Source organism: Hermetia illucens, chromosome 4 (genome assembly GCF_905115235.1).
Source record: "Hermetia illucens chromosome 4, iHerIll2.2.curated.20191125, whole genome shotgun sequence".
Classification (NCBI taxonomy): domain Eukaryota; kingdom Metazoa; phylum Arthropoda; class Insecta; order Diptera; family Stratiomyidae; genus Hermetia; species Hermetia illucens.
The window spans coordinates 35081576-36042279 of record NC_051852.1 but is presented as its reverse complement, the minus strand read 5'-3'; the positions used below and the strand labels follow the sequence as shown (position 1 = coordinate 36042279).

General features: G+C 42.9%; 29 protein-coding genes across 39 annotated transcripts; 20 read left to right on the top strand and 9 right to left on the bottom strand.

Moving 5' to 3' along the window:
• Positions 1-404: 404 nt before the first annotated feature.
• Positions 405-8280, top strand: LOC119655225 (polyubiquitin-C-like). Its single transcript, XM_038061005.1, has 2 exons — positions 405-611; positions 5464-8280. The coding sequence occupies exon 2, from the start codon at positions 5479-5481 to the stop codon at positions 8218-8220; it is 2742 nt and encodes a 913-aa protein (XP_037916933.1). The 5' UTR covers positions 405-611; positions 5464-5478; the 3' UTR covers positions 8221-8280.
• A 6480-nt stretch (positions 8281-14760) lies between these two features.
• On the bottom strand, positions 14761-43878 carry LOC119653421 (gamma-tubulin complex component 6). The gene is made up of 9 exons (XM_038057998.1): positions 43104-43878; positions 26134-26502; positions 25623-26075; positions 25410-25563; positions 25213-25348; positions 24937-25153; positions 17693-17915; positions 15397-17617; positions 14761-15336 (listed from the first exon to the last, which is right to left on the bottom strand). The coding sequence occupies exons 1-9, from the start codon at positions 43497-43499 to the stop codon at positions 15120-15122; spliced, it is 4386 nt and encodes a 1461-aa protein (XP_037913926.1). The 5' UTR covers positions 43500-43878; the 3' UTR covers positions 14761-15119.
• On the top strand, positions 36104-37742 carry LOC119653422 (ketohexokinase-like). Its single transcript, XM_038057999.1, has 4 exons — positions 36104-36477; positions 36547-36868; positions 36923-37155; positions 37419-37742. The coding sequence occupies exons 1-4, from the start codon at positions 36374-36376 to the stop codon at positions 37675-37677; spliced, it is 918 nt and encodes a 305-aa protein (XP_037913927.1). The 5' UTR covers positions 36104-36373; the 3' UTR covers positions 37678-37742.
• A 75-nt stretch (positions 43879-43953) lies between the features above and the next one.
• On the top strand, positions 43954-71029 carry LOC119653423 (ras-related protein Rab-18-B). 2 transcript variants are annotated; one of them, XM_038058000.1, is made up of 3 exons: positions 43954-44312; positions 56617-57052; positions 70519-71029. In XM_038058000.1, the coding sequence occupies exons 1-3, from the start codon at positions 44245-44247 to the stop codon at positions 70609-70611; spliced, it is 597 nt and encodes a 198-aa protein (XP_037913928.1). In that variant the 5' UTR covers positions 43954-44244; the 3' UTR covers positions 70612-71029. The 2 variants fall into 2 exon arrangements, with proteins under 2 accessions (XP_037913928.1, XP_037913930.1); XM_038058002.1 differs by lacking the exon at positions 43954-44312 and adding an exon at positions 44587-44833.
• Positions 71030-81852: 10823 nt separating this feature from the next.
• On the top strand, positions 81853-381738 carry LOC119656235. 2 transcript variants are annotated; one of them, XM_038062651.1, is made up of 9 exons: positions 81853-82250; positions 206460-206502; positions 298636-298685; positions 353189-353964; positions 367213-367361; positions 367518-367756; positions 368078-368290; positions 368359-368944; positions 380501-381738. In XM_038062651.1, the coding sequence occupies exons 4-9, from the start codon at positions 353441-353443 to the stop codon at positions 380677-380679; spliced, it is 1890 nt and encodes a 629-aa protein (XP_037918579.1). In that variant the 5' UTR covers positions 81853-82250; positions 206460-206502; positions 298636-298685; positions 353189-353440; the 3' UTR covers positions 380680-381738. The 2 variants fall into 2 exon arrangements, with proteins under 2 accessions (XP_037918579.1, XP_037918580.1); XM_038062652.1 differs by lacking the exon at positions 81853-82250 and adding an exon at positions 106351-106394.
• Positions 381739-393459: 11721 nt separating this feature from the next.
• LOC119653732 lies at positions 393460-449433 on the top strand. Of its 3 annotated transcripts, none has more exons than XM_038058653.1 (4): positions 393460-394820; positions 410397-413532; positions 436950-444129; positions 444493-449433. In XM_038058653.1, the coding sequence occupies exons 2-4, from the start codon at positions 410403-410405 to the stop codon at positions 446954-446956; spliced, it is 12774 nt and encodes a 4257-aa protein (XP_037914581.1). In that variant the 5' UTR covers positions 393460-394820; positions 410397-410402; the 3' UTR covers positions 446957-449433. The 3 variants fall into 3 exon arrangements, with proteins under 3 accessions (XP_037914581.1, XP_037914580.1, XP_037914582.1); XM_038058652.1 differs by lacking the exon at positions 393460-394820 and adding an exon at positions 409958-410085; XM_038058654.1 differs by lacking the exon at positions 393460-394820 and adding an exon at positions 410154-410303.
• Positions 449434-458183: 8750 nt separating this feature from the next.
• On the bottom strand, positions 458184-470307 carry LOC119653733 (actin-related protein 8). Its single transcript, XM_038058655.1, has 9 exons — positions 470262-470307; positions 470030-470197; positions 469757-469963; positions 464127-464290; positions 463946-464066; positions 463379-463879; positions 463121-463322; positions 462930-463058; positions 458184-458413 (listed from the first exon to the last, which is right to left on the bottom strand). The coding sequence occupies exons 1-9, from the start codon at positions 470286-470288 to the stop codon at positions 458241-458243; spliced, it is 1692 nt and encodes a 563-aa protein (XP_037914583.1). The 5' UTR covers positions 470289-470307; the 3' UTR covers positions 458184-458240.
• A 1094-nt stretch (positions 470308-471401) lies between these two features.
• LOC119653735 (sperm-associated antigen 7 homolog) lies at positions 471402-477601 on the bottom strand. Its single transcript, XM_038058657.1, has 5 exons — positions 477397-477601; positions 477172-477325; positions 471908-472079; positions 471685-471853; positions 471402-471627 (listed from the first exon to the last, which is right to left on the bottom strand). The coding sequence occupies exons 1-5, from the start codon at positions 477473-477475 to the stop codon at positions 471533-471535; spliced, it is 669 nt and encodes a 222-aa protein (XP_037914585.1). The 5' UTR covers positions 477476-477601; the 3' UTR covers positions 471402-471532.
• LOC119653736 lies at positions 472093-473582 on the bottom strand. Its single transcript, XM_038058658.1, has 2 exons — positions 472651-473582; positions 472093-472541 (listed from the first exon to the last, which is right to left on the bottom strand). Exons 1-2 carry the CDS (start codon positions 472939-472941, stop codon positions 472509-472511), a joined length of 324 nt encoding a protein of 107 aa, XP_037914586.1. The 5' UTR covers positions 472942-473582; the 3' UTR covers positions 472093-472508.
• Positions 477602-477683: 82 nt separating the features above from the next.
• Positions 477684-481228, top strand: LOC119653734 (zinc finger protein 267-like). Its single transcript, XM_038058656.1, has 4 exons — positions 477684-477942; positions 478648-479415; positions 480435-480563; positions 480675-481228. Exons 1-4 carry the CDS (start codon positions 477802-477804, stop codon positions 480993-480995), a joined length of 1359 nt encoding a protein of 452 aa, XP_037914584.1. The 5' UTR covers positions 477684-477801; the 3' UTR covers positions 480996-481228.
• A 5241-nt stretch (positions 481229-486469) lies between these two features.
• Positions 486470-497403, top strand: LOC119655523 (RNA polymerase II subunit A C-terminal domain phosphatase SSU72). Its single transcript, XM_038061433.1, has 5 exons — positions 486470-486663; positions 486752-486979; positions 495958-496087; positions 496170-496298; positions 497188-497403. Exons 2-5 carry the CDS (start codon positions 486753-486755, stop codon positions 497287-497289), a joined length of 588 nt encoding a protein of 195 aa, XP_037917361.1. The 5' UTR covers positions 486470-486663; position 486752; the 3' UTR covers positions 497290-497403.
• Positions 497404-526361: 28958 nt separating this feature from the next.
• Positions 526362-526979, top strand: LOC119653468 (transcriptional regulatory protein AlgP-like). Its single transcript, XM_038058085.1, has one exon. The coding sequence runs from the start codon at positions 526362-526364 to the stop codon at positions 526977-526979; it is 618 nt and encodes a 205-aa protein (XP_037914013.1).
• Positions 526980-532476: 5497 nt separating this feature from the next.
• Positions 532477-533376, top strand: LOC119653467 (max-binding protein MNT-like). Its single transcript, XM_038058084.1, has one exon. It carries the CDS (start codon positions 532477-532479, stop codon positions 533374-533376), a length of 900 nt encoding a protein of 299 aa, XP_037914012.1.
• Positions 533377-562290: 28914 nt separating this feature from the next.
• LOC119655996 lies at positions 562291-566081 on the top strand. The gene is made up of 6 exons (XM_038062235.1): positions 562291-562457; positions 564459-564549; positions 564605-564661; positions 564720-564901; positions 564960-565113; positions 565174-566081. Exons 2-6 carry the CDS (start codon positions 564462-564464, stop codon positions 565302-565304), a joined length of 612 nt encoding a protein of 203 aa, XP_037918163.1. The 5' UTR covers positions 562291-562457; positions 564459-564461; the 3' UTR covers positions 565305-566081.
• Positions 566082-599368: 33287 nt separating this feature from the next.
• On the top strand, positions 599369-637064 carry LOC119655073 (ataxin-8-like). 2 transcript variants are annotated; one of them, XM_038060770.1, is made up of 2 exons: positions 599369-600022; positions 635808-637064. In XM_038060770.1, the coding sequence occupies exon 1, from the start codon at positions 599596-599598 to the stop codon at positions 600013-600015; it is 420 nt and encodes a 139-aa protein (XP_037916698.1). In that variant the 5' UTR covers positions 599369-599595; the 3' UTR covers positions 600016-600022; positions 635808-637064. The 2 variants fall into 2 exon arrangements, with proteins under 2 accessions (XP_037916698.1, XP_037916697.1); XM_038060769.1 differs by lacking the exon at positions 635808-637064 and adding an exon at positions 635523-635636.
• LOC119653450 (piggyBac transposable element-derived protein 4-like) lies at positions 623608-625266 on the top strand. The gene has a single exon (XM_038058057.1). It carries the CDS (start codon positions 623608-623610, stop codon positions 625264-625266), a length of 1659 nt encoding a protein of 552 aa, XP_037913985.1.
• Positions 637065-662105: 25041 nt separating the features above from the next.
• Positions 662106-663745, top strand: LOC119656175 (putative nuclease HARBI1). The gene is made up of 4 exons (XM_038062521.1): positions 662106-662763; positions 662820-662986; positions 663047-663317; positions 663374-663745. The coding sequence occupies exons 1-4, from the start codon at positions 662608-662610 to the stop codon at positions 663725-663727; spliced, it is 948 nt and encodes a 315-aa protein (XP_037918449.1). The 5' UTR covers positions 662106-662607; the 3' UTR covers positions 663728-663745.
• A 5883-nt stretch (positions 663746-669628) lies between these two features.
• On the bottom strand, positions 669629-679627 carry LOC119653624 (large subunit GTPase 1 homolog). The gene is made up of 5 exons (XM_038058397.1): positions 679450-679627; positions 678296-679384; positions 678079-678232; positions 677814-678019; positions 669629-671163 (listed from the first exon to the last, which is right to left on the bottom strand). Exons 1-5 carry the CDS (start codon positions 679543-679545, stop codon positions 670921-670923), a joined length of 1788 nt encoding a protein of 595 aa, XP_037914325.1. The 5' UTR covers positions 679546-679627; the 3' UTR covers positions 669629-670920.
• Positions 679628-687053: 7426 nt separating this feature from the next.
• On the bottom strand, positions 687054-694278 carry LOC119653625. Its single transcript, XM_038058398.1, has 2 exons — positions 693735-694278; positions 687054-688472 (listed from the first exon to the last, which is right to left on the bottom strand). The coding sequence occupies exons 1-2, from the start codon at positions 694134-694136 to the stop codon at positions 687219-687221; spliced, it is 1656 nt and encodes a 551-aa protein (XP_037914326.1). The 5' UTR covers positions 694137-694278; the 3' UTR covers positions 687054-687218.
• LOC119653631 (protein KTI12 homolog) lies at positions 694279-703159 on the top strand. The gene is made up of 5 exons (XM_038058407.1): positions 694279-694293; positions 694351-694410; positions 694464-694778; positions 701581-701921; positions 702828-703159. Exons 3-5 carry the CDS (start codon positions 694514-694516, stop codon positions 703104-703106), a joined length of 885 nt encoding a protein of 294 aa, XP_037914335.1. The 5' UTR covers positions 694279-694293; positions 694351-694410; positions 694464-694513; the 3' UTR covers positions 703107-703159.
• LOC119653628 (carnosine N-methyltransferase) lies at positions 703013-726006 on the bottom strand. Of its 2 annotated transcripts, none has more exons than XM_038058401.1 (7): positions 725679-726006; positions 714220-714475; positions 713945-714090; positions 713743-713883; positions 713458-713620; positions 713283-713377; positions 703013-703504 (listed from the first exon to the last, which is right to left on the bottom strand). In XM_038058401.1, exons 1-7 carry the CDS (start codon positions 725753-725755, stop codon positions 703228-703230), a joined length of 1155 nt encoding a protein of 384 aa, XP_037914329.1. In that variant the 5' UTR covers positions 725756-726006; the 3' UTR covers positions 703013-703227. The 2 variants fall into 2 exon arrangements, with proteins under 2 accessions (XP_037914329.1, XP_037914330.1); XM_038058402.1 differs by having other exon boundaries at positions 713945-714063; positions 725679-726001.
• A 93-nt stretch (positions 726007-726099) lies between these two features.
• Positions 726100-733889, top strand: LOC119653627 (protein SMG9). 2 transcript variants are annotated; one of them, XM_038058400.1, is made up of 4 exons: positions 726100-726320; positions 732394-732655; positions 732718-733461; positions 733548-733889. In XM_038058400.1, exons 1-4 carry the CDS (start codon positions 726279-726281, stop codon positions 733808-733810), a joined length of 1311 nt encoding a protein of 436 aa, XP_037914328.1. In that variant the 5' UTR covers positions 726100-726278; the 3' UTR covers positions 733811-733889. The 2 variants fall into 2 exon arrangements, with proteins under 2 accessions (XP_037914328.1, XP_037914327.1); XM_038058399.1 differs by having other exon boundaries at positions 732376-732655.
• LOC119653446 lies at positions 733872-762740 on the bottom strand. Its single transcript, XM_038058041.1, has 6 exons — positions 762523-762740; positions 742787-742923; positions 742614-742725; positions 742492-742554; positions 742205-742422; positions 733872-735396 (listed from the first exon to the last, which is right to left on the bottom strand). Exons 1-6 carry the CDS (start codon positions 762547-762549, stop codon positions 733887-733889), a joined length of 2067 nt encoding a protein of 688 aa, XP_037913969.1. The 5' UTR covers positions 762550-762740; the 3' UTR covers positions 733872-733886.
• Positions 762741-770443: 7703 nt separating this feature from the next.
• Positions 770444-776869, top strand: LOC119653630 (helix-loop-helix protein 1). The gene is made up of 2 exons (XM_038058406.1): positions 770444-770581; positions 776324-776869. Exon 2 carries the CDS (start codon positions 776337-776339, stop codon positions 776724-776726), a length of 390 nt encoding a protein of 129 aa, XP_037914334.1. The 5' UTR covers positions 770444-770581; positions 776324-776336; the 3' UTR covers positions 776727-776869.
• An 8324-nt stretch (positions 776870-785193) lies between these two features.
• Positions 785194-816242, top strand: LOC119653629 (ubiquitin-conjugating enzyme E2 Q2). 2 transcript variants are annotated; one of them, XM_038058405.1, is made up of 8 exons: positions 785194-786400; positions 807861-807977; positions 808043-808291; positions 808358-808432; positions 808506-808797; positions 808888-809036; positions 809184-809250; positions 814930-816242. In XM_038058405.1, the coding sequence occupies exons 1-8, from the start codon at positions 786239-786241 to the stop codon at positions 814959-814961; spliced, it is 1143 nt and encodes a 380-aa protein (XP_037914333.1). In that variant the 5' UTR covers positions 785194-786238; the 3' UTR covers positions 814962-816242. The 2 variants fall into 2 exon arrangements, with proteins under 2 accessions (XP_037914333.1, XP_037914332.1); XM_038058404.1 differs by having other exon boundaries at positions 808888-809042.
• Positions 816243-820590: 4348 nt separating this feature from the next.
• LOC119654639 lies at positions 820591-827500 on the top strand. The gene is made up of 4 exons (XM_038060114.1): positions 820591-820945; positions 825671-825749; positions 825816-825972; positions 826073-827500. The coding sequence occupies exons 1-4, from the start codon at positions 820799-820801 to the stop codon at positions 826425-826427; spliced, it is 738 nt and encodes a 245-aa protein (XP_037916042.1). The 5' UTR covers positions 820591-820798; the 3' UTR covers positions 826428-827500.
• Positions 827501-833480: 5980 nt separating this feature from the next.
• LOC119655403 lies at positions 833481-843659 on the bottom strand. 2 transcript variants are annotated; one of them, XM_038061285.1, is made up of 4 exons: positions 843378-843659; positions 834875-834964; positions 834412-834781; positions 833481-834343 (listed from the first exon to the last, which is right to left on the bottom strand). In XM_038061285.1, exons 2-4 carry the CDS (start codon positions 834895-834897, stop codon positions 833939-833941), a joined length of 798 nt encoding a protein of 265 aa, XP_037917213.1. In that variant the 5' UTR covers positions 834898-834964; positions 843378-843659; the 3' UTR covers positions 833481-833938. The 2 variants fall into 2 exon arrangements, with proteins under 2 accessions (XP_037917213.1, XP_037917214.1); XM_038061286.1 differs by lacking the exon at positions 843378-843659 and adding an exon at positions 842949-843093.
• A 132-nt stretch (positions 843660-843791) lies between these two features.
• Positions 843792-852339, top strand: LOC119655404 (60S ribosomal protein L17). The gene is made up of 3 exons (XM_038061287.1): positions 843792-843928; positions 844142-844232; positions 851782-852339. The coding sequence occupies exons 2-3, from the start codon at positions 844152-844154 to the stop codon at positions 852262-852264; spliced, it is 564 nt and encodes a 187-aa protein (XP_037917215.1). The 5' UTR covers positions 843792-843928; positions 844142-844151; the 3' UTR covers positions 852265-852339.
• A 36111-nt stretch (positions 852340-888450) lies between these two features.
• On the top strand, positions 888451-949418 carry LOC119655401 (synaptic vesicle glycoprotein 2B). 2 transcript variants are annotated; one of them, XM_038061283.1, is made up of 5 exons: positions 888451-888595; positions 941960-942122; positions 946944-947448; positions 947964-948929; positions 948989-949418. In XM_038061283.1, exons 2-5 carry the CDS (start codon positions 942086-942088, stop codon positions 949170-949172), a joined length of 1692 nt encoding a protein of 563 aa, XP_037917211.1. In that variant the 5' UTR covers positions 888451-888595; positions 941960-942085; the 3' UTR covers positions 949173-949418. The 2 variants fall into 2 exon arrangements, with proteins under 2 accessions (XP_037917211.1, XP_037917212.1); XM_038061284.1 differs by lacking the exon at positions 888451-888595 and adding an exon at positions 929309-930139.
• The last annotated feature ends 11286 nt before the right edge of the window (positions 949419-960704 follow it).

Sequence of the window (960704 nt, the reverse complement as noted above, 5' to 3'; positions counted from 1 at the left end):
TTCCTTCTGACGAAAACAGAATATATTCTTTGTAATCATTATTAATAGCTTTCTCGGTAGTCTGGGAGGACGGCTTTCTACCGGACGCAAAGCAAATCAATAGAACTCCAACAAAATATTATTCGCATTTGCATAAATCCGCAAATGTTTGAGAAAATAAAAACAAAAACAAGCTGTTTGTAACCAGTTTTTCCGCCATTAAATTTTCAGTTATCTCTCAATTTTTCTCTCTTCTATTACGTTTTCGAATCTCCTCCATTTGTAATAATACAGCTGTCTCGTAATTCAGCAACGGCTGAATTGCAATTCAGCAATCTAAACACTGTAGGAGTGAAAAAGATGGCTATGTGTCATTATTTTTTCCTAATTCTCTAGCATTTGACTATAAATACCCGTGAACAGTAGGCGAGAGCCACAAGCAAAGGAAACTTCTGATGAATAGTTTCGTTGCGAGAGCAAACGATTTCTAGTGCGAATATTTCTTTTCGAGTCCAAGAGTATTTTAAAAGTGATAGAACAAAGGAGGACATTTATACAAAAAAAAGTGAAATTTAGTTCAGTGAAAAGGAAGCGTTGAGAAAAATCTGAATTTATTTTGGAAAATTTTGCAGGTAAGCTGGGGAACCGTGTGGAAGTGAAAATATTTAATAGAGCGTGTGAAAAGTAGCGGAAATTGTGAAATAGCAGTTCAGTTTGGGGAGTTTTTCATGAGTCAGCCATGTTTCATGAGTCGCATTATTTTCTGTAATATTGTGAAACTCTGGTTATTAACTTAAACGATTTAATTGTGAGAAACCCTAAAATATTCCAAAGGGCAGCTATAAAGCCTAACAGTCATAAGTTGGCTAAAGTTTTTCATGAAGGGTTTTCGAGAATTTTCCATAGCTTAGAAAATGGCGTCTCTTATGTGGTAAACGAAGCCATTGCAAAGAAATGGCTTCATAATACTTTCCGGGGAGTTTCTCATTTTAATTGAAGTTTATATTTCAACATGATTAATTTATTTTTGTGAAGAATCCTCACTTATATTGGTGCATGCCCGTCTGGTGAATTCGATTTAAATCTCCCATATTCAGTGGTAGTTGGTACATTTCGCAATTATAAGTTTGGAAAGTGGGACACGATCAATAATTCAATTCATAGTTTTCCATATGTAATTATATAACGCTGGCAGCTGTTCTAGAAAATTACTTATTTAAGCGGTTGATATTTGAACATTATTGTTAATAGGCAGTGGAGAGAGTCACCTGCTTTTATCATGAAAAATATTTCCTTTAATTAGTTCCAAATTCCACGCTTTGTGCTTATCTCAGTTTCCCTTGTTTGGAAGTCTTCAGGCTTCTACAGAATTATCGCCATTGATATGGTGCGCAGTTGATTGCTGTGTGAAATATATATTTTTACTAAGAATAGGGTTTTGTAGGGGTTTAAGACTGGAATGTAGGCAACAACATTGTCGACAGCTTGGATGAAATGCCCATTCCTAGCGAAATCATTAAAGTGTGAGATTCCATGCGTCATGGTTATTTCAAAATCGAAGGGACCAAAGAAAACCTTCGAATTATTCAAAGTACGGACGCTGGGAGCAATGAGTAATTCAAGGGACCAAGGAAAAAGTTCTCAACGATTTCGTGGTACCCGAGTTCGAAGTATCCAGGTTCCACTGTATTTGCATGACTCAAATAATATATGTTGAATGCCTGAAGTTAGTTAGCCATAAAATTTCTTTATATCCTACTTCTTGCTAGCATCCTGAATCAAAAATTGCAAAATTTTTCATATCTGAAGCGCCTAATTTGTAGTTTGAACTAGTTTTAATTCTCATTAATTTTGGTACCATCGCCGAATGGGTGATTTCTCAGCTGAGGGGAGAGTGTTGAATTTATCTCTAATGTCGTTATCTGAAATCAAGGACAGCTTTCCTCTCTTAGAGATGTAAAACTCTTCCATATGTTAGGGGTCGGAATTGAGTTTTGCCCCAAACGCAACTCGCTGAGTTTAATTCCAGCAAGGTTCACCTTGCGGCATGTTGCTTCTCGGTAAATGGTCGCCTGTTCGGATAATTGTTGGTTGAATCAACTGTAACTTAACCTAACCTCCTAAGTTGGCGACACAAGCCAACTTAATGTTTGAGAAATTTGATTCATCGTCTAGCTTGATTCGCGAAATTATACATTGATCGCTTGAGGAGTCCGTTTGAATTAAGTCGGATTCAAATGACATTGCCCTCGGTGCAAATTATGTACTATAATGGGTTTGGGTGATGTAGTTCCAGCTCTGTGCTCGTCAAAACTTCATAAAATCTATGTTAAGTCTATTGTGCTGTCAGGATCGGTTCAGGGAAAATACCACTTCAGGGGTGTGGATCGTTTCATTATGGTTTTCTGGGAAAAGCTGCATTTAAGGAGTATGACCTGTTTTCAAACTTCACTTCAATCGTTTTTTTCCAACATCTATTTTTTGCCTCTATTAGCGTTTCAGTAGGACATTGTAGAAAAGTTTGCAAGTATTGTGATTCTACTGTTCTATAGATTTTCTGGCCTGTAATTTAGTAAGAAAAGAAAACAGAAGTCTAAATCTTTCTTAAAATGTCGAATATGAGTTTCTGTTCCCCATATATCGATATTTCGAGGGCAGGGCCAGTTGTCCTCTTCCTTGATCGAGCGCATTCTGCTTGTGGACGGGACAAAGGCTAGAGAAAAGATAGAACTTATCCTCTTCCTCAATGAATTTTGGTCACCGTGACAACAGTTAATATGACGTGGCATCACTTAGAGCGTCCATGAGCTGCAAAGTTTTGCATTCATGTCGCAAAACGACATACGTAACGTTAGTGATTGTGACCTACAATGAGTGGAAACTACCAATTAATGACTCCTTGAGGGATTCATGTAATTCAAAACAAGTCTAGAAACCAGGAACTGGTCGCTAGCCGAATTTTGATTGAATTTTCACGGCTTCTTCAATGAATTAGAAAAACTACTGAATGAATCGCAATTATCCTAGTTTGCGGCCCGTAGAAATATGTTCTAAATAAGTCTTGAAAATTTCAAAGAATTTGGTTGGATAGATTTTGGGACTATGGTGGCAGCCGGTTTTCAACATGCAGTTTCGAGAAGAACGAGAAATTTAGTAGTTTATCCCAGAGTTAGTATAAAATATGAAGCATATTATCCCCAAGTTTGATCAAAATCATACTACAAAGTTACAGTAGCTCAAAGTTGAATTTGCCGTGTAAATTTGCTGCAACCTATTTTTTTTTATCACACTAAAGTGAGTAGTCAGACACGCTAAATGCGCTATACCAAATGGGCTACGTACAAATGGGATAGTTCTGTACTCATATATATTCATAGAAGAAGCAAACAAAACCTTTCATACCTGAAGCGCTGAGCTTCCGGTTTCTCGACTTGTCTAAAGCTTCTAGGGGATATTGTTGCATTTTTTAAGCTTTGAGTGAAACAAAACTTTATTAAAATGGATGCAATGTCTGTCTGTCTATCACATTCGATTTATTCGGAAATGGCTGAACCAATTGTCACCAAATTTGGTAAGGTGTGGTCTGTGAACCCTTTCACATATGGCAAGTGGCGCCATTTTGTATTGAGGTTGAAGGGGTGGCTCCCCATATATGCACTAAATATGATCATGTGGGATATCAAATGATATTGGGTGAGATATATGGGGGAAGTGAAGGCTCAAAAAGTGAAACCGGTCTCGTTCTCAAAAATTCAAAAAATCGCCATGGTTCATGTATACGAAGTCTAGGTCTCAAAATATATCATTTCGTTTTGTTAAACACAAAACCTTACAAACAATCGGGAATCTCGTACATTTTTTCATACACTGGTGATGGAACTGCGCACCAAGTTTCGCTCTTAACTGTTTGCAGACGATTTCAGTTCCTGCTTTACTGCGTCTCAACTCTCCGTATTTGGAGGCCTAGGTACCACGTGCATGGCCCGCCATAATTTTTTTTTTTTGTAAGTTGGGTAGTTTTTCAGTAGTAGTATTTACTTCGTAAAGTACTGATCGAGGCCTTCCATTTGAATACTCCACAACCATGACCATTTCCGTGGGAAAAGGCATTATTTCTTTTATGTTGTGGGGACCTAGTTGCTTTAAAACTTAGCCAATATTGACAAATTTGGTCGTTCGTAATCTATTTCTTGACTTAAAAAAGTGAAGCCTTCAACTGAGAGTTGGAATTGGCATGGGTGAGTTACGCCCCTTTCTCGGTCCATCTAGACCTCCGATCGATTTTATTGGTTGAATGTGCCAACTACACTTTATAGGCAAAGTTCCATCGCTTAACTGTTAGCATAAGTCAAAGTTCTTATTTTGCAGTTCTCCAGACCGGAGTCCACCCTGCACCGTATTTTGTTACTTAGGGACTCCATTCGTAAATGGGTAGTAGTTTCTTCTCTTGTGATCTGACTTCTATAAGACCGTTCTGGAGTGCGTTAATTACGATCGTGTAAAGCTAAGTTTCAGGGTCAGATGCAGTGGGAAGAAACTGTCAGTCATCCAACATGCCTTAAGTGGCCCCAAAAAAAACAACACAATTGAATTTGGGTTCTCTCACATTCTTCCATTTTTGAAAGTGTCGAAAATACGCGTGAGTGATGAACTGTAGTCTCGGACAGTTCCTCTTTAAGGTTTTGTTTACAAAATCGTGTGTCTGTCAAATACTTTTCTCAGAAACGGCTATACCGATTGACACGAAATTTGGCGATGAAGTGGGAACTGTGCTCATAAATGCCGTGAGTAGCGTCTTCTACGTTGAGATTCAGGGAAGAGGAGGGTCCGCATACATGCAAAAGTGTTGATGGGGAGAGGCTTCATTTGACGATTGACAAAACCTATATAGAACACTCGAGATGAAGGGGTGATAATTAAAGTTAACAATTCAAATCGTTCCCCTTTTCGGGAATGATTTCATATACCACAGTACTAGGATGCGAATGAAAGGTCAGAGATAGTCCTATATTTGTTTTTCATCTGTCGATCCGGGTGGATAGTTATATCCCCATCTGGCCGATGGGTTTTCTCGGGTACGTTTCGTGTTCGGTTTGAATAATCAGGAATATCCGTCACCTTAGCCATTATTGAAGAGTGGATCTTCCTGGATTTCCATGTCCTTTAAGTACCTGATCTGATCTTACCTTAGATTTTGAAGTCTGAAGTTTCCGAGCCGTTTCCCACTTCCATTCTTGTTTGTATGATTTATACTTCGTTACAATGGGCTCAGGAAATTTTGTATATTACAGCTTTGGCTATTTGGTCGCCGCAGTCCGAATGGGTTTAGAATTACATCCAGTCGAGCAAATTTTCCTCGTTTCTCAAAAGTCTGGAAAGAATTTGGCAGCTAGTTGGTTGATCGATATTGCCATTATTCAACGCTGATAATCTTTTAATAATTTTTGAGCACATTACTAATATAAATTCTCTTTTTCTTTACAGTAAATTCCATACAACATGCAAATTTTCGTGAAAACCCTAACCGGTAAGACCATTACCTTGGAGGTTGAGCCATCTGACACCATTGAAAATGTTAAGGCCAAGATTCAGGATAAGGAAGGAATTCCTCCAGATCAGCAACGACTTATCTTTGCCGGCAAGCAGCTAGAAGATGGTCGTACCTTGTCTGACTACAACATCCAAAAAGAATCTACTCTCCACTTGGTACTTCGTCTACGTGGTGGCATGCAAATCTTCGTTAAGACTTTAACCGGAAAAACCATTACTTTGGAAGTCGAACCTTCCGATACTATCGAAAACGTTAAGGCTAAAATTCAAGACAAGGAAGGAATTCCCCCAGATCAACAACGTCTCATTTTCGCTGGCAAACAATTGGAAGATGGACGTACACTTTCCGATTATAATATCCAGAAGGAATCAACTCTTCATCTTGTACTACGTCTACGTGGTGGTATGCAGATCTTCGTTAAAACTTTGACTGGCAAAACCATTACATTGGAAGTTGAACCCTCTGACACCATCGAGAATGTTAAGGCCAAAATTCAAGATAAGGAAGGAATTCCCCCAGATCAGCAGCGGTTGATTTTCGCCGGAAAGCAGTTGGAAGATGGACGCACTTTGTCCGACTACAACATCCAAAAAGAGTCTACTCTCCACTTGGTGTTGCGTCTCCGTGGTGGTATGCAGATCTTCGTTAAGACCTTGACAGGAAAAACCATCACCTTGGAGGTTGAGCCGTCTGATACCATTGAGAATGTTAAGGCCAAGATCCAGGACAAAGAGGGAATTCCTCCAGATCAGCAACGTCTTATCTTTGCCGGCAAGCAGCTAGAAGATGGTCGCACGTTGTCCGATTACAACATTCAGAAGGAATCTACTCTCCACTTGGTCCTACGTCTCCGTGGTGGTATGCAGATCTTCGTTAAGACCTTGACAGGAAAAACCATCACCTTGGAGGTTGAACCTTCTGATACTATCGAGAATGTCAAAGCTAAAATCCAGGATAAGGAAGGTATCCCACCAGACCAGCAACGTCTTATTTTCGCTGGCAAGCAATTGGAAGATGGACGCACTCTTTCCGATTATAACATTCAAAAGGAATCGACCCTTCATCTCGTTCTTCGTCTCCGTGGAGGTATGCAGATTTTCGTTAAAACTTTGACCGGTAAAACCATTACATTGGAGGTTGAACCCTCTGACACCATTGAAAACGTCAAGGCTAAAATTCAAGATAAGGAAGGAATTCCTCCAGATCAGCAACGATTGATCTTCGCCGGCAAGCAGCTGGAAGATGGTCGTACCTTGTCTGACTACAACATCCAAAAGGAATCAACTCTTCACTTGGTCCTACGTCTACGAGGTGGTATGCAAATTTTCGTTAAGACTCTGACCGGAAAGACCATTACATTGGAAGTGGAGCCCTCCGATACTATTGAAAACGTCAAGGCTAAAATCCAAGACAAGGAAGGAATCCCCCCAGATCAGCAACGTCTCATTTTCGCCGGAAAACAGTTGGAAGATGGTCGTACCTTATCCGATTACAACATTCAGAAAGAATCAACTTTGCATTTGGTGCTCCGTCTCCGTGGTGGAATGCAGATTTTCGTCAAAACTTTAACCGGAAAGACTATCACTTTGGAAGTCGAGCCATCCGATACTATCGAAAATGTTAAAGCTAAAATTCAGGACAAGGAAGGCATCCCACCAGATCAGCAACGTCTTATTTTCGCCGGTAAGCAATTGGAAGATGGGCGCACTTTGTCCGACTACAACATTCAGAAGGAGTCTACTCTACATTTGGTGTTGCGTCTCCGTGGTGGCATGCAGATCTTCGTTAAGACCTTAACTGGAAAAACTATTACATTGGAAGTCGAGCCATCCGATACTATCGAGAATGTTAAAGCTAAGATTCAAGACAAGGAGGGAATTCCTCCAGATCAGCAACGTCTCATTTTCGCTGGCAAACAATTGGAAGATGGACGCACTCTTTCCGATTATAACATCCAAAAGGAATCAACCCTTCACTTGGTACTTCGCCTCCGTGGTGGTATGCAAATCTTCGTGAAAACTCTTACAGGAAAGACAATTACTTTGGAAGTCGAGCCATCTGATACTATTGAGAACGTCAAGGCTAAAATCCAAGACAAGGAAGGAATTCCCCCAGATCAGCAGCGTCTCATTTTTGCCGGAAAACAACTAGAAGATGGGCGCACTTTGTCCGACTACAACATTCAGAAGGAGTCTACTCTACATTTGGTGTTGCGTCTCCGTGGAGGAATGCAAATCTTCGTTAAGACTTTGACTGGAAAGACCATCACCTTGGAGGTTGAGCCATCCGACACCATTGAAAATGTCAAGGCTAAAATTCAAGACAAGGAGGGAATCCCTCCAGATCAGCAACGTCTCATTTTCGCTGGTAAACAGTTGGAAGATGGTCGCACCTTGTCCGACTACAACATTCAAAAGGAATCTACTCTGCACTTGGTGCTACGGCTCCGTGGTGGTATGCAGATTTTCGTCAAGACATTGACTGGAAAGACTATTACGTTGGAAGTAGAACCTTCCGATACCATTGAAAATGTTAAGGCTAAGATCCAAGATAAGGAAGGCATCCCACCAGATCAGCAACGTTTGATTTTCGCCGGGAAACAATTGGAAGATGGTCGCACCTTGTCCGATTATAATATTCAGAAGGAGTCTACATTGCATTTAGTATTACGTTTACGAGGAGGAAATTAAGATTTTGAAAATGTGATTTGTTCCAATTTCGAATAATTAATACATTTTGAGAGCTAGAAATCAAATTGTTTTCATTTGTCGAATTTTTATCTAATTTCTGTTGTTTTGTGCTTGGGTTTGTATAGGTGCCTTTTATGGCGTTGAAATTTCCGCCAAGGGATCCAGGAATCCATCGGGGAAAGTAGATTACATTTGGTGAGGTCTAACTAGCAGTTGTCCATAAAACTCCTGCTGGATTGCGGCTATAGTAGGAGTATTTGCTACTTGTACTCCTTGATGATGCTTAGATGTTCCTCATTTTTGACTACGGTTTTCGCATTAAATTGGAAACTGAGTAATCTCATTGCGGGAGTTATTCTCGAACACAGCATCTACTTAGGAAGGTTTAGTAGTACCTTTCAAGGCTGTATCCTTCACTACGTATATTCAAAGTCAATTACATATGGATCTATTTCAATGTTACTGGCTATCAAACGCTTCAACTGTTTTATCAGATTTGCCGAAGAACTCTGGTTGAAGTGAAGATGTTTTCTTGCCACTGGGAACAACCAGGAATTCACTATTATGCGGTGTACAAGCCAGAGCGATGTCCATTATATGGGCGGTTGAATAGAATTAAGGAGGAATGGGAGTGGTTCGTGGGTTTCTTGTCGAGAGCCTGGGATTTGAAGAGGAACCTGATGCGGGGGTTCAGGAGGAATCTGTCGATGTGGATGGTGTTGACATTATAATGGAAGAATTGGAATAAACATAAGGAACAGGCGTAGTTAGACGGAAGAACTTTCTTTCGCGTGTACGTCTTCGCAGCACTGGTAAGGAGGACGTATACGATCAGCAGAAGTCTTATTAGTTTGTAACAAAAGAGCTTTACCTCCGAGCGATTAGAGGAATCTTTCTTAAGGATGAGCCATAGTGTGAATAACCCGGAAAAGGTATTGGAGACGATGCGGTTGACGTGGGGAATTGGTGATAGGTGGGAATTTAGGTGTACCCGAAGGTATTTGATGGAGTGGACAGAGGGGAGAGTAGCTGTCCCGACTTTGATTTGTAGGTTACTCGAGTCTACTAGCATCTTGCGGGTAAAGTTGACTCTACATCGAAAAATGATAGCTTCGCACTTACTTGGGGTTCAAGGAGTGAAGGAATTTGTTGATTGATTGGAAAGTTAGATTAAGTCGTATTGGATCAGTTAGTACACGTTTCGGGATGCGCTATAAGGCATCAGCTTGTCAACGTACTGAATTGTTTTATCGGCGTAATGGGGGTTGGTATGATATTTGAAGCGGTATGCCTGCAGTATAAAGAGAAAAGAGAGTGCCTGATAAGATATCCTTGTGGGATACTGGGAAAATAGGGGTCGGACAGTGAGTCGGAATTGCATATGTGGGATAGACATTTGGAAATGTAGCTTGGACTTAATCTACACAGTTGGGACTGGAATTTAAAGGAATTTGAAGATTTAAAGTTTAAGCCTTCGTGCCACACAGAGTTGAAGGCCTTCTATACATCGGGGAGGCAATCAGTGGTAGTGATGTTCAAGTTGGCGCATATGTTGGTTTTAAAGATGAGAGCTTCATTTAGTACCACGAGCTGTGTTTAGCATTTAGGTTGCCTCCTAGCGTAAGGGAAGGACATTTGTTTCGGACCATTGGCAGGGCTCCAAAGAAGTGGGCTAGGTTTATGATATCGGCAGGGACTAGGGATTGATACGGACAGTAGAAGGAAGCTATAGAGAAATATGACGGAGGATTGGTTTGAGATGGAGGCGACTGTACGGTCTAGAGATGCGGAAATTATGGCGCGAATGAAATTTCGCGTCAGGGGGAGTTGCTACAAAGATGCAAGTTTTTCTGCTTTCGCCCGCTATTCCTTCGGAATGGAATATGGTGTAGAGATGTAGAATTTATGTCTCCGGCTCAGTATTGTTTCGATAAGGAGGAGTTGGGTTTCTGGGTGGAGAAGAGGTTGCGATATCTGCCGAGTTAACAGTAACATCTTAGCAAACATTGTTGAGGGAAACCGGAAGGACCGTAAGGCTAAACGGTTCTCCATTGGAGAAGATGGGGGGTTGTATGTAGGGAGGAAGGAACCGAATTGGACGACTAGTTGCGAGGTGAACGTGCTTAAGATCTGAAATTCATTGTTTAAATCGACGGCGGCCTGGGGATGAGTAGCATTTCTCGCGATGGATGCGTAGTATAGAGGGTAGGATAGGTGGTTGAGAGTAAAAGGGATTTGAGTGAGTTTGGGTTGTAGGGTCGGTTTGATGTGTAGACAGTGTTTTAGTTTAGTAGGAAGAACGGGTTGGGTTTGGCGGGCACGGGCGCGGGCACAGGTAGCTCACCAGATATGTATTCGATTCGCAGTGATTATTCTCTTCAGGTGATTATTCGCCTGCTTCTGGGGTTAGTGGCGCGGGGGTGTGGGGGTTGCATTTAATTGGGTAAATTGCAGTTGGATCCAACATCACCTATGCGTTCGTAGTTGCGGTAATGACTTATTTCATGGAATTGAACTGTCTCGAATTTCACCGTACAGTGAAACATCGCCATGTCCTTGAAAAATGCGGAATGTTCAAATTTAGGGTTGAACAAACAGAAAATAGATTGGGCGGGTTTATTGATGCTACGAGATGTAAACGATTCGTATGGATGGACATTAAGGCATCGTTCGAATGGACTTCAAGGCGGTCTTCTAACGTCAAGTGTAGATTTTAGGCCCGTCTTTGTGAATTAATTGCAAAACAACCACCGAAAATAGTCCAATGATTTCCTTTTTTATTTAATTTGTACATGTTTTGACTTCTCAGAAATATTTTTAAAAAACTCATCGTTTTTCTTATGTTCTTGGAACGCCAAAATGTCATGGGCGACTTTGTGGCACCTGAACAGTCATTTTACCTACCGATTTGATTTGATTTCTGATTTGACCTAATACTAGCACTTACTTGAAAGCTAAAGAGGCGCTGGTGGTAGTGTTCGGCGGTAGGTCAATGGGAGAATCCGTCGAGTACTCCCCGCAACATCGAGCACGTACGCAGAATGGTGTACTTCTGCATGGTTTGAACCAGACTGTGCGAAAGTCCCAGGACATCAAGGGAAGCCGTGAGGGATTTAGGTACAATACCTGAAGCTGACAATATTATGGGAACTACGACCACCCGCTTGAGATGCCAGTTCTTTGATTTCCCGAGCCAGTGGCTCATAGTTCATCTTCTTCTCCACGTTTTTCCGATCGATGTTGCTATTATGGGGGACAGCAACATCAATTATATACGCGGAGCGACCCGTCTTATTATTATTATTTTGGAATTTGGCAAAAATATGCATAATTTTATAAACAAAATTGTACTTCTTCACATTTTCTCATAATATTGAACTCCTACTGTGAAGTGTAGATTTCTAAACTGTACACAAAGAACGATCATGCACTCATCATTCCTTAAGACCTCAAGACCTTTTACACCTGAAACATTTAGCTTCCGGTTTCCCGCCTGGTCATATAAATAATAAAATGGTTGAGGAATGACACACATAATTGCGACAGCAATTTTATATTTTCCTGCAAGTAAACCATTGCATTTAGAGACATGTACAAAAGTTTCTATATGACGTGGCCGAAAATTTAATTTATAAAAAAAACCATTGACGTTTTCCCGTTGTTATGTTTATTTCGAACCATATCACCATTACGGCTGGTCCGGAACGAAGAAACAGTGGTTGAGGGCGAGGGTCCCCCGAGCTGCACAGTTCAGGCTAAGCTGTTTTTGCGCCAGGCTTTGGCGACTTAAGAGTCGGGAGTACTATCTGGAAATTCGAAGAACACAGAAGGGAATACTTTAGTTTATTTTCATCAGCTACGGAACGCAATTGAGAGAAGACCTTCATAAGTAGCAGAGAATCACGCTCAACGATACAGGGGTGAGTCTTGATTCTATGGATAAGACGGTCTTTGGCTATAAAAAGGTAATAGTAAAGGCCGGATTGGGTGAATTTCATTTCCTCCTTTTAAACAAATGTAAATTGATCTTCGGCTATCGGTATCAAGATACTATCGTTTGCGCTGCCATCGGTAACCCGTAACTGGAGCATGACCTCACGTGATGAGGGTTGGTTGACCGCTTTACGGATGCTCATAATACTCATTGGTTCCTTATTTCTTCGAAGATAAGACTGTTTTTGGTGTCAGTCTTAGTTTCCTCTCTAATGCTACGTGGTGATCGCTGGGAGTTTTTTCTTCATGAAAAACTACAGCTGGAGAAGGATGAACGCGAGTCTCCCGCGCCTAAAAACAGGACAAAATGCACCATCTGGTCTTCCAGGTCGGGGGTTGGGTAGGGCTATCAACCCTACACGGAAAACCGACATTACGAAGCCACGAAAGGAGCTTCGGACAGGATGGATTTTACAATGACGAACCTGGCAACGACAACGGATTAACGATTTGCGCATTTTCTCATAGTGCGCTCTCTGTACAGACCGAATGCTACTGAGCAGCTAGCCGATGCCCTGTCCCAATATAAGGCTGATGTAAGAGCGTTGCAAGAGATGCAATGGCCAGGGACCGGATACCTGGAAAAGAGCCGCTACACCATATATTATAGCGGCCGTCCAGTAAGTCATGTGCTCGGAGTAGGTTTCTTAGTCAGCCAAAAAATGAAACCTGCGTTTGTGAGGCAAGTTTAGAAATAAAAGCCTCATAAACGTTCATGCCCCTACAGATGAGACTACAGAGTCGGAGAAGGATACCTTCTACGAGGCAGTTGAGTGGACCCTCGAAGCCTGTCCCAAGTATGATATCAAAATCATACTTGTCGATGTCAACAGTCAAGTAGAAACGGAGCCCGTATTCAGGCAGTACGTTGGCTCCGATAGCTTACATACGGATACCAATGATAACGGACTGCGGATGATTCAGTTAGCAGTATCGCACGAAATAGTTTTTGGAAGTACCTGGGTTGCGCGGAAAGCGGTCCACAAACATACGTGGGCCTCTCCAGATGGGATCACTTTCAACCAAATTGACCCGTCGCCACCTCTAAGCCTTGATGAATGTCAGAACATATAGGGGGGGCCAATATGGACCACTATCTCGTTGGCATAGTGCTCCAAGCTCGAATTACGACCTATTCTACAATCCCCTCTGACAATCAGGTGAGAGTGAATACCGAAGCCATTCACAACACAGCCTTCCGCAACACCTATAAGGGCGAAATGGATGCCGCAATAACCGCAGTCAACAAAGATCCTGGAGATGAAGCATCAACAAATGATTTTCACAACCACCTGGAGAACATTATCATAAATACGGCTACAAATATACTTGGCCCCAGTCGCAAGAAAAGTTTGGTTTGACGATGAATGTAAGCTAGCAATGGAACGAAAGAATGCTGCATACCGAGTAATGTTAGATTCTCTAAGAACGCGGGCACGCGCAGAGACTTATCATGAACTCCGTCGAGCGGTGAAGCGACTTCACAGACGGAAAAAAGGAGCCTCGGAGAATCAACAGATCTGTGAACTCGAAAAGTACAGGGAGCAATCGCACCAGGCGCGGAAGTTTCACCAACAAGTCAGCAGGATGAAGCCTTAAACACTTCGATGTTCATCCTGCTAAGACAAAGAGGGAAATCTGATTTCCGACAGAATGGGCATATTAGAGCGATGGGTTGAGTACTTTGATGAACTACTGAACAACCAGAACATGGGCGAGTTGGAGGTCCCGCCAACTGAAGACGACGGACAAATGCTGCCACCACTAAGTATAAAAGAAACAGTCCGCGCAATTCATCGGCATAAAAATCATAAGTCATACAAACTGCCTTCATCCAGATCGAGCAGGCGGCGCGAGATATTGGGCTGCACATATGGTGGCAACGTCAGCACCGAAAACTAACCGACCAACAACATCAAACCGCACTGGTCAAACGGGAAGAATAAAGATAGGAGAATACAACTCTGAGACCGTTGATAATTTCTCCTATCTAGGTTTGAAAATCACAACCGATAACAGCTACGATGATGTAATCCGCGCACGGTTGTTGTCAGCCAACAGAACCTATTTCAATTTACAAAAACTGTTCCACTCGAAACGTCTGACCATAGAGTCAAAGCTCTTACTGTACAAGACAATGATCTTGCCAGACCTCATGTATCCCTCGGAGACTTGGCCGCGTTCGAGAGAAGAATCCTCCGAAGAATTTTTGACCCCCTACATGAGGATGGACGATTCCGTAACGACGAAATCTATCAGCGATACAGCATGATGCAGCCCGGAAAGTCTATAAGGGCAATATCTATGGTAGAAAAAGAAGACGAGGCATACCCTGTGTGAGGGAGCGATGGCGTAGGCCAGGACGTTAGACAGCTTTTAGGGATATCGAATTGGTGGACCACGGGGCGAAAGCGGGATGTCTGGAGTTCCTTATTGAGGCGGGCCTAGACCGGATACCCGTTGTTGAGCCGTTGATGATGATGGTGAATCTAGACAGATTGGGTTTATTTCCCCCATTCTAGTATCTAAATCTGTATTTAAATGCGGTTTTAATTGCCATTCAATAATATCTTTTCTCTGTATATTTTCAGAACAATGCATATACTACACAGATTTCAATTAGGATATTAGCTATATACATTCGGTGATAACACAGCGTAATTTTTGTGCTAACTAATATAGTTAAACAGGTACTTAAGAAAATGATTCGTATTAAGCCTTCTGCAAAATATCATAACTTCGATATAAATCTCTCTTACTTTTTCTAGATGGCTTCCCTCTCCTTCGCCTACGACCCCCGTAACAAAACTTCTGAATTTCAGGAGTCATAACGCGCAGCCCATCGACTTTTACATTAGTTCCAAAACACGAAGAACAATTTCCTCCTAACTATCACGGCGTTATGTTCACATATCGACGAGATAGTATTGATTAAAATTAATAAGATTGATGAATTCGCCTATTTCTTCCTGATATCCGTGACGGACGATTTTATTGCCTAAATATATTGTGTATTTGATCAACTTCTCGAATTCTGTTTCATCGGTGAGAAGTCGCTCGTACCGCGAATGTGTGTAAAATTCGTCACCAGCCCGACGCTTCCATTCACGCGACTTCAGATTCCTTTTATGAAAAGAAGGGTTATCAGTGCTCAAATACAGACAATAGTAGCAAAGACCTTACCTGCTAAATCTCAGCGTGACTTTGAAAATATTTTCGATGGCATTGTAAAATTCCACACTTTTCTTGTTCAGCATGCAGAGAAAGAGGATCCGTTTTACGTACGTTGTATGTTTGCGATAAATATCTTCAATTGATTTAGCTGACACTAAGTCATCTTTGAAGGTCTTCCACGATGCTTGCAACGCATTCGATGTGATATGATTATTCAACGCGTGGATGAATTGGAAGAATTTATGACGGATCTGCTGAACGCTTCGATATTGTGGTGACAGGAGCATTTCTTTTCCATTTTTCTTCACAATCTCCTTGAGCTTTTGATATGACTCCTCCAGCACCCAACTTATCCTCCGCACTTTTATCAGATACTTAAATATATTTGAGTATTTATCCAAAGTCTCTGGATTGAGAATTAAATTCACTGGCCAGGAAACCCGATAGCTCAGACTGAGACTCGATAGAACATCAGATGAAGACAAATCGAACTTTTCAGGCAATTCGTGGACTTCAAAAGACAAATTGTCAGCATTTTTATCATTTCCGCTATTACTCGAACTCAGGGCATTATCGAGAATTGTGTGAAGCATTCGATAGCTGAGCAATTCATTTGGTTGTGCCCCACTTTCGAGCTTACTTATGAGCCCGTCACAAACTATACTACCGAATTCCCCGTCCATGAGAAAGAAGTAGTTCCGCAGGCTCTTGAAGTGGCCCAAAATATCAAGCTCCTTCAAATAGAGTCTCATTATTTCGCAATTCATGACTTCCAGATGAGCTGAAAGTGGAATAACGATCGATTTCTGCAGGAATTCAGTAAGCGTAATAACATTCAAATCGTTCACTTTCTTTCCTTTTAAATAGTTTATGTTTTCCGATTTTTTCGTCCTTTCCAGCGACAATATATCCGAAACAAGCTTCCACTTGAATGCAGGCATGAAGTGCTCAGTATTTTGAGATTCTATTGCTTTCAAATTGTCACTGGAATGAACTGATGAAAGCTCCTTGGATTCGAGATCAATAACAACAGGGACCTTCCCACCTTCTTGGCCCACTTTATGAAAGTTGAACCCCTTCTTAGTCATAACGCCAGCCGTGTTTAACCCACATTCCGGTGTTTCTTCAATGGTGGTAGCAGTCGGCATATCCATATCTGGCGTTTTAACGCTGCTCCATTTATCTATCGGATGCGGTGGAACTATGAGTTTCAAAACGTTTGCATTTTTCACATCCTCTTCGTGGTCATCCACCATTGGCGAGTCAGATGTTGTTGACATCGGAGTGGAATCCGAGTTAGTTGACAAACCAGTAATGATGTTGTATTCACTTTCTAGAACGCGTCGTCTGTTGCGGGAGAGATCAGAATCGAGATCTAATTGCAGTTTCCGACGTTCAGGCTCCTCGTTCAGTTTGGCGAAAGGATCGTTTTGCATCATTTTTCGACGATTTCTTTCCACATCGGAAATTGTTGTTGATGTTGTAGTTCTGGCTGTGGTTTTTGTGTCACTTTCCGTTTCATTGCGATTGACATCGATTCCGAATTCAGATGAAAGGACCTTCATCTTGATTTTTTGTGCCTCGGTGAGAGGCGTAACAGTTGTTGTCGTTTTTGGGAGGTCACGACCGCCAAGGAAATCTGACATCGTGGAACCAAGTATTTTTGCTTTATTAGCTTGATAATCTGAGGTTGGTACTTCGTTAGAGTTAAGGACATCTGATACACTTCTCTTTATTTCTCTATTCTCGTTTATCTGATCACCAGTGTCAGCGAGATATTCGTTCAATTTCCTTTCAGTCTCAAGAAATTGTTCTAAAAAGTCACCAGACATAGATGCATCCTCGTATAAGGACTTGATATCCTCGTCTAGCGGTTCTTCGTCACCTAGACATGACTCGAAATCAGTGGTGGTGCTAACTGGAGTTGGTGGATCAGTTTCGATGCGAACATTTGACGACGATACGGCAACTTCGGCACGATGTTTTCGTTCTTCGATGATCGCATTCAATTGTTGATAGTATTCAATCCTCTTCTGAATTTCAACATTTTCCTCGGCCATTCGCTTGTCTTCAATATCTTGTGCTTCTTTTTGAACTTTTAAATCTAACGCGAGTTCATTTTTCTTTTCTGCTAATTTTCGCTCGCGAACAGCTTTCAAGTGAGCTTGAAGGTCTTCAAGACGTTTTCGCTTGCGTGCGGTTTCTTCGGCGGCGATGCTTTCACAGTCGGCTGCAATTGGATTGAATTGAATATTTAGAAATTGATTTGGTCCCACGCCATTGATGTACATCTACAGATACTCACCTGTCCATTTTTCGAAGTTAATACGACTCTTCTCCAATACCATTTCCTGGAATTTCTTTCGCGCTTCTTTGCGTTCTTTAAAGATATCTCCAGCAGAAATTGGTTTGCCGCAAAGAGTACGCACCTTCTTCAAATATTCTTGACAATTTTCTTCCATAGCTTGAATTTCCTCGAATGAAAGGCAAACAGATATGTGTGGATACTCCAGAGAGAAGATGGGATGCTGAAAGATGTCAATAGATCATTGGGAATCCTTTTTTAATCAGAATACGTGATGAATGTCTTTTTATAATAATTTTCGATAGTTTAGAGACGTGAGCCGATCCTTTGCTTTGGAGCGCCAATTTGAATTGATTACGTATGCGCTTTAATTGTTTTTCACCCATCATGACAGGGTTTCTAAATTTTATAAACCAAGAATTGATTAAGTGCCTACTGCATTAAGGGCGTATCTAAATTACATGGAAGATGTTCGATCCCCATTTATATTTTATAAGATTCTTATTTGGAATATGTTTACTGAGTGAGTTGTGTCATAGGCTTCGCTTCTTATAATTGAGGCGAGAACTTACAGGAAAGAAAATGATCCTTCAATTTATTTTTTTGAAGGATTGAGGGGTCCTAAATCCGCATCCGTCCGAATCAAATGGAAAGCAACTTACAATCTTTTTTTTGGTCCACCGTCCATGCGGACTTAGACCCCTCAATCCTTAAAAATAATATGTACAGCTCTGGCCAAGCTTTACCCATTCATTCGTAGTCATGTTGTGTTCTGTGAATTATATAAAGGAGCATTTAACATCTACGAGCCGCTTCGGTCACGCTGCTCCCAGGGAAGAGGTGAGGTAGCGCCTGACGATTTTCCTCTGCTCTGGTAGGAAACCGTAAAGCCGTCTTCCCCTAATATTTTTGAACCCTCAGTTGTTAATGTGTTCCTTCTAAATTATGGCAGCCTCGGGGTCACAGTATAGTAGGTTACCAACCTAGCTATGAAGTTCAATAGCGGCCTTCATTTCTGGATGAGTTTTGATTCACATAATTGTTTGCTTGGCTATCACAGCGGTTGGGTATCTATGTCTCTCTCATTATCTTACCAACTACCCGAGCTTTTCTTTTCAGAATAGCAACCATTTCAGTCTATGATATTTGGAAAATGAAAAACTCAAATTTCAATTTGGCATAGGAATATCAATTGTATTCGAATATATTCATCTGACTTTCCCCAATTTTATCTTTTTGGAAAAGTTACATGCCATACCTACGTCGTAAAGAGAAAATCCAGCCCCGGGATGAAAATTATGCGGAAAAACTAGGTTTGGTGAAAATTGTACGGACTTCCCTATTTTCCTTTTTCCACTGAAAATTTCATTTCTGATTGTGCCACGTTGATTGATCATCAAGAACATTTCAAGAGATACTAAAATTTCCGTCATAGTTCTATGTGAAGCCCAGGGGAAGCTTCGATAAATATGATATTGTGATTTTGATCGGCTATCTAAATATCAAAGAGGGCTCTGACCATACATTACTCGCGAATGTGATAGGGGATATGATCGTAACAGAAAAACCACTTCTGTGATTTCATCATCATCACTTTCATTAATGACATATTGTTGAAACACCAATCTTGCAATTCGGTTAACTTCCAACGAACACCTAACCAGATCGACCACATTTCTTGCCACATTCCCACAAATTGCTGTGCAATGCCACATTGCCACAATCACGTGGCCGCAGATCAATGCACTGCATCATATGTACAGCACTAACACCAAACTTTATACGCGCAATTATCGTCGATGGTCGAAGATACGCAATGATTTTTCTCCACCATAAAATTTGGAACAATGCACTAGGAGTTGAATCTTCTGCATTCAGTCTTCTTGCAATGCATCGTCTTAGAACTACGTAGCACAGAATTGTGCAGGAATGAACGTTTTAAGGGGAGTTAAGAACCGGTTAATTGTTATGTCCCATGTAGGGATGTATTTTAATTACATCATTTTTCTATTATCTCTCGGTAAGCGATACTCCGTCGGGAAAAGTGCTGCTTTATCTAGAACTTACTGAGTATCAGCAAAAGCCAGCATACAATTTGCACAATAGGGTCAGCCGCAGTTTCACATGTCTATTTGGGTTCGTTTACTATCTTTTGCTTTTGTTTCGCTTAGTTTTCACCAGTCTATTGCTTTAACTTTCCCGCAGTTTGATTACAATTTAGGGATTTACCTTCATTACCAACCGGTATCCGGCGTAGTCTTGCCTTAATAAGAAACTCAGATATCCCGATTTTACGCCGAGGTCTACCAATTTGGTAATCCTAAAAGCTGTCTGACGTCCTGGTCTACCCCATCGTTATATCTGAGGTAGGGTCTGCCCTGTTCTCTTTTTTTATTATAGATATTGCCCTTATAGACTTTCCAGACTGGATTATCATCATCTCTCATATGGATTGAGTGACCCGCTTGCGGCAACCTATCGAGGTGGATTTTATCCACCATCTTTCATAAGATTCTTCGTTATATAGTCTACTGAATCGACCACAAGAAGGGGGGAAGAATTCTTCGAAGGATTCTTCTTCCGAACACGGCTAAGAGTTCGCAATTTTTCTTGCTCTGTGTCTCCGAAGAATACATGAGGACTGCCAAGACGATTGTTTTGTAAGTAAGAGCTTTCACCCTATGGTGAGACGTTTCGGAGCAATGTTTAAAAGTTGAAATAGTCCCTTTTGGCTGCCAACATTCGCGGATTTCATCGTCGCAGCTGTTATCGGTTGTGATTCGACATCAGATAGAGAAATTATCAACGAGCTCGAAATTGTCCCAGTTCCCAATGATGGCCATATTCCGAAAGTGTTCCCCATCACTTGCCGCACAGAGAATATCTGACCTGTTGCTGATTTGCATGGAATGAAGCCTCTTCGGTATGGGCCGATGAGTTTCTGGGCGTATGGGGCTCTTGGGAGATCTTGGGCTGCACATCAATGAAGACAAGACAAAATATATGGTGGCAACGTCAGCACCGAAGACGAATCAACCAACAACATCAAACCGCACTGGTCAAACACAAACACGAACAAGAATAAGGATAGGAGAATACAACTTTGAGACCGTTGACAATTTTTCCTATCTAGGGTCGAAAATCACAACCGATAACAACTACGATGATGAAATCCGCGCACGGTTGTTGTCAGCCAACAGAGCCTATTTCAGCTTACAAAGACTGTTCCGCTCGAAACGTCTCACCATAGGGTCAAAGCTCTTACTGTACAAGACTATGATCTTGCCAGTCCTCATGTATTCCTCGGAAACTTGGGTTCATAGCAAGAAAAATTGCGAACTCTTGGCCGCGTTCGAGAGAAGAATCCTCCGAAGAATTTTTGGCCCACTACATGAGGATGGACGATTCCGTAGCCTACACAATGACGAAATCTATGAGCGATACCATGACCGTCCGGTTGTGGATAAAATCCGGCTCAATAGGTTACGGTGAGCGGGTCACTTAATCCGTATGGATGAAGATGATCCCACCCGGAGAGTCTATAAGCGCAATATCTATGGTAGGAAAAGAAGACGAGGCAGACCCTGCCTAAGATGGAGCGATGGCGTGGGCCAGGACGCCAGACAGCTTTTAGGGATATCGAATTGGTGGACCTCGGCGCAAAACCGGGATGTCTGGAGTTCCTTATTAAGGCAGGCCTAGACCGGATACCGGTTGTTGCGCCGTTGATGATGATGGGGCTATCCGGCCTAGCAACATAGCTGAGAATACACACAGATTTCCTTCTTTGTCTCGACAGGATGAGCATCGAGGTGTATATGGCTTCACCCTGTTAACTTGGTAAGACTTCCTTGCCTGGGGCAATTGCTTCCTGTACTTTTCGAGTTCACAGACCTGCTGGTTCTTCCAGACTTCCTTTTTCTGTCTGTGAAGTTGTTTCTCCACTCGACGGAGCTTGTGATAGGCCACTTCACGTGCGCACGTGCTTTGAGGCATCATCATTGCCTGGAATGTAGCATCGCGTATTATGTCGAGCCGTAAACTTCGTAGCGATTTCAAGAGCACAGTAGAGTCCAAAAAGGTTAATTTCATTGCATCGCCCTAGAACTAGTGACACAGAACAGTGGAGAATTGTAAGTTTCTCAGTAAATGTTGGGGAGAGTTGACGTATATTATTAATAACAGTGCCTGGGGATGATTGATATAAAAGCCCTGTTACCTCTGGGTAACTTTGCCCACCCCCTTTCGTGCTGAGCTCATTGAAGTCTCCTCTTCAACTTGGGATATCAACTACAATCAGCCCAAAACCGATGCAAAGGAATCAACCGCCAATAACGGAACCGGAAAGTAATTTTCGATAAATCTACTTTTATAGGGCAACTCGGATTCCTGAGCTAGTTTTTTTTTAATGTGCTTCCAACGCAGTAAGGTAGTTAGTACTAGATTTTCTCTTGTCGCTTTCTACAGAAAAGAAAGGAGATCAGCATCTTTCATCTAATTGTCCCGCTGCTCTTGTTAAAATAAAGCTTCGAATTCATGTGTGTTTATATTCATTTTAATTTTATGAGCCCTTTCAATCTTCTACCATAACAATTTGGTAGTAGGTAACGTGGGAGCTGTTGGATAATTCAACATGTGCTTAGTGCATAACTCTGACAGATAAAAGTTGAACAAGATCAATGATAACACTTCTTCTGAGGGATAATATGTTTGAATATATAAAATTTATGCTGAATGCATCTAAACTGTGTCAAGGACTGTCGGCCAGATAATTAGCGATCCATTTATTTGGTCTGGGAGCAATCTAAGAATGATGCCCTTATATTGTATATGATTGACCTTTTTGAACGTAATTCTTAGATCAAGGTCCACCAGGGGTGGAATAGGTTAAGACCATTATGGATGTGAATCACCCGGAAACCATGTTGATCGTTGATTGGTTGAACCCAAGTCGTTAATATCAGATGGAGTAATGCTTCACTTGGCGTTGGCTAGAGCTGAAATATTTTGTTTGAGAATTGAGGGATCCTAAGTCCGCATCCACTTGATGTCGGACCGGATCAAATGGAGAGCAGCTGACTTCCTCTTTTTTGTTCCACCGACTCCTGCTGCTCCCTGGGCAGAGGTGAGGCAGCGTGTGACGAGTTGCCTCTGCCCTGGTACAAAACCGTGAAGCTTGTGTGGGCCATTTTATCAAAGGCCTGAAGGCCTTACCACAACATCCAGATCAGGCCTTTTCTAAAATAAAATGGCGCAATAGATCACTACGAGCCGACCCCGTTGGTGAATGGGACAAAGGCTAAACAAAAAGAAAGAAGCTTGGATGTTAAACCCAAATGAGGAGTCCGTAGACCAAAAAAAAATGCTTACCATTTGGTCCGCTCCGACATCAAGTGGAGTCGGGCTTAGGATCCTTCAATCCTCAAAAAGATAGAAAGATTACTAGTCGTCGTACCGCACGAAAAGACTTGTCGAAGAGGGTCTCTAAAGTTCCAGACCTCGAAAGAACCCACAGGTTCTCTAACAGAACAGAAAAGAATCGTCTGGATTGGACTCGATGACATCACTCTGGCACAAAGCAAAATTTGATGAACGTGAATCAAACTTTCAAGTAAGTTTGTACACGAGCATTTACATAATATTAGGGTTCTCTCTTAATTGTTTTAGTTAGGAAACAACAGGTGTGACCTTTATGAGACGCCATGTCGACGAAGAATATCATCCGAGTTTTGTGGTGCTTGCTTTCAAGCAAGGAGGAAGTGGTATTATGCACGCTAGTGGCGTCCGTGAAATGGTCGGCGGTGAAAAAATACACAAGTGTTTTGGAAATTGCCTTGATGCCTTCATTAGCGTGGATTTTTCGATGATAACGTGAATGGAATTGAATTCTAACAAGACAACGCCCACCACCCCAAACCAATGACCGCAATGTGTTTGTTTAGAGACAATTGTATTGTCTTGCTAAACTGGTCTGCTCAGCCCTCAGATCTGCAGCTCAACGAATACTTTTGAAGAATTGTGGGACCCCAAGTTGGGGTTTAAGAATACACTCAAAGTCTTCCAGATTGCGCACTTCGCAATCAGCAGTATACTTAGGAGTTGCTCATCGATGTGCGTAACAAAAGAGGCGCTGACACGGCCTTGAAAGGGATGGTCGCTTGCGTGTTACATCCGGCACTCCTCGCAGGGCCGGAGAGCTGTGAGTCTTCAAGTTCAACATAGACCGCTTATATGACAGTGGAAGAGCTACCTTGCTGATCGGACGCAGATATTCTGAGTAATCCGCCAGAGAATATTGATGAGCGTTGGGCTGCCATAAAAAAGGCTCTTTTCTCGGGTGCTACCCAGGTCATCGGCCGCGACGAGGCCTCATAAGATCTGACTGACTGTGGAATCATGGAAGCAGATTGATGAACGGAAGGCTCTATTGACCACTGCGAGTGGTGGGAGGCGTCATGCGTTCGAACTCCGATAAAGTGTGAAATCCCGAAAAATTCAACGTAGTGCGCATCGTAACATGAGGGAATTTGTTATTGCGCTGGTCAGGGAAGCAGAAGATGCCACAGAACACAATGATTTCAGAAGTGTATACCGCATTACGAAAAGACTTGCATGTGGTCGTAAATCTTTCAATGATCCTGTAAAGGATGTTAACGGTTGACTTCTCATTCATATTGATGAGCAAAACCATGCTGCCTTGGTGTAACAAAAGGTCGGTCTCATATCTCTGTAGTTATCTACGTAAATAATTCTACTCCTTTTAGACAAACAAACATTGATGATCGTGGACTAAATTTGAACCGTGTACGGAGGTGAGGTTGCGAAGCTAATGTTCCAGCCACTTTCTCAGTTCTTGCACAGTCACACCAAAAAGTTACAAGCTGAGTAAATAGCTTCGGTTGTTGAATTAGCCGTCAATCCAGGATGAATATTTTTATCATACGAAATCAATCTACATCTTAGATTTCACATGGAAAACGGAGCTAGTTAAATCTTGTAAGGCAAAATTCGAGAAGTTTATACAGAATTCCCCAGACTCCTTGCTCATATTCGCATTAGCCGGGTACCAGCATGTAGATTTTCGTTTTAAAATGGACAGAGATTTGGCGGCGTCTGTTAGATGGAACCTTCTTCCTTGAGAAAGAAGCATTGTAGTCTCAGTATTCACCATTTGTTCGCACTCATAAGCAAATTTATGTGTACTACTTATAAAACTAACTAAATCATAACTTTCCGTAACTTACCGATGGATTATATGCCCTCAGCAACATCGTATACTTTCCACATTGTAAAATTTGGTCCTCTAGTCCTTGTAGAAACCCAGGTACAGATTCTTTTCGAACATAGTAGGCCTTGTCGAAAAAGTACTTTGTGTTGGCTCGATAATGATCCACAAAGCAAATGAATAGCTCGTTTCGGGGATCGTCCAGCATTCCATGGAAAATCCACTTTTGTAGATATCTGAGGAAATTTTAAATTTAGTTTAAAACGAAGAGTGGACACATCACCACAAATATTACTTGAAATATGCGTAACAACATTGCTTGAGAATATACACCAAAAGCATAATGATGTCTTTTTGCGTTGTGTTTGTAATTTCTTTGTAGAGATATCCAAGGAACTGTGAGCCTACCGGAGGTCGTACATCTACCTCAACTGGAAAAGAATATTTTTTGTGATTTATTCCAAGACCTTATTCACCTTCAAACTCAATTACCGTCCGGATGAATAGCAAAAATATGAGCAAAATATGTTATTTGTTTCATCATTTTCTTCATTCTTCTGTGGAAGTCCAGAAGAGTACGATCCTCGAAGAGAACTACAAATTGCCGAAATTTGATGAGGTACTCCTCGATAGCATTGCAAGTTGCCTAGAAATATACAACAATTGATGAGCATCTTCTGTGCAGAAAAATATAAAAACACTTACTTTGAAAATAAATCCATCAAATAGGAATGGCAGATTTTTCTTCGCCGTCATCAACTGCAATCTTTTGTAGCATGATCCGCATTCGAGGAATGGCAAGACGAATTTCTGCATGACTAGTGGTGAGACATCTGCTATTGTTATGTTCGCTTCCATATGGAATATCATAACTTCATCGCATTTAAACGAATCCGATTGGATACCAATGGTGACATTTTTGAGATCCGCAAGAAATCGATCAAAACGCACAATCTTCGCTTCAAAATTCTGCCCCATTTTGTTCGATCTGGCACCATGCAAGTGGAGAATTGCTTCCACTTCTGAAACAAAGCTTGAGGATAAAGATGCCACGTCCCCTAGAGATTCCCAACTCCAGTTCAATGTTTGTATACTGGCTTTTTGTATTGGCAAGAGGTTGGAAGAAGACGCGACGCTTTTGCAAGTTGTGGATTGGATCTGGGAAATGCAAGATGAATTTCTCTATTTCTACATCTAGCTTCTTGGTAAAATTTACCTTCTTCGTAACATCAGTCCTTACACTTGGTGGCGATGGTGATGTTAGGTTGAAAAATCGATATGATGATGGGTTTATATTTAAGCCACACTTCCATGTTTCTTGGCAATTACTCAACGATATTGCTGACGGTCGCTTTTGTGCGCTAGTCAAAAAACTAAATGTTGAATCAGTTCTTGAAATGGATCTTAATTCATCCGGAAATCTGAACTGAGGTTCATACAAGATGTTCTGATAGTTCTTTAGTAATTGAAAACTTTTGAAAGTTGTAGCCAGAGATGTAGTATTGCTGGGCACCGGAGGATAATGTGAGATCTCGCTGAAGTTTGCATGCAAGGTAAATGGGCCAGGGATGAGCAGATGCATATCCTGAAAAACAAATAATAGATACATCATTAGATACGACTTTAATTCGGCTTAGTTAATGAAAGGTTATGAAAGTGGAGACATGATTTTGAGAATATAACTGTAGGAGCCAACTTATTTTATTGAATTACGAATGATTCTGGAATCTGGAATCATACGAATAATAGGGTAGATTTCATGAAAATAGGGGTAGCATCGACTTCATAGTTACAGGACTTACGGGACTTTGAACGTGGAACTTTGAACATCTGGTAGCAAGATCGGTTATTATACCCTGATATTACCAGTTAAGTGAATCTAGGTTTTACTTGTTTTCCTATATGGACTTTGTTGTTCAGTACATTTCCGCACAAAAATAGCTTGGGATTAGCTCAAAGTATGTATGGAAGAATTGACAATCTGGAAAATTGATGTGGCTTCGTACTTGGAATATGTCATAATAAAAAATCTGAATAACACGTGAATAGTATTGTTTAAGACCATCCCCAAAAAAAACGAGCACAAAAAAAATCACAACAGTTTGGACTGATAAGCGAAAGAATTGTTGCGTAGCCTAGCCACGACCACTACTTACTTACTAGTACAACCAAAAGCTACCGGGAGTCGATTACAAAGTACGACTCGTTGAGGACAAACATTGACGAACACTGGGAGCCATATGTGCAGGAGTGTTTGTTGCTATTCCAGGATAACTTTGATAAGTGTTTGATTAACTTTTTGTAAATTATTTACATTATTACAGTTACGTTCTTCCCAAATAAAAAATGCCTCAGAATCACTGGTGTCGCTGGTCGACGGGTGGCGAGTTCTGGAAGACTTTTCGGAAAGCGACCATAAATACATCGCCCTCGAAATGACTCGACACAAGCTCTCGGCGTGCGCCACCTCAGTGCTCTTCCTGTGCGTCGAACGTCGCGAAACTGAACACAGGGAGATTAGTCAAAACTCTTGGAGCACTGGAGGGCACTCCTGTGGGTGGTGGCGCTGCCGCCGACACCTTCGTAAATTCAGTTATGAATCTGATAACGATAGCCTGCGGAGCTTTAATGCTCAGGAGGCCATCGCGACGTGGTGAGCCTTCTACATACCAGTGGACGGCGGAAATTGCAGAGCTCCGCTTGACACAACGTTTAAACGTTCGGGTGGAGGCATGTACCACAATGACAGAGTACAGATCTGCCATAACGAGACACCGCAGCGCAATAAGCAGGAGTAAAGCTTGCTGTTCGCAGGACCTCGAAATTCTGTAGAAATTCTGTTAAGGCCGAGCAGATGAACCGCTTTGTACGGGCACTATTCCCTGAGCATCCGGTTCGGGCTGATGACAGCGTCGTGAAGGGCGCCAAGGACTGTCCAATTTTCCCTATAAAAGAATTGGAAGGCTCCAGGATCCAGTGGTATCCCGGCAGAGATATACACACTGGTGCGCTAACATCAGCCAGACTTACGCTTGCTTAAATTGGGCATTTTCCCTTCTCGATGGAAGGTCACTTGCGATGGTCAGCAAAGTGAAAGGTGACCCTGAGCTGCCTTTTTCATGTCGACCACTTTGTATGCTTGACCCTGGCGGGAAAGTGTTCGAAGAGCACATTAAAAATAGACTCGCTGAAGCCATACGTGCTGCCGGGGGTTTATCCTATGGCTTTCCGGCTTTCGATTAGGGAGATCACACTCGAGTTATGCAAGCCATGGATGCCGTCCATCGAACGGAGGCACACAGCGGCTGAGCTCTACAGGTGATGCTTCTCATGACGCTTAACGTAAAAAATGAATTTGATTCTGTAAAATAGAAAGACATTCTAGGCACACTATTCAATACTTTCCGCGTGCCGTCCCACCTTTTACGGATATTGAGACTTTATCTGAGGAACTGCTCTTTACTTTATGGGACGCTAGGGAGTCAGGGGGTGATGGAGGTTACGTCGGGGGTAGCACATGGATCCATCCTAGGGCCGGACCTCTAGAAAGTTTCCTATGATACTCTGCTTAGACTCGGCATGCCAGAAAAGTTGCATCTGATCGGTTATGCAAATGATGTTGCGGCACTTGTTGCGAGACATACTGTCGAACAGGCATAAAGCAGACGGCATAATGATGCGATGGATAAGCGGATGGATGCTTGCTCATGGTTTCCTCTTGTACTGGAAAAAAAACCGAAGTAGTCATCCTGACTAAAAAGAGAATCCCGACCCTGCATTCCATGTCGATTGGCGGGTCTATAATCGAGTTAAAATGAATAGTTAGGTACCTTGGACTGATGTTCAACTCAGTCTAGCTGCAACTGTAGTTTCGGCCTTAAGTTGACTAATGGCAAACATTGGGAGTCCTACGTCCAGCAGGTGACGTCTCCAGTTGAGTTCAACGCAGTCTGATTGGCTCTAAGGCGCAGAGTTATGGGCTGATGTTCTTGGCAAGGAAGTATATTGTAAGTGCTCTGCGCAAGTACAGAAACGGAGAGCTTTGCGGGTAGCGTCTATGTACCGCACTGTCTCTAAATCGGCGGTGATGATGATCGCGGGAGTGATTCCCGTTGCCCTTTTTCTAAGAAACGTAAAGCATATACAAACGCAAGGAAGAAGAGCCGTGAAGAATGGCAACGTACACTAAATGAGTTTCAAGTCTCTTGGCAAAATGAGACAAGAGGCAGATTGATTGCGCGGCTCATTGATAACTTAGGTATTGACTGACTACTTCCTTACCCAGCTCATAAGTAGGCGTGAAGATTTTCAGTCTTATCTGTACAAGATTGGCATTTTGCGTGTTTTGCAATGGCGTTGTGGTAGACGCCCATCACACCTTTTTTCTTGTGAAAGGTGGGATGGGAGTCGTCAACAACTTTATTCAAACACAACAAACAGACAACAAAGTAAAACTTCGACTTCAAGAATTCGATCCATGTCTAATTGAAACATGACTCTTCGGTGTCATTGTGATCACGATGATGATCATTGATTTTTCCTGAAATGAATGACGTCAATTTTGTCTGCAGGTAGAGAGAAATGCTTATTTGTAAACCTGTATTTTTTCTTGGAGATGCATACTATTCTTGGTTGAGATGGATATGTACCCTTCTACCATAACTTTCATAGGTTGATAATAACTATGTACTACGTAGATGTTGACTTTCATAGTTGATGCAGTTATTTTACTCCTGCGATCTTCAGGATTGGCGCTTCTAGGTGTGTGAACGCGTGACTCTCGAGAGATTTGACTGCTTTGATTGCGTTTAATGTAGTTGGTTCGATTTTTGACAGATTAAAGTGGTTCACAGACATCTGTTTGTTTCTGCAATGACCATACGATGAAGATAGAATACGTTGTGAGGCGTTTTTCGACAAAAGTTCTCATTTCAGTGAGTGGATTTAAAGAACGGACCGAGCATGGTTTGCCATCAGACTATCGACTTAACACCTTCCCGTCATCAAAGAATTAGTCCGGAAACCTTTGACACATTCACTTCAGGCTAGCTCTTTCATTGTATCGTCTTAGGAAGCATTCAATTCAGGATGGAAGAGTGAGAAAGGAGAAAGGGAAATTATTCCTTCAAAGAACCCTTTGCCATTGTCTTCGAAATCTACCTGGATTTACGGCCATTTTTTAACTTTTCCTCGGGTCTGTTGGACTGCTCTGCTTTTAACGTCTTCTGCCGTCCTGCGCCTTATAATGCACCTAACGCAGACATTTTCAACGTGCCCTTCACGGAGCTCGGACTCTCTTCTAGATTTTATGGTAGTTATAACACAAAACTTCTCTTCTTTCGGTAGTTTTAAGCCTAGGTTAAGGTTATTGCTTTCTCCACCTCGTGATAAGTATAAGTAACTGGAATTTACTCTGTTTATTGTATGTAATAAATAAATAAATAAATAGTTAACCGTTGGCTTTGATTCTATAATCCTGTCGTCGATTGCTATTGGAAGCAACGTCGGGATTTCCACTCTAAGTAAGATGACTATTTTGGTTTTTTTCCCCAGCGAAGGGCTAAAACTATGAGCAGTCATCCATGCGATTACCTAACGCGTCGATATGCCAAGTCTTTGGTTTTTGCAGCAACATATGCCGTAACATCATTTGCATTAACAATCAGGTGCGACTCTTCAGGCATATCACATCTTTACAGAGTACCGTATGAAGTGGTCCCCAGGTCCGGCTTTAAGGTGGATCTGTGTGCTACCCTCGACATGATCTCCATCCTCCTATCGCCCTTCAACATCAAGAAAAGCATTTTACGCTCGACATATAAGAACGTTATGAAAATTAAAGATGTAAATGCATCAGATTTAAAACAGGACGATCTACAATAGAGAAAATATTCTAAGTTAAACAGGTGCCAGAGAACTGGAAACTAAAATTCGATGAACACAAAGTCTTTCTAGATTTTCAACAAGCTAAATGCCTGAATTTGGAATGTCGTCAAACTAATCCGACTTATGAAAATAGCCATGACTGACATCGAATATCTAATCAGAATCCAAAACAACTGACTCAGGCCAAAAACAGAGAAATTATCTCTCTCTCTGTACTAGGACCTCGAATCAGCAGCAAAAAAGTCGATCTGAAGGTCAATGAAGTCAAAATGAAATATGTTGCCCAAACAAGAATGAGGGACAGATAAAATATGACAATGGGGGTTGATTCTTTCGATTACCTTGTTGTGCGATACAATAAAAGTGGAAATGATAAAGAGAAAGGCATGTTCGAGCTCACTTCAAAAGGGTAAATGTTCAGCAAAAACTTGACAGTTAAGCAAGAAGACTAAATACAGGAGGAGCAAATCAAGTGTCTAGAGAGCACGGAATGTCATTACGTATTCGTGTGGTAGCAGCAAGGTAGCTAACTGGCTCGTGGCCCTTGTGGTTCATATATTGGCTCGTCGGTGTGTCCATGGCGTTTAGATGGTTTTCCTGTGTGTGTTTCCCCATTCCATGTGACAAGCCATAAGCAACTGTGTAATGCCACATGTTTGCAGCCAAGTTTTCACATTTCTATGATCTACATCCGCACGTTTGCTTTGAATCAGCAACATGTGTGGTACCGGTCAACGCTCATTGATGTCGCCAAATAGATTTCATTTACATACATTGCATCACATACACGATACTATTACCAGACTTAATATGCGGAATTTTTCTCGCGCATTTACCGTAGAAGTTTGAACATGCGCAATGATTTTTTCCCACCATACAATTTTGAACAATGCACTGGGAGATGAATCTCCTGTGTTTAGTCTTCTTGCAGTGAAGCCTTGTAAGCGGTAGAGAACTAGATCGACGCAGACAACAAATCACTGTTGAGACTTTTTAACTGAAAGATAAGGGTCGATTTGTGTTGTCCCGTCGTTGATGATGACAACACGATTTCCACTTTTGATTCAACACATAGTTTCTTTTGCAGTTTATTACATACTGTCGATGGTCTGTTAGGAAGAAAATCTCTCTTTTGTAAAATTCAGACGATTTGGATGAGAAGAAATCTGTAAATTTGTTTTTTAGAGCGTAAAAAGCGTGTAAAAAAATCCTTTCAATTAATTGTCGAAAATGCAGAACAAGTAAAAATCTAAATGGGTCAGAGGAGTGCAGGGGTTGGACCAATTTCTGCCAACCAAATTCCCCAATTTTTGGGTGAGTGTAACAGAGTGAGACCTATCGCTATCATGTTGAAATATGACGTTATCTCTGTTTTTTATAGATGGAGATTTTTTCTTCAATGCTTCATTAACGCGTTAGTGAATAATCCCTTCAATATCTAACCAAACACTTGCTTTTGACGTTAATGTTTCGTTCTCTAGGGAAGCGGTTCTGCAGTGTTTTTAGGTGATCTTCTTTGTTCATGTGGGAAAGATCGTGGCAAAACCACGAATCAAATATTACACCATAGCCCAGGAACCGGATTCGTCTTTCTATGTTAGTACTATTCACGGTGAACCGCTCTGATAGTTTAGCAATAGATAATTAACTTTGCTTCTCCAATGCCACTAACAATTCGTCCCTTTCAAGCTTCTTTGGCAAAAAAACTTTACAATCTATAAAGGATAAGTGTTGTGGGCATTAATCCATTGATACGGAGTTCAAAATGTTTTTGTTCTATGGCAAAAATGTAAGCCAAGAACAATCCTGAGAAGCATTTAATTCTCAGGATTGTTCTTGGTGATGCAGTTCAGAATACCATGGTGTGCCCTTCTCAATTCCTAGCTCGTCTATTCTCTTGGTTTGTCTTTAACATGCTGAACCAACATTTGAAAGTTAATCGACATTATGACAAGTTCTATTTCTTGACAGTATGTCGAGCATTAGGTGTGGACACGTTCGCCTTTCTTGTAATAGCCCCCTGAAACTGGCACTTTTGAGCAATATATGATTACCATTCACCCTTAAATGGGACATAGCTCGTCGGTTATACCTATGCGCCACTGTTACTGGTTCGCCAAAATGTCTTTCAGTCCTCTTTAAAAGTTCTTGAAAAGTATGCACAGCTCCTCTACTGTTCTGCGTCATGCAGGGCAGCAAACTCGTCGGCCATTCAGGGATAGCGGATTCCACTGGATGACGGGTATCTGACTCGTACGGTAACATGGTTCTCCGATTGTGTTGGATCATAAGGTCCGCCATGCTATTTACATAGTATACTGGCCCATGTAAAAGAGGAGGGTTTGAGGCAACGTACTCTGCAGAATCCTCAGTAAAACAAAAATAAAATGCTGAGATCAGGGAAAAAGATCAATAGAGTATAGTCGGAGTTATTCCACTATGCTAAATTCTACCTGATCTCTTTGGTGACAGGTCCCGCGACAGGCCGACCAAGAAAATGCATACAATGTCGTTACAAACACGCTGATCGGATTGAGTCACAAGACTCGGAGAAATGCTAGGGCGTCCACCTCAGTCGACGCAGCAGGACGGGCCCCGTCCTGTCGAGAAATGGGTAAGGGTTCCTGACGCATGGACGGTGTCAGGACGTAAGCAACTTAGTCTGAACAAAACAAACAAAACAAATACGTGTCTGCACGCTAAATGTTGGTACCCTGACTGGAAAGATCGAGGAACTCGCAAGAGCCCTTCGGAAAAGCGCATTGATATTTGCGCTCTGCAAGAAACCCGATGGTTTGGTGCCAAAAGCTGCGACATTGAACGCGAAGGCGGTAAAAATGACTATAAACTGCTCTATTTTGGTAGCCCACACACTCAACATGGTGTTGGCATTGTCATGTCAGAGGGTTTCCGTGATGACATTAAAGGCTGATGAAGCTCACCATTATATTAGCTGATCGCACTATTCACTTCTGCACCGCGCGCAATGAGGGTGGTGAGCGTATAATCGATTTTGCGGACACCCATGATCTTGTACTTATGAATACATGGTTCATCAAAGGAGTGTCCCATCTCCCTACATTTTATAGTGGGAACAGTAAAACGCAAATCGACTATATTCTCATAAGACGCCGACATTTTACCACTGTCACTGATTGCAAAGCCGTTCCCTATGAGACCATCGCACCTCAACATCGGCCGTTGATTGCCGTCCTCCGAATTAAGCTACCGATAAAACAATGTGAGGAACGCACTGGCCCGCGGCGCATTGAATGGTGGCGATTTCGTGAGAAGAAATGATTTCACTCACACGATTACCGACTATTACGCAAGTGGAAGAATCGTGGAACCAAATGAAAGACACGATTCACAAACGGCCTCTGCAATCTTCGGGGTCACCAAGCCGGGTAAGCGGTACATCAACCGAGATACTTGGCTTTGGAATGATGATGTTGAAATGAAGGTCCATAAAAAGAAATGCCTCTACCACAAATTTCTCAACTATAAAACACCAGCCAATTGGTAAATTTATAAGAATGCCAACCGCGAAGCAAAGAAAGCGGACCATTACAAAAATCTTTACGATAAACTGGACACTCGGGGTAGTGAAAGAGATCTGTATCGACTTGCTAAAAGCCATAACGAACGTACACCAACCGTCGAGCTGCAACGGATAGATGGCAAAAATACTTCGAGCAGATTTCAACTGAAGAATTTGTTCATCCTACACTTCCACAATCATTGCCGACATTTGGACCCGTTCCACCTGTCAGCGCAACTGGTGCTCAGAGGTGGCGGTGAGGAAGATGGGGCGGTAACCCTGTCGGCCAAACCAAAACCAAGTGCCCGAGGAGACCCTCCATAGTGGTGGTACCGGGAGACGCTGTACTCACTTTGTCTTGACGGCTGAGATGCAGTAGGCGAATGCTCCAAAGGCCTAATCAGGGCGATCAGACCCGAGTCTGCACGGGTACTCATCTGAAGTCGCAAATTGGTCACGAAACCTTACCACGGGTACACTGGTACCATGAGAACCGGGATAGCTCCTGGACTCTCATACTTCGGGTCCTAAGAAGACCGTGGGATTAAGTCTTCCAGACAGGTGCTCACGTAAAACTCTCAAGGACTTAACTGTGTGCGCAATTGAAGTCGAGGAGGCAATAAAGCGAATGAAATCGGGGCAAGCCACAGGACCTGACGACATCGCATGTGAGCTCTGGAAAGCGAAGAGCTGTGACCCAACACTGTGACTCAGTTAATTTTTTAATCGGGTTATTCAAGAAGGAAGGACGACGAAAGAACCACTGTTCGAATATGGAAATAGAAAGATAGTCCAGCAGAATGTTAAAATTACCGTCCGATCCGGTTACTTTCCCATACCATGAAGACTTTTGAACGCATTCTTGACAGCCGTATTCGCGAAATCGTTGAAATAACCGTGAATCAAGCCGGATTTGTCAAAAACTGCGGAACTACTGACGCAATACACGCTGCGCGGTTACTCATGGAGAAACACTGTGAGAAACATCGCCCTCTCTACATTGCATTTCTGGATCTAGATAAGACGTTTGACCGTGCGCCACACGAACTCATCTGGTGTGTCATCTTGTGCTCTTTGTGACCGACGTATCAACAAACGTCTCAAATCTAAAATTTACCGCAATGTCGTCCGTCCTGTTGCTCTCTATGGTTCTGAGTGTTGGCCGATTATAAAAGACAATGAACGGCGTCTTGCGGTAATGGAGATGAAGATGTTGCGTTGGACTAGTGGCGTGATACGTTCTGATCACATCCGAAATGAGACATCGCGTTCTGTAAAGTAAAATGGTGTTAAATATCAATCATTATCCTAAACCGGAAAGCAACAAATAGAGCGAAAACTCTGGATATTTATAACTCTGGATATTTATAACTCTGTTCGTTTTCTATGTGCTTTAGAAACAGGAAATTTCTCAGTGAATAATTTATCGCAGGTGTAGTCTCATAACTATTGAAGGTAACATTATTCAATAAGTTTCAATCTGTCTGTTCTCTTGTCAGAGCTAGTCAAAGGTAGTCAGTCTCAATGCTTCTGATTAGCAATTGAATTAACTCTATAAATAAACTGATAACATAACAGGCGTCCATAATCATACTATTGTCAAGCATTTAGAATAGCTTGCATCCATAGTGGCAATAGTTTTCTTTAGTTTGATTCATCCCATACATAAATACAAAAGCTATCAACGTACAAACTCGTTTTGTTCTGGATTGACTTACAACTGACTGACTATTTCGAATGCGATAGACGAATAATGTGTCCGTCTTATCAATTTACTTTATTGATAGGAGTAAGGCTGGATACGAGAAAGTCAATTTATAGCGACCGATTCATCTACATGTACAATATAAGATGAATAACACAACCCATCTATGTGCCTCCATTGCGACCGTTTCTCAATGGAATTTTATTGATATTAGCCTTTGTCACGCATTTCATTTTGCATTTGGTCGCCCATTTCAGTGTGAAAGTCATCATATTTGAAAGTAAGTGTGGTGTTGATCTAGTGTTGCTTCTTTGTATTAGCAAAATGAGTGAGAGTGAAGATGATAAATTGATACTTTGTGTTGGGATGTGTGTTCTAGACATAATTCATGTTTGCGAGCAATATCCTCAAGAAGATACGGATAAAAGGTTATATAATACATTGGAATCATAACAAACTAGGGCACAAGTGTAGACAAGCATTCCGCCTTTTGACAGATGTTTGAGGGGTCACTGGCAACGTGGAGGGAATGCATCTAACAATTGCACTGTCTTACGACAACTCGGAAGCAACTGTGAATTTCTTGGAGTAATTAGTGCCGCCAAGTCATTCCAATATATAAATGATGATTGTCGCGAGAGGGGCATATCAAATGCCAATTGTCCCCAAGTTGAAAAGAATCCACCATTCTCGTCGGTTATCTTGAACTTGGAGACACATTCGCGTACAATCATACATTGCAACGATAACTTTCCTATATTGCGATATGATGACTTTAAAAGGGTCAACCTGGATAAGTACAAATGGATTCATTTCGAGGTAAATTGTTCCAGTTGCAGGAATGGCTATGAAATCAATGGAATGTATTTTTAGGGAAGGAATCCAGACGAAACCACTCGGATGATTGAACGGATCATAGATTATAATAGAGAGACTAAAAGCTCGATCAAAATTTCAATGGAGCTTGAAAAAATGAAGGAAGAGTTACTGGTTCTTGCCAATGCCGTTGATTATGTATTCCTTGGAAAGGATATCTCAATGCATTTGGGCTGGAAAAAGGCTAAAGAGGCTGTGCATCAATTAAGGAATCGTATAGATAATAAAAGGTACTAATATTCCAGCTCATACGAATCTTTGCAAATATTTATATTTTAACCAAGCATATAAAAACTAAGCATATTGGTTCTGAGCTAGTATTCGGAATATACAAAAGTGTAGATAGCCTTAATGGAAAATTTTGCTGATTAGATTATACTTCCACGACGCTGACAAAATTTGCCTCTTCTGATAGAGAGATAGAAAAAAAAATTGCGGATATTTTTTGATTCAATAATCACCAGATTTAAGATGAATATTTCGCTCATTTCAGATGCATAATAATTTGCACTTGGGGTGCCGAGGGCTGCACAATTCTAGATGAAAAAGACCATTTCGAGCACGTTCCAGCATATCCACCGGAGAAAATTGTCGATACATTGGGCGCTGGAGACACATTTTGTGCAGCAGTTATCCACTTTCTAAGTAAAGGAAGGACGGTCAGGGATTCCGTGGAATTAGGCAACAAAGTTGCTGGATTCAAATTGAGTGCATTCGGTTATGATCACATTGGAAAGTTTGTAGAGAAATGATTGTAGAATGAACTGAGTAGTGACTGTAGAGAATATAATTTAATAAAAACAGACATTCCACGGGATTTATTTTTTAAAATTATGTTGAAAAAATCAAAGTCAGCTTGTTTTACGTATAAATGCGATATGCTAGACAAGATCGTAATATGCGACGGCGTCGTTACTGTTCAGATTAAAAGCCTTTGACAGTGGTTGCCCTTTAAAAATTCAACCTTTTGTTTTGCAATTGTCCAATGAATTTGTTCCCTCCCCTTAGACACGGAATGTTTTTCCACCTTCCTATGCTCCTACGTTCATTGTTTGAGATGGTCAGAAAAAGAATAGTAAAATGGGATTACCAAACCCATGAACACGGATTTTTATAGTCACAACCATAGTAATGCCTTTCTTAAGACTTAGTCCAATATATGGTAAATTTGCCAATGGTATTTATATAAATTCTGATCTCAAGTCCACATAGGGAGTCGCAGCACCAAGTCCTCGGACCTTTGCTAGGCCCATTGTATTGAGAATCTGAGGATATTCTCCAGTGTCAGCGAATGTGTAGACTCTTCTTTGAAGGAAACCTTAGCAAGGTGTCTTCGTCTGAGGTCTTCTCGCATTGGCTGCATATGACTGAGACCACCGTTCCGATTTTTTCCATGTAGTAGTTTAAGGGGCAGTATACCGTTAAAAGTCCTATTAGGGTTTTCATGTCCAACTTCTTAAGGGACAACAAAAATAACACGACTCCAAGTTCCTTCATAAAGATTTTCGCCTGCCGGCAGAATTTCAAATCACTCCATTCGGCTGCGTGAATCCTTGCCACTCTTGCTGGATCCCAAAAGCTGGTTCTAGCCCCACCATTGTGGATTCAGAACCTTGACGGGCCAGTCTGTCAGCTTCACATTACCAACGATGTTTGAGTACCCGGCACTCACATCAGGAATGTTTCGTTCAGTCGGCCAAGTTGGCCACCAGACGATGCTCGCATACATCAAAATGGGTTTTATTATGGATGTATACATTCAATGAATCCGTTTTGGTGAAAATCCCCACTTCTTACCTACCGCAGTCCTACACCACCAGAGTAATCTGCAGAATTTTTGGTATTGTTCCTGGATATGGTGCTTGCATGTTAACTTGCAGTTGGGATGTGTTCCTAAATATGTGACTGTTTGTACCAGCTAGACTCCCGCCCCTGCTATAGTGGGTAGCGTGTAGCTACTTCCTAGTGAATATAACTAGTCCAGTCTTACTAGCGTTCACCGTAAGTCCACTATGGAGGTACCAACTGTGGATTACATGCAATGTTGTATTCTGGCGGGCACATACTGTGTCCACAAATTTGCCGATAATTATTACGGTTAGATCGTCCGCAAATGCTCGAAGATCTTTGTGCCCTCCATTGTGTCTATTACCAGGAGTGATTAACAGTGGATCGATTCCACGCTATCTTGTCGTGTTACAAGTCGGAACGAATGAAGCATGATTGAAGCCATTTTCGATGTCCATATATGCGCCTAGGACGTATTCTTTATCGGAAATTACCTTCTCAATTTTCGCCGTAAGTTGATCGAGTGCTGTCTCCGTGGATTTGGCTTTCTTGTAGGCATGTTGCCTACAGTGAAGTGTTCACTTAGGGATATATGTATCCGTTATGATCCGATCGACTACTGTGAGACTTGTCTGATTATTACTGTAACGTCAATCTTTACGTATCTTATCATCAAGCGACCGTTGGTAAGTGAGTCGGCAAAACTGAATTACTTGCTGACGGAGCTCACTTTAGGCGATCGCTCCCCGAGCCAACTGCTACGTGAAATGAAGCAGTTGGGTGGGAATAAGGTTGGTGGTGTGCTTTTGAAGTCGTTGTGGTTGCAACGACTTCCGGAAAGCACTTAGACCATCGGCTAGTGCGGAATACGGATCGTCGGAGGCGCTGACAAAATCCACGAGGTGCACGCATGTAAAAATATATATCAGCCCTGCTCGTTCACGACTTCAAAAGACTAAACTCGTTGGGAGCTCCTGCCGCTTAACAATTTTCGATCCTTTGAGTAAGCGCTATTACCTGATCGACACAAGCGCAGACGTCTCAGTTCTCCCGGTATCGCGGAATCACAAACTGATTCCTCATCAACTCAAACTAGCGGCGGCAAATTCTTCAACCATATATACTTACGGCTACAGGCAAGTTGATGTAAGTCTGGGATTTCGACGAACGTTCTCATGGCATTTCGTAGTAGGGGACATCAGTAGTCCCATATTAGGCGCAGACTTTCTAAGCCACTATGACTTACTAGTGGATCTGTCAAATAGGGGTCTTATAGATCCTGCAAGTTACAGGTTCGCTCAGGTCTTCAGGAAAACTTGCCAACTGCTCTACTATCAGTCTTTCGATCATTTTTGAAGAGGTAGCCGACCCTCGCATTCGTGCGCTTCTTCAAAAATACAGCAACATAACTACCGAAAGTAGTCCGTCACAACTAGCTGAGCATGATGTACAGCACCACATTCGCACTACTGGCTCTTATATTTTCTCGAAGGTGCTTCCATTGCCACCCTAGAAACTCGCTGTTGCTAAGAAAGAATTTGACACACACAAGGTATTTGCAGACCATCATATAGCTACTGGTTTTCTCCACTACATATGGTTTCAAAGTCCAAAGGCGAATGGAGACCATGTGGCGAATACAGACGTCTGAATGCTCAGACCGTTCGAGACTGCTATCCTATACCACTCATCCACGACTTCGCGCATAACCTCGCTAATTGCCGTGTTTTCACGACCTTGAACTTAGCCAAGGCGTACCATCAAATCCCTGTAGCCCCAGTAGATATTCCGGAAACGGCAATATGCACCCCCTTCGGACTTTTCGAGTTCATACGGATGCCTTTTTTCTGTGCAATGTGGCGCAAACTTTTCAGAGGTTCAACCACTCTGTCCTGAGAAACCTTAATATTTGTTTCGTGTACTTGGATGATATTTTCATCGCCTCTTCTTCTGAGTCTGAGCATTCGGAAAATCTCGAATGCATTTTTCAACGTCTCCTAGAGTAGATAGAGATAGTCTTGTACTTAACGTTGGAAAGTGCAAATTCGTTCAACACATGATCACATGATTTCCCTTGAGGGAATCCAACCGGATCCAGACAAGGTTCAGGCCATCATAGACTTTTCACAATCTAAGACGGTTAAGGATCTGCGACGATTTTGGGCATGCTAAACTTCTATCGTCGTCTTTTGCTCAAAGCCGCCCAACATCAAGTGTTGCAATACTTGTCTGGACCCAAGAGTAACGACTCACGCATGACTACGTGATCTACAGAGGCCGCCCAGGCTTTTGAGCTAGCCAAACGACAACTGCCTGACGCTACGCTCCTATCATTTCCTCAAACAGATGCACCCCTAGCTGTATTCGTCGATGCCTCAGACTTCGCGGTAGGTGCTGCCCTTCACCAAAACGTGAACCAAATCTGGCAGCTATTGAGCTTCTTTTTTTCTAGCTCCACAGAACTATAGCACCTATGATTGTGAGCTATTAGCCGCGTACATGGCAATAAAGTACTTCCGATACTCCCAAGAAGGCAGACCGTTCAGTGCTCACGGACCATAAGCTTCTTACCTTCGCGTTTAAGCAGAAGCCCGACAGCCCTTACCAACTTCGGCACCTGAGTTTCATAAGCCAGTTTACTTCGGACATCCAACATGTGTCCGGCAAGGATAATGTAGTTGCAGATGCTTTGTCACGCGTTTTAGAGGTTAAAATCCCTATCACGGTCGATTTTTCGGCAATCGCCGAGGCACAGAAAGATGACGCAGTGTTTTCGAGTCTCAGGGACAACTCCAAATACAAATTTCGAGAGTTTCCCCTTTTCGACTCAACCTGCGAAATAGTCTGCGAGACCTCTGAAAAGGGACCTAGGCCATATATTTCGACCGCTTTTCGCAAGGATGTCCTCCATGCAATACACAATCTTTTGCATCCAGGCATTCGGACAACGAATCGGCTTGTCACTAGTAGATATTTTTGGCCATCAATGAATAAGGATGTTAAATCCTGGGCCAGACAGTGCACCGCGTGCCAGAAGCGTAAAGCCACCAAGCACATACAGAAAGAGGTAGGCTAATCGTTTTCACACGATCCACATCGACATTATCGGCCCTTCGTGCATGGGTTTAAGTATTGCCTTACAATCATCGATAGGTTCACGCGGTGGCCTAACACAATACCTCTACCGCCGATATTTCCGCACAATCGTGCGCAGAGGCCCTTTGTCGTGAATGGATCCCACGATTTGGAGTTCCGGCCGAAGTCATTACTGAGCAGGGAATGTAGTTCGTGTCTACCCTGTTCTCGAAATTGGGCAAACTCCTGGGTTTCAAACGCCACCGAACGACTGCGTACCACCCGCAAGAACGTCTCTGTGTCCAGGTTTCAGGGAGGAGTGCACGGCGCGTGAGATTTGATCTGCGCCTCTAAAGTTGGCGGACCAGGAGTCGGGTTTGCCATTTAAGCACGGTGTCAGTTAGGGGTGGGGTAGTGTGGAGGCACAGGCTAATTAACACGAATTCGTCCGGGCTTTAATTTCCGCAACAATTTCTCTGACACGATGTTGACTTGTGACCCGGAATCTAAGATCAGTCGACAGTTGACCATCCGATCTCTTTACGATAACTAACGCTGTTGCTGCTAACCGCCGGTAATGTGAAGACGTTTGCCGCCTTTGAAAGGTTTTTGACTTGAGACAAGATCCCGCGTTTGGTCGTTATATAATGTTTCTTCCCGGGGCTTAAAATGGACTAGTGTGTTGTGTTTCCTAGAGCACTCCGTGCATCCCTTCGAAGATCATGATGATGTAAAATGACCACTTTTCAAACACTTGATGTTGAGCTTGTGTTTGCGAAGATGCTGGAAACGACGGTTGCTGACGGTAGTAACTGACATCGTTTTCTTGGCAGCTTCTTCTTTCTGTCCTGTGCTTTGGTATTCCTGACACCCAGCGCTTCCAGCGTCTGAAAACAAGTTCTAAAAATTGCAGAAACTGAATGATGAATGAACCGGTAAAGTTGTGAAAAGATAGACTAAGTGATCGGTTCTAGATTTTCGTTTCTCATAAGGAACCAGCCTCACGAAGTACATCTAGAGTTCATCAAGCCTGCCCCAGTTAATAGAAATTCATTTCATATTTTATGTCGTAGGTTATGAAACCACTCTAAAGAGAGTCCTGGCTTGCTTAGATATTTTGGGATGCTAGAGGCGGAATCCTGGGTGGCGTAGATATTTGTTGTACAAAGGGTTGAACTAAGTGAACTTATACCCGATTATTGTGGAGTTTCTTGCACTGGTTGAGCCGTTCTTGTGAACATTCCTTCATAGTATCAACAACGTCCTAATTCTTGAAAAATGCACAATTGAAAAGTTAGATTAAAATTACACTCACCGCCTCACCATCGTCGTCCGCCGGCCGATTTGCATCGCCCACTGCATTCAAAAACGTTAAAATCGCCTTGGCGGTCTCCGTCCTGAAGTACGGTTCCTCTTGGATAAAATTCAGGCAATTGCCAAACTCCACGCATGCCGCCTGCCGTTCCGCATTGAACCTGGATCCGATTTGCAATTCAAACTTCTTCACGTCCAGCTCCCGAAGTGGGTCTACGTCATCCTCATTGACCTCCACCCGTTTTTGGGATTTCTTCAACAGGATCTCATAGGCCTTCGCCTTCAGCCGCCGTGCAGATGTTTCGGTCCTCGCCTCATTCGGGGTACATTCACGGATCAACGACTCGCATAGTGTGCCGACCAGCGCGTAAACACTTGCTGCATTGTCGTCGGGCATTATTTCACGGACTTGGTTGCACTGGGCTTCGATAAATGCTTAAGAAAATAATAAAACAACATTTTACAAAGGTGTTTGACACCAATCAAAAGCTGCGCATTCGTTTTATTCGGAGTATTTTTGAGTCATGGATGTAATTCGGAATTTCGGAGTTGGGCTGGCAGCTGACAGCTGAGATGTCATCGTAAGCGAGATTTTCTCGGGAGAAAATTTAGTGTTTGTTTGGTAAATATATCGTGTTTCGGGAACTCTTCTTGATCTTCTGCTTGCTAGAGGGTTAATTTGTCAATTCGGTGCAATCTTCACTATTTTGAACCCGTACTTTTGAGATAATCGGTAATTTTAAAGAACATAAACAAAACCAGCTGTTCGAAAAATTGCAAAGTTTGTACTAGAGTACGCGGATTCAAGTCCAATTCAGCTGACTCTGATAAGTAAATTCTTGGAGCGAACGAGAGAAGAGCAAAACATTTGTCAAAGTTGTCAAATGAACAGAAGTTGACGGTGCGGAGTTTCTGCAATATTAGAACATTTTTAGCCACCGCAGGGGAGCAATTGCAACATTTTCCAGTGGATACCGATTCCCACCAATGATAGGCATCGCGCGAATACGACAATAGCGACCAGTGTCGAGCATTCGAGCCAAGTTTCGTGCATGTAGCCAAAGTTCTCGTTCGGGTTGTGTAGTCAATTGTGTAGTATTTCCTCGTGTAAGTGCTAAGCAATTGCGTCGTAAATATCGAAAATGGGTGATAATTACATTACAACGCTTAAGATTTTGATCATCGGCGAGAGTGGCGTCGGGAAATCAAGGTAAGATCGTGGGAAAATGCTTCCAGAGGACATTGTCCATCTTTTCGCCTATTGGACTTCGCCATCGATGACGGCATCCAGAAAGGGTTTGTTGCAAGGTTTTCTGATCTCAGTGGAGACTCGAACCAATTTGGAGCGAGGACACGGCTTTGTTTGGAAAACTGGTCAATTCTGCAAGGACGTGCACAAAATTATTAACGAAGATTTTAGATTTTGTGAAAATATTGCATCATTGACTGAGTCATTGTTGGAATTTGTAAACCAGAAGATGGTTTGTCATAGTCTTTGCTGTATTAGACAATTTTAGCTCATTTATTTCTATAAACAATGTTTGTTTGGTAGTTGCGCGGGAGACTTGTTGAATGGCGCCAACCTGTCTGGCTTCTCCGACAGCGCTTATCCTTCCTAAACGAATTGTGGTGATTTTGTTGTGCGAGTAATTATTGTTCACTGAAATTAGGAATAGTGATATTACCAATTGTAATTTATGAATTCAGGTCAGGAAGGACTCACTGAAAAGGGTAATTTATTCCATTCGAGGAGTGATCCAAAAATGATGATAATAAATGATAAGTAAAGAACGTAGATCAGAAATGTGTTACAGACGTGTACGGTTTCGTTAAGGACAGAGGCAACTCATCAGAAGCTGCCTCTGAACTGGAAGGAGCGTGGTCGAAGTGATCATGGGTGCGCCTAGTAATTCTAAACAAAAATTATTTCAGCTCCGGTCGACTTTTGGCCACAAATATTAGACGGTTCTTCCCCTGAATATAATTCGCATCCATGACGTGTTTGCGCTAATCATTTCGGCGACGTTGCTCCCAGGGCAGAGGCAGAAAAAGCGTTTGATGAGTCGCATCTGCCTTAGTAGTTATCAGGGTCCGGTCCGTCATCAAGTGGATGGCGGATTCAGGGCTTCCTCAATTCGACCTACTTTGCAGAAGTGCCGGACACTGTCCCAGGACGTGTATAGAGGTCTCATCATCCTCCTCACAAAACTTGCAGGCATTGTCCGTGGATATCCCTAGCTTCCCTAGGTGATAGTTCAGCCGACAATGACCAGTGAGAATTCCCAATATGATTCGGAGGTTCTTTTTGGTGAGGTTTAAGTAATCCTTTGTGCGTATGGGTTCATATCCCCTAATCCATCCCTGGTAGGCCGGCCCAGTATAGTTCCCTCAACCGTTTCTCTTCATTTCTTAGATTCATAGCCATGAAACCGTTTCCGAAGGGTTCTGGCCCGTGTAAAGGCGTCCCTGCTCCCTTCTTGGCTAGTTCGTCCGCTGCCACGTTGCCTTCCAACCCCAGCATCGCCTGCAACCCAAAGTGTCCAGACCTTGTTGGACGAGCCGAGTGTAGTCCGTCTCTCAAGGCACTCCCATACCAGTTTAGAGTTCACTTGGTTGGACCTAAGTGCCTTCATCGCTGCTTGGCTATCGGTGAGAATAGCTATGTTCTGCCCCCTATAGTTCCTTTGCCGATTAAAGGAGGCACATTTGTCTATGGCGTATATTTCCGCCTGGAATATGCTAGTGTACCTGCCCATTGGCTCAAAGTACATTTTCCTTGGACCAATGACACCGGCACCCGCTCCCTCTGCTGTGAGGGTTCCGTCTGTGTATCAAGTAATCAGTTGCTGGTGTGTTTCAAACTTCTTATCGAAGTGAAACCTCGTTGTCATGTTATCCCTTGGTATCAGTAATTCGGGATACCGCCTAGAAAGAATATCAATTTTTCTTCGATTTAGGCAGCTCCCCGCATTACTAATACTACCAGCCATCCTGAATATTGCCCTCCTTGTCTGCATCCGTATGTGCAGATGGAGAGGGGTTAATCCCAGAAGGACCTCCAGAGATGCCTTTGGGCATGTCCTCAATGTCCCACTGATACACACGCAAGCCAATCTTTGGAGCTTGTGTACTTCCCTGGCTTGTGTGCCGAGTTCGGTTCTTTCTGCCCAGATTACCGCTCCATAGATAATCATCGCAGTATATATCTAAAGTAGTATCTTCGGGCTGCAACCCCATTTTTTTCCTGCTATGGATCTGCAAGTCATAAGAGCCCTCGTGGCTTTCCGCCAAGTGTTTCCGACATGTGTCTTCCAGAGTATTTATTTTGGTCTAGCGTAATTCCCAAATATTTGTCCTCTGCTTCTCGTTTCACCTCCATTTCATGTAGTGTTATGGCTCTCAGGTGATCAAGTTTACGTCTGCTAGTGAATGGCATTATGGTGGTTTTGGCTGGATTGACTCCCTTAGTCCAGTTTGGATTCTATCACATAGGATATCCTCATATTTGCCCGTACAGATTAAAACAATGTCGTCCGCCTTACCCTGGACTTGTATTCCAGTATTTTTTAACACGTCCAGGAGTATATCCACTACCATACTCCACATCAGCGGCCTCCACCCTGTGGACAGCCTTGAGTGGTGTTCATGATAATAGAATTTGTACCTGTTTGTACCTCTATTTGTCTGCTTTCTAGCATTTTGACCATCCAGAATGCCAAGGTGTTTCCCACTCCTTTGCGGCTCAGGGCATCTTGTATCTCTGTGTGCGATGTGTTGTCGAATGCTCCTTCGATATCTTAGCCTAGCTTCTGAGCAGGCCACTTTCGCTAGTTTCTAGCTCTCCTCCCTTCCCCTTTTATTCGTTGTTGGGGTGTCAGGCAGAATGAACCATGGGGAAGAACCCCGGGAAATGAGTTCTGAGAAGCAGGTGTACCCTGTCCTTCTCATTCTCGGTAAATGTTTCATCTTCCTTTTTCAAGCACACAGAAGATATTCCCCCGTCTTTGGCTACAGCCTTGTACAACCTGGTTGCTTTTGTGATCTGTTCGGACCCTTCACAGAATTCCCTAAAGCTGTTCCGTTTCGCTTCCCAGTTGAAGAGTTTTCGTGCCTCTGTTCTCATTCTGGCCAGGTTCTTGTTCCACCATGATACATCCCTTGATGACTTGACTGTTTTAGCCGGAAAGCTGGTCTCATATGCGTCAATGACAATTGTGTTGAGGTTTTCCACCACCGTTTCTAATTCCAGTTCGCTCCTGATGTCAGCGTCTCCTTGAAGTTGGGCAATGTTGTTGCTCAAGTGCGTTGCGTAGGATTCCCAATCCGTTCACTTGGGATTCCTTATTATTTTTCTATTTCGGAGTTATCCTCAATGTCGAATGTATATTTCTAACTTATTGGTGTCGGTGCTTCTCCAGACTTCGTGGCGGGCGTTGGTTTCGCAGCCGAGAAGAAGTAATAACGCCCTCTTTTCGCAATACTTCGTCAGTTTTGCGACTTGTTCCGGTGGACCCCGGATTTCGTCTCCTGGGAAGTATCCCAATGCCACAAATATCTCTCGAGTGCTCCTCCCGGCTTCCAATGAGACTTGGATAGCCACACGGTTCCCGGTTAAGAACTCTGAAAGACGTATGTATTTTAAATTACGTCTAAGAATTATGCAAGCTCTTGATTTTTCACAAGAGGAGTCTCAAATTACCTGCATGCTTCCTCCTTGCAGACCGCATCTGCCACCGGTACACCCAGGGCTCCTGAGCCAGCACTATTCCAATGTTCAGCTGCAGATGCAGCTCTCGCATGGTGGAGGTTTATCTGGGCTATTTTAGTGCTGGCCATTGACTCCGTTATTGTTTGGAGCTCTTCTCCACTGTCGGAGTGTTGCTCTCCTCTTCCAATGTGGCGCTTTCCTGCGCATCGCTGTCCACCCTGAGCCCTGGGAGTTCTAGGTCTAGGTTGTTCAGCTTCTGCTTCTGACTGGACAACAGGTCTACTTCCCTGGTTTATCCAGTCCTTTCCGCCTATATGGCTTTCGGGATTTCTTCACGGACCTCGGTATGTTTTTCACTTGGTGTCTCCTCCGAGGTATCTTTCCTCGGCTTTTCCCTGTGCACATGCACAGGTATGTTGCCAAATCGGTAGTTGATCGTGAGGAGTTTACCCTTGCGCTCCACCTTGCTTCTGAAGACTCTCCATAGTCGGGTGTGGAGATCTTCATTCTGAGCGTTTAGGAGGCTCATAAGGCCTTCCGTTTCTATTGCCGCGGCTTTTGGCAGAAAAACTGTCACCATGTGGACTCCTGATATATCATCCCCGGCACATGTTGGCAGTTCCACCCCTTCCCAGCCTGGCAATCTAGGAACTATGGTTCTAACCCATTCTGCGGTATCTTCCGTCGCACAGTCCACCAGTGTAAGACCTGGTCGAAAGCGAATCCCGGTGAACACCAGTTTCGAAGTCCAACCCTTGATCATCTGCCTGACGACAAGGTCCTCAATGATTTCCTGCTCCTCACGAGCGAGTATTTGCTCGGGAAACATTGTAGGCAGTATGGCCAGTCGAATGCCCTTGACCGCACTAGCATAGCTAATGACGGGCTTCCTGGGTCCTGCCTTCGCTCCTGACCTGCCCGGGATTTCTCCCCCCTTGGATTCAGGTTTGGATTTTTTTGGGAGCATTCGCTTCATGCGGGCTGATCTCTGCTGCTGCTCGCTTTCTCGGCTCCGGTAGAGATGGCTTAGGCGTGTCCTGAGGCTTCTTAAGGGCCTCTTCTGGTTTCAGGCCTTCTTTCAGATAGCGCAGGTACTATTTAACACCGGCGCCACTGAGACCTGTTTCCTTCCTGACGTCTGTTATATTTATCTCAGACGCGCTTTTGCTGGTCCCTGCTCTTTGAGCAGTGGTGTTCGTCGGCTGTTGTCCATGCAGTATACCAATGTTAACCTTGGATCCACTGCTTGACGTCCCAACTTCTCCCTTCTTGGGTGTAATCACCTGACTCTCAGTAACTCGGAGATGTGCCTACGCCTGATTAACCAGTTTTTGTGCGGTACGGGGCCCCGCTTGTTTGGTTTTCGTTTTCTTTCCTTTTTTGTACTCATTTGATTCACACGAGTATGAGGGTAAAGAGGTCCGCCGTGCCACAGCCTCCCGTAGCACGGTAAGGTCTAACTTACTCACTTAGGCGACTAGGTATCAGTGAGGCTCCGTTCGAATACAGTCAGTTACCCCCGAGTGCAAACTATCCATGGGCACGGTTCGCATAACACCCTGGATTAGGGGAGGTGTTTTTCGACTCCCCAGTCTAGATCCGTAACGTTTTGTTAATAGTAGTGTCACCTGGTACAGGGTGTGGCTATCACCACTCACTAACGGTCTTGGTAGACGAGAGGCTTGGTCCCTGAGAAGCCACGCACCGTCCCAGAGGAGAGACAGCTCATCCTTAGAGAGAGATAGGTTGGCCTCAGGGAGCTATGTTCCGCGTCAGTCTATCCTGCACTGCTTGACCCCTCTAGTCCCCTAACAAGTCAATACATTTACTCCTTCTTTTTCTAAACCCAGGATTCGTCTGGAAAAAATCTTTATTTTGACCATCTAAAAATGTCTTTCCTATTATGTTCAAATTTCGTGCTTCGGAGGTGTTTCTTGTTTAGTTAAGTTAGTTTAAGATCGACCGCTTGCATCATTCAGCCACCTTGCTGGGCTGCAGATGCACTGAGTAATCCGTCTGAGAATATAGATGAGGATTGGGCCGCCATCAAAACTGCTCTCTTCCCGGTCACGCTTCGAATCGTGGAAGCGGGTTAATAGATGGAAGGAATTGAAAGTCCTATTGATCACTTCGAGTGATTGTGGCCGAGACGCTCTCGAATTCCGAAAGTGCAACGTATTGACAAAAGGGAATTTGCTATTGCGCTGGTCAGGTAATTTTCGCTGGCAAGAATTGTTTTTTTGATGGCATGGCCACCACGATTCACACTTGCGTGCATCCGACACACAAGTTGCTCGTTTTGTCGCAACACTCCACCTTCAGGGAGGTTTTAGCGAGGAACCAGATGTACGGCTCCCTGAACCCGGCTGCCCCAAATCAAAACAGACGAGTCGCGGGGCTCTCGCTCTGGCCGCGTTTTCTTTCTGGATGAAGGGCTTTAGTCGAGCGAAGAGCCGTTTGACCGTGCCACCGATGTTGAGGCTATAATAATGTCGGTCTCGCTGGAGCACTTTGAAGGGGTCCTCATAAAGTGGCCGCAGCGGTTTCTGAGGAGTGTCCGTCCTAATTAGGACGTACAGAATTGAAGATCCCTGGGCACGTCAGCTACGGTTTTCGCGTGGTTGGCATGTAGTGCCGGCTTTAGCTTTGGCATTGCGTCCTTGAGCAGACGCGACAGACTGGTAGCGTTGCGTCTCGACCTTATTTCGAGAATAGGGTCGCTGGGGAGTCTCAGGTTCACCCTGAATACCAGCTCCCCGGGGCTTGCAGCAAATTCTTTGCAATTGGCTGTTCAGAGGCCCCGAAGAAAGAGTGGCTGGACCTGCGACCAAAAAGGGTTGTCTTGGGCCACCATATCGGCCTTCAGTATCCTGTGCTACCTTTTCCAATTCTGAGAAAAGGGAGGACTCGAACTGCATTCCCTGGTCGGTGATTATAATTGCCGGCACACCAAAGCGTGGAATCCATTCTCGACAGAGGGGCTCTGCAGATTGTGTAGTAATGTCTTTCAGAGGTACCGCCTCAGGCCACCATGTGAACTTATCGATGATTGTGAGGGAATACCTGAAACGGTGTGAGTCTCGCAAAGAGCCAATGATGTCGAGATGGATTGTGTGGAAACGCTTGGTAGATCGAGGGAACACTTCTACTTCTTTTCTCACATCCTTTGTAGTACTTTGTGGTGACTAACCGATTCGTTGTCCGAACGCCTGGGTACGCCAGATTGTGAACGGTGTGAAAAAGTTCCTTTCGGAAATCGGCCGGAATATATGGCCTTGGTCCCTTGTCTGAGATCTCGTAGTATATACTGGGTGTTGAGCCGGGGGGGATCTTGACTTTTGCAAGACGTGACAAAGCGTCAGCAACCACGTTATCTTTTCCAGACACGTGTTGAATGTCGGAAATGAACTGGATGATAAAGCTCAAGTGCCGAAGTTGACGAGGGGATGCTTTGTTTTAAAGCAAAACTGAGTGATTTGGGTCCATGAATAATGTGAAAGGCCTGCCTTTAAGGGAATACCGGAAATATTTAGATTGGATTCACTTTTTGGTGAAGAGCAGCACCTATGGCAGTGTCTGAGGCATCGACGAATATGACTAGCATTTTGCTGAGGGAATCCCAGAAGTGTAGCATTCACCAGCTGTTGTTTGGTGACCGGCCTCAAGGAGACATTGAAAGATGCATTAGAATTGTTCTAAATGGTCGGATTCAGAGGAAGGTGCGACCAGAATATCATAAAAAGATGCGAAACAGAAGTTTAGATTTCGCAGCACAGAGTAAATCTTTGAAAGGTTTTCGCTGCGTTGTATAGTCCAAAAGTCATCCTAGTGAACTCGGACGGCATATTGCCGTTTTCTGAATGTCTTCGGGAGCTAGAGGGATCTGATGGTATCCCTTGACCCCCTTGAGTCCAAGGTCAAATGGTGGATGGGATATCGGTCTGGAATCGTCTGAGCATTTAGATGTCTGTACTCGCCACAAATAAAAAAATACCCTGCTTAAGACGTTTTTCGAACTTTTTCCGGGTAACTGCGAGCTACTGCGGTGGTGATGGATTCACCTTAGACAAAAATGGGCAGTAGTGTTGATGTGGCGCTGAATATCATGCTTAACGGGCTCAGAGAGACTACGCTCTCTAGTGATATTGCATTATTTTTTAAGCAGTGCACGAATAACGTCTTAAAAATCGTGAGCAGGATGAGCTAAGGAAAGTTGTGGGACTCCTGACTGAGGGATCCATTATATCGACTAGCAAACTATAGCGGCACAGGAAATCCACTCCTAAGATGGGAATGCTGATGTCCGCAATTATGAAGCGCCCACTCAAAAGAGTTGCAATAATTGCGGTATTAAATTGTTATGCCGGGATACGGGAAGAACGGAACAGCGCCTGTATCGACCAGGTAGTTGCGCCGGCCGAAGGGGTTGTAGATTGTGAGGCGACGTGGTGGTGCATTTCGGGTAGCAGTTGCCAGAACTCCAGGGCAAGTGTGACTTGTTTGGTAAGAAATTGCAGGGGCTGGTAAATTTTTTAGTCTTTTCAGCGCATCTTCGCTGGTACCAGCAAGCGCTGGTACTTGCCGAAGGTCCCGACGACCTACTAATTGACCGCCCTTTTCGGGAGGCGGATCTAGACCTACAGTCCGAACGCAAACCACCGACGGCCTCTGCCAACTCAGAGATGGTAGCTGTTAATGCTGTCAGCATCTGCTGCAGCTGAGCCATCTGGCTTGACTTGTCGCGAAACTCCTCACCAACCACGGGTCACACTTGGACCTGGATAACGTATCCAGAGACCCCGAATCCGGACATGTCAGGATGGTCTGTGTGCTCTCCGGGAGCCTCCGCAGCCATAAAGACTGTAGTAGTTCGATGCCGACTTTGTCACCACCCAATTGCTTCATCTTACGCAGCAGTTGGCTTGGTACACGGTCATCTAGCATTGGCTCTGTCAGTCAGTGCTTAAATTTAGCGTTTTACGAGCTGCTCTTTTAATTGCCTTCAAGAGCCGTCCTCGAGTACGTCGGAGACAATTTCAACTGCCTCCTCGTCCAGCCCGACCAACGCGTAATTGAAACGAACGGCATCTGTTGTGACGCTTTGGTTTCAGCTTTACGTGCCAGCCATTCGTTGAATTTTCCTTCAACCACTCGCTTGCGTTCTTCTTTAGCTTTCTCTTCTTCATGTAGCTTTGCGGAGGTGAAACAAGACAAAGTTGGATTGGAAGCTGAAATTGGTTGGAGATTTTGTAGAAGTACGATTGTGGAACACTTGCTTATTCTCAACTTCTTTGTATTCCTCGGACAAGTTTGGAGGCTGCCGAAGAGAAACCATTTGCCAACGTCGTCGACGGTGGCCCTACTAAATTTCTTATCCACACCAGTGATTGCTGCGGATGAGATGAGGGCCGAAAAACAATTTTCGTTGTTAAAAATTGTTTTTCAATTTCAAAAAAGGGTCCCCGTTTTGAGTGTGCCGATTGGTGCTGCGTGCTCCCTGCCATTGCAAAGATAATAGCTAAAATAATCCTGGAACGCATCAAAAAACATTCCAAAAGCTTGATCGACAGAGACAGAGGTTTCTGCTCCGGATAATCCTGCGTTGACCACATCAACACCTTGCGGATCATTTTGGGAGAATGCGCGGAGTTTAGAATTTTGCTTCACCTGCTCTTCATTGATTTCGAGAAAACTTTCAATAGTGTGAACAGGGAGTGTATCTGGCTTGCTCTACGCAGAAGGGCCATTCTGGAGAAATTAATAGCTATCATCATAGCGACCTATGGTTTTGCAAATTGTCACGTGTTGTACGGAGATAAAATCTCACAGAATTTTGGTGCATGATATCATCGATATTATTTCTTCTTGGTATTGGTGATGTTCTTCACGCTGCTTTGTCCGGAGGACGTGGACGATGACATTTTCCCTCAAACACCACGGCAATCAAACTGTTAGATGCGCAACTAAATTCTCGCTGTTTTTTTTTTTAAAAAAATGCAACTTGAAAGTATTGCCCATGGCTAGCTTCAACTTTTCATCTCTCTGGCAGAGCTTGAATATCGTTACAAATGTTCTTTTCTTAAAGCTATCCACATTTTTGGATGTCTTCATATGATCGGAACTGGTGGTCAGCCAGAGCATGCGCCATCAAACGGAACAAGTAATAATCGGACGCCACAATATCTGGGGAATATAGCGAGTGGGGTAAGACTTCCCAATTGACCGCCTGTATGTATGTTTTAATGGGTTTGGCAACATTAGGTCGAGCGTTGTCATGCAGTAGAATCACTTTTTCGTGCTTCTGCTCGTATTGTGGCAGCTCTTTGCGCGGGGCTCGACTCAGTCGCATCAATTGAGATCGGTACCATTCCCCAGGGGTGACATGGTCCCACCAAATACACAGCATAACCTTCGCAGCGTGTATATTCTGCCCAGCCCATGACGTAGAAGCAAGATCCGATAGTTCCGATGGCTTTCTTTTCTGTGGATTGCTGTAATGAATCCATTTTTCATTAACCGTCACGATGCGATGAAGAAGCCCTTTCCTTTTTTGACGGTGGAGCTCTTGATCACAGGTGAAAAAAAAAAAAAAACGAAACTCAACGTTCCTTGAGCTCTTTGTCTTTTAATCATTCCCAACGTTTGCAATCACTTGGAAATGGCTTAGCGGGTAACTTCTAATACCGAAGCAACCTGTTCCTGGGTTTGGCACGGATCCTTATCGAGCAATTCCTAAAATTTCTACTCGGTTTGAGAGGTTAGTCGTCAAAATGGAAACGACCGTCTTCAAAGCGACAGAACCAATAAGGGCACATTGTTCACTTAGAGCAGCATTTCCATAAACTCTCGATGCGCTTCAGCCGCCGTTTTCTTTGAATGAAGTAAGAAAAGTAACATTTCTCGCAAATGGAGATTGTTTGGCACAAAATCAGACATTTTCACACCACTAAAAGTATATGACGCCAGTGTCAACGCAGTTTGTCTTAGCTTGGTTCGTGACGTTTTAGGTAATGTCAAAATCGACCATTACTTACCACTGAAGCCTGAAACCATCTATTGAGGGTTGGTTTCCAACACTTTTGCTCAGTGGATTCTTTAATTGTGTTATTGAGGGGATAAAACACCATTTGATTGGCAAGGAAGCAATCCAATATGGAGAGTGCGGCGGAATGTTCAAATTACCGTCCGATTCTGTTGCTATTCCATACCATGCAGAGAAAGTGTTTGATTGTGTGTCATACAAGCCCAGGTATGCATTGTGACAAAATCTACTGCCAGAGTAATTTGTGGGCGCTAAATTGTTCTACCACGACCCGAAGGGTAAAGTTTCAGCAAATATCCGTGTGATTGTCGCTGTTGATCAAGGAAGCGCTTTGTTGCCACTCCTCTTTTCTTGTCATGGGCACTATCACACGGGATATTCAACATGCAGCGTACTAAACACGGCTTTATGCATGATATTTTCTCAGCATTTCAAAACAAAGCTGTTCGCCCAAAAGTGGAGTGATCGTCTCATGCATCTGAATAAATCATGACAATGAAACTGGCAGTGATCTGCCCAGAAATGAGTGAGTTAAGTATCTTGTTTCGGTGCTCTTTACCAAAGGTGAAGTGTGCCATGAAATCGCTTTACGCATCAGTGCAACCTGGATAAAGTTACGCTCCAAAACACAGTCTCGTTCAACCTGTCGTTTTCTAAGATTTTGAGTGTTGGCCGGCTACTAAAGGCAATGAGCCCCGTCTTGCGGTGATGGAGACGAAGATATGTTGCGTCAGTGGAATAACATGCTATGATCCCATCCGAAGAGAAGACATCCACGTTCGATATGGGGTTGCACCCATCGTGAAAAAACGCAAGAGATGTGTCTTCGAGGGCACGGTCATCTAAACTGCACTGACGAGTTCCAAGTTGATGGGAAACAACCCAACCCTGATGGAACCAGAGATAGGTTGGTACGGTAGATGGTGATTTAGATCTAGACGAGATGATGCCGCTACTGAACGGCATAGTTTCATTACAATCCGGAGAATAGATCATTTGGCCAAATTTTATAGGCGGTTCGGAATCTGCAATGATTTATGATCTTGCTTTCCATGCAAAACAAAAATTAATGAGTTTGCGGCGCTGTGATTGTCAATTTATTTTTGATGCAAAAATACGAATACTCTCACTGACTCTGGAAATTACCCTAGACTACAAAAATAGACAGCTTAAAGGCTATTTCGAGGAAAATTCGGAACCTGTTCAGCTCTCGTTGCAAGGACTACGATGCCCGCAACAACTTTTGAATTATTTTCAAATGCGTAACGTTTGCAATTGCCTCAGATATGGCTACTACTGGTATATCAAATCTGCTTTCTGTAATGAAAAATCGGATGAGTTGTTTAATGAGAGTAGGTGGTTAGGTGATGGGTGGAGATGATGACCCACAGTTGTAATGTACACTGCAACTGGACTGCTTTAATTAACTTAGATACAATATTTGTTTGGGACCATCTAAAAAACTTGATATTTTCTGGGATGACGTTTTTCAAAGCAGTGAAATGAGAATTGAAGTGCTTTAATTACATCCCCCGCATTGTAAGAGAGGGAGGGAGAGTAAGCTGGCAGAGATATTTGAAAATATTCATGTACAGCCTGTAAGAGTGTATAAGACTTTTTAAATTTGTAAATTTGTTCAGACTCTTAAAATAAATTAAGCTTTCCAGATATTTCTCTTCTACTTTCATTTCTAATTAAATTAATTTTTAATAGAAATTGCTGCAGTAACTTTATTAAAGCAAACACAACTTCTTCTCATTTCAGTCTCATGCTTCGATTCACAAATGACGAATTCGACTCGGAGCAGGCTCTAACAATCGGGGTAGATTTCAAATCGAAAATTATCGAGATTGACAACAATTGTGCAAAGTTAGCAATTTGGGACACTGCCGGCCAGGAGCGTTTTCGCACTTTAACACCCAGTTATTATCGCGACGCACAGGGCGCAATACTTGTTTATGATGTAAATAAGCGAAGTACATTTCAAAAGTTGGACTCATGGCTACACGAGCTGGAAATCTACGGCACTCGACCCAATATGGTTAAAATGGTTGTAGGCAATAAGATCGATGTACAAAGTCGCGAAGTAAGTCGAGAGGAAGGTTTTAAATTTGCAAAACGACATAGGACGCTGTTTTTGGAAACGTCGGCGAAGACGAGTGAAGGCGTTAAGGAAGCATTCGAGGAAGTAGTTAGAAAGGTAAGTGGTATTATATGAAAAATTTAAGGAGTAACTGTTAAGTAACCAAACTATGTCTTATTTTTCCCGTTCCCAAAGCAATATGAGTTCTTCCTGATATCGGGCGTACTCGTTAGGAAACAGGAGAGGGTACCTTGCTAGGCTACTTTTCAGTAACCTTTAATTAAATCTGAATATATAAACCCACGTCGATTACGACCTTCGAGGCAATATTTAAAATTCATGATGTTTTCCAATATTATTTTATTCCATTACTAAAATTGGCTTATGAGTTTATGGTGCACGTGTTTGACTTCTGTTCACTTTTATGTGATGAATAGAATGTTTCTACAGTCCAGCACTCATGATCTCAACTAGGACTCGCAAGCGGTCGTACAATTATGCCTGCCAGCATGACTGTCACGAATTCTTGTAAAGTGTTTGCTGTCGTTCGGTTCTCATCAATTTTAAAAGCAACAACCCATTGTTAGCCGATTGAATATATAAATGGAAACACCTTTCTTATTTCAAAGAATAGAAAGAATGAAATACGGATCCATTAAATGCATAAAGCTCTGTTCGTAAATATTACGGTGTAACTTCTTGGCCGAAATGGGATAGAGTTAGCCTTTCTGTATCGAATTGATTGCTTTTTTTCAACTCGAGTGTTTTCAGTAATTTGTATGCAAGAACCGATTTTCATTGAAATTTAAAGGACAACATAGTGGATGAGGAGCGGGGTGGATTAGAGAAAAGTTTGACTTTGTAGCAGGCTCGTATATAATTTGCACATTTCAAATTTCATTTCGTTCGGAAGTATTATCAAGAAGACACGCATGCTGGTGTGATTGATATTGATGTTTATTGATTGTGCATTCCATTATTTGTTTGAAAAATGTATATCTATAAATAAAATGCAAAAACACGGACATTGTTCGAAGTGACCGAATGACCAGCAAAGATTAAAATTGTCTGAGCGGCGGATATCGAGTGTTTTATGATTTGCGTTGCGCGAATTGTGATTTCTAAGAGATTAGATATTGCCTGCTATTCGTAGTTTAGTCTAAAATTGGTAGACAAGTAGCTTCCTCCAAACTACAATTTCTATTTTTCAATGTAGATATAGCTACATATATAGCTACTTAGTAGCTTTGTGCTGATGAAAGGGGTAAGTTGCTCGCGAAATATATATCTACATTCAAAAATAAAAATTGTAGTTTGGCGGAAGCTACTGGTCTATCAATTTTGTGATTGCTACTTGGAGATAAGTGATGAAAAACCAATCCATGTTATGTTATTACGGCATGATCCTTACCAGAACTACCCTCGTGTGAGCTGCTTTCAGTAATTGTGCATACCAGTCCTTTAAGACCATCTGCAAAAGTTACAATAATAATTTTTTAATAAGAAGCTGTGATTCTTGTACTAGGAGCATTTCAAATTTCATTTCGATTCAAAGTCCCAGGGACGCCCCCCTGTGGTATATGACGACGCAAATCACGAGTAGAATGTGTGTGTGTGTCAATAACCCGACTGCTTTCTACATAATCTGCATCTGCATCCAAGATTTTCATTTATTTCGATGTAGATGGGTGGAGGGATTCGTCAGAGCCCTGATCATTACTGCTGAAATGATAGATTTTGCAAAGGTTGTACATGGTTCGAACAATTGAAGGAGGCCTTATAAGGGGCTTATTTTTTACGACCATTTCCTCCTTTTGGAACGGATGAAAGCACTTCCACATTTGGGTTTTACTAAGAGATTGTTTTTTGCTAGTTGTTTTTATCAATTAACAGTTTCCACCACGTACAAGACAAAACTTCAAAGTCGAATTTTCATCATGATCAACGGTGCAACGGCCGGTATCCCCTCTTTTTATCCAGTGTCAAAACTAAAGAGCCTTTTAAAGTCCTAATCGAGAGCTTTCGTTTGATACCCTATGCTCTAACCATTTTATCAAATTTCATCACAATAGGTGCAGTCGTTTCTGAGAAAAGTGCGGTGACAGACAGACAGGGAGTCGAGTTTAATAAGGTTTTGTATTGAACAAACGCACGGTAGGGCATCTTCTTATTTTAGACCATTTTCGATGGTGAAAGGTCTTGAGAGTGATCCTGCTGCTTTGTCTAGCCTCGCACACTGGCCAGGGTCAGCCTAGTCAGTCTTATGAATTTGGTCGGTATACCGAATTCTTTCATGACCATGTACAGTTTTACCTTTGCTATGCTATGATAGGCGCCCTTGAACTCGATGAAGAGATGGTGGGATTGATGGACATCTGAAATCATAAAAAACTTGTTGTTTCTTTTTTTTTTCGTTGGTGTGGATATTTATTCTTGCAAATACCGATATTTCGGGAACCACTTGTTCCCTTCATCAGTTGAGAGCTTGTTAGAACTGATGAAGGGAACAAGTGGTTCCCGAAATATCGGTATTTGCAAGAATAAATATCCACACCAACGAAAAAGAAACAACAAGTTTTTTTATTATTTCAGATAATTACTCGTTGGAAACACCGCATAATTTCACTCAGATTGATGGCCATATTTCAACAGTTTTTCCATCGTTTGCTGCAGAGAGAAAATCTGATCTGTTGCTGATTTGCGTGGAGTGAAGCCTCTTTAATATAGGCCGATGATTTGGGGGGCACATCCAGCCTAGTGTGATAATGGAGAATATCCTATAGATATGGTACTCAGCTACGTGATTACTCTATAATTTTCGCACTGCGTGATATCCCCCTTCTTATGTATCGAACATATAAAATCTCGTCGTCAGTCATCAGACATTGATACACTGTTCCAAATCTTGAGAAGAAGTGGATGAACCGCTTGTTGTAGTTGGTCGTCTTCATATTTAACCAAGTCCGCTGTAATTCTATCGACTCCCGGTGACTTATGATTCTTAAACCAATGAATTGTCGTCTTCGGTTGGCGAGACTTCGAACTGGCCGATATTCTGCTTGTTGAGCAATTTATGAAAATATTCAATCCATTGCTCCTATATGCCACAGCCATACTGCCATCATCAAAACAAATTTCCCTCTTTGTTCCAACAGGCTGAGCATCGAGGTGTATGTGGTTTCATCCCGTTCACTTGCACCTCTGGCGATGTTGCTCCCTGTACTTCGCGAGTTCATAGACCAGTTGACTTTTCTAGGTTTCCTTTTCCTGTCTGTGAAGTCGCTTCTCCGCTTGACGGAGCTAGTAATATTTCTCTGCGCCTGCCTGCGTTCTTCGAAATTGCTGAATTGCTAGGTCTGTAGCATTCTGTGTTAATTTGTGCAAAGAAGGCTCAACAATGTGATTTTTTTTGACGACATAGTTAACATCATATTTATTAAAATCTATAGTACATTAAGTTGTGGCATTCGAAGAATATTGTGTAAAGTTTTCATGGAGAAATATTAAAAAATAAGGCAACGGCAGCAATTATTCCTAAGCGTCTCGTGAGAAAGTAGAATTGCGGTGCCCTTCACAACTCGGTGTTGGATCATTAATCAAAAAATCAATGTTCTTTCATTAGATAATCGCTTTCCCAGGTAACGCTAGGAGGGTTTTTTGAAATTTTAATTTTTCATTTTTTGGGAAAACTTTGAAGTGAAAAATGCGATTTTTTCGAAAGAAAATTGGCTAATTTGTTATTGCAAAACTTTCAAAAGGATCGATGCAGTAACTTTCGAGGGGCACCGACATTGGTAACATGAGTTGTGAGAAAAACGCTTTGGAGTTTTGAACACTAACAAAATTGGAATAAAATGTTCATAAGTGAGTTTTATCGGCTTACCTCACACTAAATCATCGATATCAGTTCCATAAAGGATGTTGCTAACATCTACAATGTCTAAAGCACCTTTTTGCTGTTGTCAGCGACGAATCCTGCCTTCTTTAGTTTGTTTTTCAGCTTCCGTCTCCGCTCGGCTTATCGCGCCCATAGGCGCTTGGTCCACTACTGATTCTCATGCCTTGTATAACGATTAGTAAAGGAAAGAACTTTCATTGAAGACCCAAAACTGCCACATATGCTGCAATCTCATTTTTTTTTTTCTTCAGCCTTTGTCCCGTTCACAAGCGGGGTCGGCTCGTCGTGATCGGCTCTATCGAATGCCTGATCTGGGCGCAATCTCGAGGCTTTCAAATGCCCATCCAGCGTATCAAGCCACCGTTGCTTAGGTCTGTCTTTTGGTCGTTTACAATCCACTTCGATGTTCAGACCAATCTTGGCAAGTGAATTCTCGTTTGCACGAATTGCGTGACCATACCATCGAAGACGCCTCTCTCGCAACTTTTCCACGATCGGTGCAACCCCATAACGATCGCGGATATCCTCATTTCGGATGTGATCTAAACGTGTGACGCCACTAGTCCAACGTAGCATCTTCGTCTCCATTACCGCAAGACGCCGTTCATTGTCTTTTATGGTCGGTCAACACTCAGAACCATAGAGAGCGACTGGACGAACGACATTGCGGTAAATTTTAGATTTGAGACGTTCGTTGATACGTCGATCACAAAGGACACAGACAGACAGATGCTAGGAAAACATCATCTGCATAAAGCAGTGTGTAGGGCGCTGGACGTTGGATACCCCGTGTGACGGTGTCCATAACAAGGACAAAGAGGAGTGGTGAGAGGGCACTTCCTTGATGAACACCAACAGAGACACGAAGCGGTTTTGATACACCCGCCATACTTTGAATTTTACTTTTCGGATCGTGGTAGAGCAATTGAACCCAGCGCACGAGTTCTTCTGGCACGAAGTGTTGTCGTAAAGCATACCAGATGAGTTCGTGTGGTATACGGTCAAACGCTTTCTCTAGATCCAGAAAGGCAATGTAAAGAGGGCGATGCTTCTCACGGTGTTTCTCCATGAGTAATCGCGCAGCGTGTATTGCGTCAGTAGTTCCACAGTTCTTGACAAATTCGGCTTGATTCACGGTTATTTCAACGATTTCGCGAATACGGTTGTCAAGAATGCGTTCAAAAATCTCATGACATGGCAGAAGTTCCACTCAAGTACTGTGGTGAGATTTTCCTGATAAGTTGATTCGAACTCTCATTGTTCTCATTGCTCACATCGCTTCAGGTGAGCATCGGCTTGATGGCATCGAAAATGTTCTTGGGAAGAACACTATACGTGTGTTTCAACGAATCAGCTTTTTGCCATTTGCACCACCATTCTGCGCTGAGTCATGTAGATGGTTGTGGACCACACATTAAATAGTTAGCTGGTAATATCTATTGTCGCTATGGATCACCTAAGATCACCAACAAAATCAAGGTTCTCATTCTGACGGGCCATCGTCCTCTCCCTATCTGCATTAATGAGCAGAGCATGTTGCTATATGGGATTGTATATTGAAAATGATCCACACTGTCGTTTGGAAACTCCAAGCCTTTGCCTGCACACGTCTGCATCGTGCCATAGGAGTACTGGCCTGATACTATTGCAAATGAAGAACTTGGTCGGCACAGAGGCCTGTTATTTGTGGCCGATATGATCGGAAGGCGGAAGTGGCAGTGGATAGGTCACATATTAAGGAGGAGCAACAGTTGCATTGTTGATTACTCCATGTATTTTAATCTACATTCGCAAAATGGCTGACGATTGGGTTGCCCAAGGGCGCTTGTCGCAGAATATTACAGGAGAAGTGCCAGCCCCGCGGGAGTCCTGGGGGATCTGAAGTGCGTTTTAGGTAACCGCGAGCGATGGCGCGTATATCTCCCGATTGGCAAATGGCAATAATATATACATATATATAGCAGCTGCCATGTAATATTTGTTGATACTGCCTTTTGGGTGGGTTGCTTTTTTTTGTCAAGCTATTTTACTATATCCTACATAGGATGTAGGACATTTCAAATCCTCTTCATTATTTTCTTTTCATTGCTAATATTGTTGTATCATATCCGTATAAGAATGAGTTGTTAGGGTTTAACCCAAACACAATGTTGTCCGCTTTGATACAAATATAGTTGCCCCGCAAACATAAAAGGGCTCTCTGATATCTCATGAGGATTCATTGGTTTTTTTTTGAGTTCAAAAACTCATCGCTATGACCCACCGATTGAAGCACAGTACGAATAATATGAAGTTTCCATTGCAATTTATACGTCCCAATATTTAACATATTAATCATGGCCTCCGACAATATTTTGATTTATGTTACTTGCTCACCTTTTGTCTATTATTATTAAACGTCTTATCAAGAAGGCACCCTTGAAAGTTGTGGTGCTTTACAGATACTCTCGATTGGAACGTTTGCATTCAATTAAAGGGATCGAGTAATAACCAGAAGGAGCTGTTTTCGTTTGATTGTTGATTCTTTAGGTTGTTGGTCTTTCTGAAGACCGAAAAGATGAAACATATTCCTACATGACTTGTTACATTTTTCGAGAATCGCTCCTATTTCTTGTTCTTTGGCGATTCATCACCATCATCAGCGGCGCAACAACCGGTATCCGGTCTAGGCCTGCCTTAATAAGGAACTCCAGACATCCCGGTTTTGCGCCGAGGTCCACCAATTCGATATCCCTAAAAGCTGTCTGGCGTCCTGGCCTACGCCATCGTTCCATCTTAGGCAGGGTCTGCCTCGTCTTCTTTTTCTACCATAGATATTGCCCTTATAGACTTTCCGGGTGGGATCATCTTCATCCATACGGATTAAGTGACCCGCCCACCGTAACCTATTGAGCCGGATTTTATCCACAACCGGACGGTCATTGTATCTCTCATAGATTTCGTCATTGTGTAGGCTACGGAATCGTCCATCCTCATGTAGGGGGCCAAAAATTCTTCGGAGGATTCTTCTCTCGAACGCGGCCAAGAGTTCGCAATTTTTCTTGCTAAGAACCCAAGTTTCCGAGGAATACATGAGGACTGGCAAGATCATAGTCTTGTACAGTAAGAGCTTTGACCCTAAGGTGAGACGTTTCGAGCGGAACAGTCTTTGTAAGCTGAAATAGGCTCTGTTGGCTGACAACAAGCGTGCGTGGATTTCATCATCGTAGTTGTTATCGGTTGTGATTTTCGACCCTAGATAGGAGAAATTGTCAACGGTCTCAAAGTTGTATTCTCCTATCCTTATTCTTCTTTGTGTTTGACCATTGCGGTTTGATGTTGTTGGTTGATTCGTCTTCGGTGCTGACGTTGCCACCATATATTTTGTCTTGCCTTCATTGATGTGCAGCCCAAGATCTCGCGCCGCCTGCTCGATCTGGATGAAGGCAGCTTGTACGTCTCGGGTGGTTCTTCCCATGATGTCGATATCGGGTGGACTTGGATCGTACCTCTTGCATTAACCTCAGCATCACGGATCACTTTCTCGAGGGCCAGGTTAAAGAGGACGCATGATAGCGCATCCCCTTGTCGTAGACCATTGTTGATGTCGAATGGTCTTGAGAGTGATCCTGCTGCTTTTATCTGGCCTCGCACATTGGTCAGGGTCAGCCTAGTCAGTCTTATTAATTTCGTCGGGATACCGAATTCTCTCATGGCCGTGTAAAGTTTTACCCTGGCTATACTATCATAGGCGGCTTTAAAGTCGATGAACCGATGGTGCAACTGTTGTCCATATTCCAACAGTTTTTCCATCGCCTGCCGCAGAGAGAAAATCTGATCTGTTGCTGATTTGCCTGGAGTGAAGCCTCTTTGGTATGGGCCAATGATGTTCTGGGCGTATGGGGCTATCCGGCCTAACAAGATAGTGGAGAATATCTTATAGATGGTACTCAGCAACATGATACCTCTATAATTGCTACACTGTGTGATATCTCCCTTTTTATGTATGACACAGATTATGCCTCGTTGCCAATCGTCAGACATTGATTCGCTGTCCCATACCTTGAGGACAAGTTGATGAATCACTTGGTGTAACTGGTCGCCTCCATATTTAACCAATTCGGCTGTAGTTCCATCGGCTCCTGGCGACTTATGATTTTTTAGCCGATGAATTGCACGGACTGTTTCTACTAAACTTGGTGGTGGCAGTATTTGTCCGTCGTCTTCAGTTGGCGGGACCTCCAACTCGCCGATGTTCTGGTTGTTCAGTAGCTCATCAAAGTACCCAACCCATCGCTCCAATATGCCCATTCTGTCGGAAATCAGATTTCCCTCTTTGTCTCGGCAGGATGAGCATCGAGGTGTATAAGGCTTCATCCTGCTGACTTGTTGGTAAAACTTCCGCGCCTGGTGCGGTTGCTCCCTGTACTTTTCTAGTTCACAGACTTGTTGGTTCTCCCAGGCTTCCTTTTTCCGTCTGTGAAGTCGCTTCTCCGCTCGACGGAGTTCGTGATAAGTCTCTGCGCGTGCCCGCGTTCTTTGAGAATTCAACATTATTCGGTATGCAGCATTCTTCCGTTCCGTTGCTAGCTTACATTCATCGTCAAATCAGCCGTTCCGATTCCTTTTGCGGCTGGGGCCAAGTATATTTGTGGCCGTATCCATGATAACGTTCTTCAGGTGGTTGTGAAGATCATTTGTTGATGCTTCATCTCCAGGTCCTCTGTTGACTGCGGATGTTTGTGGACCGCTTTCCGCGCAAACCAGGTACTTCCAACAACCATTTCGTGTGACCCTGCAGTCCGTTATCATTTGTTTTTTCGTGTAAGCTATGGGAGCCAACGTATCGCCTGAATACGGGCTCCTTCCCTACTTGGCTGTTAAAATCCCCAAGTATGATTTTGATATCATATCTGGGACAGGCTTCGAGGGTTCGTTCTAATGCCTCGTAGAAGGTATCCTTTTCCGACTCTGCAGTCTCCTCTGTAGGGGCGTGAACGTTTATGAGGCTTATATTTCTAAACTTGCCTCGCAAGCGCAGAGTGCATAGCCGTTCGCTTATGTTTTCAAAGTCGATAACAGCAGGTTTCATTTTTTGGCTGACTAAGAAACCTACTCCGAGCACATGGTTTACTGGATGACCGCTATAATATATGGTGGAGTGGCTCTTCTCCAGGAAACCGGTCCCTGTCCATCCATCTCTTGCAACGCTGTCATATCAGCCCTATATTGGGACAGGGTATCGGCTAGCTGCTTATCAGCTTCATCTCTGTACAGGGAGCGCACGTTCCATGAGAAAATGCGCAAATCGTTGTTCCTTTGTCGTTGCCGGGTCCGTCGTTTTAAAATCCGTCCTATCCGAGGCTCCTGTTGTGGCTTCGTAACGAGTTGTCTTCCGTGTAGGGTTGTCAGCCCTACCCAACCCCCAACCTGGAGGACCAGTTGGTACAATTTGTCCCGTTTTTAGGCGCGGGAGACTCGCCTTTATCCTTCTCCGTCTGCAGCTTTTCGTCAAGAAAGAGCTCCCAGCGGTCACCACGTGGAGGTGGAGATAGGGTTTGGTAGTAGAGCTGTTGGTGTTGGTTCAGCAGGCATTTCCCAGGTTTTATGCTCCATCGTGGGTACCAATCCACGTTTCGCCCCGGGATCTATACTACCCTTTGGCGATTGCCAGTATATATGTTAGGCCACATATTTGATCCAGAATCTCGAGTGTGTGCCATCTCTGCGAGTATAATCTTCAGGTTTTCTTTCACATTTCACATAAAAACGGCGTTGCCCATCGCTGCCCCGAAACTTCCTGGAATATGAAATAGGACTCGCTCCTTCCATCTCCTTATTTTTCCATTCAGCTGAGCCTTATACTTATTCAAGGAGTGGGCTAAGACCCATGAAAACTTAGTTCAGTTTTACCATTTATCTATTCGCATATAGTCGACCTGGTGGTGATATCGGTATAGGATCTTGACTACTTTGTCGAAGTTGTCGATAAAGAGCTAAATTTGAATACTCCTTCACTAAAGAGATCCTGAACGTGTAGTAGATGCATGGAAAAAGTGTCAAGTAAATTTGCAATTGGCGATGTGAATAACGTGCAGGTGATGATAGGCCACAAGCCAGAGTATAGTCTGAATTGGAAAATCATGCTCCATGCCTTGCTGCGGATTAGGACTGATTGCAATGGAATCGCGAGGTGATGTTTTAAGGTTTGGAAGGGTACAGGAGGTTTTGTATCCTTGCAGCTGGGATATGCTTCGTTCGAACGGAGCAACGTAATAAATTTGCGTTTTTTTTAAAAAAGGTTCCCTGCTGTCGATGAATTTCAAAGGATGAAGGGGTGATTTTTACTTTCATGAATCATTTATTTGTATCGCTTCTTCTGTTCAAATATGTGAATTCTTAGCAATGCTTTATCTTTTTTAGGTTTAAGGGCGTCTTAAGTCTGGAATTCACTTGATGGCGTATCGGCTTAATTGGAAAGAAACTCTCCGCTATTTATTTTGGTTCACGAACCAAACTAGGGCGGAGTCAACTCATCAGATCTGTCTCAGAAGAAGTTTCTCTCCAATTGCTCCAATCTACCATTAAGGATTCCCTTTATTCTAAAAACGAACTCTAGTAACCACTTTGGTCATTCTGTTCCCAGGTCTGGGTTCAGGCAGGCTCCGGTCCGTTGATAGATTTCCAAAGTTGTTGTTGATTTTACAATTTCACCAGCAATAAATTTAATAATGATGTTTTTTATAATGGAGTGATAAACTGGAGCAACACGTTGTGGACTGTACGTTACTGATAAATTGTAATATTGTTGCAATCAGTAGTATTTCTTTAACCAAAATTTTCTGCTTTTGAATAGTGCGATGATTGAGGAGTAGAGTGTCAGCCTCTCAATCTCGTTCTCTGGGTTCGAATCGCAGGCGTCATGGATGTTTGCGTTCGTTTTGTGTTTGTTTCGATGTTATGAACTTATCACTTGTACAGCATTAAGTGTGATGATAATGGAACTGAAGCACAGTCTCATTGAAAAATTGAGGAAAACAAACAACAACAACAAATATACTGATCAACTTATGATTTGTTGTTATTCTTTGCTAGTGATCAGTGAATGCGATACATTTGCTTTGTTACTTTAGTTATTAAGGAAAGATGGGTTCTCCATTGAATATCTTCATGAGCTCTAGTCAAGGTAAAATGGAGTTTCGCCTAAACTAATAACTGAGTCTGATAAGGCCGCATTCTGGCCGAAAGAGGGCGTTCAATGGATCATGGTATTTTTCTCCTATCATCAATTTAACATATAAAGAATAAAAGCACTTTAGTTGCTTTTTCTTACGAAGCGATACAATTTAATTAATTTGAAATGCGTATTTCTTCCACCAGTTCTGGCCTTCTACAGTACACTGGAGTTGTATTCCGTCGCAGAAAAAAGTATTAGGTTATTGCACATTGCCGATTTGGTACTAAAATTTGAAACCACTGTAAAGCTTACACAAATTTATTTAATTAATCAAAATAGGTGCCAGTCGATTTAAAACACTTCTCCCAGTGATATACAAGAGCATTTATGCCAGTTTCGTAGAAGTCCAATTTTCAGGTGTTGATAAACTCGTCGAAAGCAATTTTGATGGCCTCTTCATTCCTAAATCGTTTTTCCGCCAAAAAATGATCCAAATGCTTAAAAAGTAGTGGTCGGTTTCGGCATATGCTTTGGTGGCTCATCAGCATCTAGCCATTGTGCTGATCGGTGACGATTGTCGTATAATATCCATTTTTCATCACATGTCACTATTCTAGTAAAGAACTGCAAATTTCCATTCGAAGAGCTGTTTTGCTCCGTAATTGTCGAGCTTTTTCACCTTTCCAAGTTGTTGTCGCGAAACTGTCCAGTTTCTCTGCAATGTATCTCACAGACTGACGTGTGTCGGATTCGACTAGCAAACGCAACTCGTCATTGTCAATCGATGGTCCTGGATGTCCACGTGGCACACTTTGAAGGTTTACGTCGCCTGACCGGAATTTTGCGAAGCACCGCCGTGTGGTTCGTTGGCTTACCGCATCAGCTCCAAATGCGCTGTTAATGTTCCTGGTCGCCTCCGCTGCTTTATGACCGAGTTTGAACTCATATAGAAAAAGTATACGTTCTTGGCTCTTTTCCATCCTTTTTTCCTTTTTATTCACTGTTATCACAACGATGGTCAGAACTGAAACGACTCCTTGATTAAATGTAGGAGTATTTATACTTCATTATCCGACACCAACAGCGCCAACTGGTGGTAGTTTGATACAGCAAAATCGCGACTAACTTCACTTGATTGCCAAATCGGCCATTTCATGTGCAACAACCTAATAACTAAAGTCTTTTTATTGTTTCTGTCAGCGATAACATCGAACTTGATAATTCTGAACGCATTAGCAGCCATAACTAAACCTTCGCTGTTTTGCCCCGACCCTGGGAATGTAATTACGTTGACACCAATATGAAGCTGAGGCTGCTCTACATAATGCTTTCCCTGTGTTGTTATACGGGAGAAGCACATGAAAAATGATCACCACGGTCGCTCAAATGCTCCAGTTTTCTTTCTTGTGTCTCTGTGCTATCATCGGGCTACTCTGGTCATACATTTAACTAAAAGAAGAATTATATCGCTGTACGGAGCAGATGCCCATAGACTTGTTAGTTAGAAGCTGGAAGTGGTAGTGGATAGTTCACACATTATGGAAGTTCGATAGCTGTCGCTTGATTGCTGGTTATCCCAGAATGACCAAGAATGGGCCACCCTTGAAGCTAATGGCGGACAACTGTAAGAGAGAAGTGTAGGCTAAATCCTGGAGGAACCTTGACATATTTCTAAAAATCGCCCACGATGGTGCGCAATTTATTTATTGTATAAAAGTTTTGTATGCGTGACTGAATCCTTTGCTTTCCTGAAGAAGAAAGAAGACTATGATTTTTGCTGTGCCAAGTTAAACAGTGTGGAGTTGATCCTCCACACTCGTTCACACTTTCAAATAGTTCAGGCTCCTCTGAGGTAATTCTTTTCGTCATGAAGAACACATTTAGAAGTTTTGTATTTAATTTGTGTTCACGCGTGTGTATATACGACCGATAAGCGGAAGTTGGCTATATTGGACAGTCTTCAAATGAATCTGAATAAAACTGAGTTTCTGATACCCGATTTCAATAAAACAAGCACTACCACTGTCAGCTGCAACGATCTGCTGAAAACTGAGAGATTTAAGTATCTCGGATAGTGTGTGATCATATCCAACTTGAGGACATCCGCGATCGATATTGGGTTGCACTGATCGTGGAAGGATCTTCGATGGTATGGTCATGTAATTCATGCTGAGGAGAACTCACTAGCTAACATTGGTCTAAACTTTGAAGTCGATGGTAAACAATGATGGCTTGTTACGCTGGAAGGTTATGTATGAGCCTCTCCCTTCCAGCAGACCCCGCTACTGAATCGGACTAAGGCTAAAGAAGAAGAAGATTGCTATATTGCTTTGATGGATTTATCAGCTCTCTTACTCATTCGTTGTTTGAATAATTTCGAGAACCAGACAAAAGGAATAATAAAATGGAGACACTTGATCGTTATTTAGGAATGCCTCGATCCAATCATGGTTTTGTATTAAGTATTTCTTTTCAGAATTATTATTGATACGAATTGAATGATGTTCATCATAACTTTATAATTTACAGATTCTCGAAACCGATTCATTATGGGAGCCACGGTATCCTGAAGGCGTCGACCTCCAATCAACCGGTTCAAATGCATCAACATGCAATTGTTAGGGGCATTCCCAGCATTTTCTATAAACAAAATTTTCACATAGGATCGATGATATTATACAAAACTAGGGATGAAAACAAAACAAAAAAAAACTTTTTAACAACAAAGGGAAAACCACAAAAAACACGTTCACTATTTTCTAAACTCTAATAATTTATATTTGCTATTAGTAAGTAAATGGAAGAATCTTTTGTTTCCCACGATTATCATTCTACGTGTTCTATGTAATTGTTTTGATTGTTATGTATAGGCGAATTATGTGACATGCATATATCTATAGTTAACGGAGAATGATGGAATACTTAATAGTGAAAATATACGTGCGCGTATGAGAAAAGAAAAACAACAAAACAACTATGTATGGTAAAGTACTGTGTAACCAAAAATAAATGTAATTATACTTTTCTTATATAAACAAAACTTGTACTTTTACTAGTGGTTGGTTGTTTGTTTCCAGTTGTTAACAAGGAGGAATGCAAGTTGGCATGCCACAAACTAGAAAGAAGACATCAATCAGACAGAATGTGACATTAAACGACTCCAATTTGGAACAATGACAGCAATTACAAAGGACAACATTGAAATCAAAAGACAGATTATCCTTGCAAACAAATCCTACTTCGAATGTGGTGGTTAAAAATAGAAAAATATAAACTGGATGAGGAAGTGAACAATATGCAAAATTTTGATTCGACCGATTCTGTTTAAGGCAGAGAGGACATGGATACGAACCAGGCTGGAGAGGAAATGTTAACCGACTATAAAAGGGAGACGAAGATGCTTCGTTGGACTAGTGGCGTGTCACCGCTTGATCGCATCCGAAATGAGGATATTCGCGATTCGATATGGGGTTGCACCGATCGTGGAAAAATTGGAAGAGAAGCATCTTTGATGGTGTATCCATAAATCCTTTGTGTGTATGTATATTAGTGGTAGGGCAAAAGCCTAGCTTCTGAGCACTAAGACGGTGATGGCCCATTGCATTCGATTCCCTGTTATTTGTCGCAAAATTTCCGTTAGGGGTGTGATGCTATGCACCTAGCGCACATCACAGCCAAAGATCTGATATCTGAAGCGTTCATAGGCGGGACGTTCACATAGAAAATGCTTCGTGCGTTCCGCTTCTTCATTGCAGAAGGGACACGTATCATCTTCTACAGTTCCTATTCTGAACATATGTCCACCTAGTGAATTGTGGCCACTCGGAATCCCCACAATAATTCCGCAAGTCTTTCTGCTTTGCGACAGGATAAACTTTGTAGTATGCATGATAGGTTCTGACAGGAAAAGTTTGGTGTCTCTAGCAATATTTAAATTCTACCACCTGCCATTATGGGAAGCTGCGTGTTGAACCTAGAAATGGAGTTCAAACGGGTTCTACATTTATGAACGATTTTCGAAGTGATCAAAGGATTATTCAACGCCGTCAGGGCAGCCTGGCTATCGCTGCAGATTGCGATGCACTTGCCCTTCTGCCGCTCGTCGATCACTTAGGTTGCCGCCCTTAGGGTCACGTATACTTTAGTTTGAAAGACCACTTCATATTGTCCCGAAGGATAAGACCACTTCTCCCTTTTATTAAGGTTTAGTTTGCAAAACAACTTTATTAAAATCGGTTCAATGTCTGTCTGTCTGTATGTCTGTTTTTTTTTTGTGGAGGTGGAAATCTTCAAAAGACACTGGTCTGGACACACCAGCGTGTGGGATTTTTACCCACTAAAACATTAAAACCACCCCCCGACTCCCTCCCTGCCCCGCGGAACCACCATAAGGTATTACATCACGGGGCGGAGTCAGTTCACTGTAGCTTAGTCACCTTTCTTCTATACGCGGCGCACGTGACCGCGTTTTTCTCCTCTCCTCTGCTTTTCGTAGTTTATTTTGGATAGATGCGATCATGGAGTTCACCGCATCCTAATTCTCTTGATGTGCTAGTATTTTCGGTACCAGGTTTTCTGGTACCAGCACCTCTCCTCTAAATTCCTCCTTTCTTCCACAAATCTCGGACAGTGGAAGAATACATGCTCTGGGTCCTCTGGGACTCCATCGCAATTTGGACAATCGGGTGAGGTCTCCAATTTAAACCTGTGAAGGTATTGGAGATATCCTCCATGCTCCGTGAGAAACTGGGTGAGATTATAATTAATCTTACTGTGTCGTCTCTCCAACCACTCCCTGATGGCAGGAATGAGCCTGTGAGTCCACCGACCCTTTCCCGAGCGTTTCCACTGCTCTTGCTATCTATTTATGGATCTCTCCCTCTCAGCGTTCTTCGTCGGCCATGAGGGAGAGATCGGCTTTGCATTGTATATATTCCCCATCCTATTTGCCAAGATGTCAATCGGCATCATTCCAGAGATAACGATTGCTGTATCATCTGAGACAGTCCTGAAGGCAGAGCGCCCCTGAATCGTCTTTGCCCTGGATACATGTCTCAAAGTAGATTACCTGGTGATCGCTGTGGGTGTAGCGTTCGCTGACATACAGGACATACCACGCGCCAGCGCAAGGCTGACAAAGGTCAGGTCTACAACTGAACCTGATCCCCTTTTCTGAAAGGTGTTCACAGCTTTTTCGTTAGCCAAAATTATGTCCATCTGCGCAAAAGCTTCTAATAAACTGCTTTGATTCTCTGCTACCCCACCCAAGAGCTGAAGCGTTGAAATTAACAGCAATCACCTTTGGACTTCGTCCCCTTGCATCGAGAACAAAATTATCAAGCATTTCCTGCAATGATTCAGGTTTATTTGAATAAACCTCATTTTCTCATTGCAGTGAGCGCCTTCCTAAATTCCGGATATTTATTACTTTCGGCAATATGTCGGTTCTCCTGTCCCTCTTTTACCTTGCACAATAGGTATTTGGGGTCCCTATTGCACTCTCTGGCAACACACTTTTGCATCGATCGGATCGATCAATGCTGCTGGTGCATACCTTCGCAAAGTGCCCAAATATCCCTATCCTTATCCAATCCGAACTTTTCTGGCAGCCAACAACTTCCGCGCTGCCTCCGCTGGTACTCGTATTGTGGCCGTTTGAGTACCGCCATAGGATTTTCGTAAACTCACAACAGACTCCTCGGCTAGTTCTTCCAACTTGAATTGCTCCTTCAGAGCAGTACAAATTTCTGCTTTCGATGTCACTTCATCGAGATCCTTACATTGTATGTTTTTGGGCACACACTGCAGCATTCTCCCCAAGTGAGTTTTTCACCTGAGTGCGAAAGTCATCAGTTTTGCCCACGCTGGATCTTTTCAGCTCGAACATAAGATCTCCTTTCTGGGTTCTTCGGATTCTGTTCACATTTCCGCTCAGATCTTTTAGGTCGGGATCTGCTTTGACCTTTTTGAGTATCTCCGCGCAGGACAGATTGCCCTTACTGGAGATAACAATCTGAACGTGTTCGCACTTTTGTTTTTCCTTTCGTTTTTTTTTTGCTTGTAACCTTAGTCCATCCATCGTTTCCGTTCGTCTTGGGTTTTGCAACGCTGGTCGATTTTAATACATTCACGGCACGCTTTCCTCCTTCAGAGCTATTAATGCTGGTTTTCAGAGTTTCCTGTCCGCCTTTTTTTCTCTTTGGTGCCTGCTGAGTATTCAAAGGATCCCCCTGTTATTCATGTACTCGCTTATTTGACCGTGATTCGATAGTAGTACAGTTAGGTGTCACTTGGGTCGCTTGTGACACTGTTGGTGCATTGGGGTTTGGCGTATCCTTAGTATTATTTTCTTTTATCTGCGATCTATTATAGAGGACTCTAATAGCCCTCACTATATTTTTTATGGCTTGGTGCACGTTGTGCTTATCCTTGATGAACTCGGACAGATCAACTATTTTTGCCCCAAGCTGGATAAAGGGTAATTCCTCTGGATCGAGACTCTGCTCCCTATAAGCCCCGACAGCGTTACTCCTTTTATACGCTGCTTCACTTTTGGCGTTTATTGATCTTGCCTGTACTTTATCCTTCACCATCTTTAGCATTGGTGGAGATCTCAAAGTTGATGAGTTTCTTTTGAATGGATCCCTTTCTTGATCTTGAACATATGTGGTGGGTATTATCACGGTTTTTGTCGTCCAACGATCTGCCTTCAGTTCAGCTTTGTTTGGTCTTGCTACTGGTGTTCTCGGTAAGGTCGTACTTCGCTTGAACACCTCCTTCTCCAGATCCAAATCAGTTGTAACATTATATGCTAAGGTGGCCAAGTTGTCTACCACCGAGGCACTGCGGTCGAGGGATATCGACGACCGGGAGCCCGCTTGCTCACTCTAAAAAGCCGCCGGTACTGGGGTTCCGAGCCCCTGCACCGTAAGTTTCTCGCGTCTTCCATGGTGATTTTATGTTCTGGGTATTCTTCCCATAGCCATTTTGGTCCACGCACCAGAGATGAGCAAACACTAGCTCATGCACAGTCATTAAAGAAAAGTGCATGAACACATATTTAAACAAACCTGCTGGGATGGCGCCTGATGGGAGATCTGGCCACCCCTCCGTCTGTTTGTCGGTCTGTCACTCGGAAACGGCTAAACCGATTATTACAAAATTTGGTGAGAATATGTGGTCTGTGTGCCCTTTTACATACAGTGGGTGGCGCCATTTTGTGTTAAGTTTGAGGGGGGGCTCTCCATACATGCGAAAGATGGGTGTAAATTTTTGTTCACAGAATATGGTCATGTGGGGTATCAAATAAAAGGGTTCGAATAGTACTTTCCGAAACTGGGCTTGTTGCTGATATTAGGTAAAACATACAGGAGATAGGGCTCAAAATTTGTCCCAAAAAGTGAAACACGTCTCGTTCTCAGAACCTATCCAACCGAAAAATCTGAAAAAAGAAATCCCATTGATGCATCGATATGAAATCTAGACTTCAAAATACATCCCGTTCCGATGTCTGCACAAATCAAATTAATAATAGTATATTAACATGTTTTATTAATTTACCTGAAAACCCCCCTTAAGTTCATCCCAAGTAGCCATAGGCGATAATATTGGACATTATTCTGAATAGTTTAAAGGCAATTATTATTAACAAAGTTATAGAAGGTTAAAGTTTCGCATTTCATTCATGTATGGGCATATCGTGCTTCTTTGCGCAATATTTTTTAGCCGACGGCTGAAATATAATTTTCAACCTCATCCCCGAAGGTGGTGAAAAGTTTATGGAGGAGGAAAGGGAACTCGATACGCCCATCGCCCTTACAATGTTATGGCCATTCAAAGTGGGGTTCCTTTTACATCAGCATGACCAAGTTGCATTTTTAAGGTAATCCCGCGACCCCGGACAATAAGAGTGTAAAGAGGATATATAGAAGGAAAAAAATATCCCTCCTTTCCACTTCTCTTAAAGTTACGGTACCTCGAAAAAGGGGGGCCCCAGAGGGGTGTAATGTACTTATTTGGGTAGAATGATTCGAGCGATCATCTTAAGTGGCCGACAATGACCTAGAGGGCAGAGCTATCCCAGAAACTTAAAAAAATTGGCGAAGTTGACTGTGAAGGTCCGCCCGCAAAGATTGAAGCTCCATCAAAGTGCTCGGTCGACACGTTCTTGCACGCCTCTGTGCTAGCCAGGTTCGGGAATGTGGGGCGGTCCTTTGAACGCTTTGATCCCTCACGCTTCATTACTACAAAATGGACGTGTCTATTCCGATGCGTGGGTCCGCACCGGATTCCAAAATAGACAATACAAGGGAATTCGCGACGGCCTAACAAATAACGACCAGAACACGAGCTAAAATTGAAAAAATAAAAAAAAAACGGCTCGCCCGCGCGCTTGGAGCCGTAAGTCTCCGGACCCGAGTGCCGCGATCAAGGAGGGGAAGATCCACGACGGATCACAGTCCCGATTATTGCCTCTTCCGCCTCAGATCTTGAATGAGGCGCGGCCCCTAAGGCTCCCACCCTTCCTTGACATCCTCAGGCCAGTTTGTCTTTTTGAGGATGTCCCTGAACAGGTTCTGCGGGAACAAGGAGGAAGAGAGAGGGAGGAAATCCTCAAATCAATCAAGACTTAATCAGAATTCATAATGTAATTATTCAAAAAATTCAAATATATAGAAAAAATAACCAAAAAAAAAAAAATGAAACAAAATTAAATTAAATTAAAAACCAACAAAAAAAAAAGAAATTTGAAAAAAACTTTAGACTTTCATTTGCTATTAAACACTCCGAGCTCGGCGTGGTAGCTGCTTCTGTGGTGGGAAGAAATTAAGAATATTAGGAATTCCTAAACAAAATTTACAATTGTTTATATTTTTCTTTTTTTTATAATAAAAAAGAAAACTTCTTTGGGTTCGGTGACTTCAAATGCTGTGCGTGAGGATTTTTCCGATCGGGCTGCGAAAACAACACTACCGAATCCGGCTAGATGAATGTGTTGTTGCGGGCAAGCCTCCCCGAAAATTTTACATCAATTGCAGCCTCCTCTTCGCCTTTCTTGCTCTGTTTTTTGTTGTAACAATTTATTTCCACAATTTCCTACCGTCAATATTAATTTAAACCACAACACGGCTAGTTTTCGAGGTAGTGGGTTCGTGCTGTTCACGTCCTTTCACAATCTCCTTTTAATTTTTTCACTAAATTACTTCCTCTTCGCGAATTCGATTCTTTTTTCAATAATTATTTAATTGATATCTAGAAATATAATCTATTTTGGGGAAAAGTAAATCACTAAAACCGTTCAATTCACTGTTCTCACTCTCCAGGGCTCTGACCTCTCCTCCACCCATCATCGCTTCGCCTCCCGGTACATTGCCTTGAACTCTGTCAGTTCATGTTGCGGCAACATGCGCATGCGCCGGCGGATGCGGCAAATCATTCGCCTCTGTCAAGATTAATTCGCCCGAATGCATTCAATAATGTGCAATCTGCGGCGTACATTAGGGTAATTGCACATTATGAAATGTATTATTTAAGCAAATTAATTAAGAAAGAGCCGAATGAGATTCCGCTCTCGTCGCGAAGCCGCGGTCACTACAAGGAGTCACCAATTTACCCTCCTACCCCTCCCGATAACAATACAGATAGATGCAATACCATTTTAATGGCATGTTACTCATACCGTTTCCAACTTGTAACTAATGTTTGAACAAAATTTCACTAAGTAATGGGAAACGTTGCACATTGTCCCGTTGCGCAATTTGTTTGACAGTGTATGGGCCCTATTACCTGAAGCACCGAGCTTCCGGTATTCCGACTTGTTTTTGCTTTGAAGTCTATTCGGGTAAACTTGGCATATCTGCGGCATTTTTCGTTCTTCATCGGCTTGTACAGAGTTCAAGCTAGTTTGTTTTGGAGCGCGGTTAATATTAGTAGGATTTCCATCAAACTTCTCAATATTGTTCTCTATGTTATTTTCTATATCACCATATTTTTATGATCTTAAAGTGAAACCAAGATGGTTCTAGTAAATCTGCGAAATATAGTAGTGTACTATTATTGATTTTGTTTTGATAGACATCAAGAAGGGGATATTTTGAGGTGTAGACATCATATAAGGACATCATCATCATTTTTCTCAATTTGTTTCGCATGAGAAGTTTCTTAGTATAAATGATGTTGATTCAAGCGTGCAATGCAAAAGATCTTAGAAATAATTCAACTAAAAAGCCATGATTTGCTTGGTTCAATTGAAGCTGTCCGATAACAGCGAATCTTAGATTTAAGAATCAACTTCATAGTTCAAATTATTTTGAACTAATCTCAAAAGTTATAGATTCATTTTTAAGGTTTTGTTTGCAAAACAAAACCTTATTAAAATCGGTTTAATGTCTGTCTGTCTGTCTTTTTTTTGTGGAGGTGGAAATCTTCAAAGATACTGGTCTGGACACACCAGCGTGTGGGATTTTTACCCACTAAAATCACCCCCGACTCCCTCCCTGCCCCGGGGAACCACCATAAGGTATTACATCGCGGAGCGGAGTCAGCTCACTCTAGCTTAATCCTATTTCTTCTATACGCGGCGCACGTGACCACGTTTTTCTCCTTTCCTCCTCCTTTCGCAATTTATTTTGGATAGATGCGATCTTGGAGTTGACCGCATCCCAATTCTCTTGATGTGCTAGCATTTTCGACATCAGATTTTCTGGTACCAGCACCTCTCCTAGAGTCTCCTCTAGATTCCTCCTTTCTTCCACAAATCTCGGACAGTGGAAGAATACATGCTCTGGGTCCTCTGGGACTCGATCACAATTTGGACAGTCGGGTGAGGTCTCCAATTTAAACCTGTGAAGGTATTGGAGATATCCTCCATGTCCCGTGACAAACTGGGTGAGATTATAATTAATCTCACCGTGTCGTCTCTCCAACCACTCGGTGACATAAGCCTGTGAGTCCACTGACCCTCTCCCGAGCGATCCCACCGCTCTTGCCATCTATTTATGGATCTCTCCCTCTGAGCGTTCTTCGTCTGCAATAAGGGAGAGATTGGCTTCGCATGGTATATATTCGCCATCTCATCTGCCAAGATGTCAACCGTCATCATTCCAGAGATGACGAATGCTGCATCATCTGAGACAGTCCTGAAGGCAGAGCATACCCTCAGAGCTGTTCTCCTGTAGACTGCATTCAGTTTGCTAGTGTTAACTGACATCCGCAACGCGTCCCTCCTAACTGGGGTCGCATAAAGCATGATTGAGGTCACCACCCTGGCTATAAGCAACCTAGAGGTATGCCGTGGCCCTCCCACGTTCGGCATCATCCTCGCCAGGGCCATACTCGCAGTGGATGATTTATCACAAACATACTGTACGTGTTGGTTATAGCTGAGCTTCCTGTCTATCACCACCCCCAAGTACTTGATGGTCGGCTTGGAAGTGATGATATGATTCCCGATTCTAACACAGGCGTAATTTCTCTTCTGGCGCTTAGTGGTGAGGACCGCTTTTGTTTTTTCCTTCGCAAGCGTCAGACCAGAGCTCTTTAGCCAACTTTCAATAGCACTGATTGCCTCGCTTGAGCATAACTTAGCATCTTCGAGATGCTTTGCGACAACAACCAGTGCTATGTCGTCAGCGTAACCCACCATTGTGGCTTCCTCCGGAAGGGGAAGATTAAGTACATCGTTGTACATGATGTTCCAAAGTAGTGGGCCCAATACGGAGCCCTGTGGGACACCCGCGGAAACAACGTACTCTTGGGGCCGTCATCGGTGTAATACCAGAGCCTCCTTTCAATTAAATAACTATCGACGATAGCAGCGAGATAGGCGGGAATACCAACCTTCGCTAAAGATTTCCGTATTAGATTCCAATTGACCGAATTCGATGCATTTTTCACGTCAGGCAATATTTGCTGGTACCACCCTTTCCGTGGATGGCATCTTCGGCCAAGCCAGTAACCAATTTGATGGCATCAATGGTTGATCTGGCTTTTCGGAACCCATATTGCCGATCTGAAAGGCTCTCAACAACCGGGAGTAATCTGTTATAGATTACCCGCTCTAACATTTTCCCCACCGTGTCCAAAAGACATATGGGTCGGTATGAGGATGGTTCACCTGGAGGTTTACCAGGCTTAGGCAGAAGTACCAACTTCTCTCGCTTCCATGCCGCTGGAAATTTTCCCTCGGACATGCACGCTTCTGTCTGTCTGTCTTTTTTTGAGGAGGTGGAAATCTTCGGTGTGTCCACCGACCTTTTTCCGAGCGTTCCCAATGCTCTTGCCATCTATTTAGAGATCTCTTGTTTTCGGCGTTCTTCCTCTGCGATAAAGGAGAGATAGACTTCGCACTATATATATTCGTCATCTCATCTGCCAGGATGTCAATGGGCACCATTCCAGAGACGACGAATGCTGCATCATCTGAGACAGTCCTGAATGCCGAGCACACCCTCAGGGCTGTTCTTCTGTAGACTGGACTCAGTTTGTTAGCGTTAGATGTAACCTGCAATTCCTTTCCCCAAACTGGAGCGGCATAGAGCAGAATCGAACTCACTACCCTACCTATAAGCAACCTGTCTGTCTGTCTGTCTGTCACAAGCAGTTTTCTCAGAAACGGCTATACCGATTGACACGAAATTTGGTGAAAAGGTGGGAACTGCGGACACCCAGACATACAGTGAGTGATATCCTTCTAGGATGAATTTAGGGGGGAATCCCTATACGTGTAAAACGGGGGTGTAAAATTTTTTTTCACCGAATGTAGTTATGTGGGGTATCAAATGAAAGGTCTCGATTAGTACTTTTCGAAGCCGGTCTTAGTTTTGAGATGTGTTAAAAAGGCGGGGAGTAGGAGGGGTGGAAAGTGATGATTTCTTTAGCGGAGCCATTTTCAGAAACTACCCAACCAAAAAATCTAAAAAGAAAATCATGAAGCTGCTGCTATATGGTGCCTAGACTTCAAAATACTCTCCACATCGATATCTATTCAAATTAAGTTAATAATAGTATATTACCATATTTTTGGGAAAATTGATTAAAACCCCCCTTAAGTTTATCCCAGAGTTATAAAAGTTGGTAGTAGTATAAAATATAATATGAAGCATATTATCCTCAAGTTTGATCAAAATCATACTATCATATTACTAACAAAGTTACAGTAGCTCAAAGTTGACTCTCCCCTCTAAATTTACTGCAACTAAATATCAATATCACATTGAAGTGGGTAGTCAGACATGCTAAATGCATAGACATAACGAGCTACGTACAAATGGGATAGTTCTACCCTCAAATATACTCACAGAAGAAGCAAACAAAACCTTTCATACCTGAAGCGCCCAGCTTCCGGTTTTCCGACTTGTTATCTGAAAAGTGTAATCTGTTCGTAAAATAGGAATATTCATTCTTGATTTCTAGTCAAATATATTTTCCATCCCACTGTACGCAGCCATACCTACGACCGTCTTCATCCCTGTCACAGCATCAAACTTTCACGGTATCCGAGAAAGCTTTTGCATCCCCCACATCTACGAGCATCCTATTACCCCACAAGCATCTAAAAGCCAGGCGCCAGGACCGTCAGGCTGCACTGTGTTTTTAAAAATATCCATTAGCGTGAAAGGGATGCGTTCCCGCTGGAGGACTATCCTCTTCTTCGGCTCGGTTTCTGTAGCAACACTATCCGCACACAGGCGCAGCCCAACAACAACAAACGGCCTGCTTTCTGCCTGTCAAGTGTTTATATCCACATCCTTTCACCGTGAGGTTTAGAGGGTTAGGGAAAGCTTCCATCCGCGCGTTGAAAGATTAGAAGAGCCTCCATTCAGTTTGCGAGTAGTCTGTACTAGTTCAGCCGTTGTCCTGGACATCTCCTGAAATCTTCAGCTCGTTAGCCATCGTACGTGTCTGTAGGGCATAAGCGTGGTCCTGGTGTGTCCTGGAACGTGGTCAAACAGGAGAATTGTTTGAACGTGCAATGGAGGAAAGTGACAATAAATATGGTCCAGATGCAGTCGATTTGAAAGATATATAGTGAGGACGCGAGTTTTTTTGACAGTGGAAAAACAATAATTGCAAGGATTGGACGAGATAGAGACGCGTCCCCGGAGCAGTGAAACTGTTGTTTAGATTGTTTGACGTAAAGTTTCCGAGTGATTTGTCCTGAGAATATCGTGCTGGGCACTGTGTGTTGTGTAAGTTGAAGTATCCACTTGAAAAGTCGGTGTGCGGCGCAAGGGACGATTGTTTGCATTGGATCCTATCAGGTCAGTTGCATTGTGGCGGTACTTTGAGTTGTAACATTAATTAAAATTGACTTGCAGCCAGGATTAGTGTACATAGTGAAGTTCCGGTGGAACTGCTCTTGTACGACAATTTTCAGTGTTGTTAGTTATGTAGATTATGTTTCCAATTTGCCTGTTGATGAAGGTATCACGATGATCGAGATTGTAAGGAGCATCGTTTGTCATGCATCCTGAGCTATCTATTTCATAATTAATTTTGGGGAAAATGAAACCTTAGCAACGATAAAATGTAAGAGGACTGGGGGAAGAAGGACGCTTTTATAGCGCCAAAAAGGTGCCGTAATTGTGGTTTTATGAATTTCTCTCACCTTCGTCCCGGTAATCCTTCTAATATGAAGTAATGCATTATAGGTATCCGTGACGCTCTTCATCAGCAGTTTATTCACAAAGAAACTAGGGGGTTGGTGAGTTTCAAACAGAAGGCGCCAGACTCTGCTTTAATTGAAGCCATTTGCGTTGGGTCTGCATGCACCACTGGTCATAAACTCGGAATTGGATTACCTACTTTAAAGAGTCACCGCCGTCAACTTCACAAGGTGCCGGTTCCACACAGCTCTCGTCCTGGATTTCATCCTCGTATATTCATACTTGCATATGTTTTTATAAAATGATAAAAAAAACTATAAACACGACAGAGAAGATGTGGTGATTGGAGCTCACCTCGTTGGCTTTTTGGGTTATACGGAGCCACCGGCCACAGCAACAACACGGAGATGAAGCACCCGCTTGACTGTTTGTCCTGCAAACATAGGAATGGAATTGTGACTATGGATGTAGGATGGGCGAAATATAGAGCTCCACTGATAAATGTTTAATAAAACATTCATTTCCCTGATGGTTTTATCCGGGACAGCATTATTGTATTGAAGAAGTTTATAATATGCAAATGAATTGGCTGAGTGAGAATAGGGGCTGAATGTGTGTTTAGGGTTTTATCCATACAAATTCTAGTTCTAGGAATTTGTTTTCCATTTTGAACTTGTCTGTTGTGGGAGCCAATAAGCAAGATTAACTAGCGGAAAGGTTCCCATGATTTGGTCTTATGTATTTTATTAAGATGTGGTCCATATGGTGCAGTATATACTTCTGTAGTCCTGTATTTGCTTATTCCCTACACTATCACAGCTTTTCCGACAGGATTTTCTTGTGCCTCCTTCATATTATAAATAGGATTTTCTAGTCCCAAGCGTAACATTACCTACGTCTTTTTTTTTCTTTTGAATTTCAATCCCATTCCGCAGTAGACAGGCTGGAAGGGGCAATGCTAAAAATAACATTTATCTGCCGCAAATCCTTACGATTCAACACATGAATCGTGGTTGAAGTCTACCTTCTGCTTGAAGTGTGCTGTCTGCCCGAAATAATCCTTTAGAATCAAGTCGGGGTGCTACCCTCGATAATCTACTTTTCGGGTCTATGTCTCTATTTCAATGTATTTTCTCGTCTCGGAAGAATTCATCTAATCGTTTTTTCGATTCTTAGAATTCCTCCTCCACCACGATAAACTGGTTATCAATCTTAATTTTTAAATAGAAAATTTCCTATTTGTGGAAATATTTTCAGAGGACAAACACCAGGAAATTTGAATTTTTCAATGGAAAAACCATAGTCAATTGAATTGGACTGATTTTTGCCTAAAATGTTAAGAGCATACTAATGACATTTATTGGATGATGTTTTCTTCATGGAGAGGACGATTATTTCAATTGAGATTCAAACATCGTAAGGACATATACGTGCACTTGAATCCTGCATATGATTTGCTGAATTTTTTGGTAAATAACAATCTGGTTTATTTATTGAAGTAGAAGATTGTCCTCTGAAAATATTAATCGATGTTGCTTGCCATCTTTGCCAGTCCGTTTTACTGGTTATCTACCAAAAAAATCCCCGCATTTCTTGGCCAGATCTACGAAAGGCATGGCGGTCTGAGGTTCCCCTAGTGTATAGGATTCCCACTAACTAAAATCACTACCGTTCTCATCCTGCTTCAATTCCCGTGGGACTATCTCCATTTGAAGCTCATTATTCAGTTTGGTTTTGCGTCGAGGTCAACCAATTCGATATCCCTAAAAGCTGTCTGGGGTCCTGACCTACGCAATCGCTCCATCTTAGGCAGGGTCTGTCTCGTCTTCTTTTTCTACCATAGATGTTGCCCTTATAGACTTTTCGGGCTGGATCATCCTCATCCATACGGATTAAGTGACCTGCCCACCGTAACCTATTGAGCCGGATTTTATCCACAACCTGACGGTCATGGTATCACTCATAGATTTCAGATTCCGTCGTTATGTAGGCTACGGAATCGTCCATCCTCATGTAGGGGGCCAAACATTTTTCGGAGGATTCTTCTCTCGAACGCGGCCAAGAGTTCGCAATTCTTCTTGCTAAGAACCCCAGTCTCCGAGGAATACATGAGGACTGGCAAGATCATTGTCTTCTACAGTAAGAGCTTTAATCCTATGGTGAGACGTTTCGAGCGAAACAGTTTTTGTAAGCTGAAATAAGCTCTGTTGGCTGACAAACACCGTGTGCGGATTTCATCATCGTAGTTGTTATCGGTTGTGATTTTCGGCCCTAGATAGGAGAAATAGTCAACGGTCTCAAAGTTGTATTCTCCTATCCTTATTCTTCCTGTTTGATCAGTGCGGTTTGATGTTGTTGGTTGGTTCGTCTTCGGTGCTGACGTTGCCACCATATACTTTGTCTTGCCTTCATTTATGTGCAGCCCAAGATCTCGCCTCAATCGCCGCCTGCTCGACCTGGATGAAGGCAGTTTGTACGTCTCGGGTAGTTCTTTCCATGATGTCGATATCGTCAGAATAAGCTAGTAGTTGAATGGAATTAAAGAGGATCATACCTCTTGCATTTACCTCAGCATCATGGATCACTTTCTCGAGGGCCAGGTTATAGAGGACGCATGATAGGGTATCCCCTTGTCGTAGACCGTTGTTGATTTTGAATGGTCTTGAGAGTGATTCTGCTGCCTTTATCTGGCCTCGCACATTCAGGATCAGCCTAGTCAGTCTTATCAACTTCGTCGGGATATCGAATTCTCTCATGGCCGTGTACAATTTTACCCTGACTATGCTATCATAGGCGGCTTTAAAGTCGATGAATAGATGGTGCAAATGGTGTCCATATTCCAACAGTTTTTCCATCGCTTGCCGCAGAGAGAAAATCTGATCTGTTTCTGATTTGCCTGGAGTGAAGCCTCTTTGGTAGGGGACAATGATGTTCTTGGCGAATGGGGTTATCCGGCCTAGCAAGATGGCTGAGAATGTCTTATAGATGGTACTCAGCAGTCCGAGGATCCGGGTCTATATTGGCCCCCCTATATGCTCTGACATTCATAAAGGCTGAGAGGTGATGGCGTTCAATCAACACGTGGTCAACTTGGTTGAAAATGGTCTCATCTGGAGAGGTCCATGTATGTTTGTGGACCGCTTTCCGCGCAAACCAGGCATTTCCTACAACCATTTCGTGTAAGCTATGGGAGCCAGCGTATCGCTGGCTCCTTCCCTACTTGGCTATTAAAATCCCTAAGTATGATTTTGATATTATATCTGGGATAGGCTTCGAGGGTTCGTTCTACTGCCTCGTGGAAGGTGTCCTTCTGCGACTCTGCAGTCTCCTCTGTGGGGGCGTGAACGTTAATGAGGCTTATATTTCTAAAGTTGCCTCGCAAGCATAGAGTGCATAGCCGTTCGCTTATGTTTTCAAAGCCGATAACAGCAGGTTTAATTTTTTGGCTGACTAAGAAACCGCTTCAGCTTCATCTTTGTACAGGGAGCGCACGTTCCGTGAGAAATTGCGCAAATTGTTATTCCTTTGTCGTTGCCGGGTTCGTCGTTGTATAATCTGTCCAGTCCGAGGCTCCTGTTGTGGTTTCATAACAAGTTGTTTTCCGTGTAGGGTTGTGAGCCCTATCCAACCCCCAACCTGGAGGACCAGTTGGTACAATGTGCCCCGTTTTTAGAGGCGGGAGACTCGCCTTCATCCTTCTCCGTCTGGAGGTGGAGATAACGTTTGGTAGTAGAGCTGTTGGTGTTGGTTCAACAGGCATTTCCCAGGTTTTATGCTCCATCGTGGGTACCAATCCCCGTTTCGCCCTGGGACCTATACTACCTTTTGAGTACCATTTATCCTGCACTCGTGTTTCTCTCTCGTCCATCTTTCTGGCAGAATTCTTCTTGCGTAAGCTCCTTATGGGTGGCCGCCATCACCATTTCGACTTTGGTCCATATTCCCTTTGATTTCAACATATGTTCCATTATATTTTTGGGTGTAAAGTGCTCCCCGGTTGTAGCTGCCAATATAGCCATCTTGGTTGCGAATCTCTGGCAATGAAATAAAAATGATACCCAAATCGATGCAGATATGGTCGATAACCTGCGTGTCCGCTCAAGAATTGAGTTAGGTAGAAACCTATCTCGCTGTGGAGTCGCTCGATCCATTTCCATATATCCCATATGATTCTGTGCGTCCAGTAGCCCTTTTCTGACTCGGTCCATTTCTTCTGCCATTCCGCGATAGTTTCACTTCGTGCGAGCTGCCGCCGCCTTCTATCGCCAGAATCTCAATGGGGATCATCCCTGCTATCACGCAGGCTGCTTGATCGGATATTGTTCTGTAACCACAATACCTAGCTTCAATCCTTTTCTTATTTGTTGTATTTTTTAGTGCATCTCCCTACACTGGGGCTTCATCGAAACAAGTAGTCGACGTCAGCCTTGGGCCACCTATATTTGGAAGCATTCTCGCAATCAGTGCTTCAATGTTATATGCCTTTGTTATGTGGTCCCTCATTACGCCTAAGTACTTGAGCGTAGGCTGGAATGAATGGTTTTTGTTCTAACTTTAATCTTCATGGACGTGCACTTTCTCTGCTTGGTAATAAGTGATACTTCCGTCTTGTGTTCTGTGAGAAGTACACCAGCATTCTCTAACCAGGACTTAATGTTATAGACTGCTTCGTTAGCATAAAGCTCGCCTTCTTCGTGGAGGCGTGCAACAACCGTCACACCAATGTCTTTCAGAAAATCAATGTAGGCCACACCAGTAGGGAGGTCTCCATTATATATAATAATCCACAAGAGTGAGCCTAGGACGGACCCTTGTGGAACTCCACATGTCGTTTGATATAATTTCATTCCTTCACAGAAGCCTATCGATTAGGAAGTCGGCAACGATATACATCAGGTACTTCAGCCCATTTAAGTTGATTCCCTAGTATTTTGCTCCATCTCGCGGAATTGAAGGCGTTCTTCTCATCGAGTGTGATCACTGCACAGCTTTTGGACTCGTCAAGTGTGGCCTTAGCTGTCTTAGCCACCAGGCTAACTGCATCTGTCGAAAATCTCCCATTTCGAAAACCGAACTGATTTTCGGAAAGCCCGCTTTCCTTTTCGACAATTGGAAGTAATTTGTTTCAGATTATTTGTTCAAATAATTTGCCAGTATTATTTAGAAGGCACATTGGTCTGTATGATGCAGATGCATCCAGCGGTTTGTCGGGCTTGGGTGTAAGAATTAGCCTCTGTTTTTTAAAATCTGTGGGAAATGCACCTTTCTTAAGACATGCGGTGAATACCTCGGTAAACATATTTGATGCTGTATTCATTGCTTCCTTAAGGGCTTTGCTGGGGATACTTTGAAAGGCAGGAACCCTATTTTCAGCTATTTTTTGTAGCTTCCAGCACCTTTTCTTAATAGGAAGGCTAGCGGTATTCCCATTTTGTGGGAAAAGGTTCGTTACTATCTCGTCTAGCATGTTAGGGCAAGTAATCGATGGGGAGCGTTTGCCTTTGATTTTGAACATCACTGTTTTGTAGGTGCCGCCCCAGCGATCCGAATCAGCGGCCTTACACAACCGTTTGAAGTGTTCGCTTTTGCTTCTTACTATAGCCACATGCAATTTTTTCCGCGCCTTTTCGTATTGTTCATGTAGGTGCTCGTATTCAGATCGGTTTCTGTTTCGTTGACGGCACCTTCTGGCCTTAAGGCAGGTCTTACGGCCTTGAGGCAGGTCTTACGGCACTCTTCAATTTCAGGGTTCCACCAGAAGTTTAGTGCCTCTTTCTGGGAAGCAGTACACCTTGGCATGGCCGCGTCGCATGGTCGCGTAACTTTTTGCCAGTCTGGGAAGTCTTATCATTGGCGTTTCCTTCTAGCGTTGTGTTTTGCAGCAGGACATTTTTGAAAGTTTCCCCGTCAAACCTGTTGATTCCCCATTTTACAGCTGCCTTCCGGAGTCAATTAATTTTTGTAAGTTACTGGATTTCGAAAATTATGGCCTGATGGTCGAGTGTGTAACTTTCATTAAGACGCCACTGGAGATCCTTCGCTAAAGTGTCACTAACAAATGTGAAATCCGACCCCCCAAGTGTTGACGAATCCAGTGTTTGCTAGAACAAAATTCAGACCAGAAAGATCTTCAAGTAATACACGCTTTCTTACCTTCATTTCCCGACTGTCCCATTTTTCAGCCCGTGCGTTACGATTTTAGGGTTATGGTCTCATTGATTAGAATTTTTTCCTTGTAACACTTGGCGCCGCATAGCAGACAACAATCTTATTTGTACATAGTGTTGATAGCTTTTTAAAACGCCTTAATGACACTGTCTGACGGTCTGTTTGTCTGTTTGGCTGTCTGTCACACGCATTTTTCTCGGAGACGGTTATAGCGGTTGACACCAAATTTGTTGGAAAAGTGGGAACTGTGAACGCTCACGCATACACGAAATATAGTCATGTGGGGTATTAAATGAAAGGTCTCGGTTAATATTTTTCGAGGCCTTACTTAGTTTTGACATTTGTTGAAAAAGTGGGGAGTGCATGAACGTAAAGCACTCGTAGTGGCACATGATAATTTCTATCAAAACAGAACTGAGTGCCCGAGTTACGATCCCTGGGAGATGCATCAAATAAATTGCTGAAATCGATACAAAGAGGCTCAACCAACTCTTAAGAAGAGCATAAGGTCGACTAAACGATCAACATGGAGACCCTTTTGCGAAAAGATCAACTCTCTTGAGGCAACCGCAAAGTTGATGCGGATCCTTGTCAAAGAGCGTAGTAAACAGCGGGGTTATCTATGTTTACAGAGCAGGAGATACACAGAAAGCGATGAAGAAACAATAAACCATTTGTTTGAAGTGCACTTCCCAGCAACATCCAAAATCTCATTTTGGGGTTGCTTGAAAGCAACTCTGCATGTAGTCTGCAGTTGGTGTCTCCATAATGGATTCACGGTGAACGCTAGGAAGACTGCACCAGTGATGTTCACTAGAAACGTCAGGTGGGGTAGCTACACGCTGCAAGGAACGAAAATCCAGCTGGTGTAACCAGGAATAATGCCAGAAATGCTGCAGATTGCTCTGGTGCTGCAGGACGCGCATTCTCTGTCTCTGAAGAATGTTCTCCAATGCGCCAAAGCATGTGAATTCCGTAGGTGAGAGGCCGTTGTATGGGCCATTTCCCGGGGTAGTACAATGGGGCTAACAATTTCAAGCGTGCCGCTCCCCTACTAAACTAAACTTTCAGCGTAGACTGACACCAAATCGAACCTTATAGATGTTGCATATATCCAGAAAAACGTCAGCTTCAGCTCTCCTTTTCAGCTAAAAGTCGTTTTACAGGTATAGTACGCTAGCCGAGCTTTCTTGATCCGCAGTTCTGTTCTGTTTGTTTGTTTGTCTTCTTTTTGCATCCGACACCACACCAATATATTTCACATCAATGTTTAGCATCAATCTCTGGTGGTTCATTTGGGGTAGTAGGGTATTTTAGTCTTGTGGTGAGTAATATCATGCCCCTTTTACTTGGATTAAAATAGAGGCTACAGGTTGCACCCGACGAATACATCTAATTCCAGCTATCTTTCTTTACTTCACTGATAACGAGGAGAACAGTTTTAAAGTTAATTCCACCGCGTCTTCCCACCACGTAAGCTATTACTCTAAGCTGGACTTTATCTGGTTTCTTCTTTCTCATAGATTATATGTTTCATTCGCTAGAAGGTTTCTAGAGATCATTTCCAATGCAATGACACACATTCTCTAAATCATTGTTTTCTAAGTTCTTTGGAAACCCTCAGCGCTATTAGGCGGTCTATTAAGTGCTCTATGTTTAAACAATATTAGGCAAAGATGGCTTTATGGTTTCTTACCAGGACATAGGCAAATCGTCAGACGCTGCCTCACCTCTGCCCTGCGAGCAGCGTGACGGAAGCAGAACACGACATGACTGCGAATTATATTGAGCATAAATCAGCCCATTCTTTGGGTGAAAGCTACATTAGAGCTGAAAATATTTTGTGTAAGGATTGAGGGGTGTTAAGCCTGCATCCACTTAATGTCGGACCAGACCAAATGGGAAGCAACCTCTCCTCGCACTTTTGTCTCCCGGATGGTGTACCTCAAAGAGAGTCTGTACTGATATAACTCTCGAGTTCGCCAAAGTCAATCCAGTTTTTTAATAGGGTCCAACTTGGCCAACTCTTTTCTTTTAAAAACCAGTCTGTTCGCCTGCAATTGTCAGACTAAATTGTAAGTATTAGTGGTCTGGAGTGAGACTTCGTCTAGCATCCGCTAGTCTTTAATCATCTCTAACATCTTTGAAGTTTAGATTTTTAAGTCAATTACTTTACTTCTACTTAGACCCACAAATGTAAGGACGTCAGTTCAGGTGTTGAAATCAAATAGCTTCTCTCGTCTGTGGTTGCATTTGCCACTCCCTCAACAGCGTGCGTTGAGCTTTAGCATCTGAACCTACTAAGACTTCAAGACCACTTGATTCTGCATACGTTACCAGATCCCTTAGTTCCCGCGTCGGTGGAGGACACAGAGAATGATAGGGTATGTACACAGGAAACTATCACGTTTCCTCTCTTATCGTTAACCTGGGATTGTAAGATTACCGTAATGAGGTCCTGGGAATAGAACCCTCTCATCATGGTTGCTTCTAACAATTTGGATATCAGAACATATGTCTTCCACCCTATAGACCTCTAATAGAAGCGTATACAGTGTGCAAACAGGTTTTCCATAAACTCTGTTGTCAATGACATGGTTCCTTTTCGATCGATTTCTCCAAAAATTGTCGCATTGCTCATATCATATTCACAAAGGATTTCATCCTTTCACGCACAGAATTTTTCTGCTTTCTATTTAGCGCTCTCCCTCACGCGGTGTTCGGTTGGCGCAGATTTGATTCAATGAACTTCCATCGTGCTAGTTCCGTTCATGTCATTAGTTTCACTTTCTTCCACTTGTTCTTGCGGTGAAGGTACTCACAAGTAGCCTCTGCCTTGTCCCTCCCTTCGCTAGCGCGAGCCTATTTATGCTTTATCCTCTGCTCTCAGCGTTGTTGCAATTTAGTCTGCTTTGTATTAGTTGAATCCTTGTTCTTCACTATCCAAACAAAAATAATGCTCCACAGCTTCTTGATATGAATAAATTTCAATCTTTCAAAAGTGGAGAATCATATTGTGACTGCTCCTGAGTAGCTCCAGACCCTTTTGGTCTAGTTCGAACCCCAAGCTGAAACCCGAGATTACGAGAGTACGGATTCTGTTCACCAAGCATCCAATTATGTGCCATGCCTTCCTTTGAGATCCAGGTATTCAACATCCGATATGCTCTGTCCTGCTCAGCTCGGTGTTCATGATATTGCCCTTGGGGGACCGCCAGAATTAATACCTGGGAATATCTGATGGAGTCACTTTAAGGAAGCCTCATCGTAAAAACTTGGTTCTGGTTTCAGTTCAGGCCCCAATTTTTTTTCTTAGATATTCCGTTAATTAGGTAAATTATCTTTCTGACATTTTGTCATTCTTAGAAGGAATTCTCACAGCTGTGGTCAGAAACGAGGTGGTTGTTTGCACATATGCTTCTTGTTTTCTGATTAATTTTATTAGTATTCCTATGGAATGGACCAGTTTCATTGAAATCTCTGTCCATGATTTGATCGTCTTTCGACATATCGATCCGATAATCCGATAATCGTGGAAGCAGTATAACGCGGTCCGTAGTTGGATTTCCAGTTTTTCTTATCAATGCCTTATTCTCCTTTCTGGTTGACTGTTCTGTAGGCACTAAGTGCAGGCTTTCTATTGAAGTGGAGAGCATGCCTTCTACAGATTCCTTGGTGCACGAACGTTAATTTGCGGAGGTCCTCCGAAATCGGTCACCGCCGCGACTTGACTGCTCACAGTCGCGAAGTTTTTAACTCCTTATTACTTGTGTCCGGATAGCTGAGTGGTTAGAGCACAAGGCTGTCGTACGGAAGGTCGCGGTTCAAATCTCGCTGGTGGCAGAGGGGTTTGTATCGTGATTTGACTTCGGATACCAGTCGACTCAGCTGTGAATGAGTACCTGAGTCAAATCAGGGTAATAATCTCAGGCGAGCGCAATGCTGACCACATTGTCTCCTACAGTCTACTGTAGTGTACCGTTACGGTCTTGAATGAAGTGCTCTAACACACTTCAAGGCCCTGATACAATATGGGTTGTTGTGCCAACGATTATTATTATTACTTGGAAAGTTAATATCGTTAGAGTTTTTCTTCTTCACTTTTGTGGGAAGTAATAAACGCGGATAATACATATATCAGTGATTGCCTTCCAGAAGTTTCTGTAAATATAAATGTCTCAGGCTATTACGTGAGCCTTCTGAAGGCTCCTTTCTTTCTTTACTGAGTGGTACCTTTCTATGATTGTACGTTGCCTATCAACCGGATAAAACTGTTCACATAATCTATCTTGCAAAATAGTTGGTAACTTTTGTGCAAACATGAATACATTTTGTTCACTGGGGAAGCCTTGGAACACCATTAGCCACTAGAGTAGTCCGAGTGGAGGGAAGACACGGTTGAGAAACATTTTAAACGCTTATATCTCGGTTAATATTGAGAATTTCGCAAATGGCAACGAATCTCCAAATGATCAGTTCCGTCACTGGTTTTCCAAAGCAGTTTTTTGCGGGTATATTTATAAACATGTTCAGGTGAACCAAGCCATAGAAGCATACAGAATATGGAAGTTTAACCTAAAGATCTGCCAAAAGAATCCAAGTTTGTGGAAACCGTTTTCTTGTAATTAGAGGAAGGATGAATTTCTATCTACCTAGGCAGGCAGGGAAGGTAAAAAAGGTTGATTATTACAATTATTAACAGGTTGTACATTTGTGGTCATTAGTAAACGGCGCCCAACGTGGGGTTGAATAGGACAGAACAGTTGTGGGCTCCCCGATAGCAATGTATCTTCCAGAAGTAGCTCCTTGAACATTTCTGGGTCAAATTTCTTGGTAACCCAGCGACTTGCATTAAAGGATAGTTTCTCCAGCAATGACGTGAATTCCTCTAATGAGAGGCTCGGTGAATGTTTTTCGCATCTTCTATAGCTGGACTTCCGCAGCTCCATATCGCTTTGCTGTTTTTGTCTGTTATCCATACTCCGCTACGTAGATTCTCCTATTGTTCGGATACAATGGTAACGTCGATGTTGTTTTCGATTACGCTTAGGTTTATGCACCTAACTTCATTTGCCCTTTTTTATGAACGGCTTTCTGGGCACTGGGTATTTACTGCTTCCTACATTGTGTGTGCTGTCGCTATTTTTGGCTTCCACGCAGAATACGAACTTGGGCATTCCGTTGCAGTCATTTGCAAAATGGCCTTGTTGTCCACATTTGTCCATTGTCCGAGCAGAAGGTCGCCTTTCTGTGTTCGTCTTATCTGCGTGACATTTGACTCAGATCATTCAAGGAGACATCTGCTTTAACCTTGCGTAAATTTCCCGCGTATGTCAACTCGCTGGTTTTTGTTACTATCAGCGCGTCCGGCCTGGTTCTTTTTTGCAGCTTTTTCTTAGGTCCTACCTTCGTCCAAGTGTCTTCGGTGCTGTTAGTGGCCTTTTCTGCATGAATTTCCGAGATATCCTTTTCACTTGGAAGAGTTCGTTGCCTAAGAGCTTTTTGGGAAGAGATGTCTTCTGCGTGGTTTCGGTTGTTAAGGCAACCATCGCTTTCCACTGGCTTATCGGCACTATTTCTTCTGCCCATCCTTTCACATCCTTTTAGGCATTGAAGTATGTTACCCTTATAGAACGCACCTGATCTTTAATCGCGCAGTGTACGTTATTTCGTTGGTTAACGTACTCCATTAGATTATTGATTATCGATCCCAGCCTCGTGAATGCGTCACCCTCGGCTTCAGCAGTAACTGCACTGCTGTTACTTTTTTGGCTCAACATTCGTTTTTCCGTCGAATTCGCTGGCGGTGATCGCACTAATTTAGCGTCTGTCACACCTGATTTATTCGGAAACGACTGGACTCATTATCTCGGTCCTCTTTAAGTCCACCCAACTACTGGCCTATGCGGACGATATCAACATCATGGGAAGAACTACCCGAGACGTACAAACTGCCTTCATCCAGATCGAGCAGGCGGCGCGAGATCTTTGGCTGCACATCAATGAAGGCATGACAAAATATATGGTGGCAACGTCAGCACCAAAAACCAACCAATCAACAACATCGAACCGCACTGGTCAAACAGAAACAATAAGGATGGGAGAATACAACTTTGAGACCGTTGACAATTTCTCCTATCTAGGGTCGAAAATCACAACCGATAACAGCTACGATGATGAAATGCGTGCACGGTTGTTGTCCGCCAACAGAGCCTATTTCAGCTTACAAAAACTGCTCCGTTCGAAACGTCTCACCACAGGCGAGTCTTACTGTACAAGACTATGATCTTGCCAGTCCTCATGTATTCCTCGGAGACTTGGGTTCTTAGCAAGAAAAATTGCGAACTCTTGGCCGCGTTCGAGAGAAGAATCCTCCGAAGAATTTTTGACCCCCTACATGAGGATGGACGATTCCGTAGCCTACATAACGACGAAATCTATGAGCGATACCATGACCGTCCGGTTGTGGATAAAATGCGGCTCAAAGGGTTACGGTGGGCGGGTCACTTAATCCGTATGGATGAGGATGATCCCACCCGGAAAGTCTATAAGGGCAATATCTATTGTAGAAAAAGAAGACGAGGGAGAGCCTGCCTAAGATGGAGCGATGGCGTAGGTCAGGGCGCCAGACAGCTTTTAGGGATATCGAATTGGTGGACCTCCGCGCAAAACCGGGATGTCTGGGGTTTCTTATTAAGGCAGGCCTAGACCGGATACCGGTTGTTGCGCCGTTGATGATGATTATTATTTCGGTGACATTGACAACCACATTGACAACCAAGGTTTGTCTAACCATTGGCAACTGCTTGCGTAGATATTAATCTTTCGTTTCAAACTTCTTGTTCTATATTTCCTCCTCTATTTGAAAAGTCCTGACTGATTGTGACCGTTTCCTGTATTGTAAAATTTTTCGTATCGGCAACTTAAAGTCTCATAGCGTTTTCAACATCTGTATTTGTTTGTAGCTGAATACACGTCTGTTAATTGTTTGAAATATGGATACGTTAGATACGATATTCTAAAGTTCCAAGCAATTTCAAACCTTTAGATACTACTATTGTGTTATAGCTGCTACATGCGACTCGTTGAGACTGCTTGATATCTCTACCTGCACCCATCCAACTCATGCTTTGGCTCCTTTCCCTTCCAAACATCTCATCCTGAAAAAACTTCCTCCATGAATAAACAATCGGCGACAATTCAATAAAGATACTTTCCTCGGAATTAATTTCTGCTAAACTTTTAGATACTTGCAATTACTTAATAGATACAATCGATCCACTTCATCACACATGTTCTTGTCCAGTTCAGATATGCCCACTCACATGTGTACGCCCGAAACAGAGTTTCTTCGTGTTAATTAAAGACCCTAAGGATGCAGATTACGTACCCGTTCCATCGAGCAGGATCCAATAGGTACTCGTACATGTTCTCATTTCAATTGCAATCTGCTAGCCAAATACGTAATCACATGTGTGGTTAATTTCATCAATGGACCCGGAACAACTTCAGCATTTCCAACGAGTTTCTATCTGGCACGAACGTCAATGGAACGAATAGCAGTTTATTGGTCACGTCAGCACTGTAACATGGCCAGCTACAAGCCTCATATATTACACAGAAAGCTGGAGGAGAAAAGTTTAAACCCTAAACATCCTTTGATGCTGTTTATGCGTGTGTGCATATCTATCTACGAAATCTAACGATACAATTCATACACCAGCCATAAATAGGATAGACTTAAGTCAGATAAGTTTTTTATTTAGTCAGGAAGGATTCTTGGCTTTCTATGTATTTCCCTTTATCCGACTTTTGCCGTATATCCTTCCGACCATTCACTCTGGACTGTGTATATAATATGTGTGTGTGTAGTGCACGATAGTATGTACATAAAAGATTTCATTTGCTGATTAAAAATAACTTCCTCTACAAAGTTTCAAACCCTAAGCCGTTTTGAATGTTTTGTTTATCTTCTGGCAGACAAGCCAACCAACAGCATTTATCTGAAGGTTTGCCCTGAATTATCTGCTTATGTTTCTCTATGGGATTTTTTAAAATAGTACGAGTCTTGCACAATCTTCTAATCTGAAACAGAGCTTATGCCTTACATGTGTGCAGATATACGGCGTTTTCGAAGTAGCTGTAGTCAGATATCTAGATAACTCGGTATCTATGGTTGCGCTGAAAGGCGAAGGAGGTACGAGTGCATATTCGCAATATACACTTGCTCCAGATATTATTGGGAAAATATGCAAGAATGTCTACTTGCAATGTGCTCGGAAAGTTACTTTCCAGTTCAGCTAAGTTTGGTATTATCATTTTACATGCTCAAGAACTTTTCCTGGTTTCCTGGATGTGCTATTGAGATGTAAGTGGATTATCCTTATTATGGAAAAGCGGATAAACGTGTGGAATTCCGGAGCAATGGAAAAGAGTTTGAGCTTCATTTAAAATGTGCATTTCGTTGTTATTTCAATGCGGTATTATGCATTTAGAAGCTTTCGAATGCTTCAGCTGGGTCCATTAGGATGCTGTATTGTTTCCCAAGAGAACTAGTTTTCATTTAAATTTGAAAATAAATTTCAAATCTGCGAAAATACTACTCAAAGTTGGTTCTCCTAAGTATGATTAACAGTTGGTAAATCGTGCATTATGATGAACTTCGCAAGAGTAAGCGTAGCAGCGTACAAGGATACAGTGTCTTGAAAAGATAATGTCGTGGACCATTTTCTGCTAAAGGGCTAATCTTCAGTTTTTGCTTAAAGTTCCCATTTTACACATTTCACTTTTATTTAGAAAGAGGGTCTCAGTCCTGTTGGGGCTAATGACGGGACATTTTCATAGTTGAAAGGCAGTATTTGCCATGACGTCTTAGACAATACGAGATCTGATCAGAAAGTTCCAGGACGTTCTAAATAACTCTTTTGTTATAAATATTTACAATTGTTCTAATTTATCCCCTTCAAAATACTCCCTTTGGGAGCGAATACACTTCTTTCGACGGTGGTTCCGTTGTTCCATGCATCTGGAAAACTCTGCTTCATGGATGCTGTTCAGTTGTTCTTTTCCTTGATTTCCTCTATCATCTGAAATCGTTGTCCTTTCATTGAGTTTTGGGAACAGCGGAGCCAGGTCCGGAGAATAGGGGGAATGGGAAAGGGCTGTCATTGAGTTTTTGGCAAAAAACTCGTGGTTGAGTAGCGCGGTATGACAAGGTGCGTTGTCCTGATGGAAAAACCACTCGCCTGTTGCCCACAATTCCAGCCTCTTTCGACGAGGTTTTTGGCGTAAACTTCTCAGGATTTGGAGGTGTCGATAACAATTGATTGTCTCACCTTCTGGGAGGAATTCATGATGGATGACAACCTTCGAATCGAAGAAAACTGTGAGCATCACTTTAGTGGGTGATCCCACCTCGCAAACTGTTTTTGGTCTTGGTGAATGTTTTGACTTCCACTGGGATGATTGTACCTTGATTTCCATGTCGTAGCCATAAACCCAAGACTGGTCACATATAATGATGGCTTTGAAGAATTTTTCATTAGCATTGGATATTTCCAAGAGCTCTTGATAAACCTCCAGCCGATGCGCTTTTTGATCCTCTGTCATCAGTCGTGGAATGAACTTGGCTGTAATCCTTCTCACCTCCGATTTCTGGGTCAAAATCTTCCGACATAACCCAAATGAGATGTCGCTTTCCTCAGCCATCTCTTGAATCATCAAGCGACGATTGGAACGTACAACGGCATTCACTTTGACCACATGAAAGTTGTCAATTGAGGTTGAAGGCCTTCCTGAACGAGAGTTGATGTTGATGTTTTGCCTTCCTTGAACCGTTTAAACCATTTGTGAACGACTCACCACTTCATCACCAAAGGCTTGCTGCAGCATTTGAAAAGTTTTCGTGAACGATTTGCCCAATTTAATGCAAAATTTCACACAAACACGTTGCTCCTCCTTCATGTCCATGACAAAAAAACGCATAACGCGAGAAACAGACATCACTAAAACAGCGTAACAATCGGTTTGGAGAAGGTTAGATCAACAAAACGAAATGAAGATTACTCAGGAAGGTTCTCGCCAAAAAATGATGGTCGAACCAGTTGTCAACGTTAATGTGAAGGCGGGCAATTTGAAAGGTCCTGCAACTTTTTGATCAGACCTAGTACATGTCACGCCATACTGATCAAAGTTTCACAATATATAGCAGTTTTCTTTAGGCAATGATTCCGCAGGGACTCCAAAAATTTCATGTTCCTTAAAAGTGTTTGAGTCTGAAAACAAGAAATGTGCACTTTTGTCAACTAGGGCTTCAAAATGCGCTTTGGGTGGCTGGGCTGAGGTGAAAACGAGGCTCTCAAAACTTGTTTCCAGACTAGAGTCCACGTGTATGTGATTATCCTCAGAGCCATAGATGTGGGCCTCCCATCTTAGGGATTTATAGAATAAGTGCTGCTTGTTCGCTTTTTCATTCATTTGTAGTTTTCAACCTGAACAGAGTAGTCTGGTCGAAAACTACAAATGGGTTGCCATTTTTGGTGTTCATCGCAAGGCTTGACATGTCATTAGAGAACCCAAAAATATTTGGCAATGCCGGCTTTTGAGGCTATACACTGAAAGGATTTTCTAGTTCAAGGTTCCTAAATGTGTTTTGATTTATCTTTTCATCTTTTGAATTTTAGAGTATTTTTTCTTTTGATCATGACACAGAACAGTGCAGGAGGAGTTTAGGCTTCTTGGGAAGACCTGAAGGGAGCTAAAGCACATTTCGGCGAACCGGCAACAATGACATTTAAGCGTAATGAACACGCTTTGCCCTATTTGGAGAATTTTCCTGATCTTAGGAAAGTGTAAAGAATATTATCGAAAATATGAAGGCAATTGTGTAATGCATCTCACCCCAATTAAACAAATCTTTTGGTTAATAATGCCTATTTTCTTTGCCAATTTTGAGCGTTTACTTTCGCAACAAAATGAAGTAAATTAATAACCAAAGTACTGGCCATGGTTGATCATCAATAAAGATGCGACAGTCGGTGTCTGGTGCGAGTTAACACCACAAATAAAACCTCGGTAAGGTCATCTCTGGATCGAACCCATCTTCTTCTTTTCTGGTTCCCCTTATGATCGTGCAAGTCCTCCTGCTTTTCGACAGGTTCTACCAGGAAAAGTTTGGAATGATCAAAGGACTACTCAACGCCCTCAATGCAGGTTGGCTATCACTGCAGATTGCGATGCGCCTGTCCTTTAATCACCCAGTTTGCCGCACTTAGGAACGCAGGGCTTCAAAAACCATTGCATATTGCCCCAAAGGAAATGCCCACTTCTCGTTTTTATTCGAGAAGTAGGCCCGGCTCCAGAACCCTGTTCTGTTTTTGAGTCCTCGGTGTAGAAGACTTCCGTATATCCCACCATGCATTCCTTCCCCGTATATCCCGTCATGTATTCCTTCCCAATTCTCTCTACGCTTCAGGGTAACTTCATATCTTCTATCAAACAGATGTATGGAGGCACGAGATTTGGAAGGCATTGTAAGAACTGGATTCAGTACTCTCAATAACTCTTCCAAAGCTCTGTGCCCCCCCCCCCCCCCCCACATCTGTTGTTTCCCCGTAGATCCAATCGAATTAGTTTGTGAGCCCCTTAAATATCCCCCATTGCGTACTCACCATTCAGAGTTACATCCTCAATCTTTGTAACCAAAGAATGCAAAGCAGACTCACAGGACTTTCCACGCTGGTAATCATGTTGATTTTCATTAAGTGGGTGCGACCCTCCTTTAGCATTGCTGAATAGATGCCATCCATGCCAGGTACTTTGAGATGTTCGAAGGATAGTATAGTAGTTCTCACCTTTTCATAGGTAACAACCGCTTTCGCAGTGTTCCAGTTTCCCTTGCAGCACTTGCGTGTTGAATGGGTTGCAAGAACCGTCAGCCGCATCGCAACCTATTAAGAGTTCGAGACCACTTGATGTTGCATACGCTACCATATCCCTAAGCTCTTGCGTTGGTGGAGGATACAAAGAATCATAAGGTAAATAAGTGGAGGCAACTATGATTTATCTGATATTGTACGATGACTGTAACTAAGTCCTGGAAACAGAACTACCTCAGCATGGTTGCCGATAACCGTCTTGACATCAGGACACAAGCGCTCGGTCTTATAGATCTTTCATTGTACAAGATCCTAGCCCCCTTACTGATCCAATGCCACAGATTCTATTAAATCGAATCCACGGCTCTTGCACCAGAAAAATGTAGGGCAAGTCCTGCAGCTTTGTCAGTCTCGCTGTCAATAGATAGGAGGAGGGTTTGATATGCTGCAGGTTGATTTGACCAATCTTTACGTTTTTCGACGTAAACTCAGTCTAATGTGTTATGGAAAACAATTAGAAGCGTATGCCGCGGTCCGCGTGTGACAGGGTTTTCTCTACACCGTACCGCCAGAGATTCGATCCTCTCGTGTTTGATTTCTCTGAGAAAAGCCGCACTTGGAGGTACCGCAGTTCCCATGTCCTCATCTATGAAAAATCTGTTTTCCTTCTGCTTTCTGTTTTCCACCTTGACTGGTTTGCGGTGTCCAGTTTGTATAGATTCGATCACTCGAACTTGTAGCAAGTCAGTTCCGTTCACGTCTCTGGCTTCCCTTTCTTCCGCCTGTTCTTTGCAAGGGGTAGGAGAAGTTACTAGCAGGTAGGATTCACTCTGTAGTCCCTTCACCAGTACGAACCCCGGTACGGGGATTCAGACACTGTATGCAGTATCCTCCGCGCGCAGCTCCATTGTTGGAGAGCGCACCAAAGATACTGCAATTTGCTCTATATTGTATGAGTCGAAGAGAGATGACGCTCTACAGTTTCCTAATATGACTGAACTTCAGGAAAAAAGCCTAGGAAAAAGTGAAGCACCATATGGTGACTTGCCCTGAGAACATGCAAACTCTTTTGGTCCAGTTCGAATACCAAGGTGAAACCCTCCACGTTTGTAGATTTATCCTTCCTGGCATTCATGAACTTTACCCTTCAGTGTCCAAATTCCATGCCCGGGTTCTGTTCACCCAGCATGCGGATGATCTCCTCTGCCTTCCTTCGAGGACCTGGTAAAAAACATCCAACATGCTCTGTTCTGCGTAGCTCAGTGTTCACAATAGTGAACTAGGGCCGACCGCCAGAACTGAAAGCCGGGATTGCCGCTAACAGAAGAGTCTGGTGCATCCTGTGTGGATCTCACCGGGGTTATCAGTTTATCCCCACCTTCCACCGGAGATTCCGCTTCTTTGTGAACTATTTCTGTGGACGCTTTCGCACCTAGTGATACAGTCACGTTCATGTCCTCATTCCCAAGGTGATTCATCTTTCTTCGCAGTGTCCTCCTCTGTCACCGGCTTGGGGCGTTTCCAGATTCACGGTGCCCGGGCCTTTTCGATCCATTTCCACATACTAGTGTTAAACCAGTAGCGTCCACGTCACCAGCTTCCTGTTCTTCCGTTCTTCCCGGTAAGGGTGAAGGAGAAGGTTCTGACAGGCAGGATTCAGCCTGTAGTTCCCCTTCCTTAGTGGCTGAAGTTTCCTTCCGCCGAGCCTTCCTTTTCCGTTTGCGGATAGATTTGGACTGTGGTGCCACGGACCCGCCGGCCTTAGTCGGATTTCCAGTTTACCCCAAGTTGAGAGTTATCGTACTTTCCTTTCTGGCTTGCTTCGCTGTAGGTACTAAATGCAAGCTTTCCACTGAGCCGGAAAGCATGTCTTCTACAGATTTATCTTTAGGGAGGTATGAATGTGGTGAGGCCTCCAAAATCCGCGCCCCGGCCGCGACATAATTGCTCATCGGCGCGGGTGGATTCGAAGTCTGTGACTTCTTACCAGTTGGAGAGTTTAAATCCTTCGTTTCCATATTCATCTTTTGGACACCCTTAGTGTAGTAATAGAGTACTACAGGCTTCCCCACCACGGCAAGGTGGTGTCCGAGGGGGAGAAAGGGTTGTAGAGGGAATGCAACCTTGAGGCTTTCCAGTTGGGTTAGTATATCTTGAAATCTTGAAATTAATCCGGAGCAAGACAGAGGTTTTCCAGTTCCACCGAGTGACCTGCTTGGTTGGTGTACTGGAAGTTGTGAATAGGGTTGTTCCTATCATAGTACTCATTTATAGTGAATTAATGAAGCCGAGAGGATGGAGGTAGAAAAGTAGTTACCCGAGAAAAGAGTATTAATTAACGCATTGAACTCAGTTTTAAATTTATGATCAGTTTCTGAAGAGTGTGGTTCTGGGGGGTTGGAAAGTGTTAGCAGGAGGAAGAGTTGTGTGCGAAGGATTTTTTTGAAAATTAGAATTGCGGTGCTTTCGGCAATGTATGAGGACTTTCCATTAGGACGAGGTTTATCTTTGAGGAAAAAGTTGAAGTTTGGAAAATTGGGTTTGCATTGGTCGAAAGATTTATGTAATTCAAACTCATGCGTAGGGACCCAACTGACTATAGAGTCGTTACTTAACCCAATAAGCTTAATATCTATAGGTGGACGGTCGGAGACTGATCACCTATCAAGATCGTGAACTGATCCGAAAATCCAACAAGGCTGCTAGGGAATGCATGTCGTGCCGGTAACCTACATTGCCGCTGCCTAGTGCGGCATTACCTAGTGAAAGAAAGCAATGAAATCATGGAAGTTCTAATTGATAGAATCAGTATGAGCCGGGGTGGAGAGGGCTGTTTTGGGCGTAGCTTGTCACCGTAACTTCAAGTGTTGAAGAAATCCATGATCCAAGCAACTGTAATCTTTCTAATATTTAGATTTTTGAAAGTAATTAGTATTTCTCATTCTTAAGTTGCTCTTTTGACCAAATAGATGAAAGGTTTCCTTTTGAATGCCAAGAGGGGAAGTGGGTTTTTTTCGAAAGTCAGTTTCTGACTGGGTTACTGCATGTACTATTTGTATTCTGCTTGTGGTCGATTCACCTTATCTTAAGTAGAATTTACGAAAAGTTCGGCATGCAATTGCGTCTTTTTCTAAGCTAAGGTATCCAAAGATAATAGAAGTACCAGATAAGCCTTAGCCCAACTAAGAAGAGACATCTAGAGTGTAACTTGCTCCGATGCATCTGAAGTCTGGAAAACTCATTCCAATGCTTTTGAAGTTTGCTTTCTTGTCTACACGCCTCTAGCATGCTGGTTATACTTTGATTGTACTTTAGATCCCAATTTTCAGGAGGAATCACAATCTCTACGCTTTTAAAGATGTTCTGAAGTTAGCTTGTGATAATTGACCCCAAAATATTTCAGAATATAATAACTGTCCTCCTCCTCTTTACCGTCTTCCGATTCAAAAATTTAAACCCACTAATGCAATGAATAATGGAAAATTTCGGCACCTTATGATCTAGATTGACATGAATCGATGTGACACTTCAGTTTGTTTAATATTCCCCTTTCTCCTTCAGCCTTCAAACTGTCAGCATTGATGTATCTGCTTTTGGCTAAGTGCGGTATACCTACGCGCTCTACTTCCGAAGAAAAGGGGACGGGTTCATCTTTCCTATTTAGAAACGCTCTGTTGCCTTTCTTGTTTGTCAGTCCGGAGAATCGAATGTCTTTTCTTTTCGACCAACGATCCGCGTTCCATTTTCTGTTCCTAAAGCTTTGCTTCTAAAGAAGGATTCCTTTTCTTTTGTCTTCAATGTATCATTGTAAGAAGGTCTGCAGCTATGTATAATTCGATTTAATTGAACTTCCGCCTTGTCTTCATGTCTCTGAGTTGACAAAATTGGGAGATATTTATAGAAAACTGTTGACAATTAAAAGTGTCTCATTTGCCTGCTTCGCCAGGCCGGCCTAATTACTTAGGATTGTGGAAAGTTACTGCGAATAAAACGTCTGGCTTTTGGTCGATGATAATTTCCTTCGTGCTGTTATGATTCTCGTTTGTTTTTCTAATTAGTTCCACGAAATAGTCTGGTTAAATTTTCATTTGAAAGATGACTCAGGTTAATCAGCAGCCGTTCCAGCGTTCATAAGTGCTTTTTGAGGAGAATCTAAAATATTGTGATACTTCCTTGCGAGCAAACCTATAATATCCTTCCAATGTAATTTAAGCGGACAACTGTGTACCTACATCAATCATTCATTCCCTTCTTTTGAGTTCTTAATTTGAAATCCTGTCAGAAAGGATCTGTGTACTTTTAGCTCCTTACAACCTAAACATTGACAACTACCATGCTGAATTCTAAACAAAAGGGAAACCACGGGAGGGAGGCATGACTTTTGTATATTTAAAACAATTTGCCTGAAGTTGTTGATACTTTTTGCCCTTAAAATACTGACAGATAACAAAGGACACGAGTTGAAATGCAGAAGAGAAAATAGGATTACTTCCAAAGTGCACTACATGCCCCCTTGTCGTACACTGAAACTATATGAGAACGCTGGAAAAGGACTTCCTTGCTATTTGCTCATTGCACAACTACATCTGAACTTTTTATTGTTCAATTCAATTAGCAAAACTTACGATTCTCACTAAAACTAATTACCTCCAAGTAGCTTCCGAAGTCATTCTTTCGTCGTCGAATTCACAGAAATTATACTTTCACACTAGCAGTAACTACCTCGTTCATTCCGTGCTACTTTTCCATTCCCATTAGCCTTTCTCCACTTTAATGACTCCAAGTTCTCAATCGGTAAACGTTGTTTAATTGTCTAAGCGACCACCCTTCTTGCCGCCATCGGGATCCTTCGTCACTGACCTGGAATATAACTTCCTCAGCCTGCACAAGTGTCCCTAATGCTCTTTTCTCTATGTTATTTTTTCTTGTACTTTCTTTCTGAAGGCCACGAGGACAGTCGTGATTCCATGTGAAGACGTAGTTTGTGTTATGCTGGTTTCCGGGACATTCTGAAGGAAGCGGTGAAAGGAAAGGAATCAGGAGCAGAAACTAGAAAATGTAGTGAGGAAAGAAGAAAATTTGTCCTGATTTTATGGTTGCATTGTAACTATTAGATTGAAATGGGATGATTTTGGGTGATGCATGGGTTTGAGTTGGATGGCCTGGAATACGTGGTTCGTTGATGATAAAAGTCGTGAGCACATGTTGGGGAGAGCGGTCCAACTATGTACATATAAAGATAGGGACACACATTTGTGGACAATTAGCTTTTCTGGATGAATTTGCACCTGGACTTCTTAGAACGTCAGAGTGGCTTTGTGGAAGAAATTGATGGTAAGTCCGCACCAGACTGTTATCTAGAATGAAGTGTGGGGTTTTGGTTAAAGCTAGTCAAGATATTTTCATCAACTTATAAAAAAAAGTACAGCTTGAATGCACCGAAGCGAATGTCGGGTAGTGAATAATAACATATTGCGGGTCTTTAGGAGTAGTTGGAGGGTTCTCCCTGAAACGCTTCCTTCATTTCCCTCGGTGTTGCCCGAGTTGGACTGCCCAATTTAACTGCGATTATTTTGTAAGTTCTTCTGGTATATTGAATGGAGGGGGTGCTTTGTATAGATTTGAGTTGTTTTGCTCGCATTGCAGTCTGTTGGCTGTTCATTTACGTAGAAAACCTCTTTGGAGATAGTTCACTAGGTAGAGGACAGTGATCGGTTCTTAGATCTACCGGTGTTCTCCTTGTCACTTTCCAATGGTAAGTTAACTTAGTGCTTTGGTTTGCCCTGGTGTTAACTCTGGAATCGAAACAGGATTTGAGTTACGTCAAGTTGTTTGGCCATCTCTTGTGCTAGGGATGTGATTTCGGTGATGATTTTGCTATATTCGTATGACACGTGGCATACATGCCATTTAACCGAAGCGATGTTCAAGTGTAGGAATTACAGCAATGGCTCCAAAAGAAGGTCACGGTAGGCTCGGAAACGTGAATCGTAACACTGGTGCAGTGCAATGTCACAATCTACTAAGTCGTCGATATCTACGTGTTCCTGGCCGGTTAGGAGTTCGTTCGACGAGACTTTGGTTTCTGAAAATGCGCTTCTTACTGTATCTAACAGTACAGCCTCAAAATCTTCTCAGGAGTTTGTGCAACAGGCCTCTCAATCTGAGTTGATTTCATCTGTAATGCCTTCCTGGGGTTGCTTCAACTGGCCCTCTATCCCAGATTCAGCAGCTTCTATGCGACGAGTTACGGTCCACCTTCAACGGGACATTATCCGCAGCCTCCTCAGCAGATCACGAATCGGAATACAGCCGCTCCACTTGTTAACAGCGTTCCCGTCGTCAACGAAGCTCCACTTGCCGCCGCTGCTCTATAGCCTGGCACTCCATGCACCCATGCCAGTGACCTCGGGTTAAAGACGTCCCACCTAAACAGCCATTTATCTCCAGGCCAGAGTTCGCAATTTCTTCGGACGATATACTGGAGTACATAAAGAGGAAAGATGGTTCACCTTCTCCTCTGTTCTGTATCGAACTGGCAAAAGACAACACCACCGACCGAGTGATTGTGTCTTTCAAGGTCACTTATCCTCACGAATCTGATGTCGTCGGCAACCGTTCTTTCAGGCCTGAAGGTGCATTCATCAAGCAATATAAGCGCACCAATTTGCGAGTAAATTTCAGGGCAACCCGCCTGCCTTGCCGAGCACTGTAACTGGATCCGTGTTTATTGTCCGTCTGTTCTATCAGAATGTTAGAGGTTTAAGATCTTCAATTTATCTGCGCCGGGTCAGCAACACCATGCCGTCTCTGAAAGCTGGCTTCACGATGACATATTAAACTCCGGGCTTCCCGAAGGGTACTGCACTTTCCGAACGGAGTTTAATCCCGAAAGTCCACCAGCGGTGGGGTCCCAATTGCAATAAGAGATACACTCCGCGTCGTATTTGTCTTTTCTTCCTCTGGTTTTCCTTTTGACTGTGTTGCTCTTCGTGCCTCCCCGCCCAACTCACTCCTGTTGATTGCATCTTGTATATACGTCCCCTATGTTTGCCCTTCTCACCTGTACGAACTGTTTGACACTTTGTTTGAACTCCTTACTGTCAGATTTCCTTCTCTCCCTTTCCTCATTTCCGGAGATTTTAATCTCCCGACGCTCCACTGGCCTAATCAACCTTTCCCATTCTTCCCTTCTACTTTCTTCCTTTATGAACACTTGCTCAGCCCTGAATTTCAATACCAATAAAAAATTCCTTGGGCCGCACTCTCGATCTTTTCCCTTCCAACCTCACCGAGCGCCACGTTTCTTTTTTTCCCTGCACATTCCCGTATGTCAAAACTGACGCTCACTATTTCCATTTGAATTTGAAGCGGAACTCCCCCGTTCAAACTTCGAAACTGTGCATAAGTCTACTAAGTTCAACTCCCACAAAGCCAACTTTGACGTCTCAAGTCAGCTTTAGTGTCTATCAACTGGGTTTAAATATTAAGCAACTCAGCGTGTGATCAAACTCTTAGCACCTTTTACAATATCCTGCCCGATCTCCTCTGCTATTGTATCCCTTCTTCCCCTGCTTGCTTGCTTTCGTACCCAACTTGGTTCACAACGGAGATCCTGAATAACATTCGCTTGAAATATGCACTGTGAAAGAAGTTTCGGGCTTCTAAGAATGACGCCGGTCTTGCTAGTGCCTTTAGTGGACAACCCCTTCCACTACTAACCTTCTTCTAAGGCCTGGGTGTAATATTCGATGACAAACTTCATTGACATCATTAATAAAGCTTCCAAAATGTCTAGTTTTATCTTAAGTTCCTCCTCCGGATTTACCTCAATTCAGCCCTCCTTAAGAATCTTCAACTTCCTTGTCAGAAGCATACTTGAAAATTGCTGTGTAGTCCGGATCTGTGACTGTCCCGCTCTTGAAGTTGCACAACGTAAATTCACTCGGACTCTCTTTTACAAAAAGAGTCTTCCACGGGTTGGTTATCCGTCATGATTCCGCACTCTCAACTGCCCTTCCCTTCCCAGGAAGATGCATCGTTATTTTCCTCGATACGTGTACCCTTTTCAAACTCTCTAATTGCCTTATGGACTGCTCTGTCAGCTCTGATATTATTTTCCGCATTGTCTCTCATAATAATACCTAGTGCGGACATTTTTGAAGTACCCTTCGCGGAGCTCGACATCTACGTTCAATCCGTCATCCCGAGGCTACACCGGTCTTACAACGCCCTACAGCTTAGGTCCTTTGACTATGTCTCTCTCTTTGGCTTTAAGCGTAAGGTAAGCCATTTTCTTGCTTCTCCCTCTGAAGACAATATGTATCAAGGAATTTGTTTCCTGTATATTGTCTCTTTGACTGGGTTCGGCTAGATGTCTTCAGGGGTTGTTAGGTGGCTGAGAAATCTCATCTGCGGTTGCAAGAATTTGCATTTCCCTTTTTGCTTCAAAGAGACGTTGAAAAATGCACTCGAGGATAAACTTAATATTTTTGCTTGGTTCTGACAGCAAAAGTTTGAGGTGTTTTGCAGTACTAAGGCTCTGCCACCTGCTGGGAAGCTTGTTTACAGTTTTTGATAGTAGCACTAGTCAATGCCACTAACACTTTAATCGTTAGCTCTGGTCCGGCCAGGGGGGAAATTGAACCTTCTTGCTAAAGCGTCCGAGATTTCATTTCCCTCTACACCACAAAATTCGGGCACCCAGAATAATTCCACCGTATTGAATCTAGAAGCAGACATTTATGGTTTCTACATTCCTAAAAGATTTTTGAAGTGATGAAAGGGCTGCTCAATGGCTTCAATGCAGCTTGATTATCGCTGCAGATTGCGATGCGATCCTTCTGGTTCATCATAGTTTTCTCTCCTATGAGGATAACTTCCTATCTTCTACTAAACAGATGTATGGGGACCTGAGAATCAGAAAGCATTGGAAGAACTAGATTCTTTCAATCCTCTGTGCCCCCGCTTCCGTTATTTCCCCATAGATCTAATTAAATTAGTCTACGACCTGCTCTTATTGCAGCGCTTTGAATAAATATATCCAGAGGCTGTGAATTGAGTAATGCATTTAGAGCTGCGCAGGATATCGTGCTCATGGCATTAGTAATACCCAGACACACAATTCATTGCAGTGCGGTTAGTTTACAGTGGAAGCTTTTCTGCCTAGCCTTAACTCACCCTACGTATACTCACATTATCGCACTACCATGTCGAGGTAAAAGTCCGTCAGCACAGGCCACTGTGAGACCTCGTTTCAACTTTATATCTATGTGTTTTTTCGAAAGAAGCTGTTTATCTGGAGTAACTCTCAGATGTTTCACTTCTTCGGAAGGTTGAAGGGTTGCATCCCTTATCTCTGTCCAGTCCAGCCCACCCATCTTCCTCCTTTCTGTTTTGGACTTTAGCACTTTTCCACGAATGTGACGTTCAACCAGTCTCTCCAGACATTTCAGCGGAAGTGATGTTAAGGTGATTTGGCTGAAGTTCCATGAATTTGAATAGTCTATTAGGGCTGTTTGCCCCTTGAATTGCCACTGAATTTACCACTATTCCAACAAATATGCTGAGCGTTCGAATCACAACCTATTAAGAGTCCAAGGCCACATGGCTCTGCTTACGCTGCCAGATTCCTTACTACCTGCGTCGGCGGATAACAGAAAGAATCATAGAATAAGTAAGCAGATGCAATTATGACGTTTCTGCTCTTGCTATTAGTCTGGTATTGTAAGTTGACTGACACAAGGTTCTGGGAATAGAATTGTCTCATCATAGTTGCCTCTAACAATTATGACATCTGGACGCAGGTGGTTTCGAAGATCTTAGTCCCCTTTACTGATCCAACACCTTAGATTTTATTAAAATGAAGGCATGGCTCTTGTGCCAGAAATATATGAAGACAGTTTTGCGACTTTGCCAGCCTTGCTGCCAGTAGAAATGATGAGATTAAGTCACGCGTCCGCCGGGCTTTCCGCGCTCGATTCGGTTCCTACAACCTTTCGTGTATCGCAGTTATTGTTGCAATTACCGCGCTTTAATTTGTTTCCGACCTCAGCGTTTCTTCTTCGAGATTATGGCGTCCGATCATCGTTTAACCTCCCGCTTCCAATTGCGAATTTTGGATAATGGAATATAACATGTTCCGGGTTCTTGGGTATAGCGGCGCATTTGGGATAGTCAGGAGACTTGTCCCATCCGAAGCGATGTAAGTGCTTCCTGTATCCATTGTGTCTCGTAAGGATTTGTATTAGGTGACAAGTCCATTCTCATCGTTATCGCTTGATTCATCACGCCAGTGGCCGATACCTCCTGAACCAGATTCACGACCATTGCTACCCAATCGACCATAAAACGGGGTCTCCGAAATCCACGCTGTCGTTCCGATAGACCACTTGCTAGCTCGACGAATAGAGGCAGCTTTTTCTATATCACCCTTTCCAACATCTTCCCCATAGTGTCTAAAAGATAAATAGGGCGACATGAAGAGGGTGTGCCGCGTGGTTTTTGGCGTTTCGGTAGCAGAACCAACCTTTGCCTCTTTCACTGGGCGGGAAACACTTCTTCCACCATGTACGATTCAAATGTGCTTATGAACCAGGTGGTACAATAAGGACCAGTTAGCTTTAGGGGTTTTTGGGGAATCCCATCCAATCCCGGAGTCTTATTATCCACAATTCGTCCGCAGATCTCTTGTATTTCCTCCTCGTTTAGCCCGGGGATTAAGAACGTCCCGTTAGACCGTAGGTTGAGGTCCACTTTCTTTTCGTTGTTGGAAAGTAGTTGCGATTATTTTGAACAAGAGTCGCGGGCACGTTACTTGGGGTGGTTTTTGGGAACAAATCTTCTTTATTACAACTTCATAAGTAGGGCCCTACGGGTTCACATTTGCTTCAAGGCAGAGATACCCGTAACAATTCCGCTTACTTTCCCGTATAGCCTTCTTAAGGGGATTTCGAAGACCGCGGTATTCTTTCTTTATCTGGCGGTCTCTTAGTTTTCCTCTTGTCCTTTGGCAAAGTCTCCTCGCTCGCAGACACGATGATCTCCACAGCAAGATTTTCTGGTTCCACCAATAGTTTGGTTTCGTACTATGGAGGAAACGCCATCGCGACATTGTAGAGTCACACTCCTTGGTTACTCGTTGACACAGCTGTGTCCCACTCCAAGCTATCTAGCATCTTCTGATGTTGCGGGAATGTTGCACTAGGAGGAGTGTTACAGCAGTAGATATGGATACCGTTGAGTTTTGTAGTTATAAAGGCGGTTCCCGGGAATGCCATTGTTTCTTGTTTGGTTTGCTTTCCGCATGCCCATATCGCCGCGTTTCCATTGCTGTAATTTCCGTAAGGATCACAGATTACCATCACGTCCGCCATGTGACTTGTGTGAACCTCATTTAGACCTACCATTCAGGTTCCTCTCTCATGCCCGGCGATTACCATCACTTTTAACGTGCCGGTCACCTAGTCCTGTTGTATAACATGCGTCGTGGATCTCCAGTGCAATCTTGGATAAGATGCATCTTTTCAACTTATCGTGCTCACTAGTATATGCTGCTGCAAAGTGACTGAAGTCGGAACATCTCAAGGATTTCCAGAGAGATATTTGCTCCCCAGGTTGGCATACAACTCAGCCTATTCTTAACTTGCCTGCGGTAATCAGTTTAACCCCATATTCCAACGGCAAGCTAATAACAGCGGTCTGTGTAGCTCCATACGTCTTCTTCATCCTCTTTATCGCAGTCTCTTCTATTCCAGATATTAAAGTTGAGGCCGTAATCGAAGAACTGTACGGAATTTTCGTCGGGTCTGCTTTGTTCGCAGGAGAGGCTTTTTTTCTTCTCGGCTGCTTACTGGGTACCAATTGGTTCACTTATCCCGTCACTACTTCGTTTGCTGGCGTTTTCGTCTACTTTATGTTGAGAAGGAGCCAGTTTCTCGCGGGATCTTGCCTCATGACATTTGGGGGTTTTCTCCTCCACCGCCCTAATATAGCACAACTCAATGCCTCGTATCAGAGCCCTGATATTTTGGTGGATATTCCTTCTCTCCTTGATGAACTGACAGAGTTCATGTATGCATTCTTCCAGTGAAAGATACACTGTTGCAGTTTGCTGCCTTCTACGCTCACCTTTTACAGTTGCAGCGTTCATGTCGATCTAGGACTATCCGAATTCCATTCCGAGTCCCGCGAAGAATCTGGACTGCCGGGGGGGTAACCTTATCTTCGGTGGTAAGTTTCGAGTTCTTACAAAACGGGTCCGGTGTGGATCCCATCGCCACCATTATCTCCCTACTAAAAAGCATGAGAGGCGGAACTGTGGTCCCCCTTTTCAATTTAAAACGCATTGAAGAATTCTCCATGGAGTTTGCCTACGTATCTAAATTTAACTTTCAATTCTAGATAAACTACTTACAAAAAAGAACGAAATGAACAAAACCAGTGGTAGCAAAGAAAAAGTGAAATATCTAGAATGATTTTCCAAATTAACCCTCGCTAAATTTGGTGGAAAATACGTCCCCACTCTCGTTCCGTTTGAGTTGTGAAGCATTCATGTGGCAGAGACTACGAAAAACTAGGGTCGTAGAATGCCTTTCTGGTCAGTCTTTTGATCATCCTCCACAAACCTAATAAAACTTTCATTTGGATAATTAAACTTACAAAATTCTATAAGAACCCATTATCAACCTACCCAAGCAGCCGCAATTGTACGTTGAACTTCTGAGAAGGGTTTCATGATTAAGCAATTTCTCATTATGTCAAATAAAACCGAATTTTCCGGATAATGGAAATATAAATAATTTTCTTTGCTGGCAATAATTACTTGCAATATCCAATTCCTTCTGGAAACTTTCTCAAGTCAGTTGAACGCATATTGGGGATGGATTATCGCACATGATGATGATGCCTGTTGGCTGGGAAGGAATATGATATCAATTAGGATAATTGAGCAAGTTCCTATGAAAATTCTGTGAATTTTCAAATATCTACCCAAATCGGAAGTTGGATTACATGCACATGTATATCGGTCGATACTGTATCTGCTTCATGGAGAGGTTGTTCTTCGTCATGCGATTGTAATACCATAAAATATAGTGTGGTGAGTTCTCATACAAAATCAAATGAAATGAAATGTGTTGGAGTTTCTGGTGAAAGGATTTACTAATTTGAAAGGAATTTATCGGATGGAAACTGTTTCAGTATCCATGAGTTTTCAATTTTGCATTCTATGTACATCAGTGGGTGAGGAAGCAGATTAAGTTTCTGGAATTGTTGTGGTTTCGACTGGACGTTCCTTGTGTCCTTTTGCAAACCTTGTAACTATTTGAACAATATCTGCGTCGTTTCGTTATTAGACTATCTGCTTTTCGGCCTACGCTTGATACACAGGCGAGTTCTATTGCAGAAAATGAGAAGCATTCAAAGCGTTTTCCTAATATAGATACTATTTTTTTTGCTTTGCGCTCTACATCATCCTTTCTTAGTAGCCAACCTACACACTTCCCTTACCACGTATGCATATATTTATATAAAGCAAAACCTTTTTCAAATTGGTTTACTGTCTGTCTGTTTGCCTTTTTTATGCCTGAAGACGGAAATATTATAAAGACATAAAGGTTGCAAGTTTTAGCAGTGTATGGGATTCAATTTCACTTAAGCTACCTCCACTGTCTCCTTCGTCCTTTTCCGCTCCTTCGTATGGAAGGCTTTATTTTAAGTGACCATCTTTCCCGCTCCTCGAGCTTTCCTTTTGCATTCTGTCCTTTCAAGTCCCACCTGAATATTTTACTACAGAGTTCATTGTACGCTAATTTTCCTTTCCAGGAAAAGTCGCGAACTGTGGCACACTGGCCAGTAATAATCATATGCCGTTAGAAGCCGTGGTGGTGGCAGTTCATTTCGGCGTGTGATCGCTTGTTCCGCTTTTATATTCCCTACTTCTAAGTATTTCCACTTGGCATTTAGTATTAAGTAAGTCGACCTCCTTGCACAAGTGCTGGACACTGTTCCCGAACGTGGAGGCTTCTACACAGAGAGTGTCCACAGTTATCTCTAGTTTTCCCAGGTGATATTCGGCAGGGATAACTATGATTTGAAGGTTCTCCTTGGTGAGATTAAGATAGTCCTTTGTGCGTCCCTGTTCCCTTGTTGGTTAGTTCGTCCGCTGGTTCATTGCCTCCTAACCCATCCTGGCCTGGAATCTAGAGTATCCAGGCCTTATTGTGCGAGCTTAGTCTATTTATAGTCTGTTTGGATCTAAGTGTTCGCCGCTGCCGCCGGCTGTCGGCCAGAATAGTGTATTCAGTCTCTCAAATAATTCCGAAACCAGGTTAGAGTTCACCTCATTATCATCATCATCAATGGCGCAATAACCGGTATTCGGTAACCGGCCTGCCTTAATAAGGAACTCAAGACATCCCAGTTTCGCGTCGAGGTCCACCAATTCGATATCCCTGAAAACTGTTTGGCGTCCTGACCTACGCCATCGCTTCATCTCAGGCAGGGTCTGCCTCGTTTTCTTTCTCTACCATAGATATTGTCCTTATAGACTTTCCGGGCTCGATCATCCTCATCCATACGGATTAAGTGACCCGTCCAAAGTAACCTATTGAGCAGGATCTTATCCACATTGACGGTTATGGTATCGCTCATAGATTTCGTCGTTATGCCATAGCCCACATAACGACGGTCATGGTATCCTGATACATTTCGTCGTTATGTAGGCTACGGAATCGTCCATTCTCATGTAGGGGGCCAAACATTTTTCGGAGGATTCTTCTCTCGAACGCGGACAAGAGTTCGCAATTTTTCTGGCCAAGAACCCAAGTCTCCGAGGAATACATGAGGACTGGCAAGATCATTGTCTTGTACAGTAAGAGCTTTGACCCTGTGGTGAGACGTTTCGAGCAAAACAGTTTTTGTAAGCTGAAATCCCTGCTCTGTTTGTGTTTTCGGTTGTGATTTTCGACCCTAGATAGGAGAAATTATCAACGGTCTCCAAGGTGTAGTCTCCTATCTTTATTCTTCCCGTTTGACCAGTGTGGTTTGATGTTGTTGGTTGGTTGGTTTTTGGTGCTGACGTTGCCACCATATACTTTGTCTTGCCTTCATTGATGTGCAGCCCTGCTCGATCTGGATGAAGGCAGTTTGTACATCTCGGGTCCTTCTTCTCAATTTCCTAAAGTTGACACTGTGATCGTCGCGACCTGAATAGCAAGGTAGGGTCTGACAACACCTTGCTCGGGCATGTGGCGAGTAAACATGGTCTTTGCGACCGTAACAGTAATTGTGGGAGGTTCGTGGATTTCTGCAGATTCCACCGCCTTATCATTGATGGCACATTGTTAGAACACAGGGCCATAAGGTCAGATGTGTTTCAACTGACCACGCTATACGAGCAATCAGATCGGCCACTTTTGGATGTGCGTAACAAGAGAAGGGCTGACATCGACCTTAAAAGAGATCGTCATCTGATGGTCGCTTACGTTCGCTTCCGTGTTGCGCTCACCATTTCTCGCAGGGTTGGGAAGCTGCGACCTCCTAAGTCCAACATCCACCGCTTGTACGGCCCAGCTGTCTCTCGACAGTGGGAGAGCTATCTTGCTGATCGAGTGACAGATCTACTGATTAACGCGCCTGAAAATATCGATGAGCATTGGGCATCGTCGGGCACGTCCCGAAGGGTCTTTCTACAATCTGGTTGACTGTGGAGTCGTGGAAGCCGTTCGATGAACGGCTGGTTGAAGGCTCTACTGACCGCTGCGAGTAATGGCGGATGTGATGTGCTCGACCTCTATAATGAGCGTAATCCCGAGAAGTTCGCCGTGTACGCCATGACAGGAGAGAACTTGCTACTGCGCTGGTCAGGGAAGCGAAAGATGTCGCAGATCGCAATGATTTCAGGAATGTATACCGAATCACGAAAGAGCTTTCAACCGTCGGCTTCTCATCTACGATGATGAACAACTGAAGAGGTGGAAACAACACTTCACCATGGTTCTTAACCGTATTACATCCAGTGAGGTTCCTCCTCTTGTGGATGAAATGGCTAGTAACTGTAAAATAGCTAAAATAATCCTGAAATGCATGAAAGAACATCTCGAAAGCTTGTTCGACAGAGAGCTGGCTGGTTTCCGGATCCTCCTGCATTGACTGCATCAACACCCTACGGATCATTTTGAAACAGTGCGTGGAATTTAGGCCTTTCATCGATTTCGAGAAAGCTTTCGATAGCATGAACAGGGAGTGTATCTGGATTACTCTGCGCAAGACGGGTATTCCGGAGAAAGTAATAGCTATTATCAGAGCGACATACGATGGCGCACGTGCTGCAACGAGGTAAAATCTGGGAGGATTTTGAGGTCCAAAGCGGAGTTCAGCAGGGTTGCATTCTATCACTTATATTATTTCTTCTTGTTATCGGTAACGTTCTTCATGCCGCATTGTCTGGAGGATGTGGAGGAATTCAATGGACGATAACATCTTTCTTCAAACACTTCGATTACGCTGATGAAATCTGTTTGCTCTTTCTCCGGATCATGGACCTTGGCCAAATGGCTTTGCATTTGGAAAGAGAGACGCATAGATTTGGACTGAAGATAAACACCAACAAAATCAAGGTTCATAGTCTGACGGGTCATCGCACTCTCCCTATCTACATTCATGGTCAGAGCATCAATTTATATATCTAGGGAGCGTGGTTTCTGCCGACGGTGGCGCAGAATTAGATGTTACTCGAGGCATTAATGGCGTTAGACCCGCTTTCGCTGTCCTGCCTAAAGTCTGGAAATGCAGCATCTCAACACTAGAGAAGGCGTTTGATCGTGTGCCACACAAAATCGTCTGCTATGTATTGCGACAAAACTTTCACCGAAAGGAACTCGTACGCTGGCTTAATTTGTTCTATCGTGATCACAACAATGAAGTTCGAAGTTTGGCAGGTATATCCAAACCGCTAAGCGTGTCTGTCATTATTCATCAAGCGTCTTCTCGCCATTTCTCTTTGTTCTTGTTATGGACTCTGATCTAAGCAGCTTGTCATACAGGACGGTCTGAGATTGAATCTGAAATTAAAGCCGAATTTTTGACGAGTGAGGACTGTCCTCTCAATGGCAGAGATCTGCCGATAACTAGGTGATTTAAATATCTGGGATCAATACTATAAGCTAATATTGAACTTCGTTATGAAAGTTCTTCAGGCATTAGCATAAAAGTAGAGTTTCACAACGGGCAGTCCTTATGATAGGCGCATCAACGAACATTTCAAATCCAAAATTCAGACTAGTTGCCGACTGAAAAAGTCAATGAATGGCACCTCGCGGTAATGGAGACAAAACGTTGCGTTGGACCAGTGGTGTGACACGTCATAATCACATTCAAAATGGTGCCATTCGAGAGTGGCGGCTTCGATGGTATGGACTTGGAATTTGCGCTGGCGAAAACTCACTTGTCAAAATTGGTCAATTGGAAAGAACCAGAAGCCCGGCCGAAAAAAATTTGGCTTGGTGGAGTAGATGGTGGCTTTTCGGCTGCATCCAGTATTACGAACGAGGAATGTGGTGCAATCGATCAAATTGAACCGACCCCGCTTCTGAACGGGACAAAGGCTGAAGAAGAAGACTGTTGCCGTGATGCCAAATCGACAACCAAAGGAGGCGACATATACTTATGTCGATCCTCGAGAATATATTCTTGAAGAATTTTTTAATATTAGCAATGGCACCGTGATTTTCTGGGGCTCGGCTGACGTAGAGATTGTGGAGGCAGGAGAGTGGAAGGAAGACGATGGAGAGGATAGTTTGGGAGCTGAAGAATACGCACCCAGTTGCAAGCGTTGTATATTTTTAATAACCCAAGAACTCGCTTTTTATGTAAGATATGATGTAATACTATGTGTAGCGCTGCTGAACAACATTCTCTTTCCGGAAGAGGTATTTGTATATTATCTGTAGTAGACAGTCTACTATCAATGATAAACCGCTCACAGATGCAACCCTTTATTGTAGATAAAAAGTTTGGTCCCTTGAGTACCTACTACAACCGATTTTCTCTTTTCTTCTATCTTAAACATGTTCTTGGAGGAAACTTTTTCTACAACGGAAAGTACCATCTAGAATTATCAATAGATTCAGTCTAACCACGTTCATCCTTTCGACGTTGTTGGGATTCCTTAAGCAGCTTCTTGTAAATATTCTCGACATTTGCGAGGTTTTCATTCCGCCGTTGTTTATTCGCTTGTTTGTTTTATTGCTTTTTATCACACTGGGTTCCGTCAATGTGCTCTATATCTATAGCTGCGTACCTTCGGTGGCCGTACTCTCGGTTATCACACGTGTATGCACATTTACAACTTAGGGTATTCCTACCAAACATGCATTAAGGATTCTTCCGTTCAATCGAAAATTCCGAATTCCTGGACCGCAACTCTCTTCCTCTTCCATGCATCGAATTCCTCCTGCTCCAAGACAAAGTTCACACGTTAACCGGATGAGTAAAGATTTCAACTGAATGCAGCAAACATTTCTTTGGAATGAAACTGTAAGAAAGTATCCATGTATGCCTGAAAAACTTTCAATTTATCCCTATCTCAGCCAAGTTCCTCCTGCCTTCGATTTTGCCCAATTTCATTTATGTAATGCAGCCAAACATAAGAAAAGAAGAAAGCGGAGTTCCGTCGCCTGTAGACTCTGGTATAATTTCCGAATTCTTCATCAATTAAGGAGCTGCTGTAGGACGGAGTTACAGGAAGTCCCTTGTAGATGGTGGATACAACGAAGAAACACTATACAACCCTTCCCATTCTCCTGTTGTAGGAAAGTTGCTCCATTGCGGAAAACATTTTGGCAAGAGTATCCTGGCAAAATCACAAAGGTAGATTGTAGCACGCAAGCAGTGGCGAGACGAAGGATTTATATGCAAGGAGAGCTTAGGGTGGTAGAAATCGCAACATATTTAATTAAAGGCTTAGGCCAAATGACTCGATGATAATACGTCCCATAATGTTGAGCCGAGATAAAAGCATCTCGGATGTGATTAATATCGCTCGATGATAAATCCTGGTAAATACGGATGAGAATGGAGGCGTAGAGGGAGAAATGTGGGAGTTCGTATTCGCATTTGAATCGCGGGGAAATTTTATAGTTTTTTTTCGGAAAATTCCAATTAAAAGTTTAGTTTTTGCTCCTCATTTCAGGATAAATAAGTTAGTTCTGCCTGATGAAGTGCAGCATCCCAACGCATTTGCAAAGTCAAATTGCAGAAGGAATACGGATTGAAACTTCACTACTTGAGAAATTTACAGTCATCGGTGGTATTGATTTACTGAGTAGTTTGTTCTGAATTAATAATTAATTTAATCGTTAATCCTTTGATTCATAGCGCTTGGAAACATAGATCCTATTAAGGAAAGCCATTAGGTGGTAACGGAAATTGATGGATATTAACGTAGGATTAAGAGAAAACATGGGAGGTATTATATTTTTTGGAAAGGGGGGGGGGGACTGCTGGTGACTGATCCCACTTCCTTTTAATGCTGTTGGTTTCTTAGTACTGGTTTAGTTTGTGGCGTTTGATATGAAAATCTGGTAGCTGTGGTGGATCTGCTGCCTCCATTGTTTGCTATCTGACATTGACATTTCTCTGTGACGAGACAGTGGTTACAGTTTGCTCTTCCATATGAAGACAAGCCGTTTGCTTTTCGACGAGAACATAATCTGTTTAGCTGAATGTTTTCATGTGTGGTGAGACATATGTTCGGTTGTAGATACCTCGGTGAAAGGAACTTGTCGGTAATCAGGTTTCGGCTACATAAGAATTTTCCAAGTCAGTTGCTGTCATGGTTTGTTATATTTTGCAGCCTACGGTCCTCAGTAGTTCCACGGTAGATCTGCTCTTTTCCGAGTGCAATCTTTTCATCATCCATTGATTAATAGATGTTCTCTCTATGGGGGGTGGTAACGTTGCATCTGACACTGTTGTAAACTCACTGATGAACCTGGTAACGACTGTGTGGCTTTCATGCCCCGGAGGAGTCCCAGCCATGGCAAGCCTTCTACGTACTGGTGGACGGTAGAAATTACCAACCTACGGAGAGAGTGTCATAAGCTCCGCCGTTTGACATAACACTTACACATCAGCGAGGAGGCATACGCCATAAAGGCAGAGTATAGGTCAGCAAAAGGAGACTCCGCAGCGCGATAAATAAAAGCAAAGCAAAGCAGCTGGCAGAACCTACTCAAGGATTTAAATGTGGACCCGTGGATACTTCGCTACAAGCTTGATACTCGGAAAATACTAAGTACCGACCAGATGGACCGCATTTTATGGGCATTATTCCCCAGACATCCTGTACGGGTTGATGTCGAAGCGCGGAAAGCGTTGAGGGTTGCCCCCTTTTTAGAATGAGGGAGCTCGAAGAAGAGGTTCTCATCATGAAAAACAAGAAGACGCTAGGTCCTGATGGTATCCCGGTGGGAGTTTACAAACTGGTGTTCTGCCAACGGCCAGACTCACTGCTCGGGGTATTCAATGCTCTCTCGAAGGAGGGCATTTTTTCTTGTCGCTGGTAGGTTGCGAGACTCGCATCGATCAGCAAGGGAAAAGGAGACCCCGAGATCGCGTCTGTATACCGACCGCATGTATATGCTTGACATGGCCGGCAAAGTACTCGAAAAGCTCATCAGGAGGAGACTCGCTGAATCATTCCGCGCTGCCGGGAACTTATCCCCAAAGCAGTTCGGGTTCAGAACAGGGAGATCCACGGTGGATGCTGTATAGGAGCTCGTGGATGCGGTTCATCGAGCCGAGGCACACATCCGCCGATCTCGATGGATAGTGCTGAGACTCGACATGCCCGAAGAGTCACGCGTGGTCGGTAATACGGCACTTGTTGCTGGACACACTGCTGAGCAGGCGCAAAACATACCTGGCATATTGATGCAACGAATAAGCGGACTGCTCATGGTTTCAACCTTGTGCTGGAAAAACCGAAGTAGTCATCTTGACCAGAAAGAGAATCCCAACCCTGCGTCTCATATCGATCAGCCAGTTGATTAGAGAGTCAAAACCAGCGGTTAATCCTCGACTCGAAGATGAGCTTCTACGAGCAAATCAAAGCAGCTGCGGACAGAGCTGCAGCTGGATTCTTGGCTTTGAGTTAGCTAATGGCCAATGTTGGGAGCCTTATATCTACTAGGAGACGGCTTCTTATGGGAGCAATACAGTCAGTTCTGCTGTATGGCGTGGAGGTATGAGTTGATGCATTTGGCAAGAAGGTGCATCGTAACCACTTTGCTCAAGTGCAGAGACGGGGAGCTTTGCGAGTGGCGCCTGTTTATCGCACTGTCTCAGAAGCGGTCGTGATCCACGTTGCCCTCCTTGCCAAGGAGCGTAAATCTATCTACCGCCGCAAGGGCGAAAGCTGAAGAGAGGTGGTTACCCGTGCAGAACGTCAACGCACCCTTACCGAGTGGCAACTCTCTTGGCAAAATGAGCCGAGAGGCAAATGGATTGCGCGGCTTATCGACAGTTTAGATTCGTGGCTAAACCGAATGGACGGTGAGTTTGATTACTTCCTTACCCAACTTCTAAGTGGGCATTGAGGTTTTCAGTCTTACTTGCGTAAGATTGGGAAGGCGCAATCTCCTGATTGTGTGTTTTTTCAAGGGAGTGGCGGATGACGCTGAACAAATTTTTTTCTCTTGTGAAAGGTGGGTCAGAGTTGTCATCAGAGTTGTCATCAGAGAGTCAGAGAGATACTGAGGAGCGCTGGCAGCTAGAGTCGTGTTGGCCATTATGTTTGGGCTCTACTTATTGCAAAGAAGATTGAATTCGACCGGCAGAAGGACTCGATGGCAAGGGGTTCTCTGAACTAACAACTGCCTTCCACGCCTTCCCTCCTGTTGGAATGAAACTGTATAAAAGTATCCATGTATGCCTGAAAAACTTTCAATTTATCCCTATCTCAGCCAAGTTCCTCCTGCCTTCGAAAGGAATTCCTTGACTTAAACGCTCCCAAAGGCGGGAGAGCTAGTCCGAAGTAATGTGCCAAATGGTTTCTGGCTAGTTCTCTGATGACAGAGGGATGTTAGGTTGGTAGGTTGAACGCGTACTGTTGTGGAAGTCCACCATTCTGTACGTAAACGCATTCACCAACCCTACTCTCCGATTAAATTATTTGAAATAATTAGACAGGTACTACAAATTAATTACGTTTGTCTGTCAGTTTGCCCTTTTTTGCGTTGGAAGGTGGAAAGGTTCAAAACCTACCGCTGGATTCTGCCATACGGTTATGTGAGATTTTTACTCACTAAAACCAACTTCTTCTCCTTCCTCTACTCCGCGAGACTGCCATTTCGGTATTACATCACAAAGCAGGATCAGTTACAAACTGCGGCTCTTGTTGTTGTTTACTGCTTTCCTCCGAAGCTCGTTCTTCTTCAGCAGATTCTGAATCGCCTTCATTAATTTTTTCACTGCTTCATTTCGTGCTTATTGCCAATGATAGGTACAGGACTCAACCCTCGTTCGCCAAGATGTTATGGGGCCCACGCGTGCTTTCACACATGCTGTTTCGTCTGATATTGTACTACAATGCGCTCCATCGATATGGGGCTGCGATTTTTCTTCTATTTGCTTCTAGCTTTAATGTTGATACCCACATTGGAGCTGCATAGAGCATGATGCAGCTGAAAACTTTCGAGATAAGGAGCGAATGGCTTTGCCTATGGTCACCTAAATTCTTACCAACAATATAGCTACTCCGGAAGCCTTTGTTGCTAAATTCTCAAAATTGGGCTTGAATTTTAGTCCTTGGTCAATCATGACTCCTAGGTATTTTAGTGTTGGTTGTGAATGTATGATGATCTTTATCGGCGTTTACTTCCTTCGCTTTGTGATCAAAACTAGATCGTAAATATTCTGCTCCATTTTGCAGTTTGAAGCCATTCTTCATGTCGAGCGTAACTATTGCGCAAGATTGATCAGTCTCTTTTGCTTCCCCAGCAATTTTCGTTACCGTACTGCTCGCATTGACAGACAAGATCTACTGCCTTTCGGAATCCGAACTACCTATTTGAGAGGCCACCAATTCAGTGATCGGCATAAGCCTATCGTAGATAACCCGTTCGAAAAGTGTGTCAACGGCGTTTTATAGGCATATAGACCTATAACACGAAGGATCACCCAAAGGTTTATTTCGTCTCGGGATTAGGACAAGCGTCTGTTTTATACACTTTTCCTGGAAAATCCCTTCTTTGAGGCACGTCGTAAACATTTGAGCGAATCACCTTGGAACTGTTTCAATGGCCACTACTTGAGCTTTATTCGGAATGCCATCTAAGCCTGGATCTTTATGTTCGATAATTTTCTTCGCGGCTTCCAGGATTTCCTCAGTGGTTACCTCAGGAGTTTCATTGGAATCTATCTGGACAATGGACAGGTTTGATTCATTTGAAACTTGTGGAAAGAGGGTACTAATGATATCCCGCAGCAAATCAGGATTGATGATCGGTGACGAGCGTTTACCGTTGATTGATTCCATAACGGTCTTGTATGCATCTCCTCATGTGTTGGAATCCGCTTCCTTGCATAACCTTTTGAAGTGGTCAGTTTTGCTTTTAGAGATGGCTGCTTGCAGTTTTTTCTTTCTTTATCGGTTGTGCAACTCTTTAGGTTCAGGTCGGGTTCTGCTACGTTGTCTGTTTCTCCTGGCTTTGGGGCAAATTTTGCAAGTTCATCAATTTCGGCATTACACTAGAAGCTGGCTATTCGTTTCTTAAGTACAGTGTGAGGTGTTATCGAAGCGTCACTTGCTTTTTGTATTCTTTCATTAACCTGCGTCACCTTTTCTTCTGCGTTTCCCATCGACATTACTTCCTGCAGAATTATTTTCTCGAACATTTGATTGTCAAGTTTCTTGGATGTCCAATGTCGCTGTTGCAATTTTCTTGATACGTTTTGCTCCTGTCCTATGCTCCATCTATCATTGGAGATCCTTAGATAAGACGTGACGTGAAAATACTTCGAGTAATATGCGGCCTCTTGCATTTGTTTTGCGTCTACCCCAATCTCCGGCCCAAGCCCAAACGCCGGCTATTATTATTGTGTTGAGATAACTACATTTCTAGATTTTAGACAAGACAGCGAAAGCGGATTTAGCGGTATTACAGCTACAGGCGAGATGCAGTTCAGTGCCATTGCTGTCAGAAACCATGCTTCCTAGATATACAAATTTATCGATGTTCTGACCATTAATGCAGACAAGGAGAGTGCGCTCAACGTTCACCGAAATTTTCAGGCGGGCTTCTCATTGTATGCGGTGTTCGATCAGCAAGGCAGCTTTTTTGCTGCCGTGCAACGGCTGGATCAGACGAGCGTTCGATATTAAACTTGGGGGGTGGCAGTTCTCTAGCCTGCGCAAAGTGGCGGGCGCAAAACCCCATCTAACCATTAGATGATGATCCTTTTCGAGGCAAATGTTACCGTCTGTTGTTACGCATATCCAGGAGACAACTTTTAAATCTACTACTGACTGCTGGTCGATTTGATTGCTTGTACGGTGTCGGTCAGTTGAAACCCAACTGACCTTATGACAGGTTTTGTGTTCAAACAATGTGCGACCAATGACGAGGTGGTGGAAGTTGAGGAAATCCTCAAACCTCCCACCATTATCGTCACTGTGACCAAGCACGTGCTTCCCCGTCACGTGTCCCAGCAAAGTTCTTTCAGAGCCCACCTTGACGTTCAGATCACCCATTACGATCACAATGTCACCTTAAGAAAACCTGTCCTGACCTGTGTATAATTGCTCATACAAAGCATCCTTCTCTACTATATCGGAAATTTCCTTTGGTGCATAGCATTGTACAATTGTAATGCTCCTTAACCTGGACCAGAGTGTTTTGGCCAGAATGCTGTTATAAATCGGCTCCCATGCAAGAGGGCGCTGCCTTGTGGTAGTCGTTAGTAACAATCCGACACCAGATTCCTGTTTGCTACCACCTGCCTTTTCAGAGAACAAAAGGACATTGCCGCAAGAGGGAGAGAAGTACTCTCCAGAGTCACTTTGCTCAGGTCAAGAATGCCCAGATTATATCATTAGAATTCTCGCTTTAGTTGGAGAAAGCGGCTTTTTGAGGACCCTCGCTACCGGTGTCGACCAGCATGCGCACCTTTCAGAAACCAATAATAAATCTTCTGATGAGGATGCAGCGAGTCCTGAGTCTGCATCTACTTGAATGATGGACCGGACCATTTGGGAAGCAACTTACTTCCTCTCCTGTGGTCCACGGACTCCTCTTTTTGAGTTAAATAGTTTTTTTTAGAAAAGGTTGAAGTTGAAGGTTCAAGTGGATGCGGGCTCAGGACACCCTGCATCCTCAACGAAATTCACTCCGGCCTAATTTAGGTCTGAAGATACGACTTCTATATAATTCGTACTCGTGTCGTGTTTGCGATTATATATAAATGGAGTCATTACCACCTCTCGATACTTTCGGTCACGCTGCTCCCAGGGGAAAGGTGATGCAGCGTCTGATAGACGAAACCGTCAGTCCACCTTTTTTTCAATGTTAAAGCGTTTTTGAAAACCGAAGGTAGTATTCGTGAAGTCGGTCTCTATTCGAGGCGTAGATGCACTCCTGGGGTAGCGTAGTATCCCTGTTAATTTTACTTTTCTGGGAAGCGAAACAGCAACGCAGCATAGAAGGTCAAGTATAATGTTAATTTGTTTATAATTTTCACGGGATTAGTTAAATTAAATCAGTTCATAATTTGTAGATGCTTCCGGCGCCATTGATGTGGACGCTGGATTGAATTATGAATTGAATTTAGGTGAAATTCTCTTGTTAAAGCCAAAGTTGTAACTTTTGACTGGCGCACCAAATCTTATCTAGAATAGCCATGTCTTTGAGGTAGTGATATTTTCCATAGCCCTGATTTTCTTTTCTTTCATACTTGGGTATGAACTGGATTAGTCTGTTAACTGTTAGAGAGCCGACTATTTCTTGGGAGATCTGGTCTGGATCTGCTGAAGTTGCTCCTATATGCTTGCTGTCCTGAGCGCTGGATTTAAGGCCCGGTTGGTTTTCGTGCTGCTGGACCATCAAATATCATTGCTTGACGGTATCACTTGTGAAAAGCAAAGGCGTTCGTTCGTAGATCCCATACAAATTGTGACTGAGCGAGATTATTAGGTGGAATGTTCGAACATTTAGAACATTAAGAAAATCAGGGAATTATGTTGATATATTTCTATGATGTATATAGAACCTATTCCACAAATTTATTTTTCTAATATAAAATTACTTAATTAGTACTTTCCTCTAATTGCAGGTATGTACTAAACAACGTATACATGTGTATATAATCCTGGGAGACATAAGCAATACTGGTGTGATAAACATTTTTTTAAGTAAATCATCATGAATTTTATTGAGCAAGGAACGCTGTAGAAAATGTAAGTACGATTGCCTCATGTTAGCCATGCATATAAGATAGAAGAACGCACTAAGCCAGAGGGTTGGGTCCCAACGCTTCTCCTTCTAGAGATGAGCTTCAGTGTCGTCAGGCACATCTGTTTTCCCCGATTTGATTCGGCTGATTCCCTTTACAACTTCGGTGGGCTGTCAGGAGGAATTTCTCCAAATGTCGGCAATGCTTCCAGAGGTAGTGGGTGAGCATATTTTTCGTTGAAATCTGTTCGTCGATAAACAGCGTGCTGGTCTGATAACTAACACAACACTTCTGTTCTGTATGTCCCCAGAACTGTAGGTATCTTATGCGCGTTGGTGTCGGTTTTTGACAAGTCGATATGCTTTCTTTGCTTGCTGGTTCACTTTATCGACGAGAAACTTATGATAGATAAACGAAGTTTCTTTCATACATCATCGCTTAAAAGTCATCATGACCCCTTGCTCCTTTATCTGGGTTTGAATCAGCATACTTGCAATGACTTATATAGATTGTGGCTGGTCAAACCATCATCTTGAATGGCCGGAGCCGACCAAAAGGGGAGAGCTATTCCACAAACCAAAAGAAGATGGCGAAATTGGCCGTGAAGCTTCGCCCGCAAAATTTGACGACACTGGGAAACGTTCGCGCGGAGAATGCTTGCATTTTTTCATGTGTCTGAATACGTGAAGAAATCAGGTACAGCAAGACCCTGGGCGGAGAAAAATGCATCTATCAATTCGCGGCCGCTGCAGTAACAACACAGAAGAAAGTTTCAGAGCAAAACGTCAAATTGAAATAATCTGTTAAAATTTTGATTATTGGCAATTCCTTCCATTTATTCGTGTGCACTTTAGCTTCTCACCCGTTCGAAATTCCCACGCTGACTAATTTCCCACAAATTTGGCTTTCCTCGTAAGAAAGGTGTGTGTCTATTTTTATTCTTTTAATTATACACTGATACTTCCCTTCAGTTAAGCCAACGTATAAAAAATTGTAATTGCCTTTTTCAAATTTAACTCCATAAATTGTTATCTTACTGGAACAGGTGGACGGTATATTATCCACTTTTGCTAGTCTTCCCTCAGCAATTTAGAAGACTTCCACTGAATTCTGAGATGGCCCTGCCCCCATTTGGGCCAAAGTGCCAGTCGCTGTTAAATATAAGACATAGGAGGATTTATGTGAAACTGTTACCTCACCAACTGTACGAAATTTAGTCAACTGTATGCACCAGTACGCCGACTTCCTTTCTATTTACATCCTTTTTATTTTACGACAGGATTCTAAGAAACAAAGCACAAACAGAACTCCTTAGACCACTTCACTGTAGTTCTACCACAACTCTGTGGCACTATACAACCTCAACTTTCCGGCTCAGCTGTTCTGCTGTTAATCGATTAGCCGGTCCCGGTCTCACTAATTTTCGTGCCCGGTTCACGGCCTTCAATTTAAAAGTCCATGCCGGCTCAGTCTCAACAGGAACGTGCACTGTTGTGTTGAAGTGCGCAGCAGGTCATTCCCCTCAATTACGATCAATCGCCTGCCTGCATCCAATAATGTGTTGGTGAGGGTCGACGAATGGTTGGCCCACCCAGTTCTGGCTTAATCTAATTGAAAATAGACTACGAAATTTAAGGGGAAGTGGCCAGTTGGATTGTTAAAAAAAAAAAAATAAGAAAAATTAATTAGTTGAAATATTAGGTATTGTATTTAAATGAAGGGCGGGATGGGAATTGTGAAATAGAGAGGGATAATTGGGAAAACTTAAGGGATGGAAACAATGTGAGGATAAAGGGATTATAATCCATTATTGAATGCATTATTTGGTCAAGTTGACATCGGAAAAGGCGAATGAAGCAGCGCTCCTGTCGCAAAGTCGCGGACACTACATGCTATATAAATAATATGTATGTATGTGTATTTTAATTTGGATTTGAGGAGTATTTGATTTTTCGGGAAAGAAATCCTGGTTTCTCCTTCTGGACGTGCACCACGATATAACCGAATTTGTAATTGATACGGCACTTGTTGCTTTTAATTATTTTCAAAAATTTGTTGGCCACTCTTACCGTGAGGAATTTGCATTATCCTTGGTTTTGCTTCTGAATCCTCTCCATACCCGTGTGCAGAATCTCTAATTTTGGACAATTAAGAGGTTTGGAAGCTTCTCCGTGGGCATCGATGCCACATTGGAAAGATACACTGCCAGACTGTGTGACCCTGGTACATTATTCCCAGCACATGTTTATAGTCCTGCTGCCTCCATTCGGCTGTGTCTGCTGTCATGTAATCTACCAGTATTGAGTCTGCTTAAAGCGTATGCCACTGACCACAAGTTTGGTACTTCATCCCTTGCATATCTGCTTGAAGATAAGGTTTTCATCAATGAGCAGTGGATATGATCCGAATAGAATAGCTAACATAGCTAACACCAGGCTATCTAGCCTCTACCTTCGCCTTTGAGCTACTCGAGGTTTTCTCCTTCTTAGGTTCGGGTGTGGGTTTTTTTGGAAGCATTCCCCTCCTCTGGTGGTCAAAGGGTAGTATAGGTCCCAGGGCGAAACGTGGATTGGTAGCCACGATGGAGCATAAAACCTGGGAAATGCCTGCTGAACCAACACCAACAGCTCTACTACCAAACCCTATCTCCACCTGCACGTCGTGACCGCTGGGAGCTCTTTCTTAACGAAAAGCTGCAGACGGAGAAGGATGAATGCGAGCCTCCCGCGCCTAAAAATGGGATAAATTGTACCAACTGGTCCACCAGGTTGGGGGTTAGGTAGGGCTGACAACCCTACATGGAAAACTGATGTTACGGAGCCACGAAAGGAGCCTCGGACAACGGACTTTAAAACGACGGACCCGACAACGACAACGGATCAACGATTTGCGCATTTTCTCATGGAACATGCGCTCCCCGTACAGAGATGAAGCTGATGAGCAGCTAGCCGATACCCTGTCCCAATATAGGGCTGATATAACAGCGTTACAAGAGATGCGATGGACAGGGACCGGTTTCCTGGAGAAGAGCCACTACACCATATATTATAGCGGTCATCCAGTAAACCATGTGCTCGGAGTAGGTTTCTTAGTCAGCCAAAAAATGAAACCTGCTATTATCGGCTTTGAAAACATAAGCGAACGGCTATGCACTCTGCGCTTGCGAGGCAAGTTTAGAAATATAAGCCTCATCAACGTTCACACCCCTACAGAAGAGACTTGAGAGTCGGAGAAGGATACCTTCTACGAGGCAGTAGAACGAACCCTCGAAGCCTGTCCCAAGCATGATATCAAAATCATACTTGGGGATTTTAACAGCCAAGTAGGGAAGGAGCTCGTATTCAGGCGATACATTGGCTCCCATAGCTTACACCAAAATGCAAATGATAACGGACTGCGGATTACTCAATTAGCAGAGTCACACGAAATGGTTGTTGGAAGTACCTGGTTTACGCGGAAAGCGGTCCACAAACACACAGAGGGCCTTTTCAGACAGGACCACTTTCAACCAAATTGACCACGTGTTGATCGAACGCCGCCACTTCTCAGCCTTGATGAATGTCAGAACATGTAGGGGGGCCAATATAGACTCGGGTCACTATCTCGTTGGCATGGTGCTCCGAGCTCGAATAACAATACCACCTAGAATCCCCTCTGACAATCAGGTGAGAGTGAACACTGAAGCCATTCACAACACAACCCTTCGCGACACCTATAAGAGGGAAATGGATGCCACAATAACCGCAGTCAACAGAGGACCTGGAGATGAAGCATCAACAAATGATCTTCACAATCACCTGAAGAACGTTAGCATGGATACGGCCACAAGCATACTTGGCCCCAGCCGCAAAAGGAGTCGGAACGGCTGGTTTGACGATGAATGTAAGCAAGCAACGGAACGGAAGAATGTCGCATACCGAGTAATGTTGCATTTTCAAAGACGGAAAAAGGAAGCCTGAGAGAACCAACAAGTCTGTGAACTAGAAAAGTACAGGGAGCAACCGCACCAGGCGCGGAAGTTTTACCAACAAGTCAGCAGGATGAAGCCTTATACACCTCGATGCTCATCCTGCCGAGACAAAGAGGGAAATCTGATTTCCGACAGAATGGGCATATTAGAGCGATGAGTTGAGTACTTTGATGAGCTACTGAACAACCAGAACGTCGGCGAGTTGGAGGTCCCGCGAACTGAAGACGACGGACAAATACTGCCACCACCAAGTTTAGGAGAAACAGTCCGTGCAATTCATCGACTAAAAAATCATAAGTCGCCAGGAGCCGATGGAATTACAGCCGAATTGGTTAAATATGGAGGCGACCAGTTACACCAAGTGGTTCATCAACTTGTGCCCAAGGTATGGGACAGCGAATCAATGCCTGACGATTGGCAACGAGGCATTATCTGTCTCATACATAAAAAGAGAGATATCACACAGTGCAGCAAATATAGAGGTATCACGTTGCTGAATACCATCTATAAGATATTCTCCACTATCTTTCTAGGTCGGATAGCCCCATACGCCCAAAACATCATTGGCCCATACGAAAGAGGCTTCACTCCAGGCAAATCAACAACAGATCAGATTTTCTCTCTGCGGCAAGCGATGGAAAAACTGTTGGAATATGGAGAACAGTTGCATCATCTCTTCATCGACTTTAAAGCCGCATAGCCAGGGTAAAACTGTACACGGCCATGAAAGAATTCGGTATTCTGACGAAATTAATAAGACTGACTAGGCTGACCCTGACCAATGTGCAAGGCCAGATAAAAGCAGTAGGATCACTCTCAAGACCATTCGACATCAACAACGGTCTACGACAAGGGGATGCCCTATCATGCGTCCTCTTTAACCTGGCCCTCGGGAAAGTGATCCGTGATGCTGAGGTAAATGCATGAGGTACGATCCTCTTCAAGTCCACCCAACTACTGGCCTATGCCGACGATATCGACATCATTGGAAGAACCACCCGAGACGTACAAACTGCCTTCATCCAGATCGATCAGGCGGCGATTGAGGCGAGATCTTGGGCTACACATCAATGAAGGCAAGACAAAATATATGGTGGCAAGGTCAGCACCGAAGACGAACCAACCAACAACTCTTGGCCGCGTTCGAGAGAAGAATCCTCCGAAGAATTTTTGGCCCCCTACATGAAGATGGACGATTCCGTAGCCTACACAATGACGAAATCTATGAGCGATACCATGACCGTCAGGTTGTGGATAAAATCCGGCTCAATAGGTTACAGTGGGCGGGTCTCTTAATGCGTATGGATGAGGATGATCCCACCCGGAAAGTCTATAAGGGCAATATCTATGGTAAAAAAAGAAGACGAGGCAGACCCTGCCTAAGATGGAGCGATGGCGTAGGTCAGGACGCCAGACAGCTCCTCCTCTATGCTCACTTCTGCCGCTCTCCGATCTTTCTGCTCTGCTGCTTTGTGAGCCTTCTTGAGAGTCTCTTCCTGTGTCAGACTTTCCTTGACATAGCCCAGATACTATTTAGCACCTGGACCACTGAAGCCTGTAATATACCAACCTTAAACTTACCATTACTAGTCCCGGCCAATGGTGAGCTTGATTCCACTCTCTGACTTGCCAACTTCTCCCTTCTTGAGTGTGATCGTCTGGTTATCAGTATTGCGGAGAGGTGCTTCGCAGTACAATAATACAGCAGGTAATAGACACACCTTGGAGTAGAAATCGGTAACTTTAATTTGAGGGCACCAAAATCCTTTACTCAATATGACTATTTACTTAACGCATATACTGTATACGCCATGTATTTTTCCCCTTGTAAAACCAGCACAGAAAACTGATATAAATAGACAAATACATGTAATTGATTCCAGGCGGTTGTATGATGATCAAGGTTCTGCATATTAACATAACTCTACAATATTTCCAGTATCTTAAATTAAACTCCGACTCCGTACTATGTGGTTTAATAGTTTCAAAAGGGTCGAATAATGAAACAAAATTCTGTTGAACATCAACAATTCCAGATCTCCATTTGTCAAATTTCAAACCCATTTTATCGTCTGTAAAGCAACCAACTGTAAATTTGTACTCCACATTTATCCTAGAAATCTCATATGACCCACATAAAAACCAACCCATTGAAAAATGTGTTCCATTCTACGACCACCCATTTGTTTCTAATTGAATTGGTTAGGCCATTAACACACACTTGCGTGTTCTCTGCGTCCGCAACGGCCTATATCCTTCTTCCACATGACTCCCGAAGTCAGAGCCACCCCCGCCGTTTCAGAAAATATTCATAAAAAAGGATTTAGTGCACGCATTAGATGCTGTACGCATTTCTCTGGCGCCAAGGTCCTTCGCCAATTTCCAGAAGCGATTGTTATTGGACGGGAGCAGGTCAGGAAATGTAATGTAATCATTTGGAGCTTATTCCAAGGAGCAGACCGTGTATATCCGATATTATATTGAGAATATTTTCGACTGCTTGCAGGGACTCTTGGGCGGGACGTCGTTTGCCTGATCCCTACTTCATTAGCTCCCAAGTTATTGGAGTACACGGCAATCAGCTTGTTCTTATTATTTTTCTCGCCTTTTTTCAGGGATTCGGATATTTGTTGCTGTGATTTGTGATTGCCATGGAAGAAGGTCAACAATTTCAAAGGGATGAGAAGCTGGAATTATTGTGACTCTTGCTAATCATCTTATTATGAAGTGACCAGCGGGGTTCCAAGATTTACTTTGCGTTGGTGTTGATTTTAATCAGAGCAGGTTTTATGTTAGCACTCCTGGAAAGTAAATCTTATCTTAGGTTACTTAGTTGCTACAGATACGTTATATTTAGCGTAGGTGCAGAATTCTGATTATTCTGGGATTACTTTCTGGAATCAATTCCAAAGTTCGTATTGCAACGGAGGCGTTCAAATTAAGTTTATTTCACAGCTAGAGTGATTCGTAACATTTGTTTGATATTTTGACGATGATTGTGGGCGATCTTCCTGAAACTTTGTTGTTTGCTATTTCTTTGTTTGTGCGGATTAATCGAATACAACAATGATTGTGGTTTTTGGTTTAGAGACTATCAGGCCGCATGTCCTAATAATAAGTCTTGAATTCTGCACTTCACGTTTTTAGGTGTTTCAAAATACGGGAAGCTAAGGTGCAGGTCACATTTTTGTATCGTTGTTTTGACGTGTATGCACTGCTATCCTTAACTCTTCCCACGGGACTGTCTGCATTGTTTCAAAAGTTGCCTTAACGTTAAACTGCATGTTTTACAATATTGATATTTGGTAAGACGAAAGTGGACGCTCTATGACATTTCGGGTAGCTACGGTCTTTCTTGCAAGCTTGTGTATGTCTTTACTCAATCGCTGTAACCCTAGTCATTTACCCTGAATTTGACTCCTGTATACATCCCAATTATAATCCATCATACCTCTTTCGGTGTTTTCACATGATTTACAGCCTCAGCTATGCCTGTGCAGATCTGTCAATCTGATGACTCTAAGTTCCATCTTAGGGCGGCTAAAGTGGTTGAGCGCCAGTTTCTTGATCTTGTTATCTCGAATTTGAATTCCAGTTGCGTCATTGATGTTTGTGTTTATCTTTGTGCTTGTCCTGTTGAATGATGATAATCAAGTTTAGCAGTGAGGTTGATTGGGAACAAACTGGGAAATATATAATAGTAACAGAGAAGGAAACGGTTGCATGATCCATACTCCAGAAAGGAATAAACAGGAGATTTATGTCCATTGAGCAGGGGGTTTAAGAACATACTCTCAGTATTCCCTGCTGGCCGTAAAAGGTGACTAAAGGGATGTGTGTGTGTGCATGTGTTTGAGATGCGGGAGAGGCAAAGCCTCTGAGCACTCAGACCTTAGTGGTCCATTGTACTCGATTCCCCCGTCTAACGAAATATACCGGATTCGTTTATGTATCACAAGATTTTTGTTGGCGGATGTGTTATTCGCTGCAGTTGGATCATATCAACACCAAAAATCTTATGTCTAATGGGTCCGTAAGCGGGGCACTCACATAGAAAATGTTCCGTGGATTCCGCTTCCTCATTACAGGATGGACAAGTATCATCTTGGATAATTCCTATTCTGAACATATGCCTAGCTAGTAAATTATGGCCAGTCAGAATGCCCACAATACTTCTGCAAGTCTTCCTGCTTTTCGGCAGGATAAACTTTGCAGTATGTTAGTTTGGCTCTGGCAGGAAGAGTTTGGTCTGTCTAGCAGCATTAAGGCTTTGCTTTTTTTATAGCAGCATCAGCCAATGCTACCGACACTCCAATTGGTGGTTCCGGTCCGGGCATGGGAAAAGTTGAAGCCTCTTTTGCTAAGGCATCCGAGATTTCATTTCCCTCTACACCACAATGATCAGGTACCCAGACTAAATCCACCGTAGAATCTAGAAACAGAAGTCAATCGATTTCCACATTCCTGAACGATTTTTGAAGTGATCAAAGTACTACTCAACGCTTTCAATGCAGCTTGACTATCACTAAAGATTGCGATGCGCCTGCCCTTCAACCGCTCGTCAATCATCCAGGTTGCCGCCCTTAGGATCGCATACACTTCAGCCTGAAAGACCGTTGTGTATTCTTCCAAAGGAAAAGCCCACTTCTCGTTTTTATTCGAGAGGTAAACTCCTGCTCCAGAACCATTTTCTGTCTTTGAGCCATCGGTGCAGAAGACGTCAGTATATCCTGACACGGTTTCTTCTGGTTCCTCCCAATTTTCTCTCCGTTTCAAGATAACATCATATCTTCTACCAAACAGATGTATGGAGATCTGAGAATCGGAAGGCATTGTAAGAACTGGATTGGACTGCGACATGCGGCTTAAACCAGCAACTGATTACTTGGTACACTGACGGATCCTCCACAGCAGAGGGAGCGGGTGCCGGTGTCATTGGTCCAAGGAAAATGTACTTTGAGTCAATGGGCAGGTACACTAGCATATTCCATGCGGAAATTTACGCCATAGACAAATGTGCCTCCTTTAATCTGCAAAGGAACTACAGGGGGCAGAACATAGCTATTCTCACCGATAGCCAAGCAGCGATCAAGGCACTTAGGTCCAACCAGGTGAACTCTAAACTGGTATGGGAATGCCTTGAGAGACTGAATACACTCGGCTCGTTCAACAAGGTCGGGATACTTTGGGTTCCAGGCCATGCTGGGTTGGAAGGCAATAAGGCAGCGGATGAACTAGCCAAAAAGGGAGCAGGGATGCCTTTACACGGGCCAGAACCCTTCTATGGAATCGGAAACGGTTTCATGGCTATGAATCTAAGAAACGAAGAGAAACGGTTGAGGGAACTATATTGGGCGGGCCTACCAGGGATGGAGCAGTCCAGGGTGTTTATTGGGGGATACGAGCTCATGCGTACAAAGGATTGCTTAAACCTCACCAAAAAGAACCTCTGAATCATAGTGGGAATTCTCACTGGTCATTGTCGGCTGAACTATCACCTAGGGAAGCTAGGGATATCTACGGACACTGCCCGCAGGTTCTGTGAGGAGGAGGACGAAACCTCTATGCACGTCCTGGGACAGTGTCCGGCACTTGTGCAAAGTAGGTCGATACATCTGGGAGAACACTTAATACCAGATGCAAAGCTGAAACTTCTGGAAGTGGGGAACATACTAAAGTTCCTAACGGTTACAGGCCTACTTGAGATACTATGATCAACAGGTGCACTATAACCAGTAAAAGGGGCACAATAGTTCTTCAAGGACGCGGTGCGACTTTCCCTTAACAGAATAATAATAAGAACTGGATTCAGCTCTCCTAATGACTCTTCTAATGCTTTGTGCCTCCCACGTCCATTGTTTTCCCATAGATCTAATCGCATTAGTCTACGACCTGCTATCATTGCAGCGCTCTGAATAAACAAATCCCAGGGCTGCAAATTGAGTAATGCATTCAGAGCTGCGTCGGATGTCGTGCTCATGGCATGGTGATATCCAGACACACAGTTGTTTGTAGTGTAGCGAGCTTCACCTTAACCCACCACATTACGGATGTATAAGCGAACATCAGACTACTGATTGCAACATATATCCACATTACTACCCGAGGCCTAAGTCTCTATGTCGAGGCAAAGGTCCACCTACACAGCCCATAAGCTGTGAGAGTTCGTTTCATCTTTTGTCTAGAATAACTCCTCTAGATATTTCACTTCTTCGGAGAGTTGAAGGATTGTACCTCTTATCTGTGGAAGGCAAAGACCATTCAGTTTCCTCCTTTTTGTAAATAATACCATTGTGGTTTTATTTGGATTTACTGAAAGTCCATGCCTGAGACACCAATTGTCAATCAAAGCAACGGCGCGTTGTGTGTTTCTACACACCATTCCGAGATCTCGACCAACATCTAGCACAGCCATGTTATCCGCATAAGCTTGAACGTGTATTGCCAGATTTTGCAGATCGCATAGTAGTGAGTTGATCAGCATACTCCACAGAAGTGGCGGTAGCACACCTCCTTGAGGGCACCCTTTTGTCGCTTTGGTTGTTAAGTAGTGGTCAACACTTACTTCAGCACACAACAATCTCTGAGTTAGCATAGCGTATATCCACTTTATTAGAGTTTCGTCAACACCATACACTCTGGCGGCACCACAAAGTTTCTGAAAAGGGGCACAGTCAAAAGCCCCTTCAATGTCCACGAACATCCCTCCGCGTACTCACCCCTCAGAGTTGCATCCTCTATCTTTGAAACCAAAGAATGAAGAGCAGACTCACAGGACTTTCCACGTTGGTAAGCATGTTGGTTTTTATTTAGAGGGCGCTACCTTCTCGCGAATGTGACGCTCAACCAGTCTCTCCAGACATTTCAGCGAAAATGATGTTAGGCTGATTTGTCTGAAGTTCTTTGGATTAGACTAGTCATCTTTTCCAGGCTTTGGTATGAAGACTACCTTCACCTTCTGCCAAGAGGAAGGCACGTGGCCCAGGGCAAGACAGTCTCGAATAATATTTCTTTGAAGTTTTCTAAGAGAGTTCAAATTGGCCGGCTCATCCTGGAAGTCTCCGTTTCTCCTTCCAGTTCGTCACAGTATGCTCTAAAAGAGTCTCGTTTCGGACGTTTTATGAGCCTTTTATATTCACGCTGTGAGTTCCTGAAGTTTACCTAGTCTTCATCTTTATTGCTTTTGCAAGCACGGTTTAGAAGTCGTCAGGTTGATTTCCTGAGTCTCTGCAGTTCTCGGTTCCACCGTGGAACCGTTTTACCACGTTGGCCTCGGGAAATAGGGCAAGCCTCTTCAAAGCACTCTAAGTCGCCTAGGGAGCTCAACTTTGTCGCCAAGAAGATCATCGAACTTCGCCCAATTCATTTTCCTTGAATTCCGTCTTTGAATTACAGACTGTGCGACTGTAATAGTTAAGTAACGGTAACTGAGAGTGAGACTTCATCTAGTATTCGCCAGTTTCTAATCAACTCTAACAACTTAGAAGTGCAGATTGTTAGGTCAATTACTTCACTTCTTCTTGGCCTCACGAAGTAGGGGCGCACTCTACTTTCGGAGTCATTAGACCAGCTGAATTGATAAAATCAAACAGCTTCTCTCCTCTAGGATTGCATTTGTTACTGCCCCAACAAATATGCGGAGCGTTCGCATTGCAACCTATTAAAAGTTCAAGGCCACTTGATTCTGCATACACTACCAGATCCCTTAGTTATTGCGTCGGCGGAGGGCATAAAGAATCATAGGGTAGGTGGGCAGAGGCAACTATAACGTGTCTCCTCTTACCATTAACCTGGTATTGTAAGTTGATCGCAACTAGCTCCTGGGAACAAAATTGTCTCAGCATGGTCGTCTCTAACAATTTTGGCATCAGAACGCAGGCCCGGTCTCGAGGATCTTTCATCGAAGAAGATCCTAGTCCTCTTGACTGATCCAATACCACAGATTCTGTTAAAACGAGCCCATGGCTCTTGAAACAGAAATATATAAGGACAGTTCTGCAACTTTGCCAGCTTTGTCACCAGTAGATAGAAAGAAGCTTTGGGATACTGCAGGTTGATTCGGTTAACTCTTATGCTTATAGCCATAAGTGCAGTCTAATATGAAAACCGCCGCTGTGTTGATCTTACCGGGGTTACCAGCTTGTCCTCATCTTCCACCGAAAGTTCCCTTTTCTTGCGTCCGAGTTCTCTGGATATCACCACGGTTGGTGGTGTAGCAACGTCCATGTCCCCATTCCCAAGAAACTTCACCTTCTTTCGCAGTGCCTTCCGTTGTCGCCGGTTAGAAGCCCTCCCAGGTTCACGGTATCCGGGCTGTATGGATCTATTTTTAAGTACCGGCGTTAGGCCAGTTACATCCACATTACCAGCTTCCCTTTCTTTCGTTTTTCCGGATACAGGTGGAGGAGAAGGTTCTGACAAGCAAGTCCCTTTTCTTTTGCGACTGAAGTTTCCTTCTGCCGAGCCTTCCTCCCCCGTATTTTAGAAAAGTTAGGTAACAGTGTCACCGACCGGCCGGCCGTAGTCAGATTTCCAGTTCCTCTCATTAAGGGAGTTGCTGAACTATCCTTTTTGGCTGGTCGCGCCGTAGACACCGGGTGTAAGTTTTTCACTGATGTGGAGAGCTTGTCTTCCACAGATTTCTCCGTGCTGGAACATGAATTAGGTGAGCCCTCCAAAATCCGTGCCTCCGCCACGACCTGATTTCTCGGAGTCGCGGGTGGATTCGAAGGCTGTGACTTCTTACCACTTGGAGAGTTACAATCCTTGGTTCCATCTTCATTGGACATTCTTAGTGTAGTAGTAATCTACAAGCTCCCCCACTACGGCAAGGTGGTGTCCGAGGGGGAGGACTAAAGGGATAGAAATTTGTAGATTAGCAAGTTTGCGAAGTATTCACAGTACAATAGGAACTGACTTTTAGTTATGAAAAACGGTTTATGATTGATTTCTGCAAAGTGCGTACGTTCTTCAACAACAACGTCGAGGGCCTCCACAGTGGTCGTTTTCAATAATTCGACATTTTGGGCCTCAGCGGAGTAAGATGTTAGGACTCTGGACAGTATCCCCTTTCGCTTGCGATACTGTGCCTTTGCTTTCTAGAAACCAAGTAAACGTGAGTATGGTGTGGGATTGCTGCTGACAATCCGTTCTCTCCGTATGAAAGCCGGTTTCTGACAATATCTTCACTTAGAGACTCTGCATTAGGTTAGGGAGCGTCACAATTGCACAGCGGAATGGAAATTTGCATTGTAGTGTAAGATCCTGGGGGTTTACCGCGAGTACTTGCGGTGTGGGCATTATCCCACTCCACTTCGGACGCGGATTGATTTGCTGACCACAATCAGGCGCCTTGGCTGATAGAGCGGTACTAGTTTATACTGCAATATTGGTTTATATTGAGGAGGGGCCGAGGGCAGATCCTTCAAGAACTCTCTTGGAACGTATGCTCTCAGGGAGTCATTCTGGTTCCCATGGTACCAGATAAGCTTCGGTGAACTTTCGTGGCATGGGGCACTTCTGATTCTGGTCTGATTGCCCTCATCGTGGGGATAGCACTTCCCAACGGTGTGATTGGAATTAAATTAGTGCGGAGAATCGCAAAATATCAACACAAAATAACACTAACACAAAACATACAGAACTGGTGGCTATCCACCACCACTATTATTGCCATTCGCCCATCATACTGGAGTTGAAGCAGCGTCGAGAAACTCCCTCCGTCGCAGCAAGACAGCACGCGCCAATATATCAGCGTATTGGAGCCTATTACTGCTAGCACGGAGGACATGGAACCAGTCCTTTCAAGTTGCCTCACGCAGAATACAAGCCTGATTGGAGTCAATGTTCCATGCTTGTCAGGAGGAAGCTTACCTCCATGCCCGAAGTTCACGATAGGACTTCCCTGACAGACACATTTCACGTAGTCATATGTGACCTAAACTTTCCTGTATGCCTTCCATCTTACCTGCTAGTGACAGAACCAGAAGCAACGATTTCAGAACCGTATATCGTATGACTAAAGACCTTGAGGGTGGTCATTAACCTGTCAATGGTGCTTCGTTGAAGGATAGCTGAAGGGTTGGAAAGAGGATTTTGCCACGATTCGGAGTTGTATGAAGTTTCAACTTCTGTGAATGATATAGAAACCCAACCTAACCGCTGCCCTTGAAGAGTTTTCATGCGCTATGTTTGGATGAGACCTCTGCAGCCTCTGTAGGGTTACCACGTACATTAATGCTGAATCTGAGATATTTTGCTTTTGAGTCGAGGTAGAGACTGTTCGCTAAAATTCAATAGAAGGGCATCCATTTTAAGTGTGACAAAGCTCTTACTGTACGAGACAATGATACGGTGGGCGGGTCACTTAACCCGTATAGATGTGGATGATCTAGGCGGGAAAGTCTATAAGGGCAATATCTATAGTAGGAAAAGAAGATGAGGCAGGTCCTGCCTGAGATCGAGCGATGGCGTAGGTCACGACGCCAGACAGCTTTTAGGGATATCGAATTGGTGAACCTCGGCGCAAAACCGGGATGTCTGGAGTTCCTTATTAAGGCAGGCCTAGACCGGATACTGGTTGTTGCGCCGTTGATGATGATGTATGTTGGCGTCTGAGAAGCCGTGCGGTGGTCGATGCAGTTCAGCGTAAGGTCGTAAGGTCGTGATATCTTGAAGGGATGTATCCAACTCAAAGTTAGTTGCCTAAAAAGACTGGATGAAGATATTGCTGCGGATTATCACGTGCTCACCGTTTGGTAGGAGGCGAAACTGAGGGTGGTAGCCGGATCCCATCGTACCTGAAACATCGATATTGCCGATTGGTCGACCTTGTCTAGAGTGCACTGCTGAAATTTGTTTGTTTGTGATAAAGAATGGAATCCAGTTAGAAACACTGTTAAGATGCGCTGGAAATGGTGATGCCTAGGTACTGTATAAATTTGCCAAAACGTTTTCTCAGCGTTTGCAGACAACGTCACAACGAATTGCCTAAAACGGGAACAACGTACAGCATAGGAAACTGGGCCGTGTGACTGCTTCACTGTAGGTTATTTGGTGAACCATTGAAAGCAACTCGGAAATTTTATGGGACAGCGTGGTATGAAATGTAGTGTGCAAAATCTGCACCAGAAAAGGATCATGCATTCTAGGCGTCGTATTTTCGCATAAGTTTCACGTGTTTTCAATAAGGATCGGATCTTGAAGCTAAACATGACTTGTGGATGTGCAATTGCAGCAAAATAGTTTATCAGAAATCACTGAAATGGGATGCGATTATCCTGAGTGCGGAAATACATGTGGGCAAAGAATCGAGCGCAATGATGCTGCCAATTTTGAGAGTGTTTTTCCTATAGCTGGAGGTATTGAGTAAGACTTCCACATGGAGTTTCTCTTCGCTAGAGGGGATAGGAACTGATTATAAAAGAGATGGTGCTGAGGCAGCTTGGCTAAAGATTCGCGTTGCCTAAAGAGAATTTGCCAAGTTGCGCGCTGATAATCCCGGATCTGCGATGTATTTGCGCCGATGATGATGTCGTAGTCGAAAGTTGGATCCGGCAATTGAATAGATGGTAAATGAAGCTAGAGAGACTTATTGACTTGCACTCTGGTATTGTTTTTTTTTGTTGGTAAAGAACTGAGGGGTTCTAAGTCCGTATCCACTTGATGTCGGGTTGCACTAAGTAGAGACCAACTTGCTTCCATTTTTTTTGGTCCACAGATACCACATTTTGAGCTTAGAATGCAAATTGTCAAAAATCAGAGCCTACGCTTTTGCCAGCTTTTGTGCATAGACAACCCATCAAATGCTGCCTCACTTCTGCTCTGGGAGCATTGAAGCGATTTGTAGATGTTAACCCTCTTTTTGTGTACATTCGTAAGACATAACTAGACTGCGAATTATAACCATTGTAAATCCGCCATAGTACAATCAAAGTTTGGCCGGCTCCGGCGTTAACATCTGCAAACCACAGGCTGCTTCCGCGGCGGCGTCTGATGAGTTTTCTGTGTTTTGGGTGAAACGTTCCTGATTTATTGAAATGATAGTTGAAACAAGCATCACAATCTACTTGAGGGCGAAAATACTGTATAGAGAGAGCAAGAACAAATGCGTTATGGCAAATAAGAGAACAGTTGTCTTGGCGCCAATGCATTGATCATCTCGGTTACCCTTCGTCGTAGCTAGCGTTGTTGAGCCAACGCAATGATCGCAAATCGTAAAAAAATTCAGCCAAATTTCTTTGGTGGGCTGTCAAGAGAGTTCACTTATGCCGCCCTTAAAAGACTGGATAACAATGTCAGGTGCAAACTCATAAATACTAATCATTTTGGAGCTGTTTTTGATGGAGGCGTGCTCGATTAACTATTGCTGATGGACAATGCGAAGCTGCTGACCCGGAACTTGCTGTTGTGCCTTAGATAGGCGCGGAAAACATCGTGTGATATGCGATCCCCCATTTCTTTAAACGATATCTTGGCCGCCGGTAGTCACAACCGAGGTTGATTCTTTGCGCATGGCCAATTTAGGACACGCAGTATTTCATGCCAACTTTTGACAACGGCTATGGCGATAGGGACTCTGAAAGAAGACACATAAAGAAAAATTCGGTGTGGTGAAATTAGAGAGCACTTTGGGATTAAATGTTGGAGGGGGTAGAGAATGTAGTGGTCGACGCTTTGGCATCCTATTGCTGACGGCGTTGATTTGTCAGCTCGAGAGATCCTGGCCATATCGTATACCAGGCTCGGTGCACTTCTTTCCAGTAATTTCAAAAACTGCGGGATCTTGGGGTACTTTGAAGGGGTAAAAGCTATCCCTTAAGCGCGGTGATTTGAGAATAGTGTGACGAGAATCTCGGAGAGTCAACGCAATGTTGAAAAATTATAAGCAGGATAACAGCCACTACAGTCTTCTTCGATTAATTTCGCTTCCTCACAATTAATAAAATGCTGATGTCAGTTTACAACCTTCATAATTTAAAGTGCATGCATTGCAGTTTTGAAGAAGTCATCCCTACGCTACAAAAAACAAAAGCTCGTCCACTCTACCTCAATTTTAATTGCTATTCCTCCATTGTACAGTGCTTCAGGTTAAAATCTAAGTGCCAACTTCAGTTTAATACTATCCAATTAAATCCTCCGCTAAGGGGCCGACCACAAACAAGCATATGCCATTTCAACTTTATTTGCATGAGAATCAGAGCCTTTCGGAAACGCTAATTAATTGCTAATTAACTCCTACTTGCAGTGAGTTACAACTTTAGAGAAGTGTATCTTGAAAGTAAGATGTTTATAGATGAGCATCATAAGGTACCGCATCTATCACCACCCCGACCACCACCAGCACGTAGTTGCTCCCTGATGATCTCTTTGCAGTTTCCGAGAGTTCCGGGAGCCCTCCGTTAAGGAATCCATCCGTGCACTTCAGGACTCGACTCCTTCACGGAGCGGAAGTAACACTTTTCGCCGCTAATGGCACTTTTCGGGTAATTGGCTGGTACAAGCCACAACGTCGTCAAAAGGTTACATTTTATCTTGTGTCATGTGTTCATGTTGATATTTTCGCGTCATCCCCAACAATAACAATGAATGGATAGCTTTATGCTTATTGTCTGCTCTTTATTCGGAACAAAGTACGTGAATGGTATGAAAAGCCATGTTGCGGGATTTGAGGGAATGTCTTGTATCTTTACTTCAATTTAACTGATGATGTGACATTTTCTTGTTTCAGTTGATGTTCATGGCGGGTTGTCAGTTGGGGAATGTTTGGTTCGTCGGAAGAATAAATCCTTGTGCCATAAAAGGTTGATGGATTCAGGTTTTAGTAAATTATTCACTGTTGAAGGCGTCCAATGTGGGTTCTCTATTATATCCTTACACTTTACAATGGAAGAGTTGCAAAGGTGTCTTTTGCAATTTTGATGCTTTTGAAGACTTGTAATTTTCAATTCAATTTTCTCTAGAAAAACATTGTTTTAAATTTTCATACCTGCTGCCATCGGAGGAAATTGTTTTGATAACCTCTAATCGAATTGAAGTTAAATTAATTATCCACCACCGTTCAGGTAGTAGCTTGCATGAATGAAAAAATTCTCTCTATGCCTTATTTTTAGCAAAAACAGCAGGGGGGGGGGGGGGGCTGGTGTTCTAGATTGCGGCGTTGCATGGACTGTCACCCACCTTCTGTCATAGTTCCACGGGCTCCTTTTGAAGCTAGTATGCCTATGTTAGTGGTCTACCTCGTTTTTGAAGCGCGATCTGTTTTTTGATGTCTCTTGTGTGCCGTCACTATTGTGTCGCTTACTAGAGTTCAGTTTGCCTCTAGTTTCACTATGATCATCACCGTCATCATCAACGGTATCCGGTCTAGGCCTGCCTTAGTAAGGAGCCCCCGACATCCCAGTTTTGCGCTGAAGTCCACCAATTCGGTATCTCTAAAAGTTGTCTGGGGTCCTGACCTACACCATCGCTCCATCTCAGGCAGGGTCTGCCTCGTCTTCTTTTTCTACCATAGATATTGACTCTATCAGTATCACCCCGCTGAAATATCCATCGTCACTGACGATCTTGTTGACCCACCTCTTTGGATGCATCGTTACTTCATATTGATTTTGAGACAACCTGGTAGTCATCAACACGGATTTTGACAACATTGAGATGGGTGGTAAGGTCAAATTCCGTCCTTCCAGTAGTTCAATGTAGCCGTCTGTCTGGGGAGTTGGTCACTTTTCAACATTGGCGAAACTAAAAACGGTGATTTCGCTTGAAGCTTTTAATTGTCAACGGGCTGTCATTTCATAGCCCACGCATTGAAAATGCCAGCGATTACTTTAAGATTTTGATCTCTGTCATTCCTCTAAGATGAACATTTTTGCGCCTAAAAAATTAGTTCCCAGAAATGGAATGCTTTCTTCTTCATATTTGCTTTTGATGCTAGTGCTGAGATATATGTAGTCTCAACACTAGTCAATATTCCGCTGACGAAGTACGAAGACTGAGGTATCGCTGCCATAATTCCGGTACCGTTTGCAAATGACACCAAGGTGAACATTTAGCTAACGAGTTGAGGCCCTGAGCTGTATCGCAATGGTTAAGGTTAATTTGTATTATCTTATATATGCTTCAGCGCTAATATATATATTAGAAAGAACGCAAGGTTGATGGGCTGTAACCTATTCACATGAAGGAAGTTGTGGTTTTCAAATTTGGAAATAAATATCATAACCTGGAGCATCCTCCCAATTATATCTTTTGGGCTTACCTTCGTCCTCATACAATATTTTTGCCCATGACATTCGACACAATTTCCGTAAGTGCCACAATGTTTTTTGCAACTAGTGGGTCACTTTTTTTCTACGGATCGTTATCAAGATCATGTCCCTTCTTTCACCTGCTAGGGTCAGATCGGCATAATGTATATCTATAGATCCTCTGGATACCTTTCTGTAACAACCATGATAAAATCCTTTCCAAAAACAGGAGTCCTCTTCCGGGAAGATAGATTCCACAGTTTAATATTGAGCTTAGGGCTACTCCCGCTGTCATTATGCATTCACCCTGGAATTCGAATAGGTAATTCCAAGCACATCTTTTTCAAACCATGCACCTTTAATTCGTTTTTAGTTACGGTTTGACATCTGATAACAACACGGTATAGCACTTGTCAGAAGTCAGTACAGTGCTAACCTGGTTCACTACCATTAAGCGCTCAGTGAATTTAGCACGCCTAAATTCACACTGGCCTCTGACAGGCATTGCCATCTTCGGTGGCAGTCTATTGTAGATTGTTCACCATTTTTTGGTGAAACCCTGGAGTTGCTAGTTTAGACGCACTTCTCCGTTAATGAGTCAAAACTTTGCTTGGAGGGTATGCAGCCCAGGTCGTGTGAGATTGTCAAATCGGTAATTGTCGAGGATAAATACGGCTGGGCTATAAATAGTTTCTCCGCATTTAAATCTGCGGGCAGAGATGGCATAATGCCAGTCTACAGAAGCAGCAAGAAAGGGTTTAGTCGTGGTTTGTCGAAATTTACCGGAGATGCATCTCTTTGGAATACGTACCATACTCTTGAAGACACTTGTGCGTTGTTTTTAATGCAAAGCGGACAGGCGCGTCCATGAGTCCACGAAGGACTTTCGAAAAATCGGTCTTACCTCTTTCATGTTGAAGACGCTATATTACGTACTGGGCATCCATTTAAGGGCGATCATGGAGAGAGCGCCCTTTTACAAGTCTTAGCATGCCTACTTCAAAGGCAAATCTACTGAAATCGTTCTCTACGAAGTAACTAGCACAGTTGAGCGGTAGCTATAGTGCAAGCGAAGTGCTCTAGCTGCCTTGCTGGATATAGAAGGAGCATTCAACAAAGTTAGTACCAAAGCTATCAAAGAAGCTCTAACTAGACTACGATTGGAAAGTATCCGTACTGAGATTAGATAGTATCCAGTTTGATCTGGGAGGTAGTTACTTGACCAGAACTATGAGCAGAGGTATACCCCAAGATGGCGTCATCTCTCCGGTGCTTTGATTGGTAGTGATGAACGAAATTTCATGCATATTGGACAAGAGCGAGGTGAAGGTCGTGGCGTATTTCGGCCACATAGTGATATTGGTGTTAGGAATGTTTCCCCCATTATGAGAGAAATCATGGAGGGAGCGCTAGGAAAAGTGTGGCTGTGGGTTGCAAAATGAGGACTCAGAATAAATCAAATCAAAACGAAGATGATGCTATTCACCATCAGTACAAGGGTACCTGAATTCCACCTCTCGAGTTAATCTAAAGCATCTGTGCGTGATTCTAGATTCTAAGTAAAATTGGAGGTTGAATAAAGAACAGAGGATTAAGAGGGGGTCTAGCCTTCTGCGGCTACAAAAGGACCTTTGTAAGGAAATGGGATCTTCAGCCGAGGATGGTTCTCTGGACGTACAGAGCCGTGTAACTTACAGTTCTATTGCGGGGTGGCGTTGAGCAAGAGAACGAAGCTTAATAGGATTCAAACGAACGCTTATGCTGGTGGTTCTGGGGCTCCATACTCGTGCCCGGGAGATACTTTTAATGTATTTCTTCACCTCGTCCTCTTGGACCTTCACATTAAATACGCTGTAGCGTGCAATGCTATCAGGCTATATGAGTGTGGATGTTGGACAGTAAAGCCCTGTGGCTATAGTTACATCCTAGACGAAGTACCCCAGGAATTCTGAGCTTCGCAACGGACGCACGCAAGCTGAGTTCAAGAGGAAATTTTCTGTGGTCTTTCCAAGGCAGAGTGATAGACAGCCGATGGTTGCAAGGTTATGACACAGTATCCTTTACTGGCGAATTAAAGATGGTTTGCTGAGTCGGGAATACATGCAGAGGAGGCGAGTCATGTGTTCTCCCATGATTCATCAGTGTATTTCAAATTAAAGTACTGGCGATACTGTAAGTCTGTCGATGACCGGAGCATGGTTAATCCTCAAGCGTAACATAGTCATTCTGAAGGACAGCCACGCAAAGCTTTACATTCAGCGACGATATCCTCCAGGCTGACGGAGCTTTGCAGGGACGCGCTGAACAGTCTGAGCGGCACGTTTAATGTCACCCTCCTTCAGATTCTCGGTCGTGGAAACATTGAGAGGAATGAGTAGGCGGACGGGTTAGTCAGTCGGAGCTTTGCATTTGGTAGTTCTGCGGTGGGCATAATCTAGGTCCGCTGGCGAGTGTGAGGAGCGGAGTCACTCTACTTAGCAGCAGCTGACTTCAGATGGCGAAGGCAAGTCATAGAGAATTTGACTCATCTGTGACAAGAACCGATCGCAATAGCTCTTATGCCAGACTTGTGCAAATACATACAAGATTAAGGCGGTCTGCATGGCTTATAGGGGACCATGTCATGATACTTGACATACTCTACTATTCGCATTGCCAAAGCTGCGAAGAGGAGAGATAAACCCTTCGGAAGTTCAATTGCGATTGCCCAGATTAGCTGGAGCCCGGGTACGTACACTAGGTAAACCATTTTCTGACGACTTGAGGGGAATGCTTAGTTGCGGCGTGGGAGAGCTGCTATTTTTCGTGAATGCTTTGAGCTGGTTTGGCCCTGTTTCCCTTCTTCTTCTCATAGCGGTCATGATCTTAGGACTTTGGCGCATCAGAACGGCCCATTACATCGCTAATTGGGCTCTTCGGACCGGCCACTGATACCTACCATCTTCACCATTGTATCTAACAATGGGTTTATTGAGGTTGAAAAACATCATTAACTCTTGCTTTTTGTCTAGGTTTTACTGGAAACTCTGAAGCAGGGAATGTCATCCAAACCTGGGGCGTAATTGTTACTAATCCTCCCTTATTATTTGCCGCAATTTCTTTTCGTTGTGCCCTCTTTAAATAGACCCATCGTTTGCTTGGCGGTGAGGAAATAGAGTAGCAACAATTATCTGAGATGACCACCTGCAGTGATCTTTGTTTTTAGCCATTCCCGCATAAGTAGCACCCTAAAAGCTGATGCACATCCTTGCATAGTTGTTGGAGCAGTTTCTTTTCCTCCTTGGGATAACTTCCCTCAGTTGACTCGTAATTGCCTTTATGCTTCCTCACCATCATCGCTATCGAATTTCTGCCTGAGTCTCTTTGTTCAAAAACTTACAGTTCGCAACGTTTGGATTTCAATGTTCCATAAATAGTTGGTGTTCAACTGAGGAACAGTCGTTTTGTCAACATGATAGCATCGTACGCGTCCGTAATTCATTGGGCATTCTGGGTGATCTTTATGGTCGTAATACTTAGTAACGTATTGATCTCGAGCATCGCGGAAAGTGAGTCATCTTCGGAAACCTTTGCCGCCGATCGGCGCAACCCACCCGGCATTCTGCGAGGGCTCTTTTTGGGGATTGATGCACCGCTGATCCACATGTATTTAGTCTGGTGGTCACTGTGAGCTGACTATGCTACTTACATGGCAAGTTACACTTCTTGTTAACGTCGTGCTTAAGTATGTCAATTGTACTATGGATCTCTGTCTTTTTCTCTGAAGGTCCGAAAAGAGTCCACGCACCGCGACTGCTCCCAACCTCCGCTTTCATTTACAGGGCACCGTCTCTTGTGTCCAGGGTATTCAGCAATTGTTGATATTCACCAAGTGTATCGTTTTCCGATTCCTTTCACCTCCGTCCTCATGATTATTTCCTGAAAGACATGACCTTCGCAACCTAATATCGCTGCTTGACTTGTTTAATCCCTGGCCGGAATGTCTCCACTATAATTCCGATATCGTTCGCTAAATATGGCTATATCGTTGTCTTTTCCGTGTGTGTTCAACAAGAGTAGGTTCTGCACCGATTTGTAGTGACTGGTTTGATCTGTATCAAGCTCATCTGCGATTTTCATTGAGGGTTCTTCTGTACTCGGGGTAGCTTTTAATATCTAGAATGTGTTAATACTTTGTATTTTCAATTGGGCCAGCCCCGGAATCCCTGCTGTTACGGCTCTACATTATGTACCATATTTGCTGGATTAGACCGACATGTAAGTTAGCCTATTCTCAGCTCTCCTGCTCTCAACGGTTTGAATGCTACCTTTACTGGCAGACCCTCAGTAGGCTTTTATTCGGAGCGACCAAGCTTTTAAAGAGGACGAAAGGCTGAAGAAGAAGGAGATTTGAGAGATGTTGGGAGATACTTCTTTAGCTTCCTTAAGATCCAGCATAAGATCTCCTTTCTGGGATTGTCTAATGTTGTTGTTGAATTTTGGGTCTACTTTGTTGGGTGATATGTACATGTGATCCTTCTCCCCGTTTGCAGATGACGGTCGTTTTCTGTCACATTTTCCTTCTATTTCTGTTCGCTAGGCTTCCTATTGGGGTTTTGGGTGTTTTGTGAGTTTGCTGTTCCATGCATACAGCTGCCTGATCTTATTGCCCAGTACGATGGCTGCAGCTTCCAATTGGTCGCTACATTTTATATTACTTGGGTGATTGGGCACCAGAATCTCCTCCTTTCAGTTTTCTTCGGTTAGACTTCCCAAACGGAGGGAACCATATTCGACCATGGAAATGCTGCTCTATGGGGGAATCTACGAAGAAAACTTCTTCTGCCCAGGTCTATTGATGGACCCAGTTTTACTGCTTAGCTGACAGTGTTATAGAACCACAAACACCGTCTTGAGATGTCGAATTTCTTTGATTTCCAGGGCTAGTTGCACAGATTACCTTCTTTTCCAAGTATCTTCGGTCAATCTTGGTATTATGACGGATAGCAATATCAATAATTTAGGTGTCGCAACCCGTTTTGTCAACTAATAGAACATCTGCCTTGCTGCTTCCAATATATGCCGTGAGCTGGACTGTCCGGTACTGCCTGCCGTTCATATTGATAAATTGGGCATGCTACTGTGACATATTTGTATGCAAGGTTTCGATAAATCGCCTCACATTCAACATTATTTCTTTCTGGGTATGCAGTAGTGCCATCACAGCAAAGAGATCCCAAGTACACTGCCATCTGTTTGACAAATGCAGATCGACGAAAAATCGCTAGAGACAATTTACGTGTTTACCGTGCATTACCTTTTACTTTCACGCGTCGACGATGGCGAATACATTCCATTGAATGTCGTGGTTCTTCCTTGAGATATGCGATTTCAGCACCAGCGTCGTATGTCCGAATGTAAGTATTCTTGAAACCACCAATTAGAGCATGGGTGATTTAGTTACTTATAGAAATGTACTTCAGTTGGAGCTTGGATATGGAGGTCACAAATGCCAGGTCCTTGGGTTTGTGGGGCACGTAGCACCTAGGCGATATCTAATGGTGAAGCCACGCCACTCTCCCTGGCATTATTCAGTAGGCAGATGCATAAGTCCTGGGAATTATATAGGTGCTGTTTGGAATTTGTCCTGAATTTTATCGAAACTTCAGTTTGATGGTGAAGAATATGGCTTCTGCTATAATCCCTGAGCACCAGATCCCTCGACGAGCTCAAGTTTCACGTGCTTCCTGGTGACATATGTAACCCTCTGCATAGTGGCATGGGTGTATTGTAGGAAACAAGGGGTGGAATGATGTACCAGCCCCCGCCTTTGCGAATTACTTGTAGCAGTGGATGGTAAATGGATTCATTTCCTCGTTTATCACTACCAAACGAAGAATGGCCTAGATGCACAGGCTAGATACCCATAGATATGCTGGTTAGAAAGTAGAAGGATAACGGACGAGTTGGTGTTCTAAAGTAGTAGGAAGAAGATGGGAAACTCCAGCTGGGGGTGAAACACATTGACAGAAACTGTCAGCGATAGTGCGTAAGTGTGGTCAGATTATGTCTCAAATAGGAAGGGAGCAGAGCCATATTTCAACACCGCTTTTAGTTAACCTCTAGCATTTTTCTCAAAAGTGAAGCAGAAGAATAATCCTATGTACGGCGGAAACTATTAGCCATTTATTTTGGCTTATGTTGCTGTCAGCCGCTAATAAAAGGCAAGCAATTTTCAATACAAATTCATCACAAAATACTAGTTTTTGATCCTGTTTCGAAAAACGCCTACCTGTCAGTTAGGGTTATCAGGCAACTAAACTACATCAGTCAATTCACAATCAACATCATCATCATCATCAATGTGTTTGCGTCAGGGTCCACCAATTCGATATCCCTAAAAGTTTTCTGGAGTCTTACGTCATCGCTCCATCTCAGGCAGAGTCTGCCTTGTTTCCTTCCTCTACCATAGATATTGCCCTTATACACTTTCGGGCCTGGATCATCCTGACCCAAACGGATTAGGCGACCCGCCCACCGCAACCAGACGGTCGTGGTATCGCTCATAGATTTTATAGTTAGTAAGGCAGTGAAATCGTCCATCCTGATGTAGGAGGCCAAAAATTCTCTGAAGGATTTTTCTCTTGAACGCGGCTAAGAGGATTCAATTTTTCTTGCTAAAGACCCAGGTCTCCGAGGAATACACAAGGACTGACAAGACAATGAGTCTTGTACAGTAAGAGCTTTGACTCTATGGTGAAATGTTTCGCACGAAAGAGTTTTTGTAATCTGAAATAGGCTCTGTTGGCAGCCAACAACCATGGGCGGATTTCATCGTCATGGCTGTTATCGGTTGTGATTTTCGATTCATTTTTTACAGGGCCATATTCAAGAGGACGTATGATAGGGCATCTCCTTGTCTTAGCCCGTTGTTCATGTTGAATGGTCTCGAGAGTGATCCTGCTGCTTTTATCTAGCCTCGCACATTGGTCAGGGTTAGCCTAGTCAGTCTTATCAATTTCGTCGGGATACCAAATTCTCTCATGGCCGTGTACTGCTTTCGCTGGCTACGCTATCACAGGCGGCTTTAAAGTCGATGAAAAGAAGGTGCAATTGATGGCCATATTCCCACAATTTTTTTGATCGCTTCCCACACATAGAAAATCTGATGTGTTGTGCGGCCAAAGATGTTTTGGGGTATGGAGTTATCCGGTCTGGCAAGATAGCTGAGGCTATCTTATAGATGGTACTCAGCATCGTGATACCTCTTTTTTTTTTTTTTCGTGCGTACACGGAGGTGGAAAATCTTAGAAAGACACGTCCGCCGCAGCTCCGCCGCCCGAACGGCGGAACAACAGCGGGCGCGTGTGGGATTCACACCCACTAAAAACCACCCCCGGTCTCTCCAGCCCCAGCCCCGCGGGACCACCATTGAGGTATTACTTCGCGGGGTAGGTTTGCTCTTAGGCACTCATCCTTCTCCTATTTGCAGCTTTTCTACTTCTTTGTTCTTTCAGCAACTCCTCCTGCATTTGGATGATTGCGGAGCTAACCGCAAGCCACTTCTCCTCGGACTCCAGCATCTCAGTAACTAAGCTCTCCGGGGTCCCACTCCTGCCCAGCACCTGGTTTAAGCTCCTTCTCTCCATCGCAAATCGTGGGCAGTGAAACATCACATGCTCTGGATCCTCCGGTATGCCATCGCATCTGGGACAGTTCGGAGAATCATCCAACCCAAAGCGGTGCAGATACTGCCTGTAGCAACCACCGTGTCCCGTGAGGAACTGTGTAATGTGGTAGTTGGTATCCCCATGTTTTCGCTCAAGCCACACCCTAATGTTGGGAATGAGCCAGTGCGTCCACCGACCTTTCGCAGACTTGTCCCATCTGCGTTGCCAGAGATCAAGCGACTCTGACCTTGCCGCATTTCTACGCTGTGCATGCCCCTCCATATGTCTTGCATTGTACAGGACACTCATTTCTTTGGCCAGAATGTCAACCGGGATCATGCCTGCCACCACCAATACTGCCTCATCTGATGTGGTTCTAAAAGCACTGCAAACCCTCAAAGCCATCCGTCGGTAAACCGAGTTCACCTGCTTCCGCCTCTGAGAGTTTGCAAGCGCCTCCGCCCACACAGGCGACGAGTAGAGCAGGATGGAGCGCACCACTCCGGCTAGCACCAACCTCCGGCAATGTTTCGGCCCACCAATATTTGGCAACATTTTTGCAAGTGCCGTGGTGGCACTGGCTGCCTTTTGGCATGCATACTCTAGGTGCTCCCTAAAACTCAATTTGGTGTCAATTATTACCCCCAGGTATTTGATAGCCGGCTTTGATACGACCGTATGTCCACCGACCTCCACTTTTACAGTATTATTTTTCCTGCGTTTCGTTATCAAGACTGCTTCCGTTTTCGCGTCCGCCAAGGTCAGCCCGGCCTTTTCTAGCCAGGACTTTACCGTTCTCACTGTTTCCGTTGCGTAAACCTCCACATCTTCTGGGTGTTTTGCTGCAACAACCACAGCTAGGTCATCAGCAAAGCCGACAATCGTAGTCCCCTCTGGGACGGGAAGAGCAAGCACCCCATTATACATGATATTCCACAACAGGGGACCAAGTACCGATCCCTGTGGTACCCCGGCTGTGACAATGTACTCTTTGGGTCCCTCATCCGTCCCGTACCAGAGAGTCCTCTCTGAGAGGTAGTTTTCCACCAAATTCGCTAAGTATCCGGGGACACCTATGTCAGCCAACGCCCCTTTAATTCTATTCCAGTTGGCCGAGTTGAATGCGTTTTTGACATCCAACGCCACCACGGCACAGCAGCCGCCAGAAATCAGTGCACCTTTTGCCAGGTTTACCACCATGCCAATTGCGTCCACCGTAGAGTGGGCGCGTTGGAAACCAAACTGGCGTTCCGACAAACCATTGTTGGCTTCGACGATGGGCAGGAGTCTGTTGTAGATGACTCTCTCCATCATCTTCCCCATTGTATCCAACAGGCCGATAGGACGATAAGAGGCTGGGTTTCCAGGTGGCTTGCCAGGCTTCGGAAGCAACACCAACTTTTGCTTTTTCCACTGGGCAGGGAATATTCCTTCTTTTAGGCACGCCTCGAAGGTGTTGGCGAAAAGGTCGGGCCTAGTCTTCACTGCCAGTTTCAAAGCTCGGTTGGGGATGCCATCCAAACCTGGGGCCTTGTTGTCACCGAACCTACCACATATTTCCCGCAGCTCCTCCACAGTTACAGGCGGTATTATGCCGTCATTTGGCTGGACAAAAACTTGCCTTCCCCTATTTTCGTGGTGAGGGAACAGAGTGGTAACAATCTGTTTCAGGAGGCGCGGACAGGTCACCTGGGGTGATTTCCGCAGCCTTTTCATCACCACTCTGTAAGCCTCGCCTCAAGGGTTTATGTCGGCATGGTCGCACAGCTGTTTGAAGCAGTTCTTTTTGCTCCTCCAAATGGCTTCCTTTAGGCGGCCACGCAATTGCTTGTGTGCCTCCTCTCGACCGTCGCCACAGGTTTTCCCCTGAGCCTCTGGCACCTCTATAATTGCTGCACTGCGTGATGTCCCCCTTTTTATGTATGAGACAGCTAATGCCTCGTTGCCAATTGTCAGGCATTGATTCGCTGTCCACGGCTTTAGAGCCAGTTGATGAACCGCTTGGTTTAGGTAGTCGCTATGTTTAACCAATTCGGTTGTAATTCAATCAGCTCCTGGCGACTTATGGTTTTTAAGTGGATGAATTGCACGGAACTGCTTCTACCATGCTTGGCGGTAGCAGCATTTGTTCGAAGGTATAGGTTTTACGGAGGTTTTGATGTGGATGTCTCCAGGTTTCGCTCTCACCTGATTCTCAGAGGAGATTGTAGGCGGTGTTGTAATTCGGGCTCAAAGCACGGTGCCAACTAGATAGTAAAGTAGTATGATTTTGATATCATACTTGGGATAGGCTTCGAGGGTCCGGTCAACTGATATAGCAATACCTTAGGTGACATTCCTTCAAGATGCGAAGAAATCATATTTCTTAGAGATATGTCCGTCTTGGCTGTTTGACGAAGGGATCACTCAAATATCTAACGGATGCAGTCAACCTGTAGCTGTACTCGCGTAGATGAAGATTTCTGTATGGACGATTGCTTGGTCTGCGAGACTTCTACAGTAAAGCGTCATCCAAGAGTTGTATGAGTTCACCCATTTCGGTGTCAAAGCTCGAGAGAGTCTGGCAGGGCAGAAATAGTTTTGGGCCTAGCATGAACCATGACACCGCAGATTCTTACCTTGCGAGGCTTATAAGGAATCAATGATTTGTAAACATTCTTTCACAGTAATACAAGTGTTTCCTCTAGCAGGAGATTTCGATCATAACCAGTACCTATTTTCCGGGTTTATTGCTGTGAACATCCATAAAAACTCCAACACAGGAAAACATTCAATTCATATCGGCGTTCACCTTGTTTACAATTTCAAAAGCCCAATTTTCCAACCCGTGTATACATCATCGCTGTCGAATAAACAGATTAGATTACACAAAGAAACGCTTCTAGAAGGATCATATCTCAAATTTTCTTCAAAGTGTATTAACATCACCTTCCTCAGGGCCACGTTATTCCCAATCCTACTGTTACCTTTCTAAATATCCCTGAAGGTTGACTCAAGGCTTCGCCGACAACTTCTATCTTATTCATTTATCATATCATAACTGCACGAGACCAACCATTCCATACAGCGAGAATGCTTGACGGCAGACATAATGCCCATCTTTTCCAATTATGCCGGAGACGGCACACAAAATTGTCACCTTTCCTTCAACTACGTGACAAGCCCAGCTGCCAATTAGTTTAGACACATGTATTAACATTATTACCGGAATTTTCTCTCAATTTCAAACTGACTTGCTTGTCAGCGACTCATGGACTCACTCCATCAACTTTTTACCGGCAACGAACAAATTCTGAAGGATACCTTGACGGTTTTTTTCTTGAATAGGACGAAATGAAGGAAGGACTTTTGGAGACCTTTTTGTGCTTGCTGCGAATATGCCGACTTTTAGAGCGTAAGGATGGAAAAAAAGAACGTTGGCTGGGTTTATTTTATGGCTGGAATATTGTTTTTAAAATGCGGCTCAACTTTATGCAGGCTTCAAAGCCAGGAGATGATTTAAGCCATTGAAACTAATAAAGCTTATTCCTTTCCGTGGACCATGAGGATGTGAGGCAGGATGCAATGAAATGAGGTAAACTGTTTTAGGATGCTTGGCTCCTGTTTCTAAGAAAAGAAAGCAATTTGGGTTAGTCCTCTTGTGATTTAAGTAATCTTCGAGTTTTGAATATTAGCTTGAAAGTTTGTCCTTACGGCGAGGAATCCGCTTAAAGGAACAAAAGACGTCTTTCTTATTAAAAGCTCCAAAAGAGGCTGATTTCAAGTCGAATCTTATTAATTTCAATTCCTGATCTCTTCCTGATTTCAATCCTGTTTACCTTGTTGGTCAATCATCTTTTCCTTGCTAATTAGAACTGACAGTTCTGCTTTCATCCTGCCCACGTTGCAGGATTACGTCAATGAGAAACTACCTTTGAAACCAAAATCAAAGAAAGTTTTCGGATTAAAACTTGAATTCGTTCTTTGTGATGTAATTTTATCTCAAGGATTTAGCTTTTCAATTGAAGGATGTTCAATGAAAAGACGTTCAGTTGTGATATGTTTGCTCCAGAATAGCTTGCTTAAGTATTTTATGGAATCCTCCTTGTGCGCACTCATCAATCAAAACAAACTGCTTTGATTCGTCTTTGAGAGGATTATCCCATTTGAAGTAAACATACGCTATGTTGAAAATCGTGTGCCGGCAAGTAAAAGGATCAGTTCAACACCAACATACCGATAGCCATAAAAAAGAAAAATAAATGACCAAGAAAAGGAACCGACAGGAACCCAAATAGCCCCAGGAATGTGTCTGTTTCAGGACGGGAAAGTCATCTCCATTTATGAATACTTCAACTGGATACCGTTTCCTGTTAAGGTAACTAACTGTCACAAGCAGACAAAGGCGAGAAATAACCCTCATCTTGAGGAGATTAGAGTGTCTTCTCCAGGGTGCAGAAATGGATTAGCTTGTCGGTTCTTTTATCCACAAATCGGTCCTCATTCCAAGTGAAATCTTACCCTTACCAAATTTCTTCCCATTTCTCCTAGGACATCTACTGACACTCCCATTCTTCCGCAACGCATCCAATTTTTGTGGAGCGGTATTGACTCATACTGAAGCCCTATGCTATCGTCAAATCCTGATAATTTCATTAGAACTGTTCTTGTCTATTTTGTCCTTAAGAACATTGAATGGAAGCGATGTTTTTACTGCCAAGTCCTGGAGGTTCCTTATTGGAAATCTGTGAGAGTGTCCTTCGTTAGTGGTTGTGTTTTTCGGATGATGTCATTTGCAATTTGAAATTAAAACATCAAAGGGAACTAGGAGCAGGGGCGATTACAGCTGCGCCTCTATTCAATTATCCTTGCGATAATTGAGATTGAGGATATTGAATTATATTTCGTTCGGCAGCTGGAAGTGCATGGAGTGGCGTGCAGATTTCTTTCGCCAGACTCGTGGTCCTGTAGATTTCAAGGCCAAAGTTTCGAGAGAATTTTCATTCCGAATGTCGTCTCAGTCTCCAGTCGTCTAAGGATAAAGTGAAAAGGTATTCTGAATTCCCGTCATATCCAATGCATGAATGGGAATAGTTTTAATTTATTCAGAGTTCACTTTCCATTTGGGAAATTCCGTGCACTGCTTACAGGCAGAGTAATTACTTTTCCTTCTTGCCGCCAAAATAACGTTTTTCATCCCCAGTGTCTTCATACCCTACTTTATAATTCTTGACTTCAATCCAATGTGAATAAATGTAGATTCTTGGTGGAAGTTTAGAGAGTTTCAAGGTCTGACAGTGGCGTTAGAAGTTTTGTGGCCGAAAGGAGACTTTTCACTTTTTCAAAAGCCGTTTTAAAGTAAGCGAAAAAAAGCTTTGTTAAATAGAATATTATGAGCCCGGGAAGACTTTTTGGGATTGACTTTGAAATGCTTTTAGTTTGTAATGAAGGACGAGGTGGGGGGAGAGGTCAACCCTTTTAAAATCGCTGTTGACAAGAAGTTGTATAGTATACTGCGTAAAATGCCTTTTCAATGTAGTGTTGTCATAACTTTTACTCGGGGTGTTTGTAAATTGCAAGCTTCGCACGAGTGATTTAAGGATTCCACTTACAGAACTTTTGTTCGTGGTCGGAGAAGGTGTTTTGCTTTTACTTAAATGCTAACTTGAAGCAGGATATGATACTACGCCATTGTATTGTTTGCTTTCCGCGTATGGTTTTGTTCATTATAACCAGTGATTTTGACTTACAAATTTTCAGGAGTGGTTTCCAAGATGTCTGGGGGTTACTTACTTGCACAAGGAATTTACCCCGTTTGAAGGTCCCTCTTTTGGGATTTTTAGTGAGGAACTGAAAAAGCTCTAATGACTCCTTGAAGCATTGGTTGTCAAATTGACCCTTCAGGTTAATCAAAGTCAACAAGGGGGGTCATAGTTATACTAAAATTTAAAGAGAATTGGCGAAGTTCAACGTGCATGTTAGCCAACATTTCAGTCTCGTCGACAAAGACTTGTACGCCTCTGTCTGAGTCAGGTTCGGGAGTGTTGGGATGGGGTAGGAATATTCTTTTGGATACTTCAGTTTCCCATATGTCATTTACACAATTTCACGTATCACATAGAAGCGCATCAGAACCTAGAATATCAAACGGGGGATACCTCAAGAAACTCTAATAGCACGCGAGGGCGAGAGAATGTGAAGAATATCTGGAAGAAAGAGATCGCGTTTGAAACCCCGCCTTAAAAAGTCATGGGTCCTCAAAGTGGAGCTATTTTCATGTTATAAAAGTAGGGTTTAATATTGAACCCTATCCTCACAAGGACAAACGATAGACCGTCTCTCTCAAACCACGTTAGAAAATTGCGGTTGCCCCCCGCCCCCCTTAAAAAGTTAGGCTGCTGCAAAAGGGGAATATTTTGATACCATCATGGTTAGGTTGGATTTGCCAACTCCGCCTCCGGAAGAGTAGAGAGTATTATTATTATTATTCTGTCAAGGGAAAGCCGCACCGCGTCCTTGGAGAACTATTGGGCCCCTTTTACTGGTTATAGTGTACCTATTGATCATAGTATCTCAAGCAGGCCTATAACCATTAGGAATTTTAGTATGTTCCCTGCTTCCAAATCTTTCAGCTTTGCATCTGGTATTAAGTGTAGTAGTAGAGGGTAAAGAGAGCATGAAAGAATAAAAAAAAAGCTTCTGCCTTCCAAAACCCTGCCAAAAACTCATAACGGTCACCACTCCTTACGGTTCACCCAAAAGGGGTTATTTTCCTAACATTAATATGCTTATGGTAGGGCAACCACTATCACGATGTGTAAGATATCGCCCTTATGATTCTCGTCCTTTTTCCGCATTCGTGCGTTTGCGCCTCTCCTCTCCTGGGTAGGGCTGGAGAATCAAACTTTGGTATAATATATCTAGCGCCTCTCATTTGCACCGTCATAGCTTTTTAAGCGGGGATGCCCTTGACGAGTTCTCCTCGGGGTTGCTCCTTATCCCTTCCGGTTATAGGGTTAACAATCCAATTTTTACAAAAAATCAATTGTAATTAATGATATTCTGCGTATCCGCATATCTTCTCTGCACCCTCCCCGCGGAACCAGCATTCTGGTATTGCTTTGTGGAGCTCTTCAGCTCTCAATTGTTCACCCTAGATGAATTAGCTGCTACTACTTTGTGCAGCACTAATTACAGTAGCTTTTCTTCTATTCCTTTGTTCACCTTCTGCTTGTTTCAACTGTTGGCGACTCAGTTTGACCGCTGCAACTACCGTGTTCCATGCTGTATCCGATTGCACCATTAAATGAGATCCTGGCTCACCCTTGAGCTTTCAAATCTTGAGTATCTTTGTTAGCTTAGGCTCACTTCTTACTTCTCATACAAGCAGATTGTCTCATGGGCTAGATTATCTACTGGGATCATTCCCGAAATTACCCATGCTGCGTCATAAAATGTTCGGCATGTTCGAAAAGCGCTTAGCCGATATAACTTAAAGCTGCCTGCGATTATCTACGATGTTTATCGTTGATCCTCACACTGGTGCCGCGTATAAAAAATTGAGCTGAAAACTCACGATAAGAGTAATCGTCGGCCCTTTTTCGGGTCGCCTATATTTGGAAGTATCCTTGCTAATGTCGAACTGATGGCCGCTGCTTTTTGCCGAGTAAGCTCTAAATGGGGTTTAAAGTTCAGCTTTAAGTTGAAACTTACTCTTAGGCATTTCAGTGATGACTGAGCGAACAATATGGACACGATACAAATCTGAACATTTTTCTGTTTGCGTCTCTTTGTAAAAAATACCCACTCGGCGTTGTGTTCGTCAAGATTCAGGCTGAACTCGTCAAGTTAAGACTTGATCATCCAGATAGTCTAGCAGGCATAGATTTACATTTCTTCTTGGTGGTGGGATCTTATGACCACTATCTATGACATACCGCGTCATAGAGCAGGAGTCTCCTAGTAGATATAGGGCCCCCAACATACGCCATTAGTCGACTCAAGGCCGGGACTCCAGCTGCAGTCCTGTCCGCAGCTGCTTTGATTTGCTCGAAGAAGCTGATTTTCGAGTCGAACATTAAACCAAGGTCTTTAACCGCTGGTTTTGACTCAATAGTCAACTCGCCGATCGATATGGGACGTAGGGTCGGGTCTGGTCAAGATGACCATCCGCTTACCCGTCGGATCAATATACCAAGTATGTTCTGCGCCTATTCAATCGTGCGTTCGGCAACAAGTGCCGCAACGTCGTCTGCATAACCGACCAAGCGCGAATCTTCGGGCATATCGAGTCTAAGCAGATTATCATAGGATGGATCCCTGTACTACTCCCGACGTGATTTCCATCCTCCTTTGGCCCTCTAACATGTCATAGAGCAGGGAACGGTCTTTCAGATAATCCCTCAATATCCGTAAGAGATAGCTTGACACGTGAAATGAGTTTTCTAATGTGCCTAGCACATCTGTCCACCTTATGGGATTGAAGGCATTTCTGACATCAAGCGTTATGAAGAGCACTATCCGTCGAGATTGGCTGCTGTGTGCTACGGATCGATGAACCGCATCTACGACCTCCATAATAGCATCCACTGTGAACTTCTTGTTCTGAACCCGAACTGCCCTGGGGATAAGTCCCTGGCAGAGCAGATCACTTCAGCGAGTCTACTACTGATGAGCTTCTCGAGCACGTTCCCGGCCATGTCATGCATACACAACGGTCGGTATGCAGACGGGAGCTCCGGTGCTCCTATACGCTTGCTGATCCGTCCGGGTCTGGCCACTTCCAGCGACAGTTAATTCCTTAGGGTTTTACGTGAACACCTGTCTGGAAGACTTAATCCCACGGTCGTCTTGGGACACGGATTGATATTGTGACCACAATCAGAGCCCCGCTGTGACAAGCAACAACGGTACCAGTCTATACCAAGTGCATGGCTTAGCATTCATACTGGTGGATGCAAAACCTACCTAAATCTCCACCGAACTAAGGAGTACGGCACCCGTGTTCAAACGCAACACCACGCTGAGGAACGAAGGTCTCTTCTCGCTTGAATATCACCACAACCCCCACGAAGCTCCCACTTGGGGGCGAACCGCAAACAACCGAGCTGTACTCACATACAACGGGAGTTCATCGGAAGTATGAGTCCCCGTGCAGACTCAGGTCTGATCGCCCTGATTAGGCCTTTGGAGCAGTCGCCTACTGTATCACGGCCGGCAAGCCAAAGTGATACAGCATCTCCCGGTGCTACCACTATGGAGGTTCTCCTCGGCCACTGGGTTTTGGTTCAGCCGGAATGCTATCAGGACTTTACGCCTTCTTGTTTTTCATACTGAGAACCGCTTCTTCGAGCTCTCTCATTGTGAAAAGAGGGACAATCCTCAATGCAGTCCATTTGGTCGGAACTTAGTATGTAGTGCCTCGATTTTCCGGACGACAAGCTTATAGCCAAGTTCCAACGGGTCCTCATTTACCTCGTTGACAAGGTTCTGCCAGACATGAGCTTTGCTTCTATTTATAGCGATGCGAAGTGTCCTTTTTGCTGATCTAAACTGTGCCTTTATGGCGCATGCTTCTCGTTGGCGTGTAAAGGTTACGCCACACGGCGGAGTTTATGACACTCCCTCCGTAGGTCGGCCATTTCTGCTGTCCACCAGTACGTAGAAGGCTTGTCGCGACTGGGGCCCCTCCGGGGCATGGAAGCCTCACACGCCGTCATTATTGGGTTCATCACTGAATTTACGACGATGTCAGCTATGGCAATACCACCGCTCGGAACGCGGCTCTACCTGCTCCAAGAGCTTCGACGAACTTCCCGATGTTCACTCTCGCGACATTCCACAGGCGGGGGGACCGTCGCGTTGGTGTTCGTCGGCAAGTAGCATCAACCACCTCGAATGTGATGTACTGGTGATCACTTGCCGAGAAGTCTTCTAGGATTCGCCACCCGTCCACCGATGATGCAGAGATTCCGGTTTCGCCATTTTATTTTATCAAATGCCTGATCTAATCACGAGGTTTTTAAAACCCCATCAAGCGTATCGAGCCACCGTTGTTTCGGCTGGCCGTTTGGTCGGTTACTATTGACTTCGATGTTCACACCAAGATTGGCAAATGAATTCTCGTTAGTGCGACGAAGACGCCTCACTCGCAGTTTTTCCACGATCGGCGCAACCTCATATCGATCGCGGATATCCTCATTTCGGATATGATCAAAACGTGTCACGTTACTAGTCCAACCCAACATCTTCGTCTGCATTACCGCAAGGCGCCGTTCATTGTCTTTTATAGTCTCCCACTACTCAGAACTATAGATAGCGACAGGACGAACGACATTGCGGTAAATTTTAGATTTGAGACGTTTGCTGATACATCATCATCATCACCATCATCAACGGCGCAACAACCGGTATCCGGTCTAGGCCTGCCTTAATAAGGAACTCCAGACATCCCGGTTTTGCGCCGAGGTCCACCAATTCGATATCCCTAAAAGCTGTCTGGCGTCCTGACCCACGCCATCGCTCCATCTCAGGCAGGGTCTGTCTCGTCTTCTTTTTCTACCATAGATATTGCCCTTATAGACTTTCCGGGCTGGATCATCCTCATCCATACGGATTAAGTGACCCGCCCACCGTAACCTATTGAGCCGGATTTTATCCACAACCGAGCGGTCATGGTATCGCTCATAGATTTCGTCATTGTGTAGGCTACGGATTTTATCCACATTGACGGTTATGGTATCGCTCATAGATTTCGTCGTTATGCCGTAGCCGACATAACGACGGTCATGGTATCCTGATACATTTCGTCGTTATTTAGGCTACGGAATCGTCCATCCTCATGTAGAGGGCCAAAAATTCTTCGGAGGATTCTTCTCTCGAACGCGGCCAAGAGTTCGCAATTTTTCTTGCTAAGAACCCAAGTTTCCGAGGAATACATGAGGACTGGTAAGATCATAGTCTTGTTCAATAAGAGCTTTGACCCTATGGTGAGACGTTTCGAGCGGAACAGTCTTTGTAAGCTGAAATAGGCTCTGTTGGCTGACAACAACCGTGCGCGGATTTCATCATCGTAGTTGTTATCGGTTGTGATTTTCGACCCTAGATAGGAGAAATTGTCAACGGTCCCAAAGTTGTATTCTCCTATCCTTATTCTTCTTCGTGTTTGTGTTTGACCAGTGCGGTTTGATGTTGTTGGTTGATTCGTCTTCGGTGCTGACGTTGCCACCATATATTTTGTCTTCCCTTCATTGATGTGCAGCCCAAGATCTCGCGCCGCCTGCTCGATCTGGATGAAGGCAGTTTGTACATCTCGGGTCGTTCTTCCCATGATGTCGATATCGTCAGCATAGGCCAGTAGTTGGGTGGACTTGAAGAGGATCGTACCTCTTGCATTTACCTCGGCATCACGGATCACTTTCTCGAGGGCCAGGTTAAAGAGGACGCATGATAGCGCATCCCTTTGTCGTAGAACGTTGTTGATGTCGAATGATCTTGAGAGTGATCCTGCTGCTATTATCTGGCCTCGCACATTGATGAGGGTCAGCCTAGTCAGTCTTATTAATTTCGTCGGGATACCGAATTCTCTCATGGCCGTGTACAGTTTTACCCTGGCTATGCTATCATAGGCGGCTTTAAAGTCGATGAACAGATGCTGCAACTGGTGTCCATATTCAAACAGTTTTTCCATCGCTTGCCGCAGAGAGAAAATCTGATCTGTTGCTGATTTGCCTGGAGTGAAGCCTCTTTGGTATGGGCCAATGATGTTCTGGGCGTATGGGGCTATCCGGCCTAGTAAGATAGCGGAGAATATCTTGTAGATGGTACTCAGCAACGTGATACCTCTATAATTGCTGCACTGTGTGATATCTCCCTTTTTATGTATGAGACAGATAGTGCCTCGTTGCCAATCGTCAGGCATTGATTCGCTGTTCCATACCTTGAGCACAAGTTGATGAACCACCTGGTGTAACTGGTCGCCTCCATATTTAACCAATTCGGCTGTAATTCCATCGGCTCCTGGCGACTTATGATTTTTTAGCCGATGAATTGCACGGACTGTTTCTCCTAAACTTGGTGGTGGCAGTATTTGTCCGTCGTCTTCAGTTGGCGGGACCTCCAACTCGCCGATGTTCTGGTTGTTCAGTTGCTCATCAAAGTACTCAACCCATCGCTCTAATATGGCGATTCTGTCGGAAATCAGATTTCCCTCTTTGTCTCGGCAGGATGAGCATCGAGGTGTATAAGGCTTCACCCTGCTGACTTGTTGGTAAAACTTCCGCGCCTGGTGCGGTTGCTCCCTGTACTTTTCTAGTTCATAGACTTGTTGGTTCTCCCAGGCTTCCTTTTTCCGTCTGTGAAATCGCTTCTCCACTCGTCGGAGTTCGTGGTAAGTCTCTGCGCGTGCCCGCGTTCTTTGAGAATGCAACATTACTCGGTATGCGGCATTCTTCCGTTCCGTTGCTAGCTTACATTCATCGTCAAACCAGCCGTTCCGACTCATTTTGCGGCTGGGGCCAAGTATGTTTGTGGCCGTATCCATGATAACGTTCTTCAGGTGATTGTGAAGATCATTAGTTGATGCTTCATCTCCAGGTCCTCTGTTGACTGCGGTTATTACGGCATCCATTTCCCTCTTATAGATGTCGCGGAGGGTTGTGTTGTGGATGGCTTCAGTGTTCACTCTCACCTGATTGTCAGAGGGGATTCTAGGTGGTATTGTTATTCGAGCTCGGAGCACGATGCCAACGAGATAGTGATCCGAGTCTATATTGGCCCCGCTATATGTTCTTACATTCATCAAGGCTGAGAGGTGGCGGCGCTCGATCAACACGCGGTCAATTTGGTTGAAAGTGGTCCCGTCTGGAGAGGCCCACGTATGTTTGTGGACCGCTTTCCGCGCAAACCAGGTACTTCCAACAACCATTTCGTGTGACCCTGCTAATTGAATAGTCCTCAGTCCGTTATCATTTGTTTTTTCGTGTAAGCTATGGGAGCCAACGTATCGCCTGAATACGGGCTCTTTCCCTACTTGGCTGTTAAAATCCCCAAGTACGATTTTGATATCATATCTGGGACAGGCTTCGAGGGTTCGTTCTACTGCCTCGTAGAAGGTATCCTTCTCCGACTCTGCAGTCTCCTCTGTAGGAGCGTGAACGTTTATGAGGCTTATATTTCTAAACTTGCCTCGCAAGCGCAGAGTGCATAGCCGTTCGCTTATGTTTTCAAAGCCGATAACAGCAGGTTTCATTTTTTGGCTGACTAAGAAACCGACTCCGAGCACATGGTTTACTGGATGACCGCTATAATATATGGTGTAGTGGCTCTTCTCCAGGAAACCGGTCCCTGTCCATTGCATCTCTTGCAACGCTGTTATATCAGCCCTATATTGGGGCAGGGTATCGGCTAGTTGCTGGTCAGCTTCATCTCTGTACAGGGAGCGCACGTTCCATGAGAAAATTCGCAAATCTTTATTCCGTGTTCGTTGCCGGGTCCGTCGTTTTAAAATCCGTCCTGCCCGAGGCTCCTGTTGTGGCTTCGTAATGAGTTGTTTTCCGTGTAGGGTTGTCAGCCCTACCCAATCCCCAACCTGGAGGACCAGTTGGTACAATTTGTCCCGTTTTTAGGCGCGGGAGACTCGCCTTCATCCTTCTCCGTCTGCAGCTTTTCGTTAAGAAAGAGCTCCCAGCAGTCACCACGTGGAGGTGGAGATAGGGTTTGGTAGTAGAGCTGTTGGTGTTGGTTCAGCAGGCATTTCCCAGGTTTTATGCTCCATCGTGGGTACCAATCCACGTTTCGCCCTGGGACCTATACTACCCTTTTCTGATACGTCGATCGAAAAGAACACCAGTTGTGGAATGCCTCTTCATTCAGGTTGCGTTAATGCGTGAGCCAATGTCATTACGTAGTTCTCCATTGGCTGAGAGCATTGAGCCGAGATATTTAATTCGCTCAGTTATGGGCAGGTTACTGAAGCTGACAGCACTGAGGGATTTAACTATCTCAAGTCAATGCTGTCAGCGTTATGCTCCTCACATAGGGAAATACAAAACCTTGTTTGGATTTGGGTTTGATGTTGTATAATTTAAACCCACTGTTTCTCTGTTGGAGGAGACTCTCGCTTCTTCCTATAGTGATGTTATATTTCAGGAACCAAGAGTGAAACTCCTAACTTGGAGCAATAGTTTGATTATTGCGAAGAAGGATGCATTGCAAGGGTTTCTTACCTTCAACTTATGAGAGCGTTTAGCAGACGGAAATTGAAGATATAATTTGGTAGCAAAGCCACTGCCACGTTTTACCCAAAATAAAGGAGAGCAATGATCTTGTACCCTGAAGACTAATAATAAACCATCATTGCTGATTATATAGCACCTAACTATTGATATGGACTATCTAGAACTTATGAAAAAAAATCCAGCTTATTACGTTAAGCTTTAACACCCAGTTTGTTTTCCGATTATCCTAAATCCAGTTAGTTCCCTGCCCATGGCGTTGGGTTTTCAGAATATTGTTTTTGTATCCTGATTTATATTAGATTTTTTTATATAAAAGTAAGGGATGGTGTCTGCTTCAGCAAGCCCAGCATCTCCTCTTTTACTGTGAGGGTTTACAATACTTAACAAGAACGTATAGTCTACTTGGCTCCTTTTTGAAAAGCCGCCCAACATCCTAGACATTAATTCAATTCTTTCTTCGAAAAAGGAGAGATATTACCCTTTAAGAAACTTATTCTATTCCAGGAAGCTCCCTAACATGAATATTCATCCGTCCTTAAAGATATTCCAACGGTTCAATGTCAACATCTCCATCAAAGTCAGATACAACACGACGAAATTCTGGTTGTTTTCCAAAATTTAATTACTCATGAAATATACGCTGAGCTGCCGCAATCTTCTATGCAGAATCTCCGAGGCACCCTTTGAACTGAAATCATTTCATTTGGGGGATTAAGGACAGAATATTTCATGTAAATCCCGGGCGTTATGAAAAACGGAGACGAAAAAACTGTATCCGTGCCAGTGTTATTTACGTCGCTTTTTTCGCTGTTCACACTTGAGGAAGCACAATGTCCCTGTAATGATACAAATGATAATGAGCATTCCTACACTTTTAATCCGCTTCGGGAAAGAAACCTCATGCAGGCACAATGAGTAATGGGAACGGAGACTATCAAGAATGATTGATTTCATCGACCCGCGCTCATACCTCCACTACTCAAAGTGGAATCGCTGAGATCCTGCCCGGCTTCATTCATAGCAAATAACCCATCCAATTTATCCTGGAGGGAGACTTTACGCATCGTTACCACTGCCTGAAATTCACAAATTTATTTGGGATCTCGGTCGAATCGGAAGCAGAAGCGGCTTGGCATCCTGTCAGCCTCCAACCTTCACCACATCGGAACCCTGATTGTGATCCCGATCCTGGAAGCGATGAGCCGTTTTTTTCCCCGCTGCCGGTCCAATATCACCTTAAGAGTGTGCTTCAGATATTAAATTCTGGCATTCATCTTAATCAGGCAAGACAGTAATCCGCAAGGAAAACGTTCTGGAAATTCAACAATAAAATATTGGGTACAATGGGGATACGATAATACACAATGCGAGCACACTAGTGACAATAGAAAATAATCATTTATTTATGGTTTTTGTAGGATGCCAAAAATGTGTTTTTACGTATGTCGGTTGGTTGTATGTGACTGGATTCAAGGATTCGCTGCGAATGTCGCTGTGAGCTTCAGGACTTGCTATGTTACATGTGATGAATGGAGGACGTGAACGCTCCATGAGTTGCTTTGTTGAACGCTTGACAATTTAAACTTTACTGTAACGTTGAGAGAGCGTATAGCTCAAATTAAGGATCGGGCAATGGCGTGTGGGATTTGTGCCTTCTCTGGAAGACTTATCATTTCCGTTGGAGTTGCTTTCCTCGGGAAATCGTTCAATGTTGGTGGAGAAGTGGGGGCGTAACACAGTTAGAAAGTCGTTTTCGGCAGTCTATGCTTCTAAGTTGGCGTTCAAAGGCATCAGGGCACGTTGAGTGTATGCTTTTAGTTTGCTATTAATTGGTTTTGCGTGACTATATGAAGATTATGGTTGGTAGATAGATGCCTAAGTACATATATTGCCGTTGTCTAGAACACATTTGATATGCGACGTCTAGGCGGAATGAATGTCGTTCTGGCATCATTTTTTATTCATCCAGGCCTCAACGAAAAAGGGGGTCGATTTCTTCTTGATTAGGTGTTTTTTTCCCTATTTAATATATACCGTATTTCCGGAACTATCTGTTCCCTCAACCAGATAAATATATATCTGAGACTAAAAATTTAAAGCGCCTCCTTCTCCATTCACCCTTCATCCGCCCTTCTTACCTTTCTTCCTTCTAAACTTCTCCTGCCGTAGTATTCTGTGGATATTCTTCATTGGTTCTTTTGCCCGCTCGAACTTAACGTATTCTTCAAGATGCTTTTCGCTGATAAGTGGATGCTACCGCTTCCATTTCCATTCTGCATGATATGAACCTTGGACATTAAAAGAGTCCCTGCTCTGCATCCTCCATTATGCACTCGCATCTTGGGCAGTTCGGTGAATCATCATGACCATGACTTTATGACGTGGAGGTATCCTCGATAGCCAGGTTGCCATGCCTTCTTTTAATCTACTTTTTGAAATTCGGCATAACCCTATATGTATGTATTACCTAGGGAAGGGGATATTTACGGACACTGCCTGCAGGTTTTGTGAGGAGGAGGACGAAACCTCTATACACGTGCTGGGATAGTATCCGGCACTTGTGCAAAGTAGGTCGAGGCATCTGGGACACTTAATACCAGATGCAAAGCTGAAAGATCTGGAAGTAGGGAACATACTAAAGTTCCTCACGGTTATAGGCTTGCTTGAGATACTATGATCAATAGGTACACTATAACCAGTAAAAGGGGCACAATAGTTCTTCAAGGACGCGGTGCGACTTTCCCTTAACAGAATAATAATAATAATGTATCAAGCGACTTTTCTTGCTCTTGTCCCATTGTTTCTGCCAATCCGCAAGTGGTAAATTCTTTGCTGAATACTGTGGAACGGAGGTAGGCTCATTAGTTTCATAACTATTATACTAAGTCGACATGCCGCTGTTATTTTGCTTCTATTGTTGACTTTACCCAGTACGGTTGGTCACACAGGCGCTGCAGATAATAACACCGAAGTAGCCACTCTTGAAATGAGTTGTCGACGACTTTGTCTTGGGCCCCTGTATTCAGTAGCATTCTAGCAATCAATGAGTTAATGTTACACGCCTTTGTAGCTGTATATCGCAGATGTTGCTTAAAGTTCAACTCCTCATCGGAAATTATCATCATCACCGGCGCAGCAACCGGCATCCGGTCTAGGCCTGCTTTATTAAGATACTCTAGACATCCCCGTTTTGCTCTGAGGTTCACCAATTCGATATCTCTAGAAGTCTGACGTCTTGGTCTACGTCATCCCTATCGTTGTAACGCCTGCTGCCGTACCACGCTATCGGATGCAATTCAGCTGCTGCATCAACACACGGCGACTTTGGCGTCGATTCAACTTGCAGTTTCAAAATCGCCGACAATTCTGCCCCCGCAAGCTGCTGCTTTATCGAGCACTAGCGTAGTCTCAGCTCCTGAGATGCCGCTGACTGGCTCTGCTTATACCTCGCCGGCGACTGCAGCCAACAAAACTGGCGCCATACCTAAGTCGCCCCGGTCGACTAATTCTAATTCTCTGCCTCTATTTGCCACGGACTATTCCACTGTGTCCATAAAAGATGGTATCAATCCGATGACGTCCGCTAGCCTACTGAAAAATCCTCCATCCGAGGGACAAGTTCCCTACGCAACATCGGATGCGCTACGAAGGTCTGGCGTTTATCCTACAGTCGCTGCATTAGCACCACCGCACGCTTCCTCCTGTGTATCATCGACACTCGCCACCGCTGAACCGCAGGCCTTTCCGACCTCATGTCGTCCGAGCGGCCCCCAATTGAAAATAGCCCCATCAAAATAGCTGTTCGTGTCAAGGTTAGCGTACCCCACTACGCCCGACGAAATTCTGGCCTATATCAGAAGCAAAACCAACTCAACTTTGTCACCTCTTTCCTGTGTGAAGCTGACGAATGATGGCTCTCCTGACCGAGTGATAGCTTCTTTCAAAGTGACATATCTCCATAACTTCGATGCTATCGTCCAATCTTCCTTTTGGCCACAGGGGGTCTTCGTTAAGCCTTATCAGAGGTCTAAGCTTCATGAAAATTTCCGGCCCGGCCGCCTGCCTCGCCGAACTTGAATGATTCCAGTAACTATACGCTATTTTATCAAAATGTAAGGGGTCTAAGGACCAAGCTGTCGGATTTCAAACTGTCTGCTTTAGCTTTCCAGCATCATGTCATCTGCATTCCTGAAACCTGGCTGGATGACAGGATTTTAGATTTTGAGCTCCTCGAAGGTTACTATGTCTTTTGTTGTGATAGAGACTGCGTTGCGCTTGGCAAGACAACTTCAACCTTCCTCTATCCACTTTCATGTACAGCTGTGGCGCCCTCCAATTTAACCTTTCTAGAAACCACTTAGATCGTACTCTTAACCTTGTCCTCTGTAACCTTCCTGTATGTTATCTTTCCCAATCCCTTCATGCTCCGTCTTACGTAGCCCCTGACGCCCATTATCCTGCTCTCGAGTTCGATGTTCAGATATCCCGACTCCACTCTCCTGTCGCTCGCAAGCCTACCAAGTTCAACTTTCGTGAGGCGAACTTCGTAGGTATGAACACAGCCCTAGCGTCAATGAACTGGGTCCCACTGTTTTCTCCATTTACGTGTGAGTAAGCACTCAACACTTTCTATACCATTTTATCTGATCTTCTTCCTTGTTACGTTCCCTCCTGTCCTAAGTGCTTAAGCTCTTACCCTGTCTGGTTCACCACTGAAATTCACAAAAAAATACATCAAAAACAGACTGCGAGAATGAAGTTCCTGTCTTCCAAAAGCGTTGCTGACTTAGTTTTTTTCAAATCCTTTCGTTCCTCGGTCAAATCCTTAATACGTAAGTCCAGAAACGAATATTTGTCCAGAGTGGAAGACTCACTAAAGCGCGGAAATCTGAAACCTTTCTGGTCCCACATTCGCAACTCCCGCTGCCCTGCCCAGTTATCCCCTCCGTCCATTAAATTCTCTGGCTTCTCAGCTAACTCCCCCCAACTATCTTGTGATTTACTCTGCCGCTACTTTTCGTCAGTCTATGTTCCTCCCCCTTCCTCCGAATCCCTCCCGATAGTAGATATAGCCTGCCCCGCGTCGCCTACCATTCCCCTTCTTACCTCTATTCTTGTCGAATACCTCATTGGCAAACTTGATGCCAATGTCGGACCTGGCTACGATGGTCTTTCAAACCTCTTTTTGCTCAAAACTGGTAAGTCCATATCCCTTCCAATATCTCTTATTTTCAACAAAAGCCTTGAAGAGAATCATTTTCCCAGCTTGTGGAAAGAGGCTCTCATTATCCCCATTCACAAAAGTGGCGATCGTTCGTTTGCCGAGAATTACCGTCCCATTTCCTTCCTCTCCTCCTGTTCCAAAATCCTGGAAAGATATATCAGCGACTGGTTGTCCGCCCACTTTCTTCAACCCACAGTGAAAGAGCAACACGGCTTCGTTAAACGTAGGTCCACTGCCTCCACCCTGCTTGACTTTATCAACTTTGTCGCGAAATGTCTAAATTCACGGCAAGAAGTGCATACCATTTACACTGACTTCGCGAAAGCCTTCGACACTGTAAATCACAAGATACTTCTATCCAAACTCTCGTCCCTAAACGTTCCCATACCACTTGTTTTATGGCTTGCATCTTACCTTTCCAACCGATCCTGTCGCGTCTCTTTTGACGGCTGTACTTCCTGCTCCTTCTCCCCCTCTTCTGGTGTCCCACAGGGGTCTATTCTGGGTCCTTTGCTATTTTTTTTATTAACGAATTTCCTCCCCCCCTTACTTGTCCCTGTTTGCTTTATGCAGACGACCTTAAGCTATTCCTAAGCTAAGATATTCCGCTATATCGTCGCCTATGGACTGTGTTTCCCTTCAATATAACCTGGACATTCTGGTTCGTTGGTGCTCGACTAATGGTTTAGCGCTAAACGTCAGAAAGTGTCACTCTATGTGCTACTCCCTAAAGTCCTCACCCACTTCTTTCTCCTACTCGCTTAACGGACATTCCTTATCCTGCTTAAATTCCACTCAAGACCTCGGAGTCACTTTCAACAATAAGCTCCGCTTTTACACCCATTGTCTCGATGTCATCAATCGAGCAGCGAAATCGTCAGGCTTTATTCTTCGCTCCTCCTCTGATTTTGACTCCATCCAACCCTCCTTAGCTCTCTTCAATTCCCTCGAGTAATGCTCCGTGATCTGGTCACCCTCCCGTAACTGTGATTGTCTTGCCCTTGAAAATGTACAACGTAAATTCACCCGTTCCTTCTTCTTTAAGAAAAGCTTCCCTCGTGTGGATTATCCCTCCCGCCTCCGCTTTCTGAACCTTCCCTTCCTACAACAGCGTAGATCTTTTCTGGATCGATGCATCTGGATCTATCACCTATGCAAAAGTAGGATAAGTTTTTTGCTTTCTCCTCCTCCTGAGGACAATAATTAATTGGAATTTTCTCTGTTTGTTGCCCGTTAATTAAATAAATAAATAAATAAAATAAATAAATCCCTCCATCTCACGCAGGGCCTGCCACATCTTTCTCGAACATAGATATGCCCTTATTGACTTTCCGGAATCATCCTTATCTCTAGGTGCGATTTATCCACAACTGAAAATCACCCCGAGGTATTTGAGAGCCAGCTAGGAATGCATAATTTGGTCTCCAACTTTAATTTTCATAGACGTATTCTTAGTGATCAGCACTAATTCTGTTTTGCGCATTTTCCAACCGCAACTTTAACTGCCGAATTGCTCTGTTGACTGACGAATATTTCTACGGCGCTAACGTGGCTTGCTACGACTGCAATTTCAATGTCATCTGCGAATCCAATGGAAGTAACCCCACCAGAGAGGCATAATGTTAGCACTCCGCTATATATTATGTTCCGCAACAAAGGACCGATGATTGATCCTCGTTCGATATGCTTTAGTGCCCTCGTCTGAGTCGCAATAAACCCGCCTTTCTATCAAAAACTCGAGAACAATACATATAAGCTACTTTGCAATACACAGTCTGGCGAGCGCCTCAATAATTTCTTTCTACCTCACCGAGGTAAAGGCATTTTTTAAGTCGAAGGTTACCATCGGGCAACATTTGTTACCTTCAATTGCCGATTTGGCCAGATTTCTCACCGAATTGACCGCATCGATTGTTGATTTCGTTTTCCGGAATCCAAACTGTCTCCTTAATAGACCGCTTTGTTTTTCCGGGTTTGGGAGTAATCTATTGTAGATTACTCGTTCGAAAAGTTTGCCGTTGGTATTCAAGAGGCATATTGACCTCTGCGACGAAGGTTCACCTTGTGGCTTGTTCGCTTCGAGATTATAATTTTTTTCTTTTTCTACAGTGGAGGGAAGCATGTAGTAAATATTTGTGTGAAAGTTTTCGGTCCTATCTCTACTGTCAATTTGACAGCTATATTTGGTACACCATCTAAACTGGGGTCCTTGTCCGCTTCCAATACCTCTTCTTCGTTTACCCCTGGAATTTCATCAGGATTGATTTATCTGGTTCAAAGACTTGGGACAGGTAATCGATGGGGAACGCTTTCCCTTGGTCGATACTTGCTACATGCCATTAGCGAAGGTACCACTGACGAAACTCACCATTTATCTTCTTCGGAATGTGTTTGATCTTCGCGGTTTGCCAAAACGATCTTCAGGCGCCGGAAATCTTAAGTAGTATGCCCCCTTTTGCTTTGTTTTCCGGCGGTCGCATTCTTCAGCCATTGAAATCGCCCACTATAATTTTCAGATTATACATCTGCATCATTTCCGCATTGTATATAGTACCTTCTTAAAAACCGGGCACTTGACACTCCCAGTGACATGAGCAGAGACATTACTGTTCGAGATTCTACAGAGAAGATAGATGGGGTTCTGTTTGCCATCTTTGGCAAAATGTCCTACCCCTGCACACTTTCGGCATACGTCAGATCTGTCGTATAGGGTGGTGGATGTTGTTAACCCAGTTGCAATTGTAGAGCTTTGTACTACTTACCCTTGGTAGCGATCCCGTCCAGATCTTTACACTTGGCTGTAACAAAGTTTCTACTTACTTTTACTTCTGCCTTTTTGCCCAGCGTTGTCTCGATTATGTTGTCATCATTCGGGGCGGTGCCAGTAATGGCATAAGCTAACACTTCTAAGCCGTAAAGAAGATCGGACTGAACTGCGCTCATGAACAAACGATGCCTAACGAACATGATGCTACAGGCCACAAACATTCCGGATGCAATTGCATTCCGGAAGAAACTCATCTTCGAGCTTAGTAGCACACGAGAAGTAAAATACCCGCTGCCAAACATGCGTTATACAATCCGTCTTGTGCCTAAATGTAAGTTTCAGCTCTCTGCTGGATACCAGCTAGTCCGGAGTTCTTTCTTTTGTATTCTGTAGGTTAATAGTTGCTTCGTCTTGGTCTTTCTTACATTGTGGAATCTGTCGAAGTTTGAATCATTTTTTCAGGCGAATTTCTGTGATGGAGTTTCCATTTGGGCGTTGAGACATAGCAAGCTGATGTCGTTGGGTTCATAGTTGTGTCAACTAGTAATTTAACGACGGCTCTTTTATTCGTCTTTAAGTGTTGCGTCTCCTTCCGAGATAGCTTCGGAAAATTTACCTACTGGGCACGTTGAGAAAAGCCGTTCATCACTTCAAAGAAAATACGTTGGCAATGACTCTCTACTCTCTACTCTTCACCTTTGCGCTACTGATACTGGCAACTCAATAGTAAACGTCTCGTTGAGGATGATGCGCTCACAACCAGTGGCTCGAACTGTTTCCGATATTCAAGGCAAGGAGTCCGACCAACGCCGATGACAGTGAACTGATAAAGTTATTACGTTTCTCGTCTTACTTACGCTGTTGATACTGTATTTTAATCTTTTTTGGACCCTGCTTGGTCCGTTTTGTTACTACATTTAGGAATTCATCTTGGGACATTATGAACCCCAGATCCTTGTTCTTTTCTCTTCGTTGCAAATCTGGGTTTATTGTCCTCTATACTTTCTGGTGATTGTGGCAATAGCTGTTGTACCCAGAGCTATTTGTAAGCAATTGGTGTCTAAGACCCAACTTAAGTTTTCCACAGGTTTGCTTATTGGAGTTTTTCTTTTTGCCTAGTAGTTGGGTCTTCAGCTAACGAATATACATCCGTTTGGCTCTCCCTACAGAGGTGCGTCCCTAGTAGGATTGCCAGATTGATTTCTGCGCTGCTTCCACTGGTAGTCATATAGTGGCTATTTGTAGTACCACTATAGGCTTTTCGTCAAGTTTCTTCAATTCAAATTGTTTCCTCAAGCAGGTTACTCCACTGGACAGATTGCACTGCATTTTCTTGGGCACACATGGCAGAATTTTCAACAAGTAAGTTTTTAACTTAGTTACATGTGGTGTTTTTACCCACTGAGACTTAGCTCCTGTTCTAATCTCCACAGAATCACCAGGAACGTCGCGAAGAGGACATGGGTCTAGCCTTCCCCTTCACCCATAGATTGCACACGTAACCTTGCCGTTCTCGCTTCCTTTCCTTTGAAAATCTAGGACAATAGAAGTAGACACGCCCCGCGTCCTCCGGAGTAACGTTGCAGTTGGAGTAGTTAAGTGAGCTGTTTAGTTTAAACTCTGTGAGATCACAATTCATCTCACCATGGCTGATGCTGAATCAGTCCCCATTGTTGTTGGCGCCTCTTGGCGCCTTTCACGCGTTGGACCCATCATAGATGTGCTCTCATTGGCAAAAATGTCGGCATCATCTTACCAGCACAGAATCCTGTGAAATACCCACGGAGACAATGTGATTCCTGGCTCCATTGGCTGTGTCGTACTAGAGTCTCTGGCTGTTAGATAGCTGTGGACAGGTGCAACTGATTAACTGGGCACAACAATCTCCAGTACTTCCTTCGTCGTCACTGCGGGTATTACAACGCCATTTAAAGATTTCTATATTCTAATTCCGCGCATGCCTTTATTAAGAAAGAAACCCTGAACAATTTGTAATAGGAGATCGGAGATGTTATTTACGGAGTTGCCTGACCTTTGAGTTTCCCCATTATAACCTAGTAGGCGCTTCCCCGTGGGTCTATATCTATCACTGCACAGAATTTTTTGAAGCAATCCCTCTTACTCCGCTGTATAGGTAGCTTGAGGTTTCTTCGAGTGAGGGTGCACCTGGTATAGTGTTCTGGTCCAACCACATATCTACAAATGTCCGGTCAATTGTTTTAGGTTGACAACCGACTGACTTGTTTCTCACGTCAGAGATGATTGCCCGATGATCACTGTGGGTGTAGTGTTCACTGACGCTCTAGGACATATTACGGGCTATTGAAGGACTGTCGTATTAATAGACTGTTCAGCATGTTCCCGAATTCCGCCAACACTGGGCTTGTTGGAACATAGCAACTATAGAGGTCATTAATAATAATATAATAATAATAATCGTTGGCACAACAATCCATATTGGATCAGGGCCTTGAAGTGTGTTAGAGCACTTCATTCAAGACCGTAACGGTACACCACAGTAGACTGTAGGAGGCAATGTGGTCAGCATTGCGCTCGCCCGAGATTATTACCCTGATTTGACTCAGGTACTCATTCACAGCTGAGTCGACTGGTATCCGACGTCAAATCACGATACAAATCCCACTGCCGCCAGCGAGATTTGAACCGCGACCTTCCGTACGACAGCCTTGTGCTCTAACCACTCAGCTATCCGGACACAGAGGTCATTGCATGCCCATAAAGCCGCTGCAGGTCGGCTATGCATAGATTATTGGTAGAGTATTACATTATTCATTGGTCAGACCGATCAACCGCACATGTGCATGCCCTCGCCAGATATCCATACAAGAGACACTTGGAGCGCCTTTTCCATGAGATCTCGTCTCTAAGACAACAGGTTACCCATATAACGTGCGTATTCCGACGTCTAGTAGTTTGCGCGCCAACTGTGAACTGCTTTGCTAAGGCAGCGAAGGTTTCTGCCTTACAAGTGATCTAGTCTAAGTTCTTGCTTTGTATAGCCAGGATTTTGTAGATTTTTGACTTAGCTGCTGAAGACTTCGATTTTTCTTTTGTCAGACCTTTCGAGCTTCAGCATGAGATCCCTGTTTTAGTTCCTCCGGATCCTGCAAAATTTGTCTTCGACATTAGAGTCAGCTTTCATCTGTCTTAGTAGGACGTACCATTGGTGCTAGAAATGATTATCTCTACGAGGTGGCTCCTCATTTTATTATTCTTTTGAGCCTTTTTCGGCTCACTGGTAGCAGTGGGATTTGTATCGGGATTTGACGTCGAATACCAGTCGACTCAGCTGTGAATGAGTACCTGCGTCAAATCAGGGTAATAATCTCGGGCAAGCGCAATGCTAACCACAGTATCTCCTACAGTGTACTCTAGTATACCGTTGCGGTCTTCAATGAAGTGCTCTGCCACACTTCAATGCCCTGATCAAACTGGATTGTCGCGTCAACGATTATCATTAACAAGAACTTGCCTAACGGCATCTCTAGAGGTTCTTTTGAGATTGACTTCTCTCCATCTGCACATACAGATGCAGCCAAGGAGAGTTGCTTAAATCGAAGGAAAATTGATATTCTTCCTAGGCATCCCGAATTATTGATACCACAGGATAACATGACAATAAGGTTTCCCTTCGATAAGAACACGTTGGAGCAACATGACAACTGGAATAACATGATGTTGATATACAGCTTAAACCAACAACTGATTACCTGGTACACTGACGGATCCCTTAAGGCCGAGGGAAGCGCCGGAGTCATTTGTCCAAGGAACGGACTTTGAACCAATGGGTAAGCATATTTCAGGCGGAAATACACGCCATAGACAGCAGAAAATTGCTATCCTAAACTGGTTTCGGAATGCCTTCATATACCCAACACGCTAGGCTCAGTCAATTCAATTCAATGGATACTCTGCGTTCCAAGCCACATTGGGTTGGAAGACAATGAAGTTGCCTAGGAAATCAGCAGCAATTTCGCTATTCTGTGAAGTCGGAAATAGGTTTATAGCAAAGATTAAAAAATGAAGAGGAACGGCTGAGCGAACTTCACTGGGCAAGCTAACCAAAAGTGGAACAGTGCTCATGGGGGAATACAAACCCAAGCGGTCAAATTATTTTTTACACACCAAACAGAGTCTGTGGATCATAATGGGAATATTCATTGATCAATGCAAGCTAAACTATCACCTGGGGAAGCTGGGGGTATCTACGGACACTGCGTGTAGGTCCTGTGAGGAAAGTAATAAAACCACCACACATGTGAGACAGACATCTATCAGATCTTCCATCAGGAGCGTCCGTAAGTGCGGAGAAAGGAATACTTGATGAATGCGCGGGTCAGATAAGTGGAAGGAAAACTCCCACCCGTGGACAAAAGGGCGGGGGAAGCTCAACGATTATAAGATCTCCTCCAATATCCAAGGCGTTAAGAGACCTGGGCGAAAGGAACTACCTAAACATTCAGTAATGTGCAGAAACAAGAGTGGAAACTACTCTGAAGAAAAAGGCTTTTGGGCTGATGTCTTACCTAAAAGAAGCCATCCTTCATTTTGCTTTAAGCCAAAATTGTTGAGCTGCCAGAATTTATTAGAAACAAGCATGAAAGAATCGAAAGAAAGCCCTAAAATTACTCCTTCGACAGTAACGTAATCAACGCAAGTGAGCCCTAACCGTATACTCACAGATGGCGCTTCGAGGAAGGCAAACCTCGGCAGATGGAAACTAGTGTCCAAAACGTTAGCGTCGACACTGCTACCAGTGAGATTTGAATCGCGACCTTCTGTATGACAGCCTAGTTCTCTAACCACTGAGCTATCCGGACATCTTTTCATTGCCCCCTTGATACGTACACGCCAGTCAGTCTTTGAAGTTTGTGCAACTATCTGGCCGTTGTGGTGACTTCAGTTCTGTCTGAACTTATTACCACCCAATAGGCAATCATTGGCCTTACTATTGCAGGGTGTATCCAATGCAGCATTTTCAGATTGCATCTCGAATCTCTATGTGCGATATGTTATCAAACGCTCCTTCCATGTCCAAAAAGACATACAGTGCTATTTCCTTTGTTTCCATGGAATCCCGTACTACATCCATCAGCTGATACAAAGCAGTTTCAGTTGACCGTCCTGCCCGGTAAGCATGTTGAGATGGATGTAAGGGACTGCGCATTAGAACGCTAATTCTAATATAGTTGTCATTGATCTTCTCCACCGTTTTAACTACGAACGATGTCAGGCAGATTGGTCTGAAAAATTTCGGAATAAAGAGCACTCTTGCCCGTCTCCATGCCCTTGGTATATATCCAGAGACTGTGCTGCCCCTTACCATTCTTAGTACAGATTTTAGGATGTTTTTTAGGCTTCCCTGGAGTAGTGCTAGGAAAATGCATCTACTCTGGGTGATTTCAGTGGTTTCCAATCCAGCTTTTTCCATTTTTGCCCGTTTTCGGTGTGTCAGGTAGAATGTTATTGCCTTCCGCCGTGGGGGAGATGTACCCTGTCCTCCACATTCTCGGTAAATGTACCATATTCCTTCTTCAGACAGAAAGAAGATATTGCCTTGTCTTTATATAGTGTGGATGCTTTGTTTTATCCCTTCACAGAATTTCTTGTAGCTATTTCGTTATACTTCCCTGATGACGTTGCTATACGTTGTCAGTGCTCTTTTGCACCTCTGCCATCCAGTTTTCGCACCTCCTTTCTCATTCTAGCTAAGTTCCTGTTCCATCCGGGTATGTCTCTTGGTGACTTAACCGTCTTAACTGGACAGCGCGCCTCATATGCGTCAATGACAACTCTGTTGTCGCCTTCCACATTGGTTCCAGCTCTGCTTCGTTAATGTCACCGCTCACCTATAGATGAGGCATGTCGTCACTCAGGTGTCTTATGTAGGAGTCCCAGTTTGTTCTCCTGGGATTCATTATTTTTCTGTCAATGTCGAATCTGATTATTCTGTGATCCGAGATAGAAGGCTCATTCGACATTCTCCAATTCTTGACTAAGCCGCTCATGAGAGTGTTCCTCAGAGTTATGTCTACTACATTTTACTTGATGCTGGTCACGAAAATTGGCGTGTTCTCTACATTATGTATTTCTGACTTATTACTGCGGATCATCCGCGTCACCTGATTCCAGAAGGTACTAACCTCTTCGATTGATGTCCTTGCTTTCCCAAATCGCATGGTGGATGCTAGCATCGCAGCTGAGATAAAATGGTAGCGCTTTCCTCTCGTAGAAGTTCGCCAGTGTAATGACTAATTTCAGTGGGATACGGGTGTCGAAACCTGAATGTATCCTGATCCCACGACTGCTTCTCGAGTTCTTTCTCCCGCCTCCAGTGAGACTTGGAGTTAGAAACTCTGAAAAACATATGTATCTTAAGTTTCCTTTGAGAATTATATAAGTTCTTCGTTTTTCACAAGAGGTATCCCAAATCATCTGCATGCTACCTCCTTGCGGACCGCCATCTACCCCCGGTACACCCAGGGTCCTTGAGCCAGCACTATTCTAATGCTGCCTTTTGATATTGTCCTTGCAATAACAGCAGATGCAGCTCTTGCATGGTCGAGGGTTACCTGAACTATCTTATTGCTGGCCATTGGTTCTATTAGTGTTTGGAGCTCTTCTCAACTGTCTAAGTGTCATCCTCTCCTCTGATATGGCCCTTTTTTGCTTATCTTCTACTGTTAACCCTAGAAGGTCCTGGTCTAAGTCGTCTAGCTCCTTATCCTCACTGGGCATGTCCTCTATGATTCCTTCGGGGACCTGAGTAGGATTTCCATTGGACGTCTTCTCCGAAGTATCTTTTTTTTCATACACAGGTGTGTTGCCGGTTTCTCCTTGTGCATATGTGCAGCCATGTTGCCAAATATATGGTTGATTAGGGAGTTTTATCGTTTCACTGCCTCGAAGGATCGGTCATCTACCCCGATTGTGAGGAGCCTGCCCTTGCTTCTGAAGGCTCTACATAATCTCTCATTTTAAGGAATTAGGTGGCCCATAAGGTTTCACGTCTCTAGCGCTGCGGTTTTAGGAACATATACTGTAACCACGTGTGGCCTTGGCATATCATCCCCAGTACATCTCGAATATTCTTCTCCTTTCCAGACTCCTTCGTCGCACAGTCCACCATATATGACCTGGTCAAAAGCGTTTGCCTGTTACCATGTACTTCGTACTCCATCCCTCCAACTTTTACCCGATGACAAGGTTTTCGATAGTTTCCTGCTCCTCACGAGTGGGTATTTGCTCCGGAAATGTTTTCGGCAGTATGGCCAGTCGAACACCCTCGACCGTACTAGCATAACTGATGGTGGGCCTCCTGATTTCACACCTGGCCTACCTAGGAATTCCTCCTCCCCTTTCGGTTCGTGTTTGGGTTTTTGGGATCATTCCCCGTTTGTGGATTAATCTCCGCTGCTCCCCGCTTTTTGGCTCCGATATTGACGGCTTAGGCCTGTCCCGAGCATTCTTAAGGTGCCCTTCTTTACTTCAGGATTTTCTTCAAATAGCAAAGATATCATTTAGTACCTGCGCTGATTAGGTCTCTCTCCTGCCTGATGTTTGATATACTGATCTCGGAGGTACTTTTGGTTGTCCCTACTTTTTGAGCAGTTGTGGTCTTCGCAGTAGACCTTGGCTCCATCATCATGCCATCATCATTGGCAAGTAAACTGTGAGGGGCTGAAGGAAGGTCATATTTGGCATTTTTTTCCCTAACATCCACACTTTTTTTTCTGTCATCCAATCCTTGTCGGCTTTTTCAACTCTCCATGCATTTGGTATATTTTGTACAACTGTTGTCCAATTACGCTCGTATTTGCCATAAACCTTTAGAGTTGTCCGTGTCTTACTAGAAATCATTATGAAATACGAAACAGCCAAAAATGGGTTAATGACCAGATCTGGAGCATTTGTCCTATTTAATTTGTATCTAAAAATTAGCTCTCCGTTCATTTTCTGGATTACTGAGGCAACCCAGCCACCAGTGCACGACTATCGTGCACGTTGCTTCATTAAAGAAAAAACCAATAAAATGACAAAATAAGTAAATCAATGAATAAATAAAGCAAGACGCAGTACCTCCCCTCCTTTCAGCCATTTTATCGCACACGTCCTGCAGAACTGAGTACAAATGAGTGCTTTTATGTCGTCGTTACGCTGTCTTTATTGTCGGTATTTATCTTGTCACTGAGCAGTCCTGAAAGCAATGAATTTTTATGCAGCGCGGGTAATGTTTTAAACATATTTGCATGGTGCTTCCCTCCAAGGGGGTGTGACTCCATCGCCTATTTCCACAGGCGACAATAATGACTTTGTTCCTGCGTGTTCATCGGATACAATTCCAACAAAATCAGCAAATTCTCCCGGTGCTGATATCTCAGCCTCATAAAACCATCATAAAAATTAGGATCGAAGTATGCTATCATATTCTACCCCCGGACGTTATCCCTTTCGGCTAAATGCTATTTTTACATTACCAACTGTTCATGTTTTCCGCAAATGAATATCGACATTTAGTCTCATCTCCGCAAAGAAATCAATTTCGTCTCACCACCAATCACCATCGCCATCGCCACCATTGAATTCCACATTTGGTCCAGGAAGGAGAGGGAGCCAGGGTGATAGCGTATGAGGATGTTGCGGATACTGTTTTTACAGTATCCAATTTTTCCGTTATATACGAGATTTTCCTGAGGCGCACATCCATGTAGGCGCCCCAACGTCTGAAGAATTTTTATATTGCGTCTCCACCTCCTCCTGAGATTCCTTCGGGGGTTTAGTGGATTGTGAGCTATTGCGTTGGCCTGTTCTGTGTTGCGGTGAATGTTATTGCTACGAGTCCTGATCCTGAGACGAAGCGAAAAAGCATGTCCAAGTGCTTATGGTCCCTACGTTGCGTAGCCGGCGTCGATGTCGTCGCCTTGGTCATACCCACCGTCTTCGGATAGTGCGGTGGCTGGTTGTAGATTTTAAGCAAACGAAAGAATGACAGCCCATTGAATTTACGACATTTCACGCTATGCTGATACTGTAATTCATAAGGGAAAATGGAACATTCTTGTGATCTTATCCCATTCACGGGACAGCACATCCGCTGGCTATACGAGTCTAAGTTTGCCAGGCTTTGTCTAGCTTCTGGCTCCGGTTGGATCCTCCTCTAACTCGGTTCTATACTTCCCCGTTCCTTTTCGTCCCCGTAATATGACACAGTGTACTTATTGACCTACTTTAATGTGAACGAACAGCGATAGATAGTTTTAGTTTTTCATGTTTCCTTTTTTCAGTTTTTCCGATGGAAAGATTTCCTTTTTTCGGAGCCATTCAAATGCAATTACGTAGAAAATGGTGTTTATTTAGCATTTTTTTAAAGTTATCGGCTTACAGAGCTTTCAGGGAGTTGAACACACATTGGAGTTGGGTTAGAGCCGATTATGTCATCCTTTGTAAAGAATTGTCCTGTATAATTTCAGTGAAAGGACAAGAATTAAGCTCCTGAGCCAGGGAGTTTTCTACGCTTGAGAAATATAAATGTCGAGATGATTCCTTGCAATCAGATGCTATGGCTTGTAAACAATTGAGTCTGAAGGTATAATAATGTCTGACTGCAGTTTTTTTGCGAAGATTTGGATTCTCTGCGGGAATTTCAGATTAAATCAGGACTTTTAATGAAATGCAAATTGGAACTGACTGGGCAGCGTTGAACTGAATAAATCCTTGTAAGCCGTGAATGCGGATAATGCAGCTGGAAAAAAAAGAACCAGACAGAATGGTATAAAGGAATATTAGCGGTTGACAATATTGGGACTAAATTTTCAAGTAATGCAGATGAATCTCGGGGATTTGCCATCCGTCGTTTGGTGGGAGGACCTTAATGGAAGCTGTTCGTTTGGAAATCGACGTTTGGCGATTAGTCGCAGCTGTTTGCTTTACATTTCGCAAAATAGGCGGACTGTAGGATGTTGTTCTTGTCGATATATATAAAATTCCTAGCCCCAATGGCACAGATTGAAATTCCACTCCACTCTCATCAATTCAAAAGGTGTGATTTGGATAGAAAGTGATGTGGCTACACATATACTCCCTAAATGAAAATTTCCTGCCTGAGTATATTGTATAAACTTCTTTGTAATATTTTTTTTTCACAAATTGATTGATTTAGGTGGCTGTTTAGCAGTTGTCCTTTTGGAACACCATAGACATATTTGACCTCTGTGTATCATTTATCTTGATGTTAGGCACGTTCCTCAGGCTGTCCAAGAATAGCCATTTGAAAATGAAATGTACAACGTCCTCTCTTTCTTCCTTACTACTTCGTAAGTGCCTGTTATGTACATAGAAGCCGTTGTCTCCTAAATAGGCGTAGGGGGTCCATCATATCTAAACGCCATCGCTACTAGTTTCCGGAGATATGCTTCAGCTACCATTTCCTAAGAAGCTTCCATTTCTTCTTCACTGTTTTGAGCCACGTGTTTTAGGGCGACACATTCAAAGGTTATCCTGGGATAGTGGATTCCATTGCATGACCTAGCCAGCCTTGCCTGATATGTGACCTATCCACTGCAACTTGCGCCTTGTAATCAACACGTCCATGATATTTGGTGCGAAGCTCAACGTAATTGTTCAAGTATCTGCATTTTCAGATTTTGGTCAAAACAGCGAAGGTGGATCCAGCATTGTTAATGCGTGATATGGAGTTATGTCCCGTCAGTAGAAACAACGATACCAAAATAGACAAATTGATCAACGTTTCCAATGCTTCCTCTGCTCTGCCCCTAATGAAGATAGGAAGAGCCTGATGACCTGTTGAACTATGAGCCTTGGTTTTGTTAATGTTTATCTTAAGCGTTTGCCTCCTTTTCAAAATCTGTAACCATTTGGCAAAGATTTATGATCCGGTGAAACAGCAAGCCGATGTCATCAGTGTAGTCGAGGTGTTTGAGGCAAGATGTTATGGTTCGTTTAAGTCTTGCACACCCTCTGGGAAAGAGGCCATGAAGGGTATCACTGCTGACGAGAAGGAGTAATATCGGCGAGAGAATACAACCCTATCAACCTCTACTTTGGACCTCAGACGTCACAGAAATTTAACCTCGATGCAATATGTGACATTCTGGGCTATCACATGTTGTTGTGATAATAGCTATTATCACATATGGGAATATCCAGAGCGTAAACCAATTTGCTTTCGGTCAAGCTTTTCTAGGTGTTGCGATGACTAGCCATTTTATTCGCCTTTCGTGGTTAAACTTTCCCGGATGTTATACAGTTGAGAATGGTAGTGAAGTGTTTCTTCCACCTTTTCGTCGATCATTGACGTGTCTGACCGGACCATAGAAAAATTTGCGACCACCTGCAATTTCTTCCGTGATGCAGTATACCCTACTTTTTCGCCATGCAACCCGTTGCGATGGACTTCCCAAGATTACATATTCATCACGATCGTCCCCATACGTAGCGGCAATAAGATCCTTCGGTTAATTGTTTGCGCCGGAGGAAATAGGACTATTAATGGGGGCTCAATGTTTATTAATATTCTCTCACGAGTTGTTTAAGATGTTTGATGTTCGATCAGATAGCTGCATCACATAAGTGAACCGTGTTGAGCTTAGGGATAGAGCCTCCACTCTTGCGATTAGATGCGAATACAAAAACAAGTGAAGGCAGGCAAACATCAAGTGATGATTTCGCTCGAAGAACCATGTTGGCGCCTCTCTTGTTATGCAAATTAAGAAGACAATTCCTGAATCCAAGGAAGCCTTCCCTGGACTGCATTCAGCTGCTAATTTAAACCCTCCTTCTCCTTTATATCCGAAGTCTTAGTACTGTGCTATTATGATGTTCCTTATTCTAGCTTTGAATCTCGGACTTAATATCTTGTCTGATATCGGTTCCGAGAGGCTGAGGGTACCTAGGTATTAAGTCCGAGATTCAAAGCTAGAATAAGGAACATCATAATAGCACAGTAGACATTATTTCAACATCGGATTCACGCTTACCTCCGGCAGGCTTATCAGAGTAGCACGCTGCCGCAAGAGAGATAAGGGTGCCCCTCCAATCCCGAAAGTAATATCACAACATCGATTAGTCCTGTTTTTATCAGGGTTCTTCAAAGTAGCTAACCACCGTTTTATTTCATATTATTCTGTTTTTTGACTTACATATTTATTAGAACTTTTCAGAACGTTGTCAAAAGCTCTTTCAAGCAAGTGCCAGCTGTGTAGTGCTTGTAGTGGATTGACATTATAACCTGCTTTGGAATGGAATGAAAATGATTTGCACTCGTCTTCAGAATTGTGGCACATAATTGAGTTGAACCCAACTTACATAAATTTCTTTTAGCCAGGAAATATTTGTTCACATATGCCTCTGCAATATGGTTGACGTCTCCCCTCACCAAGCACGACCGTTTAATACCATCTCAGCGGATCCTGGGATTCGGGTTTCGATGGAACACTGACCTCTTTGCCAATCAACTAGTTTCTTACCCCCGTGTGGAAGTACCCAACAGGCGGATTTCGGGCTGCTGTTTACGTATCCTTCTCAGAGATAAAGCAGCAGGTTGTTACTTGAATATCGCCACTCTGTCGGACGAATCGAATGGATTTCCTTTCGTAAGGCGTTTCGCCAGCAGTTTTAAGATCTATTTGTAGACTGGGATATCCTTGAACTGATTTAAAGCCACACTCAATTGCCATGCGCGGACGACAGCCATTGTCAAGCTAATGCGTTTGCTAGCTGATAAGCTAGAAAATTCCTTAAGAAAGATAAACTGGTAGAGTTCGTTCGTCGTGGGCTGAGACCCGACCAACAGAGACACTGCCAAAGTTAGTGAAGCAGAGCGAAGGTTTAGAGAAACGTCTCTCAAGCTGCTGATGAATCTGGAGAAGAGATCGACATGCAGTGGATCTCAGGAAATCTTTAGTTTGAAGATTTTGATTATATTTTCTTTTGCTGGAATTGCTGGCAGATTGGATATATGCACGAAGGCTGTTTGGAGGATCCCAAAGCCTTTTTGTTACGGTTGCGGGCTTCCAGATAGCGAGTGCCAGAACCCAGTCCAATCATTAGGCGTTCCTGCGTCGAATGCACTTAATTGCGAGTGCATTGCGACGACGTCTTCCAAGGTAACACCGAAAAATATCGGGTCGAAGCGATCAAACCCTTCAGCGATGACAAAGGATAATACTGCGTCTAAGGATAATACTGCCTTCACACTGATGGGCAAAATCATCCTTGCTGATTCACTTCGATCAGCACTTGCTGCTCTTAAAAGTATGAGACGTGCTGGTTTGAAATTGAAGAGTAAATTTTTTATAAAGAGGATTCGATACTTGGGCTACATTATCGGTGATGTGGCAATTTGTACCGATTCTGATAAGTTACATGTAGGTCCTGGATGTTTAACGTAAGTACCTTTGTCTATAATCCCATAATCATTTTCGGAGTTATGTAGCGCAATTCCACGTTTGAACTCACAAGGAATTCAGCCCGCTGAATGGACACAATCAATATGAATCTGCCACGAGGGGGTTAGTTGCAAAGACCGGGGCGAGGGGAATTCTATGGGATTATATGCTTTGAGAGGGCTATCTTGATTGCCATGGTAATAAATAATCTCCAATGAACCTACGTGTAAAAAGCTATTTTAAATGGGGTCTAATCGTCCTCTTTGAGTACCTTGGGACGGTACTCCACAACAGCTTGACCACGTCACGATTTTCCACCTCCGAAATCACACGTAAGTCAATACAGTACTGCACAAACAGAGTTTCTATATTGTACATGACGAGGAAACTTACGCAGGCTCAGCGAAACTACACTGTCACTGAACAAGGATGTTTGATGACAGTAGAGACAGTGGGCGAATTTCGAGCAAACGTAGAAGCCAAAATTTTCGATGTGGTCATGTTTCGTTCAAATGGGTGACAAATTCATGTTCCTCATTACATCCCGAAAGAAGCTCATAATACGTTGCGTCAAATTCTCTATCTCGCTTGTATTCGCTAGCAGAAATCAACGCTCACGAGAAACCGGTCACATTTTCGGTCTGCGGACAGTTTGCAACTGATCAAGCGTATTAAGGAGAAGGTGAAAAAGACCTCCCTGATGTACAGGTATACCGTGGGTTGGTATACAAACGAACCAATCATTCTTCAGAAAATTAATTGCAAGAGCAATAGGCTCCAAAGCTTTGGATTCAGGAGGAGTTGACGACGCAGATGATTGTCCGTTGTCTCCGATTGTACACGATTGTAGTTTTATTGGTCTGACATGATTTTTCAGCGTAAGGATTACATCCGTAGTTGTGAAACATTTAACGTTAAAAGCTCCCCGACCAAACGCTCCTCCAATGGGAGAAACGTTCATCTCCAATAGAGTATTTCGATGTTGTATATCGGCCTGATCAGCCCATATCTCAGATCTCGCTGGAGAATATTGGCTCAGGCTGACCTGAGAATTGATAATGTCTTATAATGGGGCATAGTTTAGGTTTGAGGCTATCAAATATCTTATGAACCAGCATGACATCCCACATATTTACACCTCTTTGTACTCCCTGCAGGGAATTGCCTCGGAGAGAGTGAATTGCTCACTGTTGACTACTATATGCGCCTATATCGGTCCTGATCAAGGAGATTGGGATAACAAGTTACCGACTATCAATTTTACTCATCGTACAGCAAAGCGCATTTCGCTATGAGAGTACCTGCCCTCTTTTACGACGACTAAAAGGCTTGCATGATGCGAGCCTGGAAGTCTGCCCTCAAAATAAACTTGCTTTTCTCAGGCAGAAGTCCGAGGGGCATCCTTCATGCTAGGACGGTACAGGGGAAGGATTACAACTTGGGATCATGAGCTAGTAAGTTTCAGGTTGGAGATATCGTGCAAACGTGACTCCTCAACCTAATCAATGTGACAAAGCGGTAGAATACGAAACTGGATCAAAAGGTCGTGAAAGTAAAAGTTAGCGGTCAGAACAGGGAGGACAAGGACGGTCGTAATCTGCTCGTCGCTCACGCGAACGACCTGAAGGACTACACTATAATGATTTTGATCGGGTCTGGGGAACCCAACTGCCCTGTAGTTTCTACGGCGTCGCGGCATGTGCAACAATACAGTTAGGCATCACAAAAGTCTTCTGGTTCTGATATAGAGCGACTTAGTTTTCTGGTTTCACTAATAATTCAATTCCGTTCTAAGAAGAAAACACTACCTTCTCATCTCTCCTAAAGCCACCAGAAACGTAGTAGTAAAGGACTGTCTTAGAATCCGGGTCCGGAATGTTCCGCGGAAAAAGGTCCTGATCTGCCTCATAAGGGTTGAAGTTGATTCATTACAAACTCATTTGCTTGTGCGATGCAACCCCTTCCTGTATTTTGGGCATTTAGCGATAACTGCGACATACTGGCTGTTCTTCGAAATCTATGAGCGATACCATGACTGTCCGGTTGTGGATAAAATCCGGTTAGGTTACGGCGGCTGGATCATCCTAATCCGTATGGATGAGGATGATTCAGCCCGGAAAGTCTATAAGGGAAATATCTATGGTAGAAAAAGAAGACGAGGCAGACCCTGCCTAAAATGGAGCGATGGCGTAGGTCAGGACGCCAGACAGCTTTTAGGGATATCGAATTGGTGGACCTCGGCGCAAAACCGGGATGTCTGGAGTTCTTTATTAAGGCAGGCCTAGACCGGATACCGTTGTCGTTGCCGGGTTCGTCGTTGTGTGATCCGTCCAGTCCGAGGCTAATTCTGTGGCTTCATAGCTTGGGTTTTCCATGTAGGGCTGTCAGTTTTCTACGTTTATGGTACATGTGCCCGTGGAGTAGTGCTGGCTGAATTCCCGATATAGCTCCCAAATGGTCTGCAGTAGTATAACCTGAGCCGCTTTACCGCGACGCTGTGTAGTGCAAAAACTGTTTATTGTCCTTTTTCATCCTCTATGCTTTCATCTTTTTACATTCACAGATCGTTTGCACCCTAAATACTCATTTGCTTCGTTCTCCCCGTGTGATTTTCCTATACTACATCCTTACCCTATCTTTACTCTTATTCTGCATCAACCAAACAAGTTCCAAAGAAAGACAATAATAATAGAAACCTACGTGGCAAGTGGTTCTTATATAACAGGAAGCAATTAATTTCTTCATCATCAACTTTAGCAGCAACTGCAAAGCGTTGGCCATCTATCAAAGAGAACAAAATTCCTCCCAAACTAGGATTTGCTCTAAAAAAAATTATATTTCTGCATGTCTAGTTTTTGGATGTATGCACATCAAGATTTTGACAAGATTAAGGAGGAAATCATACAGGTCGCATGAATTCGTTCTAGGAAACCAGCATGACGCAGTGCAACAAGCAAATTTTGAGCAATCCTCTCTCCCACTTGGCACGTTTTAAAAAGTGCAAGTTTTTAATTAAAATTGTTGAATGACTATTTAAGATATTTAATTTCAGAAACAGTTGCACTGGCATGCATGCCAGATAAGTGGGGACGCCCGCTTGGGGCTACTACACTTGTAGTTTCAACGAGGCTGTTGAAGTCTTTCCCTCTTTATAAAGAATCCTTTTCTTATGAATCTTATCCGATATGATGAATTCTCTTTTTCAGAATGAGGCCTGGCGATAGGAAGGGATGAGTTTGTAGACTTTCATCTTGAAAATTCGTTTTAGATATAATATCCTCTAGTATCTCAGATAAGGACTGAAACACGTTTTTGTGAAAGGACCTCCATTCCACCCACAATGTAATTACCCCCGAATGAACATAAAATTAATTCTAAGAACTCATTTATCAAATTGACATTCCATTTTAGGCAATTTATTGTTCCAAACAACATAAATACCATAAACATCCAGTTTGCAAGAAAATCAGGTCCTTTATCTAAAGTTATTTAGGCCATGCTGGCTACCTTTTCATTTTTCTCCGCTTTTCCCGGGAAATTTTTAGCATCTCCGCATTTTCACACGCACAATGTTAATTATCATACCGTTTATCACGTTAGAGAGTACAGGAAGCAAGCATGTCTCCCCCATGTTCACGTCGATACTGTCGTCAACGTCCGCGTCCTTTTGAATATCCTTGGAACTGCTTTTTGCCGACGAAAGGAAGTGATGCATGAAATTGCTCTTATCTCGGTTTGTCGCCTACATGTCATCACAAACGTATGGATGTACGCAGTCAGCTGGCTAGAAAGTCTAGTATGAGTGGCTTAGTCATGGAGTCCTGGAAGAAAGGACGTCGCCTGAGTGCTGAGCACTTTAATCTACATTCAGATTTTTTTCAAGTGTTTTTAGTGTAGCGTTACATGCTGGCAGTGGTTCCGGAAATATTGTTAACATGCAGAAGTGCAGTATGAGTCGGTTGTTTGCATGATCATTAATTTGTTGGGAGGTCCTTGAGGGAGTCCACTGGGGCTGGGATCCATGCGAATATGTTTTGCACGATGTACTGACGTAGACGAGATAATGTAATATTTGAGAGTTTGCTTCTGTTTTAATTAAACTTGAGGTGATATTGGTTTCGAGTATTCATTCAGAGAAGGGTCTCAACGTCATATTGGGAGTTTCAACCTGTTGTTATGCTGATTAGATGCTATGCAAACACATGAAATCATCAGCTGTAAGGACAATTGAGCATTGTTCAGGCTTTGCATGGATTTCGGTGTATTGAAAATGACTTTCATAAGGACATGTGCTAGTCTATGACTTGCAGGTCTACCATCGCATGGCGTTATTTCCGGCAAGTCACTTTGTTTCCTGCAGCAATACATGTATTCAAAATGGATGCATGTCACCTTCAAAATGCAGTATGAACACATTGATTGAATCGATTTTGGTAATAAATTACTTGTTTTGGCCTCTGGTCTGTCCAATTTATTTGGTACTTCTTCATCTTTTTGGGCTGATTACCCTAGAATAGAATAGTATTTCCGCAGCGGGAAATAAGGAAGACGTGGTTGGAAGAACCACAGCATTAGTCAATGCTGCAAATAATGTTTCCCCTATGTCAGAGCAATATTTCTGTTCTTCTTAAAGGTCGGCTGTAATGACGATTTAGATGTAAAAGATATACACAATTTGAAATTGTTGATATTAGAACAAGAATTACCGAAACGTCATGTAGTGAACATTGGACATCTATATGGACCTGGTGAGAATCGGTGAAGCAAATCGTTCCTCGGTAGCCGTATTGTGGTTCAAAGAGCCCAACCGGACCAAGGGGCGACCAACCTAAGGATGGGCTGAAGGCAACATCCAAAGGCCCGCTTCACAGCGATACTGCGTTTCAACGCAAAGTGTGAGCGACCATGCGAAAATGCGGACAGGACTCTTCGGACTATATCACAAGTTGCAAGGATAACCGATTTTGGCATCTCCATGTTTAGTCCAGCCCTAAGATCGAGCATTTTCAGCGCTTTATGTAAATTTTCCGGGACTAATCCTGTCGCTGAAATTACCACTGGGACTACTTCGATCTTTTGTAGTCTCCAAGTCTGCTTCATGTCGTCCTCCAAAGGGCCATAGTTCTGGATTTTTTCTTGCTGGTTTTTCAACATTGTCCCGGTCCAACGGTACGGCTGCATTAATTATGAAACACGCTCGTTCTTCCTTGAGAAGCAGAACCATTGATTGAGGACTCATGAAGGGTGTACCGTTTGTAATTTTTTGTTGGGAGCGAAGCATCCTCAATTAAAGCTGGGAATGCTTCGGTCTCATAGAAAAGTACACCATTAGTCAACCATTTATTGGAGGCTTTTATGTCAATGCCTGGCAACAATAAATTTTTTAGATGACGTCCGTGAATGGGTTTCTCTTTCCATATGTCAACCTTCTGTTGGACTGAAGTAACATCCGACATGGAATCCCATTCTATACTTCTCAAGTTCAAAGGAGATAATTTATTATCTGCTATGACCGTAGCCTGATGTATTTGGCTAGAGGATTTTTTCTCGAAGAAAAACTCACGAAGAGAATGCACTTGATTGTAGTGCAATATTTTCAAATCAAGTGCCCCCTTCCTTCCTGATGACTTGGGATGGTGATCCTCTATTTTTCGGCAGCTTATTGTGCATGTTTTTGTTTGCAAGAACTACCCTTACCCGTCTTTTGACAGATTCTAAATCCGTATTACTCGACTGTATCACACCGAAGGTTTTATACAGGAATGGGGAAGGTGTTGATCGCTATGACTTTATTTTTCACGAAAAGCTCAGGACAAGCTTCAGATGTCGTCCAAATTTCCCCAGCAACTTGGATTTGGAGCAGATGTTGTTGCTTGCAATAAGCCAAGGTTATAGTAGACGTCGTCCAAATCCATACCCTCAATTTGGTTGTTATTTTAGCTGTATCCTTCGTTATTGGTGTGTTTCCATCGAACAATTGTTTTTATGCGACATTTCTTCAATCCCAACTGCATATCCCTGCTGAACTGGATGGTGATATCCAGCAAGGAACGAAGTTGGTTCTCGTCTTTGGCATACAATTTGATGTCGTCAATAAACAATAAATGACTTAATGTACATTTCCACAAAATGTCATGATACGCTGTATTCTGCGGCGGCCACGGCGAGAAGAACGAGCCGTATTCCGCCGGCTTCCAGATGTGTCGGCGGCAGTTCAGTGCATCGGCGGAGGCGTTCACACTATGGTTCCGGTTCCGCTGTGCCGCTACACCTGCGAGCATAACTCGAGGTCCCTGAGGGTGTCGAAGTCCGGCGTCATATGTCGGGAAGGTAGAGTCGGCCGCAGTTTCGAAACCGCGTCCTTAAGTAGACGCAGCATGCCGGAGTGGCTTAATCCTGCTTTGATATCCAGCATAAGATCGGCGAGGAGCCGGAAGTCTCCCCATACATAATCTCCGTGGGGGTGGCCGTGAATTCCTTCCGAAGGACTGTACGAATGTCGAGGAGGACGAAAGGTACGGATTGTGACCACGACGGATCGTCGCGAACCATTAAGGCGGCGTTTCCCGTTCAGTGCCAACGTTCTAGCATCCTATTGGACTGCGGGCGGCATGCCGTGGTCCTGTTGCGTTTGAAACTCAGGAGCTTACCTAACTCCGAGAAAAGAGTAGACTCAAATTGCATTCCCTGGTCTGTAATAATTACGCTGGTACAATAAAGCGCGGGATCCATTCTCGGCAGAGACCTCCGCACATGGTTGTGCCATAATATCAGTCAGAGGGATTGCTTCAGGCCACGATGATTGTGAGGCAATCCTTATAACCGTGCGAGTCTCGCAAAGGGCCACTGATGCTTTTTGATCTTACACTTCTGGCACGCGATGCATTGTCTGGCCCAAAAGTTTACTTCAGGTCAACTGACTGGCCGCAGGAGTCGAAATTAACAGGCCAGCCGGACTTCACACAGGTTCCGACGACCGATGGCCTGTAGTCTGTTCAGAGGTAGCTTAACGAAGCTTTGAAGTTGACAGCGAAAATTCGACCTAACTTGTTTGCTATCGACATCCTTTGCACAGCAGAAAAGCTAGAGATTGATACAGATAACTAAACCCAGTAAATAATAAGGAAACACATCTTGATCTATCTAATTATTGTGTACGCTGACGAAGGCGATGAAAAATATAATCTATGCACAATAAATTTCCACTTATTGTTGAAAACAACAACGGTCATTCGCAGACCTAACGAGAGGAGGGTGGAATGGTGGGATTCCTTCTGAGCCCGGATTGCCTGCATAATTTTCTCCCTAGACCCGTATATTTTGTATATTTTTCACCGTCAGTCTGGTTTTCCTCACAATTTTCACCCCGGGCCCGGATTTTCTTCCTACGGCCCTGGTCATTTGGAATGAAGGTGTATATTTCTTTTATTGCTAATTGCATACTTTTCCCATCTTTCAGGCTATTTGGGGATATCACCCCAGTAAGAATCCTTCCCCTTGGCTCGAGCTACGTTTTTTTTCATTGATGGACCAAAGCGCTGCTCAGCGAGTGCGTGACTCATCGTTTCAAACAAGTGTTAATCGAAAAGAGCCAAGTCAGGTCATGATTCCAACGGGTCACAAACTAGTTTCGCCGTATGTGTTGGAGCATTGTCATGAAGGAAAATGACCCTGTATTGCCCTTTTTGGTATTCTGGTCGTATTTTCGGAGGATTCTAAAAAGGAATTCACTTTCTATGGCCAGTAATGATCCGTCGCAAAAATGACTTTGTTTTGCTTCGTACGTTAATCATCATGGTTAGAACGTACCGTGTCACGTCTGCCAGTGACAGGGGTCTGACTGTATCCAAATGCACATGCCTGAACTTTCCTGTTGGATTTGGGAATTGTACTACGCCCACTCTGACGTGTCCACTAATCTTGGTGCTTTGACAGGTGATACATATTCTACTCCATTTCAAGATGTATCGCTTTATATTAGGCCATACAAACCGCATTCGTATCTGTTCGCTAGTGGTTTTTCCGCTGAGGTGCGCGAACCCGTGGATCAAATCGAAAATTTTTAGACGTAGGGCTCTTCGGATATACGGCCTAGGAATTCCAATCACAATAAGTCGTCCACGGTGATTTGTCTGTTCTTAAATTGTGTAATTCTAATACTATATCTGATTTCAATAGTTCTTCCAACTCGCTGTCTGTCGAATGCGCCTAGCATAGTTCCTTTGTACTGAGGGACGTTGGTAACTCAATTGGCACGATTTGTGACAAGGCATTTGCTACACAATCTTCTTCTCCTGCAATATATCGAATGTCGGTGCTAAATTGTCTGATCTAGTCCAGCTGCCTACACAGTGTTCGACACGCCTTACCAGAGGTCGAAAACCAACATTTTGTGGTCTGTGTATACCATGAAACTGCGATCCTCCAACATCCTCCGTTCATCTCGTGGGACGTTTATCGTTCTCTTCCCCGTCGCTCAACATAACATTTAACGGCCCTTTAATAATTGCGGCCTTTCGAATGAACTGCCTATAAAAATTTACCATCCCAAGAGATCTCCGTAGATCATTGAGATTTTCCGGTCGTTTCATCCTCCGTATTATCACTACCTTCTCTGCTAGCGGTTAACTCCTAATACCGAGACTTGATATCCTAGATAAACTAATTACTCCTGGCCAAATTGGCATTTTGCCACGTTTACCGTCAGCCCGTAATTTTTTAGCCTGCAGAGCACTGCTCTCAGATGCTCCTTGTGCTCGTTTTCGTTCTTTGAAAATTTGATAACATCGTCGATATAACGTCGAGCAAAACTGAGTCCTCGTAACACCTCGCTCATGAAAGGTTGAAAGGTTTGGGTTGCATTCCTAGCCCAAACGTTATTCTCGTGAATTCGAATAGACCTAATGGAGTTATTACTGGGGTTTTCTTCACGTCCCTTTCTGCCACCAGAAGCTGCTGGTATGTCCGTACCAAGTCTAGTGCTGAAAAAATCACTCCTTCTTCAATGCTCATGATGTCGTGAATAGGTGGATGTCGTGGATTGCCTTCCAAACTCCTATTCGAAGGTTTACAAATGCCTTGCTAGCATTAGATTAAGTTATTGCTGGGGGCCCTGCGTTTCAATGTGGTGTTTCACGTTATGCTTCACCCTTCCGAAGTGCGTGTGTCCACTAATATCTCGTGGTGCACCTCTCCTCGTCCCACGGTAGATATTCTTATCTTCTTAGGTAATGCCAATCCACTGTTGGCCCTATCGAAAGTTTTTTCTTTAGATCCACTGAGATTCCAAAATACCATGCTCCGATAATCGGCTGCTGCACCTCCGCAACACAAAAATTCCACGTATAATTTCGCCCCAGGTCTAACCTGATCGGCTGCAATTCGTACGTTGGGATCGATGTCGCATTTGCTTCATATAAGACGTGCTGCGATTTAGGCCGCCTTTGGGACCTGCACTCTTTTAGCTTGCCCTTGGAAAGCTTCCATCGCCGTCTATTTGTGCTCTACATTCCCGTCTTTTACTTCCTCGATCACTTGCTCACTTGTCAGTGCTCCCTGCTGGCTACCTGCACTTCGCTCAACTTTATCGGAAAGTGCCGTAGGGATAACATTTTCAGCACGAGTTCCATCATTGCCTGCGCAATGTCGTAACCTCTTGTCGATCAGTGAAGGTTTAGTTTCTGACACCTCCCTACGAGTAACTTATTTAATTCCGCTTCCTGGCTCTCCCCAAACAGACGTAACTTACGCTCCTTGAATTGCGAATACGAGTTTGGCGTGGGAGGATTTTGCACATAACCCATTAGGCACACTAGCGCCTGGACATCTAACTTTTCCACCACTAACTAAAATTTTGTCGTTTTCGATGAAATTTTCGCCAGTGCGAAGGTCGCTTCGATCTGCATGAACTATAATGCCACTCCATGTAGCGATAAAGGCAGTAATTTCAACTGGTTCACCGTCTGCACATATATTGATGGTTCCGCTTTTGCGTTGTGGAACTCTTCAACTACAACTCAAACTCTCCTCATGGGATTTGAGAAGGCTGAGCCTGAATTACCCTTTTGGATAAAATTTTCTAATATGCAACGGACAATGGGCTCCAAGAATATATCGCTACAAAGTGGGCAGGGTAGTGCTACAAGGCTTCTGAGATCTAATCTATGATGGGGTTCTCGAACCCTTCCGTCTGCTCTAAGGCGCAGGCCACGATCAATTTCTTTGCGAAACCACATGACTGTTGGCTTCATGGATGACACTGCTAGACATACGGCGGATGCAGGGGTCTACACAACGGCTAAGATCTATCAATCGGATATCTCTAAAACTCTTTAAGGCAGTTCGAGAACTGTAAACCTTTAAGAATGGGAGAAAACGTGCTCGGGATCCTTTCAGGCTTGTCACATCCATTGGTGTTGATAGATCTGGAAGTGAGATGATGAGTTAGTTTGCCAGGACAACATATTAACCAGACCTCAAAGGGGTTTTGGCGGCCGATTTCCTTTCAAGTTCCTTTATAGAGTTTGATAGGATGTGTTCAGGTTAGTAGGATATCAAATGGCGTCGTAATAGCCACCGTGTTTTCGAACTTCGGTCGTTCCTTAAACGCTTGATTTACTTGCGCATCGGTTTCAGATTTTTTCCTAACCAGCCAGGGGCTGCATAAACAACTTTTGAAAAACTCGACTCGTTTGGATTGATATGTTGTCAGAAATATGGTGCCAAATAATTTATTATGGCTTTAGTCTTTTCTTTGCTCTATTTTAGGAATAAAGGGTAATTTCCTTAATCTAACAACATTTTCGGGACGAGATGTTCCCCTATTCAATACTTTAAGGATGTGCCCCTCGAAGGAGTTTTTATTGTTTTCCGTTTTGGTGATCATCACAAGTTTAATTTCTGTAATGCCATCTCAAATTCCAATACCAAACTGTTGTATGACATTTCAATTAAGTTCCAACGATTTATGTTCGCCATGTTCAACGCCAATAATCAAATAACATCTTAAGAAATCACCACTCCGAACCTCTTTTCCAATTGCCATAAGTTGTTTAATTGCTTCGTAATTAATTTCTGCTATCAATACTTTCGTTTCCGGTAAACTTTATCGCCTCTGGGAGTTGAGTTGACGTAATAAGTTATTATGAGTTTTAATTGTAAAGTCCTTAAAGCAATCAACGTGAAACAAGTTTATCCTCGAACGGGTAATACCAGGAATCTGAGGAAGGTATTATACTTCAGGCCAGGTAATTGTATTCAGGAGTGTAAAAATTCGTTATTAATAACATTTGTTCAGGCCGGGGCTGATATTGAGCATGTTTTGCATGGGAATTAGATAGTTGGATATGTCGATATTGGATGCAACTGACATTACAAACTGTGAGATGAATGTGTCGATTTAAAACACTTCTCCCAGTGATATACAAGAGCATGTATGCCAGTTTCGTAGAAGTCCAATTTTCAGGTGTTGATAAACTCCTCCTGGCAATTTTGATGGCCTCTTCATTCCTAAATTGTTTTTCCACCTAAAAATGATCCAAATGCTTAAAAAAGTGGTAGTCGGTTGACGAAAGGTCCGGTGAATATGGTGAATGAGGCAGAGTCTTATATTTCTTTCAACTTTTGAACCGTTGTTCTGGATACATGAGGTCGTGCATTGTCGTGAAGGAGTATCACACCATCTCTGTTGACTAATCTCGGCCGTTGCGTACTCAATTTTTGGTGCATTTCCTCGAGTTGGGCACAATATTTCTGTGCATTTATCGTTTCTCCAGGTGCCAAAAAGGAATAGTGGATAGTTCCAGGTGTAGACCACCAAACAGTCACCATTACCTTCTTCGGATGGAGACTGGGTTTCGGCATATGCTTCGGTGGCTCATTAGCATCTAGCCATTGTGATGATCGGCGACGATTGTCGTATAATATCTACTCTTCATCACATGTCACTATTCTGTCCAAAAAGGGGTTGCTTCTGTTGCGGGAGAGTAAAGAGCTGCAAATTTCCATTCGAAGCGTCATGTTTTGCTCCGTAAGGGCTTGTGGTACCCATTTGTCGAGATTTTCATCTTTCCAAGTTGTTGCCAGTGCCGGGAAACTGTCGAATAGTGTACGCCTAGTTTCTCTGCAATGTCTCTCACAGACTGACGTGTGTCGAATTCGCCTAGCACACGCAGCTCGTCGTTATCAATCGATGGTCCTGAATGTTCACGTGGCTCACTTTGATGGTTTACGTCGCCTGACGGGAATTTTTTGAGCAACTGCCGTGTGGTTTGTTCACTTACGGTATCAGATCCAAATGCGCTGTTAATGTTCCGGTTCGCCTCCCCTGCTTTATGACAGAGTTTGAACTCATACAGAAAAAGTCTACGTTTTTGGCTCTTTTCTATCCTTTTTTCCTTTTCATTCACTGTTATCACAAAGATAGTCAAAACTGAAATGACTTCTTGACTAAATGTAGGAGTATTTATACTTCATTATCTGACACCAACAATGGCAACTGTTGGTGGTTTGATACAGCAAAATCGCAACTAACTTTACTTGATTGCCAAATCGGCCATTTCATATGCAACGACCTAATAGAGTATTGACTGGTACTAGGGCTTCTATTTTAACCAAGCTATTCTAAGAAGCTTGGATACCTAGGATATACCTGTGTATTATCTAATTTTCACCAAAGACTTTGCTTTTGCCAATTATATACATACATACATATCTAGTAAGAATAGATCATCATCATCAACGGCGCAACAACCGGTATCTGGTCTAGGCCTGCCTTAATAAGGAACTCCAGACATCCCGGTTTTGCGCCGAGGTCCACCAATTCGATATCCCTAAAAGCTGTCTGGCGTCCTGACCCACGCCATCGCTCCATCTTAGGCAGGGTCTGCCTCGTCTTCTTTTTCTAGTAAGAATAGATACAAGAAGTAATTCCCCTTTTGGACGTTAATGTTTCTTCAAAGGAGCGACGATTTTTTTAGCTCTGGGCCAGTACAGAATGTTATAATCTACATCGCAAAATATTTACAGTAAATAATCATCTTTCAAAATTAGCTTTCGCATAAAAACTCTAGAACCGTTTTCTATTATTTTGTTTTGGTTTTTTTGGTAGAACGAGATGCTTCTTTGCTGGTATAATTGATGACTATCCTGGAAAGAGCTGGTCTTACTACTGCCAACGTAGAAGGTACCTCTAAGTTCGTCGTGCCAAAGAGAAGCGAAGTCAGACTACCGTGACTTAAAATTTAGTTTGGACTTTTACCCGTAAAAGATGCAAGATAAACGTTTTAGGTGAAATTCAAGGACTTCTTCGCAGCAAAATACTGCTCCCTAGGCGATTGAGGCTTATTTGATGAGCATATTTCCGTAAGGTCCGCCTTCTTCACCGATCAATATGTACGAATCGTTCATTAGTTTTAAACTCTTCTATGAAAATGCAAGAGGTCTAAAAACTGACCTTTCATCTTTCTGCTTTGGCCTACTAGGATCACTTCACCTGCATTTCTGAAACCTGACTGGATAATAAGATCCTAAGTTCTTTGGAGAGGCGCATTTCTCTGTTCAACTCAAGTATATTTCCCTTATCTTAAGCACCTGTCATTTATGCGAGGAATTCGTCGATCGATTATCGGATGTGCTAACTGTAATTCCCTCTTCTCTTCCCTTCATTATTTGTGGTAACTTTTATCACCATATGGCAACTTGACCTAACGTTTCAGAACCCACTTCTTCGCAATAATTTCTTCTATTCTTTTCTTTTATGCACCTTTATGAACGCCTGCACCCCGCGTCAATTTGACACCATCAGAAATTACTTAAACTTTACTCGTAATCTTGTTCTTCTTACGTCACGAGATTCCTGCGCCTCCTTAGTAATGAGTCTCGTCCTGACAGCCTCCTAACCCCTTTTTGCTAAAAACCAAACAATTTACTTCCATCCCTCTCTATATAATTTTTAATTAATTTAAAGTCCCGGAGGTTATTATTTTACTGGCGTATGGAAAGACACTATCATTATCTACACAGAAGTGGTGATCATTCACTCGTCGATAATTACCGTCCTATTTTACTTCCTTTCTTCTTACTTCAAAATCAAGAGATATGTCAACGACTACGCTTTGCTCCACTGCTAGTAACCTACTAGGCTTCACGAGCTTCGTCGCCAAACATCTGAATTTCACCAGTTTTTCTAAAGCATTTGACTCTGGTAATCACACGGCATTTTCGCTCAAACTCACCTCTCTTAACATTCCCCTGTCACTAATTACATTGCCTGACTCTTACATATCTAATCATTTCACGAGGTTTCTTTTAATGATTGCATATTCCATTCCTTTGCGCCCTTCCCTGGTATACCACAAGGTTTGATTCTGAGGCCTCCTTGTCGGAGCGGGCAACTTATGTGTCGTACGTACGCAAGTGCGAATCGCGGTGACCATGACACCACTACTATCGCTATTCTTTATCAACGATCTTCCCTCTCTCCTCACGGTTCCTTGTTTTTTATACTGATGACCACAGGCTTTCTTCTACCGCAGCTTCAGTGTAACTTAGCTACCTTGGCTCCATGGTACTCTATAAATAAGTTGAGTTTAAGGTTACCAAATACGATTCTCTCAAATCCTCCTCCACTTTCCCTACTCTCTTGGCAGCTACCCTTTTCTCTTCGACAGATACTGCCTGGATGTCAGAAACCGTGCTTTCAGAATGTCTTGTTTCATATTACGCCTGATTTTGACTGTAAATTTTTAAAGTCTCTCGTTCGAAGCATTTTTGAGTATTGCTTCATGATCTGATCCCCTTTCCGCAACTGTAACTGTCTTGCCCTAGAAAAAGTCAACGCAATTAAGGTTAGGATAACCTTCTTGTTTAAAGAGAGCTTCCGTTTGGTTCACTAGGCTTTTGCTCACAGGCGCAGGCTAAACTTTTTCTTTTACCTTCTCTTTCTAGGGATAATACCTAACTAGATTATACCCGTTTATTGTCACTAATAAAAAAAGAAATAAATGTCACACATTAAACTGGAAATTTTCACTGCGCATCTATAAAGTGCTTCAAAAGAACTTGGTTGGCTTGGACGAGGTAAGTGCAGTAAAATGGTTCCCCGGTGTCATTTTTGGGACTATCGAAAATTGGTGAAACTTCAGGAATTTCCAGTGTGAATGTAAGGAGACTCACAAAAAGTTCAAAGTGGAACCCATTTAGAACATACTGTACATTGGAAGTCGAAAAAAAGATTTCTTGACTGAGGAGAGTCGTTAACCAGAATAAGGCGGACAAGTTGAGCTCATTTGTCAGCTTATTACATTCCCTTAGGTTTACAAAGTTAAAAGAAACACTTTTCCGGGCGTCCAATGGTGCATTGAGGGTTAAAGATCTAATGTCAGAATGGGGGTGAGAGTTGGGAGTACAACGAATAAGGTGATCAGATGCAAAGAAATGAGACAAGAGGGGTGAGTTTTCTTGGTCGAGCGGAGGTTATGATATTCTGGATCGTCCCCAGAGTGATGTTCGATGGCAAAAGCAATGAAAGTGAAATTTTTTGATCGTTCATTGCTTTTATATTTCTTAAATTAAATTGGCAGTTGAACTGGCAGTCTAGTGAGGCGAGATAGACTGAAGTTAGGGAATTCCTCGAAAAGTAGCCGGGCCCTTCATCTCTACGAATGGAGTTGATAATAAAGTTGCTGATTATATTTGACCCACACTCGTATGTGGATTGAAAATATGGCGTCATTTTATCTACTGTTCTTCGTCACGTAATTTTAAGGTAACGGACTCGTCAGCCATCTTGGGGTAGTAGATCTCATTACATGGCATAAGCTGCAATGGAATTACGGCCATTTGCCTGCAAATGAGCTATCCACTGCAACTTCCGCCTTCTGATCAACACGTCCATAGGTATCTAGCTGCACGTCTGAAAAATCCTTCGTTTGTTAATATTTTAGGCCAGCGTACGCCGATGGCATGCCAAAGTTGACGGAGGTTTGGAGCTTTTGAATATCAGTGATTATTTTCCATGTACTACTCTTATATAGCAGGACAGAGAGAACATCGGTTCGGAACAGCCTTAACTGGTTGTTGGTATTGAGATAGTTGCATTTTTAGATTTTACACAAACTAGTAAAGGCGGATTTAGCATTGTTAGGTTTGGTACTGCCGTTGGTGGGAACAACATTTCCTAACTATACAATTTGTTTGACGCCCTCGATATTTTGCCCTTTAATAGAAATAGAAAGACGATCAGTCAGATTGCGAGCTTTGGGTTGTTAATGTCAGTGAGTCCGACTCTGCTTGCATCTTTCTCTAAATCTAGAGGCATTTAACGAAGGTCCACGATGGTGGAAGAACAAGCAGATGTCATCAGCGTATTCAAGATGTTTCAGCAAGGATCCCATTGTCTGTAGAACCTCTCCATGTCTGCCAGCTATGGCAGCATGAAGGACGTAATCGATAAACGGAAGAAAAGGTGTCGGTGACAAAATCCACCTTGGCGGGCTCCGCTTTGGATTTCAAACCCGTCTGAGACGTTAACTCGATACATGGTTTCTGAAATTCATTTCACGAAATTTCTGAAATCGGACAGAGTTTTGAGCTCTGTATATTTTTGTTTGGGATACCTACCTTTGGCCTAGCTTAAGCTCAAACTATTACACCTGGATATCATTCGCACCTTTGTCATGTTTGTTTACGATTATATAAAGAAACATTTTCCACCTGTTGCCATTTCCGGTCACGTTGCTCCCATGGCAGAGGTGAGACAGCGCCTGATGAGTTGCCTCTGCCCTGGACGAAACCGTTAGTCATCTTTTATGTATTGTACAAGCTGCACCTTGCCAGGCTTTTAATTGATACTTTATATTTTATTTCAGACAATTTTACTGCTGACCGAAAACAAAAGAGAAATAATTCCAGGTAAATATTTGAATATTTTTTATTTAAAGGATATTTTATAGAATATACTTTGATAAGTTTAGTAGTATTTAGTGATTATTCTAAAATTAAATGAAAATCAGTATTTTCAATTTTATTCTCATGCAAACGTATGGTTTTTCGTTTTATTCTTCGCTCCCTTACTGTGTATCTTTCGAGCTTAATCACTGGAGCTGGAAAGTTGGAAAATTATGTTAATTATGGGTGAGATTGTACTAAATACATTATAGCAGTAATAATTATTTTAAAGGATTGGGGGATTCCACATCATGGTAACAAACTGCACCGATGGGTGCTTAGGAAGGAAGTTCTGGTCAGCTTGCTCTGGCCAGAATCAAGCTATCCTACAAACGGAAAGTGGTGAATTTTTACTGTTCACCCGCACCTATGTGCATATAACTCAACTCCTACGAGTTGTTCTGACTCTGTGGTTTTCAGTTTCTGAAGATGGCTCGTGTCCTTTTATAACTGCAGCTTCCAACACATCATGTATAGAAATTTACACGTTTTAAATAGGATGCATTTGGAATTTGGACCAGAATCGATCTGTCCACACAATTCAAGGAAACCGATGGATTTTGAGTTGAAAAGTAGAAAAAATAAATGGCATGGAGCCGAAAACTTCAATAAACAAGCTGCCACAAACCAGGGTTCTTCAGTTCTAGCGTTATAGGATTAGTTCTTTCAGCTCTTCTCCTCCTTACCTCCTTCAGCAGTGCCTTTAATGTTGCCTGCAAACCCGAGCATCTCCCTAACCATGCTCCTTGGATTCACGTTCGCATTCAGCGCTTGGTTCATCCAGGGATGTTGGCAATAAAACACTAAACGCTCTGGGTCTTCTGGTATTCTACTTCAAGGGCAAGGGAGATCATCTAATTCACCTTCTTCTTCTTTTTCTTTTTTTCTTTAGCCTTTATCCCCGGAGCGGAGACGGCTCGCCGTGAACAGTTGCGCCATTTTGTTCTATCAAACCCCTAATCTGGATGCGGTCACAAGGCTTTCAAATCCCTATCAAGCCGTTGCTTCAGCCGGCCTGGATCATCTAATCCAACGCCATGCAAGTACTGCCTGTAGCAACCCCAGTGTCCTATAAGAAACTGGTTGGTCTCCTTATCCCTCCCCTAGAATCATTCCGTAATGTTGGGATTACGCTTTTGCGCCCATGACTTGTTCTATCTCCGTTATCAATGGTCATCCGACTCTAATCTTGTCGCATTTCTATGTTTTTCACACTCACACATACGTCTTATCTGATACAGCAAACGCAATTCTTGCGCGAGAATATCGACCGGAATCATATCTGTCACCACCAGCACTGTCCTGCCTGATATGATTTTAAAAGTACTAGAAACCCGCGGAGCCATGGAGACGTTAACCAAACTCATTTGCTTTCGTCTCTGCAATTTTACCGATACCTTTGTTCACACAGGCGATCTAACAGAATAATGGATCGCACTATTCCAGCTAAAAGCTATCGCTAATCGTGTTTCCGTCTGTCATTGCATTGCCGACTCCGTTTTTGGCAAGTCTACTCAAGGCATACTTCAGGATTTATTTTTTGGTCAAACATCACTTCCAGCTATTTTATAACCGGCTATAGTAGCGTGTCTGGATGGCTCAAGTGGTTAGAGGGCTGCACTGTCGTAATGGAAGGTCGTAGTTCAAATCTCTCTGGGGGCAGAAGGATTTGTTATCACATCTGGACGTCAGATACCAGCCGACTCAGCTGTGAATGAGTACCTGAGTCAAATCAGGGTAATAATCTCGGGCGAGCTCAATGCTAACCACATTGCCTCCTACAGTGTACTGTAGTGCACCTTCACGGCCTTGAATGAAATGCTCTAACACACTTTAAGGCCTTGATCCAATATGGGTTGTTGAACCAATGATTATTATTATTATTATACCGAATTTCGCTGGTGTTCAAAATAGTTTCCGTTTTATCATTATTTAAGATTAGTTCCGCTTTCTCCAACCAGGATTTCGCAGCCCGCACTGTCTCCATGACATAGATTTTTACATCTCTGGAGTGGTTTGCAGTGCAGTCGCGGCCAAGTCATCCGGATAGCTGACAATCGTGGTTCCTTCTAGTAAGGGGAGCTCCACCATTTCGTTATATATCATATTGAACAGGAAGTTGCACCGATCTTTTGGGACCCAGATCAGCCTTGCATGGAAGATTCCTCTCCGAGAGGTAATTCTCAATCAAATTCGCCAAGTAGCTAGGAGCAACTATCTTTTACAATGCGTTTTTAACTCAGCTTGAGTTGTTGGAACTGGCAGAACACCTGTCAAAATCACCGTGAAACTGGTGCTTCAATAGGCCATTGCCATTGTCGACGATTGGCAGCATTCTGTTTTAGATGACTCTCTCCATCATACCTTCCATGATTCTATGATTTTCGGTCCACCCATTCTCTTTTCGAACATTGGAGCACTGAATACTTACAAATATCTGGCAGGTGCAGCGCAAGGACCCTGTCGAACACCGCTACCAAATGCTTCATTGCTTCCTGGGAGGTTCAGTTTTAGCAAATGCGCTGTGCTGTATCATTGTAACGACCTCCGCAATCCTTACAGATACAGCTTTCAACTCTGCATTTTTGTATTATCCCTGAATCGACACATAATTCAGCTTATCTTTGCTTTTCGGGGTACCAACAGTTTGAGTACTGTCTCCACCATAGGCTTTTCGTAGCAGTCCAAAAAGTTGAAATCCTTTCGCAAGGCCTCGTGGACTTATTGTGTGGTGGTCTCTCCTATCTGTTTGTACACTATGACGTCCTAACTATTAGTCCTTATGTATGCCTCCTCCCCTAGGGACTTTTCAATTTGATTCAAAAATTTATCTGCGGTTACATCCCTAGATTTCCGTATCTATAACGCAAAGTATTCTCTCTGCGATTGCCCTATGCGACTACCATCTTCAACCAAATTAGCAACAGCCTTGGAGTCCCACAGGTTAGCACTTATGACAAATTGAATTGAATGTCAATCCAGACTGATTAGGATCAATCACGAGGGCTTAACTACCCAAAGTTCTGCTCCACTTGAATACAGCTCTACTCCTTTCAACAAAACCGGGCGGGTAGAGCCGAAAAATTTGTAACCCGAGTTCCACGATCAAGAGGAAAGATCCGCGATGAATCGTAGTCACAATCAACATTTTTGCTGCATCACATCTTAAGGAGATGCGGCCCTTGGGGTGCCTATCTTACCTTGACATCCTCTCATCATAATAACCGTGGGGAGTTAAAAATAAGTGGAAAAAGCGACCCTCAAATTAAAGAATTAGTTGAGCGGCTTTATATCAAAGTAGATAAGGCTTATAATTTAATAGAAATGGATCAATAAATATAACAAAAAAGTTAGAAAGAATGAAAAACACCCAGCTCAAGGGAGGCTTCTTGAAAACACCTTGCTCGGATATGGGAATGGGAAATACCGCCTTGGCGACCGTAACGATAATGGTGGAAGGTTTGTGGATTTCTGCAGCTTCCACCGCTTTGTCATTGGTGGCACACTGTTCGAGCACAGAGCCTGCTATAATGTCAGCCGGCCTTTAACATACCTACCTCCTACGAGCAATCAGATTGATCACTTCGCGATCAGTAATAGAGTTAGGAGTTGTTCCATAGACGTGAATAACAAGAGAGATGCTTACATCGGCCTTGAAAGGGACCACCATCTGATGTCACGTACATTTGCTTGCGTGTTGGGTCCGCCACTTCCGCCGGGTTGGGGAGCTGCGGCCCCTTAAATTCAACATCGACCGCTTGTGTGATCCAACTGTGAAATCACTTTGGGAGAGCTATCTTGCTGATCGGACTGCAAATATACTGGGTAACCCGCCTAAGAATATCGATGAGCATTGAGCCGCCATCAAAAATATTCTTTTATCTGGTGCCACAAAGGTCGGCGGCCGCGTCCAGAAGGGACTGGGAGGAGATCTGTTTGACTACGAAGTCGTGGAAGCGGATCAATGAAGTGGTTGAAGGCACTATTGACCACTGCGAGTGATGGTGGGTGTAATGCACTCGAACTTCGATATCGAGCGAAATCCCGAAAAGTTAAGCTTGTCAAGAGGGAATTTGCTGGAAGATGTCGCAGAACGCAAAGATTTCAGAACTATATACCGCATCAGGGAAGAGTTTGCATCTTTCGATGGTCCTGTGACACAGTCGACTTCTCATCCATGATGATAAATAACTGAAGAAGTGGAAAGAACACTTCACCATGGTTCTTAACCATAGTACATCCTATGATGTTCCTCCTCCTGTGGATCAAATGACTAGTCATCGTAACACGCGGATGCAGACTGTTCCGCCAAACAGAAGAGAAATCATTTCGGCTATCAATTCACTCAAGCGAAGTAAAGCCACTGCGATTGATGGTCTCCCCGCGGAGTTATTTGTCGCTACACTTGCAGCTACTGTTGATCTACTGTTTCCATTCATATCGAAATCTTGGAAATACGAGGGTGGTCCGGAGGTCGTGGAGGAATTCAATGGACGATGATATCTTTCCTCAAACACATCAACTACGCTGATAACATCTATTTGCTCTCTCACTGAGTCATGGACCTTGCCCAAATGGTTCTGGATTTGGAAAGCGAGGAAAGTAGAGTTTGACTAAAGGTAAACACCAACAAAACCAAGGTTCTCAGTCTGATGGACAGGAGATCCAAAGCGTCAATCAAATTGTATATCTAGGAAGCATGGTTTCTGGTGATGGTGGCATTGAACTAGATGTTGGCCGACGCATTAACAGCGCTGGATCCGCTTTCTATACCTAAAATCTGGAAATGAAGTTATCCGAATACTAAGATCAAATTGGGGCTGTTCTGTGCTAGTGTTTCTTCTGTGTTTCTATATGGGAGTAGCACATTGAAAGTGAACTCCACTGTTACTCAAGAACTCCAACCCTTCGTCAATAGCTGTCTGTGTTGCATCGTCGCAATACGCTGGCCTCAAACGAAGAGCTCGTTTGGCGCACAAGCGTGGCACTCATGCGCACTGTGTTCGGAAGACGGAAGTGACAGTGGATAGGTCAGACATTAAAGGGGCGACAATTGCATTGCTAGCACACTACGTAGTGGAACCTCTTCTCCCGAGATGGCCGACAATTGTGCCGCCTCAAGGGCACTTGGCGCAGAACAGCAGAGGAGGAGTGCGAACGTCTCGGGAAATCATGTGTGGAGAGGAAGAGCATTTCAAGTAATCGTGAATAATGGCACGTAGGTGTGGTAACGCATTGTACTGCACCCAAGGGCTGAATGCCAACCATATGTATCTCCACTCTCCTTATTAATGACACCGTTTCCGTCTTTCGTTCGAAGCCCCTATCCTTATTGTAAGAAGTTCGCAATTGTTTAGCGGTCAATTCCTTTCCGGCTCTTCATTATCCCCTCCAAATGGGAGCGGATTTGGTGGTACCGTCCGCACGACGGAATAGCTTCGTAAAACCAAGGGCAGAAACAACTCTGCTTCATGTAGCCAGTAATGTGGCATGACCATGAGTTATCATCCCCATTCTGGCATCACTTAGGCCTAAATATGCATGAGATGACCAAATAAAAAGTTTTCCTGGGAGAGGCAGGCAGAGGTTTGAACAGATTGTGTTAAGGGCGGTCTGAGACTCCGTAATTTGTTGCAGCTAGGACCCTTGATATAAAAAGTAATGATTCTGCCCTTTGTGATGGATCATTTTCACAGGGATGTATATGTGTAAATCGCTCTTAAGCATGCTGGAGCCACTGCAAGATATAGCTGCCAAGTTATCTTCTTCTTCTTTTTTTCTTAAGCCCTTTTGCGTTCAGTAGTAGAGTCTGTTCGTGACCTTGGATATTGAGGTCAATTGTTCATAACGAGTAACTCGTTGTGATAACATGATTCAACCACTGGGGCATTTCCTCGTACTTAAAACGTGCAAACACTTTCGATAGCAATCCATAGCACACGTAGACATGCCAAAATTTATAGATCATTTTATTCTTTCATACCTGATATCTAGAAAAAAGTCTGATAGGGGATTTCGCCACCCGCACATGTTCCTTTATCTGTCTGCCTTTTTGCCTGTCTTTCATTCCAATTCGTGCGATTTTTGTCAGGAAAACACCCATAAACATCGTTATACCTACGTGCTAATAGCAAAGCTCCACTAGAATTGCTCTTTTCCATATTCGGCACCTTCCACTTCGCTTGAATACTGAAAGGATTGCGGAAAAATATAAAATTTCGAAAAAGTGGAGCATAAGCCACACAAGGATCTCTTTCGCAAACATCTGGTGGCTAAATCGACATCAAAGTCGTGTTGCACAGCTCACTTGCAATGGACTGAAAACTGCAATCCATTTGATCCTTTGCCTATTCAAAAGTCGAAAGTGTAAGTGCTTGTTATCCAGAAGAGTGCACTTCACAATTTTCACTCCCAGCTTGAATTCATGCAGATTCTTGGGAATCCAGCTTGCGTTGAAAACAGTGTGCGAATATTCAAAACGTAAACTTTAAAATCAGCTCGAATCTAGCCTGAGCCTCCTCCTATCCTCTGTGGATGCACGTCCTTCGCCTTTGCCATTGTATGTATTCACCGGAGCGCACATCCTCTTCCAGTCACTCCCAACATATCCGCTCTCTGAATTCTCGCGGAAATAGAAAATTATGCAAGCACGAATGAGTTTTGCTAAACTTTATGATTTTATCTAATAGCATTCGGTGTAATCTATTCAACACTCATTTCTGCGCCATCCTGTCTGCCAGTGGAAGGCATCGAGATCTTCCAGCTGAAGGAAACCATGATTCCATTATACCCAGTCCCTGATGGGGACCATAAGAGTTAAATAACGTTTTCTGTAATATCCTCAATGCCTTCATCCTTTCGTCACTTGGCTTGGAAAATCTCATCCTCGATATCCTTTCAATCATCTCGACATGGGTAAAAACATAAAAAAATGCGGGACCAAAACACTATATTTTGCGCTGTTAAATTGAAAAGCAGCAAAAAGACTGTAGAAAACGGCGAGGCTTGGCTGCAGTGTGCTCAGCGAGCCATCAGGACCAGTCGAGCCTGGGAGGAGAGTTCTTCGTCTGCCCTCCTGCCTCCCTGGCTAACATGAATAACCCGCCGCATTGCTGTTCGATAGACTCCTCTTGAACAGGACGATGACGACGACGTGTGAAGAATGAAGTAAATCAAAGCATTAGAAGAGTTGAATTGACGAGGCATTTGGGAGAAAGGATTCAGCAGGCACTTCACCATAAGGATATTAGTGCTGAGATAAATTATAAGACGTACGTACTTGTGTACACAAAAAATGTGTGGGTGCAAAAGGGGTAGTCGTCAAGCATGTAACGTATTAGCTGGTTTTCAAACGGAATGTTTATATTGATGATAATCTGCGTCAGGTGGTACTTTATAGTCTCCATGATGAATCGTGGGAGTGCGTTAGGGCCGCGAACATATGGCCATAATAATGTGGAGATTAATGAAGCTTAAAACGGTTTGTTTATGTTTTCCGAGGTAAGACAGGATAAGAAGCCTGCCCTTTGCAGCAATAATAAAAACAGGAAGGTAATTTCATGGAATAGGCAAATATTTTTGGAGATCAGCTGGGGGGAGTAAATATCCTTGGATGCTATTTTACAAGATAATCCTCTTGAGGGTGTTTGGAAGTACACATTATTTTGAAACATGGATTTAAAAGCTTTTTTTATAGCTTCAAAAACATATCTTCAGATAAGCTACTATCGAAAAAATGTATTTAGTCCTGTTTGCAAAGGATATAGGCTCATAACGAAAACAAGGCGGAAAATTCACGAATGAGAAAGGTAGTTAGGTAGAAAAGTCGAGGCTACAATGGCCAAGAGGAGTGAGTATCAGTTTCTTGATCTTGTGCTTCGATTGGGCATACTGGTTGCATTTTGGATCTTTATGTTTGGCTTTACGATTGCCAGGATTGGGATTGTATACTTAGAGCAGTTGTCCTTATCCTTGTTTTTTTCTTACAACGTAGGACTTCTCCAGTTTTTTTGTTCCAACTAGTATCAATGAATAGAAAAAATTTTGTTTTTAACATTTACCGCGCAAGCTTTTGTTATTATGCTCTTGCTTTCATTGTTAGCAACTAGATGGACAGCTCCAGTATTGTGTTATTGGCAGGACTAGTTTTCGATAAAATTACAAATAGAATATCTTTCAAGATCAATCTTCTTGGATGGCCTGCAAATAAAGGGTGGGGAATAGTCTGGACAGGTTATGTGCCTGTGCTTTAGTTGTGTTACTCAACTAGTAAAACCTGTAGGTTGATTCTGATATTGAAAGTGGAGATCATTTTCTAAGCGTTTGTGGAAAACAGGACCTTATTAAAGTCGGTTTATTGTCTGCCCGTCTTGTTTTGCCTGTGGAAAATTCATCATGGATACGCATCTGGAATCTAGGACACGCATGCCGGACTCTTGTGAAATAAGGCCTTTGAGCACTCAGGCTGTGGTAGCTCATTGTACTCGACTCCCCATCTAACCAAATATCCAAAATTCGTTAACGTATCGCAGGATTTCCTTTACTGGATGTGATGTTATCCGTTGCAACTGGAGAACATCGGCACCGAAGAAGGGACACGTATCACCTTGAATTATTCCTATTCTGGACATATCCTACCATGCATTCCTCTGAGACTTCCCAGTTCTCTCTTCCTCTCAGGGTAACTTCATATCTTCTACCAAACAGATGTATAGGGACCCGAGAATCAGAAGGCATTGTAAGAACTGGATTCAGTACTCCCAATAACTCTTGCAATGCTCTGTGCCCCTCACGTCTATTGTTTCTTCATAGATCTAATCGAGTTAGTCTATGAGCTGCTCTCATTACAGTGGTTTGAATAAATATATTCAGGGGCTGCAAATTGAGTAATGCATTTAGAGCTGCGCTGGATGCCGTGCTCATGGCATCGGTAATACCCAGACACACAATTATTTGCAGTGCTGCTAGTTTACTTTGAAAAGCTGGTTGTCTCATCTTAGCTCACCCCACCCCCATACTATAGATGCATGAACGAACATCGGCCTAATGATTACAACATATATCCACATTATCACATAAGGCTTGAGTCCCCATGTCGAGGCAAAGGTCCGTCTGCCGAGCCTATAGGCTGTGAGAGCTCGTTTCAACATTACCTTTACATATTTGTTCCGAAGAAGTTTCTTGTCTGGAATAACTCCCAGATATTTCACTTCTTCGGAGAGTGGAAGGGTTGCATCCTTAATCTCTGGCAGGCAAAGTCTATCCAGTATTCTCCTTTTTGTAAATAATACCATTGTGGTTTTATTTGGATTAACAGAAACTCCATGTCTGAGGCACCAACTGTTATCAAATCAACTGCGCGTTGTATATTTCTACACTCTGTTCCAAAATCCCGATCAACAACAAGCACAGCCACGTGATCAGCATAAGCTGGAGCGTGTATTGGCAAATTTGGCAATACGAATAGTAGAGACTCGACCAAAATATTGCACAGAAGTGGCGATCGCACACTTCCTTAGCGGCAGCCTTTCGTTGCTTCTGCTGTTAGGTAGCGGTCGGCACCGACTTTAGCACATAGCGATCTCTGCGTTAACATAGCATAGATCCACTCAATTGAACTATCATTAACGCCATGCGCTCTTGCGGCATCGTGAAGGCGCACAGTCAAACGCCCTTTCAATTTCCGCAAACACCCCCATCGCGTACTCGCGTACTCAACCTTCAGTGTTGCATCCTCTGTCTTTGAAACCAAAGACAGAAGATCAGACTTACAGGACTTTCCACGCTGGTAAGCATGTTGGCTTTCATTAAGGGGTGCGGCCTAACCACCTTCCCAAGAACGCGGCGCTTAACCAGTCTCCCCAAACTTTTCAGCAAGATTGAAATCAAGCTGATCTGAAGCTCTTTGGGTTAGTATAGTTTTAGAAGTTAAGAACAACGATGTTCACTGTTACAACGCTTCATTTTATTTCATTAAAAACAACTTTTTATAGAATTCTTTCACTATTTCCAACGACACAACTGGTGCTCTTTATTTTTATTAATCTAATGGCATCTTGTCCCTTTGGGTATTCACTTTTTTCTCTATCAAAAAATGTAACATTTTCCGTCACCTACTCCGCTCTTCACTCCTGTAGCGAGGTCTGAACTGAGTGGAAAGCGCCGGTGACGTCATCTGTCCGCTGATATTCGCAACATTCGAAATACATTTCGAATGCCGCGATTCCTGCCGCGTCCATAGTCACCTTCATCTCGTGAAAGCATCGGGTTTTCTGAGAGAGTCCAACTTGGCCGACTCATCCTTTGTAAGGGTTCTGCACAGCCTTCAAGTCTCCCTTTCGCCTTCCACTTCTTCGCTCTAAAGGAGTCTCGTTTGGAACACTCAACGAACCTCTTTTATTCACCCTGTGAATTCCGGAAGATGAACCATTCTTCGTTCTTATTGCTTTTACAGGATCGCCTGGTTGATTTCCTGCGTTTTTGCGGTTCGCACCAACCATTTTACCGCTTTGGCATCGGGAAATAGAACAAACTAATTCTGGGTTTCCAATTCATTTCCAAGCGCCAAAGGAGCCCTTAGTCGCCTAGGGGCAACACTTTATTGCCAAGAATTTCATTGAACTTCGTCGAATCCGTTTTTCTAGGGTTCCGTTTTTACATTACAGACTGTTCGCCCGCAATAGTCAGATTGAATTCTAGGTATCGGTAATCTGACAGTGAGACTTCATCCAGTCTGCAATCAACTCGCCATTAATTTGGTATTGTACAATGATCGTAACTAGGCGCTTGGATGGCTCAATATGGTTGCTTCTAACCGTCTTGACATCAGGACACAAGCTCTCGGTTTTATGGAGCTTTCATCGTAGAAAATCCTAGCATCATTTACTGATCCAACACCGCAGATTCTATTAAATCGAACCCATGGCTCTTGCACAAGAAAAATGTGGGGGCAGCCCTGCAGCTTTGTCAGCCTTGCTGCCAGCGGATAGGAGGAGGCTTTTGGCGGACTTTTACCGACTAAAACAGCCCATATTCTGCACATCCTCCCCGCGAATCCACCGTTCTGATATTGCGGTGACTGGCGGTAAACTCCTCAAGTAACTAATATGGTTTGCGGTCGTAAAAGTAGCTTGTCTCATCGACTAAAATATCCACTGACATCATCTCCACAATTCCGTAAAGCGCCATCATACATTATCTTCCAGCGCCAGGAAAAGACCCCTGTGGAACTCCTGCGATTATATCGTACATCTTCGGTCCTTCGTCCGAATCGTAGAGTAGCTTCCGCTGCTGGAAGTAGTCGAAGATTATACGTAATATACAGTTTAGAGTTTGTGCCGCGATGAGCTCTTCAATGATACGGTTCCATCTTTCAGAGTTCAATGCGCTCTTAATGTCGAGAGTCACCAGCGCGCAGTATTTCCTTCCGCAAAGATCTTCCTGGCTAGCTCGAAAGGACTTTCGTAGTACCATCAGAAATACGAGGGTGGCTCAATAAGTAAATAAGTACCCGTGCTAGAAATAAAGACACCATTTAAAAAAAAAATTTTATTTTTCAACATAGTCCCCTTTTAGAAAAATACACTCCTCAACGTTCCTACCATTTTTTTAACTCCTCCAAAAAATAGTATTTATCGAACTCTTCAAAATAATGTGCAACCTGTTGAGTCGGACTTTATCCCCAACCAGATGACCATGGTATCGCTCATAGATTTCATCGTTATGTAGGCTACGGGGTCGTCCATCCTCATGTAGGGGCCAAAAATTCTTCGGAGGACTCTTCTCTCGAACGCGGCCAAGAGTTTCAAATTTTTCCTGCTAAGAACCCAAATCACCATGGAGCACATGAGGACTGGCAATATCATTGTTTTTTACAGTAAGAACATTGACTCTATGGTGAGACGTTTCGAGCGGAACAGTTTTTGCAAGCTGAAATAAGTTCTGTTGGCACTCAACAACCGTGCGCGAATTTCATCATCATAGCTGTTATCGGTTGTGATTTTCGACCCTAGATAGGAGGAATTTTCAACGATCTCAAAGTTTTTATTGTTGTCGTTTGACCAGCGCGATTCGATGTTGTTCGTTCTTTAGTTTTTGGCGCTGCCGTTGACACCTGCATTTCGTCTTGCTTTCATTGATGTGCAGTCCAAGAACTCGCGCCGCCTGTTCGATCGGGATGAAGGCAGTTTGTACGTCTCGGGTCGTTCTTTCCATAATGTCGATATCGTCACTATAGGCCAGTAGTTGGGTGAACTTAAATAATGATGAGGTAAATGCAAAAGGTACCATCGGCATTTACCTCAGCATTACGGATCATTTTTTCCAGGGCCAGGATAAAGGGGACGCATGATAGGGCATCCCCTTGTCTTAGACCGTTGTTGATATCGAATGGTCTCGAGAGTGATCCTGCTGCTTTTATCTGGCCTCGCACATTGGTCAGGGTCAGCCTAGCCAGTCTTATCAATTTTATCGGGATACCAAATTTTCTCTTGGCCGTGTAGAGTTTTACCCTGTCATAGGGGTTTTTTAGGTCGATGAAAAGATGGTGCAACTGATGTCGATATTCCAACAATCTTTCCATCGCTTGCCGCAGAGAGAAAATCTGATTTGTTGCTGATTTGCCTGGAGTGAAGCCTCTTTGGTATGGGCCAATGATGCTCTGGGCGTATGGACCTATCCGACCTAGCAAGATAACTGACGATGCATGCATACATCAAAATGGGTTTTATTATAGATGTATACATCCAGTATATCCGTTTGGGTGAAAGTCCCCAGGTTTTACCTATCGGATTCCTTCAGCTACCAAGCAATCTGCAGGATTTCTGATATTGTTCCTGGATATGGTGCTTCCACGTAAACTTGGATTCGAAATGTACTCCTAAATACTTGACTGTTTGTGCCAGCTGGATTTCCGCCTCTGCTAAGGTGGGTAGCGTATAGCTGCCCCTCCTGACGTTCCTAGTGAACATAATTAGTCCGGTCTTCCTAGCATTCACTGTGAGTCCACTGCCGAGGCACCAACTGCGGATTTCATGCAGAGTTGCATTCAAGCGGTCACATACTGTGTCCGCAAACTTGTTGGTAATTATTATGGCTAGGTCTTCCGTAAATGTGTGCGCGAAGACTTTTTTGTCCTGCAGGAGCCACAGCAGGGTACCCATTATAGTGGAGAGAGAACCCCTCTCTGGGGGCAGTCCTTAAGACATCCTGTTTCAATAGACTTCTGGCCGACCCATATGTGGATTTTTTTCCACTCGAGCATGTGAAGGATCCAACTGATTGGCAGTCGATTCCATACTGTCTTTGCGCATCACAAATTGTCGCGAGTGAGGCATAATTGAAGGCACCTTCGATGTCCATGAATACGCCTAAGGCGTATTTTTCAAAGATCGCCTTTTCAATTTTTGCCGTAAGTTCATGGGGTGCTGTCTCCATGGATTTGCCTTTCTGGTAGGCGTGTTGCCTATGCTTCACCATAGGCCACTTAGGAATGCGTGTATCCCTTATGAGCTGATCTACTAGTCTTTCTAGTCCTTTTAGCAGAAAGGACGTTGGAATGATCGGTCGGAAGCTTTTTGCGTCTGTGTAGGTGGGTTTCCCTGGTTTGGGAATGAACTACACCTTCACATCACGCCATTTAATTGGAATATAAGCGTGTGCATGCACGATATATATTCCGAATATGTAGACTCAGGGCATCCATTCTCTCTATTACTAGCGCAGAACTGATGCGATCAGGATCTGCAGACTTGTATCTACAGAACGAGTTAAATGCCCATTTTACTCGCTCCAGTGATACTACTTTGAATGCCAGATTCCAGTCTCTTGGTTGAGGGCTGTAGATTTCGGAGGCTGCCTCGGAAGTGCACTTCAAGCAAATGGTTTGCCGTTTCTTCATCGCTTTCTGCGTACCTCCCGTTCTGTAAACGTAAATAACCCAGTTTCTGACTACGTTCTTTAACCAGAATCCGCTTCAGCTTTGTGGTTGCCTCAAGAGAGTTAGTATATTTGCAAAAACCTCTCCATGATGATTGTTTAGCGGATTTCATGCTCTCCTTAAGAGCCTTCTGTGCCTCTTTATAGCGATTCCAGCTAGTGCCTGAATCGCACTTCAGAGCACGATTGAGGAGCATCCTTGTCGTTCTCCTATCTTTTGCCAAATCCGAGCTCCACCATGGTGTTTTACCCTTCTTTGGCATCTTAAGTGGACAGCTTTCTCTGAAAGCTGCTCTCATGCTAGTTGTGATCATCTGGGTTGTCTTCTTAATTCCAGCAATAGATTGGATCCGCTTCCCAGGGATCGTGACTCGGGTGCTCAATTTTATTTTAAACATCACCCAATCTGTCTTCTGCGGATTCCGAAATGGAGTGGGTGGAGGTGGATCCATGCCCATTACGAAATCAATGCGTCTGTGATCCAAGAGTGTGATATCGTTTGATACTCTCCACTCTCCAATGAGAGCTGGGATGTCAGGAGATACCACAGTGATGTCGATGACCTCTCGCCTGACCACATTGAAGAAACTGGTTTCATTACCCAAATTCAGGAGCCGCAAATCGGTTCCTACTAGATACTCTAGTAATCTCGATCCTCTTGCATTGATGTTCGGACTTCCCCAGCATATGTGGGAAATCTGCAAATTGCTCTTAGGCATGCACCACCTTTTACCCTATTAAAATGTTTCTGCTGAACTCAAAATCATTCCAGGACATTCAGACGGGCATGAACTCCATTCTGAACATGAAGGATGTTTTTGTTAGCCTCAGTGAATTCATCAGAAGTTGAAATGATTGAATTAATAATTTCTAAACCGTTTGAGATAATTCGGCGGACAGGTGATAGACAGGGTCAGACAACTTTGAAATTCTACACATATGTGAGGCTTTGGCTGAAGGTGATTTTAATATTTATAATGAAAAACAATTTTGTTTAACGTGTTGCCACCTAACCGTTCCCTTCTTCATGAATTTCTTTGGAACTTAGTACTGAATCCTAGAATATTCTATATCCGTTGCTCTTGACTAATTCAATAAAGTTTCACCGCAATATCTCGAGAGCAAGTGTTCATCACATTTGGAGAATTATTCGGAAAGTTGCCAGCTTCTTGGGGGAGGAATGAAATACATATATCGAATATTATCTCTTCGCAAGAGTCCTGATCAATCATTATTATTTGTTTTCATGGTGAGAGAAATCCAACAGAACAGAAACTTTGAAGGTGAATTTTCTGAGTTCCTTACGCTCATATATCTTTCAGATGATGTTTTGGTAGGGAAACAAATTAAGTTGATGGGCTATATTGAAGCATTAAGTCCCTTTTAGCAACGCATCTTATTGCTGAGAGACGGGGTTGGAAATAAATTCATCTTCCCAAAATTTCACTGAATCAATGCGATTCAATAATAACTTCCTTGACACACATCCATTCAAATTTCAGCCCAGAGAGAAGAAAAAACGGGTTCTTCAACCTAACCTGTCCCAGGTTGGTGGAGATTGAAGAATAACTGCTATCTATATCTTTACTCAAACAAGCAGTTCATCATCCCAAAAATCGTACCGGAAAGCAAACACATCCTGGCGGCGGAGCTGCTTTAACCTAATATACATGCACTAGGTCCTTCCACCATAAAATCTGACCTACTCATGAAAAGATTTTTATTTGCTTAGAGTCTACAGGGTACTCTGCTGTTGGCTCATCATGTCCTTCCACATAGAAGATGGTGACATTTTTCTCTTTACCCACAGGTCGATGTTTCATATCATGTGTTGTGTGTCTCAGCAGAATGAAGTACTAGCAGTTTTTGATCCTTCTTCGAAAAACTCATTCTATGTAACCGAATTGTTACCTAAACAACCATCTCAATCGATGCAGGATTCCCTCCATGAATCGGATCACATTTATCCTCGCCGGAGTAGGTTTGAACTCGACGCCGAAAAAACTGGGTTAAATTCCCTTTCAGTTTGATGCGGTAGTGCGCCATGGTCTCCAGAGAGTTTATCCCGGCATTGATTAGTGTAACTACTCGCAAAGTTTAATGGAAAGCCCACAAGGAGCTAATTGAAGTTTGATTCGTTGCAAATAAGTGAAACTGTGTCTGAAGCTGTTAAAATAATTACAGATGAGCCTGGCTGAACATTGAAAGTTGGGCAGAAGTTTGGTGAATGTTGGGGCAGAGTTAATGAGGGATGACTATATTAGTTATGGGTTTGTAGTAAGAGGTTTTCGCCTTATGCTTTAAAGTGCTTCTCCTGATTTAGGGGTTGTGAAAGATAGTGATCATTGCGCACTAGGGGGTTTAGTGCGCTTTCATTCAATTATTCCTATATATCATTCATTGAGATAAAATTAAACCCCATCTTAACATCCATGAGTCCTGTCGTAATATACTGGCGGCTAATTTCCCAAGCCTTCCGGTTGTGGGTGGTGTGAGGAGTATAGGTGAGTTCCTTTGACCACCTTCGGGATGTTTTTTAGGATTTTGCAAGGCAGAAGCTCACCAAGATGTTACAGGGACATTTCGGAATTGACTGTTGTGACCCGTAAGAAAAATCTACTAACCTAAACTCAGCAAACAGATTTTGGGATATGAAAAAGTTGGGTCTCTAAAAATGTAAACTTAACTTTTATGGAAAATGGAAGCCAACGGAAAATTGAACTCTCGTTTGAATCTCTATCGACCTTGGATATAACGGGGCACGGTCTCAGGATGCTTTTCCATTCTGGCATATCTCAGCTTCGATTACATTAGGCTATGAAAGTGGGAAAGGGGGAGTGTCTATATCGAAGGTGCTAAACTTTTCATTTTTGCATGTAAGATCGATAGAAATCACGATACTTAACTTCGCGATAAATCTAGAAGGGTTGTGTGACTTTACGGAAAATAGGTACACTCTAGGCTTTTGTGCTCAAATTAAGCTGATGGTTTCCAAAAACAATATTTTTCCAAAAACAGCATTTTTTATTAATCCTATAAGACTACATAGCTAAATTAACCTAACTTATGCACTACCTTAACAGCTTAGCTTAATCTAAGGTAAAAACTGTGGCCTAAATTAACTTATCACTAAAGTAGAAATTAACGCGGCGGGGGAAGGAGCTACGATGTTGTAGAAGATTACTCTACCGTCAGGGTTGAAAAAGGAGGTTTCGGGACTGGAGAGATAGGAGGATTTGAGGGAACAGATGAGTTCGTAGAAGATTCTCTTCGACGATCTCGATCTGCATGGCTTGGGAGATAAGTGGATTTGGATGGGATAGGCATTTCTCGAGGAATTTGAGGGTGTGACGGGCTAGGACGGCGTCGATGCGGAGCGTTTGACAGGAGTCGTAGAGGATCTGGCTAGAGATGTATTTGGAGCGGTCTTCGTTTTTGTAGATGTTGGAGCAGTGGCGTAGGATTCTGCACTCTTTCAGACGGAGTCGTTCGATTTGGTAGGGGGAAGTGTCCAACCAGAAGATGAAGCCGAAAATGAGGAGGAGACGGATAAGCTATGTGTAGCAAAACAGCTTGACTTTCTGAGGTGTTGGGCTACTGTATTTTACGATTGGGTAAAGGGATTTGAAGGCACCAGTTGCACGGCTTAGTGCCTTCGTGATATGTGGGAAGTGGGATAGACGGGAATTCATTGTCACCCCAAGGTAAAGGAAGTCAACTTTACGATTGGGATGGTGTCATTGTGGATCTTCAGGGATAGGGTTGATATGTCGTTCCTCATTTTCGGTGTCATTTTAGCGTTACCGCAAAAGACGATGGTTTCACACTTTTGTGGGTTTAGGGATAGTTTCCAGCGGGTGAAAAACCGGTAGAGCTCGTCCAAATAGGAATTCAGGCGAGCTTCACCGGCTGGGATATTTCTGGTGGAGGTGTAGAGGATGAGGTCATCCGCGTATTGGAGGATTCGGATTGGATTTGGGTGTGGAGTTTGTTTGGGCAGGTCTGCGGTGAACAGGGAGAAGAGGGTAGCGGAGAGGACTAATTCTTGAAGGATGCCAGCCGGACTGGAATATCGAGAAGAGAGCTGTTCACGGAGTTGGACTTGGGATTTCCGCCCATCAAGAAAGCTAAGAATTAACTTCCTGAGGTGCGGATGGAACTGGAGGACTTCGGAAAGCTTGTATGCGAGTCCGTATTGCCATTCAGAGTCGAAAGCCTTCCTTATGTCAAGGAGGCAGACTATGGTCGGTGCGTTCCGGTTGAGGCCGATGAGGACGTCCAATTTGAGCACGAGGAGTGCATGCTCAACCGAGTGTTTGGGTCGGTTGGCGAATTGGAATTGTGGGAGTGAATGGTTGGAGTCGCAGTGCTCGTCGATGATGACTTTAATGATCCGCTTGAATATCTTGGCGGAGGATAAGAGGATGAAGATACCCCTGTAGCTATCGGGATTAAGAGGATTTTGATTCTTTTTGGGATAGGAACAATTCGAGCACTCTTCCAATCTGTTGGGAAGTGGGCGTTGATAAGGCAGTCGTTGATGATGGAGGACATGCTTGGGGCGCATTTCTTGAGGATGATGGAGGGGATTTTTTCAAGTCCAACTAACTTTTTGTTTTTGGAGTCACAATGGCCGCCCTGATGGAGTCTGGAGTCACAAAGTGAATGGGGAGGATATTTTCTCGCTGACTTGGGTCGGCGAGGGCATGGGTGAAGAGATTTTGTGCGGGTTGGGGAATGAGATAGGAAGGGTGGGCTAGGAGTTGGGAGATCTTTCCGCTTACCTCGTTGTCGAAACTTGGTTTACGGAAGTGGAGGGTGCAGTGGTGGGCTTAGAGGAAATGGTGAACGAGGATGTTCACTTTTTCTGTGGGCGGGATGTTTTGGGGTAGGATCGCGTTTTGTTGGACTGATTTGCTTAAACGCGGGCAGGTTTGCTGAGTTCCCCGTATGTACCAAGGTTTAGTTCGGTGTTGGAGAGGCGGTTGTGGAGATATTGGGTGTATAGGGTGAGGATTCTTTCGCGGATGGATCTGTCCAGTTTGCGGATTTCGCCGAGGAGGTGAGAGGATTACGGAGAGTATCTATTCCTAAATAATCTCCGACTGAGGATCTTTTTCTATTGGATATCGGTTAGGATGTCGTCGGGTAGGGTGATTAGCTTGCGGTAGTTCAAGGGATGGGATGGGATCAGTTCGTCGCATACTTGTCGAATTGCTTCGGTGTATTGACGAACTGTTAGGTCAATGGAGTCGTTGGGAACTGTACAGTTGGATGGGAGCAGGCGAGGTTGAAGTTTGATTTTGAGGGCCAGGTTGATGTGTTTCCAGTTAGCGCGCTCGAAGTCGGGAATTGAAGATGGGGTGGACTGAAAGACTCTGTCTGGGAGTTTGATACGAAGGATTATGGCATTATGATCGTTGACGCCGGCGACTGTTTCGAGGAATAGGAAGGTGTTTTGGTTGGGAATAACAGTCAGGTTACTGTTAATCAGGAAGTGGTCTAGGTAGGAATTGTAGTGTGGTCTCTTCTAGGCTGGCAGGGCTTTGCTGAAATGGGCTAGGTTGATGGTGGGATTTGAGGTATTGAGGTATTAAAGGATTTCAGGAAAAGGTGGAGCTGGTCCCCGTTCTGGTTCGACCGTGCATCGACCCAGGACGGGTGTCTGGCATTGAGATCTCCACCGATAATCAGGGACCATTTTTTACAGGGAGAGCGGTGTTGAGACGCGCAGAGGGACTTGGTACGGAGAAAGTCCAGAGTGTCGGGGGATTGGTTGGGACAGTAAACAGAGGCGACGAAGAGCGAGGTTGATTGGAATTCGAAGGAGATTAGGGTGGTTTCGGTGGATTTGAAGGTGTTGGGAGGTGGGTGGATTTGTGTAACTTGGAATTTGTCGGAGATGAGGACGGCCGTTCCGCCACATGTGCTGCGGCCTTGAGGATTGGTCTGAGGTCGGTCACTCATGAAGAGGTTGAAGTTGGGAGAGAAAGGATTGTATTTATAGTTCAACCTAGTTTCACATAGGAGAACTATATCGGGTTTGTGCTCGCCAAGGAAAAGTTCGAACTCATGTCTGCGGGCTCGGCCGATGATTGAGTTAATGTTCAACTCGATTATCTTAACGTCCATTAATGGATGCCAAGATACCGATCATTGAGTTGAACATTTGCAGGAATTTTTGCGATTTTCTGGCAAACTCAAGGCAGTCTGGATTGGAGATGGTGGTGGGTTGGTTCATGCGGTTGGGTGCATGGGAAGAGGTTCCGCTTCGTGCGGGGACGGCGAAGGACACAGACGGACGGGTGAAGGTTGGGTTTGTGATTGGACGACCAGCGGGCGGGAGGTAGTTGTGGGGAGACGGTGGGTGGGAGGCGTACGTTTGTGTGCGTTTCTCCTTGCCACCACCTGGACAAACCGTGGGCACTTTCTGTAGTTGGCGGGGTGGTCGTTGCCCCAACAGTTAACACATTTCGGTGCTTGTTTGACTCTTTTGGTGTATTCGCTAGGGCCGTGTAGCTGGTCGCTCTTAACGCACCTGTAAGCAAGGTGGCAGTTGGTTGGCGCGTGTCCGATGCGCTGGCAATTTTTGCACTGTAGCACTTGTTTGTTTTTGATTTGTTCAAAGCGAACAATCATGTACTGGGTGGCTTTCATCTCGCGCAGCTGTTCCTCGCTAAAGGTCGCACCAAAAATGACCAACAACAAGTCGAGGTTGATGTTGTTTGTTTTAGCCTAGGTCGTGGCAAAGGGTTTTGCGCTCAGGGAGCTTGAGACTCCCTGAGCCTTCAATTCTTCGATGATCTCCTCAGGGGAGAACGTCGGACTATACGTGAAGAACCTATTATTGTTTTCCATCAAGATTTTTTTGGCGGTCGAGTAATCTTCTGGCGTTTTGGTAATAATTTGGTGTGATCAACCTGATTGGTCTGGTTGCGGCGTCCTCATTTCTTTTTTTTTTTCACTTACTATTATTGCTTTTTTTTCACTATTGTCTGTATCACTATACTTTTTCACAACTGTCTTTATCACTTTACTTCGGACAGAATGTCCGCACGCACTCGGCACAGAAGTTTGAGAAAGCACTCAGCTCCGACTGTCTCAGCCGAGAGCTGTAAGCAAACTGAAATATGAAATGATTAAGCTGATGGCTTGGCGATAACACTCTTTAAATACTACCCCTAGATTTTTCGGATCCAACATTAGGATTCTGCGGTTCACGCGAGGCACTGCTTCCTCCAGAACAGTTCGAGCCCTCTTCCCACTTTTCGCAACACCTTGTACTAGTACGACCTGGCGCAATTTAGCGTCAGAAGGAGGAAAGCAGTCTTGAAATCGGAATGCGTGATCTGGAAGGAGTTAAGAGGCTTTCAAATCACCATCTAGCGCAGCAAGCCAATGTTACTTCTTTTGACCTTTTGATCATTAGACGAATCTTAGCAAGTGAGTTTTCACCAGCGCGAAATGCATGTCGATACCATCGAAGAAGTCTCTTTCGTAATTTTTCCATTATCGTGACATTGCCATATCGACCGTTCGTGTTACGCTACTGGTCCAACGCAACATTTTTGTCTCCAATGCCGGGAGGCGCCGTTCATTGTTTTTCTTAGTTGACCAGCATCCAGAGCCATAGAGGGCGACAGGACGGACGTTCGTTGATGCGTCTATCGCAAGGAATGCCAGTTGCGCACCGTCACTTCATTGTTGCCTTGATGCGAGAAGCAATTACAGGGTTTACCAAAGGGACGCCCCTTTTTTGAAAAGTCATTATAAACAAACCCGTGAAGTTATCCTCAAGTGTCAAAGCGCGTTTTGATAGGCAAGGTCTGCCGTTTAACCATGTCGCAGTGCACGCCAAAAGAAGGTCACCAAATTATCAAAATTTATTATAAAAATAACGAGTCGGCCACGACCTGTTTACGTGATTTGCGCGGTCACCATAATCGTCCAGATAAGACGGCCACTGTTCTTATGGTGAAAAAGTTTGAGTCTAAATTTACTCTTTTAGATGTGAAGCCACCAAATAGAATGCGAAAGAAGCGATCCAAAGAAAATATCGCGGCTGTTTCAGTCAGTGTTACCGAGGAAGAGAGTAAGTCCATTCCACGTCGATCTCAAGAGTTGGAGCTCTTACAAAAAATATTGTGGCCTACATTCCTTTAAGATCCTCTTGACTCAGGAATTGTTGCCGTCTCAATCAAGAAAATGTTAGGAGTTCGCAAATTGGGTACTGAAGAAGCTAGCAGCGGATGTAGAATTTCACACGCAATTGCTGTCGGTTCCCGGCAACGCGGTTCAGTACTCTCAATGATTTTCCGAGAATCTGTTTTACGTCACTTAATTCTAGGGCGGCTCACTCGTCGGCAATCCTAGGGTACTAGGTTCCAATGCATGGTATAACCCGCGATGGAGCTGCCATCCTTCCGACCTCATCCGTGGCTGCTGGAAATTCGATCGAGCCAACACCCTAACGGGGACTGTAACATAAAAAGCAGGTCAAACTACCTGATGACGCCGTTGGTAGTTGATCGTTGGAAGGAGCGAGAATGGCTTGTTGGTCCCAAGCTGACAAAGCTTGAGCTCACTGAAGAGTTTGTGCAGCTATTGGTCTGTGGAATCGTTTAAGTGCTTTAAGATTTCTGCCTTGTGACAGTTGCACTTATCTGCCTCTGGTGGATTCAGTTGTATATCGATAATCTCTCAAAATGCAGCATGGTGATTATATATGAGTGTATTTTGTGATTGTTGAAGGTGGCTCACCTGTATAATAGATATCTGCGGATTGACCTTACAATTTACCGGAGAGATAACAATGAACTGCATCGGAGGAGTTTCTTTTGCTTGGTGTTTATCAGTGAGCGAGAGCTTCTCCGGGAACTTGTTCGACGCATCGTCGTAGTTGTCATCAGTAAGGTAATCCTTGCAGTTCATTGTCGCTGCATTCTTGCTGTTCATTCATTCTTTTACCTTCGTAACGGAGATGCAAATACAAAACACACTAGCATCGGAGTGCATTAGGACTGGGTTCGAACACTGAGTCGTGGTTCTTTCTTCTTGCGTGACACGTGACGATAGGTAAAAGCAGTCGGCTCAACGTTTTTACGTTCATTAGGGTCCCAATTTTCAGTGTCTTCAGTAAGCTCTTCCAAGCTTGTGGGTAACATGATGCAAATATAAGCATCAACCAAAAGTGCTTGCATAGTTTAATAAAGAGAAGATTGAGGTATGTAGGTAGGTAACAGTGGCCGCTCTGAAGAAGCCAATTAGCGTTGTGTTCCACAAACTTCTAAGACCAGGAGTGTTGTGGCCAGAGCAAGGAGAGCAGAATTCAGTCGGCTCAGATCTACAGAGCCTGTCCATAACGAAGGATAACAACTCTCCCATCATGCAACTGGCGATCGCCTTGAGGTCCTTAAAGAATGAATTACCTGGTGTCTCTAGCCTGACTCTAGCTAGAGCTGGGCAATCATGAAGGAAATGTTTGAGGGCAGCTCTCTCCTCTCCGCAGCTTTGGCAATGTGAATTGTGGGGTATGCCGAGTCCGGTACCATGGTGCCCTATAGGTAGACAGCCACAATTTTGTAAGCATTTGCAGACGCCTGCTTACAGTCACCAGCAGACCGTAGACTGTACCAATCGAGGGATTGCTAAAAGCAGAGCCCCGCTTGGGCAGTCCATCAGCTTCCTCATTCCCCTCTATGTTCCTATAACCGGGAACCCAGAAGGTGGTGGTAACTTTGAGCCAGCTGGCTAGACTAATTAGTGCATCCCTGTACTGCCCCCCCAGTCTGGAAAATATCGCCACTGAGTACAAAATCTTAATTGTCGCTTGGCTGTCGGACAGAATGACTTTGTTACGCTTTCAGCTCGTATCATCGACGGTCTTCCAGTTTCACCAATACTTTCGCTTGGTAAACACTGGTGCATCATGAAGATCGCACGGCTCGTCGACGCTGTGCGTATTCGAGAAAATTTCCGTACCAACTGCACAGCCCATCTTCGATTCATCGGTGAAGAATACCGTATCATAGCCGTGTAACCCGTTGTCGGTCCTCCAATCTGCGGTGGTTAGAAAGTTCACGGTAAAGTTCTTCGTGTAGCTTGGTTTGCGTGTGGTATAGTCCGTTAGGAATGCCCAGAGGTCTCGAAGTAGTTTGTCTAGTATGTTGCTATGATGGTAGTTCTTCACTGTTTAACATCCGAACTCCCGGTGGTCCAGGGGGAGAAGGTGAAGGAGTATATTGAGGACATCTTCCGGATTGCCGAGCTCTGGTGACACCTTCCCACGCGCTTCTTTGAATCCTACTAAGTATCATTCTATTGTACTTCTTGCTCAGTGCTTGCCACCATAAGTGGAACCCTACATCCGATGGGATAAAATACGGCTATGTATATCCAAGGGACCATCCTTGTGCAAAGACCGCAGTTCCTTATAAACAATGTCCTGCAGGCGTAGAAGGCTATTCAGAAAAACTCGGCTTTATTAAGTTACCACATTACAACCAGTGCATGCTTTTGAGAAATCGAATGTGGCTGTGCTTGGGTCTTGCCCGGTAGCGCGAGTGAGTTCGATTCCCCCCTAAGGAGTTGATTGCTTGCATCAAGAGGGTACATATTAATCAAATTTTCTTATTGTCTCTAATAGATTTATGTACAATTTTCTCATTCTTTAGCCGGTGCGCTATTTGGGTACGAGGTCCCATCTGGATGGGGTTCGCCAATTTCCTGAGTCCTAGCCTTGGTCCTGATTGTCCGAGAGGTAATCAAATTACCTTCTAACGCATTAAACGATTAAGCTTTGGTTAGCCTTTGGGTTATACACCGTTGACTTGGATGCTCAGGTCGACCTCACATCAACACAGGTGATATGACCGTAACACCGATGGCGATCACAACTTCTCCACGATGAGTATAATACTTTATCCTTCGCGGAAGTTCTCATTTCGAAAGTGATCAATGCTTTGCTAGGTTCCTAATCCAGCGGAACATCTTCATTTCCTTAACTGTGAGGCGGGGCTCATTGCTCTTAATGATCGGCAGCACTCGTAACCATAGAGAGCGTTTCTGCCAATTTTGGATTTAAAGCGATTATTGACGCGTCAATTGCAAAAAAAACGGTAATTTTGGAGCCTTACTTTATCCAGGTTGCGCGTTGTCAACACAAAAGCGAGAATGTGTGGCTGGAAATCGCTTCCTTAACGAACATCGGCAGGGACACAGAGCGGTTTCGACTTACCTACCACAATTCGATCGCAGTAGAGTAATTTGACCTAGCGCACAAGTTCTACTACTAGACGATCTTATGATTTGGTAAAAAAATTTTCTCTAGAGCAGAAGAGGAAGTTTTTTTGCTTATGATGCCTGCTCCTTGAACAATTGAGTCGTGGGGGGTCGACAGTAATTTTCGATTCCGCCAATGTGTTTGCCAAAGATGTTCATGCCATGGAATATTAACCAATTCAGATGAGAATTCCAAAGGACTATGTTTGCATATTTGAACGGTCTCCGGTCTAACCAATCAGACCACGATTCAAGAACTCACTAAGCCAGAGTGCTGAATTTCAACTCATCACTCTCTCTGTACGAAAAGCAGTTGACGTTTACTCAGAAAACAGCATGAACTTTTCCCCGACCCTGAACAAGGATAGATGGGATTAAACGAAAGCAGTGTACACTGCTAACATTACACCCTCCCTCGCTACGAAAATAAAATAAATAAGGCAACAATAACCCACATATGAAAAGAAGCTGCTGCTTCCTATATGATTCCCGAAAAGAAAAATCTGCTCCACGCTCTTCCATCATCTGAGGCATCATCATCATCTCATTTTGTTGAGATGAGATTCAATTCGCCCCCAGGAAGGCATCTGTTATTTCTCCATTATTTGCATACTCGACGCTCGGCAGTTCCCAAATGATTGTGAAACTATACATGTGTATTACACCTTAAGTATATATTAATTGCATCTAAGCTCCTATCGTTCCTGTCGAAGGAAGGAAGTCCTAAATTTTGCGCCGTGAACATTTGAAGTGTATGAATTGCTTCCTTTTCACACATGTTGTTTCGCTGCCGGATACATTTCTGAGATAAATGAGGGCATTGAACACAAACCAGATACCCCACGTCAGTGCGTACCCGATTCATCCTTGTGCGGGGGATTGTTTAATTTTGTCATCTAGAAAATGATATCAGGACATCTGCAGGAAAGCACTTGCCTTGTTGGTAGCTGTGCCGAAAATCTTGTATAGAAATTGTGTTTCGGAAAGTCTCATTGGGAGGAATGGTCTCATTAAGCAAGTTACCTTAATTAAGAAAAGTGTCCATGCTCCTTCCTTCCTTTGAAGAGACTTTATTGATGAATATCGCAATTAAAATGTAGGACTGAGATCTGTCTTCAGAACGTTCTGATTTATTAGAGTTCAAGGATATTTTCTATGGAGGAAGGGAGCCGAACTTCTATTCAATTTATTCAATCAAAACTAAATTCATAGCTTTAGATTGAATGTCGCCCAACCTAAACCGCTGAGAATTGAAAAGAAATTAATTCAAAAGCCTGGCTCCAGTCCAGCTAGTTCTCGGTGATAAATCTTCACTCCAGCTACATGTGTATCCACAGATACGTGAATACTTTATATGTTACACAGAACACGTGCGGAAGTGATTTATTGTAGGTTTGCCAGGTTCGTTCGAACGTAAGAACGTTGGCGTGGAATCAAGATCCTATTCGGAATGACCAGGATGTGTTTGCCTGGCCTAGTCAAGGTGGTTACACCCTGGCAAAGGCAGTATCACATAAGCTGAATTGAATTCACTGTGGCTTTTCCATTCATTTACTTTCAATTGTGGTTGCGTTTGAAAGTGTGAGAGGCGGCAAGGAACCACTTCGTTCCTTTTTGTCGGCGGATATTCAAATGGTAACAAATATTTTACTTTTAAATAAAACATGAGGTCATGAATAGAATGTAGGTCAGGATAGATTTACTGGTTGAATTGTACAAACTAGGAGAGAAAGTGGCAGTTGGTCCGAAAATGGATGTGCTTCTATTGAATGAAAAGGGGGCTTGGATTTTTTGTGCTACGTGTGGAAATTTGAATGAAAGAACCTGTAGACAGGTTTGTCCTAGAAGGTAAAATTAATTCCGTATTCATGGAAGCTAATTAAATCGTCTGAGAAAGTCTGTGAGGGATTCACTTCTTTTCGGAGAGCAAGGTATTCATGGTTCAATCGAAATCGGGGCTCCGAAACTCGAATATCACCCACACTGGAATTAGGGAAAGCAAAGTTCATTTGAAGCAAATAAGTGGGTTCAGGATTAATGACGTCTAGGTCCTTGGAAGTATTCAATTTTACAAATAGCCTCTTTCATGAATTCCGTAGGCAGCAGCATGATATTTGATGATATTAAAACTGTGATTTTACGAAACGAGAAACCTCACATTGGCCGCGATTCTTATGAAGCAAGTCAACTTGTGGCCTTGTTGCAGGATTACCCATGCGAAAAGCAAATTATTTGATTGTGAGTCGCAATGGCTCTTGCTTTTCTCCATAAATTCATTCAAAAAACTCATTGGCCATACCATACATCCATGTCCTCTTTTACAGAGCGCCAAACATGCTAACATCGCCATTATTCAGGGTTTCTAATAATATACTTCAACTTTATTCGAGATCTCCTAAGACGTATTCACTCCTTCTTAACTGTTCTAGGCTTAGTAGCTTTGAAGTATCCATTGGTCTTCCTATAAATCGATTCTGCTTGGTTAGGTGGTCGCTTTGCGAAAAAGAGGACAATAAGCTTTATATAAAATGGGAGATCCCACTATAAGCCACTTTGCAAGAAACGCAAAGTTGAGAAAAGTAGTGACACCGTAGAGGTTCAGAGTCCTGGCGTTTAAAAAACATCTTCATAGATGTCAAAGATGGCATAATGGAGATGGAAGAACTGATGGACCTTATCGCACACCAATGAAATGGAAGAACTGCTAGACATTATTACACACCAGTGAAACTCTTGGAAGACAGCCGAAGCATAGCTGAAGAAAAAGCGCATCGCTAGGGCAGACCCCTGTTGCACAAAACACAGTGCTCTCAGCCGACAAAAGAAGGCGGGGGAAAAACAGCATGGATCTGTCGACGAGGACGCAGCAAGAAGCATTCCGCAAGATGGAAACCAAATAGGCCAAGCAGCGTCAAAAAAAAGCAGAAAACTCATCAACAACAACCTAAGTTGAATAGCGACGGCATTGGCTCCATTGTAGTCGACTATAGCGGCAACATCAGCGCTAAATAAAATGAGAAGGGGCAAATCACGTTCAGCGGCCATTCTCATCAAGCCAAAAGAAGGGAGATCTTCCGCGGAAGTTCTCCGAGAAGTCCACGCGAAATCAGAAGACGCTGGGGTAGATTTTAAATCTATCCGGCGGATTCAAACCGAGCATGAGTCGAAGAAGAGTATTCCAGCCTAGAACCTATGTGCACCCTTGAAATAAGGGATCTGGATTATCTCATTAACATGGAAGAGGTAGCAGAAGCGATTAAAAGCGATTATCCAGATGTGAACAATCTTAAAGTGAAGTTACGTCTGTCAACTCCAGAGCACAAAAATGGTCATTGTCAGTCTCCTTGAGAAGACAGTGAGGCGAACATATAGCAGGGGCTTGCAGGGGCAGGACAGAAGCACTTTGTGTTACAAATGTGGCGAAACCAGGCAAAAGCAAACACTTGTGAGTCGGTAAAGTACTGTGTTCTTTGCAAAGACCGCGGTCTGCAGAAAGAAGATGTGACTTCTGTGATCGGTTCTGCGGCGTTGCCAGGTTTTCAAAGAAGAGTTACGGAAAGCGAAAAGTCAACCCCCATGATCCACATCCTGCAAGCAAACATTCATGCAACAGATCATGATCTGATGGGGTAGATGGTGGAAGAAAGAACAGCCGATTTGTAGCTTTTCCGCGAACAGTATCAAAATAGGAGCGGAATGCCTATATATCTGGCACTGCTGGCATCAGGATGAGAGATACGATTAGCTTGCCCATGGACCAGGAGGTGGTTTCGTTTGGATTCGTTGTGTGGAAGTGACGTTTTTCAGCGTTTACCTCAGACCGAATGAATCTATGCAAGTTTTTCGCCACAGGCTTGGCGAGATTAGAAAAACTGAAAGGAGAATTTTAGTCGGAGCAGACTTTAACGTCCGGAATGCGGTGTGCTTCAACCAGATTTTAGAGACAGTCGCCAGGACAAGATTTATTGTCTTAAATACCGGTAGTACTCCGACATTCCGACACCCTGACAATGAGGACACTATCGCGGAGGTAGCTTCGGAGCGGAGTCTTTAGTATCAGCGATGTAACGATGGAAAGTACTGGAAGATTTCAAGGCCATCAGCACATTTTCTTCGAAATAATAAACGGCTCCAATGCTCTCCATGCTTCCAATGTTCTCCCATTCGGCAAAGACTTATCGCATGGAACATCAAGAAAATCGACTTTGCAAAATTTGTCGAAGCTCTCTCTCAGCAGGGTTAAATCGGCGACGAAACCCAGTCGCTACCAGAAAAACTGCATCAGAATGGCTAGTTCATTCAACAATGAGCTTTATCACTGTAGCTTGTAATGCATCGAATCCCAAAAGGAAACTGTTTCTCAGAAAATTACCTACAGTGGACGGTTGAAATTGCAAACCTACGAAGGAACTGCCTCAGACTTCGGCGGATTCCTCAGCGTGCAAGAGTCTAAGTCGAGGTGACGCTTACATCCGCAGAAGGCACGCTGGTGGCAGGAGCTAATCAACGGCGTAAACAGAGAACCACGAACCCTCGGGTATAAGCTGGTTACCAAAAAAAATCGGTGCCCATCGGTGAAGTACAGACCCAATGGTATTTTTAGAGAAGTGTAGTGTAGTGAAGGCGCATTCAACGCGTCCTTCCCGATTGCGAGACTTGCGCTGATAAACGGGCGCAAAGGCGGCTCCGAGGCGGTATCAGCGCATCGTCCGCTCAGTCTGTTGGACAGAGCGGGGAAGCTGCTTAAGACGCTCATCAAGCCACGACTGACTTACGCAATTCGTGCTGTCGGAGTATACTCACTAACAAAATACGGCTCCAGAGCGGGACGATCCACAATTAATGCCATTGAGAAGGTGATCGAAGAGGAAAAACTGCCTGAGGCACACAGTCACTACTGTCAGCGGGTGGTGCTCCCTGTGACCCTAAACAAAAAAATATCTTTAATTCCTTGTGATGGTACCACATGCTTGAGGCACTGGAAATTCGTTTCTATATTCCAGGCTACCTATTGCGGATGTCAGGGAGCAGCTTAGGAGTCTATTCTTGGCCCAGATCCTTGGAATGCCATATTCGACATTATTCTACGACTCTAGATGGCTGATGAATCGCATCTGGTTGGATACGCGGATGAAGTTGTGGCACTGATTATCGCACTCACGGTTGAGCAACCTCAGCGTAGACTGGGAATGATGATACGGCGAATAAGCAGATAGATGGCTGAACCTCGATTCTCCTTAGTTTTGGAGAAAACCGAAGTTGTTCGCTAGTCAGGTTGATGAAACCATTTTCTTGTCGAAGCTAGCGGTGAAATACCTCTACATCATGATTGGCACAAATATGCGTTTCTTCGAGCAGATTCGCGACGGCGCAGACAAGGATACGGTCAGAAGTTTGCGATTTGTCGGCTGATGTCCAATATCGGAAGCACCTTATCCAGCAAACGCCGCTTACTAATGTGCGCGGTTCAGTCCATCAACCTTTACAGTCCCGAAGTATTGGCTGACTGCCTCAGTAAGGAAATATACCGCAAGCACCTAGCGCAAGAACAAAGACGAGGAACTCTGCGGGTTGGTCCACCTATCATACCGTCTCGAAGTCAACAGTAATGGTGTTAGCGGGAGTTATTCCGATTGCTCTCCATACTGCTGAGTAAAGGCTTCCATACCTCAGAAAAGGCGATGGGAATAAGGAAATGCTGCCTGATCTCTCTGTACATGGCAGCAATGCTGGGAAGGAGAATCGAGAGGGATATGGACCCCGCATCTCTTAAAGTACGCGCGGCCGTGGTTCAATCGAAAGCACAGTGAGGTTGACTATTACCCAACCCAACTCAGCAGACAGGGTTTTTTCAATTTTGTGTGCATCGTGAAATCACGGTCGCCCGACTGCATTTATTGCAAGGATGCGATGAATGATGCCCGCAACACCCTTTTCTTCTGCAGAAGATGGGAGCGCCATCGCCATCACCATTCGGTGGCAAGGTGTCTTGGAGTCCCGGACACCATAAGTGAGGTCATTTTGCTCATATAAATTATAAAGATGACGCTGAGTATTTAGCGTTAGCAACAAGTGCGTGAACCTTTTTTTCCTCCGAACAACCTGGGTTTGAGGTCATTCCACCTTCCTTGCCAATATGTCCTTCATCACCACATCGGAAGTCTTCTCTAGGTAGTGATACATAAGCAGGACTGGAAAGAGAAAATCTTGGCCTACGCTGACTCTGAGGATCCCTCTATGTTACTTACTTAATTTTATTGAAATGAGCTCCCAGAATAATCAGCACCGTGGCAGCTGCGAGATTTCTTTTCCGATTTTTTGGTTAAGTGGTTTCTGATAATGGCTCCGTTAAAGAAATTCTTTTGCATCAAATGTAAAAAATGGGGCCAGCTTTGGAAAGTACTAATCGAGACCTTTCATTTGATACAAATGACTATTTTCTTTTTCTTTCTTTTGTCCCATACAAAAGGGGGGTTGGCTTGTCGTGATCGGTTGTGCCATTTTATTATCTGAATATAGTTGCCAGGCCTTCAAATCACTATGCAGCGTATCAAGCCACCGTGGTTTCAGGCGGGCTATTGGTCGTCCTGGCCAGTGAATTCTCGTAAGTGTCTTGTAAGTCTCGAAGACGCCTCTCTTGCAATTTTTGCACAATCGGCACAACCCCATATCGATCGTGGATATCCTCATTTCGGATTTGATTAAGGCGTGTTACGGCATTGGTCCAACTTATCATCTTCTTTGCCATTACCGCGACACAATATTCATCTTTTATAGACAGGCTCAAGCGGTAAATTTTGGATTTGAGATGTTGTTTGAAGTGTCTATCATAAAGAATGCCAGTTGTAGAAAGCCACTTCATCCAACTTAACTGATGGTGAAACAATTTCATAATGCAATTCTCCATTGGCTGAGAGCATTGACCCGAGATATTCAAATCGCTCAGTTCTGAGCAGGTCACTGCAATTGACAGTGATAGTGCCTGTTTCATAGAGATCGTTCGCCAAAAATTCAATTTTATTCCGATTCAATCTGAGACCAGTCGATTATTTCATTTTGGGACAAGTTGCTCGAGATAATTTTTGCTATGGGACGCCGGGAAAACATCATCTGCATAAAGCAGTGTATAGGGCGTTGAACGTTGGATATCCTGTGTAACAGTGTCCATAACAAGAACAAATTACACTTCCCTTTGCATATATTGGGATCCCTTCCATAAAATCAACGTAGAACCATGTTACTGCATGGGAGGGGATTAATAAATACCACCAAATTTGGCGTCAATCGGCGCAACCGTTTTGAGAAAATAGCTCCGACAGACAACCAGACAAACAGACGGATAGAGGCGAACCTCAGTTATAAGCAACACGTGCAGTATTTTTTTCTTTAGCCTGAGTCTCGTTTAGAAGCAGTATAATTATGGTAAAAAGCATCCACTGCAGATATGGTCCTAGCAAAGATGATACCGGTCGTGGAAGGGCCACCGCCTACTTGGTTGCTTGTAGTTAGGTGGGTGAGTTCGATCTTGCTCTATGCAGCCCCGGTTTGGGAAAGACATTGCAAATCTTATTTAATTTTGATAAAGTGTAGTTTATATAGGGACAGCCTTGAGAGTATGCTCTCCTTTCAGGACTGTATCAGGTGATTCTACGTTCGTCATCTCGGGAATGATACCGATTGACATCCTGGCAGAGATAACGAAAGTATACAACACGGAATCAATCTCTTCTTTATAGCAGGCGAAGAACGCCGAAGGGGAGAGGTCTGTAAAGAGATGGCGAGAGCGTTGAAAACGCTCGGAGAACGTCGGTGGATACACAGGCTCATCCGTGCTATCAAGGACTGGTTGGGGAGACGACACGGTGAGGTTAATTATGATCTTACCTAGTTTCTCGCGAGGCATGGAGAATATCGCCGGTACATGTACATGTTTAAACTGGACATCTCACCCGATTGTCCAAACTGCGATGGACTTCTAGAAGACCCAAAGTACGTAGGAAGGTAGATAGGTATCAGTGGCCGCTCCGAGGAGCCCAATTAGCGCTTTGGTGCGCCGTTTTGATGTAACAAACTCCTAAGACCGTGACTGTTGTTACGGGAGCAGGGAGGCAGAATCCAGCCGGCTCGGATCTTCAGAACCAGCCCATAGCATTCACGAAAGAAAGCAGCTCTCCCACACTGCAGCTAGAAATCTCTCTGAGGTCCCCAAAGAATGATTTACCTAGTGTCCGCAGCCTGACTCTAGCCAGAGCTGGGCAATGGCAGAGAAAGTGCATAAGGGTTTCCCTTCCTTCTCCGCAGCTTCAGCAATGCGAATTGTAGGGTATGGCAAGCCTATTGGCATGATCCCCTATGGGCCAGTGCCCCGTGCAGACCACCGTAATCTTGAATGCATTTGCACGCGTCTGGCACAGGAGCTCTCGCGACCGGGCTATGTTATAAGCGGGCCAAATCCTCTTTGACTTGGCACAGATCGTAAGCCTTCGCCATTTGAGGCCCGCGGCTGCTAGGTAGTGCGAGTAGACTCGGCCCCCGACAGCCGCCAGCGGAACACTGACTGTATTCGCCGAAGGACTGCCAAGAGCAGAGCCTCGTCTGGCCAATCTGTCAGCCCACTCATTCCCCTCTATGTTCCTATGCCCGGGAACCCAGAGGAGAGTGACCTTGAGCGTGCCGCCCAGACGGTTCAGCGCGTCTCTGCACTGCCCCATCAGCCTGGAAGATGTCGTCGCTGAGTACAAGGCCTTGATGGCCGCTTGGCTGTCGGTCAGCTCGAATCTCGCTCCAGTCATCGACAGACTTCCGATATCTCCAGTACTTCCGTCTGAAATACACTGGCGAAACCTGGGAGATCATGCGACTTGGATACAGCGTGTGTATTCGAGAAAACCCCGCCCTCACTCCACAGGCCATCTTTGATCCGACCGTAAATAATACTGTTTTTGCATTCCTGACTCCGAACCACACTTTATAGTCGGCCTTTTGCAGTGCCTCTAGGCACTCCTCGTTTATATGGAGTAGTAAAGGTTGGCTGTTTGTCTGAGGTTCCTCTTCCTTGAAAACAACCCATGGGAATCCCGGGGTTGTGAAGGCGCAGGAATTGGATGAGTTTGTCCTTAGATGCGAGCAACCGACCTCCTGGGAATCTCGACGTAAGGAATGACCTTGAGTTTTACGCTCTCCCAAACGTCGCTGATGTTTGCGACACACGAACCGAGAACGTCCTTAGAGAACTGGTCCATGCAAGCTATTACGTGAAATCCACGGACCACCTGAGAGGAATCAAAGTAAGGGATGAGTCTCGCGTGTTTGGCTTCGATGTCCAGGAGATGCTCATAGACCATGCCCGACAGTGCGGCCTCAATACTGGTCCACACCTCCGGCGTTAGTTTGCCGCTAGCAGAATTACCATCCGCCAGCGCCACACGTAAGTGGATCTTGGCCACGTCGCTGAAGGGCTTCGCAATTCGTGGCCCGTTGGCTGACAGTTGATGACAGTTGCTGCGCAAATTTCTTCGGATGTTGCTTAGCGTCTGCGCTCTTGCCCACTTTGCCCCACTTCTTATTTTGCTCGACCTCGTCTTGAGATGGATTGCGTTTCAGTGCGATGGGCTTCCGCCTTCTGCTCGTCAGCCAGGCATTATATTTGTCAACAATCGCCTGGTATTGAAGGAGGTCTTTTTCATCCCGCTCGTCGACAGTACCGGCCTTAGCAATCTTGCTGAGAATATGCATGGACTTCTGGTACTGGTTCTTGAGCAGGGCACCAGTGGACCTTCGCTTCTTAGCCAGTTGCGGCGACCGACGTTGTTGTCGGTTTTCACTTTCGAGGGATCCCCGCCGCTGAAGGTTTCGGGTTAGGAGTACTATGTCTGGTACTCGCTACACCCAGCTTGACGGCAATGGATTCCAGGCTAGAAGCCACTAGTCCGTCTGTCGCCTCGCTCCGGGAGGTCCCTGTGGTTGGTTTCAGCACAGCGGTGCTACGGCTGGCACCGAGTGTACTGCTCGCGACGGCTACTGTCTCCTGACTGGAGGCCAGCAGGTCGTCCTCCGATGACGCGCCTGGCATCACCCCCTCTTTTTCTATCGTCATTTTTTGCTTTTGTTTTTTGAGAATTGAGTCCATGCCTTGATCCCACAAGTGGTTCGGGAAGAATGTCCACCCTGGCTGGCCCGGTTACCAAGCCTCGGCGTATGCTCTTCCACCTTGGCTTGGTCTCCTATTAGCACCTTCTCTGGTGCAGGGAGGACGACCCCGGGCTGCGGCTTCGGTCCATCTCCCTACCAGATCTACTTGCCCCTAACACATGGCCAGCAGACAAGCAGATCCTCATCAGTTGGATGAGCCTACTCCCAGTCCGGCCCTACACACTCTTGGCCCGCCTGAAGACGATTTCTAGCGGCCACCACGACGAGGTCGTGTGAGGACTTGCCGAATTATGCAACTTTAACCTGAAGCATAATCAGACCAGGCCGCCTGGTACGTACTCTTCTACTTTTCGCGATTCGTGGGAGAAAGGGGGAAACTGGGAGAAACTCTAGGAGAGGTGCTATCGCCAGAAAACGAGGTGCAAGGAATGCTCACACGTCAGGAGGAATGCAATCAATTACATAATCGCATTTATCCAGAGCAAATTGTAAAAGTCAGAGGAGGCCAGGAAAGCGCGGTTACAGACGCCGCGTATAGGAGTAAGGAGAGCAAGTTAGAGTGAGCTATCTCTGCCCGGTGATGCAATACCTTATTGTGGTTTCACTGAGCAGGCGAAGTTGGGGGTAAGTACAAAATCCCCCAGACTGACATGTCCAGGCCAATGCCTTTTGAAGATTTTCATCACTTCAAAAAAGATAAGACGGACATATGTTAGCTTTGGAATTGACTGTAAAGTTTAGGAAGAGATGAGAGGGCTTAGAATGACAGATTTAAATATAGGACTCATTCTCGTAAGCTACCCAACTGGAAAATCTGAAATAAATGATATGATACCCTCATGTGAACCTGCTCTAAAAAATTACCATTATGTTAGCCTTCGGAATACAAAGAAAGTAATGGAAAGTGAAAACCATACCATTATTAATAAAGTTATGATAGATGAAAGTTGTCTATTATAGGATACTCAAAGCCCACCCATAACAAAGGCATACACTATCTGAAAAGTAAAGCTTTCAATTTTCGACTTTTTAATTCAATGGAGATCAGGGAGATATTAAAGAGATACGGCTTTGTCGAATTGCAACCTTGTGCGGAGTTCATGTATACAAAAGTCACCTATTTTCACGGAGCCACCGTGAACTATTGTTTCGGCGATTGGGCTCTGGTTGAAACAAAGTTCGTCCGTATTAATCGTCTGTTTAGGTTTCTGCCGGAGGCGGATCTTAAAAATTGCTTCTGACCTCTCGTATTACGTATAAAGAAATCCATTTATCTCTAGAGAATATTTCTAGTCCTTCTTTTATTATTGATTAAATCCTGAACTGCTGGCTGTTGGATCATCTGAATGTTTCATCCCGTTAAATGCAACCCTTACAAATACATCAAAAGTTCATCATGACCAGAGCAAGTTTTTAAGACAATTTTTGTGCTTTCCCTAGGTTTCTAGGTGTTTTCAACGTTACTAAATGAATCCTCATTAACACCGCCCCAGGGTAATGTTTACACTAAAAACATAGATAATTCGCTCCTTTATGGAAAATACCGCTGATTCCAGTCTTTTCAAGAAAATATGGTTCCAAAGAATCCTTAATAGCTGCAAATTTCCCAAAGCATTTACATAACAAAACAACTGGCTCGCCTCCAAAGAAATGGCAGAAATGACAGAATCATCCTCTCCCTTTGAATTATATTTCAAATAATAATACAATTCAAAAAAGCAGACAATACAGCAAATTGTTATGCTATTTCCATTGGGAAATTTACATTTATTTCGCATATTAACCCCGCCATAAATAATTTATAAATTGGTGCCGTACATCATTCAAATGGGCTCATTTAGCTGGCAAACACTCGCATAAAGTACATCCGAAATGCGGGAGCGTCTAGACTACTGACAGCTACTTTCTCATGTCTATTAATCTGTTTTCCTTGTAACTTAATTATTCATTTAATTTGCACATTAAGCATATTAAACAGGACAATTCCGACAGCTATCGCCTTATTTAATATTCCCACCAAGCAAACAACATCCAACTTGTTGTCCTCGGCCATGTCCTAGTCATCACCGCCATATTACGCTATCGGCCACTTCGAGTCTGCATTAATCAAAGATCCCAAATAAAAACATTCTAATTTCTGCTGTGACTCGACCCCACCCGACCCGACCAATGGAAACCAAATTTCGCCTACCGAAGAAAATATCTTGACAGGAAAATAGCTTTTGGTATTTATCATATGTACACAATGTCCTTGTCGAATTAATTCACTACGGCTGTTTTGTTTACCCGGGAAAGTTACTTCATTTTCGCTTTCACTTTTACTTTCACTTTTGCCCTTAGACCGACGCTTGGCGGGCGGCATCGTCGTCACAATGATGGAAAGTTGCGTAGCTAAGGAATCGGGGGTGACATGGAAGATAGGATGTGCGGTGAAGGATATGTATCCCAAAAATCTGAAATAACACTCATTTACATTATTTGGTTATGGGAGAAAGTTGGTCGTGTCAACCGTCTTTCAATAGATTTGACTTCTCAAAGGATGAGGAAGAGAAGGAATAAAAGAAAAACCCGCGGAGGTGGAGAATTGCCAAAGAAAAAGTGGAAAAGTGATTTTATTTCTAGTTGGGGGAATGGAAATGCCGGAATAGTCAAGTCGGCGCCATGTGGTGATGGAACAGGAAGTGTTGCCACTTTTGGAATATGTATACGAACTGTTTGGTGGATTATGGAGCATTTTCGTTGCCTCTTCATCAGTTCGCCCAACGGCACAAAACGCGAATCACAAATAGTGAAGGCTTTACTGGAAATTCAAATCAGAGCTCATTCAAGTAGCAGAGAGATCAGCAGCCTCTCAACGAGCAGGACTACATCAAATTTACTTCGGGGTTTTCAACGCATACACAGCAGGAAGTTGTAAGGCTGCTTTCAAGACAGGTGCTGGATATATATCCAGGAGTGTGAAAATGCGAATATCCTATGTTAAATGCGGGCAGTGCGCTGCTCCTTCTCAAAGAACTTGTATGCGTCGAAACTCCTGGGTAAAGAAAAAGCTAAATCCCTTTTATTAACGCAAATGTTCCCTTTCGTTAGTAAACCTAATACCCTTGCTCCTCAGGTGAACTATTGTTCTTTCTAACTTTGGATCAGTTGAATTTCAGTTACCCTTAACATGGGTGGTCAGCCAAAGTAGTGCGAAAAAGCCAATAAGGACAAATTAAACAGTTTTCATAAGAACAACAATTTATTGAGAAATTAATAACGGCGCAAAAAAGTATCTCCGAAACGTGTGAGGTCCCGATAAAGGCTGAAGCCGAAGAGAGCGACGTTGATGCCAATCTGTGCCAAGTTGGTTCCGTTTCACGATTGACAGCAACGGAAATAGCGAACATTTTTTCTTGGAGTAGGTTTGGTAAATGCGTTTACGCACAGTGTGTTGAACTCCCGTAACTATACGCTACTACTACCAACTAAACACCTTCCTTTCAACATAGAACTAGCTCTGAACCGTTAGCACATTACTTTGGGCTGGCCTTCCTGCTCTCCCGACCTTGGGAGCCTTCAAGTCTGGGAATTGTTTTCACCAACGGGAGGGGAACGGAGGAAGCGAGTTGTTAGTTCAGGGAACCTCTTGGCATCCGGTCCCTCAGCCAGTCGAGCTCAATATTCTTCATAACAAGAAGAGCCCGAACATAATGCACAACACGATTTCATCTACTAGCGCTGCTCAACATCTCTCTGACAATGTTGTCTGTAAAGAGCTCCCATGTGTCTGCATAAAGCTAGTGACGAAAGCCGCCCCACCTTTCACAAGAGGAAAAGGTATGTTCGGCGTCGTCCACCACTTTATTGGAGAACACAGAATCAGAATCGTGCCTTCTCAATCTTGTGTAGGTAAGATTGAAAACCTCCATGTCCACTTAGAAGTTGGGTAAGGAAGAAATCAATCTCACCATGCGTTTGGTTCAGCCACGGATCTAGATTGTCGATGAGCCGCACAGTCCAGAGGTGCCACTCGATAATTGTGCGTTGACGTTCATCACCACCACGGTTGTAGATAGCCTTGCATCCATTAACAAGGAGGACAACAGGGATGACTCCCGCGATCACCATCACGGCTGGTTCTGAGACAGTGCGATAAGCCGACGCCACTCGCAAAGCTCTCCGTCTCTACACTTGGCCAAGACGCTAACGATTCTCCTCCTTGTCAAAAACAGCATTCAGCCCATACCTTCGCGCCATAGAGCAGAACGGACTGCGTTACTCCCATAAGAAAACGTCTCCTAGTAGTTATAGGGCCCTGAACATTCGCCATAATCCGACTGAAGGCCGAGACTCCAGCTGCAGCCCTGTCCGCTGCTGCTTTGATTTGTTCGAAGGAGCTCATTTTCGAATCGAGCATTAAACCAAGATATTTAACCGCTTGTGTTGACTCTATAGTCAACTCGCTGATCCATATGGAACGCAGGGTCGAGATTCTCTTTCGGGTCAAAATGACTACTTGATTTTTCTAGCGCAGGGCTAAAACCATTAGCATCCATCCATCCACTTACTTGTTGCATCAATATACCAATTCCGCTTTGCGCCTGTTCAACAGTGCGTCCGGCAGCAAGTGCCACAACATCGTCTGCATAACTCACCAGGCGCAACTCTTCTCGCATGTCGAGTCTTACTAGACTATCGTAGGAGCGTTCTAGAGGTCCGGCCCTAGGATAGATCCTTGTGCTACTCTTGACGTGGTCTCTCTAGCATCTCTAGAGTGGAGAGTGGTCTTTCAGATAATCTTTTAAAAGCCGCAAAACATAGGTCAGCATGTGGAATGCGTTTTTTAATGTGCCTACCGGATCTGTCAATCTTACGGAATTGAAGGCATTTCTGACATTACGTGTTATGAGGAGCAATATCCGTCGAGATCGGTGACTGTGTGCTTCGACCAGGTGAACCGCATCCACGAACTCCAAAGCAGCATCCACCGTGGATCTCCCTTCTCTGAACCCAAACTGCTTTGGGGATAAGTTAACTGCATCGCGGATCGCACCAGCGAGTCTACTCTTAATGAGCTGTTCGAGCATTTTCCCGGCCGTGTCAAGCATACGGAGTGGTCGGTATGCAGACTCCAGCTCAGGGTCTCTACTTCTTTTGCTGATTAGCGCGAGGCTCGCCACCTACCAGCGACAAGGAAAATGCTCTGCTTCAGGCAAGCGTTGAACGCCCCATGCAGCAAGTCTGGCCGTTGGCGGAAAGCCAGTTTGTAAACTTCCGCAAGGAAAGTTTCAGTACCTGATGGCCTCTTGTTTTCCATCGTGACAATTGCTTTTTCGAGCTCTTTTATTGGGAAAAGAGGCAGCCCTGGACGCTTTCCGTGCTATTGACGTCAACCCGTACGGTATGTCTGGAGAATAATTGCCGTACAATGTGGTCCATCTGGTCGGTGCTTAGTATGCCGGACAAGTTTATAGCCAAATCCCCACGGGTCCTCATTTATCCCTTTGACTAGATTCTGCTTTTCTGACTCTGATTCAGCCGCGAGCTTGGCTGTAATTTATCACAATAATGAGTTTCCTTTTTGTTGACCTATACTCTGCCTTCATGGCGCCTCTTGTGGGTGTGAAAAAGTTGTGCCAAACGGAGGTTATGACACTCTCTCCACAGGTCGGCAATTTCTGGCGTCCACCAGTACATAGAAGGCTTGTCACGGCTGGGGCTCCTCGGAGCATGGAACAACTATCGTTGTCAGGTTCAACACTGAAGTTATAACAGCGCCAGCTGCAACGCTACTACCCCCGAAGCGCTCTGCAGTGCGATTTAACGTGTTATAAGAGCTTTGGTCAATTTCCGGATTTGGATTTTATAGTTGATGCCGACTCTGTTCATTTGAAGAGCGCTCCACTGTGAATTCTTTGAATTATAAAGCACATGAGAGATACTTATTGAGCGTCGAGGCCGCTCTTGCTCGCGGTGATTTGAATTCGCTTTGGTCCGACAGTCGCTACCCCCCTCTCCTCTTACCCTTTCATTCTTCATTATTAATCTTGACACTAACGTTGTATCTGGTCCAGACGGGCTTCCTAATAATAATAATCTTTAGCGCAACAATCCCATTGGTTCAGGGCCTTAAAGTGTGTTAGAGCACTTCATTCAAGACCGTGACGGTACACTAGAGTACATTGTAGGAGCCAATGTAGTCAGCATTGCGCTCGCCCGAGATTATTACCCTGATTTGACTCAGGTACTCATTCACAGCTGAGTCGACTGGTATCTGTCAAATCACGATAGAAATTCCATCGTACCGTGACCTTTCGTATGATAGCCTTATGCTCTAACCACTCAGTTATCCGAACAACATGGGCTTCCTAATCTCCCCCTTGTTAACTGTAAACAATATATTGTCCTCTATCTAAGCATAATTTTCAACAAAAGTCTTGAAGAATGCTACTTTCCTTATCTTTGGAAAGAGGCCCCTATTATCCCTAAATTTCAAAAGCGGGGATTCCGAGGTTTCCGTTTTCACTCGGTTTGGAGGTTTCTTGCCAACTTCGGTTGTTCTGTAAGGGAAGGGGTCGCCTAGCCGATAGAATACGTTCCCCTTCGGCTTTCGTTTGCTCACATTCTTTTTTTGCCTCTGAGCTCCCGATAGTTTCTTCGTCTGTATTGTTAGTTACCCTATTCAAGACTTGGTTGCATCCAAGGATTTGTCTGCAGTGGGTCGTTTACTTGCTATCGTCAGCTGGTGGAGGCCGGTACTTTGTTTCGCCCTAAGCTGCGCATGGGTTTGCTGTGGTGCTCGGAGATGCCATAATTCAGTCTTTCTTCTCTGGAATCCGACAAGAGATGAAGATTCACCATTGTTTTCATCAATTATTTTCAGCAAATAGCTGCAAGCCTTTATAATCCAACGAAAGGTTACTTTTTTCTACAAAAGAAGAGAAGAGTACAAAATCAGGGCGAAATCGCAAAAAAAATTCCTTGTTTGAAACCGGACTTGGGAACCGCTTTGTGAAAGACTTCTGATTGCAAAACTCGGGTCCAGGTTAAGGAGCATCACAATTGTATTATACTATGGACTAATGAAGACTTTCGATATAGTGCACGAAGTGCAGGGGAGGTTTCCTAAAGGTGACATTGTGATCGTAATGGAAGATCTGAATGGTAAGGTGAGCTCTGACAATGCCTTGCCCGGACATGTGATGAGGAAACATGGTCTTGACGACTGTACACATAATTCGAGCACCGAGCCTGTCATGCGATCAGTTGGGTTTCAAGTTACCCACACACAGCTAAAATTATCCTGCTTTGGCCTTTGTTCATTTTTTAAAATGCGGGAAGAAGCCTTTGTTTTGTGCACGGACACTGTGTTGCGCGTTGAAAACGAACGGATCGAGGATTCCACGGAATTCCCAGTTGAACTTTTCATCGGTTTTTGCACAACTTAACAACGTTTCCTTTCTTTAACTTTCGGCCGTTCGCCGGCGGTCTGGTCCAGAAGGAGGAACGTTTGTGCGCCGCCCATGGCGGCGGTAGTACAGTGCGTCGGTGGAGGCGAATTCATCACTGCAATGCGGTCGTGCTTCATGCCTCCGATGTGTCGCGACACTGGAACGCATCGAAGAACATCTTGAAAATTTGATCGACAGAGAGTAGGCTGGTTTCCGTTCCGGATCACATCAACACTCTAAGGTTCATTTATCATGAACAGAGTGTATATCTGGAGTGCTCTACGCAGGAGGAGCATTCCATAAAAGCGCATAGCTATTATCAGAGCGAAGTATAATGACGCAAAATGTCACGTGCTACACCGAGGTAAAATCTCAGAGGAATTTGAGGTCCCTGACCTGCATCTGTCAGGGTTGCATCCTGTCTTCGATATTATTTCTATTTGCTATAGGTGACGTTCTTCATGCTGCCTTGTCCGGAGGACGTGCAGAAGTTCAGTAGACGATGACATCCTTCCTCAAACCACGACTACGCTGATAACGTGTGTTTGCTTTCCCACCGAGCCATGGACTTTAGTGAAATGGCTCTGGAATGGGAGGCAAGTAGACTTTTATTGAAGATACCAATAAAACCAACGTTCTCAGTCTGACGGGTCATCTCACTCTCCCTATGGGCATTAATGGGCACAGCATCGAAGACGTCGATAAATATGTATATAAAGGAAGCGTGGTATCTGCCGAACTACATCTTCCCCGACGCATAAACAGCGCTAGATTCATATTCACTGCATTATCTAAAATCTGGAAATGTAGTTACCTCAACACCAAGATCAAATTGAGGCTGTTACTCAAAAGTTGCAAGCTTTCGTTGATATCTACCTACGTCGTATTATCGGAGCAGCCTGGCCTGATACGCTGGATGGGGATTTAAAAGTTTCGCGATTGCATCCAGATCGGGCATTTCTTAGAGCCAAATGGTGAAACCGATCAAGACGACCCAACCTCGCTTGTGAACGGGACAAAGGCTGAAGAAAAAGAAGGAGAGGCTGGAACCCCTGGAACCCACACGTTGTGAGCGGAACGCAGAAGTGGCAATAGGCGATAGGCGATAGGTCTACAATTGCATTGCTGGCTATGCTATGGGTCACTCCGAAGGCACGTGGCGCAGAACAGTAGAGAAGGAGTGCCGGCATCTCGGGAAGTCATCAGTGGAGGTGAAGCGCATTCCAGATAACCGGTAAATGGCAACCAGATAAAAGTTAACATAAAAGGATACGTATTCGCATAAATACAAGGAAGATACTTCCCAGGAGCTCTGCCAGCAGAAATTTATAACGTCCACCTCTTCAGATTTATGGGAGTGTTTCCTTCTGGGACATAAAGCATGAAGGAAGATAAGAACAGACAGGAAAAAAAAGCGGAAGAGGAAAACAGTCTTCAGATTGTTGTTTAGGATCTGCGGGATCCTAAGTCCCCATCCACATGATGGTGGACCGGACTAGATGAGGAGCAACTTACTCCCTCGTTTTTTAGTCCATGGATCCCTAGTATTGGAGCGTAGCACCCCAAGCATTAAGAATTGAAAAAAATCAAAAATTTGACTGACGGTTTCGTCCAGGGCAGAGGCAACTCATCAGACGCTGCCTCACCTCTGCCCTGGGAGCAGCGTGACCGAAAGTGCCAACAGGTGGAAAGACGCTCCCTTTTATCATCGCAAAAACACGACAAGGTTGCGAATTATATTGGACTTAACCCGCAGATCCTAAACAACAACCTAGCTTTAGTCTAGCTTAGACTAGAACGACTGGTGTGTTAAGTCCAATATAATTCGCAACCTTGTCGTGTTTTTGCGATGATAAAAGGGAGCGTCTTTCCACCTGTTGGCACTTTCGGTCACGCTGCTCCCAGGGCAGAGGTGAGGCAGCGTCTGATGAGTTGCCTCTGCCCTGGACGAAACCGTCAGTCAAATTTTTGATTTTTTTCAATTCTTAATGCTTGGGGTGCTACGCTCCAATACTAGGGATCCATGGACTAAAAAACGAGGGAGTAAGTTGCTCCTCATCTAGTCCGGTCCACCATCATGTGGATGGGGACTTAGGATCCCGCAGATCCTAAACAACAACCTAGCTTTAGTCTAGCTTAGACTAGAACGACTGGTGTGTTAAGTCCAATATAATTCGCAACCTTGTCGTGTTTTTGCGATGATAAAAGGGAGCGTCTTTCCACCTGTTGGCACTTTCGGTCACGCTGCTCCCAGGGCAGAGGTGAGGCAGCGTCTGATGAGTTGCCTCTGCCCTGGACGAAACCGTCAGTCAAATTTTTGATTTTTTTCAATTCTTAATGCTTGGGGTGCTACGCTCCAATACTAGGGATCCATGGACTAAAAAACGAGGGAGTAAGTTGCTCCTCATCTAGTCCGGTCCACCATCATGTGGATGGGGACTTAGGATCCCGCAGATCCTAAACAACAACCTAGCTTTAGTCTAGCTTAGACTAGAACGACTGGTGTGTTAAGTCCAATATAATTCGCAACCTTGTCGTGTTTTTGCGATGATAAAAGGGAGCGTCTTTCCACCTGTTGGCACTTTCGGTCACGCTGCTCCCAGGGCAGAGGTGAGGCAGCGTCTGATGAGTTGCCTCTGCCCTGGACGAAACCGTCAGTCAAATTTTTGATTTTTTTCAAGTCTTCAGATTATGAAGGGGAAAACCATTTCGGCCCGCGAAAAGACTGCCCTTATGAAGTGTAGAATTTCAACCAAAAAACGTGTAATCAATCTTTTTGTCGTATATTACGAAGGAAGGAACAAGGAGCTTTACTCTAACAGGTGGGATTCGAGGTCGAGTTCTATCTTCTTAGCAACGAGAAGAGCCCGAACGTAATGGAGAACACGTCTCCACCTGTCACCACTCCTCAGCATCTCTTCGACAATGTTGTCTGGAGAGAAATCCCCTATGTTTAAATAGAGCTACTGACGAACCCCTTCCCACCTTCCACAAGAAAAAAAAGTGTGGTGGGCGTCGTCCACAACTCCATTGCAAAACACACAATCCGAAGATCGCGCCTTTCCAATCTTGTGCAGGGAAGACTGAAAACTTCCATGCCCACTTAAAAATTGGGTAAGTAAATAGTCAGTCGCACCATGCTTCCGATTCAGCCACGCACCTAAGTTGCCGATGAGCCCTGCAGTCCATCTGCCTCTAGTTTTATTTTGCCACTAGAGCTGCCACTCGTCTAGAGTGCGTTGCCGTTCTTCACGAGCAACCACCTCCCTTGGCTCATCTCCCTTGCGCTTGTATATGGTTTGACGCTCCTTAGCAAGAAGGGCAACGGGATCACTCCCACGATCACAATCACGGCCGGTTCAGAAACAGTGCGGTACGCAGACGCCATCCGCAAAGCTCCCCGCCTCTGTACTTACGCGAGGCGTTTACGATATACCTCCTTGTTAAGAGCGTCAGCCCATACCCCTGCGCCGTAGAGCAGGACAAACTGCGTTGAATTCATCAGGAGACGTCGCCTGCTAGATGTAGGATCCCCAATGTTTGCCATTAGCCTACTTAACGCCGAAACTCCAGCTGCAGCCTTGCTTGCAACTGCTTTGATTTGCTCCAAAAAGCACATCTTTGAGTCAAGAGTCAACCCAAGGTACTTTACCGCTGATTTTGATTCGATTATGGGCTCGCCGAACGATATGGGACACAGGGTCGGAATTCTCCTTTTAGTCAGGATGACTACTTCGGTTTTTTCCAATGCATGGTTGAAACCATGAGTAGTCATCCATCCGCTTACCCGTCGCATCAATATGCTGAGTCTGCTTTGCGCCTATTCCGCAGTGCGTCCAGCAACAAATGCTGCGACATCATCTGCACAGCCGACCAGACGCGACTCTTCTGGCATGTCGAGTTTAAGTAGACTGTTATAGGTGGCGATCCCTGTGCTATCCCCGATGCGGCCTGCATCCTCCTTTGACCCTCTAGTGTTTCATAGAGCAGGGAGTGCTTCCTCAGCTGTTCCTCAATATCCGTAAGAAATAGTTCGGCATATTGAAAGCATTGTCTAGTGTGGCTAGAATGTCTTTCCATCTTACGGAATTAAAGGCGTTTCTGACGTCAAGTGTTACGAGGAGCACCACCCGTCGAGTTCGGCGGCTATGTGCCTCTGCTCGTCGAACGGCGTCCATGACTTGAATGACAGCATCAATTGTGGATCTCACTGCTCTAAAACCAAACTGCCGGGGAGATAAATCTCCAGCAGTGCGTATCGCTTCAGCGAGTCTACTTCTGATGAGCTTTTCGAGCACTTTCCCAGCAGTGTCAAGCATGTATAGTGGGCGGAATGAAAACGGCAATTCGGGGTCGCCTCCCCCTTTATGGATCAGCGCAAGCCTCGCCACCTTCCAACGAGTAGGGAAAATTCCTCTCTTTTGTAGAGAAAAGTGGACAGTCCTCTGCGCTCTCCGCGCCGACGTCATCACAACCTATGGGGTGCGCAGGGAATACTGCCCTTACAATGCGGCCCATCTGCTGGGCCTTAAGTGAACAGAGTTTCCGCAGAGCCTCGATTTTTCGGGTCACCAGTTTGTAACCGAGTCCCTACGGATCCCCATTCACCTCGTCGACCAGGTCTTGCCAGCAACGAGCTTTGCTCTTGTTTATTGCGCCGCGGGGTCTCCTTTTGGCTGATTTGTACTCCGTCATTATGGTACATGCCTCCTCCCGGTCGCCTAGACGTTGTGTTAAGCGGCGGAGCCTGTGACACTCCTTTCGGAGCTCTGCGATTTCCACTGTCCACCAATACATGGAAGGGTTTGCCGCGCCTCGATGCCTTCCTGGGCATGGAGGCTACACAGACCGTCGTTATCTGGTGGGATAAGAATAAGGTAAAGTAACACTGGTTTCACGAGGAATTGGACGCGAATCCAATATAGTTAGAAGTAGAAGCTGAGAAACATTTAATGTGAATATCCAAGTTGGCGCTTATCTATTTCGAGGACAAAACTTCCCCACCCAGGGTAATTATACATCGTCAATATGTTGCTTACTCCTCTGCAGATCCTTTATCAGTTTCCATTAGTCACGAGGCGGAAATTCCAATTTTTGTGATGCTTTTATGGTGGAAAATATGGCTTCCATTAAAACGAAAAATAGAGACCCTCCGTCACTCTTAATAATAACTGCCGTGCTTTCAGTAAGTCATATTTTTGAATATTGTCTTATATTTTTAAGCAGACCGGAGTGTACGAGTATCCTCCGCATCCGGTCGATTTTCACTAGCCATTTACGCGCTATTTCTTCATTATTTTCCCGGGAAAATAACGAAACATTAATGTTATTGGCAACCCAAAAAATGCCGCATTTAAAATTCCTAACACCCGATCCGAGGCAATAGTATCATAACAGTGAGAAACCCCGAAAGAGTGCCGATATTTATTCCATTTGGAATGGGAGGCGAAAATCAAATATCCTTCTGCCATCAAACACTTTGCTCCTTCCGTTTGCTTTCGTTGTTTCGTTGTTTTATATTTAAGTAGGCAACCAATATGCCCAATACGCGGATCGAACGGCGAATTGATTTCCACCCGAAAGGCGTATCAGGACTAGGTGGTACACAGACAGGCAGGCATCCTTGCTGGCAGCCAGGCATCCCGGTGGATTGACATTAAACAACGAAAAGTTCGGAGGAAATGTAATGTGACTTGTGGAGGGTGAGATTTGCTCTCGAAATTTTTGGGGGCGCGAATCGTTGGCAGTCATAGCGAATGTTACGCAGCGAAAAGTTATGGATATCCACGGTACAAGTTTCCCGACACATCGACTTGATTGGAGCTATAGATTACATTTATTGCCGATTGTAGAGGCTGAAAGTGAAATAAAGTAGATTCCACTGACCTTGGAGTGGGAGTAAACGATATATAACGGATCATCGGATAATCCTCATTGGGCTCTATCCTGCCTCTTAGTATCGTTTCACTTTCTCAATTTTTCATGGTAAGATTGGGCTTTCAGTACGCCGGGAAATCCAATATTCGAATGTAGTCATGTAGGCCTGAAACCGGGCCAAGTAATTGGCTTCGTTTAACCTTCAGAAATTTTATGATATTTAATCCTGTGCTCATGGAAGCATTACAAATAGTCCCAGTGCTGCGCTTATCCCAGCAATATGGTGGAAGTCATGCTGCACATCGACGGCGCGAGGGCCTTTCCTTTGTTCATGTTCGTGTAATCCTGGGTTCATGTGTTTTTGGGTGGAAATGATGAAATTCAGGAGCGGTTGGGGTGAAATGAGTCTGGAAAGACAAAAGATGAACTGGATCGAAAGAGGCTGAACAGCTGCAGCTATGAGGAGTAATCGAGCGGAGAGGGTTCATGATATTTTCAAGTAGGCTAACAGGACGGCATTATTAACTTCTCAATGTGTGCACTTCAGGGTTATAACATGTTTTAAACGCATATGACTCCGTTATGGATCGCAATTGGCCTATGATAGAAAGTGGAATTTTATTACACTGTTATCGATTTACTAGGGGAGAATCTGCGTCGGTATTTGAATATTAAAATAAAGCTTGAAAGTTATGGTTATGGGGTCGGTAAAGTTCGGATGATTCTCATTTTTTTCAAATAATCATTGTGTCGGAAAAAAGGAAGGTCTCAACCAGGCTCCAGACAGACAGGGGACTTTTATCTGCCTAACTGCAACCACCTCCATGAAAAAAAACAAAAGTGGTACTCACATATAAATGGTACAGGCCACAGCTGCCTGGGACGATCCTTGTGCTTCTGGAGGAATTTATCCAGCAGCTCCTTTGTAAGGCATCTATGCTACTGCATCGACTGACCAGCATACATGATGTAGTCCTTCTATTATCGGCTGCAGTTCTGTGGTTGCTGCATTTATTTGTACGACAATGAATAAGTCTGGCGGGTCAACAATCACCTGAAGAAAACAGAAGCGGTCTCTCTAACCGCCAAAACACTCCTGAACGAGAAGTGTCAAAAAATACTCTCGGTAAACTCTGCACTGATCACCCAAATTTGAATGTTGTACCTTTGGCATAAGGTACATATGTATGTGGACCCCTTAAAGATTCAGGGAAGGAATGATGTTTTCTTTTTGGGCACGCTTACGATAAGGGAAACTGTAGAAGCACTGATATAAAAATCCAGAAAATAAAACCAACATGGACGAATTGAGAAAGAGTAAAGTTACGGTGCAGGGGCTCGGAACCCCAGTATCGGTGGCTTTTGGGAGTGAGCAAGTGTGCTCTCGACCGTCGATATCACTCGATCGCACTGTCTCGGTGGTGAACAACTTGGCCACCATGGCATCTAATGCTACAAGTGTTTTAGATTTGGAGAAGGAGGTGTTCAAACAAAGCACAACTCTTCCAAGAACACCAATTGCAAGGGCAAAGAATGATGGGCTAAAAGTAGATAGCTGGCCAAAAAAGGCGATTTCGGCACCCATCGGATCTGATTAAAAGGTACTCCATCAGCAGCAATTTTACGATCTCCTTCAATATCAAAAGCGGCAAAAGAGAAAGCTCATGGGGGCTCAGCAATTGATTAAGGTGAAGCAGTCGGTAAAAGGAGTAATCTGGCCAAGACTCACCGAGACCAGAGCCCTGTCCCAGAAGAACTACCTTTTATGCAGCTTGGGACTAAAATAGTTGAGCTGTCCGAATTCATCAAGGACAAGCACAACGTGCACCAAGCCATTAAGAACATGATGGGAGCCATCAGGGTGTTTTACAATAGGTCGCAGGAAGAAGAAAGAAAGCCTAAGGAAAAGCCGGACATCCTAGCCCCAACACTGTCACAGATGACCCAAGTGACACCAAAGGCAAGGTCATTGATCTTCGATCAAGTAAAAGGGTGCGAGACAAAGAAGGGGAAGCTTTGGGGAATCAACAAGTACCAAAAAAGGAAAAAAAGGTCTTGACCAGTCCAACAAACGGAACTAAAAGTTCAGAAGCGCCCAAAGTGCCCAAAGTAGGAATGCCGACTAGCGAAGCTGAAGGAAAATAGGACCGGCGGTTAGACTAAGATCGTGGAAAAAAGGAACAAGAAACCAAAGGTGCGAATTCGCCCGGAGGTAATTGTAATCTCCAGCAGAGGACATCTAACGTATGCGGGGATACTGAAGAAGATGAAATCTGACCCTGACCTAAAAGACCTAGGCGGAAATGTCAGCAAAATCCGGAGGACCCAGAAAGGGGATCTCATGTTTGAGCTGAGAAAATCCAGTGTGGGGAAAACTGCCGGCTTTCGTAACCAAGTTATAAACTCACTTGGGAGGAATGTCGCAGTTCGTTCCGAAAAACATGAGATCTAGATACAGTGCAAGGATCTTGATGAGGTAACATCCAGAGAAGAGATCTGCACTGCCTTGAAGCAAGAATTCAAGTTGGGGGGAATTCAGCGAAGAATCTATCGTGAACCTAAAAAAAGCTTATGGTGGTACTCAAACGGCCACAATGCGACTGCGACTGGAATCAGCGCAGAAGTTGTTGGCCGTGGGCAAGGTTTGGATTGGATGGGTTGCTTGCCGACTAAGGGAACAGCTCTCTTTAAAGAGGTGCTTCAATTGCTTAATGTTTGGACACTTCGCGAAGGTATACACTAACGGAATCGATCGGTCTGATCGATGTCGAAGGTATATGGAGAAAGGACATATTGCCAAGGAGTGTAATAGAGATCTCAAATACATTGTGTGCGAAGGCAAGAAGAGACGGGATAACCGGCATGTTGGTGGAAGTCGTAAATACCCGGAATTTAGAAAGACGTTCAAAATGAGGTTAACACAAATAAACCTCAATCATTGCAGGGTCGCACAAGATTTGCTTGCGCAGACCACTTACGAATCCGCGATGGAGATTACTATCATAAGTGAACCGTACACAAATCTTTACGGTGGTGTATGGGTCACAGATTCGACTGGTGGAGCGGCGATATGGGCATTTGGTCGTCACGCCATACAATATAGCATGGGTCAGGCGGCTAGTGGCTTTGTGTGGGCAAAAATAAGCGGTATATTCGTATACAGCTGCTACGCCCCACCGAGCCTCACACTGTCAGAGTTTGAAGACCTGTTAGACGATCTTGTTCGCGACGCAAGGGGATCAGGTCCAAAGGTGATAGTCGGTGACTCTTATGCGTGGGTTGTCGAGTGGGGTCGCAAAGAAACTTACGCAAGGGGGCGGTCCTTATTAGAAGCATTCGCCCAGTTGGATGTAGTTCTGACCAACGAAGGTGATATAAAGACTTATCGGAAAGGGGATTTCGTTCAATTGTAGATCTGACTTTTGTCAGCTCAGCGCTAGCATGTCCTGGAAGGTAAGCGAGGACTTCACGTACAGCGACCACCAGGCAATCACCTTTGAACTAAGGACGGAACCACAAGGCAGGAGACCCGCACCCCGGAAGCCGAAATCCAAAAGAACACCAGTATGATCTGCAAAAGCGATGGATGGGCAAACATTCATGGAGGTGTGGCTATACCTGCCTAGCAAAGCTCCACAAGGATAGGGCTCTCCGTGTTACACAAAGCATCTCTAAAGCATATGACGCGTCGATGCCTAGGAGATGCTCATTCTCCATTAGAAAATCCAATTATTGGTGGAATAGTGAACTTGCAAGCTTTCGATCGATTTGCCACAGCGCCAGACGAACGGCTGAGAGGGCAATAGGTGAGATCGGTCAAGGGCAAAAGGAGCATGCCTATAGGGAAGCCCGTAAGAGCCTCAAGCTCGCTACCCAGCGGAGTAAGAGGGAATGTTTTAAGGAGCTCTAATTGGAAGCGGACATAAATCCGTGAGGTAGCGCTTATAAAATCGTGACAGGACGATTCAGAGGCTCCGCAGATCACGTGCTCTATGCTCTTATTGAAAATAATCCAGGGGTTATTTCCGCAGCAAGAGGGGGGTACTGACACCTTCCAGCGCCCCCTGAAAGTGACGCCGATTCCACCAGTCACCAGAGACGGGCTGGCTGTTGGAAATCTGCAGTCAGATAGCCGGCAGCAACGGTTCTTGACGGTACACCGAATAAGGCCCTCAAACTTGCCGTCAAATGTAGATCGGATATGTTCGCGGAGCTGTTCGAAACATGCATGTCCGAGGTTATCTTTTCTGCACTATGGAAACGGCAGAAGCTGGTGCTGCTGCCTAAGACTGGCAAACCTGGGGAACCCTCCTCCTATAGACCCATATTTATTCACACCATCGTGAAAATGTTGAAACGGGTTACTTTTAATAGATTACTCCCAGTCGTCGAGAGCCAAGGCGGCCTTTCAGATAGGCAGTATGGATTCCATAAAGCCAGATCAACCATTCATGCCATCAAAATGGTAACCGGCTTGGCCAAAAATGCAATTCACGGAAGGGGTTGTACCAACAAATAGTATGTGGTGGTGATTCTGGATCTGAGGAATCCATTCAACTCAGCCAATTGAAACCTTATGCGAAAGCGTCTAGCGAGGATTGGTGTTCCCACCTACCTCGCCGCTATTATCGATAGCTACTTGCAAGAGCGGACACTCTGGTATAATACCGATGATGGACCCAAGAAGTACATTGTCACTGCGTGTGTCTCACAAGGCTCTGTACTGGGCCCGCTACTGTGGAATATCATGTATAATGATGTACTTAACCTTCCGGTTCCGGAGGCAGCCACGTTGGTGGGTTACGCCGACGATATAGCACTGATTGTGGTCGCAGAGCATCTCGAGAACGCTGAGTTGTACTCAAGCGAAGCAATCAGTGTTGTTAAGGTTTGCTTAGAGAGTGCTGGACTGGCACTTGCGGAGGAAAAGACGGAAGCGGTCCTCATCACTAAGCGCCGCAAGAGAAATTACGCCTGTATTAGAATCGGAAATCGTATCATCACTTCCACCACGAGTATGGCTCTGGCAAGGATGATGCCAAATGTAGAACGACCGCGGCATATTTGCAGGCTGCTCGTAGTCTGGGTGGTGATTTCTGTCATGCTGCATGCAGTCCGAGTTTGGGGAAAAGCGCTACATATTTTGGGTAATGCACATAAACTGAACACGGTTTACCGAAGAGCAGCCGTAAGGGTATGTTCTCCTTTCAGGACCGTCTCAGATGATGCAGCGTCCGTCGGCTCAGGAATGATGCCGATTGATATTCTGACAACCGAAATGATGAACATTTATAACACGAGGTCCCTCTCTCCCTTGTCGCAGGTGATAACATTGACATTTGGGTTCAAAGGGGAGAGGGCGGGGCTGCAAACTGGTTATTTCTGCCACGGCCCATTCTCTCACCTACCCAACCGAAACATCTGAAACAAACCAGGAAGCTGTCACTTTATGGTACCTTGGCTTCGAAATATCCTCCACACCGATATTTGCTCAAATAAAATTAATAATAGTACATTACTATACACGGTTATCGAGAGCCTCCTCATCAATAGTAGTAGCCAAGTAGTAGTCAATTCTTTATTCTAAGGATTTCTTTCTCTATCCTAAGAAAGAACACAGTTATTTTTCTAGCCTTTCTCCAGGATAGTTCCAGCGTAAAATCTGCTTTCTGAGATCTCTTAGGTGCGGGGGGGGGGGGGGGTAGGGGTGTCACTGCCTCCCAGGTGAACAATTTTGGGGCCTGCCTTTATATTTTGGAGAATGTCGGCATATAATCATTTGCCTTGGTTGGAGATAATGGTTTTCTCTATATTTCTTCTGCCTTTCTCCTTTTGAGATCCGCTCCTGCGATGGAGCTAAGATCAAGCTGTTGACTCCGCGATTCATTGATTCCCTTTCCATAAATTCCTTCTTTGAATTTCCAGCTCCGATTGAGTACTTTAGTCAGCTATGACAACAAGCTGAACTTCCCGTTCAGCGCTTCCCTCCAGGCACCTTGAGCGTTCCTTTTTGATAAATCTGACCTTTCATCATGGTCCTAAGTTCAATAAGGAAGTTCTGGGAAATATTTTTCCCCCCGTGATGAATTAACTGAATCCCACTTTTTATCAACAATGAGAGGAAAGCTACTCTCGCTTGCTCATTACAACCTAGGCGGTCCGAGTATGAAAAGTTAGACTTTCGAATGATGTCCTTCTTCGGCCTTTATCCACCCTCTTTTTTTTGGGATTTATTTCGAATAAAGGCGTGACGGTGGTTGGATGTCTATGGAGAATTGAACTCTTTCTGAATGAGCCCCCGCTGAATTTAACTATACTCTTTTCGCTTGTAGTTCAGAAAGCATAGACGCCAAGTTTTCAAATACAGAGACACTACCATCGTTGGATACAAGCAACCGGGAGTCCGGTTGTTCATTCCCTAGAATCTCTGGTACTGCCCTCCTGAATCAATATGCTGTATCTTCCTCTCCTCTTTCGTGATGGGTTTACTTTCTGGGAATTCTTTCCATAGCCAATCCTACCCACGAATAGAAAGGCCAGTTGATTCCCATGTGTCTTCCAAATTCTTAGATGTGCATATTGATACATACCCTTATATCCTGATGAAGGGATGCTCCTTATAGGAAATCTACAAGCTTCTCGCAGATTGCAGGAGGTCTATAGAAGAAGAAGCACAATAGTTTCTTGCAGACATACGAAGGGACTAATAGTAATACCAAGCAATCGCATCTTACCTTGCGGAAATGCATTCTGAGGAAATGTGAAATGGCGTTAATACCCTTCACATTTTCTAGGTATGATATCCTTTTTCCTGTGACTATTGTAGTTGCCTACTGACCAACAGGTTACTGATCGTTGGCATCCGCAAATTGATTATAAACTCTGACTCTACATGAATACAAATGGGAATCTTGGGAAATCCATTAATCATCTCCACAGTAAACATCGGGTATCCTGTGTTGAACCCCTACAAGTTCCTCCATTTCAATGCATGTAGTGAAATCACACAATTTCATTGAAAGTTTTCAGGTTGGAAGCAGTCACTGTCGACACGACCACTTTCATTTCATTTTGTTGAAAAGGACGAAAATGGTCGTGTTTTGTATTTCGAAATGACTCCTACCTGCCACAGGAACAACGTATAGGACAACCGCATATTTTGTGCAGGATAATGTCAGTAGCACGTGAGAATGTAAAAACGAAATGTTTCACATTCGTTTCGTTTAACGAACGCGCGAACAACAACAGTAAAAACAACAATAACAATGGCAACATCCAGTGCAAGTCAGGACTAGGGGGAGGAGGGGGAGAAGGGAGGGGGGAAAGCGAACAATAAATGAACATCATTGGACATGACTTTATATTCAGACTAAGACACTGGCAACGGGGGGAAATTGGAAGGACCGTTCAGAGGGATTTCTCAGTGGAACAATAAAGTATACCAGGGACTCCCCCGACTGCGTGGGAGGGTGTAAATATGTATGGGCAAGGGATATTTTCGTCCGAATGCTCGTAGTATGTTAAGTTGCTCGTTATTTGCCTGAAGTCATAACAATAGTTTATTTCAAAGGACCGGATGGTGACCCAGAGCTGGTGTGATAATTTTCTGACATTATTCGACCCTCTTGGTATATCCTTTGTTTGGACTGGAACAGATTGTGCTGACAATTAGGTTTCATTATGCAACCTTGGGTTTGCGGAGAACACAGTAATTTCAGGAAAGTGCAGCGGTGAATGTCCAACTATGCAACTAATTGTAATGGAGCTGCTGGCAATTTTCGGGCAGGCCGAACAACTATAAAAGGATTGGTGTTCGCAAAAACTGTGTTTGTGAATAGACAAACCGGTTCGCCTCGTGCCATGAGAAAGGTACAAGGACCTTTAATTTCTTAAATAATATGTACTTGATGCCAACGTCTTCAGGTGTTCCTTAGAAACGCTCCTCCCGTTCAAGGTAATTTTCCATTGTGCTTCATACCATCCTTAACTTCCCTTCCCTGCCCTTATTTTCTCGGAATTTCAGGTACACGTATTCAGATATGTACGCTAAATGAATGTATCCAGAAATAAACAAATAAATGCGTTACTGTTCGTTACATGATCCGAAAAGAAATGTATTTTGCTACTAAACATCATGTTTCCAAGCAATCCAAGAAAGAACAACCAAAACGGAAGGACGATGTCTGTCAATGAAAATTTCGTTGAAAAATATGTTCCAGCTAAAGGAATTCTTTCTCCAGGGGAGGAATTCACAATATACGAGATGCTTTCCGTCCTTTTGTGGCCGGTTCAGGGTGCGCTTTTTTGGTTTGGAAACCTTTAATGACATTTGTGACGGAATTTAATATTATCTAAATGAAGGAGTTCGTTATGGCGCCTTGAATGTGTGGAGATAAGCTCATTTGTGGTGACTCCATGGAGATATACATTCATACAAAATATGCAAATTAAGGGGTACGGCTTGTCGGCTTGAAAAGGTAGGCGACATGCAAACAAAAGTGTTGGTTTATATAGGTTTCCAATTTGGAGAATTATCTCTTTAGGGAAAGTGTTAACCACCAAACGAGGGAGTCGTTGATTGCCTTAGAGATAATACGAATTACACTTCGGATTTATTTATATCGTTCACGCATATCAAAGACCGCCACTGCATTCTTAGTGTTGGTAGATATGTTGGGAAGAAAGTGAAAAGGGATTTCGTGACATCTAAACCTGCTTTGATAAAGGAGTCAGTTCACTGATAATGAACGAAACAATAATTCTTCATCTAGGCGTCGATTGTTGAATTGTAGAGCCACCTGATAAGATTCCTCATCCCAAACTCAAAGAGACTATGCTTGCGACCTCTTAAAGCTGAAGTATACACTTTAACCCGATGGTAGTTTCTACCTTTGACAATGCCTTGCACAACCAACTGGCGTTCAAGGACATGTTCACTAATCACTGTCAATGATCGGGATTATCCAGGGGTATACATGGTTGCACACTTATGCGCTATCGTTCGCGGTTGCCTGAAATTCCGGGCCAAATGCTCTTGGGCGACCCACTTGTCGACCATCTTAGGAGAGTGGATTCCACTGCATGGCATAGTCAGCAATGTAATTGTTGCCCTTCCTTAAAGTGTGACCTATTCATTATCACTTCCATCTACCGATCGCAGTGCATACGAGCCGTAGGCATGTGCGCCGAAACAATTTTTCGTTTGAGATAGAGTCAGGCCAGCGTGCGCCGATACTACGATGCAGGCAAGTATTAACGAAAGCTTGGAGCTTTTGGGTTACAGTGGAGTTCACTTTCCATACGCTACTCCCATATAACAACACAGAAAAAAAATAGCACAGAACAGTCTCAACTTGCCCGTGGTGTTGAGATAACCGCATTTCCAGATTTCAGACAGAACATTCATTGGGCACTATTCAGTTCGGTGCCACCGTCCGCGGAAACCCCGCTTCCTAGATATACAAATTGATGTTAGTGTTTATCTTCAGTCCAAATCTACTTGACTCTCTTTCCAAATTCAGAACCATTTGGTCAAGGTTCATGGCCCGGTGAGAGAGCAAACAGATGTCATCAGCGTAGTCAAGATGTTTGAGGAAAGATGTGATTGTCCATTGAAGTCCCCACGTCTTCCAGACACGGCAGCATGAAGTCATCGATAACAAGAAGAAATAATATCGGTGACAGAACCCTGGCAGATTCCACTTTGTACCTCAAAATCCTCCGATATTTTACCACGGTGCAGCACATGACATTTCGGAATGTCCCTCCTGCGTTCACGCCATCGAAAGGTATCTCGAAATCGACAAAGAGCAGGTACAAGAAAGATCTAAATTTCCCAATTTGTTCCAAAATCATTTGTAGAGTGTTGATGTGGTCAATGCAGAAGGATCCGGAGCGGAAACTAGCCTGTTCTCTGTCTATCAAGCTTTCGAGATCTTCTTTGATGCGTTCCAGAACTGAAACCAGTTTTGCAAACTATTAATCGAAGCCTTTCATTGGATACCCCGCATGACTATATTTAATGAGAAAAAAAATTTGACAGCTCTACGTCGGCCAAATACTCTCCTCATTATTAGTATCATGGAGCGAAAAATCTTAACCCTTATATAGGATATTCCGGAGCCAGGGAAGTTCACGATTCATTACTGGAAATACTCAACTTTTGCCGACGTTGCATTCTACTGATATATTGAAGTTGAGCAGGAACAATTTTCTCAAAGCTTTGTCTGCCAAGAACAAGAAGGTTCGTCCAGCATATGTATAGAAACTGCATTCTGAAAGAGAAACCAGTACCTGCCAACACTATTCTATTTTCGTTTTTGAAGACGAACTCACGGTAGCATTCATCTCCCTTGCCCGAAAATTCCAAGCTTACGCTTCATCGAATCAATTTTGACGACTTCTCTAACTTAAGCGATGCCACCACAGGAAAAGTCGAGCTGGCATACCAGAAAGATTACACAAGATAGCCTTTGATGCAGTCCATGAAAGCAACCTTCGTTTTAACCTTGATTATGTCGACATCCTCAGTCAAGCTTCGAGAATGCATGGGTTCGTCCTACTTTCTTCTGTTTAGTTCGTTTATATCTACTCCCCAGTCGTCCTTTTTAATTCTTTTTCCGAAATATTCCCGAGTATAATTCCGTGATATGGTCCCCTTCCGCAACTGCGACTGACATACAATAGAAGCAATTCAAAGAAAGTTCACTCCTTCTCTCTTCTTCAAAAAGATCCCTCCCTAGTCATTTTATCCTGATAGCTTAGTCTTCCTTAATATGGCAACTCTTCAAAACTGAAGAACTTTAAAAGATGCTTCTATCCTGTCTAAGCTTTGCAATGGCCTGATGAATTGTGTGGTAGACGCTGAGATACTTGGCCGTGAATCGTGTTCTAACGTTCGCCGTCGAAGTGCCTTATGCAGCGCTCTTGTGTTACTTTTATTTTCCTGTGTCTAGAATGCTTCGCGAATAAATTCGCTTTCAATTTACACCCCCCCATTTGCATGTATGGAGACCCCCCCCTTAAATTCTTCGTAAAAGGATGTAACTCACTATATGCGTGAGCGTTCACAGTTCCCACCTTTCTACCAAATTTGGTGTCAATCGCTATAACCGTCTCCGAGAAAAATACGTGTGACGGACAGACAGACAGACAGTAAACCGATTTTATAAGGTTTTGTGTTTACACAAAAAATCAATGCTTCGCGCCGAAAGTAGCCCCCTCTCTTTACCGCAAGCAGAGTGCTTTGCAATTTTCAAAAAAAAAGCAAAAGGGCGTCGCGTCCAGCTATGAAACTGCATATTAGACAACCTCGTTTCGTCTATAAACTAAAAACACAACGCTTTGAACCTCACCCTGATCTCTTAGTTTTTAAACCTTGGAGGCCACCCTTCCGATACGAAGCATAGCACGTCAACCACATTTACCCGCCATTGTTGCCAGTTTTTCCAAAATGTGGACTTCTCCTCCACTATTCTGCGCCACGTGTTCCTAAGGCTATGAGTGGAGGATTTCATTGCATTGCAAAGACATTGAGGCAGCAAATCTACTGCTGACCAATGTGGTCGATCTGAATAGATGTTCGTTGCCGATCAGTCGAAACCTAGCTGACAGTATGCCTCCAATGACGAAATGATGAAAATTGCAGAAATCTACAAAACCCTTAATCGTTACTGCTCATAAAATGGAATCGTGGAACTGAGCATACTCTACTTGAGAGCATACGATGCGCAGTCCAACATTGGATTCGCGTCTAGTACCACTGCACACAGAATACAAAAGCACAATGCCACCACAGCTAGAAGCGCTCTCTTCAGAGTCCCATTACCATACTTAGATTAGGTCCATAATGTTCAGCAAATATCGGCAAAATTCTCGCTGACGCTGGAGAAACGAACATTTCAAGGCCTTTCATCACCAAAAGAAGCGTAGATAGATTCCACTAACCAAGCCCATGTTTGAAGGACGCAGAAATAAAGTCGAAAAATCTGCTTGTTCAAAGCTTTTTAGATGTTTTGAGAGGAAACTTCGTTCGGATTTTTTGGTTTCCAACCATTGCGAATTCTTTAACCTACGTTGTTCAACTCTTAAACCTTCATTTTCCAACTACCTGATAATTCCTCACCCAGTTGAAATCCAAGCTATTTCGAGGTTATTGCTTTCAGAAAACGAATCCCAAAGGCTCCTGGCAGATTGTGTGGTCCCCAGAGACTATCCAGGCTTGTGAGACTACGAAGGAGCAGCTCGTAGGAGCCGCACTTTTGACATTCCATCAGCAAAATGACTTTTAGGCATATTCACTGATGCCTCGGACATTTCCGTTGGCGCTGCTTTTCAAGAAAACGTAAACCAAATCTGGCAGCCGTTTTTCAAGCAGCTGAATCCCGCTCAACGAAACTGTAGCACCTACGATGGTGAGTTATTAGCGGCGTATCCTGCAGTAAAATACTTCCAGTATTCCCTTGAAGGCAGGCCGTTCACAATGTCCATGGATTATAAGCCACTCACCTTTGCTTTTAGACGGAAGCCCGACAATCCGCCAGGAGGATAAAGAAGTTGCTTACACATTGTCACATGTTGCAGAAATGAAGATCTTCGCCACTATTGATTTTCCGGAAATATATGAGGGGGGGGGGGGGGGGGAAGGAAGGACAACGTAGTAGCTCAGGACCAACTTCAAATACTCGCTTAGAGAGTTTCCTATCTCTTCAACGTCTAGTATACACTGAGAGACCTCAGACAAGACCATATATTCCGGTCAATTTTCGCCAAGAAATATTTCACAGCGCCCACGATCTAGCACAGCCAGACATTTACACAATAAACCCCTCTCCCCCTCCTCCATTAATCTTTACGCAAGAGAGTGCATGAGAAGAAGAAGTAGATGTGTTCCCTCGGTCTACCATACACTTTCACGCAATCGATCTCGCATGGTTCCATGTATTGCTTCGTAATCATTGACAGGTTCACGGGGTGGTCTGACAGACACTCCTGGCACGGACATTTTTGCGCAATCATGTGTCGGGGGCGAAGAGTGAATTTCAAATTTCGGTAACAATCACCCTTAGGCAAACTCCTCGCCCTCAAACGCCACCGTCAATTGCGAAGAATTTGCTGCAAACCCCTGATAGTTCTGAGCGACCCTGTAGTCAATATTCGATCGAGTCTTGACATCGTCGGGTTTTTGCGTCTGCTCAAGAATGTAGTACGTAAGCGGAAATCCTCATCACCCGCCAACTACGCGAAAAACGTGGCCGATGGATGCCTCCAGGAAGCCGCTGCAGCGACCTTACAAGGTCTTCGAACGGGGCCAATACCGTTTCAGTGTCAAAGTTGGAGATACGCCCTACCAAAGCCTTTCTTCCAGGAAGAAAATGTGGGCAGGAAAAAGAGAGCTCGTCACATCTATTTTGACTTGGATATGATCTATCGGTTTCGCAACCCTAGAGGTTCTAGGCTCCAAATCTGCGATCAAGTGGACTATTTGGTTTTGCACTTTTCATTTGTCCATATCGTATTGATTGCAAAGTAATGCTGGTGAATATTTGGGATTTGAGGTCTATCCCGTTGCAAGTTAAGATAGTCGGAATTTAACACACGTGAATTTCATTAAATGGCATCTAAGAAAGCAAAGTACCAGGGGTCCAACCCACCCTCTTTTGGCTAACAAAGCGCTGAACAAGCTTTATCACGATACCGATGGTAAGCACAGCATCAATCCTTATGTTCGTTAAAACGCACTGGTTTCGCCTCCAGCTACGTTCTTTCGAAGCGGGACAAACCATAAACAGCTGTGCAATGCCACATGCCCGCAACCGCGCGGGTGCATGCCAATGCACTGCACCCTGTACACGGCACTAACACAAGGTCTTATGAGCGGGATTTTTCTCCCACAATTACCGTCAACGGTGGAGGATGCGCAATGATTTTTCTCCACCATAAAAATTCGAAGAATGCGCTGGGAATTGAATCTCATGTATACAGTTTTCTTGATACAGCGTGCGAAATGGATTCTTTTTTCGTCCTTTTTAAAGTGGACATTGTTGATTGAATTTGATACTAATTTATTCTATTAAATCTCTTTTCTCATCCTAGTTTTTACTGTCCTGTAGCTATTTACCGTTTGTTTCCTTCGACCCCTTACTCAGTGGATCCTGACTTCCATTCTATGATAAATAACTAATTATTCATCCTTCCATTTCAGATTCCGCAGGTGGACCAAGTTTCTAATATTCTTATTGTCCATTTGCTTTTTTTGTACTGCATAATTTATGTCCGAACTCCATACCTTGCTCCTAGATTTTACTATTCAACTTACATCGTATACCATCGACTTTGTAATGGATTACTATCATTTCTCTCTTTAATATTCATTCGAATCAATATATCAAGTTTCTGTCCGATTGGAAGATTTCCCCATTTCTACTGTGTCCATGGACTGCGGAATTTACCCTCCATTCCATAGCAGGGCTTTAACAACCACAAAAACTCCCAGAAATCCAATATTTCACAGAAGCTCGGAATGATAGTATAAAAATAGTTTATTTCTGATATATTTCCACCAAAATCCTTGTACACAGATCTGATATGGTTTCTGCTACATCCACAAATATCTTCATATATTCCTCGCACTAAACAAGCGTTTGCAGCGGTTTTTACTGGTTTCGAATCCCAGGATCTAACCAAGCGATTAGGGGCGAGAGTATTAAACAATATTCGTCGTGTTCCTTTTTCCTTCCGCTGCTGCGAGTACAGTCATCAAGCCATGGCGTGAGAGAAAACAAATGGAAACACAACCGCTTTATACGAGGGTGTTACAAAGGATTTATTTCAACCGTAACATCGCTGAGCAATACCGCAAAAATGCCTGGGAATAGAGAAAATACCTACACCTTCGGGAAGCTTCCTAAGTCCTCCGGCCAATGTGATTAAATGCCAAGCTTAATTTAGTGTTTATAGATCTCGGCCAATGGTCCTGGGCTAATACGTGTCCTGACATTGTAGGACGGATTTACTTACAATTCCTTGTACGTAGTGAAACTAGCAAGACAATATTTATCTGATTGAGCCGTTGTGCACCTGATTCTGAACGACTAGGATTCCTTGGGCACATATTCCCGTAAAGAAGACAAATTGGCGAAGTCAACTCTACGACGAGAGCCAAGCAAACCAGCGTGTTTCAAAGCAACAAGCGATTTGCAGCTGGAGGAATTCACTTCAGTTATAGATGTCATCATAGGTAGAACTACATCTCTGCTACGAAATGCCATGAAATCCTTGCAATTTGTAATGTGGATTTGCTGCAAATATTGCCACTTGTTGGAGGAACTTCACTCAGAGCCCACATTCATCTCTGCATATTCAACAGGAAATTTGTATATTAATTTACTGCTTTGGGGCTAGAATTCCTAAATTGATGAAATCTATTTACCTGTATTGGCAAATTCAGATAACATTTCTTAATCCGTAATTTATTTATTAAAAGTTGAAGTGAGGGAAGGGCACAGAAGAGAGGAAGGAGGTGCTTTTAGTTTGAATTATTATTCCAATTCTGCAACTTGTTGCGAGAACTCCTTTGGCTACCTTCATTCCAGTGCTGAGAAAAATATCCCCATATTTGTTATGCCTGCGAAGCCCCCTCCCGGCCAGATTATCCCTTCCCTATATCATCATAAGCTAAGTTTAGGATATAATTTTAGTATTCATCATCATTGACACAGCAACAACCGGGGCCAGGTTTATGTCTGCCTTAGTAAGGAGTTCCAGAATTCACGGTTTTACGCCAAGGTCCTGGCTTCTTGGCCAGCGCCATAGCTCCATCTGAGGCAGAGTCTTCTCTTTCTACCATAGATATCACCCTTATAGACTTCCCGGATTACCCTCACCCATACGTATTAAGTAACCTACTCTTCACAACCTATTAGAACTTAATACAGATCAGATCATGATGTCGTTCGGGGGGATCGCCCATCCAAAAATTCTTCGAAGGATTCTCCTCTAGAACGCGCAGCTTTGACCCTATCTATCTACTACCACCATTCCGCCCTGTCTTCATTAATTTGCCTCACCTGCTTAATCTGGATGAAGGCCGTTTGTACACCCTGGGTTGTTCTTTCCATTATTTCAATACCGTCACCAGAGGCCAATAATGAGGTGTACTGGAAGTAGATAGCGCCGCATTTACATAAGCCGCACGGATTACTTCCCCCAAGGTCAGACTGAGAAGGATGCGTGATAGGGCATCTCCTTGTCTAAGACCTTGTTAATGATCAGAGAGAGAAGCTGGTCTGTTTCTGATTTACGTGAAGTGAAGCCTCTTTAGTATGGACCAATGGTGTTTTGGGCGTATGAAGCTAACCAGCCTAGTGACTTAGTGGAGAATACCTTAAAAATGGCACTTAGCAACGTCTATAATTGTTGCACTACGTATTATAACCCTTTTTATGTCGTCAGGCATTGACTCGCTGTTCTACAGTTTGAGCATCAGTCGATGAGCCGTTTGGTATAGCTCGTTGCCTCCATTTAATTAGATTGGATGTAATTTCATCGACCCCTGGCGGCTTATGATTTTTAAGCCGATGAATTGCACGAACTATTTTTTCATGCTTGGTGATGGCAGAATTTGTCCATCGTCTTCAGTTGGTCGAACCTCCAAATCGGCGAGATCTAAGTAGTTGAGTAGTTAATCAAAACACTCAACCTATCGCTCCAATATGCCCATACGGTCAGAAATGAGATTTCCCTCCTTATATCGATAGCGGTGCTCAGAGGTGGCGGTGAGGAAGACGGGACGGCAACCCTGTCGGCCAAACCAAAACCAAGTGGCCGAGGAGAACCTCCATAGTGGTAGGATTGGGAGACGCTGTACTCACTTTGGTTTGCCGGCCGTGATGCAGTAAGCGAATGCTCCAAAGGCCTAATTAGGGCGATCAGACTCGAGTCTGCACGGGGACTCATCTGAAGTGACAAACTGGTCACGAAACCTTACCAGGGGTATACTGGAACCATGGGAACCGGGATAGCCCCTGGACTCTCACACTTCGAGTGAACTCCCGTTGTATGTGAGGACAGCTTGGTTATTTGCGGTAGGCCCCCTAGTGGGAGTTTCATGGGGGTTGTGGTTATGCTCAAGCGAAAAGAGACCTTCGGGCCTCGGCGTGGTGGTGCGTTTCTACACGGGTGCCGTATTCCTTAGTTCGGTAGAGATTTAGGTAATTCTTGCATCGATCAGTATTAATGCTAAGCCATGCACTTGGTATAGACTAGTACCGTTGCTGCTTGTCTCAGCGGGGCTCTAATTGGGGTCACAAAATCAATCCGTGTCTGAAGAGGACCGTAGGATTAAGTCTCTACGACAGGTACCTACGTTAAACACCAAAGGACTTAACTTATCTCGATAGGATGAACGTCGAGGGTTATATGGCTTCATCCTTCCGAGCTGTTGGTAAAACTTCTGTGCCTGGTTTCGTTTGTTCCTGGTACTTTTCGAGTTAGCAGACCTGTTGGTTCTCCTAGGCTTCCTTTTCTGTCTGTGAAATCGCTTATCCATCCGACAGAGTTCATGATAGGTCTCTGCGTGTGCCAACGTCTGTGAGAGTGCATCATTAGCCTGCAGCTTTCTTCCCTTCGGTTGTTAGATTACATTTTTCATCTAGCCAATCACTCCGACGTTTGCTGTGACTGGGGCTGTTTGTGGCTGTACCAATGATAACGTTCCTTAGGTGATTATGAAGGTAATTTGTCGACGTTTCATCTCCAGGACATTTGGTAGCTTCAATTATTGTGACATTCACTTCCCCTATGAGTTCGAGCTTAAGAATTTACTCAAAGTCCTCCCTAACTTTCGTAAGAGGCAACTAAAAGATGTGAAAATTCGTGACACTTTATTGTTACCGAACCATCAACAACGTCTCGGATAGAAATGACCTCACAGCTACGACCTGCTGTCGTTGCTATCGAAAACGTTTCTGGAATGTGCACATGCTCTTCGATAACGGTGTCGACTGCCGCAAGACTGCCTGTTTTCTCCTACTCGAACGGAACGAATTCCAGCAGTATAAGCTGGCCATTTTGGGCCTAAGCGAAGTAAGCTCCTCCTTCCCCTCTTCCAGTAATATGTTTTGTGGCGGTGGTAACTGACGCGCATCCGGTATCGGATTGTTACCGACGGCTATCGCAAGGGGCTCTACCTTGATCTGGGAGCCGTTTTTGGCAGCAAGATTCCGATCCAAATTTAAAAGCATCACATTGTTCAGTGCTATGTCCCGTCGATGATTTTCAATATAGTGGATGCTTTCTATGAGCAATTAGCACGCAGTTCAAGACAGACTTCCTTAACGAAATTGAAAACCCTTCCACAAACAGATAACGGGGAAGCACAGTCTTTGCCACCGTAACAATAATGGTGGGACGTTTGTGGATTTCTGCAACTTCCCCCGCCTCGGGTTTGTGGCATTCTGTTTGAACACAAAGCCTGTCTTAAAGGTGGTTGGTTTTCACTAATCGACACCGTACAAGCAATCAAATTGATCGCTTTGCGAACAGCCGTAGATTTAGAAGTCTCCTGGATGTGGGTAGCAAGAGAGGCGTTGACATTGTCCTCGAAAGGTATCATTACCTAATGGTCGCTTACGCTCCATTGCGTGTTGCGTCTGCCACTTCCCGCAAGGTTGTTGACCTCCAAATCCTCAAGTTCAATATCGATCGCTTGAAGGAAAGCAGCTGTCGCCCCACGTGGGAGGACCATCTTGCTGATGGGACGGCAGATATCCTGAGTAACCCGCCTGAGAATATTGATGAGTGTTGGGCCACGCTCATAATGCTTTTTTCCCAAATGCTTCACAGGTCGTTGGCACGCAGTTCCAGTTGACTGTGTGTTGCAACTGATGACGAACGTGAAGCGCTTGAACTCCGCTTATAAAAATAATAATAGTCATTAGCGCGTCAATTCAATTGGATCTTGTTATTGCGCTGGTCAGCGAAAGCTGCCGCAGATCGCAATGATTTCAGAACTATCGTTTCGATGGACCTGCGAGCTATACGTTGAAGGTCGACTCCTCGTCAACGATGACCAGAAACTGAAGAGGTGAAAGGGACACTTCCCCACGGTTCTGGACAGTATCACATCCGGTGAAATTCCGCCTCTTGTGGATGAAATGGATACTGATTGCTTCTCCAAATAGAAGAGAAATCATATCAGCCATCTTGCACTTGAACGGAATAAAGCCACTAGGCATGACCGCTTTTCACAAAGCTATTCATAGCTGCCTCTGCAATTTCTGTCGATCCGCTATCCCACCCGTACCGAAATCCTGAAATTCTGGAAATCCAAGACCTTTTCCAGACACTAGAAGAAGATTCCAAATAAAGGCGCCGGTAGATCCACCTGACGCCAAATCTCTGAACTATGTTCATGACATCTGTTTGTTCTTTTAGCGAGTTATGGACCTTGACCAAATGGCTATGGATTTGGAAAGAGAGGGAAGTTGAGTTGGACTGAAGATAAACACCAACAAGGACAAGTTTCTCAGTCTGAGACATCATCGGACTCTCCCTATCTGCAGAGCATCCAAGGCATAGTTCCATATTTAAGGAGTGTGGTTTCTCCGGAGGACTGGATGTCGCTTGGCGCATTAACAGCGCTAAATCCTCTTTCAATGACTTATCTAAAATCTGAAAACGCAATTATCTGAACACCAACTTAAAATTGAGACTGTTCCGTGCTGATGATGATACTATTTCAAAGGGAGAACCTGGTCGGTACACAGGTCTGTTTTCCGTGGACGATGTAGTCAGTAGGCGGAAGTAGCAGTGGATGGGTCACACATTGGATCGCTGACTACACCATGTAGTGGAACTCACTTTCCCGAGATGATCAACGATTGGGTCGCCCAGGACTTTATACAAAGCAATCAGGGCAGAAGAAATTTTATTATTATCCTTGGGATATCATTGAAAACCTCCTCATCACTTTCAAGCCGACTGTTGAATATCCAAGGCCTAAATTGACTTCTAGCCAAGACACTCAATCGGCACTTTGCGGAAGGACACCTACAGATTACATGTATGTAATGCTCAAAAAATGTCCATGGTGTTGAGCAGGACTACATGAAGGATATACTATGCCATTAGAACCACTGCTGGTGAAGTATCATTCACACTTATGATGGGAAGTCAGTCCAGCTTATGCTGGAGAAATAACATGAATCTTCCACCTGTGATGATAACCAGCAGAATCAAAGGCATGCATTCTGTCGCATTGAGATATTTTGGAAACTGTCGCCCGATAGAAAAAAGGATAAATAAAATAAAAGATAAAACTGACCACCACGAATGAGTCAAAGATAGAGATGACCGACAAAAGGAAAATACGTGCCGAATTGACCACTATCTCCGAAGAAAAGTTGGCATGTCATGCACCGGAATTCTTTAGAAGGCCAATGGTGTAAACCGCCAAGTTAGGTAGGTGTGTTATTAGTGTAATGTTCCCGATGAGTCTCCAGGTAAGGGGGAATCGCTGACTATACTAAAAAAAGAGAAAGGAGTAAACCGAAAAAGTGAAAAGTCACTGAAAAAGTGACAACAACCATCAAACACTGACCGCCGCATTGGACGAGTGGGCTAACCGATAACACATTTGACACAATTCCCGACAGGACACTCTTCACTCTTAATGCAGTAATAGACAGGACAACACAGAGCATGTCATATTATACTGATCTCAAGACCCAGCAAGGAAAAGCTTAACAGATACAAAGAAGGAAGGTGAAGTGAAAGAAAGGTGAAAGCTTATCCCGATCTGAAAAGCCTGAGAAGAAATATCTGCAGGAACGAGAATATCTAAAGAGGAGATCTCATGTTCGAGATGAAGTATTCCGTTCAGATCAGGGCTGAATGCCGTAGTGCGCGTTCCGAAACATGAGATTCCCGTTCAGTGGAGGGGCCTAGATGAGATCACGTCTAAGGCAGAAATATATACTACTTTACTAGAATAGTTCGAACTGTAGGGTCGTCAATCTAAGAAAGGAATATGATGGCATACAGATGAGGACTATTTGACTACCAGTAGAAAACACTAAAGTGAGAGCTCCGTCTATCATATGCGGACTCTATTTTAATGAAAATGGTGCGTGATGGACGAGACGGCGCACGGATAACGCGAATGCAATCCCTGCCTCCAAATTTTAAGTACTGCTTTATTAGAAGTGAACCCAATTGACCGTAATCGAGGAAAGCAAAATGGAACAGATTAAGGGAATTCTATGTAGGGGTCGAACAAACCACAGACGCAAGCCGGCTATAGCCAAAGACTGTCTGAAGAAGGGAGATGGGACATTAGCCGCAAATAAGGAGGAGAACTTATTGCAATCCCTTATTGCAAGAAACGACGGTAGCAGTTTAATATGCCCGAGATCCTTCTCAGATTCTTAACAGTTTTGGGAAGTAGGAAGCTCGCAATTGCTCGCACATTGTCGGGGTCCGCTTGGATGCTGGGGAAATAAAATTGTGGCCGAGGAACCTCACTTGCAGTTGGAGGAATTTGCACTTTTCAACGTTTTAAACAAGACCGGCCTCAAGGAGACGTTGAGAAATGCTATATGCCCAGACTCTGAAGAAGAGGCGACCAGAACATCATTCATGTAAACGACACAAAAGTTCAGGTTTCGTAGAACAGAGTGGAAGAATCTCTGGAATGTTTGCGCCGAATTGCACAGTCCAAAAGTCGTCCTAGTAGATTTGAAGATTCCGAAAAGTGTACATATTGTCGTTTTCGGTATGTCTTCAGGAGCTACAAGGATTTGGTGGTAGGCTTTGGCTAGATCCAAAGTAGTAAAAATACGACTACCAGCGAGAAAATGTACAAAGTCATGGATGAGCGATATCGGATATCGGTCCGGAATAGTCGAAGCCTTTAGGCGCCTATAGTTGCCTCAAGGTCTCCATTCGCCATTTGGTTCAGGGACCATGTGGAGTGGCGAAGACCAACAACTGTCTGAGGGTCTGCATATACCCTCTCAAACTCTTCAAACTCTTTCCGCGCAACAGTGAGCTTCTATGGTGGTAATGGACGCACCTAAAGAAGATAGGAAAGCCGGTGGTGTTGATGTGGTGCTGAATTTCATGCTTTACTAGCTCGAAGAGGGTACACTCAGTAGCTAGGTTTCGGTGTTTTTGAAGAAGTGCACGAACGCGCGGATCGACGATGAATTTGCTGCCGCCAATACTAAACCCTGTGTCGTTAATCGACGGTACTTGGATACCAGGATAACCGAACCTCAGAGCCTGTATCAATCAAATAGTTGCGTCTGCTCAGGCGGTCGTAAACGGAAACGACGAGATATTATGCTTCGGGTAGCTGTCGCCAGCGCTACCGACAGGTTTAGTTTTTTGTTTCAACGGTGCAAGATCTGGTACATTTTGTGGCTTTTTCCGCGAACGTTCGTTCGTACCAGCATAGCCCGAAACCTGTCGAGAGTACTGACGACGAATTACTTGAGCGCCTATTTAGAGGAGCGGATCTCAACCGCCAGCATGTTCGGGGACCCAGAGTCCGCGCCCACTAAAATGACATGAAGGCCCTCTCTAAGCCGCTGCAACCACAAAGATTGCAGCAGACCCGTCCTTACCGAGTCTCCAGCCAGCTGCTTCATTTCCCTAAGCAGCTGACTGGGTGTCCGGTCGCCCAGCGTGAGCTCTTTGAGCAAGTCATTTAGCTTAGTTGTCTCACTTATTAGATGCTCCTTTAGTATGTCGTAGGCACCCTGCTTCAACACGTCGAAGAGCGCGAAGAGTGCAAATTGCGCCTCGAGCTTGCGGAACCACGCCTCGGGGCTCTTACGCTAAAAAGGAGGTACGTGCACGGCCAGAGCGGCCACGGATTGAGCAGGCCCTATTGCACCCTTTTGTTACTTGGACCGCTGGGGCAGAATGTAGTGGACACGCACTAAAACCAGCGCGGAATCATACCAAAACAAGCGAAAAGTGTGACAGCGGAACACACTACCAAAACTTCACGATGGGAGTGGGAAGTGTGCTCTTATTGTATTTTATTATATTATATTTATTACACGCACTTCACTTCAAATTAAGCAATTCGTGTAACGTTAATTACAATTTGAATATTTCATTTGTTATCCTTTCGTTGCGGTGACTATGAGCGGGTGCATCTCGAGACGAGGAAGGGTGGCTGGCTGCCGATGCCAAACCGTTTCCAAAAGTTCGCTATTGCCGCTCGGTCGCCAAGTTGCGGGCGATGCATGCTCCTGTTCTGTTTACTGTTGCGAGCACGCGATTTTATTGCTGTTCCGACCCCGGAGCCGTTGTCCTTACGTCGTTGTCTCGTCGTCTTTGGCTGTGTCCGCTGAGCTGCAGCGCCGTTCCCGATGTTTAAAGCCAAGCTCAAAACTTCCTGCTCCTTGTAGGCGGTGTGACGATCCAACGCTGGGATGTAGCCGTTCGAGATTTGACCCCTTGTCTGGAGTGTAGTAGTGGATAAACTCCTGAATGGGCTAGTAAATACTTGAATACAACTCCAGGGTTACGCTGACGACATTGTTTTAGTTTGGCAAAAATAATAATACCCTTTGTGATAGAATCCAAACTGGACTAACGGTTATTAGTGCTTCGTGCAGGGAGGCGGGGCTGCGTATCAGTCCACTCAAAATCACCATACAACCATTCACTAGGAAGTGTAGACTTGATCATCTGACAGGCATAAGATTACATGGCATGGAGGTGAAACGAGAAACAGAGGTTAAATACTTGGGAATTACAATAGATGAAGAATTAATTATATGTCGGAAAGCTACGAGGGCTCTGATGACTTGCAGAAATGTCAGTGTTTAAATTTCACTAAGAGGAACCTCGGGATTAAAGTGGGAATACTCATTGGTCACTGCCGCCTAAACTGTCACCTGAGGAAGCTAGGAACATCTACGGGCACTGCCAATAGGTACTGTGCGGAGTGTACCGACACGTTGGATAATATCCTGCAAAGTAGGTAGGTAGAGAATACTTAATACCACATGTCAAACTGAGATGGTTTGAAGTAGCAAATATATTAAAATTCCTGACAGTTACAGGTTTGCTTGATATACTGTATTAGTTAATAAGTAAGGAACACTATAATGAGTAAAAGGGGCACAGTAGCTCTTTAAGGACGCAATGCTACTTCCTTTAACAGAATAATAATCATCATCATCATCATCAACGGCGCAACAACCGGTTCCCGGTCTAGGCCTGCCTTAATAAGGAACTCCAGACATCCCGGTTTTGCGCCGAGGTCCACCAATTCGATATCCCTAAAAGCTGTCTGGCGTCCTGGCCCACGCCATCGCTCCATCTTAGGCAGGGTTTACCTCGTCTTCTTTTCCTACCATAGATATTGCCCTTATAGACTTTCCGGGTGGGATCATCTTCATCCATACGGATAAAGTGACCCGCCCACCGTAACCTATTGAGCGGGATTTTATCCACAACCGGACGGTCATGGTATCGCTCATAGATTTCGTCATTGTGTAGGCTACGGAATCGTCCATCCTCATGTAGGGGGCCAAAAATTCTTCGGAGGATTCTTCTCTCGAACGCGGCCAAGAGTTCGCAATTTTTCTTGCTAAGAACCTAAGTTTCCGAGGAATACATGAGGACTGGCAAGATCATAGTCTTATACAGTAAGAGCTTTGACCCTATGGTGAGACGTTTCGAGCGGAACAGTCTTTGTAAGCTGAAATAGGCTCTGTTGGCTGACAACAACCGTGCGCGGATTTCATCATCGTAGTTGTTATCGGTTGTGATTTTCGACCCTAGATAGGAGAAATTATCAACGGTCTCAAAGTTGTATTCCCCTATCCTTATTCTTGTTCGTGTTTGACCAGTGCGGTTTGATGTTGTTGGTTGATTCGTCTTCGGTGCTGACGTTGCCACCATATATTTTGTCTTGCCTTCATTGATGTGCAGCCCAAGATCTCGCGCCGCCTGCTCGATCTGGATGAAGGCAGTTTGTACGTCTCGGGTGGTTCTTCCCATGATGTCGATATCGTCAGCATAGGCCAGTAGTTGGGTGGACTTGAAGAGGATCGTACCTCTTGCATTCACCTCAGCATCACGGATCACTTTCTCGAGGGCCAGGTTAAAGAGGACGCATGATAGCGCATCCCCTTGTCGTAGACCGTTGTTGATGTCGAATGGTCTTGAGAGTGATCCTGCTGCTTTTATCTGGCCTCGCACATTGGTCAGGGTTAGCCTAGTCAGTCTTATTAATTTCGTCGGGATACCGAATTCTCTCATGGCCGTGTATAGTTTTACCCTGGCTATGCTATCATAGGCGGCTTTAAAGTCGATGAACAGATGGTGCAACTGTTGTCCATATTCCAACAGTTTTTCCATCGCCTGCCGCAGAGAGAAAATCTGATCTGTTGCTGATTTGCCTGGAGTGAAGCCTCTTTGGTATGGGCCAATGATGTTCTGGGCGTATGGGGCTATCCGGCCTAGCACGGTAGCGGAGAATATCTTATAGATGGTACTCAGCAACGTGATACCTCTATAATTGCTGCACTGTGTGATATCTCCCTTTTTATGTATGAGACAGATTATGCCTCGTCGCCAATCGTCAGGCATTGATTCGCTGTCCCATACCTTGAGCACAAGTTGATGAACCACTTGGTGTAACTGGTCGCCTCCATATTTAACCAATTCGGCTGTAATTCCATCGGCTCCTGGCGACTTATGATTTTTTAGCCGATGAATTGCACGGACTGTTTCTCCTAAACTTGGTGGTGGCAGTATTTGTCCGTCGTCTTCAGTTGGCGGGACCTCCAACTCGCCGATGTTCTGGTTGTTCAGTAGCTCATCAAAGTACTCAACCCATCGCTCTAATATGCCCATTCTGTCGGAAATCAGATTTCCCTCTTTGTCTCGGCAGGATGAGCATCGAGGTGTATAAGGCTTCATCCTGCTGACTTGTTGGTAAAACTTCCGCGCCTGGTGCGGTTGCTCCCTGTACTTTTCTAGTTCACAGACTTGTTGGTTCTCCCAGGCTTCCTTTTTCCGTCTGTGAAGTCGCTTCTCCGCTCGACGGAGTTCTTGATAAGTCTCTGCGCGTGCCCGCGTTCTTTGAGAATGCAACATTACTCGGTATGCGGCATTCTTCCGTTCCGTTGCTAGCTTACATTCATCGTCAAACCAGCCGTTCCGACTCCTTTTGCGACTGGGGCCAAGTATATTTGTGGCCGTATCCATGATAACGTTCTTCAGGTGGTTGTGAAGATCATTAGTTGATGCTTCATCTCCAGGTCCTCTATTGACTGCGGTTATTGCGGCATCCATTTCCCTCTTATAAGTGTTGCGGCGAGCTGTGCTGTGAATGGCTTCAGTGTTAACTCTCACCTGATTGTCAGAGGGGATTCTAGGTGGTATTGTTATTCGAGCTCGGAGCACCATGCCAACGAGATAGTGATCCGAGTCTATATTGGCCCCCCTATATGTTCTGACATTCATCAAGGCTGAGAGGTGGCGGCGTTCGATCAACACGTGGTCAATTTGGTTAAAAGTGGTCCAGTCTGGAGAGGCCCACGTATGTTTGTGGACCGCTTTCCGCGCAAACCAGGTACTTCCAACAACCATTTCGTGTGACCCTGCTAATTGAATAGTCCGCAGTCCGTTATCATTTGTTTTTTCGTGTAAGCTATGGGAGCCAACGTATCGCCTGAATACGGGCTCCTTCCCTACTTGGCTGTTAAAATCCCCAAGTATGATTTTGATATCATATCTGGGACAGGCTTCGAGGGTTCTTTCTACTGCCTCGTAGAAGGTATCCTTCTCCGACTCTGCAGTCTCCTCTGTAGGGGCGTGAACGTTTATGAGGCTTATATTTCTAAACTTGCCTCGCAAGCGCAGAGTGCATAGCCGTTCGCTTATACTTTCAAAGCCGATAACAGCCGGTTTCATTTTTTGGCTGACTAAGAAACCTACTCCGAGCACATGGTTTACTGGATGACCGCTATAATATATGGTGTAGTGGCTCTTCTCCAGGAAACCGGTCCCTGTCCATCGCATCTCTTGCAACGCTGTTACATCAGCCCTATATTGGGACAGGGTATCGGCTAGCTGCTTATCAGCTTCATCTCTGTACAGGGAGCGCACGTTCCATGAGAAAATGCGCAAATCGTTGTTCCTTTGTCGTTGCCGGGTCCGTCGTTTTAATATCCGTCCTATCCGAGGCTCCTGTTGTGGCTTCGTAACAGGTTGTTTTCCGTGTAGGCTTGTCAGCCCTACCCAACCCCCAACCTGGAGGACCAGTTGGTACAATTTGTCCCGTTTTTAGGCGCGGGAGACTCGCCTTCATCCTTCTCCGTCTGCAGCTTTTCGTCAAGAAAGAGCTCCCAGCGGTCACCACGTGGAGGTGGAGATAGGGTTTGGTAGTAGAGCTGTTGGTGTTGGTTCAGCAGGCATTTCCCAGGTTTGATGCTCCATCGTGGGTACCAATCCACGTTTCGCCCCGGGACCTATACTACCCTTTGACCACCTGACTTTTAATCTAAAGATGAAATTCCACATTGGGCGCAGTCCTACAGTAAGAAAGCTGCATCCTAGGTTCCTAAGCAAAGGCGTTCTCTGTGTTCCTCGCCCAACCCCTAACCTAGAGGGCGGGTCTTGGGAAGTCGGGGATTTGCCTTCACCCTCTTCCGTCTGCTGCTTCAACCGAAAAAATATCTAGTGGTCATCGTATGCAGGTAGAAATAGGATATGGTAACAGATCTGTCGAGCAATGAGCAGTTCACACAGTATACCAACACATGGCGTCCAGTGGTACTAACCTTTAATCACTTCTAGTGCTGGAACACTATTCCTTCAACAATATTATTCCAGGAAGTTCTTCGGCTTCTAGACAATCTGCAGTTTTGTTGTGATTCATATTTTGCCCTGTCATACCCTCTGGTATGACTGTAAGCAAAACTGTTCTTTGATATAGAATTTCTGGAAAATCAAGCAGGTTGTGGCACGGTAGAGAGAATAATTCACCCTTCAAAAGTTTCCTTCTATTCTCCGTGTCCAAAAGGATAATAGTTGCAACTTTCCTACGACGCGTATCATGGTGCAAGGAACGAGATCCACGCCAGTGGGCATACAATAGAGTGGTAACCTCCATTACTTTCATCTAATAGAGCGAAAGCTTACAAAGTTACGGGCAGACGTTGTGTACCAACAACACGTGGAACAATTTGCATATGCATATTCCTGTCGCAATTAACAGAAATTATTCCCCAAAGAGCCACCCACCACGATTGTATTAAATCTCCAAATCCCAAAACAGTTTTCTTGTAAATATGACTTCCAGCCATAAACGCTTAGTCAAAATCATCCGAAAACTCGTACAAATCTCTGTCCATTCTCGTGCATGAGGTCCTTAATGCTATTAAATTTCTCCCATAAAAAGAAAAAAGAAACTGGAGATGGCAGCCAGGCTACAAAGAACTGTGCAATGTTGTTAATAGTGCCATAAACTAACTTACACTAAGGTTCCGGCGAAAGTAATGATTTCTGACCTTTTTTATTGCAACCGTACAATCCGGGAAAGCCTTTGAAATTGTCTAAGCATGGTAAACACTCTAAGCTACTTTCACAAACCGGGATTACCATCAGATGGCCGTGACGGGAGCGAGCTCAAACGCCGTTGCCATCACACATATTCCTCGCAACGCTCGCAAGGATGACACGAACCATAGACGACAGCATAAAAGCAGAGGAAAGTAGGAAAATACAAAAATGCTTTTCTATTTCCGTTTCACAATTGGATTCAGCCAATTTAGTTCCTTTTCCAGAACTCTCAGTTTTAATGGCGCTGTCACTCCGGCACTGTGTCCCTATTTATAACATTTGTAATGCTCAAAGTTGATGCTTATTCCGAGGATGTTTTTTTGGAAAGTTCCTAAGGACACATGCTCCGGGTTGAGCACCTAAAGTATTTTTAAGAGCAAAGATTTGTTTTCGGGATAAGGAAATAAACTGCGGCATTTTGTGCACTTAGTTGAATTGATGGTGGCAGACAAAATGGAAATGTTTACTTTGATGATGATGAGAGGAATCAAATGTAGCCCGGAAAATTGCTACTGAAGATTCGTTCCTGATTATGTTATTTGTTATTCCTTCAGAATTGCCTTCACCCGCATTACTGGGTTGTGAAGGAAACATGTATGGGCCCGTCAACCAGATTACACTTAATCCACTATCACGATTATCCCACAATTAAGAGAATTTATCGTTCCTTCTCGACACCTACAGATCTCCCATCAGATTCGTTTGAATAGCAGCTAATTTGCATTTACTCATGAGGCATCCATCTTTAGTCTTATAATATTCACTCTCTGTCCAGTGCTGTGGGCGTCTCAAACTTTGCAAACATAAGTTATTCCTACAGTCCTTGAGGGTTTTACGTGAGCACCTGTCTGGACGACTTAATCCCACGGTCTTCTTAAGACACGGATTAATTTTGTGACCACAATCAGAGCCCCGTTGAGACAAGAAACAACGGTACCAGTCTATACCAAGTGCACGGCTTAGCATTCATATTGGTGTATGCAAGACCTACCTTAATCTCTACCGAACTAACGTGTTGAAACGCAACACCACGCCGAGGCCCGAAGGTTTCTTCTCGCTTGAGCATAACCACAACCCCCATGAAACTCCCACTAGGGGGCAACCGCAAATAACTGAGCTGTACTCACATACAACAGGAGTTCACCCGAAGTATGAGAGTCCAGGGGCTATCCCGGTTCCCATGGTACCAGTACACTCCTGGTGAGATTTCGTGACCAATTTGCCACTTCAGATGAGTCCCCGTGCAGACTTGGACCTGATTGCCCTGATTAGGCCTTTGGAGCATTCGCCTACTGCATCACGGCCGGTAAGCCAATGTCAGTACAGGGTCTCCCGGTGCCACCACGTTCTTTTCGGCCACTTGGTTTTGGTTTGAAATATAAGCATCAGATGGTAATGATACAACAGGAAGGAAGTTATACAAACTCCAAAGACTGGATTGCTTGCTTGTCCGTGGGACAATGCGGACATGCCCAACGATACCCCTGGAAGTCGTTCTGAGATTAACTCCTCTTCATATGCACATACAGATGGAGGCAAGGAGGGCGATCTTCAGGATGGCCGGGAGTATACCTAAATCGAACGAAGATTGATATTCTTTCTTAAAGTTTTATGTGAAACAAAACCTTATTAGAATCGAGTCGATGTCTGTCTGTCTGTCAGTCTTTTTTTTTTTGAGGAGGTGGAAATCTTCAAAAGACACTGGCCTACACACATCAGCGTGTGGGGTTTTTACTCCTTGCCTGCCCCGCGGAGCCACCATAAGGTATTACATTACAGGCGGAGTCAACTCACTCCAGCTTAGTCACCTTTCCTCTATTCGCGGCGCACGTGACCGCGTTTTTCTCCTCTCCTCTGCCTTTCCCAGTTTATTTTGGATAGATGCGATCATGAAGTTGACTGCATCCCAATTTTCTTGTTGTGCTAGCATTTTCGGCACCAGATTTTCTGGTACCAGCACCCCGTCTGAGATGAGAAAGAGATTGACTTGGCATTGTATATGTTCGCCATTTTATCTGCCAGGATGTCAATCGGCATCATTCCAGAGATGACGAATTCTGCATCATCTCAGACAGTCCTGAAGGCAGAACATACCCTCAAGACTGTCCTCCTGTAGACCGCACTTAGTTTGATAGTGTTAACTGACATCCGCAACGCCTCTCTCCAAGCTGGGGTCACATAGAGCATGATTGAGGTAACCACCGCGGTTACAAGCAACCTATAGGTATGCCGTGGCCCCTCCACATTCGGCATCATGCTTGTGGGTGATTTGTCGTAAATATAATCCACGTGTTGCTTATAGCTGAGCTTCCTGTCTATCACCACTTCCAAGTATTTGACGGTCGGCTTGTAAGTGATAATATGATTCCCGATTCTAATACAGGCGTATTTTCTCTTCCGGCGCTTAGTGATGAGGAACGCTTCCGTTTTTTCTCCTCTGCCAGACCAGAGCTCTCTAGCCAACTTTTAACAGCATTTTATTGAATCGCTTGAGTATAACTTAGCATCTTAGAGATGCTTTGCGAAAACAACCAGCGCTATGTCGTCGGCGTAACCCACCACTGTGTCTTTCCACCGAAGGGGAAGATTAAGTACATCGTTGTACATGATGTTCCACAGTAGTGGCCCCAATACGGAGCCCTGCGGGACACCCGCGGAAACACCGTACTCCTAGGGTCCGTCATCGGTGTCATACCAGAGCCTCCTTTCAGTTAAATAACTATCGACGATAGCAGCGAGATAGGCGGGAATACCAACCTTCGCTAGGGATTTGCGCATTAGATTCCAATTGGCCGAATTAAATGCATTTTTCACGTCTAGGGTACCTACCACTCAATATTTGCTGGTACCACCCTTTCCGTGGATTGCATCTTCGCTCAGGCCAGTCACCAATTTGATGGCATCAATGGTTGATCTGGCTTTTGCGGACCCCTTCCTGCTGATCTGAAAGGTCACCTTGGCTCTCAACAACCGGGAGTAATTTATTATAGATTACCCACAGTGCCCAAAAGACATATGAGTCTGCATGAGGATGGTTTATCTGGAGATTTACCAGACTTACGCAGAAGTACCAACTTCTGCCGCTTCCATGCCGCTGGAAATATCCCTTCAAAAATTCACCCTTCGAACAACTCAGCGAACATGCGGCGTGTCTTTCGCTCTAAGCCATCCCCGAAATGCTTGGAATTAACGTTCGACTCGAAGCTGACCTTTAAATCGCATTTATGATTTATTGGGCAACTATCAGCACGAGATGCTACCAAATATAACACAAACAAATCGAAATACAGTTGACAGCTACTTCTATCACGAACCGGCAGCTCAGTTTTTTCATATGCGGCAGCGAGATCATTCGCACACAGCATCGTAGGAAATTGGCAATAACGTCACGCTGCATATTGGCTTCGCGTACTCCCAACATGCTACGCCTATTGGACAATATTGTATGAGGCAACATAGGTAGTTGCAGAGATGCAGCATTCACTAAGGGAAGCAACTCTCCCGCTCTGCAGCTAGAAATCTCTCTGAGGTCCCGAAAGGACGCTTTACCTAGTGTCCATAGCTTGACTCTAGCTAGAGATCTTTGATCGGTCTGCCCTAGTTGGAAAATCCACAGCAAAGTTTCTCGTAAAGTTCAACTTGCACGTGGCATAGTCCGTGGGAATGCTAAGATTTCCCGAGGTACTTCGTCTATGGTGTCATTAGAGCCATAGAGTTTCGCTGTCCGGCATCCGGACTCACGTATTCTGACGGCATTGCACGCTACAAAGTATTTAATGTGCAGGTCTAGAGCAGGGGATGCAGGAGTACATTGAGAGCATCTGCCGGGCAGGACTTCAAAGCCCCATTGCATCTCCACACGCGGTTCTTAGAATCCTATTAAGCTTCGTAATATTGTCCTTTTTGCTCAAAATCTGCCACCATACAATAAAGATTCCAGAGAATCATCCTCGGCTGGAGACCCCATTTGTGAAGGCACTCTTGTAGGCATAGAAGACTATACAGGCCTTCTTAGCCCACAGTTCTATGTTCAATCTCCAATTTAGCTTTGGATCTAGGATTACACCCAGATACTTTAAATTGAAGGAAAGAACCAATCTTTGCTCATTCAGCTGCGGTAGGTGGAATTCAGGTACGCCTGTCCTGGTAGTGAATAGCATCAGTTCTTTCTTGGGGGTTTATGCCGAGTCTGGATCTTGCGGCCCACAAGCGCACCTTTCGCCAGGTTGCTTCCATGATGTCGCTCATAATTGGCGGAAACATCCCTGACACTAATATCACTTAGTTGTCGGCATACGCCACCACCTTCACCTCGCTACTGTCCAATATTCGCAGAACTTCGTCTATCACAAGTAACCATATCGCCGGAGAGATGGCACCATCCTGTGGCGTGCCTCTGTTCACAGCTCTGGTCAAGTGGTTGCTTGCCAGATTCGACTGCATTATTCTGTTTCTTAACATGGATATATCATACCACCGGAATTCAATACTGGCTAATGCTTCCTTGATGGCGTTGGTGCCAACGTTGTTGAATGCTCCCTCTATAACCAAGAAGGCAGCTAGGGTATACTGCTTGTACTGCAGTTACCGCTCAATCGCGCCAATTACCTCGTGGAGAGCAGTTTCTGTGGATTTGCTTTTGAGGACTTAGGACTTAGGGAATGGCGTTCTCTCCATAATCGCTCTTAAGTCGATGTCCAGGACGCGCTCTAAGATCTTCAACACGAAAGAGCTGAAAGCCACAGCAAAACCCTTTCTTGCTGCTTTTGAAGCATTACTGGCATTATGCCATCTGGACCCGGAGGTTTTTATACGGAGAAGCTGTTTATAGCCCTGCCGATCTTATTCTCGGTAATTACCGATTTGTAGTCTCGTACGGCTGGGTTGGCTGCAAACCATCCAAGCAAGGCTCTGACTCACAGTCCTCTTCGCTGGCGGGAAGTGTGTCTCAACCAGCAGCTCCAAGATTTCATCAGAATATTCCGCCCAGGAGCCCTCCGACTTTTTAAGAAAGGGTGGCTGCTACGTTCCTTGGACAGAATCTCACGGAGCCTTGCGGATTCGCTGGTGCTTTTGATGTTCTGACAATAGTTCAACCTTTGACTTTAGTTCGTCTGTCTTGCCAATCTTGCCAATTTCCGCACCGGAGGGTTTGTTCTTGATTACTTGACCAAACTTTTTCCAGTTGACCGTACTGGGGTCTCTGAAGGGTTTGGAGACCTTTGCGGCGAGATCTAGATTGAAAAGTATCCAACTATGATCTGAGAAGGATCTCTGGTCAGAGAGTTTGCCGCCCTAAGAATACCATTGTCGGTTAGTATTGTGATATCAAGGACCTCCTCCCAACCGTCACAGTTCTCCAAGCTGGAGAAATGAAAGGTTGGTGCGCTGCCCTTGTTACAAACTGATAGATTTTGTATTAATAATAAAACCAAAGAATCACTCACCTCTCTCGTTGATTTTCAAACTGGCCCAAAGCGTATGCCTTGCATTGGCGTCGCAGCCTATCAACAGGTTGGCCTTCTTTGTTACTATTATGTTCGTCAAATGTTGTAATTCTTCCGGCGGAGCTGATCGGTCGTGAGGCATGTAAGCCGAGGAAGTGTAAACGTTCTCTGCCCGCCGCCTGCTCCAGTTTGACCACGACAAGGTCGCTAGAACTCAGTTCTGGACACAGAAAAGCGTATAGACTCTTCCTCGCGACTCCTATGCTGTGGAATAAATTATAATATTTGCTTTGTAGCCCTTTGATGGTTTGCTCGCCTTCGACCCAAGGCTCCTTTATAAGTGCGATGTCGATGTTTTCTTCTAGGAGGAGCGATTATCAGATTAGCCGAGACGCACTTCCAGTGCTGTAAATTTATCTGCGTTGCATTCAGTATGATCTGCTTGTGCGGGACCAGCTCTTTAGCGGCATCAATTGGGTCCAGGTGGTCATCCGATTTTGCACAGCAGAACACTTTCACCTTTGGATTCCTGACTCCGAACCATACTTTACAGTCTACCATTTCCAGTGTCTCCAGTCAATCTCCGTTTATACGCACAAACTATAACGTGGAACCCACGGACTACCTGAGAGGAATCAAAGCAGGGGATGGACCCCGTGTGTTCGCCTTTGACGTCCAGGAAATGTTCAATGACTATCTCCGACAGCCTGACATCAACACTGGTTTACTCCTCCGGTGGGAATTGCCATCCGCCAGTATCACACGTAAGTGGCCCCGTCCGAGATCTTGCCCACTCAGCTCCGCTTGCGGTTTTGTTAGATCTCGTCTTGAGACCGATAGCATTTGAGAGTGTTGGGCTTTGCCTTCTGCTCCTCTGCCAGGCTTTTGTTATTATATTCCTCAACAATCGCCTGGTATTTAGTGAGGTACTTTTCATCCCGTTTACCGACAGTACCGGCTTCCTCATTCTTAGCAATGTTGCTGCGAATATACATGGGCTTCTGGTATTGACTCTTGAGCAGGACACTAATGAACCTTTGCTTCTTAGTCGGTTTCCGGTAAACGGTATTCTTGTCGATCTTTACTTTTGATGGATCCCCTGACCAGGGCTTCGGGTCGGGAGTACTATGTCTAGTACTCGCTACACCCAGCTCGAAACCACTAGTCCGTCTGCCGCCTCGTTCTGGGAGGTCCCTGCGGGTGGTTTCAGCAACGCGGTGCACCGATTATACTGCTCTCGACAGCTACTGTTTCCTGGTTGGATGCCAGCAGCTCGTCCTCCGATGATGCGGCTCGCATCACCACCTCTTCTTCTCTCGTCGGTTTATTTTTTTTTTTTTTGATAAATGTTTTGGTTTTGGTCCTTCGAGCAGTCTGGGAAGAATGTCCACCCTGGCAATCCCGGCCACCAGGGTAAGGGTCTAATTTGAAACTGAAGGTGCTCAAGTTATTCAGAGTTAGCATTCTAAAGACCAAGCTCCCATACGCAGCCCTCGGCTTACGCTGTTCCACCCTGGCTTGGGTCCTATTACCACCTTCTCAGCTTACCTTTACACATAACCAACAGTCAAGCAGGTCCTCTTCATTTGGATGAGCCTACTCCCAACCCGGCCCTCCACATTCTCGGCCCGTTCGACGACAGTTTCCAGTGACCACCGCGAGGAGGTCGTGTGAGGAACACTTATGAAACTTTAACCTGAAGCATAATCTGGCCATATATAGTATTTTAGTCGTTTAGTTCAGGTGTATAAGCTAGGACCCCGTTCAATGGTAAGGAATATACTACGCTATATGGTGGGATTAGATTCAGCGTGGTTCATCCAAAGTCGGGCTATTTGCGTGTCAAAATGGTGGCGTTTAACTCCGAGCCCCATCCTCGTTGAGGTATAGAAGGGTATGAAGGGAAAAGCGGCAGATCCTCTCTCAAACTCCATTGATAAATCACCCATCACCATCTCCCAAGTTATGGAGCTTCAAATGGGAAGTATTTTGATATCATCACGATCAACTCTGATTTGTGAGCCTCTACTCCGAAAATCCATAAGGGTTACTAGTTCTTACGGCGCTCCGAAAAGAGGCATCATAATCTTTCCACGAGGGATGGTCGCCACAATTCTTCAACGGTAGTAGAAAGGTAGGATTTTGTTCTTCCTTCTGCATGACCTCTTTATCCCCTCTCTCACTGAGGACGACGCTTTATCATGATGATATCAAAGCGCGACTGAAAAGATTTTCATTTCATTTCAAAGTGTAAATGGAAAGATTTCCATTCGAAATTTGGAATAGAATGTTCGTTCTTTGTCTCTACGACCACTTTCCCTTGGTTGAAAAACCAATATAGCCTCAACCCCTGCATGGGACATCGAATTAAATTGTTTACCTTTCTTCCCACATCCAGTAAATTCCCTAAGGATAATTCGTAAAACATCTCAAATTTCATCATCTGCATAAGCTGAAAACATAATATTCCAAATATTAAACTATCAATATCAATCAAAATGCCATGAAGCTCATATCGTTGCCATTTTCCGCCATCACGGGACGAATAAATTTCCATTAATTCTGAAAATGATTGTGTACGTATCAATCCATCTTGAAGTGTCAAATTATCGTGTAAACTTTTACTTCATCATCATGCTCGGCTTGACGGTCTCAGAGAAAGCAGCCACATTAACTTATTACGGGATTCCATTAAGGAATTGATTTTTTCATACAAACATATTTCATTTGCTCGCACTTCACGCTTTTCTCGCTTTCCGCGATGGAAGTGACACTCAATTACTAGCGATTACAGAGCCATTAGCGTTTTATGCAAAATTGATTACCGAGGATGGCGATCTCCATCGTTCCGCGGAGTTTATACGTAGTATGACGCCGAGAGTGCAAACAGTCGACGAGCACTGCCTGCAAAATTGATGGTCACGAATGGGGTAGTATCAACAGAGCTATTGCCTGTTATGACTCTATGCACGATATACGAACACTGTCAACATATTTTCAGCGGAAAATTCCTATCAAATCAAAGGGTCATCCTACTCGCGAAGAAACACCCCCGCAGAGCTACAAATTAGGGAGATACACCCCACGTAATCAAACGGTCCAACATCATTTTCGTCCTGGGCATCCGAGTTTAACGGTCAACATTTGTTGCCAATAATCAAGTGACCTCTCGTTTTGTCAGGGATGGGGTTATTCAAGTGAACTAAAATATTCCATTCGCCCCAAAACAAATCCCAACCAGAAATGTCGAGCTAATTATAATTCTCTCCACGGAAACTTCCTCTGCGAAATGATGTCTTGTTCGCTTCAACTTCGTCCTCTGCACCTCCTAATTTCCACAATTTTCCCCAAAAAGTAAATAAAATTTTGAATATCTCACAATCAAATGGTTTTTTTGGAAATATTCAGAGAACTCGCGTTAAATTCATTTAGCCAAGATTTATGAACAACCCTCCGATGGCGGAGCTCAGATTGAACAGGACCACGTACATGCATAATCTCAACTTTCGCCCGGCAATGCGAAAATCATGAAAAGTAATTTAAATAAAGTGAACGGGAAACTTTTTAACTTAAATTGAAAATAATTTGCCATCGATAATAACGCAGCGCGCTCGAAGCGTATAGATTTCCTATTAAGTAATGAAAACCCATTATTTAGGAAAAACGAATTCCGATGGCATCATCAGCGATTGGTTTCCATTTTTCCGAGGAGAAAAATTAATCAATTTCCATTTTTTCCCAAGTTTGTCCTGATAGATTGCGAAAATCTGGGGAAAATTTCTGAAAAGAAGGATTTTTGGAGTGCGCACTTTTGTTATTGATGGCTTAGAGGCTACTTAACTTTGGCGTTTCGACTTATCCGGAGCTCGTTGGTTTCAATGTACGTAAATGATGGAAAACGAAAAACTTTTCCGAATGGGAAAGGGACGAATGCACGGAATTGTTATTATAATACAATTAGAAGTTTTGTTCGAAATTTTAATGGATAATTGATTTCCATTGGTTTCATGATAATGGCCGAGCAGAAAAAGTCAGTTTAGGAGGCTCGTGTCCCATTCATTTTAAAAATGCCTTTACAAATTCGATTTGGGCACAAAATCAATATTTTCAAACTAATTAAAACTAAAGTGGGTGGCATAAATCGCTATAATGAACATGGTCAGTTGGGGTTGTTCAGAAGCCCACAACAGGGTTGACTTTTATCCAACCACGAAAAAAGAGCTACACCTCACCGTGGAAATTGGCGAATATTGACTATACAGGCGCGCCCGTTCCTACGTGAAGTTTTTGCGGAGATATCAATCGGTACGTGCTTATATGCCGCATGCCAGCTAGTTCTGGAAAATGGGCGTAGCTATTTGCATTTCTGCTCCTCTACGTTATTTTAACAAAAATTCGTTGCCTAATGCCCCTGAAATCGGCGACAGGATGGGTTTTGCAACTCTCAATTACTGGAAAAACGTGATAACGTCCTTTGCAGAAAAGCAAGAAAAATACAAAACAAATCGAACCACAATCCTTCAGAAATATAACCAACATTTTAAATTAGCCTGTACAGCTGAAGGACGCAAAAGCATCATTAAATAAACGCCAACAAGAGTATTCTACTGCGTTTGCTATAACCTCGGCCCATCTTTCTAACAGCATACCGATTCCGCTTCGGACTAACTCCTAATATTGGCTGGCAATCCAGAGAGGTACCTATTTTTCGACACTTGCTGCAGACTCGAAATGCTGGTTAGCTAATCCGTGGACCATCGTCTGGTGAATACAACGGGTGGAGTAGCACCTCGCAGTCAAGTATTCGCAGTGTTTCCTGGACCGCTTTTGAGACATGCGGCTTTGCATTGTCGTACAGGAAAATGACTTTGTCGTGCTTGCCCTTCCATTCTGGCCGTTTTTCCTGCTGCGCTTGGTTCAGACACAATAGTTGCTGCCGGCGAAGATCACCCACCAGATTTCAAGACCTCTTGGTGGATCACTCCTTCCTGGTCCCATCAGATGCACAGTAATGTCTTCTTACCGTGCATGTTCCTCTTTAACTGGGGTGTTGATGGCCTTGTGAAACCCATGATTTTTTGCGTTTCGGATTATCGTAGTAGATCCACTTTTCCTTACCCGTTAGAATCCGATGCAGGAATTGCTTTCTTTCATGTCTTTAAAGAAGCAATTAGCAGACTTACAGACGTCCGCCAATGGCTCGCTCAGGCAATTCATGTAGCACACACTTCCCTTCCTTTTGAATCTGTCCCATGGCCTTTAGGCGATATGCAATAGATGAATGATCAGCGTTTAATGCGTCAGTAAGCTGCTGTTGCGTTTGACAGCTGTCTGCATCCAATACTGCTTGCAATTTCGGATCTTCGAACTTCTTCTTCGATCGTCCATGGTTTTTGCCTTCTACAGTGAAGTCGCCATTTTTGAACCACCGAAACCACTTTTGACATATGCGAACTGTAGGAGCATGATCGCCGCACTGCTTTTACAAGCAGTCGATGCAATTCTGATGAACTTTTCTTCAGGAAAAAATAATGTAGCAACACTTCCCTCAAACGACGTTTTACAAACTCAGAACTTGACATTTTCAACACGGTATAAACACACTTGTTGACACGATAAAGAAATATAGTCAACTGCGTTAGATAACTTGCCAAATGGAAGGTTCAAACCGGTTACAAAGATGTTGCCATTTATCGGCAATGCGAACGGTCATTTTCAGACACCTAATACAAAGAACTTGAGAACACCGAAACAAACCAGCAGCAATACAGAGAATGGCACAAATAAAGCTGGGAGTATCCCCAACTTCTTCGTCTTCAGTGAAGGAAGAAAACTGTCAGACAAAGACATGAATGTGAATATGTTTTTGGGTAGGATAAGTGATTGTATTGACACACAAAGTGCTGGACTTCCGCAACGTTACGCCATCGGACTACCAACTAAACACCTTCCCGTCTTCAGAGAAGCAACGTGGAACCGTTTGTCACATTATTTCCGATTATCCCCCCTTAGGGAGCCTTCAAGCCAAGGAATTCCTTTTTTTCCTTCAAGTCAGATAATTCCTTTCGCCAACGGGAGGGGAGATGAAGAAGGAAACTATTAATTCAACGAGCCCTTTGCCATACGAACACTAGACTGGCCGAGATCTATCTATTTGCAACAGAGAAAAACTTGAATTTAATGCACAACACGGCTGCACTGGTCCGCCCTCCTCAGCATCTCTCTGACAATGTTGTCTAGAGAGTGCTCCCCTGTGTTTAAATAAAGTTGTTGACGAATCCCATCCATCAGGAGATCGTACCATAGCCAGTTGCAGGCAAGACTGACAACCTTCGTGTCCACTTAAGAACTGGGTAAAGAAAAAATCAATTTCACCATACTTTCGATTCAGTCACTTACCTAAGTTGCCATCTGCTTCTTTTCTCGTTTTACCAGGCGAGAAGGACATCGGAAGTCACTTCCGTGATCACCGTCACAGAGATAGTGCGATAAGCAGAGATCTCGACTATCGACTCGCCGATTGTTATGGGATTCAGGGTCGGGAGAAAGTCCAGAGGTCCGGCTCTAGGATAGATTCCTATACTACCCTTGACGTAATCTCTAATGGATCAGGAAGCGCTTCCTTCAGCCTTTCTCCAGTCATACGTATCGCTTCAAAGAGTCTACCGGTATGCAGATGACAACTATTCTTTGCTTCATTATCAAGTGTACACGGCGGCCTGAAGCAATACCCCTGATTAATATTACTGAGCATGTGCTGAGGGCCTCTGTCGAGAGGGGATCCCGTGCTTTGGCATGTCAGCCGTAATTATAACAGACCAAGGAATGCAGTTCGAGTTTGCTCTTTTTTCGGAGTTAGTCAAGCTCCTTGGTTTCAAATGCCATAAGAGAACCGTATACCACCCACAGTCCAATGGGGTGTTGGAACAATAGCATCGGACGCTAAAGGCCGTGGGATCGCGAGGATCTGTCTTGGTTGCGTTTCTCTAGCCTGTCTTGCTCTGGGTTATATGCCTATTTCTTAATTGAAGGTTTAGATAGTTTTCATGCCGAAACCCAAAGAACTTCAGATAAATCGACTTAACATTTGTAGTGTCCGCGTCCGCGCAGCAGCTGCAGTCTTTCCGTTGCCTTTTCCAGAGGCAATCAAAAAGGGATTGTATCTATTAATATGCAATATTCTACCCTTTTCATCCACTTTTAGCATCCTTTACCTTTCGAAATATACTTCTCTAAAATTTCTCTTCCCCTTCACCGTCATACTATTACATCAACCTTATAAAATTTAAAAAATCAATCATTCATTATTATTCACCTATTACCTCTCTCTAAAAATCCTAAAACTCATTTATATAGTTAGATACAAATTGTCAATTTTCCGGTCAAAAGGGTACATCGACTTTGCATTTAAACGTCACCGATTCTTATATTTCCGAATGCAGGCCTAACGGTTGGTCTGGTTGAGGCGAATAAGAATGGTACTTTTGCAAAGATTGGAGGAACTGGGGACCAGTTAATTAGAGGGACAGCTGATGAGCTGTACCAGGAGTCTTCAATTTGCAAGTGAGTCTCGGACAGTAAAGTTGTATCTTCAGAGCGAGTAAAGCCAATCGTAAGTCACAGAGTTGAGAGTTCGTGCTATAGAAATGAAAAATAATTCTCAGTTGTTGGGCTGCATTTTGGTTTCATTTTAATTGCGTGTAATTCGCGAACATCAGATCTGATCCTAGGGAGGCCCATTAAAGGTGCGGTTCAACTTGGTGCCTTGGACCATTAGGCCGATGTCCGCCTATGCATCTGTAATGTGGTAGGCCATTTGCAGTGAGAACAGCTCATAGACTAATTCGTTTAAGTCTAACAGGAAAACTGGAACAGATCAGAGGAATGTTTAATAGGGTATGTTACATGTTCTACACTGTTACACTGTTACAGATGTGCTATACTGATGGTTCAAAAGGAGAACAACTGTGTGTAACCTTAAGGACATTTAGCAATCCTTTGATCACCTCAAAAATCGTTCAGGATTATAGAAAATTCAATACGGTGGAACTTCGCTGGGTACTTGGTCACTTTTGAATAAAAGGAAAATGAAATCTCGGATGGCATAGCAAAAGAGGGTTCAATCTCTCCCGTGCCGGAATCAGACACAGTAATTGGAGCGTAGTTTGCGTTGGTAAGTCGTGCCTGACTGAGCCTAAATGCCGCTGGATACACTAAAGATTTCCTGTCAGGAACAGAGAATCATACTACATACTGGGTAGTCTTAACAAGCTCCACAAAAACATTCATTTCCCGATAAAGGTAGAAACAGACCACAGCTTTCCTCTTCTCCCCCCTGGACGTGAAAATAACTAATGAGGATCTGACATTTACAAAAACAGTACCAACACAGAGCCAAACGAATTCAGTGGCGGAATTGGAAATCAAAATCTTCGGAATTGGGTCTACTTTTCATTGAAATTTCAAAATAAAAATTAGAAAATATTAAACTACTGACGTGTAGAATAACGTGTAAAAATTTCAACCTAATCGGTTCTACATAATTTGGAGTGGTGCTTCTCACCAGTTGAAAATATGTTCTATTTGCTGTAATCGGGTAAATATTTAGAATTTTGGTCCAAAGTTTCTGCAGCATACTCCAAACATATTCCACTTTCAAAATATGTATTAAAGAAAACATCGATTTCTGATAATCGTCACATAAGTAAACCCCGTTTTGCGTCGTGGACCATGACGCATTTCGATAACCCTAATAATGGTTTGGCATCCTAGGCAATACCATCGCTCCATCGAGATATTGCCCCTATAAACTCAACGGCTTGGATCATCCTTACCCACGCCGATAGTTAGAAACCAAACAGATTTCATCAACGTAATCGAGGTATTTACGCGGTATAAAGAATCGTAATAAGGACCATAAACATTGGTGATAGAATGCCAATCTGGCAGACTCCATTTTTGCCTTTAAATTGCACCGTTATATATAACTCTGAGAATTGCTGTCAGTTTTCCCAGAACCCCTCTCCTGTCATGGGTACTGCAGATACACTCTCTAGTAACGCTGTCAGAGGCCTTCTCGAAATCGACGAAGAGCATATGAAGTGGAAATCTGAACTGTGCGTTCCAAAATGATCCGCAGGGTCTTAATGTGATCAATACAGGAGGATCCCAGAGCGGAAACTAGCCTGTTCTCTATCGATCAGACTTCGAGATTTTCCTTAATACGTACCAGGAAAACTTTATGAACTATCTTTGTAGAAGCATGCAAATCCCACTCCCATTGTAGCACAAAACCTTTTCAGAATTTTAACTATCAGAACCGTTCTATATAGACAAAAAGCTGATTGCCACTAATCCTATTATTATCATTTTTGTTATAGTGTGCAACTTACGGTGAAACTGGCTCCAATTACAAACACAATGATCTAAGGTAAGTAAAGTTTGTTTTTCTATATTATTCTATTGACATCCTGCAACATCTCCCGAAGAATTTCATTGACTACTACAGTCGTAGGCTCCTTCAAGTGGTCAAAGTTCTTGGATTTCCTCATTCTTTCTTTAAGGTATTCCCACAGAAGATTTCATCACATGGAAAAATCCGAAGGGTGGAATATTTTCGAGGGAGACGCTCAATGTCGCTATTCAAGTATAACAAGTCGCTCCGTCTTGTTGAAACCAAAGTATCTCATTGCAATCCCTTTACGTTTACGGTAAAGAAATTTTACTACTGGCGTCGTGTTTTCTTAATCTTCTTCTTCCCCAAGAGCATACGAAACTGTAACCCGAGGACTGTTATATTCTCTCTTGTGATTGGTTCTTAGATTCTCTGTCCTTGTGAATGATATCCCAGGGTTGTTTGCGATGAGCAGTTGCTCATTTGCTCGCTGGGAACTGAGTATCTGGGAACATGTCTTCGGAGTGGAATATTTTCCAAGGTATTCGAAAGGTAGTTCCATAAACCAGTTCATCGACCAACGTACTTAGGACTTCTTAGAGACAATGTGTAGACGAAACTGAAATATTGGAAGCACATGAACCTAGTTTGCTTTGCTCATGGACTAGCGCTGCTATCTAGGCAGCTGTAAATTATTACCTGGCTTTTTGAAGTGTCTAAGATGGTGTGACCGTTTCGAGGACCAGAATCTACAAATTCATACTAGACAAAAACGTCTGATACCGCATCGGCCGTCATGTTCTTAAGTGAGTTAGCCCCCATGTCAATGTCTCAATCGAGCATCGGGAACGTCAATGTGTTCCTGAGATAGTTTATTATGTCTACCAATCCTGTTCTACTAGCAAGGTATCAGCAGTCATTCCAACGGATAATGAATTTCTATTGGATATGCTTCAAATGTCGCTCTTGCTGCGATGTTACCGACCATGTGTCACATTAAATATAAGCCCCTTCGGTATAAAAAGCTAAATCTCATTCGGCGATGTAGATTATGATTACCTTATTCAGCAGAATTCGCTGAGGCAGAGAGCTGGATTTGAATTATCCAAAATCTGGGAATTGAAACTCCTAGTCCTGGGGGAGCTGAAGTTCACTGCCAGCACCCGACAGCGATGGTGCCATGGCGATAGTTGATGCGCTATATCACGTAAACTTTTATTACGATCATGCTAACTTTAAGTTTTCCTAGAATTCGTCTCGTTGGTTTGCAGTGATATCCTCAGTTGTAAACGAAATGCTAATATGATTATCGTTATGAAATGGCTCAAACATTGCCCAAATTCCTGTATTCGAAAAGTCCCTCTGAATCGCTAAAATAGTAGCTTCAGCAAGGAAGACAACCAGTGTCACATTAGCCAAGTGATTTTTGCGTTTCTGGAATACTCGCTGAAGTAAGCTGAAGTATCTAATTAATTAGCCTCTTCCCTTTCAAATTTGTCTAGGTAGTGGATCTTGGGTCTGTTTTTTCAAGTAATATCCATCGACGGTGACAGACCTTTTGAACTCCCACATTCATGTTCAGTGACTTGATATCCCAGATATTTAAAAGAATCTGAAGTTAAAACGCATTTCGTCAGGGAGTACTTTTGGAGCCTTTAAAAACAATTTTCAGGTGTTTTCCCCGCTCTTCTGGGAACTTTTTTATGAGTATAGGTAAAACAAAAGTTCAGATTGATTCGAAGGGCGGTATCTACGTAGTCTTAAAAGATTTCATTACTTTAAACTCGAAGAAGCCGAAAAGTGTAACGACATTTATTTTCGAGATATCGTTGCTTATTCGTCCTCTTTTTCGCCTTAAGAATGCCTTGAGTCTAACGTGCCACTCGGCTGGCAAATCGCAAATATTCCAGCCGCAGTTTTGTCTGCGGTGTTGCCAATATGCTCAAAAAAGCTCATCTTCGTGTCTATCATGAGGCCGATGTATTTCACCGCCGGTTTCGGCAAGACCATCGTTTCACCAACCTGAATAGGGAGATCTGTGGGAACCCTCCCACTGTGTCACCATTCCCAGTGTGCGCTGAGATTGCTCAACCATGCATGCGGTAACCGATGCCGCAGCATTATCCGCGTACCCGACAAGATACGATTCACCAGGCATCTCAAACCCTAGAAGACTATCCTATAAGGCGTTTCAAAGGTCCGGACTAAGAATACGTCCCTGAGCCGCCTGCAATGTGACCTTTAATTTGCGCTGTCCTTCCCGGGTCTCGTAGAGTATAATATATATCCTTTAAATATATATCCTTTAAATAGTCCCTCAACATCGGCAATAGTATGGAAACGATTTTCCAGTGCGTCAACCATGTGGCACGACCTCGCAGAATTAAAGATGTTTCTTACGTCTAGGGTCACAAGGAGCAGTGCCGACTGTGTGCCTCAGCCAATTTTACTGCTTGGGCCACCACTTCATTCACATCAGTTGTGGATCGCCCGGTTCTAAAACCATATAATGTTGGTAAGCAGTCTCCCGCAGCTGTATTACATGAGTCAGTCTTGGCTTGATAAGCTTCTCAAGCGGCTTCCCCGCTGTCAGTATGTTGACTGAACAATACGCTGACAGCGTCTTGGGGACGCCTTCGTCCTTGCCTATCAGCACAAGTCTCGCAACCTTCCAGCGAGGGGGAAAACCCCGTTGTCAAACTTGCGTTGATTGCATCGAGTAGCAAGTTCGGCTTCTATTTACATACGAGCTTCAACATTTCACTGGGAATACCATCCGGTGTTGGTGGTTTTTTGTCGTTCATGGACGAGACCCCCTCCTTAGATTCGTTTCCAAGGCAGAGTGCGTATTGCTCAGTACTTACTCCTTTGTCGACAGGATCAGTTCAGATGGAACGAAGAGGCTTTTGGGATGTATTACATGTTGCGGTGATAAGGCTCACTGTTGAATGAACGAGCAATTCAGGTGCAGTTCTTTTGTATGTGCCTGGGTCTTGTCGCTGATTTACTCGAACAATTTTTCAACGTCGCTTTTCCTTATGTTCCGCACGGTAGATTTTTGCCTGATAGTAGAACATCGGGGAAAGCCGTTTATCACTTAAAAGGAAATATACTATTGAAACTGGCCGTGAAATCTTCCAGTACCTTCCATCGTGAGACCGCTGATACTAAGAACTCCGTAGTAGAAGTTACGTCACGGAAAAAGCCCTCGCAACCAGGGCACCAAAATGTCGAAGTGTTACCGATATTAGGACAATAAGTCCTGTCCTGGCAGCCATCTCCAAAGTCTGTGTACTTCAAGAATTTGGTTGAGGCATACCCGGTTCGCCCCCACCCCATTCTGCGGTTGAAATTTCCTCCGATTGGAATTCTTTCTTCCGTGTTTCTAATCTCGTCCTCCGAGGCGACGAGCATATTCCGAAAAGCTTACATAGATTCGTCCGGTGTGAGCTAAGCGCTGAAAAACGTCAATTCCGCATAGCGAATCCAAATGAAGCCGTCTCCTCGATCATGGGCTCGTACTCGCAAGTTAATCGTGTCTCTCACCCAGATGTCAAATATATCGGCATACCACGATGGTGAGCTTCTGTCTCGGTACTGTTCGCAAAGCAACAAGTCAGCTCTTCTTTCATATATCATCCCCCCCCCCCCCTCCCCCAATGCTTTGGACTGTCTCCGAGAAAGCACTCTTCGTATCGGTTTACGACCCAAGCTCAACAAAGTATATCACCGGTTCGAATTCGCCATACAGATTTAACATTCACCCCCGCGTTTTCTGGTTCTCGAAGAACTTTCGCTAGAGATCTCCCTTCGTATGGCTAAATGAGAATGGCCTCTGACCGTGGTTTGCTCTTCTCTTTTTCTTTGGCGCTGATGTTGCCATTGGTATGCTACAATGGTGCCACTACTGTCACTATTCAACTTAGGTTCTTGATGCTAAGTTTTCTCCTTTTTTCGACCCTGGTTGGTTGGCTTGGTTACCACCTCTTGTTGCTGCGTCCTCGTCGGCAGATTCATGCTATTTTTCCCTCGCCTCCTTTTGTCGATTATTTGTTCCCCTTCTGGCGGGCTGAGGGCACTGCGTTTTGTGCAACTAAGGGCAAACTAGTGGTATACTTTTTCCACAGCCCTCTCCGGTTATCCTCCAGGAGTTTCGCTGGTGTACGATAAGGTCCAGCAATTTGATTAATTATAAAAGAACCGTATAATCGCAATTGTTTTTAGTAGCTTTGTACTGATGAAGGGGGTAAGTTGCTCCCAAAATATATATATATTCACATTGAAAAATAAAAATTGTAGTTTGGAGCAAACTACTGGTCTATCAATTTTAGGCTGGACTACAAATAGCGGACAATATCTAATCTCTTAGAAAGGTCTATGCCATTGTTGGCATCCATGGAGATGTTTCGCTGGACAATCGTAGCAGCCTTTATTTTCTGTAAGATCACCCCGCACTTCTTGAGTTGCCTCTCTTCCTCCACCCTAGGCTTTCAGATGAGATCTGTCTTCTCCAGTGGAATGACTTGCATTTCCGACTGATTGGGGAGTTCGTCACCCTTTTTTCCCGAGAAAAGGGTATCACGTACCTCGGAGTTTGCCATCTTTTCCCGTGCTACGTTTTCTGAACTGGAATTCGATTGTGTCTCTCGTTTCAGGCCTCCAGGACTCTTAGCCTCACTTCGCGCTTCTTACAAAGGGGTCTAAAGTAGAATGTCCCATTTTAGCTGCAAGAAGCAGTTCTAAGAATCTCAGGTTGCTGCTTCTTGCAGCTAAAATGGGACATCCTACTTTAGATCCCTTTGTAAGAAGCGTGAAGTGAGGCTAAGAGTCCTGGAGGCCTGAAACGAGAGATTGTTTCGTCATGTTTGTTGTTGTTGTTCCAGACGCTAGTGGCGGTCCAAGTCTTGCGATATTGAGCCCCTGGTGTTTTGCCGCTTGGAAATGTACCTCAGCTTTATCTCTTTAAAATTCCGGAACGCTGTTAGAATTAGGCTCTCGGCGATTTTGTACTTACCACTTCCTTTGTAACGAGGATCCACATTCTAGATAATACAGTTTAAGTTGGCCTGATCTAGGGTGATTCGTTACCTCCAGAATCCAAGCAACTGCAACCTCCGATTCCATTGGTCGTTGACGCGTTTCCTTTTGGGAGCTTGGAATCCAGCATAACTTAGTGCAAGCCTCAGAAGGGGCGTATTTTCCTTCAAAACCTTCAAATTAGTGCTGAAGCAATCGCAGCCAATCATGTCAGTCACCAAAACTAGCTCTCTGAGCACGGTATCTGTTGATTTTATTATCAGAATGCTTTGGATACAACGTCAACGACCCGCATGCCTAAACTTTCTAATTTTGTCTCTCTTATTCGCTTTCCTAATGAAGGGACAGGAGAAATCCGTTTATTTTTTGTGATGGAGCGACTGACATCTGTTCTCTACCTAGAATGGATGGATACCTAGCTTAACTAGTCCGAAGAGCTGATCCCTCAGATACACATGTTTGAGAAAATTAGTCACCGAAATGACTGTATGAGCTCCCAATCAGACCCTTGTCAGTTAAAGGAATGTGGAAGTAGATCCACGTGCGGTAGATCCTTCTTCTTTGATGTACAATTTTATCGTCGAATGCTATGTGTGGGTTTGTAGGCGGCACATATGTTCGAGTTCCAACAATTTTATTGACTCTCACATTCGCATATGCATTCCACTTGGCCATTGCTTGCCTAACATATTTTATTATAGAAAGCCAACTTCACACGCGCTTGTATAACACTTATCCAAACTCTATTAATCACACATCAGCCGAACTTTTTTCAAATTAGGCTCATGGGAAAGATGATTTATGGGAATGTCAGCTATGTATGATCCCATGTGGGTGCACCTAAAATACACCTTGACCGTTTGCCACCCTCTGGTACTTCCATTGATTTACAAAACAATTGGAACGAAGAGAAAATTTTTAAGGATTCGATGTTGCTATTAATTCCTTCGCAATTGGCCTTACCTACCATTTTCCTACCCGAATGTAAATTTATGCTGATCCAATTTCAAAAAGGTCTTCTTTCACTCCAAATTCCGCATTATTATTACAAAGGAGTCGGTCAGGTTGAAATTCTATCGGACTATTATTATGGCCATTTGCGAAAGGGTCCGCAAGATATATCCGGGGATGTTATATAATTTTTATGTGAGCGCTCGAATGTCATTATGTCGAACCGTCATCCAATTTCAACAAATTTCCGTGGACCTACGTAATTTTCGTTTGATCTTCCGACCTCTGAACTTCTTTATTGATCAACAAGTCCGGCTCGAATAAAACTTTACCTTCTCAAATAACATACACAAATTTTCAATTGGAAATTCCTAGCTCGTCCGTCCGTCTAGGTCCTTGCTGTGAATTTTCCATCTAAAAGTCGCAAAGTGGAATGGAAATAGTTTTTTCTTACTTTTCTTGTGGATTTTATGCTAACGCATTGGCAACGAATACCTTTACGGAGCCATCCGTCGAGCGGAAGGCTGACATCCTGGGCTTATATGGCTGATGGTTGCTTTTACGCACAAACAGTATTTTGCGACGAAAAAGACACAATTTTTATTATAGGTAACATTTCGATTTATATGTAAATGAAATATATTCGGTGGTTGTTTTGATATTTGTTGTTCGGAAATTTAACAGTTGGACTTGCCCTCGATTAGGCTTTCCCGTCATGTATGGTTATCCTGATGATGGCGGTGATGAATAGGAATGAGACGAACCGTTGAGAGTCATCGTTTTTGGCGTTGTCGCTGCCTTTTTGAGGCGGCGGTAGGGACACTAGGAAAATAGGAGGACAAAATGTGATTCGAAAGCATCGGAATGGAAATAGATTCGTGAGACAGCAGCTGGTGCGAGAGTGCGAATCGGCACATATGGGGATGGTTATTACCACGTTAAAATACATATTTTCCTGGAAATGGTGTTAATGTGATTCCGACTTTACTTCTATCGAAGTTCAGATGGAGTCAAACTATAGGCGAATAGGAATTACACCCACTATTTCTTCTCCTTCAATAACGCCCTAGTCCTTATCCAGGACATAACTCATTTACGGCATAAATCGAACGATTGAGTCCCACAGCTTAAGAGGATTAAAGACGATTTGATGTCACCCGTCCTTCTCCTTACTTTATCTCCTAGAGCGTATCTAAAACCTATTGGGGCATTCATGCTCTCCAAATGGTCAAACGAATTATGAATTTTGGATACAGATTTTCCAGTTCTCCCGTTCTGCCACCGTAGTCTATTCTTTTTAAGGTTTTCTGCGAAACAAAACCTTATTAGAACCGATTCGATGTTTTCCGTTTTTTTAATAGAGGCCGAAAGCATCGAAAGCCACAGTGTGGAACTTCAACCCACTAAAACCGCCTCTCCTCACCCACTATGCCCCACAAAACTATCTAGAGACACTACATCGTGGAGCGGGTTAAAGTCCTACCGGCTTACTCCTAAGGTGAGAATTGTTCCCTCCCTGTCGCTTTTTCGTAAGCGCTCTAACCGTCGAAGCTCCTTTTGAATACAGCCTATGGTGCCACTAACTGCATTCCACACTTCTTGGGATTCGAGCATTTGCGGAATGATCGTCTCTACTTGTAGAAGTTGAAAGCTGCTTCCTCTCATTTGCAAATCTCGGAAATACGAAGAGTATGTGCTCTGGGTCCTCGTATTCGTTTAGACACTCCATCTCCATGGCTGCGCATAATCCCAAGCTGGATATTCAGTCTGTGCGTCGACCTCCCCTTGTGAGAATTACCCCAACGTTCCTGCCACACCCTGATTGTGTGCACCCTCTCTCCTCTTCGTCAATCTTCGGCATTATGGTCACTTTGTGCTTTCCGGCTGTATAATCTTCGCATTTCCTCAGGCAAAATATCAATGGGCACCATTGCCGCGACTACAAAAGCTACTTCGAGAATTAGACCTTTGAAATGGTATACAGGTTGGGGGGTCTAGGTGGTTGGAAAATGGCATTATTTGGAATACGCTAGCGACTGTTAACGCACTCAGGCGATATAGTGAAGATAATTTTCTCCTAAACGCCTGAACATTCAGGACTTTTGTCCAAACTGGTGCTGCATACAGTAAAATGGATGAACACATTCTGGCTAGCAACATTAACATGGGCACCATGCCAGTTAACGCAGCTACAACTTTCGTCGCTTTCTCGCTCGTAGCTCAAGTGTTCGATGACTCAAGGTCAATCGATGACCCAGCATAATGCCGAGGCGTTTGATGAAAGGCTTGGACTCTACTTCATGAAACCATGTATGTGTGTGTTTGAGGCTGGGGGGAGGCAGAGCCTCCGAGCACTTAGACCTTGGTGGTCCATTGCACTCGATTCCTCCGTTTAACCGAATATCCCGGAATCGTGTATGTATCGCAGGATTTCCTGTAGTGGATGTGATGCTACCCGCTGGAGTTGGAGGACATCAGCACTAAAAATCTGATGTCAAATGCGTCCATAGGCGAGGCACATAGAAAATGTTCCGTAGATTCCAGCCAGCCAGAATGCCCACGATACTTCTGCAAATCTTCCTGCTTTTCGGCAGGATAAACTTTGCAGTATGTTTGTTTAGTTCTGATAGGAAAACTTTGGTGTGTCTAGCAACATTAAGGCCCAGCCAGCTGTCATTATGGGAAGCTTGTTCCCAGTTTTTGATAGCAGCATCAACCAATGCAACTGACACCCCAATTGCTGGTTCTGGTTCGAGCATGGGGAAATTGAACACTCTTTTGCTAAAGCATCCGAGATTTCATTTCCCTCTACACAACAATAACCGGGCACTCACAGTAGTTCCAGCGGATTGAATCTAGAAACAGAGTTCAATCGGTTTCTACATTCCTAAACGATTTTGAAGTGATCAAAGTACTTCTCAACGCCCTCAAAGCAGCTTGACTATCGCTACAGATTACGATGAGCCTGCTCTTCAACCGCTCGTCAATCATCCAGGTTGTCACCCTTGGGATTGCATATACTTCAGCCTGAAAAACCGTTGTATATTATCCCAAAGGAAAAGCCCAGTTCCCGTTTTTATTCGAGAGGTGGACTCCTGCTCCAGAACCCTACTCTGTTTTTGAGCCATCGGTGTGGAAGACGTCAGTATATCCTGACACGCATTCTTCTGGTTCGTCCCAGTTTTCTCTTCGTTTCAAGATAACATCATATCTTCTACCAAACAGATGGATGGGGATCCGAGAATCAAAAGGCATTGCGAAAACTGGATTCAGTTCTCCCAATGACTCTTCCAATGCTCCTTGCCCCGCTACTCCATTGTTTCCCCATAGATCTAATCGAATTAGTCTATGAGCTGCTCTTTTTGCAACGCTCTGAATAAGCAAGTCCAAGGGCTGCAAATTGGGTTGCGAGCTGCGCCGGACGTCGTGCTTACGGCATGGTGATAGCCAGGCACACAGTTCTTTGTAGTGTAGCGAGTTTCACCTTAATCCACCACATTACGGATGTATAAGCGAACATCAGCCTAATGATTGCAACATATATCCATTACTACCCGAGGCCTAAGTCTCCATGTCGAGGCAAAGGTCCATCTACACAGCCCATAAACTGTGAGAGCTCGTTTCATCTTTATTTCTACATGTTTGTTCCAAAGAAGCTTTTGCCTAGAATAACTCCCAGATATTTCACTTCTTCGGAGAGTTGAAGGATTGTACCCTTCATCTTTGGAAGGCAAGGACCATTCCTTTTGTAAAGAATACTATAGTGGTTTTATTTGGATTTACTGAAAGTCCATGCCTGATTCACCAACTGTCAATCAAATTAATAGCGCGTTGTGTATTTCTACACGCCATTCCGAGATCTCGACCAACGGCTAGCACAGTCATGTCTTCCGCATAAGCTTGAACGTGTATTGACAGGTTCTGCCGATCAGCAGAAGTTACGATAGCCCACCTCATTGAAGGCAGCCTTTCGTCGCTTCCAGTGTTAGGTAGTGATCAACACCCACTTTAGCACACAGCACTGCGCTAGCATAGTGTAGCTCCAGTTTATTAAAGTTTCGTCAACACCATGCTCTCTGGCGGCATCACAGAGCTTTTGGAAGGGCGTACAGTACAGCACACATCAAAAAACTCTTTAATATCCACGAACACCTCCATCGCGTAATCGCCTTTCAGAATTGCATCCTCTTTGAAACCAAAAAATGAAGAGCAAACTCAAAGGACTTTCCTCGTTGATAAGCATGTTAGTTTTCATTTAGTGGATGCGACCTTAGTGCCTTCTCACGAATGTAGCGCCCAAGCTGTCTCTCCAGACATTCCAGTGAAAATGATGTTAAGCTGATTTGCCTGAAGTTCTTTGGATTTGAATAGTTATCTTTCCCAGACTTTGGTATGAAAACTACCTTCACCTTCTGCCAAAAGGAAGGCACCTAGCTCAGACCAAGACATTTTCGAAAAATATGTCTTAGAAATTGCTCTAAGTGCTCTCTACCCTCTTTTAGCTGGGTAGATGCCATCCATGCCAGGTGGTTTGAAGTGTTCAAATGATAGTATAGCAGCTCTCACCTTTTCATTGGTAACAACCGCTCTCACGGTGGCCTAATTCCCCTTGCAACACTTTTGTGTTGAGGGGTTGCGGAAACCGCCAATTCCCTTCTTCCCACTTCTGACTCAACTCTGGAGTTCGTGAAAGTACCGTCCGGTTTTCTAAGAGAATCAAACCAGGCTGGCTCAGCATTATTAAGGACTCTGCACTGCCTGGAAGACCTTCCAGTTCCTCACAGTATACTCTAAAATAGTCTGGTTTCGAACGCTTTACGAGCCTCTTATATCCACGCTGTGGGTTTCAGAAGTTTAAATAGTTTTCATCTTTATTGCTTTTGCAAGCACGATTTGGAAGTTCTCTGGTTGATTTCTTGAGTCTTTGCAGTTCTTAGTTACACAATGGAACAGTTTTACGGCATTGGCTTCGGGAAATAGGACAAGCCTCTTCAAAGCACTCTAAAACTCCTTTCAGGCTGACCGCGTCGTAGGCACCGGGTTTTCCACTGAAATGGAGAGCCTGTCTTCAACAGATTTATGAATTTGGTGAGGCCTCCAAAATCCGTGCCTCTGCCACGATCTGATTTCTCAAAGTCTATGACTTCTTACCACTTGAAGAGTGACAATCCTTTGTCTCCATCTTCATTTGATTTTGGATACCCTTAGTGCAATAGTAAACTACCACAGGCTACCCCACCACGACAAGGTGGTGTCCGAGGGGGAAACACAAAACCGTAGAATTACTTTCAGTTTACGACTGCTGGTCAGTACAGCCTCAGTTTTGTGTTCCGCCAATTCTAATCCATATGATACCAACCAATCCTTGATCAGTCTAACCGATGTTTTACATGCCCAGATAATATGCTCCAGGTGTTTATCATGTCGTGTGCATAGCCGATAAAGCGGGAGTTTGATGATTGAGCATATGGTCATACATCATGTTCAAGAGCAGTGGGCCCAGCACTGATCCTTCAGGCATTCCACCAGTTATCATATATTCAACTCGGTTTACGTCGGTGTCATAGAGGAGCTTTCTATCCACGAAATAATTGCCGATCATTAGCTAGATATGCACGGGTACATTTATCTTATCATATGCGGTCATTGCGCTGAGTTGGAAGCATTACTGACGCAAGAATGATGATGGCACAATATTTTTTGGTATCGCCCTGCCACCTTATCCCTGCAATTTTCTCCTCTGCCAGATTGACTACGGCGTTTATAGCATCCAGCGTTGATTGGCCGGCGCGAAAACCGTATTATTGTATGGACATGCCTCTTGCTTCCTCTACATTTCTACATTTTCCATATTGTTCAGCAAATAAATGTGACTATGCGACGGTAGTTCTCCAGATGGTTTACCAGTTTTTGGTAGCAGCACCAGCATTTGCCTTTTCTACTGAGTGGGGAGGTAGGTATTAAAAGTGGAAATGAACCATTTCGGTCTTGCATTTATCGCCACCTTCGAAGCCACGTTCGGTATCCCGTCCAGCCCGGGTGATTTTTGGCAGGGGATGATAAGCTCATCCTCCGTTGTACTTAGGATATCCTCTGTGTGATGTTTTCTTTCGACCGCAATAGTGCATTTGCTTTGCTGTGTGAATAGAGTGGTCACTATTCCTTTGAATAAAACTGGGCACTTTATCTGCGAAACCCTGCTTTCTTTCAACTTAGCCATTACCGACTTTTCCCCTCCAGTTGATGTCGGCCTCTTCCCAGAGTCCTTTAATGGAATTTCGTTTACTTTCACGAATCACCTTCTGCAGCGGTCTTCGACTAGTTTTGCACCCTGCCTTTCTCTGTGCTATTTCCTGCTCATCATTTGCTCTTTGGTAATTTCTTCTCACTCCACCATGGTTTCGGTAATCTGTCAGCGTTATTTCTGCACCTTGGCATCACAGGCTGCGACCATGTGTCTGATAATTTGCTCAGATTTTTCTCTTGCTATACCTGTTGGCGTGGAACTATCCTTAAATATCTCAGCGAACATTTCCGCGTGAAACATCTATGAATTCGACTGCTCCGTCCGGCCTGACTTTATGTTGTTTTCCACTACACTACACAGTATAGCTTGATGGTCGCTATGCGGGTAGTGTTCACTAACGCGCCAGGGAATATCCCTCATCAACACATTGCTTACCAAGGCAATATTTACCACTGAATTTATCTTCCCCTACCCGGAAGGTATAGGTACTTAATACGATATTAGCAAAAACAATGTCCAGCGAGGAAAAAGCTTCCAGCAATATTAGCTCCCTGTTATTAGAAACCTTGGTTCCAAAATCGGTAGACCGTGCGTTGAAGTCTCCTGCGATGACAATTGAGGATCGTAAATTTGCGCCTGACGCCAGTTCATGTAACATTCACTCGTATTCCACGCTTTTTGCACTTGGTGGAGCGTAGCAACTATAGACATAAATATAATACCATTATCGGGCGGTGCTGCTATTTCTTCGAAAGGGGTATCGTCCTGCCGTCCAAATTGCGCCCTTTCCACTTTTGTTATTGGCCCATACCGTATTATCCTTTCTTCGGTATAATTCGCTAATAATCGCCACACCCACATCTAGCTCTTTGGCTGACTGGCTCAAAAGATCGTGCGCAATCTCACAATGGTTGAGATTTATCCGAATAAATGTTATTTACTCTTTCACAACGGGCATTTTTCGCTTCCTGCGGCAAACAATGTCCTTATGAACAAAACCTGAATCTTTACACAAAATTCATTCAGGGTCTTCCTCACAATTTCGTGCCAGGTGTGCTTTCTCGTCACACCGCGTACACCGATCAGACCTATCGTGCTTGCTTGTGCAAGATTTGGCTTTGTGACCGTACTCCAGACATTTAAAATACATGGCAGGAGATATTTTCTCCCGAATCCTACAGACAACTCATCTGATCTTGACTTTGCCAGCTTCCAGCAACTTGCTTGCCCAAACAGCTGGCAAGCTGATAATTGCCGTTTGCGTGCCATCGCAAGATTCCCCCAAGCTCTTTATTGCGTCGATCTGGATCATCATCATCAGCATCAACCGCGTAATACCCGGTATCTGGTCTAGGCCTCATAAGGAACTCCAGACACCCCGGTTTTGCGCCGAGGTCGAGCAATCCGATATCTCTAAACGCTATCTGGCACCCTGACCTACGCCATAGTTTCATCTCAGGCAGGGCCTGCCTCGTCTTCTTTTTTTACTTAGATATGGCCTTTATAGACTTTCCGGGCTGGATCACCCTCATCCAAACGGAGGAGGATTCTTCTCTCGAACGCGACCATGAGTTCGCAATTTTTCTTACTAAGAAACCAAGCCTTCAATGAATACATGAGGATTGGCAAGATACTCTTGTACAGTCTTATACAGTAAGAGATCTGACATCTACATCGCGAACCACTTTCTCTAGGGCCAGATTAAAGAGGACACATGATAGGGCATCCTCTTGTCTTAGACCATTGCTCATGCCGAAGGAAAGAGTGATCCTACTGTTTTTATCTGGCCTCATACATTGCCTACGGTCAGCCTATTCAGTTCTATTTCGCGATACCGAATTAAAAGATAAAGTTTTATCCTGGCCACGCTATCATAGGCGGCCTTAAAATCGATGAAAAAATTGTGTAACTGATGACCATATTCCAACATATTTTCCTTGTTTGCCGCATAGAGAAAATCTGACCTGTTACCGACTTGCCTGGAGTGAAGCCTCTTTGGTATGGGTAAATGATGAGCGTATGGGGCTATCCGCCCTAGCAAGATAGCGGAGAAAATCTAATTGATGGTACTCAGTAAGGTGACACCTCTATAATTGCTGCGTTGCGTGATATCCCCCTTTTTATGTATGGGACGTATGATGCCCCGTTGCCAGTCGTCAGGCATTGATTCGCTGTCCCACACCTTGAACATCAGTTGATGAGCCGCTTAGTGTAATTGGTCGCCTCCATATTAAACCAATTCGACTGTAATTCCATCAGCTCCAGGCGACTTATGGTTTTTAAATCGATGGATTGCACGGACTGTTTCTTCTATGCTTGGTGGTGGCAGCATTTTTCCGCCGTCTTCAGGTAATGGGACCTCCATCTCGTCGATATTATGGTTTTCGAGCAGTTCATCAGAATACTCAACCCATCGCGCTCCAATGTGCCCATTCTGTCGGAAATCAGATTTCCCTTTTTTGTCTCGACAGGATGAATATTGTGGTTTATAAGGCTTCATCCTGCTGGTGAAAATTCCACGCCTGGTGCAATTGCTCCCTGTACTTTTCTAGTTCACAGACCTCCTTTTTCCATCTGTGAAGTCGCTTCTCCGCTCCAGAGAGTTCGTGATACGTCTCTGAGTTCTTTGAGAATGCATCATTACTCGGTATGCAGCATTCTTCTGTTCCGTTGCTAGCTTAGACTCAGCGTCGAACCAGCCGTTCCGACTTTTGTTGCGGCTGGGGCCAAGTATGTTTGTGGCCATATCAATGATAACGTTTTTCAGGTTGTTGTGAAGATCATTTGTTGATGCTTCATCTCCAGTCTTCTGTTGACTGCGGTTATTGCGGCATCCATTTCCCTCTTATAGGTGTCGCGAAGGGCTGTGTTATGGATGGCTTCAGTGTTAACTCCCACCTGATTGTCAGAGGGGATTCTAGGTGTTGTTGTAATTTGAGCCCGGAGCACCATGCCAATGAGACAGTGATCCGGGTGTATATCGACCCCCCTATATATGCAGACATTCATCAAGGCTGAGAGATGGTGGCGTTCAGTCAACACGTGGTCAATTTGGTTGAAAGCGGTTTCGTCTGGAGAGGCCCAGGTATGTACTTCAACAACCATTTCATGCGATACTGCTAACTGAATAATCCGCAGTCGGTTATCATTGGTATCCTTACAAAAGCTATGGGAGCTGACTTATTGCCTGAATACGGGCTCCATCCCTACTTGACTGTTAAAATCTCCAAGTATGATTTTGATGTCGCACTTGGGACACACTTCGAGAGTATGCTCATAGAAGGTATACTTCTCCGACTATGCAATCTCCTCTGTAGGGGCGGGGACGTTAATGAGGCTTATATTTCTAAATTTGACACGCAAACGCAGCCTTTTGCTTAGGTTTTCGAACCCGATACCATCATTTTTAATTTTTTGGCTGACTGGGAAACCACTATAATAAATTGTGGTTTAGAATGGTGCCTAGCCAGTGCATCTCTTGCAGCGCTGGTCCACCAGCCTTTTATTGGGGCAGGGTATCCGCTGACTGCTGAACATCATTCGGTGAGTACAGGGAGCGCACGTTCCATGAGAAAATCCGCAAATCGTTATTCCGTTTTCGTTGCTGGATTCGTCGTTGTAAAATCCAGGTTTTGTGCCAACCTGAAGGACCAGTTGGTAAAATTTTTCCCATTATTAGGCGTGGGAGACTCACGTTCATCCTTCTCTGTCTGCAGTTTTTAATTAAGAAAGAAGTCCCAGCGATCACCATGTGGTAGTAGAGCTGTTCGTAATAGGTTAGTGTTGGTTCAGCAGACGTTTATGTTCCATCGTGGGTACCAATCCAAGTTTCGCCCTCGACCTATACTACCCTATCTTTCTCACGCAGTTTCCTACGAAACGTGGCGGTTACCCTAAATGCTCTATAGGTTTAAACTGGTCAACTCAGCCAACTCTCCCAGCCCTGGAGGACCCGGAGCATGTTTTCTTCAATCGTGATAGATTCGCTAAAGAAAGGAAGTCTGGAGGAGACATTGGAAGGAACCGTAGCACCGTAGCAAAGTCTAATTAGGAAAATGCTTGCGTACCAGGAGGACTGGAATGCAATTAACGAATGGTGGGGCGGACTCAATGCAGGTTGAGAGAGGCGGAGGAGGCAAGGAAGGCGCGGTTGCAAATGCATTCGATGGGCGAATGGGAAGACTTAAGCCACGCCTATCACGCGACGTTATACTTTGCGGTGGTTCCGTGGGGAAGAATCAGGAGTTAGGGGATAAAAGTCCTACACACTGCAACATATATACCAAGGAAAAAAAGACAGACGGACATCGGACATTTAATCGATTTTAATAAGGTTTTACAACCAAAAATGAAGATTTATATTTCGTGGATGTTTCGAACCTTATCCGTAGAGGTGTTCCACACAGGACAACCTGGCACAGAAAGAGAGCTTTTCGAAATTTAAGCAATCACTTCCTCCCTCCACTTGTCGTGGAAGGTGTCTGCCTTTAAGCTGAAATACAACCACAAAACCATTTAAATTAGGTCAAGAGAAGCTGCAAGAAACAATTCTGCAGCAATCATTTTAATGTATCCCTTTATCTTGGGGATAATTGCCGCTGCTCTAGATGAGCAAATAAGAAATCGTCTGAATGTATGCTCTACTCTTTATTCCAGGTTGAAGAGAGGGTCACTATGGTAAATAGTTGATCGATTTCCCATTCTTCCACACGGCAAGATATTTACGTAGCCCTTGACAGTTTACATTACCTTCACTCTTACCTTCTCCTTTTTCAAACAGGCTCGGGACTTCCAAGTATTTCATCTTTTATCATCCCAGTTCACCCTGCAAATATCCGGGGGCTATACTCTCAGACTACTCGTATACCACAAAGAGTGTACTGTAGACAAGGCAAGAAATTGGATATACCATAAACTTCGCTACCCAGAAGACCGTATAGTGAGTGTCCTTCCTTTACGATAATCATCCTGATATTGAATACATCTCCATTTCCCAACCCGAATTTCATTCAAATTCTCACACCCAATAGACACAATATTATCACAAATCCTTAGGCCTTCGGCAATAGGGTCACTTAGGGTCCAGTAACTCATGTGAAATGAAAACGAAAGAAATAAATCCTAAGAAACTACTTGAGCGGTCAGTGGCCTCTCATTCACTGCAAAGGAGGCATAAATCCACGAAGAAATCTCACACATTACTCTGTGTATGTGGCAGCCACTGTACGAAGCATAAATTGGAAAAGTTACGAGATTTCATCTGCTTTCATCTTATCAAAGCCAGAGCGTGTCCTTTTTTCCGTAGCGATTTGCATTTATTAAAGGACGTTGTGAATTGGAAGATGCTTCTACTTCGTTCGGATTCCATGGATTCAAGGGATCAGTGAATGTAAAAAGGTCAATATATCAATTTTGCCAATGATAAAGGAATCAGGACTTTTGTTGTGACACTAGGGAGGCAATTTCTCATGAAATAATCAGTCATGGTGAAGGAAATCGTTTTGAAGTTGATATAGATTCGAACGGAAAATTGGGAGTTATGAAAACCGATTGGTCTCAGATGGTTGCCGATCGGGGATGCTTTTCAAAGGAGCCTTGCAATTGGCTGGGAAGATAACTGACCTTCATGGATAAGTTGCCATCAAGAGTTACTCTTAGGACTCAAACCCAATATGTTTGTTAATATTGGAATCAATTGTGCGCCCATAAAAGCCTTGAGGAATCGTCTTGCCCAACACGGGTATAATCTGAAAATGTAATATTTTTGGAAGTCGGAGGATATTTTTCTATATCTATGAACTCCCACGCAAATAATTGAATCATCGCTATTCGGTTATCGGAAAGCCAATTGAATGATCTCTATCTTAGCTTAGAGAAACCGAAACAGTATCCTTGACATCCTAGGCCAATAAAGTGCACAGAAACGATATTTTCCCTGAACTATATTCATTTCATAGACCAATATAGGCGGTTTATTCAGCCGCTGGGCATACCTTTCTAATGTTCGCATGAAACCATTGTTCTCAAGGATAACATGCCTGAAATTCTTTGGCTTCGTACCGCCTCCAGCATCATTACCAGCGTCAAAAACATGTTTACCGTTTTGATATGGAATCGAAATAGCAGCAGAAGGAAATAGGACTTTTCATTCCATTTGCGCTTCCGATGAAGTCTGGATCCTTGAATGTGGAAACGTTCACGTGTAATAATTGACTCTGGCGGTGGGTGGGAAATCGAAACGAAATGAAATAGCAAATCAGCACATAAATGAATAGAAATGAGGTAAATTTCATATACACCGCGATTTAACGGTTTTCGGGCAAACGATTTCAGGCGATAAATTTATATTTGTGACTGGGTAACGATTTCGGGGAAAGTAGGGCCATAAACCACTTGTGCTCGATGGATTTGCGACCTTTCATTTCGAGCACTGGAATTGGAAGGATATTATTTCCGGCTGCTCCCATTTGAATTCGCGCATCAGATAATGAGCATTTTAATTACGACTTATCGTTAGCTCCTATCTCATTTATTTATAAAATTCCCATCTTTCCAATTGATATCTGCAGATATAAATTAGTTACAGAACTTAATCCTCAATTAGCCTATTTGGCAGAATGCCAGTTAATACGAGGACGCGGAATTTTTAATTAAAAATGGGCACATTTGCGATGCTTATTATCTAGTTAACAAAAGCCTTAATCCTACCTTCATTAATTGATGAATTGGGACGAGGATCTTGTGAATAGTCCATATGAGTACGCCATTGATCTAATGTAAATCGCTTGGGTGGATCAGGTAGTAATAGGTGAACAGATCAAGCCCGTCGGACAAAACTTGATATTATGTCCTGTTCATTGTTAGCTGCTCTCTTCTTGCGATGAGTATCCTTATTGAAGTTAAAAAAGGGTGGAAATTGGATGCTCAGCGCTACAGGTGTAGACCTCTTTTGTGTAAGAATATATTTAGGTGCATGAGGGGGGGGGGGATAGCTCTTCCTTCTAGGTTGTCTTTCGCCACTGAGGATAGTCGTTTGATCATCCTATTTCCCCCAGGTTCATTACAAGGGACAAAAGATTGCAGGCACTTAGGTCCAACCAGGGGAACTCTAAACTGATATAGGAATGGCTTGAGAGACTGAATTTGCTCGGCTCGCTCAATAAAGTCTGAATATTTGGTTTGCTTGTTGTGTCGAAACGCAATGAAGCAACAGACGAACTTTCCAAGAAGAAAAGAGGAACGCCTCTACAAGGGCGAGAACCCGACTATCGAATTGGAAACGAGTTCATAGATACAACATTAAACAAGTCGGGAAACCGGAAGCTTGACGCTTTAGGTATAAAAGATTTTGTGTTCCCCTATGTGAGGAGCATAACGCAGTTCTCCATTGACTGATAGCATTGACTCGAGATATTTTAATCGCTCAGTTCTGCCAATGGCAGTAACCTGCCCAGAACTGAGCAATTTAAATATCTCGGGTCAATGTTATCAGCCAATGGAGAACTGCGTAATGAAATTGCTTCATGCATTAACGCAACCTGGATGAAGTGGCGTTCCACAGCTGGTATTCTTTGTGATCGACGTACCATCGTCTCAAATCTAAAATTTACTGCAATGTCGTCCGTCTGCCACTTTCTTGACACGACTATATCCGGTGAAAAAAAAAAATTGAATTCCCCCTTCGCATGTATGGAAGCCCCACTTTAAACTCCACCTAAATTTATCCCACTCGCTGTATGCGTAAGATTTCATAGTTCCCATCTGTCCACCAAATTTCGTTCGGATTGGTTCAGTCGTCATTTGGAGAAAAGTGCGTGTGACAGACAGGCAGATATTGAATCGATTTTAATAAGGTTTTCTTTTACACAAAACCTTAAAAATGAAGAGGAACGTCTGAGGGAACTACACTGGGCGAGCCTACCAGGAATGGGACCGTACAGGGTGCTTATGGGAAGGATACAAACCCAAGCGGACAAATAATAATAATAATAATACCGCCGAAGCCGGTCCCAAGCCCGGTTGTGAAAGGAGGAGGGATGGATAGCTTCAGTCTGACTGGCTGTACGCAGTCTTGCAGATTATTCAGTGAGGAAGCTATCCCAACACCTGGCAGCTAAAATGCACCACCTAATATGATAAGAATAAGAAGAAATGTACGGATAGCCGGCGGGAGTCGTCTCGCTCTCGTAATGGACAGCACGGCGTCGAAACTGCTAGTCGTGGGGCGGCTCGACGTCTAGGCGCCACGATAACCAGGAGCATAGATCCGCCTGTTGCAGCTGTTTCGCCACAATCTGTGGCGACCACTTCAGCAGGTTCGCGTAAGCAACGGATGAAATGGACTGAAGAAATGAATCTCTTCATCATCTGCTCCTACTACGAAATAACGATGGATGCGGGTACAACATCTTACCGCCCCTTGTTGCACCAGAGGTTCGTCGAGCGTTTCCCGCAATTCGCGCACTTGACTGTGCAGCGAGTCGCAGACCAGTACCGAGGTCATTGGAAAAACTGGTTACCGAGAGTCGATGGAAGCAGAGGCGGCGGCATCAACAACACCACGCCGCACTGCAGGCAACAGTTTCAGTACTCGCCGAAGCACTCTTCTCCACCGTCCAGCTGAGGTTTCCGCTGGGGTCGGGACGAATTCCAAAAAGCGTGTATAGAATTCTCGGATATGGATCCTTTGCATAGACCAGGTATTCCCAGGTTCTATGCATCTCCAGCAACTCCGGGAATTCTATCTCAAATCAATGATGAGATTGCATCTCGACTGTGTGCTGATATGTCGCTGCTGCAACTACTGTCACTTGTGTATTGTGGTGCAGTGGCAGCTATCGTATTTCACGGTCCGAAGATTCGCTTTCGTGTTATTGGTTTCAGTGACCAAAGAGATCCACCATGGAAAATTCGTCTGAAAAGTCGGCGGGACTCACTAAGGCAGCACATTACTAGACTGATTCAGATCAGCTCTGGCAGTGCCAGCAGACGGGTGAAGAATAAAGTGCAGCGGGTTTACCGAAACTATGCCATCCCCAGTGAGACACCCGTAGCTGAAATTCTGGACACACTAAAACAGAAATGTTCTGTCATATGCAGTCGGTTACGACGGTATGGCGAAAACCATTCCAGACGTGTCCAGAATGCAACATACGCGAGAAACCAGCGGAGCTTTTTTAGATCTCTCAACGAATCCCAACAGAGCGTCCAGACAGTGCAGTTTTCGGTAACGGAAGCGAAAGAGTATTGGGGCGGACTCTGAGGGTTACCCGCCCAGCATGTTGAGTGGATCCGAAGGCACCCGCCAGGCCAATACACCTGGCATGAATTTTGCGAATATTACCGAAGAGGAAGTTCGACGAGCCATAAACAGCTCGAAGAACTGGAGGAGCCCAGGTCAGGATCGGGTGCAGAATTTCTGGTATAAGAAATTTACTAGCGAACACAGTCGGTTAGCACGCAGTATAAATGAGGTCATAAATCGGCTGGAGGAATTTCCATCCTTCCTCACTGCGAGGATTACCTACCTTATCCCTAAGAAGTACTCGGTGCAGGACCCCGCAGACACAAAACCAGCTGTATACGGAGGGGCATCTTCCAGGGGGATTCATTGAGTCCTCTTTGGTTTTGTATGGCACTGAACCCCCTTTCATGGCTACTGAATGATGCTAGAGGGCATGGTTTTGCAATAAAATATGGCCTACGTGCTAAGTGCGAACTGACACACTTGATGTACCTAGATGACATCAAGCTGTATGCTGGTACTGACAACCATCTTAGAAGTCTGTTGCGAATAATAGACATGTTCAGCCGTGATATTCGGATGGAGTTTGGATTAGACAAATGTCGAATCCAAGCCATCCGCAAAGGTCATCACGAGCCGCATGCCGGACATAGCATTGGTGACCTCCACATCGAAGCTATGACCGAGACAGACTTCTACAAGTACCTAGGACGGATGAACCTGCCTCGTGACTTCGGAGGTAGGGGCGTGGTTGACGTGGCGGCACAACATCATCGCCAAGTCGACTCGCTGCGCGCTTATTTTTACAGTAAAGAGCAGGCGAGCCCCTTGCATGCGGCTGTCTGTAAGGCAGACTGTGGACTGACTCCACTTAACTTGAAGGATCGATCTTTCAACCCACTGAGTGGGGTAAAGTCGGACCAGGAGTGGATCGAGGAATGGAAGTCGAAGGCAATACACGGTACACACGTGAATTGTCTTTGGCAGCCATTTGTCGATTTGCATCTGTCGAACAGATGGCTGTGTGCTGGGGAGCTCTTTGCTGAGACGGAGGGGTTCATGTGTGCCATTCAGGATGGCGTAGTCGCCACCCGAGCTTATAAAAAGCTCATCATGAAAGAACGGATGGAGAACGACCAGTGCAGAATGTGTGGTTCGGCGTTAGAGACGTTGGACCATCTCATTTCTGGCTGTACTGTTATGGCACCGGTGCAATACATCACCAGGCATAATGCTGTATGTAAAGTTATCCATCAAAACCTTGCATATAAGCATGGGCTGATCACGGGAACATGTCCGGTTTACCGATATGAGCCGCAAGCAGTACTTGATAGTTCTGCTTACAGCATGTATTGGGACCGGCAAGTTCTGACTGATCGCCATACCGCACACAACAAGCCTGACGTACTGCTAGTTGACAAGACGGGTCGCTCCGCGTATATTATTGATGTTGCTATCCCCCATAATAGCAACATTGAACGGAAATACGTGGAGAAGAAGGTGAACTATGAGCCATTGGCTCGTGAAATCAAAGAAATTTGGCGTCTCGAGCGGGTGGTTGTAGTTCCCATAATATTGTCAGCTACAGGTATTGTACCTAAATCCCTGACGGCTTCCCTTGATGTCCTGGGACTTTCGCACAGTCTGGTTCAAACCATGCAGAAGTACACCATTCTGCATACGTGCTCGATGTTGCGGGGGGTACTCGACGGATTCTCCCACTGACCTACCACCGGCCACCACCACCAGTGCCCCTTTAGTTTTTACGTAGGTAGGATCGTCCGAGCCTAAATGCTTGGCACTTAGTGCTAGTATTAGGTAAAATCCGGCATCTGCGGAGATTGTGATAACTCGGAAATAATAATAGCAAAATAGCAACGTAGCTTCTGCGGTACAGTTTTTAGATCATCGGCCACGAGCTGTTGGCGTTAATTAGGCAAAATATAATTTTATCCGAGAGAAAGCTGTCCAACATTTAAATTGAATTTGCCATGACAGTTTGCCAATGGCAGCCAACTCGTTTCTTTGTCCCAGCACTCATTAACGGTTGCCACGAGATGATAATGAACGACACTGCCTTTCCCTTCCCGATAAAACATAACCAAATCCTGCCACATACCCATTAGTCCATCCTTTCAAACCAAAATTCACATTATTTCTTCGAAAGGACGCTTAATTTTATAGGTCGAGGCTTACATTCGCAGTCAAATTAATATTTGGCAGAGCCTATAAAGTTCCAACTCGCTGTCGAAAATTTGATAGTGCACTAATAGGGATTTAGTTAATTGCAAAATAACATCCACGCTAGGATTTATACACATCCTCCGTCGTTCGCTTCTACTCTCGGTTCTATTAATAATTTCGGAATTGTAATTTCTGCTGTACCAGCGTGGCTCACTCTGATAAAATGGTTCGAAATCACATATGCGAATGCTGACAACGCCGAAATTTCATTCCTGCGCCATATTTAGAATATATCCTTTTCCAGAAAATATCATCTTCTAAATGCTCCACATGAAGCTCGTGTACTCACTTGAAACTAAAGTGAATGAAGTCAGCAAATGCTACTATAGTCATGGAGACATATTGAATTTTCCATGGTCGGGTCTCATGATGAGTTGGACATAATCCTATCTGGGAAAGGATTAACACGATACTGTTAAGGTAACGAAGATGCAATGCATTTCAATGAGGTTCACGATAAACATTGCGACAAAGGACTTGGGAAGGATGCTGTTGCCTCGAGTGGAGTTGTTTGAATAATTCAGTTTGGAAGGTTTCAAATAGTTTATGTCGCTCCCGAGCCACCCAGACAAAGCACCAACGCTCCCCCGAGGAAATATTTAAGTACCTCCTCGTACCCTAATTGTTTGAAATTCAAGTTAAACTTGAAGTTGATAAACGGTTCATTTAAGCTCAACATCTTGGGCGAGTGTCTTCGTCTAAATTTAGTTAGAGCGCCTAGAAACAGGTAGACGAGAGTGGGGCTTCATAAATATTCAATATTGTTTATCAAGCGCTGCTCTTCGTCCTGTCGACAGGCAGATATTCATGAACTCTCCAGGCCCGCCGACCTGAAATTCCAACGCAAAAATCAGATTCCATCCCCAAAATATAATATTTTGCCTTGAGACTCTATTCCCAATCCAATGAATCTATTTTCAGGGTTTATCCACCGAAAAAGATCGATCCGTATCTTGTCCCTAACGCAGATTAAAAATGAAATCTAAACTTTAATAAACTGCAAATTGTGAAACTTCTCCATGACCGTTATTTAATCGCTTCATTCACTCAAGGAAATTTCAAAGAATTTTCAAAGATTTCCATGGGAGCTCCAAGGAGACTTCAGGATAAAAAAGAACAAACAAATAACGAAAGACATTCTCTGGCCTTTGACTAACGAAGGAACTAGAAGAAAGGATAGAGTGACCGAATGAATACCAGTCGCCACTGGACGTGACGCGACAGAATGTCTTCAGAACAAAAAGGATAACTTTTCAAAATGCCAATGACTTTTATTAATTCTTTACTAAGTAGAAGAGAGACTCCAGCGAAAAAGATGGACGACCCAACCAGCTTGGAGGGTACTCGGCAACCGAGCGAGAGTGATGAATGCAGGGAAAAGCCAATTTAAAACTTGAGCCGTCATAGATTTGAAATATGTAGTATTTCAATGGAGTCTTAAAGTGGAAACGCTTCCTTCCTGTTCCCCTGACAACCACACCCTCCCCCAAGCGCTGGCAGTAAAATAGGAGAGTGACTTTCTCCTTGTCAGTGCTTCTTCTTTAGCTCGAGGTACCATGGAGAGGCGAATGAATGGTGACAGGCAGTGAACCCGCTTCCTTTTTATGTGCATATTTTAGAGTCCTGTGAGCGTGCAAATAGCACCACCGAAGAGGACAGAATCGTTTATTTAATTTGAAATATTAGGTGGATTTTTATTCAGCTGAAGAGGCGAATATTTGAATACGGGAGCATATTTATGTTGGCTTTTTCACAGGATTTTCCCCCGAATATGTCATAATTTTCCTTATTTAGACTCATATGAGTACGTGTTGATCCATAGAACAAGATGTAGGGAATATGAGGGATGTTAACATCGCCTATTAAAATGAAGCCTAGGGAAGCACATGGTGCAAATAAAACCGTCTAAGTGAATTTTCCTCTCTTTTATTTTTCAGCATGTATAAAAAGCAATTACACGTGGGTTGATGATATCCGCCTGAATTATACTTGTTTATTGCCAGAATAACAATTCAACTGTGAGGCAAATCTTCTATTTTGAGATATAATTTCCTAATCTTTCATAAACACCGGTCAATTTACGACCTCTTCCAGGATGCTTTCTGCTTCTCTGCCGACACATCACTCGCCCCAACCCGAGACATGATCCCGCTAATGGTGTTACCGGGCGAACCTGTCGCTTCGCGGACGCTTTTTTTGGAGCATCCCACGGTTCGGCAAAAACTTTCAAGTCTCAACAAGGAGATCCATTTGGGCCCGCCCTAGGAGTCGAGCTTGATGGACTGTACGGTCGCTCCAGGACTTTGAAGGGGCCCTCATATGGTGGGTGCAGTGGCCTCCGAGGAACATTCACCCTGATAAGAACCTGGTAGCAGGTAGGTCCCTAAAGGTATCGACCTCTGGCGTCGTGTGTCGGAAAGGTTCAGTCAGTCGCGAAACCGCATCCCTGAGTAGATGGAGCATGCCAGAGTCTAACCCTACTCTGATATTCAGAACAGGGTCGGGCGGAGGACCGAAGGACTGCGACCACGGCAGATTGTCGCGAACCACCTTGGACTGCGGATGGTATACAGTGGTACTGCGGCGTTTAAAACCCAGAACCTTACCTAACACCGAGAAAAGAGTCCGTGATTATTACGGCTGGCACACCAAATCGTGGGATCCATTCTCGAAAGAGGGCCTCAGCACATTATTGTGCCATAATATCAGTCAGAAGTATTGCTTAAGACCACCGCGTAAACCTGTCGATGATTGTGAAGCAAGACTTGTATGCGTGCGAGTGTCGCAAGAAGCCAATTATGTCGATGCGGATGATGTGGAAGCACTTGGTCGACCGAGGGAATACGCCAACTTCTTTTTTTACGTCCTTTTTAATCTTACACTTCTGGCATGTGATGCATGGTTCATGGACGCCCAGAAGTATTTCCTGATGACTAGCCGGTTCGTCGCCCTAATGCCTGGGTGCGCAAGATCATGTACAGACAGGGATGAGCCTGGGAGTCTTTCCCGATCATTCCCAACGCTCTAAACATCTATTTGTAGATAAAGGAGAGATGGATCTGATGCTGTCTATGTTTATCAACTCTACAAGATATCAATCAGCATTATTTCCGAAATGACGAATGCATCATCATCTGAACCAGTCCTGAAGGCAGTGAGCCCTTGAGGGTTAAACGTGAGCACCTGTCTGGACGACTTAATCCCACGGTCTTCTTAAGACACGGATTGATTTTGTGACCACAATCAGAGCCTCGCTGAGACAAGCATCAACTGTACCAGTCTATACCAAGTCCATGACTTAGCATTCATACTGGTGGATGCAAGAATTACCTAAATCTCTACCGAACTAAGGAGTACGGCACCCGTGTTGAAACGCAACACCACGCCGAGGCCCGAAGGTCTTTTCTCGTTTGAGCGTAACCAACAACCCCCATGAAGCTCCCACAAGGTGGCCAACTACAAACAATCGAGCTGTACTCATATACGATAGGAATTCTCCCGAAGTATATGAATCCAGGGGCTACCCCGGTTTCCATGGTACCAGTATACCCCTGGTAAGGTTTCGTGACCGAAGCCGCTTCAGATGAGTCCCCGTGCAGACTCGGGTCTGATCGCTCTAATTAGGCCTTAGAGCATTCGCCTACTGCATCACGGCCGGCAAGCCAATGCGATACAGCGTTTCCCGGTGCCACCACGTGGAGGTTCTCCTCGGCCACTTGGTTTTGGTTCAGCCGACAGCGTTCCTCCCCGCCACCTCAGAGCACCAGTCCTGAAGGCAGAGCAGGAACGAACTCGCCACTCTAGCTATAAGTAACCTAGAACTATACCGTGGCCTTTACACGTTCGGCATCATCCTTGCCAGAGCCATACTTGCATTACATGCTTTTTCGCCAGCATACTGCAGGTGTTGCTTATAACTGAATTTTGCGCCTATCATCAGTCCGAAGTATTTAATGGTAGGTTTGGAAGTGATGATATGATTCCCAATTTGAATGCGGGCAAAATTTAGCCTTGTGCACTAACCACTCAGCTATCCGGACACTTAGTAACTAATTTGGTGGCATCAATCGTTGATCTGGCAGACTGCCGATCTGAAAGGCCTTCTGGGCTCTCAACAACCGGGAGTAATCTACTATAAATTACCCGCTAACATTTTCCCCACAGTGCCCAGAAGATATATAGGTCTTTATGAGGATGGTTCAACTGGAGGTTTACCAGACTGAGGCAGCAGTACCAACTTTTGTCGCTTCCATATCGCTGGAAATGGTGGTGAACTTCTGGTGACTGCCGAAACCGGCGTCACATTCAGAGTTCACTGAAAGGTGTCAGTTTCCCCCTCTTGCTCTAGAAATAACCCCGGGATGATATTTAACAAGAGAGTAGGACACGCGATCTGCAGAGATGAATGGCCTCTGAATCGTCACGTCACGATTTGGTCTGTAGGCCTACTTCACGGGGTTATGTCCGCCTGCGAACAAAGCTTCTTAAAACATTCCCTCTTACTCCACTGGATAGGGCGCTTGAGTTTCTTGTGGGCTTCCTTTTGCTCTTTTTGCGTTTGATAGATCCTACCTATTGCCTCTGAACCGTTCGTCTGGCTCGGCAAGTCGATCAAAGGCTGGCCAGTTCACTATTCCACCAGTAATTAGGCCTTCTAGTGAGGAATCATCGTCGCCTCGCATCTTATGGCATGGCGAACTTACTAGACTGGTCTAATCACACTCCCAGAAAATTTCGCTCATCCACTACTTTTGCAGACCATCTTGGCGTACTTCTCGAGTTTAGCTTTCGGCGTACGAGTTTCGTACCACTGTATGTGAAGTCCTTTTAAACTTGCCAGGACATTTACAATTTAACCGAACCCCCTTCCGATAAGTGTTTACATCACCTTTGTCGCCCAAAAGTATATCTAACTGGGCAAATGCTTCTAATAAGCACCGCCCCGTTGCGTTAGTCTCTGCTTTCCCACTCGATGGCCTAAAAATTAAAGTCACCTACAAGCACCTCTCGACTTCGTCCTCTTGCATCAAGAACAAGATCGTCTAGTAGGTCTTGAAATTCAGACAATGTGGGGTTCAGTGCGCCGTAGCAGCTGTACACGAGTATACCGATTATTTTAGCCCACACAAAATCACTAGCCGCCTGACCCATGGTATATTGTATGACCTAACGGCCGCACATTCATATCCCTGCTTCACCTGTCAAATCTGTGACCCATACACCACCACCACCACCATACACCAGGGTTTGTGTACGTTATGATGACAATCTTCATGCGCAAGCAAATCCTGTGCGCCCCTTCAATGATTAAGAATTTTTTGTATTAACCTCATTTTTACATTGCAGTCAACGCCTTCCTAAATTCCGGGCAATTAGAACTTCCGGCGATAGGCCGGTCATCCCGTCCCCCTTTCCCTTCGTACAAAACGTATTTAAGGTCCTTGGCAATATGACCGGCGGGGAGGAAGCAACTTCGGCATCCCGCATGCCGCTAGTGCATGCGATCGCGAAGTGTCCAAACATCATGCATTTGAAACACCTCTCGCTTCCTCGCACCTCGCAAAAAAACCATCCAATTAAAAGTTTTCTACGGCCAACAATTTCTGCGTCCAATGGAAGTTGCATTGTGGCCGTTTGAGTGGCGCAATAAGCTTTCCTCACACTCACAATGCATTTTTCTTTGAATTCTTTTTTCAAGGTAGTGCAGATCTCTCCTCTGGATGTCACTTCATCTAGATGCTTGCACTGTGTATAGATCTCATGTTTTTGGGAACGTGCCGCAACATACTACACAGACGAGTTTATAGCTTGGTTACAAAAGCCGTCAGTTTTTCCCATACTGAATTTTTTCGGTTCAAACATGAGATCCCTTCCTGGGTCCCCTGGATTTTGCTGACATTTTCGCCTAGGTCGTTTAGATCGGGGTCAGCTTTGACCTTGTTAGAGTATCTCCGCATATTATAATTGCCTTTGGGCGAATTCGCACATTCGGTTTCTTGTTTTTCTTTTCCTGCGGCCTATTATAAAGCACCCTGCTGGTTTTCACCATGTTCTTAATGGCCGCGCTCGAGGGATATCGGCGGCCGAAAGCTCGTTTGCTCACTCTTAAAAGCCGCCGATACTAGGGTTCCGAGCCCCGGCAGGGTTCCTCCTCCAGATTTGATTTTCTGGGTATTCTTCCCATATACATTTTGGTCCACGCATCAAGGATGAGCAAATACTAACCCATGCACAGCCAGGAAAGAAAAGTACATGAACACATATTTACACATCAATAGGTATGCTCTTATCCGTCAACTGGGATCGCAACTGATGGGAGATCTGGCTACTCGTCACTGTCTGGGGAAATCTATCTTGGGTACGCAACTGGAATCTAGGACATACATACCGGACTCTCACCGACTAAAACCTCCCATATTGCCTCCACACTCTCCCCACGAGACCACCGTTCTGGTATTGCTTCACGGAGTTCAGTTCTTAACTGCTCAATCTAAATGAGCTGCTACCGCTCTACGTGGTGCCCGCTGCGCCTCTGGTTCTTTTAGGGACTGGAGTATTCGTTTCACCATTGCCACTACCGCGTCCCATGTTCTATTTGCACCATGTACTTTACAAGATTTTCCACCGTTAAACAGATATCTAGCTCTGTTTCAAGGTTTCTCCCTGAGCTTTTAAATCTTGGGCAGCTGAAGATAACATATTCTCCATCTTCGGCTGCACCTTCATACAAAGAACAATCGGACAATTCATCAAGACCTAACCTACAGATGTATTTTCTGTACCCACCGTGTCCGGTTAAGAACTGAATCAGATCGTAACTCGTCTCCCCGTGGTTTCGCATAGTCCACGTTTTTATTTTTAAAATAAGCCTGTGGCAGCCTATCTCCATCTGATCTCATGCTGTTTGTCACGCAGCCAATGACCTCATTCGCTCACTTTTCTTGTTAAGGCTCGCTTTCTGGTTCTCGTACAAGCGGCTTGCATCACCAGCTAGAATATCCACTGGGATTATCCCCGCAGTCATGCATGCTGCCTCATAAGATGTTGTCCGGTAGTTGAAGCTGTCTGCGATATTTTACGATTTTTATCGCCGACACCAACACTAGTACCGCAGAAAGAACTGGCGACTCGCCATAAAATTAATCGTCAGCTATGTTTCGGGCCGCCTTTAGAAGCATCCTTGAAAGTATTGAGCTGATCTTCACCGCTTTCTGTCCAGTAAGCTTTGAGTGGGCCGAACGTTACTCCCAGGTATTTCAGCAATGGCTGCGAGCTAACAACATGTGCTTCGATGCAAATTCAACAGTTTTTTGTTTCTACCGTTTTGTAAATATCACCAACTCGATCTGTGTTCGGTAAACTTCAGCCCGAAATTTTTAAGCCAAGACTTGATCGTCTGTACAGTCTCATTTCCGTAGATCTCTACTTCCTCGGGGTGATTTGATGTTATGACCACTCGAACTTCATCTGCGAATCCAACGAAACGGCTTGCTTAGCTACTGGGAGCTGTAAAACGCCATCATACACTAAGTTTCATAGCATAGGACCCAGAACAGACCCCTGCAGAACTACTGCCGTTATAGAATGCATCTGCGGCCCTTCGCCCGAATCGTAAAGTACCTTCCGCTGTCAGAAGTAGTCGAAGATTATATTTGGTATATATTTTGGCGTTTGTGCCGCGATGATGGATGATACGGTTCGTAGAGTTTTGTGGCTAGCTCAAAAGCCGACCGAACCTTCCGGAAGCCAAACAACCTATTTGATCAATTATTGAATATAACCGGTTATACTTTACCCACTCGAAGATCTTGTCTTTTGTATTGAGAAGACAGATAGTTCTATAGGATGTTGGTTCACCTATCGGCTTACCTAGCTTCAAGATCAATACAAGTTTTTGTATTTTCCACTCTGGAAGGCGAAGGACCTTTCTTTCAAGCAGTCTTGATGCAATTTTAATAGCCAGTTTCAGCGCCTTGTTGGGAATACGATCAAAACAGGGGGCTGCGAAATACCGGACCCTTTTTACTTCGTCCAGAACTTAGTCTGCGGTTACTGGAGGGATGATTTCGGCGCTGGTATCACTGGGAAGGTAGCTTCCAAATGTTGGGGAAACAATGTCGAAACTATTTACTACAATAATCTAAGCACATAGGAGGGGACCTTTGACCTTTTATTGCCGACTTAATCGACTTGTACGCGTCTCCCCATGGATCAGAGTCTGTCTGATCACTGAGTCGCTTTGAAGTAATAATTTTTATTTTTTGTGATGGCCCACTGCAAATTTTTGCGTGCCTGTTTATATTCAAGGTACCTTTGTCCACACTTTGACGTGCTTCCTCGGGATTCACTCCGCCTTCTGGCCTTCAAGCATTTCATACGAAACTTGGCTATTTCAGCATTCCACCAGTAATTAGGGGTGCGCTTCCGAGAGTGTGGACGTCTTAGCATGAAAGTGTCACATGCTATATGCTCGGTATATCTGTTGGGACAGATGCGATGCTTTTCCTATTGTCATTCCAGTAAACTCGGCGTTCCACTGCAATACCTCCAGAAATGAATCCTTATCAAGTGCTCTTAATGACCAACCTTCAGGTGAAGATTCGTTGTCCTGGATCCCTTATTAATAGTAATATATATTGCCTGGTCGCAGTGCGAATATTCTTCGCTTGACCAACGAATCGGTCATGAAACTCAAATCGACGACAGGGCCTAGTTCACTATGCCTACAAGTGTTTACGCTTCCGATATTGGCCAGGATGACGTTTAGGCAGGTAAGATTCTTCCCCTTCTATTTGTTTCCCGGCTTCCCCACTTCATTGCCTATTTGTCCGCTCGTTTGTCTATCTGTCACGCCTATTAGCTCAGAAACGGTTACTTCTATTGAGACGAAATTTGGTACAAAGGTGAAATCTCTGAAGGGAATTCCATTGCATGCAGTAAGTAACATGGTTCCACGTTGAGTTTAATGAGTGCAAAGGGTTTATGTAAAATCTTCCTGCGAGGTATCAGATGACGTTTTATACATGAAGCGTTTAGCTTCCGGTTTTCCGACTTGTTTTTTAACGAAATTTATACCTAACTGGCAGGTATGGTGATTACTTCCTCAGTGAGTAATCTGCAAGACAGGAAAATTCCCGAGTGGTGTCCTCAGACGCCTACAGCCATTTAGACTGAAGCCACCTATCCCTTATACTTTCACAACCGACCTTGATCTGAAATGTCAAGCGATGACGGCTTTACGGTTTCTTACCAGGGCAGAGGCAAATCGTCAGACACTGCCTCACCTCACGCCGCTCCCAGGGCAGGGCTCCCCATTTGGTCCGGTCCAGCATTAAGTTGATGCAGACTTAAGACCCCATCATTCTCAAAATATTTTCGACCTTGATCTGTTATTACTTTGTTACTGAAATCCCGTCCTTATCCAAAGTCTGGTCAACGCCTAGAGTGCTCCCAACTTCCAAAACAATTGTAATAAGGTTAATATATCGTCGAATATCTCAGCACTCTGCGTCACTTATTTAATGACCCTTCCTTTTCTGTTTTGATTGCCGTTTGAATTATCTATGTTGAACTTGAAGGAACGTTGATTTGTCGATAAGTAAGTTTAACTTATCACAGAATAATATTCCTATCAGTCAATTGCATAACTTTTTTTCATCGTGTAAAGGATCTTTGTCCCCGAGGTTAATGCTACCGTTCAGCATCAAATTTTTCACCTCAAGCTATAGTTCAACATCAGAGATTAAGCACAAAATTGCTTGGGAGATACAACTTTTCGCTCCTTGCCTCCAATTTCACGGAGGAGTCATTGTTCGCAAACAAAGCAGTGTCGCTCTCCTGAATAGTCCCCAATTCTACTGGAAAAATACATTTTTATCTGAGCCACAATCTATATCTTCAACGACTATCACATATATTAGCAGTTCGCAGTTTCATTTCTATCTCCTCCCGTATTTTATGTCTTTTATCTGTTGTCTTTTATACAACTTTAACAACATTAGCTCACTCATGTGAGCAATCCAATTCGACGTAAGATTTCTCTTCCCTTGGCTCGATTGTCGCATCCTTGTCTCTTGACTTTAAGTTTCACCATAGTTTATCTAATAGCTTTCGTGCCAGTGAACGGCTACGAGTTCAAATCGGTGAAATCCTGCGATGCAGAAACAAGGAATAGGGAGCATTACAGATTGCCCCACGACACATTTCATTTGTTTCTTGATTTCTCATTCCAGTCGTGTTCTCGTCCTGTTTGCCTGAGACATATCCTGTCGCCAGATTTGCTGAGTCTTGGAGTTTTATTAAAAAATTGTGATGGTTAGAGTTCCCTGGTATTGTTGGAAACAACAAAACAAAGATCTGACGATTTTAGAAAGGACGAATTGAAATTTATTATGATGCGCCTTAAATTGGGGAGTACCTGGGGAGCAGGAATCAAGGTGAAAGACAGAAGTGAAGCGGATTTTTTTCTCTACGCTGGTTACCTTCAAGCATGAAATTGTTGATGTGAGATCATATATAATGGTTAGAAGATGACATCATGATTCAAGCACTTTTTCAGCAACGGTAGGCACGATGTTTCCAGGAAGACTGTTTGTCCTGTTACCAACCAGAGGCACATATTATAAGTAGTACCTGAATTCAGTCCTGTAAATCTCCAGCGAAAGTAAAAGTATAGGAAAAAAATATTAACATTTATCATCTGCCTTGACGAGAATTTATTACGAAGCCAAGTAATCTCCTGATTCTCGTCCTTGAAACAGCCGCACCTGGACAGAAGAAACTTATAATCACTGCTGACATTTGAAATGTTCAAAATATCTTTTAGACCGACATCCACCTCAACAGGGTCATTAATTGAACCAGCAAACCTTTTGCCTCCAGAGAATGTCATTACCGAACAATAAATTTAAATCTTTACAAGAATGCAAATTCTCGGTAAAAAATGAAAAGCGGAAAATTTCGAATCAAAAACTGTGTCCCTATTTCCTGCGAAATCCTCCTCACTTAAATTAATGGTCACGTAACAAGATTTCCTCAAATTCCATTTCTTTCAGATAAATTCTGGACTGGTGTCCTGAAAGTGTAAATATCCTCCATAGATATAAGCTACAAATCTTGTTCAAGTCAAGAGTAAAGATAGAACAGTAGCGAGATACGTGGCCCTTATTTATACACCCTCATCCATACACACAGAATCTCTGCGTACTTGGTCAGATTCGGTCAAGTGGAGTCCTTGATTTAATATTAACATTTCATTGAATTCTTATTTTTATAGACCATAGTGACCTTTATGGTAAAGAGGATCACATATCATAACGCTGAAATCTTTCCTAAGAGTTTAGGTTTCTAGGCTTAGTCGTGATTCGTGCAGAGATACATATGTAGCTGGAAACGAGAAAGATTTTCTTGCTGAGGAAATAATGCGGTTAATGAAAATGAGGTAATAAGTGCGGAAAATTCGGGGAAAGCTGCAAGAGATGGATTGGTTTGCATGCACGGAATATATGAGCCGGAGCCCAGAGAAGGGGGCGCACTTCAGGGTTTTATTCTCGAGGAAAGTAAACGGCACACGTGCTCCTTCTCGGTAATGAAATACGTTTAATATTTTTCCATTTTCCAAGAAGAATTTGTGTTTTGGCTACATGGTATTCAGATGAGTTTTGGAAGGAGTTTCCCGTGCTGCTAGCAGTAACAGAGTGTAGGCAAAGGAATCTATTAGCATGTTATTTCATTACCAAAATTTGATATCCAACATATGGGCCTATTAATAATGTATAGTATCTTGATAAAGTCAAGAATTCTGCGATCTGTTTACAAATTCAAATCAAGTACATAATGTATAGATACACTCAGCCGCGCCCTTGGAAAATTTTCATTTTGGGTATGAGGTTTTTTATCATTGTATTTTCAAGGAATATTGAGAAGCAGTCGTTGTTGCTAAAGCAATACAGCCCTTTTCTGACCTTGGCTTTTTGGAAAGAATGCCTCCAATTTTTTTTTACGAGTAAAGGTGGGCAGATGATGTTTGTAATATCATGCAAGGGATATCACCTTAAAGTGTAACATCACATTACTGCTACCGAGACCGGTCCAAACAACACTAAACATCACAACACCACTTGACATCTCAAGATCACTTATCATCATCGCATCGCTGCTCAGAAGGGAACTGATAATTCTATTACTCTTATGGTTGTTAAGTTATGTTTTGTAACCTCTGCGCCGATGTGATATCACATGTAAATACCATTAAATATCACGGAGAAAACTATAACGTTTCATTCGATACATCACACCTTTCTTTACCGAATATCCTTTGCAAATCAGTAATGGTCTCGTGATTGTCTTTCTCCTGGAAAAATGGTTTCGGCTGTCAAGTATAATACGTGATGTTCGTAATACAAAATAACATCATATGTACGGTTAGCGGAACCAAAGATAATATTTGTGACATTACTTCGTAGTATGTTATATACATATGTATATTACTTTGTAATATCACTTTTCTCAAAAAATGATAACACCTGAATTGTAAAGAGAACTGGGAATTCCCAAGAGAAATCCGTGGCGGAATATATGGAAGTCTTCTACACCGATAGCTCAAAGACAGATGAGGGCTCTGGAGCCGGAGCCTACTTCTCGAAAAAAAACGAGAAGTGGACGTTTCCTTTGAGAAAATATGCAATGGTTTTTCAAGGCGAAGTAACTGCTATCCTAAGAGCGGCAAACTGGGTGATTGACAAGCGGTTGAAGGGCAGGCGCATCGCAATTTGCAGTGATAGCCAGGCTGCATTGAGGGCATTGAGTAGTCCTTTTATCACCTTGAAAATCGTTCAGGAATGTAAAAACCGTTTAAACTCTGTGTCTAGATTCAATACGATGGAACTACTCAAGGTACCTGATCACTGTAGTGTAGAAGGAAATGGATCCCTCATGCCAGGACCGAAACCGCTAATTGTATCAGTAACAATGACTAAGGCAGTCTTCATAAACTGCGTAAATGTCGCTAAATACATCAAACTGTTCTTGTCAGAACCAAACAAACATACGGCAGAGTTTATCCTATCGAAAAGCAGGGGAACTTACAGGAGTATTGTAGGCATTCTGACAGGTCATAATTCTCCTGTAATGAGGGAGCCATATATTTTGTCTTGACAAAAGAGGAAATCCGCGCACGGTTGTTGTCAACCAATAGAGCCTGTTTCAGCTTACAAAAACTGTTCCGCTCGAAACGTCTCACCATAGGGTCAAAACTCTTACTGTACAAGACAATGATCTTGCTAGTCCTCATGTATTCCTCGGAAACTTGGGTTCTTAGCAAGAAAAATTGCGAACTCTTGGCCGCGTTCGGGAGAAGAATCCTCCTAAGAATTTTTGGCCCCCTACATGAGGATGGACGATTCGGTAGCCTATACAATGATGAAATCTATGAGCGATACCATGACCGTTCGGTTATGGATAAAATCCGGCTCAATAGGTTATGGTGGGCAGGTCACTTAATCCGTATGGATGAGGACGATCCTACCCGGAAAGTCTATAAGGGCAATATCTATGGTAGAAAAAGAAGACGAGGCAGACCCTGCCTAAGATGGAGCGATGGCATAGGCCAGGACGCCACACAGCTTTTAGGGATATCGAATTGGTGAACCTCGGCGCAAAACCGGGATGTCTGGAGTTCCTTATTGAGGCAGGCCTAGACCGGATACCGGTTATTGCGCCGTTGATGATGATGAATGAGGGATCGGAATCCACGGAGCATTTTCTATGTGAATGCCCCGTCTATGGACGCGTCAAATATCACATCTTTCTTGCTGATGTTCGTCAGTTGCAACCGGTAGCATATCACATTCACAGGAAATCCTGCGATACATTGACGAATCCGGGATATTCTGTTAGAGGGGGGGGAGTCGTTTATAATGGGCTACCACGGTCTAAGTTCTCAGAAGCTATAACTTCTTCCCCACTACAAACGCACACAACACGCACGGTAATGTTTCGTGCATTCTCAATCATTTCGGTCCACGCGCCGCGTTCTCCAGTTCGAACTCCAGGCTACAATGTACGATTTTCATAGCTCTTTCGGAGTTCTGTCACATTCTTTTGTGTACCAAAACCTTATTAAAATTGGTTTACTGTCTATCTTTTTTTAGATTTTTTTCGCATCCGAAGGTGAAAAGGTTGAAAATCTATCGCTCGCTCCGGCCATACGCTTACGTGAAACTTTTACTCACTAAAACCACCTCCTTCTCTTTCGTTTACTTCGCGGGACTGCCATTTCGGTATTACGTCGCGGTGCAGGATCAGTTACCAACTGCGGCTCGTGTCGTTATTTGCTGCTTTCCTCCGAAGCTTCTCCCTCCTCAACAGATCGTGGACTGTCTTCATTAACTTTTCCAAAGCCCTCCAAGTTTTTTCATAGTCTAACATGTAAACCACGATATTCTCAAGTGACAACCCCGACACTCTGACACTCCGACACCCCGACGTCAATTTCCACCTCGGCTCTGTGTGCGGCGAATCTCAGGAAGTTAAAAACAACATGCTTCGCATTCTCCGCATGACGGGGAATATGAGAAGTCGTCACCCCCGAAACGATAGAGGTATGCACGGTACCCTCTGTGTCCACTTAGAAATTGAGTTGGGTCGTAGCTAACTTCACCGTGCCTTCGTTTGATCCATTTTGAAACATCTTGAATAATCTAATGAGTCCAGCATCCTTAAGTTAAATCATCCTATTTTTTGACACTTCAACGATAGGCACAGGACTCGCCGATTGCATAAGTCATAGCGGCGTTGACCATCGTTCGCCAAGACGTCGGTGGGGACTGGAGCTACATAAAGCAAGATCTCGGGATAAGGAGCCGACGGCTTTGACTAGGGCTACCTACATTCGGTAACATTCTTGCAAATAATGTATCAACCCAGAAGCCTTTATTGCTAATTTCTCAATATGGGGTTTGAATTTCAATCTTTGATGAACCATGTGTTGGTTGCGAATGTATGATGTGTTCGCCAAATCTGATCTTTATCGACGTATGCTTAATTCGCTTGCTGATCAATACTACCTCCTTTTTACCTTCTGCGAGCATTAGACCAGCGCCCTTTAGCCAAGATCTTATTTCAAAAATTGCCTCGTTTGTGAGCACCTCGATCTCCTCAGTATCTTGTGCCACGGTAGTCATTCCGATGTCGTCTGCGAAATCAATGATTTTCACTGCTTTGAGCAGTTGCCACTTTAAAATCCCGTCCCGAATTATTATCCACAGGAGACGGACAAGGACAGACCCTTATGAAATCCCGCAAGTTGTTCTACGCGTCTTAGGCCTATCATCCGAATCCTAACACAATAGCTTCTCCCGGAGGAATTCTATAACTATGCGCATTAAGTATTTGGGAGCGGCCAATTTGACTAAGCCCGCAATTATTTCCCCCATTTTGCAGTATTAAAGGCATTTTTCACATCGAGAGTAACTATCGTGCAAGATTTATTCACTTGCTCAGCAATTTTCATCGCATTGACAATAAATCTTCCGAAAATCGAACTGCCTATCTAAGAAGGCACCCTCAATTTCTGTGATCGATACACTATTGTAGAAGACCTGTTCCAAAAGTTTGCCGACGCAACACTTTTCCGGGAAAATCTCTACTTTGACAGCCACTACCAGAACCTTATTAGGAATGCCATGTAAGCCTGGGAATTTATTTTCGACAATCTTCTTTGCGACTTCCAGCGAGGAGTGTGCGCACATTCCAAAAACTAGTCATAGTCCGTTTTCGATAGCCAAAGGACGTAGCCATGAGGGCAGCCCCTTTCCGAATTTTGAAATTTGCAGGTTGCTAGCCTACAAATTTCTATCCGTTTTAGTCACCTTTTATGACGAGCAATCTAGTCTTTCCAGTTCTTTTGGTAGAAAGGAAATTAGCCTGATAGATGGGAATCGTTGGTTTGCGAATAAATATCAGCTTCACATCCCGTCAACAATTTGGAATATAAACAAGTCCTAGACATGCATGGTATATATTCCGAATATGGAAACCCAGGGCATTCATAGTCTCTATCACTGGGACAAGAATAATGCCATCCGGGGGGGGGGGGGGGGGGCTCTGATACGGGGCATTAAGTTGTCCTATATTAAGGCGGTGGAGGAGAAAAGCGCAAAAGAGTCATGTGGCAAAGTCATGCGGGAGACACGGGTGTCACCTTCTTAACATAAGGTAGGTTAGAATGCGGGCAAACGGAGTAGGGACGGAATAAGGTAATCCCTTGGTGCCCAAAGGAACAAAAAGAAAAAAGCCTCTTCGCCGAAGAAAGCTGAGCCGGCGAAAGTCCCGGGTAGATCTTCGACTACGGCCCCAACTTTGACAAGAAGGGAAAGAGCCTACCGCTCGTAAGCCCAAACAATGGACAAAGGTGGGTAGCAAAAAGGAACAGAAGGAGAAAAAGGAGGTTCGTGCGGTAATAATCGTTATTTAGAAGAACCGAAGTATGTCCAACGCGGGTATCCCTCGGAAAGTTAAAGCCGATCCGGGATTTACAAACCTGCGCAGGAGGTTGAGTCGCATCAAAGATACGCAGTAGCAGGATCTGATGCTGGAGCTAAACAAATCCAGCTAGAAGAGAGCGGAGATTTTTCTCGGTCAAGTGGAAAAGGTGAGCAAGCAGAAATGAAATCTCAAAAGCAACAAATGATAATCAAGTGTAAAGACCTAGACAAGGTCACATCACAAGAAGATATCTGTACTGCGCTAAGGGAACCATTCCACCTTAGCAGAATAGAAGAAAACGCAATCAAAAAGATGAAGAACGGGTAGGAGGTACACAAACCACTATTATTAGCTTGCCGGTGGAATCAGGAACTAAACTGATTACCGGGGGCAATGTAAAAATAGGTTGGATCGTATGCCGGCTTAGGGAGCAAAATCTTTCAAGAGATGTATCAAATGCCTCGATTTCGGTCACTTTGCAGCAGCATATACCAGTGAGCATGATAGGGTGAGAAGGTACACGGTGGAGAATAGGGCCACCTTATCAAAGGTGCAGGTGATGGCAGATGTCCCATATATAGGGGGGAGCTGAATCGTAAGGCTAAATTAAATTGATACAAAATCAACCTCAACCATTGCGAGGCAGATCAAAACTTGCATTCGCAAATCATTCGAAAGTCGAATGTGGACGAGGCGGTAGTCTGTGGACCTTTCCGAAATTATGGTAGTGCTACTTGGGTGAAGGACTCATCTGGATACGCAGCGATATGGGCATGTGGAAGGCAAGCCATTCAAGAAATAATGCCGTTCCCGGGAGCCCGCTTTATAAGGACAAAAGTCCACGGTGTCCATATCTACAGCTGCTACGCTCCTCCTAGTGCAAGTGAGGAGGCTTGATGTTGGATGCTAGAGACCGCAGTCCCAAAGTCATTCCCGGCGATTTCAACGTGTGCGTCTTAAACTGGGGACGTCGAGGAACGAACACCAGGGGCCAAATCCTGCTTGAAACCTTCGCGTAGCTGGACATCGTACTAGCCAACGTTGGATGCGTGCCCATTTTCTGAGGCGGAGAGCTAGGCTCAATCGTCTTTCTAACTTACCTCAGTACCTCATTAGCGAGAGGGATGGTCTGGCGGTTGGGTGAACACTACATCCGCAGTGACCACGAGGCCATCTTTCTCGACATCAGAAACAAAGGAGGCGACAGTCGAGTGAGCAACAGGAGTGGGAAAACCGGAATAGCTGGGTGGTCCACTGGAACTTTCGAGGACGAGACATTCCTGGCGGCTCTAGAAGGAGGTCACGACCCGAAGGAATTAGCGCAGCAAAAAAGAACCAATTATGTCAACGGCTAACTGAAGCATACGACTCTATAATGCCACGGCGGAAGTTCCAACACAATAGGGAACCAAATTATTGGTGGATCAAAAAAATCTCGCTGTTGAGAGCATCGTGTCTGCGAGTTAGGAGGCTTTGCCAAGGGACAGGAGTGATCTTCCAAGTAGCCTTAAGAAAGCCATACGAAAAAGTAAGCAAAATTGCTGCAAGCAGTTGTACCTTGAGGCAAATACGAACCTATGGGACGCTGCTTACAAGATTGTAATGAACAAGATTCGTGAACAAAAATCACCCCAAGTACCGCACCCGCGGCTCTTGTTCAAAATAACCCCAATCCTCTTCCCACAACAGAAAGAAAATCGACCTCAGTCAACGGTTCAACAGGACGTCTTCTCAATCCACGGGGTTACCAAGGGGGAACTGGGAATAATAAGGCTTCGGGATTTTGCGGGATACATGGTCAAAGTATTTCCCGCCCAGTGGAAAAGGTAGAGGATGGTTCTGCTACCGAAGCCGCAAAAACCACCTGATGCACCCTCTTCATATCACCCTATCTGTCTTTTGGACACTATGGGAAAGATGTTCGAGAGGGAGGATACATAACAGGCTGCTTGAGCTTCAAGGAGCACCTGGACTATACGCGCAAAAAGGCAACAAACGGTAGCTCATCTCTAGCCAAGGTGATGCCTAATATTGGAGGGCCAAAATCTAGTCTAGTTTAGTCTGAACGATACGGTTAACGAAATGAGGGTGAGTTCGGCATACCGGCCAATCGCGCTGAAGGTGTGCAGTGTATATAAGACAGTACCCAATGAGGCAATGTATGTCATCGAAGGAATGATACCCGTAAAACTTTCAGCGAATTAGGCACAATGTCTCTACCGGAGAAGGAAGACGATTCCGACGGAAGTGACTGCGGGCTTTTGAAAAGCCACTAGGAAGGAGCTGTACAGGAGATGGCAGCAACGGTGGGATAATTCCGAAAAAGGCCGCTGGACCCATACACTGATCCCGTGTATTGAGAGAGGGGTCGAGCGAAAACACAGAGAATTGAATTACCATCTAAAACAGATCCTCACAGGACACGGCGGATACAGGAAGTGCTTGCATCACTTCGGATTGGATGAGTCCCAAGCTTATGCTGAATGCGCGCTACACCCAAGAGCTCGGGGCATGTTATGTTCCATTGTTCGAGATTCGCGATTGAAAGATGGAGGTTAAACAACCCCCTCAACGCAATTATGGAACCCACAATTTCGTGGATGAGATGCTGAAGTCGGAAACGATAAACGCAACAGTATTTGCGATAAAGGAAAAGTTGCAAGAACTGGATCGAGGCTGAAAATCACGACCGATGTGTAACTTAGTTGTGCTGGTGTAGATTAGAGGACTCCTCGCCAAGTAATGCTTCACGACGGTCCTGCTGGGATATGGGCGGGGAAGTGGGGTTGGTTTTAGGGGATGAGAATTCTATACATTGCTGCAACCTGGCGCAACAACATCATTTTATCATTTCCACTTCCACTCATAAAAAACAACAACAAAGTAATTTATATAGTGGCCGCTTTACTATACCGCAAATTTATTTGCAAAATATGGCACGTCCCCTTCTCTGGCGTTAACAACCAATACTTCTAACCTCACGGTTCCGCGTCCGTAGTAGAACCGACAGACCATTTGTTCCCGAACCTTTTTAATCTCCGGTTCAGGAACGCCGATAGTAAGGAAAGTTCCTGGCCTATCGGCTTCCTCTCCTAGTTTGCAGCCTAGCAACATCCAGGTGAAGCTTTTGAGGTTATACTTAACACCAAATTGTTCGAGAAGCTGCATGATGTCAGCTCAGAAACCCTCTTCACAGTTATTCGCACACTGTTCCACACACCATTGGGGGAGAAGCAGCACTACTTAAGCCAATGTCGTCATGGAAGACCCATCCATCGACTTAAGACTCAGTCGTTGCCTTTGAACTGAGCAGTTGGGATCATAGGACTACCGCTACCTTTTCGGTTTGCCTTTAGCCGCAAATACCCCCCTTAAAATATGGCCCAACCGAAGGGTGGTGGTTTACGCAGAGGCAGTCGCTGCTTTGCATTGTCCAGCGGTTCCCATCGTCGAGGTGAGAATAGGATTTAATAGTAGGGCTTTAAAAGTTGTTAAATCAACATGGACTCCCCAGGATTTTGTAGAGGATTGCATGCCCAATTTGCATAATACCGTTTAATTTCCTTTTTATTGTGATTTTGAGACCCTCAAGAAAAAATTACCAACCTAAATAGGATTTCAATGCTTTATCGGCTTTTCCCCCACCCACTATCTCAGGTACTAAATTTGTTTCTTCCACTCAGACTTTCTCTTTGCTTTTCTTCGAGTAGACAGATAAAAATATGTAGATTCTGCTCTGAATTCGATTCTCACATTCCAAAACTTTATCTGCAAAAATATATTAAAATTCAAATTATTTTTCCATTTTTCAAACTCCTACATGCCATCATGATGACGACGGAATCATTCATGTATAACCCTCATTTTCGAAGGAAGCTGTTTCTAAGGAGGCGTACATCATCTCATATGTATCTCATGCTCATTTGTCGCAGTTTTGTATTTGTTATTACCCTCCAACTCCCTTTTTACATTCACTCCATATCCTGCACTTTTGACCTATGATCCAATTCTAGAGCAAAGTTGAAACCTCATTGACAAAATTATTTACCCTCGGCTGAGGACCCATATTGAATAGCTGCCGGGAACCAAACCTATTTCAGCCAGCAGTCGCCATTTCTCCGATGTTCCACATCTTCCATTCTATTTTTGCTTCCCCACCAGAATTAAAGGCAACTCCTCCCATCCCTCGCTTGCGTGTAATTAATCCTTTATAGCCGTAATCCCCTGGAATGTATCCTTTTCGCTTTCCAGAAACAGATACGAGCACTTTGTGCACTTTGTAGCTTTTTCGTCTTCTATCAAGCGAACATTCGCTTTGAGTTTGCTTCATTGCTGTCTACTTATGTACCTTTCACTCACCTATTTTACCGTTCGAGCAGCCATAAATTGTAATTTAACTGACAAAAGAAAGTAATTTCACATCTTAGTTAGCCATAAACCGAAAAATGTCAAGTCATTCATCACGGAGCCAACATAAAAGGATGCTTTCCTCTCCAAAAGATACTCCTCGTGGCAAACAGAGATGAAAACGAAGTTGGAGTATTGCGTGTTGGCAGACACCGTACAATGTGCACAACATACCCTGGCTACATAGTAAGGATCCACATTGACTAGTGTTCTGTGTTAGCTGCCACGACAATGATACTTGCATGATGTTATGAGCGTTAGCAGAATTAAACGACGACTATTAGGCAGATAAATTATTCACGTCCCGCTGAGTAACTCCGTGCAACCCTCTCGGCTGTGTACTCCACTTTCGCTAGGTGGATTGCCTGCTTTTGAGTCCTTTGAATGACTGGAGTTGCATTCGGTTTGCATTCACAGCACAAAGGCTAAAAGGAAAAAGTTGACTATGCCATGAAAATAGGCTCAGGTTTCTGGGCGCTGAAGTCCCATTCATAAGAAGGACTCGTGAACATAATCCAGAGAAAGATAGTGTGCGGATGGGTCGAAAAAGGTGAAGCGCTTAGTTGGCTCCTCAAGGGTCGATAGGTTGGAAGGCATGTTCGAAATGATTTCATTGTTTGTGGAGGTTGTTAATAGCTTACTCTCGGAGAATATACTGTTGAGTCTACAACAGTCAAGGGGTGTACTATGTGGGAGAAGCTTTCTGCTTGTGAACACCTTTCTTATGCCTAATTGCAGCTTAAGGTATTTGAACAACTACTTATAATATACTTTAAAAGGCTTAATGGCTCATTAAAAGACTGGCAACATCTTTGAATTATGCTCTCTGAATGGTCAACAAACAAGCATTCGTAGGCTCCTGAGGAGAACTATAAGGATTCGTTTCAACAGCTCCAAGAAGTCGACAAACAACACTGGACCTTTTAGGACCGACCTCGAGCTCCAGGCTTCTTGATGGGCTGCTAATTATTCACTACAAGAAGGCAACGACAGAGGATTGGGAATCTTTCTTACAACATTTCCAAACCCTCTTGAGATATCTCTTTCTGACTATTGATCTGATTGCCTCCAAGTAATTGGACGATAATGGAATCACATAGTAATTGAACGAATCGAGTTAGTGGATGAAGTTCTGTATTTTACCAAGTTGCTGGTCGACAGTGCCACACACAGCTCGTTATTGATAAAATACATGACGACGTCTTAAGAAAATGCTTAGTACTCTCCGATCGGTCGAGACAGCATCTAAGAGCCTTCTCTCCTTGAAGGGAACAATAGACGAGAAATTTACTGGACAATTCATTGTGTTCAAGCTATTGAATCCTGTGGGCTTAGGCCTAGCCTAAAATCTTATTAGGCATAATTACATCTTATCTTCTTTGAAAGCAATATGATACGGTAGAAGGTCCGATTCGAGTAGGGACGAAATTCAATGTAACTTTGAGATGATAACTTTTGATTATTACATGGATTATTGAAAAGCAAGATACGTATCTTTTGGGAGTATGTTGACATCAAGATATTATCTTTAATATCATCACTTGTCGGAACTGATCAGGGAACCCAAAAAGCTGTTTTGGATAAGTATCAGTCTCTTGGATTACTTGCCCTCACTCTGTACATTTTAGCATAAACTTGGAAGGATATGTACCCGATTAGATGCAGGATGAATTGAGGCAAGAACACTTGAATTAAGTGGTTATTTAGTAACGATAATGACTGGTTGGAATAGATTAATTTTATTACTATATTGAAGTTAGATGGCTGCGGTATTGTGAAAACGTTAAGGTTTTTAGATCATATAATGCTACATTATTTACTTCTACAAATTATTGAAGAATAGCTGCTAGACATATCCATTTCGAACCAGTTACCTTTTGAAAACTAACTAAACTAACCAGTTCTCGAAAAAAACGTAAACCCTCAAGAATCCTTCTCAAGAACTAGCACCAGCAAGTCACCCGTATTTTTTTTTTTTTTTTTAATTTTATTTATTAAATGAGGACAACACACAGAAAACAAATTCCTTATTACATATCGTCCTCAGAGGGAGGAGCAAGTGAATGGTTTATTTAGAGTCTTATTAGAGTCAAACAACCCAAGCTGTAGGGCGTTGTAGGACCGACATACCCCCGGGATCGGAGAGTGGGAGTATATCTCGACCTCCACGAAAGGTACATCAGAAATGTCCGCACTACGTGTGTTATGAGATGAGGCGAAAGTAATATCCGAATTGGCGGAGCAGTCCATCAGACAATTGCAGAGTTTGAAAAGAGTACACATATCAAGGTAGATACAGCGTTGCTGTAGAGAGGGGAGATTGAGGGTGCGGAGTCATGCCAGATAATTAACCCGTGGAAGGTTCTTTTCGTAAAAGAGGGTCCAGGTGAATTTACGTTGAACAACTTCAAAAGCGCGGCAGTCACGAATGCGGAAGGGGACCAGACTACACAGCAATAGTAGGTAGGTAGGTATCAGTGGCCGCTCCGAGGAGTCCAATTAACACTTTGGTGATCTGTTCTGATACCACAAACTCCTAAGACCGTGACTCTTGTTATGGAAACAGGGAGGCAGAGTCCAGTCGGCTCGGATCTCCAGAGCTAGCCCGTAGCATTCACGAAAGAAAGCAGCTCTTCCACCCTGCAGCTAGAAATCTCTTTGAGGTCCCCAAAGAATGGTTTACTCAGTGTCCGCAGCCTGACTCTAGCCAGAGCTGGGCAATCGCAGAGAAAGCACATGAGGATCTCCCTTCTTTCTCCGCAGCTTCGGCAATGCGAGGTAAGCCGAGCCTAGCGGCCAGTGCCCCGTGCAGACCGCGGTAATCTTGAACGCATTGCACGCGTCTGGCACAGGAGCTCTCGTGATCGGGCTATATTATAAGCGGGCCAAATTCTCCTTGACTTTGCACAGCTTGTAAGCCTTCGCCATCTCAGGCCCGCGGCTTCTAGGTATTGCGAGTAAACTCGGCCCCCGACAGCCGCCCGCGGAACACCGACTATATTCGCCGAAGGGCAGCCAAGAGCAGAGCCTTACCTGGCCAATCCGTCAGCCCGCTCATTCCCCTCTATGTTCCTATGCCCGGGAACCCAGGGAAGAGTGACTTTGAGCGTGCCGCCCAGACAGTTCAGCGCGCCTCTGCACTGCCCCACCAGCCTGGAAGATGTCGTCGCTAAGTACAAGGCCTTGATGGCCGCTTGGCTGCCGGTCAGAATGGCTATGTTACGCTTGGGGCTCGAATCACGCTCCAGCCTTCGACAGACTTCCAATATAGCTAGTAATTCCGCCTGGAATACACTGGCGAAACCTGGGAGACAATATATGTGTATTCGAGAAAACCCCCGCGCCGACTCCACAGGCCATCTTTGATCCGTCCGTAAAGAATACTGTATCATAGTCATAGTCTTGCAACACACCACAGGTCTTCCACTTTGCCCTGCTTGGAAGCTCCACAGCAAAGTTTTTCGTAAAGTTCAGCTTGCGTGTAGCATAGTCCGTGGGCGATGCCCAGATTTCCTGAGCTATTTCGTCTAGGATGTTGCTGCGGCCGTAGAACTTCACTGCCCAGCATCTGGACTCACCTAGTCTGACGGCACTGCACGCTGCAACATATTAATGTGGAGATCTAGGGGAAGCTGATGCAGGAGTTCATTGAGCATCTGCCGGACAGGACTGCAGAGCCCGAGTAACACCTGCACACGCAGTTCTTTGAATCCTATTAAGCTTCGTTCTATTGTATTTTTTTCTTCAAAGCGTGCCACCATACAATAGAGCTGTACGTTAGGATCAGACGCACTACCTACTTGCGGTGTACATCCAGAGAACCATCCTCGGCCGGAGACCCCATTTCATATGTCTTTTGGACACTGTGGGGAAAATGTTAGAGCAGGTAATCTATAATAGATTACTCCCCGTTGTTGAGAGTCAAGGCGGCCTTTCAGATCCGCAGTATGGGTGCCGTAAAGCCAGGTAAACCATTGATTCCATCAAATTGGTTACTGGCTTGGCAGAAGATGCAATCTACGGAAAGAATAGTACCAGCAAATATTGCGTGGTAGTAACCCTGGATATCAAAAATGCATTGAATTCGCCCAATTAGAATCTAATACGGAAATCCCTAGCGAAGGTTGGTATTCCCGCCTATCTCGCTGCTATCGTCGATAGTTATTTAACTGAAAGGAGAACACTTGCGGAGGAAAAAACGGAAGCGGTTCTCATCACTAAGCGCCGGAAGAGAAATTACGCCTGTATTAGAATCGGGAAACATATCGTCACTTCAAAGCCGACCATTAAATACTTTGGGGTGGTGATAGACAGGAAGCTCAGCTATAAGCAACAAGTACAGTATGTTTGTGATCAATCATCCACTGCTAGTATGGCCCTGGCAAGGATGATGCCGAACGTGGGAGGGCTACGGCATACCTCTAGGTTGCTTATAGCCTGGGTGGTGACCCCAATCATGCTCTATGCGACCCCAGTTTGGAGGGAGGCGTTGCAGATGTCAGTTAACACTAACAAACTGAGTTCAGCCTACAGGAAAACAGCCCTGAGGTATATCCTCTGCCTTCAGGACTGTCTCAGATGATGCAGCATTCGCAATCTCTGGAATGATGCCGATTGACATTTTGGCAGATGAGATAACAAATGTATACAATGCGAAGCCAGTCTCTCCCTTATCACAGACGAAGAACGCTGTGAGGGAGAGATCCATAAATAGATGGCCAGAAAGGTAGGAACGCTCGGGAAAGGGTTGGTGGACGCACAGGCTTATTCCTGCCATCAAGGAGTGGTTGGAGAGACGACACGGTGAGATTAATTATAATCTCACCCAGTTTCTCACGAGGCATGGAGGATATCGCCAATACCTGCACAGGTTTAAATTGGAGATCTCACCCGACTGTCCAAATTGCGATGGAGCCCCAGAGGACCCAGAGCATGTATTCTTCCACTGTCCGAGATTTGTGGAAGAAAGGAGGAGAGGTGCTGGTACCAGACAATCTGATGCCGAAAATGGTACCACATCAAGAATGCGGTCAACTCCATGATCACATCTATCCAAACCAAACTACGAAAGGCAGAGAGAGAAAAACGTGGTCACGTGATCCGCGTATAGAAGAGAGGTGACTAAGCTAGAATGAGCTGACTCCGCCCCGTGATGTAATACCTTATGGTGGTTCCGCGGGGCAGGAAGGGAGTCGAGGGTAGTTTTAGTGGGTAAAAATCCCACACGCTGGTGTGTCCAGACCAGTGTCTTTTGAAGATTTCCTCCTCCTGAAAAAAATACGACAGACGGACAGACAGACAGTAAACCGATTTTAATGAGGTTTTGTTTTACGCAAAACCGTAAGGAGATGAAGAAGAGAAAAATGTTGGTTCGGTTTAGAAAAGAGGCTTAACAGCGGCTAGGACGCCACTACACTGCACCACATTGAAAGATAAAGAGATCTTCAAGAAATTCAAAATTTCAAGCCATTAAATCCGTTAAAAAGCTCATTTTTGTAGGTCAGCCAAATAGGAGTGAATGATGAAGTAACTTCAAGACTGCTGGAGTAAGCAAGCGATGAGCCAGCATCATTTGGACGTTAATGAGATTTATTTATTTATTTTTTTAATGAGGACAATACACAGAAAGCAAATTTCTTATTACATATTGTCCTCAGAGGGAGGAGCAAGTAAATGGCATATTTTGCGCTTAAAGCTAGAGAGGGACATTGAGTCAAAGGAACCAAGCTGTAGGGCATTGTAGGACCGGCAAAACCTCGTGATCGGAGAGTGAAAGTAAATCTCGAGCTCGGCGAAGGGTACATCAAAAATGTCCACATTACGTGTGTTATGAGACGAGGCGATACGGAAAGTAATATCCGAGTTGGCGGGGCAGTCCATCAGACCATTGCAGAATTTGAAAAGAGTACCCATATCAAAGAAGATACGGCGTTGCTGTAGGGAGGGGAGATTGAGGGTGCGGAGTCGTGACGGATAATCAACCCGTGGAAAGTTCTTTTTATAAAAGAGAGTCCGAGTGAATTTGCATTGTACAGCTTCAAGAGCGCGGCCGTCACGGATACGGTAGGAGGACCAGACTGCACAACAATATTCAAGGATGTTTCTGACAAGGGAATTGAAGAGTGTTAAAGAGGGCTGGATTGAGGTAAAGTCGGACGAGGAACGTAGGATAAAACCAGACATTTTGGAAGCTCTATTGATGATGTCAACGAAGTGGGAATTGAAACGAAGTTTATCGTCGAATATTACACCCAGGTCTTCGAAGGAGGTCAGTAGTGAAAGAGGTTGACCACTGAGAGAATAGGAAAAGGATGATGGGGAGGGTTTAAGGGAATAGCGCATCCAGTGGCATTTGTTGACATTCAGTGTTAGCTTGTTGACCGAACGCCAACGGGCTAAGTTATCAAGGTTGGATTGTAAGAGAGCACAGAAATCACAGAAATCAGTATAGACAGCATGTACCTCCTGTCGTGAATTCAAGCGTTTAGCAACAAAGTTGGTAAAGACCAGAAGATTTGAAGCCGTTGATCTATGTTTCACGAAACCATGCTGCTCTTTGACAATGAAGTGACCGAAGTGCGCGGTCACCCAGTCGTTGACGTATCTTTCTAGGATTTTGGAGCAAGAGGAGAGAAGAGAAATGGGGCGGTAGTTCACAGCAAGGGAAGGGTCTCCGCTCTTGAGGATAGGAATGATAAGGGCCTCTTTCCAGAGGCGGGAAAAGCATTCATCTAGACTTTTGTTGTAGATTATACACAGGGAGAGGGAAATGTGTTTTCTACAGTTAAGGAGGAAGAGATTAGGAAGCCCATCGGGGCCAGGTCCGACATTGGGGCCAAGGTTACCAATGAGGAACTCAACCAAGGAAAGCGTAAGGAGAGGAATAGCTAGTGATTCGGAGGAGTCTGTGGTTATGAAAGGTATAGAGGGTGAAGGGAGGGGAGGGAGAAAACACTGAAGAGAAGTAGGTGCAGAGAAGGTCACAGGATTGTTGTGGGGAGTTGGCAGTGGAATCAACGAAGCTGATAGAAGAAGGGAGAGATTGAGTTGTATTACGAGAGTTGCGAGCGTGAGACCAAAAGGGTTTCAAATTACCGCGGGCAAGGGCGGCTTCGACGCTCAATAGGTACCTTTTACGCGCTTTTCTGACCATTGATTTCACAGTAGATCGTATAGCCTTAAAGGTCGGCGTCATTTTTAGAAGCCCGAAAATTCTTCCGCAGTGTATGTTTCAAGCGAATGTTAATATGAAGTTCCGTTGTGAACCAAGTTGGGTACGAACGTAGGCAGGGAGGGGAAGAAGGGACATAACAGGAGAGGAGATCAGAGAGGATATTGTAGGTGTTAAGAGCTTGATCACACGATGAATTGCTTAATATATGTACCCACTTGAAAGACGCTAAAGCTGAGTTCAGACCGTCAAAATTGGCTTTGCGGAAGTTGAACTAAGTGGGTTTACGTTTGGTTTTGGGTTTTGGACGAGGGAGCTCCGCTTCAAATTCAACCGCGGGATGGTGAGCGTCGGTTTTTACATACGGGGATGTGCCAGGAAATAAAGAGAGGTGGCGCTCGGGGAGGTTGGAAAGGAAGAGATCGAGAGTGCGACCCAAGGAGTTTTTGGTGGTATTGAAATTCAGGGCAGAGCAAGTATGCATAAAGGAAGAAAGTGGGAGGAAAGAAAAGAAGATTGGAAGGTTATTGGAAGGAATTGGAAGGCTAGGATGATTAGGCCAGTTGAGCATGGGGAGGTTGAAATTTCCATAAAGGAAGAAAGGGAGGGAAGGGAACCTGACGATAAGGAGTTCAGACAAACTGTCAAACAATTCTTCATACAGGTGAGAAGAGCTAGCACAGGGGACATATACACAAGAAACAATGAACGGGAGGAAGTTGGGCGGGGATACACGAAGAGCAACACAATCAAAAGGAACGCCAGAGGAGGAGAAGACGAGTTCGGCGGTGAGTGAATCTTTTATAGAATTAGAACCCCACCGCCGGTGGACTTACGAGAAGCATCCCGGTCCCTGCCACAGCGGAAAGTGGAGTACCCTTCGGGGAGCTCGGAGTATAATATGGCATCGTCTAGCCAGGTTTCGGAGATACAGATGGCATGGTGTTGCTGAGCCAGCGCGGATAAATTGAAGGTCCCCAGCTTGGTTCTTAAACCCCTGACGTTCTGATAGAACAGACGGACTGTGAACATGGATCCAGTTATATAGCTCGGCGAGGCAGACAGGTTGCCCTGAAATTTACCCGCGAATTGGGGCGCTTATATGGCTTGATGAATACACCTTCAGGCCAGAAAGAAGGGTTGCCGAGGACATCAACTTCGTGTGGATAAGTAACCTTGAAAGATGCAATCACCCGATCGGTGTTGTTGTCTTTTGTGAGTTTAATGCAGGACAGAGGAGAAAGTAAACCAACTTTGCTTCTTATAAACTCCAGAACATCGTCCGTAGAAGTTATGAACGCTAGCCTGGAGATGAAGAGCTGTTTAGGTGGGGACGCCACCTTTAGCTTGGGGCCACTGGTATGGATGGATGAAGTGCCAGGATATATGGCGGTAGCGGGAAGCGGAGCTAACACATTGAAGGTGGTTCTATATTAGCATCTGGTAATGGTCTTGCTTCTCTGATCAATTAGAGTAGGTGGGCGTAGCTTGAGTTGGAGACACCGCCAGATTGGCAGCAGTATCTGGACTCACACCAGAATAATGTAGATCAAGATAGGATGAAGAATTGGGTATCCGGAGCAACTTATTAGAAAGCCATTTTCACCGGGATGAAAATCTATTTTTATCCTAAACCCTTCTCCTAACAAACATAATAAGCTTTCTCAGCTTCAGCTTTCTCTTAAAAAGTTAAAGACTAGACGATTATTTATCGTTTATTCAGAAAACATCCTTAACTCGTTTATCCTACCAAACACATCTATTTGCCTGCATCTTTCTCGTAAAGCCCTTAATATTCTTTTCTCGTCAATTCACTTTGTTAAATTAATATCTGCTTTGAAAATGATGATTTAAGATTTTATAGAAGGTAGAATATCACCTGTGTACGTCCAGATCATCCATCCTCAATTACTGGAATCCATTCAATAGAAAATAACGACGCAAAATCCTATCTTGTTTTCCTAGCGTATTTCTTCATATCCTTAATACCTTATTGCGTACGAACCAATTTCTGTCTTCAGATCTCCTGTTTGTATTTCAAGATTCCAATCCAATTCTATGGAGAGCCAGAGTGAATTTAAAGTGACTGAGATCAGACCCTAATACCTGTTAGTGGAAATAAACTGTACTCGTAGGTGGAAAAGCTAAACAACATCAATAATGAACCAGGAATTTCAAATGAATATCCGCTCCGCATCTGGTAATGCTAATGCTCTCAGGAAAATTGTAAAGCAGTCACTGGAAACTCCTTCGTAGTAATCATATCAAAGAAAATGCGATGGATGTAAATAAAATCACAGAAATTCAATGTTCTCTGGGACTGCTCTGTGCAGAAATACCAGAGAATCCGTAATAAATTTATCTTATACTTTTCAAACCTCTCCACGGGACTCAAGGATTTTCTCAGCGTTGTTGTGTATTCTACCAGTTTAAACTGCTTAAGCTTCTTATGAATACAGGATTTTCTTCCATGGAAAACATCAGAAATCCGCCTCCTTCTAAAGAAGTATTAACTGCTCAATGAATTCATAGCGCAATTCCTAGAAGGACTGGGCGCTTGCCAACCACAAAGTATACCTTTTACTTTTCGGTTCATTAATAATTGTGGTCTGCGCTTGCCGTTTTGCCATTAACCACCCCCACAATGCCAATCATTAGCCCGAATTTATGCCTGCAGAAAATTAAAACAGAAAACTCGAATTTCAGCCAAATGTCTAAAATATCAACATTTCTGCTTCATGTTTTCATTACAGCTCCCGAAACTGCCCTGACAATAGCAAAAACATGTAATTACCAGGACACTTAAATAACCGACAACACGACGCGACATCATCATTCTGAACCGGGTCATTATTCGGATAATCCCACGACTCATCAACTCTCCGTGTAAGCACCCTCCTCAGCGTTATCGGGGAGAGGCAACTACAAGGAGGCGGACAAGACGCTGGTAACGTCCGTGCGACCATAACCATTCCAAAAAAAATTAGATTCGAAATAATGAAATAATGGGCAGCCACCATCGTGACGACGCGGCCATTAGCTCAGAGCAGGAGGATCTAGTGGGGAGCTCGTCCTCGGAGCTGGATGATGGCGGCGACGATGACGATGGCATTTCCGACACGGACGGGATGCAATTCAATTTATGCAAAACATCCAAGAATGGTACCTCATTGTCCTTGGCTGACACAGCCATTAACGACTGGACAAACATGACATCATCGACCCAGGACTACCAGAGTGCATATCAGCAGCAACAGCATCAATTGCAACACATTCGCAGATGCAAACGGACTCTGATGTGGCTTATCTTGCTCGGTTTCGGATTGTTGGTCACATCCTTCAGCCTCTTCATCGTGCTGCCGCTGTACCAGAAACAACTGGAAGTCGGACGCCGGGGAAACAATGCATACGGGTCGATACTATTCACCTTGCCTATTGTTACGCTTATCCTTGTCGTAGTTGCATCGCTTTTCGGATGGATTTTCAAGTGGAACGTACAAATTTATAATTTTCCTATGCCAGTGAAAAGGTGAGTGTATTTCCTTTGAAAATCGCTTTGGAATCTATTCCACAAAATTTATTTTGATACAAGATACCACATTTAACCGCAAACTTTGAACTTTCCAAAGGACGCCCGCCGTTTCGAAGGTGTAGTTTTGAAGAAGTTTCCGAAAATTCCTTTCAGCATAAATCAACACTTCGTCCTTTTGGGGGAGAAGTTTTCGGAACTCTAACAGAGCAACGTGTTCACTATGACTTGAATAAGTCAGCAGCATCTCTAGTTTGGAACAACCTCAACTTTCAACTAAGAAACCCATTGACTAAATCAATTTGGACCCCCACCCTCGCAGCTTCCACCCCATGCACTCAAGTTTGCATGCGTCCCTAACCCATTCATGGGAATTTCTTTTTGAATTCAAGATCACAAGTAAACAACTCTCAACTTTGTTGTCCTTGTGCAGCAAATTATTTTCTCTCGAGCCACACAGCCGACCCCCGGCCCGTCTGCACGTCGGGGAGCGTACAATGGGAAAGCTGTTTGCGTCCTTTCGGAATAACATGTCGCAAAACAGCGGCATTACCTCTGTCAAGCGCCCCTGCAGGCGAACGTTTATTAATTTCTCGATGTCAGACATGAGTCGCGCTACTATTTTTTGATACAATAACGTCTGCCACATTAATTTAAATTCCACACAGATTCGCTTGTATTGGAAGCATGCTTTCCACAGGACTCGCTCCGTCGTGCATGGGTTGCAAAACAGCCGAATGTGTTGGCAGCTCATACGAGCAGACATGCTTCGCAGGCTTAAATATTTTTTTTCTTCAATTGGATTCGCTGAATATAAATTGGCCTTTACGTGAAATTTACATTTGCTTTTGATCCTGAGATTTAGGTGGAGCTGGAAGGAAGCAGTCAACGTGAAAGCCTGAAGTACAATCCTTAGAGTCACGACGACAAGAAACGACTTTTGTAAATGTTGTTTGAGTGGTACTTGAATATAGTAAATATTGTTAACATGGAATCTCCTGGAGTAAGTGGCGAAAATTGATTTTTCTTGTAACACTAAGTGAGTCTTTGGAGACATTTCACTAAATCCAAAGACAAACAATATCGACTAACGCTGATACAAGTAAGGCTGCCTTAACTGTGGTAAAAACACAAACAATGCACCAGCGGCTCATTCTACGGTGGCGGAATTTGCGACTCTATCTTAATCTCCACAGCTCAACTTAAATCGTGGCTTTCTCGCTTTCCAGGTGTTTGCGTGCCTTGACTACATTCAGCACAGTATTCCAACTGACCTATCAAAAATTAAAAACTATTGATAGTCCTCTTTTTGGTAGGGAGGTGAATTGCATTTCAGCGGAAAGTGCTGGACTCCTGTCTGAGACAGACTACCGGCAAAAACACGTCCCTGCAGTGTCTAGGACTGTGACTCGGGATCGTTTGACATATTACCTCAGCCCAGGCGTATTCAGTATAGGAGCGAAACCCTGTGGTTTCCAGGACCCTCGGCTACCCTGGCATTTCTCCTATTCATCTCCCTCTTTTTCGCCTTAAGAATGTCTTGAGTGTAACGCGCCACTCGGCTCCACGTGTCCTCGCTCTGCAGCATGGCCTCAATAATACTGTCCGGAGAAACAAGACACCCTTCCATCCAAAGGCGATGGCGCTCCCACCTTCTGTAGAATAAAAAGGTGTGCCAGACATTATCCATCACATCCTTGTAATAAATGCAGTTGGGCGACCGTGGTTATCCGATTATGTGCAAGTAAGATTGAAAATATACATGGCCACTGAGCAGCTGGGTTAGGTAATAGTCTACCTCATCGTGCTTTCAATTGAACCACGGCCGCACGTCTTTTATGAGATCCGCAGTCCATCTACCTCTTGATTCTCTTTCCATTGGTTCCATGCGCAGAGAGTACGGGGTCTCTCTTCACAAGCGACAACTTCCTTATTTCCCTCCAGTTTTCTGAGGTATACAAACCTTCGCTAGGCAGCATGAAGAGCGATCGAAATAACTCCCGCTATCACCATTGTATGTGTGTGTGTGTGTTTGAGGCAAAGCCTCTGAGCACCCAGACCCTACTGGTCCATTGTACTCGATTCCCCCGTCTAACAGAATATCCTGGATTCGTTTATGTATCGCAGGATTTCCGCTATTGGATGTGATGCTACCCGCTGCAATTGTAGTACATCAGCACCAAAAATCTGATATCTGATGCGTCCATAGGCGGGGCACTCACATAGACAATTTTCCGTAGATTCCGCTTCCTCATTACAGGATGGACACCTGTCATCTTGAAGAATTCCTATTCTTAACATATGCCCAGCTAGTGAAATATGGCCTGTCAGAATGCCCACAATACTTCTGCAAGTCTTCCTACTTTTCGATAGGATAAACTTTGCAGTATGTTTGTTTGGTTCTAACAGAAAAAGTTTGGTGTGCTTAACAGCATTCGTTTTAGAAATGATGGGGTCCTAAGTCCGCATCAACTTAATGCAGGACCGGACCTGCTTAACAGCATTAAGGCTTTACCACCTGTCATTATAGGAAGCTTATTGCCAGTTTTTGATAGCAGCATTAGCTAATGCTACTGACACCCCAATTGCTGGCTCCGGTCCGGAAATGGGGAAACGTAACTCTCTTTGCTAAAGCTACATTTGAAGTGATCAAGGAGCTGCTCAACGCCTTCAATGCAGCTTGACTATCACTGCAGATTGCGATGAGCCTGCCCTTCAAGACTGTTGTATATTATCCCAAAGGAAAAGCCCACTTTTCGCTTTTATTCGAGAGGTAGACTCCTGCTCCAGAACCTTGTTCTGTTTTTGTTCCATCTTTGTAGAAGACGTTAGTATATCCTGACACGCATTCTTCTGATTCGTCCCAGCTTCCTCTCTGTTTCAAGATAACTTAATATCTTCTACCAAACAGATGTATGGGGATCCGAGAATCAGAAGGCTTGCGAAAACTGGATTCAGTTCTCCTAATAATCCATCCATTTTCCAATGCTCTGTGCCCTCATGTCCATTGTTTCCCCATATCTCAAATCGAATTAGTCTATGGGCTTCTCTCATTGCAGTGCTCTGAATAAACAAATCGAAGGACTGCAAATTGAGTAATGCATTCAGAACTGCGCCGGATGTCATGCTCATGTGATACCCAGACACAGTTCTTTGCAGTGTGACTACTTTACGGCGAAAACTCTTTTATTTCACCTTAACCTACCACACTACGGATTCATAAACGAATATCGGCCTAATGATAGCAACATATAGTATATCTACATTACTACCTGCGGCCTAAGTCCCCATGTCGAGGCAAAGGTCCTCCTACACAGCCCATAAGCTGTGAGAGCTTGTTTCATCTTTCGCTCTACATGTTTGTTCCAAAGAAGCTTCTTGTCTAGAATAACTCCCAGATATTTTACTTCTTCGGAGAGTTGAAGGGTTGTACCCTCTGGAAGGCAAAGACCATTCAGTTTCCTCCTCTTTGTAAATAATACCATTGTGGTTTTATTTACTGAATGTCCATGCCTGAGGTACGAACTGTCAATCAAATCAATGGCGCGTTGTGTATTTCTACACACCGTTCCGAGATCTCGACCAACAGCTAGCACAGCCATGTGATCCGCATAAGCTTGAACGTGTATTGGCAGATTTTGCAATTTGCATAGTAGTGAATCTATCAACATACTCCACAAATATGGCGACTGCACATCTCCTTGAGCGCAGCCTTCCGTCGCTTCCATTGTTAGATAGCGGTCAACACACAGCAATCTCTGCGCCAGCATAGCGTAGTTCAACTTAATTAAAGTTTCATCGACACCATGCTCTCGGGCGGTATTACAGAGCTTTTGGAAAGGCGCACAGTCAAACGCCTCTTTGCCCACAAATACTGTCATCGCGTACTCACCTTTCAGAATTGCGTCCTCTATCTTTGAAACCAAAGGGTCTGACAGGCAAGCCTATAGTACCTTCTCCTTTGCAACTGAAGTTTCCTTCTGCCGAGTCTTCCTCCCCTGTATCATCCCTTGGCCGGCCGTAGTCAGATTTTCAATTACTGTACTATCCTTTCAAGCTGACTGCGGCCTAGACACCGTAGGTGGAAACACTGAAGTGGAGAGCCTGTCTTCCACAAGTTTCTCCGTAGGGGAATATGAATTTGGTGAGGCCTCCAAGTAGTAAACTACCACAGGCTACCCCACCACGACAAGGTAGTGTCCGAGGGGAAGGTTATCACCATTACTGCTGGCTCCGAGACGGTAAGATAATCTTTGTACTTGCAGTAGACGCTTGCAGCACATTTCCTTACTGAGGAAGTCTAGCCCATACTTCGAAACCATAAAGAAAGACGAACTAAACCGCATTCATTAGCAAGCAATACCTGCTAGATAAGGGACGTCCGACATTGAACACAAGCCGGCAAATGGTAACCATTCTAGCCGCAGCCTTGTTCACGATATTGTGAATCTGCCTAAAAAAGCTTATCTTCGAACCTATCATGACTCAACTGCTTCGACAAGATCATGGCTTCACTAACCTGAATAGGGACTACTGTTGGAATCCTCTCCATGGTCAGCACAACGACCCCGGTTTTCTCTAGAGCTAGAGCGAGTCCTTGTTCATGCTCCGCGCATCCCCATTCCTAGTGTGCGCTGAGCGCGCTCAACCATGAGTGCAGTAACCACTGCCGCAATATCATCGGCATATCCGACCAGATGCGATTCATTAGTCATATCGAGTCGTAGAAAACTATCGTATAAGGCGTTCCAAAGATACGAACCAGGACCTCCTTCATTCTGCATCTTTCCTTTGTCGCGCAAAGTAGGGTACGAACTTTTAAATAGTCCCTCAAAATCCACAATAGCCAGCCTGGAGTATGGAAATGATTTTTCTATGCCCCAAACATATGGTACCACCACTCGCTGACAGTGGCAATTGTGTGCCTCAGCCAATTTTACCGCGAGCACGTATCGTAGCTTAATGAGCTTCTCAAGCAACTTCTTCGCTGTGTCCAACATACTGAGAGGACGATACGCTGACGGGGCCTCGGTGTCGCCTTTGCCCTTGCTTATCAACACAAGTCTCGCAACCTTCCAGGGGCGGATCTTATTATAAGCGGGGTAAATCCTCCTCAAATTGGTGCAGGTGAGGAAAGTGGCTTTGAGCGTGCCGCCCAGAGTGTGCGAAGTGCCCCTGCACTGCCTCACCGGACTGGAGACCCACCACTGAGTACAAAGCCTTAATGGTAACCTGAATGTCGGTCAGAATGATTATATTACGCTTGGTGTTCGGATCATCTCCCAGCCACCAACAGGGTCCCAATATGGCCGTTACCTCCGTCTAAAATACATTGGCAAATCTTGGAGAAACGTAGTGTTCGGCTACTCTGTGTATATCTGAGAAAACTCCAACACCGACTCCACAGCGAATTTTATCCTCGGTATTTACCGATTTGATAGTCTGACATGACTCCGGCTTCCTCAAAGTAAGGCTATGACTCGGAGTCCTGCTCGCTAGCGGGGAAGTATGTATTGACACGGCAGCTGCAGAGTCTGATCAGAAAATTTTATCCTTTTTAGGAAACGATGAACTCCTATGTTGTGGACTGCTAGGAAGCGGTCCTAGCTAAACTATTTTCACAAGATTGAAAACACCACTGAGTCTGCCCGACTCAGTAAGATTCTGGCCAAGGAGCATAGGAGTTCATTTTTTCTTAAACTCCTATGCAATCCTTGTTGGTTGCCAGTATTTGTGCCTGTATCAGATGTTTAAGACCTCCCTGGTCAGCTTTCTAAGGTTGAATAGATCTTCATTCCACCGTGATGGCAATGTATTTTTGCTGTAGTTTGCAGGGCACGAGACTTTAAAAGCGGTTTCGAAAGCCTTTTCCAGAGCCCCAACTTTGACTCGTTTTTGAAAACATTTCCGACTCCAGATTTCTTCAAAAATATCGCGACATCACTACCGAACGTAATCTCTCTGATGCCGTTAAGTAATGTTCCGCCCCACATCAACACTACTGACTCTCCGATCTTTTCTAAGATGCGTCCATTACCACCACATAAGCTCGCAGTTGCACGGAAAGAGTTGGAAAAACTTCTTAAGCAGGGTATTTGCACCATCAGACTGTTTTTGCGCACTCTATCGCAAACTGCCATATTTTCTCGACCTTATACTTAGTCAAGGCATACCATCAAATCCCTGTAGCTCCCGAAAACATTCCTTTCGAGCTCTTCGAGTTCATTAAGATAAGTTTTGGACTGTGCACCGTGGCGCAAACCTTTCTCAGATTCATCCACTCTGTGCTGCGAAACCTTCACTTCTGTTTCGTATATTGTTGATGTTCTGGTTGCGTCTTCCTCTTAGTCCGAGCATTTAGAGCAACTCGAGTGCATTTTCCAACCTCTTTTTGAGGCCTAGTACTTATATTCCTATAATCTCAGGTTTGATTCCTCGGTCACCTGGTTACATCTGAAGGCATTCAACCGAACCCAGTCAAAGTACCAGCGATTTCGAGCTTCCCGCTTCCGAAAACTATTGAGGATTTGAGAAAGTTAACCTTCTACCGTCGTTTCTTGTCCATGGTTGCTCCCGGTCAGTGAATCTTTAACGCCCACTTGTCTGGGCCGAAGACCAAAGACTACCGCCTGATTGTGAGGTCCCCAAAGGCTATCCAGGCGTTTAAGACCACCAACCAACAGCTGGCATTCCCTCAGCAGGACGCTCCCCTTGCCGTACTCGTCGATGCCTCATACATTGCCGTGGGTACTGCTCTACACCAAAAAGTGAACCAAAAACCGCTGAGCCTCTTTTCCAAAACGCTGATTCTCGCTCAAAGGAACTACTGATCATGAACTATTAGCCGCGTACCTCGCAATTAAATACTTCCGATATTCCCTTGACGGCAGGCAGTGTTCACGGACCATAAGCCACTCACTTTTGCTTTGAAACCCAACAATGTGTCCCCTTACGAACTTCGGCACTTAAGCTTTATCAGCCAGTTCACTTCCGACATTCAAAACTTGTCTGGAAAGATAACGTAGCTGCTGGCGCTTTGCCACGTGTTGCAGAAGTCAAGATCGCCGCCACATACACATTTAGCAAAACATCTAGTATGTACTGCGAGACCTCAAACTAGGGACCAAGACCATATATTCTGGATGATTTCCGAAAGAAATTATTTCACGCTGATCTAGCGCGCACGGGCATACAGACAGCGAATCGGTTAGCCATCGCAAAGTATTCCTGGCCGTCCATGAACAAGGACATTAATTCTTGGGCCAGACAATGCATCCCATGCCAGGAGTGCAAAACTACATGACATGTGAGGAAAGAGGTAGGCTCACCCCTCGGCCTACCAAGCGTTTCCACACAATCCATCTCGATTTAATTGGCCCTTTGCGAGACTCTTACGGTTTCAGGTGCTGCCTCACAATAATCATCGATAGGTTCACGCGGTAGCCTGAGGCAAATACCTCAGAAAGACATTATTGCACCATCTTGTCCTGAGGCTCTCTGTCGAGAATGGATTCCACGCTTTGGTGTGACGACAATTATAATACCGACCAGGGAATGCAGTTTGAGTCCTCCCTTTCTTCGGAGTTGGATAAACTCCTCTGCTTCAAACGCCACCGAAAACCCGCGTACTACCCGCAGTCTAATAGGATGCTTCAAAAGGGACACAGGACCCTAGAGGCCGCTAAATGGCCCAAGAGCACCCTTCTTGCTTGCAGGTCCTGCCTTCCGCTCTATTTGGCCTCCGGACAGTCAATCGCGAAGAATTTGCTGCAAGTCCCGCGGTGCTGGTATACGGAAAGAACCTGAGACTCCCCAGTTACCCTGTTCTTGACATTAGGAAGGGACTCAGCACTACCGGTTTGTTGCGGTTGCTCAGGAACGCAATGCTGAAGCCGTCGTCACCCACCAATCAGGCGAAAAGCGTGGTTCAAATCCTGCGTGCATATCCTTATTAGGACGGACACCTCTCTGAACCCGCTGCAGCCACCTTATAACGGCCCCTTCGAAGTCCTCGAGCTAAGCCCACATCATTATAGCTTCAATCCTTGGCTCGTATAGGAGAGACGCGACAAGTCCGTTTTGATTTCCGGCAGCTGAGTTGCGTCTGATTCCTCGCTGAAACTCCCTTTAGTTTCAGTAGAGGGTGGAGTGATGTCACAGAGCGAGCAACTTGCGTGTCGAATACACACAATTGCGAATTGCGTTGGCTATGACATCGAAAAACAAGTTTTGGCAGCGAAAGTTTTTTTCGAAAACAGTTTAGAAACAGAGTGGAGAAAAAGATTTAGAGGAGTAGGTATCCGCACTCCGCTTATTATTTAAACTTTAAAAAATTCAAAATAATTTAAGTGGTTTAAAAAACAGTGATTGTTGATTAAATATATAAAAATAAAACAGTAATATAAGTGTCAACAGGAAGGCGTGCAGGGTCTTTCAGGCGAGGATACATACTCTAGAACTGTCCCGGTTAGTGTCTCTAATGCTGTGGAATAAATTGTAATATGATATATACACTCTAGAGCTCTTTGATGGTTTAGCCTCCGCCAATTCAGGGTTCCTATATTAATGCGACGTCTTCCTCTTGAAGAAAACCAACAGGGTTGGCTTAGATGCTGCACATTTATCTGCACTAACGTCACCAACATCTGCTTACGGAAGGGAATCGGCAGTCCCTGTCAAACCGTTGATTTTCACGTCCTCGTCGGCAGCGTCGACTGTATTGAGATCGTTGCCCGTTTTTACAAAGCAGAACAATTTCATCTTTGCGCTCCTGACTCTGAACTGCAATTTATAATCCACCTTTTCCAGTGCCTTCGGGCACTCTCCATTTGTTCGTTGTACAAAAAGGTTGGCTGTTTAGCTGGTGTTCAAGCATCCATGTAAATCCTGGGGTTTTGAAGTTCTCCTTATCCATGCGAATCTTCAATAACTAAGTGTGAGCAACCGAGCTCTTGGGAGTATCTAACAACTTTGAACATTGATCGTAATTCTTCCGGGAGAACAGTTTCAGGCCTTTCCATCAATAGTTTATTCTCCTTCCGCGGTTTATTGCTAAAGGTCCTAATTGCCCTTATCATGTTAATGGAACTTGAACTCAATGAGCTTTCACCATAACACAATATAGAGGGTTCTCTTCCAAATCAGGACTCTTTCTTTAACCATTTTCTGCTGACCTACATCCCTCACCTTTTTTAACAACAATGGGGTCTCCGAATAAATTAGCACCTCCTGAATGAAGGGGTCAAAGGGTAGTATAGGTCCCAGGTCGAAACGTGGATTGGTACCCACGGTGGACCATAAAACCAGGAAAATTCCTGCTGAACCAACACCAACAGCTCTACTACCAAACCCTACCTTCACCGCTGAGAGCTCTTTCTTAACGAAAAGCTGCAGACAGAGAAGGATGAAGGCGAGTCTCCCGCGCCTAAAAACGGGACAAATTGCACCAACTGGTCCTCCAGGAAAATAATTTGTTACGAAGTCACAACAGGAGCCTCGGACTGGACGGATTACATAACGACCAACCCGGCAACAGCAAAGGAATAACGATTTACGCATTTTCTCATGGAACGTGCGCTCCCTGTACAGAGATGAAGCTGATGAGCAGCTAACCGATTCCCTGTCCCAATATAGGGCTAATGTAACAGCGTTACAGGAGATGCTTTGGACAGGGACCGGTTTCCTGCAGAAAACCCGCTACACCATATATTATAGTGGCCATCCAATAAACCATGTGCTCGAAGTAGGTTTCTTAGTCAGCCAAAAAATGAAACCTGCTGTTATCGGCTTTGAAAAGATAAGCGAACGGTTATGTACTCTGCGCTTGCGAGGCTACTTTAGAAATATAAGCCTCATTAACGTTCACGCCCCTACAGAGGAGACAGCAGAGTCGAAGAAGGATACCTTCTACGAAGCAGTAGAACGAACCCTGGAAGCCTGTCCCAGATATGATATCAAAATCATACTTGGGGATTTTAACAGCCAAGTAAGGAACGAGCCCGTATTCAGGCGATATGGTGGCTCCCATAGCTTATACCAAAATACAAATGATAACGGACTGCGGATTATTCAATTAGCAGTGTCACACGAAATGGTTGTTGGAAGTACCTGGTTTGCGCGAAAAGCGGTCCACAAATATACGTGTGCCTCTTCAGGCGGGACCACTTTCAACCAAATTGATCGTGTTGATCGAACGCCGCCACCTCTCAGCTTTGATGAATGTTAGAACATATAGGGGGGCCAATATAGACTCGGATCACTACCTCGTTGGTATGGTGCTCCGAGCTCGAATAACAACACCACCCAGAATCCCCTTCGACAATCAGGTGAGAGATAACACTGAAGCCATCCACAATCCAGCTCTCCGCGACACCTATAAGAGGGAAATGGATGCCGCAATAACCGCAGTCAACAGAGTGCCTGGAGATGAAGCATCAACAAATGATCTTTACAACCACCTGAAGAACGTCATCATTGATACGGCCACAAACATACTTGGCACCAGTCGCAAAAGGAGTCGGAACGGCTGGTTTGACGATGAATGTAAGCTAGCTACGGAACGGAAGAATGCCGCATACCGGATAATGTTGCATTCTCAAAGAACGCGGATACGCGCGGAGACTTATCACGAATTCCGGCGAGCGGAGAACCAACAAGTCTGTGAACTAGAAAAGTACAGGGAGCAATCGCACCAGGCGCGCAAGTTTTACCAACAAGTCAGCAGGATGAAGCCTTATACACCTCGATGCTCATCCTGCCGAGACAAAGAGGGAAATCTGATTTCCGACAGAATAGGCATATTGGAGCGATGGGTTGAGTACTTTGATGAGCTACTGAATAACCAGAGCATCGGAGCATTAGAGGTCCCGCCAAGTGAAAACGACGGACAAATATTGTCACCACCAAGTTTAGGAGAAACAGTCCGTGCAATTCGTCGGCTAAAAAATCATAAGTCGCCAGTAGCCGATGGAATTACAGCCGAATTGGTTAAATAAGGAGGCGACCAGTTACACCAAGTGGTTCATCAACTTGTGCTCAAGGTATGGGACAGCGAATCAATGCCTGACGATTGGCAACAAGCCATTATCTGCCTCATACAGAAAAACAGAGATATCACACAGTGCAGCAATTTAGAGTTATCACTTTGTTGAGTACCGTCTATAAGATATTCTCCGTTATATTGCTAGGCCAGATAACCCCATGCGCCCAGAACATCATTGGCCCATACCAAAGAGGCTTCACTCCAGGCAAATCAGCAACAGATCAGATTTTCTCTCTGCGGCAAGCGATGGAAAAACTGTTTGAATATGGACACCAGTTGCACCATCTATTCATCGACTTTGAAGCCGCCTATGATAGCATAACCAACGTAAAACTGTACACGGCCATGAGAGAATTCGGTATCCCGATGAAATTAATCAGACTGACTAGGCTGACCCTAACCAATACGCGAGGCCAGATAAAAGCAACAGGATCACTCTCAATTCGACATCAACAACAGTCTACGACAAGGGGATGCCCTATCACGCGTCCACTTTAACCTGGCCCTCGAGTAAGTTGCCCGTGATGCTGATGTAAATGCAAGAGTTACGATCCTCTTTAAGTCATGGGAAGAACGACCCGAGATGTACAAACTGCCTTCATCCAGATCGAGTAGGCGGCGATTGGCGCGAGATCTTGGGCTGCACATCAATGATGGCAAAACAAAATATAGGGTGGCGACGAAGGCACCGAAAACCAACCAACAAACAACATCAAACTGCACTGGTCAAACAGAAAGAATAAAGATAGGAGAATACAACTTTGAGACCGTTGATAATTTCTCTCATCTAGGGTCGAAAATCACAACGGATAACAGCTACGATGATGAAATCCGCGCACGGATATTGTCAGCCAACAAATCCTATTTCAACTGACAAAAACTGTTCCGCTCGAAACGTCTCACCATAGGGTCAAAGCTCTTACTGTACAAGACAATGATCTTGCCAGTCCTCATTCATTCCTCGGAGACTTGGGTTCTTAGCAAGAAGAGTTGCGAACTCTTGGCCGCGTTCGAGAGAAGAATCCTCCGAACAATTTTTGGCCCCCTACATGAGGATGCACGATTCCGTAACCTACACAATGACGAAATCTATGAGCGATACCATGACCGTCAGGTTGTTGATAAAATCCGACTGAATAGGTTACGGCGGGCGGGTCACTTAATCCGTATGGATGAGGATAATCTAGCCCGGAAAGTCTATAAGGGCAATATCTATGGTAGAAAAAGAGGACGAGGCAGACTCTGCCTAAGGTTGAGGCGTAGGTCAGGACGCCAGACTGTTTTTAAGGATATCGAATGGGTGGACTTCGGCTCAAAACCGGGATGTCTGGAGTCCCTTATCAAGGCAGGCCTAAACCGGATACCGGTTGTTGCGCCGTTGATGATGATAATAAATGAATCCAGTTCTCTTGTAGTACCTCTTTCGACCACCAACACTTTTCTTCCAGAACATAGGCAACTGGGTCCTTAATAAAGGGTTCCAATTAGAGTTTTCCATACAAACCTAAATTCCATGTTGAAAATGACTCCGAAAAGTACCAAACAATAAAAATAATTTGTTCTTGGAAGCTACTATCAACACATTTATTTGCTTGAATTTTCAGCATCCGAACATTATTTCATTTCTAACTAAGTGCTTATAAAAAATCTCTGCGTCCAAAGTTTTTCACATAAGAAAACCAGAAATCCTTTCACAATTAAAGAGCCCAGCTCCTGATTCGGAACGGATTTTAGCTCCTTCATAACGGTTGAGCTATTAAAGCCACCATATGTAAATTACTCCACAAGTTCTGCGTCAAATAACGTCTATGACGTATGGCCCAGAAACTCTTTTCTCTTCCTTCCTTCCATGCCTACATCCTGATTGCTCTTATCCAGGAAACAAACAAACCTTGAAACTTAAAAGGAATGAAAACAAAAAAGTGCTTGGGGTTAACTCTCGTTCAAATCAATTCGCCAAAAATTACGCAGCATATACAGGATTTTCTCTGAAATTTCCCTGAAGCCTAAATAATTCGATTAACCTCTCTGAAACGGGTCAGACTGAATATGATAATTCCTGATTTCGTAAAACAAAACACATCAACTGAGGCTCGGGTGGAATACAAAGTTCAAAGTTTGCCTGACTAATTATTTCCGTTAATTTAAATATTAAAAGATACAAACCAAAGTGCGGTCTAACGCTCCCTCTTTCTCCTCAATTCCAGGTTACTTACCATTTCTTCGTGTTGCGGGGTAGCTGGCGGGCTGTGTGTTGTAAGTTCATTTAAACGAGTTCCTTGCCACCTTCAGGATCCATTAAAAGGTGCAGCACTAGTCTATGCACTCATATTCTACTTCCTATTCTGCAAAAGAGGTATGTCAAGGATTCAAATCCAAACTTGCATAACATTCGAGTTCTCGGAACCCATTCAAAGTTTTCAGTATTTCCACGTAATTATTTCCTTCTTTTCCTGCTTCTGTCGCGTTTTGTATTTTCCTATCTGCACCGTTGCAATCGCTTCCGAAAAAGTAATGGGACTGCAGAAAATCTTCTCAGCGACTACAGCCATTGTAGGACTTTTTATATCGGTCGATTATGGATTGTGTGACGAGTTCCGATGCTATGGAAATGATATGTCGGATACCGTGGCCAAGTCACAAAACGTTGGATGGCAAGGAAACGCATTCTGGACGCTTGTCTATGTTACAGGGATTACTTTGTGGACGCTGCATTTGTCGTTGTTGGAAGGGAACTTGGTATTGTCGTCGGTAAGTATTGGAGAAGATATAAATATTGAACTTCTTTGACCTTCATCAAAGGAGACGAGCTTTTACTTTCCTTGAGTTTTGTTTCAAGTCATAATTTCTTATTACCAAAACTCCTTTAAAAATTAATTCTTAAAATAGCAACCAACCCCATACACTCGCTTAAGTAAATGAAATATGAACCCAGTGGAAATTCAAAAATTCCAGCTGAGATAATCTAATGAGCTCTCTCGTCGAAATTAGAACGATCCCAACGTCTCATTATATTCTCCATCTTATCAAACATACATACACATTGGCCATAATTTCCAAAAATCTTTGCAGACTACACCGGTTCAACCTCCGAACAATCTTCTCACAACGATATCTCGTCTCGTCTCGAACTCTGATCAACAAATGGAAGACCATCTCATCCCACGACCCCTCACCCCCAAACAGCGTCCAAAGCCATCACATCTTGCCGCCTGGCTCCACATGGTAGTGTTGCTTGTAATGTTCATTACAGGAAGCATAGACATGATTCCCAACACAGGACCGGTACGCACATTTTAAATAATTACATACATATTTATGGTGTTTATTCGGAACCCACTTCCGTCTCCTAGGTGAAGTCCTTCGCACAGCACTGGGTCGATACAGGGAGCACATTAATGTGCCATTTGGGAATAGAACCCATCGCGCCCGGATCTCTTGTTCACAAGCAACAGCACGACCAGCAGCAGAAGCACCAACAACCCCACGAAGTGCTAGAGTTCCTCTCGAACCTAACACCTGGCAGCCTAAAGTATAATGAAACCGTCCAAAATTTACATCGTTCGAAAAGGTGCCTGAACTGCGGTCACACGAAGAACTTCCACAGGCGCATCGGGCATCATGTCCTTCAGCAGACCATGTATCACCAAGGGCATTTCAATCGAACGGATTGGCATCATAACATGCCGAAACACAACTCCTCGTCGTCCGCAGCGTCCCATCCGGGGAGCGAGGCGTCACAGCAGTACTTCAATTGTCATGGGGTTAGCTCCTATGCTTGGCTCCTTATCTTCATCTACATTACCTTCGCTTTATGTGTCTTGCATTTTTTGGATGTGTCCGAATCAGCCGTTTTCACAGTAGCCATCGTTACAGCCTCGCTACCTCTGGTTGAATTGTTCTGGTCAACATTTCGATTGAGTGTTGAGAAAGGAACAGGTGAGTCCTTTTCAATTTTTTTGTATTGTTTTTGCAGATTTACAAACAAGAAACTTATATTGGGTTGGGGAAAAATAAATGTCGTATTTTGTCAATAGACGGCGACACTTAAACATATCTTGGGTTGCATCGGGTCATTCTATACGGCGATTTAAAGACGACAATCTGTGCTACAAGTGTCTTTTTGACAGCGTTCTGATCGTACGTTTCAGTCTCAAGTTGTAGTGCATCAAAGATGGAGGCCACTAAGCAAGAAATTCGTCATATTTTACGTTTTTACTACCTGAGACCTAAAAAAGCAACGAAGGCGGCCGAAAAAAAATGTGAAGTTTATGGGCCCGATACTGTAGCGATTCGCACAGCACAGCGTTGGTTCGATCGATTTGGTTCTGGTGTACTGGATGTCGAAGATACACCCCGTACTGGTAAGCCAATCGTCGTAGAAACCGATAAAATCGACGAAATCATCCAAGTAGACCGGCATGTGAGCATTCGCTCGATTGGCCAGGAACTAGGTATAGATCATAAAACCGTTTGGAACCATTTGGAGAAGATTGGATTCCTAAAAAAGCTGGATGTTTGGGTGTCACACGAGTTGACGCAAAAAAATCTCTTGGACCGAATCAACGCCTGCGATGCACTGCTGAAACGGAACGAATTCGACCCATTTTTGAAGCGGATGGTGACTGGTGAGAAAAGTGGATCACGTACTACAACCTCAAGCGAAAAATATCGTGGTCGAAGCGCGGCGAGCCGGCCCAAACCATCGCCAAACCCGAATTGACGGCTAGGAAGGTTTTGCTGTGTGTTTGGTGGGATTGGGAGGGAATCATCCATTACGAACTGCTCAACTATGGCCAGACCCTCAATTCGGTCCTCTACTGTGAGCAACTCGACCGTTTGAAGCAAGCGATTGACCAGAAGCGGCCAGAATTGGCCAATAGGAATGGTGTTGTATTCCACCAGGACAACGCTCGGACTCACACATCTTTGATGACCCGCCAAAAGCTACGGGAGCTCGGATGGGATGTCTTATCGCACCCACCGTATAGTGCGGGCCTGGCACCGAGTGATTACCATCTCTTCCGGTCAATGAAAAACGCTCTTGGTGCTACTAAGTTGGCCTCAAAAGAGGCTTGCAAAAACTGGCTGTCTGAGTTTCTTGGAAATAAGGAAAATGACAACAATTTTGCGAACAAAACGGCGTATATTTGACTTAAATCGGATAATTCTTTAGTATGTTAAATAAAGCGTCAAATTTCGATCACAAATACAACATTTCTTTTTCCCCAACCCAATATATAGGACAGGGTATGTATATTAAGCTTAAAACTGGGTTAATTTACTACACCACCGGATACACTTAAATGGTGATAATTTGTAATTACATAAATTATACCACCTGAAGGGGTTGAATCACCCAACCCTTCTAGAGCTAGCAATCTGTTTACATCTTTCCTTGCTTATCGTTAAGGACACGTCATATTTGGAAAGACTTTAGGGACTTGAATCCGCGTAAATATTAGCTCGCCAGCAGAAGGAAAGTTTCGAACGAGAATCACTTTACCGGTAGGTGAGGTATATACATATTTAGAGTGCATTTCCCCGGAGTTGAAAATGTTGGGGGGGAGGAGTATAACGTGAAAGGACCGAAAAGAGAAAGCTTTAAAGAAACATACATAATCATACATAAAATGCAGCGGTCAAGCGGAAGCTGGACTTCTCGCATTGGATGATGATAGTTTATCAAGGAATGCTGTCATCAGAATATAAGTGCCTTGATAAGAGCCATCAGGTTGACGTACGACAAGGCCCACAATCAAAGAGAAAAAAAACTTCATTCGAGCGGATCCAGAACCCACCAATTTGGGGGAAAATGTTAACTGCATTAGGCATCCCAGAAAGTAAACTTTATACTGTTCTTGAACCAAATAGAAAAGTATTTAGTGCAGGAACAGACATAAGGGCAAGCAACCCGGTGATCACTATAGTCTGTAGGAATATAGATGAGACCCTCATATAAAAGGAGGTTCACAATTGTCAAATCCGGCCCATGCCGCATAGAAATGTCGGTGAGTAAAACATGAAATCCATGGTTACCGGCGCCAGCTTACCCTGTTTTACGTTTTTTATTTAAAATTACCCACTCCGTCTTGACACGAATCCTTGAAAAAGAAGTGCGACGCTATCGGACTTGGGAAATCAGCAGTAAAAACGCTATTATCACTCTGCCAATGATGGCTACCTTCAATATGTTGTAGTAGAGGGAGTAAAAGTAAGATGACTTATGTATCCGCCAAAGGGTGCCCGAAATGCACAAGGGACTTCAATGTAAATCAGAGATAAGGTTGATACAAATCAACAACAGGACTTACTTTAGCAGACATTCCCGAGAAAGACATTAATTTGGCCATAATCAATGGAGCATGTCGAAATCACGGTGGTAGCATTTGAGCTAGAAGCCAAACAGTGCTAGAAGCTTGCGGAAAACGAGCCTTTCAGGAAGTAATGGATCACTTAGAAGAATGATCCATCGTAACGAAGATAAAAGGAATCTGCTTTTCTTCACCTAACGCTACACTTGCCGAATATCAACAGCTGCTGAATGCTCTATCTTTAAACGCAAGAAGTTTTGGGCAGAAAATCAAGGAGGGGATTTTAAAGCATGGGCTCTTTGATAACGCAACCGAACAACGAATCTTGGCAAATAAACTCTGCTGAAAGCAGCAGATGAAGCTCATCTGGTACTCGCGAATGTTAAGACCTCATACTCTTACAGAGGTAGAAGCCTGTGATCAATAGAGCCACACTCTTACCGGGGACTATATTCGCAATGGCTACCAGGCAATCTGTATGAAAATGAAAGTCAAATCAGACTCCAAAGGGAGCCGTCGCTGAGGACCGAGTGGGATGCTCGATCTGATAGCAAAGCCGTTTGAGACTCGGTAGTCACTCTGGGATAGTGGATTCATTGGTGTCGCTATTTCCTAAAGTGTGACCTATTCACTACCACTTCCACCTTCTGATCAACTCTTCCACTTGTCACTGCTCCGATGACACGTAACACCTAATGCTGACAAAGGTTTGGAGCTTTTGAGTAACAATGGTGGTTACTTTCCATGTGTTACACCCATATAGCAACACAGAAAGAACAGTCTCAGCTTGAGCTAGGTGTTAAAATAATTAGGTTTCCTGGTTTTAGGCAAGCGACGAAGGCAGTTCTTCCACCGTTGGCGGAAACGACGCTTCCTTTAGAAGCCTTCGATATATGTATATATGTGGTTCCCATTCACCCCTGGGCAGAGGGGGGGGGGGTATAGCGCGTCCACCCCACCTACGCGCCATCATTCGGGGTTACCTGAAATGCCCTTCAGCACCTTGACGACTTCAGGAGTCGCTCGCACTCCTCCTCTAAAGTCCTCCGCCAAGTGTTCTTAGGGCGACCCACTCGTCGGCCATCTTGGGAGAGTGAATTCCACTGCATGGCGTAGCTCGCAATGCAATTGTCGCCTCCCCTTAATGTGCTACCTAACCACTGCCACTTCTGTCTTCCGATCACAGCGCGTACGAGTGGCAGGCCTGTGCGCCCACTAAGTTCTTCGTTTAAGGAATTGTCAGTACTCCGATGATATGACGCAGACAGGTATTGACGAAAGCTTAAAGCTTTTGAATAACTTGACCTTGGTGCTGAGAGAAATGCATTTTCAGATTTTGCACTGGACAGCAAAAGCAAATCTAGCGCTGTTAATGCGTCGAGCAATAATCAATTCGATACCACCATTCACAGAAACCATGCTTCCTAGATGTACAAATTGATCGACGCTTTCGATATCCGTTAGACTGAGAACCTTGGTTTTATTGATGTTTATCTTCAGTCCAACTCTACTTGCCTCTCTTTCCAAATTCAGAACCATTTGGCTAAGTTCCATGACCCGGCAAGAAGGAAGCATTCCTGACATCACTTTTGCGTCGGAATCTCTGACATCATCGGTGGACGGGTGGCGAGTCCTAGAAGACTTCTCGGCATGTGGTCATCAGTACATCGCGTTCGAAGTGGTTGACGCTACTTGCCGGCGAGCACCAACGCGACGCTCCCCCTGCATGTGGAATGCCGCGAGGGTGAACATCGGAAAGTTAGGCGAAGCTCTTGGAGCAGGTAGGGGCGCGCTAGGGGGCACTCCGGGAGGTGGTAGAGTCGCAACTGATATCGTCGTAAATTCAGTGATGAACCTAATAACGACGGGGTGTGAGGCTTCCATGCCCCGGAGGGGCCCCAGGCGCGACAAACCTTCTATGTACTGGTGGACGGCAGAAATTGCCGACCTACGGAAGCAGTGTCATAAGCTCCGCCATTTAGCACAACGTTTGCACGCCAACGAGGAGGCATGTGCCATAAAGGGACAATATAGATCAGCAAAAAGGAGACTCCGCAGCGCTATAAATAAAAGCAAAGCTCGCGACTGTTAACGAGGTGAATGAGGATCCGTGGGGACTTCTGAGGAAGCCCTGCATACTGAGCACCGTCCAGATGGATCGCATTGTGCGGGCATTGTTCCCCAGACGCCCTATACGGGTTGATGTAAACAGCGCGGAAAGCGTCGAGTGTTGCCCCCTTTTCACAATGAGAGAGCTCGAAGAAGCGGTTCTCACTACGAAAAACAGGAAGGCGCCAGGCCCAGATGGCATCCCGGCGGAAGTTTACATGCTTTTCCGCCAACGGCCAGAATTGCTGCTTCAAGTGTTCAACGCGTGCTTGAGGTAGGGCATTTTCCTTGTAGCTGGAAAGTGGCCAGACTCGCGTTGATCAGTAAGGGTAAAGGAGACCCGAAGCTCCCGTTTGTGTACCGACTGCTGTGTATGCTTGACACGGCCGGAAAAGTGCTCCAGAAGCTCATCAAAGGTGAACTCGCTGAAGCGATCCGTGCTGCCGGGGACCTATCCGCAAGGCAGTTCGAGTTCAAAACAGTGGATGCTGTTATGGAGGTCGTAGATGCGGTTCGTCGAGCCGAGGAACACAGCCCCCGATCTCGACGGATAGTGCTCCTCATAACGCTTGATATCAGAAATGACTTCAATTCTGTAAGATGGACAGATATGCTATGCACATTAGAAAATTCATATCACATACCATGCTATCTCTTGCGGATATTGAGGGATGATCTGAAAAAGCGCTCCCTGCTCTATGATACGCTAGAGGGCTAAAGGAGAATAGAAATCACGTCGGGAGTAGCACAGGGATCCATCCTAGGGGCAGACCTCCTGGAATGCTTTTTATCATAGTCTGCTGAGACTCGATATGCCCGAAGAGTCGCGCCTAGTCGGTAATGCAAACGACGTTGCGACACTTGTTACCGGACGCACTGTTGAACAGGCGCAAAGCAGACTTGGCATATTGATGCAACGGGTAAGCGGGTGGATGAATGCTTAAGGTTTCAGCTTTGCGCTGGAAAAAAGCCGAAATAGTCATCTTGACTAGAAGGAGAATCCCGACCCTGCGTCCCATATCGTTCGGCGAGCCGTTAAATACCTTGGTTTAATGCTCGACTCGAAATGAGCTTCTTCGAGCAAATCAAAGCAGAAGTGGACAGGGGTGGAGTCGCGGCCTTGAGTCAGCTAATGGCGAATGCCCTTGACAAGGAGGTACATCGTAGGCGCCTTGCTCAAGTGCAGAGGCGGGGAGCTTTGCGAGTAGCGTCTGTAGGGGAAGAGAGGCACTGACTTATCGCTTTTATTAGCAATTAATTACCTACTACAATCGGGACCCTGACACAAGAAGAAGTAGGCGCAGTGGTTATTGATCCAAGATAAATGTAATTTGAGCCAATGAGTAAACATACTAACATATTTCAGCGCGAAATATTCGCCATAGATAGGTGTGTCTCCTTCAACCTCTAAGGGATCTACTATATACATAGGAGACACAACGTTGCTATTCTGCCTACTAGTCAGGCGGCTATCAAGGTACTTACATCCTATTAGCCCTATTAAATAGTCGGCGTGTTTTCTATCGTAGTTTGTGGGGGTTTACTTATCAACCTACAACAAACAAAATATCTGGTACAAAGGACAATATCGATTACTTCTCTAGATCGCCTAACGACAAAAGTGGCAAGTGCGGTTATTATGTATATTGTACCTGATAATAACTTTGTATGGGGATTCCCCACTCCTGTTGCTCTTAATGCTTCTCCACACACACACCGCATCTGCACCAACGATTATCTGCAAGTTTTAGCCTCACAGTAGATCGTCAGACTTTTCAAATACAGTGGGGGTGGTACAGCCTATGGATCAAACGGAAAGTGGCCACTAGATCCTTCCCACTCCCTTCTATCGCTCTTATCGCTAAAGTGTAGTCCCTAGACATGAAGTCGCGATACAGATCCCACTGCCACTGGTGAGATTTGAACCGTGACCTTCCGTACGACAGCCTAATGCTCTAGCCACTGAGCTATTCTGACAGATTATTCATTACATAATTTATTGTATTAATTTAATAATAATGTCTTATAACTCATCTTTATTTAAATAACAATTCACTTATTAATTACGTAAAAATTCATATATTAATTTATTAATTGGGTAATGAATATCCGAGGCAGTTAGTCCAGAATGATTTTTTATTTTCCTTCTGACATCGGAAAAGGGGGATTTCAGTGAGGGAACTAGGGGGGCTACTCGGCGGCGACCGACTGGCGGACATCAAAACGTACGCGGCGTTTACGCTTCCTATCAGTGCAGTCTGCCTCATGGAATAAAAGCCTGTCTGAAGAGACCGTCTTGAGCTTGCCACCGACGTCCAAACTGAACGCGTACTCCCCACGCTCGAAGACCTTATAGGGACCCTCGTATGGCGACTGTAGCGGCCGCCGAGTGGCATCAGTCGTCGCCAGAACATGGGTGAAAATTTCAAGCTTCATAGGGGTGTGGACTGCTAGCCGCGCGTAACCAGATAGCGGAGGCCGCTTCAATCTCAGAGCGGCCTCCCGTAGCAGGGGCAAAAATCCGGCCTCTCCAAGTCCGTCACACTTCTCGGGGACCAGGTCGCCGGGTAATCGTAGATTCTCTCCCTACAAATTGATCCCTTCGCGGATGGCTATACGGAGCCCAAACAAAACAAAAGGCAAATCCTGCGTCCAGGGCGGCTCGTCGCGCTCCATAATGGCTACCTTCAGGGTCCGATGCCAACGCTGTCGCATCCCATTGGGCTGCGGATAGTATCCGGTTGTCCGCTGGTGTTTGAATCTAAGCTTCTTAAGCTCTGAGAAAAGAGCCGAAAAATCACCTCCGACTGCGATGTTGATCTCAGGGATCCATCATCAACTAAATTGTCTTTACTGGACACATGTTGAATGTCCGATGTAAACTGGCGAAATAAGCGCGGACATGCTTTGCCGGGCTTCTGCCATAAGGCAAAAGTCGGTGAGCACGGTGAACACCCTGCCTTCAAAGGAGAAATGAAAGTACTTGATGCTTAGATACACGGAGTTACGTCACACGTGTTGGATATCCCCCGGAAAACCCTTTTACCTGAACCCGATACAAGATCACAATACGTTATTACGAAACACACCGCAATAAACAGTCACAAATATAATTAGGGTTTTACGCGAATTTGTCGGGAGAGTAAATCCCGTAATTAAAGGAATGTATCCTGGATTTTTTTAGCGATATATATAACTGGCTTTTTCAGGATAGTAACTAAGGACATTATGTAAATAGAAATAATAAAGAGAAAGGAATAGAAAATAAATGTATAAATACGCTGACTCACAGTCTGTTAAATCAGTCTGAGTTCGGGCTACGTATTGATCTAAGTGTAAAATCGAGTTTTTTCTTCGTTATTCGCTCAAGAGGATGGGAAACCGCAACCACGACACTCTCTACACGAACTACGGCTAGTAATTCACGATCTTAGGCGCTGCAATTCTACTAAGTGGGATACAACTGTTTTGAGAAGAAACCCAACGGTTGCCAGCTTTGGTTAACCAACTGTTGAAGCAGCACCCACTGCAGTGACTGAGGCATTGACGAACACGGCTAGATGTGTATATTTCTGAGGAAATGCGAAAAGTATAGCATCGACCAGCTGTTATTTGGTTGTTTGAAACGCTTGGACGGCTCTTGGAAACTACTCCCCCCAGGAAGGCATTAAGTAAAGCCTAGTGGTGAGTGGCTTTAGGCAGGAAATTTCCAAGAATCTTCTAAGGTCTTTGATCGTCTTTGAGAGCGGAAAGCTCGCGATCGCGTGCACCTTGCCTGGGTCATGTTGTACGCCTTCAGGGCTGATGGAATTGCCTCTAAATTTACCTACTGCTGGAAAAATCTGCACTTTTCAACGTTAAGAATTATAACCATTGTCAGGGGGACGTTGGAAAATTTACTCGAGATATGCCAAATGCTCGGACCCTGTGAAAGATGCGATCAGAATGTCGTCGAAGTAGACAAAACAAGTCCAAACTTCATAGTGCAGAATGAATGAATCTCTGGAACGTTTGTAGCGCATTGCAGAGACCAAAAGTGAGGTTGTGAGGTCTCTCAGAGAGCTATGCCACATATCCAGCAGCAGCCCATAGTGACACAGAAAGTTTGCGGGAGACTGTTGTCAGCCAAAATAAAGGGCCACAAAAAGTTCTCACGCAAGCCAAACCTTACGTCTACTTGCCTGTAGCCGTAAGTTGGAATGGGCGTGGAGTTTGTCGCCGCCAATTTCAGCTGCTGAGGGTTGCTTGTTGGGTCTGGGGACCGCGTCCATGTATATTAGATAACTACGCCTACGTCGGCGCATCCTCTAGAACTTAGTTTTTTAAACTCGCGAGAAAAGTACATGGGTTGATACATTTAGTCGCCTGCTCCACAAATCTACGATGGTACCAGCACACGCCTGAGTTCGATGCGGACCGCGCCGCGCAGGCTTCCCGAATGAACGAGCATTAGTTGAAGCAGATGAGAAACGTGTTCCCGGCCGCTCATTTCTGCTTCATTTCCCGGGCTGGGGTGCGGTCGTCAAGCGTCAAATCAGCAAGCAAATGATTCAGCTCAACTGTTTCACTTACTGACAGGCGTTTGATGAGCTGACCCTTCAGTCGAGCATAGGAGCACTCGCTCAGTACGTCGGCGACGAGCGCGGCTGACTCATCGTCCCGGCCGGTAAAGCATGGTCCAATTTAATGGCATTCGTCATGACGCCCGCTAAGGCGAACTGCGCTTCCAACTGGAGGAACTATGCCTCCAATAATAAGATTAAATCAATCGCAAGGAACAAACCATTTACAAAAACAAAATGAGGATTATATAAAACAGAACACCTCAACATCTGAACTAATAACTTAACAAAAACACTTAGAATAATACAACATCCTTCTTCTGTATTCATCATCATCAACGGCGCAACAACCGGTATCTGTCTAGGCCTGCCTTAATAAGAAACTGCAGACACCCCGGTTTTGCGCCGAGGTCCACCAATTTAATATCCTTAAAAGCTGTCTGGCGTCCTGACCTACGCCATCGCTCCATCTCAGGCAGGGTCTGCTTCGTTTTCTTTCTCTACCATAGATATTGCCATTATAGGCTTCCGGGTTGGATCATCCTAATCCATACGGATTAAGTGACCCGCCCACCGCAACCTGTTGAGCCGGATTTCATGCACAACCAGACGCTCGTGGTATCGCTCATAGAATTCGTCGTTATGTAGGCTACGGAATCGTCCAAAAATTCTTCGGAGGATTCTTCTCTCGAACGCGGCCAAGAGTACGTAGCTTTTTTTTTGTTAAGAACCCAAGTCTCCGATGTATACATAAGAACTAGCAAGATCATAGTTTTGTACAGTAAGAGCTTTGACCCTATGGTGAGACGTTTCGAGCGAAACAGTTTTATAAGCTAAAATAGTCTTTGTTGGCTGCCAACAACCGTGCGGGGATTTCATCGTCATAGCTGTTATCGGTTGTGATTTTCGACCCTAGATAGGAGAAATTCGCAACGGTCTCAAAGCTGTATTCTCCTATCCTTATTCTTCTTCGTGTTTGCCCAGTGCGATTCGATGTTGTTCGTTCTTTTAGTTTTAGCGTTGACGTTGCCACCATGTACTTCGTCTTGCCTTCATTAATATGGATGAAGGTAGACTGTACATCTCGGGTTAGTCTTCCCATGATGTCGATATCGTCAGCGTAGGCCAGTAGTTGGGTGGACTTGAAGAGGATGGTACCTCCCGCATTTACATCGGCTTCGCGAATCACTTTCTCCAGGGCCAGATAGGACGCATTATAGGACATCCCCTTGTCTTAGACAATTGTTGATATTGAATGATCTCGAGAGTGATCCTGCTGCTTTTATCTGGCCTCGCACATTGGTCAGGGTCAGCCTAGTCAGTCTTTTTAGTTTCGTCGGGATACTGAATTCTTTCATGGCCGTGTATAGTTTTACCCTGGCTATGCTATCATAGGCGGTTTTAAAGTCGATTAATAAATGGTGTAACTGTTGTCCATATTCCAACAGTTTTTCCATCACTTGCCGCAGAGTGAAAATCTGATCTGGAGTGAAGCCCCTTTGGTATGCGCCAATTATGTTCTGGGCATATGGGGCTATCCGACCTAGCAAGATAGAGGAGAATATCTTATAGATGGTACTCAGCAGCGTGATACCTCTATAATTGCTGTACTGCATGATATCTCCCGTTTTATGTATGAGACAGATAATGCCTCTTTGCCAGTCGTCAGGCATTGATTCGCTGTCCCATACTTTGAGCATCAGGTCATGTACCACTTGGTGTAATTAGTCGCCTCCATGTTTAACCAAGTCGACTATAATTCCATCGGCTCCTGGCGACTGTACTGACAACGCGTTTTTCCTTCTTGTCTTTTTGACTTGGATTTCCTTGAGACGATAAAACTCCTCACCCTCTAATTCGTCGAGTTCGGATACGATGGACTGGAGCGTCCAGTTAGCACTGTTGAAAGATATACCAGATTCGATGTTGGTTCCTGAGACCTAGGATCATCAAACACAGAATGTTTAGTCAAATATCCCCGAGATCTTTGCTCAAGTTGAATACAGGATTCTGGATATCGTTATCGAGGAGGCGATGCATAATTCACAAACCAATCTTCATCCTTATTCGGTATTAAAAGCGTTACCCGAAAAGACCTTACTTTTATAGGGCGTGGATATCGTTTCCTTAAGATAAATATTATTCGAAATTTCGAGATTTCTACCACATATATTTCTATCCCTTTTGATCCCATTTCTCACACGTCGGGAATATTTTAAATGAATACTTAATCCCCTACTAAAAGGGGAGTCACTATCTCAGTGGATATTTACGTCCCTGGACTAATCATGAATACATTCGAATGAAACTTACCCTACCTAATCCCTGATTTACCTAGATATTAGACAGTTAGACTATAGTCACGCTTATCTTCCCCTTTCCAAACACGTTTGAGACCATCTTTGACGAAGCCTATATAATATTTCTTGCTTATTTTTATAATACTATATAATATTAAATTCTTGAACTTGACATATTTACAAAATATTTTTTTTATCTCCCTTTTCCAGCATCCATTGTCTGGGCTCCTACTGTATCTGGTGAGCTAATCTGTTCATTACTCGGAACACCAATTGTATTTTTAGGCCTTCTACTACTCTACCGCGCACACTTTACCGAGCTTATTCGACCCACGAAAATTCATACAGTTCAGTCAACGAATCCTTATCGGAATCTCCAGGATGCATGAGATACAACCAAGATTTGAGAAAATTTCATCAATGACTTAGTCCTGAAGTAACCCCCTGGTATGAATATGTAAATTACGTGCCTATCAACCAAACTGAGCCGACAGTCATCAGTGATGTTTCAGCACTCAACTTCCAAACATCCTTCTTACATGTAAGGATATCTCCAGCTTCAGCATCAACGATGTAGGCATACCTGAGTATATTGGGAATACTGTCAAAGACATGAAATCGGACTGGTGGTCGGCTGGTTTGACTTATAGGCCTTCAAATTACAAATAGGACTTAGAGAAAGAGAAAGAAACCGTGGCAAGTCTTTCAAAATGAACAATAAAACGCAAACAGTAAACAAATAGTTAAAGAAAATAATTTAGCAACCGAAAGACTTTTAATGAATAACAGCAAATTTAGTTGGCGACTTTTATATATTGTACACATTCTAAAAATAGCGAAAATTCATAAATAAAACTAAAACTGTTTCCGAGCAGTTAAACTATAGACAGAATCAAAATGAACAAAGTAAATAATTTTATATGGAAACATTAGAGAGAAAAAAATAAAATATTATGTGTCTTATTATATAACATGGTAACAAGAAACAACAAACATGTATATTTTTAACTTTGCGTCCTTACCAGATAAATGTTACATGTAGCTCTTAGTTATATTCTCAATTATAGTAGTATGAACTTAAAATGTGAACAAGGACACAGTAAATCGTTAGTACTAGGTAATACCCTTGAAACTGAACGAACATTAATCCTATTACATCCACCAAACAATTCTTATAATCATTTAGTTTCTCTTTTTATGTGACGAGTGCATTGTACTACTATGATACTACTACTACTACAAGAGTATTCACGATGTTTGCTGGATCTCATCTGAAATCGACTAAAACCAACCCGACCATGTTATCCGATTCTCCTCCTCTTACTACGTATCTGGTCCTAGTATCATCTTTTCCTTTAGCCTTTGTCCTGTTGGCAGCGGGGTTAACTTCTTCTTTTTCTCCAGCCTTTGTCCCGTTCATAAGCGGGGTGGGCTCGTCGTGATCGGTTTCGCCATTTGACTCTATCGAATACCTAATCTGGGTGCAATCTCGAGGCTTTTAAATCCGCATCCAGCGTATCAAGCCACCGTTGTTTAGGCCTGCCTTTTGGTCGTTTACCATTGACTTCGATGTTCAGACCAATCTTGGTAAGTGATTTCCCGTTAGCGCGAATTGCATGACCATACCATCGAAGACGCCTCTCTCGCAACTTTTCCACGATTGGTGCAACCCGATAACGATCGCGGATATCCTCATTTCGGATGTGATCTAAACGTGTGACGCTACTACAACGTAATATCTTCGTCTCCATTACCGCAAGACGCTGTTCATTATCTTTTATAGTCGGCCAACACTCAGAACCATAGAGAGCGACAGGACGGACGACATTGCGGGAAATTTCAGATTTGAGATATTCATTGATATGTCGATCACAAAGAACACCAGTTGTTGAACGCCACTTCATCCAGATTGCGTTAATGCGTGAAGCAATTTCATAATGCAGTTCTCCATTAGCTGATAGCTCAGTACTGGGCAGATCACTGCCGCTGACAGTGATTGCGCCTGGTTCATGGGGATCGGTCATCAAAAATTCAGTTTTGTTTAGATTCAATCTGAGATCGTGTTGCATGAGGCTTTTGCTATCAGATGCTAGGAAAACATCATCTGCATAAAGCAGTGTGTGGGGCGCTAGACGTTGGATATCCCGTGTGACGGTGTCCATAACAAGAACAAAGAGGAGTGGTATGAAGGACGCTTCCTTAACAACAGAGACACGAAGCGATTTTGATACACCCGCCATGCTTGCCTCCGCCGAATTCCCCACTCCCCTGGATAGTAGCTTCGCCATCGTTGTTTTAGTGATCCTTTGACTCGTTTCCCACCAGCTTAAATGTTCAGTACATATATATTCTCTATCCATTGATCGCGCTCTTTAATTGCAGAGGTGCGGGCGCCTTTTACTGTCAGTACAAATTGAATCTTTACACGGTACATGAGGTCGTCCTTAACGTCAACTTTCTTGCGCACTTCCATGGAGTGCTTGTTTCAAAATGCTACTATTCAGCACTCGTTCAATTTACCAAGCCAATTTAAAAATTTAACACGTTTCTATGATTGTTATTTATCAAAAATTGATACCGCTCGTGGTTGTACCTAATTCAATACGTATCTCCTTCTATCACTGGCCCGAAAACCTTACAAAGCAAAGATTGATTGAATTATGCACTTTGTTTTCGGTACGATTTTTATGATTTTTTTTATTTTTTTTAGAGTATGTTAGGTGAATTCATTTACTTACAGTGTGTTGGACTCCCGCAACGACACGCATCGGACTACCAAGTAAACACCTCCTCATTGTCAGCGACATAACCTGGAACCGCTTAGCATATTATCTGCCTTGCGGGGCCTTCAAATCAGGGAATTCCTTTCACAAACGGGAGGGGAGAGGAGGAGGGAACTGCTAGTTCGAACTAGCTGCTTTGATTTGCTCGAAAAATATCATCTTTGAGGCAAAAGTCAGTCCAAGGTATTTAACCGCTGGTTTTGACAAGATTATCGACTCGCCAGTCGATATGGGACATACGGTCGGAATTCTCTTTTTAGTCAGGATGACTGCTTCGGTTTTTTCCAGTGGAAAGTTGAAACCATAAGCAGTAATCTATCCACTTACCCGTCCCATCAATATGCCAAGTCTGCTTTGAACCTGTTCGACAGTGAGTACAGCAACAAGCGCCGCAATATCATCTGGATAATCTACCTGACGCGACTCTTCTGGCATGTCGCAGCTAAGCAAACTATCATAGGAAGTGTTCCAGAGGTCCGGTCCTAGAATGGATTCCTGCGCTACCTTCAACGTGACCTCCATTCTCCTCTCACCCTCTAGCGTCTCATAAAACGAGTAGCGATTCCTCGGATAATCCTTCAATATCCGTAAAAGATAGCTCAGCACGTGGAAAGTATTGTCTAGTGTGCCTAGAATGTCTTCCAATCTTACGGAATTAAAGGCATTTCTGACGTCAAGCGTCGAACTGGCCGCTCAATGAACGGTATGCATAACAACATCAACTGTAGATCTTCCTGCTCGAAATGCATCTCCGACAGCACGTATTGTAGCAGTTAGTCTACTTCTGATGAGCTTTTCGAGCAATTTCCGGCAGTGTCAAGTGGTCAGTACGAAGACGACAACTCAAGGTCGGATTTCCCTTTGATTGTCAGCGCAAGGGAAGAAGGGAAAATGCTCACTTTCATGTAAGCTTTGCATGCGCCGAGTAGTAGGTCTGGCCGATGTGCACCATTTTGTATACCTCTGCTGGGATGCCATCCTGACGAGTTCTGACGCCTTCTTGTTTTTTATAGAGAGAACTGCTTCTTCCTACTCTTTTACAGAGAAAAGTGGACAATCCTCTGCGCGGTCCGCGCTATCGTCATCATCCCGTACGGGCTGCGCAAGGAATAGTGCCCGCACAATGCGGTTCATCTGCTTGGCCTAAAGTGCACAGGCTTTCCACAGAGCTCCGATTTTCCGGGTTACCAGTTTGTAACCGAGCCCCCAATGGTTCCCATTCGCCCCGTCGATCAGGTCCTTCCAGCAGCGAAATTAACTCCTGTTTATTCCACTGCGGCGTCTTCTTTTGGCTGATCTGTACTCTGTTATTAGGGTACATGTCTCCTCCCGGTCGTTTACGTTCTGTCAAGCGGCGGGATTTGTGGTGGTTCCACCCTAAGAGTGCCCTCCAGCGCAGCCCCACTTGCTGTAAAAGTTTAGAAAAATCTCCCTGTATTCACCTTCGCAACGTTCCACGCACAGAAAGAGCGGCGGGGTAGCGCAAACCAAGCATGTCAACCACTTCGAAGACCATGTATTGATGGTCGCTTATCGAGAAATCTTCGAAAACTAATCACGCGTCCGCCAGCTACACTAGAGATTCCGACGTGAAGGTTACGTCGAAAATGGCTTTCTCGCAACCTGGTCGCTGGAAAATTGGGTTGGAATCAGTGTTTAAAACTACAAGTCCTGTTCTCGCTAAAAACATTATCCCCAAACACTGAATTCGGACAAAACCGTCCCCTCGGCCTTAGGCAAGAACCCTAAAATAAGTGCCGTCCCAAACCCAGACGGCAGCGGTACCTGATATGTCGTTATTTCGATATTGTTCACTCATGAGCACTAGATTAGCTTTGGTCTCCGCACGAATAGCACTAGCAACTCGTGTACGGTCGCAGTCTGGTGTATATTTACCTGTAGGATGCGGATCATGTTTACCTGCGTCCTAGGTCTTTACAGCCCTACTCTGCAGACTAGACACCGCCAAAAGCCCACAGTGTGCGCGCCACGATCCCCATATAGAACGCAATTCCTTTTCATTGCATGTTTTCGCTTGATGGCCTGCCTGGCCGCTTGTTGCCCTTCTACCAGGGCCCTGGCAGGTTGCAGACGTGTGCCCATAATCTAAACATCTGTAACATTTAATTGCCGCGGCCCATCCAGCCAATTCTGATTTTCCCACTGTTAAGAAGCTTTCTCACGTATTGCTCGATAACCTCCACCGCAACGAGTTTTTTGCCTCGGGAGTTGGCAAAAATGATGCCAATCTGGACATTGGTTACCTCCGGATATTCGCGATTGATGGGCACTTCTACATCGTTCTTTTCTGTGAGACATTCAATGTCTCGGATTTCCAGAGAGCACATGGGTTCTAGGCTAGACCCCAAAGCTTTCTATCCCAGTAGCCCCTTGACTGCTTCACTGCACATACCTTTACCTGTTGTCCACGGGTCTAATTCGACTAGGATTCTATCACACTCTGCAATGTTTTTCTGCATTCGCTTTGCAACTGCCGCACATTTCTTGATAAACCTTTCTTCTTCGGCTTTCCCAAGAATAGTCGACTGGGCTCCACTCGGATTATATTTGAAACCATCTGATCAGTTTCACCAGTTTTCACTGTGCTTCTTTCCGAAACAACAGCACTGCTTGATACTGTCTCGGTTGCCGTCTCCATCCCAGGTGCCACCTTGTGAGCCTTTTTCTTTGTTTCCGCATATCGATATCTCGTCGAGTATTTCAGCCCTTGCTTCATCCCTCGCTAGACGCTGCAGCGAGCGAAACACTTTCGTGCTGTTTACAAATGCAGCCAACTCATTCTCCATTCCCACTCTCTCCTCATTTATGTTGTTTTTATTCTCTATTTGAGATTTTACTAGCGCGTCGTGAGGAGTGGACCGCAATAGCCTGGAATGAGTACTCTCTCGAGGGCAAAGCCCCTACCCCAGTACCCTGAGCCCTGACCTACACTTAGCTGATCCCGGAACTCACGAACTGATCATCGCTCGCTCGGGGCAACGTGGTCTACTAATACTGGTTCAATGCACACTACCCAACCAGAGTCCCCATGGGGCTGGCTTCTTATACACGCAACAACTATCGCCTTTGTAGAGCTAGGCTCACATCACCCCATCGACAAATCATTTTCGACGATTCCAGAGGCTCCCATTGTATTCGGGCGTGTATCACTCATTAGCAGTTCGTTCTTCACCGAGATACCTTCTCGAGGATACTACCTAGGACTCAAGTATTATACCAGCCAGGGGATCAGAACTTCTAGCTCGGCCACTTTGGGGACGCCACTCTCCGTATCGTATGCAACCCGTTAAGGATCGGTAACGACCCTTGAGTAAGTTGGGATTATGAATAACGCAAACTGTTGGTGTCTAACTCCAACCTGACCATTTAGGGGCTTTCAGCTAAGCCATCGTACAGTCTACATATACCGCAAAACACAAGCTTGGCATTTCATCCCTTGCGCATCTGCCAAGCAATAAGATTTGCAAATTTTTCCCGCTCATTATAAGTGAGTATTTGCTCCGCAAATAATCTTAGTAGTAACACTCTTACTAACATAGTTAACCTTCGCCCTTAACTTCCTGATTTTTCTCGCCTTCAGGTCCAGGCTTGGGTTTCTTGAAAACATTTACTTCTTGTGAGTTAATCTCCGCCGCTCCCTCTTTTTGATTCTGCTGTTTAAGACTTAGGTCTATCTCAAACCTTCTTGAGAGTCTTTTTCATTTCCAGGCCCTCTTTCAGTAACCCCCTGATCCCCTGTCCCGCCCTCTGATCACTGATCTATGCTGGTTGCGCTTTTCGCAGCTCACAGGATCATGGTCCCTAGGACGGTAAGGTCAAGCGTTCGTATAACACCCTGGAATGGGGTCGGTATTTCTCGAATTGCCAGTTTCGATACGAAGCGTTTTGATTAATATAGGGTATGACTATCGTCAGGCATTGACGGTCTTGTTAGACGATAGGCTTGACTGACAAGGACTGGCTCCCAGAGGGCTACTTGATCCGTAAGAGAATAACAGAATAACAGCTCTTTATATTTGGAACATTTTTCAAACTCACAACACTTAACAAGCTTACATCGTGAATTCCCAGGTGTGATACGATTGGATTGTTCTTAACGTTTATTAGAAATGGAGGCCGCTTTTAACCTCTAAAAATCTTTATTCCTAACAAAGCGAGTTACAACTAAGTTTCAATCGTCCTAATAGGAACACTAGTTTCCTTTTTCTGAAAAATGAATGCTAAGAAGCACAACAGCAAACTTTGGCCTACACACGAGCGAGCGTTTGTTTGATACACGAAAGAAAACTCACCACACATTTCCAAGTAAGAGACGGTTGTGAACTTAGAAAAAAGAATCTATAAATTAACAATAAAAATATTATAATAAAATTCATAGCAGTTCTGTTGGTAATGCATGACCAGTAGTGGAAACATTAAAAACAAAAAATTCTAACAGTGTTCTTGTTCGATGTCAATAAACTTAAACAGGAAATCTATTGAAGTTAAAACCCAAAATGTATTTATAATAAATCTTGAATATAATAAATGTAAGCCAAATAAAACATACTTAAAATCCAATGAAATCTAAATCCAGATTCCTTCTCCTTGGCCCTAAAAAAAATAGTTTTAATACAAATTTTATAACCAAAAATGCCAAAAAATGAAAAGTTCATGTTGTTCAAAGAAAAAAGTATAAAACATGTGCCAACACTTTATACAAAGCAACCGGAAAGGATAAATAACGAATGAGAACCCATTCGAACGGTAAATTTACATTAAAAAGGAAAATAATAATTTTGCTGTTTACTACAATTATATATATACATGTGTATATTATATAAGACAAATATATATTCAAACAATTTTAATATAATTTTAAAGCATTTGAAACCAATTATTATAGAATGAACTATATATTATTGCTATATTATGTGTGACGTTATAAAAATAACAATGGCTGCCAATGCCTCATAATTGTTGTTAAAATTATATAAAAATAAAAACTGGAAATAACGTATTTAAGAAAAGGATGTGCTTTCTTTTGATTGCATGAAAATGCAATTTATTGAAATTGTTGTTGCTGTTGTCTTAAATTACGCAGCTGATAACGATACAACTTTAGTTTACTGAGTGTCTCGGACCTAACGTAGATAGGCCCATAAGACATCCGAATGTCGTACTCAACAAAACCGAATCGTCCTTTAAGTTGGTTGTTTGTATTAAGGAGGGAAGCCCCTCCGAAAAAGTAGTGCTTTTTTTATCACCATCAACGGTGCAACAACCGGTATCCGGTCTAGGCAACCTTAATAAGAAACGATAGGCATCCCAGTTTTACGCAGAGGTCCTCCAATTCGATATCCTTAAAAGCTGTCTGGCGTCCTGGCCTACTGCATCCAGCTCAGACAGCGTCTGCCTCTTCTACTTTTTCTACTATAGATATTGCCCTTATAAACTATCCGGGCTAAATCTTCCTCATCCATACGGATTAGATGACCCGCCCACCGCAACCTGTTGAGCCGAATTTTATCCACAACCAAACAGTCATGGTATCGCTCAAAGATTTCGTTATTATGTAGGAGCCAAAAATTCTTCGAAGAATTGTGGCCAAGAGATCGTAATTTTTCTTGCAAAGAACCCAAGTCTCCGAGGAATACATAAGGACTGGCAAGATCATTGTCTTGTACAGTAACAGCTAGGGTCTATGGTGAGACGTTTTGAGTGGAATAGTTTTTGTAAGCTGAAATAAACTTTGTTGGCTGCCAACAACCCTGCACGGTTTGCATCATCGTAGCTGTTATCAGTTATCATTTGCAACCCTAGATAGTAGAAGTTTCCAACGGTCTTAAAGTTGTAGTCTCCTATCTTTATTCTTCTCTCTGCACAGTGCGATTTGATGTTATTGGCTGGTTAGTCTTTGATGCTGACGGTTTTTTTTTGTTTTTTCAGGGGGGGGGGGGGGGGGACGTAGGCGAATACATTCACGCACTCCCGGAGGTGCGTTGTCGGACTACCAACTAAACACCTCTCCATCGTCAGAGGGCTAGCCTTAACCGTTTGTCGTATTACTTCTGGCTAGTCCTCGAACTCTCCCGCCATGCAGAGTCTTCAAATCAGTGATTTCCTTTCACCAACAGGAGGGGAAAAGAGAAAGGGAATTGTCAGTTCAAGGAACCCCCTGCCATCCACCTCCTCAACCAGCGTCTCCTCGACAATGTTATCTGGAGAGAGATCCACTGTGTTTAAATAAAGCTGTTGACGAACCCCATCCCACCTTCCACAAGAAAAAAAAGTGTGGTGGGCGTCGTTCACAACTCCATTGTATAACACATACTCCGAAGATCGTGCCTTAAGAACTGAGTGAGGAAATATTCAGCTTCCGATTCACCTAAGTTGCCGATGAGCCGCGCAATCCAACTGCCTCTAGTTTGATTTTGGTAAGAAAGTTGCCACTCGTTTAGGATGCGTTGCCGTTCTTCACGAGCAACCACCTCAACCCCGTTGCGTTCTTATATGGCTTGACGCTTTTTAGCAAGAAGGACAACGGGGATCACCCCTGCGATCACCATCACGGCCGATTCAGAGACAGTGCGGTACGCGGACGCACCCGCAAAGCTCCCCGCCTCTGTACTTGCGCGAGACGCTTACAATATGCATCCTTGCCAAGAGCGTCAACCCATACCTCTGCGCCGTAGAGCAGGACAGACTGCATTGAACTCATCAGGAGACGTCGCCTCCTAGACGTAAGACGCCCAATATTTGCCATTAGCCTACTTAACACCTAAACTCCAGCTCCAACCTTATTCACTGCTGTTTTGATTTGTTCAAAAAAGCTCGCCACTGATTTTGACTCGAATATCGACTCGCCGAACGATATGGGACGCAGGGTTTGAATTCTCTTTTTAGTCAGGTTGAGTAGTTCGGTTTTTTCCACTACAAGGTTGGAACCCGTCGCATCAATATGCCGAGTCTGCTTTGCGCATGTTCGACAGTGCATCCAGTACCAAACGCCGCGCCATCATCTGCATAACCGACCAGGCGCGACTCTTCTGACATGTCGAGTTTAAGTAGGCTATCATAGGTAGCGTTCCAAAGGTCCACCCTAGGGGAGCGGTTTCTCAGATAGTCCCTCAATATCCGTAAGAGATGGTTCGGCACATGGAAAATATTGTCTAGTGTGCCTAGAATGTCTTTCCATCTTACGGAATTTATGACGCAAGTGTTACGAGGAGCACCACCCGTCGAATTCGGCGGCTATGTGCCTTCGCTCATTGAACGGCATCCATGACTTGCATGACAGCATCAACTGGGGACCTCGCTGCTCTAAAACCAACTGTCGGAGAGATAAATCTCCGCCAGCGGGTACCACTTCAGAGAGTCTATTTCTAATAAGCTTTTCGAGCACTTTTCCAGCAGTTTCAAGCACACAAAGTGGGCGGTATGAAGACGGCATCTCGGGGTCGCCTTTCCCTTTGTGAATCAGCGCAAGCCTCGCCGCCTTGCAACGAGCAGGGAAAGAGAGGGTAGCATTTTCAGGCAAGCGTTGAATGCGCGGAGCAATAGATCTGGTCGGTGTTGGAATACCAGTTTGTATACCTCTGGTGGAATACCATCGGGTCCTGCCGCCTTCTTGCTTTTCATAAAGAGGACTGCCTGTTCTAACTCTCTTATAAAGAAAAGTGGACGGCCCTCCGCGTTCTCCGTACCGACGTCATCATCCCATACGGGGTGCACAGGGAATACTGCCCTTACAATGTGGTCCATCTACTCGGCCTTAAGTGAACAGGGTTATCGCAGAGCTCCGATTTTTCAGGTTACCGGTTTGTAACCGAGTCCCCACGGATCCGCATTCACCTTGTCGACCAGATCCTGCCAGCAGCCAGCTTTCCTCCTGTTTATTGCGCTGCGGAGTCTCGTTTCGGCTGATTTGTACTCCGTCATTATGGAGCATGCCTCCTCCCGGTCGCTTAGACGTTGTGTTAAGCGGCGGAATCTGTGACACTCCATCCGGAGCTCTGTGATTTCCACTAACCACCAATACATGGAAGGTTTGCCACGTCTCGATGCCCTCCTGGACATGGAGGCTCCGCAGACTATCGTTATCAGGTTCATAACTGAATTTACGACTTTCTACAGCAGCCCCACCTCTTCCAAGAGTTTCGACAAACCTCGCGGTGGTCACTTTCGTGACGTTCCATGCGCAAAAAGAGCGCCGGGGTGGCATACACCGAGAGTTTGTGCCCACCACTTCGAAAGCAATGTGTTGATGGTCACTTGCCGAGAAGTCTTCCAGAAATCGCCACCCGTCCACCAACGACACCAGTGATTCTAACACAAAGGTTACGTCTGGAATGCTTCCCTTGCAGCCCGGGGCGTTGAAGTGGATCCCATGTTTAGAACTACCATTCCTGTTCTGGCCACCATTTCGAGAATTCGTTTCCCTCTGAAGTCTGTCTGAGGCATCCCTCATTGAAGTCACCCCTGACCAGGATCCGCCCATCTGTGCCTAAGATAGCGTCCTCAACAATATCAAGCCTGCGTCAAAAGTCCGGCATCGTCTCATTCGGCGTAAGATAGACACTGAACAACGTTATCCCTGAATACCGAATCCAGACAAAGTCGCCCCCTCCGCCTTGGGTAAGAACCCTAAGGCAGGGTGCCGTCCCGAACCCAGATAGCAGCGATACCTGATATGTTAGGGTGCCATGCAACTGGGTCCTTGTTTTGGTACTGCTCACTGGTCAGTACTAAATCAGCTTTGGTCGTTAGCAACTCGTGAGTGGTTGCACTTCGGTGCATATTGATTTGTAGGATGTGAATCTTGTTGACCGCGTCCTAGCCCTTTCTAATTCTGCTCTGAAGGCTGGAGACCGCCCCGAGCCAGCAGTGTGCGACAGAAGGTAACTTTACTCATTTTCTTCGGGCCTAGCTCAACTAGGATTCCACCACCCTTCTGCTCCGTTATCTTCGGGTTTGATCTTGTAACGGATTTCAGTGAGGACTGCCGTAAAAGTTTTGCCTTCCGTCGGCTTAATAAGCAGAACTGGCGGTCTAGCCCTCCTTCGCCTCCCCAACTTTTCTTTTGGTCCTCCGTCCTTCGTGTCCGCCTTAATTTTAGGCAGAGGTTTTCCTCATGTTGTCTCTTGTTCCTCTTCGCCTTCTTGTTTTGAGCCCTGGAGAGTACCTGAGTGAAGTCTCCTTCAGATGTCCCTTCCTCCTTTCGTTTTTTCGCCAGTTCGCTCTGCAATGGACTGTCTGCAATCCGTTTTAGTACTCGTAGTGTTCTCGTCGGGAGGCGTGGTTGTTTCTGCTTCCCGTGGATTTACTCTTACTCTCCATGTCCGCCTATAATATGGAATCCTATCCAGGAGCTCCTTCAGTTCCATTAGCCCGTTTTCCACCCCTTTGTTGACGTTTTTCTGGAAGAACGTCGCAGATCACATGCGCTTCACAACTGCCGCGCATTTCTTAATAAGCATTTCTTCAGCTTGCGCCAGAGTAGTCGACAACCCTCCCAACCGGCTTACATTCGAAACTATTTGGTTAGTTTCGGCAGTTTCTCTTTCCGCAATTATAGCACTGCGTGGTAAGGTCTGGGTTCCTGTCTCCGTTGCAGGTGCCGCGTCACTTTACGAGTCCTTCTCTCCGTCTGCGCGTCCCTATGTCTCGCCGGGTACTTCAGTCCTTATTGCGTCCTTCGCTTGGCGCTAGAGCGAGTGGCGAATTTTCGTGCTGCGTATAAACGCAGCCAGCTCACTTTCCATTTCCACTATCTCCTCGTTTGGTTTGTTTGGCCACTATAAATATGGTGTATTGGCTCTTCTTCAGGAAACCGGTCCCTGTCGAGCGCATCTCTTGGAACGCTATTACATCAGTGTAATATTGGAACAGGGTATCGGCTAGGTGTTTAGCAGCATTAGATCTGTACAGGGAACACACGTTCTATGAGAAAATGCACAAATCGTTATTCCGTTGTTGCTGCCGAGTTCGTCGTTTTAAATTCCATCTTGTGCGAAGCTCCTTCTGTGGCTTCGTAACATCGATTTTTCGTGTTCGCCCTACCCAGGCGAGTAGTCTGTCAATCTTGAAAGGAATCATCTTCATTTCATTTCTTCATTCGACTTCGAAATTCGGTTGCAACTTACAACCATTCAGTTTAAAGCTAATTTCTTCTCCGCATTTCCTACCTCTTCTTATGATCCTTATCGATTTTTTGTCCTTTGTTTTCTTTGACCTTGTAGCTCTTTTCGGGATCTTTCAAATGCGGACTTGATTTCAATTGTGTCTTTTTCACCATCAAATATCAAAAGAAACTCTTTCCATGTACGGTTGCGTTTTATTTGGATAACACTAGGAGATAAAATATCCAGTCTCTAAGGTGTTAATAGTCGGTTTGAAGATTAGATTAATGGTTTGTTTCTTCGAGAAGCGACCTTCAACTGTCAAACGGCCACTGGCATGTATTCTATGGGTAGATTTGCGTAAACCACTCCTACGAGGCAATTGGGAAAGTAGCATCGTGTGCCCTTCCATACGCATATTCTGTAGGGGCCGATTCCATTTACTAACTTCGTTCAAATTGGATTTAGAAGCAAAAACCCAACTGATGCACTTTTGTGCTGGGATTCTAGTGTATCAATTAACAATGCTACGCCAATACAAGGCAGTGTTTGTGGACGATGTGTGCGTGTTTTGCAACGAGTGGACCTCGTGAATCCTTGTCACGACTTGGACCTCCAAACCCCAAGCCAGCACGTTTTTAAGCTGAAATTCTAATTCGCAGCCGGGAACGTCCAGCCAACTTCTTACATTTGCAGACCATATTCCACCTGTCCAATTCACTTGTCAGGGCGTGCTGCTGCCATATCCCAATCGCACGTACACACTCGCCAAACCGCTTATTTTGGCCATCAAATCATCCAACACCACCACACACGGCCCTATCCGTACACGCCGTCACCGTACAATGCGTTCCATTTCAAACTGTCCGCTCGCACGCCCACAATCGCAACGTCAATCCAAAATGCCCGACACTTTTTGGGTGCATGGAAAAATATCATCGAGCCCGTGAAATTCTTCCGAAAATCCAGTGAAATTCCAATTTGACGCGTCCAAAACGATCGTGAGTGCTGGCAAAACATCTGCCGATTGTGTGCAAGTGACGTGAATGTGATTTGGCAGCGAATGCGTTAGAAATTTCAGTGAAAACCGTGAGCGGAACGCACGGCACGGAGACGACGAGCTCCACACAAAAAATGTGTGTATGAAAAACTGACAGAAATCGCCGCGGCCGCCGTTCAATCGCCTTTCGCGAGAAAAATGTCCGCTCGGTCGATGCATTTGTTTCGGATGCGTTGAATTTACATAGTGCCGGATTGTTTGTGCAATATTTCGAGCCGCGGGCGGGTGTTTTCGCAGCGTGAAAATCCCCAGAGTGGAAGTGGTCCGTGCGCGCCATTTAATTGCACGCTCGCCGTGGGAAGTCCAAACAAAGTCCTTTGGTGAAAATCAAGGATTTCCCGTGGCTTGGCTCGAGTCCGGCTTAATTTGCGGCGTTTTTCGAGTGTTTATGTTGTGCTGCAAGTTTCACGAGAGAAAATGTCCAATTAGTGAGTTGGGTTTTATGGAACGCACATTGTTGGACTCGGCGGAAAGGTTTTGCGGAGTTTGCCGTCGGGTCGAGTGATTTTCCGATTTGCAGAGCCAGTCCCGGAACAGGACGAGCGGATTAATGGTGTTTGCCATAGGTAGGTAAATTTCTCAGTGGAAATTGACGCCTCAGCCGCATGGGCCGCCAGCTACCGCGTATGGGGCAGCGCTGGGCAGTCGACCTCACGGCGGCGCCTCCCCCGCGTGGCCAAATTGCGATTTCTCCGCTAATCGCCTAGTTATCGTGCCGAATTGCAAATAATCTCTAAAATGAAGTCCGCTCTAAGCAGACTCCTTCAATCCTCAATCCAGATCGCGTTCTTCCTAACCCTGGCCGTGCAATCCACCTCCAATGGAGGGCTGGACGCCATTTTCCTGAAAAAACTCTTCCTTAAAGTTCTCTGTGGAGTTGTTGTTGGTCTGGTTGGTGGCCGTCGCTGCGATGTGTGCCTCGAAAACAAAAATAGTTACGAAGCGGTAGTGCTCCCCGCAAAATTTCTCAGAGTTCCACGGGAGATTCCTTCGATTTAAATGCAAATAAAGCAGTCGCAGATGGAGTAGGAACTCCAGGTATTATGCAAGATCCCGTGCCGTCCGTTGACTTGACGAAGGACGGGAAGGCGGCTCATATCAAATTTCAAAATATTTCAATGTCGTGACTTTTTTCCATTTACTGCGTTGGAAAGGGCGAAACTCGCGCTGGAACCCAAAAGAAGCTGAAGTGTTCCATGAAGGCCGTATGTTGTCCTTTCGGTTCTGGGAAAAATATCCCAAAATGAAATATTTTTGTTAAATTCAAAGCGAGTTCAAAGCCGACAAAAAAGTTTAGTGTATCAGGGAATGTATCAATGTGAAGTAAGGAAGGCAGAGGAAACCAGACCCGCGTACGCAATATGATTTCTCCGAAGCGACCACCCAATCCTATCTGATTTTGCCTCGGGAATGGGGATGGGGAGTCTATTAAAGTTCTATCAAATATGCTGAATGAATTTATGTTTTTTCAAAGCGGATTATGTGATTGGCACTTGGGACTAAAGATAAAATGAATGCTTGACGGGGTGTCTTGCTTTTGTGCCTCTTATCTCGTGAAGTTTTGGGAGTAATGAGAGACATTGATGTGTTGTTTGCTACCACGTAATGCGAATATTATTCAAAAAGGCATAGACGACCAGAAAAGCCTTCACCGGATCCAGGATCTGAAGAAGTGAACTAACTCCTGTGCGACTCATGCAACTTATATTTTATCTACAGTTAACTTTGAACTAGATCCCTTTTGAAGCCAGTGCTTCAACACGGGAACCTCCCTTAGAGCAGGTGAACCAGTTCAACATGAGCTTGGAAGTTTCCATTTTATAGTTCCTTTTCAGCCAAGAATCATCACTGACAAAGAAGGCTCGTGTCATACGTTCTGAATGTTGGACTTGCGGAAAAGCAAACCATCCGAACCCTCCTCGTCATCAGAGAATTAGCCCGGAATCATTTAACACAATACATTCTGCAGACTTTCCTTTCTTCCGCCTTAGGGAGCCTTCAAATTAAGGAATTCGGTTCGGCAAAAGGGGGGAAGAGAAGAAAAGCAATCGATCAAAGAAACGACTGCTGTCGGGTCCCTCTACCAGTCGAGCTCAATCTTCTTCGCGAGGATAAAAACCCAAGTGTAACACGCAACACGGCTCCACAGCGTCTCCTTCACGATGTTCGTATCAATTACTCAAGTTGTCGATGAACCACGCAATTCATCTGCTTCTTGACTCGCTTTCCCAAGAATCTCCCTTGAGTCGCCTTTCTTGCACTTGCACACCTTAGCAAAAGGGCAAAAGGGATTACTTCCACGATTACCATCACAGCCAGTTGTGAAACAACTCGCTACCACCCGTATATGGGGGCAAGACCGCAGCCCAATCCTCCGCACCATAGACCAGATCGTTGCATTCATGCTAGAAGTAAGATCCTTAACGTTTGCCATTTGTCAACTTAAGCCCGAACCTCTAGCTGCGGCCTTGTCCGCTGTTATTTTTATTTGTTCAATCATCGGGATGACCGCACGAGGACGGCCCAGGAATCTGACTGGTGGCAGTCTACAGCCAGCTGCCGATCGCACCGGCAAAATTTTAATGGAATTGGGTATGGGTAGGTAGGTATCAGTCGCCGCTCCGAGGAGCCCAATTAGCGCTTTGATGCGCCGTTTTGATGCCACAAACTCCTAAGACCATGACTGTTGTTATGGGAGCAGGGAAGCAGAGTCCAGCCGGCTCGGATCTTCAGAGCCAGCCCGTAGCATTCACGAAGGAAAGCAGCTCTCCCACCGTGCAGCTAGAAATCTCTCTGAGCTCCCCAAAGAATGGTTTACTTAGTGTCCGCAGCCTGACTCTAGCCAGAACTGGGCAATCGCAGAGAAAGTACATGAGGGCCTCCCTTCCTTCTCCGCAGCTTCGGCAATGCGAGTTGTAGGGTATGCCGAGCCTAACGGCATGGTACCCTATGGGCCAATGCCCCGTGCAGACCGCCGTAATCTTGAATGCATTTGCACGCGTCTGGCACAGGAGCTCTCGTGATCGGGCTATGTTATAAGCGGGCCAAATTCTCGTTGACTTGGCACAGCTTGTAAGCCTTCGCCATCTCAGGCCCGCGGCTGCTAGGTAGTGCGAGTAGATTCGGCCACCGACTGTAATCGTCGAGGGACTGCCAAGAGCAGAGCCTTCCCTGGCCAATCCGTCAGTGCGCTCATTCCCCTCTATGTTCCTACGCCCGGGAACCCAGAGGAGAGTGACCTTGAGCGTGCCGTCCAGATGGTTGAGCGCATCTCTGCACTGCCCCACCAGCCGGGAAGATGTCGTCGTTGAGTACAAGGCCTTGATGGCCGCTTGGCTCTTGGTCAGAATGGCTATGTTACGCTTGGGGTTCGAATCACGCTCCAGCCATCGACAGACTTCCAATATCATCAGTACTTGCGCCTGAAATACACTGGTGAAACCTGGGAAACCATACGACCTGGATACACCATGTGTATTCGAAAAAAGCCCCGCGCCGACTCCATAGGCCATCTTTGATCCGTCCATAAAGAATACCGTGTCATAGTCTTGCAACACGCCGCCGGTCTTCCACTTTGCCCTGGTTGGAAGGTCCACAGCAAAGTTTCTCGCGAAGTTCAGCTTGCGTGTCACATAGTCCGTGGGGGATGCCCAGATTTCTTGAGGTATTTCGTCTAGGATGTTGCTGTGGCCGTGGGACTTCGCTGTCCAGCATCCGGACTCACGTAGTCTGACGACACTGCACGCTGCAACATATTTGATGTGGAGATCTAGGGGGAGGAGATGCAAGAGTACATTGAGAGCATCTGCCGGGCAGGACTGCAGAGCCCCCGTAGCACCTGCACACGCGGTTCTTTGAATCTTATTAAGCTTCGTTCTATTGTATTTCTTCTTCAAAGCCTGCCACCATACAATAGAGCCGTACGTCAGGATCGGACGCACTACAGCGGTGTACATCCAGAGAACCATCCTCGGCCGGAGACCCCATTTCTTTGCAAAGGTTCTCTTATAGGCATAGAAGGCTATACAGACCTTCTTAACCCTCAGTTCTATGTTCAACCTCCAATTTCGCTTAGGGTCCAGGATTACACCCAGATACTTTACATTACAGGAAAGAACCAATCTTTGTTCATTCAGCCGTGGTAGATGGAATTCAGGTATCCTTGTCTTGGTGGTGAATAGCATCAGTTGCGTTGTGGTTGGGTTTATGCTGAGTCCGCATCTTGTGGCCCACAGGCACACCTTTCGCAACGCTCCTTCCATGATGTCGCCCATAATGGACAGAAACATCCCTGATACTAATATCATCAAGTCGTCGGCATACGCCACCACCTTCACCCCGCTGCTGTCCAATGTACGTAAAATTTTGTCCATTACTATTAACCAGAGCATCGATGAGATGGCGCCACCCTGGGGCGTGCCTCTGTTCACAGCTCTGATTAAGTGGTTGCCTCCCAGATCGGACTGGATTATCCTGGTACTCAGCATGGATATAATCCAATGCGTGAGATACCCGTCCAATCCAATACCGGTCAAGGCTTCCGTGATGGCGTTAGTACTAACGTTGTTGAAAGTTCCCTCTATATCCAAGAAGGCAGCAAGGGTATACTGCTTGTACTGCAACGACCGCTCAACCGTGCCAATAACCTCGTGGATGATTTTCCTTTGAGGTAGGCATGCTGGGACTTAGAGAAAGGCGTTCTCTCCATAATCGTCCTTAAGTGAATGTCCAGGACGCGTTCTAGGGTCTTCAGCACGAAAGAGGTCAGGTTGATTGGTCGAAAGTCCTTCGCGAACTCATGACCGCGCCTGCCCGCTTTCGGTATGAAAACATCTCGTGCGCGCCTCCAGGACTGCGGTACGTATCCTAAAGTGATGCACCTCCGGTAAATCTCAAGAAGCCACGGCACAACCCTTTCCTGCTGCTTCTGTAGCATGACTGGCATTATGCCATTTGGGCCTGGAGATTAGTATGCGGAGAAGCTGTTTATAGCCCAGCCAATCCTATCCTCGGTAATTACCGATTTGATAGTCTCGCACAGCTCCAAACCCTCCAAGCAAGGTTCTGACTCACAGTCCTCCTCGCTGGAGGGAAAGTGCGTTTGAACCAGCAGCTCCAAGGTTTCGCTAGAAGATTCCGTCCAGGAGCCTTCCGACTTTTTAAGGAAGGATGGGCTCTTATGTTCCTTGGACAGAATCTTACTGAGCCTCGCGGATTCACTAGTGCTTTCGATGTTCTGACAATAGTCTAGCCAAGACCGCCTCTTGGCGGTCCTGATGGCCGGCTTGTACTTCTTCAGGCAGTCCTTGTATGACTGCAAGTATTTTTGCCTGTAGCAGATGTTAAAGATTTCTCTAGTCAGCTTCCTGAGACTAGAGAGATCTTCATTCCACCACGGTGGCAGGGTCTTTTTGTTGTACTTAGCAGGGCACGAGACTTTAAAGGCGGTATCAAATGCCTTCTCCAGAGCCCCGACCTTTGACTCCAGTTCGTTTGTCGTGCCAATGCTACCAATTTGCGCACCGGAGAGTTTGTTCTTAATTACCTGACCAAACTTTCTCCAGTCGATCCTCCTGGGGTCTCTAAAGGGCTTTGAGACCTCTGCGGCGAATTCTAGACTGAAGAGTATCCAACTGTGGTCAGAGAAGGATCTCTGGTCAGACACTCTCCAGTCCTCCATCCTAAGAATCCCGTTGTCGGTTATTAGGGTGATATCAAGGACCTCCTCCCAACCTTCACAGTTCTCCGAGCAGAGGAAATGGAAGGTTGGTGTACTGCCCCTATTACACACCGATAGATTTGAAGTAATAATAAAATCAAAGAATGCCTCACCTTTTTCGTTGATTTCGGAGCTGCCCCAAAGCGTATGCCTTGCATTCGCGTCGCAGCCTATCAGCAGGTTGGCTTTCTTTGTTGTTATGGTGTTCGTCACATGTAGTTCTTCTGGCGGAGCTGATCGGTCATGAGCCATGTAAGCCGAGGAAATATACACGTTCTCTGTCCCCGCCTGCTCCAGCTTGACCACAACTAGGTCACTGGAACTCAGGTCCGGGCACAGGAAAGCGTGCAGACTCTTCCTCGCAAGAATACATGCTCTACGTCTTTCCTGATCAGCGTCTCCTGTGCTGTGGAATAAATTAAAATATTTGCTTTGGAGTCCTTTGATGGTTCGGTCGTTTCCGACCCAGGGCTCCTGTATTAATGCGATGTCTTCCTCTAAGAGGAAGACGAGCAGATTAGCCGAGGCGCACTTCGAGTGCTGCAGATTTATCTGCATTACCCTCAGCATGATCTGCTTGCGTGGAGGGTTTGCCAGCCCCCGTCGGACCGTCGATCGTCATCTCCTCCAACAGCTCGTTGGCGGCGTCGATTGGGTCTAGGTCGTCGTCCGGTTTGCAGAGCGGAACACTTTTACTTTAGCATTCCTGACTCCGAACCACACTTTATAATCGGCCTTTTTCAGTGCCTCCAGGCACTCCTCGTTTATGCGGAGTAGTACAGGCTGGGTGTTTATCTGAGGTTCCTCCTCCTTGATAACAACCCAGTCGTCCATGGGAATCTCGGGTTTGTGAAGGCGCAGGAAATGGACGAGCTTGTCCTTCTCCATGCGGATCTTCGGCAACCAGATGCGAGCGACCGGTCTCCTGGGAATCTCGTCGTAAGGGATAATCTTGGGTATAGTGCAGTTGTTTACATCTTACTGTCAAATTGGTTCTTTCTGTTTAATGCACAGTGCTCATTTGATCGTTGTAATTGTACTAAGAGTGCAAGTTCTCCGCCTTGGAAAGAAAGTCCGAAGTGAAAGAAACATTTTCAACTTTTCCCCCCTGTCACTGATACAGCAGTTGTTCAAACGTTGTGCGGAGCTTATGAGCCACCAATGTACAGGAGGCTTGCACGGTCGAGGCATGGAAGTCCCGCAGGCCGTTCTCACCAGGTTCATAACTAAATTTACGACATCACGCTTTGAGGTGTCCCACCGCGGCTCTACCTTAATTCGTACAAAAAAGGCACAAATTCGTTATTTTTTTGGCAACACAGTTAAAATCTATTTATTAAAACTAATGCTACATTAAGATATGGCATACGAAGAATTTTGTGTAAAATTTTCATGAAAATGTATTAAAAAATAAGGCAATGGATTTTTATTCGGAAGTATCTCGGAAAAAGTAGAATTGCGGTGCCCGTCGTAACTCGGCGCTGGATTATCTTTGATGGCAGAGGGACTCAGCTGCGAATGTGTACCTGAGTTAAATTAGGGTAATGTTCTTGGGCGAGCGGAATGCCTCCTATAGTTACTGTAGTCTACCTTTACGGTTTTGAATAAAGTGCTCTAATACTCTACATCCAGATTAGGCCTTTAATAAAATAAAATGGTCCATCCGATGACGACGAGCCGACCCCGCTTGTGTTTGTCCTGTTCACAAAGGCTAAAGAAAAAGAAGAAGTTGCAGTGCAACCTCATCAATAATTTAAGATAGAGTTCTCAAGGTTGCTGGAGATGCATGGACCCTGAGAAAACCTGGTCTATGTAAAGAATCTATTTCCGAGAATTCTACGCTTTTTCGAACTCATCACGAACCTCAGTGGAGGCTTCAGTTGGACGTTGACGGAGAATACTTCGGCGAGTATTGAAACTGTTGCCTGCAGGGCGGGGTGGTGTTCTTACTGCCGCCTTTACCGCAATTAATTTTTGGTCACCAGTTTGATGGCCAGCCAGGATTGTCGCTACGAGTAATAAAATGGTACTGGTCTGACACTCGCTGCACAGTCACGTGCGTGAATTGCGGGAAACGCTCGTCGAATCTCTTTTGCAACAATGATAAGATGTACATGCACCTGGCGTTAGTTTGTAATAGGAACGGATGATAAAGAGGTTCATTTCGCCAGTCCACTTTATCCGCTGCTTTCGCAAACCTGCTGAAGTGGTCGCCACAGATTGTGGCGAAACAGACGCAGCAGGCGGAGCAATGCTCCTGGCGCCTAGATGTCGAACCGGTCCACAATTAGTGGCTTCAACGCCAACGCTTTCCATTACGGGAGTCCTACCCAGTCACCAAGTCAGACGACTTCCGCCGGCTATCTGTACCTTACCTTAGCTTTCTCCTCCTCATTTAATGGGTTTGCATTTTATACCTTACTGCCAGGTGTGGTGATAGCTTCCTCAGTGAGTAATCTGCAAGACTCCAAAGTTCTTGTACTTTCCTCACATACCCTCTGAGATGTTGCGGTGTCGTACAGCCACAACCGGGCTTGGGACCAGTTACGGCGGTATTATTCTTTTATTATTATAAACTATTGGGTTGCTCAAAATCTTCGTTGTGCCTTTTTCAAAGAATTTTACAGCTGAAAATTACACGGGGCTCGGGGCGGATCATAGGGTGAGTGGGGTATAATTTTAATGCTGTGTCTATCCAAAAAATCGACTACAGTATGAACGACGTAGGATCTCTCGTTGCCATGATGCGGCCGCTTTTTCTTAAAATGCGCATCATGGTGACCAAAACCGATTTATAATAGTCTGCCTTATCTGTCTGACCCTGAGAGTATATATATTTATTTACCCCTTGGTGAGGTACAGTGTGTCGAGGGCACCTACACGCCATCGTTCGCGGTTACCTGAAATGTGCCTAAGCCGACAGTACCGCCTGTTGCCCAGACTGATGATTCGTCTGCGGACCAGCCTATAACAACACAGCCTGCTACGTAGCTCCCCATTCCTCCTCAAATCTACCTTAGTTGAATTCTCCATTGGTAATCTCGACACCACTGTCGAACCTGGTCCCGATGACTTCTTCTTTGTTAACTGTAAAAAAACACATTTCTATCCCTCTGTGTTTTATCTTCAACAGAAATTTAAAAGAGTGGAATCTTTGGAATGAGGCTCTTGTCATTTCTATCCTCAAGAGCGGAAATACTTCACTAGTTGTGGACTATCGCCCCATCACTCTTCTTTCGTCTTTGCTCCAAAATACAAGAGAGATACGTCAACAACGACGTGAAAGAGCAGCATGGTTTCGTGAAACACCGATCTACTGCTTTAAACCATTTGGTCTTTACCAATTTCGCTGCTAAATGCCTTAATTCACGACAGGTACACGCCATTTATGCCGATTTCGCCAAAGCCTTTGATATCGTTCTAATGTTCTCTTCTCCAAATTCTCTACTCAATTTCCCCTTCTCTCTTAACCTCCTCTTAGCTTTCCTTCTACCTCTCATTCCATTCCTACAGAGTTTCTTTTCATGGACACTCATCCCGTTCCTTCTCTCTCCCCGCTGGTTTTCCCCAAGGTTCCATACTTGGCCCCTTACTATTCCTGCTTTTTATCAATGACTTTCCCGCTATCCACACCTGTCGTGTTTTTGTTGTACGCTGTCGACCATAAATTATTTGCCTTTGTTTCGTCTCCGCTGGATTGTGCTCTCTTGCAGTCCAATCTTGATACTTTGGCCCCTTGCTGCTCGGTTAACAAGCTGACCGTGAATGAATAGCAAATGCCACTGGATGTTCTATTCATTTAAAGCCTTCCCAAAATCCTTTCGTTACTCTCTTGGCGGACAACTCCATTTTTGAAGTACCCTTCGCGGAGCTCGCGAACCCATTGCAATAGTTTCTAGCTAATTTTCCAATTGATGCTTTTAGATCCCAATCGCTGTCTTCCCTATGTTGAAGGCGCGGCACCAAAATCCGAATAAAATTCAGTTTCAAATTCCCGTCCTTCTATAATATTAGTAGACGTAGTAGACGTCACAATTCGCTTGACTTATATATTATATCATCTAAACTTTTGTCGAATAATCGAAGACTCGATATCTGGAAGCGTTCGCACTAGTCGCTCAGCGACAAAAAGTCCAACGAAAATTTTCACTACGCCGACGAGGACTACCGGCTCTATAGAGGGTCAGGATCCTAGCATAGTTTAATGGAATGTTGGTATAATGCCAAAAATTGAATTTTTAGTGCAGCAACCGTAGTTTCAGTACTCGAACCTTTAAAGGACCCATTGTACTATCCTTTTTAGACATCCAACATGTTATTATTATTATTCTGTTAATGGTAAGTCAACCGCGTCCTATTGTGCCCCATTTACTGGTTATAGTGTACCTATTGATCATGGTATCTCAAGCAAGTCGATAACCGTCAGGAACTTTAGTATGTTCCCTACTTCCAGATCTTTCAACTTTGCATCTGGTATTAAGTGTTCTCCCAGATGCCTCGACCTACTTTGCACAAGTGCCGGACACTGCCCCAGATCGTGTATAGAGGTTTCGTCACACTCCTCACAAAACCTGCAGGCAATGTCCGTAGATATCCCTAGGTGATAGTTCAGCCAACAGTGAAGAGTGAGAATTGCCACTATGATTCGGAGGTTCTTCTTGGTGAGGTTCCTTTGTGGTGTGATAATCATTGGCCTTACTGTTGCAGTATATATCCAAAGTAGTATCTTTGGGCTGGAATCCCATTTTTTTCTTGCTATGGACCTACAAGGTATCGTGGCTTTCCGGCATGTGTCTTCCAGAGTAATTTTTGGTCTAGCGTAATTCCCAAATATTTAACCTCTGTTTCACGTTTCACCTCCATATCAATCTTATGGCTCTTAGGTGATCAAGCTTGCGCCTCCTAGTGAATGGTACTATGGTGGTTTTGGCTGGATTGATCCGCAGTCCCACCTTCCTGCACCAGGCACTAGTAACCCTTCGTCCCGTTTGGTTTCTATCACATAGGGTGTCTTCATATTTGTCCCTACAGATTAAAACAATGTCGTCTGCGTAACCCTGGACTTGTATTCCAGTATTTGTTAGCACGTCCAGGAATTCGTCCAGTACCATATTCTACATCAGCGGATAACCTTGAGTAGTGTTCATGGCAATAGAATTTGTATCTGTCGGTACTTCTATTTGTCTGCTTTCTAGCATTTTGCCCATCCAAAACGCCAGGGAGTTTCCCACTCCCTTGCGGCTCAGGGTATCTGTGTGTGCGATTCTATGGCATTCCATAGTACAACTACAGAGCAGTTTCAGTTGACGGTCCTGCCCGGTAAGCGTGTTGACAGTAATGTAGGGGATTACGCTTTAGAACGTTAGTTCTAATATAGTTGTCTATGACCTTCTCCACCGTTTTGAATACGATCTTAGGCAAATTGGTCTGAAAGATTTAAGTTGAAAAGGTTCCTTTTTACCCGCTTTCGGGATAAAGACCACTTTTGCCCGTCTCCATGCTCTTGGTATGTATCCCAGTGCTATGCTCCCCTTACCACCCGCAGAAGGGACTAGGATAGTTCCTAGACCTAGGCTGGGAAAATACCATCTACTTCTGGAGATTTCAGTGGTTTAAAAGTTTCCACTGCCCACCTTAGTCTAGCTTCTGAGCATACCTAATTTGCTAATTTTCAGTTCTCCTTTCTTCTCCTTTTATTCGTTGTTGAAGTGTCAGGCAGAATGTTGTCGCCTGCCACCGTGGAGTAGGTCCCCGGGAAATGAGTTCTGAGAAGCAGGTGTATCCTATCCTCCTCATTCTCGGTAAATGTCCCATCTTCCTTCTTCAAACAGACAGAGGATATTCCCCCGTCTTTGGCTACAGCCTTGTAAAGCCTGGTTGTTTCTATGATCTATTCGATCCCTTCATATAATTCTTTGAGGCTGTTCCGTTTTGCTTCCCTGATCGCATTGCTATACGCAGTCAATGCACTTTTGTACCTCTGTTGTCATTCTGGTCAGGTTCCTGTTCCACCATGGTACATCCCTTGATGATTTAACTGTCTTAGCCGGACCGCTGGCCTCATATGCGTCAATTAAAACTGTGTTGAGATTTTCCATCACTGTTTCTAGTTCCAGTTCACTCCTGATATCACCGCCCCCTTGAAGGTTGCAATGTTGTTGCTCAAGTGCATTCCAATCCGTTCTCCTGGGATTCCTTATTATTCTTTTTATTTCGGAGTTAACTTCAATGTCAAATCTAATTATTCTGTGATCAGATATAGATGGTTCATCCGACCCCCTCCAATTCCTGTCCATTCCGTTCATTAGAGTAGTTTCTAGAGTTATCTCTAGTGCTGGTCACAAATGTTGAAGTGTTCCCGAAGTTATATATTTCTAACTTATTACTAAGAATAAATTCAAGAAGGTACTCACCTCTTCGATTGGTGTCGCTACTTCTCCAGACTTCGTGGTGAGCGTTGGCATCGCAGCCGAGGAGAAGTGGTAACGCCCTCTTCTCACAATACTTCACCAGTTTTGCGACTTATTCCGGCGGAGCCCGGATTTCGTCTTCTGGGAAGTATCCCGATGCCACGACTGCCCCTCGAGTGCTCCTCCCGACTTCCAATGAGACTTGGATAGCCACAAGGTCCCCGGTCAGGAACTCTGAAAGATATATGTATTTTAAATAACATTTAAAAATTATGCAAGCTCTTGATTTTTCACAAGAGGAGTTCCAAATTACCTGCATGTTTCCTTCTTGCAGACCGCGGATCTGGCCCCTGTACACCCAGGGCTCCTGAGCCAGCACTATTCCAATGTTCTCCTTGGAACTTACCCTTACAATTACCGTAGATACAGCTTTCGCATGGTGGAGGTTTATCTGAGCTATCTTAGTGCTGGCCATTGGCTCCGTTATTGTTTGGAGCTCTTCTCCACTATCGGAGTATCGCCCTTTGTTGCTGGTACTCATTTGATTCCCACGAGTATGAGGGTTAGGCAATAGGCCCCTGTAGCACGGTAAGGTCTAACTTACTCATTGAGGCGACCAGGTATCAGTGAGGCTCCATCCGAATACAGTCAGTTAGCCCCGACTGCAAACTATCCAATGGGCATGGGTCGCATGACACCCTGGATTGGGGGAGGTGTTTTTCGACTCCCCAGTCTAGATCCGTAACGTTTTGTTAAGGGAGGGGTAGGGTCAAGCGTGCAAAAAAAAAACACTTTTTTTAAAAAATTTTTTAGAAGATATAGTTAACGTAAATTTATTTTACCCTTTTGTATGTTATAAAGTAACATTTGAACTATATTCGGTAATTTTTTTATTCAAAAATATCGATAAATGAGCGAATGGCAGTGAATTTTCGATGACGTCTTTTTGAAAACTTGATTTGCGGTGTTCAACGTAATTCAATTCAGGATCATTTGAATTAAAAAAAGCAAATGAATTTCGTTAAAATATGATATTTTTCTTCCCCCAACGATGCTTTTTTTATCATTTTTTGATTTTTAAATTTTTTCTGATTGTTTTAAGTCAAAATTGCGATTTTATACGGTAAATTTCGCCATTTTGGGGGTGGAAAACACCCTTAAAGGGGGAAAAAAAATAAAAAAGCATCGTTGGGGGAAGTAATTTTATATGTAGAAAGCGTGTGCCAAATTTGAAAAGATTCGGTCGAGTAGTTTTTTCAGGCAATTGAACACGGGAAAAAAAAAATGATTTCGAGAAAAACACGTTTAAAGTTTTGAACTACAAAAAACTAAACAATAATGATGGAAAATTTTTTTTTTCTTTACCTTACACCGAGTCATCGATTCCAGCACCATAAAGGACAGTTCCCTCTGCAATATACTGATCTTCCTTCATTTTTTTGTCAAGTCTTTCTTGAATTCTCGCCTCTTTTGTCTGCGTAGTTGCATTGAATTCTGCCCTTCCAATTCGTTCTGCGTCAACTTCTTTTACGTAGGCGTGTGCACTCGGTCCAAGGCCGATTCCCAAATCATGCATACAACTTAATAGAGCTCCTGAACCCTCATTGAATGTAACAGCTGCAATATTAGCTGCGAATTCAACGATTGGAAGGCTGCCAGATAAGTCGCACGAGCCGCACGAGTAAATGCCTAACGACAAACTGATGCTCCGGTTTGCTCTTTTTGCTCCGAAAGTGTACATATACTATATTATACCTATACTAATACCTACTACAATAGATTCACAGCTTCGGGTGCTTCTCTCGAATACCAAAGGAACCGTATCCCAATAGTAAAATGGAGCGAAACGCTATACACAGTATACCTGTTCGACAGCTGCTCCGCGCGCTCAGCTACGGCAGGTACGCTGTTAGAGTAGAGGGGACTAAAACGGCTATAACTTTAAGAGTTTTGCTCCGTTTGACTTGAAATTTTGACACAATATTTGAAATGTTTATCTACAAGAAAATGTAAAACAAAAAAAATCGATTTTCTGACCCTACCTCTCCCTTAATAGTACGGTCACCTCGTATAGGATGTGGCTATCACCACTCACTAACGGTCTTGGTAGACGAGAGGCTTGGCTCCTGAAAAGCCACGCATCGCCCCAGAGGACAAACAGCTCCCTCAAAGAGAGATAGGTCGGCATCAGGGAGCTTTGTTCCGCGTCAGTCTATCCTACAGTGTACTGCTTGAGCCACCATGTTAGTGTTGACCAGAACTTGTATTCGACCCTAAGCACGGGACTAAAATCGCGAAGCAGGCTTCTCAATCACTTTAGCAATTCCACTGCCGAAGATCACGTTACATTGAATAATAATAATAATAATAATCGTTGGCGCAACAATCCATATTGGATCAGGGCCTTGAAGTGTGTTAGAGTACTTCATTCAAGACCGAAACGGTACACTACAGTATACTGTAGGAGGCAATGTGGTCAGCATTGCGCTCGCCCGAGATTATTACCCTGATTTGAGTCAGGTACTCATTCGCAGCTGAGTCGACTGGTATCCGACGTCAAATCACGATACAAATCCCACTGCCACCAGTGAGATTTGAACCACGACCTTCCGTACGATAGCCTTGTGCTCTAACCACTCTGCTATCCGGACACATTACATTGAATAGTCCGTTCTTAATCTCTTGCCAATAAACATTTCTAGATACATAAGTTCGGCCTCTGGCCTCTTCCTCAACGCTGCTTAAACAAAAAAGTCAATACATTTCTGCCTTTTTCCACCTGAAAGCTAAATAGTATTGTTATTTGATAAGGTTACCCTGATTAAATTCAGTGTTTATTGGGTCGAAAAAATTCAACTTTTACAGTTGATTTACTTCACTCGAGAGGCACAGAATACTACAAAAAAATGACGGCAATTCAGTCAGAATAAATGTTTGTCTGAATGAATTTCTCATAAATTTCCTGGAAAAGGATGTTCAGAGTTTCCATTAATTGACTTGGACACAGAATAAAGACTGAAAACTCACCCTCAAAATATTTGTAGGCAACAATCGCAACAGGGTCATTTATTTCTCTAATTCCCACGCCACTCAGGTGCCTAAAAAATATATATCCCCGTCTACCTGTTTCAATTCTATCAAATTTCCCTCACCTCTTCGATAAGAATATTCCGATTTCGAAAAGTATTTACGATAAGCAACATGTGACTGATAATATCGTTTTATCTTAAGTACACATGGGCTGTAATCGGTTCATTACCTTTAGGGAGATTCACACACAAATTCTACAGCCGGCAAACAAAGTAAACTATGATATCCTCACAATAGGAAAAGGCAACTAAAACTCACCTTTCGCAAAGCATTCGCCAGGATACCTGCCGCCCCTTAGGCTCACGAACCAGGTGCCTACATCCCTAGAGGGTTTCCACCATCCCCGGGTGCCTAGAGTTACGTGGAAGCGAGACACCCGTGCTCAATACATTTATGTAGAATTCAAGTACACAACAATGTACACTCTGCCGTTCATATTCCATTTAACTTCGAAACCTGTTCAGTTAGTAAGTTGTCAGTGAATCCGAGCGACCATTACTCACAGCTCAAAGTTTTTCCAAGCTTTTATTATTATCACAATTTGTATGTTATACGCGAGGCGTCTGTCTGATACTTCGGAGAGATAAGATGAGAGTTCCACGGCATAGAAAGGTTAGTATAGAAACGATAAAATTATTATCGGAAAATATTTTACGGGCTCCAATCGCGTAGCAAATTTCTATTGTGTTTTGTTTAGTGTGGTGGCCACTTACTTACTCTCCTCCTCATGCACATAGTTTTTCCTATATTCATTGAGAAACTTTAATGCACACTTGGCAAAACCCGGAAGGGTGGCGCACACTGTTATCGCGTTTAAAAAATTATTAACAGTAAGAAAATCGAAATTCAAATTAATTACATTACTTTGCTGCACCTCTATTTAGTGCTGTTTCTCTAATTATTTTCTTTATTTCTGTTTTCAGTGTAAAATGGTACATCGTCGAGAGGGAACCACTGCCGGGATTTTATTGCTCCAACGAAGCGAGGATGATCGAAAGAATTCTCTGTCGCGAAATTGCAGTATTCACGACAACACCCTCCTATCAACAGCCGACGATCAGGAAAGTCTACCTCAAACGTTCAGTGATTCTATAAACTCATCTGATTCACTAAATCTACCCAAAACCCCGTCGCCACGCTCCACACCTTCTACGGCCTCCAGAAAAGGGCGTCAAACTTCTCAAGATAAATCTCCAAGGAAAGCTCCATCCACGCCAGCTAAAAGGCAGCTTTTGAGAAGAGAAGGTAGCAATGTGTCGCTAGAAACGTGCGAAACGGCAGCTACCCAGAATGGTAACAGCGAAGAGTTCATAAAACCTCTACGATCAGGATTTTTAAGGGCTAGCCGATTGCAATCTGCTACATCTTTTGTGGAAATCACAGGGACTGCTCGGAAAAGAGGACGTCGAAAGACCATATGCAATTCTTTAGAAGATTTCACCTCTATTGAGCAGCGGCAAACTGATCTTTCCAGTAAATGCATTTCTGCTGAGAATTTAGCGCAAGAAGTTCATCCATACTCAGTTGAAAAGCTGACATGCAGTCTCCCGCTAGATAAGCTTTCCCTGGACATTATGAAATCCATAATGTCTTCGTCCAATAGAAATACGACAACTCTTCGAACTCACTCCTCCGATAGCGATCTGACGAAAGGCTTCACCACTCCCTCTACAAATGATATAGTCGGCCTATCTAGTCCTCAGACAGCGGCCAAATTATTATGTTTATATTGTGATAAGAAATTTACCAGTCAGAAATTACTTTGTAAGCATACAGAACGTGTTCATGCGACGGATGGCCGGCGTTTGAGTTCGAGAAACTCAATCGCTTCACTATCATGGCCATCGATAATTGCCTATCCAGGTTGTTCGTATTGCGGCAATGGAGGTCACAAGTTGACCGCTTCGACCGGTCCGGCGGCTGTCGCAGATGATCTCAAAGCATTATTTCATCATTTTCTAGACGTACATTCTGATAGGTATTACGCATGCAAACCCTGTGAACTTCGATTTCCTAACCCTGAAGCCATGGACGAGCATTTCACAAAAAAACATGCGAAGAACTCGCAAATATCTAAAGATGATATCAATACATCGAACAAATCTGCCACAAAACGAGCAACAGCAGCAGGACAAAATCCTTCCATTGAAGATCTCAGCCAGCCGCTTCACGTGAATATCGTTGATTCTACAGAGAGAACTTCACCTTGTGGTGACGATGAAACAGAAACTTTCACTGAGACGATTTTCTCAACGAAAACTCGTCGCCAATTGAAACAGCAAGCCATGCAAACTAGAACCACATTGGTGACGAGATCCTGTCAAAACGTCCTACGGAATAATGAAGATACAATTCTTACAAGACTTGGAGTGGCTCAAAACCGATTGCCTCGTGGTCGAAAAGGAACGCGGAACCGGAGACTTATCAACGCAGAGGTAGTGAAACCCGAACAAAGTCCAAGTACGGTAGCTAAAGGTAGAAATAAGATTGGGCGGGTAATCACCAGCAGCATGAAAGATTCGTCAGATACCTCGCAATTGAAAACCACATCGAATACACGAACAGAACCTTTAAGTTGTACCTTCGAGGACGATTTCTATGAGACTGTCAGCATAAACGTAAGACAAAATCTAAGTTGTCACTTGGATGGAAAACTAGAAGGTGGACCGTCATCGCCGAGCCCACTGAGTCCAGTTTCAACAGTGCCAGCAATTCGGAGTACGGTCGTGCGGAGTCCTCTAATCGCCGATAGTGAGATCCATGAAGCTACTGCCTTGGCGACGGTCACAGCATTCCCTACACTTCTCACTGCCGAACAATACGGAAGTGACTGGATCACTGAACGGAAAATCAAACGCCCTATTACGAAGCATTCTTGGAAATGGAAATGGGACCGCGTTAAAAAATACAAATATGTCAACGAAGGAGGAAAAATAGTGAAGAAAATCAAGCAACCGATATCTGGACTTCGGGACTTGTCAAAGCTAGACATGTGGACGCAGCTTACAATGCGAACAAAGCATGAGATTGCACGAAAGCAAAACACCGAGCTTGCAGGCACTACGGACATCTCAGGCATCGGTGAGGTGGCGCGCGAAGAAAAGCGAAAGCAGATCACACAACTGAATACAATTCTGGATAGCCGGGTATTTCCGCAAATTGTGCTAGAACAAACTGAGCAATCTATAGTCAAACTGGAGGCTTCTGATCCCGAAATACTAGAGGCAGATCCAGCTACTGCTTCCAACGAACCCACAGAGGAGAGACCTCTTGACGAATATCGCATACCGGAACTGCTTCAACTGAACCGTTGTGCGAATCGTGCTCATGAAAGAAAGAAAACCATAATCATGAGTGGTGAATGGGCTCGTCCTCGCTGTTATATATGTTTCAGTTGTGGCGGCCGTTTCGACAAACTCAAGACCTTAGAAGAGCATAAAGTTTCCCGTCATCCGTACATCTATTCAACGCACTATGAAATTGTGGGGCGCGAACTCATCGAGGGTGATCTCTATAAGCGCTTATATATCCCTGTAAAAGCTTTACGCCGCCATCTTGAGTACAAGCAGAGCATAAAAGAAATCAAGTCTGAGGGAGATCCCTCTGGATCATCCAGTGGCAATGGAGGCCACGGCGAAGAAGAGTCAATGGATAGTATGAATTCCCTATCAGCAAGTACGACATCGGCGAATGGCAATGGAACGGTAGCCTCACTGTCAACGATCTCATCCCTGGAGGAACACCTTCTAGCCGCCGAAGCTGCAACTGTCCACATACCCCGTCGATGTACCAAATGTAAAAAAATGTGTAATGGCAAATTAGAACTTTACCGTCACATGCTTACCTGTTCCGGTGATTACGCCTGGCGTATCGCCCAAAAGCGAAAATATCGCTATTTCGGTGTAAAATCAAGACGTCATGCACGTCAGAATTTCCAGCGGTTACAACGACGCAAAGTCGTTGCGAAAAACGCAACGAAAAAGGAGCAAGGCGAGAGTGGTGCAAGCGGAATTGGAAAATCACCAAAATGCAACGTTGTACGATCACGTCCAAGTGACGGTAAGTTATTAGTAAATGCAAGCCAACAGACCGTCTTGCAGTCTACAACGCAATTGCATGTAATGGGAACCGTTTAACAGTTTATATTTGGTGCAATTTTGGGTTTAGCGGTTTTGATATATTAGCGGTATATTTTAAGAATAAAAAAGATTCATTTTCTATTTTCTTTTTGTATTTGTTTTTCGTTGGGTATGGATTCGAAGCTATAACCATTGACGTATTTGTGGTCCTACATGAACTTGCTTATGCTAATTCCGAATGGATGTAATTAATATTTGTCATCATTTAGATCTTTTGTGTCTATTATTCCAAAAACATGCGAAATTTGGTTTTCTTTTGGTTCTAGTTCCTGCCCCTTCTCCTATATCGCAGTTACTGTTGCGTTTATTGCAGCATCTCCTCTACGAAATTATGGGGTCCTGTAACTGCGTTGAAGGTGTCGTTTAACCTCCCTCTTTTCGAGGCCTCGAGCGTAATGGCGCATTCGGGACAGTTTGGAGATTCATCCAGTCCGAAACGATGCAAGCACTTCCTGTAAAGAACTGTGTCAGGTGGTAAACCAATTCTCCGTGTTTTGTCTCGACCTATCTCTCAATACACGGGTTCATTGTATGGTTCCCGCGATCTTTTTCGGAATTATCTCTGCTGCAATCTCCTGTACAGCATCTTCCTAATGATTTTTCGGAAACCAGCATCCACTTCGCTCTCCTTCGGTAGAGACGTCATCATTCGCTAGAATGTCCAAAGGAATCACCCCTTAATACACACTGCCTCACCGGATACTATCCTATATGCACCGCACACTCAGTGCGATTGGCCGCGATCCGGAACTTATCATTATCTGATTCACCACCCCTGCGAATAGATTTTTGCCCTCTAATATTAGGCATCATCTTGGCTAGAGAAGAGCTAGCTTTTGCTGCCTTTTCGCGCGTTTGAAGCTCGACAATCATTACCCCAAGGTATCTGATGGTCGATTTTGAAAAGAAATCGTGATTATCAATCTGGATTTTGATAGTATTGTTTTTCCTTTGGCACGCGAAGGCCAAGCACTTCGTCATACACAATATTCCACAGCAGCGAAGCTTTGGAGAACACCTGCTGTCACAACATATTCCTTCGGCCCGTTCCCCGTCGCGGGCCAAAGAAATCTCTCCGAGAGGTATCTCTCGATTATCCGAGATAAGTAACCAGGGACGCGCAGTTTAGCCGGGGTCCCTTAATACAACCCCAGTTGACCGAGTTAAATGCGTTTCCGACGTCAAGCATCACCATCGCATAGCGGATGCGCCTCACGGATTCGTATTTGCCTCAAGGCACAACTGCTTGTAGCAATTCCGCTTACTTTACCGTGTAGGCTACTTTGAAGATCGCGGTATTCTTTCTCCGACTGCCAATGTTCTGGCTTCCCTTTTGTCCTTTAACAAAGCCTCCTCGCACGCAGGAACGTTGCTTTCAACAGCGAGATTTCTACTGGTTCTATCCTCCATTGCAGCATTGAATAGTAGCATGCCTCAGTTATCCATTGACATAGTTGGCTCACGTTTTCCAGTGCCGTTCCCCCCGGTTTGTGACCTCGTTGTAAAGTCGCCAGGAATGTCTCTTCTTCGATGGCTCCAGTGCTCTCTACCTCAGAAAGTGAGTGCGCGTCCAACGTCGGCTATTACGATGTCCAGCTTCGCGAAATTTCAAGCAGGACCAGGGGCGAACCCTGGTGTTCGTCAGTCGATTTCCACAGTCCACGATCCACGCGCTGAAATTGCCGACATGTTTTTGGGGCTGTGGTCTCTAGTGTACAACATCAAGCCGTCTAGTATCGCCTCATATTGCGCTAATGTTGCACTAGGAGAAGCATAACAGCTGTAGACATGGACGCCGTTCACGCTTATAAAACCGACTCTCGGGAATACCATTATTTCTTGAGTGGCCGTCCTCATGACCATATCGCCGCGTTTCCAGATGAGTCTTTCACCCACGTAGACTACCGTAATTTCGGTAAAGTTCACAGATTACTGCCACGTCCACAGGTGCTCAGAGGTGCGGCAACCCTGTCGGCCAAACCAAAACCAAGTGGCCGAGGAGAGCCTCCATAGTGGTGGCCCCGGGAGACGCTAAACTCACTTTGGCTTGCCGGCAGTAGGCGAATGCTCCAAAGGCCTAATCAGGGCGATCAGACCCGAGTCTGCACGGGGACTCATCTGAAGTGGCAATTTGGTCACGAAACCTTACCAGGTACCATGGGAACCGGGATAGCCCCTAGCCTCTCATACTTCGGGTGAACTCCCGTTGTATGTGAGTACAGCTCGGTTGTTTGCGGTTGGCCCCCTAGGCTTCATGGGGGTTTTGGTGATGCTCAAGCGAGAAGAGACCTTCGGGCCTCGGCGTAGTGTTGCGTTAGTTCGGTAGAGATCTAGGTAGGTCTTGTATCCACCAGTATGAATACTAAGCCATGCACTTGGTATAGACTGATACCGTTGTTGCTTGTCACAGCGGGGCTCTGATTGTGGTCGCAAAATCAATCCGTGCCCTAAGAAGACCGTGGGATTAAGTCTTCCAGATAGGTGCTCACGTAAAACCCTCAAGGACTTAACTGCCACGTCCACATTCGACTCTCGAATGGTTAGCGGGAGCACGTCTAGGACGCAATGGTTGAGGTTGATTTGTATCAACCTGATTTAGCCCTACGATTCAATTCCCTCCTATATAATGGGCACCTGCCGCCGATTCAGTTCCCTCCTGTATGACGGGTACCTGCCGCCACCTGCAACGTTCCGGCCTCTATTCCCTTTACACAACATGCATCGTAGATCTTCAATGCAATATTTGATAAAATGGCCCTCTTCTCCACACTTCCTGCACCTTCTCCACCTATCGTGCCGTTTTTTGCGGTCCACCTACCCAGCTGTACACTCTTTCCCTTTTTAATCGACGGGCTATCCGGAGTTTTCTTCCGCGAACACGCTTTTTTTTCTTAGTCGATCACTTATTTCGTCCTTATTCCGTTTGCCCGCGTTCTCACCTACCTATGTGTGTCTCCAGCGTGGTTGCCGCATGATGCTTGCTCGTTTTTCTCCTTGATCGCCCTAATAAAGGACAACTTAATGCCCCGTAGCAGAGCCCTGATATTTTGGTAGATATTCCGCTTGACCCTGATGAACTCACAAAATTCATTTATGCGTTTTCCCAGTGAAAGAAACGCTCTTTTAGTTTGCTGCCTTCTACTTTCGACTGCCTGGGGGTAATGTTGACTCCTGTGGACCTTTCCAATTTTGATTTTTTACGAAAAGGATCCGGTGTGGATCTCATTTCCACTCCACTAAGATCCACTAAGTAGTTAAGTTTCCCACTACTGAAACACTACGGTCGCTGGATGTCGACGGCTGGAAGCCCGCTTACCCACTCCCAAGAACCGCCGGTAGCCCTGCACCGTAAATAAACTTTCTTTTATCGTCCTCAATATTTAGTTTGGTTTCTGGGTATCCTTTCCATAGCCAATTTTTATCCACGGGTGCGCGTATGCTTCCCACCTACCCCAGGCGTGCGTGTATACGCACACAGCCTTATTAAATTCTGTTCTTGATATCGATAGGGGTGTAACATTTTCGTAAAGCATCCGCCGCTTTGTGTACGAGATCGAATTCATACAATAGAGATCTTTAGTGCCCAGATGGCTAGAGTGCTAGGCTTTCGCAGCGGGAGGTCGACTGAGACTAGGGATCAGCTACCCCAACCTTTCATATCTTTCAACAGGGCTTTTCCCTTCCTAGATCTTACGAGACTAGCAGGTAGTAAAGGTTCTTTAAAGAGGTGGACGTTGCGACTTGAGATAACCGAAAAGAACTTATGCCCATTCCCAATAGTAAAGAGTTTGAGTAGATGCGATTTTTTTATCTACATTACTTTTGGATTAAGTCTCATATATGTATGACAATAGACCTTCCACGTAAATTCTAAATGTCTGGCGTCCAGGCATGTGTAAAAAAATGCATGGAAGACTATGTGTTTACTATTGAAACGATTGACTCTGCGATAATGGAGGGGACAGAACTGCAGCCTCTTAATCTCGTCCTGGATTTGAATCTCGGTCGTCATGGATACTTGTGTGGTTGTATGGATGCCCAATACTCCACAAAAGAGTGAACAGGAGACTTAACATCGCATATCATGCGAATACTATTCTTATTCTGGACATTTATCACCAAATGGTATATTTCAGAATTGATTGCCGCCGATCCCGCCGGGGTATTAAAGGGCACACTGCTACCCAGTCTCCCAAAGCCTGGGATTTTGTTTATTCAATTTAATGAAAGTGCACTATTAGGAATTCAATATTACAATTCATATGAGTACTAATTGATGAGCTATTAGTTGGCCTGCTTGCAATAATGGTGGTCAAATTTTCTTGGAGATAACCTAATCTTCTCCTTTTAAACCTGGTACAGATGTCGTCGAGTGGATTTTCGAAGTATTGTATAAAGTGTTATGCCCTCGCTTTTTGTTTTCGATAAATTTGTATATTAAAGCGAATTTTAGCTAGGGATTTATCATAAGCGAGGGCGCTATTATTTCAACTTCTTGACAGCTAACGTAAGGCGGCGTTCATTGTCTTCAGAAACTATTCATTGCACCGCTTTGGTCGTAAATATTCATCCAAATTGCGCTAATTGACAAAATCATATCATGGCATAGCTTACTGACATCAGAGAGCCCTGATCCAAAGTACTTAAATTTTTCAATTTTGAACTAGAAACACTCTTATTGCCATTTTAATTAAATCTTCGCCCAAAAGTGTTGTGCATCTGAATTAATTGTTACATCCTTCGCAGAGTTAATTCGTTGAACTCTATGCATTGACCTAGTAACAGGATAAAAAGAGAACTACTTCTTCCTTTCGTTGCAGCCTTCGAATTGGGTTAATGGCACGCATTCAGTTAACGTCGAATAAACACTTACCTTGAAATCCCTGTTTTATTCAAATAGAGCCGCTGGGCTATGTTGCATAAAACCGTTATTTGAAGGTACAGATAATATAATCTGAATAGCACAGCGAAATGGAGAGCAGATTTCTAGACTTGGGAACTTTCCTCTGTCTATCGTAGTAGAGTGGGATGTGTTTTTCCTGGTAACAAATGCTGGGACACTAAGCAGGGAACTTGCTTGGCTCGGCGATAAGCTAACTTGTATAAAACAAAACCTTGTTAAAGTCGGTTCACTGTCTATCTGCCTGTTTGCCTGTCAGTCACACATACTTTTCTGGGAAACAGCTGCACCTATTGGCATTAAAATTTGGTGATGAATCATCATCGTCCTATGTTGAAATTAAGGAGGGGAGTATTCATACGTACAATATCAGTAATCTACCATTATACTCCTGCAATCGCCCCTACTAACACTTTTCATAGTCTTGAGATCTTAATGAAAGTGTTTCACTACTCATTACTAAGGGGTTTTCAGGAAACTTTCCACGGTTCAGAAAGTGAAATTTCACGTTCACGATATATTTAACCTCACCTCACCACTTCGTTTAAAGTAGAAGTGATTGGTTTTTTGCTTCTTTTTCAGGTTCCTAAGAAAGTTCTGTATAGCTATTTCACAAGGCTACCATGCCCCTTTCTTCACCTTATTCATCTTTCTGTGAAATTTAAGGTCTATTAAACGCGCCTGTCTTTCTCTTCTCGAAAGACAAAGTAGGAAAAACTAAAGCAATATCTTGAAAGCGATTTTTTCTCTACTCAACATGTCGACCAGCTGGCCTGCGTTGATGTCAATCATAATCCTGTCTCAATTAACTATAGAGTCATTCACAATATATGGCATTCCTAATTCGAGAGCTCCACCATTCGGCCACTCTTGTTCCAGTTATCCTCCTGTTTCTTCAGTAAATCACGGACAATTTTTATGACATTTCTTTTTTCTTCCATCGGCATGTCATTTTTTTAATTCATTTTTATTTGATCCTCCGAGCCCCCATCATTTCAATTCGCCTAAATAGTATTTGATTCATTTTTCTGCAAAATAGCTATCTACAAAAATGGCACCCACTTCATTCAAGCAAAATCTGTGTTTTGAGCGCAACTATTAACTCCTTTGGTGATTAAGGAGGAAGCCAACCATTTCAAACTGTAAATCGTATAATTTCGCTATGGTACCTGCTAAGTTGTGAAACGACGACGCAATGTTTTGATGCGCAATTTTTGCCCTCAGCTTGTCAAACAATGAGAGCATTGGAATTGTTTACTCGAAGACATTTTTTGGTCCGGATTGAGCAAACGCCATACCCAACGTGCGATAAGCTTTCTCATATCTAAATCTTGATTCGATATATAATAAATACTTTCCTTGAAATCGTTCACAACCTCTGCTATCTTTCTTACCTTAATTCAACGGTCATCTAGAACAATTTGGTGAATTTGAACAACTTTATTGTCAGTGGTTACAGTTTTTTGGGGCTCGAATGCCCCACGTCACCCAAGCTGGTACAAGTCATTTTCATTTGAATAAGCACATTGTCTTTCAAAAACAAATATAATATTTTATAATGCCTCGAATCTAGCCTCACTTCAATTTCACAAAAATACTAACATCGACTCACTCAAACGATTGTCAAATAGTTTTAAAGCCCTCATGTAACATCAAATAAGAATGAACTCTCCTTTCAAGGGCCGCTTCTAAGATCTATTGCATTGTTCATCCCAGTGGGTAGCTGAAATTTCAAAATACACTTATATTTAAACTTCTTACAATAGTGATGACAACTGATTAAAAAGTATTACAATGGTAGAGATAACTGATTTGATTACAGTCATGTCATGTCATCAAATGATGACGTACGTTGGCCAATGATGATGTTTGCCAATGGCGGGTTTTGTGCAGTGCCCTGTGGGTTGGGGCTTAAGAATACACCCAAAGACTTCTCTGCTTGTCGTAAGAGGCGACTAAAAGGGACAGAAGTTTGTGTTATCAACCCAACCTGAAGATTTTTAAATTTTACTGCTACCGAAACGTCAACAGCGCCTCGAATGGGGACTGGCCTCACGGCTACGGCCTTTCGCTATCGAAAACGGGCTAAGATTGGTTTCTGGAATGTGCACACACTCCACGATATCGAGAGTGCTCCGCTTTCTTCAAGAGCTGATTGAAATGATATAAACTGAACATTCTGGGCTTAAACGAAGTAAGATGGTGGGGCGTTGGAGAGTATTCCTCCCCCTCTTGCCACACTAATGACAATGTGCTTTTGTATTCTGGAAAGCCTAGTGGCGGCAGATGCCAATCCGGTGTGTTGTTGTTTTTGACGGCTACCGCATAGCGGACTCTCTGAACCTAACAGACTTCTGACTGCAAGATTCCGGTGCAGATTGAGTCGCATTACAATGGGACAGTGTTATGCATCAACGGATACTTCCAATATAGTGGAGAAGGATGGCTCCTATGAGCAATTATACGGAGTCTAGGGTAAACTTCCTAAAGGTGACATTGTGATCGTGATGGGTGATCTGAACGCCAAGGTGGGCTCTGACAACACCTTGCTCGGACATGTGATGGAAAGCACGGTCTTGGCGACCATAACGATGATGATGAGAAATTTGTGGATTTCTACAGCTCCCACCGACTCGTCGTTGGTGGCACATTGTTCGACCACAGAACATGGCATAAAGTCACTTGGGTTTCAACTGACCGACACCACACGAGCTATCAGGTCGACCAATTTGCGAGTTGTCTCCTCGATGTGCGTAACAAGAGGGGCGCTGACATCGGCCCCGAGTGAAATTGTCATCTGATGGTCGCTTACGTTCGCTTCCGTGTTGCTTCCGTCATTTCTCGCAGATTTGGAGAGCTGCGACCCCCTCCCCATCACATTAACATCAATCGCTTGTATGATCCAAATGGCGTTCGACAGTGGAAGAGCTATCTTGCTGATTGGTCGGCAAATACACTGTGACTAATTCAACGTAGTATTTGCCATTACAAAAGGAAATTTACTATTGCACTGATCAGGGAAGTGGAAGATTCCGCAGAACACAATGATTTCAGAAGTGGATACCGCGTCACGAAAAAGCTCGTATATAGTGTATCATCATTTCAATGGTCCTGTATATGACAGTAACGGGCGACTCCTCATCCACGTTGACGAACAACTGAAGAGGTAGAAAGAACATTTCGCTATGGTTCTTAACCGTATCATATTCAAAGAGGATCCTCCTCTTGTTGATAAAATGACTAACTGACCGTAACATGCGGGTACGGACTATTCTTCCAAGCATTTTGTCGCTGGGTTCGATAATCTCCCCGCAGAGTTATTTATCGCTACACCTGCAGATGCTGTAGATCTGCTACTTCCACTCGTACAAGAATCTTGGTAATCCGAGATTTTTCCCAGAGAGTGGAAGAAGAGATCACGGTTAAGATTCCAAATAAGGACATCCGTTTTAAGTGTGTCAATTGGAGAGGTACCTACGTGCTTCCAGCCGTCACAAAGATAAAAGCTAAAATAATCCTGAAATGCACCAAAGAACATTTCGAAAGCTTGTTCGACAGAGAGCAGGCTATTTCCCGGATGCGGATCCTCCTGCATTAACCAGATCAAGACCCTATGGATCATTTTGGAGCAATGCGCTTCACCTGCTCTTCATTGATTTCGAAAAAGCTTTCAATAGGTTGAACATGGAGTGCATCTGCTGCTCTATGCAAAAGGGCATTCCGAAAAAGATAACAGCTATTATCAAAGCGACATATGATGGCGGAAAATGTCAGGTGCTACACCGAGGTAAAATCTCATATGATTTTGAAGCCCAAAGCGTAGTCCGCCAGAGTTGCACCTTTTCATCGATATGATTTTTTCTGGTTATTGTTATTTGCATTAATCGTCAGAATCTCGAATGCGTTGATCAATTTATATATCTAGGAAGTGTGGTTTCTAACAACGGTGACATCGAACTGAATGTTGCCTAACGCGTTGCCAATGCTAGATCCGTTTTCGCTGCCTTGTTTAAATCTGGAAATGCAGTTATCTCAACACCAAGGTCAAATTGAGATTATTATGTACTAGTGTTCTTTCTGTGTAACTATATTGAAGTAGCACGTGGAAAGTGACCCGCACTCATTCAAAGGCTGGAAGCCTTCGTCCAACACCTGTTTGCGACGTATTATCGGAGTACGCTTGCCTGACACTATTACAAATCAAGAATTTGTCCGGCACGTAGGCCTGGCCGGGTTACGATCAAAAGGCTGAAGTGATAGTGGATATGCCACACATTGCGGGCTACGCCGTGCAGGGAATCCACTTTCGCGAGATGATCGACGAGTGGGTCGCCCCAAGGGCACTTGGCGGATAGCGGTGATCGAATCTCGCGTTTGCATGTTTCTCTTTTTTTAACCAATGAGATTTCGAGGATTTCCCGCGTAGCTCGTCCTAATTACACCCTTGTCAAATAATATAATTTTTAAGCGAAGATGCCTAAACGCGTCTATTTTCATTTATTTCATCGAGAACTTCTTATCGACCGGCTTATCTTTCCAACTTACTTTAAATAGTCAACCAATGTTGATTTATAGTCATTGACTTCTTCGGCAAACATTTCGAATTGAGGATAGAGATGGATCAACTTCACTTACCACTTTAAATTCTTTGTAGTCGATTGGCATTGGGACGTGTACGTGTACTGCGGCACGTTGCGGTATACAGTTTTCGGCACTCGTACTAGATGCAAACAGTTCGAACTCATAATAGTAAATATTTTGAAATCTTGGAAGGATTTTAGAATTTATTAAAATCTTGGAATTTTTCAATTTAACTAAGTTTTTGTTTCTACTACATCTGGAATGTGTTCCGGCAAAATGGTAAATAGTACCTGCTTGTTTGTTTTTCTCGAGTCTTCGCTTTTAAAAATAGGCGTTTTTTTATCATCCTTCTGCACTATCACAAGGTGAAATCTGGTCACAGTTAACAGGCTCAATCATTTCATTTCACCTATCATTGGTAGTCAAGCGGACGATCAGACTTTGAGTCGATGTTCATGAGAATTCACCTTACATAAATTCTTAAAAGAGTATAATACTTTTCCTTCGAATATAACGCAAAAAATGTTCATTGTTTTGTATACAAAAAAATATTTAGTTTTTCAACCGAGTCTCCCTTCTTCCCAGAGTATTTTCTTTGATGGAGAAATAAATTATTGCAAACGCAGTGGAACTTTTACAAAGGACGCCTGTGCACCGCTATTATCTATTAAACTTCGAGGTCGCCCTCAATGGTCTCTCTGATAAAGAAATACCTCAAAACAGCATCTTTGATTTTTCAACGGAACTCGGTATTCTGTTCCGATTATTCTCTGAGTTTTGCAGCTATATCACTTTTCTGTCATCCTCGTTTGAGGCTACAATCTCGGCCCCTTTTGTCGATATGTCTATCAACATCCAGTCTCAAAAAGCCACGTTGTAGGCTGATTCTGGTCTCACTTAAGCGTCAGGTACATTAAGGTTCCACTATGAAAAGTTGTGCCTATGGGTGCCTTTTTTCAATACTCTATAAATTTCTGGCCCATAAAGGTTGATGAAGGACATTCCGAAAAATTGAACTTTTTCAAAATCTTCTTTACTAACAATCCTTGGCGGATCGTTAACAGATCGTTGCCTTTCGCCGAATTTCAATTCCAAGGAAATAGACTGCTGGTTTTAAGATAACCTTCAATAATTCTTTCAGCTCCCTCAAAAATATTCATCTCTACTATGATTTCCGCTTCACTTCAACCTCATCCAATCTATGTATATCTACCTGAATCAAAATTTCAGATTGAAAAAGAAGCGACTAGAACATCATGCAGATAAATGAAGCCGAAATGTATGTCTCACTCTAGAGTGAATGAACTTTGATTGACGATTTAATGACTAAGCTCAGGTAGATTTAAGGTCGAAAATATTTGGCAGTTTGTTAAATTGCACGCAAAATTATGGATACCGGTCTAAACTAGGCTAAGCATTTATTCTAGGATAGTCCGCGCAAGGTCTCCACTTTATATAGGGGCGATATAAGGCGAGGAGCAACAATTATTGGGAGAACAACAAATACCCTGGAGTAAAAACCTAAATTCTCTCCTCGTAACAGCACAATCTTGTAGCGCCGCTGAAAAAAAATAAAGGGCCTGTATTGCTAGTGTGATGTTAAACGTTATGCTTTCTTATTAGTGATACTTGTCTGTAGCCATGAGCGCTTATTAACGGCAAGTTTGTTGCTAGCATGCTGATGGCTCATGAAAAGGTTTCCAGATCATCAGGATGAAGATTTCGTGATTTAGACCTGGCTCGACATCTCAATCGAACACCTAATCTAAAACTAGCCGATTTTCCATTGACTTCTTCAGTTATTGCCTGAACTCAGCCAGTTCATTGACACCCAGTGAAGTCAACGCTCTCATCGTTGGATGAGTTATCATTTCGTGAATAATGACCGCCTGATTCGCTAACTCCTCCAAGAATTGATAGACCAGTAGCTTACTCCAAACTACAATTTTTATTTTTCAGTGTAGATATATATTTCGGGAGCAACTTACCCCCTTCATCATATATTTCGCGAGCAACTTATCCCGTGCATTCGTACAAAGCTACTTTTAACTTTGTATTGATGAAGGGAGTAAGTTGCTCCGGAAATATATATCTACACTGAAAAATAAAAATTGTAGTTTTTTAGGCTAGAGTAGAATTAGAAGACAATATCTGATCTCCTCTAAGAAGCTTGAGCATTTTTAAGTAGGCTCTCTAAACAACGACTCTAGTAATTCCATACCAACTTCGCCACAGCCCCATAACTAGACGCAAAACTTGCACTATACTTGCTTGATCCATCAGCTGGGTTCTTACGCGAAAATTATGCCAAATTAATCGTAATCGCACTTACGGAAAAGGAATTCTGACATTCTTTCCGTGAGATCTCGAGCCACAAAACACTTTCACAACAAATTAAATAATATAAGAGGAAAGTTTACAAAATTATTAATATCAAAATTACAGAAGGAAGCGTACATGCAATTTATCGCTAATTAATTTTCATTTTCCGCAGACTATCAGGATACTACAAGTCTCAGGACACAAACTCCATCAGCGTCTGTGTCTATTCTTTATTAATATGCCCCCAATAATTATACTGTAGCCGTTCGAAAATTAGAAAAGCTTGGAAATTAGAGCAAACAATTTATTTACATATGCCGCTCTGAAATTAGAATAGTTATAGTATCCAAGTTTAGAATTTCGTTTTCTGTTTATAAAGTATTTTCTTAGATTTTATTACCCATTCTTCCAGAATTTTCGTATTTTAGTTACAGTATGTAAATGTGTTTAAACACTAAGTATGGGACCTTCTTAACGATAAGCCGTCGGACTATCCGCTGAATACCTCCGTTTGACACATTACTTTGGGCCAGCTCCACCTTAGGGAATCTGCAAGTCAGGGAATTCCTTCCAACAAAGGGAGGGCAGGAGAGAAAGGAAATTGCTAGTTCAAAGAACTCCCTACCATCCGGTCCCCCACCTATAGAGCTAATAACGCACATACATAATGCGTTAAAAGGACCCATCCGCTAGCGGTCCTAAGCTTTTCTCTGAAAACTGTTGTCCGTAAAGGGCTTGCCTGTATTTATGTAAAGTTGCCGATGAATCCCATCCCAATTTTCATAAGAAAAAAAATGTGATCGGAGTCGTCCACCAACCAATTGGAAAACACACAGTCAGGGAAGCAAACCTCCATCCCTGGCTAGAAACTAGGTAAAGAAATAATCAATCTCATCATGCTTTCGGTTCAACCATGATCAAAAACGCTCAATCTATGTGCTTCCTGAGGGTATGTTTTCGTTTTTCACCAGCAACCACCTCCTTGAGACTCTTCCTTTGTACTTGTAAATGGTTTTACGTTTCTTCACTCCCACGACCACCGCCATTATTGATTCTGAGACAGCGCAGTAGGCAGACACCATCCCCAAAGCTCCCTGTCCCTGTCCTTGTACAAGGCAATCGGATATACCTCTTTTCCAACTTCTTTAGACCAGACCTGCGCACTCTAGAAGAAAACGGGCTGTTGCATTCATGAAAAGACGTCCCATACTAATTGTAAGACCGCCAAAGTTTGCCATCAGCCAATTTAAGGCCGAAACTTTAGCTGCAGCTTTCATTTACTCGAAAAAGCTCATCTTCAGCTAGAAAGTAAATCCAAGATACTTTACTGTTTGATTTGAGTCTTTAAAAATTTCGCGGATCGATAAGAGATCCAGGTTCGGGATTTTCTTTTGAGTCAAGATAGTCAAGATAGTCGCCATAGACTCACTTTTCTAGCATATCGTCTTAGCAGACTTTTATAAGAAATATTCGAGAGGTCCGACCCGGGGATGGGTCCCTGTGCTACCTCCAACATGATTTTAATCCTCCTCAGGTCCTCCAGCGTATCATAGAACAGCACCGGCCTCTCAGATAACCCCTCAATAAAAATTGTCCCCTTTAAATAAGCGTTAAATGCGTCGATGTTGGAACAGTAGCTTGTGCAACTTTGTAGGGATACTCTCGAGCCCTGACGCCTTCTTGTTTTTTATAGAGAGTGCTGCCTCTTCCAGGTCTTTCTTCGTGAAAAGTGTGCAATCTTCGACTTCTTCCGCACTGTTGTTCTCAACCGGAACGGGTCCATCTGTTCGGCTTTAAATGAACAGAATTTCGGCAGAGCCTCGATTTTTCTGATGATTAATTTATACCGACTTTCTCATCCATACCGTCGACCAGCTTGTGCCCAGCAGTGAGCTTCGCTTTTATTTATCGCGCTGTGGTGCTGGTCCATACCTTGTTATTGTAGTGCGTGTCATTTCCCGGTCATCTATCGTTATGGCTAACGGGGAAACTAATGGCGCCCTTTCTGCAGGTTGGCAATAAATGGTCTCTTCCAAAGTATAGACGTCTCGTAGGCTGTCATTACTAGGTCCATAACTGGATTTATAACAGGATGGCTTGTAGCGTTACCACCTCCCGAACTGTCCTCAGGCGCGACTCTGCCTATTCTAAGCGTTTCGACAAATTTCCCGATGTTCACCTGTGCCACATTTTACTCGCTAGAGAGATCGATAGGTCGCTTCAACCACTTCGAACGCAATGTATTGATGGTCGTTCTCCGGAAAGTCTTCCAGAACTTATAACCCGTCCACTAACGACAAGACTGATCCTGACACGAAGTCGGGAATGCTTTCTTCGTAGCCTGGGCTGACATAGTCGCTGAGAAGTGTTATCCAGAAACACCAAATCCAAACAAAGCTATCTCCTCAGTCTTGGATCCAAATCCAGCGGCAGCAGTTCATAATAAGTCGGAATGCCATGTGGTTGGGTCGGGGGTGTATTATTATTTTAGACATTATAAATTCTATGAATAAATACGCACAGTTCATTGTTTTGAAATGTAGTCGCGTCCCTACATTTTTGACATTACTAAAAATGCTTACATAATAATAATAATCGTTGGCACAACAATCCATATTGGATCAGGGCCTTGAAGTGTGTTACGCTACTGTATTATTAAAGACCATTTAAATTGCATTGGCCCTGATGTCCCCCTCTAATATATACCCTAGATATTCCTTGAATTACTACAATTGAAATTATCAGTATTTGACGAATACATTAAATGATATAGGAACATGTGCGACAGTTTTTTCACATTGAAACGATTTCCTAGTTTGTATGTTGTATATCATTTTCCATTTATATTTCATATTTCTCTTTGGATGTAGCTGAATTTTCTTCTTTGATGTCAGAGTGCCCTTTAGCCGCAAATCTCGTCATAGGTTTCCTCATTCTGTCATGAGTCAATAAAATATTAAATTTTCGTCACAAGTTACGATTTGGTTCAAAAACGACTCCCATCCTACTGGAATTTATTTGAGCGTTGTTTTGAAAATACGAATCGGGGTCGTTTTTGATCCTGCGACTTCAGATGTGAACCCCAATTTAACCGACGCCATATAGTATATCACCATCTCTTGTTCCAAAGACTAGATCACGGCTGCTGCGATGCTTAAAGAGATTCTAGGTAATTATGGTGGGAGGGTACCTCTTCTGATCGCTGACTGCCTACAAATCAAGCTGCTACCGTTTTTGTAAAAAAAACACCCATGCTTATATTTTATGCATCCTCTTTTGTTGATATGCGCTTGTAATTCAGAAAATTCAACCCTGTCCCCGTGTCATCCAGAACAATTAATAGACTGTATGGAATATGTCGGGAAGAATGCACCCAGCAATAATTTTGAAACACCGACACCTTTATTATAGATTTTATCAACATTACTTCATGATGTCCTCAGGTTTTTATAGAACTATATTCACTTTTAAAATAAGCTCCTTTTTCCGTGTTGATTACCTTATCCAAACTTCTTTGCCAGTCCACTAAAGAAGGTAGTACTATGTAGCTACCGAAATGCGCATCTGGGTAAATTAAATATAATAGTCACTCCCTTTAAGGAAGAGTTGTATTTAATTGTTTAGGATAAGTAAGGGATTAGCCAGCTCAGGCTCAAACTATCGGTTTCCACTGGATATAATTCGCACCCTTGGCGTGTTTTCCTTAACATATAAATGGAGCGTTTTCCATCCGATGCCACTCACGGTCACGCTGCTCCCAGGGCAGAGGTTGAGGCAGCGTCTGAAGAGTTGCCTCTGCCCTGGACGAAACCGTTTGTCTTACGAGAGTTGTATTTGTTATTTTCAAATAATTGAAGAGGTATTGTCAGTGCAAAGACAACCAGTCGCTAATAAATTCTGCATAATATTATACGCAAGCTTGTAGAGTAAATCCAGACCTGGAATGAAAATTATACGGGCCTCTATTATCTATCCATGCTCTTATCCCGGACTACTAGCAATCAGCTGCTGAGGTAAATGCAAAAAGTACGATCCTCTTTAAGTCCACCCAACTACTGGCCTATGCTGACGATATCGACATCATGGGAAGAACCACCCGAGACGTATAAACTGCCTTCATCCAGATCGAGCAGGCGGCGCGTGAGACTATGATCTTGCCAGTCCTCATGTATTCCTCGGAAACTTGGGTTCTTAGCAAGAAAAATTGTGAACTCTTGGCCGCGTTCGAGAGAAGAATCCTCCGAAGAATTTTTGGCCCCCTACATGAGGATGGACGATTCCGTAGCCTACACAATGACGAAATCTATGAGCGATACCATGACCGTCTGGTTGTGGATAAAATCCGGCTCAATAGGTTACGGTGGGCGGGTCACTTAATCCGTATGGATGAGGATGATCCAGGCCGGAAAGTCTATAAGGGCAATATCTATGGTAGAAAAAGAAGACGAGGCAGACCCTGCCTAAGATGGAACGAAGGCAAAGGTCAGGACGCCAGACAGCTTTTAGGGATATCGAATTGGTGGACCTCGGCCCAAAACTGAGATGTCTGGAGTTCCTTATTAAGGCAGGCCTAGACCGGATACCGGTTCTTGCGCCGTTGATGATGATGATGATGACTACCAATCAGCGTCTCCCAACTTATTACCACCATGCGTGGCCTGGGATGGTCATGATGAACCATTATACTAATAATGATCTTGCACTTTGTTTCTACAAGTGGCTTTCTTTGACTTAAACTCTTGGCAGTAGTAGACGACAATACCCATATATCCACCACGTAAAAAGTCCATATCTGAAATTCGTGATAAAAAGTCGTGAGAGTATTTCCTGCTCAGAGAGAAATTTTCACCTAATCTTTGTTGCACTTCTTTCTTGCTGGATTTGATTCCAAAGCGTCATGATTAACTCACGTCTTTTCATGAAAACCACTTGTCTTAAAAATGCTATGTGGATATCTTATGCTCTACAAAGGAGCGAGCACGAGAAAATAGACTCTTCTTTAAATGTCAGCTCCGATCGATAGGGCTATGAATTGTACAGATGTCATCTGTGTGTTGTTGATGAAACCTCTTGCTTATCCATTGCTGAGCTGGCGAATCAACTAAGAGAGCAGGGTACAAAGCTTATCCTCTACAAAGGTTCGGGTTTGATCCAGTTCAGTAAATATTTCATTCCCGCACTGTCATTCAGCAAAACCACCGACAAATGATGCTCCTGGTAAAATTCGTTCTTCTCCATCGTTTCGGAAATAACAAAAGTAGTGTTACTGAAACTTCCGTTAATCGATATATAATGGGAGAGTCTTGTCAAACTTCAGTGCTGCTGACACGTGTCATGCGAACTTTGACATTAACTGAGAATGGTATGGACTTTTTTCATTAGAGCCGGAATTTGTTGTTATTCTCGCAACTTTTCGAGCATTATATTGTGCGGTTTTTTTTTCTTTTCATTATCCCTACATAACTTTAAGTATCCTCGTTTGGAGCAAATTAGGAAACAATGTCAGATTAATTTACTTGTATGCAGAATAATGAACATACGTAATTCGTAATATACTATTTGTTTCAAATTTGGCAAAGTCATGCAGCTTTCAGTCAGTTCTCGCAAACATTACTATTTAACTATTCACCTCTCCAACTTGGTTAAAATGTAGACTGAGCGACTGGTGGATTTAGATTGAGTGACACAAAATTTGCTAGCAACTTTTGCGTTGAAAAAACATTTGGATGTGCTAAACTCCAAATACTTGCTGTGATCCTCTTATCAACGCCTTCAACCCTGTCATTGCCGTCATCCAATTTTTGATGATAGCATTTCAATGTGTAAATTCTAACATTAATTGCCATTCATTGAGGCTTGGCACTGCGGATGTGCCTGGAAGTTTTCACTTTTCTTATCTTTCGTATATGAGGGTTTGTTGCGTTCCTAAATAATTTCTGTACTTTCTGACCATTTACTCTTTAATTTTCAATCAAAGACAAATATAGGTCCTAGTTCAAAATGACTAATCAATTTTTTAAGGTTTTGTGTAAACACAAAACCTTATTAAAATCGGTTTACTGTCTGTCTGTCCATCATACACATTTTTCTCGGAGACGGTTATAGCGATTGACACCAAATTTGGTAGAAAGGTGGGAACTGTGAACGCTCACGCATACAGTGAATTACATGCTTTTAGGTCGAATTTGAAGGGGGGTCCCCATACATGCAAAAGGAGGGTGTAAAATTTTTTTTCATCAAATATAGTCATGTGGGGTATCAAATTAAAGGTCTCGATTAGTACTTTTCAAAGCCGATCTTAGTTTTGACATTCGTTGGAAGGGTGCGGAGCGCGTGGGGTTGAAAGTGATCACTTCTTTAAGGGGGGCATTCTCAGAAACTATCTAACCGAAAAATCTGAAAAAAATCAGGAAGCTGCCACTATATGGTGCCTGGGCTCCGAAATACCTTCCATGCCCATATCTGTTTAAATAAAGTTAATAATAGTATATTACTACAATTTTTTCTAATCGGTTAGAAACCCCCCTTAAGTTCATCCTAGTACCATTAAATTTTGCAGTGACATAGGCTATAATATAGAGCATGATCTTACCAAGTTTGGTGGAAATCGCACTATTACTAACAAAGTTATAATACCTCAAATTTCTTGCTTCTTTGAAAATGGAAGACTATGAATGTCAATATCACCCGAAAGTGGATACTCTCACATAATATATGGATATATTACGTGCTACGTACTAAGAAATACACAAAACCTTTCGTACCTGAAGCGTCCAGCTTCCGGTTTCCCGACTTGTTTTATTCTCCATGTGAAACCATCTCCATACCTCATCATACTAACATATGCGACACGTTGCACAGTTACCTCCCTCGATTCCTTTTGAATAAAACCTTAAAATTTGTAAGTCTGAGCCTGTTCGAAATATGAATGTTGACGTCGATTTTTATTTTATTCCTAAAATCATCTTTTTTTAAATTTTGATTCGGTCTGAAGTACTTCCCGTAAGCATTAAGGATTGTCTTTTGGCATTGCAAGGCTGGAATCGTTTCTTCATAATGTCTTCTATGCTGACCTGCCCAAAACTGAGCGATTCTCGGGTCGATTCTATCAGCCAATGGAGAACTGCGTTATGAAATTGCTTCACGCATCAACGCAACCTGGATGAAGTGGCGTTCCCCAACTGGTATTCTTTGTGATCGACGTATCAACGAACGTCTCAAATCTAAAATTTACCCAATGTGGTCCGTCTTACTGCTCTCTATGATTCTGAGTGTTGGCCGACTATAAAAGATAGTAAACGGCGTCTTGCGATAATGGAGGCGAAGATGTTGCATTGGACTAGTGGCATGACACGTTTTGATCACATCTGAAATGAGGATATCCGCGATCGATATGGGTTTGCACCGATCGTGGAAAAACTGCGAGATCAGGCATTTGATAGAATAAAATGGTGAAACCGATCACGACGAGCCAAACCGGTTGTGAACGGGACAAAAATTGAAGAAAAAGAAGATAACGTCTTCTATGGTCTGAATTCTGAATCCTTCGATTCTCAGCTCGAAGAAAAACTGGAAGCCGTATGGAACAATAATAATCGAATTGAATCTGGACCTTGAAACGTGATAGAACACTATTCAAGATCGTAACGGTACACTACATGACTACAGTAAAGTGTAGGATGCAATGTGATCAGTATTGTGCTCGCCCGTGATTATTATCCCGATTTGACTCAGGCGCTCACAGCTAAGTCGACTGGTATCAGACATCCAGTCACGATACAAATCCTTCTGCCACGAGTGAGATTTGAACCGCTACGACAGCTTAGCGTTCTAACCACCGAGCAATCCGAACACCGTGATGAACATTTCAGCTGCTATTTCCTCGTTTCAATGAGATAACGCCTCGCTAAGAAAACTTAGCATCTCACAGCAGTACCTCTTGGTGACAAGGGGTGTACTCATGTTGAACCATGAGACTTAAATAAAAACAACGTGACGTACTGCGCCTTTCCTTGCTTTTTGGACTCCGATGATGTTGCAAGTTTCAATTGTGATGACTGGAACTTGGTTCCTGGATCGTACTCATCAATGGGAAGCTTGTCACCACCATTTTCCAGCATGTGACGAAGTTGTTTGTGCTCAATCGTTATCACCTTGATATTCACAAAAATCTATTTAAGTGAAAATCTCAAGGTGGAAAGTCAAGGCAATGGAACGAGTGCTGCAATGTGAGGTATAGCGTTATCGTTGTGAAATATAATGTCGCTTTTATTCACCAAGAAGAATACTGTTCCTAACTAGAGTATAGTTAGGAACAGTATTCTTCCTTTGTTAGGGTTCTGTTGCATGGTAGCAGTTTCCAGTAAGTAAACTCGAATAACGCACCAACTATTCAATAAGTCGTCACGAAGGCGTTTAACATTTTTGTAAGGAACCCATTTCTCATCGCCAGTGATAAAATATGAGAGAAAATCCTCCATTTTTTTGGTATTTAGGTGTGAAAAGCAATTATTTAGGCGATCTCCGTTGTTCCTGAAGGATAACTCATGTGTAGCCAAGGAATAAAATTCCACATTAACATTGCGCACGGTGGGCATCATTGATACTCATACGTCCGCGTTTAAATTCAAAATACAAGTGGACACTGTTGAGTTTCTTACACAAAGTTTCCATGTCATTTATCGAGCCAAAAATGACGTCGATAAATCCACTGTAACTTGTGAACTAAAAGCATCAGACTGTCATATAATTTTGACGCGCATAGTTTAAAAGTTGTGTATCCATTTTGGTTTGTGGATGAAGGAAAAAAACTTTAGAAAATTTCTGCAGTTTCTGGTATTCTCCACCACTAAAATCACACCCACTCCTTCGCCTATATTCCCGGGGACCACCAAAAATTATTACTTCGCCTCCATCGCGCTTCCCGGATTCTACTTCTCTTATATCGGGCTATTGTTGCGTTTGGCGCACTCCAATTTATTGCAGATCCTGACATCAGTTTCCCAAAATTTAAGGGGTCCGATTACTATGTTAGGATGTCACTCAACCTCTCTCTTTCATTTGTGAATCTCGGGCATTGAAACACAACATGCTCCGGGACCTTGGCTGGGGTGATACATTCAAAACAGTCAGGGGACTCGTCTAATCCGGAGCGAAGTAAATGCTTCCGGTAACCACGGTGCCTCGTGAGGAGTTAAATTCGCTCGATCTATCTCACAATAAACAGAATCAATAGATGGTCCAGCGCAATTTTTCGGAATTATCCCTTAGTTGCAATCAATTGTGCAGCTTGCTGCTAGTGGCTTTTCAGAAGTCCGCAGACAAACTAGCCTTCTAATAGAGACCTTGCGTCTCATTCGCTAGAGGACCCAAGGAAACCTTTACTGCGATGATACACAATGTCACACACGATGCTGTCCCATATGCGCTGCACACATCCAGGGGGATTGCTCGGTATGTGTTCACATTCAGACAGGAGCCGCATATGGCAGAATGAATTTTGCCCCCCACCCATAAGGAGCTGGCGACTATATTTTGGTCCTTTGATAGAAGGCATTCATTATTCTTGCTGGCGATGAATTAGTCTTGCTACCTTTCCTTATGCGTAGTCCAAGCGCCCCTTGAAGTTCAACTTGGCATGGATCATTACCCTGCGGTATCTAATGGTCGATTTTGAAACGATTACGTGATTACGAATCCGGATTTTGACACCTCCGTCTTTTTGTCCATCAGGATCAATTTAAACATTTGTAACCATGATTTGATGGCATGAATAGTTTCATTTCTATAAAAACCAAAACCTCGCTGTGCTTTGCAACTACAACCACCAACAGGGTCTGAAAAACCAATAAGCTTTCCTCCTCTGGCACACGAAGGTTAAGTATTCCACCATACATTATATTCCACAGAAGGCATCCCAAATAGGGAACCTTGGCGAAGACCTGCTGTCACAATGTATTCTTCCAGCTGTTCATCCGTTTCATACCAGAGAAGTATTTCTTGAGAAATAACTCTCAATTAACCGAGCTATATAACCATGCCAAAGTGCTCTTAATCCATCCTCAGATGGGCAAACTAAAGGTGTTTCTGGCATCTAGCGCCACCACCGCGAAACGGCCAATGCCTTTCGAGTCATATGCACGCTCATTGCTATCACATCGACCGTAAAACCGGCTCGCCGATATCGATGTAACTGCTCCGATAAACCACCAGCTAGTTCGATGAAAGGAAACTGTCTGTTGTATATCACTCTCTCCAACACTTTCTACATTGTGTTTAAAAGATAGACAACGCGATATCAAGAGCGCACAAGAGGGTATTTTTGGAGTTACGGTAGCAGAACCAACTTCTGCCTCTTCCATTGAGCGAGAAGCACTCCTTATACCATGCACGAATCGAATCTGATTATGAATCATTTTATCAGCAAAAATCGGAATCTCGTCCAATCCTGGAGCGTTGTTATCCCCAATGCGTTTGCAGGTTTCTCGTAAGTCCTCCAGGGCATCCCCGGGGGGTGGGGAGGGAGATTGATTCGAAGACCACCATAATAAGACGCACACCGACACCCGGTGGGAGGAGAGGGCGATTGATTTGAAGACCACCACAATAGGAGCCACACTGTCGTTGGCGCAACAATCCATACACTACAGTATACTGTAGGAGGCAATGTGGTCAACGTTGCACTCGCCCGAGATTATTACCTTGGTTTGGCTCAGGTAATCATTCACAGCAGAGTTGACTGCTACCACCAGTGAGCTTTAGAAACCGTGACCATCGGGACTGGTGCATGATACTGGAAAATTATGATTATCGAGGCATCTGAAGCACGCGAACCATCCTATCCTTATCTTGTCCGTCAGTAATCAGTTTAACCACTGATTCCACCTATAAGCTAATAATAACGGCCTGTGTACTCCCACATGCCTTCCTAATCTCTAACGCAACACAGATATGTTCCCACGACGTAACCTTGCTTAAGTCTTTGCGTTCGATTGTTGTCTCCTGCTTTCGGGTTTTAGCTTCCGCTTGATAAGATAACACGTTCTCCACCTAGCCACGGAAACTGCCCGCTGACTTCGCGCTGAATTTATTTAATTCCAACATCAGATCGCCTTTCTGTGTTCGCTCGCAAAAGTGTGTATCCTCTATAATGACATCCTAACCTGCATTGAGCTGCTTATATAAAGCTTTTCTTACCTTCTTTGGTGTAACTTCCTCCATTGCTAGCATCTTTCCTGCAAAAAAATGACATTTGATAAGGCTTACAATGTTTATATATGCACAACGTTCGTTTCAAGCTTACTCTAAGTGCCACTTCTTAAATTGTTACCTTCTTACGTTTTTTTGTAATTGGTTCTTGCTTTTTCGTATCTTATTGACTTGAATTCTTGCCAATAAATGTTTCCTAAGTTCAATTTCCCACTTTTTCAATTATGAGCTCCTAGGATAAATTTTCAAAAGTTTCTCTTCTAAATTCAAAACGAAATTGTGGCTCAAGTCACACTATACATTTATTATTCATTTTTCCATTACAGCCGATACCATTCGTCGAATGCTTGAAAATCTACCGCCTAAACGAGCCTGCCGACAAATTATTCCCAACATTACCAAACCTCGCTCTAAGAAATTCACAAAAAATTTAGGATTAAAAAAGTTGGTTAACGCCACATGTAGTAAAAAGGTGAAAGGGAAAGCAATGACTGTGGCAAGTACAACCTTGACTGCCATATCATCGAACATGCGTCGAAAGCAAAGGATAATTGCCAGACAAATTACAAGACGATCGGGACGAATGGCTATGAGACTTAGGGAGCTGAAACAAAACAGTAACAATAAGGCAACTGTCGAAACATCCCCCAAGAAGAACTCGTCGCCGAATTCGCAACAAAAGATAGTGAAGCAGCCACAAGCTGGTCCAAAATCGCCACCAAACTGTGATAAAACTACTAGTGAAAAGAAAACTCCCGGCAATGGAAAGAAGTCCAAGAAAATGGACAACCCAGAACCCGAAGACGGTGGGATTGACGTTCCGGACAGTCCGAGTCAAAACGAAAAAACGCCCAAGAAGAAGACGCCCACCAAGCGATGTCAAGACAAATCACCTAAACACGATGGTGATCTATCGAATGCTCCAGAACCATCGAAAACCCCAAAACAGTCGCCCAAACGTGATAACCCATCGATAGTAGAGAATCCAACAGAACCATCAACTTCCAAATCAATCAGCCCGACTGAACCTTTAAATCTAGTCGTGCCATCGCCGCAAATTCGATCGCATTTACTCCAAGTCAGTCCCGTGAACAAACGACAACGGGGAAAGAAACTCACCGACTGTATAGCAAAGCTGCAGGAAAAGCTTGGCAAACCATTCTTCGAGGGCAACGAAAATTTGGAAACAGTACTTTCAGCTAGACAACAAACCCCGCCACAAGAAACCAGCGCTCCAAATAACCTCGAAATCTCCTCTGCCCCGATCGAGTCGATTGTGACGAGAACTCCGAAACGGAAAACAGTCACTAGAAAAATCATTCAGAAAACTAATTCGGATGCATTTATCACACCGAAACCAGCTCTAATAGCACCTGCCATTAAAGTGGAAAGCGAGGACGACTCCCTGATTTCCGCGAAATTGAATTCGAAGGAAGACAATATGTCCATGACAAGTGATATGTACGATAGTCTAGTAGAAAGCGATAAATGTGATCTTCCAGCGGGAACAACTACTGCTCCTAAAGACAATACTCTTAATGAATTCAACGATAGCGCCGTTTCGTCGATGTCAACGGACAGTATTTCAATCCAAAATAGCACGCCCGTGAAATCTGGTGAGCGCGGCACTTTGAATGAATTCTTCTCCGCTCATTCAGAGCTGATGCTTAGAAAAAGCACCAGAAAAAACGATAAAGCTTCTAATTTCTTGCCAGTTCTTGATTCAGTCGATACTTGCAATTCAGAAAACGTGCTTAACCTCTCCATGGGCAATGCTCATAAGACAACGAAAGAAACATTTTTTCGACCATTTGCAAACGAAAGATCCACCCGGAAAGGTAGATCTAGCAAAAGCCCACCTGATTCAACCACTATTGAAACCCCACCTGTATTGGAAGAGGCCCTTAATCTTACCGTTGCTAAGAGACGAAGCTCCTTGAAGTCAAGCCCTCCAAGACTACAGACCCAAGAGGAAGTAATCAATGCGTTGCCTGCGAGTAATAATGTTGAAAGTACGGAAATGCCGATACTAGCAGAAGAAAAGGAAGATGTTGAAAAGATGAATGCTAGCGTCACTTCGAAAGAAGATCTTTCCTTTAATGCTGATTCTACAAAGATTGTTCCTAAAAAGAGAGAAAGGAAGAGTGTCAAATCAAAAAAGGTTGCGCCAGTGACGAGCAATGTTGTGGCAAGTGAAGTTCAGGTGCAGGACCAACCAGAGATAGAGATCGTGATTCCTCCAGAAACTCCAAAAGTCACCCCTAAGAAAAGTAAAGCCGGCAACAAAGGCACAAAAAGGTCTAAAACAATACCTCCCGCTGTTGAAGTCAATGATACGCAGCCACAAGTAGAAGAAGTAATTAAGGCGATCTTGCCCGCTGTAAATTCATCATCCGTGATTCCAGTTTTGCCAGTTATATCTGCAACTGAATTAGTCACTCCCAAAGTATCGGTGGCGTCTAAGGAGGATACTGTCTTGTCAACCCTCGTTGAGAACTCCGTCAAAGATTCTGAAGCTCCGTCTCCTCCTGATACAAAGCGAGGAAGAGGCCGGCCACGAAAGCAAGATATTCTTCTAGACATTCCGAAATCAATTGATATTGAAGATCTGATACCACAGAATAGGATTGAGAATACAATGGAGGAAAATATTGTACCGGAACTGCCAGAGCCAATAATAGTAGCTCCCAAAAAAGGGAAGAAGGCTACAGCACGTGGTAGGAATTCCACGAAACGGAATGAGACTGTCAAAGACTTTGTAGCGGAAAGCACAAACAAAATGTTGAAAGAAAGTGTTGTGGATAAAGTCGTGGAAAAAGTGCTAGAAGAAAAGGTTGTAGAGACAAAGGAGCAAAAGGATACAGAAACTAAAATCACTGAAGTGTTGGAAGACACATCTGCCACTCCGAGGAAGGAGGAAATCAAAATTCAGGTAACCAACAATGACAAAGATCCTGACACTGATCAGGGGAATTTAGTGATAACTACTAATGCCAGAAGTAGAGGAAGGCCGAAAAAGGCACTTAAGAAAGCTTCTCCAAAACCTCTTCCCGAACAAGAAGTTCTTCCCGATAAAGAAGCAATTGTGATCAAACCATCCAGTAAAAAGAAAAAATCGAGTGAAACTGAAAAAACTCCCGTTGTAACTGAGCCTCTACCACCTACAGAGAGCGATAAAGACGAGCCGGTGAACTGCCCGAATGAGGTGGAGAAAATAGAGAATACAATTATTGAAACTGTTCAAAAACAGGATGTAAAAGCATCGGATGTGGAAGGCACAACAGTGAACAAAAATAGCGGCCAGTTATTGAGCAGTTTGCCTGACCTTCCTAGCGACAAACACGTTTCCAACCATACATCAACCGGTGAAAAGTCCATTTTTGATACTTTGCGTGAGGTACAAGAGAATGCGTTCTTCAGCCGCCAAGAGAATGCAGGCCTGACCAGAAAGTATACCAGGAAAACCATTTCAGCCAAAAAATCCATTCCAAAATTTTCGCTTCCCTCCGAGACGCCATCGATTAGCGGGACTACAGCAAGCAATGACTTGTTTGCTGAAATCACGCTCAATGATGGCAAACATTTAATGACATCATTGTCAGAACCTCGACGATCTGTTGAACAACCGGAACCAACAACATCTAAGTCTTTTGATTTACAATCGGCGAAAACCCCCGAAACACCGAAAAGGCAAGTAAATAAAAGGCGCAGCAATCGTAATCGAAACGGTATCCAAATACTTCCAGACAACTCGAGCATTTGTAAAGAGCTGGACGAAATTGTTGCAAGTTTTCTTGAAGATGAAGACCTGCCAGCGAAAGAGTCCAAACTTGTTGATGAATTCGACGGCCCCACACGATTCAACAATGTCGAAAGCTTACTTGCCGAAGATAAGGCCGTGGCATCTACTTCGAAAAATGTTGCTCCTTCTGTTAGTAAAGGCGTAGTAATGACGAATGATGACAAGGGTGCGATCGCAGACCAAGTACCGGTGGATAAAACAGAATCAAAGCCAAAACCATCTGAACCTACTTTTGATCAAAGAATAGTATGTAAAGAACTGTCGGTAACTCTTACGAAAATGTCTGATAGTGAAATTGAAGCACAAAGAAACGCAGCCATGACGAAGAAAGCAGAGCTGGTTGAGCCGATCCCAGCGGTTGTGCCGAAAGAACAAAAACTGACGCTAGGTAAAGTTGAATTGACTGAGAATTCGCTGCCTAAAAGAAATCGGTCTCGCAGGCTCTCAGTGAAACCAGAGAATATTTCGTTGACAGATAGCTTGAATGATTCGAGTATTATCGAGCCAAAAGTCCCAATTGTAAATAATGATGAGACGAAGACTGCGAAAAAGTCTCGCAAACGAAAGAATACGTCAATCGTAAGCGCATCCGAAGAGGTTCAAAACGATATTAAGAAAACCGAGGATACTCCCACGGAACCTCCAACATCAGAAAAGCCCCCGATTGATGTGACTCAAACGGCGGATACAAAAGAGAAGCAAACTGAAATTGAAGAGAGGGTTACTTCAAAGGAGACCATTCTGGATGCCATACATACAGACGATTCAAAATCAACTCCAGCACTAGAAAATCAGAAACCATCCGCTGATGAATCGGTTCCTAAACCAACTACTGTACGGCGACGACGGAAGAACGAATTAGCAGCAATTGTGGCCGATCAACTCTTAGAGAGCTTCAAAGAAGTCGACAAATCGCGGATCGACGAACTCAAGAAACTGGAAAACCTAGCCTATGAGAAAAGTGATGACCTCTACATTACCGGGATACGATTAACTCCACTAACCAAACGTAAAATCGTTTTATCAGATCAAAAAGAGGACAGCAATCCTCCAAAAGAAAAAGAAAAACCAAAACCAAAAACAAAACGGAAAAAGGACGGCACAACCAACTTTGACCTTGCCAAAGAATCGGATTCAGAGCGGGGGACTACGGATTCAGAGAAACCAGTCACAAAGTCACAAAAAGCCAATGAAAAAGATAAATCAAAAACTTCACATGAGAATCTATTCCGAAATTTCGCAGAAACTCAAGAAACTCCTAAATTGAATGTAGAACCTATATCACTTCCAAAACTAAGCAGCAGAAATTTCAACCTCACTTTTGGCACGTTTCGGTCATACACGTCACAAGAATTCACCTTCAGTGCTCAAAAGGAAACAATGCTAAAGTCTCAGTTTATTCCTGGATCTGCGGAGACCTCCTGTTCGGTGGATTCACATGGGAATCGAATGCCAGACGATTTCTCCCTGAAAACTCCCACCGATATAGCAAACAGCAAATCAAGTTTGCAACGGAAGCTCAAGAAGAAAATGAATCGCTACAAGAAGGAGAGAAAAGCAGAAAATGAGAATATAAACGAGCTTCGCACCGGCTTGGAGTCATTCACATTTGGAAAGAACACGTTTCAACAGTTTGGAAAGGGTCTCTTCGGAAGCATAGGTTTCATGGGTCTGTTCAGTTCGAATAACAAGGAGAAGGCTATGCAGCCATTGGTTAGTAATACGGTGCCAGCTATTCGGAATTCGGATGCGGAGAGTAAGGAAAGTAATCGTTTAGAGAAGAAGGATGATGAAACGAGGAAACCTCTACTTCGCCCAAGCTTGTTGTCAGCTGTCCTGTCCCAGGAAAAAGCTGCAAAGAAAACGAGCCGAGATCCTAGATTAAACAAGAGTAAACAGAAACCTTCAGTTGAGTCTCGGAAAGAAAGTGGAATAAGCCTTTCGTCTGCGTTGAAATCATTGCGGACCTCTCCCGAGGAAGAAGATGCAAATGAAGCTTTCATAAAACCTAAAACTAAAAACGGGCCTAGGGCTAAAAGAGGAGCGAAATCTTTGCAACTAGCAAAAAGTGCCCAATTGGAGAACAACGATGAAGATGATGACGATAATTGTTTAGCGGCAATAGCCGAGAGCGTCAACAACCGAATTATGTGCGAAGAAGAGGAGTTCAGCCAAACAGATGAGTTCGACGCTGCCTTACCATCTGAAGCCACGTCAACCCAGACCCTGCCACCAACCGTGAAACATGCCCCACCACCAGTGTCTGACGATCAAAGAACATCAGATGTTCCAAATGAAGACGAAAATACAAACACGGAGCTAATTGACATGGATCTAGAGGACGATATCAGCATATATACAAGCTTCTCACAGGACGTGTCATCATTGAGTAAATCCAAATTTGGCCAGAAAAGACGTAGACGACGATCAATTCTGTTAGCTCGGCGCCCTAAGAAAATTCCAGATCCATCTCTTCCAGATCAAACTTTCGATTGTACAATTTGTAACAAGTCCTTCGGTAAGGCCACTGCCTTGGCAAAGCATCAGCAAACATTCACACATGTTCAGAAGCTCTCGGAATATGAATACTTGCATAAATTGAATGAGCCTAAACAGAAAGACATCGGGAATGAGGATTCTGGAAGAAAAGAGAAAAGTGCCGCCGTGGAATCTCTTCCTGCGTCTCCTGAAAAGGGTGCAGAAGCAAATGTGGCAGATGAAAATGAACCCGAAGAAGAGGAAGAGGAGGAACAAGAAGAAGATGAAGAAGAGGAAAATGAGCCTGCTATTGAACAATCCAAAACACAGGACATTCTGCCGGCAGTGCTTCCACCAGAAGTGTCCGTTACGGAATCACCGGCCATCCCTCCTGCCCTGAAACCTCCTGAAATCGCTCCGGCTAAACTGGCTCCTGTCGCCCCAACCGGAATAGAACCGATTTCTTCTCCAGAACAAGCTGACGCTACCTTCGAACGTTTCCAAAATACAACTTCTCGAATCGCTTTGAGTCAAGAGGAGCGTCTTTTCTACGAATGTTGCAATATGCTGAAGGGCTCAGAAACGCCCATGGTTGAACGCACATATCCCATTGTGCCAAACACATACACAACATATGACGTACCAAACAAACCGGTCACACCAAAATCCAGCGAACGTTTCTCTTATATGGGATCCGAGGTAACTGGCAATTTCCAACACGGCACAGCGTACACAGTAAAGTCTCCTATGTCTCAATCACGAACCAGTCCCCGCTATGCATATCCTAAAATCGATATTAACCAATTTAGTGACATTTCTTCCGATTCAAATCCCGCTTTCACTAGAGCTCAACAGCTTCACATGGCTGCACTGCAATCCGGCTCTGAATGCCATCCAATCGCCGACACAACTCCTACGGCAGGCAAATTACCTTTCTACGATCAAACTGCAAATAGACAACCGTTTGTGGGAGAGCAACTGCCTCAGCCGCTCGGTCACGGCTACAATCATCATCCAGATGGAGGTGCATACTACACTGGCAATGAGGAGAATGTTCGGCATTTACCTTTAGAGCTGAGCGAAACGGCCAGAGTTCTAACGGCTCGAACCTACATAGGCGATCAGAGAGGAAAGGTGAGCAATGTAGTTGCCAGTAGCATGACGGCGGGATATTCGACTGTAATGATGGAGTCCGAAAGGAGTGGCGTGCCAATGGGAAACGAACAGTGAGTATAGTTTCATGATGATTCCATTAGGTTTCAAATATTTGGCGGAGTAATAGAGGAAACTATTCATTAGGGAGATTGTGATTCGTGAAATTAATTACGATTTTACAATCTCCTGAAAAAGTATAAAAACTAATTCGATGTTGAATATTCGGGGATAAAGAAAATGTCTATCGAGATAATATTTTGTGTTGCTTTTCTATTTGCGCAAGAAACGGAACGCTTAGGATTCAAGACTTTTGTGCGGCAATTACTGCTTTTCTGTAGCAAGATACAGGAATCTTAATTTTAGACGCCTTTTGAATCAATTAATTAGTTTAATCGATGATTGTTTTATACGCTACAAACTTCGCCTCATTCCAGACCTTTAACATCACCCCTGCACTCCAACTCTTCACAAGGATCCAACAACACCGTAACCACCTGTCGTATGCGTACAAAAGCTGCAATGAAAGGATATGACAACTTCAAAGTTTCCATTCCAACTATGGGTCTCGACATACAACAAGCTCTCGAGCGCAGTCCACACGGCGGATGCAAACTAACAGCACTTGCAGAGATCGCCTTAGGTAGCGAGGCTCCTATTACGCCGCCACGATATCATCAGCCGCCCGGCACCCCAACCACTCCAGGTACACCGCTTCAAGATGAATCATATGAAAAACATTCGCAACAGCAAAAATCGAAACCTGATATCAACGAGAAGTTTGCCAAGAAGTACCAAGAACTGATTATGAATAATATAAAACCCGCCGCAACGAAAACGGTTAAGAAAAAAGAAGTCTGTGATAATATTGGTAGTAAGTCAGGTTATCGATCGAAGCGAGCGAAAGGTGCCAACAAGGGGAACGCAGCTGGCGATTTCGCAAATAAGCTCAGCGAGGACGACAGGCCTGTAATTGAGAAACCGCCGAAAGACATTTACGAATTCGACGAATCCCAAGAAGCGATGGACAAAGAGACCGACAGAGGAAGTCCTTCTAAAGGGCGCAACTCGATTGTGATACCGGAGCGACCATTTAAAAACATTGGCTCCGAGGAGCAAAACATTATCAAATTCAATAAACCAGACGAAATCGCGGTTCAGAACGAAGAGGAAAGCCAGATGTCAACCACGAGCTATTCCGATCGCGACGATTTCAATTATGCATCGATGAGCGAAGGCGGCGGCGAAGATACAGACAAGGATGAGGAGGAACAGAAGAGTAGCGATAGCGATAGCTGCGCTAGTGCTCAAACAGCCAAGACCCACAAATGTATGATTGTAGGGCGGATTTTCGGTAATGCCACGAAAAATCGCCCGGTGGAAAATACAGAAAAGGCACCCATCGTGGCTGAACCAAAGAAAAAGATTCCCAGTCAAGAACTCAATGAAATGTTCGATCGCCTGAGAAAGGATGGAGGTAAAAGTGGGGAGGATAAAAAAGAAAGCGGTGCAACTAAAAGTCAACCTCAAGACAGTGTTGAGAGGAAAGAAACCGGCAAAGGTGCTTCCGCCAAAACATCGAAAGCAAGCAAAGCTGCTACCGAGAAAGCCCAAAAATCGAATGCTGCCAGCAAAGCATCAGCAACTTCGAAAACTAAAACGACCTCTTCGGAACCCGCTAAACGCGAAAGCCAAAGATCATGTAAAACGACCGAATCGGATTTCCCTCGAGAAATTGCGAAACTTCAGGCAGAGCTTGGCATGACAGCCGAAGAAATCGCAGAGCTGATAGGGGAGGGTAAGCGGAAATCTCAACGAAAATGTGCAATAAATCGTCCACGAACCGTTGTAGACACGTGGAGCTCAGACGAATATGAAGATTTTCTCTCAACAAAAGATGTTATTGCATTCATTGAGGAGAAAGAGAAGCGCAGCAAGAAGAAAAAGGTCACAGCAACTAAGGTTGATAAGAAAAGAGGTGATAAAACAGAATCTACTGCCGTCGTTGACCAAAAAGAAGATGACAACGAAACTAGCACAGCTCAGCAAAATAAAAGTCAACAAACGAGTGGAAAGCTAGCCAACTCAGGTACTGCTTCCAAGCAAGAAAAAGAAAAGCCTGAGAAAAATCCAAATCCAACTGCAAAAGACAAAAAATCACAACGAGTTGTTGACCGCCTTTTACAGAGATTTAATAAAAATCGAGGCGGATTGAAGAAAAAGCCTGCAGCAGTAGCCTCCAAGCCTGAATCGAATGAAGCATCAAAAACCCCAGCGTCTTCACAGCCTGAAGAACAATCCCCTGAAAACCCTACAGACGATGTAACACCGGAAGGCAATTCATCCCAAAAGAAACAACCAACACTCTCCGTCAAACCCCGCTTGAAATCCCGCCGTCACACCGACAACGATTCTGAAAGTGATTTCGAAAAAGAATTACGCCGCCGCAAACCATCTGCCCCCAAGCGAACTACATCCTCCAAAATCAACAAGCGACGCAAAACAATAGCATTCAAGGAGGAACACAACGACATGACATCTGATTCTAAATACCCGCAAAAGCCGAAACAATCGGCCAGTTTGAAAACGGACGATCAACCTTCCCAGCCCGCAGCTAAGAAACCATTATCACCGGAATCTTCGTCAACTGTACGACCACTTGCCCGACGAAAACGCATTGCTTCGGAAATGCTCTACTATTGGTCGTCATCATCCAGTGATGAGGAATTCGGTCGAATTGAAACCAACGAGGACGACTTAACACAAAAGGATGAATATTTACCCAAACATGGATGGATTGTAGGTGATTCGCACAAAAAATTGGTAACACTACTCGCTACAGCTAAAGGTAAAAAGATGACGACGGATTTAAAAGAGCCAGGGACGAAAAAAAAAGCGTAGAAAGACTGTAGGGAAGGAGAGGTAGTAGAAGTAGAGACAGAAAGGGTGTAAGATAGGTTGAGGAAAACTGAATTTTAGTACATCCGACGAAATGTACAGGGAGATGTGTGAAATGTATGGTTTTTGTTAAGAGAAAGTAAAATAATTCTATTTTACTTTAGATAATGCCCTCTTTAGAGATCCAATGTTTTGCGCTTCGTAAAAGACTGTGCCAGCCAATCGTTGCTTTTGACCGGTGCTCGAGGTTGTTAGATACAGGTAGTCAGATATTGGGCTGGAAAAATCGGGATGTCAAGCATATTGTGGTGAAACTTGAACACATACCATTTGAACATCTCTCCAGGTGCAAATTCAATCAAAGCTTGTTTCCAGGTTATCGTTTCTTTCCAATTGCGATGTGACTTTCAATATTATCTCTTCATCAAGCATTATAGACTATACAATCAATTGGAGAAATGAGCCCGAATCTTCACTTCAATTAGGTAAAAAGCGAGCCCCTGTATAAAATAAGAACGCCTTTCGCCTGTTTCCAAAGAGGATTTCGATTGATTTTTGATCCTCCAGCATTAACTGTCTGTCCGAGGTCGGCATTTTTCCTGTTTTATGAGTGATGTCGTGATTAGTTAGTTTTCCGCAAGGGACACTTTTTGTTAAACATGAAAAGAGTCCCCAATGTAACACTTCCTTGATAAATGATAAATTACACCTGCCCGAATTGCATTCTTATTTGTTGTTCCTGAATTTATTCAAAGTCTCCGAAGGAAACAGATTTTATTGAAGTAGGTGTTTTCCTATTTCTTTCTGTGCGCTTGGTATCAATTTTTCTAAGTCATATTATGCCGAATCCACATGTTTTCCAAATCTCAACAAGCCATCGCAAATTGAAAGGTATGGACAGAGTATTTGGTTTGGCTTGTGTAGGTTGCTTGCAGCACCTGCCGTCGATCCAATTGAATGTCGGTTTTTTCGACAAACCAAACGGAATTTGCTTGTCTGATTAGAAAACACTAATGCACTTGCAGACGTGTGGATGGCGATGTTTGGTCTCCAAATTCAAGACAAACGTTTTGATGTTTGAAGTTTGCAGCAAGTTCCAAACATGTGGAGCTGGCATAACATCAATTTATATGTCTTGAATTTCAAAAAACCAACACTGCAGCTGCGCAGAATTTCGGACTTGCCTTCAATTTTTTCATCCACCTGCTTCTACCGAGGCAAATATAAAATCGACTTAAAGAACTTATGATCGACACCAGGAGTCAAAACCTTAATAGGACCGTCCAGAGAAACCTTCAAATTGAATAGCCCTAACTATGATGGATTTACAATGTCTTAAAGTTTCTCCCACTTTATTAGAATGTACCGAGTGAACTATATTCAACTTAGTTCGACTTTCGCTCAGTACGTCTTTCGCTCTCGGTTCCGGATGATAGAATCTTAATGAAAGTCTGGTTACGTTGATTTGAAATTTTGGATTGTGTTGCCATCTGATGTTACTCATTATTAATAATGGAATATTGAGGAATTTTGAGTAATCTCGCCATTTTGGTGGAAGTAGCAGGTGGAGAAACTGAAAAAAAGAGCGAGATCGGGTACCGTCCGTAAATTAAATCGTAAAGGGAACACAAATTATTGGTTTACAGTGAGATTTCTGAAACTGAAGGATTGAGTGAAATTGAGACCTGTTTTTGCTGTTTGCTAGTGTTATTTATTATACTTGTATATACAGATATTTCGGAAACCACTTGTTCCCTTTATCAGTGCTACAATACCTGCAACACTGATGAAGCGTTCGTGCTCACTGCGCCGCCAAGAAATGACTGCACTTAGCTCGTGACGACCCATGTCCGCTGATGGGTCGTCTTGGTCGTTGCAGTTCTCTTGACAGTGGAATGCAAATGTTGAATAAAAATTCTGGACTTTGTGGTGCTAGAATATACGAAGTGAAGAGAGAATCTCAACTCAAGATTTCCCGTTGTAATTAATTGAGTTTGCTAAAAACATTTGAATATGCCATAACAGTTCAACCCACAGTAACATTTTGAATCAAAGAGTATAACTGCGTTGCCTTTGAAGTTCTGAACGCTCGCGAGCCTTTGCATTGCATACCGTTGTCAGTTTTTGATCGCCTGCGCGTTGTGACTTAAAAACATTTCGACGGAATGTCAAATCAGCTGAGGAACAACAAGAATATTCCATTAAATTACATTGCATACAATACATACAATTACATAAAGTTTTCCTAAATAATTAGCTAACGCAGTTACAGGAGGTGAATCATCCGATTTCGGGCCGAGTCAAGATCACAGTGCATTCTGCGCATTTATTAATGTATTGTGTGTTGTGTTCCCATCATCTTCAATGGCGCAACAACCGGTATCCGGTCTAGGCCTGCCTTAATAAGGAACTTCAGACATCCCGGTTTTGCGCCGAGGTCCGCCAACTCGATATCCCTAAAAGCTGTCTGGCGTGCTGACCTATGCCATCGCTCCATCTTAGGTAGGGTCGGTCTCGTCTTCTTTTTCTACCATAGATAGCCCTGATAGACTTTCCGGGCTGGATCATCCTCATCAATACGGATTAAGTGACCCGCCCACCGTAACCTATTGGTATCGCTCATGTAGGAGCCCAAAAATTCTTCAGAGGATTCTTCTCTCGAACGCGGCCAAGAGTTCGCAATTCTTCTTGCTATGAACCCGAGGAATACATGAGGACTGGCAAGATCATTATCTTGTACAGTAAAAGATTTGACCCCATGGTAAGAAGTTTCTATTACAATGACACCATGTCACAAATAAGAACGAGTACCAATGAAGATGCGCAGAACGCAATTGCAATCTTGACCATCGGATGTCATCTTTTTTGTCCCGTAAAAAAATCAAAGCCTATCTAGGCAGTTTCATCTTCTTAAACGGGTACTGTGACAATCACGGGCGCGGACGCCACGAACCCCAAATGCAACGCGGTTATAGTTAACGCTAAGTTTTGACAGCAATTTTAATCATCTTTAGACAAATAAGCGACAGCTTAGCAGCTGTCTTATGTCCATCATAGTCAGGGCTTATGTGAATGTATCATGTAAACTATATTAAACTTAATGCGACTTTCGCTCAATCTTGAACTCCCAGGTCGGGATGGTAGAAACTTAATGAAAATACAGGTATTTCGTTGGTTTAAAAAAATCAAAGCAAATATCACAAAATAAATTTTAAAATAAAACTACATTTATGGAAATTTGAGCTGTCTCTTAAGTCCAAAAAGGCTGCTGGCTGGTAGGTTATGACAACTAAATTCACCTCCTTAATGGAAATGCGCGGAACCCTATGAGATGCCTTACGCTCATTATAATTGGAGCTACGGCAGTTCTGCCGAGAATCCTTGTTACAGTGGCTTGGACGTCTTCTATGGTTCGAATGTCTCTTCATTGCCCTGGAAGGGAGAAAAGCCCGGAAGGGGGATGAGGTAACGTGAGAACACAATACCAAGCCAGTCGGATCTTTCACAAACTCCTGCGATTGTACATTCATGATTTGCTGAGAAGATAAAAACTCCTTGTGAATGACACCATGATGTCTTGCTCATTGAGGCCTTTTTCGGGCGAGGAGAATTGATTTTATCCTATTCCGAACTTTGGCATTTGGGTTCTGGGTTCCACTGAAACCACCAGACTTCCTCTCCGCTAACCACGTAATTGAGACAATTTAAAATTTCGCTAATGCAATCCCGAATGCCTTTTGAAATTTGCTTTTTGTTCATCAATCAAAACTTGGCGTACACTTTCCATATTGCCAAATTTTGAACAGTGCCGTAGGAAAGGCTTAACTTCTCACTAATTCGGGAGTTAACAACCGACTCCGTCACATTTTTGACGAGCTCCTTCTTTCCTGGAACAACTTGTTCTAGCGCTGCTCGAAATTCAATATGGTCGTGACGATACTTTTTAAAAATTGTTCACAAGGAACAGTTCTCTTATTCCGTAAAGGCATCCAAGTCGTATTTTGTTCATAAATGCCTACGCTTTGCTCCGCCCACAGAAAATCAGTCCTACTAATTATTGATGTGTACAGTAAATCATTCATTGAGTTTATTGCTTTCCCACCATATCCACTAACTTTGCTGTTCGATGACGATACAAATGGCATTTCTAATATCTTTTACAATTACAGTTCATGGTGTTTTACCGACTATTTTCTACTTCAACTAAGGTATCCAATCAAAATACGTATCTTCCTTTCTTAGCTAATTCCCCCCTTCCCAAATGTTCTTCGGCCATCTACACAATATAAAATGGAGTATATAATGGTTACGCCAATTTATTCATCGATCGTATCCGATTATATACTCCTTTATATTTTGTTTTATGTCAAAAGGAAAATTTTCTCTGCCGTTTTTCCTCTCAAAATGTCAAAGCGCAAATTGTCTTCGTGTATAGCATTTGTTCCGTTTGATAGCAGGTTTGATCCATCTAAATCGGGTTCGCCACTTTCGTCCATGTAAGCCTGATCCGGATGAAGTCGAACTAGATTTCTCAACGGATCTTCCCGTGACTTCAAAAACTCCGCAGACGGGGACAATTAAAGCTGGTAATCTTGCTATCCAATAAATATCGTCAAACGCGGGCTAGAAACGCCAATCATAAAATACACATTGGGTCGGTTGCTGTATGCGGCACCGTCCTGCTAGAACTACATATTTTCCAGTCCCAATTCATCCAATTGTGGCTACCTATCGTCCACCATTCACAGTAATTGTTTAGGTTGCATTTTTCTCAAAAAGTAATGGACCGATGGCACCTGCAGAGTAGACTCCACACCACACAATCACTTTGAGTGGATGTTATGGCTCTTCATCATTATTAAAGTGGCACAAGCAAATATCAAATGCATTTCAGTCAACTGGCAATTCACGGACACACTGCGCTTTGTAAGGGAGTGATTTTACTAATTCGGTTTCATTCCGAAATTACAGTCTTAAATAGAGATATTGTTGAAACGCAAGCTCGAACACTCGATGATCTTAAACCAAAAAGACTATATACAGGAGATGTGCAGCTCGCAACGGAGTTGTGCGCCAAATTCCGCGCATAAGGGCTGGTATTAGTGCCGGGTATGTGATACAATGCGAGCATATGTCTGTGAATTGCTGCGAGCACGTGGTACCATCTATTATAACGGTAGGCATTGCCCAACAATGCATTAACCACATGGGTCTCGAGCCACCTACCTACCTCGCCGCTACCCAAAAGGTGCACAATGAGATTCTGTGCCTCTTTGACGCTGGATTTACTCCTCCTGTGTATAGTATTTTTGCAATCAACCCACTTTGCTCTAAACAGTATTTTGAAAATTGGATGCGACGATATCTCAAAATTCATTCAACTAATTCCTTTGAAAATTGAATGTCATATTTAGGACACATTTCTACGGTCTGTAAACTACGAAAATTCTGATAATATCATCATCTCGGATATTTTTACATGGTTTTGTCATTCAAATATTCAAGAAGTGAAATAATTTCCCATTTATATTTTTGAGAGGATTTGATCCCGTTTAATAACCTCAAATATCAGAAAATCCAAGCCATAGCAAATCACATCTATCCATTTCTGAAGTGAATATTGACTATTGAAAGTTTGCTGCATCTTCTTGAATTAGTATATGAAAACCGCTCCAATTTTACTGTGTTATTCGAAACCAAGCGCTAGGGATGACGATAAGTAGTCGCCGAAATATGCATAGAAAAGCAGTAAAGTCAAATGGAAACAGTTTTTGAATTTTTCATTTCAACCGCCATAGTCATAAGCCTTTAGCTTTCAGCTTTCACTGATCCCTTTATTCAGCAGCAGCTGTCTTGGTTCTTGACGGAGCCCAATGCGTATTGTCCCGGAGCAGCTCACTAAAAATCAGCAGGCGAAGGCATCACCTTTTGCATTTGCACACTTCTGATGGTGGAAAAACTAAGCTAATCTTTTTACTTTTAATTTCTGCTGAATTCTGTGCGCGAAGCTCTTTCAATGGCCAGAGTTCAACCTCACGATTCGGTGATTCACAGTAAATAAATTTCGAATGCCGCCGGTTAGATAAGAATTGAATTGATAGACATCAGCCTTGATTCTTAAAAAAGTTCGAACATGATGTGCTGAACGCAACAGTGGTCATTCTCAAGCTACGCTATGTGCGAATATAAGTAGTCGCTCTGAGGAGCCCAATTAGTGCTATGATGAACGATTTTGGCTGATGTGAAAAGGGCAAGAGGATCAAAATCTATCCGGCCCACATTTTCGTAGCGTTCACGATGCATGGCAGCTCCTCCATCATACAATCACAGATGTCTTTCAAATCCCAAAAAAAAAATAATTTGCCTGGTGTCCGAGGCCTGGCTCTAGCTAGAACTTGGCAATCGGGAAGGAAGTGCCTCTCCGTATTCTCGGCCATTTCGACAATATGAACTATAAAATATGCCAAGTCTGGCATCGCCCCCTATAAGCCAATGCTCCTTGCAAACCACCACAATTTTGTACCCGTTTATGCGTGTCTGGCTCGAAAGTTATCGTGATCGCATTTTGATGTAGGAGAGCTCAAATCTCTTTGACTTAGCCCTTGACATACCAAGCGGGGTCCTCGGAAGACCCCAAAAAGTGTTTCTGCCATAACTACAACAAACAATTAGACCATGATTTTCATATGCGTCGCATATTAGTTCAAAATTAGTATGGCTATAATTCGTTCTTTAAAAAATTTTAATTTTAAAAACCCTCTAACGCAAACGTGGCCTAACTCTACGATGTTAAAACGCGGATTGATTTGGTGACCAAAATAACGCGTTATGACAAGCCTAGCGATACCAGTTCATACTGAGTGTAGTCAAATTGGTGGATGTAAGACCTACCTAAAGCCTCTACCGAACTAAGGAGTATAGTTGTACAGCGCAATTCCAGGCTTGAGCTCTGAAGGGTTATGTTCGTGATGTGGATATAATCAAAAACCCCCCATAAGCAATATGAACTCTGAAGAGCTAGTCAAGTTCCCATGGTGCCAGATTACCTCTGGTGAGGCTTCATGGCCAAAGCTACTTCAAATGAGTCGCCGTGCAGATCCGGTTCTGATCCTCAAGAGCCTTGGAGAATTAACCTACTTCATCATGACCACCAAGCTAATGTGGAGGTACTCCTTAGCCACTTGTTGTTGATTCGGTCGATAGAGTTGCTGTCCCGTCTACCCCAGAGCACCAATTCTGACAAGAGGAACTTGGTATGTTAAGGGTTAGCGCAGGTGATTGGCCGTCAGCGGCTGTTAAATGGAGCTAATAAATTCCACTCTTCGTACCAAGGGACTATCAGAAGCCCAGCCCTGCCTGGTTAGCTCCTCGGCCTACTCATTGTCGTCTATGTTCCCATAGCTGGGAACCCAAAAGAGGGTGACTTTAAGTGTATTGCTCAGACTGTTGGCGTCTTTGAACTGCTCGGAAAATGTCGTCACTGAGTATAAAGCCTTGGTGGTGGTTTGACTATCGTTCAGAATGATTTTGTCAAGATAGGCCTCCAGGATTGCCAGTACCTCTGGAATATACTGGCGTTTCCTGGAAGACTATACGACTCAACTACACTATGTATATCGGAGAACATCCGCTCCGACTTTATAGGCCATCTTTGATCCGCCGGAACAACATATCATGTCGCAACACTAACAAATTGCCTGTCTTCCACTCCACCCTGGTTGAAAGTCCCACTGCATGTGGCACTTCGTCTAGAACATTATTGCAGTCATAAGACTTCACTGCCAAGCATCCTGACTCATAGAATCTGAAAACGCTATAAACTACAGATTATTTAATATGAAGGTCCCGACATGTAAGAGTATACTAAGGGCGCCTGTTGGGTAGCGATGCAGAGCCCAGTAGCATCTGCACATGCTATCCTTTGGATCCAATTAACCATGGTTTTGCTGTATGTCCACAATAGAACCATATATTAGGATAGGGAGAACCACGATGGAATACATCCAGAAAACCATCCTCGGCGGAGACTCCTATACAGTCCTTCATAACTCTCAGTTCTGTGATTAGTCTTCAATTTAACTTAGGATTCGTCTGCATTGGAAAAAAGAGCCATTCTTTGCCCATTTAGCTGCGAGAAGTGTCCATGTAATAGCAGCAGTTTCGTTTTGGTTGGATTTACATCGGTGAAGCATCCATTTATTTTACAAATCATTCAAATAACTAATTTATTAAAAAATCTTTTGAAGAATTTAAATCATTGTAGTGTGAATTTATTAAAATTTAAAAACTATTTTAGATGCGTTGACAAGAATTGTTAATTCAAAACTTTTTTATATTTAAACGATAAGCGGAGTGTGAATATACTCTTCTATCTTGACCCTATTTCTGCACTAACAATTTTCGATGGCATAGTCAACACGATTCGCATTTGCGTGCATTCGACACCCAAGTTGCTCGCTCCGCCACAACACCCCACCCCCAGCTGAAATCAAAAAAGGTTTCAGAGAAAAACCAGACTCAATTGCCGCAAATCAAAGTGGACGCGACGCGCATCTCTCCTTCTGGTTACGCTTTCTTCCTGAAAGAAGGGCTTTAGCCGAGCCAAGGAGACATTCTTGACCGTGCCCCGACGCTGAGGCTATAATGGTGTGGGCCTCGCCCGAGGAATTCGAAGGGCCCTCGTGAGGTGGCTGCAGCGGCTTGCGAGGGGCGTCCGTCCTAATTAGGATATGCGTACAAGATCTTGCCCCGCCTTACCAGGTTCAGCATCTTAACAGCCACAACTTTGCCGATGCATAAGAGAATTCTATTTTAGTTAGATGCTTTGATATTTACATTGTTGAATGCTCTCTTGTAGCGTGACAATCCACTCGACTCACAATCTACATCAATAACGTGGAGATAGAACCCTTGGTTTGAATTAACAGCGCTATTGCACAGCAATGTCTGTTAGTAGCTGTTCATTGATTTAACTAATGACATTCCATTGTGCGAAAGGATTATAGCAAATGATAGGCAATTCTTTTCACATTGGGCCAAAATGAGTAAATACGGTCCCTTTTCGATAGCCTTTCCATATTATCAGCAAAGTAGGAACAGCAATTCTCTTATACAAAATCATACAAGCAAATGAGAAACATTGTACAGGTCATTTATAACTGTTTAACTGCCATATTTTATATAGACACAATTTATCCGAATGAAAAATATGTAAATAGTTCAACTTAGCAATGTTAGCTTCTGCCCCCATGTATCCCAAACTCCCTCTAAAGCGGAATTAAGTGAATTATAAATCGATCAAGGGCGATTATTTAGAAAATATAGATACTAACAAACGCTTAGAATATAGATAATTGGACTATATATTGCACATTTCCTCTGTAATTTAGTTTTGTGAGTTGTAGCTCATGAATTATTTAGATGTACGCCTAATATTGCATTAATGTAATTGTACAATGTAAATAATATTTAATTTTAGGTTAGCGAGCTCATGGCACACACGCAGACAAGCTAGCTGTAATAATTAAAAAAACATTGTGTTGTAACAATGCTTTTGAGCGCGACGCAATAGGATCCTTAGATGATTCTTGAAAAAGGGGGGCATTCGCATGTAAATAATGCTTTCAAATAAAACTCGCATCCAGCACAGAAATGTTTGGATTGAAACTCTTAAATGATCAAAAAGCCAATGCCCATCTCAGTTTGGAGTCCATGAATTCAAATTTAAAGCTCGAATGGTTCTTTGTTACTTTTACGTTGCTAACAATTGCAAGTGTCGATATATCTTATCTACTATTCCAAATTTAAGATTCCACCGGAGGTTTCCACTCACATTTATATCGCTTCGCCGGGTGAATCTTTCGATCAGCAATTTTAGTGTGTCAATTGGTTCAGGAGAGCATTCGAGCATTTACGGTGCCCAACAATGTCATTGCATTGTTTGTTTCGATGATGTGCTAGTACTAATCCGTTTGTTGTGATCCAGTTCGAAGCAACGCCCAAAGTTCTACCCGTTGCTTCCATATTCTTCACGAGCTGGTTCAAAACAAATGAAATTATTCAAATATTTGAAGCCCAATCGGCAGCAGCGTATATTCAATTTAAGGAAACGCGTTTTTCACTAGGCTCGATTCGAATTGTCCTAATTCACTTGGTATTAACTAATTTAGATACTTACACCCACATAATGTATCTGTTCACTGGGGAATATTAACCAATTGCTTATAGTCTTAATGGATGTTAGTGTAATCGGTAAAGTTGTATCAAAAAGTTCAAAACGTGGTTCTTTGTATTTTCAAGTCTAAAAGCGTGCAAGAGTTAGAGCCGCCAACCTTCCAAATGCTCCTCCCGAAGTAAACTATGAGGGACGAGGTACAGCGTATATTTGTAAAAAGAAGCTCGAATATTATCCCCCAACTGTCTAAGGTACAGGAATGGTCTCGTGTATAATCTAGAGTGTAAGCTTTTTATATAAACAATGAAAAAGGGAAGATGATATTAAAAAGGAGAGAAAAAAATATATAGAATGAATTGAAAAGGATATAAAAAATAATTATTTTGTGATTAGTATTAACGGCAGACTATCCACTTCATAGTTCATCGTCATAAGCTCATCCACACAGTCTAGGTGTCAGTTAAAACCCTTAACATAGCTCCAAGATCATTATTTCAAAACTATACATGCATAAACTACATTTACGCATTCACCCATACAAGATTTAAAAATATATTTTATCTTTTAACTACTAAAATTTCATTTACATTTCCTTCTAATGTTCACTTCGTATCAAAATGCGGAGATAGAAATAAAAGAACAATAGAATATTCTAGGCAAATATTTGTAATTAGCAAAACTATCGGATAGACTTCGATATTACGACACTTTATTTTCAAAACCTAAGCATAGTGAAATATAAGTAAGTACTGCAAGCATAAACAAAATCAAGATACGATGTCAAGGAAGAGATAGTGGAGATCTAGACAAGGATAAGTAAGAGAAAAAAATGTAATTGAAAGCAACAAAAAAATTGTCTTGAAATATATATGAGTATATAAAACTAAGTTTAAGTGAAGATCATAATAATATAAAGGATAAAAAGATGATAAAAGTTGAAGAACACATTTAATTTGTAAGAAATATAAATAAAAAGAAAAATATGTGCAAAAAATGATATGATTTAAAATAAAATACATTTTTATATTTAAAAATGAATAAAAAAAACACATTGACTTTTTATTATTCTTATTTTTTATTTCTATCACGATTCAGAATATAAAAAGCAATAATTTACCACATAAACGGGGCTTTTTCTCGGAGTATTCGTAAACCAAATTTCGCCCATTCAGTCGATGTAATCCAAAGTTCAGGCGCACTTTCCAGACAGGACATCACAGCGGCTCCTTTCCATGCTGTCATTGCTGGATCCATATCTTTCGGACTAGTCACGATGTCAAGTTGTTCTGTTGTAATGCAAGTTTGAAATTAGAACTAATTAAATTAGGACGATTGATATATTTCCCAGGATATAAAAAATTGATTAGTTGGTATCTGTTTTGCGAACATTAAGGCCCCGATGGTTTAACGTGAGTACCTGCAGTGTAGCCAAAATTCTATAGTCCGTTCCGGGCACGGATTGAATTAGGAACCCCAATTAGAGTTCTACCGTGAATAGCTCAGCATTCATACCAGTGGCCAGGCTTATTTTATACTTCTCCCGCAATTAAGGGCAACAACCCCCAAGCTGTAAGGCGCAATAGAACGTAGTCACAACCATCATGAAACTCCCACTCCAAATAACCTGATTGACAATACAACACATGGGCCATAATCCCGAGACTGACCAATAAAAACGCAAAAGTCGACTTAATTTATCAATGTAGTTGCCTTTCATAGCGATACAATCACTTCAGGGTTTTTTAAACTTTCGAACCTTTTTTATCAAACACTATGCCTTTAGTCTGAAAATAGATTTCAGCTGCGGCTATAACTTCACCATCGGAGCCGAATCTCTGTCCCTGAAGCTTCCTTTTGAGATCTGCGGACAAGTAGAAGTCAGGTGGGGCCAGATCTAGTAAATTTGGGCGATGCGGAAGCAATTCAAATCGTAAATCGTGTAATTTCTCCATCGTTACATCGACTTGTAAATCGGCGCATTATCCTGATCAAACAGCGTTTTTTTCGCCGCCATGTGAGGCCTTTTCTGCTTTTAGTTAGTTTAGTTTACTGGGGGGAGCGCAGCTTCGAGCAATCAGGCCATTGTTAGGCCTATTGTACGATCCCCGTAAATCGCCTATTCAGTGGTTTCACGCCTACGGCGTTCGCAGGGTTTTTCGAATCTGATGGCATTTTCTAAAGACAGAGAGTGTGCAGATTCCTCATTGAAGAAAATTTTACTAAGGTGTCTTCGTCTGAGATCTGAGGAGGCCGGGCAGCTGCATAAAAAGTGAAGGGCCGTCTCCTCGTCCTCCTCACATTGGCTGCACATAGCCGAAACCACCACCCAAATCTTTTCCATATTGTTATTTAAAGAGCAGTGTCCCGTTAAAAGCGCTACTAGGGTTTTCATGTCCCACTTCTTAAGGGAGAACAAAAATGCCGTTCTAGAGACCCCAGGTCCTTTCACAAGGATTTTCGCCTGCCGAGAAGAGTTCAAATTTCTCCACTCGGCTACGTGAATGCTTGCAATTTCACCCTTCAGAGTAGACTTGACAGTGGCGAGCCAGTATGTCAGCCTCCTCATTACCAGCGATGTTTGAGTGCCCTGGCACCCACATCTGGAATTTTTCGTTCAGTCGGCCAAGTTTCAGCGGCACCTGATGACAACTCCACACCAACTGGCTTGATATGTCGTTGCTGTTTGGTGCTGATAATGCCGCCTGACTGTCGGAACAGATTCGAATGGTGCGACTCCTCCATTTTTGTGGCAGACATTCTTCTGTTGCCAATATATTAGCATATAGCTCCGTCGTCATGTTTCCGAGGGGTCAGGCCAGTTCCATAATCGGATTCCCCGAGAACACCCATGCGCACCCCTGCTCAGCACTCATACTAGTGGATGCGAGGCCTAACTAACACCTCTGCCGCAACTAAGGAATGTGGCACCCGAGTTGCACAGCGTAACTCCACACTTGAGCTCCAAGGAGCTCTGCCCGCGATGTAGACATAACCATAATCATCGTGAAACTCCCAAAAGGGAGCCAACCGCAAATACCCGAGCTGAGAACACATCCTCCAAGAATTCTTCCAAAGCAAATGCTCTCAGAGGATTATCCTGGTTCCCATGGTACCAGATAACCTCCGGTGAAGCTTCGTCGCAAGAGCCACTTCAGATTAATCCCTTGCAGACTTGGGTCTGATCGCCCTCGTCGGATACGTGGGAGTTGCGCTGACAGTTACGTCTCAATGGTTTTGCGTGGGCACCTGTCTCCCACGGTCTTCTTAAGACACAGATTGATTTTGTGACTACAATCAGAGCCCCACTACAACTGTATCAGTCTATACCAAGTGCATGGCTCAGCATTCATACAGGTGGATACAAGACCTTCCCAAATCTCTACCGAACTAAGTACGGCGCTCGTGTTGAAACGCAACACTATGTCGAGGCCCGAAGGTCTCTGTTCGCTTGAATGTAACCAACAACCTCCATGAACCGAGCTGTACACACATACAACAGGAATTCTCCTGAAGTATATAAATTCAACGGCTATTCCGGTTCCCATGGTACCAGTACACCCCTGGTAAGGTTTCGTGACCTATTGCCACTTCAAATGAGTCCCCGTGAAGACTCGAATCTGATCGGCAAACCATTGTGATACAGCGTCTCCCGGTGCCACCACTATGCAGGCTCCCCTCGGACCCCACCTCTGAGCACCAGTTGCGCTGACAGGTGGAACTGCTCCAAATGTCGGCAATGATTATGGAAGTGGAGGATAACAAATTCTACAGTTAAAATTTGCTTGAAATGTTCTCGCCATCTATCAGCAAAGTACCGTTCCGTGGCTTTTGGCAAGTCGATACAGATCTCTTTTGCCATCCCGAGTGTTCAGTTTATCGTAAAGATTTTTCTAATGGACCGCTCGGGTGACAGAGATCGCTTTCTTTGGTTCCCGATTGGCATTCTTATAAATTTGCTAATTGGCGAACGTTTTACCGCCGGGAAACTTGTGGTTTCTTTTCACGGACCTTCATTTCAAAGTCAAGTATCTCGGTTAATGTACCGCTTACCTGGCTTGACAACTCCGAGAGTTGCAGAGGCCGTTTTGTGAATCGTGTCTTTAATTTGTTTCCACGATTCTTCCACATTCGTAATGATTGGTAATTGCGTAAGTGAGATCATTTCTTTTTTCTTCGCACGAGATCACTATAAAATATATCATAGAAAGATGAGATACCATGAACCATGTATTCATAAGTACATGCTCCTGGGTGTCCGCAAAATCGATTATACGCTCTCCACCCTCATTGCGCGCTCCAAACCCCTTTCCCCAATGGCAATGATGATATAGTCTTCAACAGGCACGTTGCAGATTTTTATATCGGGTTTATTGCAGAGGGCGAATACCAACGCGCTTTTCTGAAGGGCTCTTGCGAGTTCCTCGGTTTTTCCAGTTAGGGTGCCTACATTTAGCATGCAGACTAGCTTACTTAAGGACTCTTGCCCATTTCTCGAAAGAACCGGGGCCCGTCCTGCCGCGTCGATTGAGGTGGACGCCAGACCATTTTTCCAAGGCTTGTTACTCGATCCGAGCATCTTGTTTCTAACGACATTGGATGCATTTTCTTGGTCGGCCTGTCGCGGGACCTTCCCCAAGAGAAATCAGGTAGGTTTCACTCAAAATTTGAATTTTTTCTTAAAAATTCCGCCATTTTCTTCAAATTCAATTTTTTTTTCGAGCGAGGGTTTTTTGAAAGTCTCCCTGGGAGACTGCAAATTTTTCAGTTTTTAGGTCTAGAATCATGTATTTATTGTGAAGATTATATCATCATTAATAAGGAACTCCGGACATCCCGATTTTCCGCCAATTCGATATCCCGAACAGCTGTCTGGCGTCCTGGCTTACGACATGATCTCAGGTAGGATCTGCTACGTCTCTTTTTCTACCATTTTGCCCCTATAAACTTTCCCGGATCGTCCAGATCATCCTCACCCATACTGATTAAGTGACCCGCCCACCGCAATCTATTGGATCTTATCCACAGCCGCAGCGTCCGCAGTCGTAGTATCTCTCATCTCTCCGAGAAATACATGAGGACTGGCAAAATCATGTCTGATTTAATCGAAACCGTCAAAGCCAAATACATAATTTTTGAAAGTATTGGGCGCACGCCCAAGAAAAGAGTAGTCCACTTAACAGAAGGTAAGTTGATTCTCGAATATTAAGTGGATGGCGGGCTTAGGCCATTCACTGGAAGTCTGGATTTTGTGTCGTACTGAAACATTCACATCCGCCTCCAGCAATATGTTTAAGGAATGTCGGGTCGGATTCAGCTATGAAGAAAATTTCATAACTCACTAAATAACTAAACATTTAATACAATATCGTCGCAAATTCAATTCTGTTCTCAAAATTGTAGATAAATTGAAAACATGTACCATTGTCAGAAACTTTTGGATCCAGGTAGTATATTAAGTATGGATATGCGATGAGATAAGTGGAGACGTGTGCAAATATTCACGGACTACATTTTTGTTATCATAATGTCTAAGGTGTTGAAAATTATCTCAATTGAAAAAATCGAATTATTTAAAAAACCCTTGTAGTGAACATAATTGCACTTTTAAATTCCAGAAAATATTCTAAAACTGGCCTGAAGATTAACATTATTTTGTAAACTCTTTAATAAAAAAAGAGCGATAAAATCATACACTTCAAAATTGTATGTGGTTCATTATATTTACGAAATAAACCATAAATGCCCCCAAAACAAATAGCTCAAAAGGCTTAAATTAATAACAATAAATTATTTTTCACTTACCTGATCGATGCAAGTAGGGAATTTGAAGTGCAACTCGATTCTGCAACCATTTACCAATTCCAGTAAACTTCATACCTCCACCCACGACAAGAATGCAACCGTACATCTTCCTCTTCAGTTCCTCATTTGCTGCAGACCATAGAAAAATATTTAGTATACCTAATAATATCCCAACTTTTACCGCCACTTACGACATCTCTCTATACTTTGCAGAACAGCTTGATCTAATCCAAGAATTTGACCACCCGGTTGTATGAATTCTCTATCATTAGGCTTTACATCCTTCTCTACATCCAAGCTATCAACAACTATGTCTTCATCTTGATTATCGTTCGCTCCAATCACACTACCATCACCTTGGATTTGTTCCAATTGCTCGCGAGCACTTCGTCGCTGGAAATTGAATCTTGAATTCATTGATCGATTTATTATTAATTAAAATATTATACCCCCGTCTCCCTTATATATTCCGCATCAAAACAATCCTCAGAATCCGGTTGAGCAGCGCAAGGCTTCTGAACTCTCGCCGTTTTCGATTTACCTGTCGTACTCAGTAGTTCTGTATGAAAAAGGCTCAGTGGAGCAACAATACACTCGTCGCCCACTTGAATCGTGTATTTTCGTACAGTTTTTCCGTGATGACTAACTGTGAAGGTTTTCTCTTGTGAACCGCAAATATCTAAATTAACATGGCAGTATTCTTCCTTGAGTCGTTTTAATAGGATTGCATCTTGCGGCTTGGTATCGTCACTTTCTTTATAGGGAAACGCACATTTCTGCAAAAGCCAATAAAAAGTCTGAGTCACATCTCCGCCACCGTATTCAAGTTTGACTCTTGTGTTAGGATGTGAAATGCCATCTTCCACGCAAGATACGGAAGTTTTTTGATCACCAACATCAACTACACAAGCGTATCCCAGTCCAGCGCCGAATGTTGCAGCGACGTGATCCTTTATTTTAAAATTCACGGAGCATAATATTATCCTTATTCACAAAAAGACAGAAAATATGCATACCTGCACTAAAAAGCAACTGCCGAAACCCATCTTGATCAATAACAAATTTGTCAATTCCTTTAAGTGACTCCGATTGTAAATGTCGGGGACAACTAAAACTGCTTTGTACTTACTCAGTTCCCTTGAAGAAAAACGGATTTTAATAAGCTGAGTGTTGTTTGTTGGTCAATGGCAAACTTACTTGATATTCACTCGCATTTTTTCAACGAGAGCGTATTCCCAAATAGCTTGTAGGTCAGATAATACTGCCGTGAGAGATCCACCGATATCTGAATGCAAATTGAATTCTCCGCGACGAATAGGAAAATGTAAATTGTACGCTCCGTCGGAATTTGTATAAATTACCTGAAAATTATTATTTTATATTAGACTTCTGAACTAAATAAAGTTGTATTGTTTCAAGTAAAGTGGAAAAAATAGAGTCGTTAGGGACTTCTTGAGATATAAGTTTGAATTAGGACAAGACGCAAAAAAACCCATCGATAATATCAACTGACCAAAGGATGATAGGTTAGTAAAGAAATCATCGGCTTACAAGTGGCAGTCAAAACTTCAATGCAGAAAAATTGGAGTTTGAGATAAAGCCAGATCAAATAATTCGACTGAGCCGCAATCGTTATATACGGACATGTGTTGGGAGCATCTGGATTACCCACCATAAAAGCTCACACCTTTCTCCAAGTGACTACTATTGAGCATTGAAAAAAAAGAGGTTTTTAATGATAGGAGAATTTTTCGATCGACGTAATTCTGCTACTATTTTTCGCTTTCAAATACAGCGGCTTGTTGGCTTCTGAATGTCTGCCATCAGCAGGTTTAGGAGTTGCCTTTTGGATGTGTCGACATTTGATATTAGCTTGTACATAATCCTGGACGATTCCATTTTTGAGTATGCTTTTTCTATGGCAAATAAAGTTATTGGCTGCATTCCGGATGATACTCTGAAAAACTAAACGGTTTCAAAATGGATCGAAGAACGGAAAACTGCGTAACTGCAACGCCTAGAGAATATAGTAGATATGCCCCAAGAACACGAAACTATAAGTGTCTGAAATGGTGAAATTTTCAATACAAATTGTATAAACTTCGAGAAAGACTACTGCCATTTTTACTTAAGATCATTAAGAAAATTAAGAAATTATAAAGGTAAATCAAGATTTTGTGCTATAGCCTTTACATTTTATGACTTCCTGGTATCCCCGTGACTTAGATTTGATCAGATGAATGCATCAATCAGTCGGCATCATTGTGATCTCTAAAGTTTTCGCAGTTGCGCCAGCAATCCTCTTTCTTTGCTACTAAGTGCATCCATAGCACATCGCTGATAAATTTCCTGCGAAGGTTGCAAACTTCGCAATTCTCCTTTCGCCCAAGCAGTGAGCATTCAGTGAATATATGAAAATACCAATTCGTTGAACAGCAATCCAGTGACCATTTTCACGTTTGAGTCTGAACTCTATCTTCCTGATTCTTTCAGAGGACTTCAACTTACTCAAAATTATTCATTTGAGGTAACTTAATCTGCTGCCATCTCGAGTCCTGCACGTTGCGTCTCGAAAGGGCGTCATAAGATTTCGCTGACTGCGGAGTCGTGGAAGCGGATCGATGAACGGAAGGGATTGAACGTTCTACTGACCGCTGCGAGTAATGGCGGACGTGACGCACTCGAACTTCGATACCGAGCGAAATCCCGAGAAGTTCAGCGTAGTGTACGCCGTGACAAAAGAGGATTTCCTATTCAGCTGGCCAAAGGAGCGAAAGATGCCGCAAATCGTAATAATTTCAGACTGTATACCGCATTACGAAACAGCTTGTAACGGTCGACTTCTCATCAACGATGATGAACAACTGAAGAAGTGGAAAGAACGCTTCACCAGGGTCCTTAACTGTATTACATCCGGTGTGGTTGCTCCTCTTGTGGATGTAATGGCTAAGCACCGTAACATTCGGATCCGGACTGTTCCTCCAAACAGAAGAGAAATCATTTCGGCCATCAATGCACCTAAACGAAGTAAAGCCACTGGACTTGACAGTCTCCCCGCAGAGTTATTTATCGCTACACCTGCAGTTACTGCAGATCTTCTGCTCCCCCTCGTACGGAAATCTTGTGAATCCGAGCCCTTTCCCAAAGACTGGAAGAAGGAAATTATCGTTAAGGGGGTCATCCCGTGTGAAGGCCGTTTTTTTGCCTTTTTTTGAAAAATTATTTTGAAGGACTGGATAAAGATAGAAACGTGATTTTTTCAGCATATGTTTATTGATATCTCTAGTATATGTGATAAATTTTTCAGCTTGATTTCGTAGCTAATTTTTGGAATAGGTGTTAATTTATGCACCCATCTCCAAAAAAGGGTGTTTTTCTGCTGCCACGCTGGAGGGCGCTGTGTTCATCTGAGGAAAAAAAACTAAACGGCATTTTAACGTGGACAATATTCCACGGTCCGCAAACTAGGATAATTAGAAAATATTAAAAGGTAAATTTTTGGTGGGCTTTTAAACTTAATTTTTTGGATTTTGGTGTTTTTTTATGGCTTTTTTTATGAATAAAAAAAAATTACCCGACCGATTGCAATTATCCTAGTTTGCGGACCGTAGAAATATGTACTAAAGAAGCTGTGAAAATTTCAAAGAATTTGGTTGGATAGATTTTGAGCTATGGTGGCAGCCGATTTTTAAGGTGCAGTTTCGAGAAAAACGCATTTGAAAATTTAAATGTGATTATCAACAGTAAAATTTTAGCTCATCATTAATTTGCTATACCTGGTCCATAGAGAGCACCCTCCGTTTCTTCAAAAAAGTCTTGTAAGGCCGATTGTTGCTCTCTGGTGTCAATTGTGGCTCTTTTAGCGAGGTCAGTCGATCGTCGTTAGGACCGCCAATTTCGCGCTTCATTACGGCGGTCGGCATAAACCTGAAATATGTGACCAACTTGACATCCCATTGTCACTGCGATTTTGGGAATGCCATTGAATTCTTCATTGAAAATAATTACAGCCAGAAAAGTGGCTATTTCTACGACCTTGGCTCCAGAATGAAGGTGTCTAGGAGCGAAAGTCCACATCAATGCATTTAACGACTCATTGTTATTCTGGGTCTCTGCTCCTAAACATCTGTTCAAGAGATCATCTCGTGACAAACCTTCGTAGATTGGTTTGATGACTGTTTGAACTTCTTCAGTCAAAGGAGCCTTCTCATGGTGAAAACTATCCAGTTCTCCTTTAGCTTCCGCTTTACGCCATTTGCACCAACTGTCCTCGCCTGCTGGACAATTTTGATTCTGAGGATTTTTGTCTGTAGAACATTTATGGAAGCAAGTTGCCCAAATTTCTTGCTTCATTCCTTGAATCGAATTTGCGTGTCGACGAACAGCTAGCCCAAGAAATCTATTGAGGTCGTTAATAACCTTATCAGTAAGTTTTCCAGCCCCTTTTCCACCTATGCCTTTGTGATTCTTCTTTGCATTTCTAAGCCGCGTTCCCATTCTTTTCTCGACATGTCATACGTATTCCTTTTTTACTACTACGTATATTTTATTATTTGCAGAAATTTGCAGAAATACCGGAGAAAACTCCAGCAAAATCCAATATACAATATACAAAACTTGTCGCAATTGGAACATCCATGTTCATGCTTGCTAAAAGTTTCTTTGCTGATGTTGATGCGAAGTCCTTTTTCTTCTCTGATAACTATCGATTCCCATGAAATACTCGTTTCTTAGTGCGAGCATGACGTTGAACGTTAAAGCGATCTCCCTTCGTACGATCCATTTAAAAAAATCACTAAACACACTAACAGCACAATACTTACAGCAAAATATAACTGAGTATAACTTGAACGCCTTTCAGTGCTCACTCTAGACTGGATTATCCTTTTTATTCCAAACAGCAAATAAGTTTAGACAATTGATTGGTTTTCCATCTTTTTATATTTATGCCTGTGTTCGAATTGATAAGGCTCAGGTAAAAAACTAATCGGTAAAAAAAGATTCGATGCTCTTTCTTATCGAGTACTCTAGCCGCGGCTGCAAACTCCTTACCTGTTTAACCCTGTAATTTCGGAAGGACTCGGAATATCGGAAAATCCCTTTGCCCACATATTCTCCACTATATATAGATACAATTCATGCAAAAAAAAAAAATCGATTTCTCCAACCCGACACACGGGATGACCCCCTTCAGATTCCAGAAAATGGCGCCGGTTTTGAGTGTGACAAATGGAGGGGTAGCTGAGTGCCTCCTTCCGTCGCATCAAAGAATATCTCGGAAGCTTGATCGACAGAGAACAGGCTGGCTCCGGATCCTCCTGCATCGACCAAATCAATATCCTAGAAATCATTTTGGAACAGTGCGCGGAATTTAGATCTACGCTGGACCTGCTCTTCATCGATTTCGTGAAAGCTTTCGATAGCGTGAACAGGGAGTGTATCTAGACTGCTTTACCAAGGAGGAGCATTCCGGAGAAACTAACAGCTATTATCAGAGCGACATATGATGGCGCCAAATGTCACGTGCTGCATCGAGGTAAAATCTCGGAAAGTTGCATCCTATCAACGATATTATTTCCTATCCTCCTATCCTATGTTATCGTTGACTTTCTCCATGCTGCCCTGACCGGAGGAAATGGAGGAATGCAATGGACGATGACATCTTTCCTCAAAAACCTCGACTACGCTGAAGATATCTTTTGCTTTTTCACCGGGTCATGGACCTTGGCCAAATGGCTCTGGATTTGAAAAGAGAGGCAAGTGAAGTTGGACGAAAAATGCTGGATACTAACAAAACCAAGATCCGACATTTGCACTGCGGGCTATTCCATGCAGGGAAATTTACTCTCCCAAGAAGGCCGACGAGTGGATCGCCCAAGAGCTTTTGGCGCAGAACAGTAGAGGAGTGCAAGCGTCTCGGGAAGTCGTGAGAGGAGCTGGTAACCGCGAGCGATGGCGCCTAGGCTTAGTTGACGCACTATACACCACCAAGGGGTGAAAGGCAACCATATATATATATTACTTTCCAAATAATAATTTATAAAGATTATCATAGGCGTAATCAAACTCCTTTATCAGAATTTTAATTTACACCATTATACCGCTGAAAAGACATGCCAAAATTCTCTTATTTATGTGGCCGCTACAGTGGGCTAACTCCTTAAAAACAATTAAATGCATAAATGGCAACAATGTTACAGTTAAATGCGTACAAACCGTCTGCGATCAGAGCAATGTTAGGGCGCCCACCAGAGTTGACGTTCCAGAGTAGGCTCCGGTCCGATCGAGTAATGAGTGCTGGTTCTATAAGGGCTATAATTTCACAATCTTTTGTCGTCTATTCACTCAATACGGTGCCGACCTGACAATCTCTGAGAGTTAGTTAAATCAGAAGTTACTGACTGAGGGTCCGCGTTAACGCGGATGGCAACTTAAACCATGGATGTAAAGGCTTCGGCAAACGCAATTAGTGCGCCAACCGTACCGTCGAGTTTGCCAACAATCACGACCCAATACATGGTTCAATAAACAATTATTACATTTCCCTTAATTTTATAACGGCAATGGAAAAAAGTAGGCATACTGATTAGCCATGGCTGCCAAACCTTTATATTTTTTTTTGTATTTCTTTTCTTTTTCACAATGGAGGCATTGGAGAATTTGTTTGGCTGTCCTAATTTATCCACAATTGAACAAATTCATTTGCCATTTGATCAAGAATGCGATTTCAAGTTTTGAATGCGTTTTGGATAATAAAGAGCAACAATGTGCATTGATTTTCTTTAACGCAATCCATTTGTTAATTTCTTTTTCAAAAATGAACTTACCTCATCCCCAAACAAAACCTCCCGCTCCGGCTCCTGAGGTGCATTTGGCTTTTCTTCTACAATTTCAGGAATAGCACGCCGATTAAATGCAGAAATTTGCTGAGGTGGGGTAGCATACCGACGTCGTCCATTCGACTGCAAGCATGACTGAAGAGTATGGGAAACCTGAAGCCGACACTCCTCGAATTCCTGAAGTAATTCCTTTGTCTGCATGAATGAAATAAAACGATTCATTTTAGCAAACTTCAATCGAGCACGATTTATCAGCAATACCTTTTCTACACACGGTGGCAATATATAATCTCTGTGAACTTTTCCACCAGGTCTTCGGCGGCGAGCAACAGCATGCAGTACTCGGTGCGGATTTAGATCCGATGCACGACCGATTCGTAAATTTAATGAACCAGGATGGATGATAATTATCATCTGAGCCTGAATTTGCTGTGTTCGGGATGGAAATGAACAATAATATATTATTTTCTCGATAAAAAACAATCCAAGTTACCTCTGGACAATCCGGCGGTGTCGGCATGGTTACTGTTTGTTTACATGCTCACTGGATGTCAATTGGAGGTTGTGTATTCACAATAGGTAGAGCACCAAAATTTCACTCATTTTATTTTCACTCAAATCTTAAATGTTCGTTACTCGAACTGTCGCCATGCCTCTTCAACCTTCTCCAATTTTCTCAAATGTAGAAAACGAGAACGTTATAAAAATGCTTACTGCACAATTCAAGAAGTGTTTAGTTTCCTTTGCTGACAACTTAAAGTAAATGGAAACAAAGAGACGAAAAACAAAACAATTTAATATTTTTTAGTTAGAGCTAGTTAGATTTTAATCATCGGAATAAACATTTTGTTTGGAGATGACTTGTCCCGAGCCTGCCATCCACTTAATGGCGGGCGGCACTTGTTTGAAAACCAACTTACTCCTGTGCACGGACTACTCTTTTAATGGACGTGCGTCCAACACTTTAAAAATTATGTATTTGGCGTTGACGGTTTCGATTGCAGGGCAGAGGCGATCTCATCAGATGCTGCCTCAGCAACTCTCCCCTGCGGAGTAGCGTGACTGAAAGCGGCAACAGGTTTGCCCCTTTTTTATTAAACTCAAACCCTGACAAGGGTATGAATTATATCGATCAAAAATGCCTGGTTCGCACCTAGACTGATTTCAGCTAATGAAACCATCAAAGCCAAATATAAAATTTTTGATCTTATCGGAAACTTGAAAAAACCCATAATTTGATGGTCACACACCTTTACTTCCGTATCGCATCCGTGTCGTTCAACAATAGGAAAATCATTTCGTTTCACGATAAACACACCTTGAACAGTTCACTGAGGGATACCAGTGCATTTCAACTAACCCTGGCGGTTCACCCATCAGAACTAGTTTTATCTATACAATAAATCAAGTCATGGGAAATGTAGAGGAAAATCGATGGGTGCATAGCTTTGAACCTGCAAATTTTCTGATGGTCCAGTCAGCCAATAGTGGTAATCTTCTCATCCCTGCTAATAGACAATGAAAAAGGTTACAAAATAAAAAACTCACAATATATATTTGGTAAAAAAAAATCAGAATAATTTCAAACACAAATCTATTTTTAGGTTCACCGAATATATGATTAAAAATGCAATTTTTCGTCGTATAATTAAACTTAATTATATTTCTCTCAAACTAAAAAAAAACATGAATGACTTGCGCTCATATTTACAACATTTATGTATTTTGATATGAACTGAGAATTGTAAAGCTGATGTAGGAACATTAAGCGTCTTGTTGAGTTTTCAAACGTTTCCTTGCCTGTATATCCGCCATCGTTTGTTCAATCGACCTGAGATCTTTTTTGTTCTTACTCGGCACTAAAATCATAATGGAAACAAATATAGAATATTCCCTAGGAAATGAAAACCGTATACCTATTCCGTAGTTCTTGTTTGATTCGGTTTTACGAGCCGCCTCAAGCGCCGCTTCTTGTCCTATAAGATGTGCGTATTTATCCTTATAATTAGAGTTTGGTACTACTTCGGAGGTAGACGTGGATTCCTGCTCCTTCTCAGTGGTAACTTTTTGCTTTTGTTCTTCACGCTAACAAATGATTAAAAAATTATAATTCGGCAAAAAAGGGGTGATACCCAGTACCTTTTTTGCATATTCTTCTGCTTTTTCTGCATTCCATTCTTCGCCTAATCGTCTAGCGGCAATTTCATCCTCCGACGGCAAATGCTCTTTTTTATAGATTATCGTGTACCGGTCAACACCTTCCCGGCCAAAACTCATAGCAACCAACTTTGCTACTTCAGCAACTTCGTGTCTGGAGAAAGTAATCGATCATTAATTAATTCTGATTCGTAATTCGAGGGTGTTTCTCATTCTCAAGCAGTTAGAACTCAAAATTTAATATTGAAAACCCTGCATTTATGGAGTGGTTATTACACTCAGTGATACACTCCATCATTTCTTGCATACCAAGAAAGTGCACAACAGCTGCCACTTTTCCTTCCATTAATATTTGGCCCCCCTTCGGTAAAGGTAGGAGAAAAACGCACGCAATGGCTCCACATGTTGCTTGTAAAAAGCTTGGACACCAAAAAAGTAATGTTCTGCTCAACTCGTCCTCAGTTGTACGCAAAAGGATATTACCAAACTTGGTCCACCACGACAATGTGAAAACAGAATGATGAACATAAGAAGCTGGTTTGCCGTTAGTTCAAAAACATTGAGACGAAATATCAAACCGGAGTTAATTCTTTTCGATACCCAAAGGTGGAGATTGCTGCGATAATAGTAACATACACGTTAACAATTTTGCTGAGGAACCAACAGACTTTACCATTAAATTACATGATACAAAATAGGTACAAATGTATTTCCTAAATAATTACCTCCTCAAAATTCCGTTTTGACAGTTCAACGCTCGCAAAGCCCTCAAGCCCGTTTCGCTCGCTACCAAATGAAACGACTTTGATCGCCCTCGGCGCCCGTGCACACCGTGAGTGCCCGAACGCAGCTAATGTACTGTGCGCGTTGACAAAATGAAGTCCACCATTGTGTTGACCAGAGAAGCAAAAGCTGCTACAAATAACAATGATTACGTTGCCGTATATAACCCCCGTCAACCACACATGCCCATCGACGACATGTTGTCGTTTTCCTTTGGCAATGTGGCCTCTCATACAATGAGGTTTTTGGGGGCATCGTTGGCAGGAAAGGCGCCCGTCTTGGGCATGAAGGGTTCTTTGTATGTTCCCAGCTATTAGCAATATTGTAGCTAAGATAATCCTGAAACAAATCAAGAAAGACCTCGAAAACTTGATCGACAGAGAACAGGTGGGATTTTGTTCTAGAGCAGGGAGCGTGTGCAAGAGATGCGGAGAAACTAGTAATTTATTATCAATGAAATCCTATTGAGAAGAAAATTAAATTGCAAAGCGGAGACCGCCAGGGCTACATTCTGTCTACTATTCCACCTCGTTGTCGGCAAAATTCTCTGTGATATGTTATGCTGATTGAAGGGCTTCGATATATCATGACATTATCCCTTACACCGTCTTTACAATGATGAAATTTGCTCTTACACCGATCATGGGGCCTTAGCAGTTGAACTAAATTCTCAGTCTGATAGATAGGATTTCTTTAGCTAAAAACTGAATTAATATTTTGATCTTACAAGGTAAGACAGTGCGATGGTTAAATCAGAAGGGGGCCATCCTCTCAATTGCAGCTGAAGTCGCGGCCTTGAGTCGGCTAATGGCGAATGTCGGGGGCCCTATATCAACTAGGAGACGTCTCTTCATGGGAGCAACGGAGTCCGTTCTTCTCTATGGTGCGGAGGCATGGGCTGATGCCCTTGACAAGGAGGTGCATCGTAAACGCCTCGCTCAAGTTCAGAAGCGGGAGCTTTGCGAGTGGCGTCTGCTTATCGCACCGTCTCCGAATCGGCTGTGATGGTAATTGCGGGAGCGATACCCGTTGCGCTCCTTGCCAAGGAGCGCAAAGCTATCTATCGCCGTAAGGGCGACAACTTAAGAGAAGTGGTTGCGCGTGAAGAACGTCAACGCACCCTTAGCGAGTGGCAACTTTCTTCGCAAAATGAGCCAAGGGGCAAGTGGACTGCGCGGCTCATCGACAAATTAGACCCATGGCTGAACAGAACGCACGGTGAGATTGATTACTTCGTTACCCAACTTCTAAGTGGGCATGGAGGTCTGCAATCTTACCTGCACAGGATTGGGAAGGCGCGATCTCCTGATTGTGTGTTCTGCAATGGAGTGGCGGGTGACGCTGAACACACCTTTTTCTCTTGCGAGAGGTGGGACGGCCTCCGCCAGCAGCTGTATGCAGACGCAGGGGAGCTCTCCCCAGACAACATTATCAGAGAGACGCTGAAGTGCGCTGGCAGCTGGAATCGTATTGCGCATTATGTTCGGGCTCTTCTTATTACGAAGAAGATTGAACTCGACCGGCGGAGGGATCGGACGGTAAGGGGTTCCCTGAACTAACAACAACTCCCTTCCTCCCCTCCCGTTGGTGAAAGGAATTCCTTGACTTGAAGGCTCCCAAAGCCGGGAGAGGGGGAGGGCTAGCCCGAAGTAATGTGTCAAACGGTTCCAGGCTAGTTCTCTGATGACAGGGAGGTGTTTAGCTGGTAGTCCGCCAGCATTATTGCGCTGTTGCGGGAGTCCAACACTCTGTGCCTAAACGCAATCACCTACCCTACTCCCAAAAAAAAAATCCTCTCAATTTCATTGCCAGTTCGAATCCCGATTTATAATGGATATTTTTTTCGTCTTTGTCTTGTCCTGCTACTGTAGGCGTATCACTTGAACAGCTTTGAGTGTGATAATAATGAAACTGAATCAGAGTTTTAATTGCGAATATTTTTTTTTAACTAGTGAAAAATATTGCGATCTACGGTATTAAAGATGAGCAAATTAGGTTTGCGAGAATACGTGTGCTCCTTGACAATGCCGTAAATGCTAAGACCTTCATCCGAAACCTTAAGATCACGCTCTTCTTAAAACCTTCCATCCCTGTAAATTATGTCTAAAGGTTTGAAATAATAGTCTGTGAACTCAAAAAGTGCAGGGAGCAACCGCACCAAGCGCGGAAGTTTTACCAAAAAGTTAGCAGGGTGAAGCCTTATACACCTTGATTCTCATCTTGCCGACAGAATGGGCATATTTGAGCAATGGGTTGAGTACTTTAACGAACTGCTCAGCAACCAAAATATCGGCGAGTTGGAGATTCCACCAACTGAAGACGACGGACAAATGCTGCCACCATGAAGCATGGAAGAAACAGTTCGTACAATCCACCGACTTAAAAATCATAAGTAGCCAGGAGCCGAGGGAATTACATCCGAATTGGTTAAATATGGAGGCGACCAATTACACCAGGCAGTTCATTAACTTATACTCAAGGTGTGGGACAGCGAATCAATGCCTGATGACTGGCAACGAGGCATTATCTGCCCCATACGTAAAAAGGGAGATATCACGCAGTGCGGCAATTATAAATCAGCAACAGATAAAATTTTCTGTCGATGGAAGCGATGGGAAAACTGTTGGAAGACCACCTATGATATCATATCCAGGGTAAAACTGTATAAAGCCATGAGAGAATTTGATATTCCGACGAAATTGGTAAAACTGACTAGGCTGACCCTGACCAATGTGTGAGGCCAGATAAAAGCAGCAGAATCACTCTCGTGACCTTTCGATATTGACAACGGTCCAAGACAATGAGATGCTGAGGTGAATGCGAGAGCACTCAACTACTGGCCTATGCTGACGATATCAGCATCATGGGAAAACGGCCCGAGCCGTACAATCTGCAAAATGAGAACAATAAAGATAGAAGACTACAACTTTGAGATCGTTGAAAATTTCAGCAGCAACTGAACAGGGGAATCTTCAACATCTGCTACGGCAAAAAACTGGCAGCCATACGAGGACTGCCTGAAGAAGTACAAATCGCCTATTATCAGAACATCAAGAGCGCTGGCGAATCCGCGAGACTCAGTAATATCCCGTCCAAGGAACATAAGAACCCATATTTTCTTAAAAAGTCAGAAGGCTCCTGAACGGAGTCTTCTGGTGAATCCTTGGAGCTGCTGGTTCGGATGAACTTTCTCGCCAGCGAGGAGGACTGTGAGTCAGAGCCTTGCTTGGAGGATTTGCGCCCACCCCAGCTGCGCGAGACTATCAAATCGTAATTACCGAGGATAAGATCGGCTGGGCTATAAACAGCTTCTCCCCGCATAAATCTCGGGACCCAGATTGCATGATGCCAGTCATGCTACAGAAGCAGAAGGAAAGGGTTGCGCTTTGGCTTGTTGAGATTTACCTGAGCTGTATCTTTTTAGGATACGTACCACAGTCCTAGAGACACGCAAGAGTGGTTTTCATACCGAAAGCGGACAGTCGCGGCCATGAGTCTGCGAAGGACTTTCGATCCATCAGCCTCACCCCTTCCGTGCTGAAGACCCTAGAGCGCGTCCTGGACATCCACTTAAGAGCGATTATGGAGAGAACGCCTTTCTCTAAGTCCCAGCATGCCTACCTCAAAGGATAGGATAATAGGATTCAAAGAATCGCGTGTGCAGGCGCTACTGAAGCTACGCAGTTCTGCCCGGCAGATGTTCTCAATGTACTCCTGCATCTCCTCTCCCTAGACCTCCACATTAAATACGTTGTAGCTTGCAGTGCAGTCAGACTACATGAGTTCGGATGCTAGGCAGCGAAATCCTTCCGCCACAGTAACATTCCAGACGAAATACCTCGGGAAACCTGGACATTTCCACCGACTATGCCACACGCAAGCTGAAGTTCATGAGAAACTTTGCTGCGGACTTTCCAACCAGGGCGAAGTGGAAGCTACAAAAATTGCGGTGAGCCGTCCGTAGAACGGATGGACGACAAGCACATACCTAATAGGACATTCAAAGGCACACCCAAAGGACACCGCCCAGTGGGCAAGCCACACAAACGGTGGGAGGACTCAGTAGACGAGGCCAGTGAAAAGCTGCAGAAACTTAGAAGGATCGAGATGGCTGGAAGCCAATGACCGATTTGGTCTTTCGCGTCTTTGAAAAAGATGAAGAAAAAATAAGAAATGGGTAATATCACTGCTTTGCCTCTAATAAGATAAACACCCTCCGGGGAAAGGGGAGGACATTGATTTTTGAACTTGCCAACCCGTCCAGTTCCATGCCAACAATATTTAAGCCGAATAATTTCTGCCACCCAAATTCTGCAGATAAGAATAGTATTCTCTTTAACGTATCCATTGGACAACAAAGAATCGCATGTCACTTCGTAATAAAGATTATATTCGCAACGAAATCATGACGTCTGCCATGCAGCCTCTATTTATATCCAATCGGCTGATGGAAAAATACTCACATAATACCTCGATAAATTTTATCCATTGTCTCGAATTCGATATATTTTCGGTCATCCTTTGAGAATCTGTCGACGCGGTCTTCAACATATTTCCTGAAACGACTCAATTCAGCCTTTTCTTGCGCCCGCATCTTCTCCGCCAATTCTTTCTGTTCTGTGAAGGGAACGAGTCCATTAAATGTCAAATGAGTCACGTACGCCACAAATTTTCCATTTTCAAATTACTTTTCAGCATCTCCTTCTCTTTGGTGTTAACCGGTGGCGGCTTTTCCATAGAATCCAATATTGAACCAAGCAAATCCATCCTGCACTTTTTTGTTTACGAAGACCTTTTAACTGCCGAATCAAACAAACAAAATAGATGCCGAGGACCGCGTGAGAACTTGGCAATCAGCTGGTTAGTTCAATAGTGTGAGGGAAGCTCGAAGCCATGTATTTGTGTGCGTGAAATTGCATTCACATCAGTCGGGCAGACTAAATTATGCCGTGTCTTTTATTGCGCCTTGAAACGATAGCTGTCAATGTGACAACTCGGGACCTGCTAAAGATTTCCTCAACAATTCGCGTTTTATTGTGAACAAACTAAGAATTTCCAACCGTTTACCTAAATTGCAGTCGAACTTATGAAAAATGTCGGATTTCCGAATCGATTCCGTTTGTCGAACATGCCTAGCGGAAACGGATGAACTGCGTTCACTTTTCCGCGAAGGCAAAGTTTGCGGGGAAATCACGACGCTATCTGATATGCTGGTCGAGTGCACCGCGCTCGAGGTACGTATGGGTAGCCTTGTGAACTTTATTTTAGCTGCACTAGGTGTGAGGTTCCATTTTGAATACTGCTCGCATCCGGGGATTTTGTGAATTCCATTTCCGTTCCGTTGAATTGCATTACAGACTTTGTAAGTTTTATCATGGTACTACCTCACAGCGTTCTCCAATTAATTGATTTGTATTCATTCGCACACATAACTTTCATTTGTTGATTTTTCTAATTACTTCGAAGGCTTCAGTTTCATTATCTGAAAACTGCGCAAATAACAAGCCTCACACAGCAGTGGGCGAACTGAAAACAGAAATTCCCATTGAGGTCATATCTACAAGACAAATCACAACCACTCACCCTCATTCTTCTTATTGTTTTTTGTTTAGTTTTTCATTTTTCATGGAGCCTGTGCTTCTGTTTCATTATCATCACACATAATGTCGCGCAAGTGATAAGCCTACGACAATGAAACAAAAACGAAGCGGGAATCGAATTCAGAGCGACGAGATCTGAAGCTGACGATCCATTAGCTCAGCCATTGCACAGTCATCCAACTGAGCACACCTCAAACACCATAGTATTGCTGTTGACCTTAGCTGGTTCGCACTAATTGAAGTTATACTCTAAGTAGTACCGAAATTTTTACTATTGCAGTACACCTCAGACCTTTATTCGCAGAATGCCACTAACCCACTGTTCTTCCCGATTCACAGATCAACCAAGATGATCAGCTTCCACAGCATATTTGCAATAAATGTGTCCTGTCGCTCAGCAAAGCATATATGTTTCGACGAACATGCACAAACTCAGATTCCGTTTTACGGGATCGAATCAAAATCAAACAACCCGACGAAGATGAAGTGGTCAGTACCCTATACTTCTACGATGAAGCGGAATCCGACAGCATCGTAGAAGAATGCGGTGACCAAATCCAATATGAATGCATGGAGTTAAAGCATGATAATGATGCATGTGAATCGAACGTTGCATGCGAGGAGGAAACTATTGAATGCGGTCAGTACGAGCAGATCGAAATAGCCGAGGACAGTGGCACAAATGAAAGGGAATACAACACGTCGCCGGAATCGTCCTACACTGTCGAAATAGCAGAAATCAACCAGAAGCAATTTGAGATGCGAGTACCGCGAAAACGTGCACAACGGGTTCCAGGTCCACCGTTCAAATGCAACGAATGTGAAAAAATACTGAGCAATCATAGCTCGTATAAATACCACATGCAGTTGCACTCGGACAAGACGCCGTATCTGTGCAGTGAATGTGGAGAAGGATTCAAAACTCGCAACGCGTATGAAGGCCATATGACAACGCATGATGAAAACAATCCAAACAAATGCGAAATCTGCGGCAAAGTGTATCGACAAGCAGGATCGTTACGGTCCCATATGCTTAACCACACAGGCGAGAAACCGTTCCAGTGCAAGATTTGCGGGAAAGGAATGACCCAAAAATCAGGATACAAGGTTTGTATTTTACAGTTGCCCTTAGTTACGGTGAGAGCCCAGCGTGGCGTCACTTTGGCACCAACACAGTCACCAAGGCTGTCAACCAACCAAACTCCTCTAACAGGTTTGCCAGTTCTGAACACCGACTGTGCGAGGTAATATATATAACGTGCTGAAGCTAACCCGAATGCTAGCAGCCCGGGATTCTTGGTTCTCCAATATTATCTTCCTGCCAGGAGAAATAGATTTTGTCATGTGCCTTGACTCAGGATTCAACCTAACTAAACCCACCCGGGTAAACTACTCTAATAGATTGATAACACCGAAAATTTCAATACCAAAGGAGCTACACTGCCAAACGGCCTAAAAAGGGAGGGGGCTAAGTCACAAACCTAACACGCACCAGATGGACGGGGAAGGATCAGCCCTGAGCCGATTCTCACATCTACGCAACGAGTGGCCGCCGTCTGCCTTTACTCATCATGAAGGGGCCACGTATATGTCAGGATCGGCTCAGAGCTGATCCTTCCCCGTCTATCTCGTGCGCGTTAGGTTTTTTTGATTAAGCCCTCCCTTATTAGGCCGTTTGGCAGTTTATCACCTTTGGAATTTAAATTTTCGTTGGTATCAATGCGCCTCAAGACTTCACGTCTCTATTAGAGTAGTTCACCCCGGGTGGGTTTAGTTTTATTGACTCTTGAGTCAAGGCACATGACAAAATCTGTGTCCTGACAGAGAAATAATACTGGAGAACCAAGAATCCCGCCATCATCTCACTGAACCGCTTGTTGTTGGTTAGTTCCAGCACGTGACGTCCGGTTTTAAATATCACCTCGCGCATTCGGTGTTCACGACTGGCAAATCTGTTAAGAGAGTTTTCTTTGGTTGACAGCCTTTGTGACTGTGTTGGTGCCAAAGTGATGCCACGCTGGAATCTCACCGTAATAGAGTTGGCGCTCAATGTAAGGCCACAGTTGTTGCATACGTAATACCTTTCATGAAAATAGTTTTAAAACTTTTCCTGGTTACATTTTCAGAAACATATGCTAACTCATACCGGCGAAAAGCCTCATAAGTGCGATATATGCGGAAGTTCGTTCCGTTTCTCAAGCAATCTCATAACACACCGTCGGCGACATACAGGCGAAAAGCCCTATGTATGCGAAGTAAGTTATCAACAAACTTTGAATGATCTTAGAGCACTGAAGCTATGAAACACATCCTGAAGAAACCTTTAAGAAAATTATTAACTCAATCCAATTCTCCTTTTTTTTCAGACTTGTGGAAAAGCATTTGCCGGTGGAGAGCAGTTGAAACGCCATTTGTCTGTTCACACTGGTGAAAAACTATTCAAATGCGAGATTTGCAGCAAAGTCTGCAACCGTAGGAGCGCATTACAGCTACATTACGCTCATCAGCATTCGGGGGAGAAGAAATGCACGTGCCGTGTTTGCGGGGAAACATTTTCTCAAATGAAAGCATTAGTAAATCACATGGCTATCCACAAAGAATGTTATGAAGAAGTCGGAATGGTAGGACAGAGACAGGACGGCAGCAGTGAGGATATTGCAGACTCGGGAGAAACTCAGGAAACTTGAAAGTAAAGGCAGTTGTAATTTATCTAGTTTTATTTATGTGTAGGATTAAGTTAGTAGTGTCTGGAAATTAATCTTGACTTTATTCTTATCTTTTCGTTTCCAAAATAATCAGATGTTTGGTTGTTACTAACAATTTGTAATATGCATTCCCATTGGAAATGAGTTTAACTTTTGTAATAAATTCGTTTAGCAACCGTCGCCCAGTACAAAGTTAAAAACATAATAAAACCATTTGCTGAAACTTCGAAGAGTTTTATTTTCAATTTAAGATTGTATCTGAATTGCTTTTATCTTAGGAGATTACAGTTTGATTTCTAACGACTTCATAAATTCCTTTCTTGGTGAGCTCCGGCAAAGACAATAGCAACTCGATCACAATAGAAGAAGACAAGCAGCACACTGGACGCTGCATTCTAAGCGGTTTGCAAAAATAAGAGCCAATTTCCCAGCTCTAAATAAGAATCTCTTCTCAGTTGATTGGACTGCAGCCCTCTAAAATGTTTCTTGCGACATAAAAAATCCTCTGTGAGTTATTAAGAAGCATCACAATAATTGTACAGAGCTATATACCAACGGAGACTTTCGAATAGTGGAGCACTTACACACACGTAATTGACTACGTGAGTGAACTGGGTGCCAAGATACGCCTTAACAACTCCTTGCTCGTACATGTGATAAAGAAGCACGGTCTTGGTGATCGTAACGATAATGATGAGACATTTGTAAATTTCTGCCGCTTGCACTACAACTCGTCATGGGTGGCACATTGTTCGAGTGCAGAGCATATCATATCCCTTTTCTGCTAGTAATTTGAATTTAAACTGACCGACACCGCATGAAGCCGGATTGACCAGATTTAGGAATTATCACCGGGATGTGCGAGAAGCGCTGACGTCTAATGGTCGCTAACATTCGCCTGCATGTTGTGTCTGTCACTAATCGCAGGGTTGGAAAGCTGCGATGCTCCAAGTTGGAGTTCAGCCACTTGTATGATCCAGCTTCCGCACGACAATGATAGAGCGATCTTGCTGACCAGATGGCAGATACACTGAGTAACCCGCCTGAGAACATCGGCAAATCTTTCGATAGTCCTGTGAAGAACGTTAACGATCGACTTCTCATCCACGATAACGAGCAACTGAAGAGGTGGAAAGAATACTTCACCAAAGTTCTTAACCGTATCATCCGATGGGGTTCTTCTTTTTGTGGATGAAATGGCTAGTCACCGTAACATGCGAACACGGACTGCTCCTCCAAACAGAAGACGCTGGGATTCACGGCCTCAACGCAGAGTTATTTATCGCTGCACCTATAGTTACTGCAGATTTACTGCTTCCACCCGTAGGGAAATTTTGGGAATCCGAGACCTTTCGCGCAGAGTAGAAGAAGAGGATGATCATAAATGTTCCAAAGAAAGGCACCCGTTTTGAATGTCACTATTTGGGGGGGGGGGGGGGGGGGGGGGGGGAATGATGCAAGCCCTTCGTTTTTCACCAGAAACCCACCATATTACTTGCCTGCCTCCTCCTCGCAGAATCTGCCCCCGGTACACCCAGGGTTCTTGAGCCAGCGCTTTTCCAATGTTGTCCTTGAAGATCGCCTCTGCAATCACTGCAGGTGCAGCTCTTGTGTAAGGGAGGTTTACCTGGGTTATCTTGATGCTGGCTGGTGTCATCTTCTCCCTCCGGCATGGTGTTTTCCTGCATATCGCTGCCCCTCTTCCCTCGAGCTTTAGATTGCCTCCAGAGATCGGTCATGTGCCCTGATCGTGAGGAATTTTTCTTTGCTCTCCTTTCTCCTTTCTCTGAAGACCCTCAATGACCGCGTATTCTTTGAGAAATAAATCTTCGTTTCTAACGCTGCGGCTTTAGGAAGTATAGCATTCTCAGTACATGTCGACAGCTTTTTTCCCTTCCAGCTTGTCAATTTAGGGACTACGATCCTAAGCCTTTTGCCTGTCCTCCGTCACGCAATCTACACAATTGAGTCCTCTCTGCATCCTGACGTCTGATATCTTGCCCTCAGACATACTTTTGCTGGTCCCTTTTGCTGGTTGCCTTCTGAGCAACGACCTTTGTTTGGCTGCGGTCTTCGCCGTAGGCCAATGTTGACCTTAGCTCCACTGCATGACTTCCTAGCTTCTCCCTTTTTGGGGGTACTCAACTGGTTTTCGGTAATGCAGATATAAGCAACCGCTTGAAGGGATAGTTTGTGTGCGGTACGGGTTCCGCTGTATGAGGTAGATAGGCCGCTCCGAAGAGCCCAATTAGCGCTGTGGTGCGCCGTTGTAATGCCAAAAACTCTGAACACCATGACTGTTGTTATAAGAGCAAGGGCAGGGTCCAGTCGGCTCAGATCTTCACAGCCAGCATGAAGGAAAGCAGCTCTCCCATCCTGCAGTTGGAGATCTCTCAGAGGCCCTCAAAGAATGGTTTACCTAGCGTCCGTAGCCTAAATCTAACTACAGCTGGGCAATCACAAAAGGAGTACCTGAAGATTTCTTCCTCTTCTCTACAGCTGGCCGGTAATCCGGATTATAGGATATTCCGAGAATGGCGGCATGGTTTCCTATAGACCAAGGCCCCGTGCAGACCGCCCTAACCTTGAATGCATTTGAGTCTTCGCCGTCTGAGGTCCGCGGCTGCTAAGTAACTGCTAGTAACTTCCATCCTTGCCAGTCATCCACAAGCCACAGACTGTAGCCACCGAAAGGCTGTCAAGAACGGAATCCCGTCTGGCCAGTGCGTCAGTTTGCTCATTTTCTTCTATGACCCAGCGGGTGACTTTGAGCGTGCCGTTATACAATAGAGCCGTACGTTAGGGTGGGACGTACCACAGTTGTGTACATCCAGAGAACCGTCAGGCTTAAAAGGCTATACAGACCTTCTTAATCCGCAGTTCTATGTTCAATCTCCAATTTAGTTTCGGATACAGGATAACACCCAGATACTTTACATTGGAGAAAAAAACCAAACTTTCTTCATTCAACCGCGGAAGTTGGAATTTGGTGGTGAATAACATCAGTTCTGTTTTGATTAAATTTATACCGAGTCCGCATCTTGCGGCCCACAGGCATACCTTTCCTAAGGCTGCTTTCATGATGTCACTCATAATGGAGGGAAACATCCCTGACACCAATATCACCAAGTCGTCGCTACCACCTTCACTCTGTTCCTTTAATTCATCACTATCAACCGGAGCACCGGGCAGATGGCGACACCCTGCTTTCCTCTGCTCTCTGGTCAAGTAGCTACCTTCCAGATTCGACTGGATTATCCTGGTTCTTAGCATGGGTATAATCCAATGCGAAAGATACACCTCCAATCCAAAAGCATTCAAGGCTTGCTTGATGGCGTTTGGTCGAAAGTTTTTCGCGGACTCATTGCACCGCCGATATGAAAACCACCTGCGTGCGTCTCCAAGACTGTGGTTACTATTCCAAAGAGATGTAGCTCCGGTGAATCTCGGCAATCCACAGCAGAACCCTTTTTGCAGCTCTAGTAGCATGACTGGTATTATGCCACCTGGGTTCGGAGATTTATATGAAGTGAAGCTGTTTATATCCCAGCCGATTTTATTCTCGTTTATTACCGATTTGATAGTCTCACAAGGCTGGGACGGCTGCCGCCCAAGCAAACCTCTGACTTACAGTTCTCCTTCGTGGCGGAAAAGTGCATCTGAACCAGTAGCTCTAGGGTTTAATCAGAAGATTTCGTCCAGGAACAGTACAACTTTTTTTAGAAAGGATGGGCTCTTATGTTCCTTAGACAGAATCTTACTGTGTTTCACAGATTCGCTGGTGCCATCTCTTGACAGTCTTGATGGCCGACGTTTACCTCTCCAGGCAGTCCTTGTATGATTGCCGATATTTGTGCCTATAGTAGATGTTCAATATCTCCCTGGTCAATTTCCTCAGACTGGACCAATTTTCATTCCATCACGGTGGTAGAGTCTTCTTGCTGTATTTAGTAAGGCCTGATACTTTAAAGGTAGTTTCGAATACCTTTTACAAAGCCCCGACCTTCGACTCCAGTCCGTCTGTCATGCCAATCTTACCAATTTGGGCACCGGAGAGTTTTCTTAATAACTTGACCAAACTTCCTCCAGTCGATGGCCCGGGGGTCTTGAAAGATTTGGAGACCTCTGCGGCGAGATCTAGACTAAAACGTATCCGACTGTGATCTGAGAAGGATCAGTCAGACACTTTCCAGTTCATCAACTTAAGAATCCCATTGTGGATTAGTAGGATGATATCAAGAACCTTCTCCCAACCTTCACAGTTCTCCGAGGGAAAATGAAAGGTTGTATGTTGATGATTTTTTTAGATAGTTTAAAAGGCGTACTCATATGATCCCCATGAGTATAGGGTGTTCAGGTCGGTCGTACCATAGTTTCCGTAGAACGCTAAAGTCAAACTTACTCACTGTGGTGACCAGAGATCAGTTAGGCTCCCTTTGAACACAGCCACTTACCCTCGACTGCGAACTATCCAATGGGCACGCTCATTGATTTTATCGATAGTAGGGTCACTTCACAGGATGTGACTGTTACACTCATTAACGGACTTGCTAGATGAGAGGCTTGTCTCCTGGAGAGTCACATATCACCCCCAAAAAGAGATAGATTGGCTCCCAGGGAGCTATATTCCGCATCAGTCTATCCTGCAGTCCATTACTTGGCCTTGTGGTGGGCTAGATGCACGGTAAATTCATGCTGCAGGATAAACGACGAATCGAAACCTCCCATATCATATTAGGCTGCCTACTTACATGATGAGGATATATTATATATACTACCAGGGAAATAACAAACCCTGGAAAAATGCAAATACATAAAATAGAATATCTTCTGAGCTTGGAGAATTGGACGGGACTATTCACCTAAGCGAAATTTCGTGGGACATACCTACAATAACTCAACAAGTTGAAATGTGAAGCTATAAAATCCCGATACTATACAAATTGCTCATCCCCCCCGTGGCAGGAACGAGGAAACAGTTTAAAAAAAAACTGTGGAAGTCATGCACGCATTTCTGGCAGTACAAATGGGCTGAATGGGGCACATTCTATTGTCTGAAGCACAATAGATTTGCTCTGGTCTGGAGTTCAGTATCAAAGATGATAAGCTGGGAATGGGTAAAGCTTCATATGATGTTTAGAGGCAAATTGTGATCGTTGGAAACCCAGCTCTTAGCAAAACCTCCACTAATCCTCCAAAAAAATATAAAGACTGACCCTCCTTTGATAATTGGGATGCCCCTAAAACAGGAATGCAATGAATTTGAAATGAACTTTCCTATGACGTGAATGATACTTTTAAAAATGTAAGAAAATTAAACCATTTTTGGAAGTATTAAGGCTGGACTAGAATTCAAGTGACCGTTGCAGTAATAATTATATGCTATCTAGCTAATACGAGAACCTTGTATGGCATGATTCACTAAACCTGTCGACGCATTGCATCGCATTGCGATATTAATTAACTGTCATCAGTTTACAGGAAAACTTTCTACGGCGGAGTCGTTTCTAAGTCGCATTTTTAGACACTCGATTTGAAAACAGTTTTCAGCAATTGGTACTTTTACCAAGGTTATCGATTTTCAAAGGGCTTCCACCTACCTTGCGAGTAACGAAAGCATTGCACCCAGACACCTCGAAGATCACAACAGGTGAGTTTCCTCTTCAGCGTACCGTGACCTAGGACGGGAATTCATTTGCCACTTTCTCACTAATCGCAATTCCATTATTCACTTTCAGAATGTCGCAATTGAACAACTTGTCGATTGCCGTAATATGCTCCTCAAATATGAATCGGTCAATGGAAGCCCACGGGTTTCTGTCGAAGAAGGGCTTTAAGGTTAAGTCATTCGGCACAGGGGAAAAGGTCAAGCTGCCAGGCACGGCGATCGACAAACCAAATATTTATGAATTCGGGACGCCATACGATGAAATCTACAACGATCTCAGCAACAAGGACAAACAATAGTATCCTTTCCAAAAAGATGGCAATCAATAAAGAAGAAAACCTTCCATTCGGGTAGAGTAATATTCAATTCGTAAAGAATATTTACAGCGCTTCGGTTGAAGGAGAAAAGGATTCAGCCGAACAGTCGCCGCGGGCTTGCATCCTAAGAGTCAGCGAATATACGGCATGGATTTGCTTTCAGGCTTTCCAGACAAGAACAGGGTAAAACTGTAATTTGCAGAAATGAATAAAAGATTTCACTTGGAATATAAGAAATGAATATAAAGCCAAAGTAATTTTGTATGTGAAACTGTTTACTGCTGGTAGTTTTGAGTGGGTTTTCCTGAATCCTCAGAGCTTCCGAATATTATTCAGTGAAACACATTTACGTTGATAATGAAGTTAACACACTTTTGTTTAAATTAACAGCGTTATTTACGACACCTTCAAACAGAACACTATCAGTTACCGAATGTTGCGTCCTCTAAATCATAACGACTGCGATGTGGGAAGTTCCTTTGCATTTTTAAGTTCTGCTTTCAAATCCTTCAATTAGTCGCTTAGTTTCATATAGATTTGCGTTAGCTCACAGAGGAGAGCTGGGTACCATTTTACAACCTAATTTTAATGTCGACGATTATTTTGCGGGTTTGTATCTTTGCGTCTTTTCTGGGAAATGGGGTTATGTATGTGGATTTTTCAATATATATTATATGATAACACGTAGCACGGTGACAAAGTTGATTTCTTCAAATTGCAGAATTCAAAACAGGTAAAGCGGATTGATGGCTGTATGATCCAGGGCGCAAAGCGATTGGCGATTGCGGCAGTCTGTGGGTCAATTTAGCGGCATCTGATCTCGAATTGTCTGTTCTCTTTGCCTGTCTCTTTCCCTCCAATTGTTTCTAAATTGTCTGGAGCTGAATACACCCTTTGTGTTTTGTGTAAACACCAAACCTTATTAAAATCGGTTTACTGTCTGTCTGTCCGTCCGTCACACGTCAGAAAAATTTCTCGGAGACGGTTATAGCGATTGAAACCAAATTTAGGAGAAAGGTGGGAACTGTAAACGCTCACGTATACAGTGAGTTACATCCTTTTCCGTCGAATTTAAGGGGGGTTCCCATACATGGAAAAGGCGGGTGTAAATTTTTTTTTCCTCAAATATACCCATGTGGGGTATCAAATTAAAGGTCTGGGTTAGTACTTTTCGAAGCCTGTCTTAGTTTTTACTTTCGTTGGAAAGGTGGGGAGTGCGGGGGTTGCAAGTGATAATTTTTTTCAGGGAGTCATTCTCAGAAACTACTCAACCGAAAAATCTGGAAAAAATCATGAGGCTGCCAGTATATGGCGCCTAGGCTCCGAAAAACTTTCCGTATCGATATCTGTTTAAAAAAAGTGAATAATAGTATATTTCTACTACCCCCAGTAGTTCATTCTAGCACCACGAGATTTTGCAGTAATGTAGGCTAAAATATGGAGCATGATCTTACCCAGTTTGGTGGAAATCGCACTATTACTAACAAGGTTATAACACGTCAAAGTTGTTGCTTTCTCGACTATGAATGTCAATATCATCCGAAAGTGGATACTCTCACATAATATATGCATATATTACGGGCGACTCGCTAAGAAATTCACAAAACCTTTTGTACCTGAGGCGTGCAGCTTCCGGTTTCCCGACTTGTTCTAATCTCCTAACCATCGACTTTGGTAATCGTCGTATATGATTCCTTTTTACCACCCACGAATGAGTTGATGTGGTCTACTTCTATTCTGAAAATTTAGTTTGGAATTCCGCCTTCTTTTGTCGACATTCGTTATAAATTTCCTTGGAATCTGCAGAAAGCATCTTTTACTTTTTTCGAACAGCCATCTTTTTGGGAAACGAACGAATGCACTGCGCTTGTTTTACGTCGAAAATGGTGCTTCTTTTGTTTCCACTTTCAATTGATTTTTTTCAAGACGACGTCATCATGGAGCCGATTTTTTTTTATAATTTGCATGTATTTGCAACAACTACAGGGTGATAAAAAATAAACATATTTCAATGAAAGAAAAAACTGTTGGAGTTAGATGTAAACTTTGACAAGTTGAAATATAGTGTTGGGGTAATAGTGGCCGCCTTTAGTTACTGGAAACCGCTTGGTTTCCGATTGGCCGCATTTAGTACTTACACTATGCAAAATCCGTATTCGTACACCATAATTTTAAGCAATAATTTGGAAAGGCTGTAAAATACTAGACGAAATCAAAAGTGAGCAATTATTACAAGGAATAACATTGTTTATTGAAAACAGTAATATACAAACATAAAAAAAACCACGTTTCATATTCTGATCTAAACAAAATCCGTAATCGTATACTTGATTGGATTAAAAAAAATGTAACATAATTTTATTTTTAGTAATTTATTGGGTGCCCTTTCTGTTTTTTTATTGCCTTAAGTCTATTTGGCATAGATTAAACTAATTTTTTTGTTAAATTTGGTGAAATTTTTTTCCATTCTGTACCCAAAACGATTTTAAGGTCTTTTGTGTTCCTTATGTTCTAATATTTTAATTTTTTCTTAAAAATAGACCATAAATTTTCTATGGGATTAATGTCAGGGCTTTGTGGAGGTGTACACAACTATTTTCGACAATTATAAAGCAACCAAAAGCGCGTATTAAGTCCGGTATGTTTTGATCATTATCTTGCTAAAATATGTATTTTCTGTGGATGTTCAAATTTCGGGCACTCTCATGCAAATTAGCTTTTAAAATTTGAATGTATTGTTTGGTATCCATGGACAAAATGTAAATTGCCGACACCAGAAGAAGCAAAACATCCCCAGACTATGACGGAACCGCCATCATATTTAAAAGTCGGTATAAGGTTTCTAGTGAATAGCCTTGTATTCGCCCGTCAGATATTTTCACATTAAATTTACTCTCGTCTGAAAAAATGACCCTTCTCCAAAAGCGGAAATCCTTGTCAAAATATTTATTTGGGAAAAATATAACTTTTTTTTTCCTATTGGCATTACTAATAAATGTTTTGCGAGCAGCAAATCAACTGCGTTCGCCAGATTTCCTACTCATTATAATTCTTTTTTAAAAATAATAACTGAAATTTTACAGGGTGGCACAACAAGTATTGTAAAAGTACATTTTAACCGATCGACAGGGTGTACGAATACGAATTTTGTTTTGACTTAAGCGAGAAATTCCATTCCTGTTAATGCAATAGTGATCGCAGTTAATATTTGACATTGTTAGACAATTGCAGACATTGTAAGCAATGAAATTCGTGTATTTCATTTGACATCCGAAAAATTCGTAAAATGTTTAGTGTACGAATACGGATTTTGCATAGTGTATATACAAGCTCAGTGGTTTTACAAAGTCATGGGTGACAAGTCACTAGCGTTTTCCGATCACAAACTCGAGGTAATGCTTGGACTATTGATTATACGTTGTAATTGAAAGGAAATCAGATTTGATGAATTCGTGGGTGATGCTAAAGCGCATTTCAGATAACCATGAACGGTGGCGCTTAGGTGTGGTCGACGCGGTATACCCGTATATATCTTAAACAATATGTGTACATTTTTTTTATTTAAAAATATGGAGTCGATGGCAGGTTACATGACTGAAATGGCAAACATGTAAAAAAGCAGACCAACGGTGCCCACGATTCTGGCAAACTAATTTATCCGAAATCCGATTCCATTTTAATCTTTAGGTGAATGACTATATATAACTAGAATTTTTTGAAAATATTAAAAATTCAATTTTTCGCAAATTATAATTCAAAATTGCATGATTTTTTGCCACTTCTTTCTTATATGGACAGAAAATGGTTCAATATTTTTTAAAAATTCAAGTTCTCATAATAGCCACACATGTACTGAATTTTCCATTAACATTTTGATTAAATTCATTGAACTGTTTTCAAAAAAATGATGGGCACAATTTAGAAAAAAACAGTTTTGAGGAAAACGCGTTTGAAAGTTCACGAGTAAATTACACCATGAAGTGCAAATATGCACTTTTTTTACTTGATTTGAGTAAATTTATTGAAACCTTTTGTGCATTATTAAGTATACCTTTAAGAATATTTTGTAAAATTGTGATACAATAATATTCGCAAAGAAGCTGATGACAGCTTTTCCCAGAGCGCCTTTGAAAAAAAGGCGATTTGCCGTGTTCACTATATCTCAGCTGGAAATTATTTGAAAGAAAAAAAACATTTGAATTTAGTCAAAGTATTAACAAATCCTCTCCCAACGATGTCAGACTATTAGATTAGAGTTTTAAAAAAGTTGTTTTGAGAAAAACGCATTTAAAGTTTTAGAACCTAAGGGATTTTTTTGTTTTCAACTTACACTGAATCATAGATTCCCTACAGCAGTTTCGATGTCCTCAGCCTAATTTTTCGAGTCTTTGCTTTATTTTGGCTCGTTACCATGTTGCTCAACTCGAACATCGGCCCTGTTGATGCGACAGCTGTCCTGTAATCGTTCGTGTCCGTAAGCGCTCGGCCAAAGGGTAAAAGGCGAGGCAAGCACCAGCACCTTCATTAAATATGGATGTAACTATGCAATTTCAACAATTTGTTTACTGTCTGATAATTTTTTTTTCATGCGATTCTCCAAATGAGTTAGTTCAAACTTTCGCTTGCATTTTGGGTAAAAAACCTCAAAGACACCTTTCAAGAAGTTCTTCCTTGCCCAAATCTTCATAAATTGGTTTTATAGCTTGGATGACATCTTCTGGAAGTGTAGTGTAATTGTGCTGGAAATTCTACACAACTGTTGTGGCCAGAGCTTTTTGATAACGACACCATGAATTCTCGTTGCTCATGCATATATCGGGTTGAGGATTATCGGGTGTCGGCTGGTCCTTAGTACGTGGCCCAGATTGCATTTTTCATTCTCTCGACCGAATTAAAATGATGCATTATTGATGCTCCGTAGTATCGCCTCAAGTGTCGAATACTTTTCCAGTAAGTTTTCCTGTGCTTCCAAGTATTTTACTTTGCCACGTTCCACCTGATTTTTTTCCTGTTTTCACGAATTAATCTTCAGAAGTCGTATTTACCAAATCGGGTAAGTGTTTTCCCATTCGGTTTTGCACATGGTTTACACATTCCGTTTTACTTATAGTGAAGTTTTCACTGTAAGATTTCGCTTCCATTAAATTAGCGTAAGTCTTGATGTGACCGTCTCCGATATAATCTGTCCATTATAATTTTGTTCTGAGCGACAAAACATTGTGATTACTGCGCCTACTTCAATGTTACCTGATGGTCCGGTATGACTATATCACTTTTCCTATGAGGAATTTACTAGATGGTCGCTTGCCTTTGACTAAAAATGTTCCTGTTGTTCGTCCGATTAGCTTATTGGAGCTTCTAGTTCTTTTGTATAAGAGAGACAATGGTGGTGCGTTTCATAACCATAGAGCCACCTTTGATTTGACTGTTTTACTCTTTTGTTGTAACTAAAGCTAGCCTTATATTCGTCAGCCGGAAATATCGTAACTTAAATTGTACGAACTGTCGTTGCAAACAACTCTGACCAACTCATGGTTTATTAATAATAAGTACAAAGTACAAATAGCCAACAAATTGAGCATCTGCGATGCAGAATCATATGGGAATTGAAAACGATGATGAATATTGACGAAATCCAGAATTTTATGAAATCCAATTTCGAATATCGATTGGTAAGGATATAAGTCAATACATTTTATTTTTCTATTTCAATGATATTAACTTTACATGCCAGCGGAGCTTTCAGTTTGATTTGATTTTCTTATTTCCGAAAATTCAGAGGAGGATCAGTCTGAATGATAAAACTATGGCAAACTGATCGTCTTTTTTATGGTAATGGCTGATGGACTTATAAGTTGAGTCTAGTGCAGTTGCTAATCGAAACATGACTTTCGAATGGTTAGGATTTTAAATATATGCCACAAAAGTGTTTTTTTTTTTTGTTGCCTTGTTTATACTAAACACATCAGTCCATCAGTTTATTTGTGATGGATTGGCTTATGGCAGGCTGATGAAATATTGATCGTGTAAGGTCGGCCATAAAGTCGACCTTACAGTAATTCACCAGGTAGGAGGATGCCACCATCCAACGTAAAGATTTAGTAGCGATTTGACTGCCAGTCTATATAGTTGTATCTTCTTTGGAAATCTGATTATGCACCTTCTGGCGAGAAGACTCCCGTTTCGACAGTATTTCTACCTGGAAAACGTTATGTGTATCTGAGAAAACTTCCGCTTCAATTGTACCGTCCATTTTTTTAAGGTTTTTTGTAAACACAAATATAGTCATGTGGGGTATCAAATTAAAGGTTTCAGTTAGTACTTTCCGAAGCCGGTCTTAGTTTTGACATTTGTTGGAAAAGGTGGGGAGTGTGGGGGGTTGAAAATGATAGTTTCTTTAATGGACACATTCTCAGAAACTACTTAACCCAAAAATCTGAAAAAAAGTGAAGAGGCTGTATGGTGCCTAGGCTCCGAAATACCCTCCATACCAATACCTGTTCAAATAAAGTTAATAATAGTACATTACTATAATTTTTAATTATTGGCAGGAAAACCTCTCTTAAGTTGCTCGTAGAATCACGAAATGCAGCAATGTAGGCTACAGATAGAGCATAATCGTACCAAATTTTGGTGAAAATCGCACCTAACAAAGTTATAATAGGTCAAAACTTTCGCTTCTGTGCAAATTAAAGACTTTGAATGTCAATATCACTTGAAAGTGGATATTCTCACATAATATATGCATATGTTACGTGCTACATACTAATGGGGCAAATGCACGCTCAAATCTCTTTATTAAAGAAATACACAAAATCTTTTATACCTGAAGCGCCGAGCTTCCGGTTTCCCGACTTGTTTCCATTTTGATTCACCAGTGAAAAATACAATGCAGTACAAAGTACAAATTTTCCACACCACCCTGAGGATCTTGCAGCAAAGTTTCTCTTAGAACACAGCCTCGGGTAGCGTAGTCCGTAAAACACAGGCCTGAAGTCATAAAAAAAACATAGCACTTCAGATGACTACAGTTCCGTAAATTCATCATAAACATTTTATGAGCACGTTCTACCGTATCCTTAGAGGAGAGCTTCTCAATGCGAGGATTTGTAACCACTAGGGTCGTGTTTTCCTTATTTTCGTCGGTGGAGGGGGGACAAAGGGGATGATTCCACGGCGCCAATGCCGAATACTTTAGATTTTTTAAATTTCTATTTCTATTAAATGGACAGAGCTTTCAGATTAGTTTTCTACCGCTTGAGTTAGATTTAGTTATGACTATAAATTGACCAATTTCCATTCGAAATAATGCTATATTTATGTTCATCCTTTTAATACAATTTTGTTGTTAATCAATCAGGTAATTCGTTACATTTACATGCCGCTTTCAAGGGCGGCAATAATGCAATTTAGGCTCTTTTGTTCGTTTGCTTTCTGTTCATTATTTAGGACTCAAAAATTATTATTGTAGTAAAAAAAAAACTATTGATCATGTACGAGGAAATATATTGGGCAACCTGAGTGTAATTATGCGGTCTTCCCAACGATTAATTATTTGAAATAATAAAAAACTTGTTTCTTTTTCGCTGGGGTGGATATTTATTCTTGCAAAAACCGATATTTCGGGGACCACTTGATCCCTTCATCAGTGCTAACGGAAGTCTGAGGAGCAGACTTGTTAGCACTGATGAAGGGAACAAGTGGTTCCCTAAATATCGGTATTTACGAGAATAAATATTTACACCAGCGAAAAAGAAACAACAAGTTTTTTATTATTTTAAAAAGTAGAATGCGATTTTTAGCCATGACTCCTTAACTGACTATTTATCTGCTTTTACCTAGCCCGTTAGGTTAGGTTTCTTCAAGAAATACATGTACAGCCTTGACTTCAATTCTTGTCCTTTTAGCGAAGTCATTCCAACCTTATTCGGACCGATAAATACGCGCTTTATTACGGCAGTCGACATATGCCATGTGACTTATCATGTGTTTAATATTATGATTTCCGAACGACTCCGAATATCAAAAAAACACTGCCCATATATTCTACACTATATCTAGATACAATCGATGCCAAAAAAAAAAATCGATTCTGCGGATCCGACACGCGGGGTGATCCCCTTAACTGTTTGATATTGGCATACTCTGTTCCTTGTGATACTTGCATTTTCAAACTTTGGCCCATATTTGTTCAAATGGGAGATAACATACCATTCTACATAGACATTATGCAAAAACTAGGCCCGGAGTGAAACTTTTCCGGGGAGAACTATTTTTTCATTGAAATTTCTATATCGCACGTTAGTTTGTTAATATACATTTACATACCTGAATACAGAAAGATTTGTGATTTGCACCGCGGCATCAATCCTTCGATTTCGACTTAAAGGAATTATTATGTATGAAATATTTCCTCAAAAGTTAAGAAAAAATACGTCGACTAAGTGGACTTGGAGATTAGAAAATTGACGGGCAGGTCAATGAAAGGCCGAAAAGTTCCAGAATAATTCGATTTAAAGGTATTTCGATTGGGAAGATTCGACGGTAGTTTGATTTTTCCTTACATTGAACTACTTGTTCTGAATTAGACTCATTTGCCTATTATCAGATAGAAATTTGGAATTGCAAGCTCCAAAAATGATAGTCATTTAGTACTTATAGAGCGTCCATGGTACAATGTAAACAAAACTTATCAACAAGTTGTCCCATGAAAGCAAACACAGAGTTTGCGAATGAATTTCCCCAATTTTTCAACTTTCCTTTCCTCTCTACCATTAGTAAATAATCCTCAATAGATAGTGATTTCCTTTGAAAGATTTAACTAAAAGTTGGGTTTAGCAACTATGTAATTTGTAAGGATTCTGAATGTTCAATATATCGCTCATTGTCAATTGTTTACTGTTCACAGAATAATCTATTAAATTTCCAAAAAAAAAGTTTTCTTAACCCAGCCATTTAGCTACACCCAAAACGGATTATTGCACATGCTGGATAGAAATCGTCGAATAAAACGATGCCCTGAACGTTTTCAAACCTGTAAAGAACGTTTCGACATCATTGTGACCGTAGAAGAGAGGGTTTATGATCAGGTCAGTATCTTACTGATATACTATTTGGAAGTTCTTAAAATTGTTAAATTCTTTGTTCAATATTTCCATATTTTTTTTCCAGGTTATCGACTTCATGGAATCTCAAGAGCCAGTTTACAATCAGCCTGTTCACCTCATCAATTTAGAAGTTCAAGACAATCATGAAGACGCCACAATAGGAGCTTTTTTAATTTGTGATATGATTACAATGGTAAAATATATTATTGAAAAATATTTGAATTCAAAATCCACATTGTCGGAAAGAAATACAGAAGCAGGACATGCTAACTCCAGAAAGAATATACTTTTCTTTGATTACTCCTCAAATAGCACTACCAAAGGTTTCCAAAAATATGATTTCTTTAGTAGGCGCAAACGTGAAAACTCGTTAAGCTAATCCTTGCGTTTCTGTGCAACAAAATAAACAACACTATTTTTCAGCCATTGTCATATTAAATGAAATTGGAATGCGTCGATTCTGGGATAATCACCACCACATGATCTGGGATAATCAAAAATAACAATGCGATAGCATTAATTGGTTTTAGGTCATTTGATTACTAAGCTCCTTATCCTGTATTAATAACAAACCATAGATGTGTATACTTCGAGTTTCCTTAATGATACCAACGTAACTTGATGAAACGTCTGCTATCAAATTGTCTTAAAAATTCGACGTAATGAGGCTTTCTTTGAAAATAATGGTCATTGAATTTGTTGTTAGATTTATAGTCAGCATCGATTTTTATTTTAAACGAATAAACGCTTCAAAGGGAAGGTTTCTTTGCCAAATGAGATTATACCTCAATTGCAGCCCTTTCTCTCTCAACTTTTTCCCTAAATTCTGAATGCATCGTCATATAAGGTATAAACAGGACTCGTTTAACATCTGTTGAACACGCTTATAGGGTCACCCCATATTGACCACACTTCAGATTAGCTATGAAGACCAATCAGTGCTTTGTTTCTAATGCAAGTTGCATTTCTTTCTTGATTACAATGTTTTAATATTTGTCAATTATCTTTCCTCCAAACCCGTAACTTTTTTTTTGTAAATTATACACTCACCTGCTAATGAACAAAATTTTTCTATTTTCTAGCTTTCAAAATCAGATGATCTGGATAATGATATTGATGAATTACTTCATGATTTCGAGAGTACACGACAGCGGGCTGTTTTGCATAGCATTTTATTTTATTAATATGCAATGATAAAGTGTAAATACAAATAATCTTAACATTTATAACTTATACGAAGCATATTAAGTATGTTTATAAAGTAAGAAAAATAATAATTGAAATATTGTAAAATCGAACGATGAGTTTTATTTGGAACCCCTTTTCTAAGCAATTGGAAGAAACCCCCTCAAAACTAATACAGGCGTGGGGCCGGCGGGACGCGGTGTTGGCAAGCGGGTATTACACCGCACATGCCGCTGATTTCGTTTATCAATCAAGACGCAATACATTAGTTTTATTCGCATTTTTGTCAGTTTTTGTTTTTACATACATATCTAAGTGAATTTTAATCTAACTATGCCACCTAAACAAGACAGTAATAGTAAAGTGAAGAAGAGAGTAAAAAACAGCTACAATGGAGGATAAATTTATGATTTTAAAATTCGCGGTTGTTCGACTTCATCTATCGGAAGAGGATTTATCACGCACAACCGTATAAACAATAATAAAACACCATAAAAAAAATCCTAACAGCTCCACTTTCCGCCTCCTTAAACAGCACTATTATATGGAAGGCGATCAAAGGGTAGTATAGGTCCCAGGGCAAAACGTGTATTGCTACACACGATGGAGCATAAAACCTGGGAAACGCCTGCTGAACTAACACCAACAGCTCTACTATCAAACCCTATCTCCACTTCCACGTGGTGATCGTTGGGAGTTCTTTCTTTATGAAAAAATGCTGAAGGAGGATGAAGGCGAGTCTCCCGCGCCTAAAAACGGGACAAAATGTACCAACTGGTCTTCCAGGTTAAGGGTTGGGTAGGGCTGACAACCCTACACGGAAAACCGATGTTATGAGGCCACGAAAGGAGCCTCGGACAAGATGGATCTTACAACGACGAACCCGACAACGACAACGGATTTGTGCATTTTCTCATGGAACGTGCCTGTACAGACCGAATGCTGCTGAGCAGCTAGCCGATACCCTGTCCCAATATAAGGCTGATGTAACAGCGTTACAAGAGATGCGATGGACAGGGACCGGTTTCCTGGAGAAGAGCCGCTACACCATATATTATAGCGGCCATCCAATAAACCATGTGCTCGGAGTACGTTTCTTAATCAGCCAAAAAATGAAACCTGCTGTTATCGGCTTTGAAAATATAAGCGAAAGGCGTTTGCGAGGCAAGTTTAGAAATATAAGCCTCATTAACGTTCACGCCCCTACAGAGGAGACTGCAGAGTCGGAGAAGGATACCTTCTACGAGGCAGTTGAGCGGACCCTCGAAACCTGTCCCAAGTATGATATCAAAATCATACTTGGAGATTTCAACAGTCAAGTAGGGACGGAGCCCGTATTCAGGCGATACGTTGGCTCCCATAGCCTACATAGGGGTACCAATGAGAACGGATTGCGGATTATCCAGTTAGCAGTATCACACGAAATGGTTGTTGGAAGTACCTGGTTTGCGTGGAAAGCGGTCCACAAATATACGTGGGCCTCTCCAGACGGGACCACTTTCAGCCAAATTGACCACGTGTTGATTGAACGCCGCCACCCCTCAGCCTTGATGAATGTCAGAACATATAGGGCGGCCAATATAGACTCGGACCACTATCTCGTTGGCATGGTGCTCCGAGCTCGAATTACGACACCACCTACAATCCTCTCTGACAATCAGGTGAGAGTAAATGCTGAAACCATCCACAACACAGCCCTCCGCGACACCTATAACAGGGAAATGGATGCCGCAATAACCGCAGTCAACAGAGGTCCTGGAGATGAAGCATCAACAAATGATCTTCACAACCACCTGAAGAACGTTATCATTGATACGGCTACAAAGATACTTGGGCGCAAAAAAAGTCAGAACGATGATGAATGTAAGCTAGCAACGGAACGGAAGAATGCTGCATACCGAGTAATGTTGCATTCTCAAAGAACGCGGGCACGCGCAGAGACTTATCACGAACTCCGTCGAGCGGAGGAGCGATTTCACAGACGGAAAAAGGAAGCCTGGGAGAACCAACAAGTCTGTGAACTCGGAAAGTACAGGGAACAACCGCACCAGGCGCGGAAGTTTTACCAACAAGTCAGCAGGATGAAGCCTTATACACCACGATGCTCATCCTGCTGAGACAAAGAGGGAAATCTGATTTCCGACAGAATGGGCATATTGGAGCGATGGGTTGAGTACTTTGATGAACTACTGAACAACCAGAACATCGTCGAGTTGGAGGTCCCTCCAACTGAAGACGACGGACAAATGTTACCACCATCAAGCATCGAAGAAACAGTCCGTGCAATTCATCGGCTTAAAAATCATAAGTCGCCAGGAGCCGATGGAATTACAGCCGAATTAGTTAAATATGTAGGCGACCAGTTACACCAAGTGGTTCATCAGCTTGTGCTCAAGGTATGGGACAGCGATTCAATGCCTGACGATGTGCAACGAGGCATTATCTGTCTCATACATAAAAAGGGAGATATCACACAGTGCAGCAATTATAGAGGTACCACGTTGCTGAGTACCATCCATAAGATATTCTTCTCTATTTTGCTAGGCCGGATAGCCCCATACGTCCAGAACATCATTGGCCCATACCAAAGAGGCTTCATTCCAGGCAAATCAGCAACAGATCAGATTATCTCTCTGCGGCAAGGGATGGAAAAACTGTTAGAATATGGACATCATTTGTACCATATTTTCATCGACTTTAATCCCGCCTATGGTAGCATACCCAGGGTAAAACTGTACACGGCCATGAGAGAATTCGGTATCCCGACGAAATTGATAAGACTGAGTAGACTGATCCTGACCAATGTGCGAGGCCAGATAAAAGCAGCTGGATCACTCTCAAGACTATTCGACATCAACAACGGTCTACGGCAAGGGGTTGTCCTATCATGCGTCCTCTTTAACCTGGTCTTCGAGAAAGTGATCCGTGATGCTGAGGTAAGAGAGGTAAGAGGTACGATCCTCTTTAAGTCCACCCAACTACTGGTCTATGCTGGCAATATCAGCATCTTGGGAAGAACAACCCGAGACGTACAAACTGCCTTCGTCCAGATCGAGCAGGCGGCGATTGGCGCGAGATCTTGGGCTACATATCTACGGTTGCACGGTTGTTGGCAGCCAACAGAGCCTTTTTCACCTTACAAAAACTGTTCCGCTCGAAACGTCTCACCATAGGATCAAAGCTCTTACTGTACAAGACAATGATCTTGCCAGTCCTCATGTATTCCTCGGAAACTTGGGTGCTTAGCAAGAAAAATTACAAACTCTTGGCTGCGTTCGAGAGAAAAATCCTCCGAAGAATTTTTGGCCCCAGGTGGGCGGGTAACTTAAGGGGGTCATCCCATGTGTCGGATTCGCGGAATCGATTTTTTTTGGCATCAGTTGTATCTAGATATAGTGTAGAATATATGGGTAAAGTGATTTTTTGATATTCGGAGTCGTTCGGAAATTATAGTGTTAAACACGTGATAAGTCACATGTCAGATTTGTATCGATCGCCGTAATAAAGCTCGTATTTATCGGTCCGAATGACGTTTGAATGGCTTCGCTAAAAGGACAAGAATTGAAGCCAAGGCTGTACATGTGTATCCTCAAGAAACCTAAGGTTTATGGACTAGGTATAACAGATTAATGGTCAGTTAAGGTTTTATGACTAAAAATCGCATTCTACTTTTTAAATCCGTTTTTCTCGAAACTGCATGTTGAAGATCGGCTGCCACCATAGCCCAAAATCAATCCAACCAAATTTTTTGAAATTTTTACGACTTATTCAGAACATATTTCTACGGTCCGCAAACTAGGATAATTGCGATTCATTCAGTAGTTTTTTTATTCATTGAAGAAGCCGTGAAAAAACACCAAAATTCACAAAAAAAAAGTTTAACACCACACCAAAAATTTAGCTTTCAATATTTTTTAATAATCCTAGTTTGCAGATTGTAGTTAAGTCTGTACATTCTTTAAGAAAATCGCAGCGCCCTCTAGCGTGGCAGCAGAAAAGCTCCTTTTTTTCTAGATGGGTGTATAAATTGCTCTGAGATTACTATGCACGCGCAAGATATTAAAAAATCTCCGGTGCAAAATTCGTACTTGTACCTTTACCCAGTTCTTCACAAAAAATTTCTAAAAATAACCAAAGAAAAACGTCCTTCACACGGGATGACCCCCTTAATCCGTATGGATGAGGATGATCCAGCCTGCAAAGTCTATATGGGCAATATCTATGGTAGAAAAAGAAGACGGGGCAGACTCTGCCTGAGATGGAGCGATGGCGTAGATCATGACGCCAGACAGTTTTTAGGGATATCGAATTGGTGGACCTCGGCGCAAAACCGGGATGTCTGGAGTTCCTTATTAAGGCAGGCCTAGACCGGATACCGGTTGTTGCGCCGATGATGATGATGAATGCAGAAAGAATAGAAAATCATTGACAATTGCGTTGTGCCCACTATAGAAGCCTGGTAAAGGGAAATTCCAGAAAGATTCTCGTTTCAGTCGTAGAGCTTTTCTTTTAAGTGCTCCATGTTTTTCCCGTTTTTTATTCACAAGCAAAGCCTTGGAAAGAGAATCTAGGCATACAATCCTTTTCATGTCTAAACAACGGAATACCGTGAAACTTTCGATGGACGTTGCTCCATTCGTACATACCTAAAAATTCAGAATAATCTTTGATACATTTATTCCAAACTCCAAATATACCGTTCATACATGACTTGAGTGCAATAAATTCATGGGAAATACAAATTTGTAAAATGTAATATTAACTTTATTTGAGCACACATTTTACGCCATGACTCCCCTATATTTTACTTAGTATCAGAAATAAGATCAGTTTCGAAAAGTACAGGTCGAGCCCATTTATTTGATACCTCTGTGAAAAAAAATGTATACCCCCCCTTCGCATGTATGAAGACCCTTTCAAATTCAATTCAAAATGGCGCCACTTACTGTATGGAAATGATTCACAAATCACACTTTCTCACAAAATTTCCTGACAGTCGTTTCCGAGTTTCACACAAAACCTTAAAAAGGGTTCGGATTTGAACCACATAGAAAAAGTATGACCGTTTATGAACCGGAAAATGCTGAGATTATCAGTAATAAACACACCAAATTTTTGTATAAATTTTGAATCTAGCCCAGAACAGAGGGCTATAACCAGACGAAGAACGTTTCCTTCCAATTGGTCCAGTCCGCCATTAAGTGCATGGCGGACTCAGGACTCCCACAATTCATTAAACAAAATGATAATGACATTTCGGACGATTTTGATGAAATGTTATGCCAAACGATACCCAAAACAATTGCAGCTGTGATTAAAACAAAAGACAGTATCATAAAATATATATTTAATCATTAATAAGCTTGGAAGAATGTCGTTAAATTCTTTAGCAATTCAATATAATATTCGTATAATGTAAAAAATAACTTGCATCCAAATTTACGGACCTAGAATTGTAAATAGTATAATAGTTGAAAAATTTATTTGGAGAAATTCAACCACTGAAAAAAAGGTAAACCATAGGCTATGGTTCGCTGGAAAGTTAGAGAATTGCATAATAAAAAGTACAATTTTATGATTGGAATACAAGCAGATTTATTGAATAATTTAAAGACACCTTAGAACTAAAACAATCGTTTTCAATGGCTAGAGAAATAAATTTATTATTAATCCTTATAGGGTAAGAACAAATATTTGCACTAGGAGTAAACTAAGGTTAACATCAAGGCCTTGAATTAAATCATCTCAATAAGAAGAGTACAATGCAATTGTAGAATTCATAAGAAAGTTTAAAGATATTTTTGACATGTGGGCCAACAAATTATCTTTAATTTCAAGTTTTATTCACAGAATAAAGGCAACAACAGACAAATAAATTAACTTAAAATTATATCTCTATTTTCTAAAACATGACAAGAAAGTTCAGAAATATATTAACACATATCTATAAAATGGAAGGAAATACCAAGTCTTTCATTTCTTTATAAACATAAATAGTACATCTCTAAATACAAATTATGGTAATAAAATTGTTCGGTCAGTGTGGCAACCCTACACAAGTTTCGCGTGATTTTGAGGTAGTAGCGGGGAAAGGATGGAGGAAAAAGGACAAAGAAACGAGAGAGAATTAATTGAATCGTAAAGGCAATCTAATCGAATCATATGTCATCTACGTTTCGTGACTAAAAATGGCTACATATCTCACACTCCATCGTTGCTATTTAAATAATTTCCCCATCGCATGTATGTGAGGAGAATAACAGAACAAAACCCTTTGGGAAGTATTTAAGCTACCAGAATCCAGGTTTTTATCTATCTGAACTGAAATATTGCCAGAAACAAGTCTTTTTCTAAATCAGACTGCGGCATAAATTTTATACCGAGCAGTTGAAATGACCTCTTAAGATTGAACCGTGCGTCGGTCATGATATGGGTAATTAATTTTTATTACGGAAAACTATAATTGTGTTTTATTATAAACAAAATGAAGGCAGAAAGATTTATTGGGATCTTGATCGATGTTCTAATTAGCTATTCAAAAGATAAATGATGGCATCGCATTCATAATTCAGACAAATAATAAAAGAATTCATGTAGTAAAAACGTCAAAAAAAGTTCGTCTCACTCAATGCTATTTTTTGACTGGAAAGTCAGAAGTCCAGATCTTAATCCAATCGAAAATGTTTGTTAGCGCAAATGGTCGGCAGTATTTAGCAGCAACGGATTTAAAAACAGCCAAACAGAATTTCCAAAAAAAATAAAAGTGGTGGCCCAAATATTTACTAGAAACTTAAAATTCTCAAAACTATCGATTACATTTAGATATTTCGACAATTAATTGTAGTGCGGCTAAGCAAATTCCGCTTCATATTTTTCAAAATTGCTATTATTCCTGTTTTACTTCAAATTGGAGCATGCATTTTTCAATTGTTAGTATAATTTTTGATTAAATTAAAAATGTGTATATTTACTTTGTCAATGCATTTTTGCTAAGCAAATTTCGCGAACTGTATCTCACTGCCCCGTAAGACACTTAGCGTAAGACGTTGTCACGTAATATTTCAGGTATACCATTTATGATTATCGTAAGAACATAGAGCGATTTCAAATCATTTTGAAACATTCTCATATGGCAGTTAGTATTTCTTTGGTTTAAATTCAAACGATGAAGCCACCTATCTATAATACTTGTCCGTGTACTGTACGGTTTCTTTCTGTATACGCGGACGCTGCAAAGGAGTAATTAAGTCAGAAATTTGGGGGTTCATGATGTTTTTTCGTCAGAGGCACCACGAGGGGGGAGTTACGTCATCAATGCAACTTGATGACGCACCACAATATAATAATGCGTCATCAATACCTAGCAAATGGGTTGTAAAACATAATTAGGGTATAAGATAATGAAATATACGAAGGTCGTTGAAATAACAAATACGAAGGATGTTATTTTAGAAGGATAAGATAAAGATAAAGATAGGATGTGGAAAATCCCATAAAAGATAAGAATATGTAGATATTAGAAACGTAAGTGTAAACCTACAAAAAAAAATTGTATCTGATTCAGTATTAAAATTGTACTCGAAAAAGAACCAAGTCTTTTCTTTCGAAACGATGATCGAAAACCGATCCTTTTAAGTGGCGCAGTCGGTGTACGAATCTAAATATTGATTCCTTAATTAAATCTGTGGCGCAGCAGGATTGGCAACATTCGAAATTTATTTCGAAAGTTGTTAATGCGAGCGAATAGATGACGCCGCCGGCGCTCTCCGCGCTTTTTAGAACTCGCCACAGGAATGGAGAGCGAGCGGTGAAAAAGTCCCGTTGGCAAGAGACAGAGGGACCGCGTGGAAAACCAACCGGTCTCTTCTGCATCGACTGGCGGTCAGTAAACACGTTTTTATTCTGTGTAACAAAAAGATTTTTAAAAAGAATTTAAATCTCAGATGCAAACTTTCTTTATCTTTTTAATGCGCCACAAATCTTTGAAAGAGTTGCAAATAGAAAATCCAGCGAAAATGGATTTTAAGCAACTTTCCTATCATATCTCGTCGTTGCCAACTTTCGTCAGGTGGACCTTTTTCCATTTTTGGACGCAGTAGACGACATGTTTCCACATTTGACAGGATGCGAGCTGAGACCGATTTTGCATCAGCAAATTCTGACAAAAATTGTCGAGAGGTGCTACATACGCACATCACAACTGATTGGGAGTCGGTGAAGGCGCTTCTCATCAACCATTTCGACACTCCAGAAAATGAAACGCGACTTATGGAAAGGTTATTGGGGGCGAAATTCACGACAGCAGGACAACTATACACGTATATATGGTCGATGGTAACGATTCGGCTGCTGTCGATACCACCAACAACTAGTGTTGCAATGTTGCCGTTAACACAGAAAAATGGATATATATTAATGGAAAGGGGACAAGAATATCTAACCACAAGCAAAGCCATCATAGGACATCCCATTTATAAAGCATACATAGATTATCTTATGAACAAAATTAAAATTAATTACGAACTTCTAGAAGAATCGAACGTTGAATTTCAACTGGGAAACACGCGTAAACTGGGAAAAAATCGCATTATGCCAACATCCGACAGAGCCATCATAATTCTTTGTTTTAATTAGATAGTCGGACTTCCCACGACCGTGCCAGTTCTGAATTAATTGTTAATCGATAGCCGTTAGAAATTCATATTCTATTCAAATTATTAGGAAGAAAATTAAGTAATTGGTTATATAAACTGCTATCCAGTCAACAGATACAATGGCTTATATCTTAATCTCTCTAGAACCGGTACATAAACCATAATATTACTTCCCAATTAAGCTCGGCTATCTCAAATTTTAGAGGCAACCCTTATCCCGAAGTTACGGATCTAATTTGCCTTTATCTATTTCCTTTATCTACATTATTCTATCGACTAGAGACGCTTCACCTTGGAGACCAGCTATGGATATCGTTACGGCCTGTTGAGAAATTTGTGTCACCCAGCTAATTCGTGGTCAAACACTGTTCACGAAACCCTTCTCCACTTCAGTCCTCCATTACGGGAATGTATAGGTACACAACTTGAGCACCATCCATTTTTAACTCTGCATGCCAGCGCAGAGAATTGGGTATTTGTCAAACATTCAAGATATGCCAAAACAGTGACCCGAAACATAAAGCGCGAAAAACAAGCATGTAGTAATGTTCAATTGTCCGAAGCTACTCAAAGCCTCCCCACAATCTTCGAACTGCAATATTATTGGGAACCTGCGTGATTATGTGGACGATAGGCTTCGGGAATGACCCCCTTCTTGGGTGACGACCGTTTCTCTAAGATTGTTTTGCAATGTTTTTGTAGCAAAATGGAAAAATGCAAAGCTTCCAAATTTTTATTATATAGTTACATCTTAAATTATATATGTATTTTTTTATTTGAAAACATGGCGTCGATGGCGGATTATATCGCTGGAATGTCACCTATGTCAAAAAAGCACTTAAACGATGCCCACGATTGTACCAGACTGGTTTATCTCAAATCAAAAAATTAAATTGCATTTGATTCTATAGGCGAACGGTTATCGTATGTAATTATAAAATTCTTTTCATGTTGTCATGAAAGTCATAAATGCAGATACGAGTTATATACGTTATTTCCCCAATTGGCTCAGGAAATAATATTGTGTTTTTAGTAGTATTTAATACTGTGTCCAACATTTTGCAATTTTTGGTTATGGTTTATTTTCTTTGAATATGTAATTGTATTCAGTAATTCAATGTAAAGTAACCTAATTCAGTGCTAAAAATAGGATGTATATAATGGACCATGTGATTAGTGAACGAAATAGTTTCTATCAGCAATTTTAGAATTGTTAAGCCAACACTCCCTTAATTTAACGTCTTCCCGAGTAATGGAGAAAAACTCCAGCCGAATATGTCCAATGTTTGATTGAATGCCACTGGTCAGTGAAGGATGTATATGATGCTAGAATACGGGGTATTAGCTAGTCATTTTTTCAATTTTTAAAGTTGATTTTTAACTCTATCCGGATTTCATGTATCAAATAAGCAATTGTAGTGACCGCGGCTTCGCAATGGGAGCGGAATCTCATTCCTCTCTTTCTGAATTAATTTGCTCAAATAATGCATTTCATAATGTGCGATCACCCTAATGTTCGCCGCAGATTGCACATTATTGAATGCATTCGGGCGAATTAATCTTGACAGAGGGGAATGATTTGCCGCATCCGCAAGCGCACGCGCATGTTGCTACAACACGAACTCAAGAGAGTTCAAGGCGAAAGTAGCGGCATGGGGAGCGGTTCTCGGGAAGAACAGCTGGACGGTGGCGAGGAACGAACAGCTGAACTGGTGGGTCGAGAAGGAGAGTTTCTTTGGGCGTCTTTATTTTCCAATTCTGGCTTTTTTTAATTTTTTGTAAGTCATCTCTAGTGATGAGGCGGTAACTGAGGTAGCAGATTATACTCGGAGAAGAAAGGGTGAACGCTTTTCTGATGTCTGTATGGTTAAAAAGATTAAATATCTACCAGCAGTAATGATTTGAAGCTGCCATTCCGAAGAAGGATCTAATTCCAAAACAATTTATTGAAGGTATAATGCAATCTGGGTAGCACATTAACGTAAAACAAAACCTCTTTCTGCCATATATAAATAATTTGTAGTTTCTGTGTCAGAATATGCCTTCATCCAAAATGGCACCCAGAGCTAGCATGAATTATCTAAATTCACTGGATTTGGATCTAGTGCCTTGAGCACTACGCTTATAAATTTAAAACAAAACATTAAGGATATATGGTACTGTGGAGGCGCTGCAATGTGTGAGCAACTTAACGGAGATTCACCCGAGCTCCACACCAAAATAAGCGTAGCATAACTCACCGCGGCTGAGCAACTCGAAACACACCCACCTGAGCAACTCGCCTACTTGTCGGTGTTAGGATAACAGCCACGAAGACGGCGTAGGAACTGGCTCGTGACAGTCTACATCCAGCTGCCGATCGCATCGGTTAAATTCCGCGCAAACTTACTGCATCTTAAGCAATGGAAATAAGATGCTGAAGTCATAATTGTCGTGAACAATTGACACACGAGTGAAATGCTAAAGTCTCATATATGAAGAAGCTATTTTGCCTCATTCATTTTCTGTGTTTATTTTAGGTGAATTTCTTTACACTTGGTAATAAAATCAAACTATTAGTTTGAAGCGTATGAAGTTGACTATTATCGATACAGTGCTTTTCAGGGCAAATTATTTGTGTAAAAGTCTCTTGAAAAATAGTGCACAATTGAACTTTTAACTATGTACAAGCGGAACTGTTGTGGCGCAGCGGGGTTAACAGCATTCGAAATTTATTTCGAATGTTGTTAATTCGACTAACGGATGCCACCACCGGTGTTCTCTGTGGCGGAGTGGGCGTTGATTTTCGAAATGAAAAATAATAGAAGTTAGGAAATGATTATTGACGTTTTGTTTTTTCAATTAAGAAAAAGGTGCGCGTGGAAGGCAGTAAATTATATCAATTTATATCAATAAGATTATTTGAGTTTGATTTTCTATGCACATTTTATTGTGACATTAAGGACGTATAAATTAATAAAAAGTCGTGTACAACTCGAACATTTGAAGTCATCAAAATTACCAATCGAATAGTGAATGCCATCAACAGTACATCCTATACGAGCTCAACAAATTAGAGAGGAGCTCTATCGTCTCAAAAAGACTCCAGACGAAACTGTCACGCACTTAAGGTTCCTCACATAAGGAATCACAAAACTTTTCATACCTGAAGCATCCAGTTTCCGGTTTTCCGACTTGGTTTTATAAAATTATGCATATTTTTGCCAAATTTCAAAATAATAAAAATAGCCAACGGAACACTTATTAATAAAAAGTATATATTTTTTTTATTTCGGATGGATAAAATAACCGTTCAGATGTCACAAAGTCGCCCATGACATTTCGACAACGGCTATGGTAAAAACGTTTCAAGGACATAAGAAAAACGATGGGTATTTTTTAAAAATATGTTTGGGAAGTCGATACGTGTACAAATTAAAAAAAAAAAAAAAAATTGTGTGGACGAAAGGTCTTTATCCCTCAATGAGGTGGATCCGTGTAAAAGGATTCAGGACGACCCCACATCGCCAGGGAGCAGTCCCCTGGCCGCCTCTATGGACAGTTGTTCCGAGGTGGAGAGCGACTATGAAACCAAGATGGCGGACCTCGAACGTCGCTTACGTAAACTCAACGAAGACAATAAGAGATTGATGAGCCAAAACATCCAGCTCATGTCTGTTCTTGGCATTAGCGGTCCCGAAGTACTCGACAACGAGGACAACCTACAAGAATTGACTATTAAGATGGCCAACTATCAGAATTTCCGCGTTTTCTTTTCTACTCTTTTTTTAATCGAATTAACTACGGCCGGTGCAGTCGGTAGGATGCGTTAAGCAGAATTACTTGATTTTCTTAAAAATTTGAAAGCGCAACGCCGTCGCGTTCGTAAGAAGTATAAATTGCGCGGATTTCATCGTCATAGCTGTTATCGGTTGTGATTTTCGCCCCTAGATAGGAAGAAATTTTCAACGCAAAGTTGTAGTCTCCTATCTTTATTGTTTTCGTTTGACCAGTGCGATTCGATATTCTTCGTTCTTTGGTTTTTGGCGCTGACGTTGACACCATATACTTTGTCTTGCATTCATTAATGTGCAGCCCAAGACCTCGCGCCGCCTGCTCGATCTGGGTGAAGGTAGCTTGCACATCTCGGGTTGTTTCTCCCATAATGTCAATATCGTTAGCGTAGGCCAGTAGTTGGGTGGATGCATTTACGCATTTATGCCTGTGGCGTAGCAGGATTAACAACATTCGAAGCTGGCTTATTAGCTAAGGTATTTAAATGATAATGAGCTTTTCAGCCCTTTCAGCAAAAATAAAATATAAAAAATATATATATGGTTACATGTCCTGTAACATGCGTCACTCCACCTTACACAAACACCACATGCCCATAATACGTATGAGTCATGAACATCTTATCTTCATAAAATTTATCTTACTAAACTCGAGCGAAATAATATAAACATTGTCATTCGAACAAAAAGCTAGAATCTATCCACAAGAGATAAGCGACATTTGAACATAAACAAAAACATGACTCAAACGAACATTGAGCAATATCGAGTTACAAAAGATGCAACTTTGCAAACTCAGCAATTTGCGCCCTTTGTTCAACTCAACTATAAATATAAGGTAGAATTGATCTAAGTCTTTAGTCTTAGGCAAATTCATCGAGAAATAAAGCTTATTACTCCGAGTATCCACCGTGTTTTTTTTATTTTAAATAACAGACGGAACAAGCTCGTAACTATATATATATATATATATATATATATTTATATAGATGAGTCTCGAGCAAGCACTCAAGGACAAAACTGCTCCAATGAGGAGTACCGGCCAAGGAATTCGTAAAAGCCTCCAACGCACCCAGCTGCTTTTGCAAAGGCTAAGGAGAAGCCCCTTCGAGCCGGTCTTCAGCATAGGATAAGGCGTGAGCTTGCTGATTTATACAGAGTCGCAGCCATTGCCGAAAAGGGAAATAAAATTGAAATTATAAAGAAAATCAACAAACTAAAAGAAGAGAGACGATTACATCGATCTCTCAAAAAAAGAAAAATGCCCAGCTTGAAAAAAAGGAAATTAAATTAACTAGTTCTATTGCTCTGGATTTTGTAACTTGAATAGATTAGGAAAAAAACAGAAAACAAATTTTAATTATTAATAAGCTCTAAAATCATATATTGCAAAAATAAAAGAAGCCTACAGTAAAATAAAATTTTCTAAAAATGTCTTTCACTTTTACTTTAATTCAACTCTTACAAAATTCTGTTGCTTTGGGTAAAGAGTTTTGCTTCGAGGTGATGAACACTGTTATTAGTTACTTGGAGAAACAAAAAGTTTCAATAACAGTGGAAGAAAAGAATTCATTTTTCGAGATTCTTCTTGATTGTTCTAGGGACTTTAAAGTAAATAAGGATGATGCAGTTTTTTCACAAATTGTTGAAAATTGTAGATGAGTGTTTAAAACTGTCATTTAACTGTAAGCAATATTACAAATGGACTGATAACTTCCACTTCATCGACATGTCTTTCTCCTATTGTTACGAATGCGCATAGTAATAGTGACCGTGACTTCCTGACTGACCGTGACCGTGAGTTTTCTAATCAAAATGATCACATCGGTTCCGGATTAAAATAAAAAATCGAGAAAAGTGACAGATTTCACGAAATTTAGTTTCAAAAGGGTGAAAATGGTTTGTCGTCTAAATAAGTTTAAAGATCCTGAAGAAAATATTTTGCAAGGTCTTAGAAATACCTTTAACGAAATCGTAAATGAAATCGTGAAAAATTCTAGGGAGGATAGTAAAATTTCAACGTATATTTCATTGCAAAACTAGTCTAAATAAGCGAGCTAAATGGCGAACACATTCTATCATTAATATCAAGAATTAATCAGTCAAATTCAACATTTATTTTAGACGATATTACAAAGAGTGATGCAAATATCGTCAATTTTGCATTTCAGAAGGGTAGCATAAATCTAAAAGTGAAGTATCCTGTTGAAAAAAAAAACTAGCGTTGTAGATGTTAGCAAAGAAGGGGTCCATTGTCCTCCGACATGACCAGTTCCATCAAATCGTATTAAATAAAAATTCTAGACCTTTAACAGCCGTTTCAACTGGAAATGTTCACTTTCAATTTAAACGTTTACCATTTGTTTTAAATACATCTTCTAACTGCTTTCAAATCATCATAATAAAATTCTAATTAAAACTCTACAACGATGACGCAAATGGAATCTGAAACTCAATCCTAACAAGTGTCAATTTTTGAAAACATGGCGACTCGTCAGCATGTCCAACTTGCCCAGGCGAGGAAGAAGACGCAGAGAATACAATATTCCATTACAGTCGCTTCGCAACGTGGAGGACCAACATTTCGAGTGTGCATTTTCTGCTATCGGAAGGCAAATGACAGGAATTAGTGTCATTCCTAACTAATGTGCAAAAAGAGCTCCGTATAGCGAAAAGGAAAAGGCGAGAGTAATGTCCCCATAACGACCACCAACATCTTACATTTACTTACAATTCATATTTTTACCTTAAGTAAACATAAATTTATTCTAAATTGCACTTTTTACAAATTCGTAATAAAATACATTTTTCCGGCAAGTTCATTGTATCAGATATCTTTCTAGCACATGCCGGATGTGCATTTTCGAAGTAAGCATAAAATAAAATGTGTAAAAGTCAGAAATATAAATTAACAGCAGAAGTTGTAATCGGGATTTTGGCAGAAACGCTGCCCTAATAAATCGTTAAAAACTTAAACTTTTGTTTTTTTTTAAAAGGGGTTTAGTATAACCCATAACTCGAGCGAACAGCAGCAACATACAGGAATGGCAGCATAATTGCTAATCGGCTCCATGAAATAATATCTAACGACAATCCCGCGGGGTGAGCGATTGAAGGATGGACGGGTGTGGTTTAGTGGTTTCTGCTGATGTCTTTGGAAAATTCTACATCCTGGCTTGGCCAGAAAAAAAGAGCTGTCAGTGAGTGATCATATTAAAGTTCTTTCTCATCGAACTCGCATTGTGAACGGACGTAATCGGTAAGACACTCATTTGATTTTCGTTTTAATTAGCTTTTTACCGATTTTTTGCTTGAACAAAAGCATACAGCGTTGTTACTGTTTTAATTTTTTTTGGTGCATGCGAATTATTGAATAATTGAGGTAAGGAGTGAGCATGGTAGCAAATTTAGCACAAATGTGCACCATTTATAGTACAGCTCGCAGCCGCTTCATTAGCTGGTATCTGCCCATTTGGCACTGCGATCCTCGATACCCAATATGTTCACTCTGTCAATTGAGGCAATGCAATTTGAATAACTTTTTTTTAATATATAATAAAATCAAGAAGACTGTATATAGGGGGAGCGAATTCAGTGGCAAAGGGGCAAGGAATGTTACTAGGTGGCTAACTGGGAAGAAGAGGTAGCTAACTGGCCCGTGTGACCCATGTGGTTAATGTATTGGTGTCTCGATGGCGCTTAGATGGTTTTCCTGGCTATTATATAAAAATGGAGGTTGTTATATATTTATCCGTTTGTAGTTAAAATTATTTTTTCTTGTGTGATGAAATATATTAATGAATGCATAATTGTGAAAGCATCAGAGTTACTTTTAATTGTGGAAATGTGAATACTCGCGACAGTGTTTGTATGTTTACTAAGGAATTTTCACATCAGTGCGGAGTTGATCAAATAGGTGTACTTCAATCTTCAATATATGAAAGATGAGTATGGAAAACTGGAAATATTCGCACTTGAAGACACATTCGCATCTGGAAAGCAAGAATTTTAATCGAAGACTTTCAGTTCACTGCCGGCTGTCGACCGCGACGGTCGGTGGTGATTTCTCTGTTCGTGCGTACATTTGTGGGTTCTGCCTGCCGGGTAGTTAGAGCAGTTTCACCGCGTCTCCGTTTAAAAACTCGCGTTGCAACAGTAGTTTTTTGTTAGTCAAGATGTCGGTCGACAACAAAGACGCGGCAGGCCCATCGGACCCACAAGTGACCGCCCTCGCCGTGCGTGTTCCTCTATTTTGGCGGCGGAACCTGGAGCTGTGGTTCATACATTTGGAAGCGCAGTTCCAGATGTCAGGAATCACATCGGACGCGACCCGCTTCAACTACGCGATGGTCGGCCCCGATGAAGAGTCCATTCTTCTAGTGTCCGACGTAGTGAAGTCGGCATCATACTCGTTAAGTTAATTATAGAACTTTTTTAGCATAAGAGGAAAAAGTTAATAAAAAGTGTTAAATGTGTAAAAGAGTATTGTTTCCTTCTTTGAGAACGAACCACTCCCCGTGTGACTCATGTGGTTAACGTATTGATGTGTCGATGGCACTTAGATGGTTTTCTTAGCTATTATATAAAAATGGAAGTTGTTATATATATATATATCCGTTTGTGATCGATAGACTCCGACACCATTCAACCGATCAACATGGAAATTAGTATTATTGATAAATATTTTGATCCCATCCACTTTGTTGTTGCTTGCCATTAAATGATACTGCGACAGATCAACTTATACACCGTTTACATGGTCGCCATAAAAATCGGCATATATATGTGGTTTTTAATGGCAAATATTTTAATGTTGTCCACGTTTTTGTAAATATTCTCTAGATGACGCTACAATTGACCAACTTATAATTTTCAATCAGTCGTCATGACAAAAAATCACTGCTGATTGGTGAGACATTAAATTCTGAAAATTATTGAAAATTCAACCAAAAAAAAATCAGTCATTGGAATATCAGGTGGGCATGCACCGGAACTGCCAGCCAGTGGAGCTGCTAAAATATCTGAAAACTGAGACTCACAACTGGAAGCAGGACGAATCAGAGCTTCTACTTTAAAAGCTGCTGAAACAAGAAAAGAATAAGATCGAGGCCGAAAATATGACCAAGTCAGAGCTTCTATTTCAAGAGCTGCTGAAACATCGCAAAAGCGTGAAGCTGAACGCTCACGACAAAATGCATCGAAATGTCCTCACTCATCTAATGGCTATATTGTGCTTACATCCTCGCGTTTTTAAGTTTCAGCAAGAAAAGTCCTGGCATGTATTGTTCCACTGGCAAGGTCAATTTATCACCACTGACTAACCCGCCAGATCCAGTTCTAACTCATATTGCTGGAGTTTCTCAAGATTCCGAAAACTATTTACATTATATTTGGAAACACAATGCATGCTTTCAAATGAATTCGCTTGGAGTGGTGAAATTTGCAGAATTTGGTAATTTACCACCCACATTCGAGTTGCAAAGACATGAAGGTTTAGGGAATTAAACGTACAAGGCTGTCGTACAGATGTGACGGAGCGAGCAATTTGCGTGTCGGACGCAAGCAAATGCGAATCGCGGTGGCCATGACATCGAAAAGCAATTTTTGACAGCGAAAATTATTTTTTTTTATGTCAATTCAGTTCGAGTACAGAAACGAGCTGAGGAGGAGAAAGACCCCCTGCATAGAATTAGATTAATTTGGTATTATAAGAAGTAGTAATAGTAAAAAAATTGATTAAATTGGGTTCGGCCTAGTTCTAGCAGTTGAGAAATGCAATTTCTTACAATAGCAGTTAAGATTCCTCGGCTACATGATTACCCCTGAAGACATTCATTCGGGCCCAGTCAAGGTGCAATCGATTTCGAGCCTCCCACTTCCAAAAACTGTTAAGGATCTGAGCAGGTTCTTGGGCATGTTAAACCCTCCTTAACTCTCTTCAACGCTCTTTCTTGTCTGGGCTGAAAACCAGAGACTTCCGTCTGATTGTGTCGTTCTCAGAGGCTCTCCAGGAGTTTGAGACCATCAAGCAACAGCTGGTGGGTGCTACACTTCTGGCATTCCCTCAGCAAGATGCACTCAATGCCGTATTCGTCGTTGCCACAGACATTGCCTACTGCTCTTCATCAAAAAGTAAATCAAATCTGGCACCCGTTGAGCTTCTATTCAAACAGCTCAATCCCGCTCACCGGAACTACATCACCTATGATCGCGAGTTATTCGCCGCAATTAAATAATTCCGGTATTCAATATAAAGGCGGGCCGTACACATAGTTCACGGATCATAAGCCACTAACCCACTAACTTTACCTTTAAAATAAAAGCCCGACAGAGCATCCCCTCGCCAACTTCGGCACTTGAGCTTTATCAGCCAGTTCATTTCCGACATTTAATACGTGTCTGGAAAAGATTACGTGGTTGCTGACACTTTGTCACGTGTTGCAAAGGGCACGACCCCCGCCACCGTTGATTTTCCGGCAATCCCCGAGACGCATACCAGAAGTGGAAGACTACAAAGCATGTGAAGAAAGAGGTAAGAGTATTCCCTGGGCTCACCAAGCGTTTCTACACAATCCACCTCGACTTCATTGTCTGTTTGCGAGACTCGCACGGTTTCGGGTATTGCCTCACAATCATCGATAGGTTCACGTGGTGGCTTGAGGCGATACCTCTGAAAGACATTACTGTACAATCTTGTGCTGAGGTTCTCTATCGCTTTGGTGTGCTGGCAATTATAATCACCGACCAGGGAATACAGTTTGAGTCCTCCCTTTTCTCAGAGTCCTCGGCTTTAAACGTCACCCGACAACCGCGTATCTCTCACAGTACAATGGGATGCTCGAAAGGTGCATAGGACGAAGCTAGACTACCCTTGTTGGTCACAGGTCCTGCCACTTGTTCTGCTTGGCCTCCAGACAGACAATCGGGAAGAATTTGCTGCAAGCAAGTCCCACGGAGGGGGAACCTGAGACTCCCAGCGACGCTCCCGTCATTAGGTCGGGACTCAAAACTTTCGTTTCGTTTTTTTTCTTTTTAGCTGTTTTTAGTTATTTGAATTACTGGTTACAAGCATGTGTATGTATATGTATGTGTTAATGGAGTTTGCGGGTAGTTTTCAATAGGTTGGACAAGTGTGCACGTATGTAACATATGCTTTCGTGCATAGAGTAAAGTGGAAATGCGCCAAGATGCGTTAGAGCAATTAAATAGATTGTTTGTTTATTTAGGATGAAAATATTTACATATACCTTTTATATGTGTTGTACATACGTGTGTATCTTGTAGTTTGGCAAAATATGAAGGAATATTTTATATTCTTAGCTATGTATGAATGAAAAAACGTGCATAGAGAGTTGCTCACATAAGACGAACAAAAAATCATTTACCTGAAGCATCAGTTTCCGGTATTCCGACTTGTTCAATAAGAAATTTCCCTTGAATTATTGCGATAAGAGTCAACAATCATAGATTTCATAAATGTGCAATGAAGTGCACATAATATCTTTCCTATCCTTCTTGCCAATTTACTTCTGCATTGAAGGATTGCCCAAAATGTAACAGATCGTTTAAAATAAAACACTGTCATCTACAGCATATTCAGAATAAAATTCGAAAAAGATAGTATTTGTGACTCCTTAAATTAATTAATAAGTTGTAACAAATTCTTGAATTGAAGGTTGCATTGGTTGGAGGCAGAGGGACCGCATGGAGAAGAACCGGTCTCTTCTGCGTTCAACTTTCGTAGCCGTCGAACGCGCTTTGGAAGTCTTCTACACAAAAGAAAAAAAAAAGGGAAGAAAGGAAGAAATAACTAAATAAAAGTTTTCCGTGAAATAAAAATTTATTTTGTTTTACAAAAGTAGTGGCCCTGACAATTCGGACGAAAAAGGCAGCGGAGGCAACTAGGTCCGACATTGAATTGATGTTTAGCGGGGCAGCGCAGTAAGACTTGAGCGACAGCCGACATCGTCGCAGGGCCAGTTTCGGGCTGTGTATAGTACTCAGGCGTTGCAAATACGGCGTTTAGTGGCTAAACCGGGCACCAGAAGGAACCAGACGCAGCGCTGAGAACGCGGTGTTAAATGAGTGGTCGCAAGGAGTTCATTTCGTGGACGTCGAGGACGTCCCGTATCAGCGCCGACTGGAAGATCGGAAATTGTGCGATTGCGACGATTGCGCCGAGGCAGAGCCGTGCAGCCGAATTCACGTGTGAAATCTGCAGCCACACAGCGGAAACCTGATATAGTTGTTTAGGATATGCGGGATCCTAAGTCCACATCCACATGATTGTGGACCGGACCAAATGAGGAGCAACTTACTCCCACGTTTTATAGTCCATGGATCCCTAGTTTGGAGCATAGCACCCAAAGCATTAAAAATTAAAAAAAACCAAAAAATGACTGACGGTTTCGTTCGGGGCAGAGGGAACTCATCAGACGCTGCCTCACCTCTGCCCAATCCTAAACAACTACCCAGCTTTAGTCTAGCTCAGACTAAAACAACTGGCGTTTTAGCCCAATATAATTCGCAACCTTGTCGTGTTTTTGTGATGATAAAAGGGAGTGTTTTTCACCTGTTGGCACTTTCGGTTACGCTGGTCCCAGGCCAGAGGTGAGGCAGCGTCTGATGAGTTGCCTCTGCCCTAGACGAAACCGTCAGTCATTTTTTGGTTTTGCCAATTGCTGCGCGAAATGAGGCAATTAGGTGGGAGCAAGATCGGCAACGACCTGATCAAGTCGCTCTGGCTGCGTCGGCTCCCGGAGGGCACCCAGCTCTTCCAAATAAAAAGAAAACAAACTAAAAAAAATTATCCTTTAGATGAGTCTTGAAAAAGCGCTAGAGGATCGAACTGCTGGTCTCCGGGCAACGAACTCCAAAGTGCGTCCAGCGCAACAAGCTGCTTTTGCAGGGGTTAAGGAGAAGCCTCTTCGAGCCGGTCTTGAATATAGGAGTAGGCGTGAGCTTGCTGATCTCTATAGAGTTGCAGCCATCGCCAAAAAGGACGATAAAGTTAAAATAATTGGAAAATCGCTGCAGAAATCTAACACACATAGTCGTAAATGAAATGATGGCGAGAATATCGAAATAACGTATTGGGAGTCTAATTAAAAGCGGAAATCCACCTGATTCAAACCAAGGATACAGTAAAAGATTTAAATTGCTTGCACACAGCAATGTGGTGGAGTTTATGGCAAAGGCCCATGGAGATATCTTAAGAAGGTTACTACACGTCGTTGTCCTTATGGAGAATTTTCCTATAGAAAAGGAACATTTTCTTCTTCACGGCTTGAGCAATTGCTTTCAAAATTTTTGAGAACATTAACAAGTAGTAGTGGAACATATTGTATTGCAACTACACTTCCCAAACATTCGTAACATGCATTTCCAACTCAATTCTTAAACAATCTACTGTTAATGTGCATACGTATTATTTTCAACCACAGTATCATCACGCGACACTCGATTTTCATAACATCATTTTATCCATTCAATCTGTACTTCCATAAACGTCATAACACACCTGACCACCCTAATGTACTTATATTTACGCATCTGGCCAGACAGGGCGACTCAAATGACAAACATTTCTCTTTTATTCGAGCTAGCGCGACCTTGCATAGTATCAAATTGTAAACGGAAACTTTTCACATGCTTTGCATTGGAAATTGCTCATGCGTAATTTCTCAAAGAAGTGCATTTTTTTGGATGGCTAATACGAGAATAGATTTTAGAATAGCAAGTTAAATTTGTGACTGGTAAAATATTGTAGCATAAGCACAATTTGCGTTTGGCGCGACATTAAGGATGATAGAAACGGCAGTATTTGCCTCACAGAAATCGGCAGTAATTGCCATTTTAAAATAGGTAAGCAGAAATGGTGCGATTAATTGTGAATACAGAAACGGTGCCGCTCTTGCACTTTTGGGCATTTACAACTTTATGTTTACGCGAAAGTTTTGAATGCCGTAAAAACAATAATAATCAGCGTCGAATGAAAAGCCATTTGCTAGTGGATTCAAGTATTAGTTCGCTGCTAAATATTATTGGAATAAATGCACTAAAGACATTTGTAATTAGCACTTGCATAAAGGTAATAAAATAATTAGTCATTGGAATCTAGTGTTTTCACTTTTCAAAGAAAAAGGTTTGCATAGATAGAAATAATTATATCCTGACAGCAGCTAGTCTACAGGAGCAAAAGTTGGAAATCATGATACAAGATACCTAGCTGGGCGAGCAAAACAAGAATTGAGCGGGGGCCTAGAGATCGGAAACACAATCAGCGACCTATAAGCCGAAATAGACGGGCTCCTATGATTCCGCTAAGCGTCAAGCTGGGGATCAAATAACTTCCAGCTGTTCTCAGCACAAAGGCAATGGCATACAAGGGGTACCGAGATGTTGTAATCGACAAGGAAATAGAGGCTATGTGGCATCAGCAAGCTAGGATAGCCGTTCTGGTGCTCAACATTCCGGACCTGGAATATCATCAGGTGGAGGGTCAAATTAATGCTGTTGCAGAACAGCAGCAAGTGGCAGTGCCTGGAAGAAGGATGGTCTTATAAGCATTGAATTTCTCACTCCCCTAATCTACCAGGATCAGTTTGCCCATACTGCAATCATTTCCGCCCCAGATCATGGGAACCTCACCTGGGATTTGGGATTGCCAGCTTCTTTCCGGAGAGTGTTTAAAAGACCTGGGGAGGACGAATTTTTCTCGAGGAGAATGCGGTCCAAATTCGACCTCGCTTTTTCGAGTCTAAAATTATTCGAATCGGGCCAACATGTGTACAGGAAATTATAAAAGATATCAAAAATAGGAAGACTTGGTTTTCCGTAAGAAGATGGGGACACGAGTCTTATGCGGTCTGCATAAAACCTCAGTTAGGTGTTATCAAGAACAAGCAAAATCAATTTATTCTTATAAATTTCTCTTCTTGCATTCTTGACGTAACTACCTTTAACATAATGGAGTTACCCCGAAGCACGGTGATGAACTGGACTCAGCAGTACGAGCAATGACTCCTAGTTTCCAACAACCGCAGGATCTGAGTATAATCGCGTCTCGACGATGGGAAAAGCAGCACAATGAGGAAAGAATTGGAAGAATATTGGAGTCGGAAAGAAATTAATAGCAATATGTTCCTCACGAGTGTGCAGTGGTTGATTGAGGCGATATAAAGTCAACCATCATTGCATTAACGATACCACGTCCGGCATAGTCTAATTAATTGGGTGATAATACTCTATATACATCAAACCAAGTGTGCGGTCTAGGTTAGGGCATTGATGAGGCGTACGAATTTCAGTTCCTCTCTCTCTCTGGTATTTGGGAATGTGTATCGTCACCCAAGGCTCTGCACTTAGAAATTTGAACCGATTTCACTACGAATGCGTATCTGGCTGCTTTCAGGAGATTTACAAGTATGCGAGGTCAGCAGAGTCGGACTGAAGATAAACACTAACAAAACCAAGGTCTTACAGGTCATCGCACACTGGTTACCTACATTAATGGGCAGAACATCGAAAGCGTCGATCAATTTATATATCTAGGAAGCGTGGTTTCTGCGGACGAGGCACCGAGCTGGACGTTGCCTGATGCATTAGCAGCGTTAGATCCGCTTTCGCTGTCCTGTCTAAAATCTGGAAATGCACTTATCTCAACAGTAAGATCACGTTGAGATTGTTCTGTGCTAGTGTTCTTTCTGTGTTACTATATGGGAGTAAGACACGGAAAGTGAAGTCTATGGTTATACAAAAGCTCCAAGCTTTCATCAATAGCTGTCTGGTTGTGTCACCGGAGTATACTGGCCTGACCCTATCTCAAACAAATTGGTCGGCGCACAGGCCTGGCACTCGTATGTGATGTAATAGGAAGACGGAAGTGTCAGTGGATATAAAGGCAATAAATTAAGGAGGGACAACAATTGCATTACGGGCTATGCCATGCAGTGGAATCCACTCTCCCAAGATGGTCGACGATTGCGTCGCCCCAAGAGGACTTGGCGCAGAACAGTAAAGGAGGGGTGCGATCGTCTCGGAAAGTCGTGGGGGGGAGTTGAAGCGCATTTCAGGTAACCGCGACAATGGCATATAGGTGTAGTTTAGGCGCTATACCCCGCCAAGAGGTGAAAGGCAAACATATATATATATACATGTAACGCTTACCCCATACAATAAACATCAATGACTCATAATAAGATAAGACTGAATATCCAACACTTGAAGCATAAACAAGAAGTCGTTGCAATATCAAATAACATAAACACCTTTAGAGACGAAGGAATATAAAATGCATATTCAGCTATGAGTCGTTGAAAGAATAGAGTTATCAGATAAGGCAAGATAACAAGATCAGCAGTTTGTGCCCTTTGTTAGAAATAGTATTTAAGCAAGAATTGTTGTAAAGATAAGTTAAACAGTTCACTTCCATCACTCGACCGTCAGTGTTTGAAAGTGATCAGTAGACCTAAACCCGCGACAAGCGTGTGCGACTCTGTCAGTTGTGTAATTTTTGAAAACAGTTGAAGCGTGAGAATTTTTAGCGGACAATTTTAGTGAAAAATTTCGGTTGTGAAACTGACGGGTTCACTAAGGTGACCCGGAAGAAGAGGCGCAAGGCTACGGACAGCCCAACGAGTGAAGATCAGCCACTAAACTCCGACGACGGAATGGAGACCGCGTCGGAAGTTACGCTCTTCAGTGACTGCGAGTCCGACTCGCAGTCGAGCTCTAGCGGGACGATACGAAGTTCCGTATCCGTCGGCGAGATCCGCGAGTCTGTTGCTCTGCGCAAGCAGAACAAGCTGCTATTGAAGCAGCTCAAGGAGGCCCGCGCGGAGAACCGGCATCTGGCGACCGTCATCAAGTCGCTAGAAGCCACAATCACCCGTACCTTCGGGACTTCCGGCGCCCCTCCAACGCCTTCCGAGGTGATGGACACCACCACCGAGGAATTACCACCGGCACCACTCGCCCTACCATCCCGACCCTCGGCGAAGCGAAGAAGCGGCAGCCCGCCGTCGTTCCGAAGCCGCAGACACCAAAGCCGCAACAACAACAACAACCGAGGCCAGCCACTGCGGCCCCCGGGAAAAAGGAGGTAAGTCGAAAAATTCCTCCATTAGTAGTAGTCGAAGACGCAGCTACTTTCAAAACTACTAAAACAAACATATCCCGCGCCCTCCCCAACAACTACCTGATAAAGAAATCAGGTGGTTCACACCAAATCCTCACCAAAACACCTGAGGATTACGCTACCGCCAAGAAGATGCTCATGGAGAACAACAATAAGTTCTTTACGTACACCCTTCCATCGGATAAGACGACCAGCCTCATCCTACGAGGCCTCGATTCGACGTTCTCCCCTCAGGAGATCGTCGATGAATTGAAAGCTCAGGGAGTATCAAGCACCCCCATAGCCATAGATTAAGCTAGGCTGTTAAGGTAGTACTTAAGTTAGGTTAATTTAGCATTATATGTTTATAGGTTTAATAAAAATTGTTGTTTTCGCAAGATAAGTTAGACACAGTCAGTTGACAGTGTCATCGGTATCGACAGTATCACCGTGCGGAACAGTCGTGCTTTCGCGTAAGTGCTCAGTAGTCGCAGAAGTAGTATTAGAAGTAGTTCAATAGTTTCTCTTTGTCAGTCTGCGTGTATCTCTCGGCTGAGACAGTCGCAACCGCAATAAGTGTAGTGAAAAGTTTCGGTATACGAGATCGGTGAACGAGGCCGTGACGAAGTGTGTCCGCAATCGTCTGTGCCAGTGTGTGCAGCAGTGACTGCGACAAGTTGAACCAGAGTGATCAAACTAAAGACAATAATAACCGTGAAAATTAAAAAAAAAAAAAACTAAGAACAATAAGTGAGTGAGACCGACGCAACCGGGTTCACGAAGGTGACCCGAAAAAAGCGCAGGAAGGTGACGGACAGCCCGACGAGCGAATTGAAACATGGAAACTCAGACGACGGAATGGAGACCGCATCTGAGGTAACGCTCTCCAGTGACTGCGAGTCCGACTCGCAGACGAGCTCGGGCGGAACGGTCAAGAGCTCCGTATCCGTTGGCAAGATCCGCAATTCTGTAGCTCTGCGCAAGCAGAACAAGCTGCTGCTGAGGCAACTCCGAAAAGCTCGCGAAGACAACCGGCAACTCTTGACCGTCATCAAGTCGCTCGAAGCGACCATCGCCCAAGCCTTCGGGACACCCAGCCCCCCTCTGGCGCCTATTGGTGAGGTGATGGACACCACCGTCTACACCGAGGAGGTCAAGTCAAGTCGGATTAGTTCTCAGTTCTTAGATAATACTTAGTTCCGGGATATAAAGTTAAGTGAAACTACCAGTGTTATTTAACATTAATAATAAAGTGCGTTCAAAATAATAAAATGGCGTTTTAAACAACAAGTCTCGCGGAAGAGACTTCTAAACGTTCATCCTTTTAAATGGCCCAAGCTCGCTATTTGTAACTCGCACTTCGTTCTTTTTACTTTTTTCTCTTTTTCGTTTAGTTTTCGTTATCTTTGTTCTCAACGTGCTTTGCGCGGATAATAAAATAAATTAACACTAATCTTTCGTTTTGTTTGTTATATCATCTCGTTCTCATCCAACCGTGAGTTTGGTTGAACGTCGAAAGAAGTCCGGTCCCAATATTTTCAAAGAACGCGTTTTTCGAACATTGTTTTCAAAGCGTTTCTCGAACACATACAGTAAAATAAAATTTTCTAAAAATGTCTTTCACTTTCAATTTAATTCAACTCTTACAAAATTCTGTTGCTTTGGGTAAAGAGTTTTGCTTCGAGGTGATGAACACTATTATTAGTTACTTGGAGAAGCAAAAAGTTTCAATAACAGTGGAAGAAAAGAATTCATTTTTCAAGATTTTTCTTGAAAGTTGTGATTATATACAAAAAAAATTCATGTTGATTAAATAAAATGTAAATTTATTAAATTTATAGGAGCTAAATCAAGGGCCTTATGATCACATAGCGTCTATTCTTAAGCCTGTAACCTAAATTGAACTCTATTTAAATTTCTTTTTTTTTTGTAATCAAAGGAAGATATATATTTCGATTTTGCTTAGGATATATATGTATATATACATGAGGGTACGCAACAGAAAAGGTGAGCAATGATTATTTTTGACTATGCAAGTGGGCCAAGTACCTACACTAAAAATTAAAAAAAACAAAATGGGCCAGGGAAATTGAAGAAAAAAAAATATTTAAATTATAATTTATTCTTAATGCCGATACCGCAAAGAGTATAATGTTTTAAAGTGGTAGAACAAAATCGGAATATCTCCAGATTCCGTATATAGCACAGTAGGGGGCTAAAATCTGTCTTTTTCTAACCCTCCCCCCAGGAAAGCGTCAGTTCTGCCGATTAGGTTCCCCCGTTATGTTGGCAGGGAGACGAATCATTAGGTTTGGGGTGAGCCGCAGCAGGGCCACCATGTCATCTGGCTCCCCATAAAGAGGAAAGGAAAACTGGGGCCGCTCGTCGCCTAAATGCCAGAATCAGTTCAGGACACCAGAAATGTATGGTTACAATTCAATGAAGCAAAAAGAGACACAAAAATTATTAGAAAGGTACAGTTCAGTAATCTATCAATGATGGCACTATTTTACATTTAGGATGCTTATCTTTTATGAAAAAATTTCCGGAAATAACTGCGGTTAACCATTTCACAGAATCCTTAACAATAGCATCTGCCTGCATGCTGGTATTACGAAAAAATTTCTCAAAAGCTCAAACAACAACAGTTTTCATTTGCTTCACTCAAATGGTTACATTTCAAAGGCATGAATACTGCAGTTGATATTTTATCCGCACTAAATACAGATGAAGTGAAATCGGAGAAAGGCGGACTCTTCGTCAATGGGTTTAACCCAAAAACAAACACTGTTTACGAATTTTTTGGCTGTTTTTACCATGGATGCCTAGACTATTTCAAATTCAATTCGTCAGATATCATTAAGGGTAGTAAGTGCGACCTGTCAAGTCAAAGGCACGAAAACACCATGAAAAAAATGGTTATAATTTGGAATACATTTGGGAATGCGATTTTAAAGACTTTTTAAAAAGGAACCCCGCAATAGACAAGCAAATAACCGAAGATATCGCATATTTTACTTTACCTTTGACCCCCCGCGACGCCGTTTGTGGGGGAAGAACGGAAGTATCTAGGACTTATGCAAAAATTAATGGTGAAAATGAAGTAATTCGTTATTTAGATTTTACAAGCCTGTATCCATACATTAATAAATACGCACCATATCCCATTGGGCATCCTACAATATTCAGAAACCAAACTCCACCAGCTTCTGAAATTTTAGAAATGCATGGATTTATTTCTTGCTCTGTTTTCGCTCCTGATAATCTCTTCTTACCCGTTTTACCTTACAAATATGACAATAAATTATATTTCCCACTTTGTAGAAAATGTGTAGAAAATAATAATGTCTAATAATGTATACACCAAGAATGTGAAAGACAATTTACCCGCACATGGGTGATTAGCAGTGAAGCAAGGTTACAAAATACTTAAGGTTTTTGAAGTGTGGAAATCGGGTAGGCCAAACAATCGCAACAGCCACGAGACTGACGCAATAATTCCCGAGATCTCTCTAATCCACAGCCGCATGGACAGCCCTGAACCACCGTCATCCGACGAAGAGAATGTAATAGCAGCTCTGACGAACCAGCTTACCGAAGCCAGGAAAGAATTAGCATGGCTGAAACACCGCACACGGAAACTGGAGGCCCTCTTTGGGATAGCCCCGGACGAGGAGATACCCTCCCCGGCTACCCACAACGCAACTATAAGCGAAACAGTTGCAACGCTCAAGAAGGACACCACACCCACCCACGTAACAATGACTGCGATCGCCACGGCATCGACATCTAAGAAGAGTAGCGCCCATCCTGATGCCCCAACGCCAGCTGAGGCATATATGCGAACAACGCCAGCTCCAGCAACACAGCCAACCATACCGGCACCCAAAAACGCATCACCAGCCACCTCACCGTCAACGCAGACGCCACGCCAGTCCACGTCATCTCGTCCCGCCACAAAACCGGACAACCCTCCTGCCACGCCGTCACAGCGTCCCGCCACCACATCAACAAGACGCCAGCAAGTCGCGACACCTCCGGCGCGACAAACATTAAACACCGAACAGACGACAAAAGTGAGTAAACTCCCCTTAGAATTAGGGCCGACCCTACCATTTCACGAAAAATTACCGGCGAGCTTATAGCCGCCAATCCAGGTAATATTACAATAAAGAAAACAAGTGTCCACTCGACACATGTATTAACCTCATCACAAGCGGATTACGACGCCGCCAAATCCTTATTAAAAGAGAAAAACCAACCGTTTTTCACCTTTACCCCGGCTTGTCAGAAGCCGATTAATCTAGTCCTTCGTGGGCTAGACTTTACGTACACGCCTGAGGAGATTCTTAATGAACTCCACAGGGTCGACGTCAAGGATTCGAGCGCTGTTCGTCCGTATGAGACAGGCGTCTCGCGATAAAGCAGCCAGGACCTGCACCTGTTCCTCGTAACCTTCAGCGCGAGCTTCCAGCAGGCACCCCTAACGAAGGCTCGTGCCCTATTCCACTGCATCGTGAAATTCGAAGCAGTTAAAAACAGGGACATAATCCAGTGCCGGAATTGTCAACGGCTTGCTCACGCGGCCACTAATTGCAACCTACAATTTAGGTGCGTTAAATGCACCAAGCCCCACGGCCCTCGGGAATGCCCGAAAACCAGAATGTGTAAACTGCGGCTCAAATACACACCCGGCCAGTTATAGAAACTGCCCCACGTTTGTTCAGGCCCGCGCCAGGTTGAACGAACCGCAGCCGCATGCGCCCAAGATAAATCCCCCACCAAAGTTCCCAACCTTACCTAAATCCACAACCCACACGCACAATCCACCACCCCATACACAATCCTACGCCGCCATCGCCAGGAACTCCACGCGAGCGCAGCCCACCTCGCCAATTGATAGGGAAATTTTATCCCTGTTCAATTCCACCGCTTCACTGGCGAACAAAATCAGCAAGTTCTTCCCGAACTACCACGCAGCTTCCTCCCCGATGGAAAAGAGACTAGCTCTCATTTCCTTCCTATGCGACATCTCCTCTGTCCATGGGCAGTAGAGTGGTGCTTCTCAACGCTAACTCACTAATTAGCAGAGCACGCAAAAACGAGCTCTCCATCTTCCTACCCACACACAAACCCGACATCCTACTCCTCACCGAGCCAAAGCTAAACTCTCGCAGCAAATTAGTCGTCCGGAATTATGAATCATTCCGCACCGACCGCCCCAAGTCACGAGGTGGCGGAACAGCCATCCTCGTCGCACATCCTTCAGCTGCAAAGCAAATTTTCCTACCTCACGACATCGCACCATCCCTACAGACTACAGACTAAATGTACCGCAGTTTTTACGTTTAATTGAAGAGAAAGGGTTGAAAGCAACCCTGAAGAACACGAGGGCTGACAAGACCCTCATCTTCGCCGAGACGGTTGAAGACCATGCCGCGATTTTCGCTCTCATAAGAGAGAAAGGGCTTCACGCCACCACCAGCACCCCACCGACCCTAAGAACCAAGTCGCTGATCATTCGCGGTCTCCACAGGGAGACAGATTCAGCGGACATATTGCGAGAGCTCAACGAGGATTACCCGCAATTGAAATTGAAAACCGTGGCCAACTTAGTCACGCGAGCAGACAAGCTTCTGCACAGCCAGAACCCGGCGCTCCCGATAGAACACAATCGACATCTCCTGGCCGTCATCAAGTCGCTCGAAGCGACCATCGCCCGCACGTTCAGGACGTCAACCACTCCTCCAGCACCAACCACACCAAAGACAACAGCTGAGGTGATGGACACCACTGTCCACACCGAGCAAACATCGCCGGCGCCACTCGCCCTACCATCCGGGACGCAACCTGAGGCCTTCCCTTCCCTCAACGAAGCGAGAAAACGCCAGCCCGCCGGTGCAGCTAAACAGCCAACACCAAGACAACAGCAGCCGAGATCATCTGCTGCAGTGCCGTCTAAAAAGGAGGTAAATCGAAAGATTCCTCCACTAGTAGTTGTTGAGCCATTAACCACCTTCAAAAACATAAAAGATTCCATAGCGCGTGCCCTACCCAACAGTTACCTGATTTTTTAATCAGGTAACTCCCATCAAATTATAACTCAAACGCCTGAAGACTACTCTGTAGCAAAAAAAAAAACCTCGTGGAGAACAAGAACAAGTTCTTCACCTACACCCTTCCCTCAGAGAAAACAACAAGCCTAATCATCAGAGGCCTAGACGCTTCTTTCTCGCCTGCTGAGATCTTAGAAGAACTAAAGGCGTAAGGAGCCTCCAGCGCGATGAGCGTCAAGCCTTTCGTCACAACTTGGGCGAAAACCATGAATGTCCAGCTAGATCTGTGGCTGGTCACCTTCGACTCCTCGTTCTCGGAGTAACAGATCTCTAGTATCAGGGTGATCTAACATATCCTGGTGCGCTTCGGGCAGATCAACAACGAGCAGGTCTTGCAATGCAATGCAATGCAAAGTGTGTGAACTGCGGGGGCAATGACCACCCCGAAAACTACCGAAACTGCCCAATGTTCCTCCGAATTGTGGCGAGGAGGAATGCTCAAAAACGAGCACCACCCACCCGTCCTATTCCTACTCCCAGCAAAATCGAAAACTCCGCTTTCACGCGGCCATCTGTGTCCTTCGCAGACACCGTGCGGAACAGACACCCGTCCACCCCAGCATCCCAACGCTCATTTCCAACCTCGATTTCTTCGAGTTCGCCAGGAAATCGCAGGAATTCCTGCAGATATTCAATGCGATGGCCGATTTTGATATCGTGATAAAAAAAAATAGGTAGAAGATAGTAATAAAAGCTTTTTTATTGCTAATTGCAGAAAAAAAATTCGAAGGCAACTTCAAAGAGTTTTACTAAGTTGCCAAAGACTTTCTATTGAGACTAGAAATATTCAGTTTCATCAGACCTATTAAATTTTAGCCATTCCAATCAGTATGAGCACCACCAGGACTCCCAACAGCTAAAAAACAAAGAAATTGTTGGTAGAGAAAAGTTTTTTGCCGAACTTCGTCAAGTGCTGCCGTTTGATGGGTGTTTACGGATGGCACCGCTCTCGATTTGTAGCCGTACTTAAAAAGGAAGAACAGAGTCGAGTGGAGTTTTGGGAGGTTTTACTGGGTATGATCGGTTGGCACCGCCCTCCGTGCTCGACTTGCAGCCGTACTTAAAAAATATGGACTGAACGGAGTGGAGTTTTTTGAGATTTTGTTCGCAGTTTCGGCTCGGATCGCAGTTGAAGTTGACCGATGTACGAAAGCAGAAGATTTTCACGGTGGATTGAGACGACTTTCTTTAGATGGATTTCAATTCACTATTTTTTTGTTGTGACATATAAGTTGAATACTGTTTCCGAGAATCGACTAATGGCCAACGAGCTCTTGCTCTCGCGCTCCCTCCAACTCCCTTGGGGTTTCGTGAAGGTGAAATCATGATGCGAATAGGATACCGCAGCCGAAAAAAGGGTTAAAGAATCCTCGATCATCATCATAATAAAAATAGATTGGTAATATCTGTTAGGTCATTTTCGGCAAGCAGGCACTTTTGTTATTTAATTGTGTATGCAACCGATAGTGCAACAAACCGAACTAAAAAATGTTCAGGCCGACCATGGTCAATAGCTGCTTCTGTTGTTGTTTACGGAAGGTCAGTGCAAGTTTTTGTTATGTAATTACTTGCACTGGCTTCCGGAAACAAAGTTGCTGGCGGAATAGGTGAAGTGATGCGTTGATTCGATCAATTGAGTGTAGTGTTTTTTGAACCGCCGGGCGCGCAGACCCAAGTCTTCACCTAGACCTAAAGCAGGCGAACGTAAATAATGTAATATGAAATAAAATTTTAAATAAAGTGGAAAAGAAGAACTTTAAGTGTTTTCTTTTTTCGGACGTGAGAAGCGATTTGGAATTGCAGGCTATAGGGTTAAAGGTTTTTCATTTTACAAAACACAGCCTGCAGAACTTAGAGCGCTGCCCGCCTCAACCGAACGACTCCTGAATATAAGGCGAGCCTGCTAGGAAGCAAGTAGAAATTCTGGAGCGGAGGAGAACAGACTACTCCTTGAAACAAATATATAATTTATGATTTTAAGGAAAAAGCATCATTTTTCCCTATGAAAAAGTGAATACACGCTAAAGCGTTGTTTGCGAGATTATCAATGAATTTTGACGATTGTACTACCTCATCGACTTTCACCGTATGCATTTTCTGGAATATATGAAAGACGAGTGTGCAGAAAGCATGAACGATTCACACGTGAATACATATTCAAATATGAAAAGCAACAATTTCAACTGACACTTCTCGGGCAGTCATCTAAGGTGATCCCAAATAGGAACCGGACACTGCAGCTATACTAACTCGTTCTGTGGTTACAGGAACAGCTGACGCCCCTTTGAGACCCGCACCGACGCGTAACCAGCCGGATAGCACTACTACAGGTAACGGCTAAATCACGAACTACATGAATCGACCCACACAGAAATTAATTGTGGCAGCAAAAAAACGACAGTGACGAGCCCATTGTTTAATGGCAATGAACTCACTGCCAAACTTTAGAAACGTTTATAAAGATTGGACTAGTAACTACTAAAGAACCTAATATGGCAGCACTACAGCAACAAACAAACGTTATTCTATTTGTCGTGACAATCAAATGGCACTAAAAATGTTATAATGGAATTAATTCCAATGAAAATTAATCTGCACAACCTGCCCCGTGAGTGATATTACAAATTTTTGTAGTAGTTGTTGCAATTCTGTAATTCTAGTAGTTTTGCTTTATCTTGCTTTAGTTTAGTTAGTTACGTGTTTACAGTTCATAGGCATTTCCAGCCTTCTTATTGGGTTCCGACGATATGTCGTAATGTGGACCAAAGGTCCATATCCCCCCAGGACAAGAGATGGATCCTTACAAAAGGATTCCCCCCACTGGGGAAAGCGACGACCCTTCATCGCAGTGAGCAGCCCCTTGGCTACTTTCATAGATGCCTCTACCGAGGTGGAAAACGACTCTAAGTCAAAATTGGTTGACTTTGAGCGCCACCTGCATCAGATTTCGGAAGCTAAGAGATTGATGAGCCACAACATTCGGCTCATATTTCTTCTTGACATTGATGACCCTGAAGCACTAGACAACGAAGAAATTCTGGAAATCTGGCATAATCAACATGAAATATCGACACCATCGACAAGTCACCAACACGAACCCAGTTTCCACTTCACCCATGTAACCGTCCACCAATATTATCAACAGTCATCCCACAAGCCTCCCCCCAATATAACCAACTATCAACAGGCAACTCCTCAATCGTTCACCAATACCATCACTCATCTATCAGCAACACAGAAACCGCCCACTAACACCAACGTTCTTAATATTTAACCGACAAGACTCATCAGTTCAACTCTTCACAGTCAAGATCAGTGTGCTTCCAACTCTCGGCTGAGACAGTCGACTTATTGGAGCTGAGTTTTCTTTCTCAAACCTCTCTGGCAAGTGTTTGCAAACATTCGGTTCGAAACAAAGCGATAAAAACAGTTGTGGAAAAAACAATAATAGTAAGTGAAAATTAAAAACAATAATAAGTGAAAATAATAAGAAATTTCCAAAAGTGAAATTAAAAGTGTAAAAACAATGAGTGCGCCGGAAACTGACGGGTTCACTAAGGTGACCCGCAAAAAGAGGCGTAAGGCTACGGACAGCCCGACAAGCGACAACCAGCCGCTAAACTCCGACGACGGAACGGAGACCGCGTCGGAAACTACGCTCTCAAGCGACTGCGAGTCCGACTCGCAGGCTAGCTCAGACGAGACGGTCCGAAGTGCCGTATCCGTCACCGAGATCCGCGAGTCGGTCGCTCTGCGCAAGCAGAACAAGCTGCTACTGAAGCAGCTTAAGGAGGCTCGCGCTGAGAACCGGCATCTGGCGACCGTCATCGAGTCGCTGGAGGCCACAATCTCCCGAACCTTCGGGACTTCCGGCGCCCCTCCGGCGCCTGCCGCGCCAACAGCGCCTGCCACGCCAACAGCGCCTGCCGCGCCAACAGCGACTTCCGAGGTGATGGACACCACCACCGAGGAACCAACTCCGGCACCACTCGCCCTACCATCCGGGTCAAGCCCGGCAGCGTTCCCGTCCCTCGGCGAAGCGAGGAAGCGGCAGCCCGCCGTCGTCCCGAAACCGCCAGCGCCAAAGCCACAACAACATCAACAACCGAGGCCAGCCACTGCAGCCCCCGGAAAAAAGGAGGTAAGTCGAAAGATTCCTCCATTAGTAGTAGTCGAAGACGTGGCTACTTTCAAAGTCACCAAGACAAACATATCCCGCGCCCTCCCCAACAACTACCTGATAAAGAAATCAGGTGGGTCTCACCAGATCCTAACTAAAACACCTGAGGATTACGCCACCGCCAAGAGGGTGCTCGTGGAGAACAACAATAAGTTCTTCACATACACCCTCCCATCGGATAAGACGACCAGCCTCATCCTACGAGGCCCTCGATTCGACGTTCTCCCCTCAGGAGATCGTCGATGAATTAAAAGCTCAGGGAGTCTCAAGCACCCTGAGCGCGAAACCCTTTGCCACCACCTGGGCAAAGAACAATAATGTGAACCTCGACTTGTGGTTGGTCACATTTGATGCAACCTTCAACGAGGAGCAGCTGCGCGAGGTGAAAGCCGTACAGCACATGGTTGTTCGATTCGAACAAATCCAAAATAAACAAGTGCTGCAGTGCAAGAACTGCCAGCGTATCGGGCACGCGGCAACCAACTGCCACCTCACCTACAGGTGTGTCAAGTGTGACCAACTACACGGCCCTGGCGAATGCGCCAAAACAGTGGAGCAGGCACCGAAGTGTGACAACTGCGGGGGCAACGACCACCCCGCCAACTACCGCAAGTGCCCACGGTTCATCCAGGTGGTGGCAAGGAGGAACGCACAAAAACGTGCCCCTCCCTCCCGCCCTCTCCCCTCAACTACCTCCCGCCCCGCTGGTCGTCCTATCACGAACCCAGCCTTCACCCGTCCGTCCGTGTCCTTCGCCGACGCCACACGAAGCGGAACCTCTCCCCGGACTCCCAACCACGTAGTCCAACCCACCACCATCTCCAACCCAGACTTCCTCGAGTTCGCCAGGAAATCGCAAGAATTCCTGCAAATGTTCAACTCAATGGTCGGTATCTTGGCATCCATTAATGGACGTTAAGATAATTGAGTTGAACATCAACTCAATCATCGGCCGTGCCCGCAGACATGAATTCGAACTGTTCCTTGGCGAGCACAAACCCGATATAGTTCTCCTATGTGAAACTAGGTTGAACTATAGATACAATCCTTCCTTTCCCAACTTCAACCTCTTCCGGACTGACCGACCTCAGCCCAATCCTCAAGGCCGGGACACCTGTGGCGGAACGGCCGTCCTCATTTCCGACAAATTCCTTGTCACCCAAATCCACCCACCTCCCAACACCTTCAGATCCATGGAAATATCACTGGTCTCCTTCGAATCCCAATCAACCTCGGTCTTCGTTGCCTCTGTATACTGCCCCAACCAATCCCTCGACACCCAAGACTTTCTCCGCATCAAATCCTTCTGCGCGTCCATACACCGCTCTCCCGGTAAACAATTCTCCCTGATCATAGGTGGAGACCTCAACGCCAGACACCCGTCCTGGTTCGATGCACGGTCGAACCACAACGGGGATCAACTCCACCTGTTCCTCACAACCTCTAATCCAAACATCAACCTAGCCCATTTCAGTCCGGCACTCCCGACCTTCAACAAATCACACTACCATTCCTACCTAGACCACTTCCTGATCAGCAGTAACCTGACTGTCATTCCCAACCCGAACACCTTCCCCTTCCTCAAAACGGTCCCCGGCATCAGCGATCACGATGCCGTAATCCTCAGCATAAAACTCCCGGACAGAGTCATTCGGTCCACCCCACCCTCAGTTCCCGACTTCCAGCGTGCAAACTGGAAACACATCAACCTTGCCCTCAAGTCCAAACTTCAACCTCTCCTACTCCCATCCAACTGTACAGTTCGTAACGAGTCCATTGACCTGACAGTTCGTCAATACACCGAAGCAGTTCGGCAAGTATGCGATGAACTGATCCCTTCACGTCCCTTAAATTACCGCAACCTAATCACCCTTCCCGACGATATCCTATCCGACATTAAGTACAAAAAGACCCTCAGGCGGAGATTATTTAGGAATAGATACTCTCCGCAATCCTCTCACCTCCTCACCGAAATCCGCGAATTGGACAAGTCCATTCGCGAACGAATCCTCACCCTATACACCCAATATCTCCACAACCGCCTCTCCAACACTGAGCTAAACCCTGGCACATACAGGGAACTCAGAAAAACCTGCCCGCGTTTGGGCAAATCTGTCCAACAAAACGCGATCCTTCCCCAAAACATCCCACCCACAGAAAAAGTCAAAGTCCTTGCTGACCACTTCCTCCAAGCCCACCACTGCACCCACCACTTCCGTGAACCAAGTTTTGATAACGAGGTAAACGGAAATATCTCCCAACTCCTAACCAACCCTTCCTACCTCATTCCCCAACCCACACAAAACCCCTTCAACCATGCTCTCGCCGACCCAAGTCAGCGAGAGAATATCCTCCCCATTCACTTTGTCAGTCCAGACTCGGTCAAGGCGGCCATCGCCGCCTCCAAAAACAAGAAGTCAGTCGGGCTTGACAAAATCCCCTCCATTGTCCTTAAGAAATGCGCCCCAAGCATCGCCCCCATTATGTCCTCCATCATCAACCACTGCCTTATCAACGCCCACTTCCCAACAGATTGGAAGAGTGCTCGAATTGTTCCTATCCCCAAGAAAAACCAAAATCCACTAAATCCCGATAGCTACAGGCCTATCTCAATCCTCTCTTCCTCCGCCAAGATTTTCGAGCGGATCATCAAAGTCTCTATCGACGAGCACTGTGACTCCAATCATTCCATCCCACAATTCCAATTCGCTAACCGTCCCAAACATTCAGTCGAGCATGCGCTGCTCGTACTCAAATCGGACGTCCTTCTCGGTCTCAACCGGAACGCTCCGACCATAGCCTGTCTCCTCGACATAAAGAAGGCTTTCGACTCCGTATGGCAATACGGTCTCGCATACAAGCTTTCTGAAGTCCTCCAGTTCCATCCGCACCTCTGTAAGCTAATTCTTAGCTTTCTTGATGGGCGGAAATCCCAAGTTCAACTCCGAGAACACCTCTCCTCCCCATATTCTAGCCCGGCTGGCATCCCTCAGGGGTCAGTCCTCTCCGCCACCCTCTTTTCCCTGTTTACCGCAGACCTCCCCAAACCAACTCCACACCCAAATCCAATCCGAATTCTTCAATACGCGGATGATCTCATCCTCTACACCTCCACCAGAAACATCCCTGCCGGTGAAGCCCGCCTGAATTCCTATTTGGACGAGCTCTACCGGTACTTCACCCGATGGAAACTATCCCTGAACCCGCAAAAATGCGAAACCATCGTATTCCATGGTACCGCTAAGATGACGCCGAAAATGAGGAACGACATTTCAACCCTATCCCTGAAGATCCACAACGACACCATCCCAACCGTCAAGGAAGTCACCTACCTTGGGGTGACAATTAACTCCCGCCTATCCCACATCCCACATATCACGAAGGCACTGAACCGTGCAACAGGTGCCTTCAAATCCCTCTACCCAATCCTAAAATACACCAGTCCAACTCCTCAGAAAGTCAAGCTGTTTTGCTATAAACAGCTTATCCGTCCCCTCCTCGTTTTCGGCTTCATCTTCTGGTCCGACACTTCCCCTCACCAAATGGAACGAATCCGCCTCAAAGAGCGCAGAATCCTCCGCCATTGTACCAACATCTACAAGAACGAAGACCGCTCCAAATACATCTCCAACCAGATCCTCTACGACTCCTCTCAAACGCCCCGCATCGACGCAGTCCTAGCCCGTCATGCCCTCAAATTCCTGGAAAAATCCAGATCCCACCCAAATCCACTCATCTCCCAGGCCATGCAGATCGAGATCGTCGAAGAGAATCTTCTACGAACTCATCTGTTCCCACAAATCCTCACATCTCTCCAAGCCCGTAACCTTCTCTTCGACCCCGGCGGTAGAGTAATCCTCTACAACGGTAGATACTCCTCATCCCAGTTTACAAAACCTACCCATCCTTAGCGCCACTCCTAGCTCCCTTTCCCAAACCCCTCCCGCATGCCCCCCATCCCATCCCACATCCTAGTTCCCTCCCCGCCCGCCCGCTTTTATAAAAAATTTAGCTAATGGAGGTTTTTTTTTCGACTTTTCCTCCAGATATCATTTCATATATTTTTTTCAATTATTCTTTAGCGATAAGTTAGTTTAAGCTATAGTTTGTACCTTAGATTAAGCTAGGCTGTTAAGGTAGTACTTAAGTTAGGTTAATTTAGCATTATATTTTTATAGGTTTAATAAAAATTCTTGTTTTTCGAAAAGTTCAACTCTTCAAAATGCGGAAAGGCTGCTGAGCGTGATAGTCAGCCAGTGGAACAGTGCATAGCAGCTCCTGTTGCCTCTGCAAAGCTCCTTCTTCCACTCATCTGTCAATACTGCGAATCTAGTTCTTTCTTAGTGAGTGGAACAAAGGTGTGATTGTCAATATTCCTATGAAAAGAAGACCAGTGATTAGTGCGACAATTGGAGTTCGACTCGTAACACGGAACCGACCGGTTGTGTTTCTGACGTAAGTGCACAAGTGTAAAGTAGCGAAATTTGTAGTATAAGTAGTAGTAGTGTTCCTCAGTTTTCATAGTAGTAGTAGTGTTCCTTAGTTTTCATAGTAGTAGTAGTGCCGTAGTTAGTGGACTATTATAGTGTAGACTTTAGACTTTGTGTTGCGTTTCGACACTATGTCGAAACGCAATGTGGACGTTAGGTCCGTTTCCCCCCAGGAGGTGGATCCGTGCAAGAAGATCCACCCTGCTGGGGACGCTGATGACCCCTCTTCACCGCCGGGCAGCCCCGAAGCTGCCTCCATTGACTGCTCTTCTGATGCGGAGAGCGAATACGATCTTAGACTGGCCAACCTCGAGTGCCAGCTACAGCAAGTTCAACAAGTCAACAAGAGACTGATGAGCCATAACCTCCGGCTCATGTCTCTTCTCGACATCGACGGCCCCGAAGTCCTCGACAACGAGGAATTGGTTCTCAGCGTGGCCAACAATATGGCTGCATATAAAAAGTTTTGTGCCGCCAGACTTCTCACGCACACTAATGCCAACTCATCATCCGACTCACAAACACAATCAACATCATCAGCTTCACCATCAAATCATACCAACTCTCCTCTACATCCTCTCCCGGACACTTCAAAACAACATATTTCATCACAACAACCAACTACCAACACCACTATTCAACATCAACCATCAAGCGAAACAGCCACCCATACAATGATGCTTCAGCCATCAACTTCCAACAGCAACCATCTCGCCGGAGCGAAACATCTACCAGCGCTCATAGCAACCACACATACACTGATGCATCAGCCATCACTTACAAATAACAATCATCTAGCCGGAGCGCAACGTCATCTCACCAATACTACCATCAACTCTAATCTTACAGTACCTATCACTCCACTTACATCTCACTCTCTCACTACACCGAATCACAAAAATACTAGTCCAACCACCTCACAGGTAAGTCAGGAAAAATTCCCTCCGATTATAATTCGCGCCGACCCATCCACAACCAAAACGATTACCTCCCGTATAATAAACTCCTCCCCAAACGTATCCCTCAAAAAAACTAGTCTACACTCAACTCATGTGCTCGTTTCGAGCCAATCCGAGTTCGACACCACCAAGGCGCTGCTGAAAGAAGGGAACCATCCCTTCTTTACTTTCACGCCTTCCCACCAAAAACCGGTGAATCTAGTCCTACGTGGACTAGATTTCACGTACACCCCCCAAGAGGTTCTTGATGAACTCCATCGCCTTGGTGTCTCAGAGGCAGTTAGCGTCCGTCCTTATGAGACGAGTACATCAAGACGCAACAACAAGCCGCTACACCTATTCCTCGTCACCTTTAAACCCGGTTTTCAGCAATCCGCATTGTCCAAGGCCAGAGCGATGTTTCACTGTCTTGTAAAGTACGAAAATGTTCAGTTTCACGAAATCGCACAATGCCGAAACTGTCAGAGATTAGGGCATGCAGCTTCTAACTGTAATCTACCATACCGTTGCGTTAAGTGCAACACACCTCATGGTCCTCGGGAATGCCCGAAAACTCAGCAACAAAATCCCACTTGCATCAACTGCGGCTCCAACACGCATCCGGCGAGTTATCGAAACTGCCCGATGTTTGTTCAAGCCCGCGCTCGCCAAAATTCAACCCTTCAACCAACCAATCCTAACACAGTCGTAAATCACAGGCCCCTCTCCCAACAAAATCCCATCCAAGTCAACATTCCTATCCCATCCCATCAGCAAACACTCTCATACGCTTCCATAGCCCGAAACGCCACTCGTTCCAACACTTCCTTTAATTTGGATAGTGAAATCCATTCACTATTCAATATGCCGACTCCTCAGCTTGCCTCCCAACTCAACTCCTTCATTCCCACCTATCATTCCCTTTCCTCTCCCATGGAAAAAAGACTTGCCCTACTGTCCTTCCTATGCCAAGTCTCTCCTAGCAATGTCCACTAAAGTGGTATTGCTCAATCCCAATTCCATTGTGAGTAGACAAAAAAGACATGAACTCCTCAACTTCCATAACACCCATAATCCCCACTTCCTCCTACTCACAGAAACAAGACTTAACTCGACCCACAGACTCTCCTTTCCCAACATCACTTCCTTCCGAACCGACCGCATAAACCGCCCGGGCGGAGGTACAGCTATCCTAGTGTCCAATCACATAAACTCCAATCAAATTTTTGTCCCATCATCCATCACCCCTTCCCTTGAGATTACGGTTATCTCGGTCATTTGCCGTTCTTCTATCACTTTCCTCGGCAGCCTCTACTGCCCAAAACAGATCCTTGACCCAGCTGACCTCACCCGACTTGTTCATTTCCTCAGAGCCCTCCCAGAATCCCAAAATAAACAAGTCTTCCTCATACTAGGTGGCGACCTGAATGCCAAACACAGTATGTGGTTCAATTCCATCCCCAACCCCAATGGCAACAGGTTAGCCAACTGGTATTCCCAGAATTCTCTCCCTCTACAGTTAACCCTTCTCCCGCCCAATCAACCTACCCACCACTCATCCAATTCCCATTCTTTCCTTGACCTGTTCCTCATTAGTAACAACCTCCTCACCCAATCCCACTTCCCTATGGTTCCCTCCGATCTCCCAACTGTTCCCGGCCTAAGTGACCATGACGGTGTAGTCCTAGAACTCTACATTAACGACCAACTCCCTAGAACCCAACCTAAATTCCTTCCCGATTATTCCAAAGCCAACTGGAATCTAGTCAACTACAGACTTGCTGACAGACTTTCAGCCATCTCTCTTCCACCTTCTCCTTCTCCGGAGATACTAGACAATTCAATAGCCCAGATTTCCGAAATCACCCAAGAGGTGTGCAACCAACCAACCCTCTTCGTCCCTTAAACTATAACAACTTAATCACACTCCCCACCCACATCCTTAACCTAATAAAACTCAAAACCACTCTCCGCCGCCAACTCCACCGGAACAGATATAATCCACGTTTCAACTCCCTTAAAACCCGCATTGACTCCCTAACACAAACCATCCGATCCGAAATCCAATCCCTCTACGCCGAACACCACACCGTCAAACTCTCAGGTATCTCAATAAACAACCAAACCTGTAACCAACTCCGCCACACTTGTCCCCACCTCGCCAAATCCAAAACTCCCACCATCCTTCCCCACAACACGTCACCTAAAGATCATGCTGACCAATTGGCAAAAGCGTTTCTCGCAGCTCATCACACCACCCTTCACCTTTCAGACCCTGCTACTGAATCTTCGGTTTCTCAACACCTCTCCGACCTTACGTCCAACTTCGCAGTTTACACCAGCCTACCAATTCCACCCCCAGGTCCCGCTCCCCATTTTTGCATCCCAATCCCATCCCTTTCCCAAGAATCCATCGAATCCATAATCCTTTCCCGTAAAAATAAAAAATCCACAGGTCCTGACAAAATCCCTACCATTATCCTTAAGAGGTGCGCCCAAAACCCTAAGTCCTCTCCTTTCACAACTCCTAAATCAGTGCCTCATCTTAGCTCATTTCCCCACTCCTTGGAAACAAGCGCACATCGTACCCATCCGGAAAAAACAAGAACCCACATCCAATCCCAATAGTTACCGCCCAATCTCCTTATTCAACTCCCTTTCTAAGATTTTTGAAGTCGCTATCCATGACCTTCTACTTTCCCACAACTATGATCACGATACCATCCCTAGCTTCCAGTTCGCCAACAAGAAAGGCCATGGCACATCACACGCCCTCCTCGTCCTCAAATCCGACCTCTACAAAAGTCTAAACAATAACATCCCCACCACCGCCTGCCTCTTAGACATTCAGAAGGCCTTCGATTCCGTATGGCACGAAGGCCTTATTTTCAAACTGTCCTTTATTTTTAAATTTCATCCCCACCTTTGCCGACTTATCCTTAGCTTCCTCTCCAACCGCCATTCCCAAGTTAGTGTTCTCGACTCCTTACCCGATTCCTACAGTCCCCCCGCAGACATCCCACAAGGCTCGGTCCTCTCGGCAACCCTCTTCTCACTCTACACTGCTGATATCCCTCTTCACTATTCCACCACAACTCCCTACACAGTTAAAGCTCTTCAATATGCCGATGACCTAATTCTCTATACCCCATCTAGAAATACCCGTGCCGCCCAATCCCGTATAAACCATTCCATCCAATCCCTCAACTCCTACCTCATCTTCTGGAAACTCCTACTCAACCCGTCCAAATGCCATGCCATCGTCTTTCGAGGCAGGATAAAACTTACATTCAAAATGCGCTGCGATATCTCCGACTCCTTATCAAAATTGGCCAAGATCCAATCCTCACCGTCACTTCCACAAAGTACCTCGGCATCCATCTAAACTCCCGTCTCTCTCCCATTCCTCACGTTAATTCGATCCTCTCCAACACTACAAGTGGTCTGAAATCCTTATGGCCCATCCTTAACTACAAGTCCTCTGTCCGTCCTGACGTTAAGCTCTACTGCTACAAGCTGCTAATACGTCCATTAATGACGTACGGCTTCGTAGCATGGTGCGATCTAACCTCACACCAAATGGAGCGCCTACGAGCTAACGAAAGGAAATTCCTCCGAATATCCCTAGGCCCTTCCCATCCCCGTTCCAACCAAGCCGTCTACAACCGGGTCAACTCGACCCGTTTAGACGTGTTCCTCATCAAATCCCTAATAAAGTTCCTTTACCAAGCCCTGAATCATGATAATAACCTAGTCCGAGAGTCCATCTATTCACACATCAGTCCTACATACCGCCCATTTAGAACCCATGTCCTCCCCTCCGACATCCTAAACCTTCACTCCTTAGGTCGCGTTTTTCGCAACGGTAAGCTAATGTATTACCATCGGCCCTTCAATGAACATCGCTCCATCTCCCAATAGTTTTAACCCTCCCCTTACGCATCCTTCTCCCATCCCTTTAACGGTTCCGTTTTTTCTCAAACATTCTCTATTTTATGGGGGGTTTTTCCTGACTTTCCCCCCACTAGCTTGTAAGCTTAGGTTAAGTTGAACTGTAAATTACTTTTATTATTAAGCTGTAGGTTAATTTCTAGATAAGACTAATGTCGTTAGAAATAAGTTCTAGTATTAAGTAATAGCCTTAAGCTGATCTTTGTAAATATAAAATGAATAAATTGAATGTGTTAAAAAAAAAGTTCAACTCTTCAGTATCGACAGTATCAGTATCAGTATCATCGATTCGTGACTTCGATCCGACCGGTTGTTTCTCGTAAGTAAGTTGCCAGTAGAAGCAAAGTAGTCAAAGTAGTATTAGCAGTAGTAATTTGTCTTTTTCATAGTAGTAGTGCAGTGACGTAGTGATTTGATTAGACTATATTGTAGTAGTAGTTATAGACTTTTTGTTGCGTTTCGGCACTATGTCGAAACGCAATGCGGACGAAAGGTCCTTATCGCCCCAGGAGGTGGATCCGTCCAAACGGATTCACCCTGCTGGGGATCCTGACGACCCCTCCTCACCACCGAGCAGCCCCGAAGCTGCCTCGATAGAATGCTATTCCGAGTCGGACAGCGAATCAGAAATGAAGATAGCCGACCTCGAGCGCCGGTTACAGCAGATATCCGAAACCAACAAGAGACTAATGAGCCACAACATCCGGCTCATGTCTCTTCTTGGAATTGACGGCCCCGAAGCCCTCGATAACGAGGAATCAATTCTCATCTTGGCCAACAAAATGGCCGCCTATAGAAATTTTTGTGCCAGCAACCATGGCAACCAATACACCCACACACATACCGAAACAGAGTCAATGACCCCATTGCATCATCAATCAACACAACCGTCTTCATCAGAAGTAGTATCAACACATCAAATCCTCTCCGAGTCTCCAATACATCCACTCACCAACACAAACAAGCTTCAAGCAAGTCAACAACCGCTCACACACACAGCGATCCAGCAAGAATCGACCATCAACACATCAACCAGACAGAGAACAACTCTCCATCCAACAACTGCACCGAACACTCATCTCTCAGGAACACAACAACCGATCACCAACACTAACACCATCAACTCATCTCAGCAACAACCAACAGTAACCCACAACAGTATTTTTACTCCTGCTTCTAAGGTAAGTCAGGAAAAATTTCCCCCATAATAATCCGCGCCGATCCGACTAACACTAAATCTATCACATCAAAAATAATTAGTGCTTCCCCTAACATCTCCCTCAAGAAAACTAGTATCCATTCCACTCATGTGCTCGTCTCGAACGAAACTGATTTCGAGACCACCAAAACGATACTCAAAGAAGGGAATCATCCCTTCTTCACTTTCACACCGTCCCACCAAAAGCCGATAAATCTAGTTCTCCGGGGGCTAGATTTCACTTATTCCTCTGATGAAATCCTCGCAGAACTCCACCGGCTCGGAGTCACAGATGCGATTAGCGTTCGCCCGTATGAGACGAGCTCATCAAGACGTAATAGCAGATCCCTTCATCTTTTCCTGGTGACATTCAAACCAGGCTTCCAGCAATCCATCCTATCCAAGGCCAGGGCGATGTTCCACTGCCTTATTAAATTTGAACCAGTACAATTTCATGAAATAGCCCAATGTCGTAATTGTCAAAGACTTGGACACGCCGCATCTAATTGTAACCTGCCTTACCAGTAATAGTACAATATGAATATTTAGGGTATACATATAGAATAAATATTATTGGGTGCAGGCATAATGTATTTTATATTGCCTGTTTTGTAACATGTGTGAACGGGCCTGATAATAAAAATGGTACAAGCATAATGTTATTTATATTGCTTGTACCCTATTTCGTAAGAAATGTGTGTTCATTAATGAAGACACTTTGACCTGCGCATTGTAAAATGCAATATGGACAAGTGCGCGACACATGATAAAGATAGGATAATGTTTACAAGATAGGTTACTTTGTAAGAAATATTGTAAGTAGTCTTTAGTCTAAATTTGGAATTTAAATAAAATGGTCATACGATCCTTTCCAAACGGACTCAAAGTGAATTTTATTTTAATTTACCGTTGCGTTAAATGCAACACTCCCCACCGTCCCCGACAATGCCCCAAGACTCCCAATCAAAATCCCACATGCATAAATTGTGGCTCTAACACGCATCCGGCGAGTTATCGCAACTGCTCGATGTTCGTACAAGCCCGTGCACGCCAAAACCTAGCTCCCCAACCAAATAAGCCCACTCCAAACCCAGCTCCCAAGCCTTCCTCCCTCCACAACACTAGTCAATTTACCAATCCTATCCCACTACAAAACCAACCACTCTCCTATGCCTCCATAGCCCGAAACGCCGTTTATCCCAACACTTCCTTTAATTTGGATAGTGAAATCCATTCACTATTCAATATGCCGACTCCATAGCTCGCCTCCCAACTCAACTCCTTCATTCCCACCTATCATTCCCTCTCCTCTTCTATGGAAAAAAGGCTTGCCCTTCTTTCCTTCCTATGCCAAGTCTCTCCTAGCAATGTCCACTAAAGTGGTATTGCTCAACCCCAATTCCATTGTGAGTAGGCAAAAAAGACATGAACTCCTCAACTTCCATAACACCCATAATCCCCACTTCCTCCTACTCACTGAAACAAAGCTTAACTCGACCCACAGACTCTCCTTTCCTAACATCACTTCCTTCCGAACCGACCGTATAAACCGCCCGGGCGGAGGTACAGCTATCCTAGTATCCAATCACATAGACTCCAACCAAATTTTTGTCCCATCATCCATCACCCCTTCCCTTGAGACCACGGTTATCTCGGTTATTTCCCGTTCCTCTATCACTTTTCTCGGCAGCCTTTACTGCCCAAGACAAATCCTTGACCCAGCTGACCTCACCCGACTTGTACATTTCCTCAGAACCCTCCCAGAATCCCAAAATAAACAAGTCTTCCTCATACTAGGCGGCGACCTGAATGCCAAACACAGTATGTGGTTCAACTCCATCCCCAACCCGAACGACAACAGGTTAGCCAACTGGTATTCCCAGAACTCCCTCCCTCTACAGTTAACCTTTCTCCCGCCCAACCAACCTACCCACCACTCATCCAATTCCCATTCCCTCCTTGACCTATTCCTCGTAAGTAATAATCTCCTCACCCAATCCCACTTCCCTGTAGTTCACTCTGATCTCCCAACTGTTCCTGGCCTCAGTGATCATGACGGTGTGGTTCTAGAATTCTCCATAAATGATCAACTCCCTAGAACACAACCTAAATTCCTTCCTGATTATTCCAAAGCCAACTGGAATCTAGTCAACTACAGACTAGCTGACAGACTTTCAACCATCTCTCTTCCACCTTCTCCTTCTCCGGAGATAATAGACAACTCAATAGCCCAGATTTCCCAAATCAACCAAGAGGTATGCAACCAAACCATCCCTCTCCGTCCGTTAACCTATAATAACTTAATCACCCTCCCCACCCACATCCTCGACCTAATCAAACTCAAAACCACCCTCCGTCGCCAACTCCACCGTAACAGATATAATCCCCGTTTTAACTTTCTTAAAACCCGCATTGACTCCCTAACACAAACCATCCGACCCGAAATCCAATCCCTCTACGCCGAACACCACACCGTCAAACTCTCAGGTATCTCCATAAACAATCAAACATGCAACCAACTCCGCCACACCTGTCCCCACCTCGCCAAATCTAAAGCCCCTACCATCGCACCACCCTCCACCTTTCAGACCCTGCTACCGAATCTTCGGTTTCCCAACACCTCTCCGATCTTACGTCCAACTTTCCAGTTTATACCAGCCTATCAATTCCACCCCCAGGTCCTGCTCCTCATTTTTGCGCCCCAATCCCATCGCTTTCCCAAGAATCCATCGAATCCATAATCCTTTCCCGTAAAAACAAAAAATCCACAGGTCTTGACAAAATTCCTACCATTATTCTTAAAAGGTGCGCCAAAACTCTAAGTCCTCTCCTTTCACAACTTCTCAACCATTGCTTCATTTTAGCTCACTTCCCCGCTCCTTGGAAACAAGCACACATCGTCCCCATCCGGAAAAAACAAGAACCCTCATCCAATCCCAATAGCTACCGCCCAATCTCCTTACTCAACTCCCTTTCCAAGATTTTTGAAGTCGCCATCCATGACCTTTTACTTTCCCACATCTCCGATCACGATACCATCCCCAGCTTCGAATTCGCCAACAAGAAAGGTCATGGCACATCACACGCTCTCCTCGTCCTCAAATTCGACCTCTACAAAAACCTAAATAATAACATCCCCACCACCGCCTGCCTCCTAGACATTCAGAAGGCCTTCGATTCCGTATGGCACGAAGGCCTTTATTTTCAAACTTTCTTTTATGTTCAAATTTCATCCCCACCTTTGTCGACTTATCCTTAGCTTCCTCTCCAACCGCCATTCCCAAGTTAGAGTCCTCGACTCCTTAACCGATTCCTACAGTCCCCCCGCAGGCATCCCACAAGGCTCGGTCCTCTCGGCAACCCTCTTCTCTCTCTACACTGCAGAAATCCCTCTTCACCATTCCACCACAACTCCCTACACAGTTAAAGCTCTTCAATATGCCGATGACCTTATTCTCTATACCCCATCCAGAAATATCCGTGCCGCCCAATCCCGTGTAAACTGCTCCATTCAATCCCTCAACTCCTACCTCATCTTCTGGAAACTCCTACTCAATCCGTCGAAATGCCATGCCATCGTCTTTCGAGGCAGGATAAAACTCACCTTCAAGATGCGCTGCGATATTTCCGATTTCCTCCTTAAAACTGGCCAAGATCCAATCCTCACCGTCACCTCCACAAAATACCTCGGCATCCATCTAAATTCCCGTCTCTCTCCCATTCCTCACGTTAATTCGATCCTCACCAACACTTCAACCGGTCTTAAATCCTTATGGCCCATCCTCAACTACAAGTCCCCATCCGTCCTGACGTTAAGCTCTACTGCTACAAGCTGCTAATACGTCCATTAATGATGTACGGCCTTGTAGCCTGGTGTGATCTAACCTCCCACCAAATGGGGCGCCTACGAGCTAACGAAAGGAAGTTCCTCCGAATATCCCTAGGCTCTTCCCATCCCCGTTCCAACCAAGCCGTCTACAATCGGACCAACTCAACCCGTTTAGACGTGTTTCTCATCAAATCCCTATTAAAATTCCTTTACCAAGCCCTAAACCATGACAATAATCTAGTCCGAGATTCCATCTTCTCACACATCAGTCCTACCGATCGCCCATTTCGATCCCATGTCCTTCCTTCTGACATCCTAAACCTTCACTCCTTAGGTCGCGTTTTTCGCAACGGTAGGTTAATGTATTACCATCGGCGCTACAACGAACATCGCTCTGACACTGTCTACTCCATCTCCCAATAGTTTTAACCCTCCCCTTACGCATCCTTCTCCCATCCCTTTACCGGTTCCGTTTTTCTTAAACATTCTCTATTTTATGGGGGGTTTTTCCTGACTTTCCCCCCACTAGCTTGTAAGCTTAGGTTAAGTTAAACTGTAAATTACTCTTATTATTAAGCTTTAGGTTAATTTCTAGGTAAGACTAATGTCGTTAATAAGTTCTAGTGTTAAGAAATAGCTTTAAGCTCATCATTGTAAATATTAAGTTGAATAAATTGAATGTGTCAAAAAAAGTTCAACTCTTCAGTTCGACTGGTGATATTGAATCGATCGGTTGTGTTTTCGCGTAAGTTCCCAGTAGACGCAAAAGTATTAGGTGTACAAATAAGTTTTCGCGGTTTGTCAAAAGATTGCCCCACCAGAAGGTTATGGAGAAATTGTCAGATGTAAAACGTAATATCCCAAGTTTCGTCATCCGGCAACACCATAACCTTAAAGTACTAGTGATTCCGTATCAGCATCACGTAATTTTTTTCGTGCAAAAATGTCAAGTTTTGTGCCGAATAAGCATCATTTGCGGGAACTTTTGATTTACTTCTTTAATTTGAAAAAATCTGCAGCTGAGGCGCATCGATTGCTTCTAGAAGCATATGGTGAAGCTGCTTTAAGTGAGAGAAGTTGTCAGGAATGGTTTCAAAAGTTTAAGAACGGTGAGTTTTACGTGAAGGACAAAGAACGCAGTGGAAGGCCGAAAGTGTACGAAGACATGGAATTAGAAGTACTATTGGAGGAAGATTCCTCCCAAACGCAAAAAGAACTTGCACTTACATTACAAGTGACTCAACAAGCAATTTCACATCGTTTAAAATCGTTAGGAATGATTCAAAAACAAGGAAATTGGGTTCCATATGAACTAAAGCCGAGAGACGTTGAACGCCGATTATGCATGAGTGAAATGCTGCTTGCCAGGAATAAAAAAAAGAGTTTTTTGCATCGTATAGTCACTGGTGACGAAAAATGGATTCACTACGATAATCCAAAGAAGAGAAAGTCATGGGTTAAGCCCGGCGAACCATCAACATCGACAGCTAAGCCGAATATTCATGGAAAAAAACTTATGCTGTGTATTTGGTGGGATCAGCTTGGTGTCGTGTATTATGAATTGCTGAAACCAAGCGAAACCATTACTGGAGCTCTCTACCGAACACAATTGATGAGATTGAGTCGGGTACTTAAGGAAAAACGCGCCCATTACTACTCCAGACACGACAAAATTATTCTTTTACACGATAATGCTCGTCCAAATGTTGCGGCGCCGGTAAAAACATACTTGGAAACACTCAACTGGGAAGTTTTACCCCACCCGCCGTATTCACCAGACTTAGCCCCTTCCGATTATCACCTGTTCCGGTCGATGGCACATGGTCTGTCTGAGCAGCGCTTCACATCATATGAAGACACCAAAAATTGGGTAGATTTGTGGATAGCGTCAAAAGATGAAGAGTTTTTTCGACGGGGTATCCGAATGTTGCCAGAAAGATGGGGAAAAGTAGTGGCAAATGATGGAAAATACTTTAAATAAAACGTAATGTACTGTTCCTTCACAATAAATCCCTAATTTTTTATAAAAAACCGCGGAAACTTATTTGTACACCTAATAGTATTAGAAGTAGTAGTAGTTTTTCTTTGATTTCGTAGTAATAGTGTAGTGCCGTAGTTATTAGCCTATCTTTTTTTACGCATCATGCGAAATGTATAATATAAATCATAAGACAAGTATATTATTCCCAAGCATTTGGTTGCATAGAATTATGAAATTGCAGATGTCCGGTAATTGGTTTCAGAGAATGTAAAAATATATCAAAAAAATTGCACTGGATAACTCAAAGAACCAAGGCATAAGCATAAGCACTGTTTTTTTTTTTGACGAGCAACCTGTCTTCATGATCGTAATATCTTAGGCCCATGTATTTTGCTTTTGTTTTTATTCATTTTGAAAATCATGCAAAGTGTCGCAATAAATCATAAGACAAATATCTGCGGAATCTTGTCCGTAGGCATATGGTTGCATGTGTTAGTATTATGGATTTGTAGGAAGTTTACAGTCGCAGATGCTGTGTATATGATGTTCTCATGTAGCGAATACATGTATAAAAGGAATTTCTTCTGGAAGTAATTATCATTCAGTTCACTGCCAACCATCGACCGAGAAGGTCGAGTATAAAATCAGTGTCTACCGCGGTGATAGTGAGTACGTCAGTGTGCGTCAGTGTGTGACATTCTGTCCACAAGACTAGATTTCAGATTTTAAGTGAAAACAAAAAACTGTCAAGTGAGTGCAGAAAAGTAAAAGAAGTGAATAGCAAGTGGAAAACGCTATGAGTGAGATCGATGCAACCGGGTTCACTAAAGTGACCTGGAAAAAGCGCAGGAAGGCGACAGATAGCCCGACTGGCGATAAGACCGAGAATTCCGAGAACACCGACGACGGAGGCGAAACGGCATCCGAAGTCACGCTATCGAGCGACTGCGAGTACGAACCACAATCTGACTCTGACGGAACGGTGAAGAGCTCCGTGTCCGTTGGAACCATTCAGGATTCTGTTGCTCTGCGCAAGCAGAACAAGCTGCTACTGAAGCAGCTTAAGGAACCCCCGCGCGGAGAACCGGCATCTGGCGACCGTCATCAAGTCGCTGGAGGCCACAATCTCCCGAACCTTCGGGACTTCCGGCGCCCCTCCGGCGCCTGCCGCGCCAACAGCGCCTGCCACGCCAACAGCGCCTGCCGCGCCAACAGCGACTTCCGAGGTGATGGACACCACCACCGAGGAATCAACACCGGCACCACTCGCCCTACCATCCGGGTCAAGCCCGGCAGCGTTCCCGACCCTCGGCGAAATGAAGAAGCGGCAGCCCGCCGTCGTCCCGAAACCGCCAGCGCTAAAGCCGCACCAACAACAACAACCGAGGCCAGCCACTGCAGCCCCCGGAAAAAAGGAGGTAAGTCGAAAGATTCCTCCATTAGTAGTAGTCGAAGACGTGGCTACTTTCCGAAATATAAAAACAAATATATCCCATGCCCTCCCCAACAACTATCTGATAAAGAAATCAGGTAGTTCACACCAGATCCTCACAAAAACACCTGGGGATTACGCTACCACCAAGAAGGTGCTCGTGGAGAACAACAATAAGTTCTTCACGTACACCCTCCCATCGGATAAGACGACCAGCCTCATCCTACGAGGCCTCGATTCGACGTTCTTCCCTCAGGAGATCGTCGATGAACTGAAAGCTCAGGGAGTATCAAGCACCCTGAGCGCGAAACCCTTTGCCACCACCTGGGCCAAGACAAATAACGTGAACCTCGACTTGTGGTTGGTCACTTTTGATGCAACCTTCAACGAGGAGCAGCTGCGCGAGGTGAAAGCCGTACAGCACATGGTTGTTCGATTCGAACAAATACTAAATAAACAAGTGCTGCAGTGCAAGAACTGCCAGCATATCGGGCACGCGGCAACCAAATGCCACCTCACCTACAGGTGTGTCAAGTGTGACCAACTACACGGCCCTGGCGAATGTGCCAAAACAGTGGAACAGGCACCGAAGTGTGTCAACTGCGGGGGCAACGACCACCCCGCCAACTACCGCAAGTGCCCACGGTTCATCCAGGTGGTGGCAAGGAGGAACGCACAAAAACGTGCCCCTCCCCTCAACTACCTCCCGCCCCGCTGTTCGTCCTATCACAAACCCTGCCTTCACCCGTCCGTCCGTGTCCTTCGCCGACGCCGCATGAAGCGGAACCTCTCCCCGGACTCCCAACCACGTAGTCCAACCCACCACCATCTCCAACCCAGACTTCCTCGAGTTCGCCAGGAAATCGCAAGAATTCCTGCAAATGTTCAACTCAATGGTCGGTATCTTGACATCCATTAATGGACGCAATCCTCTCACCTCCTCACTGAAATCCGCGAATTGGACAAGTCCATTCGCGAATGAATCCTCACCCTATATACCCAATACCTCCACAACCGCCTCTCCAACACTGAGCTGAACCCTGGTACATACAGGGAACTCAGAAAGACCTGCCCGCGTTTGAGCAAATCAGTCCAACAAAACGCGATCCTTCCCCAAAACATCCCACCCACAGAAAAAGTGAAAGTCCTCGCTGACCACTTCCTACAAGCCCACCACTGCACCCTCCACTTCCGTGAACCAAGTTTTGATAACGAGGTAAACGGAAAGATCTCCCAACTCCTAACCAACCCTTCCTACCTCATTCCCCAATCCACACAAAACCCCTTCAACCATGCTCTCGCCGACCCAAGTCAGCGAGAGAATATCCTCCCCATCCACTTTGTCAGTCCAGACTCCGTCAGGGCGGCCATCGCCGCCTCCGAAAACAAAAAATCGGTTGGGCTTGACAAAATCCCCTCCATCGTCCTTAAGAAATGCGCCCCAAGCATCACCCCCATTATGTCCTCCATCATCAACCACTGCCTTATCAACGCCCACTTCCCAACAGATTGGAAGAGTGCTCGAATTGTTCCTATCCCCAAAAAAAACCAAAACCCACTAAATCCCGATAGCTACAGGCCTATCTCAATCCTTTCATCCTCCGCCAAGATTTTCGAGCGGATCATCAAAGTCATTATCGACGAGCACTGTGACTCCAATCATTCAATCCCACAATTTCAATTCGCAAACCGTCCCAAACACTCAGTCGAGCATGCGCTGCTCGTGCTCAAATCGGACGTCCTCCTCGGTCTCAACCGGAACGCTCCGACCATAGCCTGTCTCCTCGACATAAAGAAGGCTTTCGACTCCGTATGGCAATACGGACTCGCATACAAGCTTTCTGAAGTCCTCCAGTTCCATCCGCACCTCTGCAAGCTAATTCTTAGCTTTCTTGATGGGCGGAAATCCCAAGTCCAACTCCGAGAACACCTCTCCTCCCCATATTCTAGCCCGGCTGGCATCCCTCAGGGGTCAGTCCTCTCCGCTACCCTCTTTTCCCTCTACACCTCCACCAGAAACATCCCTGCCGGTGAAGCTCGCCTGAATTCCTATTTGGACGAGCTCTACCGGTACTTCACCCGCTGGAAACTGTCCCTGAACCCGCAAAAATGCGAAACCATCGTATTCCATGGTACCGCTAAGATGACGCCGAAAATGAGAAACGACATTTCAACCCTATCCCTGAAGATCCACAACGACACCATCCCAACCGTCAAGGAAGTCACCTACCTTGGGGTGACAATTAACTCCCGCCTATCCCACGTCCCACATATCACGAAGGCACTGAACCGTGCAACAGGTGCCTTCAAATCCCTCTACCCAATCCTAAAATACACCAGTCCAACTCCTCAGAAAGTCAAGCTGTTTTGCTACAAACAGCTTATCCGTCCCCTCCTCGTTTTCGGCTTCATCTTCTGGTCCGACGTTTCCCCTCACCAAATCGAACGAATCCGCCTCAAAGAACGCAGAATCCTCCGCCACTGCACCAACATATACAAGAACGAAGACCGCTCCAAATACATCTGCAACCAGATCCTCTACGACTCCTCTCAAACGCCCCACATTGACGCCGTCCTACCCCGTCATGCCCTCAAATTCCTGGAAAAATCCATATCCCACCCAAATCCACTCATCTCCCAGGCCATGCAGATCGAGATCGTCGAAGAGAATCTTCTACGAACTCACCTATTCCCGCAAATCCTCGCATCTCTCCAGGCCCGTAACCTTCTTTTCGACCCCGGCGGTAGAGTAATCTTCTACAACGGTAATTACTCCTCATCCCAGTTTACAAAACCTACCCATCCTCAGCGCCACTCCTAGCTTCCTTTCCCAAACCCCTCCCGCATGCCCCATCCCAACCCACATCCTAGTTCCTTCCCCGCCCGCCCGCTTTTATAAAAAAATTTAGCTAATGGAGGTTTTTTTCGATTTTTCCTCCAGATAACATGTCATGTATTTTTCAATGTATTAGTTTAAGCCATAGTTTTTACCTTAGATTAAGCTAGGCTGTTAAGGTAGTACATAAGTTAGGTTAATTTAAACGTGTAATTTTATAGGTGTAATAAAAATTGTTGTTTTTATCATTTGCAAGTCTGCATTATACCAACATGGTAAGTTTATTTAATATCGCTTTTTAACATTGATTCAGCGCAAGAAAGCTGATCGCCAACTTTATGTTTGGGACGCTATTATATACTTTTCTTTTCGACTTTTATGAAACAGAAAAAATCTGTCTCCGAAACTAAAAAAATCTATTTCTGAAGTAAAATTCTATGTGCTTTTAGCGCAAGAAAACTCAGCGCCAACTTTATATGTGGGTCGCTAATATTTCTTCCATTTTAATTGTAAATTGGTTTTAAAATAACATTCGATGCGCCCTTAGCGCAAGAGAACCGAGCGCCAACTTCGAGTTTGGGTCGCTAGTACAATTTTCTTGATTTACTTAAGAAAATATTTTACAATAGTTTATTATTTGTTTCCTTAGAATACCATCGAAATCCTGAACAATGTCAGCGGTACATTACCCCAGACCTATGTGTCAATATTCCGTTTAGAGGTGGGTAAAAAATATCTCATCACCGTATTCAAGCTTGTTAAAACTAAATTTGGACAGCGTTTGACAGTCCATTTTAGTAATAACAATTTTTTGTCCTTACCCCCTCATTTCTCCGAAAAGATTCGTAACCCGAAGCAGGCCCATGGGCTGAACGTCATACAGGAACACTATTTCGTTTTCGAAGGAGTGGATGTGCAGAAACACAATTATTTCAAAATAAAATTTGTTCAAAATAACAATTATTCAGCTTATGCACTGTAATTTAAGTGTTGAATAATATTGTGAAATAGTTTGATAAGAATTTTAAATAAGATCACCAGACAATTTGTAACGAATTTCATAATTTGTATATGAAATTTATACGTTATATTGTGGAATAAATTTCTAGAGTCATTGTGTGATATCGAGAAAGACATATAAATAAGTGTACACATATTGTTAATTCTTAAGAATATTGAATGAAGTATGTGTAAATAAGTATAATAAAATAAATATTTGAACTTTATCAACGAACTTTTTCATTTAAACTTAATCCCATTACCTAAGTCAGCAATGATAACGGCAAAATCTGTATCGGCCAAGCCAACCGCCTCAAGCCCACGGCGAAACCTACCACCTAAAGCCCGCACCATAACCGCCCGCCGTAATCCCCACAAACCCCACTTCAACCAAGCCACTCATCGCAAAGAAAGATACCCAGCCAAATACATCAAAACAGGAATAGAGCTTACTATTCCCAAGACGCAAACCACCCATCCTAAGACACGACCCCGACAAAAACAGTGCCCAAGTCGCAAACCAACAAAGGCACGCCCATCACCCAAGGCACAAACCCAAAGCCCCCAGCAAAGGCACACCCCTTATCCAAGGCGCGCAGTCGAAAGCTCGCAGTGCGAAAGAGACGCAGTGAGCGAGATAGCATGAAAGCTCAAAAGTTCTATCGTGCTGTCTCACTCTAACACACAGAATTTATTGGGAGAGTATCCCACTTACTACTTACACTAACTCGTTCTGTGGTTGCAGAAGCAGCTGACGCCCCTTTGAGACGACAGTGACGAGCCCATTGTTTAATGGCAATGAACTCACTGCTAAACTTTAGAAACGTTTATAAAGATTGGACTAGTAACTACTAAAGAACCTAATATGGCAGCACTACAGCAACAAACAAACGTTATTCTATTTTTCGTGACAATCAAATGGCACTAAAAATGTTATAATGGAATTAATTCCAATGAAAATAATCTGCACAACCTGCCCGTGAGTGATATTACAAATTTTTGTACAGTTTTTGTAGTAGTTGTTGCGCCCACTAACACCAACGTTCTTAATATTTAACCGACAAGACTCATCAGTTCGACTCTTCACAGTTCAGTATCAGTCAGTACGTCGTGCAGTACGGACGCGTTCTTTCCGAATCGAGTGAGTGTTCCTTAAAGACTTAAAGACTCAATTGTGTAACAGTAGTAGTAGTAGTAGTTGTACGTAGTTGTAGTTAGCTTTTGTAGTGCTAGTGCAGTAGTACATTTGAACATTTAAACACGTGTAGAATTAATAGACTTTGTATTGCGTTTCGACACTATGTCGAAACGCAATGTGGACGTTAGGTCCGTATCCCCCCAGGAGGTGGATCCTTGCAAAAAGATCCACCCTGCTGGGGAACCTGACGACCCCTCCTCACCACCGAGCAGCCCCGCAGCTGCTTCGATAGAATGCTGTTCCGAGTCGGACAGCGATTCTGAATTGAAAATGGCCGACCTCGAGCGCCGGCTGTCCCAAATCTCAGAAACCAACAAGAGACTAATGAGCCACAACCTGCGGCTCATGTCTCTTCTTGGAATTGACGGGCCCGGGATCCTCGATAACGAGGAAACATTCACCAACCTGGCCAGCAAAATGGCCGACTACCGAAATTTTTGTGCCGGCAAATACGGCAACCAACTCATACACACACACAACGAAGCGGAGACAATGACCCGCTCGCATCAGCTAACACCACCACCACCATCATTAGAAGAAACAGAAACTCAAATCCTCTCCGACTCACCATCTCAACCACACATCAATGCAATAAACGAACAGCAATCAAGCCAACAACTAATGACACACACACCGATCCAGCAAGAACCAACCTTCAACACTTCAACCATACAACGAATAACTCTACATCCAGCAACTACTCCCAACATTGATCTCTCCAGAACTCAAGAACCGATTACCAATACTAACACAATCAATCCATCTCAACAACAAGTTAATCCAAATACAGTAATCCGCGATAAGAATAGTACACCTGCTTCTAAGGTAAGTCAGGAAAAATTTCCCCCCATAATTATTCGCGCCGACCCAACTAGTACAAGATCTGTTACAACTAAAATAATCAGTGCTTCCCCTAATGTCTCCCTCAAGAAAACCAGTATTCACTCCACACATGTGCTCGTCTCGAACCAAACGGAGTTCGAAACGACGAAAGCACTACTGAAAGAAGGGAATCATCCCTTCTTCACTTTCACACCAGCGCATCAAAAGCCGGTAAATCTAGTTCTCCGGGGACTAGATTTCACCTACACATCTGATGAAGTTCTCGGCGAACTCCACCGGCTCGGTGTTGCAGACGCAGTTAGTGTTCAACCGTATGAGACGAGCTCATCGAGGCGAAACAGCAAATCCCTCCACCTTTTCCTGGTTTCATTCAAACCAGGTTTCCAACAATCCATATTATCCAAGGCCAGGGCGATGTTCCATTGCCTTGTTAATTTCGAACCCGTACAATTTCACGAAATTGCCCAATGTCGCAATTGTCAGAGACTTGGACACGCCGCATCCAACTGCAATCTACCTTACCGTTGCGTTAAATGCAACACTCCCCACGGTCCCCGACAATGCCCCAAGACTCCCAGCCAAAATCCCACGTGTATAAACTGTGGCTCCAATACGCATCCGGCGAGTTATCGCAACTGCCGGATGTTCGTACAAGCCCGTGCACGCCAAAACACAGCTCCTCAACCAAACAAGCCCTCCCCAATCCCTGCTCCCAAAACTTCTTCCCTCCACAACCCTAGACAATCTATCAATTCTATCCCACTACAAAGCCAGCCACTCTCTTATGCTTCCATAGCCAGAAACGCCACCCATCCTAGCAACTCCTTCAATTTGGATAGTGAAATCCTCTCACTATTCAATATGCCGACTCCTCAACTCGCCTCCCAACTCAACTCCTTCATTCCCACTTACCATTCCCTTTCCTCCCCTATGGAAAAACGCCTCGCCCTACTTTCCTTCTTGTGCCAAGTCTCTCCCAGCAATGTCCACTAAAGTGGTATTGCTCAACCCAAATTCCATTGTGAGCAGGCAAAAGAGACACGAACTCCTTAACTTCCATAACACCCATAATCCACACTTCCTCCTCCTCACCGAAACAAGGCTTAACTCGATCCATAAACTCTCCTTTCCCAACATCACTTCCTTCCGAACCGACCGCATAAACCGCCCGGGCGGAGGTACAGCTATCCTAGTGTCCAATCACATAAACTCATATCAAATTTTTGTCCCATCATCCATCACCCCTTCCCTTGAGATTACGGTTATCTCGGTCATTTGCCGTTCTTCTATCACTTTCCTCGGCAGCCTCTACTGCCCAAAACAGATCCTTGACCCAGCTGACCTCACCCGACTTGTTCATTTCCTCAGAGCCCTCCCAGAATCCCAAAATAAACAAGTCTTCCTCATACTAGGCGGCGACCTGAATGCCAAACACAGTATGTGGTTCAATTCCATCCCCAACCCCAATGGCAACAGGTTAGCCAACTGGTATTCCCAGAATTCTCTCCCTCTACAGTTAACCCTACTCCCGCCCAATCAACCTACCCACCACTCATCCAATTCCCATTCCTTCCTTGACCTATTCTTCGTGAGTAATAATCTCCTCACTCAGTCCCACTTCCCTACAGTTCCCTCCGATCTCCCAACTGTTCCTGGCCTCAGTGATCATGACGGTGTAGTTCTAGAGTTCTACACTAATGATCAACTCCCTAGAATCCAACCTAAACTACTTCCAGATTATTCCAATGCCAACTGGAATCTCGTCACCTACAAGTTAGCTGACAAACTGGCATCCATCTCTCTTCCCTCCTACCCTTCTCCAGAGTATTTAGACAATACAATATCCCGAATAACCGAAATCACCCAAGAAGTCTGCAACCAAACCATCCCTATGCGTCCCCTAAACTACAACAATCTCATCACCCTCCCCACCCACATTCTCGACCTAATCAAACTCAAAACCACCCTCCGCCGCCAACTCCACCGCAACAGATACAATCCCCGCTTCAACTTCCTTAAAACCCGCATCGATTCCCTAACACATACCATCCGATCTGAAATCCAATCCCTCTACGCCGAACACCACACCGTCGAACTTTCAGGTATTTCCATAAATAATCAAACATGTAACCAACTCCGCCACATCTGTCCCCGTCTAGCCAAATCCAAAACTCCTACCACCCTTCCCCACAACACTTCTCCTAAAGTCCATGCCGATCAATTAGCGAAAGCCTTCCTCGTAGCCCATCGCACTACCCTCCATCTTTCAGACCCTTCTACCGAATCTTCAGTTTCCCAACACCTCTCCGACCTTACGTCCAACTTCCCAGTTTACACCAGCATACCAATTCCACCCCCAGGCCCCGCTCCCCATTTTTGCGACCCAATCCCATCCCTTTCCCAAGAATCCGTCGAATCCATAATCCTTTCCCGTAAAAACAAAAAATCCACAGGTCCTGACAAAATCCCTACCATTATCCTTAAGAGGTGCGCCAAAACACTAAGTCCTCTCCTTTCACAAATTTTCAATCATTGCTTTATCTTAGCACATTTCCCCACTCCTTGGAAACAAGCGCACATCGTCTCCATCCGCAAGAAACAAGAACCCGCATAAAATCCCAACAGCTACCGCCCAATCTCCCTACTCAACTCCCTTTTCCCCTTTCGAAGATTTTTGAAGTCGCCATCCATGACCTTCTACTTTCCCACATCTCCGATCACGATACCATCCCTAGGTTCCACTTTGCCAACAAGAAAGGTCATGGCACATCACATGCCCGCCTGTCCTCAAATCCGACCTCTACAAAAACCTAAATAATAACATCCCCACCACCGTCTGCCTCCTAGACATTCAGAAGGCCTTCGATTCCGTATGGCACGAAGGCCTTATTTTCAAACTTTCCTTTATCTTTAAATTTCATCCCCAGCTTTGTCGACTTATCCTTAGTTTCCTTTCCAATCGCCATTCCCAAGTTAGAGTCCTCGACTCCTTATCCGATCCCTACAGTCCCCTTGCAGGCATCCCACAAGGCTCGGTCCTCTCGGCAACCCTTTTCTCTCTCTACACTGCTGATATCCCTCTTCACCACTCCTCTACAATGCCTTACACAGTCAAAACTCTCCAATATGCCGATGACCTTGTGGCGCGGCAGGATCTGCAGCATTCGAAATTTATTTCGAATGTTGCGGATGCGGACGAGTAGATGGCGCGGAACTCTCCACTCACTCATTTTCTGAACGCACCAGGGGAGTGAAGAATTAGCGGTGGAAAAATGCCGTTGGTTGGGACAGTAAGGACCGCATGGAAATAAGTCGGTCTCTTCTGTTTCCAACCGCGGCGGCGTACACACGCATTTCAAGAAGCGAACAAGTACTGTGCTAAAGTCAAATAAATTAAATTTGTCGTGTGAATTTCAAGTTATTGCCAAATTGGTTTTAATAAAGTTTAATGTTTGGATTTATTACAAAAGTTTGATTTCCGCGACTAATTCTCTATACCCCATCCAGAAATATCCGTGCCGCCCAGTCCCGTATAAACCTCTCCATCCAATCCCTCAACTACTACCTCATCTCCTGGAAATTCCTTCTCAATCCGTCTAAATGCCATGCCATAGTCTTTTGAGGCAGGATAAAACTCACCTTCAAGAAGCGCTGCGATATTTCCGACCTCCTTATTAAAATTGGCCAAGATCTAATCCTCACCGTCACCTCCACAAAATACCTAGGCATCCATCTAAACTCCCGTCTCTCTCCCATTCCTCACGTTAATTCGATCCTCTCCAACACTTCAACTGGTCTCAAATCCCTATGACCCATCCTTAACAACAAGTCCTCTGTCCGTCCCGACGTTAAGCTCTACTGCTACAAGCTGCTAATACGTCCATTAATGACGTACGGCTTCGTAGCCTGGTGCGATCTAACCTCCCACCAAATGGGGCGCCCCCGAGCTAACGAAAGGAAGTTCCTCCGAATATCCCTAGGCCCTTCCCATCCCCGTTCCAACCAAGCCGTCTACAATCGGGTCAACTCGACCCGTTTAGACGTATGCCTCATCAAATCCCTCATAAAGTTCCTTTACCAATCCCTGAACCATGACAATAGCCTTGTCCGAGATTCCATCTTCTCACACATCAGTCCTACTGACCGCCCATTTCGAACCCATATCCCTCCCTCCGACATCCTAAACCTTCACTCCTTAGGTCGTGTTTTTCGCAACGGTAGGTTAATGTATTACCATCGGCCCTACAACGAACATCGCTCTGACACTGTCTACTCCATCTCCCAATAATTTTAACCCTCCCGTTATGCATCCTTCTCCCATCCTTTTACCGGTAATTTTTCCATACGCAATCTTGATATTATGGGGGGTTTTTCCTGGCTTTCCCCCCACTAGCTTGTAAACTTAGGTTAAGTTGATCTGTATATTACTCTTATTATTAAGCTTTAGATTAATTTCTAGATAAGACTAATGTCGTTAGAAATAAGTTCTAGTATTAAGTAATAGCCTTAAGCTTAGCAGTGTAAATAATAGGGTAAATAAATTGAATGTGTGAAAAAAAAAGTTCAACTGAGTCACTTCGACAGTGGATTCCTCCCAGTGAAGACGCTTAATTAATTCCGAGTGAGTTTTTAGTAGAAAAGTAGTAGTCGTGCTTGATTTGATAGTATAATAGTAGTGCGTAGTGAGTAGACACTTATTCCATAGATTGTAGACTTTTTGTTGCGTTTCGGCACTATGTCGAAACGCAATGCGGACGAAAGGCCCTTATCGCCCCAGTAGGTGGATCCGTCCAAACGGATTCACCCTGCTGGGGATCCTGACGACCCCTCCTCACCACCGAGCAGCCCCGCAGCTGCCTCGAAAGAATGCTGTTCCGAGTCGGACAGCGAATCCGAAATGAAGATAGCCGAGCTCGAGCGTCGGCTACAGCAGATATCCGAAACCAACAAGAGACTAATGAGCCACAACATCCGGCTCATGTCTCTTCTTGGAATTGACGGCCCCGAAGTCTTCGAATCAATTCTCAACTTGGCCAACAAAATTGCCGCCTATAGAAATTTTTGTGCCAGCAGCCATGGCAACCAATCCACCCACACACATACCGAAGCAGAGTCAATGACCTCATTGCAGCATCAATCAACACAACCGTCGTCATCAGAAGTAGTATCAACACATCAAATCCTCTCCGAGTCTCCAATACATCCACTCACCAACACAAACAAGCTTCAAGCAACCCAACAACCGCTCAACACACAGCGATCCAGCAAGAACCCACAAGGAAAAGTGGCAAGGAATTACATTGGTAACTAGTGCTAGAATTAATTCCATTGCTAGGCGCTAGTAATTACTTCCATTTTGCATTGAAATTACATTAAATGTAATGCAGTGGGTAATGAGTTCGATGTTAGAATATGCTGCATGCGCGTGCAGGAAGTGTTATGAAATTATTTTCCGTTAGAAACATTTCTGATGCAATAATTACATTTCACGCGTTATTATTTTTCAGAGCTTTGCAAGTTAACAATCAAACGTCGTCTTTAATAACATATTTGAAGTTCTGACAAGTGCAGGAAAGAAAGTTTGTTAAGTGAAAGAAAAGTGATTTGAATATAAAATTATTATCTATTGAACGTAAGAAGGTACCAATTTAATACAAAATTAGTAATTAGCTAAAATATAGTAAGATAGTAATTAACAGCAATGAATCGATCTGGTCGAAGTAAAAGAACTATGTCCCGTTTGATTAAGGAAGAAAGGGAAAGACTGCAACAAAAATTAGTAAATGATGAAGCAAGTGATTTTTCACATTTTAGTGAAAATGACATTGAAATTCTGGAAAGAGTAAGGGTTGTAGAAGAGATCTCGCAAATTAAAGATAATCTAGAAGAAACAGGAACAAAATCGTTGAAAGATAATTTAAGGAGCTGGTACATAAAGTATTCACCATCAAGGCAGGCTTTTGATGAGCTGTTAAAAATTCTCAGGATAGAAAATTTAGATGTACCTAAATCTACTAAAACCATAATAGGAAATTCAACCGAAATTGTGGTAAAAGATGTACCTCCTGGGGAGTACTGGCATTATGGAATATGTTAACAGCTTCAAAAAGTAAAAGAATTGCTTAAAGACCGGGAAAAAGTCGTTTTGGACATCGGAATCGATGGATTGCCCTTGTATAAAAGTTCGAATAAAGGTGTATGGCCTATTCTTGGGAAAGTGGTAAATGAAAATGCCATTAAAGTATTCCTCATCGGGACATATCTTGGACCAAGTAAACCAAATAGTCTGAAACACTATCTTCTTGACTTTGTTACCGAAGTAAATAATTTGACGCAAAACGGTGTAGAAATAAATGGGAGAATCTTAAGATTTGAAATTAGAGCATTTATTTGCGACGCTCCCGCCAAAGCATTTATTTGTGGTACAGTAGGTCACACAGCTTTAAACGGATGCATAAGATGTACACAAAAGGGGAAATCTATTGAAGGAGTAACAACCTTTCAGACAGAAGTTGGCGAGATAGTCACTGATAACCACTTTTCCGAGAGAATCTTTCCAGAAATTCACAAGAAATGCTTTCGAAACATAAAAACACCACTGGAAAAGATTGGGGTTCGTATGATATCGCAGTTCCCATTAGATGTCATGCATCTCTTAGACTTGGGAATAATCAGAAAAATATTGATCCAATTATTTGAGAACAAGACTGCTTACAAGATCTGCAAAGAAAAGAAAAAAAAGATATCGGATCACTTGGTCTCATTGCGGCCCTTTATTCCAAAGGAATTTTCCAGAAAACCGAGAAGTATCCTTTCTGAGCTTCAAAGATTCAAAGCAACAGAGTTCAGACAGTTCGGTTTACACACTGGAATTGTGGTTTTAAAGGACAATGTGCATGTCGATTTATATTATCATTTTTTATTACTTTACTGTTTTTACCGACTTTTACTATGTCCAAAGAATTATCGGCTAAATATCGCAAATATTCAGGAGATGATTAATTATTTCGTACAAAACTTTCCTGTGGTATACGGACAAAACAGTGTTACATACAATGTTCATAGTTTGCTCCATTTACCAGATAGCGTTAGAGAACATGGAATCGTTTCGGATTATTCGGAATACAATTTTGAAAATTATCTGCAGATTTTAAAGAAGTACATCAAAAAACCATCCGGAATATTGCAGCAAATAAACAATAAACAGAGACATGAAATTCCTATTCTACATCCAACAACCCCGAATTTTAAAAGTAAAAATGGAAAAATTATAAGCTATAGTTGCAGCTTATATTATTTAAGCTTACATGAACCCAACTGCTATTGCGCTATAAATCCTTATATACCCATAAAACTAACGGGTTTCATAAAAGAAAATGGAATGATGATGCTTACTGGAAAACGCTTCAAAAACCTGAGTGATTTTTTTACGGAACCAGTATCATCGAAAAATATCTTGGGTGTATGTCTTGCAGATAAAGAATTAAGTAATGATGAAGAGAAATTTGAAATAAAAGATATAAATTGCAAGCTAATTATCCTACCATGGCATAAAGAAAATTAGTTAATCATGCCGTTGTTACACAGTTGCGATCAATAACTACACCACTATCTACGTTATTAATTGTTTCAGAAGATGAGTACAGCAAAGGAAAATTGTCCACCATCTCCAGGTAAAGTCAGAAGATGCAATGCAGCTTTTGGAGAAGAACTTTTTTCGCAATGTAGGTGGGAATATCTGTTATGGAATTTTACAAATTGATGGTTTTATGTTTTCAGATAACCAAAATACCTGCGAATGCATTCATTTAAAAATGCAGTTAAAAAAATTAGAAGGTAAGATTTCCCTATATTTGCAGGTCTTTATTGGATAACAAGACCTATCTTGTTTCAGAAAAAATCGTAAAACAAAATCAGGCAATTATGGACGTCTTGGCATCACATTCAGTATTGCTAAATAAAATCTATAAAAATGAAACGATGCCCACCGAAGTGTCAACTGTTTTCCCGATAAAAACGGTGGAAGAATTAGAGAAACTGAATAACGGTATATCTGAGGAGGATATTCCTTTTTATGTAAGAGTATTTTCTAGTTTCTATAGAAATCCTTATAATTATAATCTTATATTACTAGGTTGCAACTGTTAAAATGAAGATAAAAGCTGGCGGTTTAATTAAAAATTTCAGCAAACTGATTTCCGAAGACATTTGTCTGAAGTACAATTATAATGGAACACACGGCAAATTGCCATTTTGCCAGTATTTAAAAATTAACGGCACTTTTGAAGGTATATGATGCGAAAAATACAATACTGGATTATTCTATAAAAAGTGTTATTTCCTTTCAGGGGCAATTGGTGATGAAAATTATACTTCACTGATCAAACAAGCATTTAAAAGGGCAAAAAATAAAATAACTATCTTCTGGCGGACTTTCGCTGCGCCAGAGTTTTTTCAGCTTGCATTTTCGTGGAGTTAAATAGAATTTTCATTTCTTTACCTTTGATGAAGTTTCAAGAGATTTTTTTCTCATTAAGGATGGTTGAAGATAATAAAAGTTAAAAAACCGATCTAAAATACTCGAATCACAGAAGTCTAGTGCAATTGTATCCAACTGTAATGAATTGAAGAATTAATTTCCGAACTAGTTACATTATTTGATAAGAAATCGATGATAAACCAGATTCGTAGTAACCGATTACGGAATGGCTTCTTGGTAATCGAGGCTGGATCAATTGGGTACCGCCTATGACACGCAATGCTAAATGTAATGCGCAAAACGCATTTAAGTAAGCCAAATTAGAACTGCTTTTTGGTTCCAGAGAATCGATTCCGCAATTGATTATGAACTACTTCCATTTCCTAGTGGGAACCCAGCACCAGCACCAACACCATCACCATCAACTCATCTCAGCAACAATCAACAGTGACCCACAACAATATTATTACTCCTGCTCCTAAGGTAAGTCAGGAAAAATTCCCCCCCATAATAATCCGCGCCGATCCGACTATTACCAAATCAGTTACATCCAAAATAATTAGTGCTTCCCCCAACGTCTCCCTCAAGAAAACTAGCATTCACTCCACTCATGTGCTCGTCTCGAACCAAATGGAGTTCGAAACCACGAAAGCACTACTGAAAGAAGGGAATCATCCCTATAATAATAATAATAATCGTTGGCGCAACAATCCATGTTGGATCAGGGCCTTGAAGTGTGTTAGAGCACTTCATTCAAGACCGTAACGGTACACTAGGAGGCAATGTGGTCAGCATTGCGCTCGCCCGAGATTATTACCCTGATTTGAGTCGACTGGTATCCGACGTCAAATCACGATACAAATTCCACTGTCACCAGTGAGATTTGAACCGCGACCTTCCGTACGACAGCCTTGTGCTCTAACCACTCAGCTATCCGGACACATCATCCCTATGCGTCCCCTAAACTACAACAATCTCATCACCCTCCCCACCCACATCCTCGACCTAATCAAACTCAAAACCACCCTCCGTCGCCAACTCCACCGCAATAGATACAATCCCCGCTTCAACTTCCTTAAAACCCGCATTGATTCCCTAACACATACTATCCGATCCGAAATCAGATCCCTCTACGCCGAACACCACACCGTCAAACTTTCAGGTATCTCCATTAATAACCAAACATGTAATCAACTCCGCCACACTTGTCCACACCTCGCCAAATCTAAAGCTCCTACCACCCTTCCACACAACACTTTGTAGTGACCGCGGCTGCGCGACGGGACCGGAATTTCATTCGGCTCTTTCTTAATTAATTTGCTTAAACAATGCATTTAATAGTGTGCAATTGCCTTAAAGTTCGCCGCAGATTGCACATTATTCAATGTATTCAAGCGAATTGATCTTGACAGGAGGGGAATGATTTGCCGCATCTGCAGGCGCATGCGCATTTTGCCGCAACATTGCCGAGTGAGAAAGGCTATGTAGCGGGAATAAAAGCGGTGCACGAACAAAGGCAGCGAGAATGTTGCTGAGGAGAAGGTTTTTGGCGGGAAAAAAGAGGAGTTTGGTTTTGGATCTGGAGGACGGTGGTTGGAGCGTCTTGGCGGAGAATTCTGAGGAGAAAGATCAAGAGAAGGTGACACATCGGGCTGTGTCAAGAAGTTTTGGTAGTGACGGAGAATTTTTGAATGTTTCGGAGGTGGTTTTTCGGAAAGTGACAAGTTTGTGAGAAGAAAAACAAAAGGAACAATAAGTGAATTGTGTAAAGTCTTGGAGTCTTGGTTCATTTTCCAACGTTGTGATAGATTCCGGAAAGATTTCAATTAATAGAGGAAGACAAATATTGAACGGCTGGGAAACGTGCGAGTTCGAACATGTTATTATTAATGATTAATAGTACTTAATTGTTTTTTTTTTGATATAAATTTTTTTTTTAGAACCTGTTACACCAGCCGCCAGCCGAGCTCGGAGGGACGAACTGGGTGAGTCCTGGTTATCATTTTTCTATCATTTATTTTTCTTTTTTTTTGTTGTTTTTTTTTATTATTATTAGTTGAATTTTACCATATTTTTTTTTTTCTTTGAATTGAATTTTGAATTTTTCTTTCTTTAAATTTTACCATATTTTTTTTTCATTTTATTTTTTTTTTTTTTTTGTTATGATATTGAACTCTTATAAATAATGTGTGAATAATATGAAGTAGTTTGAGGACTTCCTTCCCTTAGTTCCTCCTTACTCCCGCAGAATTCCTATTAAAAGGGACATCCTCTAATCGAATAACTGGCCGGAGGATGTCGAGGAAGGGTGGGAACCTCACCGGCCGCGCCTCGTACAAGATCTGAGGCGGAAGGGACGGCAATCGGGAAGGTGATCCGTCGTGGATCTTCTCCTACTTGATCGCGACACTCGGGTCCGGAGACAAACGGCTCCACGCGCGCGGTGGAGCCGTTTTTTTTTTTATTTTCCAATTTAGCTCGCGTTCTGGTTTTATTCGATAGGCCGTCGCGAATTCCTACGTAAAATCGATTTTAAAATCCGGTGCGGACCCACGCACCGGTAAAGACACGTTGTTTTAAGTAATGAAGCGCGAGGGATCAAAGCGCTCAAAGGACCCCCCCCCACATTCCCGAGCCTGGCTAGCACAGAGGCGTGCAAGAACGTGTCGACCGAGAGCTTTGATAGAGCTACAATCTTTGTGGGCGGACCTTCACGGTCAAATTTTGCCAATTTGTTTAGCTTTTTGGGATAGCTCTGCCCTCTAGGTCGTTATCGGCCACTCAAGGGATCGACTTGATCTCCTATCTCTAAACTATCATTACAACTTCTCCTAAAGACCACGCCGACCAATTGGCAAAAGCCTTCCTCACAGCTCATCGCACTACCCTCCATCTTTCAGACCCTTCTACCGAATCATCAGTTTCCCAACACCTCTCCGACCTTACGTCCAACTTTCCAGTTTACACCAGACTACCAATTCCACCCCCAGGTCACGCTCCTCACTTTTGCGACCCAATCCCATCCCTTTCCCAAGAATCCATCGAATCCATAATCCTTTCCCGTAAAAATAAAAAATCCACTGGTCCTGACAAAATCCCTACCATTATCCTTAAGAAGTGCGCCAAAACCCTAAGTCCTCTCCTTTCACAACTCTTCAATCACTGCTTCATCTTAGCACATTTCCCCACTCCTTGGAAACAAGCGCACATCGTCCCCATCCGGAAAAAAACAAGAACCCTCATCCAATCCCAATAGCTACCGCCCAATTTCCTTATTCAACTCGCTTTCCAAGGTTTTTGAAGTCGCCATCCACGACCTTCTACTTTCCCACATCTCTGACCACGATACCATCCCTAGCTTCCAGTTTGCCAACAAGAAAGGCCATGGCACATCACACGCTCTCCTCGTCCTCAAATCCGACCTCTACAAAAATTTAAACAATAACATCCCCACCACCGCCTGCCTCCTAGACATTCAGAAGGCCTTCGATTCCGTATGGCACGAAGGCCTTATTTTAAAACTATCCTTTATTTTTAAATTTCATCCTCACCTTTGTCGACTTATCCTTAGCTTCCTCTCCAACCGCCATTCCCAAGTTAGAGTTCTTGACTCCTTATCCGATTCCTACATTCCCCCCGCAGGCATCCCACAAGGCTCGGTCGTCTCGGCAACCCTCTTCTCACTCTACACTGCTGATATCCCTCTTCACTATTCCACCACAACTCCCTACACAGTTAAAGCTCTTCAATATGCCGATAACCTAATTCTCTATACCCCATCTAGAAATATCCGTGCCGCCCAATCCCGTATAAACCACTCCATCCAATCCCTCAACTCCTACCTCATCTCCTGGAAACTCCTACTCAATCCGTCCAAATGTCATGCCATCGTCTTTCGAGACAGGATAAAACTTACATTCAAAATGCACTGCGATATCTCCGATCTCCTTATTAAAATTGGCCAAGATCCAATCCTCACCGTCACTTCCACAAAGTACCTCGGCATCCATCTAAACTCCCGTCTCTCTCCCATTCCTCACGTTAATTCGATCCTCTCCAACACTTCAACTGGTCTCAAATCCCTATGGCCCTTCTTTAACAACAAGTCCTCTGTCCGTCCTCACGTTAAGCTCTACTGCTACAAGCTGCTAATACGTCCATTAATGACGTACGGCTTCCTAGCATGGTGCGATCTAACCTCCCACCAAATGGAGCGCCTACGAGCTAACGAAAGGAAGTTCCTCCGAACATCCCTAGGCCCTTCCCATCCCCGTTCCAACCAAGCCGTCTACAACCGAGTCAACTCCCTAATAAAGTTCCTTTACCAAGCCCTGAACCATGACAATAGCCTAGTCCGAGAGTCCATCTATTCACACATCAGTCCTACAGACCGCCCATTTAGAACCCATGTCCTCCCCTCCGACATCCTAAACCTTCACTCCTTAGGTCGCGTTTTTCGCAACGGTAAGCTAATCTATTACCATCGGCCCTACAATGAACATCGCTCTGACACTGTCTACTCCATCTCCCAATAGTTCTAACCCTCCCCTTACGCATCCTTCTCCCATCCCTTTACCGGTTCCGTTTTTTCTTATACATTCTCTATTTTATGGGGGGTTTTTCCTGACCTTCCGCCCACTAGCTTGTAAGCTTAGGTTAAGTTGAACTGTAAATTACTCTTATTATTAAGCCTTAGGTTAATTTCTAGGTAAGACTAATGTCGTTAGAAATAAGTTCTAGTGTAAAGAAATAGCCTTAAGCTCATCACTGTAAATAGTAAATTGAATAAATTGAATGTGTTAAAAAAAAAGTTCGACTCTTCAGTATCAGTGCAACTCGTGACATCGAACCGAGCGGTCGTTTTCTTGCGTAAGTCCCCAGTTGGCACAAAAGTAGTGCAAGTAGTCTTTGAAGTAGTAGTAGTTTTGCTTGATTTAGTAGTGTTAGTGTAGTGTCGTATAATTAGACTAGACCTACCTAGACTTTGTGTTGCGTTTCGACACTGTTTAAGCGATTTCACCGGATTTTCTCCAGCAGCCGCATCTTTGGAGCTAGCCCCATGAAACCCAGTCTGCCTGCGCATTTAACCTCTTCCGTCGTTACATCACATGCTATGCAAATGGCCTGTTTGGACATCACGAGATTCTTTTCCGCCATTGCATCAGCATGTTACTTACCAAATGGTATATTTGGCCTCGACATGACTTTCTTCCGTGTCAGCAATTCGCAGCGCAACAGCAGGTGTCGATTTGCCGCCAACAACCAAATTTATAATAATAAACAAGTGTTATTGTGTTGTGTACAAGAACACTTTCAAAGCAATGTGTAAACACGGAAGGGTCAAACATAGGTGACTTAAAGAATAGCATTACTTTTAATTTTGAGTAGTCAAAAAGCCTCTGAACAGAGCTAAAGTGTTCTAACCGAGAACACTTTATTTCGCGCGGTAATTACTTTAACTCGCTTATGAAATTAATTATTAAAAATTGTTAAAAAGAAAAAAATAGAATATTGTGCTTAGAAATAAAAGGTTTGTTGAAGTGGAGTCGCGAGTGTTTTCTTTAACTTAATCCAAGCCAATCAAGTAAGTATTATTCCTAACCTTTTAGCGTTTTCTGTTTCAGTAGTGTTTGATTACCCCATCGTTCCGAAGTTAAGTTTCGGCAACCCGGAACGAGAGCAACCACGGTCCTCTAATTAAACATCCAGGAGCTAGTGCGCGAGCTTGGCCAACGCCCAAGCAGGGTAGTTCACTGGAAGAGGCCGTTTAGGAGAGCGCTGAAACAGACACTATGTCGAAACGCAATGTGGACGTTAGGTCCGTATCCCCCCAGGAGGTGGATCCGAGCAAAAAGATCCACCCTGCTGGGGATTCTGACGACCCCTCTTCAGCACCGAGGAGCCCCGAAGCTGCCACCCTAGACTGCTCTTCCGAAATGGAGAGCGATTCGGATTCCAGACTGGCCGACCTCGAGTGCCGGCTACAACGTATTACGGAAGCCAACAAGAGACTGATGAGCCATAACATTCGGCTCATGTCTCTCCTTGGCATTGACGGCCCAGAAGTTCTCGACAACGAGGAATCCCTGGTCAACTTAGCCAACAAAATGGCTGCCTACAAAAGTGTAAATAATAGGGTAAATAAATTGAATGTGTCAAAAAAAAAGTTCGACTCTTCAGCCAGTTCGACAGTGGATACCTTCCAGTGAAGATGGTAATTAATAGCGAGTGAGTTTTTAGTAGAAAATTTGTAGAGGCAGTTAGTAGTAGTAGTTAGTGCTTGATTTGATAGTAGTAGTGTGTAGTGAGTAGACACTTATTCCATAGACTGTAGACTATTTGTTGCGTTTCGGCACTATGTCGAAACGCAATGCGGACGAAAGGTCCTTATCGCCCCAGGAGGTGGATCCATCCAAACGGATTCACCCGGCTGAGGAACCCGACGACCCCTCACCGCCGAGCAGCCCCGCAGCTGCATTAATAGAATGCTCTTCTGAATCGGAGAGCGATTCCGAATTAAAAATGGCCGACCTCGAGCGCCGGCTACTCCAGATTGCAGAAACCAACAAGAGACTAATGAGCCACAACATCCGGCTCATGTCTCTTCTTGGAATTGACGGGCCCGAGGTCCTCGATAACGAGGAAGCATTAAACAACCTGACGAGAAAATGGCCGACTATAGAAGTCAATGACCTCCCTACAGCAGCAATCAACACAACCGTCGTCATCAGAATTCCAAATCCTCTCCGAGTCTCCAATACAACCACTCACCAACCCAGCAAATAAGCTTCAATGAACCCAACAACCGCTCACACACACACCGATCCAGCAACGACCAACCACCAATACTTCAACCATTCAGCAAACAACTCTCCATCCAGCAACTACCCCCCCCCCCCCCCCAAACTTCATCTCTACGCACACAGCAACAACCTGTCACCAACACCAACATCATCAACCCATCTCAGCAACAATCTCATTTAAATACAGTGATCCGCCATAATAATGTTACACCTGCTCGTAAGGTAAGTGAGGAAACAATTACTTTTGATTTTTTAGTATTTGACAAGTCTCCGGAAAGAGCTAAAGTGTTTTAATCGAGAACACTTTACACGCGCGGTTCTTCTCTACTTCGCCATTAAATTATAGTGAAAATTATATAAGTAATTTAGGAATAGAGCAGTCAAAGTATAATATTGTTTTTTGAAAATAAAGCAAGTTTTCAAAGTGGAAACGCGGGTGTTTGTAATAAGCTCAAGACTCGGAAGATCACAGTTAGCTTTTCCTTTTCAGGACTAGGAATACCATATCGTTCCGGAGCTAAGTTTCGGCAGCCCGGAACGAGAGTAGCCACGGCCATCAAAGTAAAATCCAGGATCTAGTGCACGAGCTTGGCCAATGCCCAAGCAGAATAGCCCCTGGACGAGGCCGTCTAGGATTGCGCCGAAACAAATACAATTACAGTAAAATTACACGGAAGGTCGGGTAGGCCAAACAATCGCAACAGCCACCCATTGCAATTAAGTTAAGTTATTTAAGCTAGAACTTAAGTAATAATGTGTTAGAGTAAGCTACTATTAGAAATAAAAAACTTAAAACTTAACCACCAATGCCATTAACCTCTCACCAATGCAACCAACTATCAACAGACAACTCATGAACCATTCACCAATACTATCACTCATCTATCAGCAACGCAACAACTGCTCACTAACACCATCGTTCTTAATATTTAACCTACAACCGACATTACGCACGCGTTCCGATCAGTCAGTGTCGAGCGTCCGAGACGATCGGACGTGTTGGCAAGAGTTCATACCGCGAGGTTATAGCAGTGAGTTTGCGTGTGTGTGTGACATTATAACCACAAAGAACAAAGTGAAGAACCAAGAACAGTGAAGAAACGAGTGAAGCAGTGGAAAATAAGTTAGGTGGACATAAAGACATGAGCGAGACTGACGCGGCCGGGTTCACGAAGGTGACCCGGAAGAAGCGTAGAAAGGCTACGGACAGCCCGGCGGGCGGCAAGTCCGAATATAATGACGACGGAGACGAAACGGCTTCCGAAGTGACTTTGTCGAGCGACTGCGAGACTGAGTCGCATTCTGACTCCGACGGGACGGTGAAAAGCTCCGTGTCCGTTGGAACAATTCAAGATTCTGTTGCTCTGCGCAAGCAGAACAAACAGCTTTTCCGGGAACTTCGCGAAGCCCGCGCGAACAATAGGCACCTGCTGTCAGTCATCAAGTCGCTAGAAGCGACCATCGCCCGGACCTTCGGGAAGTCAACCGCTCCGCCAACTCCAATCACGCCTGCAGCAACAACCGAGGTGATGGACACCACTGTCCACACCGAGGAAACAACACCGGCACCACTTGCCCTACCAGCCGGGTCCAACCCGGAGGCCTTCCCGACTCTTGGAGAGGCGAAGAAGCGGCAGCCAGCCAGCGCAACGAGGCAGCCAACACCGAGACAACAGCAGCCGAGACCATCTGCTGCAGTGCCGTCAAAAAAGGAGGTAAGTCGAAAGATTCCTCCATTAGTTGTTGTTGAGCCTCTAACCGCGTTCAAAACCATTAAAGAGTCCATTGCCCGTGCCCTACCCATCAAATACTCACCCAAACGCCGGAAGACTACTCGGTAGCAAAAAAAATCCTGGTGGAGAACAAGAACAAGTTCTTCACCTACACCCTTCCCTCCGAAAAAATCACAAGCCTCATCCTTAGATGCCTGGACGCTTCTTTCTCGCCTGCCGAGATTCTAGATGAACTGAAGGCGCAAGGAGCCTCCAGTGCCATGAGTGTCAAACCTTTCGTCACAACTTGGGCGAAAACCATGAATGTACAGCTAGATCTGTGGCTGGTCACATTCGACTCCTCTTTCTCGGAGCAACAGATCTCCAGCATCAGGGCGATTCAACATATCCTGGTGCGCTTCGAGCAAATTAACAACAAGCAGGTCTTGCAATGCAAGAACTGCCAAAGAGTGGATCATGCAGCAACAAACTGCCACCTCACGTACCGCTGCGTGAAATGTGACGCCGTTCATGGTCCGGGCGAGTGCTCAAAAACACCTGAGCAGGCACCAAAATGTGTGAACTGCGGGGGCAATGACCACCCCGCAAACTACTGAAACTGCCCGATGTTCGTCCGAGTTGTGGCGAGGAGGAATGCTCAAAAACGAGCACCACCCACCCGTCCTATTCCTACTCCTAGGAAAATTGAGAACCCTGCTTTCACGCGGCCATCTGTGTCCTTCGCAGACACCGTGCGGAGCAGAAACCCGTCCACTCCAGCAAACCATCTCCCAAAGCCCTCGAACATTTTCAACCCCGATTTCCTCGAGTTCGCCAGGAAATCGCAGGAATTCCTGCAAATGTTCAACGCGATGGTCGGCATTTTAACGTCCAATAATGGATGTTAAGATCATCGAGTTGAACATTAACTCGATCATCGGCCGTGCCCGCAGGCACGAGCTTGAGATATTTCTTGGCGAGCATAAGCCCAACATAGTTCTCCTGTGTGAAACCAGGCTGAACTATAGACATAGACCCATTTTCCCAAATTTCAACCTGTACAGAACTGATCGTCCACAGTCCAATCCACTAGGCCGAGACACCTGTGGTGGAACGGCCATCCTTATTTCCGATAAATTCCTTTCCAAACAACTGTTCCCACCGCCCAATAGCTTCAAATCTATTGAGGTCACCCTTATTTCCTTCGAAACCCAATCATCCCTGGTCTTCGTAGCTGCTGTCTACTGTCCCGACCAATCCTTTGATACCCATGACATCCGTTCGATCCTATCCTACTGTGCCGCTCAACCGAGAGCAAACAAATCCTGGTACGTAATTATAGGGGGAGACCTCAACGCCAGGCACCCGTCATGGTTCGATGTACGGTCGAACCAGAACGGGGAAACTCTCCACCGTTTCCTAACCACCTCTAATCCCAATATTAACCTCTACCACTTCAGCCCTGCCCTCCCTTCATTTAATAAAGGGTACTACCATTCCTACCTTGACCACTTCCTAATCAGCAGCAACCTCACCATCAAACCCAACCCCAATACCTATCCCTTCCTAGAAACAGCCCCCGGTATCAGTGACCATGATGCCGTGGTCTTAGAAGTTTCACTCCCCGACAGAGCCACCAGGCCCTCACCCACTTTAGTCCCTGACTTCCAGAAGGCGAACTGGAAGCTCATCAACCGAACCCTTAAATCCAGACTTGAACCACTCCTCCTCCCTACCAACGCAACAGTTTCCAACGACACCATAGATTGGACAGTTCGTCAGTACACTGAAGCAATTCAGCAAGTATGTGACGAACTGATACCTTCTCGGTCCCTCAACTACCGTAACCTCATTTCTCTCCCAGACGATATCCTCGCGGATATAAAATATAAGCGTACCCTGAGGCGGAGGCTATTTAGAAATAGATACTCTCCGCAATCCTCTCCTCTCCGTGACGAAATTCTTTCCCTTGACAGGTCAATCCGCGACAGAATTTTAACTCTATATACCAACCACCTCCACAAACGCCTCTCCAACATCGAGCTGAACCCTGATACCTTCAGGGAGCTCAAAAAAACTTGTCCTCGTCTGGGCAAGCCCTCCCAGCAAACCACCATCCTCCCACAGAATATTCCAACTCCCGAAAAGGTGAACATCCTAGCCAACCACTTCCTTCAAGCGCACCATTGCACCCTCCACATTCGCGATCAACACTTTGAAAGTGTTGTGAGCGAATACATAGACAAACTACAATCCACACCAACTTTCTACCAACCCAGTCCCAACCTAAACCTATTCACCCAACCCCTTACCCATCCCGATGAACATGATGTTTCTCCCATCCACTTTGTCAGCCCAAGTTCAGTGGAAGCTGCAATTGCAGCCTCCAAGAACAAAAAATCAGTGGGTCTTGACAAAATCCCGTCCATAGTTCTAAAAAAGTGCGCCCCCAACATTTCCACCACACTCTCCTCGATCATAAACCACTGTATCCTTAACGCTCACTTCCCTACTGAATGGAAAAATGCTCGCATAGTTCCCGTCCCAAAAAAGAACCTTAATCCACTCAATCCCGATAGCTACAGGCCTATCTCTATCCTTTCTTCCACCACCAAAATCTTCGAGCGGATTATCAAATCCCTCATAGACGAGCATTGCACCTCCAACAATACTCTACCAGAGTTCCAATTCGCCAACCGAACTAAACACTCGGTTGAGCACGCGCTACTTGTCCTCAAGACTGATATCCTCCTGGGTATCAATCGAAGGACACCCACCATAGCCTGTCTCCTTGATCTAAGGAAAGCTTTCGACTCCGTATGGCAATACGGACTCACGTACAAGCTTTCCGAAATCCTCAATTTCCATCCGCACCTCTGCAAGCTAATACTTAGCTTTCTAGATGGGCGGAAATCCTTAGTGAGCATCCAGCAGCACCTTTCCGCGTCCTATACCTGCCCAGCCGGCATTCCCCAGGGTTCAGTCCTGTCTGCAACCCTTTTCTCGCTGTTCACCGCAGACATCCCCAAACCACCTCCACACTCGTGTCCCATCCAAATCCTACAATACGCGGATGACCTCATCATTTACACAGCCACCAAAGACATCTCCCGTGGTGAAGCACGTCTGAATGCTTATTTGGACGAACTTTACCACTATTTCACCCGTTGGAAACTTTCCCTGAATCCCGACAAGTGTGAGACCATCGTCTTCCATGGAGACTTGAAAATGACTCCGAAGATGTGGAGTGATGCCAGATCACTAGCACTTTCAATCCACGACCAGCCCATTCCCACTGTTAAAGAAGTCACCTACCTTGGGGTGACAATGACCTCCCGCCTCTCCCACGTACCTCACATCACGAAGGCACTAGGCCGTGCAACTGGTGCCCTCCGGTCCCTGTATCCTATCCTTAAATACAACGTCCCGACTCCAAGAAAGGTTAAGCTGTTTTGCTATAAACAGCTTATCCGCCCACTCCTCATCTTCGGCTTCATTTTCTGGTCCGACTGCTCCCCATCCCAAATGGAGCGACTCCGCCTAAGAGAGCGCAGGATCTTTCGCTCCAAATACATTTCCAACCAGATCCTCTATGAATCCTGCCAAACCCCACGCATCGACGCCTTCCTTGCCCGTCTTGCCCTCAACTTCCTGACCAAGTGCCAAGCCCACCCCAATCCCCTTGTTACCAATGCCATGCAGATCGAGATCGTTGAAGATAACCTTCTCCGAACTCATCTGTTCCCTCAGATCCTTCTATCTCTCCAGTCCCAGAACCGTCTGTTCGATTCCCTAGGTAGAGTAGTCTTCTACACAGGCAATTTCTCCGACTCCCAATTTTTTAAACCTTCCCATCATTAGCGCCCCTCCTAGCTTTTAATTCCCATCCCTCTCCCGCACGCATCCCATCCTACCCCAGTCCTTCTCCCTCCTAGTCCCATCCCGTTTTTACATATGCTCAACGAGTGGAGGTTTTTTCCGATTTTCCTCCAAATATCTTGTTATATTTTTCAATGTATTCTTTAGTAATAAGTTAGTTTAAACCATAGTTTATACCTTAGATTAAGCGTAGCTGTTAAGGTAGTACTTAAGTTAGGTTAATTTAGTATTGTAATTTTATAGGGTAAATAAAAATTGTTGTTTTGCGAAAAATTGTTGTTTTTTACGCACGCGTTCCGATATATTTTTTTTTTGTCAGTCGGTGTCAAGCGTCCGAGACGATCGGATGTGTGCTAACCAAAGTGCGAAGGGAAAAATCCAAAGTGCTGAGTAAAAAACGAAAAACAAAACACAATCGCGACCGTAATGTCTCCGAACAAACATTCAGTGACGAGGCGTTATGTCAAAACGCCCGGTTGACGACGGAATCTACCGTCGCCCTCAACAAGTCAGCTCATCAACCCAACACAGCGACTACATCAAGTCATGGGAACCAAGGAGAACGGTCCATGGCAGAAACGGAAAACCCAACACCGAAGCTACAACAAAATCAGCCCCAGCAATAGCATCTGCACCCTCACCTCATCTAACTACAACAACAACGAATGTCACCGAACATCCAGTCCGACAGCTACAACAACCAGCCACACACACCCCGATAATAACCACCGCAACCACACAGCAAGCCGCTCAACCAGCCAAATCCACTCCACCAATGGTAAGTCAGGAAAAATTCCCGCCGTTAATTATCCGCGCAGACCCCACGTTTAAGCGATTTGGCCGGATTTTCACCAGCAGCCGCATCTTTGGAGGCAGCCCCATGAAACCCAGTCTGCTTGCGCATTTAACCTCTTCCGTCGTTACATCACATGCTATGCAAATGGCCTGTTTGGACATCGCGAGATTCTTTTCCGCCATTGCATCAGCACGTTACCTACCAAATGGTGTATTTGGCCTCGACATGACTTTCTTCCGTGTCATCACTTCGCAGCGCAACAGCAGGTGTCGATTTGCCGCCAACAACAAAATACATAATAATAAACAAGTGTTGTGTTGTGCACAAGAACACTTTCAAACCAATATGTAAACACGGAAGGGTCAAACATAGGTGAATTAAAGAATAGCATTACTTTTAATTTTCAGTAGTCAAGAAGCCTCTGAACAGAGCTAAAGTGTTCTAACCGAGAACACTTTATTTCGCGCGGTAAAACTTTAATTCACTTATTAGAATTAATTAGAGAAATTGTCAAAAAAAGTAGAATATTTTTTTTTGGTAATAAAAGGTTTTTAGAAGTGGAAACGCGAGTGTTTTAAATAAATCCAAGTGAGCATCAACGTAAGTATAATTCTTAACTCTTTAGCCTTTTCTGTTCCAGAAGCTTTGATTACCCCATCGTTCCGAAGTTAAGTTTCGGCAGCCCGGAACGAGAGCAACCACGGTCATCTAATTTAAAATCCAGGAGCTAGTGCGGGAGCTTGGCCAACGCCCAAGCAGGGTAGCCCATGGGAAGAGGCCGTCTAGGATATCGCCGAAACACCCCACAACCACTAAAAATATCACAAACAAGATTCTGTCCACAATCCTCAACAATATATCGCTAAAAAAAAACATCAGTACACTCAACCCACGTCCTCGCCACCTCCCAGGCAGATTACGAATCTGCAAAAAACATACTCAAAGAAGGAAACCACTCCTTCTTGACATATACTCCGTCACAACTCCAACCTATCAACCTACTGACCGGGGACTAGATTTTACGTACTCTCCCGAGGAAATCCTCAAGGAGTTACACAGTCTCGGCATCTCCGAAGCCACCGCCCACACCGAGAAAGCACCACCGGCGCCACTCGCCCTACCATCCGGGTCACACCCTGAAGCATTCCCGACTCTCGGCGACCTTAAACAACACCAACTACAACAATCGAGGCCAGCCGCTGCAACCCCAGCTAAGGAGGTAAGTCCAAAAATTCTTCCACTCGTGGTGGTCGAAAACTCGGCTACCTTCAAGAATATTAAGTATCATAAAACATATCCCGTGCTCTCCCCACCAACTACCTGATCAAGAAATCAGGTAGTTCCCACCAAATGTTAACAAAAACGCCGGAAGATTATTCTACCGCCAAGAAAGTCCTCGTGGAGAACAATAACAAGTTCTTCACATACACCCTTCCCTCGGAAAAGACGACCAGCCTCATCCTACGAGGCCTCGATTCGACGTTCTCCCCTCAGGAGATCGTCGATGAATTGAAAGCTCAGGGAGTCTCAAGTACCCTGAACGCAAAATCCTTTGCCACGACCTGGGCAAAGACCAATAATATCAACCTCGACTTGTGGTTGGTCACTTTTCATGCGACCTTTAGCGAGGAGCAGCTGCGCGAAGTGAAAGCCATCCAGCACATGATTGTTCGCTTCGAACAAATCCACAACAAACAAGCGCTACAGTGCAAAAACTGCCAGCGCATCGGACACGCAGCAACCAACTGCCACCTCACCTACATGTGCGTGAAGTGTGACCAGCTACACGGCCCTGGCGAATGCGCCAAAACAGTCGAGGAGGCACCGGGAGCAATGACCACCTTGCCTTGACAGTCCATGGTGATTTTATCAAATCGCCAACTGTAAAGTGAAAAAGTGAAAAAAAAGTGGAAAGTGAAAGTGAATTTCCAGAGTGGAGAAAAACATCCGAAAGGAAGTATCGTTCCCTTAGCGATATAGTGCATCTCAAAATTATTGAGACACTGTATACTGTAGTGCAAATTGAGTATAATTGTTCTAATTTTCAGTGAATTAAGCACCAACAGAGGACGGGCTTGGGGACAATAATGTCCGCCAAGAGAAGTAAGCTGAAGTAAGCTCCCTGACGAGATGTCATCGGAGGAGGAGGGAACCGCGGGCCCCATATCGGGAATGGAAGCAGATTCGAGCCTGCTCATCAGGATTGCGGAGCTCGAACAAGAGAAGGCCGACATGGCCCAGCAGTTGGAGTGCCAGTTGGCGCTCATCAAGGAGCTGCAGCAGGAGATGGCTGAAATGAAAGCAGCCAACATGGCCACGAAGAAACCGGCCCATCAAGAGCAACAGCAGCAACTACTGAACCAGCAGTGGCAGCAGCAGCAACAGCAACGGAAGCAACAGGGACAAGAGCAACAGCAGCAGCCAGAAGAAGATGACGGCATGTGCCTGGAAGTCATCCTTCAGGAAGAGGAAGGAAACCCCTTCAATTTTGTTCAACGAAGGAAGAAGTCAAATAGACCTAAGGTTAGTGCCACTAGTGTAAGTGCCCCACCAACCACCCCACAATCCTCTCCCCAAGCAGCCACCTCCAAGAAACACAATAGCCATTGGGCCTTCAGCCCGGCTAAAGTACTGTTTGGATCCGAGAATGACTTCTGTTGGAGCGACAAATGTTATAGACATCGATATCCAGTCAGTTCCGTGGTGCGAAGGTAGCGATCGGCAGCACTCCTTCGCTGAGGTGTTCCAAGAATTTAAGTTGCGCGATAAACCATTTTTTAAAGATGTGTTTACTCTGTATAATTTTTTAACGTATCTACGACATAAAGGAAGACAAAATTTAATTGAAAATAAGCAAATTGCGGCATTACTGTATCAGACGCGGGTTGAACTGGAAGACGCTTCACTGGAGGAGATCAACGATTTAGCAAGTATAATGGATAGTGTTTCGGGGCAACGTCTCTGAGAAATCTTCGTGGAATGCTTTATTAAAAGCATTAAACGACACGATTGCGTACAAGAACACTTTCGCAAACACAGAAGGGTCAACAGATAGGTGAATTAAAGAATGACATTACTTTTGATTTTTCAGTATTCGACAAGTCTCCGGAAAGAGCTAAAGTGTTTTAATCCAGAACACTTTACACGCGCGGTTCTTCTCTAATTCGCCATTAAATTATAGTGAAAATTATATAAGTAATTTAGGAATAGAGCAGTCAAAGTATAATATTGTTTTTTGAAAATAAAGCAAGTTTTCAAAGTGGAAACGCGGGTGTTTGTAATAAGCTCAAGACTCGGAAGATCACAGTTAGCTTTTCCTTTTCAGGACTAGGAATACCATATCGTTCCGGAGCTAAGTTTCGGCAGCCCGGAACGAGAGCAGCCACGGCCATCAAAGTAAAATACAATTAAAGTAAAATTACGCAGAAAGTCGGGTAGGCCAAACAATCACAACAGCCACCCATTGCAATTAAGTTTAGTTATTTAAGCTAGAACTTAAGTAATAATGTGTTAGCGTAAGCTACTATTAGAAATAAAAAACTTAACCACCAATACCATCAACCTCTCACCAATCCATCCAACTATCAACAATTAATGCAATTAAAGTAATAAATTAGCCTCGCTTTCGCCCAAACAAATGAGCAGCGGCAGATTGCCGCAATCCAACTACTGATGAACTTATGGAGTTAAATATAGTCACATTTAACTCCGCGTCCCTGGTCTTACACGCCCAACGTGCCACTGCCCAAGCGTTGGTCGATACTCTGAAAGCAGACTTATTCTGCGTTTCGGAGACCCACCTAAACCACACACATAATGTCAATTTCACCGGATATACCACTATTCGGCATAACAGCAACACGGGCGCTGCCCTTCTAGTCAAAAAAGACTACCATTTTGAAGAAGTGTTCCGCTGCAGCGGCAATAGTTAAAACTACCGATAATAAACGGATTTTGGTAGTTTCCGTTTATTTCAAATACAATTCCCCAAGTGAGCAACTGGGCCATGACTTAAAAGTCTTGGGCGATCTCCAGTTAAAATCAAAATATCTTATCTTCGGTGGCGACTTTAACTCACGGCACAAATCCTGGGGCGATAAGGCAGAAAATTTAAATGGGAAAACCCTGTATAACTGGATCCACGACCCTTTCACGTCAGCCAACCTTGAGGTGGTCTCGCCGGATTCGCCGACAAGACCCGCTAGTCAATCCATCATTGACTTTTTCCTGCTGTCTGACGAAACCAAGCAAAGTTTTCAGATAACTTCCTGCAAAACCTTGCCAGGCATGTCCGACCATTTTGCAGTTGAACTCAAAATGGCCTCAACTTCACAACTGCAGAAGCGAGTTAAGATAACCATCAGGTCATTCGCCCATACTGATTGGGACAAATTCAAGTCAGATTTAACACCAAGGCTGAACTTGAAGAAACTCGCTACAGATCGCAATCTGTCGGACAAAGAAATCGACGAAGCAATCATTTTGGCCACGGACGCCATCAATACTGCTACACGCAGAAATACCAGGCTTATCAAAGTCGATGAGTTTGTATACAACAAACTCCCGCATGATATCATGCTACATATGAAGGTCAGACAGATTTGGCGCAGGAACCTCAAGCGCAACTTCCATAAAAATGGAAATAAAGTTAATACTGAATACAAAGCATTGCTCTCCCGGATTAATTGCCTGAGTACAATTATCCGGGAAATGGTGGCGCAATTCCGCAATAAAGAATTAACCCGTAATCTCGCAGATATTAAACCCGGGCCAGATATGTTTCAACATATAAATAGGCTAGCGGGGAAAAATAAGTCCCGTAATTTCGTTCTTACCAGAAACAAGGAACCAATCTGCGGAGACGCCAGAAAGGCGCAAGTCCTTGCGGAATCATTTGAGTCTCAGCTCAATACCCCTCCGCCTCAAAGTAACCCGGCAATAGTGTCGATGGTTGAAACAACTATCGCCGACTTTGTCTCTAGGCATTCAAATAGATTAGTAACATTCTCCCAAACGAACTCCTCGGTAAAACCAACGGATTCGCAACAATTTCTGAGTTTATCACAACTCACCGCCTTGACCTCAAACCTAAACGGTAAAAAATCAGCCGGACCTGACGAAATTCCTAATTACGTAATTAGGCAACTTCCCCGAGTCTCCATCAAATTTTTGCTGGCAGTATTTAATAACTGCATAAATAATGGCTATTTTCCCACCACCTGGCTACTGAGCCTAACAACTTTAGACCCGTTTCATTATTATCCAATTTAGGCAAACTCTTTGAGAGAGCATGGACAATCGGGCTAGTCCAATATTGCAACCTCAAAGAGATTATACCGAACCATCAGTTCGGGTTCCGCAGCAAGCACGGAACTCAACATGCACTTAGCTACCTTCACGACACCGTCGTAGCAAGACTTAACGTCAATAATAAACCGACCGTAGCATGTGCATTAGACTTAGAAAAGGCCTTTGACTCCGTATGGGTAAACGGACTAATCTACAAACTGATAGATCTTGAGTTCCCAATTCCGATCATTAGAATTGCACTAAGCTTCTTCGAAGATAGGTATTTCTACGTCAGTGTGGGGAATGAATTCTCCGATCTCTTGTCGGTAACATCGGAAGTACCGCAAGGATCCATTTCTGGACCCACCTTTTATAATATCATATCTTCACGGCTGACGTCCCAACTCCTGAGACCGGCACCGATCTCATTCAATATGCCGATGATATACTCATCTTCGCTTCAAGCCTCCACCCCAACAGGGCAGCCAAAGCGGTCGAGAGATATTTGAAAGATCTTGGCAAATATTACCTGGCATGGGGTATTAAGATTAATGAGGCCAAAACGCAATTCTGCACCTTCCGGAGGAAAGCTAGATACCTAGGTTCTAGAGGAATCCATAGAAAAGCTATACGCTTGAAAATGAAGATCGGAAACACTATAGTGAGCAATTCCCAGACCATCAAGTACTTAGGAGTTAAACTTCACGAACTCCTTAAGTTCAAGCCACATCTTGAGCTCGCGATCGGTAAGGCACGCGGTGCATTCAGTAGGATCTACTTTCTTCTTCGAAAGAAGATAGGACTCAGCACCAAGGCCAAACTGACTCTCTACAAGACCCTGATCAGACCCATTATCTGCTATGGAGCGCCCACGTGGATCACTTGCTCCACCCGAACCATGTCCAAATGTGAGGCATTCGGACGCCGGATATTAAGATACTGCACTGGTCTTTCCTATAATTGGAAAACTAAGAAGGTTGGAAAAAACGCCGAGGTATATCGGCGCGCCAAGGTACAACCTCTTCGAGAATTCGTTCTCAACTTGGTGGAACGGTTCTTCGAAAGAACGGAGAATCATCCAAATCCACTAATCCGGCAACTCTACCATTTGCCAACTTCCTAAGGCCCTGCTAAATAGTGAGCGAAGCTCTTAAACCCGCCATCCTTTCCCTATATGATTCTCCCTGCCTGGTAGGGGTACATCGAGGCTAAGCACAAGACATGTAATGTGCTATTGTAAATAGTAGGTTAAGTATTTATTGTTAGATTAAGTTTAGACTTAGTTAGTTTTAAGTATTTTAAGTAAGTAAGCGATGCCTTCTGGCGCTTTTAGTGCAAGCGCAGTCTTGAAATAACTCAGATTAGTTGAAAATAAATGTGAAGATCCATGTATTAAATCAATACAATTAACGTAAGAATTACACAGAAGGTCGGGTAGGCCAAACAATTGTAATAGCCACCCATTGAAATAAAGTTAAGTTAGTTAAGCTTAATATCTAAGCTAGATAGTAATTAATAATGTATTAGAAGTAAGACACTATGGTAAATAAAAAACTTAAACTTAAAACTTACGCACGCCAGTTCGCTCCGAGACATCGAAGCGAACAGACGTCGACACTTATTGAAAATTAATTCAGAAAAGTTAATAGTGAGTGGTGACAGTGTAGTAGTGTGTGAAGCAGTCAAGACGGACAGTGAAGCATACACCTGCAGGGAGAAGTATCGTTCTGTTTCGTTATACAGTGGAGCTCAATATTATTGAGACGCTGCATAGCCAAGTGATAAAATTTTACTATTGACGTTTTTTATCTTTTCAGTGAAGTACAGGAGAAAGCCACGCAGGACGGGCTTGGAGACGGAATGTTTGCCAAGAGGAGTAAGGTGATACTCCCAGGAGAAATGTCATTCGAGGAAGAGGGGAGCACGGGCCCCGAGTTCAACGAGGTTACTTTGGGTCTGCAAAAGGAAATTGCAGACCTTAAATGCGAAAGAGCGGCCATGGCACAGCAATTGGAGTGCCAGCAGCTGCTCATCAAGCAACTGCAGCATAAGCTAGCGTCGCTGGAGGAGACGGTCCGCTCTGGGCCGCCAGCAGTACAGCAGCAAATGAGACATCAGCAGCAACAACAACAACATCAAGAACAGCATCAACAGCAACAACAAGAGCAGCAAGAAGCCCCTTCAATGGACATCGCGGGATCGCCTGCAGCCTTCCCTGAAAAAAATTCCTTATTTTCTATGCGCTTACATTTTCTAACCAATCAAATTCCTTTAATTTCTTACTTACAATTTTCTTGACAAAAAATTGTTCTGTACATAACAATATTTCTCTACTATGATTGTGACGTCATAACTTTCTCTTTCTTTCAATTTACAAATCTAGAAACATACGGGTCGTGCTGGTCATATGCCTGTATGCATTTCTTATGCATAGTCATGTAGCTATGTAGATGGGTGATGTATGCACGGCATGTTGTGACTCAAGTGGGTCTTATTTCATGTGTTTTGTTCGGCGGTAGATACAAAGTGAACTCTAGTGACTTATGAGGAAATATGGGTCGGCTAATGACTGATTGCTATTGTTTGCGTAACTTTAATTGAAAATTTGTGTGAGGTCGGGTAAGTAGTCTTTTGGGTTTCGTATTATTAATGAATTAAATTTATCGTTTCGAATGATATCACTACACCACGGGGGTTTGGGAGATTGAACATCTCTCGTAGTGAAATGTGAGATCTCGATATGTTTTGTAAAGAAAGAGTGAATTTATAATTCGGTTGAAATGTTTTTTTTTCTTTAAAATTTAACTTTTCTTTCACAATAAATAACGTTCAATACAACATATTATTCACAAAAATAATTTTTCATGGGCGATTTAGAGACTCTAAAAGGATTATTGAGTAACTTACAAAGATATATATCAAACGCAAAAAAAAGTGCGGGTAGAGGTTACAAACGTGACACTGTCCTTTCAAAATTGCAAAACTTAGAACAGATAAAGGCTCAAGCCTCGAGCATAATCCAGAACACTACTGATAGTAAAACCTTGAGCTTATCGACATCTTTTAAACAAGCGTACAATACCTTTAAAGAACTTCTTGAAATACAATTGATAGAATCAAATATGAGTGACTTCGATATTACAACCGCCGTCAAAGTAATACTAGCCCTCTCAAGAGCTCACCGAAGTGATGAAGGTTAGATACATCCTTCATCAAAAGATCTCCTGGCAAAAAGTCATGAGCTTCGAAGAAGTGCAGTGTTACAACTGCCAAAACTTCGGACACATTGCGCAAAACTGCACAATAGTACACAGATGTGTCAAGTGCTCGAAAGCGCACCCTCGTGGTGAATGCACGAGGACTGCAGCCGAAGGAGTACTCTGCTGCAACTGCGGGCAAGCAGGCCACCCAGCGAGTTACCGCGCGTGCCCAGCTTATAAAGAAATGGTAGCTAGGAAGGAAGCTGCCAAGCAAAGAAGAGCGAATGAAAGCTCCCGAGCCAAGCACGCAGTGACACAACTGTCACAAAGCTTGGCCAGACCCAGCGTATCGTACGCGCAAGCTGCCAGGAACTCTGCACCAAGAGCGGCAGCACAACCTGCTCCCACCCCCGCATCAAACGCCTTCCGCGAATTGGTGCAATCTCTCGCGACGGCCTCCACCAACGAGCAGCGGCAATTCGCTGCAATAAAACTTTTGATGAATCTATGGAGTTAAATATCGTTACCTTTAACTCCGCGTCCCTGATCTCACACGCCCAACGTGCCACTGCCCAAGTGTTGATCGACAGTCTGAAAGCAGACTTATACTGCGTTTCAGAAACTCACCTCAATAGCAGGCATAACGTGCAATTCACCGGGTATAATATTATCCGGAACGACAACAACACTGGCGCTGCCCTTTTAGTCAGAAAAGACTATGAATTTGAGGAAGTCGTTATACGAAACCTGCTTACCTCTTCCGCTGCAGCGGCAATAGTAAAAACCACTGATGGCAGACGGATTTTGGTAGTTTCCGTCTACATCAAATGCAACTGTCTAACTGAGCAACTGGGACAAGATCTTAAGATCTTGGGCAATCTCCAGTTAAAGTACAAGTACCTCATTTTCGGTGGCGACTTCAACTCTAGGCACACCTCCTGGGGCGATACGACAGTCAATAGAAATGGGGAAACCCTGCTTAAATGGATCCAAGACCCTTACTCGCCAGCCTATGTCGATTTGGTCTTGCCAGATACTCCGACAAGACCCAGTAGCCAATCAACCATTGACTACTTCCTCCTATCCGAGGAAACTTCCCTGAACTTTCAAGTGATATCGTGCACTACTCTACCAGGCACCTACCGAGGGATCCGACCCAACCACTCGAAATGTTTTTTATATATGCCAGGCAAGTCTCACCTTTCTGGTGTAGAGGACTAGGGAGTAGGTCATGCTGCCCACACACCCGGAGGAGAGCCTCTATCTAATAAGCAATCGGGCGGAAGACAGCCACTGACCGGAAAAGCTCCAATCAGTATCCCACCCCACTCTCATATATAGGGCACCCTGTCCTTTAGCTGATGGACAGGCCAAGGAATCAAGCTAATACTAAAAAGAATTAAGAATCAAATAGAGAAGAATAGAATAGGCCACCATTGACGAGACAGAAACACAAATGATGAATTACAATCTGTCCCCATACAAATAGTATAGACAGACAACAGAATACACATATAAACACCCCTTCGTCTGTCGAATGTAACTGGTAAACATACCCAGTAACCGCGTCGCGAACAACAAAACAGCCACCGGTAGTCCTATGAAATTGCAATGATCCCATCGGTAGCTGCAATCGAAATTCAAAATTAAATTGACATTGAGAAACATGGCTGTAGGTCCGTCATAATGGAGCCAACATAAAGTAAAATTAAACAAAGTCTCCGGAGACATTAGTATGATAATTCGGAAAACATTGAATGAGGGAAATCAAATAGTAATGTAGAATAGATAGATAGAACAGAAACAATCTCCGCCTCCATCCGCAAAAACAACAAAAAATAAAGAAAATCGCGACCCATACAAGCCACCGGGCATCCGAAATGCCCACTACGAACCAATCGCACGATCCGCAATTCCTACATACACGGTAGGACAAGAATACATGTGGCTACGGATGATATGACGATCAGTCATAACGTGTCGGGTCTCTTGTAAGCTGACACGCAGTCAGCCGCGCCGGGTTTGAGAAAGATTAAATTCGCAATTAGGCAATTGAATGTTCGTAAAAAGTCTAAAGTGGTGCAGTGGGAAGAAATTCTAAAGCCGGCTTTAGAGTCAACATACTGTTAGGACGTGTGAATTCGGTATCGCGAGTTAATTCAAGTGTAGGACACAAAATGGGAATTAAAAGCACAACCTGGGATCAGTACTGTGAGTATCAGTTTCAATTACTTGTGAACTGCTCGAATTGAGCTTGCTAAAATGATATACAGGAGGCGTCATTTAAATTGAAGGCATCTGGCAACACTATAACTTTTGACAGAACTGTCAAATCGACTAATCAAATACCGCGTTACAAACATCAGTCTTAGGAGATTTTTCGCCATGGACAGATACACTCCAAAAGAACGTGCTGAAATTGTGCAGCTATACATTCAAAATAACTTCTCAATTGTGCAAACACAACGTGAATATCGAAAAATAAAGAAAGTGAAAACTGCACCGACTGACGTTACCATACGACGTTTTTACGCGAAGTTTATTGATCACGGATGAGGCACATTTCTCATTATCTGGAGGTGTAAATAAACAGAATTGTCGATTCTATGCCACTGAAAACCCACAAATAATTCATGAAAAGCCTCTTTACGAACAAAAAGTCACAGTTTGGTGCGGCATTTGTGCAACAATGATCATTGGGCCGTACTTTTTTGAAAATGGTGCTGGTGCTACCGAAACCGTCAATGGCGACCGTTATCGAGCTATGATAACCGATTTTATGATGCCGATTGTTCGTGAAAATGATCTGGAGGACTTCTGGTTCCAACAAGATGGCGCCACATGCCATACATCTCGTGCTACAATGGATTTATTGCGCCCATTGTTTCCTGGTCGCATAATATCGAAAAATGGTGATTTTGACTGGCCACCGCGCTCTCCAGATTTAACGCCACCGGACTTTTATTTGTGGGGCTACATATTTAAAATCCAAAGTATACGCTGGAAAGCCTGAGACTCTGGCTCAACTTAAGGACAACATTCGAAACGAAATCGCCGCCATTATGCCTGAAACGTTGGCCAAAGTTATGCAAAACGCCGAAAAAAGGACCAATTTGTCCATCAAGTCCAAAGGCCAACATTTACGCGATATCATCTTCAAAAAGTAGTTAAAACAAATCTCCCTGAAGCAAAATAAATGACTACGTAAAAAAATTGAAAATATTTGGTCTTTTATTTATATTTTTTTTAAAAAAACATCCCTTCAATTTAAATGGCGCCCCCTGTATTTGGAAGCAGGCTCAAAAGAGCAGAACCACCTAATTTACAAATGATGATAAAATAAGGATACGACCTGAAGGAAATTCCACAATATAGTGAGAATAGGATAGGAAGAATTTCTTTCAAGGCAGAATCATAAATGCATCATTTCACACTTAGTAGATTTTGGAAATCTCAATTAAATATTGAACCAGCCATAGCCAGAACTCATATTAAATTAGTTAACGCCGTAGGATCAAAAGAGGGAATGCAATAGCCACACAAATAGCATATTGCCAAAATGGAAACTCGGAAGGGAATGGGGAAATTCCACAACGAGGGAATGGAAAATTCCACCACTAGGGAATGGGAAAATTCCACTACTAAGGAATGGGGAAATTCCGCTACTACATAACGATCTCTGCCTTGCCACCGTAAAAAATCGATACTAAAATTAACCTTCCGCGACGTGCCCCATTAAAAATGGCGATTGCCAAAGCCTACTCCGCACCCAATTCGGACTTATGATATCCAAAAAATACTACAAAGTGACCAAAGTTCCCAATTGGTGGAGCCAACATAAGTCAATTTGCTTCTCCTTTTGCATTGAGGGGAAGCCAACATAATGTCAGAATGGGTGGATCAACTGAATATATGACAGGTTAGATGCGCAAGTAGGTAGGGAATACTAATCACAAAGTTAGGAAAGATTGTTGAACAATAGGTATTAGAATAATCCATTTATTGCCTTGAACTCTAAGTTTATACAAAGCCTACTGACGAGTCCACTGGGAATGGACGAAATGTATATATAGGCGCTCCCAATAGGTCTCCAACCCAAACAAGGAGGAAAGTCTTCTAAGATCCCCATGCATCCAATATAACCCAATGATGCAATGATCTGCCTTCTTCACCAATACTTCCTCCTAAGCAGTTATAGTTAAAAATACAGGAAGTAGTTCAAGGGCGGACATAGACAATATGTCGACAGCCAATAGTATAGTCTAATTCAAATAAAACAAAATTAGGTAGGAAATGATCTACTATACTAATGTTGTCCCATCGCAAATTCTCACCTTATGGATTTAGAGGTGTACCCAATTCATCGCGGTAAATTGAATTTAACTTCGCGGGATTAACTAACATAGGATGAGGGAAAAACGACACGTACGAAAGGACAGTGCAGTTATCATAACACGCATCCCACCTAACATTGCTCTATTATGCAGCCCTCTCAACGGGGATTGATGAAGTGTTGCACTGGTACGACTCCGGTGGGAGATTTAAAGCTACATAAATGAGCTTCTCCCCAAAGCCTCAACGGCTAACCAGCTCGGAACAGGACATGGAGTCCCAGCTGTTCGACTGGAAGGTGTTAACATACCTTGTTCGTACTGAATTAAGGTGACCGCTGGAAGGTGGCGGTTGGGTTTAAAACACCATCGAACTGTTTCACTAATACGCCTTCGTGGCAGTATGACTCTGAACATCATTCATATGATGAATCTCAAAAGCCTTTACGGCAGAGAACTCTTTAGGACATTCATTTAGTCGGAAGTCCATACGGCAAACCACACTCAACCCAACTTATCTAGCTGAATCATAGTTAGTACCTCTGCATATCGATATACAGCCTCAACGGCAGCAGTGCCCGAAAAGCATATGCAGAACCCATTATTCAGACATACGATATGTCTGACACAGCTAGAAGACCTTGTAGATAGCGAAATCATAAGATAGGATATGATTTGCAAAGGTCTCATATTGGAATAAACTTGGCACAAATAGGTTATGGGCACACAGTTTAGCCATATCAAAAATAGGTGAGATATAGCTAGTGTGACTTGACCATGACGGACCATCAAACGATATAGATAGTCTAGGGAATAGGGTAAGGAAGCTTCTCTGAATTAATCAGAACCAATTAGTTACTAAACAGGTTTGATATTAACTAGCAGCCAAGCAATAGGTCCCAATAGAGACCAAAGCACAGCCTTCACGGTTGCACGGAAATCCAGACGGTAGCCGGAACACAGTTGGAAGCCCTGGTGAACCGGGTAGAATCCTAAACGGATTCAAAACTAACAATGAAGCTTGATCACGAGCTCACATGTGAGGGAAGATGGCCACCCGAGGTGAAAGCACCGAGGGATCCGACCCAACCACTCGTACAGTGCATCTCAAAATTTTTGAGACACTGTATAGTGAATTAAAAGGCAAACTACAAAATTATTTTTGTTATTTCAGATAGCAGTAGAAGACGACCTACAGCCACGCAGGTCGGGCTTGGGGACAAGATGTCCGCCAAGAGAAGCAAGGTAATCCCCCCGGGAGAAATGTCATCCGAGGAGGAGGGGAATACGGGCCCCGACGACAATGAAGTAACTTTGGGTCTGCAAAAGGAAATTGCAGACCTGAAGTGCGAAAGAGCGGCCATGGCACAGCAGTTAGAGTGCCAGCAGCTGCTCATCAAGCTGTAGTGTACTGTACTACAAACTATCGCAATATTATTACCGTGCACTGTAAGCTATCAAATCGTAAACATTCATTCCAACCCGCGTCATCATCAAAACAATAAATTACGTAATCGAGTAAACAAAACTTTACAAGATACCATCCCAAGGTACTTGAACTCGATACGACCTAGAAATAAATATTCTAAAAAACGCCAGTGTGAATAAATCACATGCATTGCATTTCTTGCATGCATTTCTAGCTCGAATAAAATGTGTGCATATGGATATGAGTAATGCATATGCACACGGAATGAAATGTGAGATTTGAGAGCACGCGCCTCATGTGAATTATTAGTGAGTGCAGTGTTCGAAGTAATTTGGTGTTGAATTACTTTCGAACCAATTAGGTCAATATTGTTGTTAGTAGATTTAGTGTTATTTTAGGTTTAAGAAATTGTATAAAAGAGAATGAAAAGTTACAATATACGTTCTTATTGATTCTGACTTCATGCGGTTTATTTCTGCATGCCGTATCCTCGCGGCATAAGTAAAGAACTTAAGATCCAAATTAGCAACCACGGCAAGTGTTCAGGGATGGACATATTGCCATCATATCTGCGGTCCCACCGCTTCGTTAGGTAAGGAATTCTAATTCCTTGTGTTCCCTTCTTATTATTTGAACTCTTTCACTAGCTCCTTGCCATCATCTGAGGATAACTCAGACGGCTCCACTTTGAACTACGATCCTGTTAGCCCGCACAAATTATTACTCTACAATCCTGCCTCTCGTAAATTATCACCACATGGCGATCCAACATTAATATTACAAAGCAACTGCAGCAGCAGTTGGCGTCGCTGGAAGAAATGGTCCGCTCTGGGCCTGCAGCATTGCAGCGACAACAACATGAACCGCAACATCAACAGCAGCAACTACATCAACAAGATCATAAGCAACCACATCAACAACAACAGCAAGAGCACCAGGAAACCATTGAAATGGACAGCGTGGGATCCCCTGCAGCCTACCCAGAAGTCATCATTGACGAAGGAGACCCCTTCAACTTTGTCCGGAGCCGGAAAAGATATAAGAAAACTAAGGTTAGTGCAAAAATTGTGACCGCCCCACCACAACCACCACAGCCAACCGCAAACCCCTCCCCGTCCAAAAAGGTTAAAATTCCAGCCATTACCGGCTACAATTTGAACGTGCCCCATTTCCTCCGATTAATTAAAGCCAAGGGATTGAAAGCATCCCTAAAAAACACGAGGGCGGATAGAACCCTCATTTTTACCGAGACGGCGGAAGAACACGCCCAGGTCTTCGCGCTCATGAAAGAGCAAGGGCTTAACGCCACAACTAAGACCCCCCTTCTTTGCGAAATAAGTCCCTAATTATCCGGGGGCTCCACAGGGAAACGGACCCCACGGACATCCTGCAGGAACTACAGGCCGACCACCCCGAGTTCAAACTCAACACGGTGGCGAACTTGGCTACCCGCAGAGACAAAGCTCTGCACAGAGAAGTCCCTACCCTCTCGATGAAATCTCAATCGGGACTATTTATAGCCACGTTCGAGCCCTCTCAAGAGCTCACCGAAGTGATGAAGGTTAGATACATCCTTCATCAAAAGATCTCCTGGCAAAAAGTCATGAGCTTCGAAGAAGTGCAGTGTTACAACTGCCAAAACTTCGGACACATTGCGCAAAACTGCACAATAGTACACAGATGTGTCAAGTGCTCGAAAGCGCACCCTCGTGGGGAATGCACGAGGACTGCAGCCGAAGGAGTACTCTGCTGCAACTGCGGGCAAGCAGGCCACCCAGCGAGTTACCGCGGGTGCCCAGCTTATAAAGAAATGGTAGCTAGGAAGGAAGCTGCCAAGCAAAGAAGAGCGAATGAAAGCTCCCGAGCCAAGCACGCAGTGACACAACTGTCACAAAGCTTGGCCAGACCCAGCGTATCGTACGCGCAAGCTGCCAGGAACTCTGCACCAAGAGTGGCAGCACAACCTGCTCCCACCCCCGCACCAAACGCCTTCCGCGAATTGGTGCAATCTCTCGCGACGGCCTCCACCAACGAGCAGCGGCAATTCGCTGCAATAAAACTTTTGATGAATCTATGGAGTTAAATATCGTTACTTTTAACTCCGCGTCCCTGATCTCACACGCCCAACGTGCCACTGCCCAAGTGTTGATCGACAGTCTGAAAGCAGACTTATACTGCGTTTCAGAAACTCACCTCAATAGCAGGCATAACGTGCAATTCACCGGGTATAATATTAGGGGTACCCATAAGTCATCAATTATTTGAGGATGAGTAATTTGTCATCAGTCGTGTACTAACAGCGAAAGTGATAACATCTAATTTACAGTGAACTTAAGTAGAGCAGGTAGTGAGTAACGTGTAACTAAGCAAGATTAAACTTGTTTTGACAAAATGGCGGCATTTGTACCATCAGAGGACCATATACGGCATTGCATGTTGTTTCATTTTCACGCTGGTTTGAACGCAGCTGCTGCGACTAGAAAAATTTGCGATACGTATGGCGAAGTGTTGGAAGTTAACAAGTGTCAAAGTTGGTATAGAAAATTTGCCGCAGGTGATTATGACCTTAATGATATGCCGCGAAGTGGCCGACCCGTACAGTTCGACGAAGACGCGCTGAAGTCGCTAGTGGAAGCAGATCCGAGATTGACCATACAGGAATTATCGAGAAACCGTACAAAGACACTTACATCAAATCGGCAAAAAGTGTAGACAAGGTGTTTGGAGTCCACATGAATTAAGCGAAAGCAATAAGGACCAGCGACGAACAATTTGCACATCTTTATTGACGAGACTGAACTCAGATCCATTTTTAAACAGGATCGTAACTGGTGACGAAAAGTGGATCCTGTACGATAATGTAAAACGCTCTAGACAGTGGCTTTCAGCAAATCAGGCGCCAAGACCGACATCAAGACCAACATTGACAATGAGGAAGGTTTTACTCTCAATTTGGTGGGAGTGCAGTGGAATCATACACTTCGAGCTACTGAGAGCAGGCGAAACGATAACAGCAGACTCATATTGTTCACAATTGGAACGACTTCAATCAAAGCTAATTGAAAAACGGCCAGCTCTAATCAATAGAAGGGGAGTCATTTTGCAACATGACAATGCCCGGCCTCACACAGCAAGAATCACGCAAGAAAAAATAAAGGAGTTAGGATGGGAAGTTCTACTTCATCCACCTTATTCACCAGATATTGCCCCATCGGATTATCATTTGTTTCGGTCGCTGGAACATTCCTTACGAAATAAAACTTTCAACTCTGTCACCGACGTCGAAAGGCACCTTCAGTCATATTTTGCTTCACGGCCGGCAGATTTCTATAGGAATGGAATTGAAAATTTGCGCAGCAGATGGCGAACTGTTATTGATAATGATGGAGATTATATAATTGATTAAGAAATAAAAATATTAAAGTTTTAATAAATTTTTAATATCTTACTTAAAAATAATGGATTACTTATGGGTACCCTTAATATTATCCGGAACGACAACAACACTGGCGCTGTCCTTTTAGTCAGAAAAGACTATGAATTTGAGGAAGTCGTTATACGAAACCTGCTTACCTCTTTCGCTGCGGCGGCAATAGTAAAAACTACTGATGGTAAACGGATTTTGGTAGTTTCCGTCTACATCAAATGCAACTGTCCAACTGAGCAACTGGGACAAGATCTTAAGATCTTGGGCAATCTCCAGTTAAAGTACAAGTACCTCATTTTCGGTGGCGACTTCAACTCTAGGCACACCTCCTGGGGCGATACGGCAGTCAATAGAAATGGGGAAACCCTGCTTAAATGGATCCAAGACCCTTACTCGCCAGCCTATGTCGATTTGGTCTTGCCAGATACTCCGACAAGACCCAGTAGCCAATCAACCATTGACTACTTCCTCCTATCTGAGGAAACTTCCCTGAACTTTCAAGTGATATCGTGCACTACTCTACCAGGCATGTCTGACCATTTCGCAGTACAACTTAAACTGTCCTCGTCCTGCCAACTGCGAAAGCGAGTAATGACCACCGTAAGGTCCACCAAGGTGCACTAAGGCTGAACTTGAAAAAACTCGCAACTGACCGCAATCTATCAGACATGGAGATCGACGAAGCCATCACCTTGGCCACAGATGCCATTAATACTGCTACACGCAGAAACACAAGGCTTATTAAAGTCGACGAGTTACAATATAACTCAGTCCCTCACGATATCATGCTCCATATGAAAGTCAGGCAAATATGGCGTAGGAAACTTAAACGGATTTTCCACAAACTCGGAAATAAAGTTAATGCTGAGTATAAAGCATTACTTTCCCGGAATAATTGTCTGAGTACAATAATTCGGCAAAGAGTGGCGAATTTCCGCAACAAAGAACTGACAAGGAAACTAGCAGATATTAAGCCCGGCCCAGATATGTTTCAGCATATCAACAAGCTAACCGGCAAACATAAGTCCCGTAATATCGCTCTTTCTAAGAACGGGGAGCACATCTGCAGTGACGCTAGGAAAGCGCAAGTTCTCGCGGAATCTTTTGAGACTCAGCTCAATTCCCCTCCGCCTCAAAACAACCCGGCTATATCGTCGATTGTTGATTCAACAATCAAGACCTTCGTCTCTGAGAGCTCCAAGAAGCTAACAAAATTCACCACAACCAACACCTCAGTCAAGCCATCGGAATCGCAACATTTTCTGAGTTTACCTCAACTCACTGACTTAACCAGAAACCTCAACGGTAAAAGGTCAGCCGGGCCTGATGAAATCCCGAACTTCGTCATAAAGAACCTCCCCAGAGCTTCACTGAAGTTTTTATTAGCAGTTTTCAACAACTGTATTAATAACGGCTACTTTCCATCCATATGGAAAGTTGCAAAAATTATTGCGATCCGAAAGAAAGGAACCTGCAACGAGCCAAGCAATTTCAGGCCCATTTCCCTATTATCCAACCTTGGCAAACTGTTTGAGAAAGGATGGACAATTGGGCTAGTCCAGCATTGTAATCTCAACAAAGTTATCCCTGACCACCAGTTCGGATTCCGCTCTAAACACGGAACCCAGCACGCGCTGAGCTACCTACACGACACTGTCGTCTCAAGACTTAACGTCAACAATAAACCCACAGTAGCATGTGCGTTAGATTTGGAAAAGGCCTTCGACTCCGTGTGGGTAAACGGACTTATATACAAATTGATAGATAATGACTTCCCTGTCCCGATAATAAGACTTGCGTTAAGTTTCTTCGAAGATAGGCACTTTTATGTCAGCGTGGGGAATGAATTCTCCGATCTATTGCCGGTAACGTCGGGTGTACCGCAAGGATCCATTTCTGGGCCAACTTTCTACAACATCTTCACGGCTGACGTTCCGATCCCCGATAACGGCGTTGAACTGATCCAATTCGCCGATGACACGCTTATCTTCGCTTCGAACCTCCACCCCAACAGGGCAGCCAAAGCGGTTGAGAAATACATTGTAAATCTCTGCAGGTACTACCGTAGTTGGGGAATCAAGATTAATGAGGGAAAAACGCAAATCTGCACCTTTACGAGAAAATCTAGATACTTAGGTTCTAGAGGCATCCATAGGAAAGCTAAACGCTTGAAAATGAGAATCGGGAACACCACAGTGAGCGGATCTACTTCGATCAAATACGTGGGAGTAACCCTGCATGAACTCCTCAAGTTCAAACCCCACCTTCAGCTCGCTATCAGCAAGGCACGCGGTGCAGTCAGTAGCATCTACTATCTTCTTCGCAAGACAGTAGGTCTCAGCACCAAAACCAAACTGACCCTGTATAAGGCCCTTATAAGACCCGTTATCTGTTACGGAGCACCAACTTGGATCTCTTGCTCCAACCAAGCAATGGCAAAATGCGAGTTATTCGAACGCCGAATCCTTAGACATTGCACAGGCTTGTCTTACAACTGGAAAACAAAAAAGATCGGCAAAAACGCCGAAGTGTATAGGCGAGCCAAAGTCAAACCACTTCGAGAACACGTTCTCACAATAATGGAAAGGTTCTTCGAAAGAACGGAGGACCACCCCAACCCATTAATTCGGCAACTCTACCAACATGGTAAAACCTTCCCATTGGCCACATTCTTAAGGCCCTGCCAAATCGTGAGTTCATCTCTAAGACCCAAAATCCTAACCCTTTTTGAAACTCCTTGCCTGTTAGGGGTGGATAGAGGATAAGCACAGCAAATTGTAATGTGCTCATTGTAAATAGTAGTTAAGAATTATTTATGTTAGATTAAGCTAGGTTAAGTTAAAATAAGTTAGGTTAAGTTATATGTAACTAGGTTAAGTAAGTAAAATTTCACCTTCTCGCGCCTTTAGTGCGGGCGCAGTTTGAATATGCTAAGTCCTATAAAAAAATTGTCAAGATCGATGTATATGATCAGAATATACACAGTAAAGTAAACTACAGAGAAGGTCGGGTTGGCCAAACGATGTAATAGTCACCCGTTTTGATAGCGTTAAGATCCATTAGCAGTTATTAAGCTAGCATTAAGTAATCATTGTCTAGTTGTAAGTCTCTATTCAGAAAATAAATGAAATGAAAAATTACGCACGCAGTTCGCTCCGAGATTTCGTGGCGAACAGACGTTGTGCGGAAAGTGAAAAACTACAGAGTGTGCCAAAAAACGCCTTCGGGCATATTGAATCGAAAAGTTGAGTTCGGAAGTGGAAAGGAAAAGTGAAAACAGTGCAGTGGGAACAAAACCAAAGGAAGTATTGTTCCTCTAACAGTGGCACCAATATTAATTGGACACTGTCAACAAAAATAAAGAAGCAAATAAAGGAAAATTTCTTTTATTTTCAGAGTGAACCAAGGACGGGCTTGGGGACAGGATGTCCGCCAAGAGAACAAAATTGATTCTCCCAGAAGAGATTTCGTCGGAGGAAGAGGGAGCAACGGGCCCTACAACCAAGATGGACGCAGATTCGAGCCTGCTCATCAGGATTGCAGAGCTCGAACAAGAGAAGGCCGACATGACTCAGCAGTTGGAGTGCCAGTTGGCGCTCATCAAGGAGCTACAGCAGGAGATGGCTGAAATGAAAGCAGCCAACATGGCCGCGAAGCAGCCGGCCCATCAAGAGCAACAGCAGCAACTATTGAACCAGCAGCGGCAGCAGCAGCAGCAGCAACGGAAACAACAGCGGCAAGAGCAGCAGCAACGACAGCAGCAACCACAGCAACAACAGCAGCCAGAAGGAGGAGGAAGGAGACCCCTTCAACTTTGTAGTGCGGAAGAAGAAGACATCAAATAGGAATAAGGTTAGTGCCACCATTGTAAGTGCCCCACCAACCAACAGACAATCCTCTCCCCAAGCAGCTACTCCCAAAAAAAATAAAATCCCTCCGATAACTGGGTACAAGCTGAATGTACCACAGTTCTCAAAACTGATTAAAGAAAAAGGGTTGAAAGCAACCCTGAAGAACACGAGGACTGACAAGACCCTCATCTTCGCCAAGACGGTTGGAGATCATGCTGCAATTTTCGCTCTCATAAGAGAGAAAGGGCTTCACGCCACCACCAGCACCACACCGACCCTAAGAACCAAGTCGCTAATTATTCACGGTCTCCATAGGGAGACAGATCCAGCAGACATATTGCGGGAACTCAATGAAGATTACCCGCAATTAAAATTGAAAACCGTGGCCAACTTAATTACGCGAGCAGATAAGCTTCTGCACAGCCAGAACCCGGCACTCCCGATGAGGTCACAATCGGGACTATTCATAGCCACCTTCGAGCCCTCCCAAGAGCTCAGTGAAGTACTAAAAATTAAGTATATACTTCACCAGAAGATTTCGCTTGAGAAAGTCAAGCCAATTGAAGAAGTGCAGTGCTACAACTGCCAGAATTTCGGCCACATTGCCCCTAACTGTTCGATTGTGCACAGGTGCGTGAAGTGCGCAAAAAAACACGTCCGCGGGGAATGCCCCACACCATCGGCGGAGGCGCCGCACTGCTGCAATTTCGGCCAGACCGGACATCCTGCCAACTACCGCGGATGCCCGGCATACAAAGATATGGTTGCCAAAAGGGAAGCTGGCAGGGCGCGAAAAAATGCAGAAACGGCGAGGACCAAGCAAACGGTGACACAGATGTCACAAAGCTAGGAATACTCTTCCTAGAGCTGTACCTCAAGCTCCACAAGGCAACAAACTGGCCTTCAAGAACTTGGTCGAAAGCCTCGCTTCCGCCCAAACAAATGAGCAGCGGCAGATTGCCGCAATCCAACTACTGATGAACTTATGGAGTTAAATATAGTCACATTTAACTCCGCGTCCCTGGTCTCACACGCCCAACGTGCCACTGCCCAAGCGTTGGTTGATACTCTGAAAGTAGACATATTTTGCGTTTCGGAGACCCACCTAAACCACACACATAATGTCAATTTCACCGGATATACCACTATTCGGCATAACAGCAACACGGGCGCTGCCCTTCTAGTAAAAAAAGACTACCATTTTGAGGAAGTCGTCATCGAGGGCTTACTAGTCTGTTCCGCTGCAGCGGCAATAGTTAAAACTATCGATAATAAACGGATTTTGGTAGTTTCCATTTATTTCAAATACAATTCCCCAAGTGAGCAACTGGGCCATGACTTAAAAGTCTTGGGCGATCTCCAGTTAAAATCAAAATATCTTATTTTCGGTGGCGACTTTAACTCACGGCACAAATCCTGGGGCGATAAGGCAGAAAATTTAAATGGGAAAACCCTGTATAACTGGATCCACGACCCTTTCAGGCCAGCCAACCTTGAGGTGGTCTTGCCGGATTCGCCGACAAGACCCGCTAGTCAATCCATCATTGACTTTTTCCTGCTGTCTGACGAAACCAAGCAAAGTTTTCAGGTAACTTCCTGTAAAACCTTGCCAGGCATGTCCGACCATTTTGCAGTTGAACTCAAAATGGCCTCAACTTCACAACTGCAGAAGCGAGTTAAGGTAACCATCAGGTCATTCGCCCACACTGATTGGGACAAATTCAAGTCAGATTTAGCACCAAGGCTGAACTTGAACACCTAAGCCGCAACAACAACAACAACCGAGGCCAGCCACTGCAGCCCCCGGAAAAAAGGAGGTAAGTAGGAAAATTCCTCCATTAGTGGTAGTCGAAGACGCGGCTACGTTCAAAAACATAAAGTCAAATATATCCCGTGCCCTCCCCAACAACTACCTGATAAAGAAATCAGGTAGTTCACATCAAATCCTCACCAAAACACGCTACCGCCAAGAAGGTCCTCGTGGAGAACAACAATAAGTTCTTCACGTACACCCTTCCATCGGATAAGACGACCAGCCTCACCCTACGAGGCCTCGATTCGACTTTCTCCCCTCAGGAGATCGTCGATGAATTGAAAGCTCAGGGAGTCTCAAGCACCCTGAGCGCGAAACCCTTTGCCACCACCTAGGCAAGGACTAACAACGTGAACCTCGACTTGTGGTTGGTCACCTTTGATGCAACCTTCAACGAGGAGCGAGCCATCAAAGCGAACAGATGTGTGGCGTGTATTAAATCAAAAATAACAAAGACCAGAAAGTGACCAAAGTGCCAAATGGAGTGCTCTGTAGAGCAATTAAGCAAGCAAAGGAAGTATTGTTCAGTTAAGAATATACAGTGCATCTCAAAATTATTGAGACACTGTATACTACAGTGCAATTTAAAATAATTGTTCCTAATTATCTTTCAGTGAATTCGACAGCGACTGAGGACGGGCTTGAGGACAATAATGTCCGCCAAGAGGACGAAAATGATACTCCCTGGAGAACTATCATCTGAGGAGGAGGGGACCACGGGCCCCTCAGAAATGGACCACCAACTAAGGAAGGAGCTTGAGGAGATCCGACATGAGAAGGCAGCAATAGCACATCAGCTGGAGTGCCAACATGAGCTGATAATTCAGCTCCAGCAGCAGATAGCTGCACTGCAAGAGGCAGTGCGAGGTGGTACATCAAGTAAGCCAGTGAATTGCGAATCAATCATCATGGACAGCGAGGGAGCACCAGAAACGTTGGAAAAACCATCAAGACAAGAGTCATGCGACATGGACAGCGTGGGACCACCACCACCATATCCCGAAGTCATCATAGACGAAGGCGACCCTTTCAACTTCGTCCGGAGGAGGAAGCAGAAGAAAGTTAAAGTTAAGGTTAGCGCGAAAATTGTGAACGCTCCTAATCATACTACCCCCTCCCAAGTTCCCCAACCTAGTAAGTCAAAAAAGACACGAATCCCCGCTATAACTGGGTACGGTTTGAACGTACCCTCGTTCCTAAAACTTTTCAAGAATAAGGGGCTAAAAGCGTCCCTTAACAATACGAGAGCTGACAGGACCCTCATATTCACGGAGATGGCGGAAGACCACGGGAAGGTCTTCGCGCTCTTGAAAGAGGAAGGGCTTAACGCCACTACTAGGACGCCTCCCTCCCTTCCCACCCAGCCTGTAGTTATCCGCGGATTCCACAGGGAAACGGACCCCGCGGACATCCTGGAAGAACTAAAAGCAGAACACCCAGATTTCCAACTGAAGAAAGTTGCGAACCTCGTTACGCGCAGGGACAAGTTTCTGCATAGCGAAAATCCGGCCCTCCCGATGAAATCGCAATCGGGATTGTTCATCGCAACTTTCGAACCCTCTCAAGAGCTCAGCGAGGTGATGAAGGTAAAATATATCCTTAATCAAAAGGTAACCTTGGAGAAGGTCAAAAATTTCAAGGAGTGTTTTAACTGCCAGAATTTTGGGCACATCACCCAAAATTGTACAATTGTGCACAGGTGTGTTAGGTGCACAAAATCCCATCCTCGCGGGGAATGCGTTAAGGTAGTACATAAGTTAGGTTAATTTAGAATTGTATGTTTGTAGGTGTAATAAAAATGTTTGTTTTTTCGCACGCCAGTTCGCTCCGAGACATCGAAGCGAACAGACGAGACACGAAGATTTTCATTATACAGTGCAAGGTGATTTTTTCAAATCACCAGTTGTGCAGTAAAAGTGAGAAAGTGAAAATAGGAAGTGAAATTGCAGATACAGCAAGATACTCGGAAGGAAGTATCGTTCCGATAGCGTTGTACAGTGCATCTCAATATTATTGAGTCACTGTATAGCAAAGAAGAAAAAAAAAAAAAGAAACTATTGATCAATTATTTATTTCAGATAGTAGCAGAAGATAACCGGCAGCAACGTAGAATGGGCTTGGGGACAAGATGTCCGCCAAGAGAAGTAAGGTGATACTCCCAGGCGAAATGTCCTCCGAGGAGGAGGGGAGCACGGGCCCCGAGGTCAACGAAGTTACTTTGGGTCTGCAAAAGGAAATTGCAGACCTGAAGAGCGAAAGAGCTGCCATGGCACAGCAGTTGGAGTGACAGCAGCTGCTCATCAAGCAACTGCAGCAGAAGCTAGCGTCGCTGGAGGAGACGGTCCGCTCTGGGCCGGCACCAGTACAGCAGCAACGAAGACACCAGCAGCAACAACAGCAAGAACAGCATCAACAACAGCAACCACATCAGCAACAACAACAGGAGTAGCAGGAAGCCCTCGTAATGGACATCGTGGGATTCCCTGCATCCTACCCTGAGGTCATCATCGACGAGGACCCCTTCAATTCTGTCCGGAGCCGGAAAAGCTTTAAGAAAAGTAAGGTTAGTGCGAAAATTGTGACCGCCCCACCACAGCCATTCGCAAATCCTTCCCCGTCCTTGAAAACCAAAAAGGTTAAAATTCCAGCCAATACCGACTACAATTTAAACGTGCCCCATTTCCTCCGATTAATTAAAGCCAAGGAATTGAAAGCATCCCTAAAAAACACGAGGGCGGATAGAACCCTCATTTTTACGGAGACGGCGGAAGAACACGCCCAGGTCTTCGCGCTCATGAAAGAGCAAGGGCTTAACGCCACAACTAAGACCCCCCCTTCTTTGCGAAATCAGTCCCTAATTATCCGAGGGCTCCACAGGGAAACGGACCCCACGGACATCCTGCAGGAACTGCAAGCCGACTACCCTGAGTTCAAACTCAACACGGTGGCGAACTTGGTTAACCGCAGAGATAAAGCTCTGCATAGAGAAGTCCCTACCCTCCCGATGAAATCTCAATCGGAACTATTTATAGCCACGTTCGAGCCCTCTCAAGAGCTCACCGAAGTGATGAAGGTTAAATACATCCTTCATCAAAAGATCTCCTGGCAGAAAGTCATGAGCTTTGAAGAAGTGCAGTGTTACAACTGCCAAAACTTCGGACACATTGCGCAAAACTGCACTATTGTACACAGATGTGTCAAGTGCTCGAAAGCGCACCCTCGTGGGGAATGCACGAGGACTGCAGCCGAAGGGCCTTTCTGCTGCAACTGCGGCCAAGCTGGCCACCCAGCGAGCTATCGCGGGTGCCCAGCTTATAAAGAAATGGTAGCCAGGAAGGAAGCTGCCAAACAAAGACGAGCCAATGAAAGTTCCCGAGCCAAGCACGCAGTGACACAACTGTCACAAAGCTTGGCCAATCCCAGCGTATCGTACGCGCAAGCTGCCAGAAATGCTCAACAAAGAGTGCAACCTGCTCCCATCCCCGCACCAAACGCCTTCCGCGAATTGGTGCAATCTCTCGCGTCGGCCTCAACTAATGAGCAGCGGCAATTCGCCGCTATAAAACTCATTATGAATTTATGGAGTTAAATATCGTCACCTTTAACTCCGCGTCCCTGATCTCACACGCCCAACGTGCCACTGCCCAAGTGTTGATCGACAGTCTGAAAGCAGACTTATACTGCGTTTCAGAAACTCACCGCAATAGCAGGCATAACGTGCAATTCACCGGGTATAATATTATCCGGAACGACAACAACACCGGCGCTGCCCTTTTAGTCAGAAAAGACTATGAATTTGAGAAAGTCGTTATAAGAAACCTGCTTACCTCTTCCGCTGCGGCGGCAATAGTAAAAACTACTGATGGTAGACGGATTTTGGTAGTTTCCGTCTACATCAAATGCAACTGTCTAATTGAGCAACTGGGACAAGATCTTAAGATTTTGGGCAATCTCCAGTTAAAGTACAAGTACCTCATTTTCGGTGGCGACTTCAACTCGAGGCACACTTCCTGGGGCGATACGGCAGTCAACAGAAATGGGGAAACCCTGCTTAAATGGATCCAAGACCCTTACTCGCCAGCCTATGTCGATTTGGTCTTGCCAGATTCTCCGACAAGACCCAGTAGCCAATCAACCATTGACTATTCCCTCCTATCTGAGGAAACTTCCTGAACTTTCAAATGATATGGTGCACTACTCTACCAGGCATGTCTGACCATTTCGCAGTACAACTTAAACTGTCCTCGTCCTCCCAACTGCGAAAGCGAGTGATGACCACCGTAAGGTCCTTCGCCCACACTGACTGGGACAAATTCAAGGCAGACCTTGCACCAAGGCTGAACTTGAAAAAACTCGCAACTGACCGCAATCTATCAGACATGGAGATCGACGAAGCCATCACCTTGGCCACAGATGCCATTAATACTGCTACACGCAGAAACACAAGGCTTATTAAAGTCGACGAGTTACAATATAACTCAGTCCCTCACGATATCATGCTCCATATGAAAGTCAGGCAAATATGGCGTAGGAAACTCAAACGGATTTTCCACAAGCACGGGAATAAAGTCAATGCTGAGTATAAAGCATTACTTTCCCGGATTAATTGTCTGAGTACAATAATTCGGCAAAGAGTGGCGAATTTCCGCAACAAAGAACTGACAAAGAAAGTAGAAGATATTAAGCCCGGCCCAGATATGTTTCAGCATATCAACAGGCTAACCGGCAAACATAAGTCCCGCAGTATCGCTCTCTCCAAGAATGGAGAGCACATTTGCATTGACGCTAGGAAAGCGCAAGTTCTCGCGGAATCTTTTGAGACTCAGCTCAATTCCCCTCCGCCTCAAAACAACCCGGCTATATCGTCGATTGTTGATTCAACAATCAAGGCCTTCGTCTCTGAGAGCTCCAAGAAGCTAACAAAATTCACCACAACCAACACCTCAGTCAAGCAATCGGAATCGCAACATTTTCTGAGTTTACCTCAACTCACTGACTTAACCAGAAACCTCAACGGTAAAAGGTCAGCCGGGCCTGATGAAATCCCGAACTTTGTCATAAAGAACCTCCCCAGAGCCTCACTGAAGTATTTATTAGCAGTTTTCAACAACTGCATTAATAACGGCTACTTTCCGTACACGTGGAAAGTCGCAAAAATTATTGCGATCCGGACGAAAGGAACCTCCAACGAGCCAAGCAATTTCAGGCCCATTTCCCTATTATCCAACCTTGGCAAACTGTTTGAGAAAGCATGGACAATTGGGCTAGTCCAGCATTGTAATCTCAACAAAGTTATCCCTGACCACCAGTTCGGACTCCGCTCTAAACACGGAACTGAGCACGCACTGAGACATCGAAGCGAGCAGACGTGCGACGGAGAGTAAAAAATTACAGTGCAAGGTGATTTCTTCAAGTCACCAGTTGAGTGAAGGAAAAATTGAAAGTAAAGTGGAAAGTGAAATATCCAGTGATAGCCAAAATAATCCAAAGGAAGTACCGTTCTGGTAGCGTTATACAGTGCATCTCAAAATTATTGAGACACTGTATACTACAGTGCAAATTGACAACCTTTTTATTTGTTTTTCAGTGAACTGTCAACAACAAAGAACGGGCTTGGGGACAGAATGTCCGCCAAGAGGACGAAGCTGATCCTGCCGGACGAAATTTCGTCCGAGGAAGAGGGAGCAACGGGCCCTACAACCAAGATGGACGCAGATTCGACCCTGCTCATCAGGATTGCGGAGCTCGAACAGGAGAAGGCCGACATGGCCCAGCAGTTGGAGTGCCAGTTGGCGCTCATCAAGGAGCTGCAGCAGGAGATGGCTGAAATGAAAGCAGCCAACATGGCTGGTCGGTCGGTGTAATAGTCACCCGTTTGATAGAGTTAAGATCAATTAGCCATTATTTAAGCTAGCATTAAGTAACCATTGTCTGGTTGTAAGTCACTATTTGAATAAATGAATTGAATTGAAAAGAAAAAAAATTACGCACGCCAGTTCGCTCCGAGACATCGAAGCGAACAGACGTGTTGCGGAGAATTTTTTTACAGTGAGAGGTGGTTGTGTTAAATCACCAATTGTGAAGTAAAAAAAGGCGAAAAAAGAAAAAAATCGGAAAAAGTGAATTAACCAGAGTGGAAAAAGGCATCCAAAGGAAGTATCGTTCCGTAGCGATACAGTGTATCTCAAAATTATTGAGACACTGTGTACTACAGTGCAAGTGATTATAACTGTTCTATTGTTCAATTTCAGTGAATTCCGCGCCAACCGAGGACAGGCTTGGGGGCAATAATGTCCGCCAAGAGAAGCATGATAATTTTGCCTGACGAAATTTCGTCCGAGGAGGAGGGAACCACGGGCCCTACAACGATGATGGAGGGGAACTCGAGCCTCCTCATGCGAATTGCGGAGCTGGAGCACGAAAAGGCCGACATGGCCCAGCAGTTGGGAGTGCCAGTTGGCGCTCATCAAGGAGCTACAGCAGCAGATTGCTGAGATGAAAGCAGCCAACATGGCCGCAAAGCAGCCGGCCCATCAAGAGCAACAGCAGCAACTACTGAACCAGCAGCAGCAGCAACGGAAACAACAGCGACAAGAGCAGCAGCGACAGCAACAACAGCAGCCAGAAGATGACAGCATGTGCCTGGAAGTCATCCTTCAGGAGGAGGAAGGAGACCCCTTCAACTTTGTGCAACGAAGGAAGAAGTCCAATAGGACTAAGGTTAGTGCTATCACTGTAAGTGCCTCACCAACCACCCCACAACCTTGTCCCCAAGCAGCTACTCCAAAAAAAATTAAAATTCCTCCGATAACTGGGTACAAGCTGAATGTACCACAGTTTTTAAAACTTATTAAAGAAAAAGGCTTGAAAGCAACCCTGAAGAACACCGAGGGCTGACAAGACCCTCGTCTTCACCGAGACGGTTGAAGACCATGCTGCGATTTTCGCTCTCATAAGAGAGAAAGGGCTTCACGCCACCACCAGCACCCCACCGACCCTAAGAATCAAGTCGCTGGTTATTCGCGGCCTCCACAGTGAGACAGATCCAGCGGACATATTGCGGGAGCTAAACGAAGATTACCCGGAATTAAAATTGAAAACCGTGGCCAACTTAGTCACGCGTACAGATAAGCTTCTGCACAGCCAGAACCCGGCACTCCCGAGGAGGTCACAATCGGGACTATTCATAGCCACCTTCGAGCCCTCCCAAGAGCTCAGTGAAGTACTAAAAATTAAATACAGGGGGCGCCATTTAAATTGAAGGCATCTGGCAACACTATAACTTTTGACAAAACTGTCAAATCGACTAATCAAATACCGCGTTACAAACGTCAGTCTTAGGAGATTTTTCGCCATGGACAGATACACTCCAAAAGAACGTGCTGAAATTGTGCAGCTATACATTCAAAATAACTTCTCAATTGTGCAAACACAACGTGAATATCGAAAAATAAAGAAAGTGAAAACTGCACCGACTGACGTTACCATACGACGTTTTTACGCGAAGTTTATTGATCACGGCAATCTTAATGATGCCAGCCACGCGTCCAGAATGCGCACATCACGCTCCGATGAAAACATCGCGCTCGTTCAAGCCAGTGTTGATGCCACTCCAACAACTTCGACCAAACGCCGTTCTAAGGAATTGAACATCCCGGAAACCACTTTGAGACGCATTATTCGTATAGATTTCAAGTTATTTCCGTACAAACTTGATGAAATGCACGAGAAATTACGTGTTCAGCGGCCTAGATTGGTCAACAGAGATGGAGTGATACTGCTCCATGATAACGCCCGACCTCATGTTTCCAGAATGACGGTCAAAAAATTAAATGAATTACGATATGAGACTCTTCCTCATCCACCATATTCACCCGACCTCTCGCCAACCGACTACCACTTTTTTAAGCATTTGGATCACTTTTTGGCGGGGAAACAATTCAGCAATGAAGTAGCTGTCAAAAGTGCCTTTGAAGAATTTCTTAGCTCTAGAAACCCAGACTTTTACGAAACTGGAATAAATGCCCTTGTATCTCGTTGGGAGAAGTGCACTGAAGCTGCTGGTTCTTATTTTGACTAATAAAATTAATTTTCATAAAAGTTATAGTTTTTTGAAATTTTACTCAAATATCCGACATTTCATTTGCAACAACCTAATACTTCACCAGAAGATTTCGCTTGAGAAAGTCAAGCCAATTGAAGAAGTGCAGTGCTACAACTGCCACATTGCCCCTAACTGTTCGATTGTGCACAGGTGCGTGAAGTGCGCAAAAAAACACGTCCACGGGGAATGCCCCACACCATCGGTGGAGGCGCCGCATTGCTGCAATTACGGCCAGACCGGACATCCTGCCAACTACCGTTTTAAGTATTTAAGTATTTTAAGTCAGTAAGTGATGCCTTCTGGCGCTTTTAGTGCAAGCGCAATCTTTAAATAATTCAGTTGCATACAAAATAATTGTGAAGATTTTAATACATAAATTAATACAATTAAAGTAAAATTTACACAGAAGTTCGGGTAGGCCAAACAATTGTAATAGCCACCCATTGAAATAAAGTTAAGTTAGTTAACCTTAATATTTAAGCTAGAATTAATCAATCATGTATTAGCGTAAGTCACTATAATGAATAAAAAACTTAAAACTTAAACTTACGCACGCCCAGTAAAGATCAGTTCACTTCCATCGCTCGACCGAGACGATCGTGTCGTCAGTGTTCGAAATTTGTCAGTGGACCTAAACCCGCGACAAGCGTGTGCGACTTTTCCAGTGCGGTAATTTTTGAAACAGTTTAAGTGTGAAAATTTTTGGCGGACAATTTAAGTGGAAAAATTTCGGTTGTGATAACCAGTGAAAGGACACAAGAATGAGTGAGACGGACGCAACCGGGTTCACGAAGGTGACCCGGAAGAAGCGGCACAAGGCGACGGACAGCCCGACAGGCGAAAATCAGCCGCTAAACTCCGACGACGGAATGGAGACCGCGTCGGAAGTTACACTCTCCAGCGACTACGAGTCCGACTCGCAGACGAGCTCAGACGGGACGGTCCGAAGTTTAGTATCCGTCGGCGCGATCCGCGAGTCAGTTGCTCTGCGCAAGCAGAAAAAGCTGCTACTGCGGCAACTCAAGGAAGCCCGCGAGGAGAACCGACATCTGGCGACCGTCATCAAGTCGCTGGAAGCAACCATCGCCCCAACCTTCGGGACACCCAGCGCCTGCTGCACCAACAGCGCCTTCCGAGGTGATGGACACCACCAACGAGGAAGCATCTCCGGCACCACTCGCCCTACCATCCGGGTCAAGCCCGGCAGCGTTCCCGACCCTCGGCGAAGCGAAGAAGCGGCAGCCCGCCGTCGTACCGAAACCGCCACCACCTAAGCCGCAACAACAACAACAACCGAGGCCAACCACTGCAGCCCCCGGAAAAAAGGAGGTAAGTCGAAAAATTCCTCCATTAGTGGTAGTCGAAGACGGGGCTACTTTCAAAAATATCAAAACAAATATATCCCGTGCCCTCCCCAACAACTACCTGATAAAGAAATCAGGTAGTCTATATCAAATCCTCACTAAAACACCGGAGGATTACGCTACCGCAAAGAAGGCCCTCGTGGAGAACAACAATAAGTTCTTCACGTACACCCTTCCATCGGATAAGACGACCAGCCTCATCCTACGAGGCCTCGATTCGACGTCCTCCCCTCAGGAGATCGTCGATGAATTGAAAGCCCAGGGAGTATCGAGTACCCTGAGCGCGAAACAGACGCGAACAGACGTGTCACGGAGATTGATTGTGTAAAGTGTACAGTGCGAGGTGATTTTTTTTTTTAAATCACCAGCTGAACGTAGTGAACAAAGTGAACACATAGTGAACTCGAAAAGTTATTTACGGACAAAGGATAATTACAAACTGAATATCGAATTAGACAATACAGTGCGAAAAATCAAAACAAAAACCAAAAAGGCAAATAGTGAAACTGAAAAATGAGTGAAAAATGGTCTGACTCGCAGACGAGCTCGGACGGGACGGTCAAGAGCTCAGTATCCGTCGGCGCGATCCGCGATGCCGTAGCTCTGCGCAAGCAGAACAAGCGGCTCTTCAGGGAACTCCGCGAAGCACGCGCGAATAACCGACAGCTCCTGGCCGTCATCAAATCGCTAGAAGCGACCATCGCCCGCATGTTTGGGACGTCAACCGCTTCTCCAGCGCCAACCACACCAACGACAACAGCTGAGGTGATGGACACCACTGTCTACACCGAGCAAACATCGTCGGCGCCACTCGCCCTACCATCCGGGTCGCAACCTGAGGCCTACCCTTCCCTCAACGAAGCGAGAAAACGACAGCCCGCCGGTGCAGCTAAACAACTAACACCAAGACAACAACAGCCGAGACCATCTGCTGCAGTACCGACTAAAAAGGAGATAAGTCGAAAGATTCCTTCACTAGTAGTTGTTGAGCCACTTACCACTTTCAAAAACATTAAAGCATCCATTGCGCGTGTCCTACCCAACAGTTACCTGATTAAAAAATCAGGTAACTCTCATCAAATTCTAACTCAAACGCCTGAAGACTACTCTGTAGCAAAAAAAATTCTGGTGGAGAACAAGAACAAGTTCTTCACCTACACCCTTCCCTTAGAGAAAACCACAAGTCTCATCCTCAGAGGCTTGGACGCCTCTTTCTCGGCTACCGAGATTTTAGAAGAACTGAAGGTGCAAGGAGCCTCCAGCGCGATATCTGTTACGGAGAACTAACTTGGATCTCATGCTCCAACCAAGCCATGGTAAAATGCGAGTCATTCGAACGCCGAGTTTAGTTATAAAATTGTCAAGATCGATGTATATAAAGCATAATAAACACAGTAACGTAGAATTTCAGAGAAGGTCGGGTTGGCCAAACTATGTAATAGTCACCCGTTTCCTAGAGTTAAGAACAATTAGCCGTTATTTAAGTTAGCAGTGAGTAATTATTGTCTAGTTGTAAGTCACTATTGGAATAATAAAATGAATGAATGAATGAACTACACACGCCAGTTCAGTATCAGTATCATCCTTGATGCGGTGAAGAACAGTCGCATTGTCGATATAGTGAGTGTTTTCTAACGTAATATAATAGTCACAGTAGTAGCAGTGCGTGTAATTTGATTTCCTTTGTAGTGTATAGTAGTATTAGTGGAACGGAATGTGGAAGAAAGGTCCTGTTGCGGATGCGGACGGGTAGATGGCGCGAAACTCTCCACTCGCTCATTTTCGGAACGCACCCGGGAAGTGGAGAATTAGCGGTGGAAAAATGCCGTTGGTTGGGACAGTAAGGACCGCATGGAAATAAGCCGGTCTCTTCTGTTCCTAACCGCGGCGGCGTAAACATATAACCCAAAAAATTGTTTGTTGTACGCGCATCGTGTAATTAAATTAAAAATTTTTGGTGTTTTAAATAAATAAATAATTTCATTTAATTTTCTTAATAATTTTGATTACTATTCACACGCAAGGTGGATCAAATTATTTAATTTTCATCTTCAATTTTAATTAATACAAAGTTGAGTAAGCAATAGTGGTGACCCCGATAAAAGCAAAGAAGCCCGAAGCTCGAATTCGCACCAGCGCCGCCGCAAAGCAGAACCCCAAGGCCATCACGTTCATCCCAAGAGGATATCAAGCATCAAATTTAATTATCATTTTATTGTCATTAGTTTTGAAATTTCTTAGTAATTTTAATTGAAATTTTTAGAAATTTTCGCGCTAATTGTTAATAATATTAGTAAAATTTAAAAAGTGGTAATAAAAATTGAAATCGCTGCAAGAGACGGCGTTAGTTGTTTCGCATCGCGGGTTCTCCATTTCTTTGGTGTTGTTTTGGTCTGCGCTGGAGAGCGTCCGCTTCGGTCGTAATTTTCTCTGTCCGTGCGTGCATTTGTGGGTGCGGCCTGCCGTGTCGGAGTAAAATTCACCGCGTTTCGTTATAAATTCACCGCGTCTGCATTACAACTCGTATTTTTCGTGAAACAAGATGTCATTTGATAGCAAAGACGCGGCAGGCCCATCGGACCCGCAAGTGACCGCCCTCGCCGTACGCGTTCCTCCGTTTTGGCGGTGGAACCCCGAGCTGTGGTTCGTGCATTTGGAAGCGCAGTTCCAAATGTCCGGCATCACATCGGACGCGACCCGCTTCAACTACGCGGTGGTCGGCCTGGACGAGGAGTCCATACTTCTGGTGTCCGACGTAGTCAAGTCGGCATCGTACTCACAGCTCAAGAGCGAGTTGATCAGGCGCCTGTCGGCAAGTGAGTCGGCAAAATTAGACCACTTGCTGGCGGGTTTAACGTTGGGTGATCGAACTCCCAGCCAATTGCTTCGTGAAATGAGGCAATTGGGTGGGAGCAAGATCGGCGATGATCTGATCAAGTCGCTCTGGCTGCGTCGGCTCCCGGAGGGCACCCAGGCGATCCTAGCTTGCGTCTCCGGTTCCTTGGAGGAACTAGCAGCGACGGCCGACCAGGTACAGGAGGTGTACGTTCGCCCAACCATAGCGGCCGTTCAACCACAGTCGGATGAGGTGAGCGACTTACGGCGCGAGATAGCGGCTTTAACTGCCAGCGTGGCCGAGATGCGGGCGACGTTGGACGCTCAGCGTTCGAGTGCCAGGTCGCGAGCTCGCTCACGGTCTGCCACACGAAAAGGGCGTTTGGGTAGCAGGTCGTCAAGACAGCCTGCGGACCAAGGTATTTGCTGGTATCATCGTAACTTCGGAGATAAAGCGACAAGATGTACGCTACCTTGCAAATTCGCGTCTACCGCAAAAAACTAGGTCCGCGGGGGGTCTTGGCGACGGCCACCCAGAGCGCAGCGCCACGTCGCCTAACTATTTTCGACCCCCTCAGCAGGCGCAATTACCTCGTCGACACGAGTGCGGAGGTTTCGGTTCTTCCCGTACCCCGGCAGCATAAACTCTATCCACAACCCCTCAAACTGGCGGCAGCAAATTCCTCCCGCATCAATACATACGGGTACGGGCAAGTGGACGTGAGTCTTGACTTGCGTAGGACGTTTTCGTGGCGTTTCATCCTGGCGGATGTCAGCTTCCCCATATTAGGCGCAGACTTCTTGTGTCACTATGGGTTGTTGGTGGACTTGCAAAATAAGTCCCTTATAGACCCCACAACCAACCTTAATTCGTCGGGCCAAATGGTATCTCACGCTGACAATAACCTTTCCGTTCTTTTGGAAGACATCACCGACTCTCGTGTTCGGACACTCCTCCAAAAGTTCAGCCAGATTACTACCGAGTGTAGTCTCTCGAAACCAGTGAAGCACAATGTGCAGCACCACATAAATACATAAATAAATACTACAGAAACTGGCTATTGCGCGGAAAGAATTTGAACAACTTGTTCAACAGGGTATCTGCAGGCCCTCAAACAGCTGTTGGTCTTCCCCATTGCATATGGTCCCTAAGCCAAATGGCGAATGGCGCCCCTGTGGGGATTACAGAAGGCTAAACGCACAGACTGTTCCTGACCGATATCCGATTCCACTCATCTACGACTTTGCGCATCACCTCGCGAATTGCCGCATCTTTTCGAACTTGGACTTAGCCAAGGCATACCACCAAATCCCAGTGGCTCCTGAAGACATTCCAAAGACGGCAATATGCACACCCTTTGGACTCTTCGAGTTCACCCGAATGACTTTCGGATTGTGCAATGCGGCGCAAACCTTTCAAAGGTTCATCCACTCAGTCCTGCGAAACCTTGATTTCTGTTTCGTCTATTTGGATGATGTTTTGGTCGCTTCTTCCACTGAGTCTGAGCACTTAGCCCATCTCGAGTGCATTTTTCAACGTCTCCTTGAGGCCGGTTTAGTCCTAAACGTTGAGAAATGCAAATTCCTTCAACAACAGGTGAGATTCCTCGGCCACTCCATTTCCTCTGAAGGAATACAGCCCGACCCAGACAAGGTGCAAGCAATTACAAGCTTCCCGCGTCCGGAAACAGTGAGGGAGTTGAGGAGGTTCTTGGGCATGCTAAACTTCTACCGTCGTTTCCTGCCCAAGGCGCCTATCACCAGTCCGTTTTGAACGCGTACTTGTCTGGACCCAAAACAAAAGACACACGAGAGATTGTGTGGTCTGAAGAAACTGTCCGCGCGTTCGATAAATCCCGACAGCAACTGGCTGATGCTACACTCTTGGCATTTCCTCTGCAAGATGCACCCCTAGCCGTTTTTGTTGATGCCTCTGACATCGCAGTAGGTGCTGCCCTTCATCAAAAGGTGGATCAAGTTTGGCAGCCGTTGAGCTTCTTCTCGAAACAGTTGAATCCCGCTCAACGGAACTACAGTACCTACGATCACGAACTGCTCGCCGCGTACTTGAGTATCAAATACTTCCGCTTCTCCCTAGAAGGCAGGCCGTTCACAGTGTTCACGGACCATAAGCCGCTCACGTATGCTTTGAAACAAAAGCCCGACAAAGCGTCCCCTCGTCAGCTTCGACACCTGAGCTTCATAAGCTAGTTTACGTCAGACATCCAGCACGTGTCCGGCAAGGACAACATAGTTGCTGACGCTTTGTCTCATGTCTCCGAGGTTAACATCCCCGCCTCACTCGATTTCTCGGCTATTGCCAAGGCGCAGGAGGATGACGCAGCACTTCAGAGCCTCAAATCCAACCCCAAATACAAATTTCGGGAGTTGCCCATCTTCGGCTCAAACATCTCGCTCTGCTGCGAAGACTCGGAAAAGGGACCTCGGCCATACATTCCGGCCACATTTCGCAAGGAAGTGTTCCACGCAGTTCACGACTTGGCGCACCCCGGCATCAGGACAACAAACCGGTTAGTCACCGGCAAATACTTCTGGCCCTCCATGAACAAGGATATCAATTCCTGGGCCAGAGAGTGCATCGCATGCCAAAAGTGTGAAGTCTCCAGGCATGTAAGGAAAGAAGTGGGCTCATTCCCCCGCACTACCAAGCGTTTCCACACGATACACCTCGACATAATAGGGCCTTTGCGAGACTCGCACGGCTACTAGTATTGCCTCACAATCATCGACAGGTTCACGCGGTGGCCTGAGGCAATACCTCTGAAAGACATTACGGCGCAATCTTGTGCCGAAGCCCTCTGCCGAGAGTGGATACCACGCTTTGGCGTCCCTGCAGTAGTCATCACTGACCAGGGAATGCAGTTTGAATCCACCCTTTTCTCCGAGTTAGGTAAACTCCTGGGTTTTAAACGCCAGCGGACTACTGCATACCACCCGCAATCCAATGGGATGCTAGAACGTTGGCACCGGACGCTGAAAGCCGCCATTATAACACGCGACGACCCGTCCTGGACTCAAGTCTTGCCTCTCGTCCTACTCGGCCTTCGTACAACCCGCCGAGAGGAATTTGCTGCCAGCCCCGCGGAACTGGTATACGGGGAGAACCCAAGACTCCCAAGCGATCCGGTCTTCGACAAGAAATCGGGTCTCACGGAGTCGGGGTTGGTGCGTCTGCTGAGGGACAATCTCCGACGCATCAAAGCGCCACCACCCACTCGACACTCGTCCATACCTGCTTGTTCGCCCAAGGAACTGGACACATGCACGCACGTGCTGATCAGGACGGATGCCGTCCGGAAGCCGCTGCAGCCTCCATATGAGGGCCCGTACCGTGTTCTCGAGAGGGGAGAACATTTCTTCCAGCTCGAGATCGGTGGACACAAAAAGGCGGTCTCTTTGTCCAGGCTGAAACCCGTGTGCGCCCCGAAGCAGCGTCGTGTCCGCTTTGTGGATTAACGGGGAACGAAGTTCCGGGATCCGTCGCCGAAACCCCCTAGGTTTCGTCTGGGGGCGGAGTGATGTGGCGCGGCAGGATCTGCAGCATTCGAAATTCATTTCGAATGTTGCGGATGCGGACGGGTAGATGGCGCGGAACTCTCCACTCACTCATTTTAGAACGCACCAAGGGAGTGGAGAATTAGCGGTGGAAAAATGCCGTTGGTTGGGACAGTAAGGGCCGCATGGAAATAAGCCGGTCTCTTCTGTTCCAACCGCGGCGGTGTAGACACCTAAAAAAGTGAATCAGTTACGAGACAATTTTGGATTATTTAAATTTTCACAAAACTATAAAATAGATTTCAATATTTGCAAGATTAATAAAGAAATTATCTAACATTTTGTAAATGATCATTAATCTTTTAAAAGTTCAAGAGCTCATAAAATTCGTATTCACAAAATTGACCGATATTTGGAAAATGCTCAAAACAATGAGTGTTTTAATAAAACGCTGTAATTCCCAAACATACGTTTGTCGGAAAAGATGTCACGGAATTGGCTACAAATATTGCATTAGCAGTTTTCAATGAGGGTCGGAAGACTCTTTTAAAGATGATAGAGCTTATGGGATGCACTATTGGACAGTCGCCCTTACTTTTCGTCCACAAGAAAGACGACCAGCGGGGGCTGAAATGGTAAGTACAGCGGAGTCGAAACAAGCTCATTTGGCCAAAAAATAAGCTCACCAAGCACAAGAACAATCTTTTATTGGCTCAGGAGTTCTTTTAAATGGACCAGGGATAGGAGATTAATCAATTGTAAGCGAATAAAGTTTATTTTTCAAAAATTATATAAGAAATGAATTGAACAAAAAAAAAACTTCAAACGCGTTTTTCTCGAAACTACATTTTTCAAATCGGCACGGACTTATTCTCCGCAACTACGAGTCCAATTTTTTTTAGTTTTTTCTATGTATGTCGGTTTGTTTTGCTGTCTGATAGCGTAAACCACCAGAAAGTTGTAAAAATATGTAAAACAAAAAAAATTGTTTGATATTTGTTACCAAATTATTAATTTAATTAATCAAATTAGCTTGGCAAAAAAGTCGAAAAAACGTGAATTTTTTTTTCATTTTGCCACCATGTTTTTAAGTTGATTCTTTATAAAAATCTCCGGGATTACGGTGTAATTGACCTTCCTTTTTGAAATCCTTTTTTATTTTTTGTTTCACAGAAGCCTTTTTCAAGAATAAGTATGTGCCAATGGGACTGCCAGTTAATTTTGAGGGAGAAGAATTTGACGAGAAACATGTTTCGAACAATTGAAACTATGTACATATGAAAGTCCTGAAAATTGTATTCGCTATATCGAACGACTTGTTATTGGCTATTTAGAGTACCTAATGTGGAAAAACTGGCGTCCGTACTATAATTTATTTTAATAAAAAACTTTTGATTGGTTGATTTCAGTCCACCAAAAAAGCACTGGGTATTCCACAGCACGAATTAAAGGAGCCAAGTTTGAGCAGCGGCAGGGTCGCCATTATGCTTTTTTTATAAAAAAAAATGTATGTGTTTATATTTAAACATGAATGTCAATATGTGAGTTCATTCATTGTAATAAATACTCTCAGTTTTTAGCGAAGAATAATGGTGAGTACTTTTACGTTGCTTAGTTAGGAATGTACGAAGAAGCAATGGATGAATTTTTGGATTGATCCGTTGTGGATCTTTAAGTATCGATTTGCAGTCTGTTTATAGCAAAACATTGAAATCATTTGCACGCCGTTTTCCTAAGCGTCTGGATTAAAAATAAGATGGAGGCGGCAACCCGAAAATAACGCAACGCCATTTGCAATTCACAGAAAAGTCCGTTCAATTGCGCTATTACACTGGTGGAAAATATAGCAACATCCACGTCCAGAACAAAACCGTTCATCTCAGAAAATAACCAAGAAGAATGTGTGTGAATGAGCGTGCTATAAAAATCTTAGACTTTTGGTATTCAGTTCGGTGATCTAGCAAATTAAATAGAACCTATTGGGGTTTAATAGAAAGCAGTATGTCTATAGGTAAGCCAATATGGATGTTTAAGCGATTTCACCGGATTTTCTCCAGCAGCCGCATCTTTGGAGCTAGCCCCATGAAACCCAGTCTGCCTGCGCATTTAACCTCTTCCGTCGTTACATCACATGCTATGCAAATGGTCTGTTTGGACATCACGAGATTCTTTTCCGCCATTGCATCAGCATGTTACTTACCAAATGGTATATTTGGCCTCGACATGACTTTCTTCCGTGTCAGCAATTCACAGCGCAACAGCAGGTGTCGATTTGCCGCCAACAACCAAATTTATAATAATAAAAAAGTGTTATTGTGTTGTGTACAAGAACACTTTCAAAGCAATGTGTAAACACGGAAGGGTCAAACATAGGTGACTTAAAGAATAGCATTACTTTTAATTTTGAGCAGTCAAAAAGCCTCTGAACAGAGCTAAAGTGTTCTAACCGAGAACACTTTATTTCGCGCGGTAATTACTTTAACTCGCTTATGAAATTAATTAGTAAAAATTATTAAAAGGAAAAAAATAGAATATTGTGCTTAGAAATAAAAGGTTTGTTGAAGTGGAGTCGCGAGTGTTTTCTTTAACTTAATCCAAGCCAATCAAGTAAGTATTATTCCTAACCTTTTAGCGTTTTCTGTTTCAGTAGTGTTTGATTACCCCATCGTTCCGAAGTTAAGTTTCGGCAACCCGGAACGAGAGCAACTACGGTCCTCTAATTAAACATCCAGGAGCTAGTGCGCGAGCTTGGCCAACGCCCAAGCAGGGTAGTTCACTGGAAGAGGCCGTTTAGGAGAACGCTGAAACAGCTGGTCCGTCGAGCCGGATAACGATCCAAAGTAAGTTTTTATATAAAATTACTATTATAAAAATAATTTCTCTTGTGAAAAAAAAAAAATATATAAAGTGCGGGAAATTATAGTGATTGTGTTTCGTCTACACAATATAAAACACTACTTGAACGTCATCGTTGGTGTGCATTGTTTTTTGTGTTGTTGATCCGTGGGCGCGTTCAAACCCGAGGCAAAGTCCTTATAGTGTTGCGCCTCCCACGTTTCTCTAACGACGCTCTACCAACGTTGGTGTGAATTTTTGTGGTGTTGTTGATCCGTGGGCGCGTTCAAACCCTAGGCAAAGTCCTTATAGTGTTGCGCCTCCCACGTTTCTCTAACGACACTCTAAAATCATTAGTGTGAATTTTTGTGGTGTTGTTGATCCGTGGGCGCGTTCAAACCCTAGGCAAAGTCCTTATAGCGTTGCGCCTCCCACGTTTCTCTAACGACACTCTAACATCATTAGTGTGAATTTTTTGTGGTGTTGTTGATCCGTGGGCGCGTTCACACCCAAGGCAAAGTCCTTATAGTGTTGCGCCTCCCACGTTTCTCTAACGACACTCTATCATCGTTGGTGTGAATTTTTGTGGTGTTGTTGATCCGTGGGCGCGTTTAAACCCAAGGCAAAGTCCTTATAGTGTTGCGCCTCCCACGTTTCTCTAACGACACTCTAACATCGTTGGTGTAAATTTTTGAGGTGTTGTTGATCCGTGGGCGCGTTCAGACCCTAGGCAAAGTCCTTATAGTGTTGCGCCTCCCACGTTTCCCAAACGACACTCTAACATCGTTGGTGTGTATTTTTATTATTGTTGTTGTTACGTGGGCGCGTTCAGATCAAAGGAAAGGTCCTTATAGTGTTGCGCCTCCCACGTATTCTGTGTGTTGTTCATAATATATTGTCCGTGCGAAACGGAAATTTTTAAAAATTATTGTTGTTGTTACGTGGGCGCGTTCAGACCAAAGGAAAGGTCCTTATAGTGTTGCGCCTCCCACGTTATCTGTGTGTCGTTCATACACACTGTCCGTGCGAAACGGAAATATTTAAATCAAATAATTGACCACCAGTTGAAATAGAACCAAAAAATGGAGATCCAGGAGATCATTGAAGCTCAGCAAAAGCGGGTTTTGAAAATTGAAGAGGTTCGCAAGGCAATCGACTTCATCGGAAAAAAGAAACAACACATCAATACCCGGAAGACAATTCTGCATCGATCAGAGATCTACCAGGGGAGACTATTGATGGAAGGGGTTATTAAAGCGCTACGCACCACTTAGGGGTTTTCGATTTGGGCGCCATCATTTCGATCGTTAGAGGTAGAAGGATGGCCTTACACCCTTAGAATGCAAGCTGGCAGCGAGTGACACCAATACAAGAGTTTCCCTATCCAGAAACTTGGGACCGTTTGCCAATAGATAACAGTCCAGGTCAAAGACAATTGGACTTTTTTTGCGCGGGAGGATGTTTAAGCGATTTCACCGGATTTTCTCCAGCAGCCGCATCTTTGGAGCTAGCCCCATGAAACCCAGTCTGCCTGCGCATTTAACCTCTTCCGTGGTTACATCACATGCTATGCAAATGGTCTGTTTGGACATCACGAGATTCTTTTCCGCCATTGCATCAGCATGTTACTTACCAAATGGTATATTTGGCCTCGACATGACTTTCTTCCGTGTCAGCAATTCGCAGCGCAACAGCAGGTGTCGATTTGCCGCCAACAACCAAATTTATAATAATAAACAAGTATTATTGTGTTGTGTACAAGAACACTTTCAAAGCAATGTGTAAACACGGAAGGGTCAAACATAGGTGACTTAAAGAATAGCATTACTTTTAATTTTGAGTAGTCAAAAAGCCTCTGAACAGAGCTAAAGTGTTCTAACCGAGAACACTTTATTTCGCGCGGTAATTACTTTAACTCGCTTATGAAATTAATTAGTAAAAATTATTAAAAAGAAAAAAATAGAATATTGTGCTTAGAAATAAAAGGTTTGTTGAAGTGGAGTCGCGAGTGTTTTCTTTAACTTAATCCAAGCCAATCAAGTAAGTATTATTCCTAACCTTTTAGCGTTTTCTGTTTCAGTAGTGTTTGATTACCCCATCGTTCCGAAGTTAAGTTTCGGCAACCCGGAACGAGAGCAACCACGGTCCTCTAATTAAACATCCAGGAGCTAGTGCGCGAGCTTGGCCAACGCCCAAGCAGGGTAGTTCACTGGTAGAGGCCGTTTAGGAGAACGCTGAAACAATGGAGTTAAAAACTTGCGAAATACAAACAATCATCAAGCATTAGAACTTCAAAGCGACTAAAGTGAATAGATTGGTATTTAGTGACTAGAACATGCAAAGGGATTATACTTTAACCTGGTGCACAAAATTCCACCTTCGGCATAAGACAATCATTTCTCTTCCAGTAGGGCATCAAACGCAAGTACACTTCCTTCTCGGCACGAGAATAGTTATTGTATAATGTCCCATGCAGGCTTTATATGCCTCCCGAATGGGTAAACCTTAACAGGTTCCCTGTCCCCGTACTAATCTGTAGGGTGTCCCTCCGCGCTCAAAATTTTTTCCATGAAAATAAATTTAGAATACGATGCTATAACAAATGTAATATACACAATTTAGAAAATTGTATTCTAAATTTGAAAATTTAAAATTTGAAGTTTTGATCGTATATGATTCATGAGCGTGACATGAAAGTGCATTATATTCACACGCTCAATGAATCGTATATGATTCATATGAAATTTTATCTTATTGGACGCACTGGCATTGCATTTTATGGTGAAATGCAGTGTTGTTAAATGTAGATAGCGTTTATACCGTTATTCTTTTGTTTGAACACGATTACACATAACATTTGTGCATTTGGGAATTTGTGTTGCATCGATCAGTATTTTAGCAGTTGATCGCAAAGGAACGTCAGTACAGAGATAAAAAGGCGAAAGTACGGGTATTTTGAAGAAAAAGTTGGTTGTGAGAGCTTCAAAATGAGTTCAGGAAAAAAGAAATTGACAGATGAAGAAGTTCGAGAAATGATAGAAGATAGTGATGAGGAGGACTTCAGTGACGGAAGTGATGAATAATTCGTACCGAGTGGAGAAGAGCTGGAAGACTCGGAAATGGAAGACGTCATCGAAGACATCGAATATGATAGAAACTATGTTTGCGAAAGCCAACCAAATGAAAACGATAGGAATCGAGCATCGTCTAGTCCTTCCGAATCAACCGACGAGGAAAGCGATCCTGTAAGAGGAAGCCCACGCCAGCTTCCGTTTGAACAACAAGAAAATTTGATATGGTTAAGTGATGTATTAGCCTTAGGAAGAGAAAACTTTTCTGGCAATCCGGGGGCTCGAAATATTGAAGAAATATTAGACGAAGATCGAAAAGTCAATATTATAAAAATATTTGAATACTTTTTGGATGATAGTCTGATTGAAGAAATGGTTACGCACACAAATAATTACGCCCAGACTTACCAACATGTTCGAAGCGGACTACACAACAGAATGAAACGATGGAAACCTGTGGACAAAGGCGATTTGAAAAAATTTTTCGGTATAATTATGTTTATGGGTGTACAAATATTACCGTTAATAGAACATTATTGGAAGTTAGATATTTTGTACTATTGTCCACTTATGCATTCCATTCAGATGTCATACAACAGGTTCGTGACGATTCTTCGATGTTGGCATTTTGCGGATATGCAGGTAGACAACAGCAACATAACTCATAAAATTGATTCTCTCGTACAAAAACTTGTGGGAAAACTCCGAAGTTTATATGTTCCACCGGAAGTTATCGTTGTAGACGAGTCGATGATTAAATTTTACGGAAGATTACGAATAAAAACGTACAATCCTTCTAAAGCCAGCTCTTATGGTATAAAAGTATATAAGCTCTGTACAGTAAACAGCTATACATGGTCTTACGAAATTTATGCGGGTGCCTCTATTCAGTATGAGGGGCTAGATAAACCTGGAACTGTCGTTGCAAAATTATGCGAGCCACTTCTAGATCAAGGACGAGTACTTATTGCTGACAACTACTATACCAGTGTTCCTTTGGCAAAATACTTAAAAGATCGTAAAACTGACTTATGCGGAACCTTACGAAAAAATCGAGTGGGATTGCCATTGAACGTTACCAAATCGAAACTGAAAAAAGGACAATGTATCGCTAGACAAAAAGAAAACTATATTACCGTGTTGAAGTGGCATGATAAACGTGATGTTCTCATGATATCCACTTGTCATGGGGACGAGATGACCAGCGTGCGTACGAGATTGGGTGAAACATTGAAGCCAAATGCCGTCATCGATTACAACGATGCAAAGAAGGGCATAGATGTAGCAGACCAGCTTTCCTCATATCATTCTCCGTTGCACAGAAGTCTGACTTGGTTCAAAAAAGTTGCTGTTGACTTGCTTTTTAGAGTAGCGGTGGTTAATGCGAGATGCATATACAACGAGTATTCCACCGGGGCTCCACTTACCATGCTAGAAGTCCAGGAGCAAATTATTCGACATCTTTTTGGACCTTCTGCAAACGTAACCACACCAGCTAGGCCTCCCTCCCAAGGGCTGTCGACACATAAGCTAACAGAAATTCCTCGACGAAACAACATGCTTGTGCGAAAACGTTGTACAAATTGCTACACAAAATTACGCAAGGAAGGAATGCCGGCTGCCTCGAAAGCCAAGCAAGTGCATACGGAATGTATTCAATGCCAGAAAGCTTTTTGTTTAGACTGCTTCAATAACGTTCATTGTTGAATATTTCCTTTATACTTTCCTAATAGAAGTTATTTTTACATTTTTTTTCTTTCTTTTTCCAAAGGAGTTTGTTATTTACTTTAAAAATAATCCTTAAGAATTTGACTATGCTCTACTTTTATTTCGTATTCGTTTTATTTCTTGTTTATGATGTATAACATTTTTTTAAAAAGTCATTGAATAAAAGTTACATACAAACTACCAAATGTTTTTACATTTTTTAAGACACTACGGCTTCATTAATGTAGCCAAGGTAAAACTTCTATTCTACTTTCTCAAATTCGAATTCTATAAAGTTTCAAACTTAAGGTATATTGTGAATCATATTTGATTCATGAGCGTGCCGCGACAGAGGACCATGAATCATATATGCTTCATTGGACAGTGAACCTGTTAAATATCTGTGCGGCGGCACATCGGCGAGCCTGAGCGCTATTGTGAATTCGCCTCTGCCGCTTAAATCAATGGCCGTAAAAACAAATGACTGCCGGGCACGAGACTGGAGTGACAAATGTCAAGAATGACATTTTGACAACACTCGAGTCGAGCCGCCCCATTGATCTCATTAAAAAAGCAAAGTGTATTTTTAATAATTTTTTAATTAACTTGTGAATGATATAGCAATAGTTTGAGAGAGATCTTGAATTTTTATTTATTGGCGAAACTCCTCCAAATCTGTAACATTTGTTCGCATTCCTCAAAAAATAATTTCCGGAAACCATTGTAGGAAATTTCCCCAATGTGACTCAATACCTTTCCGATTTGATGTATTGTTGTTTTGCAAGTGTAATTGCATACATAACATTAAAATTTGAATGGAAATTCGTTTGAGCCCGTTCATTTTCTTACATTTGGTTGTATTCATTTTCCTTGTGTTCTTTGTATGACTTCCATTACGTTGGCGCAAATGTTTTCGTATTTTCATTCTACCGTCTGATACGTGTTCAGATGTGCATTCTTCCACTACTTCTTTCCCAGAATAATTTTTTGCAGTGTACGAACAATATTGGTAGTCACATTTTACGATATACATGGAGATGACACAAAATACAACAGCAACAAAGGTGAAAATCTTTTCTTTTGCTTGAACCTAAGTACGCTCATATAAAAGGACCATTTAGTAGCTTTTTGTCACATTTTTTGATACCATCATTTTTCAGCTTCCGGCAACACTGATTACAATACTTGTTACCTTGAAGAAGAAACAAGAGAAGTCGCAGCACATTTCCAGCTAACAAGTGTCGTGCTTCACGCACTGCGTATCACAAAAACATCATAAACTTTCCAAAACTATTATAAACATATCTTCATATCATTAAGTAAGGTAAGTCCTAGGTAATAGGTAGTTTCATTTTACAAGGGAAAACAGGATATTCACCAGCGTAGGTGGAGAGAGGTGCTCGCCTCTAAAGATACAACTCCGGCGATAGGACGAATCGGCCAGCGAGTAGACAGGACGTTGGAGTTGGAGGGTGCAGGCGACTCCTTCAACCATAACTTTTAACAATTTCCATATTAATGGAAAAATTCAACGAAACTTTGGAGTGAATACTTAGTAACTCCTAGCAATTTTTGGATATCTAAGACGAATACGTCTCTGAACCATTCGTAGATAACGTAGCAGAAATTCCTGGTTGTACCGCCACTCCGTCAACCGGCCATTTAAAAAAAAAATGGAAGAAAGTGTATGTAGTTCTTCGTTTTCAATTAAATTTTTAAAAAAAAAAAGAATGGTGATTGGGTAAAATCGCGATTCAGTATAACCTTTTAGGTGACACAAAAAAGACGCCGAATTCATAAGTTGCCGCACTCATGTTTTGTAGATTGATGCAAAGTCTTCATTCATTTCTTTTGTAATTCCTCTCGTAAATTGTGGTATGAAATTGCTACAAAACAATAACATACTAAGTGCTATTTTAATTTAATAATGGAAATGTTTGTAGGTAACAAATGCTGTTTAGTGGCAAGCTGCCAGTCAATTTGGTCAAGAAATTCGGTATGAAAGTTCCAAATATCGAAGCTATAGATGATGAGAACGCTTTGACTTCAACGCATTGTATCGTATGCTAACGCTGGCGTTCTCCATGTGGTTGTGGCGGAGCAGGATTCGCGGCATTCGAAATTTATTTCGAATGTTGTTAATTCGATTTGACAGTGGCCACCATCGGTGTTCTCCGTGCCAGATTGAGGAGACTGAAGTCGTAGACGTAAGAAAAAGGAAAAATAAAATTGTGAATTCTACATTGAATAAAATAAAATAACAAAAAATAGGTGAAAGTGTTGTAGTAACTAAAATTACATTGGCGTTTGCAATTAATGCACTGCGAAATACGATTCCACCTTTTTATTTATTCCCGAGAAAGAATAAGGCGCCAGCGTATCTTGAGCATGCGCAGCACTTGATAAAATACACGCACTCATCGAAAGTACACCGACACTTCATTACAACCACACATCTCACCTTTCAGTGGACGCGATTGATTTGGCTGTTGAAAATGGTGTGATAATGCTCACCTTCCCGCCGCATTGTAGCCATCAACTACAGCCACTTGACGTTGGAGTGTTTGGACCCGTGAGGGATGCATATGTTTAGCAATACAATGGGTGGATGGGGCAAAATGCAGACACTCTCGAAATCATGAACATTCCTCTACGCAACCTTGCCCATGTGCTAATGTACAACATGCACATGTGCTAATGTGCAACATGCAAGCGATTCCGTGTTTCGGATTGCTACTGAGCGATGTCGCCACCAGCACCATAGCATATGGGTATATTCTGACGACATCGCGCATCGGTTGACTGTTGTGTATACTGTTTTTTGTTTGGTCGGACCTTACAAACAAAGCTAAGTTCCGGATTTGGCGTATTTAAACTGCAACGAGGCGGAAATGGATTGGAGTCTTTTTATCGGATTGGAGTATTATTAACGGAGGAGTCTTTTTAGTGGAGTAGTCTCTGTTCGGAGTACTGTTGCGGAGTTGTTTATTGGAGTTCTTTTGCGGAGTGCTTCTTTTTCGGAGTCTCCTTCGAGTATTAAGCGTAGATGTAGTTAATGATAAATAAACGTGCTAGTGAAAGGAGAGAGAAGTGTTTTATTTTTTGTTCATTCATTGGTAAGAACGTAACTTTTCTTCTACAATTTATTATTTCCACAGCAGTATTCGCCGGAGCAATAAATATATACAAGGGTCAGGACTCCATCGCTCCCAAGAGGTAAGCGCGCCAAGTTGAATACTGGGCTGGACTTGGGTGCGATCTGCGCTCGATCGATATCGTCAGCATAGGCCAGTAGTTGGGTGGACTTAAAGAGGGATCGTATCTCTTGCATTTACCTCAGCATTACGGATCACTTTATCGAGGACCAGGTTAAAGAGGACACATGAATGGCCATCCCCTTGTCGTAGACCGTTGTTGATGTCGAATGGTCTTGAGAGTGATCCTGCTGCTTTTATCTGGCCTCGCACATTGGTCAGGATCAGCCTAGTCAGTCTTATCAATTTCGTCGGGATACTGAATTCTCTCATGGCGGAGTACAGTTTTACCCTGGCTATGCTATCATAGGCGGCTTTAAAGTCAATGAAGAGATGGTGCAACTGATGTCCATATTCCAACAGTTTTTCCATCGCTTGCCGCAGAGAGAAAATCTGATCTGTTACTGATTTGCCTGGAGTGAAGCCTCTTTGGTATGGGCCAATGATGTTCTGGGCGTATGGGGCTATCCGATCTAGCAAGATAGCGAAGAATATCTTATAGATGGTACTCAGTAACGTGATACCTATATAATTGCTGCACTGTGTGATATCTCTTTAGGTATGAGGCAGATAATTCATATTTAACCAATTCGGCTGTAATTCCACCGGCTCCTGGCGACTTATGATTTTTAAGCCGATGAATTGCACGGACTGTTTCTTCTATACTTGGTGGTAAAATCCACATTTGTTTATCCCAATTGCATCCACTGAAATAACAAATCATTCTCTTCATTATGGGAATTAACTGATAAGAAACTCATTAAAGAACCGAATGCAGAGGATATAAAGAGGAACCACAGATAGAAGAGTTCTTCAGTGGTTAGTTGGTCAGTGTTCAGAGTTCAGTCTTCACTTCTTCATTTCGTTTCACTTCCATAGTTCAATTCAATATTAAGTGATCTAAGTAAATATTAAGTGTGTTGAATAAAGTTGTTTGAGCGATTTCCCACAAGCAATCGATCGCGTAAGTCCGCATCAACAGCGTCAGCAATCACCGGCAGTGATTGCTGCAAGGTCAGCGTGCGTTGCTAACTGATCAAGTATCACAACGAACAACAGCAACCTTGCCCATGTGCTAATGCACAACATGCACATGTGCTAATGTGCAACATGCAAACGATTCCGTGTTCCGGATTGCTACTGAGCGATGTCGTCACCAGCACCATAGCATATGGGAATATTCTGACGACATCGCCCAACGGTTGACTGTTGTGTAGTTTAAATATCCGCTTGGGTCGCCAAATTTATCTTCCATTTACAGTTAATTCCCATGAGAATTATTAAGCCAAACATTGTAAACATGAATCATTTCAATAGAATCATAAACATTATTGAGTGCACCTGCATAACGGATGCACAAACCAATAGATCATGGGAAAAGTAAACAATGGAGCGAGCATCGTAGGTGTTAAGATAGCATTAAGTATTAGAAATAGTCAGTCTAGCTGGAACTGTACGAGTATTAGGATCATAAAGATCAATAAAATATATTTTTTTGAATAACCTCGAGTGTTATTAATTTTAGTTGTATACTGTTTTTTGTTTGGTCGGACCTTACAAACAAAGCTAAGTTCTGGGTTGCTGCGAATGGACTTGGCGTATTTAAACTGCAGCGAGGCGGAAATGGATGGGAGTCGTGTTTTTTATCGGATAAGAAGTATTATTGACGGTGGAGTCTTTTTCATCGAATTGAAGCATTTTTAACGGAGAAGTCTATTTATTGGAAGTTGTTCGGAGTACTGTTGCAGAGTTGTACGTTGAACTAAGCGTAGATGTAATTAAAGTTAAATAAATGTGCGAGTGAAAGTAAAAAAGAAGTGTTTTCATTTTGTTCTCATTCATTGGTAAGAAAGAAACTTTGTCTATACAATTAATTATCTCCACAGCAGTATTCGCCGGAGCAATAACTATATAAAAGGGCCAAGACTCCATCGCTCCCAAGGGATAAGCGCGCCAAGTTAAATACTGGACTGGACTTGGGTGCGATCTGCGCTCTATCAGGAGACTTCTCAAACAAAAGTATTATTTTAAACTAATTAAAGTGTTTCTTTTGTTTGGGCCGGTTGCCCAATTAAAATATATTTTATAATCATCCCGGAGAACGGAATTGTAACATGCGCGGTCGTACGGATTTATGAAGGAAAAACTTTTAAATCTAAAAACAACCTACTTAAATAAAAGTGCTCTAACAGATTGAATATTCAAGACCTGTTCTTAACAAATAATAATAACACCAGCGAATACAAAAAAAAATCAACCATGGTGTACCTACAACTACCATTAGAATTATCATTCGAAGAGCTCGTTTAAGAAGCTAGACGAGTATGTGGCGCGGCAGGATCTGCAGCATTCGAAATTTATTTCGGATGTTGCGGATGCGGACGGGTAGATGACGCTGAACGTGGAAACTCTCCACTCACTCGTTTTCAGAACGCACCGGGGGAGTGGAGAACCAGCGGTAAAAAAATGCCGTTGGTTGGGACAGTAAGGACCGCATGGAAATAAGTCGGTCTCTTCTGTATCCAACCGCGGCACGGAACACTTCAGCGCGATCGTGAATTAAGTTTCAAATATCTCTTTTGCTGTTTCTTAAATACATAAAGTGTTTAATCCATAAAATAAAATTGGATAAATACTAAAAGTACTCACTAGATATAGATATAAATCGACGAAATCAATACACTATTCACACAAGTTCACTTCCAGCGCTCGGCCGAGACGGTCGTGCAATCAATACGGAGTGAGTGAATCGTGGGCGAATCTTGCCGGGTGTTTCCGCGTGTGCGGACATTCGGTCCGAAGTGAAACAACAAAAACCATAAAAACAGTGGTGAAAAAAACATAAAATAATAAGAAATGAGTGCGCCAGAATCAGACGGGTTCACAAAGGTGATCTGGAAGAAGCGACGGAGGGCTTGTTGAAATCGAAATGTGTAAAAAGCTAAAACTGAGACAAAATATGAGCTCTATGTCTCTCACTTATTTTGTATTCGGAATATGCAATGAGAGTTAAAGTGTCTCCGACTCATTGATTATCAATGCGCAATTGGATGAAAACTATGTAATTACATAATTGTCGTGGAAGAGGTTTAGTTGAACGTGTAGGTTGGTAGCACGCAATTAGTAGACGTACTAACTTGTTGCCATAGCTTGCAATCCTACACAAATGAGAAAATTGGGAATAGATCTTGACGGAGATCTTCCAATAATACATGTGTGTGTGAAAACAGGTTTAGCTTGAAACCCTTCCACTTGTCCAGTTTTACGCTTTAAAATAAGAAAGGATCTCAATCAGAGATACGCCGTGAAAGAGTTAGATAAAAGAAGATTATACAAGAGTGAAGATCTCGGTCGAATATCGAGCACGAAATAAAGACAAATTGACGGATTTCTTTTGTTTTAATATTTGTGCGTTTAAATACTTTACAGGGCTACTGACAGCCCGACAGGCGAACTACAACCTGACAGCGCTGACGACGGAGGGGAGACTGCGTCCGAGGTGACGCTCTTCAGCGACTGCGAGTCCGACTCGCAAACAAGCTCTGACGGGACGCTCGCAGCCACCACCAAAACAATCGCAGCCTCAACAACCTAAACCAGCTGCTGCAGCCTAAACTAAAAAGGAGATAAGTCCAAAAATTCCTTCACTCGTGGTAGTCGAAAACTCGACTACCTTCAAAAATATTAAGCAGAACATAATCCATGCTCTCCCTGATTAAGAAGTCAGGTAGCTCACATCAAATAATCACAAAAGCGCCGGAAGGTTACTCTACTGCCAAAAAAATCCTCGTGGAGAACAATAACAAGTGCTTCATGTACACCCTTCCGTCTGAAAAGACGACCTGCCTCATCCTCCGAGGCCTTGATACGACGTTCTCCCCTCAGGAGATCGTCGAGGAACTAAAGGCTCAGGCTCACCCTGAGCGCAAAACCCTTTGCCACGACCTGGGCAAAAACCAACAACATTAATCTCGACTTGTCGTTGGTCACTTTTCATGCGACCTTTAGCAAGGAGCAGCTGCGCGAGGTGAAAGCCATCCAGCACATGATTATTCGCTTCGAACAAATCAAAAGCAAACAAATGCTACAGTGCAAAAATTGCCAGCGCATCGGACACGCGGAGACCAACTGCCATTTCGCTTGCAGGTGCGTTAAATGCGACCGGCTACACGACCCTGGCGAATGCGCGAAAACAGTCGAGGAGGCACCGAAGTGCGTTAACTGCGGGAGCAACGACCACCCTGCCAACTATAGAAAGCCCCCACGGTTCGTCCAGGTCCTGGCATGGAGGAACGCACAAAAACGTGCGCTTCCCACCCACCCTCTCCCCACAACTACCTCCCGCCCCGCTGGTCGTCCTATCACAAACCCAGCCTTCACCAATTGGCAGAATTGCCCAACAAAAAAATCAAAATGGGAGGTAAACGCCTCCAAACATCTCTCCGTGTCCTTTGCCGACGCCGCACGAAGCGGTCCCCGCTTCCGGACACCCACCACCATCTCCAATCCAGACTTCCTTGAGTTTGCCAATAGAAACGAACATAAAATGAAAAACGTAATCCTGACGTTAGCAACATATTTTACGTAAGTCCACATTTGTTGAATATCTCCTTTCCAATATTTTTTTTCTCCTTTCTTTTCCCGCGTTCCGTGAAATATTAACGATTTATGCAAGTAAATTTAATCCAAACAAATAATTTCAAGAAAGGAATAAATACTGAATAAAAACATCATTTGGTTTAAAAAGTTTATTTGGTGATAGCGAATTATTACGCATTATTAAAATGACAAGTGCCGAAGGAAACATTGTCCCCATTGAAATTACTGACATTTCCAATACACTTCGTGTACCTGATGCAATCAAGGACATGTCACAATTTGAAGGCAATTCTAAACTCTTATTCGAATTCATAAATAACGTCGAAGAAATTCTCTCTCTTGTTTCTTGTACTGAGGGGACTCCCTATGGGAAGTTAGTCTTAAGAGCAATGTTTAAGCGATTTCACCGGATTTTCTCCAGCAGCCGCATCTTTGGAGCTAGCCCCATGAAACCCAGTCTGCTTGCGCATTTAACCTCTTCCGTCGTTACATCACATGCTATGCAAATGGCCTGTTTGGACATCACGAGATTCTTTTCCGCCATTGCATCAGCATGTTACTTACCAAATGGTATATTTGGCCTCGACATGACTTTCTTCCGTGTCAGCAATTCACAGCGCAACAGCAGGTGTCGATTTGCCGCCAACAACCAAATTTATAATAATAAACAAGTGTTATTGTGTTGTGTACAAGAACACTTTTAAAGCAATGTGTAAACACGGAAGGGTCAAACATAGGTGACTTTAAGAATAGCATTACTTTTAATTTTGAGTAGTCAAAAAGCCTCTGAACAGAGCTAAAGTGTTCTAACCGAGAACACTTTATTTCGCGCGGTAATTACTTTAACTCGCTTATGAAATTAATTAGTAAGAATTGTTAAAAAGAAAAAAATAGAATATTGTGCTTAGAAATAAAAGGTTTGTTGAAGTGGAGTCGCGAGTGTTTTCTTTAACTTAATCCAAGCCAATCAAGTAAGTATTATTCCTAACCTTTTAGCGTTTTCTGTTTCAGTAGTGTTTGATTACCCCATCGTTCCGAAGTTAAGTTTCGGCAACCCGGAACGAGAGCAACCACGGTCCTCTAATTAAACATCCAGGAGCTAGTGCGCGAGCTTGGCCAACGCCCAAGCAGGGTAGTTCACTGGAAGAGGCCGTTTGGGAGAACGCTGAAACAAGCAATTTCTAATAAAATAAACCGGCCAATGAGGTACTATGTACGGAACTTCACTGGAGTCGCCTGACATAAAACAAAAGTTAACTTTTCACTACTCAGACAAACGGAATGAAACATCCCTTATTCGTGATCTCCACGAATTAAAACAAAAAAGTAAGACCATCGAAATATTCTATAGTCAAATCGTAGAGATATTGGCCACTGTTTGAGCGATTTCCCACAAGCCATCGACCGGCTAAGTCCGCGTCAACAACGTCAGTAATCACCGATCATAATTGATGCAAGGTCAATTTCAAAACAAACATTATCAACATTGTCCATGTGCTAATGTCCCGCTTTGCAAGCGATTCCATGTTCCGGCTTGCTTTTCACTAGCACCATAGTACCGGTGATGGACACAGATGTGCATATTTTGACGACATCGCCCGTCGGCTGACTGTTGCAGTACTAAGAAGCAACAAACCTTCACCTGGACAATTGTTTAAGTTCCGGATTGCTCCAAGTGGTCTTCGCGACTGAGACTACTTAAGTTGCAGCGAGATGGAAATCAGTGGAGTCTATTTTTGTTCGACTGGGTACGATGGAGTAAAACTCTTTGGAGGGAGGTTTCGTGATCAGAGTAGTGGAGCAGTAGCGGAGTTTCCTTTAGTTAAGCTGAGTAGAGTGAGTTTTGGAGTGTCCAGTGTAAGACCGAGTAAAAAGGAATATCCTTATCTTGTGAGTGAGTAGTAGAAGAGTAGACTAAGGTAATTATATGTACATAGGTAGAAGAAATTAATAAAAAATTGTTAAATGTGAAAAAGAGTGTTGTTTGCTACTTTGAAAACGAAGCACTCCCCGGTGCTAGAATTAAGGATTTTTCTCCACAGAAGAAGACTCAGCAGCGAGAGACAGGAGAACGACCATCCCAAAGGAATAAACGCGCCTAGTAGAACACTAGGCTGGACTTAGGATGACCTGTACCATAGTTTTTAATACTCCCAAACAGCCACAATGACCAATCATATTCAAACTCACGAAGTTAATCAGAATGGTATTACAGCAAAACGTGAACTTTATACAGAAATGTGTCTGCACACATTTTTATCAGGGCTCAAAGAACCGCTTGGTGCCACCATCAGAGCCATGAACCCAAGCTCTCTTTCAGCTGCGTTCTCATGTTGCATCAAAGAACAAAATATTGCGTACATAAGTTTTCGACTCCACCAACAAAACCCTATTCTCTTTCAGAGTAAACCTTTCACTGGCACTAGAGACGAGTATCGTTATCATCAGGCTCCCATCAACCACAATCAAACAAATTCACCCGGACAATTCCCCTGTCGCAGCTACCCACTATTTTCCTCCAAACACACAACACCAAACTTATCAAGACCCGGTTTTCACATCACGACTTAAGAACAATAATTTCCGACCTATCGGACAACAAAAGTCCGTGGGCAAAGATATATTCAACATCTCTTATGCAGATCAATATTCCAATCCTGATCTTCATCTTATTACTAATCGCTGTAGGACCGAGATTCCAAAGGAAACTTCAGATCAGTAAACACAAACAAACAACGATCTCATCTACTGTCCCAACATCAATGCCAGGATAGGACACCGCTCCCACATCAGGACCAATAAAATTTCAGTTCCTACTTCCATCGCTTTTGCATAAGGGGACAGGAGTTACGAGCCCCAAAGTAAAAAGGGAATCAAGATACTACACGTGCCGCACATTCAACATAATTTAACTCTCATTTCCTACACATGCCAAATAAAGTACAACGTATCGAATTCTAAAGTTGGTTCAATTAACCGCCGCTGCAGCTTTGTAAAAATTGTAACGCTGCATAAGCAATAGCAAAATTATAAATTTAATTCTTTCGGTCAGGCATGTGCTCATTGTCATTCTAAACTCCAACCAATAAACTCGTTTAAAAATATTTCTTTCTTTTTTTTAGTATCGTAAAGAATAATATACATAACTCGCGTAGCGGCATGGGGACCGGTTCGTGGGTGGACAGCTGATCAACGGCCGGTAGGATTGAAAATTTTTTCGCGAGTGAGTCATTGGATGACAGGAGCCTTCCAATACAAGATTCAAGCATATTTTTTTTTTAGTAAATTAAAGTTGTGTCTCGAAAATATCATAATACATCAGGGTTTCAATTCGAATGAATTTTGGATAAAAAAGAACGTATCGACCGAGCACTTTGATGGAGCTTCAGTATTTGCGGGCAGACCTTCACGGTCAATTTCGCCTCTTCTCTCTCTCTCTTCGGCCACTCAAGATGGTTGTTTGATCATCATATTTCCCTTGAGTTCATTACAAAGCATGGGAACTTTTACGAAAACGCCTTGAAAACGAGCGATCGCTTGGAATTACTTCCCGAAACTCCATAGCATGCCAGTAGTAAAGGAAAGAGAAGAGTTCCTAGCCAATATGCAAGGCATGGGCGTGAACGTTGAACACTGTTATCTACTGATAATTTACACGAGTGTTTAGAAAGTAGATCAAGAGTTGAAACGTTTATGGGAAACATCGCAAGGAACATTACCATATTCCAAAGCTGTCAGTATTTATGGATTTTTGGACTGGTCGCTTCAAAACCTTAAAAGCTCAATGCTCCCCGAAGAAGAACAAAAGGTTCGAAGCACTCGTGGCCAGTAAGGTGACTCATTGGGCGCAACCTGGAAGTGTGTAACCGATATTGTGATGGAAAGTGCAAGCTTTGTACATGGGTCACTACATTCAGACAAACTGCAAGTGCGACAAAAGGAAGAACTGGAGTCCCTCGGCCCGTTAGATCACCTGAGAACATTGAAGCAGTGAGAGCGTCAATGTTGCGATCGCCACGGCGTTTTGCGCGCAAACACGCATCTGCCCTTGGACTATCCGATCGTTCTGTGAGAAGAATTCTTCGTGATGATCTTCATTTTCATCCCTATAAGATGGCGATAGTGCAGGAACTTTCAGAACGTGACTTCAATTCTCGGATGAACGCGTGTGAGCTTCTTCTTGATGTCGTTCCCGAGGGTGCTATTGTTTTTTTTAGCGATGAAGCCCATTTTCATTTGTGTGGGTCGGTTTACAAACAAAACATGCGCTACTGGGCTGACACCAACCCTCGAGAATTCCATCAAAAGCCTTTGCATTCACCCAAAGTCACAGTGTGGTGTGCAATTTCCTCAGCTGGAATTATTGGTCCCTGGATTTTGAGGAAAATGAGGTTACAATGACAGTGAATTCGGACCGGTATGTAAACATGCTACAGTATTTTATTCCCACGGCTAGAAAATTTGGATTTGGGGGACACTTGGTTCTAACAAGACGGTGCAACAGCACACACTTCAAGAGCATCGATGGCTGTTTTGAGGGAACACTTTCCAGAGCGCCTTATCTCAATTAGAGGCGATTTGGAATGGCCGGCACGCTCTCCCGATCTGCCTCCTTGTGATTTTTTTGAAATCCCGTGTTTATGTGAACCGTCCAAGAACCCTACAAGATTTGAAGACCAACATCCAAGAAGAAATTGCCAACATAACACCTGCTATGCTAACAAGAGTCATGACAAACGCCAGAAATCGGTTTACGCAATGTATGGAGTTTAAGCGATTTCCCACAATCAATCGATCGCGTAAGTTCCCATCAACAGCGTCAGCAATCATCGGTAGTGATTGCTGCAAGGTCAGCGTACGTTACTGACTGATCCCATATTATAATAAACAACAGCAACCTTGCCCATGTGCTAACGTGCAAAATGCAAGCGATTCCGAGTTCCGGCTTGCTACTGGGTGATGTCGTCACCAGCACCCTAACATATGGGAATATTCTGACGACCTCGGCCAACGGTTGACTGTTGTGTGTGCAGTTTTTGTTTGATTGGACAACAACAAACTTAAGTTCCGGGTTGCTGCTAATGGACTTTCCATATTTAAACTGCAGCAACGCGGAAACGTATTGGAGTCTATTTTTATCGGATATGCAGTTTGGAGTCTTTTTTATCGTTTGGAGTCTTCTTTATCGTTTGGAGTCTTTTTTATCGAATTGAAATATTATTATCGGAGGAGTTTTTAAGTAGAGTAATTTTTGTTCGGAGTACTGTTGCGGAGTGTTTCTTTTTTTCGGAATTCCCTTCAAGTATTAAGTGTAGATATAGTTAATAAACGTGTTAGTGAAAGGAGAAAGAAGTGTTTTATTTTTTTGGTAAGAACGTAACTCTTTTTCTTCATTTTATTATTTCTACAGCAGTATTCGCCGAAGCAATAAACATCTACAAGGGCCAGGACTCCATCGCTCCCAAGAAGTAAGCGCGCCAAGTTGAATACTTGGCTGGACTTGGGTGCGATCTGCGCCCTATTAGGAGACTCCTCGAACAGTATGGAGAGACGTCACCTAACAGATTTGATCTTCAAAACAATGTAAATAAAAACTTTAGACATGTACCTACATTATAAAAAATAAATATTTTCCGATGCATACAATAGTTTTTATTGAGTTTTGAAAAAAAGGAAGTTATGCTGCCGCACCCTGTATCTGCATGCCGTATCCTCGCGGCATAAGTAAAAGATCATAAGTTCCAAAGTAGCAACCACGGCAAGTGTTCAGGGATGAACATATTGCCATCTTATCTGCGGTCCCACCGCTTCGCTAGGTAAGGAATTTTGATACCTTGTGTTCCCTTCTGATTGTTTGAATTCTTTCGCTAGCTCCTTGCCATCATCTGAGGATAACTCAGACGGCTCCATTTTAAACTGCGATCCTGCCAGCTTTAATATTACAGATTGTAGCGGCATTGGGACCTGTTCGTGGTGGACAGCTGATTAACGGCCGGTGACGGGAGTCTTCCGAGAACAAAGAAAGAATCAACCGATCCGAGGAAAGCAGAACAATAGGCATATCCTCCAGAATAATGGCCGAAGGGTGTCAAGGAAGGGAGAGAGCCTCAGAGGCCGCACTACAATAACCATGTGAGGCAGAAGGAACAGGGATCGAGACTGTGATCCTTCGTGGATCTCCCCTCCTCGATCGCGGCACTCGGGCCCGGAAATTTACGGCTCCACGCGAGTTACATGTGATCCACACACTCCATCCACCCTTCACCCCGACAAAGATACCAACATAACTTCTTTGTTCCAAGAATAGAATTATCTCCAAATTGCAACAATGTAGATTCATTATTAAAATTCATATTTCATAAACATCCGGTCATCAAACTGAAACAATATTCATAAACTGCAAGCAAATCATATCCGTTGCATATCAATATCTGCATCAGCACAATTTAATTAAAACCCTTTCGATCGTGAGAATTACAACCTTTGGGAGAACGACCGAGGGCAAATCTAGGGGCATGAGCGAGCGAATCCAGAGATAATCTAGACTCTTTGCAGTATGCATGTTAAGATTTATCTTAACAGTCGACATTTCTAAGATATAGCAAATAGGATTAGCTCTAGTTTAGTTAGGATACATTGTGTAATTAAAAAGTTATCAATAAATTTAACCAGGAATATCATTAGTCACATACAATATTTCACATAATTCATGCATGAAAAAACTTGCTCATAGGCAAGGTGTGCTACTAACCGGTAAATATACGAAAAAAAATGTGATACATCGGAAATCACAATTTATCGTAACCCATTAACAATTAGTAAAACCCGATATGCATAGGTTTTATATGAAAATTTACTTCAAGTATTTGTGCGAGTGTACTGACTGCTCCCTATCACGTCTATGTCCACTTCCGATCGAATGTGCTTCTCTGCTCCCTGGACGTATTTCGACAGTCCCAGGAGAAGTCTATTTTATTTGGTGTCTTCCGTGTTGAGGATGCTTCTGTGGCGCAGCAGGATTCGCAGCATTCGCAATTTATTTCGAATGTTGCGGAGACGACGGATAGATGGCGGACGGAACTCTCCACGCCTTTAGAACTCGCCACGGGAGTGAAGAGCTAGCGGTGAGAATGTGCCGTTGGTTGGGAGCAGAAAGAACCGCATGGAGACGAATCGGTCTCTTCTGCCTCCAGCCTTGACCGCAGACGGTCGCGTGTTTTTCTCTCTAAAATTAAATTCTTACTTTTTATTATTATTTATATCTATCTCTATCAAAAAACTGATTGTTAGGAAAACGAAATATCTCTTTTTGTTGCTTGATGCGCGACGCTAGTATTTTATTCACTCCGTGATGAGTTTTAGTGTACGAAACATACAAAATAAATTATTTGTTGCAGTGATATTTCAGTGTACTGTATACCGTTTCGTCCAAGTTAAACTTCTATCGTGTTAGTGCTGGACTAATGTATTCTTGCACGAAAACAGTATGTTGCAGCATTTAGACTTTAGTTCGCCATATAAAATATAGGATAGAAAATAGCTCCCCTTTGTTCAAATTCCCGTTGCTCAGCGCCTGATGGTTGTAAAATTACTATCCAAATTATCGTCTATATGTTGACCAAATGTGGAGATTGATCTTCGACTAATAATCTCATTCGTACACTCCACGGCACCCACACTCAGCACTACACGCTTTCAATTGCAAGCTGACGACGTTACGAATTAAAACTTTTAGGAAAATCGTCGAAAATAATTCTCTAGCAGAAGCACACGAGTGAAACCCGATATGCATGGGGTTTCTATGAGAAAGTTCATTCATGAAACAAACCAACTGATATGAAAAAATATGTATGGACTCGAGTAAAAAGATTATTGATCTAGTTTGCAATATTGGAAATATACACTTTTTAATTCCCATCCACTAATTTTAGAAGTAAAATCCAATGTATAAATACCTTGTAAAGTAGTATTAAGTTTCAGAGAGAAAATAAAGGTTATTATCTTATTATTTTGATCAAGTAAACGAGTCTGGAGCGGAGCCACCTACTGACCAAATCTCCAATGCATGTCATTAATGTGAAATGTCACCACTAATTAGAAATTTGAATTAATAATCGATCGGATCGGATATCATGAACCATCGGGGCATCGCCGTAACTTCGACATAACATTTAAGGGAGTCCCCCTACTACGACATAACATTTACTCAGATGTACGTATGACGAAATACTATATTGGAAATACGTATGTAAGTACATGAATATTTGGCGCAGCAGGATCGAAATAAATTTCGAATGTTGTTAATGCAAGCGGACGCCGCCCGCGCTCTCCGCGCTTTTTAGAACTCACCACAGCCAGCGGTGAAAAGGTTCCGCTGATTGGAGACAGAGGGACCGCATAGAGAACAACCGGTCTCTTCTGCTCCAGCCGTCACCGAAGACGCACGCGCCTTTCTTTTCTAAGTAAAGTAAAAGTTTTTACGGTATCGACCGACAGTTAAGTAACACGTTTTTATTCTTAAGCATTTTGTATATCTTTTGTTATTAGCATGTAAGCACTTTTGTTACTATTTAAGCGAAATCAATAAATAAAGAATTCAGTGTATTTTCAAGTCCCGAAGAACTAAGCCTTTTTATTCTTCTCCAGTGAGGCTGCTGGAGACTTCGAAGATTTGAAAATATACTCCACTGGAATCAACTTGATTCGGTGTTCCACCCAATTAAGGAAGACAGACTCATTCGGTGTTTCACCTAATGAACATACTAACAGACACTTGACAAACGTTACGTTGTTTTGGCTTGAGCAGCAGTGTATCACCGAGTGGACCTATCAGAAACAAGACAGATACTATAATATGACAATAAGTGAAGCAGTTTTAAGCGCAAAAGCTGAAGAGTTCAGACGAAAACTTCACGACGAGTTTACATGAAGTGGAGAATGGATTGACAGATCGAAGGTACGTCATAATGTGGTTAATATAATGATGGTTAATATAATTAAGCATGAATTCGCCGTTGAGAACATATTCAACGCGGACGAAACTGGGATTTCCTAAAAGTTGCCTCACGATAAATCTCCAAGGTTTAAAGGAAAACTAGCAAAAGAACAAAATAAGGTGTTAGTGTGTGCTAATATGTTAGGCACTGAAAGAGGAAAACTGCTAGTAATTAAGAAATCACAAAATCCCCTTTGCTTTAAAAACGTTCAAAGATTGCCTGTTGATTATTGTGCTAATAGCCGAGGGTGGATAACATCATGGCATATTCACCAATTATTTGTCTCTATTCGGAATACATATTTGAATGTAACAAACTTCGGCTATAACGAACCAATTTTTCAGAGCCCTCGTGGTTCGCTATAACCGGGGATGACTGTATATGAAAAGTTTCAAAGGCAACATAATAATCTTGATTGTCATTGTATGCGTATTGTTCGAGAAACAGATCTATTGTGTCACAAACGAGCAATCGCGACCACAACGATGGGTAGCAGGGAGTCTTCCTTTTCGGTTTCGGTGAATGCAAAATGCCGCGACAAAAATTCGCAATCGCAGATTTAACGTGCCCGGTATTACGGAAGTTGCTGCGCGACCGGGAGTTGAGATCGGCCGGGCGAAAACCGGATTTAGTGAAGCGGTTGATCGACAGTGAAGGTAGCGATGAAATCGAATTGTCCGACAACGAAATCGAGAACAATGACGACGACCTTCGACAGACGGTTTCCGTTTTGGTGGAAAATGTGGCGTCAATAATGGCGGCCATTAAAAATGGCCAAGTCGGTGTACCACCCGTACCACCTGTTCCACCCGTTCCATCAGCTGTCCTACCCCAGGACGACGATGCTATTGCCGAAGCCCATCATCAACGCACACCATTCAATATTACCGCACCGACTCATTCAACGGCTTTCGGCGATATCGAGCCGACACTACGACGGCGCAACGAGACGATGACAGCAACTCGTCAACCGACCGCGGAATACGTATTTCAACCACGAGATGTTATCGGGATTCTACCAACATTTGACCCGCTCGACGATGTGTCCCCATCAGCCGAACAATTCATCGACCGAATTGAAAAATTGGCTCAGGTATATCACTGGGAGGAATACCTCGTTCTGTTTGCCGCTCAGGCTAAGTTGAAAGGCCCGGCTAAACGATGGATTGACGGATTGCAAACGACGTTTGCAACGTGGGAAGAATTCTCGCGCTAATTGCTAAAGCGCTAATTGCAGATTTCCCCAGTCGATTTACGACAGAAGATATGCGACAGCGGCTCGATAGCAGCCGTCGCGCACACAATGAAACAACCGAAGAATAGTTTTTCCGCGTCTGCGCAATGGGACGACGGGCGAAGCTTGACGACGAAACGATCGTGTATTACATACGACGAGGGCTTTGTATGAAACCATTACAAACTGCCATAGCCACGATGCATTTCAACACGCCGAGCGAAATGCTAGTGGCCATACGACGAACGATAGTTCCAATAGCGTTCGGGGTGAACGAACGAATATACTCCGATCGCCGCCGCTGCTGAATGCTGCAAATCAAAACTCGAGGCTATGTTACAATTGTTTCGAAAGAGGGCATTTGTCGTTGAACTGTCCGAAGCCGCAACGAAGACCACGATGCGTGAAATGCAATAGAACTGGCCATGCGCAGAATGACTGCCCGACAGCCGCGCGAACAGAAGCCAACCGCCGAGAGACAATAAATCGTATAGCACAACACACAGACAACAAATTGCTAACGAAGACAGTGGAAATAGGCGACGATGAATTTGAGTGTATTGTGGACTCAGCAAGTAGCTGTTCTTTGATCAGACAGTCTGAGGCTCAACGAATTGGACAGATTAAACAATTCGAGCCAGCACAACAACTTAAAGGGTTCGGTGGAGCTGTATACCTTTGCAATAAGAAAATAATTGCAACAATCAGAATCGACGACGTGATACTGGAGGGAGTTTTGTATATCATGGACGACGAGCAGATGGATAAGCCGATACTCATTGGAACCGATATTCTACTGCAAGAAGGTAGGTGCTGCACAATTCGTGGTCGTGAATTGAAGTATTGGAAAAATGCCATAAGTGTTTTTCTACTAATTTATCAACGATCCGGTCGTTCAAATTCCACCGAAATGGAAATCCGTGTTACAACCAGCAAACCAGTCAGTCGACAGCCTTACAAGGTTCCGTTCCCGAAGCGATTGAAAGTGAAAGAAATGATCGACGAGCTACTGAAAGCTGGAATAATTCGACCGAGCGAGTCGGAATATTCATCTCCGGTCATACTGGTCGCGAAATCAGATGGTACAGACCGACTTTGTATCGATTATCGAGCAATAAACGCGATTACAGTGAAGGAACCATTCCCAGTTCCCAGTGTGGAAGAGCAAGTGGCACAATTGGCCGGAAATTCCTTCTTTACTACGCTGGATTTCATTTCAGGATATTACCAAATCCCGATTGCCGAATCATCGAAAAAGTATACGGCTTTCGCCACTCATATAGGCCAATATGAATTCAACGTAGCTCCATTTGGATTGACCAACGCTCCATTCAAATTCCAAAGAGAAATCCGAAAAATCACATCGAGAATGAAACGACGATTGGTATCTTATGTTGACGAAATCATCATACCGAGCAAAAATATCAAAGAAGGCTTGGAAGCGTTGGATGAGTTCTTAGGAATATTAGCGGAAATCGGTATGACATTAAATATAAAGAAATGTACATTTTTAGCGACCGAAGTATCCTTTTTGGGACATCGAATCACTAAGGAAGGTCTTCTACCCAGTGAAGTGAAAACCGATGCAATCCAGAAATTCCCAACACCTAGTAATCGAACCGAGGTTCGACGGTTTCTTGGACTAACTAGTTTCTTTCGACGATTCGTTCAAGGATATGCTCAGATAGCTTTACCGTTAACTCGATTGCTGAAAACGAAGGATGCGGAACCATTTACATGGACATTTCTTGAACAGGAAGCATTCGATACCTTACGAAGAGCTCTTTATCATCCACCGATTTTAGAGATCTACGACGTCAAGCGACAGCACGAAGTCCACACGGACGCGAATTCGAATGGAATTGCTGGAGTGTTACTTCAAGAGAGCGACAACGGGTTAAAACCTGTCATGTACTTCAGTCGGAAGTGCTCGGAGACCGAAGCGAAATATCACAGTCATGAGCTAGAGGTTCTAGCCATAGTCGACAGCCTGGAACGGTTCAGAATGTTTTTGATCGGAAAGAGGTTTCGTGTCATTACTGACTGTGCTGCAATAACATCTACGAAAAATAAAACGCCGTTACATCCTCACATTGCTAGATGGTGGCTACGTCTTCAGGAATTCGATTGTGAATACATCCATCGAAGTGCTGACCGCATGCGACATGTAGACGCTCTGAGCAGAGCACCCGTAGAGCCTCCAAACCCAACCAAAACAATCGCCGACCTCGTCCTTAGGGTGGAACTCGATGAACACGATTTCTTGACGACCATCCAGCTGCAGGATATGAAGTTAGCAAATATTGTCAAAGTTCTTCAAAGAATGAGCTCTGAACAAGCGACACAGATTCGACGCGAATACGTTTACAAAAATAACCGTTTGTACCGTAAAGTTGACGATCAGTTGAGATTCGTTGTACCGACGGCAATGCGATGGAGAGTAATGCGTACGTACCACGATGACATGGGACACTTTGCTGCGGAGAAAACTTTAGATCGATTGAGGAAAGATTTTTGGTTCCCGAAAATGAGAAAATATGTCAAATCATATATAACAGCATGCATGGAATGCGTGTACAATAAGACGGTGACAGGGAAGGCCGAAGGGCAGCTATACATCGACACTGTGATACCTACCTTCTGTTCAAAATTGGACCGGACTGTATCATTTAAATTAACCGTTGTTGACGTATTGTTTAAATTTTTTTTTATGAAGAGATCTAAGACTGCAATGATTTTAGTTGTCAATTTTTAGTGTGATCTGCAACGTCATTTCTTTGTAATCGCTTAGCAAAAAGTAGGCGGCGAAATATTTTTGCGAATTTCATTATGGATAAAAAACTTGAACAAAGAGTGTGTTTAAAAAATTGTTTTATAAACGGAATGTCTTGTCCAGACGCATTAAAAATGCTGCAAAATACCTATGGTGGATCTGCTCTATCGCGTACGCAGGTATTTAGCTGGTATAAATCGTTTAAAGAGGGCCGTACATCTATTGAGAACTTGGCCCATGCTTCCCGTCCAGCGACATCGGTAAATGACGAAAACATCGAAAAAGTAAAGAAAATTGTATCCGAAAATCGTCGAGTGACCGTAAGGGAAATAGCTAGTGAACTTGGCATATCGATTGGATCGGCGTACAGCATTTTACATGATATTTTGGGGATGCGTTGGGTTACCGCGCGGCTTGTGCCAAAATTGCTGGATTCTCTTCAAAAACAACGTCGGAAAACTGTGGCTGAAGAGATGCTTTCTATGGATGATAGGGACATTCAGCACATCATTACCGGTGACGAGACTTGGGTGTACGAGTATGATGTTGAAACTACTCAACAATCTTCGGAGTGGCGCTATCCAGATGAGCCGAAACCCAAGAGACCACGCCAAAGTCGGTCGAAGGTTAAAGTGATGTTAACTGTTTTTTTCGATAGTCAAGGTGTCTTACACTCGGAGTTTCTTCCCGAAGGTCAATCAGTAAATGCACAATATTATTTGAGTGTTCCGAAGCGTTTACGGGAAAATATTCGCCGAAAGAGGCCAGAATTATGGAAGGACAATTCGTGGTTTCTGCATCACGACAATGCACCGGCCCACACATCAGCGCTTGTATGTGACTATTTGAAAAAAAATAACGTCAATGTCGTCCCACAAGCACCATACTCGCCCGATATGGCTCCTTGCGACTTTTTCCTATTTCCCAAACTTAAATTGGCGCTTCGTGGAAAACATTTTGAGACAGTTGAAGTTATAAAAGAAAATTCGCAGAGGGAGCTAAAGGCCATTACAAAATCAGCATACAAAAAGTGTTTTGAAGATTAGAAAAGACGTTGGAAAATGTGTATTAATTCCGATGGTGATTATCTTGAAGGGGATAAAATAAATATTGAAGAATAATTAATTGTTGTCGTTTTATTTGCACAGTCCGGTTCAATTTTGAACAGAAGGTATTCCCTTCATGCGATTGCACCTGGATCATGTAGGACCACTGCCGAAGACGTCACGAGGAAATCAATATATCCTGGGAATCACCGATCCTTTTACTAAATTTACAGTCTTAAAAGCCGTCCGTAGCGTAAACACCCAGCCAGTAATACGAGCGTTGAATGAATTGACTTCGTATTTTGGGCTACCAGCTATTGTCGTCACCGATCGAGGCACGGCTTTCACTTCTCACAACTTTGCCGAATACTGTAAATTAAACGGGATCCAACACATTCAAACAGCTGTTCGAACACCTCGAGCCAACGGCTCAATTGAAAGAATTAATCAAACGGTCTGCAAATGTCTTCGAGCCAGCTGTGTAAGCGATTCAGATTGGGACACATCTATCCGCGACATCCAGTGGACTTTGAACAGCAATACAAATGCAACGACCAAATATAGTCCGAACGATCTCATATTCGATTTTCGATTGCGGGACGTTGTTCATAACCGTCTCGTACAAGCCATCCACGATGAAGCGAACGATTCACAAGAAAGTATCGATATCCGACGGGAAAGGGCAACTAAAGCGATTGAAGCCGAGCAGGCAAAATGGAAGCAGCGATTCGATAGGCAGCGCAAGAAGCCTTCTCAATATCAAGAGGGTGATCTGGTCGTGATTACCAACGTTGCTCCTTCGACGGGGTTTTCTCGAAAGCTGGAGCCGCGATATCGAGGGCCGTATGTAATTTCGAAAGTCTTAAGGTTCGACCGATACGTCGTTGAAGATATCGAAGGTCTCCAACGTCGACAAAGGCGCTTTAATTCGGTGTTCCACGCCGAACATCTTAAACCGTGGTGCACAGCTGCACCTTTCCTCGACAACGATACCGATGGGAGCGACAACGAAGAAGACCCAGGGAACGTGCCAGGCCAGGAGTCTGTAGTGACCGCGGCTGCGCGAGGGGAGCGGAATCTCATTCGGCTCTTTCTTAATTAATTTACTTAAACAATGCATTTAATAGTGTGCAATTGCCTTAATGTTCGCCGCAGATTGCACATAATTGAATGCATTCGAGCGAATTGATCTTGACAAGAGGTGATTTGCCGCATCCGCAGGCGCATGGGCATGTTGCCGCAACATTGCCTAGCGAGTGAGAAAGGCTATGTAGCAGGAACTGAAGTGGTGCGCGAGGAAAAAAAGAACGGGGAGTTTCGGTTTGGCTTTCTGAGAAGGTGGAAGGTTGGAGGAGCACCGGGGAAGAGCCGCGAAGTCAGACTAGGAAGAAGAAAAGAAGAAAGGCTGGAGCGGCTGGAAAAAGAAAAGGAGAAGGTGGAAGGTTGGAGGAGCACCGGGGAAGAGCCGCGAAGTGAAACTAGGGAGAAGAAAAGAAGAAAGTGTTGAAGCGGTGCGCCAGGAGAGAAAGAAAAGGAAAGGAGGCGAAGCAGCCCAGACGGGAGGGAAGAAGGAAAGGATGATCTCCTATTTCATTTCATTTTTATGAATGTGTGGCGCAGCGGGGTCAACAACATTTGAAATTTATTTCGAATGTTGTCATTTTGATTGACAGTGGCCACCTTCGGTGTTCTCCGTGACGGAGCAGGCCATGTGGCGTAGCGGGGTTAACAACATTCGAAATAAATTTCGATTGACAGTGGCCACCATTGGTGCTCTCCGTGGCGGAGCCGGCCATGATTTTAAAAAATGATGGATTCCGAAAAAAATGAATTTAGTTTTTTTTAACGTCAGTTGTTTAAGCAAGAAGTCAGAATTTGAAGAATGAAGAACTCTTAGGATTCTTTAAATTTAGTTTTGTAGTTAGAGTTTAAGTTAATTAAAAATAATAAAACCAAAATGTTTTAATTGAATTAAATGTGTTCTTAATAAAAGAAAATATAACTATAGACTGATCGATCGGAATCTGTACGCGTCGGTATAGAAAACTCAGGATTTCCTCAGAAAGCTCAAGATCTTCTCAAAAAAATAGAAGCGACGGCACTAATGTAAGTGACATTAATAATTAGTACTTGCAACGCGAACAGTGCCTTCCGGAGTTCTCAAAACGAATTCATTCAAATAAATTACATTCAAAAATAACAGCCGAAAACGAAAAGTGCAGCCATATTGCAAATGACGTGAACTGTCAACAAACTATTATCTGTCACGCATCGCAAAAGTTCAATTTTCCGAACCGCATTGCGCATGGGACTTGTTATATATTGCTTTAGGTCGGTGTAATAAACTTCATTTGACAGCTCTCTCATTCCGCACGCACGCAGTCGTTCCGCCGTTGTGTTTCGACCTTGGGACACAGTACTTCGGCCCGCTCGGAATAGCTTCGACGTTTCCTTCCGCCGCATGGATTTTTTCGTCTCCGCCTGATGAAAATAGCAACTGTTTTTTTGTCCTTTGCCGCTCATTGGGAGGTACGGACTCTCGCGCGTAGTCATCCCCTTTTTTGTTTTTTGGCCAGGCAGCACCACCCGAGTCGCTCAACTTCTCTCCCCGCTGTAGTTTGTAAGCCAAGTCAACAACAATTCGTTATTGTTACACGGTATGTCATCCAATTCATTAATAAAAACACTTCCACTTATCCACCGAGCAGAAAACGTTCAGATGCACGACGATTCAACATATAACCACCAGAAGGCTTCTGATCTGCAGCGAAAGGAAAAGTTGTACACAAGAGTTCACATTTGTCGCACGATAAAACCGAATTCTCATATATCCAAAACATCATAAACCAAACTTAGACATATGGTAAACAATTCGTTTTGACACATTAGTGATTTTATTTTGGCCTCACATACTTCTGGTTGCGTGGAAATGTCTGATTTTGTGCCAAATAATCGTCATTTTCCGGAAATATTCATTCGAAGAAGACGGTGACCAGAGCGCATTGAGAACCCCAATAATGGATATTCCATGTGCAATGCGAAAGTGGTATAGTGAGAGTGTGTTAGGGTAAGTGCACTCGTGCTAAAACATGGTGATGTGGAGGCGCGCGCTGATTAACGAGGATTCGTCCGAGCTCCGCACCAGAATAATATAATTCAACACGAAGTGAAACTCATCCGCTTGGGTGGCTCGCATACTTCTTGGTAGCGAGGTGACAGTCAGGAGACCGACAGAGCAATCGTGGAAGTTTAATCGAGAATTAGTTGTCAGAAAAAAAAATTGAATTGAGTTTTTAAATTAAAAAAATAAATAACATTTTGTAATTATGTTTTAGAATTAATAAATGTTTAAAATTACTTAATGTATTTAACAACAGTGAACCAAGTTACATTTAGCTCGGCGTGCTGTGGTACGACGACAATTTAAATGTCGAAGCGCAATGTGGACGATAGGTCCCTGTCACCCCAGGAGTTGGATCCCGGCCCTAAAAGGGTCTACTAGCTGGGGAAAATGAGCAGGATCCTCGTTCGAGCGTTAGCGAAGGGCTTCGTGCGTACATCCCGACGAAGAGCCAACATCTGTTCTTAGTCACCTCCTCCATAGACCAGAGCGATGCTACACTGTATGGTGAAATTCGAAGTTGTCCAATTCCACCAAAGGACCCAGTGCGGCAATTGCCGAAAAATTTTACGCAATGCGTTCAACTGTAGCCTATCTGCAGTACGATGAGAAAATTAGATTCAGCCCTAAGTAGTTACTAATCATTCCCGGTTATTTATTAGTGGAGTTATGCTATAGCTGCTCCCTTGATAAAGTCAGGAGTTAAGCGCTCCGCCTAAATCCTTCTTGACCCAGTGTTAGGCTTCCGAGCCCCTTCGCCGCAAGACTTCCTATAGTCTTGCAATTGTATGCAATTGCAAGATTATAGGAAGAAAAGAAATTGTATAACACGTGTACACCACATGGCGACCGTAACACAGAAGGAAATTATCTTGAACACCAACAATGCTTCTTTCGCAGCCTGGTCACCGGAACATTGACGTAGGTTCACTGCTTAAAACTGCAACCCCCTTCTCACCGCAATTTATTGGATTTGTTTCAGCCTGGAGTCTTGATAAAGCGTGCCCCATTCAAGATCCGCCTCCTCCAGGAGCTCGGGTGGAGATATGAAATGTCGACATAATTGACCAAAAGTTAAATTCATCGGCTAGCTGCGATACCGAGGACTATGGCGCAGCAGGATTCGCAGCATTCGTAGTTTATTTCGAATGCGAGCGGTTAGATGACGCCACCGGCGCTCTCCACACATTTTAGAACTTGCCACAGGAGTGGATAGCCGGCGGTGAAAAGGTGCCGTTGGTTGGCAGCAGAGGGACCGCATGGAGAACAATCAATCTTGGCTGCCTCCAGCCTTGAACGAATTCTGATCGCTTGCGCTTTGTAGTGATAAAGTGAATTAAGCTAATTTGTAGTGCTTTACTTTTCCTCAAAACATTAATTTGTAGCGATTTACTTTTTGATGGATTGGTGGTTGATCCTTTCCCAATCAAGTAAATTATTGATTGTGAAGTTTCCTTTGAATGTTTTATGACCTAGAATTTGGGCTGGTTGAGCAGATTAGCACAGGACTAAGAACCGAACATACTGGCCTTCTGAGGTGATCTTTATTTTGGTCCTTATTAGAAATACTTGGAAATTCGAAATTAAAATTAGCCAAGACTTTTTTTCTCGAATTTTCGAGCTGATACCGCATTTGTAATTTGTCTACGTGGTATTTTAACGAATAAACTAATGCTAGTTAATTTGTTTCTTTACACTGCTGGTTTGCTAGTGAATAAACCCACCTCAAGGATCGGTAACATTTCTTGTATCTAAGAGTCAGAGCAATTATCTCAAAGATTTTTGCTCGCATGAACATATTAACTCTTATATCCAACCCATTTCGATATGCAATAATCACATAACAGTAGAGCAGACAACGATTACAATAATGTGTAAAGGAATGCATCCACTCTCTTTATGTAAAACTTTCACGAGCCAAACACCAAAGACTTGTTTGAGAAAAAAATAACTTATGTTATAATTATTTGGAGGTAGACGACAACAATCAACAATGTTCACTACACGTGTTGATGTTCTAACAGGGAGTTAATAACTTACAATGGTTACAATCAAAATAAATAGAAATAAAATAGAGGCGCGTTAGGTGCAATAAAGGTAGGAACTTTATGTTCTATACATGCGTTCCACACAGCTGACTTCATGTGTGGCGCGGCAGGATCTGCAGCATTCGAAATTTATTTCGGATGTTGCGGATGCGGACGGGTAGATGGCGCTGAACGCGGAAACTCTCCACTCACTCGTTTTCAGAACGCACCGGGGGAGTGGAGAGCCAGCGGTAAAAAATGCCGTTGGTTGGGACAGTAAGGACCGCATGGAAATAAGTCGGTCTCTTCTGTATCCAACCGTGGCGCGGAACACTTCGACTCGCGTTTTCCTCGTAAAGTCAAAATATTATAATCAAAAAAATAAGAGTTAAATAGTTAAAGTAAATCAAGTCAAATCATCACAAGAGCGAGCTTGTCGTGCGAACGGACAATATTATAATCAAAAAAATAAGAGTTAAATAGTTAAAGTAAATCAAGTCAAATCATCACAAGAGCGAACATTGTCCGTTCGCACGACAAGCTCGCTCTTGTGATGATTTGACTTGATTTACTTTAACTATTTAACTCTTATTTTTTTGATTATAATATTTTGACTTTACGAGGAAAACGCGAGTCGAAGTGTTCCGCGCCACGGTTGGATACAGAAGAGACCGACTTATTTCCATGCGGTCCTTACTGTCCCAACCAACGGCATTTTTTACCGCTGGCTCTCCACTCCCCCGGTGCGTTCTGAAAACGAGTGAGTGGAGAGTTTCCGCGTTCAGCGCCATCTACCCGTCCGCATCCGCAACATCCGAAATAAATTTCGAATGCTGCAGATCCTGCCGCGCCACATCACTCCGCCCCCAGACGAAACCTAGGGGGTTTCGGCGACGGATCCCCGAACTTCGTTCGCCGTTAATCCACAAAGCGGACACGACGTTGCTTCGGGGCGCACACGGGTTTCAGCCTGGACAAAGAGACCGCCTTTTTGTGACCACCGATCTCGAGCTGGAAGAAATGTTCTCCCCTCTTGAGAACGCGGTACGGGCCCTCATATGGAGGCTGCAGCGACTTACGGCGCGAGATCGCGGCCTTAACTGCCAGCGTGGCCGAGATGCGGGCGACGTTGGACGCTCAGCGTTCGAGTGCCAGGCCGCGAGCTCGCTCACGGTCTGCCACACGAAAAGGGCGTTCGGGTAGCAGGTCGTCAGGACAGCCTGCGGACCAGGGTATTTGCTGGTATCATCGTAACTTCGGAGATAAAGCGACAAGATGCACGCTACCTTGCAAATTCGCGCCTACCACAAAAAACTAGGTCCGCGGGGGGTCTTGGCGACGGCCACCCAGAGCGCAGCGCCACGTCGCCTAACTATTTTCGACCCCCTCAGCAGGCGCAACTACCTCGTCGACACGGGTGCGGAGGTTTCGGTTCTTCCCGTACCCCAGCATCATCGACTATACCCACAACCCCTCAAACTGGCGGCAGCAAATTCCTCCCGCATCAATACATACGGGTACAGGCAAGTGGACGTGAGTCTTGGCTTGCGTAGGACGTTTCCGTGGCGTTTCATCCTGGCGGATGTCAGCTTCCCCATATTAGGCGCAGACTTCTTGTGTCACTATGGGTTGCTGGTGGACTTGCAACATAAGTCCCTTATAGACCCCACAACCAAACTAAATTCGTCGGGCCAAATGGTATCTCACGCTGACAATAACCTTTCCGTTCTTTTGGAAGACATCTCCGACTCTCGTGTTCGGACACTCCTCCAAAAGTTCAGCCAGATAACTACCGAGTGTAGTCTCTCGAAACCAGTAAAGCACAATGTGCAGCACCACATAAATACTACTGGTTCCCCGATTTTCTCAAAGGTGCGTCCTCTACCACCCCAGAAACTGGCTATCGCGCGGAAAGAATTTGAACAACTTGTTCAACAGGGTATCTGCAGGCCCTCAAACAGCTGTTGGTCTTCCCCTTTACATATGGTTCCTAAGCCAAATGGCGAATGGCGTCCCTGTGGGGATTACAGAAGGCTAAACGGTGAGGGAGTTGAGGAGGTTCTTGGGCATGCTAAACTTTTACCGTCGTTTCCTGCCCAAGGCCGCCCATCACCAGTCCGTTTTGAACGCGTACTTGTCTGGCCCCAAAACAAAAGGCACACGAGAGATTGTGTGGTCTGAAGAGGCTGTCTGCGCGTTCAATAAATCCAGACAGCAACTGGCTGATGCTACACTTTTGGCATTTCCTCATCAAGATGCACCCCTAGCCGTTTTTGTTGATGCCTCTGACATCGCAGTAGGTGCTGCCCTTCACCAAAAGGTGGACCAAGTTTGGCAGCCGTTGAGCTTCTTCTCGAAGCAGTTGAATCCCGCTCAACGGAACTACAGCACCTACGATCGCGAACTGCTCGCCGCATACCTATCCATCAAATACTTCCGTTTCTCCCTAGAAGGCAGGCCGTTCACAGTGTTCACGGACCATAAGCCTCTCACGTTCGCTTTGAAACAGAAGCCCGACAAAGCGTCCCCTCGTCAGCTTCGACACCTGAGCTTCATAAGCCAGTTCACGTCAGACATCCAGCACGTGTCCGGGAAGGACAACATTGTTGCTGACGCTTTGTCTCGTGTCTCCGAAGTCAACATCCCCGCCTCACTCGATTTCTCGGCTATTGCCAAGGCGCAAGAGGATGACGCAGCACTTCAGAGCCTCAAGTCCAACCCCAAATACAAATTTCGGGAGTTGCCCATCTTCGGCTCAAACCTCTCGCTCTGCTGCGAAGACTCGGAAAAGGGACCTCGGCCATACATTCCGGCCACATTTCGCAAGGAAGTGTTCCACGCAGTTCACGACTTGGCGCATCCCGGCATCAGGACAACAAACCGGTTAGTCACCGGAAAATACTTCTGGCCCTCCATGAACAAGGATATCAATTCCTGGGCCAGAGAGTGCATCGCATGCCAGAAGTGTAAAGTCTCCAGGCATGTAAGGAAAGAAGTGGGCTCATTCCCCCGCACTACCAAGCGTTTCCACACCATACACCTCGACATAATAGGGCCTTTGCGAGACTCGCACGGTTACAAGTATTGCCTCACAATCATCGACAGGTTCACGCGGTGGCCTGAGGCAATACCTCTGAAGGACATTACGGCGCAATCATGTGCCGAAGCCCTCTGCCGAGAGTGGATACCTCGCTTTGGCGTCCCTGCAGTGATCATCACTGACCAGGGAATGCAATTTGAGTCAACCCTTTTCTCCGAGTTAGGCAAACTCCTGGGTTTTAAACGCCAGCGGACTACTGCATACCACCCGCAGTCCAATGGGATGCTAGAACGTTGGCACCGGACGCTGAAAGCCGCCATTATGGCACGCGACGACCCGTCCTGGACTCAAGTCTTGCCTCTCGTCCTACTCGGCCTTCGTACAACCCGCCGAGAGGAATTTGCTGCCAGCCCCGCGGAGCTGGTTTACGGGGAGAACCCAAGACTCCCAAGCGATCCGGTCTTCGACAAGAGATCGGGTCTCACGGAGTCGGGGTTGGTGCGTCTGCTGAGGGACAATCTCCGACGCATCAAAGCGCCACCACCCATTCGACACTCGTCCATACCTGCTTGTTCGCCCAAGGAACTGGACACGTGCACGCACGTGCTGATCAGGACGGATGCCGTCCGGAAGCCGCTGCAGCCTCCATATGAGGGCCCGTACCGCGTTTTCGAGAGGGGAGAACATTTCTTCCAGCTCGAGATCGGTGGTCACAAAAAGGCGGTCTCTTTGTCCAGGCTGAAACCCGTGTGCGCCCCGAAGCAACGTCGTGTCCGCTTTGTGGATTAACGGCGAACGAAGTTCGGGGATCCGTCGCCGAAACCCCCTAGGTTTCGTCTGGGGGCGGAGTGATGTGGCGCGGCAGGATCTGCAGCATTCGAAATTTATTTCGGATGTTGCGGATGCGGACGGGTAGATGGCGCTGAACGCGGAAACTCTCCACTCACTCGTTTTCAGAACGCACCGGGGGAGTGGAGAGCCAGCGGTAAAAAATGCCGTTGGTTGGGACAGTAAGGACCGCATGGAAATAAGTCGGTCTCTTCTGTATCCAACCGTGGCGCGAAACACTTCGACTCGCGTTTTCCTCGTAAAGTCAAAATATTATAATCAAAAAAATAAGAGTTAAATAGTTAAAGTAAATCAAGTCAAATCATCACAAGAGCGAGCTTGTCGTGCGAACGGACAATGTTCGATTCCAACAGTGAAGATTAATTAAACATGAAAGTGTGCATCAGACACTAAGTAAATTCGGTAAACAAATAACCAATCAACATAATAACGACATAGAGAATTGTTTGAGGCAACGGGGAGTTTTATCGTGACCATCGAGAAAAAAGGACGTCTCAAATCGGCAAAGAAATCTCATCTAATCGACTAAAATCAAACATTCAAATAGCCAGACAGGCTAACCTCCAGCCTATATGGTTCTTTCTTGGCGAAAATACCCAACGAATAAAAGTGAAGCAAAACGTTTAAAAATTCATCAAAACTGGAATTTTATGGCGATCATCCGACGCGTCGGCACCAACAAACTTAAAAGCTAGTGAAATGAATAACTAAAGAAACGGTGACTCAAAAACTGAACGGAACATTAACGGCGCTCGTCGATAGGCTAGAAAAACAACTGGCCAAACCAAACAAGAGAACGCGGAAGAATAACGGCAATAAAAGGATGTGATGCAACCTCGACATCACAAGAAGCAATTGCCTACTCCTCCGATGAAGAGGCGTCATCAGATACATCAGAGACTCAGACAGAAAATGAAGAACAACGAAAACAAAATGAAGGAACACGATACAAGCTTTCCACCGCTGCCGAAACCCAAGCCCTTCCTTCCCATCGCAGACAAAAACAACAAACACCCAAATCCAACAAAATATATCGGTAAGTCAAAAGGCAACACCCAATAATAATAATAGCGAAAGCGGCACAGTGCCAATCATAATGTGTCATGCCAAAAAATTGCCTCAAATCGAGCGCAAGTTAAGGAAACAGAAAATCCAAATCCTAATTGTCAAAAGAACCTTTCTGGGAATAAGAATCATTCCAGAAGAACCCTTAGATCACCGAAAGATTACCAGATTTTTCAAAGAAAATTATGAGGAGTACCACACTTATCCCCGAGAGAAGAAAAACTTAAACATTATAGAGATCTCTATGGCATTCCCCCTGAAGAAGTCAAAGAGAATTTCAAGGCTTCCATCCCCGCATTGTTGCTGGATTTTCAGTTCCACCGCGACAGTTCCACCGCGTCACTTCCCGAACATTCTTGTCGCCACGTAGCACACACTGGTTATGGCGTCATGTGTATCGGGATTCCACGGTCGATAAGGCAGTGCTTCTTCCACTTCTGCGTATTTGTCTCATCGATCCCGAGGGTGAGAAGTCCGATGAACTGTTCATTGTTCTGTCCTCCCAAAAGGACACACCGGCGGTGGTCGTCGAATGTGAGGACGAGGAGGAAACCCACTTGGCAAGGCAACGACGTGACTTCTTCGATGGAGAACGGGACTCTTCTTTCCCTCGCCGAACAACTCCAGAGGAAACTTCTGCCCAAACGCACGGAAGTGCGTTCCTGCAAGTTTAGTCGCAGTTCCACGTTCATCGCATCATGAGTGACATTTCGCTATGGAGACCATGACCGCGCACATGGAGACCATAAGCAAGATCTCCGACATCATCCTGTCGCCGCCGCATGGGTGCAAAGTGGTAACGAAACAAAGAAAGTTTCCCGTAGATTACATTAAGTTTGGATCTATCTTTACTGAAAAAGACGAGTTACAATTGCCTCAGTGTGTGATACGGATGAAAATTTTAGGTAATGACAGTATGAGACCCAATCATCTTGAAGCAAGTTCAAATTTGAAATTTCAAATTTGAGTCGTCAGACTTCGGTCACGGAGGGAAATTTATCGTTGCGGCTGCACTGCTCCACTTTGTCATGTAACAAGACGGTTTTGAGGGTCGAGAGACGCAAAAGTGTGTTTAGAGAGGTTTTTGACGAAACGAAAAAGTGAAAAAGACGACGAAACGAAAAAAGTGAAAAGTCAACAGGCACGACTTTTGTTCAAAAAGATGATAAAAGGGAGTTGCTAATATTGGAGGGAGTTTTGTCAGTTGTGGTTATATAAAACAGAAAAAAAGATTCATGAAGTCAGATGTAAATTTATTAAATTTATAGGAGCTAAATAAATACGCCGATACGGTAAGATTCAAGATCCTTATGATCGCATAACGTCTATATTTAAGCCTGTAGCCTGAGTTGAACTCTATTTAAATTTATTTATTTTTTTTTGTAATCAAAGGAAGATATATATTATATTTCGATTTTGCTAAGTATATATATGCATATATAGAAAGAAGCCCATTGAGGGTACGCAACAGAAAAGACGAATCATTTAATGTAGCAATGATTTTTTTTTTGACTATGTAAGTGGGCCAAGTACCCACACTAAAAATTAAAAACAAAATGGGCCAGAGAAATTGACGAAAAAAAATATTTAAATTATAATTTATTCTTAATGCCGATACCGCAAATACTATGTTTTAAAGTGATAGAACAAAATCGAAACATCTCCAAATTCAGTATATAGCACAATAGGTGGCTAAAATCTGTCTTTTTCTAATCTTCCCCCAGAAAAGCGTCAGTCCTGCCGATTATTTAGGGTTCCCCCCATTATGTTTGAAGCGATAGGGGATGAACGCTTAGGTTTGGGGAGGCCGCAACAGGGCCACTATGTCATCTGGCCCCCATGAAGAAGAGAGGAAGACTGGGGCCACCCGTTATCTAGGTGCCAGAATCAGTTCAGGACTAGTCCTTCCCCGTCCATCCCTCGCGCGTTAGTTTTTTGGTGTTGTGATTTCGTCCCCTCCCTTACTGTCTTTAGGCAGTTCAGCTCCTTTGATCTAGAAAATGTCGGTAGCATCAACCCACATCGAGATTTCACGTCTCTATTCGAGTAATTTATCGCGAGTGGGTTTAGTTTTTTTCACTATTAAGTCTAGTGTCATGATACATAATAATAATAAATTACAAATCATAAACTTATTAACAGAATATGAATTCACAGTACAATTGTACAAATAAAATGTACTATAGCAATGCACTAATGACACCGACCCAATATTTTGTGAACTAAAAATAATAATTTAGGCAGGTAAAAAATTAGTCCCGTAAGAATTTGAAATTGTATAAAAGGCGAGAATTCACAAATAAAATTCATTCCATATCTGAGTTCCAGCATTTTTGCTACTCACAAGGAGTATATAGCTTTTCAGCTTCTCCTAGATTGGAATTAGGAGTATAGCTCCCTAGCTTCTCCACCTTGCCCACGGGTCAGGCCAGTGCTCCAGCGCCCACGCTGCATTGGAAGCCGAGTTAGAGCTATCTAACTGCTCGCCCTTGATCCCGTGTATACCACCGCACCTGGCTAGAGCTACAGCGCCTCACGCTGCTCTAGCCCGTAAATCGGGATCAACCAGTTGCGGCAAGGATACCATAACATGGCGAAGGTGACATCGGATCAGGAGATCATCGATCAAGCATTTGAGAATTTATTTATGCTGGCAGAGAAGGAAGCCCCCCAACCCAAAGCAAAGCGGCCGGAACAAAATATCGAAAAATTAACGATGTATCCAGCAAACTCGAAGTTGCCGATCACGCCACAACGAGTCGTTATAAAATTCATACCCTTGTCGGGTTTTGAATTCAATAAAAACGTGCTATATGCCTCCCGTTGCCGCTTTCGGTAGAGGCGCTGAGACAGCGTCTGATGAGATCCTACGCATATCTTGAAAGAATACACACGAAGTCTCTGTCAGATCGACCTATTTCTTTGTGTTTTGGCATGAATCGAGGAAGTTGAATGATTTTCAAAAAATGAACGAAAAAGAATTTCGTGTGGCGATAAAACATTACTTTATGAAAGGCAAAACGCCTCAGGAGACAAAAGAGAAGCTAGATAAATATTATGGTGACTCTGCATCTTCGATTAGAATAGTTTGGTTTCAAAACTTTCGGAGTGTCCACATGGGCACAAGTAACGCTGAACGTTCTGGACGCCCCGTTGAGGTTACTACTCAACTGTCACTATGCATGAAACTTAGATTCACCAGTGCACTCCTGAAACCAAGGGAAACCCAAAACAATGGGTTATCAAGGGGCGAAGATAATACCTTCGCCCGGAGAGATCATGGCAACTGTCGATTGGCCCACAAAAAAGTCCTTTTCCATCACGACAACGCACCAGTTCAAACCTCCTCAGGTGTGGTCGCAAAATCAATGGAAATAGGGTTCCAACTCATTTCTCACCCCTATTCTCCGAACTTGGCTCCCTCGGACTACTATTAGTTCCCAAATTTGAAAAATTACTGGCGGGAAATGGATTTTATTCAAACTAGGCGATGATCGCAGAAACGAATGGCTATTTTTCAGACTTGGACAAATCCTATTGCTCGGAAGAGATCAACAAACCAGGACAACATTGGAAAAAGTGTATAAGCCTAAAAGGAGACTATGTCGAAAAATAAAAATTGTTTACCCGAAACTAAGTAATTTTTATTTTTGAACGAACTTTTCAAAAGACCCTCGTAGATTCGAAATTAGCTCTTAAGATATAAATTATCAATCTATGAATGTAATATGGACCATTCATGTACTAGCGTTTTCTTTTGCTACTAACTCAGTAGTAACACTTCTCATAACATCATTCTATCCATATAATTAGTACTTCCATAAGCATCATAACACCTCGCCACCGACATGTACGTATACATTTACGTCGCAAGCTACTGGCAAATAGCACGACTCAGATGACAAACATGTGAACACATTTCTCTTTTATTAGGTCCGAGCTAGCGGGACCTTGCATAGTATCAAGCAAGCTTGCGTGACGAGTCTCTTCGCAAGGATGGGGAACGATGTATGCAGTGGTCGATGGGCCAGATATTGAAACGCTCTAGCAAAAATAGAAGCCCCAAAATCCTGGATATGTTGAAAGGAAGTCTAAAGGCTGAGGTCCGTTGCCCAGAAGGGAGATAGGTCGATACCATGCTAGATGGACCTGGAGTGCTAAAATTCGGTGACCATTGCGCAATGCGGATGGACAAGTTGTCCCTGACACTAAGACCAGTGTGACTGGTATACGTCGATTTCCTCAATGCAACTCAACCAATTCCTGGAAAAGTTAAGTGGAATGGAACTGTCGCTGAAGACTGGTCTGGTTAAGCAGATGCATAGTGGAATGCTGGTCAGGCAACGAAAGCAGCTGCCGCGGCTGAAAGCAGTATCAATCCCTTCGAGTAGCTTCCTCATCATTTTTGTAATAGCAATATTAGCGTAGGTTATTGCCATACGCCAATGACGAAGGAAGGGACGCGACCGGCAGTGCAGTGTAGTCAACTCGACTGTCGCTCCGTCATACCAACAAAAAAGTTCATAAAGTAAGGTACGTATGCAGTCGAAATTTAATACAAATCGCCCTTTCCCCTTTTTATGTGAAAGGCGACAAAGAGATGAATGTGATATGGATTTGGATCCAGACAGTGATACTGGCGAATCTCCGTGGAATAGTGACGATGATTTTGCATTATCGGACGAGCAAAATGCTGAAAGTGAGTGGAACGAGCATGAAGATGAAGAAGATATTGAACTGTACTTACTATTACACATCACACACACAAAATGGCGGCCGACTCTTCGTGCAAATGTGGCACGGTGGCGGCTTCGTTTTCGGTGCCGGCTGTCAAGAATATCTACCGTATATGCAAAAATGCAAATTTGTCAAAAATTTGGTCCCCTGCCCAACCCCGGTTTCTTCTCAATACTTATTTTAATAAGTCTATTTTGGGTCCCCTAAAGGGAATCCACGTTAATTTTCTTATATATTCAATTTTTACATCTGCGAATTATATTCAAATGAAATCAGAATATGATATCATTTTAGGAGCTTGTATTCTTTTCCTTTTGATAAATTTAAGAGCTTTTATTCTTCGAAGTAGGTTTCTGACATGTTTTTCGTATTTAACAAAGTTTAATACACAATTTCAAAAAAGTACTCTTATTATAACTCCGAGATATTAGAAATTATACTGATTTCCGTCTGTAAAGCGTAGTACTAAGTTTTTCGCACGAAAAAATATTTTCGAACGAAATTTTTTCGCTGTGGAAAATTGACAGTGGAGATTTGTGACAGTGACAGTGGAGATTTTCAATTTTAAAGAAAATAGCAGTGTTCCACAAAATACAAAAAATGTTTATCGATTCAGACTCTGATTCTGATTTGGAAGATGCTATTTTGTTATATAGTGCAGTGCTTGCCGAATCTATCAAAAAACAAAAAAAGAAAAGGCAAAATAAAAGCATTTATTTGAAGAAGCGACAAAAAAGTGGCAGGTTTGCAAGAGATGTGAGTTGTATTCTGCAAATTCGTTCAATTAGTATTTTTTAATTTGTCTAATATAGTTTCAGGATTTAATTAAAGATCCAATAAGATTCTGTGAAAATTTTCACATGGACGTGATAACTTTTCAGCGGATCCTATCGATGGTGACACCTTATTTGAAGCCCAAGAAAATGACTCGGCCAACAGATGGAATATCTCCGAATCAAAAGTTGGCGGCAGTGTTAGAGTAATATATATGTAGTTTCTTCTTATTTACATTGTTCGAAAACAACTATTGTATTTTAAGGTACTTCGCTTGCGGAAGTCTGCAAAGGCACATCGCTTCTGTGTATAGGATAAGTAAGCAACATTTTGGTAAAATAATTGATGAGGTTTCGATTGCCCTCATATCAGCATTAAATGAATACATTCCACCATATGATGCCAACGTCATGATTAATGCTGCAAATGACTTCAACTACCAATGGAATTTTCCAAATTGTGTTGGATCAATTGATGGAAAACATATTGCCATTAAATGTCCTCCCAAAGCTGGTAGTATGTTTTTCAATTACAAGGTAAAGTGATATAAATTATAGATTATCAAAAACTGTATTTATAATTTTATTCGTAGGGTTACCATAGTATTGTTCTTTTGGCTGTCGCCGATGCCAAATATAAATTTTCGTACATTGATGTCGGAGCTTATGGAAGCGAAGGAGACGCAGGTGTTTTTTCGAGCAGTAAATTGGGAAAAGCAATGGCAAACGAATCACTTCCAGTTCCACCAGACGCTAAAATACATGATAAACGATTGCCGTTCTTTTTCGTCGGAGATGATGCATTCCCACTTGGAAAGCGGTTAATAAAACCATACGTTCCGAAACGCAATCAAATGTTAGAACCAGATAAAAGATCTATAAATGGTCTTGCATTCCGCAACTGTAATAAAAGCACAAATATAATGCCTACACCAACATTTTCATAAAACTATATTACCTGGTCTTTTCATTTCTTTGGAAATCTTCTCCCAACCGGCAGCCAATGCCATACTTTTCAATGCCCTGCTTCGGACAAATCCCACACAGCACTATTTTCTTTTAAAATTTTAATAAATTTTTTCTTTTCATCTACACTCAACTTTTTCATTTTAAATTCTATAAATTAGGTCCGTCCACTTACAATAGCCAAACACAATAGAATTTTATAGACTGTTGGTCAGTCAGTTTATCATCTGCCTATCTGTCATATTTTCGCGCGAAAATAATGTGTAGGTGCATTGTTTTCGCACGGAAATTTGACAACTGTGTGTAGATTTCTGTGGATAATTGTGTCTTAGCTAATTTGGTCGAAATTTTTTCGTGCGAAAAACTTAGTACCACGGTGCGAAATTATATGTTTTTATATGAGATTTCACGCGAAAAAGCGAACTTAGTACTATGCTTAACTGTTTTCTTTCTGCACGAAACTCGTTCTTCTCACAATGACTGCGAACTGTCTTTTTTCTTATTATTATTATTTTTCCATCTGACGTGTCTCGTCACCTACTCTGTTCTTCACTCTTGTAGCGAGGTCTGAACTGAATGGAGAGCGCTGGTGACGTCATCTGTCCGCTGGTATTCGCGACATTCGAAATAAATTTCGAATGCCGCGAATCCTGCCGCACCACATCATCATCAATCTCATAGAGCCACATATACGTAAGCTAAAGAATGCAGCGCCTTTGCTTAGCTTCATGTCTAAAATGCGTATATGGATAATAATAACAACAACTCGTAACTATTAACAACTTTTCAAGAATAAATGCAAGATTTTACCACAATCTTGCAATATACGAGATATTAATTAGAAATTGCAAAAGAATATATGAAAATTCAACAATTTACCATGTTACGATCGCGCCACTGTGCGTACACATGTATAGCGATCAGGAGAAAGGTTATGGAATATATTCAGGTGGCTCAAGTGGTTAGGGCACTGATTCAAATCCTATTGATGGCGGAGAAGTAAGTAGCCCTCGATAGGAATGTTCTTTTTCATGCCAAAAACAAATATATAAAATTAAATGCATTCAGGATTAATGGCTTAGAATTTTGGAGGAAACAATATGAAAGCTTTTTACTGCTCCCGTAGAATGGAATGTTATGTTAAAATGAAATGAAGTGTCATGGAAAGGAAGTGGATCCATACCGGCACCTCTCCAGGCAGCAGTTATTATTAATGTTTGATTGTGTGTCTTCTAAATAAAAATCAAAGAATGCGGTGGTAGCGGCGACATGTATGCAACCTTCTTAATATGGAAATTGTTTTGTTTTCAATCAGAAATAATGAACATAATCATCATTATGTATTGTACAAAAGACTCTGTGGCGCGGCAGGATTCGGAGCATTCGAAATTTATTTCGAATGTTGCGAATGCGAACAAATAGATGGCGCGGAACTTTCCACTTTGTAGAGCTCGCCACGGGAGCGAGGAAAGTGTACCATGAGTTGGGGGCAGAAAGAACCACGTGGAGACGGTTCGTTCTCTTCTGCCTCCAGCGTTAAACGAAGCCGTCGATCAGAGCACTTTTCCTTTTTTCCCCTACTAAATCGGTCACCACGACATAATTAACTATTGACACAGGAACGACGTAGAATTTTGTATGAGTTTTATGAACAGTTAAGCTAAAAACGAATTGCTATGTTACACACTGGACCATTGAGGAAGTAAAAACAATTACAAGTGATTTGAAATACATGTAAGAATGAAGATTTCGGAAGTCTCAGGGTTTTACGTAAGTGGGAGTTCTAAAAATTCAATAACTATCAAATTCCGAGTTCGATTTACAGATTCGTAGCGATTACTCCACTGACTTTTGAGAAACATAAATAACGCGGATCAGTTTCAGCATAAACATGAGATAAAGTCGCTCTTTTTTACCTGCATATAAAGAGTATAAATACCAAATTGTGTGCAAACTGTATAATATACAACCCCGCATATTCTACCGACCTATTGCAATGTCTGACGCGAGGTATTTTCTGGGGTCAAACAGCACAGTCTCTCCTAGAATATATAAATAAAATACTCTGCGTAAACTCTTGCAAACCGCGTAAATATACCATAACCATATCAACCGTCAAACAGGTATGGATTGATGATTGAGGAGCTACAAGTCACATGGCGGCGAGCAGGATTTTTTTCGGCAGCTTCAATCCAGCGGAAAAAGTTATGTACTTCTTGTAGATGAAGCCAATGCAGTTCAAGTGAAGGGAAAAAGATCACATGTTATAAAGTATACAAACAACGGCAAAATCATGAATTGTTCATGTTAATAATGTGTTGTACATACCTACACTAAACTCAAACTTACTCTCGACGAAAAAAATAATTAGCGATGGTTATAAAGTTTCGAGAATGACAGATGTCGTAAGGTGAAGAATGGGGTGGTAAAAAGGTTCGTTACAGCTTCAAACAATTCATCGAAAAACAACAATAAAAATGGCGCACAACCCCCCTTTCTCCAAACGATCAGTAATTATGAAGTAACTTGTTTAAGTTGTTGTAACCTCGTAGCCTTATGATGAAACACAATACAGAAACTTGCAATTCATCATTGCAGAGGGGAAATGTGATGATGCCCAGTGCTCGTTAAGCGGACGGAAGTCAAGTCTGACGCTTTTCAATTGCCGCCCTTTGAGAAGGCGCGTTTAATCTGCGTTGAGGCGTAATTCCGTTCATATCGAGTTACTAAGGACAACGCGAAGTTCGAGAAGGAAGTCAGTGAACGGGACCCAGATATACTCGGTCAAGGAGCCGACATTATCGAATCGTCGCTTAACACTGAAAAGTATCGGGCGATCAAAGGCAGAATCATTAACGCATATGCGGTGTCGGAGGAGGTTGAACTTCATGAGCTGTTGAACGGCTTACTTCGCGGAATGAGACTGAAACCAAGTAAGCAAATTACTGATGCTGTTCTTAGAACGTTCTTGCTGCAACTCCTGCCAGCCAATGTGCATGTGACCGGGTGAACGTAGATAATTTACGAATCTCGTTAGCCATGACATCGAGAAACAATTTTTGACAGCGTAAAAGGTTTTTCGATGTCAAGGGAAACAAGTCGGGAAACCGGAAGCTGGACGCTTTAGGTATGAAAAGTCTTTTTTTGTGTATTTCTTATATAAAAACATTTGTACGTAGTACCTAATGTATATGCGTATATTATGTCAGAATATTCAATTTAGGGTGATACTAACGCTCAACTTATAATTTGCACGGTTCGGTAGGTTCTGCGAATGGGTCCGACAAAGAGATGACCACTTTCCATTAAATGTCGATACGACCTAGAAATATATATTCTAAAAAACGCCAATGTGAATAAATCACATGCATTGCATTTCTTGCATGCATTTCTAGCTCGAACAAAATGTGTGCATATGGATATGAGTAATGCATATGCACACGGAATGAAATGTGAGATTTGAGAGCACGCGCCTCATGAGAATTAATAGTAAGTGCAGTGTTCGAAGTAATTTGGTATTGAATTACTTTCGAACCAATTAGGTCAAATATTGTTGTTGGTAGATTTAGGGTTATTTTAGGTTTAAGAAATTGTATAAAAGAAAATGAAAAGAAGAAATAAATGTTCTTATTGATTCTAACTTTAGGCAGTTTACTTTCTGCATGCCGTATCCTCGCGGCAAAGTTTAGATCATAAGATCCTTTTAGTAACCACGGCAAGTGTTCAGGGATGAACATATTGCCATTCTATCTGCGGTTTCACCGCTTTGTTAGGTAAGGAACGTTAGATTCCTTTTGTTCCCTTTTTACATTTGAACTCTTTCGCTAGCTCCCTGCCATCATCTGAGGCTAACTCAGACGGCTCCATCAACAACTTTATTACCCTACAACCTTTAACATTACAAGGCGATCCGACCATCCAACCTTTATTATTACATGGCGATCCTGCAACTGTCGAACCTCGGAACTGCGTCCTTCCAACTATCGGCGCTGCGACTCATGATCCTGCCACTGTCGAACCACGGAACTGCGTTCTTCCAACTATCGGCCTTGCGACTCATGTTCCTCCAACGGTGAACTGCGACCCCGCAACTTGCGATCTGGAAGTCACCCCAACCGACATCAAAACCGACGAACTGAGGATTTTTAGCCCAGAGGACATCGCAACCATCGATGCACTTTTCCATAGGCTCAAGGAATACATACCCCAGGCAGCAACCGCGGAAAAACCACCCGTGTACATACCCACAAAAATTGGCACTCACGACCCTAGAGGACGAAAGCCAAGGGATATTGGAAAATATATAGCCAAGTACAACCAAACAAAGGAAGCCAATACGTCTGCAGTCAATACTTCCATAACGAAGAAGAGAAAGCCCAGAGGCGGTAGAAAGACTCGTCTCAAAAGAGAGCGAACAGAACTTCATCGACTACTGAGAATCTCAGTCGGTGATCAAAAAACGTTTGCTCTTGGGCTGCAGCTCAGACGTTTCGGCGCTCTATGAACGAAGTGTTTCGAAAGTTAGATTTTCGTTTGTGTTACGTCGACATCCTGGTGGCATGCGAGTCAATCGCACAACATTTAAATCATCTGCCCACAATCTTTCAGCGACCCACCAAATATAGACTTGTTATAAACGCGCCTTCGCAACTAACGAGATTGTTTTTTGGTTATCAAATGAACGAGCAGGGAATCCTGTCGTTGAAGTGTGGCTTGCCTATTCTCCATACGAGGATTCGCTTCTTTGAACCATTCATATGGCAGGCATATAAAAAAACAAAAAGGATTTGGAGACAGCTATAATAAAATCTGCCGCTTTGTAAAATTTGCCTGCAACGGAGTGCTAGAGCTCAAATCCAGCGATAAGGCTGCACCGCTAGATCACTGCACCTAGACGGTCGCAGTGAAGAATATAAAATTAAACTTTTATCACCTGTTTCAGATTCTACTAGAATAATTCCGAATACCTTCCATTTTTTCATTCGCAAATTTAAAAATAAAGTCTCAGAACAGAGCAGTTATACAAATTCCAAACTTTTAAATACACTACAAGGAAATTGCAAGCGCGATCAACTTCAGATAAAAAAAAACTGTGCAAGAAACAAACGAAAAAATGCAAAGTGAATTTAGGCAAGATATGGGACTCCTGGTCCCCGAAGTTAGGTTTGGAAATACCAATGATGGTAACACGTAACGAGATTTTCCGCAGACCCAGAAACATTTTCCAGGATCACCGGAATCGAGATGGACCCCATCAATCAAATGCGAGCCATATTAAAAGTAATTTCTTTCGGAAACAATATTGCCGCCGAAACAATTAATTTCTTTGCTTACAAAAAAGACAAAAAAATATGTGTAACTATATGAATAGCAGCATATATCACCTACGGTCCACAAAATTTCAATGCATGGGGCGACGCGTAGGGCCTTAGAGAGAAAATTCGGGCCCGGGGTGGAAATCATGTTAAAAATCCAGGCCCGAGGTAAAAATTATCCCTTTTTCCTCAGAGGAGAATCCCCTTTCCACCCCCTCTCTCGTCAAGCCGACATGCGGTATTTTCGATAGGACAATTTTCACAAGAAGCCCGCAATAAGAACTTCAAACAATATCGATTAAATTTTTCGAGAAAAGGCAGTATGGATACTTTTAACAGATTACTATTGACTTAAGATCCTTATTTAAGTTCAGTTAGGCAAAACAAGACGAGTCAATTTTAATACTATCGGACAAGGATTATAGCGATCCACACGAAGCTAATAGCAAAGAGGAAGAAATCAAAACCGAAAACGAATAAAACCCTATTGTTTGTTCGTGTAATATTTTTGACCGATTTTATGATAGGAATATGTGTGACAGATAAACTAGAAAAATCTGAGCTCCCTCAACTGGAAGAAATGGCAGCCCCGCTCAGGGACAACTCACAAACAATTGCCTTTCTGGCCTAAAAAACTTCACTAAACCATATCGAAGTGTATGATAAAATATGCAGACATTATAGATACGCGAGCAGAGATCTCTATATTTTTATCCGACACGCGCATGCGTAATACAAGGAGTTACAAGGATCAAATCTCTCGGAACAACACAAACTGAAATATACTTTAACGTACAAGTCTCAATAAAAATAGTTACCAATGACCCATTGAAGTGAATGCTATATGAGGACTTGATTTCTTCACAAAATTTAAGGCAGCAATCGACTATGTACGAATTACCAATATTTGACGGACAAAATGTCAAAATATCAGTAGTTTTCTTAACAGGACGACCGTAGCGTCCATTTGATTCAGACCAATACTTTCATTTCACCTTAACAAAATTGACAGTTGATTGTATAAGAACAACTACCGATACACTACATGCTCGTTTTTCATGTGTCTGCATCTGGGTAAATTCAATCGAAGAAACATAAAGGGACCTCCAATCATATTGGATGGAGCACCATCATTCTAACTTTTTGTTAATTTGAAGGTCGAATGCTACAAAATATTTAAGTATAAAGAGACATAGTCATTCGTAGCCACAAGATGTTACCATATGTTGTAAATAAAATTGATCAAAAAATATTGTGAAAATTTGTTCTGCAAAACATAAAATAAGGTACTATGCCCTCATTTTACTTATTTTTCTTTCTTGTCACGTTTCAGAAGTTGTTTCTAACTTCAAAATACAATAGTCAACACATGCTAGACAAAACTGACGTAATAAAAATATGAAGACATCAAATCCAGAATGGGCCATGCCTAATCAATCCTGAATTAAATATCGACTAATCAAAATTTCTTCAAATTTCATGAATTAATACATAAAGACACTTCATTTTTCTTGAACAATAGCATATTTTTTTACAATTCAACATTCAACTTTGATAACTATCAAATTTCATTAAAAAATTAGGTTTGAACCACCCTGGCTTTGAAGTCCTCGTATATGTTGCTGTTGTTGCCAAATTAAAATTCAAATTTGTTTCCCTACTATTGAAATCTAGACTGACGCCAAGGAGCTAGAAACTATTCATTTCATAGCTGTTCGAACCCAACTTCGCTTCTCCCAATTATCATAACTATTCTACTTATTATTCACAAATAATCATATTTAAATTGCTAACTACAATTTTCCCCCTGAGAAACGTGCAATATTCTTACTCATATATGCATCGAATCCTCCAAAAACTTAATGTTGATCCAAATGTCCGAATTTCTTCCTTAATTTTTCACGTTTCTCCTTCTTTACATTTCGCCAAGGTTTAGCATATTGCACACTATCCAAACTTTGCATTGATCCACTTGTGCTTGCTTCACCGCCAGTTGGTGGACGTATGTGTGGAAAATTTGAACGCCCTTTGATAAAAGCAGTATTTGTTGATCGTTGGAAAAACTGATTATCCAGTTCTTTGGATGATGCAGTTTTGTTTATCTGATAAAGAAAAAAAAAATAAAAAATATTGTAAACATAAATGATTCACAAGATGTTGAGTGTTAGTTTTCATTGATTACAACGATGCTATGCATCAGAGTTTGAACGATGATATATTCGGGCATTATGCGACATCTACCTACATGGTTGGCATTAACCTTTTGGTGGTGGCACACCCCACGACTTCCCAAAGTGCGCGCACTCCTTCTCTACTGTTCTGCACCAAGTGTGCTTGGGGCAACCCACTCATCTTGGTAGAGTGGATTCCACTGCAAGACGTAGTCTACAATATAATTGTCGTCCTCTTGAAAGTATGACCAATTCACTGCCATTTCCATCTTCCGATCACAGTGCTTACGAGTGGCAGGTCTGTGCGCCGAGAAATTTCTTCGTTTCAAAGAGTGGCAAGTCAGCACACTCCGATGATACAACGCAGACAGGTATTAAAGAAAACTTAGAGCTTTTAAGTAACAGTGGAGTTTACTTTCCATGTTCTACTCCCATGCAGCAAGAACACTAGCATATAACAGTCTCAACTGGTGTTGAAATAACTACATTTCCAGATTTTAGACAGGGTAGCCAGAGGGGATCTAGCGCCGTTAATGTATCGGGCAACATCCAGTTCATGAAGCAATTCGTCAAAAGCGTCAAATAACCTCGTACATTTGCCACCACGGCAGCACATCATCCACAATGCCTTCAATATTTACGAATTTTCGACCAAACACACAACGAATACCAAGAGCCACCGAATTCATCTGATTTGGTTCCTTGAGATTTCTTTTATCCAATTAGGTTAAAAGGTCAGATGTCGGATATCAGTCGACTCAGCTGAGATTGAATTTTCTTTTTTTTTAGTCTTAGTCCCACATTCACAAGCGGGGTCGGCTCGTCTTGATCGGTTGCACCAGTTTGTTCTATCGAAGGTCTGATCTGGACGTAGTCGCAAGGCCTTCATATCACCATCCAGCATATCAATCCCCTGTTGTTTCGATCAGCCTTTTGGTCGTTTACCATCGACTTCGACGTTCAGACCAATCTTAGCAATAGAATTCAAGTTGGCACAAATTTCGTGACTATACCATCGAAGACGTCTCTCTTGCAGTTTTTCCACAATCGGTACAAACCTATATCGATCGCAGATCTGATCAAAACGTGTCACACCACTAATCCAACCCAACATCTTCGTCTCCATTACCGCAAGACGCCATTCATTGTCTTTTATAGTTGGCCAACACTCAGAACCATAGAGAGCGACAGGACGGACGACATTGCGCTAAATTTTAGATTTGAGACGTTCGTTGATCCGTAGATCACAAACAATACCAATTGTGGAACGCCACTTCACCCAGGTTGCATTAATGCGTGAAGCAATTTCTTATCGTAGTTCTCCATTGACTGAAAGCATTGACCCGATGTATTTAAACCGCTCAGTTACGGGCAAATCACTACCGCTGACAGTGATTGTGCCTTTTTGATGAATTCAGTTTTATTCAGATTCAATATGAGACCGTGTTTCAAGAAGCGATCATTCCATTTTTGGACAAGTTGCTCGAGATCATTTTTGCTATGAGATGCTAAGGTGTCGTCGTAGAGCATACCAGGTGAATTTGTGTGGCACACGATCAAACTCTTTCTCCAAATCCGAATTTTGCCAATTGGCCAGCGTTTTATCGTTGAGAAACTTGTGATATAGCCATTTTTTCACGAACCTTCATTTGAACATCATCATTCCATACCCAAGTATCTCGATTGATGAACCACTTACCTGGCTTGGTAACCCCGAGGGTTGCATAGGCCGTTTTGTGAATCGTGTCTTTAACTTGGTTCCACGATACTTCCACATTCGTAATGGTTGGTAATCACGTGAGATTATTTCTTCTCACGAAATCGCCACCATTTAATGCGCGGCGGGCCAGTGCGTTCCTCACGCTGTTTTATACATGGCTTGATTTGCAGAACAGCAATTAACGACCAATATTGAGATTCGATGACCTCATAACATCTTTAATGGCATCACGGAAATCCTCTGAGATGGCAATGTCAACACCGTATTGAGTGTTTGGGCTGCCAAGATAGAGAAATTTATAGCCATTTTGCGGCGTTCACGTTCTATATTGCAGCTTTTGGCATCGGATTTCTTGTAGGGCGAGATCAATGCACCTTTTCGAAGGGCCGTTGCGAGTTCCTCCGGCTTTCCAGTGAGGATTGCGAATATTTAGCACGCAGACACGTATTGGTTTTGCTAACACCATCCATGCGCCAAGAACGCTTGCCTATTTCTGCCGTATCGACTGATCTGAATGGCTTACTTTTTGACAAAGCTCGGTCCAGGCGACCGTAAATCCGGGACGTATGACCGGAAACTACTAGCTATGTACCTAGCGATAACACACTTGCATCTTATGGTTGAGGCAAGGTAGTTCACCATTTTTACGGATCACATACCGCTAACCTTCCACAAAAAGAACGAGGGCTCACCACGTCAATTTCGCTATCTATATTATATTTGTCAGTTTAACACCCATATCCAGCACGTATCCGGTTGCGACAACGTTGTCGCGGACGCATTATCGCGCATTGACGAGTCGCAATCAATTATCGATTACGCAAAGCTTAGTGTCTCAATCCACTGTCGAAGAGCTCAAAATGCTTCAACAAGGCAACACAGGGGCTTCAACTAAACCAATTCGGCTGCAAACTACGGTAAGATGTACTCATCTAACTTACTTATCCTATCCAGGAACAAACGCCACAGTTAAACTAGTAGCACATAGTTATGTTTGGCCATCTGTCAAAACCGATTGTAGAAATTGGACACGTGATTGCAATAATTGTCATCGATCAAAAGTGACTCATCATGTGGCTGCACCAGTCGAGAACTTTCTGCCACCATCACCTAGATTCGAGCACATTCATCTGGATTTTATCATTATGCCTTATTGCGATTGGCAACTCTACCGCCTGACCATGGTAGATCGTTTCTCACATTGGCCGGAAGTAGCACCAATCCCCAATCAAGAAGCCATCACACTTGCCAAAGCGTTCCTTGACACATGGATCTCCAGGTTCGCCATAACAGATCAAGGAAGACAGTTTGAATCGAGGTTGTTCCAAGAACTCAACAACCTGACCGGCAACTAATGGCATGATCGAGCGTTTTCTTCGTCAGCTCAAAGCAGCAATAAGATGTCACAATAGCCGCTGGATGGAAGGATTGCCCGTCATGCTACTAGGCATTCACTCAGTTTGGAAAGAAGACCTCGGCCCAACTGCAGCAGAAATGGTGTATGGTTAGCCGTTACGCTTCCCACGCGAATTTTTCCAGTCCAAGAACGAGCAGGCATACACTTCTAATTTCGCTAATGAGACAGCGTTTCCAAATGTTATGTCCAGTCAATGGGAGTCGATATGACAGCAAAAGAATCTTCATATTCAAAGACCTGACAACAGCATGCAATGTCTTCATCCATAACGATGGTCCAAAGAAAATACCCCAACTTCCGTACCAGGACCCATATCGGATGATCAGTAGAACGGATAAGTTCATTGAAATAATAAAAACTTGTTTCTTTTTCGTTGGTGTGGGTATTTATTCTTGCAAATACCGATATTTCGGAAACCACTTGTTCCCTTCATCAGTGCAAACAAGTCAACAAGGGCTTGTTAGCACAGTGGTTCCCGAAATATCGGTTTTTGCAAGAAGAAATATCTACGCCAACGAAACAACAATTTTTTTATTATTTCGAAGTGTCATTACAGTATCCCTAAATCGGCTCAAACCTGCTTACGCGATGGCCGACAACAGGAAGCTTCCGTCGCAATGCCCACTCCCGAGAGAGACATCCGAAAAATCATTCAAGTTCCCGTTCAATACCCTGAAGTGGCAAACTCAACGAAATCTGGCAGACGGGTTAGATTTCACAATCGTTACCAGACAGGCATTCAATAATTTAGCAAGACCACAGATTGACAACTGGGGTCACGACACCGCCAACTGAACCATCCTACTATCAACCTAACCTAGCAACTCCCAAAATGGCATGACCACATCCGATATTGATATGGGGTTGCACCAACCGTACAAAAATTGCGAGGTATCTTTGATACCCACTGGCCAAGGTTAGTCTGAACATAGAATCACGATTGAAAACGACCGCTAGCTGGTGATTTGAGACCCTCTCGACGCCATCCACATTAGGCCCACGACCGAGCGAAATGGCGCAGCTGATCAAGACAAGCAGATCTCGCCTCTAACGGCGACAAAGGCATTCAGGTTTTGTATTTACTGTAGCTTAATTTGTTGATACTAAGAGTATGTACAAATCATCAAATTGCACTGTGCGCGTTTTTGGATGTCTAAGGAGCATTCGACAAGGCATCGCACACAGAGATACAAGATGCCCTGAGCCGGAAAGGAATGGTAAACACCCTGGCATTCTGGATGGACAAAATGCTAGAAAGCAGGCAAATAGAGGCTGATGTGGAGTATGGTAGTGGATGAACTCCTGGACTTGTTAACAATTACTGGAATACAAGTCCAGGGTTACGCGGATGACATTGTTTTAATCTGTAGGGGCAAATATGAAGATACCCTATGTGATAGAATCCAAACTGGACTAAGGGTTACTAGTACCTTGTGCAGGAAGGTGCGACTGCTGATCAACCCAGCCACCATAGTACCATCCACTAGGAGGCGTAAGCTGGATCACCTGAAAGTCATAACATTACATGATATGGAGGTGAAACGAGAAACAGAGGTCAAATATTTGGGAATCACGCTAGACCAAAAATTACTCTGGAAGACATATGTCGGAAACACTTGTCGGAAAGCCACGAGGGCTCTGATGACTTGCAGATCCATAGTAGGAAAAAAATGGAGTTGCAGCCCGAAGATACTACTTTGGATATATACTGCAATGATTACCTATGGAGCGGTAATCTGGGCAGAAAGAACCGAACTCAGCACACAAACCAGGGAATTACATAAGCTCCAAAAGCTGGCTTGTGTGTGCATCAGTGGGGCAATGAGGACATGCCCAACGGCATCCCTGGAGGTCCTTCTGGGATTAACCCCTCTCCATCTGCACATACAGATGCAAGCAAGGAGATCAATATTCAAGATGACCGATAGTATGGGTGAGGCGGGGAGCTGCCTAAATCGAAGGAAGATTGATATTCTTTCTAGGCGATATCCAGAATTACTGATACCAAGGGATAACATGACAACGAGGTTTCACTTCGATAAGAAGTTTGAAACACGTTGGAGTAACAAGGCAAACTGGGAGAGCGTGGCTGCGACATACGGCTTAAACCAGCAACTGATTACTTGGTACACTGACGGATCCCTCACAGCAGAGGGAGCGGGTGCCGCTGTCATTGGTCCAAGGAAAATGTACTTTCGAGCCAATGGGCAGGTACACTAGCATATTCCAGGCGGAAATCTACGCCATAGACAAATGTGCCTCCTTTAATCTGCAAAAGAACTATAGGGGGCAGAATATAGCTATTCTCACCGACAGCCAAGCAGCGATCAAGGTACTTAGGTCCAACCAGGTGAACTCTAAACTGGTATGGGAATGCCTTGAGAGACTGAATTCACTCGGCTCGTCCAACAAGGTCTGGATACTTTGGGTTCCAGGCCATGGTGGGTTGGAAGACAACGAGGCAACGGACGAACTAGCCAAGAAGGGAGCAGGGACGCTTTTACACGGGCCAGAACCCCTCTGTGGAATCGGAAACGGTTGGCTTTCATAATCATCAACGGCGCAACAACCGGTATCCGGTCTAGGCCTGCCTTAATAAGGAACTTAAAACATCCCGGTCTTGCGCCGAGGTCCACCAATTCGATATCCCTAAAAGCTGTCTGAGGTCCTAGCCTACGCCATCGCTCCATTTTAGGCTGGGTCTGCCTCGTCTTCTTTTTTCATGGCTATGAATCTAAGAAATGAAGAGGCTGAGGAAACTATACTGGGCGGGCCTACCAGGGATGGAGCAGTCCAGGATGCTTATTCGGGGATACGAACCCATACGCACAAAGGATTGCTTAAACCTCACCAAAAATAACTTCCGAATCATAGTGAGAATTCTCACTGGTCATTGTCGGCTGAACTATCACCTAGGGCAGCTAGGGATATCTACGGACACTGCCTGCAGGTTTTGTGAGGAGGAGGACGAAACCTCTACACACGTCCTGAGAGTGTCCGGCACTTGTGCAAAGTAGGTCGACGCAACTGGGAGAACACTTAATACCAGATGCAAAGCTGAAAGGTCTGGAAGTAGGGAACATACTAAAGTTCCTAACGGTTATAGGCCTGCTTGAGATACTATGATCAATAGGTACACTATAACCAGTAAAAAGGGCGCAATAGTTCTTCAAGGACGCGGTGCGACTTTCCCTTAACAGAATAATAATTTATAATACTCTACAAATCATAACAAGTCGACGACATTTTAATATTTTAAGAATTTAATGGCCCATTTATTAAATATCATGAGAATGATTAGGATAGTTCAAGTCATCAAATTTTGGGTTTACTGCATTTCTGGACATATTAACATTCCAAATTTCATGAAGCCAACAAAACCCCAAGAGACCTCGCTGAAACTGCTGACATTACCTAATGTAAATTAAGCTATAAATGACTCACCCTCATTGCCCTCTGCTGGCTTTGTGGCAAATCTTTCTCGTCAACTTCCTTTCTCTGACGCGGTGGATATTTGTGAAATTCTTCCTGTTTGTAACCAGGCGGCGCATGGCAATATAAGAGCTTGCCGTTGACGTAGTCTTTCAACACATATCTGGCGGACCTCGATTGATCGGGTTGTCCATTGGCAGTCATGAAACCACGATTATCTGAGGGATGTTGTCAAATTACAATCCACCTGCTCATCACTATTTAACCAATAACTTACATCCATATGAAAGAAGCAATTCTTCAGAAAAAGGCGGTCGATCAGGATCTTCTCCTTCTTGCGGCTTCGCGATTATGATTCCATATTTATCTTCCAATACATATCGTGGTATTTGAGTGCAAAGTAAATTAACTGGTGGCACATGGTCTCTCATCTGAAATATATAAAGTTGTCAGCAAAAGCTAAGGACGAAACACTGGAAAGCACTGGATCGGACCTGATCAATTGGTAAAATTCCGTTCAAAACCATATCAGCTTTGGTCAACACGAAGCTCGGCATCACCAAACCAGGACAATCACAGAGAAGTAGATCCGTGTCAAGGTATAACGTTTGAAAATGTTTGGTCTTGCCGGGAGTGGCAGAGACTGATACTTTCTTCTCAGTCATTAGAGCATTGATGGTACTACTTTTACCCACATTCGGGTAGCCAACCAAACCAATTGTTACATGATCAGCAGAACACTTAGGCCCCTTGTGAATTGTTTTAAAAAGGTCGATTAGTTCCTGCCGTGTCAATACTAACGGATTGTTTCTGTTTTCGAACTCGACCAATCCCATGCGCTTTTCCAACTCCGCTAATTTCTGTTCTGTTTCATCGAGGCTTCTAGATAATTGAGTAGCTTCATCTTTTAGTTTTTCCGAGAGTTCTGTATCATCTTTCGGTTTTTCTTCAGCGTCCAAGGCAGAGAAGAATGCTACTTTTAAATTTTGAGCGTCAAAGTAACGGGCCCAAGCAATCCGTTGGTCCAAGGTCAAGAAATCGGCTTTATTTATAAGGACCATATTCATCTTATCTTCGCTCACTTCTTTCACGTACTTCTCCAAATCCTCATTCCGGAACAGCAAGGGGTTTCGGGCGTCAACAATTTGGATGACAACATCACTACGCTCTACCACCCGCCATAATTGGCGCCAAAACTCTAAATTCTTCTCGTATGGAGTTAGCAACAGTCCATCCTTTTCTTGCAACATTGCAAGTCCTCGACGCCACTCTAGGAAGGATTCATTTTCAGCTTGCTGAAGTTGTTCTGCCGTTGTAGTACTCTGCCACTTGGGACGGCGAGGGATCTTCAATAAATCCTTTTTGTCCACATGTTTTTGCTTCATCTCGTCCTTTTGCGCACCCGTAAGGAGGCCAGCACTGCTTTTTGGGTTGACGAATGAAATGTTCAACTTTTCCGCTTGAAATTCAGTTCCAGCCAATTCTGCAGTACGCAGGAAGTCGTGAAAGGAAGATTCTTCAGTGACTGACTGCAAATTGAGGCGTCCCCAATCGTATCCATCTTGCATTTCTGTTGTGTGGATCTGTTGGAATGTTCATATTGACGCTTGTAATGAAATTGAATGTTCACTTGTTGAATCGAATTTACCATTGAATCATTGTCGACGACTCTCCTCTTCGTATGGCCAAATCGATCTTTTATCAGACTTCGCCCTAAGGCATTGGCTTTATCCTTTTTCCCCATTGGAAACTAGCGGTTTTGCCTCAAATTCGAACTAAACTTTCCGCGGACAACTGGCACATGTGGAGTGACGTTCACCAATAGATGCGGTTATCTTCTTCTTCTTTTTATTTGTGTTCGTTTGCCGGGCAAAAGTGTTATACACTTTTATCAGCTGAGATGGTTCTGATGTGAACTGTTATACTGAGGAAATATTTTGATTCATTTTGATTTACCAAATTTAACAAAATTACAAACTAATCTCACTTCTAACACTTATTTTTACAGAGTTTAGTTGTTCTGCTGCCCAAGATTGAAAAAGAACAGAATTAGAGTAATCTACTTACTAAAATAATAGAATGATTTAATATTTTCCAGGGAAATCCCCGTCTTATCTAAAATGAAGGTTTGCGCAACAGAGATTTGATCACGGACTATTAACTGTGATTAGGATGGAAACGCATCATTTCCTAGTAAATATGAACGTCTTTCTCATTACAGAACATACAAGTCCTAACCAAAAACAAATCATATGTTTAAAGTTAAAAATATTGCGACTCATTTTGTTAGAGCGGATGCATTTTGGCTGTTCTTAAATTTTATCAAATAATTCTAATAAATAAGAAGGAGTTCTTACGTTTGATGTTTGGAGTAGGAATACTCACTCTGAAAAGCAACCGAAAAGAGATAAGATTTCTTGATCATCAAGTTAAAACTCCTTAAATACCGCTGTAGTTGCTGCTAATCCCGGTTGTGAAAGAAGAAAGCATAAATAGGTTCTACGTGAAAGGTTGTATGCCACCGTAGTGGCTTGCAGATTATTCACTGATGAAGCCTTCGCAATGGAGTCAGCAGTGGAGTGCAGGATAGACTGAAGCCGAATACCGCGTTCTGGGAGCGAACTTATCTCTGGGGTTGATATGTTGCTTTCCAGAATCAAGCTTCTCATCTACCAAGACCCTTAGTGGGTGATGATACGAGGTGACCTACTATTAACAAAACGCTACGGAACTAGACTGATAAGTCGAAAACCACCTCCCCCAATGCAGGTTGTTATGCGAATCGCGCCCATTGCATAGTTCACTGTCAGAGGGATTAACACTATTCGAACAGAGTCTCAGTGGTACCTGGTCGCTTTAGTAAGCTTAACTTTACTGTGCTGCGAGGAGTCATGGAACGGCGGACCTCTTAACCTCCATACTCGTAGAGACAAACGACATAAAAAAAATAAAAACAAACAAGCGGGACCTCGTACCGAATGCAAACTAGTCCACCAGGTTGAGGCAGTTATGTCCTTAAGGGTCTTACGTGAGTACCTGTCTGGAAGACTTAATCCCACGGTGTTCTTAGGATACGGATTGATTTTGTGACCACAATCAGAGCCACGCTGTGACAAGCAACAACGGTACCAGTCTATACTAAGTGCATGGCTTAGCATTCATACTGATGAACACAAGACCTACCTAAATCTCTACCGAACTAAGGAGTACGGCACCTGTGTTGAAACGCAACACCACGCCGAGGCCCGAAGGTCTCTTCTCGCTTGAACATCACCACAATCCCCATGAAGCTCCCACTAGGGGGCCAACCGCAAACAACCGAGCTGTACTCACATACAACGGGAGTACACCAGGGGCTATCCCGGTTTCCATGGAATCAGTATACCCCTGGAAGGTTTCGTGAACAAATTGTCACTTCAGATGAGTCCCCGTGCAGATTCGAGTCTCATCGCCCTGATTGGGTCTTTGGAGCATTCGCCTACTTCATCACGGCCGGCAAGCCAAAGTGAGTACAGCGTCTCCCGGTCCTACCACTCCTCGGGCACTTGGTTTTGGTTTGGCCGACAAGGTTGCCGCCCCGTCTTCCTCACCACCACCTCTGAGCACCACCAGGTTGAGGCACATATTCGCAACTCTGAGAGTCAGATGACTACACCCAAAAAGGAAGAAATTGGGAAGTAAAGCAATGAACCTAAAGTCAACGTTGGCCTACTGGGAAGACTGCAACCAACAAAGGTCTCCGTTCAAAAAGCAGGGATGGACAAGGAGACAGTCCTCAGTGGCGCAGGTGCTAAAAGCCACTATCTGATGGAAGGCTTGAAACCAGAAGAGACTCTTAAAAAGGCTCAAGACAAACCAAAACCAAAAACCAAGCTCCACCTCGTACACCACCTTGCCGTGGTGGGGGAGCGTGTAGTAGTTTAATACTACACTAAGGGTGTCCAAACATGAATATGGAAACAAGGGATTTAAACTCTCCAAGTGGTAACAAGTCACAGAATTTGAATTCACCGCGACCGTGAACAATCATGTCGAGGCCGAAGCGCAGACTTTGGAGGTCCCACCACATTCATGCTCTCTATGGATAAATCTGTAGAAGACATGGTCTCCGATTTAATGGAAAGCTTGCATTTAGTGCCCAAGGCGAAGCTAGCCAGAAAGGAAAGTACGGAAACTCACAACTTGAGGAAACTGAAAATCCCACTACCGCCGGCCTGTCAGCGGTACTACAGCCCAAATCTACCCGCAAACGGAAGAGAAGGGCTCGACAGAAGGGAACTTCAGTCACTAAGAAGGGGGACGCAAGGGGCGATGCGAAGGAGGATGAAGCACCTTGGAAATGAGGACATGGACGTGGCTGTACCACTGGGTGCGGTAATGTCCTGAAAAATCGGACACAAGGTAGCGGAATCTTCAGCGAAAAACGGGGATAAACTGGCAGCTTTGGTGAAATTCACACTGGACACCCTAGACTCTTCTGTCAGCCGTAATGCGCACAAGAAGTGTACAACCAACACATCTGTGATGGTCAACGCTTTATTGTGCTCCGCACCAGGGCCTACATCCACACGTTCCGCAGGGATTGGAATCGGTGGTAACGAGGGAGATATCAATGAAGGTGGTCCCTCCCTTAGGAACACGGACACGAAGATGGGAAGGAAGAGGGCGTATGCGCAAGCTGCAGCCTTAGTTCTGACTGCTGCCGTGGGAGTTTCCTCCAAGGATGACAAAATGTCAGAGGGACAATTTACGTCCTCCGGGAATGCTTGTGGAAAAATGCTGAAGCCTGGAAGGAAGCCAAAATTTACCAATCAAGGTTTTCGCCATGGGCTTCTCCTTTTGGAGTGTACTGATGAGGCTGCCTTAAAGTGGTTCCGGCAAGTAATCCCTAGCGGTCGGCTCAAGCTCATTATGGCGAACACTGAGCTGCGCAGGACAGAATACGTTGGATGTTGGTTACCGAACCCTCGAAGGAAAGCAAAGGACATCATCCGCATGTTGGATGAACAGAACCCGGACATGGACTCCGAACACTGGAGGGTAAAATTCATGAATGCCAGGAAGGACAAATCTACAAAGGTCAAGTGTTTGAACTTAGTATTCGACCTGGACCAAAAGAGTTTGAATGTGCTCAGAGGAAGTCGTCGTATGGTGCTCCACTTTTTTCTAGATAGATTGGAATTCATTCATATCAGGAAACTGTAGAGCATTATGTCCATTCTGAGAGACGTGTATTAACTGACTTGGCGCCAGTTCAAGTGATCAAATTTATGCAAACCGGACACCGCAAACCAGTGTTTAGTTTTTATTGAAAATTAGAAAAATATAATTTTAAGTGAAAAATCATACAAAAAAATCAAAATGGGACGCAAGAAGAGTTACGTTTAGTGAAGAATCTACTTTGAATCTTCTTTCCGTTCGACGACGATCAGAAGGAAAGTACCACTTTCCCCCCATTCAAGTAAATGTTAAACACCCTCCTTCAGTGATGGTTTGGCGAGTCAAGAGTCCTGGACTCTTGAGCCAGCAAAAAAAAAGTCTTAAATGATGAACTTCTGCATTTTAAACAACGAATGGAAGCAAATGAGATTATACAAGGTTGTTGCAAGTTAATGCACCTTGTCATACTGCGAAATTTGTCAAGGGGGTTTTTGGCCAGCAGAAACATCGCCACTCATCGCTGACCACCCAATTCTCTTGATATTAACCCTATTGCAAATCGTTGGAATGTTTTAAAACAAAATTTTTATCAGAGGCAAAACCCTACGAAGGAAGTTCTTATACAAAATATTAGCGAATTATGCTTGGTCCACTTATCTCTTAATGCATTGAATTCTGTATTCAGAGCATGCCGCGCAGAATTGGAAGCATAATTTGAAACAAACGTGGATGCAACTTTTAAATAAAAATAAGTATATTATATTATATTTAAAATCACCCATTTTAGTAAATAAATTACCTTTTTAACCTTTTTGAACCATAATTTACTTTATTTCAAAGTTCAAAAGGCAATATATAAACACTTTCTTACTGTTCATAATTCGAATTCACTGCACTATAGCTGAGGACTGCACCATCATGGAGATGTTTGAAGTATAGAATAAGGAGCTCGTATTCGCTTCCGGTTAGGTCTTATATTGGTAGATTGCACTACGGCTTAGGACGATAGTCCCTAAACTGCTACGATGGAAGGAAACGGAACTGGCGACATTGCTGGAGATGATATACAAGGAGCACCCATGGTGACGGTTTACCTTCCAAAGCTGCAGTGATTTAGACGGAGAAACTTTTAGGCCTCCTCACTCAAAACATGGATATCCAGTCATGGTTATGGAGAGTTCTTAGATGACCCATCCTCGAAGACAATAAAACGTTGAGACTGCCGCATAAATTATACATTATATTATACATTTGATAGCATACCAGTGTACGTGCAAGGAGTGACACTTCCGAGGACACACCTATTGGAAAGCCTACCTAGGTCCTCAAAGAAATGGCGGAGACCATAAAAGTTGAAAGAGCAGGGCCGAGCAGAGAAGTGGACTTGCCGCCCACAGAAAAGTATAAGCTGGACGGCCAACACCTAGACCTTTTAAGGCTTAAGTCAGACAGCGGAATGCAAAAAAGTGCCATTTCGGAGGAGGAACATTGGAAAAGAGCTCCAAGCACTAACAGAGTCGATGGCCAACATCTAAATACCCCAGGTAAAGGCAAATTTCATGAATAACAATGGAATAGTGTTGGCTCAAGAACATTGGATGTACCGGGACAGATTCGCGGTTTACGAGGGGAAGCATGCGAGCGATTTGGGATTCCTCTTGTGAAAAACCAAGCAACCAGATGTAGATGTAACTCTAGCGAACACTCTGATGAGCGACTTGGTCAAGAATTGGAGGGTGTTGGATGAGCCTTCTATGTTGGACCACAGAATAATCAGATTCGTCATTGAGGGCAACTCGGAAATAGATAGAATAATAAAGAATCCCAGGAGAACAAACTGGACCACTTACACAAGAATCTGAGTAGCAACATGGCTAGAGCTAAAAACAGTGGTTAAAGGCTTCAACAGAGTCGTCAGTGACGCATATAAGGCCAGCTAAGACAGTCAAATCATCTGGCCGAGGTACAGATATGAACTGATTGCGTATAGCAACGTCATCAGGGAAGCAAAACAGAACAGGCATTCTATGCAGGGATATAACAAACCACAGAAGCATCCAGGCTATATAAAACTATATTCATAGACAAATTAGTATTTTCTGTCTGTCTGAAGAAGGAAAATGGGACATTTACTGAGAATGAGAAGAGCAGGGTACATTTGATTCTCAGAACTCCTTTCCCGGGGCCCTACTCCATGGCGCAAAGCAATAATATTCAGCTTGACACCCCAACAACAGGCAGAAGGGGACAAAAGGTGAAGTGGAAACTAGCGAAAGAGGTAAGCTCGGGAACACGAGTAAGATGGGCAGTGGTACCCTTTAAACCACTGAAAGGATCCGGAGCAGATGGCATTTTCCCAACGTCACTCCAGAAAGGCCTAGAAATCATCTTAGAATCTCTCCTAAGAGTGGTAAGAGGCAGCATAGCCTTAGGATATAAAAGAAGGACATCGCGTTCGGGAAAAGTGATCTAGATTCCAAAAGCGAATGGGCAGAATATTAGAGAGTAGGCTACGAATCACTAGTAACTGGTGCAGGAAGGCGGGGCTGCGCATAAATCCACCCATGGCCAATATATATATGAAACGAGTAACAGAGATCAATGGTTACCTATGAGGCGGTAATCTGGACAGACAGAACAGAACTCAGCACAATAGCCAGAGACTTACACAAACTTCAAAAACTAGCTTGCTTATGTATCAGTGCGGCAATGAGAACATGTCCAGCGGCATTTCTAGAGACTCTACTCCATTTGCACGTACAGGTGGAGACAAGAAGGGCGATCTTCAGAATGTCCGGGAGTACTAGTTAGGTGGGGAGCTGTCTAAATCGAAGCAAGATTGATATTCTTTCTAGGCGGCATCCAGAATTTCTGATACCAAGGGATAACATGACAACGAAGTTTCACTTCGTTAAGAAGTTTTAAATATGTTGGAGCAACAGGGCAACTGATTACCTGGTACAGACAGAGGGAGCAGGCGCCAATGTCATTGGTACGAGGAAAACATACTTTGAACCACACCAGCATATTTCAGACGGAAATATACGCCATAGACAGAGATACCTCCTCCAACCTCGAAAGGAACTATAGGGGGCAGAAGATTGCTATTCTAACTGATAGTCAAGCGATTATTAAGGCACTTAGGTCTGACCAGGTAAATTCCAAACTGATATGGAAGTGCCTTAACATGCTCGCCTCCCTCAATAAGGCCTGGATACTCTGGGTTCCAGACCACATTGGGTTAGAAAGTAATAAGACGGTGGAGGAGCTGGTCAGGAAAAGAGCAGCGTCGCCGCTATAGGAGCCAATTTTGTGGGATCGGAAGTGGGTTCATGACAACTACGCTAAAAAACGAAGAGAAGAGAAGGAATTGTACTGAGTGAACTTACTAGGAATGGAGCACTCCCTGGTGCTCATGGGCAGATACCAACCCAAGCGCTCGAAAGATTATTTAAACCTCACCTGTGACTTGTGCAAAGTAGGTTGAGGTACCTGAGAAAATACTTAATACCAGATGTCAGGTTGGAACACTTACAAGTGGGGTGCATTATAAAGTTCCTGTCAGTTATAGGTTTGAACGGCATAATAAAGTTTATAGCAGTAGCACGACGGTTGAGGTGGTAGAGCGTCAGCCTCCGAATTTGCTCTGGGTTCGCATCCCAGTCGTCATGGGGGTCTGTGTTCGTCTCGCTGCTGTGAGCTTAACACTTGATGACTGTTACTGGTCAATGTGACTTGAAAGCTCTAAACCTTCGTCAGCATTTAGCTTCACCGTACGATCGAGGTACTCTTGCTTGGTACAAACCCAAACGGAGAACTATGTCGGTGTAGGGGTCAAATACCCAACGAGCTGCTGATTAGATAAGGAAGTGGCAGTGGATTTATCGCAGATGCCTAAGAGGCGTCATCATCATGCTAGTTATGTCATGCAATGGAAGCCACTATCCCAGGATGGCCGACGAGTGAGAAAAGCGTCCTTATCGAATACAATATTGTTATCCTACATTAGTCAATGGAGTTCTGAGATAAAAAAAATATTGTTTTTAATTTTTGAAAATGTATTTAGCAATTAAATATAAAAAACGGAAATAACCAAAAAATCAGTCAATACAAACAGTGCCTCATGAAAGAAAAAAATCTTTGGAAAAGCAATTATCGATGGGATGCAAAAATTTAAAAAAAAAATGAAATGTATAGTGCAAAGTACATTACGCCTACATACATTAGAAACATATTATTAACATAGAGTAATAATAATCAATCTTTCATTTTATATTCTTCGATATTTTTATTAAAGACTTTCTTCAAAACCTGATTTCGGATATCTCGTGTTGATTTTCTCAAACTCTTTCGCAATGACAATGACTTCGCATCGGTTATAACATTGCCACCATTTCTATCGTTCTCACCCGTAGCTGTAAACTTAAATACTTTCCGTTTATCTGCAGTGTCTATAATTGATATGTCTCGGCTTCGGCTATCCATATCAGATTCGGAATTAGGATTATTGTTGTTGTTTGATTCATGTTTATGGTTTTTACGCCGTAAACTTCGACGAATTGATGACATGAAATTGTTGGTTCCAGCCGATTGTTGTTGGTGTTCATCTAATTTTTGCTCTTTATCCTCCTTTTTACTATCAAAATGTGGATGAACGATTCGACGGATGCTTTTCCGTATCATGTCTGAGATTTTATGTTTGCCATCGTTTTCCTTATCCGATTTGTTGCTACCTTTAGATGCGTTGCTCGTGTTGCTGGTGTTTGCGATCTCGGTTGAATTTGTTCTTGGCAGTTCTGGCTTTCGATAGCATCGAACAAATGGTGCAGGCTCTTTGAAGTCAATTTCATCATCAAAACTTATGTCTGCATCGCTGGTGTCATCGATAGTCGACGGTATGTTGACGACTGGTGGAGTTGCTTCAGATGCTGGTGATTTTTCTCCCAAGGAAATGTTAACGTTTGTGATGTTTATCGAAATTGACGATTTGTTGCAAATTTGTTGATCCCCGATTAAACCTGAGGCATCATTGGGTTTGTCCGGTGTTACAGATGCCATTTCCGGATTTTTCTTTTTTAATTTTGCTTCGTTAATACTGTTTTCCAGTTCCAGCTGATAACAATCTAATTCCTTCCCAATATCAACAGCTTCTTCGCTGATTACTGAAAGCGAACGACGAAATGATTTCTTGTATGCGGAACCTTTCACTCCGACAGGCGGTGAAAATACCAATTTTTCAGCAAACAGTTTTGACGGTGTAAGACTGTTTAGTGGCACACCGCTGAAATCAATGCGACAACCAATCGTTGGTGTGAACGGTAGTGCGATAGTTATGGGTGTTGGATCTTCGAGTGCAGGATTTTCAATTCCTTCTTTGATACCCTCCGGTACGGAGTCGATAGCACGAGTTATTTCGAATGGGTTAACAGCTGCGTTCTCAGGTGACTTTATATTAAGAGCTGAGTTGATAAAACAGCTATCATTACTAGATGCTAGTGGTTCTCGCTTTACCTGGAAGTAGAGCAGTTTGGGGACTAATTATTTTCGGAATGTGTTTCAAAATCATCTACCCCGACATTTCGATAGACGTTCGTTTCACGTTGCACGTCTACGTCTCTCTAAAAGTATTTCTTAAAACTGCAAACGTATTAATTTCTGCTTTTTCAAACCGTTAATTCGCAAGTTTGAATTGTAACCGTGCAAAAATCAGAAACAATTACCACTCGGATTCTCAGCAGATGCTGTACGTACTACCAATAACATGGGTTCTTAACACCAGTCGACGATTCTCGTGGGGCTCAGGAACAAATGTGAATATTCCCCGAATGGGCATTGAGGCATACAGTGGAAGGTGCGACTGAAAGGGTAATATTGGCAGCGTTTCTGTCGCATGGCGCGCAGATTGATAAACTGTGTGATTTAATAAAGTAATGTCTGAATATTCGCGGCAAAGTTATGCATTAATTGATAACATTTATAATTACTTGACTAAAAAATTCATAATTTCAACTGAGGCAATGCCCAAGTAACGCGAGAAACCCAAATGACGTCTTCCCAAGATAGCAAAGCAAGGAAACTTAGTGAAACAAAAAGGGACAGAACAAATGAATACACGGGATGCCAAAAAACGAAAACAAATCAGTCTTTTTACCGAAAATGTAACAGGTAAAATAGAAATCGTGAAGGTCGCTAATATATCACGAACCATATCAGAATTACGGCCACGTTATCGAAATATTGTTTGCGATTTAAGCGTGTAGGTCATGAATAGGGTAGTCGGTTAACGACGGTCTTACTTGAAGCTATTTTAGAACTAGATATATTACTGGTACAGCTAACGTACTGTCTGCAAAGTTGTTATGAGATTCTTGCTAAAAATAATAAAAACCCATTTTCTTCAACAAGAGGGAACTTCAGGATCTAGGCCGTTGGGGCGTCTTCTTAACACTTTCAGTTACTGAGGAGATCTCACTAAGCCCAAGCTCAATTAGTACACCAACACATTCCTGCATTTCGGTGGGAGTTTTTCGCCCGGTGGAAAAAACCGAAGTTAGTTTTACTCTCGAAATTGTAAAAACTACACCAGTAGACACCTTGTCTGAGATGTTGGAGATATACTGGGATTTAGCGATTCACTATTTGGTATTCTCATTTAATGGTGAATTGAGAAACGTCGATACGCCGTTTTAAATCGAAAACCTAATGCAGTAACCTTCGCCCTTTATAGTTTCTAGTGCTGGACAACCATTGCCTCGTGATTATGGAGGCAAAGATGTTACACTGGATTGCTATAACTCGCTACGATTACGCCGCAATAAGGAAAACGACCCAAAGGCTACCTGAAAACGATGGTATGCCTTTTGAATTTACCCGGATTGAACTTTTGACCCAGGAAATTGACAAATTCAGGCAAGCCGATCTTGCTACCGAATGAGACGAAAACTTAAGGGAAAGAAGGATGTAAGGCTCAATTATTTGTACAACCAAGAAAAAACGTCTCGAGATGAATGCCCAACAATTTTCATAGATTTTAATATTGCACAAATGCCAAGGGCATGAGGAATCGGAGAAAAAAAATCTTTTTTTTCGTTCGATTCCAGAGAGAAAATTATTCTTTCTAGCAGCCTTTGCAGCCTCTGGTGAACTATTTTATCAAGAGTCATCTCGACATCATGAGACCCTTATTAGGAGGTATAGAAAAGGAGAACAATTTTGTACAAAGGCATTCGACTTGAGTGCAACAATTTGTACATCAAGTTGAAGTTATTTTTTCTGTTACTGACGCGTCACTTGTCGCATTTTTCTTCTTTTTCTTTACCCTTTATCCCGTTCAGTATCGCGATCTAGATCGTTGTTATTCACTTTAGATCATTTTTATTCATCCCTTGGTGGGATATAGCACGTTAACCACACCTACGGCCATCGTTCCCGGTTAACTGAAATACCCCTCAGCTCCTCCCCGATTTCTCGAGACGCTCGCACTCTACTGTTCCCTTGGGCAACGCACTCGTCGGCCATTTTGGAAAAGTACACGTTGACGAAGGCTTAGAGCTTTTGATTAATAGTGGGGTACACTTTCCATGTGCTCCTCCCATATAGCAAATAGCATAGAACATTCTCAACCTGATATTATTGTTGAGATAACTGTGTTTCCAGGTTTTAGACAGGGCAGTGGAAGCGGATCTAGCGCTGTTAATGCGTTGGATAACATCCAGTTCGATGCCATCATCGACAGAAATCCCGCTTCCTAGTTATACAAATTGATCGACGCCTTCGATGTTCTGCCTATTAATGTAGATAGGGAGAGTGCGATGACTCGTAAGATTGAAAACCTCGGTTTTCTTTGTCTTTATTTTCAGTCCAACTCTATTTGTCTCTCTTTTCAAATCCAAAGCCTAGCTCCATGACCCGGTGAGAGAGCAAACAGATTTCATCAGCATACTCGAAGTATCGAGGTGTTTGAGGTGAGATGTCAACATCCGTCGAATTCCCACATATTCTTCGAACAAGACAGCATAAAGAACGTCACCGATAATAAGAAGAAATAATATCGGTGACAGGGTGCAACCCTGGCGGACTCCTATTTGCACATCGAAATTCTCCGAGATTTCACCTCAGTGCAGCACGTGACATTTGTGACACCATATTTCGCTCTGACAATGGCTATTAGTTTCTCCGGAATGCCCCTCCTGCACTCCAGATACACTCCCTGGTTCACGCTATCGAAAGCTTTCTCAAAATCGATGGAGGTGCAACGAAGATCTAAACTCCGCGGTCTGTTCCGAAATGATCCATAGGGTGTTGATATGGTCGATGCAGGAAGATAGGGAACGTGAATCAGTCCCCCTGCAAGCTGCAGGCTTTCCAGTTGTTTTTTAATGCATTCCGAGGATTTCTGAGGATAGTAGAGTGGTTCTTAAATAATCGGTAAAAGCTGAATTTTCGAACTTCTCCCCGGAGCAGAAGAGGAGTTTAAGGACAGAGAGGACGGTCCCCTTTTCAACCGCTTTTTCTAAGGGATGAGGGGGCACCGGCGCAATTACTTATTAGGATTAGAAAGAGGGAAAGGTGAGTTGAAAATTCAAAATTTACCATGATGATATAAAACAAAACTCCACTTTGTGGCACCATTCCTTCTTAGGGAGTGTAGGTGACCGCCATGAATTTTTAACAGGGTCGACGAAGAAGGACTTTCTCCTCCCTAAACTGCTCACTCCCTCCAGGGATGGGGTTGAAAATTCAACTTATACCGATTATTTAACAACTTCTCCACACCCGAGGTGGCTTTTTAAGGGGGCGGGGGTAATGGTCGTAATTATTTAAAGGGGTTAGAAAAAAGTGATCTGCCTCTTTCTTTTAAACATCTCCTCGTCCTTTCCTCCTCACGGAGTAGGATTGAAAATTCAAACTTTACCATGATAATATACATAAAAAGAAACACCGCTTTGAGGGGCCATAACTTTTTAATGGGGATGACCTTCTCGAGTTTTCCTCTCATTTGAAGAAGCTCCCCTTTTTCCCTCCATAAACTTTCCACTTCCTTAGTGGATAGGGTTTACCAAATAATCATCTAGCGTATTCAACCATTTCCGTCTTAATTGGTCTGGTCATTTTCCAGCGACTTGGATGCTAAAGCCAATCTTAGCTAGTGAGTTCTCGTCAGCGGGAATTACGTGATCATATCATCGACGCCTCTCCCGCAATTTTTGCACGATGGATGCAACTCCAAATCCATCACCACGGTTTTCATTTCGAATCTCGCTGAACCAACGTAACATCTTCGTCTCCACTACCACAAAGAGCCGTTCATTTTCTTTATTAGTCGACCAGCACTCGGAACCATAGAAGGCGATATGGCAAATATCCCTACGGAAGATTTTAGACTTGTGATAGTTGTTGTTCCAACAGCTTCATCCAAGTTGCGTTAATTCGTAAAGGAAGTTCACCGCTGACTTATCACATTCCTCCGAGATTCTTATACTGTTTAGTTCGCGGCACATCGCTGTCACTAACAGATAGTGCCTATTTTATTGGGATCAATCGTCAAAAACTCTGTGCTATTCATTTTCAGTCGGAGATCATGCTGCATGAAGTGATCATTACATTTTGAACAGGTCGATTGAGATTAGTTTTGTCGTAAAGCGCTAGGAAGACATCATTTCCATAGAACAGCGTATTGCGCGCTTGGCGTGGTAGAGATCGTTTCTTTGATAAGCACCAAGAGAGATAGAAAGCTGTTTTATAATACCTACCACACTTCGACCTTTAGTCTTCGAACCACAGTAGAGCCATTTAACTCAGCGCAATTCCTCTGTAACTGCTATGAAAACCACATGAGTTTATGTGGAGACGACCAAAAGCTCACTTCGCCTCAGTGAAGTCCACATTTAGCTTGAGACAATATCGAACAGAGAACTAGGTCGGTATATGGGCCAAATATCCATGGACCTGTTGATTAGAGATGGTAGTGGATAGGCCAAAAGTTGAAGAATGATAACTCTTCTATGTAGAATGTAGAAGGCAATTGCTTAGGAAGTTACAGGAACAGCTCCCTTAAAAATTAACTCAAATCAAACCACCGCAGATTCAAAATAATTAGAGAATCTAACGGAACCAAAGCAACCATAGCTACCTTATCATATTGCAGAGCCTTTTCATAGGTTGAAAATATGCACCCGAGTCAACAGTCGAGCAATATTGGCTGTTTCCAAGATTTTGTGAATGTTGAAGGAACATCAATAGAATTCATATCCGAACATCATATTGTCGGAGTTCGCAGGACTAAATCTTAGTCTTTCTTCGCGCCGGACAATAGCAACGGCATCTCAGTCGAGGAAGAGATCTATATCGACCCCCAAAATTACACCTCCCTGTACGACACACTGAACATCGAACTGCATCATATTAACAACAAGAACCGAATCTAAAAAGTAGAACATTACACAGACAGCATTGTATTGAATAATGCGACAATTTTTAGTTCCAACAATACCAAACATCAATAAGAAAACTAATGAGAACAAAAAAGAAAAGAATCTTTTGGCAAGAATGTATTTGTGGGTGTAATACTGACCCTAAATTCTTTAGAAGGAAACGGTATAGCTGCCGTTTATAATAAACAATAAAAACTGGTGGAAATAGGAGAGCATGTTTGGTCCACGCACAAGCAGCTCACAAAGAACACTATTTATATCATATTAAGTAATTACGACCAGTTTATAGGAATATATAAAAGTATTTTGATAGCCTTTCAAAAATCAGACAAATAATTACCTCAAAAGGATTAAAACGCTTCTCAGGCCCGTCCAAATTTAGCGCAGGATTCTCAAAACACACTTCCTCAATGTCTGCCTTTTTCTTCTTCTTTGGCGGCTTTCGAATCACTTCATACGGATTTTCAGCATCAGATTTCTCATTTGCAATTTCAGCAATAGACTTCACTTCCATACATGATCCAGCACTCACAAATGGATTGATCCCAGCGATTCCAACTCCCTGAATCGGCCTTGTTGGCAAGCTGACAGATGTTAAGCTCTTCCGCGGGGTTGATGTGAATCCTTCGTTGGCTAGTCCGTTATAACATGTTTGAGGTCGCAAATTGTCATTACTATCGCGTTTTCGCTTCCGTGAAGGCGTCAGAACTTCGTCAAGACTTTGTGGAATTGAACAAGGCATACCGACAGTTGAACAGGGAGGAAAAAAGTCTTTTTCGGGATAATTGCAAGCAATTGTCCTCCTGAATCTCACTAAACCAGTAAACAAAACACCATTTTGAAATTTCAAAATAAAAACACCTGTCGTCCGATGTCGGCTTGATTTGGTGGTTCCATAGGTGAGAATGTCTATTCACAATAACAAGAATGTGTCACATATGCTTGTTGCTCCCCAGCTGGTTGTGTTTGGATTTCTCGGTTTGATTGCTCCAATAAGCTTAACTATCAGCTTGAATGTAAGTGAATAATTCGATACCCATTCAATATCACTAAACACAACAATCCACAGAAATGTTCCTTAACCTCAGAATTTGATAGTAAACAAGTCGGCAATCCAGCATGCCCTGCATTGTAATCTCAGGTTACCCTGCCAGTGGGAAAACATACCAGACTAACAAATTGAAGGAATATTTCGAAGGACGTGGTAAAAAGGTGCATGTAGTATCAGAAAATAAAGCAATCCCGAAGGCAGGTTTCACTAAAAATGAGTATTTCGCGGACTCACAGAAGGAGAAACAGGTTCGAGCTGATCTCATGTCGGAGACTCATCGGCTTTTGAACAAGGATGATGTCGTTATTTTAGATGCTGGAAATTACATTAAAGGTAAGCGTTGATTAATTTCTCCATAATAATCCACAGTGTGTTGTGATAGTTTTTAAGTGTATTTGGACTGTATCTAAATGTATAAAAAAATCGCAAGAGATAGTATTAGCACTGAATGTAATGTTTTTGCAGATCCACGTACATTTATTGGCTAATTCCTTAGTTTATTTGGCAAGTAAGATGTGTAGGTGTAAAATTCTACATCTACCTTCAGATAACTTTATTACACTGTTGTCCTGCTTTTTCACGTTTTCTATTCTGAATATGAATATGTGCAGTTAGTAAACTATGGCCAGTCAAATTGCTCACAATATTTCTAAACCTTTCCTTGATTATGACTTCGGCTCTGAAATAAAAAGTTGGGCGTCTCTGCCATCATTTGGTTTTTGCCACTTGAACTTTTGGGAAGCACGATCCTAGTTACTGACAGCAACGTTGGCAAATGTTGCCGGCAATCCAATCGGTTATTTCGGTCTGGACATATGATAAATTTTACCTCTTTTTGCTGAGGCACCTGAGATTTAATTTCCCTCTAAAGCACAATGGCAGACCCAGGGTAGTTTAACCGTATGAAGTCTAGGTATACAGTTCAAACAAGATCTGTATTTCTGAACGATTTTTCATGTGACAAAGGGCCTGATCAACGCTTGACTATTGCTGCGTGAGACTAACGTTAAATATCCTATTTATATATCCCTGATTGGTGCGGCCATCCAAAAAGCCAGATCACTCAGTGGGAGTTTAGAAGGCGGCTTTTCCCCAGTAGGCAGCCCAACTACTGGTGGAACAACGAAATAGCATGCGGTTACAAGCATGTATGTTTCCGGGCAAGGAGGCTTTGCTAGAGGCTCAGAGGAAAACCCGGTGGCGAAGATCAATAGAGGCGATTCGCAAAAGTAAAAGAAAAGGTTCGAATGGCTCAAGTGGTTACATCGGTGGGCTGTCGTAGCGGAAGCTTGCACTTCAAATCTCACTGGCTACAGAGGGATTTGTTATCATGACTGGATGTCCGATACCAATCGACTCAGCTCTGAATGAGCACCTGAGTCAAATCAGGATAATAATCTCGAGCAGGGGCAATGCTGACCATATTGCCTCCTACAATGTACTGTAGTGTATCGTTACGGTCTTGAATGAAGTACTTTAACACAATTCAAAGTTCTGATCCAATTGGATTGTTGTTCTAACGATTATTATTAAAAATAACTGCTTCAAACAATTGTGCGAAGATGCCGATATATAAACCCTTGGGGTTACAGAGTGGTAATGAAAAGGCTACGGGGATTACCCCAGGTGACCTCTCTGGGACTCCTGAAACAGATTGTTACCACTCTGTTTCGTCACCACCAGGACAGCGGAAGATAAACGATGGTCAACGTGGTGGTAGGATCGGCGACAATGAAGCCTCAGGTTTGGATGGCATCCCTAACCGAGCTTTGAAGCTGACAGTGAACACTAGGCCCGACCTTTTCGCCAGCACCTTCGGGGCGATCTAAAAAAGGAATATTCCCTGCCCAGTGGAAGAAGCAAAAGTTGGTGTCGCTCCCCAAACCCAGTAAGCTATCGTTCAATCTGCCTGTTGGATACAATGGGGAAGATGATAGAGTCATATATAACAGACTCCTACCCATCATAGAAAGCGGCAATGGCCTGTTGCAACACGAGTATATGTTTCGACGCGCCCATTCTACAGTGGATGCAATAAGCATGGTGGTGAGCCCGGCAAAAGATGCGTTGAATTCTGGTGGTTGTTGTGCTGTGGTGACATTGGATGTCAAAAACGCATTCAGTTCCGCCAATTGGGACTGAATTAAAAGCACATTGACTGACATAGGTGTTCCTGGATATTTAGCGAGTTTAGTCGAAAATTATCTCTCAGAGAGAACTTTGGTAAGGGACGGATGAGGGTCTCAAACGATATACTAGTCCAAGAGGGGGTACCACAGGGCTCGGTTTGCTGTGGAATGTAATGTATAATGGAGGGCTTGTGCCTCCCATTCCAGAGGAGGCTACGATTGTAGGCTTCGCCGATAAGGTGACTGTAGTTGAGGCTGCAAAACATCCAACGGATTTGCAGATTTACGCGACAGTGAGAGCGGTAGACTTTCTGGAAAAGGCTGGATTGCCCTGGCGAATGAGAAAACAGAAGCAAGACCGCTATAACGAACTGTAGGAAAAAAAACCGTGAAGGTGGATATATGGTCTTCTCTAACCAGGCCACCAAGTACCTAGGGGTGATAATTGACGCCAAACTGAGCCTTTGGGAGCACCTAGATTATTCATGTCAAAAGACAGTTGGCGCCGCCACGGCACTTGTAGGAATGTTGCCGAAACACTGTAGAAGGCTTTTAGCCGAAGTGGTGCGATTCAACTTGCATTACTGATCATCTATGTGGGTGAAGGCGCTCGCAAACTCTCAAAGCCGGAAGCAGTTGAATTCGGTTTTCCAGCTAATGACATTGATGGTTTGCAGTGCTTTTAGAATCACATCAGATGAGGCAGCACTGGTGGTGGCGGGTATGATTTCAGTCGAGATTCTCGCGAATGAAATGAGTGTGCTATACCATACAAGACGTATGGGGTGGCACACGGAAAGTAGGAATGAGGCAAGGTCAGAATCGCGTGATCTCTGTCGACGCAGATGGGATAAGTCTTCGAACAACCGGGGAACGCACAGCCTTATTCCTAAAATTAGGGTGTAGCTTAAGCGACAACAAGGAGAAGCCAACTACTACTTTATCCATGGGACACGGCGGTTGCTATAGGCAGTATTTATACCGCTTTGGGCTGAATGATTCCTCGAATTGTCCTGTGTGTAGTGGCACCATAGAACCCAGAGCATGTCATTTTTCACTGCCCAAGGTTCGCGATGGAAAGAAGGAGCCTGAACCAAACCTTAGGAAGGAACGTGGGCCCGGAGAATAGTTACGGAGATGCTGAGGTCAAAGGAGAACTGGCTTACGGTCTCCTCCGCAATTGTAAAAATACAGAATGAACTGGTGAAGAAAGGAAGGAGGAGGATAGCTCAAAGCACGAGAATCGTGAGTATCTAAAGGCGAACCACTCCGTGAAGCAATATTTAAATGGTGGGGTTGAGGTTGGAGAGACCGGGGGTGTTTTTTAGTGGGTGCAAATCCTACACGCATAAGAAGATCCTTTACATTATAATTGATTTGTTTGTTAAGCAACATGATAGTATGGTCAGAGAGGTGAACACAATAATTAAATAATAGTAACCGCACGGTAAAATTAGATTTATGTAGTTGGTGAAAAATTCAGCTTATTTTTACTTAGTTAGGATTTTACCTCTGCCTACGATTGGAGATAAAAATGGAAGTGGTCGTAGAATTCACGTCGCAAGAAACTGAGCAAAATGCTGATATAAAATTTTGGTGACCATGGACGTCAGGCTATATTTTGAAAGGCCAATTTGTCGTTCTATCTGCATTTGAAAATTAGTGCAAAGATGCAAAGAGGCGATTAAAGAGATAGAAATTTATAGGCTACCAATCTACAAAGTTTGAAAGTTTACTACTACCGAATCGCCAACAACGCCTTGGATAGGCACTGATCTCAGGGCAATGACATTTGGCTATCGGAAACAGATTTTTTAATGTAATGTGCGCACGCTCCTTCACAATGAGAACGAGGTCATTTGTGGCACATTGTTCGTCACTTTCCGCAGGGCAGTAGAGCTGCGAGCTCTTAAATTCAACGTTGCCCTTTGTATGTCCCAGCTGTCGCTCGACAGCATTGGGCCACCATCAAAAAGTGCTCTTTTCTCGGGTGCTACACAGGTCGTCGGTCACGTTCCAAAGGGGCGTCATAAGATCTTTTTGACTGCAGAATCGAGGAAGCGGATCGATGAAGGGAAGGGATTGAAGGCTCTATTTACCGGTGAGAGTTATGGGGCGTGAAGCTCGAACTCCAATACCGAGCGAAATCCCGAGAAGTTCAGCGTAGCGTACGCTTTTGCTGTTGTGCTGGTCAGGGAAGCGGAAAATGCCGTACATCGCAATAATTTCAGAAATGTATACTGAATGTAGCCGCAATTCTTTCGATGGCTCTGTGAAGAACGTCAACGATCGAATTCTCATCCAAGATTATGAACAACTGAAGATGTGGAAAGAGCACCACGGTTCTTAACAGTATCACATCCTCTTGTGGATGAAATGGCTGGTCATCATAACATGCGGATACCGACTATTCCTCCAAGCAAAAGAGAAATCATTTCGGCCATCAATGCATTGAAACGGAATAAAGCCGCTGGATATGATAGTCTCCCCGCAGAGTTATTTATTGCTGCACCTGTAGTTACTGTTGCTTCCACTCGTGCAGGAAAGTTGGGAATCCGAGACCTTTCCCAGCGAGGGAAAAAAGAAGGGGATGATCGTCGAGATCCCAAAGAAAGGGACTCGTTTTGAGTGTGACAATTGGAGGGATATCTGCGTGCTCCCTGTCGTTGCAAAGATAATAGTTCAAATAATTCTGGAACGCATCAAAGAACATTTCGAAAGCTTGATCGACAGAGAGCAGGCTGGTTTCCGCTCGGGATCCTCCTGATGGCGCAAAATGTCAAGTGCTCCATCGAGGAAAAATCTCCGAAGATTTTGAGGTCCAAAGCCGAGTCCGCCAAGGTTGCATTCTGCCGCCGATAATATTTCTTTTTGTTATCGGTGACGTTCTTTATGCTACCTTGTCCGGAGGACATGGGGGAGTTCCTTGGACAATGAAATCTTTTCTCAAACACCTCGACCATGCTGGTTAAATCTGTTTGCTGTCTCACCGGGTCATGGACTTTGGCCAAATAGCCCTCGATGTGGAAAAATAGGCAAGTAGAGTTGGATAAGATAAATACCAACAAAACCAAGGTTCTTAGTCGGACGGGTCAACGTACTATCGCTATCCACATTGATGGGCGAAGCATCGAAAACGTCGATAAATTTGTATACCTAGGAAGCGTGGTTTCTGCGGACGGTGACAGATTAGGTGGATAGGCTGCACTTTAAGGAGAAGCGACAATTGCATTGTGCCCCAAGGGCACTTGGCGCAGAACAGTAAAGGAGAACTGCGATCGCTTCAGGAAGTTGTGGGGATAGCTGAAGCGTATTTCAGTTAACCGCGAGCGATGGCGCGTAGGTCTGGCTGACGCACTATACCCCACCAAGGGGTGAATAGGAGCCATATATATTTTGTCAACAGTTTTCTGCCATATGTATATAAAATCAATCCCATGCACCGATAAGCTAAAGTACAAAATGCATGAAAAAGTAGTATGCCACTCTGCGGCCGTTACCAATACACGACGCAAAACATTCCCTCCATATTATGGTCCATTGAAGCCACCACTTGAAACACACTTCAATTGCCAATCCTTTTGTGGCTTTGTTCCACCCAAATTTTTCAGATGAGCACTGAACACTGAATTATTGTTTTTCATTTGTAAATAAATAGATGAAATAAGTCAAATTGTTTCTTTGAGTTGCCTTCATTTTTCATTTTTGCTTTCTTACATTGTAGTAACTTAAGGGATATATCATTGAAGTTAACCCGTTTTTTATTTTGCCATCAACATTGGTTTGTATATAATCAAATGCCGAAATGTTTCACCATTTCAACGCTTTAAATACCCAATTCTCAAGGAAGCATTTTCATGCAAAAATAATTTCTTCATTACGTTTGTTGAAAATATAAGCGCGACTAAACTCCTCACTATGTGCATGCGATTTTTTGCTTGCCACTCATTGCTCTCTTGTACATATTTGACGCTTCTTCTATTGACGTCACTTTATTCGCCACTACACTATGTTTTCAGGTTTAGGTCTAAGGGGATTAGAGTGGTGAGCAAGCCATCGAAAACAAATAAAGGGATATATGGGACTGTACATAGTGGAGCAAAGCGTTATGTCATGCTATCGTCGTCCGTTCGCTTTTCCCGTTCCATTATGTTTTGAGCCTAAGTAAGTAGTAGTAGTCAATCACTACAGGCTGCCATACCACGTCAAGATGGTGTCCTTTTTGGGAGCCTATGATGCTTGCACAACACTTGACTATAGAGGACTTTTAAATTTTTTGCAGGCGCAGGATTGCGTTTAAATGTCTGAAGTACCTTACCTGGTTTGACATGAAAATCCTAGGGGATTTAACGTGAGTACCTGCCGTGAAGGCATAATCCCACGGTCCTCTTCGGACACGGATTGATTTTGTGACCACAATCAGAGCCCTGCCATGCAAGCACAGCGGTCCTGGTTTATACTGAGTGCAGGCTCAGGATTCATACCAGTGGATGCGAGGCCTATCTAACACCTCTGCCGCAACTAAGGAGTACGGCACCCGAGTTGTACAGCGCAACTCCACGCTCGAGCTCCGAGGAGCTCTGCCCGCGATGTAGGCATAACTACAACCACCATGAAACTCCCACTAGGGGGCCAACCGCAAATAACCATGGTACCGGATAACCTCCGGTGAGGCTTCGTGGCAGAGCCACTTCAGATGAGTCCCTTGCAGACTCGCGTCTGATCGCCCTCCTCAAGTACGTGGGGACGGAACACCTGGTTTGACAGTAGGATTATGGCATTGGTGCTGGTATATTCGTTATAATCTTAAGACTGATCGTCGGTTGACCGTGTTTACAAGGAAATATATGCCAAATAAGGATGGACTTTTTTCAATTGCTCAGTGCATTTTAAATTAAAAGCGAAAAAAAAAAAAAACATTTTTTTTCTTCTTCTATTTTGCTTGATACTGAAGCACGGCTAATAATGTTTGGAATGAAAGTAATAAATTCCTATTTTAATTTCAGGATATCGTTACCAACTGTATTGCGCCACTAAGTCTATAAGTGGCAATCAATGCACTGTATTTTGTGCAATACAAAAGGAAAAAGGATGGGAATTCAATTGCCAGCGTACCCGTGTCGAGGAAAAAGACGAGAAAGGTGACTTACATTTGGACAATTCTGATGTTCCCTATACAAGAGAAATATACGATGCATTGTGTATGCGATATGAAGAACCACATGGGAACAATCGATGGGATAGCCCCCTTTTTGTAGTATTCCCAGGCGATGAACTAGATGTGAAAGGAATTTACGGTGCATTATATGAGAGTAAGCCGCTGCCGCCTAATAAATCAACAGAAAACGTAAGTTGTGAAGAGGGGGTTGTAATATACTACTAATAACTAGACTAGCAAATTACCGCGGTAAAGATTCGTATTATTCATATCGAACCACACGAATTACTGTAAGGAATTTATGAAGTTCTGCAGATATATACATATGTTCGAGTATATCGCTTTCAAAGCATCCAAAATACTTTAAAATGCAGACATTGCGCAGGAATGCAGATCTTATTCTCTAAACGCAAATGGAAATAAAATGAAGCAAATTATCTCGAATATCTATTTGTACAATATTCCAAAAAATAAATTAATAGTTTATTCATCACTATTTCTTGTGTAACTTATTTCTTTAGTTGGGCTTAATCCGATGTACATATTTATATCTAAAACTATGATACGATTTCGATAATCGAGAAATGAGTTCTTCAAATATACACGGAGGCAAATACCATGAATTATGAGTGTGCTGAGCGATTTGGAGAGAATTGAAATTCCAAAGTTATTATATATCAAATGTTAACATTCGGGTGCTGCCCCCATGTTGGCTTCATTCAAGGTAGTGACGTTTTTTGCTGTTGATTTGTGAAAATGCGTTTTTGGTATATCAGACTTTGGATTTTCCATTCTCCTCCGTGATGCAGGTGGAGCAGTAACGAAGCATTCAATAACATCCTTGAACACATTTTTCGCAACATTATTTCTTTAGGCCAATATAAATCCTTACTTTCTACATATTTTATTGTATTAGTCTTCACATGTTACAAACTAACATCAACTTAAAATAACGATGGTCACATAATTCAAATGAAATCAAGTAAATCGATGCTCTTTGTTTCTCCTGTTTTCTATCATGAACTAAATTTTGTGTTTCTCACTTCAAATCATAACATTCTAATCATTTTTTCTATCTTCTTCCTTCAATTGCAGCCTCCACTAAGTGATACCAACTATTTATATGAGTTGGATAAAATAACGCAAAAAATAGTTAGCGATATAACTTCAGCTAGGAAAATAGGTATTATGGGATCAGTCCCTGTGCAAGGAACAGCCGTCAAAGTAGATGTCCCCGATCAAATGAATGCTGCACAGTTGAATCGTTTAAGACGACAATTCCTTACGTATAGTAAAATGCATTCAACTAGTACCACTTTAGACAAGGTGCCGCAATTGTTTGTACAATATTTAAATTCGAATTTCAATAAGTAATTGAAAATAAAGAAAATACAATTACAAAAGAATTGTAAGAAAAGTTAAAATTGTAATAAATGAAAAAAAAAGTTAACTAAAAATGAAACTAATAAAAAAGCTGATCAGTCAAATGAAAATTTCAATTGTCTTCTTCGATGTGAATTCCATTATTTATTACTAAAGGTTTTCGGCACACGCAGAATATACTAAGATATTCACTTTGTTGCATCGACCTAGGATTTTGAGCGTACTGCGTCCGTACGCCGGTCTCGCATTTTAGTAGCTCGAAACCGACAGCTTTGATTATCGCAACTAGATCTTCACAAGTTGGTTCAATACTCAGTTCGTCCTGCACGTCGCTATAGTGATAGAGTAGAGGTCCAAGGTTTACCCAAATAGCACCAGGTTTCAGTATTCTATAAAATAAGGAAACATTTTAAATGGCTGCAACCTTAATTTTAATTTTTTTCAAGTATTTAATTAGAGATGAGATTTTTAATCATATTTTCTCATCTGTTCATTATTAAATGCGAATCATTAATTCATTAAATAAATACAATGAATATCACCCTCTTTCAACGGGTTTTGAAAGAAGTTGGAAGGGTTCATTGGTGGTCTGGCTTTGGTAGTGAAAGATTCTCTTAGTTGATGTTGCGGCTGAAGTGTTCATTTATACGCAAAAGCTATTATCCTTTATATCATATATATCCTATAATTGAGATACAAGTGCGATAATGTTATGATCTTCATCTTTTTGGATAACTTGGTTATAGTAGTCATTCCAAAAAAGATGGTGGATGATGTGATGAAGATAGAAAGTTTACAGTTACAATTGGCAAAGCAGGAAGCAGTTTCAAAATGTATAAACGGCTGCACAAGCATTCTAACGGGACGAACTGGACGTACTTGTCCGTATAACGAAAATTTGGTAGATCACCGAGAGAAAAAAGGGATCTCTTCTAAACGAATACACGTCGGAGCACAGTAAGGGTCATTCAGACAATGGTAACAAAGGTGGAATTAATCGGGACAGGCTCGGCGAAGGTCTCAAGAAATGAAATGAAAGTGAAAAATACTAGAGCGTCTACTTCAGTAGACGTAGCAGGGCGGACTCCGATTATGTCGACCAAGGGATCTTCAGACATAGAAGACATTAGGATGCAAGCAAACTAGTTCGAACAGTACAAATCAGTGTCTACAGCTTAAATATTAGCACTTTCGCTGGTAAGATGGAGAAACTTGAAAAACTCTCGAAAGAGTTGCAATAAACCTGGCTGAGCGATGTTTTTTTTGGGGTAGGGTAGGTTACGCGCAGAGTGTTGGACTTCCGCAATGGTACGTCGTCGGACTATCAACTTAACACCTCCCAACAGAGAGCAACCTGGAACTGTTTGTCACATTACTTCGGGCTAGCGATGTGATGGTCATCGTCCACAACTCCATTGTAAAACACACAACTCGGAGATCCCAATCTCTTTCTAATCTTGTACAGGTAAGACTAAAAACCTCCATGCCCACTTAAAAACAGGGTAAGAAAATAGTCAGTCTCTCCATGCTTCCGATTCAGCCGAGCACCTAAGTTGCCAATGGTACGAGCAACCACTTTCCTTGCGCTTGAATATGACTTTATGCTCCTTTGTAAGGAGGACAAGGGGGATCACCTCCGCGTTCACAGCCACGGGCGGTTCAGAGACAGTGCGGTACGCTGACGCCACCCGCAAAGCTTCCAGTTTCTATACTTGCGCGAGACGCATACGATATACCTCCTTGCCAAGAACATCAACCCATACCTCTGCGCCATAGAGCAGGACAGACTGTGTTGAAGAAGACGCGCCCTGCTAGACGTAGGGCCCGTAATATTTGCCATTAGCCCATTTAAGGCTGCAACTCCAGCTGTAACTTTGTTCGCCGCTGCTTTGATTTGCCCAAAAAAGTTCATCTTTGAGTCAAGAGTCAACCCGCTTGTTTATCGATTCGTCGATCGATATGGGACGCAGGGTGGGCATCCTCTTTTTAAGGCGGTGTGGTGTTAGAAGTGCAATAGAGAACGTATACGCTGTAAAAATGGCCAAAAACTCCTGTACTTTGGTAGCCCATGCATTCAATATGACACTAGCCTTGATATTTCGAGCGATTTAATTACCGATTAATGAAACTCACTATCATTTCAGCTGATTGCATTCAGTTCTTTACCGCCTATTCGCCACAGTCATTTCGACCTGATGCCGAGAAAGATGCCTCCTGAAAAATATTCGACACAAAGACCTGTAACGTGCCTGTCCACAACTATATCCTCGTCGTTGTTGATCTCAACGGTTAAGTCGACGAAAAGGCAGGCGGCAACAGATGGTGAGATGATCCTTGTTCGTTAAAAGCTCCTTTCACTTCCTACTTTAAATAGTGGAAACAGCAAGACGCAAATTGACTATCTTCTAATAAAAGAGTCATTTTCTCATCGTAACTGACAGCAAAGGCGTTCTCTACTAGACCATCGCATTTAACATCAGCCATTCATTCCTGTTCTGCGAATCAAATTACCGTTAAAACAAGACAAAGAACGCCCTGGCCTTCCGCGAGTTAAATATTGCCGATTTCCCAAGCAGCCGATTAAAAAGATCTTTACGATAAACTGGACACAGGACGGCGAGCGATCCTAACAAAAAATTCAAAGGGCATCATAATCAAAACGATTCTGGCGCTGTAAGAGTTCATCACATTGCACCCCTCTTTGTTCTTGTGATGGTCCAGTCAAACCGTTAGAAAGTGTCGTCCGCACGTGCTCGAAGAAGGCGATCAGACCCAAGTCTGCAAAGGACTGAAGCGCCTTCTGCCACGAAGCCTCACCGGAAGTTATCTGGTACCATGGGAACTTGAACGCCCGGTTATTTGCGGTTGGTTCAGGAGATTCATGCTGATGGTGTCCATATCGCGCCCAGAGCTCCTCGTAGACCCGCGCTGTACAATTAGTTAGGTGTTGTATAGGCCACGCATTCACTGGCACGAATGCTGCGCAGGCAATTAGTATAAACCAGTACCGCAGTGGTCGCTAGGGCGGGGTTCTGATTGTGGCCAAAGAGCACCCTGGAATTATGCCTACACGGCAGGTGCTCAAGTTAACCCCCCGGACCTTCATGTTTTTGTCATAATCACGATCACGATGAGCCGACCCCGCTTGTGAACGGGACAAAGTTTGAAGAATGGATAGTGTTTGATTGTTTCTGAAATGTGCCAAAATTCGAGAGGCCTCAAAACCTCTTTTTCCTCCAACTAAAGCGAGAATTCCGTGAATCGGAACACAGACCCTGCCAAAAGGTCAATTGGCAGTTGTTTTCTGAATATACGTTACAAGAGGCGTGCTGATATCAGCCTTGAAAAAGACCATCATTTGATTGTTACTTATGTTCGCTTGCTTGTCGTTACAGCGTCTGCTCGTAAGGGAACAAATCATCAGGTCTCCAAATTCAATACAGCCCCTTAATCAAAGGGTCAAAAACAACCAAAAAGTTAACTGTCGCAACATTCTTCAAGCTGTGGTACTCTCGAGAGTGTAACAACACGTTAGTGATGTGTATTGGAGGTATCAACAAGGCTCCCTCCCATAGTCGCTTAGGCAATCGCTCCATCAGGAGTGGGACCGATTTATTTTTTTAATGAGCATTTAATGGTCCGGAATACTCAGTGGTTAGAGTGCTAGGCTGTTGTAGCGAAAGGTCACGGTTCGAATTTAACTGATGGCAAGCGGATTTGTATCATGACTGGATGTCGGATGTTAGTCGCCTCAGCTGTGAATAAATCAAATTATTGTAATAATCATAGGCGAGCGCAATGCTCTACATTGCCTCCTACCGTTTCAGTCTTGAATACAGTGCTCTAACAAACTTCAAGGCTCAGATATGTATATTTGCGCGCAAACGACTATTATTAATAAACATTTTTAGAAAAATATGTGTCTGTGTTTTCTTTTTTTCGTACTCTGTAACAGTGCCAAAATAACTATAATTAAAAATATAAACATTTTTTTTCCATGAAAGGGTTGTTGTACTAGCAAAACAGATAGATATTTTTGCCAATAGAAAGTTTTCATCATCATCAACGGCACATCAACCGGTATCCGGTCTAGGCCTGCCTTAGCAAGGAACTCCAGACACCCCAGTTTTGCGTTGAGGTCCACCAATTCGATATCCCTAAAAGCTGTCTGGCGTCCTGACCTACGCCATCGCTCCATCTTAGGCAGGGTCTGCCTCGTCTTCTTTTTCTACCATAGATATTGCCCTTATAGACTTTCCGCACTGGATTATCCTCATTCATACGGATTAAGTGACCCGCCCACCGCAACCAGCTGAGCCGCATTTTATCCATAACCAGGCGATAATGATATCGCTCATAGATTTCGTCGTTATGTAGGCTACGGAATCATCCATCCTCATGTAGGGGGCCAAAAATTTTTCGGAGGATTCTTGTCTCGAACGCGGCCAAGAGTTCGCAATTTTTCTTGCTACGAACCCAAGTTACCGAGGAATACATGAGGACTGGTAAGATCATTGCCTTGTACAGTAAGAACTTTGACCCTATGGTGAGATGTTTCGAGCGAAACAGTTTTTATATGCTGAAATAGGCTCTGTTGGCTGCCAACAACCGAGCGCGGATTTCATCATCGTAGCTGTTATCAGTTGTGATTCTCAACGGCCCCAAAGTTATAGTCTCCTATCTTTATTGTTTTCGTTTGACCAGTGCAATTCGATGTTGTTCGTTCTTTGGTTATTGGTGTTGACGATGCCACTATGTACTTTGTCTTGCATTCATTAATGTGCATCCCGAGATCTTGCGCCGTCTGTTCGATCTGGATGAAGGCAGTTTGTACGTCTCGGGCCGTTCTTTCCATGATGTCAATATCGTCAGCACAGGCCAGCAGTTGGATGGATTTAAACAGGATCGCACCCCTTGCATTTACCTCAGCATCACGGATCACTTTCTCCAGGGTCAGGTTAAAGAGAACGCATGACGCATGTTGAATGGTCTCGAGAGTGATCCTGGTGCTTTTATCTGGCCTCGCACATTGGCTATGGGCAGCATAGTCAGTCTTATTAATTTCGTCGGGATATCGAATTCTCTCATGGCCGTGTACAGTTTTACCCTGGCTATGCTATGCTTTAAAGTCGATGAAAAGATGGTGCAACTGATGTCCATATTCCAATAGTTTTTCCATTCTTTGTCGCAGAGAGAAAATCTGATCTGTTGCTGATTTGCCCGGAGTGAAGCCTCTTTGGTATGAGCCAATGATGTTCTGGGCGTATGGGGCTACCCGGCCTAGCAAGACAGAGGAAAATATCTTATAGATGGTACTCAGCAACGTGATATCTCTATAATTGCTGCACTGCATGATATCCCTCTTTTCATGTATGAGACAGATAATGCCTCGTTGCCAGTCGTCAGGCATTGATTCGCTGTCCCATACTTTGAGCATCAGTTGATGAACCGCTTGGTGTAATTGGTTGCCTCCATATTTAACCAATTCGGCTGTAATTCCACCGGCTCTTGACGACTTATGGTCTTTAAGCCAATGAATTGCACGGATTGTTTTTTCTATGCTTGGTGATGGCAGTATTTGTCCGTCACCTTCAGTTGGCTGGACCTCCAACTCGCCGATATTTTGGTTATTGAGCAGTTCATCAAAATATTCAACTCATCGTTCCAATATGCCCATTCTGTCTGGCAGGATGAGCATCGTGGTGTATAAGGCTTCATCCTGCTGACTTATTACATCTGCAAAATAGACAGTTATTTCTACTGTTTGATAAAGTCGTCTGTCATAATTAAAACTTTCATTATTTTCTGCGATATTAGGTCCACAATATCATTTTCATATTATGTTAAAGTGAAATTTCATCTATAACACAGCCATAAAAATTTGATTTTTCTAATCTATTTTCATTGCCGTGTAAAGCAAATAGATCTTGACCTCTTATAGATATGAAAAAGGATCAAACATTACGACGTAATCTCCTTTATAGAATCGAATTATAAGCTTCAGTTGAAATCCAATCCATAAGAACCAGAATTAATAAAATGCTGGGTCATTATAAACAACCGACAATGTTTACTATCAATAATTGAAAGCGAACAACGCTAAATAATATTCCCAACAAATTGTGCATATGAAATAGCAAAGATGATTTCACTCAGAATTGATGTAAGCAATATGTTATTCTGCAAAATTATGAATTTTATAGTGGGTAAAGTTCAGATGAGTCGTAAACCAGAGTTTATCAGAAAAATTTCACACATTACCAGCAGAAATCGCCTCTATGTATTTTTAGAAATATCAATAGTGTTTGGATTGAATTATTTAGCGATAAGTAGGAAAGTACCATATTGAATGTGATAAGGGTTTAAATAGACAAAACTTGCTAATGTAGGACAGGGATTTTCAAAGGTAGTTATGGGTCAACATAGCAATGTCGTTCAAAATGGTGACACTAATGTTGATTTTATCTGTATAACATTCAAGTTAAGATTGGACGTGCTGTAATGCATGCAGCGTATATGTTCTAATGAGGATTATATGCAGATTTGTGTAGTCATTGTTTTCGCAGCTTGTCAACAATTGGAAGGAAATACAGTGAGCGCAATTTCTATATACGCACCCCATATATTGCTCGTTGTGGCTATATAGAAGCCTTGAGAAATATAAAGTTTATATGATAGTAAATGTATCTTTATTTAGGTTTAGAATAACAAAAAAATAACAAAATAAATCTTCATCTTTTAAATTAACAAAAATTAAATTTTTTATTGCGCAATTTGTATATACGCACTTACACTTTAAGCCTATTGTTTCATTTCAACGCGTATTGACTAGTTACTAATATTTTGTTTTGCCCCCATTATAACTTATGATTTCAGAAATTCGATTTGGCGTTGAGGCTATTAAATTTTTAAAGTATTTTCTTCGATTTAGTCCCAGCATTCTAAAATTTTGTTCTTTAACTCAAGTAAGGAGGTAAATTGGCGTTCATTCGCATAGACTTTCCTTGCAAGTATCCCCCATATATTCTCCATGGGGCTAAGATCAGGACTTCAATGTGATCACTGTAAAATTTTTATTTGTTCGTCATTTAAAAATGATATCGTGTATGCAGAAGCGTGTAACGTGGCGTTGTCAAACGCATCAAAATGGCTTCCAAAAGCTCAGTATAAATTACTGAGTTCAGTTTGGCTGGTACGATTCCCTGTAGAAGGTTACCGAGAAAAGAAAATGCCCCCCAAACCATAACACTGCCACCTCCAAAGTTGCGACTCATTCGAGGAGCTTCATTTTTTGGATTGTACCAAAATGCGCTAAATCCAGCTGGGCCGTAAAGGTTGAATTTCTTCTCATCCAAAAAAATTACTGCCTTCCATTCTTCTCCCATTTCATCCACGATCTAGCCAATTTGAGACGAGCCTTATTATCTTCTTCTTTTTCTTCAGCCTTTGTCCCGTTCACAAGCGGGGTCGGCTCGTCGTGATCGGCTTCGCCATTTGGCTCTATCAAATGCTTGATCTGGGTGCAATCTCGAGGTTTTTAAATCCCCATCTAGTGTATCAAGCCACCGTTGTTTAGGTCTGCCTTTTGGTCGTTTACCATCGACTTCGATCTTCAGACCAACCTTGGCAAATGAATTCTCGTTGGCACGAATTGCATGATCAGACGCCTTTCTCGCAACTTTTCCACGATCGGTGCAACCCCATAACGATCGCGGATATCCTCATTTCGGATGTGATCTAAACGTGTCACGGCACTAGTCCAACGCAACATCTTCGCCCCCATTACAGCAAGACGCCGTTCATTGTCTTTTATAGTCGACCAACACTCAGAACCATAGAGAGCGACAGGACAGACGACATTGCGGTAAATTTTAGATTTGAGACGTTCGTTGATACGTCGATCACAAAGAACACCAGTTGTGGAACGCCACTTCATCCAGGTTGTGTTAATGCGTGAAGCAATTTCTTATCGTAGTTCTCCATTGGCTGATAGCGTTGACCCGAGGTATTTAAATCGCTCAGTTCTTGGCAGATCACTGCCGCTGACAGTGATTGTGCCTGTTTCATGGGGATCGGTCATCAAAAATTCAGTTTTGTTTAGATTCAATCTGAGAGCGTGTTGCATCAGGCGATCATTCCATTTTTGAACAAGTTGCTCGAGATCATTTTTGCTATCAGATGCTAGGAAAACATCATCTGTATAAAGCAGTGTGTAGGGCGCTGGACGTTGGATATCCCGTGTGACGGTGTCCATAACAAGAACAAAGAGAAATGGTGAGATGAGCCTTATTATGTCGGTGTTAAATGAGGCTTTTTATATTTAATGCTGTTATCAGCATGGAAAATCTGTTGCACCCGTCTCTTCTTAATAGGAAGAAGTAATTTCGACATGATCTGGAACGAACCAAAGTTTATTTCTAGTAGCTTCCTCCTTAATCAGGGCGATTTCCCTTTTCCCGATTTCGTGGATACTTGTTTGTATCGTATTTTCCCTTTAATCTAAAGAAATTCCTCACAACTCCGTCGGATCTACCAATTTCCCTCAACATCGCTCTTATTGTGCAGCTCAAATTTTCCATTCTGGAAAGTTGGCCTTTTTCTTCTTCGGTTAACACTTTTCCACGAGGCATCGCTATAACCTAAGTTAAAAAAGTTAATGATGAGCAGTGTTTTACGTACACTACACTACACAATTTCATGTTACAACTTTTAATTACAAAAAAAACTTTTCAAAAGTAATTTTATAGACGTTTCAACTATCTGCGTTTATAGAAATTTTGCACTTGCAAATGATTGCTTTCCACCAGAGACAAAATATCATACAACGAATTCTCAGGAAACCAAGGAACCAAGGAACTATCTATCACTTGCTGAACATAAAACGGAACTAGTGCTAATCAGCAAAAGAAGGAAAGACACGATCGTGAAAATCAAAGTTGGTGAAAAAACAACTTACTCCCAAGAGTCGCTTAAATATTTGAGAGTAATGATTGACAAAAGACTCAACTTTAAAAAACACATTGAGTGCGCTGCAACCAAAGCATCTTCCATCGCTGTAACGATCTCGAGGATACTACCGAACATTGTTGGACCAAGACAAAGTCGACGTCGTCTTATTTCAAGGGTAGTTAGTTCCGTGCTACTGTACGCAGCTCCAGTTTGGGAACCGTTCTGGAAAACAAATCAAACTGCGGAAAACTAGGAATGACGTATCGACTAATTGCACTCCGGGTAAGCAGTGCTTATCGAACAACATCAGGAAAAGTAGCATATGTACTGGTAGGGACAATCCCCATAAACATCTTGGCGGATGAAAGTCGGCGTCTCTAGGACAAAATGTATGCCATCGAGGAGTCTATTGAACTTCGACGGCAACTAGCACGGCGGGAATCCATCGCAAAATGGCAAAAAAAGAGATGGAACGGGGCACAAACTAGCCGTTGGACCTACCGTATCATTCCACACATTCGAAGGTGGATTGAAAGGAGCCACGGGGAACTAAACTACGAGCTAACACAGTTTTTAAGTGAATATGGAGGTTATCGGGCTTATCTACATCGGTTTGGATACGACGAGTCACCATGCTGCCCAAGATGTGGTAACGTGGTTGAGAATGCAGAGCATGTTGTATTTGAGGGCTGGAGGCGATCGCAGATAGGCGCTTAACACCTGGAAATATAGTAGAGTTTATGTTGGAATCAACGGAGGCTTGGAATCAAGTGGTAATTGAGCTGAAAATGATTCATCAACAGCTGAGGCATGAAGAACTGCGAAGAAGGCAAGAAAGGGAGCGAACAATAATGCGCCGCAGTTAAGAACCGATCCAGCCCTGCGATGCAATACTTATAGCAGTCCCGTGGGGAGAGTGGAAGAAGAAGGAGGTGGTTTTAGTGAGTAGAAGTCTCACATAACTGTATGGCAGGAGCCAGCAGTAGGTTTTGAACCTTTCCACCTTCCAACGATGAAAAAAAAGAGACAGATAGACATTGCATATAGAAATTGCGCTCACTGTATCTTTGAATAATGGGAAATAAATGAAGGATTTCTGTTCACTCCTTTATCCAAGATTCAACCATTTATAATATTGCGCCTAAGCTGCTATTACCATATGTATATTTTGCATAAAAATAAGAAGAAAGGACTTCGGAACTAGTTAGAAAATCTTACCTGTAAATTGTCTCAATGAATTCAATTACGTTATTCGCACAGTCAATGAAGAAGCAAGTGGCGATACCATCCCAGCTATCAGGCTCGGTATAAACCTACAACATTTAGGTGAGAATTTCATGTAAATACCTCATTGTCATAACACAATTCATTAATATTTATAAACAAAACGTACAAGTAAAAAATCTCCAGCAACCATTGATAGGGGACCTTTCGGAGGCGCTTCTACTGGACTCACATCTGGAAACGTAATCGGTGCTATCTGATCACTACGGCAAACATTATTTACATATTGATGAATCCATGGATAAATTGTGTATTGATTCTCGATCTCACATCTGGAGAAAAACAGAAAATTTAATATTGTTAATGCTCGTATATTCAACACTATTCTGCCTGAATAATTTCACTTTTTACCTTAAAAGATTATTAAATGTATTAGAGCAAGGAAAGTACGTACTTGTTCAGAACAAAATTTGAGGCGATTAACATGAAAAATGAGAATTCATTGCCTTCACAACAATATCCTCGATAAGCTAGTTCATAAGCCATTCGACCGAGACCGGCACCAGGTACTAAAATTTTGATTTTTGATAAATCACTGCAATTCGAAAAGAAATCGTTCACTACCCTTGCACCCAAAAACAACAGTTTAAACTTACTATTCTTCAGGTTTGTAGAAGTCCATGATTGCATCAATAATTGGCTGATAACATTGTCGTCGCTCCTCCTCGCCGTCGGAACTCCAGTCTCTAGCGAATTGTTTCAACGTTATCTGGACCTTTAATGATTTAAATGGATCAACCCTCTATAAAAAATCCATCTTTTTATTACACTCGCAACAATCTACTTCATTCTCGGTATTCTAATGATACCTCCGTCACCACTACTACCACCAATATTACATTTAACGGTTCACATTTCGTTTTGTACTTACACTTTCTAAATCTTGCTGGCGAATTTTCGTTACTTCATCTGCGCCGACGATTTCTTGTCGTATCGACGTTTCCCCGGAATTCAAGAAAAGCTGATCTGAATCTTTGATCATTTTAGATATTATACGATAATTACATTCGATGCAATCTCGTAGTTTATTCAAGTGATTTCGATATGGTAGGAGCATGTCTTGGTGTTCATTTGGTAACGTATTTAGGTATGATTCAGTCTTGTTTACTCTCAGCATCGAGTAGGTGCTGAAATATTAATGAGGAAATTGTAGTAAAGAACACGTGCAAGACTAGAATTAAGAATGAGAAACATAGATGCTCTGGAATCGATTTGAATATGTTATAAAGAAATGGAGTTTAGGATATCAGCGGAAATTTCCACTCTTCTTGCGAATTATATTTTTGTACGAAACAATCTTATATGGCTTCGACCAATTTAAGCGGAAAATACCATTCCCTCAATAGCGCCTGGAAACAAGTAACATTCATACGAATGGAATAGATGATGACGAGACCAACGTAGTCTGAATACCTGAAGGACATTTAAATCTAACAAAGAATAATATATTGGATTGAAAATTTAGATGTAATTGAATAGTTGCCAATGTTAAGTTTACGTCCGCGTATCATTAAATCTACTGTGATAGTGTGTCTCTCCATAAGGAGTTGAGAGCCTAGTCGCGTATTCCTTGCTTGATATGATATCCACAACATGGAACTCTGAATTGCTTCAAGGTACAGAATCACTCTCCAGATACAAACTAGGTATTTGGTTACGATTACTGGTTTGCATACTTTATTTTTTGTAGCGGGTCAATATGAATGAGACTGTTTCAATAAAGATGATAATTATTATTATAGGGGCTGCTGATATATTGGAGCGCTGTGAATGCTGTGGGATTGGCGATAAATTGACATGTCTATTTCATATGATTATACCTTTTTATGTTGTTGTTACATAAATTCCATTTTAAAGTCGTTTGAGGAAAGCTGTATTATTGCCTCTGCCCTGGTAAGAAACCGTAAAGCCGTCATCGCCTGCCTGTATTATTGGTTGTTCTAAAGGAAGGGATTCCCTCCTCCCTGTTATAGTCAACGAGGCAATATAGACATTTTCGGGCCTTGGTCTTCAGTATGCTACTCCCCCAAACATCCCAATAATTTGGCCACCTCCTCCAATTCTTAAGTCCGAGCAGTGATGCACTCTCTGTCCAATGCTTTTCGGATTTTGTCTGTTGGTTCGAAAGAAAACTATTCGACCATGGTTTCCCATGGAGGTTAGCTGGAGTACTGCCCAAAAGTCAATAAAACCGGCCCCCCTGAATCTAAACGAGAATGCGAATGATAAGGAAAGCATAAAAAAAATGATTACGTTTCAGCCAATCATTAATGAATACAACAATAGCCTTAAGAACTATGCGAAGCTGTAACATACTGCAGCCAAACGTTATCAGGTGGAGGTTCAGCACCCAATTAAAAGAAACCGAGTTTGGGAAAGTAAAGAAATCGAGCAGAGGCGCTTCCATATTTAATGACCAGTAGATGTTGAGGTGGTCAAAGGGTAGTATAGGTCCCGGGACGAAACGTGGATTGGTACCCACGATGGAGCATAAAACCTGGGAAATGCCTGCTGAACCAACACCAACAGATCTACTACCAAACCCTATCTCCACCTCCACGTGGTAACCGCTGGGAGCCCTTTCTTAACGAAAAGCTGCAGACGGAGCAGGATGAAGGCGAGTCTCCCGGGACAAATTGTACCAACTGGTCCTCCAGGTTGGGGGTTGGGTAGGGCTGACAACCCTACACGGAAAACAACTTGTTACGAAGCCACAACAGGAGCCTCGGACAGGACGGATTTTAAAACGACAGACCCGGCAACGACAACGGAATAACGATTTGCGCATTTTCTCATGGAACGTGCGCTCCCTGTACAGAGATGAAGCTGATGAGCAGCTAGCCGATACCCTGTCCCAATATAGGGCTGATATAACAGCGTTGCAAGAGATGCGATGGACAGGGACCGGTTTTCTGGAGAAGAGCCACTACACCATATATTATAGCGGTCATCCAGTAAACCATGTGCTCGGAGTAGGTTTCTTAGTCAGCCAAAAAATGAAACCTGCTGTTATCGGCTTTGAAAACATAAGCGAACGGCTATGCACTCTGCGCTTGCGAGGCAAGTTTAGAAATATAAGCCTCACAAACGTTCACGCCCCTACAGAGGAGACTGCAGAGTCGGAGAAGGATACCTTCTACGAGGCAGTAGAACGAACCCTCGAAGCCTGTCCCAGATATGATATCAAAATCATACTTGGAGATTTTAACAGCCAAGTAGGGAAGGAGCCAGTATTCAGGCGATACGTTGGCTCCCATAGCTTACACGAAAAAACAAATGATAACGGGCTGCGGACTGTTCAATTAGCAGGGTCACACGAAATGGTTGTTGGAAGTACCTGGTTTGCGCGAAAAGCGGTCCACAAACATACGTGGGCCTCTCCAGACGGGACCACTTTCAACCAAATTGACCATGTCTTGATCGACCATCGCCACCTCTCAGCCTTGATGAATGTCAGAACATATAGGGGGGCCAATATAGACTCGGATCACTATCTCGTTGGCATGGTGCTCCGAGCTCGAATAACAATACCACCTAGAATCCCCTCTGACAATCAGGTGAGAGTTAACACTGAAGCCATTCACAGCACAGCTCGCCGCAACACTTACAAGAGGGAAATGGATGCCGCAATTACCGCAGTCAACAGAGGACTTGGAGATGAAACATCAACAAATGATCTTCACAATCACCTGAAGAACGTTATCATGGATACGGCCACAAACATACTTGGCCCCAGCCGCAAAAGGAACGGCTGGTTTGACGATGAATGTAAGCTAGCAACGGAACGGAAGAATGCCGCATACCGAGTAATGTTGCATTCTCGAAGAACGCGGGCACGCCCAGAGACTTATCATGAACTCCGTCGAGCGGAGAAGCGACTTCACAGACGGAAAAAGGAAGCCTGGGAGAACCAACAAGTCTGTGAACTAGAAAAGTACAGGGAGCAACCGCACCAGGCGCGCAAGTTTTACCAACAAGTAAGCAGGATGAAGCCTTATACACCTCGATGCTCATCCTGCCGAGACAAAGAGGGAAATCTGATTTCCGACAGAATGGCCATATTAGAGCGATGGGTTGAGTACTTTGATGAGCTACTGAACAACCAGAACATCGGCGAGTTGGAGGTCCCGCCAACTGAAGACGACGGACAAACACTGACACCACCAACTTTAGAAGAAACAGTCCGTGCAATTTATCGGCTAAAAAATCATAAGTCGCCAGGAGCCGATGGAATTACGGCCGAATTGGTTAAATATGGAGGCGACCAGTTACACCAAGTGGTTTATCAACTTGTGCTCAAGGTATGGGACAGCGAATCAATGCCTGACGATTGGCAACGAGGCATTATCTGTCTCATACATAAAAAGGGAGATATCACACAGTGCAGCAATTATAGAGGTGTCACGTTGCTGAGTACCATCTATAAGATATTCTCCACTATCTTGCTAGGCCGGATAGCCCCATACGCCCAGAACATCATTGGCCCATACCAAAGAGGCTTCACTCCAGGCAAATCAGCAATAGATCAGATTTTCTCTCTGCGGCAAGCGATGAAAAAACTGTTGAAATATGGACAACAGTTGCACCATCTCTTCATCGACTTTAAGGCGCCTATGATAGCATAGCCAGGGTAAAACTGTACACGGCCATGAGAGAATTCGGTATCCCGACGAAATTAATAAGACTGGCTAGGCTGACCCTGACCAATGTGCGAGGTCAGATAAAAGCAGTAGGATCCCTCTCAAGACCATTCGACATCAACAACGGTCTACGACAAGGGGATGCGCTATCATGCGTCCTCTTTAACCTGGCCCTGGAGAAAATGATCCGTGATGCTGAGTGATCCACCCAACTACTGGCCTATGCTGACGATATCGACATCATGGGAAGAACCACCCGAGACGTACAAACTGCCTTCATCCAGATCGAGCAGGCGGCGCGAGATCTTGGGCTGCACATCAATGAAGGCAAGACAAAATATATAGTGGCAACGTCAGCACCGAAGACCAATCAACCAACAACATCAAACCGCACTGGTCAAACACAAATACGAAGAAGAATAAGGATAGGAGAATACAACTTTGAGACCGTTGACAATTTCTCCTATCTAGGGTCGAAAATCACAACCGATAACAACCACGATGATGAAATCCGCGCACGGTTGTTGTCAGCCAACAGAGCCTATTTCAGCTTACAGACTGTTCCGCTCGAAACGTCTCACCATAGGGTCAAAGCTCTTACTGTACAAGACAATGATCTTGCCAGTCCTCATGTATTCCTCGGAAACTTGGGTTCTTAGCAAGAAAAATTGCGAATTCTTGGCCGCGTTCGAGACAAGAATCCTCCGAAGAATTTTTGGCAACCTACATGAGGATGGACGATTCTGTAGCCTACACAATGACGAAATCTATGAGCGATACCATGACCGTCCGGTTGTGGATAAAATCCGGCTCAATAGGTTACGGTGGGCGGGTCACTTAATCCGTATGGATGATCCAACGCGGAAAGTCTATAAGGGCAATATCTATGGTAGAAAAAGAAGACGAGGCAGACCCTGCCTAAGATGGAGCGATGGCGTAGGTCAGGACGCCAGACAGCTGTTAGGGATATCGAATTGGTGGACCTCGGCGCAAAACCGGGATGTCTGGAGTTCCTTATTAAGGCAGGCCTAGACCGGATACCGGTTGTTGCGCCGTTGATGTTGATGATGTTGAGGTAGAGAAGGAACCCCATAGCTCGTGCCTAATCGATATTTGCGACAGAAAGAGCATGGGATGGCACTTGTGTTCAATGTGCGCCCTTGAAATCATATTTTTTTCGATTTTCAACTTCACCTCATCTTCATTTTCAGGAACTTTTCGCGATCCCAACGCACCATTACTATTGTAAGACATGTGAAGTTTAATACATTACGTGAGAGGGTCTGAAAGAATCATATTCCCTAGCCCGACTAACACAACTCTCGTGATTGCCAGTGGTCAAATCTTATGGTTATTTTGGCATCTTCAACTTCAACGACGTCCCTTATGGCAACCTCTACAATCAAAGCAAAGCACACGTTGGCCAAGAGTCACTTACCGCTAGCGTTGGTAGACGGTCACTCATCTAGCGCCATACTAAGTGATGCTAATGGAAGAAGGGTCGCGTTGGCATTAGAAACGGTATGGTTATGATTTTCTGCTCTTCAGAGGTCAACTTAGATCCAGTCGACATTGCTAATGGGAAATTAGAAGACATAAAAATTGACGTCAGTGGTTGAGGATTTGGAAGTCGCCTTCAGTCGTGTGCCAAATAAAATGAATATAACATAGCGGTGGAATGATAATCTACGTGAACTTAAAAAAAAATTATAGGTGTTCAAAATTTCCTACAAGCATAAATACTGGCACCCATTAGGGACTGTTTCACGATACATTAGGATTGTTTTAATTAGATTTCTGTCCGAAAGTATCAAAAAATGGGAGGACTGCTGGATAGGATAAGAAAAGATAGAACTAACCGGTGCAGGAAATTCGGTGAATGACGCTATATTAGCAAGGATTCCGGAGCTCATCGAAACTGGATGCTATGCAGAGAGGAAAGTGTAGACCGGAATAGAAGAGAGGCATTCACGTAGATATGAGATTCATACAAATTAATCTCAATAATTTTTTATTAGAAGGAAACTATCTTATGAATTTGTTCAAAAAGAATTTGGATATTATGTGTATGTAAGAGTCAGCTAATAGTTTCTTGATACCAGTGTTTTATTGAATGGGATAAGTACTCCATAAGTGCTGACGCTTAAGTGCGAATTTGCCGATGTGTTGTACATGAGAGATAAGCCACGCTGTTAGGCACCTGCATCTTAACCCAAAAAAATTAACCTGTTCGACGTCATAAACTCATCGATAATATGCTATCGCCTCTTAAAGATTGGTCTTACTTATTGTTCTTGAGCCGTCTGTCTTGTTGTGAGTCATAGCGCAACGGATTTCCTCGAGGAGAGTGACGTCAAGAATGCCAAGCTGAGCAAGGAACACAGCAACCAAATTTGGCGACATGATGATGTTAAAAACTGAACTGAAATCAAGCATCAGAAAACTTTTGGGCCAATTCTACGAAAGTCATTGGGAGTCACTTGATCTTTCCTCTAGAAAATTGTCCCCCAACGTAACAACATTGCAGCACTTACGACAGAGAGTTGTTAACAATCTCCGAGTATCGTATACTTATAATTTGTCGTAGAGGCTCAACATCTTTTCATTGTAATTATCTCTCCTCGCTAGCAGCCATAACTAGAAGTTTAGAAGAATTAGCAATTAGCTCTCCAACCTTACTGAAGCAATCAACGAGAAAATGATCCAGCGTCAGTTCGTTCGACCAAATATGTCAAAACAAGTAACAGAAGCGGTACGGTTCTGTCACGCTTGTCAAAAAAGCAAAAGTTGTCAATGGCATGAGCTCTTAAAAGCATCCATCATGTGCCATAAAACATATGGAAGCTTGGATGTACTGGTAGTACAGTTAGACGGAGGAATCGAGTACAATGGACCACTAGGATCTGAGTGCGAGAAAAACGCGTCTGAAGTTTTCGGTATGTTTACACCATGTTTATATATTTTTCTATCGAACAGTTCCGCCTGTAGTCACAAACAATTAGATTTTGGCGTTAATGTTCTCCAACTGCATCGGGCAGCATTACATCCACAAACGGAATCGGGCATATTCCGTTAGACGGGGGAATCGAGTACAATGAACCCTGCTTGTGAACGAGACAAAGGCTGATGAAAAAGAAGAAGGACAATAGAGTTTGAGTGTTCACAGCACCCACCTCATACACAACCAAATACACGATGTGTGGTACTCATGAGAAAACACGGCGGAAAGCATCCATATTGCATACCGAAATTTAGAGAAGTTGTTTCACTTGCATGCCACACAAACCCATCTAGCATGACAGGTATATCTAAACAGTTTTGCATCTCACGCAGCACAATCTTTGACTGAATCTGCATAAAACAGAGTTTTTGACGATCGACCCTAATGGAACAGGCACTACCACTATCAGCGATAGCGAGCTACCGAGAACTTAGAAATTTAAGTATCTCAAATCACTGCTCGCAGCCAACGGTGAACTGTGCTATGAAATTGCTTCACGCTCCAGAGTAACTTAGATGAAGTGGATTTCCACAACGGGCGTTTTTTGTGATCAGCGTTTCTCGACTTCAGCTGGACTGACTGGATCTAGAGGAGCCCCACTACTGAACACCGCCAAAGCTATAGAAGATGTTTTTACAGTGCGCGAGGATGGGAACCAAACCGCAAACATCGGTTTTTGAAACTCGAACTACGAAACTTTCTTCACTATTGCTTCAATTGTCAAACCGAGATCAGAGATTTCCACGCTTTTTTGATTGGTAGAAATCATGAGGATTGGACTCGGGCTAAGACGTATTAATGGTCCATCGATTGCATCTCCACGAATTTGCCATGTCTTCGCCTACTTGAACACTTGAACAATCAAGCAGCATCCGAAAGGACTCTACAGAACACTTTCCATGCAGTATATTGACAGTATGGGCAGAAAAGCTGATATTCCAGTAGCAAAAAAGGAGCCACTGTTGCCATCATTCGTTGTTAATGGCTTAGTTATCGAGAAATTGTCCGTTTAGAAGGGGTAAGTATAAGTACAGCTTCAACATACCCATGAAAGCGAAAGCGACCAACCAAGTCTCCGGTCGAACTATAAGGGTTAACGCAAAATTGTGCAGAGAATAGGCCGGATTGTTGTTCGAAAATTAATGGAGAAATGCAGAGCAATTTTTAAGAAACTCAAAGAAAAAAAAAATTAGAGACTACTGGGGAAGCGTCGAAGTGCGGAAGCTGGTATAAAATCATATCCCACAAAAAGGTCAAAATTCATCAGGGGCGTACAAAACATTCACCGCAGCTGACTGGGAAAAAATAGGATTTGAAGGAAAATGAATGAAAAATAATTTCAAAATGTTTGCTATTAGAAAAGAAAACTAGCTAGTGAAAAAGTATAAAAGAATGGAAGTACTTGGTTTGCGCAGGAAGCGGTCCGCAAACATATGTAGGCCTCTCCAGACGGGACCACTTTCAACTAAATTGACCATGTGTTGATCGAACGCCGGCACTTCTCAGCGTTGATGAATGTAAGAACATATAGGGGGGCCAATATAGACTCGGATCACTATCTCGTTGGCATAGCGCTCCGAGCTCGAATTACGACACCACCTACAATTCCCTCTGACAATCAGGTGAGAGTCGCATACCGAGTAATGTTGCATTCTCAAAGAACGCGGGCACGTGCAGAGACTTAGCACGAACTCCATCGAGCGGAGAAGCAGCTTCACCCACGGAAAAAGGAAGCCTGGGAGAACCAACAAGTCTGTGAATTAGAAAAGTACAAAGAGCAACCGCACCAGGCGCGGAGATTTTACCAACTATCTGAATCTGATTTTCGACAGAATGGGCATATTGGAGCGATAGGTTGAATATTTTGATGAACTGCTCAACAACCAAAATATCGGCCAGTTGGAGGTTCCGTCAACTGAAGACGACATACCAATGCCGCCACCACCAAGCATAGAAGAAACAGTTTATGCAAGTCACCGGCTTAAAAACCATGTCGCCAGAACCAATTACACCAAGCGGTTCATCAACTGATGCTCAAAGTATGGGACAGCGGTTCAATACCTGACGACTGACAACGGGGCATTATCTGTCTCATGCATAAAAAGGGGGATATCACGTAGTGCAGCAAATATAGAAGTATCACGTTGCTGACTACCATCTAAAAGATATTCTCCTCTATCTTGCTAGGCCGAATAGTCCCATATGCCCAGAATATCATTGGCCCATACCAAAAAGGCTTCACTTCAGGCAAATCAGCAACAGATCAGACTTTCTCTGCCGCAAGCGATGGAAAAACTGTTAGAATATTGATGGCCATATTCTAACAGTTTTTCCACCATCTTTTCATTGACTTTAAAGCCGGCTATGATAGCATAGTCAGGGTAAAACTGTACACGGCCATGAGTGAATACGGTATCCCAACAAAATTGATAAGACTGACTAAGCTGACCCTGACCTCACCATTCAACATCAACAACGGTCTAAGACAAGGGGATGTCGTATCATGCGTCCTCTTTAACCTGGCCCCGAAGAAAGTGATTCGCGATGCCAATGGGAATGCGAGAGGCACCATCCTCTTCAAGTCCATCCAACTATTGGCCTACGCTGACGATATTGACATCATGAGAAGAACAACCCGAGATGTGCAGTCTACCTTCATCCAGATCGAGCAGGCGGCGCGAGATCTTAGGCTGCACATTAATAAAGACAAGACGAAGTACATGGCGGCAACGTCAGCGCCAAAACCAAAAGAACAAACAAAATCGAATCGCACTGGTCAAACGAAAAGGATGAAGATAGGAGTCTACAACTTTGAGACCGTTGAAAATTTCTCCTCTCCTCGACCCTAGGGTCGAAAATCACAACCGATAACAGCTACGATGATGAAATCCGCGCACGGTTGTTGTCAGCCAACAGAGCCTATTCCAACTTAGAAAAACTGTTTCGCTCGAAATGTCTTATCATAGGGCCAAAGCTCTTACTGTACAAGACTATGATCTTACCAGTCCTTATGTATTCCTTAGAGACGGGTTCTTAGCAAAAAACGGCGAACTCCTGGTCGCCTTCGAGAGAAGAATTTTCCGAAGAATTCTTGGCCCCCTACATGAGGATGCACGATTTCGTAGCCTACATAACGACGAAATCTATGAGCGATACCACGATCGTCTGGTTGTCGATAAAATCCGGCTCAACAAGTTGCGGTGGGCGAGTCACTTAATCCGTATGGATGAGGATGATCCACCCCGAAAAATCAATAAGGGCAAAAGAAGACGAGGCAGACCCTGCCTGAGATGGAGCAATGGCGTAGGTCAGGACGCCAGACAGCTTTTGGAGATATCGAATTGGTGCACCTCGGCGCAAAACCGGAGTGCCTGGAGTTCTTCATTCAGGCAGGCCTAGACCGGATACCGGTAGTTGCGCCATTGATGATGAGCTCATTATTTGTAGTGTTGACAAACTTTTTTTGACTGTGATATTGGAACTAATTTGCTCGAAACACCTCAACGAGGCACATACCAACGATTCCATCTCCGACAGGAAGCCATTGCCAATATAAACTAGAGTGTATGCTAGAATGTAGGCCTGCACTACAGGTATATTATTGAATTACATCAGCCAATTCACAGCGGTACCTTTGTTTGCACGTTGAGGTCACTATATTTACAGACGCGGGCCAACTACCCTGGAAACTAACGTAGGGGGCAGAAGCCTACGTGATTAAATATCGGGAAAGACGTTGATTCTGTGAAATAACTTTAACACGTTTGCAGGACGTGCGGGTATGTTTCTCCTAACCATTTTTCGCCCAACTCCGTTTGGATAAAAACTAACCCAAGCCTGACACAATCAGCATTAAATGAACGAGCAATTGGCCTCGGAATGCGCTGATTGGCATGATAGCCTGAACAATCTGCAAAATGAAAATGATAGAGTTGCTATCAACTGAAATTGTGGAATTGAAGATGCCGCAATGCACATTGGACTGATTTATTTACATTCGGGTTTCCTCGACGGCACGGCGGCGTGGGAGAGATTATTTTATGTCAACATTCGCTCATAAATATTCCGTGCAAAGGCGTTAGCACGTGTAGCGTTTTCGATGTGCTTTGGGGCTATTGGCCCGGAATGGATATCTTCCGACACGCACCGGCCGCCGGACGGTAATAGATAAAAACACATTTCGATAACGTCTCCCGCCCGCCCCGCTTCCTTGCCGGAGAATCGTGTGATTATTAATACTTTTCCCGGTTATCAGTCTGAATGCTTGTAGCAATGATAACGAAATTGATTTCACTTGTCCCCTTGAAGTAATCCAAATTGAAAGTGAATGTGAGGCACGAGCATATGGGAATCTCGCTCTGAACAGTTGCCCGGTCGTAACTCTAATTGGAGTGGGTTAGAAGCGCCGGGTTTCTCCGATCTCATGAGAAATGACATCTGAAAATTCACACGTTTAGCGAGCATTCTTGGGGAGGAGCGACGTGGAGAGATAAGCGGTCCCGCGCTAACAGTTGTTCTCACCCACGATCGAGAAGCAGCGAATTGATTTATGTAGTTGCTAGGCCGTTCCCAGTTGCTTCCTGCTTTCGTTCCCTGGAATTAGAAGATCTGATCGACTTCTCCGTTGTGTTCCTCAACCAAACGGAATCTCCATGCAATCCAACTTAGCAACAAACAATTTCCACTCACTCGTAATGCTTGAAGGCGGCAAGAACCTGCAAGAAACTCTTGCGCTCCTCCTCCGCGTGGTCGTCCGGGTTCATCATGACGTGATGATATTTTCCTTTGTTTGTCGCGAAAATCACTCGCAATTCACTTTCATTCAATCGAAGGCTTTAGCGCGATCCCGAGCAAAATCGCACTTACGAAACCAACTGCAACTCGCGGCGCGAAGGAGCATGAACGGGTCCAGGAAGAAACCGAGCACCTCAGAGAAAAAGTCACGACTAGACCCGACGCAGACTGGCTGCTAATCGCCTGTGGTTCTTGAGTCTGGCTTGCAGCGAGCGTACGCGTGGGAACGTAGAAGTTTGTTCTTCCTTCGAATGGTTAGAAAAAGAAGATAAAGACGCACACCGCGAAGGAGTGACGGAAAGAGGCGTGTGGAAAAAGCGTGATGGCGATATAAAAATAAAAGTGAAGTTTGCTGTAGTTGAAATGTGGATGGTAAACACTGAGTTAACAGTGCTTTGTACACCAACCCTTTGCGGATGACAATTCTGTTGATGTGTACCGTTTGTTTATGTTTTGTGCTTCTGAGCTGCGTTAATCCGGGAGGGAACAATCGGGATGTCTGAGGGAAGAAAAAATAAGAAAGGCGGTGGGAAGAAGGTAATGACAATTGGAATTCAAATTTCATTTTATTTGCATTCTAGTTACAAACTCATTCGATCAAATCTGTTTGCTGTTGCTCTCAAAAGAACAAAATTGACACTGAAGGTTAGGCTCAAGTATTTTTTATAAAGGCATAAGGATTGGAAATGAATGTGTACGAAACATGTTAGATGAACGGATATTACGAGGAGCCCCATGAAAATTTCGGAAGAACCCTTTATACCTATTTTCGCATTTGCCAATGATACCCAAGTCATCTCTTACGCTGACAACATCAGCGGTTCGATTAGATTAGATTTTCTGGTTCCTTGGTCTTGTGCAGGTTCGTTCCCTCAAAATCTCGATTATATATTGAACAGCCGCTCGCTATCGGCCCCGATTATTTTGGTAGGAATTTATCCATTGTTTGGGATATTGATGTAAGTAAATGCAGCCATTGGCGACGTTTTAAGGAGCTAAATTTAGCTTGGAGATGGCACACTTTACCACGTGAGCGGCTGGACGTCTGCTCCGACATGGTTTCATGGATATAATGTATCGAATAGGGGAAGTTGCTGGTTAAAAATGACGACCATTGGTAGCGTTTAATTCGGCGTACATTACGCTGGAATGTGAGGCATTGGACAAGTTTGAGGTGCAGTTGCAAGGGGCATTTTTAGATGGCATAGAGTCGCAATACGTGTTGTTGCGGTATAAGTATCGCGATGCATTGGAGGCTCAAGTACCGGCGTCCCCTTCAGATCATCATCATCAACGGCGCAACAACCGGTTTCCGCTCCAGGCCTGTCTTAGTACGGAACTCCAGGCCACTCGGTTTTGCGCCGGGGACCACCAAGCTGTATGGCGTCCTGACCTAGGCCATCGCTCCATCTGAGGCAGTCTGCCTCGTCTTCTTTTTTTATCGTAGATATTGCCCTTATAGACTTTCCGGACTGAATCATCCTCATTCATACGGATTAAGTGGCCCGTCCACCGTAACCTAGTGTGCCGGATTTTATCCACAACCAGACGCAAATACGAGGAATACATGAGGACTGGCAAGATCATAGTCTTGTACAGTAAGAGCTTTGACCCTATGGTGAGACGTTTCGAGAGAAAGAGTTTTTGTAAATTGAAATAGGCTCTGTTGGCAGCCAACAACCGTGCGAGGATTTCATCGTCATAGCTGTTATCGATTGCGATTTTTGAATCTAGTCTCTGGCCAATTTTCAACGGTCTCAAAGTTGTAGTTTCTTATCTTTACTATTTTCGTTAGACCAGTGCAATTCGATGTTGTTGGTTCTTTGCTCTATGGCGCTGACGTTGCACCATGTACTTTGTCTTGCCTTCATTAATGTGCAACCCGAGATCTCGCGTCGCCTACTCGACCTGGATGACGGTAAACTGTACATCCTGTTCTTCCCACAAGGTCAATATCGTCAGCATTAGCCAGTAGTTGCGTGGACTTGAAGAGGATTGTGCCTCTTGCATTGACATGCACTTTCTCCAGGGCCAGGTTAAAAAGGATGCATGATAGGGCATCCCCTTGTCGTAGACCGTTGTTGATGACGAATGGTCTTGAGAGTGATCCTGCTGCTTTTATCTGGCCTCACACATTGGCCAGGGTCAGCCTAGTCAGTCTTATCAATTTCGTCGGGATACCGAGTTCTCTCATGGTCGTGTACAGTTTTACCCTGGCTATGCTATCATAGGCGGCTTTAAAGTCGATGAAAAGATGATGGAACTGATGTCCATATTCAAACAGTTTTTCCAACACTTGCTGCAGAGAGAAAATCTGATCTGTTGAGCTAATGATGTTCTGGGCGTATGGGACTATCCGGTGTGGCAAGATAGCGGAGAATATCTTATAGATGTTACTCAGCAACGTGATACCTCTATAATTGCTACACTGAGTGATATTCCCTCTTTTTATGTATGCGACAGATAATGCCTCGTTGCCAGTCGCTAGGCAATGATTCGCTGTCTCACACCTTGACCATCAGTTGATGAACTGCTTGATGTAGTTGGTCGCTTCCATATTTAGCCAATTCGGCTATAATTCCATCGGCTCCTGGCGACTTATGATTTTTAAGCCGACGAATCGCAGCGACTGTTTCGTCCATACTTCCCCTTATAGGTGTTACGGAGGGCTGTGTTGTGGATGGCTTCAGTTTTCACTCTCACCTGATTGTCAGAGGGGATTGTAGGTGGTGTTGTAATTCGAGCCCCGAGCGCTATGCCAATGAGATAGTGATCCCAGTCTATATTGGTCCGCCTATAAGCTCTAACATTCATCAAGGCGGAGAGGTGGCGGCGTTCGATCAACACGTGGTCAATTTGGTTGCGGTTGGAGTCCCGTGTTGAGAGGCCGACGCTTTTCGCACAAACCAAGTATTTTCAACAACCATTTCTTGCGATACTGCTAACTGAATAATCCGCAGTCAGTTATCATTGGTATCCTTATGTAATCTATGGGAGCGGACGTATCGCCTGAATACGGGTTCCGTCCCTACTTGACTCCAAGTATGATTTTGATATGATACTTGGGACAGGCTTCTAGAGTCCGCTCATCTGCCCCGTAGAAGATATCGTTCTCCGACTCTACAGTCTCCTGTGTAGGGGCGTGAACGTTAATGAGGCTTATGTTTCTAAATTTACAAGTCTGTATTTGCTTGCTTATATTTTCAAAGCCGATAACAGCAGATTTCATTTTTTCGCTGATCAGGAAATCTACTCCGAGCCCATAGTTTATCATATGGCCGCTATAATATATGGTATATTTGCTCTTCTCCAGGAAACCGGTCCCTGTCAAACGCATTTCTTGCAGCGCTGTTACATCAGCCCTATATTGGGAGAGGGTATCGGCTAACTGCTGAGCAGCATTCGGTCTGTACAGGGAGCCCACGTTTTAAGTTGAACCCTCTCAAAAATAAGAACAAATAATACATCCAACGCTTTTTGTTTAGTTGCATTCTAAACATGTAAAAAATCGTGTGCATATCGTCGTATATGCGAACCAATTTGACTGAATTTCGGAGGGACCGATGAGAGCTAAACGGGTTCTATTGAAGAAATCTTCTTTTGGCGGAGCTCTACACAATTGGTTTGCGCTCAAGGATATATTTATAATAGTTGTTTATATTCAGAATTTTTCAAAATATAAACTGAAGAAATTGCGTCAAGTCATCATTGTCGACGTCACGCCCATGGTTGGTTGCTTTTACACAGGGGATCATCAAGAGGTATGGAAAAAAGCTTTGAAAGATCGTTACGGCGAATTAATAGTTTCGCAAAACGTTATTGGCTCTAGTTGACCCGGTGCACACTTCATTGCACGCGCTGCGAATTATGATGGTTTCAGGCAGGCATAGGCGCAGTGATATTGCAGTTTCGAAACTACCGAGCTGAACGTAGGGCGCTAGGGGAATGACAGTGTCTACTTCCGAACGATCGAACAGCATATATCATCTTCCTTCCCATTTTATATATATAATTATAAGGAAAAATTTTCACAAACGGAAAATTAAAGCAAAAGCAATTCAACCATTTTCTTCAGTTTCCTTTTTGTTTTGCTAATTATTCATTCTTTATAGTGAAATATTTACTTAAAAAACTGAAAAGTTCCTTCACTCCTTCCTCACATATACAGATCATAAGTATAGTTCTTCTTTTTCTTCAGCCTTTGTTCTGTTCACAAGCGGGGTCGGCTTGTCGTGATCCGATTCGCCATTTGGCTCTGTCGAATGCCTGATCTGGGTGCAATCTCCCCATCCCCATCCAGGGTATCAAGCCACCGTTGTTTCGGCCTGTCTTTTGGTCCTTTACCATCGACTTCGATGTTCAGACCAATCTTGGCAAGTGAATTCTCGTTAGCACGAATTGCGTGACCATGCCATCGAAGACGCCTCTCCACCATCGGTGCAACTCCATAACGATGGCGGATATCCTCATTTCGGATATGATCAAAACGTGTCACGCCACGAATCCAACGCAACATCTCCGTCTCCATTACCGCAAGACGCCATTCATTCTCTTTTATAGTTGGCCAACCCTCATAGACCCCATAGAGGGCGACAGGAAGGACGACATTGTGGTAAATTTTAGATTTGAGACGTTCGTTGATACATATAATAGTTTTCTCGTGTTACTTCAAACATAGCTTAAGTAAATTCGTGGAAATAATTAAAAATATACACCTTAAAATGTAGGACGAGATGCAAAGTGAGACACAAAAACTATACGAAAGTTAGCTGTTCATCTTTTGTCCTCAGATCAGTGAAAATGAAGGCTAGAAAACGACACATTAACACCCAACTATCATTTTGGAACAGTAAGCGCAGTTTACGTCTTCGCTGCACCTGCTCTTCATCGATTTCGAGAAAGCTTTCGATAGCGTGAACAGGGAGTGTATCTGGAGTGTTCTGCATAGGAGGGACATTCCGGAGAAACTAGTAGCTATTATCAGAGCGACATATGATGGCGCAAAATGTCACATGTTGCACGAAGGTAAAATCTCGGAGGATTTTCAGGTCCAAAGCGGAGTCCACCAGGGTTGCATCCCTGTCATCGATATTATTTCTTCTTGTTCTTCTTTTCCTTCAGCCTTTGTCCCGTTCACAAGCGGGATCGGCTTGTCATGATCGGTTTCGCCATTTGGTTCTATCAAAGCCTGATCTAGATGCAATCGCGAAGCTTTTAAATCCCCATTCAGCGTATCAAGCCACCGTTGTTTCGGCCGGCGTCTTGGTTGCTTACCATCGAGTTCGATGTTTAGGCCAATCTTAGCAAGTGAATTCTCTTTAGCGCGAATTACGTGACCACACCATCGAAGACGACTCTCTCGCAATTTTCGATTGGTGCAACTCCATATCGATCGCGGATATTACATTACGGATGTGATCAAAACGTATCACGCCACTAGTCCAACGCAACATCTTCGTCGCCATTACCGCAAGACGCCGTTTATTGTCTTTTATAGTCGAAATTTTGCTGTGGACTTTCTAATCAGGGCCGAATGGAGGATGTTTTGCAATGTTATAACATAGTATCTTCACCGGCAGATCAAAGATGGTCTGTGGAGTCGCTACTGCGGGGATTTCCTCGGACACTCACAGTATTGTCAAGTCATACGGTATCCTAGAATTCGCCAGTGTATTGCAGACGGAAGTACTGGCGATGCTGAAAATTTTTCGATGACTGAGGCATGATCCGAATCTCAAGCATAATATAACCATTCTGACCAACCGCCAAACAGCCATCATTCTGGTTTTCCTGTCATAGGAGCAAGGCATGATCGCAATGGCTTTTGTGCTAGGCGCGTATACAAGATTATGTTGGTCTGCACGGGGCACTATCCTACTCTGTTCTCTCCGAAGAACAGTTGTATAATAATTTGAATTGAAATAGATCAAGAACCATTCTAAATCTAAACTTCGCTCCATATTGAGCGCTCTAACTGAATTCAATAATAATATGAGTGGCTGGTGATGGAGTTTATGGATGTTATTATAATTATAAAGTGCAGCAAAATTGATGAGCTGTTAAGTATGCATTAAGAATATAACATGGCAACTCAGTATTTAAGAGGCTTTGAGAAAACACAGATGAGGATTAATATGCTGTTTAAGTCTCGAAATTTGATACAGCGTGGATATTCCATCGTCTTCTCTCTTTTAATCTATGTTATCTAAAACTACGCTTCCTCGATATGTGTCGTCTTATTAAGCTTTCTTTCTTCGCTTAATGGACTGCTCCGCCTCTATTGACATTATTTATTGCATAGTGTCATATAACACGCGCAGAAATTTTCGAAGTGCTCGTCGGGGAGCTGGAACTCCCTTTCCACTCCCCAATTCCGAGACTTTGTTAAATAGCTTCTTGCTTTAGACTCTTCCTCCTGTTATAGCTTTAATTGTAGGCTAAGCTTTTTATTTTCTCCTTTTTCTAGGAGCAATATTTAAGTGAATTCCGTCCGTATATTATCCTCTTTTACATTAATAAATAAATTTAGTAAAGTGTCTGTAATAGTTAGCTTGTCTGTCAAATCTTGAACTTTTTTGAGTCATCTGTACAGATTTTCTATTATCAACAGGAAAGTAAACGTACTGTGATTCTAAGTAAAAGAGAAGGTACCAGTAAGGATGAAAAGTCTTCTAAAAAAACTCAAGTGGAGGAGAAAATTCAACCGAAAATCCTCCTCAAAGTGAAGGAAAGAGAACCAACTCCATCTGCGACTCCCATTGTCATAGCAACACGAGAAAGCCATGACCCTCCATCGTCACAAAGCCCTAGTACTATCAGTATCCAAAGTAAAGAAAGAGAGGCTGGACCCTCACCTGTAAACATAACTATTGGTACAAAAACCATCATAGATTGGGATTCAAAAGTAATAATATATTCACACAACTCCTTTCAGAACAACCCGTGCAGCCGATACCTCAGATGAGTCGTTCTGTTCCTCTGATCTCGAGTGCGCTTTATCAAGTTAACCAAAACGCAGCTAAATTCTTCATGAAAACGAATACTGACTTTTTCGTAGTGAGCGTAATAGGAACGCAGGGTGTTGGCAAATCAACAATCCTAAATCTTTTAACCTCCGACGACAATCGCGATGATATTTTCAATCACTATTTCAAGGAAAAGGAGGGCATATTTCCAGTCAAACCAAAGAACGGATCATTGTCGTCATGCCCACGTACCGAATCTATTCAGATGTTTATCACAAAAGATCGCATGATATTGCTTGACTGTCCGCCAGTTCTATGCAATTCGTATCGTAAAGATGCAACGTTGAATGAATTGGATGATATCAAACTTTTAATATTTATTCTAACAGCAAGTCATTTGGTGATTGTCGTGCAAGATGACTACTTCAATTTGAACTTGATACGTCTCCTGCAATTCGCAGAACTGGCTAAGCCAAATCCTGACAATAAATGCTTCATTGCAGACTACTTCCCGAATATGCTGTTTGTAAGGAACAATGGAAAACGTATTGATTTCCTGGCAGAGGAAAAAGTTAAAAAACAGGCAATCTTGCGACATTTTTTCAAACGAAGTCATTTGAAAATATACGTTGGACAGTGGGATAAACAGAAGAAAGGTCGGCAAGAAGGCGGAGAAAGGTGTGTGAATTATTTCGTTTTTCCCGAAGTTAAAAGTGAGTAAATGTTCTATGTTGCTAAAGTGAATTAGATTTTCATTTTTCTTTTCTCAAAAAATATAAAATGTGTCTGTTGTTTACAGGTGACGCCCTAAATGCTTACCACCCCAGCTTAGAACTCGTTATAGCTGATCTTCGAAACCGCGTCTACATGTCGCCACGAAATCAAATGTATAATGGAAATACTGAGCTAACCGAGGGGCTTTGGTTTGAACTGATATCCTCAACCGCTTCCAACAAGAGGAATTTCTTTCTGTCAGCATATGAAGACATTCGGAGGAGCCACAACCATACTGGCGCCGAATCAGGATCGAAAGGTTCAATGGGATACGGAGATGTTGATTAAATAAAATATCATTTTTTTTTTATTTTTATTATATCATTTACTTGAAAGGGAGGCAGTGAAATAAAAACTTATTAAATTACTTATAAATAGTTTGCAATAGTGGTCGTTTTCGTTGATCGATGGGCTTATATGCATGTTGGTAGACGCTTGCTAATCGCCAGTGTTCGGGATAGCCACCCTGCCCTGCGCCGCCTTTAATACAAGCAAAGGGCGGGACTAGGGTGTCGATATTGTAATTCTTTTTCGCATATGGATGTCGTGGTTTGGGAATATTTAAAACTTTTGTGGAGCACGTGCCTGAAGACATTGTACTGCAACCACTATCAAAGCTAGTCACCGTGCCTGATGCGTTACTCTTCGGAACCCCTGCTTTGAAAGCAGGTTTGTAGGTTTCTCTTGGGGCTAGTTCCGGATATTGTTGGGGTTCGAATTTCTGGCACAATCTCTCTGTTCGTTTCAAGACGTGCATATCACGATTCTTAGGACCATATTTGCTGCAAGTGTGTTCCTTTTTTCTTGGAATGTGCTGATTGTAATTCCGATAATGATTTCCTCTATACATGGCAGATTCACTTACGTTCACTATTTGAGACAGATTTGGGGAGCTTTCACTGCGTTTTGTATTACTTTTTAGGGCCGCATCGCGTGTTGCACTTTGAGATCGACTTGATTTTGCGCTAGCCATACTCATCGGGGAGGTTCCACATGAACACTTCAAGCCACTCTTACTTCTTTGCGCTGAAAAATTTGTTTTCCTCCTCACTATGTCTTTCTCGAAGAAACCTTCGTTGCCAAGGGTGTTTGTAAAAATTCCAGCCGACCGACCGGTATCAAGTTTTTCCGGTGTTCTTGGAGTCTTGACTAAAGTAAAAACTGCAGGAGCAGCTGATCCATTTGAGCCATCGATGTGCTTAGGCGGTTGAGGTTCGTCCATTGGATTAGCCGGTCTATAGTCCCAACATATTGCAAGGTCCATTGAACTCATCTTTTGATTTCCTGGGTAACAGGTCTGTGGTCTGTGCATTTGTGACTCACCAACTGCCTTCGGCACCACCCCGCACGTTTTTGGCCTGTACACTTTCATTTTAGTGCAATGTGTTGGCCCGGCTTTGTAGGTTTTAATTCCAACACCGCTAGCAGAGGGTATTACGTCTAATGCTAAGCCCGGGTATGAATCTCCTTGGGCTTGGATTTTCCGAAATGCACGGTCCATTATGCAATCGGGCAAGGGTTGGTGCTCTAAATTCTCCTGAGCCATTCTTTTCGCCATCTCAAAGTTACAATATGCTGGGATCAAAGGGGATGGGTTTCTTTCTGTTGGTTTGTCAGGGATATGTGTTTGGATTTTCATATTTTCGAAATTGTCTTCAACGTTATCACCAAGTACGTGCGGAATTTTTTCACGAAGTCGTTTTTCTTGTTCTTCTAGGAGAGCAATGGTATCAGTACATTTGTGTTGTTCAATGTATAGTGGATTCAAAGGGAGTTCTTCTTTATTGTCAGAATCATTGTTAAGATTCTGTTGTAAAAGAGTCAATCGGCTTGAATGCTGCTGCTCCGGTTCAGTGAAATCTCCTGGGATGTATCTATCTGAAATCTAGTTGAAATGGATATCTTGGGTAAATAATCCCCATAATCGCCAATGATATATATACATATGCTAAAGAAACGTTCGGGTATGTTAAACATAATTATGAGAACGTGCTTTTGTGCGGAATTCGAAATGCAAATTACCGACTATTAATGATAATGATAACTGTCTACTAATGAACTATTGCCTACTAAATAACTATCAAATATGGCGCCAGCTGCCAGTTCTACCCGCTCGAACTAAGAAGAGAGCTAGTATACAGAAAATTAGTTGGAGTAATAAATGTTCTCACTGCTGCTGCTTTCTTCCACTTTTCCAAAAAAATAAAATTTTCTGTTGAGATTATTTTCGCGGTATCTGTATCGTCTTGCCAAAATCCAACACTAACGCACACAGGATATTTGGAGTGAATGCTATCAGCCAATTGTGAACGGTGTGATGAAATTGCTTCACGCATTAGCAGAACCTGGATGAAGTGGCGTTTCATAACTAGAGTTCTTTGTGATCGACGTATCAACGACAGTCTCTAATCTAAAATTTACCGCAATGTCGTCCGCCGTGTCTGCCTCTATAGTTTCAATTGTTAACCGACTATAAGGCACAATGTATGGCGTCTTGCGGTAATGGAGACGAAGAGGCTGCGTTGGACTAGTGGAGTTACACGTTTTGATCACATCTGAAATGATTCATCGCCATCAATATGGGGTTGCACCGTTCGTAGAAAAATTAGGAGCAAGCCGTCTTCGATGATATGGTCATGTAATTTGCGCTAAAAAGAATTTACTTGCCAAGATTGGTCTGAGTATCGAAGTCGAAGGTAAGCGACTAAAAGACTAGCCGAAACAACGGATGCTTGATACGCAGGATGATGATGTGAAGGCCTTACGACTATGTCTAGATCAGGCCTTTGATAGAACACAATGCTGGAACCGATCACGACAAGCCGACCCCACTTGTGAACGGGACAAAGGCAATAGGAAAAGGCAGAAGCGGACCCATATCTATTTTGGCAAACACGAATAATTCAGTAATTTGTGTTTACGACCTAGAGCCAAAGGTCCACATTTAACTATTCAAAAATTCTGAGAGGAGAATTTCGTCTTCCATACCTCCAACGGTAAGCAAAACAGAAAAATGTTTAATTGGTTTATTGGAAATTTCAGAACAATATTTATTTAAGGTTTTAATAATTTCTTAAAAAATACAGAATATGGAGTGTAATTTTCCATTTAATATTGGAAATTTTACTATAGTGGACCAGGAAAATAACCATCACTGTGATTTATTACACTCCAAAGTCTAAACCAACTTCTCATTTTCTTCCGCTGGGGACTTTAATGTTAAACACACTCATTGGGGATCCCGATTGATCACTCCCAACGTGCTAGACCGACTTAAGACTTGAGGCGGGAGCTGATATCGAGCGAGCTGTGCTATAAACTGTTTATAGATCACTCGCCCGTCGTAGGAAACTAATAACCAAATCAACGAACTAGTCGAAGTTCGTAAGTATATAAGCGCTCATCTGCAAATCAAAACTCTCTTGAAAACCAGAGATGAAGGAAACAAAAACTCTGTTGAAATTTTACGAAATAATAATCGTGTCTGTGCAGATGTCTACCCCACGCCGAGCATGCATACTAAAGCTGGTTCAAGTAAAGTACAAGTTGAGAAGACAATGGCGGCCTCACAAATTTCTAGACCTGAACAAACAATTAGCTAGAGCACGTCGATCGCTCCATGAAACCCTTAAAGATCAACGGGAACAGAAATTACAAAGCTAATTACGAGGTTTATCACCTACTGAAGCAACTAATCCCAAGAAAGCTGCAGGACATGACTTTATCACCGGAAAAATGTTGAAGAAACTTCCAGGGTTCGCAATCATTTACGTGACCCACGTATTGAATGCAATTCTTCGTCTCGCCGATTTTCTCAAGGCTTGGAGGGTCTCAGAAATTGCAATGATTCCTTAATGTGAAAAGGGCCAAATGCTAGTTGCATCCTACAGATTCATAAAACTGCTACCCACCCTCTCAAAAATATTCGAAAAACTACTATTTTCAAAACTCCCACTTAGTTTAGCTTTCGAGAGAAACATGCTCGATCGAAAAAGTTCACAGGATCTGAAATAAAGAGTGTACTGTTGGATAGAAAATATTGTTCTTCGGACTTTTTGGATGTGGTGCAAGCAAGGTGGTGAGTTACTTCGTTATGTCTTATGTCTCTATTCCGGGTCCGAGGGTACTTTGGGGGAATGTGTACCTCACTCTAATCTGTGATTCATTAATTATTAAGAGGTTGACTTCGGTAGTGGTCCGGGAATGCAGATTCTGAACGACTTTTCAAGAGTTGAGTTAATTTTATTAATTTTATTTTTTCATTCCAGTTAACATTTATCTTAATTCCAGACAGATGGTGCTCTCAGCAATATTATATAAACGCTCCATTCCTTTGACAATATGAATTTGACGTCCTGCCACATTCCTTGAAAATGTGGCTTATATCACCATGCTTCGAGCAAACCGATTAGTACCATTTTTACATGCTTTCATGAGGTATTCAGGCATGATGAGAACTGTGCAGGAAAAATTCGGATTCGAAGTGAGTACGGACCCTTCTGTATTGTCAAACAAACCCAATTGTTTTAAAGTCTTGTTCGGACCCTTGAGAACTCCCAAGGCTCGGGGAGAATCAACCCTCGTCGTCTCGTCAAGCCTTCATACGCTTCACAAAGGACTAAACAGAATACATATAATTTCACTGTGAAGAGAAGCGTTAAAGTTGTAAAATGTGTTTGCCAAGCTGCAAAGCAGGGTGGATTAACTCCATTATCCTTATTAGAGTTTATAAGCTTCAACTGACTTAGTTTAGCATTTTTTCACAGTCCATGCTCTTGTCAGGATTATGCTTAAAAGCGAAAGTGTCATTGGTTTGCTAGTCACCTATAGTCGCTTGGTAAACATTTTAAGAAGTGATGGATGTGGAAAACCTAATTACCTATTATCTTGAAGTGTGTTTGAACACTTCATTTCGAGATCACAACCGTGCCTTTGGAGGTAATGTGGTCTGTTCTGCGCTTGCCCAAAATTATTACTTCAATTTGACTTGGACTCCCATTTACAATAGCGACTTTTTAGTGCGAAAAGTTAGAGCTCTAATCATAAGCGAAACGAATATATAGCAGCCCAGTTAGCCCAGTTCTAAATTACGCCCCTCCCCGCAAACAATTTCACCGGAAATTGTTCCTTCGACTTTCGTTTTTATTTTATACAGATTTCACGTCTTAATTTTCGTCCCCTTCGCCTTTTTCTTTCTTAAAAAGTTCGAGCCTAAGAAAATATCTCCCCTATAACCCCTGCACCGTAAGACTTAAAATTACTATTTCGTTATAGAAACGTAGATATAATGCTACTTCGGAAAAATAGCAGCTTGAGGAATGCTAGTATTCCGAGATAAGGTACACATTTCAATATTATGAGCAATGGTAAGCAGAGGCGAGAGAGTGTATGAGAAAAACAAATCGAATGAGGAACTAAATGGTCTAGAAGAGGCTAAGCATGTTTCCTCAAAATGAGTTTTCTGAGGAAAAAAGGAAGAAACCAGTGTCATTCTCATCATCTTCCAATTCCAAATACTCGCTGATTTTCAACGCGACGTAGAAAATTAAATAGGTCGGTCGAGATGATCCTCAGGAGAGTCAGCGCGAGGATAATATATACTAAGTAGGATGAGTAAATATAGTCAAAAGAGGTACTAGAGAACATAGAAGATACTATCCGACTACCGCTTTTAAACTACCGATTATGATCAGTTCTATTGGCTTGACTTTAACCCTTATTTCTCGACATCGCCTTCATTCAGGTTCCACACCAGCATTACTGTGTTTTCGTTATAAAAATCGGAAAAATGGACTTCTTAGGGAGAACAATTTCTGCCTTATTTCTTCTCAATTTTTATTCCAAAATCATGTGTAAGTTTGTTCTTTCCTAGTTTTGAGAAAAAAACTGAATGTGATTATAAATGTTATTGAATAAGAAAAATAGGAAGTATAAAAGTGTCAGTCTGCTACTCTCTTAGTTCTTCATGATGCTTTGGCTAAAGAGTCAAGAGCCAGATTTTGGTCAAATTTCTCTGAACTTGAAACGAAGTTAGGGGAGTCGAACTGAAAATCGTAATCTTTCCATTTGCAACACATTTTTCGTTTTGGTAGGAAGATAAATTGAATTGACCTAAGGAATAACGCACTCCTGTTCTGAGATATTTTTAATAATAATAATAATCATTGGCGCAACAGTCCATATTGGATCAGGGGCTTGAAGTGTGTTAGAGCACTTCATTGAAGGTCGTAACGGTACACTACAGGATAGCCTGTATGAGGCAATGTGATCAGCATTACACTCGCCCGAGATTATTACCCTGATTTGACTCAGGAACTCATTCACAGCTGAGTCGGCTGGTATCCGACGTCAAATCACGATACAAATCCCACTGCCATTAGTGAGATTTAAACCGCGATCTTCCGTATGAGTCAACCGTGCTTATTAGCAAACTACGCCTATAGAATGCAAGCCAGCAGTCGGCTAATCCAAAACATTGCAGCTGTAGCCTTGTCCGTGGTGCTCCAAATTTACATAGAGAAGATTATCCTGGAGTCTATCAAAAGGACGATTACTTCGGTTTTTTCCAAAGCTAACGAGAATCCATTCAGTAATCAATCTTCTGAGTCCACACATCGCCACCTCCAATATGCACTAGGCTGATTCGACCATGTCTGCGGCGGCTAGTATCTCTATATCATTCGCGTATCCGACCAGGCGCGATTTAGATAGATAATAGCTCGTCCCCGATGTGATTTTCATGATTTGTTGTCCTTTCAAGGTCTCGTAAAGTTAAATGCAACATCCTTTTAGGAGTCTTTTGATGCCTGAAAGTTCTGTTTATCTGACTGTTGGGACTATTCGCTGAATCGTATTAATTGTGGATCACTTCTATCTAAAGCCATAAGACAGGTGTAGCGTAGCACACACCGCGCCAGCCAGTCTTAATTTATAATGAAAATCCATGTTGTTTCCAGCAAAGAGAGTAAAATATCAACACCAATTTTTTTTAACGCCTCTTGACCTTGCCACAGATGATTTTTTTTAAACAGAAAATTCACAGAAAAATCATTTTAGCGCCCGCTAAACGTGCAAAGCCATCTCATGTTCTAGTCAATCGAGTATTTTTGTTGCGAGGTTCCTCCCAGGGTGCCTATGCTCGCGTAGGTGCACTTTCAAATATACCAACAATTGGACTGAAAGGTGTACTTGGCAATGAGGAAGCAAACAAGTTACTCCTGAAATATCTGCATATGCGTCAATAAAAATTTTACTAGTGACGCTTTTCGATTTCTTTCTCCGATGTTGGACACATACATAGAGATCGACACGCTGAAAGCAACTCACGGTGCTTCTGGTTATCAGCATAAGCCCCGTAATTTTCCAGCGGAAGGGAGCAAAATATCCTTTACCAAACATTTGGATTGAGTAACAATACAGACTTCAGCCTTAAAAAAAGCTTCAGCACTTTGTAGGAGTATCCTCTGGGAATTGTCACTCCCTTTCGACAATTTTTTGTCATTCATGGGCGAGATCGTCTCTTTCAACTCCTTTACAATGAATGGTGAGCAGTATTCAGTATGTCTTGTCCTGCCGGATTTCCTTCTTCTTACATCCCAGTGAATGTCATTAAATCCTGAAGATATCAAAGGGGACTGTGTCCAAAATTGTACATAACAATTTGGATAAGAAAAAAATTTGTTCCAAGTGGGTGTCACACTTGCTCACAGTGGAGCAAAAACAGCAGCGAATTGATGATTTAGGGCGTCGGCCGAATGCAGACAAAAGCCGATCGAAGCGGCTATTATTGGATCGATCGGTTGACGCAATTAAGAAGTAAAGGCCTCAAATGAGAAAGACAAACCCGCTGTTTCACTAGTACTTTATAGGAATATCCTCTCTAGGAGTATCTTCCTCTTCACAAGTCAATGAATACGATACGATGGGGAAATTGCACGATTTGTGATTACGATTTGGTTCTAAACATTTTAGGTTTTTATTTAACGGGTCAAGCCTTTGAGTCATTTTAAATTAACTAAGGGTTGAAAGGGATTCTATCACAACTTCTCGACAACGGGTAGAAGGCCACATTGACTGAGGATTTCTTAATTTCGGACATCAAATTGGACAACAGTTAAACTCCCCACTTTGGAAAAAAATAAAACCGATACCCACAGCATGTTCGTAAATATTAAGCAGCTCTATAAAAACACCGATTGACTACTGCTACATATTCAGGATTTGTTGTTGAAATAAGATGGTTGCTGGATGTTTGAACGCGCAACGAGGAAATGGAACTGCCTCTATTCGAGCAATGAATCTAGACTGAAGGATAGAAAGGACGGGAAAATCGAAAGATTTATTGAGTAAACTAGTAAGGAGCCTTTCCTGTCCACCAGATATCAAACTTAGATTCTACATACGAATGTGAGTCATGGTGTTGTCCCCCATCATTTAAGCTACGAAAAAGGTGTACTCAATGAAAGGTAGATCCTGAATTTGTATGAGAAGTTCATGCAATTTAAAATATTTTTACGCTACAATTGAACACGCATATATGTACATGCATAAAATAAAACAATATATTCATAAAATCACATCGAAAATACAGGAAAATATGAATTCGAACACAATAATTTCAAATGCATTCTAAACATGAAATATAGCTGCCAATTTTTCTACACGAAATTTCCCATAATTTACATGTTAGGTTGTGGGCCACATATAGCAACAGTTTGCTCTTCCGCAGGAATCGGACCCGCACCGGGAAATGCAATTTGATCAACATATTGAGGTTCATAATTGTGCTGCAGCTGTGGATCAGTATATATTACTTTTCCGGGTTGCATTACTTGCAATTGATTAGGATCTTGTACATTAGGATATACTAAAGGCTGTGGTGCAGTTTGAGTATATTGCGTCTAAGTAAAAAGACGGAATAAAAGTGGTGAAAGTAGTGATAGCATGCTGAAAATCAGGACACCAGTTACCTGCTCATTTCCTGTAGACTGTGGACTCTGTTCTCCTCCTTTTCTGCTTTTATTATCTTTTCCCTGAAAGTAAAAGAAAAAAGATTGTAATATCAACTTTTTACTTTCTTATTTAAGATTACCGCTATCTTTCGCTTGGGTAGGGTTTCATTCAATTCGTTTGCTTGATACCTCGTAATTCTATCTGGCAATTGCCAAGTACTTTTGTATTTAGCCCAAGGGCTGCTTTTTGGTCTAGAAAAAAGAAAATATTTAGTGTTCAAATAATACCAAAGCAAAAGGATACGTAGCATACCTTAAATCAGCGGACAGGAAACGCCCGTTCTCGTCGCAAATGACCTGTGTTGGAACTTTGCAAACTGATGGTCGTCTACTAGTTTTTCGTGGCACTTCCCAGTTACAGAGTTTCGTTGGGCGGAAGGCAGGCTCAAACTGTGAAATTTTAAATAAATGATTGCAACTTAAGTAAAATTCCTGCTTGAAAATTGAATCTGAACTTAAAACTTGATGTTATACCTCCAACTATAAAATCATATAATCGAAACCAGTCACATCACAATATTCAGGGAAAGAAATTTTAATGTTTTTCTTTTGCTGTGTACGGATTCCCCAGTAAGCATGAGATATCTACTGTAAGTAGTGCCGAAAATTTCATATTTTCGAGTACTCAAATATAATTCATTCAATTCATCAAAATCTTTGCAAACAGAACAATCTGGTAGATACAACTTGCTTGAAAAATGCTGGTCCAGAACTCAAGGTACATAAAACTGGGGTAGTTTTTCCGAAGCGAATAAAGTAGTTCTCCCTAAAAATTGAAATTTGCGGGAAAACCTTGTACATATATATTCGCAGTAGATACTTAAAGACCTGGGAGTCATGATCCCGTGGGCAATGCCATCGGCTTTTTGGGAAGAGAGGAGTGGCAGTTCCAAAAGTCAGGTCTTTAGTAGGACGATGGTACGGAGGGAAGAAAGTTACCACAAAATATCTGTAGGGCTGCTGTGGAAAGTAACAAACACCCTGTTTGTCATGAATATATCCTAAGTAAGGCAGGTTCCACTGGTAACCGTAGCTGATTTTATCTCCGTATGCCGGGAAATAAAAAATAATAACCTGGTCACCATCGGTTCTCTCGAGGAAGAACGAGAAAATAGTTTTACCAGTGTTCAGTCATTATTCTTGATTTCAACTGGTTTTGATCACACAATTGAAGTACTGTATAAAATTAACTATTTACAAAACCGAAAGACATCACTCCCCTGATAGAGAGTTGTATTACGACACAAAAGAGGCTTCAGCATGACCCAGAATGCCAAAGCCAAAGGCCAATGCCGCTAGAACAATATGTGGAATATGAGGCTACCATATTTTAATCGTGGCTTCCGAAAAACACGAGAAGGATGTTGGATGGATAGCTAATGAATCTGACTGGATTGCCAAGGTCTAGTTGAGAGCAAGGGATTTGGAATTAGGGAGCCATAAAACAGAGGCAGTTTATACACGTAGGTAAAGGGAGAAAGTCCTCAAATCGAAATAAGAAATTTATCTGATTTCTGAATCTGAATGAAATATCTTGGGATATTCAAACGACATTTTTTGCCAATTTATGAAAAAACAGAAGAGAATCGGCGTACTGTCGCGCTTGATGTCAATAATAATGGACTAAAGCAACCAAAAGTGTCATTGCTATTTAAACGGATCGCCTCAATATAGTTATATGCTGCATCTATCCAGACAGAAACAATACAACGGCCGCCTCCCAGAAGATTGGTGGCAACGTATTGACCTAAGAACTTCGAGTGCTCACAGGACGATTTTAAAATCGATCGTCATTTTCGTGACCGAGGCTGCATCGCAGAAGCGAAGGGGTAGACCGATTTATTCGAAAGATCGACCCGTGGCTGATACGTAGCCACGATGAAATGAATTATCACCTAAAGGACTTTATCACTATCCCCGGCAGTTTGAGGATCTATTCCCACAGGACTTTAAGTGACAACAGTCCTTTCTGTGCAACGCATATGGATGTTTGCAAGGAGGTTGCCATACCAATTTGAAATTGCGGTGAATGAACTCATTAGCTTCATTCAGAATAAAGCGAGGGAAGTGGGAAGGATGTCCACGGGAGAAGAGGGTAATCTCGTAAGTGAAATCAAGTTTATATGCTCTCATGTTTGACAATATGGGTAATGTTGAAAGAAAGTTTAGCTTTTTCTGCCTTATGAAGTTATGTCGGACGACGGTTCAGCGAAGATAGTATATATATGACATGCACTGCACCTCGTCTGTAACATCTTTGGATGGGAGTATAAGAACAGGATGTTTTTCAGTCTTAAATACACAGAAGGAGTGAAATTTTTCGATTAGTTTGGAGGTGTAAAAGGTTATCCAATCCAATCCAATCGGTCCCAACCACTGTAAAAGAAGATGAATTCAGTAATCAGAAGTTTGAGCATACAACTAAAGTCACCAAAAAGGGGAAAGAGGGAAACGACTGGCTCGGATTTAGGTGGTAGTGTGAACCATATCAGCAAACATGTTGATATTCAATAATCTAGTGAAAGAATGTACTATGAAGAATGCTGTAGTAAGAACTCGTCAGCATTATTTATCAATCGACTTCACGGACTGAAATTAGATCATCTGAGTGGAGATATCTCCGCTCCATTTGAAAGGTAGAAGAATATAGTCATTACAAGTATTAGGAGAATCCATACATATATGTTATACATAGAGATAGACAAGTCGAGGTAATATGTCAGAACTAACGCTACTCCTAATCGATAATCGTCTTAACTTTCCCAGGGATCACATTCGAGTAATAATGGATGCATATCGAGAATGGAATCAAAGCGATAACAGCAGAAATCCTGAGATTTACTATAAGACGATGGGGTGACTGTTTCCAAAACAAGTAACATCAATGTATCGAAGAGGATAACAACGAAGCAATAACCTCTGTGAAGACCGTTGGACTTATACGCTGATCCGGTATATTAAGCAGTGGGTTGAGTATGTAGCGCATGCAGAAATGAATAAGCCATCTAACACAATTCCTTAGCGGACATGGAAAAATTTTGATTTGATTATATTCCAAACTGTCTCGAATATATTGCTTCACCCAAAGATTGGAATCAAACAATATTTTACTACAAAGCAATATACTGGATGGTCGGAGATTGGGAGAATAATATATCATGAGACACCGCAATATAATTCAAGAGGGCCGAAGAACATTGGCTGGCAACAGACATTACAATAGTGGCGATACAATACTACCTGGAATAACTAGATCATGCTTCAAAAACGCCACAGGGAAGTGTTCCCATAGATATGACTCCCTTTCAAGAGGATAAGGGCAGAAGCTGATTGGGGATCATATAAGTGGGCAGGGCTAGATTTCAACTGTAGCCATAAACAAGTCGGGAAACCGGAAGCTGGGCGCTTCAGGTATGAACGGTTTTGTTTGCTTCTTCCGTGAGTATATTTGAGTGTAGAACTATCCCATTTGTACGTAACCCGTTATGTATATGCATTTAGCACGTCTGACTACCCACTTTAGTGTGATATTCATATTTAGTTGCAGTAAATTTACAGGGTAAAGTCAACTTTGAGCTACTGTAACTTTGCTACTAATAGTATGATTTTGATCAAACTTGGTGATAATATGCTTCATATTATATTTTATCCCACTACCGACTTTTATAATTCCGGGATAAACTTAAGGGGGGTTTTACTCAATTTCCTCAAAAATATGGTAATATACTATTATTAACTTAATTTGAATAGATGTCGATATGGAGAGTATTTTGAGGCCTGAGATGCAGCTTCATGAATTTTTTCAGATTTTTCGGTTGGGCAGTTTCTGAGAATGGGTCTGTTAAAGAAATCATCACTTTTCAGCCCTTCCACGCCCCGCCTTTCGAACAAATCTCAAAACTAAGGCCGGCTTCGAAAAGTACTAATCAGGACCTTTCTTTTGATATCCCACGTAACTCGCCTTTATATGTATGGGGACCCCCCTCTCTAAATCTCAAGAATATCACTCACCGCATGTCTGAGCGTTCATAGTTCCCACCTTCTCACCAAATTTCGTGTCAATTGGTGCAGCTGTTTCTGTGATGTAATACCTAAAGGTGGTTCCACGCGGGAAGGGGGAGTCGGGGGTGGTTTTAGTGGGTAAAAATTCCACACTCTGACGTGCCCAGGCCAGAGTCTTTTGAAAATTTCCACCTCCTCAAAAAAAAAAAAAAAGACAGACAGTTTTGCAAACAAAACCTTAAAAATTGACACACTTATATAGATACCCACTTCTTTCTTTCTTCAGCCCACTTAAAAATACCAATCAACATTGCAACATCTCAACTAAATTTATAGCAGCAACACGTGATTCACACCAGTGGATCTATGGAACCCTTCACAATTGTCACTTACATTCTAATTAAATTTACACGGTAATTACACACGATGAGAGGCTGCAGAATGGAAGCACCACATCTCAATTTGTTCAAATGTCGCAGCTTCTGCTGTAACGTTTAGCTGCAACTATCGCACAATAAGATCTCTCCACCCTCGCCAACAGCATCGCATCATTTCGACACCTCGCCAACAATGATCAATTGATAAATAAATTGATTTTAAACTCAATTAGGGTCCACTCAACATTATCTATCCGCGTGCATCTTATTTCGAATGGGGAAGTTGTAATTGAAGCTCATCTTCCTTTCTTTTATGTTTATCTCTGCATATTATCCTCCCCCTTCCGACATACTTATGCACCGGCAATTTGACAGGGGAGTGATCTGTTTTCCCTGCGGACTCATTTATCACGTTTAAGGATTAAGGCCGTAGTCAAAAAGCTAGAGCCAGACAATGGACAGACTGAAGAAAAAAACATTATATCAAGGGATAGTGCGAAACCTTCACTCGGTCCAGGAAGTCAAAGCCAACAAGGGGAAAGGTAGAATATGCCACGTGTATGAGTATAGGATTGCTCGGGGTGTTCGACCATGTAATCCCATGGTTAAACAAGGCCCAGGATTTAGACTTTCGAATTGAACAAGTGTTACTTTTCGGGTAGTTGCAATTTAACGGTCTATGGAAGCAAGTGATGAAGTGGTGCATGATACCAGCTGCTGGTCATCTTCAACCCAATTATAATTGTAATATGTAGTTAATATATAGGCTGGTTACCTTTGGGTGGAGGTGTTTATTTTACACTAAACTATACTTTTTGGAAAGTATTTATCAAAAATAGTCAAATATTATACGAAATGCTGTGATATGCTATACTAGTATGTGCGACACTTGCTGCAGCTCATCCTGAAAGATACGATTCGACCAGCTCTTTAAAAGGAGGGTGAATAAAGCCAACATGTGTTTTCCTGTTCATTTTGCAAAGATTTTTTTAGTAATTGATATCCAGATAATAAATTATGGGATTCTGAGAGGATTATAAAAAGGTAAACATCGAATTTATTTGGATTAGTTTAATCTTTATTTTACACATGTTACGATTCTGTTTGCTCAATGTGTACGAATTATGATGACTTACATATTTTCAAAAGAATAATCAGCAAAAAGGGTCGCCACCACTTTAGCTTAAATTATTGTAATTAGTTTTCTGATTTTATATGTACGAGTAAAGCTTTCAACTTCGTATTTCCGGGCCGAAATGCCCTTGGGCACTTCCTACATTCGCTTCATTGCCTTTATCCAAAGATTCTTCTCTTAGGATTTCCCAGATAAAACTAAACCTTGATAGTCGGTTTTCTATAAATGCTTTTGTGTTATTGGAGAAGAAAAAATGATAAATAAAACCGCAACCCTAAGAAAAGTATCGAGAAACCAATGTCAATCAATTTATAACTTGTATTCTTCAACATTTGTAAGGATTCCTGTAAGGTGAAGTAATCCTTTCCCAGAAGTGGTGATAAGATATTGGGTTTCAACTGCTAAAATTTCAGGAACATTTCCCAGAAATTTTCCAATGTCCCTAAATGCAGGATGAAAACCGTAGATTGCTTTAACTATGGCCAAGTTGTGTGCTGTGTTCTGTGGCCACAGTATGAAAAGATAATGAACTTGAGAGAGTCATCATTAGAAACCCATTATCTGTACAAGTTGAAGTGAATGATAATGAACGACAGTACCAGGCGAAATATTATACAATTCTGACAGTATCCATCTATATAAAATGCAAGTTATCAGTTGAGAAATTGCGGAGCTACAGTCGAAATCTAACCACTTCATCTTCGAAGGTGACTTCAACCTGAGGTATACATTTCCAGGAGCGATTCGACAACCAACTAAGCTGGGAAAATACTATTGAGATGTATCCGTGCTAATTATAAACCAGGTTATCTTGACATATTTTGTCAGAGTACCCTCCTAGTCCTTCAAGTCATTCGATCATTGACTGCTGTCTAAGTAAACTAAGCTGGGTGAAATTTGGTAGAACATTACTTGGCATAGCTTTGCAGTTGGCTTTAAACTAGGAACATCTTCCTCCACAAAACTGCAAAAGTGAATACCAAAGATCTTTTGCCTTTGAATTGGAATACATTCCGACGAGATACAGTAATAATCACTGTCGAATGCAATCCTGCATTGCCTCCTACAGTGTACTGTAGTGTACTACTACGGTTTTGAATAAAGTTCTTTATCACGCTTAAAGCCCCAGATCCAAATGGATTGTCGCGCCAACGATTATTATTATTATTAAAAATGTTGTGGCAATTCATATACATAAATAGGTGTAAGGTAAACTTCTCTAGATTGGCCGCCGTCCCTCCAAAGAATGGATGCTCAATAATGCCTAAACAACAAACTTTGCAAAAATTGTCACTACTGGAAAAAGGTGACTCATATTCCCTCCTCTTCCCTCCCGCTAGGGGATGTAGCCTACCAGACTTGGCTAAGACGGTCTTTCAAATCCCTTATTGCTTAAAATTGGTCAGCCCATCTTCCTTTCCCTATCCCTTACTTTCAACAACAGCCTCGGAGAGAACCATTTTGCTGGCCTGTGGAAGGAGGCTCTCATTATCCCCATTCGAAAAAGTGGCGATCGTACTCTTGTCGAGAATTACCGTCCCATTTCGCTCCTCTCTTGAAAAGATATGTCAGCGACTGGTTGTCAGCCCACTTTGGCTACCACAATGTGGAAGAGCACCACCGCTTTGCCAAGAATGGGTCCACCCCTCCAACCTGCTCGACTTTACCAACTTCGTCGCTAAATATTTAATTTCTCGGCAGGAAGTGCATACTATCTACACTGACTTTGCTAAAGCCTTCGACACCGTAAATCGCAAGATACTTCTGTCCAAAGTCTCGTATCTAAGCGTTCCACCAGCACTTGTTTCACGGCTTGCCCGATCTGCCGCGTCTCTTTTGATGGCTGCATATCCCTCTTCTTTTCCCCAGGGATCTATTCTGAGTCCTTTATTATTTTTATTTTTTAACAACAGCCTTCTCCATTCTTACTTGTTCCTGTTTGTTCTATGGCGGCGAATTTAAGCTCTTTTCCGCTATATTGTGGCCTATAGACTGTGGTTCCTTTCAATTTAACCTAGAGACTTTGGTTCGTTGATGGTCTGCAAATGGCTTAGTCCTAAACGTCAGGAAGTGTCACTCTGTGTGTGCTACTCGCTTAAATGTGTGGATGCGCTACTCCCTTAAATCCTCACCCATTTCCTTCTCCTACCCTTTTAATGGACATTCCCCCTTAGCTCTCTTCAATTCCCTCGTGAAGAGTGCTCCCGAGTACTGCTGCGTTCTCTGGTCACCTTCCCATAACTGTGCTTGCCTTGCCCTTGACAATGAGTAACGTAAATTCACAAGTTCCCTCATTTTTTAAGAAAAAAGTCGCACGTGTGGACTATCCCTCCCGCCTCCGCTATTTGAGCTTCCTTTCATACAACAGCGTAAAATCTATCTGGGTTTTCGCAGATTTTTTAAACTTTCCTCAGTCTGATGGACTACTCCGCCTCTAACGAGATCATCTGTAGTCCTGTTTCTGGTTCCTGGTTCTTCAAACTTATCCTCTTTAAATAGTTTTAAGCATAGGTTAAGATTATTGTTTTCTCCTCCTCCTCAGGGCAGTAAGTAACTGGAGTTGACTCTCTTTATTGTAAATAAATTTAGCTTGGCCTTCTAACAAATCTAGGCAAATTCTTTGAGACAGCAGAAAAGTCTGGGATGGTCCAGCACTGCACACTCAAGAATATTATTTCTAAGTGCCAATTCGGGTTCCGGTTCAAACATAAAAGCAACATTCACTGCTATCTTCATGACCAGGACAGCAAGACTTAACCTAAACAGTACTGTTTGAGTCAGACTAGACTCAAGGGCTGATTTATAAATGAATACAGCATGAATTACTTAACCTAATGGCTAGACATGCAGAAACTTTTTCGTCAGTTTTAAATGAAAATTTGTCAATACCTGGCATGGGAGTACTACCGTAAGGATTCATTCCAGGTCCAACTCTGTATAACTTCTCCACGGCTAATGTTCGCTTAAGATCCACTCTGACCTGATATAATTTGCTGATGACACATATAATTTCTCTCTGAGCTTTAAACCCCAATAAGGCAGCTAAGCCCATTGAGAAATACCAAATAGAACACTATAAATACTACAAAACCTCGGGAAACTAGTCAAAACTCAACGGTACGTCTATTGGAGAAAATCCAGATATTTAGGAATGTAGATCTATCCATGAGTGAGCTGAAAGCTAATCACAGAAAGTCGATGGTGTCACGGTGAGGGGATCATGTGCAATAAAATATTCAGGGATAAAACTGCATGGACTCTTGAAATTCAAGTGCCCGAGACTGTCCCAGAACGCGTATGGAGGCTTCGACACTCTTCATTTCTTAAGGTCATAGCCACAAACCCTTTTCCGATTCGACAGAAGGACTTTGTTCCGTACAGAAGCTTCCCTGCTCCCTTTCTGGATAGTTTGTTCGTTTCCTCACTGCTTTCTAACCCAAAATGGAATGGAACCGACAGCATCCAGACGTTATAGTGTGAGCCGAAGGTGTCCAGTCTCTCGAACCATTCCTGTACCACTTTAAAGTTCACCTAGTTGGACCTAAGTACCTTGATCGCCGCTTAGCTGTCGTTCAGAATAGCAATGTTTTGCTCCCTATAGTTCTTTTGAAGGTTGAAAGAGGTACATCTAAACAAGAAATATTCCAGCCTCGGGCGAATTTTCCCCAGAAATATTGGGCGGTTTTCGCTCGGATATAATTCGTAGCCATGAAGTGTTTGCGAATTAATAAAAGGGAGATCCCAGGGCAGCGTCTGATGATTTGCCTCCGCCCTAGGCGAAACCGCAGACATCTTTTTAACTTTTTTTATGTTAGTGTGCTTATTTATTGGTTCAAAGTCCGCTTTCTTTGGACCTGGCGCTCGCACTCTTTGCTGTGAGAGATTCATCACTGTAACAGGTATACTGTTATTGGTTTAAGCCGTATGTCACAGCTAGCTGCTCTGTTAGCATACTACTTGATAAACGCCTGCTGAATCAACAACAACAGCTCTACTACACGAAAGGCAATCTTCAGCTCCAAGTCACGTGGTGATCGCTGGGAGTTCTTTCACAATTACAAATTGCAGACAGAGAAGAAGGGATGCGAATCTCCCCTGCCTAAAAAGGGGACAAACTGCACCAACTGATCTTCCAGGTTGGGACCCTATAATTCTCTACACGAAAAATAATTATTACGAAGCCAGAAAAGGAGCCTTGGAATGGATGGATTACATAACGACGGACCCGACACTGAGAACGGATAACCGATTTGCGCATTTTCTTATGGAACGTACATTCATTCTATATAGATCAGGAGCTGCTACAGCCCTGTCTCAACATAAGGCTAATGTCGCAGCGTTACAAGAGATGCGCTGGAAAGGGACCGGTTTCCTCAAGAAAAGCCACTGCACCATATATTATAGTGGCCATCCAGTATACCATGCGCGGTCTGCGAATTATTCAACTATCAGTTTCGCAAAAATGGTTGCGCGGAAAGCGGTCGTTAAATAATCATGGCTTTGCCAAACCAGAGTACTTTCAACGAAATTGAGCACGTGTTAATTGAATGACGCCACCTCTCCGCTTTGACGAATTCCAGAACATACAGATGGCAGTCTAACTGGTTAAATATGGAGGCGATCAATTACATCAAGCAGTTTATCAAATTATGGTAAAGAGCTGTGACAGCGAATTAACGCCTGATGACTGGCAACGAGCCATTATCTGTCCCAAGCATAAAAAGCAACAATTATAGAGGTATCACCATACGCCCAGAACAACATCGGACCATACCAAAGAGGCTCCATTCCAGGTAAATGAGCAACAGTTCGAATTTTCTCTCTGGTGGTTCGCGATAGAAAAATTGTTGGAACGTGGCCAAAAGTGGCACTATCTGCTCATCGACTTCAAGGCTGCCATGAGAGGATTTGTTCTCCTGACTAAATTGATAGGCCTGGCTAAGTTGATTCAGAACAATGTGCGAGGCCAGATAAAAGCAACAGGACCATTCACTATCAACAAAGGTTTAAGACAAGGGGATTCCCTAGCTTTAACTTGGCTCTAAAAAAATTTGGTTCGTGATGCTAATATAAATGCGGAAAGCACCATTTTCTTCAAGTCCACACAACTACTGGCCTATGATATTGATATCATGGGGGGTACAACCAGAGATGTAGAGACTGGCTTCATGCAGATCCAGCAGACGGCTATTCGCGCGAAATTCATAGATGGGTCATCTTTTTGGCTATTCGAAACAGCGAAAGGATGTGGAGGTGTTTCTGAAGTGTTAAAATTAATTCTCTAGCTAGTGTCCTACCCACAGTAGATCTACTATAGGCAGTACCCTTACTAAAATGATCCCACTTGCGAATGTGCTTGCAGAAGCTTATCTGTACATATCAGAGACGCTAAACAAGGAAAAGGCATAATCTTCGTCAAATCGTATTGTTAAGAGAGAGATCGGTGAGCTTTTGCTATTCTGGTACTACGGCATGCTCACCCATATATCATAGCAAAAAGTTGTTTCACGTATTCACTTATCCATAAGCAAAAACTTGCCAATCTCATCAATACATTGGCAAGTCCGGGCGGTATGTCAAACACAACTGATCGGATTTTCGTTACATCTCGCTCATGTTCCAGGGCAAAACAATTTGAAATCGTGTGTACTTGCACTGATTTCCCCCCTTGAGGGGCAAGGGGGAGTGTGGTAGCTGTCTAGTATCTAACTGTGGTCCTACCTTTGTGTTCTGCTTATGGTCTAGCTGTTGAAGTTGGTGGTGGTTGACGTATAAGTGGACCAAGGAGACTATACACAGGAGGAGCGACTTCAGCGCAAAGGGGCACGGAATTTCATTGTGCACCTTTCGGGTAGGGACGAGGTATTATAGATAAGTGGTGTTGGTTTGTCGGTGTGTAGATGTCGCCTAGATGAGATTCTCCACAGACGGTTTATGTTTTAATTTTCTGGCCGGTATAAAGGGTTTCTAATTCGTATGAAAGGATAGTTACAAATAAGCAAATTTAGACTATTCTAGTCTCGATTACGGCTTGCCTTACTTCACCTTAATAATATAATTTAATATAATAATATAATTTGCCGTTTTGGTTTCAGATTTTTCGATTTAAATATGAGAGTTCATTTTTGCCCAGTGATCCAATGAAATAGGCGTTTAGTTTAAGGTTCACATAGAGGATACATAATTTATAATTCAATTTGACTAGTTTAACAAGATATGAATATAAGTATATGAAGAGAACCAGCCGAGACTCTGAAAATCGAATTGGCTCCACGAATTGGACGATTTGTACACACCACTTAATTGTTCTGAAGATGAATGTAGCCGAAGAAAGACAGTTTCGAATAAGATGATCAACCACTATAAAAATGAATATTTTAAACTATTACAACTGACTATCTTACACCACGAAACACTGAGAAAACTCATCTTTTACACTATTTTCAACACAACAAGCCAATGAAATATCACCTTACTATCTTCACCAACGTTCAGATATCGACTAGCTCTAGAAATACAAATCCTTTAAAGGTTGCGGTTGCTTTTATCTACCCTTCCATATAATACCATATAATAATATTGAATTCGTACACTTGAAATTGATTCAGTTTACCTACCACAAAAGGATTTATTCTTTAGCAAGGATAGCGGAAAAATAGCATGACATTAACTCGCTCATAAATAAAACTGGCTTCCTAAATTATGTGCATGTTTCATGCAGGATACTAAAGAGTTACGTCAGGAGAATTGATGTCAATACTTTAAAGAAACATTTAGAAAAAAACATAACGACCTATCATTCCCTCTTACGTTTTCAATACAGAAGTTGCATGCATTCGATTGGAATGGATTGTTTTATTATCAGTCGGGCACTGAACTTTTATGTTATCAATTGTTTAAAAAAAATTATCAAAAGTACTCTGTTCAGGTGAAATGTTTTCTATTCTCAAATTGAATTTTCTTCGCTTCTATATTGATTCGATCTCTATATTGATTTAAGAAGATCATCTCGTTGATGCCGTGTGGCATGACGGTTTGATATTCAAACTTTTCACTTTCGGTTTTCCATTATACCTCGTCAAATTGATTCTGTCTTTTCTTACAAATCGCTATTTTTCCGTTAAAGTTAATCTTACAATATCTTCACGCAGAATTATTCCAGCAGGTGTTCCTCAGGGTTCGCCATTAAGCCCGACTCTTTTTAATATTTACACATCCGATATCCCAGTGGACAACACCTGTCAGCTTGCCATCTTTGCGGACGATACCGGCTTATATGTCGCCAGTGTCGACCCTTCCATTATAATTATGACTTTAGAGCGAAAGTTAGAAACTCTATATCAATACTACCATAGATGGCGAATTAAAGTCAATATGAACAAAACGAATGCAATTTTCTTTACCCGTAAAAGAAAACGCTCCAGCCTACCTTCTCGCGATATAAACTTCCTTGGATCCAGCATCTCGTGGGGGGATAGTATTAAATATTTAGGAATGACCCTAGATAGAAAAATGACATTTAAACCCCATACTGAAGATGTTTGTATGAAAGTCTCTAAGTGTATCCACGCATTATACCCATTAATAAATAGGAAATCGCAATTATCGCAATTCAATAAGCTGCTTATTTTTAAAGTAGCTATGTAACCGATTCTACTGTACGCGGCTCCAGTCTGGAATCATTGCGCTAAATGCCACAAGTCCAAACTTCAGATCTCCCAAAATAAAGCTTTGAAATTAGTTCTGGATAAACTTTGGTACTTTTCAACTCAGCGGCTACATCAAATCGCGAATATTAACAGAATATCACAGCTTGCAGAGAAAAGAACGAGAGCTTTTCTACGCAGATGTAAGTCGGTAAAGAACCCGCTAATTGCATCTTTCTCTAATTATTGCTAAGGTATACATTATTAGAGTTAGTTTAGGCTAGTAATAGGTATAAGTTTAGGTCGTAAGTTGCAAGCTAGGTTTTTTTTTTTAAATTTTCCTAGGGAATTTTGAGAATTGAAGCGATTGCACGTATTAAGATTGTTTATACTGCACAACTTACCATAGTTGAAAAGACTTAGTCTGTATCACTTAAATATTGATTGTATCTGAACATGAATTGATTTACACTAATAAAGCTATCTATCTATCTATCTAAGATTATCTCGTTTGGAAGCTATTTTTTCACTGTTTGAGTTTTTTTTTCCGAAGAACTGAGGAAAGATACAAATGCGAATTCACCATATATTGATTGTTCTCTTGAGCATACGTAACATTTTTTTAAGATTGATATTGCTCATTATTGAAATACCTGGGAACTTATACCCCCCCCCCCATTGGTGGATTTCCAAAAGAAAATGTTTTTCAAGTGCCACGCTAGAGAGCGCCCTGCTCAACTTAAAGGAAAACAACGCATTTTTAATATCCGGAGTATATTACGGTACGGAAACTAGGGTTATTGGTGGTCAAAAGGTAGTATAGGTCCCATTGCGAAACGTGGATTGGTACCCACGATGGAGCATAAAACCTGGGAAACGGTGGCGACCGCTGGGAAGTGGAGATAGGGTTTGGTAGTAGAGCTGTTGGTGTTGGTTCAGCAGGCGTTTCCCTCTTTCTTAACGAAAAGCTGCAGACGGAGAAGGATAAAGGCGAGTCTCCCGCGCCTAAAAACGGGGCCAATTGTACCAACTGTTCCTCCAGGTTGGGGGTTGGGTATGGCTGACAACCCTACACAGAAAACAACTCGTTACGAAGAAACAATAATAAATAAAAAACTGCCTTCATCTAGATCGAGCAGACGGCGCATCAATGAAGGCAAAACTAACTATATGGTGGCAACGTCAGCACCAAAAACCAGCCAACCAACAACATCAAACCGCACTGGTCAAACGGGAAGAATAAAGATAGGAGACTACAACTTTGAGCTCATACTGTACAAGACAATGATCTTGCCAGTCCTCATGTATTCCTCGGAAACTTGGGTTCTTAGCAAGAAAAATTACGAACTCTTAGCCGCGTTCGAGAGAAGAATCCTCCGAAGAATTTTTGGCCCCCTACATGAGGATGGACGATTCCGTAGTCTACATAGCGACGAAATCTATGAGCGATACCATGACCGTCAAGTTGTGGATAAAATCCGGCTTAATAGGTTACGATGGGCGGGTCACTTAATGCGTATGGATGAGGATGATCCAGTCCGGAAAGTCTATAAGGACAATATCTATGGTAGAAAAAGAAGACGAGGTAGATCCTGCCTGAGATGGAGCGATGGCGTAGGTCAGGATGCCAGACAGCTTCTAGGAATATCGAATTGGTGGACCTCGGCGCAAAACCGGGATGTCTGGAGTTCCTTATTAAGGCAGGCCTAGACCGGATACCTGTTGTTGCGCCGTTGATGATGATGAAACTAGGATTATTAAACAATATTGATAGTTGTGATTATTAACCATAAAATCTGAATAATAATAATAATCGTTGGCGGTACACTACAGTACACTGTAGGAGTTAATGTGGTCAGCATTGCGTTCGCCCGAGATTATTACCTTGATTTGACTCAGGTATTCATTCACAGCTGAGTCGATTGGCATCCGACGTCAAATCACGATACAAATCCCACTATCACCAGTAAGATTTGAACCGCGACCTTCCGTCTACCAGAGAATGGTCTAAAAGAATCTTAACAGTGATCCAACAAGTCTATTAGTTATTAGTCGAGCATTGAAGGGAAAGTGATTTGAATAGGATTATAAAGACGGGAAGATAGTTTTGCAGTATAACTAGGTCACCGCTTGGCTATAATGCGTCAACCACACCTACGCACCATCGTTCGCGACTGCAATTCAATTGTTGTCCCTCAAAGTGTGACCTACCCACTGCCACTTCTGTCTTCCGATCACAGTTCTTGGTTTGAAATAGCGTCAGGCCAGGCGCACTCCGATGATATGACGCAGACAGGTATTGACGAAAGTTTGGAGCTTTTGGGTAACAGTGGAGTTCGCTTTCCATGTTCTACTCCCATATAGTAACACAGAAAGAACACTAGTACAAAACAGTCTCAACTTGACATTGGTGTTGAGATAACTGCACTTCCAGATTTTGGACAAAACAGCGAAAGTGGATTTAGCGCTATTAATGCCGTTAGATATATAAATTGATGAACGCTTTTGATGCTCTGGCCATTAATGCAGATAGGGAAAGTGTGCTGACCCATTAGACTGAAAACCTTGGTTTTGTTGGTGTTTATCTTCAGTCTTGCCTTTCTTTTCAAATCCAGAGGCATTGGTTAACGTCCATGGCCTAGTGAGAGAGCAAACAGATGTCATCAGCGTAGTCAAGGTGTTTGAGGAAAGATGTCATTGTTCCCTGAACTCCTCCCTGTTCTCCCAACAAAGTGGCATGAAGAACATCACCGATAACAAGAAGCAAAATCGGTAACAGGATGCAACTCTGGCGCACTCCGCTTTGCACCACAAAATCCTCCAAGATTTAACTTCGGTGGAGCATGTGACATTTGGCACCATCATATGTCGTTCTGATAATAGCTATTAGTTTCTCCAGAATGCCCTTCCTGCGTAGAGCACTCTAGATGCACTCCCAGTTCACGCTATCGAAAGCTTCCTCGAAATCGATGGTAAGCAAATACAGCGAAGATTTGAATTCTGCACACCGTTCCAAAATGATGCGTAGGGCCCTGATGTGGTCAATGCAGGAGAATCCGAACTGGATTCTAGAAACCAGCCTGCTCTCTGTCGATCAAGCTTCCAAGATGTTCTGTGACGCGTTCCAGAATTGTTTCAGCTATTATCTTTGCAACGGCAGGGAGCACGCGAATACCCCTCCAATTGTCACACTCAGAACAGGTCCCCGTCTTTGGGATCTTGACGATCATCCCCTTCTTCCACCCTCTGGGAAAAGTCTCGGATTTCCTAGATTTCTGTACGAGTGGGAACAACAGATCATCAGTAACTGACTCTGCGGGGAGACTGTGAAGGCCAGCGGCTTTATTCCGTTTGAGTGCATTCATGGTCGAAATGATTTCTCTTCTGCTTGGAGGAACAGTCGGTGTCCGCATGTTACTAGCCATTTCATCTACAAGTGGAGGAATTTCACCAGATGTGATACGGTTAAGAACTACGGGGAGGTGTTCTTTCCATCTTTTCGGTTATTCATCATCGTCGATGGAAAGTCGACCGTTGACTTCTTTCATAGGATCATCGAAAGATTTGCGACCACATGCAAACTCTTTCGTGATGCAGTATGCATTCCTAAAATCATTGCGATCTGCGGCATCTTCCGCTTCCCTGACCAGCGTAATAAGAAATTCCCTCTTGTCAAGGCGTACACTACGCTGAACTTCTCGGGATTTCGATCGATATCAAAGTTCAAACGCGTCACTCGCAGCGGTCAGCAGAGCCTTCAACCCCTTCCGTATATCAATACTCTTACACGATTCCAGTCAGCCAGATCTTATGATGCCTTTTCAGGACGTGCTGGACGACCTGTGTACCAACCGAAAAATATAAAATATAAATATAGCTCTCCTACTGTCGAGCGACACCTGGGTCATACAAGTGGTCAATGTTGAATTTAGACGGTCACAGCTCTCCAACTTTGCGAGAAGTGGCGGACGCAACACGCAAGTGAACGTAAGCGACCATCAGACGGTGATGCCCTTCGAGACCGATGTCAGCGCCTCTCTTGTTACGCCCATCCAACAGACAACTCTTAAATCTACTGCTGATCGCAAAGTGATCGATCTCTTACGCTGTCGATCAGTTGAAACACAACTGACCCTGAACTGCGTTTAATTGCTCGTAGAAAGCATCCTTCTCTATTATATGGGAACAGAGACTTCCCTAAACTGATCCAGTGATTTTCACCTCTAAGTCAAAGATGTGTCCGGAATTTACTCGGAGGCCCGAAATAGAAGTTTTGATTCGAGAATGTTGCCCTTGTTTGCTTCCACCAAGCTTCCCATAGAGGAATTTTGAAGCATCAATCGTTTAGTGATTCAATTAAAATACATACACGGCACTAATACCAGCCCTTATGCGCGTGATTTTGCTCGTGCAATTCCCTTCACGGTCGAACTTGTGCAAGACTTTTCAGTTTCCATAAAATTTCAAAGGAAGTGCTGGGAGTTGGATCTCCTGTGTATAGTCTTCTTGGTGGCAGAATATTTAATATTAAGACGTCTTTCTCCTCGAGGTCCTTCACATCCTTTACTGAACCTAGTTTGATCTTCATCTGATTCTTGCTGTTGATTGAGACAATTTCCATTCGTACATTACAAAACGTCCTCCTTTGTTTCTTGATTGCTCCCAGTGAAGGATAACAACCCTCCATTTGGCATTCAATTTTCCTTCGGTCATAGTGATTAGTTGGTTAGTTCATTTCGTTAGTTCTCGTTTTCTTCTGAAAATATCACTGAAGCTTTGCACTCATTTACATTTGCCGTCCCTAGAATAAACATATATATTCAACTTCTGGTCGTATCGTTCCTTAGCGGGTAGAAGGAAAGCATTTAAGTTACTTGGGATATGTCTCCCGTAGTATGTGGGTTTCAAATTCAAGATAATTTTTATTGCCGATAATTCAAAAAGGGAAGCTATTTACCCCACCTTTCCTCTCTGGCGAATTTTATCGTGTTGTAAATCAAATCTAATAATCCTTGGCCTAGGAGTTTCAATAAAACTGGTAAGGCTTACCAGAATGGCAATGCACCATTCAGCAACGCAGGACAGAATTAATAGCAGTTGTTTCGAAACAAACGTCCTTTTAAAACAAGGAGATGGGCTGGCACCCTAACTGATCACTCTGGCGCTGGAGCAAGTTATACGAAATTAGCTTGTGGACACATAAGCCACACTGCTCTATGACTCCTGCTAATATATACGGACAAAATAAACATCAAGACGCGATCTTTCACATCAGCAAAGGAGATTATTATAAGTCAAGGAAAAGCAGCAAGAAAAGCTGGCCTATGAATTAATGTAAAATGACGCCCACCAGACAAAACATAACGATTCGCGCGTACAACTTGGAAAATATAGACAACTTTATATACTTCGGTGTATAGCTGAGGAAAGATAGAACCGAACTCAGCTCGCAAACAGAGCCTTCTACATGGTTCTGCTGACTTTAGAAGCCAAAAGCGAAGCTCCGATTATATTATACAAATCAATAATAAGATCAAACGAACATTTACAAAATTGGTTAAAACCTTACAAAGGAAGGTCTTGAGAAGAATAATAGGAACTAAACGAGAGGGCGACCAATGGTGAATCAGATACAAACATGAGTTGTATCAAATATTTGATTACCTTGAAGCCTCATAAGCTGCAGTGGATTTGGCATGTTCAGCATATGGATGACCCTCAGAAACCTAAAAGGAAATTCAAAGGGAGAACAGAAGGAAGATGATCGATAAGAAAACCAGGCAAGTGCTGGGTAGATTCCGTTGACGACAGCGCATGACTGCTATGGTTAGAGAAAGAACTAAGTCTAAAATGAGGTGTAGAGCCTCGACGACGACGGTGGTTTACATTGTTAGCGGAAAAGTTCAACCAATTTGAAGTGATCATTACATAACCATTTAACGATTTGGAATATAGCCCTTGCAGGAATGTGAATGATTATGTAACCTGCATAATGAAGACGCAATATCGCTACCCTTTGGTTTTGGACAAAATCCGGCTCAATAGGCTGTGATAGTTAAGTTGCCTAGTCCATATGGATGAAGATGACCCAGGCCGGAAAGTCTGTAGGGACAATAACAATTGTAGAATTGGAGACGTGTCGATGACTTAGCCCAGGATGCCAGGTAGCTGCTAGGAATATAAAAATGATGAACCTGTGCGCAAAACTGTGATGTTTAAAATTTTTTTTGGAGCGTGCATAGACCAGACAGTGGTTGTTTTACCGTTGATAATGATGCACTGCGGTTGTCTTTCTGTGATTTTATTGGAAGATCTTAAGAAAAGGCAATGAATGTCAAACAAAACCCAAAGGTTTACCCACTATTTATCTGTCGCTCGTGACTCCCGACCAACTGTAAACGAAAAATTACCTTGGTTGGTACGGGTCAGATAATAGTAGTTAAATAAATTAAACAACGTGGTTATGTCACTCATTAGAAGTGACTTGAAAATTATAGCGTAGATCAGTTGAAAGGAGTAAGAACCTTTTCGGAATTTAAGAAACTGACAAAGTCTAAAACCAACCAATCATGAATCCATGATTTGCTCATGTTTGAGACAAATTTATATAGTCTTTGCACAACTCCATAGAACACAACCCTTCAGTAGCATATGTATTATATTAAGGGCTGATCAAGGACGCGGCCCTACGCATCGAAAGATATCTCGAAAAATACCTTCCCATTTCAATGAATGTTTAGAAAGTATTTTAAAGGCATTTTGCGATTTTTCGCCATGATTTAAATTATCAGATAAAAACACAGTCACCGGAAGAGTTAACTGAAAATACCTGGTGGGCGCTGTAGTTAACCGACATATTGATCACTCAGGCTCCTTCCGTGAAATCCACTTATTTAATATATGCGTAAAACATGTAAATTTAAATTTATTTTTTCGCGTTTTGCGTTCTTACACACGCGTCACGAGTTAATTATTTTTTCACATTTGTTTATAGAAACTTCATGCACTTTTTTTCAAAATCCATGTTAACTATTATTAAAATTTTAAAAAATTGTTTTACTGGCAAATTGCACTTTCAAAACACAGTTGAATAAATTTATTTTCATTATTTCATTTATCCATCGATATGTATCTCTCCAAAATTCTAGCACCGAACTAAATATCCAACATTCAGGAACCCATCGGATTCTGGAAATTTTTAAATAAACGGGGGTTGGAATATTTGCATTCAGTTGGAAGGATTGAAATTGCTATGGTACAAGGACATCGGAGATGTACATATTTATACATTTATGCGCATATATAGCTTGGAAATATGCTCCCCGGTAAACAAAACAAATTTGTATCATAGTTACATTAAAGATGATAGATACCAGGGTATCTATTGCATTTCCAATTGGACGCAAGGGTGTCGCAATGGTGAGTTGAATGTTTGCTCGATTTCCTCAATAACTTCCTGCACAGGACGAATCCTGGAGTAAACTGGATTGAAAGGATTTTTACATATTGGAATGGTGGAATATTATTGACTTGGATGTTGTAGATTTTTTTTGGGAAACAGAGATTGGAAATCCTCATTTGAATTTCGCTTAATGAGAGAATTAGTTTTCGAGTCCAAACTAGAATTCCTTATTTTAAATTAATTGGATGGAGCTTATCCTTCAAGTATGATCATTTGGGTTTATTCTAAGTTGTTGGAATATCAAGGACAACAAATACATACGTTCGTATACGAGCAAAGTACTCCTATTCTCGAACAACATTCATCACAAATATCATATATCAGAAAATACACATGTTTGTGGGTTTATTGTCTTTATTCTTTATGTTGCAAGTTAATTTATTCATAACTAGCAATAAAATGTATGGCATTCTGCATATAAATCTGCAAACTTCGAAAACATTTCCAAGTCCTTTTTTTCGCGAACAACCAATAAACCAGTCCTTAATTGATTTAGTATAATTTCCGATGATGAATGTTTCCATATATTGGTAGTTGAGTTTACGGTAGTAATGCGTGCTAATGAAAATTAAGAAATTGGTAAGATAAACGATTCATTCATATATTCGTATCCGGAAGAGTATTAAATTGTTGATTTGGTGCCAGGCACGAAAAAAGCGAATCAATGATTCCATGCAGACTTTTTCGTTAAGCCACGGAAGACCAGGCTGAAGGATACCAACTTATCAGTTATTATTAACCACTACATATAGCGCTTTTAAGGGGAAAAGGAACAGGAAGAGTGCGGCAATTGATATTGATAATATGAAAGTGCGTATATGCAGAATATAGTAAACTATATATGCAATAATGAAGCATTCGCCATTGAACCAGAAATGCAAGTGTCCTTCGAAAGAACATAATATTTTCATAAAGTAAACAGAATCCATTTATGTTGGATTTTGTAGATATCCAGCTGGTAAGTAGATAGCGAAATAGGTTCATCACTCAGAATTTTATTGACTGAAAACTGAATTGTCATTGATCGGATCAATATTTTGATATGAGGACGCAAGAAAAAGGGAAAAATTGATAGCTGTGCACGAGAAAAAAGGAAATATTTTTAGAAAAAAAGAGAGAGTGAATTAATTGTTGAGTTTTATACATGATGCAGGAAAAAAAATCAGGAAGCCACTGTCTAGAATGGCCATTAGCAAAGATAGTAGCATAGCAAAATCCAAGGCTTGCATTCACGATGGTACATACAAATTTCAGTTGACGCTAGTAAAAATTATGGGCAAGTACATTGTCAAAATCATGTCTTTTTTTTCCAAAGCCAGTCCATAGGATTCACGAAGGAAAGCAGCTCCCCCATCCTGCAGCTAGAGATGTCTCTGAGGTCCTCAAAGAATGGTTTACCTAGTATTCGGCCTGACTTTAGATAGAGCTGCGTAATTGCAAAGAAGTGGCTAATGATTTTTCCTTTTTCCCCGCAGCTCCAGCAATGTGAATCCAGCTATGGCTATATTACGCTTGGGGCTCGGATTATCGACAGGCTTCCAGTATCATCAGTACTTCCGCTTGAAATACACTGGCGAAACCTGAGAGACCGTACGGCTGGGATGCGCTGTGTGTATTCGGGAAAACTTCCGCACCAACTCCACAGATCATCTTTGATCCGACGGTGAAGAATACTGTGTCCTAGCCTTGCAAGAAGCCGCCGGTCTTCCATTCTGCCTTGGTTGGAAAGTCCACAGCAAAGTTGGCGTAGTCCGTAGGGAAGACCCAGATTGCCCGAAGTACTTCATCTAGGACGTTACTATAGCCGTATAGCTTCGCTGTCCAGTATCCCGACTCATGTAGTATGACATCACCGCACACTACAATTTAATGTGGAGGTGTAGGGGGAGGAGGTGTGAGAGTACATTAAGAGCATCTGACATACAAGACTGCAGAGCCCCGGTAGCACCTGCACACGTGGTTCTTTGAACTGTTTGGTCAAACCCTCCCACCATACAATAGAGCCGTACGTTAGGATGGGACATACCATAGCTGTGTACATCCAGAGTAACATCCTCGGCCGAAGACCCCAGTTCCCCCATGCCCATTGGAGACATAGAAGGCTATACAGGTCTTCTTAACTCTCAGTTCTATGTTCAATCTCGAATTTAGCTTCGGATCTAGGATAACAACCAGATACTTTACATTACAGAAAAGAAATAATCTTTATTCATTCACCCGGAGGGTGGTACCCTTGTCTTAGTGGTGATAGCATCAGTTCAGTTTTGGTTGGATTTAGGTCCAATATACGTAAAATTTGATCCATGACTATCAACCAGAGCACCGGAGAGATTGCACCACCCTGGAGCGTGCCTCAGCTTGCAGCTTTGGTTAAGTGACTACTTCCAGATCCGACTCGATTCTCCTGATTCTTAGTATGAGTATTATCCAATGCATCAGATATCTCTCAGTCCAATACTGCTCAAGGTTTCCATGACGGTGTTGGTACGAACGTTGTTAAATGCTTCCTCTATATCCAGGAAAGCAGTTAGAGTATACTGTTTGTACTACAATGACCGCTAAACCATGTCGATTACCTCGTGAAGAGCGGTTTGAGGTAGGCGTGCTGTCCTGTTTCTATAGCATGATTGGCATTGTGCGATCTGGGCCGGAATTTTATATGAGAAGAACCTGTTTATAGCCCAGCAGATCTTATCCTCGATAATTGCCGATTTGATAGTCTCGCACGGCTGAGGCGGCTGCATACTCCCAAGCACTGAAGCTCTGGCGTACAGCCCTTCTCACTAGCAGGGAAATGCGTCTGAACCAGCAGCATCCAGGGTTCCACCAGAAGATTCCGGAACGACTTTTTAAGAAAAAATGGGCTCCTATGTTGGATAGAATCTTACAGAGCCACAGATTCACTGGTACTTTTAATGTTTTGACAATAGTCAACTAGGATCGTCTACTGATAGTCTCGATGCCGACTTGTACTTCTTTAGACTGTCCTTGTATGGCTGCTAATATTTGTGCCTGTAGCAGATATTGAAGAGCTCTCTGCTCAGCTTCCTTAGGCTGGACAGATCTGCATTCCACCACGATGGCGGTGTCTTCTTGCTGTATTTAGCAGGGCACGAGATTTTAAACGTGATTTCGAATGCCTTTTCCGGAGCATCCCGAATCTTGATTCTGTCGTGTAATTCTTAAAAAAATTGCGCACCAGAGAGTTTGTTCTTGATAATTTGACCAAACTTTTGAACCTCCTGGGGTCTCTGAAAAGTTTGGACATCTCTGCGGCGAGAACTAGACTGAAAAGTATTCAATTATGAACTGAGAAGGATTCTGGTCAGACACTCTCCAATTCTCCACCCCTCCTCCCAATCGTCGCAGCTCTCCGAGCTGAGAAAAGGGAAGGTTGGTGTACTGCCCCTGTTACACACCGATAGATTTTTATTAATAATAAAATCGAAGAATGACTCACTTCTTTCGTTGAGTTCCGAACTGACCCAAAGCGTACGACCGCATTGGCGTCGCAGACTATCAATAGGTTGGTCTTCTTTCTTTGCTTCTATAGTGGACCTCAAATGTTGCAGTTTTTCTAGTGGAGCTGATTGGTCGTGAGCCATGTAAACCGAGGAAATATATACGTTCTTAGCTCCCACATACTTTAGTTTGACCACGAGTAAGTCGCTGGAGCTTAGCGTGGAAACTTTTCCTCATGAGGATACATGCTTTAGTTCTGTCCCGATTGACGTCCCTTGTGCTGTAGAATAAATTATAATATTTGCTTTGGAGCACTTGGATGGTTCAATCGCCTCCGATCCAGGGCTCCTGTACTAATGCGACGTCGATGTCTTCCTCTAGAAGGAAAACAAGCACTTCACGCACGCACTTCAAGTGCTGTAAAATTATCTGCGCTACCCTTAGCATGATTTGCTTGCGTAAGTTATTCGTCAGTCCACGTTGCATGAAAAAACTAGCAATATCTACGCGCCTTCGTCCAAACTAAAACCGTCGGGTCGCACCGAGACTGAAGAAAGGATCCTCGGAGGCACTTTTAGCTAAGAGCAAACCGAAGCGGTAGCGGATCATATCTTGTCAGTTCAAACGGTAACATCGACCTTATCTGCCACCGAGCAAGTTGAAGTTGGTGGATGAATTTTTGTATGACCACAATATTCCATGAGGTATGCTCGCAGCCAATGTAAGGGATGTGTGGAATCAGACAGGCTCTCAGCTAGTTAACAATTATGTTGTATTGATCTTCAAAGCCAGTTGAGGGAAGGTCAAGCCCACGTCATCTTCCTCTAAAGCGTGAACATCAGTATGCACTAGACTACTAGAATATCTGGTGAAGGCAGGATTACAGATCTCCAACTAGGCCAATAAATTCATACTCTTCATTGGGGTCATGATGGCATTTCCTGATAAAACGTCCCTTGCCGACAAGAAGCAGGAACAAATTTACGAACCTTCAAACAACAGAACAATATTTTTTTTAGAAGTCATCGCCTAATATTTTGAAAGTTTGGGTGCTAAGCCCTAAACGAGCGGTCCGTGGACAAAAAAAAGACGGAGTAAGTTGCTCCCCATTTGGTCCGGTCCGGCATTAAGTTGATTCGGACTTAGGGTCCCACAATTCTTAAAAGAATATTTTCAGCTCTGGCCAAGCTCTGGTCAATAAGACGGATTTGCGCTCAATATAATTCGTAGTCATGTTGTGTTGTGCGAATTACATAAAGGAGTACTTAACATCTGCGAGCCGCTTCGGACACGCCGCTCCCAGGGCAGAGGTGAGGCAGCGTCTGACGATTTGCCTCTACCCTGGTAAGAAACCGTAAAGCTGTCATCGTCTAATATTTTGAACAGAACAATAATTTGACGAGTACCATTCCAAATCGCAAAACCGGGCAATACTTAAGCCAGTTTGGGGAAAACCACAATAGGAGATCGATTTTCAGCAGATTTGTATAATTATTTTTGAGTGAAGGCTTCCAAATCGTTCCGGACTGCGAACCGCACTTTGTAGTCTGCCTTTTCCAGTGCCCCCAGGCACTCTTTGTCTATACGCACAACAACTAGAGCATCGCAGAAGGTGTATAAAGAATAGTTTTGACAGTGCTTCAATAATACATAAAGTAAATGCTACGAGGCTAGTAATATGCATAGAAGACTACATCGGAAAATGGTACTATTTTGTACCATGTAGAATTACCTGATTTCTGCTTCGGAAAGTGAATTAAACCAATTGACAATCAGAAGTTTGGCGCACCAAGTATGAAAGATTTTATGGTTCTTTCTTGTCTGAGCAACTTCTGGTGAGAAAAGTCGAGTTTTTCTTTAAAATTCATTTTATTTATTGGGTTGATCGAGAGCATAAGTTTGACTAACTTTGAAAGGGTGTACGTCCAATGATTTAGCTATAGAGTCAGTCGAATGACCTACTTCCTGCTTGCTTCAGGTATCTAAAGTTCATGTGGTGGCTGACTACCATGCTAAGGACCATGTCTGCCCTCGTTGCTCGCAAAGAGGCCACATGGTCCCTTCTTGCACAACGAGGCACGCTGTGTTTTCTGGGAGCTACCGGCTAGGTATATGCTCCGGTCGATGTTACGCCTCATTTATGCCACAAGGATCCCCACCCTGGCCTAGCTAATACCCACGACTGATTGCCATGTCGCTCATACTGCTGCAGTTGGGTTATGTTAGTAAAACTGCCATATTGAATAATTGCTTGCCGCTACTTGCCTGCAGTATAATGGCCCATAGCCATAGTGGCCGTAGTGGACAGCCATCTGTCGAGTTTTCCGTTTGTGCTGTGTCCGGAAGTCTTATATGTTGAATGTAGAGCGGTAGTTGACTGGTGGAGATACTGACAAACTTAAAGGGACTACAATGGTACAGGCAAGTTCGGTGAAGAGGCGGTGAGAACCTCATGATAACAGTAGTTATCATACAAATAGTTAAAAGAAAGCCTGGGCGACAAAATGCCTCGTATATGACGTCGGCTCGAATATATCCGCAAAGAATAAATCTCCACAAAAATCTGGCGAAGAATTGAAAAACCTAGAATTTTACAACAAGAAAAATCGAATCCAAATAGAAGGGATAAATTCTAAGGAGAAGAATACCGAATATCGTAAGGATTACTTTTTGTATATTTTGTATACAATACCGTTCACCATATCACCAAAGAACTTGGAGGTATTTCCAATCTATTAAGGAATTAATTGCGGGGGTTCATCCATCTATTCAATGACTTCAGATAACATTTAAAATCATAACCGGAAGTAACGTTATATTTATAAGATGCGAACAAAATTAGGTTAAATAAACAGTGGCTTTGTGGCTCTGTGGTAGCACTACTCCCACACAAAATTTTGTTTATGTGTTTTATCTATAAGATCTGTATGTGGCCAAGAAGCGGACTATGGGGAAATACGGCGAGAAACCCAGAGAATATATGAAAGCGATGGTAGAAAGATTTCAGGACCTATAGGATTGTCATATGATGATAGATTCACACTAATTTTTAAAACGACATTTCCTCAAAAATCTAAGAAAAGAAGAAATCATAAGAGAAGCTTTTCTGGAGCTTTCCATTAATTAAAAACCATTTGTAATTTCCCAATTGCTAGCACAAAATTGTTTAGAAACACTTTCAAATCAATGCCGGCAAAGTCACTGTTGACCGCTGCTGTTATTATCCCTGATACTATTTATCTATGATACCTTTGGTGTCCTTTTTCTACTTTGTGAAACAGTGTGTCAATACTATAGCAGTCCATGGAACCTGGTGCACAAGGGATCAGGAAAGGTATTACATATATGGAAAAACATTCCAAAATTGCACATAAAAACATTTCGACAAAATAAGGATCGAGTTGGGGAAGTTTTGTAAATTGAACTTGTTAATTTTATAAAGCGCTTACTGCCGCTGTAAAAAAACACACTCAGGAAGAGGACTAAAAAAATTGTTGCGATATAAAAAAAACCAACATACAAGACAGTGCAACAAATCTTATAATCTTCAATATCCTTCGAATTCCTCATTGATCTCAATTCATTCTTCTGCACCCTAAATTTTCTATATATACCTCCATGAATGCATACATATGTTCTATCTGTACACATTTATCCGTGCATAGATTTTCAACCCCATAGAAAAAAGGAGGCGGGATCAATGCGAAATCTGCTCCTATTCACATACAGCATCTGGTACCAATTGGAATGCGCAGGACTCGCATAAAAAATGTGCTTGACTCCATCTTGTGAATGCAATTGGTCCATTTCGCTTCCGTGATGGGAAGATAAAAGGATGCTCTGGTCCTGGATATCATAACAGTTCAACAATTCATCTCAGCTCGTTCGTTTAGTTCTGGTGCTAAGAAGCGGGTTTTCTTATTAATTTCCAATTTGGTCGGATAATTGTCCTTCCTTGAAAGTGGTGAGTGTCAGTGGAGTTTAAGAATTAAATTGATCACAAAATATGAAATAGGCTAGGAGTGCAGTGATATAAAAATTAAAACAACCAACTTTAAGTCAAGCGGAAATATGTATATTTTTTTATGAACCTGCATTCAATGGAGATATTTTCCGGTTTCTACTTCCTTGATAATTCTAAATTTAGATATAGCCCCCTCAGTTAACGTGTATTAAGATAAACTATTTCAACTTAATGTTTGAATTAAATAAATATGTAGTTTGGGAAAAAAATGTGGTAGTGAATAAAAGCAAATTAAAAATATGGTATTGTGAAAAAAAGCGAAGAAAAGGGAAGTTGATTGTAGTCAACCGTCTAATCGATAATATTATGGGAAAGAAAGGGAATACTTGCATTAATAATGAAGATACAAATGTTTAACAAATAGTTTTCCTCCATTCTTAAGGCTCTCCTTTAAAGGCAGTGTTCTGCTCCACTTTCATTATTCTGTTAAAGAAAGTTGCATTGTATCCTTAAAGAAGTGTATTTCATGCAAGACTTTAACCGTCAGAAATTTTAATATATTCCCTACTTCAAGTATTTAACTGGCATTTGGCATTAAATTCTTCCAGGTGCCTCGACCTACTTTACACAAGTGTCGGATACTGTCCCAGAACGTGTATGGAGGTTTCGACACACTCTGCATACAACCTGCAGCTTCACCAGGTAATAGTTTATTCGGCAGTGACCAGTGAGTATTTCCACTATAATCCGGAGCTTTAAGCAGTTCTTTGTGCGTTTGGGTTTATTTCCTCCCATAAGCACCCTGGACAGCTCCATTCGTGGTAAACTCGCCGAGTATAGTTCCCTCAGTCGTCCCTCTTCATTTTTGATTGTCATAGCCAGGAACCTGTTTCCGATTCTACAGAAATGTTTTGGCCCCTTCGTGGCTAGTTTGTCTACTGCCCCATTTCGTTCCAACCCAACATGGCGTGGAACCCAGAGTACAGAAGGCATTACAAGTATTCGAAATCTTATTGAGATTAGACTTAATTTCAAGAATATTAGGGATTAAAAGTTCGTGTTAGAAATATAGTTTTCATCATTCGAAATAAAATTCTACTGCGAGAAGTGTCAGCACGGTGTTTTGCTAAGGAGGGATTAGAGAAAGGCTAGTGGTCAAATTTTTTAAACGCTTCCGCATTTCTTTCAAAAGGAAGGCAATTTCGCAGGAAATAGTGGTGCAGAATGAAAGTTCGCTTCATCGCAAATCCCAAATTAGGCAAGGTTAATATAGAGTGGAGACGAGACGAACCGAAACCGAATCAAACCGAATTTGTTTATAATCTATGAATGACATGGTATAGATCTTTGGAGCCTTTAAGGAGTGTTCTTCTTGAACTTTCTTTATTATATGATTGCTGAGCAATAAACCCAGTCTACTAGATATTATATCTGTTGTGATGAGGTTTGAAGTACGTACACTCCGAACGGGGAAGTACCATTCTCTCATGTTTGGTCTTGTGATATAACGCACAAGACACACACTGACCTTCAAAATCCACCATTCGGTTGCCACCGTTAACTATGTAGTTTTAATTTGTTTGAGTTTCCTAAAGAAGCGCTTGGTGAGGAACTACAAAAAGGAATGGTGCCCCATGAAGAAGGCTTTTATTGAAAGTGTGGTAAAATATCACCAATGTCGTAAAAACCAGTATCCGTTCTAAGCCTGCCTTAGTAAAGAACTCCAGGTATTCCGGTTTTTCACCGAGAACCGCTAATTCGATATCTCTAGAAACTCTCTGGCGTCCTATCCTACGTCATCGCTCCATCTGAAGTAAGGTCTGCCACATCTTTGTTTTGTACCACAGATATTACCCGTATAGACTTTCCGGGCTAGATTATCCTCACCAATACGTATAAAGTAAGCCGGATTTTATCAACAACCAGACGGTCATGGTATCACCCATAGATTTCGTCGTTATGTAGGCTACGGAATCGTTCATCTTCATGCATGGGGCCAAAAATTCTTCAGAAGATTCTTCTCTCGAACACGGCCAAGAGTGCGCAGTTTTTTTTTTGGTAAAAACCCCAAGTGTCCGAGGAATTCATGGTGATTGCCAACATCATTTCTTTGTGCAGTAAGAGTTTTGATCCTACGGTGAGACGTTTCGAGCGTAACAGTTTTTATAAACTAAAATAGGATCTGTTGGCTACCAACACCCGTACGCGGATTTCATCATCGCAGCTGATATCGCTTCTGACTTTCGACCTTAGATAGTCTCCTATCTTTATTGTTCTCATTTGACAACTGCCATTTGATGCTGCTCCTTCTTTGGTTTCTAGTGCTGACGTTGCACCATGCACTTTATCTTGCATTCATTAATGTGCCAGCCCGGGATATCGCGCCGCCTGCTCGGTCTCGATGAAGGTAAATTGTACATCCCGGGTTGGTCTTCCCATAATGTCAATATCGTGACATACGGTCACCAATTAGATTTCGCTCTTTATCTCGACAGGATGGGCATCAAGTTGGCTTCATCCTGCTGACTTGTTGGTAAAACCTCCGCAGCTAGTGCAGTTGCTCCATATACTTAAAGTGCATTGTGAAGTCACTTCTCCGCTCGACGGCCAAGTATATATAATACAATTCAACAAGAGGCTAAACAAATTTATAAGTAGTGACTGATTTTCAAGAGCCAGACGTGAAATTGTAAGGGTCACAACCTCTAAAAGTAATTAAATGCTAGTATTGGCATCGCAATAGATGATAGTCAGTTGATAAGCCGCTACATGAGATGATAAAACTCGCTTAATTTTGAATGTGTTACTTGACTATATCTACAAATGTGGTTCCCGCAACCCGACATTCTACTACTTCCAACCAGTAATTTCACTTTCGTCACTCTCGTATGTCGTTAGTTGCTCGATTTTCGGATTTGCCTCAGCCGGATGCTTTGCGTCACAATGCGTCTTCAGCACCACCATATATATAGGTAGTCCCAGTGAAAGAGGCGCTTCTGCATCTGGGAGAGTGGATGCTAAATAAAAATCTCCTATCCTTTGCGTGGAAAAGAGAAACAGGTTTGCTCATGAAATTTGCGGGAAAGAGGATCTCTTCCGATACCTACAGAAAGCCTATATAAACGCTGCGAACAATACCAGATAATTCGAACCACTCCCATTCACATAAAATGGCCCATTTCTATGCTATGATCCACCGATTGTTCACCGTGCCCCTCATTACTGAAAGATTTAGGGAAGGAGTATATAATCGACACCGCAGTGAAGAACAGCTTCCAACAGTCGATTATTGAAAGACTCATGTGGAAAAATGCGCAACGGCAAGAAATGCGGACAATGACATCCTTCTCGTTAATAACTTGGAAGGGAAAAGAAGAATAGGGGACACATATTCTGCGGCTTCGTTGAAACTTATAAAAACCATGAAAGGATTAAACATCGACATAGTGTCATTGAGTAGGAGGAGGCTAAGGAGAGCACGAGAGAAAAGCGAAGAGAAGAGCACAACGCTGAAATCAATGATAGCACAGCATCATTGCGTCTTTGCTTGTTAAGGAAGTGTAGTTAGCAGACCATCAACTTTTTCCTCTATTTCTTCTAGCGGAGTGTTCCAGTCAGACCTTTCTAAAATTTTCCAAATCTCCAAAATAACTCAAGAATTTACTCTGAGGATTTACTGCGGCCCTTTTAAAATGCCTCCTATTCAACTCAACTCGTAACCTTCCCTAAAATTTTGAACTTGTCCTAAAACAGTGACTCTAACGAAAGGTAAAAAAGGGTATGGAGTTGTCAACAAGTGCTGCTGAAACTTAACCGACTGAACGAAACACTCTTGATGTGGGCGCCAAAGCACTCAAATATCGCTGGTAATGAGGAAGCTGACAGACTGGCTCACCAAAGTTCTGGATCCATAATGATGGGGCCAGACCAGGTTTTGGCTTCTAACCATTCACTATCAAGTTTCACGCAGTCAAATTATGAAATTTGAACTTCTGCCGGCAGGCAAAAATCTCTGTTAAAGAATCCGAGGCCGGTAGAGCAGCACTTTTGGTACCTCTCAAGAAGGAGGATATGAAAACCCTAGTAGGGCCTTTAGCGGGACACTGCTCCTTAAACTAACAAATGAAAAAATGCAGTAGTTGTCTCCGCTATATGCAGTCAATATGAGAAGATAGGAGTGACGTCCCTGCACTTCATATGCAGGTGCCCGAGCTCGTCAGACCTCAGTCGAAGATTCTGTAGCTGGAGAATGTTCTAAGATTCATGAAAGCCTGCGAATGCCGTAGGTGGGAGGCCATTGAATAGACGAAGTCCGGGGATAGTACCATATAATGGGCCTAACAAAGGTCTGAGTACTTGGAGCCTAACGCCTTCCACGCGAAACGTATCTTTTCGCCAGAAAATTAATTGTTAAACATTTCGCCTGAGTCTAAACGTGAAACTAAGCTGTCTCAAGATAGTGATCTCAATCGCTTAATCCTAATATGTAAAACGATAGCTCGTTCGATGGAAGTTGAAATTTATGGGGTAAAGCCTCATCACTTTGCTTTTCTGTCGAACGAGCGCTATTCATTTCTACATTCTAGCTTTGCCTAAAAGTTGCTTCATCCTATATTCGGTGTTTGGCTTTTGACTGGAACCATTGGTAAAAGTTCTGTTTTTTGCGTTCTCCAATTTTGAGTTGGTTACAGTTCTAGTTGTACCAGAGCTCGAGATGATTACGCTGATTTAAATAGAGCACTCATTTATTGTTGATTTGACCGATATCCGACATCCAGCATGTGATACAAACCCCTCTCCCGCCAATGAGATCTGAACTTCCGTCTGTTGCTAAGTGCTCCGCAAATAACAGTTACATTTATTTATCGAAAATAGTTGGTATCACCCACGATTAAATAACCTTTGATTTTTTTTTTTTTGTAAAAATCAAGCATTTTACCCTGTAGAAATTTTTTGATTTATCATTTCATATATCTTCGGTTTAAAAATCTTGTTTCTAGTTGAAAGAATCAAGACAGACCTTGTAACGCAACTGATCTAGATCTAAGGGTCCTGCAGTTTTTAGAAGGATTAAAATCTCCAGACATCCGGATATCCGAATATCTTCAATTTAATTCTTTGCTCTCTTTTCGAATAGATCGAGCTATTTACCGAAATGTCTTTTCTTTATTTTATTGCAAATAACTCCAAGAAGCCTTGATATATTCCAGAACAGAAACATGAAATGCATAATTCTACTCAACATCAAAATTATTCTATAAATATTTGATTTTATTGCTTATCGAAAAGATAACTTGATAGAAACGAAAAATACCCGCAAGTCCTAGAATAACAAAATGTGCTCCAAATATTGACTTCAGTCTCTTGGCAATATTGTCCTCGTTGCAGATAGACATTTCCAAATATACTGTACAAGCATGCTTTGCACCACACATTTCACCCCTGCCTACCCATTTATAGAAAAACGTGATTTACCCTTTTCATTTTCTTTTCTATAAAGGGTGGTGCTCTCCTAAATAATATTTCGTCAACGCATCTATGAAAACATGATTTTGTGGCCAACGCACAATTTAATTATAGTATTTAACCAGGGAAGCGTATGCCAAATATTTAGAGGCGTTAAAGGGTTGTTGAATGATATAATAAGGGAAATAGGAAAAATATAGATGTGGGATTTCCTTTTACACCATGTGATTTTGAAGAAACTCATAGAAATCTTCTCATCTACTTTCATGTCTCCAGCAAAGTAATCATTATGGTCTACGACATCGAACATATGATTCCAAACGAAAGTACATCCTTGGGTCGCGACTTCATTCATAGCTCTTTTGCATGCGAGAATATACCGCCGCCTCCTGCATCAGCCACACCACGACGAAGGACCCTTCCCATTACCAATTTGGATCCATCAGACTTGGTGGGATTGTCACGTGAGGAACGAAGACGACGACGGCGTGCTACCCTTAAATATCGAACAGCACATGCGACCCGCGAAAGGATTCGAGTCGAGGCATTTAATGTTGCATTCTCGGAACTAAGGAAATTACTACCGACTCTTCCGCCTGATAAGAAACTATCGAAAATTGAAATCTTGAAGCTCGCTATCTGCTATATTGCCTACTTGAATCACGTGCTCGAAACATAATTTATAATAGCATTGGTGGACGCTGTGGAAGATTTATAATCCTTTTCCAGTTTGACTAAGAAGCATAAGTGTGATATTTTTGTTGGAAAACGTTTTTTGTTTTGTGTTTACGTCTAGTGAATAAAGCTCTTCTTTCCAACTTGGCCAGTGTTTAATTTGGATACTGAATGGGGAGGGTAGCATCAGTTGGTGCTGGAGCTTCTGGCTCATTTTCCAGGATTCGGAGATAATGGTACACCTGATGCTCTATAAATTGAAAGTATGGTGCATGTAAACGTAGAGGTAAGTTCGTGAATCAAATGGAAGAAAATGGGAGTTAAAGAATACGCAATTTATAGAAGACATAAAAATACGTACATATGTATGTATATAGATCCTGGTGGTCAAATTAGATTAGATGTGGCTTGCGCCTATATATAAGAATAAATATTTGTTTTTGGAGTGCGTTCGTGCCCAATGATAAATGACAAAAATATTCACGGATTAGCAATTATAGAGGTATCACGTTACTGAGTACCATCTATAAGATATTCTCCGCTATCTTGCTAGGCTGGATAGCCCCATACGCCCAGAATATCATTGGCCCATACCAAAGAGGCTTCACTCCAGGCAAATCAGCAACAGATAAGATTTTCTCTCTGCGGCAAGCGATGAAAACACTGTTGGAATATGGACAACAGTTGCACCATCTGTTCATCGACTTTAAAGCCGCCTATGATAGCATAGCCAGAGTAAAACTGTACAAGGCCATGAGAGAATTCGGTATCCCGACGAAATTAATAAGACTGACTAGGCTGACCCTGACCAATATGCGAGGCTAGCTAAAAGCAGCAGGATCACTCTCAACACCATTCGACATCAACAACGGTCTACGGCAAGGGGATGCCCTATCATGCGTCCTCTTTAACCTGGCCCTCGAGAAAGTGATCCGTGATGCTGAGGTAAACGCAAGAGGTACGATCCTCTTCAAGTCCACCCAACTACTGGCCTTTGCTGACGATATCGACATCATGGGAAGAACCACCCGAGACGTACAAACTGCCTTCATCCAAATCGAGCAGGCGGCACGAGATCTTGGGCTGCACATCAATGAAGGCAAGACAAAATATATGGTGGTAACGTCAGCACCGAAGACGAATCAACCAACAACATCAAATCGAAATGGTCAAACAGGAAGAATAAGGATAGGAGAATACAACTTTGAGACCGTTGACAATTTCTCCTATCTAGGCTCGAAAATCACAACCGATAACAACTGCGATGATGAAATCCGCGCACGGTTGTTGTCGAAATGTCTCACCATAGGATCAAAGCTCTTACTGTACAAGACTATGATCTTGCCAGTCCTCATGTATTCCTCGGAAACTTGGGTTCTTAGCAAGAAAAATTGCGAACTCTTGGCCGCGTTCGAGAGAAGAATCCTCCGAAGAATTTTTGGCCCCTTACATGAGGATGGACGATTCCGTAGCCTACACAATTACGAAATCTATGAGCGATACCATGACCGTTCGGTTGTAGATAAAATCCGGCTCAACAGGTTACGGTGAGCGGGTCACTTAATCCGTATGGATGAGGATGATCCAGCCCGGAAAGTCTATAAGGGCAATATCTATGGTAGGAAAAGATGACGAGGCAGAGCCTGCCTGAGATGGAACGATGGTGTAGGTCAGGACGCCAAACAGCAAAACCAGGAGGTCTGGAGTTCCTTATTAAGGCAGGCCCAGACCGGATACCGGTTGTTGCGCCGTTGATGATGATAAACTAAATTCTTATCTAAGAAGATAGCGCCGTTTTGTCAATGACCATCGAACGGCAAACAGCTCTTCACTATGAGTAAAGGTGTTGCAACGTACTTTCGTCCTAAACGTCGGTAAATCATTGTAAAAGGTCAATTAGATTTCAATTCGTGCGCAAAGATCTCCGAGCTGTAAGGGTTATTTTCTGAGTACACGCAATAAAGATGCTTATATTAATCTTGGAAGAGATCAACACTTGGTACTTATACATCGTCGCTTATATACTAAGGCTATTTACGTTTATAGGAATGGTGAACTCTATTTCAATACGGGTCGTTATTCCGATCCAGCTTTCATCTAGAAGTAGGAAAGAAGGAAAATTACTTTGAGGATATGACATGTCCAGAAGATGAAGTACTTGAACTTTGGTACCACAAGAAAAGCGGTAACGGTCTATCTAATATATGACCCGGGAAGCAGAAGCATAGCCTATCATGAAAATGAAAGTCATAGCCCTGATGGTGGTCAGATTAAGGTTGTTAACGATAGATTTCTCATGCACGATGAAACTCAAATGTGAAAAAGATTCTTTTCTTAGATTTTTCATCATTTCACATATAATATAGTGTCACAGGGTACCTCCGGAGTAAAATATGGATACGGATGTTATATGGAATATATCTGTTTAACAATTCATCTTGACCTCTAAGGGGATTGAAAGACTTGCCAAGGAGTAGGTGAAATTGCAAAGATAATGATAACATAACGTCGAACGCCTGAACAAACATTTCGAAAGCTCAACTGATGTAGGGCAGGCTAGCTTCTGTTCTGGATCTGAAGTTGCATGTCGGGCCTCTGATATTGGGCATTATTATTCCCAAACATGAGCTAGCCCTGGTCGCGGTCACCTTTGCATAATCCAAATGATCGGTAAAATTCATTCCGGCATCGATCATCGTCAGATAGTTAATTGTAAATTTCGACACTACCATTCCAACTGGTGGTCAAAGGATAGTATAGGTCCCAGGACAAAACGTAGATTGGTACCCACGGTGGAGCATAAAACCTGGGAATCGTCTGATGAACCAACAACAACAGCTATACTACCAAACTCAATCTCCACCCCCACGTGGTGATCGCTGCAGACGCTGAAGGATGAAAGTGAGTCTCCCGCGCCTAAAATCGGAACAAATTGCGCCAACTGGTCCTCCAAGTTGAGGGTTGGGTAGGGCTGACAACCCTACACGGAAAGCGGAAGTTATGAAGACACAAAAGGAGCCTCGGACTGGATTTTACAAGGACAAACCCGGAAACGAAAACGGACTAAAGATTTGCGCATTTTCTCATGGAACGTGCACTCCCTGTACAGATCGAACGCTGCCCAACAGCTAGCCAATACCCTATCTCAGTTTAAGGCTGATGTAATAGCGATACAAGAGTGATGCTGTGCAGGGACCGGTGCCCTGGAAAGTGCCACTAGACTATCTATTATAGTGGCCATCTGGTGAGCCATATGGCTTCCTTGTTAGCCAAAAAATTAAACCTGCTGTTATCGGCTTTGAAAACATAAGTGAACGGCTATACAATCTGCGTTTGCGAGGGAAATTTAAACATATAAACGCGTCTACAGAAGAAAGAGTCGGAAAAGGATAACTTCTACGATGCAATAAAACGAACCCTCGAAGCCTGCTTCAGGTGATATCAAAATCATACTTAGAAATTCTAACAGTCAAGTAGGAACGGCGCCCGTATTCAGCCGATACGTTGGCTCCCATAGCTTACATAAGGATAACAATTATAACGGATTGCTGATTATTCAATTACCAGTGTCGCAGGAAATGGTTGTTGAAAGCACCTGGTTTGCGCGGAAAGCAATCCACAAACAAGCATGTGCCTCTCTGGGAAGGACCACTCTCGTCAAAATTGACCACGTGTTCATTGAACGCCGCCACCTTTCAGCCTTGATGAATGTCAGAACATATAGAGTCGGATTACTATTTCTTTGGCATGGTGCTTCGGGCTCGAATAACAACACCGCCTGGAATCCCCTCAGACAATCAGGTGAGAGTTAACACTGAAACTATCCAAAACACAGCCCTCCGCAACACCTATAAGGGGGAAATGGATGCCACAATAACTGCAGTCAACAGAGGTCCTGAACATGAAGCATCCACAAATGTTTGGCCGCCGACACAACTCCATCCACACGTTTGCAAGTGCGTCAGTGTTTTCTGAACAGGCAGGAAATTCCTTTTGATTTGTCCAAACGCTTGTAAACCTACACAAGCCAAGCCAGCACTCTATCCACACGTTTGAATTTGCGATGGTTTGTTGAGGTTTGGATTACAATGTGAAGGCGCTCAGTGGTTTATATTTCCGAGGAAAAAGTTAGGATGACACTTGTCATTTTTCGGGAAATCAGAATGGGTTTTTGAAACATAACTTTTCACACTGGTTTTAAAACGTCTTCGTCGATGCTTGGATCCGAGTTCCAAGCGTATCATAGTCATTCTGGCCGGCAGCCAGGCGATCATTATGGCTTGGTACTCCATGATGGCATTTTCCAGGTTGGTTAGGCAGGCTGAACAGTCCGAGCAGCATGCTCAAAGTCACCCTCCGCTGGGTTCCCGGTCATACGAACAAAGAGGGGAATGAGCGGGGTGATGGGCTGGCCAGGTGGGGCTGTGGTCTTGACAATCCCTCGGTAGGCACATTCGGCGGAATTTATTCATATTACTTACCACCTGCGCCAAGTTAAGGGGGATTTGGTCTTTTAATAACGAGACCCGATCGTGAAAGCTTTTGAGCCAGGTGACTGAAAATATAAAGTGGATTATTGCGGTCTGCACAAGGCACTGGCCTATAAGGGAAGATGATCCAAAATTCGGCATACCCGGCAATTCGTATTGATGAATTTGGGGATAGAAGAGAGAAACACTTAGGCACTGCCTTTGTGACGGCTCAGTTCTTGTTACGACCAGGTTCAGGTCTATGAGGTCGGTCCTACTGATTCTTACAACTTAAGAGCAATGCTCAATACCTGCAAATTTTGAAACTTTTTTGCAACAGAAACGTGAGCAACGCCTCGGGTAGAGACTGACCTAATGACAAAGAGCTATGGCTATGGCCCCCTTAAGAATATCGATGAGTACTAGGCCGCCTTCAAAATACTCTTTTCTCGGGTGCTACACAGTTTGCCCGTCACGTCCTCAAGGGGAGTCGCAAGGTCTGGTTGAATGCGGAATCGCACTCATCCTGTGGATGAAATTTCTACTCACCATAACATCCGGATACGCACTGTTAAGGCAGATCTGCTGCTTCTGCAAGACCTTTCTCAGAGAGTGGAACAAGGGGGCGATTTTTAAGATTCTAAAGAAGGATACCCATTTTGAATGTGATAATTGGAGAGGTATCTGCGTGCTCTCTGCCGTCGCAAAGATAATAGTTACAATAATTCTGGGACTCAACAAAGAACATCTCGAAAGCTTGATCGACAGAAAGCAGGCTGGTTTCCACTCGGAATCCAACTGCATTGGCCACATTAACATCCCTACGGATCATTTTGGAATAATACACGGAATTTAGATCCTCGCTTCACCTGTTCTTTACCAATTTCGAAAAAAAATTCGACAACGTGGACAAGGAGTGTATCGGGCGTGCTCTACGCAGGAGGGGTATTCCGGAGAAAATAATAGCTATTATCAGAGTCACATATGATGGCGCAAAATGTGACATGCTACATCAATAGAAAATCTCAGAGGAACTTGAAGTTCAAAGCCTGGGTTCTATCTTGTCACCGATACTATTTCTTTTTCTATCGGTGATGTTCTTTATGCTGCCTTGAGAGAACTTGAAGGAGTTCAATGGACGATGATTTCTTTTCTCAAATACTTCCAATTGGCCAAATGGTTCTGGATTTGGAAAGAGAGGCAAGTAGAGTTGTACTGAACATGAACACCCACAAAACCAAGGTTCTCAGTCTGTCGGGACATCGTACTCTCCCTATCTGCATTAATGTTCAAAGCATCGAAAGAAGGGAGATAATAAAAAGACTGCGAAAATAACCTCCATATGACTTGCCCGCGCCTGCTGAAATTAATTGTGGCCACTGTATATCCTCATCACCAAAACAACGGAAGGTAAACGGTGGCCCAGGTCAATGAGTGGGTGATACCTTCACAGCGTAGCTTCGAAAAATTAGTGGCAGCATCGGTGACATTGGGGCCAGAGGTTTGGATGACATCCTTAACAGAGCTTTGAAGCTGGCAGTCAGAACTAGGCCCGACCTTTTCGCCAACACTTTCGAGACGTTCCTCAAAGAAAGAGTATGGGTTTCGACACGCCACTCTTACATGGATACAATAAGCAGGGTGGACAGCCTGGGAAAAGTCGCAGTAAATTCTGGTGGATGTTGCGCCGTATTGGCACTGGAATGCATTCAACTCTGTAAAGAGGAGCCGAATCAGAGGCGCATTGGCTGATATGATTGTTCCTGAATATTTAACTAGGCTGATTGAGAATTACCTGAAAGAAAAGGCTCTCTTTCCCCAAAAAGTACATCATCACTGCGGGGGAACCACAGGACTCAGAACTTGGTCCCCTGTTGTGAAATGTCATGTGTAAGGGAGTGCTTGTGCTTCCCGCCCCAGAGGCTACAACAGACACGGTTGTTGACTGTGCTGATGACATGGCAGTTGTTGCAGCAAAGCAGACGGTAAGAGTGATAAAGACTTAATTGGAAACTGCCAGGTTGGTCCTTGTGGATGAGGTAACAGAAGCGGTTTCAATAATGAACCATAGAAACAAATATACTGCCAAGCTAGAAGTTTTAGAGATAGGGTTATCTCTAAGCTGGCTTACAAATATGATTTATGGGAATTCAGCTTTAGGGAGCACCTAGAGTTTGCATGTCAAACGGCAGCTAGTGCCACCGACGCACTTGCAGAAAAGTTGCCTAATGTGGACATGCCGAAACAATGTCATAAATTGTCGCTAGCCGGAATGGTGCGATCCATTCTGCTTTACGCATCACCCACGCGAGCAGAGGCGCTTGCAAACCGGTTTACAAATGATGGCTTTTTAGTTCTAGGGGTAGGGCTGGAATCATTTAGATGACGACGGTCCTGGCCTCAGGCGAGTCGAGGAACCAGATGGGGCAGGAACCCTGTCAATACCAAATGGCCAAAGAAGAACATACAAATATTGGCATCGGGAAGCCTTGTATTCACATTGACTTGCTGGTGGTTTTGCAGTAGGCGAATTATCTGAGGTCTATTAGCGCGATTAGACCCGAGTCTGCACGGTACTCATCTGAAGTGGCTTCGGCCACGAAGCCTCATCAAAGGTTATCTGGCATAATGCCTTCCAAGGGCGTATGTCTCAGCAGAATTCCAGGTGGTGTGTTTTCGGCCAGCTTATTTGCGGTCGCCCTCCTTGTGGTAGTTCCATAGTGACTGCGATTGTGCCCATAACGCGGGAACTGCAGCTTGTTGACTCAAGCATGGAATTGCGGTATACAATTCGGGTGCCTGGCACGTATGCCGAGCCTGTACTCAGTACCGACGCATGGAGTTGTATGCAGAACAAAGAAGTGCGGTAAGGTCAAAGATCTTCATTGGTATCTGTCGAAGTCGTCGGTGGATACATAAGCTCATTCATAATTACGGAAAGGTTTGACTGGAGACACCCAGAAACCAATTACCGCATTATCCAGCTCCCCACAGGGCACTGTAGGGTAGGTATCAGTGGCCCCTCCAAGGAGCCCAATTAGCGCTTTGGTGCCCCGTTTTGATGCTACAAACAGGGCACGGTAGTTGCTGGAAATCTGAACCAAGTCCTCGGAAGGTACATGAGTCCAGAGAATATAATTGCGTAGATGCTTAGGTCCAAGAAGAACTAGCTTACACTTTTCTCCTCAATTGTTAAAAAAAATAGGATGAACAGCTAAAAGAAGTAAAGAGACGAAAAGTACCAGAATCACGAGTGTCTAAATGCATACTCACCCCGCGAAGTAATACTTAAATGATAATTCCGTGAAGCTAAGGTTGGAGATATCGCAGGTGGTTTTTAGTGTGCGAATCCCGCAGGCCTCCGTCTTAACTCAGGCGCAAAGAGCTGGAGTGGATTTGTCTCTTTAAGATTTTTATATCAACGTGCACCAAAAAATATGAATGTAGCATTAAGAAAAAGAAGACGGGAATGTGTTATGTCTTGTTGGAACTAATTGTTCCGCAGTAACGCAAACGAGTGGTTTTAGGTGGTTTCGGCATAGATTTTATCTTTTTCCCAACATAAATTGATTATAGACATCGTTAAACATGAAACAATAAAGTAATCTTCTTTTGGTTAAGAAAAAATGTATTGACTTACCACATATGCATATATCATTCCTGCATTTAACTTGCATGTAGATGGCGACGATGATCACGTCCAACTTTAGATAATTTTCAAATTCAAGATTAATTGAAATAATAGTGCATTAATCAGTATGCCAATGTTTGTTGAAAAAAATGTAAAGTAACTTTAATGCACATTTTCATGAAATAAGCATAAAGTCTCTAAATCCACCAGCTGATACGATCCCCGAAAAAACTTTACTTTAACCAACGTTCAACAACCGCCATTGAGGTTCTCTTTCGCCAATCCGAATTCCGTTGCCATAAAACAATGTCCTATAAAACAACAAACCTGCCAGAGTAGCCATTTTGTTTCCGTCCTCGCCGTGCCGTCATTTCGCCGTCACACAGTCATACAGCATCTCGTTGCGAACTCGTATCCAGCTCAGGTCGAAATCGTGTGTAGCGAACAAGGGGAGGAACGACGACTAGGGAAATGTCCGTCTGCTGACAAAAAACAAGGAAAGGATCGCAGTGTTTTCCCCAAAATCTCGGTCTCCAGTCCGGTGCGCGTAGCACGTTCATCTCGAGTCATTGTTGTCGCTTTCAGGAGCACTTTTCTCGCCCGAAAACGAGTCTTGCCCTTCGCTGCGTCGCTACAACGTCGGAAATTGTGTGAAAACATTTCGTGAAATTCGTGTGCGGAACGGCTGTCGTGTTTTTTTCAGCGGCCAGACAGGCAGAAATCAGGTCCGGTGCTCGGCCCGCTCGGGTTTTTTGCCCTCGCGCGTCCGTCGTGAAGACTCCGAAATCGAAAGGGAAGAAAGGAAATTGCGAACGAGCTTGGCAGCAGCCCCGCCGAGCCCGCGACCCGTCACCCACAGTCGCCCGGGGGGCTTTTGTGGCCACTCGCCGCGACCAGGTTCAAGATTCTCTGTGCAAAGTGAAGTGAAGTTTGTTTCTCGCGAAATCGTCCGATCGGGGATCTGTGCTCGGCGGAGGAGCGCGTTTTGGTCGGCGTGTGGATATGCGGCTGCCTTTTTGTCCGTCGTCGCCGTGCATGGAGCAGCAGCAGGACGTACGTTCGAGTCGCAGCGAGCGACACACGGGAAACAGCAGTTCCCGAATCCACTAACCCGTCACCAGTAACTGCGGCAGCAGCAGCAGTGGCAGCACTCAGCGCATGTATGACTTTTTCCCGTGAACATATTTTCGTTTATGTATGAAGTTTGGCCATTTGCTGGCTCTTTTCGGTCGGTCGGTTCGGTGGTGTGTGCAGGTACTTGTTTTTCACTGTTCGTCTGTCGCTTTCGTCAAGTGAAATTTGTTGAGCTGAACGTCCGTGGCGGCCAGCGTTGAGGTTTCTTTTGTTTTCGCGTGGACGTGAGTGCAATCGAAAGTAGTGAGAGGACGGGGACGCGGCCCAGCAGCCAGCATCACCATGGCTTGCCTGAATACGTTGAAGTTGGAAATAAAGACTTTGGAGAAGACGTTCACGAAGAGCCACGAGCGCTTCCAAATACTGAACGCCAGCGTCGACGAGCTGACCTGTCGGTTCATCGGCAAGAACGGGAAACGCTACGACATCCATGCAAACATAACAGTAAGTATTGAGCGGGCGCCGTTCTGGAGTTGCCTTTCTTTCAGCTGTTCGCGACAGAGCTGAGTTCCATGCACGTATTTATCGGTCTCGGACGGCCGTGGCCATCCTCTTTCCATGAACCAGCAGTGCAGCTCGCTTTTAGGTTATCTCGCCAGCCAGGCGAGGCAGACACAAAGGAATTTCTCGGAAATGTCGTCCTTGTTGTTCCGGAACAATGTCGCATTCATCTGCCTGCACTCGAATCTGGCCAGCTCCGTTGGGACGTTTCGAGCACGCCAGTGATGTATCGATTTGTGGCAGAACAAAGATCTGGCCTTGTATCCTTTTCCGAGCGATAGCAATTCTCGATGCGAGACCTCATTACACTTTCGCCGCTCCGCCATGTTCGATTCGACGGCGAAAAGTATGTCGTCGTCACGTATGCTCGCTGCTCGCACCTCCGTGCACCTATCGCAACAAATGGTGTAGGTGGAGACCAGCTGATTTTTGTTTTCGATGGGTTTCTCAGATAAGTGGCAGCCAAGTGTGTGGGGAAAAGTGATTGATAAGTCAATAATGGCAGGAAAAGTGTTTGAGACGAATGCGCGGTTGATGTGCGATCGGGAACCGCACTGAATCACGGAAACAAAATGAAGGCGACGTAGCTGCCGCTGCACCCGCACGAAGATTCGATGCGTTTGTGGCGGAGGTTCATCAAGGAAGTAGGGAAATGTTTTCAATCACATGTTGTATTTGCTTGGTTAGGAATTTATCGAATTTCAGACACCGCAACATGTCGAAACTAGGATTTATTCGAAGCTGACTAACAGGGGAGCCCCGAAAATACGTGGACGTGATTGCGTAGGCAAAATAATAAAATTATCTGGAAAGAAATTAGTCACAATGCATTGAAACGCTTTCGTTTCCTTCTTCTTTCGCATTACAATGGGGACAAGGCAGATGCTGTTTCTTTGTGTTGGTGTCTGCCTTGTCCAGAAATGCAACAACGACGGACCTTTCATTTTGTTATTGCAATTATTTCCAGTGCATCTTAATTGACCAAAAATGGTACCCAACCGGACAATACACGTTGCAATCGTAGGACAGAAGCAAACTGAATTTGATTTGATTCATGCGGTTATCAAATTTTCGTTTGGATTCCTTTGCACCCCATCAGACGTCCAGATTTGGTCCACAATGTCCTTCATAGTCCCTGTGTACGGTATGAATCTTTGAAATTGGGGAAGGAAAGGCTTAAATCATGAATAGAGAATATACAAGGACTTTGAGTTGAGAAAGTATCTGTAGGCTTCGTATGACCGAGCACAAGGGAAGGAGTTTGATTATCCGAGGTCATATTTTGCCAAGAACAGGATGAAATGTGTTTTCTTATGTAGACCATCCACAAACGCTGGTTTTTCGATTAGAGAATTGAATTTATTTTGTTACTCGATTATTTTAACACAAGAGTACTTTCTTGCAATTTCAAACTTAATAGATTTAGCTGTAGACCATCGAGGGGAAGCTTGAGAATTTGGTCTTTGTAAAATATTGGGTTGGGGAAAAAGTAATGTCGTATTTGTGATCGAACTTTAACGCTTTATTTAACATACTTAGAATTATCCAATTTAAGTCAAATATGCGCCGTTTTGTTCGCAAATTTGTTGCCATTTAGAAAGCAACTCCATTATCTTCCTCTTATAAAACCCCCCCTCCTTATTTGCAACAGCCAGTTTTCGCAAGTCTCTTTTGAGGCGAACTTTGTAGCACCAAGAGCGTTTTGCATGGACCGAAAGAGATGGTAATCTCTTGGTGCCAGGTCCGGACTATACGGTGGGTGCGATAGGACATCCCACCCGAGCTCCCGTAGCTTCTGGCAGGTCATCAAAGATGTGTGTCTGAGCGTTGTCCTAGTGGAACAGAACACCAATCCTGACCGCTTCTGGTCAATCGCCTGCTTCAAACTGTCGAGTTGCTCACAGTAGAGGATCGAATTGAGGGTCTGTCCATAGCTGAGGAGCTCATAGTGGATGACTCCCTTCCAATCCCACCAAACACAGCAAAACCTTCCTGGCCGTCAATCCGGGCTTGGCGATGGTTTGGCCGGCTCGCCGCGCTTCGACCATGATCTTTTCCGCTTGAGGCTATCGTACGTGATCCACTTTTCATCATTAGTCACCACCCGCTTCAAAAATGGGTCGAATTCCTTCCGTATCAGCAGTGTATCGCAGGCGTTGATCCGGTCAAAGAGATTTTTTGCATCGACTTGTGTGGCACCCAAACATCCAGCTTTTTTTGCAATCCAATCTTCTGCAAATGGTTCTAAACGGTTTTATGGTCCTTACCCAGTTCCTGGCCAATCGAGCGAATGCTCACATGCCGGTCTACTTGGATGATTTCGACGATTTTATCGGTTTCTACGACGATTGGCTTACCAGTACGGGGTGTATCTTCGACATCCACTACACTAGAACGAAATCGATCGAACCAACGCTGTGCTGTGCGAATCGTTACTGTATCGGACCCATAAACTTCACAAATTTTTTTGGCCGCCTTCGTTGCATTTTTACCTCTCAGGTAGTAAAAATGTAAAATATGACGAATTTCTTCCTTGGTGGACTCCGTCTTTGACGCGCTATAACTTTAGACTAAAACGTACTTTCATAAGTTCCAGTGTTCCAAGTATTATTTTTGCGTTGGTGAGGACCACACAAAACCTCCAATCATCGCGCATATTCTGTTTCAGACCCTCGATGATCATCCGTTTCTTCTATTCCTGAAAAAGATTTTTAGGTTTCCAGAATTTATAGATGAGGGCAAATACGACTTTTGTAGAGATTGCAGGAACTGCAAGGATTGAAGGCCGAGATGATCAGCCATCATCCATAAGAGTTAGATCTTCCCCTTTAAGCTCGCCATCCACGCTCAGTTCGGCCTGTCGGTTACGCAGGAAGAGCCCGCAATGCACTAGGCTGTCAGTCAAACTGAATGCGCCATCCACGTACCGGCAAGCCGCAAAATCGTTAGTTCATCTCTAGTCGTGGAAGGAAGGCCTTCAGATGAGAATTTAATATATTTTGGTTTATGAGCATTTATCAAAAATGTTCACTAGCGATAAAGAGCAATTTAAGTTCTCGCTCATAGTCTAAACAATCTTGAAATCCTCGTTCACAGCTCAAATAAACATGAAATCCTCGCTTACAGCCTAAACAAAGATGTTTGGCCGGTTGGCCTAATCATTTTTCATTCGATTACCGGCTGCCTGAACAGTTAAAGCTAACAGACCAACTGCATCCCATCCACGTTACGGTCAAATGCGGACTCTTCAGGCGTAACTGACTGACATTATGGCGGACTTCAAGCTGCTAATCATCATGGATGAGGTGCCGATCCTGGTCGGGCCAGGGATAGGCTTGCGATGCCGTACATGGTTCTGAAATCTTAGCTACGTTATGGTTGCTGTGATTAGCCATTACATTCGCAATAGGCAGAACTTTCCCGGGTGTGACAGTTGAGAACCGGGGTGAAAGGCTTCTTCCATCTTTTAAGTTGCTCATCTACGTGAATGCGGGTCCTGACCGGATCATCGAAAGAATTACAACTGCTTGTAAGTTCTTTCGTGATGTGCCGTGGGGCTGGATCACATATCATGCTCCTGCAAGCATTAATGTGACCCAAGATTCATGTTTACTTCCGGGTGGGTTGCTAGAGTCTAATAATACAGTGCCAAAAGAGGGGGAGAAGTGCTCCCCAGGGTCCCATCATCTTACCTCACTTAGGGGTCGTTTAATGTGAAGGCGTTTTCTAAATGTTTTTTTGGACAAATCGTCAAAATCAACTAACTTATGAATTTTGTATCTTTTTTAGTAACACTTAAGCGAACTTTGGGATTTTTGGAAATGACTATATTGAATATGAACGGAGATCATAATCGGAAATACTTTGAGTGAATTCTAAATTCTGCAGCGAGCAGCGGGACACTGACTTGTCGGGTTAATAATAAACACTATTAGTCTTGGTTTATAGGTTTGCCCCACCTACTTTCTGAGGCGGCTAAGTGTTACATGGTCATTCAAACTACAGTGATCCTCTCAAACGGACTGGTAATCGTTAACGACGGCGTTACGATCTATGGCAATCATTTCTCCATGAATTCCCCTGGCAGGACAAAATGGTAATGTTAGGAATGTAGTAAGACATTCAACTTTATAGTGTTTTTCCGAATCACGAAAAAAACATTCTTCAACACCGCAAAATTATTCTTTGGGCTGTGATAGCAATCGAGTTTTTAACACTTATACTGGTTCTGTCCCTCTGTCCCCTCCACGCCCTAACCCTTTGGTAAAAAGTACAGACCACATAATCACACTAATCGGGTTTAACCGTCGCCACAAGGCAATCCTAATGAAACTGCTTGCATATACGTCGTCGAACAGTGCACTTTCATCGATTAAAATGGAAAGTTAAGTTACCTGCAAAATATAACAACATAATCATCATTTACAATCTACCTCATTGCTAAAAATTGTGCATACCGGATTCCATTCTAGAACAGCCGTATTCCGGGGTTGTCTGGCTAATCCAGACGCTTCTATTTGTGTGGCGTGTTTTTTATAAATCGGCGGGTGATGACTCCTTTTTCAACCATATTTTCGTTTATACAATTACCTATATATGATTTCAGCATGTTTCCTGGGAATGCCTGCATAGTATTGATCGACCAGGTGCGCACCCTGGTTGCATTAATTTCTGTCAAAACAGATTCAGTCCCTGGCATACATAAGAAGGGTGATATCACGCAATACAGCAATCCTAGAGGTATCATCATCTATAAGATATCCTCCGCTATCCTTCTGGACCTGACAGCCCCATACACCCAAAATATCATCGGCCCATACTAAAGGGGTTTTACTCCAGGCAAATCTTTCTTTCTGCGGCAAGCGGTGGGAAAATTGTTAGAATATGGCCATCAATGGTAAAATTGTAGACAGCCATGCGGGAAATCGGTATCCCGACGAAATTGATAAGACTGACTAGGACGACAGCAGCAGGATCACTCTCGAGGCCATTCACCACCAACAACCGTTTAAAACAAGGAGGGGGAGGGATCATACATTTTCTTTAACCTGGCCCTGGAAAACGTGATCCACTATGCAGATGCTAATGCAAGAGGTACCATCCTCTTCAAGTCCATCCAACTACTGACCTACTGTCGATATTGACATTAGGAGGAAAAATCCGAGATGTACGGTGTACTTTCATCAAGACCGAGCAGGCGGCAATTGGCCCGGGATCTTGGACTGCATATTGATGAAGGCAAGACGAAGTACATGATGGCTACGTCAGCACCAAAAATGAAAGGACCAACAACATCAAATGGCATTTGTCAAATGAGAAGAATTAAGATAGGACACTACAACTTTGAGACCGTTGATAATTTTACCTATCTAGGGTCGTGAAACCACAACCGATAACAGATATGACGATCTATTCCGCGTACGGTTGTTGGCAGCCAACAGAGTCTATTTCAGCTAACAAAAACTGTTTCGCGCGAAACCTCATGGGGACAAAGCTCTTACTGTACAAGACAATGATCTTGCCAGCCCCAGAAAGTCTAGAAAGGCAATATCTTTGGTAAAAAAGAAGACGTGGCAAACTCTGCCTCATATGAAACGATGGCGTAGACTAGCACGCCAGCTTTTAGGCGGGAATTGGCGAAAAAAATTAGCTAAACTAATTAGGTAGGCAGGCCTAGATCGGATAACGGTTGTTGTGCCTTTGATGATGATGATGAAAACCGTTTCAACTTAAGGACCTTGTTAGGTGTTAAGAATCTGCTGGGGTTATTTAAACATATCCTCAATCCAACTGTTTTTTCCCCGGAACTCAATGTCATCCTGTAAATGCTTACTGTAGTCTCCTAAAATCAGAATGTTTCGAGCCTTATGGTCAAGTCTACATTTTCTAAAAGTAATGCTTCTATTGCTCATTTATTAAAATCAATCCAGTATCTGCATTTTAACCGCACTACCATATGCAGAACAAAAGCGCGTATTATCTAATCTGAATCGATGCTTTTTCCGTTTGATCAGTGATTCATATGGCGCCGTCACTTTGTCAGTGATTCATTTCGCTATTTTTTTATCATTTTTAGGATTTATTTGATCTTTTTGCTACAGACAGTTTACCTTATTAAACACGATCTTCGTCAGGTTGTTCTGAAAGAAAAATTAACCAATAGAGTATCCTCTCAGATCGATGCCGCAAATAAAAATATAGGACGAATTTCGCCCGCTGCATCTTGGGTCTCCGATGTTGGGCATCATCTGCACTTGTTATGCGCTAGCAATTACTGCCTCTCCACGGGTACAGCTCAAGAATCCTTTGAAATTTAGCTTTGTTTTAACTGTCAGCAACTTGCGTCCGTAACGTAAATACTAACTGTATTTATTCCCCTATGGTTGATTGGATTAACACCGCCTCTGCCTTTTGTTCATGTTAATTGCTGTCTTATATATTCAAAAACGGCATGAGTGTCAAATATATTGAGGTCGCCCAATTAGGCTTATGCTAACCAGAGGAAATTTTGATTTAAATGTCGATTCGCTCCTAGGTTCGCATCCTCGTAATAACGGTCTGGGTCAATTGAAGAGCTCTATCTCGCACGAAATCAGGGTTTCATGGACCAAAAAAGCAAGAGACTCTTGTTCCTCAATTCGTCTGATTCGCCATTAGGTGCGACTAAGGACACAACGAAGTTATATCCAAAAGCAATTATATTTATTCGGCCTGGGAAGGATGAGAACTCTATCTCTATACTGTGTTCCGAAGGGGAAGACTCAGCACCAAGTCGGGATCCCCATACGTATCGTACCAAACGGTTCATTTGCAGAGAGATTGTACATAGGAGATGAAACTACCGACTGGACAGCAGGAATACAGCAGAAGGCTCGATTAATTCAAATTAGCGGCGTAAGTACGTTCTGGGCATTTGCATTCTAGATACAATACTCAATTTGCCTTCTTTGGGTATATATATCCAGAACACTGCATGGATCAAAAACAAGATGCTTCTGGAGCAGGGGTCTATATCTCAAATAACAACGAAATCTGGCCTTTTCCTTTGAAGCAACTGCCTTTCAGGATGAACTATATATGTTCCCAAGAGTGATGATCTGGATGATTGATCAGCGATTGAAGGGCAAGCGCATTGCAATCTGCAGTGAAAACCAAAAGAGCCTTGAGGGAATATCTAATTCAAAACGGTGGATTTACTCTGGACATCTGGTTGTGACATCCAGAATGCGCTTTCTGACTGTTCATAACTTATTAGCTGGCATTATGCATGTTCAGAAAAGGAGTTTCGAATACGATATGATTCCATCTTGGACCGGCTAATCCACGCAGCATTGTCTCTGTGAATGCCTCACCTACAGCCGCATCAGGTATCCAATTTTTGTACTGAACATTTCAGAAAAGGAAATTCTTGGACGCACAAGAGAATCCGGGGTATTACGTTAGATTGAGGGCGCCGTTTACAATGGGCCACTGAGCTCTGCGTGTTTGGAAGCTATGCCTCTGTACACGCTACACACACTCAGCCCCCCGGTATTTTGAAGGTCCGTTGTACTGTCCTATCTCCTTTAGACAATCGTCTCTTGCCTTGCAGTTAATGCAAAAAAAAGCTTCTAACACGGTTCTACATTTTTTAAGGTTATATTTTTGGTGTTCGCTCCCCCAATTTCAACTTCTCTTTGTTATATTGTTCATTTTTTTTAATAATCAATAAACTTTACGAGTCTCCCGTATAGAGAAATTACAGCTAAATCATGGAGAAATTTGCAAATCAAAACGCAAAAATTCACTCCGAATTTAAGTCGTATATTTTCGTAGCCAAAACCCTTATCGGCTTAAACAAAATTTGTTTGTCTGATGTGAAACCAATGTAAACGGCCAACGACTGTTAAAAGAACCCCAAAAGGAAATTATTCTAGACAAGAGTAGTGTATCTGGGGAAACCTCAGGTCAAATGATAGCTTTCGAAATCTTTAGACAAGTGTTATTTATTTAACGTCTTCCAGCAAGAATATTTTGACGATACATATGTATTGATCGATTCAGATGGTTCTTTTAAAGTTGTAGGTTTTTGGAGGACCTACCGATTAAAGGAAATTAAGTTTCGTTTTTCCTATAATCACAAAAATGAGGAAGAACTTTCCTCAAATCAACCTGTCTTTCCTAGTACAGATGTAAGGTCCGAATTGGCACTTAATTATATTGCCGTTTAATTTTGCCCATCAAAAGGATGATGGAATTTACTCTGGCTCTAGAAAATTGTTTTATTTTTTTGTGACTGAAATTTGTGTACTTCAATCTTTTACCTGTCAATGTGAATTTTAATGATTGCAAATTTGATGACCCTCTTTTTGTTAGGGATGTTATGCGTTACCTTTGGGAATTTAAATGTTTATGATTCATGTGAATAGGGTCAGGTAAAGTAGGCTGGAATTTTTGTTTGGTTTTTATTGGTGTCATCCGAACGAACTCATGAAATTTTGGAGGTAAACATTATTCGCTCTTTGGAATTAATATTAATGCCTTGATGAAGTTCATAGCAGTCACTATAGGACAAATACTAATATTCCAACACGTTCTCCAATTTTTCAGTTACAATTTTCGGTCAATCGTAGGCACTTTAATTTTGAAGTTAATTAATTTTCTGTACAACGTTTACCTTTTACCAGCAATTGGTTGGTTATTCAAATTTAGTGATATCCTTTCACTTAAATTAGGAATACAGCAGTCAAAGACCACTTATTTCTCCTTCGGGGCAGATTCTTTAAAATTAGTGCAACAGTTAAATTTGAAACTGACATTTAAGTGCAGTTTAAGCTTGATATCAGGATTGTAACTATTGTGGTTGGATTTATTTTCGCTTGCGCTAATTATCATGATATACTCGATTTAGCATTGACATATGGGTCAACTGATATTCGACATTACATATACAACATAAATACAATGCTATCAGTGAAACAGTGGGAAAATTAGCGTTCTAATATTGAGCTATTCTTACTCATATTTACTATGAATGTGGTTTCCTTAATATCGGATTTGCCACTAAGAAAGCCCCTTTAATGCCATCAACTGTTGAAGTCAACATCTTTCATCTGACTTTCTTACCAACGCCGGCAGAACCGAATGTATGAAAACCAATTTTTCATGACTTTGGAGCAAACATTCGGCTCTTTTTCGCCAATTGAACGTTCAATGTTTTCGCGAAGTTCGTCAAGTATTGCTGGTTTGTTGGAGTAGACCATGGATCTAACATATCCCCAGAGAAAAAAGTCTGGTGGTGTTCAATGCGGCGAAAGTGGTGGCCAATTGACGAAACCGTTTTTTTTTTTTTTAATAATCTTATTGTCAAACTTGGGCTTAAGCAATGTGATTGTTTTGTCGGCTGTGTGGCAAGTTGCGTCGTTTTGTTGAAACCCCATATGGCGTAAGTCCGTTCTAATGATTTCCTCGGCGCAAACGTCAGTCAGCATGGTACGATAGCGATCGCCGTTGACGGTGCGAGTGTTTTGCGGCGGCAAAAGAAATAAGGTCCAATCACTCCGCCAGCAGCTCCAAACAGTCATTTTTTGGATGTAAAAGCTTTCCAATATTTTATGAGGATTTGATTCACACCAGAAGGTCAGACTGCAACAATTCTTGAGTGAGGAGGGTCTTGAAGGGATGTAGTCCAAGATCCCTTCGTACTTCGAAATCGTTAAATAATAGACCTTGACTGCCAAAACGCGCTTTGAGACTTGAGGATAACTCCGTTTGTTTATTTACCGACGTCTAGGGCGAAAGTACGTTGCAACACCTTTACTCATAGTGAAGAGCTGTTTGCCGTTCGATGGTCATTGACAAAACGGCGCTATCTTCTTAGCTAAGAGTTTAGTTTATCGTATTTCAATAAAATTCACCAAGTTTTTGCATGACTTTCTCGAATTGAGTCCCATTTTTCTATGCTTTTCAACATTACTTGCGCCAAACTCACTCGATCTCCAGACTTTCGCTTATGCATTATTTGCCACTTTCACATATGAAAACACGATTCAGAATCATTGCAATCAATTGTCAGTCCATATAATAAATGAATATGGGAGACAGCTTAACTAGAGTGGGCACTCGTTGAATTTTCACCTACCTTAAAAGTACCCGCGCTGTTCCCATGGAGCCATCATTCAGATATTACCAAGTCATTTCGCTTTGTAGTTAATTTCTCGTTTTTGAGTTCTTGGTGCTCTTCTTATTTTCGTTTCACTCAATATTTTGTTCTTTATATTAACAATTGTGAAGATAATTGCAAGCGTGGCCTTCCTTTTTTCCTTCCGGATTACACTTGATGAGCTCTCTCAGTAATTGTCTGAGCGATTTGGTTTATTATTGCACTTAAAACGTTTCCACAATAATCATCAATTCGGAAGTGAATCCTGCCTTCAGCAATCAGCGTTTTTTGAGAAGATTTGGATCGGATCAGAGCCTTGAACCATGTTAGAGCACTTCATTCAAAAAGGTAACGGTACACTACAAGATTACAGTACTCTGTAGGAGGCCTCTGCCATCAGGGAAATGAAACGCACCATTAATGAAAATGTCATCGTAGCCTGTGAACATTTTTGATAGATTTAGTTCCGAATCAATCATCACTCCCAGATATTCAATAGCCGATTTACATAGGTGTCTACCGATTTTTCATTTTGACAGTTTTTTTTCATAGTTTTTAGTGACGATTATTTTAGTTTTTTGAAGCGCCAGAGTCGATTCTAACCTTTCTAGGCAGAAGTTTACTTGATGTAATGATAGTGGAAAACCTGATATCGAGCTGTTGGTACTCCGCTGGGGCGCCATATTTAGAGATCGATTGCCTACCCCTTACCAGGTAATCTTTTCTCAAGATATAATTAACTGACCTCGCCAACCATTCAGAAGTATTTAATTTAGCTAACGAACCTTCATCACCCTTCATCATCTCTAATCTCTGTGATTAATTCTCGGGAACTGAATAGTTAATTAATAATAACAAGTAAAATTCTTAAGTAATTCAGTTTCATCAAACTGAAGAATTTTTCAACAACATTCGCAATAAGACTATTTTAAGCAATGTTAATTGGTAATGTCCACGTTCCAGGATGTTATGTTTATTAGCTAGATACCATTATGAATTCTGTACGCATTATGCCAAGAAATCTTCTCGCGCCCTACTACGGGATAGTTAAGTTTAGGGCAGTTCTGTCAAGAAAATCGAATTGCTTCACGGCATCTTAAAAAATATTTGAAGGAAAATGTAGATTTGAATTGAATGTTTTTCTCCATAAGTATGTATTGTTATTCAATGGTCATTAGCCCGAATCTCTCTGATGTACAGATTCGCGATCACGTCCACCTAATTCGAAAACCGTCTCGTAGTCCTATATTAGACTAGGTCGTCCCTAATATTCGTTTCGATTCTCGTGGTTTGTTTAATACTTGAAAATCTCAGTTAAATCTAGCTCGCCTGCATCTTCTTTCAAAAGCTCAAAGACCTTTCACAGGATCTCTGCAGTCGCCGATCAATCCATTTCCGAAAAAAAGTCGTGCATGCACTCACGTCGCCTATGATAGCATAGCCAGGGTAAAATTGTACACGGCCATGAGAGAATTCGGTATTCCGATGAAATTAATAAGACTGACTAGGCTGACCCTGATTAATGTGCGAGGCCAGACAAAAGCAGCAAGATCACTCTCAAGACCATTCGACATCAACAACGGTCTACGACAAAGGGATGCGCTATCATGTGTCCTCTTTAACCTGGCCCTCGAGAAAATGATCCGTGATGCTGAGGTAAATGAAAGAGGTACGATCCTCTTCAAGTCCACCCAACTACTGGCCTATGCTGACGATATCGACATCATGGGAAAGAACCACCCGAGACGTACAAACTGCCTTCATCCAGATCGAGCAGGCGGCAATTGATGCGAGATCTTGGGCTGCACATCAATGAAGGCAAGACAAAATATATGGTGTCAACGTCAGCACCGAAGACGAATCAACCAACAACATCAAACCACACTGGTCAAACACGAAGAAGAATAAAGATAGGAGAATACAACTTTGAGACCGTTGACAATTTCTCCTATCTAGGGTCGAAAATCACAACCGATAACAGCTACGATGATGAAATCCGCGCACGGTTGTTGTCAGCCAACAGAGCCTATTTCAGCTTACAAAGACTGTTTTGCTCGAAACGTCTCACCATAGGGTCAAAGCTCTTACTGTACAAGACTATGATCTTGCCAGTCCTCATGTATTCCTCGGAAACTTGGGTTCTTAACAAGAAAAATTGCGAACTCTTGGCCAAGTTCGAGAGAAGAATCCTCCGAAGAATTTTTAGCTCCCACCATGAGGATGGACGATTCCGTAGACTACATAACGACGAAATCTATGAGCGATACCACGACGTCTGGTTGTGAATAAAATCCGGCTCAACAGGTTGCGGTGGAATGGATGAAAATGATCCAGTCCGGAAAGTCTATAAGGGCAATATCTATAGTAGAAAAAGAAGACGAGGCAAACCCTGTCTGAGATGGAGCGATGGCTTAGATCAGGACGCCAGACAGCTTTTAGGGATATCGAATTGGTGGACCTCGGCGCAAAACCGGGATGTCTGGAGTTCCTTATTAAGGCAGGCCTAGACCGGATACCGGTTGTTGCGCCGTTGATGATGATGATGATGATGCACTCACGTTAAACCTCCAGAACCTTCCATCCACTTCCAGTTTAAAGAACGGTAATTAAACAGTGTACGTGCCACAGGCAGGTCAGCTTGGTTTCGAGAAACACGCCTTCTGACAACACTCGACGACACACTTATTCGTTTTTTTCAGCCTTTGTCCCGTCCACAAGCGGAGCGACTCGTCGTGTTTCGGCATTTTATTTTATCAATTGCAATCGCGAGTCTTTCAAATCCCCATCCAGCGTATCAAACCACCGTTGTTTCGGCCGGCCTTTTGGTCGCTTGCTGTTGACTTCGATGTTTAGACCAATATTGGCAAGTGAATTCCAGTTAGCGCGAATTGCGTGACCATACCATCGAAAACGCCTTACACGCAGTTTTTCCACGATCGATGCAACCCCATGTCGATCGCGGAGATCCTCATTTCGGATGTGATCAAAACGCGTCAAGCCACCAATGCAATGCAACATCTTCGTCTCCATTACCACAAGACGCCTTTCATTGTCTTTTTTAGTCGGCCAACATTCAGAACTATAGAGAGCGGCAAACGGACGATATTGCGGTCAATTTTAGATTTGAGACATTCACTGATATGCCGATCACAAAGAACACCAGTTGTGGAACGCCACTTCACCCAGGTCGCGTCAATCGATTTCAAAACGGTTGGTTGTTAACATTGACCCCAAATTCGCTCAGTTCTGGGCAGGTTATTGAAGCTTACAGCAGTGAGCAATTTAAATATCTCCAGTCAATGCTGTCAGCTAAAGGAGAACTGCGTTATGCTCCTCACATAAGGAAACACAAAACCTTTTATACCTGAAGCATCAAGCTTCCGGTTTCCCGACTTGTTATTAATTGACGGATATATTAGGGCAAGCTGAACTGAAATCAATCAACAAGAACTATTTACTAAAATATTTAAAAAGGAAAACAATTTTGTCGCTTATTCACTTTCCAGCCTGCACCGAAGATTCGATTGGACCAGAGCAATCGTTGAAAAAATAAAGAGGCAGAGGAAGATACGGCTTTAAACAACTAGCGCAAGATAGGCGTTAGTTGACTATGCTCATTTATGCTGCTTAACTGTGATACGGATGACTACGTTTTCGTCCAGTGCGTAGGAAACTCAGCCGATTCTGCCTAACCCTGGACGAAACCGCATTCGTCTGTATTTTTTAAATTAACCCATTGATGAAGGTAGCAAATTGCTATTAAAACGTACATTTGGAACAATAAATCGCTCACAGACTTATAAAGGAATAATTTTAGTCAGTGCAAATAAGTCGGTTCCACTTAATGTTTGGGGGTTAGCTCAAAAAAAGTAGTCCATGGACAAGAAAAGTGTTAGAAATGAAAAATCAATTGTCTGATCTTTCACAGTAGGAAAACACTTCTCATCTCTTCATTGTAAGCCTCATCAAGTGATCTCTTTCCCAAGTAAAATAGTGACTACGGTTGATATCCGATCACAGAAAATCACAGATATATAGCTTTCATAATTTACCTATCTAACTTACTCACGTGAAATTCTTACAATGTTGACCGTGGTTGAGGTTTACACTTTTTTCGGACGCGATGAAAATTTTAAAATATTTTGTACTGAGATGGAACTAGGCCTCAATCTGGTAGCATTTGCTGAAAGCACGTCGACCCTATAGCTTTCAGTCAATTTGTCTACAATTTTGAGGGAATCCCGTTTTTAAGGTTTTGTTTGTAAAACAAAACCTTATTTTTTGCTGTATGAGGCCATTCGCAGTGGAATAGAAAAATGATTGGAGGTCCACCGAGAATATTAACTACTCGGTTGGTAGTTAATATTCACTGGATTTGGTAGTTTTATTCTTAATTTTCCCTGATAATTTTTCGGCTCTGCAGCGAACGCATTGGATAACGCTGACCTGGTTGTTGCTAGTAAACAAAATAGTAGCTTTCCAGTTAGCAGTTAGTAAAGTCAAAATCTATCATTTATAATTTAATTGGGACAAATTTTAATTAATCCCAATTAAAAAAAAATAACAATTTATTTGATTTTTCTTTAAAAATTGGTCGTAAACAAAAAATTATGATTTTGATCAACCCTGGTGCAAATCTTATCTCAAAGCATAAATAAGGAATAACGGCACTCTATATTACCAAATTTGAAACAGATCTAAAATGCTTGCTTGAAAATTTTTCCCCAACCACGAATTATCCCCTTTAGAGGACGATGGAAAAACTCTACAGGTTGGTCCTGCGCGAGTCAACAATCCGATCGTCGGACGGCAGCTAGGTGACAGGTGATTTCGATAAGAATTCAATCTTTGCTCAACACTTGATTTGAAGATGCATCCCAACCGATTCGATTGAGCTTCTGGCAAAACCACGTGGATTCTAAAAAAGTTCCTGGTGTCGACCTTTTTACTACCGGAAGATAACTGACTTTCCAAAATACTGGAAATTTTGGCAAAGAACGATGACGATAAGACTGTTCCCTTCGTTATCAAAGCAATTCAAAAGCTCTGCTACTATCCAAATTATAATTACACTTGGTCGAAATTGAAATTTCCGTCTTCCCTGACATTGCATAAGCCTTTTGATAACGTCTGGTATTACGATCTCATATACAAATTCAAAGTTATCTAAAAATACTCATAAAGTCGTATCTTATCGGCAGGAGATATATTCTTAAACAAGAAACTTTATTTCATAGAAAACCAATATCACAGCGAGGGTTAGTTTAGTTTAGCATTATGAGGGAGTCGAAGCTCGAGCCCTCAGGCCTTTGTTTGGTCCACTGCACTTTACCCGTAAGTAGCTTATTAAATAGCTTCCCGCCTACGTCGTTCGCACCCTTTACCGAATCTGAGAAAAATTCTTTAGAGGTATAGAGTGTACAGATTCTTCATTAAAGAGAACCTTACTAAGGTGTCTTCCTATGATCTGAGGAGACCGGGCGTGTGCATATGAAATGCAGAGCCGTCTTTCCTTCACATCGGTTGCATATAACCTAAAACAGATATATATCAGGTAGGTTTAGAACAGCTTCGAATGCCGCAGCTGATGTAGTATTCATTTTTACTTATTATTACTTATATTTACTTATTCATCCGAATCTCCGAATCTGCGTTAGTAGCTTCCCGCTGTTAGTTCAGTTTCGACCACCAGACGATGCATGCGTACATCAAAACGGATTTTATTATGGATGTATACATCCAATGAATCTGTTGCGGTAGAAGTCCCCAGGTCTTACCTATCGCAGTCCTACAGCATCAGAGCAAATCTGCACGATTTCTGATATTTTTCCTGGATATGATAGTTCTGCGTTAGCTGCGAGTCGGAATGTACTCCTGAATAGGGGGGTAGGGTTTAGCTATCCTACCCGACGTTCCTAGTGAACAGAGTTGCATTCAAGCGGTCACATATTGTGTTCACAACTTTGCCGGTGATTATTATGGCTATGACATCCTGCTTCAAATGACTTCTCGCTGACCAATATGTGAATTTTTATCCACTCCAGCATGTGAAGGAGCCAACTGATTGACAGCTGTTCGATTACATGCTGTCTTGCCGCATCACAAATTGCCACAACTGAGGCATATTTGAAGGCACATTCGATGTCTATGAATGTGCATAAGGGGTGGAAGATCTGGATTTGTCTTTCTGGTACGCGTGTTACTTGTGGTGAAGTAGCAACTTAGGAATGTATATATCCCTTATGAATCGATATACTAGTTAGTTAGTTAGGCTGATCGGTCGGAAGCTTTTTCACTGGTTTTGGAATAAATATCTCCTTCACATAGTTAATTGGAATATAAGCGTGTGCTACGCATGTACGGTATATATTCGGAATATGAAGACCCAGAGTATTCATTCTATTACAAGAGCAAGAATGATACCATCTGGACCTGCAGGTTTGTATCTATGGCAAGAGTTAAACGTCCATTTTACTTGCTCCAGTGATACTATTTTGCATGCCAGATTCCGGTCTCTTGATTGAGGGCTGTATGCACCTGTTGGCCTTGAGTTGAGATTTTGGATACTGCATTCCGGTGCACTTCCAGCAAATGGTTTGCTGTTTTTTCATGGCTTTCTGTGTACCTCCCACTCTATAAACGTAAACGCTTTGAGGTTGTATCAATAGAGTTGGTCTGCTCGCAAAAGCGTTTCCATGATGATGATGAGCCGATTTAATATTCTTCTTTAGAGCTTCCTGTGCCTCTTTATACCGATTCCAACCAGGCTGCATCAGACTTCAGACCATGATTGGTGACCACCCCTATCGTTCTCCTCTGTTCTGCCAAATCCGAGTTCCACCATGGTGTTTTATCCTTCTTTGTTGCCTTGAGTGGACACCTTTCTTTGAAAGCTTGTCACATGCTATTTGTTTTCTCAATTCCAGCAATAAATTTGATGTGCCTCTCAGGGATCGTAACTCGTACGCTCAGTTCTAGTTTAGATGTCGCCCAATCTGTCTGCCGCGGATTTCGAAATGGAGCGTCCGGAAGTGGGTCCATGCCCATTACGAAATTAATGCGACTGTGGTCCGAGAGTGCGATATCGTTTGATGCCACCGTGATGTCGATGATCACGTTGAAGAAAGTGGGTTCATTACCAAAATTGAGGATCTGCAGATCGGATCCCACTAGATAATCTCGATCCTCTTGCATTGATGTTGGAACTTCCCGAGCATATGTGGTGGGTAATGGGAACTTCTTCTGCGTTATAGGGGAAATATGCAAAACACCATAGAATATCTTTATCTCCCTGTTAACTTTTTATGGTTAGTTTGACCGTTGTGCTATCGCCATCACATAGTCTGTTACATAAGAACGTGGTCACTGTTACACGTAGATAAAAAATCAGAGCGTCCTGTTTCTTTTTCTATGACATAGAGGGCACCTCAGTCCTTCATGCTTTTTGTAAAAAGTCAGCTCTCTGTCAAATTTAGTCTTCAATTGAGTGATTTTTCGAAATGAGTACTGTTTACACCTCTCGCTTTGAGGCAATTTTTCTATGTTTGCATGAAAAAGGACCCAAATTAACGCAAACTGCTGCTGCGAAATATATGGGAAAGTCGAAGCAGTTCGTTAGCAAGTGGATAAATCGCTATAAAAAGGTCGGTAACGTTGATGATTTTCCTGATCGCGGAAGTGCAAGCAAAGTCTCAAAAAAGGACGAAAAAAAGATTCTCGCATTGTTCTCGAAAGATCCAACTTTGACTTTACGTGGAGCTGCTGTGAAATTGAAAGCAAAACACGTTGAAAAACGAGTGGAATGGGCGAAGGAAAACTTGGACCGCGATTGGAGCAACGTAATTTTTTCTGATGAATTCTCCTTCTGGGCATTTCCGAGCATCAAACACGCCTGGACAACCTCCACCAGTAGGATGCTTCAACGAACTGTTAAACACCCCGTCAAGGTCCATGTTTGGGGGTCCTTCTCAAACAAAGGTTTCGGTACTTTGTTCTTATTTACCGAGAATTTAAATGCCGAAAAAATGAATAAAATATATCAAAAGGCTTTGTTACCATCTGCTAAGCAATGGTATATCAAGAAAAATGAAAGCTGGATCCTTCAAGAGGACAACGATCCGAAACATCGGAGTCGAGCGTGTAGCGAGTGGAAGGCGCAAAACGGAGTTGTCATTTTAGATTGGCCATCTCAGTCATCGGATGCAAATCCCATGGAAAATGTGTGGGCTCTGATGAAAATGCAGCTTCGCAGACGCAAGCCATGTAATTTTGATCAACTTTCTCGACAAATTCGGAAAATTTGGTGGTCTTTTCCGGTAGAATATGCAGAAAAACTAGTGGAAAGTATGCCCCGACGGTGCCAGGCCATAATTGACAATGCAGGAGATTGGACTTGCTACTGAGGTATTTGCATTGAGTATTGACGACCAAATTATCAATAAATTTGCGAATTTTCGAAAAATCAATTGTTATTATTTAAAAGTGACCACGCTCTTATGTAACAGACTGTAAGTCGTTAACCAAATTAGCCTGGAGGTCTTTGGAGACCACTATGCAGGAGCGGGTTCGATCTCTTCCATTGACATACAATAGGCTATTATGTTGAAAATTCAGACCCCTGACTACACCACCAACAACTCATGTCTCTTGCATGGGTTAGGTAGGTATTGATCCGACGAATGCTGAAAATTGATTTGGGAGATATGGCACCTCATCTACGCTTCAGATGAAGATGCCGAGGGCTGCGCGACCCCTTCAATGGTTTTATGAGTCGTCGTTTGTAACGTAATAGTTCCCAGCCCGTAATAGAGTCGGCAATCCGTTTGTTCTCAAACCTCCTTAATTTCAAATTCGGGAACGCCGATACTAAGGAAAGTTCCCGATCCATCCGCTCTCTCTCCTGTTTTGTTGCCTAGCAGCATCCAGGTATAGGGGTGTTGTTATTCTGGACACCAAGTTGTTCTAAAAACTCAGCACAATTACACTCTTCTCCTGGAATCCAGAGGAAGCACTTTTAGCCGTTACCGGGCGCGTCCTCTTTGCTAATTTTTGTGTGGAAGTGTTGGGAGGGTCCGAGGACCGCTGTTTCTTCCGTTTTGCCCTAGCCACAGATGCCCCGGATGCTACTTTCCTTTCAATCTTGTCACAACCAGTGGGTTGTGATTTGCCCGAAAGCTGTTTGCTGTCTGAGGACAGATGCTTACTCACGGGCAATACTTTAGCCTCAGCAGGTGGCGTCAATTGGAGGCCGAGGTCAGGAGTGCTGTGAGAAGGTGCTTGCTTCGGCTCGACCGTTAAAGACTGGTGCCCACTTCAGTAAGTGGAAAATCCGGGTCTAGACTGAGGTTCTCCATCAATGAGCTTAGGGTGGCCTCTTCACTAGGGGTTGGATCGTCCCGATCGGGACTTAATTTTGTTTTTTTTTTTAAAGTTTTTTTTTCTGTTTTTTAGTTTCTTATAATTGGCTGCAATTGCCTCAGTTTTATCGGGGAAAGTAAGTCGATCTCGACAGAGTCCCTTTTTGTCGAGACAAGATTAGTTGAAACTGGGCATCGTCTGGGATCCAGAGTGCACCGTTCACGGCGATATCTCAACCCCTGAAACCATTCTGCCCTCGATACGATAGTCATATCTTGGCTTGGGATTTTGATTACCGCTTGGCTTCTGGTCTAAACTCTTGTTTCCTTAATAAGCTCCCTCACAACGACAAGATAGGTAATCGTGGAGGGAGCGAGGATATTTCAAAGTAATGTCCTTAATATCCCTCTACTTGATATATACCCCCAGTATTCTTCACGAATGAATGCCTATTTAAGTAACAGTCCCTTTGCAGACGATACGGTGATTCTCTGCTCTCATTCGAATGCTGTTAGTGTTGTCTTGAGAGTCACATGAAAAGATGGGCGGGCAATGGTTGGCCTGCTAGAGAATCAAAGTGGGGAAACCAAGTGTAGTCATGTCATCAATTAAGCCTAACTGCATATCTACTCCGGTCTAAGGAGGCTAAATTCTTTAGAATAAACTTCAACTGAGAGAAATATTGATGCCCAAAAAACTCACCTTAACCTGAGATTCAGAAGCTTGCATTGGCTTCTAAAAACATTTCCTAGGCAACACTTGAAATTCAACGCACTAATAAACAAAGCGGCGATAAAGTCAACTTTGGAGCTCTGCTCGTACATACAATATCTAATTACTTCAAAGAGTGTAATTTAAGATACTGAGAACAACTTCAATATTCAGATCTTATCTATAAAAGAAGTTTAATCAGCTGAAACAGATATATTCTGGTAAACTTGCTATACATCTGATTATTAAATATACCCACTGACGAAGCAATGGAATAAGGTATGATTTAGCTTTATGTAGCTATTCCAGCTGTGACGATCGTCCACCTATATCACTTCCCCTAATGACTAGTTTTACTGAGGACAGTACTAACTACGTTGCCTTAATTTCCCGCTTACACCATCACCATTACCAAAAATTTTAATCGACCGAAAGAGAGATCCCATTGTCGAAAGACATATGTCCTCTTTAAAAATATTATCCGGAAGGTCCACCTGCATCCGTATTACCAAAGATATCGATGTTGAAAAGGTGGCTTTTTGTGGTTGGACCACTTTGGCGGAATTCAGATATGTAGATGGGATACGTTGTATGATTTTCCTTTATTCAATCTGAATGAAATTTTGTAGCACTTCATTCCCATTTTAATTGATATTACTTTGCTGAGGCAACTATATTGCTACAATTTTCCTTCTGGTGTTGCATGTGCGCAAATGGTATCAACAGCAATTGAACGTTTGAACGAATAAACAATTTCACAACTGGTTAAAAAATTTGCCTATTTTGCGTTCGAGCATTCTCGCAAATAAGACTTGCTGCTTGGATGCATTATCTTCTAATCATGATAACTTTTAAGAAAAAGTCTATCAATTCAGCTGGTATCAGTGACCTAATTATTAATTATCTTTAAACCCATTCGTTATCATTATGTACAATTTTGTTTTGGTTCGTTTTCCCAGATAAAAGTCAATATGATTACATATTATCAAAAATAATAACACCAATAATATTATGTTTGCCATCAGTAGTTCATAACATGGTTCCAAAGGTTTATCAATCTCTAATCAGAGGAAAAGCGTGAATCATGCAACCATCGCACATTACTGAAACTTTAAAAGTCAACAACTTGAAATTTCGCATTCATCAACTGAATTAATTATAGAGTGGAATGAACTTATGTATTTTTACTTTCAGGAAACTTATCCATCCTCGCCGCCCGTATGGTTCGCTGAGAGCGAGGAGACTAGTGTAACAAATGCTGTACAAATTCTTAGTAATACAAATGGTCGCGATAACCATGTAATTAATCAGGTAATGTTTGTCGAGCAATTTTTTCAAAAAAGCTTTATTATATCAATTGCATTCCCTGTGTATAGGTTGGAATTTTACTACGCGAACTTTGTCGTTTACATAACGTTCCTTTACCACCCGATTTGGATAATTTGACAATACCGTTCCAATTACCGCCAGCAAATGCATCACCCGTTCACCCGCAAAATCATCAAATCGAAGAGATCGAATCCGATCCAGATGAAATTGAAGATCCAGTAGGTGATAGTGAACAAGAGAGCGAAGGCGATGAAGATTTACCTTTAGAAATGGATGATGGTAGAAATGTTAATAAGGTAAAGGCTACCCAGCATCCAGATTAGAATATCCAATTTTAGAATTTCCTCCTTTCCCAATTGCAGAAGGATGAAATGGAAGTAGAACATTTAGCCACCTTAGAAAGATTACGCCAGAGTCAGCGACAAGATTACTTGAAAGTAAGTCGTTGTGATGTTAAGCCAAATATAACGTATATAACTACATCGTTTGGTTTTTATTTTTGAATTTTAGGGATCGGTATCAGGATCAGTGCAGGCGACAGATCGCCTAATGAAAGAATTACGAGATATTTATCGTTCAGATTCATTTAAAAGTAACATGTATTCGATAGAACTTGTTAACGATTCCATATATGAGTGGAACATTCGTTTGAAATCAGTGGACCCAGATAGCCCTCTGCACAATGATTTAGTTTTGCTCAAGGAAAAGGAAGGGCGTGATAGCATACTCCTCAATATAATGTTTAAGGAATCATATCCATTTGAGCCACCTTTCGTGAGAGTAGTACATCCAATTATTTCAGGTAAGGAATGGAAAATTTCAATCATAATCTGTGATACGAATTTTATTGACCCAATTCTAAAATTTATCTAATTCACTATTCACTTTTCAGGCGGTTATGTATTAGTGGGAGGCGCTATTTGCATGGAACTATTGACTAAACAAGGATGGAGTTCGGCATATACCGTTGAAGCGGTCATTATGCAAATAGCTGCTACGCTAGTCAAAGGAAAGGCCCGCATACAATTCGGGGCAACCAAGGTAAATGTAAGGGAACAATTCAGATATTATTCTTTTGCTAGACCTCACTTTATCGGAGATAAAGAATGAAATATATTGTTTCTGCTAAAGAGTGGTCAGTGCATTATGAAAGAATAAAGTTTATAAGAAGTTCATATATTCAAACAGGGTCAGTACAGTCTTGCTCGCGCACAACAGAGTTTCAAATCACTTGTACAAATACACGAGAAAAATGGTAAGTTAATATTTGTTTACTACTTTTCTGTTTCATGAACAAATGGTCTTCCATGGAATTTTGTTTATTTTGTTTTTATTACTCCTTGTAATATAAAATATACCAAAATCAAAAACGCTTCACCAATGTCCGTTAACTCTGCTCCTACATTTAGAATTGAAATTATCGGTCCTTGTGATTGGATTGTTCACAATTGATAAACAAAATGAAACAATCACAATGTATACCCGTAAACTATGTGCAAAACCCCTCGAAAGCGCAACAGCTCGGTTGTAAGTTTTGTCGGTTCTTAACGATAACGATAGGAGGCTTTTTGGGTGACGCATTCGTCGATTTTTTGGGAATAGATTGCACTGTATAACATACAATGAAAAAATGTTTCCATAACTTTGTGTGAGTACTGGCGCAGAAGGTTTGGCCAACGCAGGTTTTCATTTAAAAATATTTGCGAGTCAGAATAGACTGACTTCTTAGTAGCAATGATGATATACTCTTTATTTGCTGCTTCCATATTGGTGCTCAGAGGTGACGGCGAGGAAGATGGGGCGGCAACTCTATCGGCCAAACCAAAACCTAGTGGCCGAGGAGAACCTCCATAGTGGTGGCACCGGGGACGCTGTAATCACTTTGGTTTGCCGGCCGTGATTCAGTAGGCGAATGCTCCAAAGGCCTAATCAGGGCGATCAGACCCGAGTCTGCACGGGGACTCATCTGAAGTGGCAAATTGGTTACGAAACCTTACCAGGGGTATACTGGTACCATGGGAACCGGGAAAGCCCCTGGACTCACATACTTCGGGTTATTTGCGGTTGGTCCCCCTAGTGGGAGTTTCATGGTGGTTGTGGCTACGCTCAAGCGAGAAGAGACCTTCGGGCCTCGACGTGGTGTTGCGTATTAACACGGGTGCCGTACTCCATAGTTTGGTAGAGATTTAGGTAATTCTTGCATCCACCAGTATGAATGCTAAGCCATGCACTTGGTATAGACTGGTACCGTTGTTGCTTGTCTCAGCGGGGATCTGATTGTGGTCACAAAATTAATCCGTGTCTGAAGAGGACCGTAGGATTAAGTCTAACGACAGGTGCCTATGTAAAACACCATGGGCTTCACTGCTTCCATATGACCACGGTGCGAATCATATAGAACGGTTATACTGATGTGTTGTGCAGGTAAACTAATGTATATATATGGTTGTCATTTACCCCTTGGTGGGGTATAACGCGTCAACCACATCTACGCATCATAGTTCGCGGTTATCTGAAATGCCCTTCAGTTCCCCCTACGACTTCCAGAGGCGCCCGCATTCCTCTACTATTCGGCGTCAAGTGCTCTTGAGGCGACCCGCTCGTTGGCCATCTTGGGAGAGTGGATTCCACTACATGCCGCAGCCCGCAATGCAATTGTCGCCTTTCCTTAACGTGTGACCTATCCACTGCCACTTATGCCTTCCAATCGCAGGGCACACGAGCATGCTTGCGTGTCGAACAAATTCTTCGTTTAAATTAGTGTCAAGTCATTGTATTTCTATGATACGACGCGACAAGTGTTGATGCTTGGCTTGGAACTTTTGAGTAACAGTGGAGTTCACTTTCCATCTGCTATTACCATATAGCAACACATAAAGAACCCAGGCACAAAACAATCTCAACTTGATCTTGGTGTTGAGATAACTGCATTTCCATATTTTAGACAAGGCAGCAAAAGCGGATCTAGCGCTCTTAATACGTCGATGTTCTGCCCATTAATGCAGGCAGAGAGAGTACGATAACCCGTCAGACTGAGAGCCTTGGTTTTATAGGTGTATATCTTTAGTCCAACTCTACTTGCCTCTCTTTTCAAATCCAGAGCCATTTGTCCAAGACCCCGCGGTGAGAAAGTAAACAGATGTCATCCGCGTAGTCGAGGTGTTTGAAAAAAATGTCATCGTCCATTGAATTCTACCATGTCCTTCGGTCAAGGCAGCATGAAGAGCGTCACCGATAACGAGAAGAAATAATATCGTTGACAGGATTTAACCCTGGCCGACTTCGCTTTGGATCTCAATATCCTCTGAGATTTTACTTCGGTGTAGCACATGACATTTTGCGGCATCATATGTTGCTCTGATAATAGCTCTGCCCCGTAGAACACTCCAGCGACGGCAGAGATCACGCAGCCACCCCTCCAATAGTCACAGTCAAAACGCGTGTCTTTCTTTAGATCTTAACGATCATCCCCTTCTTCCACTCTCTGGGAAAGGTCTCGGATTCGCAAGATTTCCGTCCGAGTGGAAGTAGCAGATCTACAGTAACTGCAAGTGCACGATATAATAACTATAACTTGAGTTTAAAAAAGGAGAGAGCACGTATGCTACTGTGAAAAAAAGTTTTATAGAAAGCGAAACGGAGGTAAAATAACAAGAACTACAGACTATATGTTCGCCGATTATCCATCTATCGATTTTTTTGTTTACCAACAGTTAATTAGATAAACATTTTCCTATGAGCATTAATTTCGTTTCGATTTGTTTTTTCAACCAAAGTTATCAAATTGTAATCGGAAGTTCCATGCTATAGTTCGTTGACCATACTCTGATAATTGACAACACTTGCAATTAGCAACGCATGGTCAGCGTTGCATATTAGGTTTATTCTCTTATCACATGTCATTCATTTTAATTTTTTTGATACAATTGTACATTGTATTGTAGTTTCTAGGATTGCTGCCTTGATTAATATTCTCTCATTATATGAATTGATCAGTCACTTCGATGTTACCAAACAATTTAATTCTTAAATTGGTATTTAATTTAGTTGTTCTAATTAAAACCTATGAAACTTGTCAGACTTTTCTACATTAATTCAGTGTACTGTTTAGTACGATGCCTACTTGTTGTTCAACACAATGCTAAAAACTTGAAAATAATTCAGGTTGAGGCTGTGAGGTAGTTAATTAATGATACGTTTTGTATGAAGGAAAACCTTATTAGAATCGATTCAAAGTCTGTTTGTTCGTCAGGCTTTGTCCGTCTGTTTGTCACACTCGATTTTTGGGGAAACGGTTGAGGCTATTGTCATGCAATTTTGCGTGTGGATCCCTTTGAATGTAGCGAGTAGCGTCATTTTCTGCTGAGTTTAAGGGGGGCACCTCATATATGCGAAAAGGGGGCGAACACAGAATACGGTCATGTGGGGTATCAAATGAAAGAACCTGATCATTACTTCTCCGAAAGTGTTATTTTTGATATTGTGTGAAACATAGGGGAAAGTTCAAAATGTGTGCCCCGAAAAATACAATAGGTTTCGTTCTCAGAACCTGTCCAATCGAAAAATCTGAAACAATTCTCAATGGTGCTCCTTACAAAATGTAGACCTCAAAATACATCCCATTTCGATATTTGAGCAGATATAAAGGTAGTAATATATTACCATATTTTGAAATTTGCTGGAAATCCAGCTTAAGTTCACTCTAGAAGTACAAATTTGGTATCGTTACGAGTAATAATATAGTACATAATTTTGGAAAGTTTAAAGGAAATGCAACTATTATTAACAAAGCTATACAAGGTTAAAATTTTGTATTTCACAAAATCCAAGCCATGTATTCGTTTGTGGCGGCATATCGGAGACTAGAACCATCGATTGCATTATCGGTGATAAGAACATCTCCGTCAACGCATTGAACTTCTCTTCCTTCTGGTTCCGACCGTCGACGATTGAGGACGTAGTTTAATAGTCGAGCAGTGCACATAATTGTTCCGTTTTCCCCTTCTTACTTGTAATAGCGGGTTGTTCCGTACGGTGTTTGTGACGTTAATCAATAAAATAGAGAGAAAATTAAATCAGAATCCCTGGATATTTTCGTTATCAATTTGGTCACGTCGGCTAGGTTGAATTCATGCAAGCAGCACGGCAACAACCCAACAAGCTTATCATCATATAAAGTGAACTCATATGAACGACGAATACAACAACGTGCATAGGAAATTTCTCACACAAGATGCACACAAAACCGTCACATCAGAAGTGTCCAGTTTCCGGTATTCCGACTTGTTTTTGGCTAAAAATTCACAAACTGCTGGAGGTGTTCCACGGCGCTCCATATTTTTAAGGGCTAATATGCAGTTCCTCCTCTTCCGACTTTACCTCAATTCAACTTTTCAACTCCCTTGGCAGAAACCTCTTTGAATGCTGTGTAGTCTGGCCCCCCTTCCGCAACAGTCATTGTCGTGCCCTTGAAGCTGTACAGCGTAAATTCACCCCACTCCTCTTTTTCAAAAAGAACCTTCCACGGCTGGATTATCCGTCGCGGTTCCGCAGCCTCAATCTCCCTTCTTTGCAGCAACGCCGCCTCTTTCTTGATATGTGTACCCTTTTCAAACTCTGTAATTGCCGATGGACTAGTCTGCACGGAAATGTTTGAAGTACCCTTCGCGGAGCTCTACACGTTCTACGCGTTCGTTTTGACTTGCTGCAGCCGGGTTGAGGGAGCCGGACGCACCCAAGTGTGACACGCCACAGGGTCCTTTGTCTGTCTGCTTCTGGCGTCAAATCTGGTGATCTCGGTGGCCATGGAAAAACATCATTTTTGGATATTAACCTTCCGTGGAATAATGTGTTCAAAAAATCGATTGTAGCGCGTGAAGTGTGGCAAGTTGCCCCGTCCTGCTGAAACCAGAAGCCTACTATGCCATTTTTTCCGATGATTGGCATGACAAAATCCCGAATCATAGCCCGATAATGCTCGCCATTGATGGTAACAGAGGCTCTTTCGTCATTTTCGAAAAAGAACGGTCCGATGACCTTTTCCGCACAAACGGCGCACCACACAGTCACTTTTTGATCGAAGAGAGGCGGTTCTTCAATTAATTGAGGATTTTTGGTAGTGTAGAAGCGACACTTTTGCTTATTTACGCCTCCATTTAACTGAAAATGGGTCTCGGCTGACATGATGATTTTTCACCAAAAGTTTGGTTCATTGCGAACAATTTCGACGGCTCATTTGGCATAATCAAGGCGTTTCGGATAATCAGCTTTAATTTTTGTGCAAATTGAATTTTGTACGGAAACATTTTTAAATCAATACGAATTATGCGCCTGAGTGTGGTTCTTGTAATGCCTAACTCCTGGGAACGGCGATAACTCGATGTTCTCGGAGTCTCCTCAATACTGGCTCGTACGGCTTCAATATTTTCATCGGAACGTTTTGTACGTTGTCTGGATGCGTAACTCGTATTGCTGAGTCTACCGTGGTTAATAAATGTTGCGTATAAACGCGGCAAAATGCTTTTAGATGGAGCACTTTTCACTTTATTTTTTTTTCTACGAAATGCGCGTTGAGTTAACACAATTGAGAGCTTATTTTGAATGTAAAGCTGAATTATTTCAGCCCGCTTTTGGTGTGTACTGCTCCATGCTATAATTTGTCTTGGACTGACACTTCAAACGCGGTATGTCATTAGTCAATCTGACATTCCTGCCAAAAGTTACAGGGTTGCCAGATGAGTTCACATTAACTGGCCTACCCTGTAGATGAGCATAAAACAGTTTCAAACTTGTTATTTTCACGTCAAGTTACTTAGAAAGCATAGCAAGGAAATGACCATTCAATATCACCTTTAATTTTCCAAGATAAGATTTTTGTTTTGTTTGTCGTAATTTCATAAGAGGCACTCACTAATATGTTCTTTATATTTTACAGGATGGTTCACCCCGCCGAAAGAGGATGGTTAGAACAGTTTGCGCCATACGTATAAAATTTATCAGAATAAAATTATATTAACATTCGTGAATATGTTTAAGTATTAAGTTTATTTTTAATTTCGATTCTGTAATCATAACAAAACAACTACAAACCCAACAGAGATGATTAGTATGTGCGATTCGATTCCTAAAAGAATTATCACCACCATCAAAATAGAGGGGAAAATTCGGCAATAGATTTTTAGATTGGCAAAAATCCAAGCAAACTATCTCGAAACCAATAATTTAAAAGCAGGAGTAAATCATACTAATATTATCCAAATAGAATAACAAGCGATGCATGCAGAGCAAGAGAGAGAGATCAGCTAATAACATTTTATGTGTCACAGCATTTTATATCATTATTATCACTAATTATTACTGTCAAAGAAACAAGGTTCATATATTATTTTCTAGTAAACCGAATTAAAGGAAAACAGAAACGTTATGTTGAAGAGTAATGTCGTTTTCATTTACGTTGTTCTCTTTTGCTTTCTATTTTCTATTCTCATCTTGAACATGTTCGATGATTTTATTAATGTGAATAAAATGTGTTTTTTTAATCCGACTGTGAATATATAAATAAAACTAAATAAAGGAACATAACGTGAATATGTAATAAATAAGATAGAATGAATGAAATGCTAAGAAATAGGAAGCATTAAGTCCCCTCCACGAAATTGTGGAGGAGAAAGTAGTGTAATGTTAATATAGAAGGAATCAAACAATGAATGGAGACAAGACCGAACAGATTCGATATCTACGTCTTCACTATATTGTAGTACCCATTTATTATTCTGGTATTTGTTTTGTTTGTCACTATTTCCATAGTTTTTGAATATTTTTCAGCGACGAGAAAAAAATTGAATACGTGACATTGTACTTTATATATACAGAGAAAAACAGTTAATCGCATTAGAGAGATTCGTATACATTCATGAATTCAGCTGCCGATGAACCATAGTTGTTGAATAAATAAAATTCAAAATTGTATGTGGAATTTATTGCATTTATTCATGAACAGAACATCTTTTTATCGTTCATTTGTCATCTTTTTAAATTTTTAAGAACCAATCGAAATTTCATTTTTCCAATGGCATAAAATAAAAAAAAAAGAGGAAAAATAGTGAACAAGAAGAATATAATATTAAATACAATATAAAAACAAATAATCGATAACGAAATCAAGATATTTTTCTCTAAAATTATAACAAAAAAAATAAGAACGAAGAATGCGTTAAATAAAATATAAACTTGTAAATACAAAGCAAATATTTTTTTTTATTTTTACTTCAAAGATTTGTGGTCACCACGGCTTTGTGGCAGGTGCAAAATTCTCTTTGCCTTGTCCGGGGGCAATCTGACGGAAGAATGCCTTTAATAATATACAATATTCCCTCGTTTTCTCATGTTCTAACACCTCTTTCATCATTATCAACCGCGCAACAACCGGTATCCGGTCTAGGCCTCCCTTAATAAGGAACTCCAGACACCCTCTAGCATTTACATTGGCATCACGAATCACTTTCTCTAGGGCCAGGTTGAAGAGGACACATGATAGGGCATCCTGCTGCTTTTATTAGTTGTTGCACATGATGAAATGGCCGATTTGGTACTAAAATTTGAAACGACTGTAAAGCTTACAAAAGTTTAATAATAATAATAATCGTTGGCGCAACAATCCATATTGGATCAGGGCCTTGAAGTGTGTTAGAACACTTCATTCAAGACCGTAACGGTACACTAGGAGGCAATGTGGTTAGCCTTGCGCTACAAAAATTTAATTAATCAAAATAGGTGCCAGTCGACTCAAAACACTTCTCCCAGCGACACAGAGCATGCATGCCAGTTTCGTAGAAATCAAATTTTCGGGAGTTGATAAACTCGTCAAAGGCAATTTTAATGGCCTCTTTATTCCTAAATTATTTTTTCGCCAAAAAAATAGTCCAAATGCTTAAAAAAGTGGTAGTCGGTTGGCAAAAGGTCCGGTGAATATGGTGGATGACGCAGTCTCATACTACAATTCGTTCAACTTTTGAACTATTGTTCTGGATACATGAGGTCGTGCATTGTCGTGAAGGAGTATCACACCATCTCTGTTGACTAATCTCGGCCGTTGAATACTAAATTTTTGGTGCATTTCCGCGAATTGAGCTCCGGATTTCTGTGCATTTGTCGTTTCTGTATACCATCAAACAGTCACCATTACCTTCTTTGGGTGAAGGCTCGTTTTCGGCATATGCTTCGGTGGCTCACTAGCATCTAGTCATTCGACGATTGTCGTATAATATCCACTTTTCATAACATGTCACTATTCTGTGCAAAAAGGGATCCCTTCTGTTGCGGGATAGTAAAGAACTGCAAATGTCCATTCGAAGAGCCAGGTTTTGCTCCGTAAGGGAATGCAAAACCCATTTGTCGAGCTTTTTTACCTTCCCAATTTGTTGCAAGTGCCGGGAAACTGTATTCAATTTTAAATGTCTCTCACAGACTGACGTGTGTCGGATTCGACTAGCAAACGCAGCTCGTCGTTGTCAATCGGTGGTCCTGGATGTCCACGTGGGTCACTTTGAAGGTATACTTCGCATGATCGGAATTTTTCGAACCACCGCCATGTGATTCGTTCGCTTACTGTATCAGCTCCAAATGCGCTGTTAATGTTCCTGGTCGCCTCCGTTGGTTTATGACCGAGTTTCATACAGAAAAATTCCATACTCCAACAGTTTTTCCATCGCTTGCCGCAAAGAGAAAATCTGATCTGTTGCTGATTTGCCTGGAGTGAAGCCTCTTTGGTATGGGCCAATAATGTTCTGGGAGTATGGGGCTATCCGGCCTAGCAAGATAACGGAGAATATCTTATAAATGGTACTCAGCAACGTGATACCTCTATAATTACTGCACTGTGTGATATCTCCCTTCTTATGTATGAGGCAGTCGTCAGCCATTGATTCGCTGTCCCACACCTTGAGCACAAATTTATGAACCACTTGGTGTAATTGGTCTCCTCCATATTTAACCAATTCGGCTGTAATTCCATCGACTCCTGGCGACTTATGATTTTTAAGCCGATGAATTGCACGGACTGTTTCTTCTATACTTGGTGATGGCATCGTCTTCAGTTGGCGGGACCTCCAATTCGCCGATGTTCCGGTTGTTCAGTAGTTCATCAAAGTACTCAACCTATCGCTCCAATATGCCCATTCTGTTGGAAATCAGATTTCCCTCCTTGACTCCGCCGGATGAACATGGAGGTGTGTAAGGCTTCATCCTGCTGAATTGTTGGTAAAACTTGCGCGCCTGGTGCGGTTGCTACCTGTACATTTTGAGTTCACAGACTTGTTGGTTCTCCCGGGCTTCCTTTTTCCGTCTCCGCTCCCCGGAGTTTGTGATAAGTCTCTGCGCGTGCCCGCGTTCTTTGAGAATGCAACATTACTCGGTATGCAGTATTCTTCCGTTCCGTCGCTAGCTTACATTTATCGTCAAACCCGCCGTTCCGACTCCTTTTGTGGCTGGGGCCAAGTATGTTTGTGGCCGTATCAGTGATAACGTTCTTCAGGTGATTGTGAAGATCATTTGTTGGTGCTTTATCTCCAGAATCTCTGTTGACTGCGGCATCCATTTCCCTTTTATAGGTATTGCGGACGGCTGTGTTGTGGATGGCTTCAGTGTTAACTCTCACCTGATTGTGAGAGGGGATTCTGGGTGGTGTTGTTATTCGAGCTTGGAACACCATTGGCATAACGAGATAGTGATCTGAGTCTATATTGACCCCCTATATGTTTTGACATTCATGAAGGCTGAGAGGTGGCGGCGTTCGATCAGCACGTGGTCAGGTTCGTTGAAAGTGGTCCTGTCTGGAGAGACCCACGTTTGTCTGTGGACCGCTTTCCGCGCAAGCCAGGCACTTTCAACAATCATTTCGTGTGACACTGCTAATTGAATAATCCGCAGTCCGTTATCATTTATATTTTCGATGTAAGCTATGGAAGCCAACGTATCGCCTGTATACGAGCTCCGTCCCTACTTGGCTGTTAAAATCCCTAAGTATGATTTTGATATCGTATCTGGGGCAGGCTTCGAGGGTTCGTTCTAATGCCTCGTAGAAGGTACCCTTCTCCGACTGCAGTCTTCTCTCTCGCTTATATTTCTAAATTTGCCTCGCAAGCGTAGAGTGCGTAGCCGTTCGCTTATATTTTCAAAGCCGATAATAGCAGGTTTCATTTTTTGGCTAACTAAGAAATCTACTCCGAGCATATGGTTTACTGGATGGCCGCTATAATATATGGTGGAGTGAGTTTTCTCCACAAAACCGGTTCATGTCCAACGTATCTCCTGTAACGCTGTTACATTAGCCCTATATTGGAACAGGGTATCGGCTAGCTGCTCAGCAGCTTCATCTCTGTACAGGGAGCGCACGTTCCATGAGAAAATGCGCAAATCGTTATTTCTTTGTCGTTGCCGGATTCGTCGTTGTATTATCCGTCCAGTCCGAGGTTCATGTTGTGGCTTCGTAACAAGCTCTTTTCCGTGTAGGGTTGTCAGTCCTACCCAACCCCCAACCTGGAGGACCAGTTGGTAAAATTCGTCCCGTTTTTTAGGCGCAGGAGACTGCCTTTCATCCTTCTCCGTCTGCAGCTTTTCGTTAAGAAAGAGCTGTTGGTTCAGCAATCAAAAATCGAATCGAAATCTGGAAAATGTTTGATCCTTTTCGCTTTTGAAAACTAAATGACATTAGTTGTACACAGAGTTTTCCTGCTAAGGGTATGTTAAAGTGTTGTGCGAAAAACAATGTAAACGATTCCAGATTTCATTGCCTTCAATAAAACTCTTTCCTAGGTTGATTTTTATATTAAACGCAAATTCTGGAAAATATTGCATCATAGTGATGGACGCGGTTGAATCGATTGAATTTCAAGAAAATAAACATGGAATGTTGAGGGAATTTTTTGAGTATTAAATTTTTATTTTATTGTGAATTTCGTTAATTTCATTTGAAGTTGTAGAATAGAGAGGTTTGGAAGGTTTTACCGTGGATACCTTTTTAAAAGGCATGATTTCTTCCACCTTTCTTCGTTGATATTTATTTTTAATGGTCAATATCGATCATATCGCAACAGAATTAATTTCAAAGTAAATACTCAAGAAACTGGACCACTTGAGGTAATATTATAGCTTCCTGATGTTGCCACAAATAATTCATCAATTGTGCGGAGGCGTTGGGAATTACGAGAAATGTTGTGCTGTATCAAAAGTTTTATTAAGCTGTCATAGGCCATGGTGACGACCATTCAACAAAATTAGGTAATTTTTCATCACGCCATAAATAGTAAATTTAACTAAGTATATTTTATTAATTATGAATCAGAATACGTAGAATTCAATGTACCAAGGATTTTAAACAGAAAACTGCCAAACATATTGCAAGTGGTTCAATAAATTCATTTTAATTTTTCCCTGACAAGAATTCCGCAGAGACTTCTGCATTTTTATTCGTTTGAATGTTTCGTTTTGAAACATATAGATGTCTCTTGAAAGAAAATGGTTTCTAGAGGAGACGCAAACCTACAATAGCTTTTTGAGCTTCAAGCATATTCCACCTCTGAACTAAACGTGATAGGTTCAGTGCCATAGATTCCGCTGTATCTGTTTTGAAGATTAAAGATGACAATTGTTTGTTTATAAACATAGTTTCGCTGGGTTGTAATTTTACTGCTTTGTTAGAGTTTGGTGGCAAAATTACGGCTTGTGGCCCTTGTTTGGCAACGTACATAGAAGTCGGCAGCAGAGGGACTACTGGTCAGTCGACTATCAGTTGCCGCTTAGTTTTAATGAAATATATCTGCAAAGCCATGGCTATGGAAACAACAGGACGAGATAGTGTTTTACAGGAATTGCATGAATTTATTGTCGAAAGTAAGCAGAAAGTAGCTTCCACTCTTGAGCAGTTAGGATGGGATGCAGAAACAACGCTAAAGGTAATCCGAATCTGAAACTCCTATTCTACTACTTTGTAGGGAGATAGATACTTTCTTATAGTCCAAGTTGTACAAGTTTTTATGTTTAATATTTCAGCTTCTTTGCGCTTGCTTGCGTGCAGGCATCATTAAGGTCATTTTCAAATTTCATTTCGTTTAAAAGGTTAGCTAACAAACGTACTCGAGGCGCAACAATAACGATTTGCTTTATTTTTCTCTAGTTTTAAACCTGCTGACTCGGAATTATTTCCTCTAAGAGTTTGTGGCCTCTTTTTCTTCCTCATCTCTTGTTTCATTCCGTAGCAAAGTCGGTTCGTCTAGATCGAGTTTGCAACTTTTCTTGGCGATAGAGTTGTTCTGGGTGGAGGTGCGAGGCACACAAATCATCATCTACCGTACTCAACCATTCCTTTTCCAGTCTACTTTTGGGATATTTTCCAAGAACTTTGGTGTTCTGGCCAATCTTAGCTGTCACTGACACGGAAAGCGGCCGTCAAAAACTGTTTTATTTATATTCAGCGCAGATCACGATGTTTGTTTAAGATGGGGGAGAGGCAAAGTCTCTGAGCACTCAAACCCTAGTGTTTCATTGTGCTGGATTCCCCCGTCTAACGAAATATCCCGGATTTGCTTATGCATGGCAGGATTTCCGTTAGTGAATGTGAATGTGCTACCCGCTGCAGTTGCAGTACATCAGCAACAAAAATCTGATGTCTGATGGGCAAGGCTCCCGCTTCCTCATTACAGGAAGGACACGTATCAACTTTGAGAACTCCAATTCTGAACATATGCTCAGCTAGTGAATTATGGCCTATCAGAATGCCTTCAATACTTCTGCAAGTTTTTCTGCGTTTCGATAGGATAAACTTTGTAGTATGTTTGTTTGATTCTGACAGGAAAAATTTGGTGTGTTTAGCTGGATTAAGGTTTAGCCACCTGTCCTTATGGGAAGCTTGTTCTCAATTTTTGATAGCAGCATTAGCCAATGCTACTGACACCCCAATGCTGGTTCCGGTACGGAAATGGGAGGAAATTGCTTTTGCTAAAGCATCCGAGATATCATGTCGCTCTACACAACAATGACCGGGTACCTAGAGTAATTTCGCCATATTGAATCTAGAAACAGAGTTCAATCGATTTCTACATTCCCGAGCGACTTTTAAAGTGATCAAAGCACTGCTCAACGCCCTTAATGCAGCTTGACTATTGCTACAGATTGCGATGCGCCTGCCCTTCTACCGCTCGTCAATCATCCAGGTTGCCGCCCTTAGGATCGCATACACTTCACCCTGAAAGACCGCCGTATATTGTCCTAAGGGAAAAGGCCACCTCTCGTTTACATTCGAGAGGTAGACTCCTGCTCCAGAACCCTGTTCTGTTTTTGAGTGGTTATATCCTGACACGCATTCTTCTGGGTCGCCTCAGTTTTCCCTCCATTTCAAGATAACTTCATATTTTCTACCAAACCGATATATGGTGATCCGAGAGTCAGAGGCATTGCGAAAACTGGATACAGTTCTCCCAATAACTCTTCTAATGCTATCTGCCCCCATGCCCGCTATTTTCCCATAGATCTAATCGAATTAGTCTATGAGCCGCTCTCATTGCAGTGCTCTGAATAAACAAATCCAAGGGCTGCAAATTGAGTAATGCATTCAGAGCTGCGCCGGATGTGGTGCTCATGGCGCCGGTGATACCCAGACACACAGTTCTTTACAATGTGGTTAGTTTATAGCGAAAATTTGTTAGTTTCACCTTAACCCACCACACTACGGATGCATAAGCAAACATCGGCCTAATGATAACAGAATATAATCGCATTACTACCTGAGGCCTAAATCCCCATGTCGAGGCAAAGGTCCGCCTACACAGTCTATAAGTTGTGAGAGCTTGTTTCATTTGTATCTCTACATTTTTGTTCCAAAGAAGCTTCTTGCCTAGAATAACTCCCAGATATTTCTTTTCTTCGGAGAGTTGAAGGGTTTTGCTCCTCATCTCTGGAAGGCAAAGATCATTCAGTTTCTTCTTTTTTGTAAATAATACTATTGTGGTTTTATTTAGATTTACTGAAAGTCCATGCCTGAGACACCAACTGTCAATGAAATTAACGGCTCGTTGTGTATATCTACACAACGTTCCGAGATCTCGACCAACAACTAGCACAGTCACGTCATTCGCATAAGCTTGAGCGTGTATTGGCAGATTTGGCAATTTGCATAGTAGTGAGTCGATTAACATACTCCACAGAGGTGGCGGTAGCGACCTCAGCGCTTTCTCGCAAATGTGATGTTTAACCAGTCTCTCCAGACATTTCAGCGAAAATGATGTTAAGCTGGTGTGCCTGAAGCGCTTTAGATTTGAATAGTCATCTTTCTCAGGCTTAGGTATGAAGAGCACCTTAACCTTCTGCCATAGGATTCCGTCTTTGTATTAAAAACTGTTCGCCTGCAATAGTCAGACTAAATTCTAAGTAGCGGTGACCTTAGAGTGAGACTTCATCTAGCACTCTCCAGTCTCGAATCAACGCTAACAACTTTGAAGTGCAGATTATTAGGTCAATTACTTCACTTTTTCCTGGCCCACGACCGTAGGGGCGCACCCTACGTCATCAGATCAGCTGAAGTGATAAAATGAAACAGCTTCCCTCCTCTAAGATTGCATTTGCTGCTGTCCCAACAAATATGTTGAGCGTTCGCATCTAACTATTAGGAGTTCAAGGCCATTTAATTCTGCATACACTACCAGATCCCTTAGTTCTTGAGTAAGGGGGTACGGGTAAGAAAGCAGAGGCAACTATGACGTTTCCCCTCTCACCATTAACCTGGTATTGTAAGTTGATCGCAACAAGTTACTAGGAAGAGAATTAACTCAGCATGGTTAACTCTAATAATTTTGACATCAGAACGCAGGCCCTCGGTTTCGAGGATCTTTCATCGAAGAAGATTGACTGATCCAACACCACAGATTTTGTTAAAACGAATCCATGGCTCTTGAACCAAAAATATATAGGGGCAGTCCTGTAACTTTGCCAGCCTTGTCGCCAGTAAATAAGAAGAGGCTTTACCGTGCTGTAGGTTAATTTGACTAACTCTTATGTTTGTGGACATAAGTTTAGTCTAATATGACTAATATGAACCGCCATTAACTGGAAAGTCTGCTGCGTTCTCTGTGGATCTCGCCGGGGTTGCTAGCTTGGCCTCATTTTTCGCCGAAAGTTCCGCTTTCTTGCGTCCAATTTCTCTGGACATCGTTACACTTGGTGGTGTAGTAACGCCCATCTCCTCATTCCGAAGAAACTTTGTCTTCTTTCGCAGTGCCTTCCATTGTCATCGGCAGGAAGCCCTCCCAGGTTCACGGTGTATGGCATGCAGGGATCTGTTTCCACGTACCGGAAATAGATCAGTTGCGTCCACATCACCAGCTTCCCGTTCTTCTGCTTTTCCTGGTAGAGGCTGAGGAGAAGGTTCTCACAGGCAAACATGTAGTTCCTTCTCTTTTGCGGCTGAAGTAATCAAAGTATCTGGAAGGAAGAAAACTACAGATTTAAACATAATTTAACGAAACACCTACAAATTTCTAGTCTAAGAAAGTTTTTTTTTGCCATCTGGATGGATTTGAAGGTTTTATTTAGTGTTTTATTTTGGCAAAAGAAATTTTTTTTTGCCTTAGTTCACATAGAAGAAATAATTATTATAATGTTTTGAGTTCCAGATTTCTTATTGCTTTCTAATCCTCTCCCGGGAAGCGTCGATCCTCCCATTTAATTAGGGTTCCCTCCATTATGTTTGAAGCGGCAGGGGGTGAACGGTTGGGTTGGGGTGGGCCGTCGCAGGGCCACCATATCATGTGGCCTCCTCGAGAAGAAAGGAAAACGCGGTTGCTCGTCGCGTAGATGTCCGAATCGGCACAGAGCTGATGCTTCCCCGTCCATTCCTCGCGCGTTAGGTTTTTGTGAGTTAGTCCTCTCTCCTATCAGGCCGTTAGGCATTTTAACTCCTTTGGGATTGAAATCTCTGGTGATATCACTCCGCCTCGAGACTTCACGTCTCTATTAGAGTAGCTTATCCCGGGTGGGTTTTGTTTTGTTGACTCTTGAGTCAATGCACGTGATTAAATTTTCAGCCCACACCTCGCCGAAGCTCCAGCACATGCCGTCCGGTTCCATATATTATCTCGCACAGTCGTCACAGTCGTGGTTGGTTGACAGTCTTGGTGATCGTGTTGGTGCCAAAGTGATGCAACGCTGGAACCTCATTGTAACAAGTTTAAGTAGATTTTTAGTTGGGAAGCGAGAAGTCATTATTTTAATGCGGCATAACATATATATGTAAAATAAATTATTAGTTGCAGCTAATTATGCATGAAATTTCCCAAACTGCACCTGAGACCCTTAGACATTGCTCGGTTGTTCAGAATATAGTAGATATCTCCTTAGGCGAAACTGTATTTATAGAAAGCATCTTGCAACGGTTGAATCTATACTGAGGTCTCGCCAGAGTTAGAGGAGCAACCACTCATGTCTGAGCCGCAGGATCCAGAAGTAGCGGTGACCTAACGGCCTGAAGCATAGATCGTAACGAATTCAAAAAGCAATCTATGGGACTTTACACAATGTGTGTGTTTTCTTAGAAAGAATGAGCGGTTTCTAGTCGGTTCTCGTAGTACTGAATTTGTAGAATTCATCACTCGTGCGACAGTAAAAAATAATAAAACTTGTGTTTGCAGGGCGGAAACTCACCCAAAAAGATTAAATCAGATGGCGAATATGAGTGTTCAACTGCTGGGAATCATTCAGTCTTCTTGGGTAAAATATGCGTGAATTATACGTCATTGAATTCAAATCATATGCAATTCTTTTATTTCCTCCTAGAATCTGAAATGGTTAATGATCTGTTGAAGAAGAAAGGCATATATTCTCCTTCATTAAATACCATAGAAGAAATATTAACCGCTGAACAAAAGCTAGCTCTCTATGAATACTGTATCGAGAAAACTGGGAAACTTACTGAACCTGAGATATCAATCATGTAAGTACAAATCATTAACTATAATGTTGGCATGCATCTATATATATATAAACTGTATCGCAGAAATAAATTGCAAATTTTTGTTGGATTCTACCATTAGGATTCGCCCCGATGAAGGTGGTTCGAAAAAGGAAATGACCTTTGCAGAAATTGTAGCACAAAAACGGAATGCTAAACGTCGAACAGCACGATATCGTACTGGCGCACCTCAATCTTATGTAGCCGAACTGAGAAATTTGATTGATTTGCAGATGAGTGCTTTATCGCAGTATATTGAAGGTGAGACAAATTCTAGTACAAGTGATAGAAATCGTATGAGGTCAGGGGAGTTTAGAAAATCAACAGAAAGGTCATCAAAACCATCACGTCATGAAGATTACAAGCGTGAAAGAAAAACACATAAGCATAAAAAACATAAATGTATTAGTCCTGAGAGGTATAAGCACCGTCGTTGATGGTTGCATTGCTTATGGTTTTTAAATAACAACTTTATGTTAGAGTAGATAAAATGAAGGTATATATACAAATAGATTCGAAAGTATAATTGTTTCAATATTTATACCATTTACACAAAGTTTGTTTTCAAAAAAAAAGAATAGGTTTGTTAGTTTGACAATTTCCCTAACTATCGGAGTTTTATCCAAGTCCACTGCTTTTCCGCCGATTCTGCTAATTCCATATCCCCCATTTCGCTAGAGTTGAAAGTTTTGATGAAGATACTTCCATAAACATGTACCTTCGAAGGATTCCTCAGGGTGCATGGGATTAATCTATAGCGTCCATTGCTTTAACGACCGTCTATTGGCCTGCTCCAGGTTCCGGTGCATTACAATATTTTTCTGATACCTTTATTCACAATTTGTCTTCTTTCTTTCTGAATCAAGAAACTAATTATAAATTAACAGCTTGTTTCCGTCCTACTACCTCCTCAAGGTTATTAATTCGCAGTCTTTTACGGTGAAATATTTTCTTACCTTCTCTTCGTTGGGGCTCTACAGTAGTTTCCGCCCTTGGCATTCAGAACACACTGCCTTCCAGAGTCTCCATCCTTCGATCCCGTCGTTCAGTTCCTGATTCCAAGCAGTGATGCTCTATCTTCGTTTATCTATAAATCCACTTAATGGCGTGAATCTTCCTACTTCAGAAGCTTGTCGCCTTGTTTAATAAGCAAACTTTATAATAGAAAATCTGAGATTATGTTTACACTACATTCGTGGGATATCAATATCAGTTTACATTATTGGATAGCGATATCAGTGGAATGCACTGTGTAGCGGAAATGCCGACTGAACAATAATGACCTACTTAAGTAAGTGCGGACTAGAAATTGATCCTGTATTGAAATAACTCCACGAGTAAGAATAGATTTATTAACCATAACCTCGCGTTTTATTACAACAGAATGTGGAGTTCTTCTTTTCTTCAGCCTTTGTTCCATTTGATTTTATCAAATCCGTGATCGGTTTCGCCATTTTATTTTATCAAGTCCCTGATCTGGATGCAATCTCAAGGCTTTTAAATCCCCATCCAGCGTATCAAGCCACCGTTGTTTCGGCCATCCTTTTGGTCGCTTACCATCGACTTTGATGCTCAGACCAATCTTGGCAAGTGAATTCTCATTAGCGCGAACTACGTAATCATACCATCGAAGACGCCTCTCTCGGTATTTTTCCACATCTTCGTCTCCATTACCGCAAGACGCCGTTCATTGTCTTTTATAGTCTGCCAACACTCATAACCATAGAGAGCAACTGGACGGACGACATTGAGGTAAATTTTAAGTTTGAGACGTTCGTTTGTATGTCGATCACAAAGAATAATGTGTGAAGTAATTTCATAGCGCAGTTCTCCATTGGCTGATAGCGTTGACCCGAGGTATTTGAATCGTTCAGTTCTGCCTGTTTCATGGGGATCGGTCGTTAAAAATTCAGTTTTATTCAGATGCAATCTGAGACCGTGTTGCATGACGCGATCGTTCCTTTTTTGGGACAAGTTGCTCGAGATCATTTTTGCTATTAGATGTTAGGAAAACATCATCTGCATAAAGCAGTGAGTAGGACGCTGAACGTTGGATGTCCCATGTGACGGTATCCATAACAAGAATAAAGAGGAGTGGTGAGAGGGCGCTACCTTGATGATCACCAACAGAGACATGTAGCAGTTTTGATGCACCCGCCACACTTTGAACTTTCGGATCGTGGTAGAGCAATTGAATCCAGCGCATGAGTTCTTCTGGCACTAAGTGTTGTCGTAGAGCATTCCAGACAAGGTCGTGTAGCACACGGTCAAACGCTTTCTATAGATGCAGAAATGCAATGTAAAGAGGGCGATGCTTCTCACGATGTTTCCCCTTGAACAACCGCGCATAATCGAGACTTGGTTAAAAAATGTATATTTCCTAAAAAAATGGGCCCTCCAGGTAGATGAAAAAATTAGTACGGCAATTCCATATTATCCAAATAAATTGAACTCTTTTCAACTTGTCTTTCTCAATTTTTTGAGAATGCCTACCATTTGATTCCAGCGTTTCTTACCCGGATATAATAATTATAGCATTTTGGCGCGGATGTTATAATTTTTACATACATAATAATCTAATTATAATAACTGGGTCAAATAGTATAAAAGCCAAATGAAGTGCCAATTGATTCAGTACATCTGCTTGTTATCATCATCATCATCAACTCATATAATACTCACTTGAACGAACGTTGAAAATGGCTCAAAATAAAGGAAAGAATCCCGCTTCTGAGGAAGGTGAAATTGACGAGATATTTATTGTCTTGTTCAGTGACGAGGAGATCCGTAGAATGAGTCCATCAAATATGGAAGCATTTGATAAAGCTCTATCCAATAGCAATCCTACCGGTGAAAAATGGTGCAGGGGCAAACTTGAAGAGTCTACGAAGGAGGTTCCGAAGAGATCGAGGACGACGTCAACAGCAACGCAGATATCAAATGGAGTGCATCGGAAGATCGTGAAACCGCAACAAAAGTCTCTGGAAGACAACAACCCATGGAAAGCCTTTACCAGGGAAATGCCTAAGGTAGCAGGGAAATTGTCTGAAACTGCAGCCAAGATCAACACCGCCTTGAATAAGGTAAATATGGAAGCATTTGATAAAGCTCCATCCATTAGCAATCCTGCCGGTGGAAAATCGTGTAGGGTCAAATTTGAAGAGTCTACGAAGGAGGTTTCGAAAAGATCGAGGACGACGTCAACAGCTACGCAGATGTCAAATGGCATGCATCGGAAGATCGTAAAACCGCAACAAAAGTCTCTGGAAGACAACAACCCATGGAAAGCCTTTACCAGGGAAATGCCTAAGGTAGCAGGGAAGTTGTCTGAAGCCTTGAATAAGGTCAAGAAATCTATGTCTTGAATAATTGTAAAAGATTGCATATACTTTCTATAAATATAAATTATAAATCAAATTGACACTGATTTTCCATTCACTTTGTCTTCATAAACCAATCTTGAAATAGGGCCAGCTATGATTAGCTGCATCCTTTGTTCAGTCTTTTCTCTTTAGCAGTAATGCTGAGTGAATTTGTAGTTGCTGTCCAGTGCTTTGCACTGCATGTGTTGGTTTTGTTAGTATTTATTTTCAGGCCATGCACTAATGGTAGGTCAAACACAATTCCTCGGCGTATTCAGGGTGTTTGCCACCTTTAGGAAGCTTCTCCTAAACTGCATGTAATATTGTGGCGCGGCAGGATTCGCGGCATTCGAAATTTATTTGGAATGTTGTAGCAGGTCGTCAGGACAGTCCGCGGACCGAGGGATTTGCTGGTACCACCGCAGATTCGGGGATAAAGCGACAAGATGTACGCTACCGTGTAGATTCGCTCCTACGCAAAAAACTAGATCCGCGGGGGGTCTTGGCGACGGCCACCCAGAACGCAGCGCCACGTCGCCTAACTATTTTCGACCCCCTCAGCAGGCGCAGCTACCTCATCGATACTGGTGCGGAGGTTTCGGTTCTTCCTATTGCACGGAAAGAGTTTGAACAACTCGTTCAACAGGGTATCTGCAGGCCCTCAAACAGCTGTTGGTCTTCCCCACTGCATATGGTCCCTAAGCCAAACGGCGAATGGCACCCATGTGGGGATTACAGAAGGCTAAATGCACAAACTGTTCCTGACCGATATCCAATTCCACTCATCCACGACTTTGCGCATCACCTCGCGAATTGCCGCATCTTTTCGACCTTGGACTTAACCAAGGCTTATCACCAAATCCCAGTAGCTCCTGAAGACATTCCAAAGACGGCAATATGCACACCCTTTGGACCCCCTAGGTGTACATCTCCAAAAAAAGGTGTTTTTCTGCTGCCACGCTGGAGGGCGCTGTGTTCATCTGAGGTAAAAAAACTAAACGGCATTTTAATGTGGACAATATTCTACGATCCGCAAACTAGGATAATTAGAAAATATTAAAAGGTAAATTTTTGGTGGGCTTTTAAACTTAATTTTTTGGATTTTGGTGTTTTTTTACGGCTTTTTTTATGAATAAAAAAACTACCCTTCCGATTGCAATTATCCTAGTTTGCGGACCGTAGAAATATGTACTAAAGAAGCCGTGAAAATTTCAAAGAATTCGGTTGGATAGATTTTGAGCTATGGTGGCAGCCGATTTTCAAGATGCAGTTTCGAGAAAAACGCATTTGAAAATTTAAATGTGATTATCAACAGTAAAATTTTAGCTCACCATTAATCTGCTATACCTGGTCCATAGAGAGCACCCTCCGTTTCGTCAAAAAAGTCTTGTAAGGCCGATTGTTGCTCTCTGGTGTCAATTGTGGCTCTTTTAGCGAGGTCAGTCGATCGTCGTTCGGACCGCCAAATTCGCGCTTCATTACGGCGGTCGGCATAAACCTGACATATGTGACCAACTTGACATCCCATTGTCACTAGGATTTTGAGAATGCCATTGAATCCTTCATTGAAATTAATTACAGCCAGAAAAGTGGCTATTTCTACGACCTTGGCCCCAGAATGAAGGTGTTTAGGAGCGAAAGCTCAGATCAATGCATTTAACGACTCATTGTTATTCTGGGTCTCTGCTCCTAAACATCTGTTCAACAGATCATCTCGTGACAAATCTTCGTAGATTGGTTTGATGACTGTTTGAACTTCTTCAGTCAAAGGTGCCTTCTCGTGGTGAAAACTATGCAGTTCTCCTTTAGCTTGCGCTTTGCGCCATTTGCACCAACTGTCCTCGCCTGCTGGACAATTTTGATGCTGAGGATTTTTGTCTCTAGAACATTTATGGAAGAAAGTTGCCCAAATTTCTTGCTTCATTCCTTCTACTGAATTTGCGTGTCGACGAATAGCTAGCCCAGAAAATGTAGTGAGGTCCTTATCAGTTTTTCAGCCCCTTTTCCACCAATACCTTTGTGATTCTTCTTTGCATTTCTAAGCCGCGTTCCCATTCTTTTCTCGACATGTCCTACGTATTCCTTTTTTACTACTACGTACATTTTATTATTTGCAGAAATTTGGAGAAATACCGAAGAAAACTCCAGCAAAATCCAATATACAATATACAAAACTTATCGCAATTGGAACATCCATGTACATGCTTGCTAAAACTTTCTTTGCTGAAGTTGATGCGAAGTCCTTTTTCTTCTCTGATAACTATCGATTCCGATGAAATACTCGTTTTTTAGTGGGAGCATGACGTTGAACGTTAAAGCGATCTCCCTTCGTACGATCCATTTAAAAAAATCACTGAACACACAAACAACACAATACTTACAACAAAATATAACTGAGTATAACTTGAACGCCTTTCAGTGCTCACTCTAGACTGGATTATCCTTTTTATTCCAAACAGCAAATAAGTTTAGACAATTGATTGGTTTTTCATCTTTTTATATTTATACCTGTGTTCAAATTTATAAGGCTCAGGTAAAAAACTAACAGGTATAAAAGATTCGATTCTCTTTCTCATCGAGTACTCTAGCCGCGGCTGCAAACTCCTTACCTGTTTAACCCTGTAATTTCTGAAGGAATCGGAATATCGGAAAATCCCTTTGCCCACATATTCTCCACTATATATAGATACAATTCATGCAAAAAAAAAATCGATTTCTCCAACCCGACACACGGGATGACCCCCTTAAGTATTAAATTACGTCCGTGGGCCACAAGCAAGTGGAAGTAAGTTGCTTGTCAACTGGTCCGGTCCGCTATCATTGCATGTACTACGGACTCCTGAAATTCCTAAACAAAATCATCAAATATTGCTATAAAAAGCTTCGGTAGGTGTGGCTTTCAAAATGCATTAACCACTTTAATGAACACATCGGCTGAGGGACGATAAAATTACTCTTTTGAGGGAATTGACAGAATTTGACCGTTCGGAGTCACGCATGGCTTCACATTGAAACTTCTTCTAGTTGGCCTAAGTTTCCTAATCACCCAGGTGGTCGCATCGTACAAGGGTCTCCTTTTTCATCACGTTATACCTTCTTTTTCATCATATCCGGTGGTGCAAATGTTGTAGTGGCGAGCTAATGGGGTTTCTATCGGTAGATTATTTCTTATCGTGAATTAGTGAGGCAGGTTTTATTCGGGCTCGGTATTGGAGTTCACTCGCGTGGTCAATAAAACCTTGAACCCCTTCCGGAAAAACTTTGAGTGTAATCTTAAGCTCCAACTCACATAATTTTTTCGTTGGTTGTAATCTTTACTATTACTCTTATTCCCAGCTCGAATTAACATCATCCACAGCGTGATAACGGTTATTCTGTCTGGGCGGTCAATTCTAATGTAGGGGCCCGAAGGCTCTCTGGAGGATCTTCGTCTCGAACACGGCGGATTGGGTGGGGTCAAGATTGTTCTTACATGCCTTTGTTGCCTACCCTTACTACTCCCACCGAATTTATATTTTTTAGCGCTTTCGTAGTGAAGTATCGTAAATATCTAACTGGAGCTGGAAGATCGATCATGCTTCTAAATTCTCGGATTTGTTTCCCTTTCATATGGTTTTGCCATTCTTATTGTTATTGAATCAATTCAAAGCAAGTTCACTTGTTTCCTTTGCTTTTGCACGTCTAATACGTTCAATCGCCTCTGTATTTTGCATCTTTCCCCTTCCCTATCCCAGCATCCTTACCGATTTATCCAGGTTTAGGCTTGTGAGTGGGATTATAGAGAGGCGATGATGCCCGCAATCAGATTAAACCTTTTTCGCGTGTAAATTAGCTTTAGCAACGTATAGGGTTGCTTTCAAAAATTACTTTATCTTTTTACAACCTTTAAATAAACGAATATAACAGATTCCTCGGTCATCGGGCACCCCACTCTCGATTTCTACAACACAAAAGAGGCATAATCCTTGAGATTTTACTGTGGTTTTCGTATATAATTCCTTTGGCTATTGTTGGCTTACTTTCTACAGAGCAATGTTTCGGGCTGTAAAAGTAAGGCGCTGCCATCAGTACATAATGGAGAGATTCCGCTTGAAATACGAATATACATGAAAAGTTAATAAAGCAATATTGTTGTATAATCCACATGTATTGACTAGGCAAGTTTCAAAATATTAAAAAGTACATCTCAGTCTAAGCTTAAGACAAGGACCACGAGAATACTTTTCCGAACTGTAGGTTTGTCCTTGCATAAGGGAGAAATGAATAAATAGGTATTCTAAACAAATAAGATTTTAAAGTCAAACGAAATACAATGTTTTGGGCAATAAAATACATATAAAATTATTTAGTATAAGTACACATTACGTTACACACACATTCAAGGTTTCTTTGATCTTTGGTTAATTAAGCTATGGCCAATTTCAAATAAATTAATATAAGTTAGTGTCGTTATTAGGAACTATTATCTGTTCTAATTAACAAATTGATTTTGGTCTAATATCTGCTTTAAACATAAATGACACCATATTTGTACCATATGAACTAAATAAATAAAATTCAAACGAAAAATATAACACATATTTTGACTAGCTTTGGTTTACGCCATTCATTCGTGGCATTTGACATGGACAGTGGCTACTACTGCTTGTGCTCTCCAGTTTCTTTGTTAACGCTCGCCAATACTCAATTTGTGCGTTGATTAAGTCGATTTTCCGTTTCCTCTCTTCGATTGCCAACGCGATTAGTGAATCACACTTGAAATCGCCACCTTTCGAAGTATCCTTCAAGTTTAGGCTGTGAGGCATTTGGTCGACGTTGTATTCTTCATCACCATCAGGCTCATCTAAACACACTTCTGGAATATCTTTATTGCTAATTGAGTCGTCCATGTCGTCGTTGTTGTACGATTGGTCATTGTCACTGAAGTCTTCGGATTTTATGACCACGACATCGTTATCGGGTTGTTCGCTGCTGTTGTAAGAACTTGATCCCTGGAATGGTTTGAAAAATTCAGTATAAGATCTGAAAGCAACTCTTCTTGTTATATAAGTAATCTTACGTTCCGCTCATCGTCTTCCTCGTCGTAATCTGTTTTTATGTTAAGTGGCGGGTAGTTTGGGTATGGATGCAATGGCGACTGCTGTGATAGAGTATTGAGAATATCCATGAAATTTCGCTTTCTGCCTTCAACCGATAAGTCTTTCTTCAAGAGGAGTTTCATGTTTTTGTACAACTGTCGAAGCTGTTTTGATGATCTTTGGTGGTAGACACGAGTATTGAATTCTTTGGCAATTATTCTCCACACTTCATCTTTCTTGCGATTCGATTCAGCGTCGGTACGCTTGTTCTCAATAATATCTTTGTATTGTGCTGCGAACCCAAGTACCATATTTCGTTCGCGTTGAGTGTAGCGTGGTGTTTTTTCACCTCTGTGAGAGAGGAAATATAAGAATAGAAATTAGTAAAGAATTTAAAGAATAAAAGAATTTCCTGAATTAATTTATTGAGGAAAAAATGTTTACCTGAAATACATTCGAGAATTCATGGATTTGGTTAAAAGTCGAGGCAATTTTCATAGATACTGATCCAGTAAACTGGTAGACTTCTTTGGTCTATAAAAAGAGCGAAAAACATTTTGACTAAAATATTCAACGATATATTTTGAGCTGGAAATAGTGTATGTAAAGAATTGTAGTAAATATGTCTGTCAAAGTCCTAATTGAAAGCTGATGTGTCATCTTATTTGGTACGCATAATATAGTTAATAATAAATATATTGTCTTATCATCCCAAATATATAAAGTAAAACATTTTGTTTAAAGTAGAAAATAAATTGACAATAAGAGTTCATGACACTGAGCAGGAAAACTTTTGAAATTATGAGCATGTGTCAGGGCAGCATGCGGAAAGAAAACGTGCCTTTTCATTTTGTATACTCTCGGAAATAAATAAGGAATAAAACGAATGCTAATGCATCCCCGTAGCTTTGGGAAAGTGGTGTTCAATTCTCAGCTGCTTCTACTGGTAGCGTGCTCCAAGTGTTATGGGTTAAATCTCACTGCTGGAATTACATTGCGTTACAAATCTGACGTTCTACTTTTGAGCTTTCTAATGACCTTTATTAAATACCGAAGGTGAAATACATGTCAGGTGAAAACTACTTCGTTATTTAGAGACTACTTGAGACGGCCAGTTTGGGAATTATAAGAGGCTTTTCAATCTACTAGTTCCTGTGTTTTTCCTATGACGTTGTTCTATCTTCCATTCCCCCAAAGATGCCTTCGTTGTGTTTTATTCCAAGGTTACATATTTTATCTTTGCACTGTATCATAGTTTATACTTTATAGTTGTTGATTTTCAACACAATTTTTCTATGTGCATCATCGAGTTTCCTTAGGATTTCCGGGAAGTTTGCGCTGTTTTTCCTTTGGATCTTGTTCCTTCAGGACGACTCAATCGTCGACTATCCTAGGATAGTGGATCAACTATATGGTATAGCTCTCAATGCAGTTGTCGGCTTTTTCAACGCATGGCTTGTCCATTGCCACTTCTGTCATTAATCCACATATGAAGACTGAGTTGATTTGTCACTGAGCACCTATTTTCCGTTTGCTTCCTTCTAAAAATCTAGAGTCACTTTGCCAGGCTTCATGACTTGGTGAGAGCACAAACAGATGTCATCAGCGTAGTCAAAATATTTGAGTAGGGATGATAAAGGTATTTTATCCGCTGCACGTCTTTCAGCCAAGGCATAATGGTGAAGAAGTAGTATCGGTGACGGAATCTAACCCCGACGGGCGTCGTAGCACGTAATATTTCCAACCATCATATGTCGTTTTGATATTAGCTGGAAGTTTATCTAGAATACTCCACCTGTGTAGAGCGTTTCAGATGAATTTCCTTTTGACGCTATAGAAAGCCTTCACCGGGCATTCGAAAGGTTTATAACCTTCTGCAAACTACTTTGTTATGCAGTATACGGCGTCATTATGATCGTTATCATTGTTCGCAAAAATGAACAGTGCTCGAAGCTCCTTGAATTCATCGATCCACCTTAATATTTCCGTATACATGCAACATATACATATAATTTCAAGGGAAATGGATGCTTTTATTAAGCGGATGGGGTGTAGATTAACTAGGCAGCATATTTACAGCCATGGACAGAAATCGGAGCCCGGGATGAAAATTGTGCTAGTCTATTTTCTAATTCTCCGCCTGAACCTCGTCATGCTCTCCTTGATCAGTTTGAAGGTGTGGGTGCGTAGTACTGTACCATTGTTATGCTCCTTAACCTGAATCGGAACCCCGCAGTCTAAATCTAGCCAGGATTCGGCCCCCAGGTCGCAGGTACATTTCGGTAGCGTATTCAAATTTGCTATCACTAGGTTATTCAGAATACAAAAGCGCAGTGCCGAAAAAGGAGCAGAAGCACTTACCAGTATCTCATAATTCTATTTCGCCTATTGGGCGCCGTACCCCTTAGTTGCAGCCGAGGTGTTACCGCAGTACCGGTCACAGCGGGACTCTAATTGTGGTCCCAAATCAACCCGTGTCCGAAGAAGACCTTCGGATTGTTTCTAAGACAGGTACCCACGTTAAACCCCAGGCCTTCATATCTACTTCGCCTATATCGCCGCAATTTTCGTTTAAGTTGCAAGAATCGAGAAAAACAAAAAACCCAGATCCAAAAAAAGTTGTAATAAATTGTATAAGAAATACGAACTTACATTACAAAAACCAATAGGAATAAACAATTATTAAGTTCTTCGGCTACGATGCGGTTTCAGGCTTTTTTGATAAAAATCTTTCACGGCATTCTTAAAGCGCTTTACGCCTACGTCATGCAGAAACAAAAACATGGCGCGACACACTGTAATTTGGTGAAATAAAAATGTAGTTATCAGCAGCGTGGAGTGAATTTTTTTCCGCTTTGTATCTTGCTTTGTACGTTCAGTTTCGTACACTGATTCTAATGCTGCATTTTGGCGGCATGCATCCAAGTGGCCTTTTAAAATCAGGTCTTGTCCTTCCTTTGTCAGCTCCATAAATGTTTGTCTCGTTTCTTTTACCAATTCTTGCGGTATTTTCATGTTAAAATTTGCACTGTAACAGGTCTGGGAGTAGAATCATCATCATCATCAACGGCGCAACAACCGGTATCCGGTCTAGGCCTGCCTTAATAAGGAACTCCAGACATCCCGGTTTTGCGCCGAGGTCCACCAATTCGATATCCCCAAAAGCTGTCTGGCGTCCTGGCCCACGCCATCGCTCCATCTTAGGCAGGGTCTGCCTCGTCTTCTTTTCCTACCATAGATATTGCCCTTATAGACTTTCCGGGTGGGATCATCTTCATCCATACGGATTAAGTGACCCGCCCACCGTAACCTATTGAGCCGGATTTTATCCACAACCGGACGGTCATGGTATCGCTCATAGATTTCGTCATTGTGTAGGCTACGGAATCGTCCATCCTCATGTAGGGGGCCAAAAATTCTTCGGAGGATTCTTCTCTCGAACGCGGCCAAGAGTTCGCAATTTTTCTTGCTAAGAACCCAAGTTTCCGAGGAATACATGAGGACTGGCAAGATCATAGTCTTGTACAGTAAGAGCTTTGACCCTATGGTGAGACGTTTCGAGCGGAACAGTCTTTGTAAGCTGAAGTAGGCTCTGTTGGCTGACAACAACCGTGCGCGGATTTCATCATCGTAGTTGTTATCGGTTGTGATTTTCGACCCTAGATAGGAGAAATTGTCAACGGTCTCAAAGTTGTATTCTCCTATCCTTATTCTTGTTCGTGCTTGTGTTTGACCAGTGCGGTTTGATGTTGTTGGTTGATTCGTCTTCGGTGCTGACGTTGCCACCATGTATTTTGTCTTGCCTTCATTGATGTGCAGCCCAAGATCTCGCGCCGCCTGCTCGATCTGGATGAAGGCAGTTTGAACGTCTCGGGTGGTTCTTCCCATGATGTCGATATCGTCAGCATAGGCCAGTAGTTGGGTGGACTTGAAGAGGATCGTACCTCTTGCATTCACCTCAGCATCACGGATCACTTTCTCGAGGGCCAGGTTAAAGAGGACGCATGATAGCGCATCCCCTTGTCGTAGACCGTTGTTGATGTCGAATGGTCTTGAGAGTGATCCTGCTGCTTTTATCTGGCCTCGCACATTGGTCAGGGTCAGCCTAGTCAGTCTTATTAATTTCGTCGGGATACCGAATTCTCTCATGGCCGTGTACAGTTTTACCCTGGCTATGCTATCATAGGCGGCTTTAAAGTCGATGAACAGATGGTGCAACTGTTGTCCATATTCCAACAGTTTTTCCATCGCCTGCCGCAGAGAGAAAATCTGATCTGTTGCTGATTTGCCTGGAGTGAAGCCTCTTTGGTATGGGCCAATGATGTTCTGGGCGTATGGGGCTATCCGGCCTAGCAAGATAGTGGAGAACCTACCTCTATAATTGCTGCACTGTGTGATATCTCCCTTTTTATGTATGAGACAGATTATGCCTCGCTGCCAATCGTCAGGCATTGATTCGCTGTCCCATACCTTGAGCACAAGTTGATGAACCACTTGGTGTAACTGGTCGCCTCCATATTTAACCAATTCGGCTGTAATTCCATCGGCTCCTGGCGACTTATGATTTTTTAGCCGATGAATTGCACGGACTGTTTCTCCTAAACCTGGTGGTGGCAGTATTTGTCCGTCGTCTTCAGTTGGCGGGACCTCCAACTCGCCGATGTTCTGGTTGTTCAGTAGCTCATCAAAGTACTCAACCCATCGCTCTAATATGCCCATTCTGTCGGAAATCAGATTTCCCTCTTTGTCTCGGCAGGATGAGCATCGAGGTGTATAAGGCTTCATCCTGCTGACTTGTTGGTAAAACTTCCGCGCCTGGTGCGGTTGCTCCCTGTACTTTTCTAGTTCACAGACTTGTTGGTTCTCCCAGGCTTCCTTTTTCCGTCTGTGAAGTCGCTTCTCCGCTCGACGGAGTTTGTGATAAGTCTCTGCGCGTGCCCGCGTTCTTTGAGAATGCAACATTACTCGGTATGCGGCATTCTTCCGTTCCGTTGCTAGCTTACATTCATCGTCAAACCAGCCGTTCCGACTCCTTTTGCGGCTGGGGCCAAGTATATTTGTGGCCGTATCCATGATAACGTTCTTCAGGTGGTTGTGAAGATCATTAGTTGATGCTTCATCTCCAGGTCCACTATTGACTGCGGTTATTGCGGCATCCATTTCCCTCTTATAGGTGTTGCGGAGGGTTGTGTTGTGGATGGCTTCAGTGTTCACTCTCACCTGATTGTCAGAGGGGATTCTAGGTGGTATTGTTATTCGGGCTCGGAGCACCATGCCAACGAGATAGTGATCCGAGTCTATATTGGCCTCCCTATATGTTCTGACATTCATCAAGGCTGAGAGGTGGCGGCGTTCGATCAACACGTGGTCAATTTGGTTGAAAGTGGTCCCGTCTGGAGAGGCCCACGTATGTTTGTGGACCGCTTTCCGCGCAAACCAGGTACTTCCAACAACCATTTCGTGTGACCCTGCTAATTGAATAGTCCGCAGTCCGTTATCATTTGTTTTTTCGTGTAAGCTATGGGAGCCAACGTATCGCCTGAATACGGGCTCCTTCCCTACTTGGCTGTTAAAATCCCCAAGTATGATTTTGATATCATATCTGGGACAGGCTTCGAGGGTTCTTTCTACTGCCTCGTAGAAGGTATCCTTCTCCGACTCTGCAGTTTCCTCTGTAGGGGCGTGAACGTTTATGAGGCTTATATTTCTAAACTTGCCTCGCAAGCGCAGAGTGCATAGCCGTTCGCTTATACTTTCAAAGCCGATAACAGCAGGTTTCATTTTTTGGCTGACTAAGAAACCTACTCCGAGCACATGGTTTACTGGATGACCGCTATAATATATGGTGTAGTGGCTCTTCTCCAGGAAACCGGTCCCTGTCCATCGCATCTCTTGCAACGCTGTTACATCAGCCCTATATTGGGACAGGGTATCGGCTAGCTGCTTATCAGCTTCATCTCTGTACAGGGAGCGCACGTTCCATGAGAAAATGCGCAAATCGTTGTTCCTTTGTCGTTGCCGGGTCCGTCGTTTTAACATCCGTCCTATCCGAGGCTCCTGTTGTGGCTTCGTAACAGGTTGTTTTCCGTGTAGGGTTGTCAGCCCTACCCAACCCCCAACCTGGAGGACCAGTTGGTACAATTTGTCCCGTTTTTAGGCGCGGGGGGGGGGGGGGGGAGTAGAATGCCCTCACTTTTTCTTCCTCTGTTACATTTTCACGGGATGATTCAAGTAAAACAGAAGAGTGGCTGCACTCGTACTGGGCTGCGGATTAAAACTTAGAACATACACATCCATAGGCTGTCTGGAAGCCTTGCTTTCTTTTTTTAGAGACACGTGATGAAGTAGCCGCAATTATTTCCTCGTCGCTACTACTTGCATCGCTCGATGCACTCTCACTGTCAGTTTCCTTCGTCACCGACTACAAATTTTTCAAAAACGCATCAATTAAGTAATGCTCAATCTAACGCTCAATCTAATGCATCAATTCGCTCGCCATGCTTATTCAAGTACTCTTAACAATATACTCAATTAGCTAACTGACCCGTCTGGCATCAGTCAACCGGCTATAGCATGTGCGCACGCACCTTCACACAGCCTAAACGGCTGTCCCGTTTCGTCCTCAATTTGTTCTCGGATTCTAAACGAAACGGGAAGAATAAAGATAGGCGACTACGATTTTGAAACCGTTGATAATTTCTCCTATCTAGGGTCGAAAATCACAACCAATAACAGCTACGATGATAAAATCCGCGCACGCTTGTTGGCAGCCAACAGAGCCTATTTCGGCTTACAAAAACTGTTCCGCCCGAAACGTCTCACCATAGGGTCAAGGCTCTTACTGTACAAGACAATGATCTTGCCAGTCCCATTGTATTCCTCGGAGACTTGGGTTCTTAGCAAGAAGAATTGCGAACTCTTGGCCGCATTCAAGAGAAGAATCCTCCGAAGAATTTTTGGCCCCCTACATGAGGATGGACGATTCCGTAGCCTAAAGAACGACGAAATCTATGAGCCATGACCGTCAGGTTGTGGATAAAATCTGGCCCAATAGGTTACGATGGGCGGGTCACTTAATCCGTATGGATGAGGATGATCCAGCCCGAAAAGTCTATAAGGGAAATATCTATAGTAGAAAAAGAAGACGAGGTCCCCCTGCCTGTGATGCAGCGATGGCGTAGGCCAGGCCACCAAACAGCTTTTAGGGATATCGAATTGGTGGACCTCGGCGCAAAACCGGGATGTCTGGAGTTCCTTATTAAGGCAGATCTAGACCGGATACCGGTTGTTGCGCAATTAATGATGATTCTAAACAAAGAAGATTGAATTTTCGCGATTCTTTTGTTTGATTTGATTACCAAATGCTCTACGATGGGGAGCAACATGATTGATGTTTCTCCGTTTAATATTGCATGGTGTGTGGGGTTTTTTTTTCTTCCGCGTAAACATTTTTTTGTGGCTGGGATGAGATTTGGCCATCCTTGAGTTTTGCGAGAATTGATTATGAGTGTTGAACATTTAGAGGCATCCCTAAATATGATGGTCTGAAGATGCCAAAGCAGTGCGGGAACCTCAAAAGACGCACATCTGAGTCAGGAGAAACATCGATTGAGGTTGCGATCCTTCGTGTATCTTCACTCTCGATCGCGGTACTTGGGTCGGGAGTTTTACGGCTCCACTCGCGCGGTCGAGCCGCTATTGTTATTTACATGACTTACATGTAGACCACCGAGAATATCCCATGCATGATGAATTTTCAGGTTTCGGTGCGGACCCAAGCATCGGTTAAAGGACATCCGAGGTTTTTTAAATGACACGTTCGAAGTGCTCAAAGGTCCCTCCCACATCCATGAGCCTGGCTATCGACGGAGCTTCAGTATTTTCGGGCTCACCTTCAAAGGATGATCTTTAGACCATCACCTATCATTACAACACAGGGCCGCACTTTTGAATATTCAACAAGATTAAACCGCGTCCACCACCGAACAAATCAGTTTTGAATTTAAATTATTATTCCACCCTTGAGAGTTCACGCATCGTCTTGAAAATGGTATGCACTGGATCGAAAGAACTAGTATCATTCCTCCGTTCTCCATCATGTTTCGGATGGGGGAACTGCTATTTTTAAAAGGCACATTTTGAAGTTACGGATTGGAACTGACGATCAACTTCGCTAAAAGAAATAGTTTCGAGGGTGATTTCCATATTTAATCCCTTCAGACAAATGTTAGAAATTGAGGATAAAAGTAATCTTCGCTGTTAAAATGCTGTTTACGCAGAGACTACTTTTCTGTAACGCCCACCCCACATGTGTATGAAGATTACGGTCAAAGTGGGATGAAATCGGAGTTCCAAAACATCAATAAATTCATTGTAAATTGAGAGCTTATTGCTAAAAATATTCATGTTTTCCATTTAGTCTGAAATACAACTTTGAGCTTGTTATTGTTTCGTATTTCCAGCGAAATGGACTAAATTCGTTGCGCTCATTATTGAGATAAGAACTGAATTCGCTCACCATCCACACGATTTACAACCAACCGCATAGAACAAATAAAACCGAAACTCAGCTTGCGTAAGTAGGTGAATATGTAGTTCCGCGACCATAAGACTTAAAACGTCTGCAAGATTTTATTCGCACATTCCGCCCTGTCCGCTCCCCGCTAAACTTCTAATTACGGACGAGAAAATAGATCAAAGCCTTAATTTAGAGCTTGCATCCCTCGTCCGACTCCCGCATTCAAGCCAAGTCAAGAATAACACCAAACACTTCCCAACATTCCGCTCAAAGTCTTAAGCCTCCAAGTTAAAAATAGAATTCGTTTTCATTCCCGCATAAATCCTAAACTAATCGATAAATTCTGAGAGCGCAGCACAGCCCTGCTCTGGGTTTAGTGGAGTATTTTCAAGTCCGAAGCGAGGATTCCAATTGGAATTTAAGAGTTACCTGTTGAGGATTCACTTGATTCGAGGACACCAGCGAAGAGCCGAGAGGACGAGCGTTGATTCGAGTCACATTTAAAGCCGCTGCGGTGACTGGAAACCGGAGAAATTCGGTCCAGAGCCGAGATAAGAAAAACTACAGCTTGAGCACTTGAGAACTTAATCCGCGGATCAGCTTTCCTGTGCCAATAAATTTGACAAGCGCGACTTCAAGTCGTATGTGGTTGTGTGTGGGTGCGTAGGGGATTCTTGTAAATAATACAAAACAGCCGCGTTACGGTTAAACTTTAGTAACTTTAGCGAATTTTACGAGACATAACAGGGCTATTGCTATGAGATCCACTACAAAACCAAAATAAACAATCCAAATATCTATTAATTGTCATCCGGCTCTATTGCCGAATTGTGATTGCGGTAATTTTCAATAAGATGTCACTGCGAGTAATGTCAAAACAGAGCGAACGTGACCGTTCAGCGGAAACGTCATCAGCACTGCATGACCGGCACTAGACAGCTGTCACAAGTCCTTTTCCGGTTTAATTCGTTAAGAAGAAGGTACGAAGTTTTGAGTATATTCCTAAAATCGACCGAAATCGAATGAAAATGTCTTTGTTGTGCATGTTATTTGCGGCATCATGTATTGTGAGGGTCTGCGGAACAGTTTGCAAGGACAATTTTATTCGTGGTCGATACGATGACGATGAAATTTCGAAAATATTCGCGACAACCCACTAATTCTGTGATCTTGTTTTCTCTTTCCTCCGGCAGAAATTAAACAATGGGTCGGTACGCCCGGGAACCTGAGAATCCTGCTAAGTCTTGCAAGGTCCGAGGATCTAATCTTCGTGTGCACTTCAAGGTATGTAAATGGAATATTGTCTTGTATTTGCGCGAGTAGTGTTGGCGGCGGGTAACCTCAAACTTGTTTATGTTCAGTGTTGGATGTCACGAACGCGCGTTTCGATCCCTGGAGGAGGTTTCAGTTGCATTCATTGTAGGGAGGCATTAGAAGGACTTCCGAGGAGTAAATTCGTTGATAAGGAATAGCGTGGAATTGTAATTTACGTGGAAACATTTAGATACGAGCTGAGCGTGTTGACAAATGCCCATTGCCCGAGCTGTGCATTCGACTTTCCTCATCCCTTTGACGTCCCCAAGTCTAAAGTGGAGATCACCATGCGTTTGAAAACTCTCGCCAACATAGTAAACTTAGCTTGAAGAGGTGAACGTTTGCTGATGTTAATAATAAACTTCGAAAATGTAACGATTCCATGTGCACCAATTAGCGAGCAAATTTTGGTGGCAGCCCGCGTCTACTTTCGAGTTCAAAGACTCAACTCTCCAACAGGACCATCAAATAGTTGTGATTTGGTGCCGGTAATTTGATGTCCCAAAACTACAGAGTGCCTATTTTTGGAAGCATTAGCCATAGCCAATAGCCACCGGGGCAGATTCTTGCGGTCGGTGGCATTTGCTTACATTGGCGGATTGGTTGGGGTTCAATTTGGGGAAACACTTTTTTGCTGATTTGGTGCAATGTGTACAAAACGAACAACGCTTCTGGATCTGTTTAATTCATCCACCCTCACCCTTCGTTTCATTTTGATAAGAGACTTGACAGACCAAGTAGGTCCTTGATCTTCAGTTAGATGAAGTTTGGGTCCTCCACGAGGGACTCCTCTAACATGGGCATTTCTGCTCATTTCTAGCTACCAATGTACTCAGATTTAATTTGTGTGCAATTTGTCAGTGGAACCGATCTTGCATAGTCTTTGGACCTTCGCAAAGTATATCCAATCTGTGGTTGCATATGAAAATGCGTTTCGTTCTTGAATGGTATCCGGGATTTTCTTTTAATTTCTTCGTTCCATGATTGTCGATGTGTACCGTGACGGTTGGCAGAAAGTGAGTATCAATCTGTGCAAACAATCCACGCCTCCTTGAAAGTATCGTTTAAAGCCATATGCTCTGTGGACGAGAGCTCCACCGTCCGTCGCTTCGTCGAGTCGTAAGCAACGAATTCATCGATGCTCAAACCAATTTTGGCAAGTGAGTTTCTATCAATTACATGTCCATACCATCGAAGACTCCTCAGGCAATTGCTCTACGTTCCGTGCAACCCCAGTGGCGATGACAGTTAAGTCCCGGTGGCTTTACTTAGGTACTCGTCGTTTAGACCTAACCCCACGACCTTAAGACAAGGATTGATTTTATGATTACAATTATAACTTCGCTGTGACGAGCAGCAACGGTACCGTTCGATACTGAGTGCACAGGTGGTAACAAGGAGTACGGCTCCCGAATTGGAAAACACAACTTCACGTCTGAAGCTCGAAAGTCTGTTGTCCGCTTGGATGTAGCCACAACCTCCATGAAACTTGCATTAGGGGGGCAATCGCTAATAACCGGGCTGAATGTACATGCCCCAAGAATTCTCCTGAGACATGTAAATCCAGAGGACTACGTCGATTCCTATGGTACCAGTATACCTCTGGTGAGGTTTTGTGGCCGAAGTCATTTTAGATGAGACCCTGACTCGGGTCTGATCGCTCTAATTAAGCCTTGAAACATTCGCCTACTGCATCACGGCCAGCAAATTAAAGTGAATGCAGCGTTTTCCGGTGGCACCGCGTGCAGGTTCTAATCGGCCACTTGGTTTTGGTTTGGCCGACAGGGTTGCTGTCCCGTCTTCCTCCACGGCACTCCAGAACAACAGTGGCATTGGCAGGTGGAATTGCTCCAAATGTCGGCAGTGCTTGTGAAAGTGGAGGACGAATAAATTCGTGCGTTGAAATCTGCTTAAAAGATTACCACCGTCTATCCATTGCAGCTCGTCGATCTGTAAGCGTTTGGTTACTGGTACTAGAAGTTTTCCCCTTCGTGCCATTATTGCAACAGAATTGTTCGATATTTTGCATGCGTTGGTGTTTTGGTGCTTTTGACAAGTCGATACAGATCTTTCTCGCCGTCCCGAATGTCCAGTTCATCGTAAAGATCTTTGTAATGGATCGGTCGGATAACAGCGATTGCTTTCTTTCCCTCCCGGTTGGCATTCTTGTAAATTTGCCAATTGGCAGACTTTATTGTCGAGGGGCTAATGGTACAGGCAATTCTTCTCATAGACCTTTAATTGTATACCGCGATTCTAAAACCAGGTGTCCCAGCTGATGAACCGGTTACAATCCCGGTTCCAGCACTCGTCGAAATTCGTAAAGGGTGGTAATCGCGTAAGTGAGATAATTTCTTCTCTTTTCTCGTGAAATCGCCTCGTTTTTAAGGTTTTCTTTGCAAAACAAAACCTTATTAAAATCGGTTCAATGTCTGTCTGTCACAGGTACTTTTTTCAGAAATGGCTATACCGATTGACACGGAATTTGATGAGAAGGTGGGAACTGTGGACCCCCAGGCATGCACTGAGTGATATCCTTCTACGTTGAGATTTAGGGGGGTCCCCATACATGTAAAAAACATGACCAATGACGATATAAGTCAGTGGCAGGCAAGTTACATGACTTTGTGTCACGAAGTAGTCAAAAGGCATCGGATCCATCTGTTTCTGGTGCTTATGTGGTGAAGAAGTGAATCGTGCGAGCAGCTGATATAATGATGACCTTCATCATCCAGTCATCAAATCGACTTCCTGAATGGTCACGTGTAAGATGGCAGTGGTGACACCAATTTGAGTTCGTGGGCTACCAACTGAGAAGTTTTAAGCCATTTTTACTGCGTTTGTGTTCTATGTCTCAACATTTGGCAACCACCATCGAGTTTCTCTTAGAGCGCAAATATCAATGCGCCTCTTCCGAAGGGTTCTTGCGAATTTTTCCGCCTTTCCAGTATTAGCGAACTCAATTAACTACAGTGGGAAGTTTCCAGTTGAGATTCCCTGAAATTACAATCATTTCTATGATTTCACCTTTTCCATCCAACACTTTTTAACTGATAACATTTTTTTCAACTGATAAGAGAACCATCTAATTGACACCAAAACCATGAGCGACCTAATTGCGGTCGAAAACAATAACATCAGCTTCGCGAATGCTAAATGGAATGCGGCTCGTGCATCAAGAACCCTTGTCCATTCCTCGACCGCATCGGAGCCGGTCCTGCCGTCATCGACTGATGTGAACATCCTAACATTTTTCCGCGACTTTTTATTAAACACGATCATTTTTTTGGTTTTTAACGATATTTAACTTGAACTTTTATTCAAGTAGACTCGGAAAACTTTCAACTATGCTTTAAAACCAAATGAGAAACATGGAGTCATAATTGAATTTCCTCTTTAAAAGCCGCCATCCACAATATGGCAAGCTGGATTGATCCAGCATCCACGTATCGGCAAGCCGGACGATATCATGTGTTAAGTTCTGATCGTGGAAGGCGTTAAGAATCATAACGGGTATTTTTTTGTATTTGAGCATTTATAAAAAATGTCTACCAGTGATGAACATGCGTATAAAACTCTCACTCACTGCCTAAGCAGCCTGTGTATGACGATCTTCGATAGGGCGCATCAACGCATACACGTACCGGTTTTCCTTATCTCCTTTCGAGTGGCTGGTTGGCCGAAGCGTTTTTCATTCGATCATCGACCATCTGGATATCCGGCCGACGGTCAACTGCAAATTGTTTAAGTGTAACTAACAAGCTGAACTGATCGTGAATGCAACACATCTGTATAAATATGGCTATGTAGGCCTTTTTCTGTAGGTAAAAGGGATGAGAAAGTATGAAGAGTTTGCCCAAAAAACATATTTACACAGTTTATTTTACTCAACTATCAAAACCTAATTACGAAACAGTAACAAATCCTTCTGACGTTGCCGCTGACTGGTCCCAAAAATTAATTTAAAATATTGGTGGCATGCGTTACATTGCTTTTCTTCATCTTCTGTGGTCCAAGCACCAATTGATTATTATTGACATATTGCAAGAAAACTCGACTCCCAAACAGGAACTTGGCGATTCTTCTACGGTTTGTTAAGAGGACAATGGGGTCATCAGGGTAGACGATGATTATAAGTAAATCGTCGCACTAAGCACTTGCTTCATCGAAAATTGGTTCCGCCCCAAAAATATGTTACTCTTCGTTCAGACGTTGGTCTTTGTTTTATTCCATATTCTTTAAATGACATACTCTGTTTTCTGAAAGTAGCTCCAACAAAATTTTCTCGGCTCTGTCGATAATGTTTTTGGACTTATACTTCCCTCTTAATGATGAACTTTAACATTTTCTCGGTGTATTCCGGGACCTCCATATGAATTTCTACTTCAAAAATAATGTTCAAAGAAGCAGTGGAGACTTCGAACTGTCTTATTTACACTCCATATTATGCCGCGAGACTTCCTAAATTTAACCGATCTTTCGGACGCTCAATCAGATCCTCAACGTTATACCGTACAACAAAGTTCGTGGAACATCGGTTGCATACATTTATTCCTTTGTGGACCAGTGGCATACACTTAACTGTATGCGATATTTGGACTATCCTCCATTTCCTTTTGAGAGGCGTGGTCTTTCATGGATCTTCCTCGTTTTTCCTGTGAGAGCCTTTTTTAGTCTTCCTGGTTTCTGCTCCGTCGAAGTTGGAACTGCATCTGCAATAGCAACTGGGTTCTCATCAAGGCCCAAGATAGGCTAATGCTCGCTCAAAACATTATTGAATAGCGGCTCATTTTCCTCTCAAATTCCTGTCGATTTCGATGTCCCATCAACTTGGCGATTTTGAATGTTAAGGGTATCTTTCGTTAACACGTGCTCCTTGATCCTCCTGTCACCTAAAAGTAATCAGAATCGTTATGCTGTGCTTACCAAAGAACACAGGAAGTATGGGAAGCAGAGGGGCTAAGGCTCTTAAGTCCAACCAGGTGCTTTGGCAGACCGAATATGGTCGGCTCTCCCAATAAGGTCTGGATACTCTAGGTTCTAGGGAACATTGGGTTAGAAAGCAATGAAACGGGGTCGAGCTGATCAGGAAAGGAGCAGGAACGTCAATACACGCACCCGAGCCTTTTTGTAGAATCGGAAATGGGTTCGTGCCTACGACACCGAAAAGCGAAGAGGAACACCTGGGCGAACTTCTTTTTTTCTTCAGCCTTTGTCCCGTTCACAAGCGGGGTCGGCTCATAGTGATCGGTTTCGCCATTTAGTTTTATCAAAAGCCTGATTTGGATGCAATCACGAGACTTAAATCACCATCAGCTGAGCGAACTGGGCGAACTTACCAGGAATGAAGGGGGGAATACGAACCCAAGCGATCGAAAGATTGTTCAAAATTCAGGGGAAATCATCACTTGGCAAAGCTAGGGATATTTACAGACACTATATACTGTGTTTGTATGCAATACCAGGATGTATGCCGCTCGATTTGGACCTTTTGTGAAATGGTCTAGGAAGTGGTGTCGTCCGACAATGACGGGTATAGTTATTGTTCCATTTCTGTGTGGCTGTCGAAAGTGTGCTTGTGAAACAAAATTGTGTGGTTGAATCTCACGAACAACTTGCGGCTGTTGTGTTTGTTTTGTTCTTTATTTTATAAAACTCGAGTATACAACTGGATTTGTCGATTCAAAAAGGGAGAAGTGGGCAAATGCTAGATCCGTGGAAAATTTTACCAAAATTCGTAATTTTTAAAATGAAAATTCAGAACTATCAACGAGCTCAAATATTTATACTGGTTATCCAAGAGCTCAATCCACCACATTTTGGCAGATTATTTGGAAATGCAAAGAGTGGCAGTCAGCAGGTCAGTTTTTTTCCTAATTTCTCTTCACTCCTTTGTGGAGTATATGGCACACAGTTACTTTTTCGTACTGTTATTTTTTCCTTTCGATTTAATTTTCATCATACTTAATGCTCTGCAAATGTAAGAAGAGGGACATCACAAAGGCCAACACAAACATCCATGAAGAATTTCGATCCGAACCTGAATCTATCGTAGATACCTAAAATGCCAGCTAGTTGTTAGACCTTATCGACAGTTTCTTCTGCCTTGCAGAATTCGTTAACTTGATTATATATACTTTTTTTGGTATCCTCTAGGGAAATTGACTACTTATTTACCGCAGCTAATTTATTCATTCATCTGATAGTAATTGTGCATTAAAAATCAGTCATTTGAACATAAAATTGTCAAAATGATTTTTGCAATAATGCTAGAGAAAAAAATTCATAATTGAAAGGCGAAGCATCAGCAGCTGAAAATTTATCTTGGTTTTCAGCTTCTAGAACTTTGCTACATAAATTTTTCAGATTCGTTTGGTTTCTTCGTCCAGTATAAAAGATAAGTAAGGTCGGGGTTCAAATCTCACTGGTGGCAGTGGAATTTGTATCGTGATTTGACGTCGGATACCAGTCGACTCAGCTGTGAATGAATACCTGAGTCAAATCAGGATAATAATCTCGGCTCGTGCTCTTTTCGTGTGGGCGGGTCTAGCAGTTTGTTGAATTGGTCCACTACCACTACATTTAGTCTCAATCCGCAACAGTAGGCTGTTGCAATGGAAGGCCGTGGTTCAAATCTCACTGGTGCATCACTGGAGAGATTTGTATTGTGACTGGATGTTGCTACAAATCGACTGAACTATGAATGAGTACCTGAGTCAAATCACATACGAGCGCATTGCTGACCAAATTGCCTCCTAGTGTACTGTTACGGTCTTCATTGAAGTCCTCTAACAGGCTTTAAGGCCTAGATTCAATTGCATCGTCGCGTCAACGAATTTAATTGTATTGATGTGTTAATTTAGTTTAATTCCACGTATGAATCTTAATCAGCCAGTTTCCATGTAAGTGCTTTATTTCGATAATTATCTCTGCTTTGATTGAGTTACTGCTCCAGTTGTAGTATGCCCGGTGTTTTCATAGAACTTAAACCCTGCTTCATAAGCAAACATTCTAGTTACATTGTTCGCAACATTTCGTGAGAGTGAGAGTGAGATGATTGAGGGAGTAGAGCATCAGTCTCTCAATCTCTCTGCCCTGGGATCGAATTCCAAACGTCGTGGTTGCTTGTGTTCGTTATTGTGCCTGTTTCGCTGCTGTGAGCTCGTCACTCGCGCAGCATCAAATATGATGATAATAAAACACGAGCCCAGTCTCTTTGAAATAAGAACGGAAAACAAACAATACTCCATAAAGGAGCGGACAAATCTTCCAGTTACCAATTTTGAAACCTATATTGCATTAAAAATCAGTCATTTGAACATAAAATTGTCAAGATGATTTTTGCAATAATGCTAGATTAAATAAAATTCCAAACTAGGAAGGCAAAGCATCAGCAGATGAAAATGTTCAATAATTTTCAGCTTCTAGAACTTTGCTACATTTTCTCACATAAATTTAGAAGAAAATCCATAATGAATTTATAACAATAATTATACGAAATATTTTTTCTTAATTCCAGAACACACATGAAACCGCCCAGGCTATCAAACGTATGCCTCTTCGTCGTGCCCAACGCTACCTCAAGGCTGTCATTGAAAAGAAAGAGTGCGTCCCATTCCGTCGCTTCAACGGTGGTGTAGGCCGTTGCGCCCAAGCCAAACAATGGGGTACAACACAAGGACGTTGGCCAAAGAAATCAGCAGATTTCCTCCTGCAATTGTTGCGAAATGCTGAAGCCAATGCTGACTTCAAAGGTTTGGACGTAGATCGTCTGGTTGTCGATCATATTCAAGTGAATCGTGCACAATGTTTACGTCGTCGTACATACCGTGCTCACGGTCGTATCAACCCTTACATGTCGTCACCATGCCACATTGAAATCATCCTAACAGAAAAGGAAGAGGTTGTGTCGAAAGCACCCGAAGAAGACGAGCCTGTTAAGAGGAAACTATCAAAGAAGAAGATGCAAAGACAAAAGGAGAAAATGATGAGGAGCGAATAGAAAAAGTAATTGTCGCTCTGTCGTTTTATAATTATTTTAAGAATGGTTCAATAAAAAACATCAATTGAACTTTCAGGCATTTGTTTTAGTTATGCATTTTGTTGTCAAGAAACGAAGATTTTGTACCGATGTCACACTAACAAATTTAGTCATTTCTAACACCAAATCATTGAATCCATCAAACATTTCATATGAACAAGAAGAATTCTCCCCACTTGGATGGATGATATGGTAAGTGTATACCAATCTTCCTACTAAACAAAACATTTCGCTGCTGTTAGTCCATTCATGACCGAAATTCTCAAAAACCAGGCGAGCATGTGTTCTGGCTAAATGACCCATTTAACGTCCGTCTGTAAATGAGTTTCGAAAATGCACGTGAAAATGGAATATTAACTGCTGATACAATTCGCTCGTTGACAAGCATTGTAAGGTGCGTCGCAAAATTTTCCAAGAAAAACGTTTTCTTAGCTAATCCATTAATGTATTCGAATTAGCGGGAGAGTTTGAATCTTTTCCACAACAATTAGCTCAAGTGTGGCGATTGTTCCACAATTGCATCATGTTTATAAGGTGTTGAAAATTAAATGACTGGCGCAGTTAGGACTTTTAATTATATAATAGATGGCAATTAGAATGTTCGTTACCATTAGATTGTCGGTGGGACTTTTCGATTGACTGTTTACTTATAGTAAATCGTCAGGTGTTTAAAGCTGGTCGGTCTGATTAAGCCAAGCTTGTATGACAAGGGGAATCCCTTTTTCGCAACTCTTATGGTTGTGGTTTGCAGGGGACTTGCCTTGTTCGTTCCAGAGCATGTTTTCTGTCGGGAGCTAATCAACGTAGGTAATTAGCCTGTGGGCCTGTAATTAAATTAGAGTTTTGCACGAAGGAAGATTCTCTAAACTTCCCGAATTACGTAATTCATTTAAAATGTTTTTTTATTATTATTTTTCCCGAGTTTCAAAGGGACTGACTGAGAGTCGCAGGAAATCCCCGGAAGCTTTAAGGAATGGTGGTACATTACCTGTAGCTGATAATTTTATCGGAACTATTACCACCCTTTCGAGATCCCAATTTTTGTTTATTTCCCGGACCAGAGGCTTATAGTCGATTTTTTCTCTGCGTATTCCCTCTCAGATAGCAATGCTAATAATCAATTAAGAGAACTCTCAGGTTTGTGTGAAATATGGCCATTAGTTAAAACTTGCCAATCCCAATGCATGCCATAAGTAATACTGTCTGCGGTTTATGTCGTCAAACCAGACATGTTTCCGCGACAAGCTCTTTCTTGTATTTTAGGTTTTGGTGAACTACCTTACATATAGCATTTTTTTGTTCGTGTATTTTACCAGGATCACCACAAATGAGATGGGCCAACGTCTCTAATGCCCAATCAAACATTCTGTCCTGGTCGTTTTCCATCCGTTTTTTCATCAACTTTCTGTAAGCACCAATGGCGACCATGTCGTCCTGGATAGACACAAAAACCTTTTCATCTCAACAAAGAGCTCCTCAGCCCACAAATGGAGATCGATAAATGGCTACCAGAGCCAGTTCACGTGTGTACTGTGCATTTCCTTCAACTTCCATCCATCGAACCTTCCTGGTCTGATTTCACTTTACTCAAGATCGGAAGATCATTCCTTAAAGTCAAATGGAGTCAGCTTGAACTCTATCTTACAAACAGTCGAATGCAAGAGACTCACCTACTTCTTGCTGTAAAAATAAAGTCGTAAAGAGTCAATTTGATGTACCAAGAGGTTTACCCCTCCACGGCAGAATTTAGATGATGCCTTCGGAATTTGGACATAGCTTGTATCCGCTTTTGGATGATCTCCACAACAATATTCCGAATGCATATGCCGGTGAAAGGATAGCGAACACATTCAGTGGGCTTGTTTTATTCTTTACTGGGAGATACGATTTCAGACCAGCTTCCCACGTCGCGGGACAACAGTCCATCCTTTAAATTACGAATTCTCAGGAGCTTGGAGAAGTTCGTTTCAGTCATAGCTTGGATGTGGAAGTCATCAAAGTTATTTCCTGCATATGGTTGGTAGGGACTTTTGGAGACGACTGGGACTCTAGACCAAATTCTATCCGAATATTACGGCGGAAGATATCAACTATACTTAACAGGCTTCTGAGATGGTCATCACTACTAGCATATAACTGAGGCGTTGGTACCCGCACTGACAAGGTGATATAATACTAACTGTCGCCGGAAACTTTCCTAGTTTCGGATCAATGCAATCCAAGCATACATTAATCAGGTGTACGTAACACTACCAAACTAAACTGATCTTTTTGGTTTGTGTTTGTCCGTCCTACAAATCGCCGGTCGATAATGAGTTGCTCGTTGACCTAACTCGGTGGCATCATCATCATCAACGACCCAACAATCGGTATCCGCTATAGGCCTGCCTTAATAAGGAACTCCAGGCATCCCGGTTTTGCGCCGAAGTCCACCAGTTCGATATCCCTAAAAGCTGTCTCCCTTACGCCATCGTTGCATCTCAGGCAGGGTCTGCCTCGGCTTCTCTTTCTACCATACATATTGCCCTTATAGACTTTCCGGGCTAGATCATCCTCATCCATACGGAATAAGTAACCCGTCCACCGAAACCTATTGAGACGGATTTTATCCACAACCTGGCGGTCATTGTATCGCTCATAGATTTCATCGTTATGTAGGCTACGGAATCGTCCATCCCCATGTAGGGGGCCAAAAATTCTTCGGAGTATTCTTCTCTCGAACGCGAGGAATACATGAGGACTGGCAAGATAATTATTTTGTACAGTAAGAGGTTTGACCCTATGGTGAGACGTTTTGAGCGGAACAGTTTTTGTAAGCTGAAGTAGGCTCTGTTGGCAGCTAACATCCGTGCGCGGATTTCATTGTCATAGCTGTTATCGGTTGTGATTTTCGACCCTAGGTAGGAGGAATTTTCAACGCTGTTAAAGTTGTAGTCTCCTATCTTTATTGTTTTCGTTTGACCAGTGCGATTCGATGTTGTTCCTTCTTTGGTTTTTGGCGTTGACGTTGCCATCATGTACTTCGTCTTGCCTTCATCGATGTGCAGCTTGATATTTCGCGCCGCCTGCTCGAACTGGATGAAGGTAGACTCTGTATCTTGGGTTGTTCTTCCCATAATGTCAATATCGTCAGCGTAGGCCAGTAGTTGGGACTTCGAGAGGATGGTGCTTCTCGCATTTACATCTGCATCGCAAATCAGTTTCTCCAGGGCTAGGTTAAAGAGGACGCATGATGGTGCATCCTCTTTTCGTAGACCGTTGTTGATGTGAATGGTCTCGAGAGTGATCATGCTGCTTTTATCTGGCCTCGGACATTGGTCAGGGTCAGTCTCATCAGTCTTATAAATTTCATCGGGATACCGAATTCTGATGACCATGTACAGTTTTATCCTGGCTATGCTGTCATAGATGGCTTTAAAGTCGATGAAAAGATGGTGCAAATGATGTCCATATTCCAGCAGTTTTTCCATCGCTTGCCACAGAGAGAAAAATCTGATCTGTTGCTGACTACTCACTGACTGTTTCTTCTATGCTTGGTGGTGGCATCATTTGCCCGTCGTCTTCAGTTGGCGGGACCTCCAACTCGCCGTTATTTTGGTTGTTGAGCAGTTCATCAAAATACTCAACCCATCGCTCTAATATGCCCATTCTGTCGGAAATCAGATTTCCCTCTTTGTCTCGGCAGAATCGAGCATCGAGGTGTATAACGCTTCATTCTGCTGACTTGTTGGTAAAACTTGCACGCCTGGTGAGGTTTCTCCCTGTACTTTTCGAGTTCATAGATTTGTTGGTTCTAACCAACTTCTTTTTTCCGTCTTTGAACTCGCTTCTCCGCTCAACGCGCTCCGCTCTTTGAGAATGCAGCATCAATCAGTATACAACATTCTTCCGTTCCGTTGCTAGCTTACATTCATCGTCCAAGTATGTTTGTGGCCGTATCAATGATAACGTTCTTCAGGTGGTTGTGAAGATCATTTGCTGACGCTTCATCTCCAGGTCATCTGTTAGTTGCGTTTATTGCGGCATCCATTTCCCCTTATAGGTGTTACGGAGGGCTGTGTTGTGAATGGCTTCAGTATTCACTCTTACCTTGTTGTCAGAGGGGATTGTAGGTGGTATTTTAATTCGAGCTCCGAGTACTATGCCAACGAGATAGTGATCCGTGTCTATATTGGCCTTCCTATATGTTGTGACATTCATTAAAGCTGAGAGTTGGCGGCGTTCGATCAGCACGTGGTCAATTTGGTTGACAGTGGTCCCGTCTGGAGAGGCCCACGTATGTTTGTGGACCGTTTTCCGATTGGGAAGGTACACAATCAGGAGTGTGTGTGTGTGTGGTGGGGGAGAAGCCCATTGTACTCGCCACCCCCGTCTAACGAAATATTCCGGATTCGTTAACGTATCGCAGGATTTCCGTTAGTGGATGTGATGCTACCCGTTGCAACTGGAGACATCGGCACCAAAGATCTGATGCCTGATGCGTCCATAGGCGGGGCAATCACATAGGAAATGCTCCGTGGATTCCGCCTCCTCATTACAGGAGAGACACGTATCATCTTGAGTAATTCCTATTCTGAACATATGTCCAGCTAGTAAAGAATTATGGCCTGTCAGAATGCCCACAATACACCTGCAAGTCCTCCTGCTTTTCGACAAGATAAACTTTGCGGTACGTATGTTCGGTTCTGGCAGGAAAAGTTTGGTGTATCGAGCAGCATTTAGGTTCTGCCACCTGTCATTTTGGGAAGCTTGTTCTCAGTTTTTAAAAACAGACTTAGCCAATGCTACTGATGCTCCAATTGCTGGTTCCGGTCCCGGCATAGGGGAGATTGACCCCTCTTTCGCTAAAGCATCCGAGATTTCATTTCCCTTTACGCCAAAGTGACCAGGTACCCAGAATAATTAATAGATAATTAAGTTAATAATTTAATGTTTTTTCTTTTTTCTATTTTCTTTCTTGGTAAAAGTAATTTAGGTAATTAGTGTTTTTAGTATAAATAGAACCATAGAATCGTAATTGTTTTCATTAGCTTTGTACTGATGAAGGGAGTAAGTTGCTCCCGAAATATATAAACATAATAAAATAAAATTGTAGTTGGGATTAAGCTAATGGTCTATTAATTTTTCCTCGGAGAGTTGAAGGGTAGTACCCCTCATCTCAGGGAGGCAAAGTCCATCCAGTTTTCTCCTTTTTGTGAATTTAACTGAAAGATCATGTCTGAGGCACTAATTGTCTACCAAATCAACGGCACGTTGTATATTCCTACACACCGTTCCAAGATCCTGATCAACAGCAAGCACAGCCACGTCATCAGCATAAGGTTGAGCGTGTATTGCCAAATTTTGCAGTTCGCATAGTAGTGAGTCGATCAGCATTCTCCACAGAAGTGGCGAAAGCACACCTCCTTGGGGGCAGCCTTTCGTTGCTTCTGCTGTTAGATAGTGATAGACACTCACCTCAGTGCACAGCAATCTCTGCGTTAGCATAGCATGGATCCACTTAAAGCATCATCAACACCATGCTCTCTGGAGGCATCACAAAGTTTTTGAAAAGGCGCACAGTCAAAAGCCCCTTCAATGTCCACGAACACCACCATCGCGTACCCACCATTCAAAGTTGCATCCTCTATCTTTGTGACCAAAGAATGAAGAATGCTATACTCACAGGACTTTCCACGCTGGTAAGTATGTTGGTTTTCATTAAGTGGGTGCGACCTAAGTGCGTTTCCACGAATGTGACGCTCCACCAATCTCTCCAAATCTTTCAGCAAGAATGAAGTCAAGCTGATCTGTCTGAAGTTCTTTGGATTAGAATAGTCATCTTTCCCAGGTTTCGGTGTGAAAACTACCTTTACCTTTTGCCAAGAGGAAGGCACGTAGCTCAGAGCAGGACATCCTCGAAAAATATTTCTTAGAGGTCGCTCTAAATGCTCCATACCCTCCTTTAGCAGATGCCATCCATACCAGGTGCTTTGAAATGTTCAAAGGACAGTATGGCAGCTCTCACCTTTTCATGGGTAACAGCCGCTTTCGCAGTGTTCCAGTTCGCCTTGTGACACTTGCGTGTTGAAGGAGTTGCAAGAACCGTCAACTCTCCCCCTACCGCTTCTCTCACTCGTTCTCCCGGGTGGTGTACTTCCAGGAGGGCCTGTACTGAATCTAGTCTGGAGCTTGAAGTCGCCTGGTTGATTTCCTGAGTTTTTGCAGTTCTCGGTTCCACCAAGGAACCGTTTAACCGCTTTGGCCTCGGGAAATAGGACAAGCTTCTTCATAGCACTCTAAAAGTGTGCAGTTCAGAGTTTTCAAAACATCTTCCAGCGCCAAAGGAGTCCTTAGTTGCCTAGGGAACTGTACTTTATTGCCAAGAAGTTCATTGAACTTTGCCCAATCCATTTTCTTAGGGTTCCGTCTTTGTACTGCCGCCCGCAATAATCAGATTGAATTCTAGATATCGGTGATCTGACAGTAAGACCTCGTCTAGCACTCGCCAGTGTGTAATCAACTCTAACAATTTTGAGGTATAGATTGATAGGTCAATTACTTCGCTTCTTCTCGGTCCCACGAACGTAGGGGCGCACCCTACCTTTGCAGTAATAAACCAGCTGAAGTGAAGAAATCAAATAGTTTCTCCTCTCTTGGATTGCATTTGCTACTGCCCCAACAAATATGTTGAGCATTCGCATCGCAACCTATTAAGTGGCATACGCCACCAGATCCCTAAGCTCTTGTGTCGGTGGAGGATACATAGAATCATAGGGTAAATAAGCGGAGGCAACTATGATGTTTTTCCTCTCGCCATTTATCTAGTATTGCATGATGACCGTAGGTAAGTCCTGGGGACAATACTGTCGCAGCATAGCTGCCTCTAACCGTCTCGACATCAGGACGCAAGCTCTCGGTCTTATGGATCTTTCGCCGTAGAAGATCCTAGCCCCCTTTACTGATCCAATGCCACAGTTTTTTTTAAATCGAACCCACGGTTCTTGCACCAGAAAGGTGTAGGGGAAATCCTGTAGCTTTATCATTCTCGCTGCCAATAGGTAGGAGGGAGCTTTAGCATGCTGCAGGTTGATTTGACCAATCTTTATATTTTTCGACATAAACTTAGTCTATTGTGTTATGGAAAACAGTTAGAAGCGTATACGGCAGTCCGCGTCTGACCGGGTTTCCCCCACAACGCCAGAGACTCGATCTCCTCGTGTTTGATATCTCTGTGAAAAGCCGTACTTGGAAGTACCGCAGTTCCCATGTTCTCATCCATGAAAGATTTCCTCTCATCCCGTAGAGCATTCGTCTCTTTTCCACTTAGCACCTTAATTGGTTTGCGGTGTCCGGTTTGCATAGATTCGATCACTCGAACTGGCATCAAGACAGTTCCGTTCATGTCTCTGGCTTCCCTTCCTTCCGCCTGTTCCTTGGAAGGTGTAGGAGAATGAATTTCAGTATTGAGACCCTCCACATTTGTAGATTTGTCCTTCCTGGCATTCATGAACTTTACTCTCTAGTGTCTAAAGTCCATGCCCCGGTTCTGTTCACCCAGCATGCGGATGATGTCCTCTGCCTTCCTTCGAGGGCCCGGTAACCAACATCCGACATGTTCTTTCCTGCGTAGCTCAGTGTTCATAATAGTGAACTTGGGCCGATCGCCGGAACTCAAAGTTGGGATTACCTGCCGAAGCCACTTTAAGGCAGCCTCGTCAGTGCACTCCAAATGGAGAAGCTCATCACGAGAACCTTGATTGTTAAATCGTGGCTTCGTTCCAGGCTCCAGCATTTTTTTTCCACAGGCATTCCCGGAGGATGGTAAATTGTCCCTCTGACATTTTGCCATCCTTGGAGGAAACTCCCACGGCAGCAGTCAGAACAGAGGCTGCAGCTTGCGCATACGTCCTCTTCCTTCCCGCCTTCCTGTTTGTATTCCTGTGGGAGGGACCAGCTTCATTGAGATCTCTCTCGCTGATTTGATCACCTCCCGGCACACCGGTCCTAATCCTCGCGAGACGCGTGGATGTAAGCCCTGATGCGGAGCACAATAAAGCGTTGGCCACAGCAGATGTGTTGGTCTTACACTTCTTGCGCGCATTACCGCTGACAGAAGAGTCTGGTGCGTCCAGTGTGGATCTTACCGGGGTTTCCAGTTTATCCCCATCTTCCGCCGGAGATTCCGCTTCCTTGGGTCCGATTTCGCTGGACGTTATCGCGTCTAGTGGTACAGCCACGTCCATGTTCTCATTCCTAAGGTGCTTCATCTTTCTTCGCAGTGCTCTTTTCTGCCATCGGCTTGGGGCCTTTCCAGGTTCACGGTGTCCGGGCCGCTTGGATCCATTTCCACATACTGGCGTTCAACCAGTATCGTCCACGTCACCAGCTTCCCGTTCTTCCCGGTAAGGATGAAGGAGATGGTTCTGCCACGCAGGACTCAGCCTGTAGTCCCCCCTCCTTAGTGGCCGAAGTTTCCTTCTGCCGGGCCTTCCTCTTCCTTTTGCGGGTAGATTTGGGCTGTAGTACCGTGGACGGGCCGGCCGTAGTCGGATTTCTAGTTTCTCCCAAGTTGAGAGTTTCCGTACTTTCCTTTCTGGCTAACTTCGCCGTAGGCACTAAATACAAGCTTTCCACTGAGTCGGAAAGTATGCCTTCTACAAATTTATCTATAGGTGAGTATGAATGTGGTGAGGACTTCAAAATCCGCGCCTCGGCCGCGACATGATTGCTCATAGTCGCGGGTGGATTCGAAGTCTGTGACTTCTTACCACTTGCAGAGTTTATATCCTTCGTTTCCATATTCATATTGTGGACACCCTTAGTGTAGTAGTAAACTACTACAGGCTCCCCCACCACGACAAGGTGGTGTCCAAGGGGGAGGATCTGTTCCTTATTTCACTTCACATAATCCGTATGGGTGAGGATGATCCAGTCCGGAAAGTCTATAAGGGCAATATCTATGGTAGAAAAAGGAGACGAGGCTGACCCTGCCTAAGATGGAGCGATGGCGACGGTCAGGACGCCAGACAGTTTTTAGGGATATCGAATTGGTGGGCCTCGGCGCAAAACCCGGATGTCTGGAGTTCCTTATTAAGGCAGGCCTAGACCGGATACCGGTTGTTACGCCGTTGATGATGATGATAGTAGTGATGAAGAGAGGCTTTTACAATACGAGATAGAAAGCACTTAGTCACCATTGCTATTCTGATCCAAGTGGACACAGAATTTGCAATTCAGGGTATCAATGCGAATGTTCTAATGCTATATTGCCAATCATTTGGATACCGTTTGTGCAAACTGCCTCACAATGTCTACTGATTCCATGCCTGCTCCGTTGCAGGCATCAATTACTCCACCTCTGTATCAGTGTTGACCAGAATTTACCCGAATAAAAAAGAAATGTTATTACTGGCGGACAATCTAATTAAAATTTATGACGAAGTATGTCAGTCATTATAATTAGATCACTTCTGTTTGTTCAGGCATGTGGATCTTCATTTGCTATAAGCAGCGGGAACGTATGCATGAGTAATGCACACTTCGATCGGCATTATGCAGCCTTTATTGTCCATTGTTGCGTGAAGCTTTAAATTACTACATTGGGAAGAATAGATTGCGTGGATGCCATTGTTCCAACCTTTGCCATATGCAATTCAGGGAGCATGCAAAGAACTATCAGACATTACCATAACAAAGAGGGCATAATTCAATCATTGAGGCCCTAAGCAGAATGCACTGCATCTGCTTTACTTTGTATACCAAGTGGATGCATTCATAGTGTCCCCGCGGTGGTGGTGTGGCCACGTGGGTGACAGGTTGTCCAGCTTTCTGGGATGATGTAACCGAAGCTAAATGTAGGGTCTTAGACGTCCGAAGAACCTCTATCCAGATTAACCAGATCAGCTTGCTGCCACCCTCATGACTGTTGTTATTGTTGCTTCTGCAGGTTTGTTATTGTTATTCCATAGATACACGTATGGGCAGCTCTAAACTATTGAAGTACATCTTTTATGGTGACCGCTAAACGTTGACTTTTTGAAGGATCCATTATTTGATTTGCGTCCAATTCACTTGATTCGTTAATCGCCCACAAATGGAATTACGCAGAATGAAAAGTAGCCATCATCGCTTGAATGATGTAGTAATCCGCAACATAACACACAAACCCTGCTACCGGTGATTTGGCTTTCAGAAAAAAAAAAGAAAATTATAGTGAAATAAAGCAGATCAGACAAACGGAGAGAACATGATGGATAGATGAATCAAATTTGAACGACGGAACCTCTTCCAAGACCTCAACCTCGCAGTTCCAGTGTTGTGCACTGACCGCTCAGGAACGCATACCGTGGACTATATGTAAATATTTGATCGTTTTGCATATCGTGAAATATTGAATTAAATATCGCTAATTCGATAAAAAAATAGTTTTCGTTCTCTAGACAGGCGGAAGTAATTTATCTGTAACGCTGATTTTGGACGCGTGTGAATAATTCCGATGATTAACTGTTATTTGTACTACATTTAACGCAGAGTATCTTTGAACTGGATTGGAGTAAAAATAGTAGTTCAGTGGTGATACATATATCAAAGAATCATCAGCCTTAAGGATAGTTTACTCAAGTAATAGCTCGGAAACTTGCTAATAGTGCGATTTTTAGATATTTCGAATGCGTCAGATACTTTGAAAATAGAATATTTCCATTGGCCAAAGTTGAAGCGATGAATCAACGATTAGCAACCAACTAATTGTCCAACCACTAATCCTTGAAGAATTTTCGCCACGCAATAAGCTGCCGACCAAATATCCACCACTCTAGCACCTCCCATACAATAGCCATATTAATATAGTGCGTTCCTAATTCCTTGATTGATCGACAAAGGCTTTTACTTTTCGTAAATTAAAGTATAAAGAAAAAAATTCTAGCCAAAATACATTGGTGTGTGTTTGTGCTGTTGTTACTAATTCTTCGTTGTCGTCTTAAGTGCGTGATAAATCTAAACAAGTCAAATAAAAAGATATATTTTGCGACGGTAATTGAATGGAAACATATTCTGTCACATCACGACGATATAGCGACTACAACTACGTAAGTACTTTTCCATTATTCGTGAGGAGATAGTTTACTTGTTTGACAATGGATCTTCATGCATACATACATACTTACAGGGTGTAAGATGTATTTGGGGTAATAAATGCCAAGTCAATCGTTTATTTTGTATAATTCAGAATAAATAGTGGGAACATGAATATCATGCTATACATAGCCGCAGAGAAAGCCCGTTTTTTTCTCGTCCTTTCGGAAAAGTATAACCTACAACGTGATCGACAGTGCTCATCTTCTACATACTCGACATGGACTAATTTTGAAATATAGGTCCCCATATCTAGATAATTTATATAAATAATGGCGACCTGGAATACACATAGAAAAGTGTAAAAATCAGACAGAGACACGATCATTTTAGGTTGAACGTTTAACGTCTCCTTGATCTTGTCCAACAGAGGCTCTCATGATTCGGGTCGTTTGAGATTTCTTTACCCTTCACCCTCCACTATCTCGGCTTGAATTCGTATAATTGCGGAGATAACTACAACCCAATTAACATTTAACTTGAGCATCCTTCCTATTATATCCTCAGAGCAAATGCTCGCTACTTTATCTCCTGATACAGTAATATGGATTGCACCAATAATCTTCAGCTGCCCGCCTTTTGGTAGGCATGTTTCAGGTGCCTTTAAATAAGCCTGCTGTTTACCAAAAACGATTGCCGGTAGATTCAAAACAGATTAACAATAGTTGGCTCTGATATTCGCCCTAGATCGTGTCACAAGGCGCTGATCCAGGACTCAGTGATAGTTCGACGCCAAGCATAAAAGAATTCAACGATAGGAAGAGTGTTCAATAAAATGAAACTCACGATAGCGCTCAGAATATTCGAATATTGCATTATCGGTAGTACCCAACATGTACTAGCGAGAGTGTTCATCACGTTACGAGAGGATGCTGTCGAGAGTGCTCATTACATTAAGGGGGTCATCCCGTGTGAAGGTCGTTTTTTTTTCGCTTTTTTCAGATTTTTTTTCGTGACGAACTGGATAAAAGTACCAACACGAATTTTTCACCATATATTTATTAATGACTTGAGCATGCGTAGTAATTTTTCCAGCACGATAACATCGTTCGTTATTGAAATACAGAACAACCCATACGCCCATCTCCAAAAAAAAGATGTTTTTTTTGCTGTGACGCTAGAGGGCGCTGTGATCATCTTAAATAAAAAAAGTTAAAGGCATTTTAACGTGCGGACTAAACCACTGTCCGCAAACTAGGATTATTAGAAAATATTGAAAGCTAAATTTTTGGTGCCTTGTTAAGCTTTTTTAATGAATACAAAAAAAAAACTACCAAATGAATCTCAATTATCCTAGTTTGACCTAGTTAGACCGAGCAGATTTTTAACTTGCAGTTTCGAGAAAAGCGCAATTAAAAAGTAGAATGCGATTTTCAACCACAAATTCTTAGCTGACCATCAATCTGCTATACCTAGTCAGTCCATAAACCTTAGGTTTCTTGAAGAAACACATGTAAAGCCTTGGCTTCAATTCTTATGATTTTAGCGAAGTCATTCGAACGTCATTTGGACCGATAAATACGCGCTTTATTATCGCGATCTTCATAAACCTGGCATGTGGCATTTTACCTGTTTGACACTGTAATTTCCGAACCACTCCCAATATCAAAAAATCACTTTGCCCATATATTTGACACTATATCTAGATACAATTGATGAGAAAAAAAATCGATTCCTCGGATCCGACACACGGGATGACCCCCTTAAGTGAACGCGCCAGCGAGTGCTCAACAAATATATGTACTAGGGAGAATAACAAATTCATCTTAGGAGATTGCGCTTTAAGGTTTGAAAATATTGACATCAAACACAATTTTTAGCGCCATTGACACAATTTCTATTTTGGTAAGAAGCGAACGGAAACTCGACTTACTAACTCAAATTTTGAGAACTTAAACACTTGATTTAGCAGTGAAATCACAGTAATCCCTAGACGAGGTACTAGGAAAAAAAATGGGAAAAGGCGCTGTTAATAAAGGATTAGCGGGCATTATATCAGATGGGGAAAAACCCCGGAGAGTAGCGAAAGTAAAGAGTCTACTCAGATGTCAGAGGTTTAGAAAGATTCCCCGCTAGGTAAGAACGGCGCAACAACATGTATCCGGTCTAAGCCTGCCTTAATAAGGAACTCTAGACATCCTGGTTTTGCGCGGAGGTCCATCAACTCGATATCCCTAAAAGCTATTTGGCGTCTTGACCTACGCCATCACTCCATCTCAGGTAGGATATGCATCGTCTTCTTTTTTTATCATAGATATTATCCTTATAGACTTTCCGGGCTGGATCATCCTTATCCTCAACCGCAACCAATTGAACCGAATTTTATCCACAACCACGTCGTGGTATCGCTCATAGATTTCGTCGTTATGTAGGCTACGGAATCGTCCTTCCTCATGTAGGGTTTTTTTTTGTCGTTTTATGCATCTTGGATCGTTCTTCCGATGATGTCGATATCGTCAGTATAGGCCACAATTTGGGTGGACTTAAAGAGGATGGTGCCTCTCGCATTTACCTTAGCATCACGGATAGCTTTTTCCAGGGCCAGGTTAAAAAGGACGCATGATAGGGCACCCCTTGTCTTAGACCGTTGTTGATGTTGTACGGTCTCGAGAGTAATCCTGCTGTTTTCAGCCGTGTACAGTTTTACCCTGGCTATTCTATAATAGGCGTAGTTAAAATCGATGAAAAGATGGTGCAACTGATGTCCATATTCCAACAGTTTTTCCTTCGTTTGTCACAGAGAGAAAATGTGATTTGTTGCTGATTTACTTTGAGTGAAGCCTCTTTGGTATGGGCCAATGATGTTCTGGGCGTATGGAGCTATCCGGCCTAGCAATATAGAGGAGAATATCTTATAGATGTCGTCAGGCATTGATTCGCTGTTCCACAACTTGAGCATAAGTTGATGCATCAGTTTGGGTAATTTGTCCCCTCCATATTTAACCAATTCGGCTGTAATTCCAACAGCTCCTGGCAACTTATGATTTTAAAGCCGATGAATGTCAACATTAAACAGCACTTGCCAGATCTAGCTGCGTCTCTTGTCAGACCCACAACTGTTATAATTGTTGCATGCATTCTGGAGAGGGCGTGCTGAAACCAATACTGCCGGTCAAATAGGTCATTGTTGTTTTTAACGAAACGCAGAAGCCTGCTTTATATGACGCTTTAGATCAGGTTCTGTATTGTGTGGGCGTTTTTTTAAATTTAATTATTAATTAATTTAATATTTTTTTTTAAATAGAGATAGGATATTTACGATGGTTGTTTCCCTCACGCTCCCTGCTTTTCGATCCAATAAGCCATATTCTTTGGTTTTATGTTCTTCCTTTAAACAACTGTTTGCCTCTTTTACACGTTTTGTCGTCCCACTCTTTTAGTTAGATAGATTCGCCTTACACGAAAGCATACATCCTGCATCGCTATAATTTCGTTATCCTAGTAGTCGGTAAGTAGGAAAATAGTTGTAATGAACGTAGATGTTTGAAAATCGTCAAAATGGATTGGCTATTGTCAACCTTGAACGCAAATATTACACAAGTATGGTATAGCAGCTGTAGATGCGGCTATGGATCTTACGAATCCATCCTCAAGGTATTCCGTGATTTCCTGAAAAGTTGTTTCTTTGCGGGCCCCATAACATTTTTTGACCTATTTTATCTCTCATCGAGGTGCAATTTTTAATGTTTTGTGTAAATTATTAATTTTGACATTCGTTGCAAAGCGAGTGAGTACAGTGTTCCGAAAAGGGGTCACTTGTTTCAGTGACCCGTTCTCAGAAACTACTCAGCCCAACTATCTGAAAAAAAAATGGTGGTCCAAGCGCATGGTATCTTGGCCTCAAAATATTCAATATTCAAATTCTCTATCGATGATACCGATTAAAATAAAGTTAATAATAGTATGTATATTGTCATATTTATTATAAGTATAATTTTTTAGAAATTGACTGGGATCCCACTCAAATATGCTTATGTAAGCATACAACAAAACCTTTCATACCTTCCGGGTTCCCGGCGTGTTGTAATTCTGATATGGTTCTTTTTAGTGAATGGAATCGTGCTTTGTGGAAATTGAAATTAATCTGTAGCACTCTCGTTTCTAATTTGGGTTGAGTGCGCTCCTATATTCTGGACTTCTGCTACTTTTCGCATTAACCTGATGGTTTAAAACCTCGTTCCCCTCGTATAGGATGCGACGCTGTGGTTATCTTTCCACTTAATGCTTTTGCATTGCTTCTGTCCTGGATCTTTCAATTTACCGAGTTGACATCGCATTTTATGGTCCCTATAGTTTGATGAATTATTTTTGCTCTGCTTGATGAATTCGTAGACTTTTATTATTTTATCATTAAGTGAGAAAAGCTATATCGGCCTACTTGACCCGAGAACTAGGGCGGAATGATGTCGTACCGGGCCCCTTGGCTGAGGTTTATCTTGAATAGGGGGGATTGTTACTCTTAAAGGTAGAGATAGATTTAGAGCGATAGATAGAGCGATACCATGACCGTCCGATTTTGGATAAAATCCGGCTCAATAGGTTACGGTGGGCGGGTCACTTAATCCGTATGGATGAGGATGATCCCACCCGGAAAGTCTATAAGGGCAATATCTATTGTAGAAAAAGAAGACGAGGCAGACCCTGCCTAAGATGGAGCGATGGCGTAGGTCAGGACGCGAGACAGCTTTTAGGGATATCGAATTGGTGGAGCTCAGCGCAAAACCGGGATGTCTGGAGTTCCTTGTTAAGGCAGGCCTAGACCGGATACCGGTTGTTGCGCCGTTGATGATGATGATGATGAAAGGTAGAGATATACGTAGCATTGAACAAATTTTGAGTCAGTCTACCGTAGAATCCATTCCCAGATTTATATCGTAATTTGACGTCAGATACCAGTCGACTCAGCTGTGAATGAGTACCTGAGGGTAGCCAGAGTTATAATCTCGGGCGAGCGCAATGCTGACCACATTGCCTCCTATAGTGTACTGTAGTGTACCGTTGCGGTCTTAAATGAAGTGCTCTAACACACTCCAAGGCCCTGATCCAATATGGATTGTTGCGCCAACGATTATTATTACTAACTATTGCCTTCCGAAATCACCGTAAAATAACTCTTTCTCTTCATAATTTCTTTTTGTACATTCTTTCACGTAAGCGCCTGGAGCAGCCATGAAGTTACCACCCTTGTACAGCCAGACTGCCTCAGCTGTCAAAAATATGGGAATCCAAGTATTAGTCCAGGATACTTTCAAAGACAACAACATGTAGTTACATTTTTTTTTATAAACTGGACAATAAACAAAATAATTTCAATATCTTGCTGGAATTTCAAACTGTTTTGGTCTTCTGTAACCTTATTCAGCCCTTTCCCATGTGCATAAAATTTGCTGATATCACTACTAATTTCTCATTAATTTTACCTCTGATTGGTATATAATTTCTCATCATCTCTGGGTGTAGGCGATTCTGTGTCGCCCTTCATTTCCCTTTTCCTTGATAGATTTCTTCACAGAAGGTTTCGTCGTTATGTAGGCTACGGAATCGTCTATCCTCATGTAGGGGGCCAAACATTCTTGGGAGGATTCTTCTCTTGAACGTGACCAAGCGTTTGCAATTTTTTTTGCTAAGAACCCATGTTTCCAAGGAATACATACACACAGGACTGGCAAGATCATAGGCTGGTACAGTAAAAGCTTTGACCCTATGGTAAGACGTTTTGAGCGGAACAGTTTTTGTAAGCTGAAATAGGTTCTGTTGGCTGCTAAAAACCGTGCGCGGATTTCATCGTCGCAGCTGTTATCGGTTGTGATTTTCGACCCTAGGTAGGAGAAATTTTCAACGCTGTTAAAGTTGTAGTCTCCTATCTTTATTGTTTTCGTTTGACCAGTGCGATTCGATGCAGTTTGTTTTTTGGTTTTTGGCGCTGACCATGAACTTTGTCTTGCCTTCATTAATGTGTAGCCCGAGATCTCGCGCCGCCTGGTTAATCTGTTTGAAGGCCGTTTGTACATCTTGAATTGTTCTTCCTATAATGTCAACATCGTCAGCGTTGAGTGGACTTGAAGAAGATGGTGCATCTTGCTTTCAGATCTGCGTCGCGAATCACTTTCTCCAGTGCCAAGTTAAAGAGGAGGCACGATAGGGCATCCCCTTGTCTTAGACCGTTGTTGATGTGGAATGGTCTCGATTGTGATCCTGCTGCTTTTATCTGGCCTTGCACATTGGTCAGGGTCAGCCTCGTCAGTCTTATCAATTTCGTCGGGATACCGAATTCTCCCATGGCCGTGTAGAGTTTTACCGTGGCTATGTTTTCATAGGCGCCATTAAAGTCGATGAAAAGATGATGCAACTGATGTCCATATTCCAACAGTTTTTCCACCGCTTGCCGCAGATCGCTGTGTGATATCCCCCATTTTATGTATGGGAAGATAAGGCCCCTTCGCCAGTCGTCAGACATGGATTCGCCGTCCCACATTCTGAGCATCAGTTGATGAACCGCTTGGTGTAGTTGGCCGCTTCAATATTTAACCAATTCCGCTGTAATTCCATTGGCTCCTGGCAACTTATGGTTTATGAGCCGGTGGATTGCACGGACTGTTTCTTCTATGCTTGGTGGTGGCAGTATTTGTCCGTCGTCTTTAGTTGGCGGGACCTCCAAATCGCCGATATTTTTATTGTTGAGCAATTCATCAAAATACTCAACTCGTCGGTCCACTATGCTCATTCTGTCGGAAATCAGATTTCCCTCTTTGTTGGTAGGATTAACATCGAGGTGTATAAGGCTTCATCCTGCTGACTTGTTGGTAAAACTTGCGCGTCTGGTGCAGTTGTTCGCCCTGGCTCTGATTCGGCTCAATTAAATTATGTTTTCCTACAATACAACTTAGATTTATATTTCGGTTTGTTAGTGTTCTGCGAATAAGTTGACGCTAAAAGCTATCAAATGTTATTCCACGCTTCTTAACTCCCTGCTAATAATCCTTTGCTGGCTAACCTCTATCATATCTAAGCTTATTTCATGTTGTCGATCGTACTTCAAGGCTAACTGGTTTTATCTTGATTTCGTCTTGATTAGGCTTTTCTGAACGTTGTCTTATTAGAAACATTTTTGAATACTACTCCATGGATTGATTTTCCTTTCTTGATTGTGATTATATCGCTTTTGAAGCGGTTCAACGCAAATTCACCCGATTTCTCTTCCTACAGAAGATTCTCATCTGCTGAACTACCATTACACACCCTCAATTAATTTTCTCTCCAACACTGCATTTATGGGATAATTTATTTAATATTAAATCCCCCATTGCTGTACTTTTTTTTTATTTTACGGAATTGTGGAAGTTCGAAACTCGATTCGGTACACGTACATGCCCGGAGGCACTACGAACTTATCATCCCTAAATACTAAATTGGTTTGCCTGTTATGTGACGTTCCAAATACTAGTTCAATACACTTCCAAAAGCAACACAGGCCTTAGAGTCAGATGCTACTAGTTTTTTCTCATAAGTGGAGGTGGAAATCGTTGAATGATATTGTCACGTCTGGTTGCACTTAAACTATCCTGACACTTCTGCGCATACCTTGCGAGACTACCGTGCAGTATTACTTTGCGAGGAGAGTTTTTATGTATACCAAGTCGACGTGTAACTTAGACACGTCCGTCGCGCTCTCCTGGCTCGATCCGGTTCTAGTTCTAGGTGCCTAGACTTTTCTGTCTTTCAATTTGCCTCTGACCTCAGCATCTCCTTTACGAGATTATGCGGTTCAATAACGACATTGAAGTCGTCGTCCAAACTCCTTTTTTTTCTCCATGAACCTCGGACAATTGAACGTAATGTGCCAGGGGTCCTTGGGTGTAGCGGTGCTTTTTGATCATCTAGCGTTTACACCACGCAATTCTTGTTAACGATAATTTTTCCTCCGAGCAGTTATAATCCCATTAATCATAACTAGCGTATCGCTGAAACTCATGATGTCGTTCTGATAGATCGGCTCGCTCGATGCATCATCTTCAAAATCTCCCCATAATGTCTATAAGACAGATAGGACGATACGAAGAGGATACATTAGCAGCGATATCAATTTTTGCTTTTTCTACTGGATGGGAAAAACTTCTTGCATGCATGGTTTAAATGTGTTTATGAACTACTCGAGTCTAGTCTTAACAAAGAATTTGAAAACTTCGTTTTCAACTTCGACCAAGATCCCGCCGGTCTTCCAATCTGCCCTGGTTGAAAAGTTCACAGCAAACTTTCTCGTGAAGTTCAGCTTGCGTGTGGTATAGTCCTTGGGGAGTGCCCAAATTTCTTGAGGTGCTTCGTCTAGAATGTTACTATAGCCGTAGGACTTCGCTATCTAGCACCCAGACTCAAGTAGTCTGGCAGCACTGCACGAAAGTACAGGAGTACATTAAGAGCATATGCTGGACAGGACTGCAGAGCCCCGGTAGCACCTGCATACGCGGTTTTTTGAACCCTATTAAGCTTCGTTCTATTGCAGTTTTTCCTCAAGCACTATCACCATACAATAGAGCCGTACGTTAGGATTGGTTGGGTTTATGCCGAGTCCTCATCTTGCGGCCCATAGGCACACCACGTCATTAATAATGGAGGAAAACATCCCTGATATTAATATCACCAAATCGTCGGAATACGCCAGCAGCTTCACCTCGCTCCTGTCCAAGATTCATAACATTTCGTCCATCACTATTATCCAGAGCACCGGAGAGATGGCGCCACCCTTGAGCGTGCTTCTGTTCACAGCTCTAATCAAGTGGCTGCCTCCCAGATCCGACTGGATTATCCTTGTTCTTATTATACAATGCGTCAGATACCCCTCCAATCCAATACTATTCAAGGCTTCCTTGATGGCATTGGTATTAACATTATTGAAAGCTCCCTCTACATCTAGGAAGGCAGCTAAAGTATACTGCCTGTACTGCAGTGACCGCTCAACTATTTTGTACTACCTCGTGGAGAATGGTTTCTGTGGATTCGCCGTTGAGGTAAGCGGGCTGGGACTTAAAGAAAGGCGTTGTCTCCATAATCGTCCTTAAGCGGATGACCAGGATGCGCTCTAGAATCTTCAACACGAAAGAGATGAGTCTGATTGGCCAAAACTCTTTCGCGGACTCATGACCGTGTCTGCCCGCTTTCGCTACGAAAACCACTCGTGCGCGTCTCCCAGACTGGGTATGTATCCCAAAGAGGTAAAATTTCGGTAAATCTCGACAAACCACAGTACAACCTTTTTCCGCTATTTCTATAGCACGGCTGGCATGATGCCATCTGCGTCCGCAGATTTATACGCGGCGAAGCTGTTTATAACTCAGCCGATCTTATCGTCGGTAATTACTGATTTGATAGTTTTGCACGGCTGGGGTGGTTGCATACCCCCCTGCTCTGACTCACAGTCCTCCCCGGTATCAGTGTTTCATCAGAAGCCTCTCTACTGTTTAAGGAAAAATGGGCTCTTATGTTTCTTGGACAAAATCTTACTGAGCTTTGCAGATTCGCTGTTTCTTTCAATGTTCTGATAATAGTCCAACCAGGGTCGCATCTTGGCAGTCTTAATGGCCGACTTCTGCCTCTTCAAGCAGTCCTTGTATGGCGGCCAATATTTGTGCCTGTAGCAGATGCTGAAGATCTCTCTGGTCGGCTTCCTGATGGCGGACATGATCTTCATTCCCCCACGGTGGCAGTGTCTTGTTGCTTTATTTAACTCGGTACGAAGTTTGAAAGACGTTATTGAATGATTTTTCCAGAGTCTCGAGCTTTGCCTCTAGTTCGTCTGTCGTGCCAAACCTACCAATTTGCGCACCGGAGAGATTGTTTTTGATAATTTGGCCAAACTTCCTCCAGTCGATCCTGCTTGGGTCTCTGAAACGTTTGGAGAAAAGTATCCAATTATGATCTGAGAAGGAACTCTGGTTAGGCAGTCTCCAGTTCTTCACCCTAAGAATTCCATTGTTGGTTAGTAGGGTGATATTAAGGACTTTCCCATAACAGTAACAGTTTTCCCCTTTTTGCCTTAAGGCACTCTCCGTTTATACGGAGTAAGAAAGGTTGGTTGTTCGCCGGGGGTTCCTTCTCTTTGACAACTACCCAGCCGTCCATGGGAATCTTGGGGGTTTGAAGGCGCAGGGATTGGACGAGCTTTTCCTTATCCATACGGATCTTCGGCAATCAGATGCGAGCGACCGGTCTCCTGGCAATCTCATCGTAGGGGATAACTTTGAGCTTTACGCCCTTCCAGGCATCACTGATTTTAGCGACAGCGGACCCGATTTTAGTCTATTCAAATCCTTCCGCTGATAGGTACCCCTGTAACACAATAAAATGCTTTCGAGGAGAAGATGGTCTAGAAAATTTCCAGCCCTTACACGAAATCTTTGCGCGAGATTGCACTGTACCCATAAAAAAATTAATCCCAAATGGTTGCGTTGGGTGGGTTACTTGGTCCGGATGCACCACGAAGATCCTCTTCGGAGAGTCTATAAGGGCAATGTCTGTGGTAAGAGACGGCGAAGTAGGCTCTGCCCCGACGCATGCATTAGTCTATGCTATTCACATATCCGTATCCGGTTAATGATAATTTTGTTTACATTGAGTGCCCATCAGATCACATGGAATATGGCCGTCATTTTTCAGAAGAAATTGAAATAGCTCCTGCTATGGGTTTCCCAAAAACATCCCTAAGCCTGAAAGGGATTTATACCCTATACATCTAAGTAAATGGGAATGTATGGGGTGTAAATGGGATTTAGATGGCTTTAAGGGTCATAGACGGTGAAATTCACACCATTCCAGTATGTGTTTAAGCAACCGACATTCAGGATTTGTGCCAGCAACTTCCTGCCGATTCCTGCCCTTAAGTCACCTTACCTCAATCGATTTCCTCCCAACAACATCCCCGGTTGATGTAGATCGTCCTCCATGTTAGCATGTGAAGAATTTAAATGGATGAACAGTTGATCCATTCCAAAATTACAGACAATTGAAGGCTCCTACCATATTCTTGAATGTTCCAAAAGCGGATTTGTCTTTCTACCACGCGTGGTGCCTACAATGAAATGTACACATCCCTTACCGGATACGGTTGATTTGGTCTTCAGAGCTGGTTAGAAAATTACCCTTACCTTTCTTCTCTACATTGCCAAATTTCAGTTCCACCGTGGTCTCTCCGCCTTCTTTGATCTAGTGACAGGACGAAGTCTTTTCTAATGCTATTTTTTGGTTATGTGTGTTGATTCCTCAATTCCAGTAATGAATTTCAACCTCCTTTGGCCCGTTTGACTGTTGAAGTCATGATATGTTAACCCATTTAAGATCTCTCTATCTATCTCGTTTTCTCGATGACCTGAGTAGAAGTATCAATCTTTAGTGGTGAGTGGTTCCCACCTGTCTAGATTGACACCATATATCTACCCTACTTAAAAGCCAAGATTAGAATCGTCCGCTAGCAAGTTAGTTGGACAATATTAAAGGTAGGCAGGTGCATAGGATGCTGTGCGTGTCATATGCAGTGTTCAACGAAGCCTTTTCTGAATGTGCAGAAATAGCTTTTGCAACCCCATTTAGTGGTCTACACATCATCACACAAAGGTACCTTTACGGAATTAGGTCAAAGAGAACCCTGATCCCGACCTATATTTTGTGGGAGTGGTAACCTATTCGCGAGAATAGTCCGCTGTATATTCCTACAAGTCCACCCTGTTCAATCAGACACTCATTCACATTGTTGCAATAACAAAACTGCCACGCGGTCATCTGCATCATTGTCAGTAGTAGATCCCTCCATATTACTATTTTCGGCTTGGAAAAGATATATGTCAGCCTCTATTAGATTATTGTTATCAGATCAGTGTCCAAAACGGTTTAATTTTGAACAAAGTATAAGGAAAAAGTGAAAATGTATGTCGTGTCTGCGATTGTATGCACACACAGCAAATATTTTAAGTGGCTTGAAGTACTCGAATAAAATAAGACGACACTTATTCCATTTTTCTTTTCGGGGGGCTTCAAATTATCGTCACTTATTCATGAAGGTTGTGAGGAAATTAGATTTGAATTATTAAGTGTTATTAAGATTGGCATTGGATGTGGAAGAAAGTTCATGTGGATCATATTTCATAAAGAGAATTGATGACCCTCGATGTTAGTTTATTTCTTACGATTATTACACGGTGAAATCCTTGGACAGTATGAACTGCAGTTTATGATAAACATTTGTATTACATATTACAGATGAGACGTAGAGATATCATGGCCTTAAATGATCATGTAAACAAACGATGAAAGAATTTTTATCAGATGCAAATCACGTACGCGGAGCGGGATATATTTAAATCTTTACTTAATTCAATTGAAAAATTTCATATTTTATGTAATTTTATTCCATAATGGGCTAAATAGGCTGGATATAGGCTAGCGAAAATCGGTCAATTTTTGTAGAGTTATAAATGTAAAATAGAGCAGGGAATTACCTCGGTCATTAACTGTTTTTCTTACCTAATCTACCCTTTGTGGTGGGGATTAGAGTTCACTCAAAGTACTCCTTGCTTGTTGTAAAAGGTGACTTAAAGAGATAGAGATTTGTCGAGGAGGATGTTTGGTTACCGAACGAAAATAAGGGTTGATTTCAAGAATATGTCTGCCCTCTTCCGCAATGGTATTGAGGATCTAAATGTTCGTTGGATCTAAATCTAGTGCTAAACGCCTTAGTTCTAAACTGGTGTCCCTTTCGTAACACTGTGGGCTCTGGTATTTTGGTAAGTTCAGAGGCCATCATTATCGTCGTTGGTGCGACAGCCCAAATCGAGCCTTGGTCTTTAGCAAAATATTACATACAAGAGAAGTAAATCGAGTTTCCGTACGAGGTAGCTAATTGGCACGTGTGTCGGTGATGCCTAGATGGTCTTCTTGTGTGTGTTTCCCAACTCTATGGATCATAAACACCATACCAACACCATCGAAAAGATGCGCGGAATTTTTAACACGCAAGTGATTGAAAAATGTCGAACTTGTGCAATGCATTTTTCCCCCGATACAAATTCAAGCAATGCGCCCGGAGACGAATCTCCTGCATGTAATCTTCTTGACCGCCTTCTTGTTTTCAAAAATCTTGCTCCGTTGATTGCGTCTTCCAATTTCCAAATACTAAAAGCAACCTGCTTTAGTCATTGTTTCTTTCTATCTTTTTCATGGTTTTCATTGTGGTCCTGTGCTTTGAGTTTCACTCTTCAGGGAGGAGATTCTTGCATTGTTTATTCGCTCCATATGGCCTTCCAACTCCGCGTTGGGCCTGATTCTTCAATCTGATCTTTTCCGTATCTCAAGAATGTATCGCAGGACTTAGCGCTCAAAGATGTTACGAAATTTCACAGATAAAAGGGGAAAGCAGGTCTGAAAATACGAGTAATTCTGTATATGTGGAATTTGCTGTTCATTTCAGAATCAGGACTGAGTAAAAACTCTTATTTGTTAGACTTATTCGCCTACGGACTTCATCGTCTTTAATACTATTCTTTTTCAGGTGTACTGCAGATTATATGAAACTGTCCCTGCTTTAGAAGTTGTGTTTTCACATGGTCACGTTTTGTCATATTGCCGCTGATTCTCTAGAATTTTATTTTAGCCTCGTTAACCCTTAATGCAACTTCTTTTGCTGCGGGCTAGGTTGTTTAGTGTCAGGTATTGGACGTCCCATGATTTAGGGTAAGCCTGTATACGGAATTAGTCTTTTTTTCAACAATTTTAATCAGGATTTTGTATGACAAGCTTGACAGTGAAATGCCTCTGTAATTGTCACAGCGTAGTTTATGCTCCCTCTTATATAACGCGCATATAAAGCTTTTGCTTTGTCAAATGTTCTTTCATGAATCTATGTCAACATCTGTAGCAGAAAAAATTGATTTTCCGTAAAATGGGATATATTTTTGAATCATAGATGCGCATTCAGGATACCAGTTGTTTGTTCCCTTTCTTAATACACTATCAACTGTTAATATCAATTGTTCACCGGCCTAATGATAGGAACGTATATCCACATTATTACATGAGGTCTAGGTCCTCTTATCGAGACAAAAGTTCGCCTACACAGCCCATAAGCTGTGGCAGGTCGCTTTATCTTTGCCTCTGCTGTTTGTTTCAAAGAAGCTTCTTATCCCCCCAGATATTTCACTTCATTCACTTATCTCAGCCTCCTGTCTAAAGGGGTCCTAAGATATTCCGGTAGACTACGGGATATTTATACCATTGGGGTTAACAGAGCGGGGTGTGTATTTGTTGAAGGTTAAAAATTATTTATGATTTAGTCTCTGTCATTCCAGCCATGGTTCAAATTTTTCAGATAAAACAAGATGAAGGTTCCGCCATGGTGTCAAACATTGTCGAAAATGGCCGGAAAATACATACTTTCGACAAATGTGTTGTTCAACAGTTCCCTTTTTTCTTTTAATCCAAATTGATGGGTGGAAATAATTTTTCTCACATCCAAGCATTGCTGAATCTTTACGAGTAGAAGTTTTCCGAAAAGCTTCAAGAGAATGATTTAAAAGGCTTATTGGCCTGTGGCTTCGGGATCATTGTTATCTGGGAAAAGTTCGTCCTCCTGTGACCTGTTATAAAAAGTCCTAATAGCTCTCACCATGCTATTGATGGCATTTTGCATTTTGTATCTGATGGCATCTGTTTTCTGTCTGAGCTGGATTATTTTTTTAGATACTCCATCACCTTCCAAGGTAATCATTGAACCATTCTGAGCTTCATCTTAGAATTGGGCTTAGAGTTGAGCTTCTTTTAAATAGGTCTATTTCTTGGCCTTGTTATTGCCCCATTGAACATATGCGGTAAGTTTCGAACCACCAGCTTGGTCACTCGCAAAAGCCACCGGTACTGAGGTTCTGAGCCTCTGCATCTAACGTTTTCTCCTTTTTGATTTTATGTTGTGGGCATCCTTCCCATCGCTCTTTTATGCTGAATCGAAAATCTGTTTAAAAAAATCACGATGATGCCTTTATACACCATCTAGGCTCACAGGTTGCTCTATGAATTGGGGCTTAAGAATACACTCAAAGTATGTCGTAAGAGGCGACTAAAAGGGGTAGAAATTTATGTTTGGTTAGCAACTTGCAAATTTTAAAACTCTACTGCTACCGAGACGTCAACAACGCCTCGAATAGGGACTGACCTCACTGTTACAACCTTTGGCTATCGAAAACTTATTATTTTTGGTTTCTGGAATGTGCCCACGCTCTTCGATAACGGTAGTGAGGATCCTCAGAATGCCTTCTACTCCTTTCTGTCTTGCAGCAACATGCTTTTGTATTCTGGAAAGCCAGGTGGTAGTAGACGCGAATCCGGTGTCGCGTTCTGACGGCTACTGCAAGGCGCGCTCTCTTGAGCTGGGAGGCGGATTCTCATAGACTTCTAACTGCAAGATTTCGATCCAGGTTAAGGAGCATCACAAGTGTACAATGCTACGCACCACCGACTTCTCCAGTCTCCGACTTCCGATATAGTGGAGAAAGATGCTTTCTACGAGCAATTGAACGCAGTTCAAGAGAGTCTTCCTAAAGGTGACATTGTGATCGTGATGGGTGATCTGAATGCCAAGGTGTGATCTGACAACACCCTTGTTCGGACATGTGACGGGGAAGCACGGTCTTGGCGACCGCAGCGATAATGGTGGGAGGTTCGTGGATTGCTGCAAATTTCACCGCCTTGTTATTGGTGGCATATTGCAGTAAGGTTAGTTGGGTTTCAACGAGCAACGTACGAGCAATCAGATCAACCACTTCGCGATAAGCAATAGATTAAGAGATGTCTTCTAGATGTGGTAACAAGAAAGGCGCTCACATCGGCCACGAAAGGGATCAACATTTGATGGTCGCTTACGCGTTGCGTCCGCCACTTCTCTCAGGGTTGGGGAGCTAAATTCAACATCGGTTGCTTGTATGACCCAGCTGTTGCTCGACGGTAGGATCAAACGATGTATTGGGTAACTCGTCTGAGAATATCGATGAGCATTGGGCTATTTTCTCAAGTGCTACACTGGTCGTCGGTCACGTCTCGAAGGGGCGTCGAAAGATTTGGCTGATAGCGGAAACGTGGAAATCGATCGATAAACAGAAGATGCCGCAGATCGCAATGATTGATTGATGATCAGAAATGTATACCGCATCACGAAAGAGGTTGCATGTGGTCGTAAATTTGGCCCAGTGAAAGACGCCAACGGTCAACTTCGCATCCACTATGATAAACAATTGAATAGTTGGAAAGAACACTTCACCATGGTTCTTAATCGTATTACATCCGGTGAAGTTGCCCCTCTTGTAGATGCAATAGCTAGTCAGCGTAACATGCGGATACGGGCTGTTCCTCCAAGCAAAAGAAAAATCATTTCGGCCAGCAATGCACCCAAACAGAGTAAAGCCACTGGGCTTGACGGTATCCCCGCAAAGTTATTTATTTGAAATTACTGCAGATGTGTTGCTTCCACTCGTAGGGATATCTTGGGAATCCGAGACCTTTCCCAGAGAGTGGGGTATGATCGTTAAGATTCCAAAAAAGGCCCCCGTTTGGAGTGTGATCATTGGAGGGGTATCTGCATATTCCTTGCCGTCGCAAAGATAATAGCTAAAATAACCCTGGAACGCATCAAAGAACATCTCGAAAGCTTGATCGACAGAGAGCAGGTTGTTTTCCGTTCCTGATCTTCATCGATTTCGAGAAAGCTTTCGATAGCGTGAACAAGGAGTATATCTGGAGTGTTCTACGTAGGAGGGTCACTCCACAGAAACGAATAGCTATTACCAGGGCGACATATGATGGCGCAAAATGTCACGTGTTCCACTGAGGTAAAATCTCGGAGGATTTTTAGGTCCAAAGCGGAGTCCGCAGAGTTGCATCTTGTCACCGATATAATTTCTTCTTATTAAGAATGACATTCTTCATGCAGCTTTGTCCGGTCAATAGACTATCGCATCTTCCCTCAAACACCTTAACTATGCTGATGACATCTATTTGCTCTCTCACCGGGTCATATATCTTGGGCAAATGGCTCTGGGTTTGGTAAGAGAGGCAAGTAGAGTCGCACTGAAGATAAACACGAACAAAACCAGGTTTCCCAGTCTGATGGGTCATCGCCCTCCCCTATCTGGGCAGAGCATTGAAGGTTTTTTATTTGTATATCTAGGAATCATGGTTTCTGCCGATCGATGATGCTACTCAACTGGATATTGCTCGATACTACGTCATGAAGTGGAACTTATTTTCCTCAGTTCCATGTAGTGGAACCCACTGTTCCAGGATGGTCGACGAGAGGAAGGGGGACTTCAAGTGTACTTGGCAGAGAACACTAGAGGAAGAAAGCGGGCGGATATATTGGAAGGCGTTGCGTACGACGGCGTATATGTGTGGTTGACGCGCTATACCCCACCAAGGAGTGAATAGCAACCGTTCTTATGTCAATAAATTCCTTCGAATTTTAATTTCCAAGCGGCTTCTATAATAGTATATTATTATATTTTATAAATTTTCTGATTTTTTTTCCGTTTGTCTTTGACTTGTAAAATATTGCAAAAATATAGTTCATAATATTGAGCTCATTATTGAAGAGTTTGGTAGGAATTCTACCATTATTAACCGACTTATAATATGTCGAAATTGTCTCTTTCGAGTAAATTCATTGCACTCCAAGTCATCATATACTATATAGGATTTCAGTATTATATTGAACTGAATAGTTTGGCATACTCGTGCTTAGTACATATACAAGTTACACATAAGTGGAGTCACTTTTGCAAATAGACAAGTACACCTTCTTAATATAAAGATTAATTTTTTTTCTACTCATGCGTAAACCTTGGTCGGGTATGCTCTGGAGGATAATAAACATTCATATTTGGACGTCATAATCGACTTTTTTACCAAGCACGAGTATTTCTAGTTCCAACTTGAAATTAACACGACTCTCGCCAATTTTTCAAATAACTTGAATATCTATATATTTTCACATCGAACACAGGTTAGGTGTGAATAATAAATTTAAATTATTAATTAGACATTAGCTGCCAATATCATAGGAAAGTAGATTTGACAACTTTTAAATTATAGAAAAAATATCTGGCATCTGATACTCTTTTTGTAGTGAATAATGTTTAAGGTAAACGTTTTTACTTTTTGTAGCGATAACATTCGAAATTAAACCTACTATCATTCAATGTCTACTTGAATATTTTGTTTCACTCATCCATCTCCACTGTTAACTGCCATTGAGATTTGCAATAACTGTTCAACACTTTCCACATGCGTTTCAACCATGAACCGATATTCATTGCAAATATTGAAATCAAAAGATAAAAGATGTGGTTAAATATCTTTTTTAGACTACCTGAAGCTTTTGCTTTGCTTCCTAACGCAGATTGCTAAGGTGTTATTCTCAGTGAAGTGGTAAATAGCAGATGAGAGGCAGAGCAAAAGATTTATGAGGTGGTTATTTATAAGACGGTCGCATATTTCCTTGGATATCTCTTGAGATGTTCGTTTTTTGTTTAAGTATGTTATTAATATTATATATCCACGTGATAATACAAGTAGCACTTGATAACGGATAAACTGAAAAGTTCAAGATTTTCTTGTTGGCACTAAAAATAGGGCGTTTAACACCTGAGAAAGATTACGGTAAAGGGCATATGACTTAGTAAGATTGTTGGCTTTTGCGAAGGCAAGTGTTGAGTAATTCTGGTGGAAGATTCTCTTTTACTAGATAATGATGGAGCTTTTTATAGTCTAAAACGTTAGTAACTACTACTCGGAACACACATGGTCTCATAAGGGTAATCTTGTATTTTATTTTCACATACCAACAATTAAGCTGTTCAGGAGAAATATTCACATATGGCTTAATTAAGTCATAATAAAGTATCGTATCTGGATTTGGATAGTCTAGCACTTTTATCGAACTTGACACTATAATGCATATCTCGCATGGCAAATTTACTTCTAAATTTTGTTTCTTTCATTATTGCTGTTATTATTCCTATCAATTTAAGATAGTTATTGGTGAAACTGTACATCCATTATTTACTTTCCAGTGTAGGCCAACACTTCATGAAATATTCCTTAGGTTGAGTTATTTAGCAAACCGGGTTCAAAATATCTGAATTTTCCACTATCATGTAACTGATTCGATTCAAACGAATAAAAGTAGTTTCTGGCGACATGAATAAATACTTTTAAAATACAAATGAATATCTTAAAAGTAGGTTAGTATCCACAATATTTTAAAACGCGACTTTGTGATTTGCATTGGGATAGTATGGCGACACGATCTCTTCCTTTTATCACTATTATTTCATGCAATGGGTTTCACCGGATAATCTGTCAATCTTTCTTTGCAAAAAGTCTATTTCCATTTTTTTTTATTTATCTAATGTCACTATAAATTCAAGTTATGAAAGAAAAACATATATAATTAGATCCAGCAAATATTTTTATCGCACACTCCGATTAATTTACTGGAAATTGTGAGAGTGTGGTTTTTTGTATTGAACCATTAGGTTTTGAAGGAGATGTTTGGAAAAACGTGGCTGTAGCTCGTAAGTGATGGTCTAGTTTTTTTATAAATAATATCACCAAATGCGTTTATGTATGTCTACAGATAAGAAAAAAATGAGCAAATATTCATGAACTAAATAGTGTGTGTGCTCTTTTTTTGGGGGAAAATAGAACGAAAAATATAAATTTTATCCTTCAGTAGAGAGCAAAAGTGAAAGTTGTGGGGAAATGAAATATCGCCAGATTCTTACGAGGCAGATTCGTTTAAAAAAATGTTTAAAAATATGGAAAGTAAATAGTCACCACAATAAACTATTTCAAATTTAGTACTCGTTAGAGTTTCGCAGTAAAGTATTTTTTCCTCTAACGTATTCTATCATGTATATAATTCACTTTTTGAGGTTTTGTTTTAAACAAAACCTTATTAGGTCGATTTATTGCCTGTTTATTTGTTTGTCATACCCGATTTACTCCAAAATGACTGAAACTGTTGTTATGAAATTCGGGGAGAACGTGTGGTCTCTGGTTGTGGTCAAAAGGGTAGTATAGGTTCCAGGGCGAAACGTGGATTGGTACCCACGATGGAGCATAAAACCTGGGAAATACCTGCTGAACCAACACCAACAGCTCTACTACCAAACCCTATCTCCACCTCCACTTGGTGACCGCTGGGAGCTCTTTCTTAACGAAAAGCTGCAGACGGAGAAGGATGAAGGCGAGTCTCCCGCGCCTAAAAACGGGACAAATCGTATCAACTGGTCCTCCAGGTTAGGGGTTGGGTAGGGCTGACAATCGCCTCTGACAATCAGGTGAGCGTTAACACTGAAGCCATCCACAACACAGCCCTCCGCGACACCTATAAGAGGGAAATGGGTGCCGCAATAACCGCAGTCAACAGAGGTCCTGGAGATGAAGCATCAAGAAATAATCTTCACAACCACCTGAAGAACGTTATTACTGATACGGCCACAAACATACTTGGCCCCAGCCACAAAAGGAGTCTGAACGGCGGGTTTGACGATGAATGTAAGCTAGCGACAGAACGGAAGAATGCTGCATACCGAGTAATGTTGCATTCTCAAAGAACGCGGGCACGCGCGGAGACTTATCACGAACTCCGTCGAGCGAAGAAGCAACTTCACAGACGGAAAAACGAAGCCTGGGAGAACCAACAAGTCTGTAAACTAGAGAAGTACAGGGAGCAACCGGATAGCCCCATATGCCCAGAACATCATTGGCCCATACCAAAGAGGCTTCACTCCAGGCAAATCAGCAACAGATCAGATTTTGTCTCTACGGCAAGCGATGGAAAAACTGTTGGAATATGGACAAGAGTTGCACCATCTGTTCATCGACTTTAAAGCCGCCTATGATAGCATAGCCAGGGTACACGGCCATGAGAGAATTCGGTATCCCGACGAAATTAATAAGACTGATTAGGCTGACGCTGACCAATGTGCGAGGCCAGATAAAAGTAGCAGGATCACTCTCAAGACCATTCGACATCAACAACGGTCTACGACAATGGGGTGCTTAACCTCTTTAACCTGGTCCTCGAGAAAGTGATCCGTGATGCTGAGGTAAATGCAAGAGGTACGATCCTCTTAAAGTCCACCCACACCTACTGGCCTATGCTGACGATGTCGACAAGAGCCACCCGAGACACACAAACTGCCTTCATCCAGATCGAGCAGGCGGCGCGAGATCTTGGGCTGCACATCAATGAAGGCAAGACAAAATATATGGTGGCAACTTCAGCACCGAAAACCAACCAACCAACAACATCAAACCGCACTGGTCAAACGGGAAGAATAAAGATAGGAGAATACAACTTTGAGACCGTTGATAATTTCTCCTATCTAGGGTTGAAAATCAAAACCGATAACAGCTACGATGGTTGTTGTCAGCCAACAGAGCCTATTTCAGTTTACAAAAACTATTCCGCTCGAAACGTCTCACCCTAGGGTCAAAGCTCTTACTGTACAAGACAATGATCTTGCCAATCCTCATGTATTCCTCGGAAACTTGGGTTTTTAGCAAGGAAAACTGCGAACTCTTGGCCGCGTTCGAGAGAAGAATTCTCCGAAGAATTTTTGGCACCCTACATGAGGATGGACGATTCCGTAGCCTATACAATGACGAAACCTATGAGCGATATCATGACCGTCCGGTTGTGGATAAATTCCGGCTTGATGTGGCGCGGCAGGATTCGCGGCATTCGAAATTGATTTCGAATGTTGCGAATACCAGCGGACAGATAACGTCACCGCCGCTCTCCACTCAGGTCAGAGCTCGCCACAGGAGTGGAAAGCAGGCGGTGGAAGAGTGCCATTAGTAGGCGGCGGAATGACAAAAAAATAATAGGGAGTCTTCCGTCAGCTGTCAGAGTTTCTCTCTGACAGAGAGGATATTACAAAAAAAAAAGATTTATGTTTATTTATGTTATTTTGTCTGTCGCACGCTCTTTTCTCTAAAACGGCTTCAACGATTCAAACGAATTTTGGTGGACATAGGGGAACCGCCTCAATCAGAATTTGAACAAGCAGATTTTAATTTTGATATAAATTGCAAAGTGGGTGGCTAAGGCGTTCAAAATGTGTAAACTTGCAAACAGACAGCACTCCACGAACTCACGGCAAAAATTGAAATGGCGATGTTCGAAAAAGAATACGCCTTAGGCGTATTCATGGACATCGAAGGTGCCTTCAATTATGCCTCATTCGCGGCAATTTGTGATGCGGCAAGACAGCATGGAATCGAACCGCTGCTAATCAGTTGGATCCTTCACATGCTAGAGTGGAGAAAAATCCACAAATTGGTCGACCAGAAGTCTATTGAAGCAGGAGGCGTTCTCTCTTCGTTGCTAAGGCTCTTGGTAATGGATACCTTGCTCCTGTAGGCCAAAAATGTCTTCCGACCGCATTTGCGGACGACCTAGCCGTAATAATTACCGGCAAGTTTGCGGACACAGTATGTGACCGCTTGAATGCAACTCTGCATGAAATCCACAGTTGGTGCCTCCGCAATGGACTCATGGTGAATGCTAGGAAGACTGTACGCTACCCACCTTAGCAGGGGCGGCAATCCAGCTGGCACAAACAGTCAAGTATTTAGGAGAACGTTTTGACTCCAAGTTAACGTGAAAGCACCATGGAGGGCGGATGAGGCGCAGGGGCTTTCTCGGGGAATCCAATTATAGAACTGGCCCGACCACTCGGAAAAATGACGACCATGTTCCAGGCGGAGATATATGAAATATGATATATTTCATTGGCAGCAGAAGAATGTCTGCGACAAAAATGGAGGGATCGCACCGTTCGAATCTGTTCCGACAGTCGCGCGGTATTATCAGCACCAAACAGCAACGACATATCAAGTCATTTGGTATGGAGTTGTCATCAGGTTCTGCTAAAACTTGGCCGACCGAACGAAATAGTCCTGATATGGGTGCCGGGGCACTCTGATATCGCTGGTAATTGGAAGCTGAGTGGAGAAATTTGAACTCTTGCCGGCAAGCGAAAATTCTTGTGAAAGAGCCTGGGGTCACTAGAGTGCCATTTCTGTTGTCTCTTAAGAAGTGGGACATGAAAACTGTAGTAGCGCTATTAACGGGACACTGCTCCTTAAACTACCATATGGGAAAAATTGGAGCGATGATTTCGGCTATGTGAGGAGGAGGAGGAGACGGCCCTGCACTTTTTATTCAGCTGCCCGGCCTCCTCAGATCTCAGACGAAGACACCTTGGCAAGGTTTTCTTCGATGAACAATGGCCTGAGTGCTCGGAGCTGCGGCTCCGCCCAGTAAACTAAACTAAATTAAACTAAGTCACTAGCACAATAAAGAAGAGAATTTTCGCTGGAAAGGATAACCCTTTTAGGGTCTCTCCCAACTAGGTAAATAAAATGAATGTTGAAGGGAAAAAACGGCTCCCTCGTGCCGTCAGTAAAGTGAAGTGTCGTGAGCCACAGTGCGCTCTTAGATGGGAGTCATTTGGATTTCGTTGAAGATATTATTTTTCAGAAATTAATTTTTCAAACAGTGTTCGAATCAACATATTTTCATTTATTTTATATCACGAAACTGTGCCTTCCCCACGTACTCGAGGAGGGTGATCAGACGAGAGTCTGCATGGGAACTCATTTCAAGTGGCTCTTTCCCCGAAGCCTCACGGGAGGTTATCTGGGACCATTGGAACCGGCACATATTCCAAGAGAATTCGACTCCATTTTTTGCGGCTGAGACCTAGCATCCACTGGTATGAATGCTGAACTTGCACTCTGTACAAACCAGTGCCGCTGAGCTAGTCATGTCCTGGCTCTGATCATGGCCTGCAAATTCATCCATGTTCGAAAAGGACCCTGCGATTATGCCTACACGGCACGTATTCACATTAAACCCCCAGCACTTTCATACCAAGAAACTATTTAAGTATTCCGTTGTCTGGGTTACATGAAAAATAAAATGAGTTTTTTAATTTTAAAAACAGCTCTCGCGCATCATTCTTTGATGCGAGATACCACGTGTGGGTCGCAAGATAAATAAAATGAATTCTGTGGGGAAAACCGACTTCCTTTCGATCACGGAAGTTAAGCGTCTTAGGAAATGGTTAGCATTCAGATGGGAAGCAATTTGGGAATGTATCATTTGTAATTTCTTAGCTTTTTGAGATATTTGCAGAAAAATTAGTATTGTTTATTTATTCCAATTATTTTCATTGTGGACTTTTGAATGGCTATTAAATAATCTGCTATGCACTTGCAACATCCTGCATGTAAAAGCAGTGCGTCCAATTTAGAAATGGTTTCATTCTATAAGGAAGCAGTTTTTTGATTAAAAGGATGTACACGTGTCAAGTATTTGTGAAACTTTTATCTTCTTCGTCTGGTTGGTTCGAGCTTAAAAAAATAGACAATATTGAACAACTGAGTCACTGCTCGCACTTATTTCGCAGTAATATTCCACTAAGGGAACCTTTGATTTTCAATCTTCCTAGAATTTCATACCACGCAAAAATTTCTGGAGAAAGTCAAATAATATAATAAATATATTTTTTGTTATTTATAACTGTTTCTTACGTAAACACATTGTTTACTCCTTGGAGACAATCAAGTTTAAGAAAATATACAACCGATAAGAGGTCTTCTTTCCAAAGGCTCCCTGTTTTATTTTTAACATATTTTTTTTTATCAAGTAAACCTTCAGAATAATTTATAATACTATCGTCATTAATAAATCAAATAGAAATGAGGAGATTCTTTTGAGTGTTTGTGGATTGCTGAAGATGGGATGAATGGGAACCTCTTTATTCTAAAATTTACAATTATCATTATCTTTTAGTGTGTGTAATAATCAAGATAAAATCCATAGTGATGACGTTGATATCAGAAAATATACGCATACATATACGTTTTGATGCATACACTAGATTCTTATCATATAATTTATTCTGAGGAAAATCTATATAAAAGCTAAAGTAGGAGTGAAAAGGTCCCTAAACGGTTTTTGGGCTCTTCGGCTCGTTAACCATCGACTTGGTTAGGAAGTGTTCCAAAAGGATTTATTTTCGTGCTCCTGCATATCGTTGGTTGGCTAACTTTGAACCCTTGTTGTCAGCAGGTGAGTGTTGATTTAGTGTGTGATTGTGGAAATTCTTTTGAACGAAGGATAAAAAGGATAGGAAAGAAAAAAGAAAAGCCAAGAATGCAGCAAAATGTGATTGGAGCAAATTATGATATAAACTCTCATAAAATGATAAAGTGAATTCCTTTTGGAGAAAACGGACAACAAAATACGAATTTGTCTACTTTCTCCAATTATCTCAATCTTACCAGATATACGGATCTAAAACTTTCAATGTCTCTTAAGTAATTTGTCTTGGCTATGAAACAACATCAACGCCTTGAATAATAGCAGTATCGTCAACAGAAACATCGCTACTGTTAGTTAGTTGGTTGACAAATGATTTAACTTGATTTTGTTTAATGTTTGCAAATTCAACAATTCACCAAGCTAAGATTTACGATAGTGTGTGCATTAAGTAGATAGGCTAAGTGGTTTTGATGGTGATAAGTTCATTTAAGTTTCCTCGAAAATATTTGACACTATAAATTACTTAGATAGTGGCTTTTACTTAAATCTTACTCAAATCCGTTGCAATCACACTGTGAAATCACTATTCAAATGTTTCGATTGCATAGTCAACAAATAGATGGTTTAAAATAGCTCCGTTATGGTCCCAACGATAAGGGATGTAGAGAGTGAACAGTGACGGACAATAACCTAGATCTGAAGCTAAATGAGATACGTGACGTTTTTAAAAATTTTAACTTATCTTTGAAAATAATCTAATAGTGGTAGGGGCGAAAAAGGAATAAATTACTATTATTATGTTTGCCAGATAATTTGTAACAAATAGGCTGGATAGTAACTCTGATGAAAATGGAACAGGTTTTTAAAAGAGTCATGCGGATGTTCCCTACCGATTGGAAATTTCCTATTTGGTCCACATATCCTACAGCATTGATGGTACTCTCTGCACCCTTCAGATTCACTGATGTGACTGGCCGAATGCGCACCGTTCCCTTCACCACCATCATTTTGCTCCTTGAATCGCTAGGATATTTTTTTTAGATCAGAAAGTTCCTGTACACGAGCTCAGTATGTGGTTCTGACTTTCTATCGTGGTTTTCTAGTATGGTTGCTATCGTTGAGTTAGTCTGGCCCGAGACTGATTAACCTCTAGTTTTAGTTTGTGGTGCTGAATGCCCGATGTCACTCTGACATCTTCTCCCTAAACTATAGTATCAGCCATATATGCTATAATGCGGGCCTTCATTCACTTTTCGTTTATATGCTTACATTGTATTACAGTAAGTTTCACAGACAAATAGATTTCGCCTGATTAATTCTTGAGCGTGATTAGAGCTCCATCACTTGCTGAAATTAGAAGAAAACCTAAAAATGTTGCCTTATATCAAAAAAAGCTTCGACATCGTCAGTGCTTTAGCTTTTGCTGAAATCTACATATTGCTAGATTTGGATTCTTTTGGGTTCTGTGGAATCATCATCATCAACGGCGCAACAACCGGTATCCCGTCTAGGCCTGCCTTAATAAGAAACTCCAGACATCCCGGTTTTGCGCCGAGGTCCACCAGTTCGATATCCCTAAAAGCTGTCTGGCGTCCTGACCTACGCCATTGCGCCATCTCAGGCAGGGTTTGCCTCGTCGTTCTGTAGAATAGCAAATCTATTTGCTTTCTTGGCCTTCGGCCTGCGATTTAAACCTTTTGCAGCCGAAGGTACCTAATCTCTGAATAAAAACGAGGCTGATATCTTGCCCTACCAAACTGAATACTTCAGTTAAAATTGTATTACCGTTTGGTTTTTGCAGGCCTATATGGAAACAATTGAGTCTTCATACTATGAAATTTGGTGTTAGTATCGAATAACGAAACACCACAATTGCCGCACTTGATGGGGCGTAACAGGTGTATATGAACTCCGTTAATGCGCACCTTGGTGATTTGTTGGAACAGCTATCGATATTGGATACTTTCCACTCTTGTTGTTGACGGCTCACATTGGCCTCCTAGACAGTTTAGTTAGGATTTCATGCGGTTTTTCTTTATTTGGACAAATTTCATTTGCGAATTGTTTGAAAGTCTCTCCTGGAAAGTGACCATCTTGCACATTCCGCGATTTGGCTCCTTTTGCTCAAACCAACTGGCATGGTATGCACTCAGATCAATTTTTCTTTTCCACATTGCCTGCATCTATACTATCTGCCGCATTTGTTTGTGTAAATCAGGCCTTATAACAATACTCCCGGCATCTCGAGCAAATGTCAGCAAGGGGTTTCTCACAAATTCTCCCGATAAATCATCCAATTATAGCTCTGCCAGCTTTCAGCAAGTTGCTCGCTCACACGACTGGTAATCAGGTAGTCATTGCTTTGGTGTTGTCAGATGTTTTTCGCAAATATTTTCTTCGTTCACGTCCTCCTCTAATCTATCTCTCTGTGATCTGAAATTCTCGAATAACGTTTCTCTAAATGTTCTCATTTGTAGTGGATTCATCAAGAGTTCCGCTCTCCATTCCTATTTCTTGAGATAGTTGCTTCACAATGGCTTCTTTTTTCAAGGTTCTGGTAATTAGTCATCATCCCTCCTATGCCTTCTTGAGCTGTGGGGGAGTTCTCTTTCACGGTGTCGATCGTTGTGAGGTTGTCTTACACAAGAGAGTGCTTAGTCCTCCATATTTTGCAATATCTTAGCGTAAGGGAGGTTTCTCCTACTCTTGATAATAATAACGCTTGGCCCATTTTGCAGTTTTCACCTTTGTTCAAGCAGTTTTCGGTTGAGTTCATATGCAAAGGAGACCTACCAACATTTTATTCTCAAATGGATAATCTATTAAATGCCTCTTTAGTTTTTTATGACAAAGGTTGTCTTGCTATTAATTATAAGGAAGGAGATTGCGGACTATAGAAAATATATAGAGAAAGGACTTATTTTTAGAAACCATATATAGTTGGGGCTGATCTTTACGTGAAAAATAATGTGTCAATCATGTCGATCCTTTGAAATAATAAAACTTGTTTTTCCTAATTGCTAGCGTTAATTTATTGTATCTGCAAATACCGATATTTCGGGAACTACTTGTTCCCTTTATCAGTGCTAACAAGAACTTGTTACAAGGGAACAAGTAGTTCTCGAAATATCGGTATTTGCGAGGCCAATAAATTATCACTAGCGAATAGGAAAAACAAGTTTTTATTATTTTAAATAATTTAGTTGCTAGAAATAACGCGTAGTTACACTGAGATGTCGATCCTTCTTCGCTACCGGTTTTTGGCAATTACATAATTTTAACGCTTCCCTTCTACACCATTTAGAGCGACCCATTTGTGCAGATTCTACTGCATAACACAGCCATCAATAGGTGAGAACTCAGAATGAATTATCCATTCTCATTTGCTTCTAATCAAAACGGCAACGAATAGCTGGCTTGCATGTCGTTCCTCGTATTTAGGATGTTGTTGTCACTCCTATTAGGATACCATAAGTGGTTTGTCGTCTTTGTGTTCGTCTTGAGTTTTTAACCCTCTAAATATACGCCTCTTTCTGGCTTTATGCATGAACATTTGGAAGGTCCGTCTAATCTTCCTCCTTTCTTTGTTCTTAAGTAAGTTTTCTAAGTCCAATTTTCGGCAGCTCTTTTTTCAGTCGGGAGGTTTTTCTCTGGTTGTAGAATGAATATTGCTGGAAATTCGGAAATAGTTGATTAAAACGGCATTTGCTCGTTGATAATATTTTACCCTCATTTATTATCGCGTCCTAGGGTTTGGTATTTTAGGGTACATTATGGCCATTGCATATAAACCAGTTCCTATTCCGAGTGGAAATTTTGTCAATTTTGATTTTACCGGGAGACTCCAAGGTACTGTGTGCTCATATATGCATATATGCCACTGAACAATAGGTTTATATTGGTAATGTCACATAAGGCAGATGGTCTTGGTTTGGTAGGGTTGTTCACAATCAGATTTGTGATCCTTCGAAAGATTGGGATGTCTATAAGGTAATGCAAGAAAACGCGGAGAGCCTGGGATATCTGTAAGAAACCGCGAGACTCCGCGCAAAGCGATCTCAGTTTTCCATCTAGTCAGTCAGTTGAAAAGTTTCATTCAAGAAAATCTTCTGGTAAAATTGCTACTTCGTGGATTGAGACTAAACATAAAGAGGTAGATCCTAAGTTTCGAAACTGAGTTCGAAAAACTGGTAGGAGGGGAGGTATCTTGCAGCTTCCTTCCTTGATATCAGATTTAACTTGGTTTGTTTGAATTATCGGCTAGTCTGACATTTATACGGAGGTCAATGCCTTCGTGGGACTTTCAGTGGAATGATTTGAGTTTTTTTCTTAATAGTGGCTTCATCTCCAATACAAAGGGGTTTTGTTATCTATACACGGTCTAGATCTGGCTTAGGTCTAGGCCCTCGTCTTTGTCGAGGCTCTATAGACCATTTCGGGTCTTGGTCTTCAGGATACTCTTTCTCCAACTCGATCAATCGATGAGGTCCACGAATTTCAAAATCCGTCCAGTAATATGCTGTCTTCGTCAACAGGATTTGCCCAGCGTTTTCGGGGTTTTCCTACTCATTTTTGTACTTCTGCTCTCCTTTCGAATATCTTTTTAGGAATCGGAGTGTCGTCCATATGTTGAACATAGTCAGCAGATTGCAACTCCAGAAGTTTCATTTATTTGGAGACGTCAAGGTCGTCGAATATTTGCTATAATTCAGGGTTGTATTTGATTCGCCATTAGTCGTCCTCTCTTTTAGCTCCTATTATTCTTCTCAGGTCCCTCCTCGCGAAGGTATTGACTAGTTTATTGGAAGTTTCTGTTAACGTCCCTGTTTCAAATCCGTAGTGTAAAACAGGTTTTATTATTGCTTTGTATACTGGGAGCTTTGCTTTTCTGTGTATGCAGCTAGGACCGAGTAGAAGGTTCGATTTGCAACCTAAATTCGGCGTTTTGTTTCGTCAAGTTCACTTCCATTTTTCGTAAGTTGTACACCTAAGTATATAAAGTTGTCTACATTATTTAAGTTGTGCTAGTCAATCGTCGTAATACGTCATAATTTTCATCTCGTTTTCGTTAATTCGTAGTTCTTTTGTTGTTTTATCAAGATTTATAAAAATCTTCTTTGCTGATGAGAAAGATTGCGCCATCATGTTTAATCGTTCGCGAATGCGTATGGAATTATCGACCATCGTTCTTTTTGTGTTCACAGGTAACTTTCGTATAACTTGCTCCAGTGCTTACATCTCGTTGTTATATATATATTATTGACTCTGACCTGCGCTGTTGGGCTGCGGGATGTTGTAATTCTGGTAAGGCTTTCCAGTTTTTCTGGAATTCTCAAGGCAAGCATTACTTTGAATTGTATATTTCCGTCGATATTGTCATCTGCCTCCACCCCTTAGTGGAATATAGGTCATCCACACAGTCAGACAGTAGTTCAGTTTCGCTATCACCACAGTTAACGTGTAAGTGATAAGTTCACAGCAGCGGGACAAACGCAAGACGAATGCAGACACTCTGATGGCTGGGATTCGAACTCAGAGCAGCGAGATTGTCAGCCTCACACTCTACTCCTTCAACCATCGTGCCGTCATGCCTGGCTGAAATCCACGAATATTTGATGGACATCGGTGTTGAATTCCCAGCATTTTTCTGGCACCTCTTTGATCATAAATAGACCAGTTCGAAAAACTCCATGGTATTTACCAATCGCCTTATCTGCATACAGTCCAATTCTTCTCTCTAGAATTTTCGTGAAAATTTGATTGGATATAGAGAGTAGTGAATTGCATCCCTTTCTCTTCTTGTGGAGATCACACTTTTCGACCACTCTTTCGGGATCCGTTCGCTATTTCAGATGAAGAGAACCAAATTATGGATGGCTTTCATAGTCCATGGACTGTCTGATTTGATGGGTTTATCGGGAATTTTATCTATGCCCAGCGGATGGGTCTTGAATAGGCATAACTAGAGATTCGAAATCTATGAAAATCACGCTATACCCACCGGGCCTTCCTGTTGAAAGATCGCTACAGTTGTTCGTCACCATTCAAAAATTAACAAAAACATGTGTTTTAAATGTTACGAAGTTCATGTGTGTGATTTTGGACATTGTATCATGCTTATAATGTACCTTACGCATCTAAGTTTCTGGTCTGAACAAGTGCGCCGACATTCCAGTTTCGATAAACTTTACATTCAAGCTACCCAAGAGAAATATTTGGATAGCCTAAATATGCCGACATTAAGTGCTCACAACAACCGAAAACCTCATAATCGTCAATATCTTACGGAATGTCCAAAAAAGAACCGGCGGAGACCAATTGAGAAAGGTCCAGATAGGGTTAGGTAGATGTACTTCAGCCACCTTCAAGGACATGAGGAGTTATAAGTGTAGCAAGGAAGAAGCTAGTAAGCACTGGTACAACTGGTTCAACGTCCTCCGTGTCGGAAATAACGAACATTCTACTGTGAATGTCAAATCGCCTAAGTCTCCGCCAACCTTTTTACCCGAACGTAACGGTTGATTACTTAGATTAGGTCCCAATGAAGAAAGACAATTTGGCGAAACAAAAGTCTTGGTCTATAGTGAAGTTGATTATCGGAAAATTACTAATGAATTCGATTTAGCAGGGAGAAACTACTATACCTTTCAGTTCAGAACTAGCAAAGGCTTGGAAGTAGCAATCAAGAGCAATCAGGAGATGGTCCTACCGAAATCTCGGAGATGCTCTCAGAAAAGGGGGCGAAGATAAGCCCATACGAACGGAGGCTTTAAGGAAAGCCTCACGTGCGGCAATGCATGTTATTTCAGGATTACTTCCGATTAATTTACTGGTAAGTCAGGTGTGCGTTAATATAAGAAAAAAACTAGAACGGGAACACAAGAGTCAGAAAAACTGGCAAGAACGCTGAGTTTATGCAGAAAAGGGCTCGCTCGCTCCACACGCTGATTTCCTCTATTGAGAAATGGATTCAGTGACGATCCAGTGAAATTAGCTATTACCTCACGCAATTCCTGAATTGACGCAATGGTTACAGTAGGTTTATGTATCCTGTCATATTTGATAATTTTTCCTTTTGGCTCGAAGAAGACCCCAGAGTTCGTCATATCTTAGTATCCTCTGTTTTTTGGCTCAGAGAGGAGAGGCTAGAAAGATACTTTGAAAACCAGCATAACTCCTTAAAACATGATCGTGGAGATGATGAAGTTGAAGGAAAATTGGCATGCAGGTTCCTCCGTAATAAGAGTATTTAGGTGGTATTTGAAAAGTCTCTCTCGCGAAAGAATGCTCCACGGTAAAGAGAAACATTTTGCTTGATGAAAGGGCAGAGAGATATTGAGCCGAGCTGAATGTTTTCTGAATAAAATCAAATGGGGTTCTGAGTGACAATAAGTTCTGTATATTCAATTTTTTGACCCAAGAGGCCTTAGATCAGATATGCATCAGCATGTGAGTCGATAATCTGATGGAAGTAGCAGAGGATAGATTGTTTAGAAAGAGGATTGCTTCTACCGTAAGTCATACTATACAATGAAATTCACATTTTCAAAGCTAAAGAGGAGGGTAGCGCCAAAAATCTGTAGTTCTGATCAATTTTAAAGTGCTGTGCTTAGAACCTATCCTAGACAAACTTGAATCACACAGTCAAAAACCCACTCAACTACAAATTAAGAAGAATGAGCTCTGTCATTATGTTTTGACATTCTTTTCGCAACAACAGATAAACATTCCAAAAAAAACAACTCCCAATCATAGCAATCAGGCTCGCGGTTTCCACTTATGAATATGGAGAAACCAGTGGACAAACTTACATTGAATAAAGTTGTCAACATTTCATAGAATTTAATTGAATCACAATTGCTCTGATAAAATTGAGAAAACACCAATTAAAATCCACTCATAAACTTTGAACCTTCCAAAAAAGTGAAGTCTGGACAACTTCATTACTCATCCTTCATTTATGTATTGTTTTCAGGAATTTGTTTTTATCTTAATTGTATCTACTGAGTTTGAGGGACATGAAACATGAGCATCCTCAGTGTCTAAGAATAATGGTTTGACGTAGTTTAATTTTTATTATTTATTTTCTTTTTTCATGGTTTTCAGTTTGAACTAGTTCCATGTAGTTTACAGCTTTATAAAGAGACAACTTGGGAAATGGTCTGAGCTGGACATAGCAGGAATCAACCAGACGACGATATCTTAACTTCCAACTAATGTTGATTGTGTCTCCTCAGACGGCTTGCTTGAACTGGACATGTACATACAAATAGATGTACAATTGGGATAGTCAATTTATTAAGTTTTATGGTGATCATGATGATTTCTCCTTCTGATCAGCAACTACAGTATCATCAACATTGTGAGCAACAATGTCAATTAAATACCACTACAGAAATATCCACAAGAGGAGCATCTTATGTAATGTACACTAACCAAGCCATATATCAGAAAGATAGTCTGAGATTTTCCCTGACTCGTGCAAGTTTCCCCATTTTTCTTCTTTTCTCCTTTAATTGAATGAATCAAGAAAACAGGGCGACGACTATCTGTGACCATGTGAAATCTCGAGACTTTCAGGCCCTTGATGTTGATCTAAATAGAATTCATCGTGTGATATCAAACGTGATCACAAAAGCATCACGAAATGATTTTGATGTCTGTATTTCTCAATAAAATTATCAATTGATGAAACACATTGAACACATTGAATAATGGGGAATTGTTAATTGTTGGTCTTTGAGTCTTTGATGATTTTGTGACTAACACAATACGAGTTCAATTTGGTTATTTTGATCCAATTTTTCATGCATGAATGGATCTCCAAAACAATTTCATAATATCTGAATCATATATGGCAATTCAATTGTGATTAATAGTGGAAAAAAGTTTCATTTTAAATTGCCACGAGTCAATATTTGGTAACAGAAGGGTAGCACGTGAGCACTTACAGAGATCTATTAATAGTTCTTGATATATTTTTATTTGGAGAATGGAAAACAATTTTGTTTTCTTGGAAATTGTGTTGTGTTGTGAAATACATTTACTTTTCAAGGGATCATCATCATCACCAACGGCGGGACCGGTATCCGGTCTAGGTCTGCCTTAATAAGGAACTCCAGACATCCCGGTTTTGCACCGAGGTCCACCAATTCGATATCCCTAAAAGCTGTCTGGCGTCCTGATCTACGCCATCGCTCTTTCTTAGGCAGGCCCTGCCTCGTCTTCTTTTTCTACAATAGATATTGCCCTTATAGACTTTCCGGGTGGAATCATCCTCATCCATACGGATTAAGTGACCCACCCACCGTAACCTATTGAACCGGATTTTATCCACAACCGGACGGTTATGGTATCGCTCATAGATTTCGTCGTTATGTAGCCTACGGAATCGTCCATCCTGATCGAGGGGGCCAAAAATTCTTCGGAGGATTCTTCTCTCGAACGCGGCCGAGAGTTCACAATTTTTCTTGCTAAGAACCCAAGTCTCCGTGGGATACATGAGGACTGGCAAGATCATTGTCTTGTACAGTAAGAGCTTTGACCCTATGGTGAGACGTTTCGAGCGGATCAGTTTTTGTAAGCTGAAATAGGCTCTGTTGGCTGACAACAACCGTGCGTGGATTTCATCATCATAGCTGTTATCGGTTGTAATTTTCGACCCAAGATAGGAGAAATTATCAACGGTCTCAAAGTTGTATTCTCCTATCCTTATTCTTCCTGTTTGACCAGTGCAGTTTGATGTTGTTGGTTGATTCGTCTTCCCTGCTGACGTTGCCACCATATATTTTGTCTTGCCTTCATTGATGTGCAGCCCAAGATCTCGCGCCGCCTGCTTGATCTGGATGAAGGCAGTTTGTACGTCTCGGGTGGTTCTTCCCATGATGTCGATATCGTCAGCATAGGCCAGTAGTTGGGTGGAGTTAAAGAAGATCGTACCTCTTGCATTTACCTCAGCATCACGGATCACTTTCTCGAGGGCCAGGTTAAAGAGAACGCATGATAGGGCATCGCCTCGTCGTAGACCGTTGTTGATGTCGATTGGTCTTGAGAGTGATCCTGCTGCTTTTATCTGGCTTTGCACATTGGTCAGGGTCAGCCTAGTCAGTCTTATCAATTTCGTCGGGATACCGAATTCACTCATGGCCGTGTACAGTTTAACCCTGGCTATACTATCATAGGCGGCTTTAAAGTCGATGAATAGATGGTGCAACTGTTGTCCATATTAAAATAGTTTTTCCATCGCTTGCCGCAGAGAGAAAATCTGATCTGTTGCTGATTTGCCTGGAGTGAAGCCTCTTTGATATGGGCCAATGATGTTCTGCGCGTATGGGGCTATCCGGCCTAGCAAGATAGCGGAGAATATCTTATAGATGGTACACAGCAACGTGATACCTCTATAATTGCTGCACTGTGTGACATCTCCCTTTTTATGTATGAGACAGATAATGCCTCGTTGCCAATCGTCAAGCATTGATTCACTGTCCCATACCTTGAGCACAAGTTGATGAACTACTTAGTATAACTGGTTGCCTCCATATTTCACTAATTCGGCTGTAATTCCATCGGCTCCTGGCGACTTATAATTTTTAAGCCGATGAATTGCACGGACTGTTTCTCCTATCCTCCTATCCTGGTGGTGGCAGTATTTGTCCGTCGTCTTCAGTTCAGCGGGACCTGCAACTCGCCGATGTTCTGGTCGTTCAGTAGCTCATCAAAGTACTTAACCCATCGCTTCAATATGCCCATTCTGTTGGAAATCAGATTTCCCTCTTTGTCTCGGCAGGATGATCATCGTGGTGTATAAGGCTTCATCCTGCTGACTTCCGCGCCTGGTGCGATTGCTCCCTGTAATTTTTTAGTTCATAGACTTGTTGGTTCTCCCAGGCTTCCTTTTTCGGTCTGTGAAGTCAATTCTTCGCTCGACGGAGTTCGTGATAAGTCTCTGCGCGTTTCCGCATTCTTTGAGAATGCAACATTACTCAGTATGCATTATTCTTCCGTTCCGTTGCTAGCTTACATTCATCGTCAAACCAGCCGTTCCGACTTTTTTTGCGGCTGGGGCCAAGTATGTTTGTGGCCGTATCAATGATAACATTCGTCAGGTGGTTGTGAAGATTATTTGTTGATGCTTCATATCCAGGTCCTCTGTTGACTGCGGTTATTGCGGTATCCATTTCCCTCTTATAGGTGTCGCGGAGGGCTGTATTGTGGATGTCTTTAGTGTTATCTCTCGCCTGATTGTCAGAGGGGATTCTGTTTGGTGTTGTTATTCGAGCTCGGAACACCATGTTAACGAGATAGTGATCCGAGTCTATATTGGTCCCCCTATGTGTTCTGACATTCATCAAGGCCGAGAGGTGGCGGCATTCAATCAGCACGTGGTCAATTTGGTTGAAAGTGGTCCCGTCTGGAGAGGCCCACGTATGCTTGTGAATCGATTTCCGAGCAAACCAGGTACTTCCAACAACCATTTCGTGTGATACTGCTAACTGGATAATGCGCAACCCGTTATCATTGGTATCCCTATGTAATCTATGGGAGCCAGCTTATCGCCTGAATACGGGCTCCAACTCTACTTGATTGTTGAAATCTCCAGGTATGATTTTGATATCATACTTGAGACAGACTTCGAGGCTCCGTTCAACTGTCTCGTAGAAGGTATCCTTCTCCTTTCGCTTATATTTTCAAAACCGATAACACCAGGTTTCATTTTTTGGTTGACTAAGAAACCTACTCCGAGCACATGGTTTACTGGATGGCCGCTATAATATATGGTGTAGCGGCTCTTCTTCGGGAAACCGGGCCCTGACCATCGCATCTCTTGTAACACACAGGACAGGGTATCGGCTAGCTTCTCAGCAGCATTCGGTCTGTACAGGGAGCGCACGTTCCATGAGAAAATGCGCAAGTCGTTAATCCGTTTTCGTTGCCGGGTTTGTCGTTGTAAGTTCCATCCTGTCCGAGGTTCCTTTCGTGGAAGATCGGTTTTCCGTGTAGGGTTGTCAGCCCAAAATATCATCGTATGAGGCTCTCAGAATGTTTTCCCTTTTTTGGCAAACATGTGATTTTTACTTCAGTAATCCAGTATTTCAGGAATCAGCTGCTCCTTTCAGTTCGTAACTGGTTTCTGAAATACTCTCTGTTAAATAAAAATCGCATAGCCGCCCAAAAAGGAGTTGATAATATTTAGGTTTATGAAAAATTATATACAACTAACCAGTTGGCCACCGCGATGAGTTTGGTTATGTACAGAATTTATTCTGGCTTTAACATTCTTTTGATTTGAGTTGTCCTTTCTTTAAAATCTAATTTCCTATGTATCCAAATGAACCACTTTGTTATTAAGATTTTTTTTTTTAATATTACGGAGATGACCAAAGAGGAATATTAATAACAAAACGGGTATACTTAGATAATATGTATTTCAGATTGTATACATTTAAATTTTTATATATATGAAGTTATGCGGTCAACAAACTTCACCTACTAAACATGTTTTGGTCGATAACTATTTTCAAATTAAATTTTTTAAGTCCCAAGTCATAAAAAAATGACAACAAAGTAGTTTTTTGCTATTGGACAATTTTTGTATCTATTTCAAAGAACCACTTATTGAAAAGTACGGATTTTCCCCAAATATTCAATTGTGCTCTGTGCACTTCAATAGAATCACCTATTTTCCAGTCACATGCATTCTCAATATCTTTCGAAAAAGACTGGAAATACAAACCAACTTGTCATAGCGGTCTCTTGAGAAATTTATAAATATTATCGCTAGAAATTCAAGTTTTTCCGAAATATGAAACAGGTTCAAGATACGCAGAAGACCAGGTTATGTATATGTACATATATATGTAGATATGTAAATATATTTTGGAAAAAGAAGTCACGTATTTTTGTGAAAAGAGCTTTAGATAATATTCATAATTTCTAAGTTTTCAAGTCATTCTTGTGGTTATTTTTATAAGCAGAGTAGGTCATATGTCTAGGAAAAATGAGGAACAGTATTAAAAGAGAGATACATAGGTGACTTTACTATATTTCAAATATTTTGTTTCGGAAATTCAGCATCTTCAAAAAGCTGAAAATAACTTATTTAATATACAATTGTCTTTTTCAACCCAAAAAATTTATAAAACAACAATTGCACTTTGCAATAAAAAAATAATTTTTAATTGATTTTTATTATTGTACGTCTGCATATTTTATAGCTTGTCTCTTTTGAAATTCTTAAAAATTCAGTTTTCTTTAGATTACCTTTTTGGGCGAATGAACTCGTTCATTGAAAGTCACAGTTTTCTTAATGATTGAAATGACCAACGTTAAAAAATTCAAATTTCCAAGAAAAGATTGATAAATATTGAGATCACATAGAAGCGTTCTTATTACAAAATTATCTACCGATTTGGTAGTTAATGGTCTAATTCTCCTGTCCTTTGCACACTATTTTAGGCCACTGAGATATTCGCCGAAATAACTAGATGCTTTAGGTTGTTGCACATGAAATGGCCGATTTGGTACTAAAATTTGAAACGACTGTAAAGCTTACAAAAATTTATATAATTAATCAAAATAGGTGCCAGTCGATTCAAAACATTTCTCTCAGCAAGATACAAGAGCATGTATGCCAGTTTCAGGGTTTGATAAACTCGTCGAAGGCAATTTTGATGACCTCTTCATTCCTCGATTATTATTCCGCCAAAAAATGATCCAAATGCTTAAAAAGGTGGTAGTCGGTTGTCGAAAGGTTCGGTGAATGTTGGATGAGGCAGAGTCTCATACTGCAATTCGTTCAACTTTTGAACCGTTGTTCTGGATTCATGAGGTCGTGCATTGTCGTGAAGGAGTATCGCATCATCTCTGGTGACGAATCTCGGCCCTTGAAGACTCAATTTTTGGTACCTGTCCTCGAGTTTGGCACAGTATTTCCGTGCATTTATCGTTTCTCCAGGTGCCAAGAAAGAATAATGAATAACTCCAGCTGTAGACCACCAAACAGTCACTATGACCTTTTTCGGATGGAGGCTCGGTTTCGACATATGCTTCGGTGGCTCGTCAACATCGAGCGCCATGTTTTGCTCCATAAGGGCTTGCGGAACCTATTCGTCAAACTTTTCACCTTTCCAAGTTGTTGCAAGTGCCGGGAAACTTTCGAATAGTGTACTCCCAATTTCTCTGCAATGTCTCTCACAGACTGACGTGTGACGCTTGACCGGAATTTGTCGAACCACTGCCGTGTAGTTCGTTCACTTACCGTATCAGCTCTAAATGCACTGTTAATGTTTTTGGTCCTTGATTAAATGTAGGAGTATTTATACTTCATTATCCGACCCAACAGCGCCAGGTGGTGGTTTGATGCAGCAAAATCGCAACTAACTTCACTTGATTGCCAAATCGGCCATTTCATATGCCACAATCTAATAGTTTATCCCTTGTTTATTCTTTTCTTGTAGATAAATCTTAGAGCACTGCAGAATCTCGTTCCTGAAGAAGCGAAAGACATGATTAGGATACTAGTAAATATTCTTCCTGGTAATTCCCTCCACAAGAGATAGAGCTTCCACCCAGTCTTTTCTTTCATATTGCTATTTTTCGTCATTTCATTTTTATTATCACCTTTGATGCTATACAAGTGATAATATAAGCAACAGTGACGCTATCGAGATCCAGATACTGATGCTCAACCAACTCGTGTGTGGCACCGTAATTTGAGATTAACTTATATTCTATGGTTCGCTATGCAGCATTTTTTTGGTCAATAATTACTTGAAAATCATCATCACACCAGCCATTACAATCGCTTTTCCGTCCGATGTCAAAAGTGTTCATAGTCTTACCAATCATAGACTCCTTGAGGTGTGTTTTTATACTCGTTTCATTGTTGCTTGTCCTGTGTTACGTCTGCGTTAATGTTAATCTAACTTATCTTGGTGTATTGATTTTCGAAATCATGCCTCTTATGCCACATGATGATCTGAGTTAGCATTGTCCCCTTTCGCCTGCTTTTAGGTTGATCAAGTTCCAAAGATGGTGACGTTTGGTTAGCCCATGGTCAATGTAATTGGAAGACTAGAAATACTCTTCTGTGCAAACCGAGATTGATAATTTCTCGATAGGCGATTCGTTATCATTAGTAACCCTTGCAGGCTGTGCGCCCTAGTATATCATATGGATACAGGCGTATTCCCTACTTTGCTGCAAAAGTTCCCAAGCAAGCGTCGGGGAGTCTTTTTACCTCAGCAAAGACACATCCTGCCCACCAGCGGCAAATTTCTCCATAGGGTCGTACATTTTGTTGAGGCTGTTATTTTTGCTAACTAAAAAGGCTGGTTCGAACTCGTGGCTTTCCGGATGGGGCTCTTTATCTTCTCATTATATGTGCACAGGATATGGGCTAGTTGCTATTGCTTGTTCGTTTTTGCCTGCCGGTTTCGTTTTTTCATAATCTGAGCGTTACCTTTTCGTTGTGGGTTCTTAACTGCCTTGAGTCTCATGGTCTCATGGCTTGGTTTTGGCACGTCAAAGACTTAGTTCTGAATGTGTAGCTGAGTCAAATTAAATTAGACGGTTGTTGTGCTATGAAAAATGGCTTGAGAAGATCCGATCGTAATTAAGAAATATCTAAACCGCAGAAAATGCAGTGCAAACGGTATGAAAGGACTGAAAATGTGGGTATGTGCAATACCATCGTAGAATTCTTAGAATTTTTCCTTCCTATTTTTTAATTCATTTAAGGTTTTGTGGAAAACAAATGTCTATTTGTCTGTCTTTTTTTGTATGGATGGAGGCGGAAATCTTAGAAAAACACTGTCATCCCAGCAGCAATGTGTGGGATTCTCACCCCCCAAAAACCACCCCCATTTTTTACTTTTTCCCGCGGAACCGCTGTAAAGCAATACTTCGCGAGGAAGACTATGCTTTAAGCGACCAAACCTTCCGTTCTTCGCGCCCTCCTTGCACTCTCCGCCTTTCTAAGTTCCTCCTGTGTACACCAGCTTCCTTCCGACTTCAACATTTCCCCAGCGATGTTCTGCGGACTTATGCTAATTTTCAGAGAGTCTTCCAGGCTCCTCGTCTCGGAGTAAAATCGTGGACAGTGGAACATAACATGCTCCGGGTCCTCAGGTGTGCAACCACATTCAGAGCAAAAGGGAGGATCATCCAACCTGAATTGGTGCAGTCATCCCACCGTTACTGCCACTTTTCCAGCGACTCTCGCCTTGTTGCCTTTGGGTATTGTGTACCCTTTTCAGGTGGATTCATTTTCCTTTTCCCGTATAGGCAGCACTTGCACAGATGGTCCATTGGGATCATTCCCGCAATGTCTGTCTATTTGCCTGTTACACCCGATTTATTCGGAAACGGCTAAAGCTATTGTCATGAAATTTTATGAGAACATGTGGTATGTAAATCTCTTTACATTCCACAAATAGTGCCATTGAGTTTAAGGGAGGGGGTCTCCATACATGTGAAAAGGGGGTTCCCATACATGTGAAAGGGGGGGGGGTTCGATGTTTTTTTCGCAGATGGTTTGCGAGAGTAGGTTCTGCGCCGTTTGGCAGTGATTGACGGTGGCTTGTATCAACCTCCTCTACGATTCGTGTTAAGGGTTTTCCTAAATTCCGGGCTCTTGCTGCCGATAGTTCACACCCTACTTCCCTCTTGTATAGTAAGCAATTTGGATCAGCTCCACAGTCCTTGCTGATATAGAGAGAGAAGTCTATTATCAGTAAATTGCTCTAATAACTTTCCCATAGCGTCCAAGAGGTAGATATGCTTATTTGAAAAAGGCGTGTTCGGGTATCATAAGTTACTTATGGAGTCTCGAGTTTTAGTGCCATAAGTTTTTTGTTTCTTCTGTAGCGCGCATTTGATTGTGTACTGAATGTGGTTCGTGTCACCTAACTACCAAGATATACCAGCCTCAGCGTTAACATGGATTGCATTTGGAGTGTTCTGGGCATGGGGGACATTCACTGATTTCTAAAGTTTTGTGATGAGAATATGACCGACTCGCGTTGACATATTTAGCACCATTATGTGTGTTTCTTACATAGTTTTTTTTTTCAATTTACCTTTATCTCTACTCAAAGGGACGAAGGAGAGGGAGACCCAATGATTTGTAGGGAAAGATCCGTAACTCATGGTGAATGAGGAAAGGAACTCTACCTGTTTTTAAAGGTATGAATTTCTTCCTGTTTTACGTCATTTAATTCCTTTTCCTTTCCTTCCCTATTTTCTATAATAAATAATAAAACAAAACGAACAAAAAGATACACAGATGGCCATATTTGAACTGGGATTTGAACCCTAGAGCCCAACACGTGAGGTGCAGAGCGCGACGTTCGTCCAATTTAGTTATTGCATTGTCTTGCTTGAACTACCAAACATTTCAAAATATTCCTGTAAGACAGGTCGCTGACGTCTTTTCTTGAATTCAATGTTTCTCGCCGTATCTAACAGACCAGTTTCTTTCTTGTATGCATTCCAAAAAGAATAGAAATATCCAAGAGACTGACAAGCTACTCTGAAATCAAAGCCACCCTGTATATTTATCATGACGAAGTGTTATATATCGAAGTAAGTAAATCAATCAAAAGCTAACGACCGTAACAGCTCTCCGAGACCTTAACACTTTTCAAGTACTTCCAGTTTTGACTGCAACCAGAAACACGACAGAAAACGATATTTACCGGCAAATGCGCGTTAAATTCAGTAGAACTATACAAGCGAATGCACTATAGAGAAATGAATCACGTCCAATACAGGAGATACGAAATCGCTATCATCTGCTAATTGAATCTTTAAATACAACCGTCTAATTAGACTCGAATTATCGAAAATATAGTCAGCGAGTCTTAGTCTCTATATACTAAATGCACTCTGTTGCTGCTGATACTCCAAATTCAGAAATTGTTTTATGGCTTTCACAGTAAGAGGCGGATACATTGATGATTTATCTAATCCAAAATTTATGTTTCCTAATTTTGTGTTATCACGATAGAAACCAAAAAGCAAAAAAGAAGATACAGTTTTATATACGTTTATTCAAATTCAATGGTATTATCGGCAGACTGATGACGCCTGGTCATCTGTTTGTTTATATACATACAATATTATTATATTTGCGAAAAAAGATCGAAAAGATACTACTGCATATCGGTACTATCCCGTCTGATTTGCATACATGAGCCGTTGCTGGTATGTTCTCGATAATCCAAAGATGCTAGATGACCTTGCTAGCTATGAATTCTTACAAGATTTTTGTACATATTTTGGTATTGTGTGCCTCCGAACAAGCTTGGTATCTATAGATAGACGTTTGAAAGCTATTGTACTAAATGAATATATTTGATTATCAGCAATATTGGACTTGTCTCGTATTGCAATTCGTAACAACTAGCTTAGCGGTAAGTACAGGTGGAAAGAATTTTAATATTGGGATTATCATATAATTTTGGTAGAATTCGTTTTATAGTTGCTGGAATTGACGTTGGTATGGAACCAGGATAGGTTGATGAATTGTTATAGATGCGAAAGTGCAAGGACATCAGTCGGAGGTATGCGCATAAAAGATGTCTGTAGATTAGTAAATAAATATGCATAATGAGACTTCAGTTTCAATTTAATTGGGGGTTAAAATTTATAGGAATTTTTGTGTATAGGGTGAGGTCCTTCTTTTTGTTGACGTGATAATGAAGAGATCTTTCACTGTGTATACATAGTCACTACGTCTTTTGCGGCAGATGACTTCATCAACTTCTGTTCACTGAATTAATAAGAGTGAGAGGATGCTCTTAAGAGAGTCTCTATTTTGAGGTCTCATAATCGGCTTTTCTGTGACCTGTGGAAATCTACGCTCAAGTTCGGCACTTGACCCCACGTTGGGCGCCATTCCAATAGTAAATATGTCGAAGATAACCAATTTCGACACAAGCTTTGTATTAGGTGCGTGCCTTTCCGCTAGACTGGCGGTTTCCTGTTCAAGCAACTGGCTACACACTACCTCCCTAGAATTTAGTGTTTCTTTGCCTCATTTCAATCTCATTCTAGAAGTAGATTTTTCGTTTCCTGCCCTCTCTTTAATAATCTACCAATAGAAGTTTCCTATTTGTAGTTTATCCTGGAACAATCTGGCTTAAGATTGTTTCTTCAGAAGTTTTGTGAAAAACGAGCCCTTTGCGGCTATATGTTTCAAGATTTTGAGAGCGTTTTGTTCTTCCTATGTCCCGAATGTCCTCGTCAAATAATTCGAACACCTACATTGCTTCCTCTTCCTTGGCTTGAGGAGGTCGATACGGGCGAACTATTGATGGAACACGAGGTGAATTAACTGTTGTTTTACCTCTTCTGTTCTCACTATTTTATTTCATCCGGTTTTTCGATTTCAGATCAGATCTCTCAACGTCGACAAATGTTTGGGCGATGGCTCCCATCATATCTTGACACTACACTGGGTGTAGGTTGTTCGACACTTTGACCGGGGCGATTTGTGGCACTTGTAGTAGTAATCTTACACCTTATAATCTTGTCGTGTCCTAGAGTGAATATGGTGCTTCTACCGCCTTCGTTTTTGAATTTTTGATTTATCAGGGCGTTTTGATCTTATGTCCAGTTATCCTTTTTCGAAGTGTTAATATCTTGCTTTGGGGGGTTTTCTAGCTCTGCTTCAGTGAGATTTCATAGAAGAACGATGAATTCAGTTCGATTAGCTTGTCAGCCAAGTTGTACAGGTATGTCAGCGTTGGTCAAAACACAATTTCGAGTTGCTTGTCAAGTACAATGGCCTAGCTAAATAACTGTCGATTACAGTTGATCAGTCTGATCTCACGCTAAAAGCATTTCTTCAGTTTAGCTGGGGATCCAGTTTCCAGAAAAGATTTTCAGTAGTTTATTTACCACAAGGACCCTGCAACTGACCGGTTTACTTATCAAAGGAATTGCAACAGCTTTCCATCGCCATTTTGTCTGTCTTTTAGTAGTTGCCTTCCCTATCAGCTCAATTCTCAAAGTTGCATCACTTAGATTGTATTTAACAATGTGAGATACTCTGCGCAAAATTTTACTATAGATTAGCGCACCAGCAAGTTAAAATTAGAGTTGTGAACTTGTCACTCTTGACCTTGCGGAAACTGGCTTGGAAAGGGTAACGATTATGGGTTCTGCACTTTGGCGAATTTCTTTGGTCATACTGTGGATAATAGGTTAGTCAATGACTCAAGGATTCTTAAGAAAAAATCGGGGTCATCGATGTTTGTGTTGTAGTCCTGAAGAGGATCAGAATATCTGACAAGTAATGAGTTTTTGGCTTGAGTCTGTAGAGCGAATGACGGTCGAAGAGGTAATTCACGGTTAGGCGCGATGGTTGAGGGAGGGGGCGTCAGCTTCTCAATCTCGTTGCTTTGGGTTCGAATCCGAGTCATCATTGGTATTTTTGGTCGTCGTGTGTTTTTCTCGCTGCTGTAAGCTTATCACTTACGCAGCGTTTAGTGTAATGATAATGAAACTGAAGCACAATCTCATCAGACTCATGACCTATACTCCACTAAGGAGTGAAAAGAAAACACCGATCTCCTCTTCTGATGCCTAATAATTGTTTTACAGATAATTTTGGGTGATTTTGTTCTTTGAGAGGAAGAGAAGAAGTATTTTGTTCTTCATAATATAAGTATTCTGTCTCTCACTGATGGACCATTGAATTCTCTGACAAATTTATTAAATGAGGGGTGAGACTGTGGATTTGTGTAGTTGGGATTCTATTTAGGTTTAGGGGTTAAGTTAAGAAAGTGGCTTAGGGATTAAGTTAAGAAAATGGGGAGCCGCAGTTTCAACTACTAAGGTCTCTTGGATCACGCCCATTGTAATGTCACCTGAAATATCGGTTCAGACGGTTTTGTGCTTACGATGCTCGCAGACTTTTAGAAATCTGGTGAAGTCTTCTGAGGGAAAAATTGGCTGCATATACCCGAGAACACGGCCCCCATTTTCTTCATATGATAATGTAGCGAGTTTGTCCAGTTAAAAACCCTACTAGGGCTTTCATATTTCCTTTCTTATTATCATCAACAAGGGTCTAGATTGGGCATGTCTTAGCATGGATGGATGTCTGGATAGTTGAGTGGTTAGAGCACAAGGCTGTTGTTCGGAAGGTGACGGTTCAAATGTCACTGGCGGTAGTGGGGTTTGTATCGTGATTTAACGTCGGATACCAGTCGGCTTAACTGTGAATGTGTACCTAAGTCAAATCGGGGTAATCATCTCGGGCGAGCGCAATGCTGACCACATTGCCTCTTACAGGTTACTGTAGTCCTGTAGTGTACCGTTACGGTCTTGAAGTGCTTTAACACACTTCAAGGCCCTAATTCAATTAGATTGTTGCGCCAACGATTATTATTATTACCCCAGATTTCCCGGTTTAAGTCGGTCGTGTCCGAATCTGTGCGATTACTTTATGTGAGGCAGGGCCTGCCCCGTCTTCTTTTTGTACCACAAATACTACTCCTAGAAATTCAATGACCCGCCCATTGCAGTCTATTGCATCGGATCTTATCTGCAACCAATGCCAATCTTTCTGTAGGGGGTAAAATATTGTCCGGACGATTCCTTTCTCAAATGTGGCTAAGAACTCGCTGTTTAGTCGCTAAGAACCTAACTCAAGTCGGCGAAGAATAAATAACGTCTCCGACTTTTGTTGCGATTGGAGCTAAGCCACGATTGTATCAATGATGATATTCTTCAGGTGAGCGTGAAAGCTAGCTATTGATGCTTCATCTCCAGCGCGTTAGTTGCGGTTAATGCATCATTTATTTCCCCTTTGTACTAGTTGATTACCCTGGTTGTCAGAGGGAATATAAGATGATCTTGTTGTCCGACTTCGGAACACCACGGCAACGAAGTGGTATTCCAGCACCAATGAAAATGATTCCCCTATATATTATAACATTTATCAAAGCTGCAAAATGACTTTGTTTTATTAACGCATGGTCAATTTAGTTAAGAACCATTCTGTCTGGAGAGACCGACGTTTGTTTGTGGATCTTTCTCCGCATTTCGTACAACACTGCTTGATCTACAACTTGTTGTCATTGCTATACTTATAGATTTCGATGTATGAGTGCAGGCTCCACTGCTGTTAAAAGCTCCAAGCGTGTTTTCGATGTCATCTCTGGGGCAGACTTCGAAAATTTTTTCTATTGTCTCGTAGAGAGTGTTTCATCTCTCTAGTTTCTTCTCTAGGAGCCGACAGTTCGAGGCTTCATTCTTGATTTCATGAAAGATAGGTTTCCTAGGTAAGGGTGTCATCCATACACCAATTCCCTACTTGGAGGACCATTATCCTTCTATGTCTCCAAAGTTTACTATAAAGAAAGGACTCCACCGTGGGTTCCAGTTTTCTCTTTCGCCTCGAAACCTATACAACATTTTGACTGCCTTCCAGTCAAAGGAGAATAAAAGGGACAACAAAAATAAAACTTTAATTGCCAACGGACAATAAAAGTAAAACTTCTTCTACAGTAATTTCTGCTTTCCCACATGGGCTTGAATTTCCATTCCGCGGTGTGAACCTTTGTTACTTCATCCTTAAGAGCTGACTTAACAGTGAGCAGCTTAATGCCAAATGATGGCTGTGGTCCCACCATTGTGAAGCTAGATCCTTGGCGAACCAGCCTATCAGCCTCCTGACTTTCGACGAGATGTTCCAATGCCTTGGTGCCCACATCAGTAATATTTCGTTCAGTGAATTAATTTTAATATAAATTGCGGTTGGCTTACAAAAGTTATTGAAGAGGAATATAACACATGCGTCAATTTCCCTCCAGTAGATTAGAATTTGCGGAGGGATTATACACAAGAATTAAGCTCTAAATTAATCGGCTTAGTAAAAGTTTGAGATTTTCGAGAATCTAGGAAAATTCATCAGTGACAGATGAAGAAAAAATATTACATAATGAACATGAATATTTGAGTGCGATCAAACGAATTATCCCCCATGGGTGCTATATTTTACGAAAAGTTAGCGACAATTGGTTATTCAGGTAATCCTGCAATTTTAGTGCAGCTCCACCGACGATCCCGTGGACATATTTTGAACGTCAGCTCTAAAATGTAGCCACTTGCGTGTTTTACCCATTGATGCTACCAGCCAGGCCTTTATTGATTATATCTTCCCTGAGCTTTAGCTGAGATTGAAATGGTCTTTTTAGTTTTCACTTTATCTTGGCCTCTCATGTCCTTTTAGAAACAAGGAAAATAGGGTCTTAAAATTGTAAAAGTAGAATTAGCGGTAGGACAAGGGGGTGTTAAAGTGAAAAATTAGAATTAGCTAATTATCGCTAATTTGACTAATTATCTTGTTTCATGGTAATGAAGGAAAGATATTGGGGAAATGAGGGATAGTTTTTGGGGAAAGGATAGTGAATTAATTAAATATTAAAAAATAAATACCAAAATTTAAAATAAAAATAAAATCGAAATCAAACGAAATAAAAAGAAGGAAAGACATAAAAAGGAATAAATAAAATAATATGAATATAAAAGAAAACAACCTAATTAAACGCGGGTAGCTAAAATGTAGAGCAAAAAGACAATCTTTTCTTAAGGGGCAGTTAACGTTAATTCATGTAAAAACAAACACAATTTTGTAAATTTTTTTGGACAACATAGTTAAAATCTATTTATTAAAACTAATGGTACATTAAGGTATGACATTCGAAGAATATTGTGTAAAATTTTCATCAAGAAATATAAGGCAATGGCTGCAATTATTCGGAAGCTTCTCCGAAAGAAGTAGAATTGCGATGCCTCTCATAACTCGGTGCTGATCGTTTAGCCCAGGAAAAATTTTGGAAGCAATTTGTAGTGATAAATGCGCTTTCGGCGGAAAAGCGGCCTAATTTATTATTGCAAAATAAAGAATATTAACAAATTTGAAAAAAAACTCACCAGCGTTACCTCGTACATTATGTACAGATATAGTGTTCAAAATTTCAAAAGTATTAGTGCAGTAATTTTGGAGTTATGAGGAGCACCGACATTGGAAACATGAGTTGAGGAAAAAACGCTTTGGAGTTTTGAACACTAGAAAGTTTGGAATAAAACGTTCATGAGCGAGTTTTAGCGGCTTAGCTCACACTGAATGATCTATGTTAACTCCATAAAGGAGTGCGAATGTGCTTGCAGAAGCTTATCTGTACACATCAGAGACGTTAAACAAGGAAAAGGCATAATCTTCGTTAAATCGTATTGGTAAGAGAGAGATCGGTGAGCTTTTGCTATTTTGGTACTACGGCGTGCTCACCCATATAGCAAAAAGTTGTTGCACGTATTCACTTATACATAAGCAACAACTTGCCAATCTCACCAATGCATTGGCAAGTCCGGGCGGTATGTCAAACACAGCTGATCGGATTTCCGTTACATCTCGCTCATGCTCAAGGGGAAAACAATTTGAAATCGTGTGTACTCGCACTGATTTTGATAAAGTTTAGTAAAGTAAAGAACCTTCACTGAAGACACGGGCTGCCACATAAACTGCCATCTCAACGATGACAGAGGTTCCATTAAAGTACTTTGATGAGATTTTTCAAATAAATTGGTTCGAACTCTCATTGTTATTCTGCGTGAAACCTTCGACACATCGCTCTAGGAAGACATATTTGCTCAGATTTAGATGTGATTGCTTAAACCGTTGTATCTTCCTTAATTATACTCACAATATTCTTAGAAGATTCTCCATTCAGAAAATCAAATAAAAAAAAATGCAGAAGAAAAGTTTAAAAACGTTGTTGTTGCGATTCCAAGCTTCACCTCATATCTAGTTGCCCATAGTGCCAGCAATAACATAACCATACCAACAAGCAAAATTAAATGTTTAGTATAATGACTGAAAGGAAATGAATTATTGAAGAGTATTCAGTCTGAAGAAAAAGGAAACTTATCAATTTACACTTTAATATATATTTACCTGAGATAAATTATAGATATATACAACATATTATAGATACATACGAAAGGATGTATGATTATTGAAAAAAGTATTAAAAGGTTGAGATTCCAAATCTGTAAAACAAAATATGATAATGTATGGGAGAACTTGAATCAGTGCACATGAAAGATACTACAGAAAAGAGTAGAATAATTTACTGAATATAGTGAAGAATATAATTTGCTCGTAATTAAATGTGGTGTTCTGGTCCCTCACCCAATTCTATTTCTAAGATATAAGGTTCTAATACTGATGGTAAGGATGTCTTCCTCAGTTTCAATATTTTGGGGAAACGAAAGTAAAGTCGATTGAGCATTTCTTAACGGCTGCCAATAATGAAAGGAAATTGGTAGCTGAAATCAACTCCTACAAATGTGTTTATTTAGGGAAGGAGGACGAGACCTTTGCCAGAGTTTATAAGACTGAAAAAGATCAGTCAAATGAGGGTTTTGACAAATTCTGTTGCTATATAGGCTCGGTCTCGCAAATGATAGAACTCCTCAACCATAGTCCTTTCATTTGAAAATAGCCCACCGAATCTGAATTACGCATCTCCTTCAAAACTATTGTTGTTCGGCAATGATGGTATGCAAATATTTTCTATAAATAGCTGAGCAATTTATTAAAGATTCCTCAAACAACTGAAAATACAATTCAGTTCAGATTTATACTTGACATGTGAATTTTACCAAGCCTGGTAAATAGGATGTGCTACTTTCGCATATGAACATATTGACACGCGTGTTACTGACTTATTTTCATTCGAAATTCAGAATATCGAATCAATTGATTGACTATTACTCACTAAATCGATGCTTCTTTGACTATGGTCCAGATACAAAATATCAGAGATGATGATTCGCTACTTTCGCAGTTGTTCATCGAATAAAGAGCTGAATCTACAGAGAAAATATTTGACATGTGAATACTAATTGAAATCGACTTTTATACTTAGTTTTTATTTACTCTTTATACAAAGATGAAAATGTAAAATATGAACATTTCATTATGGAATGCAAATTTTCCTTTTTCATGAATATACATATGTACATATTTTTTTGTGCGTATGAGCTTGCAGGGTTTTTTATGAATAATTGAACTCGACAACAACAAAAATATATATCATAAATTGTAGAATGTTTATATAAGAACCAAATGACGCAATAACACTCTGACTCAATATTCAATAATAAAGCATTGAATATTCAATAATAAAATTAATTCGAGTGAATCAAATAGATGAACATTGTTAACAAGCATTTGCTTTAGACTTATTTACAAATCTTTCCTGTATCCATCTTTGGATTTTACTTTGACTACCTATGTATCTTCGCAATTGGCTTGATAGTATACCAAAACTGCTAATAAATAAATGATTGTGAATAAGCGAATCAAAATTGTTAATAAGGACGCAGATGAATATGATGTGATTCAGACAGATAATAATCTGGTGATCATATATCTGACTGAGAAATAAAATCAAATATTCGAAATGAAACCTGACTTTCTAGTATTGAAATAATAATTGCAAAATAGTTTCTTTTCCACGGGGAGAATGTTTTCTGATTTGATCTTTTGGGAATGCCGCCGGGAAATCATATATGTATGTTTTACATTTATATATTTACTCTATCATACCTACAAGTATCTATGTCAATCTCGCTATTTTATCTCTAAGATATAACCCATGTATTGAATAATCCTGCTGGGTTTGTTGACAAAATTTCAAGGTAGTTGGTTTTAGCCTTTTTTCTATTGGTCGAAAGACGCATTAATGTTGTAACCAGTTTCTTTTTTGATGAGGGACATTGTATCTTAACGTAAACTGAAAACCGGCCTATTTATTATTTGGTGGGATTATAGTTCATAGTAAACAGGGTCTCGTGATGTTTTGCATAGGCAAGCACGACGAGAAATTTGGAATTTTTGCTGACATTTTCAAGGGATCTTGTGACTTGATGGAACGTGTGATTCACAGGGCTTTCTAGATATAATAAATTTGAAAATTTGAATTCTTAAACTTCGCATTACGTAAAAATGAATGCACTGGTTGATCAAGTCACATGTAATTCGCTCAAGTCTTGTGACTGAAAGGTTGAAATATCTACCTATAATTTTCTCGGAAATAGTGACTCTGTCGCTAAATAGTTCGCGTTTCCTCCCTCCATGAGTGGCTGCCTCTTACCTTTAAATTGCAAAATGCTGAGGCAATCCAAATAAATTGATCTTCGATATATTATAGTGGATGAAATCTATTAAAAAATTAAACTGGGCGGACTGAACAGACATCCTTGAGGCTTATGAATAAAAGGAAACAAGTCGGGACGCTTCAGATTTCTTTTATAAAACATGGGAGTGGACATCCACTTTCGCATGAAACTGACATTCAAAGTGTTGAATCTGCAAAGAAGCGACAACTTTTAACCTATTATAACTTTGTTAATAATAGTTCGATTTGCACCAAACTTGGTAGATTCATGCTCTATGTTGCTCGTAAATCTAGGATAAACTTAAGGTGGGGTTTGCAGTCAATTACTAAAAATTATAGTAATATACTATTATCAACATTATTTCAACAGATATCGGTACGGAAGCTATTTCGGACCCCCATATAGTAGCAGCTTTGTGATTTTTTTTCAGATTTTGTAGTTGGGTAGTTTCTGAGAATGGCTGTAATGGCTTTGGAAATTACTAATCGTGACCTTTTATTTGACACACATGACTATATTTGATGAAACAAAATTTGCACCCCGTTTTGTATGTATGGGGACCTCCCTTAAATTCGACGTGGAATGATATAACTCACTGTATGCGTGAGCGTTCTTAAATTCGACGTGGAATTATATAACTCACTGTATGCGTGAGCGTTCACAGTTGCCACCTTATCACCAAATTTAGTGTCAATCGCTATAACCGTTTCCGAGAAAAATGCGTGTGACAGACAGACAGTAAACAGATTTTAATAAGGTTTTGTTTTACTCAGAACCTTAAAAAGGTACGAAGGCAGAGGATTCATTCACTTATACTTCCTACCACGTTGACATGATTGTCATAAACCTCTTTGTGCGGCGTTAATCATAATTACGCGCCATTGCTTACATTTTCCGAAAATATACTTCAGCTCCCGACGAGCCTACATTCTCTCCCTAGTGTCCTGTGTCACGTGTTTATGGGGCAACCAAATGGTCGGTCATCCTGAGATAGTGGATTCAACTCTATATCTTAGCCAGTGATGAAGTCTTCGCCTCCTTGGCCCTTTTACATTCTGATCAACACGTCTACGGGTTACTGGCCGGCGCCCCAGCGAATATCCAAAGCCACAGTATCCTGTTGGCACGATGTAGACTCGAATAGAAGGTGGATTGAGGGTTTTTAATGCGTCAAGCGAAATTAATTTTGGAGTAACTGTGACGTAACAAATTGGTCGGCACCCTTGGTTCTGCTCCTTCATGCAAATAGGAAGAATGCATGATTAGTTACATTGAGAACCTTGGTTTGGTTGTTATTTTAAGTCCAACTAAGATCCTTGGCAGTCCTCATGTATTCCTCGGAAACTTGGGTTCTTAGCAAGAAAAATTGCGAACTCTTGGCCGCGTTCGAAAGAAGAATCCTCCAAAGAATTTTTGGCCCCCTACATGAGAATAGACGATTCCGTAACCTACACAATGACGAAATCTACGGCTCAATAGGTTACGGTGGGCGGGTCACTTAATCCGTATGGATGAGGATGATCCCACCCGGAAAGTCTATAAGGGCAATATCTATGGTAGAAAAAGAAGACGAGGCAGACCTTGCCTAAGATGGAGCGATGGCGTAGGCTGGGACGCCAGACAGCTTTTAGGGATATCGAATTGGTGAACTTCGGCGCAAAACCGGAATGTCTGGAGTTCCTTATTAAGGCAGGCCTAGACTGGACACCGGTTGTTGCGCCGTTGATGATGATGAAGATTCTTGACAAGACTAGAGAGCAACCAGACATCATCAATTTAGTCGAGCTCTTTGATAAACGTTTACACAGTCTATCAAATCTTCCGTGTTCTCCAGCATGAAAAACGTTATCAATAATGAGAGCAAAGAGTATTGGTTACAGAATGCAGTCCTGGGGAACTTCGTTTCAGATTTGAGATTACTCCGAAATTTTACCTCCCATCGAAGCCGATGAGAAACGATCAAAAGTTCTACCGAAAAAACGATAGATTAAGCCTACGACCGGGCAAAATGCCGTAGTTGATCGAGATAAGTCGTCTCAGTTTCTGCACGGGACAGAGGCTAAAAAGGAAAAAGAAAATATGTTGCAATGATAATAGCCATTGTTTTCAACGGAATGCTCCTCCTGCGTAAAACGTTCAAGACACATTCCTTGTTGATGCTTTCGAAAGCACAATAATCTGAAGTGTGTTAATATGGTCGGTCCAACACCAGAGAGGAAATCAACCTACTCCCATCTTTTAGGTTTTCGGGCTATTGATGCATCTGAGAAATATTATAGGTATTAGTGTGAAGACAGCAACTTTGCAGAAAATACTGGGGCTGCAACGAGCAGTTTTGCGTAAGTTGTTTCACCCCACTGCAGTGCAATGGTCCAGATGATTTTTCTTCTATTTAAAGCGGCATTCCGCATCTGTATGTCATGATAACTAGTGATTTCATCCACGGAGGGTAAAACTTCTTTAATTGTTATATGATTGAGAACCGTGACAAAGTGACGTACAACAAGCCTATTGAATATTTTTTAATTTAAGAATTTAAGAAAAAGGAAAAACCGTCTTTTCATCTAAAGTACAGTTGGTAGTCTGGAAATAGAAAAAAATTGATGAACTTCAGAAGTGGTATTTTGAATTGCCATTCCCATATATCATCGAAACAAGATCAAGGATTTAACTCACAAGTGGGGCCGGCTCGTTGTGATCAGTTGTGTCATTTTGTTCTATCAAAGGGCTTATCTGGAGGCGGTCGCGAGGCTTTCAAATACCCATCCAGCGTATCAAGCCACAGTTCTTTCGGACGGTCTGTTAGTCGCTTACAATAAACTTCTTTGTTCAGACCAATGTTGGCGAAAGTTTACGATAAAATATATTTGATAAAAAGGAAGAAACAAAACCTTACGTCACACCAGTTTAATTTGAGAGAGTCTAGATATCACTGTCCAATATGATACTTTAAGGTTGGCCAAGAAGAATTTTTTTAATAATAGTAATCATTGTCGCAACAATCCAACTGGATCTGCGACTTCAATAATCGGATTAGTTATTTCCAAACTTCCTGTTACTTAAAATAATAAAAGTAATCAAATATTAGGCCTATTCTTAAACTAAGAATTTCCCTGCACTTGAAATTGGTCATCTATTACCATCAGTATCTGCTTATACTCTTATCCCGAAGTATTTTTCTAGTATCGCTTGGTTGTAAATTATGAGGCAGCGCCAGGGGCGTAGAAAAAAATCTGGGCCTGGGGTAGGAATCATGCGGAAAAACGGCGCCCGGGGGTGAAAATTATGCGGGTTCAAGGTAAAAATATGTGGGGACCCCCATTGTCCTTTTTTTTTATTGGAATTTGGAATTGCCGGGAGGAATTCCTTCTTTGGAGTCCTCCCTTAGTCAAGCCTGGGCAGGCTTAATTTTCACTCCTGGAGGTCATTAAGTTGGCTATTAAACTATGTTTTTTTCTTTTACGGGCAATCAGCACCTGGCACTGATTGGCCCAGGCTTTCATTTGTTTTGATGGAATACAGTATCAGCATTATATTTCTGCATTTTCATCCAGTTTAAGCTCGCTTTTAACTAAGCATTTCCACACGGTCTTACCGGTTGATGGCATCCCTTTAAAGTTCCTGTACTTGAACCCCTCACTCCTCTATTTTACTTACGGTGAAATCTGGGACTTGTTTGGTAAAGTATTAATTGATGCCTTTCATATGATAGCCCACACCGCTATATTCAGGGAAACTTCACACATAGTCATGCCTGTCAATGTATGCTTGAGATTTTACGATCTGCATATGTTAACCAAATGTCATTTCAATCGGTGTAGCAATTTCTAAGAAAGGTGCATGTGACAGACTGATAGGTGGACGGCGCTAATAGATTAGTTATGGCGTAAAGGATAATGATCCAGCGTTCGTTGTGTCGGGAATAATGCCCATTGACATTTTGGCAGAATGAAATGACGAGCATATACGATGTGAAACCATCTTTACTATCTTTACTACTTTATTGCAGTCGGAGAACGCGCATAAATAAATGACAACCGCGTTGGGAACGCTCAAAAAACATTCTGTCTACTCACAGGCTAATCCCTACCATCATTGTGTAGTTGAGTAGAAGCCATGGTGATGTTAATTATAATCTTTCCGAGGACCTTCTCACGAATCATAGAGGATATCGCCTGTATCTGCACAGGTTTATAATGAACACTTCACTGGATTGTAAAAACTGCCATGTAGTCCCAGGGGACCTAGAAAATGTATTCTTCCACTGGAAGCAAGAAGGAATCTAGGAGAAATTGTAGGAGAAGGGCTGGTACCGGAAAATGTGGTGAATGCTAACTCCGGCCCGTTATGTAAAACCTACGACGAGGGAAGAGGGGAGATGAGTCGAGGTGGTTTTAGTCGGTAAAAATCCCACGCACTGGTGGGTCCAGAAGATTTCCAACTCCTGCAGACAGTAAATCTCTTGCAAATCTCATTAGATTCATTGCTTCCATTCTCCTTATAACTTCAACTTTTTATGTTTGTTTTTTTTTTGCGATTTCGTTCTGTATGTCCTTTTTGATTGCATTTATAAAATTTCAATTGGAAAATAAGTGCAGGTGTTAAGGTCTCAGATCATCTTCTCTTTTCGTTTTGGTAATTCTTGGGTGCAGGAGCGTTAACAACTCAACTCATCGTTCCACGAGTTCCTCGATGAGTTTCAACAGCTACTGACAATCGCTTTGATTCGATTCCAGATTACTGCACTGCTTCAGCGACTGTTTTCTTAGTGCCTTTCTTTCTAAGACACCGAAGACTTCTCTATGGGATTGTGATACATGTTTCGCACCGGTCTCATAAAACAGGCTTGGTAGTTGCCGATGGTTGAAAACATGGAAACAGCCTATTTGTTGTGCTTGCTGACTGCACATTTTTTAGATTTGGTGCTTTCGAAGGTGCCCTTTACAAGCTCACTTCCCCAAAATTCTGGCCAATGTCCGACCATTTCCTCCTTTGAGCCTACATATTAATGTACTTTCATCGGCCCGTAGACCAGCTGTTCTCTTCAAGAGCGTATGGAGGAATCTGCTTTTCCTTCGAGCTCGGAGTTTTCTCCGAGGTTCGAAATAGGAAGCTTGATAAAATAAAGGCACAATAGAGGACCATAAATTTTCCACAGAATATCTTTTTGCGGCTGGCCCTAATTTGTTTTTTTTTTTAAAGATATCAAAATTCAAAATTACACTTTCAATCTGCACTATTCTGACGACTTTTTAGGGGTAATGAAATACGCAATTTTCATTCCAAAATTTAAAAAGAACAGACGTCTACTTTGCGTTGATCAGCTGCAAGTTTTTCTATCGGTCATTCAAACCTAACTTGTTTCTCACGTCTATCACATCCTTTGATATGAATAATATTTTACGAACATTAAAACCGGCGGATAAATCTGATATAAATTTCAGGAATATATTAATCCAAAACAGTATCCGTCAACTGCATGCCGTTTCTTTTAATCAGCACATTTTTATGGATTTAATTCTTAACAGGTTTCAATTTAAATTATTTATATTTATTTCTGTGAATGACTCAAAATTTTGAAAAGATATAGATATTTTAATAAAATGATACAATATACAATAAATGAATAAAATTAAACTAAAATTTTCATATCCTATTTTCAAGTACATAAAATTCAATATTGATACCCTGACGTAAAAATTTTGCATATTTTATCACACCATCATATTCTCATTTCCACAATAAATGAAATATAAAAAATATATCTTTTAAGTAGTTCACAGTTATTTTGAAGGTGTGTATCATTACAACTTACACATTTCATTTACATATAAATGACCAACACGAGCTTTTATTGGTTTTTATCGTTACAATTCCATTAAATATGATAAACAAATAAGTAATTTCATAAATAAAAGAAATAAACCAGATTGAAATTCTGGTCCATCAAGTAAGATGTTCTGATTGGACAGTTCATGGTAAAGTTTTGCTGAACAGATTATTGTTGAATTTTTGCCGAACAGCCTATTGGTAAATTTCAGCTAATTGGTCGCGAGATTTAATGTTCATAATATTCAACATATTTTACATTCATTCACGTGTTCCGCTTTTTGGGGAACCATTTTCAATTTTGACCTTCAAATAACGATTATAATGATATAACATTATTTGGCAAACTATTTCCGTGCTTTCTGGAAAAAATAATAGTTGTGAAAAGTGGTCGTTTCTCTATATCATTTCTGACCTTTTGTATCTTTTCTTTCATCCACAACTTTTTTCTTTTTTTGTTGTTTCTATCCTTAGATACTTTCATATTTATATATTTATTACAATTTTCAAAGTAATTACTAAAATCTCGTAAAACAAATTCTTCTCGTTCCCTTTCAAAAAAAATGATCCCTTCCAAAAGATAAATCATAATAAAGAATATACAATTTATACAATATCTTTGATATAATTTACACAATGAATTATTATTCACAATTGGGCACGCAAACTTTGTGCGTTTAATAATTGTCATTTATAAATTAGATAATTTAACCATATTGACGATGACATACAATTTGTAAACTCTAGAAAATGCTTAGAATTGACCGCAACATTTAATGATAAAAAAGAATACCGACATGAACCATTTTTTATATGCAATTTATTAATTAATTTGGACCGTTCTGACGGGATGTTAAGCGTAAAAGTAAACAAATGTACGTATTATGTGTGCTATATCTATTTTCATTAAGATTTGTATGAATGGAAATTCGCCCATCAGAAATCATATGAATTGTAGTATTTGTAGGACATGGTCAAAAGAGCATTAGCCAAGAATATCGTCTTAATAGACCCTTTGGAGACCGTGATCCCATTTTCTTCATTGGCTTGGCTTAGCTGTAATATCGTAACTTTTGCTGGAGGGATTTATTAATTCCAATCGCTTTCAAAGGGGACCGAATTGATCGGATAGCGTCAACAGGGGGTGTATAAGGAGGGGAAATTATTATCAGTAACATATGAGTGAGCAATTTGGAATCCATAGTTCGCCAGGATTTCATTTTGTCATCGGTACATATAGGTCAGGCACATGTGGACGTGTTGGTCACATTGAAAAAAGGTAACAATTAAATTCCATGTACCAATCCTTGCATGGCCAGCATGTGAGTTATTTCGAATCCTGGCTTTCAAGATCCTCCCAACCTGCTACTTAGCCGGTTCTCATGCTTTTGAAGCTTGTCATATTCATTTCTCGGAATAGGCTCCTTCACTTCAATGGTTCCTTCCGATTCGAGCAGGAATTGAGAAGCTGATACGGCTGTGATGTTGTGTGTTTCGTTGGTTGGAAAATGTTTGCACTATTTTCTTGTGAGGAAACCTATCGAACTCAATAAGCTTTGAGGAAGTTGCCGTAACCTAGCCTTTTTCTATTTTCGGACTTCATTTTTGACGTTCCCGCTTTGGGAAGTGGATAAAAGAGTGTCTTCAACGTTTACACTTCGACTTGCTGGTCAGTAAGGGTAGCCGGTGCATTTTCCGGTTGATGCAATTTTCATTTGAAGTCTTTCCGAATTGAAATGAAATTTGTTTTTTGTTCAATGTCTTTTCTATTTGGAACTTGTTGTCTGTTCACCCGACTTTTTGCCGAGAAGGGTTTGACGGCTGCCGCATGTACTTGACGCATGCTGCCCAGATGACTCCGAAGAATCTCATCTAGTAGAATTTGCTTCTCCTATATCCGACTGTGATGCCCGCTTCTTTTTTCATAAGTTTACATGTCTGGTTATTCATTCAGGAACAAGGACGACGATTTTGACGAACTTTATCTTCCCTCTCCGTTGTGATCCTCGATGATGGTGTTGTCTACCTTGGTGGTGTAGATATGTTCTTCATCGTTGATTCCGTGAATTGCCTGAAGTTTTGGAACCATTCAAAGCGACTGGCCATGTTGTGGGTGGCCTCAGAGTCCATCAGCTTAATGATCTCGTTTTCAACGTGGATCTGGACCATTGAAGAGGCTTCACTAATAAACCCTTTGCGCCCTATATTTTGTTTGTAATCATTTTACTTACTTATCTCCTGAACACCTAGCTGCAAAAGACTTTATGAATGAGGTACGAGAACATTATGTTGGCTGCACTCCTCAGTTGCAAGCACAAATGAAGGAGTTTTCTCATTTGGCGTTTCCAATTTTAGGCCTCGAGCTTTATCATCTGTGTCAACATATACTATTTTTGTAAAAACATACTTCTCTCTGCTGTTTACTCATAGACTGTAGTGGAATTATCTTATATTTACTCCCACGTTTTGCAGTTGAGAAGGCCATTCCCATGACTTTCTGTGCTCCGTTGACGTGCTTCTTTCATTGTTGTTTCCTCCTTTTGAATGAATTTGCTGTTTCGGTACCTTCTCAGACTGGCAAGGCCAATGTTCAAACACCGATAAGCTAGGCGTCTGCTATTGTCAACGTGACCCAGGTTTCGAATTCCTAGCTTAGCTAGTCATTGAACCTATTGAATTTCGTGATTTTTCTCATGAAACGACGACCGGCTGGGGACTATTATAACTCGATTCTATCAACGATGTGATCAACAATATTCGTTGTGCAGTTCGCCTGGATCCATGATTTTTCAGAGAAAGTAACAGGTTCTTCAAAAAAGAACAGACTTATTTTCACTGAAGGACAGCGATCGTATGTACCGCAAAAATGGCATTTTCGCCAAATGAGGGCATTAGGTTCTGGCTAAACTTCTCATTTGAGATCTTTTCGTAAAAGTTTTAGTCTTGTATATTATGGTATGCAACTAGCAATTGAAACAGAGATTGGGATCTTACAGTGATTTAGTTCTTGAATGTTTATCTCCTGTTTATGCCTTTGTGGAGTATAGGATATCTATACAGTCCCAGACTGCAATGATACTGTGCTTCAGTTTGATTATCAACACATTCAACGCTAAGTTCTAAGCCTGTTGCAGCGTGAAAGGACGAATACAAACGCCAAAATCCAAGACGTCAAAATCAGGTCGTCGGGGTAACGAGATCGAGAGGCTGGCGCTCAATCTCCTCAACCACCGCACCCGTCAATGAATTGATGGATTGGTGGCATCATACACTATAATACCCTTAATTACAAAAAAGTATCTCCTGTTTAGGCTAACGAGACGAGGTTGCCGTTTCGGTTTATGTTTCGCCACAGATGTCTCAAAGATTATTTCTTCTTAGTCATGGGATAGCTAGTGATTTATGGTTTGCCCGGAAACTGTTTGTTCGAAATCTCGTTGTTTGGAGCCGTTTTTTCCCCGAGGTAGATGATTATCGTGGGGTTTTGGTTTCGATAGCTTTAAGTGCAGTCTTTTGTCAGCTATGCTGGCTTTAGGGGCCTGTTTTGGCTGGCAATGAGTGGAATTCCTTTACGCTTGTATATATGTGGCAAGTTTGGACTCAAATTTTCCGTTGTTAAACTTGGGGGTAATTCTCGATAAGGCTATGATCGACAATATCGAAGTTTTGATTTTTGTAAGCTTTTAGTTTTAAAGTTTTTGAAAGTGGGTGCCATGCTTTCAGTTTTATTGATCTCGGTAAAATTCCCTGTGCCATCAAAACCTTGGTGTCCAGACTTCACAGTTTACGGTTACATCTTAATACCTGTCACCACTCAGGCCTCGCTTACAGAACTCGTTATTTTTTATCACTTACCTTCAGGTTATTTAAGGGTTTTTTTCTACTGCGTTTCTGGGCATCGACGCGCTGAAATCTTGGACGATTCCTTGTATAGATGCGCTAAGAAGCATCCTAAGGTTGACATTTACCTCGTATGAACTCGATTCGAAGCATTCCATCTGTTTGTGACCTGTTTTGTATTTGTAGATTGTGACGATTGTCTGGGTCGGTGTTGGAGGTTATCTACTTTGCATTTTTCTGTAATCTGTATTTGTCTTGCGACACTAACATGTTGTTTTTGATGGAGCTACTGCATTGTCTTCTAAAGGTTGAAGTGGTATTTGTTTTGGCTTCCATTCACCCTTTTTGGATAGCATATCTATATTTAAAATCCGCCTTTCTCTTGAGTTCGTCGTTTGTATGCCGGAAAGTTCAAATCGCCTGTTGCTAGTGAAGCTCCTTGTTTCTTTTTCGATGAGATTAAATTTCCATCCACTTCCATCTTCCATCTACTTCCTTTTTGCCAAGATATTCTATCCCCCCATCTGCAGTTCTGTTTCTGTACATATTACCTTAGAGAATTATCACTTACTTTGTTCGCGCTCGTACCCAGGATAGATGCGCGATCCCAACTGGGACTGTTTACTCTGATGTCTTTCCTTGCTGTTGTGGTGTCATAGATTACTTCTGTTTTGGCCTTTGTAAACTATTCCCGATGACCTCGATTGAGATTCAATAGCATTATCTCGTTTTTGATCAAGCGAGTATTCTTTCTCTGGTGGAGCCGATTTATCGTTTGGTGTTGTATTGTTGTGATTTTTTCCAGGGAGTTTTGGGCTTCATCTACAGCGTTTTCCACTTCCTCTTTAACAATGACGAGTAAAGGGCGCGTATCTCAATTGTAGTAGTAGTAGGAGTATGCCTCCTTTTTCTCCTATGCTAGGATCGGAACTAACAATTGAAGTGTCAACCTCATTGGCAAATGCTGCTATCAAAAACTGATAACAAAAGGAGGAGGAAGAGGAAAGTTGCGTAATTGATCAAGTCGAGCTGACCCCGCTTTTGAACGGGACCAGGGCTAAAGAAATATAAAAGGAGAAGTATTAGGAAAAATCCACGGTACACTTCTTCTGTGAACGTTCCGTGTTTGGGCAACTCCAGTTGCAGAGGGTAATATCACATTCATTTATGGATATGCTTCGGTACATAAACGATGTTAGGATATTCCGTTAAACGAGGGCGTCAAGTGCAGTGGAGCATTTCGGTCTGAGGGCTCAGAGGCTGAGCCTCTCCTCTATGCTGCACACAAACACCGAGACGCATGTCCCCTGTTCATTCTTTTCGTATCTTCACAGCTTCTCCTGGTAGAACCGTCTCTGCTCTACTGCGCTGCTTTTTCTCTTTACTTTTCTTAGACTTTTGCTTTTCCTCCTTGTTTTTCTAATCACCTCCGATGTTGTTAGCGGTTTTCCTTTCCCGGAAACCCGCTGTTGCTTTTTGAGTCGCAAATTGATTATCGGGATCGTCTTACTTCTGACGCTTTTTGCTTTTGTTGAGGGCGATTTGGCATTACAGTATTATCGATCGCCATTGGTGGTATTGCCTACTGGGTTTCCTCTGGAATCTGGCCATTAAATCTCACTGGAAATTCCACTACCTCTACGCTCTTGTTGAAGACGTTGGCATAGTCTTTTGCCATTGTAGCTTTTTTCACTGTCATCTTTTTCATGTGTATATTTTGTGCTGACTTCACACCGTTAATGAATGTTCAGTCGCTTTTAGCGTCTATACAAGCAGTGACATCTTTGGATAGGTGATTCTAGCAGCAAGACGGATTTAATCAGGAGCTATCTCAACCAAACCTGAAACAACAACTTAATGGTGATATTCAGGTATTGTACCTGAAGATTTGCCAGAACTTTTAAGGAACGGAGACTTCTGTGGCATTAACTGAATGCCTTTTTACTGATGTCTACTAAAGTGACAGAAGGGCATGTTCGAAAGCCCAGAAACAGATTTTTTGAGATCTTAGTTAATATCATAGAAAATGTTCATTGCCCAGTTAAAAGTATGTTACAGTTTATATCCTTGAACTTTTGCTAGCCTCCGTGGTGCTTCCGATCACTGCATCGTACTGCTTGTCATCGTAATAGTGGTTGTTTCAACGCTGCTGTCATAAGGAAGCAGAGGGCTCTTCAAGCCACGTCTGTTCGCCCAGAAGATAAGGTTCCTAAGGCCTTTGCTAGATTTTAACCTGATTCCTTATGATGCTCTTGATCGGAGGTCGTTTATTTGATGTTCGCAGTTAACCAATGGACGAAACAAGCCTACTAATAGGCCGCTCACTAGCCATCATTTTCACTCCCTTCTTTTGGGCGATATCGATTTATTTGAAAACGCTTTCCGCTTTCCTTCTCCAGAAGGAGACTTCGCTGAAGTATATTGAATATTTCGGGAACCATTTGTTTGCCTATAAGTACGCACTAGAAAAGGGATGGATGGCTTCGAAATACGAAATATATACGCATATGAGTGAATCCATTCTTGCAGTGAAGGAGAGTGTAAGTGGCTCCCGAAATACTGTAGATGTTGTGGTAAAACTTTGCAATGAAAAAGGAGGTTCCCAAGGTAATTTATATACAGCAAATCAGTCTCGCACTGCAGAAGAGATCAAATAATTCCCGAAATATTATACAATATATTCGGAAAAGGAAACTTCTATTGTTTCACATTTGGTGAAAACAAAGGCTCTAATAAAATGTCAGGCGATGACGGCTTTACGGTTTCTTACCAGGGCAGAAGCAAATCGTCAGACGCTGCCTCACCTCTGCCCTAGGAGCTGCGTGACCGAAGCAGCTCGCAGATGTTAAGTGCTCCTTTATATAATTCGCAGAACACAACATGACTACGAATTACATTGAGCGCAAATCCGCCAATTCTATTGACCATAGCTTGGCCAGAGCTGAAAATATTTTTGAGAATTGTGAGGTCCTAAGTCCGCATCAACTTGATGACGGACCGGACCAAATGGGGAGCAACTTACTCCCTCTTTTTTTGGTCCATGGACCCCTCGTTTAGGGCTTGGCATCCAAAGTTTAAAAAAATATCAGGCGATGACGGCTTGACGGTTTCTTACCAGGGCAAAGGCAAATCGTTAGACGCTGCCTCACCTCTGCCCTGGGAACAGCGTGACCGAAACGGCTTCCAGATGTTAAGTGCTCCTTTTTTAAAAGTTTGGGTGCTAAGCTCTAAATATGGGGTCCGTGGAGCAGAAAAAGAGGTCCGGTCCGGCATCAAGTTGATGCGTACGCAGGACCTCACAATTCTCGAAAATATAAACGCTTTAATTTTAAGGTGGTGAGATACCTAGAATTATTTCTGTAAAAATACCCAAGTTAAACAATATAATAAAGAACCAGTTAAGAAAGATTGCTTCAGATCGGCTGTGGTTGATCAAAATATTAACATTAATTGGCGGTTGTTTACAGCCGAATTGATGGAATTAACATAACACATAGTACTGAATCATGTCGCTAACAACAAAGCCATGAAGACCCCATAGAATTTTGGTCTGCTACTTAGATCCTGAGCATTTTATCGCGTCAACTGGCCAATCTTCATGTTTTATCAATAATTCACTGAACATCGTAACAAAATAAACAAACAGCGGAGCCGATGGGCCTCTCTATCTCATTCAGAGCACAGGGGATGAATCTCTAATGCATGCAGATCACACCATGTTACAAATGTTGTTCAGAACTTATCTAGAGGTTCTCAATCCATATATCAAACATATGGACTATAGACACCATCGAACATAAATGAGTAGTTCTTTTAACGAAAATTCACAGACTCTACAACAAGATAGCTTTAAAGACTAACAGCTACTTCGAATTTTATTCAGTTCACTGTAAGCTTTCACATTGTTGAGATCGAAGTATCGTACTTTTCACAACTCCTGCACTTATACATACACAAGGGAATAAAAAGTGTAGTGTTTATTTGTAAATTTTTATATAAAACAAACGCAAAAATAGAACAAGACTTAAGATAAATTGTAAACACCATTTGAAATTTAAATTCAGTTCGTGATTAAAGTAATATCAAATTGAAATAGAAAAATGAGTGGTAAAATGAAGCAAAGTCATCAGCAAGATTGGTGCATTTTGAATGAATAATATATTTTTTTTATTCTAAAGTGTTAACGTGGATTGATATTTCTTAGTTTCACTCTTTAACATAGTGTTATATATAAGACAATAAAACCTATTTACATAGTTGAACCCCAGAAAAAAGAACGATAAACTCCGAAAAAAGTATTTTAGTTCGTGTTAATTAATTCGAGTAGTGATTTGCATAGATAGTTATAATATCTTAATCGCGAAAAAGAAAGTTATTGCTATTTGAATAGTGCATATTTTTAAAACTTATTTTATCTTTTGTTAAATAACTTACCGGAAAAAAAGCTTAACGGTGAAATAATCAACAAAAGGAAACAGATAAATAAATGGTTTTAATTTACTGTATTGATTTATTTTAACTTGGAACAAGTTGTGGAAAACAATTTATTGTGTAAATAGTTGTTACAACGTTTTTATGAATTCATCAATACAAAATCAAAAAAGTATAAATACATTATTCAGATCAAGTGATTTTCGGACTAAAAAATTTCCAGTGTTTTGTGTTTTTAAATTATTTATATTTTTATTGTTGTTCACTTTGAATGTGAGTATTTGTTATGCAATTATGATTTTTTTTCACATTTATGGCTGACATTGTCAGATAGGGTCTTAATTATTACTTTTTATTTGCGAAGTTGATTATTGGTATTATTGAAACTCTGAGTTGTACTGTTGGAAAGAAAAATTCATATCATAAAAATTGAACACCCAGTTTTAATACTGTTTACGAATTTTAGTTTCACGTACAATTATAACTTGGAAAAGTCACTAATAAACAATAACAATAAGAATGATATTTTTTCTCTTAAAAAATATTCCTGAAGTCTAGCTTCTATAGAATCCTCAAAAATGGTTATCTTCTATACGATGAATTAATTAGAGAGATACCTTGGCTGGATGGCTTCTAAAGATTGACTGAATTGGAACTCCATAGATTTTGAAAAATGAATATTTCCAATTTTCTAATCACTCAAAAAATATGAAGTTCTAAAACAAAACTAAATTATCTAAAAGTAATGAAAACAGATCTAGTAGCACCAGAAAATTTGACTGTCTTGATCTAAATTCCTTTTATTTTAAAAGATAGATAAATTTATGCTGTCTGAGAATTTTGTTTAGAAATCTTCCACATTGAATAGAATCTCCTTTACATAAATCAACAATTCCAGAAACTATAGATATTCTGAACAAGTACCTTATCTGGTGGCAACCTAAATAGCAATAAGCTTGATTTTCAAAATTAAAATGGTTGTTATACTATGCCCTCAGGAAACAGTTTGTAGCATCATTATATGTAGGTTTTAAGCTGTGGATACTAAGCAAAACAATAATAATTTTCTTGACTTCTCATATTGTCATTTATCATCGCTTCAGGTATTCAACTGCATAAGATTCATTGTTTACAAGCTAGAAATTTTCACGGCCAGAGTAGTTGTTTTTATGGCTAAGTAGCTACTACAATTTTTAATGCTTTCGGCGCATTCTTCATAATCGCCGGTTGCGTTGTATTAAGAAATTTATTACTTTAAAAAGGTTGTTAAAAGTATTCTGATTTTTTGTGATTATATTGCTACATTTATTCATATGTTGTTCAATGCATTGTTAAGTTGCATGCATATATTATGTTCAATGTATTGTAAGACTTGTGAAATTGCCTGAAGAAAACTGTTTTGAGGAAGCTACTTCCCTTTTGTTATGGATGATTATGATTATTATCTATAGACCCCGTATTTCGGGAAGCAATTTTCTTGTATATATATGCCAAAAGCAAATCCGTCATTGATAAACCGAACAAAGCGACCAAAGGAACCAGCAAAGTATAATATCTTTGAAGATTAATTAAAACTCTGCCACAAAAAGGGGAAACTTTTTTCCAATTTTATCTTTTATCATTTATCGTTCAACAAAAAGAAAATAAATTCAAAGATAATTTCGGATATTAGGTAAAGATTTTTATCTATGATCTATATTTCGGGGACCGATTCTCTCCTTCATTAGTGTGTTCCCTTGTCTCTCTTGGGTAGTTGATTCCCGAAATACAGTATTTGTGTTACTCTAATAAAAAATCTTAGCCAATATCGCAAATTCTCTCCGAATTTGCTTTGTATCTCATATACCTCGATGGTTTCACTGAGAATGGACCTGTATCTTCCAGTTGAGAATGGACCTGTATCTTTCAGTTTCGAGAGCATTCTTAAAAGATATCCATTTGTCCTCGGAACTCTGTGCGATTTTCCTAACTCGTTCTGAAAACGTTTTGGCGTGCAATGGATTGGCGGATAAACGTTATGAATTTGGTAGCTCGTAGTACTATTGAATGTTATCTACGTTCTTCGATATCAGATGTCTTATGTGTTTTGCCAGAAAGCCATTCCTCTTTAATATTGCAGACATCCTTTTTCTATTGGTATCAAGAAACTCATTGTTGCTTATCTTCAACGCCCTCAAAATTAAATTATTGGGTCCATTAATCTTTTGGGTGGGCGCACTAGAAACAAATGACTTTTTCTGATGCATTTTAGCATCCTCAGATATCTAATGTTTGCTTGGCGACTTTATTCGAGGATGTCCCTTATAACCATGGATTTTTTTGGCTTTCTTTTCGTTCGCGATTTCCAATTCAGACTTCTCTACGTGGTCAACAAACTTAGCGGTGACTAGTCACACTTAGAATTAGCATTTGTAGAATTTCTTACTCATCCTAGTTAATGTAAGTGCAGCCTATCGTTAGGTATAGTTCTACGACATTGGAAATATTGTAAATCAGAATTTAATTTTTATTCCAAATTTCTTTTCTCTGTTACCTTTCATACCTATATCTGCTAGATTTTATTATACTAATGAAAGGCCTCCGCCAACGATCATCATCAACGGCGCAACAACCGGTATCCGGTCTAGGCCTGCCTTAATAAGGAACTCCAGACACCCCGGCTTTGCGCCGAGGTCCACCAATTCGACATCCCTAAAAACTGTCTGGCGTCCTGACCTAAGCCATCGTTCCATCTCAGACAGGGTCTGCCTCGTCTTCTTGTTCTACAATAGATATTTCCCTTATAAACTTTCCGGGCCGGATCATCCTCATCCATACGGATTAAGTGGCCCGTCCATCGCAACCTGTTGAGTCGGATTTTATCCACAACCAGACGGTCGTGGTATCGCTTATAGATTTCGTCGTTATGTAGGCTGCGGAAACATCCATCCTCATGTAGGGGGCCAAAAATTCTTCGGAGGATTCTTCTCTCGAATGTGGCCAAGAGTTCGCAATTCTTCTTGCTAAGAACCCAAGTCTCCGAGGAATACATGAGGACTGGCAAGATCATTGCCTTGTACAGTAAGAGCTTTGACCCTATAGTGAGACGTTTCGAGCGGAACAGTTTTTGTAAGCTGAAATGGGCTCTGTTGGCTGCCAACAACTATGCGCGGATTTCATCATCGTAGCTGTTATCGGTTGTAATTTTTGACCCTAGATTTACCTCGGCATGCATTTACCTCAGCATCCGGGATCACTTTATCGAGGGCCAGGTTAAAGAGGACGCATGATAGGGCATCCCCTCGTCGTAGACCGTTGTTGATGTTGAATGGTCTTGAAAGTGATCCTGTTGCTTTTATCTGGCCTCGCACATTGGTCAGGGTCGGCCTAGTCAGTTTTATCAATTTCGTCGGGATACCGAATTCTCTCATGGCCGTGTACACTTTTACGCTGGCTATGCTATCATAGGCGGCTTTAAAGTCGATGAAGAGATGGTGCAACTGATGTCCATATTTCAATAGTTTTTCCATCATTTGCCGGAAAGAGAAAATCTGATCTGTTGCTGGTTTGTCTGGATTGAAGCCTCTTTGGTATGGGCCAATGATGTTCCGGGGCATGTGGGGCTATCCTAGCAAGATAGCGAAGAATATCTTATAGATGGTATTCACCAAAGTGATACCTCTTTAATTGCTGCACTGTGTGATATCTCCCTTTTTATGTATGAGGCAGATAAACCCTCTTTGCCAATCGTCAGGCATTGATTCGCTATTCCACATCTTGCGCACAAGTTGATGAACCATTTGGTGTAGTTGGTGGCCTCCATATTTAATCAATTCGGCTGTAATTCCATCGGTTCCTGGCGACCTAAGCTGATGAATTGCACGGACTGTTTCTTCTATACTTGGTGATGGGAGTATTTGTCCGTCGTCTTCAGTTGGCGGTACCTCCAACTCACCGCTGTTCTGGTTGTTCAGTAGTTCATCAAAGTACTCAATACATCGCTCCAACATGCCCATTCTGTCGAAAATTAGATTTCCTTCTTTGTCTCGGCAGGATGAACATCGAGATGTGTAAGGCTTCATCCTGCCGACTTGGTAAAACTTCCGCTCCTGGTGCGGTTGCTCCCTGTACTTTTCGAGTTCACAAACTTGTTGGTTCTCCCAGGCTTCCTTTTTCCGTCTCTAAAGTCGCTTCTCCGCTCGCCGGAGTTCGTGATTAGTCTCCGCGCGTGCCCGCGTTCTGAGAATGCAACATTACTCGGTATGCAGCATTCTTCTGTTCCGTTGCTAGCTTACATTCATCGTCAAACCAGCCGTTCCGACTCCTTTTACGGCTGGGGCCAAGTATGTTTGTGGCCGTATGAATGATAACGTTCTTCAGGTGATTGTGAAGATCATTTGTTGATGGTTCATCTCCAGGTCTTCTGTTGACTGCGGTTATTGCGGCATCCATTTCCCTCTTATATGTGTTGCAGAGGGCTGTGTTGTGGATGGTTTCAGTGTTAACTCTCACCTGATTGTCAGAGGGAATTCTGGGTGGTGTTGTTATTCGAGCTCGGAACACCATGTCAACGAGATAGTGATCCGAGTCTACATTGGCCCCCCTATATGTTCTGACATTCATCAAGCCTGAGTGATGAGAGCGTTCGATCAACACGTGGTCAATTTGATAGAAAGTGGTCCGTATGTTTGTGGACCGCTTTCCGCGCAAACCAGGTACTTCCAACAACCATTTCTTCTCACACCGCCAATTGAATAATCCGCAGTCCGTTGTCATTTGTATTTTGATGTAAGCTATGGAAGCCAAGGTATCGCCTGAATACGGGCTGTTAAAATCCCCAAATATGATTTTCCTGTCATATCTGGGACAGGCTTCGAGGGTTCGTTCTACTGCTTCGTAGAAGATATCCTTCTCCGACTCTGCAGTCTCCTGTGTAGGGGCGTGAACCTTAATGGGGCTTATATTTTTAAATTTGCCTCGCAAGCGCAGAATGCATAACCGTTCGTTATGTTATGTTAGCCGATAATAGCAGGGCTTCATTTTTTGGCTGACTAAGAAACTTACTCCGAGCACATGGTTTACTGGATGGCCACTATAATATATGGTGTAGCGATTCTTCTCTAGGAAACTGGTCTCTCTTCCTGTAATGCTGTTACATCAGTCCTATATTGAGACAGAGTATCGGCTAGCTGCTCCTCAGCTTCATCTCTGTACAGGGAGCGCATGTTCCATGAGAAAATGCGCAAATCGTTATTCCTTTTTCGTTGCCGGGTTCGTCGTTGTGTTATCCATCCAGTCCGAGGATCTTGTTGTGCCCTACCCAACCCCCAACCTGGAGGACCAGTTGGTTCAATTTGTCCCGTTCTCAGGCGCGGGAGACTCGCCTTCATCCTTCTCCGTCTGCAGCTTTTCGTTAAGAAAGAGCGGTCACCACGCGGAGGTGTAGAGAGGGTTTGGTAGTAGAGCTGTTGGTGTTGGTTTAGCAGGCGTTACCCAGGTTTTATGTTGCATTGTAGGTACCAATTCACGTTTCGCCCTGCGACCTATACTACCCTTTGACCCCCTTTTGACAAGTGATACTGATTCAAAATACAGGATCGGAGATACCGGGGAAGAAGCTGTGCGCACGGTTAAACGAATTAACAGGGCAGCAAACTGTTAAGAGGAAAAAGGCTCAACTAACCAAAAAGGCTAAAGCAGGTGAGGCTGAAGTAGCCGACGAAACTTATGAAGACGCAAAGACAGGAATCCAAAATAAGGGCCAGCAGACCGTGGATCATCATAGTCTGCAAGCATATAGATTAGTTCATGATGGTGATGAGTTCGAAATAATGATAGAATGGAAATCCTCATTTTAACACGAACGTGTCCTTCCTTGAATTCCTTATGCCCAAGAAACACTACACCTCTTGGCAGTATTGGACTACCCCCCTCCCCCTTTTTTTTCAACCCTTGAGTAGGAAGAAATTTTATGATGATGGGTTTCGAAGTAGACTTCTTACTCCGATATCCTGAACGCTACTGCTCCGTTGGTCTGAACCGGCAAAATGTCGCTTTCTAAAGCTATAATAAGTATGGATGCGGTTGGAAGTTAGTAGTCGAACTACATGAAAGTTTAGAGAGATCGCGCGGTGTCTATGGTCTCCTGTACCCTTTGGCTCATAATAGGGAGTATTGCCTCCTAAAAATTGGAACCACACGGTTCCTGGTTTGATCTATGACACGCTATACTCCAATACAATTTTACTACTCAATGTTGTAAGATCTCAATTATAATCTCATCGATAATAATGCCCTATAAAAAAGCAGACGTACATGATTGTATATGCACGTTTATAAAACATTCTAATTTCATTTCAAATTGAACGCAATATATAAAAAAATCATAACAAATAAAAAGTACCCGCTCCTATTTAACTTTTATGAAATTCAAATTTATTTTAAAATATACGATTAATTGTTCAGATCGGGTAGCTCTTACAAATTTACAAGTTCATGGGGTCTCATTGTTATCATAAAAAATTAATAGTAGTTTAATGCATGCTTGCTTGTTCACATTGAACACATTACTCCCGGTCCATTATGTCTCTATAAAAAGTGTCACTCCAGTTCGATTCATTTTGTACTATTTGCGAGTGCTATTATTGAAATTCAACCACAAGATACAACCATTATTCTCGTTTCAATTCAAAAGATACAGTTTAATTGTATGATGCATTACAATACATTACAATCGCGAGCAGAACTCATTTGGACACGTTCTCATTGTGTTGCCTTTCAATTAGTACGTTGTGGAGCCTAGGGGGGCCTATAGTGTGGCTACTTTTATTTACATAATTTCTTCACTATAAATGGATCTCAGCCAATTAAGATATGTCAGAATTTTATTGAATGCAGTCATGACCAATGTAACATTGGACTATAGACATCTAAGGTAAATCGGAAACAGCTTCGTGAATTTGATCTAAGTGGAAATGGTGTTTCATAAATTAGAAATAAATTTTAAGATATTTGCTGACAGCAGTGCCTTGAAAAAAGTAAAGATAAAAAGATAGGCAAACATTTTAAATTTCTGTCACAGCCTAGTTATGGCCAACCTCTATATTCCCTACCACTGTCATATAAATGAGCTGGGTCCGTTTGGCATTGTGTTGGTGAAATGTGAGCACTGACGTTTCCGAAGATAGGTTTATGCAACACTTCATACCTCCAATCGTTCGCTGTGGGTGCTGTGTATTGCGAACTGATCTCAAGTGTAATGAAGTAAGCGTAGATTGTACTGAATGAACAGAATATAATTGCCAAGTCTATCATTGACGCTAAAATGGTTACATAATGTGAGGTTAGAAGAACTTTAATGAGAATAATGAATTGAATGCGCTTCGAGCATCTGAGAAGCTGACGGGTAGACTGATGAAGATGGGATCAATCCCGGTTATTTTTTAAAAGATTTCCGGACGCAAAACTATTTTTTTGTTAAGTTTTTGTATATAGGAGTAGTAGGACAGTAAGAATAGAGGATTGGAAAGTGATCATTTATTTTAAGGGATCATTCTCAGAAACTACCCAGTCAAAAATGTGGAAAAAATGCCTCTATACCGAATCTAGAGGCTAAAATACTCCATCTCGATATCTGCTCAAATAAAGTTAATAATCGCATATTACTTCATTTTGTAAAAGTTACTGCAAAGCCACCTTAAATTCATTCTAAAATCTTAAAATTGTGTATTAGTGTAGGCCATGGTATGGAACATTATACTGGAAAGTTTGATGGAAGTCTTACTATTATTAACTGATATTAAGTGATAGTATACCGCCAATAGTGTAGGTGGCTAATTTACCACATCGAATTGAACATGGAGAAGGAAAGAGCCATTTATACCTTGGTGGCGTATATGGCGTCAACTACACTTATGCGCCATCGCTTGCGGTTCACTGAAATGCGCTTTAGCTTCCTCCAGGACTTCCTCTACATTTCTGCGCCAAGTGTTCTTAGAGCGACCTACTCGACGGCCCTTTTTTTTAAAGTAGATACAATTACATGGCGTACCCAGCAATGCAATTGTCACCCCTCCTTAATGTGTGACCTATCCACTACCACTTCCGCCTTCCGATCACATCGCGTATGGGTGACAGGTCTGTCCGTTGACCAAGTTCTTCGTTTGAAATAGTATCAGGACATCGTACTCTGATGACACGTTATAGACAAGTGTTCTCCAAGCCTTGGAGCTTTCGAGTGACAGTAGTGGTCACTTTCTATGTGCTACTCCCATATAGCAACACAGAAAGAACATTAGCACAGAATAGTTTCAATTTGAACTTGGTGTTAAAATAATTCCATTTTTAGATTTTAGACAAGATACCGAAAGTGAATCTAGCGCTGTTAATGCATCGGGAAACATTCAGTTCGGTGCCACAGTCTACAGAAAAGATGCTCCCTAGATATATAAATTGATCAACGTATCTAATGCTTTCCTCATTCATGCATATAGGGAGGCTACGCTCACCCGTCAGACTGAGAACCTTGGTTTTGTTAGTATTTATACTCAGTCCAACTCTACTTGCTTATCTTTCCAAACCCAGAGCCATTTGTCTAAAGTTCATGATCCGGTAATTGATGGCATCAGCATAGTCGAGATGTTTGTCGAGAGATGTCATCGTCGATCAAACTCCCCCACGTCGTCAGGATAAAGTAGTATGAAGAACGTCACTGATAACAAGAAGAAATAATATCGGTGATAAGATGCAACCCGAACGGACCCCGCTTTGGACCTCAAAATCCTCTGAGCTTTTATTTCGGTGCAACACACGACATTTTGCGCCATCATATGTCGCTTTGATGATAGCTATTAGTTTCTCAGGAATGACCCTCCTGCGTAGAGCACACCAGATACCCTTTCTCAAAAAAATGAAGAGCAAATGAAGCGAAGAATTAAACTCTGCGCACTGTTCCAAAATGATCCGTAGGCCATTGATGTAGTCAATGCAGGAGGAATCTTAACGACAATCCCCTTCTTCCACTCTTCTGGAAATGTCTCAGATTTCCAAGATTTCCGTACAAATGGAAACAGCGAATGTGCAGTAACTGCAGGTGCAGCGATAAATAACCCTGCGGGGGGACTGCTAAACCTATCGGTTTTACTCCAATGCATCAATGGCCGAAATGATTTCTCTTCTGCTAAAAGGAACAGCTCGTATACGTATGTTCCGGTGAGTCCCCATTTCATCCACAAGAGCAGGAACTTCACCTCACTTTATGACAAGAAGGGAAGACGTTGAGTGTATTCTGCAGCCCCAACTCACATCATTAACTTTATTTGTTGCGGTAAAACTAACTATTAATATTTTGGCGTATACATATGCACTCGTGCCAGCATGCGAACGGACAGTTGTTTGTGCTCTCTGGTTCATGGGAAGGACACTCGGTATATGCAAATAGAAAACTAGGAAGAAGAGAGAACACCGATTACGGCGTTGGTGTTTGGAACCCCATCTCTGGACATTGATATCCTTCGATTGCAGTAATTCGGCAGTGAATTACCAGAGCTGCGTCTCATGTCATGCGTGGATACAAGAGCTGGTTAGGAGCAGTATCTCGTTTCCAAGAACAACCCTCCCTCACAGAAAGGGTGTTCCGCGAGCTCAAGTTGTGGAGATAATAATCGTATTTGAGCGGAACGTATCGGAAGTGGAAGTTAAGGTTAGACCCATCTATGAAAACCTCGGTGATCTTCGAATCTGCCCTGATGCCGGAGGCGGTGAAGCGGCTCCCCAAAAAACCTTAAATATAAGAGAACCTAGCAAAAAAGCAGGCACAACGAAAAAAAAGTGAGGGGAGCAGAATTCGAGAATGGATAAGCAATTTTTCAACCTCTTCAAAGAGTATAGCATTACAACAGACGCTAAGAACTCCACGAAAAGAGGAAAGATCATACAAATGGTGCAAATGGTGGCCCCTCAAATTTGGAAAAGTTGAAAAGAGAGTTAGAACGAAAAGAAGGAAAAGTCCAAAACAAGTAGCTCAGAAACATCAGCTAATATTGGCCTTTTTCATCGACCCAACATTAGCTCATGCGGTGAGTGCTCGCAAATTGAGTGTAGATCATGCATGTTTTCGAGCAAGAAAACTTTATCTTTTTGATCAGATTTACGAGAATCATATGTGAATCTTCTGGGTAGTAGCTATACACACCGCCAAGCAAAGCAAGCTGTGGGTTGGAGAACAGCTTATCACTTCCCAATATATTAGCGGTGTTGTTTCCCCAGCGAAAAAGGAACCGTAGAATTTTAAAGCAGCATATATTTTCACCATCCTTACAGAAGCTACTTGTAGGGATTTGTAGAAGAATCAGAGATAACAAAACGCCCAATTTAGAGCTCGATGTTAAGACTGGGCTCATCTGGTTTTCTCATCGCTCATTCGCTCAGTGGACGACGCAGAGGCTGTTTTCGAAGCTCGATAAATATCTCGGAGCAATGTTATCCGCGACTAGTGAATTGCGTTATGAAATTTCTTCACGTATTAGCGCAGCCCAGATGACATTGCGTTCCACAACTGACGTTCTTCGTGATTGACATATCAACCGTCCTATCACTACTTCTGAATGTTAACCGACTATTAAAAAGCAATGAACGGCGTCTTGCGGTAATAGGAACGCAGATGTTACATTGAACCGGCCAAAGCAACGGTGGCTTGATACGCTGGATGGTGATTTGAAAGCCTCGTGACTGCATGCAGATCTTGTCTTTGTCAGAACAAAATCGTACAACCAATCAAGACGAGTGTGGTGTGATGCTGAAATGGAGCTTGGCCATCTCCATAGTAGTGGGTTGTTGTTTCAGTGGGTGCGAATTTTTACAAAAAGGGTGAATTTCTGCCTCTCCCTTAGGGTGTTGTAAGGTGGCGAGGAGGAAGACGGGCCAGCAACCCTGTCGGTTGAATAAAAACCAAGTGGCACCAGGAAACGCGACAGCCACTTTGACTTCCTAGTTGTGAAGCAGTAGCCGAAGTAACCGTAGCCGCACTACTCCAAGGCTCAATTAGAGCGATCAGATCCTAGTCTGCACGGGGACTCATCTGAAGTGGCTTCGGCCAGGATACCACACCAAAAGTTATCTGGTACCATGGGAACCCGGATAGCCTTCTGAGTTCATATGTCTCAGGAGAACTCCTGGGGCATGTTTTCTCAGCCCTCAGTGAAAGTTGTAGTTACGCCCAAGCGGACAAGATACCTTCGGGCCTCGAATGCGGAGTTGTGTGTACAACTCGGATGCTGTATTCCTTGATTTGGAGGAAATTTAGGGAGGTCTTGCATCCACCGATGTGAATGCTGTCTGTAAAGATTGGTACCGTTGTTGCTTGTCACAGCGGGGCTCTGATTGTGGTCACAAAATCAATTTGGCCTTAAGAACCCCGTGGGGTTACGTCTAAATGACGAGTACTTAGACAAATCTGAAAGCTTATATAATACATATAGAGCTTGTGCATTATCTTCAGCATGAGGTTCATTAGTCTGCTCGTGATACCAAAATAGAATTGAAGTTTTGAAGTTGAACATTATTTGTAAACAGGAAAAAATTATTATACATTTTCTTTCACCAATATCAAATTATACCGAGTTAGCAAACAAAACTTGTCATGTATCTATTGTTTTCATATGTAAATTTCACCAATTAAATGAATTATTAAATACTCATGCTTCCAATATATCGAGATATGTATACTTTTCAATTGGTCAACTTCCCTCCAGTTGTCTTTTATTAATCAATCAATCTGCGTTGGGTTTTATGATCACCATCAACATTACCGCCATCGCCACAGTCATCATCATCTCCATCCACATCGTCATCGTTATTATTGTTCCATATATAGCACAGCAGACCGTTTAAAATTAATTAACCCTAATATAGCGTTTGAGAGTTTAGCCGAACGACCTCTAAATGAACTGCAAATATAAAACCTTCTATCATTTACGCGGAGGATGAGTCCACGGAGCGTTCATATAGTGCTTTCTTTGGTAGTTCGGCCCCTCCTTAGACCATAGATTAATGTCTTTAATTATTGTAAATTAAATCGTCTTATATATTACTAAACTGTGTTTTCTTCTTTTGCAGATCGATAAAAACAGCGTTGTTATATAGCAGTAAAAGGAATTTTCAAAAGTCAAACTAAACTACTATTTGTATTTGTTTTAACTTCGTACGAAGGGGAAGTAAACCAATCAAAGTCGTCTACATAGAATGGTAGAAAGTGATACCGATCCAAAAAATTCTGAGAGTAAGTAATATATTTCCAAATAAAAAACGCTAATAAGAAGGAAGAGATAGTGCGGAAGCCTTATGGTCCAAAGAAGTGTGGTCCTTCATCTAAATATGGACCACTTGAAGCAATGTTTAACTCATCGAAAGAAAGAGGTCTTGTACTGTACAGTTTTTGTACTCCTAGGGTTTCCCAATAAATTTCCAAAATAAACTATTATTAACTTGATTCGAACAGATGTTGGGAGGGGAGGTGGGGGGCCATGCCATTATCCGCAACCCATGACACGCGCCTGGTGGCATACAGCTCTGCGTTTGCAACTTAGGTGGGAATTAACTTGACACAAAGGATAACGGACTCGTCTGCTCCTTTTAGTACCAATAAGTTCGTAGCGCATCGACTTGACGGAGATGTTGTGCCGCAATCGCGTCCTTTGATGTAACAAAGCAGGTTCTTCCACTCGGCAGAATTAGAGTTATGCATTCGGAATAGCGTTGTAGTAGTATCCACCGCTGGACTTTTTACAGATCGGTCTTCCTCCATGGCATATGCTAGTTAAGTGATAACGAGCAAATTAAGTGCGCTTATTTTATTATTCCTCAAGAGATACGATTTAGGCTCCAGCTTCACACGTCATAGGAATTCTAACAGCAGAACATCCTTGAAATCACCAACTGGAGCATTGGAACTCGAGCAAGTGGAATTCCTAGACCACATTCCATCCCAATATCATATATCTGTACTAGTTGCAACAAATTTTTAAGACAATCATCAGTTCCATTATATAACTTGATGTCATCTAAGTGTATCAGGAGTTAGTACCCTCAGATGAGTATACCGACAAGGTAATACGCTTTTCTTCCATCACTGTCACCAAAAAGTTTAATTTCGGCTTAATGCGGACGCTGTCAAAAACCTTGGGCTAATCTATATAGCAACCAGAGATTTTTTTGGCCTCTAGTCGCCTATCCTACAGCCACCGAGGCGACAATGGGTTGCTCTTCGCAGCCCCTTGATCCAGGTTTTTCGTTTGAATACTTTCTGTGAATGAGTACTTCTTTATGCTTCTGCTCTTTTCTCTATTGGAACCACCGTCAAAACTAAGATTTGTCTCTGCTACTCGGTTCCAATCTTGGTTTTCTTTTCAATTTCTTTGTTTGAATACCCTTAAAACTTGTCATTTTATTCTCTGTCTTTGGGCTCGTAGTCTTGTACTCAGGAATCCTTGAAAATACGGGCCTTTATTGCAATTTGTAGAGGAGTATAAATGCGAGTTAAAAATTGAGCTTGGAATTGGAATTGAAGCTTCAGGGATTCGTGTGCATAATATCAAGAATTTGGTATAGGAACAACAGCCTTTATAACCTGGAGGAGCTGATAATCGAGGTGATCGCCTGGACCCACGATTGCTCCCTAGGTATACACAAGGAGTTTAAATAAAACCTTGAATAGATTCCGTTTGTGGATTTTTTGGACTAAAATGACTTGACAAATCTAGGGCTTTATCGGAAACTGTGAAATCTGAAAAACATCAAAAACTGGCTGTTTTAATGTTTTTTATATTGACCTGGTCAGCTTATACTCCAGATATAATGCTGAAAATGTCAGAGCGACAGTAGTTCTCGATGCTCTCCAAGTTTACATACTTGGAACTAGTCAGACAGTGCACATGTGTTCTGGTAGAGAACTATTAGGGAATGCATGATCATATTTTGGCTGCTATTCGTACGTATGCTGGTCCCGACCAAAAGGAATGAGATAACAGCAGCAACATCTGCTAATTATGCTCTGCGTTCAGCAGTTCAATTTTGGATAGAGGCCTTGCCTTATTACGTCGCGAAGGATAATTACCTATGCTAGAGTGCAAAAGCACGAGAAACATATAAATATATATATTAAGAGGAGTCTGGGCAAACCAGGTCGCAAAAGCAGCCACATGAACCAAAAGTTTACAAAAACAAAATTTGTACCAATATTTTTGATTATTCAATGCGGTTTTAAAGATATGAACGGTCGACTTACAAGCATCTTACATGTCAAAAATACACGCATAAGGCACTAGCCGAATCTTCAACTGTGTTGCCTTAGCCAATGTTTACTTTTGGAATGGACCATCTCCCAATATCTTGGTTTTCCACTAATCTCGAAACAGAAGAATGCCTTCATTTCCTTCGTTCATTCATTCAAATTTCCGAACCTGGCTAGCTAGAAATATACAAGCTCGTGCCTACAGAACACTTCAGTGGAGCTGCGCTTACATGCCAGCGGACCTGGACGGTTAATTTCCACTACTTTTCAGGTTGTTGGGACAGCTATCTATTAATCGTCACCAAAATCATCATCAACGGCGGAACAACTGGCATCTGCTCTAAATCTACCTGCGCCGAGGTCCACCAATTCGATATCCCTAAAAACTGCCTGACTTCCTGGTCGAAGCCATCGCTCCATCTCAGGCAGGGTTTGCCTCGTCTTGGCTGTCTACCATAGATATCGTCCTTATAGACTTTCTGGGCTGGATCATCCTCATAGTCGTTATAAATGTCGAGAATAATGACTAGAGAGTCATTGGTTGTTTACTCACCTACTAGACTATGACCTGACCTGACGAGTCAGGGATGCACTGACATAGGTCAAATCAATGCATATAGGTTTGTTACTATTTGTGTGGAAAGGCGGCAGATCATACGGTTAAGTGTCTATCTGCGCCTTTGAAAAAACCTACTCCTTCGTAATTACCAAAAGAGAGGAATGGTTGATAAATGGTCACAAGTCTTTTGGGATTGCAGACAAATAATCTTCACCGACGTGTAAGTCACGGAAAGCGAATCGGTTGTAGGGGTGTACTCGAGCAACCCGATTATGGATCTGACCTTATCTCTGAAAATAGACGATATTCCAGCCGTAGATATATGACATTGGCAGCAGAAGAAAAAAATGGTAGGATCAGGTCATACCGTTTGAATTTGTTCCGACAGTCGGGCAGCGTTATCAGGACTAAACAACAATGGCATATCAAGCCAGTTGTTGTTTAGTTGCTATCAGTTGCTACTAAAACATAGCTGACTAAATGAAACATTTCTGATGTGAATGCTAGGGGATTCGAACATCGCTGATAATGAGGAAGCTGACAGACTGGCTCGCTAAGGGTTTGGATCAACAATGGTGGGGTCAGTGCCAGCTTTGGCATCCGTCCATTCACTGTGGATTCTGCTCTGAAGAGTGCTATTCAAAGATTCGCCCAGTCGAAACGTGGAGTTTAAGCTTCTGCAGCATTTTTGTTGTTCCTTAAAAAGTAGGACATAAAAACCCCAGTAGGGCTTTTAAGGGGACACTGCTCCTAAACTATCATATGGAAAAAATTGGAGTGGTGGTCTCAGCTATGTGCAGCCAATATGAGGATGAAGAAAGATGGTCCTGCACTTCATCAGATCTCAGACGATGATATCTCGGTAAGGTTTTTTTGACGAACAATCTGCACACTCTCTGGGTCTGGAGAATGTTCTCAGATTCGCAAAGGCCTGCAATACCACCAGCGAGAGGCCATTGAATAAGCGATCTCCGGGGATGGCCTGAGTGCTTGGGGCTTCTATAACAAATCTTGACTGACGAAAGTTTGGCGCATTTTCCTGAAATGAAGTTAAGTTCTACTCTACTGTGATTCCTTGCGGTATTAGATGCCAGCCTCGCCAAGTTTCCAGTTGCAGAGATACTATGGTCGGTGGGTATCGATAACTGCGAGCCCGTCTGCCTTGTCCTAAAAATCGCTGGTTTCCGAAGCTCTGCACTGGAATATTCTTATTCTTCTCTTCTTCCGTATTGGTTTCTGGGTCTGGAGTTTCGTTTTTTGTAATAATTTCTGTCCACGAGTATCTAAGGTGTCCGTATTTGGATGTTATCTTCGGAACGTTTGCAACTATTGATTGTTTAAAGGAAGCCTTAAAATCGTTATCCATTCCCGGTGCACTTTAGTTTACTGATATTTAGTTTCCATGGTAACTTACAGTTTGATTCGGCCCCACCATCCCGACTCTCTTCACATGTTCCTGTTCCTGGTTTGGCCCTTTTTTTAATTGTGAGATTTCAGAAATTGGTCTTGATGTGATCCCACGAGTATGGCGACAATTGATAGCCCTCGCGGTCATTCACCTCTATAAACACGCAACCTTGGTTATACTAAGTGGGGAGAGATCGTCCGATATCCCAGAGGCTGTGTTCACGACAGGATTTATCGCTGAGGTCATGCACATATCAAAAAGGGTCTCAATACTTTGGATTGGGGCTTTCTGATTATCTCTTGGCTTCGACGCACCTGGCGGGTTTTGAGGAGATATTTCCTAACCCCTAGTATCTAATAACTAATGGTGATAAAAAATAATGTATAGCATACATGGGCTTTCTGAGTTTCCCACGGAAGAAAAGAACACTTTTCTTTTTCATTTGGTAAAACCTCCAAAATAACTTCATTGAGACTAAAGTACATCTGCCCTTGTGTATTTAGAGCATAATAGTCGCTTGGTGGATTACCACAATCTAGATTTACTAATCTACGTCCCGACCCCTACAATGCGCTCTCCATTGTTGTTTTATTAATGGCGAGTGTGTGCACTTCAGGCCGTAATACGAGTGCCTACAATAATTTAATTGCAGCCACATGGGCATTACCCGATTCTTCCTCACTATAAAACGAATTAATTACCTTAGTCTATAAACGAGAGAGCCAGCAAGTAAATAGAGAATGAAAGTGAAAGGCCATGAAATAAGTAAAATTCACTTACTTTACTTTGAGTTTCAAATTTCAGATAAAATTGATGAACTAACTGCTGTTTTCTATCTTTTCAGATTGTAATGTAAAAGACGATCGACAACAGAACGGCATAAAAGCCAAAGATATCGATAGAAAAAATTCTCAAATTCTTCAACCATCATCACTTGTACCAAATGAAAAGGACATAAAATATGACTTGGAGAAAGCATCAAACTGCACAAGGGCTGACTTCGAGGGAGCCATTGAATTAACTGGTTACGGACGTTTCCATTATTTATTACTGTTAATATGCGGTCTAGTCAGTACCAGCGAGGAGATGGACGTCATCTCGATGTCGTTCATTCTCCCGTCGGCCCAATGCGATCTCGAATTAAATACGCAAACCAAGGGTTGGTTGAATTCAATCATCTTTATTGGTATGATGTCCGGCGCCTACCTATGGGGCAGTATAGCTGATGCGATAGGCCGCAAAAAAGTTTTAATCGTGATATCATTCATGAATGGTTTATGTATAGTTGCATCATCATTTTCACAGAATTTTGCAACTTTCATGATATTCCGTTTCTTAAATGGTGCCGCGTAAGTATTTCTATCATTTTTTATGGATTACATTTGGGAAATTTATAATTTCAAACCATTTCCTTGAGGGTCGAGTGCTCGAAACAGAATGTCCAGAGTTGGAAAAGGATAGGACTTTCCGTTTCTGGTTAAGATATTCTTTTAGATACCGTATTTCGGGAACCAAATTTCCCCTTCTTCAGTGATTTTGCCTCTATAGTGCCTTTAAACCGTATTTCGGGAACCAACTGTTCCCCTCTTTATTATTTTTAGATTGAGAGAGTAAAAACACTGAAAGAAGGGAACAGCTGGTTCCAGAAATACAGTATTTGTCATAGAAAAAATATTCTTGCCGCAAACGGAAAATGCTTTTCTTTGGAGCTTGATCACTTTCTACATTTTGAAGGTTGAAGGAAGCTATTCAGACTTGCCTCCTCTTTCAAAAGAAACTTGAAGTAATTTATAAAGGTATTCCCAATTGTGCCACAATAGCTATTTCTAGCCTTCCCATTTTAATTACAAATCTATCTTTTTAGACTTGGTGGTGCCGGTCCTGTGATATGGTCTTACTTTGCTGAATTTCAACCGAAAGCTAAACGTGGTTCTATGTTGAGTTTCATGGCTGCCTTCTGGACATTTGGTAATCTATTTGTCGCCGGTCTTGCCTGGTTAATCATCCCCACTGGAATTGGCTTCGTAACACCATACTTTGTCTACAACTCATGGCGTATCTTCCTGTTGGTGTGCGCAGCACCATCATTCCTAGTAGCTGGTCTACTATTCTACTTGCCTGAATCCCCGAAATTCCTCTTGTCACAGGGCAGAATAGACGAAGCATTGTCTATATTCCGTGGAATTTTCGTCACAAATACTGGTAAACCGCGTGAAGAATATCCTGTGAAGGAGATTATTATTGATGATAAGCTGAAAGCGGAACTGGAGGAGAATGCCAATTCACTGAAAGGCAAATATGCACGGATGATGACTGATATGAAGGACAACAGCAAGGAATTGTTCCAGTTCCCAATTCTAAAATTCACAATCATTTCGATCACCATCAACTTTACATTCCACATTGGCTACTACGGTCTTATGATGTGGTTCCCGGAATTGTTCAATCGATTCGATGAGTTCAGTCGCAGCCATCCAGGACAACAAGCGGGCGTTTGCGAAGTAACAGAGTTTGTGGTTAGTCAAGGAGTTGGCATTGATGGCGACATGTGTTCTTCAACCATTCCAAGCTCAGTATTTTTGGAGTCATTAATCTCGTTGGCTTCGGCACTACCAGCAAATTTAATTGCGGTACTTTTTATGGACATATTGGGAAGAAAATTCTTCTTGATCTTCGCTACTAGCTCAGCTGGTTTCTGTGCTGCGGGAATGTACTTTGTCTATAACAAATACCACAACTTGATTGTGTCGGCTGTATTCAGTGGTGTAATATCATGCGGTAATGCTGCTTTGGATTGTTTGATTACTGAGGTTTTCCCAACCCATTTGAGGTAAGTTCCACTGTTGTCCTTTGCGTGGAATGGAGGATAATTGGTTTTTCTCTTTTCAGAGCTACTGGTGTTGCTATTTCCATGGTGGCGGCTCGTCTTGGCGGTATCATAGGCAACGTGGTAATCGCTACCTTGCTCGACACCATGTGCCCAGCGCCAACCTTCATTGTTGCAGCTTTACTTATCGGTGGTGGTCTTATGTGCCTGATGTTGCCGAATACCACACGTACCGCCCTCCAATAAAAACGCCATATACACCATACCTACCACATGATGTATACTCACATGCACTCAGCCAGTAATTATTATACCTAATAGAAGTAACTAAACATACACCATTCATGAAAGAAATGCATCGATTGTTAGAAAAGAAAACCATAAAAAAAACTGTATTCTGTATACATAAAAATCTTTTTTTGTAAAAATAATGGAAACATTTGTAATTATAAGTTGAATATAGAAAACATAAATATAATGTATTTAACTGAATCCCTGGAATTAGTTTTTCTGGAAAAGACTCCCACTGGAATCCTCCTTAAGTTCTATATATCATATATGGTCTTCATTGACCCCCTAAATGGCTACGCGCTATGTTTCTGCGATGACTCACTCATCGACCATCTTGGGATGTGAATGCACCTCAGGCAATGGAGTTGTTGCCCTTTCTTAATGAGTGACCTATTCACTGCTCTTCCTGCGAAATTGTATCAAGCCAGAGTACCCCCGACGCAGGCTAATAGTGGTCCTCTCCACATAGCAACATAGAACGAACAAAGGACATTAGTACAGAATAATCTGCATTTCCAGGCTTTGGACAAAAAGGCGAAGGCGAGTCTGGCACTGTTTATGCTCAGATCAATATTAAGTGCGGTGCCATTGTAGTATCCATGGTTTCGCAAGATGCAAATAATTTAGTTCGTCTTTGCCCGGTAACGAGCTGACGAGAAGATCCTTTTTTTGTATCCAGCATTTTTCCTTTCCCTCCCATCTAGCATCTTTTAGCACTTTCATTATCCTCCGTTCAAATTCCCAACTTGTTATAAAAACCCTCAACGTATCTGAATCTTAATTTATAAATGATGATTTTAATCCTCTTTCGAAATCTTCATCATAAAACCCTCTCTCTTTAAAATTTCCCGAAACCCTAAAACCTCTTAAATATTATTTAATTTTTCGGGTTTGCGACATCAAAAACAGAATTATTATTACATTCCTATAAAAGTTTTAATTGAACCAAGTTTTGGGGAAATTACCGCCTTGCACTCGATCCCCCCATAAACTTCAAATCAGGCGGCCATGGTAGATTAACAGTGTGAAGGGGATTTTCATCCCTGCTGGGTGACGCGATGTGAGCGCGGGCGATCAAGCTAAATTGTCCCCTGATTTAGTTAGAAAAAAGAATAGAATAACCTAAGCAAGCAGGATTAAACAATTGGTAAGTGTTTTTAATTGGAAGTTCAGCCAGTTAATAACCGCAGAGTTTCCATAAAAAGATTCCCGGCCAAGTATCAAATTGAGGTTATGTATAAGTGTCCAGTACAAGTTGAGGATCCCATTGGGACGTTTACTCGAATAAGTTAATTTTGTGGTGCATTTGGATATTAAAAGTATATTTCCCAGGTGGGAAAAGTTTCCCAAACGCTGGTCGCAAGCGGAAAACAGAGTTATACGGCAAATGAAAGTGTAAAACTTTCGGGCGGTTGTTGCCCGCGGCAAATTTCCCGGGTAGTTGTAAGGCCGCTCTTTGACCAATCGTGCGGATCAAGATCGGAAGCCGCGGGATACAAAGCGGACCGATTGTCCGTGTTGTTAAATCATGAAATTCCGGCCAAGTGTATTTGGATACAATTGCACAAAGCGTTTCTCAACGAACAGACGGATTTCCGGTTTCTCTCATAGATGGAATTTAATAGATTGATGCGGCGAAACCTTGCCTAAGGTGGGGATACGAAGAATGAGAACAAGGAGAAAAAACCTATAGTTGTCAAGCAGATAGTACCAGAGGATTTGGACAAAGAGGTAAGAGACCTATTACTACTAATACTCCTAGGAGAACCCCAAAAAGAACCCTCGTTGCAACAACGCCTGAGTCTAACAATCTATCAACTATACCAACATTTCCATTTGTAGTGGCTTCCGCTTTGCCACTCTTCGATATTCTGTATCCTTTTTCTCGTATAGGCAGCGTACCTCACTTACGAGAATATCCATCGGGACCATTTCCGTAATAACACACGCTGTCCCTCGTGTCTGCAATGTTAGGCATTATACGTGCTCAGGACACGCTGGTATTTGACGTCTTTCTTCACATACAAATTGAATTTGACTTTAGCCTTTATCATCATCATCAGCGTCTAGGCTTGCCTTAGTAGGGAACTTCGGTTTGCCCCGAGGTCCATTAATTCTAAATTCCCACCAGCTGTCTGGCGTTCTGACCTATGCTATCGCTCTATCTTAAGTAGGGTCTGCCATATCTTCTTCACCCTTTTCAGGCTGGATCATCCTCACTCATAGGGTTTAAGTAACCCGCTCCAGCAACCTATTGAACTGGAGTTTATCCGCAATCAGGCGCTGGTATCGCTCATAAATTTCGCCATTATATAGGCTCTGGAATCATCCATTCTCTAAGATCGTATACAGGAATTTTCCTGATATGGTTATGGTGATGTTATCAACTTATCCTTGGACATGATACCCCCGCTCTCTTTAGTAAGACAAGTAGTTTCAATTTCAGATTTGGTAAGTGTGCATGTTCTGAGCTTGTCAAAATGCATAGGATATACATATTAGCTTACTTCCTTCGTTCTCAGTTTGGCTATCTTCCTATTTACTAGCCAACGGTATTAAATTAGCACTATGAACAAATCCTCAATTTTAATTGCCGTTAAACCTTTGCTATACTGAAGGTGTAATTTATTATATCTTTGAATGTGAGAGAAGATAAGGTGTGCTTTTCAGTCCCTGTCTTTCAGCAGCTTCCATTCTTAGCGGAAGGGCCACATTATCCGCATTGTGTTTATTGTATTCTTCTTTTTCTACACCCTTTGTCTCTTTCACAAGCAGCGTCGGCTCGTCGTGATCGTTTGCGCCATTTTGTTTCGACAAAAGCCTGATCTGGATGCAATCGGGAGGCTTTCAAATCCGCATCCGACGTATCAAGCCACCACTGTTTCGGCTTGCCTGTTAGTCGCTTACCACTTCGATGTTCAGACCAATCTTGGCAAATGAATTTTCATTAGCGCGAAGTACGTGACCATACCATCGAACACGTCTCCCTCCCAATTTTTTTACGATCGATGCAACCTCAACCCCAACCCCATGCGGATATCCTCATTTCGAATGTGATCAAAGCGTGTCACACCAATAGTCCAATAAATCAGTATTTAAGGTGTCCGTATTTGGTATCCAAACCATCAGCTTGTTGGTTTGGCCACCTTTATGGTATCACTAACTTAGCTAGCTTCTCGTCTGGGTACTTTTCTAGCAGTTAGTACTTCCCCAGGTACTGTTGATCCGTCGGATCTTATTTTCGGAACATTCTGGCCCCCATGTCGTTTAAAGGGAGTTTTGGAAACGTTATCCGCTCGTGGCGGTGTGTTTGATTTCAACCGTCCATTTTTCCTTGATTCGGACTTTCACTGCCACCTTTGGCTTTCGACCCAGTTTGGGATTCCTTGCTTTTCCTTGTTTGTTTCTCTTGCTTTCTTCGTTACTAGGTTTGAGGCATCTTTTTTGGATTTGTTTAATCTCCCTATTCTAGATTTGGTTACATTCATATCTTTGTCTACAAAGTTAGCATTTTCATTGCTCTGTTTAGATGGCGCGTGTTTGGATTCTGTCTCATCCTGACTTGCGTATTGATTTGCAGATATTTCGTTTCTCTGCGTACTCAGAAGCTGACTCGGTCTTGTTATCAGGTCCATTTTCACATGTTCTTGTTCCGGGTTTGATGCTTTTTTTAGTTATGAGACTCCTCCGCGAAATTCTGCCCAACTGGCTATAGTCCCGCTTTCCAATCGTCTCGGGACCGTCCACGCTCTTTCTGGCCAATGTGTGTCCGCTAGACACACCGCACATTTGCTTAGTTATTAGTGCATCCGGTGGTTTCGCGCATCACTCGTTCCAAACAAGCCGGTGAAGCGATATCTGAGTGTTGTTCGCTCCCAGATAAATAGGATTTTCGGCGAGACGGCGGACGTCAAAACGAACGCGACACTAACGCTTCCTGCCGTCTGCCTCCTGGAAGAAAGTCTTCAGCCTGTCCAAGGAGATTGATTGTCTTAGGCTTGTCACCGCAGATGAACGAGAAGTTTTCGTATGGTGGCTGCAACAGCTCGCGGATGGCATCTGTCTTTACCAGAACATGGGCGCAGACTTCAAGCTCTCTAGGGGCTAGCCTTAACGAGATGGCTTCGATTTTGGAACGGCCTTTTGTAGCAGGTGTAAGAATCCGGTCTCTCCAAGCCCGTCTCTCTTGCCGAGGAACAGGCTGCCTGGGAGTCATAAGTTCCCCACATACACCAGATCAGAAAGGGTGACAGTAAGCTTCTCGCGGGCGTTTGTACGGAGGCCAAGCAGAATGAAAGCCAGGATGAAATCTGTGACCAGGATGGCTCGTCGCGTGCCATAATGGCTGCAATTGCATTCCCTGGTCTATGGAGATTACGGCTGGAACACCAAAGCGCGAAGTCGACTCTCGACACAGGGCACATGACTGTGATGTAGAAGTATTGCCTCAGACCATCACGTAAACCGACCAATGATCGTGAGGCAATACTTGTAGCCGGGCAAGTCTCACAATGAACTTACAATGTTGAAATGTATGGTATGGAAGAGCCTTGTTGATTTGGGAAATAGACCTACTTCCTTCCTGTCATGCCTAGTGGCCTTACACTTTTGGCATGCAATGAACTCTCTGCCCCAAGGATTCACGTCCTTCTTCATGGACGGCCAGAAATGCTTGCTGGAGATTATCTGGGTCGTTCTTCGAATGCGCGTACGGAGCCGAACATTTCCTTACGAAAAGTGGCCCGAATATATGGTCCCTTTTCGGAGACCTTGTAGGAGATAGATGAAGGTGAGCCGAAGATGGGGAATTATTTGAACTTGTATTTGGAGTTCGACTGCAGGCTCTGATGAACTGCATCATCATTCTGGGCCACAGCGATTGCTGAAAAATCTACTGCGGCTGGGATGTTGATTTCGGACATCCGCGACAAAACGTCAGCGATTAAGTTGTTTTCACCGGACACATGATGAATATTCGATATGAATTTGCTGATGAAGGCTAAGCGCCGAATTTCGCGATTGACAGACAAAAGTCAACACGGTGAACGGCCTACCTTCAATGAAAATCCGGAAGGACTTGATGCTCAGATGCGACTAGTAATTCACGATCGTAGGCACTGAAATTCCATTGAGCGAGCTTCAACTGATTTGAGAAGAAATTCAACGGTTGCCAGGTTTTGTTCAGCATCCGGTAAAAAACAGTGCCCACAGAGTTGTCTGAGACATTGAGAAACACGACCAGGGATGCATCATGTTGAGGGAATGCCAAAAGTATAGCTTCTGCTTAGTGGTTTCAGACGCTTGGTCGGGTTAGGAAGACAACACAACCTCCCACGATTCTTTGGTCTTAAGGCCAGGGAGGAAGGCGTTAGGTAAAGTCTGGTGTTGAGCGGCTTTGGGCAGGAAACGATGATTGAAGTTTACCATTCCCACCTTCTGATGTCTATGACTATCTTTGGCAGCGGAAAACTCCCAATCGCTTACACCTCGTCTGGGTCGGGTTGTATGTCGTCAGCGGTGGTGGAATGGTGTAGAAATTCCGCCTGCTCCTAGAGAAATCCTCACTTTTCAACATTAAGAATTAAGTTATTGTCAAGGAGGCGTTGGGAAATGCACTCGAGATGTGTTAAATGCTTAGACTCGGGGGAGGATGACCAGAACGCCATCCTAGTAGACGAAACAGAAGTCCAAGTTTCATAGCACAGAGTGGATTAGTTTCTAGAAGGTTTGCGCCGCATTGCACGAATCAAAACTTATTCGTGTGAACTTGAAGAGCCCGAAATATGTCTGTCTTTGGAATATCTTCCGAAGTTACAGGGATTTGATGGTAAGCCTTGGCGAGATTCAAGGTCGAGAGAATTCGACAGTTTGCTAAGTAATGCGCAAAGTCTTGGGTGAGTGCAGTGGGGTACCAGTCCGGAATGGTCTAAGCATTCAGGTGTCTATAATCTCCTCAAAGTCACCATTCGTCATTGGGCTTGGGGACTAAATTGAGTAGAGATGACCAACTGCTGTTGGAAGGTCTGCATATACCTTGCTTAATTAGTTCGCTGAATTCTTTCCGTGCAACAACGGCCTCCTGGTGTGGTAGAGGACGTATCTTCGAGGAGATTGGGGAACCAGTATTGTTGATGTGGTGCTGAATAATGCTCAGCTTAACTGATATTACACTCGGTAGTAACGTCGCGAAATTTTTGGAAGAATGTGTGACTACGTGGACTGGCAACGTCCTTTTTTGGGACCATGAGAAATGTGCATGGAATCTGCAAACCTCCTATGCTACCAACACACACCAGGGAGTTTGTACACCTCGGGTTGTTCTTCCCATAATGTCGATATCTTCAACATAGGCCAGTAATTGGACGGACTTGAACATGGTGGTGCCTTGTATTTGCATTATCATCACGGATAACCTTTTTTCAGGGTTAGGTGGAAAGGGATGTATGATAGGGCTTCCCTTTGTGTTAGACCATTGTTGATGTTGAATGGTCTTGAGAGTGATGCTGCTGCTTTTGTCTAGTGTGAATGTGAACATTGGTCAGAATCAACCTAACGAATTCTCTGATGGCCATGTACAGTGTTTTCTTGGCGCTATAGCGCTATCCGGTGGAGAATATAGATTATAGATGGTACTCAGCACCGTAATACCTCTATAATTGCTGCTCCACTGCGCAACATCTCACATGTATAGACAGATAATGTCTCGTTACCAGTCATCGGCCCACATCTTGATCATAGGTAGATGAACTGCTTCGTGTAGATAGTCGCCTCTATATTTAACTAGTTCGGCTGTAATGCCATTGCCTCCTGGCAACTTATGATTCTTAAGCCGATGAATTGCACGAACTGTTTTTTAATGCTTGGCTGTGGCCAGATTTGTCTTACGTTTGCGATACGTGAACTCTATCTCGCTGATATTTTGGTTATTAAGCAGCTAATTAAGGTATAAGCCGATACGGTCGGATATTAGATTTCCCCTTTTGTCTCGACAGATGAGTACCGACGTGTACTGGCTGACTTGTTGGTAAAACCTCCGCGTCTGGTGCGGTTACTTCCTGTACTGGCCGAGTTCACAGGACTGTCGGTTTTCCGACGCTTCCTTTTCCGTCTGTAAAGTCACTACTTGCTTTGTGCGTGCCTGCGTTCTTTGAAATTGTTGCATTGCCCGGTTAGCATCATTCGTCGTTCCATTGCAAGCTTACATTCATCGTCGAACCAGCAGATTCGATTTTTTTTTGTGACAGGGGCCAAGTAAGTTTGTGGCTGTACCAATGATAACGTTCTTCAGGTGATTGTGAAAATAATTTACCGATGCTTCTTCTGTCAGCTGCGGTTATTGCGGCATCCGTTTCGCCTCAAAGTTCATTTTTGCCTGATTGTCAAAATTTGCCAACTCTGAGCTTCGATAATGTTACGTTTTTGTTATTCGTAAGCTAAGACCTTCAGAATTATAATTTATATGCACCCAAAACGCTTTCATTAAATTTGAGTAGCCAATTTGAGGCCCTTAGTAGTCATACTAGAAAATTTAAAAAAGAGTTTTTCATTTAAATGGTTCTAAGTTTTTAATTAAATTATTATAAATGCATTATATTTGATTTGATTCTATTTAAGCTTCCGAAATTATTTACTTAATTACTCACATTTATCTTTTTAAATTATTCCTGTTAATTGCACATTTCCTATAAGCATGGCATGACCGTAAACAAAGATGACGCGGGTTTTCCATCTTGTTGCAGGAAACACATCACCAGAATATCGCTAGCATAGATTAATTACATTTTAAATTAAATCATGTGATTGGTTAAAACAAGTTATAATAACAATTTATGACCTTATTTATCTCTCGATGCTGTAAAACGTTTGAACTAAAATCAATCATTTATTCAGCGTGGCGTCAATTATCTTAATTGAAATAGACGAATATATAAATATCTTGCTAAATCTTAAAATTCCAACCGGTTTCTATTACATGTGGGAATATCTATTAGTCATGCAAACAATATGTATGTATCGATGTACACAAAAATTGCAGGTGCCATTAAAATAATTGATTATTGTTAATTTCGTAGTTAAGATTATACCTCCTTTTGGTCACTTTAAAGTAATAAAACGATTCACAGGGGTCTTTATCGATAGGTAGGCAACTGCTACATATTGACTACCTAATGGCCATTTTAAAACTCTTGATATGGTTTCTGATTTTTTCCGAAATCTGGAGGGAAGAAAGGGTATTTCTGATTATAGCCCAATCATGTTCATTGTCGCTTGTTACCAACATGGTCTAAGCACCTTTCCAATCTTACCTACTTATAATAAAGGCTGTTCATACGGCCAGTCATACACAGTTTCTTTAAACGACACGGTCGTGACAAACTATAAAATGTACCACTAATCATCTGGCTGGCCGACAGTCCTTCACGGTGTTTATAATCAGTTGAAACTAAGTTCACAGCGACAATAAAGTAAGGAAGTAGCTGGATGTATCAGACAATCAACTTACCTCCACTAACCACCCTAAGATCCTTCCTCCTATCATCATGATAACATGAAAAAATGAAGTGCAAATGTTTCTATGATAAGACCAAGGTGAGGAAAAAGATTTTAAAGGCTGGTAAAGCAAATTATGCAGTTCCCCTCTGGTTTCCCAACTTAAGCGATACACAATGAAGAAAAGTTCAAGTCTGTCAGCATCCCGATTCTTATGGAGTAACTAACTTCCTTCCGGTGTCATTCCAAACCCACCCGCAGAAGACTAAAAAGCTGTCTATAATAGAATACAATGACCTACCCCCCACTATGCAGTATTTGGTGGGACACAATAGCCACTTAATGGATAAAACGCGGCAACATCTAGCTCAACGTAATGGACCTTAAAAAAAGGCGTGCTATTGGTAAGTTGCGCTATACGAATGTCTTACAGTGGATTGAGGTACTCAAACCCAATCTGCAACTGATTAGATATTTACTTGCCACATCCCCAGACGAGAAAATCCAACTTCAATAACAGCCACTCTTCTTCAGTCTCACTCAATTCATATCAGCGTCAAATTGGCCCACAATCAAAAATACCTGCCCAGGGTATAACGGCGATTACGATTAATATCAAAGAAAGCGAATGCCTTGGATACCTTCGGTTTCATTTAAGACTTTTACTCTGTAGCCGAGTTAGCCAGGTGGAAATTTTTCCTAGACTACTTGTGGGGCCAAGACATCAATTCCAATTCCAACGGTTCACGTTAGAAGAGAAAGAGGTATTGATGATCGGAGGAAGCACTGCTGGCATCTAACTAGAAGGCAGTTGTCATCGAGGGCATTTCAGTCGGTGACTTTCGGTAGCGAGACAGGAGACGAATTAACGGTTACTACCAGCGAATTTTCAACCTAGACTGCCAAAGATAAACGAAAATGGGCAACAGGATCTCTCCTAGGTTGCCGGTGGATACCACATAATAGCATGCGAGGATTAATGTGGAAGCTCAAGATTGCTCCATCCGACGAGGTTCCCAGTAGACCGGTTGCTCGCATCTGGTTGCCCACCGAAGCGAAGTACCGTGCACCAACTCTGCGGACGATGTTCCAAGGTCCTCCTTGAGAGTATTACGGAAACCCTAGCGTTTCACCTCCTTCACGAGGGCTTCTTCCAGTTCTGGAGTCCAAGAAATTCGCTCCGGCTAACCGCCGATGTAGGGTAGTCTGTAAGTGAACTACTGTGAGCATCGAAAAGAAATTGGAGTCCTCTGAGGGCGGTGTCTAGTACCGTTGAAAAATATGTGCCGAAATTCGAATAGCGTGAAGGGGTGATAATAGCTCTTTTGCAAGTAAGCAATTTGATACATGTTTGGTAAAGTGACATTATTTAAGCGGCGGTAGTCTTCACTCGGATGCCCAGTTCCATGGTTTTTCCATTTTCGCGCTCCACGAGGTGGAGAATACTAGCCCACTGACTGTTAGTCGGATGACAAATTCGCGGATTCCTAAAGTCAAACTCTGCCTTAGTTACCTAGAGTTTTTCCGGGTTTAATCTGTGCACTCGTTGCGCTACCGACGGGCCTATCGTGGTCATGTAGAGGAACATTTCTCTTTCAATTATCTTGGTCGTGCTGGCTTGAACAATAAAATAAATCTTCGCAATAAATGATGATACTTCTCTGTCAATGCGACGGTGGAGGTTGATGAGTCCTGTCTGTCAATTTCCATTATTCGTGGTATAAGATCGGGGACGTCAATTAGACTGCCGTCCTCGTACGTCTGTTGGCAAGCCATAATGTCAGACAGTTCGACATTTGCGATTATAAATTCCCATCTAAATTCCCGCGTCAGCCCCAAGATAAGTGTGAGGGGCCTTTCTCCATATGTGCTAATGGGTGTAGATTGCCAACGTAAAGTTTTAGGCCGGGTTTCGGCGTATCCCTCCTCGTTCTTATCCGTGGGAGTAACGATATGTCGGCTTTTGTGTCCACCAGAAACCTGAATTACGTCTTCTTGTAGGTTACTATCAAGCGGGCTTTGTGGAAAGGTCGACACTGGCACGGCGATTCACACTTGCAGGGTTTATCACCGAAACGATAATGATAATAACACAGTCGACCACCTTTCCGATAACCGCGAGATCTTGAGCACGTTTTCTTGCGGTGACGATTCCTATCCTTCGATCACGTAAGAATTCCGACTGGGGCAACTCACTTCTGTCTTTAGGATGGTGACGCTCACATTGGATCTGCCCAAATTCCTGCGATCCTTAGTTTTTCCAATTTTGACCTTGCAGCAGGTGCCTCTGGCGTGTCCGTTTTTTCCAAAGCGGTGATGATGCCGCACTTTTTAAGGTGTATAGGTTTGACTGTGAGGGAGGGGTTCCTTGCGATTGCGACTATCAGTGACAAAAGTGCCGAATCTGTGCTCTAGACGATATAATTAAATTTCGTCCTCTCGTATATACTCCATTTATACCTGCGAAGATCAAAACGCACGTCTTGCTTATAGAACGCTGCGAATTTCATAACGCAAGCAACTTCCAACACGCAAGCCAAGCTTCAATAGGAATTTTGCTTTAGAGTTTCCAAATAGGGTAGAGTGGAAGACGATACAAATTCCTCTGTCACTAGTGAGGTTTGACCACTATGTCATTCGGAAAGTATTCTTTACCAACCGATTAAAGATGGTCTGCTGAGGCAGTACGGGTGAAATCTTGGACACAAAGTGTAGCCGAATCGTATGGTCTTCTGGAATTCTTCAGTGTACTCCAAGCGGAGATACATTCGATAGTGGAGACCTATAAATGGCTGGAGCATAATCAAAACACAAAACATAGCATAGTGATTATGATGGACAGTCAAACTGTTATTAGAGCTTTGGACTCCATGATCTTCGAAGTTGTCGGGAAATGCACGGACGTAGTAAACAGTCTGAGCGACATGTTCCAAGTCATTGGGTTCCTGGTCTCGGAGGATATAGCCTGTGTCCTGCTTGCCGAGGGCAATACAGTCG

Bases quoted from the DNA above. Each gene is read 5' to 3' on its own strand.
- LOC119655225 (XM_038061005.1), top strand. From the start codon at position 5,479: ATGCAAATTTTCGTGAAAACCCTAACCGGTAAGACCATTACCTTGGAG.
- LOC119653422 (XM_038057999.1), top strand. From the start codon at position 36,374: ATGAGTGAGAGTGAAGATGATAAATTGATACTTTGTGTTGGGATGTGT. The intron at 36,869-36,922 runs GTAAATTGTTCC...ATGTATTTTTAG, and splicing joins ACAAATGGATTCATTTCGAG to GGAAGGAATCCAGACGAAAC. The intron at 37,156-37,418 runs GTACTAATATTC...CGCTCATTTCAG, and splicing joins AATCGTATAGATAATAAAAG to ATGCATAATAATTTGCACTT.
- LOC119653421 (XM_038057998.1), bottom strand. From the start codon at position 43,499: ATGCCCGACGACAATGCAGCAAGTGTTTACGCGCTGGTCGGCACACTA. The intron at 25,564-25,622 runs GTAAGTGTTTTT...GTATATTTCTAG, and splicing joins TTGATGGATTTATTTTCAAA to GCAACTTGCAATGCTATCGA. The intron at 25,154-25,212 runs GTAATATTTGTG...AAATTTCCTCAG, and splicing joins TGTTGTTACGCATATTTCAA to ATATCTACAAAAGTGGATTT.
- LOC119653423 (XM_038058000.1), top strand. From the start codon at position 44,245: ATGGGTGATAATTACATTACAACGCTTAAGATTTTGATCATCGGCGAG. The intron at 44,313-56,616 runs GTAAGATCGTGG...TTCTCATTTCAG, and splicing joins AGTGGCGTCGGGAAATCAAG to TCTCATGCTTCGATTCACAA. The intron at 57,053-70,518 runs GTAAGTGGTATT...TATAATTTACAG, and splicing joins TCGAGGAAGTAGTTAGAAAG to ATTCTCGAAACCGATTCATT.
- LOC119656235 (XM_038062651.1), top strand. From the start codon at position 353,441: ATGGGCAGCCACCATCGTGACGACGCGGCCATTAGCTCAGAGCAGGAG. The intron at 353,965-367,212 runs GTGAGTGTATTT...CCTCAATTCCAG, and splicing joins TTTCCTATGCCAGTGAAAAG to GTTACTTACCATTTCTTCGT. The intron at 368,291-368,358 runs GTACGCACATTT...TCCGTCTCCTAG, and splicing joins TGATTCCCAACACAGGACCG to GTGAAGTCCTTCGCACAGCA.
- LOC119653732 (XM_038058652.1), top strand. From the start codon at position 410,062: ATGAGAGTTCCACGGCATAGAAAG. The intron at 413,533-436,949 runs GTAAGTTATTAG...TTTCCATTACAG, and splicing joins ACGATCACGTCCAAGTGACG to CCGATACCATTCGTCGAATG. The intron at 444,130-444,492 runs GTGAGTATAGTT...GCCTCATTCCAG, and splicing joins GTGCCAATGGGAAACGAACA to ACCTTTAACATCACCCCTGC.
- LOC119653733 (XM_038058655.1), bottom strand. From the start codon at position 470,288: ATGCCGACACCGCCGGATTGTCCAGAG. The intron at 470,198-470,261 runs GTAACTTGGATT...TCCCGAACACAG, and splicing joins CACCGCCGGATTGTCCAGAG to CAAATTCAGGCTCAGATGAT. The intron at 463,323-463,378 runs GTATAATATTTT...TTCAATTTCCAG, and splicing joins AATATATAAGGGAGACGGGG to CGACGAAGTGCTCGCGAGCA.
- LOC119653736 (XM_038058658.1), bottom strand. From the start codon at position 472,941: ATGAGAGGCCACATTGCCAAAGGAAAACGACAACATGTCGTCGATGGG. The intron at 472,542-472,650 runs GTAATTATTTAG...CTATTATCGCAG, and splicing joins CAAAACGGAATTTTGAGGAG to CAATCTCCACCTTTGGGTAT.
- LOC119653735 (XM_038058657.1), bottom strand. From the start codon at position 477,475: ATGGATTTGCTTGGTTCAATATTGGATTCTATGGAAAAGCCGCCACCG. The intron at 471,854-471,907 runs GTACTGGGTATC...ATCATTTGTTAG, and splicing joins CAGAAGAATATGCAAAAAAG to CGTGAAGAACAAAAGCAAAA. The intron at 471,628-471,684 runs GTATACGGTTTT...TTATGATTTTAG, and splicing joins AAACAAGAACTACGGAATAG to TGCCGAGTAAGAACAAAAAA.
- LOC119653734 (XM_038058656.1), top strand. From the start codon at position 477,802: ATGTCGGATTTCCGAATCGATTCCGTTTGTCGAACATGCCTAGCGGAA. The intron at 479,416-480,434 runs GTTTGTATTTTA...TTACATTTTCAG, and splicing joins CCCAAAAATCAGGATACAAG to AAACATATGCTAACTCATAC. The intron at 480,564-480,674 runs GTAAGTTATCAA...CTTTTTTTTCAG, and splicing joins AAAAGCCCTATGTATGCGAA to ACTTGTGGAAAAGCATTTGC.
- LOC119655523 (XM_038061433.1), top strand. From the start codon at position 486,753: ATGTCGCAATTGAACAACTTGTCGATTGCCGTAATATGCTCCTCAAAT. The intron at 496,088-496,169 runs GTCAGTATCTTA...TTTTTTTTCCAG, and splicing joins AAGAGAGGGTTTATGATCAG to GTTATCGACTTCATGGAATC. The intron at 496,299-497,187 runs GTAAAATATATT...TCTATTTTCTAG, and splicing joins TTTGTGATATGATTACAATG to CTTTCAAAATCAGATGATCT.
- LOC119653468 (XM_038058085.1), top strand. From the start codon at position 526,362: ATGGACAGCCCTGAACCACCGTCATCCGACGAAGAGAATGTAATAGCA.
- LOC119653467 (XM_038058084.1), top strand. From the start codon at position 532,477: ATGAGTGCGCCGGAAACTGACGGGTTCACTAAGGTGACCCGCAAAAAG.
- LOC119655996 (XM_038062235.1), top strand. From the start codon at position 564,462: ATGAGTACAGCAAAGGAAAATTGTCCACCATCTCCAGGTAAAGTCAGA. The intron at 564,550-564,604 runs GTAGGTGGGAAT...TTATGTTTTCAG, and splicing joins AGAAGAACTTTTTTCGCAAT to ATAACCAAAATACCTGCGAA. The intron at 564,662-564,719 runs GTAAGATTTCCC...ATCTTGTTTCAG, and splicing joins GCAGTTAAAAAAATTAGAAG to AAAAAATCGTAAAACAAAAT.
- LOC119655073 (XM_038060770.1), top strand. From the start codon at position 599,596: ATGTCCGCCAAGAGAACAAAATTGATTCTCCCAGAAGAGATTTCGTCG.
- LOC119653450 (XM_038058057.1), top strand. From the start codon at position 623,608: ATGGAAGACGTCATCGAAGACATCGAATATGATAGAAACTATGTTTGC.
- LOC119656175 (XM_038062521.1), top strand. From the start codon at position 662,608: ATGTTTATCGATTCAGACTCTGATTCTGATTTGGAAGATGCTATTTTG. The intron at 662,764-662,819 runs GTGAGTTGTATT...TGTCTAATATAG, and splicing joins GTGGCAGGTTTGCAAGAGAT to TTTCAGGATTTAATTAAAGA. The intron at 663,318-663,373 runs GTAAAGTGATAT...TTTTATTCGTAG, and splicing joins GTATGTTTTTCAATTACAAG to GGTTACCATAGTATTGTTCT.
- LOC119653624 (XM_038058397.1), bottom strand. From the start codon at position 679,545: ATGGGGAAAAAGGATAAAGCCAATGCCTTAGGGCGAAGTCTGATAAAA. The intron at 679,385-679,449 runs GTAAATTCGATT...ACATTCCAACAG, and splicing joins TCGTCGACAATGATTCAATG to ATCCACACAACAGAAATGCA. The intron at 678,020-678,078 runs GTAAGTTATTGG...AACATCCCTCAG, and splicing joins ATTGCTTCTTTCATATGGAT to ATAATCGTGGTTTCATGACT.
- LOC119653625 (XM_038058398.1), bottom strand. From the start codon at position 694,136: ATGCCTTGTTCAATTCCACAAAGTCTTGACGAAGTTCTGACGCCTTCA. The intron at 688,473-693,734 runs GTAATTATTTGT...CTCTACTTCCAG, and splicing joins AGCGTTTTAATCCTTTTGAG to GTAAAGCGAGAACCACTAGC.
- LOC119653631 (XM_038058407.1), top strand. From the start codon at position 694,514: ATGCCCTGCATTGTAATCTCAGGTTACCCTGCCAGTGGGAAAACATAC. The intron at 694,779-701,580 runs GTAAGCGTTGAT...TTTTAATTTCAG, and splicing joins TGCTGGAAATTACATTAAAG to GATATCGTTACCAACTGTAT. The intron at 701,922-702,827 runs GTAAGTTGTGAA...CTTCAATTGCAG, and splicing joins CTAATAAATCAACAGAAAAC to CCTCCACTAAGTGATACCAA.
- LOC119653628 (XM_038058401.1), bottom strand. From the start codon at position 725,755: ATGATGAACCCGGACGACCACGCGGAGGAGGAGCGCAAGAGTTTCTTG. The intron at 713,621-713,742 runs GTACGTACTTTC...GTTTTTCTCCAG, and splicing joins TCAAATTTTGTTCTGAACAA to ATGTGAGATCGAGAATCAAT. The intron at 703,505-713,282 runs GTAAGATTTTCT...CTTATTTTATAG, and splicing joins TTCATTGAGACAATTTACAG to AATACTGAAACCTGGTGCTA.
- LOC119653627 (XM_038058399.1), top strand. From the start codon at position 726,279: ATGTCTGAGGGAAGAAAAAATAAGAAAGGCGGTGGGAAGAAG. The intron at 726,321-732,375 runs GTAATGACAATT...TCATCTGTACAG, and splicing joins AGAAAGGCGGTGGGAAGAAG to ATTTTCTATTATCAACAGGA. The intron at 733,462-733,547 runs GTGAGTAAATGT...TGTTGTTTACAG, and splicing joins CGTTTTTCCCGAAGTTAAAA to GTGACGCCCTAAATGCTTAC.
- LOC119653446 (XM_038058041.1), bottom strand. From the start codon at position 762,549: ATGTCGGTTAACTACAGCGCCCACCAG. The intron at 742,924-762,522 runs GTATTTTCAGTT...AAAATTTCACAG, and splicing joins TTAACTACAGCGCCCACCAG to TTTGAGCCTGCCTTCCGCCC. The intron at 742,423-742,491 runs GTAACTGGTGTC...CTTTTTACTTAG, and splicing joins AGTCTACAGGAAATGAGCAG to ACGCAATATACTCAAACTGC.
- LOC119653630 (XM_038058406.1), top strand. From the start codon at position 776,337: ATGGTCTACGACATCGAACATATGATTCCAAACGAAAGTACATCCTTG.
- LOC119653629 (XM_038058404.1), top strand. From the start codon at position 786,239: ATGGCTTGCCTGAATACGTTGAAGTTGGAAATAAAGACTTTGGAGAAG. The intron at 808,292-808,357 runs GTAAAGGCTACC...TCCCAATTGCAG, and splicing joins ATGGTAGAAATGTTAATAAG to AAGGATGAAATGGAAGTAGA. The intron at 809,251-814,929 runs GTAAGTTAATAT...TATATTTTACAG, and splicing joins ACAAATACACGAGAAAAATG to GATGGTTCACCCCGCCGAAA.
- LOC119654639 (XM_038060114.1), top strand. From the start codon at position 820,799: ATGAAATATATCTGCAAAGCCATGGCTATGGAAACAACAGGACGAGAT. The intron at 825,750-825,815 runs GTAAAATATGCG...ATTTCCTCCTAG, and splicing joins GAATCATTCAGTCTTCTTGG to AATCTGAAATGGTTAATGAT. The intron at 825,973-826,072 runs GTAAGTACAAAT...TTCTACCATTAG, and splicing joins GAACCTGAGATATCAATCAT to GATTCGCCCCGATGAAGGTG.
- LOC119655403 (XM_038061285.1), bottom strand. From the start codon at position 834,897: ATGAATTCTCGAATGTATTTCAG. The intron at 834,782-834,874 runs GTAAACATTTTT...CCTCTCTCACAG, and splicing joins AATTCTCGAATGTATTTCAG to AGGTGAAAAAACACCACGCT. The intron at 834,344-834,411 runs GTAAGATTACTT...AAACCATTCCAG, and splicing joins AGGAAGACGATGAGCGGAAC to GGATCAAGTTCTTACAACAG.
- LOC119655404 (XM_038061287.1), top strand. From the start codon at position 844,152: ATGGGTCGGTACGCCCGGGAACCTGAGAATCCTGCTAAGTCTTGCAAG. The intron at 844,233-851,781 runs GTATGTAAATGG...TCTTAATTCCAG, and splicing joins ATCTTCGTGTGCACTTCAAG to AACACACATGAAACCGCCCA.
- LOC119655401 (XM_038061283.1), top strand. From the start codon at position 942,086: ATGGTAGAAAGTGATACCGATCCAAAAAATTCTGAGA. The intron at 942,123-946,943 runs GTAAGTAATATA...CTATCTTTTCAG, and splicing joins CGATCCAAAAAATTCTGAGA to ATTGTAATGTAAAAGACGAT. The intron at 947,449-947,963 runs GTAAGTATTTCT...CTATCTTTTTAG, and splicing joins CGTTTCTTAAATGGTGCCGC to ACTTGGTGGTGCCGGTCCTG.